Consider the following 1,153,433-nt stretch of genomic DNA (forward strand, 5'->3'; position numbering starts at 1 on the left):
CATACAATCATTCATACATACAATCACTCATCTTTACAACACTATCATATGCACTCATACACCTATACAGACACTCACACTCTGCCACTCATCCATGGAGTTACTCACACACCTAGTCAGTCCTGTAAAGAATCAATCACACTTCCATTTTCTTGTCTATACAGTTAAACATAGAGCACCTTACATTTTCAAACATATACTAACACATACTTACTTTCTTATACAATCATTGATACAAGTACACATTGATCTGCACAGAGTCACACACCTCCCAGCCAGCCACACACACACTCAGTCTCCTATACAAATACTTGGACAATCAATCAATAACCCATATAGTTAATCATATAGCTACTGATCAACACATGCAGCAGTTTACAGAACAACAGACATAATGATGCACAAATTAAGACAGTTTAGTCACTAACCCATGCACTCAGTGAGACACATTTAATCACTCACTCATACATTCAGTCATGCACCTACTAAATCCTTCGTCCAGACACTTATACATCTACTCATTCTTCAATATGTAAAACATATTTAAACTTTACAGAAACACACAGTCACTGGATGATGTCATCAGTGATCTCATCAGTGATGTCATTTGAGATGTCATCAGTGATGTCACTGACCATGTCATGAATGATGTAATATGTGACATGATCAGCAGTGGATTGCGGGTGCGCGATATATAGTTAGTGCAACTAACTATATATGGAATTTCAATGGTTTTGTGTGAGTAAAATAAGGTTTTTTAAATGCTAATTCCTAACTATATATGGTGTATAACCTATGGTTTTTTCAGTGAATTTTCAAGGTTTTGTAAATGCTAATTCCTAACTATATATGGTCTATAACCTATGGTTTTTTCAGTGAATTTCAATGGTTTTTTAATAGCAAATATCATAAGCTGTCGAATGTCAAGTACGTGGTAAGTAAAAACATTTTCGTGTTTATGCACACTGATCTGCTTTGAATGCTGCCCCCCACCCCTCATTTCTATTAGGAGTACTCTCTCTTTGCAGATAGTGAAGGGTAGTTAACGCAGCCCTTTGCCCCCTTTGTAATCCGTCGTGCCTGCTTCTCTCTCCATTTGATTGATTGTTCTCTTTGGTTCATTCTCTTTTTACAAACAAGCACAGAGTCGCAATACTCTGTTTAGTCTTTGCAGATAGCGAAAAATCGTGTAAAAAAACAAAAGGAATCGAGCAAAATCAGTAGGCCACTAATGGGATCTCTTTTTGACCTCGCTAAAATAGAAACATTAGGAACAACCTGTTGAAAATAGCAATGCGTATGTACATAAGCGGCGTTCATTTGTGTTCACAGTACCCCTTGTTGATTGTTTCAATCGAGCATTGAATTGTTCGAAGTTAATTCTCTTAAGGATCTTCTCTACCTGCAAACGAGGAAGAATAGGAATATTCTCTCTCCCTTTGCAGATAGTGAAGGGTAGGTAATGCAAGCCTTTAACACGTCGTACCTATTTCATTCCTCATTGATTGATTGATTGTCCGAACATTGACTGTTTGGGAATTAGTTCTTTTTGGAGGTATTCCCTGTTTGCAAATAAACGTAGGAAAATCTTTGCAAGTAGTGAAAGGGTACGTAATGCGGACCTTTCTCCCCCGTTGTAATCTGTCATGCCTATCTACTCCCCACTGATTGATGCACCTTTTTCACCCGGACCATTTACAAGAGATACGTCATCTGGCCCGACCAGAGAGCACCCCTAGTGAAAAGGACATATGCAATAATAACGAAGTGATCACTGTATCCTGTTAACAGAAACTTTACCATGAAACAACCTGGAAAGAAAAAAATAGGAAAACAAAAATCAGTAGGCCACTGATGAACATGAACTTTTATTAAACAACGAACAAAGAAACGATAACATAACGTAATGATAAAACCTATTAATGTCCTAGAAACAAGAAAACGTTAAAATATGCCAGTGGTGAGAGACCAGAAAAACAGTAAGAGAAACCAAATCACCCCTCGCTGTCCCACCGCCTGCCACGCCAAAAAAATCGATAGACTAGGGAAAATGCAAGTCAGTAGAACATCCGCCCCCACTCTGGAAACTTCCAAGGTGGGGCAGGGTTCCGGCTACGCCCAGCCGGGAGCAGCCCATATAAGGCAGGTCCTGCTGCCACGCCTCGGCCAGGAGATCCTAACGTAGGGTGTAGCCGGAGGAGAGGCCGAGGCCAGCGGGACCCGGCCAGGGGATTGCCTTTACAACGCTGAACAGTTGCAGGGGGGGGGGAATGTCTCCTCGACCCTCCCCTCTCTCTCCCAGTCCGGCCGCGGTGGCCCTTGAGAGTTGCAGGTAGTCCCGCCACATGCTCTTCCGGTCCGGCCACCAACGGTCGGGGGGCCGAGGCCGACGGGATCCGGCTGCAGCCGATAAACCAAGAAACCCGTTCATGGGGCCAGAGCCAGGGGCGTCCGGCCGACATCCACCGGAAGCCCGGCCCGAAGACGGACGGGACACTTCTTTCTTTTATAATGGCTGCGACAACACTGGGGGGGGATGTCTTGCACATGCCTCCGACCCCCCCCCCCCCTCGTCCTCATCGCCTGGTCCGGCCATAACAAATCTCAAGCGAGATGCCGTGGGGTGCACTGGGAGGGAGAGACGGTGCGAACAGGCCTCTCCCGCCTCCCCAGGTGGAGGCTTCCCAGCTGCACCCTCAGCGCTCCAGGCGCCCGGAAAAGGGTTCTTCCACTGTGGCCATGCTGCAACGTCTCGCCCGGCAGGGTGGAGCCCGTCCGCTCATGTGACCCCGCGATCGCCGGTAGCTGCCGAACTCTCAAAATGGCGGTCGACCTGGCAAGAGCGGGCCCAGCATAAAGAAATGGCCCGGTCACTGGTTGACTCCACCACCGTAGTCCTCCACGACCTTGAAGATTCTAGAGGAGCCGCGGGAGTCTCCGACCCCCGATGGGGAATGACTGCCATGATCGCCCGTGGAGTGACGAAACTGTATCCGCGGGACGTCGGCGCTCCCATGCTGGCGCCAGCCTCACTTTGAATTACTAGAATCCTGCAGACCTCACTTCCGGTGAAAGCACAGTGTGACCCGGTAGGAAAAATTATTGCACCCCCTCCCCTTTTTGACTGATAGTTCAAACCACCGATCCTTTCCTTTGCCCTTTTAACGGAACTTTGGACTGCCTCCCCCTCTTTTACATTTTCTAGAGAAAACAAAACATTAACCACTACATTAGCATAGCAGTTGACACCAGAACTGTTTTCAAATTGAAAACCAACAACATCTTCAACAGAATCCTTTTTGTTTCTGCTGTGACCCTGCTACAGCACAGGCATTGTCCCCAGCAGTAATTCTGCAATGCCGGTAAGAATAGCTGTGGTGCCTACTGGACTCACTCACCCCCGCGGTGCCCCACGCCGTTTTTTGCTGGGCGGCAACTTACTAGACATCACTTTCGTGCCATCTAGATTTCAGCGCGTTCTGCTGCCTTGGAACTATTCGCACAACAGACCGCTACTGACAAGAATATTTCATTATTGGTGCTGTCAATTTCAATAAATCTATTGGATAATTCAAAAGAAATTGCCACGGTCTCTTCGTTGTTTAAATGTTTTTACTGTTTTTGTTTTCTTGTATATATTTATATGTTATTAAAGTTTTATATTCCTACTACTTTGTTGGAGTGCTATATATTTTTAATGTGACACATAATTGTAAAAACTTTGATGTACAAAGAGTCATTCCTGGAATCTTCCGCTTCAGGCTCGGTCCCCTCCCCAATCACAATACAGGATGGTTTTCAGATAGTGTAGTAGGAACACGTGTGGTGTGACGGATCTCATCGGGTGTGGGCCTTGATCTACTATAACTCCTTTGAAGAGGGGTGATTCTTTACAGCTGGGGCCATAAACTACATCTGCAGGGCTAGCTGATAGCCTGGACAATCGGACACAGAGAAAGAGGAGTGTCAGAGGGTGCGGTAGTGAATAGGGCGAAAGGGAGGTGTCGGGCGGGCACAGAGTGTGATTCTCAGGGAAGAGCAGCGCAGATGGGGGGAGGTTTATTGCCCATGCATAAGACAGAGAGCGGTGGTGACCAGTGCCTAGGGAAGATGCTTGCGTGGGTGAGGAGCCATGCTACGAATCGACAGCGTGCAGAGAGTGGGTCTGGTCAAGACATCTAAAATGGCTGCCGTGCACGACAAAAGTGTGGCATTTCAAAAAAGGCAAGATGGCGCAGACAATGTTTTTCAACACTTCCTCATTTCCTTCGAATCGAACGTTAACAGACGTTGGGGCATATTACCAAAGTTAAGCGATATTTATCGCTAACGATGCTTACCAACCAATTTTTTACCACTAAGCATCGTCAGAAATTATCGAAGATAAACCTTGCTATTATCAAGGTTTATCGCAAATGCGATAATAAACGGCCGCAATGCATGAATATCGCTAAAAACTCAGCGATATTCATGCATTACCGAGCTAATGCTCTTAGCCATGTTATCCACCTCCCATTGGATAACATGGCTAAGAACTGCTCAGGGCAGGTGTTACTTTTTGGAGATATTCGCGCTTAGCGCGAATATCTCCAAAAGTTGGTAATAGGAGATAGATATCTTGCATGTTGTAATGCAAGTTATTGTGGTATATGGAACTCATACCATAATCTCTCAGGAAAGCAGAAACTGATCCTTTTGGGACCGCCTAAAAAGGCCTAGGGGGTGAGGAGTACTCTACTTTGCCCCCTTTTCACGTTCCGAACTATTTTATTTTACTCTCTTCTGTAATTACACAAAATAGCAGCGATAAGATGCATCGGAGACACACAGTGAGAGAAAGGAGGCCGGAGATGAAGAAGAGATGTCAAATACACATTGGAGATAATATAGTGGCAGAAGGGAAGTAAATATGAGTAAACTTACCATGTAACATAAAAATGTTGCACTCTATACTATAAGTCTCATTTTATACTACAATCACTTCGCTACAACCTCATAAATTAAAAATAAAAATGAATAATGTCTCAAACAATTTTTGATTTCTAAATATAAATTTATTCTTCAGAATTTTCTAAATTTGAAAGAACTAGTAACATGTCCTCATCAGCAATGTCCTCATTAAAAGTCTCCAATGATGATTCTTGTAACTCTATGGTCTCCAAACACTCGATAAATTCGCCATCAAGAGATTGATCAAAAAAATCATTCAAGTCATCTCCTCCTTGTGACAATATTTCATTATTGGTGCTGTCAATTTCAATCAATGTAGTGGAATCATTCAAGTCATCTCCTCGTGACAATATTTCATTATTGGTGCTCTCAATTTCAATCAATGTAGTGGAATCATTCAAGTCATCTCCTCCTTGTGACAATATTTCATTATTGGTGCTGTCCATTTCAATCAATCTAATGGAATCATACAAGTCATCTCCTCCTTGTGACAATATTTCATTATTGGTGCTCTCAATTTCAATCAATGTAGTGGAATCATTCAAGTCATCTCCTTGTGACAATATTTCATTCTTGGTGCTGTCCATTTCAATCAATCTAATGGAATCATACAAGTCATGTCCTCCTTGTGACAATATTTCATTATTGGTGCTCTCAATTTCAATCAATGTAGTGGACAATTCAAAAGAAATTGCCACGGTCTCTTCATTGTGAGCCATTTTATTTTGAAATTGCTTGCTGTAAATTGCAGAAAAAAATAATCACTTTCATTTATCGTTTTTAGTAATACATAATATAAAACTAACTTTATCAAGTATTTAGTATAACAGAAGGACTGCAAATAAATAACAGAAAACATTTTTCAAAGTATCTTCAAGTGTACAACATAGTTCCCCTTACAAATTAACAACTCACCTTTTTAAAAGTAGCAGAAGTGTTAGTACTGTGTAAATCAAACACCAGAAATTCACCACCAAAAATTCCTCACAAATGTACCTCAGACAGTAGTATCACAAAATGGCTGTGGTTTCCTCTCATTTGACATATATACATAACCAATTAACTTTCATCACACACAAATACAAAACCAAAGTAACATTTTAATTGGTTCTAAATTTCAACACTTTCAAATGTGTTTTCCCCATGCAATTTTCCATAGGACATTTACATACGTCTACAGCCTGAATGGCTGAACGGAATTACACCAAACTTGACAAAATGGTACATCAAACCTAAGAGGTCAGGAAGGATCTACTATGCCCCCTTATGGTCATTTCCCCCTTCGCTTTGGCCTCCTCTTGTCTCTCAATCCTACCGAGAGACAAGATGGCGGCCGCTACGGACTGTTTGGAATGTTGACAGACGCCGGAGAACCAATCAGCTTCGCAAAGCTCCGTAACGCGAAAAGTACGCGAAGCGGAGCGCTGTTACAGATATATATCTTTTTTTGAACGTTAATTTCTCAAAATCCACTGGAGCACATATATTGAGACCTAGCAAAGGCACATCGGGCTACCAGTCCCTAATATTTTGCCAAGTTTCGTGCAAATCCATTCAGCCGTTCGATTATTATTATTTTTATTTTTTTTGCCCCGCGGAGCCCTTTTAAAACCTCCACATCAAACGTAGGGGGTCAGCGAGGATCTACTATTCCCCCTTATGGTCATTTGCCCCTTCGCTTTGGCCTCCTCTTGTCTCTCGATCCTACCGAGAGACAAGATGGCGGCCGCTACGGACTGTTTGGAATGTTGACAGACGCCGGAGAACCAATCAGCTTCGCTTCACAAAGCTCCGTTGCGCGAAAAGTACGCGTCCTGGAGCGCTGCCCGGTCCGCTGTTACAGATATATATCTTTTTTTAAACGTTAATTTCTCAAAATCCACTGTAGCACATATATTGAGACCTACAAAAGGCACATCGGGCTACCAGTCCCTACAATTTTGCCAAGTTTCGTGCAAATCCATTCACCCGTTCGGGCTAAAAGTGAGGCCAACCGCCCTATGGAAAACTCAATGTTAAAAACACGTTTTGGGACCCCCCTTTTTTCTCAGCCCCCCCTTGACGAACCCCCCCCAAATTTTCAAGGGCTGCTCAGAAACAAAATGTTCCATTTTCCTGAAAGTTTCAGCCAATTCCGTCCACAAACGCCAAAGTTATTAGACATAGAATTTTCAAAAATCCCATAGAGAAAAAACTCCTAACTATATATACCTACTGGCGACCGCCAGTAGGTAATATATATATATATATATATATATATATATATATATATATATATATATATATATATATATATATATATATATATATATATATATATATATATATATTCACTGAATGTCATCAGTGATGTCATCAGTGATGTCATTTGAGATGTCATCAGTGATGTCATCAGTGATGTCACTGACCATGTCATGAATGATGTAATATGTGACATGATCAGCAGTGGATTGCGGGTGCGCGATATATAGTTAGTGCAACTAACTATATATGGAATTTCAATGGTTTTGTGTGAGTAAAAATAGGTTTTTTAAATGCTAATTCCTAACTATATATGGTCTATAACCTATGTTTTTTTCAGTGAATTTTCAAGGTTTTGTAAATGCTAATTCCTAACTATATATGGTCTATAACCTATGGTTTTTTCAGTGAATTTCAATGGTTTTTTAATAGCAAATATCATAAGCTGTCGAATGTCAAGTACGTGGTAAGTAAAAACATTTTCGTGTTTATGCACACTGATCTGCTTTGAATGCTGCCCCCCCCCCTCATTTCTATTAGGAGTACTCTCTCTTTGCAGATAGTGAAGGGTAGTTAACGCAGGCCTTTGCCCCCGTTGTAATCCGTCGTGCCTGCTTCTCTCTCCATTTGATTGATTGTTATCCAAGCATTTACTGTTTTAGAATTGGTTCTCTTTGGTTCATTCTCTATTTACAAACAAGCACAGAGTCGCAATACTCTGTTTAGTCTTTGCAGATAGTGAAAAATCGTGTAAAAAAACAAAAGGAATCGAGAAAAATCAGTAGGCCACTAATGGGATCTCTTTTTGACCTCGCTAAAATAGAAACATTAGGAACAACCCCTCATGAGAAATACGAAACTAGTGAGATGAACTGAGCTCCACACCATGATGGCTGCAAGACAGCTCGGCTCCGCCACCCACCCCGCTCAAAATAATGATAAACTCTATGCAAATATTACAAATATATACAACACACCAGCAAACTAACAGGGTAAAACATTTTATTAAATAACTATTTACATAACTATTTTATACTTTTTGTTGCCCGATCCGGCTAGCTCAATCGATCGAGCATGAAACTCATGCACTCTGATAGTTCAAAGTTTTGAGGAGTGCTTGTTAGACTGTCTGAAGCTTATTTGCACCTGCTACAGCTTCACTATTCTCAATGTAAGTGGGGGCTGTTTGAGGACGTGACTGCATTTGAAAACAATGTGATGCGGTGCCTCCCTGAACCGCTTGACGGAGGCCCCCGAGGGACGGTGTGATGGCGTGGACTCGGGGGGGGGCGCTTGGCTCCGGCCCCCTCCCCAAGTCGTGTTGCCCTGGTGTGGCCTGAGATCGCCCCCGACATAGGTGGCCGGCTCCCGGGGTCAAGCGGAACTTTTTGCCTTTTGGTGACTCTTCCATTCTTGACCTTGTCCCACAATCCGTTTGACCTAAAGACACGCTGTAGTGGGGCGCCCCTTTACCGTTTCAGTTGCCATTCCGCCCGCTTTTGGTACACTGCGCCAAAATCCGCCATTCAGCTGAGTTGCGCCCACTCTTGCGGTGCAGCGATAGGCGGCTGCCACAGGACTCTCAAAATGGCGGCAGGCTCTTTCCTTTTTGGGCCTGGTCCACTGAAATGGCCCTGGGACACCTTGGAACTCGGACGCTTGTCTGCTAGGTCTTGGACCCCATTCTCGAAAGCGTCCCCTCAGCCTTGAAGATTCTACAAAAGTCTTGGGGGCCCCCGACTTCCGCAGGCTTCTGGTGGGGAGCGGCTGCCATGATTGCTCGTGGAATGGCCACGTTGGAGCTACGAGATGGTGGTGCTCTCATGCTGACGCCAGCTTCAGTCTGAAACATCCAGAAACACTGTAGACTACCAATTCGATCAGTTCCGGTAGCGCCCCAACGTGACACGGTAGAGAAGAACTTGCCCTCCCCTCTTTGACTGATGGTTCTTGTTGCCTTTCCCTTCTGTTGTCATTTAACAGAACTATTTAGCCTGCTGAAAGGGGTTGTGTTCCGACCGCTTGTTGGTGGAGACATTTTGACTATATTCTGGACCTGCGTTGTCGCGTAATGCGTCATATGACGCGCCGCGTTAGCGCATCCGGAAGTGCTCCGGTGCGCGAAGCGCAGCTTCCCGGAAGCGATCCGGGGCGCGGCGCGCAGCGGGTAACGTAAGCATAACAGGTCATGTCACTTGTTAATAAAACTTTTCATTGGTTCATTTTAGTTTTCTTATTCTAATGATGAAAGGCTTGGTCATATAAGCTAAAAATTACACTTTTTATTACTTTCGAACATTATTTTTTCTTAAACATATATGTTATAATGTTCCAGGCTAATGTACTTTCCCGGAAAATTTACAACTGTCCTGCAAGTAAAATATATTCCTTTTTCGAGAAAAAGGGCGTTTCTTCGTCCCATGACGGAGCCGTTGAGCAAAAGAGGCTCGGCCTGCTGTCTTAGTCGCCGATACGCCTGAATATCAGATTCTTATCGATCACTTTATGTTGCAGGAGTAGAAAACACAACAGCCCTTGACCATTTATCTTTACTGCGTTCCTGCGTATTATACCTTTTACCCTTCATGTAATTGGATTGCTTTATTTCACTTGCCTTTTACTGATTCGAAAACAGTGACTATTATTAAAAACTTTACCAATGTAAATACTACTACCATGTTTTCTTTTAAAAACCTTTATTGTGAAAATGTCAGTATACAAATACGGGCCTATAACCGCGTGGGCCGGCCACGGAGCAAACTGTAATCGTATATGATGAGGAGACATTTACACTGTAGAGGAACGTAACGGGCGGGCCATTAGGTTGCAAGAACTAAGGTGTCTAACAGTTGCAGAATCGGTGGACGTACATTTTATAATTAAAATACGACAGGGCCAGTTACAATACAATTATCTAGATATGCATTTGCGGGCAAGTACCATGGGTGACGTTAATTCGAACTTTCAATAGTACAGTAATCAATAACACATCAGAACTTAATATCAATAGGGATGTCGAAATATTCAATCAATTCTCGTCCCGCCCGCCATGTGCTTCAAAACTGCATACGTATCTCGTGATATCAAGGTTGTGCAACCAGTACACAACAAGGAGTTACGAGTCCCATTTATTCCGGCGCCATTTTGGGCGAGGACGGGCAGGTCCAGGATATAGTCAAAATGTCTCCACCAACCATCGACTATGATGATGTTCATATGCTGTATTTATTAGAGTAACACTCATCTGTCCACATGAAATTAATTTGCCACAATCTAAACATGTCATTTTAATCTTTCCAAAGTTCTTCTGAATATTTGGGACCGTTTCCCTTGCCTCTGATGCTGTCAGTGCCACTTCTTTGGTGAATGTACTGGCAGGTCGGGGGTTGTCCTCCAAATCTCTCTTTTGTGCAGCACTATAATTAATCGGTGCCACCTCTCCATATGACGATGCATGGTATAATTACCATAACTATATTTTTTTTCGGTTCCTCTGGAGAGTACATCGTGGCAGATGAGGCAGGTAACGTACCGGGCATTTACCTTTTTTGCATGTAGAGGAAAGGGAAAAAAATTCAAGCGTCCGAGTTCTAAGGTGTCCCAGGGCCATTTTAGTGGACCAGGCCCAAATCCAAAGAACAGGCCGCCATTTTGAGAGTCCTGTTGCAGCCGCCTGTCGCTGTAGCAGCAAGAGCGGGCGAAACTCAGCTAGACGGCGCTCCACTGCAGATGAAGTGCCTCAACCTGGAGAGGCGGGAGAGGCTCGTTTGCGCCGCCTCCCCCCCCCCCTTCGGGCACCCCACGCCATCTTTCGGCGCAGCATTGTAGGATGGCCACACCAGTGCGGCAACTTGCTAGACACCACCTCGGTGCCATCCGGATCTCGGCGCCCCACTGCAGATGAAGTGCCTCCACATGGAGAAGCGGGAGAGGCTCGTTTGCGCCGCCTCCCCCCCCCCCTTCGGGCACCCCACGCCGACTTTCGGCGCAGCATTGTAGGATGGCCACACCAGTGCGGCAACTTGCTGGACACCACCTCGGTGCCAACCGAATCTCAGCGCCTTGTGGTGTCTTCCATTCCGAAAATATTGTTGGCAGCATTTTGAAAGGAAAGATAAACAGCCGTTTGTGGCCCTCACTACACCGTTCTCCTAGTGAGTCTCACATTGTTACATTTAGGAAGAATGTTGAAGAGTAGTATGTTGAAAATCTGAAGCCATTGTTCTACAAACTCTCAACCAGCCTTGGATGGAAAAATCCTGAAGAATGTACAAACTGAAAACCAGATTTTGTCTGTATAGCATCAGCAGCAACGCTTGAGTCAGCTTTGTGTGAAGCCGCCATTTTGATTCAATCAATAGCGTCCCCCTGCACACATTCAGGGACCTGGTCGTGTCTTCAGGTCAAACGGATTGTGGGACAAGATGCACAAAGAAAAAGGAAAAAAGTTCCGCCGGACCCCGGGAGGCGGCCGCCTATGTCATGGGCGATCTTAGGCCACACCAGGGCAATAGTGAAGCTGCAGCAGGTGCAAATAAGCTTCAGACAGTGTTACAAGCGCTGCTCAGAACTCTCAACTATGACACCACCTCGGTGCCATCCGGATCTTGGCGCCTTGTGCTGGTTCCGGCCTATTCACACATCGGTCCGCTACTGACACCACCTCACAGGCCAACGGGGCACCCCACGCCGACTTTCGGCGCAGCATTGTAGGATGGCCACACCAGTGCGGCAACTTGCCGGACACCACCTCGGTGTCATCCAGATCTCGGCGCGTTGTGCTGCCTTCGGCCTATTCGCCGCAAGTGCGCACGCAACTCAGCTGCATAGCGAGTGAAACCCCAAGGGGCGCCCCACTGCAGCCGAGGAACCTCCATCTTGGGGGCGACGCACAGCATCACATTGCTTTCCAATGCAGTCAGATCCTCAAACAGCCCCCACTGACTGACGCGAACTCACAGGCCAACGGGGCGCCCCACGCCGACTTTCGGCGCAGCATTGTAGGATGGCCACACCAGTGCGGCAACTTGCTGGACACCACCTCGGTGCCATCCGGATCTTGGCGCGTTGTGCTGCCTTCGGCCTATTCGCACATCGGTCCGCTACTGACGCCGCCTCACGTGCCAACGGATTTTCTACGCTTTTTATAGCCCTATGCCGCATAACAGGTCATGTGACTTGTTTATAAAACTTTTCATTGGTTCATTTTACTTTTGGTTTCCTAATGATGGAAGGCTTGATCATATGACCTAAAAATAACACTTTTCATTGGATTAAAAATTTTTTTTTTCCCAAACGATGAAAGCCCCACCTTGTTTCTGGATGTTTCAGACTGAAGCTGACGTCAGCATGAAAGCACCACCATCTCGTGGCTCCGTCGTGGTCATTCCGCGAGCAATCATGGCAGCCGCTCCCCACCGGAAGCCTGCAGGAGTCAGGAGCCCCCAAGACTTTTGTAGAATCTTCAAGGCTGAGGGGACGCTTTCGAGAATGGGGTCCAAGACCGGTAAAGGGGCGCCCCACTACAGCAGACGAGCCTCCACCTGAGGAGGCCCGTTCACGCCACCTCACCCCCCCCTCCCCCCCCCCGGGGCGCCCCACGCCGTTATTCGGAGCAGCATTGTAGGATACCAAAACCAGTGCGGCAACTTACTGGACATCACCTGGGTGCCATCCACATCTCAGCGCGTTCTGCTGCCTTGGGACTATTCGCACAACAGACCGCTACTGACGAGGCCTCCCCCCGCACCCCCCGGGACGCCCCACGCCGTTTTTCGGAGCTGCATTGTAGGATACCAAAAACCAGTGCGGCACCCAGATAACATCACCTGGGTGCCGTCCAGAATTCAGCACGTTGTGCTGCCTTGGAACTATTCGCACAAAACACAGCTACTGACCATTGTTGCTTCTTTTTTCAAAAATGTTTTTAAATGTATTTACTGTTTATGTTGCGTTGTATATATTTATAAGTTATTAAAGTTTTATAATCCTACTACTTTGTTGGAGTGCTATATATTTTTAATGTGACACATAATTGTAAAAACTTTGATGTACAAAGAGGCATCCCTGGAATCTTCCGCTTCAGGCTCGGTCCCCTCCCCAATCACGATACAGGATGGTTTTCAGATAGTAGGAACGAGTGTGGTGTGACGGATCTCATCGGGTGGGGGCTTTGATCTACTGTAACTCCTTTGAAGAGGGGTGATTCTTTACAGCTGGGGCCATAAACTACATCTGCAGGGCTAGGTGATAGCCTGGGACCGGCCTGGACAATCGGACACAGAGGAAGAGGAGTGTCAGAGGGTGCGGTAGTGAATAGGGCGAAAGGGAGGTGTCGGGCGGGCACAGGGTGTGATTCTCAAGGAAGAGCAGCGCAGATGGGGGGAGATTTATTGCCCATGCATAAGACAGAGAGCGGGGGTGACCAGTGCCTGGGGGAGATGCTTGCGAGGGTGGGGAGCCATGCTAAGGATCGACAGCGTGCAGAGAGTGGGTCTGGTCAAGGCATCTTAAATGGCTGCCGTGCACGACAAAAGTGTGTCATTTGAAAAAAGGCAAGATGGCGAAGACAATGTTTATCAACACTTCCTGATTTCCTTCGAATCGAACGTTAACAGACGTTATCTCTCCCACACTACCGGTCCCCCTGGGCTTAAACGCCGAGATGGTAGGGACTGCATCCCGTGGAGATAGGCCGAGACGTCACTCAGCAGAAAAAAAAAAAAAAAGTCTATAAACATACAATAAGTTAAAAGTCAATCATTCTTGTCTCCTTGTAGTACGCTCCCCAGTCCGCTTTCCGTTACGCGTACCGGGCGCACCCCACGAAAAAAAACGATTATTTTTATTTTTTTTTGCCCCGCGGGGCCCTTTTAAAGCCTCCACATCAAACCTAGGGGGTCAGGGAGGATCTACTATGCCCCCTTATGGTCATTTGCCCCTTCGCTTTGGCCTCCTCTTGTCTCTCGATCCTACCGAGAGACAAGATGGCGGCCGCTACGGACTGTTTGGAATGTTTACAAACACCGGAGAGCCAATCAGCTTCGCTTCGCAAAGCTCCGTAACGCGAAAAGCACGCGAACCGGGGCGCTGCCCGGAGCGCTGTTACAGATATATATCTTTTTTTGAACGTTAATTTCTCAAAATCCACTGGAGCACATATATTGAGACCTAGCAAAGGCACATCGGGCTACCAGTCCCTACAATTTTGCCAAGTTTCGTGCAAATCCATTCAGCCATTCGGGCTAAAAGTGAGGCCAACCGCCCTATGGAAATTAACATGGGAAAAACGCGTTACGGGACCGTCTTTTTTCTCGGCCCCCCCTTGACGAACCCCCCCCAAATTTTCAGTGGCTGCTCAGAAACAAAATGTTCCATTTTCCTGAAAATTTCAGCCAATTCCGTCCACAAACGCCAAAGTTATTAGAAATAGAATTTTCAGAAATCCCATAGAGAAAAAATCCTAACTATATATACCTACTGCCGACCGCCAGTAGGTAATATATATATATATATTCACTGAAAAAACCATAGGTTATAGACCATATATAGTTAGGAATTAGCATTTAAAAAACCTTACTTTACTCACACAAAACCATTGAAATTCCATATATAGTTAGTTGCACTAACTATATATTGCGCACCCGCAATCCACTGCTGATGATGTCACATATTACATCATTCATGACATGGTCAGTGACATCACTGATGACATCACTGATGACATCTCAAATGACATCACTGATGACATCTCACTTGACATCAATGATCACATCACTGATGATATCATTCATGTGACAATACAATGCATCTCCTCACATTTTAATATAACCTCTGTTTCACCCAGTGTTAAAAACAGAGTATAATTTTTGAAACCATTGACACACCAATACTAGTTACTACATACGTACTCACTGATTCCTACGTCTACACACACATTCACTCATTCACCCATACAATCATTCATACATACAATCACTCATGTTTACAACACAATCATATGCACTCATACACCTATACAGACACTCACACTCTGCCACTCATCCATGGAGTTACTCACACACCTAGTCAGTCCTGTAAAGAATCAATCACACTTCCATTTTCTACTCTATACAGTTAAACATAGAGCACCTTACGTTTTCAACCATATACTAACACATACTTACTCTCTTATACAATCATTGATACAAGTACACATTGATCTGTACAGAGTCACACACCTCCCATCCAGCCACACACACACTCAGTCTCCCATGCAAATACTTGGGCAATCAATCAATAACCCATATAGTTACTCATATAGCTACTGATCAACACATGCAGCAGTTTACAGAACAACAGACATAATGATGCACAAATTAAGACAGTTTAGTCACTAACCCATGCACTCAGTGAGACACATTTAATCACTCACTCATACATTCAGTCATGCACCTACTAAATCCTTCGTCCAGACACTTATACATCCACTCATTCTTCAATATGTAAGACATATTTTAACTTTACAGAAACATAGTCACTGGATGTTGTCATCAGTGATGTCATCAGTGATGTCATTTGAGATGTCATCAGTGATGTCATCAGTGATGTCACTGACCATGTCATGAATGATGTAATATGTGACATCATCAGCAGTGGATTGCGGGTGCGCAATATATAGTTAGTGCAACTAACTATATATGGAATTTCAATGGTTTTGTGTGAGTAAAATAAGGTTTTTTAAATGCTAATTCCTAACTATATATGGTCTATAACCTATGGTTTTTTCAGTGAATTTTCAAGGTTTTGTAAATGCTAATTCCTAACTATATATGGTCTATAACCTATGGTTTTTTCAGTGAATTTCAATGGTTTTTTAATAGCAAATATCATAAGCTGTCGAATGTCAAGTACGTGGTAAGAATTTTTTTTTTCGTGTTTATGCACACTGATCTGCTTTGATTGCTGCCCCCCACCCCTCATTTCTATTAGGAGTACTCTCTCTTTGCAGATAGTGAAGGGTAGTTAACGCAGCCCTTTCCCCCTTTGTAATCCGTCGTGCCTGCTTCTCTCTCCATTTGATTGATTGTTCTCTTTGGTTCATTCTCTATTTACAAACAAGCACAGAGTCGCAATACTCTGTTTAGTCTTTGCAGATAGCGAAAAATCGTGTAAAAAAACAAAAGGAATCGAGCAAAATCAGTAGGCCACTAATGGGATCTCTTTTGACCTCGCTAAAATAGAAACATTAGGAACAACCTGTTGAAAATAGCAATGCGTATGTATATAAGCGGCGTTCATTTGTGTTCACAGTACCCCTTGTTGATTGTTTCAATCGAGCATTGAATTGTTCGAAGTTAATTCTCTTAACGATCTTCTCTACCTGCAAACGAGGAAGAATAGGAATATTCTATCTCCCTTTGCAGATAGTGAAGGGTAGGTAACGCAAGCCTTTAACACGTCGTACCTATTTCATTCCTCATTGATTGATTGATTGTCCGAACATTGACTGTTTGGGAATTAGTTCTTTTTGGAGGTATTCCCTGTTTGCAAATAAACGTAGGAAAATCTTTGCAAGTAGTGAAAGGGTACGTAATGCGGACCGTTCTCCCCCGTTGTAATCTGTCATGCCTATCTACTCCCCACTGATTGATGCACCTTTTTCACCCGGACCATTTACTAGAGATACGTCATCTGGCCCGACCAGAGAGCACCCCTAGTGAAAAGGACATATGCAATAATAACGAAGTGATCACTGTATCCTGTTAACAGAAACTTTACCATGAAACAACCTGGAAAGAAAAAAATAGGAAAACGAAAATCAGTAGGCCACTGATGAACATGAACTTTTATTAAACAACGAACAAAGAAACGATAACATAACGTAATGATAAAACCTATTAATGTCCTAGAAACAAGAAAACGTTAAAATATGCCAGTGGTGAGAGACCAGAAAAACAGTAAGAGAAACCAAATCACCCCTCGCTGTCCCACCGCCTGCCACGCCAAAAAAATCGATAGACTAGGGAAAATGCAAGTCAATAGAACATCCACCCCCACTCTGGAAACTTCCAAGGTGGGGCAGGGTTCCGGCTACGCCCAGCCGGGAGCAGCCCATATAAGGCAGGTCCTGCTGCCACGCCTCGGCCAGGAGATCCTAACGTAGGGTGTAGCCGGAGGAGAGGCCGAGACCAGCGGGACCCGGCCAGGGGATTGCCTTTACAACGCTGAACAGTTGCAGGGGGGGGGAATGTCTCCTCGACCCTCCCCTCTCTCTCCCAGTCCGGCCGCGGTGGCCCTTGAGAGTTGCAGGTAGTCCCGCCACATGCTCTTCCGGTCCGACCACCAACGGTCGGGGGGCCGAGGCCGACGGGATCCGGCTGCAGCCGATAAACCAAGAAACCCGTTCATGGGGCCAGAGCCAGGGGCGTCCGGCCGACATCCACCGGAAGCCCGGCCCGAAGACGGACGGGACACTTCTTTCTTTTATAATGGCTGCGACAACACTGGAGGGGGATGTCTTGCACATGCCTCCGACCCCCCCCTCGTCCTCATCGCCTGGTCCGGCCATAACAAATCTCAAGCGAGACGCCGTGGGGTGCACTGGGAGGGAGAGACGGTGCGAACAGGCCTCTCCCGCCTCCCCAGGTGGAGGCTTCCCAGCTGCACCCTCAGCGCTCCAGGCGGTGGCATCCTAACAACTACAGTGCTGCACAGTTTCGGAACGACCTAGATAACGGTTCTTCCACTGTGGCCATGCTGCAACGTCTCGCCCGGCAGGGTGGAGCCCGTCCGCTCATGTGACCCCGCGATCGCCGGTAGCTGCCGAACTCTCAAAATGGCGGTCGACCTGGCAAGAGCGGGCCCAACATAAAGAAATGGCCCGGTCACTGGTTGACTCCACCACCGTAGTCCTCCACGACCTTGAAGATTCTAGAGGAGCCGCGGGAGTCTCCGACCCCCGATGGGGAATGACTGCCATGATCGCCCGTGGAGTGACGAAACTGTATCCGCGGGACGTCGGCGCTCCCATGCTGGCGCCAGCCTCACTTTGAATTACTACAATCCTGCAGACCTTACTTCCGGTGAAAGCACAGTGTGACCCGGTAGGAAAAATTATTGCACCCCCTCCCCTTTTTGACTGATAGTTCAAACCACCGATCCTTTCCTTTGCCCTTTTAACGGAACTTTGGACTGCCTCCCCCTCTTTTACATTTTCTAGAGAAAACAAAACATTAACCACTACATTAGCATAGCAGTTGACACCAGAACTGTTTTCAAATTGAAAACCAACAACATCTTCAACAGAATCCTTTTTGTTTCTGCTGTGACCCTGCTACAGCACAGGCATTGTCCCCAGCAGTAATTCTGCAATGCCGGTAAGAATAGCTGTGGTGCCTACTGGACTCACTCACCCCCGCGGCGCCCCACGCCGTTTTTTGCTGGGCGGCAACTTACTAGACATCACTTTCGTGCCATCTAGATTTCAGCGCGTTCTGCTGCCTTGGAACTATTCGCACAACAGACCGCTACTGACAAGAATATTTCATTATTGGTGCTGTCAATTTCAATAAATCTATTGGATAATTAAAAAGAAATTGCCACGGTCTCTTCGTTGTTTAAATGTTTTTACTGTTTTTGTTTTGTTGTATATATTTATATGTTATTAAAGTTTTATATTCCTACTACTTTGTTGGAGTGCTATATATTTTTAATGTGACACATAATTGTAAAAACTTTGATGTACAAAGAGTCATTCCTGGAATCTTCCGCTTCAGGCTCGGTCCCCTCCCCAATCACAATACAGGATGGTTTTCAGATAGTAGGAACGCGTGTGCTGTGACGGATCACATCGGGTGTGGGCCTTGATCTACTATAACTCCTTTGAAGAGGGGTGATTCTTTACAGCTGGGGCCATAAACTACATCTGCAGGGCTAGCTGATAGCCTAGGACCGGCCTGGACATTCGGACACAGAGGAAGAGGAGTGTCAGAGGGTGCGGTAGTGAATAGGGCGAAAGGGAGGTGTCGGGCGGGCACAGAGTGTGATTCTCAGGGAAGAGCAGCGCAGATGGGGGAAGGTTTATTGCCCATGCATAAGACAGAGAGCGGTGGTGACCAGTGCCTGGGGGAGATGCTTACGAGGGTGAGGAGCCATGCTACGAATCGACAGCGTGCAGAGAGTGGGTCTGGTCAAGACATCTAAAATGGCTGCCGTGCACGACAAAAGTGTGGCATTTCAAAAAAGGCAAGATGGCGCAGACAATGTTTTTCAACACTTCCTCATTTCCTTCGAATCGAACGTTAACAGACGTTGGGGCATATTACCAAAGTTAAGCGATATTTATCGCTAACGATGCTTACCAACCAATTTTTTACCACTAAGCATCGTCAGAAATTATCGAAGATAAACCTTACTATTATCAAGGTTTATCGCAAATGCGATAATAAACGGCCGCAATGCATGAATATCGCTAAAAAGTCAGCGATATTCATGCATTACCGAGCTAATACTCTTAGCCATGTTATCCACCTCCCATTGGATAACATGGCTAAGAACTGCTCAGGGCAGGTGTTACTTTTTGGAGATATTCGCGCTTAGCGCGAATATCTCCAAAAGTTGGTAATAGGAGATAGATATCTTGCATGTTGTAATGCAAGTTATTGTGGTATATGGAACTCATACCATAATCTCTCAGGAAAGCAGAAACTGATCCTTTTGGGACCGCCTAAAAAGGCCTAGGGGGTGAGGAGTACTCTACTTTGCCCCCTTTTCACGTTCCGAACTATTTTATTTTACTCTCTTCTGTAATTACACAAAATACCAGCGATAAGATGCATCGGAGACACACAGTGAGAGAAAGGAGGCCGGAGATGAAGAAGACATGTCAAATACACATTGGAGATAATATAGTGGCAGAAGGGAAGTAAATATGAGTAAACTTACCATGTAACATAAAAATGTTGCACTCTATACTATAAGTCTCATTTTATACTACAATCACTTCGCTACAACCTCATAAATTAAAAATAAAAATAAATAATGTCTCAAACAATTTTTGATTTCTAAATATAAATTTATTCTTCAGAATTTTCTAAATTTGAAACAACTAGTAACATGTCCTCATCAGTAATTTCCTCTTCAATCATCTCATCTGGAATCTCCTCATTAAAAGTCTGCAATGATGATTCTTGTAACTCTATGGTCTCCAAACACTCGATAAATTCGCCATCAAGAGATTGATCAAAAAAATCATTCAAGTCATCTCCTCCTTCTGACAATATTTCATTATTGGTGCTGTCCATTTCAATCAATGTAGTGGAATCATTCAAGTCATCTCCTCGTGACAATATTTCATTATTGGTGCTCTCAATTTCAATCAATGTAGTGGAATCATTCAAGTCATCTCCTCCTTGTGACAATATTTCATTATTGGTGCTGTCCATTTCAATCAATCTAATGGAATCATACAAGCCATCTCCTCCTTGTGACAATATTTCATTATTGGTGCTCTCAATTTCAATCAATGTAGTGGAATCATTCAAGTCATCTCCTTGTGACAATATTTCATTCTTGGTGCTGTCCATTTCAATCAATCTAATGGAATCATACAAGTCATGTCCTCCTTGTGACAATATTTCATTATTGGTGCTCTCAATTTCAATCAATGTAGTGGACAATTCAAAAGAAATTGCCACGGTCTCTTCATTGTGAGCCATTTTATTTTGAAATTGCTTGCTGTAAATTGCAGAAAAAAATAATCACTTTCATTTATCGTTTTTAGTAATACATAATATAAAACTAACTTCATCAAGTATTTAGTATAACAGAAGGACTGCAAATAAATAACAGAAAACATTTTTCAAATTATCTTCAAGTGTACAACATAGTTCCCCTTACAAATTAACAACTCACCTTTTTAAAAGTAGCAGAAGTGTTAGTACTGTGTAAATCAAACACCAGAAATTCACCACCAAAAATTCCTCACAAATGTACCTCAGACAGTAGTATCACAAAATGGCTGTGGTTTCCTCTCATTTGACATATATACATAACCAATTAACTTTCATCACACACAAATACAAAACCAAAGTAACATTTTAATTGGTTCTAAATTTCAACACTTTCAAATGTGTTTTCCCCATGCAATTTTCCATAGGACATTTACATACGTCTACAGCCTGAATGGCTGAACGGAATTACACCAAACTTGGCAAAATGGTACATCAAACCTAAGAGGTCAGGAATGATCTACTATGCCCCCTTATGGTCATTTCCCCCTTCGCTTTGGCCTCCTCTTGTCTCTCAATCCTACCGAGGGACAAGATGGCGGCCGCTACGGACTGTTTGGAATGTTGACAGACGCCGGAGAACCAATCAGCTTCGCAAAGCTCCGTAACGCGAAAAGTACGCGAAGCGGAGCGCTGTTACAGATATATATCTTTTTTTCAACGTTAATTTCTCAAAATCCACTGGAGCACATATATTGAGACCTAGCAAAGGCACATCGGGCTACCAGTCCCTAATATTTTGCCAAGTTTCGTGCAAATCCATTCAGCCGTTCGATTATTATTATTTTGTTTTTTTTTTGCCCCGCGGGGCCCTTTTAAAACCTCCGCATCAAACCTAGGGGGTCAGCGAGGATCTACTATGCCCCCTTATAGTTATTTCCCCCTTTGTTTTGACCTCCTCTTGTCTCTCGATCCTACCGAGAGACAAGATGGCGGCCGCTACGGACTGTTTGGAATGTTGACAGACGCCGGAGAACCAATCAGCTTCGCTTCACAAAGCTCCGTTGCGCGAAAAGTCCGCGAACCAGAGCGCTAACCGGTCCGCTGTTACAGATATATATCTTTTTTTAAACGTTAATTTCTCAAAATCCACTGGAGCACATATATTGAGACCTACAAAAGGCACATCGGGCTACCAGTCCCTACAATTTTGCCAAGTTTCGTGCAAATCCATTCAGCCGTTCGGGCTAAAAGTGAGGCCAACCGCCCTATGGAAAACTCAATGTTAAAAACACGTTTTGGGACCCCCCTTTTTTCTCGGCCCCCACTGGACGAACCCCCCCCAAATTTTCAAGGGCTGCTCAGAAACAAAATGTGCCATTTTCCTGAAAATTTCAGCCGATTCCGTCCACAAACGCCAAAGTTATTAGACATAGAATTTTCAAAAAACCCATAGAGAAAAAATCCTAACTATATATACCTACTGGCGACCGCCAGTAGGTAATATATATATATATATGTATATATATATATATATATATATATCGATACCTTCACTCCTCTCTGCAGTGCCCAGCCGGAACACCACCAAAGGATGAACAACAGACTCCAAATATCGTGGATAATGCACGTCTTTTATTTTTCAAATGGTCAGACGCGTTTCGAATACCTCTGTATTCTTTTTCAATGGTTTTGTATGAGTAAAATGTCCAGCTAACTATAACTGGTGTGAAACCTATGTTTTTTTCAGTGAATATATATATATATATATATATATATATATATATATTACCTACTGGCGGTCGCCAGTAGGTATATATAGTTAGGATTTTTTCTCTATGGGATTTTTGAAAATTCTATGTCTAATAACTTTGCCGTTTGTGGACGGAATTGGCTGAAATTTTCAGGAAAATTGCACATTTTGTTTCTGAGCAGCCTTTGAAAATTTGGGGGGGGTTCGTCAAGGGGGGGCCGAGAAAAAAGGGGGGTCCCAAAACGCGTTTTTCCCATGTTAATTTCCATAGGGCGGTTGGCCTCACTTTTAGCCCGAACGGCTGAATGGATTTGCACGAAACTTGGCAAAATTGTAGGGACTGGTAGCCCGATGTGCCTTTTGTAGGTCTCAATATATGTGCTCCAGTGGATTTTGAGAAATTAACGTTTTAAAAAAGATATATATCTGTAAGCGCGGACCGGGCAGCGGCCTAGGACGCGTACTTTTCGCGCAACGGAGCTTTGTGAAGCGAAGCTGATTGGTTCTCCGGCGTCTGTCAACATTCCAAACAGTCCGTAGTGGCCGCAAACAGTCCGTAGTGGCCGCCATCTTGTCTCTCGGTAGGATCGAGAGACAAGAGGAGGCCAAAGTGAAGGGGCAAATGACCATAAGGGGGAATAGTAGATCCTCGCTGACCCCCTAGGTTTGATGTGGAGGTTTTAAAAGGGCCCCGCGGGGCAAAAAAAAATAATTATAATAATAATCTTACGGCTGAATGGATTTGCACGAAACTTGGCAAAATTGTAGGGACTGGTAGCCCGATGTGCCTTTGCTAGGTCTCAATATATGTGCTTCAGTGGATTTTGAGAAATTAACGTTCAAAAAAAGATATATATCTGTAACAGCGCACCGCTTCGCGTACTTTTCGCGTTACGGAGCTTTGCGAAGCGAAGCTGATTGGCTCTCCGGTGTCTGTAAACATTCCAAACAGTCCGTAGCGGCCGCCATCTTGTCTCTCGGTAGGATCGAGAGACAAGAGGAGGCCAAAGCGAAGGGGCAAATGACCATAAGGGGGCATAGTAGATCCTCGCTGATCCCCTAGGTTTGATGTGGAGGTTTTAAAAGGGCCCCGCGGGGCAAAAAAAATAAATAATAATAATAATCGAACGGCTGAATGGATTTGCACGAAACTTGGTAAAATATTAGGGACTGGTAGCCCGATGTGCCTTTGCTAGGTCTCAATATATGTGCTTCAGTGCATTTTGAGAAATTAACGTTCAAAAACAAGATATATATCTGTAACAGCGCTCCGCTTCGCGGAGATAAAATTATATCTGTATTACCTAGCTGTTGCTAACACCAGTTAGCGACGGCTAGTAGGAGATAGCGACCATCTTGGGCCCCACTTTGCATGTGAGTGATATTTATCACTAATGACATGCAAAGTGGGCATGCCAAGATGTTAGCGACTGGAAACAGTCGCTAACATCGCTATCTCCTATTATCAACTTTTGGAAATATTCGAGATAAGCGCGAATATCTCCAAAAAGTAACAGCTGCCCTGAGCAGTTCTTAGCCATGTTATCCTATGGGAGGTGGATAACATGGCTAAGAGGATTAGCTCGGTAATGCATGAATATCGCTGAGTTTTCAGCGATATTAATGCATTGCGGTCGGTTTTTATCGTATTTGCGATAAACTTTGATAATAGCAAGGTTTATCTGCGATAATTTCTGACGGTAAAAAAATCTTTGCAATGCATCGTTAGGGATAAATATCGCTTAACTTTGGTAATATGCCCCAACGTCTGTTAACGTTCGATTCGAAGGAAATCAGGAAGTGTTGAAAAACATTGTCTGCGCCATCTTGTCTTTTTTCAAATGCCACACTTTTGTCGTGCACGGCAGCCATTTTAGATGCCTTGACCAGACCCACTCTGTGCACGCTGTCGATCCTTAGCATGGCTCCCCACCCTCGCAAGCATCTCCCCCAGGCAGTGGTCACCCCCGCTCTCTGTCTTATGCATGGGTAATAAACCTCCCCCCATCTGCGCTGCTCTTTCCTGAGAATCACACCCTGTGCCCGCCCGACACCTCCCTTTCGCCCTATTCACTACTGCACCCTCTGACACTCCTTTTCCTCTGTGTCCGATTGTCCAGGCTGGTCCTAGGGTATCAGCTAGCCCTGCAGATGTAGTTTATGGCCACAGCTGTAAAGATTCACCCCTCTTCAAAGGAGTTATAGTAGATCAAGGCCCACACTCGATGAGATCCGTCACAGCAGAAGCGTTGCTATTATCTGAAAACCATCCTGTATTGTAATTGGGGAGGGGACCGAGCGTGAAGCGGAAGATTCCAGGGATGACTCTTTGTACATCAAAGTTTTTACAATTATGTGTCACATTAAAAATATATAGCACTCCGACAAAGTAGTAAGATTATAAAACTTTAATAATTTATAAATATATACAAGAAAACAAAAATAGTAATAACATATAAACATTTTTAGGGAAAAACAACGAAGTAGCGGTCGGCTGTGCGAATAGTCCCAACGCAGCACAACGTCCAGATTTCCGGCGTGGGGCGGGTCATCAGTAGCAAACTGTTGTGCGAATAGTTCCAAGGCAGCAGAACGCGCTGAAATCTAGATGACACGAAAGTGATGTCTAGTAAGTTGCCACCCAGCAAATAACGGCGTGGGGCGTCGCGGGGGGTGGGTCTTCAGTAGCAAACTGTTGTGCGAATAGTTCCAAGGCAGCAGAACGATGGCACCAAGGTGATGTCCAGTAAGTTGCCGCACTGGTTTTGGTATCCTACAATGCTGCTCCGAATAACGGCGTGGGGCGCCCCGGGGGAGGCGGCGTGAACGGGCCTCTCCAGGTGGAGTGTCATCTGTTGTAGTGGGGCGCCCCTTTACCGTTTCAGTTGCCATTCCGTCCGTTTTTGGTCCACTGTGTCAAAAGCCGCAATTCAGCTGAGTTGCGCCCACTCTTGCGGTGCAGCGATAGGCGGCTGTCACAGGACTCTCAAAATGGCGGCAGGCTCTTTCCTTTTTGGGCCTGGTCCACTGAAATGGCCCTGGGACACCTTGGAAATCGGACGCTTGTCTGCTAGGTCTTGGACCCCATTCTCGAAAGCGTCCCCTCCGCCTTGAGAATTCATCAAAAGTTTTGGGGGCCCCGACTCCTGCAGGCTTCTGGTGGGGAGCGGCTGCCATGATTGCTCGCGGAATGACTACGACGGAGCTACGAGATGGTGGTGCTCTCATGCTGACGCCAGCTTCAGTCTGAAACATCCAGAAACAAGGTGGGGCTTTCATCGTTTGGAAAAAAAAAAAGTTTTCATCCAATGAAAAGTGTTGTTTTTAGGTCATATGATCAAGCCTTCCATCATTAGGAAACCAAAAGTAAAATGAACCAATGAAAAGTTTTATAAACAAGTCACATGACCTGTTATGCGGCATAGGGTATAAAATGCGGAGAAAATACGTTGGCACGTGAGGCGGCGTCAGTAGCGGACCGATGTGCGAATAGGCCGAAGGCAACACAGCGCGCCAAGATCCGGATGGCACCGAGGTGGTGTCCAGCAAGTTGCAGCACTGGTGTGGCCATCCTACAATGTTGAAAGTCGGCGTGGGGCGCCCCGTTGGCCTGTGAGTTTGCGTCAGTAGCGGACCGATGTGCGAATAGGCCGAAGGCAGCACAACGCGCCAAGATCCGGATGGCACCGAGGTGGTGTCTAGTAAGTTGCCGCACTGGTGTGGCCATCCTACAATGCTGAAAGTCGGCGTGGGGCGCCCTGTTGGCCTGTGAGATGGTGTCAGTAGCGGACTGATGTGCGAATGGGGCCAAAGGCAGCGCAACAATATTTTCTGACTGACACCACAAGGCGCTGAGATGCCAAGATCCGGATGGCACCGAGGTGATGTCTAAGTTGCGGACTGATGTGCGAATGGGGCCAAAGGTAGCGTAACAATATTTTCTGTATGGAAGATACCACTAGGCGTTGAGATGCCAAGATTCGGATGGCACCGAGGTGATGTCTAGCAAGTTGCTGCACTGGTGTGGTCATCCTACAATGCTGAAACTCGGCGTGGGTCGCCCCATTAGCCTGTGAGATGGCGTCAGTAGCGGACCGATGTGCGAATAGGCCGAAGGCAGCACAACGCGCCAAGATCCGGATGTCACAGTGGTGGTTTCATAGTTGAGAGGCACTTCATCTGCAGTGGGGCGCCGAGATCCGGATGGCACCGAGGTGATGTCTAGCAAGTTGCTGTACTGGTGTGGTCATCCTACAATGCTGAAAGTCGGCGTGGGGCACCCCATTAGCCTGTGAGATGGCGTCAGTAGCGGACTGATGTGCGAATGGGGCCAAAGGCAGCACAACGCGCCAAGATCCGGATGGCACCGAGGTGGTGTCCAGCAACTTGCCGCACTGGTGTGGCCATCCTACAATGCTGCGCCGAAAGTCGGCGTGGGGCGCCCCGTTGGCCTGTGAGTTCGCGTCAGTCAGTGGGGGCTGTTTGAGGATCTGACTGCATTGGAAAGCAATGTGATGCTGTGCGTCGCCCCCAAGATGGAGGTTCCTCGGCTGCAGTGGGGCGCCCCTTGGTGTTTCACTCGCTATGCAGCTGAGTTGCGTGCGCACTTGTGGCGAATAGGCCGAAGGCAGCACAACGCGCCGAGATCTGGATGGCACCGAGGTGGTGTCCAGCAATTTGCCGCACTGGTGTGGCCATCCTACAATGCTGCGCCGAAAGTCGGCGTGGGGTGCCCCGTTGGCCTGTGAGGTGGCGTCAGTAGCGGACCGATGTGTGAATAGGCCGGAACCAGCACAAGGCGCCAAGATCCGGATGGCACCGAGGTGGTGTCATAGTTGAGAGTTCTGAGCAGCGCTTGTAACACTGTCTGAAGCTTATTTGCACCTGCTGCAGCTTCACTATTGCCCTGGTGTGGCCTAAGATCGCCCATGACATAGGCGGCCACCTCCCGGGGTCCGGCGGAACTTTTTTCCTTTTCCTTTGTGCATCTTGTCCCACAATCCGTTTGACCTGAAGACACGACCAGGTCCCTGAATGTGTGCAGGGGGACGCTATTGATTGAATCAAAATGGCGGCTTCACACAAAGCTGACTCAAGCGTTGCTGCTGATGCTATACAGAGAAAAACTGGTTTTCAGTTTGTACATTCTTCAGGATTTTTCCATCCAAGGCTGGTTGAGAGTTTGTATAACAATGGCTTCAGATTTTCAACATACTACTCTTCAACATTCTTCCTAAATGTAACAATGTGAGACTCACTAGGAGAACGGTGTAGTGAGGGCCACAAACGGCTGTTTGTCTTTCCTTTCAAAATGCTGCCAACAATATTTTCGGAATGGAAGACAACACAAGGCGCTGAGATTCGGTTGGCACCGAGGTGGTGTCCAGCAAGTTGCCGCACTGGTGTGGCCATCCTACAATGCTGCGCCGAAAGTCGGCGTGGGGTGCCCGAAGGGGGGGGGGGAGGCGGCACAAACGAGCCTCTCCCGCTTCTCCATGTGGAGGCAGTTCATCTGCAGTGGGGCGCCGAGATCCGGATGGCACCGAGGTGGTGTCTAGCAAGTTGCCGCACTGGTGTGGCCATCCTACAATGCTGCGCCGAAAGACGGCGTGGGGTGCCCGAAGGAAGTGTCCTTATCCAGGGCATTATCGCTGTATCATGTCCTCCACTAAAATGGCCCTGGGACACATTAGAACTCGGACGCTCGATTTTTTTTTCCTTTCCTGTACATGCAAAAAAAGGTAAATGCCCGGTACGTTACACGCTTCATCTGCCACGATGAACTCTCCAGAGGAACCGAAAAAAAATATAGTTGTGGTAACTATACCATGCATCGTCATATGGAGAGGTGGCACCAATTAATTATAGTGCTGCATAAAAGAGAGATTTGGAGGAGAACCCCTGACCTGCTAGTACATTCATCAAAGAAGTGGCACTGAGAGCTTCAGAGGCAAGGGAAACGGTCCCAAATTTTTAGAAGAACTTTGGAAAGATTAAAATGACATGTTTAGATTGTGGCAAATTAATTTCATGTGGACAGATGAGTGTTACTCTAATAAATACAGCATATGAACATCATCATAGTCGATGGTTGGTAGAGACATTTTGACTATATCCTGGACCTGCCCGTCCTCGCCCAAAATGGTGCCGGAATAAATGGGACTCGTAACTCCTTGTTGTGTACTGGTTGCAGAACCTTGAAATCACGAGATACGTATGCAGTTTTGAAGCACATGGCGGGCGGGGACGAGAATTGATTGAATATTTCGACATCCCTATTGATATTAAGTTCTGATGTGTTATTGATTACTGTACTGTTGAAAGTTCGAATTAACGTCACCCATGGTACTTGCCCGCAAATGTATATCTAGATAATTTTATTGTAACTGGCCCTGTCGTATTTTAATTATAAAATGTACGTCCACCGATTCCGTAACTGTTAGACACCTTAGTTCTTGCAACCTAATGGCCCGCCCGTTACGTTCCTCTACAGTGTAAATGTCTACTCATCACATACGATTACAGTTTGCTCCGTGGCCGGCCCACGTGGTTATAGGCTCGTATTTGTATAATGAAATTTTCACAATAAAGGTTTTTAAAAGAAAACATGGTAGTAGTATATACATTGGTAAAGTTTGTAATAATAGTAACTGTTTTAGAATCATTAAAAGGCAAGTGAAATAAAGCAGACCAATTACATGAAGGGTAAAAGGTATAATACGAAGGAACGCAGTAAAGATAAATGGTCAAGGGCTGTTGTGTTTTCTATTCCTGCAACATAAAGTGATCGATAAGAATCTCATATTCAGGCGTATCGGCGACTAAGACAGCAGGTCGACCCTCTTTTGCTCAACGGCTCCATCATGGGACGAAGAAACGCTCTTTTTCTCGAAAAAAGAATATATTTTACTTGCAGGACAGTTGTAAAATTTCCGGGAAAGTACATTAGTCTGGAACATTATAACATATATTTAAGAAAAAATAATGTTCGGAAGTAATGAAAAGCGTAATTTTTAGGTCATATGACCAAGCCTTTCATCATTACAATAAGAAAAGTAAAATGAACCAATGAAAAGTTTTATTAACAAGTCACATGACTTGTTATGCTTACGTTACGCGCTGCGCGCCCCGGATGACTTCCGGATGCGCTAACGCGGCGCGTCATATGACGCATTACGCGACAACGCAGGTCCAGAATATAGTCAAAATGTCTCCACCAACCAGCGGTCGGAACACAACCCCTTTCAGCAGGCTAAATAGTTCTGTTAAATGACAACAGAAGGGACAGGCAACAAGAACCATCAGTCAAAGAGGGGAGGGCTAGTTCTTCTCTACCGGGTTACATTGGGGCGCTACCGGAACTGATCGAATTGGTAGTCTACAGTGTTTCTGGATGTTTCAGACTGAAGCTGGGGTTAGCATGAGAGCAGCATCATTTCGTAGCTCCGTCGTGGCCATTCCGCAACCAATCATGGCAGCCGCTCTTTATCGTTATTTTGGGCGGGGTGGGTGGCGGAGCCGAGCTGTTTTGCAGCCATCATTGTGTGGAGTTCAGTTCATCTCACTAGTTTTGTATTTGTCATGAGGGGTTGTTCCTAATGTTTCTATTTTAGCGAGGTCAAAAAGAGATCCCATTAGTGGCCTACTGATTTTGCTCGATTCCTTTTCTTTTTTTTACACGATTTTTCGTTATCTGCAAAGACTAAACAGAGTATTGCGACTCTGTGTTTGTTTGTAAATAGAGAATGAACCAAAGAGAACTAATTCTAAAACAGTAAATACTTGGATAACAATCAATCAAATGGAGAGAGAAGCAGGCACGACGGATTACAACGGGGGCAAAGGCCTGCGTTAACTACCTTTCACTATCTGCAAAGAGAGAGTACTCCTAATAGAAATGAGGGGGGGGGGCACCATTCAAAGCAGATCAGTGTGCATAAACACGAAAATGTTTTCACTTACCACGTACTTGACATTCGACAGCTTATGATATTTGCTATTAAAAAACCATTGAAATTCACTGAAAAAACCATAGGTTATAGACCATATATAGTTAGGAATTAGCATTTACAAAACCTTGAAAATTCACTGAAAAAACCATAGGTTATAGACCATATATAGTTAGGAATTAGCATTTAAAAAACCTTATTTTACTCACACAAAACCATTGAAATTCCATATATAGTTAGTTGCACTAACTATATATTGCGCACCCGCAATCCACTGCTGATCATGTCACATATTACATCATTCATGACATGGTCAGTGACATCACTGATGACATCACTGATGACATCTCAAATGACATCACTGATGACATCACTGATGACATCTCATTTGACATCAATGACCACATCACTGATGATATTATTCATGTGACAATACAATGCATCTCTTCACATTTTAATATAACCTCTGTTTCACCCAGTGTTAAAAACAGAGTATAATTTTTGAAACCATTGACACACCAATACTAGTTACTACATACGTACTCACTGATTCCTACGTCTACACACACATTCACTCATTCACCCATACAATCATTCATACATACAATCACTCATGTTTACAACACAATCATATGCACTCATACACCTATACAGACACTCACACTCTGCCACTCATCCATGGAGTTACTCACACACCTAGTCAGTCCTGTAAAGAATCAATCACACTTCCATTTTCTACTCTATACAGTTAAACATAGAGCACCTTACGTTTTCAACCATATACTAACACATACTTACTCTCTTATACAATCATTGATACAAGTACACATTGATCTGTACAGAGTCACACACCTCCCATCCAGCCACACACACACTCAGTCTCCCATGCAAATACTTGGGCAATCAATCAATAACCCATATAGTTACTCATATAGCTACTGATCAACACATGCAGCAGTTTACAGAACAACAGACATAATGATGCACAAATTAAGACAGTTTAGTCACTAACCCATGCACTCAGTGAGACACATTTAATCACTCACTCATACATTCAGTCATGCACCTACTAAATCCTTCGTCCAGACACTTATACATCCACTCATTCTTCAATATGTAAGACATATTTTAACTTTACAGAAACATAGTCACTGGATGTTGTCATCAGTGATGTCATCAGTGATGTCATTTGAGATGTCATCAGTGATGTCATCAGTGATGTCACTGACCATGTCATGAATGATGTAATATGTGACATGATCAGCAGTGGATTGCGGGTGCGCACTATATAGTTAGTGCAACTAACTATATATGGAATTTCAATGGTTTTGTGTGAGTAAAATAAGGTTTTTTAAATGCTAATTCCTAACTATATATGGTCTATAACCTATGGTTTTTTCAGTGAATATATATATATATATATATATATATATTTTCTTTTTTTTTTTTTTTTTAAACAAAAGGAGCAGCACATCCAGGATATTTTCAAAGCTACTTTATTAGAGCTTCACCCCACCAACGCGTTTCAGCCTCAGCAGGCTTTGCTCACGGTCACGTGAGCAAAGCCTGTTGAGGCTGAAACGCGTAGTTGAAATTCCCCCGTTATAGTTAGTTTAGCTAACTATAAATTGCGCGCCCGCAATGCACTGCTGATGACATCACATATTACATCACTCATGACATTGCCAGTGACATCACTCATATTCTTAACGTAAAATAACAAGTAAATTAAAAAAATATTTTTTTATTATTATTATTTTTTTCAATATATTAAAATTAAATTCTATTTAATTCCTTTTTCATTTTTTTGGGGGATAATTGTACCGTACGCATGTGGTGATCGCACCATACTTTGTACAGCAAATCGTACTCTGTGCGTATCTGCGCATACGTTACGAATACGCTTTGATGTTACACATCACATCAAAGCACCCCGTAAGCGAAAGTCGTGAAAGTTTTTAATTGTTTAAAAACATATATTTAAGTATTTAGTGTACATACTAAGAGAAGCCATTATCTGGGATAATTAATGAAAATAGTTTGTTTAACTTTAAATAAGCGTATATTACTTTTAAAAGCAATTACGCAAATCGCGGCAGGACGTCATACGTACTCGCATCGTAGGAGCACCGTAAGCACACTAAGTAAACATACGCAAAGCCATGTGACTTTCAAAGAACAGATGTAATTGGTTCATAATACTTCCTATTGTAACTGTTGAAAGACCCCACCCATTTTAATCATTCTTCTTTGACTTTCATTGAAGAAACACCTTTTTCTAAAGGAGCTGTGTTTTCATTGTTTTATCATGGCTGCCCAGCAAGAAAACACTTCACAGCGCTCTTCTGAGGAAGAATTTGTGGCAGAAAATCCACCCACAAAAAGAAAAGAGGCAGTGATATGGATTTTTTTTTCATTTCCAGCAGGTGAAAAAACGGTAAATGCTGCAAAAGTAACCTGCAAAATCTGCTCTGTTGTACTATCAAGAGGGAATCCAAACAAACATTATTCCTTCGGGACTGCAAGCATGGTGAGGCATATCAAGAAACAGCACCCTGTAAATTATGCCAATGCTGCTTGCACAAGAGTCAGGGAGGACCTTCCACCAGCACAACCAAATACTTCAACAGGATCTGCAAGTCCACATCCAGACCTCCGTCTAGATTTTGCCGATTTAATAATTCAATCTAAATTTTGTAAACAACTATTATGCTACGGTGAACAGTCAATTGATTTATTTGCAGCAGGAAACAGCAGCACCAGTGCTCTCTGCGATATTATTTTTTTTATTTGTTCCTGTTAATAGCTTTTTTGTTTGCTGTTCCTTTTTTTCCTAACAAAATTAAAACTGTTCAAAAAACACAAAAAAACTACAAAACAACAAGTAATTTTCAGGACTACCTACTCTGGTAAAAAAAAGAGTTAAACTTATATGCTAGTGTGTGAAATTTTAGATGTATGTATGTGTAGTGCATAATTGATGTACAACATGAATGAAAGAAAGAAAGACCAGAAAACATGGATGATATTTGTCAACCAAATCAAACATTTCAAAAGAACAATAACAAAATATTTTGGCAAAATAGCAAATAGACAACTATTCCACGGGATATATTGACCGATCTCATGTGGTCTACTACATTATGAGTATTGCTTGATTTGCAGACCGTCGACTTGGAAAGTTCTTATGTAACTCACTAAACAAACTACTAAAAAGGTTCGCCTAGGCCTGGCAGGCAGCAGTCCGCAGCACGCGAAGTGACAGACAAAGTCGATCGTGATTGCAGATCAGTGAATACTCAAACTATCAATCCACCACCACTATTTCTTCTTATCGCCATGTGTACAAAGGAAGGACTGGACTTGAGTCTGTAGGGGCTGATTTAGAAGCCCCTTGCGGCTCTTTTGCTACATTGTTGCGTGGCTTTTGTGACGCAGCGGTAGAACAAAAGAGGTGCCATGGTGCGGCGTATATTAACAACGGAACGAATATGGGAGATGCATCACGTTGTAAAGCCCTGCGTCATCAGGGGGCGTTCCGGCGCAAGGGAGGGGTTCCTGCGCAGGAACGCATCCTAAAAGTGGCTGAGGGAAATATACAAGATGTCAATCAGTCACTTTTAGGACAATGATGCGTGACTCAAACCCTGCGCCTGCTTGAAGCAGACGTACGGCTTGATGCAGCATTGGGGAGATAGGGCACCCCAGAGCATTGCTGGAGCTGCGCCATCGTTGTCATGCAACTCCAGCAATGCGCCATCTTTACGGCACAGATGCGTAAGGCTTCTGTGACGTTTTGGGGCGATGGTGCGCCACATTGTAAATACGGCGCACCAGGGGTGGTGGTGGCATGACGCACAATTACTGGCGCATCCCTGCTACTTTGCATTGATACTCCGGTAATTGAAAATCTGACCCTTAGTGTCTAGCATTACGCAGTTCTTTACACTACACTCATACATAATTTATCAGGCCAAATAAATGAACACAAAATAGAAAACAAATAAGCATAGTAGCAAGGCTACTGAGAAGGAGAGCAGTGCACCTGAAATGCACAGAAGATTTTGAAATATAATTTACCTACAATGTAATCGGCAGCATTATTGCTCTTGGTAAAACACAAAAAATTGCAATATAATAACACACAGAGCGGGAGAAAGCAGAGTAGTGATGAAATAGCTAGAAATAGCTACTACTACTCACCAAGCCTGGCAATGGAGGCTGGATGCCACTGTCGCTGAATATCGGCGGCTGCTGGCCCTGGAGGAGGAGGACACGCAGTCTACTACTACATCTACTGCGACAGCTGCATCCTCCTCTGGGCCCATACGGGCTGCCAGCCAGCGCAGTGCTCCAGCGGTACGGAGCCGGGCTACCAAAGCCAACCGCCGAACAGCAAAGACATCAGCTGCCCCCCACAGGAGTTGCAAGGCACGCCAGCGCCGCTTATCCCTCAGAGTGTCCTACCTGGAGCAGGAGGTCTTAACCTATAAGAACTTGGTGGAGGGCCTCCGCTTCGACCATGCCACCCTCCGCAAGGAGTATGATGCCCTGGCCGCTACAGTGAACAGCATCCTGCCGTAGTGTCCCTTGCCCCTTTTTTAGAGACTTTTGGGGGGGGGGATTTGGGAGTTGGGTTCTTTTTGGGACTTTTGAAAGACAATCGTTGGGGTTAGGGAGGGTCTTGAGGGAGATTATTTTGTTAGGGCTATACAAATATACTTTTTGAAACTTTATCTGAGCATACCTGTTTTTTACTGCTTTTGAGTCTGGTGGGTGGTGGTTTAACAGTAAGTTTGTTTTCCTGAAACTTAAGTCTGTGTCATTTTCATCCTTTAAGTGTAAATGGCTAAATGTTTTCAACACTAAGTGCCTCTCACAGAGTAAGTGATCCCCCCTTTCGAACCATGGATTTTCTTCAAATCACTTGCAACAAAAATTAAACATTCCCACGAGTGCTCTAAAACCCCAGAACTCAGTTGCAAAAATCAAAAACACCCCGAAACACATGCAATCCTGCTGCTAGGGCTAAGTTACAAAAAGTGCCAAAACCTTTTTCCTCATGGATGTTGTTTAAACCAGTTTTATCCGGTATTAGACCTTCCCAGCAATGGCCCCAGAGCCGTCAACCCAGGCGAAAACAAGTAGAAGACCCCCAAACAGCCAAAAAGCAAAAGTACAAAAATGTGGACTTAGTCACTTTTCTGAAAATTTGCAAAATCACTCAGCGTGCGCTCTGCAGCTAGGCCCTAACTCCCCTCTGCCTCCATGGATTTCCTTCAAACCTCGTGCTATCTAAACTATCCATACCCAGTAGTGCTCCCAGACCCCGAAACCCACCCACAAACACCAGGAAGCCCCCCAAACAGGCCCCCAAAAACGCTACATTGAGCGAAAAGTCAGAAAATGCAAAACCTTTTTCCTCAGGGATGTTGTTTAAACCAGTTTTATCCGGTATTAGACCTTCCCAGCAATGGCCCCAGAGCCGTCAACCCAGGCGAAAACAAATAGAAGACCCCCAAACAGCCAAAAAGCAAAAGTACAGGTGATTAAAGTTTTAATTATATTAACTTGTGCAAAACAAAGAAAGACAGAAACACAGGAATAAAAGTGAATAAGTACGAAAAAGAACATTTCTGAATTCATTGGCTCATTTTCAGGGCTCGGTGTCAGGGAAGAAGAGTTCGTCCTCATACTCTGCGAATTCAGGCAGGAGTAGGTCAGTGTCACCTAACACAGAAGAAATTCCCTCATCTAAGTTGCTGTCCTCCTCGTCTTCTTCCGTCATGCGATCTGGTACTTTGAAATCTGGTGGTATAAGGTGCTCATTCATCTTGATCATTGTCAATATCTCCACATTTTTGGGCGAGAGGCGGGTCCGTTTGCAGGTTACAATGCCACCAGCAGCACTGAAAACACGTTCAGAAGACACACTTGCGAGTGGGCAAGACAAGTAATGTATAGCCAGGCGGGTGATCTCTGGCCACAATTCTTTTTTCCCATGCCAATACGCCAATGGGTCAGCATTAACATAGACCTCTGTTGAGTCATTCAGATAGTCCTGCACCATCGACTCAAAGTTCTCCACGGTTCCTCCACTATGCTGAATTTTTGCTCGGACCTTTTCAGAACCATAACCAATCTCAGCTAGCCAATCCTCTTCATCACCCGATATTTCTGTTGTTTCTGGTGCAGATGATGCGGTTGCCGGTGTCTTTAACGGCTGAGAGGTCACTTCTGCCACAGCCACAGGTGCAGAAGTGGAGTCTTTTGACTGGGGATGGGCTGCTGATGCTGATGTACTGCCTTTTCCTTCAATTTGCTTCCGTTCTCTTTCAAACCTGATGGCTGACCAGGCTAGCCAACGTTTGTACTTTGTAACATCTTCATCACTAAAAGGAAATAATGCAGAGCCTGCCAGCGCCTTTTTGTAGCGTGGATGCAGAATAGTAGCACATATGTAATGCTGTTCTGAGTGGATCTTTTGAAGACGCTTATCGCCAAGTAGGCGCTCTAATAATTTCTCCGCCAAAACACAAGCTTCTTGCTTTTCATCATCTTTTTGAAACTTTGAAGACACCGCCTTCAGTTTGTGCTCCAGCATGCGCAACAATGGGATAGCTTTTCCCAAATTACAGTCCTCCCTGCTGACTGCACGCGTGAAGACCTCAAAAGGACGAAGCATGTCTGTCAGGCTTTTAACTAGCTCCCATTGCGCCGCATTTAACCTCAGGTCCTCCTTCACAGCTGTACCCATTGTTAAGAAATACTGATCGAGTACCGTAAACTGCTCATACAGACGCTCAAGCATGTAGAAGGTTGAGTTCCAACGTGTTGGCACCTCCTGGATGAGTGCTTTCACTGGCATTCGACGTTCATGTAGCAGGCGCCTCAGATGCTACCGGGCCTTAAAAGAATGGCTGAAATGGTTGCACATTTTTTGGCAGGTGACCACTAACTGGCATGCTGGACTGTCTTTATCCAAGAATTTTTTAACAACCAGGTTTATACAGTGCGCCAAACACAGCACTCTGAAATAGTCACCCAGTTCCATGGCCTTAACTACATTGGCGTCATTATCCGTGGAAACATAACCAATGCCGCGTTTTTTTGGAGACAGCCAGTGAAAGACCTTTGTGTTGAACTCATTCAAAATGTTTTGTGCTGTATGACGTTTCTCCAAGCCAAACATGGCTAGTGTTGCATGTTTCCGAGCAGCTTTAAAAACTTGGTCCAGGTCAGCACCTGCGTTTAGCTTTGCTTTAACCCCTGAAAAAGAGACCCAGTGTGCAGTGATGCACATGTAATCAGTGCCTGCGCCACTGGTCCACATGTCTGTTGTCAGATGTATAGTGTGAACAGCACTCTTCTGCAAAGCTGGCCCAATCACCTCCAGCACATCTTCATGTAGTGCTGGAACCGCAACTCGGGCAAAATAGTACCAGCTAGGAACCTTCCATTTAGGGCAGAGCGCTGCCACTAATTTGAGAAAACCAACCCCTTCTACAAAAGAAAAAGGGAGAAGATCCAGCGCTAGCATTTTAGCCAGCTTAGTGTTATAGAGACGCACCATTGGGTGGTTGCGGTCATATGGCGCGTCTGAAAAAAACATTGTTTTAATGTTGCCCTGGACCATTTTACGGGATGATGATGATGACTTCTTCGACCCAGTTACGCTCGCTGATGAACTTTTTCGCATTGGTGTCTCACTCTGTCCCACACTCTTAGTGTGGCTCCCTGGGGTACTGGGTGTAAGTGAAGTGTGTGACACTTCTTCCTCCTCGTCATCATCAGATGGAACATCAACGTTTTCTCGACTTGCAATTTGGGCTTCCTTGATCTCCTTTAGGTGCGCCAACCATTGGACAGTGTGCTGTCTGTCAAGATGACCTCTCTGGCCTACAGTCCCACAGTTGCTACCAAGCTTACCACGACTAACTGCAAGCTTACAAATGCTACAAATGGCTATGTTTTCCCTTTTTGGGGAAACACTAAAGAAGTCCCAAACTGCGGACTTGAAATGTCTGTGGGGGCCGGAGGAGGCGATACTGGTGGTGGTCGTGCTGCTAATGCCAGATGAAGTGGAGGATGTGTATTGCTGAACTTTACTACGTTGTGCACTTTCACCACCACTAATTGAGGTCGAGGTGGATGGAGGTCCCTTCTGGCGAGTAAGAAATATGGAAGCGGTAGGTTGTGGTGTACTAGTTAACATCAATGATTCTGGTGTTCCCATTGCCTCCTCGTCGACTTCATCATCACGCTCAGCAGCTTGTCAGGCTAGGGTCAAAATGTCTGTTTGCTGCATGCCCGCTGGGGCTTCAGTGACGTTAGTGATGATGACTGCGTCGTCATCGTGAGAGTCTTCAGCAGCAGGAGTATACGCCACTTCTTGTTCAGAGTCATCACACTCCATAACTATGAGAGTTTCGACGACCTTCCTTTTACGATTAGCTACCTTTGTCAGATCATGGTGTGCCTCCTCAACCTCACTCTCAGACGGCAGTGGTGCTGGTTCCCAAGTAATATCCATATCATCAGAAGGAGGTGGACTTGAAGAAGATGTAGACACCAACACCCTTGATCTTTTCTTTGCTCTGGATGTGGACGACAATGAATGATCATCAGGAGGAGTGGCTTCCTCGAATGATACCTCGGCTTGATTGTCGATTTCCAGATGTGCCTCTACTTCTGGAGGAACAACTATTGTGGCCACTTGTTGGGCCCCTCCATGCACCTCTCTTGCTCCTCTCCTTGCGCCGCCTCTCCTTCCACATGTACTTGGGCTTGTACTTGCACATGTGATTGTTGTTGCGGCTGTGGTTGTTCAACACTCGTCAGATGAGTTACAATAACCTGTGTTGATTGAGGGACATTGTTGCTACTTTCTTGCGATGAGCCAACATCACTGGTCGATGGTGATTGAACAACTATACTGGCTGCCTCTGCAGCACTCAAGGGCTTGGACCTAAGTTGGCGTGGTGGTGGTGGCACTGAGCCCAATGGAGCGGAGGTGCTGCTCCCAGCTTGGTCCCCATCAGACCCCGCTGCTGCAGGTGTACTTTTTTTTATCCCAAACATGTGGCGTTCGTCATCACACCAGTCTTCTTGGTAAGTGGCGCCACTTGCTTCTTCTGCTCCTTACTGGCAACTTTCTTGCTAGAGGAGCTACGGGCAACTTTTTTTGGGGCCATCTTCTTCAGATGTCACTCTGAAAAGCTGGCCGCAGTTGCACAAGTTGCAGAGTTGTCTGTGGCCACACGTGACGTTGTGCTGCACACACTGCAGCAGTACTTCTTCCTGGCACTGGTGGTTCTCTTGTGCACTTACAAGCAATGGAAGACAGAGGAACATCAGTTATACACCCCAAAAAGTCGAAAAAACACACAAAAATCAGCACAATCCCAGCCCATCCATGGCCTCAATGGTCTTTAAATTCAAGAAGACACCCCACAGAAAGACTAGGCCCATTCACCACTCACTACCCCTGGGCAAAAGGCCCCACCAGCAGCCCCAAAACAATGACAAAAAACACAAAATTCCGCACAATCCCAGCCCATCCATGGCCTCAATGATGTTTAAATTCAAGAAGACACCCCACAGAAAGACTAGGCCCATGCACCACTCACTACCCCTGGGCAAAAGGCCCCACCAGCAGTCCCAAAAAAACAACAAAAAACACAAAATTCAGCACAATCCCAGCCCATCCATGGCCTCAATGATGTTTAAATTCAAGAAGACACCCCACAGAAAGACTAGGCCCATGCACCACTCACTAACCCTGAGCAAAAGGCCCCACCAGCAGCCCCAAAAAAACGACAAAAACCACAAAATTCAGCACATTCCCAAGCCCATCCATGGCCTCAATGGTGTTTAAATTCAAGAAGATACCCCACAGAAAGACTAGGCCCATGCACCACTCACTACCCCTGGGCATAATGGATGAAAGCTAGGCAAAATGGGTGCAGGCCTCAGACACTGCCTCTCTTCAAAATGGCCCCTTGAACCCCAAGCACATGTTGCCTGTATCAGCCCTCAAGATGGCCACCAACACCACCCACATGGCCAGTCCACATCAACAGTACACCCCAAAAAAAAACGAAAAACACACAAAAATCACCACAATCCAATGCCATCCAGGATGTTTACATTAAAGAGAGTCAGACCCCAGAGGCAGACTCAGTCCATGCACCACTACCCCTGGGCAAAAGGCCCCATCAGCAGCCCCCAAAAAATCGACAAAATCCACAAAATTCAGCACAATCCCAGCCCATCCATGGCCTCAATGATGTTTAAATTCAAGAAGACACCCCACAGAAAGACTAGGCCCATGCACCACTCACTACCCCTGGGCAAAAGGCCCCACCAGCAGCCCCAAGAAAACGACAAAAACTACAAAATTCAGCACAATCCCAGCTCATCCATGGCCTCAACGGTGTTTAAATTCAAGAAGCCACCCCACAGAAAGACTAGGACCATGCACCACTCACTACCCCTGGGCATAATGGATGAAAGCTAGGCAAAATGGGTGCAGGCCTCAGACACTGCCTCTCTTCAAAATGGCCCATTGAACCCCAAGCACATGTTGCCTGTACCAGCACTCAAGATGGCCACCACCCACATGGCCAGTCCACATCAACAGTACACCCCAAAAAAAAAACGAAAAACACACAAAAATCACCACAATCCAATGCCATCCAGGATGTTTACATTAAAGAGAGTGAGACCCCACAGGCAGACTCAGTCCATGCACTACTACCCCTGGGCAAAAGGCCCCACCAGCAGCCCCCAAAAAATCGACAAAACCACAAAATTCAGCACAATCCCAGCCTATCCATGGCCTCAAAGATGTTTAAATTCAAGAAGACACCCCACAGAAAGACTAGGCCCATGCACCACTCACTACCCCTGGGCAAAAGGCCCCACCAGCAGCCCCAAAAAAACGACAAAAAGCACAAAATTCAGCACAATCCCAGCCCATCCATGGCCTCAATGATGTTTAAATTCAAGAAGACACCCCACAGAAAGGCTAGGCCCATGCACCACTCACTAACCCTAGGCAAAAGGCCCTACCAGCAGCCCAAAAAAACCGACAAAAAACACAAAATTCAGCACAATCCCAGCCCATCCATGGCCTCAATGAAGTTTAAATTCAAGAAGACACCCCACAGAAAGACTAGGCCCATGCACCACTCAAAGGCCCCACCAGCAGCCCCCAAAAAATGACAAAAAACACAAAATTAAGCACAATCCCAGCCCATCCATGGCCTCAATGATGTTTAAATTCAAGAAGACACCCCACAGAAAGACTAGGCCCATGCACCACTCACTACCCCTGGGCAAAAGGCCCCACCAGCAGCCCCAAAAAAATGACAAAAACTACAAAATTCAGCACAATTCCAGCCCATCCATGGCCTCAATGGTGTTTAAATTCAAGAAGACACCCCACAGAAAGACTAGGCCCATGCACCACTCACTACCCCTGGGCAAAAGGCCCCACCAGCAGCCCCAAAAAAACGACAAAAACTACAAAATTCAGCACAATTCCAGCCCATCCATGGCCTCAATGGTGATTAAATTCAAGAAGACACCCCACAGAAAGACTAGGCCCATGCACCACTCACTACCCCTGGGCATAATGGATGAAAGCTAGGCAAAATGGGTGAGGGCCTCAGACACTGCCTCTCTTCAAAATGGCCCCTTGAACCCCAAGCACATGTTGCCTGTACCAGCACTCAAGATGGCCACCACCACCACCCACATGGCCAGTCCACATCAACAGTACACCCCAAAAAACAACAAAAAACACACAAAAATCACCACAATCCAATGCCATCCAGGATGTTTACATTAAAGAGAGTGAGACCCCACAGGCAGACTCAGTCCATGCACCAGTACCCCTGGGCAAAAGGCCCCACCAGCAGCCCCAAGAAAACGACAAAAACTACAAAATTCAGCACAATCCCAGCCCATCCATGGCCTCAATGATGTTTAAATTCAATAAGACACCCCACAGAAAGACTAGGCCCATGCACCACTCACTACCCCTGGGCAAAAGGCCCCACCAGCAGCCCCAAAAAAATGACAAAAACTACAAAATTCAGCACAATTCCAGCCCATCCATGGCCTCAATGGTGTTTAAATTCAAGAAGACACCCCACAGAAAGACTAGGCCCATGCACCACTCACTACCCCTGGGCAAAAGGCCCCACCAGCAGCCCCAAAAAAATGACAAAAACTACAAAATTCAGCACAATTCCAGCCCATCCATGGCCTCAATGGTGATTAAATTCAAGAAGACACCCCACAGAAAGACTAGGCCCATGCACCACTCACTACCCCTGGGCATAATGGATGAAAGCTAGGCAAAATGGGTGAGGGCCTCAGACACTGCCTCTCTTCAAAATGGCCCCTTGAACCCCAAGCACATGTTGCCTGTACCAGCACTCAAGATGGCCACCACCACCACCCACATGGCCAGTCCACATCAACAGTACACCTCAAAAAACAACAAAAAACACACAAAAATCACCACAATCCAATGCCATCCAGGATGTTTACATTAAAGAGAGTGAGACCCCACAGGCAGACTCAGTCCATGCACCAGTACCCCTGGGCAAAAGGCCCTACCAGCAGCCCAAAAAAACCGACAAAAAACACAAAATTCAGCACAATCCCAGCCCATCCATGGCCTCAATGAAGTTTAAATTCAAGAAGACACCCCACAGAAAGACTAGGCCCATGCACCACTCAAAGGCCCCACCAGCAGCCCCCAAAAAATGACAAAAAACACAAAATTAAGCACAATCCCAGCCCATCCATGGCCTCAATGATGTTTAAATTCAAGAAGACACCCCACAGAAAGACTAGGCCCATGCACCACTCACTACCCCTGGGCAAAAGGCCCCACCAGCAGCCCCAAAAAAATGACAAAAACTACAAAATTCAGCACAATTCCAGCCCATCCATGGCCTCAATGGTGTTTAAATTCAAGAAGACACCCCACAGAAAGACTAGGCCCATGCACCACTCACTACCCCTGGGCAAAAGGCCCCACCAGCAGCCCCAAAAAAACGACAAAAAGCACAAAATTCAGCACAATCCCAGCCCATCCATGGCCTCAATGATGTTTAAATTCAAGAAGACACCCCACAGAAAGGCTAGGCCCATGCACCACTCACTAACCCTAGGCAAAAGGCCCTACCAGCAGCCCAAAAAAAACGACAAAAAACACAAAATTCAGCACAATCCCAGCCCATCCATGGCCTCAATGAAGTTTAAATTCAAGAAGACACCCCACAGAAAGACTAGGCCCATGCACCACTCAAAGGCCCCACCAGCAGCCCCCAAAAAATGACAAAAAACACAAAATTAAGCACAATCCCAGCCCATCCATGGCCTCAATGATGTTTAAATTCAAGAAGACACCCCACAGAAAGACTAGGCCCATGCACCACTCACTACCCCTGGGCAAAAGGCCCCACCAGCAGCCCCAAAAAAATGACAAAAACTACAAAATTCAGCACAATTCCAGCCCATCCATGGCCTCAATGGTGTTTAAATTCAAGAAGACACCCCACAGAAAGACTAGGCCCATGCACCACTCACTACCCCTGGGCAAAAGGCCCCACCAGCAGCCCCAAAAAAACGACAAAAACTACAAAATTCAGCACAATTCCAGCCCATCCATGGCCTCAATGGTGATTAAATTCAAGAAGACACCCCACAGAAAGACTAGGCCCATGCACCACTCACTACCCCTGGGCATAATGGATGAAAGCTAGGCAAAATGGGTGAGGGCCTCAGACACTGCCTCTCTTCAAAATGGCCCCTTGAACCCCAAGCACATGTTGCCTGTACCAGCACTCAAGATGGCCACCACCACCACCCACATGGCCAGTCCACATCAACAGTACACCCCAAAAAACAACAAAAAACACACAAAAATCACCACAATCCAATGCCATCCAGGATGTTTACATTAAAGAGAGTGAGACCCCACAGGCAGACTCAGTCCATGCACCAGTACCCCTGGGCAAAAGGCCCCACCAGCAGCCCCAAGAAAACGACAAAAACTACAAAATTCAGCACAATCCCAGCCCATCCATGGCCTCAATGATGTTTAAATTCAATAAGACACCCCACAGAAAGACTAGGCCCATGCACCACTCACTACCCCTGGGCAAAAGGCCCCACCAGCAGCCCCAAAAAAATGACAAAAACTACAAAATTCAGCACAATTCCAGCCCATCCATGGCCTCAATGGTGTTTAAATTCAAGAAGACACCCCACAGAAAGACTAGGCCCATGCACCACTCACTACCCCTGGGCAAAAGGCCCCACCAGCAGCCCCCAAAAAACGACAAAAACTACAAAATTCAGCACAATTCCAGCCCATCCATGGCCTCAATGGTGATTAAATTCAAGAAGACACCCCACAGAAAGACTAGGCCCATGCACCACTCACTACCCCTGGGCAAAAGGCCCCACCAGCAGCCCCAAAAAAACGACAAAAAGCACAAAATTCAGCACAATCCCAGCCCATCCATGGCCTCAATGATGTTTAAATTCAAGAAGACACCCCACAGAAAGGCTAGGCCCATGCACCACTCACTAACCCTGGGCAAAAGGCCCCACCAGCAGCCCAAAAAAACCGACAAAAAACACAAAATTCAGCACAATCCCAGCCCATCCATGGCCTCAATGATGTTTAAATTCAAGAAGACACCCCACAGAAAGACTAGGCCCATGCACCACTCACTACCCCTGGGCAAAAGGCCCCACCAGCAGCCCCAAAAAAATGACAAAAAACACAAAATTAAGCACAATCCCAGCCCATCCATGGCCTCAATGATGTTTAAATTCAAGAAGACACCCCACAGAAAGACTAGGCCCATGCACCACTCACTACCCCTGGGCAAAAGGCCCCACCAGCAGCCCCAAAAAAATGACAACAACTACAAAATTCAGCACAATTCCAGCCCATCCATGGCCTCAATGGTGTTTAAATTCAAGAAGACACCCCACAGAAAGACTAGGCCCATGCACCACTCACTACCCCTGGGCAAAAGGCCCCACCAGCAGCCCCAAAAAAACGACAAAAACTACAAAATTCAGCACAATTCCAGCCCATCCATGGCCTCAATGGTGATTAAATTCAAGAAGACACCCCACAGAAAGACTAGGCCCATGCACCACTCACTACCCCTGGGCATAATGGATGAAAGCTAGGCAAAATGGGTGAGGGCCTCAGACACTGCCTCTCTTCAAAATGGCCCCTTGAACCCCAAGCACATGTTGCCTGTACCAGCACTCAAGATGGCCACCACCACCACCCACATGGCCAGTCCACATCAACAGTACACCCCAAAAAACAACAAAAAACACACAAAAGTCACCACAATCCAATGCCATCCAGGATGTTTACATTAAAGAGAGTGAGACCCCACAGGCAGACTCAGTCCATGCACCACTACCCCTGGGCAAAAGGCCCCACCAGCAGCCCCAAATAAAATCGACAAAAACCACAAAATTCAGCACAATCCCAGCCCATCCATGGCCTCAATGATGTTTAAATTCAAGAAGACACCCCACAGAAAGACTAGGCCCATGCACCACTCACTACCCCTGGACAAAAGGCCCCACCAGCAGCCCCAAAAAAACGACAAAAAACACAAAATTCAGCACAATCCCAGCCCAACCATGGCCTCAATGGTGTTTAAATTCAAGAAGACACCCCACAGAAAGACTAGGCCCATGCACCACTCACTACCCCTGGGCATAATGGATGAAAGCTAGGCAAAATAGGTGCAGACACTCTTGTGAATGTAGAAGAGTCAGGTTGAGGTTGTGGCAGTTGAAGATTTAATGAAAGATACAAACAAAGGACCTCATCCTTCAGAGTCCAGCTGGCAAATGGTTAGTAACCAAGATACAGCATTCTGAGTAACACCATTCCATGCTGGAATACTGGGTAAGAGGCAAACATGGAAGATAGCTGCAGTGGGGGATACCACACACTGCCTCTCTTCAAAATGGCCCCTTGCACCCCAAGCACATATTGCCTGTACCAGCACTCAAGATGGCCACCACCACCACCCACATGGCCAGTCCAAATCAACAGTACACCCCAAAAAAAACGAAAAACACAAAAATCACCACAATCCAATACCATCCAGGATGTTTACATTAAAAAGACCCCACAGGCAGACTCAGTCCATGCACCACTCACTACCCCTGGGCAAAAGGCCCCAACAGCAGCCCCCAAAAAATCGACAAAAAACACAAAATTAAGCACAATCCCAGCCCATCCATGGCCTCAATGATGTTTAAATTCAACAAAACAGTTGTATCATGCACCCATAACCAACCCTGGTCCTACTGGATACTGTGGCTACTCACAATATATTTTATTTAATGTTCTGAAAAAGTTCCAAAATTGTAGTTGCAGCAACTGTAATGCCCCAAACAAACTTACTTGTGAAAGTTGATTTCTAATCCAAAAGTGATCCAAAGAAAGTCAAAAAGGCCTCAAATCCAAATATCCAGCAGCACCCACAAAAAGTAGTCCTTCCAGGTCAAGGTCCAAATGAAAGTGACCAGCACATGAAGAAAGCACTGGGAGGAGCCTGCTAGACAGGAACAGGAAGTTGGAGACTGTGGGGCACTTCCTTCCTCCCCCCCCCCCAAAAATGGACTACTTGCAAAAAAAAAGTGCAGGCAAATGTCAACCTGAGGAGTGATTCTGATAAAAATCATCATTTTCTGAAGGTTTATGCTGTTTGCTGGTGGATTTCTTGTGCAGAATTGCAAAATCTCTATTTCGCGAGTGCAAGATTGTTCCTGCCCGCCACACCTACGTGTTCGCAATTGTGAACTCTCGCGATGCGTGCTGTGCAAGGTGGCAAGCCGCGATTACGTATTCGCGGGCGCCAAACTCCCACGGGATCCCGCAGCAAGATCCAAAATGGCGCAGCACTCGCAAAATATCGAGAAAAACAACTCGGCAAACGCTGAATGACGGAAAGTGAACGCCGTGCGTCACGCCGCGTGCCGCAATATTGTATCACCAAGCAAAAAAATCCGCTGCGTGCGGATTTGCGGATTTTTGGCAAATTCGCGAGAGTTCGCGGATTGCGAATTTGCCGAAAATCCGCAAAATCCACGAGCAGAACGGATTTTACGCCCATACTTACTCGGAACACAGAAAAGAAAGACCGAGAAAACACCCGGAAGGCCAAAATCCATGTCAAGCACAGCACATAACAGGGCATCTAACCTGGGAACCAGAAGAGCACAGACACCCAGAAAGGAATCCGGTCACCAAATAACTCCACCGCTACTCAAAGGTTCACAATCAACATCCACAGACGAAATAAAGCTGAGTGGCGCCAAGAGAAAGAGCCTGAGACCAAAGAACACAGGCCCCCATAGCATAAATTCAGAGAGAGGATACCCCAACAATGATCCACCATACTGGGAGAGCAAGTGAAGTACACAGAGACACGGAACGTCGAGCGCAGGAACTGAGACTGGAACCCAGTCCCCCAGGGCCAAGGACGTTCAATGCAGTTAACTCCTAGAAAAAGTGCGATGCCATGCTACTGCAAACGTGTTCAGTCAAGCTCACACGACAGTCTTACCCAAAGTACCACACAGTGCAAACCTGACCCGAAGGTATCAGAGCACCTCACACGAGCACCAGGGAGAAACAGCTAATTGCCCAGACTCACAAGACGACGAGCGTCCCTGCCGAGACCTGAACACGGTTCCCCAGCATTGAGTTTGACCGATCCAGCCGTAAGGACAAAAATCACGCCACAATGTACGAAAAAGCTGGAAAGGAAATTGCGATCCAGCGAAGCCACAAGTGGCAGAGACCCCCTACAAGTTAAAAATATAGATTTAGACTCCCATATGAGCCTAGACAAGAGCACAACAACACTCGCCCGTTCCCAGTTAAACCAAGGATGAGACAGACATATTGGCGCTGAACAAAACATGCTAAAACGTTATCTGACTCAAACATTCCAACGACCTGAAAGGACGAAAAACCGAGTGGAGACACCGGGACTCGAACATGCGAGTATGAGGCCCTATAGCAGATGCATTAGTCCACTGAGCCACCAGTGCTGCAGTAGACCAACGAGGCGCGCATGAAGAGTGCTGAAGGCAACGTGCAGCCAAGAGCAACATAGCACCAGTAAACACAGCTGAAACACATCCCAAAAGTCGGATCGAAGAAACAAAGATGAGGCAACCTCCCCTACGCAGTGCAGCCCGTGGGACAGCAGTTGGAAGAGCTACTCGTCAAAAACAAATTCTAACCTTAGGCAGCACCAATTTCATCCAGAGCTCCCTCGATCAAGGCATCATCGCAAATGCAATCCGTATGCAGCGCTTCATTGCACCACGCCGAAGTAGGGAATGCAGCTGTTTAACAACACCACCAGGTGAGTGCCAGCCACCTCGCCACAAACTTAGAGGGTCACGCAAGACAGCCCCATGCCCCAGAGCCCACTAGAACCAGGCAAAGGGGAAGAGAGGAGAGAGGAAGAGAGGGAGGAGAGGAACCTCAGGACACCCACCCCGACACAGGCAAACAAGACACGACCCATGATCTGCGGGAGCCTGCGAAACAAAGGCAGCCACGGGCCAAGTCGGGCCCAGAACACAAATCTATTAGCGCCGAAAGGCGTAAATACACTGCGTTACATAGGAGCGGTTTAAAGTCAACAGAGCCCCGCGCCCTCAACTGCACATATTTACATCAGAGGGGCCGTGGGACCCTTGCGCTGTCAATCACAACAGACAGGGAAAACAGTCAAGCCCGCAGCCTCCCCCACAGAGATGGGCTGCCACAGGATACATCCCAAAAACCCCAGAACAGCCTATAGCAGGGCAACAAGTTACAAGGTTGGGGGGTGCAGGGCAGACCGAATTGTGAGGGCCAGAAGGTGGGGGAACCAGTGAGTGAGCCCGCTAGAGCAGGGCCTCCCCCCAGGGCCCAGGGACCTGCTAGAGCAGGACCTCACCCCACTTACCTGTAATCTGGAGGAAGTGCATTGCAGAACAAAAAGAACAGACTGAAGGGTTGGGCTGGCCCACCTCTTATAGAGGTCTGGGTTTATTGGGTCGACCATATTGGGAAGGGATGGGAGGCATGGGATGCTGACTTGTTTTGCTTTGGAGGGTTCTGGTGTGGAGCTGAAGCTCATTTTTCTAGTCATGTGGCAAGGAAGACTAACGAGGAGGTAATGGACGTGCGACACACTCTACACATGCGTAGCGTCCAATTGGTCTCTGAGTGTTCCAAAGGTTGACCTGGTCTTCTCCTATTCTTGGCGGATCTTTGGCATTTACCAGTTTGTCTCGAATATTTTTGCTTCTCTTAATCTTCCCAATGTTTTTCTGCCCCATCCAAAATATGCCAATATTTCCTAATGATCTTTTGTACAGTGTTTAAAACTGGTGTATATGTTGTAACGCACACTATCCGACCTGGTTTCTCTTTGTTGGTATTTTCCAGTAGTGCCTCACGTTTATTGTTCTGGTACTCTTATTGGCCTTCCCTATCATTTTTTAGGATAGTGTCAGTCCAGAAGCTTCTTCTCAAGATCTTCTGCTTGCTTTGGGAAGGTCTCTGTCTCTGAACAATTTCTGCGCACCCAAAGAAATTGACCAACAGGTAGGTTGTTACGCAGAGCTTTTGGATGATATTTATAAGAGAGTTGGATTTGCTTCTTATGGATACCCCCACTTTCTGCTGATGTTTCACTGTTTTTAAGAAGTTCGTCTAGCTGGGGCCCTGGTATTTAGGACCCCAGCCTAGCTGCTTTCTCTCTAAAATGGATTACATGTATATTAGGTACATCTCAGATTGGATTCTGGAGTGCCCTTATAAGTTTCTTGTATATGGTATACTATGTACCCAGGGCATAGGTATCCCAGAGGCATACAGGGGGCTGTAGCATATATTATGCCACCCCTGGGAAGCCCTCCAAAATGACACCACAGGTCTGCTACTGCAGCCTGGGTAAGGTGGTGTATGCAAACCTTACTGTGATATAGGTTACCTATATCACTAACCATACACACACATGTAAACCTATAAGTCACTCCTATAGCAGGCCTTATCAATACTGAAGGCAGGGTGCTTGTTTTTCATGTGACAGGGTGCCCTGCATGAGCAGAACCTCTCTGCAGTGTTTGGAGTCTATTTTCTGATGCTGTTTGTGGTGGAGCCTGACCATATACTCTTAAGTGCATTATAACCTCGCAGTAAATGCTAACTGTGGGATGGCTGCTCGGAAACATGTTGTGTTTGGTGTCAAACATTTTTGGAATCCTACCCTCACACCAGTAACTGGTGTGGGAGTAGGATGCCACCCTTCTAGAGGGAGAGGCATGACAGCACCGGTATACCAGGTACCAGCCTAAAAGAGCCCTGGCATTACAAAATGGATGCTGTAGCCACAGAAACAAGTCTAGCCTCCTGCTCCTTACCGAAACTCCAGCAGGGGAGGCCTGGACAATAGGTTTCCTGTCACAGTGAGGTGTAACCACCTCCCCAGACAAGCTGATGTGTATTGGGAATGGGTGGGAGCACTCTTAGAGTGCTTTGAAGTCCTGCACTGGGGGCACATGTAGTGTCCCTGTGCATAATCCAGCTCAAACCGGTTCAGGGGCTACCTGCCCCTGTTCTGGCACAAAACTGGTCAAAGGAAATGGGTGTAGCCACCCCTCTTTTCAAACTCTCCAATAGGTGGGTCCCATGAGCAAGTCCAGCCACTAAGCATTCAGCAAGTGGTGAACAACTAATAGAACATTTACAGACCTGGGTGAGCGCGGGATGGGCAAGAAGATGTAACATAATGATTTAAGGGGAGCAAACGGAGTAATCATGTACAGGAAATATAAACCCTACCAAAATAATAATCATATACAGGGATGAATCATACAATACAATGTCTGATACCTTTTGGACGTAAAATAAAGTACAAGAAAGATATATATTGTCCCTCCTATTAAGGTAAGAACTTCTTTATGAGGAATTATTTGCTTTCAATTCGAAAGCGGTCTTGAAAGAGATCCTCCGAATTTCGGGTGGAAGAGAGTTCCAGGTTTTAGGAGCATAGCCAGAGAAAGCTTGGAGGCAAGTTCTTTTTTTGCGGAAGATCTGTGGTGTCAGGAGGAAGGACTTTGCACTCCTTGACGATCTACCTCCTCCAGATAAATCTCGTTTTTGTGTGAGGTAGGGGTGAGTTTTGAAGTGGAGGGCTTTGTGTGAAAGGCAGGCAATCTTCAGATGAATTCTAGCTTTGTATGGTAGCCAATTTAGGGTTTTTAAAACCGTAGAGATGTGTGTATTCCGCTTGGTGCCCGTAGTCAGTCTGGCTTCTGCGTTCAGAGAGGCCTTTAGGGGGGCCAAAGAGTATTTAGGGAGTCCATATAGCATGGCATTGCCTTAGTCAAGTCTCGGTAGGACAAGCGCTTGGACCACTTGCTTCAAATCTGCTTGCGGTAGGAAAGGTTTCAGATTCCTGAGTGTTCTTAGAAGGTAGTTAGTTCCCTTGCACACATTGCTGATGTGAGACTTCATATTCAGATGCTTGTCCAGACTAATTCCGAGGGATTTAGCTGAATCGATGATATGGGGGAGGGCAGTTGAAGGCGGTTAGTTGGTTCATCCATAGGTCGATTTTTGGAGTATATTTCAGAGGAGAAATGAGGAAGAATTCTGTTTTGGAAGGGAATCCTAAACTTACTACTTTTGGTATTCACAGAAGGTATTTAGTAGAAGTAAAGTTAGGATTTTGTCTTAAGTTTAACTTAAAGCAGACTGAAGACAGACTTAAGACAAACTTATGACAGACTTAAGACAAAATCTTAACTTTACTACTGCTAAATGCCTTCGGTGAATACCAAAAGTAGTAAGTTTCGGATTTTGTCTCAGATTAGTTCTGTGAATCGGGCCCCATGATATCAGGGAATATGAACCCTGGGTATACGCTGCTTCTTTGATGGAAGAATAACATTTGCTAATTATTTCCTCGTGCTGCACCTAGATTTACACTGTGCAGAATTTAAGATTTACACACAGTTATTTTACACAGAATAGTGTTGACAATCAGGGTATTTTCCTCGTTTTCCATCTGTGTAGAATTTAATTAGTGATAGTCATCTAGCAACTTCTATAAATGAGCAACCATAAGTTTTACCGTGCTGTGTAAATCTGAGAATGTATGATTAGCTGTTCACACTGGCACGTTTTACAGTAATGTGTCAAAAATCTGTATTCTTTTCCCGGAAGCTCCTGACGTTGTACAGAGGCACCGCGCGCATGAGCACCCAGCAGTGCAGTCTAAGTCGGTCTTTTGTGTGCATGTGCTGTCCCAATAATACTTTACCTAAACACGCTGCCACACACAGGACCACACATGCATGCGCGCCAGCAGTGCAATCCAAGTAGGTCTTTTGTGCGCATGAGCTGTCCCAATAACACTTGACCTAAACTCGGAGCTACAGACGGGACCGTGGCTCCGGCACCAGACGCATTTACCAGGCAACCATGATGCTAGTAACGGATGTCCTTTTAAGACCATATACATTGGTAATTGTACCTCAGGCAGGTGAGGTGGTACTTTTGTACCCTTTTAACAGGACCGACTTGTGACACTGGATCTTGACAATTCCACGTCCAATTACAGTTAATTAGACCATCAATTAGCACTGACAGCATAACGCGAACACTATAAATAGTCTACACTCACTCCCCTCATTCACCAGCAAGGAAGTGAGGAGCATATACTTAGGCGTAGCATTGAAGGACGCACCATGGAACAGTAAGAGTTTGAGAGTGTGTATGAATGAACGTGCATATGTGTTTGTCATTCTTCAGATCTCCACGCCTTTGCAACCTTTGAGCCTAAACGTTCTCATCTGCATGTTTTTGTTCTTTGTCTCCTTATTACACAGTGCTTGACCAAAGGGTCTTCCTCCCTCACCCTCCTATGGGGCAATTTGACCTCATGTTCAAGGTAAGCAATGGGGATAACGGTTTCCTCAAACTAACACGTGCACAGATGGTAGGCACTTTTGTTACACTTTTAGCCACTCACTATATCTGCAGGTCTTTATGGCTGATTTGAAATTTTTACCTTTGTGCTATCTTGTATTGCACATTTGTGTTTTTCAGGCTTGAATACATTAGCCGTATATTAGTGGAGCATGATCTAGATCACCCCACATAGTGGAATCCTCCCATGACAGTCTGGTAAGAGTGGAGCCCGTTTTTCTTACTGTCTAGGTCCTGATGAATGCCATGGAGCCTACTGGGCCAGTGGGCAGAAACATGTCGACCACAGTGGGGGGACAATAGAATCCCCACCACACCGATCATTTATTTTAGGTTTAAAGTATTTTATTAAGTACAGTACAGCAGCGAAGATATTCATGAAAAGGCAATAATGGACAATCAATGACAAAAATAAATCAATGCTTCTTCCAGGGCTCGCCGCTACCTATAGAGGTCAACAGTCCCAGCCTTGTCAGGGCCACCCCGGGTGACCCACCTGTGTATCGCCCTTGGCCATTGGACTGTAAGCTTATAATAACCCCGCTGTACCTCTCTTTCAACTGAACAAACCACCCCAACAACTCCCCCTACCCACCCCTCTCCCTTTCCCACCCCCCTCCCGTCCGGTGCTGTGCCAGGTAAAAGGCGGACTCTCGCATCTCCTATTTGCACGAGCTCCCCTGTCACTGGTAAGGTACATCCCTCTCCATCCTGACCATTCACTGTATCGGTGGTGTGAGTCTCAGTAGCCTCAGGTACCTCGGGCAGGTAAGCTCTTTGAATTTAGCGGCCAGTAGTGTATGGAAGGGTAGCCACAGCTCCTGGAATTGATCTACTTCTCCAGCCAGTGTAAGTGATATCTTTTCCATTCCCAGAACATGCCACAGCCTATGTAGCCAACCCGTAATGGAGGGGATGGTGGGTGTGCGCCAATGTATTAAAATGTTCTGTATCGCTGAGCCCAGCGCAATAGCAATGTGCCTCCCCCTCCGAGATTTCAATGGGTACATTAAGGCATTGGGGAGACCCAGCAGGGTATAGGCCGGGAAGCGGGGCAACTCGATACCAAAGCATGCATCTATCTCATTGATCACCTCTGTCCAGTAATCCTGTAGCAGTGGGCAATCCCATAAAATATGTGTCAGTGTGCCAACATGCCCGCAATTACGCCAACATGCATTGTCTAGGAGGCGGTTCATTTCATGTAGGCGCTCCGGAGTGTGGTACCAATATGTAGAGACCTTGGTGAAGGTTTCGGTGAGTCCTACATGATATGCAGAATGTCGTGCTCTATACGAGATTTGCTCCCATTCCTTGTGGCTAAGCGTTCTCCCCAGTTCTCTGTCCCACCTCTCCCTACCGGGGTTATACAGATGAGAGGGCGGTGGTTGCAGCACTCTATACAGGTCAGATATTAGTTTAGCGTCCGAAGTATGCGTCGCTAGCCAGCGTTCATAAGGCAACAGGTTCCTGTCTGCCGACTCCCGCACCTGTGGCTGCAGGGCCCAGTGTCGAACCTGCCAATACCTCATCCTATCCGCCTCGGTCAGCTTGTAATTCTCTTTGAGATCCTCAAAGGGGAGGATCCCGTCCTCACCATATACATGAAAGAGTGCTCCGCACCCCCCCCCGCCAGTGTGTATAGGCTCCCGGTTCCGTCCCCGGCGTGAAGTCTGGGTTGTCCACAATGGGCGTGAACGGAGAAGGGAATGTGGTGAGGCCAAAGGGTCTGTGGGTGGCGTCCCAAATCCTCAGCGGCACCCTCGTGACAAAGGATGTGTAAAGGTTCGGGGGGCGGTGCGGTCTGCGCAGGAACGGTATTTCCTGCAGGGGCCGGCCGGCCACCGCTTGATCCTGGAAGAGCCAGTGTTTGTCTGACTCCCACCTGCTCCATTCCACCAGGTACCTGAGCTGTGACGCCTGGAAATACTTTTGAAGATCAGGGACCCCCAGTCCACCCGCCTCCGGCGCCAACGTCGTCAATGCCCTTTTCATTCGGGGTTTGCGACCCTGCCAAACAAATCGAGACAAATCAGTCTGCATCTGCCGTATCCAACCCTGAGGGGGCTGTAGCGGAAGCGCACGGAATAAATACAGAATCTGGGGTAAGACTGTCATCTTAATTGCTGCTATCCTACCTAGCCAGGATATCGTTCCCTTGCTCCATCTCCCCAGCTCCTCTTTCACTTTCTTGCTCAGCACCTCATAATTAGCTGCCACCATCGCCTGTAACGTGGGAGCTAATAGGATACCCAGGTATGGCACGTGGTGCCGTGACCATTGAAGCGGGAAACGCCTCTGCAGGTCCTGTCTCGTCGCAGGCGTCAGGGAGACATCCAATGCAGTAGATTTCCCCACATTCATCCGAAACCCAGCTGTGCCCATGAAAGCCTCGAGCTCCTCCATACATGCGGGTAAGGTCCGCCCCGGGTCCTCTAATGTGAAAATTACATCATCCGCATATAGGCTAACCGTGTGAGTGTACCCTCCAATCCGCACCCCAATCGCGCCCGGGTTCTGCCGCACTCTCTGGGCAAAGGGCTCCATGTAGAGAGCAAAAAGGAGAGGGGATAGAGGGCATCCCTGTCTCGTGCCACGTTCAATATTAAAGCGCCTTGAACCACAGCCATTGACACGTACCGTAGCCAATGGGAACTTGTAGCAGTTAAAGACCATGCTCCTAAATATCTCCCCTATACCCATCCGTGCCATCACCCGCTCCAGGTACGGCCAGTGCACCCGATCGAACGCCTTTTCGGCGTCGACCGAAAGTAGCATTCTCTCTCCCGGGATCCGTGAGGCTTTTTCCAGGAAATGCACTAACCTCTTAGTATTATCTACCGTTTGCCTGCCAGGTACAAAGCTGGATTGGTCCGGTTCAATCAGCCCAGGGAGATACTGCGCCAATCTCGCAGCCAGGATCCCCGTATATATCTTGAGATCGACATTTAGTAGGGAGATGGGTCTATATGAGCTACACTGCGTCCTGTCCTTCCCCGGTTTAGGTATAACTGATACAGTCGCCTGCAGGAGATCTGGCGAGATTGCACCGGGGGAAGCAAAGGAATTGAATAGCCTGGTCAGTATGGGCGCTAAGATCGTGCAGAACGTTCTATAGAAAAGGGAGGTGTAGCCGTCCGGGCCCGGGGCCTTCCCGTGTTTCAGCCTGGAAATTGCCGCAACAACTTCCTCAATCCGAATCTCTCGTTCTAGGTAATCATCCTGCGCCGGAGTCAGGGACTGGAGAGCCACCGAGTCCAGGTACTCATCGGGCTCACCCATCATCGAGGCATCTGCCGTGTAAAGCTCAGAATAGAATTGGCGAAAACTCTCGGCTATTTCGTCGTCCTCAGAGACTGACTGTCCCCCTGTACCCGCAATTTCCTTTACTCGACAGCACTGGTGAGCCGCCCTGAGCTTAGCTGCCAGTAATCGGCCACAGCGATGCCCCCCTGTGTAATAAGCATGTTTGAGACGCAGTGCCGCGTACTCAGCCCTGTCTAAATCTAAAGCCGAGAGGAGTTTCCTTGCCGCTTTCAGCTGCTTCCAAATCCTGGGAGCCCCCGTGCGACGATGCACCTGCTCCAGTTCCCTGACCTTCTGCGTGAGCTCCTCCCGCTTAACCTTTCTCTCTTTGTTTTCAGCCGATGAAATTGCTATGAAATTTCCCCTCAAAACCGCCTTGAGTGCTTCCCATTGAGTCGCCAATGTGGTGTCGGGGTTGGAGTTATGCAGCTGAAATTCCTGCACTGATTCCGTTATGCGCTGCACCACAGTCTTTTTGTGAAGGAGAGTGTCCCGAAGTCGCCAGACCCCACGGCGTACCGGGGTCGATGGGAGGAGGAAGGTCCCCGAGACCGGCGCGTGATCTGAAAGAGAGATGACCCCTATCTCGGAAGCAGGGGCCATGTCTCGAACCGGGCCTGAGACCAGCAAATAGTCCAATCGAGCGTACGTCTTGTGTGCGTGTGAGTAATAAGAGTAGTCCCTGTCTAAGGGATGAAACCCCCGCCAGAGGTCATGCAAATCCAAATCAGCTAATTGTGTTCTAACCGCACTCGACAATTCCCCAGTCTGTGGGTAACGCTGCGCTGACCTATCTAGAGAGGAATCGAACACCAAGTTTAAATCCCCTCCCAGTATGATGTGTCTATCTGGTGACGCCGTGACATCCACTAATGCAGAGTTTAGGAACCGGTCCTGGTGCTCGTTTGGGCTGTACACTGACCCTATTGTAAACTGAAGGGGGCCCAATTTAAACCTATAGACTAGCAGTCTCCCTTTCTGCTCCGCAAGTTTGTGTATGACCTCCCCTCTAAAGGATTTAGACACTAGGATAGCCACTCCCGCCGTTTTTGTGGTATTGGAGGAAAAGAACTGTGTGGGGAAGGAGCGGGACCGTAACCTATGGCAGTCCCCGGCCAGCAGGTGCGTTTCTTGAAGCAGACAAATGTCTGCCTGAGAACCCTCCAATAAGGAGAGAATTGCTCTACGTTTCGTGGGATTATTCAATCCTTTTACATTCAGGGTCACTACTTTCATCCCCGCCATACCAAATCAAAGGCACCTCGTCTCCCCAGCCGGCCTGTAACAGAGAGCACCCAACCATTGATCGAATAGGCCTGCGAGCGCCGGCAATGCTGTACGGACTGAACAATAGCACCGGACAGATCTGTCCCCAACTCCCCCCACCCGGCCCACCCAACCCCTGACCCCCAACACCCCAACTCTCCCCTCCCCCCTCCCTTGCCCCAACTCAGACCCCAAACTCCCCCCACCCACCCACCCCTCCCAACCCTCCCTTGACCCTCAGTCCTGATAGTCCCAGTCCAGCCCTTACCGGACAAGTCTGTGGTAAATTACCTTCGTGGGCGACCTGCCACAAGCATCCCTCCTCCGCCCCCACCGATCATTTATTTTAATCACCATATAGATACCAGTTATATTAAAATTGATTTGACATCTATAATGGCTTTTTAAAGTCACTTTTTCTGTAAGTACCTCCACTTATTTTAGAAGTGCATCCCTGTCGTAAGGTGTATGCCCACCCCTTATCAAACCAAGTTTAAAGAGGGGAAAGACTGGTCAATTATGAAGCATGACACCAAGGGCCAGATGTAGGTAGGATTGATTTACCGATTCTTAATTACCAAATTTTACCGATTCGGTAATTAAGAATCGGTAAATCTGAGGGGTGGGTATGTAGGTATTCCAGATGTGCTGGAATACCGATTCGGAGAAAATCGGTATTTACCGATTCGGTAAATACAGACCGGTAATGCCCATTCATTCCTATGGGCTTTGAAGCCCATAGGAATGAATGGGCATTACCGAATCGGTATTTACCGATTCGGTAAATACCGATTTTCATAAGGGTGCAGGGGGTGTCACTTTGACACCCTCTGACCCCCCCAAAAGAGGCTCCGGTGCCATGTGGCAGGCATACATGCCCTAAGGGCAGGTCTGCCTGTCATATGGCAGAGGTGTGCATGCACACATGTGCATGCACACCGGAATCTGTATTTTACCACCAAATTGGATTTGATGGTAAAATACCGATTCGGTAAGGCTTGTGGGACTCAGAAGAGTCTCACCTACATCTCAAATTTACCGAATCGGTTAAAATACAGATTCGGTATTTTACAGAATCGGTAAATTTACCGATCGGTAAATTTACCGATTCTGTAAAATAAGGGCCCTACATACCATTTCTGAAATACCGGTCGGTAACGGACGAAAATACCATCTGGCCCCAAGTGATGTGTGACACCAGCCCTTCACTTTTTGTGAGATCCCTACACTCACAAATTAACACTGTAGCACCTATGTCACCTGACGGGGAGTGGCTTTATTTGTGCTAAACATTATATGTTGGAGGCTGCCTTCTCCTAGTACCCCGTGCTTCTAGTTCCCTTCCCTAGATCTTTCCTGGGGCTTTATTCGTTACACATTGTATTTGCCTTGCCACTGATTGCTTTTGTCCATCTAACTTGTGTTTAAGGAATGATACTTTTGTGAATAAACAAAAGGTGATATAGTGGCAAGTTCCTACATTCTGGTGTATTTAACAATTGTTTTACTATCATTTGACATTCTAGGGACCTTATTGTTAAGCCTTCTACCTTCCATATGTCTCCCATCTCCTACTCATTCTGTCATATCTCCTTCTTCCCAATGCCTATGACATTTAGTCAATAAGAAAGTGGAGGTAGGGCACTACTTAACAGGTAAGTGAGCTCTCTTACAAACTTATTGATTTGGTGAAAATAAATAAAATATAGTGTATTTGTTGTACATTTCTATTATTCTACTAAGATATTTTCAATGTTTGTACCCAAGTGTTTTTTTATTCATAGGTGTTAAGAATGATGCAAAATTGCATTGTTTCTAATAAGAAATCTTTTGGACCCTAATGTGATCACCTGAGCTCTTTATTTTTTAAACGTGGTTTAAGGAACAGAATGTGCAGTACCTCCAATAAAAATGTTCCATCACTTCCAACTTCTTTTGAAAGTCAAACAATGCAATCCAAAAGTTCAGGAAAGTAAATATTTGCACAGGGTGTGATCCACCAGCAAGCGAAATTATTTGGACTGTGATGTGTCCCGGAAGAAGACCAGGATTTCAGTTTTGAGACACCGATGTTGTAGCTGACACTGGAGAAACCAATATCCCACAGAAAAAATGTCTTCAGACTTAATAACTTAATGGAGCGTTACTGCTAAAATTGACCACACAAATGTGTGATTTGGTGGAAATTAGCCCAAATAATAACAACATAAAAGGAAAAAGTTATGGGATCTGGGAGGTAGTTCCTACTGACTCTTTTGTATAAATGATACAATATCGAGAAGGCATTTTTGGTGATTTTTTAAGAATGAATCTAGGAGGTTCACATAGAACAGAAGCTAATCAAAAGCTTTATAGAATATACTAAATTTGGTAAATGTAAAAACAGAAAACAAGGCATTTCCCATCACACTTTCACATGTTGCAAGTCTTTACTGGAGACAATAAAGCTGGCACCTAAAATATTTTTTCAGAAAATACAAGAAATTGCATCTGTTTGTACCCATTTCTTCTAAAGCATTAATGGTAAATGTGAAATGGGTTTTATCAAGAGATTTACCCTCTACCCAAGTTAAGTGTGTTGAGTCGACGGTGAGGATGTATTGAGGAATAAAGGCAGGCTTTTTGAACTATTTTTATTGATTTTAAGATCAATTGTACAAAATACTCATATTTCTTTATGACAACATGTACAGAGAGAGATCATATTTTTACGTGTCAGAGTAGCATATACAGCAAGTACAGTTGTAACAGGAGATATTGCTTCTTTTTCTTATGTGCAACAAGCAAAATATGAAGCACAAGTAACTAGAATGACAGTAACAATTTTTCAATCAAGTGCATTGTGCTCCAAAGAGCAGATGTCAATGGCACAGGCTGAGAAGCTTCCACAGCGCCATTCTCCATGCAGAAAGCATACAAGGCCTCAGCACGCCAGCATCAGGGCAGGCGATGGCCCACTACAGTATAAGAGAGATCGTAGGCTCAGGGCCGTAATAACAATGTGGTGAGAGAAGGACACAAGGAGAAGGCAGATATAGGAAGAGAAAGTGGATGGGGAGACAGTATAGGGTATATGTTTGTGGGTTTTTAGTGAACAATCAACCCCCCCAGTTTCCTCTCCCTCAGGCCTCTTGAAGAGGATCTGCAGGTCTTTTTTGAGGGCCTCCAATTTCAATGCCATGGAAACCTAGTGCAACCTTCGACCTTCCTGCAGAGTGCCACAGATTTGTCCCATAAAGCTCCACCCCTCTCTCCTAAAGAGGTGCCTGAATGATCGAAGCAATCCAACATGGATCTCCAGCATGTAAGGTAATAGAGCCAGGGTCAGTCAGAGGCTCCTAATCTAGCTGTTGTAGGCAATGGTTGGAAGCTTATTAGCAGGTGTTGAAGTTTACCGGATGGTAGTAGTTTCGCAAGAATCCCTTGCACCGTTTGATTCTGTGCAGGACGGTCAAGTTCGACCAAGTTTTGATCGACCAGCCAGCCAGTGTGACAGCCACTGTAACTGAGCACCCAGATACTAATATTCAAAATAGGGGGCTCTCAGTTCCCCTGTATCAACTGGGAGCTGAGGATTCCGAAAGGCAACTCGTCCGAGTCCCTTATTCCAATAAAGAACCCCATCATTCCATGCAGGGTACGAAGCATGTGGCTTTGTATATGGACTGGAAAGTTATGAAAGAATTAAAGGAGTCAAGGAAGCATCACCATCTTAGCAAGAGAGACACACGTCCCTGGACCGCAATTGGCAGTGGACCCCTGAAGGCCATCTGTGGCTGTAGAGAGGCAAACATATTACAAGTTATTAAGTCTCTTGTGTTGCGGTACATTCTGATCCAAAGTATCGCAACATGGATGGCTCCTATCACACCTAGGGGTCCATTAGGATGACGGGCGGACTTTGCCCGCCTGTCATCCTATCGTAAATCGGGAGCGCCCGCCATAAGGGCGGGTGTCCCGGGGGTGCCTTTAGGATGTGCCCGCCACAGTGGCGGGCACATCCTGTATTTTCAGCATTGTGGCGGGCGGTGCTCTCTGCACCGCCCGCCACAATGCTGAAATGCACTTTCACGTTGTCATTTGCAAAGCTGAAGGCCCCCGCTCGGTGCCTGCCGCTTTGCAAATGACAATGAAGGGGGGTACCACAGGTACCAACCATGTGTACCCCCCACCTGTACTTCACTCTGGGGGCCCGTAGGGGGCCCCCAGAGTGAAGACCGCATGCCTTTCCGTGGCAGCAGCGCCGCTGCGGAAAGGCATCTAACAATGCCCATTGTATTATGGCTGTCGGTGTCTAACAGACACCGCCACCATATTAAACATTTTCCATCTCGGCCGCAAGGCAACCAGGGCAGAAAAGTGGCGGGCGGTGTTTTGGTCCACTGCGGTCTCCCCGCCATTGTAATATGGTGGGGGGAATTCAGGCAAAGGATGTCGGGCGGATTTCCCCTGCCAGGCTGGCGGTATCCACCGCCAGCCTGGTGGGAGCAATCCGCCCGACATCCTAATGGACCCCCTAGTGTAGTCCCACCATCAGGCACTGCAGCGGGCGTGCAGGGATTCACAGGGAACAGGCAGGTCTTGGTCCAATTCAATTCCAGGCTGAGGTTATCCTGAACTCCTTGAGTATCAGCTCAATGCTGCCAATCCCTTACCAGATGTACGGTATATAAATGAGGACATCAACTAAGTACTGGAAGACTACAGGCCTCTCATCTCCTAGTATGATACTTCTCTCCTCCCAACCCCGCTGCAGCCATTGGGCCAACAGTTTTACTGCCAAAAAAAAGAGGAGAGGAGGCAGTGGACAACCCTGTAGTGCTCCCTGGTTGATCTCACTGGGGGACAAGAGAAGTTGACCTGCCTTGACCCTGGCAGTGGGGGCTGTATAAAATACGCAGATGAGATAGAGAAATTACACCAGAATCCCAAACCGCAAAATGGCCACAGACAGGTATGCTTATTCCACTGTATCAAATACACATTCAAGGTCTATTACCAATCAAATGGCAAAGGGCCATCAGAATGGGGTCAGCTCCAGTACTCTGTGAAGTCTACATATGTTTCGAGTGTTCAAGAGATTGGGAATAAAGCTATTCTGATCAGTGTGTACATGAAGTGGCATATATTCCAGTAGGTGGCTAGCCATGATTTTACTGAGAATCATATAATTTGTGGCTAACATCGATAGGGGGAAGCATTATGATTTCACATTAAACAGATCTTTGTCAGATTTAGGTAATGAGAATATAAGGGACTTCCAGGTTTTAGGTTTCCCTTATTCTCCTCCTATTAATGTATGGATGGCTAAAAAATGGTCAATATATGCAGTGAAAAAGCTTGTCATTTTTCAGAATAGGGTGTAGAAATTTAAAGTAATACGGATGCCTTTTAGTACATATATAAAATGGGAGGGTAGAACCAGCACAGTCCTGGGCCATATGTTTAATGAGTTGGTGAAATCTAGATTGTGTGACTTCATATTCCCTGAGGCCTGAACAGCAAATTACGTGGACTATAGGATACAGAATAACAAGCTGGTCCCACAAACTGCAAATCATAACAATACAACGAGACACACACCTTCATGTATCTGTAAACAGAACTGCAATTAAATGACAAATGGAAAAGGAAAGAGAAACAACGGGAAAGAATGAGACAAAAGAAGTTAATTATCCTTAAGCCCAACTTGATTCCAAAAGTGGTTTGACAAAAAAATAAAAAAGTTCTCAGAAGATAATTATCCATATTCTTTCTATAAGTCAGTTCAAGTAATGTCCAAAATGCCTCACTATAATCATGTAATTTCGTTAGCACCGTAACATTCCAAGCTATACTAAAATATCAAATTGATAAGAAAAATGGTATTACCACTTAAATCAAAGCCAACACTAGAAAAAAGAAAAGCAAAATGGCATATTTGGATAACACAAGAAACTTCAAGAGAACTACAGAAAAATAACACCAAATGGACATGTAAGTACCCACAACCAAACAAACAAAATGAAGTGCAATAGCAGGAAATAAGTGAATTAACTGTGTTGACCAGTAACCTGTAAAGACCACAATTTTTGCATGTGATCATATTGATTACCATATTAAAAAATTACAAGAAAAATTGAATTGTGCATAATTGTTAATGCTCCCTCTAGTGCGTAAAATAACATAGTACCTTGTTCAGAAAATAAGTTACGAATTGTAATAATAATGGAAGCAGAATTTGCAATATTAGTGCTAGGTATGTCAGGGGGAGTACTTCAGTCATCCATGATAAAATAATAGCAATAACATGAGTAAAAACCAAAACAAACATAAGGGACTGCATCCTAAACCAAAGATATCACAAGTTATACTCAATACAACTGAATTTAATAATTTGCCATGCAAAGTTCAATAGGAAACACCACACTGCTTTATCATGGACTCAAAAACAACAAAATAAAAAGAGATCTCACAAACCCACAAAAGCCATGGCCACACACAAGGCTTAATAAAACAAATCTTATGAACATCAGCTCCAGACTCACATTTGCACGCCAAAACATGCTCCCGCATTTCCACAGCAGTCGTCAAATTTGCGGAATGCCCAACAATACAGACAACAATAAAGTGCTTCTATAAATTCACAGAATTGGTAATTACATATACCCCAAGGACAACCCTAATTAAGCAAATCTTAGCATACAAGTGGTCAATGATGAATCTTCCATAATCAAAACTTGCACTATTCATAAAAAAGCTATAGCCATAATTTAAAAAGAAGAATAATGAAAGACACAACATATTTAACAACTCCTTTTCTTTAGCCTTTTATCTGTCATATATGCATATTTGTTATTTCAATTGTAGTGTTGTACTCTTTTCTTACTTATGCCTTGTTTATGATTTTTGGAAAATAGACCATTGTTGTTATACATATAATACCCAAAGTAATCAATGGTTGAGGTTATATAAATACCAATACAATATGTTAGGGAAAAAAACAATTGGTTAGCAAGCTTAATGGAAACAACTGTTCAATGTAACGTGGCCTACAATTTTTGTGGTATTTGTGAATGAGGCAGATTTATCTGATGTCAAATGTCGATAGGCCTTTTAATGCCTTCCAAATCCTTGCGTTCAGGTCTTCGATTAGGCTGGTGTTGTGGGGATCAATTTGTTGTGGAAGATTGCAGGATGTCAGTGTTTTCCATAATGTAACTTTGCCTCTTGTCAGCTCGCTTTCAGATCTAAAATCCATCAGCTTTTGTCCCCTGTCAATATAATATAAACATTTGGACTTGATGCAAGCAGATCAGTGAGTTAGGTTGTAAACCTGTACATATTTAGCTGGCACCAACATGGTGAACAGAATAGCACCACACAAGGCCAACCACTGGCTCTGCATACATAAAATGGAAATGGTTATGATTAAATGTTTTCATAAATAAAAGTACTCTATTATTTAATTTTTAATTTTTAATTTTTTTTAGTTATATATATATATTTACATATTATTGTTAAAAACTACATGTAACTAAATAGACTTAAATTACTTCTAAATGTATTAAATACACCACTTTTAATACTTGTTGATGCACACTATATTCTATTTAGATTGCTCATTTATTTGTTACATTCAAACGTGAGGAAATACCTCAAATAGAATTTAATATAGTTACATGATGCACTATTTATTTCAACATGTAATTATAAGTGCTGTAGCAAGATTTATTTTCAGTTCTAAATTGATATTACATTTATAACATTAATTTACATTAATAGTAATGTAAACAGTGTTATATTTTTTTAGATATAAAGCTAAAGAAAAAATGCTACAGCACTAATTATATTTTGAAATAAACTGAAGTAAAGCAATATTTGTATTCACCATTTATAATGAATAAAATTGAAGCATTTAAATATTTGAAATTAGTTTTTGTAATACATTAGTACTTATTAAGAGTGAAGCATATATTTGAAAGTAATTTATGTATTTAATTACATTTATATTTACATTAATTTTAAAATATAAAAAGGCTGTAAAAATATTTTTATTGTTAAAGAAAAATATGTATTTTTTGAATATTAAATTGAATGTATCTTACGCAGCTGCTTTTTTTTACCTCACCTGCATGGTGCCTGCATCTACCCGCTAAGGACTCCAGGGTTCACATCGCCTTGCGGCAGGAGCCACCTCCCAGCACGCCAGACACTATCAAAGTGCAAGGAGCTCCAACAGCACAGGAGTCCCACCTGATTTGTTTTAACTCGCCTGCACGGTACCTTAATCCACCCACTAAGGACTCCAGGGTCCACATCCCCTTGCGGCAGGAGCCCCCTCCCAGCATGCCAGTTGCTATAAAAGTGCGACCAAGCTTCCACAGTTTGGTACGTGCATGGGCGTGCCCGAGCCAAGGGCTGGCCCGTCTGCGCCCGTCCGAGACCACAGGAGGCCGGGCCAGGCTACATTATTGACATTTTTTACTTTGAGACTATTTGGACGAACGTAGAAGGTACTGTGCTAAAAACTGACATTTCTACTAGTTTTGGGGTGTGGTAAAATGAGCAAAGGAAAGTTAGTTGCTGGGCAGGGAGTTGGTAGCGCTTGACGTTTTTCTCCTACAGGCAGAATCGGCACTTTGCCATGACATCAAGCTCATTGAGCCTAGACTATCGTTAGAACCTCAGTTCTCTGAAACCCAACTTGCACTCACAGGGTAACTTCTGCAAAACAATTCGGAAGACACATCTCCTCAAATCAACCAGTCCCAACCCATTGAGTTAGATGATCAGTCTCCTATATGTTCTGACCCAGTAAGCAGTTCAAGCAGGATCAATGTAACTAATCGGGGACAGGAGGCTAAATTAAGCCAAGACAATAGTCATGAACTTGCGCCCAAAAAGAGGAAGGCGTGGGGCCCTCAGAAACAAAATGAAAATCCCCTTGGGCCCAAACAAAATGTGTTGATAAAGTTTGTAATCAGGGACCTTTTATAAGCCTTTACCCACAGTAACGGATGGACCATCTTCTTGGTCACCTGAGGAGTGTTTCTGGGAAAGGTTAAAAGAAATTATATCAGTCCTGTTGGATCCGTTGTCCCAAAAATTATCATCCACGGAAACGAGATTGGCGAAGCTGGAGGAGCTCGTTGCAAATATGACTCCAGTCCGCCAGGACTTATGCTCATGTAGTGCTGCAGGAACCCTACCAGACAGGAGGAGGGGGACTGAGGCTGGCCAGCCTGGTAGTAAATCCGCAGGGGGAGAAGCAAATCACTCTGACACTCACAATACCACAGCTATTGATGCTGCTCAATCCGACCAATCGCATCCTGGAGTAAGATCTTCCTCGTCTGATCAGGCAGGACCTTTGTATGATGTAGATGGCCCGAACGCCATGTGCTTGCAGGTAGTAGAACACCCAAATGAGGCCCCCAACACTGCGGAACCTACAACCAGAGCAAATGGGAGGAGACCAATAAGTATCCCGACCCATCGGAGATTGACGCTTGGAGATCCTACCAATCCAAATTGGAATTTACATTTTCTACCAGAAGCAACCCCTTATACGGTTGTGCTAGCAAATGTTCCATCTCTGCCTTCTTTGAACACTGGTCAACCTTAAGAAATAAGTTGTTACATTTTTTGAGCACTTGGACTGGCATTACTAATATGCTTTTCCCAGAGTTCAAAATGGCGTGAAGAATAGGCTGGGTGGGTAAAACAGCTAAGTCACTAGTGGGTGACAGTGTGGTATTAACAATTAGGTCCCCATGCCTGGTTCAGTACATCCTTGATAGGGCTTCCAATGGTATAGCACTAGTGCATGGCATAAATATTCTTTGATTGGGGTACTTTTATCAACCTCCAAGGACCCCAGGGTTTACTTTGCTAGATGAGAGACTCGCTGAATCTAGATACCCCAAGTATGTGGTCCCAATAAGTAATCGTTATGATGTCCTGAATTCATTGGGAGATATAGATTCACTGACATATTTGAGTTCCCCACCTTTAAAACAAAATAATTTCTTCTTAAACCGAGATCAAGGTGATATAGTTTGTAAACCTAAAACTATCTCTGATCAGGTTAATGCAGTCACAGATAACCTATAGCTACCTTTAGGTCACATTGATCAGGGCAAAGAAGCCATGAGGTTTCAGAAGCCGATCCGAAGTGTGCCACCAGACCCCCATGAATATCCAACTCCAGTCCAAATTCCCTCTAAAGACTCCAGCCGTCTACATGGTAATGTAGCAACAACTAGCTCCTCTGGTAGCACTGACCGAGTCATGTGTAACCTTGCATCTTGGAACATATCGGGGCTACGTTCTAAGTTGACCAGCCCAATATGGTGTAACTTTGTATCTAAAAACAACATATTGTGCCTCCAGGAAACATGGGCAAAGGAAATAATACATTTCAATGGATTTAAAACATTTCACACTCCAGCGGTGGAATGGCTAAAAGGAAGGGCAAAGGGTGGGCTCTGGACTACATCTCCGATATGTTGAAAGTAAAGAAGTTGGAGATGTACATGGAGGAAATATTTTACCAATTAATCAAAATGTATGTGGACACTAAGCACTGTATCATACTGGCTAACTTTTACAATAATATCCCGCAGGACAAAATTGAGGTTATAGTAGAAATAAATTGGGTAATGAGTGACTTGAATTGCCTGCACAGCGATAAGTTTAAAGATTTGATGCTCATTTTGGTGGGGATTTTAATTGTGCTTTGTGCCCAAATGACGAGGGTAATCTATGTCTTTTTACAAATGAAGAAGGGCTATGTAACTCTCATTTTAGGCATTCTATATTGGGGGATTTGTACAATGAAATAAATATTTGTTCTGCCTTGGGGTTCGCAAATGAATTATGTGCTGTATCTGTTCCTATGCCCCACACTTTTAATGGTAGAGGCTTTTGTACCACTATAGACTATTTATTTATTTTATTTATTTAATTATTTATTTAATTTGTAGGGTGCAACAGCTACCCAAAAATGGTTTCCCGGTGCCTGGACGAAGCAAGGTACAGAGGAATAATGATGAAGGACGTTACTGGTTAAACAACCAGGTCTTTAAGGATTTGCTGAAACTGGTATAGATGGTTTCTTTGCGGATAGTGACCGGGAGAATGTTCCAGAGCATTGGGCCAAGATAGGAAAAAGACCTGCCACCCATCCTAGCAAGATTGAACCTAGGGACCGTAAATTTTGCGAGAGTGGCAGAGTGAAGATGACATGTAGGGATGTATGGATGAACAAGAGAGTGCAAGTATTGTGGAGCTGAACCCCATTTGATCTTAAACATGTAGCGGAGGGCTTTGAATTTTATGCGGTTTTCCACTCTGAGCTAGTGCAGATCACAGAGATGTCCAGAAATGGGAGTGGAACTAGGGACTCTGCAAAGAAGTCTAGCTGCAGAAGTTTGAACCAGCTGCAGTCTACGGGTCACAGCCTTATTTGCACCCAGAAAAGGACATTCCCGTAGTCCAGCCTTAAGGTGATAAGGGCATGGACCACAGTTTTCTGGGTGGCATTAGGTAGCATCCAGAGGATCTTCCTAAGCCATTTTAAGATGGTGAAGCAAATAGTTGTGACCTTGACCGCATGATGATGCATGGACAGGGAGTCATCGATGTAAACGCCCAGGTTCCGAACATGGCTGGAGGGCCGTGGAGGTGCACCCATCTCAGCGGGCAAATGAAGCGGACCCCAAAGATTTTTCTCCTTACCAAGGATTAGGACCTTAGTTTTATCCCCGTTTAGTTTCATATAGTTCTGGTTAACCCTGGGCGTAGTACTTCGCGTAGTGTTGCCTACTTCACCATTTGCGAAGTAGGCGTAGCAGGCAACACTACGCCCACTCCGTGGGCGTAGCGAAGTTGCCCGACACCCGCCTCCCTCCTGCCCTCCCTAAATACTTAAATAATGTTTTTAACCCCTTCGCTGCTCATGACGAGCTCAGCTCGTCATGCAGTACACTGGTCGTGTGCTTATGACGAGCTGAGCTCGTCATGAACAATGGTAAATCTGGGAATCCAGCACAGGAGGAAAATCTCCTTAGCATTGAAGGTGTTAAAAAGAATAAACACCACTTACCTTGTCGGCTGCGTCTCCGGGGCTCCCTCTGGTAACCGCGCCACCATCTGGGACACTAATGCGCATGCGCGGCCACCCGCGCATGCGCATTTCTCACGAGAAATGCGCGGGCGCCCGCGCATGCGCATTAGTAATCAAGATGGCGGCACGGTTACCAGAGGGAGCCCCAGAGACGCAGTCGACAAGGTAAGTGGTGTTCATTCTTTTTAAAAACATTATTTAAGTATTTAGGGAGGGCGGGAGGGAGGCGGGTAGTATTTAGCGAGGGTTCGGTGCGTAGTGGAGCTACGCGCAGTGCGTAGGTGGACGTAGTTTCTGTCCCACTTCGCGTAGCTTCGCGTAGCCCCACTACGCCTACTACGCCCAGGCTTAGTTCTGGTTCATCCATGCTGCAATACGCCTAGGACCCAGCTGAAGACAGAACGTGGAGCAGGGGTCAGAGTGTGAGAGTGAGAAGATGATCTGAGAATAATCGGCGTAAGTAAAAAGGGTCAAACCGGTCTGTTCTGCAATGTCAGCTAGAGGCCTGACATACAAGTTAAAGAGCATGGGACTCAGTATAGAGCCCTGGGGTACCCCGTAAGGTGAGGGATGGATATCAGAGCTATCGTAGCTGAAAAAACTTGAAACGTGTGGCCGTCCAAAAAAGAGACAATCCAGTCTAAGGCTGAACCACATATGTCAAAGGACCTCAGTGTGTTGACTAATATGGGATGGGATATCGTATCGAATGCCAGGATGAGATCTAACAATATCGAGGTGATGGCGTAACCTCTCTGTGACCCCCAACAAAGTGGTCTCCGTGGAAAACCCGGTTGTGAACCCAGATTGAGAGGGGTGGAGAATTTTGTTAGTCTCAATAAATTGAGAGAGATGGTAGTGAATGTGTCTTCCAAAGATTTTGGAGAAGACTGGCAGAAGGGAAATCGGTTGGTAACTTGCAGGAACAGTAGGGTCAGCGTTGGGTTTCTTTAAAAGCGGTGTCACCATAGCATGTTTCCAATGATCTGGAACTTTGGACTCAAGTAGAGAACATTTTAAAACATTCAGGAAGACATGCATATGGGAAGGAGCAAGTTGCTTGAGAATAGAAATAGGTAATGGGTATTTAGGAGAGCCAGACCTTACTCTGTCTAAAATGATAGCTAAGGAATCTAAGTGGAGAGGGGGCCAGGAGTCTAAAAGGGGGAGAGTAGTGCAGGACTCCGTGACTGGTACTGTGTGAGGTGTGAGAAAAGTCAGACTAAAAGAGGGTAATATGTGGTTAGTGGTAGATGAAAGTGGTTTCAGGGACCTGCTCGGATGAGAGTTGGCTATTTCAAGATATATCTTCTCAATTTTGTGTGTGAAGAAGTGAGAAAGGTCTTCATACTGAATGTTATTTAATGGCGAAGGGTTTTCAGTGGTTTCAGACCCAGCAAGCTTTTTTACTGGACCAAAAAGAGTTTTTGAGCAGTCAGCCGCATCAGTAATGGTCTTGGAAACAAAATTGGCCCTAGCAGTATTGCAAAGGTTATGGTAGATTTTTTTCACCTTTTTATAGGCATCTTTGAGGTCAGGCGCGTAGCATTTCCTCCATTCACGTTCCAATACTTTGCATTCAGATTTTTCAATTTTTAAAATGTCATTGAACCATGGGGCCGGGGGGCGATGGTGTATACGTTTTTTATTGGTCAAGGGGAGACAAGTGACTATAGTATTGGAAAGCCCGGTATGAACATTCTTAGAGAACGTATGTACATGAGAATCAGATGAGGGGAGGTTAGAACATAGTAAGTTGTTAAGAGCGTTAGGGTCCATTTTGTTTCAGTCTCTTTTGGCTGTCGTGAGAGTAGGGAATGAAGACAACGAGGTGGCAGGAGGAGAGACTTTAAACTTTAGTAAAAAATGATCAGACCAGTGGATAGGTGCTGCTGGTGCACAGTGAATGTAAGGAAGGCTGAAAAAAAATGGGGTCAAGAAGATGTCCTGCTTTGTGCGTAGGGCCAGAATTACAGAGATTAATATTCATGGTGGCAAGATCGGAAATAAAATTGGAGCATATGGAATTAGAAGGATTGTCCAAATGTAGATTTAGATCACCAACAGGCACATGCATCAAGCGATTAAAAAAATCACAAAACGTGCGAATCGCAAAAAAAATGCATTTGCGATCACAAATAACAGTGTTCCAATGCATCAACCTTATTTTTGCGAGAATCTGTATTTTTTCGCAAAAATAAGGAATCGCTAAATTATTCTGAGAAAACATTTGCGATTCCTTATTTGCGATTCTCAAATACAGAATCGCAAATAAAGAATCGCAATTGAAATGCATAAAAAATCGCAAAATGTGATTGTCATAGAAATCGCAAAATTGCTATAGCAAATTAATAAGGGACACAACCAGGTGGTAATCATTAACCCTGGGCGGGCGGCTACGTTCCGTGCACGGAGTGTGCGTAGTGCCGGCTTCTACGCATTTTGCGTAGCAGGCGTAGAATCCGGCACTATGCACGCTCCGCAGACGGAGCGTAGCTGGCCGCCACCCGCCTCCCTCCCGCCCTCCCTAAATACTTTAAATTAAAAGCGGAAAAGAATTAAAAGGCACTTACCTTGCCCGCCGCGTCCCCGGGGCTCGCTATCTTCATGGCTTCCGTCTTGTGTATCTAATGCGCATGCGCGAGCGGCCGCGCATGCGCATTTCTCACGAGAAATGCGCATGCGCGGTCGCCCGCGCATGCGCATTAGATACACAAGACGGAAGCCATGAAGATAGCGAGCCCCGGGGACGCGGCGGGCAGCGGCGGGCAGCGGCGGGCAAGGTAAGTGCCTTTTAATTCTGTTCCACTTTTAATTTAAAGTATTTAGGGAGGGCGGGAGGGAGGCCTGCGGTGCGTAGTGGGGCTACGCGGAGTGCGGAGGTGGGCGTAGTTTCTCGCCCACTTCACGTAGCTCCACGAAGCCCCACTACGCCTACTACGCCCAGGGTTAGTAATCATGAGTGAAAATCTGAAACAGCTGAAAATCAACAGAAAATGATTTAAACACACCCACAATGAGCTCCCAGAAGTCAAACTGGCAGGGCTGTACCTGATGGCGAGGAGGATGAGGCTGCAAGCTGCTCGACAGAGAGGGTGGCGAATCAATGAGCGCATCTTCAGAGTCTGCATAACTTTCCTAGGACAGCAGGAGGACGAGATATACGATAAGTATAGGCTGAATGCAGAAATTATACATGATCTCATCAATGAATTGGACCCCATCGCGTAACGACAGACTCATAGGACCAATGCAATCCCAATGCATGTACAGATTTTAAGTTGCTTACATCTACTGGCGTCAGGCAGTTTTCAGGGTGTAATTGCAGTAGCAGGAGGTGTGTCGCGAAGCGCATTGTCAAGAATATTAAAAGTGTCTCTTGATGCCATGATGGTTCGGATACACTCACATATAAGTTTCCCTACCACAGCCCATGACATTGCTAAGACCAAGCAGGAGTTTTACCAAATTGCAGGCTTCCCACAAGTTATGGGTTGTATTGATTGCACCCATGTGGCAATATGTCCCCCTGCAGCACAGGAATATTTGTATAGGAATAGGAAATGTTATCATTCCCTCAATATTCAGGTTGTGTGTAATGCCAAAAACATCATAACAGACATTGTGGCGCAATTTCCCGGCAGTGCACATGATTCATATCTCTTCAGGCAAAGTGGCATTCACACCCGTCTTGCAAGGGGAGAATTTGGAGAGGGACATTTGCTAGGGAAATATGTGCAATACAGCAATACATTCATTGTACAAATGTCAATGTCAAACAACCACTTACAACCTTTGCTCCCTCACATGTAGGTGACAGCGCATACGCCTTGCGGAATTACCCAATGACACCTTACCTCAATCCTACGACTGCCGCCCAAAGGAGATACAATGCAGCACATATCTCAACAAGGAAAGTCATAGAGCGCACATTTGGGATGCTGAAGAGCCGATTTAGACGCCTTCATAAGACCGGTGGAGCAATGAAATACAACCCTGAACAATGCTGCAAGATAGTGGCAGCATGTGCCATGCTGCACAACATTGCGACAAAGGGAGGTTTGGAAATGGAGCAGTCTGACAGTGACTCGGAGGATGGGAACCAGCAAGTGCAACACCACCGTGCCCTACAAGGATCAGGTGCAGCAGAAGGGTGCAGGCACAGATTGGAGATCACACAAAATTACTTCTAAGGTGAGTAATGATGGCACAAACACAGTATATGAAATGAAAAGTAAGCTTTATGTAAACAAATTGTGACCAGGGTGTTGAAGCACACTTTCAAAGTGAGTAGTGGCACAAGAGTCTTGCAAAGAAACATGTAGAGATTAAAAGGAACAATTACTTGAAAGTCAGTAATAAGGTCACATTGTAACAATGGTTACGTCAAGAAACAAAGAACTTTAAGAAGGGGGCCGAAGGAGATTTAAGATTACCGACCCTTAAGTGTCCTATCCCCCAAGCTTCATATACTGGAAAAACAAAATGGACACTACGGGTGTGGCTGGAAGGCAACAAAAATTGGCGTAGGCTGTGTCCTAAGTATGTGTCATCCCAAGTGTCTAAAAAACCCATCGGCCCACCTGGTGGCGGAGCATCATCATCTGGGATTTATTGAGAAAGAAAACTGGTATCTCATCCAAGAGTCCCACTAGTGGTTATCGTAGGACATCCAAGGAAGGATCCGCCAGTGATGTACAACTGCCAAAGAAGAAATGTGGTGGTGCTGAAAAAATAATAATGAATTGCAGTGTTTAAAGAATGAAAAGGTGCAGGCTAAAATTGACTATTATAATGCCAAAGAACAGTTTATTAAGCGGTCAATATAATGCCAAGGTTAAAATAGTGTTAGGACAGTCAAGATAGATGGTGACTATCCACAGATGTTCCAGGAGGTCGACATGTTTCAGCCAATCGGACAGAAAATAGTCCAGTGGCTTTCTTCAGGACCACAAAGATAAAACACTACTGCAAATAAGTGAACAATTATAATCAATAGACACAGAGACCCTACCGTATGACGGTATTCCAAACCTTGTAATGGTGTCTCTGGAGGATAATTTGTATCCTAAAAGGTAAAGTAAATACACATTTATACAATGACACATACATATAATTGACACAGACAAAGAAACCACTGAATGTTGCAGTCACAAACCACATCAGTCAATGATGTTGCCAGTGCATTATATCAGCAAACCTTCATTAATATCCACATGGTATACCAATTGTGAACTCACCCAGACCAATCTTGGGATCGGACCTCACCTCTCCTGGCACTCGCTCAGGCAATGAGGCCCCCTCTGATGATATACAAAAGAAAGAAACATAGCAAGGAAAAATATTATTATCCTGCCATTTTTTCATGTTGTGTGAGCAATCACGAACCTTGGTATTCATTTAAGACCCAAAAGGACAGTCTCAAAAAGACCTATTGATGTTTCAGTGGTATTTAATGTAACCGTCTTGTTAGGTGACTTAATCTGTATTGTTGTGAAATGTTAAGTATCACCTTCTAGCTAGGTTTGCTATCTAACCACTAAACTAGGCATTTTACTTTAAAAAGGTAGCCCAGGAGAGATCGAGTAGCGGCTAGAGAGGCGGATCGGCATACAACGATAAAGTATGCAGAATGTCAGAAGGCAAAAGAATAAATGCTGCCAGATCCAGAAGTCGTTCCTGTGCAGGCTGAGGCAGTTAGAAATACCCCAAATGGTGCTTTTGCTGGTGTGGATGTTGGCGTAACTGTCCGTCGGTAGCTCGGGCTTCGTCCTAAGCCGAGGGGGAGGTACCGACTGAAACAGTGCAGGCAGTATTTATAGTCCTTCCGCTTGGCTTCTAATTGGTATTACCGCTTACAAGAGTGCGGACCAGGAAGGGGACTATACCCATGTTAGCACAGGCTAATGTATGCTTGTGCGCATTGTTTTAACACAATTGCGGACCACAGAGGGGACTGTTTGTCGAGGTAATGGGCAGAGATTGTTAAATTATATCCGATAAAAGCGGAAATAGTTTAGCTACCAATGACCAAACGTGTTGCCGCAAGAGTGCGAGAAATATTGTTATACTCTCGATGACTGTCATTGTTCGCAGCCACGCAAGGTATTTATTAAGCATCCCAATTAAAGAAAGGCTTTCAGTTACCTGCTCAAAATCTATGTATTGTAAACAACGATTTGAGCATCCAGATTAAGGAAAGGCTTTCAGTCACCAGCTCGAAATCATGTAATACGAACAACTATTTCTGAAAACATGTGCATTATCTATAATGTCCCTGTCTACGTGGACACCCACTACAGTGCTTTACCATCTGACGGACCAAAAAGAGGCCCATGCAGTATGTTTCAACCGGAAATGTGAAATACATCCAGTTTGGACAGAAGAGCTGCGCTCCCATTGGTTACCATGGCAAAATGCCGTAGTAAAATCGTTTTGACGTTTTTCTTTTATAGCGTCCTCAAATAACAGTGTTTATGCTGTACAATGGTTAGAGAATAAACAGTGCATGATTAAAAAAAGAGTGTGTTGGCCAAAAAGGTTAGTGAGGGGACGACCCAATCTTTTATCACTGTAGCGAACTATAACGGGGCACGTGTAATTAATTTCAGCATATATAGGGAATCATTCGGTTAAGACAGATATCTTTTATAGCGAAGAGTCAAGGCTGCATAGTAATTAATTGCCAAAGGATCCTGCTCCCCCAAGCCGGTACCATGGTGATTTGAACAAATAACGTTTTTCATAGTCAGGAGGCAGCTATCCCCTGTCCCTCTTTGATATTAGCCCCTCGGATTAGTATATACTATATGTGTATACTGTGGTTGTGTACCCTGCATGTCTGTGAATAAAGACAATCTTTGATAGACATGAAACATGAGGGTCTGTGTCAGATTGTAACCCATGGGATGTCATCATTCAAGCCTTCTGTATCGCTTCTCAGCTTGAAGATCCATTGTTGTTCTCTGATAAACAGGAAACGTACAGGATCACTCACATGATGGGGGATGAATGGTTGCTCTAGAACAACCCATTGCATTTCTTCAGCTTTGTGTTTTTTTGTTAGGCAGTGATTAGTGAGGCGCATTGCTTGTTTATTGCATCTTATTGTGCTTTTATGTTCATTGATGCGAAGCTTAACTTTCTATTGGTGCCAATGTCAATTGTCAATGTTTTTTGAGTTTGTGGGCAGGCTGTGCAAGAGCCACGGGGATAGTGACCCTGGACAGCCGGAAGGCCCCATAATGTGGTATTGTTTCTTGGTTGAAGATTTTTGATCTAGTGTGTATCAGACCATCTCTTAGGCTCTGTCCTCTTTTGAAAGAAAAAAGTGGAAGAGATAGAGATCTTCATGCTTTACTCAAAATACGCCAGTTTTTTCTGACCGATTTCTGTACTAGAGTGGACAATGTACTGAAAGTAGTCACAAAAGTTCATTTATCAAGTGGAGGCTCTTGCACAGCCTGCCCACAAACGCAAAAAACATTGACAATTGACATTGGCACCAATAGACCTTGGGCCCTCAAAAAACATACGAACTGCAACAGTGAGAAAGTGATATATATGGTGACCTGCCCATGTTCCCTCAGATATATAGGGATGACCACCAGGAAAGTTAAAAACTTTTTGGTACACAAGGCCTTTGGCATTTAAAAACGTCTTGGGTAGGGCATGAACAGGATTTATTTACAAGAAGACAGGAAAGTGAATTCGCTGAATTCTATTAATCTGGCCATACAAACCTTCCTGAATCTCATGATTTTATAAATACTCAAAACTGATTGGAGGGTGAAGGCAGCTTTTTATTCTATTGTCTGATTTGATACCACAAACTTGGATTCAGATTTTCTGAACCAAATCCCCTGATTGGCTGACCATACAGCTTGAAAAAATGCTGCAGCTAATGCTTTGAGATATAGAGACACTGTTAGTGCATCCTAAAAAAGTATAATCCACCTAATGGGTAAGGGTGATCTCACCCTGACCATCAAGTCCATGTATCCCAAATGAACTCTCTCCATATTTAGATTATAAAAAATGCTGATTTTGCAGCTGGCTATGTGGAATCCAATGACGAATTTGTGGTTGCCTGCACAGTTCCCCAAGTTCTGCCAATCCTGTTTGAGGACTGCCAACTCAGTTCCAGCTCCAGAGGCATGAGACCAAGGACCAAGAGCAAATGAAAAAGACAGAGCCTGACCTAACACATTGCTCTTGATGCATCCATTTTTGATGCATGAGGGCAAGAAAATAGAGCTAAAGGCAAAATTACTCATTTACATAATTCTATGTGATCTCACAGAATTGTTTAGATCATTTTACTTAATTACAGTACACAGATGTATGAACGTTATACCCACTTCTAGTTATCACACATTGCATTTCATGAATGAGTGATTTACCTGAAGCTGGGTTCACCTCCTATATAATGTCCACAACAGATGAACCATAGAGCTTATGAGGCCATTCGTTGATTACTGTCCCTGCATGCTCTTAACTTTGGTTTTGTGAGAACTTATTTCTCATGATGGGGTGATGCTGCCATTCTACTGGTCCATTATCATTAAAGCCCCAACAGGAGAAACATTACCTAAGATGACATGCCATTGGGGTGATCGTCGTTAGAATCCTGGCAGGACAGTTTCTTAAGTCCATGCTCCATTTTTGTGTCTTCTGATCTCTGGGATGCACGTCAAGAGAAACAACTGAGTCTTTGGTACTTCATTGGGTTAGTTCTGGTTTTTCTTCTTTCTTCTGGTCATTCATTAGTGGCTTTGGAAATCTCAAATAAGATTGTTTTTGATGATTTATGATCAGCAACAAGTACTGGAGATCATTGCGGAGAATTTATACTTGACCTTAATGCAGCTGAAAAGCTGCTAAATCCTTTACTTGACACATAAACTGATTATAAGACATTTCAAGTAATCTAAGAAAAAAAGTGCACCAATTACATGTTAAAGAAAACATGAGAAATAAATATGAGGGAACTTAGGGCCTGATTACTAGTGTGACAGTCTTCTAATTGCCGCACTTGTAGTGGCCCAGAAGTGGAGGGCCACTGTATTATGACTTTCAAAGTCATGCAGGATGTGGATCACCTCCTACACCAGGTAACAGTCATTCAATGGTGGTGGTGCCGCAAAGACCAAATGTGACATGCTGAGCGGAACTGGCACAGTTCTGCAGAGCATATTGCGAGCTCCTCCACCACCAGCGATTTCATGGAAAGTGCTGGCAGTGGAGGAACAAAGGTTTCCCTACGGGGCTCCCATGCTGCCCCCAAAATGGTGATGCATTCGGGGGGCACAACATCTGTCCTATCACCCCCAGTTCCAGCACGGCATGGACATCAACGTCCAAGCCAAGAAGGAACATTTTTGACATTCACATTGTGGTGCCTGTTTTTCTGGCACCACCACGGGAACGGCAGTAGGACCATCTGTCTGCTCAAAATAAACATGTAATCATGCGTTTGGTGCAGCCACACTGGTGGAGAGGTGGTGCAACTATGCCAAAGTATTAATCAAGTCCTGAGTCTCTGCATCGTAAAGCATGTAGCATGCAAGCATCGTAAAGCATGCAGATGATTGTAGACTAGATTAAATCATATTCATTTGTATAACATAGTTTCATATTTTATTAACCATCCTTAGCATATTATTTCAACATGCATTAGAATGATGTACTCACTAGTTATAAAATTACTGATCATCCTCATTGCAATAGTAATGTGCATAAAGAATTAATAAACTCTAAAGGAATCTGGTGAATCGTACATGTGATATTGATAGGTTTCATTCTGACTTCTATCATTTGCTGATCTGAAATTGTGCACCAAATGCGAAAATAAACAATGGTGCTGCATAGTCATATTGAATGTCATAGTCATATTGAATGTAAAAGAAGCAAAACCTTCAGATTATGATCTTCATACATGTACTAATGTAAACCACTTAAAATGATGTTCAGATTTTGAGATTAGAAATAATTTTACCTGTTGGTACTTTGAAAATGCAGTGATATTTCATAGTTACATGGGAGTTTTGTAACACATCTTATCATATATTCAGAGTGCTTAATAGTTGAATACAATGTTAGAATCGTTTTTGCCCTATGAAATGTACATTTCAACTTCTTTATTTTCTGCATATTTTTAAATCAAATTTAACCACGGCCTGCATTTTCCTACTCTGTTTTGTCCTACACTTATGAGAAGGTTTCATAAACTTACAACGTGAATCGAAACTGTGTTTTACTAGAAGAGTTTTCCATTGCTCACTGATTGCAACAAAGGTAATACTTTGCTATGAAAAAGTATCCTCTTGAGCTCACTCATTTGACTGCTGCTAAAGATTCATTGTTTGAAAGTTTACATATACCAGATAATCTGGCTACTTACTTGATCAGCACTACCTCATTCTATAATATCTGACTTCTTTATGCTGCATGGCAATCATTCTATATGAACTGACCAATGGACTGAGTTGTCTGACACGATGAGGTGACCAAAGAGGTATCATAAACAAAAGGAATCCACAAGGTGGAAGGTAGTTGCTACCACAATGGTGGGGAGCAACCTGGGTTGTTAAAATACCCCTCACACACCAACAGGCCCCTTGGTGTCATGCTTCATCATCGGGGTCTTCGCAAACCTCTACGGAATGCGGCGTGCTACGACTTCACGACTACGCAGGAGCACTTTAAGGTGAACTATGTGTTTGGTGTGTGTGGGTAAACAATGTGAGTGGTGAGGTGAAGGTGAAAAAATAAAAAATACCTGGCACGTGAGTACAGAAAAATTTATTAAGTCTCCGGCTGGTATTATTAAAAGAGTGCTGTGATGGTTGTGGTCTACTGATTAGGGTAACCCAACCATGTCAGTGCGTCGACATGTTTCGGAGTTTGAAGAACTCCTTCTTCAGGACGAGGATGTGCACTACTTATCCCCACCTTACTCACATGTGTGTAGATATAAAAGTGTGCTCTACAAAAAATGGATATGGTGAAAATGTACCTATCTATGTTTAAAGTAAGGTCCGTTGCGCCCAATTGGCGATTCAAGACACCTGTAAACAAAAAAGTCAAATAAAAAACAGGAAATTACATGTTTTCTAAACTTTTTGCTGTGTAAATGCACAGGGGGTAACAAGGAACAAAAGTGAAGGTCCAGGAACCCTGAAAAATAAAAAAAGAAAAAGGAAAAAACGAATAACACAAGAACCAGGACACACAATCAGGCATAATATCTGGTGGGACCACTAAGGGTAAAGTTCCTGATACAGATGTATTGCTTACTTATGGAAAGAGGTTTACATGGCCTCATGAGCCACAGCGTGTTGGGGGGTCCGTTCTGCCAGATGAGGCAACCTGTGAGGTATTCAAGGAAATGGATCAACATGATGTAAACCCTCGTTTTTGTTGAAAGTATTACACACCACATCCACACATTCAGACACACTCACGGTTACTCTCAGGGCTTCCTGACTTCCTCCCTCTTCACGCGGCTCCGACGAGTGAATTTTGAGTTAAAGGGAGGGTTATTTATAGTCTAGAAGGATTCAATTGGCCACTAATTAAAGGCGGAACAGGCCCATAAAAGTATAATGCTTGTGGGCTCTTTGTCGCTTCTGCGCGCATCGGGGATGTGTTCCCGTATGACCACGCATGCGCGTTGGAGTAGTGGGGGCCGGCCGCGCATGCGCGGTTTGATGGTAGTGTATCATCGCAATGGGGTAGTGTAGCTCGCCGATGCGCATGCGCAAAGGGAAGATGTGTCTGTCTTAGTGTCCGGAGGATGTTACAGCGATTAATTATGGCGATGGCTACAGGATATAAACGACTGGATGTTGTAATTGGGTGGAAAAGCTAGAATGAGGTCAACAAACTGATCCATTCGCGAGAGATTATTTGAAAAAACTCCTGTCAATGATTGGTGTGGAGGAATCCTTGAGCCAGGTTTCAGTTAGCATTAATAGGTCTGGCTTATGTGTGAGGATGATGAAGCATGACACCAAGGGGCCTGTTGGTGTGTGAGGGGTATTTTAACAACCCAGGTTGCTCCCCACCATTGTGGTAGCAACCACCTTCCACCTTGTGGATTCCTTTTGTTTATGATATTTACTAGGGGAGACAGAATCCACACCTTCCTCTCCCTCTCCCTCTTATGTTAAGGATTGTGACCAAAGAGGTGTCACCCGGAACAACTAGATTATATTATGAATTAGTCTGCTGGATAAAATATTCAGTGGTCTACTCTCGAGACTGCCTTTGGGAACTTTGTGGACCCTACTTGCTCCTGTCTTACATTCTTTCTCAATGGGACACTGCCCATAGGCTGTTGTGGCTCATGTCCTTACTGAACTTACCAAAGCTCCTTGTCACATTATGGGAAGACCGCAACTAATTAGATTATCCTGCACTCTTTAGGTACAAAATGTTTAGTACCAATGTACTTTCCCTTTTGAAGAATGTTGATAAAATCTGACTTTCACTTAACTCTACATTCTGTCTCGTCATGATTTATTTCCTCAAGTTTATTACGTATTCCAATTGATTTATTAAGGATAGGGAGAGATCAGCATAGAGAAAACTCCAAAATCTAGGTTCTAATGGTAATATTTTGCATTGCCTTAACAACATTATTGGTTTGTATGATAATGGTCTGACTAAATTTCTTCAGAAGATTCAGACCAGGAGTGATAATTCTTTATTTACATAGTTTGGTTTTAAGAGTCATATATATACATTTAATTATACATTTTTTAAGTTGGTTGTCCAATCACTGGTCCTCATTGGATAGCCGGATATTAAATCCTTTATGTCCAACGTCTCATTTACAAAAAACAATGTCCATCCAAGGACCAAATGAGTGCCAGAAAGACATAGTGATAAGAAAGCTAAATTGACCAAAAAAGGCCCAGCATGTGCCGGAACAATAATCTGAAAGCGAGTTGAATGGTTTCTGTGCGTTGAAGTTAGGATATAGAGGGGGCCCTACTGGGATCCCTATTAAGATTGTCAATTTGCCCTTTCCTGCTCAAGTCCAAAGCTCTATGTTCATCTGAAGGAGATTAAGTACTGATAGTGTTAGTGTAGCACAAAGATGATTTGAAGCAGTGGAATGAATACCAATAGGGTTGCGCATCACGAATTCTTAAGCTTACATTTCTGTGTTGTAAAATGGCTGTATGATGTTATGCCAAGTGTTTAAAGTCCATGTTTGGGTGATGCGGGTTAAGCAAAGAATCCTGCTTCGTGCCTTGCCTGGAGGGGGAGCAGCCACGCTGCAGAGACTGTGCTCCGCTAGGGACAACAGCTCCCATTTTACCCTGCTGCAAAATGCGCTCATTAGAATTACGCCTACCAGCGGCTGGTATAGCTGTCAACAGTCCTGATTTATGTTTGCCTGGACTGGAAAAAACAGTGCCACAGAGAATGGCTTCTGCTGTGGACTGTAGCTCTCATCTTCCCCTGCGGTACGTCCATGCCCGTCATCATCCTGAGTAGTCTGGGCGGCCCCCTCCTCTATGCGGTGCATCTCTGGGGGAGTTTGAAATCTGGACCAGCCCTGAAGGGAATCGCTCATGCTGGGTAAGGTAAAGGTGAGGAACCAGCAGCCAGGGAGGGAGGGGTAGTCAATAGCCTTGATTCTTTTTTGTTAAGGGCAGCTAATGTTCTGTTTCAAGAGATTGAACTGACACAGCTAAGTCTTTCACTTGAGGAGCGCAAGAGAGTTACAGACTTGTTAGTACCCCTCCCTGAGGTCCGGTCTACATTGGTTGGGAAGCAAGACTCCTGCGTACCCTCTAGTTGCCCCTGAGTACATTTGCATGAAGCTGAGTCCCCTTTACTATCAGATTCAATGATACAGACAGTAGTTAAGAGATAAAGAGGCAGAGGGAAACCAAAGTTAAAGAACTTGAAGGTCACAAGAAGAACCAGAACTATGGAATGGGCAAAGAGCTCAGACCCCACCGTGTCTGATAAAGACTCCTTGATGATGAAAAATTAGGACTTATAAATAAGATTGGAAAACATGGTCTCCTTAATCCTCTCTAAATTACTGCAAAGATTAACAAGAATCATCAATGGTGGGATTATATGGGAAGGGAAGGAGAAATTAATATATCATTATATCCAGAACTAGGGCGAGTCCTGCAAGCACAAGGGAATGTCATAGGGGAAAAATTGCCTCTAAACTACCTAATCTACCAGGCCCGCATCTGGCCCCAGACTCTCCTATCCAAACCTTCCAACGATCCCTGACTCTTGCATGTTTTAATAAAACCAATGCAGGAGATGAAATAACAGAGCCATTAAGACCACGGGACACATGCATCAAAATCAGAAAAAGTGATTCATTATTTGCGAAAAATAAGGAATCGCAAATGAAAAATCGCTAACCGGATTGCATAATGCAATTCGACAAAAAAATTGTGATTCGTGAAAATTTGCTAAAACAAGACTGAGGACACAATTAGGACTCGCTAACCCAGGAAATCGCAATATGCAACTTCGCTAATAGCGATTTTGGTATTAGCGCAATCACTATTAGCGAACTCGCAAAAAGCAGGTCGCACTCGAAGCAGGCTGATGACATCACAACCAGGAAGTCATCCAGGCCATGCTTCATTCGGTGTCCTGAGGAGCTCAGAGGAGGAGGCAGAGTACTGAAGCTGAGCTGAAAAACCTCACACTCGGTATCCAGCTACTATTCCCAGCCCAGGATGAACAAAACTGATGCAGGGAAGAGTGCCACGGCTAGGAAAAGCTGTTTGGCAAATTGTCCCTAAAGGTGCCAGAGGCAATGTGATGATTTGAGGAAAAAGTGGTACGACCTGAGGAAACGTGCCAAGGAACGCAGAGTACTCATGAAGTGAGTCCGGCTTTTTAGACATGTAGTGCTTGAAAGTCCTATGCAGCATGTGTGTCAGGCCTCTTAATTCCCAAATAGTCTCCATGCTGTGTAATAAAGATCCTGGGTGTGCTGTAGAAATGCCGTAGCAACTCTCTCTGTAGCATGTAGTAATCATTTCAGTGAATTTTCATTTCTACATTCTCAGTCCCACCTTGACCCCCTACACTGCCTAAACACCACTGCACTGTCCGAAACCCTGAAACACCATCCCTAGCAAAACCTGTTAAACTCTTTCAACACTGCTGCACTGCTCTAAACCCTGAAACAGCATTCCCAGCAAGACTCTCTTTCACTGTAGTAATCATTTTACTGAATTGCAAGGGATATTGCCATTTGTCTAAGATCACAGTGTGAGTCAGTATTCATTTCAGAAAAATGTGGCAGAATAATTTGCTTAGTTGATGTGTTTAAAAATATGGGAATAAGTGTACTCATGAAATGAATCAGGCTTTAGGACATGTAGTGCTAGAAAGTCCTTTGCAGCATGTGTGTCAGGCCTCTTAATTCCCAAATAGTCTCCATGCTGTGTAATACAGATCCTGGGTGTGCTGTAGAAATGCCATGGCAACTCTCTCTGTAGCATGTAGTAATCATTTCAGTGAATTTTCATTTCTACATTCTCAGTCCCACCTTGACCCCCTACACTGCCTGAACACCACTGCACTGTCCTAAAGCCTGAAACACCATCCCTGGCAAACCTGCTCAACTCTTTAAACACTACTGCACTGCTCTAAACCCTGAAACACCACTATCAGCGAATGCCCCTATAATGTTGAAGCACCACTGCACTGCCCTAAACCCTGAAACAGCAGTGCCTGGATGATCTCCTACACTTCCTGAAAACTGCTGCTGTGCCTTAAAATCTGAAACAACACCCCCTGCTATACCCCCTACACTGGGTGAATACTAGTGTAGTTTTATAAACCCTGAAACAACACTCCCAGCAAGACCCTCTTTCACTGTAGTAATCATTTTACTGAATTGCAAGAGATACTGTCATTTGTCTAAGATCACATTATGAGTCAGTATTCATTTCAGAAAATTGTGGCAGAATAATTTGCTTAGTTGATGTGTTTAAAAATATGGGAATACATGTACTCATGAAGTGAGTCTGGCTTTAGGACATGTAGTGCTTGAAAGTCCTATGCAGCATGTGTGTCAGGCCTCTTAATTCCCAAATAGTCTCCATGCTGTGTAATAAAGATCCTGGGTGTGCTGTAGAAATGCCAAAGCAACTTTCTCAGTAGCATGTAGTAATCATTTCAGTGAATTTTCATTTCTAGATTCTTAGTCCCACCTTGACCCCCTACACTGCCTGAACACCACTGCACTGCCCTGAACCCTGAAACACCACCCCTAGCAAAACCTGCTAAACTCTTTCAACACTACTGCACTGCTCTATCCGCTGAAAGAGCACTACCAGCAAGACTCTCTTTCACTGTAGTAATCATTTTACTGAATTGCAAGGGATACTGTCATTTGTCTAAGATCACAGTGTGAGTCAGTATTCATTTCGGAAAAATGTGGCAGAATAATTTGCTTAGTTGATATGCTTAAAAATATGGGAATACATGTACTCATGAAGTGAGTCAGGCTTTAGGACACGTAGTGCTAGAAAGTCCTATGCAGCATGTGTGTCAGGCTTCTTAATTCCCAAATAGTCTACATTCTGTTTAATAAAGATCATGGGTGTGCTGTATATGTGCCATAGCAACTCTCTCTGTAGCATGTAGTAAACATTTCAGTGAATTTTCATTTCTACATTCTCAGTCCCACCTTGACCCCCTACACTGCCTGAATACCACTGCACTGTCCTAAACCCTGAAACACCACCCCTATCAAAACATGCAAGTCTCTTTCAACACTACTGCACTGCTCTAAAGCCTGAAACAACACTCCCAGCAAGACTATCTTTCATTGTAGTAAGCATTTTACTGAATTGCAAGAGATACTGTCATTTGTCTAAGATCACAGTGTGAGTGAGTATTCATTTCAGAAAAATGTGGCAGAATAATTTGCTTAGTTAATGTGTTTAAAAATATGGGAACACATGTCCTCATGAAGTGAGTCAGGCTTTAGGACATGTAGTGCTTGAAAGTCCTATGCAGCATGTGTGTCAGGCCTCTTAATTCCCAAATAGTCTCCATGCTGTGTAATAAATATCCTGGGTGTGCTGTAGAAATGCCATAGCAACTATCTCTGTAGCATGTAGTAATCATTTCAGTGAATTTTTATTTCTACATTCTCAGTCCCACCTTGACCCCCTACACGGCCTGAACACTACTGCACTGCCCTGAACCCTGAAACACCATCCCTAGCAAAACCTGCTTAACTCTTTCAACACTACTGCACTGCTCAAAACCCTGAAACACCATTCTCAGCGAATGCCCCTATAATGTTGAAACACAACTGCACTGCCCTAAAACCTGAAACAGCACTGCCTGCATGATCTCCTACACTTCCCGAACACTGCAGCTGTGCCTTAAAAACTGAAAGAACACCCACTGCTATACCCCCTACACTGGGTGAATACTAGCGTAGTTTTCTAAACCCTGAAACAGCACTCCCAGCAAGAGCCTCTTTCACTTTAGTAATAAACTTACTGATTTGCAATAGATACTGTCATTTGTCTAAGATCACAGTGTGAGTCAGTATTCATTTCAGAAAATTGTGGCAGAATAATTTGCTTAGTTGAAGTGTTAAAAATATGGGAATACATGTACTCTTGAAGTGAGTCAGGCTTTAGGACTTGTAGTGCTTGACAGTCCTATGCAGCATGTGTGTCAGGCCTCTTAATTCCCAAATAGTATCCATGCTATGTAATAAAGATCCTGGGTGTGCTGTAGAAATGCCATAGCAACTCTCTCTGTAGCATGTAGTAATCATTTCAGTGAATTTTCATTTCTACATTCTCAGTCCCATCTTGACCCCCTACACTGCCTGAATACCGCTGCACTGTCCTAAACCATGAAACACCATCCCTAGCAAAACCTGCTAAACTCTTTCAACACTACTGCACTGCAATAAACCCTGAAACACCATTCTCAGCGAATGCCCCTATAATGTTGAAACACCACTGCACTGCCCTAAACCCTGAAACAGCACTCCCTGCATGATCTCCTACACTTCCCGAACACTGCTGCTGTGCCTTAAACTCTGAAAGAACACCCCCTGCTATACCTCCTGCACTGGGCGAATACTAGTGTAGTTTTATAAACCGTGAAACAGCACTCCCAGCAAGACCCTCTTTCACTGTAGTAATCATTTTACTGAATTGCAAGAGATACTGTCATTTGTCTAAGATCACAGTGTGAGTCAGTATTCATTTCAGAAAATTGTGGCAGAATAATTTGCTTAGTTGATGTGTTTAAAAATATGGGAATACATGTACTCATGAAGTGAGTCCGGCTTTAGGACATGTAGTGCTTGAAATTCCAATGCAGTATGAGTTTCAGGCCTCCTAATTCCTAAATATTCTCCATGCTGTGTAATAAAGATCCTGGGTGTGCTGTAGAAATGGCATAGCAACTCTCTCTGTAGCATGTAGTAATCATTTCAGTGAATTTTCATTTCTACATTCTCAGTCCCACCTTAAACCCCTACACTGCCTGAACACCACTGCACTGAACTAATCCCTGAAACACCATCCCTAGCAAAACCTGCTAAACTCTTTCAACACTACTGCACTGCTCTAAACCCTGAAACAGCACTCCCAGCAAGACTCTCTTTCACTGTAGTAATCATGATACTGAATTGCAAGGGATATTGTCATTTGTCTAAGATCACAGTGTGAGTCAGTATTCATTTCAGAAAAATGTGGCAGAATAATTTGCTTAGTTGATGTGTTTAAAAATATGGGAATAAGTGTACTCATGAAATGAATCAGGCTTTAGGACATGTAGTGCTAGAAAGTCCTTTCCAGCATGTGTGTCAGGCCTCTTAATTCCCAAATAGTCTCCATGCTGTGTAATAAAGATCCTGGTTGTGCTGTAGAAATGCCATATCAACTCTCTCTGTAGCATGTAGTAATTGTTTCACTGAATTTTCATTTCTACATTCTCAGTCCCACCTTGACCCCCTACACTGTCTGAACACCACGGCACTGTCCTAAACCCTGAAACACCATCCCTAGCAAAACTTGCTAAACTCTTACAACACTACTGCACTGCTCAAAACCCTGAAACACCATTGTCAGAGAATGCCCCTATAATGTTGAAACACCACTGCACTGCCCTAAAACCTGAAACAGCACTACCTGCATGATCTACTACACTTCCCGAACACTACCGCAGTGCCTTAAACTCTGAAAGAATACCCCCTGCTATACCCCCTACACTGGGTGAATACTAGTGTAGTTTTCTAAACCCTGAAACAGCACTCCCAGCAAGACTCTCTTTCACTGTAGTAGTAATTTTACTGATTTGCAATAGATACTGTCATTTGTCTAAGATCACAATGTGAGTCAGTATTCATTTCAGAAAATTGTGGCAGAATAATTTGCTTAGTTGTAGTGTTTACAAATATGGGAATACATGTACTCATGAAGTGAGTCAGGCTTTAGGACATGTAGTGCTTGACAGTCCTATGCAGCATGTGTGTAAGGCCTCTTAATTCCCAAATAGTCTCCATGCTGTGTAATAAAGATCCTGGGTGTGCTATAGGAATGCCATAGCAACTCTCTCTGTAGCATGTAGTAATCATTTCAGTGAATTTTTATTTCTACATTCTCAGTCCCACCTTGACTCCCTAAACTGCCTGAACTCTAAACCCTGAAACAGCACTCCCAGCAAGACTCCCTTTCACTGTAGTAATAATTTTAGTGAATTTCAAGGGACACTGTCATTTGTCTAAGATCACAGTATGAGTCAGTATTCATTTCAGAAAAATGTGGCAGAATAATTTGCTTAGTTGATGTGTTTAAAAATATGGGAATACATGTACTCATGAAGTGAGTCAGGCTTTAGGACACATAGTGCTAGAAAGTCCTATGCAGCATGTGTGTCAGGCTTCTTAATTCCCAAATAGTCTTCATTCTGTTTAATTAAGATCCTGGGTGTGCTGTATATATGCCATTGCAACTCTCTCTGTAACATGTAGTAATCATTTCAGTGAATTTTCATTTCTACATTCTCAGTCCCACCTTGTCCCCCTACACTGCCTGAACACCACTGCACTGTCCTAAACCCTGAAACACCACCCCTAGCAAAACCTGCTAAACTCTTTCAACACTACTTTACTATTGTGAGTCAGTATTCATTTCAGAAAATTGTGGCAGAATAATTTGCTTAGTTGAAGTGTTTGCAAATATGGGAATACATGTACTCATGAAGTGAGTCAGGCTTTAGGACATGTAGTGCTTGACAGTCCTATGCAGCATGTGTGTCAGGCCTCTTAATTCCCAAATAGTCTCCATGCTGTGTAATAAAGATCCTGGGTGTGCTGTAGGAATGCCATAGCAACTATCTCTGTAGCATGTAGTAATCATTTCAGTGAATTTTAATTTCTACATTCTCAGTCCCACCTTGACCCCTACACTGAATGAACACCGCTGCTCTGTCCTAAACCCTGAGACACCATCCCTAGCAAAACCTGCTAAACTCTTTCAACACTACTGCACTGCTCTAAACCCTGAAACAGCACTCCCAGCAAGACTCCCTTTCACTGTAGTAATAATTTTAGTGAATTTCAAGGGACACTGTCATTTGTCTATGATCACAGTATGAGTCAGTATTCATTTCAGAAAAATGTGGCAGAATAAATTGCTTAGTTGATGTGTTTACAAATATGGGAATACATGTACTCATGAAGTGAGTCAGGCTTTAGGACATGTAGTGCTTGAAAGTCCTATGCAGCATGTGTGTCAGGCCTCTTAATTCCCAAATAGTCCCCATGCTGTGCTGTAGAAATGCCATAGCAACTCTCTCTGTAGCATGTAGTAATCATTTCAGTGAATTTTCATTTCTACATTCTCAGTCCCACCTTGACCCCCTACACTGCCTGAACATATCTGCACTGTCCTAAACCCTGAAACACCATCCCTAGCAAAACCTGCTAAATTCTTTCAACACTACTGCACTGCTCTAAACCCTGAAACAGCACTCCCAGCAAGACTCTCTTTCACTGTAGTAATCATTTTACTAAATTGCAAGGGAGACTGTCATTTGTCTAAGAACACAGTGTGAGTCAGTATTCATTTCAGAAAAATGTGGCAGAATAATTTGCTTAGTTGATGTGTTTAAAAATATGGGAATACATGTACTCATGAAGAGAGTCAGGCTTTAGGTCCTGTATTGCTAGAAAGTCCTATGCAGCATGTGTGTCAGGCCTCCTAATTCCCAAATGGTCTCCATGCTGTGTAATAACTAAGGGTGGGCGTAAAATCCGTTTCGCGGGAGAATTTGCGGATTTTCCGTAATTTCGCGATCCACGAATCTCGCGGAATCGCGGTAAAATCCGCGAATCAGCGGGGACACATTTTAAGCCAAGCAAGGGTTACAGCAGCAGGTGCAAAAGTTGAACCTAATTTCTAAGTAACCTTTTACAAAAGGGTTACAAAGAAATTAACTTCAACTTGGGCACCTGCTGCTAAGTGCTTCCTGGCGCCTCGTTGCCTACTTGCAACTATTCTCTGACCCTGCTCTGACCCTTGAAGCAGGGTCAGAGAATAGTTACAAGTAGGCAACAAGGAACCTGTCCCAGGAATTAAACCTCATCAGGAAGCACTTATGATGAAGCAAAGCTTCGCATATTTTGCGGCTTGCCGAAATCAAGAACCTCGTTTATGTGTAACAAGGTAACCCGTGTATGTTTTACTAACATTTTTATTTAGTTTGGAGAAAGACCGTGAAGCTTGCACATGTGTTTTACTAAAATAATTACTCGTGTCCCCTAAAATGGCCGCTGCTTGTATTTTAGTTACTGCGCATGCGTCAGCCACACTCACGTGTCCTGACGCGTCTGCAGAAGTGGAGGGAAAGTTATGCGCATGCGTAATTCATAGCTGTGCTTATCATGTGGTACAGCTCGTGCCACTGCTCTTGTGTCCGTCTCAATGTAGCTAACATTTAATTGCATAAGTTTATTTCTTGATGATGAGTTAAAAGTACAAACCCTGTGATGTGTTTTCCTAATGACATTATTATGTATTAATTTGTTTTCGCTTACTTTTCATGTACCGCGGGAAATGGGGGTCTGAGTGAGAGGAGAGCCATATTGGAGGTCCCTTCTGCGCCTGTGCGACATTCGGCAGCACGAGGGACCTTGGCTGATGGAACATAGCCAGCTGGCAGTGATGGGCGAGATGCTCCTGAGAAAGTCACCTCTGCCCTGCGAGAACAGCGAATGTGGCTCCTTATATGATACATTGTAATGTTGCGCTACTGTTAGCTCATGGGAACCCCAAACCCGTTAGGCGGTACCCAAATATGTAAATGAAGGCTTCAAATCGTGTATTGTGATTGGTGTGTTACCCAAACCCTACCTTAGGACCAATTGAAATTGAGGGATTCTGACACTTTGCAACATTGGGGGGTGGTACACTGTCCCCAAACTGTATATCTACCCTGGGTTCACCTAGTGAACCGTCCGACTTGTCTGGTTTAGCTGACCTGTCACTGACCCAACGCACTCAATAGGTGACTGAAGATACAGAGCGCTGCGGAGCACTCTGTCCGAATTTGACCATAGACTGAGGTTCTACTGAACCTTAAAGTGCTGCCAAAGCACTTAGCTGGGAGTTCGCTGACCCAATCGGGGTCTTGATCGATAGCTGCAGAGCGGGTGGAGCGCAGGCGTTGCTTCCGAACTGTGAGTTCCGGTCCTGTCCTGAAGAGGGTCCTGTCCTGAGGGTTTGCTGTCCTGTCCTGAGGGTCCTGTCCTGATTCCTTTTCCGAGGGTATCCTGTCCTGTCCTGGGTGTCCATTCTGCACCTGCTGTCCTTTGAGGGGTATCTTCCTTGAGGGTTTCCTGTCCTTAACTGACCCGTGGCCAGGGTTTGGTTTCCACACCTTTTCTAGGTAAATATTACTCTGAACCTCTTGAAATTCTTGCACCTTCTGAATTTCTAACTTTTGCTTTAATAAAGTTAAACATTGCATATGTTATATTTCCATGCCTTTCCGCAACTATTGAACTATCATTTATAATTTTGCAAAGTTATTCCTATGTCTTCTCATTTGTTAGAAATTATATTTTGCATAGCAGTGTGTCATTTTCTGATATGGTCTAGAACTTCGTTGCCTAGGTTGTTCAAAGGCCCCTTCACCTTAAGTGAAGCGTGTTATTCATTATAAACTCTTCTATAGTCACACACACTTAGTCTATCCCTGTTTAGATAATACTGACTTGCATAGTATCTTTTCTCGTTACATTTATTTTGTACCTTGATGATTACTCTGTCATTATTTCTTTCTGCCTATGTGATTTACGTTATCTTGGTTATTGATTGCCTTATTTTACTGTACCTCATGCAAGAAAATATTGAACTTTAGATAAACATTTTAAAAACTTCCAGTTGTCCGTGGTCATTTAAACAGTATTTGAATGTTATTGGTTGGGTTTGTATTTTGCTGCCTTTCCTTTACAGCTAGCTCCCTGATTCATTGTGGTCATTAGGCACCCGCATCGGTGGATGGTAAGTCGGGTGCACTGAAAATTGGTAGCAGGGAACACACACACACCAACTTGATAGAGCTCGTGAAGTCACCCGATCGATGTATATGGTGATTTGAAAAGTATATGGGCCCTGAAGCCGGAAACGGCGAAAACTATTGGCCGGGTGGCCTCGCGCGCTCTATCAGTTTTCTGGTAGCTAGAGGATGGTTAGGGACTAGTTGAGAGTACGGCAGGGATTAGTTGGACTAGTTAAGTCGGAAGCTGCTATTATATTAATGCTGCTATAAGAGCGGCTGTTCTGAGGGAACTGATCACTCTCTTGTGAATACGCTGCTGAAATTCATGAATTACTGTATTGTTATTATTCTTGTTCTTATATTGTTATATGTACTAATCCATGCAATTGTCAACCGTCTTGTTTCTTGTTGTCCGAACTCCCCGGGGAATTGAAAGGGCAAGTGGTGAATAGAATCCATTGTCCTGAGGTCACAGGTTCGAGGAAAGTTAGGTGCAGGTTAGGATAACCGGGAAGCACTAACTAGGGTCTTCTGAATACATGTGTGAATAAATGACAGTAACGGGGTTCATTGGCAAAATTCCCATAGTGGCGTAACCTAGTAAGGGTCACATCGGAAAAGTAGCAGGTTCCTCGGAGCTAGCGTGAAAGCAGAGGGGTCCGCTGAGAAACCTTAAAACTCGGAATATATCCCGGAAAGAAGTGGATGAGTTTAGGGGAATAACAGGTTCACCGATGCTAGAGTGAAGGGTAGGCGGAAGAGATCTGCCCGCAGCGAGTGAAAAGTAAATGGAAGTAGTTTACTTGCTGTAAAAGAATTCTTTCTCTGTCTAGACACTTGAGCACTGTGGCGAATGTGTATTTGTTGTAAAATAACCAAGCACTGAGCACTTTAAAAGAAAGAAAGTTTCCGTTACCTTGTGAAGGGAGGGAGTCAGTCGCGAAGCACCTCTGACGTCACTCTGTGCCGCGCTGGGATTGGTAGAAGCAGCGGGCGGGTAGCGGAGCTGAAATTGTAAAGGAGGGGTGAGCGCCGGAGCGTGGGAACTGTCTCACGAAGGGGCCGCGCACCCATTGGCGGAGCTTATTTTGTGTCGCGCACCCATTGGTTGCACGAATTTTCTGAAGCGCGTTCTGATTGGAGGTAGTTTGTAAACAAAGTTAGCGCAGAAGTCGTATGTGGCACTCGCGGACTACAGAGACTCGACCTGATCCAAGGCATCTAGGGTTTGAAAGGGATCAGTGGAAGGCTAATAGATACGATATTATGTACGGAACCAAGAGAAAAATGTCCCTTGTAAATAAGGTGAAAAATTATTTTAAAACGGACAAACCGATTAAATCTAGGGAAGGTGTTCTTGTCCCAGCACCCAATACTCCCGCCTCATTCATGATGTTTGACCGAGGGTACAATACCTGTGTGTGGTTGGAGAATTGGGTGAAGTACACAAAAGATGACGGAGTATTGGCTTTTCCGTTAGATGGTACTTTCAATGGTAGGATCTTATTTAATTTAAGAACCCGAATGAATGAACTGCATCCCAGACCGAGACTAACGCAGTATGAGGCATTAGAGGAATGGGAAATTGAGGCTTTTGAAAGAGAAAGACCCCGAATGGACAAGGGTTTGACCAAGTGGTACCCCAGGCAGAAACAGGAATCCAGGGATAAAAGGATGAAACAGTGGAGGCAGAGCATGATTGTTGAGGGTCTGTTTCCCATGATGCCGGCATGTCATAACATTGGAGCGGGGGAGAAAAGTACTGAAAAATGTAAGCATTGGGGGGCCCTGGGGGATTCAGATGATGAATTAATAGATGACATCTGTACCAGAAGTCCGCCACCTTACAATGAGGGAACCCGACCTTCCAGTGTAGGAGATGTTCCCCGACGCCCCTTCCTAAAGGAAGAAGACAGGTCCCTGGGACTGGGAGGGGGTGGTCAAGTATTACCCTATCCTGAGAAACCCGAACTGGCGGAAACAAGGGATATATATCCCAAAGTGCCCGCAAGTCAGGAAGAAAAATATCCATGTACGAAAACCTTTTTTCCCAGACCCTTGTATGAAAGCGAAGAGAAACCATCGAATTCAGGACTGCCTTTTGTTCAACCTCCATATGGGGAAGAGCGCAGGTCCTTTAATACTGGAACTTTATTCCCGAAACCTAATTATGGGGGAGGACCAAGTGAAACGCATCCTACTGCCCCGAGTTTTACTCCTCCATTGACCCCCCAGATATTACATGACACAACTCTAAGAAGGGTACTAGTGGAAAAGGAGCAAGAGGCTCTAGCTAGACAAAGAACAGAAATAATTCAGAAAATTTCTCAGATAAATACCAGTCCTGAGGCATTGACTATTCCAGTAACTATTGGACCGGTGGTCCCGTTATACGGAAATGGTAAGGGAAATCCGATTACTCCAGTTATGACCCCAGTCATGGCAACCCCGAGACAGGAACCGATCATTATAGATGATCAGTCCAGTGAGTGCGAGTCTGAAGTTGCGTTTTTGGAATTGCCAAACAAACAGACTGGAAAGGGAACACAGCAGAGGTATAACCCTTTTAATACAAAAGAAATTAAATTAGAAACAGCAACAGGTACTAGGAATGTCTCTCTGGTAACTCCGGATGAAATTGAGAATTGGAGTCGTGAATTAGAGAAGCAGACTCCGCAAACAAAGCCTTTAGACCTCTACAAGCTGAGGGTTGAAATAGAAGAATTAATGGCAGGAAATGTGGGGTTGGATCGATTGAATACCTACTCTGAGGAAGAATTGTCGTTCATATGTAAAAGCTTTACAAGGAACACCAGAGTGCTCCATGAAAAACTGACCGAAACAGCAGTTAGTATGGGGGTAGATATCTCAAAATCCAAGCCCTTACAGAAACCGTACAGAGCAGACTTCTCAGACAAAGATATAGAACACCTGAATGTGGCAGGGAAGAAGTTGCAGATTAAAGAATTAATGGGGGTACTGCAGAAATGGGGAGATGTGGAAAAATGGAGAAGCAGGTGGGCGAAAAAGAGGGAAGAGGTTCGCTCCCGACAAGTGACTCCCGAGTTTGCTTTAAGAGAGGTAGAAAAACCTGAGCAGTTATGCCCCATGCGCGAAGTTCCAGGGGGAAAATATGTGCATGTCCCCTGGTCTAGGCAGGATATTGTGTCCTTCACGAACGATTTTCCAAAGTTACGAGAGAAACCAGTTGACTGGTACAGGCAGGTGGAGAGGTTCGTGAAGGTACAGAAATGTCTGTGGAAAGACCTGGATGGGTTTTTCGACATTGTGGTTCCAGTAGACTTATGGACCCAGTGTAAAATAAACATAGATTGGCCCAGTGAAGAGTATCCCAGAAACAAGGAAACAGGGGAGCCATCAAAGGAAGTCATGCGAAAATATGAGCAGGTAATTCAGCACTTGAAAGAAAAGGTGCCCGCCAAGGAAACTGATTGGACAAAAATAGATAGAACAACACAGGAAAGGGACGAAACAGTGCACTCCTTCTATGAGAGGTTATTGCAGGTATTTAAAACATACAGTGGTATTGACAACATCGACCTGAAGGATATGACGCACTTTATTTACAGGTTTGTAAATGGTTTAAGACCTGAAATTTGTCAGTGGATAAAAGACAATAAAATCTGTTGGCATACTAAGAAAATGGATGAGGTCCTGCGGTACGCTAAGTACTGCGAGGACGAGATGGCAGAAAAGAAAAAGGCCCTTAAGGAGAAGGTTATGTGGGCTCAGGTGAAGCTCGCAGAACAACAGGAAAAACAATTGAGTAACATGGTTAAAAATGCTGAGAACAAAGGTCCTGGGGGAGGGGGTGGAGGAAAGCCCCGGCCCAAATTTAGCAGGGAAGAGGCTATGAAAAAATGTCCCTGCCATCAGTGCGGCGAAATTGGACACTGGCGAAACGAGTGTCCCCAATTAGTCGATGTTAATGAGAAAACTCCTGATTTAACTCCACAGACGCAGAAAGAAAGACCAAGAAAGACTCAACCCCAGGTAAAAACAGTTCAGGTGCCTCGAGCACCCAAGCAGGTATACAGGGGAAGACAGGCAGAAAACGAAGAGATAGAGGTTTGGGAAAGCGGGGAGAACAGAAATACAGCAACTTCGCAGTATCTGCTGAATGATACCTTCCTTTGTAATGATCAGGACTGACGGGGCCTGAGAGGGGAGGACGAGGAGTGCGTACTTGGCGCTTCCTTGCCGGTAGACCAGTCTGGACCATATATTGAAGGAAAGGTTGACGGAAATGATGTCACCTTCCTGTTGGACACTGGCGCTACCCGTTCTACTGTAAGAACAGTGGACGTTCCAAACCTACCCCTCTCGGGAGAAAATATCCAAGTAGTAGGTGTATCTAATCAATTGATTAGTACTCCTGTTACCGAACCAATGGAGATTTCAATTGGAAATTTTAAACAGATGCATAGATTTGTCGTCTGTGACACCAGTCCAGTAAATTTACTGGGACGTGATTTGCTGTGCAAAATGAACTGTACCATCTTTTGCACACCAAAAGGTGTTGAAATACAGACCCCAGATGAAGACGGCATTTATAAATTATTATTGCTTAGACCTGACTCAGAAATTAAAAGATTGACCCTGCAGGACTTGCCCCAAGAATTACAGGAAGCCGTAAACCCAGAGGTGTGGGATTTCACTGGAAAGGATGTGGGTTTGATGAAAGATGTGGACCCCATACAAATAGCCATCAAGGACAATGCAGTATATCCTAACACTAGGCCCTACCGAATGAATGCTGAAGTGAAAGCAGGTGTCACTCTGGAAATACAAAAACTATTGGAAGGAAACATCATACAGGAAGTGATGAGCAGCCCATGCAACTCACCGATTATGGGCATTAAAAAGCCTAGTGGCAAGTATAGGGTAGTGCAGGACCTGAGAAAGGTTAACAAAATTGTAGTTCCTTGCTGCCCTATTGTCCCGAACCCTGCAGTAATTCTGTACCAAATTCCTTGGGATGCTGAATGGTTCACTGTGATTGATTTGTGTCATGCATTCTTTTCGATACCCCTGCACCCCGACAGCAAATTTCTTTTCTCATTTGCCTTCGAGGGTCACGTGTATTGTTGGAACAGGGTCCCTCAGGGGTATACAGAGAGCCCCTCTATCTTTAATCAGATCTTGAAAAAATGTCTAGAGACTTTGATCTTACCTGGGAACTCTGTGTTAGTCCAGTACATAGACGACCTTCTACTGGCGTCTAAAAGTCATCGGGACTGTGTAGTTGACACCATTGCCCTCCTAAATCACCTGTGTGAGAAAGGGCATAAAGTGGCCCCTGACAAACTACAGTTCTGTGCAAAATCAGTGAAATATCTAGGACACCAGATAGAAAAGGGTGTCAGAAAAGTCACTTCAGAAAGAGTGAGAATAATTCAAAAAAAGCAGTTGCCCCGTACTCAAAAAGATGTCAGAATGTTCCTGGGTGTATTAGGGTACTGCAGGCAGTGGATTCTGGGATTTGCAGCCTTAGCCAGGCCCTTGATAAAAATGACCACGAGAGGAATGCCAGATGTTGTACAGTGGGACGATGAAAGTCTAATGGCTTTCACAAGATTGAAAAACTGTCTGTGTACAGCCCCTGCGTTGGGAATGCCAGATTATTCCAAAGAGTTTGCCCTTTTCTGTGACACTCGCGATAATTGCGCATTGTCTGTCCTGACTCAAGAACATGGCACGAGCAGAAGGCCTGTGGCTTATTTCTCTGCCACACTGGACCCAGTAGCTGCTGGGTTACCAGGCTGTCTAAAAGCAGTAGCTGCTACCTGTGCAAGTTTGGAACAGAGTGAGTCCATTGTCATGGGACATCCTGTGACTGTGTATGTTTCACATGGAGTGGTAATTCTATTGACCAGAACTAAAACACAGTATCTCACCCCTAGTCGGCTGACTAAATACGAGAGGATTCTTGTGGGTGCAGCAAATGTAAGCATTGTTAGGTGCGGTATTCTGAACCCTGCCACCTTACTCCCCGACCCCTTGGAAATGGAAGGTGGGGATGATGATGAACATGATTGTATTGATCTGACAGAGTTCAGTACTAAGCCACGCCCTGACATAAAAGAAGTACCATTGCCTGAGCATGATAAAGAACTATTTGTGGATGGTTCCTGCCTAAGACATGAATTAGGAGGCTTGAGTGCTGCTTATGCAGTAGTGTCTTTCACAAAAATTGAACAAGCAGGTTACCTATATAACATCAAGTCTGCACAAGTAGCCGAATTGATAGCCATGATAATGGCTTGCAAAATTGGGAAGGATTTACGCATAACAGTGTATACTGACAGTCAGTACTGTTATGGCGTTGTGCATGACTTTGGCCAATTATGGCTACAAAGGGAATTCATGACTTCCTCAGGTACTCCCATTCGGAATGCAAAAGTTGTTCATGACCTTTTAGAGGCCATCCAGTTACCCAAAGAACTGGCAGTGGTAAAATGTACTGCTCATCAAAGGAGCATGGACAGAGTATCTCTGGGAAACGATTATGCTGATCGAGTGGCTCAATGGTGTGCCAAAGATCGGTATATTGTAAATCCAAAACGAGGGGGGCCAGGAACCAGCTGCCAGCTTCAGGTGTTTGAGGAAGTGCCTACATGGGATGAGGTGAGAGAGTGGCAGGAGTCGGCTCCTTGGCAAGAAAGAGAGAAATGGAAAGAGGATGGATGTAGACCGAGACGTGTGGATGGTGTCATCATAGGTCCAACTGGTATGCCTGTGTTACCCCGACACTTGCTTGGCACAATGGCAAGATTAATACATGAAGGATCACACATTGGTAGGGATGCCATGATTCTGGTATTTCAACAGACTTGGTACAGCAAGAAGTTCAGGAAGGTAGCAGAGTCCCTCTGCCAGAGGTGCCTGTCATGTCAACAGATGAACCCAGGCAAGAGGACAATGGTTGAACTGAGCAAGATTGGGAGGTCAGGGGGTCCCTTTATAAAAATACAGATTGATTTCATCACCATGCCCCATTGTGAAGGAAAGCGATATGTCCTTGTCATTGTGTGCGTATTTTCGAAATGGGTAGAAGCTTACCCTACTCCCAAAAGTGACGCACTGACAGTAGCGAAGTGTTTACTAAAAGAACTGATACCTAGGTTCGGAATACCATGCATTATTGAATCAGATAAGGGTGGACATTTCCAGAATGACATACTGGCTGAACTCTGTAAGGCCTTTGGAATAAGGCAGAAACTCCATTGTGCATACCACCCAGAGGCTTCTGGAATAGTGGAACAAGTAAATGGAACTATCAAAAACAGACTAGCAAAGCTGACAGATGCTACTGGCATGAACTGGGTGAAGGCCCTGCCCCTGGTCCTGATGGGGCTGAGAAGTGTTCCAGACCGCAAGACAGGCCTAAGTCCCCATGAAATCATTATGGGAAGAGTGATGAGACAAGCATGGGTGCCAGGAAGCAAACTGTTGAGTATTACTGATGATTTGGTGCTTGAATACTGCAGAAGATTGGGTGACCAAGTGCGTTCTATCTCTCGCCAGATTGGAGACGACGGCATCCTCAATCCAACGACTCCTCTCCACAACTTGGTTCCAGGAGACTGGGTCAAAATAAAGAAGCACACTCGATCAAGCTGTCTGGCACCAAGGTGGGGAAAGAAACGCCAAGTAATCCTGGTGACAACCACTGCAGTGAAAGTCGCAGGTGTTCCCCAGTGGATCCACGCCGGACACACCCAGAAGGTATTGCCCGACAAAGGATTTGAAGAACCAGGGCAACCAGCAGAGGACCCTGAAGAAGTCAGACCAGTAGCAACTGACAACGAGCAGCCCAGCACCAGTCAGGTTGCAGGAACAGCAGACGTTGGCCCAGGAGTAGTTGACTGCGAACTGCCAAGAAACCAGCCTGCTGAAGAGGTCCAGGAAACTGAGCCAGGAGTAGCTGAAGACGAGCTGCCAAGCATATGGCCAGAAGAATGGATACCGATGATTGATCTGACCGAAGATCCTATCAGAACAAGAGAACGACTTAGTGAAGGTAGAGAGTGGACTAGTCAGGAAAAGCAAGGCACAGGCGAAGATCCTCAGCCACTTGAGATTCAAATCAAAACTGAGGAAGGAGAAGGTCAGACAGGGACAGAGCACGTGATTGATACAGATCAAGTGAATAAGACTGAACAAATACCCGATACTGAACAAGTGCAGGATACAGAGCAAGTGTTTGATACTCCTCCGCTAACTCCTGATGTGGATAAGGGACAGACTAGACATAGAGTAATAGTTCGAGCAGAAGAAAATCAAGAGATCGAAGTGCTTGAACAGGATCAGATAGGGTTAGAAAAACGGGTTCAGGAAACAGAAACAGAAACAGAAACAGAGACAATTGAAAGCCAAAAACAAAATATTCCTGAACAAGGCCAGATTAGTAACCAGGCAGAAAAATTTGATGCTAGCCCTGGAACTAGTCAGATAAGGGAAGAAGAAGAAGAAAGTGGAGAAGAATTACCACAAGATAAAGAAAACAAGAGAATAAGAAAAGAAAGTGAAGTCAAAGTACCGACTAAGAGACTAAAGAAAAGAAACAACCTTGAGCCTAGGTTCGTAAAAAGACTGAGACTAAGGATAAAGACAGTGGAAGAAAAACGTGCAGAAGCAAGAAGAAGTGCTCGAATAGCAGAGCAAGAAGAAGACTCTTCCAAAAGAAGGAGTGAGCGAATAAAAAGACAAAACAAAAAGTACAAGTCTCCTGAATGGACACTGGTTTTGGAAGAACTTGAAGATCTTGATATAACTGACGTGAGCGACGGAGAACCTGTCCCAGAGTACTCAGCTGAAGAGGAAGACGAGCCACCGTGAATTTGCACAAAGTAAGCTAGTTGTGTAAAAAGTAAAAAAGAGGGGTGAGAACACTCCTACTGAGCTAAAATGTCTGATTCAACAGTGAATGGTAGACCTAGTTGCAGCCGTTTTAAGACGTGTTGCAAGGTGTGTATATGTAGTGTAGTAGTACTGATAGTTATCTGGATAGGATTAACAATTTTCATTCCCTTTGCTGTAAGTAAAGATACTAACATTGTCCCTACTGAAGTTGTAAATACTGACAATGAGGAGCTGACAACACAGAGTGTAGAAAGACATGAGAGAGCATTGAGACAAACTAAACGAGACTTAGAAGCATCAGATGAGAAAGGACTACATTATCATGGAATGAAAAACAGGACACATTTGAATGTTTTCGCAAACTTGTTAATACATTATGTAGAGACTATGGAAATTGAAGATTGCTATGTCTGCATGAAGCTACCTACTTCGGTGGCTGAAGGCGTGACATACCATCATCTGCCATTGACATATGGAATTTCCTGTAGCATTTTAGCTAGTTTATTTTACAAAAGGGGACCGTTACAGTATTATTACTCTAACAATGACGTGATCTTTTCTGAACTTCCTATACGTGGGAACCTGAATCCTGTACATACCAAAACTGACACCATAAGATATATGGGAGACTACTTTCTGACTATAGGGAACATTGACATAGCAGACGCACACAGAGATAACTTGACTTGTTCTTTGCGTGAGCAGGAAAAGATGTTCCTGAACATGGCAGAGAAAAGGAGAATTCAAATTCAGAAGAAGGCTAATGACGAAAGTCAGAAAAAGCCAAAGTGGGCAGAAAACATGGAAGGCACCTCATCTGGTGGAGCGGGTCCTGCTCTGTTGCTGGATTTTGAAAAGAAAGGCAAGCTATGTCTTCACCGCGAGAAGACTAGCTACTATAATAATGTTTTCATTGGTTCCAGTGAATGCGAACATAATTACAAGGTAATTGGAGGTTGGGGTTTCAAAAATGGGTCAGAGCCTGTGTTTCCTGGAATTTATTACATTTGTGGGGACAAGGCTTATTTCAAATTGCCGGATCACTGGTATGGGAGCTGCTACTTTGGCATTGTTTTCCCGAAAATATACCATGTGAATGGAAAAACTGGAAGCAATGAAGATACTAATGGCTTAGTGCGTAGTAAAAGAGAAAGTATAGGTGAAATTATGGGTAGTATTTTCAGTGCACTGATACCTGGAGTGGGAGTGGTTCTGAACACTCACAGAATTTGCAAATTGTCTACTATAGTGGATGTGCTGTCTACTGAAACAGCTCATGGATTTCTGCTGGTCAATACCGAAATGGTTGCGATCAGATCAATGGTTTTACAAAATCGACTTGCTCTTGACACCTTATTAGCGAAAGAGGGCGGAGTCTGCCGGATGTTGAAGGCGCAACATTGTTGCACTTATATTCCGGATAAAAGTGTGCAGATCAAAAGATATGTGAAAAACATTACTAATTTGGCAAAGGAACTCAAACCACTCGAGGTTGATAGTGCCTGGAAGAGACTGGTAGATGGTCTCTCAAATGTAGGTCATTGGCTTGCTAGCATAGGTAAAAGCTTATTATTCAAAATTCTGATGCCAATTGGTATTATAGGTCTTATTATACTTTCCATTTTCTTATGCTGTAAATACCGCAAGCGCACCAAAAAGCACGAGGTTAATGCAAGAGGAGTGAAACGAAGTGTGGATGAGATTGAATTAGAGGAAGTGAATGATCAGATATACAAAAAGGTGAAGACTTCTCACCCTGCTAAAACTGAAAGAGAAAAGCTAGAACGGTTGCTGGAAGAAATAGAACTTTATAAAGTGTGAAAGAAAGTTGGCATCTGGTTCCATTATAATTTGTGATGATAGTAGATATCATCAAAGAGGGGATTGATGAAGCAAAGCTTCGCATATTTTGCGGCTTGCCGAAATCAAGAACCTCGTTTATGTGTAACAAGGTAACCCGTGTATGTTTTACTAACATTTTTATTTAGTTTGGAGAAAGACCGTGAAGCTTGCACATGTGTTTTACTAAAATAATTACTCGTGTCCCCTAAAATGGCCGCTGCTTGTATTTTAGTTACTGCGCATGCGTCAGCCACACTCACGTGTCCTGACGCGTCTGCAGAAGTGGAGGGAAAGTTATGCGCATGCGTAATTCATAGCTGTGCTTATCATGTGGTACAGCTCGTGCCACTGCTCTTGTGTCCGTCTCAATGTAGCTAACATTTAATTGCATAAGTTTATTTCTTGATGATGAGTTAAAAGTACAAACCCTGTGATGTGTTTTCCTAATGACATTATTATGTATTAATTTGTTTTCGCTTACTTTTCATGTACCGCGGGAAATGGGGGTCTGAGTGAGAGGAGAGCCATATTGGAGGTCCCTTCTGCGCCTGTGCGACATTCGGCAGCACGAGGGACCTTGGCTGATGGAACATAGCCAGCTGGCAGTGATGGGCGAGATGCTCCTGAGAAAGTCACCTCTGCCCTGCGAGAACAGCGAATGTGGCTCCTTATATGATACATTGTAATGTTGCGCTACTGTTAGCTCATGGGAACCCCAAACCCGTTAGGCGGTACCCAAATATGTAAATGAAGGCTTCAAATCGTGTATTGTGATTGGTGTGTTACCCAAACCCTACCTTAGGACCAATTGAAATTGAGGGATTCTGACACTTTGCAACATTGGGGGGTGGTACACTGTCCCCAAACTGTATATCTACCCTGGGTTCACCTAGTGAACCGTCCGACTTGTCTGGTTTAGCTGACCTGTCACTGACCCAACGCACTCAATAGGTGACTGAAGATACAGAGCGCTGCGGAGCACTCTGTCCGAATTTGACCATAGACTGAGGTTCTACTGAACCTTAAAGTGCTGCCAAAGCACTTAGCTGGGAGTTCGCTGACCCAATCGGGGTCTTGATCGATAGCTGCAGAGCGGGTGGAGCGCAGGCGTTGCTTCCGAACTGTGAGTTCCGGTCCTGTCCTGAAGAGGGTCCTGTCCTGAGGGTTTGCTGTCCTGTCCTGAGGGTCCTGTCCTGATTCCTTTTCCGAGGGTATCCTGTCCTGTCCTGGGTGTCCATTCTGCACCTGCTGTCCTTTGAGGGGTATCTTCCTTGAGGGTTTCCTGTCCTTAACTGACCCGTGGCCAGGGTTTGGTTTCCACACCTTTTCTAGGTAAATATTACTCTGAACCTCTTGAAATTCTTGCACCTTCTGAATTTCTAACTTTTGCTTTAATAAAGTTAAACATTGCATATGTTATATTTCCATGCCTTTCCGCAACTATTGAACTATCATTTATAATTTTGCAAAGTTATTCCTATGTCTTCTCATTTGTTAGAAATTATATTTTGCATAGCAGTGTGTCATTTTCTGATATGGTCTAGAACTTCGTTGCCTAGGTTGTTCAAAGGCCCCTTCACCTTAAGTGAAGCGTGTTATTCATTATAAACTCTTCTATAGTCACACACACTTAGTCTATCCCTGTTTAGATAATACTGACTTGCATAGTATCTTTTCTCGTTACATTTATTTTGTACCTTGATGATTACTCTGTCATTATTTCTTTCTGCCTATGTGATTTACGTTATCTTGGTTATTGATTGCCTTATTTTACTGTACCTCATGCAAGAAAATATTGAACTTTAGATAAACATTTTAAAAACTTCCAGTTGTCCGTGGTCATTTAAACAGTATTTGAATGTTATTGGTTGGGTTTGTATTTTGCTGCCTTTCCTTTACAGCTAGCTCCCTGATTCATTGTGGTCATTAGGCACCCGCATCGGTGGATGGTAAGTCGGGTGCACTGAAAATTGGTAGCAGGGAACACACACACACCAACTTGATAGAGCTCGTGAAGTCACCCGATCGATGTATATGGTGATTTGAAAAGTATATGGGCCCTGAAGCCGGAAACGGCGAAAACTATTGGCCGGGTGGCCTCGCGCGCTCTATCACTTACAGATATAAAAAAAACAGGAAGAAGGGAGAGGATGGCAAATACACCCATTTTGAGTTGTCAGGAGGGGTTAAACTAAAAGAGACCTTTACAACACAATTTTCATATGCATTTTGCTAAAAATAAAAAGCTGTATGTTCTGTAGGGGCAACTCAGGAATCTGGCCCTTCAGAGATCTGGCCTCTCTTTCTTTCTCTCGTTCTCTCTCTCCCTCTCTTTCTCTCTCTTTCTCTCTATCTATCTCTCTCTTCCTCTCCTTTCTTGCTCTATTTATCTCTTTCTCTCTCTCTTTCAAGTTCTTCCTCTTTCTCTGCTTATCTCTTTCCTTCTCTGTTGTTCTCTCTCTCTTTCTCTCTATCTCCCTCTCTTTCTTTCTCTCTCTCGCATCCTCTCTTTCTCGCTCTCTCTTTCTCTCTCTTTCTTTCTCTCTCACTCTCCCTCTTTCTCTCTCTCTTTCTCTTTCTCGCTCTCATCCTCTCTCTCTCTCCCTCTCTGTGTGTCTTTCTCTCTCTCTTTCCATGACTCTCTCTCTCTTTCTCTCTCTTTTTTACTTCCTTGCTCTTTCTCTGTCTCTTTCTTTCTTTCTCTCTCATTCTCTCTTTCTCTCTCCCTCTTTCCTCTTCTCTCTCCCTCTCTTTCTCTCCCTTTCTCTCTCTTACATCCTCTCTTTCTCGCTCTCTCTTTCTCTCTCTTTCTTTCTCTCTCACTCGCCCTCTTTCTCTCTCTCTTTCTCTTTCTCTCTCTCATCCTCTCTCTCTCTCTCCCTCTCTGTGTGTCTTTCTCTCTTTCTCTCTCTCTTTCCATGTCTCTCTCTCTCTTTCTCTCTCTCTTTCACTTTCTTGCTCTTTCGCTGTCTCTCTCTTTCTTTCTCTCTCTCCCTGTATCTTTCTTTCTTTCTTTCTTTCTTTCTTTCTTTCTTTCTTTCTTTCTTTCTTTCTTTCTTTCTTTCTTTCTTTCTTTCTTTCTTTCTTTCTTTCTTTCTCTCCCCTCTCTCTCTTACTTTCTCTTTCTCTCCCTCTCTTTCCCACTCTCCCTTTCACTTTCACTTTCACTTTCACTTTCTTGCTCTTTCTCTGTCTGTCTCTCTCTTTCTTTCTCTCTCTCTTTTCTTTCTTTTTTTTTCTTTCTTTGTTTCATTCTTTCTTTCTTTCTTTCACTCTCTCTCTCTCCCTCTCTCTCTCTATCTCTCTCTCTTTCTCTTTTTTGAAACATTGCAAAGATCTCATAGATGACAAAGTACAAACAAGCATTTGCAATGCAATAGGTCTCGCATGTTTTGTATTTAAGTGACTTAGCTGTATTGATAATACAAATTACAATGGCTTTTAATTTTTAAATAATTAATACTTAAATAAAAGTGATTTTAATTTATAATGGCAATAGCTGAAACTTTTGTAAATAACTTTTGTGAAGATTATGTTCAATGTATTTTATTGTGACGAAAATCCAAGAACAGAAGTGAAATATTAACATCTTTTTGTGACATTTGTAATAAAGTTTGAAACATTGAGAGAACATATTTGAACCAGTTGTTGTTGAATGGTTGCGCAGATTGATGCTGGGGTGGTGCTGAGTGGTGCTGTGGTGGTGCTGAGTGGTGCTGTGGTGATGCTGAGTGGTGCTGTGGTGGTGCTGAGTGATACTGGGATGGTGCTGAGTGGTGCTGTGGTGGTTTTGAGTGATGCTGTGGTGGTGCTGAGTGATGCTGTGGTGGTGCTGAGCGGTGCTGTGGTGGTGTTGAGTGATGATGTGGTGGTGCTGAGTGATGCTGTGGTGGTGCTGAGTGATGCTGTGGTGGCACTGAGTGGTGCTGTGGTGGTGCTGATTGGCGCTGTGGTGGTGCTGAGTGATGCTGTGGTAGTGCTGTGTGATGCTGTGGTGGTGCTGAGTGGTGCTGTGGTGGTGCTGAGTGATAATGTGGTGGCGCTGAGTGGTGCTGTGGTGGCACTGAGTGGTGCTGTGGTGGTGCTGAGCGGTGCTGTGGTGGTGCTGAGTGATGCTGTGGTGCTGCTGAGTGGTGCTGTTGCAGTGCTGAGTGATGCTGTGGTGGTGCTGAGTGATGCCGTTGTGGTGCTGAGTGATGATGTGGTGGTGCTGAGTGATGCTGTGGTGGTGCTGAGTGGTGCTGTGGTGGTGCTGACTGATGCTGTGGTGGTGCTGAGTGATGCTGTGGTGGTGCTGAGTGGTGCTGTGGTGGTGCTGAGTGTTAATGTGGTGGTGCTGAGTGATAATGTGGTGGAGCTGAGTGATGCTGGGGTAGCGCTGAGTGATGATGTGGTGATGCAGAGGGCAGAAAGGCACAAAAAGCAGTCTAACAAAGGGCAGAAGGGCAGAAAAACAAGGGAAAAACGAGTCTAACAGAGGGCAGAAGGGCACAAAAAACGAGTCTAACGGGGCAGAAAGGCAAAAAACAAGTCTAACAGAGGGCAGAAGGGCACAAAAAATGAGTCTAACAGAGGGCAGAAGGGGTCAAAAACAAGGGAATAACAGAGGGCAGAAGGGCACAAAAATACGAGTCTAACAGAGGACAGAAGGGCAGAAAAACAAGGGAAAAACGAGTCTAACAGAGGGCAGAAGGGCACAAAAAAACAGTCTAACAGAGGACAGAAGGGCAGAAAAACAAGGGAAAAACGAGTCTAACAGAGGGCAGAAGGGCACAAAAAACGAGTCTAACGGGGCAGAAAGGCAAAAAACAAGTCTAACAGAGGGCAGAAGGGCACAAAAATTGAGTCTAACAGAGGGCAGAAGGGGTCAAAAACAAGGGAATAACAGAGGGCAGAAGGGCACAAAAATACGAGTCTAACAGGGGGCAGAATGAATCCCGCCCTGCATGTTTGTCCACTAAGATGCCACCTTTTTATGCAATACCTCTACTCAACTCGAGTACTGTCTACTGTCTAATCAGTAAGTGCTCCCTCGTTGGCTAAATGTATAGGGCAGATTTACAATAACTGGCGCATCCCCAGGGTACAATGTGGGGCACCATGTGGCAAAAACGGCACAGATGCGTCACGCATCTGTGCCGTAAAAGCAGCGCATTGCTGGAGCTGTGTCGCGCTTGCGACGCTGCTCCAGCAATGCTCTTGGGGTGCCCTATCTCCCCAATGCTGCATCAAGCTTTGCGCCTGCTTCAAGCAGGCGAAGGGTTTTGACGCAGCATTGGAATAAAAATGACTGAGTGAAATCTTGTAGATTTCACTCAGCCACTTTTAGGAGGCTGAGTCGGAACGCCACCTGATGGCGCAGGGCTTTACAACGTGACGCATCTCATAGAGAGATGCGTCACGTTGATAATACCCAGCACCATGGCGCATCTTTTGTGCTGCTGCTGCGTCACAAAAGGTCTCGGTAGAGGGTGGCAGTGGTGAACCAGAGGGTGGCAGTGATGAACCAGAGGGTGACAGGGGTGAACCAGAGGGTGGCAGGGGTGAATCAGAGGGTGACAGTGCTGAACCAGAGGGTGGCAGTGCTGAACCAGAGGGTGGCAGGGGTGAACCAGAGGGTGGCAGGGGTGAATCAGAGGGTGACAGTGCTTAACCAGAGGGTGGCAGTGCTGAACCAGAGGGTGGCAGGGGTGAACCAGAGGGTGGCAGTGGGGAACCAGAGGGTGGCATGGGTGAACCAGAGGGTGGCAGTGGTGAACCAGAGAATGGCAGTGGTGAACCAGAGGGTGGCAGTGCTGAAACAGAGGGTGACAGTGGTGAACCAGAGGGTGGCAGTGCTAAACCAGAGGGTGACAGTGGTTAACCAGAGGGTGGCAGAGATTGAACCAGAGGTGCTGTGATGAACCAGAGGGTGGCAGTTGTGAACCAGAGGTTGGCAGTGGTGAACCAGAGGGTGACAGTGCTGAACCAGAGGGTGGCAGTGGTGAACGAGAGGGTGCTGTGATGAACCAGAGGGTGGCTGTGGTGAACCAGAGGATGGCAGGGGTGAAACAGAGGGTGGCAGTGGTGAACCAGAGGGTGGCAGTGCTGAACCAGAGGGTGACAGAGGTTAACCAGAGGGTGGCAGTGGTGAACCAGAGGTGCTGTGATGAACCAGAGGGTGGCAGTCGTGAACCAGAGGGTGGCAGTGGTGAACCAGAGGGTGACAGTGCTGAACCAGAGGGTGGCAGTGGTGAACCAGAGAATGGCAGTGGTCAACCAGAGGGTGGCAGTGCTGAACCAGAGGGTGACAGTGGTGAACCAGAGGGTGGCAGTGCTGAACCAGAGGGTGACAGTGGTTAACCAGAGGGTGGCAGTGGTGAACCAGAGGTGCTGTGATGAACCAGAGGGTGGCAGTCGTGAACCAGAGGGTGGCAGTGGTGAACCAGAGGGTGACAGTGCTGAAGCAGAGGGTGGCAGTGGTGAACCAGAGGGTGCTGTGATTAACCAGAGGGTGGCAGTGGTAAACCAGAGGTGCTGTGATGAACCAGAGGGTGGCAGTGGTGAACCGGAGGGTGACAGAGCTGAACCAGAGGGTGCTGTGATGAACCAGAGGGTGGCAGTGATGAACCAGAGGGTGGCAGGGGTGAACCAGAGGGGGGCAGTGGTGAACCAGAGGGTGGCAGTGCTGAACCTTATGGTGACACTGGTTAACCAGAGGGTGGCAGTGGTGAACCAGATGTGCTGTGATGAACCAGAGGGTGGCAGTGGTGAACCAGAGGGTGGCAAAGGTGAATCAGAGGGTGACAGTGTTGAACCAGAGGGTGGCAGGGTTGAACTAGAGAGTGGCAGTGCTGAACCAGAGGGTGGCAGTGGTGAACCAGAGGGTGGCAGTGGTGAACCAGAGGGTGGCAGGGGTGAACCAGAGGGTGGCAGGGGTGAACTAGAGGGTGGCAGTGGTGAACCAGAGGGTGGCAGTGATGAACCAGAGGGTGGCAGTGGTGAACCAGAGGGTGCTGTGCCCATACACGACTGCATGGGTAACTTCGCCAAGCAAGCGGCCCGCGAACACGCAAAAAACCCGCGAACACGGAAAAAAAAAACCGAATGTCATGAGGCGCCAAAGACTTCGCAGAGGCAGTACGATGCTTGACCCAATCACCCTCCCACCAGTGTCTTCGCCTCAAGGGCAAATCCAGTAGCAGAAGGGAAAAGGGGAAGTGGACAGAGAAGAGACACCTTGAGAACTTCTGGCACCTTCACCGATAGGATATGTCAGTCTTGACCTTTGCGTAGGTTAATGTGGGTGCCTAATACACAGAAGGAGGGGAAAAGAATAAACAACAAACCACCTACCAATATTCTCACTCTATGAAATAATCAAATCTTATCCTACCAGTGGTTCCCAAAGGTATTGCTACTCTTCATGTGGATGTGTAGTAACATTCAGGGAGCTTCAAGCCTGTGAGGTAAAAACTAAAATTACTGTGGGTCCTTGCCAATAGTTTACGAACTACTTAACTAATACTCCCTCGAATTACCTGTAAGCTCTCTGTACTGGCCCCAACTGGGGTTCTGTTAGAGTCTTGATGCTAACATGTGGCTCAAAGGAGTCTCGCTGCTGAGTTGTCTTCTGCGCGCAAAAAGGTACAAAGGAGGCAAAAGGGGGAAGGGAAAAGCAGGGAAAGCGCAAGAAGGGAATAGTCACTCAGTATCTTGTTTGCTGGCAAGGGGGAAAGGAATAACTGCTGGCTTACTGTCAATGGAGTCCGTAGAACTTTCCGCTGAGATATCCTGTCGAACTTCAGCAGAGCGAACTGGCTCCCATGACGACAGCGGATGAAGAGGACCGTAGACTCAGTCACTGCAGCCGACGGAAGATCCTTCCTTCAGGAACTATTAACAACTATCGACAACTAACTTAAATGTGACCTTCAAGGATATTCCACTCTCTCAGTGAGTAGTCACATCGAGCGGACTCATAGAGTTTACTAAACTGACTCAGATAACTCCTGTCGTGAATGTAGACATGGAGCTTTGAACTCTAGCTGCTACCTCAGAAACCCGAACAGTTGAAGTGCGCAGTTTGAAAGCAGCGCGAGGCACATATCAACTAGCCCTCATGTACTAACTTCTAAAGTGCTTCTATGGCCATAGCGGCGGCCATCTTGGGAGGGACAGAACACTCACTATTACTTGAACCTATTTACATAGTACGGAAGGAACCTATTTAGTAATTCACGGGTACCAAACATTAACCCGACAGGGCTTCACTATTGTCCTCGCACACTTCCCAGATTTAGGACCATAGATAGATGCGATTTGCGAAACCCTGACAGTACCCCCTCTCAAAGACCGATTCATCGGTCCAGGTTTGAGAGGATTCCTTGCATGAAATCTCTTAATGAGTCGTGGAGCGTGAATTTGAGATACAGGCTCCCACGACCTTTCCTCAGGACCGTACCCTTCCAATCCACCAGATAAAATAGTCTTCCTCTTTTGATTTTAGAGTCCCGAAACCATGAACCTCGTACTCAGGGTGGCCAGAAATAACTAGGGGTTCTGGTGGTTTACCCAACCTCATGTGTGATTTAATCTTTTTTAATAAAGAGACATGAACAACTGGATGGATCCCTTACTTAGCTGGTAACTTTAATCTCACATTCACTGGACCCAAAACCTGCTCAACTGAATAGGGATCCACAAATCTTGGTTGGAATTTCCTATTCCCTTTTAAATGGAGGTTTTTTGTAGAGAGCCACACCTGATCTCCTACTTGATATTGCAGAGCGGCCTTTCTATGTCTGTCTGCACTCTTCTTGTAAGATTGCTTGGCTTTTATCAAATTTTCCTCTGCAGATCTATGTAATGCAGCCATATCGGTCAACATGGTCTTAACTGCTGGAACTTCTAAATCTTCCTGAGGGCAGAATGGATTGGGATGCCGACCAGAATTCAAATAAAATGGCGAGTAACCCGTAGAAACTTAGCGTTATTACTAGCAAATACTGCCATCCACAATTGATCCGACCACTCACCACCCCGCTCAAGGAGAAACAAACGGAGATACTGTTCTAATTCCTGGTTAATTCTCTCCGTCTGTCCATCCGATTCAGGATGATAGCTGGTAGACAATCTCCTCTCAATCCCCAAACCCTTGAGATAAGCTTGCCAGAAATGGGAAATAAACTGAGGATCTCGATCTGAGACCACTATTTTGGGGACCCCATGAAGTTTTACAATATTCTCGCTAAATGCTTGTGCTAGCTCAGGAGCTGTAGGGGTACCAGACATAGCAATAAAGTGACTCATCTTGGTGAAAGTATCCACAATCACCAAAATAGTATCGAACCCCTTACTAACTGGTAAATCTACAATCAGATCCATGGAGACTGTATGCCACGGATGGGTCGGAGTAGGGAGCGGTTGTAAAAACCCCTGTGGAGCCTGCCGACTAGGTTTACTCCTGGCACACAATTCACAGGACTGTACATATTGTTTGACATGAGAGGACAACCCAGGCCACCAAAAATAGCGCTGAACTAAATCCATGGTCTTAGAAACTCCTTTATGGCCTGCCAAAGGATGATCATGGCAACTTTGCAAGGCTCTTTGTTGAAGTGCGGTTGTAGGAAGATACAAGGCCCCTTTAAAATAGGGTCATTGCTGGTTTAACACTCTCTCCTCACCCGATTGAACCCACTTCTGGATCTCTTCTTTAGATAAACTTCTCAGAACTTCTTCTTGAAATCTGCTCAAGGAAAGAGCACAAATGATCTTAGTTTCAGGAATGATAGGTTGAGACTCAACTGGATGTTCACAATCTTCAGTATTCTAACGGGAAAGTGCATCATCCTTTCCATTTTTTGTTCCAGGGCGAAATGTGAGCACAAAATCAAAATCTGCAAAATACAGGGACCAGCGTAGCTGTCGAGGAGTTAGGGTCTTCGCAGATTTCAAGAATTGTAGATTCTTATGATCCGTAAACACGGTCACAGTGTGCTTAGCCCCCAGCAGATAATGCCTCCAAACCTCAAAGGCGTCCTTTACCGCCAATAATTTTTTTTCTGCAATCGTGTAGTTCAGTTCAGCTGGATTTAATTTTCTGGATCGATACGCCACCGGATGCAGCTGACCAGTTTCCAAATGTCGTTGGGCGAGAACACCTCCGATTGCCTGATCCGACGCATCTGCTTCTACGAAGAAAGGTTCTTCTGGATTGGCATGCAGGAGAATTGGTGCGGACACAAATCTTTCTTTGAGATGAAGAAATGCTTGAGCTGCCTCTCTGGTCCACTCGAACTTTACCCCTTTCTTTAGTAATCGAGTAATAGGGGCGATCAATTGCGAAAAACTCTGAAAGAAGCGCCGATAGAAATTAGCGAATCCCAGAAATCGCTGTATCTCTTTGACATTATTTTGTTCGGGCCAATTTTTCACTGCTTGCACTTTTCCTTGATCCATAGTGATTCCATGTGGAGAAAGGACGAATCCTAGAAACTCCACCGTAGTTGCATGAAAAACACACTTTTCCAATTGTACGTATAAATGATGCGTTCTTAAACGTTCCAACACCATTCTGACATGTTTGGGATGGTCCTGTGTATTCTGAGAATAGATCAAAATATCATCCAAGTAGACAATAGCCACTTTGTCAATCAAGTCACTCAAAATGAAATTAATGAAGTTTTGAAACACAGCAGGTGCGTTACACAACCCAAAGGGCATCACACAGTATTCGAAGAGGCCAAATTTGGTACGAAAGGCGGTCTTCCACTCGTGCCCCTCTTTCATCCGCACCAAATGGTACGCCCCACGTAGATCAAGCTTGGTGAAAATCTGCGCTTCTTTAATTTGATCCAGAAGAACGGAAATTAAAGGCAGGGGGTATCGGTTCTTGATAGTGACTAAGTTCAGAGCACGGTAATCGATACAAGTTCTCAGACTTCCCTCTTGCTTCTTTGGGATGAAAAAGAGCGGCGAGGATACCGGAGATTGCGAAGGTCTAATGAACCCATTGGCCAGATAACGGTCAAGATACTCCTTGAGGTGATTGTTCTCAGCTTCGGTGAGGGCATATATCTGACTGCAAGGAAGTACAGCTCCTGGAACCAGATCAATAGTACAGTCGTAGGAACGATGTGGTGGTAACACCTCTGCTTCCTGTTCACTGAAAACCATCTTCAAATCCTGATATTCAGGGGGAATTTCTCCAGAATCAATTACACAAATTGACTGACCTCCAAAAGATAGTAAAGAAGCGGGAGATGGCTCCACTGAATTTTCTTGGTGTCCATAACAATGTTCCAGACAGAAACTAGACTGCATACTGACGGTTTGGTTCTCCCAGTCAATTGTTGGATTGTGTGTAGCCAGCCAAGGTAGCCCCAGGATCAATTGGAACTGGGGAGCGTCTCTTAAATTGAATTGCAACACTTCTCTATGCCTATCCGCTTGGATCAGCACCAATTTTTTGGTTTGACTGATAATTGGCCCAGACGACAAATTTGTTCCATCTACAGCTCTCACAGGTTCTGGTCTTTCTTTTCTAATGGCTTGAATTCCCATGCTTGGGCATACTTAATGTCACAAAAGTTTCCTGTGGCCCCAGAGTCCAACATAATAGCCACTCCAGAAATCTGCTGTTCACGGAATTTTAATGTCATATGAAGGATTACATGGGGAATACACAACTGTAGAGTATTAAGGATTATATGGGATTCCGGAGTCGTCTTTTTCTCCTGCACCACCAGAGCGACTCCGCCTACTGATGGCTCCCCTCGTTTCCCTTAAAAGGTAATTTTGGGTGCTTTGGGCATTCCTTTACAAAGTGGCCGGAGGTTCCACAGTATAGACACAATTTCTTCAAACGCCTCTGTTCCTTCTCCTCTTTACTCAATGGACCTCGGACTGCTCCAATTTGCATGGGTTCTGTCTCATTACTCCCTTCGGAACCTTTCTCGGTCCGAGCCCGATCAAACCGGGGAAAGTTAACTCTCCAATCTTTCCTCTTCTCTCCCTTTCGCTCAGAGTTGCGGAAATCGAATTCCAACACTAAATCCACCAACACTGACAACTCTGTAGGCCGATTCGGAACTTGTGCCAATGTGTCCTTGATCTCATCTCTTAGGCCTCGATAAAATAAAGCTGCCCGTTTCTCCTCTGGCCAGTTGGTTTCCACTATTAACTTGTTAAATTGCGTCAGGTATGAGATCAAATCTTTAGAGCCCTGCTGCAATTCCAGCAACTCATTATCAGTGGCCTGAGAAATCCTTCTCCTGTCAAAAATTCTGAGGAACTCTGATTTAAATTTAGCGAAATCACAAAGGATTGGGTCATCTTCGCTCACCAAGGGTATCGCCCAATTGGCAGCATCCCCACTGAGATAGGATAAAATAAATGCTACTCTAGATTGAGGATCGGGAAAAAGGGTTGGGCGTCACATAAAGTGTAGAGAACATTGAGTCAAAAAGAGTTGTGCCTTTTGTGTATCCCCAGAAAACCGCTCGGGAGTTGCTGGAGGAATTAAAGGAGAGACTGAGTGGATGACCTGAGCTACTGACTTAGGATCTGAACTTGCGGGACTGGTGTTAGACGTGGAAGGAACCTGAACTGGATTTCCCATAACTAATCCATCCATCTTCTGAGCCAAAACTCTAGTTTCTTGTCGAGAGGCCTCTAGATCCAATTTTAAACTTTTATTTTCCTCCCTTACAGCTCCTATCTCTCTCGATCCCCACTAAAATGTCTCCCAGATCCTTTAGGTTTAAGCCCTCAGGCATACTGCCTCGGCGAAGTGAATACTTGGGCACTTCAATATGTCATGAGGCTCCAATGACTTTGCAGAGGCAGTACGATGCTTGACCCAATCACCCTCCCACCAGTGTCTTCGCCTCAAGGGCAAATCCACTAGCAGAAGGGAAAAGGGGAAGTGGACAGAGAAGAGACACCTTGAGAACTTCTGTCACCTTCACCGATAGGGTAGCTCAGTTATTGACCTTTGTGTCAGTTAATGTGGGTGCCTAATACACAGAAGGAGGGGAAAATAATAAACAACAAACCACCTACCAATATTCTCACTCTATGAAATAATCAAATCTTATCCTACCAGTGGTTCCCAAAGGTATTGCTACTCTTCATGTGGATGTGTAGTAACATTCAGGGAGCTTCAAGCCTGTGAGGTAAAAACTAACATTACTGTGGGTCCTTGCCAATAGTTTACGAACTACTTAACTAATACTCCCTCGAATTACCTGTAAGCTCTCTGTACTGGCCCCAACTGGGGTTCTGTTAGAGTCTTGATGCTAACATGTGGCTCAAAGGAGTCTCGCTGCTGAGTTGTCTTCTGCGCGCAAAAAGGTACAAGGAAGGCAAAAGGGGGAAGGGAAAAGCAGGGAAAGCGCAAGAAGGGAATAGTCACTCAGTATCTTGTTTGCTGGCAAGGGGGAAGGAATAACTGCTGGCTTACTGTTCCTCTCACAACTCTCCGCACGAAGTCAATGGAGTCCGTAGAACTTTCCGCTGAGATATCCTGTTGAACTTCAGCAGAGCGAACTGGCTCCCACGACAACAGCGGATGAAGAGGACCGTAGTCTCAGTCACTGCAGCCGACGGAAGATCCTTCCTTCAGGAACTATTAACAACTATCGACAACTAACTTAAATGTGACCTTCAAGGATATTCCACTCTCTCGGTGAGTAGTCACTTTGAGCGGACTCATAGAGTTTACTAAACTGACTCAGATAACTCCTGTTGTGAATGTAGACACGGAGCTTTGAACTCTAGCTGCTACCTCAGAAACCCGAACAGTTGAAGTGCGCAGTTTGAAAGCAGCGCGAGGCACATATCAACTAGCCCTCACGTACTAACTTCTAAAGTGCTTCTATGGCCACAGCGGTGGCCATCTTGGGAGGGACAGAACACTCACTATTACTTGAACCTATTTACATAGTACGGAAGGAACCTATTTAGTAATACACAGGTACCAAACATTAACCCGACAGGGCTTCACTATTGTCCTCGCACACTTCCCAGATTTAGGAACAAAGATAGATGCGATTTGCGAAACCCTGACACCGAACGCGCAAAAAAACTAACTTTTGCGGATTGCAAATTTGATTTCGCAAATTTCTCCCATACCTAGTAATAACGATCCTGGGTGTGCTGTAGAAATGCCATAGCAACTCCCTCTGTAGCATGTAGTAATCATTTCAGTGAATTTTCATTTCTACATTCTCAGTCCCACCTTGACCCCTACAATGCCTGAACACCACTGTACTGTCCTAAACCCTGAAACACCATCCCTAGCAAAACCTACTAAACTCTTTCAACACTACTGCACTGCTCTAAACCCTGAAACAGCACTCCCAGCAATACTCTCTTTCACTGTAGTAAAATTTTACTGAATTGCAAGGGATACTGTCATTTGTCGAAGATCACAGTGTGAGTCAGTATTAATTTCAGAAAAATGTGACAGAATAATTTGCTTAGTTGATGTGTTTAAAAATATGGGAATACATGTACTCATGAAGTGAGTCAGGCTTTAGAACATGTAGTGCTAGAAAGTCCTATGCAGCATGTGTTTCAGGCCTCTTAATTCGCAAATAGTCTCCATGCTGTAATAAAGATCCTGTGTGTGCTGTAAAAATGCCATAACAACTCTCTCTGGAGCATGTAGTAATCATTTCAGTGAATTTTCATTTCTACATTCCCAGTCCCACCTTGACCCCCTACACTGCCTGAACACCACTGCACTGTCCTAAACCCTGAAACACCATCCCTAGCAAAACATGCTAAAGTCTTTCAACACTACTGCACTGCTGTAAACTCCGAAACACCATTCTCAGTGAATGCCCCTATAATGTTCAAACACCACTGCACTGCCGTAAACCCTGAAACAGCACTCCCTGCATGATCTCCTACACTGCCCGAACACTGCTACTGTGCCTTAAAATTACTTATGGAGTGAAGCAGACTTTAATAACATATAGTGCTTCTAATTGCTATGTAGTATGCTAGTAGTGGTCTATAATTGTAAAAAAAAAAATTAACATGTTTATTTTCTTCACAACAGATTTTAATTATCTACAGAAAGAAAAAACAACATGCCGTCAAAGAGTTTGAAAAGAAAAAGATATAAACAGGCTTACTTTTTCAAGCAAAAACAAGTACAAGATTTGAAAAATCTGAAAAAAAGAGAAAATTGTCCCTAGAAATGCAGAAGAGGTGTTAGCTGAGGAAGTTTTAGGGAGACGTCCTAAGGCTCCAGTGTACACTTGAAATTGTAGTAGTATTTGTAGTGTACGACAGGATTCAATTGATTTTTTCCGCAATTTCTTACCTAAGTATACTAAGAAAAGTGTTGAACAAAAGATTAAGATGCTGCAAGAATTAGACCCCTGCAGAGTGAGAGAAAAAACGGGTTTGCAAGGTCATTCTCTGGCTTGTCTTTCTAAAAGAGTATGTTAGAATGTTTTTCACCATTTTAGGATGTTAGCAGTGCATCATACTGAAGTGAGGAAATTAGTGAAAAGGTTGTATTATGCAAAACGTCCAGCACTTAAGCTAAAACAGTTAAACAGTGCGCTTTTGCATGGATCTGTATTAGATGTATTCAACATTTGTGAAGAAATTGAGGTTAGTTACTTTCGTCCTGAAGAAGACAGTGCAGACACTGATACATTAATAGAAGGAAATGTTGAAGAAAACGTACAGAATTTTAGTACAGAAAATTCTGAGCAAGAAATTACAAGGTTTAAGGTCATTTCAGCAGAAAGGACAAACTTTTCTTGTATTTGTTGTAGACGAATTCATTATGAAAATCAGACCAGGATAGTTGATGTATATTTAAAAAGTGAAAAGGAGAATAATAATGAGTGGAAGGAATTTGCAACTTATTTGTTGGTAGAGAATTGTTTTGATTTGGGTTCTGATCAACGTATTTGTAAATATTGTTATAATAAATTAAATGAAAACAAAATGCCAGCTAGAGCTGTACATAATAATCTTGAGTTGGTAAATATTCCTTCTGAACTGATGGATTTAAATACTTATGAGTCTATTCTTATTCAATGTGTGCATCCATTTTAGGCTATTGTTCGTATGGAGCCTAAGACATGGAAATTGCCTCCTTCAGATTTACAGAGAGGATTAAAGGGAAGAGATGTATATTTGCCTCTAGATTTAAAGACAAATATTGAAACAATTTGTGTAGAAAATGTGGAATCTCTAGTTATTCTAGGTAATGGCGTTCCTACGAAGAGTAAGAAAATATGGCAAGAATTAGTGGATGTTAGGAAAGTGAAAAAGGCAACATTGTATTTGGTAAAAATAATCAATACTGTAAAAATGTATATGTAGGAGAAGAGGAAACAACTATAGAAGAGGACAGTGATTTGTCAACTGGACAAATTGAAAAAGTGGATGTGTCCAAAACTGAAAAAATGTATGAACATTATAGTGTGCATCCACTTCACTCTAAAGAAGTGATGGGGAATACTATTGAGTTATTCCAAATGAAAGAAGCGAAAGGAAGTACCATTAGTGTATGGGACGAAAGCTTGAAAGCTCGTTGTTTCCCTCAGTTATTTCCAACAGGAAAAGGTGGACGATATGATGAATGACCTGTGCAGATTCCTGCATCTGAATCCGGATATCAAGATTATATGCAGAAGATCCAAGGTTTGCCAATGTATTCCATATTTGCTTCATCTTCTGTTTGAGAGTGACTTGTCTGGACTTTCTTATGCAGTGAACCATATACTAAAAAGTGGAGTACACCTGCAAAATGTTTCGGCAAAGGACTTTATGGATAAAGTCCAACAGAAAGATACTGTTTTTGAATCTCAGCGAATTAATCTCATGGCATGTCAGCGTGGTACTAATGAGTATTGGTACTGTTGTCATGGGGAATTGAAATGTATGCTAAGAAACTTAGGAACTCCTACATGGTTCCTTACTCTAAGCTGTGCTGACTATGCTTGGGAAGATTTACTTCAATTTCTTCGAGAGGCAAATGCAAACATAGAAAAAATAGAATACAAGACACCTGGAGAACTGTGCTCTTTGGATCCAGTTAATCTATGCAGGTATTTCAATCATAGATTTGATGATATGATGTCTTTTATCACAAACAAAAAAAATCCTCCTCTTGGAAAGGTTCCGGATTTGTTTTGGAGAACGGAGTATCAAGCAAGAGGTGCTCATCACATACATATGCTTCTATGGATCAAAGATGCCCAAACATTTGGAACAGATTCAGATGAGACAGTGATGAGTTTTATTGAACAATATCTACATGTGCTGTACCAAAAAGTACAGAACAAAACAATTTAAGACATCAAGTCATACGATTTCATACCCATCGTTGTGGAAAATACTGTCGTCGAAAGTACAAATCTAAGTTCTATACAAAATGTCGTTTTGCATTTCCACGTCGAGTAATTTCAAAAGGAAGAGTGAACAATTTTATGTCATCTTTGCAACATACTGTCAGAAGAAAATGACAGAAAAATATTTACAACTTAAGAAGAAATGAAGAGTCAAAATACATAAATGACTATAACCCAGTCATTTTCTCCATGTGGAATGCTAACATGGATATTCAATTTGGTGCAGACAACTCCATTGCTGTGGCTCGATATGTAACGTCTTACATTACTAAATCTGAAAAGACGGAACTAAAGGAAATGTGGGAAGAAATTTCTCATGAAAAGAACCTAAGTAAGAAATTGTACAGCTACAGTTTGAAGATGTTGTCTCATCGAGAAATCGGAGCATATGAATGTTCAGTTCACTTATCATCTGCAAGTCTATACTCCAAATCTAGAACAATCATTTGGGTGACTTTAGGTCTTGCAAGAACACGTAACCGAGTTTTGAAATCTGTACAAGAAATTGAGTATTTAGCAGAAAGAGAACCAGACAGTACAGATATTTTGAAAACAAATATGTTGGATACATACTATCCAAAAAGAAGTAATCATCTTGAGAATGTTTGTCTCTATGAAGTACTGCAAAGCTATACTTTTAAGAGGAATATTACAGAAGATATCAATAAAGGAGTATATGTTGTTATTGGATCTGGAGGATGTTTAGTGAAACAAAGAAAAGGACATTTGATTAATCACCGAAAACTGAGTTGCGAAACTCCTGACAAAAGGGAATTTTACTATTTAGCTCTTTTGCAACTCTTTAAGCCATGGCGTACAGAACTGGAACTACTTGGAGATTTTCACAGTTATGAAGATTCATTCAATGCAACAAAATGCTATAGAATGTCCTGTTTTTACTAATTATCTTATAAATGTTGAACGACGAAATACAGCAAGAAGCTACAATTGCAGCAGAGATTGTTAGAGACAGTTCTCAAGACAGTCAAAGTTCTGCTTCGTGAAGTCAGGATCCACTAGGAGAACCAATTTTCCAAAATGAAGCTGCAACTGTCATGGATGAGGTGGAAACAGCAATGCAACAAGTTCAAGAGGAAGAAATAAACTTAGAAGAATTGGAAAAACAACTAAATGTTGAGCTAAAACAAATATATGCTCAAATGACAGAGCAGATTGAGCATGGTTTATATCATGAGAAAAAAAGTGTGCTCATGTACGTCATTTAAACCTGTCCGACTGTACGTGAGTGGATAAGCAGGAACTGGAAAAAGTTTTCTAATTAAAGGAATTGCAACTTATCTACAGAAAAGAACTGAGTCGTCACTCTCTTGTGTTGTTACTGCTCCAACTGGGTTGGCAGCACATAACATTAAAGGGATTACTTTACATCGTTTATTGATGCTGCCAGTAGAGCATGAAAATAAATTAGAATACCACAAGCTATCTGGAGAAGCTTGTTGTGAAGTTTCTAGAGTCTTGAAAAAATGAAACTTCTCATTATTGGAGAGGTAAGCATGGTATCAAATGTAATGCCTGCCTTTGTGCATTTAAGAATGCAACAAATCCTTAAAACAGAGTATGATGTGTTATTTGGAGGCAAACACGTCATAGTTTTGGGAGATCTACTACAACGAACTCCTGTGAAAGGACAACCAGTATTTAAAACAGTTACACATGAAGACACCAGAAAGTGCCTGGGAAGCATTGGAAATGTCAATATTTGGTCATATTTTGAATATTCAGAACTCATTACAAATATGCGACAGGCAAAGGACGCTGATTATAAACGTATTCTTGAAGATATAAGAATTGGAAAAGTGAGTGAACATGGCAAAGAAGCTTTACAGGCACGATTTCTTACAAATTTGTTTCCAAATTTATGTCCGCCGAAAACAGTTTCCTGTTTGTTTGGCATATGCGGTGACTATTCATATATCTCATGGTTTAAGTGTAGATAGTCCTTTGGTGAATATTGTAAGTACTGTGTTTAAAGAGGGTATGGCATATGTTGCTTTATCTCGAGTCAGAACTTTATCTGGATTATACTTGATTGATTTTGATGAGACAAAGATTAGTGCAGATGTAAATTGTGTAAAAGAGTATAATAGGTTAAGAAGAGAACATGCTCCCAATTTACCTGAATATCCTTTATTTGAAAAGCGTGTGGTAGGTCGAAAAAGAAGATATGAGAAAAAATGTAGCGAGGTTGTAGAGAAAAGAAAAAACTAGATGAACCAGTGATAGTAAGCAAAAAGAAAAAGAATACTATTGAAGAGGTTGTTGGTTTTCAGTTTGAAAACAGTTCTGGTGTCAACTGCTATGCTAATGTAGTGGTTAATGTTGTTTTATTTTCTTGAAACTTTACAACAACAAATTGTTGAAAATCGGGACAAAAGATATTGTTGCTTGTTGAAATCTGTGTTGGAGAAATGTAGTAGTGATAAAACTAAAATCGAAAGTGTTTCTGATATTCGAAATGTTTTAGACATATGTTCTGGTTTAAATCAATTTTCACAGAATATTCAGCAAGATTGTCAGGAATTACTAATGTATATGCTTGTTGTATTGCAAGATGAAGGTATAGATATTGAAAATCTTTTTGGCCTTTGTTATAAATGCAAAAACAACAAGTGATGGACTGAATGTGGATCAATGTCACACACTCCCCCAGTCAAAAGATCTGGGCCCAAATCCATCGTTTTTTTGCACTCCACACCACCCTGGGTTAGACAATGGCGATATGCAAATCAGCTCTGACCCTGTTGCCCCATGGGAACAGTCCAGTCCGAACTACAAAAGCCATGTCCTTCCCAGAACGGAATCAAGCATCCGAGGACCGGACCGGTTTCGAGGTAACACCTCTCTTCAGCCCGGCTAGCTTGACTCCAAGTGGTGTGGAGTGCCTGGGACCCACGTCTGGGCATCCCCAGCGCACTTAGGGCGGCAATTGCAAAAACAACAAGTGATGGACTGAATGTGGATCAATGTCACACACTCCCCCAGTCAAAAGATCTGGGCCCAAATCCATCGTTTTTTTGCACTCCACACCACCCTGGGTTAGACAATGGCGATATGCAAATCAGCTCTGACCCTGTTGCCCCATGGGAACAGTCCAGTCCGAACTACAAAAGCCATGTCCTTCCCTGAACGGAATCAAGCATCCGAGGACCGGACCGGTTTCGAGGTAACACCTCTCTTCAGCCCGGCTAGCTTGACTCCAAGTGGTGTGGAGTGCCTGGGAACCACGTCTGGGCATCCCCAGCGCACTTAGGGCGGCAATTGCAAAAACAACAAGTGATGGACTGAATGTGGATCAATGTCACACACTCCCCCAGTCAAAAGATCTGGGCCCAAATCCATCGTTTTTTTGCACTCCACACCACCCTGGGTTAGACAATGGCGATATGCAAATCAGCTCTGACCCTGTTGCCCCATGGGAACAGTCCAGTACGAACTACAAAAGCCATGTCCTTCCCAGAACGGAATCAAGCATCCGAGGACCGGACCGGTTTCGAGGTAACACCTCTCTTCAGCCCGGCTAGCTTGACTCCAAGTGGTGTGGAGTGCCTGGGACCCACGTCTGGGCATCCCCAGCGCACTTAGGGCGGCAATTGCAAAAACAACAAGTGATGGACTGAATGTGGATCAATGTCACACACTCCCCCAGTCAAAAGATCTGGGCCCAAATCCATCGTTTTTTTGCACTCCACACCACCCTGGGTTAGACAATGGCGATATGCAAATCAGCTCTGACCCTGTTGCCCCATGGGAACAGTCCAGTCCGAACTACAAAAGCCATGTCCTTCCCAGAACGGAATCAAGCATCCGAGGACCGGACCGGTTTCGAGGTAACACCTCTCTTCAGCCCGGCTAGCTTGACTCCAAGTGGTGTGGAGTGCATATAAATGGCAACATGACTGTGACAATTGTTCGCTTTCAAGTAGTACTTAAATAGACACTGAAAGATTTATATATTTGACTTTACCAGACTGCAAATCAGTGTCTTTTAATAATCTAGTTATAGAAGCAAATCAAAACATGGTCTGTACCCAATGTAACTCACAAATGTTATCAACATTATTTATACAATGATATGGACAGTATGTAATTTTAATGCTGCTACGATGCAGACCTGATGGAAGAAAACTGACAACTTTAATAAAACATTTTGTGGCTAATCAACTATCAATATCAGGAAGAACTTTTGTAACTGTAAGAATTATTTTCCATGATGGTCCTTCTACAACATCAGGACATTACACAAGTTATTTAAAATGTACAAAAGGCTGGCCTCATTGTAGTGATACTCAATTTATTTTTAAACAATGTTTGCCTTATGACTTACCAAATACTTACCTAGTGTTTTTACAACCAAAATTTTAGGGAAAATAATTGGCCTGGGAAAATTACTGCTGTTAAGAAAGGGTAGTCCGGTGTTGAAAAGTACTTTGTGAGTGAGGGTAATCAGGTTCAAAAAATTCTTGTAGTTGACGTAGAGGTAGTGTAAGTGTATCAGATAGTGGGTGATGTACCTATCAAAGGATATGGTGATCATCAGTGAGGCAGAGGTGTTTTAGATTTGTTGTAGTTGTTGTAGATGTTAGTGACATTTTTTATTCCCTTGTAGAGGTTTCTTTTAATGGTATACAGCTCCTTGATGAGATAAAGGATGAGTAGAGTGTCATCGGCATACCAGATGATGTTGATATTCTGATAGCCTGCTAGTTGTTTAAGGTTTATGTACATGATGAATAGCATCGGGTGGAGGTATAACCATTGTTAGATGATAGAAAAAATGTGGGTGCTTTTGATAGAGAAGGTTGGGAAACGGACGCTTAAGAGTACTATTAAGCATCTTCCAAACTAAGGATTACACACATACTATTTGTCCATGAAGAATGGTATCTGAAACAAAAAATTACTATTTCGAGTAAATGTTGTTAGCAAATGTTTGTACATAACTTTATTTAGAATGTATAAAAAAGAAGTAATAATGTTTTGTTACATTGTGATTGTTGGAGATGTCCCATATTTACGTAAGAAATTGCTGTTCGAAAAAAACATTTAAGATATGTTTTTTTCTTATTTTTACATTATTAATGAAAATGTTGAATGGGTTTTTTAAAGACAATCTTATTGATTGTCTATTGTTTTGCCCGCTGTTGTACTATGATGAGTACTATTGAACTCACTGTTTTCAGTGAAATTCAAAATAAGATACATAACATATTGTACAAATTATTTTGTATTGTGAAATATATATTATACCTCAATTTTTACTTCTCTTCCACAGATACAATATTTATAAAAATGTATTATTAACTTTTCGTTACTTATAAGGTAAGTACGACAAACAAAAAATACTTTCTCATCACTCTCTTACTTCTCTTTCCCTCGTTCACTTTCTTCATTCTCTCACTTACTCCCCTTCCTTTACTCATCTTACTCCCCTTCCCTCACTCTCCTTATTCCCCTTCATTCACCTATACACTCCTTCTCTCACCATCAGTACGCTTCCCTCACCCTCACTCACTTTCTCCTGCTCCCTCTTTCCCCTCTCTGTCCCTCACTTCCCTTTCCTTTATTCCTCCATCACTACCCTTCTCTTGCTCTATCCCTCACTCTTTTCTCTCTCCCCCTCACTCTCTTTCCTTCACACCATCCCTCACTCACTTTCAGTCACTCCCCTTCTCTAACTCCCTCACTCCCTTTTGCTCACTCCCCTTCCTTTATTCCCTCCCTCACTCCCCTTTCCTCCATCCGTCTCTGAGTCTCTTCCTCTGTCTCAGTCACTATAACTGCCTCACTCCCTCACAGTCCCTCACTCTACCTCTCTTTCTCTCTGTCATTGTCTCCCCCTCTCTCTCCACCATTCTTCCTTTTCTTTCCTCTCTCTTTCCATAAATCCTTCTCTCTCACTCACTACTTTTTCCTCTCTCTTAATATGCTTCTTTTTCCCTCACCCCCCTTCCTTCACTGTCACTGCCCTTCACTCAATCTCACTCCTCTTACCCTACTTCATGTTCTCCACTGTGCATCACCCACGTTCTCTTTCTCCTGCTGCCTTTCCTTCCTTCACTCCCCCTCACTCTCTTTCCATCACTCCATCCGTCAGTCCCCTTCCCTCACTCCCCTTTCCTCATTCCCTTTTGCTAACTCCCATTCCTTTAGTCCCTCACTCCCCTTAACTCCATTTCTCTCTCCCTCTCTGTCTCACTCAGTCTAACCGCCTCACTCCCTCTCAGTCACTTGCTATCCCTCTCTTTCTCTCTCACTGTCTCTCTTTCTCTCTTTCTCACACCCTTCCTCTCTTTCCCTTTCTGTTTCCTTCACTCCTACGTTATCCCTCAGTCCCCTTTCCTCTCTCTTAATTTCCATCCTTTTCTCTCATTCCCCTTCCGTCACCCTCATACCCCTTCTCTCACTGTTACTGCCTTTCATTCACCCTCAGCACTTTTCCCTCACTCCCCTTCCCTCATTCCCCTTCCTTCACTCCTCTTTCCTCACTCCCTTGCTTACTCCCATTCATTCACCCCCTCCCTCTCTTTTTTATCCATGTTTCTCTCCCTGTCTTGCTCTGTCTCACTCACTCTAACTGCCTCACTCCTTCTCAGTTCCTTGGTATCCCTCTCTCTCACTCTCTCTCCCTTACCCTTAATCTCCTTTCCTCTCTCTTTCTATCACTCCTCCTCTCTCCCTCACTCACTTTTCCTCTCTCTTAATTTTCTTCCTTCTCCCTCATTCACCTTCCCTCACCCTCATACCTCTTTCCTAACTGTCACTCCCCTTCCCCCACTACACTTCCCCCTATCTGTATCTCACACTCCTTCCCTTTCCCGCTCCCTTTCCCTCACTCCCCCTTGCTCTCCTTCCCTCACTCCATACCTTACTCCCCTTCCCTCACTCCCCTTCCCTAACTCCCTCCATCCCCTCATTCCCCTTCTGCCTCCTTCACTCCCATTCTCTCACTTTCCCTTATCCCCCTTTTTCTCATCCTCATACCTCTTCCCACACCGTCACTCCACTTCCCTTACCTTCACTCCCTTTAGCCTGCTCTACTTCCCCTTCTCTGTCCCTTACTCCCCCTCCCTGTCTCAATCCCTACCATTAGTCCCCCTCATTCCGTCACTTTTTCACTACCCTTTCCTCACTCACCATACTCCCCTTTCCTCACTCATTCCCTCAGTCCCTTCCTCCCCTTCCCTCAGTCATTTCAGTCATTCATTTATACACTACACATTCATTCAAAAAAAGGGTGACACAGTATATAAGAAATATAGCTCTTCTTGGAGAAGTAAATTTAGTTCTTAGAAGAACAGTTTTTTTTGTTTTAATTTTTTTTTGTTTTTTTTTAACGATTTTATATTTTGGGGGGATTTTCTGTAACAAAAAAGAAAATAGGTAACCAAAAACTGCTCAACAGGAACAGGAACAAAAATAATAAAAGAAAAAAAATTAACGGCGGGAGCATCTGTGTTGCCTCTTCTGTGCCACGATTAAATCAATGCTTTGCTCTCCGTAGCACAATATTTGCAACGTATATGTACGTCTGCAAAATCCGGCCGGATATCTGGAGCAGTTGCAGATGGAGATGCTCCTGAAGAAGAGGTGCTGGGGCAGCAGCTGAAGGATTGTCCCTGAGGTCTTGAGTAGATGCCCGAGCATAGTTGTTGGGATGAAGATTTTTCACATGCCGAATCATAGTTGCAATGCTGAAAGAATACTGTTTGGAGACATCACCTCTTGAAAGGATGGTGCCACAGATTTTGCAAATGACTTATGAAGCATTTACCTTTTTTTGCCCTTCTGGGTAAGTAAAAAACTTCCATATAAAAGACTCTGTGGTTTGGCTGTTCTGGCAAAAACTCCACATCAGAGTCTGAAGAAGATTGCTGTTCTGCCATTTTCCAAGCAAGACGAAAATACTGAAGATGCTTCTCCCATGAAAAAGAAACAGATAGTGAGGGAAGTGGGTGGGGTTTTTGAAGATTTGGAAAAGAATCTACTATAAACCAATCAAAAGTGTTGTTTTCAAGTCATATGACTTTACGTGCACGCAAGGCGCGCGCACGCATGCACGCACGGTGTTCGCACGAGTCGCATATGAATGACTTTTTACCCGATTTTTATAAATGCTTTTAAAGCTAATATACGGTTATAAAAAGTCAAAAAAAATATTTTTACAGTTATGTCACAGAATGTCTTGGGTTATTATGTACATTACATTTACAGAAATTACTTTTTGGGATGAATTTTTTTTCGTACAAAGTGCGCGCATGCGTGCGAACTGAGTGCGTGCGTGCATGCGTGCGAACTACGTGCGCGCATGCGTGCGAACACCGTGCGCGCACCTTAAAAAACACAAAATCAGTGATGTCATTTGAGATGTCATCAGTGATGTCATCAGTGATGTTACTGACCATGTCATGAATGATGTAATATGTGACATCATCAGCAGTGGATTGCGGACGTGCGACTTATAGTGAGTACAACTAACTATAACGGGGGAATTTCAATGGTTTTGTATGAGTAAAATGTCCAGCTAACTATAACTGGTGTGAACCTATGTTTTTTTCAGTGAATATATATATTCATTGAAAAAACCATAGGTTATAGACCATATATAGTTAGGAATTAGCATTTATAAAACCTTGAAAATTCACTGAAAAAACCATAGGTTATAGACCATATATAGTTAGGAATTAGCATTTAAAAAACCTTATTTTACTCACACAAAACCAATGAAATTCCATATATAGTTAGTTGTACTAACTATATATCGCGCACCCGCAATCCACTGCTGATCATGTCACATATTACATCATTCATGACATGGTCAGTGACATCACTGATGACATCACTTATGACATCTCAAATGACATCACTGATGACATCACTGATGACAACATCCAGTGACTGTGTATTTCTGTAAAGTTAAAATATGTCTTACATATTGAAGAATGAGTAGATGTATAAGTGTCTGGACGAAGGATTTAGTAGGTGCATGACTGAATGAATGAGTGAGTGATTAAATGTGTCTCACTGAGTGCATGGGTTAGTGACTAAACTGTCTTAATTTGTGCATCAATAGGTCTGTTGTTCTGTAAACTGCTGCATGTGTTGATCAGTAGCTATATGAGTAAGTATATGGGTTATTGATTGGTTGCTCAGGTATTTGTATGGGAGACTGAGTGTGTTTGTGGGTGGCTGGGAGGTGTATGACTCTGTGCATAGATGTGTGAGCAGTTGATTCACTACATGTATGGGTTCAAAAGTGCACGTGGAAACAGCTGTATGGGCGGTTGACTGTGTGCATGAGTGTATTGGTGAGTGAATGAATATCTCAGTGCTACATGTCAAAGTAAGTACATATGTAAAACACAGTACATGTGAGAGTTGACATATATAAATAACTGTGCATAAGAGCCAGTGAATGTGTGAGTGGCTGTATGGATCATTGTGAACTTGTATCCAGGATTGTATAAGAGAGTAAATATGTGTTAGTATATTTTTGAATAAGTAAGGTGTGTATAACTGTATAGTTGAGAAAATGGAGGTGTGATTGATTGTTTGCATGACTGAGTGTGTGTGTAACTTCATGGATGAGTGACAGTCTGTGAGTCTCTGTTTACACTGAGTGTATCTAAGGTTATATTAGAGTCTGAAGAGGTTCATTGTATTATCACATGAATGATGTCATCAGTGATGTGATCAGTAATGTCAAATGAGATGTCATCAGTGATGTCATCAGTGATGTCATTTGAGATGTCATCAGTGATGTCATCAGTGATGTCATTTGAGATGTCATCAGTGATGTCATCAGTGATGTCACTGACCATGTCATGAATGATGTAATATGTGACATGATCAGCAGTGGATTGCGGGTGCGCGATATATAGTTAGTACAACTAACTATATATTGGTTTTGTGTGAGTAAAATAAGGTTTTTTAAATGCTAATTCCTAACTATATATGGTCTATAACCTATGGTTTTTTCAGTGAATTTTCAAGGTTTTGTAAATGCTAATTCCTAACTATATATGGTCTATAACCTATGGTTTTTTCAATGAATTTCATTGTTTTTTTAAAAGCTAATATCTATAGCTGTAAAATTTATTCTTCTTTAAATCCAAAAATATATTTTATATGTTTATTAATAATTTTTTTTTAATATTTTTTTTGTTTCGCTCCCGGTCCGCGAACCGGGAAGCTTCCCGTTAGCTCAATTTGATTCCGCGATCCGGTCCGCGAACCGGTAAGAAATCAACATAGTGACGGTATCGCGTTGCCGCGTAATGCGTCTTATGACGTACTGCGTTAGCGCACCCGGAAGTGCCCCAGGGCGCGGACCGAGGCGCGAAACGCAACTCCCCGGAAGCGATCCGCGGCGCGAAAGCGCGACGTATCGCGTTGCCGCGAAATGCGTCTTGTGACGTATCGCGTTAGCGCACCCGGAAGTGTCCCGGGGCGCGGACCGAGGCGCGAAGCGGAGCGACCCGGAAGCTAACCGGGGAGCGTTCCGCAGCGCGTAACATGAGCGTGAGAGGTCATGTGACTTGTTAATAAAACTTTTCATTGGTTCATTTCACTTTTAGTTTCATAATTATGGAAGGCTAGGTCAGGTGACCTAAAAATAACACTTTTCATTGGTTGAGAAGTATTGATTTTTCCAAATGATGAAAACCCCTCCTTCTTTCCTCACTCTGACTTTCATCATTGTGAGAGGAAGACCTATTTTGCTTGTTGGAAGACCTATTTTGCTTGTGTGAAAATGGCTTCATTGGTTGCTTCAGCTGGTGGACCCCCACCACCACCTCCACCTCCTCATGGGAAGAGAGGACCACCTCCCCAGGTGATTACCAACACTGAGGAGGAAGATGAAGAAATGGATGAGGAGGGAGAACAACCACAATTCCTGGAAGAGTTGCCCCGGGTTTCAAGAAAGAAAGCCAGTTTCATCTGGCAGTTTTTTTCGATGCCTCGTGGACAAAAAAAAGTCAACGCGAGGTATGTCACCTGCCTCATATGCAAGGAACAATTGTCCAGAGGGACGGACAAAAAATACAGTTATGGTAATCACACCATGCATAGGCACATGACGAGGAAACATCCCCTAAATTACAGCCGGGCGGAATTAAGGGATATGATGGACAATCCTAGACCAACTCCTGTGGCCAGACCAACAACACCGGTTTCTTTAACACCAGAGGAGGCACGGGAAACTGTGCCAAATATCCAACAAAATTTTGGGCATATGATACATTTATGTATGCACTGTCGTGCATTATTAGCTTGTGGCAACATGAGCATCAATGCACTCAACCTTGCATATGAACACCATGATTGCCCTAACCGCCCCCAGTAATTTTTTTTTGCTCCTGTTGAGCCCTTTTCAACGCCTGTTTTTTGTTGTTTCCCCCCCCCAAAAAAAACAAAAAAATATAAAATCGTTCAAAAAATACAAAAAAAACAAAAAATGTTCAAAAAAATAAATAAAATATAAAACAACAAAAATATTTAAAAAAAAGTTCTTTTCAGAACTACCTTCCCTTTCAAAAAAAATTGCTACAATGTTTAGCACTCTGGCAAGCTCTATTTCTTTTGGTTCGCTCCCGGGTTAGCTTCCCGGTACGCGGACCGGGAGCTAACCAAAAAATTATTTTTTTTTTAAAAAAAAGTGTAAGTATAAGGAAAGTAAACAGAGAGTGATGTTAAAAGAAATACAGCTATAGGGAGTAAAGAAGAGATACTGTTTAATAGATCTATTTACCGAAGAAAAGACAGAAGAGGGTATAATTGTGAAAAACAAAATAGATAACGAAGTGAAAGAAAAACAAGCATTGGCATAGCCAATAGGTCTCGCCTTTGGGACCTTCTAAGTATTTAGTTATGCAGCATAATATCCTTGGTGCAGCAACATCAACTGTTGCATGGCTAAACACGTATAAGGTCCCAAAGGTGAGACCTATTGTCTATGCCAATGCTTGTTTCTTAAGTAGTATTGCAATACGTCTGACTCTTCCATGTGAAAAGATCTTATCTTGTGCTCTAAAGATTGCTAAAGTCTCGACAGAGAACAGGCTAGGCTGTAAGTAGGGTAAATTGCGCTTGGTGATCTGTTTGAGGGAGCGTCTGCTTTGCCTGGTGTCTTTGGAGAGCAATTTTGATTGTTATACTGGACAATGTTAGTTTTATTGGTCCAGTAGACAATTAAACTGCTGCATGACCACACTGTGTGATCCTGGGCACACTTTACAAATCCTACCTACCATCCAGCGGCTGAAGTGCAAATTGTAAAACCTGATAGCTGGGCACAATTACAGTGTCATTGCAGGCACACCCTGTGTGATCTTGGACATTTATCACATCTCAAAGTACTTTTAAATGCTTGAGCTTGGGATAAACCCTAGAAAAATACTCTCATGCATTTGACCTACCCAGGTGTTTGCTGCTACGTGCTTGATAAGAAATAATGCAACACACAATTGCAACTTCTGTGCCCCTTCCAAATAAACACTAGAAAACAGAGTTGTAATTAGTCTCTAGAATGAGTAAGATGCCCTCCAGCCTCCACTTGAAAGCAGGGGTGTATAGTTTGAGGGGAGTGAGGGGGGGGGCGAGGGAGGCATGCAATACTTTAACGCAGGTAAAAGTGTCCAAAGTCACACCATCTGCCCACTAAAGAGCGGCTCGCAGTGGCCGGCTGGCCCGGCTGATTAGGGGAGCTGTTGGTGCCGAGCCTGGTGGGGCAGGTCCCAGCTGTGCTCTGCCGGGCTGCAGGCAGCTCAGTTATTAGGCAGCTGGTGGCGTGGGGACCACTGCTATTCCGTCTGTAATGTGCCCGAGCCTCCCGGCAGGCGGGGGGATCACAAGAGCGACCGCTCCCACCCTCGGAGGCTAATTAATTGGCAGAACAAGAGCGCATTAAGGCGGATATAGGAGGGAGCCCTGTGCTGGCACCTTCTGAGTGTATGAGCTAAAGGCAGGTGGTTGTGTGTTTCAAATGCCTCTCAGACTACAAAACGCAGCGAATGCTACGTCCAAATCTGAAATTAGGAGTGCTCGTGTGCACGTGCCTAGGTATGTCTATCTAAGTGTGTGTGCTTCATAGTAATAGTCTATGTGTCACTGCATCTTAGACTGTGTGCCACTTTAAGCATGTAACAGTGTGAGGGTATGCACTACTGCGCTTGTGAGTCACGCTGTTTGCGAGTGGGTTTGTACCTGACAATTACTGACCTTGCAGTTGTGTGTGACTCACTCTGTGTCTGTGCCACTTTATGCGTGTGCATTTAACCTTGAGTGCCTGTGTATGTGGAGCGTGATGTACTGCGTGTGTGTGCGCGTATGTGTACAGCGAGTTACTGTATGTGGCCTACTGTGAGTGTGCGTGTGTGAGCCACTGTGTTTGTGTGCGTGTCCCACGCTGTGCTGTGTATCTATCTATGTTTGTTAGTGTGTGTGTGCTGCTGTGTAGGTACCACTGTATGTGTAAGCGGGTGCTGGAGTGTATAGACAAACACACGTGAATCCTCAGTTTGTATGCAATGTACGTCACACGTAATTTACGGTCCTGTTCCGCTTTATTTTATTTTGATTGCAGTATAAAAAATGCTTGTTTATATTAGACTGGGGAATACAAACAGGAATCTAGTCTTCAAAGGGAGAGCTGCATGCCAATGTAGAACAAGCACCGGCCAGCTTATAACCCTACTCTGCGATGTTCTTGACTCCCATGCCATTGTTCACCATTTGAGTGAAGTCATGACCCCGCTTACCGAGCGGGGTAAGAAATGCTGTTCACAAGTGTGGTTGTAGCTCTCTGGGCACTTAAATATGTTGCAGCTGTCACGTTACTTAAAAACATTGTGAGAGCCTAAGTAAAACTAGAGTGAATTATCGCATGGCATTTTATGTACAGCCCTAATGTAAATAACATAGGGGCATATTATCAACATAGGCAATAAAAGTTTTGCAGCTTTTATCGGCAGAAATGTGTCGCTAAAGCTGCTTTTGCGGCAGAAAACTGCCGCTAAAACCACTTTTGCACCAGTTTTCTGCCAATAAAAAGAGCAATAATTTTATTGGCTGTATTCATAATATGCCCCTTAGTGTGCTTCAACTACACAGAGAAAGCATTATGAACAAATAGTGATACAGTGATCAGTCAAAGACACTAAGAGTAATAGAGACGGAGTGAGTGAACAAGAGTGAGGAACTATGAGAAGAGAGGGACTGAGAAAAAGAGTGGAAGGAGTTGAGTAAGTAGGTAATAGAGAAAGGAATGAGGGAAGTAGCAAAGGCAGGAAACTGAGGATTAAAGAAATGAAGCAGTGGAACTAATAGTAGTTCAATGTGATAGAAATGTAACGAAAAGAGTACAAAATATTTACCTTATAATTGTCGTTAAATTACTCACTTTTTGTTTTTATACTTTCAATCTGTGAAAGAGAGAACAAACATTTGAAAAATATTAAAACATGTATTTAAAAATTACAAAAGACAAGGGCAAAGATTGAAGGACAAACAGTTTTTCAACAACTTTGACACTTACAGAAGCTACACAGTCCTAAAGATATACATTTTAAACTAACAGTATCTTGATGCAGATGAAGTGAGGCCTATCTTAAAACATGGTGCATATTTTGCATTGCTGTTGTTTCAGAAAAGTGTCGCAAGACACTAACATTTTAAATAATTGCTTCAGGATGCCAATAAGATGTCTACTATCCAGAGTTTTGTTTCAGGTGAGGCCTACTCAGGGTTGCAGATGAAATTTCGAGTTGTTGAAGAGAATAGAGGACATAATACATGTGAAGGTCTACCAATGAAGTGAGTCATGTCCACTGCAATCTTCAACAAAGTCCAAACCTCCTATGTTTCCCTGGACAGACCTAAACTAGATCTGCACAATGTGATTCGTAATGATAGGAAACACAGGTGATGTAATTAAAAATACATGCAATTTATTTTGCTCATTTCACAATCACATCACTTGTGTTTCCTTTGCTTAGGTATCTCATTGTGCAGATGTAGTCTAGCATATGAAAGACTACGCAGAAGTGCAGCACTGCATGCAACAACTTTGACACTTACAGAAGCCTCACCTTCTCCATGCCTCCTACACAGTTCTACATATACATCATAAATGCAAACAGTACAGAATTAATTATACATGTTAAATGCTTTATTTTTGCTGTTCTCAGAATGTATCAAAATTCACTAAAAACAGTGACTTGAAGGTATTCATCATGTAACAGCGGGGAAAAAAAAACACAAAAAAAATGATTGTGTTTAAAAAACCCATACAACATCAGAAATCAAAATTCAGAACTCCTTAAAGTTAACTTACTTTCCATGACGTCCAAGGATGTCCTATGAACAGCTTACACTCTTTTGTGCTGTTATTACTTTCAGCCCGCCACTTTCTGAAAGAAAATCTCCATCGTTTTTAAAAACACGTTACATGCAATAAATGACTTCTTGCTCTCTACCACAATTTTCCACAAGGCCAAATCTAGTCAGAGCCATTTATAACTCTTGGATTTCTTGTAAGCCAATCCCGTCATTTGTCATTTCCGCAACTTTCAGAATTAAAATGTTGAAGATCATTTTCACAATCCTGGAATAGTAATATCTTCCCCTTCTTGCTCAGTCATGTTCTACTTTTCCTATGACACTGATACAAGCAGACTTACACTACCTCTATGACTACTACAATTATTTAATTCTCTACATCACTTTTAATCACAAAGCAATGTAAAACAGTAGACAGCATTGCAGACTTACATTCCCTCTACTCCATGTTTTGATTGGCTGCTTCAATTAGTTTATAAAAAGAAACAGTTTTTCTGAACTCATTCAAAGTGCACGTATTTCTCCATAATGTCCAGTCCTATGGTTAGAAGTTATGTCTCTGAACTACACTTATCCTCAAGGCCAAATTGTGTAGGAGCCATTAGAACTTCTTGAAATTCCACAGAGCACATCCCGAGATTATTTCCCTAAAATTTTTGTTTTAAAAACACCAGGTAAGAGTTTTTAAGGTCATACGGCAATTTTTTTTTGAAAATTAAAACAGAATCATTGCAGAATGACCAGCCATTTCTAGACTTTAAATAAGCTGTGTAATGTCCTGATGTTATTGAAGGGCCGTCATGATATATAATTGCTGCAGGTACAAAAGTCCTTCCTGATATTGACAACTGCGAAGCTACAAAATTTTTAATTAAAGTTGTCTATTTTGTTCCATCAGGCCTACATCGTTGGAACATTAAAATGACATACTGGCCATATGTTCGTATAAATAATGTGGACATCATTTCAGATTTACATTGGCTACACTCCATGTTGTGATCAGCTGCTTTTACTAGCTTATTAAAGGAGACTGATTTACTGTCTGGCAAAGTTAAATATATAAATCTTTCTGAGTCTACACTAGTAGTACTTGATACCATACAGTTCTCGCAGTCATGCTGCCATTGATAAGAAAGCCCAAACAGCTGATCTACATCTACACCTTCAGCATGTAATACATCAAGCATATACATTAAAAACTCCTGACAATCTTGCTGAATATTTTGAGAGAATTGTGTTTGGCCTGAACATCTGTCTAACAGATTTCGAATTTCAGACACACTTTCTATGTTTCTTCTATCAGTGGTACATTTCTCTAACACAGAATTTAACAAACTGCAAAATCTTTGATCAGAATTGACCACAATCTCTTCTTTTACATTTTTTAGAGAAAACAAAACATTAACCACTACATTAGCATAGCAGTTGACACCAGAACTGTTTTCAAACTGAAAACCAACAACATCTTCAACAGAATCCTTTTTGTTTCTGCTTGTAATTTTAGGTTCATTGACTTTTTGTCTTTTTGCTACAACCTCCCCAGTATTGTTCTCATTTCTTCGTTTCCGGCCTACCACACGTTTCTCAAACAAAGGATACTGAGGCAAATGTGGCGCATACTCTCTTCTTAACCTATTGTATTCCTTAACACAATCTAGATCCGCACAAATGTTTGTGACATCACACTCAATCAAGTACAATCCCGATAAAGTTCTAACTCGTGACAATGCCACATATGCCATACCCTCCTTGAACACAGAACTGCCAATATTCACCAATGCACTGTCTACACTTAAACCTTGCGATTTATGAATTGTCACCGCATATGCCAGGCAAACAGGAAACTGCTTACGGCGAACATATAAGTCTTTTACAAGCAAAAATCTAGCAGAACAACGAGCAATTAGCTGTACTTCCTCAATGCCATCAAATTTAATTTTTAAAAATTCAATTCCATCTCTATTTCTGTATTTCACAAAATCAACAACATTACCCATTGATCCATTTACCAGACCTCTTTCAACATGTAAATTCCTTCTTAAAATTATACGGCAGTTCAAGCACACATTCAGAGTCTTTTCAAAACCTGCAGTTTTAGATATACTCTTCTCTAATGAATCCAATTTTGTTTTCAGATTCTCAGACAAAATAATTGTTGATCCCATATGCTCTACTCTATCAATAGCTTCCAGTTTCACAATCTCTTGCTTTTCTAAATGCAACATTTTGTTGTTAAATTTGGCACATTCTGCAAGAGTTGGCATCAAACATATTCCAGATTTCTTCTCAGTAATTTTCTGAAAAATATTCTCAGGCACAACATCTTGTTCTGGATATAAATTTGACAGTAATCGTGCATGTAAAGCTTCTTTCCCATGCTCGGTCACTTTTCCAATTCTAACATCTTGTAGAATAGTCTTGTAAACTTCATCCTTCGCCTGACGCATATTTTCATGCAGTTCAGCATAATTGAAGTTTAACCATATATTGACGTTGCCAATGCTGCCTAGGCACTTCCTGGTATCTTCATGCGTGAGCATTTTGAACACAGGTTGCCCTTTCACTGGTGTCAGCTGCAGAAGATCTCCGAAAACAATGATGTGTTTGCCACCAAATAACACATCATACTCTGTTTTGAGAACTTCTTGCATCCTCAAATGCACAAAGGCAAGCATGACATTGGAAACCATGCTTACTTCGTCAATGATAAGAAGTTTCATTTTCCTCAAGATTCTTGAAACTTCAAAACAAGCATCTCCAGATAGCTTGTGATATTGTAATTTGTTGTCATGCTCCACTGGCAGCATCAGTAAACGATGTAAAGTAATCCCTTTAATATTATGTGCTGCCAGTCCAGTTGGAGCAGTGACAACACAAGACAGCGATGACTCTGTCCTTTCCTGCAAATAGCATGAAATTGCTTTAATGAGGAAACTTTTTCCAGTTCCCGCTTCTCCACTCACGTACAGTCGGACAGGCTTCAACGACGTACATGAGCACTCTTTCTTATCATGACTTAATCCATGATCAATTTGCATGGTAACTTCGTCATATATTTTCCTCTGCTCAACGTTGAGTTGTCTTTCCAACTCTTCTAAGTTAACCGCATCCTCTTGAGCATGTGCCATGGCTCTTTCCACTTCATTCATAGCAGTGGCAGCTTCATTTTCGATAACAGGTCCTCCTAGTGGATCCTGACTCAATGAAGCAGAACTCTGACTGTCCTGAGAACTGTCTCTGGTAATCTCGGCTGCAATCGTTGCTTCCTGCTCAATTTCCGCATTCAACATTTCTACATATTTGGGAAAAGCAGGACATTCTATGGTCTCCTTGGCGGCATCGAAAGAGTCTTCGTAACAGAGGAAATCTCCAAGCAGTTCCTCTTCTGCACGCCAAGGCTTGAAAAGTTGCAAAAGTGCTAAATAGAAAAACTCCTTTTTTTCAGGAGATTCACCACTCAATTTTCGATGGTTTACCAAGTAGCATTTTCTTTGCTTGACCAGACATCCCTCACTTCCTATTACAGCATACACTCCTTTCTCAGTATCTTCTTTGATGTTCCTCTTGAATATGTAATTTTGCAGAACCTCATACAGACAAACATTCTCGAGGTGACTGCTTCGATTTGGATAATATGTATCCAACATGTTTGTCTTCAAAATGTCGGTACTGTTTGGCTCCTTTTCCGCCAAATACTCAATTTCCCGCACAGGTTTGAGAACTCGATTACGCGTTGCAGCAAGACCAAGACTCGCCCAAACGATACTCCTGGACTTGGCATAGAGACTTGCTGAAGACAACCGGTCAGAACATTCGTACGCTCCGATTTCTCGATGCGACAACATCTTCAGACTGAAACTGTACAACTTCTTGCTGAGGCTGTTTTCATGGGAAATGTCCTCCCACATATCCTTCAATTCTGTCTTCTCTTTTTTGGTGATGTAAGACGTCACATACCGAGCCACAGCCATACAGTTATCAGCCACAAACTGTATATCCATGTTAGCATTCCACATGGACAAAATCACCGGGTTGTAGTCGTTGATGTACTTGGACTCTTGGTTCCTCTTCAAATTGTAAGTGTTTTTAGGTGATTTCTTCATGACATTGTGTCGCAGCGAAGACATCAAACTGTTTACTCTTCCTTTAGAAATCACCGGTCGTGGAAAGCCGAAACGACATTTAGTGTAGAACTTGTCCTTGTTTCGGAATTTACGACGGCAGTACTTTCCACATCGATGGCTTTGGAAACGCAGAACTTTTTCTCTTAGGCTTTTCTTCTCCTTTGCGTTTGGAACAGCACACATAGAATACTGTTGGATGAAACTCATCACTGAGTCTTCTGGATCCGTTCCAAATTTAGGTGCATCCTTGATCCACAGCAACATATGTATATGAGGAGCACCTCTTGCTTGGTACTCCTTTCTCCAGAAGAAATCCAACACCTCTCCAAGAGGTGGATTCTTCTTATTCATGATGAAAGACATCATAGCTTCAAATCTATGATTGAAGTACCTACATACATTGACTGGATCCAAAGAGCACAGTTCTCCAGGTGTCTTGAATTCGATGTTATCTACGTTAGCATTTGCCTCTCGTAGAAATTCAAGTAAGTCTTCCCAGCCATACTCGGCACAGCTCAGAGTGAGGAACCATGTGGGAGTACCTAAGTTCCTCAGCATACATTTTAAATCACCTTGACGACGGTACCAGTACTCATTAGTACCACGCTGACACGCCATGAGATTAATCAGGTGAGAATCCAAAATACTGTCTTGGACATTGACTTTATCCATAAAGTCACTTGCCGAGATGTTTTGCATGTGTATACCACTTTTCAAGATGTGGTTCACTGCATATGACAGTCCAGACAGATCGCTTTCAAACAGGAGATGAAACAAATAAGGAATGCATTGTCGAAACCTAGCATCTCCTGCATACAATCGCAAAGTCCGGTATTCAGAAGCAGGAATTTGATGAGGTCGCTCATCATATCTTCCTCCCTGACCTGTTGGAAAAAGCTGTGGGAAACACCGAGCTTCCAAACTTTCCTCCCAAACACTAATGGGACTCCCTTTGGCTTGTTTCATTTGAAACAACTCAATAGCATTCCCCATGACTTCCTTGGAATGCAAAGGATGAACACTATAATGTTCATATATTTCTTCACTAGTAGAGGGTTCTACTTTCTCAATTTGACCAGCACACAAATCGCTACCCTCTTCCTCACTTACTTCCTCTTCTGCAACATATACATTCTTATAGTATTTATTATTTTTTTTCAAATACAATGTTGCCTTTTTAACTTTCCTAACATCTACTAAATCTTGCCATATTTTCTTATTCTTTGTCGGAACCCCATTAACTAAGATAACCAGAGGTTCCTCTTCCACTTTTTCTACTCCAATTGTGTTAATGTTTTTCTTCAAATCTAGAGGCAAATAAAAAACTCTTCCCTTTAATCCTCTCTGTAAATCTGATGGAGGCAATTTCCCTGTCTTTGGCTCCATTCTTACAATAGCCTGAAAGGGATGGATACTTTGAATCAAAATAGATTCATAAGTATTTAAATCCTTCAATTCAGAAGGAATCTCAACCAATTCCAGATTATTATGAACTGCTCTAGCAGGCATCTGGTTTTGATTTAATTTGCAACAACAATAAGTACACACACGTTGATCCAATCCCAAATCAAAACAATTTTCTACCATCAAGTATGTTGCAAAATCCTTCCATTCACTAATATTTTCCCTTTCACTTTTTGCATATAAATCCACTAACTTAGTCTGATTCTTATAATAAGTGCGTCGACAACACACACAAGTGAAATTAGGCCTCTCACTTGATTTCACCTCAAACGTCGCAATTTCCCTCTGGAAATTATCTGTACTGGAAACCTGTACACTATCTTCCACATGACCCTCTTCTTCTTGCTCAATTTCAACATTCTCCTCTTTACTTCCAAAGTAACAAAACTCAATTTCTTCACATATATTCTTCACATCTATTTCAGAACCATGCAAAAGAGCAGCGCATAATTGTTTAAGCATAATTGCTGGACTCTTAGCATAATACAACATTCTAACTAATTTCCTCACTTTGTTATGATGCACTGCTAGCATCCTGAAATGATGAAAAACACTCTGGCATACTCTCCTGGAAAGACAAGCCAGTGAATGTCCATGCAAACCTGTCACTTCTCTTACTCTGCAAGGATCTAATTCTTGCAACAACATCATTTTCTGCTTCAAACTTTTCTTATTAAATGACCGTACAAAATCACAAAGCAAATTGATGGAATCCTGTCGCACACTGCAAATACTACTACACTTCCAGGTGTACACAGGACCCTTAGCACGTCTTCCTAAAACCTCATTACCTAACACCTCTTCTGCCTCTGTTGTCACAAGTTTTTCTTTTTCAACTGGACAACCATCTTTCACTTCATAAGCACGACCACTGGTGTCAACTGCATGCACCAAATCATTATCCTGGAAATAACTCTCCTCATTAAAAAATGCCTCACAGCTTGAACTATGCATCCATTCTCCAGAAAAAACTTCACAAAAATTACTACGATTAACTATTCTCTTCCATCTACTATTTCTTTTGAAATCATAAATTGCCTTGTTTAGCTTCCTAATTCTATTGATTATCAAAATAAATAACTTACGTTTAATTTCAAATGCCTGATCAATAACTTTCTCAACTTTTTTTTTTCTCTTATAAAAAAACAGTTTCTGTTGACCTTTCTTAATATTTTTTAACAAATTGCCAATTATCCTGTTGCGGAACATTCGTTTACGAATCTCCCTAAACTGTTGTTTCCTTCTACTATCATGCACAGAGTTATCTCTTGCTCTAGCACTAACATTTTTGATTGGCCTTTCCTTTCCATTTGAATTCCTTCTCGTTTTATGGACTGAAACATTTTCTGTATTAATATTTTTTTTACTACACATATTTCTTATAAATAGTTTTGTGCTCTTACCCGGTGCTTTCTTCGTGACTTGACAAATCTTTTTGTTAGAGGACTGCTGCGTTTTTTTTTCACCTGCTGTCTTTGACGTTTTGCAGCCTTTCTCTGTCTTTCTATTGTAGGCATGGTGAAATCTTGAAATGATCTGCAGTTGAATCTGTGGAAAAATATAATAAATAATGTTATTAACCATTATTACCAAACAGTAAATCAGTAACAGTGATAAAAAACTTAACACACTACTTGACATTTTAATTAGAAGATTTTTTAGTCGTTGGCAAATTTACAATACAGAAATACCAGAAAAGAAATGACATTTATATTTATGTTACCTATGCTATTTTATATGTGAATCTGATCTAATTTTATGAGCATATTTTAATATTTTATTGAAGACACTACACATAACCTGCTTTTGAAGGTGTCTTTATTTTTAAATTAAACGGTTTACCTTTTTACTTTTTATTAATTATAAATTTTAAAAATAAATGTTTATATTTCCAAAGGCTCAAGCAGGTCAGCTTCCCATCCTATATCATATAATTCGGACAAATCTGCATCCTCATCACGCTCTTCTTCATCCTCAGGATTTAAATCATCCAAGGGATCAACATCCACTGATGTTTCAATTACAAGTTCAATGATGAGGTCAAAATCAACTGATTGCAGATTGTCGCTCATGTTGAGGTTGTCTTTATCTTTAAAGAAAGATAACAACAATGAGATGTTGCAGAGTAAGAGACAAATCTCACAGATTATAATAGTAAAATTGTTTAACAAGAGTAACATTTTGCAGCTATTATTTAGCCATGTCCAGCGATGCTGAGCAGGTGAAGCCTATGTCTAATCTTTCACTGAATAGGACTCATCTCTTCTTAACCTTGGATAAGCCTCACCGACTCTGTGTCCCCTGCACATACTTAAATGTAAAGGGGCAGATTTATGTTAAATGGCACATCCCCAGGCATGCACCAGTTAACGTGCACCACTGCTCTGCCACCCATGGTGTGCCACATTTACAATCAGATAGGAGAAACCTGCGTCAAAACCCTGCGCCTGCTTGAAGCAGGCATAGGTCTTGACGCAACATTGTGGAGATGGTGCACCCCTGAGCCTTGCTGGAGTTGCATCGCACTTGCGATACAACTCCAGCAATGCGCCACCTTAACGGCACAGATGCGTCAAGCATCTGTGCCGTTTTTGCCCCATGATGTGCCGCATTGTAAATGCAGCACACCATGGGTGGCGGAACAGCGGCGCAAGATGACTGGCACATCCCTGGTGATGCGCCAGTCATCATAAATCTATCCCTAAGCTTCTTATCTTGTTAGAGATGAACTGCCATATGTATCATCAAAATATTTTGCATTTCCTAAATAGCGCTTTTTAAGGAATAAATAGCGATTCTTTACCATTCCTAATTTGCGATGAGCAAATTGCTAATTGCAAGTTACCCATTCATTTCCATGGGCTAGGAGGCTCATAGGAATGAAGGTTTAATTTGCGATTAGCAATTTGCTCATCACAAATTAGGAATTTTTCCAAGGGTGCAGGGGTGTCTCAAGAACACCCTGCTGCACCCCTGAAAAAGAAATTTGGGGGCATATGGCACACATACATGCCCTAAGGGCATGTGTTGGCGTCATATGGGACCTTTTGTTTTTTTAAAAAAAAGCTTTTTGAAAAGAATTCACAAATTACCACCAATTTACCACAATAGTTTCCAAATCCTTAATGTCATTTTTTACATATTTTTTGTTTGATACATTGCATTTAAGTAGTCACAAAATTTGCAAATCCTTCAGTGCAATTGCAAAATAAGGAATAGCAAATTTTGCTACTCCTTATTTTGCATCAAACTTGTTTGATACATACCATTTGTCTAATTAACATTCGCAAAGGCCAAAATTCGTAGAATTTTGATCTTTATGAATGCTAATTAGCTTGATACATATGGCCCCAAGTGAGGCCTGTCTTACGACATGGTGCATCTTTTGCATCACTGCTGCATCGGTTTCATGTGGTACGTTTTTTTTACACCATGACATATCTGCCTAAATGCATCAATTTGTAATGTTGTCGCCTCATAGCAAATCTTTTGCACCGCCGCTGCATCATAAAAGTGACGCACAGTGGCACAAAAGAGGCATACACCTATCATAAATCTGTCCCTAGCATTTTAAATGATTAATTCAGGATAACAATAAGATGTGGCCTATCCAGAGGTTTGTTTAAAGTGAGGCCTACTCAGGATTGCAGATTAAAGTTACGCTTGATGAAGAATACAGAGGAGATAATACATGTAAAGCTCTACCAATGAAGTAAGTGATTTCTACTTCATTGCGCCAGTCATCATAAATGTATCCATAAGCTTCTTATCTTGTTAGACATCATCCGCCATATGTATCATATAACTATTTTGCATTTCCAAAAAAGCAAATTTTAAGGAATAAATAGCGATTCTTTACCATTCCAAATTTGCGATGAGAAAATTGCTAATTGCAAATTACCCATTCATTTCCATGGGCTAGGAGGCTCATATAAATGAAGGTGCAATTTGCGATTAACAATTTGCTCATCACAAATTAGGAATTTTTTCCAAAGGTGCAGGGGTGTCTCAAGAACACCCTGCTGCACCCCTGAAAAAGAAATTTGGGGGCATATGGCGCACATAAATTTTAACAACATTCCTTTACCTCAAAAACGATTTTCAAATCATAATTTCAAAACACTACACATGGGAAAATTACTTAAAATGTCCTTAAGACACATAAAAGTGTTTTTTGATTGCCTTTCCTGCATGGTTGGGTCACTTTTAACATGGCTATGTAACACAAACATTCAAAATCTAAATTTTCCATGCACATGTGGGAGCATATTTACAAGCAATTTGCGCCACAGAGAAAGGTCTTACACTAAAATGAGAAAAATAACATCAGGGACAGTCAATTGCCTTATAAAGAAGCATACACCATTATGTCCTTGTCATGAATTTAAAAACAATTCCTTTTCCCCAAAAAAGATTTTCAAATCATAATTTCAAAACACTGCACATGGGAAAATGACTTAAAATGTCATTAAGACACATGAAAGCGTTTTTTGATTGCCTTTGCAGCATGTTTGTATCACTTTTAACATGGCTATGTAACACAAACATTTAAAACCTAAATTTCCCATGCACAGGTCGGACCATATTTACAAGCAACTTGCGCCACAGAGAAAGGTCTTACATTAAAATGGGAAAAATAACATCAGGGACAGTCAATTGCCGTATAAAGAAGCATACACCATTATGTCCTTGTCATAAATTTAAATCAATTCCTTTTCCCCAAAAGCGATTTTCAAATCATAATTTCAAAACACTGCACATGGCAAAATTACTTAAAATGTCCTTAAGACACATAAAAGCATTTTTTCATTGCCTTTCCTGCATGTTTGTATCACTTTTAACATGGCTATGTAACACAAACATTCAAAATCAAAATTTTCCATGCACATGTGGGAGCATATTTACAAGCAATTTGCGCCACATAATTCATAATTTTCTCCTTAAAGCACACTATTCTCTATCTAAATTAAAGAAATATTTTCTCACCTTAGCAAATACTTTGAGTTTGAAAACAGTCTCAGAAACACACCAATTTGTCTTCAGCAGAGCAAAAGGTATGCACTCCAGAGTCTGCAGCTATCAAAAGCACAGAAATGCTGTAATTCTTCACACATATTTCTCATGTCACCCAATCAAAACTCTTCCCTCACTTTTTTTCAAATGAAAACCCTTCCCCCCTCTGCCCTTTCTGCCTATTTTGCATAGCAACCACCTCTTGGAAGACCTCTGGTGTTTGCAAGTTCACACAACAATGTTGCAATTGAACTCTGAACTCTCAGTGCACCTGCATATCCAGTGCATTCTTTCATTTAATGATTTTTTATTGACCACTCAAAATACATCTTTCAAAGAACACATCTGTGCACCCTAACTTTCTGTTTTCAGCAATCAAAATCCACCAATCACTGTTACTGCTTCATGAACACAGAAACTCCACAGTTTTTTTTTCATTTTACACTCTCATTTTTTCAACTGCCATTTCATTGCCACACTTCATCTGACTGCAGGAGAACCTTCTCTCACCATGTTTTCTGTCTGGATTGTTGGACATAGTTATATTCACTGGGCTCAAAGGTACCTTGAAAACAGGAATTTACCTAACCTCAATTTACAAGATGTGGAAATTAAGTGGTTTGGCCACAGAGGATTAAAATGTCACCAATTGATACCATTGGTGAAAACCTTTATGCATTTGCCAAAACCTGACCTGTTAATTGTGCACTGTGGAGGTAATGACTTGGGCACTTTGACTGGTGTAGGTCTAGAAATGCTTTTAAAGGACACCTTTGAGCAATTAATGGCACTTTTTCCTCAGACTGCCTTGGTATATTCAAATATATGCCAAAGACAGAAATGGAGGTGGTCAAACCAATTTTGTCCACAAATTGAGAAGTCGAGGAAGCATGTAAACAAATCTGTTTCAGCTTACATGAGAGACCATGGAATGGGCTCCCTGTACAACAATAACTTGCGTTACTACATGCAAGATATCTACAGAGGAGATGGAGTTCACTTCTCAGATGAGGGCAACAGAATTTTCACTCTGAATTTAAAAATGTGCATTGGTACCTACTTATAAGTACCTAAATGTACCATAAACCCAAAAGCTCTTCTCAGAGCTACCCTACATCTGATCACTCACAATTATTATTTAACTCTAACATTTTTCACTAATTTTCAACAAAGTACGCTCCCGGGGGCGCTACCCGGTACGCGAACCGGGAGCTAACCTCGCGAAATTTTTTTTAGAAATGTTTTTTTTTCGCACATACAAGCCTCCTCAGCCACCCTCAGAAAACCTAGGGGGTCAAGATAACTCTACCGTGCCCCCTTCTACCTATTCTGAACATTATTTGCCCTCCATCTTGTATCTTAATTCGACCGAAACACAAAATGGTGGACTCCCGGAACGCTTAAGGTCCGCGAACCGAGGCGCTCAACGGTTCGCGTATCGGGTCGCTCCCTGGGAAGCGCACCATCAAAAAAGGTGGGAAAGTAGTTCACAGAAAAGCCACTGGAGACAATTTCACCAAATATAGATTAGCTCATACTACATACCAATCCCTACCATTTTCACAAATTTGATTGGAATTCCATTTAGCCATTTAGCCTGTAGACCTCTCTAAATACCCTGAGGTAAATTACTTCACAAAACACATCTGAAGTGTTGGAATTGACAACCAATGAAAATGTTACTTTCATTTTCTACTTTTTTTACCTGACATTTGATTGGTTATGTACCTGAATATATATAAAGGAAGAGAGAGAAACACAGCCATTTTGACTACTACTTCCTGAACTACATTGCAAGATCATTTTCACTCACAACTTAAACTTGTTTTTAGAAGGTGAGATATTATTTTATAAATTTGAAAACATTTTCAGATAGTTATATACTATCCCTCTGTAAGAGTTAGACATTGAGAAAGGCTTCTTTATTATAATTATGGATTGATTTAGGTTTCTGTGGTATAATTATGAATTTACTTAGGCTTCTTCACAGGCACTTTTTAATAGTACTACTTCACGCCTGAAACCATACAGTGCCCATAGATTACTTCTCTGTTATAAACTCACAAGTACCTGTCTGAACTTAAACCCAACAGTGCCCTATCTCTACTGATATATTTATTTTTTATGCAAATTACAGCAAGAAAATGGAAGGTGAGCAGAATGTTTCCTTTGAAATTGTTCTGGAGAACAACACAGAAAAAGATATTGAGGACAATGATGACTCAGATTTCATGGATGAATCACGGGACCATGAATTAGTTCAATGTGTAGAATCTGTGGATCATTTACTTCATTATGATGACGGTCAAATGTGGGAACTTATGTTCACTCAACAAGAGGACATATCGGACAGTCAAATGCTAGACGTTCTATTAAATTTTGAAAAACAATCCGAAAAATAAAATTGTATGTAATATTAAAAAATTGTTTGAGTCTTTAATCATTTTTATATGTAATTAATAAACTAGTTAAATGGTAGAAATGTTATTACATTTTCAACCACAATCACAATAATAAATAATTGCTTAAAAAACTTAAAAAAATAAAAAATAATCAACAAAACCAACAATCAATTAACATACTGCATTTGAAAAGTCTCTAATTCATTTTTCATTGCAGTAAGCTGCCCAGAACGCTTTTTTTTTTGTTGCCCCGCGGGGCCCTTTTAAAGCCTCCACATTAAACCTAGGGGGTCAGGGAGGATCTACTATGCCCCCTTATGGTTATTTCCCCCTTTGTTTTGGCCTCCTCTTGTCTCTCAATCCTACCGAGAGACAAGATGGCGGCCGCTCCGGACTGTTTAGAATGTTGACAGACACCGGAGAGCCGATCAGCTTCGCTACGCGAAGTTCTGGTACGCGCCCCGGTCCGCGAACCGGGGAGCTGCCCGGTCCGCTGTTACAGATATATATCTTTTTTTAAACGGTAATTTCTCAAAATCCACTGGAGCACATATATTGAGACCTACAAAAGGCACATCGGGCTACCAGTCCCTACAATTTTGCCAAGTTTCGTGCAAATCCATTCAGCCGTTCGGGCTAAAAGTGAGGCCAACCGCCCTATGGAAAACTCAATGTTAAAAACACGTTTTGGGACCCCCCTTTTTTCTCGGCCCCCCCTGGACGAACCCCCCCCAAATTTTCAGGGGCTACTCAGAAACAAAATGTTCCATTTTCCAGAAAATTTCATCCAATTCCGTCCACAAACGCCAAAGTTATTAGACATAGAATTTTCAAAAATCCCATAGGGAAAAAATCCTAACTATATATACCTACTGGCGACCGCCAGTAGGTAATATAAGAGTAGTAGCGATGGGGGCCTGCTTCTCTCCCAGTTATGTCTGTTTACATATGGGATACTGGGAGGAGTAGGTCCTGTCGGCTAACTTCGGGGACACAATGGCCACCAAAGTTGTTCCATGGTTAAGGTACATAGATGACCTTTTCGTGATCTGGGATGGTTCCACACAAGAAGCAGAGGAGTTCATCAATAGTCTCAATGACAATTGCATGAATCTTGAATTCACCAGTCAGATCAGTGACACTTCAATCTGCTTCCTAGATGTGGAAATCTTTGTGAGTGGAGGCAAACTAGAAACCAGGCTATTTAGAAAAGCAACAGCAGGTAATAGCATCCTCAACTCAGGTAGCCATCACCCTGCCCACCTAATCAGGGGCATACCCTATTGCAAAATGCTCCGCATTAGACGTATTCGTAGTACTGATGCAGGGTGTTTAGCGGCGCAGTTAGAATGTGCTGTGAGATTCAGCCAGAGATGTTACAGTAAGGCTGTGATAGAGAGGGCCATGAATCGTGCAAATGCACAAGCAAGAACCTCACTATTATCAATTACATCTTGCGATCTCACAGAATCCATGGGAACCACATTAAGTGAAATGCAGTCAACCAACCGCGAAGAGGAAAATACAACTCGTTTGATTATCACTTACAATAACCAACACCGTACTATCAGGAACATTCTCAAGCGCAACTGGGCACTCATTACGAGTGACCCAGTATTAGGCAATCAGGTTAAGGGGGCTCCCATGATTGCCTATAAGCGAGCAAGAACACTTGGTAATTGCCTGGTATCTAGTAGTCCAGAAACACGTGTAGAGACTCCATGGTTAAACAAGAGTAAGGGGTTTCTGCACTGTTCAACCTGCAAGGCGTACAAGAATGGGGTCAGCAGGAAAGATTATGCTACGCCTTTCAATAAGATTCCGACTACCATCAGGTATAAGCTGACCTGCCGCACCGAGTACGCAGTGTATGTGCTGGAGTGTCCCTGTGGCCTCCGCAATGTTGGTAGCACGAGGCCACAGGTTTACAAACGTATACTCCAGCACCTAAGAGCCATCACCAACGGGGACACTGCGTACCCGGTAGCTAGGCACTTCGGCTTCGTACACAACAAAAAGGCCTCTGAAATGCGCTATATTGTAATAGACACTGTTCCTCCTCAGAGAAGGGGTGGTGACCGTGATCTATTACTGCGCAGATTAGAAACACGTCATATTATCCTGCTCGACACAAAGAGTCCTAACGGATTAAATGCGGGAGAAGATTGCCACACTTATCTTTGAATAACCTAACAAAATATTGCGGTACAATCCTGAATGAACATAGCTAGCTGCCTCATCCAAATATCACATTTTAAATTTACACTGATTTTCATGTTTTCACAGGGTTGCACGTAACAGCTCATGATCCAAATGTCAGTCAACCATTAGTCACCTATAGGTTAAGTGGGCATATAAGCACATTTCACTCAGGGATTTATCCCAATGACATATGGTTACTCCATGCGAGAAGAAAGTTAAAAGATGGGGAGCCTTATATGAATTACATCGAAAGGTTAATAGAATTTCTATGGCTGTATATTCCATGATCTTAAAATACAATCATTTTTATATCTATATGTACATAGGTATACATTATTTTATATATTTATATATTTATACATACAATGCCTGGGACGTATATGACATATAGGAAATTCTTCCCCGATGCACTTTAGTTTTTTACACTGCGTACTGTTGCATAAAGTTTTTAAATTTGACTTGTTGCTGCTAGTGATGTAAATTGATGAAGTCTAAATAAGTATGTATATATTAGTATTTGTTTATCTATTCAATTCTAAACTCAGTGCACAAATAAGATCTGAACAAATATTGTATTATATCTAAATATTTTCAATTGTTTAACCGAATTGCTACAATTATGCCCACGTGTGACAAAACTATGATTATACATTTATGTAGTTACTCTTCGTGACAGTATCTTCTATATCTATGCATCTGGTAACTGGCCATTGGCTCTGAGCCTTTGAAATTGAGCATGCCCGCCTTGTATCGTTGTCATGTGATCAAGGTGCTGTTTGCACCAAACGCGTCATGGCGGTATGGTGATGAGTAATTAAAAATTACTACTCACAATATTGGGTTTGCCTCGTCTGTTTTGCTGCTGCATGCTGCTGCTGGACGTCTCTATGCCGAATATATATATATATATATATATTCACTGAAAAACCCATAGGTTATAGACCATATATAGTTAGGAATTAGCATTTACAAAACCTTGAAAATTCACTGAAAAAACCATAGGTTATACACCATATATAGTTAGGAATTAGCATTTAAAAAACCTTATTTTACTCACACAAAACCATTGAAATTCCATATATAGTTAGTTGCACTAACTATATATCGCGCACCCGCAATCCACTGCTGATCATGTCACATATTACATCATTCATGACATGGTCAGTGACATCACTGATGACATCACTGATGACATCTCAAATGACATCACTGATGAGATCACTGATGACATCTCATTTGACATCAATGATCACATCACTGATGATATCATTCATGTGACAATACAATGCATCTCCTCACGTTTTAATATAACCTCTGTTTCACCCAGTGTTAAATACAGAGTATAATTTTTGAAACCATTGACACACCAATACTAGTTACTACATACGTACTCACTGATTCCTACGTCTACACACACATTCACTCATTCACCCATACAATCATTCATACATACAATCACTCATCTTTACAACACTATCATATGCACTCATACACCTATACAGACACTTACACTCTGCCACTCATCCATGGAGTTACTCACACACCTAGTCAGTCCTGTAAAGAATCAATCACACTTCCATTTTCTTGTCTATACAGTTAAACATAGAGCACCTTACATTTTCAAACATATACTAACACATACTTACTTTCTTATACAATCATTGATACAAGTACACATTGATCTGCACAGAGTCACACACCTCCCAGCCAGCCACACACACACTCAGTCTCCTATACAAATACTTGGACAATCAATCAATAACCCATATAGTTAATCATATAGCTACTGATCAACACATGCAGCAGTTTACAGAACAACAGACATAATGATGCACAAATTAAGACAGTTTAGTCACTAACCCATGCACTCAGTGAGACACATTTAATCACTCACTCATACATTCAGTCATGCACCTACTAAATCCTTCGTCCAGACACTTATACATCTACTCATTCTTCAATATGTAAAACATATTTAAACTTTACAGAAACACACAGTCACTGGATGATGTCATCAGTGATCTCATCAGTGATGTCATTTGAGATGTCATCAGTGATGTCATCAGTGATGTCACTGACCATGTCATGAATGATGTAATATGTGACATGATCAGCAGTGGATTGCGGGTGCGCGATATATAGTTAGTGCAACTAACTATATATGGAATTTCAATGGTTTTGTGTGAGTAAAATAAGGTTTTTTAAATGCTAATTCCTAACTATATATGGTGTATAACCTATGGTTTTTTCAGTGAATTTTCAAGGTTTTGTAAATGCTAATTCCTAACTATATATGGTCTATAACCTATGGTTTTTTCAGTGAATTTCAATGGTTATTTAATAGCAAATATCATAAGCTGTCGAATGTCAAGTACGTGGTAAGTAAAAACATTTTCGTGTTTATGCACACTGATCTGCTTTGAATGCTGCCCCCCACCCCTCATTTCTATTAGGAGTACTCTCTCTTTGCAGATAGTGAAGGGTAGTTAACGCAGCCCTTTGCCCCCTTTGTAATCCGTCGTGCCTGCTTCTCTCTCCATTTGATTGATTGTTCTCTTTGGTTCATTCTCTATTTACAAACAAGCACAGAGTCGCAATACTCTGTTTAGTCTTTGCAGATAGCGAAAAATCGTGTAAAAAAACAAAAGGAATCGAGCAAAATCAGTAGGCCACTAATGGGATCTCTTTTTGACCTCGCTAAAATAGAAACATTAGGAACAACCTGTTGAAAATAGCAATGCGTATGTATATAAGCGGCGTTCATTTGTGTTCACAGTACCCCTTGTTGATTGTTTCAATCGAGCATTGAATTGTTCCAAGTTAATTCTCTTAAGGATCTTCTCTACCTGCAAACGAGGAAGAATAGGAATATTCTCTCTCCCTTTGCAGATAGTGAAGGGTAGGTAACGCAAGCCTTTAACACGTCGTACCTATTTCATTCCTCATTGATTGATTGATTGTCCGAACATTGACTGTTTGGGAATTAGTTCTTTTTGGAGGTATTCCCTGTTTGCAAATAAACGTAGGAAAATCTTTGCAAGTAGTGAAAGGGTACGTAATGCGGACCTTTCTCCCCCGTTGTAATCTGTCATGCCTATCTACTCCCCACTGATTGATGCACCTTTTTCACCCGGACCATTTACTAGAGATACGTCATCTGGCCCGACCAGAGAGCACCCCTAGTGAAAAGGACATATGCAATAATAACGAAGTGATCACTGTATCCTGTTAACAGAAACTTTACCATGAAACAACCTGGAAAGAAAAAAATAGGAAAACGAAAATCAGTAGGCCACTGATGAACATGAACTTTTATTAAACAACGAACAAAGAAACGATAACATAACGTAATGATAAAACCTATTAATGTCCTAGAAACAAGAAAACGTTAAAATATGCCAGTGGTGAGAGACCAGAAAAACAGTAAGAGAAACCAAATCACCCCTCGCTGTCCCACCGCCTGCCACGCCGAAAAAATCGATAGACTAGGGAAAATGCAAGTCAGTAGAACATCCACCCCCACTCTGGAAACTTCCAAGGTGGGGCAGGGTTCCGGCTACGCCCAGCCGGGAGCAGCCCATATAAGGCAGGTCCTGCTGCCACGCCTCGGCCAGGAGATCCTAACGTAGGGTGTAGCCGGAGGAGAGGCCGAGGCCAGCGGGACCCGGCCAGGGGATTGCCTTTTCAACGCTGAACAGTTGCAGGGGGGGAATGTCTCCTCAACCCTCCCCTCTCTCTCCCAGTCCGGCCGCGGTGGCCCCTGAGAGTTGCAGGTAGTCCCGCCACATGCTCTTCCGGTCCGACCACCAACGGTCGGGGGGCCGAGGCCGACGGGATCCGGCTGCAGCCGATAAACCAAGAAACCCGTTCATGGGGCCAGAGCCAGGGGCGTCCGGCCGACATCCACCGGAAGCCCGGCCCGAAGACGGACGGGACACTTCTTTCTTTTATAATGGCTGCGACAACACTGGGGGGGATGTCTTGCACATGCCTCCGACCCCCCCCCCCTCGTCCTCATCGCCTGCTCCGGCCATAACAAATCTCAAGCGAGACGCCGTGGGGTGCACTGGGAGGGAGAGACGGTGCGAACAGGCCTCTCCCGCCTCCCCAGGTGGAGGCTTCCCAGCTGCACCCTCAGCGCTCCAGGCGCCCGGAAAAGGGTTCTTCCACTGTGGCCATGCTGCAACGTCTCGCCCGGCAGGGTGGAGCCCGTCCGCTCATGTGACCCCGCGATCGCCGGTAGCTGCCGAACTCTCAAAATGGCGGTCGACCTGGCAAGAGCGGGCCCAGCATAAAGAAATGGCCCGGTCACTGGTTGACTCCACCACCGTAGTCCTCCACGACCTTGAAGATTCTAGAGGAGCCGCGGGAGTCTCCGACCCCCGATGGGGAATGACTGCCATGATCGCCCGTGGAGTGACGAAACTGTATCCGCGGGACGTCGGCGCTCCCATGCTGGCGCCAGCCTCACTTTGAATTACTAGAATCCTGCAGACCTCACTTCCGGTGAAAGCACAGTGTGACCCGGTAGGAAAAATTATTGCACCCCCTCCCCTTTTTGACTGATAGTTCAAACCACCGATCCTTTCCTTTGCCCTTTTAACGGAACTTTGGACTGCCTCCCCCTCTTTTACATTTTCTAGAGAAAACAAAACATTAACCACTACATTAGCATAGCAGTTGACACCAGAACTGTTTTCAAATTGAAAACCAACAACATCTTCAACAGAATCCTTTTTGTTTCTGCTGTGACCCTGCTACAGCACAGGCATTGTCCCCAGCAGTAATTCTGCAATGCCGGTAAGAATAGCTGTGGTGCCTACTGGACTCACTCACCCCCGCGGCGCCCCACGCCGTTTTTTGCTGGGCGGCAACTTACTAGACATCACTTTCGTGCCATCTAGATTTCAGCGCGTTCTGCTGCCTTGGAACTATTCGCACAACAGACCGCTACTGACAAGAATATTTCATTATTGGTGCTGTCAATTTCAATAAATCTATTGGATAATTCAAAAGAAATTGCCACGGTCTCTTCGTTGTTTAAATGTTTTTACTGTTTTTGTTTTCTTGTATATATTTATATGTTATTAAAGTTTTATATTCCTACTACTTTGTTGGATTGCTATATATTTTTAATGTGACACATAATTGTAAAAACTTTGATGTACAAAGAGTCATTCCTGGAATCTTCCGCTTCAGGCTCGGTCCCCTCCCCAATCACAATACAGGTTGGTTTTCAGATAGTGTAGTAGGAACACGTGTGGTGTGACGGATCTCATCGGGTGTGGGCCTTGATCTACTATAACTCCTTTGAAGAGGGGTGATTCTTTACAGCTGGGGCCATAAACTACATCTGCAGGGCTAGCTGATAGCCTGGACAATCGGACACAGAGAAAGAGGAGTGTCAGAGGGTGCGGTAGTGAATAGGGCGAAAGGGAGGTGTCGGGCGGGCACAGAGTGTGATTCTCAGGGAAGAGCAGCGCAGATGGGGGGAGGTTTATTGCCCATGCATAAGACATAGAGCGGTGGTGACCAGTGCCTAGGGAAGATGCTTGCGTGGGTGAGGAGCCATGCTACGAATCGACAGCGTGCAGAGAGTGGGTCTGGTCAAGACATCTAAAATGGCTGCCGTGCACGACAAAAGTGTGGCATTTCAAAAAAGGCAAGATGGCGCAGACAATGTTTTTCAACACTTCCTCATTTCCTTCGAATCGAACGTTAACAGACGTTGGGGCATATTACCAAAGTTAAGCGATATTTATCGCTAACGATGCTTACCAACCAATTTTTTACCACTAAGCATCGTCAGAAATTATCGAAGATAAACCTTGCTATTATCAAGGTTTATCGCAAATGCGATAATAAACGGCCGCAATGCATGAATATCGCTAAAAACTCAGCGATATTCATGCATTACCGAGCTAATGCTCTTAGCCATGTTATCCACCTCCCATTGGATAACATGGCTAAGAACTGCTCAGGGCAGGTGTTACTTTTTGGAGATATTCGCGCTTAGCGCGAATATCTCCAAAAGTTGGTAATAGGAGATAGATATCTTGCATGTTGTAATGCAAGTTATTGTGGTATATGGAACTCATACCATAATCTCTCAGGAAAGCAGAAACTGAACCTTTTGGGACCGCCTAAAAAGGCCTAGGGGGTGAGGAGTACTCTACTTTGCCCCCTTTTCACGTTCCGAACTATTTTATTTTACTCCCTTCTGTAATTACACAAAATAGCAGCGATAAGATGCATCGGAGACACACAGTGAGAGAAAGGAGGCCGGAGATGAAGAAGAGATGTCAAATACACATTGGAGATAATATAGTGGCGGAAGGGAAGTAAATATGAGTAAACTTACCATGTAACATAAAAATGTTGCACTCTATACTATAAGTCTCATTTTATACTACAATCACTTCGCTACAACCTCATAAATTAAAAATAAAAATGAATAATGTCTCAAACAATTTTTGATTTCTAAATATAAATTTATTCTTCAGAATTTTCTAAATTTGAAAGAACTAGTAACATGTCCTCATCAGCAATGTCCTCATTAAAAGTCTCCAATGATGATTCTTGTAACTCTATGGTCTCCAAACACTCGATAAATTCGCCATCAAGAGATTGATCAAAAAAATCATTCAAGTCATCTCCTCCTTGTGACAATATTTCATTATTGGTGCTGTCAATTTCAATCAATGTAGTGGAATCATTCAAGTCATCTCCTCGTGACAATATTTCATTATTGGTGCTCTCAATTTCAATCAATGTAGTGGAATCATTCAAGTCATCTCCTCCTTGTGACAATATTTCATTATTGGTGCTGTCCATTTCAATCAATCTAATGGAATCATACAAGTCATCTCCTCCTTGTGACAATATTTCATTATTGGTGCTCTCAATTTCAATCAATGTAGTGGAATCATTCAAGTCATCTCCTTGTGACAATATTTCATTCTTGGTGCTGTCCATTTCAATCAATCTAATGGAATCATACAAGTCATGTCCTCCTTGTGACAATATTTCATTATTGGTGCTCTCAATTTCAATCAATGTAGTGGACAATTCAAAAGAAATTGCCACGGTCTCTTCATTGTGAGCCATTTTATTTTGAAATTGCTTGCTGTAAATTGCAGAAAAAAATAATCACTTTCATTTATCGTTTTTAGTAATACATAATATAAAACTAACTTTATCAAGTATTTAGTATAACAGAAGGACTGCAAATAAATAACAGAAAACATTTTTCAAATTATCTTCAAGTGTACAACATAGTTCCCCTTACAAATTAACAACTCACCTTTTTAAAAGTAGCAGAAGTGTTAGTACTGTGTAAATCAAACACCAGAAATTCACCACCAAAAATTCCTCACAAATGTACCTCAGACAGTAGTATCACAAAATGGCTGTGGTTTCCTCTCATTTGACATATATACATAACCAATTAACTTTCATCACACACAAATACAAAACCAAAGTAACATTTTAATTGGTTCTAAATTTCAACACTTTCAAATGTGTTTTCCCCATGCAATTTTCCATAGGACATTTACATACGTCTACAGCCTGAATGGCTGAACGGAATTACACCAAACTTGGCAAAATGGTACATCAAACCTAAGAGGTCAGGAAGGATCTACTATGCCCCCTTATGGTCATTTCCCCCTTCGCTTTGGCCTCCTCTTGTCTCTCAATCCTACCGAGAGACAAGATGGCGGCCGCTACGGACTGTTTGGAATGTTGACAGACGCCGGAGAACCAATCAGCTTCGCAAAGCTCCGTAACGCGAAAAGTACGCGAAGCGGAGCGCTGTTACAGATATATATCTTTTTTTTAACGTTAATTTCTCAAAATCCACTGGAGCACATATATTGAGACCTAGCAAAGGCACATCGGGCTACCAGTCCCTAATATTTTGCCAAGTTTCGTGCAAATCCATTCAGCCGTTCGATTATTATTATTTTGTTTTTTTTTTGCCCCGCGGGGCCCTTTTAAAACCTCCACATCAAACGTAGGGGGTCAGCGAGGATCTACTATTCCCCCTTATGGTCATTTGCCCCTTCGCTTTGGCCTCCTCTTGTCTCTCGATCCTACTGAGAGACAAGATGGCGGCCGCTACGGACTGTTTGGAATGTTGACAGACGCCGGAGAACCAATCAGCTTCGCTTCACAAAGCTCCGTTGCGCGAAAAGTACGCGTCCTGGAGCGCTGCCCGGTCCGCTGTTACAGATATATATCTTTTTTTAAACGTTAATTTCTCCAAATCCACTGTAGCACATATATTGAGACCTACAAAAGGCACATCGGGCTACCAGTCCCTACAATTTTGCCAAGTTTCGTGCAAATCCATTCAGCCGTTCGGGCTAAAAGTGAGGCCAACCGCCCTATGGAAAACTCAATGTTAAAAACACGTTTTGAGACCCCCCTTTTTTCTCAGCCCCCCCTTGACGAACCCCCCCCAAATTTTCAAGGGCTGCTCAGAAACAAAATGTGCCATTTTCCTGAAAATTTCAGCCAATTCCGTCCACAAACGCCAAAGTTATTAGACATAGAATTTTCAAAAAACCCATAGAGAAAAAATCCTAACTATATATACCTACTGGCGACCGCCAGTAGGTAATATGTATATATATATATATATATATATATATATATATATATATATATATATATATTTACTGAAAAAACCATAGGTTTCAGGAGTTATATAGTTAGGAATTAGTTTTTAAAAAACCTTTAAAATTCACTCAAAAAACTATAAGTTTTAGTGGTGTTATAGTTAGCTGGACATTTTACTCATACAAAACCAATGAAATTGCTCCTATATAGTTAGTTGTACTAACTATATTTCGCGCACCCGCAATCCACTGCTGATGATGTCACATATTAGATCATTCATGACATGGTCAGTGACATCACTGATGACATCTCAAATGACATCACTGATTATTTTGAGTAATTTAGGTTCCAAAAAATGTATATATCTATAGCAGCGCCCCGGTACGCTTACCGGGGAGCGTTCCGGGCACGCCACGCGACTTGCGCACGGCAAGCTGATTGGTTCTCGGGTGTCTGTAAACATTCGAAACAGTCCGCAGCGGCCGCCATCTTGTGTCTTGGTAGGATCGAGACACAAGAGGTGGCAAAAAACAAAGGGGGAAATGACCAAAAGGGGGCAGGGTAGACCCCTCCTGACCCCCTAGGTTTGATGTGGGGGCCATAAAAGGGTCCCGCGGGTCAAAAAAAAAAATTTGATTTTCGCGGGGGGGTGGGGGGGCATGGGGGTTACGTGCACCGGGGAGCGGACCGGGGAGCGGGCCGGGGAACGTACTACGGGGAAAACAGAGTGAAACAGGAAAATAATAATTCAAAGTTGATTAGAGGTAGGGTAGCTCTGCATAGAGTTGTTGTGTTATTTGGGTGTTTTAAGTGCCAACATGTAGGTACCAATGTTGAGTCTTAAATTTAATGTACACCGTTTCCTCTGTAGATATCTTGCATATTGTTACAGAAGTTATTGTGCTATATGGTATCCATATCATAGTCTGTCAGGAAAGCAGAAAGAACATGGAGGCAGGAGATGAAAAAGAGATGTCAAATACACATTGGAGATAATATAGTGGGAGAAAGGAAGTATCTATGAGCAAAATTACTATGTAACACAAAAAAGTTGCACAGTATACTATAAGTCTGACATTACATTATAATAAATTTGGTACTAGTTTAAGAATTACATATAAAAAAGAATAATGTCTCAAACTATTTTTGTATTATTAAATATACATTTATTTTTGAGATTCATTTTCCAAATTAAATATAACGTCTAACATTTGACTGTCCGAAATGTATTCATTTTGAAGGAGGAAATCCACAGATTCTACACATTGTAGAAGTTCATGGTCTCCTGATTCGTCCATGAATTCAATGTCATTTGGTTCAATGTTTTCTTCATTGTTCTTTGCAAGGACAATTTCAAATGAAACTTTTTGTTCTCCTTCCATTATGGCTGAAATTTGCATATAAAAAAATATATATCAGTAGAGATAGGGCTCTGTTTGGTTTAGGTTTAGATAGGTGGTCGTTAACAGTGAATTTACCTTTGGGCAGTGTATGGTATCAGAATGGAAGTAGAAATATAAAAAAGTGTATGTGATGAAACCTAAGTAAATTCATAATTATACAAGACAAGCCTAAATCCATTCATAACTATAACAGAGAAGTCTATCTAAATCTATAACTATTACAGAGGGATAGTATATAACTATCAGAAAAAGTTTTTCATATTAACTTAAAGTGCACAATATACTACAGATTTTAAAATAACAACTTACATTTAAAAAGAAGTTGAAGTTATTAGTGAAAATCCTGTTGAAATGTACACCAGGAAGTAGTAGTAAAAATTGCTGTTTCCCTCTCTTTCTTTATATATATTCATGTACATAACCAATCAAATGTCAGGTAAAAAAAGTAGAAAATGAAAGTAACATTTTAATTGGTTGTCAATTCTAACACTTCAGATGTGTTTTTGTGAAGTAATTTACCTCAGGGTATTTAGGGAGGTCTACAGGCTAAATGGCTCAATGGAATTCCATCGAATTTGGGAAAATGGTAGGGATTGGTATGTAGTATGAGCTATTCTATATTTGATGAAAGTGTCTCCAGTGGTTTTTATGTACATTAACTTTTATCATTTTTTGGAGCGCTTACCGGGGTGTGCCCCGGTACGCGTACCGGCAGCGCTACGGGAGTCCTCCATTTTGTGTTTTGGTAGATTTGAGACAGAAAATGGCAGAAAAACAACGTTGGGAATAGGTATAAGGGGGCATGGTAGGCACTCCCTGACCCCCTAGGTTTTCAAAGGGGGGCTTAGGAGGCCCATATAGGCCCAAAAAAATTTTTTTTAATTTTCGCCTGGGGAGCGCCCGGTACGCGCACCAGGAAGTGTACCGGGGAGCGTACTTTGGTGAAAAATAGTGAAAAAAGTTAGAAAAAGATAATCATTTGGAGTGATCAGAGGTAGGGTAGCTCTGAAAAGAGCGTTTGGGTTCTGTGGCAGATTTAGGTACCTACAAGTAGGTACCAATGCACAGTCTTAAATTCAGGAGGAATATTCTATTCCCCTCATCTGAGAAGTGCACACCATCTTATCTGTAAATATCTTGCCGGTTGTAACGCAAGTTGTTGTATATTGAACCCATTCCATAGTCTCTCATGTAAGCAGAAACAGATTTATTCACATGTTTCCGTGCTTTCTCAAATTGTGGACAAAATTGGTTGGACCACTTCCATTTCTGTCTTTGGCATATATTGGAATATACCAAGGCAGTTTGAGGAAAAAGTGCCATCAATTGTTCAAAGGTGTCCTTTAAAAGCATTTCCAGACCTACCCCAGTCAAAGTGCCCAAGTAATTTCCTCCACAGTGCACAATTAAGAGGTCAGGGTGTGGCAAATGCAAAAAGGTTTTCACCAATGGATTCAATTGGTGAGATCTTAATCCTCTCTGGCCAATCCATTTGATGTTCACATTTGATATATCAAGGTTGTGAAAATTTCTGGTAGCTGCATACCTTTCAGCCTCGTGGATATAGCTATGTACAATAATCCAGACAGAATACATGGTGAGAGGAGATTCTGGTGCGGTCAGATGAATTGTGGGAAAGAAATGGCAGTTGGAACAATAGGAGTTTGCAAAAAAAAATGTAGACTTTCAGTGCTCTTGAATCACAAGGAATGATTGGTAGATTGAGATAGTTGAAAACTGAAAGTTAGGGTGCATGGTTGTGTTCTGTGTAAGAAGTAATTTGAATGGTTAACAAAAAGTCATTTAAAGAAACCTTGAAACAGATAAGCTGGTGTATTCGCAGGTCAAACATCCTTGCTAAGGTGATTTGCAACATTGTAGAATAAACATTTCAACCTGAGAGGTTAGTGAGGAGGGAGTTGCTATGGTAACAGGTAGAAAGGGCTGAGGGGGGGAAGGGTGTTGGTTTGAAAATACAGAGGAAAGAGTTTTGATTGGTTACCATGAGCAATATGTGTTTAGAATTAGAGGTTTTCTGTGCCACAAATGGTTGCAGTGCCTGGAGAACATACCTTTTGCTCTGCTAAAGAAATATTGGTGTGTGTATCTGACACTGTTCTGAATCTCCTAAAGTATTTGTAAAGGTGAGTTATGATTCATTTAATATACATAAAGACTTTTATACTCTATGGAGAAGATTTGGAAGCAAATTGTGGTTTTTTAATGTTGCTTTGTGTCATGCTTTTTGATAATGCTTGGTAAAAAGTTTTTACTGCATAGAGGAATTGTATTTTGTAAAATTGTGAAGTTTTAGTAGTGACATGGAATGCTTGTACATAGGACATGTGCTGTGTTTTTTAAATGTGATGTCAAAAACGATTTTGGGAAAAATGAATGGCTTACATTTTTTAAAAGGAATAAAGAATGTGTGCATGTTTAAAGAAATACATTTTACTCTTTACAATGATGTTACCTGTGTTAACTCAGTGTAGGAAGCATATTGAGTTTGTTTGCATAGAGAAATTGTATTTTGTAAAATAGTGATGTTTCAATAATGACATGTAATGCTTTTACATTTTTTATTATAATGTGGCGCAGAGGTTTAAAAAGTGACGCATCTACCTACATGCGTAATTTTTTAAATATGGCGCAAAAAGATACATGTTTTATGACTCCGATGCATCACAAAAAATGACGCATTAGCAGTGGAAAACTGACAGGTGTCAATTTGACTCTTTACAATGATGTTACCTGTGTTAACTCAGTGTAGGAAGCATATTGAGTTTGTTTGCATAGAGGAATTGTATTTTGTAAAATTGTGAAGCTCCATGTGAAAGCGTTTGCCTCAATCTTATCCCTGATGTGAGGCAGGTGCAAGATTTTGATGTAACAGTGTCCTAAAAGTGACGCAGTGAAATCTCATAGATTTTACTGCGTCATTATTACGAGGCTTTTTGCGGAGAAATGACCCCTCTGTGTACATTACATTTGACAGAGGTATAATGTGGTGTAGAGGTTTAAAAAATGACGCATCTAACTACATGCGTCATTTTTTAAATATGGGGCAACAAGGCACATGTTTTATGCTGCCAATGCGTCACAAAAAGTGACGCATCAGTAGCGCAAAACTGACGCATGGCTTTATAAATGAATTGTATTTTGTAAAATAGTGAGGTTTCAGTAATGACATGGAATGCTTGTACATAGGAACTGTGCTGTGTTTACTAAATGTGATGTCAAAAACGATTTTGGGGAAAATGAATGGCTTTTACATTTTTGAGTATAATGTGGCGCAGAGGTTTAAAAAGTGACGCATCTACCTACATGCGACACTTTTTCAATATGGCGCAAAAAGGTACATGTTTTTTGCAGCCGATGCATCACAAAAAATGACGCATCAGCAGTGGAAAACTGACACAGGGGCCTCATAAATGAGGTTCTTTTTTTTTCCACACTACTCCAGTTTAGTCCTCTCCACTGCACTCTTCGACACAAGCCTAACCTTTTGTGCTCCCCTGGACAGTCTTCATCTCATCTGCACTCGTGCTTAGGTGTCAGAATCCTATCACATGGGCAAAGCTCCATGTGAAAGCGTTTGCCTCAGTCTTATCCCTGCTGTGAGGCATATGCTTGTACATAGGATCTGTGCTGTGTTTCCTAAATGTGATGTCAAAAACAATTTTGGGGAAAATGAATGGCTTTTACATTTTTGAGTATAATGTGGCGCAGAGGTTTAAAAAGTGACGCATCTACCTACATGCGTCACTTTTTAAATATGGTGCAAAAAGGTACATGTTTGGGCTTTCCTGGGGAGCGTAGGTGGTGAGGCTTGTATCTAAGAGTGAAGTGGACTAGGCTTCATGAAGCCTATCCCCGTCTGCATTCTTAGACACAGGTGTCAATTTGACTCTTTACAATGATCGATTTAAAGACTGCCTTTGACCTTGTCCCCAGGGACTTGTTATGGAAGGTTCTGGCCAACATGGGGCTGCCACAGTATCTATTATCCTTATTAGTTAGGCTCCATCAGGACAGCTTTGCCCAAATCAGGTGGGGTTCCGGAGGGGAGAAAACGGACTGTATTCCGGTCGAGAGAGGGGTCCGCCAGGGATGTGTTCTGGCTCCAACCCTTTTCTCCCTGTACATCAATGGGGTTGTTGAGTACTTACTTAAATTTCCATCTGACGAACCATCCCTGGCTGGGGTACGCATACCGACCCTCCTCTTCGCGGACGACACGCTCCTAATTTCCAAAACCCCAATGGGACTACAGAAACTCCTGGATAATTTCCAATCATTTTGTACTGATCGGGGCCCGGTAATAAACACCAATAAAACAAAATACCTCGTCCTTAATCCCCCTAAACAGCAAGTGCGTCCCCCTATTTTAAACACCGAGCCCCTGGAAAGGGTAAAAGTATTTGATTACTTAGGGATACGCCTCTCAGACAAAATGGACTGGACCCCCCATCTAGACAAGATGCTGTTGAACCATAAAAGGATCACAGGTGCCCTATTGAGGGAGCAACGTTCCAGTTCGTTCAAACCAATAGGAACAGTCCTCGAGATCTATGCTGCAAAAGGTGTCAGCTCTGCCCTTTATGGAGCTGAACTTTGGGGCTCTGCATCTACCAAAGCTCTACAAAAATCCGAGAACAATTTCTGTAGACAAATAATGTCCCTCCCTCAAAGTACCCCACTTTTACCCTTATTTATGGACTTTGGCTGTACTCAGATCGGCGAAATCGCGAAATTTCGTCCTCTCTTACTATGGGCCCGTATTTGGCGGGTAGAGGAACTTAGTGGCTACGCCAGAGGTCTGGAAGAAATAATGGCATCACCAGATTGGGCCAGAATCAAATGGCTAAAAGACATGAAAACCTTACTGTCGAACCTGGGTCTATTTGATTCTTGGTCAAACAGAACTTCACCTCCAAAACAAATACTCAAAAAGCTTTATCGGGATTGGATTTGCTCCCAAAGACATTCTAGCACATCCATTGGCAGGCTTACAGAGGATTTCTTGATGTTCAAAGACTGTCCCAGGCGAGAACCCTACCTAGACATAATCGGGAAACCATTTGCCCGGTCTTTGTATTTTAGATTTAGAACGGGTACTTTGCCACTGAATACTTTTACTAAAACATGGAAATCCCGTACAGGCAAAACTGACTTGTGTCCATCATGTTCTGCCCACCCAGAGACATTAGCCCATTTCCTATTTGTCTGTAAGGAATATGCTAACCCAAGAAGGGTGTGGCTGAAGAATTTATGCCGCCAGTTGGGAACCAGGAGCCATGATGTGGCAATAAGGATACTTGTTTCGGACAGTTATGTACCCTATGTTTGTGCCCTGGCTAAATTTTTATTCTGGGCTTGGGCTATTCGAGCCAGGAAGCTTAAATATTCTGTTTAATCCCTTTTTTAAAGAATATTCATTCTAGTGATGTTTTACCTTTTGCTATTAACTGGATATGTGTTACCAATTTTATTAACTTGCTTTTATGATAACGAAATTTTATCGAAATAAAGCTTTTTGACTTTGACTTTGACTTTACAATGATGTTACCTGTGTTAACTCAGTGTAGGAAGCATATTGAGTTTGTTCGCATAGAGGAATTGTATTTTGTAAAATTGTGAAGCTCCATGTGAAAGCGTTTGCCTCAGTCTTATCCCTGCTGTGAGGCAGGTGCAAGATTTTGATGTAACAGTGTCCTAAAAGTGACACAGTGAAATCTCATAGATTTTACTGCGTCATTATTACGAGGCTTTTTGCGGAGAAATGACCCCTCTGTGTACATTACATTTGACAGAGGTATAATGTGGTGTAGAGGTTTAGAAAATGACGCATCTAACTACATGCGTCATTTTTTAAATATAGTGCAACAAGGCACATGTTTTATGCTGCCAATGAGTCACAAAAAGTGACGCATCAGTAGCGCAAAACTGACGCATGGCTTTATAAATGAATTGTATTTTGTAAAATAGTGAGGTTTCAGTAATGACATGGAATGCTTGTACATAGGAACTGTGCTGTGTTTACTAAATGTGATGTCAAAAACTATTTTGGGGAAAATGAATGGCTTTTACATTTTTTAGTATAATGTGGCGCAGAGGTTTAAAAAGTGACGCATCTACCTACATGCGTCACTTTTTAAATATGGCGCAAAAAGGTACATGTTTAATGCCGCTGATGCGTCACAAAAAGTGACGCATCAGCACTGTAAAACTGACGCAGGGCCTCATAAATGAGGTTCTTTTTTTTTGCACAATACTCCAGTTTAGTCCTCTCCACTGCACTCTTGGACACAAGCCTCACCTTTTGTGCTCCCCTGGACAGTCTTCATCTCATCTGCACTCGTGCTTAGGTGTCAGAATCCTATCACATGGGCAAAGCTCCATGTGAAAGCGTTTGCCTCAGTCTTATCCCTGCTGTGAGGCAGATGCTTGTACATAGGATCTGTGCTGTGTTTCCTAAATGTGATTTCAAAAACGATTTTGGGGAAAATGAATGGCTTTTACATTTTTGAGTATAGTTTGGCGCAGAGGTTTAAAAAGTGACGCATCTACCTACATGCGTCACTTTTTAAATATGGCGCAAAAAGGTACATGTTTGGGCTTTCCTGGGGAGCGTAGTTGGTGAGGCTTGTATCCAAGAGTGCAGTGGACTAGGCTTCATGAAGCCTATCCCCGTCTGCATTCTTAGACACAGGTGTCAATTTGACTCTTTACAATGATGTCACCTGTGTTAACTCAGCGTAGGAAGCATATTGAGTTTGTTTGCATAGAGGAATTGTATTTTGTAAAATTTTGAAGCTCCATGTGAAAGTGTTTGCCTCAGTCTTTTCCCTGTTGTGAGGCAGGTGCAAGATTTTGACATAATAGAGTCCTAAAAGTGATGCAGTGCAATCTCATAGTTTTCACTGTGCCATTATTACGAGACTTTTTGTGGAGAAATGACCCCTCTCTTTACATTACACTTGACAGAGGTATAATGTGGTGCAAAAGGTTTAAAAAATGACGCATCTACCTACATGCGTCATCTTTTAAATATGGTGCAACAAGGCACATGTTTTATGACGCCAATGCGTCACAAAAAGTGACCCATCAGTAGCGCAAAACTGACGCATGGCTTTATAAATGAGGATCAATTATGTCATCTGTGTTACCTGAGATTAGGAAGTAGATTGTGCAGATGAGGTGAGGCATGTCCAGAGGGACAGAGGAGGTGAGGTTTATGATCAAGACTGTAGTGGGAGAGAGGCCTTTCCCGGGAAGCATAGGTGGTGAAGCCTGTGTATAAGAGTGCCGTGGACTTAGACACAGGTCTCATCATCTTTGTACCTGTGGACAGAGCTGTCTTCCATTATACTCTTCAATACAGGCCTCACCTTTTGTGCACCCCTGGAGAATCCTCACTTGATCAGTAACCCTAAATAGATTGTTTGCTTTTTGTCATTGCTTTGTTGTTTGGTAATAGTGATCTATAATGTGCTATTTTTTTCTTTAACACAGATTGAAATCAAGATTTGAAGAGTAAGCAAACATGCCCACAATGGAAAGGAACAGAAAAGAACGTAACCGCCAAAAATCAAAAACAGCAATGGAATTACAGCACTCTTACACAACAAATACTTCAAAAAACAGGAACCAAGCTCCTGGTAAGACAACTAAGTCTTTTATACGGAACATATGTACTTTAAAAAAAATTATGGACAGCATGTAGAAAAAGAGAATGAGAGAGTACATTTGAAAAGGAAGGAGAGAACCTCAAAGAATCCTACAACTGGAGCAGGAGAGAATAATATGTATAGAAATAGAAGGCAGAATCAGTTTAGAGACATTCGTAAACGAATGTTTCGCAATAGGGTGGTTTTAAATTTGTTAAAAAACATTAGGAAAGGTAAACAGAGAGCTGCTTTTTATAAGAAAAAGAAAAGTGTAGAGAAGATTGTTGATCAGGCTTTTGAAGTTAAGCAAAAATTATTTATTTTAGTAATCAATAGAAGTAGGACACTTAACAAGACAATTGATGTTTTCAAATCAAACAGTAGATGGAAAAGAGTAATTAATCGGACTAATTTTTGTAAAGTTTTTTCGGGAGAATGGATGCACAGTTCAAGTTGTGAGCCATTTTTTAATGAGGAGAGTTACTTCCAGGATAATGATTTAGTGCATGCAGTTGACACCAGTGGTCGAGCGTATGAAGTGAAAGACGGTTGTCCGATTGAAAAAGAGAAACTTGTGCCTAGAGAACTAGAAGAGGTGTTAACTGATGAAGTTTTAGGGAGACGTACTAAGGGTCCAGTGTACACTTGGAAGTGTAGTAGTATTTGTAGTGTGTGACAGGAATCAATTGATTTGTTTTGTAATTTCTTAGTACATATAGTAAGAAAAGTCTAAAGCAGAAAGTGAAGTTGTTGCAAGACTTAGATCCTTGCAGAGTGAGAGAAAACACAGGTTTGCAAGGCCATTCACTGGCTTGGCTTTCTAGAAAAGTCTGTCAGAGTGTTTTTCATCATTTTAGGATGTTAGCAGTGCATCATACCAAAATGAGGAAATTAGTGAGAAGGTTGTATTATGCAAAAAGTCCAGCACTTAAGCTTAAACAATTAAACAGTGCTCTTTTGCATGGAACTGAATTAGATGTGAAGAAGATTTGTGAAGAAATTGAGATCTGTATTTTGGTGAAAAAGAGGACAGTGTAGAAATTGAGACAGGAATTCAAGGTAATGTGGAAGACAATGTACAGATTTCAAATACAGAAAAGTTTGAGCAGGAAATTACCAGGTTTAAGGTGAAATCAAGTGAAAGGCCGAATTTTACTTGTGTGTGTTGTCGACAAAGTCATTATAAGCATCAAACTAGATTAGTTGATTTATATGTAAAAAGTGAAAAGATGAATAATTATGAGTGGAAAGATTTTGCAACTTATTTGTGGGTGGAGAATTGTTTTGATTTGAGTTCTGATCAGCGTATTTGTAAATATTGTTATGATAAATTAAATCAAAACAGAATGCCTGCTAGAGCTGTTCATAATAATCTGGAGTTGGTAGACATTCCCCGTGAATTGATGGATGTAAATACATATGAGTCTATTTTGATTCAATGTGTCCATCCTTTTCAGGCAATTGTTTGCATGGAGCCTAAGATAGGGAAATTGCCTCCTACAGATTTGCAGAGAGGATTAAAGGGAAGAGTTGTTTATTTGCCCCTAGATTTAAAAAAAATATTGATACAATTGGTATAGAAAAAGTAGAAGAGGAACCTTTAGTTATTCTAGTTAATGGGGTTCCGACAAAGAGTAAACAAATCTGGCAAGATTTAGTGGATGTTAGGAAAGTCAAAAAGGCAACGTTGTATTTAGTCAAAAACAATGAGTATTACAAAGATGTATGTTTTGCAGCAGAGGAAACAGCTGCAGATGAAGACAGTGATTGTTCAGGCGGCCAAATTGAAAAATTTGATTTGTCTAGAAGTGAAGAAATATATGAACATTATACTGTTCATCCTTTGCATTCCAAAGAAGTAATGGGGAATGCAATTGAATTGTTTCAAATGAAAGCAGCAAAAGGAAGTCCCATTTGTGTATGGGAACAAAGTTTGTAAGCTCGTTGTTTTCCACAGCTATTTCCAACAGGTCGAGGTGGACAATATGACGATCGACCACTTCAAATTCCTGCATCTGAATATCGAACTGTAAGATTATATGCTGAAGAGCCAAGGTTTTGTCAATGAATTCCCTATTTGTTTCATCTACTGTATGAAAGTGACTTGTCTGGGCTTTCTTATGCAGTAAATCATATACTGAAAAGTGGAGCACATCTGCAAAATGTTTCGGCGAGGGACTTTATGGAGAAAGTGAATCTGCAAGATAATATTTTAGAATCTCATCTAATCAATCTCATGGCATGTCAGCGTGGTACAAATGAGTATTGGTACTGTCGCCATGGGGAATTGAAATGTATGCTAAGAAACTTAGGAACTCCTACATGGTTCCTCACTCTTAGCTGTGCCGAGTATGCATGGGAGGACTTACTTCAATTTCTACGAGAGGCAAATGCAAATATTCAAAATATAGAATTCAAAACACCTGGAGAACTGTGTTCTTTGGATCCAGTGAATGTATGCAGATATTTCAATCATAGATTTAAAGCTATGATGTATTTTATTACCAACAAAAAAATCCTCCCCTTGGAGAGGTTTTGGATTTCTTTTGGAGAAAGGAGTATCAAGCGAGAGGTGCTCCTCACATACATATGTTGTTATGGATTAAAGATGCACCCAAATTTGGAACAGATTCGGATGAGACAGTGATGTGCTTCATTGAAGAGTATTCAACATGTGCTGTTCCGAAAACTACAGAAGAAAACAGTTTAAGGCAACAAGTTTTACGGTTTCAATCCCATCGTTGTGGAAAGTATTGTCGTCGAAAATTCAGAAACAAGGGCAAGTTCTACATAAAATGTCGTTTCGGCTTTACACAACCAGTGATTTCTAAAGGAAGAGTAAATAATTTGATGTCTTCTCTGCGACATACTGTGACGAGGAAATCACCAAAATATACATACAATTTAAAAAGAAACGAAGAGTCCAAGTACATCAACGACTACAACCCAGTGATTTTGTCCATGTGGAATGCTAACATGGATATTCAATTCGTTGCTGACAACTCTATTGCTGTGGCTCGATATGTGACGTCTTACATCACAAAAAAAGAAAAGACAGAACTGAAGGAAATGTGGGAGGACATTTCACATGAAAAGAGCCTAAGCAAGAAATTATACAATTACAGTCTGAAGATGTTGTCGCATCGAGAAATTGGAGCGTATGAATGTTCTGATCGATTGTCGTCAGCAAGTCTCTATGCCAAATCTAGAACCATCATTTGGGTGAGTCTAGGTCTTGCTGCAACACGAAATCAAGTTTTGAAATCGGTACAAGAGATAGAGTATTTGGCGGAGAAAGAACCAGAAAGCACAGATATTTTGGAGACAAACATGTTGGATACATACTATCCAAACAGAAGTCCTCACCTTGAGAACGCTTGTCTCTATGAAGTTCTGCAAAGATATATTTATAAGAGGAACATCAGTACCTATAATGGAATATATGGAGTCATTGGATGTGAAGGATGTCTAGTGAAACAGAAAAAAAGGTAATTTGATTAATCATCGAAAATTGAGTTGTGAAAATCCAGATAAAAGAGAATTTTATTATTTGGCTCTTTTGCAACTCTTTAAACCATGGCGAGAAGAAGAGGAACTACTTGGAGATTTTCTCTGTTATGAAGACTCTTTTAATGCTACGAAGGATACCATAGAATGTCCTGTTTTTCTAAATTATCTGCAAATGTTGAACGAAGAAATAGAGCAAGAAGCCACAATTGCTGCAGAGATTGCGAGAGACAGTTCTCAAGGCAGTCAGAGTTCTGCTTCATTGAGTCAGGATCCACTAGGAGGACCAATTATCCAAAATGAAGCTGCCACTGCCATGGATGAGGTGGAAAGAGCTATGGAGCAAGCTCAAGAGGATGTAATTAATTTAGAAGATTTGGTGAAACAATTAAACCTTGAGCAGAAACTGATATATGACGAAGTCACAGAACAGGTTGAACATGGATTGAGTCATGAGAAGAAAGAGTGCTCATGTACATCATTTAAATCTGTCCGACTGTACGTGAGTGGAGAAGCGGGAACTGGAAAAAGTTTTCTGATTAAAGCAATTGCATCTTATCTGCAGAAAAGGACTGAATCACCGCTGTCTTGTGGTGTTACCGCTCCAACTGGGCTGGCAGCACATAATATTAAAGGGATTACTTTACATCGTTTACTGATGCTGCCAGTGGAGCATGATAACAAATTGCAATATCACAAGCTATCTGGAGATGCGTGTTCCGAAGTTTCGAGAGTCCTGAAGAAAATGAAACTTCTTATCATTGATGAAGTAAAGGAAGCATGGTGTCAAATATAATGCTTGCTTTTGCGCATTTGAGAATGCAAGAAATTCTTAGAACAGACTATGATGTTTTATTTGGAGGAAAACATATTTTTTTGGAGATCTTCTGCAGTTGACTCCAGTGAAAGGACAACCTGTGTTCAAAATGCTCATGCATGAAGATACCAGGAAGTGCCTAGGAAGCATTGGAAACGTTAATATATGGTTAAACTTCAAATATGCAGAACTGCTTCAAAATATGCGGCAGGCAAAGGATGAAGATTATAAAAATATTTTACAAGATGTAAGAGTAGGAAAAATAAGTCAGCAAGGGAAAGAAGCTTTACATGGACGGTTAATTTAAAATTTGTACCCAAATGAAAACATTCTTCCAGAGAATATTTTTAAGAAAATTAACGAGAGGAAATCTGCCATATGTTTGATGCCAACTCTGAAAGAATGTTCCATGTTCAACAACAAAATGTTAAATTTAGAAAATGAAGAGATAGTGAAACTGAAAGCTACAGGTAAGATAGAGCATATGGGAGCAACAATTATTTTGTCTGAAAATTTGAAATCAAAATTGGATTCATTAGAGAAAAGTATATCTAAAACTGCTGGTTTTGAAAAGACTCTGAATGTGTGTTTGAATTGTCGTGTCATTTTGAGAAGGAATTTAAATGTTGAAAGAGGTCTGGTAAATGGAGCAATGGGTCATGTTGTTGGTTTTGTGAATTACAAAAATAGACATGGAATTGAAATTTTAAAAATTAAATTTGATGGCATTGATGAAATAGAACAAATTTGTCGTTGTTCAGCTAGATTTTTGCTCGTGAAAGACTTATATGTTCGCCGAAAACAGTTTCCTATTTGTTTGGCATATGCAGTGACAATTCATGAATCTCAAGGTTTAAGTGTAGATAGTGCTTTGGTGAACATTGGAAGTTCTGTGTTTAAAGAGGGTATTGCATATGTGGCATTATCAGGAGTCATAACTTTATCAGGATTGTACTTGATTGAGTGTGATGAAACAAAGATTTGTGCTGATCTAGATTGTGTTAAAGAATACAATAGGTTAAGAAGAGAGTATGCTCCACATTTGCCTCAATATCCTCTGATTGAAAAACGTGTGGTAGGCCGAAAAAGAAGAAATGAGAGTAATTGCAGTGAGGTAGTAGCAAAAAGACAAAAAGTAGATGAAACTGTAATTGTAAGCAGAAGGAAAAGGGATTCTGTTGAGGATGTTGTTGGATTTCAGTTTGAAAACAGTTCTGGTGTCAACTGCAATGCAAATGTAGTAGTTAATGTTGTTTTTTTTCTTCAAAATTTACAAAAACAGATTGTCGAAAATCAGGAACAAACATTGTGCTGTTTATAGAATTCTGTGTTAGAGAAATGTAGTAGTGATAGAGGAAAAATAGAAAGTGTTTCAGAAATTAGGAATCTTGTAGACATATGTTCAGGTCAAAAATAATTTTCACAGATAATTCAGCAGGATTGTCAGGAATTTTTAATGTATATGTTTGATGTATTGCAAGATGAAGGAGTAGATATAAAAAATCTTTTTAACCTTTCTTATCAATGGCAACATGACTGTGATAACTGTGCTTCATCAAGTACTACTAGAATAGACTCTGAAAGATTTATATATTTGACTTTACCAGACTGCAAATCAATGCCTTTTAATAATCTAGTTAAAGCAGCTGATCACACTATGGTGTGTACCCAATGTAAGTCTACAATGCTGTCCACATTATTTCTACAAAGTTATGGTCACTATGTCATTTTATCGTTCCAACGATGTAGACCTGATGGAACTAAATTGACAACTTCTATTAAAAATGTTGTGGCTTCTCAGTTATCGATATCAGGAAGAACCTTTGCAACTGTAGCTATTATTTTTCATGATGGTCCTTCTACAACATCAGGGCATTACACATGCTATTTAAAAACTTCTAAAGGTTGGACTCAATGTAACGACACTCATTTGACTTTCAAACAACGTTTGCCTTTTGGCTTTATAAATTCATACCTAGTGTTTTTACAGCCAACATTAAGGCAAAAGTAATTGGCCAATGAAGATGGGAGCAGTTAATAAAGGTTATTTTGCTGTTTAAAAATATATTCTGAGTAAAAGTGATCCAGGCAATATAAAAAATTGACTTGTCATATAGGTACTGTAAGTGGATCTCATAGTAATTGATGTTAGTATTATACAAAATGATGAACATGAGTGAGTCAGAGATGGTTTTACAAATACTTAAATATTGTGAAAATGTTGTAGAGCCTTTCTTTCACAATGTCGGGAAAAAGGTAATTTCAGAGTGCCTTAGAATTAATTTGTACATATACATCTGACACTATTTGGCCAAATGGAAAGGTGCAGGAATGAGTAAAGAGTCATGACTGAAAAAAAGGAGTATATGAAAATATTGAAAATATTTCAGATGTTCTTGGAGCTTTTCTTATAGAAAGTCGATGAAATGGATTTTTAAGTGAACAGCAAAGTACTTTTCCAACGAGAAAAGGACCACCATGATACAGTATTTGGCCTCAAGGAAAAGTAAGTCAATCTAACTTTAGCGTACATTTGTCATTTGTCAGTATTTAAGTTTTTTTTAAAACACAATCTTTTAGATTGTGTTTTTTTTCCCGCTGTCATATGATGAGTAATTTGAACTCACTGTTTTAAGTGAAATTCAATATATTCTGAGAACAGCAAAAATAAACTATGTAACATGTTGTACAAGTTATTTTATACTTTGGATTGTGTAAATTAAATTGTATTCCCATTCTCTGATACTTACTTTCCTTTTTCCATCCTCTTTCAGCTCTTTTTACTCACTTATAATGTCTTTCTCTCACTCTCTGTAACCCCCGTTCCCTTACTCCACTTCTTTGACAACCCCTCATTCTCATTTCAACTGTGTGTATCCCGTCTCTCCCTTGCATAACTTTTTAGCTTTCAGTCTCTCTGCTTTACTTTACTTTTCCATATTTTCCTCCTTTGCTCTTTTAGTAATTCCTGTTTACTCACTCAGCAGTATTATTGCACTCTATCACTATAAATCACCCACTCTCCCTAGCTTACCTTTGTTTGCTCCTTACTTTTGACCTCTTCTCCCTATTTTTCGTTCACTACTTCTATGTCCTCAGTGCCTCACTCTACTTGTGTTATTTTCACTTGTGTTTATCTACCTTCTATCACTTCTTTTACAACAACTTCACTGCTCCTCTCTCATCGTTCTTCATCCCATTTCTTTTACTCTGGTTCCATTACTATCCCTCATTTCCTGTCTTTCAATGTCGTTCTCTTTACTTTCATCACCAAATTATTTTCTCTCAGTACCACTGTTTTAGTCGTCTTCTCCTCTCTTTCCTTCTTTTTGCTCACTTACTCATTTCCTTTTCTCACTCATTGTACTCCACCTCACTCAGTTTTTCTCTTAGTGTGTCTACCTTATAACTTCCTCAGTCCATTTCCCTCAATCATTGTATATTATCCTGTCTCCCTTCATCCTGTCACTCTATGACTGTTCTTCACTTACTCTCAGTTATCTTCTATTCCTCATTCTTCTAAATGCATCCTTAATTGGACTGTTTTCTGTCTCAGTCATTATCTTTTTACTTACTTCTGTTTCCTGATTTAGTTTTGCTAACTCACATTGTTTTTGTATCTTTCTTACCTTCAGTTCATTTATCTGTTCTTCTCCCTCTTTATGCCTTACTCTCTGTAATTTACTCTTCTTCTATTTCTTTTTCTCTCTTTTTGTCCTTCTATCTTAGTTTATTTCCCTTTCTGTGTTCTTCACTCTAACTTTATTTCTAAATAGAGCGTTATGATTTTTAACCTCTTCATTTGTATCTTTTAATTGAAAATACATATTTTACTAATTATAACTTATTTTTTCTTCTCTTTTCCACAGATACAAAGTGTAGTTAAAACATTAATTAAAGTTATATTTATTATATGATAAGTATGATTAAAAAAATGTAGTTTGTCATCACCCTTTGCTTTAAGCTCACTAACATTTTCTCAATCTACAACACTCCTGTGTCTTTACTCTGCTTCCCTCACTTATTCTTATTCTACATGTTTACTCCCCTCTTCCGATTTCCCATCTCATATTCAACTTCTTTCAATCTCTTTTCTTTACTTCACTTACCCTCTGTTCCCTTCCTTTGCTTCTTCATTCATTCTCTTTTTCTTAATTATTTACCTTACTCCTACACATACACCTCATCTCCCTTCCAACACATACACACACCTGTAAAATACACCCCACACACACCACACACACACCTCATACACATAAAAAATCCTCCCACACACACTCCTCAAACACACACACATTCCATACACACACATACATCGCACACATATACACCCCACACCCATACACTCCTCACACATATTTCACACACCCTCACCCTCACCTCCACCCACACCGAAACATCCCACACAGCCACACCCACAGACACACCTTACACACCCACACCGTGACCTACACCCACTGACTCCCTATAAGTCACACACAATGCATTACTTATCTTTCTTTGCTGTTTTACTCAAGCCCATTCAGGTACTGTTTCCTTTACTCTCTTTGTCCTCTCTCTTTGTCACTCCCCATGTGTTATTCTAATTCAATTTTTCTCCCTTTTTCACCCCTCTTTACTTATACTACCTGGTCTTTTCTCACTTTCCCTCATCGTTCTTCATTTATCGTGGTTCAGCCACTACCCTTCATTCTCCATTTTTTACTGTCCTTTCTTTATCTTTTAACAGACAATCACAGTCTCACACTATCTCTACTTTAGTGTTCTTCATCTCTCTTCTTTTCTTTCGCTCCTTTAGTCATTTTACTTTTCTCACTTTCATCCAATTACACCTTCTCTATTTTTTACTATGTAATAAACAATCCCTCTGTGGTCATCTTGTAGCTCTTTTTCTCTTAACATAACTCTGTTTGTGTCCTTCCCTCATGCTAACTGCTTCATTATTTTTTTTTCTTTTTTGGGGGGGGCGGGGCGCGCCCCGGTACGCGTACCCTAAGGACAAAAATTTGACAGAGATCCTTTAAAAATATAGGTTTAATTTTATAAATGTGAGGTAGTTCTGAAAAGAACTTTTTTTAATTCTTTTTGTTGTTTTATATTTTTTTATTGTTTTTCTGAACTTTTTTTTTTGTATTTTTGAACAATTTTATATTTTTTTGTGTTTTTTAAGGGAACAAACAAAAAACAGGGAAGTGGAAATGGCTAAACAGGAGCAAAAAAAAGAAAAGAATTAGTGCTTCCTTTTCTTGTTGCATTGGTGGTTGTCCACAGCATTATTTATTAAGGTGACACTAAGTTCACCATAACATAACGTTTTGCCACAGAAAATGCAAACATTTTTATGGTGCCAAATTTTTACTGTATATTTGGCACCATTCGGCGTGCTTCAGGACCAGAAAGTGAGTCTTCAGTGGAGGAGGTGCTGGCCACAGGGGGTGGGTTGTTCTGAAGTTCCTGTACTTCAGCGTGGGCTAAGTTATTGGGATGAAACCTCTCCATGTGGCGCATCATGGTAAAATTACCAAATGAATGTTTCTTTAGGGGATTGCCCCTGGAGAGGACTGAGCCACAAATTAGACAGGTGACTTTGGGGGCGTTCACCTTTTTTTTGTCTTCAGAAATTGAAAAGAATTGCCAAATAAAATGCACTTTAATGTGCCTTTGCCTTGGTTCTTCATGCAGGAAGCGCCTTGATTGTTCCTCATCCTCCTCTTCTTCCTCCTCTTCTTCTTCTCCTCCAAGGAACTGTGGTGGTGGACCTCCTTTTCTTGGTGGTGGTGGTGGGGGTGCACCAGCTGCAGCTACAAGTGATGCCATTGCAGTGATCAGAAATAGCTCTTGCTCTCTCAATGAAGAAAGTTAGAATGAGTAAAAAAGGAGGGGGCTTTCATCATTTGGAGAAATAAAATGATGAGAACCAATGAAAGTGTTATTTTCAGGTCACATGACCTGACATATGACCCGATGCGCCTACGTAACGCGCTCCGGCGCGCTTACGCTATGCGCACCACGCCGCGCCGCGGAGCGCTTCCGGGTACCCTGCGTCATAAGACACATCGCGCGGCTACGCGATACGTCACGCTTGCGTGACGCGTCACGTGGTTTTTTCGATCGCGGCAATAGCGCTAACGCTATGTGCACCGGGCCGTGCCGCGGAGCGCTTCCGGGTGCGTTTACGCAGAGCGTCATAAGACACATCTCGCGGCAACGCGATACGTCGCGCTTACGCGACACGCCATAAGACGCATCACGTGGCTACGCGATACGACACGCTTACGCGACGCGTCACATTGTGTGTTTTCGATCGCGGCAATAGCGCCAACGGGACGTTCTCCGGTAAGCGCCCCAGGGTGCGCCGCAATATTGCGCTTACCTGTGCGTTCACCGGAACGCGCCCCGGGAGCGCCCCAGGTTAAAAATAAAAAATACAAAAATTGACATAATTATACAATATAAAATTTGCTTTAAAATTTATTATTTTTTATAACTATAAAGATTTGCTATTAAAAAACCATTGAAATTCACTGAAAAAACCATAGGTTTCACACCAGTTATAGTTAGGAATTAGCATTAAAAAAAACGATAAAATTCATTTAAAAAACCATAGGTTTCACATCAGTTATAGTTAGCTGGAAGTTTTACTCGCATAAAACCAATGAAATTCCCACGTTATAGTTAGTTGGACTCACTATAACTTGCGCGTGCAATGCACTGCTGATGACGTCACATATTACATCACTCATGACATGGTCAGTGACATCACTCATGACATCACTGATGACACCATCCAGTGAACAAGTTTTCATCAATTAACTATTTTCTAAAAAACTAATTACTATATACACAGTGCATTAAATTTATTTACATTACATTCAGTTCAAAGGTTATTACAGCTTAAATGCTCCGAATGTATGTGCAAAGTGTGCCAATATGTAAAGATGACTAGTCTATTTCTAATTGCCATTATCTAGTTTTATAGGGTATGATCCTTTGTGCAACTTTCCTGCTTAAATGCAGTCGCATATGTGCAAAATAGCTATCTGAAAACACTATACCAGGTTCCCATATGAAGATGTGCCAAAAATATTCAATTATTTCATGTTTAACCCTTTAACAACTGATCCCAGTTGTTAAAACCCAGGTCACTTCAACTCCTGTATCAAAATAACTTTTTTTTATATATAGATATGGTGCTCATAATAGTGAATACTACACAACTGTTTTAAAAAAAATATATGTATATATAAATATACAGTGAGGCTATTTGCGGATAAATTTACTTATTTTCTTTTTTGTTTCTTGTCCAAATATACAGTGTATCACAGTTACTTTCATAAGCTGTCAATAAAACACAAAACCAAACGGATTTCACTATTCAACCCACAAAGTATATATCCATATAATTAGATTGAATTTAACACAGATTATTTCCATCATTGTTATCCAGAACAAATTCTGCAATCCTGCAGAATTCTCCATTATATTGGCAAGGAAGACCCTTGAAGAATTAATTTCTTTCTTCTTTCTATTTCATCTATGTTTGGGATCTTCTTATCAATATGCTACAGAGAGGGTAGGCAAATTAAAGAGGAGTAGTGAATTTTAAGGCTTTAAATGATAAAGATACAGAAGACAACATGCCACTATTCAACTGCTCAATCTATAAAAATGTATGTAAATCCTCTGTGTTGTTGAGGCCATGAGGGACCTTACTGTTGAGATTTAAGATGTATTTAGTCTCTAATTGTCTCAACAGTGTTTCCCAGTCTCCTCCCTTCCTGGGTATCGGGACATGGTCAATCACCTAGTATTCTAAACAGTTAATGTCTTTATTGTGCATGGCCTTGAAATGCCTAGCTACCGGGTAGGCCGGATCACAATTAATGATTGCCCTTATGTGTTGCAGGATTCTCACGTGAACTTGTTTGATGGTACTGCCCACGTATCTGAGCCCACAAGTGCACGTGAGGACGTACACCGCATAATCTGTACAGCAATCAAAATTTCCTTTGATCACTTGTTCCTGTTCCCTGAATGGAGTGTTATATTTCAAATTTGCAGGCCCGGCAGGTTGCACATTTAAAAAATCCTTGTTTGGCCGGTAACCATGTTTTTACTGAGGTTCCTTCTATCATAGATTTTGATAGATAGGATTCCATTGTTTTACATCTCCGAAATGTCACTGTTGGTTTCTCAGGTAATCTATATTTCAAGACATTATCAGTTAGTACTATGGGCCAGTTTTTTGTTAAGATAGCCTTAATCTTCCGCTCTTGCATACTGTATGTCGTCACCAGCCTAGGGGTTTCTTTATCACTGTCCTCCTCTATTGTATTCACTTGATTCATAGGAAGTAAGGACTCTCTAGATCTTTCATTCGCTTTCTGAACTGCTTTGCTTAGTACGTTGTCAGTGTAACCTCTTCTCCTGAAGCGATCTATGGTTTCATTTTTACTTTTCTCATATTCTTCCTGTGTACTACAGATACGTTTCAATCGCAGCAATTCCCCAAAGGTAATGCTGGCGATCAGATGCTTCGGATGGGAACTGGTAGCATGTAATAATGCATTTCCTGCAGTCAGCTTCCTAAATGCACTAGTGACCAGTTTCCCATCTGCAGTCTGTATTCGTACATCCAGGAAGTCCACCGCAGTGGAACTGCTATTGGATGTAAAATGCAGGTTACATTCATTAATATTGATTTGATCAATGAACTCTTGAACACTGATGTTGTCACCTTTCCAAATCATAAAAACGTCGCCAATAAAACGTAACCAAACAATAACCTTATGATCAAAAATTTCTCAGTACTTGCCCATGAGGACTTGCTTCTCCCAGAGCCCCACGTGCAAGCACGCATAGCTCGGGGAAAAGCAAGCCCCCATTGCCACACCTTGCCTTTGTCTGTACATATCTTTGCCATAAGAGAAAAAAATTATTTTCAAGACACCATGCAGTGAATGATAATAACATTCTGTTGTGCATTGCATAATCTGCAGATCTAGTATTTAGAAAATAAGCTACCCCCTGAAGGCCACAGTCATGCTGAATACTGGTATATAATGACTCAATGTCCAGAGTCACTAACGTAAAGTCATTACACCAGGTAAAGTCATTAATATGTTTAAGTAAGTCCCCAGTGTCTTTTATATAGGATGGCATGGCTCTTACCAGATCTTGAAGATAGAAGTCGAGGTATTGGCCCACCCGTTCTGTCATGCTGTTAATAGCCGATATAATCGGACGTCCAGGAATTGGTGATTTCCCCTTATGAATCTTAGGTAACAAGTATAAAAAGGGTATCTCCGGGTTTGCATTATGCATGAACTTGTATTCCTCTGAGGTAATCAATCCTTCATTTTTCAATCTAAGGAGTTCTTTCTTAAGATTATCCCTAGATTTGCTGTATGCCTTCATGGTTGTCTTTTCATAACACTCTGTGTTTGAGAGCTGTCGCATTGCTTCCTTTTCATAGTCTGCTTTGGGCCATAGGACAATGTTCCCGCCCTTATCTGATTTTGTTACAATCACCCCTGGATTTTTTCTGATCTTGTCCATAAGTTGGTTGAATTCCCTTTGTTTCTGGTCCATTTGTCGCTTTTTAAAGTTTACTTGAATGTTAAGTTTTTTAATATCCTCAATCACACGCTCACGTAATACATCAATTGGATCTTTTTGCATTAGCGGAACGAAGGTAGATTTCGGTTTAAATGGACTCTCGCCCGCACCTTTTTGGAGTAGTTCCAGCTCTTTTAGTTTTGTCTGTTTGGAGGTTTGTGACGTATTGGGCTCTTCATTACTCAGCTCATGCATGGCCCATAGAGCAGATATTTCAGCAACAGTCGGTGTTGAGCCTGCTTCATTAGTTTCTTTGTTTCTTTTATCCTCCCACGCATTTTTGAGCGCGAAGAATTTTTTCAATTTTAGTTTTCTAATGTAGCAGAATAGATCCACACGTGTTGTAGCATAATTGAAGTTAGTATTGGGGCAGTAATTAAGACCTAATGCTAGCAGGTGTTCTTCTGCTTTGGTGAGTGTTAAGGTCGTGAAATTGATAATAGTTTTTTCTTCCGTCATTATTTCTTGCGCCAATAATTTTGCTTCCTTTTTGGCTTCCCGCTTGCGTTTCCTGCGCCTTGTTCGCCTGATGGTATTACGCTTTTTTCGGCCTGATTTTTCTTGGTCCGAGGCCTTAGCGTTTTCATCCGTTCCTCCACAAACAAATCAATCTCCTCCTCTAGGCTTGGAAACTCTTATATTCATTGCACTGGTGTTGCTATCCTCATTTATGCTGGAACCACTTGTCAGAGAATCTGTATCTGTTCCATCAGTTGTTTCATTTACAGGACCAGCCCGTAACACATTAGGTTTTGAATTTTCACTTTTCTGTTTGCGTAAACTGTCAAACTTTTTAGCGAATGTATAAATATGTCCCAAGCGGTAGTCCTCCAAATCACGAGCGAATTTTTGCACTTTTCTTGTTTGAATATTTTCTTCGTGTTTCTTGAGGCGTTCTTTAATCTCTTTCTTTTTTGTTGCAATCCAGTCCTGCTTTTCGGACTTGCTGAGTTCGTCTTCTATTGCCTCAATCTCTTGCACCAATTCTAGGCGGTCTATTTCTGCATACTTAACAAGCATTTTAACTAGATTCATGGAGGCGTCCAGATTGCTTTCGCCCCACTCACGTAAAAGAGCCGGATTAGGCTTCTCGAAACTTGGGGCCAATAGTATTCGCAGTTCTCGCGGTACTCCGCCCGCCTCTACATACTTGCTCAGTGATTTGTGCTCCCACCACTTGGTGGTTTCAGATTTCATTTTATTTTCCAGGTTTCTCAACAACAGATTCAAATTTTTATTGACATCCTCACTGGTTGTGATCACATTAACATTCACTGTATTTTGCTTGGCTATGTTGCTATATAATGCATCTGCATTTGCCTCACGGTTTCGTACCGCGTCCGTTAGCATTGTTGCCATTTTAGCTGAGAAACAGTCTTTAACTTACTTTCTGCACCGTAGTGCTTTCTCTGAGGAGAAACTAACCGTGTCTGCGAGCTGTGATTCGCCCTGTCCCGTGAAATTGCCTATTTTCACTCACCGAGTCCGAGAAAACAGTTATACGCGAGTCCTCCGACTCCAGCGTCGGCGTCTTCGTTATCGGTGTTCGTGTTATCTAATGGCTCACGGGAGGTATAACCAGCCTAAATTCCTTCCCAGAAAATCCAACAACAAACACCGGTTTCAAAGGCGGTCACCAACTTTCAGGGCGGGGTCCAAGAAACGGAAGAAATCGAACTTCCGTGATTGCTATTACTCTCCTCCTGCTTCTCCACGCTGCTTGCATGGCACGCAGAACACAAGGATCACCACACAGCTCGTCCAGTACAAAAGGTTCAGTTTATTATCCCCTTGTTTCTCACTGGCCTGACGCGTTTCGGGTATGGACTACCCTTGTTCACATAACGGATCAGTGGTACCAGAGACCTTTTATCAAGCACACCACGTGATTCATAGAAAGTGAAGACATACTCATAAGACACAGGATGAGTGGCTTTTACATTACTGGTAAGGGACATTTAAAACATTTTAACACATGTTATAGTTAGCTGGACATTTCACTCAGACAAAACCATTGAAATGTGTGAAACATATGGTTTATTCAGTGAATTTCTAAGGTTTTTTAAATGCTAATTCCTAACTATAACTAAGTGTTGGCTGAAAATCCGTTCCCTTCACAGAATTTGCAAATTTTTGTCAATTTCAAGGTCCGCGAAACGCGCAAATTTGTCAAAGAATTCACAATTCGTGAGTTGCCGGATTTCCTTTTCTTGGTCGCGCTTCAAAAATACAATCTTGCGCATGCGGCATTGACTTAAAGTGATTCTGAGTACGCCGAGTTGTTTTCCTCCCGGTTTGCATGCGCTGCACCATTTTTGATCTTGCTGCGTGATCGCACAAGACTTTTCGACCGCGACTACGTCATGGCGTGATCGCACAAGACTTTTCGACCGCGAGTACGTCATAGCGTCCTGCCATCTTGTATTGGGAGACTTTCAGAACACGAATACATCATAAGGGCCCGCAATCGCGCAACTGTGATTCCTTTTACTGTATGCAATGATATAATAAATATTTACACCATTGGGAACAAAATTGGTGCCATAATTAAAATACAAAAATTATGGCAACAGGTAGTGGAGTTGAAAAACGACCTAACAAAAACTCACGTGATTAACACGCTGAGTCATCAACGTGATGGCGTGCGCGTTGAAGGGAATTCAGTGGCTGTTGAAGCCACAAAGGGGGCTGTTCACACAGCTTCCATAGTTGTGCACACTCGTCCAACAACGAGAATAGACGGTTAGAATATGGTGGCTGTAATTGCTTTACTTAAAAACAGCACCGCAGTGCCCAAGAAACTTCCACTCAAATACTCCTACAAGTTACATGCAAACAACATTCCATATGCTCAGATTCTTGGAGTGGGAGATAGAGTGTTTTCAAATATGGATCGTAGGCAGGAATTAATCATTTAAAGCACACAAGGGCTTGGGCTCCGCGCATTCAGGAGTAATAGCTACTATTTCTTAATTGCAACAGTGCTATTGGTGGCCTGGGATCAGAAGTCAGACTATTGGCTTTGTCTTGAGCTGCAACATCTGCAAACGAATGCCAGGCTACACAATTACAACACCCGCGCAGGTCCCCTTGCTAGACAGCATCAGACTGTCCACTTGATCGTGTCGTGTAAAGGACCACTGCGGCCCCTCAAATTTTGAGGTGGCTTAAAAATATATCTTAGTGGCGGTGGGTCCTTGCTCAAGTTTCCTATAAGTATGACCTCAATGCTTGGCTGACGCTCAAAACTGTTATAAAAAGATTTGCGAGTCCACAACAGGAGTTACGCAATAAACGATACACCCTGACTGTGGCCGCACACTTGGCTCTCGAGCCTACTAAGAGGCCATGGAAGGGATGGACGTAGTATTGCAGTACTCCTCCCCAACGCCATCCTGAGGGAATTAATGTAGAGGAGAGGAAGGACTGGGGCATAGAGCAATCCTTAACAGCTAGGGTATTAGGCTGGGCATTAGTGGGGTCAAACACTTATATGGATTCAGGGGGCAATACACACTCAGCCAAGAAGCTCTCTAGGAGGTGTCACCCCATTTACAAATGTGGGAACCTGATCATACATGTGAAGGCACAGTGGCGGATGAACACCATTCTGTATCTATGATCGTTTGGCTGTTTTACAGGCACTAAAGGAAACAAAGAAACAAACAAAGATTCTGTCAAAGTGAAACAGGCCGCCACTGGGAAGTTGAGGTAATCACGGCAAGTCCTGTCTGAATCCAAAAGTCGTGGATCTGGACAGAGAGAGAAAAAGATCGCGGACACAAAGGAATTTGGGCCCTCATACAGAAATACATGTGCCAGTCCTTAATGTGAAAGGAACAAGAACTGTACTTTTGCCGCATCCTGCCGTGATAAAAGCACCAGATTAATTTCAAATGAAAGAATTAACCAAAACCTATGTTGCCAATACTGAGCAGTAGGCTTCATGAATTCCACAATAGTAGACATCCCTCTCACTACTATTCAAGAAATTCAAACTGAAAGGCTCATCAGGTTCGAGAAATCAAATCCATGGAGTGGGGGACTATGCAACAATGCAATGGAACCAGTTCTCCTTGAACCAACCTTTCAAATTCAAAATAAAAGTCAAGACAATACTCAAGTTGCAATTTGGCCAAAAATAAATGTGTACACCAACGTTTTTCAACAAAAGCATCAATTAATAAAAGCTTCAAAGTTTTTTCAACAAAAACATCAAATAATAACTTCAACATCTGAACGTTTTTTCAGCAAAGACATCAACTATTAACTTCAACATTTCAATGTTTTTCAACAAAAACAGCAGAAATAACTTTAACTAAATACGATGCAATTTCAACAATTGATCTTACAGCTACTGGCTATTTCATTAACTGTGATACGTTTTCCAGGGCTCCACGTGAACAGGAAGCGACAGCCAGCCCAAAAACAAACATGCAAGTAAAAACATTTGAACATTTTTCCTTTCCAAAAGATACAGACCTGGCTTCCCCATAAGTAGAACTATGGGGTATTGCTGGGTTTATCTTTTTCTGTTCTGGCTTTGCTTAGAGCTAGCTTTTAGTATGACTCTTAGTGGACACTTTCTACAACACAGTATAAACATAAAACTGAAGCCACGTCCATTTTCAATTCAAATGCAAAAGAGACTTATAAATGTATTCGACCTGAACAAACCTTTATATTCTAAATGATGTACTTAATCATCCAGTTTTTAATTCTGATTAATGTATTTTGAACTTTATTCATATTTCAACACTTTATACCTGTTACCTTCATTAAGGTTATCAAATCCTACAGAATTAAAATGCATCTAGAAAGGTGGTTGTTTAACCGCATCGCCGCTAGCGGTATTCCCGCTGTGCGCGGCGTTTTAAAAAAAGCTGCTTTACATGACGAGCTCAACTCGTGTGCGTGTACGAGCGTCGCAACTCATGACGAGATGAGCTCGTCATGAGCGGGGATTGGGTTAAATACCAGTAGGAACGTTGCCAAACACCACCAAACACCATCGCACGGGGTGGGATAGTTGACATACATCAGCAGGGGCAACATTAGATGTGATTTACAACACAACAGGACAGACCCAGTTAGGAAAGTATGGGTGGTTTGGCCTTTTTGACACAAATTCCTGTCACAAAAATGATTCTTGAACATCACCAAGGGACTCAGTATACATAGGCCAGCACTACGTTATGTACAGATAACATCCAGAGGTAGTGAAATCCTACAGTGTAGTAAAGCTGTGCCTTTTTTTAAAAAAGCGCCAACACTGACAGATGTGAAACGAAAGTTTCCTTTGTAAAATTCAATGTTTACAGCAATCTGAAAACCATGCTTGTGCTGCACTTTCATTTTTCATTTTACATCAGCGAAATGTTTGTTTTCTTTTCTGCAAAATAGCACTCTTAAATACAGACTGCCCCTTTTTCCTTTTTGATAAATGTTGTCTTTCACATACAAGCAGTGTGATACACCTTGGGAATACCTCGAACAGGAACTATGCCTCTCATGGTTTTAAATATTTAACAGAACTGTCTGAAAAGACTGCCACGTACCTGTTCTCTGATGCTTGTTTCTTGCAATGAAGAATGCGTGGCCATCATCTGTCTGACACTTTCAAAGGAAAGCGCCAGTGTTATAGTTAGCTGGACATTTCACTCATACAAGCCATTGAAATTCCCCTGTTATAGTTAGTTTAGCTAACTATAACTTGCGCGCCCGCAATGCACTGCTGATTTGAAGAAACACCGTTTTCTAAAGGAGCTGTATTTTCATTGTTATATAATGGCTGCCCAGCAAGAAAACACTTCACAGCGCTCTTCTGAGGAAGAATTTGTGGCAGAAAATCCACCCACAAAAAGAAAAGAGGCAGTGCTAAGGATTTTTTTCATTTCCAGCAGGTGAAAAAAAGGTAAATGCTGCAAAAGTAACCTGCAAAATCTGCTCTGTTGTACTATCAAGAGGGAATCCGAACAAACATTATTCCTTCGGGACTGCAAGCATGGTGAGGCATATCAAGAAACAGCACCCTGTAAATTATGCCCATGCTGCTTGCACAAGAGTCAGGAAGGAGATTCCACCAGCACAACCAAGTACTTCAACAGGATCTGCAAGTTCACATCCAGACATCCGTCTAGATTTCGCCGATTTAATAATTCAATCTAAATTTTGTAAACAACTATTATGCTACTGCGAACAGTCAATTGATTTAATTTGCAGGAGAAAACAGCAGCACCAGTGCTCTCTGCATTATTATTATTTTTTTTGTTCCTGTTAATAGCTTTTTTGTTTGCTGTTCCTTTTTTTCCTAACAAAAGAAAAACTGTTCAAAAAACACAAAAAAACTACAAAACAACAAGTAATTTTCAGAACTACCTACTCTGGTAAAAAAAAGAGTTAAACGTATATGCTAGTGTGTGAAAGTTTAGATGTATGTATGTGTAGTGCATAATTGACTGAAAGAATACATTAGTAGTGTATGATGAATGTGAAAGTGCAAAACTATGAGGAAGTACTACAGCTTTAATCTATAGGGTGTTTACTTATAGTATACTGTAGTACATCTTAAGCACTTGAATGTAACAATTGTGCATAAATATGTTACAAGTCAATGCTTCCCTTTGCACTGCTAGAGAAACTGCCTGGGTGAATTTGTAAGTGTTTGTTAGGGGCAGAATTACAACCCCTTGTGCCTCTTTTACACCGCTGTTGCATCACTTTTCTGATATAGCGGTGGTGCAAAAGATGCCCCATGGTGTGTGGTATTTAGAATGTGACATATCTGGGAGGCGTGTCACATTCTAAATCCCTGTACCAGAAGGAGACATTCCTACATGGGTGGATGTGGGGTGGTCAGGCGCAGGAACACCTCCTAAAAGTTGCAGAGTGAAATCTACAAGATTTCACTTTGTCACTTTTGGCCTCATGCTGTGTCAAAACCCTGCACTAGCTTGAAGCAGATGTAAGGATTGACACAGCATTCTGAGCATAGGGCCCCCAGAGCATTGCTGGAGATGCGTTGCACTTGCAACATAACTCAAACAATGCACCACCTTTATAACACAGATACATCACACATCTGTGCCGTTTTTGTCCCTTGGTGCACCGCATTGTAAATATGGCGCATCCATCGTGGTGGTGTCACGGTGCACAATAACTGGCATATTCCTAGGGATTTGCCAGTTATTGTATATGTGCCCATTAGTGTTTTAATGTAGTGAATGAATTACTGCATACCAAAGAATGAGTCACTACAAAACTAAAGCAGCAGTGACAGAGCGTTTGGTGGAAGTTTAAAGATACAGACTGGGCACGTGAAAGTTTAAAAGCCAAGTTTACAGGTACATAGAAAAGGGCATTTATTATTTATTAATCTTCCCAACACCCCAAGCGCCAGCACACCTTTCCGAGGATAGGTTTACGATATACAAATGCTAGCATTTTTTAAATTAAGAAGCATAATAATAACAAATATTAATACTTTTTTTTCTTCTAATGATAATGATATTTTTTTAATGTCTTCTATTTAGATGTTTTTGAATCATCAAAATGCAAAGAACACAGTTTACCAAGTAACACTTTTTAAACTCTCCTTTGTATGTAGATAATAATACCTTATACGTGTTACGATCGAAATCGAAACCTTTACAGCTTCACAGTCTGTAACTTTTCCGAACACGCGCAGAGTTGTAATGTGTTTGTTTTGTTAGGTGGAGCTAAAAGCTCTTGGCATGTATGGTTTCTATTTTTAGAGCAGTGTAGCAATTGATTACTCTTGAATGAACGTCTTCTGTTGAAGTACCCACCAAAGGACCTACATGGAATGGCCTAGGTATAACATGTTGCCTGAGCTTTTGTTGGATATATTTCAAGACCAGACATAGCCATAGCACTGAGATGCACTCTCGATGCACTCTCTTAATCTAATCAGGGGCAAGAAGATGTAAACTTATGAGCCTTGTGTCATATAAGTAACAGTGATCAACAATTGTATTGATTTGGAAGAGGTCGGCTTGACAAAGGCTAAGGCTTAGAAGGTTTGTTGCTTACAAGTTAAGAGGTTGTAGCCAGTTTCACCTGATGTGTGTCAGCTTGCGAGCTTTGCACCCTTTTCATTTCTCAACAATACATTAAAGCCCTTCCATGAGTAGAAGAAAATTAGCATTGCAGTTAAATATTGGAACCAGTTTCACCAATAAATTGCAAATTGTAGTAGCCCCTGCTAAGTTGTGTAAATAAACATGTTTCCAGCTTTACTTTATGTTTTATGCCTTTACAGACTCGGTGTTCATGTCAGTCCTGAGAGCCAAGTTTAAAAAAAAAAAAGTTAGGGATTAGTTCTGTATTTTGAACAGATGCTAGCAGAGTAGAGCAACCGTGTATTATGGTAGATATGTATACACAATTAGAAAACGGTCTTGGGACCCATTAATGATCCTAAACAATGATGCAATATCCTAGACGGTGCCTCCGGATCGGCTACACATGAGAACGTGAGTTCTTCAGAAGTAGGGATGCAGGTTTTTGGGAGCCAGAAATGGATAAGGACATCCAGTCAGGTGAGTTTCCTATAGAAGGAGACTATTGGGTGAGTGGCATCTGGAAGCTTTTATCACTAATCCCCTCTTCATCTTGGGCCAGATGTAGGTAATTCGTATTTACCGATTCATAAATACCGAATTTTACCGATTCGGTATTTATGAATCGGTAAATATGAAGGTGGGAGATGTACGTATTTTAAAAAATAGAAATACCGAATCGTTAATATTCGGTATTTACCGATTCGCTAAATACCAAATTGGTATTTCCGATTTAATCCTATGGGCTGTGAAGCCCATAGGAATCAATGGGAAATACCGATTCGGTAATTACCGAATCGGTATACACCGATTCCTGCCAGGGTGCAGGGGGTGTCACTTTGACACCCTCTAGCACCCCAAATACAGGCATGTGTGCCATGTGGCACACAGACATGCCCTAAGGGCATGTCTGTCCTTCACATGGCATATGTGTGCATGCACACATGTGCAAGCACACCTGATTCGGTATTTTACCACCCAATTGGATTGGGTGGTAAAATACCGAATCTGAAAGGCCTTTGGGACTCAGAAGAGTCCCACCTACATCTGGAAGTTACCGAATCGGTAAAAATACCGATTCGGTATTTTACCGATTCGGTAAATTTACTGAATCGGTAAATTTACAGAATCGGTAAAATTGGACCCTACATACCAATTCCTAAATACAGGTTGGTAACGGCCGAAATCGGCCGTTACCAACCGGTATTTGGGCTCCTACATCTGGCCCCTTGTCTTTCAGACCACTGATATTTCAGGATGAGAACCTTAACAAATGTTCTTCCAGTGGTCATTTAGTTAGCGACCAACACATACCAGCCGTATGAGCCTAAAAAGACTTTTGGGTGAAGGAGTACCTCCCAAACCCAAGAAGATCAATGAAGATGTGGAGGAGGTGGATTAGATCATCCAAAATGCTTACTGCAGTACCACCTCGTGTACTGTATCTGTCAAGTGAGGCCTCATTGCCAATGTGGCAGCTTAATTATACAAGGTCGCATAATCTATCCTGATGGTGCATTTGCAGGCAGATTCTCAACAGAGTTCAGACCTCTACTCCTCGAGACATTAAGTATCACTCGAGAGTCAGAATATCAAGTATCTGCTCATCTCATGTAGGTGGGATGCAATTGGGGTGCTCTTCTTGTGAATACTTATAGCAGAGTTACTTGAGTCCATTCTCTATGTTAGTGTCCTCTATGCTCTGGGATTCATGGCAAGAGAAACAACTGAGTCTCTGGAACTTCCTTGACGTGTGCCTGGTTGCCCTTATTTCTTCTGTTCCTTCCAAAGTGGCCCTAGAAGTCTCCCCTGAAGGCTGGATAGCCAGTGTTGACAGGCCTTGGAAGCAGGGCTCATGCTCTACACAGAGCAGGCTTTTCCTCTGGGTGGGACTCTGCAGCAGCAACACTGACTTTCGCAGAGGTAGACAATTGATCACCACGCACTTCGCTGGAATAATCCACTGCAATTTGCCCCCCCGCCTCAGTCTCACAGTGATCACCACACGCTTCGCTCCCAGGAGAGCACTTTAATCATGAATGTCCAGGAAAGCAGGCAGCCTGGCCAACACAATCAGGGCAGATACAAGGTGGCAGTCTATTCTGCATCCCAGTAATCAGTCAGTAGCAAACCAGCACAGCAAGCAAGTCAGTCCAATGGCGTAACATCCTGGCAGCATAACAGTTCCTTCTGGCACTGTGCAGCCTGCAAGAGCCAGCAGCATATGGTTAAAATTCCACGCATTGTCTAAACACATCGGTAAGAGACCTTGTACTTATACTTAAAATGTCTTGATATGGAGGTGACTTCAAAATCACTTTAAAAGTGTACAACACCTCCATTCAACCCAGCTCTGCCTCCAGACACACATTCCGGCGTAAACAAACCCCTTATGTGAGGTTAGGACACAGCCTATAGAGGGGGAGGGAGATACACTTACATTTTTATAGGCTCCTTTCTACCTCACAAAAGAGGCTCATTTCCCCCCTACTGTATGTGGCAATTCCAAGGAGAGTCCTTGACGGAGGCCCTTGCTTCATTAAGTAAGGATTCACAAAATTACCATATTTCCTGTAATACGCAGGCACGTGCAGTTATTCTCTATGTTTGGAGCCTTATTACTGTATATAAATAATAGGAGGGCAGGGGCGCTACACCCTGTGTGTCTGGTGGAATTTCATGATTTCTGCATTTCTGGTCTTCATGATGTCATTTAGTGGTCCATGTACCTATGGTTTTCATAGTGATTCATGTGCTTGGTTGGTGTTCTTGCACTCATGTGACAATTAATGTTTTCCTCAGTTCATAACCTGTTGCATTACATGCCCAGATGGTAGCATATATATCATTTTGATTCTTGCTTTATCAGTATAAGTGCTGCTCCAGGATTCAAATAGGATGCACAGTCTTTAGGATTTATGTCAGTTTGGTCTTTGTTTTATGTACAATATAGGATTTTATTTTATTTATTCCTTTGCGGGGTCGCTTTTCTGATGTACTTATTGTGTTACTGATGTTCTTGTTGCACAAATTCTTAACACATTGCCTCCTGGGGTAAGTCTAAGGATGGGCGCAAAATCCGTTCCGCTCGCGGATTTTGCGAATTTTCGGTAAATTCGCGATCCGCGAGCTCCCGCGAATTTACCGCAAATCCACAAATCCGCGAGCGGCGGATTCCGGGGGCAAAAGTTGAAGCCTGGCTGGCCTGTTGTAACTATTTTACGATGGCGTCGGCAAGCTGCCAGCGCCATCCTAAAATAGTTACTAAGTTAGCTTCAACAGGAAGCTCTAATAGATAAAATAAAGCAGGTGCTCAATTTTATCTATTACAGCTTCCTGTTGAAGCTAATTTAGTAACTATTTTAGGATGGCGCTGGCAGCTTGCCGGCGCCATCGTAAAATATTTACAACAGGCCAGGCTGGTGTGCTTTTTTACTTTCCCAAATCTACTGTCGAAAATCAGCTGTGATGCTAGATAGAGGCCTTTGCATCCTTGACTTTCACGAGCACACTCCCTTTGCTGTTCCTGTGACCAGGAGGGTCTGTCTCTTCATCTACTGCTCTGATCGGTCTCAGAGCTTTTACACACACAAGAGGCATGTGCACTTGCATGGAAGCCCTGCCCACACACTCGCGGTGTGCACAGTCCTCCAGCCATTAACCCACAATGATGGACAGCTCACCCAAAGAACCCCTGCGCCCATCGGGGAATTTGCATAGTAACAAACACATGGTCGCTGGAACTAGTTGAAACTCAAATTCAGTGACTCATTCATCAGCCCAAAAACAATCGTGAGCGTTGTCAAGGCTGGGCAGGTGTGCCTTCATCCCAAATCTACCGTCGAAAATCAGCTGTGATGCTGGATAGACGCCTATGCATCCTTGACTTTCACGAGCTCTATCCCCGTGCTGTTCCTGTGACCAGGAACTTCTGTCTCTTCATCTGCTGCTCTGATCGGTCCCAGACCTTTTACACACACAAGAGGCATGTGCACTCGCATGGAAGCCCCGCCCCAAATCCGCGGATCTGCAAATCCGCAAAATTCGCGTATTTTGCGGATCCACGATCCGCAAATCCGCGGATCGTGGATCCGCAAAATCCGCCCATGCTTAGGTAAGTCTGCCTGCTTATGCCAAGCTATCAAGGGGGTGAGCAGGGCTCATCTTGGAAGTGTTACTCCCTTGCCCTTAATGGAGTGGTGGGTTTACCTTTCTTAGGTGGGCACTCTAGGCAACCAGAAACTCAATTTCTAACATTGGAGATCAGCAGTGAGGATAGGCCTTGTGTTGGGGTGATACAACAGTGACTCATTGTTGCACAAAAAACTGCAATAAAACCATTAGTGTTTCGTTTTTCTCCTGATTCTCTCATTGGTCATTTTTTATTGTTACTTCTGCTTTACTGAGTGGGAGGGTTTCAAATGGGCACTCCCAGAGGGCAGTGACCCTGAAGATTCTGAGGAGGAGGGAGAGAATGACTGGACAAGGACGCCAGTATACAGGGAGAAACCATAGATTTGGACTCCCTTGCTGATTCCAGTGCCAGGAGCAGTATCACCTCCTCTTCCCTGTCCCCTGAGGAGCTCAGAGATAGATGGGAGTAGAAGGACCTGTGGTTGCAGTTAACACAGCTGGCTGCGGAGGAGAGAAATGCTGAGGTTGAGGGAGTCTTCATTCAGGAGAGGATGGCAGAGCCTGAAAGAGCCTTTACCAGGGAAAAAGTCACTCTGGCATAGTTTGAGAGTTGTAGATTTACCAGTGCTGCAGTTGGAGTCCATTGCTGGCAGCAATTGTTTCTCTAATGTTAGAAAAAACACATATATGGCTACAGACTTAGTGCTTAGTTTGAAGGAGGGGCCTGACATACTTCAGTAATTTCAGGAGTATGAGAAAGCTCTAGCATTGCTCAGGATCCCAGAGGAAGATTAGGGAACTGTTACAGAGAACTATATTCCTGAGGATGAGAGGGAGGCCCTACTGGCCTGGAAGGGAATGACAGGCAGTGGTACACCCCCATGAAAGAAACACTGATAAGGAGGTATGGCTTCACACCTGAAGAGCATACGTTGTGGTTCAAAGACAGTAGGCAACTGGCTCACCAGTCTTGGGGGGAGTATGTGTTGGAGTTGCTGCAACGCACTAGAGGGATGGGTGAAGGGTAGTACACCAAACAATTTTGAAGGGCTGTTCAATCCTGCTCTGTCAGATGGGCAGGGGTCATGAGGCCAGTACCAGGCAGACTCTCACGCAGCACATGAATAATGTGTTCTCCTTGAGGGGAGGAGTACTATTGAGAAACTCCTTGCATGCCAGGTACAGGCTCAGACTAAGGGTACAGACCCTGGTTTGGGGGACCAGAGGCAGGGTAGAGCCCTCAAATTAGTGGGAGGCAAAGTAGAGCAAATATGTAATGCACCTGTAGCTACCAATCCCACTGTGAAATATTCCAGAGATTGGAAACCCTTTGATGGCCTGGGGCCTGGCTCTGGCCAACAATAGCTAAGGAATCCCCTTGGGTTAGCTTAGCATGTCTGGGGAGCATAGACAAAGGGCTCCAACTGGGTTCACAGTGGTGTAGAACTGGAATGTGCCCATGCAGTTGAGGACCAGGGTCAATGATCTATCACCCCCTAGAAGGGAATACCATCAACATATTTATTAGTTTACCCTGGCTTTAGGTTGGAAGGTGGTTGTGTTGGTCCTGGCCCTTTTTTCATGGCTATCCCCAACATTTTGCTTTTCTTAACCTGTTTTTTCTGACCCATTTGTGTTTGCTTTAGGACTATAGGCACTTTAGCATTGCTAATCAGTGCTAAAGTGCACGTGCTCTCTCCTTTAAAGGTGGTACACCTGTTTGGCTTAAAAATGTAGCTGTTTGTCCCTTGTACAGTGGTATTCCATATACCCAGGGCCTATATATTAAATGCTACAAGTGGGTCTTCTGTGTTGCTTATGCCACCCACTGAAGTAACCTGTCTAGCCTAAGCTTGCACAGGTTACTGCTATATTGACTTGGCATTTAGAGTTTCTTATCAACTCTGAAACTCCCCTTATATTACATCAAGGTCACCCCTATTTCAGACCCTAGGTAACCTTATTTGCAGGGTGCTCTGTAGATTAAAGGTAGGACATTTGCCTTTATTGTTTTTCATGTCCTTTTAGTGACAAACAGCCTATTTAGTTTCTCATGGTGTGAATCATATTCCTCTCAGAGGCTGACATTGGGAATTCCTTTGAAAGCACTTCAGTCGTATTTCCTGATCTGAAAGGAGTAGCACTGCATTGTTTGGTATGTTTGGAATAGTGCTGATTAACCCTGCCTATTGATATAGGTGGATTTGTCATTAATATTGTAGAAATGCCTCTTTTGGAAAATGGGCATTTCTCTGTGCTTAACTCTATGTGCTTTGCAGCCTGACTCCAATTCACATCTTGGGTAGAGTGACAGCTACACTTTGTGCATACTTTCCTGACATACATCACACAGGGAGGGTTGGTGTGTAACAGGGCAATAGCTGCACCGCCACCAAGGATTTGGCAGTCTATCAGTCCACCCCGAAGGTCACATTCAGTATCTTTGACATTGCGGCGGATACTGCTGTAGGCAGCACCCACCGTAATGCCAAAGAGGCATGTTGTGCATTTCCATGCACAACGTGGAAGGCACGGTGTGGTGCCTGCCACCATGTGCATGGAAATGGAGAGGGGGTACCATGGGTACCACCCAAGTGCACACCCCACCCCCGGGGGAGTGTAATCGAGCGTCAAAGTCAGTCTCTGTCTGCATTTCTGCAGTGGAGAATCCGCCGCAAAAAGACAGGTGGAGAGGCCCATGACAATCACTACGGCGGTTCCTGCCCGGCACTGCCGAAAATGATTGTCCGCTTTAGGGTCAGCAAGGCGGGTGGAAATGGACAGCCTTGTGGAACCGTGGCGGTCGGTCTTTTCGCCCGCCGTGGAACTAAGGTGATTCCCAATGCCATCCTAATATGGCAGTGGGTAAATCACCTTTTGATGGTGGGCAAATCGCCATGGCCGGCAGTGGTGGCGAGCTGCTCGCCACCATAATAAACCCCTTAGTCTGCAAGGAGCACTGCCATTGCCTTGAACATGTTAAAGTATTTCTATACCTATGGTATACGTCAGTTGGATAATGCCACTATTATAGTCCATCTATCTAATAATTAATACATGAGGCATAGACAATATATGTTGCGGTTCTCTTAGGTTCATAAAAGACCTCTGGGTAATGTTGTAGGCTTGTTTCTGTATGGTCATTTAAGGAATTTTGAGGAAACTACTGTTTTCTTATTCATCATATTTGCATACCAAAGAAGATTCCTTTAGTAAACTTCAAGTCTGTAGCGCTTTTAGATTTGTAAGAGTACTAAATTGATAAAGGTATCTGCACATTTGGCAATGCTTTTGTGTACATTCAGTCAGTAGCAATGTGATAGCAAATATGCAAAGAGAAAATGTCCTATTGCCTCTTTACAATATGAGGTGTGGTGCCCCTTCATACAGCAAAACGTTCATTAATCATGCCCTTGACAGGCATGGATTTACACCTGTTATTGGGATGGGGAACCTCTTTGCAATTATTGGTGAAATTATTGGTGAAGACCAATAGGCTTTCAAATAGTAGGTGTGTTGAATTGGTTTTGCTGGCGACCAACTCAGAAATATCCACATATCAGCCCATTTAGGTTAATGTATACACACAAACATTCTACCACACTGGTAACATTATTAGGTTAGCCGACTCCATTCAGAAAGGCATAAACCCAAAATCATTTATTTTATTTGTTAGGGATTGTATTTGCCTTGTTTAGCACAGATAGAGCCGCTCCCAGTCAGGTGACCTAGGTGCTACAGTGTTTATTTGTGAGTGCAGGCATCTCACGAAAAGTGAAAGACTGGTCTCACACACCAACTGATGTCATGCCTCATCATTGACCAGTCCTCACCCTCTAAAAACTTGATTTGATAGAGGGCAGGCCTACACCTGACTACAGGGATGCAGTTCTAAACTAAGTGGGGCCCTTACAGAAACAAGTCAGTTTAAAAGGCCATTAAAGATGTCACATCAATTTTAATATAACTGGCATCAATATGGTGATTAAAGTAAGTGTTTGGTGGGTTGGGGATTCTATTGTGGTGAATGTGGTTGCCATGTTTTTATTCCCACTGGCCCAGAAGGGTCCATCGCATTCATCAGGACCTAGACAGTTAGAAAAACGGGCTCCACTCTTACCGGACTGTGGTGAGAGGATTCCACTTGGTGGGGTGATCTAGATCACGCTCCACTAATATACAGCTAATGTATTCATGTCTGAAAGAAAAAACAAAACAAAAAACACAAATGTGCAATACAAGATAGCACATAGGTCAAAATGTCAAATCAGCCACAAACACGTTCAGAAATAGTACGTGGCTAAAAGTGCCACAAATGTGTCAATCATCTGTGCACTTGTTGGTTTGTGGAAACTGTTATCCACATTGCTTACCCTGAACATGAGATCAAATTGCCCCATAGGAGGGTGAAGAGGAAGACCCCTTTGGTCAAGTGCTGTGTAATAAGGAGAAAAAGGAGAAAAACATGCAGATGAGAATCTTTAGGCTCAAAGGTAACTGAAGCGTGGAAATTTGAAGAACGACAAACACATATGCGCGTTCATTCATACACACTCTCAAACTCTTACTGTTCTGTGGTGCGTCCTCCATTGCTATGCCTAAGTGTATTCTGCCTAAGTGTTTTCTCCTCACCTCCTCGCTGGTAAACGAGGGGAGCGAGCGTAGGCTATTTATTGTGTTCACGTTATGCTGTCAATGCTAATTGATGGTTTAATTAACTGTAATTGGACGTGGATTCGGCAAGATCCGGTGTCACAAGCCGGTGCTATTAAAAAGGTACAAAAGTACCGCCTGACCTTCCTGAGGTACAATTACCAATGCATATGACCTTAAAAGGACATCTGTTTTCCGCATTCGTGGTTGCCTGGTAAATGTGTCCGGTGCTGGAGCTGCAGGCTTGGTCCCGTCTGTAGTTCTGTGTTTAGGTGAAGTGTTATGGGGCCAGCGCATGCGCACAAAAGACCTTCTTTGAGTGCACTGTTGGGCACGCATGCGGGCGTTGTCCCGTTTGTGGCTCAGTGTTTAGGCAAAGTAGTATTGGGACAGCGCATGAGCACAAAAGACCTACTTGGATTGTATTGCTGGGCGTGCATGCGCGTTTTACCTCTGTACAACATCTAGAGCTTCCGGGAAAAGAAAACAGATTTTTGGCGCATTACTGTAGAACACGCCCATGTAAACAGCTAATCATACATTCTCAGATTTACACTGCACGGAAAAACTCATGGTTGCTCCTTTATAGAAGTTGTTAGATGACTATCGCTAATTACATACAACACAGATGGAAACAAGGAAAATACCCTGATTGCCAGCACTATTCTGTGTAAAATAACTGCGTAAATCTTAAATCCTGCACAGTGTAAATCTAGGTGCAGCACGGGGAAATACTCAGTAAATGTTATTCTTCCACCAAAGAAGCAGCGCATACCCAGGGTTGATATACCCTGATATCATAGCAACATCTTCCAGAAAATTGGGTTCAAGATGACAAGCCTATATGTATAGGTGAGGTGTAAGAGTAGAACATAAAGTTGAACATCTAGCATTAGTGTAATGACAAACAGGTGTTTTGCTCTTCTCATAATGGAGAAGATGTTGGTGTTCTTGTGAGTCACGGGCTGTTTATGCAAGTTGTAACCAAGGGATTTCATCATTGAGTCCCTTCTCCCACATCCAGAGACGGTATACCCACCTCTGCTGTCTGATATGAAGAGGTCTGGTCAGGTTCACCTTGTGTTTCTTCATAATTTCCAACACTACCCACTTAAGGTCACTATCTTTGTGATTATGATCCAAGAAGTGCCTGGTTAGTTTGGTGTTTTTTCCTTTACACTGTATGGTGCTACGGTGTTCGTTAATGTAGACTTTAATCTTCCTGGTGGTCTTGTCGACATACATAAGGCCATAGGGACATGTGAGTAGGTATACTACATTTTCAGTATTGTAGTTGGTGAAGTTGATTAGTTTCCAGGGGTTGGTGGTCCCGATGTCTACTTCCTTTGTGGTCACAGTAAATGCCCGGTTACTTACCGGTAATCTTCTTTACTCCGAGTATAGTCTTCCTTACCACATGACTAACAAAGTGAGCTTCATCTCCACAACAGAACCCTCCAAAGCAAAACAAGTCAGCCTCCCATGCCTCCCATCCCTTCCCAATATGGCCGACCCTTTACACCCAGACCTCTATAATAGGAGGGCCGGCCCAACCGTTCAGCCTGAAATACCAAGCAGAAAAACATGAAGCCGATAGCCAGACAGGGAGGGAGGGATGGGAACTCATGTGGTGAGGAAGACTATACTCAGAGTAAAGAAGATTACCGATAAGTAACCAGGGCATTACCTTCTCATTAGTCTTCCTCGCCACATGACTAACAAAGTGAGCATATACCAAGCCAAACAGATTCATGGAAACTCACAAGAAACCAACGGACCAGAATGGGAACCCCACAGAAAAGGGCAAACCTAACAGGCCAGATGAGTGGAAGAACCACCCAAGAGAGACAACCACGAGCAGGATGACCCAGCCTGGGACAGAAAGACACCGGAAGGTTCAAAGAACACGGACCCCAAGCCACGAAGTGCAGCCATAAAATGTACCCCAACCAAAGATTGAAGGAGGACAGAGAAGGCATGGCACCGGACCGCACGGAGTCAAAAGCAACTGCAAAACAGGCCCCTGAACAGAAAGCAACAAGCCGGTCCAAACACACCAAGACCGCCCAATGGACAGCCCAAGCGAGAGGGGAGCAAAAACCCAAACAGTTCTAGACACTGGGGCAACCTAGGAACAGAAGAACAGAGTCAAAATACCCCCGAATCAAGGACCGGAGAGGAGAAGAAAATAAAATCCACCAGGCCCGGAGGCAATCAAAGGCAGACAGACCCGCAGAAACCGCAAGCATGGACGGAGGTACAGGATCCTACCCGAACCAAAAAAAAATGTAGGCCACCCATACCCCACCAGCAAGTAGAGGCAGGCGGGACATGGACCACAGCCGCCCCAAGGATCCCCAAAAGGGGAGCGCGACAGCAACGATAGAGCCTTGGCAGGTGCAAGGCAAAACAGACCCCGGGAGCCGCAGGAAACCATAACAAAGCAACCCAACCATCAAGGACACCGAAGAGGACCAGGACCAAGGCCAATCCCAAAAAAGGAAGGCGGACACCCACCATGGGAACACATGCACAAGAAAGCATAATGAACACGGAAAGAAAGGGAACGCAGAATGAACGAGTGAGACAGCCCAGATCAGGGGACAAGCAAACCATCCTAGCAATTTCTCACACACAACAAACAAGCCGCTGAGGCGAGCACCCTGGGGGCCAAATACCGAACCAGCACCCAGGACCGACCCAGCCGAATAACGGAGATCAGACTGGAACTGGAGGGAACACAGAGGCAAGGCCACAGGGAGCAGCCCACCAAAAGGCGAGAAAAAGAGATGAGCCAGGCCGAAAGAGCCCGAGAAATGGCAACACCCCTACGGGTTAAACCCGAGCCGGGAGGACACAGTACCCCAAAAACAGGGACAAAGAAGAAGAGGATCCAATAAGCACAGGGAGTGCCGGGCCCTGACCATGGAAGAGAGGCAGCCAGGCGAGCCCCACCAACAGGACAAATATCCCAGCCAGGCCAACAAGCCCAGGCGCAAAGCCGCGAGCCCGGAAAGGAAGGCAGAAAAAAGCCAGCACCGGGGACAGAACCCAGAAGATAGTGACAGAGGCAAGCCCGCAAACCCCCCAGAGAACGAGGCATTGCACAAACCGCCCAGGAGAGCAACAAGGTGCCCCCGCAGGACAGTGGCAAAAACAAGCCAAGAAACGGACAACAGAAGGCAGACGAGAAATCTGCCAAAAGGCGTACCAATCTACCCAGTATAAAAAACGGCAGCAGAGACTGGGAACCCACGCAAGCCCCACAGGCTGAAAAGGCCACCAACACCCAGGAAGGGGAGACCAGAACACAAAAACCACTAGTCATACTGGCAGACAGGGCAGGAAGGGAGCCAGCGGGGCAAGAGAAGGGACACCAACGGGAACAGGCGAAGTCGGGAAAATCCACAGAGCACTGAGACCAACCAGATGTGGGGGGCCCCAATGGACAGACCGGGCAGGCACAAGAAGCCCAAAACCCACCCTATGGAAGGAACATAGCAAGGCAGACAACCCAGACATGAACAGCCAGGGGGCCACACAAAACCAAATGAAGAGGGGCAGCCACCCAAGGGAGGAGATCAACCACAGCACGATGGACCGGACCCAAGCAGCCAGGATTGCAAGAAACCAGTGCCAAGGAGCGCACAGGAGCCACAAATGGGCAAACAATGCAAAAAGAACAAATGATGGAGAGAAAGCAGAACAATGTCACACATTCAACCCAGTACAGAGACCCCGACCTAAATCCATTGAATACTTTTGCACACCATGACTTCCCATTTTGGACCCAGCAATAAATCACCAGGAAATACCTGTCATAACCTGTGCTCGGAAGCGTAGGAATACAACATTGTCAACTATTGGCAATCTGGTACCAGTAGAGACCTCAGAATGAGGCCGTAGAAGGGAACACGCACCACTTGCACCAGCAGAGAACAGTGCAACACGACGCAGCGGAGGGAGCAAGGGACGCCCGCCGAACCATGCAGCAGGAGGTGGAGGAAACACCACCGCCGTGGCCCATGGCAAGAAAAGCCAGACGTCAGGAACAGGAGCAGAAGCCAAATCCCACCCGGAGACTACAGAAGCAGCCTGAGAAGGAAGAACAGGAGTCAACAGAGGACCGCCCACAGATATGCAGGCGCTCACAGCCCCCGGAATCCCACACCAACCAGGACCTACCATGACAGACCCGTACCCAAAACCCTGAAGAGAAGCCTGGAAAGGGGAAACACACATCCCTCCGGGCCAAAGGCCCAAGAAAGCATGAACAACCAGCACCTACATTGCGCAACAAGAGGCACTGAGTACCACCCCTCGGAACACAGAAAAGAAAGACCGAGAAAACACCCGGAAGGCCAAAATCCATGTCAAGCACAGCACATAACAGTGCATCTAACCTGGGAACCAGAAGAGCACAGACACCCAGAAAGGAATCAGGTCAGCGAATAACTCCACCGCTACTCAAAGGCGCACACTCAACATCCACAGACAAAATAAAGCTGAGTGGTGCCAAGAGAAAGAGCCTGAGACCAAAGAACACAGGCCCCCATAGCATAAATTCAGAGAGAGGATACCCCAACAATGATCCACCATACTAGGAGAGCAAGTGAAATGCACAGAGACACGGAACGTCGAGCGCAGGAACTGAGACTGGAACCCAGTCCCCCAGGGCCAAGGGCGTTCAATGCAGTTAACTCATAGAAAAAGTGTGATGCCATGCTACTGCAAACGTGTTCAGTCAAGCACACACAACAGTCTTACCCAAAGTACCACACAGTGCAAACCTGACCCGAAGGTATCAGAGCACCTCACACGAGCACCAGGGAGAACCAGCAAATTGCCCAGAATCACAAGACGACGAGCGTCCCTGCCGAGACCTGAACACGGTTCCCCAGCATTGAGTTTGACCGCTCCAGCCGTAAGGACATAAAATCCCGCCACAATGTACGAAAAAGCTGGAAAGGACATTGCGATTCAGCGAAGCCACAAGTGGCAGAGACCCCCTACAAGTTAAAAATATAGATTTAGACTCCCATACGAGCCTAGACAAGAGCCCAACAACACTCGCCCGTTCCCAGTTAAACCAAGGATGAGACAGACATATTGGCACTGAATAAAACATGCTAAAACGTTATCCGACTCAAACATTCCAACGACCTGAAAGGACGAAAAACTGAGTGGAGACACCGCGACTCGAACATGCGAGTATGAGTCCCTATAGCAGATGCATTAGTCCACTGAGCCACCAGCACTGCAGTAGACCAATGAGGCGCGCATGAAGAGTGCTGAAGGCAACGTGCAGCCAGGAGCAACATAGCACCAGTAAACACAGCTGAAACACAACCCAAAAGTCGGATCAAAGAAACGAAGATGAGGCAACTTCCCCTACGCAGTGCAGCCCGTGGGACAGCAGTTGGAAGCGCTACTCGTCAAAACAAATTCTAACCTTAGGCAGCACCGATTTCATCCAGCGCTCCCTCGATCAAGGCATCATTGCACATGCAATCCGTATGCAGCGCTTCATTGCACCACGCCGAAGTAGGGAATGCAGCTGTTTAACAACACCGCCAGGTGAGTGCCAGCAACCTCGCCACAAACTTAGAGGGTCACGCAAGACAACCCCATGCCCCAGAGCCCACTAGAGCCGGGCAGAACACCACCAGACATGGGGGAGGAGAGGAACCTCAGGACACCCACCCCGACACAGGCAAAAAAGACACGACCCATGAGCTGCGGGAGCCTGCAAAACAAAGGCAGCCGCGGGCCAATTCGGGCCCAGAACACAAATCTATTAGCGCCGAAAGGCGTAAATACACTGCGTTACATAAGAGCGGCTTAAAGTCAACAGAGCCCCGTGCCCTCAACTGCACATATTTACATCAGAGGGGCCGTGGGACCCTTGCGCTGTCAATCACAACAGACAGGGAAAACAGTCAAGCCCGCAGCCTCCCCCACAGAGATGGGCTGCCACAGGATACATCCCAAAAACCCCAGAACAGGCTATAGGAGGGTAACAAGTTACAAGGTTGGAGGGTGCAGGGCAGACCGAATTGTGAGGGCCAGAAGGTGGGGAAACCAGTGAGTGAGCCCGCTAGAGCAGGGCCTCCCCCCAGGGCCCAGGGACCTGCTAGAGCAGGACCTCACCCCACTTACCTGTAATCTGGAGGAACTGCATTGCAGAACAAAAAGAACAGACTGAAGGGTTGGGCCGGCCCGCCTCTTATAGAGGTCTGGGTGTATTGGGTCGACCATATTGGGAAGGGATGGGAGGCATGGGAGGCTGACTTGTTTTGCTTTGGAGGGTTCTGGTGTGGAGCTGAAGCTCACTTTGTTAGTCATGTGGCAAGGAAGACTAATGAGGAGGTAATGGACGTGTGACACACCCTACACATGCGTTGCATCCCATTGGTCTCTGAGTGTTCCAAAGGTTGACCTGGTCTTCTCTTATTCTTGGCGTATCTTTGGCATTTACCAGTTTGTCTCGAATATTTTTGCTTCTCTTAATCTTCCCAATGTTTTTTCTGCCCCATCCAAAATATGCCAATATTTCCTAATGATCTTTTGTACAGTGTTTAAAACTGGTGTATATGTTGTAACGCACACTATCCGACCTGGTTTCTCTTTGTTGGTATTTTCCAGTAGTGCCTCACGTTTATTGTTCTGGTACTCTTATGGGCCTTCCCTATCATTTTTTTAGGATAGTGTCAGTCCAGAAGCTTCTTCTCAAGAGCTTCGGGAAGGTCTCTGTCTCTGAACAATTTCTGCGCACTCAAAGAAATTGACCAACAGGTAGGTTGTTATGCATGGCTTTTGGATGATATCTGTAAGAGAGTTGGATTTGCTTCTTATGGTTACCCCCACTTTTTGCTGATGTTACACTGTTTTTCGAAGTTCGTCTGGCTGGGGCCCTGGTATTTAGGACCTCAGCCTAGCTGCTTTCTCTCTAAAATGGATTACATGTATATTAGGTACATCTCAGATTAGATTCTGGAGTGCCCTTATAAGTTCCTAGTATATGGTATACTATATACCCAGGGCATAGGTATCCCAGAGGCAGAAAGGGGGCTGAAGCATGTATTATGCCACCCCTGGGAAGCCCTCCAAAATGACACCACAGTTCTGCTACTGCAGCCTGGGTAAGGTGGTGTATGCACCCCTTACTGTGATATAGGTTACCTATATCACTACCCATACAAACACATATAAACCTATAAGTCACTCCTATGGCAGGCCTTATCAATACTGAAGGCAAGGTGCTTGTTTTTCATGTGACAGAGTGCCCTGCATGAGCAGAACTTCTCTGCAGTGTTCGGAGTCTATTTTCTGATGCTGTTTGTGGTGGAGCCTGACCATATATTCTTAAGTGCATTATAACCTCGCAGTAAATGCTGACTGTGGGATGGCTGCACGGAAACATGTTGTGTTTGGTGTCAAACAATTTGGAATCCTACTCTCACACCAGTAACTGGTGTGGGAGTAGGATACCACCCTTCTAGAGGGAGAGGCATGACAGCACCGGTATACCAGGTACCAGCCTAAAAGAGCCCTGGCATTACAAAATGGATGCTGTAGCCACAGAAACAAGTCTAGCCTCCTGCTCTGACCGAAACTCCAGCAGGGGAGGCCTGGACAATAGGTTTCCTGTCACAGTGAGGTGTAACCACCTCCCCAGACAAGCTGATGTGTATTGGGAAAGGGTTGGAGCACTCTTAGAGTGCTTTGAAGTCCTGCACTGGGGGCACATGTAGTGTCCCTGTGCATAGTCCAGCTCAAACCGGTTCAGGGGCTACCAGCCCCTGTTCTGGCACAAAACTGGACAAAGGAAATGGGTGTAGCCACCCCTCTTTTCAAACTCTCCAATAGGTGGGTCCCATGAGCAAGTCCAGCCACTAAGCATTCAATCAAGTGGTGAACAACTAATAGAACATTTACAGACCTGGGTTAGCGCGGTATGGGCAAGAAGATGTAACATAATGATTTAAGGGGAGCAAACAGAGTAATCATGTACAGGAAATATAAACCCTACCAAAATAATAATCATATACAGGGATGAATCATACAATACAATGTCTGATACCTTTTGGACGTAAAATAAAGTACAAGAAAGATATATATATAGTCCCTCCTATTAAGGTAAAAACTTCTTTATGAGGAATTTTTTGCTTTCAATTTGAAAGCGGCCTTGAAAGAGATCCTCCGAATTTCGGGTGGAAGAGAGTTCCAGATTTTAGGAGCAGATCCAGAGAAAGCTTGGAGGCAAGTTCTTTTTTTGTGGAAGATCTGTGGTGTCAGGAGGAAGGACTTGGCACTCCTTGACGATCTACCTCCTCCAGATAGATCTAGTTTTTGTGCGAGGTAGGAGTGAGTTTTGAAGTGGAGGGCTTTGTGTGAAAGGCAGGAAATCTTCAGATGAATTCTAGCTTTGTAGGGTAGCCAATTTAGGGTTTTTAAAAGCGGAGAGATGTGTGTATTCCGCTTGGTGCCTGTGGTCAGTCTGGCTGCTGCGTTCAGAGAGGCCTGTAGGGGGGCCAAAGAGTATTTAGGGAGTCCATATAGCATGGCACTGCCTTAGTCAAGTTTCGGTAAGACAAGCGCTTGGACCACTTGCTTCAAAACTGCTTGCGGTAGGAAAGGTTTCAGATTCCTGAGTATTCTTAGAAGGTGGTTAGTTCCCTTGCACACATTGCTGATGTGAGACTTCATATTCAGATGCTTGTCCAGACTAATTCCTAGGGATTTAGCTGAATCGATGATATGGGGGGGCAGTTGAAGGCTGTTAGTTGGTTCATCCATAGGTCGATTTTTGGAGTATATTTCAGAGGAGACATGAGGAAGATTTCTGTTTTGGAAGGGAATCCTAAACTTACTACTTTTGGAATTCACAGAAGGTATTTAGTAGTAGTAAAGTTAGGATCTTGTCTTAAGTTTGACTTAAAGCAGACTTAAGACAGACTTAAGACAAACTTAAGACAGACTTAAGACAGACTTAAGACAAAATCTTAACTTTACTACTGCTAAATGCCTTCTATGAATACCAAAAGTAGTAAGTTTAGGATTTTGTCTCAGATTAGTTCTGTGAATCGGGCCCCATGATATCAGGGAATATGAACCCTGGGTATACGCTGCTTCTTTGATGGAAGAATAACATTTGCTAAGTATTTCCTCGTGCTGCACCTAGATTTACACTGTGCAGAATTTAAGATTTACACACAGTTATTTTACACAGAATAGTGTTGACAATCAGGGTATTTTCCTCGTTTTCCATCTGTGTAGAATTTAATTAGTGATAGTCATCTAGCAACTTCTATAAATGAGCAACCATAAGTGTTACTGTGCTGTGTAAATCTGAGAATGTATGATTAGCTGTTCACACTGGCACGTTTTACAGTAATGTGTCAAAAATCTGTATTCTTTTCCCGGAAGCTGCTGACGTTGTACAGAGGCACCACGCTCATGAGCACCCAGTAGTGCAGTCTAAGTCGGTCTTTTGTGTGCATGTGCTGTCCCAATAATACTTTACCTAAACACGGTGCCACACACAGGACCACACATGCATGCACGCCAGCAGTGCAATCCAAGTAGATCTTTTGTGCGCATGAGCTGTCCCAATAACACTTCACCTAAACATGGAGCTACAGACGGGACCGTGGCTCCGGCACCAGACGCATTAACCAGGCATAAACCAAAAACAAGAGATATAGTGCCTACGCCTAATAGTTTAACATTATAACTGTGTATAGGCGCAGTGCAGAGTGGATATGGATAACATTTATCCAGCTTTCTTCAGGACCGTGATCTTTCTTGCAACTGCAGAAAATTTTTGTGATCAAATGAATATGAAGCAAGACGGTATCAGATCAAGATATTCCTACCAGGAACCTGGGTCCCCAATGTAGACTGGTGGAAAATTGAGTTACTCGTCCTTTCCCAGCATTATGTGGGAAGTCGCCTCACCTCACCCGGCACCCGCTCGGGAAAAAATGAGGCCCCGCTCTGTCCGTCGGTACCTCTTGCCGGCTTCCACTCCCACTCGGTCCTGAAGAAAGTTGGATACGTTTTATCCATATAGCCGAAACATGTAGACCACTCTGCACTGCGCCTATACATAGTTATACTGTTAAACTATTAGGCGTAATTTTAATCTTGACACTAGACGAGTGCCCAATAAAAATATTTTCTGTTCTGGTAGTCATTTTTATCATTATCTTTATCACTCACTTTTTCACACAGCACTGCACTCCATCAGTAACTATTTTGAAATATACTGTGGCTAGAAATCTATCGCGGAAATCCATCTCTGCACCATCACTTGATGGGTTGGGCAAGTTTTGGATTTACTATACGTATCCCACGTGATGATATTCCGCCACAATGGTGGTCTGATGTGAGTTTTTCAGCCACAGTTAATTTCTTTGTGTTTTATGATCCTCTATAGTTCTTAGGTGCTGTACTACACACACTCTCTGAGACCCTATATCTCTTGTTTTTGGTTTATGTTACATACTGGGTTATGAGATTATAGGGGCATTAAACTAACCCATATAGACCCCCCTATCTTTCCTTTTTTCTAGCATTTACCAGGCAACCATGATGCTAGTAACCGATGTCCTTTTAAGACCATATACATTGGTAATTGTACCTCAGGCAGGTGAGGTGGTACTTTTGTACCCTTTTAACAGGACCGACTTTTGACACTGGATCTTGAGAATTCCACGTCCAATTACAGTTAATTAGACCATCAATTAGCACTGACAGCATAACGCGAACACTATAAATAGTCTACACTCGCTCCCCTCATTCACCAGCAATGAAGTGAGGAGCATACACTTAGGCGTAGCAGTGAAGGACGCACCATGGAACAGTAAGAGTTTGAGATTGTGTATGAATGAACGTGCATATGTGTTTGTCATTCTTCAGATCTCCACGCCTTTGCAACCTTTGAGCCTAAAGGTTCTCATCTGCATGTTTTTGTTCTTTGTCTCCTTATTACCCAGCGCCTGACCAAAGGGTCTTCCTCCCTCACCCTCCTATGGGGCAATTTGACCTCATGTTCAAGGTAAGCAATGGGGATAACGGTTTCCTCAAACTAACACGTGCACAGATGATAGGCACTTTTGTTACACTTTTAGCCACTCACTATATCTGAAGGTCTTTATGGCTGATTTGAAATGTTTACCTTTGTGCTATCTTGTATTGCACATTTGTGTTTTTCAGGCTTGAATACAATAGCCGTATATTAGTGGAGCATGATCTAGATCACCCAACAAAGTGGAATCCTCCCATGACAGTCTGGTAAGAGTGGAGCCCGTTTTTCTGACTGTCTAGGTCCTGATGAATGCCATGGAGCCTACTGGGTCAGTGGGCAGAAACATGTCGACCACAGTGGGGGGACAATAGAATCCCCACCACACCGATCACTTATTTTAATCACCATCTAGATACCAGTTATATTAAAATTGATTTGACATCTATAATGGCTTTTTAAAGTCACTTTTTCTGTAAGTACCTCCACTTATTTTAGAAGTGCATACCTGTCGTAAGGTGTATGCCCACCCTCTATCAAACCAATTTTTAAGAGGGCAAAGACTGGTCAATGATGAAGCATGACACCAGGTGGTGTGTGAGACCAGCCCTTCACTTTTTGTGAGATGCCTTCAATCACAAATTAACACTGTAGCACCTATGTCATCTGACGGGGAGTGGCTTTATTTGTGCTAAACATTATATGTTGGAGGCTGCCTTCTCCTAGTACCCCGTGCTTCTAGTTCCCTTCCCTAGATCTTTCCTGGGGCTTTATTCGTTACACATTGTAGTTGCCTTGCCACTGATTGTTTTTGTCCATCTAACTTGTGTTTAAGGAATGATACTTTTGTGAATGAACCAAAGGTGATATAGTGGCACGTTCCTACATTCTGGTGTATTTAACAATTGTTTTACTATCATTTGACATTCTAGGGACCTTATTGTTAAGCCTTCTACCTTCCATATGTCTCCCATCTCCCACTCATTCTGTTATATCTCCTCCTTCCCAATGCCTATTACATTTAGTCAATAAGGAAGTGAGGTAGGGCACTACTTAACAGGTAAGTGAGCTCTCTTACAAGCTTATTGATTTGGTGAAAATAAATAAAATATAGTGTATTTGTTGTACATTTCTATTATTCTACTAAGATATTTTCAATGTTTGTACCCAAGTGTTTTTTTATTCAGAGGTGTTAAGAATGATGCAAAATTGCATTGTTTCTAATAAGAAATCTTTGGGACCCTAATGTGATCACCTGAGCTCTTTATATTTTAAACGTGGTTTAAGGAACAGAATGTGCAATACCTCCAATAAAAATGTTCCATCACTTCCAACTTCTTTTGAAAGTCAAACAATGCAATCCAAAAGTTCAGGAAAGTAAATATTTGCACAGGGTGTGATCCACCAGCAAGCAAAATTATTTGGACTGGGATGTGTCCCGGAAGAAGACCAGGATTTCAGTTTTGAGACACCGATGTTGTAGCTGACACTGGAGAAAACAATGTCCCACAGAAAAAATGTCTTCAGACTTAATAACTTAATGGACCATTACTGCTTAAATTGACCACACAAATGTGTGATTTGGTGGAAATTAGCCCAAATAATAACAACATAAAAGGAAAAAAACAGGTATGGGATCTGGGAGGTAGTTCCTACTGACTCTTTCGTATAAATGATACAATATTGAGAAGGCATTTTTGGTGATTTTTTAAGAATGACTCTAGGAGGTTCACATAGAACAGAAGCTAATTAATCAAAAGCTATATAGAATATACTAAATCTGGTAAATGTAAGAACAGAAAACAAGGAATTTCCCATCACACTTTCACATGTTGCAAGTCTTTACTGGAGACAATAAAGCTGCCACCTAAAAGTATTTTTTCAGAAAATACAAGAAATTGCATCTGTTTCTACCCATTTCTTCTAAAGCATTAATGGTAAATGTGAAATGGGTTTTATCAAGAGATTTACCCTCCACCCAAGTTAAGTGTGTTGAGTCGACGGTGAGGATGTATTGAGGAATAAAGGCAGGCTTTTTGAACTATTTTTATTGATTTTAAGATCAATTGTACAAAATGCTCATATTTATTTATGACAACATGTACAGAGGAAGATCATATTTTTACAATGTGTCAGAGTAGCATATACAGCAAGTACAGTTGTAACAGGAGATATTGCTTCTTTTTCTTGTGTGCAACAAGCAACATATGAAGCACAAGTAACTAGAAGGACAGTAACAATTTTTCAATCAAGTGCATTGTGCTCCAAAGAGCAGATGTCAATGGCACAGGCTGAGAAGCTTCCACAGCGCCATTCTCCATGCAGAAAGCATACAAGGCCTCAGCGCGCTCCACATGATGGGCATTTGGACTCACTCCTGTGTATCTTCAGTATTCACACTGGTGTAAGGTACGATCTGTTTAAAATGCTGTGTTAAATGCATTGGACTTTTGAGTTGGGGGAAAGTCTGCGTGGATATATGAGCACCTCTTCCACTCTTTCAGTGTGAGTTCTCGGCCAATATTTAATTCCCAGTGCAGCTTAGTGAAATGTTTCAATGCCTGTAGTGCAGAAGCTATCAGATGTGTAAACACATAATATGATGTCTACCACCACCCATCACGTGGAGTGCATGTAATAGTTGATAAGTGTTCGGCTCCATGTCCGTGCTAAACCAAAGTTGCTGTAGTTTGCCCATCAGAATTTGGTGTGCTAGGAAATGACCAACAGGCAAGCCATGATGTTTTAGGAGTTGTTCAAATGGCATGATGGCACCATCCCAAAATTGGGCACCCAGAGTGTCCATGTTCTTACTCTCCTATAGCTCCACCTCTCTCTCCCGAAGAGGTGCATGAATGATCGAAGTGATCCAACATGGATCTCCAGCATGTAAGGTAATAGAGCCAGGGTCAGTCAGAGGCTCCTAATCTAGCTGTTGTAGGCAATGGTTGGAAGCTTATTAGCAGGTGTTGAAGTTTACCGGATGGTAGTAGTTTCGCAAGAATCCCTTGCACAGTTTGATTCTGTGCAGGACGGTCAAGTTCGCCCAAGTTTTGACCGACCAGCCAGCCAGTGTGACTGCCACTGTAACTGAGCACCCAGATACTAATATTCAAAATAGGGGGCTCTCAGTTCCCCTGTTTCAACTGGGAGCTGAGGATTCTGAAAGGCATCTCGTCTGAGTTCCTTATTCCAATAAAGAACCCCATCATTCCATGCAGGATACGGAGCATGTGGCTTTGTATATGGACTGGAAAGTTATGAAAGAATTAAAGGAGTTGAGGAAGCATCACCATCTTAGAAAGAGAGACACACGTCCCTGGACCGCAATTGGCAGTGGACCCTGAAGGCCATTTGTGGCTGTAGAGAGGCAAACATATTACAAGTTATTAAGTCTCTTGTGTTGCGGTACATTCTGATCCAAAGTATCGCAACATGGATGGCTCCTATCATACCTAGGAGTCCATTAGGATGACGGGCGGACTTTGCCCGCCGGTCATCCTATCGTAAATCGGGACCACCCACCATAAGGGCGGGGGTCCCGGGGGTGCCATTAGGATGTGCCCGCCACAGTGGCGGGCACATCCTGTATTTTCAGCACTGTGGTGGGCGGTGCTCTCTGCACCACCCGCCACAATGCTGAAAATGCACTTTCACATTGTCATTTGCAAAGCGGCAGGCACCACGCGGTGCCTGCCACTTTGCAAATGACAATGAAGGGGGGTACCACAGGTACCACCCATGTGCACCCCCCACCTGTACTTCACTCTGGAGGCCCGCAGGGGGCCCCCAGAGTGAAGACCGCATGCCTTTCCGTGGCGGCAGCACCACCGCAGAAAGGCATCTAACAATGCCCATTGTAATATGGCTGACGGTGTCTAATAGACACCGCCACCATATTAAACATTTTCCGCCCCGGCCGCAAGGCGTCCGGGGCGGAAAAGTGGCGGGCGGTGTTTTGGTCCACTGCGGTCCCCCCCGCCATTGTAATATGGTGGGGGGAATTCAGGGAAGGATGTCGGGCGGATTGCCCCCGCAAGGCTGGCGGTAGTCACTGCCAGCCTGGCGGGGGCAATCCGCCCAACATCCTAATAGACCCCCTAGTGTAGTCCCACCATTAGGCACTGCAGCGGGCGTGCTGGGCTTCACAGGGAACAGGCAGGTCTTGGCCCAATTCAATTCCAGGCTGAGGTTATCCTGAACTCCTTGAGTATCAGCTCAATGCTGCCAATCCCTTACCAGATGTCCGGTACATAAATGAGGACATCAACTACTTAATGGAAGACTACAGGCCTCTCATCTCCTAGTATGATACTTCTCTCCTCCCAACCTCGCTGCAGCCATTGGGCCAACAGTTTTACTGCCAAAAAAAGAGGAGAGGAGGCAGTGGACAACCCTGTAGTGCTCCCCGGTTGATCTCACCGGGGGACAAGATAAGTTGACCTGCCTTGACCCTGGCAGTGGGGGCTGTATAAAATACGCAGATGAGATAGAGAAATTACACCAGAAGCCCAAACCGCAAAATGGCCACAGACAGTTATGCTTATTCCACTGTATCAAATGCATATTCAAGGTCCACTACCAATCAAATGGCAAAGGCCCATCGGAATGGGGTCAGCTCCAGTACTCTGTGAAGTCTACGTATGTTTTGAGTGTTCAAGAGATTGTGAATAAAGCCATTCTGATCAGTGCGTACATGAAGTGGCATATATTCCAGTAGGTGGCTAGCCATGATTTTACTGAGAATCATATAATTTGTGGCTAACATCGATAGGGGGAAGCATTATGATTTCACCTTAAACAGATCTTTGTCAGATTTAGGTAATGAGATTATAAGGGACTTCCAGGTTTTAGGTTTCCCTTATTCTCCTCCTATTAATGTATGGATGGCTGAAAAATGGTCAATATATGCAGTGAAAAAGCTTGTCATTTTTCAGAATAGGGTGTAGAAATGTAAAATAATATGGATGCCTTTTAGTACATATATAAAATGGGAGGGTAGAACCAGCACAGTCCTGGGCCATATGTTTAATGAGTTGGTGAAATCTAGATTGTGTGACTTCATATTCCCTGAGGCCTGAACAACAAATTACTTGGACTATAGGATACAGAATAACAAGCTGGTCCCACAAACTGCAAATCATAACAACACAAGGAGACACACACCTTCATGTATCTGTAAACAGAACTGCAATTAAATGACAAATGGAAAAGGAAACAGAAACAAAGGGAAAGAATGAGACAAAAGAAGTTAATTATCCATAAGCCCAACTTGATTCCAAAAGTGGTTTGACAAAAAAAAAAAAAGTTTTCAGAAGATAATTATCCATATTCTTTCTATAAGTCAGTTCAAGTAATGTCCAAAATACCTCACTATAATCATGTAATTCCGTTAGCACCGTAACATTCCAAGCTATATGTCACCTTAAGGGTGTACAAGAAGAACTGAGCCCAAACTGAAGTGAAGTTCTATAGTGTTTATTACTGAACCAAAGTCTGTGAAATAATACAAGGCTCAATTCAAATCCGTAGCTTGTAGGGCTGTCTTCAAAAAGGGCGGAACGCCTCCCGAAGAGTAGCGCCGTCGTCTTCTTCCTTCTCACGCTCACAAACCCCAAAACAAAGGAAAACAGGCGGCTGTTAGTTCACAGCTTAAACGATATAAACACCGTCAGGGAGGGGAGTGAGGGCAACACGCGTGAGGACAGAACAGAATACCGAAACCTGGGGAGCTGACCAAAAAAGGGTGAACGTGAAGTGCTCAAGAGTCCCTGTGCCCCGTCCGACCTCCCTCCTCCCGCTGCTGCCCCTTCGCTGCTCTCTTAAAAGGAAAAAGGGTACGCAAACGCTCACGTACCTGGTGTAGCCACGCGTCTTCCTGCGCATGGCTGGGCGGTGCATGGGAACGGTGGCCTCCTGGCTTCTCCGGCGTCCTGGCGTCGTCTTCGTCCCCTTGGTCAGGAAGCCGATTGTTGGTGTCTGCGTCGTCGTCCTCCTTCGGCTCTCCGCTGCCTCGACTTGCTTCCGCCGTCCGGGTCTCTCGGTGGTTGATTTCTCTACGGGGCTTCGGTACCAAAGAGCTCCGCACCATCCACACCTCGGCGTCTTCCGGCTCTTCCTTTTCTCGTCCCGTTCCGCGCTCTGATTGGTTCGACGGTGTCCACGTCATAGGAGGGAAGTCCTCCTCACAGGAATCCCAGTCGTTCTTAAAGGTCCCGTACCCTTCCTGCAAGCGAGACGTAGAGTCCGTTACGGGGCAGGATTGGACCCCGTGACACTATACTAAAATATCAAATTGATAAGAACAATGGTATTACCACTTAAATCAAAGCCAACACTAGAAAAAAGAAAAGAAAAATTGCATATTTGGATAACACAAGAAACTTCAAGAGAACTACATAAAAATAACACCAAATGGACATGTAAGTACCCAAAACCAAACAAACAAAATGAAGTGCAATAGCAGGAAATAAGTGAATTAACCAGTAACCTGTAAAGACCACAATTTTTGCATGTGATCATATTGATTACCATATTAAAAAATAACAAGAAAAATTGAATTGTGCATAATTGTTAATGCTCCCTCTAGTGCGTAAAATAACATAGTACCTTGTTCAGAAAAAAAGTTACGAATTGTAATAATAGTGGAAGCAGAATTTGCAATATTAGTGCTCGGTATGTCAGGGGAGTACTTCAGTCATCCATGCTAAAATAATAGCAATAACAAGAGTAAAAACCAAAACAAACATAAGGAACTGCATCCTAAACCAAAGATATCACAAGTTATACTAAATACAACTGAATTTAATGATTTGCCATGCAAAGTTCAATAGGAAACACCACACTGCTTTATCATGGACTCAAAAACAACAAAATAAAAAGAGATCTCACAAACCCACAAAAGCCATGGCCACGCACAAGGCTTAATAAAACAAATCTTAAGAACATTAGCTCCAGACTCACATTTGCACGCCAAAACATGCCCCCGCATTTCCACAGCAGTCGTCAAATTTGCGGAATGCCCAACAATACAGACAACAATAAAGTGCTTCTATAAATTCACAGAATTGGTAATTACATATACCCCAAGGACAACCCTAATTAAGCAAATCTTAGGTCAATGATGAATCTTCCATAATCAAAATTTGCACTATTCATAAAGAAGCGATAGCCATAATTTAAAAAGAAGAATAATGAAAGACACAACATATTTACCAACTCCTTTTCTTTAGCCTTTTATCTGTCATATATGCATATTTGTTATTTCAATTGTAGTGTTGTACTCTTTTCTTACTTATGCCTTGTTTATGATTTTTGGAAAATAGACCATTGTTTTTTATACATATAATCCCCAAAGTAATCAATGGTTGAGGTTATATAAATACCAATACAATATGTTAGGGAAAAAAACAAATGGTTAGCAAGCTTAATGGAAACAACTGTTCAATGTAACGTGGCCTACAATTTTTGTGGTATTTGTGAATGAGGCAGATTTATCTGATGTAAAATGTCGATAGGCCATTTAATGCCTTCCAAATCCTTGCGTTCAGGTCTTCGATTAGGCTGGTGTTGTGGGGATCAATTTGTTGTGGAAGATTTCAGGATGTCAGTGTTTTCCATAATGTATCTTTGCCTCTTGTTAGCCCGCTTTCAGATCTAAAATCCATCAGCTTTTGTCCCCTGTCAATATAATATAAAAATTTGGACTTGATGCAAGCAGATCAGTGAGTTAGGTTGTAAACCTGTACATATTTAGCTGGTACTAACATGGTGAACAGAATAGCACCACACAAGGCCAACCGCTGGCTCTGCATACATAAAATGGAAATGGTTATGATTAAATGTTTTCATAAATAAAAGTACTGTATTATTTAGTTATTTATTTTTTAATTTTTTATTTATATATATTTTTACATATTATTGTTAAAAATACATGTAACTAAATAGACTTAAATTAGTTCTAAATGTATTAAATACACCACTTTTAATACTTGTTGATGCACACTATATTCTATTTAGATTGCTCATTTATTTTTTACATTCAAACATGAGGAAATACCTCAAATAGAATTTAATATAGTTACATGATGCACTATTTATTTCAACATGTAATTATTAGTGCTGTAGCAACATTTATTTTCAGTTCTAAATTGATATTACATTTATAACATTAATTTACATTAATAGTAATGTAAACAGTTTTATATTTTTTTAGATATAAAGCTAAAGAAAAAATGCTACAGCACTAATTATATTTTGAAATAAACTGAAGTAAAGCAATATTTGTATTCACCATTTATAATTAATAAAATTGAAGCATTTAAATATTTGAAATTAGTTTTTGTAATACATTAGTACTTATTAAGAGTGAAGCATATATTTGAAAGTAGTTCATGTATTTAATTACATTTATATTTACATTAATTTTAAAATATAAAAAGGCTGTTAAAATATTTTTATTGTTAAAGAAAAATATGAACTTTTTGAATATTAAATTGAATGTATCTTACCCAGCTGCTTTGTTTTACCTCACCTGCATGGTACCTGCATCCACCCGCTAAGGACTCCAGGGTTCACATCGCCTTGCGGCCGGACCCACCTCCCAGCACGCCAGACACTATAAAAGTGCAAGGAACTCCAACAGCACGGGAGCCCCACCTGATTTGTTTTAACTCGCCTGCACGGTACCTTAATCCACCCACTAAGGACTCCAGGGTCCACATCCCCTTGCAGCAGGAGCCCCCTCCCAGCATGCCAGTTGCTATAAGAGTGCGACCAAGCTTCCACAGTTTGGTACGTGCGTGGGCATGCCCGAGCCAAGGGCTGGCCCGTCTGCGCCCGTCCAAGACCAGAGGAGGCCGGGCCAGGCTACATTATTGACATTTTTTACTTTGAGACTATTTGGACGAACGTAGAAGGTACTGTGCTAAAAATTGACATTTCTACTAGTTTTGGGGTGTGGTAAAATAAGCAAAGGAAAGTTAGTTACTGGGCAGGGAGTTGGGGGCGCTTGACGTTTTTCTCCTACAGGCAGAATCGGCACTTAGCCATGACATCAAGCTCATTGAGCCTAGACTATCGTTAGAACCTCAGTTCTCCGAAACCCAACTTGCACTCACAGGGTCACTTCTGCAAAACAATTCGGAAGACACATCTCCTCAAATCAACCAGCCCCAACCCATTGAGTTAGATGATCAGTCTCCTATATGTTCTGACCCAGTAAGCAGTTCAAGCAGGCTCAATGTAACTAATAGGGGACAGGAGGCTAAATTAAGCCAAGACAATAGTCATGAACTTGCGCCCAAAAAGAGGAAGGTGTGGGGCCCCCTGAAACAAAATGAAAATCCCCCTGGGCCCAAACAAAATTTGTTGATAAAGTTAGTAATCAGGGACCTTTTATAAGCCTTTACCCACAGTAACGGATGGACCATCTTCTTGGTCACCTGAGGAGTGTTTCTGGGAAAGGTTAGAAGAAATTATATCAGTCCTGTTGGATCCGTTGTCCCAAAAATTATCATCCATGGAAACGAGATTGGCGAAGCTGGAGGAGCTCGTTGCAAATATGACTCCAGTCCGCCAGGACTTATGCTCATGTAGTGCTGCAGGAACCCTACCAGACAGGAGGAGGGGGACTGAGCCTGGCCAGCCTGGTAGTAATTCCGCAGGGGGAGAAGCAAATCACTCTGACACTCACAATACCACAGCTATTGATGCTGCTCAATCCGACCAATCGCATCCTGGAGTAAGATCTTCCTCCTCTGATCAGGCAGGACCTATGTATGATGTAGATGGCCCGAACGCCATGTGCTCGCAGGTAGTAGAATACCCAAATGAGGCCCCCAACACTGCGGGACCTACTACCCGAGCAAATGGGAGGAGACGAATAAGTATCCCGACCCATCGGAGATTGACGCTTGGAGATCCTACCAATCCAAATTCGAATTTACATTTTCTACCAGAAGCAACCCCTTATACGGTTGTGCTAGCAAATGTTCCATCTCTGCCTTCTTTGAACACTGGTCAACCTTAAGGAATACGTTCTTACATTTTTTGAGCACTTGGACTGGCATTACTAATATGCTTTTCCCAGAGTTCAAAATGGCGTGAAGAATAGGCTGGGTGGGTAAAACAGCTAAGTCACTAGTGGGTGACAGTGTGGTATAACAATTAGGTCCCCATGCCTGGTTCAGTCCATCCTTGATAGGGCTTCCAATGGTTTAGCACTAGTGCATGGCATAAATATTCTTTCATTGGGGTACATTTATCAACCTCCAAGGACCCCAGGGTTTACTTTGCTAGATGAGAGACTCGCTGAATCTAGATACCCCAAGTATGTGGTCCCAATAAGTAATCGTTATGATGTCCTGAATTAATTGGGAGATATAGATTTACTGACATATTTGAGTTCCCCACCTTTAAAACAAAATAATTTCTTCTTAAACCGAGATGAAGGTGATATAGTTTGTAAACCTAAAACTATCTCTGATCAGGTTAATGCAGTCACAGATAACCTATAGCTACCATTCGGTCACATTGATCAGGGCAAAGAAGCCATGAGGTTGGAGAAGCCGATCCGAAGTGTGCCACCAGACCCCCATGAATATGCAACTCCAGTCCAAATTCCCTCTAAAGACTCCAGCCGTCTAAATGGTAATGTAGCAACAACTAGCTCCTCTGGTAGCACTGACCGAGTCATGTGTAACCTTGCATCTTGGAACATATCTGGACTACGTTCTAAGTTGACCAGCCCAATATGGTGTAACTTTGTATCTAAACACAACATATTGTGCCTCCAGGAAACATGGGCAAAGGAAATAATACATTTCAATGGATTTAAAACATTTCACACTCCAGCGGTGGAATGGCTAAAAGGAAAGGCAAAGGGTGGGCTCTGGACTACATCTCCGATATGTTAAAAGTAAAGAAGTTGGAGATGTATATGGAGGAAATATTTTACCAATTAATCAAAATATATGTGGACACTAAGCACTGTATCATACTGGCTAACTTTTACAATAATATCCTGCAGGACAAAATTGAGTTTATAGTAAAAAAAACTGGGTAATGACTTGAATTGCCTGCACAGCGATAAGTTTAAAGATTTGATGCTCATTTTGGTGGGGATTTTAATTGTGCTTTGTGCCTAAATGACGAGGGTAATCTATGTCTTTTTACAAATGAAGAAGGGCTATGTAACTCTCATTTTAGGCATTCTATATTGGGGGATTTGTAAAATGAAATAAATATTTGTTCTGACTTGGGGTTCGCAAATGAATTATGTGCTGTATCTGTTCCTATGCCCCACACTTTTAATGGTAGAGGCTTTTGTACCACTATAGACTATTTATATATTTCATTATTTATTTAAATTGTAGGGTGCAACAGCTACTCAAAAAGGGTTTCCCGGTGCCTGGACAAAGCAAGGTACAGAGGAATAATGATGAAGGACGTTACTGGTTAAACAACCAGGTCTTTAAGGATTTGCTGAAACTGGTATAGATGGTTTCTTTGCGGATAGTGACCGGGAGAGTGTTCCAGAGCATTGGGCCAAGATAGGAAAAAGACCTGCCACCCATCCTAGCAAGATTGAACCTAGGGACTGTAAATTTTGCGAGAGTGGCAGAGTGAAGATGACAAGTAGGGATGTATGGATGAACAAGAGAGTGCAAGTATTGTGGAGCTGAACCCCATTTGATCTTAAACATGTAGCGGAGGGCTTTCAATTTAATGCGGTTTTCCACTCTGAGCTAGTGCAGATCACGGAGATGTCCAGAAATGGGAGTGGAACTAGGGTCTCTGCAAAGAAGTCTAGCTGCAGAGTTTTGAACCAGCTGCAGTCTATGGGTCACAGCCTTATTTGCACCCAGAAAAAGGACATTCCCGTAGTCCAGCCGTAAGGTGATAAGGGCATGGACCACAGTTTTCTGGGTGGCATTAGGTAGCATCCAGAGGATCTTCCTAAGCCACTTTAAGATGGTGAAGCAAATAGTTGTTACCCTGACCGCATGATGATGCATGGACAGGGAGTCATCGATGTAAACGCCCAGGTTCCGGACATGGCTGGAGGGCCGTGGAAGTGCACCCATCTCAGCGGTCCAATGAAGCGGACCCCAAAGATTTTTCTCCTTACCAAGGATTAGGACCTTGGTTTTATCCCCGTTTAGTTTCAGATAGTTCTGGTTAACCCTGGGCGTAGTACTTTGATACGTCTACGGAGTGGGCGTAGTGTTGACTACTTTGCCATTTGCGAAGTAGGCATAGCAGTCAACACTACGCCCACTTCGTGGGCGTAGCATAGTTGCCCTCCACCCGCCTCCCTCCCGCCCTCCCTAAATACTTAAATAATGTTTTTAAAAAGAATAAACACCACTTACCTTGTCGGCAGCGTCTCAGGGGCTCCCTCTGGTAACCGCGCCGGGTAGTATTTAGCGAGGGCGGGAGGGAGGCGGGTGGCGCGTAGTGGAGCTACGCGAAGTGCGTAGGTGGACGTAGTTTCTGTCCCACTTCACGTAGCTTCGCGTATCCCCACTACGCCTACTACGCCCAGGCTTAGTTCTGGTTTATCCATGCTGCAATACGCCTAGGACCCAGCTGAAGACAGAATGTGGAGTAGGGGTCATAGTGTGAGAGTGAGAAGATGATCTGAGAATAATCGGCGTAAGTAAAAAGGGTAATACCGGTCCGTTCTGCAATGTCAGCTAGAGGCCTGACATACAAGTTAAAGAGCATGGGACTCAGTATAGAGCCCTGGGGTACCCCGTAAGGTGAGGGATGGATATCAGAGCTATCCGTAGCTGAAAAAACCTGAAATGTGCGGCCGTCCAAAAAAGAGACAATCCAGTCTAAGGCTGAACCACATATGTCAAAGGACCTCAGTGTGTTGACTAATATGGGATGGGATATCATATCGAATGCCACGATGAGATCTAACAATATCGAGGTGATGGCGTAACCTCTCTGTGACCCCCAACAAAGTGGTCTCCGTGGAAAACCCGGTTGTGATCCCAGATTGAGAGGGATGGAGAATTTTGTTAGTCTCAAAAAATTGAGAGAGATGGTAGTAATTGTGTCTTCCAAAGATTTTGGAGAAGACTGGCAGAAGGGAAATCGGTTGGTAACTTGCAGGAACAGTAGGGTCAGCATTGGGTTTCTTTAAAAGCGGAGTCACCATAGCATGTTTCCAATGATCTGGAACTTTGGACTCAAGTAGAGAACAGTTTAAAACATTCAGGATGACATGCATATGGGAAGGAGCAAGTTGCTTGAGAATAGAAATAGGTAATGGGTCTTTAGGAGAGCCAGACCTTACTCTGTCTAAAATTATAGCTAAGGAATCTAGGTGGAGAGGGGGCCAGGAGTCTAAAAGGGGGAGAGTAGTGCAGGACTCCGTGACTGGTACTGTGTGAGGTGTGATAAAAGTCAGACTAAAAGAGGGTAGTATGTGGTTAGTGGTAGATGAAAGTGGTTTCAGGGACCTGCTCGGATGAGAGTTGGCTATTTCAAGATATATCTTTCCAATTTTGTGTGTGAAGAAGTGAGCAAGATCTTCACACTGAATGTTATTTAATGGCGAAGGGTTTCCAGTGGTTTCAGACCCAGCAAGCTTTTTTACTAGACCAAAAAAAGTTTTTGAGCAGTCAGCCGCATCAGTAATGGTCTTGGAAACAAAATTGGCCCTAGCAGTATTGCAAAGGTTATGGTAGATTTTTTTCGCCTTTTTATAGGCATCTTTGAGGTCAGGCGCGAAGCATTTCCTCCATTCACGTTCCAATACTTTGCATTCAGATTTTTCAATTTTTAAAATGTAATTGAACCATGGGGCCGGGGGGCGATGGTGTATACGTTTTTTATTTGTCAAGGGGAGACAAGTGACTATAGTATTGGAAAGCCAGGTATGAACATTCTTAGAGAACGTATCTACATGAGAATCAGATGAGGGGATGTTAGAACATAGTTAGTTGTTAAGAGCGTTAGGGTCCATTTTGTTCCAGTCTCTTTTGGCAGTCGTGAGAGTAGGGAATGAATACAACGAGGTGGCAGGAGGAGAGACTTTAAACTTTAGTAAAAAATTATCAGACCAGTGAATAGGTGCTGCTGGTGCGCAGTAAATGTAGGGAAGGCTGGAAAACATGGGGTCAATAAGATGTCCTGCTTTGTGCGTAGGGCCGGAATTACAGAGATTAATATTGATGGTGGCAAGATCGGAAATAAAATTGGAGCATATGGAATTAGAAGGATTGTCCAAATGTAGATTTATATCACCAACAGGCACATGCATCAAGCGATTAAAAAATCACAAAACGTGCGAATCGCAAAAAAAATGCATTTGCGATCACAAATAACAGTGTTCCAATGCATCAACCTTATTTTTGCGAGAATCTGTATTTTTTCGCAAAAATAAGGAATCGCAAAATTATTCTGAGAAAACATTTGCGATTCCTTATTTGCAATTCTCAAATACAGAATCGCAAATAAAGAATCGCAATTGAAATGCATAAAAAATCACAAAATGCGATTTTCATAGAAATTGCAAAATTGCTATAGCAAATTAAGAAGGGACACAACCAGGTGGTAATCATGAGTGAAAATCTGGAACAGCTGAAAATCAATAGAAAATTATTTAAACACACCCACAATGAGCTCCCAGAAGTCAAACTGGCAGGGCTGTACCTGATGGTGAGGAGGATGAGGCTGCAAGCTGCTTGACAGAGAGGGAGGCGAATCAATAAACGCATCTTCAGAGTCCGCATAACTTTCCTAGGACAGCAGGAGGACGAGATATACGATAAGTATAGGCTGAATGCAGAAATTATACATGGTCTCATCAATGAATTGGACCCCATCCTGCAACGACAGACTCATAGGACCAATGCAATCCCAACGCATGTACAGATTTTATGTTGCCTACATCTACTGGCGTCAGGCAGGTTTCAGGGTGTAATTGCAGTAGCAGGAGGTGTGTCACAAAGCGCATTGTCAAGAATATTAAAAGTGTCCCTTGATGCCATGATGGTTCGGATACACTCATATATAAGTTTCCCTACCACAGCCCATGACATTGCTAAGACCAAGCAGGAGTTTTACCAAATTGCAGGCTTCCCACAAGTTCTGGGTTGTATTGATTGCACCCATTTGGCAATATGTCCCCCTGCAGCACAGGAATATTTGCATGGGAATAGGAAATGTTATCATTCACTCAATATGCAGGTTGTGTGTAATGCCAAAAACATCATAACAGACATTGTGGCGCAATTTCCCGGCAGTGCACATGATTCATATCTCTTCAGGCAAAGTGGCATTCACACCCGTCTTGCAAGAGGAGAATTTGGAGAGGGACATTTGCTAGGGAAATATGTGCAATACAGTAATACATTCATTGTACAAATGTCAATGTCAAACAACCACTTACAACCTTTGCTCCCTCACATGTAGGTGACAGCGCATACGCCTTGCGGAATTACCCGATGACACCTTACCTCAATCCTACGACTGCCGCCCAAAGGAGATACAATGCAGCACATATCTCAACAAGGAAAGTCATAGAGCACACATTTGGGCTGCTGAAGAGCCAATTTAGACGCCTTCATAAGACCTGTGGAGCAATGAAATACAACCCTGAACAATGCTGCAAGATAGTGGCAGCATGTGCCATGCTGCACAACATTGCAAAAAAGGGAGGTATGGAAATGGAGCAGTCTGACAGTGACTCGGAGGATGGGAACCAGCAAGTGCAACACCACCGTGCCCTACAAGGATTGGGTGTAGCAGAAGGGTGCAGGCGCAGATTGGAGATCACACAAAATTACTTCTAAGGTGAGTAATGATGGCACAAACACAGTATATGAAATGAAAAGTAAGCTTTATGTAAACAAATTGTGACCAGGGTGTTGAAGTACACTTTCAAAGTGAGTAGTGGCACAAGAGTCTTGCAAAGAAACATGAAAAGATTAAAAGAAACAATTACTTGAAAGTCAGTAATAAGGTCACATTGTAACAATGGTTACGTCAATAAACAAAGAACTTTAAGAAGGGGGCCCAAGGGGATTTAAGATTACAGACCCTTAAGTGTCCTATCCCCGAGCTTCATATACTGGAAAAACAAAATGGACACTACGGGTCAAACAGTGTGTGGCTGGAAGGCAACAAAAATTGGCGTAGGCTGTGTCCTAAGTACGTGTCATCCCAAGTGTCTAAAAAACCCTTCAGCCCACCCGGTGGCGGAGCATTATCATCTGGTGATTTTCTGAGAAAGAAAACTGGTATCTCATCCAAGAGTCCCACTAGTTGTTATCGTAGGACATCCAAGGAAGGATCCGCCAGTGATGTACCACTGCCAAAGAAGAAATGTGGTGGTGCTGAAAAAATAATAATGAGATTTAACCCATGTACGTATCGAATGTTGAGAGCCGCGAGCAGGGACCGAACTGCCCCCTTCACCCTTAAACCTTCTGCTAACTTACAGAAGAATGTTGTCCTGCGAGTATTGAAACTCTTGTCTTTGGATATTTGGAAATATGAAAACAACTGCATTATACGCTGCACTTGTGGAGTAGTGTGGCTCACTGGTTAGAGGCAGCAGGCCTGAGAGCAGAAGTCAGCCCGGACCAGGGTTCAATTCCCGATGCGGCAGGGTCGTGGACCTTGGTCAGCGGACTCGATAATTCTCGCTTCGGTGCTTACTCTAATCAGGGGTTCCACTCGGCAACTCTGGGCATTAGCTTGCCTAATCTCCACAACGGCCCCACCAATTCCGGGGATGCCTGGCTCCACCTTGGGGACTCCCAGCAAGGGACCATCCCACAGGGAAAGCCAGGACGGGTTCCCCAGAGTTATACAGCGCCTGGACGCCCCGTTGCTGGGGCAGCTGTGCGCTTTACAAGTATACTACATTTACATTCACATTTACTTGCATAAATAGCCTAGAAGAAATGTGGTGGTGCTGAAAAAATAATAATGAGATTTAACCCATGTACGTATCGAATGCTGAGAGCCGCGAGCAGGGACCGAACTGCCCCCTTCACCCTTAAACCTTCTGCTAACTTACAGAAGAATGTTGTCCTGCGAGTATTGAAACTCTTGTCTTTGGATATTTCAAAATATGAAAACAACTGCATTATACGCTGCACTTGTATAAATAGCCTTGAGAAAGCCCCGGCGCAACTCGCCAATAGGGGGCGAAACAAGTGTCGGCTGTCCATGTTTCACAACAAAATAATAAAGATGTCACACTGCAATTTAAAGTAGTCCTGTCCTCTATATGGAAATTTGAAAGAACGGATATTTTTTCCAAAAAAGTACACTTTTGACCTTTCAAGGAGCACACACTCCCCTTTTCTCAAACTCGCTTTCTCTTATGAAGCTCAAGAGGTCCAGAGCTTCGAGTGTGTTTCCATCCACTTATAAAACCAGCTTACTAAGCGTTGTTTAGCCTTGGAATCCTTGGACCTTTCTTGCTTTGTCAGTAACCCTATGGGTCAAACAGTGTGTGAGGTCCGATCCCAAGATTGGTCTGGGGGAGTTCACAATTGGTATATCATGTGGATATTAATGAAGGTTTGCTGATATAATGCACTGGCAGCAGCATTGACTGATGTGGTTTGTGATTGCAACATTCAGTGGTTTCTTTGTCTGTGTCAATTATATGTATGTGTCATTGTATATATGTGTATTTACTTTACCTTTTAGGATACGAATTATCCTCCAGAGACACCATTTCAAGGTTTGGAATACCGTCATATGGTAGGGTCTCTGTGTCTATTGATTATAATTGTTCACTTATTTGCAGTAGTGTTTTATCTTTGTGGTCCTGAAGAAAGCCACTGGACTATTTTCCGTCCGATTGGCTGAAACATGTCGACCTCCTGGAACATCTGTGGATAGTCACCATCTATCTTGACTGTCCTAATACTATTTTAACCTTGACATTATAATGACCGCTTACTAAACTGTTCTTTGGCATTATAATAGTCAATTTTAGCCTGCACCTTTTAATTTTTTCTACACTGCAATTCATTATTATTTTTTCAGCACCACCACATTTTTTCTTTGGCAGTGGTACATCACTGGCGGATCCTTTCTTGGATGTCCTACGATAACAACTAGTGAGACTCTTGGATGAGATACCAGTTTTCTTTCTCAAAAAATCCCAGATGATGATGTTCCGCCACCGGGTGGGCTGATGGTTTTTTAAGACACTTGGAATGACACATACTTAGGACACAGCCTACGCCAATTTTGGTTACCTTCCAGCCACACACTGTTTGACCCGTAGTGTCCATTTTGTTTTTCCATAATGGTTACGTCACCATCTCAGGAAAACATTGTACATGGGAGCCTAGCGCTTCCTCCCACAAACACCGCGACGCCTGTCAGTGGCAGCATCTTCTTGCCTTACGTTGGGAGTGGAGGGGGTGCCGCTGCGTGTATTGCGTACACTGCAGTGGCAACTGGCATTGTTGTACTGCCCATGCTTGAGGCACACTCACTACTATCTTCCTTTGCAGACATGTTGCCTCCACTAGTGGATGCATTCATCATCTCAACCGCATTTGTTACTTGGTCTAGTGCTTTGGCAACATCTCAGCTCCAATGACACATTTGGGTCTGCATGGTCACAGACCTACCTGCCAGCAGTGCTGTTGCAGTGGCCAGCCTATTGTTTGACTTTACTTGCAGTTTGAGCTGCTGCATGAGTTGCCGATGCTGTCTATTGTGCGATGCATGCCCCTCCTGCATGACCTTTGTCAGTTCCTGCACACTACTGGACGCACTGCTATGTTGTCTGCCATCTTTGCAATTTCCTCCTTGACTAATCGAGTGTTCTTGCTCTGCAGGCGATGTGTATGAAGCATCTGTCCCTCCAGGCCACCCCAGACCTGATTTGTCTGCTCCACCTGCTGTGGTCTGCGTGCTCTGCGTCTTCTCCGTTGCACTCTGCGATTGCCTCTACGGATCTGTGTTGGTGTAGTTGTGGCGCTAGTACTTTGCCTTCACTCGGTTTTCTACTCTTTCTATCTTTCACCTTTCTGCACCTTTCTGCATCTCTGCTTTTTGTGCCTTATTTCTGCCCATTTTCCCTTTCTCTCCCTCTGCTCCTTCACTCGTTTTCTCTCGTTTTTCTACCCTTTCTATCTTTCACCTTTCTGCACCTCTGCTCTTTTGTGCCTTATTTCTGCCCATTTTCCCTTTCTCTCCCTCTGCTCCTTCACTCGTTTTTCTACCCTTTCTATCTTTTACCTTTCTGCTCTTTTCTGCATCTCTGCTCTTTTGTGCCTTATTTCTGCTAATTTTCCCTTTTTCTTTATCCCTTCTTTCCTCCTTTTACCTTTCCCCGCCGCTGCTGCCCCCGCGCCCCCTCCCTCCCCTAGCGCGACCGGCCCAATCCAGCTCCCCTCCCCGCTCCCGCCTCCCAGCTGTCCAGCCCTCCCCGACCCCTACTTAATGGCGGCCACTGGTGCACCGAAGGCGCGTCAAAGGCAAGCACGTCTGCGCCCGTCTGCGACCCGTCCGCGACCAGCACCAGGAATCCTGGACCTCCGCCCGCCAAAGCTACGACCCAGCAGCACTCCACGCACTCAACCCAGGCTGCAACAACAACTGCAAGCTAGCATCACCAGCCGACACCCATGGACCCTTCAGCTGTCACCGCTGCCGGCACTCCTGCAGCACCGCCAAGAACACTGATCCAGCACAACCCGCCCACAAGAACACAACCAAACCGAAGACCCTGCAATGCATCCTCCTCAAAGTCCGATTCCTCCACAAACACACCACAGAAATCTGGGACCTACTTGACAGCACCACCCCGGACGTAGCATTCTTCACCGAAACCTGGATCAACGCCACCTCGGGACCGGACATCGCCATCGCCATCCCCCAAGGATACAAGATCTCCAGGAAGGACCGCCCCACCAACCCAGGAGGAGGAATCACCATCGTCCACAAATCCAGCCTCCGCCTGAGCACACTCCCTGACGAGTCCACAGAACTGATGGAACACCTTCACTTTAAGATACTGGCCAGCCCCACCGCAGCCCTCTGAGGAACCCTCATCTACCGACCCCCTGGACCCCGCGGACCCTTTGCCAACTCCATCATGGACATTATCTCCCCGCAGGCCATCGCATCCACCAACTACACCCTGCTGGGAGACCTCAACTTCCACCTCGACAATCAACTGGACCCCAACACCACATGCCTCCTGGACAACCTCCACAACATTGGACTCCGCCAGATCGTGACCGAGCCCACGCACTCAGCAGGACACACCCTCGACCCCCTCTTCACTACAACAAACTCCATCACCTTCAGCCACACCACCAGACTCCCATGGACTGACCATCGTTGCGTCCACTTCACCTTCAGAACACCCACCATCCACAGACACCAGCACCTGCTTCCACAAAGAAACTGGACCAAAATCACCGACGACCAGCTCACCTTCTCACTCAACAACTCCACCCCAACCATCGCGGAAAACGACGACCCCAACACCACAGCCCGAACCCTGCATAGATGGATCTCAGACAGCACCAACACCATAGCCCCTTCAAGAAAAACAACAATATCCGTGCCAAGAAAGCCAGATGGTTTACCATCAAACTTCGAGAATCCAGACGCACATGCCGCCGCCTCGAAAAGGACTGGAGAAACACCAAATCCACAGAAGCCCACAACAACTTCAGAGCCGCCACCAACGCCCACCATCAACTCATCAGAGAAACGAGGAAAAAAGCGATTGAAGACAGAATCTCCACCCACGCACACAACAGCAAGGAACTCTTCAGCATCATCAAGGAGTTCGCTCAACCCACCAGCGAGTCTACCGACATCCCTCCCTCACAAGACCTCTGCGACAAACTCAGCACCTTTTTCCACCACAAAATCAAGAGCATCTATGACAACTTCGACGGAGACAACCAACACACTGAACCCTCACCAACCACCCCGGACACCCAGAAACCAGCGATTGATGACTGGACAGCCCTCACCACCGAAGACACACTGAAGACAATGAAGTCAATCCACTCAGGGGCCCTCACGGTCCCCTGTCCCACCACATCTTCAACAGAGCCGCCGACACCATCGCACCCATGCTCCTCCACACCATCAACCGCTCCCTGGCGACTGCCTCGTTTCCCGACGACTGGAAACATGCCGAGGTGAACCCCCTCCTAAAGAAACCCTCAGCGGACCCCACAAACCTCAAAAACTACAGACCCATCTCCCTGCTCCCGTTCCCAGCGAAAGTCAACGAGAAAGCCATCAACAGCCAACTCGCCACATTCATTGAAGAACACAACATCCTCGACTCCTCCCAATCCGGCTTCAGAAAAAAACCACAGTACGGAAACCGCCCTCCTCGCCGCAATAGACGACATCCGCACCCTACTGGACAAAGGAGAAACAGTAGCCCTCATCCTCCTCGACCTATCAGCGGCTTTCGACACAGTCTCCCACCGCACCCTAATACGCAGACTCTATGACGCAGGAATCCATGACAAGGCCCTCGACTGGATCTGCTCCTTCCTCTCCAGCAGGATGCAGCGGGTCAGACTCCCCCTTTCCTCTCGGACCCCACACCTACCACCTGCGGAGTCCCCCAGGGCTCCTCCCTCAGCCCGACGCTCTTCAACGTCTACATGGCTCTACTTGCCCCCATCGTCAGAACCTACGGACTCAACATCGTGTCATACGCAGACGACACCCAGCTCATCCTCTCCCTATCCAAAGAGCCCAACACCGCCAGACGCAACTTTCGAGAAGGCATGGAAGCCGTCGCTAAATGGATGAAAAACAGCTGCCTACAACTAAACACCAACAAAACAGAAGTACTCATCATGGGCCCAAACCCCGACGCCTGGAGCGACACCTGGTGGCCCACCGCCCTCGGAAACCCGCCAACCCCCACAGACCACGCACGCAAACTGGGAATCATCCTGGACTCCGAGCTCAAAATGGACCGCCAGATCAACTCTGTCTCATCTTCCTGCTTCCACAACCTCCGCCTCCTTCGTAAGACCTTCAAATGGATCCCCCTCGAACACCGAAAGACAGTCACTCACGCCCTGGTCACCAGCAGACTCGACTACGGCAACGCACTCTACGCCGGAATAAACAAAAACCTCATCCGTAACAGAACATCCAGAACGACGCCGCAAGACTGGTCCTCAACCTGCCAAAACACTGCCACATCTCCCAGCACCTGCTCACACTCCACTGGCTCCCCGTCGAGGCGAGAATCACCTTGAAGATGCTCACCCACGCACACAAGGCCCTCCACGGCACCGGACCAGCATACCTGAACAGCCGACTCAAATTCCACGCACCCCAAAGGACCCTATGATCAGCCCAGCTCTCCTACGCCGTGGTCCCCCGCACCAGAAAGACCAGATCGGGAGGCCGCTCCTTCTCCTTCCTCGCTGCCAAAGCATGGAACGCCCTTCCGCTCCACCTCAGACAGACAACATCGTTCCCCATCTTCGCAAGAAACCTCAAAACCTGGCTCTTCGACAGACCCCTCTCTTGATGAAATGGAACCTGCAACCCCCACCCCTAGCGCCTTGAGACCCTTACGGGTGAGTAGTCGCGCTTTAACAAACCCCTGATTGATTGATTGCCGAAGGCTGACCTCAGGTGCTGCATTGGCCTCATCATCTGACGCCTTGGGAACCAGTGTTGGGACAGGTGACCTACGGGAATGTGGTACACGTGACTGTGTAGTTGGCAGAGCTGGTGTGTCCTCATGTTCTGACGCGCTGCTGTGCTGCATTTCCAGGACCTCACTATCCCCGGCCTCACCATGTTCTGCATCTGTGAGTCTAAACAGTGCAAAACAACATTAATGTATGATTGTGAGGTCATGTCACAGTTGACAAATATTACATTTTCATTTCATTTGAACATCTGCTACACTATTTGTAATCGTTTTTTACATATGTGTGTGTTTGTCATTGTAACTGCTTGCCCTGCCTACCTCTCCCATGATGCACTTCCCTTAGTAATGAAATTGTAGTAAATACTTTACAGTGTGCATTTACGCTGTGCTGAGCTCACGTTCTGACTTAAGTAATTGGGACAATGGCAACATGCATTCCTCTTACCTTCAGATGTGTGTGCAGCTCCTGAGGTGTCCAGCTGCGTCACACCAACAGCAGCTTCAGGCTGGATGGTTGACTCCACCAAGTCCTCCATGGGAGTGTTTCCAGTGTCTATTGGTGTACCCCCTCCTGTTTTATTTGCCTCATTCAACCGGTCTGCAATGCGTACCTTGGCCCGACTGCGCAGATCATACCATCTCTTTTTTAGTTCTTCATTGGTGCGGTGTGTCACCCCAATTGCATTGACTCTGTTCTGGATCCGGATCCATATCTTCCTTTTCTCCTGCTCTGGTACCTTCAGAAACGCTTTTCCAAACAGCTTATCGTGGCTGTGCACTACTCCCTCAATCAGTGTTTCAATTTCTTTTTCTGAAAATTTCACTTTTCTTTTCCTGCCACTTTGACTGTCCTCTGCTGTTTGTGCAGGTTCCATTTTGTTATTGTTTGCAGGTGTTCTCAATCTCTCTTTCCAACTCCTCTTCTGCTCCCAGAGCCAGCTCCCTCCTCTCCCTGAGCCTCAGCACTGAAAATGAGGCTTGAAGTGCAGACTTCCTGCATCTGATGTCATCAACAAGCATCAATGTGCGACTCCGGAAATTGCAAAATCACAAAAAAATGCGAAATTCGCAAAAAAATGAAATTTCTATATTTTCTGCAATTTTTACCGATTCCTTATTTATTCGCAGAATTCATGATGCATCGCGTTTTGCCATTCCTTATTTGTGATTCCTTAAAAATCGCAAGTAAGGAATCACAAACTCATATCTTGATGCATGTGCCTGCAAGTAGTGAGTTCTTAGAACTCATGAGTAAAGGGGATAGAAGACCCGGTAGAGATGTAGCCCAAGAAGTGGGAGGGCCCAGCAGGCAGAAAACTTAAAGACCTGAAAAGGTGAAATTGGGGCTAAGAGTGATTTTAAACAAGGCGGTTTCACAGTTAGGGATGTCCACTGGATTAAGTTTACATTGAAGGTGTTTCTTGTAGATAATGGCTATTCCCCCGCCTGTTATTGTGACTCTGTCCATTCTAACAATGGCATAGCTTGATGGCAGACCTATTGCAACATCGGGGCCTGAGCTCTCATTAAGCCAAGTCTCTATTAGGAAAAAGGGATCCGTGAGGAAAAAGGCATCGGGTATATATACTACTATATACTACTTTCAAATAATCAGGCTTCTAGAATACACTTGTTTTCTGTAGGCGATAATTCATTTAGTGACCACTACCCACTTTGTCTTTCTGTTTGCATGCAAGCCTACGCCACTTTAAAAATTTGAACTACACCAAGTACCTAGAAATCGTTATTTTGTGAGGCAGGCGAGAAAGGAGTACAAGTGTGCGCTTAGGGAAAGAACACTTGCCCTGAGAAGTCAAGCCTGGATATCTCTGTGGGAAGCTGCCCTTAGGAAAGACAGCCGAGCCTTTTGGAAAGCAGTAAAAGCCCCATTTCTGAGTACTAAGGGCTGCCCAAAAATAGAAATGCTATGCCTGAATACCAATGGATCGAGCACTTCTCCAGGGTATGTAACAGTGGGGTAATTTTTGATACGCAGTTAAGTAATATACATGGAGAAGATACATCAGACTCCTTGGTTCTTTGCTCCAATCCCCAGTTTACCATGGAGGAAGTGACCCAATGACTTTCTGCAAATTTTAGGGGTAAGGGACCTGGGCCTGACAGGTCCCTTTACACTTATTTAAGTCAAATATGGATTTGTGGGCGCCAATTATTACCCAGGTGATAACTGATAGCTGTAGTGCCCCATTGTTGGGAAAATTTCACTGCAGCATTTTATTCTGTGATGCACAGCAAGCTCTGGGAGATCCACGAGTCTATGGGGCTGGAAGAGAATATTATTTGTTTTCTTAAGCGCCTTTACAGTAATGCCAAGGCACGAGTACGATTTGGTCTGTCTGGTGAATGCTCAGTTCCTTTCTCAATAAGGAGGGGCAATAGGCAAGGAAGTGTCTTAGCCCCCTTCCTTTTTAATCTTTGTATTAATGGTCTGGGTGAGGCGAGGCTCAAAAATAATCAAGATTTTCCTCAAGTAGCCAGTCATCCAATGCCTGCCCTCCTCTGCACTGATGACGCTGTTTTGATGTCACACACGCAAATAGGTTTGCAGAGGGTTCTAGATAGCTTTACTAATTTCATGGGCAATCTTGACCTTAGAGTGAACACCTCAAAGACTTATATAATGTGGTGAGGCTGGGGCAGCCAGAGATGTAGGGATATGTTTGTGGAAGGTCCGAAGATAGGGTGCACAAAGAGTTTTTGATATCTTGGAATACTTTGTAATGAAAATGATACATGGACCTAATCATTAGGGTTTTTACGGACAACGACTGTCCTTGCTAACTTTTCCAAAAGATTGGGTAGGAGACTGCCAGTGGAGCTCATCCAAATTTATAATTCATAATGTATCTCCACCGCCGTGTATGGGGCAAGGATTTGGGGCTTTGCTGACATAAATCCGATACAAACAGTGGAATATACCTTTTTTAAATTTTCATTGAGTGTTCCGAAGAGTATATCCTCATTTGTTTCCCACGCAGAGTTGGGCCTGCCTCACATTGCTGATCTTATTAAAATAGAGCCAATTCTGCTGTGGCATAGAATCTGGACAAATGCAGATACTTAGTTAAATAGGGATATCCTAATGGACACTTTGAAACTGGAAAGGGCTTTAATTATCCCAGGAGATAGATATATCAGGGACTTTATGCGTGACCTAGGTCACATAGAGTATTTTACTAAACCGACCACTATCCAGATGATTTCGAGAAAGGACCTAAAATAGGCGGACCTTCTGTTGCAGGAAACATCGAGAATGCCAATGGAGATCATTAAGCCCACTCTCCAGCAAAACAAGCAGATTTTAACTACTTTTAGCATTTAACCCTACCCAATTTTTGTATTGGGGGGTTATGGTAGGTTTTTATTGACCAGATTTAGGATGGGGATTTACCACAGACTTGTTAGCTTCCCGGCATGAATGACTGGGCTCAAGAATTACAACTGTGTCCCCGTGATAATCTTGCTGAACAATCCACAATGCATGTTAATTTATTTTGTAAATTTTATATAGAATTAAGTAAAGTATAGATTATACCAATCTTAAAATCAATGGGGACCAGACATTGTCGCCTGACGTTCATTATACTACAACTCTTGGAAAACGAACATCAAGCGTGGAGTATAGCAATGTTTCTAAAGAAAGTATGTAGTATGTAGTCTAAGGACTGGGATTTAAGCACTGAAGTCCCAAAAGCAGCATTTGACCATTTTTCATTGTTTTTAAATATTTTTGTGAATTTCATTGTTTTATTCTGTGTGTATGGAATTGCAATTTTTATGAACTTTTATGATTGGTTTTAATAGCAAAATCGAATAAAGATATTTTGATTTGATTTGAATGTATATATCATTAACTATTTAGGATTGCTCTTCTAAATTAAGATTGTTTACCTTAGGTTTCCATTTACGTCCCTGCTTTAGTTTTTTTTTTTTTTTTTCTTTAGAGAGAACATGGTGGCAGGAGACTGTAAAACATACAATTATACATAAAAAAACACCAAAGATGTCAGTAAAAGGAACATAAAGGAAAGGAAAGGTTATACAATACAATAAAGTAATTTTTAGTTAGAAAACCAATTCGCAGAAGGTGCCCAATTTTTAGAGGCAAGCAAACGCCTTCTCCTCCCTCTCAGCGACTGGACCGACGTCTCCAGTTTATGCCATGCAAGCATCCTTGCTTTCCAATGAGAGAAAATGGGGGGGCTCAGCGCTCAACCATTGTGATGTGATACACAGTCTGATCATGGCCATTGCAATAAACAAAAAAGCTTGAGTGTGTCTCGTTCTTTCAGAGGGCGTTGAATGTTCATACCCAGTTAATATTAGCTCCGCTGAGATCTTAACAGGAATTTGAACTAACTGATTAATAAAAACTTCAATTTCATTTACAAAGAGACGTAAATCAGGACATGCATAGAACATATGGATAGAATCAGCAGAGGACAATTTACATCAAGCACAGGAGGATCCTTTAGCACCTCTGACAACTCCCCAACTGGCTAGTTTGGCAGGGGTATGGTAAAGATTAAACATTGACATATAGCTTTGAGTACTAAGCGTGCCAGAAACCAAAACAGACCTGGCTAATTCTAACGGAAATTTTAGATCTACAAATGGGACCCCGAATTTAACAGCTCCCTTATTATTCTGAACATCTAGATCATCAGGGAGTCACTGGTACAGAGCACCTAACCTAGACTTTCTTCGTATTAATTGAACAATGGTAATCTTATCGATCATATTAGGATTTCTAGGAAGATTCTTATCAAGGAAGCTTCTAAGATGTAAATATTTAAAAAAATATTTAGATTGTAAATGAAACTTCTCCGTCAAATAGGAAAATAAAGCCATCTGGCCCAACTGAGCCAGATCCCCAATTTCCTTCAAGCCAGCACCATTTTATGATCACACCCTCTTGAAATATTGGGGGTAATAATCTTGGAGCATTAAATGGAGTATAATAATTAAGGTTTGAAATAAGAAAGTGGCAACAAATTCTTTGCCAGACCGAAAATAGGGTCCAACAAACCTTAAATTTCGTTTTTTTGTAATAGCTTGGTTCAAGGACCAGAGTTAGAACTCGTTTGGCAGCATCGCCAAGCGATATTGCATAAATAGATGGAGACATATGAACAGGAGTGTCAACTGAATGACCCAGCAAGGGAACGCCAAAATGTTGTATCAGAGCGGCCCAGTAATAAAATAACAGATTCGGAACTGTCCAGCCGCCATGCTCACGTGGTAGACAAGTCCACTTTGCCGCCCTTCTTGGTCTGCGATAACCCCATAAGAATCGTAGGCATATCCTTTCTGCTCTTGTTAATGTTGCCTTAGGAATTAAGAGTGGGATAGATCTAAAAAGATATAGAAATTTCGGGAGGACGAGTATTTTTAAGATGTTACAACGTCCAAAAAGCGAAAGATGTAGATGATCCAATCTCTCTAACTTAATGTGAAGTGAATCAATTATAGGAGAATAGTTCAGATCAGGGATCTGATCTACATCGGCTAAAACTTGCACACCTAAGTATGTAGCCTCTGGAACTACAGGAGCCTGTGACAAGGGCATAGCTATAGATTTAACAATTTGGGTCTTTGCGACGTTTGACTTATAGCCAGATATAGGGGCTCATTAGGATGGCGGACGGACTTGCGTCCGTCCGCCACCCTAGAGGAGGAGGGACCGTCCGCAGGGGCCGCGGTGGTCCCTCCTGGCGGTCACATCCTCTATCTTTAACATTGCGGCGGGTGCAGCTTCAAGCTGCACCCGCCGCAATGTTAAAAATGCATGCACTGCATTTGCGTGCACACAGCGGCAGGCACTGCGCGGTGCCTGCTGCTTTATTCACGCAGATGCAGGGGGGTACCATAGGTACCCCCAATGTGCACCCCCCAACCCCCCTACACCCAGGGGGCCCGCAACGGCCCCCGAAGTGAAGGTCCGTATGCTTTTCCACGGCGGAAAAGCCGCCATGGAAAAGCATACATTTTACGCCATCCTAATATGGCTGGCGGTGTCTGATAGACACCGCCAGTCATGTTACAGCTTTTTCGCCGCGGTTGTAAGCCAACCGTGGCGGAAAAGCGGCGGACAGAAACCAGGACCCACCAGCCATCCTAATGTGGCGGTGGGTCTTTGGTGAGTCCGCAGAGGATTTTCCGCATCCTCCGGGCCGGCGGTGGCTTCCGCCGGCCCGGAGGATGCGGAAAATCCTCCATCATAATGAGCCCCATAGTGCCAAATCGCCCCGCAAGAATCTCTAATGCACTGATCGACGAACCAACTTTATCAGTTAATACAACAATGTCGTCAGCATATGCCAATGGCTTGTACTCAACTCCCTGGACCCTAACAGGAGAGATGCCCTGGGACCTTTCGATCATACTAAGGAAGGGATCAATTAACAAGGCAAAAAGGAGGGGAGAGTAGGGACAACCTTGTCTAGTCCCCCTGCTGATAGCGAAGTACTCTGACGCCCTCCCTGAAATACGGATTGCAGCAGATGGAGCCAAATACAGGGCGTGAAGGGCCTGAATAAAGTTAACAGAGAATCCCCTCCAGCGTAAGACGGCCCACAGGTATCCCAAGGAGACCCTGTCGAACGCCTTCTCGGCGTCCAACAGGATCACCCCAAGAGGAGAGCCCGTGGCCTTAGCCCAATCAAGCAGCGCAATGACACGCCGAATATGATCAGTTGTGTCCTTACCGGGAATAAACCTGTATTGACGGGGCGAGACAAAAGGGACAATAATTTGATGAAGGGTTCAACTCATCATTGCCTTTTTTCTTAAAAAGGACGATTATCGCCTGTCGCCAAGAGTCAGGCACGACCCCGGCTTGCGCAGACCTAAAAGCATCTAACATTTCCTGCTTAAGTACTGATGAAAAAGTTTTATAGAACTCTAGATGAATAAGATCAGGACCGGCTGCTTTGCCGTTGGAAAGGGATTTTATAGCAATTTTAACTTCCTCCCAGCTAATAGGTGCATACAAGACTTCATTTTGCTCTGCGGTGAACCTCAGAGTGTATAAAGGGTAAAAAAATTGATCCATGCTATCTTGTTGTTGCAGGGTGATAGTAGGATCTTCTGTATATAAGCTAGAATTGAAATTCACAAAAACATTCAAGACACCGCTAGGAGTTTCCTGAACGGTACCAAACTGATCGATAACTCGAACAATCCGATTAGCCATGGCCCTTTGTTGTAATCTCTTTGCCAGGACCTTGCCTGAGTTTTCCCCAAACTATATTAAGGTTCGAAATTGGATATATTTAACTGCAAGATCTTTATAAAGGGGTTCTAACAGATTAGACTTTGATATTGCAAACAATTTCTGGCTGCTGACCACATCTTGACCCAGCCGGATATTAGAGCTTAAATCAAGTTCTGCTTGTCGGAGTGTTTCTAATCTATGTTTAATTTCCTGCTGCGCTTGTTTCCAGCGGTAAGAAGCCAATCTTTTAGTTTCTCCATGCAAAGCAGCTTTAAATGTGTCCCAGACAACACAGGTAGAAGCAGTGCCCCTATTAAAATAAAAAAATTCTACAATCCAAGCAGTCATCTGTTCCTAATATTGCTAATCTAAGAGCAATTTCATTTCGAAGGTCCATGATCTGATCTGTTTGATAGGGCGATCCCATGGGAGGTTAATAGTTATGGGATTGTGATCAGATATGGTCCTGGGAGTGATTTCAATCTTAGCAGATCCCACAGGTTGATCGGACATAAAAACATAATCAAGCCGCACCATTTTATTATGCGGAATGGAATAGAATGTATGGCCGTCCTTATTTTGATGATGATAATGCCACACATCAATCAGGCCATGTTCCACAAGGAGGGTCTGACGGGCCTTAAAAACTTGGGGCTTCCGATCTACATAGCTATGATACAGTGATATATTGATTTGGCTGGAGATATTGATATTGAAATCGCCACAAAATAACATTCGGTGGGGCCACCCTGCCAATTCCACTTTTAAATTCCTGAAGATTTAGGGGTCATCCAGGTTAGGAGCGTAAATCGAACATATAGACTGAAGACGGTTATTTACCACCAATTCAAGAACAACCCATCTGCCACAATTGTCTTCTTTCACTCTTTTAACCAGCCCAACCCCTATTTTTAGCAGGATAGCAACACCCCTAATTGTAGATGTTTGGCGAGTACAGAGGCGACTAAATCATACCCAGGAGATCTTAAATGTCCTCCACTACTCCAAGGAATATGGGTCTCCTGCAGACAGATTAAGTCTATCTGCATAATTTGGATCATTTTGTGGAAGATCCTGCGTTTTTTAGGGTCGTTCAGCCCACATATATTCCAAGTCGCACAGCTGAGCCTATCCCCCCCATTAGAAATTATCAAAAACCAACAGCCTAAAAAACTCACTTTACTAGTAGAGCAAAAATGTAATTCTCCAAGAATAAATTTGCACGTTATTTTAATTAGGTCCGTATAGAGCAAGCTTTCAGAGCATGAGCACATTCCTACGAAAGCAAACAGTCTCCTGACCACCACACACCACCAAAACACCACCCCCACACCCCACCCCAAAGCACACACCCCCACCCACCTCTCCCCCACTCCCATCACCCTCCATGTGGAGCAGCAGGACCATGGTCCTTATGATGGTTAAGTTGGTGAGCACCCACACTCCGATGTGTCCGCGGTCCCCCCTGTATGAACATTACAGATGACCCTGCCTTCCAAAAAATAAAAATACTGAAAAGAAAAAATATGGAACAATCAGGTCATCTTAAGTCTCTGCGAATTTCAAAAAGTGTTCCTATCCCAGTTGAATAAGATGCATAAGGCCTTTTAAACTAGATTGTGTCCAAGAACTCCTTTGCGGATATCTCAGAAAGAAAGTACTTTGTTTTCCCTTGAAGAGAACTTTTAGCTTTGCTGGGAAGAGCAGAAATGCCTGGGCTCCCTTAGCCTGAAATGAGGATATCAGCTGACGGAGATTCCATCGACGATCCACTGTTACTGAGCAAAAGTCGGGCCGTACAAAAAATTGACAGTTCTTGGCCATACGCTTCTTATTTGGTCTGGCTAAATCGAATATTTTTTCCTGAACAAGAAAGTTGTTAAAACAAACTAAGATGGTGCGAGGATAGGCATTGTTACTACTAGATGAGGACTGCTTTTTGTGGAATGGAAACCTATGTGCTCGTTGTATTTCTAAGTTCCAGTCCCATTGGGTGACTTCTGGGAAGGCCTCAGTAAAAGCTCCACCATGAACTGCCTAACATCCTCACCTTCTATATTTTCATCAATACCTAAGATTCGCAAATTATTTCTTCTTGCTCGGTTCTCTAAATCAGAGAGTTTCCACAGAATATCCTTGCGCTGTTCTTTAATCTCCATAACAAGTTCCTTCTGGGCTACTGCGGCATCCTCTAAAGCTGAGATCCGCTTCTCCGCTTTGCCAACCCTTGCTGAGGTGTCCGTGCATGTTTTGATGACTCGGCGAAGAGAATTTTGCAATTTGCGACAGGCACCTTGTGTACGCATATTCTCCTGCCTTGTTGCCTCCCTATGGATGATGATAGTTTGATAGATTGTTGAGAGGGACACCTCTTCAAAAGCTTCTGTTGCAGGACCTTGAGAGTTGCCAGCTGTAGAGCCATATTGATTGCAAAATCTTCTGGTGAGGTGTTATACGAACTTGTATCAGTTACCAATGCCAGTGCTTTAGCACCAGAAGCTTTACTAACTGTACCAGTGGGGTCAACTGCGTTCAGAGCCCTTGAATCCTCGCTAAGGCGCCAATCACCAGATTCACTATCAAAATCCGAACATTGGGGCTCAGCATCCTCGTCCTCCTCCGATAGAGAATGGTCTGAGACAGAATAGAATTTATCAGTGGTCTCACTGATCTCCGATCCCCTTGTATCTAAGGAACGCTCAGCCAAAAGATCATTAGAGTAGGGGGTCATTGAATTGACACTCGGCTCCAGAGCAGCAATGAATTGATTACCGGCCTCTCCTACATTTCCCAGAACACATTGGGGGAGGGAGTTTAAAGAACTGGCAGGAGCTTAACTTAACATCTGCTCTGATAAACACTCCAAGTGATTAGTAGAGTCAGAGAACACAGTGTTTTGTAATAGAGCATCAGCTATAGGTTATAACACTGCATGAACAGTTTCAGCGCCCATCTGTAGAGCAGCATCAATAACAGTCACATCTAGATCAGAAGCTGTAGCTGCTTGTTGCCGTTGGGCCGTTTGCACCAACTCTGGGGGCACAATAACCAACGCAGGAGCCCCCTCCTTACCGCCAGAATCTTTGCTCACCTTTAATCCTTTTAAAGCAGACTGCAACTTCACAGTGCCTTCTGGGCCGCTTTGCGAAGTTGCTACTTTCTCCTTTGATCCCAATCGATCAAAGAGCTCCAGCAGCGTTTGCTCTTTCTTTGACGCTGAGCCAGTAGATGGAGGAGAAGATTTCGCGGCAGCCGGCGAAAGTCCTTTCTCGCTTGCCCCCGCAGAGGCGGAAGCCTTGGATTCGGATTCTGTGTTGATTCAGGCAGAGCCGCGGGTCTTCAGAGCTGCGGTGGCCACCTTTGTTAGAAGCTTCGGAGGCATGTTGTGCAATGAGGACGAGGAGTCGCAGCTCGAGGAGCAGCTACTCCCGTGAATCTGCGGATCTAGCCGGGACGCCAAGCCAGGTGCGCGCGGACAGGAGTAAAGAGCTGCCCGCCAAATCCAGAATAGTTTAACAGCAAGTCCCGATCTCAAGGAGTCCAGTCGAGAGGTGAGCGCCATAAGGAGGGGGATCTATATTGAGAATATTTTAACGGCAAAGGTATTCTGTAGAAATCGCTGGGACAGGAGTGCTAAAAGTTAGCCAGGAGGGTAGCCACGGACCAGAGGAGCTGAACACCAGCTTACTCAGCCGTGGTCACGGCCGCCATCTTGCCCATTATCGCTTTAGTTTTTTATTTCTATTGAAAGGTTTTGCAGTAGAAGGAGGTGCCCATGTGTAGCGCTAGATTTATTACTGTCCTTCTCCTTAGTAGTATTTTACACTCATAAGTTAGAATGTTCTCCCTTTTCAGGGGTGGAGATGTGTAAGTTTACAACTTTGAGTAACTTTACACTTGGATTTTTTTAGTAGTCAAATTTTGTAAAGTTGCTCAAAAGTGTATGAATGTGTATAGTTGCATGTGTAAATTACTCACAAGTGTAACTTACCTTTGTGAAGTGCCCCAATTGTGTTTTATCTTGCCTTGATAGTTTTGCATCCTTGCCAGAATCAATTGGACCCACTGCCAGAATGGTAGTTGTTATAGCTTTTTCACCAGTTTTTGAGTTTTTCATTTTGTTAGGGAGGGGAGATATTGAGGGATTGCAGCCACCACCTACAATCTGCAATAAATATCTCTTTGATCTTTGAAGATTGAGTCAGTTCTTGTTTATCGTGCAGTTGTTCAAAGTTTTTCAGAAGTTGGTTGAAGTTGTTCTCTAGATCATCTCCCGTATCTCTTCTCATGTAGCCACGCACCTGGTGGTGCTTTGCTTATAATATAAGGAGATTGGAAGATTGTTTGAGTGTTGTTGAATTAATTGTGTGAGACTCATTATTCAGATGGTTTTGTGTTGGAGTTAATTGGAATTAGTAAAGAAGAGCGATTATCATTTCAGCTTTGGATCATGATTTAGCCCTTAAAGTTCTAAAATTGAAACTTTTTTTTAAGTATATAGAAAAACATTTTCCTTGCCATCTTGGACTAGTGCATCTTCCAATGTTGTACCGACTCTCTTTCAAGACTTGGTTTAAAGTATCACTCTCTGTTATGGGTTTCAGTATAATGGAACCAGGATTACTTTTTTCAGGATCTGTGTCCTTCACACAAGTGCCTTGAGGGGGACCTTCTGTCTTGTTGCTGTTGAGGCTTTTGTATGGTTCAGTGCTTTTGGAGTGAAATTATTCATCAACACATTGATGATCATGCTAAATGGACTCTGCAGGGGTACTTTTGTCCGCTGAGTGTTTAGTGCCCCTAGTTAAGGAGTATGGTCTAATAGAATTGTGCCCTCTGTAGGGAGCTACTGATTCTCCGCTGAGACTATGAAGTTGTTTGTTTGTGTTGTCTTTGCTGGAGAGGTAGGTGCTAATTTATAAGTTAACTGATTTGCTGGTGGCTTGGTTGATGTTAGAGTTCTTATTCATTTTTTCTACCATTAAGAGCATAATAATTGGAATGTTTTTAAGCTTAGTAAATATTAGTAAACATAGGCATAGTGCAGTGACCATTTTAGCCTCTTCTTATGTATGGAATATACATGTGTACAATTTCTGTAGTTCTACAATTAAGGCTGCCAATGAGGTTTTCTCTTTTAGTGCAGTGCTTGTTTATTTTTCTAAAATAAAGGTTTGTATAGAAAGTACACATATCATCACATGTAATGCTGAAGAGAGCTCATACCAATTTTCGGATTCATTTTAAACATTGTCAACTTCTACAATAATATTGTTTTCTTATAATAGTTGTATAAAATCAAGAATATTAGATTCTGGAATGTCCTCATCTGTTGTCCGATATGCATTAGGGTAAAAAAGGAATGCCAGGTCGAAGCTAAAACATTTTATCCAAGTCACCTGAACATACTAATTCATTACGACTCAGATGTGGAGAAGCGTGGCTCAGTGGTTAGAGGTGGCAGACCCGGAAGCTGAGATCGACCGTGGACCAGGGTTCGATTCCCCGCCTCGGCGGGTCTCAGGCTAAAAAAAAATAAAAAAAACATAACAAAAATTCCACATACTCGACAATTCTCGCTCTGGTGCCTACTCAACTCACGGGGTCACACTCTGCGACTCTGGGCAATAGCTTGCTTAATCTCCACTACGGCCCCTCGCGGCGGGATGCCTGGCTTTCACCTTGTGGACATCCTGCCGGGGTTTCTCACAGGGGAATACCAGGACGGGTTCCCTAAGCAAGCGCCAGGACGCTTAGGGGCAGCTGTGCGCTTTACAAGTCCAGCACATTTACATGTAGTGGAGATAAAAATCTAGGATGCCTTGAGCCTTGTAGCTCAAATTAGGATGGCAGGATCACATAACCCTTCATTGCTCTTTAGAAGGTTGGCTATGTCGACACTTTGACTCTTTTTGTGATCGAGTACATGGAGCATTGGCATCGTACAATCTATGTAAGCAGAGCAAGTTAAATAAGGTATGAGCAAGGATTTTTTAGACGTCTCACTCGTGAATGTGCTCGTTGTTTTAGTCGTATTTCCCTGCCTGCTCACTCTTTAATGCCTTGTCTTTTGAGCATTTATAGACTGTACCCCCATAAGCATTAGGCGCACGAGAAAAATGCATACTCTGCTATTCCTCCTGTTGGCAATTTTGAAGATAGCTACATTGTATGTGGTAGCTCTTTATGGCAAGCAATTTTAAATGTATTTGAGGCAGTCCACTTTGATTATGAAAAATACACTGGTGCAGTTTGTAGTAAGCAGTCAACTAATGATATATCTTTTTTGTGTTAGCATGGCTGGTGATTCATTCCCAGCTGCTTGGGTCAGTAAATACTCAAGTCTGCTCCTGGTCTCCTCGTGTTGCTAGTTCATGTTTTTGTTGATTCACAAGGTCATATGCTCTTGCGGAGACTTGTAACAACTGGCATCTAACTAAAGCCTTAATTGAAAATCAATGGTGTGATTGGAGTGCCAATTGCAAATACCTGCAGCTCTGCTCCAACCATCATGCCAGAAGCTGATCTGCACTGCCTTCTTGATGCTGCTGTGCATTGTCACAATATAACACTACACAGTACAACCCAGGTCCTCGCTTCACACTGTGAGGTGGGGCATACGCATCTTGTGGGCCCCACTCAGGGTAGGAGCCCACTGGATCTCTTAGCATCAGCAAGTTATGTATCCTTGGTCAACAGACATGCTGGAAGCCGTAGCTAGCCATGGTAAGCACAGTCGCCTCAGGGGCATGCATCTAAGTTGCTCAGCTGCTCAACAAGTTCTTGGAAGCTGAACAACACTTTGGTCACTCGGCCACTTTGCAATAGATTAAGCCAACTATGTATATCGCAGAAGGTCCCACTGCTTTCACCACACCATACCTCTTAGCCTGACCATTGGGAATCATGATGCAGAAAATAAATTATATTGTTCACGAATAATCTGAGGCTACGTATTGCTCACTTGTTTTATAATCAGGGCTTCAAAGAGAATTTATCTGCCAAAGAAACTTCTTCCTAACTTCTACATGGATTTTTATAAGTGTTCGTAATTCTCGATTTAGCTAGTTACTTCATACATTATACATTATTTCTGTTGGTTTTTGATGCTTTCTATCATGGATTTTCCACTCACTCTTTCTTCTTTTAGTTGCATGTTGCAGAAACTTTTTGCTGGTTCAGCTGCTCCTCTCAGAATAAGACAGTATCAGATGCTGCTGGATGAATGACTCTATCTCCCTTTCTGGATAACACTGTGGGAAAATGGCAAGGTAGAATGGGCAAGGAATCCTCAGATACAGAGCTCTCGCTCCTTGACAAACATTAAAAGAGCCTGCGCAAGGCCTGGCTAAAGTTTAGTTTCTTTCCAATTGCCACATGATTGTTCCCCACATTGTCTCAAGCAGCTAACCTGAATTCCACAGTGGCATGCTGGTGTTGTGACTCCCAGCATGGTGACATTTTACAGGTAATATAATTCTGTCCCTCTCTACTGTCATTTTGCCAATGGTCCTAGGTACAATTAATGCTTACAATGGCCTCAATCTGTGACCCTACCTGTCACTGATCTTTCTTCACAACAGGTGGAAAGTAGCAGATCTTGACAATTACAGGCATAATTGAATAGATACAACACTTGTAGTAGCTATAAAGGCTATCATTCGCCACTGGAAGCAGGCAATTCTCCCTTCTCATATAGACTGAGCACAAAACATGGAGAGTGCTTTCTCCCATGAACAGTTTGTCTACCGCCTTTTGGATCAAACTCACTTTGTTGACAGAATTATATCTCAAAGTTGTCCGCTCCCTCTTAATCTCCCTGATACGTTAACCACTAGGCAATTTCTTCTCTATACTTTTCTCTGTTTCCTGTTCTCTTCTTTTCATCTTCTCCTATCCTTTTTTTCCATGTGTCTATCTTCATTTACCACATGCAGGCTTAGCTTCATTTGGATATATGATTTGATTTATATTAATTGTATGTCTTTTTAACACTGTGGACTCCCTTTACGGAGGTTATACTGTATGTCTTTTTAACACTGTGGACTCCCTTTATGGAGGTTATACTGTAATCCATTATAGATTAGTCTGTTATTTCTCTTTTTTTTTTGTTATCCGCTGCACTGGTTTCTAACGCATTCTTGTGATGGTGATTGTTAGGACTATACATTTAGTATGATAATTAAAAAAAAACAATAAAGCAATGTTATGTAAAAAGTAATTTTTTTTCAGAAAGTTTCATTGAGAGATGACAGTAATCCTGTAGTCTGCAGACAACACTCACTGACTTTTTTCAAGATTCAGAAGGGGACCCTTCCCCTTTACCACCTCAACATGATAGTCCGTTACTTTCAGAAAATATTGATACATCATAGTCAGAATAGATTTTTCGTTGGCATATCCATAATATACCCTGTCTAAATAGCAATTTGGAAACAATTTCTCAACCCATTTAGCAATTCAGAAAACCTTTTCTAAGTTTCTAAATGTGTCAGTACATTTGAAAGAGGGGTTTAGCATTCGCAAACCTGCTTATTTAAGGAATAAGAGGGTTCAAAAATGTTAAAAACTTTTTTGTACACAAGGCCTTTGGCATTTAAAAACATCTTGGGTAGGACATGAACAGGATTTATTTACAAGAAGACAGGAAAGTGAATTCGCTGAATTCTATTAATCTGGCCATACAAACCTCCCTGAATCTCATGATTTTATAAATACTCAAAACTGATTGGAGGGTGGAGGCAGCTTTTTATTCCATTGTCTGATTTGATACCACAAACTTGGATTCAGATTTTCTGAACCAAATCCCCTGATTGGCTGACCATACAGCTTGAACAAATGCTGCAGCTAACGCTTTGAGATATAGAGACACTGTTAGTGCATCCTAAAAAAGTAAAATCCACCTAATGGGTAAGGGTGATCTCACCCTGACCATCAAGTCCATGCATCCCAAATGAACTCCCTCCATATTTAGATTATAAAAAAAATGCTGATTTTGCAGCTAGCTATGTGGAAGCCAAAGACGAATTTGTGGTTGCCTGCACATTTCCCCAAGTTCTGCCGATCCTGTTTGAGGACTGCCAACTCAGTTCCAGCTTCAGTGGCATGAGACCAAGGACCAAGAGCAAATGAAAAAGACAGAGCCTGACCTAACACATTGCTCTTGATGCAACCATGCTTCCATTTTTGATGTATGAGGGCAAGAAAATAGAGCTAAATGCAAAATTATTCATTTACATAATTCAATGTGATCTCACAGAATTGTTTAGATCATTTTACATAATTACAGTACACAGATGTATGAAAGTTATACCCACCTCTAGTTATCACACATTGCATTTCATGAATGAGTGATTTGCCTGAAGTTGGGTTCACCTCCTATATAATGTCCACAACAGATGAACCATAGAGCTTATGAGGCCATTCGTTGATTACTGTCCCTGCATGCTCTTAACTTTGGTTTTGTGAGAACTTATTTCTCATGATGGGGTGATGCTGCCATTCTACTGGTCCATTATCATTAAAGCCCCGACAAGAGAAACATTACCTAAGATGACATGCAATTGGGGTGATCGTCGTTAGAACCGTGTTAGGACAGTTTCTTAAGTCCATGCTCCATTTTAGTGTCCTCTGATCTCTGGGATGCACGACAAGAGAAACAACTGAGTCTTTAGTACTTCTTTGGGTTGGTTCTGGTTTTTCTTCTTTCTTCTCGTCATTCATTAGTGGCTTTGGAAGTCTCAAATAAGGTTGTTTTTGATGATTTATGATCAGCAACAAGTACTGGAGATCATTGCGGAGAATTTATACTTGACCTTAATGCAGCCGAAAAGCTGCTAAATCTTTTACTTGACACATAAACTGATTATAAGACATTTCAAGTAATCTAAGAAAAAAAGTACACCAATTACATGTTAAAGAAAACATGAGAAATAAATATGAGGTAACTTAGGGCCTGATTACTAGTGTGTCGGTCTTCTAATTGCTGCACTTGTAGTGGCGCAGAAGTGGAGGGCCACTGTATTATGACTTTCAAAGTCATGCAGGATGTGGATCACCTCCTACACCAGGTAACCGTCATTCAATGGTGGTGGTGCCGCAAAGACCAAATGTGACATGCTGAGCGGAACTGGCACAGTTCTGCAGAGCATATTGCGAGCTCCTCCACCACCAGCGATTTCATGGCAGGTTCCCTGCCATGAAAGTGCTGGCAGTGGAGGAACAAAGGTGTCCCTACGGGGCTCCCATGCTGCACCCAAAATGGTGATGCATTCGGGGGGCACAACATCTGTCCTATCACCCCCAGTTCCAGCACGGCATGGACATCAACGTCCATGCCAAGAAGGAACATTTTTGACGTTCACATTGTGGTGCCTGTTTTTCTGGCACCACCACGGGAACGGCAGTAGGACCATCTGTCTGCTCAAAATAAACATGTAATCATGCGTTTGGTGCAGCCCCACTGGTGGAGAGCTGGTGCAACTATGCCAAAGTATTAATCAAGTCCTGAGTCTCTGCATCGTAAAGCATGCAGCATGCAAGCATCGTAAAGCATGCAGATGATTGTAGACTAGATTAAATCATATTCATTTGAATGATATAGGTTCATATTTTATTAAACAGCCTTAGCATATTATTTCAACATGCATTAGAATGATGTACTCACTAGTTATAAAATTACTGATCATCCTCATTGGAATAGTAATGTGCATAAAGAATTAATGAAATCTAAAGGAATCTGGTGAATCGTACATGTGATATTGAAAGGTTTCATTCTGACTTCTATCATTTGCTTATCTGAAATTGTGCACCAAATGCGAAAATAAACAATGGTGCTGCATAGTCATATTGAATGTCATAGTCATATTGAATGTAAAAGAAGCAAAACCTTCAGATTATGATCTTCATACATGTACTAATGTAAACCACTTAAAATGATGTTCAAATTTTGAGATTAGAAATAATTTTACATGTTGGTACTTTGAAAACGTAGTAATATTTCATAGTTACATGGGAGTTTTGTAACACATCTTATCATATATTCCGAGTGCTTAATAGGTGAATACAATGTTAGAATCTTTTTTGCCCTATGAAATGTATATATCAACTTTTTTATTTTCTGCATATTTTTAAATCAAATTTAACCACGGCCTGCATTTTCCTACTCTGTTTTGTCCTACACTTATGAGAAGGTTTCATAAACTTACAACGTGAATCGAAACTGTGTTTTACTAGAAGAGTTTTCCATTGCTCACAAGGCCTGATTGCAACAAAGTTAATACTTTGCTATGAAAAAGTATCCTCTTGAGCTCACTCGTTTGACTGCTGCTAAAGATTCATTGTTTGAAAGGCTACTTACTTGATCAGCACTACCTCATTCTATAATATCTGACTTCTTTATGCTGCATGGCAATCATTCTATATGAACTGACCAATGGACTGAGTTGTCTGACACGATGAGGTGACCAAAGAGGTGTCACCCGGAACAACTAGATTATATTATGAATTAGTCTGCTGGATAAAATATTCAGTGGTTTACTCTCGAGACTGCCTTTGGGAACTTTTGTGGACCCTACTTGCTCCTGTCTTACATTCTTTCTCAATGGGACACTGCCCATAGGCTGTTGTGGCTCATGTCCTTACTGAACTTACCAAAGCTCCTTGTCACATTATGGGAAGACCCAAACTAATTAGATAATATTTAGATACAAATTGCTTAGTAACAATGTACTTTCCCTTTTGAATAATGTTGATAAAATCTGACTTTCACTTAACTATGCATTCCCTCTCGTCATGATTTTATTCCTCAAGTTTATTACGTATTCCAATTGATGTATTAAGGACAGGGAGAGATCAGCATAGAGAAAACTCCAAACACTAGGGGGTCCATTAGGATGCCCGCCACCCTAACGGAGTAGTGGACCACCCGTTAACAGTGCGGGGGTCCCGAAATGGCATTAGGATGCGCCCGCCATACAGGCGGGCGCATCCTGTATATTTACCATTGTGGCAGGCGGAGCAGGAATCTCCGCCCGCCGCAATGGTAAAAGTGCATGTTGTGCTTTTCAAAGTGCAACATGACAGGCACCGCGCGGTGCCTGTCATGTTGCACTTTGAAATGCGAGGGGGTACCACAGGTACCCCCCATGTGCACCCCCCAAGCCACGGACTCCCAGGGGGCCCGCAAGTGCCCCCTGCAGGGAGCCTCCGCATGCCTTTCCGTGGCGGCATTGCCGCCACGGAAATGCATTGTGCACAGCCCATAGTAATACGGCGGGCGGTGTCTAAAAGACACCCCCACCATGTTACTGGTTTTCCGCCCCAGCCGCAAGGCGACCGGGGCGGAAAACAGGCGGGCGGTGTTTCCCACCGCCGCGGTCCCTCCCGCCATCCAAATCGGGCTGATGATGTCGGGCGGATTTCCTCCGCCAGGCTGGCGGTAGCCACCGCCAGCCTGGCGGAGTAAATCTGCCCGACATCATAATGGACCCCTAGGTTCTAATGGTAATATTTTGCATTGCCTTAACAACATTATTGGTTTGTATGATTCTGGTCTGACTAAATTTCTTCAGAAGATTCAGACCAGAAGTGATAATTCTTTATTTATATAGTTTTAGAGTCATATATATACATTTAATTATACGTTTTTTTAGTTGGTTGTCCAATCACTGGTCCTCATTGGATAGCCGGATATTAAATCCTTTATGTCCAACGTCTTATTTACAAAAAACAATGTCCATCCAAGGACCAAATGAGTGCCAGAAAGACATAGTGATAAGAAAGCTAAATTGATCAAAAAGGGCCCAGTATGTGCTGGAACAATAATCTGAAAGCGAGTTGAATGGTTTCTGTGCGTTGAAGTTAGGATATAGAGGGGGCCCTACTGAGATCCTTATTAAGATTCTCAATTTGCCCTTTCCTGCTCAAGTCCAAAGCTCTATGTTCATCTGAAGGAGATTAAGTACTGATAGTGTTAGTGTAGCACAAAGATGATTTGAAGCAGTGGAATGAATACCAATAGGGTTGCGCATCATGAATGCTTAAGCTTAGATTTCTGTGTTGTGAAATGACTGTATGATGTTATGCAAAGTGTTTAAACTCCATGTTTGGGTGATGCGGGTTAAGCAAAGAATCCTGCTTCGTGCCTTGCCTAGAGGGGGAGCAGCCACGCTGCAGAGACTGTGCTCCGCTGGGGACAACAGCTCCCATTTTACCCTGCTGCAAAATGCGCTCATTAGAATTACGCCTACCAGCGGCTGGTATAGCTGTCAACAGTCCTGATTTATGTTTTGCCTGGACTGGAAGAAGCAGTGCCACAGAGAATGGCTTCTGCTGTGGACTGCAGCTCTCATCTTCCCCTGCGGTACGTCCATGCCCGTCATCATTGTGGAGTAGTGTGGCTCACTGGTTAGAGGCGGCAGGTCTGAGAGCAGAAGTCAGCCCGGGACCAGGGTTCAATTCCCGACGTGGCAGGGTAGTGGACCGTGGTCAGCGGACTTGATAATTCTCGCTTCAGTGCTTACTCTAATCAGGGGTTCCACTCGGCAACTCTGGGCATTAGCTTGCCTAATCTCCACAACGGCCCCACCAATTCCGGGGATGCCTGGCTCCACCTTGGGGACTCCCAGCAGGGACCATCCCACAGGGAAAGCCAGGACGGGTTCCCCAGAGTTATACAGCTCCGGGACGCCCCGTTGCTGGGGCAGCTGTGCGCTTTACAAGTATACTACATTTACATTTACATCATCCTGAGTAGTCTGGGCTGCCCCCTCCTCTATGCGGTGCATCTCTGGGGGAGTTTGAAATCTGGACCAGCCCTTAAGGGAATCGCTCATGCTGGGTAAGGTAAAGGTGAGAAACAAGCAGCCAGGGAGGGTGGGGTAGTCAATAGCCTTTATTCTTTTTTGTCAAGGGCAGCTAATGTTCTGTTTCAAGAGATTGAACTGACACAGCTAAGTCTTCCACTTGAGGAGAGCAAGAGAGTTACAGACTTGTTAGTACCCCTCCCTGAGGTTCGGTCTACATTGGTTGGGAAGCAAGACTCCTGCGTACCCTCTAGTTGCCCCTGAGTACATTTGCATGAAGCTGAGTCCCCTTTACTATCAGATTCAATGATACAGACAATAGTTAAGAGAAAAAGAGGCAGAGGGAAACCAAAGTTAAAGAACTTGAAGGTCACAAGAAGAACCAGAACTATGGAAGGGGCAAAGAGCTCAGAGCCCACCGTGTCTGGTAAAGACTCCTTGATGATGAAAAATGAGGACTTATAAGTAAGATTAGAAAACATGGTCTCCTTAATCCTCTCAAAATTACTGCAAAGATTAACAAGAATCATCAATGGTGGGATTATATGGGAAGGGAAGGAGAAATTAATATATCATTATATCCAGAACTAGGGCAAGTCCTGCAAGCACAAGGGAATGTCATAGGGGAGAGATTGCTTCTAAACTACCTAATCTACCAGGCCCGCATCTGGCCCCAGACTCTCCTATCCAAACCTTCCAACCATCCCTGACTCTTGCATGTTTTAATAAAACCAATGCAGGAGATGAAATAACAGAGCCATTAAGACCACGGGACACATGCATCAAAATCAGAAAAAGTGATTCATTATTTACGAAAAATAAGGAATCGCAAATGAAAAATCGCTAACCGGATTGCATAAAGCAATTCGACAAAAAAATTGTGATTCGTGAAAATTTGCTAAAACAAGACTGAGGACACAATTAGGACTCTCTAACCCAGGAAATCGCAATATGCAACTTCGCTAATAGCGATTTTGGTATTAGCGCAATCACTATTAGCGAACTCACAAAAAGCAGGTCGCACTCGAAGCAGGCTGATGACATCACAATCAGAAATTCATCCAGGCCATGCTTCAATCCGTGCTCTGAGGAGCTCAGAGGAGGAGGGAGAGTACTGAAGCTGAGCTGAAAAACCTCACACTCGATATCCAGCTACTGTTCCCAGGCCCAGGATGAACAAAACTGATGCAGGGAAGAGTGCCACGGCTAGGAAAAGGAAACTGAAGTTCTCTGATAAACTGTTTGGCAAATTGTCCCTAAAGGTGCCAGAGGCCATGTGATGATTTGAAGAAAAGGTGGTCCGACCTGAGGAAACGTGCCAAGGAACGCAGAATATTCATGAAGTGAGTCAGGCTTTTTGGACATGTAGTGCTTGAAAGTCCTATGCAGCATGTGTGTCAGGCCTCTTAATTCCCAAATAGTCTCCATGCTGTGTAATAAAGATCTTGGGTGTGCTGTAGAAATGCTGTAGCAACTCTCTCTGTAGCATGTAGTAAACATTTCAGTGAATTTTCATTTCTACATTCTCAGTCCCACCTTGACCCCCTACACAGCCTGAATACTACTGCACTGCCCTGAACCCTAAAACACCATCCCTAGCAAAACCTGCTAAACTCTTTCAACACTACTGCACTGCTCAAAACCCTGAAACACCATTCTCAGCGAATGCCCCTATAATGTTGAAACACCACTGCACTGCCCTAAAACCTGAAACAGCACTGCCTGCATAATCTCCTACACTTCCCGAACACTGCAGCTGTGCCTTAAAAACTGAAAGAACACCCCCTGCTATACCCCCTACACTGGGTGAATACTAGGGTAGTTTTCTAAACCCTGAAACAGCACTCCCAGCAAGAGCCTCTTTCACTTTAGTAATAAACTTCCTGATTTGCAATAGATACTGTCATTTGTCTAAGATCACAGTGTGAGTCAGTATTCAATTCAGAACATTGTGGCAGAATAATTTGCTTAGTTGAAGTGTTTAAATATATGGGAATACATGTACTCATGAAGTGAGTCAGGCTTAAGGACATGTAGTGCTTGACAGTCCTATGCAGCATGTGTGTCAGGCCTCTTAATTCCCAAATAGTCTCCATGCTGTGTAATAAAGATCCTGGGTGTGCTGTAGAAATGCCATAGCAACTCTCTCTGTAGCATGTAGTAATCATTTCAGTGAATTTTCATTTCTACATTCTCAGTCCCACCTTGACCCCCTACACTGAATGAACACCACTGCTCTGTCCTATACCCTGAGACGCCATCCCTAGCAAAACCTTCTAAACTCTTTCAACACTACTGCACTGCTCTAAACCCTGAAAATGCACTCCCAGCAAGACTCTCTTTCACTGTAGTAATCATTCTACTGAATTGCAAGGAATACTATCATTTGTCTGAGATCACAGTGGCAGTCAGTATTCATTTCAGACAAATGTGGCAGAATAATTTGCTTAGTTGATGTGTTTAAAAATATGGGAATATATGTACTCATGAAGTGAGTCAGTCTTTAGGACATTTAGTGCTGAAAAGTCCTATGCAGCATGTGTGTCAGGCCTCTTAATTCCCAAATAGTCTCCATGCTATGTAATACATATCTTGGGTGTGCTGTGAAAATGCCATGGCAACTTTCTCTGTAGCATGTAGTAAACATTTCAGTGAAATTTCATTTCTTCATTCTCAGTCCCACCTTGACCCCCTACACTGCCTTAACACCACTGTACTGTCCTAAACCATGAAACACCATCCCTAGCAAAACCTGCTAAACTCTTTCAACACTACTGCACTGCTCTAAACACTGAAACAGCACTCCCAGCAAGACTCTTTTTCACTGTAGTAATCATTTTACTGAATTGCAAGGGATAATGACATGCGTCTAAGATCACAGTGTGAGTCACTATTCATTTCAGAAAAATGAGGCAGAATAATTTGCTTAGTTGATGTGTTTAAAAATATGGGATAGATGTCCTCATGATGTGAGTCAGGCTTTAGGACATGTAGTGCTTGAAAGTCCTATGCAGCTTGTGTGTCAGGCCTCTTAATTCCCAAATAGTCTCCATGCTGTGTAATAAAGATCCTGGTTGTGCTGTAGAATTGCCATAACAACTCTCTCTGTAGCAAGTAGTAATCATTTCAGTGAATTTTCATTTCTACATTTTCAGTCCCACCTTGACTCCCTACACTGCCTGAACACCACTCCACTGTCCTAAAGCATGAAACACCATCCCTTGCAAAACCTGCTAAACTCTTTCAACACTACTGCACTGCAATAAACCCTGAAACACCATTCTCAGCGAATGCCCCTATGATGTTGAAACACCACTACACTGCCCTAAACCCTGAAACAGCACTCCCTGCATGATCTCCCACACTTCCCGAACACTGCTGCTGTGCCTTAAACTCTGAAAGAACACCCCCTGCTATACACCCTGCACTGGGCGAATACTAGTGTAGTTTTATAAACCCTGAAACAGCACTCCAAGCAAGACCCTCTTTCACTTTAGTAATAATCTTACTGATTTGCAGTAGATAGTGTCATTTGTCTAAGATCACAGTTTGAGTCAGTATTCATTTCAGAAAATTGTGGCAGAATAATTTGCTTAGTTGATGTGTTTAAAAATATGGGAATACATGTACTCATGAAGTGAGTCCGGCTTTAGGACATGTAGTGCTTGAAATTCCTATGCAGTATGTGTTTCAGGACTCCTAATTCCTAAATATTCTCCATGCTGTGTAATAAAGATCCTGGGGGTGCTGTAAAAATGCCATAGCAACTCTCTCTGTAGCATGTAGTAATCGTTTCAGTGAATTTTCATTTCTACATTCTCAGTCCTACCTTAAACCCCTACACTGCCTGAACACCACTGCACTGTACTAATCCCTGAAACACCATCCTTAGCAAAACCTGCTAAACTCTTTCAACACTACTGCACTGCTCTAAACCCTGAAACAGCACTCCCAGCAAGACTCTCTTTCACTGTAGTAATCATTTCACTGAATTGCAAGGGATATTGTCATTTGTCTAAGATAACAGTGTGAGTCAGTATTCATTTCAGAAAAATGTGGCAGAATAATTTGCTAAGTTGATGTGTTTAAAAATATGGGAATACATGTACTCATGAAGTGAGTCCGGCTTTAGGACACGTAGTGGTTGAAATTCCTATGCAGCATGTGTGTCAGGCCTCTTAATTCCCAAATAGTCTCCATGCTGTGTAATAAAGATCCTGGGTGTGCTGTAAAAATGCCATAGCAACTCTCTCTGTAGCATGTAGTAATCGTTTGAGTGAATTTTCATTTCTACATTCTCAGTCCCACCTTGACCCCCTACACTGCCTGAACACCACTGCACTGTCCTAAACCCTGAAACACCATCCCAAGCAAAACTTGCTAAACTCTTAAAACACTACTGCACTGCTCTAAACCCTGAAACAGCACTCCCAGCAAGACTCTCTTTCACTGTAGTAATAATTTTACTGACTTGCAAGGGATACTGTAATTTGTCTAAGATCACAGTGTGAGTCAGTATTCATTTCAGAAAAATGTGGCAGAATAATTTGCTTAGTTGATGTGTTTAAAAATATGGGAATACATGTACTCATGAAGCGAGTCAGGCTTTAGGACATGCAGTGCTAGAATGTCCTATGCAGCATGTGTGTCAGGCCTCTTAATTCCCAAATAGTCTCCATGCTGTGTAATAAATATCCTGGGTGTCCTGTAGAAATGCCATAGCATCTATCTCTGTAGCATGTAGTATTCATTTCAGTGAATTTTCATTTCTACATCCTCAGTCCCACCTTGACCCCCTACACTGCCTGAACATCACTGCACTGTCCTAAACCCTGAAACACCATCCATAGCAAACCTTGCTAAACTCTTACAACACTACTGCACTGCTCTAAACCCTGAAACAGCACTCCCAGCAAGACTCTCTTTCACCATAGTAATAATTTTACTGAATTGCAAGGGATACTGTAATTTGTCTAAGATCACAGTGTGAGTCAGTATTCATTTTAAAAAAATGTGGCAGAATAATTTGCTTAGTTGATGTGTTTAAAAATATGGGAATACATGTTCTCATGAAGTGAGTCAGGCTTTAGGACATGTAGTGCTAGAAAGTCCTATGCAGCATGTGTGTCAGGCCTCTTAATTCCCAAATAGTCTCCATGCTGTGTAATTGTTATCCTCCAATTCCTCTGGATCAACGTGATGTACAAGAAAGGCCACCTCCTGATCTATCCAAACCTTGAATGCTATAATAGCCAAAGGTTAAGGAAGGATCAGACTAGGGCAATAAAGCCCGCGGGGAAGGAGATCTGAAACGACAAAGAAAAGAACGATGAGTAGTCCCTTCTCCTCCTTACTACTAGCACTACACAACGTGAAATACCCCAGCTTTCTAGCCCCCTTTCTAATGTCTATCTGAAAATGAAAAGAAAGGTTTGGTAGTTGTGGAAGATAATTCTCTTTACCCACGTCCAGGACTGGGACGACTGTGAATCACGCTATTCCCACCTGTAACACACAAGCACAACAACAACCTTACACCCAATCCTAACAGAGGGCTAGAGGAATGCAGATGAATAGGATAGGCCGTGTACGTACCCCCCTTTTGTTAAAGTCTTAACTTCGAAAGAGACATCAAGGAGGAATAGCGTAGTCAGAGGTAAAACTGGAAAAAAACAAAATAATCCTGAGCGGGTTACTTCACCCGGTAAATGTTATAAGCTGGCACAGTACCTCTTTGTAAACGGAGAACAGCATAAGCGAAGGACTCCCTGGTATCCACAAATCAGCAGGTGAACGGTTAAAGCAGAGCCCACCTATCGGATACACAAGCCTGGGCAGCAAGGCGCTGATATCCCTTGTAAAGCATTCGAATACCAAGCCTGGTATATAGGAGTGTTGTGTAGCGATATAGTCCTCCGCACGAGCCTAGGTTCAGGCTCACCAACGGAGGGCAACAGTTGCAATGTGAAAATCAAGCAGCAAGACAAGAAAACACTGTTTCATCATCCCCCGCATGAGCCAAGGATAGCTCGTCCAATGGGGGGCAACGACGGGTCAGAATACTGGTAGCGCTTTAAGACGTAATCGTCCTCCGCATGAGTCAACCCGACTCTCCAACGGAGGGCAATGCAGGGCAAGGTAAACGATAGTGTATAAAAACGTAATTGTCCTCCGCATGAGTCAACCCGACTCGCCAATGGAGGGCACGACAAGAGGCTTGACGGCAAACGTGCCAATCACCAAAAGCGCAAGGTAACAGCAAAGTAAACACGGTTTACCAACAGAGAACAGCATCCGCTCTTCTCGTCCAAGCGTCAGTGGTTCGAAGAATATCCGACACCAGGAACAGGAAGTGAGTTCCCTATGTAACCTTCCTTTGCTACCGCAAAGGACTCTGGGAGATGTAGTTTCATGGGGGGGAACAGGCCACTTCCATATGTTCGCTGCAGCGGCGCTCTACTGGAACATAACAGTAATAAATATCCTGGGTGTGCTTTAGAAATGCCATAGCAACTAACTCTGTAGCATGTAGTAATCATTTAAGTGAATTTTCATTTCTACATTCTCAGTCCCACGTTGACCCCCTACAATGCCTGAAACACCATCCCTAGCAAAACCTGCTAAACTCTTTCAACACTACTGCACTGCTCTAAACCCTGAAACACCATTCTCAGCGAATGCCCCTATAATGGTGAAACACCACTGCACTGCCCTAATCCCTGAAACAGCACTCCCTGCATGATCTCCTACACTTCCCAAACACTGCTGCTTTGCCTTAAACTCTGAAAGAACACCCCCTGCTATACCTCCTACACTTGGCGAATACTAGTGTAGTTTTCTAAACCCTGAAACAGCACTCCCAGCAAGGCCCTCTTTCACTGTAGTAATCATTTTACTGAATTGCAAGATATACTTTCATTTGTCTAAGATCACAGTTTGAGTCAGTATTCATTTCAGAAAATTGTGGCAGAATAATTTGCTTAGTTGATGTGTTTAAAAATATGGGAATACATGTACTCATGAAGTGAGTCTGGGTTTAGGCCATGTAGTGGTTGAAATTCCTATGCAGCATGTGTGTCAGGCCTCTTAATTCCCAAATAGTCTCCATGCTGTGTAATAAAGATCCTGGGTGTGCTGTAGAAATGCCATAGCAACTCTCTCTTTAGCACGTAGTAATCATTTCAGTGAATTTTCATTTCTACATTCGCAGTCCCACCTTGACACCCTACACTGCCTGAACACCACTGCACTGTCCTAAACCCTGAAACACCATACCTAGCAAAACTTGCTAAACTCTTACAACACTACTGCACTGCTCTAAACCCTGAAACCGCACTCCCAGCAAGACTCTCTTTCACTGTAGTAATAATTTTACTGAATTGCAAGGGATACTGTCATTTGTCTAAGATCACAGTGTGAGTCAGTATTTATTTCAGAAAAATGTGGCAGAATAATTTGCTTAGTTGATGTGTTTAAAAATATGGGAATACATGTACTCATGAAGTGAGTCAGGCTTTAGCACATGTAGTGCTTGAAAGTCTTATGCAGCATGTGTGACAGGCCTCTTAATTCTCAAATAGTCTCAATTCTGTGTAATAAAGATCCTGGGTGTGCTGTAGAAATGCCATAGCAACACTCTCTGTAGCTTGTAGTAATCATTTCAGTGAATTTTCATTTCTACATTCTCAGTCCCACCTTGACCCCCTACACTGCCTGAGCACCACTTGCACTGCCCTAAACCCTGAAACACCATCCATAGCAAAACCTGCTAAACTCTTTCAACACTACTGCACTGCTCAAAACCCTGAAAAACCATTGTCAGCGAATGCCCCTATAATGTTGAAACACCACTGCACTGCCCTGCAACCTGAAACAGCACTGCCTGCATGATCTCCTACACTTCCCGAACAGTGCAGCTGTGCCTTAAACTCTGAAAGAACATCCCCTGCTATACCCCCTACACTGGGTGAATACTAGTGTAGTTTTCTAAACCCTGAAACAGCACTCCCAGCAAGAGCCTCTTTTACTTTAGTAATAATCTTACTGATTTGCAATAGATACTGTCTTTTGTCTAAGATCACAGTGTGAGTCAGTATTCATTTCAGAAAATTGTCGCAGAATAATTTGCTTAGTTGAAGTGTTTAAAAATATGGGACTACATGTACTCATGAAGTGAGTCCGGCTTTAGGACATGTAGTGCTTGACAGTCCTATGCAGAATGTGTGTCAGGCCTCCTAATTCCCAAATAGTCTCCATGCTGTGTAATGAAGATCCTGGGTGTGCTGTAGAAATGCCATATCAACTCTCTCTGTAGCATGTAGTAATCGTTTCAGTGAATTTTCATTTCTACATTCGCAGTCCCACCTTGACACCATACACTGAATGAACACCACTGCTCTGTCCTAAACCCTGAGACACCATCCCTAGCAAAACCTGCTAAACTCTTTCAACACTACTGCACTGCTCTAAACCTGAAACAGCACTCTCAGAAAGACTCTCTTTCACTGTAGTAATAATTTTACCGAATTGCAAGGGGTACTGTCATTTGTCTAAGATCACAGTGAGAGTCAGTATTCGTTTCAGAAAAAGGTGGCAGAATAATTTGCTTACTTGATGTGTTTAAAAATATGGGAATACATGTACTCATGAAGGGAGTCAGGCTTTAGGACAAGTAGTGCTAGAAAGTCCTATGCAGCATGTGTGTCAGGCCTCTTAAATCCCAAATAGTCTACATTCTGTTTAATTAAGATCCTGCGTGTGCTGTATATATGCCATAGCAACTCTCTCTGTAACATGTATTATTCATTTCAGTGAATTTTCATTTCTACATTCTCAGTCCCACCTTGTCCCCCTACACTGCATGAACACCACTGCACTGTCCTAAACCCTGAAACACCACCCCTAGCAAAACCTGCTAAACTCTTTCAACACTACTTTATTGCTCTAAACCCTGAACCAGCACTCCCAGCAAGACTCTCTTTCACTGTAGTAAGCATTTTACTGAATTGCAAGGGATACTGTCATTTGTCTAAGATCACAGTGTGAGTCAGTATTCATTTCAGAAAAATGTGGCAGAATAATTTGCTTAGTTGATGTGTTTAAAAGTATTGGAATAAATGTCCTCATGAAGTGAGTCAGGCTTTAGGACATATAGTCATTGAAAGTCCGATGCAGCATGTGTGTCAGTCCTTTTAATTCTCAAATAGTCTCAATGCTGTGTAATAAAGATTCTGGGTGTGCTGTAAAAATGCCATAGCAACTCTCTCTGTAGCATGTAGTAATCATTTAAGTGCATTTTCATTTCTACATTCTCAGTCCCACCTTCACCCCCTAAACTGCCTGAACACCACTGCACTGCCCTAAACCCTGAAACACCATCCCTAGCAATACCTGCTAAACTCTTTCAACACTACTGCACTGCTCAAAACCCTGAAACACCATTGTCAGCGAATGGCCCTATAATGTTGAAACACCACTGCATTGCCCTAAAACCTGAAACAGCACTGCCTGCATGATCTCCTACATTTCCCGAACACTGCAGCAGTGCCTTAAACTCTGAAATAACACCCCCTGCTATACCCCCTACACTGGGTGAATACTAGTGTAGTTTTCTAAACCCTGAAACAGCACTCCCAGCAAGAGCCTCTTTCCCTTTAGTAATAATCTTACTGATTTGCAATAGATACTGTCATTTGTCTAAGATCACAATGTGAGTCAGTATTCATTTCAGAAAATTGTGGCAGAATAATTTGCTTAGTTGACGTGTTTAAAATAGGGGGATACATATACTCATGAAGTGAGTCAGACTTTAGGACATGTAGTGCTTGACAGTCCTATGCAGCATGTGTGTCAGGCCTCTTAATTCCCAAATAGTCTCAATGCTGTGTAATAAAGATCCTGGGTGTGCTGTAGGAATGCCATAGCAACTCTCTCTGTAGCATGTAGTAATCATTTCAGTGAATTTTCATTTCTACATTCTCAGTCCCACCTTGACCCCCTACACTGAATGAACACCACTGCTCTGTCCTAAACCCTGAAACACCATCCCTAGCAAAACCTGCTAAACTCTTTCAACACTACTGCACTGCTCTAAACCCTGAAACAGCACTCCCAGCAAGACTCTCTTTCACTGTAGTAATCATTTTACTGAATTGCAAGGGGTAATGTCATTTGTCTAAGATCACAGTGGGAGTCAGTATTCATTTCAGAAAAATATGGCAGAATAATTTGCTTAGTTGATGTGTTTAAAAATATGGGAATACATGTACTCATGAAGTGAGTCAGGCTTTAGGACATGTAGTGCTAGAAAGTCCTATGCAGCATGTGTGTCAGGCCTCTTAATTCCCAAATAGTCTCCATGCTCTGTAATAAAGATCTTGGGTGTGCTGTAGAAATGGCATAGCAACTCTCTCTGTAGCATGTAGTAATCATTTCAGTGAATTTTCATTTCTACATTCTCAGTCCAACCTTGACCCCCTACACGGCCTGAACACCACAGCACTGCCCTGAACCCTTAAACACCATCCCTAGCAAAACCTGCTAAACTCTTTCAACACTACTGCACTGCTCTAAACCCTGAAACAGCACTCCCAGCAAGACTCTCTTTCACTGTAGTAATAATTTTAGTGAATTTCAAGGGATACTGTCATTTGTCTAAGATCACAGTATGAGTCAGTATTCATTTCAGAAAAATGTGGCAGAATAATTTGCTTAGTTGATGTGTTTAAAAATATGGGAATACATGTACTCATGAAGTGAGTCAGGCTTTAGGACACATAGTGCTAGAAAGTCCTATGCAGCATGTGTGTCAGGCTTCTTAATTCCCAAATAGTCTACATTCTGTTTAATTAAGATCCTAGGTGTGCTGTAGAAATGCCATAGCAACTCTCTCTGTAGCATGTAGTAATCATTTCAGTGAATTTTCATTTCTACATTATCAGTCCCACTTTGTCCCCCTACACTGCCTGAACACCACTGCACTGTCCTAAACCCTGAAACACCACCCCTAGCAAAACCTGCTAAACTCTTTCAACACTACTGTACTGCTCTAAACCCTGAAACAGCACTCCCAGCAAGACTCACTTTCACTGCAGTAAGCATTTTACTGAATTGCAAGGGATACTGTCATTTGTCTAAGATCACAGTGAGTGTCAGTATTCATTTCAGAAAAATGTGGCAAAATAATTTGCTTAGTTGATGTGTTTAAAAATATGAGAATACATGTCCTCATGAAGTGAGTCAGGCTTTAGGACATATAGTCATTGAAAGTCCTATGCAGCATGTGTGTCAGGCCTCTTAATTCTCAAATAGTCTCAATGCTGTGTAATAAAGATCCTGGGTGTGCTGTAGAAATGCCATAGCAACTCTCTCTGTAGCATGTAGTAATCATTTCAGTGAATTTTCATTTCTACACTCTCAGTCCCACCTTGACCCCCTACACTGCTTGAACACCACTGCACTGCCCTAAACCCTGAAACACCATCCCTAGCAAAACCTGCTAAACTCTTTCAACACTACTGCACTGCTCAACACCCTGAAACACCATTGTCAGCGAATGCCCCTACAATGTTGAAACACCACTGCACTGCCCTAAAACCTGAAACAACACTGCCTGCATGATCTCCTACACTTTCCGAACACTGCAGCAGTGCCTTAAACTCTGAAAGAACACCCCCTGCTATACCCCCTACACTGGGTGAATACTAGTGTAGTTTTCTAAACCCTGAAACAGCACTCCCAGCAAGAGCCTCTTTCCCTTTAGTAATAATCTTACTGATTTGCAATAGATACTGTCATTTGTCTAAGACCACAATGTGAGTCAGTATTCATTTCAGAAAATTGTGGCAGAATAATTTGCTTAGTTGAAGTGTTTACAAATATGGGAATACATGTACTCATGAAGTGAGTCAGGCTTTAGGACATGTAGTGCTTGACAGTCCTATGCAGCATGTGTGTCAGGCCTCTTAATTCCCAAATAGTCTCCATGCTGTGTAATAAAGATCCTGGGTGTGCGGAAGAAATGCCATAGCAACTCTCTCTGTAGCATGTAGTAATCATTTCGGTGAATTTTAATTTCTACATTCTCAGTCCCACCTTGACCCCCTACACTGAATGAACACCACTGCTCTGTCCTAAACCCTGAGACACCATCCCTAGCAAAACCTGCTAAACTCTTTCAACACTACTGCACTGCTCTAAACCCTGAAACAGCACTCCCAGTAAGACTCCCTTACACTGTAGTAATACTTTTAGTGAATTTCAAGGGATACTTTCATTTGTCTAAGATCACAGTATGAGTCAGTATTCATTTCAGAAAAATGTGGCAGAATAATTTGCTTAGTTGATGTGTTTAAAAATATGGGAATACATGTACTCATGAAGTGAGTCAGGCTTTAGGACACATAGTGCTAGAAAGTCCTATGCAGCATGTGTGTCAGGCTTCTTAATTCCCAAATAGTCTACATTCTGTTTAATTAACATCCTGGGTGTGCTGTATATATGCCATAGCAACTCTCTCTGTAACATGTAGTAATCATTTCAGTGAATTTGTATTTCTACATTCTCAGTCCCACCTTGTCCCCCTACACTGCCTGAACACCACTACACTGTCCTAAACCCTGAAACACTACCCCTAGCAAAACCTGCTAAACTCTTTCAACGCTACTTTACTGCTCTAAACCCTGAAACAGCACTCCAAGCAAGACTCTCTTTCACTGTAGTAAGCATTTTACTGAATTGCAAGGGATACTGTCATTTGTCTAAGATCACAGTGTGAGTCATTATTCATTTCAGAAAAATGTGGCAGAATAATTTGCTTAGTTGATGTGTTTAAAAATATGGGAATAAATGTCCTCATGAAGTGAGTCAGGCTTTAGGACATATAGTCATTGAAAGTCCGATGCAGCATGTGTGTCAGTCCTTTTAATTCTCAAATAGTCTCAATGCTGTGTAATAAAGATCCTGGGTGTGCTGTAGAAATGCCATAGCAACTCTCTCTGTAGCATGTAGTAATCATTTCAGTGAATTTTCATTTCTACATTCTCAGTCCACCTTGACCCCCTAAACTGCCTGAACACCATTGCACTGCCCTAAACCCTGAAACACCATCCCTGGCAAAACCTGCTAAACTCTTTCAACACTATTGCACTGCTTAAAACCCTGAAACACCATTGTCAGCGAATGGCCCTATAATGTTGAAACACCAAGGCACTGCCCTAAAACCTGAAACAGCACTGCCTGCATGATCTCCTACACTTCCCGAACACTGCAGCAGTGCCTTAAACTCTGAAAGAACACCCCCTGCTATACCCCCTACACTGTGTGAATACTAGTGTAGTTTTCTAAACCCTGAAACAGCACTCCCAGCAAGAGCCACTTTCCCTTTAGTAGTAATCTTACTGATTTGCAATAGATACTGTCATTTGTCTAAGATCACAATGTGAGTCAGTATTCATTTCAGAACATTGTGGCAGAATAATTTTCCAAGTTGAAGTGTTTAAAATATGGGAATTCATGTACTTATGAAGTGAGTCAGGCTTTAGGACATGTAGTGCTTTACAGTCCTATGCAGCATGTGTGTCAGGCCTCTTAATTCCCAAATAGTCTCCATGCTCTGTAATAAAGATCTTGGGTGTGCTGTAGAAATGCCATAGCAACTCTCTCTGTAGCATGTAGTAATCATTTCAGTTAATTTTCATTTATACATTCTCAGTCCCACCTTGACCCCCTACACTGCCTGAACACCACTGCACTGTCCTAAACCATGAAACACCATCCCTAGCAAAACCTGCTAAACTCTTTCAACACTACTGCACTGCTCTAAACCCAGAAACAGCACTCCCAGCAAGACTCTTTTTCACTGTAGTAATCATTTTACTGAATTGCAAGGGATAATGTCATTTGTCTAAGATCACTCTGGGAGTCAGTATTCATTTCAGAAAAATGTGGCAGAATAATTTGCTTAGTTGATGTGTTTAAAAATATGGGAGTACATGTACTCATGAAGTGAGTCAGGCTTTAGGACATGTAGTGCTAGAAAGTCCTATGCAGCATGTGTGTCAGGCCTCTTAATTCCCAAATAGTCTCCATGATGTGTAATAAAGATCCTGGGTGTGCTGTAGAATTGCCACAACAACTCTCTCTGTAGCAAGTAGTAATCATTTCAGTGAATTTTCATTACTACATTCTCAGTCCCACCTTGACCCCCTAAACTGCCTGAACACCACTGCACTGTCCTAAAGCCTGAAACACCATCCCTCGCAAAACCTGCTAAACTCCTTCAACACTACTGCACTGCTCTAAACCCTGAAACACCATTCTCAGTGAATGCCCCAATAATGTTGAAACACCACTGCACTGCCCTAAACCCTGAAACAGCACTCCCTGCATGATCTCCTACACTTCCCGAACACTACTGCTGTGCCTTATACTCTGAAAGAACACCCCCTGCTACACCCCCTACACTGGGCGAATACTAGTGTAGTTTTCTAAACCCTGAAACAGCACTCCCAGCAAGAACCTCTTTCACTGTAGTAATCATTTTACTGAATTGCAAGAGATATTGTCATTTGTCTAAGATCACAGTGTGAGTCAGTATTCATTTCAGAAAATTGTGGCAGAATAATTTGCTTAGTTGATGTGTTTAAAAATATGGGAATACATGTACTCATGAAGTAAGTCCGGCTTTAGGACATGTAGTGCTTGACATTCCTATGCAGTATGTGTTTCAGGCCTCCTAATTCCCAAATATTCTCCATGCTGTGTAATAAAGATCCTGGGTGTGCTGTAGAAATGGCATAGCAACTCTCTCTGTAGAATGTAGTAATCATGTCAGTGAATTTTCATTTCTACATTCTCAGTCCCACCTTGACCCCCTACACTGCCTGAACACCACTGCTCTGTCCTAAACCCTGAAACACCATCCCAAGCAAAACCTGTTAAACTTTTTCAACACTACTGCACAGCTCTAAACCCTGAAACAACACTCCCAGCAAGACTCTCTTTCACTGTAGTAATCATTTTACTGAATTGCAAGGGATACTGTCATTTGTCTAAGATCACAGTGGGAGTCAGTATTCATTTCAGAAAAATGTGGCAGAATAATTTGCTTAGTTGATGTGTTTAAAAATATGGGAATACATGTACTCATGAAGTGAGTAGGGCTTTAGGACATGTAGTGCTAGAAATTCCTATGCAGCACGTGTGTTAGCCCTCTTAATTCCCAAATAGTCTCCATGCTGTGTAATAAAGATCTAGGGTGTGCTGTAGAAATGGCATAGCAACTCTCTTTGTAGCATGTAGTAATCATTTCAGTGAATTTTCATTTCTACATTCTCAGTCCCACCTTGACCCCCTAAGCTGCCTGAACACCACTGCACTGTCCTAAAGCCTGAAACACCATCCCTAGCAAAACCTGCTAAACTCTTTCAACACTACTGCACTGCTCTAAACCCTGAAACAGCACTCCCAGCAAGACTCCCTTTCACTGTAGTAATAATGTTAGTGAATTTCAAGGGATACTGTCATTTGTCTAAGATCACAGTATGAGTCAGTATTCATTTCAGAAAAATGTGGCAGAATAATTTGCTTAGTTGATGTGTTTAAAAATATGGGAATACATGTACTCATGAAGTGAGTCAGGCTTTAGGACAAGTAGTGCTATAAAGTCCTATGCAGCATGTGTGTCAGGCTTCTTAATTCCCAAATAGTCTACATTCTGTTTAATTAAGATCCTGGGTGTGCTGTATATATGCCATAGCAACTCTCTCTGTAACATGTAGTAATCATTTCAGTGAATTTTCATTTCAACATTATCAGTCCCACCTTGTCCCCCTACACTGCCTGAACACCACTGCACTGTCCTAAACCCTGAAACACCACCCCTAGCAAAACCAGCTAAACTCTTTCAACACTACTTTACTGCGCTAAACCCTGAAACAGCACTCCCAGCAAGACTCTCTTTCACTGCAGTAAGCATTTTACTGAATTGCAAGGGATACTGTCATTTTTCTAAGATCACAGTGAGAGTCAGTATTCATTTCAGAAAAATGTGGCAGAATAATTTGCTTAGTTGATGTGTTTAAAAATATGGAAATACATGTCCTCATGAAGTGAGTCAGGCTTTAGGACATGTAGTCCTTGAAAGTCCTATGCAGCATATGTGTCAGGCCTCTTAATTCTCAAATAGTCTCAATGCTGTGTAATAAAGATCCTGGGTGTGCTGTAGAAATGCCATAGCAACTCTCTCTGAAGCATGTAGTAATCATTTCAGGGAATTTTCATTTCTACATTCTCAGTCCCACCTTGACCCCCTAAACTGCCTTAACACCACTGCACTGCCCTAAACCCTGAAACACCATCCCTAGAAAAACCTGCTAAACTCTTACAACACTACTGCACTGCTCAAAACCCTGAAACACCATTGTCAGCGAATGCTCCTATAATGTTGAAACACCACTGCACTGCCCTAAAACCTGAAACAGCACTGCCTGCATGATCTCCTATACTTCCCGTACACTGCAGCTGTGCCTTAAACTCTGAAAGAACACCCCCTGCTATACCCCCTACACTGGGTGAATACTAGTGTAGTTTTCTAAACCCTGAAAAAGCACTCCCAGCAAGAGCCTCTTTTACTTTAGTAATAATCTTACTGATTTGCAATAGATACTGTCTTTTGTCTAAGATCACAGTGTGAGTCAGTATTCATTTCAGAAAATTGTGGCAGAATAATTTGCTTAGTTGAAGTGTTTAAAAATATGGGACTACATGTACTCATGAAGTGAGTCCGGCTTTAGGACATGTAGTGCTTGACAGTCCTATGCAGAATGTGTGTCAGGCCTCCTAATTCCCAAATAGTCTCCATGCTGTGTAATGAAGATCCTGGGTGTGCTGTAGAAATGCCATATCAACTCTCTCTGTAGCATGTAGTAATCGTTTCAGTGAATTTTCATTTCTACATTCGCAGTCCCACATTGACACCATACACTGAATGAACACCACTGCTCTGTCCTAAACCCTGAGACACAATCCCTAGCAAAACCTGCTAAACTCTTTCAACACTACTGCACTGCTCTAAACCTGAAACAGCACTCTCAGAAAGACTCTCTTTCACTGTAGTAATAATTTTACCGAATTGCAAGGGGTACTGTCATTTGTCTAAGATCACAGTGAGAGTCAGTATTCATTTCAGAAAAATGGGGCAGAATAATTTGCTTAGTTGATGTGTTTAAAAATATGGGAATACATGTACTCATGAAGTGAGTAGGGCTTTAGGACATGTAGTGCTAGAAAGTCCTATGCAGCATGTGTGTCAGGCCTCTTAATTCCCAAATAGTCTCCATGCTGTGTAATAAATATCTTGGGTGTGATGTAGAAATGCAATAGCAACTCTCTCTGTAGCATGTAGTAATCATTTCGGTGAATTTTCATTTCTACATTCTCAGTCCCACCTTGACCCCCTACACTGCATGAACACCACTGCACTGTCCTAAACCATGAAACACCATCCCTAGCAAAACCTGCTAAACTCTTTCAACACTACTGCACTGCTCTAAACCCTGAAACAGCACTCCCAGCAAGACTCTTTTTCACTGTAGTAATCATTTTACTGACTTACAAGGGATAATGTAATTTGTCTAAGATCACAGTGTGAGTCAGTATTCATTTCAGAAAAATGTGGCAGAATAATTTGCTTAGTTGATATGATTAAAAATATGGGAATAAATGTACTCATGAAGTGAGTCAGGCTTTAGGACACGTAGTGCTAGAAAGTCCTATGCAGCATGTGTGTCAGGCTTCTTAATTCCCAAATAGTCTATATTCTGTTTAATTAAGATCCTGGGTGTGCTGTATATATGGCATAGCAACTCTCTCTGTAGCATGTAGTAATCATTTCAGTGAATTTTCATTTCTACATTCTCAGTCCCACCCTGTCCCCCTACACTGCCTGAACACTACTGTACTGCTCTAAACCCTGAAACAGCACTCCCAGCAAGACTCTTTTTCACTGTAGTAAGCATTTTTTTCTGAATTGCAAGGGATACTGTCATTTGTTTAAGATCACAGTGTGAGTCAGTATTCATTTCAGAAAAATGTGGCAGAATAATTTGCTTAGTTGATATGTTTAAAAATATGGGAATACATGTCCACATGAAGTGAGTCAGGCTTTAGGACATGTAGTCCTTGAAAGTCCTATGCAGCATGTGTGTCAGGCCTCTTAATTCTCAAATGCTGTATAATAAAGATCCTGGGTGTGCTGTAGAAATGCCATAGCAACTCTCTCTGTAGCATGTAGTAATCATTTCAGTGAATTTTCATTTCTACATTCTCAGTCCCACCTTGACCCCTAAACTGCCTGAACACCACTGCACTGCCCTAAACCCCGAAACACCATCCCTAGCAAAACCTGCTAAAATCTTACAACACTACTGCACTGCTCAAAACCCTGAAACACCATTGTCAGCGAATGCTCCTATAATGTTGAAACACCACTGCACTGCCCTAAAACCTGAAACAGCACTGCCTGCATGATCTCCTACACTTCCCGAACACTGCAGCTGTGCCTTAAACTCTGAAAGAACACCCCCTGCTATACCCCCTACACTGGGTGAATACTAGTGTAGTTTTCTAAACCCTGAAAAAGCACTCCCAGCAAGAGCCTCTTTTACTTTAGTAATAATCTTACTGATTTGCAATAGATACTGTCTTTTGTCTAAGATCACAGTGTGAGTCAGTATTCATTTCAGAAAATTGTGGCAGAATAATTTGCTTAGTTGAAGTGTTTAACCACTTGGCTGCTAATGACAAGGGTAACTCGTCATGGAGTTTCCATTGATTTCAATGGAAATTCAATGGAAGATTATCATGGACCATAGCATCCAAGTGGTTAAAAATATGGGACTACATGTACTCATGAAGTGAGTCCGGCTTTAGGACATGTAGTGCTTGACAGTCCTATGCAGAATGTGTGTCAGGCCTCCTAATTCCCAAATAGTCTCCATGCTGTGTAATGAAGATCCTGGGTGTGCTGTAGAAATGCCATATCAACTCTCTCTGTAGCATGTAGTAATCGTTTCAGTGAATTTTCATTTCTACATTCGCAGTCCCACCTTGACACCATACACTGAATAAACACCACTGCTCTGTCCTAAACCCTGAGACACCATCCCTAGCAAAACCTGCTAAACTCTTTCAACACTACTGCACTGCTCTAAACCTGAAACAGCACTCTCAGAAAGACTCTCTTTCACTGTAGTAATAATTTTACCGAATTGCAAGGGGTACTGTCATTTGTCTAAGATCACAGTGAGAGTCAGTATTCATTTCAGAAAAATGGGGCAGAATAATTTGCTTAGTTGATGTGTTTAAAAATATGGGAATACATGTACTCATGAAGTGAGTAGGGCTTTAGGACATGTAGTGCTAGAAAGTCCTATGCAGCATGTGTGTCAGGCCTCTTAATTCCCAAATAGTCTCCATGGTGTGTAATAAATATCTTGGGTGTGATGTAGAAATGCAATAGCAACTCTCTCTGTAGCATGTAGTAATCATTTCAGTGAATTTTCATTTCTACATTCTCAGTCCCACCTTGACCCCCTACACTGCATGAACACCACTGCACTGTCCTAAACCATGAAACACCATCCCTAGCAAAACCTGCTAAACTCTTTCAACACTACTGCACTGCTCTAAACCCTGAAACAGCACTCCCAGCAAGACTCTTTTTCACTGTAGTAATCATTTTACTGAATTACAAGGGATAATGTCATTTGTCTAAGATCACAGTGTGAGTCAGTATTCATTTCAGAAAAATGTGGCAGAATAATTTGCTTAGTTGATATGATTAAAAATATGGGAATAAATGTACTCATGAAGTGAGTCAGGCTTTAGGACACGTAGTGCTAGAAAGTCCTATGCAGCATGTGTGTCAGGCTTCTTAATTCCCAAATAGTCTACATTCTGTTTAATTAAGATCCTGGGTGTGCTGTATATATGGCATAGCAACTCTCTCTGTAGCATGTAGTAATCATTTCAGTGAATTTTCATTTCTACATTCTCAGTCCCACCCTGTCCCCCTACACTGCCTGAACACTACTGTACTGCTCTAAAACCTGAAACAGCACTCCCAGCAAGACTCTTTTTCACTGTAGTAAGCATTTTTTTCTGAATTGCAAGGGATACTATCATTTGTTTAAGATCACAGTGTGAGTCAGTATTCATTTCAGAAAAATGTGGCAGAATAATTTGCTTAGTTGATATGTTTAAAAATATGGGAATACATGTCCTCATGAAGTGAGTCAGGCTTTAGGACATGTAGTCCTTGAAAGTCCTATGCAGCATGTGTGTCAGGCCTCTTAATTCTCAAATAGTCTCAATGCTGTATAATAAAGATCCTGGGTGTGCTGTAGAAATGCCATAGCAACTCTCTCTGTAGCATGTAGTAATCATTTCAGTGAATTTTCATTTCTACATTCTCAGTCCCACCTTGACCCCTAAACTGCCTGAACACCACTGCACTGCCCTAAACCCCGAAACACCATCCCTAGCAAAACCTGCTAAAATCTTACAACACTACTGCACTGCTCAAAACCCTGAAACACCATTGTCAGCGAATGCTCCTATAATGTTGAAACACCACTGCACTGCCCTAAAACCTGAAACAGCACTGCCTGCATGATCTCCTACACTTCCCGAACACTGCAGCTGTGCCTTAAACTCTGAAAGAACACCCCCTGCTATACCCCCTACACTGGGTGAATACTAGTGTAGTTTTCTAAACCCTGAAAAAGCACTCCCAGCAAGGCCCTCTTTTACTTTAGTAATAATCTTACTGATTTGCAATAGATACTGTCTTTTGTCTAAGATCACAGTGTGAGTCAGTATTCATTTCAGAAAATTGTGGCAGAATAATTTGCTTAGTTGAAGTGTTTAAAAGTATGGGACTACATGTACTCATGAAGTGAGTCCGGCTTTAGGACATGTAGTGCTTGACAGTCCTATGCAGAATGTGTGTCAGGCCTCCTAATTCCCAAATAGTCTCCATGCTGTGTAATGAAGATCCTGGGTGTGCTGTAGAAATGCCATATCAACTCTCTCTGTAGCATGTAGTAATCGTTTCAGTGAATTTTCATTTCTACATTCGCAGTCCCACCTTGACACCATACACTGAATGAACACCACTGCTCTGTCCTAAACCCTGAGACACCATCCCTAGCAAAACCTGCTAAACTCTTTCAACACTACTGCACTGCTCTAAACCTGAAACAGCACTCTCAGAAAGACTCTCTTTCACTGTAGTAATAATTTTACCGAATTGCAAGGGGTACTGTCATTTGTCTAAGATCACAGTGAGAGTCAGTATTCATTTCAGAAAAATGGGGCAGAATAATTTGCTTAGTTGATGTGTTTAAAAATATGGGAATACATGTTCTCATGAAGTGAGTAGGGCTTTAGGACATGTAGTGCTAGAAAGTCCTATGCAGCATGTGTGTCAGGCCTCTTAATTCCCAAATAGTCTCCATGCTGTGTAATAAATATCTTGGGTGTGATGTAGAAATGCAATAGCAACTCTCTCTGTAGCATGTAGTAATCATTTCAGTGAATTTTCATTTCTACATTTCCAGTCCCACCTTGACCCCCTACACTGCCTGAACACCACTGCACTGTTCTAAACCATGAAACACCATCCCTAGCAAAACCTGCTAAACTCTTTCAACACTACTGCACTGCTCTAAACCCTGAAACAGCACTCCCAGCAAGACTCTTTTTCACTGTAGTAATCATTTTACTGAATTACAAGGGATAATGTCATTTGTCTAAAATCACAGTGTGAGTCAGTATTCATTTCAGAAAAATGTGGCAGAATAATTTGCTTAGTTGATATGATAAAAAATATGGGAATAAATGTACTCACGAAGTGAGTCAGGCTTTAGGACACGTAGTGCTAGAAAGTCCTATGCAGCATGTGTGTCAGGCTTCTTAATTCCCAAATAGTCTACATTCTGTTTAATTAAGATCCTGGGTGTGCTGTATATATGGCATAGCAACTCTCTCTGTAGCATGTAGTAATCATTTCAGTGAATTTTCATTTCTACATTCTCAGTCCCACCTTGTCCCCCTACACTGCCTGAACACTACTGTACTGCTCTAAACCCTGAAACAGCACTCCCAGCAAGACTCTTTTTCACTGTAGTAAGCATTTTTTTCTGAATTGCAAGGGATACTGTCATTTGTTTAAGATCACAGTGTGAGTCAGTATTCATTTCAGAAAAATGTGGCAGAATAATTTGCTTAGTTGATATGTTTAAAAATATGGGAATACATGTCCGCATGAAGTGAGTCAGGCTTTAGGACATGTAGTCCTTGAAAGTCCTATGCAGCATGTGTGTCAGGCCTCTTAATTCTCAAATAGTCTCAATGCTGTATAATAAAGATCCTGGGTGTGCTGTAGAAATGCCATAGCAACTCTCTCTGTAGCATGTAGTAATCATGTCAGTGAATTTTCATTTCTACATTCTCAGTCCCACCTTGACCCCTAAACTGCCTGAACACCACTGCACTGCCCTAAACCCCGAAACAACATCCCTAGCAAAACCTGCTAAACTCTTTCAACCCTACTGCACTGCTCTAAACCCTGAAACACCATTCTCAGTGAATGCCCCTATAATGTTGAAACACCACTGCACTGCCCTAAACCCTGAAACAGCACTCCCTGCATGATCTCCTACACTTCCTGAACACTGCTGCTGTGCCTTATACTCTGAAAGAACACCCCCTGCTATACCCCCTACACTGGGCGAATACTAGTGTAGTTTTCTAAACCCTGAAACACCACTCCTGGAAAGGGGCGACCGCTCGGTCCCCCCGAACGTATGGATGGGGGCCCGAACCTACCGGGAAGCCATTTTGGGCGGGGTGGGCGTGGCCCGGCTGGTATGCCCAAAGCGGCGTAGCCGGAGCGCGCCTTCCCCCGCCCGAGAGGGGTTGTCCTAGACACCTCAAAGGCAGACCACGCCCAGTAGGCGTATCAGGGACGGGTACACGCCCTCCCGCAGAAGGATAAAGGAGCGGGAACCCAGAAGATCGTCCTCTTGTTCCTCGGATCGGAAGGCTGCACCCACTCGTTGCTCGTGAGCCCTCGACGGAACAAGCAGCAATTTTGAACGTGGTAATCCTGTTTTTCTCTTTCAGTTCAACACGGTTTTTCAGGACCTCGTGGATCGACCAAAGGCGGAGGACTCGTAACCATGCCTAGCAAACAAGCAGGAAAGGGTTCCGAGATGGAGAAGATGTTGCGCCTATTGTCGAACCGGATGGCTTGTATGGACCGAAAGCTCGGTCAAGTCCAATCGCTCGGTAGAGGTTTGGCGGAGGTAAAGAAACAATTGGCGACAATGAACGACCTAGGTCAGCCGAAAAAGGTAATAGGCCCGGCCTTGCCGGGAGTGGTTCCCGGGTTAAGAGGGAAGCGGATCAAAGAAAGGGCAGTCTCGGGGGGGTCCCGGCACCAGAGGTGCCACCCATCGTCCCCCTAGTACCGGCTGGTGTCCCGGTTCAGGAACCAGTTTTAGGCCAGTCTATCCCAGTGGTGATCACCTCGACCGAGGATGATGAAATGCCCCCAGAGTTGGCCGCACAGTTGACCGCATGGCTTAAGACAAAGGTGGGGGGCACAGCGACACCGGGAGATCCGGACGAAGAGGCCAGAGTGTTAATGAAGCAGTTGCGGCAATCGAGAGATGTCGCGAAGGCGAGTGTTCCTCTTGTTCCCCCACAGGTGGCGCCAGGAGTACCAGCAGCTGGTCAGGAGAAGGCGGCGGCAACAATAGCCGATCCGGGTAAGATCGCATTGCCAATGGTGGGGGAGGGCTCGATACCCTCAAGGCGGGAAAAGGTTGCACAGCACGTTCCCTTGGCCACAAAAGAGTTAATATGGGGAGACAAGTATGTCAACATGTTTTCATTGTTAACGGACCATCGTGAGATGGAGTATGCTAAAACGCAGAAGGATTTGTGGCACCCTAGTGTATGGCGCGCCAAGATGGCCGAGTTCAGGGTGGAAGAGACAGTGACGAATTGGGTTAAGGCCTTCTCTATATTTACCGCAGTTATGGGGGAACGTAAACATTATGGATTTTTATTCAATGTATGAGGGGGAAGAATGGAAAGGCTATGACATGAAGTTCCGAAAAGCAAAGGAATATGATGCTTCGCTGTCTTGGGATTGTTTGGACTCGGTGTCATGGCACAAGCAACTCCTGCCAGGGGCGACAGGTACGTCCTCGCCTGGCGGGAGCGGGTCCGGAGTTGTCCACCAAAAGCCCGGGGTGCCCTTTCGAGCAGGCACAGGTGGGGGCTATCAGCCTAGAGTTGGCGGGAAGGGCGGACAAGGAGGGGTCTGTTGGGGCTTCAATCGAGGCAATTGTAACAGACCGCAGGGGACATGCAAGTTTAAGCATGTGTGTGCCGGCTGTGGGAATTCCTCACACCCGGAAAGTACATGTAGATCAAAGAATGGCAGGATGGGTGGAAAAGGAGGACCTAAGCAGGAGTGAGGTGGACCTTTGTAACCGATTGCCTACACCCGTTGATCTAATGGTTATGATTCCGTGGTTAAACAAATACCCTGATCATGTGTCCGCTGGGGTGTTGAGGAAGGGATTCTTACATGGCTTCCACATCCCGGTGGGGGAAGTTCGGGGGAATTCCTTTTGTAAAAACCAGTTATCGGTACGGCACAACCCGGGCGTGGCAGAAAAGAAAATAGCAAAAGAAGTCAGTTTCGGCCGAGTGGCTGGCCCCTTTTCATGCCCGCCGGTGGCCGATTTCATATGTTCCCCGTTAGGGGTTGTCCCGAAGAAAGACCCGGGGGAGTTTAGACTCATACATAACCTTTCTGCTCCCAGGGGTTACTCGGTAAATGACGCCATAGACCCAGAATTTTGTTCGGTACGATATGCATCGTTCGACGATGCCGTGGCCATATTGAACCACCTAGGCCGCGGGGCGCTGATGGCGAAATGTGATATCGAATCAGCATTCCGGTTGCTTCCGGTGCACCCGCAGGATCAGCGCCTGCTAGGTTTTGCATTTCAGGGAAAGTATTACATGGATAAATGCATGCCCATGGGTTGTTCCATTTCATGTGCATATTTTGAGATGTTTAGCTGTTTTTTGGAATGGGCATTTACAGAGGCCACAGGGCATAGACATGTTATGCATTATCTGGATGATTTTCTGTTTTTGGGGGCAGCCGGTGATATGAAATGCGCACAGGCGCTGTATGATTTCTGCATCCTCATGAATGAATTCGGTGTCCCTTTGGTACCAGGTAAGACGGTCGGACCATCTACTTCACTGGAGTTTCTGGGTATTGAGCTCGATTCTGTGGAGGGGTGTTTCCGACTACCAGTAGACAAAGTGATCAAGTTCCGGGCTTCCTTGATGCAATGCCTGAGTGGGGAGAAAGTGACCCTGCACCAGTTACAACGAACAGTGGGTCAGCTTAATTTTGCCTTGAGGGTGATTCCTATGGCCCGCCCGTTTTCGCGCTCTATCGCGCAGGCTATGGGTGGTCTCAAAGAGGCTCACCACCGTACGAGACTGTCTGGAGAGGTTCGCCAGGATATGCGTATTTGGTTGGCATTTCTGGCGGACTTCAACGGGCGAGTCGTCTGGAACTCCCCGCCAGAGTCTTCGGAGGAATTAGGTCTATGGACCGACTCGGCGGGGAGCGTGGGTTTCGGCGCCATCTTAGGTGATCGATGGTCGGCACAAATATGGCCAACATGGTGGCACTCCGACGGCCTCACAGGTAACATTGGATTTCTGGAGTTATTCCCCATCTGGGTTGCTCTGATGACATGGGCTGATGACTTCAGGGGACGCTCAGTGGTGTTTTGGTCCGACAATATGACTGTCGTAGATTGCATAAATCAACAGGCAGCACGCTGCAAAATGATTTTGAGATTGTTGAAAGAGATTGTGCTGCTGTGCATGAGATTGAATGTACTGTTCAGGGCAAAACATGTGCCAGGTGTACTGAATCATGCGGCTGATGCACTCTCTCGTTCACGTATGCAGGCATTCAGGGGTTACCTGCCCACAGCATACTTAGAGGCAGCACCATTCCCAGAAGCAATGTGGCTAATCGGTGCCTCGGATTACAAGACCTCGTGGCAGCGAGTTTAGCCCCCAGGACAAGGAAAGCATACGAAGGAGCGTTTCGTTCTTATTGCACATATTTGGGTCCTGTGGGGAGTCTGCATTGGGGGCAGGAGGAATCCTTCCTGGGGTACCTGGTTGCACTACACAGGGAGGGCCGATCAGTGGCAACGGCCGGTAGGCATAGGGCGGCCATTTCATTCATGGCCCAGGTACACGGCATAAAAGACCCTACGGGTTCCTTTTTGGTGAAGAAAGCCCTTCGCGGCTGGCAGCGCCTTGAGGGTTGCAAGAGAGATACGAGGCACCCGATTGGCTTAGACAGACTGTCTCTGCTTTTAGCAAAGCTGGACGAGACGTGTTCCTCCCATTACGAAGCAGTTCTGTTCCGGGCAGCGTTCACACTGGCATTTCATGGGGCCATGAGGGTGAGCGAACTTGTCGCGAGGAACGAGAGAGATATGGAGGGAGGTTTGTGCAGGGATCACATCCAGATAAGGGGTGATTTGATGGTAATCATGATAGCCAGGTCCAAGACCGACCAGGGGGCTATGGGAGATAGTGTGGTCATACAGCGCAAGCGAGGGTCCCCCGTCTGCCCGTTGAAGTGTGTGGAAGACTATTTGGCGCTGAGAGCGGCCGCCTGGGGGTGGAGCTTGCTCCGACACAAGGATGGCACCCCACTGACGAGATTTCAGTTTCAGAGGGTGCTGGCACTGGCAATCTCTGACGCGGGCATGGACCCGTGCGATTTTGGGACCCACTCCTTTCGCATAGGGGCTGCTACTGAGGCTACAGCCAGGGGTCAGAGTGCTGAGGAAGTGAAACAATTGGGCCGTTGGTCCTCGAATTGCTTTAAGAGGTATGTGCGATTGCACATGTTGTAAGTGATCAATTGACATGCACTCACGTTTTCTGTCTTTTGTTTACTTTGCAGTTTCGCGGGCCTGCCATGCGGGGCGGAATTGGAGGTCGACCCTACATCAGGAGACCAGCGGTCAGAGATCACCGACTGGGGAGAGGATGGTATGGGTCGTGGGCCACTCATACGTGAGGCGCGCCGGTGACGTATTCAAGGAAGGTGACGCGATTCACGCACCTGGGGAATACGGGTTCAGAGTGGCTTTCCATGGGAAAGGTGGGCTCGTTTTTGACCAATTTGAGTCATATTTCGAGGGACTTTTAGGGCGGCATAGGTCACCGCCATCTATAGTCATAGTACACCTGGGTGGCAACAATTTGGTGACACTGGGTAGACGAGTGTTACTTGAGCGAATCCTGTCGGCTGTTAGCTGGTTGGCTAAAAGAGTCCCGGGGTGCACGATTGCCTGGTCCCACATGATTCCTAGAAGGAGGTGGCAGGGGGGCCTTTCGGTGTCAGCTCTGAACCATTCAGTTAAACGGGTCAATAATAAGATTAATAGACTGTTCCGTTCTGCACAGTTGCATGTCATTCCTCATGGGTGTATCCGGGGTGACCATATGTATCTGTATGATGGGGTTCACCTGTCCAGGGAGGGGAATTATTTACTCATAGGAGACTTTGTTGCATGGCTAAGAGGTTTGAGGAAGCATGACCTATAGGAGGAGTTGGGGGGGACCGGATCGTCGGTCAACTATCCGGTCTTGGCGGTAAGGTCATGATCGGTGAGCAGGAATTTAAAGGTCCCTAGAGTGGGGCGCCACCCACAATGGATGGGAGCGCCCGGGGGAAGACGGCCATTGGCCCCTTCCACGGGGAGGCGGCACCCACTAAGGATGGGGCGCCTAGGGGGAGATGGCCATGGGCCCCTCCCAGGGGGGGAGGCGGTTAAATGCCCCTCCTGACTAATTTCCCGGGGGCCGGATATCCGCGACGGCGGATAAAGAGTATGGGGTGGGGGGGAGAGTCCACGCTGTCCTTCCTACAGAGACCTCATACGGGAACTCGGACGACCCTTAAGATGGCGTCGAGTAGAAATTCCTATGCAGTATGTGTTTCAGGCCTCCTAATTCCCGAATATTCTCCATGCTGTGTAATAAAGATCCTGGGTGTGCTGTAGAAATGAATGGCATAGAAACTCTCTCTGTAGCATGTAGTAATCATTTCAAGTGAATTTTCATTTCTACATTCTTAGTCCCACCTTGACCCCCTACACTGCCTAAACACTACTGCACTGCTCTAAACCCTGAAACACCATTGTCAGCGAATGCCCCTATAATGTTGAAACACCACTGCACTGCCCTAAAACCTGAAACAGCATTGCCTGCATGATCTCCTACACTTCCCGAACACTGCTGCTGTGCCTTATACTCTGAAAGAACACCCCCTGCTATACCCCCTACACTGGGCGAATACTAGTGTAGTTTTCTAAACCCTGAAACAGCACTCCCAGCAAGACCCTCTTTCACTGTAGTAATCATTTTACTGAATTTCAAGAGATACTGTCATTTGTCTAAGATCACAGTGTGAGTGAGTATTCATTTCAGAAAATTGTCTCAGAATAATTTGCTTAGTTGATGTGTTTAAAAATATGGGAATACATGTCCTCATGAAGTGAGTCAGGCTTTAGGACATGTAGTGCTTGAAAGTCCTATGCAGCCTGTGTGTCAGGCCTCTTAATTCCCAAATAGTCTCCATGCTGTATAATAAAGATCCTGGGTGTGCTGTAGAAATGCCATAGCAACTCTCTCTGTAGCATGTAGTAATCATTTCAGTGAATTTTCTTTTCTACATTCTCAGCCCCTTTTTGACCCCCTACACTGCCTGAACACCACTGCACTGTCCTAAACCCTGAAACACCATCCCTAGCAAAACCTGCTAAACTCTTTCAACACTACTGCACTGCTCTAAACCGTGAAACAGCACTCCAAGCAAGACTCTCTTTCACTGTAGTAATCATTTTACTGAATTGTAAGGGATACTGTCATTTGTCTGAGATCAATGTGTGAGTCAGTATTCATTTCAGAAAAATGTGGCAGAATAATTTGCTTAGTTGATGTGTTTAAAAATATGGGAATACATGTCCTCATGAAGTGAGTCAGGTTTTAGGACATGTAGTCATTGAAAGTCCTATGCAGCATGTGTATCGGGCCTCTTAATTCCCAAATAGTCTCCATGCTGTGTAATAAAGATCCTGGGTGTGCTTTAGAAATGCCATAGCAACTCTCTCTGTAGCATGTAGTAATCATTTCAGTGAATTATCATTTCTACATTCTCAGTCCCACCTTGACCCACTACACTGCCTGAACATCACTGCACTACCCTAAACCCTGACACACCATCCCCAGCAAAAGCTGCTAACTCTTTCAACACTACTGCACTGCTCTAAACCCTGAAGCACCATTCTCACCGAATTCCCCTATAATGTTGAAACACCACTGCACTGCCCTGCAACCTGAAACAGCACTGCCTGCATGATCTCCTACACTTCCCGAACACTGCTGCTGTGCCTTAAACTCTGAAAGAACACCCCCTGCTATACCCCCTACACTGGGTGAATACTAATGTATTTTTCTAAACCCTGAAACAGCACTCCCAGCAAGACCATCTTTCACTTTAGTAATCATTTTAATGATTTGCAAGAGATACTGTCATTTGTCTAAGATCACAGTTTGAGTCAGTATTCATTTCAGAAAATTGAGGCAGAATAATTTGCTTAGTTGATGTATTTAAAAATATGGGAATACATGTACTCATGAAGTGAGTCAGGCTTTAGGACATGTAGTGCTTGAAAGTCCTATGCAGCATGTGTGTCAGGCCTCTTAACTCCCAAATAGTCTCCATGCTGTGCTGTAGAAATGCCATAGCAACTCTCTCTGTAGCATGTAGTAATCATTTCAGTGAATTTTCATTTCTACATTCTCAGTCCCACCTTGACCCCCTACACTGCCTGAACATATCTGCACTGTCCTAAACCCTGAAACACCATCCCTAGCAAAACCTGCTAAACTCTTTCAACACTACTGCACTGCTCTAAACCCTGAAACAGCACTCCCAGCAAGACTCTCTTTCACCGTAGTAATCATTTTACTTAATTGCAAGGGATACTGTCATTTGTCGAAGATCACAGTGTGAGTCAGTATTCATTTCAGAAAAATGTGGCAGAATAATTTGCTTAGTTGATGTGTTAAAAATATGGGAATACATGTCCTCATGAAGTGAGTCAGGCTTTAGGACATGTAGTGCTTGAAAGTCCTATGCATCATGTCTATCTGGCCTCTTAATTCCCAAATAGTCTCCATGCTGTAATAAAGATCCTGTGTGTGCTGTAAAAATGCCATAACAACTCTCTCTGGAGCATGTAGTAATAATTTCAGTGAATTTTCATTTCTACATTCTCAGTCCCACCTTTGACCCACTATACTGCCTGAACACCACTTCAGTGTCCTAAACCCTGAAACACCATCTTTAGCAAAACCTGCTAACTCTTTCAACACTACTGCACTGCTCTAAACCCTGAAACACCATTCTCAGTGAATGCCCCTATAATGTTGAAACACCACTGCACTGCCGTAAACCCTGAAACAGCACTCCCTGCATGATCTCCTACACTTCCCGAACACTGCTACTGTGCCTTAAAATTACTTATGGAGTAAACCAGACTTTAATAACATATAGTGCTTCTAATTGCTATGTAGTATGCTAGTAGTGGTCTATGATTGTAAAAAAAAAAATTAACATGTTTATTTTCTTCACAACAGATTTTAATTATCTACAGAAAGAAAAAACAACATGCCGTCAAAGAGTTTGAAAAGAAAAAGATATAAACAGGCTTACTTTTCCAAGAAAAAACAAGTACAAGATTTGAAAAACATGAAAAAAAAGAGAAAATTGTCCCTAGAAATGCAGAAGAGGTGTTAGCTGAGGAAGTTCTAGGGAGACGTCCTAAGGCTCCAGTGTACACTTGGAATTGTAGTAGTATTTGTAGTGTACGACAGGATTCAGTTGATTTTTTCCGCAATTTCTTACGTAAGTATACTAAGAAAAGTGTTAAACAAAAGATTAAGATGCTGCAAGAATTAGACCCCTGCAGAGTGAGAGAAAAAACGGGTTTGCAAGGTCATTCTCTGGCTTGTCTTTCTAAAAGAGTATGTCAGAATGTTTTTCACCATTTTAGGATGTTCGCAGTGCATCATACTGAAGTGAGGAAATTAGTGAAAAGGTTATATTATGTAAAACGTCCAGCACTTAAGCTAAAACAGTTAAACAGTGCGCTTTTGCATGGATCTGTATTAGATGTAATCAACATTTGTGAAGAAATTGAGGTTAGTTACTTTCGTCCTAAAGAAGACAGCGCAGAAACTGATACATTAATAGAAGGAAATGTTGAAGAAAATGTACAGAATTTTAGTACAGAAAATTTTGAGCAAGAAATTACAAGGTTTAAGGTCATTTCAGCAGAAAGGACAAACTTTTCTTGTATTTGTTGTAGACGAATTCATTATGAAAATCAGACCAGGATAGTTGATGTATATTTAAAAAGTGAAAAGGAGAATAATAATGAGTGGAAGGAATTTGCAACTTATTTGTTGGTAGAGAATTGTTTTGATTTGGGTTCTGATCAACGTATTTGTAAATATTGTTATAATAAATTAAATGAAAACAAAATGCCAGCTAGAGCTGTACATAATAATCTTGAGTTGGTAAATATTCCTTCTGAACTGATGGTTTTAAATACTTATGAGTCTATTCTTATTCAATGTGTGCATCCATTTCAGGCTATTGTTCGTATGGAGCCTAAGACAGGGAAATTGCCTCCTTCAGAATTACAGAGAGGATTAAAGGGAAGAGATGTATATTTGCCTCTAGATTTAAAGACAAATATTGAAACAATTGGTGTAGAAAATGTGGAATCTCTAGTTATTCTAGTTAATGGCGTTCCTACGAAGAGTAAGAAAATATGGCAAGAATTAGTGGATGTTAGGAAAGTGAAAAAGGCAACGTTGTATTTGGTAAAAATAATCAATACTATAAAAATGTATATGTAGGAGAAGAGGAAACAACTATAGAAGAGCACAGTGATTTGTCAACTGGACAAATTGAAAAAGTGGATGTGTCCAGAACTGAAAAAAATTATGAACATTATAGTGTGCATCCACTTCACTCTAAAGAAGTGATGGGGAATACTATTGAGTTATTCCAAATGAAAGAAGCGAAAGGAAGTACCATTAGTGTATGGGACGAAAGCTTGAAAGCTCGTTGTTTCCCTCAGTTATTTCCAACAGGAAAAGGTGGACGATATGATGAACGACCTGTGCAGATTCCTGCATCTGAATCCGGACATCAAGATTATATGCAGAAGATCCAAGGTTTCGCCAATGTATTCCATATTTGTTTCATCTTCTGTTTGAGAGTCACTTGTCTGGACTTTCTTATGCAGTGAACCATATACTAAAAAGTGGAGTACATCTGCAAAATGTTTCGGCAAAGGAATTTATGGATAAAGTCCAACAGAAAGATACTGTTTTGGAATCTCAGCTAATTAATCTCATGGCATGTCAGAGTGGTACTAATGAGTATTGGTACTGTTGTCATGGGGAATTGAAATGTATGCGAAGAAACTTAGGAACTCCTACATGGTTCCTTGCTCTAAGCTGTGCTGACTATGCTTGGGAAGATTTACTTCAATTTCTTCGAGAGGCAAATGCAAACATAGAAAAAATAGAGTACAAGACACCTAGAGAACTGTGCTCTTTGGATCCAGTTAATGTATGCAGGTATTTCAATCATAGATTTGAAGATATGATGTCTTTTATCAAAAACAAAAAAAATCCTCCTCTTGGAGAGGTTCCGGATTTCTTTTGGAGAATGGAGTATCAAGCAAGAGGTGCTCATCACATACATATGCTGCTATGGATCAAAGATGCCCAAACATTTGGAACAGATTCAGATGAGACAGTGAGGAGTTCTATTGAACAATATCTACATGTGCTGTACCAAAAAGTACAGAACAAAACAATTTAAGACATCAAGTCATACGATTTCATACCCATCGTTGTGGAAAATACTGTCGTCGAAAGTACAAATCTAAGGATAAGTTCTATACAAAATGTCGTTTTGCATTTCCGCGTCGAGTAATTTCAAAAGGAAGAGTGAACAATTTTATGTCATCTTTGCAACATACTGTCAGAAGAAAATCACAGAAAAATACCTACAACTTAAGAAGAAATGAAGAGTCAAAATACATAAATGACTATAACCCAGTCATTTTCTCCACGTGGAATGCTAACATGGATATTCAATATGGTGCAGACAACTCCATTGCTGTGGCTCGATATGTAACGTCTTACATTACTAAATCTGAAAAGACGGAACTAAATGAAATGTGGGAAGAAATTTCTCATGAAAAGAACCTAAGTAAGAAATCGTACAGCTACAGTTTGAAGATGTTGTCTCATCGAGAAATCGGAGCATATGAATGTTCAGATCACTTATCATCTGCAAGTCTACACTCCAAATCTAGAACAATCATTTGGGTGACTTTAGGTCTTGCAAGAACACGTAACCGAGTTTTGAAATCTGTACAAAAAATTGAGTATTTAGCAGAAAGAGAACCAGACAGTACAGATATTTTGAAGACAAATATGTTGGATACATACTATCCAAATAGAAGTAATCATCTTGAGAATGTTTGTCTCTATGAAGTACTGCAAAGCTATACTTTTAAGAGGAATATTACAGAAGATATCAATAAAGGAGTATATGCTGTGATTGGATCTGGAGGATGTTTAGTGAAACAAAGAAAAGGACATTTGATTAATCACCGAAAACTGAGTTGCGAAACTCCTGACAAAAGGGAATTTTACTATTCAGCTCTTTTGCAACTCTGTAAGCCATGGCATACAGAACTGGAACTACTTGGAGATTTTCACAGTTATGAAGATTCATTCAATCCAACAAAATGCTATAGAATGTCCTGTTTTTACTAATTATCTTATAAATGTTGAACGACAAAATACAGCAAGAAGCTACAATTGCAGCAGAGATTGTTAGAGACAGTTCTCAAGACAGTCAAAGTTCTGCTTCGTTGAGTCAGGATCCACTAGGAGAACCAATTTTCCAAAATGAAGCAGCAACTGTCATGGATACGGTGGAAACAGCAATGCAACAAGCTCAAGAGGAAGAAATAAACTTAGAAGAATTGGAAAAACAACTAAATGTTGAGCAAAAACAAATATATGATCAAATGACAGAGCAGATTGAGCATGGTTTATATCATGAGAAAAAAGTGTACTCATGTACGTCATTTAAACCTGTCCGACTGTACGTGAGTGGAGAAGCAGGAACCGGAAAAAGTTTTCTAATTAAAGGAATTGCAACTTATCTACAGAAAAGAACTGAGTCGTCACTCTCTTGTGTTGTTACTGCTCCAACTGGGTTGGCAGCACATAACATTAAAGGGATTACTTTACATCGTTTATTGATGCTGCCAGTAGAGCATGAAAATAAATTAGAATACCACAAGCTATCTGGAGAAGCTTGTTGTGAAGTTTCTAGAGTCTTGAAAAAATGAAACTTCTCATTATTGGAGAGGTAAGCATGGTATCAAATGTAATGCTTGCCTTTGTGCATTTAAGAAGGCAACAAATCCTTAAAACAGAGTATGATGTGTTATTTGGAGGCAAACACGTCATAGATTTTGGAGATCTAATACAACGAACTCCTGTGAAAGGACAACCAGTATTTAAAACAGTTACACATGAAGACACCAGAAAGTGCCTGGGAAGCATTGGAAATGTTAATATTTGGTCATATTTTGTATTTTCAGAAATCATTACAAATATGCTTGGCTACTAGAATAGTGGTAATTTATACTGGGTTAACGGCGCCACAGGGAGATGTGCACTTTTCTTGTATACAAGTAATTGGATGCTGATTTTTTCTCACGGTGCTACAAGGAGAAGAGAACCACTTTCCCTCTTCTAGTTAGGCGATGCCACAAGATGCTTGGTACTCCTTAGCACACGTTTGGTATTCTACGTAATTGATAAATACAAGTGTTTCCACAATACAGTTCATTCACCAACAAAATAAATTTCCTAATCCTTTTGTTCAGGGTTTGTCGTTGTTTATTGAAGGAGACGTCACAGCCAACACGTGTTTCGTCGTATTGGGGAATGTAACCCCCGACTTTTTCAAGGCTATTCTCCAATGCTGTTGTTCATTGTTAGTTGAGGTGATACTTCCAACCCTCAAAGGGGTTCTGGTGTGGATATCGTGGGTATTATTCAAGCTTCGTTGATGTGATGACCAATCTAATGGTTCACTCTCTGTAAGCTTCTCGTTGTTTTCTTCACGGGAATATATTCGTCCCTTCTGCTTCATGTAAGATGCAGTGCCTGGGAAGCATTGGAAATGTTAATATTTGGTCATATTTAGTATTTTCAGAACTCATTACAAATATGCGACAGACAAAGGACGCTGATTATAAATGTATTCTTGAAGATATAAGAATTGGAAAAGTGAGTGAACATGGCAAAGAAGCTTTACAGGCACGATTTTTTACAAATTTGTTTCCAAATTTATGTCCGCCGAAAACAGTTTCCTGTTTGTTTGGCATATGCGGTGACTATTCATAAATCTCAAGGTTTAAGTGTAGATAGTCCTTTGGTGAATATTGTAAGTACTGTGTTTAAAGAGGGTATGGCATATGTTGCTTTATCTCGAGTCAGAACTTTATCTGGATTATACTTGATTGATTTTGATGAGACAAAGATTAGTGCAGATGTACATTGTGTAAAAGAGTATAATAGGTTAAGAAGAGAACATGCTCCCAATTTACCTCAATATCCTTTATTTGAAAAGCGTGTGTTAGGTCGAAAAAGAAGATATGAGAAAAATTGTAGCGAGGTTGTAGAGAAAAGAAAAAAACTAGATGAACCAGTGATAGTAAGCAAAAAGAAAAAGAATACTATTGAAGAGGTTGTCGGTTTTCAGTTTGAAAACAGTTCTGGTGTCAACTGCTATGCTAATGTAGTGGTTAATGTTGTTTTATTTTCTTGAAACTTTACAACAACAAATTGTTGAAAATCGGGACAAAAGATTTTGTTGTTTGTTGAAATCTGTGTTGGAGAAATTTAGTAGTGATAAAACTAAAATCGAAAGTGTTTCTGATATTCGAAATGTTTTAGACATATGTTCTGGTTTAAATCAATTTTCACAGAATATTCAGCAAGATTGTCAGGAATTTCTAATGTATATGCTTGTTGTATTGCAAGATGAAGGTATGGATATTGAAAATCGTTTTGGCCTTTGTTATAAATGGCAACATGACTGTGACAATTGTTCGCTTTCAAGTAGTACTTAAATAGACACTGAAAGATTTATATATTTGATTTTACCAGACTGCAAATCAGTGTCTTTTAATAATCTAGTTAGAGAAGCAAATCAAAACATGGTCTGTACCCAATGTAACTCACAAATGTTATCAACATTATTTATACAAAGATATGGGCAGTATGTAATTTTAATGCTGCAACAATGCAGACCTGATGGAAGAAAACTGACAACTTTAATAAAACATTTTGTGGCTAATCAACTATCAATATCAGGAAGAACTTTTGTAACTGTAAGAATTATTTTCCATGATGGTCCTTCTACAACATCAGGACATTACACAGCTTATTTAAAATGTACAAAAGGCTGGCCTCATTGTAATGATACTCAATTTATTTTTAAACAACGTTTGCCTCATGACTTACCAAATTCTTACCTAGTGTTTTTACAACCAAAATTTTAGGGAAAATAATTGCCTGGGAAAATTACTGCTGTTAAGAAAGGGTAGTCCGGTGTTGAAAAGTACTTTGTGAATGAGGGTGATCAGGTTCAAAAAATTCTTGTAGTTGACGTAGAGGTAGTGTAAGTGTATCAGATAGTGGGTGATGTAGCTATCAAAGGAGATGGTGATCATCAGTGAGGCAGAGGTGTTTTAGATTTGCTGTAGTTGTTGTAGATATTAGTGACATTTTTTATTCCCTTGTAGAGGTTTCTTTTAAAGGTATACAGCTCCTTGATGAGATAAAGGATGAGTAGACTGTCATCGGCATACCAGATGATGTTGAGATTCTGATAGCATGCTAGTTGTTTAAGGTTTATGTACATGATAAATAGCATCGGGTGGAGGTATAACCATTGTTAGATGATACAAAAGATGTGGGTGCTTATGATTGAGAAGGTTGGGAAACGGATGCTTAAGAGTACTATTAAGTATCTTCCAAACTAAGGTTTACACACATACTATTTGGCCATGAGGAATGGTATCTGAAACAAAAAATTACTATTTCGAGTAAATGTTGTTAGCAAATGTTTGTACATAACTTTATTTAGAGTGTATAAAAAAGAAGTAATAATGTTTTGTTACATTGTGATTGTTGGAGATGTCCCATGTTTACGTAAGAAATTGCTGTTCAAAAAAACATTTAAGATATGTTTTTTTCTAATTTTTACATTAATAATGAAAATGTTGAATGGGTTTTTTAAAGACAATCTTATTGATTGTCTATTTTTTTGCCCACTGTTCTACTATTATGAGTACTATTGAACTCACTGTTTTCAGTGAAATTCAAAATAAGATACATAACATATTGTACAAATTATTTTGTATTGTGAAATATATATTATAACTCAATTTTTACTTCTCTTCCACAGATACTATATTTATAAAAAATGTATTATTAACTTTTCATTACTTATAAGGTAAGTACAACAAACAAAAAATACTTTCTCATCACTCTCTTACTTCTCTTTCCCTTGTTCACTTTCTTCACTCTCTCATCTTACTCCCCTTCCCTCACTCTCCTTATTCCCCTTCATTCACCTTTACACTCCTTTTCTCACCATCAGTACGCTTCCCTCACCCTCACTCACCTTCTCCTGCTCCCTCTTTCCCCTCTCTGTCCCTCACTTCCCTTTCCTTTCTTCCTCCATCACTACCCTTCTCTTGCTCTATCCCTCACTCTTTTCTCTCTCCCCCTCACTCTCTTTCCTTCACACCATCCCTCACTCACTTTCAGTCACTCCCCTTCTCTCACTCCCTCTCTCCCTTTTGCTCACTCCCCTTCCTTTATTCCCTCCCTCACTCCCCTTTCCTCCATCCGTCTCTGAGTCTCTTCCTCTGTCTCAGTCACTATAACTGCCTCACTCCCTCACAGTCCCTCACTCTACGTCTCTTTCTCTCTCTCACTGTCTCCCTCTCTCTCCACCATTCTTCCTTCTCTTTCCTCTCTCTTTCCATAAATCCTTCTCTCTCACTCACTACTTTTTCCTCTCTCTTAATATGCTTCTTTTTCCCGCACTCCCCTTCCTTCACTGTCACTGCCCTTCACTCAATCTCACTCCTCTTACCCTACTTCATGTTCTCCTCTGTGCATCACTCCCATTTTCTTTCTCCTGCTGCCTTTCCTTCCTTCACTACCCCTCACTCTCTTTCCCTCACTCCCTCACTCCATCGTCAGTCCCCTTCCCTCACTCCCCTTTCCTCATTCCCTTTTGCTAATTCCCATTCCTTTAGCCCCTCACTCCCCTTAACTCCACTCACCCTCAGTACTTTTCCCTTACTCCCCTTCCCTCATTCCCCTTCCTTCACTCCTCTTTCCTCACTCCCTCGCTTACTACCCTTCGTTCACACCCTCCCTCTCTTTTTTTATCCATGTTTCTCTCCCTGTCTTCCTCTGTCTCACTCACTCTAACTGCCTCACTCCTTCTCAGTTCCTTGGTCTCCCTCTCTCTCCCTCTCTCCCTCTCTCTCCCTTACCCTTAACCTCATTTCCTCTATCTTTCTATAACTCCTCCTCTCTCCCTCACTCACTTTCCCTCTCTCTTAATTGTCTTTCTTCCCCCTCATTCACTTTCCCTCACCCTCATACCCCTTTCCTAACTGTCACTGCCCTTCACTCACTGTCACTCCCCTTCCCCCACTCTACTTCCTCCTATCTGTATCTCACTCTCCCTCTCTTTCTCTCTCTCACTGACTCCCTCTCTCTCCACCACTCTTCCTTTTCTTTCGTATCTCTTTCCACAAATCCTTCTCTCTCACTCACTACTTTTTCCTCTCTCTTAATATGCTTCTTTTTCCCTCACTCCCCTCCTTCACTGTCACTGCCCTTCACTCAATCTCACTCCTCTTACCCTACTTCATGTTCTCCTCTCTGTGCATCACTCCCATTCCCTTTCTCCTGCTGCCATTCCTTCCTTCACTCTCCCTCACTCTCTTTCCCTCACTCCATCCGTCAGTCCCCTTCCCTCACTCCCCGTTCCTCATTCCCTTTTGCTAACTCCCATTCCTTTAGTCCCTCACTCCCCTTCAGTCCATTTCTCTCTCCCTCTCTCCCTCTGTCTCACTCAGTCTAACCGCCTCACTCCCTCTCAGTCACTCGCTCTCCCTCTCTTTCTCTCTCACTCTCTCCCTCTCTCTCACCCTTCCTCTCTTTCCCTTTCTGTTTCCTTCACTCCTACTTTATCCCTCAGTCCCCTTTCCTCTCTCTTAATCGCCATCCTTTTCTCTCATTCCCCTTTCGTCACCCTCATACTCTTTCTCTCACTGTTACTGCCTTTCACTCACCCCCAGCACTTTTCCCTCACTCCCCTTCCCTCATTCCCCTTCCTTCACTCCTCTTTCCTCACTCCCTTGCTTACGCCCCTTCATTCACCCCCTCCCTCTCTTTTTTTTATCCATGTTTCTCTCCCTGTCTTGCTCTGTCTCACTCACTCTAACTGCCTCACTCCTTCTCAGTTCCTTGGTATCCCTCTCTCTCACTCTCTCTCCCTTACCCTTAATCTCCTTTCCTCTCTCTTTCTATCACTCCTCCTCTCTCCCTCACTCACTTTTCCTCTCTCTTAATTTTCTTCCTTCTCCCTCATTCACCTTCCCTCACCCTCATACCTCTTTCCTAACTGTCACTGCCCTTCACTCACTGTCACTCCCCTTCCCCCACTACACTTCCCCCTATCTGTATCCCACACCCCTTCCCTTTCCCGCTCCCTTTCCCTCACTCCCCCTCGCTCTCCTTCCCTCACTCCATTCCTTACTCCTCTTCCCTCACTCCCCTTCCCTAACTCCCTCCATCCCCTCACTCCCCTTCTGTCTCCTTCACTCCCATTCTCTCACTTTCCCTTATCCCCCTTTTCTCATCCTCATACCTCTTCCCACACCGTCACTCCACTTCCCTTACCTTCACTCCCTTTACCCTGCTCTACTTCCCCTTCTCTGTCCCTTACTCCCCCTCCCTGTCTCAATCCCTACCCTTAGTCCCCTTCTTTCCGTCACTCTTTCACTACCCTTTCCTCACTCATTCTCTCAGTCCCTTCCTCCCCTTCACTCAGTCATTATAGTCATTCATTTATACACTACACATTCATTCAAAAAAAGTATGACACAGTATATAAGAAATATAGCTCTTCTTGGAGAAGTAAATTTAGTTCTTAGAAGAACTGTTTTTTTTGTTTTAAATTTTTTTTGTGTTTTTTTGAACAATTTTATATTTTGGGGGGATTTTCTGTAACAAAAAAGAAAATAGGTAACCAAAAACTGCTCAACAGGAACAGGAACAAAAATAATAAAAGAAAAATTAACGGCGGGAGCATCTGTGTTGCCTCTTCTGTGCCACGATTAAATCAATGCTTTGCTCTCCGTAGCACAATAGTTGCAACGTATATGTACCTCTGCAAAATCTGGCTGGATATTTGGAGCAGTTGCAGATGGAGATGCTCCTGAAGAAGAGGTGCTGAGGCAGCAGCTGGACGAGTGTCCCTGAGGTCTTGAGTAGATGCCCGAGCATAGTTGTTGGGATGAAGATTTTTCACATGCCGAATCATAGTTGCAATGCTGAAAGAATACTGTTTGGAGGCATCACCTCTTGAAAGGATGGTGCCACAGATTTTGCAAGTGACTTATGAAGCATTTACCTTTTTTTGCCCTTCTGGGTAAGTAAAAAACTTCCATATAAAAGACTCTGTGGTTTGGCTGTTCAGGCAAAAACTCGACATCAGAGTCTGAAGAAGATTGCTGTTCTGCCATTTTCCAAGCAAGAAGAAAATACTGAAGATGCTTCTCCCAGGAAAAAGAAACAGATAGTGAGGGAAGTGGGTGGGGTTTTTGAAGATTTGGAAAATAATCTACTATAAACCAATCAAAAGTGTTGTTTTCAAGTCATATGACTTTACGTGCACGCAAGTTGTGCGCACGCATGCGTGCACGGTGTTCGCACGAGTCGCATATGAATGACTTTTTACCCGATTTTCATAAATGCTTTTAAAGCTAATATACGGTTATAAAAAGTCAAAAATACAATTTTTACAGTTATGTCACAGAATGTCTTGGGTTATTATGTACATTACATTTACAGAAATTACTTTTTGGGATCAAGTTTTTTTCGTACAACGTGCGCGCATGCGTGCGAACTGCGTGCGTGAGTGCATGCGTGCGAACTACGTGCGCGCATGCGTGCGAACACCGTGCGCGCACCTTAAAAAACACAAACTCAGTGATGTCATTTGAGATGTCATCAGTGATGTCATCAGGGATGTCACTGACCATGTCATGAATGATGTAATATGTGACATCATCAGCAGTGGATTGCGGACGTGCGAGTTATAGTGAGTACAACTAACTATGACGGGGGAATATCAATGGTTTTGTATGAGTAAAATGTCCAGCTAACTATAACTGGTGTGAACCTATGTTTTTTTCAGTGAATATATATATATATAAGAGGAGTAGCGATGGGGGCCTGCTTCTCTCCCAGCTATGCCTGTTTACATATGGGATACTGGGAGGAGCAGGTCCTGTCGGCTAACTTCGGGGACACAATAGCTACCAAAGTTGTTCTATGGTTAAGGTACATAGATGACCTTTTCGTGATCTGGGATGGTTCCACACAAGAAGCCGAGGAGTTCATCAATAGTCTCAATGACAATTGCATGAATCTTGAATTCACCAGTCAGATCAGTGACACTTCAATCTGCTTCCTAGATGTGGAAATCTTTGTGAGTGGAGGCAAACTGGAAACCAGGCTATTTAGAAAAGCAACAGCAGGTAATAGCATCCTCCACTCAGGTAGCCATCACCCTGCCCACCTAATCAGGAGCATACCCTACGGCGAAATGCTCCGCATTAGACGTATTTGTAGTACTGATGCAGGGTGCTTAGCGGCGCAGTTAGAATGTGCTGTGAGATTCAGCCAGAGAGGTTACAGTAAGGCTGTGAAAGAGAGGGCCATGAATCGTGCAAATGCACAAGCAAGAACCTCACTATTAGCAATTACACGATCTCACAGAATCCATGGGAACCACATTAAGTGAAATACAGTCAACCCACCGCGAAGAGGAAAATACAACTTGTTTGATTATCACTTACAATAACCAACACCGTACTATCAGGAACATTATCAAACGCAACTGGGCACTCATTACGAGTGACCCAGTATTAGGCAATCAGATTAAGGGGGCTCCCATGATTGCCTTTAAGCGAGCAAGAACACTTGGTAATTGCCTGGTATCTAGTAGTCCAGAAACGCGTGTAGAGACTCCATGGTTAAACAAGAGTAAGGGGTCTCTGCACTGCTCAACCTGCAAGGCGTGCAAGAATGGGGTCAGTAGGAAAGATTATGCTACGCCTTTCAATAAGATTCCGACTACCATCAGGTATAAGCTGACCTGCCGCACCGAGTACGCGGTGTACGTGCTGGAGTGTCCCTGTGGCCTCCGCTATGTTGGTAGCATTAGGCCACAGGTTTACAAACGTACACTCCAGCACCTAAGAGCCATCACCAACGGAGACACTGTGTACCCAGTAGCTAGGCACTTCGGCCTAGTACACAACAAAAAGGCCTCTGAAATGCGCTATATTGTAATAGACACTGTTCCTCCTCAGAGAAGGGGTGGTGACCGTGATCTATTACTACACAGATTAGAAACACGTCATATTATCCTGCTCGACACAAAGAGTCCTAACAGATTAAACGCTGGAGAAGACTGCCACACTTATCTTTGAATAACCTAACAAAATACTGCGGTACAATCCTAAATGAACATAGCTAGCTGCCTCATCCAAATATCACATTTTAAATTTACACGTATTTTCATATTTTCACTGGGTTGCACGTAACAGCTCATGATCCAAATGTCAGTCAACCATTAGTCAAAAACACAGGAGCTTAGAGGGTAAAGCTAGTCGTAGGTCGCCCTCCATTCATAATACCACATACGAATACAAGACCTAGACCTGTTTAGGCACATAAAAACCTATCCTTCTATTAATGGGTATACCAGTTTTTGCAACAATATTGCAACAAACAACTCCCTTATCTTTAATTAGTTGGGGTAGTTGGTATAGCCCTGGATGGTGCCTTTTTTATCAAACGCCTGTTCCAAAAAAATCAATTCAGATGTGAGACATAAACACTTATACACCTTAGTGTCATCCGTGTAACATAAATGACAAAAAAATGTGAGTGAGAGCGAGAAAACACCTCAAGGGTGCACCACCAACGGGAACCTGGCTGGTACTCACCAGGGTTGCCCTGTTCTCATCACTGGTGTTTTCAAGCTCAGAAAGGAAAAGAGAAAGTGTCCAGAACACAAAAGATTTGTGTCAAAAGAATATGCAGTGAAAAAGGAAGATCAAAAATAGTGATCTACAAATAATCCAACAACGTGTAAAAACACATAACACACAACAACACAAATAAATCACTTTATTCTTTTGCTTGTGTTGGGTGTGGGGATCTAAAAATAGTAAGTGAGGTCACTCCCTATCCAACCACCACTACTATTGTACTTGCCGACATGTTTCATTGCCATACAAACATTTAGGCAATTTCTTCAGGGCGTCATGAATTTTAGTGCCACTGCATACTGACAATTTTAGTCTGCACAACTGAAATGAAATAAAATAGGAACACCGTGTTTAGCAACCTGCGTGTAGGGGTCACGCCACTTTAGCCCAAATCGCATAAACCTTTCTAATATTTACCCTTTCACGGCCATTTTGCTCGTACCGGCCGCTGGATAGCTATCTAATGAGACTGTGATTACAGTGTTCATAGAGGAATTTCCCCGTCGGTTTACTGCGGGAAAACAACAAACATAGATTAAATGTGTTTAAAGGTGAAACCACAAAAAGTTAGTGCTTGCATAGCATTCACTTTTCGTTTGTTTTAGCATTATAACATATCTGCTGCTGCTGCTGCTGCTGGACGTCTCTATGCCGAGAATATATATATATATATGTATATATATATATATATATATATATATATATATATATATATATATGCCACACAGGATTTGAACCAAAGGAAGAATCGGAGGGACACAGCGGGGAGCCAGGTAGGTGGTTTATTTCTCAAACGGATTCGGCATGACGCGTTTCGTCATAAGTGACTTTATCAAATGCCTGCCAACATCACAGCTTCGCGCCAGCTAATACACACCCACTTGTTCTACCATTGGTGGTTGTCCCCGGGGGCAGGATTAGAGTCTCACAAAATGCTGTAGCCGGGTCGGAAGACTACAGATCCCAGCATGCACCTCTCACTGTATGCTGGATGAGGTACTCCTCTCGTGTCACAGTGTCCATCTTTGGGATCCAGGGAAAAATCAGGAACGTGGTGCTGTGTTCTGGCCAGCTGCGTTGCAGAGTCAAAATCACCCGCTGGGTCCCCAAGACGCCTCAACCGCAAAGTGTCCACATGTGGGCAGGTCTGAAACCTCAGGAACAGTGGCCCTTGGTTCCTCCGTGAAAGTTCACAGACTGCAGCTGCAGCGGCACTGTTCAAATGCGGGTGCGGTGGGTTAGAGTGCTCCAGTTCCTTGGAAAAAGTTTCTGCCACAAGGTGCCCTTGTTAACTCTTTCCACTTCGTGAGGCGGGTCCCTCCAGCGCGTCTCGGGCTGGCGCGCAAAATATGCCACACAGGATTCGAACCAAAGGAAGAAACGGAGGGACACAGCGGGGAGCCAGGTAGGTGGTTTATTTCTCAAACGGCTTCGGCATGACGCGTTTCGTCATAAGTGACTTTATCAAATGCCTGCCAACATCACAGCTTCGCGCCAGTACACAGCTAATACACACCCACTTGTTCTACGATTGGTGGTTGTCCCTGCGGGCAGGATTAGAGTCTCACAAAATGCTGTAGCCGCGTCGGCAGACTACAGATCCCAGCATGCACCTCTCACTGTATGCTGGATGAGGTACTCCTCTCGTGTCACAGTGTCCATCTTTAGGATCCAGGAAAAAATCAGGAACGTGGTGCTGTGTTCTGGCCAGCTGCGTTGCAGAGTCAAAATCACCCGCTGGGTCCCCAAGACGCCTCAACCGCAAAGTGTCCACATGTGGGCAGGTCTGAAACCTCAGGAACAGTGGCCCTTGGTTCCTCCGTGAAAGTTCACAGACTGCAGCTGCAGTGGCACTGTTCAAACGCGGGTGCGGTGGGTTAGAGTGCTCCAGTACCCTGGAAAAAGTTTCTGCCACAAGGTGCCCTTGTTAACTCTTTCCACTTTGTGAGGCGGGTCCCTCCAGCGCGTCTCGGGCTGGTGCGCAAAATATGCCACACAGGATTCAAACCAAAGGAAGAATCGGAGGGACACAGCGGGGAGCCAGGTAGGTGGTTTATTTCTCAAACGGCTTCGGCATGACGCGTTTCGTCATAAGTGACTTTATCAAATGACTGCCAACATCACAGCTTCGTGCCAGTACATAGCTAAGACACACCCACTTGTTCTACCGTTGGTGGTTGTCCCTGGGGGCAGGATTAGAGTCTCACAAAATGCTGTAGCCGCGTCGGCAGACTACAGATCCCAGCATGCACCTCTCACTGTATGCTGGATGAGGTACTCCTCTCGTGTCACAGTGTCCATCTTTGGGATCCAGGGAAAAATCAGGAACGTGGTGCTGTGTTCTGGCCAGCTGCGTTGCAGAGTCAAAATCACCCGCTGGGTCCCCAAGACGCCTCAACCGCAAAGTGTCCACATGTGGGCAGGTCTGAAACCTCAGGAACAGTGGCCCTTGGTTCCTCCGGGAAAGTTCACAGACTGCAGCTGCAGCGGCACTGTTCAAATGCGGGTGCGGTGGGTTAGAGTGCTCCAGTACCCTGGAAAAAGTTTCTGCCACAAGGTGCCCTTGTTAACTCTTTCCACTTCGTGAGGCGGGTCCCTCCAGCGCGTCTCGGGCTGGCGCGCAAAATATGCCACACAGGATTCGAACCAAAGGAAGAATCGGAGGGACACAGCGAGGAGCCAGGTAGGTGGTTTATTTCTCAAACGGCTTCGGCATGACGCGTTTCGTCATAAGTGACTTTATCAAATGCCTGCCAACATCACAGCTTCTCGCCAGTACACAGCTAATACACACCCACTTGTTCTACCATTGGTGGTTGTCCCTGGGGGCAGGATTAGAGTCTCACAAAATGCTGTAGCCGCGTCGTCAGACTACAGATCCCAGCATGCACCTCTCACTGTATGCTGGATGAGGTACTCCTCTCGTGTCACAGTGTCCATCTTTGGGATCCAGGGAAAAATCAGGAACGTGGTGCTGTGTTCTGGCCAGCTGCGTTGCAGAGTCAAAATCACCCGCTGGGTCCCCAAGACGCCTCAACCACAAAGTGTCCACATGTGGGCAGGTCTGAAACCTCAGGAACAGTGGCCCTTGGTTCCTCCGTGAAAGTTCACAGACTGCAGCTGCAGCGGCACTGTTCAAATGCGGGTGCGGTGGGTTAGAGTGCTCCAGTACCCTGGAAAAAGTTTCTGCCACAAGGTGCCCTTGTTAACTCTTTCCACTTCGTGAGGCGGGTCCCTCCAGCGCGTCTCGGGCTGGCGCGCAAAATATGCCACACAGGATTCGAACCAAAGGAAGAATCGGAGGGACACAGCGGGGAGCCAGGTAGGTGGTTTATTTCTCAAACGGCTTCGGCATGACGCGTTTCGTCATAAGTGACTTTATCAAATGCCTGCCAACATCACAGCTTGGCACCAGTACACAGCTAATACACACCCACTTGTTCTACCATTGGTGGTTGTCCCTGGGGGCAGGATTAGAGTCTCACAAAATGCTGTAGCCGCGTCGGCAGACTACAGATCCCAGCATGCACCTCTCACTGTATGCTGGATGAGGTACTCCTCTCGTGTCACAGTGTCCATCTTTGGGATCCAGGGAAAAATCAGGAATGTGGTGCTGTGTTCTGGCCAGCTGCGTTGCAGAGTCAAAATCACCCGCTGGGTCCCCAAGACGCCTCAACCGCAAAGTGTCCACATGTGGGCATGTCTGAAACCTCAGGAACAGTGGCCCTTGGTTCCTCCGTGAAAGTTCACAGACTGCAGCTGCAGCGGCATTGTTCAAATGCGGGTGCGGTGGGTTAGAGTGCTCCAGTACCCTGGAAAAAGTTTCTGCCACAAGGTGCCCTTGTTAACTCTTTCCACTTCGTGAGGCGGGTCCCTCCAGCGCGTCTCGGGCTGGCGCGCAAAATATGCCACACAGGATTCGAACCAAAGGAAGAATCGGAGGGACACAGCGGGGAGCCAGGTAGGTGGTTTATTTCTCAAACGGCTTCGGCATGACGCGTTTCGTCATAAGTGACTTTATCAAATGCCTGCCAACATCACAGCTTCGCGCCAGTACACAGCTAATACACACCCACTTGTTCTACCATTGGTGGTTGTCCCTGGGGGCAGGATTAGAGTCTCACAAAATGCTGTAGCCGCGTCGGCAGACTACAGATCCCCGCATGCACCTCTCACTGTATGCTGGATGAGGTACTCCTCTCGTGTCACAGTGTCCATCTTTGGGATCCAGGGAAAAATCAGGAACGTGGTGCTGTGTTCTGGCCAGCTGCGTTGCAGAGTCAAAATCACCCGCTGGGTCCCCAAGACACCTCAACCGCAAAGTGTCCACATGTGGGCAGGTCTGAAACCTCAGGAACAGTGGCCCTTGGTTCCTCCGTGAAAGTTCACAGACTGCAGCTGCAGCGGCACTGTTCAAATGCGGGTGCGGTGGGTTAGAGTGCTCCAGTACCCTGGAAAAAGTTTCTGCCACAAGGTGCCCTTGTTAACTCTTTCCACTTCGTGAGGCGGGTCCCTCCAGCGCGTCTCGGGCTGGCGCGCAAAATATGCCACACAGGATTCGAACCAAAGGAAGAATCGGAGGGACACAGCGGGGAGCCAGGTAGGTGGTTTATTTCTCAAACGGCTTCGGCATGACGCGTTTCGTCATAAGTGACTTTATCAAATGCCTGCCAACATCACAGCTTCGCGCCAGTACACAGCTAATACACACCCACTTGTTCTACCATTGGTGGTTGTCCCTGGGGGCAGGATTAGAGTCTCACAAAATGCTGTAGCCGCGTCGGCAGACTACAGATCCCAGCATGCACCTCTCACTGTATGCTGGATGAGGTACTCCTCTCGTGTCACAGTGTCCATCTTTGGGATCCAGGGAAAAATCAGGAACGTGGTGCTGTGTTCTGGCCAGCTGCGTTGCAGAGTCAAAATCACCCGCTGGGCCCCCAAGACGCCTCAACCTCAAAGTGTCCACATGTGGGCAGGTCTGAAACCTCAGGAACAGTGGCCCTTGGTTCCTCCGTGAAAGTTCACAGACTGCAGCTGCAGCGGCACTGTTCAAGTGCGGGTGCGGTGGGTTAGAGTGCTCCAGTACCCTGGAAAAAGTTTCTGCCACAAGGTGCCCTTGTTAACTCCTTCCACTTCGTGAGGCGGGTCCCTCCAGCGCGTCTCGGGCTGGCGCGCAAAATATGCCACACAGGATTCGAACCAAAGGAAGAATCGGAGGGACACAGCGGGGAGCCAGGTAGGTGGTTTATTTCTCAAACGGCTTCGGCATGACGCGTTTCGTCATAAGTGACTTTATCAAATGCCTGCCAACATCACAGCTTCGCGCCAGTACACAGCTAATACACACCCACTTGTTCTACCATTGGTGGTTGTCCCTGGGGGCAGGATTAGAGTCTCACAAAATGCTGTAGCCGGTTTCAGGAGTTATATAGTTAGGAATTCGTTTTTAAAAAACCTTTGAAATTCACTCAAAAAACTATAAGTTTTAGTGGTGTTATAGTTAGCTGGACATTTTACTCATACAAAACCAATGAAATTGCTCCTATATAGTTAGTTGTACTAACTATATTTCGCGCACCCACAATCCACTGCTGATGATGTCACATATTAGATCATTCATGACATGGTCAGTGACATCACTGATGACATCTCAAATGACATCACTGATGACATCACTGATGACATCACTGATGACATCATCCAGTGAATGTGGTTTGCTTCGTTATTTAAATATGTATTATATATATAGCAATTTACATTGAAGAATGAGTGGATATATATAAATAAATATTTGGATGGAGGATTTAGTAGCAGTGTAATTGACTGTTTACTTGACCAATTTATAATGTCTCACTAAATATAGTGGATAGTGACTAAACTGTGTGAATATCTGTATCACTTTGTCAGTTGTTGTGTAAACTGATTCTACAGTTGGTTACTAGCTATGTGAAAGTCTATATTAGTTATTGATTAGTTAACTGAGTATTTGTATGGAGTGTGAAAGTGTGTGTGGTTCGGTGGGGGGTGTGTGACTGTCCAAAGATGTGTGAATAGTTGATTCAGTAGATATATGAAGTTAAAACTACATGTTCTAACAGTTTGGGTGAGGGAATCTCTTTATGGGTGTGGTGATGAGCAAATATATTTCTCAAAGGTACAGGTCCAACAAACTAGAAAAATAAAAGGCAGTGTATCTGTCAGTTGTTGTATATAAATAAGTATACATAAGACACAATGATTGTGTGAGTGACTGTATGGATAACTGTATACTTGTAATAATGATTTTATAATTCACTAAGTTTGACTTACTATCTAAATGAATAGAAGAAGTGGTGTTTGTATAAGTGTTTTGCTAAGTAAATATGTAAGTATGATCCATTGTTTGCATAAGTGAGTAGGATGACTTCATATGTGAATAGGATGCCTGCTGTTGTTTAATGTCGATATAGATGTATAATTATTTTTGATAGTGTTCTATTGTTCATTGACAGCATGTATGAGTGAATCCATAGGTAAGTGATTAGATGTGTGTATACATCTATGAATCACTGAGTGGATTTTTAGATACTTGTATTCCTGTGACAATGGATTTAAATATGATACTCTGTATTTTACAAACAGTGATGAAAAATTGTAATAGTGTATGAAAAGGTGTATGTGATTGTCACGTGGATGATGTCATCAGTGATGTCATCAGTGATGTCATTTGAGATGTCATCAGTGATGTCACTGACCATGTCATGAATGATCTAATATGTGACATCATCAGCAGTGGATTGCGGGTGCGCGAAATATAGTTAGTACAACTAACTGTATAGGAGCAATTTCATTGGTTTTGAATGAGTAAAATGTCCAGCTAACTATAACACCACTAAAACTTATAGTTTTTTGAGTGAATTTCAAAGGTTTTTTAAAAACGAATTCCTAACTATATAACTCCTGAAACCTATGGTTTTTTCAGTGAATTTTAAAGGTTTTTTTTAAATGCTAATTCCTAACTATATAAGGCCTGAAACCTATGTTTTTTTCAGTGAATTTCAAAGGTTTTAAATGCTGATTCCTAACTATATAAGGCCTGAAACCTATGGTTTTTTCAGTGAATTTCAAAGGTTTTTTAAATGCTAATTCATAACTATATAAGGCCTGAAACCTATGGTTTTTTCAGTGAATTTCAAAGGTTTTTTAAATGCTAATTCCTAACTATATAAGGCCTGAAACTTATGGTTTTTTCAGTGTTTTAAAAAAAAAAATGATTGGTTAACTGGCTTATTAAGTGTATCTTAGTGAATACATATATTAGCGAGTAATGTTTAAATATTTAAATATATGCATGAGTGATGTAATATGTGACGTCATCAGCAGTGCATTGCAGACGTGGAAGTTATAGTGAGTCCAACTAACTGTAACGTGGGAATTTCAATGGTTTTATGCGAGTAAAATTTCCAGCTAACTATAACTGGGGTGAAACTTATGGTTTTTTCAGTGAATTTCAAAGGTTTTTTAAATGCTAATCCCTAACTATAACTGGTGTGTAACCTATGTTTTTTTCAGTGAATATATATATATATATATATATATATAAAATTTCTATGGCAAAATGAAACCCCTCATTTTGTTCCTTTTCAAATTAAATGTATTAAGTGTTACCACTTTATTCCAATCAAGATGACTTCAGGTTTGCCATACTTTTGTCATAAGTAAGACTGTTAGCGTTCTAGTTGTTCTTTCGAACACTCAGGGACATTCTGTCATAGGGCTATAGTTGGGCTACATCTGGCTGATATTTGGGCTACATTTGGGCTCTTTTGTCTCTGGTGGCTATCTTGGAAGACTGCATATCAGAATTTTTTTAATGAAATATTAGAGGATTTGAGAAGTCACTCAAAATGTGCCCTAATTTTTCTTTCTTCAGCACTAATCATAATTTCTATGGCAAAATGAACCCCCTCATTTTGTTCCTTTGCAAATTAAATGTTTTAAGTGTTAACACTTTATTCCAATCAAGATGACTTCAGGTGTGCCATACTTTTGTCATAAGTAAGACTGTTAGCGCTCTAGTTTTTCTTTAGAACACTCTGGGACATTCTGTCATTGGGCTATAGTTGGGCTACATCTGGCTGATATTTGGGCTACATTTGTTTTTTTTGTCTCTGGTGGCCATCTTTGGGCTACAGTGGGCTACATTGTGCTACATTGGGCTACATTGGGCTACATTTGGGCTCTAACATATATATAGCCCAATGTAGCCCAATATATATTTTTTCAAAGTTAATTTTCGTAAAAACCACTGGAGCACATATCTTGAGACATAGCAAAGGCACATCGGGCTACCAGTCCCTACAATTTTGCCAAGTTTGGTGGAAAACCCTTCAGCCGTTCGGGCTAAAAGTGAGTCCAACCGCCCTATGGAAATTAACATGGGGAAAACACGTTTTGGGACCCCCTTTTATCTCAGCCCCCGCTTGACGAATCCGCCCCAAACTTTCCGGGAAGGAGCGGAGCGCCGCGAGGCAAAGTTAAGGAAAATTTCAGGAAGATTCCACAACCGGCGCCATAGTTATTCCCAATAGAATGTTGCGATTTCCCTATGGAAAACAATCCTAACTATATATACCTACTGGCTATCGCCAGTAGGTAATATATATATTTATATATATATATATATATATATATATATATATATATATATATATATATATATATATATATATATAAATATATATATATATATATATATATATATATATATATATATATTACCTACTGGCGGTCACCAGTAGGTAGTTATAGTTAGGATTGATTTCCATAGGGAAATCGCAACATTCTATTGGGAATAACTTTGGAGCCGGTTGAGGAATCTGCCTGAATTTTTCAGCAACTTTGCCTCGTGGCGCTCCGCTCCTTCGCTGAAAAATTGGGGGGGATTCGTCAAGCGGGGGCCAAGATAAAAGGGGGGTCCCAAACATGTTTTCCCCATGTTAATTTCCATAGGGCGGGCGGTCGCACTTTTAGCTCGAACGGCTGAATGGATTTTCACCAAACTTGGCAAAATTGTAGGGACTGGTAGCCCGATGTGCCTTTGCTATGTCTCAAGATATGTGCTGCAGAGGATTTTGAGTAATTTAGGTTAAAAAAAATGTATATATCTATTGCAGCGCCCCGGTACGCTTACCGGGGAGCGTTCCGGGCGCGCCACGCGACTTGCGCACGGCAAGCTGATTGGTTCTCGGGTGTCTGTAAACATTCGAAACAGTCCGCAGCGGCTGCCATCTTGTGTCTCGGTAGGATCGAGACACAAGAGGTGGCAAAAACAAAGAGGGAAATGACCAAAAGGGGGCAGGGTAGACCCCTCCTGCCCCTAGGTTTGATGTGGGGGCCATAAAAGGGTCCCGCAGGGCGAAAAAAAACAAATTTATTTTTTTCGATGTTCGCGGTGGGGGGGGGGCGCCCGGTAAGCGGACCGGGGAGCGTACTACGGGGAAAACAGAGTGAAACAGGAAAATAATAATTCAAAGTGATTAGAGGTAGGGTAGCTCTGCATAGAGTTGTTGTGTTATTTGTGTGTTTTAAGTACCAACATGTAGGTACCAATGTTGAGTCTTAAATTTAATGTACACCATTTCCTCTGTAGATATCTTGCATGTTGTTACAGAAGTTATTGTGCTATATGGAATCCAAATCATAGTCTGTCAGGAAAGCAGGAAGAACATGGAGGCAGGAGATGAAAAAGAGATGTCAAATACACATTGGAGATAATATAGTGGGAGAAAGGAAATATCTATGAGCAAAATTACTATGTAACACAAAAAAGTTGCACAGTATACTATAAGTCTGACTTTACATTATAATCAATTTGGTACTAGTTTAAGAATTACATATAAGAATGAATAATGTCTCTAACAATTTTTGTATTATTAAATATACATTTATTTTTGAGATTCATTTTCCAAATTAAATATAACGTCTAACATTTAACTGTCCGAAATGTCCTCATTTTGAAGGAGGAAATCCACAGATTCTACACATTGTAGAAGTTCATGGTCTTGTGATTCGTCCATGAATTCAATGTCATTTGGTTCAATGTTTTCTTCATTGTTCTTTGCAAGGACAATTTCAAATGAAACTTTTTGTTCTCCTTCCATTATGGCTGAATTTTGCATATAAAAAAATATATATTAGTAGAGATAGGGCACTGTTGGGTTTAAGTTTAGATAGGTAGTTTTAAACAGTGAATTTATCTTTGAGCAGTGTATGGTATCAGACTGGAAGTAGAAATATAAAAAAGTGTATGTGATGAAACCTAAGTAAATTCATAATTATACAAGACAAGCCTAAATCCATTCATAACTATAACAGAGAAGTCTATCTAAATCTATAAATATTACAGAGGGATAGTATATAACTCTCAGAAAAAGTTTTTCATATTAACTTAAAGTGCACAATATACTTCAGTAAAAATAACAACTTACCTTTAAAAAGAAGTATTAGTGAAAATCCAGTGGAAATGTACACCAGGAAGTAGTAGTAAAAATGGCTATGTTTCCCTCTCTTTCTTTTTATATATTCATGTACATAACCAATCAAATGTCAGGTAAAAAAAGTAGAAAATGAAAGTAACATTTTAATTGGTTGTCAATTCTAACACTTCAGATGTGTTTTTGTGAAGTAATTTACCTCAGGGTATTTAGAGAGGTCTACAGGCTAAATGGCTGAATGGAATTCCATCGAATTTGGGAAAATGGTAGGGATTGGTATGTAGTATGAGCTATTCTATATTTGGTGAAAGTGTCTCCAGTGGTTTTTATGTACATTAACTTTTATCATTTTTTGGAGCGCTTACCGGGGCGTGCCCCGGTACGCGTACCGGCAGCGCTACGGGAGTCCTCCATTTTGTGTTTTGGTAGATTTGAGACAGAAAATGGCGTACAAACAACGTTAGGAATAGGTATAAGGGGGCATGGTAGGCACTCCCTGACCCCCTAGGTTTTCTGAGGGGGGCTTAGGAGGCCCATATAGGCCAAAACTATTTTTTTTTTTTAATTTTCGCGTGGAGAGCGCCCGGTACGCGCACCGGGAAGTGTACCGGGGAGCGTACTTTGCTGAAAAATAGTGAAAAAAGTTAGAAAAAGATAATCATTTGGAGTGATCAGAGGTAGGGTAGCTCTGAAAAGAGCTTTTGGGTTCTGTGGCAGATTTAGGTACCTACAAGTAGGTACCAATGCACAGTCTTAAATTCAGGAGGAATATTCTATTCCCTTCATCTGAGAAGTGCACACCATCTTCTCTGTAAAAATCTTGCATGTCGTTAAGCAAGTTGTTGTTGTATATTGAACCCATTCCATAGTCTCGCATGTAAGCAGAAACAGATTTATTCACATGATCCGTGCTTTCTCAAATTGTGGACAAAATTGGTTGGACCACTTCCATTTCAGTCTTTGGCATATATTGGAATATACCAAGGCAGTTTGAGGAAAAAGTGACATCAATTGTTCAAAGGTGTCCTTTAAAAGCATTTCCAGACCTACCCCAGTCAAAGTGCCCACATCATTTCCTCCACAGTGCACAATTAAGAGGTCAGGGTGTGGCAAATGCAAAAAGGTTTTCACCAATGGATTCAATTGGTGACATCTTAATCCTCTCTTGCCAATCCATTTGATGTTCACATTTGATAAATCAAGGTTGTGAAAATTTCTGGTAGCTGCATACCTTTGAGCCCAGTGGATATAGCTATGTCTAATAATCCAGACAGAATACATGGTGAGAGGAGATTCTGGTGCTGTCAGATGAAGTGTGGGAAAGAAATGGCAGTTGGAACAATAGGAGTTTGCAAAAAAAATGTAGACTTTCAGTGCTCTGGTAGATTGAGATAGTTGAAAACTGAAAGTTAGGGTGCATGGTTGTGTTCTGTGTAAGAAGTTATTTGAATGGTTAAAAAAAGTCATTTAAAGAAACCTTGCACCAGAAAGCTGGAGTATTCGCAGGTCAAACATCCTTGCTAAGGTGATTTGCAACATTGTAGAATAAACTTTTCAACCTGAGAGGTTAGTGAGGAGGGAGTTGCTATGGTAACAGGTAGAAAGGGCTGAGGGGGGAAGGGTGTTGGTTTGAAAATACAGAGGGAAGAGTTTTGATTGGTTACCATGAGCAATATGTGTTTAGAATTAGAGGTTTTCTGTGCCACTAATGGTTGCAGTGCCTGGAGAACATACCTTTTGCTCTGCTAAAGAAATATTGGTGTGTGTATCTGACACTGTTCTGAATCTCCTAAAGTATTTGTTAAGGTGAGTTATGATTCATTGAATATACATAGAGACTTTTATACTCTATGGAGAAGATTTGGAAGCAAATTGTGGTTTTTTAATGTTGCTTTGTGTCATGCTTTTTGATAATGCTTGGTAAAAAGTTTTTACTGCATAGAGGAATTGTATTTTGTAAAATTGTGAAGTTTTAGTAGTGACATGGAATGCTTGTACATAGGACCTGTGCTGTTTTTTTTAAATGTGATGTCAAAAACGATTTTGGGAAAAATGAATGGCTTTTACATTTTTTTAAAGGAATAAAGAATGTGTGCATGTTTAAAGAAATACATTTGACTCTTTACAATGATGTTACCTGTGTTAACTCAGTGTAGGAAGCATATTGAGTTTGTTTGCATAGAGGAATTGTATTTTGTAAAATAGTGAGGTTTCAATAATGACATGGAATGCTTGTACATAGGAAATGTGCTGTGTTTCCTAAATGTGATGTCAAAAACGATTTTGGGGAAAATTAATGGCTTTTACATTTTTTAGTATAATGTGGCGCAGAGGTTTAACGCATTAGCAGTGGAAAACTGACACAGGGGTCTCATAAATGAGGTTCTTTTTTTTTTTGCACACTACTCCAGTTTTGTCGTCTCCACTGCACTCTTCGACACAAGCCTCACCTTTTGTGCTCCCCTTGGACAGTCTTCATCTCATCTGCACTCGTGCTTAGGTGTCAGAATCCTATCACATGGGCAAAGCTCCATGTGAAAGCGTTTGCCTCAGTCTTATCCCTGCTGTGAGGCAGATGCTTGTACATAGGATCTGTGCTGTGTTTCCTAAATGTGATGTCAAAAACGATTTTGGGGAAAATGAATGGCTTTTACATTTTTGAGTATAATGTGGCGCAGAGGTTTAAAAAGTGCTGCATCTACCTACATGCGTCACTTTTTAAATAAGGTGCAAAAAGGTACATGTTTGGGCTTTCCTGGGCAGCGTAGGTGGTGAGGCTGGTATCTAAGAGTGCAGTGGACTAGGCTTCATGAAGCCTATCCCCGTCTGCATTCTTAGACACAGGTGTCAATTTGACTCTTTACAACGATGTTACCTGTGTTAACTCAGTGTAAAAAAAAAATAAAAAAAAAACGATGGATTTGGGCCCAGATCTTTTGACTGGGGGAGTGTGTGACATTGATCCACATTCAGTCCATCACTTGTTGTTTTTTGCAATTGCCGCCCTAAGTGCGCTGGGGATGCCCAGACGTGGGTCCCAGGCACTCCACACCACTTGGAGTCAAGCTAGCCGGGCTGAAGAGAGGTGTTACCTCGAAACCGGTCCGGTCCTCGGATGCTTGATTCCGGTCTGGGAAAGATATGGCTGTTGTAGTTCGGACTGGACTGTTCCCATGGGGCAACAGGGTCAGAGCTGATTTGCATAAAGCCATTATCTGACCCAGGGTGGTGTGGAGTGCAAAAAAACGATGGATTTGGGCCCAGATCTTTTGACTGGGGGAGTGTGTGACATTGATCCACATTCAGTCCATCACTTGTTGTTTTTTGCAATTGCCGCCCTAAGTGCGCTGGGGATGCCCAGACGTGGGTCCCAGGCACTCCACACCACTTGGAGTCAAGCTAGCCGGGCTGAAGAGAGGTGTTACCTCGAAACCGGTCCGGTCCTCGGATGCTTGATTCCGGTCTGGGAAAGATATGGCTGTTGTAGTTCGGACTGGACTGTTCCCATGGGGCAACAGGGTCAGAGCTGATTTGCATAAAGCCATTATCTGACCCAGGGTGGTGTGGAGTGCAAAAAAACGATGGATTTGGGCCCAGATCTTTTGACTGGGGGAGTGTGTGACATTGATCCACATTCAGTCCATCACTTGTTGTTTTTTGCAATTGCCGCCCTAAGTGCGCTGGGGATGCCCAGACGTGGGTCCCAGGCACTCCACACCACTTGGAGTCAAGCTAGCCGGGCTGAAGAGAGGTGTTACCTCGAATCCGGTCCGGTCCTCGGATGCTTGATTCCGGTCTGGGAAAGATATGGCTGTTGTAGTTCGGACTGGACTGTTCCCATGGGGCAACAGGGTCAGAGCTGATTTGCATAAAGCCATTATCTGACCCAGGGTGGTGTGGAGTGCAAAAAAACGATGGATTTGGGCCCAGATCTTTTGACTGGGGGAGTGTGTGACATTGATCCACATTCAGTCCATCACTTGTTGTTTTTTGCAATTGCCGCCCTAAGTGCGCTGGGGATGCCCAGACGTGGGTCCCAGGCACTCCACACCACTTGGAGTCAAGCTAGCCGGGCTGAAGAGAGGTGTTACCTCGAAACCGGTCCGGTCCTCGGATGCTTGATTCCGGTCTGGGAAAGATATGGCTGTTGTAGTTCGGACTGGACTGTTCCCATGGGGCAACAGGGTCAGAGCTGATTTGCATAAAGCCATTATCTGACCCAGGGTGGTGTGGAGTGCAAAAAAACGATGGATTTGGGCCCAGATCTTTTGACTGGGGGAGTGTGTGACATTGATCCACATTCAGTCCATCACTTGTTGTTTTTTGCAATTGCCGCCCTAAGTGCGCTGGGGATGCCCAGACGTGGGTCCCAGGCACTCCACACCACTTGGAGTCAAGCTAGCCGGGCTGAAGAGAGGTGTGACCTCGAAACCGGTCCGGTCCTCGGATGCTTGATTCCGGTCTGGGAAAGATATGGCTGTTGTAGTTCGGACTGGACTGTTCCCATGGGGCAACAGGGTCAGAGCTGATTTGCATAAAGCCATTATCTGACCCAGGGTGGTGTGGAGTGCAAAAAAACGATGGATTTGGGCCCAGATCTTTTGACTGGGGGAGTGTGTGACATTGATCCACATTCAGTCCATCACTTGTTGTTTTTTGCAATTGCCGCCCTAAGTGCGCTGGGGATGCCCAGACGTGGGTCCCAGGCACTCCACACCACTTGGAGTCAAGCTAGCCGGGCTGAAGAGAGGTGTTACCTCGAATCCGGTCCGGTCCTCGGATGCTTGATTCCGGTCTGGGAAAGATATGGCTGTTGTAGTTCGGACTGGACTGTTCCCATGGGGCAACAGGGTCAGAGCTGATTTGCATAAAGCCATTATCTGACCCAGGGTGGTGTGGAGTGCAAAAAAACGATGGATTTGGGCCCAGATCTTTTGACTGGGGGAGTGTGTGACATTGATCCACATTCAGGCCATCACTTGTTGTTTTTTGCAACTCAGTGTAGGAAGCATATTGAGTTTGTTCGCATAGAGGAATTGTATTTTGTAAAATTGTGAAGCTCCATGTGAAAGCGTTTGCCTCAGTCTTATCCCTGCTGTGGGGCAGGTGCAAGATTTTGATGTAACAGTGTCCTAAAAGTGACGCAGTGAAATCTCATAGATTTTACTGCGTCATTATTACGAGGCTTTTTGCGGAGAAATGACCCCTCTGTGTACATTACATTTGACAGAGGTATAATGTGGTGTAGAGATTTCAAAAAAGACGCATCTAACTACATACATCATTTTTTGAATATGGTGCAACAAGGCACATGTTTTATGCTGCCAATGCGTCACAAAAAGTGACGCATCAGTAGCGCAAAACTGACGCATGGCTTTATAAATGAATTGTATTTTGTAAAATAGTGAGGTTTCAGTAATGACATGGAATGCTTGTACATAGGAACTGTGCTGTGTTTACTAAATGTGATGTCAAAAACAATTTTGGGGAAAATGAATGGCTTTTACATTTTTGAGTATAATGTGGCGCAGAGATTTAAAAAGTGACGCATCTACCTACATGCGTCACTTTTTAAATATGGCGCAAAAAGGTACATGTTTTATGCCGCTGATGCGTCCCAAAAAGTGACGCATCAGCACTGTAAAACTGATGCAGGGCCTCATAAATGAGGTTCTTTTTTTTTTGCACAATACTCCAGTTTAGTCCTCTCCACTGCACTCTTGGACACAAGCCTCAGCTTTTGTGCTCCCCTGGACAGTCTTCATCTCATCTGCACTCCTGCTTAGGTGTCAGAATCCTATCACATGGGGAAACCTCCATGGGAAAGCGTTTGCCTCAGTCTTATCCCTGCTGTGAGGCAGATGCTTGCAGATAGGATCTGTGCTGTGTTTCCTAAATGTGATGTCAAAAACGATTGTGGGGAAAATGAATGGCTTTTACATTTTTGAGTATAGTGTGGCGCAGAGGTTTAAAAAGTGACGCATCTACCTACATGCGTCATCTTTTAAATATGGTGCAACAAGGCACATGTTTTATGACGCCAATGCGTCACAAAAAGTGACGCATCAGTAGCGCAAAACTGACGCATGGCTTTATAAATGAGGATCAATTATGTCATCTGTGTTACCTGAGATTAGGAAGTAGATTGTGCAGATGAGGTGAGACATGTCCAGAGGGACAGAGGAGGTGAGGTTTATGATCAAGACTGTAGTGGGAGAGAGGCCTTTCCCGGGAAGCATAGGTGGTGAAGCCTGTGTATAAGAGTGCCGTGAACTTAGACACAGGTCTCATCTTCTTTGTACCTGTGGACAGAGCTGTCTTCCACTATACTCTTCAATACAGGCCTCACCTTTTGTGCACCCCTGTAGAATCCTCACCTGATCTGTAACTCTAAATAGATCGTTTGATTTTTGTCATTGCTTTGTTGTTTGGTAATAGTGATCTATAATGTGCTATTTTTTTCTTTAACACAGATTGAAATCAAGATTTGAAGAGTAAGCAAACATGCCCACAAGGGAAAGGAAAATAAAAGAATGTAACCGCCAAAAATCTAAAACAGCAATGGAATTACATCACTCTTCCACAACAAATACTTCAAAAAACAGGAACCAAGCTCCTGGTAAGACAACTAAGTCTTTTATACGGAACATATGTACTTTAAAAAAAAATGATGGACAGCATGTAGAAAAAGAGAATGAGAGAGTACATTTGAAAAGGAAGGAGAGAACCTCAAAGAATCCTACAACTGGAGCAGGAGAGAATAATATGTATAGGAATAGAAGGCAGAATCAGTTTAGAGACATTCGTAAACGAATGTTTCGCAATAGGGTGGTTTTAAATTTGTTAAAAAACATTAGGAAAGGTAAACGGAGAGCTGCTTTTTATAAGAAAAAGAAAAGTGTAGAGAAGATTGTTGATCAGGCTTTTAAAGTTAAGAAAAAATTATTTATTTTAGTAATCAATAGAATTAGGACACTTAACAAGACAATTGATGTTTTCAAATCAAAAAGTAGATGGAAAAGAGTAATTAATCTGACTAATTTTTGTAAAGTTTTTTCGGGAGAATGGATGCACAGTTCAAGTTGTGAGCCATTTTTTAATGAGGAGAGTTACTTCCAGGATAATGATTTAGTGCATGCAGTTGACACCAGTGGTCGAGCGTATGAAGTGAAAGACGGTTGTCCGATTGAAAAAGAGAAACTTGTGCCTAGAGAACTAGAAGAGGTGTTAACTGATGAAGTTTTAGGGAGACGTACTAAGGGTCCAGTGTACACTTGGAAGTGTAGTTGTATTTGTAGTGTGCGACAGGAATCAATTGATTTGTTTTGTACTTTCTTACGTACATATAGTAAGAAAAGTCTAAAGCAGAAAGTGAAGTTGTTACAAGACTTAGATCCTTGCAGAGTGAGAGAAAACACAGGTTTGCAAGGCCATTCACTGGCTTGTCTTTCTAGAAAAGTCTGTCAGAGTGTTTTTCATCATTTTAGGATGTTAGCAGTGCATCATACCAAAATGAGGACATTAGTGAGAAGGTTGTATTATGCAAAAAGTCCAGCACTTAAGCTTAAACAATTAAACAGTGCTCTTTTGCATGGAACTGAATTAGATGTGAAGAAGATTTGTGAAGAAATTGAGATTTGTTATTTTGGTGAAAAAGAGGACAGTGTAGAAATTGAGACAGGAATTCAAGGTAATGTGGAAGACAATGTACAGATTTCAAATACAGAAACGTTTGAGCAGGAAATTACCAGGTTTAAGATGAAATCAAGTGAAAGGCCGAATTTTACTTGTGTGTGTTGTCGACGAAGTCATTATAAGCATCAAACTAGATTAGTTGATATATATGTAAAAAGTGAAAAGATGAATAATTATGAGTGGAAAGATTATGCAACTTATTTGTGGGTGGAGAATTGTTTTGATTTGAGTTCTGATCAGCGTATTTGTAAATATTGTTATGATAAATTAAATCAAAACAGAATGCCTGCTAGAGCTGTTCATGATAATCTGGAGTTGGTAGACATTCCCCGTGAATTGATGGATTTAAATACATATGAGTCTATTTTGATTCAATGTGTCCATCCTTTTCAGGCAATTGTTTGCATGGAGCCTAAGATAGGGACATTGCCTCCTACAGATTTGCAGAGAGGATTAAAGGGAAGAGTTGTTTATTTGCCCCTAGATTTAAAAAAAATATATTGATACAATTGGTATAGAAAAAGTGGAAGAGGAACCTTTAGTTATTCTAGTTAATGGGGTTCCGACAAAGAGTAAAAAAATCTGGCAAGATTTAGTGGATGTTAGGAAAGTCAAAAAGGCAAGGTTGTATTTAGTCAAAAACCATGAGTATTACAAAGATGTATGTGTTGCAGCAGAGGAAACAGCTGCAGATAAAGACAGTGATTGTTCAGGCGGCCAAATTGAAAAAGTTGATGTGTCAAAAAGTGAAGAAATATATGAACATTATACTGTTCATCCTTTGCATTCCAAAGAAGTAATGGGGAATGCAATTGAATTGTTTCAAATGAAAGCAGCAAAAGGAAGTCCCATTAGTGTATGGGAACAAAGTTTGGAAGCTCGTTGTTTTCCACAGCTATTTCCAACAGGTCGAGGTGGACGATATGACGATCGACCACTTCAAATTCCTGCATCTGAATATCGAACTGTAAGATTATATGCTGAAGATTCAAAGTTTCGTCAATGCATTCCCTATTTGTTTCATCTACTGTATGAAAGTGACTTGTCTGGGCTTTCTTATGCAGTAAACCATATACTGAAAAGTGGAGCACATCTGCAAAATGTTTCGGTGAGGGACTTTATGGAGAAAGTGAATCTGCAAGATAATATTTTAGAATCTCATCTAATCAATCTCATGGCATGTCAGCGTGGAACAAACGAGTATTGGTACCGTCTCCATGGGGAATTGAAATGTATGCTAAGAAACTTAGGAACTCCTACATGGTTCCTCACTCTTAGCTGTGCCGAGTATGCATGGGAGGACTTACTTCAATTTCTACGAGAGGCAAATGCAAATATACAAAATATAGAATTCAAAACACCTGGAGAACTGTGTTCTTTGGATCCAGTGAATGTATGCAGATATTTCAATCATAGATTTGAAGCTATGATGTCTTTTATTACCAAAAAAAAAATCATCCCCTTGGAGAGGTTTTGGATTTCTTTTGGAGAAAGGAGTATCAAGCGAGAGGTGCTCCTCACATACATATGTTGTTATGGATTAAAGATGCACCCAACTTTGGAACAGATTCGGATGAGACAGTGATGAGCTTCATTGAAGAGTATTCAACATGTGCTGTTCCGAAAACTACCGAAGAAAACAGTTTAAGGCAACAAGTTTTACGCTTTCAATCCCATCGTTGTGGAAAGTACTGTCGTCGAAAATTCAGAAACAAGGGCAAGTTCTACACAAAATGTCTTTTCGGCTTTCCACGACCAGTGATTTCTAAAGGAAGAGTAAATAATTTGATGTCTTCTCTGCGACATACTGTGATGAGGAAATCACCAAAAAATACATACAATTTAAAAAGAAACGAAGAGTCCAAGTACATCAACGACTACAACCCAGTGATTTTGTCCATGTGGAATGCTAACATGGATATTCAATTTGTTGCTGACAACTCTATTGCTGTGGCTCGATATGTGACGTCTTACATCACAAAAAAAGAAAATACAGCACTGAAGGAAATGTGGGAGGACATTTCACATGAAAAGAGCCTAAGCAAGAAATTATACAGTTACAGTCTGAAGATGTTGTCGCATCGAGAAATTGGAGCGTATGAATGTTCTGATCGATTGTCGTCAGCAAGTCTCTATGCCAAATCTAGAACCATCATTTGGGTGAATCTAGGTCTTGCTGCAACACGAAATCGAGTTTTGAAATCTGTATTTGGCAGAGAAAGAACCAGAAAGCACAGATATTTTGAAGACAAACATGCTGGATACATACTATCCAAACAGAAGTCCTCACCTTGAGAACGCTTGTCTATATGAAGTTCTGCAAAGATATATTTATAAGAGGAACATCAGAGAAGATATCAATAATGGAATATATGGAGTCATTAGATGTGAAGGATGTCTAGTGAAACAGAAAAAAGGTAATTTGATTAATCATCGAAAATTGAGTTGTGAAAATCCAGATAAAAGAGAATTGTATTAATTGGCTCTTTTGCAACTCTTTAAACCATGGCGAGAAGAAGAGGAACTACTTGGAGATTTTCTCTGTTATGAAGACTCTTTTAATGCTACGAAGGATACCATAGAATGTCCTGTTTTTCCAAATTATCTGCAAATGTTGAACGAAGAAATAGAGCAAGAAGCCACAATTGCTGCAGAGATTGCGAGAGACAGTTCTCAAGGCAGTCAGAGTTCTGCTTCATTGAGTCAGGATCCACTAGGAGGACCAATTATCTAAAATGAAGCTGCCACTGCCATGGATGAGGTGGAAAGAGCTATGGAGCAAGCTCAAGAGGATGTAATTAATTCAGAAGATTTGGTGAAAGAATTAAACCTTGAGCAGAAACTGATATATGACGAAGTCACAGAACAGGTTGAGCATGGATTGGGTCATGAGAAGAAAGACTGCTCATGTACATCATTTAAGCCTGTCCGACTGTACGTGAGTGGAGAAGCGGGAACTGGGAAAAGTTTTCTGATTAAAGCAATTGCATCTTATCTGCAGAAAAGGACTGAATCACCGCTGTCTTGTGTTGTTACCGCTCCAACTGGGCTGGCAGCACATAATATTAAAGGGATTACTTTACATCGTTTACTGATGCTGCCAGTGGAGCATGATAACAAATTGCAATATCACAAGCTATCTGGAGATGCGTGTTCCGAAGTTTCGAGAGTCCTGAAGAAAATGAAACTTCTTATCATTGATGAAGTAACCATGGTGTCAAATATAATGCTTGCTTTTGTGCATTTGAGAATGCAAGAAATTCTTAGAACAGACTATGATATTTTATTTGGAGGAAAACATATTATTGTTTTTGGAGATCTTCTGCAGTTGACTCCAGTGAAAGGACAACCTGTGTTCAAAATGATCATGCATGAAGATACCAGGAAGTGCCTAGGAAGCATTGGAAACGTTAATATATGGTTAAACTTCAAATATGCAGAACTGCTTCAAAATATGCGGCAGGCAAAGGATGAAGATTATAAAAATATTTTACAAGACGTAAGAGTAGGAAAAATAAGTCAGCAAGGGAAAGAAGCTTTACATGGACGGTTAATTTCAAATTTGTACCCAAATGAAAACATTCTTCCAGAGAATATTTTTAAGAAAATTAATGAGAGGAAATCTGCCATATGTTTGATGCCAACTCTGAAAGAATGTTCCATGTTCAACAACAAAATGTTAAATTTAGAAAATGAAGAGATAGTGAAACTGGAAGCTACAGATAAAATAGAGCATATGGGAGCAACAATTGTTTTGTCTGAAAATTTGAAATCAAAATTGGATTCATTAGAGAAGAGTATATCTAAAACTGCTGGTTTTGAAAAGACTCTGAATGTGTGTTTGAATTGTCGTGTCATTTTGAGAAGGAATTTAAATGTTGAAAGAGGTCTGGTAAATGGAGCAATGGGTCATGTTGTTGGTTTTGTGAATTACAAAAATAGAGATGGAATTGAAATTTTAAAAATTAAATTTGATGGCATTGATGAAATAGAACAAATTTGTCGTTGTTCAGCTAGATTTTTGCTTGTGAAAGACTTATATGTTCGCCGAAAACAGTTTCCTATTTGTTTGGCATATGCAGTGACAATTCATAAATCTCAAGGTTTAAGTGTAGATAGTGCTTTGGTGAACATTGGAAGTTCTGTGTTTAAAGAGGGTATGGCATATGTGGCATTATCACGAGTCAGAACTTTATCAGGATTGTACTTGATTGAGTGTGATGAAACAAAGGTTTGTGCTGATCTAGATTGTGTTAAAGAATACAATAGGTTAAGAAGAGAGTATGCTCCACATTTGCCTCAATATCCTCTGATTGAAAAACGTGTGGTAGGCCGAAAAAGAAGAAATGAGAGTAATTGCAGTGAGGTAGTAGCAAAAAGACAAAAAGTAGATGAAACTGTAATTGTAAGCAGAAGGAAAAAGGATTCTGTTGAGGATGTTGTTGGATTTCAGTTTGACAACAGTTCTGGTGTCAACTGCTATGCTAATGTAGTAGTTAATGTTGGTTTTTTTCTTCAAAATGTACAAAAACAGATTGTCGAAAATCAGGAACAAACATTGTGCTGTTTATTGAATTCTGTGTTAGAGAAATGTAGTAGTGATAGAGGAAAAATAGAAATTGTTTCAGAAATTATGAATCTTGTAGACATATGTTCAGGTCAAAATCAATTTTCACCGATAATTCAGCAGGATTGTCAGGATTTTTTTATGTATATGTTTGATGTATTGGAAGATGAAGGAGTAGATATAAAAAATCTTTTTAACCTTTCTTATCAATGGCAATATGACTGTGATAACTGTGCTTCATCACGTACTACTAGAATAGACTCTGAAAGATTTATATATTTGACTTTACCAGACTGCAAATCAGTGCCTTTTAATAATCTAGTTAAAGCAGCTGATCACAATATGGTGTGTACCCAATGTAAGTCTACAATGCTGTCCACATTATTTCTACAAAGTTATGGTCACTATGTCATTTTAATGTTCCAACGATGTAGACCTGATGGAACTAAATTGACAACTTCTATTAAAAATGTTGTGGCTTCTCAGTTATCGATATCAGGAAGAACCTTTGCAACTGTAGCTATTATTTTTCATGATGGTCCTTCTACAACATCAGGGCATTACACATGCTATTTAAAAACTTTTAAAGGTTGGACCCAATGTAACGACACTCATTTGACTTTCAAACAACGTTTGGAAAGGGGCGACCATTCGGTCCCCCCGAACGTATGGTGGAGTACCACGATCCCCCCGGGAAGCCATCTTGGGCGGGAGGCGAGTCTCGGCTGGTATGCCCGAAGCGGCGTAGCCGGGGCGCGCCTTTTTCCGCCCTGGAGTGGGTTGTCCTAAACACTGACGCACTCGGCCACGCCCTCGGTGGCGGGCGGGGGTGGGTTGACGCCCGCCCCGAAGACGGATAAAAGAAGCAACAAGCCAAGAAAACATCCTCTCGTTCCTGTGCTCTGAAGCTGCACCTCCCCACTGCACGTGAGCTCAAGACGGAACGAAGAGCCAATTTTGAGCGTTGTAATCTTTCTTTTTGTCTTACAGATATCCGTCTGGGAATGCCTAAGAAAGTCGGACAGCGGGTCAGTACCGATCAGATGCTCCGCATGCTCATGAAGGAGGTAGCCGATTTGAAGAAGCAGATGGCGGCTACGAACGGGGAGGGAGGACCGAAACGGCCTTTGCCGAGAGTAGTTCCCGGTGGGAGAGGCAAGAGGTCCAGAAAGGGGACGCTTGGGGGTGAAACTCCGGTCCCTGATACCCCACTTGAGGAGCCAACCCCGGTGCCGAAGGGGGGGAATCCGATCCCCGTGGTGGTCACCCCCGTGACCAGGGAGGATATGCCTCCCGAGTTAGCGGCACAATTGGCAGCGTGGTTGGGAAAAGAAGACGAGGGCACCACGGCTGACGACGCCCGGGCAGTAATGAGACAACTGCGGGAATCTAGGGAGGCTGGGAAGACACCAGCTTCTGTTACCCCGCCAGTTACGGCGGCGGAAAATGCAACGGGCCCAGTTTCTGCGGCAAATGCAGCTTCTGGTTCAGGTAAGCGGCCATTGCCGATCGCGGGGGAAGGGTCTGTACCTTCACGAAGGGAGAAGGTGGCTCAGCATGTTCCACTGGAAATTAAGGAAAAGATTTGGGCGAATAAGTATGTTAATATTTTTTCTTTGCTTACCGACCATTACGAGATGGAGCATGTTAAGAGCCAAAAGGAGCTCATGCATCCGAGTGTTTGGCGCGCAAAAATGGCCGCCTTTAAGGTTGACGAAAACATTGGTACTTGGGGCAGAGCGTGGGGCATTTTTACCTCCATCATGGGAGAGCGCAGGCCCGAGTTGCTGACCGAGTTGCCTATTTATCAATCGCGTATCATGGAGTACTCCGTAGCGTATGGGGGCAATCAGTGGTTCTGCTATGACAATATTTTTAGAAAAGCTAAGGAACATGACCCAGTTTTGACTTGGGATTGTTACGACTCCGTGTCATGGCAAAAAATGGAGAGTACTGGAATGTTAAAAGTACCATTGTCAGGGAGTAGCGGGGGTGAATCTTCCCGCCAATACTCTGGGACACCCTTTCGGACGGGTGCAGGTAGCGAGTACCACTCGAAGACGAGTGGCAACGCAGGTAAAAGGGGAATCTGTTGGAATTTTAACAGAGGTAAATGTACGAGGCCCCAGGGGTCGTGCAAGTTCAGACATGAATGTGGGGGGTGTGGGCAGCCATCCCATCCTGAGTCCATGTGCAGAGCCAAAACGGGTGATAACAGTGGTAAGGGAAGCGCCAAACAGGTCTGAAATAGTCCGAGGGGCGACTTTACCTACTCCGATTGATACCATAGCAATGATTCCTTGGCTCAGTGAATACCCGGATCATGCTTCCGCTGGGGTGTTGCGGAACGGGTTTTCATATGGTTTCCGCATCCCAGTGGGGGATTTTCAGGGTGTAGCTAAATGTACGAATCAATTATCGGTCCTACAGCATTCGGCTGTGGTACAGGCAAAGATTGGGAAGGAGGTGACTCGAGGTCGTGTCGCCGGTCCATTTGACTTGCCACCGGTTGATAATTTTGTTTGTTCCCCTCTAGGGGTGGTCCCCAAGAAGGACCCGGGTGAGTTTCGGCTGATACATAACTTGTCAGCCCCACGTGGTCTTTCCGTGAATGATGCGATAGACCCGGAAGTATGTTCGGTGCGGTACGCATCTTTCGATGAGGCCGTCGCCATGTTGCATCGCCTGGGGCCGGGGCGCTGATGGCAAAATCAGATATCGAGTCAGCGTTCCGGTTGCTCCCGGTACACCCAGACGATCAGCGTCTCCTTGGTTTTAGGTTTCAGGGTCGCTATTACATGGACAGATGCATGCCAATGGGATGTTCTATATCTTGTGCCTATTTTGAAATGTTCAGTTGTTTTTTGCAATGGGTCTTCACAAAAAAGACGGGTTTTCAACATGTTATGCATTATCTCGATGATTTTTTGTTCTTGGGGGCAACCGGGGATCCAGAATGTGGACAGGCTTTAAATGAATTTTGTGTCTTGATGAACCAATTTGGTGTGCCATTGGCGCCAGGTAAAACCGTGGGTCCCTCGACTTCCCTCGAGTTTCTGGGGATCGAGCTCGACTCGGTAGAGGGTTGTTTTCGACTACCAAGAGATAAGGTTTTGAAATTCAGGGCATCCCTTGAAACATGTATCAGTGAGACTAAAGTAAAACTGCATCAATTACAACAAGTGGTGGGCCAGTTGAATTTTGCCCTGAGAGTAATGCCGATGGCCCGCCCCTTTTCCCGCTCGATTGCACAAGCCATGGTCGGCCTGAAGGAGGGCCATCACCGCACGAGGCTCTCGGCAGAGGTTCGCCAGGACATGCGCATTTGGTTGGCATTTCTGGCGGATTTCAATGGTCGAATTGTCTGGATAAAACCGGCGGTGTCCTCTGAGGAGCTGGGGCTGTGGACAGATTCGGCGGGGAGTATAGGTTTTGGCGCCATATTCGGCACACAATGGTCGGCTCAAAAATGGCCGTCATGGTGGCATGAGTGCGGATTGACGAGGAACATTGCTTTTCTCGAACTTTTCCCTATTTTGGTGGCCCTGAAAACTTGGCCTGAGGGGTTCCGGGATCAGTCTGTGGTGTTTTGGTCTGACAACATGACCGTGGTAGAGTGTATCAATAGTCAGGCAGCACGTTGCAAATGGATGCTGAGACTGCTTAAAGAAATTGTGTTATTGTGCATGCAGTTGAATGTGCTCTTTAGGGCAAGACATGTCCCGGGGGTATTGAACCAAGCGGCTGATGCGCTTTCTCGTTTCCGTATGCAGGCCTTCTGGGGTTTTCTGCCCGCAGCGGACCCGGTGGCAGCACCCTTTCCCGAAGCTCTCTGGTCTCTCGGTGCCCCGAACTACAAAACCTCGTGGGAGAGAGTTTAGCGCCCAGGACAAGGAAGGCATACGAAGGGGCGTTCCGTTCCTATTGGTCCTTTTTGGGTTCTGCTAGGGGGGAGCTTTGGGGCCAGGAGGAGCTTGTCGTTAAATTTTTGCTGTCTTTACATCAGGCAGGCAAATCAGTAGCTACGGCCCAGAGGCATCGGGCCGCCATTTCCTTTATGGCAAGGGCTCATGGGATCCAGGACCCGACAGCGTCTTTCGTAGTCCAGAAAGCGCTACGGGGGTGGCAACGCCTGGAGGGTCGCAAAGCAGATGAGAGGCGCCCGATAGGTCTGGATAGGTTGGCCCTGTTATTTTCCGTACTCCCGGCAACGTGTTCATCACAGTATGAGACAGTGTTATTCCGAGCCGCTTTTGCGCTAGCATTCCATGGGGCTATGCGGGTAAGCGAACTAGTGGCGAGGAACAAGCAGGATACGATGGGGGGATTGTGCCAAGAGCACGTTCAGGTCAAGGGGGAGACAATGACTGTCTCGTTTGTCAGGTCCAAAACCGATCAGGGTGCGTTTGGGGACTGCATAATCATACAGAGGATTCCCGGGTCCCCCATGTGCCCTGTGGTTTGCGTAGAGGAATATTTAGCGCAGAGAGTGGCATCATGGGGGGGGACCTTTTTGAGACACGCTGACACCACCCCACTGACAAGGTTTCAGTTCCAGCGGGTGCTTGCGATGTCGATTTCGGCCGCGGGCTTGAACCCCGGCGAGTTTGGGACCCATTCTTTTCGGATAGGGGCTGCTACAGAGGCTACAGCCAGGGGTCTGAGTGTAGAAGTAAAACGTGTAGGGCGTTGGTCTTCGAACTGTTATAAAAGGTATGTGCGGTTGCACATGTTATGAAGCTGTAATGATGTACTCACGCTTCTTGTTTTGTTTGGTTTTCAGTTGCGCAAGCCTACGAGGCGGGGCGGACTGTGCAGTCGACCCGACACATGGGGACCAGCGGTCAGACATCACCGGCTGGGAAAAAGGAGGTGTGGGTCGTGGGCCACTCATACGTGAGGCGTGCCGCGGACGTATTCAAAGCAGGTGACATGATTCACGTGGCTGGGGAATACGGGTACAGTGTGTCCTTCTACGGAAAGGGCGGGCTCTGTATTGACCAGTTTCAATCCTTTTTCGAGGATTTGTTAGGGCGGACAAGGTCACCGCCGTCTATAATCATAGTTCATCTTGGGGGCAACGATTTGGTGGCCACTGGTAGACGACTTCTTCTTGAGGCAATGCTTTCCACAGTAAGTTGGTTGGCAAGGAGAGTTCCAGGGTGCACAATTGCATGGTCCCACATGATCCCACGAAAAGTGTGGCGGGGGGCTATTTCTGTTTCTGCTCTGAATCATTCAGTAAGGAAAATAAATAACAAAGTGAGTAGATTGCTTCGTTCAAGTACTCTGCATTCTGTCTCACATGGTTGTATCAGAGGGGACAGTATGTATTTGGGGGACGGTGTTCATTTGTCCCGGGTGGGGAATGAGTTACTCATAGGGGACCTCATAGCTTGGTTAAAAAGTTTATAACATGACCTTTAGGCAGGAGTTGTTGTGGGGGGTCCGGATAGCCGGTCAACTATCCGGCCTGTGGCGGTAAGGTCATGATCGGTGAGCAGTAATTGGAAGATCCCTATGGGGGGGCGTCACCCATTACGGATGGGAGCGCTCGGGGGAGGTGGCCATTGGCCCCTCAACGGGGAGGCGGTCCCGTCTAAGGATAGGCCGCCGGAAGGAAAGGAAAGGTGGTCAAGGCCCCTTCCTGGATAGGAGGGGCTACGGGCCCTCCTGGGGAATTTCCCGGGGCCAGGACATCTGCGACGGCAGATGGGTAAGTTGTGTGGGGTTCGGGAGGGGGTTTACGCTACCTCTTAGACACCTCACACGAGTCCTCGGACGACCGTTAAATGGCGTCGAGTTCATTGGGGCCCCCGTCAAGTCCAAGGGAAATTGGTAGATGCACTTGAGGTACGCCTCTGTGCGGTTGGTCCTCTCACAAGTGAGGGTTGTATTTCTGGTTTAGGGATCTGACACCGGTTACGACCTTGCCGTTGGCCCTTAACGTTAGGATGTACAATTTCAAGTCAAATGTTTTGTAGGATGTTGGATCGGCTAGGAGAATCTTTGTATTAGAGATCTGTTAAGGTTAGCCAAACATCGTAATGTGGAAATGAAATTGTACATAATATGAAACTGTTATTTTAATGTTTTTGATTTTGTTTCATATTTTAATAAATACGGCCGGGAGGGTCACTCCCTCCCGCCTTCCAAAAGTTCAGAACCGTTTCGGTTTCCCATCCTTGGGGATTGTGTCGAGAGGGGGTGGCGGGTATCTCAGCCATATGGAAAGGGGCGACCATTCGGTCCCCCCGAACGTATGGTGGAGTACCACGATCCCCCCGGGAAGCCATCTTGGGCGGGAGGCGAGTCTCGGCTGGTATGCCCGAAGCGGCGTAGCCGGGGCGCGCCTTTTTCCGCCCTGGAGTGGGTTGTCCTAGACACTGACGCACTCGGCCACGCCCTCGGTGGCGGGCGGGGGTGGGTTGACGCCCGCCCCGAAGACGGATAAAAGAAGCAACAAGCCAAGAAAACATCCTCTCGTTCCTGTGCTCTGAAGCTGCACCTCCCCACTGCACGTGAGCTCAAGACGGAACGAAGAGCCAATTTTGACCCACCCACCAGCCCCTGAGGACAGCTAGTTGTTTTGAAATAAAGTTTTGATGTGGTAACTCTATTTTCTTACAGGTTGTGACGATTGTCGTGATAATTTTTTGAGTATGCAATAAAGATGGTCACTTTCAGTATGTTGTGCAAATAAAGGATTTTGCAGTGGTGTTGATCAGTAATCATGCCTTTAATAGGCTATAATTGTTTCGTGATTTAGTAATTTAGGTAGATTTGTCGTATTTATTGTCGGGCGGTAAGGTCATGATCGGTGAGCAGTAATTGGAAGATCCCTATGGGGGGGCGTCACCCATTACGGATGGGAGCGCTCGGGGGAGGTTGCCATTGGCCCCTCAACGGGGAGGCGGTCCCGTCTAAGGATAGGCCGCCGGAAGGAAAGGAAAGGTGGTCAAGGCCCCTTCCTGGATAGGAGGGGCTACGGGCCCTCCTGGGGAATTTCCCGGGGCCAGGACATCTGCGACGGCAGATGGGTAAGTTGTGTGGGGTTCGGGAGGGGGTTTACGCTACCTCTTAGACACCTCACACGAGTCCTCGGACGACCGTTAAATGGCGTCGAGTTCATTGGGGCCCCCGTCAAGTCCAAGGGAAATTGGTAGATGCACTTGAGGTATGCCTCTGTGCGGTTGGTCCTCTCACAAGTGAGGGTTGTATTTCTGGTTTAGGGATCTGACACCGGTTACGACCTTGCCGTTGGCCCTTAACGTTAGGATGTACAATTTCAAGTCAAATGTTTTGTAGGATGTTGGATCGGCTAGGAGAATCTTTGTATTAGAGATCTGTTAAGGTTAGCCAAACATCGTAATGTGGAAATGAAATTGTACATAATATGAAACTGTTATTTTAATGTTTTTGATTTTGTTTCATATTTTAATAAATACGTCCGGGAGGGTCACTCCCTCCCGCCTTCCAAAAGTTCAGAACCGTTTCGGTTTCCCATCCTTGGGGATTGTGTCGAGAGGGGGTGGCGGGTATCTCAGCCATATGCCTTTTGGCTTTATAAATTCATACCTAGTGTTTTTACAGCCAAAATTTAGGTAAAAGTAATTGGCTAATGAAGACGGGAGCAGTTAATAAAGGTTATTTTGCTGTTTAAATATATTCTAAAAGTGATCCAGGCAATATAAAAATGTGACTTGTCATATAGGTACTTTAAGTGGATCTCATAGTAATTGATGTTAGTATTATACAAAATGATAAACATGAGTGAGTCAGAGATGGTTTTTACAAATACTTAAATATTGTGAAAATGTTGTAGAGCCTTTCTTTCACAATGTCGGGAAAAAGGTCATTTCAGAGTGCCTTAGAATTAATTTGTACATATACTCATACATCTGACACTATTTGGCCAAATGGAAAGGTGCAGGAATGAGTAAAGAGTCATGACTGAAAAAAAGGAGTATATGAAAATATTGAAAATATTTCAGATGTTCTTGGAGCTTTTCTTACAGAAAGTCAATGAAATGGATTTTTAAGTGAACAGCAAAGTACTTTCCAACGAGAAAAGGACCACCATGATACAGTATTTGGCCTCAAGGAAAAGTAAGTCAATCTAACTTTAGCGTACATTTGTCATTTGTCAGTATTTATGTTTTTTTTAAAAACACAATCTTTTAGATTGTGGGTTTTTTTCCCGCTGTCATATGATGAGTAATTTGAACTCACTGTTTTAAGTGAAATTCAATATATTCTGAGAACAGCAAAAATAAACTATGTAACATGTTGTACAAGTTATTTTATACTTTGGATTGTGTACATTAAATTGTATTCCCATTCTCTGACACTTACTTTCCTTTTTCCATCCTCTTTCAGCTCTTTTTACTCACTTATAATGTCTTTCTCTCACTCTCTGTAACCCCCGTTCCCTTACTCCACTTCTTTGACAACCCCTCATTCTCATTTCAACTGTGTGTATCCCGTCTCTCCCTTGCATAACTTTTAACTTTCAGTCTCTCTGCTTTACTTCTCTTTTCCGTATTTTCCTCCTTTGCTCTTTTAGTAATTCCTGTTTACTCACTCAGCAGTATTATTGCACTCTATCACTATAAATCACCCACTCTCCCTAGCTTATCTTTGTTTGCTCCTTACTTTTGACCTCTTCTCCCTATTTTTCGTTCACTACTTCTATGTCCTCAGTGCCTCACTCTACTTGTGTTATTTTCACTTGTGTTTATCTACCTTCTATCACTTCTTTTACAACAACTTCACTGCTCCTCTCTCATCGTTCTTCATCCCATTTCTTTTACTCTGGATCCATTACTATCCCTCATTTCCTTTCTTTCAATGTCCTTCTCTTTACTTTCATCACCAAATTATTTTCTCTCAGTACCACTGTTTTAGTCGTCTTCTCCTCTCTTTCCTTCTTTTTGCTCACTGACTCATTTCCTTTTCTCACTCATTGTACTCCACCTCACTCAGTTTTTCTCTTAGTGTGTCTACCTTATAACTTCCTCAGTCCATTTCCCTCAATCATTGTATATTATCCTGTCTCCCTTCATCCTTTCACTCTATGACTGTTCTTCACTTACTCTCAGTTATCTTCTATTCCTCTTTCTTCTAAATGCATCCTTAATTAGACTGTTTTCTGTCTCAGTCATTATCTTTTTACTTACTTCTGTTTCCTGATTTAGTTTTGCTAACTCACATTGTTTTAGTATCTTTCTTACCTTCAGTTCATTTCTTTGTTCTTCTCTCTCTTTTTGTCAGTGAATCTATATGCCTTACTCTCTGTAATTTACTCTTCTTCTATTTCTTTTTCTCTCTTTTTGTCCTTCTATCTTAGTTTATTTCCCTTTCTTTGTTCTTCACTCTAACTTTATTTCTAAATAGAGCGTTATGATTTTTAACCTCTTCATTTGTATCTTTTAATTTAAAACACATATTTTACTAATTATAACTTATTTTTTCTTCTCTTTTCCACAGATACAAAGTGTAGTTAAAAAAATTAATTAAAGTTATATTTATTATATGGTAAGTATGACTAAAAAAATGTAGTTTGTCATCACCCTTTGCTTTAAGCTCACTAACATTTTCTCAATCTACCACACTCCTGTGTCTTTACTCTGCTTCCCTCACTTATTCTTATTCTACATGTTTACTCCCCTTTTCCGATTTCCCATCTCATATTCAACTTCTTTCAATCCCTTTTCTTTACTTCACTTACCCTCTGTTCCCTTCCTTTGCTTCTTCATTCATTCTCTTTTTCTCAATTATTTACCTTACTCCTACACATACACCTCATCCCCCTTCCAACACATACACACACCTGTAACATACACCCCACACACACCACACACATACCTCATACACATAAAAAATCCTCCCACACACACTCCTCAAACACACACACACATTCCATACACACACATATATTGCACACATATACACCCCACACCCATGCACTCCTCACACATATTTCACACACCCTCACCTCCACCCACAACGAAACACCCCACACAGCCACACCCACAGACACACCTTACACACCCACACCGTGACCTACACCCACTGACTCCCTATAAGTCACACATACTGCATTACTTATCTTTCTTTGCTGTTTTACTCAAGCCCATTCAGGTACTGTTTCCTTTACTCTCTTTGTCCTCTCTCTTTGTCACTCCCCATGTGTTATTCTAATTCAATTTTTCTCCCTTTTTTACCCCTCTTTACTTATACTACCTGGTCTTTTCTCACTTTCCCTCATCGTTCTTCATTAATCGTGGTTCAGCCACTACCCGTCATTCTCCATTTTTTACTGTCCTTTCTTTTTCTTTTAACAGACAATCACAGTCTCACACTATCTCTACTTTAGTGTTCTTCATCTCTCTTCTTTTCTTTCGCTCCTTTAGTCATTTTACTTTTCTCACTTTCATCCAATTACACCTTCTCTATTTTTTACTATGTATATAATATAGGTTTATTTTTATAAATGTGAGGTAGTTCTGAAAATAACTTTTTTTTAATTCTTTTTGTTGTTTTATATTTTTTTTATTGTTTTTCTGAACTTTTATTTTTTATTTTTGAACAATTTTTTTTTTTGTGTGTTTTTTTAAGGGAACAAACAAAAAACAGGGAAGTGGAAATGGCTCAACAGGAGCAAAAAAAAAGAAAAGAATTAGTGCTTCCTTTTCTTGTTGCATTGGTGGTTGTCCACAGCATTATTTATTAAGGTGACACTAAGTTCACCATAACATAAGGTTTTGCCACAGAAAATGCAAACAATTTTTATGGTGCCAAATTTTTGCTGTATATTTGGCACCATTCGGCGTGCTTCAGGACCAGAAAGTGAGTCTTCAGTAGAGAAGGTGCTGGCCACAGGGGGTGGGTTGTTCTGAAGTTCCTGTACTTCAGCGTGGGCTAAGTTATTGGGATGAAACCTCTCCATGTGGCGCATCATGGTAAAATTACCAAATGAATATTTCTTTAGGGGATTGCCCCACAAATTAGACAGGTTCACCTTTTTTTTGTCTTCAGGAATTGAAAATAATTGCCAAATAAAATGCACTTTAATGTGCCTTTGCCTTGGTTCTTCATGCAGGAAGCGCCTTGATTGTTCCTCATCCTCCTCTTCTTCCTCCTCTTCTTCTTCTCCTCCAAGGAACTGTGGTGGTGGACCTTCTTTTCTTGGTGGTGGTGGTGGTGGTGGGGGTGCACCAGCTGCAGCTACAAGTGATGCCATTGCAGTGATCAGAAATAGCTCTTGCTCTCTCAATGAAGAAAGTTAGAATGAGTAAAAAAGGAGGGGGCTTTTATCATTTGGAGAAAAAAACTGATGAGAACCAATGAAAAGTGTTATTTTCAGGTCACATGACCTGACACATGACCCGATGAGCTTACGTAACGCGCTCCGGCGCGCTTAGGCTATGCGCACCAGGCCGCGCCGCGGAGCGCTTCCGGGTGTGTTTACGCAGCGCATCATAAGACACATCGCGCGGCTACGCGATACGTCACGCTTGCACGACGCGTCACGTGGTTTTTTCGATCGCGGCAATAGCGCTAACGCTATGCGCACCGGGCCGCGCCGCGGAGCGCTTCCGGGTGCGTTTACGCAGCGCGTCATAAGACACATCGCGCTGCAACGCGATATGTCGCGCTTACACGACACACCATAAGACGCATCACGTGGCTACGCAATACGTCACGCTTACGCGGCGCGTCACGATGTGTTTTTTCGATCGCGGCAATAGCGCTAACGGGACGCTCTCCGGTAAGCGCCCCAGGGCGTGCCGCAATATTGCGCTTACCTGTGCGTTCACCGGAACGCGCCCCGGGAGCGCCCCGGGTTAAAAATAAAAAAAATATATGAATTGACATAATTATACAAAATAAAATTCGCTTTAAAATATATTATTTTTTATAACTATAAAGATTTGCTATTAAAAAACCATTGAAATTCACTGAAAAAACCATAGGTTTCACACCAGTTATAGTTAGGAATTAGCATTAAAAAAAACCGATTAAACTCATTTAAAAAACCATAGGTTTCACATCAGTTATAGTTAGCTGGAAGTTTTACTCGCATAAAACCAATGAAATTCCCACGTTATAGTTAGTTGGACTCACTATAACTTGCGCGTGCAATGCACTGCTGATGACGTCACATATTACATCACTCATGACATGGTCAGTGACATCACTCATTAACAGCGTTATGTCATGCTGTTAATAGGCGATATAATCGGACGTCCAGGAATTGGTGATTTCCCCTTATGAATCTTAGGTAACAAGTATAAAAAGGGTATCTCCGAGTTTGCATTATGCATGAACTTGTATTCCTCTGAGGTAATCAATCCTTCATTTTTCCATCTAAGGAGTTCTTTCTTAAGATTATCCCTAGATTTGCTGTATGCCTTCATGATTGTCTTTTCATAACACTCTGTGTTCGAGAGCTGTCTCATTGCTTCCTTTTCATAGTCTGCTATGGGCCATAGGACAATGTTCCCGCCCGTATCTGATTTTTTTTCAATCATCCCTGGATTTTTTCTGATCTTGTCCATAAGTTGGTTGAAGTCCCTTTGTTTCTGGTCCATTTGTCGCTTTTTAAAGTTTACTTGAATGTTAAGTTTTTTAATATCCTCAATCACACGCTCATGAAATACATCAATTTCATCTTTTTGCATTAGCGGAACGAAGGTAGATTTCAGTTTAAATGGACTCTAGCCCGCACCTTTTTGGAGTAGGTCCAGCTCTTTTAGTTTTGTCTGTGTGGAGGTTTGTGACGTATTGGTCTCTTCATTACTCAGCTCATGCATGGCCCATAGAGCAGGTATTTCCGCAACAGTCAGTGTTGAGCCTGCTTCATTAGTTTCTTTGTTTCTTCTATCCTCCCACGCATTTGTGAGCGCGAAGAATTTTTTCAATTTTAGTTTTATAATGTAGCAGAATAGATCCACACGTGTTGTAGCGTAATTGAAGTTAGCATTGGGGCAGTAATTAAGACCTAATGCTAGCAGCTGTTCCTCTGCTTTGGTAAGTGTTAAGGTCGTGAAATTGATGATAGTTTTTTCTTCCGTCATTATTTCTTGCGCCAATAATTTTGCTTCCTTGTTGGCTTCCCGCTTGCGTTTCCTGCGCCTTGTTCGCCTGATGGTATTACGTTTTTTTCGGCCTGATTTTTCTTGGTCCGAGGCCTTAGCGTTTTCATCCGTTCCTCCACTAATAAATCAATCTCCTCCACTAGGCTTGCAACTCTTATATTCATTGCACTGGTGTTGCTATCCTCATTTATGCTGGAACCACTTGTCAGAGAATCTGTATTTGTTCCATCAGTTGTTTCATTTACAGGACCAGCCCGTAACACATTAGGTTTTGAAGTTTCACTGTTCTGTTTGCGTAAACTGTCAAACTTTTTATCGAATGTATAAATATGTCCCAAGCGGTAGTCCTCCAAATCACGAGCGAATTTTTGCACTTTTCTTGTTTGAATCTTTTCTTTGTGTTTCTTGAGGCGTTCTTTAATCTCTTTCTTTTTTGTTGCAATCCAGTCCTGCTTTTCGGACTTGCTGAGTTTGTCTTCTATTGCCTCAATCTCTTGCACCAATTCTAGGTGGTCTATTTCTGCATACTTAACAAGCATTTTAACTGGATTCATGGAGGCATCCAGATTGCTTTCGCCCCACTCACATAAAAGAGCCGGATTAAGCTTCTCGAAACTTGGGGCCAATAGTATTCGCAGTTCTCGCGGTACTCTGCCCGCCTCTACATACTTGCTCAGTGATTTGTGCTCCCACCACTTTGTGGTTTCAGATTTCATTTTATTTTCCAGGTTTCTCAACAACAGATTCAAATCTTTATTGACATCCTCACTGGTTGTGATCACATTAACATTCACTGTATTTTGCTTGGCTATGTTGTTATATAATGCATCTGCATTTGCCTCACGGTCTCGTACCGCGTCCGTTAGCATTGTTGCCATTTTAGCTGAGAAACAGTCTTTAACTTACTTTCTGCACTGTAGTGCTTTCTCTGAGGAGAAACTAACCGTGTCTGCGAGCTGTGATTCGCCCTGTCCCGTGAAATTGCGTATTTTCACTCAACGAGTCCGAGAAAACAGTTATACGTGAGTCCTCCGACTCCAGCGTCGGCGTCTTCGTTATCGGTGTTCGTGTTATCTAATGGCTCACGGGAGGTATAACCAGCCTTAATTCCTTCCCAGAAAATCCAACAACAAACACCGGTTTCAAAGGCGGTCACCAACTTTCAGGGCGGGGTCCAGGAAACGGAAGAAATCCAACTTCTGTGATTGCTATTACTCTCCTCCTGCTTCTCCACGCTGCTTGCACGGCACGCAGAACACAAGGACCACCACACAGCTCGTCCAGTACAAAAGGTTCAGTTTATTATCCCCTTGTTTCTCACTGGCCTGACGCATTACGGGTATGGACTACCTTGTTCACATAACGGATCAGTGGTACCAGAGACCTTTTATCAAGCACACCACGTGATTCATAGAAAGTGAAGACATACTTATAAAACACAGGATGAGTGGCTTTTACATTACTGGTAAGGCACATTTAAAACATTTTAACCCTCTAAGTTTATCTTTATAGTATTATCAATTTATAGCAGCATAAATGCGTTAATGGTAAACATAGACTGAATTTGTGCAAATTTACAAGAATAAGTTAACATGGCATATGACAATGTAAAACAAGTTTTTATCAAATAACTATTTTCTAAAAAACTAATTACTATATACACAGTGCATTAAATGTATTTACATTACATTCAGTTCAAAGGTTATTACAGCTTAAATGCTCCGAATGTATGTGCAAAGTGTGCCAATCTGTAAACATGACTACTCTATTTCTAATTGCCATTATCTAGTTTTATAGGGTATGATCCTTTGTGCAACTTTTTATACTACCTACTGGCTTCACACATGTTATAGTTAGCTGGACATTTCACTCAGACAAAACCATTGAAATGTGTGAAACATATGGTTTATTCAGTGAATTTCTAAGGTTTTTTAAATGCTAATTCCTAACTATAACTAAGTGTGGGCTGAAAATCCGTTCCCTTCACAGAATTTGCAAATTTTTGTCAATTTCAAGGTCCGCGAAATGCGCAAATTTGTCAAAGAATTCGCAATTCGTGAGTTGCCGGATTTTTTTTTCTTGGTCGCGTTTCAACAATCTTGCGCGTGACTTATCATTGACTTACCGTGATTCTGAGTTCGCCGAGTTGTTTTCCTCCATGTTTGCGTGCGCTGCACCATTTTTGATCTTGCTGCGTGATCGCACAAGACTTTTCGACCGCGACTACATCATGGCGTGATCGCACAAGACTTTTCGACCGCGAGTACGTCATAGCGTCCCGCCATCTTGCATTGGGAGACTTTCAGAACACGAATACGTCATAAGGGCCCGCAATCGCGCAACGGTGATTCCTTTTACTGTATGCAATGATATAATAAATATTTACACCATTGGGAACAAAATGGGTGGCATAATTTAAATACAAAAATTATGGGAACAGTTAGTGGAGTTCAAAAATGACCTACCAAAAACTCACGTGATTAACACGCTGAGTCATCAACGCGATGGTGTGCACGTTGAAAGGAATTCAGTGGCTGTTGAAGCCACAAAGGGGGCTGTTCACACAGCTTCCATAGTTGCGCACACTCGTCCAACAACGAGAATAGACGGTTAGAATATGGTGGCTGTAATTGCTTCACGCAAAAACAGCACAGCAGTGCCTAAGAAATTTCCACTCAAATACTCCTACAAGTTACATGCAAACAACATTCCATATGCTCAGATTTTTTGAGTGGGAGATAGAGTGTTTTCAAATATGGATCGTAGGCAGGAATTAATCATTTAAAGCACACAAGGGCTTGGGCTCCGCGCATTCAGGAGTAATAGCTACTATTTCTTCATTGCAACAGTGCTATTGGTGGCCTGGGATCAGAAGTCAGACTATTGGCTTTGTCTTGAACTGCAACATCTGCAAACGAATGCCAGGCTACACAATCACAACACCCGCGCAGGTCCCATTGCTAGACAGCATCAGACTGTCCACTTGATCTTGTCGTGTAAAGGACCACTGCGGCCCCTCAAATTTTGAGGTGGCTTACAAATATATATTAGTGACAGTGGGTCCTTGCTCAAGGTTCCTATAAGTATGGCCTCAATGCTTGGCTGACGCTCAAAACTGTTATAAAAAGATTTGCAAGTCCACAACAGGAGTTACGCAATCAACGTTACACCCTGACTGTGGCCGCACACTTGGCTCTCGAGCCTACAAGAGGCCATGGAAGGGATGGACGTAGTATTGCGGTACTCCTCTCCAACGCCATCCTGAGGGAATTAATGTAGAGGAGAGGAAGGACTGGGGCATAGAGCAATCCTTAACAGCTAGGGTATTAGGCTGGGCATTAGTGGGGTCAAACATTTATATGGATTCAGGGGGCAATACACACTCAGCCAAGATGCTCTCTAGGAGGTGTCACCCCATTTACAAATATGGGAACCTGATCATACATGTGAAGGCAGAGTGGCGGATGAACACCATTCTGTATCTATGATCGTTTGGCTGTTTTACAGGAACTAAAGGAAACAAAGAAACAAACAAAGATTCTGTCAAAGTGAAACAGGCCGCCACTGGGAAGTTGAGGTGATCACGGCAAGTCCTGTCTGAATCCAAAAGTCGTGGATCTGGACAGAGAGAGAATAAGATCGCGGACACAAAGGAATTTGGGCCCTCATACAGAAATACATGTGCCAGTCCTTAATGTTAAAAGAACAAGAACTGTACTTTTGCCGCATCCTGCCGTGATAAAAGCACCTGATTAATTTCAAATGAAAGAATCAACCAAAACCTATGTTGCCAATACTGAGCAGTAGGCTTCATGAATTCCACAATAGTAGAGATCCCTCTCACTACTATTCAAGAAATTCAAACTGAAAGGCTCATCAGGTTTGAGAAATCAAATCCATGGAGTGGGGGACTATGCAACAATGCAATGGAACCAGTTCTCCTTGAACCAACCTTTCAAATTCAAAATAAAAGTCAAGACAACACTCAAGTTGCAATTTGGCCAAAAATAAATGTGTACACTAATGTTTTTCAACAAAAGCATCAAATAATAAAAGCTTCAACGTTTTTCAACAAAAACATCAAATAATACCTTCAACATCTGAACGTTTTTTCAGCAAATTAACTTCAACATTTCAATGTTTTTCAACAAAAACAGCAGAAATAACTTTAACTAAATACGATGCAATTTCAACAATCAATCTTACAGCTACTGGCTATTTCATTAACTGTGATACGTTTTCCAGGGCACCACGTGAACAGGAAGCGACAGCCAGCCCAAAAACAAACATGCAAGTACAAACATTTGAACATTTTTCCTTTCCAAAAGATACAGACCTGGCTTCACCATAAGTAGAACTATGGGGTATTTCTGGGTTAATCTTTTTCTGTTCTGGCTTTGCTTAGAGCTAGCTTTTAGTATGACTCTTAGTGGACACTTTCTACAACACAGGATCAACATAAAACTGAAGCCACGTCCATTTTCAATTCAAATGCAAAAGAGACTTATAAATGTATTCGACCTGAACAAACCTTTATATTCTAAATGATGTACTTAATCATCCAGTTTTTAATTCTGATTAATGTATTTTGAACTTTATTCATATTTCAACACTTTATACCTGTTACCTTCATTAAGGTTATCAAGTCCTACAGAATTAAAATGCATCTAGAAATGTGTTTGTTTAACCGCATCGCCGCTAGCGGTTTTCCCGGTGTGCGCGGCGTTTTAAAAAAAGCTGCTTTACATGACGAGCTCAACTCGTCGTGCGTGTACGAGCGTCGCAACTCATGACGAGCTGAGCTCGTCATGAGCGGGGATTGGGTTAAATACCAGTAGGAACGTTGCCAAACACCACCAAACACCATCGCACGGGGGTGGGATAGTTGACATGCATCAGCAGGGGCAACATTAGATGTGATTTACAACACAACAGGACAGACCCAGTTAGGAAAGTATGGGTGGTTTGGCCTTTTTGACACAAATTCCTGTCACAAAAATGATTCTTGAACATCACCAAGGGACTGAGTATACATAGGCCAGCACTACGTTATGTACAGATAACATCCAGAGGTAGTGAAATCCTACAGTGTAGTGAAGCTGTGCCTTTTTTAAAAAAAGCGCCAACACTGACAGAGGTGAAACGAAAGTTTCCTTTGTAAAATTCAATGTTTACAGCAATCTGAAAACCATGCTTGTGCTGCACTTTTATTTTTCATTTTACATCAGCGAAATTTTTGTTTTCTTTTCTGCAAAATAGCACTCTTAAATACAGACTGCCCCTTTTTCCTTTTTGATAAATTTTGTCTTTCACATACAAGCAGTGTGATACACCTTGGGAATACCTCGAACAGGAACTATGCCTCTCATGGATTCAAATATTTAACAGAACAGTCTGAAAAGACTGCCACGTACCTGTTCTCTGATGCATGTTTCTTGCAATGAAGAATGCGTGGCCATCATCTGTCTGACACTTTCAAAGGAAAGCGCCAGTGTTATAGTTAGCTGGACATTTCACTCATACAAACCATTGAAATTCCCCCGTTATAGTTAGTTTAGCTAACTATAACTTGCGCGCCCGCAATGCACTGCTGATTTGAAGAAACACCTTTTTCTAAAGAAGCTGTGTTTTCATTGTTTTATCATGGCTGCCCAGCAAGAAAACACTTCACAGCGCTCTTCTGAGGAAGAATTTGTGGCAGAAAATCCACCCACAAAAAGAAAAGAGGCAGTGATATGGATTTTTTTCATTTCCAGCAGGTGAAAAAAAGGTAAATGCTGCAAAAGTAACCTGCAAAATCTGCTCTGTTGTACTATCAAGAGGGAATCCGAACAAACATTATTCCTTCGGGACTGCAAGCATGGTGAGGCATATCAATAAACATCACCCTGTAAATTATGCCCATGCTGCTTGCACAAGAGTCAGGGAGGACATTCCACCAGCACAACCAAGTACTTCAACAGGATCTGCAAGTTCACATCCAGACATCCGTCTAGATTTCGCCGATTTAATAATTCAATCTAAATTTTGTAAACAACTATTATGCTACGGCGAACAGTCAATTGATTTAATTTGCAGGAGAAAACAGCAGCACCAGTGCTCTCTGCATTAATATTATTTTTTTTGTTCCTGTTAATAGCTTTTTTGTTTGCTGTTCCTTTTTTTCCTAACAAAAGAAAAACTGTTAAAAAAACACAAAAAAACTACAAAACAACAAGTAATTTTCAGAACTACCTACTCTGGTAAAAAAGAGTTAAACTTATATGCTAGTGTGTGAAAGTTTAGATGTATGTATGTGTAGTGCATAATTGACTGAAAGAATACATTACTAGTGTATGATGAATGTGAAAGTGCAGAACTATAAGGAAGTGCTACAGCTTTAATCTATAGGGTGTTTACTTATAGTATACTGTAGTACATCTTAAGCACTTGAATGTAACAAATGTGTATAAATATGTTACAAGTCAATGCTTCCCTTTGCACTGCTAGTGAAACTGCCTGGGTGAATTTGTAAGTGTTTGTTATGGGCAGAATTACAACCCCTTGTGCCTCTTTTACACCGCTGTTGCATCACTTTTCTGATACAGCGGTGTTGCAAAAGATGCCCCATGGTGTGTGGTATTTAGAATGTGACGTATCTGGGAGGTGCGTCACATTCTAAATCCCTGTACCAGAAGGAGACATTCCTACATGGGTGGATGTGGGGTGTTCAGGCACAGGAACACATCCTAAAAGTTGCAGAGTGAAATCTACAAGATTTCACTTAGTCACTTTTGGCCTTATGCTGTGTCAAAACCCTGCACTAGCTTGAAGCAGATGTAAGTATTAACACAGCATTATGAGCATAGGGCCCCCAGAGCATTGCTGGAGATGCGTTGCACTTGCAACATAACTCAAACAATGCACCACCTTTATAACACAGATACATCACACATCTGTGCCGTTTGTGTCCCTTGGTGCACCGCATTGTAAATATGGCGCATCCATCGTTGTGGTGTCACGGTGCACAATAACTGGCATATTCCTAGGGATATGCCAGTTATTGTATATGTGCCCATTAGTGTTTTAATGTAGTGAATGAATTACTACATACCAATGAATGAGTCACTACAAAACTAAAGCAGCAGTGACAGAGTGTTTGGTGGAAGTGTAAAGATACAGACTGAGCACGTGAAAGTTTAAAAGCCAAGTTTACAGGTGCAAAGAAAAGGGCATTTATTATTTATTAATCTTCCCAACGCCCCAAGCGCCAGCACACCATTCTGAGGATAGGTTTACGATATACAAATGCTAGCATTTTTTAAATTAAGAAGCATAATAATAACAAATATTACTACTTTTTATTCTTCTAATGATAATGATATTTTTTTAATGTCTTCTATTTAGATGTTTTTGAATCATCAAAATGCAAAGAACACAGTTTACCAAGTAACACTTTTTAAACTCTCCTTTGTATGTAGATAATAATACCTTATATGTGTTACGATCGAAATCAAAACCTTTACAGCTTCACAGTCTGTAACTTTTCCGAACACGCGCAGAGTTGTAATGTGTTTGTTTTGTTAGGTAAAGCTAAAAGCTCTTGGCATGTATGGTTTCTTTTTTTTAGAGCAGTGTAGCAATTGATTACTCTTGAATGAACGTCTTCTGTTGAAGTACCCACTAAAGGACCTACATGGAATGGCCTAGGTATAACATGTTGCCTGAGCTTTTGTTGGATATATTTCAAGACCAGACATAGCCATAGCACTGAGATGCACTCTCTTAATCTAATCAGGGGCAAGAAGATGTAAACTTATGAGCCTTGTGTCATATAAGTAACAGTGATCAACAATTGTATTGATTTGGAAGAGGTCGGCTTGACAACGGCTAAGGCTTAGAAGGTTTGTTGCTTACAAGTTAAGAGGTTGTAGCCAGTTTCACCTGATGTGTGTCAGCTTGCGAGCTTTGCACCCTTTTCATTTCTCAACAATACATTAAAGCCCTTCCATGAGTAGAAGAAAATTAGCATTGCAGTTAAATATTGGAACCAGTTTCACCAATAAATTGCAAATAGTAGTAGCCCCTGCTAAGTTGTGTAAATAGACATGTTTCCAGGTTTACTTTATGTTTTAGGCCTTTACAGACTCGGTGTTAATGTCAGTCCTGAGAGCCAAGTTTTAAAAAAAATATTTAGGGATTAGTTCTGTATTTTGAACAGATGCTAGCAGAGTAGAGCAACCGTGTATTATGGTAGATATGTATACACAATCAGAAAACGGTGATGGGACCCGTTTATGATCCTAAACAATGATGCAATATCCTAGACGGTGCCTCCGGATCGGCTACACATGGGAACGTGAGTTCTTCAGAAGTAGGGATGCAGGTTTTTGGGAGCCAGGAATGGATAAGGACATCCAGTCAGGTGAGTTTCCTATAGAAGGAGACTATTGGGTGAGTGGCATCTGGAAGCTTTTATCACTAATCCCCTCTTCATCTTGGGCCAGAAGTAGGTAATTCGTATTTACCGATTCATAAATACCGAATTTTACCGATTCGGTATTTATGAATCGGTAAATATGAAGGTGGGAGATGTAGGTATTTTAAAAAAAAGAAATACCGAATCGTTAACATTCGGTATTTACCGATTCGGTAAATACCGAATTGGTATTTCCTATTGATTCCTATGGGCTGTGAAGCCCATAGGAATCAATGGGAAATACCGATTCGGTAATTACCGAATCGGTAAACATTGATTCCTGCCAGGGTGCAGGGTATGTCACTTTGACACCCTCTAGCACCCCAAATACAGGCATGTGTGCCATGTGGCACACAAACATGCCCTAAGGGCATGTCTGTCCTTCACATGGCATAGGTGTGCATAGGTGTGCATGCACACATGTGCAAGCACACCTGATTCCGTATTTTACCACCCAATTGGATTGGGTGGTAAAATACCGAATCTGAAAGGCCTTTGGGACTCAGAAGAGTCCCATCTACATCTGGAAGTTACTGAATCGGTAAAAATACCGATTCGGTAAATTTACCGAATCGGTAAATTTACCGAATCGGTAAATTGGCCCCTACATACCAATTCCTAAATACAGGTTGGTAATGGCCGGAATCGGCCGTTAACAACCGGTATTTGGGCTCCTACATCTGGCCCTTTGTCTTTCAGACCACTGATATTTCAGGATGAGAACCTTAACAAATGTTGTTCCAGTGGTCATTTAGTTAGCGACCAACACATACCAGCTGTATGAACCTAAAAAGACTTTTGGGTGAAGGAGTACCTCCCAAACCCAAGAAGATCAATGAAGATGTGGAGGAGGTGGAGTAGATCATCCAAAATTCTTACTGCAGTACCATCTCGTGTACTGTATCTGTCAAATGAGGCCTCATTGCCAATGTGGCAGCTTAATTATACAAGGTCGCATAATCTATCCTGATTGTGCATTTGCAGGCAGATTCTCAACAGAGTTCAGACCTCTACTCCTCGAGACATTAAGTATCACTCGAGAGTCAGAATATCAAGTATCTGCTCATCTCATGTAGGTGGGATGCAATAGGGGTGCTCTTCTTGTGAATACTTATAGCAGAGTTACTTGAGTCCATTCTCTATGTTAGTGTCCTCTATGCTCTGGGATTCATGGCAAGAGAAACAACTGAGTCTCTGGAACTTCCTTGACTTGTGCCTGGTCGCCCTTATTTCTTCTGTTCCTTCCAAAGTGGCCTCAGAAGTCTCCCCTGAAGGCTGGATAGCCAGTGTTGACAGGCCTTGGAAGCAGGGCCCATGCTCTACACAGAGAAGGCTTTTCCTCTGGGTGGGACTCTGCAGCAGCAACACTGACTTTCGCAGAGGTAGACAATTGATCACCACGCACTTCGCTGGAATAATCCACTGCAATTTGCCCCCCCACCTCAGTCTCACAGTGATCACCACACGCTTCGCTCCCAGGAGAGCACTTGAAACATAAATGTCCAGGAAAGCAGGCAGCCTGGCCAACACAATCAGGGCAGATACAAGGTGGCAGTCTATTCTGCATCCCAGTAATCAGTCAGTAGCAAACCAGCACAGCAAGCAAGTCAGTCCAATGGCAGAACATCCTGGCAGCATAACAGTTCCTTCTGGCACTGTGCAGCCTGCAAGAGCCAGCAGCATATGGTTAAAATTCCACGCATTGTCTAAACACATCGGTCAGAGATCTTGTACTTATACTTAAAATGTCTTGATATGGAGGTGACTTCAAAATAACTTTAAAAGTGTACAACACCTCCATTCAACCCAGCTCTGCCTCCAGACACACATTCCGGCGTAAACAAACCCCTTCTGTGAGGTTAGGACACAGCCTATAGAGGGGGAGGGAGATACACTTCCATTTTTATAGGCTCCTTTCTACCTCACAAAAGAGGCTCATTTCCCCCCTACTGTATGTGGCTTCATTGAGTAAGGATTCACAAAATTACCATATTTCCTTTAATACGCAGGCACGTGCAGTTATTCTCTATGTTTGGAGCCTTATTACTGTATATAAATAATAGGAGGGCAGGGGCGCTACACCCTGTGTGTCTGGTGGAATTTCATGATTTCTGCATTTCTGGTCTTCATGATGTCATTTAGTGGTCCATGTACGTATGGTTTTCATAGTGATGCATGTGCTTGGTTGGTGTTCTTGCGCTCATATGACAATTAATGTTTTCCTCAGTTCATAACCTGTTGCATTACATGCCCAGATAGTAGCATGTATATCATTTTGATTCTTGCTTTATCAGTGTAACAAGTGCTGCTCCAGGATTCAAATAGGATGCACAGTCTTTAGGATTTATGTCAGTTTGGTCTGTGTTTTATGTACAATATAGGATTTTATTTTATTTATTCCTTTGTGGGGTCACTTTTCTGAAGTACTTATTGTGTTACTGATGTTCTTGTTGCACAAATTCTTAACACATTGCCTCCTAGGGTAAGTCTGCCTGCTTATGCCAAGCTATCAAGGGGGGGAGCAGGGCTCATCTTGGAAGTGTTACTCCCTTGCCCTTAATGGAGTGGTGGGTTTACCTGTCTTAGGTGGGTACTCTAGGCAACCAGAAACTCAATTTCTAACATTGGAGATCAGCAGTGAGGATAGGACTTGTGTTGGGGTGATACAACAGTGACTCATTGTTGCACAAAAAACTGCAATAAGACCATTACGTGTTTTTTTTTCTCCTGATTCCCTCATTGGTAATTTTTTATTGTTACTTCTGCTTTACTGAGCTGGAGGGTTTCAAATGGGCACTCCCAGAGGGCAGTGACCCTGAAGATTCTGAGGAGGAGGGAGAGAATGACTGGACAAGGACGCCAGTATACAGGGAGAAACCATAGATTTGGACTCCCCTGCTGATTCCAGTGCCAGGAGCAGTATCACCTCCTCTTCCATGTCCCCTGAGGAGCTCAGAGATAGATGGGAGTAGATGGACCTGTGGTTGCAGTTAACACAGCTGGCTGCGGAGGAGAGACATGCTGAGGTTGAGGGAGTCTTCATTCAGGAGAGGATGGCAGAGCCTGAAAGAGCCTTTACCAGGGAAAAAGTCACTCTGGCATAGTTTGAGAGTTGTAGATTTACCAGTGCTGCAGTTGGAGTCCATTGCTGGCAGCAATTGTTTCTCTAATGTTAGAAAAAACACATATATGGCTACAGACTTAGTGCTTAGTTTGAAGGAGGGGCCTGACATACTTCAGTAATTTCAGGAGTATGAGAAAGCTCTAGCATTGCTCAGGATCCCAGAGGAAGATTAGGGAACTGTTACAGAGAACTATATTCCTGAGGATGAGAGGGAGCCCCTACTGGCCCTGGAAGGGAATGACAGGCAGTGGTACACCCCCATGAAAGAAACACTGATAAGGAGGTATGGCTTCACACCTGAAGAGCATACGTTGTGGTTCAAAGACAGTAGGCAACTGGCTCACCAGTCTTGGGGGGAGTATGTGGAGGAGTTGCTGCAATGCACTAGAGGGATGGGTAAAGGGTAGCACACCAAACAATTTTGAAGGGCTGTTCAATCCTGCTCTGTCAGATGGGCAGGGCTCATGAGGCTAGTACCAGGCAGACTCTCACGCAGCACATGAATAATGTGTTCCCCTTGAGGGGAGGAGTACTATTGAGAAACTCCTTGCATGCCAGGTACAGGCTCAGACTAAGGGTACAGACCCTGGGTTGGGGGAAACCGTTGCAGGGTAGCACCCCTGAACGGATGGGAGAATTGTGCAGCACTGACTGTTATGGATTCTGGGAGTTTCACTACTAAGAAGAAGGTACAGAGCCCCAGAAGGATGGGTAGGGGAGGAAGAACTCTCCCCAAACCCCTGTCCAACCTAAGGGTGCAGACCCTGGTTTGGGGGACCAGTGGCAGGGTAGAGCCCTCAAATTAGTGGGAGGCAAAGTAGAGCAAATATGTAATGCACCTGTAGCTACCAATCCCACTGTGAAAAATTCCAGAGATTGGAAACCCTTGGATGGCCTGGGGCCTGGCTCTGGCCAACAATAGCTAAGGAATCCCCTTGGGTTAGTTTAGCATGTCTGGGGAGCATAGACAAAGGGCTCCAACTGGGTTCACAGTGGTGTAGAACTGGAATGTGCCCATGCAGTTGAGGACCAGGGTCAATGATCTATCACCCCCTAGCAGGGAATCCCATCAACATATTTATTAGTTTACCCTGGCTTTAGGTTGGAAGGGGGTTGTGTTGGTCCTGGCCCTTTTTTCAGGGCTATCCCCAACATTTTGCTTTTCTTAACCTGTTTTTTCTGACCCATTTGTGTTTGCTTTAGGACTATAGGCACTTTAGCATTGCTAATCAGTGCTAAAGTGCACGTGCTCTCTCCTTTAAAGGTGGTACACCTGTTTGGCTTAAAAATGTAGCTGTTTGTCCATTGTACAGTGATATTCCATATACCCAGGGCCTATATATTAAATGCTACAAGTGGGTCTTCTGTGTTGCTTATGCCACCCACTGAAGTAACCTGCCTAACCTGTCTCAGGCCTGCCACTGCCGGACAAGCTTGCACAGGTTACTGCTATATTGACTTGGCATTTAGAGTTTCTTATCAAGTCTGAAACTCCCCTTTTATTACATCAAGGTCACCCCTATTTCAGACCCTAGGTAACCTTATTTGCAGGGTGCTCTGTAGATTAAAGGTAGGACATTTGCCTTTATTGTTTTTCATGTCCTTTTAGTGACAAACAGCCTATTTGGTTTCTCATGGTGTGAATCATATTCCTCTCAGAGGCTGACATTGGGAATTCCTTTGAAGGCACTTCAGTCGTATTTCCTGATCTGAAAGGAGTAGCACTGCATTGTTTGGTATGTTTGGAATAGTGCCGATTAACCCTGCTTATTGGTATAGGTAGATTTGTCATTAATATTGTAGAAATGCCACTTTTGGAAAATGGGCATTTCTCTGTGCTTAACTCTATGTGCTTTGCCAATTCACATCTTGGATAGAGTGACAGCTACACTTTGTGCATACTTTCCTGACATACATCACACAGGGAGGGTTGGTGTGTAACAGGGCAATAGCTGCACCGCCACCAAGGATTTGGCAGTCTATCAGTCCACCCTGAAGGTCACATTCAGCATTTTTGACATTGCGGCGGATACTGCTGTAGGCAGCACCCACCATAATGCCAAAGAGGCATGTTGTGCATTTCCATGCTCAACGTGGAAAGCACGTTGTGGTGCCTGCCACCATGTGCATGGAAATGGAGAGGGGGTACCATGGGTACCACCCAAGTGCACATCCCACCCCCGGGGGAGTGTAATCGGGCCTCAAAGTCAGTCTCTGTATGCATTTCTGCAGTGGAGAATCTTCCGCAAAAAGACAGGTGGAGAGGCCCATGACAATCACTACGGCGGTTCACCTTTTGATGGTGGGCAAATCGCCATGGCAGGCAGTGGTGGCGAGCTGCTCGCCACCATAATAATCCCCTTAGTCTGCAAGGAGCTCTGCCATTGCCTTGCACATCTTAAAGTATTACTATACCTATGGTATACGTCATTTGGATAATGCCACTATTATAGTCCATCTATCTAATAATTAATGCATGAGGGATAGACAATATATGTTGCGGTACTCTTAGGTTCATAAAAGACCTCTGTGTAATGTTGTAGGCTTGTTTCTGTATGGTCATTTAAAGAATTTTGAGGAAACAACTGTTTTTTTATTCATCATATTTGCATACCAAAGAAGATTCCTATAGTAAACTTCAAGTCTGTAGCGCTTTTAGATTTGTAAGAGTACTAAATTGATAAAGGTATCTGCACATTTGGCAATGCTTTTGTGTACATTCAGTCAGTAGCAATGTGATAACAAATATGCAAAGAGAAAATGTCTGAGTTCGCCGAGTTGTTTTCCTCCATGTTTGCGTGCGCTGCACCATTTTTGATCTTGCTGCGTGATCGCACAAGACTTTTCGACCGCGACTACATCATGGCGTAATCGCACAAGACTTTTCGACCGCTAGTACGTCATAGCGTCCCGCCATCTTGCATTGGGAGACTTTCAGAACACGAATACGTCATAAGGGCCCGCAATCGCGCAACTGTGATTCCTTTTACTGTATGCAATGATATAATAAATATTTACACCATTGGGAACAAAATGGGTGGCATAATTTAAATGCAAAAATTATGGCAACAGGTAGTGGAGTTCAAAAATTACCTACCAAAAACTCACGTGATTAACACGCTGAGTCATCAACGCGATGGCGTGCACGTTGAAAGGAATTCAGTGGCTGTTGAAGCCACAAAGGGGGCTGTTCACACAGCTTCCATAGTTGCGCACACTCGTCCAACAACGAGAATAGACGGTTAGAATATGGTGGCTGTAATTGCTTCACGCAAAAACAGCACAGCAGTGCCTAAGAAATTTCCACTCAAATACTCCTACAAGTTACATGCAAACAACATTCCATATGCTCAGATTTTTGGAGTGGGAGATAGAGTGTTTTCAAATATGGATCGTAGGCAGGAATTAATCATTTAAAGCACACAAGGGCTTGGGCTCCGCGCATTCAGGAGTAATAGCTACTATTTCTTCATTGCAACAGTGCTATTGGTGGCCTGGGATCAGAAGTCAGACTATTGGCTTTGTCTTGAACTGCAACATCTGCAAACGAATGCCAGGCTACACAATCACAACACCCGCGCAGGTCCCATTGCTAGACAGCATCAGACTGTCCACTTGATCTTGTCGTGTAAAGGACCACTGCGGCCCCTCAAATTTTGAGGTGGCTTAAAAATATATATTAGTGGCAGTGGGTCCTTGCTCAAGGTTCCTATAAGTATGGCCTCAATGCTTGGCTGACGCTCAAAACTGTTATAAAAAGATTTGCAAGTCCACAACAGGAGTTACGCAATCAACGTTACACCCTGACTGTGGCCGCACACTTGGCTCTCGAGCCTACTAAGAGGCCATGGAAGGGATGGACGTAGTATTGCGGTACTCCTCTCCAACGCCATCCTGAGGGAATTAATGTAGAGTAGAGGAAGGACTGGGGCATAGAGCAATCCTTAACAGCTAGGGTATTAGGCTGGGCATTAGTGGGGTCAAACACTTATATGGATTCAGGGGGCAATACACACTCAGCCAAGATGCTCTCTAGGAGGTGTCACCCCATTTACAAATATGGGAACCTGATCATACATGTGAAGGCAGAGTGGCGGATGAACACCATTCTGTATCTATGATCGTTTGGCTGTTTTACAGGAACTAAAGGAAACAAAGAAACAAACAAAGATTCTGTCAAAGTGAAACAGGCCGCCACTGGGAAGTTGAGGTGATCACGGCAAGTCCTGTCTGAATCCAAAAGTCGTGGATCTGGACAGAGAGAGAAAAATATCGCGGACACAAAGGAATTTGGGCCCTCATACAGAAATACATGTGCCAGTCCTTAATGTTAAAAGAACAAGAACTGTACTTTTGCCGCATCCTGCCGTGATAAAAGCACCTGATTAATTTCAAATGAAAGAATCAACCAAAACCTATGTTGCCAATACTGAGCAGTAGGCTTCATGAATTCCACAATAGTAGAGATCCCTCTCACTACTATTCAAGAAATTCAAACTGAAGGGCTCATCAGGTTTGAGAAATCAAATCCATGGAGTGGGGGACTATGCAACAATGCAATGGAACCAGTTCTCCTTGAACCAACCTTTCAAATTCAAAATAAAAGTCAAGACAACACTCAAGTTGCAATTTGGCCAAAAATAAATGTGTACACCAATGTTTTTCAACAAAAGCATCAATTAATAAATGCTTCAGTTTTTCAACAAAAGCATCAAATAATAAAAGCTTCAACGTTTTTCAACAAAAACATCAAATAATACCTTCAACATCTGAACGTTTTTTCAGCAAAGACATCAACTATTAACTTCAACATTTCACTGTTTTTCAACAAAAACAGCAGAAATAACTTTAACTAAATACGATGCAATTTCAACAATCGATCTTACAGCTACTGGCTATTTCATTAACTGTGATACGTTTTCCAGGGCACCACGTGAACAGGAAGCGACAGCCAGCCCAAAAACAAACATGCAAGTACAAACATTTGAACATTTTTCCTTTCCAAAAGATACAGACCTGGCTTCACCATAAGTAGAACTATGGGGTATTTCTGGGTTCATCTTTTTCTGTTCTGGCTTTGCTTAGAGCTAGCTTTTAGTATGACTCTTAGTGGACACTTTCTACAACACAGGATCAACATAAAACTGAAGCCACGTCCATTTTCAATTCAAATGCAAAAGAGACTTATAAATGTATTCGACCTGAACAAACCTTTATATTCTAAATGATGTACTTAATCATCCAGTTTTTAATTCTGATTAATGTATTTTGAACTTTATTCATATTTCAACACTTTATACCTGTTACCTTCATTAAGGTTATCAAGTCCTACAGAATTAAAATGCATCTAGAAATGTGTTTGTTTAACCGCATCGCCGCTAGCGGTTTTCCCGCTGTGCGCGGCGTTTTTAAAAAAGCTGCTTTACATGACGAGCTCAACTCGTCGTGCGTGTACGAGCGTCGCAACTCATGACGAGCTGAGCTCGTCATGAGCGGGGATTGGGTTAAATACCAGTAGGAACGTTGCCAAACACCACCAAACACCATCGCACAGGGGTGGGATAGTTGACATACATCAGCAGGGGCAACATTAGATGTGATTTACAACACAACAGGACAGACCCAGTTAGGAAAGTATGGGTGGTTTGGCCTTTTTGACACAAATTCCTGTCACAAAAATGATTCTTGAACATCACCAAGGGACTCAGTATACATAGGCCAGCACTACGTTATGTACAGATAACATGCAGAGGTAGTGAAATCCTACAGTGTAGTGAAGCTGTGCCTTTTTAAAAAAAAGCGCCAACAGTGACAGAGGTGAAACGAAAGTTTCCTTTGTAAAATTCAATGTTTACAGCAATCTGAAAACCATGCTTGTGCTGCACTTTTATTTTTCATTTTACATCAGCGAAATTTTTGTTTTCTTTTCTGCAAAATAGCACTCTTAAATACAGACTGCCCCTTTTTCCTGTTTGATAAATTTTGTCTTTCACATACAAGCAGTGTGATACACCTTGGGAATACCTCGAACAGGAACTATGCCTCTCATGGATTCAAATATTTAACAGAACAGTCTGAAAAGACTGCCACGTACCTGTTCTCTGATGCTTGTTTCTTGCAATGAAGAATGCGTGGGCATCATCTGTCTGACACTTTCAAAGGAAAGCGCCAGTGTTATAGTTAGCTGGACATTTCACTCATACAAACCATTGAAATTCCCCCGTTATAGTTAGTTTAGCTAACTATAACTTGCGCGCCCGCAATGCACTGCTGATTTGAAGAAACACCTTTTTCTAAAGAAGCTGTGTTTTCATTGTTTTATCATGGCTGCCCAGCAAGAAAACACTTCACAGCGCTCTTCTGAGGAAGAATTTGTGGCAGAAAATCCACCCACAAAAAGAAAAGAGGCAGTGATATGGATTTTTTTCATTTCCAGCAGGTGAAAAAAAGGTAAATGCTGCAAAAGTAACCTGCAAAATCTGCTCTGTTGTACTATCAAGAGGGAATCCGAACAAACATTATTCCTTCGGGACTGCAAGCATGGTGAGGCAAATCAATAAACATCACCCTGTAAATTATGCCCATGCTGCCTGCACAAGAGTCAGGGAGGACATTCCACCAGCACAACCAAGTACTTCAACAGGATCTGCAAGTTCACATCCAGACATCCGTCTAGATTTCGCCGATTTAATAATTCAATCTAAATTTTGTAAACAACTATTATGCTACGGCGAACAGTCAATTGATTTAATTTGCAGGAGAAAACAGCAGCACCAGTGCTCTCTGCATTAATATTATTTTTTTTGTTCCTGTTAATAGCTTTTTTGTTTGCTGTTCCTTTTTTTCCTAACAAAAGAAAAACTGTTCAAAAAACACAAAAAAACTACAAAACAACAAGTAATTTTCAGAACTACCTACTCTGGTAAAAAAGAGTTAAACTTATATGCTAGTGTGTGAAAGTTTAGATGTATGTATGTGTAGTGCATAATTGACTGAAAGAATACATTACTAGTGTATGATGAATGTGAAAGTGCAGAACTATAAGGAAGTGCTACAGCTTTAATCTATAGGGTGTTTACTTATAGTATACTGTAGTACATCTTAAGCACTTGAATGTAACAAATGTGTATAAATATGTTACAAGTCAATGCTTCCCTTTGCACTGCTAGTGAAACTGCCTGGGTGAATTTGGAAGTGTTTGTTAGGGGCAGAATTACAACCCCTTGTGCCTCTTTTACACCGCTGTTGCATCACTTTTCTGATACAGCGGTGTTGCAAAAGATGCCCCATGGTGTGTGGTATTTAGAATGTGACGTATCTGGGAGGTGCGTCACATTCTAAATCCCTGTACCAGAAGGAGACATTCCTACATGGGTGGATGTGGGGTGTTCAGGCACAGGAACACATCCTAAAAGTTGCAGAGTGAAATCTACAAGATTTCACTTTGTCACTTTTGGCCTTATGCTGTGTCAAAACCCTGCACTAGCTTGAAGCAGATGTAAGGATTAACACAGCATTATGAGCATAGGGCCCCCAGAGCATTGCTGGAGATGCGTTGCACTTGCAACATAACTCAAACAATGCACCACCTTTATAACACAGATACATCACAAATCTGTGCCGTTTTTGTCCCTTGGTGCACCGCATTGTAAATATGGCGCATCCATCGTGGTGGTGTCACGGTGCACAATAACTGGCATATTCCTAGGGATATGCCAGTTATTGTATATGTGCCCATTAGTGTTTTAATGTAGTGAATGAATTACTACATACCAATGAATGAGTCACTACAAAACTAAAGCAGCAGTGACAGAGTGTTTGGTGGAAGTGTAAAGATACAGACTGGGCAAGTGAAAGTTTAAAAGCCAAGTTTACAGGTGCAAAGAAAAGGGCATTTATTATTTATTAATCTTCCCAACGCCCCAAGCGCCAGCACACCATTCTGAGGATAGGTTTACGATATACAAATGCTAGCATTTTTTAAATTAAGAAGCATAATAATAACAAATATTAATACTTTTTATTCTTCTAATGATAATGATATTTTTTTAATGTCTTCTATTTAGATGTTTTTGAATCATCAAAATGCAAAGAACACAGTTTACCAAGTAACACTTTTTAAACTCTCCTTTGTATGTAGATAATAATACCTTATATGTGTTACGATCGAAATCAAAACCTTTACAGCTTCACAGTCTGTAACTTTTCCGAACACGCGCAGAGTTGTAATGTGTTTGTTTTGTTAGGTAAAGCTAAAAGCTCTTGGCATGTATGGTTTCTTTTTTTTAGAGCAGTGTAGCAATTGATTACTCTTGAATGAACGTCTTCTGTTGAAGTACCCACTAAAGGACCTACATGGAATGGCCTAGGTATATCATGTTGCCTGAGCTTTTGTTGGATATATTTCAAGACCAGACATAGCCATAGCACTGAGATGCACTCTCTTAATCTAATCAGGGGCAAGAAGATGTAAACTTATGAGCCTTGTGTCATATAAGTAACAGTGATCAACAATTGTATTGATTTGGAAGAGGTCGGCTTGACAACGGCTAAGGCTTAGAAGGTTTGTTGCTTACAAGTTAAGAGGTTGTAGCCAGTTTCACCTGATGTGTGTCATCTTGCGAGCTTTGCACCCTTTTCATTTCTCAACAATACATTAAAGCCCTTCCATGAGTAGAAGAAAATTAGCATTGCAGTTAAATATTGGAACCAGTTTCACCAATAAATTGCAAATAGTAGTAGCCCCTGCTAAGTTGTGTAAATAGACATGTTTCCAGCTTTACTTTATGTTTTAGGCCTTTACAGACTCGGTGTTCATGTCAGTCCTGAGAGCCAAGTTTAACAAAAAATAATTAGGGATTAGTTCTGTATTTTGAACAGATGCTAGCAGAGTAGAGCAACCGTGTATTATGGTAGATATGTATACACAATCAGAAAACGGTGATGGGACCCGTTTATGATCCTAAACAATGATGCAATATCCTAGACGGTGCCTCCGGATCGGCTACACATGAGAACGTGAGTTCTTCAGGAGTAGGGATGCAGGTTTTTGGGAGCCAGGAATGGATAAGGACATCCAGTCAGGTGAGTTTCCTATAGAAGGAGACTATTGGGTGAGTGGCATCTGGAAGGTTTTATCACTAATCCCCTCTTCATCTTGGGCCAGAAGTAGGTAATTCGTATTTACCGATTCATAAATACCGAATTTTACCGATTCGCTATTTATGAATCGGTAAATATGAAGGTGGGAGATGTAGGTATTTTAAAAAATAGAAATACCGAATCGTTAATATTCGGTATTTACCGATTCGGTAAATACCGAATTGGTATTTCCTATTGATTCCTATGGGCTGTGAAGCCCATAGGAATCAATGGGAAATACGGTAAACATTGATTCCTGCCAGGGTGCAGGGTATGTCACTTTGACACCCTCTAGCACCCCAAATACAGGCATGTGTGCCATGTGGCACACAAACATGCCCTAAGGGCATGTCTGTCCTTCACATGGCATAGGTGTGCATAGGTGTGCATGCACACATGTGCAAGCACACCTGATTCCGTATTTTACCACCCAATTGGATTGGGTGGTAAAATACCGAATCTGAAAGGCCTTTGGGACTCAGAAGAGTCCCATCTACATCTGGAAGTTACTGAATCGGTAAAAATACCGATTCGGTATTTTACCGATTCGGTAAATTTACCGAATCGGTAAATTGGCCCCTACATACCAATTCCTAAATACAGGTTGGTAACGGCCGGAATCGGCCGTTAACAACCGGTATTTGGGCTCCTACATCTGGCCCCTTGTCTTTCAGACCACTGATATTTCAGGATGAGAACCTTAACAAATGTTGTTCCAGTGGTCATTTAGTTAGCGACCAACACATACCAGCCGTATGAGTCTAAAAAGACTTTTGGGTGAAGGAGTACCTCCCAAACCCAAGAAGATCAATGAAGATGTGGAGGAGGTGGAGTAGATCATCCAAAATTCTTACTGCAGTACCATCTCGTGTACTGTATCTGTCAAATGAGGCCTCATTGCCAATGTGGCAGCTTAATTATACAAGGTCGCATAATCTATCCTGATGGTGCATTTGCAGGCAGATTCTCAACAGAGTTCAGACCTCTACTCCTCGAGACATTAAGTATCACTCGAGAGTCAGAATATCAAGTATCTGCTCATCTCATGTAGGTGGGATGCAATAGGGGTGCTCTTCTTGTGAATACTTATAGCAGAGTTACTTGAGTCCATTCTCTATGTTAGTGTCCTCTATGCTCTGGGATTCATGGCAAGAGAAACAACTGAGTCTCTGGAACTTCCTTGACTTGTGCTTGGTCGCCCTTATTTCTTCTGTTCCTTCCAAAGTGGCCTCAGAAGTCTCCCCTGAAGGCTTTATAGCCAGTGTTGACAGGCCTTGGAAGCAGGGCCCATGCTCTACACAGAGCAGGCTTTTCCTCTGGGTGGGACTCTGCAGCAGCAACACTGACTTTCGCAGAGGTAGACAATTGATCACCACGCACTTCGCTGGAATAATCCACTGCAATTTGCCCCCCCACCTCAGTCTCACAGTGATCACCACACGCTTCGCTCCCAGGAGAGCACTTGAAACATAAATGTCCAGGAAAGCAGGCAGCCTGGCCAACACAATCAGGGCAGATACAAGGTGGCAGTCTATTCTGCATCCCAGTAATCAGTCAGTAGCAAACCAGCACAGCAAGCAAGTCAGTCCAATGGCAGAACATCCTGGCAGCATAACAGTTCCTTCTGGCGCGGTGCAGTCTGCAAGAGCCAGCAGCATATGGTTAAAATTCCACGCAGTGTCTAAACACATCGGTCAGAGATCTTGTACTTATACTTAAAATGTCATGATATGGAGGTGACTTCAAAATAACTTTAAAAGTGTACAACACCTCCATTCAACCCAGCTCTGCCTCCAGACACACATTCCGGCGTAAACAAACCCCTTATGTGAGGTTAGGACACAGCCTATAGAGGGGGAGGGAGATACACTTACATTTTTATAGGCTCCTTTCTACCTCACAAAAGAGGCTCATTTCCCCCCTACTGTATGTGGCTTCATTGAGTAAGGATTCACAAAATTACCATATTTCCTTTAATACGCAGGCACGTGCAGTTATTCTCTATGTTTGGAGCCTTATTACTGTATATAAATAATAGGAGGGCAGGGGCGCTACACCCTGTGTGTCTGGTGGAATTTCATGATTTCTGCATTTCTGGTCTTCATGATGTCATTTAGTGGTCCATGTACTTATGGTTTTCATAGTGATGCATGTGCTTGGTTGGTGTTCTTGCGCTCATATGACAATTAATGTTTTCCTCAGTTCATAACCTGTTGCATTACATGCCCAGATGGTAGCATGTATATCATTTTGATTCTTGCTTTATCAGTGTAACAAGTGCTGCTCCAGGATTCAAATAGGATGCACAGTCTTTAGGATTTATGTCAGTTTGGTCTGTGTTTTATGTACAATATAGGATTTTATTTTATTTATTCCTTTGCGGGGTCACTTTTCTGATGTACTTATTGTGTTACTGATGTTCTTGTTGCACAAATTCTTAACACATTGCCTCCTGGGGTAAGTCTGCCTGATTATGCCAAGCTATCAAGGGGGGGAGCAGGGCTCATCTTGGAAGTGTTACTCCCTTGCCCTTAATGGAGTGGTGGGTTTACCTGTCTTAGGTGGGTACTCTAGGCAACCAGAAACTCAATTTCTAACATTGGAGATCAGCAGTGAGGATAGGACTTGTGTTGGGGTGATACAACAGTGACTCATTGTTGCACAAAAAACTACAATAAGACCATTACGTGTTTTTTTTTCTCCTGATTCTCTCATTGGTAATTTTTTATTGTTACTTCTGCTTTACTGAGCTGGAGGGTTTCAAATGGGCACTCCCAGAGGGCAGTGACCCTGAAGATTCTGAGGAGGAGGGAGAGAATGACTGGACAAGGACGCCAGTATACAGGGAGAAACCATAGATTTGGACTCCCTTGCTGATTCCAGTGCCAGGAGCAGTATCACCTCCTCTTCCATGTCCCCTGAGGAGCTCAGAGATAGATGGGAGTAGATGGACCTGTGGTTGCAGTTAACACAGCTGGCTGCGGAGGAGAGACATGCTGAGGTTGAGGGAGTCTTCATTCAGGAGAGGATGGCAGAGCCTGAAAGAGCCTTTACCAGGGAAAAAGTCACTCTGGCATAGTTTGAGAGTTGTAGATTTACCAGTGCTGCAGTTGGAGTCCATTGCTGGCAGCAATTGTTTCTCTAATGTTAGAAAAAACACATATATGGCTACAGACTTAGTGCTTAGTTTGAAGGAGGGGCCTGACATACTTCAGTAATTTCAGGAGTATGAGAAAGCTCTAGCATTGCTCAGGATCCCAGAGGAAGATTATGGAACTGTTACAGAGAACTATATTCCTGAGGATGAGAGGGAGGCCCTACTGGCCCTGGAAGGGAATGACAGGCAGTGGTACACCCCCATGAAAGAAACACTGATAAGGAGGTATGGCTTCACACCTGAAGAGCATAAGTTGTGGTTCAAAGACAGTAGGCAACTGGCTCACCAGTCTTGGGGGGAGTATGTGGAGGAGTTGCTGCAATGCACTAGAGGGATGGGTAAAGGGTAGCACACCAAACAATTTTGAAGGGCTGTTCAATCCTGCTCTGTCAGATGGGCAGGGCTCATGAGGCCAGTACCAGGCAGACTCTCACGCAGCACATGAATAATGTGTTCCCCTTGAGGGGAGGAGTACTATTGAGAAACTCCTTGCATGCCAGGTACAGGCTCAGACTAAGGGTACAGACCCCGGGTTGGGGGAAACCGTTGCAGGGTAGCACCCCTGAACGGATGGGAGAATTGTGCAGCACTGACTGTTATGGATTCTGGGAGTTTCACTACTAAGAAGGAGGTACAGAGCCCCAGAAGGATGGGTAGGGGAGGAAGAACTCTCCCCAAACCCCTGTCCAACCTAAGGGTGCAGACCCTGGTTTGGGGGACCAGTGGCAGGGTAGAGCCCTCAAATTAGTGGGAGGCAAAGTAGAGCAAATATGTAATGCACCTGTAGCTACCAATCCCACTGTGAAAAATTCCAGAGATTGGAAACCCTTGGATGGCCTGGGGCCTGGCTCTGGCCAACAATAGCTAAGGAATCCCCTTGGGTTAGTTTAGCATGTCTGGGGAGCATAGACAAAGGGCTCCAACTGGGTTCACAGTGGTGTAGAACTGGAATGTGCCCATGCAGTTGAGGACCAGGGTCAATGATCTATCACCCCCTAGCAGGGAATCCCATCAACATATTTATTAGTTTACCCTGGCTTTAGGTTGGAAGGGGGTTGTGTTGGTCCTGGCCCTTTTTTCAGGGCTATCCCCAACATTTTGCTTTTCTTAACCTGTTTTTTCTGACCCATTTGTGTTTGCTTTAGGACTATAGGCACTTTAGCATTGCTAATAAGTGCTAAAGTGCACCTGCTCTCTCCTTTAATGTGGTACACCTGTTTGGCTTAAAAATGTAGCTGTTTGTCCCTTGTACAGTGGTATTCCATATACCCAGGGCCTATATATTAAATGCTACAAGTGGGTCTTCTGTGTTGCTTATGCCACCCACTGAAGTAACCTGACTAACCTGTCTCATGCCCGCCACTGCCGGACAAGCTTGCACAGGTTACTGCTATATTGACTTGGCATTTAGAGTTTCTTATCAAGTCTGAAACTCCCCTTTTATTACATCAAGGTCACCCCTATTTCAGACCCTAGGTAACCTTATTTGCAGGGTGCTCTGTAGATTAAAGGTAGGACATTTGCCTTTATTGTTTTTCATGTCCTTTTAGTGACAAACAGCCTATTTGGTTTCTCATGGTGTGAATCATATTCCTCTCAGAGGCTGGCATTGGGAATTCCTTTGAAGGCACTTCAGTCGTATTTCCTGATCTGAAAGGAGTAGCACTGCATTGTTTGGTATGTTTGGAATAGTGCCGATTAACCCTGCTTATTGATATAGGTAGATTTGTCATTAATATTGTAGAAATGCCACTTTTGGAAAATGGGCATTTCTCTGTGCTTAACTCTATGTGCTTTGCCAATTCACATCTTGGGTAGAGTGACAGCTACACTTTGTGCATACTTTCCTGACATACATCACACAGGGAGGGTTGGTGTGTAACAGGGCAATAGCTGCACCGCCACCAAGGATTTGGCAGTCTATCAGTCCACCCTGAAGGTCACATTCAGCATTTTTGACATTGCGGCGGATACTGCTGTAGGCAGCACCCACCATAATGCCAAAGAGGCATGTTGTGCATTTCCATGCACAACGTGGAAAGCACGGTGTGGTGCCTGCCACCATGTGCATGGAAATGGAGAGGGGGTACCATGGGTAACACCCAAGTGCACATCCCACCCCCGGGGGAGTGTAATCGGGCCTCAAAGTCAGTCTCTGTATGCATTTCTGCAGTGGAGAATCTTCCGCAAAAAGACAGGTGGAGAGGCCCATGACAATCACTACGGCGGTTCACCTTTTGATGGTGGGCAAATCGCCATGGCAGGCAGTGGTGGCGAGCTGCTCGCCACCATAATAATCCCCTTAGTCTGCAAGGAACACTGCCATTGCCTTGCACATCTTAAAGTATTACTATACCTATGGTATACGTCAGTTGGATAATGCCACTATTATAGTCCATCTATCTAATAATTAATACATGAGGGATAGACAATATATAATGCGGTTCTCTTAGGTTCATAAAAGACCTCTGGGTAATGTTGTAGGCTTGTTTCTGTATGGTCATTTAAAGAATTTTGAGGAAACAACTGTTTTTTTATTCATCATATTTGCATACCAAAGAAGATTCCTATAGTAAACTTCAAGTCTGTAGCGCTTTTAGATTTGTAAGAGTACTAAATTGATAAAGGTATCTGCACATTTGGCAATGCTTTTGTGTACATTCAGTCAGTAGCAATGTGATAACAAATATGCAAAGAGAAAATGTCCTATTGCCTCTTTACAATATGAGATGTGGTGCCCCTTCATACAGCAAAACGTTCATTAATCATGCCCTTGACTGGCGTGAATTTACACCTGTTTTTGGGATGGGGAACCTCTTTGCAATTATTGGTGAAATTATTGGTGAAGACCAATAGGCTTTCAAATAGTAGGTGTGTTGAATTGGTTTTGCTGGCGACCAACTCAGAAATATCCACATATCAGCCCATTTAGGTTAATGTATACACACAAACATTCTACCACACTGGTAACTTTATTAGGTTAGCCGACTCCATTCAGAAAGGCATAAACCCAAAATCGTTTATTTTATTTGTTAGGGATTGTATTTGCCTTGTTTAGCACAGAGAGAGCCGCTCCCAGTCAGGTGACCTAGGTGCTACAGTGTTTATTTGTGAGTGCAGGCATCTCACAAAAAGTGAAAGACTGGTCTCACACACCACCTGATGTCATGCCTCATCATTGACCAGTCCTCACCCTCTAAAAACTTGATTTGATAGAGGGCAGGCTTACACCTGACTACAGGGATGCACTTCTAAACTAAGTGGGGCCCTTACAGAAACAAGTGAGTTTAAAAGGCCATTATAGATGTCACATCAATTTTAATATAACTGGCATCAATATGGTGATTAAAGTAAGTGTTTGGTGTGTTGGGGATTCTATTGTGGTGAATGTGGTTGCCATGTTTTTCTTCCCACTGGCCCAGAAGGGTCCATCGCATTCATCAGGACCTAGACAGTTAGAAAAACGGGCTCCACTCTTACCGGACTGTGGTGAGAGGATTCCACTTGGTGGGGTGTTCTAGATCACGCTCCACTAATATACAGCTAATGTATTCATGTCTGAAAGAAAAAACAAAACAAAAAACACAAATGTGCAATACAAGATAGCACAAAGGTCAAAATGTCAAATCAGCCACAAACACGTTCAGAAATAGTAAGTGGCTAAAAGTGCCACAAATTTGTCAATCATCTGTGCACTTGTTGGTTTGTGGAAACTGTTATCCACATTGCTTACCCTGAACATGAGATCAAATTGCCCCATAGGAGGGTGAGGGAGGAAGACCCCTTTGGTCAAGTGCTGTGTAATAAGGAGAAAAAGGAGAAAAACATGCAGATGAGAATCTTTAGGCTCAAAGGTAACTGAAGCGTGGAAATTTGAAGAACGACAAACACATATGCGCGTTCATTCATACACACTCTCAAACTCTTACTGTTCTGTGGTGCGTCCTCCATTGCTATGCCTAAGTGTATTCTCCTATTTATTGTGTTCACGTTATGCTGTCAATGCTAATTGATGGTCTAATTAACTGTAATTGGACGTGGATTCGGCAAGATCCGGTGTCACAAGCCGGTGCTATTAAAAAGGTACAAAAGTACCGCCTGACCTTCCTGAGGTACAATTACCAATGCATATGACCTTAAAAGGACATCTGTTTTCCGCATCCGTGGTTGCCTGGTAAATGTGTCCGGTGCTGGTGCTGCAGGCTTGGTCCCGTCTGTAGTTCTGTATTTAGGTGAAGTGTTATGGGGCCAGCGCATGCGCACAAAAGACCTTCTTGGAGTGCACTGCTGGGCGCGCATGCGGGCGTGGTCCCGTGTGTGGCTCAGTGTTTAGGTAAATTAGTATTGGGACAGCGCATGAGCACAAAAGACCTACTTGGATTGTATTGCTGAGCGTGCATGCGCGCTGTACCTCTGTACAACATCTAGAGCTTCCGGGAAAAAAAAACAGATTTTTGGCACATTACTGTAAAACACGCCCATGTAAACAGGTAATCATACATTCTCAGATTTACACAGCACGGAAAAACTCATGGTTGCTCCTTTATAGAAGTTGTTAGATGACTATCGCTAATTACATACTACACAGATGGAAACAAGGAAAATACCCTGATTGCCTTCACTATTCTGTGTAAAATAACTGCGTAAATCTTAAATCCTGCACAGTGTAAATCTAGGTGCAGCACGCGGAAATACTCAGTAAATGTTATTCTTCCACCAAAGAAGCAGCGCATACCCAGGGTTGATATACCCCGATATCATAGCGACATCTTCCAGAAAGTTGGGTTCAAGATGACAAGCCTATATGTATAGGTGAGGTGTAAGAGTAGAACATAAAGTTGAACATGTAGCATTAGTGTAATGACAAACAGGTGTTTTGCTCTTCTCATAATGGAGAAGACGTTGGTGTTCTTGTGAGTCACGGGCTGTTTATGCAAGTTGTAACCAAGGGATTTCATCATTGAGTCCCTTCTGCCACATCCAGAGACGGTATACCCACCTCTGCTGTCTGATATGAAGAGGTCTGGTCAGGTTCACCTTGTGTTTCTTCATAATTTCCAACACTACCCACTTAATGTCACTATCTTTGTGATTATGATCCAAGAAGTGCCTGGTTAGTTTGGTGTTTTTTTCTTTACACTGTATGGTGCTACGGTGTTTGTTAATGCAGACTTTAATCTTCCTGGTGGTCTTGTCGACATACATAAGGCCATAGGGACATGTGAGTAGGTATACTACATTTTCAGTATTGTAGTTGGTGAAGTTGATTAGTTTCCAGGGGTTGGTGGTCCCGATGTCTACTTCCTTTGTGGTCACAGTAAATGCCCGGTTACTTACTGGTAATCTTCTTTACTTCGAGTATAGTCTTCCTTACCACATGACTAACAAAGTGAGCTTCATCTCCACACCAGAACCCTTTAAAGCAAAACAAGTCAGCCTCCCATGCCTCCCATCCCTTCCCAATATGGCCGACCCTTTACACCCAGACCTCTATAATAGGAGGGCCGGCCCAACCCTTCAGCCTGAAATACCAAGCAGAAAAACATGAGGCCGATAGCCAGACAGGGAGGGAGGGATGGGAACTCATGTGGTGAGGAAGACTATACTCAGAGTAAAGAAGATTACCGATAAGTAACCAGGGCATTACCTTCTCGTTAGTTTTCCTCGCCACATGACTAACAAAGTGAGCATATACCAAGCCAAACAGCTTCATGGAAACTCACAAGAAACCAACGGACCAGAATGGGAACCCCACGGAAAAGGGCAAACCCAACAGTCCAGACGAGTGGAAGAACCACCCAAGAGAGACAACCACGAGGAGGATGAACCAGCCCGGGACAGAAAGACACCGGAAGGTTCAAAGAACACGGACCCCGAGCCACGAAGTGTCGCCATAAAATGTGCCCCAACCAAAGATTGAAGGAGGACAGAGAAGGCATGGCACCAGACCGCACGGAGTCAAAAGCAACCGCAAAACAGGCCCCTGAACAGAAAGCAGCAAGCCGGTCCAAACACACCAAGACCACCCAATGGACAGCCCAAGAGAGAGGGGAGCAAAAACCCAAACAGTTCTAGACACTGGGGCAACCTAGGAACAGAAGAACATAGTCAAAGTACCCCCGAATCAAGGACCGGAGAGGAGAAGAAAATGAAATCCACCAGGCCCTGAGGCAATCAAAGGCAGACAGACCCGCAGAAACCGCAAGCATGGATGGAGGTACAAGATCCTACCCGAACAAAAAAAAACTTAAGGCCACCCATACCCCACCAGCAAGTAGAGGCAGGCGGGACATGGACCACAGCTGCCCCAAGGATCTCCCAAAGGGGAGCGCGGCAGTAACGATAGAGCCCTGGCAGGTGCAAGGCAAAACAGACCCCGGGAGCCGCAGGAAACCATAACAAAGCAACCCAACCATCAAGGACACCGAAGAGGACCAGGACCAAGGCCAAGCCCAAAAAAAGAAGGCGGACACCCACCATGGTACCACATGCACAAGAAAGCATAATGAACCCGGAAAGAAAGGGAACGCAAAATGAACGAGTGAGACAGCCCAGATCAGGGGACAAGCAAACCGTCCTAGCAATGTCACACACGCAACAAACAAGCCGCCGAGGCGAGCACCCAGGGGGCCAAATACCGAACCAGCACCCAGGACCGACCCAGCTGAATAACGGAGATCAGACTGGAACTGGAGGGAACACAGAGGCAAGGCCACAGGGAGCAGCCCACAAAAGGCGAGAAAAAGAGATGAGCCAGGCCAAAAGAGCCCGAGAAATGGCAACACCCCTATGGGTTAAACCCGAGCCGGGAGGACACAGTACCCCAAAAACAGGGACAAAGAAGAAGAGGATCCAATAAGCACAGGGAGTGCCGGGCCCTGACCATGGAAGAGAGGCAGCCAGGCGAGCCTCACCAACAGGACAAATATCCCAGCCAGGCCAACAAGCCCAGGCGCAAAGCCGCGAGCCCGGAAAGGAAGGCAGAAAAAAGCCAGCACCGGGGACAGAAACCAGAAGATAGTGACCGAGGCAAGCCCGCAAACCCCCCAGAGAACGAGGCATTGCACAAACCGCCCAGGAGAGCAACAAGGTGCCCCCGCAGGACAGTGGCAAAAACAAGCCAAGAAATGGACAACAGAAGGCAGACGAAAAATCTGCCAAAAGGCGTACAATCTACCCAGTATAAAAAATGGCAGCAGAGACTGGGAACCCACGCAAGCCCCACAGGCTGAAAAGGCCACCAACACCCAGGAAGGGGAGACCAGAACACAAAAACCACTAGTCATACTGGCAGACAGGGCAGGAAGGGGGCCAGAGGGGCAAGAGAAGGGACACCAACGGGAACAGGCGAAGTCGGGAAAAGCCACAGAGCACCAGGACCAACCAGATGTGGGGGGCCCAATGGACAGACCGGGCAGGCACAAGAAGCCCAAAACCCACCCTACGGAAGGAACATAGCAAGGCAGACAACCCAGACATGAACAGCCGGGGGGCCACACAAAACCAGACGAAGAGGGACAGCCACCCAAGGGAGGAGATCAACCACAGCACGATGGACCGGACCTACTCAGCCAGGATTGCAAGAAACCAGTGCCAAGGAGCGCACAGGAGCCACGAATGGGCAAACAATGCAAAAAGAACAAATGATGGAGAGAAAGCAGAACAATGTCACACATTCAACCCAGTACAGAGACCCCGGCCTAAATCCTTTGAATACTTTTGCACACCATGCCTTCCCATTTTGGACCCAGCAATAAATCACCAGGAAATACCTGTCATAACCTGTGCTCGGAAGCGTGGGAATACAACATTGTCAACTATTTGCAATCTGGTACCAGTAGAGACCTCAGAATGAGGCCGTAGAAGGGAACAAGGGACACCCGCCGAGCCATGCAGCAGAAGGTGGAGGAAACACCACCGCCGTGGCCCATGGCAAGAAAAGCCAGACGCCAGGAACAAGAGCAGAAGCCAAATCCCACCCGGAGACTACAGAAGCAGCCTGAGAAGGAAGAACAGGAGTCAGCAGAGGACCGCCCACAGATATGCAGGCGCTCACAGCCCCCGGAATCCCACACCAACCAGGACCTACCATGAAAGACCCGTACCCAAAACCCGGAAGAGAAGCCTGGGAAGGGGAAACACACATCCCTCCGGGCCAAAGGCCCAAGAAAGCATGAACAACCAGCACCTACATGGCAGAACAAGAGGCACTGAGTACCACCCCTCGGAACACAGAAAAGAAAGACCGAGAAAACACCCGGAAGGCCAAAATCCATGTCAAGCACAGCACATAACAGGGCATCTAACATGGGAACCAGAAGAGCACAGACACCCAGAAAGGATTCCGGTCACCGAATAACTCCACCGCTACTCAAAGGCTCACAATCAACATCCACAGACGAAATAAAGCTGAGTGGTGCCAAGAGAAAGATCCTGAGACCAAAGAACACAGGCCCCCATAGCATAAATTCAGAGAGAGGATACCCCAACAATGATCCACCATACTAGGAGAGCAAGTGAAATGCACAGAGACACGGAACGTCGAGAGCAGGAACTGAGACTGGAACCCAGTCCCCCAGGGCCAAGGACGTTCAATGCAGTTAACTCCTAGAAAAAGTGCGATGCCATGCTACTGCAAACGTGTTCAGTCTAGCACACATGACAGTCTTACCCAAAGTACCACACAGTGCAAACCTGACCCGAAGGTATCAGAGCACCTCACACGAGCACCAGGGAGAAACAGCAAATTGCCCAGAATCACAAGACGACGAGCGTCCCTGCCGAGACCTGAACACGGTTCCCCAGCATTGAGTTTGACCGCTCCAGCCGTAAAGACAAAAATCCCACCACAATATATATACGAAAAAGCTGGAAAGGAAATTGCGATCCAGCGAAGCCACAAGTGGCAGAGACCCCCTACAAGTTAAAAATATAGATTTAGACTCCCATACGAGCCTAGACAAGAGCACAACAACACTCGCCCGTTCCCAGTTAAACCAAGGATGAGACAGACATATTGGTGCTGAATAAAACATGCTAAAACGTTATCCGACTCAAACATTCCAACGACCTGAATGGACGAAAAACTGAGTGGAGACACCAGGACTCAAACATGCGAGTATGAGGCCCTATAGCAGATGCATTAGTCCACTGAGCCACCAGCGCTGCAGTAGACCAATGAGGCCCGCATGAAGAGTGCTGAAGGCAACGTGCAGCCAGGAGCAACATAGCACCAGTAAACACAGCTGAAACACAACCCAAAAGTCGGATCGAAGAAACGAAGACGAGGCAACTTCCCCTACGCAGTGCAGCCTGTGGGACAGCAGTTGGAAGCGCTACTCGTCAAAAACAAATTCTAACCTTAGGCAGCACCAATTTCATCCAACGCTCCCTCGATCAAGGCATCATCACACATACAATCCGTATGCAGCGCTTCATTGCACCACGCCGAAATAGGGAATGCAGCTGTTTAACAACACCGCCAGGTGAGTGCCAGCAACCTCGCCACAAACTTAGAGGGTCACGCAAGACAACCCCATGCCCCAGAGCCCACTAGAGCCGGGCAGATTACCACCAGACATGGGGGAGGAGAGGAACCTCAGGACACCCACCCTGACACAGGCAAAAAAGACACGACCCATGAGCTGCGGGAGCCTGCGAAACAAAGGCAGCCGCGGGCCAAGTCGGGCCCAGAACACAAATCTATTAGCGCCGAAAGGCGTAAATACACTGCGTTACATAAGAGCGGCTTAAAGTCAACAGAGCCCCGTGCCCTCAACTGCACATATTTACATCAGAGGGGCCGTGGGACCCTTGCGCTGTCAATCACAACAGACAGGGAAAACAGTCAAGCCTGCAGCCTCCCCCACAGAGATGGGCTGCCACAGGATACATCCCAAAAACCCCAGAACAGACTATAGCAGGGCAACAAGTTACAAGGTTGGAGGGTGCAGGGCAGACCGAATTGTGAGGGCCAGAAGGTGGGGAACCAGTGAGTGAGCCCGCTAGAGCAGGACCTCCCCCCAGGTCCCAGGGACCTGCTAGAGCAGGACCTCACCCCACTTACCTGTAATCTGGAGGAAGTGCATTGCAGAACAAAAAGAACAGACTAAAGGGTTGGGCTGGCCCGCCTCTTATAGAGGTCTGGGTGTATTGGGTCGACCATATTGGGAAGGGATGGGAGGCATGGGAGGCTGACTTGTTTTGCTTTGGAGGGTTCTGGTGTGGAGCTGAAGCTCACTTTGTTAGTCATGTGGCAAGGAAGACTAACGAGGAGGTAATGGACGTGTGACACACCCTACACATACGTAGCGTCCCATTGGTCTCTGAGTGTTCCAAAGGTTGACCTGGTCTTCTCTTATTCTTGGCGGATCTTTGGCATTTACCAGTTTGTCTCGAATATTTTTGCTTCTCTTAATCTTCCCAATGTATTTTATGCCCCATCCAAAATATGCCAATATTTCCTAATGATCTTTTGTACAGTGTTTAAAACTGGTGTATATGTTGTAACGCACACTATCCAACCTGGTTTCTCTTTGTTGGTATTTTCCAGTAGTGCCTCACGTTTATTGTTCAGGTACTCTTATTGGCCTTCCCTATCACTTTTTTAGGATAGTGTCAGTCCAGAAGCTTCTTCTCAAGATCTTCCGCTTGCTTCGGGAAGGTCTCTGTCTCTGAACAATTTCTGCGCACCCAAAGAAATTGACCAACAGGTAGGTTGTTATGCATGGCTTTTGGATGATATCTGTAAGAGAGTTGGATTTGCTTCTTATGGTTACCCCCACTTTTTGCTGATGTTTCACTGTTTTTCGAAGTTCGTCTGGCTGGGGCCCTGGTATTTAGGACCCCTGCCTAGCTGCTTTCTCTCTAAAATTGAATACATGTATATTAGGTACATCTCAGATTAGATTCTGGAGTGCCCTTATAAGTTCCTAGTATATGGTATACTATATACCCAGGGCATAGGTATCCCAGAGGCATAAAGGGCGCTGAAGCATGTATTATGCCACCCCTGGGAAGCCCTGCAAAATGACACCACAGTTCTGCTACTGCAGCCTGGGTAAGGTGGTGTATGCACCCCTTACTGTGATATAGGTTACCTATATCACTACCCATACACACACATATAAAACTATAAGTCACTCCTATGGCAGGCCTTATCAATACTGAAGGCAGGGTGCTTGTTTTTCATGTGACAGAGGGCCCTGCATGAGCAGAACTTCTCTGCAGTGTTCGGAGTCTATTTTCTGATGCTGTTTGTGGTGGAGCCTGACCATATACTCTTAAGTGCATTATAACCTCGCAGTAAATGCTAACTGTGGGATGGCTGCACAGAAACATGTTGTGTTTGGTGTCAAACATTTTTGGAATCCTACTCTCACACCAGTAACTGGTGTGGGAGTAGGATCCCACCCTTCTAGAGGGAGAGGCATGACAGCACCGGTATACCAGGTACCAGTCTAAAAGAGCCCTGGCATTACAAAATGGATGCTGTAGCCACAGAAACAAGTCTAGCCTCCTGCTCCTGACCGAAACTCCAGCAGGGGAGGCCTGGACAATAGGTTTCCTGTCACAGTGAGGTGTAACCACCTCCCCAGACAAGCTGATGTGTATTGGGAAAGGGTGGGAGCACTCTTGGAGTGCTTTGAAGTCCTGCACTGGGGGCACATGTAGTGTCCCTGTGCATAGTCCAGCTCAAACCGGTTCAGAGGCTACCAGCCCCTGTTCTGGCACAAAACTGAACAAAGGAAATGGGTGTAGCCACCCCTCTTTTCAAACTCTCCAATTGGTGGGTCCCATGAGCAAGTCCAGCCACTAAGCATTCAATCAAGTGGTGAACAACTAATAGAACATTTACAGACCTGGGTGAGCGCGGTATGGGCAAGAAGATGTAACATAATGATTTAAGGGGAGCAAACAGAGTAATCATGTATAGGAAATATAAACCCTACCAAAATAATAATCATATACAGGGATGAATCATACAATACAATGTCTGATACCTTTTGGACGTAAAATAAAGTACAAGAAAGATATATATTTTGTCCCTCCTATTAAGGTAAGAACTTATTTATGAGGAATGTTTTGCTTTCAATTTGAAAGCGGCCTTGAAAGAGATCCTCCGAATTCGGGTGGAAGAGAGTTCCAGATTTTAGGAGCAGATCCAGAGAAAGCTTGGAGGCAAGTTCTTTTTTTGCGGAAGATCTGTGGTGTCAGGAGGAAGGACTTGGCACTCCTTGACGATCTACCTCCTCCAGATAGATCTAGTTTTTGTGCAAGGTAGGAGTGAGTTTTGAAGTGGAGGGCTTTGTGTGAAAGGCAGGCGATCTTCAGATGAATTCTAGCTTTGTAGGGTAGCCAATTTAGGGTTTTTAAAAGCGGAGAGATGTGTGTATTCCGCTTGGTGCCCGTGGTCAGTCTGGCTGCTGCGTTCAGAGAGGCCTTTAGGGGGGCCAAAGAGTATTTAGGGAGTCCATATAGCATGGCACTGCCTTAGTCAAGTCTCGGTAGGACAAGCGCTTGGACCACTTGCTTCAAATCTGCTTGCGGTAGGAAAGGTTTCAGATTCCTGAGTGTTCTTAGAAGGTGGTTAGTTCCCTTGCACACATTGCTGATGTGAGACTTCATATTCAGATGCTTGTCCAGACTAATTCCTAGGGATTTAGCTGAATCGATGATATGGGGGGGCAGTTGAAGGCGGTTAGTTGGTTCATCCATAGGTCGATTTTTGGAGTATATTTCAGAGGAGAAATGAGGAAGAATTCTGTTTTGGAAGGGAATCCTAAACGTACTACTTTTGGTATTCACAGAAGGTATTTAGTAGTAGTAAAGTTAGGATTTTGTCTTAAGTTTGACTTAAAGCAGACTTAAGACAGACTTAAGACAAACTTATGACAGACTTAAGACAGACTTAAGACAAAATCTTAACTTTACTACTGCTAAATGCCTTCTGTGAATACCAAAAGTAGTAAGTTTAGGATTTTGTCTCAGATTAGTTCTGTGAATCGGGCCCCATGATATCAGGGAATATGAACCCTGGGTATACGCTGCTTCTTTGATGGAAGAATAACATTTGCTAAGTATTTCCTCGTGCTGCACCTAGATTTACACTTTGCAGAATTTAAGATTTACACACAGTTATTTTACACAGAATAGTGTTGACAATCAGGGTATTTTCCTCGTTTTCCATCTGTGTAGAATTTAATTAGTGATAGTCATCTAGCAACTTCTATAAATGAGCAACCATAAGTTTTACCGTGCTGTGTAAATCTGAGAATGTATGATTAGCTGTTCACACTGGCACGTTTTACAGTAATGTGTCAAAAATCTGTATTCTTTTCCCGGAAGCTCCTGACGTTGTACAGAGGCACCACGTGCATGAGCACCCAGCAGTGCATTCGAAGTAGGTCTTTTGTGCGCATGAGCTGTCCCAATAACACTTCACCTAAACACGGAGCTACAGACGGGACCGTGGCTCCGGCACCAGACGCATATACCAGGCATAAACCAAAAACAAGAGATATAGGGCCTACGCCTAATAGTTTAACAGTATGACTGTGTATAGGTGCAGTGCAGAGTGGATATGGATAAAACTTATCCAGCTTTCTTCAGGACCGTGATCTTTATAGCAACTGCAGAACATTTTTGTGATCAAATGAATATGAAGCAAGACGGTATCAGATCAAGATATTCCTACCAGGAACTTGGGTCCCCAATGTAGACTGGTGGAAAATTTAGTTACTCGTCCTTTCGCAGCACCCGCTCGGGAAAAAATGAGGCCCGCTCTGTCCGTCGGTACCTCTTGCCGGCTTCCACTCCCACTCGGTCCTGAAGAAAGCTGGATAAGTTTTATCCATATAGCCGAAACATGTCGACCACTCTGCACTGCGCCTATACATAGTTATACTGTTAAACTATTAGGCGTAATTTTAATCTTGACACTAGAAGAGTGCCCAATAAACATATTTTCTGTTCTGGTAGTCATTTTTATCATTATCTTTATCACTCACTTTTTCACACAGCACTGCACTCCATCAGTACCTATTTTGAAATATACTGTGGCTAGAAATCTATCGCGGTAATCCATCTCTGCACCATCACTTGATGGGTGGGCAAGTTTTGGATTTACTATACGTATCCCACGTGATGATATTCCGCCACAATGGTGGTCTGATGTGAGTTTTTCAGCCACAGTTAATTTCTTTGTGTTTCATGATCCTCTATAGTTCTTAGGTGCGGTACTACACACACTCTCTGAGACCCTATATCTCTTGTTTTTGGTTTATGTTACGTACTGGGTTATGAGATTATAGGGTCATTAAACTAACCCATATAGACCCCCCTATCTTTCCTTTTTTCTAGCAGGCAACCATGATGCTAGTAACGGATGTCCTTTTAAGACCATATACATTGGTAATTGTACCTCAGGCAGGTGAGGTGGTACTTTTGTACCCTTTTAACAGGACCGACATTTGACACTGGATCTTGACAATTCCACGTCCAATTACAGTTAATTAGACCATCAATTAGCACTGACAGCATAACGCGAACACTATAAATAGTCTACACTCGCTCCCCTCATTCACCAGCAAGGAAGTGAGGAGCATACACTTAGGCGTAGCAGTGAAGGATGCACCATGGAACAGTAAGAGTTTGAGAGTGTGTATGAATGAACGTGCATATGTGTTTGTCATTCTTCAGATCCCCACGCCTTTGCAACCTTTGAGCCTAAAGGTTCTCATCTGCATGTTTTTGTTCTTTGTCTCCTTATTACACAGCGCTTGACCAAAGGGTCTTCCTCCCTCACCCTCCTATGGGGCAATTTGACCTCATGTTCAAGGTAAGCAATGGGGATAACGGTTTCCTTAAACTAACACGTGCGCAGATGGTAGGCACTTTTGTTACACTTTTAGCCACTCACTATATCTGAAGGTCTTTATGGCTGATTTGAAATGTTTACCTTTGTGCTATCTTGTATTGCACATTTGTGTTTTTCAGGCTTGAATACATTAGCCGTATATTAGTGGAGCATGATCTAGATCACCAAACATAGTGGAATCCTCCCATGACAGTCTGGTAAGAGTGGAGCCCATTTTTCTGACTGTCTAGGTCCTGATGAATGCCATGGAGCCTACTGGGCCAGTGGGCAGAAACATGTCGACCACAGTGGGGGGACAATAGAATCCCCACCACACCGATCACTTTTTTTTATCGCCATCTAGATACCAGTTATATTAAAATTAATTTGACATCTTGTAGGGGCTAGTGGTGGACAGAGAATGAGACCAGAGTACTGTTTAGACACAAAAAGGGTTTGTTTATTGTTATTGGTTCGTAAGTGGGGCTTTGACCACACAGTCCTTCCTGAAACAAGGGGGGGTTGTTGCTGGTTGCTGGGTATGTCAGGGTTGGTCCGTCTTCCCGGTTCGTGTGGCCTCAGGGGGAAAGAAAAAGAAACGGGTTTCACTGATCTGTTCTCAGTTTTAGACTGTAGTGCTACCGTCACCGTTTACCAAAAGGAGGGGGGGTGAGTGCAAGGGACACCACAGGGCCTCCCGCCTCCCCAAACCTGCTACCTCCCGCCTCCCCAAACACCCCACCAGAATGCCCCTTTTAGCAACACTTGCCTTGGGCTGTGGCCCGACTCCCGGACCACAGCAGCTGGACCCGTGGCGTCTTCTCCCCTCAGCCCACCGGGTATGGTAGCAGTTTCGGGAACGTTGCTCAGCAGCACGCGCTGGGTCCGCTCTGCCTTTCGGGTCTCCTCCGCCACCGCTCTCTCGCTCTCCTCTCTTCTACTCTCCGCCTCCGCTCTCTCGCTCTCCGCTCTTCCTCTCTCCTCCGCCTCCGCTCTCTCGCTCTCCGCTCTTCCTCTCTCCTCCGCCTCCGCTCTCTCGCTCTCCGCTCTTCCTCTCTCCTCCGCCTCCGAGTGCTCCGCTGCCTCCTCTCCGACCTCGCACACCGTCCGTTCTAGTCCTCTCCTTCTTATCCTTCCGGGTTCCGGCGGCTGACCGGGCTCCTCCTCCTTCCGCAGTGCAACAACTAGACCGCGGCCGTTGACTTCCTGGTTCTGTGTTTTCGGCAATCAGGAAGTGGTGTTTTCCTCGTCTGAGTCCGTCTCTGTGTGCTCCGACCGCTCCTCATCCCCACACATCTATAATGGCTTTTTAAAGTCACTTTTTCTGTAAGTACCTCCACTTATTTTAGAAGTGCATACCTGTCGTAAGGTGTATGCCCACCCTCTATCAAACCAAGTTTTAAGAGGGCAAAGACTGGTCAAAGATGAAGCATGACACCAGGTGGTGTGTGAGACCAACCCTTCACTTTTTGTGAGATGCCTACACTCACAAATAACACTGTAGCACCTATGTCATCTGACGGGGAGTGGCTTTATTTGTGCTAAACATTATATGTTGGAGGCTGCCTTCTCCTAGTACCCCGTGCTTCTAGTTCCCTTCCCTAGATCTTTCCTGGGGCTTTATTCGTTACACATTGTATTTGCCTTGCCACTGATTGTTTTTGTCCATCTAACTTGTGTTTAAGGAATGATACTTTTGTGAATGAACCAAAGGTGATATAGTGGCACGTTCCTACATTCTGGTATATTTAACAATTGTTTTACTATCATTTGACATTCTAGGGACCTTATTGTTAAGCCTTCTACCTTCCATATGTCTCCCATCTCCCACTCATTCTGTCATATCTCCTTCTTCCCAATGCCTATTACATTTAGTCAATAAGGAAGTGGAGGTAGGGCACTACTTAACAGGTAAGTGAGCTCTCTTACAAGCTTATTGATTTGGTGAAAATAAATAAAATATAGTGTATTTGTTGTACATTTCTATTATTCTACTAAGATATTTTCAATGTTTGTACCCAAGTGTTTTTTTATTCATAGGTGTTAAGAATGATGCAAAATTGCATTGTTTCTAATAAGAAATCTTTGGGACCCTAATGTGATCACCTGAGCTCTTTATATTTTAAACTTGGTTTAAGGAACAGAATGTGCAATACCTCCAATAAAAATGTTCCATTACTTCCAACTTCTTTTGAAAGTCAAACAATGCAATCCAAAAGTTCAGGAAAGTAAATATTTGCACAGGGTGTGATCCACCAGCAAGCGAAATTATTTGGACTGGGATGTTTCCCGGAAGAAGACCAGGATTTAAGTTTTGAGACACCGATGTTGTAGCTGACACTGGAGAAAACAATGTCCCACAGAAAAAATGTCTTCAGACTTAATAACTTAATGGACCATTACTGCTAAAATTGACCACACAAATGTGTGATTTGGTGGAAATTAGCCCAAATAATAACAACATAAAAGGAAAAAAACAGGTATGGGATCTGGGAGGTAGTTCCTACTGACTCTTTCGTATAAATGATACAATATTGAGAAGGCATTTTTGGTGATTTTTTTAAGAATGACTCTAGGAGGTTCACATAGAACAGAAGCTAATTAATCAAAAGCTATATAGAATATACTAAATCTGGTAAATGTAAGAACAGAAAACAAGGCATTTCCCATCAAACTTTCACATGTTGCAAGTCTTTACTGGAGACAATAGAGCTGCCACCTAAAATATTTTTTCAGAAAATACAAGAAATTGCATCTGTTTCTACCCATTTCTTCTAAAGCATTAATGGTAAATGTGAAATGGGTTTTATCAAGAGATTTACCCTCCACCCAAGTTAAGTGTGTTGAGTTGACGGTGAGGATGTATTGAGGAATAAAGGCAGGCTTTTTGAACTATTTTTATTGATTTTAAGATCAATTGTACAAAATGCTCATATTTCTTTATGACAACATGTACAGAGAAATATCATATTTTTACAAAGTGTCAGAGTAGCATATACAGCAAGTACAGTTGTAACAGGAGATATTGCTTCTTTTTCTTATGTGCAACAAGCAACATATGAAGCACAAGTAACTAGAAGGACAGTAACAATTTTTCAATCAAGTGCATTGTGCTCCAAAGAGCAGATGTCAATGGCACAGGCTGAGAAGCTTCCACAGCGCCATTCTCCATGCAGAAAGCATACAAGGCCTCAGCGCGCCAGCATCAGGGCAGGCGATGGCCCACTACAGTATAAGAGAGATCGTAGGCTCAGGGCCGTAATAACAATGTGGGGAGAGAAGGACACAAGGAGAAGGCAGATATAGGAAGAGAAAGTGGATGGGGAGACAGTATAGGGTATATGTGTGGGTTTATAGTGAACAATCAACCCCCCCAGTTTCCTCTCCCTCAGGCCTCTTGAAGAGGAGCTGCAGGTCTTTTTTGAGGGCCTCCAATTTCAATGCAATGGAAACCCAGTGCAACCTTCGACCTTCCTGCAGAGTGCCACAGATTTGTCCCTGCTCAACTTCAATATTACCGAATATCAATATGGCATGCCTTGCAGGCAAGTAGCATTCCAATTCATGGCTGTAGTTCTCCTGGTTATAATCAGGGCTAAGTCAATAAAATGATTAGTGGCACCTCCCTTCTTTCTCCTACCATACAACCCCAAAATGCCTGCCTCTATAACGTGTAGCCCCCCTTCCTGTGACTGCCAGCAACTACCTCCTACAGTAACTGCACCTCTGAGCAGTTTCAAGACATATGCGCTATATAAGCTGCACCCGCACCACATGATGGGCATTTGGACTCACTCCTGTGTATCTTCAGTATTCACGCTGGTGTAAGGTACGATCTGTTTAAAATGCTGTGTTAAATGCATTGGAATTTTGAGTTGGGGGAAAGTCGGCGTGGATATATGAGCACCTCTTCCACTCTTTCAGTGTGAGTTCTCGGCCAATATTTCATTCCCAGTGCAGCTTAGTGAAATGTTTCAATGCCTGTAGTGCAGAAGCTTTCAGATGTGTAAACACATAATATGATGTCTACCACCACCCATCACGTGGAGTGCATGTAATAGTTGATAAGTGTTCGGCTCCATGCCGTGCCAGACTAAAGTTGCTGTAGTTTGCCCATCAGAATTCGGTGTGCTAGGAAATGACCAACAGGCAAGCCATGATGTTTTAAGAGTTGTTCAAATGGCATGATGGCACCATCCCGAAATTGGGCACCCAGAGTGTCCATGTTCTTACTCTCCTATAGCTCCACCCCTCTCTCCCATAGAGGTGCATGAATGATCGAAGCAATCCAACATGGATCTCCAGCATGTAAGGTAATAGAGTCAGGGTCAGTCAGAGGCTCCTAATCTAGCTGTTGTAGGCAATGGTTGGAAGCTTATTAGCAGGTGTTGAAGTTTACCGGATGGTAGTAGTTTCGCAAGAATCCCTTGCACAGTTTGATTCTGTGCAGGACGGTCAAGTTCGACCAAGTTTTGACCGACCAGCCAGCCAGTGTGACAGCCACTGTAACTGAGCACCCAGATACTAATATTCAAAATAGGGGGCTCTCAGTTCCCCTGTATCAATTGGGAGCTGAGGATTCCGAAAGGCAACTCGTCTGAGTTCCTTATTCCAATAAAGAACCCCATCATTCCATGCAGGATACGGAGCATGTGGCTTTGTATATGGACTGGAAAGTTATGAAAGAATTAAAGGAGTCGAGGAAGCATCACCATCTTAGCAAGAGAGACACACGTCCCTGGACCGCAATTGGCAGTGGACCCCTGAAGGCCATCTGTAGCTGTAGTGAGGCAAACATATTACAAGTTATTAAGTCTCTTGTGTTGCAGTACATTCTGATCGAAAAGAATCGCAACATGGATGGCTCCTATCACACCTAGGGGTCCATTAGGATGGCGGGCGGACTTTGCCCGCCGGTCATCCTATCGTAAATCGGGACCACCCGCCATAAGGGCGGGGGTCCCGGGGGTGCCATTAGGATGTGCCCGCCACAGTGGCGGGCACATCCTGTATTTTCAGCATTGTGGCGGGCGGTGCTCTCTGCACCGCCCGCCACAATGCTGAAAATGCACTTTCACATTGTCATTTGCAAAGCGGCAGGCACCGCGTGGTGCCTGCCGCTTTGCAAATGACAATGAAGGGGGTACCACAGGTACCACCCATGTGCACCCCCCACCTGTACTTCACTCTGGGGGCCCGTAGGGGGCCGCCAGAGTGAAGACCGCATGCCTTTGCCGCGGAAAGGCATCTAACAATGCCCATTGTATTATGGCTGGCGGTGTCTAATAAACACCTCCACCATATTAAACATTTGCCGCCCCGGCCGCAAGGCGACCGGGGCGGAAAAGTGGCGGGCGGTGTTTTGGTCCACTGCGGTCCCCCCCGCCATTGTAATATGGTGGGGGGAATTCAGGGAAGGATGTCGGGCGGATTGCCCCTGCTAGGCTGGCGGTAGCCACCGCCGGCCTGGCGGGGGCAATCCGCCCGACATCCTAATGGACCCCCTAGTGTAGTCCCACCATTATGCACTGCAGCGGGCGTGCAGGGCTTCACAGGGAACCGGCAGGTCTTGGCCCAATTCAATTCCAGGCTGAGGATATCCTGAACTCCTTGAGTATCAGCTCAATGCTGCCAATCCCTTACAAGATGTCCGGTATATAAATTAAATGAGGACATCAACTACGTACTGGAAGACTACAGACCTCTCATCTCCTAGTATGATACTTCTCTCCTCCCAACTCGCTACAGCCATTGGGCCAACAGTTTTACTGCCAAAAAAAAGAGGAGAGGAGGCAGTGGACAACCCTGTAGTCCTCCCCGGTTGATCTCACTGGGGGACAAGATAAGTTGACCCTGGCAGTGGGGGCTGTATAAAATACGCCGATGAGATAGAGAAATTACACCAGAAGCCCAAACCGCAAAATGGCCACAGACAGTTATGCTTATTCCACTGTATCAAATGCATATTCAAGGTCCACTACCAATCAAATGGCAAAGGGCCATCGGAATGGGGTCAGCTCCAGTACTCTGTGAAGTCTACGTATGTTTCGAGTGTTCAAGAGATTGTGAATAAAGCCATTCTGATCAGTGTGTACATGAAGTGGCATATATTCCAGTAGGTGGCTAGCCATGATTTTACTGAGAATCATATAATTTGTGGCAAACATCGATAGGGGGAAGCATTATGATTTCACCTTAAACAGATCTTTGTCAGATTTAGGTAATGAGATTATAAGGGACTTCCAGGTTTGAGGTTTTCCTTATTCTCCTCCTATTAATGTATGGATGGCTAAAAAATGGTCAATATATGCAGTGAAAAAGCTTGTCATTTTTCAGAATAGGGTGTAGAAATGTAAAATAATATGGATGCCTTTTACTACATATATAAAATGGGAGGGTAGAACCAGCACAGTCCTGGGCCATATGTTTAATGAGTTGGTGAAATCTAGATTGTGTGACTTCATATTCCCTGAGGCCTGAACAACAAATTACTTTGACTATAGGATACAGAATAACAAGCTGGTCCCACAAACTGCAAATCATAACAACACAAGGAGACACACACCTTCATGTATCTGTAAACAGAACTGCAATTAAATGACAAATGGAAAAGGAAACAGAAACAAAGGGAAAGAATGAGACAAAAGAAGTTAATTATCCTTAAACCCAACTTGATTCCAAAAGTGGTTTGACAAAAAAATTAAAAAGTTCTCAGAAGATAATTATCCATATTCTTTCTATAAGTCAGTTCAAGTAATGTCCAAAATGCCTCACTATAATCATGTAATTCCGTTAGCACCGTAACATTCCAAGCTATACTAAAATATCAAATTGATAAGAACAATGGTATTACCACTTAACCACTTGGATGCTAAGGGGTGTGCTAGTAGGTCCATGTAGTTTCCATTGAAATCAATGGAAACTCCATGACGAGCTGAGCTCGTCATGAGCGTCGAAGGGGTTAAATCAAAGCCAATACTAGAAAAAAGAAAAGCAAAATGGCATATTTGGATAACACAAGAAACTTCAAGAGAACTACAGGAAAATATATAATAAGTGAATTAACTGTGTTGACCAGTAACCTGTAAAGACCACAATTTTTGCATGTGATCATATTGATTACCATATTAAAAATTAACAAGAAAAATTGAATTGTGCATAATTGTTAATGCTCCCTCTAGTGCGTAAAATAACATAGTACCTTGTTCAGAAAAAAAGTTACGAATTGTAATAATAGTGGAAGCAGAATTTGCAATATTATTGCTAGGTATGTCAGGGTGAGTACTTCAGTCATCCATGCTAAAATAATAGCAATAACATGAGTAAAAACCAAAACAAACATAAGGAACTGCATCCTAAACCTAAGATATCACAAGTTATACTCAATACAACTGAATTTAATGATTTGCCATGCAAAGTTCAATAGGAAACACCACACTGCTTTATCATGGACTCAAAAACAACAAAATAAAAAGAGATCTCACAAACCCACAAAAGCCATGGCCACGCACAAGGCTTAATAAAACAAATCTTAAGAACATTAGCTCCAGACTCACATTTGCACGCCAAAACATGCCCCCGCATTTCCACAGCAGTCGTCAAATTTGCGGAATGCCCAACAATACAGACAACAATAAAGTGCTTCTATAAATTCACAGAATTGGTAATTACATATACCCCAAGGACAACCCTAATTAAGCAAATCTTAGGTCAATGATGAATCTTCCATAATCAAAATTTGCACTATTCATAATGAAGCTATAGCCATAATTTAAAAAGAAGAATAATGAAAGACACAACATATTTAACAACTCATTTTCTTTAGATTTTTATCTATCATATATGCATATTTGTTATTTCAATTGTAGTGTTGTACTCTTTTCTTACTTATGCCTTGTTTTGATTTTTGGAAAATAGACCATTGTTGTTATACATATAATCCCCAAAGTAATCAATGGTGAGGTTATATAAATACCAATACAATATGTTAGGGAAAAAAACAATTGGTTAGCAAGCTTAATGGAAACAACTGTTCAATGTAACATGGCCTACAATTTTTGTGGTATTTGTGAATGAGGCAGTTTTATCTGATGTCAAATGTCGATAGGCCATTTAATGCCTTCCAAATCCTTGCGTTCAGGTCTTTGATTAGGCTGGTGTTGTGGAGATCAATTTGTTGTGGAAGATTTCAGGATGTCAGTGTTTTCCATAACGTATATTTGCCTCTTATTAGCTCGCTTTCAGATCTAAAATACATCAGCTTTTGTCCCCTGTCAATATAATATAAAAATTTGGACTTGATGCAAGCAGATCAGTGAGTTAGGTTGTAAACCTGTACATATTTAGCTGGCACTAACATGGTGAACAGAATAGCACCACACAAGGCCAACCACTGGCTCTGCATACATAAAATGGAAATGGTTATGATTAAATGTTTTCATAAATAAAAGTACTGTATTATTTAGTTATTTTTTTATTTTTTTTATTTATATATATTTTTACATATTATTGTTAAAAATACATGTAACTAAATAGACTTAAATTACTTCTAAATGTATTAAATACACCACTTTTAATACTTGTTGATGCACACTATATTCTATTTAGATTGCTCATTTATTTTTTACATTCAAACATGAGGAAATACCTCAAATAGAATTTAATATAGTTACATGATGCACTATGTATTTCAACATGTAATTATTAGTGCTGTAGCAAGATTTATTTTCAGTTCTAAATTGATATTACATTTATAACATTAATTTACATTAATAGTAATGTAAACAGTTTTATATATTTTTAGATATAAAGCTAAAGAAAAAATGCTACAGCACTAATTATATTTTGAAATAAACTGAAGTAAAGCAATATTTGTATTCACCATTTATAATTAATAAAATTGAAGCATTTAAATATTTGAAATTAGTTTTTGTAATACATTAGTACTTATTAAGAGTGAAGCATATATTTGAAAGTAATTTATGTATTTAATTACATTTATATTTACATTAATTTTAAAATATAAAAAGGCTGGTAAAATATTTTTATTGTTAAAGAAAAATATGTACTTTTTGAATATAAAATTGAATGTATCTTACCCAGCTGCTCTGTTTTACCTCACCTGCATGGTACCTGCATCCACTCGCTAAGGACTCCAGGGTTCACATCGCCTTGTGGCAGGACCCACCTCCCAGCACGCCAGACACTATCAAAGTGCAAGGAGCTCCAACAGCACAGGAGCCCCACCTGATTTGTTTTAACTCGCCTGCAGGGTACCTTAATCCACCCACTAAGGACTCCAGGGTCCACATCCCCTTGCAGCAGGAGCCCCCGCCCAGCATGCCAGTTGCTATAAGAGTGCGACCAAGCTTCCACAGTTTGGTACGTGCGTGGGCATGCCCGAGCCTAGGGCTGGCCCGTGTGCGCCCGTCCAAGACCAGAGGAGGCCGGGCCAGGCTACATTATTGACATTTTTTACTTTGAGACTATTTGGACGAACGTAGAAGGTACTGTGCTAAAAACTGACATTTCTACTAGTTTTAGGGTGTGGTAAAATGAGCAAAGGAAAGTTAGTTACTGGGCAGGGAGTTGGGGGCGCTTGACGTTTTTCTCCTACAGGCAGAATCAGCACTTAGCCATTACATCAAGCTCATTGAGCCTAGACTATCGTTAGAACCTCAGTTCTCCGAAACCCAACTTGCACTCACAGGGTCACTTCTGCAAAACAATTCGGAAGACACATCTCCTCAAATCAACCAGCCCCAACCCATTGAGTTAGATGATCAGTCTCCTATATGTTCTGACCCAGTAAGCAGTTCAAGCAGGCTCAATGTAACTAATAGGGGACAGGAGGCTAAATTAAGCCAAGATAATAGTCATGAACTTGCGCCTAAAAAGAGGAAGGAGTGGGGCCCCCAGAAACAAAATGAAAATCCCCCTGGGCCCAAACAAAATTTTTTGATAAAGTTTGTAATCAGGGACCTTTTATAATCCTTTACCCACAGTAACGGATGGACCATCTTCTTGGTCACCTGAGGAGTGTTTCTGGGAAAGGTTAGAAGAAATTATATCAGTCCTGTTGGATACGTTGTCCCAAAAATTATCATCCATGGAAACGAGATTGGCGAAGCTGGAGGAGCTCGTTGCAAATATGACTCCAGTCCGCCAGGGCTTATGCTCATGTAGTTCTGCAGGAACCCTACCAGACAGGAGGAGGGGGACTGAGGCTGGCCAGCCTGGTAGTAATTCCGCAGGGGGAGAAGCAAATCACTCTGACACTCACAATACCACAGCTATTGATGCTGCTCAATCTGACCAATCGCATCCTGGAGTAAGATCTTCCTCGTCTGATCAGGCAGGACCTATGTATGATGTAGATGGCCCGAACGCCATGTGCTTGCATTTAGTAGAATACCCAAATGAGGCCCCCAACACTGCGGGACCTACTACCCGAGCAAATGGGAGGAGACCAATAAGTATCCCGACCCATCGGAGATTGACGCTTGGAGATCCTACCAATCCAAATTCGAATTTACATTTTCTACCAGAAGCAACCCCTTATACGGTCGTGCTAGCAAATATTCCATCTCTACCTTCTTTGAACACTGGTCAACCTTAAGGAATAAGTTCTTACATTTTTGAGCACTTGGACTGGCATTACTAATATGCTTTTCCCAGAGTTCAAAATGGCGTGAAGAATAGGCTGGGTGGGTAAAACAGCTAAGTCACTAGTGGGTGACAGTGTGGTATTAACAATTAGGTCCCCATGCCTGGTTCAGTCCATCCTTGATAGGGCTTCCAATGGTATAGCACTAGTGCATGGCATAAATATTCTTTCATTGGGGTACTTTTATCAACCTCCAAGGACCCCAGGGTTTACTTTGCTAGATGAGAGACTCGCTGAATCTAGATACCCCAAGTATGTGGTCCCAATAAGTAATCGTTATGATGTCCTGAATTCATTGGGAGATATAGATTTACTGACATATTTGAGTTCCCCACCTTTAAAACAAAACAATTTCTTCTTAAACCGAGATCAAGGTGATATAGTTTGTAAACCTAAAACTATCTCTGATCAGGTTAATGCAGTCACAGATAACATATAGCTACCTTTCAGTCACATTGATCAGGGCAAAGAAGCCATGAGGTTGGAGAAGCTGATCCGAAGTGTGCCACCAGACCCCCATGAATGTGCAACTCCAGTCCAAATTCCCTCTAAAGACTCCAGCCGTCTAAATGGTAATGTAGCAACAACTAGCTCCTCTGGAAGCACTGACCAAGTCATGTGTAACCTTGCATCTTGGAACATATCTGGACTACGTTTTAAGTTGACCAGCCCAATATGGTGTAACTTTGTATCTAAACACAACATATTGTGCCTCCAGGAAACATGGGCAAAGGAAATAATACATTTCAATGGATTTAAAACATTTCACACTCCAGCGGTGGAATGGCTAAAAGGAAGGGCAAAGGGTGGGCTCTGGACTACATCTCCGATATGTTGAAAGTAAAGAAGTTGGAGATGTACATGGAGGAAATATTTTACCAGTTAATCAAAATGTATGTGGACACTAAGCACTGTATCATACTGGCTAACTTTTACAATAATATCCCGCAGGACAAAATTGAGGTTATAGTAAAAAAAATTGGGTAATGACTTGAATTGCCTGCACAGCGATAAGTTTAAAGATTTGATGCTCATTTTGGTGGGGATTTTAATTGTGCTTTGTGCCCAAATGACGAGGGTAATCTATGTCTTGAAGAAGGGCTATGTAACTCTCATTTTAGGCATTCTATATTAGGGGATTTGTAAAATGAAATAAATATTTGTTCTGACTTGGGGTTCGCAAATGAATTATGTGCTGTATCTGTTCCTATGCCCCACACTTTTAATGGTAGAGGCGTTGTACCACTATAGACTATTTATTTATTTTATTTATTTAATTATTTATTTAATTTGTAGGGTGCAACAGCTACCCAAAAAGCGTTTCCCGGTGCCTGGACGAAGCAAGGTACAGAGGAATAATGATGAAGGACGTTACTGGTTAAACAACCAGGTCTTTAAGGATTTGCTGAAACTGGTATAGATGGTTTCTTTGCGGATAGTGACCGGGAGAGTGTTCCAGAGCATTGGGCCAAGATAGGAAAAAGACCTGCCACCCATCCTAGCAAGATTGAACCTAGGGACCGTACATTTTGAGAGAGTGGCAGAGTGAAGATGACATGTAGGGATGTATGGATGAACAAGAGAGTGCAAGTATTGTGGAGCTGAACCCCATTTGATCTTAAACATGTAGCGGAGGGCTTTGAATTTAATGCGGTTTTCCACTCTGAGCTAGAGCAGATCACGGAGATGTGCAGAAATGGGAGTGGAACTAGGGACTCTGCAAATAAGTCTAGCTGCAGAGTTTTGAACCAGCTGCAGTCTACGGGTCACAGCCTTATCTGCACCCAGAAAAAGGACATTCCCGTAGTCCAGCCGTAAGGTGATAAGGGCATGGATCACAGTTTTCTGGGTGGCATTAGGTAGCATCCAGAGGATCTTCCTAAGCCACTTTAAGATGGTGAAGCAAATAGTTGTGACCTTGACCGCATGATGATGCATGGACAGGGAGTCATCGATGTAAACGCCCAGGTTCCGGACATGGCTGGAGGGCCGTGGAAGTGTACCCATCTCAGCGGGCCAATGAAGCGGACCCCCAAGATTTTTCTCCTTACCAAGGATTAGGACCTTGGTTTTATCCCCGTTTAGTTTCAGATAGTTCTGGTTAACCCTGGGCGTAGTACTTCGATACGTCCACGGAGTGGGGGTAGTGTTGCCTACTTCGCCATTTGCGTAGTAGGCATAGCAGGCAACACTACGCCCACTTCGTGGGCGTAGCGTAGTTGCCCTCCACCCGCCTCCCTCCCGCCCTCCCTAAATACTTAAATAATGTTTTTAAAAAGAATAAACACCACTTACCTTGTCGGCAGCGTCTCCGGGGCTCCCTCTGGTAACCGCCCCGCCATCTCGGACACTAATGCGCATGCGCAGCCGTCCAAGCATGCGCATTAGTATCCAAGATGGCGGCGCGGTTACCAGAGGGAGCCCCGGAGATGCAGCCGACAAGGTAAGTGGTGTTTATTCTTTTTAAAAACATTATTTAAGTATTTAGGTAGGGCGGGAGGGAGGCGGGTAGTATTTAGCGAGGGCGGGAGGGAGGCGGGTGGCGCGTAGTGGAGCTACGCGAAGTGCGTAGGTGGACGTAGTTTCTGTCCCACTTCGCATAGCTTTGCGTATCCCCTCTACGCCTACTACGCCCAGGCTTAGTTCTGGTTCATCCATGCTGCAATACGCCTAGGACCCAGCTGAAGACAGAATGTGGAGTAGGGGTCAGAGTGTGAGAGTGAGAAGATGATCTGAGAATAATCGGCATAAGTAAAAAGGGTAATACCGGTCCGTTCTGCAATGTCAGCTAGAGGCCTGACATACAAGTTAAAGAGCATGGGACTCAGTATAGAGCCCTGGGGTACCCCGTAAGGTGAGGGATGGATATCAGAGCTATCCGTAGCTGAAAAAACCTGAAATGTGCAGCCGTCCAAAAAAGAGACAATCCAGTCTAAGGCTGAACCACATATGTCAAAGGACATCAGTGTGTTGACTAATATGGGATGGGATATCATATCGAATGCCACGATGAGATCTAACAATATCGAGGTGATGGCGTAACCTCTCTGTGACCCCCAACAAAGTGGTCTCCGTGGAAAACCCGGTTGTGATCCCAGATCGAGAGGGATCGAGAATTTTGTTAGTCTCAAAAAATTGAGAGAGATGGTAGTGAATGTGTCTTCCAAAGATTTTGGAGAAGTCTGGCAGAAGGGAAATCGGTTGGTAATTTGCAGGAACAGTAGGGTCAGCGTTGGGTTTCTCTAAAAGCGGAGTCACCATAGCATGTTTCCAATGATCTGGAACTTTGGACTCAAGTAGAGAACAGTTTAAAACATTCAGGATGACATGCATATGGGAAGGAGCAAGTTGCTTGAGAATAGAAATAGGTAATGGGTCTTTAGGAGAGCCAGACCTTACTCTGTCTAAAATTATAGCTAAGGAATCTAGGTGGAGAGGGGGCCAGGAGTCTAAAAGGGGGAGAGTAGTGCAGGACTCCGTGACTGGTACTGTGTGAGGTGTGATAAAAGTCAGACTAAAAGAGGGTAGTATGTGGTTAGTGGTAGATGAAAGTGGTTTCAGGGACCTGCTCGGATGAGAGTTGGCTATTTCAAGATATATCTTCTCAATTTTGTGTGTGAAGAAGTGAGCAAGATCTTCACACTGAATGTTATTTAATGGCGAAGGGTTTCCAGTGGTTTCAGACCCAGCAAGCTTTTTTACTAGACCAAAAAGAGTTTTTGAGCAGTCAGCCGCATCAGTAATGGTCTTGGAAACAAAATTGGCCCTAGCAGTATTGCAAAGGTTATGGTAGATTTTTTTCTCCTTTTTATAGGCATCTTTGAGGTCAGGCGCGAAGCATTTCCTCCATTCACGTTCCAATACTTTGCATTCAGATTTTTCAATTTTTAAAATGTCATTGAACCATAGGGCCGGGGGGCGATGGTGTATACGTTTTTATTGGTCAAGGGGAGACAAGTGACTATAGTATTGGAAAGCCAGGTATGAACATTCTTAGAGAACGTATCTACATGAGAATCAGATGAGGGGAGGTTAGAACATAGTAAGTTGTTAAGAGCGTTAGGGTCCATTTTGTTCCAGTCTCTTTTGGCAGTCGTGAGAGTAGGGAATGAAGACAACGAGGTGGCAGGAGGAGAGACTTTAAACTTTAGTAAAAAATGATCAGACCAGTGAATAGGTGCTGCTGGTGCGCAGTGAATGTAGGGAAGGCTGGAAAAAATGGGGTCAAGAAGATGTCCTGCTTTGTGCGTAGGGCCAGAATTACAGAGATTAATATTCATTGTGGCAAGATCGGAAATAAAATTGGAGCATTTGGAATTAGAAGGATTGTCCAAATGTAGATTTATATCACCAACTAGCACATGCATCAAGCGATTAAAAAATCACAAAACGTGCGAATCGCAAAAAAAAATGCATTTGCGATCACAAATAACAGTGTTCCAATGCATCAACTTTTTTTTTTCGAGAATCTGTATTTTTTCGCAAAAATAAGGAATCGCAAAATTATTCTGAGAAAACATTTGCGAATCCTTATTTGCAATTCTCAAATACAGAATCGCAAATAAAGAATCGCAATTGAAATGCATAAAAAATCACAAAATGCGATTTTCATAGAAATTGCAAAATTGCTATAGCAAATTAAGAAGGCACACAACGAGGTGGTAATCATGAGTGAAAATCTGAAACAGCTGAAAATCAACAGAAAATGATTTAAACACACCCACAATGAGCTCCCAGAAGTCAAACTGGCAGGGCTGTACCTGATGGTGAGGAGGATGAGGCTGCAAGCTGGTTGACAGAGAGGGAGGCGAATCAATGAGCGCATCTTCAGAGTCCGCATAACTTTCCTAGGACAGCAGGAGGACGAGATATACGATAAGTATAGGCTGAATGCAGAAATTATACATGATCTCATCAATGAATTGGACCCCATCCTGCAACGACAGACTCATAGGACCAATGCAATCCCAACGCATGTACAGATTTTATGTTGCCTACATCTACTGGCGTCAGGCAGTTTTCAGGGTGTGATTGCAGTAGCAGGAGGTGTGTCGCAAAGCGCATTGTCAAGAATATTAAAAGTGTCCCTTGATGCCATGATGGTTCGGATACACTCATATATAAGTTTCCCTACCACAGCCCATGACATTGCTAAGACCAAGCAGGAGTTTTACCAAATTGCAGGCTTCCCACAAGTTCTTGGTTGTATTGATTGCACCCATGTGGCAATATGACCCCCTACAGCACAGGAATATTTGTATGGGAATAGGAAATGTTATCATTCACTCAATATTCAGGTTGTGTGTAATGCCAAAAACATCATAACAGACATTGTGGCGCAATTTCCCGGCAGTGCACATGATTCATATCTCTTCAGGGAAAGTGGCATTCACACCCGTCTTGCAAGGGGAGAATTTGGAGAGGGACATTTGCTAGGGAAATATGTGCAATACAGTAATACATTCATTGTACAAATGTCAATGTCAAACAACCACTTACAACCTTTGCTCCCTCACATGTAGGTGACAGCGCATACGCCTTGCGGAATTACCCGATGACACCTTACCTCAATCCTACGACTGCCGCCCAAAGGAGATACAATGCAGCACATATCTCAACAAGGAAAGTCATAGAGCGTACATTTGGGCTGCTGAAAAGCCGATTTAGACGCCTTTATAAGACCGGTGGAGCAATGAAATACAACCCTGAACAATGCTGCAAGATTGTGGCAGCATGTGCCATGCTGCACAACATTGCAAAAAAGGGAGGTTTGGAAATTGAGCAGTCTGACAGTGATTAGGAGGATGGGAACCAGCAAGTGCAACACCACCGTGCCCTACAAGGATTGGGCGTAGCAGAAGGGTGCAGGCGCAGATTGGAGACCACACAAAATTACTTCTAAGGTGAGTTATGATGGCACAAACACAGTATATGAAATGAAAAGTAAGCTTTATGTAAACAAATTGTGACCAGGGTGTTGAAGTACACTTTCAAAGTGAGTAGTGGCACAAGAGTCTTGCAAAGAAACATGTAGAGATTAAAAGGAACAAATACTTGAAAGTCAGTAATAAGGTCACATTGTAACAATGGTTACGTCAATAAACAAAGAACTTTAAGAAGGGGGCCCAAGGGGATTTAAGATTACAGACCCTTAAGTGTCCTATCCCCCAAGCTTCAAATACTGGAAAAACAAAATGGACACTACGGGTCAAACAGTGTGTGGCTGGAAGACAACAAAAATTGGCGTAGGCTGTGTCCTAAGTACGTGTCATCCCAAGTGCCTAAAAAACCCATCAGCCCACCCGGTGGCGGAGCATCATCATCTGGGATTTTCTGAGAAAGAAAACTGGTATCTCATCCAAGAGTCCCACTAGTTGTTATCGTAGGACATCCAAGGAAGGATCCGCCAGTGATGTACCACTGCCAAAGAAGAAATGTGGTGGTGCTGAAAAAATAATAATGAGATTTAACCCATGTACGTATCGAAAGCTGAGAGCCGCGAGCAGGGACCGAACTGCCCCCTTCACCCTTAAACCTTCTGCTAACTTACAGAAGAATGTTGTCCTGCGAGTATTGAAACTCTTGTCTTTGGATATTTCAAAATATGAAAACAACTGCATTATACGCTGCACTTGTATAAATAGCCTTGAGAAAGCCCCGGCACAACTCGCCAATAGGGGGCGAAACATGTGTCGGCTGTCCATGTTTCACAACAAAATAATAAAGATGTCACACTGCAATTTAAAGTAGCCCTGGCCTCTATATGGAAATTTGAAAGAATGGATATTTATCCAAAAAAGTACACTTTTGACCTTTCAAGGAGCACACACTCCCCTTTTCTCAAACTCGCTTTCTCTTATGAAGCTCAAGAGGTCCAGAGCTTCGAGTGTGTTTCCATCCACTTATAAAACCAGCTTACTAAGCGTTGTTTAGCCTTGGAATCCTTGGACCTTTCCTGCTTTGTCAGTAACACTACGGGTCAAACAGTGTGTGAGGTCCGATCCCAAGATTGGTCTGGGGGAGTTCACAATTGGTATACCATGTGGATATTAATGAAGGTTGGCTGATATAATGCACTGGCAACAGCATTGACTGATGTGGTTTGTGACTGCAACATTCAGTGGTTTCTTTGTCTGTGTCAATTATATGTATGTGTCATTGTATATATGTGTATTTACTTTACCTTTTAGGATACGAATTATCCTCCAGAGACACCATTTTAAGGTTTGGAATACCGTCATACGGTAGGGTCTCTGTGTCTATTGATTATAATTGTTCACTTATTTGCAGTAGTGTTTTATCTTTGTGGTCCTGAAGAAAGCCACTGGACTATTTTCCGTCCGATTGGCTGAAACATGTCGACCTCCTGGAACATCTGTGGATAGTCACCATCTATCTTGGCTGTCCTAACACTATTTTAACCTTGACATTATAATGACCGCTTAATAAACTGTTCTTTGGCATTATAATAGTCAATTTTAGCCTGCACCTTTTCATTTTTTCTACACTGCAATTCATTATTATTTTTTCAGCACCACCACATTTCTTCTTTGGCAGTGGTACATCACTGGCGGATCCTTCCTTGGATGTCCTACGATAACAACTAGTGAGACTCTTGGATGAGATACCAGTTTTATTTCTCCAAAAATCCCAGATGATGATGCTCCGCCACCAGGTGGGCTGATGGTTTTTTAAGACACTTGGAATAACACATACTTAGGACACAGCCTACGCCAATTTTTGTTACCTTCCAGCCACACACTGTTTGACCCGTAGTGTCCATTTTGTTTTTCCACAATGGTTACGTCACCATCTCAGGAAAACATTGTACATGGGAGCCTAGCGCTTCCTCCCACGAACACCGCGACGCCTGTCAGTGGCAGCATCTTCTTGCCTTACGTTGGGAGTGGAGGGGGTGCCGCTGCGTGTATTGCGTACACTGCACTGGCAACTGGCATTGTTGTACTGCCCATGCTTGAGGCACACTCACTACTATCTTCCTGTGCAGACATGTTGCCTCCACTAGTGGATGCATTCATCATCTCAACCGCATTTGTTACTTGGTCTAGTGCTTTGGCAACATCTCCGCTCCAATGACACATTTGGGTCTGCATGGTCACAGACATACCTGCCAGCAGTGCTGTTGCAGTGGCCAGCCTATTGTTTGACTTTACTTGCAGTTTGAGCTGCTGCATGAGTTGCCGATGCTGTCTATTGTGCGATGCATGTCCCTCCTGCATGACCTTTGTCAGTTCCTGCACACTACTGGACAGCACTGCTATGTTGTCTGCCATCTTTGCAATTTCCTCCTTGACTAATCGAGTGTTCTTGCTCTGCAGGCGATGTGTATGAAGCATCTGTCCCTCCAGGCCACCCCAGACCTGATATGTCTGCTCCACCTGCTGTGGTCTGCGTGCTCTGCGTCTTCTCCGTTGCACTCTGCGATTGAATCTACGGATCTGTGTTGGTGTAGTTGTGGCGCTAGTACTTTGCCTTCACTCGGTTTTCTACTCTTTCTATCTTTCACCTTTCTGCACCTTTCTGCATCTCTGCTCTTTTGTGCCTTATTTCTGCCCATTTTCCCTTTCTCTCCCTCTGCTCCTTCACTCGTTTTCTCTCGTTGTTCTACCCTTTCTATCTTTCACCTTTCTGCACCTCTGCTCTTTTGTGCCTTATTTCTGCCCATTTTCCCTTTCTCTCCCTCTGCTCCTTCACTCGTTTTTCTACCCTTTCTATCTTTCACCTTTCTGCTCTTTTCTGCATCTCTACTCTTTTGTGCCTTATTTCTGCTTATTTTCCCTTTTTCTTTATCCCTTCTTTCCTCCTTTTACCTTTCCCCGCCGCTGCTGCCCCTCGGCCCCTCCCTCCCCCAGCGCGACCGGCCCAATCCATCTCCCCTCCCTGCTCCTGCCTCCCAGCTGTCCAGCCCTCCCCGACCCCTACTTAATGGCGGCCACTGGTGCACCGAAGGCGCGTCAAAGGCAAGCACGTCTGCGCCCGTCTGCGACCCGTCCACGACCAGCACCAGGAACCCTGGACCTCCGCCCCGCCAACGCTACGACCCAGCAGCACTCCACCCACTCAACCGAGGCTGCAACAACAACTGCAAGCTAGCATCACCAGCCGACACCCATGTACCCTTCAGCTGTCACCACTGCCGGCACTTTTGCAGCACCGCCAAGAACACTGATCCAGCAAAACCCGCCCACAAGAACACAACCAAACCGAAGACCCTGCAATGCATCCTCCTCAACGTCCGATCCCTCAACAAACACGCCACAGAAATCTGGGACCTACTTGACAGCACCACCCCGGACGTAGCATTATTCACCGAAACCTGGACCAATGCCTCCTCGGGACAGGACATCGCCATCGCCATCCCCCAAGGATACAAGATCTCCAGGAAGGACCGCCCCACCCACCCAGGAGGAGGAATCGCCATCGTCCACAAATCCAGCCTCCGCCTGAGCACACTCCCTGACGAGTCCACAGAACTGATGGAACACCTTCACTTCAAGATACTGGCCAGCCCCACCGCAGCCCTCCGAGGAACCCTCATCTACCGACCCCCTGGACCCCGCAGACCCTTCGCCAACTCCATCATGGACATTATCTCCCCGCAGGCCATCGCATCCACCAACTACACCCTGCTGGGAGACCTCAACTTTCACCTCGACAATCAACTGGACCCCAACACCACATGCCTCCTGGACAACCTCCACAACTATGGACTCCGCCAGATAGTGACCGAGCCCACGCACTCAGCAGGACACACCCTCGACCCCCTCTTCACTACAACAAACTCCATCACCTTCATCCACACCACCGAACTCCCATGGACCGACCATCGTTGCGTCCACTTCACCTTCAGAACACCCACCATCCACAGACACCAGCACCTGCTTCCACAAAGAAACTCGGCCAAAATCACCGATGACCAGCTCACCTCCTCACTCAACAACTCCACCCCAACCATCGCGGAAAACGACGACCACAACACCGCAGCCCGAACCCTGCATAGATGGATCTCAGACAGCACCAACACTATAGCCCCCCTCAAGAAAAACAACAATATCCGTGCCAAGAAAGCCAGATGGTTTACCACCAAACTTCGAGAATCCAGGCGCACATGCCGCCGCCTCGAAAAGGCCTGGAGAAACACCAAATCCACAGAAGCCCACAACAACTTCAGAGCCGCCACCAACGCTCACCATCAACTCATCAGAGAAACGAGGAAAAAAGCGATTGAAGACAGAATCTCCACCCACGCACACAACAGCAAGGAACTCTTCAGCATCATCAAGGAGTTCGCCCAACCCACCAGCGAGTCTACCAACATCCCTCCCTCACAAGACCTCTGCGACAAACTCAGCACCTTTTTCCACCACAAAATCAAGAGCATCTACGACAACTTCGACGAAGACAACCAACACACTGAACCCTCACCAACCACCCCCGACACCCAGAAACCAGCGATTGATGACTGGACAGCCCTCACCACCGAAGACACACTGAAGACAATGAAGTCAATCCACTCAGGGGCCCTCACGGACCCCTACCCGAGCCGCCGACACCAACGCACACATGCTCCTCCACACCATCAACCGCTCCCTGGCGACTGCCTCGTTCCCCGACGACTGGAAACATGCCGAGGTGAACCCCCTCCTAAAGAAACCCTCAGCGGACCCCACCGACCTCAAAAACTACAGACCCATCTCCCTGCTCCGGTTCCCAGTGAAAGTCAACGAGAAAGCCATCAACAGCCAACTCGCCACATTCATTGAAGAACACAACATCCTCGACTCCTCCCAATCCGGCTTCAGAAAAAACCACAGTACGGAAACCGCCCTCCTCGCCGCAACAGACGACATCCGCACCCTACTGGACAAAGGAGAAACAGTAGCCCTCATCATCCTCGACCTATCAGCGGCGTTTGACACAGTCTCCCACCGCACCCTAATTCGCAGACTCTATGACGCAGGAATCCATGACAAGGCACTCAACTGGATCTGCTCCTTCCTCTCCAGCAGGATGCAGCGGATCAGACTCCCCCCTTTCCTCTCGGACCCCACACCTACCACCTGCGGAGTCCCCCAGGGCTCCTCCCTCAGCCCGACGCTCTTCAACGTCTACATGGCTCCACTTGCCCCCATCGTCAGATCCTACGGACTCAACATCGTGTCATATGCAGACGACACTCAGCTCATCCTCTCACCTATCCAACGAGCCCAACACCGCCAGACGCAACTTTCGAGAAGGCATGGAAGCCGTCGCCAAATGGATGAAAAACAGCTGCCTACTACTAAACACCAACAAAACAGAAGTACTCATCATGGGCCCAAACCCCGATGCCTGGAGCAACACCTGGTGGCCCACCGCCCTCGGAAACCCGCCTACCCCCACAGACCACGCACGCAACCTGGGAATCATCCTGGACTCCGAGCTCAAACTCTGTCTCATCTTCCTGCTTCCATACCCTCCGCCTCCTTCGTAAGACCTTCAAATGGATCCCGCTCGAACACCGAAAGACAGTCACTCACGCCCTGATCACCAGCAGACTCGACTACGGCAACGCACTCTACACCGGAATGAACAAAAACCTCATCCGCAAGCTACAGAACATCCAGAACGCCGCCGCAAGACTGGTCCTCAACCTGCCAAAACACTGCCACATCTCCCAGCACCTGCGCACACTCCACTGGCTCCCCGTCGAGGCGAGAATCACCTTTAAGATGCTCACCCACGCACACAAGGCCCTCCAAGGCACCGGACCAGCATACCTGAACAGCCGACTCAAATTCCACGCACCCCAAAGGACCCTACGATCAGACCAGCTCTCCTACGCCGTGGTCCCCCGCACCAGAAAGACTAGATCGGGAGGCCGCTCCGTCTCCTTCCTCGCTGCCAAAGCATGGAACGCCCTTCCGCTCCACCTCAGACAGACAACATCGTTCCCCATCTTCGCAAGAAACCTCAAAACCTGGCTCTTCGACAGACCCCCTCCTTGATGGAATGGAACCTGCAACCCCCACCCCTAGCGCCTTGAGACCCTTACGGGTGAGTAGTCGCGCTTTAACAAACCCCTGATTGATTGATTGCCGAAGGCTGACCTCAGGTGCTGCATGGGCCTCATCATCTGACGCCTTGGGAACCAGTGTTGGGACAGGTGACCTACGGGAATGTGGTACACGTGACTGTGTAGTTGGCAGAGCTGGTGTGTCCTCATGTTCTGACGAGCTGCTGTGCTGCATTTCCAGGACCTCACTATCCCCGGCCTCACCATGTTCTGCATCTGTGAGGCTAAACAGTGCAAAACAGCATTAATGTATGTTTGTGAGGTCATGTCACAGTTGACAAATATTACATTTTCATTTCATTTGAACATCTGCTACACTATTTGTAATCGTTTTTTACATATGTATGTGTTTGTCATTGTAACTGCTTGCCCTGCCTACATCTCCCATGATGCACTTCCCTTAGTAATGAAATTGTAGTAAATACTTTACAGTGTGCATTTACGCTGTGCTGAGCTCACGTTCTGACTTAAGTAATTGGAACAATGGCAACATGCATTCCTCTTACCTTCAGATGTGTGTGCAGCTCCTGAGGTGTCCAGCTGCGTCACACCAACAGCAGCTTCAGGCTGGATTGTTGACTCCACCAAGTCCTCCATGGGAGTGTTTCCAGTGTCTATTGGTGTACCCCCTCCTGTTTTATTTGCATCATTCGGTCTGCAATGCGCACCTTGGCCCGACTGCGCAGATCATACCATCTCTTTTTTAGTTCTTCATTGGTGCGGTGTGTCACCCCAATTGCATTGACTCTGTTCTAGATCCGGATCCATATCTTCCTTTTCTCCTGCTCTGGTACCTTCAGAAATGCTTTTCCAAACAGCTTATCGTGGCTGTGCACTACTCCCTCAATCAGTGTTTCAATTTCTTTTTCTGAAAATTTCACTTTTCTTTTCCTGCCATTTTGACTGTCCTCTGCTGTTTGTACAGGTTCCATTTTTTATTGTTTGCAGGTATTCTCAATCTCTCTTTCCAACTCCTCTTCTGCTCCCAGAGCCAGCTCCCTCCTCTCCCTGAGCCTCAGCACTGAAAATGAGGCTTGAAGTGCAGACTTCCTGCATCTGATGTCATCAACATGCATCAATGTGCGACTCCGGAAATTGCAAAATCACAAAAAAATGCGAAATTCGCAAAAACAAGAAATCGCTATATTTTCTGAAATTTTTACCGATTCCTTATTTATTCGCAGATTTCATGATGCATCGCGTTTTGCCATTCCTTATTTGTGATTCCTTAAAAATCGCAAGTAAGGAATCACAAACTCATATCTTTTTTTTTTTCAAAAACCTTTATTCGAGCAAGCAAAGGAAAATACAAGAATGGGCCTACAACCTCACGGGCTGGCCGCTAATAGTAAGGCACAATGAAAGAAGCAGAAAGTCATTCCCGTGGTCAGGCGAAAATCAGTTACCAAACATTACTCCAAACATAGTACAGAGCATATTAAGTTTCTAACAAACTCATATCTTGATGCATGTGCCTGCAAGTAGTGAGTTCTTAGAACTCATGAGTAAAGGGGATAGAAGACCCGGTAGAGATGGAGCCCAAGAAGTGGGAGGGCCCAACAGGCAGTAAACCTAAAGACCTGAAAAGGTGAAATTGGGGCTAAGAGTGATTTTAAACAAGGCGGCTTCACAGTTAGGGATGTCCACTGGATTAAGTTTACATTGAAGGTGTTTCTTGTAGATAATGGCTATTCCCCCGCCTGTTCTTGTGACTCTGTCCATTCTAACAATATCATAGCTTGATGGCAGAGCTATTGCAACATCGGGGCCCGAGCTCTCATTAAGCCAAGTCTCTGTGAGGAGAAAGGGATCCGTGAGGAAAAAGGCATCGGGTATATATACTACTATATACTACTTTCAAATAATCAGGCTTCTAGAATACACTTGTTTTCTGTAGGCGATAATTCATTTAGTGACCACTACCCACTTTGTCTTTCTGTTTCGTTGTCAATAAGTAAATCTGTTAGTAACGTTGCAGATGACCAGGCGCTATCAAATAAAGCAATGGTACTTTGGGGTGGTCAATGGTGGATCCTTCAGTGATTACTAAACAAGTGGTAGACAAATGTAAATTAGCCTTTCAAATCTGCTTGAATTAGATAGTATTTTAGCATCTTTTAACTCAATATGAATTGCTATAAGTCAAAAAGCAATGTAAAGGTAAATCCCGGGGTGGTTTGATCAAAAATGCATGCAAGCCTACGCCACTTTAAAAATTTGAACTACACAAAGTACCTAGAAATCTTTCTTCTGTGAGGCAGGCGAGAAAGGAGTACAAGTGTGCGCTTAGGGAAAGAACACTTGCCCTGAGAAATCAAGCCTGGAAATCTCTGCGTGAAGCTGCCCTTAGGAAAGACAGCCGAGCCTTTTGGAAAGCAGTAAAAGCCCCATTTCTGAGTACTAAGGGCTGCCCAAAAATAGAAATGCTATGCCTGAATACCAATGGATCGAGCACTTCTCCAGGGTATGTAACAGTGAGGTCATTTTTGATACGCAGTTAAGTAATATACATGGAGAAGATACATCAGACCCCTTGGTTCTTTGTTCCAATCCCCAGTTTACCGTGGAGGAAGTGACCCAATGACTTTCTGCAAATTTAAGGGGTAAGGGACCTGGGCCTGACAGGTCCCTTTACACTTATTTAAGTCAAATATTGATTTGTGGGAGCCAATTATTACCCAGGTGATAACTGATAGCTGTAGTGCCCCATTGTTGGCAAAATTTCACTGCAGCATTTGATTCTGTGATGCACAGCAAGCTCTGGGAGATCCTCGAGTCTATGGGGCTGGAAGAGAATATTATTTGTTTTCTTAAGCGCCTTTACCGTAATGCCAAGGCACGAGTACGATTTGGTCTGTCTGGTGAATGCTCAGTTCCTTTCTCAATAAGGAGGGGCAATAGGCAAGGAAGTGTCTTAGCCCCCTTCCTTTTTAATCTTTGTATTAATGGTCTGGGTGAGGCGAGGCTCAAAAATAATCAAGATTTTCCTCAAGTAGCCAGTCATCCAATGCCTGCCCTCCTCTGCACTTATGCCGCTGTTTTGATGTCACACACGCAAATAGGTTTGCAGAGGGTTCTAGATAGCTTTACTAATTTCCTGGGCAATCTTGACCTTAGAGTGAACACCTTGAAGACTTATATAATGTGGTGAGGCTGGGGCAGCCAGAGATGTAGGGATATGTTTGTGGAAGGTCCGAAGATAGGGTACACAAAGAGTTTTTGATATTTTGGAATACTTTGTAATGAAAATGATTCATGGACCCAATCATTAGGTGGAGAAGTGTGGCTCAGGGGTTAGAGGCGGCAGACTCGGAAGCTGAGATCGGTCCTGGACCAGGGTTCAATTCCCCGCCTCGGCGGGTCTTGGGCTCAAAAATTCCACGGACTTGATAATTCTCGTTCCGGTCCCTACTCGACTCACGGGTTCACACCCTGCGACTCTGGGCAATAGCTTGCTTAATCTCCACTACGGCCCCTCGCGGCGGGATGCCTGGCTTTCACCTTGTGAATACCCTCTTGGGGTTATCTCACAGGGGAATACCAGGACGGGTTGCCAAGGCAAGCGCCTTGATGCCTTCGGGTGATACGTGCGCTATATAAATCGCAATACATTTACATTTACATCATTAGGGTTTTTACGGACAATGACTGTCCTTGCTAACTTTTCCAAAAGATTGGGTAGGAGACTGCCAGTGGAGCTCATCCAAATTTATAATTCAAAATGTATCTCCACCGCCGTGTATTGGGCAAGGATTTGGGGCTTTGCTGACATAAATCCGATACAAATAGTGGAATATACCTTTTTAAAATTTTCATTGAGTGTTCCGAAGAGTATATCCTCATTTGTTTACCACGCAGAGTTGGGCCTGCCTCACATTGCTGATCTTATTAAAATAGAGCCAATTCTGCTGTGGCACCGAATCTGGACAAATGCAGAGACTTAGTTAAATAGGGATATCCTAATGGACACTTTGAAACTGGAAAGGGCTTTAATTATCCCAGGAGATAGATATATCAGGGACTTTATGCGTGACCTAGGTCACATAGAGTATTTTACTAACCCGACCACTATCCAGATGATTTCGAGAAAGGACCTAAAATAGGCGGACCTTCTGTTGCAGGAGACATCGAGAATGTCAATGGAGATCATTAAGCCCACTCTCCAGCAAAACCAGCAGATTTTAACTACTTCTAGCATTCAACCCTACCCAACTTTTGTATTGGGGGGTTATGGTAGGTTTTTATTGACCAGATTTAGGATGGGGATTTACCACAGACTTGTTAGCTTCCCAGGCATGAATGACTGGGCCCAAGAATTACAACTGTGTCCCTGTGATAATCTTGCTGAACAATCCACAATGCATGTTGTTTTATTTTGTACATTTTATATAGAATTAAGTAAAGTATAGATTATACCAATCTTAAAATCAATGGGGACCAGACATTGTCGCCTGACGTTAATTATACTACAACTCTTGGAAAACGAACATCAAGCATGGAGTATAGCAATGTTTTTAAAGAAAGTATGTAGTATGTAGTCTAAGGACTGTGATTTAAGCACTGAAGTCCCAAAAGCTGCATTTGACCATTTTTCATTGTTTTTAAATATTTTTATGAACTTTTATGATTGGTTTTAATAGCAAAACCGAATAAAGATATTTTGATTTGATTTGAATGTATATATCATTAACTATTTAGGATTGCTCTTCTTTTTTTTTTAAGTTTGAAGTTTATTGAAGTATAAAGAAGCAAAGACAGAAAATGAAAAAACAATCATATGTTACGTGAAACAAGAAAACTCTCTTACAAATGGCAGAACTGATGAATATAACTATACATAAAAAGAGGATAAGTAACAATGCTCCTAAACATAAGGAAATGAAGGAAACAAGCTGAGTAATAAAAAAAAAAACGTATAAGTGATATGAAATAAATAGTTAAAATATTTAAACACATTGAAAGTAAGTAAGAAAAAAATGCATTTACGGTGGTTTTTGAACTTCAACATTGCGTACGGAAGAAATGGGAGGGAGGTTGGTGATTCTGGATAAATATTCAGTAAGGGGGATCCATAAGAGATCACGCTTAATTGCTAAAGAAATAGGGGAAACAAAGTTAGTGTCTAAACGATGGTTAAAACAAACTGCTTTCCACCATGCGTTAAAGGAAACATCGTTAGCCTGTTTCCAATGTGACGTAATATGGTGTAATGCAATGGCAATGAAAAGATCAAGTAATTTATGTTTCTGTGGTGAATCAATGAAAACAGGGGAAAGTGAACCTAGGAAAACATGGACAATGGAGAAGGAAAAATTAAAGTTAAAAATCTTTTGAAGTTGGGACCAAACCAAATGCCAGAAATGCAAAATGGGAGGACATTCGAATAGCATATGTTTCAGATCAGCCAAAGGGCATGGACAGGACCAACAAGTGGAGGGGGTGTCTGAGGAGAAAGATGACAGAAGGAATGGAGTAAATAGAGTGCGGTTGTAAACAAAAAATAAGGTTTGGGTAGTGTTAGCAGCTCTGGATGTACTGTGAAGTTTAGACCAAAGCTTATCCCACAACCTGAAGGGCCATGTTTGAGACAAGTCTTTTTCCCAAGCCAACTCAACCCTAGATTTAGTGCGATCTGTAGAAGATTGCATGGATTTATAGAGAAAGGAAGCAGAGAGTGAATGGTCGAGGGCATTAGAAACCGAGAGATGAGTGACCGGGATAGGGTTGGTGGTAGGAAGTGAAGAAAGGTATTGAGTAAGGGAGGGAATTAGTGATAAATATTGTTTACGGGAAGATGAAGGTAACGAAAATTGAGTTTGGAGATGGTGGAAAGGGAGAGGTTGAGTATCAGAAAGAAGTTGAGAGACCCATTTTAATCCAAGAGAATGCCAGGATTTCCCGTAAACTGAGCGATTACGGATTTTAAGATGCTTATTATGCCAAATAGGTTGAGTGTGAGTAGAAGAGGTAGAGGGATAAGAAGATAATAAATAAGGTTGAAGAAGAGCTCGGGAGTGAGAGATAATGGGGGAACGGAGAGAAGTAACATTAGAGGAGAAGGAAAGAACCTCACTAAATTCATAAGGGGAAAGGAAAGAGGATTCTAATGTTAACCATAAAGGAGGATAAGAAGGAAGATCTGAAGAGAGCCAACGTAGTGCTTGTTTTAAGGAAAAAGCGTTATGATAAAGTTTGAAATTAGGAAATTTAACGCCACCAAGGGATTTATCTTTTTTCAAAGCAGAGAGGGCTATTCGAGACTTCTTTCCCTTCCATAGAAATTTTAGCAGAATAGAATCTATCGATTTGAAGTAGAAATCCGGGATACGAATGGGAATCATTGAAATGGAGTAAAGGACTAGAGGAGCTAGCATCATTTTTATGGAGTCCAGGCGACCCCACCAAGAAAGAAAAAGAGGGTTACATCTATTGATAGATACATTAAGCTTATTGGTAAGGGCTTCAAAATTAAACTTAAGGGTGTCAGAGAGGCGAGGAGCGAACCACACACCTAGATATTTAATCTTAGAGGGTTGCCAAGAGAAGCCAGAGGCATCAAAGAGATGTTTGTGACAGAGAGGATTTAAAGGCAGAATTTCGCACTTGTCCGTGTTGAGACGATAGCCAGAGACAGTAGAGAAGGAGGAAACTTGGTTAAGAAAGGAAGGTAAGGTAGTGTGAGGATTTGAACAATAGAATAAAATGTCATCAGCATACACCGACAATTTGACTTGTTGGTGAGAACCAAAGTGAAAACCCGAAATGTTTTCATCCAGTCTAATCTTAGTTAAAAAGGGTTCTAAAGCTATAATAAACAAAAGGGGAGATAGAGGGCATCCCTGGCGGACACCTCTTTTAAGGGGAAAATAAGCGGAAGTTACACCATTAGTAAAGATTGAAGCATGGGGGCTAGAATAAAGTAAAGAAATGAGGGAAATGAATTTAGATGAAAAACCGAACCAACGAAGAGCTTGAAACATAAAGTCCCATCCTATTCTGTCAAAAGCCTTCTCGGCGTCGAGGGAGATGGCAGCTAGAGGGGTAGAGAGGGAGGGGGCTTTGCTCAAGATGTTAAATAAAACACGTGAATTGTCAGATGATAAACGACCTTTTACAAAACCGGATTGCTCCGGGCCTATGAGTTCTGGTAATAGAGGGTCTAATCTAAGAGCTAAAATTTTGGCGAAAATTTTATAATCTGTATTTACCAGGGAGATGGGGCGATAATTTTTACACAAAGTATGGTCTTTGTCTGGTTTGGGGATTAAACAAATTTAGGCTTCTTGGAAAGTTCCCTGAGAGGAACCAGAATTCACAAAGGATTGAAATAACAAGAGTAGTTTAGGTAGGAGAAGGGAGGAAAAATGATTGTAGAACTCGATGGTGAAGCCATCAGGTCCAGGTGCTTTTCCACGACGAAGGATTGAGACAGCATGAGAGATTTCAGAGAGAGAGACATCTAAATCTAATGAAGTAAAGTCAACATGAGAGGATTGAGGGGAGGGGATATCTTGAAAATAGGCCAAAAGATCAGTAGGATCAGGGCTAGATTCAGGAGTATATAAAGTTTGGTAAAAGGAAACAAATTGAGATAAAATGTCCTTGTCTTTAAACAGAGAAATACCAGCCGGACCTTGCAGAGAGTCAATTTTGGTTCTTTCCTTTCGTATCTTGAGATAATTGGCTAAAAGTTTACCCATTTGGTTTTGACCACCATAATAGCGAGAGTTACATTTCAGGAGAGAGTTTGAGGCTGCATTGGTGGTAAATTTATTAAAAGCAAATTTGGCAGTAATAAGTTCGCGAAGAGAAGATTCAGAATTAGAATGATAATAGACATATTCCAATTTCTTAATTTTATCCAAAAGTTGAGTTGACTTGGAAATAGACTGTTTTTTCTTTTGAGAAACGAAATTAATGATAAAACCCCTGGCAGCCGCATTAAAGGAATCCCACACCATGACAAAGGGAGAGTCAGGAAGGTGATTAAGTGTAAGCAATTCAGTGGTAAAGGCTGTAAATTGAGTGCAGAAAGTGGGGTCGAGGAGTAGAGAGTTGTTAAATCGCCAACGTCCTGAGTGAGGAGAAAGGGGATAAGGTCAATATATACAAAGACGGGAGCATGGTCTGAAATGAAAATGGAACCTATGTCTGAGTGAGTGGCAAGCTGTGCCAGGGGTTTACTGAGGAATAGGTAATCAATACGGGATTGGGAATGATGGGTGGGGGAATAGAATGTATACTCTCGAAGATCAGGATTACACAATCTCCAAATGTCAACTAAAGCATTATTTGGAATAGATGTAGTAAATTGAGAATGCATCTTAGAGGGAACAAACTTAACTCTGGAATTCCTATCTATAAAGGGGTCTAGGACTTGATTGCAATCACCACCGAAAAGAACATATTGTTCATTGAGAGTAACCAATTTTTCAGAAATAGAAGGCCAAAACAATTTATCAACACCTGTGGGAGCATAAACGTTGAAAATAACTATAGGAATCTTATCAATAAGAAGGTTAACAAGAACCCAACGGCCATTAACATCGCATTCTTGAGATACAACTGAAACTGTTAACTTTTTATGACATAAAATAACGGTACAATTTTTCTTACCCAGAGCTGGAGAATGAAAAACATGGCCCACCCAGCACCGTTTGAGTTTTAGAGCCTCCTGTTCCGAAAGGTGGGATTCCTGGAGGAGGGCAACATCAGCTTTGAGCCTAGTCAAATGTGTTAGAATTCTTTGACGTTTAATGGGGTTATTTAACCCCTTAACATTCCAAGTAACTACACGGAATATAAGTCAGCAATAAAATGATATGAAAGAAAGAATGGAGCAAAAAGTGAATGGAGAAGTAAGAATAGTAATAATAAGAAATATAAAATAGAGTTGGTAAGAAAAAAGAGCATGAGAAAATACTGAGAGCGTAAGAAGAGAAAAGGATAGGAGAGAGTGAAGAAAGAAAAAAGTAAAGGAGAACAGTAGAAAAAAGCGAAAAAAGTGAGAAGATAGTAGAGACATACCAATAAAGAGAAAACAAAAAAGATAGCGGGGTGACGACGCCAGAAGAGGATGACATCGACAACGGAAACTCACGCCACCGAACATCTGGGGAGCCAGCAGAGGACCAAATTGAAGGGAAGCAGGAATACACCGGGATGAGGAAATATGGGAAGAGGAACTGCGGGAAGAGAGAAACATGAAAGACATGTTAAAGGGACAAATGAAACAACAAAATATATATATAAAATATATAAACTGCAAATTACTAGACCAAGGTCAAACAAGGCAAGAGATACACATCAGGATGTAAGTTACAAAAACAAGATACAAGATACGGTAGGGTAACAGAAAGGGACATCAAAGTAGTTTAGCGTGGTACAACATGGTTAATCAAACAACTCTTGCAGTGTCCATGCTGGAGGCTTCATGACGGTGTAGAAACTCTTGAAGGACTAGTGGGTCTTCGAAAGTGGTAGTCTTGTCCTGATAGGTCACCTTGAAGATATATGGGTGAAGTAATCCAAATCTGGCACCAAGAGCTCGTAGTCGTGGTCTCAAATCAAGGAACTGTCTCCGACGGTCTGCTGTCACTTTAGCTACATCCTGAGAAAGATACAATCGATGACCCTCCCATACAATTTGTTTTTTAGCTTTTGCTGCTGAAAGTACTTGAAGTAGGTCAGTATATCGTAGGAAGAGCATGATGACGCCGCGAGGTTTGGCGGAAACTTTAGGGCCCAGTCTATGTGCTCGTTGAATGTTAAAAGACGATGAAGGAGGAAGGTCCAAAATTTTTGGTAGAAAGGTTTGGAAAAAAGCAGTTGGATTAGATCCTTCCAAAAGTTCAGGAAGTCCGTAAAGGCGTAGGTTATTTCTACGATTTCAATTTTCCAACTCCTCAGTCTGTCGTCTTAGAAGAGAGACATCTTTCTCCAACATGGAAATCTTAGCACAAGATGTGTGAAGAGACTCCGTAGATTGTTCCACTAGAAGCACCCGTGATTCAAGAGTAGACCACTTGTCGTGAAGAAATTGCAAAGTTTTAGTAGTTTCGGCCATGAAGGGTTTGAGCGCACGAAGCTCCTCAAGGATAAGATCCGTAGCTGTTGAGTGCGACGAGGAACCCGGTGAGGGAGGGTTGTTTTTCAGCCGCTTCGTCGAACCAGGTTGTACAAGCTTACTTAAGGGAGTAGTTTTAGGAATAGCACCAGGGGTGACATCCGACTTGAGAGAAACAGGGTTATCCATGATCTGCGTCGTGGAATCAGAATCTGAGGAATGACGTTGTTTGGCCTTGGAAGCAGTAAGCTTAAGGGTACGTAGTTTCCCCATAGAAAAACAAGGGAGAAAGAAAAAATAGCAGTTGCACCACAGATTCCAGGAGAGTTGCTGTATAAAGAATTAGCAAGGGCGACACCCTGGGAGCGAAGACTTCAGAGAGCGTACATTAAAATGCGCCCATCAATACAGCGATAAAGACAAGTTATGTAGAAAGGTAAATGAACCACACACTGCACTGCCGCTGAATAAACCTTCAAAGAATATGTACTGCGCCAATAATATGTCACCGCATGGCACTGAACATTCAATTAAATCACATGGGCAAAGACAGCAATTGAGCGATTGCGTAGGTCAAATATAAAGGCAATAGGACCCATGAGCAAATGGTCGTGAATGAAATTACTTCAGAGGGCCTGCGCAAGAAGAAGCTCAGTGGGAGACCTGCAAGTCTCTTGGTCATGAAAAACTGCAGTGAAGAAAAGCGCCCTTCAGAATGATGCAGCGTGAAGCGCTGGGGCTGCGTGAAGGAAAATGGTGCGTGCAGTGCAGAAAAAACAAAAACACAAAAATAAATGGCTGCAGCAACTAGAAAGGTAATATGCAAGTGTGCATATCACTGAGGCAAAGTTGAGGTGAGAAACTCCTGCATATTGAAAAATGAGGCAGAGAGGCGGCGGTTGCCGTGTGAGGAGATATCGCGGCAGAATTTGAGAAAATGGCGGCGCCGAAATAGCGAGCCGCGTCAGCCACGAAAGAAATGCATGTCGCTGGAGTTGAGGAAAGCGGCTGATGTCTGTCTGCTCACCTCACATTCCGACAGCATAAAATTCGGCTGGATTCAGCAAAAGTCCGGTATTTGCGAAGATATGCGCCGGCTCCGGTGTTCGAGCAGCGGAGCTCCGGAATCAAGCCGCCATCTTGTGCGGCGCTCAAGCCACGCCCCAGGATTGCTCTTCTAAATTAAGATTGTTTACCTTAGGTTTCCATTTACGTCCCTGCTTTAGTTTTTTTTTTTTCTTTAGAGAGAACATGATGGCAGGAGACTGTAAAACATACAATTATACATAAAAAAACACCAAAGATGTCATTAAAAGGAACATAAAGGAAAGGAAAGGTATTACAATACAATAAAGTAATTTTTAGTTAGAAATCCAATTCGCAAAAGGGGCCCAATTTTTAGAGGCAAGCAAACGCCTTCTCCTCCCTCTCAGCGACTGGACTGATGTCTCCAGTGTATGCCATGCAAGCATCCTTGCTTTCCAATGAGAGAAAATGGGGGGCTCAGCGCTCAACCATCGTGATGTGATACACAGTCTGATCATGGCCGTTGCAATAAACAAAAAAGCTTGAGTGTGTCTCGTTCTTTCAGAGGGCGTTGAATGTTCATACCCAGTTAATATTAGCTCCGCTGAGATCTTAACAGGAATTTGAACTAACTGATGGTTTTCCACGGCGGAAAAGCCGCCGCGGAAAAGCATACATTTTACGCCATCCTAATATGGCTGGCGGTGTCTGATAGCCACCGCCAGCCATGTTACAGCTTTTCCGCCGCGGTTGTAAGCCAACCGCGGCGGAAAACCGGCGGACGGAAACCAGGACCCAACAGCCATCCCACCCACCAACTGATTAATAAAAACTTCAATTTCATTTACAAAGAGACGTAAATCAGGACATGCATAGAACATATGGATAGAATCAGCAGAGGACAATTTACATCTAGCACAGGAGGATCCTTTAGCACCTCTGACAACTCCCCAACTGGCTAGTTTGGCAGGGGTATGGTAAAGATTAAACATTGACATATAGCTTTGAGTACTAAGCGTGCCAGAAACCAAAACAGACCTGGCTAATTCTAACGGAAATTTTAGATCTACAAATGGGACCCCGAATTTAACAGCCCACTTATTATTCTGAACATCTAGATCATCAGGAAGTTGAGATAGGAGACACTGGTACAGAGCACCTAACCTAGACTTTCTTCGTATTAATTCGAAAATGGTAATCTTATCAAACATATTAGGATTTCTAGGAAGATTCTTATGAAGGAAGCTTCTAAACTGTAAATATTTAATAATTAGATTGTAAATGAAACTTCTCCGTCAAATAGGAAAATAAAGCCATCTGGCCTAACTGAGCCAGATCCCCAATTTACTTCAAGCCAGCAGAGCTCCATTTTATGATCACCCCCTCTTGAAATATTGGGGGTAATAATCCTGGAGCATTAAATGGAGTATAATAATTAAGCTTTGAAATAAGAAAGTGGCAACAAATTCTTTGCCAGACCAAAAATAGGGTCCAACAAACCTTAAATTTCGTTTTTTTGTAATAGCTTGGTTCGAGGACTGGAGTTAGAACTCCTTTGGCAGCATCGCCAAGCGATATAGCATAAATAGATGGAGACATATGAACAGGAGTGTCAACTGAATGACCCAGCAAGGGAACGCCAACATGTTGTATCAGAGCGGGCCAGTAATAAAATAACAGATTCGGAACTGCCCAGCCGCCACGCTCAGGTGGTAGACAAATGCACTTTGCCGCCCTTCTTGGTCTGCGATAACCCCATAAGAATCGTAGGCATATCGTTTCTCCTCTTGTTAATGTTGCCTTAGGAATTAAGAGTGGGATAGATCTAAAAAGATATAGAAATTTCGGGAGGACGAGTATTTTTAAGATGTTACAACGTCCAAAAAGCTAAAGATGTAGATGATACAATCTCTCTAACTTAATGCGAAGTCAATCAATTATAGGAGAATAGTTCAGATCAGGGATCTGATCTATATCGGCTGAAATTTGCACACCTAAGTATGTAGCCTCTGGAACTACAGGAGCCTGTGACAAGGGCATAGCTATAGATTGAACAATTTGGGTCTTTGCGACGTTTAACTTATAGCCAGATATAGGGGCTCATTAGGATGGCGGACGGACTTGCGTCCGTCCGCCACCCTAGAGGAGGAGGGACCGTCCGCAGGGGCCGAGGTGGTCCCTCCAGTGCAATTATGATGTGACCGCCACCCTGGCGGTCACATCCTCTATCTTTAACATTGCGGCGGGTGCAGCTTCAAGCTGCACCCGCCGCAATGTTAAAAATGCATGCACTGCATTTGCATGCACACAGCGGCAGGCACCGCGCGGTGCCTGCTGCTTTGTTCACGCAGATGCAGGGGGTACCATAGGTACCCCCCATGTGCACCCCCCAACCCCTCTTCACCCAGGGGCCCCTGAATTGAAGGTCCGTATGCTTTTCCACGTCGGAAAAGCCGCTGGGAAAAGCATACATTTTACGCCATCCTAATATGGCTGGCGGTGTCTGATAGACACCGCCAGCCATGTTACAGCTTTTCCGCCGCGGTTGTAAGCCAACCGCGGCGGAAAATCGGCGGACGGAAACCAGGACCCACCAGCGATCCTAATGTGGCGGTTGGTCTTTGGTGAGTCCGCAGAGGATTTTCCGCATCCTCCGGGCCGGCGGTGGCTACCGCCGGCCCGGAGGATGCGGAAAATCCTCCATCATAATGAGCCCCATAGTGCCAAATCGCCCCGCAAGAATCTCTAATGCACTGATCGACGAACCAACATTATCAGTTAATACAACAATGTGGTCAGCATACGCCAATGCCTTGTACTCAACTCCCTGGACCCTAACAGGAGAGATGCCCTGGGACCTTTCGATCATACTAAGGAAGGGATCAATTAACAAGGTAAAAAGGAGGGGAGAGTAGGGACAACCTTGTCTAGTCCCCCTGCTGATAGCGAAGTACTCTGACTCCCTCCCTGAAATACGGATTGCAGCAGATGGAGCCAAATACAGGGCTTGAAGGGCCTGAATAAAGTTAACAGGGAATCCCCTCCAGCGTAAGACGGCCCACAGGTATCCCCAGGAGACCCTGTCGAACGCCTTCTCGGCGTCCAACAGGATCATCCCAAGAGGAGAGCCCATGGCCTTAGCCAAATCAAGCAGCGCAATGACACGCCGAATATGATCAGTTGTGTCCCTACCGGGAATAAACCTGTATTGACGGGGCGAGAAAAAAGGGACAATAATTTGATGAAGGGTTCAACTCATCATTGCCTTTTTTCTTAAAAAGGACGATTATCGCCCGTCGCCAAGAGTCAGGAACGACCCCGGCTTGCGCAGACCTAAAAGCATCTAACATTTCCTGCTTGAATACTGATGAAAAAGTTTTATAGAACTCTAGATGAATAAGATCAGGACCGGCTGCTTTGCCGTTGGAAAGGGATTGTATAGCAATTTTACCTTCCTCCCAGCTAATAGGTGCATACAAGACTTAATTTTGCTCTGCTGTGACCCTCAGAGTGTCTAAAGGGTAAAAAAATGTGATCCATGCTATCTTGTTGTTGCAGGTTGATAGTAGGATCTCCTGTATATAAGCTAGAATAGAAATTCACAAAAACATTCAAGACACCGCTAGGAGTTTCCTGAACGGTACCAAACTGATCGATAACTCGAACAATCCGATTGGCCATGGCCCTTTGTTGTAATCTCTTTGCCAGGACCTTGCCTGAGTTTTCCCCAAACTCATACATTAAGGTTAGAAATTGGATATATTTAACTGCAAGATCTTTATACAGGGGTTCTAACAGATTAGACTTTGCTATTGCAACCAATTTCTGGCTGCTGACCACATCTTGACCCAGCCGGATATTAGAGCTTAAATCAAGTTCTGCTTGTCGGAGTGTTTCTAATCTATGTTTAATTTCCTACTGCGCTTGTTTCCAGCGGTAAGAAGCCAATCTTTTAGTTTCTCCATGCAAAGCAGCTTTAAATGTGTCCCAGACAACATAGGTATAAGCAGTGCCCCTATTAAAATTCAAAAATTCTACAATCCAAGCAGTCATCTGTTCCTGATATTGCTCATCTAAGAGAAATTTCATTTCGAAGGTCCATGATCTGTTCTGTTTGATAGGGCGATCCCATGGGAGGTTATTAGTTAGGGGATTGTGATCAGATATGGTCCTGGGAGTGATTTCAATCTTAGCAGATCCCACAGGTTGATCGGACATAAAAACATAATCAAGCCGCACCATTTTATTATGCGGAATGGAATAGAATGTATGGCCGTCCTTATTTTGATGATGATAATGCCACACATCAATCAGGCCATGTTCCACAAGAAGGGTCTGAAGGGCCTTAAAAACTTGGGGCTTCCGATCTACATAGCTATGATACAGTGATATATTGATTTGGCTGGAGATATTGATATTGAAATCTCCACAAAACAACATTCGGTGGGGCCACCCTGCCAATTCCACTTTTAAATTCCTGAAGATTTGGGGGTCATCCAGGTTAGGAGCGTATATCGAACATATAGACTGAAGACGGTTATTTACCACCAATTCAAGAACAACCCATCTGCCACAATTGTCTTCTTTCACTCTTTTAACCAGCCCAACCCCTATTTTTAGCAGTATAGCAACACCCCTAATTGTTGATGTTTGGCGAGTACAGGTGACTAATTCATACCCAGGAGATCTTAAATGTCCTCCACTACTCCAAGGAATATGGGTCTCCTGCAGACAGATTAAGCCTATCTGCATAATTTGGAGCATTTTGTGGAAGATCCTGCGTTTTTTAGGGTCGTTCAGCCCACAGATATTCCAAGTCGCACAGCTGAGCCTATCCCCCCCATTAGAAATTATCAAAAACCAACAGCCTAGAAAACTCACTTTACTAGTAGAGCAAAAATGTAATTCTCCAAGCATACATTTGCACGATATTTCAATTAGGTCCGTATAGAGCAAGCTTTCAGAGCATGAGCACATTCCTACGAAAACAAACAGTCTCCTGACCACCACCCACCACCAAAACACCACACCCCACCCCAAAGCACCCCCCCACCCACCTCTCCCCCACTCCCCTCACCCCCCATGTGGAGCAGCAGGAACATGGTCCTTATGATGGTTAAGTTGGTGAGCACCCACACTCTGATGTGTCCGCGGTCCCTCCTGTATGAACATTACAGATGACCCTGCCATCTAAAAAATAAAAATACTGAAAAGAAAAAATATGGAACAATCAGGTCATCTTAAGTCTCTGCGAATTTCAAAAAGTGTTCCTATCCCAGTTGAATAAGATGCATAAGGCCTTTTAAACTAGATTGTGTCCAAGAACTCCTTTGCGGATATCTCAGAAAGAGAGTACTTTGTTTGGCCCTTGAAGAGAACTTTTAGCTTTGCTGGGAAGAGCAGAAATGCCTGGGCTCCCTTAGCCTGAAATGAGGATATCAGCTGACGGAGATGCCACTGACGATCCATTGTTTCTGAGCAAAAGTCGGGCCAGACAAAAAATTGACAGTTCTTGGCCATACGCTTCTTCTTTGTTCTGGCTAAATCAAATATTTTTTCCCGAGCAAGAAAGTTGTTAAAACAAACTAAGATGGCGCGAGGATAGGCATTGTTACTACTAGATGAGGACTGCTTTTTGTGGAATGGAAACCTATGTGCTCGTTGTATTTCTAAGTTCCAGTCCCATTGGGTGACTTCTGGGAAGGCCTCAGTAAAAGCTCCACCATGAACTGCCTAACATTCTATATTTTCATCAATACCTAAGATTCGCAAGTTATTTCTTCTTGCTCGGTTCTCTAAATCAGAGAGTTTCCACAGAATATCCTTGCGCTGTTCTTTAATCTCCATAACAAGTTCCTTCTGGGCTACTGCGGCATCCTCTAAAGCCGAGATCCGCTTCTCCGCTTCGCCAACCTTTGCTAAGGTGTCCGTGCATGTTTTGATGACTCGGCGAAGAGAATTTTGCAATTTGCGACAGGCACCTTGTGTACGCATATTCTCCTGCCTTGTTGCCTCCCTATGCATGATGATAGTTTGATAGATTGTTGAGAGGGACACCTCTTCAAAAGCTTCTGTTGCAGGACCTTGAGAGTTGCCAGCTGTAGAGCCATTATTGATTGCAAAATCTTCTGATGAGATGTTATACGAACTTGTATCAGTTACCAATGCCAGTGCTTTAGCACCAGAAGCTTTACGAACTGTACCAGTGGGGTCAACTGCGTTCAGAGCCCTTGAAGCCTCCCTAAGGCGCCAATCACCAGACTCACTATCATAATCTGACCATTGGGGCTCAGCATCCTCGTCCTCCTCCGTTAGTGAATGGTCTGAGACAGAATAGAATTTATCAGTGGTCTCACTGATCTCCGATCCCCTTGTATCTAAGGAACGCTCAGCCAAAAGATCATTAGAGTAGGGGGTCATTGAATTGACACTCGGCTCCAGAGCAGAAATGAATTGATTACCGGGCTCTCCTACATTTCCCAGAATGCATTGGGGAGGGAGTTTAAAGAACTGGCAGGAGCTAAACTTAACATCTGCTCTGATAAACCCTCCAAGTGATTAGTAGAGTCAGAGAACACAGTGTTTTGTAATAGAGCATCAGCTATAGGTTATAACACTGCATGAACAGTTTCAGCGCCCATCTGTAGAGCAGCATCAATAACAGTCACATCTAGATCAGAAGCTGTAGCTGCTTGTTGCCGTTGGGGCGTTTGCACCAACTCTGGGGGCACAATAACCAACGCAGGAGCCCCCTCCTTACCGCCAGAATCTTTGCTCACCTTCAATCCTTTTAAAGCAGCCTGCAACTTCACAGTGCCTTCCGGGCCGCTTTGCGAAGTTGCTACTTTCTCCTTTGATCCCAGTCGATCAAAGAGCTCCGGCAGCGTTTGTTCTTTCTTTGATGCTGGGCCAGTAGATGGAGGAGAAGATTTTGCGGCAGCCACCGAAAGTCCTTTCTCGCTTGCCCCCGCAGAGGCGGAATCCTTGGATTCGGCTTCTGTGTTGATTGGGGCAGAGCCGCGGGTCTTCAGAGCTGCGGTGGCCGCCTTTGTTAGAAGCTTCGGAGGCATGTTGTGCAATGAGGACGAGGAGTCGTAGCTCGAGGAGCAGCTACTCCCGTGAATCTGCTGATCTAGCCGGGACGCCAAGCCAGGTGCGCGCGGACAGGAGTAAAGAGCTGCCCGCCAAATCCAGAATAGTTTAACAGCAAGTCCCGATCTCAAGGAGTCCAGTCGAGAGGTGAGCGCCATAAGGAGGGGGATCTATATTGAGAATCTTTTAACGGCAAAGGTATTCTGTAGAAATCGCTGGGACAGGAGTGCTAAAAGTTATCCAGGAGGGTAGCCACGGACCAGAGGAGCTGAACACCAGCTTACTCGGACGTGGTCACGGCCGCCATCTTGCCCATTATCGCTTTAGTTTTTTTTTTTCTATTGAAAGGTTTTGCAGTAGAACGAGGTGCCCATGTGTAGCGCTAGACTTATTACTGTCCTTCTTCTTAGTAGTATTTTACACTCATAAGTTAGGATGTTCTCCCATTTTCAGGGGTGGAGATGTGTAAGTTTACAACTTTGAGTAACTTTTACACTTGGATTTTTTTAGTAGTCAAAAGTTGTAAAGTTACTCAAAAGTGTATAGTTGCATGTGTAAATTACTCACAAGTGTAACTTACCTTTGTGAAGTGCCCCAATTGTGTTTTATCTTGCCTTGATAGTTTTGCAGCCTTGCCAGAATCAATTGGACCCACTGCCAGAATGGTAGTTGTTATAGCTTTTTCACCAGTTTTTGAGTTTTTCATTTTGTTAGGGAGGGGCGATATTGAGGGATTGCAGCCACCACCTACAATCTGCTATAAATATCTCTTTGACCTTTGAAGATTGAGTCAGTTCTTGTTTATTGTGCTGTTGTTCAAAGTTTTTCAGAAGTTGGTTGAAGTTGTTCTCTAGATCATCTCCCGTATCTCTTCTCATGTAGCCACGCACCTGGTGGTGCTTTGCTTATAATATAAGGAGATTGGAAGATTGTTTGAGTGTTGTTGAATTAATTGTGTGAGACTCATTATTCAGATGGTTTTGTGTTGGAGTTAATTGGAATTAGTAAAGAAGAGCGATTATCATTTCAGCTTTGGATCATGATTTAGCCCTTAAGTATATAGAAAAACATTTTCCTTGCCATCTTGGACTAGTGCATCTTCCAATGTTGTACCGACTCTCTTTCAAGACTTGGTTTAAAGTATCACTCTCTGTTATGGGTTTCAGTATAATGGAACCAGGATTACTTTTTTCAGGATCTGTGTCCTTCACACAAGTGCCTTGAGGGGGACCTTCTGTCTTGTTGCTGTTGAGGCTTTTGTATGGTTCAGTGCTTTTGGAGTGAAATTATTCATCAACACATTGATGATCATGCTAAATGGACTCTGCAGGGGTACTTTTGCCCGCTGAGTGTTTAGTGCCCCTTAAGGAGTATGGTCTAATAGGATTGTGCCCTCTGTAGGGAGCTACTGATTCTCCGCTGAGACTATGAAGTTGTGTGTTTGTGTTGTCTTTGCTGGAGAGGTAGATGCTAATTTAGAAAGTTAACTGATTTGCTGGTGGCTTGGTTGATTATAGAGTTCTTATTAATTTTTTCTACCATTAAGAGCATAATAATTGGAATGTTTTTAAGCTTAGTAAATATTAGTAAACATAGGCATAGTGCAGTGACCATTTTAGCCTCTTCTTATGTATGGAATATACATATGTACAATTTCTGTAGTTCTACAATTAAGGCTGCCAATGAGGTTTTCTCTTTTAGTGCAGTGCTTTTTATTTTTCTAAAATAAAGGTTTGTATAGAAAGTACACATATCATCACATGTAATGCTGCAGAGAGCTCATACCAATTTTCGGATTCATTTTAAACATTGTCAACTTCTACAATAATATTGTTTCCTTATAATAGTTGTATAAAATCAAGAATATTAGATTCTGGAATGCCCTCATCTGTTGTCCGATATGCATTAGGGTAAAAAAGGAATGCCAGGTCGAAGCTAAAACATTTTATCCAAGTCCCCTGAACATACTAATTCATTACGATTCAGATGTAGTGGAGATAAAAATCTAGGATGCCTTGAGCCTTGTAGCTCAAATTAAGATGGCAGAATCACATAACCCTTCATTGCTCTTTAGAAGGTTGGATATGTCGACACTTTGACTCTTTTTGTGATCAAGTACATGAAGCATTGGCATCGTACAATCTATGTAAGCAGAGCAAGTTAAATAAGGTATGAGCAAGTGTTTTTTAGACGTCTCACTCGTGACTGTGCTTGTTGATTTAGTCGTATTTCCCTGCCTGCTCACTCTTTAATGCCTTGTCTTTTGAGCATTTATAGACTGTACCCCCATAAGCATTAGGCGCACGAGAAAAATGCATACTCTGCTATTCCTCCTGTTGGTAATATTGAAGATAGCTACATTGTATGTGGTAGCTCTTTATGGCAAGCAATTTTAAATGTATTTGAGGCAGTCCACTTTGATTATGAATAATATACTGGTGCAGTTTGTCGTAAGCAGTCAACTAATGATATATCTTTTTTGTGTTTGCATGGCTGGTGATTCATTCTTAGCTGCTTGGGTCAGTAAATACTCAAGTCTTCTCCTGGTCTCCTCGTGTTGCTAGTTCATGTTTTTGTTGATTCACAAGGTCATATGCTCTTGCAGAGACTTGTAACAACTGGCATCTAACTAAAGCCTTAATTGAAAATCAATGGTGTGATTGGAGCGCCAATTGCAAATGCCTGAAGCTCTGCTCCAACCATCATGCCAGAAGCTGATCTGCACTGCCTTCTTGATGCTGCTGTGCATTGTCACAATATAACACTACACAGTACAACCCAGGTCCTCGCTTCACACTGTGAGGTGGGGCATACTCATCTTGTGGGCCCCAGTCAGGGTAGGAGCCCACTGGATCTCTCAGCATCAGCAAGTTATGTATCCTTGGTCAACAGACATGCTGGAAGCCGTAGCTAGCCATTGTAAGAAAAGTCGCCTCAGGGGCATGCATCTAAGTTGCTCAGCTGCTCAACAAGTTCTTGGAAGCTGAACAACACTTTGGTCACTCAGCCACTTTGCAATAGATCAGAAAATTGTGGCAGAATAATTTGCTTAGCTGATGTGTTAAAAAATATGGGAATACATGTACTCATGAAGTGAATCCGCCTTTAGGACATGTAGTGGTTGAAATTCCTATGCAGCATGTGTGTCAAGCCTCCTAATTCCCAAATAGTCTCCATGCTGTGTAATAAAGATCCTGGGTGTGCTGTAGAAATGCCATAGCAACTTTCTCTGTAGCATGTAGTAATCATTTCAGTGAATTTTCATTTCTACATTCTCAGTCCCACCTTGACCCCCTACACTGCCTGAACACCACTGCACTGTCCTAAACCCTGAAACACCATCCCTAGCAAAACTTGCTAAACTCTTACAACACTACTGCCCTGCTCTAAACCCTGAAACAACACTCCCAGCAAGATTCTCTTTCATTGTAGTAATAATTTTACTGAATTGCAAGGGATACTGTCATTTCTCTAAGATCACAGTGTGAGTCGGTATTCATTTCAGAAAAATGTGGCAGAGTAATTTGCTTAGTTGATATGTTTAAAAATATGGGAATACATGTACTCATGAAGTGAGTCAGGCTTTAGGACATGTAGTGCTAGAAAGTCCTATGTAGCATGTGTGTCAGGCCTCTTAATTCCCTAATAGTCTCCATGCTGTGTAATAAATATCCTGGGTGTGATGTAGAAATGCCATAGCAACTATCTCTGAAGCATGTAGTAATCATTTCAGTGAATTTTCATTTCTATATTCTCAGTCCCACCTTGACACCCTACACTGCCTGAACACCACTGCACTGCCCTGAACCCTGAAACACCATCCCTAGCAAAACCTGCTAAACTCTTTCAACACTACTGCACTGCACTAACCCCTGAAACAGCACTCCCAGCAAGACTCTCTTTCACTGTAGTAATAATTTTACTGAATTGCAAGGGATACTGTCATTTGTCTAAGATCACTGTGTGAGTCAGTATTCATTTCAGAAAAATGTGGCAGAATAATGTGCTTAGTTGATGTTTTTAAAAATATGGGAATACATGTACTCATGAAGTGAGTCAGGCTTTAGGACATGTAGTGCTAGAAAGTCCTATGCAGCATGTGTGTCAGGCCTCTTAATTCCCAAACAGTCCCCATGCTGTGTAATAAAGATCCTGGGTGTGCTGTAGAAATACCATAGCAACTCTCTATGTAGCATGTAGTAATCATTTCAGTGAATTTTCATTTCTACATTCTAAGTCCCACCTTAACCCCCTACACTGCCTGAACACCACTGCACTGTCCTAAACCCTGAAACACCATCCCTAGCAAAACCTGCTAAACTCTTGCAACAGTACTGCACTGCTCTAAACCCTGAAACACCATTCTCAGCGAATGCCCCTATAATGTTGAAACACGACTGCACTGCCCTAATCCCTGAAACAGCATTCCCTGCATGATCTCCTACACTTCCCGAACACTGCTGCTGTAACCTAAACTCTGAAAGAACACCCCCTGCTATACCTCCTACACTGGGAGAATACTAGTGTAGTTTTCTAAACCCTGAAACAGTACTCCCAGCAAGGCCCTCTTTCACTGTAGTAATCATTTTACTGAATTGCAAGAGATACTGTCATTTGTCTATGATCACAGTGTGAGTCAGTATTTATTTCAGAAAATTATGGCAGAATAATTTGCTTAGTTGATGTGTTTAAAAATATGGGAATACATGTACTCATGAAGTGAATCCGCCTTTAGGACATGTAGTGGTTTAAATTCCTATGCAGCATGTGTGTCAGGCCTCCTAATTCCCAAATAGTCTCCATGCTGTGTAATAAAGATCCTGGGTGTGCTGTAGAAATGCCATAGCAACTCTCTCTGTAGCATGTAGTAATCATTTCAGTGAATTTTCATTTCTACATTCTCAGTCCCACCTTGACCCCCTACACTGCCTGAAAACCACTGCCCTGTCCTAAACCCTGAAATACCATCCCTAGCAAAACCTGCTAAACTCTTTCAACACTACTGCACTGCTCTAAACCCTGAAACAGCACTCCCAGCAAGACTCTCTTTCACTGTAGTAATCATTTTACTGAATTGCAAGAGATACTGTCATTTGTCTACAATCACAGTGTGAGTCAGTATTCATTTCAGAAAATTGTGGCAGAATAATTTGCTTAGTGTATGTGTTTAAAAATATGGGAATACATGTACTCATGAAGTGAGTCAGGTTTTAGGACATGTAGTGCTAGAAAGTCCTATGCAGCATGTGTGTCTGGCCTCTTAATTCCCAAATAGTCTCCATGCTGTGTAACAAAGATCCTGGGTGTGCTGTAGAAATGCCATAGCAACTAAATCTGTAGCATGTAGTAATAATTTCAGTGAATTTTCATTTCTACATTCTCAGTCCCACCTTGACCCCCTACACTGCCTGAACACCACTGCACTGCCCTGAACCCTGAAACACCATCCCTAGCAAAACCCGCTAAACTCTTTCAACACTACTGCACTGCTCTAACCCCTGAAACAGCACTCCCAGCAAGAGTCTCTTTCACTGTAGTAATCATTTTACTGAATTGCAAGGGATACTGTCGTTTGTCTAAGATCACTGTGTGAGTCAGTATTCATTTCAGAAAAATGTGGCAGAATAATGTGCTTAGTTAATGTGTTTAAAAATATGGGAATACATGTACTCATGAAGTGAGTCAGGCATTAGGACATGCAGTGCTAGAAAGTCCTATGCAGCATGTGTGTCAGGCCTCTTAATTGCCAAATAGTCCCCATGCTGTGTGATAAAGATCCTGGGTGTGCTGTAGAAATACCATAGCAACTCTCTCTGTAGCATGTAGTAATCATTTCAGTGAATTTTCATTCCTACATTCTCAGTCCCACCTTGACCCCCTACACTGCCTGAACACCACTGCACTGTCCGAAACCCTGAAACACCATCCCTAGCAAAACATGCTAAACTCTTTCAACACTACTGCACTGCTCTAAACCCTGAAACAGCACTCCCAGCAAGACCCTCTTTCACTGTAGTAATCATTTTACTGAATTGCAAGAGATACTGTCATTTGTCTAAGATCACAGTGTGAGTCAGTATTCATTTCAGAAAATTGTGGCAGAATATTTTGCTTAGTTGATGTGTTTAAAAATATGGGAATACATGTACTCATGAAGTGAGTCAGGCTTTAGGACATGTAGTGCTAGAAAGTCCAATGCAGCATGTGTGTCAGACCTCTTAATTCCCTAATAGTCTCCATGCTGTGTAATAAATATCCTGGGTGTGCTGTAGAAATTGTATTGTATTGTATTGTTATTTATATAGCGCGGTTGCTGCCCAATGGGCGTCCAAGCGCTGAAGCATGAAGACAGAACTGGGAGTAACGGAGAGATTAGGATTCAGTGGACCTAGCAAACAGGTAGGTTTTCAATTGTTTGCGGAAGGAAAGTAGGTTTGAATTAGTCCGGAGTTGTAGGGGGAGTGAGTTCCACATCCTCGAGGCGTTTAAGGAGAACATCCTTCCTCCGGTCCTGGCTCTCCTTACTCTGGGTACCACGGCCAGGAAGGCCTCCGTAGACCGGAGGTTTCTCTTAGGATGGTATTGAGTAACTAGCTTGTCAATGATAGCTGGACCTGACTTCCAGAAAGCCCGGTGGGCAATGCATAATGCCTTGAATGCCACTCTCTGTCTCACTGGAAGCCAGTGTAGGCTGTTCAATGCGGGTTTGGCAGACTGCATCCGTGGAATCTGTAGCAGGGTGCGTTCTGCACAGTTTTGCACCACTTGTAGCTTTCGCAGGGTCATCTCGGGGGCTCCAACATACAGAGCGTTGTTCGAGTCCAGCCGGGACTGAATCAGGCCCTGTACTGCCACTTGTTTGGCTTCCATCGGAAGGAGGGGAAGGACTTTCCTTAGTGTTCTAAGTAGGCCAACACAAGTGGCGGATAGTTTGGTGGCCTGAGTGGAAAAGGAGAGATTTTTGTCAAGCCATACTCCTAGGCTTTTTACGCTTTCCTTGGGGGTGGGAGGGGTGCCCCGGCACGGAGGCCATAGGGAGGTGAATGACACTGGTGATACTGGGCCTAGGAGCATAAGCTCGGTTTTATCTCCATTAAGTTTTAAGGAGGAGCATGTCATCCACTTCTTGATATCCTCTAGGCACTTCATCAGACTTTCTGAAGTATGTCTGGTACACTCTTGAGCCAATAAAACCACTAGCTGGGTATCGTCAGCATATGATACAATTTTTATACCATAAGGTTCGACGATCCCAGTCAGCGGTTTCATATATACATTGAACAGCGCAGGTCTCAATGAGGAGCCCTGCGGTACCCCGCAGTTCAGGGGTTTTCTGGCTGATATTGTGTCCCCGTCAAAGATCTGGAAAGATCTGTTGTTCAGGAATGAATCAAGCCACCTTAGAGCATCGCCTGTGACACCGATGTTGCATAGACGGTTCAGCAAGGTGGCATAGCTGACCGTGTCGAAGGCCGCACTTAGATCAAGGAGGATCACTGCCACTGATCCTCCCTGATCTAGTATCTTTCGTGACTCTTCGGTGACCGCAAGCAGGGCAGTTTCAGTGTCGTGTTTGGGCCTGAATCCTGTCTGGGTTGGGTCGAGGAGCGAGTTGCTTTCCAGAAATTGTACTAGCTAGGTATTTTTGTACTTCTCCAGCACCTTACTTACCCAGGGAAGTAGTGAGGTTGGGCGGTAACTGGAGTGATCTTCTGGGTTGAGAGTGGGTTTTTTCAACAATGTCCGTACCATAGCTCTCTTCCAAATGCCATAGCAACTATCTCTGCAGCATGTAGTAATCATTTCAGTGAAGTTTCATTTCTATATTCTCAGTCCCACCTTGACACCCTACACTGCCTGAACACCACTGCACTGCCCTGAACCCTGAAACACCATCCCTAGCAAAACCTGCTAAACTCTTTCAACACTACTGCACTGCACTAACCCCTGAAACAGCACTCCCAGCCAGACTCTCTTTCACTGTAGTAATAATTTTACTGAATTGCAAGGGATACTGTCATTTGTCTAAGATCACTGTGTGAGTCAGTATTCATTTCAGAAAAATGTGGCAGAATAATGTGCTTAGTTGATGTGTTTAAAAATATGGGAATACATGTACTCATGAAGTGAGTCAGGCTTTAGGACATGTAGTGCTAGAAAGTCCTATGCATCATGTGTGTCAGGCCTCTTAATTCCCAAATAGTCTCCATGCTGTGTAATAAAGATCCTGGGTGTGCTGTAGAAATACCATAGCAACTCTCTATGTAGCATGTAGTAATCATTTCAGTGAATTTTCATTTCTACATTCTCAGTCCCACCTTGACCCCCTACACGGCCTGAACACCACTGCACTGCCCTGAACCCTGAAACACCAACCTTAGCAAAACCTGCGAAACTCTTTCAACACTACTGCACTGCTCAAAACCCTGAAACACCGTTATCAGCGAATGCCCCTATAATGTTGAAACACCACTGCAATGCCCTAAAACCTGAAACAGCACTGCCTGCATGATATCCTACACTTCCCGAACACTGCAGCTGTGCCTTAAACTCTGAAAGAACACCCCCTGCTATACCCCCTACACTGGGTGAATACTAGTGTAGTTTTCTAAACCCTGAAACAGCACTCCCAGCAAGAGCCTCTTTCACGTTAGTAATAATCTTACTGATTTGCAATAGATACTGTCATTTGTGTAAGATAACAGTGTGAGTCAGTATTTATTTCAGAAAATTGTGGCAGAATAATTTGCTTAGTTGAAGTGTTTAAAAATATGGGAATATACGTACTCATGAAGTGAGTCAGGCTTTAGGACATGTAGTGCTTGACAGTCCTATGCAGCATGTGTATCAGGCCTCTTAATTCACAAATAGTCTCCATGCTGTGTAATAAAGATCCTGGGTGTGCTGTAGAAATGCCATAGCAACTCTCTCTGTAGCATGTAGTAATTATTTCAGTGAATTTTCATTTCTACATTCTCAGTCCCACCTTGACCCCCTAAACTGCCTGAACACCACTGCACTGTCCTAAACCCTGAAACACCATCCCTAGCAAAACCTGCTAAACTCTTTCAACACTACTGCACTGCTCTAAACCCTGAAACAGCACTCCCAGCAAGACTCTCTTTCACTGTAGTAATCATTTTACTAAATTGCAAGGGATACTGTCATTTGTCTAAGATCACAGTGGGAGTCAGTATTCATTTCAGAAAAATGTGCCAGAATAATTTGCTTAGTTGATGTGTTTAAAAATATGGGAATACATGTACTCATGAAGTGAGTCAGGCTTTAGGACATATAGTGCTAGAAAGTCCTATGCAGCATGTGTGTCAGGCCTCTTAATTCCCAAATAGTCTCCATGCTGTGTAATAAAGATCCTGGGTGTGCTGTAGAAATGCCATAGCAACTCTCTCTGTAGCATGTAGTAATCATTTCAGTGAATTTTTATTTCTACATTCTCAGTCCCACCTTGACCCCCTAAACTGCCTGAACACCACTGCACTGTCCTAAACCCTGAAACACCATCCCTAGCAAAACCTGCTAAACTCTTTCAACACTACTGCACTGCTCTAAACCCTGAAACAGCACTTCCAGCAAGACTCTCTTTCACTGTAGTAATAATTTTACTGAATTGCAAGGGATACTGTCATTTGTCTAAGATCACTGTGTGAGTCAGTATTCATTTCAGAAAATTGTGGCAGAATAATTTGCTTACTTTATGTGTTTAAAAATATGGGAATACATGTACTCATGAAGTGAGTCAGGCTTTAGGACATGTAGTGCTAGAAAGTCCTATGCAGCATGTGTGTCAGGCCTCTTAATTCCCAAATAGTCTCCATGCTGTGTAATAAATATCCTAGGTGTGCTGTAGAAATGCCATAGCAACTAACTCTGTAGCATGTAGTAATCATTTCAGTGAATTTTCATTTCTACATTCTCAGTCCAGAAAATTGTGGCAGAATAATTTGCTTAGTTTGTGTGTTCAAAAATATGGGAATACATGTACTCATGAAGTGAGTCAGGCTTTAGGACATGTAGTGCTAGAAAGTCCTATGCAGCATGTGTGTCAGGCCTTTTTAAATTCCCAAATAGTCTCCATGCTGTGTAATAAATATCCTGGGTGTGCTGTAGAAATGCCATAGCAACTAACTCTGTAGCATGCAGTAATCATTTCAGTGAATTTTCATTTCTACATTCCCAGTCCCACCTTGACCACCTACAATGCCTGAACACCACTGCACTGTCCTAAACCCTGAAACACCATCCCTAGCAATACATTCTAAAGTCTTTCAACACTACTGCACTGCTGTAAACCCCGAAACACCATTTACAGTGAATGCCCCTATAATGTTCAAACACCACTGCACTGCCGTAAACCCTGAAGCAGCACTCCCTGCATGATCTCCTACACTGCTACTGTGCCTTAAAATTACTTATGGAGTGAACCAGACTTTACAACATATAGTGCTTCTAATTGCTATGTAGTATGCTAGTAGTGGTCTATAATTGTAAAAAAAAAATTAACATGTTTTTTTTATTCACAACAGATTTTAATTATCTACAGAAAGAAAAAACAACATGCCTTCAAAGAGTGTGAAAAGAAAAAGATATAAACAGGCTTACTTTCCCAAGAAAAAACAAGTACAAGATTTGAAAAATCTGAAAAAAAAGAGAAAATTGTCCCTAGAAATGCAGAAGAGGTGTTAGCTGATGAAGTTTTAGGGAGACGTCCTAATGCTCCAGTGTACACTTGGAATTGTAGTAGTATTTGTAGTGTACGACAGGATTCAATTGATTTTTTCTGCAATTTCTTACGTAAGTATACTAAGAAAGGTGTGAAATAAAAGACTTAGATGATGCAAGAATTAGACCCTTGCAGAGTGAGAGAAAAAACAGGTTTGCAAGGTCATTCTCTGGCTTGTCTTTCTAAAAGAGTATGTCAGAGTGTTTTTCACCATTTTAGGATGTTAGCAGTGCATCATAATGAAGTGAGGAAATTAGTGAGAAGGTTGTATTATGCAAAACGTCCAGCACTTAAGCTAAAACAGTTAAACAGTGTGCTTTTGCATGGATCTGTATTAGATGTAATCAACATTTGTGAAGAAATTGAGGTTAGTAACTTTCGTCCTGAATAAGACAGTGCAGAAACTGATACATTGATAGAAGGAAATGTTGAAGAGAATGTACAGAATTTTAGTACAGAAAATTTTGAGCAAGAAATTACAAGGTTTAAGGTCATTTCAGCAGAAAGGACAAACTTTTCTTGTATTTGTTGTAGACAAATTTATTATAAAAATCAGACCAGGATAGTTGATGTATATTTAAAAAGTGAAAAGGAGAATAATAATGAGTAGAAGAACATATTTGTTGGTAGAGGATTGTTTTGATTAGGGTTCTGATCAACGTATTTGTAAATATTGTTATAATAAATTAAATGAAAACAACATGCCAGCTAGAGCTGTACATAATAATCTTGAGATGGTAAATATTCCTTCTGAACTGATGGATTTAAATACTTATGAGTCTATTCTTATTCAATGTGTGCATCCATTTCAGGCTATTGTTCGTATGGAGCCTAAGACAGGGAATTTGCCTCCTTCAGATTTACTGAGAGGATTAAAGGGAAGAGATGTATATTTGCCTCTAGATTTAAAGACAAATATTGAAACAATTGGTGTAGAAAATGTGGAATATCTAGTTATTCTAGTTAATGGCGTTCCTACGAAGAGTAAGAAAATATGGCAAGAATTAGTGGATGTTAGGAAAGTGAAAAAGGCAACGTTGTATTTGGTAAAAATAATCAATACTATTAAAATTTATATGTAGGAGAAGAGGAAACAACTATAGAAAAGGACAGTGATTTGTCAACTGGACAAATTGAAAAAGTTGATGTGTCCAGAACTGAAAACCTTTATGAACATTATAGTGTGCATCCACTTCACCCTAAAGAAGTGATGGGGAATACTATTGAGTTATTCCAAATGAAAGAAGCGAAAGGAAGTACCATTAGTGTATGGGAAGAAAGCTTGAAAGCTCGTTGTTTCCCTCAGTTATTGCCAACAGGAAAAGGTGGACGATATGATGAACGACCTGTGCAGATTCCTGCATCTGAATCCGGACATCAAGATTATATGCAGAAGATCCAAGGTTTCGCCAATGTATTCCATATTTGTTTCATCTTCTGTTTGAGAGTGACTTGTCTGGACTTTCTTATGCAGTGAACCATATACTAAAAAGTGGAGTACATCTGCAAAATGTTTCGGCAAAGGACTTTATGGATAAAGTCCAACAGAAAGATACTGTTTTGGAATCTCAGCTAATTAACCTCATGGCATGTCAGTGTGGTACTAATGAGTATTGGTACTGTTGTCATGGGGAATTGAAATGTATGCTAAGAAACTTAGGAACTCCTACATTGTTCCTTACTCTAAGCTGTGCTGAGTATGCTTGGGAAGATTTACTTAAATTTCTTCGAGAGGCAAATGCAAACATAGACAAAATAGAATACAAGACACCTGGAGAACTGTGCGCTTTGGATCAAGTTAATGTATGCAGGTATTTCAATCATAGATTTGAAGCTATGATGTCTTTTATCACAAACAAAAAATATCCTCCTCTTGGAGAGGTTCTGGATTTGTTTTGGAGAAATGAGTATCAAGCAAGAGGTGCTCATCACATACATATGCTGCTATAGATCAAAGATGCTCAAACATTTGGAACAGATTCAGATGAGCCAGTGAGGAGTTTTTTTTAACAATATCTACATGTGCTGTACCAAAAAGTACAGAACAAAATAATTTAAGACATCAAGTCATATGATTTCATAACCCATCGTTGTGGAATATACTGTTGTCGAAAGTACAAAACTAAGGAGAGTTCTATACAAAATGTCGTTTTGCATTTCCACGTCCAGTAATTTCAATAGGAAGAGTGAACAATTTTATGTCATCTTTGCGACATACTGTCAGAAGAAAATCACCGAAAAATACCTACAACTTAAGAAGAAATGAAGAGTCAAAATACATAAATGACTATAACCCAGTCATTTTCTCCATGTGTAATGCTAACATGGATATTCAATATGGTGCAGACAACTCCATTGCTGTGGCTCGATATGTAACGTCTTACATTACTAAATCTGAAAAGACGGAACTAAAGGAAATGTGGGAAGAAATTTCTCATGAAAAGAACCTAAGTAAGAAATTGTACAGCTACAGTTTGAAGATGTTGTCTCATCGAGAAATCGGAGCATATGAATGTTCAGATCACTTATCATCTGCAAGTCTATACTCCAAATCTAGAACAATAATTTGGGTGACTTTAGGTCTTGCAAGAACACGTAACCGAGTTTTGAAATCTGTACAAGAAATTGAGTATTTAGCAGAAAGAGAACCAGACAGTACAGATATTTTGAAGACAAATATGTTGGATACATACTATCCAAATATAAGTAATCATCTTGAGAATGTTTGTCTCTATGAAGTACTCCAAAGCTATACTTTTAAGAGGAATATTACAGAAGATATCAATAAATTAGTATATGCTGTGATTGGATCTGAAGGGTGTTTAGTGAAACAAAGAAAAGGACATTTGATTAATCACCGAAAACTGAGTTGCGAAACTCCTGACAAAAGGGAATTTTACAATTTAGCTCTTTTGCAACTCTTTAAGCCATGTCGTACAGAACTGGAACTACTTGGAGATTTTCACAGTTATGAAGATTGATTCAATGCAACAAAAAATACTATAGAATGTCCTGTTTTTACTAATTATCTTATAAATGTTGAACGACGAATACAGCAAAAAGCTACAATTGCAGCAGAGATTGCTAGACACAGTTCTCAAGACAGTCAAAGTTCTGCTTCGTTGAGTCAGGATCCACTAGGAGAACCAATTTTCCAAAATGAAGCAGCAACTGCCATGGATGAGGTGGAAACAGCAATGCAACAAGCTCAAGAGGAAGAAATAAACTTAGAAGAATTGGAAAAACAATTACATGTTGAGCAAAATCAAATATATTATCAAATGACAGAGCAGATTGAGCATGGTTTATATCATGAGAAAAAAGAGTGCTCATGTACGTCATTTAAACCTGTCCGACTGTACGTGATTGGAGAAGCAGGAACTGCAAAAAGTTTTCTAATTAAAGGAATTGCAACTTATCTACAGAAAAGAACTGAGTCGTCACTCTCTTGTGTTGTTCCTGCTCCAACTGGGTTGGCAGAACATAACATTAAAGGGATTACTTTACATCGTTTATTGATGCTGCCAGTAGAGCATGAAAATAAATTAGAATACCACAAGCTATATGGAGAAGCTTGTTGTGAAGTTTCTAGAGTCTTGAAAAAAATGAAACTTCCCATTATTGGAGAGGTAAGCATGGTATCAAATTTAATGCTTGCCTTTGTGCATTTAAGAATGCAACAAATCCTTAAAACAGAGTATGATGTGTTATTTGGAGGCAAACACGTCATAGTTTTTGGAGATCTACTACAACGAACTCCTGTGAAAGGACAACCAGTATTTAAAACAGTTACACATGAAGACACCAGAAAGTGCCTGGGAAGCATTGGAAATGTTAATATTTGGTCATATTTTGAATATTCAGAACTCATTACAAATATGCGACAGTCAAAGGACGCTGATTATAAACGTATTCTTGAAGATATAAGAATTGGAAAAGTGAGTGAACATGGCAAAGAAGCTTTACAGGCACGATTTCTTACAAATTTGTTTCCAAATTTATGTCCGCTGAAAACAGTTTCCTGTTTGTTTTGTATATGCGGTGACTATTCATAAATCTCAAGGTTTAAGTGTAGATAGTGCTTTGGTGAATATTGTAAGTACTGTGTTTAAAGAGGGTATGGCATATGTTGCTTTATCTCGAGTCAGTACTTTATCTGGATTATACTTGATTGATTTTGATGAGACAAAGATTAGTGCAGATGTAAATTGTGTAAAAGAGTATAATAGGTTAAGAAGAGAACATGCTCCCAATTTACCTCAATATCGTTTATTTGAAAAGCGTGTGGTAGGTCGATAAAGAAGATATGAGAAGAATTGTAGCGAGGTTGTAGAGAAAAGAAAAAAACTAGATGAACCAGTGATAGTAAGCAAAAAGAAAAAGGATACTATTGAAGAAGTTGTTGGTTTTCAGTTTGAAAACAGTTCTGGTGTCAACTGCTATGCTAATGTAGTGGTTAATGTTGTTTTTTTTTCTTGAAACTTTACAACAACAAATTGTTGAAAATCGGGACAAAAGATTTTGTTGTTTGTTGAAATCTGTGCTGGAGAAATGTAGTAGTGATAAAACTAAAATCGAAAGTGTGTCTGATATTCGAAATGTTTTAGACATATGTTCTGGTTTAAATCAATTTTCACAGAATATTCAGCAAGATTGTCAGGAATTTCTAATGTATATGCTTGTTGTATTGCAAGATGAAGGTATAGATAGATATTGAAAATCTTTTTGGCCTTTTTGGCCTTTGTTATAAATGGCAACATGACTGTGACAATTGTTCATTTTCAAGTAGTACTTAAATAGACACTGGAAGATTTATATATTTGACTTTACCAGACTGCAAATCAGTGTCTTTTAATAATCTAGTTAGAGAAGTAAATCAAAACATGGCCTGTACCCAATGTAACTCACAAATGTTATCAACATTATTTATACAAAGATATGGACAGTGTGTAATTTTAATGCTGCAACGATGCAGACCTGATGGAAGAAAACTGACAACTTTAATAAAACATTTTGTGGCTACTCAACTATCAATATCAGGAAGAACTTTTGTAACTGTAAGAATTATTTTCCATGATGGTCCTTCTACAACATCAGGACATTACACAGCTTATTTAAATTGTACAAAAGGCTGGACTCATTGTAATGATACCCAATTTATTTTTAAACAACGTTTGCCTTATGACTTACCAAATTCTTACCTAGTGTTTTTACAACCAACATTTTAGGGAAAATAATTGGCCTGGGAAAATTACTGCTGTTAAGAAAGGGTAGTCTGGTGTTGAAAAGTACTTTGTGAGTGAGGGTGATCAGGTTCAAAAAATTATTGTAGTTGACGTAGAGGTAGTGTAAGTGTATCAGATAGTGGGTGATGTAGCTATCACAGGAGATGGTGATCATCAGTAAGGCCGAGGTGTTTTAGATTTGTTATAGTTGTTGTAGATGTTAGTGACATTTTTTATTCCCTTGTAGAGGTTTCTTTTAATGGTATACAGCTCCTTGATGAGATAAAGGATGAATAGAGTGTCATCGGTATACCAGATGATGTTGAGATTCTGATAGCATGCTAGTTGTTTAAGGTTTATGTACATGATAAATAGCATCGGGTGGAAGTATAACCATTGTTAGATGGTACAAAAGGTGTGGGTGCTTTTGATTGAGAAGGTTGGGAAACGGACGCTTAAGAGTACTACTAAGTATCTTCCAAACTAAGGATTACACACATACTATTTGGCCATGAGGAATGGTATCTGAAACTAAAAATTACTATTTTGAGTAAATGTTGTTAGCATATGTTTGTACATAACTTTATTTAGAGTGTATAGAGTGTATAAAAAAGAAGTAATAATGTTTTGTTGATTGTTGGAGATGTCCCATATTTACGTAAGAAATTGCTGTTTGAAAAAAACATTTAAGATATGTTTTTTCTAATTTTTACATTATTAATGAAAATGTTGAATGGTTTTATTAAAGACAATCTTATTGATTGTCTATTTTTTTGCCCGCTGTTGTACTATGATGAGTACTATTGAACTCACTGTTTCAGTGAAATTCAATATATTCTGAGAACAGCAAAATAAGATACATAACATATTGTACAAACTATTTTGTATTGTGAAATATATATTATAACTCAATTTTTACTTCTCTTCCACAGATACTATATTTATAAAAAATGTATTATTAACTTTTCATTACTTATAAGGTAAGTACGACAAACAAAAAATACTTCCTCATTACTCCCTTACTTCTCTTTCCCTCGTTCACTTTCTTCACTCTCTCCCTTACTCCCCTTCCTTTACTCATCTTACTCCCCTTCCCTCACTCTCCTTATTCCCCTTCATTCGCCTTTACACTCCTTCTCTCACCATCAGTACGCTTCCCTCACCCTCACTCACCTTCTCCTGCTCCCTCTTTCCCCTCTCTGTCCCTCACTTCCCTTTCCTTTCTTCCTCCATCACTACCCTTCTCTTGCTCTAACACTCACTCTTTTCTCTCTCCCCCTCACTCTCTTTCCTTCACACCATCCCTCACTCACTTTCAGTCACTCCCCTTCTATCACTCCCTCTCTCCCTTTTGCTCACTCCCCTTCCTTTATTCCCTGCCTCACTCCCCTTTCCTGTATCCGTCTCTGAGTCTCTTCCTCTGTCTCAGTCATTATAACTGCCTCACTCCCTCACAGTCCCTCACTCTCCCTGGCCAGCCGGGGATCCCATTTCTAACACCCTCATACCCCTTTCCTAACTGTCACTGCCCTTCACTCACTCCCCTTCCCCCACTCCACTTCCTCCTATCTGTATCTCACTCTCCCTCTCTTTCTCTCTCTCACTGTCTCCCTCTCTCTCCAACATTCTTCCTTTTCTTTCCTCTCTCTTTCCATAAATCCTTCTCCCTCACTCACTACTTTTTCCTCTCTCTTAATATGCTTCTTTTTCCCTCACTCCCCTTCCTTCACTGTCACTGCCCTTCACTCAATCTCACTCCTCTTACCCTACTTCATGTTCTCCTCTGTCATCACTCCCATTCTCTTTTTCCTGCTGCCTTTCCTTCCTTCACTCCCCCTCAATCTCTTTCCCTCACTCCATCCGTCAGTCCCCTTCCCTCACTCCCCTTTCCTCATTCCCTTTTGCTAACTCCCATTCCTTTAGTCCCTCACTCCCCTTCACTCCATTTCTCTCTCCCTCTCTCCCTCTGTCTCACTCAGTCTAACCGCCTCACTCCCTCTCAGTCACTCGCTCTCCCTCTCTTTCTCTCTCACTCTCTCCCTCTCTCTCTCTCTCTCACCCTTCCTCTCTTTCCCTTTCTGTTTCCTTCACTCCTACTTTATCCCTCAGTCCCCTTTCCTCTCTCTTAATCTCCTTCCTTTTCTTCCATTCCCCTTTCGTCACCCTCATACCCCTTCTCTCACTGTTACTGCCTTTCACTCACCCGCAGTACTTTTCCCTCACTCCCCTTCCCTCATTCCCCTTCCTTCACTCCACTTTCCTCACTCCACTTTCCTCACTCCCTCGCTTACTCCCCTTCGTTCACTCCCTCCCTCTCTTTTTTTTCATCCATGTTTCTCTCCCTGTCTTCCTCTGTCTCACTCACTCTAACTGCCTCACTCCTTCTCAGTTCCTTGGTCTCCCTCTTGCTCCTCTCTCCCTCTCTCTCCCTTACCCTTAATCTCATTTCCTCTCTCTTTCTATCACTCCTCCTCTCTCCCTCACTCACTTTCCCTCTCTCTTAATTTTCTTTCTTCTCCCTCATTCACCTTCCCTGTTGGACTTGGCCCTTATGGCAGGTTCACCCCTAAACTTTTTGCATTTAATGGTGACCTGGTGATGGTGATTTTTGGGTTCTGTGCACTTTCACTGTGTCCCAGTGGAAAGTGCGTGCACACTTTGAGTGCTTGTGGTGAGATAGGCCTGCCCTCCCGTAGGAATGCATGGGGAATGGATGTGTCCCTGGTAGTTCCTGATGCGTGGGGTGTACAGGCTCGAGTCTGGTATGTGTGGACTCGTGTGATTGAATGCTGCGAAATGGTGTATGCGGCATGTATGTGTCTAGTGTGGAAGTGCCCCTTCTAGACATGGCTGTGTGTGTGCAGTGAGGGTGCTGGCGTGTGATTGGCTGGAGCTGGCTGGGATGCCAGGCTCCATGAGTCATGATGGGTCTGCCCAGTGGTGAGTGTGGCGATTAGCATGCTGATGGCTGGGGAGGTGTGTACCTGTGTCCTGAATGAGGCTGGGTTTTCCCCAGACAATGCTGGCTCCGCCCCCTGTGGTGCGACTGATGACCCAAGTCCTGCCAGTGAATGAAAAGGGTGAGTGAGCACATCATGAGTGCTCACCAACCAGCTGCGACAGGTTTCTCCCCTCACCCTGTGCCAGAACAAAGGATTTACTATTATAAAAATGGGGCTGTGTCCCCACAGAGGTTGTTCTGTTCCAGGATCCTGTCTGAGGGGGCTGTTGCTGTGCTGGGCGCCAGGAGGACCGCCACTTGGACTGTCTCCCTGTCTGGAGACCCAGTGAGCTGGCTCTGGACCCAGCCTTGCCCCCCCCCTGCCTGCCTAGAAGGACTTTTGCTGGGCTTGTTGGCCCCTAGCGCCTGGGAGCGCTTTATTTGGGCCTCTAGCGCTTGAGAGCGTGTTATTTTCGTCATAGCGCCTGGGAGCGCCTTGGTTGCAGGAGACCGGTACCCACCCGGCGATTACCCCATGTTTGACGATTTTATAGCCCTGGCAGGTGCCCACCCCGCCAGGGACCTGGTGCCGTTGGTTTGGCCCCATATCAAGTGCCCACCTCGCTTTTTGATTTAATGGCCGAGGGAGCCCACCCCTCGACAATCACCTCCGCAGCACAGGGGCATTGAAATCGTTGCCGGGCCGCTGCCTAGTGCGACCCGGAAGTGCCGCCTCCACGTCCCCCAGGGCCGCGCTACTACTGGCTGCCCTCAGCAGCGCAACCCGGAAGTTCCCGCGGCTCACCTGGTTGTAGGCAGGGCCTCGGTACAGGAAGAGAGCGGCGCCGGCCTTCACGGGGCTCCCGTGATTGAGGGAGAGCCCCGGAGTGCTGCCAGGAGGCGGAAGAAGAGCCGAGCAGAGGAGAGCCGCCCCAGGAGAAGCGAGAGCCGCCGCAGGACTGGGTGAGTGACGGCATGCAGTGTTGGTTCCAGAGAAGGGGGAGGCGTCTGGGCACATTGCCGGTGCCCGCCCCCCCCCCCCCCCAGGGCTCTCTCCCCGAAGTGAGGGCAATTGTTGGTGGAGCCCTGAGAGGGCTCCGGGGGTCATTGTCATTTTGAGTCCCCAGGAGGGGGACTCCGCCGATTGCCCCGCATCTTGTGCAAGGGCCCTGAGGCCCCACCGACCAGCCCGCATTACCTTGGTTGTTTAGAGCCCCAGAGAGGCTCTAGGTGCCCAAATTTTGCTTCGAGTCCCCAGGAGGGGGACTCCAACGGCGGCAATTATTGATTTAGAGCCCGGAGGGGCTTTGGGGGCAGTTCAAGTTGCACTGCAAAGCCCTCGAGAGGCTCACATCCCCCACTGTTGTTTCCAGAGCCCAGAGAGGCTCAGAGGGGGCAGTCATTTGTTTAGAGCCCTGAGAGGCTCAGGGGGCACAGTTGTATTTAAGAGACCAGAGAGGTTCTTGAGGGCCACATTAATTTCTTAGAGCCCACGAGGGGCTCAGGCGCATTATTGTTGGTTGAGCCAGAGAAGCTCAGGAGACAGTCAGTTGGGCCGAGCCTGCGAGGCTCCAGCATTGGCCCAAGCCTTGTCTCACACAGCTGCCCAGCACTTTGTGGGCAGCTGCCATGTTTAGGCCCCTGACACTGGGACACAGGGCGTCCTAGCCCTAGAGAGGCCAGTTGGCCAAGGGACTGCCACAGGTTGTGGCTAATGTGATTTTTGCGCGATTGCTTGTGCTTGCACCTCTGAATGTTTTTAGGCATCACGTGTTCTCTTGTGCTGCACCTCTGAATGTGTTTTTATGCGTCATGTGCCTTGTTCTTACACCTCTGAATGTATTGTTGATGCATCATGTGTTTTCCATCCTTACACCGCTGAATGTATGTTATGCATCATGTGTTATGTGCTTACACCCCTACAGGTATTGTAATACTTAGGTGGTTGTTTTTCTCCTAGTGCAGGTGGTGCTAGTGAGGTCCTGGTTACCAGTAGTTACTGGTTGTGTACTTTATGTTCTAATTTGTGCTACAGTGATTTATATTCCATGTTCTGAGTGCTAATTCTACCTAGTGCTAAGTTCTAAAAGTGCTGATTCCTGACAGTGGTCCAGGTGGCCCTGTCTTGTACATATCCCCTGTAAATTCTGCCCGTGCCTGTTGGCACATTTTAAAGTGTGTGTTTTTATCTAATGTGTTTTGGTGTAATACAAAGGCTATTTTTATATAACCTTGTGTGGAGTTTCCTTTGTGGTGGACCCTGGGAGTTGTTGCTGGGGTGCGTGCGCAAATACTTAACTCACATCGCCTCCAAGTTTAGCCTTGCTGCTCGCGCCACGTTACCTAGAGGGTGAGCAGGGGTTATCTTGGCGTGTAACTCCCTTGACCTGACTTAGGAGTGGTGGTCTCTGACTGACTTTGGCGCAAGCCCTGGCCAGCCGGGGATCCCATTTCTAACACCCTCATACCCCTTTCCTAACTGTCACTGCCCTTCACTCACTGTCACTCCCCTTCCCCCACTCAACTTCCTCCTATCTGTATCTCACTCTCCCTCTCTTTCTCTCTCTCACTGTCTCCCTCTCTCTCCACCACTCTTCCTTTTCTTTCCTCTCTCTTTCCACAAATCCTTCTCTCTCAGTCACTACTTTTTCCTCTCTCTTAATATGCTTCTTTTTCCCTCACTCCCCTTCCTTCACTGTCACTGCCCTTCACTCAATCTCACTCCTCTTACCCTACTTCATGTTCTCCTCTCTTTGCATCACTCCCATTCCCTTTCTCCTGCTGCCATTCCTTCCTTCACTCTCCCTCACTCTCTTTCCCTCACTCCATCCGTCAGTCCCCTTCCCTCACTCCCCTTTCCTCATTCCCTTTTGCTAACTCCCATTCCTTTAGTCCATCACTCCCCTTCACTCCTTTTCTCTCTCCCTCTCTCCCTCTGTCTCACTCAGTCTAACCACCTCACTCCCTCTCAGTCACTCGCTCTCCCTCTCTTTCAATCTCACTCTCTCCCTCTCTCTCTCTCTCTCTCTTTTTAACCCTCCTCTCTTTCCCTTTCTGTTTCCTTCACTCCTACTTTATCCCTCAGTCCCCTTTCCTCTCTCTTAATCTCCATCCTTTTCTCTCATTCCCCTTTTGTCACCCTCATACCCCTTCTCTCACTGTTACTGCCTTTCACTCACCCTCAGCACTTTTCCCTCACTCCCCTTCCCTCATTCCCCTTCCTTCACTCCTCTTTCCTCACTCCCTTGCTTACTCCCCTTCATTCAGTCCCTCCCTCTCTTTTTGTTCATCCATGTTTCTCTCCCTGTCTTGCTCTGTCTCACTCACTCTAACTGCCTCACTCCTTCTCAGTTCCTTGGTATCCCTCTCTCTCACTCTCTCCCTCTCTCTCCCTTACCCTTAATCTCCTTTCCTCTCTCTTTCTATCACTCCTCCTCGCTCCCTCACTCACTTTTCCTCTCTCTTAATTTTATTCCTTCTCCCTCATTCACCTTCCCTCACCCTCATACCTCTTTCCTAACTGTCACTGCCCTTCACTCACTGTCACTCCCCTTCCCCCACTACACTTCCTCCTATCTGTATCTCACACCCCTTCCCTTTCCCACTCCCTTTCCCTCACTCCCCCTCGCTCTCCTTACCTCACTCCATTCCTTACTCCCCTTCCCTCACTCCCCTTCCCTAACTCCCTCCATCCCCTCACTCCCCTTCTGTCTCCTCCACTCCCATTCTCTCACTTTCCCTTATCCCCCTTTTCTCATCCTCATACCTCTTCCCACACCGTCACTCCACTTTCCTTACCTTCACTCCCTTTACCCTGCTCTACTTCCCCCTCTCTGTCCCTTACTCCCCCTCCCTGTCTCCATCCCTACCCTTAGTCCCCTTCTTTCCGTCACTCTTTCACTACCCTTTCCTCACTCACCATACTCCCCTTTCCTCACTCATTCCCTCAGTCCCTCCCCTTCACCTAGTCATTTCAGTCATTCATTTATACACTACACATTCATTCAAAAAAAGTATGACACAGTATAAGAAATATAGCTCTTCTTGGAGAAGTAAAGTTAGTTCTTAGAAGAACTGGTTTTTTTTGTTTTACATTTTTTGTGTTTTTTGAACGATTTTATATTTTTGGGGGATTTTCTGTAACAAAAAAGAAAATAGGAAACCAAAAACTGCTCAACAGGAACAGGAACAACAATAATAAAAGAAACGTTGGGAGCATCTGTGTTGCCTCTTCTGTGCCACGATTAAATCAATGCTTTGCTCTCCGTAGCACAATAGTTGCAACGTATATGTACGTCTGCAAAATCCGGCCGGATATCTGGAGCTGTTGCAGATGGAGATGCTCCTGAAGAAGAGGTGCTGGGGACAGCAGCTGGAGGATTGTCCCTGAGGTCTTGAGTAGATGCCCGAGCATAGTTGTTGGGATCAAGATTTTTCACATGCCGAATCATAGTTGCAATGCTGAAAGAATACTGTTTGGAGGCATCACCTCTTGAAAGGATGGTGCCAAAGATTTTGCAAGTGACTTTGGAAGCATTTACCTTTTTTTGCCCTTGTGGGTAAGTAAAAAACTTCCATATAAAAGACTCTGTGGTTTGGCTGGTCAGGCAAAATCTCCTCATCAGAGTCTGAAGAAGATTGCTGTTCTGCCATTTTCCTAGCAAGAAGAAAATACTGAAGATGCTTCTCCCAGGAAAAAGAAACAGATAGTGAGGGAAGTGGGTGGGGTTTTTGAAGATTTGGAAAAGAATCTACTATAAACCAATCAAAAGTGTTGCTTTAAAGTCATATGACTTTACGTGCACGCAAGGTGCGCGCACGCATGCGCGCACGGTGTCCACACGAGTCGCATATGAATGACTTTTTACCCGATTTTCATAAATGCTATAGTGAGTACAACCAACTATAACGGGGGAATTTCAATGGTTTTGTATGAGTAAAATATCCAGCTAACTATAACTGGTGTGAAACCTATGCTTTTTTCAGTGAATATATATATATATATATTACCTACTGGCTTCACACATGTTATAGTTAGCTGGACATTTCACTCATACAAAACCATTGAAATTCCCCCGTTATATAACTCGCGCAGCCGCAATCCACTGCTAATGACGTCACATATTACATCACTCATGACATGGTCAGTGACATCACGGTGTCCGCACGAGTCGCATATGAATGACTTTTTACCCGATTTTCATAAATGCTATAGTGAGTTCAACTAACTATAACGGGGGAATTTCAATGGTTTTGTATGAGTAAAATATCCAGCTAACTATAACTGGTGTGAAACCTATGTTTTTTCCAATGAATATATATATATATATATATATATATCAAGCCACTTGCAGAACCAATTTTAGAGAGAGCCTAGCGGAGACAAAATCGTTTGCAGCAGTTTTATTCAAAAGTGACAGCGTGACAACACCGGAGATTGGGCAGGCAAAAGCATCCAAGATTGAAAGCCAGACGCGTTTCAGGTCATAAGTCCTTTCCTCAGTGGCTTATCTGGAAGGCAGTGGGAAAACGATTGAGAGCACTTCCTGTTCTTAAATCTTTCAATCTTGGATGCTTTTGCCTGCCCAATCTCCGGTGTTGTCACGCTGTCACTTTTGAATAAAACTGCTGCAAACGATTTTGTCTCCGCTAGGCTCTCTCTAAAATTAATTCTGCAAGTGGCTTGATATATATATATATATATATATATATATATATAAAATATATATTACCTACTGGCTTCACACATGTTATAGTTAGCTGGACATTTCACTCATACAAACCCATTGAAATTCCCCCGTTATATAACTCGCGCAGCCGCAATCCACTGCTAATGACGTCACATATTACATCACTCATGACATGGTCAGTGACATCACTCATGACATCACTGATGACGTCTCAATTAACATCACTGACATCACTTTCAGAACACGAATACGTCATACGGGCCCGCAATTGCGCAACTACGATTCATTTTACTGTATGCAACGATATAATAAATATTTACACCATTGGGAACAAAATGGGTGGCATAATTTAAATACAAAAATTATGGGAACAGGTAGTGGAGTTGAAAAATGACCTACCAAAAACTCACGTGATTAACACGCTGAGTCATCAACGCGATGGCATGCACGTTGAAGGGAATTCAGTGGCTGTTGAAGCCACAAAGGGGGCTGTTCACACAGCTTCCATACTTGCGCACACTCGTCCATCAACGAGAATAGAGGGTTAGAATATGGTGGCTGCAATTGCTTCACGCAAATACAGCACCGCAGTGCCTAAGAAATTGCCACTCAAATACTCCTACAAGTTAGATGCAAACAACATTCCATATGCTCAGATTCCTGGAGTGAGAGATATAGTATTTCCAAATATGGATAGTAGGCAGGAATTAATCATTTAGAGCGTGTGCGGCATTGACTAACCGTGATTCTGATGTCGCCGAGTTGTTTTCCTCCCGGTTTGCTTGCGCTGCACCATTTTTGATCTTGCTGCGTGATCGCACAAGACTATTCGACTGCGAGTACGTCATGGCGTGATCGCACAAGACTTTTCGACCGCGAGAACGTCATAGCGCCCCGCCATATTGTATTGGGATACTTTCAGAACACGAATACTTCATAAGGGCCCGCAATCAAGCAGGTGTGATTCCGTTTACTGTATGCAATGATATAATAAATATTTACACCATTGGGAACAAAATGGGTGGCATAATTAAAATACAAAAATTATGGGAACAGGTAGTGGAGTTGAAAAACGACCTACCAAAAACTCATGTGATTAACACGCTGAGTCATCAACGTGATGGCGTGCACGTTGAAGGGAATTCAGTGGCTGTTGAAGCCACAAAGGGGGCTGTTCACACAGCTTCCATAGTTGTGCACACTCGTCCAACAACAAGAATAGACGGTTAGAATATGGTGGCTGTAATTGCTTCACGCAAAAACAGCACCGCAGTGCCCAAGAAACTTCCACTCAAATACTCCTACAAGTTACATGCAAACAACATTCCATATGCTCAGATTCTTGAAGTGGGAGATAGAGTGTTTTCAAATATTGATCGTGGACAGGAATTAATCATTTAAAGCACACAAGGGCTTGGGCTCCGCGCATTCAGGGGTAATAGCTACTATTTCTTCATTGCAACAGTGCTATTGGTGGCCTGGGATCAGAAGTCAGACTATTGGCTTTGTCTTGAACTGCAACATCTGCAAACGAATGCCAGGCTACACAATCACAACACCCACGCAGGTCCCATTGCTAGACAGCATCAGACTGTCCACTTGATCGTGTCGTGCAAAGGACCACTGGGGCCCCTCAAATTTTTAGGTGGCTTAAAAATATATCTTAGTGGCAGTGGGTCCTTGCTCAAGTTTCCTATAAGTATGGCCCCAATGCTTGGCTGACGCTCAAAACTGTTATAAAAAGATTTGCGAGTCCACAACAGGAGTTACGCAATCAATGTTACACCCTGACTGTGGCCCCACACTTGGCTCTCGAGCCTACTAAGAGGCCATGGAAGGGATGGACATAGTATTACGGTACTCCTCTCTAACGCCATCCTGAGGGAATTAAGGTAGAGAAGAGGAAGGTCTGGGGCATAGAGCAATCCTTAACAGCTAGGGTATTAGGCTGGGCATTAGTGGGGTCAAACACTTATATGGATTCAGGGGGCAATACACACTCAGCCAAGAAGCTCTCTAGGAGGTGTCACCCCATTTACAAATGTAGGAACCTGATCATACATGTGAAGGCACAGTGGCGGATGAACACCATTCTGTATCTATGATCATTTGGCTGTTTTACAGGAACTAAAGGAAACAAAGAAACAAACAAAGATTCTGTCAAAGTGAAACAGGCCGCCACTGGGAAGTTGAGGTAATCACGGCAAGTCCTGTGTGAATCTAAAAGTCGTGGATCTGGACAGAGAGAGAAAAAGATCGCGGACACAAAGGAATTTGGGCCCTCATACAGAAATACATGTGCCAGTCCTTAATGTGAAAGGAACAAGAACTGTACTTTTGCCGCATCATGCCGTGATAAAAGCACCAGATTAATTTCAAATGAAAGAATCAACCAAAACCTATGTTGCCAATACTGAGCAGTAGGCTTCATGAATTCCACAATAGTAGACATCCCTCTCACTACTATTCAAGAAATTCAAACTGAAAGGCTCATCAGGTTTGAGAAATCAAATCCATGGAGTGGGGGACTATGCAACAATGCAATGGAACCAGTTCTCCTTGAACCAACCTTTCAAATTCAAAATAAAAGTCAAGACAACGCTCAAGTTGCAATTTGGCCAAAAATAAATGTGTACACCAACGTTTTTCAACAAAAGCATGAATTAATAAAAGCTTCAAAGTTTTTTCAACAAAAACATCAAATAAAAAATGTTTCAACGTTTTTCAACAACAGCATCAAATAATAAATGCTTCAGTTTTTCAACAAAAGCATCAAGTAATAAAAGCTTCAAAGTTTTTCAACAAAAACATCAAATAATAACTTCAACATCTGAACGTTTTTTCAGCAAAGACATCAACTATTAACTTCAACATTTCAATGTTTTTCAACAAAAACAGCAGAAATAACTTTAACTAAATGCGATGCAATTTCAACAATTGATCTTACAGCTACTGGCTATTTCATTAACTGTGATACGTTTTCCAGGGCTCCTCGTGAACAGGAAGCGACAGCCATCCCAAAAACAAACATGCAAGTACAAACATTTGAAAATTTTTCCTTTCCAAAAGATACAGACCTGGCTTCACCATAAGTAGAACTATGGGGTATTCTGGGTTCATCTTTTTCTGTTCTGGCTTTGCTTAGAGCTAGCTTTTAGTATGACTCTTAGTGGACACTTTCTACAACACAGGATCAACATAAAACTGAAGCCACGTCCATTTTCAATTCAAATGCAAAAGAGACTTATAAATGTATTCGACCTGAACACACCTTTATATTCTAAAGGATGTACTTAATCATCCAGTTTTTAATTCTGATTAATGTATTTTGAACTTTCATTCATTTTCATTTATCTTTATCATTCATTCAGTGATGTCATTACCTTCAATAAATTTTTCAGAAAAATGGGTGTATAATATGCTATCTGTTTTAGGAATAATTGCTACATTTTCAGATCATGAAATGTTAGAGATTTATTCATATTTCAACACTTTATACCTGTTACCTTCATTAAGGTTATCAACTCCTACAGAATTAAAATGCATCTAGAAATGTGGTTGTTTAACCCCATCGCCGCTAGCGGTTTTCCCGCTGTGCGCGGCGTTTTAAAAAAAGCTGCTTTACATGACGAGCTCAACTCGTCATGCGCATACGAGCGTCGCAACTCATCATGAGCTGAGCTCTTCATGAGCGGGGAAGGGGTTAAACACCAGTAGGAACGTTGCGAAACACCACCAAACACCATCGCACTGGGTGGGATAGTTGACATACATCAGCAGGGGCAATATTAGATGCGATTTACAACACAACAGGACACACCCAGATAGGAAAGTATGGGTGGTTTGGCCTTTTTGACACAAATACCTGCCACAAAAATGATTCTTGAACGTCACCAAGGGACTCAGTATACATAGGCCAGCACTACGTTATGTACAGATAACATCCAGAGGTAGTGAAATCCTACAGTGTAGTGAAGCAGTGCCTTTTTTTAAAAAAAGCCCCAACACTGACAGTAGTGAAACAAAAGTTTCCTTTGTCAAATACAATGTTTACGGCAATCTGAAAACCATGCTTGTGCTGCACATTTATTTTTCATTTTACATCAGCGAAATTTTTGTTTTCTTTTCCGCAAAATAGCACTCTTAAATACAGACTGCCCCTTTTTCCTTTTTGATAAATTTTGTCTTTCACATACAAGCAGTGTGATACACATTGGGAATACCTCGAACAGGAACTATGCCTCTCATGGTTTCAAATATTTAACAGAACAGTCTATAAAGACTGCCACGTACCTGTTCTCTGATGCTTGTTTCTTGCAATGAAGAATGGGTGGCCATCATCTGTCTGACACTTTCAAAGGAAAGCGCCAGTGTTATAGTTAGCTGGACATTTCACTCATAGAAACCATTGTAATTCCCCCGTTATAGTTAGTTTACCTAACTATAACTTGCGCGCCCGCAATGCACTGCTGATGACATCACATATTACACCACTCATGACATGGCCAGTGACATCACTCATGACATCACCGATGGCATCTTAAATGACATAACTGATGACATCACAGATGACATCATCTAGTGAATGTGTGTCTTTCTGAAAAATAAACATTTTTTTATACGTATATCTAAAGGTCCATGGAAGAATAAATGGGTAAATAACTGTCTAAATGGATGTTTTATTTTTCTAAAATTGATTGTATAACTGATTTATTAAGTATATCTTAGTGAATACATGTATTAACGAGTACTGTTTAAATATTTAAATATCTGTATCAGTGTCTCCCTTTGTGTATAAGTGGCTGCAAGGGTTGGTGAGTAGCTACATAAGTGTGTATATGGGTTATTAGTTTGTTTTTTGAGTATCAGTATGAGTGTCTGTATGGTTCGGTAGTGGATATTACTTAGCGCATAGATGCATGAATGAGTGACTCACTGTTTGTATGTGTTTTGAAGACAGCATGTGTGCAAGACTACATGGGTGGATAAGTGTATGTATGGGTGTGTTAGTGAGTGAATTACTGTCTCAATAATATCTTTATCAGTAACTACATATGTTTTAACCTAGTATATGTGGGTATTGATGTATATAAGTGAGTATATGTGAGAGTGAGAGTTTAAAAGAGTTCCTCTATAAATAAGTATGTGTTCTATAAGTTATTGCTTATGAGAGTAACTATGTGTACGTTTCTGTAGAAGTTAGTGTAGTGGTGTGTGTGTATAGCTGTATATGCAAGTAAATGGATGTTTGATTTATTTGCATGTGAGTATGTGTGTGAGTAACTCTATGGAAGAGTATTGTGTGTAACAGAATCTATAGGTGTATGAGTACATATGATGAGTGAGTACATGCATGAGTGACTATATAGAACTGTTGGTGAATGAGTGGATGTATATGTAGATATTGGAATTACTGAATAGGTTGTTGTAACTGGTATTGGTATAACCATTTTTTGGAAAATGTTAGTTTCTATTTTTGAATGTGTGTATCAAAGGTACTATTAGGGTGGGAGGAGGTCTGCCACTCTTTCACAAGGATGATGTCATCAGTAATGTCATTTGAGATGTCATCAGTGATGTCATGAGTGATGTCACTGGCCATGCCATGAGTGATGTAATATGTGACGTCATCAGCAGTGCATTGCGGGCGCGCTAGTTATAGTTAGCTAAACTAACTATAACGGGGGAATTTCAATGGTTTTGTATGAATGAAATGTCCAGGTAAGTATAACATGTGTGAAACCTATGGTTTTTTCAGTGAATGTGCAAGGTTTTTTAAATGCTAATTCCTAACTATAATGTGCGTAAAACCTATGTTTTTTTCAGTGAATTTCAAAGGTTTTGTAAATGATAATTTTTAAATGGATTATTTTTTTGTATTTCTTTCTTTTTATACTAATTTCCTACATTTTTTTAATAAATATTTGTATTTATTTTATTTTTTAAGTTATATTTCATATTCTTAACGTAAAATATTAACAAAAGTAAATTGAACAATATTTTTATTATTATTCTTTTTTTTTTCAATATATTAAAATTAAATTCTATTTAATTCCTTTTTCATATTTTTTGGGGGGATAATTGTACCGTACGCATGTGGTGATCGCACCATACTTTGTACAGCAAATCGTACTCTGTGCGTACCTGCGCATACGTTACGAATACGCTTTGACGTTACACATCACATCAAAGCACCCCATAAGCGAAAGTCGTGAAAGTTTTTAATTGTTTAAAAACATATATTTAAATATTTAGTGTACATACTAAGAGAAGCCATTATCTGGGATAATTAATGAAAATAGTTTGTTTAACTTCAAATAAGCGTATATTACTTTTAAAAGAAATTACGCGAATCGCGGCGGGACGTGAAATGTACTCGCATCGTAAGAGCACCGTAAGCACACTAAGTAAACATACGCAAAGCCATGTGACTTTCAAAGAACAGATGTAATTGGTTCATAATACTTCCTATTGTAACTGTTGAAAGACCCCACCCATTTTAATCATTCTTCTTTGACTTTCATTGAAGAAACACCTTTTTCTAAAGGAGCTGTGTTTTCATTGTTTTATCATGGCTGCCCAGCAAGAAAACACTTCACAGCGCTCTTCTGAGGAAGAATTTGTGGCAGAAAATCCACCCACAAAAAGAAAAGAGGGAGTGATATGGATTTTTTTTTCATTTCCAGCAGGTGAAAAAAAGGTAAATGCTGCAAAAGTAACCTGCAAAATCTGCTCTGTTGTACTATCAAGAGGGAATCCAAACAAACATTATTCCTTCGGGACTGCAAGCATGGTGAGGCATATCAAGAAACAGCACCCTGTAAATTATGCCCATGCTGCTTGCACAAGAGTCAGGGAGGACCTTCCACCAGCACAACCAAATACTTCAACAGGATCTGCAAGTCCACATTTAGACATCCGTCTAGATTTTGCCGATTTAATAATTCAATCTAAATTTTGTAAACAACTATTATGCTACAGCGAACAGTCAATTGATTTAATTTGCAGCAGGAAACAGCAGCACCAGTGCTCTCTGCGTTATTATTTTTTTTTATTTGTTCCTGTTAATAGCTTTTTTGTTTGCTGTTCCTTTTTTTCCTAACAAAATTAAAACTGTTCAAAAAGCACAAAAAAACTACAAAACAGCAAGTAATTTTCAGAACTACCTACTCTGGTAAAAAAAAAGTTAAACTTATATGCTAGTGTGTGAAATTTTAGATGTATGTATGTGTAGTGCATAATCGACTGAAAGAATACATTACTAGTGTATGATGAATATGAAAGTGCAGAACTATAAGGAAGTGCTACAGCTTTAATCTATAGGGTGTTTACTTATAGTATACTGTAGTACATCTTTAGCACTTGAATGTAACAAATGTGCATAAATATGTTACAAGTCAATGCTTCCCTTTGCACTGCTAGTGAAACTGCCTGGGTGAATTTGTAAGTGTTTGTTAGGGGCAGAATTACAACCCCTTGTGCCTCTTTTACACCGCCGTTGCATCACTTTTCTGATACAGTGGTGGTGCAAAAGATGCCCCATGGTGTGTGGCATTTAGAATGTGACGTTTCTGGGAGGTGCGTCACATTCTAAATCCCTGTCCCAGAAGGAGACATTCCTACATGGGTGGATGTGGGGTGTTCAGGCGCAGGAACACCTCCTAAAAGTGGCTGAGTGAAATCTACAAGATTTCACTTTGTCACTTTTGGCCTCATGCTGTGTCAAAACCCTGCACTAGCTGGAAGCAGATGTAAGGATTGACACCATTCTGAGCATAGGGCCCCCAGAGCATTTCTGGAGATGCGTTGCACTTGCAACATAACTCAAACAATGCACCACCTTTATAACACAGATACATCACACATCTGTGCCGTTTTTGTCCCTTGGTGCACCGCATTGTAAATATGGCGCATCCATCGTGGTGGTGTCACAGTGCACAATAACTGGCATATTCCTGGGGATATGCCAGTTATTGTATATGTGCCCATTAGTGTTTTAATGTAGTGAATGAATTACTACATACCGATGAATGAGTCACTACAAAACTAAAGCAGCAGTGACAGAGTGTTTGGTGGAAGTGTAAAGATACAGACTGAGCACGTGAAAGTTTAAAAGCCAAGTTTACAGGTGCATAGAAAAGGGCATTTATTATTTATTAATCTTCCCATCGCCCAAAGCGCCAGCACACCTTTCCGAGGATAGGTTTACGATATACAAATGCTAGCATTTTTTAAATTAAGAAGCATAATAATAACAAATATTAATACTTTTTTTTTCTTTTAATGATAATGATATTTTTTTAATGTCTTCTATTTAGATGTTTTTGAATCATCAAAATGCAAAGAACACAGTTCACCAAGTAACACTTTTTAAACTCTCCTTTGTATGTAGATAATAATACCTTATATGTGTTACGATCGAAATCGAAACCTTTACAGCTTCACAGTCTGTAACTTTTCCAAACACGCGCAGAGTTGTAATGTGTTTGTTTTGTTAGGTAAGGCTAAAAGCTCTTGGCATGTATGATTTCTTTTTTAGAGCAGTGTAGCAATTGATTACACCTGAATGAACGTCTTCTGTTGAAGTACCCACTAAAGGACCTACATGGAATGGCCTAGGTATAACATATTGCCTGAGCTTTTGTTGGATATATTTCAAGACCAGACATAGCCATAGCACTGAGATGCACTCTCTTAATCTAATCAGGGGCAAGAAGATGTAAACTTATGAGCCTTGTGTCATATAAGTAACAGGGTTCAACAAATGTATTGATTTGGAAGAGGTCGGCTTGACAACGGCTAAGGCTTAGAAGGTTTGTTGCTTACAAGTTAAGAGGTTGTAGCCAGTTTCACCTGATGTGTGTCAGCTTGCGAGCTTTGCACCCTTTTGTTATTTCTCAACAATACATTAAAGCCCTTCCATGAGTAGATGAAAATTAGCATTGCAGTTAAATATTGGAACCAGTTTCACCAATAAATTGCAAATAGTAATAGCCCCTGCTAAGTTGTGTAAATAGACATGTTTCCAGCTTTACTTTATGTTTTAGGCCTTTACAGGCTCGGTGTTCATGTCAGTCCTGAGAGCCAAGTTTGAAAAAAAAATTAGGGATTAGTTCTGTATCTTGAACAGATGCTAGCAGAGTAGAGCAACCGTGTATTATGGTGGATATGTATACACAATTAGAAAACGGTGATGGGACCCGTTAATGATCTTAAACAATGATTCAATATCCTAGACGGTGCCTCCGGATCGGCTACACATGAGAACGTGAGTTCTTCAGAAGTAGGGAAGCAGGTTTTTGGTCGGTTACCGACCGGTATTTGGGCTCCTACATCTGGCCCCTTGTCTTTGAGACCACTTATATTTCAGGATGAGAACCTTAACAAATGTCATTTAGTTAGCGACCAACACATACCAGCCGTATGAGCCTAAAAAGACTTTTGGGTGAAGGAGTACCTCCCAAACCCAAGAAGATCAATGAAGATGTGGAGGAGGTGGAGTAGATTATCCAAAATGCTTACTGCACTACCACCTCGTGTACTGTATCTGTCAAGTGAGGCCTCATTGCCAATGTGGCAGCTTAATTATACAAGGTCGCATAATCTATCCTGATGGTACATTTGCAGGCAGATTCTCAACAGAGTTCAGACCTCTACTCCTCGAGACATTAAGTATCACTCGAGAGTCAGAATATCAAGTATCTGCTCATCTCATGTAGGTGGGATGCAATTGGGGTGCTCTTCATGTGAATACTTATAGCAGAGTTACTTGAGTAAACGCCTTGCCGGAATCTGCTGCGGGACGCTCTGGGACTCTGCTGCTCTGTCCGCATTGCTTCTTTGTGGACTCGGACCCGCCGTAGCGCCTTGCCTGAAAGTTTGCTGCCTGGATTGCCTGCACAGGCGAGGGGAGAAAGTCATCAGCCTCAGGTGTGTGCGCTGCAGGGACTCGCTTGTCCAGGAGTCCCTGCGTGACCCGAGTCAGCTGGTCTGCGCACCCTGAGAGCCCCGCCCCCAGGCTGGTAACCGGGATAAGTGCCTTCCCTCCGTGGCACTTGTGGGAAACGCCTTGCCGGAATCTGCTGTGGAACGCTCTGGGACTCTGCTGCTCTGTCCGCATTGCTTCTTTGTGGACTCGGACCCGCCGTAGCGCCTTGCCTGAAAGTTTGCTGCCTGGATTGCCTGCACAGGCGAGGGGAGAAAGTCATCAGCCTCAGGTGTGTGCGCTGCAGGGACTCGCTTGTCCAGGAGTCCCTGCGTGACCCGAGTCAGCTGGTCTGCGCACCCTGAGAGCCCCGCCCCCAGGCTGGTAACCGGGATAAGTGCCTTCCCACCGTGGCACTTGTGGGAAACGCCTTGCCGGAATCTGCTGCAGGACGCTCTGGGACTCTGCTGCTCTGTCCGCATTGCTTCTTTGTGGACTCGGACCCGCCGTAGCGCCTTGCCTGAAAGTTTGCTGCCTGGATTGCCTGCACAGGCGAGGGGAGAAAGTCATCAGCCTCAGGTGTGTGCGCTGCAGGGACTCGCTTGTCCAGGAGTCCCTGCGTGACCCGAGTCAGCTGGTCTGCGCACCCTGAGAGCCCCGCCCCCAGGCTGGTAACCGGGATAAGTGCCTTCCCTCCGTGGCACTTGTGGGAAACGCCTTGCCGGAATCTGCTGCGGGACGCTCTGGGACTCTGCTGCTCTGTCCGCATTGCTTCTTTGTGGACTCGGACCCGCCGTAGCGCCTTGCCTGAAAGTTTGCTGCCTGGATTGCCTGCACAGGCGAGGGGAGAAAGTCATCAGCCTCAGGTGTGTGCGCTGCAGGGACTCGCTTGTCCAGGAGTCCCTGCGTGACCCGAGTCAGCTGGTCTGCGCACCCTGAGAGCCCCGCCCCCAGGTAGTCACATATTCTACATAACTGACCTAACGTACCGCTGCGCGGGACGCGAGCGGGACGCCGGGCTAAGCCCGGGCAAAGGGCGGGCCGTCTACGGCCGTCATCGGCAGGAAGAGGCAGGGGCTGGGCCCGACCCCCTGTCCCTTCAGAGACGTTCCTACAAGTAAGATTCTGTTGTCGTCCCTGTGTCGTTTGTTAACTGCATTATATACAGACAATGTCCAAAAAGAAACCTGCTGCTCTGTCCGCAAACACCATGGATAACTATGTTGTGCAAACAGTAAAGAAAATAAATGAACAAAGGAGGGAATCACTTGGGCTAAGCCAGTCACCAGATCTGCGCAGGTTAAGCCCTACTTTACCTCTGTCGACTGACGATAGCCCTTTCGTGTTGGTGGAAACCAGGGTCTCAACAAATGTATCACCTATTGTTGGATCTGGTAGCCAGCCATTGAGCACGTCACCATCCCCTGTTATTCAGGATGCAGACTTTGACAATGTTATAGATTCAGACCCAGAAATAGTAATCGGTCCTGTGGAGGACGATTTACCACCGATTGAGCACACACCCCGGCCTGTGCGCACCTGTGTGAAGAATCAGCGGAAACAGGGCGGTTCAAGGCCAAGAGCGAAAAGGAAAAGAACATTATCCCCAGGCTCCTCGAGAGCTCCCCAAAAGGCTGTAGGGGAAGGGACTTTAAGAAACAGAGGGGATGACGAAATGTTTAGTAAACTGCTTGAGGTTTTAGAGGGTAAACTTAATGAAATTGTAAAACCTCTGATCTCTAAAATTGATAAATTGCAGGTTGAAGTAAAAAGACTTGGAGGTGTGCAAACCAAGTTGACGGAGGAAATAGGCTGTCTTAATATCTTATTAACAACAAGAAATACTACCGAAGGGGTTAACCAAGTTGGAGAAGGGACATCTGGTGTGCTGACTAATCAAGTCCATATGCCGGCCCCAAAAGGTAATCAACACGTAACAACAGCAGAAGGGCGCCCGTTGATAGTACATTTACCACAAGCACAAGTTCACGGTATAGACCCACTGCAGTTTTTTGAGGAAGCCTCACCTGTTGTGCTGGTGTTAGCTAATGTTCCCCTTTTGGACGCCGGCACTACCGAGTCATCTAGCTCTCTGACTAGTAAGGCCCTCCACTGGCTCTCAGGTAATATGAGGTTAGCACCTGGAGGGATACAGCAATTGGCACACGATATTAAAGCAGTTAAACGCGTTCCCTGGATTGGGAATCGCCCCAAAAGATTTAAAGGGGATTGTGTGGCGGTGACCTTTGCACACCCTGGAGTACTCCCAAATGTCCTAATGCATATTCTTCCGCCTCAGCGTAGAAGTGGTACGGTGGTTCCCCTAACATTAAAATTCTTTTATGGGGAACAGCAAAATGTAACCCTACCAAAAACGCCAGCATTAGGATGGGACAACAACTTGAATATGCATAACCATTGGGCTTCTCCCCTAGTACCAAGCCTGCTATTACAAAACAGGTTTGATGCCCTGTCTGGTCTTAATAACTGCGATTGACAAGAGGTCAGACACGAGATTGCCGAAGCATCTGCAGGAGTAGACCTACATCAGTTCCCAAATACTATAGGTAGTATACTGCTTAAGTCTGTGGGTACACCTTGCAATATCTTAGAGGGGGCATCAACATCTTGCCATATTGCTAGTTGGAACATAGCAGGACTAGCTTCTAAATTTGAAGTATTAGGGTGGCTAGAATTGATCAGAACATTTGATATTTTATGTCTGCAAGAGACCTGGTGTCTAAACTTCAAGGGCCTTGATGGTTTTGTAGCATACGAGCTACCAGCAGTGGCAACTACTTCAGGGAGGGCCAAAGGTGGTTTGCTAATTCTGATTTCTGTGAAAATGCGAATTAGGGTGAAGGAGCATATAACCGTGGGCAATAATTCCCAACTGCTGTGGTTAGCTGATGAGGCAGACAAAAACATTCTATTGATTAATATGTATAATAATGTTTTTGATGCTAGCAGACACATGGTTATTTTAGAATTAGACATCGCAATCAAACAATTGATGAAAGCTTCTAATACAGTTTTTGAGTTCATATATGTTGGAGATTTTAATATTTCTGTTTGCCCTCTCTCTAACCAAAGGTTGTGTGGCACTTTGAACCGTGTTGGAGAGTCAGCTACACATTTCCCACACAATACATATGGAGAAACTTTGAATTCCTTCCTACTCGCCTATGATATGGAGGTTCTAGAGATTGAGCAGGATGGGAAGTGTGATAGCTTGCCAACTTTTGTGGGGAGGGGGGCGAACACTGTAATTGACTTTATTTGTATGTCTTCCGAACTAGCTCATTTTAGTTCTGATGTCAAGGTTGTAGACTATATGGTTAGTGATCATAACTGTCTTGTTATTGAAACTAGGTTTTGGAAAGTTTGTATTATTCCAGATAGTAGCCCTATCACAAACATTGATGTACATAGGCCGAACGGATTTAGAATAAGGTGGGCTGGGGATAAAGCTGAAGTAACTTCTAATTGCATTATCTCATGCTGCTCAAATGACATTACATCAATCATTGATGAGAAGTCAAACTTGGAGGCCTGTATTATTCACTTTACTAAAATCAATGTTTTTATTAGTGGTAAGTTTACTAGGGCTGCTGGAAATATTAACAATAAAGCCAGGGGATGGTTCAATAATGCATGTACTGTGGCCCTGAAGACCTTAAAAAAGGCATTATCCACCAAACCTAGAGACAAAACGGTTGTAGCTAAGCTCAGATCTGACTATAATTTAGCTCTTAAGCAAAGGGAAGCTGAACTACGAGAGGAAGCTTGGGAGAGATTCGATCTAGCGGCTGTTTCGAAAAATTGTACTCTTTTTTGGACAGTTGCAAACAGCCCTTTTTTAAAAGATGATAAATTCCCTGTGTTAACCTCAAACGTAGGTAAGGAGTCAGGGTACAGCACTTCTCCGGCATTTTTAATTCCAATATGGTAATGTTGACGACAAGTTGCTCCTGGCCAGTACTTAGCCTAGATATCACCTTACAGGAGGTTCTAAGTAGTATCAGGGCTAGTAAGGGCGGAAAGGCCCAGGGACCCGATGGTGTTCCAGTTGATGTATATAAATCCGCACCTGAGACTTGGGGGCCAGTACTAGTCAAAGTTTTTAATGCTGCTGTTCGCTATATTATCCCGTGTACCTGGTCTGAATCAATAATAGTCCCCATTCACAAGAAAGGGGACCGAGGAAATGTTAAAAACTACCGGCCAATTTCATTGCTGGATTCGTCCGTCAAGATTATGAGCCGTGTACTCCTCGTCCGATTAGAAGAATGGGCAGAGTCCAATCAGATAATGACAGACTGCCAATATGGGTTCAGGAAAGGAAGAGGTTGCATTGAACAATGTTTAAACCTTGAACTCCTGATAGGGAAATATACCCGAGCAAAAAATGGTTCACTCTACCTCTGTTTCGCTGATCTGAGCAGCGCTTTTGACTTGGTTGATCATGCCATACTATGGACTACCTTGCTAGAAATGGGAGCACCTAGGGAAATTATCTATTTTCTGGCCCGTTTGTACGAGAGGCTTAGCTCGAGTGTTCGGTACGGGCTCTCGGGCGAATGTACAGACAAATTTAGGGTCAGGAGAGGTATCAGACAAGGGTGTGTTTTGGCACCCCTGCTTTTCACTCTGTTTATTAACGAAGTAGACTCGATCCTTAAGAAAGCACCAGCGGACGCCCCTAGAGTAAACACAAGTACCATCCCCGTGTTACTCTATGCGGACGACGCTGTGTTGCTTTCTAGGACTCCTCGGGGTCTACAGCTTTTGATGGACAACTTTGTGGCCTTTATTGAAAGAAGAAAGTTGGTCATTAACAAGAGCAAGACATATGTGATGGAGTGTGGAGCTAGAAATGTCAAAACTAAAAAACCCTATAGGTTTCTTATTGATGGTCAGGTGGTGCAGTGTGTGGAAAATTTCTGCTACCTGGGGGTTACCTTCTCTAAAAATGGTCGCTGGGATGTCGAGCATAAGGTGGTGCGCGACAAAATGATTAGGAGCGCCAATGGAATATTTGCTTTTGCAAGCAAATTAGGTAGTAGAAGGCCCAAAGAAATGCTTAAGATCTTTGAAGCTAGGTGTCTTTCGGCTGCTCTCTACGGAGCAGGGATATGGGGGGTATCCAGGGTAGAACCTTTACAGGTAGAAGAGAATAAATTTCTGAAAACATTATTGTGTCTCCCGACATCCACTGCGAATAATTTGGTCCATAAAGAACTAGGACTAAATCATCTAAATGACCTATTACTGTTGAGACCTCTGACACTTTGGCGTTCGGTCTGGATGAAAGACGAAACCTCATTTAATAGGGTTATCATTGAGGATTGTTTACGTCTAGACTATTTTCTCAAAATCCCATGGATTAAATACACAATTGAATCCTTCTCTAATGTGTTTGGGTTAAACGTTACATTAGATCATTGCTCTGCTTCGGATCTTTCTAAAGACAGTCTGAAATCAATCTTCTTAAATCACTGTGCTGAAAGACGAGCCACGGATGATCTCAAACTTTCCACCTGTATACGTTACAACCAATTGAACGAATTTGTGGGCCTACACCCTTACCTCTTCCAGGTAACTAAAGGGCAACATCGGTTTGTTCTTACCAGGATGAGGATGGGTACGGTCCACCTATTGGTTGCATTCCCTGAGATTAAGATGCGCCCTACAGGTCCATGTCGGTGCGATAACATTTCAGAACAAAGCACAGAGCACTTTCTACTTATATGTAACCTGTATAGTGAATATCGTAAATTCTTTTTAAAACCTTTATTTATTAAATTTGGAGCAAGAACTACCTCTTAATTTGCATCACCCTGACATCTGTTTTTATACGGCTAGTTATTTACTCAAGGCAATTAGTTCTAGGAAAAGCATGAATTTTTAAATAATTTTTAAAATAATTTATCCACTGGAAACTTTTTAAAGTGCGTTAGTTGATTTGTTATATGTATCATACTGTATTTTTTGCGGATTGCGATTGTAAAGTGTATTTTCTTTTAGCATGTATTATATGTATGTACTTTTATGGGCATGATTTACATGTCTCCGAATAAAGTTTTGACTTGAGTTCATTCTTTATGTTAGTGTCCTCTATGCTCTGGGATTCATGGCAAGAGAAACAACTGAGTCTCTGGAACTTCCTTGACTTGTGCCTGGTCGCCCTTATTTCTTCTGTTCCTTCCAAAGTGGCCTCAGAAGTCTCCCATGAAGGCTGGATAGCCAGTGTTGACAGGCCTTGGAAGCAGGGCCCATGCTCTACACAGAGCAGGCTTTTCCTCTGGGTGGGACTCTGCAGCAGCAACACTGCCTTTCGCAGAGGTAGACAATTGATCACCACGTACTTCGCTGGAATAATCCACTGCAATTTGCCCCCCCGCCTCAGTCTCACAGTGATCACCACACGCTTAGCTCCCAGGAGAGCACTTGAATCATAAATGTTCAGGAAAGCGGGCAGCCTGGCCAATACAATCAGGGCGATACAAGGTGGCAGTCTATTCTGCATCCCAGTAATCAGTCAGTAGCAAACCAGCACAGCAAGCAAGTCAGTCCAATGGCGGAACATCCTGGCAGCATAACAGTTCCTTCTGGCACTGTGCAGCCTGCAAGAGCCAGCGGCATATGGTTAAAATTCCACGCAGTGTCTAAACACATTGGTCAGAGACCTTGTACTTATACTTAAAATGTCTTTGATATGGAGGTGACTTCAAAATACCTTTAAAAGTGTACAACCCCTCCATTCAACCCAGCTCTGCCTCCAGACACACATTCCGGCGTAAACAAACCCCTTATGTGAGGTTAGGACACAGCCTATAGAGGGGGAGGGAGGTACACTTACATTTTTATAGGCTCCTTTCTACCTCACAAAAGAGGCTCATTTCCCCCCTACTGTATGTGGCAATTCCAAGGAGAGTCCTTGACGGAGGCCCTTGCTTCATTGAGTAAGGATTCACAAAATTACCATATTTCCTGTAATACGCAGGCACGTGCAGTTATTCTGTATGTTTGGAGCCTTATTACTGTATATAAATAATAGGAGGGCAGGGGCGCTACACCCCGTGTGTCTGGTGGATTTTCATGATTTCTGCATTTCTGGTCTTCATGATGTCATTTAATGGTCCATGTACCTATGGTTTTCATAGTGATTCATGTGCTTGGTTGGTGTTCTTGCACTCATGTGACAATTAATGTTTTCCTCAGTTCATAACCTGTTGCATTACATGCCCAGATGGTAGCATGTATATCATTTTGATTCTTGCTTTATCAGTATAACAAGTGCTGCTCCAGGATTCAAATAGGATGCACAGTCTTTAGGATTTATGTCAGTTTGGTCTATGTTTTATGTACAATATAGGATTTTATTTTATTTATTCCTTTGCGGGGTTGCTTTTCTGATGTACTTATTGTGTTACTGATGTTCTTGTTGCACAAATGCTTAACACATTGCCTCCTGGGGTAAGTCTGCCTGCTTATGCCAAGCTATCAAGCGGGTAAGCAGGGCTCATCTTGGAAGTGTTACTCCCTTGCCCTTAATGGAGTTGTGGGTTTACCTGTTTTAGGTGGGTACTCTAGGCAACCAGAAACTCAATTTCTAACATTGGAGATCAGCAGTGAGGATAGGACTTGTGTTGGGGTGATACAACAGTGACTCATTGTTGCACAAAAAACTGCAATAAGACCATTACGTGTATTTTTTTCTCCTGATTCTCTCATTGGTAATTTTTTATTGTTACTTCTGCTTTACTGAGCTGGAGGGTTTCAAATGGGCACTCCCAGAGGGCAGTGACCCTGAAGATTCTGAGGAGGAGGGAGAGAATGACTGGACAAGGACGCCAGTATACAGGGAGAACCCATAGATTTGGACTCCCTTGCTGATTCCAGTGCCAGGAGCAGTATCAACTCCTCTTCCCTGTCCCCTGAGGAGCTTAGAGATAGATGGGAGTAGATGGACCTGTGGTTGCAGTTAACACAGCTGGCTGTGGAGGAGAGAAATGATGAGGTTGAGGGAGTCTTCATTCAGGAGAGGATGGCAGAGCCTGAAAGAGCCTTTGCCAGGGAAAAAGTCACTCTGGCATAGTTTGAGAGTTGTAGATTTACCAGTGCTGCAGTTGGAGTCCATTGCTGGCAGCAATTGATGCTCTAATGTTAGAAAAAACACATATATGGCTACAGACTTAGTGCTTAGTTTGAAGGAGGGTCCTGACATACTTCAGTAATTTCAGGAGTATGAGAAAGCTCTAGCATTGCTCAGGATCCCAGAGGAAGATAGAGAACTGTTACAGAGAGCTATATTCCTGAGGATGAGAGGGAGGCCCTACTGGCCCTGGAAGGGAATGACAGGCAGTGGTACACTCCCATGAAAGAAACACTGATAAGGAGGTATGGCTTCACACCTGAAGAGCATACGTTGTGGTTCAAAGACAGTAGGCAACTGGCTCACCAGTCTTGGGGGGAGTATGTGGAGGAGTTGCTGCAATGCAATAGAGGGATGGGTGAAGGGTAGCACACCAAACAATTTTGAAGGGCTGTTCAATCCTGCTCTGTCAGATGGGCAGGGGTCATGAGGCCAGTACCAGGCAGACTCTCACGCAGCACATGAATAATGTGTTCCCCTTGAGGGGAGCAGTACTATTGAGAAACTCCTTGCATGCCAGGTACAGGCTCAGACTAAGGGTACAGACCCTGGGTTGGGGGAAACAGTTGCAGGGTAGCACCCCTGAACGGATGGGAGAATTGTGCAGGACTGACTGTTATGGATTCTGGGAGTTTCACTACTATGAAGAAGGTACAGAGCCCCAGAAGGATGGGTAGGGGAGGAAGAACTCTCCCCAAACCCCTGTCCAGCCTAAGGGTGCAGACCCTGGTTTGGGAGACCAGTGGCAGGGTAGAGCCCTCAAACTGGTGGGAGGCAAAGTAGAGCAAATATGTAATGCACCTGTAGCTACCATTCCCACTGTGAAATATTCCAGAGATTGGAAACCCTTGGATGGTCTGGGGCCTGGCTCTGGCCAACAATAGCTAAGGAATCCCCTTGGGTTAGCTTAGCATATTTGGGGAGCATAGACAAAGGGCTCCAACTGGGTTCAAAGTGGTGTAGAACTGGAACGTGCCCATGCAGTTGAGGACCAGGGTCAATGATCTATCGCCCCCTAGCAGGGAATTCCATCAAAATATTTATTAGTTTACCCTGGCTTTAGGTTGGAAGGGGGTTGTGTTGGTCCTGGCCCTTTTTTCAGGGCTATCCCCAACATTTTTCTTTTCTTAACCTGTTTTTTCTGACCCATTTGTGTTTGCTTTAGGACTATAGGCACTTTACCATTGCTAATCAGTGCTAAAGTGCACGTGCTCTCTCCTTTAAAGGTGGTACACCTGTTTGGCTTAAAAAATTTAGCTGTTTGTCCATTGTACAGTGATATTCCATATACCCTGGGCCTATCTATTAAATGCTACAAGTCGGCCTTCTGTGTTGCTTATGCCACCCACTGAAGTAACCTGTCTAACCTGTCTCAGGCCTGCCACTGCCGGACAAGCTTGCACAGGTTACTGCTATATTGACTTAGCATTCATAGTTTCTTATCAAGTCTGAAACTCCCCTTTTATTACATCAAGGTCACCCCTATTTCAGACCCTAGGTAACCTTATTGGCAGGGTGCTCTGTAGATTGAAGGTAGGACATTTGCCTTTATTGTTTTTCATGTCCTTTTAGTGACAAACAGCCTATTTGGGTTCTCATGGTGTGAATCATATTCCTCTCAGAGGCTGACATTGGGAATTCCTTTGAAGGCACTTCAGTCGTATTTCCTGATTTGAAAGGAGTAGCACTGCATTGTTTGGTATGTTGGGAATAGTGCCGATTAACCCTGCTTATTGGTATAGGTGGATTTGTCATTAATATTGTAGAAATGCCACTTTTGCAAAATGCGCATTTCTCTGTGCTTAACTCTATGTGCTTTGCAGCCTGATTCCAATTCACATCTTGGGTAGAGTGACAGCTACACTTTGTGCATACTTTCCTGACATACATCACACAGGGAGGGTTTGTGTGTAACAGGGCAATAGCTGCACCGCCACCAAGGATTTGGCAGTCTATCAGTCCACCCTAAAGGTCACATTCAGTATCTTTGACATTGCGCCGGTTACTGCTGTAGGCAGCACCCACCGTAATGCCAAAGAGACATGTTGTGCATTTCCATGCACAACGTGGAAGGCACGGTGTGGTGCCTGCCACCATGTGCATGGAAATGGAGAGGGGGTACCATGGGTACCACCCAAGTGCACACCCCACCCCAGGGGGAGTGTAATGGGGCCTCAAAGTCAGTCTCTGTCTGCATTTCTGCAGCGGAGAATCTGCCGCAAAAAGACAGGTGGAGAGGCCCATGACAATCACTACGGCGGTCGGTCTTTTCTCCCGCCGTGGAACTAAGGGTATTCCCAACGCCATCCTAATATGGCAGTGGGTAAATCACCTTTTGATGGTGGGCAAATCGCCATGGCCGGCAGTGGTGGCGAGCTGCTCGCCACCATAATAAGCCCCTTAGTCTGCAAGGAGCACTGCCATTGCCTTGCACATCTTAAAGTATTACTATACCTATGGTATACGTCAGTTGGATAATGCCATTATTATAGTCCATCTATCTAATAAACAATACATGATGGATAGACAATATATGTTGCGGTTCTCTTAGGTTCATAAAAGACCTCTGGGTAATGTTGTAGGCTTGTTTCTGTATGGTCATTTAAAGAATTTTGAGGAAACTACTGTTTTTTTATTCATCATATTTGCATACCAAAGAAGATTCCTTTAGTAAACTTCAAGTCTGTAGCGCTTTTAGATTTGTAAGAGTACTAAGTTGATAAAGGTATCTGCACATTTGGCAATGCTTTTGTGTACATTCAGTCAGTAGCAATGTGATAGCAAATATGCAAAGAGAAAATGTCCTATTGCCCCTTTACAATATGAGGTGTGGTGCCCCTTCATACAGCAAAACGTTCATTAATCATGCCCTTGACTGGCGTGAATTTACACCTGTTTTTTGGATGGGGAACCTCTTTGCAATTATTGGTGAAATTATTGGTGAAGACCAATAGAATTTCAAATAGTAGGTGTGTTGAATTGGTTTTGCTGGCAACCAACTCAGAAATATCCACTAGCCCATTTAGGTTAATGTATACACACAAACATTCTACCACACTGGTAACATTATTAGGTTAGCCGACTCCATTCAGAAAGGTATAAACCCAAAATTGTTTATTTTATTTGTTAGAGATTGTACTTGCCTTGTTTAGCACAGATAGAGCCGCTCCCAGTCAGGTGACCTAGGTGCTACAGTGTTTATTTGTGAGTGCAGCCATCTCACAAAAAGTGAAAGACTGGTCCCACATACCACCTGATGTCATGCCTCATCATTGACCAGTCCTCACCCTCTAAAAACTTGATTTGATAGAGGGTAGGCCTACACCTGACTACAGGGATGCACTTCTAAACTAAGTGGGGGCCGTTACAGAAACAAGTGAGTTTAAAAGGTCATTATAGATGTCACATCAATTTTAATATAACTGGCATCAATATGGTGATTAAAGTAAGTGTTTGGTGTGTTGGGGATTCTATTGTGGTGAATGTGGTCGCCATGTTTTTCTTCCCACTGGCCCAGAAGGGTCCATCGCATTCATCAGGACCTAGACAGTTAGAAAAAGGGCTCCACTCTTACCGGACTGTGGTGAGAGGATTCCACTTGGTGGGGTGATCTAGATCACGCTCCACTAATATACATCTAATGTATTCATGACTGAAAGAAAAAACAAAACAAAAAACACAAATGTGCAATACAAGATAGCACAAAGGTCAAAATGTCAGATCAGCCACAAACACGTTCAGAAATAGTAAGTGGCTAAAAGTGCCACAAATGTGTCAATCATCTGTGCACTTGTTGGTTTGCGGAAACTGTTATCCACATTGCTTACCCTGAACATGAGATCAAATTGCCCCATAGGAGGGTGAGGGAGGAAGACCCCTTTGGTCAAGTGCTGTGTAATAAGGAGAAAAAGGAGAAAAACATTCAGATGAGAATTTTTAGGCTGAAAGGTTGCTGAAGCATGGAAATTTGAAGAACGACAAACACATATGCGCGTTCATTCATACACACTCTCAAACTCTTACTGTTCTGTGGTGCGTCCACCATCAAGGAAGAAGACCAGGACCAAGGCCAAGCCCAAAAAAGGAAGGCGGACACCCATCAGGGGACTACATGCACAAGAAAGCATAATGAACCCGGAAAGAAGGGGAACGCAGAATGAACGAGTGAGATAGCCCAGATCAGGGGACAAGCAAACCGTCCCAGCAATGTACCACACACAACAAACAAGCCGCCGAGGCGAGCACCCTGGGGGCCAAATACCGAACCAGCACCCAGGACCGACCCAGCCGAATAACGGAGATCAGACTGGAACTGGAGGGAACACAGAGGCAAGGCCACAGGGAGCAGCCCACCAAAAGGCGAGAAAAAGAGATGAGCCAGGCCGAAAGAGCCCGAGAAATGGCAACACCCCTACGGGTCAAACTCGAGCCGGGAGGACCCAGTACCCCAAAAACAGGCACAAAGAAGAAGAGGATCCCATCCGCACAGGGAGTGCCGGGCCCTGACCACGGAAGAGAGGCAGCCAGGCGAGCCCCACCAACAGGACAAATATCCCAGCCAGGCCAACAAGCCCAGGCGCAAAGCCGCGAGCCCGGAAAGGAAGGCAGAAAAAAGCAAGCAACGGGGACAGAAACCAGGAGATAGTGACCGAGGTAGGCCCGCAAACCCCCCAGAGAACGAGGCATTGCACAAACCGCCCAGGAGAGCAACAAGGTGCCCCCGCAGGACAGTGGCAAAAACAAGCCAAGAAACGGAAAACAGAAGGCAGACGAGAAATCTGCCAAAAGGCGAACTAATCTACCCAGTATAAAAAACTGCAACAGAGACTGGGAACCCACGCAAGCCACACAGGCTGAAAAGGTCACCAACACCCAGGAAGGGGAGACCAGAACACAAAAACCACTAGTCGTACTGGCAGACAGGGCAGGAAGGGAGCCAGCGGGGCAAGAGAAGGGACACCCACGGGAACAGGCGAAGTCGGGAACACCCACAGAGCACCGAGACCAGCCAGATTGGGGGGGGCCCAATGGACAGACCGGGCAGGCACAAGAAGCCCAAAACCCACCCTATGGAAGGAACATAGCAAGGCAGACAACCCAGACATGAACAGCCGGGGGGCCACACAAAACCAGACGAAGAGGGACAGCCACCCAAGGGAGGAGATCAACCACAGCACGATGGACCGGACCCAATCAGCCAGGATTGCAAGAAACCAGTGCCAAGGAGCGCACAGGAGCCACGAATGGGCAAACAATGCAAAAAGAACAAATGATGGAGAGAAAGCAGAACAATGTCACGCATTCAACCCAGTACAGAGACCCCGGCCTAAATCCATTGAATACTTTTGCACACCATGCCTTCCCATTTTGGACCCAGCAATAAATCACCAGGAAATACCTGTCATAACCTGTGCTCGGAAGCGTGCAGGGAATACAACATTGTCAACTATTGGCAATCTGGTACCAGCAGAGACCTCAGAATGAGGCCGTAGAAGGGAACACGCACCACTTGCACCAGCAGAGAACAGTGACAACACGACGCAGCAGAGGGAGCAAGGGACGCCCGCTGAACCATGCAGCAGGAGGTGGAGGAAACACCACCGCCATGGCCCATGACAAGAAAAGCCAGATGCCAGGAACAGGAGCAGAAGCCAAATCCCACCCAGGGACTACAGGAGTAGCCTTAGAAGGAAGAACAGGAGTCAACAGAGGACCGCCCACAGATATGCAGGTGCTCACAGCCCCCAGAATCCCACACCAACCAGGACCTACCATGACAGACCCCGTACCCAAAACCCAGAAGAGAAGCCTGGGAAGGGGAAACACACATCCCTCCGGACCAAAGGCCCAAGAAAGCATGAACAACCAGCACCTACATGGCACAACAAGAGGCACTGAGTACCACCCCTCGGAACACAGAAAAGAAAGACCGAGAAAACACCCGGAAGGCCAAAATCCATGTCAAGCACAGCACATAACAGGGCATCTAACCTGGGAACCAGAAGAGCACAGAAACCCAGAAAGGAATCCGGTCACTGAATAACTCCACCGCAACTCAAAGGCTCACAATCAACATCCACAGACGAAATAAAGCTGAGTGGCACCAATAGAAAGAGCCTGAGACCAAAGAACACAGGCCCCCATAGCATAAATTCAGAGAGAGGATACCCTAACAATGATCCACCATACTGGGAGAGCAAGTGAAGTGCACAGAGACACGGAACGTCGAGCGCAGGAACTGAGACTGGTACCCAGTCCCCCAGGGCCAAGGACGTTCAATGCAGTTAACTCCTAGAAAAAGTGCGATGCCATGCTACTGCAAACGTGTTCAGTCAAGCACACATGACAGTCTTACCCAAAGTACCACACAGTGCAAACCTGACCCGAATGTATCAGAGCACCTCACACGACCACCAGGGAGAAACAGCAAATTGCCCAGAATCACAAGACAACAAGCGTCCCTGCCGAGACCTGAACACGGTTCCCCAGCATTGAGTTTAACCGATCCAGCCGTAAGGACAAAAATCACGCCACAATGTACGAAAAAGCTGGAAAGGAAATTGCGATCCAGCGAAGCCACAAGTGGCAGAGACCCCCTACAAGTTAAAAATATAGATTTAGACTCCCATATGAGCCTAGACAAGAGCACAACAACACTCGCCCATTCCCAGTTAAACCAAGGATGACACAGACATATTGGCACTGAACAAAACATGCTAAAACGTTATCCGACTCAAACATTCCAACGACCTGAAAGGATGAAAAACTGAGTGGAGACACCAGGACTCGAACATGCGAGTATGAGGCCCTATAGCAGATGCATTAGTCCACTGAGCCACCAGTGCTGCAGTAGACCAATGAGGCGCGCATGAAGAGTGCTGAAGGCAACGTGCAGCCAAGAGCAACATAGCACCAGTAAACACAGCTGAAACACATCCCAAAAGTCGGATCGAAGAAACGAAGACGAGGCAACTTCCCCTACGCAGTGCAGCCCGTGGGACAGCAGTTGGAAGCGCTACTCGTCAAAAACAAATTCTAACCTTAGGCAGCACCAATTTCATCCAGCGCTCCCTCGATCAAGGCATCGTCGCAAATGCAATCCGTATGCAGCGCTTCATTGCACCACGCCAAAGTAGGGAATGCAGCTGTTTAACAACACCGCCAGGTGAGTGCCAGCAACCTCGCCACAAACTTAGAGGGTCACGCAAGACAACCCCATGCCCCAGAGCCCACTAGAGCCAGGCAGAACGCCACCATACATGGGGGAGGAGAGGAACCTCAGGACACCCACCCCGACACAGGCAAACAAGACACGACCCATGAGCTGCGGGAGCCTGCGAAACAAAGGCAGCCGCGGGCCAAGTCGGGCCCAGAACACAAATCTATTAGCGCCGAAAGGCGTAAATACACTGCGTTACATAGGAGCGTTTAAAGTCAACAGAGCCCCGCGCCCTCAACTGCACATATTTACATCAGAGGGGCCATGGGACCCTTGCGCTGTCAATCACAACAGACAGGGAAAACAGTCAAGCCCGCAGCCTCCCCCACAGAGATGGGCTGCCACAGGATACATCCCAAAAACCCCAGAACAGCCTATAGCAGGGCAACAAGTTACAAGGTTGGGGGGTGCAGGGCAGACCGAATTGTGAGGGCCAGAAGATGGGGGAACTAGTGAGTGAGCCCGCTAGAGCAGGGCCTCCCCCCAGGGCCCAGGGACCTGCTAGAGGTGGACCTCACCCCACTTACCTGTAAATTGGAGGAAGTGCATTGCAGAACAAAAAGAACAGACTGAAGGGTTGGGCCGGCCCGCCTCTTATAGAGGTCTGGGTGTATTGGGTCGACCATATTGGGAAGGGATGGGAGGCATGGGAGGCTGACTTGTTTTGCTTTGGAGGGTTCTGGTGTGGAGCTGAAGCTCACTTTGTTAGTCATGTGGCAAGGAAGACTAATGAGGAGGTAATGGACGTGCAACACACTCTACACATGCGTAGCGTCCAATTGGTCTCTGAGTGTTCCAAAGGTTGACCTGGTCTTCTCTTATTCTTGGCGGATCTTTGGCATTTACCAGTTTGTCTCGAATAGTTTTGCTTCTCTTAATCTTCCCAATGTTTTTCTGCCCCATCCAAAATATGCCAATATTTCCTAATGATCTTTTGTGCAGTGTTTAAAACTGGTGTATATGTTGTAACGCACACTATCCGACCTGGTTTCTCTTTGTTGGTATTTTCCAGTAGTGCCTCACGTTTATTGTTCTGGTACTCTTATTGGCCTTCCCTATCATTTTTTTAGGATAGTGTCAGTCCAGAAGATTCTTCTCAAGATCTTCTGCTTGCTTCGGGAAGGTCTCTGTCTCTGAACAATTTCTTCGCACCCAAAGAAATTGACCAACAGGTAGGTTGTTACGCAGAGCTTTTTGATGATATTTGTAAGAGAGTTGGATTTGCTTCATATGGATACCCCCAGTTTCTGCTGATGTTTCACTGTTTTTCGAAGTTCGTCTAGCTGGGGCCCTGGTATTTAGGACTCCAGCCTAGCTGCTTTATATTAGGTACATCTCAGATTGGATTCTGGAGTGCCCTTATAAGTTTCTAGTATATGGTATACTATGTACCCAGGGCATAGGTATCCCAAAGGCATACAGGGGGCTGAAGCATGTATTATGCCACCCCTGGGAAGCCCTCCAAAATGACACCACAGGTCTGCTACTGCAGCCTGGGTAAGGTGGTGTATGCACCCCTTACTGTGATATAGGTTACCTATATCACTACCCATACACACACATATAAACCTATAAGTCACTACTATGGCAGGCCTTATCAATACTGAAGGCAGGGTGCTTGTTTTTCATGTGACAGGGTGCCCTGCATGAGCAGAACCTCTCTGCAGTGTTTGGAGTCTATTTTCTGATGCTGTTTGTGGTGGAGCCTGACCATATACTCTTAAGTGCATTATAACCTCGCAGTAAATGCTAACTGTGGGATGGCTGTCCGGAAACATGTTGTGTTTGGTGTCAAACATTTTGGAATCCTACCCTCACACCAGTAACTGGTGTGGGAGTAGGATCCCACCCTTCTAGAGAGAGAGGCATGACAGCACCGGTATACCAGGTACCAGCCTAAAAGAGCCCTGGCATTACAAAATGGATGCTGTAGCCACAGAAACAAGTCTAGCCTCCTGCTCCTGACCGAAACTCCAGCAGGGGAGGCCTGGACAATAGGTTTCCTGTCACAGTGAGGTGTAACCACCTCCCCAGACAAGCTGATGTGTATTGGGAATGGGTGGGAGCACTCATAGAGTGCTTTGAAGTCCTGCACTGGGGGCACATGTAGTGTCCCTGTGCATAGTCCAGCTCAAACCGGTTCAGGGGCTACCTGCCCCTGTTCTGGCACAGAACTGGACAAAGGAAATGGGTGTAGCCACCCCTCTTTTCAAACTCTCCAATAGGTGGGTCCCATGAGCAAGTCCAGCCACTAAGCATTCAATCAAGTGGTGAACAACTAATAGAACATTTACAGACCTGGGTGAGCGCGGGATGGGCAAATAAAATGTAACATAATGATTTAAGGGGAGCAAACAGAGTAATCATGTACAGGAAATATAAACCCTACCAAAATAATAATCATATACAGGGATGAATCATACAATACATTGTCTGATACCTTTTGGACGTAAAATAAAGTACAAGAAAGATATATATATTGTCCCTCCTATTAAGGTATGAACTTCTTTATGAGGAATTTTTTGCTTTCAATTTGAAAGTGGCCTTGATAGAGATCCTCCGAATTTTGGGTGGAAGAGAGTTCTAGATTTTAGGAGCAGATCCAGAGAAAGCTTGGAGGCAAGTTCTTTTTTTGCGGAAGATCTGTGGTGTCAGGAGGAAGGACTTGGCACTCCTTGACGATCTACCTTCTCCAGATAGATCTAGTTTTGTGCGAGGTAGGGGTGAGTTTTGAAGTGGAGGGCTTTGTGTGAAAGGCAGGCAATCTTCAGATGAATTCTAGCTTTGTAGTGTAGCCAATTTAGGGTTTTTAAAACCGGAGTGATGTGTGTATTCCACTTGGTGCCCGTGGTCAGTCTAGCTGCTGTGTTCAGAGAGGCCTTTAGGGGGGGCCAAAGAGTATTTAGGGAGTCCATATATATATAACACTGTCTTAGTAAAGTCTCGGTAGGACAAGCGCTTGGACCACTTGCTTCAAATCTGCTTGCGGTAGGAAAGGTTTCAGATTCCTGAGTGTTCTTAGAAGGTGGTTAGTTCCCTTGCACACATTGCTGATGTGAGACTTCATATTCAGATGCTTGTCCAGACTAATTCCTAGGGATTTAGCTGAATCGATGATATGGGGGGGCAGTTGAAGGCGGTTAGTTGGTTCATCCATAGGTCGATTTTTGGAGTATATTTCAGAGGAGAAATGAGGAAGAATTCTGTTTTGGAAGGGAATCCTAAACGTACTACTTTTGGTATTCACAGAAGGTATTTAGTAGTAGTAAAGTTAGGATTTTGTCTTAAGTTTGACTTAAAGCAGACTTAAGACAGACTTAAGACAAACTTATGACAGACTTAAGACAGACTTAAGACAAAATCTTAACTTTACTACTGCTAAATGCCTTCTGTGAATACCAAAAGTAGTAAGTTTAGGATTTTGTCTCAGATTAGTTCTGTGAATCGGGCCCCATGATATCAGGGAATATGAACCCTGGGTATACGCTGCTTATTTGATGGAAGAATAACATTCCACGTGCTGCACCTAGATTTACACTGTGCAGAATTTAAGATTTATACACAGTTATTTTACACAGAATAGTGTTGACAATCAGGGTATTTTCCTCGTTTTCCATCTGTGTAGAATTTAATTAGTGATAGTCATCTAGCAACTTCTATAAATGAGCAACCATGAGTTTTACCATGCTGTGTAAATCTGAGAATGTATGATTAGCTGTTCACACTGGCACATTTTACAGTAATGTGTCAAAAATCTGTATTCTTTTCCCGGAAGCTCCTGACGTTGTACAGAGGCACCACGCGCATGAGCACCCAGCAGTGCAGTCTAAGTCGGTCTTTTGTGTGCATGTGCTGTCCCAATAATACTTTACCTAAACACGGTGCCACACAGAGGACCACACATGCATGCGCGCCGGCAGTGCAATTCAAGTAGGTCTTTTGTGTGCATGAGCTGTCCCAATAACACTTCACCTAAACACGGAGCTACAGACGGGACCGTGGCTCCGGCACCGGACGCATTTACCAGGCAACCATGATGCTAGTAACGGATGTCCTTTTAAGACCATATACATTGGTAATTGTACCTCAGGCAGGTGAGGTGGTACTTTTGTACCCTTTTAACAGGACCGACTTGTGACACTGGATCTTGACAATTCCACGTCCTATTACAGTTATTTAGACCATCAATTAGCACTGACAGCATAACGCGAACACTATAAATAGTCTACACTCGCTCCCCTCATTTACCAGCAAGGAAGTGAGGAGCATACACTTAGGCGTAGCAGTGAAGGGCGCACCATGGAACAGTAAGAGTTTGAGAGTGTGTATGAATGAACGTGCATATGTGTTTGTCATTCCTCAGATCTCCACGCCTTTGCAACCTTTGAGCTTAAAGGTTCTCATCTGCATGTTTTTGTTCTTTGTCTCCTTATTACACAGCGCTTGACCAAAGGGTCTTCCTCCCTCACCCTCCTATGGGGCAATTTGACCTCATGTTCAAGGTAAGCAATGAGGATAACGGTTTCCTCAAACTAACACATGCACAGATGGTAGGCACTTTTGTTACACTTTTAGCCACTCACTATAATTGAAGGTCTTTATGGCTGATTTGAAATTTTTACCTTTGTGCTATCTTGTATTGCACATTTGTGTTTTTCAGGCTTGAATACATTAGCCGTATATTAGTGGAGCATGATCTAGATCACCCCACATAGTGGAATCCTCCCATGGCAGTCTGGTAAGAGTGGAGCCCGTTTTTCTGACTGTCTAGGTCCTGATGAATGCCAAGGAGCCTACTGGGCCAGTGGGCAGAAACATGTCGACCACAGTGGGGGGACAATAGAATCCCCACCACACCGATCACTTATTTTAATCACCATATAGATACCAGTTATATTAAAATTGATTTGACATCTATAATGGCTTTTTAAAGTCACTTTTTCTGTAAGTACCTCCACTTATTTTAGAAGTGCATCCCTGTCGTAAGGTGTATGCCCACCCTCTATCAAACCAAGTTTTAAGAGGGCAAATACTGGTCAATGATGAAGCATGACACCAGGTGGTGTGTGAGACCAGCCCTTCACTTTTTGTGAGATGCCTACACTCACAAATTAACACTGTAGCACCTATGTCACCTGACGGGGAGTGGCTTTATTTGTGTTAAACATTGTATGTTGGAGGCTGCCTTCTCCTAGTACCCCGTGCTTCTAGTTCCCTTCCCTAGATCTTTCCTGGGGCTTTATTCATTACACATTGTATTTGCCTTGCCACTGATTGTTTTTGTCCATCTAACTTGTGTTTAAGGAATGATACTTTTGTGAATGAACCAAAGGTGATATAGTGGCAAGTTCCTACATTCTGGTGTATTTAACAATTGTTTTACTATCATTTGACATTCTAGGGACCTTATTGTTAAGCCTTCTACCTTCCATATGTCTCCCATCTCCCACTAATTCTGTCATATCTCCTTCTTCCCAATGCCTATTACATTTAGTCAATAAGGAAGTGGAGGTAGAGCACTACTTAACAGGTAAGTGAGCTCTCTTGCAAGCTTATTGATTTGGTGAAAATAAATAAAATATAGTGTATTTGTTGTACATTTCTATTATTCTACTAAGATATTTTCAATATTTGTACCCAAGTGTTTTTTTATTCATAGGTGTTAAGAATGATGCAAAATTGCATTGTTTCTAATAAGAAATCTTTGGGACCCTAATGTGATCACCTGAGCTCTTTATCTTTTAAACGAGGTTTAAGGAACAGAATGTGCAATACCTCCAATAAAAATGTTCCATCACTTCCAACTTCTTTTGAAAGTCAAACAATGCAATACAAAAGTTCAGGAAAGTAAATATTTGCACAGGGTGTGATCCACCAGCAAGCAAAATTATTTGGACCGGGATGTTTCCCGGAAGAAGACCAGGATTTCAGTTTTGAGACACAGATGTTGTAGCTGCCACTGGAGAAAACAATGTCCCACAGAAAAAATGTCTTCAGACTTAATAACTTAATGGACCGTTACTGCTAACATTGACCACATAAATGTGTGATTTGGTGGAAATTAGCCCAAATAATAACAACATAAAAGGAAAAAAACAGTTATGGGATCTGGGAGGTAGTTCCTACTGACTATTTCGTATAAATGATACAATATCGAGAAGGCATTTTTGGTGATTTTTTAAGAATGACTCTAGGAGTTTCACATAGAACAGAAGCTAATCAAAAGCTTTATAGAATATACTAAATCTGGTAAATGTAAGAACAGAAAACAAGGCATTTCCCATCACACTATCACATGTTGCAAGTCTTTTCTGGAGACAATAAAGCTGCCACCTAAATATTTTTTCAGAAAATACAAGAAATTGCATCTGTTTGTACCCATTTCTTCTAAAGCATTAATGGTAAATGTGAAATGGGTTTTATCAAGAGATTTACCCTCTACCCAAGTTAAGTGTGTTGAGTCGACGGTGAGGATGTATTGAGGAATAAAGGCAGGCTTTTTGAACTATTTTTATTGATTTTAAGATCAATTGTACAAAATGCTCATAGTTCTTTATGACAACATGTACAGAGAGAGATCATATTTTTACAATGTGTCAGAGTAGCATATACAGCAAGTACAGTTTTAACAGGAGATATTGCTTCTTTTTCTTATGTGCAACAAGCAACATATGAAGCACAAGTAACTAGAAGCACAGTAACAATTTTTCAATCAAGTGCATTGTGCTCCAAAGAGCAGATGTCAATGGCACAGGCTGAGAAGCTTCCACAGTGCCATTCTCCATGCAGAAAGCATACAAGGCCTCAGCGCGCCAGCATCAGGGCAGGCGATGGCCCACTACATTATAAGAGAGATCGTAGCCTCAGGGCCGTAATAACAATGTGGGGAGAGAAGGACACAAGGAGAAGGCAGATATAGGAAGAGAAAGTAGATGGGGAGACAGTATAGGGCATATGTGTGGGTTTATAGTGAACAATCAACCCCCCCCCCCAGTTTCCTCTCCCTCAGGCCTCTTGAAAAGGAGCTGCAGGTCTTTTTTGAGGGCTTCCAATTTCAATGCCATGGAAACCCAGTGCAACCTTCGACCTTCCTGCAGAGTGCCACAGATTTGTCCCTGCTCAACTTCAATATTACCGAATATCAATATGGCATGCCTTGCAGGAAAGTAGCCTTCCAATTCATGGCTATAGTTCTCCTGGTTCTAATCAGGGCTAAGTCAATAAAATGATTAGTGGCACCTCCCTTCTTTCTCCTACCATACAACCCCAAAATGACTGCCTCTATAATGTGTAGCCCCCCTTCCTGTGACTGCCAGCAACTACCCCCTAGAGTAACTGCACCTCTGAGCAGTTTCAAGACATATGCGCTATATAAGCTGCACCCGCACCACATGATGGGCATTTGGACTCACTCCTGTGTATCTTCAGTATTCACGCTGGTGTAAGGTACGATCTGTTTAATATGCTGTGTTAAATGCATTGGAATTTTGAGTTGGGGGAAGTCTGCGTGGATATATGGGCACCTCTTCCACTCTTTCAGTGTGAGTTATCGGCCGATATTTCATTCCCAGTGCAGCTTAGTAAAATGTTTCAATGCCTGTAGTGCAGAAGCTATCAGATGTGTAAAACACATAATAAGATGTCTACCACCACCTATCACGTGGAGTGCATGTAATAGTTGATAAGTGTTCGGCTCCATGTCCGTGCTAAACCAAAGTTGCTGTAGTTTGCCCATCAGAATTCGGTGTGCTAGGAAATGACCAACAGGCAAGCCATGATGTTCTAAGAGTTGTTCAAAGGGCATGATGGCACCATCCCGAAATTGGGCACCCAGAGTGTCCATGTTATTACTCTCCTATAGCTCCACCCCTCTCTCCCAAAGAGGTGCCTGAATCATTGAAGCAATCCAACATGGATCTCCAGCATGTAAGGTAATAGAGCCAGGGTCAGTCAGAGGCTCCTAATCTAGCTGTTGTAGGCAATGGTTGGAAGCTTATTAGCAGGTGCTGAAGTTTACCGGATGGTAGTAGTTTCGCAAGAATCCTTTGCACAGTTTGATTCTGTGCAGGACGGTCAAGTTCAACCAAGTTTTGACCGACCAGCCAGCCAATGTGACAGCCACTGTAACTGAGCACCCAGATACTAATATTAAAAATAGGGGGCTCTCAGTTCCCCTGTATCAACTGGGAGCTGAGGATTCCGAAAGGCAACTCATCTGAGTCCCTTATTCCAATAAAGAACCCCATCATTCCATGCAGGGTACGGAGCATGTGGCTTTGTATATGGACTGGAAAGTTATGAAAGAATTAAAGGAGTCGAGGAAGCATCACCATCTTAGCAAGAGAGACACACGTCCCTGTACCGCAATTGGCAGTGGACCCCTGAAGGCCATCTGTGGCTGTAGAGAGGCAAACATATTACAAGGTATTAAGTCTCTTGTGTTGCGGTACATTCTGATCCAAAGTATCGCACCATGGATGGCTCCTATCACACCTAGGGGTCCATTAGGATGATGGGCGGACTTTGCCAGCCGGTCATCCTATCGTAAATCGGGACCGCCCGACATAAGGGCGGGGGTCCCGGGGGTGCCATTAGGATGTGCCCGCCACAGTGGTGGGCACATCCTGTATTTTCAGCATTGTGGCGGGCGGTGCTCTCTGCACCGCCCGCCACAATGCAGAAAATACACTTTCACATTGTCATTTGCAAAGCGGCAGGCACCGCGCGGTGCCTTCCACTTTGCAAATGACAATGAAGGGGGTACCATTTGGGGTATTTCTAACCGCCTCAGCCTGCACAGGAACGTCTTCTGGATCTGGCAGCATTTATTCTTTTGCCTTCTGACATTCTTCATACTTTATCTTTGTATGCCGATCTGCCTCTCTAGGCGCTACTCGATCTCTCCTGGGCTACCTTTTTAAAGTAAAATGCCTAGTTTAGCGGTTAGATAGCAAACCAAGCTAGAAGGTGATACTTAACATTTCACAAAAATACAGATTAAGTCACCTAACAAGACGGTTACATTAAATACCACTGAAACATCAATAGGTCTTTTTGAGACTGTCCTTCAAGGTCTTAAATGAATACCAAGGTTCATGGCTGCTCACACAACATGAAAAAACGGCAGGATATTAATATTTTTCCTTGCTATGTTTCTTTCTTTTGTATATCATGAGAGCGGGGCCTCATTGCCTGAGCGAGTGCCAGGAGAGGTGAGGTCCGATCCCAAGATTGGTCTGGGGGAGTTCACAATTGGTATACCATGTGGATATTAATGAAGGTTTGCTGATATAATGCACTGGCAACAGCATTGACTGATGTGGTTTGTGATTGCAACATTCAGTGGTTTCTTTGTCTGTGTCAATTATATGTTTGTGTCATTGTATATATATGTATTTACTTTACCGTTTAGGATACGAATTATCCTCCAGAGACACCATTTCAAGGTTTGGAATACCGTCATACGGTAGGGTCTCTGTGTCTATTGATTATAATTTTTCACTTATTTGCAGTAGTGTTTTATCTTTGTGGTCCTGAAGAAACCCACTGGACTATTTTCCGTCCGATTGGCTGAAACATGTCGACCTCCTGGAACATCTGTGGATAGTCACCATCTATCTTGACTGTCCTAACACTATTTTAACCTTGACATTATAATGACCGCTTAATAAAATGTTCTTTGGCATTATGATAGTCAATTTTAGCCTGCACCTTTTCATTTTTTCTACACTGCAATTCATTATTATTTTTTCAGCAACACCACATTTCTTCTTTGGCAGTGGTACATCACTGGCGGATCCTTCCTTGGATGTCCTACGATAACAACTAGTGGGACTCTTGGATGAGATACCAGTTTCTTTCTCAAAAAATCCCAGATGATGATGCTCCACCACCGGGTGGGCTGATGGTTTTTTAAGACACTTGGGATGACACATACTTAGGACACAGCCTACGCCAATTTTTGTTACCTTCCAGCCACACACTGTTTGACCCGTAGTGTCCATTTTGTTTTTCCACAATGGTTACATCACCATCTCAGGAAAACATTGTACATGGGAGCCTAGCACTTCCTCCCACGAACACCGTGATGCCTGACAGCGGCATTATCTTGTTGCCTTACGTTGGGAGTGGAGGCGGTGCCGCTGCGTGTATTGCGTACACTGCAGTGGCAACTGGCATTGTTGTACTGCCCATGCTTGAGGCACACTCACTACTATCTTCCTGTGCAGACATGTTGCCTCCACTAGTGGATGCATTCATCATCTCAACCGCATTTGTTACTTAGTCTAGTGCTTTGACAACATCTCCGCTCCAATGACACATTTGGGTCTGCATGGTCACAGACCTAAGTGCCAGCATTGCTGTTGCAGTGGCCAGCCAATTGTTTGACTTCACTTGCAGTTTGAGCTGCTGCATGAGTTGCCGATGCTGTCTATTGTGCGATGCATGCCCCTCCTGCATGATCTTTGTCAGTTCCAGCACACTACTGGACAGTACTGCTATGTTGTCTGCCATCTTTGCAATTTCCTCCTTGACTAATCGAGTGTTCTTGCTCTGCAGGCAATGTGTATGAAGCATATGTCCCTCCTGGCCACCCCAGACCTGATTTGTCTGCTCCACATGCTATGGTCTGCGTGCTCTGCGTCTTCTCCGTTGCACTCTGCGATTGCCTCTGCGGATCTGTGTTGGTGTAGTTGTGGCGCTAGTACTTTGCCGAAGGCTGACCTCAGGTGCTGCATTGGCCTTATCATCTGACGTCTTGGGAACCAATGTTGGGACAGGTGACCTACGGGAATGTGGTACACGTGACTGTGTAGTTGGCAGAGCTGGTGTATCCTCATGTTCTGACGCGCTGCTGTGCTGCATTTCCAGGACCTCACTATCCCCGGCCTCACCACGTTATGCATCTGTGAGGCTAAACAGTGCAAAACAGCATTAATGTATGATTGTGAGGTCATGTCACAGTTGACAAATATTACATTTTCATTTCATTTGAACATCTGCTACACTATTTGTAATCGTTTTTTACATATGTGTGTGTTTGTCATTGTAACTGCTTGCCCTGCCTACATCTCCCATGATGCACTTCCCTTAGTAATGAAATTGTAGTAAATACTTTACAGTGTGCACTTACGCTGTGCTGATCTCACGTTCTGACTTAAGTAATTGGGACAATGGCAACATGCATTCCTCTTACCTTCAGATGTGTTTGCAGCTCCTGAGGTATCCAGCTGCGTCACACCAACAGCAGCTTCAGGCTGGATTGTTGACTCCACCAAGTCCTCCATGGGAGTGTTTCCAGTGTCATTGGTGTACCCCCTCCTGTTTTATGTGCCTCCTTCAACCGGTCTGCAATGCGCACCTTGGCCCGACTGCGCAGATCATACCATCTCTTTTTTAGTTCTTCATTGGTGCGGTGTGTCACCCCAATTGCATTGACTCTGTTCTTGATCCGGATCCATATCTTCCTTTTTTCCTGCTCTGGTACCTTCAGAAAAGCTTTTCCAAACAGCTTATCATGGCTGTGCACTACTCCCTCAATCAGTGTTTCAATTTCTTTTCCTGAAAATTTCACTTTTCTTTTCCTGCCACTTTGACTGTCCCCTGCTGTTTGTGCAGGTTCCATTTTTCGTTGTTTGCAGGTGTTCTCAATCTCTCTTTCCAACTCCTCTTCTGCTCCCAGAGCCAGCTCCCTCCTCTCCCTGAGCCTCAGCACTGAAAATGAGGCTTGGAGTGCAGACGTCCTGCTTCTGATGTCATCAACATGCATCAATGTGCGACTCTGGAAATTGCAAAATCACAAAAAAATGCGAAATTCGCAAAAACAAGAAATTGCTATATTTTCTGCAATTTTTACCGATTCCTTATTTATTCGCAGAATTCATGATGCATCGCGTTTTGCCATTCCTTATTTGCGAATCCTTAAAAATTGCAAATAAGGAATCTCAAACTCATATCTTGATGCATGTGCCTGCAAGTAGTGAGTTCTTAGAACTCATGAGTAAAGGGGATAGAAGACCCGGTAGAGATGTAGCCCAAGAAGTGGGAGGGTCCAGCAGGCAGTAAACCAAAAGACCTGAAAAGGTGAAATTGGGGCTAAGAGTGATTTTAAACAAGGCGGCTTCACAGTTAGGGATGTCCACTGGATTAAGTTTACATTGAAGGTGTTTCTTGTAGATAATGGCTATTCCCCCGCCTGTTCTTGTGACTCTGTCCATTCTAACAATGGCATAGCTTGATGGCAGAGCTATTGCAACATCGGGGCCCGAGCTCTCATTAAGCCAAGTCTCTGTGAGGAAAAAGGGATCTATGAGGAAAAAGGCATCGGGTATATATACTACTATATACTACTTTCAAATAATCAGGCTTCTAGAATACACTTGTTTTCTGTTGGTGACAATTCATTTAGTGACCACTAACCACTTTGTCTTTCTGTTTCATTGTCAATAAGCAAATCTGTTAGTAACGATGCAGATGACCAGGCGCTATCAAATAAAGCAATGGTACTTTGGGGTGGTCAATGGTGGATCCTTCAGTGATTACTAAACAAGTGGTAGACAAATGTAAATCAGCCTTTGAAATCTGCTTGAATTAGATAGTATTTTAGCATCTTTTAACTCAATATGAATTGCTATAAGTCAAAAAGCAATGTAAAGGTAAATCCCGGGGTGGTTTGATCAAAAATGCATGCAAGTCTACGCCACTTTAAAAATTTGAACTACACAAAGTACCTAGAAATCTTTCTTCTGTGAGGCAGGCGAGAAGGGAGTAAAAGTGTGCGCTTAGGGAAAGAACCATTGCCCTGAGAAATCAAGCCTGGAAATCTCTGCGTGAAGCTGCCCTTAGGAAAGACAGCCGAGCCCTTTGGAAAGCAGTAAAAGCCCCATTTCTGAGTACTAAGGGCTGCCCAAAAATAGAAATGCTATGCCTGAAGACCAATGGATCGAGCACTTCTCCAGGGTATGTAACAGTGAGGTAATTTTTGATACGCAGTTAAGTAATATACATGGAGTAGATACATCAGACCCCTTGTTTCTTTGTTCCAATCCCCAGTTTACCGTGGAGGAAGTGACCCAATGACTTTCTGCAAAATTTAGGGGTAAGGCACCTGGGCCTGACAGGTCCCTTTACACTTATTTAAGTCAAATATGGATTTGTGGGAACCAATTATTACCCAGGTGATAACTGATAGCTGTAGTGCTCCATTGTTGTCCTATTACTTACCAGAATCTTCATTACTCCTGGTCCCGTTGACCTCGTCCCATTTCTGAAATTATGGAGATAACCATCTCCCTGACAGAAAAAAGAAAAGGAGCATGCTGGGATACCTTACCTGCTCCCTCCCACTGGGAGTACATAAGCAGTACCAGCCCAGCATGCAGCCTGAAAATACCAAGCCAACAACAGGAAGGCCGGCCGCAAGGGAGGGAGGGAGGGAACTAAAGAATGGGACGAGGTCAACGGGACCAGGAGTAATGAAGATTACCGGTAAGTAATAGGACATTACCCCCAGGTCCCTCCTGACCTCGTCCCATTCCTGACATTATGGAGAATACCAAAGCAGAGAACCCGGCCTTCCGGAACCCCACCAACAACAAGGGCACCAGACCCAAAAAACAGCACCTCACAGGCCCGAACCAAGACCCCAAAGGCCAGAAAGGGACCAACAACAAGGCCCACAGCCCAACCCCAAGAAACCCACCGGAGAACAGGCAGGACAGTCAGCCAGGAGGCAGACAACACCGCGCTACCTGGACCCAGAGGGAGAGGCAAAAAGGAACCCCCAACCAGGAAGGGACACAGGAAAGGCACAACAGCCAACCACAGCCAGACCTCCCAGAGAAAGGAGAACCAGAGGAAGGAAGCCCAGAGCCCACAAAAGGGACCCAGCGCCACAGCCAACCGAAGGGAGCGGACCCAGAAAGGACCGAAGACCTACCCAGGACCACGACAAAGCCCAAGAGAAGGAGCAGCCAGGAAAGGAACCCAGCAGGGACCAAAAAACAAGGACCCGAAGCAAAGAAGGGCCCCACAGCACAAAGCCCAACAGAAGCAAGCCAAGAGGCTCACCCGGCACCCAAACGCAAAGCGAACAGGACGCCAAAACAGGGACCGGAAAGGCAAAACCAACAAAGGTAGAGCCACGGCCTCCCGAGCACACGGGAAAAAACTCCGGCACCGAAAGCAAAGGACAGGAGCCCAAAAAAGCCCAAGGAGCACCACTCAACAAGTGAGCGGGAAGGGACTCCCCAGAACCAACGAGAGAGCAAAGGGCACAGGCCGAAAACAGCCGGCACAGGGGCACAGGGCCAACGCCAGGCCCCCCAAAGCCCCAAAACGGAAGCAAAGCCAACCGCAACCCAAGGTAGAGCGAGAGAGGCGGGAAGCAAAAACCCAGCCACACACCAGGGGAGGCAGACACCCAAACCCCACAAGGAGCGAAAAGGCACCGCCAACAGGACAGGGCACAAGAGGGGAAACAGGGCAGCAGGCAAGAAGAAACCCGAGCCAACACCACCAAAAAGGCCAAGACCCACCAGCACAGAGGAAGGGCACAACAAACCCAACCCCCCCCCCCCGGAAACCAGGGGGAGACACTACCAGAAGGCCGACACCCCGAGCACGGGGCAAGCAAAAGCACCTGAAAGGAGCAAAAAGCACCCAAAAGCGAAAAAGGCAGGCAGGCAGGGCCGGCACCCAGACAGGCACACACCCCGCACAAACCAACAGAAGGGCAGGAACCAAGGGGCGAAAGGAAAGCACAGAGAGGCCACACACCCGGGGAGACCGACACCCAAAACCCACCAGCAAGGAAAGGGCACAGCACAGCCAGGAACGGCAGACAGGGAGCGGCCCAGGGCCAGGCCCACGAAGAACAAGCGTCCACCGAAGGCAGAGCCAAAGACCCAGCGACAAGGCGCCCCCAGGACAGAGAAAGGGCCCAACAGCCCCCCCACAACAAGGAAACAAGGGGAGGACACAGGAAACCCGCCGAAAGCCAGAAGGCCCGAGCAGGGCCCAAGCAAAGCACCCATAGAGGAAGCAAGAGGCGACCAGCAGCGGAAACCTCAGAAAACCCATAGGCACGAACCCGGACTGAACCCACAGGAACGCCAGGAACCGAAGGACAGAAGGCCGCAAAAAGCGAGCCACAGACCAGCAGGAAGACACCCCACCAGGGACGGTCAGGCAGCAGGAGGACCAGAAGCCACAGCCACAGGGCAACACAGCCGCAGAGCACAGCACAAGCGGCAAACGACCCAATCCAAGCGGCAAGCACCAGAAGGAGAGGCCGGACGGAAACAGAAAAGAAAGCCAGCAAGAACCCCGGAACAGAAAGCACAGGGATCCGCAGCAGCCGGAGAACGAAAGAAAAGGAGCCCGGCAAGGCCCAACCGAGACCCCCAAACAGGACACAGGCCAGGGAACAGGAAGAAAAAGCCCAAACCAAGGCTCAAGGGCAAGCCAACCAAAGAGGCATGCCCAAGGCACACAGGGGAGAACAGAAGCGACCCCAGAACACAAAAAGGAAACACAGGGAACCAGGGGGCAGGCAGGAAGCGAGAGGGAACGCACACCCCTCCAAGGGCACAGGCGTACCCACCAGGGGCGCAACAAGGGCAGAGCAGGGGGGCACGAGCAACAGGGGACCCCCGCAGCAAAAAAGACGGGCAGGAGAACACCCGAGAGAGCCAAAAGGAGGAGGCCAACCCCCACGAAGCAGGAGGATCCCACCACAGGAGAAATACCCCAGAATTGAGGAGGCACGGGGAAGGCAAACCAAGGCAGCAACAGAAGAGCCAAGGCAGCACAGGAGGCCAAGCAACATGCGGATTTCACGAGCGGAGAAAACAGTGCAGGAAAACAGCACACACCCCACACAACCGCCAGGGAGACGCCCAGAGGACTACACCCACCAGCAACCGTCACGGACGGCAGCAGGCAAAGACGGAAACATGTCCAGCAAGGCCAACCCGGCCACACATATCCCAACCGCCATACAGCGCACAAGGACAGTGAACAGGAAAGAAACAGGGATCACCGATACACGGCACTTACCATGGAGGCAGGAAGAGGGCCACAGCAGCACCCCACCCCCACCCCCAACAGACTGTCCAGGTGCCCACCAGAACACCATCGCCGGGCAGAGAAGTCCGCCCGCCAAGACCACAGTAAGATCCACACCGGCCACAGGCAGGGAGCCAAGGACCCGGCCCAGGAGGAACCTGCAAAGGAAAGACAGCAGGAAAGGCGGACATCAAAGAAAGAAACAGGGACCGCTATGCGGTACTCAGCAGGAGGGCAGGAGGAGCGCCCCAACAGCTCATCGCCCCCCAAGAAACCTGCCCAGGCGCCCACCAGGACATCAGCGCCGGGCAGAGAAGGCCACACCACACGCACAGCTGCAGAAGAAATCCATGGAAACAGCATTGGGAGGGCGCAGGCCAGACCAACAGGAGGTGCCCCAGCAAGGGAAAGCGGCACCCCGGCCAGGAAAAGGCACCGTCACACACCCGGGTCCACAGCCCAAAGAAGCATGACCAGTCCGGTGCATGAGGACACAAACAAGAACGTGAAGGCACAGGGAAAAAGAAGGACAAGCCCCGAACCACAGGAAGGAGAGCGTCATATCCGAGAAACGAACACTGACCCCCAGCTGCCACGAAGACAGCAAACGCCATAAAGCATATTTAAACACTGATCCAGGACATAGCACTCCAGTAGCAGAAGCAGGCAAGGCCAGCCCAGGAAATCAAATGGGTATGCACGAGCAAGGAAGATGCCAGCCCCAAGCCGAGCCCATGGACCCACTGCAACCAGACGTAAAGTTACGCCTCATTCGTCCTGCAGCATGTCTCAGAGCACAACCAATCACCCAGAGAGATCACGCTATATGCCCAGATACATAGTATGTGGAGTCACTGAGACTCGAACCCGGATCCCCAGCACACAAGTCAGCAGCCTCGTCAGGGAGCCAAATGAAAACAGCTAAAGAATCTATAAAACACCGCAAAGTTAGGGACTCACCCACATCGGGGGCCGCAGCACCAGGAAACGAGGCCCCCACACACCGCCGGCCCCAGGATCCAACCAGCCTCAAGCCAGCAAGCCACAGGAGCAGCGCGTCTCCCACCCGGCCAAGCTCGGGGAGACGCGCCCAGGCGACCCGGAAGAACAGCGGGAAGATGTCGCACCAGCCGCAAAGGGCCGGCAATCCTGAAAGCAGCCAGGAAGAAGCCCCGCGACCCAGCAAGCCAGGCAGGCCGGGAGGCAGACCACCAGGAAGCAGCACCCCTGCCCGTGAAGCCAGGCAGCCGGGCAGGGGAAGCAGAGAAGGACCAGCACGCCACCCCAGCCCAGCAGGAGCGGGCGCCGTCTGGTAGAAGAATCCAGGTAAGGAAATTACATCACAGCATACACGAACATCCATTCTATCGGAGACAGAAAAAAGAACAGGCTGCATGCTGGGCTGGTACTGCTTATGTACTCCCAGTGGGAGGGAGCAGGTAAGGTATCCCAGCATGCTCCTTTTCTTTTTTCTGTCAGGGAGATGGTTATCTCCATAATTTCAGGAATGGGACGAGGTCAGGAGGGACCTGGGGGTAATGGCAAAATCTCACTGCAGCATTATATTCTGTGATGCACAGCAAGCTCTGGGAGATCCTCGAGTCTATGGGGCTGGAAGAGAATATTATTTGTTTTCTTAAGCGCCTTTACTGTAATGCCAAGGCACGAGTACGATTTGTTCTGTCAGGTGATTGCTCAGTTCCTTTCCCAATAAGGAGGGGCAATAGGCAAGGAAGTGTCTTAGCCCCCTTCCTTTTTAATCTTTGTATTAATGGTCTGGGTGAGGCGAGGCTCAAAAATAATCAGGATTTTCCTCAAGTAGCCAGTCATCCAATGCCTGCCCTCCTCTGCACTGATGACGCTGTTTTGATGTCACACACGCAAATAGGTTTGCAGAGGGTTCTAGATAGCTTTACTAATTTCATGGGCAATCTTGAACTTAGTGTGAACACCTCGAAGACTTATACAATGTGGTGAGGCTGGGGCAGCCAGAGATGTAGGGATATGTTTGTGGAAGGTCCGAAGATAGGGTACACAAAGAGTATTTGATATCTTGTAATACTTTGTAATCAAAATGATCCATGGACCCATTCATTAGGGTTTTTACGGACATCTACTGTCCTTGCTAACTTTTCCAAAAGATTGGGTAGGAGACTGCCAGTGGAGCTCATTCAAATTTATAATTCAAAATGTATCTCCACCGCCGTGTATGGGGCAAGGATTTGGGGCTTTGCTGACATAAATCCAATACAAACGGTGGAATATACCTTTTTTAAATTTTCATTGATTGTTCCGAAGAGTATATCCTCATTTGTTTACCACGCAGAGTTGAGCCTGCCTCACATTGCTGATCTTATTAAAATAGAGCCAATTCTGCTGTGGCATAGAATCTGGACAAATGCAGAGACTTTGTTAAATAGGGATATCCTAATGGACACTTTGAAACTGGAAAGGGCTTTAATTATCCCAGGAGATAGATATATCAGGGACTTTATGCGTGACCTAGGTCACATAGAGTATTTTACTAACCCGACCACTATCCAGATGATTTCGAGAAAGGACCTAAAATAGGCATGCCTTCTGTTGCAGGAGACCTCGAGAATGTCAATGGAGATCATTAAGCCCACTCTCCAGCAAAACCAGCAGATTTTAACTACTTTTAGCATTCAACCCTACCCAACTTTTGTATTGGGGGGTTATGGTAGATTTTTATTGACCAGATTTAGGATGGGGATTTTCCACAGACTTGTTAGCTTCCCAGGCATGAATGACTGGGCCCAAGAATTACAACTGTGTCCCTGTGATAATCTTGCTGAACAATCCACAATGCATTTTGTTTTATTTTGTAAATTGTATATAGAATTAAGGAAAGTATAGATTATACCAATCTTAAAATCTATGGGGACCAGACATTGTCGCCTGACGTTCATTATACTACAACTCTTGGAAAACGAACATCAAGCGTGGAGTATAGCAATGTTTTTAAAGAAAGTATGTAGTATGTAGTCTAAGGACTGTGATTTAAGCACTGAAGTCCCAAAAGCAGCATTTGACCATTTTACATTGTTTTAAAATATTTTTGTGAATGTCATTGTTTTATTCTCTGTGTATGGAATTGCACTTTTTATAAACTTTTATGATTGGTTTTAATAGCAAAATCGAATAAAGATATTTTGATTTGATTTGAATGTATATATCATTAACTATTTAGGATTGCTCTTCTAAATTAAGATTGTTTACCTTAGGTTTCCATTTACGTCCCTGCTTTAGTTTTTTTCTTTATTTTTTTTTTCTTTAGAGAGAACATGATGGCAGGAGACTGTAAAACATACAAATATACATAAAAAAAACACCAAAGATGTCATTAAAAGGAACATAAAGGAAAGGAAAGGTTATACAATACAATAAAGTAATTTTTAGTTAATAAACCAATTCGCAAAAGGTGCCCAATTTTTTGAGGCAAGCAAACGCCTTCTCCTCCCTCTCAGCGACTGGACCGACGTCTCCAGTTTATGCCATGCAAGCATCCTTGCTTTCCAATGAGAGAAAATGGAGGGCTCAGCGCTCAACCATTGTGATGTGATACACAGTCTGATCATGGCCGTTGCAATAAACAAAAAAGCTTGAGTGTGTCTCGTTCTTTCAGAGGGCGTTGAATGTTCATACCCAGTTATTATTAGCTCCGCTGAGATCCTAACAGGAATTTGAACTAACTGGTTAATAAAAACTTCAATTTAATTTACAAAGAGACGTAAATCAGGACATGCATAGAACATATGGATAGAATCAGCAGAGGACAATTTACATCTAGCACAGGAGGATCCTTTAGCACCTCTGACAACTCCCCAACTGGCTAGTTTGGCAGGGGTATGGTAAAGATTAAACATTGACATATAGCTTTGAGTACTAAGCGTGCCAGAAACCAAAACAGACCTGGCTAATTCTAACGGAAATTTTAGATCTACAAATGGGACCCCGAATTTAACAGCCCACTTATTATTCTGAACATCTAGATCATCAGGGAGTTGAGATAGGAGACACTGGTACAGAGCACCTAACCTAGACTTTCTTCGTATTAATTTGACAATGGTAATCTTATCGAACATATTAGGATTTCTAGGAAGATTCTTATCAAGGAAGCTTCTAAGCTGTAAATATTTAAAAAAATAATTAGATTGTAAATTAAACTTCTCCGTCAAATAGCAAAATAAAGCCATCTGGCCTAACTGAGCCAGATCCCCAATTTCCTTCAAGCCAGCAGAGCTCCATTTTATGATCACACCCTCTTGAAATATTGGGGGTAATAATCTTGGAGCATTAAATGGAGTATAATAATTAAGCTTTGAAATAAGAAAGTGGCAACAAATTCTTTGCCAGACCGAAAATAGGGTCCAACAAACCTTAAATTTCGTTTTTTTGTAATAGCTTGGTTCGAGCACCGAAGTTAGAACTCCTTTGGCAGCATCTCCAAGCGATATTGCATAAATATATGGAGACATATGAACAGGAGTGTCAACTGAATGACCCAGCAAGGGAACGCCAAAATGTTGTATCAGAGCGGCCCAGTAATGAAATAACAGATTCGGAACTGTCCAGCCGCCACGCTCACGTGGTAGACAAGTCCACTTTGCCGCCCTTCTTGGTCTGCGATAACCCCATAAGAATCGTAGGCATATCCTTTCTGCTCTTGTTAATGTTGCCTTAGGAATTAAGAGTGGGATAGATCTAAAAAGATATAGAAATTTCGGGAGGACGAGTATTTTTAAGATGTTACAACGTCCAAAAAGCGAAAGATGTAGATGATCCAATCTCTCTAACTTAATGTGAAGTGAATCAATTATAGGAGAATAGTTCAGATCAGGGATCTGATCTACATCGGCTGAAATTTGCACACCTAAGTATGTAGCCTCTGGAACTACAGGAGCCTGTGACAAGGGCATAGCTATAGATTTAACAATTTGTGTCTTTGCGACGTTTACCTTATAGCCAGATATAGGGGCTCATTAGGATGGCGGACGGACTTGCGTCCGTCCGCCACCCTAGAGGAGGAGGGACCATCCGCAGGGGCCACGGTGGTCCCTCCAGTGCAATTAGGATGTGACCGCCACCCTGGCGGTCACATCCTCTATCTTTAACATTGCGGCGGGTGCAGCTTCAAGCTGCACCCAACGCAATGTTAAAAATGCATGCACTGCTTTTCCGTGCACACAGCGGCAGGCACCGTGCGGTGCCTGCTGCTTTGTTCACGCAGATGCAGGGGGGTACCATAGGTACCCCCCATGTGCACCCCCCAACCCCCCTTCACCCAGGGGGCCTGCAACGGGCCCCAGAAGTGATGGTCCGTATGCTTTTCCACAGCGGAAAAGCCGCCACGGAAAAGCATACATTTTACGCCATCCTAATATGGCTGGCGGTGTCTGATAGACACCGCCAGCCATGTTACAGCTTTTCCGCCGCGGTTGTAAGCCAACCGCGGCGGAAAAGCGGCGGACGGAAACAAGGACCCACCACCCATCCTAATGTGGCGGTGGGTCTTTGGTGAGTCCGCAGAGGATTTTCCGCATCCTCCGGGCCGGCGGTGGCTTCCGCCGGCCAGGAGGATGCGGAAAATCCTCCATCATAATGAGCGCCATAGTGCCAAATCGCCCCGCAAGAATCTCTAATGCACTGATCGACGAACCAACATTATCAGTTAATACAACAATGTCGTCAGCATATGCCAATGTCTTGTACTGAACTCCCTGGACCCTAACAGGAGAGATGCCCTGGGACCTTTCGATCATACTAAGGAAGGGATCAATTAACAAGGCAAAAAGGAGGGGAGAGTAGGGACAACCTTGTCTAGTCCCCGTGCTGATAGCGAAGTACTCTGACTCCCTCCCTGAAATACGGATTGCAGCCGATGGAGCCAAATACAGGGCTTGAAGGGCCTGAATAAAGTTAACAGAGAATCCCCTCCAGCGTAAGACGGCCCACAGGTATCCCCAGGAGACCCTGTCGAACGCCTTCTCGGCGTCCAACAGGATCACCCCAAGAGGAGAGCCCGTGGCCCTAGCCCAATCAAGCAGCGCAATGACACGCCAAATATAATCAGTTGTGTCCCTACCGGGAATAAACCTGTATTGACGGGGCGAGACAAAAGGGACAATAATCTGATTGGGGGTTCAACTCATCATTGCCTTTTTTCTTAAAAAGGACGATTATCGCCCGTCGCCAAGAGTCAGGAACGACCCCGGCTTGCGCAGACCTAAAAGCATCTAACATTTCCCGCTTAAGTACTGATGAAAAAGTTTTATAGAACTCTAGATGAATAAGATCAGGACCGGCTGCTTTGCCGTTGGAAAGGGATTTTATAGCAATTTTAACTTCCTCCCAGCTAATAGGTGCATACAAGACTTCATTTTGCTCTGCTGTGACCCTCCGAGTGTCTAATGGGTAAAAAAATGGATCCATGCTATCTTGTTGTTGCAGGGTGATAGTAGGATCTTCTGTATATAAGCTAGAATAGAAATTCACAAAAACATTCAAGACACCGCTAGGAGTTTCCTGAACGGTTCCAAACTGATCGATAACTCGAACAATTCGATTGGCCATGGCCCTCTGTTGTAATCTCTTTGCCAGGACCTTGCCTGAGTTTTCCCCAAACTCATACATTAAGGTTCGAAATTGGATATATTTAACTGCAAGATCTTTATACAGGGGTTCTAACAGATTAGACTTTGCTATTGCAACCAATTTCTGGCTGCTGACCACATCTTGACCCAGCCGGCTATTAGAGCTTAAATCGAGTTCTGCTTGTCGGAGTGTTTCTAATCTATGTTTAATTTCCTGCTGCGCTTTTTTCCAGCGGTAAGAAGCCAATCTTTTAGTTTCTCCATGCAAAGCAGCTTTAAATGTGTCCCAGACAACACAGGTAGAAGCAGTGCCCCTATTAAAATAAAAAAATTCTACAATCCAAGCAGTCATCTGTTCCTGATATTGCTCATCTAAGAGCAATTTCATTTCGAAGGTCCATGATCTGATCTGTTTGATAGGGCGATCCCTTGGGAGGTTAATAGTTATGGGATTGTGATCAGATATGGTCCTGGGAGTGATATCAATCTTAGCAGATCCCACAGGTTGATCGGACATAAAAACATAATAAAGCCGCACCATTTTATTATGCGGAATGGAATAGAATGTATGGCCGTCCTTATTTTGATGATGATAATGCCACACATCAATCAGGCCATGTTCCACAAGGAGGGTCTGAAGGGCCTTAAAAACTTGGGGCTTCCGATCTACATAATAATAAAACATTTATAAACATAGCTATGATACAGTGATATATTGATTTGGCTGGAGATATTGATATTGAAATCGCCACAAAACAACATTCGGTGGGGCCACCCTGCCAATTCCACTTTTAAATTCCTGAAGATTTGGGGGTCATCCAGGTTAGGAGCGTAAATCGAACATATAGACTGAAGACGGTTATTTACCACCAATTCAAGAACAACCCATCTGCCACAATTGTCTTCTTTCACTCTTTTAACCAGCCCAACCCCTATTTTTAGCAGGATAGCAACACCCCTAATTGTAGAAGTTTGCCGAGTAAAGGCGACTTAATCATACCCAGGAGATCTTAAATGTCCTCCACTACTCCAAGGAATATGGGTCTCCTGCAGACAGATTAAGTCTATCTGCATAATTTGGAGCATTTTGTGGAAGATCCTGCATTTTGTAGGGTCGTTCAGCCCACATATATTCCAAGTCGCACAGCTGAGCCTATCCCCCCCATTAGAAATTATCAAAAACCAACAGCCTAGAAAACTCACTTTACTAGTAGAGCAAAAATGTAATTCTCCAAGCATAAATTTGCACGATATTTCAATTAGGTCCGTATAGAGCAAGCTTTCAGAGCATGAGCACAATCCTACGAAAACAAACAGTCTCCTGACCACCAACCACCACCAAAACACCACCCCCACACCCCACCCCAAAGCACCCCCCCCACCCACCTCTCCCCCACTCCCCTCACCCCCCATGTGGAGCAGCAGGACCATGGTCCTTAGGATGGTTAAGTTGGTGAGCACCCACACTCCGATGTGTCCGCGGTCCCCCCTGTATAAACATTACAGATGACCCTGCCATCCAAAAAATAAAAATACTGAAAAGAAAAAATATGGAACAATCAGGTCATCTTAAGTCTCTGCGAATTTCAAAAAGTGTTCCTATCCCAGTTGAAAAAGATGCATAAGGCCTTTTAAACTAGATTGTGTCCAAGAACTCCTTTGCGGATATCTCAGAAAGAAAGTACTTTGTTTGGCCCTTGAAGAGAACTTTTAGCTTTGCTGGGAAGAGCAGAATTGCCTGGGCTCCCTTAGCCTGAAATGAGGATATCCGCTGATGGAGATGCCATCGACGATCCACTGTTTCTGAGCAAAAGTCGGGCCGGACAAAAAATTGACAGTTCTTGGCCATACGCTTCTTATTTGGTCTGGCTATATCGAATATTTTTTCCCGAGCAAGAAAGTTGTTAAAACAAACTAAGATGGTGCGAGGATAGGCATTGTTACTACTAGATGAGGACTGCTTTTTGTGGAATGGAAACCTATGTGCTCGTTGTATTTCTAAGTTCCAGTCCCATTGGGTGACTTCTGGGAAGGCCTCAGTAAAAGCTCCACAATTAACTGCCTAACATCCTCGCCTTCTATATTTTCATCAATACCTAAGATTCGCAAGTTATTTCTTCTTGCTCGGTTCTCTAAATCAGATAGTTTCCACAGAATATGCTTGCGCTGTTCCTTAATCTCCATAACAAGTTCCTTCTGTGCTACTGCGGCATCCTCTAAAGCCGAGATCCGCTTCTCCGCTTCGCCAACCCTTGCTGAGGTGTCCGTGCATGTTTTGATGACTCGGCGAAGAGAATTATCAATTTGCGACAGGCACCTTGTGTACGCATATTCTCCTGCCTTGTTGCCTCCCTATGCATGAGGATAGTTTGATAGATTGTTGAGAGGGACACCTCTTCAAAAGCTTCTGTGGCAGGACCTTGAGAGTTGCCAGCTGTAGAGCCATAATTGATTGCAAAATCTTCTGGTGAGGTGTTATACGAACTTGTATCAGTTACCAATGCCAGTGCTTTAGCACCAGAAATTTTACGAACTGTACCAGTGGGGTCAACTGCGTTCAGAGCCCTTGAAGCCTCGCTAAGGTGCCAATCACCAGATTCACTATCAAAATCCGACCATTGGGGCTCAGCATCCTCGTCCTCCTCCGATAGAGAATGGTCTGAGACAGAATAGAATTTATCAGTGGTCTCACTGATCTCCTATTCCCTTGTATCTAAGGAACGCTCAGCCAAAAGATCATTAGAGTAGGGGGTCATTGAATTGACACTCGGCTCCAGAGCAGAAATTAATTGATTACCGGCCTCTCCTACATTTCCCAGAACGCATTGGGGGAGGGAGTTTAAAGAACTGGCAGGAGCTAAACTTAACATCTGCTCTGATAAACCCTCCAAGTGATTGGTAGAGTCAGAGAACACAGTGTTTTGTAATAGAGCATCAGCTATAGGTTATAACACTGCATGAACAGTTTCAGCGCCCATCTGTAGAGCAGCATCAATAACAGTCACATCTAGATCAGAAGCTGTAGCTGCTTGTTGCCGTTGGGCCGTTTGCACCAACTCTGGGGGCACAATAACCAACGCAGGAGCCCCCTCCTTACCGCCAGAATCTTTGCTCACATTTAATCCTTTTAAAGCAGCCTGCACCTTCACAGTGCCTTCCGGGCCGCTTTGCGAAGTTGCTACTTTCTCCTTTGATCCCAGTCGATCAAAGAGCTCCGGCAGCGTTTGTTCTTTCTTTGACGCTGGGTCAGTAGATGGAGGAGAAGATTTCGCGGCAGCCGCCGAAAGTCCTTTCTCGCTTGCCCCTACAGAGGCGGAAGCCTTGGATTCGGCTTCTGTGTTGATTCAGGCAGAGCCGCGGGTCTTCAGGGCTGCGGTGGCCGCCTTTGTTAGAAGCTTCGGAGGCATGTTGTGCAATGAGGACGAGGAGTCGTAGCTCGAGGAGCAGCTACTCCCGTGAATCTGCTGATCTAGCCGGGACGCCAAGCCAGGTGCGCGCGGACAGGAGTAAAGAGCTGCCCGCCAAATCCAGAATAGTTTAACAGCAAGTCCCGATCTCAAGGAGTCCAGTCGAGAGGTGAGCGCCATAAGGAGGAGGATCTATATTGTGAATATTTTAACGGCAAAGGTATTCTGTATAAATCGCTGGGACAGGAGTGCTAAAAGTTAGCCAGGAGGGTAGCCACGGACCAGAGGACCTGAACACCAGCTTACTCGGCCGTGGTCACGGCCGCTATCTTGCCCATTATCGCTTTATTTTATTTTTTTCTATTGAAAGGTTTTGCAGTAGAAGGAGGTGCCCATGTGTAGCGCTAGACTTATTACTGTCCTTCTTCTTAGTAGTATTTTACACTCATAAGTTAGAATGTTCTCCCTTTTCAGGGGTGGAGATGTGTAAGTTTACAACTTTGAGTAACTTTACACCTACTCAAAAGTGTAAGAATGTGTATAGTTGCATGTGTAAATTACTCACAAGTGTAACTTACCTTTGTGAAGTGCCCCAATTGTGTTTTATCTTGCCTTGATAGTTTTGCAGCCTTGCCAGAATCAATTGGACCCACTGCCAGAATGGTAGTTGTTATAGCTTTTTCACCAGTTTTTGAGTTTTTCATTTTGTTAGGGAGGGGCGATATTGAGGGATTGCAGCCACCACCTACAATCTGCTATAAATATCTCTTTGACCTTTGAAGATTGAGTCAGTTCTTGTTTATTGTGCAGTTGTTCAAAGTTTTTCAGAAGTTGGTTGAAGTTGTTCTCTAGATCATCTCCCTTATCTCTTCTCATGTAGCCACGAACCTGGTGGGGCTTTGCTTATAATATGAGGAGATTGGAAGATTGTTTGAGTGTTGTTGAATTAATTGTGTGAGACTCATTATTTATTTATTTATTTATTTTTGGCATTTATTAAGCGCGAACAACTGCCCGCAGGCATCTCGGCGCTGTACTGTGTTACCCTCCTATTTGATCTATACAGGTTTTCAGAGGTTGAATAGCCAGGTTTTTACTTTCTTCCTGAAGGACAGTAGATTTGGGCTTGATCTTATTGTCTGTGGAAGCGTGTTCCACAATCTTGGGGCGGCAGCTAGGAAACGTCTGTCTCCCCAATTGACCAATCTAGTCCGTGGCACTACCAGGTCATTATGTCCTGCAGAACGTAGCATTCGATTAGGGATGTACGGGACAAGGTGGTCGCACAGGAATTGAGGGGCTTGATGGTGAAGTGCCTTATAGACGATACATAACGTCTTAAATTTAATTCGGTTCCTAACAGGTAACCAGTGGAGACTTCTCAAGGATTCGGATATAGGTTTGAATTTGGGAATATTGAGGAGAAGTCTGGCTGCTGCATTTTGGATTGTTTGTAATTTCTTAATTGTCTTAACTTGGGCATTTGCAAACAAGCCATTGCAGTAGTCCAGTGCTGATAGGACCATTGCGCTGACCAATGTCTTTCCCACATTAGTGGGGAGGAAAGGCATAATCTTCTTTACCAATCGTAGTTTATAGAAGGCATTAGAGGCAGTTTGATTGGCATGGGCCATGACATTTAGGTTATCATCGAAGATGACACCCTAGTTTCTCACCTTCATGACCGGTTCAGGTACAGCTCCGAAGGATGATGGCCACCAAGTAGGGGACCAACTGGGACTGAGGTGGCCAAAGGTGACCACCTCAGTTTTGTCGGAATTTAATTTCAAGCAGTTTGCTGCCATCCATTTTCCGATGGCCAGCATACCTGTCTTGAAATTTTCCGCTACAGTTTCCCCATCATTCCTGACGGCCAATATCAGCTGAGTATCATCCGCATATGAGGTAAGGTTCATCCCGTGTGCTTTGATGGTGTTAGCAAGGTCCGACACATAGATATTAAATAGTGTCGGACTAAGGGATGAACCTTGAGGTACCCCACATGGTAATGATAGTTCAGCAGATTCGTATTGGCCCAGTATGACTGCCTGGGATCTCTCTGCCAGAAATGATGCTATTAGATCTTTTGCTTGGCCTTGTACGCCCATCATTTCGACACGGTTGACTAAGATCTTATGGTCAACCGTGTCGAAGGCAGCTGAGAGATCTAAGAGCACGAGTAGTGCAGTTCCGCCCTGGTCTCTGATTAATCGGATGTCATCAGCTGCCTTAATGAGGGCTGTTTCCGTCCCATGAAACTTGCGGAAGCCGAACTGAGTTTCATCGAGCAGATGGTGTTGCTCGATGAATCCCGCAAGTTGAATGTTCATGGCCTTTTCAATTACTTTAGCAATAAAAGGTAGATTCGCTATAGGCCTATAATTTTTAATTTCTGCTTTATCCAGGCCTGCTTTCTTCAAAAGTGGCTTAAGTAGCGTTTTTTTCAGTTGGTTGGGAAAGATTCCTGTGCAAAACATAAGATTGATCATTTGAGTAATAGCAGGGATTACAACGTCTATTAGTGACCGAAGGGTGTTTAGGGGGCATGGATCCAGAGCTGATCCGGATTTAATTGTTTTCACAATGTCCAGGACATTGTCATTTGTTACCTCTGCAAAGCAGGTGAAGGTATTACTTGAAGAGGGGATATTTGTTTTCATAATCCCTTGATCTTCGCCTTGGTTAAATGCTGAAAATATATCATTTACTTTGGCGAAGAAAAATGCTGCTAATGAGTTGCAAAACTCTTGTGAGCAAGGAGGATTGAGATCTGGGGCACATCCCGTGAGATGTTTAGTTATTTCGAAAAGCTTTTTATTCGAGTTTTTTGCATTTTCGATTTGCTCTGTATAGAACTTCTTTTTAGTCTCTATAATTCGATGTTTGTATTGAGTTAAGATTTCCTTGTACATTATCTTATCCTCAATATCATATTTCTTCCTCCAGATTCTTTCTTTATTTCTGCATTGTTGTTTCAGTTTTCTAAGCTCTTCAGTATACCAAGGAGCTGAGGGGGAACTTCTGTTTCTGGACATTCTTTTTTCAGGTACCAGTTCGTCTGCCGCCTGGCCTACCCATGTGTGATATTGTTCTATAACAGTAACTGGGTCAGTTGCCCATTTGGGGGTAGAGTTTAGTAGCGCCTCCTTGAAGCAGGGAATGCTGATATCTTTCCAGACCTTGAACCTTTGTCGTAAAGGAGGTATAAAGGTGGTTGTGGCTTTGTTAATTTGAATGGTTGCCAAAACCAGATGATGATCTGACCAGGCCATGGGTAAAACCTCAGTTATTAATATATTGTCCAGGTTGGTGAAGATACCATCTAAGGTATGGCCTGAATTATGGGTGGGTCCTTTCACCAGCTGAGATAAACCGAAGATCTCCATTTCAGATTGCAAGGATATAGTATCCTTGTCTTCGCCACATTCCAAATGAAAATTGAAATCACCTAGGAGGGTTATCGAGTTATCAATGCCTGAGGTTTCTAAGATGGTGAGTATTTCTGTCAGGAAATCTGCCCGGGTTTCTGGGTTTATTCAGATGGTTTTGTGTTGGAGTTAATTGGAATTAGTAAAGAAGAGCGATTATCATTTCAGCTTTGGATCATGATTTAGCCCTTAAAGTTCTAAAATTGGAACTTTTTTTAAGTATATAGAAAAACATTTTCCTTGCCATCTTGGACTAGTGCATCTTCCAATGTTGTACCGACTCTCTTTCAAGACTTGGTTTAAAGTATCACTCTCTGTTATGGGTTTCAGTGTAAGGGAACCAGGATTACTTTTTTCAGGATCAGTGTCCTTGACACATGTGCCTTGAGGGGGACCTTCTGTCTTGTGGCTGTTGAGGCTCTTGTATGGTTCAGTGCCTTTGGAGTGAAATTATTCATCAGCACATTAATGATCATGCTAAATGGACTCTGCAGGGGTACTTTTGTCCGCTGAGTGTTTAGTGCCCCTAGTTAAGGAGTATGGTCTAATAGGATTGTGCCCTCTGTAGGGAGCTACTGATTCTCCGCTGAGACTATGAAGTTGTTTGTTTGTGTTGTCTTTGCTGGAGAGGTAGATGCTAATTTATAAGTTAACTGGTTTACTGGTGGCTTGGTTGATGTTAGAGTTCTTATTATTTTTTTCTACCATTAAGAGCATAATCTTTGGAATGTTTTTAAGCTAAGTAAATATTATTAAACATAGGCATAGTGCAGTGACCATTTTAGCCTCTTCTTATGTATGGAATATACATGTGTACAATTTCTGTAGTTCTACAATTAAGGCTGCCAATGAGTTTTTCTCTTTTAGTGCAGTGCTTGTTTATTTTTCTAAAATAAAGGTTTGTATAGAAAGTACACATATCATCACATGCAATGCTGCAGAGAGCTCATACCAATTTTTGGATTCATTTTAGACATTGTCAACTTCTACAATAATATTGTTTTCTTATAATAGTTGTATGAAATCAAGAATATTAGATTCTGGAATGTCCTCATCTGTTGTCCGATATGCATTAGGGTAAAAAAGGAATGCCAGGTCGAAGCTAAAACATTTTATCCAAGTCCCCTGAACATACTAATTCATTACGATTCAGATGTAGTGGAGATAAAAATCTAGGATGCCTTGAGCCTTGTAGCTCAAATTAGGATGGCAGGATCACATAACCCTTCATTGCTCTTTAGAAGGTTCACATAACCCTTCATTGCTCTTTAGAAGGTTGGATAAATCGACACTTTGACTCTTTTTGTGATCGAGTACATGGAGCATTGGCATCGTACAATCTATGTAAGCAGAGCAAGTTAAATAAGGTATGAGCAAGGAATTTTTAGACGTCTCACTCGTGAATGTGCTTGTTGTTTTAGTCGTATTTCCCCGCCTGCTCACTCTTTAATGCCTTGTCTTTTGAGCATTTATAGACTGTACCCCCATAAGCATTAGGCGCACGAGAAAAATGCATACTCTGCTATTTCTCCTGTTGGCAATTTTGAAGATATCTACATTGTATGTGGTAGCACTTTATGGCAAGCAATTTTAAATGTATTTGAGGCAGTCCACTTTGATTATGAATAATATACTAGTGCAGTTTGCAGTAAGCAGTCAACTAATGATATATCTTTTTTGTGTTAGCATGGCTGGTGATTCATTCCCAGCTGCTTGGGTCAGTAAATACTCAAGTCTGCTCCTGGTCTCCTCGTGTTGCTAGTTCATTTTTTTGTTGATTCACAAGGTCATATGCTCTTGCAGAGACTTGTAACAATTGGCATCTAACTAAAGCCTTACTTGAAAATCAATGGTGTGATTGGAGCGCCAATTGCAAATACCTGCAGCTCTGCTCCAACCATCATGCCAGAAGCTGATCTGCACTGCCTTCTTGATGCTTCTGTGCATTGTCACAATATAACACTACACAGTACAACCCAGGTCCTCGCTTCGCACTGTGAGGTGGGGCATACTCATCTTGTGGGCCCCACTCAGGGTAGGAACCCACTGGATCTCTTAGCATCAGCAAGTTATGTATCCTTGCTCAACAAACATGCTGGTAGCCGTAGCTAGCCATTGTAAGCAAAGTCGCCTCAGGGGCATGCATCTAAGTTGCTCAGCTTCTCAACAAGTTCTTGGAAGCTGAACAACACTTTGGTCACTCAGCCACTTTGCAATAGATCAGAAAATAGTGGCAGAATAATTTGCTTAGTTGATGTGTTTAAAAATATGGGAATACATGTACTCATGAAGTGAATCCGCCTTTAGGACATGTAGTGGTTGAAATTCCTATGCAGCATGTGTGTCAAGCCTCCTAATTCCCAAATAGTCTCCATGCTGTGTAATAAAGATCCTGGGTGTGCTGTAGAAATGCCATAGCAACTTTCTCTGTAGCATGTAGTAATCATTTCAGTGAATTTTCATTTCTACATTCTCAGTCCCACCTTGACCCCCTACACTGCCTGAACACCTCTGCACTGTCCTAAACCCTGAAACACCATCCCTAGCAAAACTTGCTAAACTCTTACAACACTACTGCCCTGCTCTAAACCCTGAAACAGCACTCCCAGCAAGATTCTCTTTCGCTGTAGTAATAATTTTACTGAATTGCAAGGGATACTGTCATTTCTCTAAGATCACAGTGTGAGTCGGTATTCATTTCAGAAAAATGTGGCAGAGTAATTTGCTTAGTTGATGTGTTTAAAAATATGGGAATACATGTACTCATGAAGTGAGTCTGGCTTTAGGACACGTAGTGCTAGAACGTCCTATGCAGCATGTGTGTCACGCCTCCTAATTCCCAAATAGTCTCCATGCTGTGTAATAAAGATCCTGGGTGTGCTGTAGAAATGCCATAGCAACTTTCTCTGTAGCATGTAGTAATCATTTCAGTGAATTTTCATTTCTACATTCTCAGTCCCACCTTGACCCCCTACACTGCCTGAACACCTCTGCACTGTCCTAAACCCTGAAACACCATCCCTAGCAAAACTTGCTAAACTCTTACAACACTACTGCCCTGCTCTAAACCCTGAAACAGCACTCCCAGCAAGATTCTCTTTTGCTGTAGTAATAATTTTACTGAATTGCAAGGGATACTGTCATTTCTCTAAGATCACAGTGTGAGTCGGTATTCATTTCAGAAAAATGTGGCAGAGTAATTTGCTTAGTTGATGTGTTTAAAAATATGGGAATACATGTACTCATGAAGTGAGTCAGGCTTTAGGACATGTAGTGCTAGAAAGTCCTATGCAGCATGTGTGTCAGGCCTCTTAATTCCCAAATAGTCTCCATGCTGTGTAATAAATATCCTGGGTGTGCTTTAGAAATGCCATAGCAACTATCTCTGTAGCATGTAGTAATCATTTCAGTGAATTTTCATTTCTATATTCTCAGTCCCACCTTGAGACCCTACACTGCCTGAACATCACTGCACTGCCCTGAACCCTGAAACACCATCCCTAGCAAAACCTGCTAAACTCTTTCAACACTACTGCACTGCACTAACCCCTGAAACAGCACTCCCAGCAAGACTCTCTTTCACTGTAGTAATAATTTTACTGAATTGCAAGGGATACTGTCATTTGTCTAAGATCACTGTGTGAGTCAGTATTCATTTCAGAAAAATGTGGCAGAATAATGTGTTTAGTTGATGTGTTTAAAAATATGGGAATACATGTACTCATGAAGTGAGTCAGGCTTTAGGACATGTAGTGCTAGAAAGTCCTATGCAGCATGTGTGTCAGGCCTCTTAATTCCCAAATAGTCTCCATGCTGTGTAATAAAGATCCTGGGTGTGCTGTAGAAATACCATAGCAACTCTCTATGTAGCATGTAGTAATCATTTCAGTGAATCTTCATTTCTACATTCTCAGTCCCACCTTAACCCCCTACACTGCCTGAACACCACTGCACTGTCCTAAACCCTGAAACACCATCCCTAGCAAAACCTGCTAAACTCTTGCAACAGTACTGCACTGCTCTAAACCTTGAAACACCATTCTCAGCGAATGCCCCTATAATGTTGAAACACCACTGCACTGCCCTAATCCCTGAAACAGCACTCCCTGCATGATCTCCTACACTTCCCGAACACTGCTGCTGTGCCTTAAACTCTGAAAGAACCCCCCCTGCTATACCTCCTACACTGGGCGAATACTAGTGTCGTTTTCTAAACCCTGAAACAGCACTCCCAGCAAGGCCCTCTTTCACTGTAGTAATCATTTTACTGAATTGCAAGAGATACTGTCATTTGTCTAAGATCACAGTGTGAGTCAGTATTTATTTCAGAAAATTATGGCAGAATAATTTGCTTAGTTGATGTGTTTAAAAATATGGGAATACATGTACTCATGAAGTGAATCCGCCTTTAGGACATGTAGTGGTTGAAATTCCTATGCAGCATGTGTGTCAGGCCTCCTAATTCCCGAATAGTCTCCATGCTGTGTAATAAAGATCCTGGGTGTGCTGTAGAAATGCCATATCAACTCTCTCTGTAGCATGTAGTTATCATTTCAGTGAATTTTCATTTCTACATTCTCAGTCCCACCTTGACCCCCTACACTGCCTGAACACCACTGCACTGTCCTAAACCCTGATACACCATCCCTAGCAAAACTTGCTAAACTCTTACAACAGTACTGCACTGCTCTAAACACTGAAACAGCACTCCCAGCAAGACCCTCTTTCACTGTAGTAATCATTTTACTGAATTGGAAGAGATACTGTCATTTTTCTAAGATCACAGTGTGAGTCAGTATTCATTTCAGAAAATTGTGGCAGAATAATTTGCTTAGTTTATGTGTTTAAAAATATGGGAATACATGTACTCATGAAGTGAGTCAGGCTTTAGGACATGTAGTGCTAGAAAGTCCTATGCAGCATGTGTGTCAGGCCTCTTAATTCCCAAATAGTCTCCATGCTGTGTAATAAATATCCTGGGTGTGCTGTAGAAATGCCATATCAACTAACTCTGTAGCATGTAGTAATCATTTCAGTGAATTTTCATTTCTACATTCTCAGTCCCACCTTGACCCCCTACACGGCCTGAACACCACTGCACTGCATTGAACCCTGAAACGCCATCCCTAGCAAAACCTGCTAAACTCTTTCAACACTACTGCACTGCTCTAACCCCTGAAACAGCACTTCCAGCAAGAGTCTCTTTCACTGTAGTAATCATTTTACTGAATTGCAAGGGATACTTTCATTTGTCTAAGATCACTGTGTGAGTCAGTATTCATTTAAGAAAAATGAGGCAGAATAATGTGCTTAGTTGATGTGTTTAAAAATATGGGAATACATGTACTCATGAAGTGAGTCAGGCATTAGGACATGCAGTGCTAGAAAGTCCTATGCAGCATGTGTGTCAGGCCTCTTAATTCCCAAATAGTCCCCATGCTGTGTAATAAAGATCCTGGGTGTGCTGTAGAAATACCATAGCAACTCTCTCTGTAGCATGTAGTAATCATTTCAGTGAATTTTAATTTCTACATTCTCAGTCCCACCTTGACCCCCTACACTGCCCGAACACCACTGCACTGTCCTAAACCCTGAAACACCATCCCTAGCAAAACCTGCTAAACTCTTGCAACAGTACTGCACTGCTCTAAACCTTGAAACACCATTCTCAGCGAATGCCCCTATAATGTTGAAACACCACTGCACTGCCCTAATCCCTGAAACAGCACTCCCTGCATGATCTCCTACACTTCCCGAACACTGCTGCTGTGCCTTAAATTCTGAAAGAACCCCCCCTGCTATACCTCCTACACTGGGCGAATACTAGTGTCGTTTTCTAAACCCTGAAACAGCACTCCCAGCAAGGCCCTCTTTCACTGTAGTAATCATTTTACTGAATTGCAAGAGATACTGTCATTTGTCTAAGATCACAGTGTGAGTCAGTATTTATTTCAGAAAATTATGGCAGAATAATTTGCTTAGTTGATGTGTTTAAAAATATGGGAATACATGTACTCATGAAGTGAATCCGCCTTTAGGACATGTAGTGGTTGAAATTCCTATGCAGCATGTGTGTCAGGCCTCCTAATTCCCGAATAGTCTCCATGCTGTGTAATAAAGATCCTGGGTGTGCTGTAGAAATGCCATATCAACTCTCTCTGTAGCATGTAGTTATCATTTCAGTGAATTTTCATTTCTACATTCTCAGTCCCACCTTGACCCCCTACACTGCCTGAACACCACTGCACTGTCCTAAACCCTGATACACCATCCCTAGCAAAACTTGCTAAACTCTTACAACAGTACTGCACTGCTCTAAACACTGAAACAGCACTCCCAGCAAGACCCTCTTTCACTGTAGTAATCATTTTACTGAATTGGAAGAGATACTGTCATTTTTCTAAGATCACAGTGTGAGTCAGTATTCATTTCAGAAAATTGTGGCAGAATAATTTGCTTAGTTTATGTGTTTAAAAATATGGGAATACATGTACTCATGAAGTGAGTCAGGCTTTAGGACATGTAGTGCTAGAAAGTCCTATGCAGCATGTGTGTCAGGCCTCTTAATTCCCAAATAGTCTCCATGCTGTGTAATAAATATCCTGGGTGTGCTGTAGAAATGCCATATCAACTAACTCTGTAGCATGTAGTAATCATTTCAGTGAATTTTCATTTCTACATTCTCAGTCCCACCTTGACCCCCTACACGGCCTGAACACCACTGCACTGCATTGAACCCTGAAACGCCATCCCTAGCAAAACCTGCTAAACTCTTTCAACACTACTGCACTGCTCTAACCCCTGAAACAGCACTTCCAGCAAGAGTCTCTTTCACTGTAGTAATCATTTTACTGAATTGCAAGGGATACTTTCATTTGTCTAAGATCACTGTGTGAGTCAGTATTCATTTAAGAAAAATGAGGCAGAATAATGTGCTTAGTTGATGTGTTTAAAAATATGGGAATACATGTACTCATGAAGTGAGTCAGGCATTAGGACATGCAGTGCTAGAAAGTCCTATGCAGCATGTGTGTCAGGCCTCTTAATTCCCAAATAGTCCCCATGCTGTGTAATAAAGATCCTGGGTGTGCTGTAGAAATACCATAGCAACTCTCTCTGTAGCATGTAGTAATCATTTCAGTGAATTTTAATTTCTACATTCTCAGTCCCACCTTGACCCCCTACACTGCCTGAACACCACTGCACTGTCCTAAACCCTGAAACACCATCCCTAGCAAAACCTGCTAAACTCTTTCAACACTACTGCACTGCTCTAAACCCTGACACAGCACTCCCAGCAAGACCCTCTTTCACTGTAGTAATCATTTTACTGAATTGCAAGAGATACTGTCTTGTGTCTAAGATCACAGTGTGAGTCAGTATTCATTTCAGAAAATTGTGGCAGCATAATTTGCTTAGTTTATGTGTTTAAAAATATGGGAATACATGTACTCATGAAGTGAGTCCGGCTTTAGGACATGTAGTGCTAGAAAGTCCTATACAGCATGTGTGTCAGGCCTTTTAAATTCCCAAATAGTCTCCATGCTGTGTAATAAATATCCTGGGTGTGCTGTAGAAATGCCATAGCAACTAACTCTGTAGCATGTAGTAATCATTTCAGTGAATTTTCATTTCTACATTCCCAGTCCCACCTTGACCCCCTACACTGCCTGAACACCACTGCACTGTCCTAAACCCTGAAACACCATCCCTAGCAATACATTCTAAAGTCTTTCAACACTGCTGCACTGCTGTAAACCCCGAAACACCATTACAGTGAATGCCCCTATAATGTTCAAACACCACTGCACTGCCGTAAACCCTTAAACAGCACTCCCTGCATGATCTCCTTCACTGCCCGAACACTGCTACTGTGCCTTTAAATTACTTATGGAGTGAACCAGACTTTACAACATATAGTGCTTCTAATTGCTATGTAGTATGCTAGCAGTGGTCTATAATTGTAAAAAAAAAAAAATTAACATGTTTTTTTTCTTCACAACAGATTTTAATTATCTACAGAAAGAAAATACAACATGCCTTCGAAGAGTGTGAAAAGAAAAAGATATAAACAGGCTTACTTTTCCCAGAAAAAACAAGTACAAGATTTGAAAAATCTGAAAAAAAAGACAAAATTGTCCCTAGAAATGCAGAAGAGGTGTTAGCTGATGAAGTTTTAGGGAGACGTCCTAAGGCTCCAGTGTACACTTGGAATTGTAGTAGTATTTGTAGTGTAGGACAGGATTCAATTGATTTTTTCTGCAATTTCTTACGTAAGTATACTAAGAAAAGTGTTAAATAAAAGATTTAGATGATGCAAGAATTAGACCCTTGCAGAGGGAGAGAAAAAACGGGTTTGCAAGGTCATTCTCTGGCTTGTCTTTCTAAAAGAGTTTGTCAGAGTGTTTTTCACCATTTTAGGATGTTAGCAGTGCATCATACTGAAGTGAGGAAATTAGTGAGAAGGTTGTATTATGCAAAACGTCCCGCACTTAAGCTAAAACAGTTAAACAGTGCGCTTTTGCATGGATCTGTATTAGATGTAATCAACATTTGTGAAGAAATTGAGGTTAGTTACTTTCGTCCTGAATAAGACAGTGCAGAAACTGATACATTGATAGAAGGAAATGTTGAAGAAAATGTACAGAATTTTAGTACAGAAAATTTTGAGCAAGAAATTACAAGGTTTAAGGTCATTTCAGCAGAAAGGACAAACTTTTCTTGTATTTGTTGTAGACAAATTTATTATAAAAATCAGACCAGGATAGTTGATGTATATTTAAAAAGTGAAAAGGAGAATAATAATGAGTAGAAGCAATTTGCAACTTATTTGTTGGTAGAGAATTGTTTTGATTAGGGTTCTGATCAACGTATTTGTAAATATTGTTATAATAAATTAAATGAAGACAACATGCCAGCTAGATCTGTACATAATAATCTTGAGTTGGTAAATATTCCTTCTGAACTGATGGATTTAAATACTTATGAGTCTATTCTTATTCAATGTGTGCATCCATTTCAGGCTATTGTTCGTATGGAGCCTAAGAAAGGGAAATTGCCTCCTTCACATTTACAGAGAGGATTAAAGGGAAGAGATGTATATTCGCCTCTAGATTTAAAGACAAATATTGAAACAATTGGTGTAGAAAATGTGGAATATCTAGTTATTCTAGTTAATGGCGTTCCTACGAAGAGTAAGAAAATATGGCAAGAATTAGTGGATGTTAGGAAAGTGAAAAAGGCAATGTTGTATTTGGTAAAAATAATCAATTCTATAAAAATGTATATGTAGGAGAAGAGGAAACAACTATAGAGGAGGACAGTGATTTGTCAACTGGACAAATTGAAAAGGTGGATGTGTCCAGAACTGAAAAAATTTATGAACATTATGGTGTGCATCCACTTCACTCTAAAGAAGTGATGGGGAATACTATTGAGTTATTCCAAATGAAAGAAGCGAAAGGAAGTACCATTAGTGTATGGGAAGAAAGCTTGAAAACTCGCTGTTTCCCTCAGTTATTTCCAACAGGAAAAGGTGGACGATATGATGAACAACCTGTGCAGATTCCTGCATCTGAATCCGGACAACAAGATTATATGCAGAAGATCCAAGGTTTTGCCAATGTATTCCATATTTGTTTCATCTTCTATTTGAGAGTGACTTGTCTGGACTTTCTTATGCAGTGAACCTTATACTAAAAAGTGGAGTACATCTGCAAAATGTTTCGGCAAAGGACTTTACGGATAAAGTCTAACAGAAAGATACTGTTTTGGAATCTCAGCTAATTAATCTCATGGCATGTCAGCGTGGTACTAAAGAGTAGTGGTACTGTTGTCATGGGGAATTGAAATGTATGCTAAGAAACTTAGGAACTCCTACATTGTTCCTTACTCTAAGCTGGGCTGAGTATGCTTGGGAAGATTTACTTCAATTTCTTCGAGAGGCAAATGCAAACATAGAAAAAATAGAATACAAGACAACTGGAGAACTGTGCTCTTTGGATCCAGTTAATGAATGCAGGTATTTCAATCATAGATTTGAAGCTATGACGTCTTTTATCACAAACAAAAAAAATCCTCCTCTTGGAGATGTTCTGGATTTGTTTTGGAGAAATGAGTATCAAGCAAGAGGTGCTCATCACATACATATGCTGCTATCTATCAAAGATGCCCAAACATTTGGAACAGATTCAGATGAGCCAGTGAGGAGTTTTATTGAACAATATCTACATGTGCTGTACCAAAAAGTACAGAACAAAACAATTTAAGACATCAAGTCATATGATTTCATAACCCATCGTTGTGGAAAATACTGTCGTCGGAAGTACAAAACTAAGGATAAGTTCTATACAAAATGTCATTTTGCATTTCCACATCCAGTAATTTAAAAAGGAAGAGTGAACAATTTTATGTCATCTTTGCGACATACTGTCAGAAGAAAATCACCAAAAAATACCTACAACTTAAGAAGAAATGAAGAGTCAAAATACATAAATGACTATAACCCAGTCATTTTCTCCATGTGGAATGCTGACATGGATATTCAATATGGTGCAGACAACTCCATTGCTGTGGCTCGATATGTAACGTCTTACATTACTAAATCTGAAAAGACGGAACTAAAGGAAATGTGGAAAGAAATTTCTCATGAAAAGAACCTAAGTAAGAAATTGTACAGCTACAGTTTGAAGATGTTGTCTCATCGAGAAATCGGAGCATATGAATGTTCGAGTCACTTATCATCTGCAAGTCTATACTCCAAATCTAGAACAATCATTTGGGTGACTTTAGGTCTTGCAAGAACACGTAATCAAGTTTTGAAATCTGTACAAGAAATTGAGTATTTAGCAGAAAGAGAACCAGACAGTACAGATATTTTGAAGACAAATATGTTGGATACATACTATCCAAATAGAAGTAATCATCTTGAGAATGTTTGTCTCTATGAAGTACTACAAAGCTATACTTTTAAGAGGACTTTTAAGAGGAATATTACAGAAGATATCAATAAATTAGTATATGCTGTGATTGGATCTGAAGGATGTTTAGTGAAACAAAGAAAAGGACATTTGATTAATCACCGAAAACTGAGTTGCGAAACTCCTGACAAAAGGGAATTTTACAATTTAGCTCTTTTGCAACTCTTTAAGCCATGTCGTACAGAACTGGAACTACTTGGAGATTTTCACAGTTATGAAGATTGATTCAATGCAACAAAAAATACTATAGAATGTCCTGTTTTTACTAATTATCTTATAAATGTTGAACGACGAATACAGCAAAAAGCTACAATTGCAGCAGAGATTGCTAGAGACAGTACTCAAGACAGTCAAAGTTCTGCTTCGTTGAGTCAGTATCCACTAGGAGAACCAATTTTCCAAAATGAAGCAGCAACTGCCATGGATGAGGTGGAAACAGCAATGCAACAAGCTCAAGAGGAAGAAATAAACTTAGAAGAATTGGAAAAACAACTAAATGTTGAGCAAAATCAAATATATGATCAAATGACAGAGGAGATTGAGCATGGTTTATATCATGAGAAAAAAGAGTGCTCATGTACGTCATTTAAACCTGTCCGACTGTACGTGAGTGGAGAAGCAGGAACTGGAAAAAGTTTTCTAATTAAAGGAATTGCAACTTATCTACAGAAAAGAACTGAGTCGGCACTCTCTTGTGTTGTTCCTGCTCCAACTGGGTTGGCAGAACATAACATTAAAGGGATTACTTTACATCGTTTATTGATGCTGCCAGTAGAGCATGCAAATAAATTAGAATACCACAAGCTATCTGGAGAAGCTTGTTGTGAAGTTTCTAGAGTCTTGAAAAAAATGAAACTTCTCATTATTGGAGAGGTAAGCATGGTATCAAATTTAATGCTTGCCTTTGTGCATTTAAGAATGCAACAAATCCTTAAAACAGAGTATGATGTGTTATTTGGAGGCAAACACGTCATAGTTTTTGGAGATCTACTACAACGAACTCCTGTGAAAGGACAACCAGTATTTAAAACAGTTACACATGAAGACACCAGAAAGTGCCTGGGAAGCATTGGAAATGTTAATATTTGGTCATATTTTGAATATTCAGAACTCATTACAAATATGCGACAGGCAAAGGACGCTGATTATAAACGTATTCTTGAAGATATAAGAATTGGAAAAGTGAGTGAACATGGCAAAGAAGCTTTACAGGTACGATTTCTTACAAATTTGTTTCCAAATTTATGTCCGCCGAAAACAGTTTCCTGTTTGTTTGGCATATGCGGTGACTATTCATAAATCTCAAGGTTTAGGTGTAGATAGTGCTTTGGTGAATATTGGAAGTACTGTGTTTAAAGAGGGTATGGCATATGTTGCTTTATCTCGAGTCAGAACTTTATCTGGATTATACTTGATTGATTTTGATGAGACAAAGATTAGTGCAGATGTAAATTGTGTAAAAGAGTATAATAGGTTAAGAATAGAACATGCTCCCAATTTACCTCAATATCCTTTATTTGAAAAGCGTGTGGTAGGTCGAAAAATAAGATATGAGAAGAATTGCAGCGAGAGAAAAGAAAAAAACTAGATGAACCAGTAATAGTAAGCAAAAAGAAAAAAGAAAAAAAGGATACTATTGAAGAGGTTGATGGTTTTCTGTTTGAAAACAGCTCTGGTGTCAACTGCTATGCTAATTTAGTGGTTAATGTTTTTTTTTTCCTTGAAACTTTACAACAACAAATTGTTGAAAATCGGGACAAAAGATTTTGTTGTTTGTTGAAATCTGTGTTGGAGAAATGTAGTAGTGATAAAACTAAAATCGAAAGTGTTTCTGATATTCGAAATGTTTTAGACATATGTTCTGGTTTAAATCAATTTTCACAGAATATTCAGCAAGATTGTCAGGAATTTCTAATGTATATGCTTGTTGTATTGCAAGATGAAGGTATAGATATTGAAAATCTTTTTGGCCTTTGTTATAAATGGCAACATGACTGTGACAATTGTTCGTTTTTAAGTAGTACTTAAATAGACACTGGAAGATTTATATATTTGACTTTACCAGACTGCAAATCAGTGTCTTTTAATAATCTAGTTAGAGAAGCAAATCAAAACATGGTCTGTACCCAATGTAACTCACAAATGTTATCAACATTATTTATACAAAGATATGGACAGTGTGTAATTTTAATGCTGCAACGATGCAGACCTGATGGAAGAAAACTGACAACTTTAATAAAACATTTTGTGGCTACTCAACTATCAATATCAGGAAGAACTTTTTTAACTGTAAGAATTATTTTCCATGATGGTCCTTCTACAACATCAGGACATTACACAGCTTATTGAAAATGTACAAAAGGCTGGACTCATTGTAATGATACTCAATTTATTTTTAAACAACGTTTGCCTTATGACATACCAAATTCTTACCTAGTGTTTTTACAACCAACATTTTAGGGAAAATAATTGGCCTGGGAAAATTACTGCTGTTAAGAAAGGGTAGTCGGTGTTGAAAAGTACTTTGTGAGTGAGGGTGATCAGGTTCAAAAAATTATTGTAGTTGACGTAGAGGTAGTGTGAGTGTATCAGATAGTGTGTGATGTAGCTATCACAGGAGATGGTGATCATCAGTGAGGCAGAGGTGTTTTAGATTTGTTGTAGTTGTTGTGGAGGTTAGTGACATTTTTTATTCTCTTGTAGAGGTTTCTTTTAATGGTATACAGCTCCTTGATGAGATAATGGATGAGTAGAGTGTCATCGGCATACCAGATGATGTTGAGATTCTGATAGCATGCTAGTTGTTTAAGGTTTATGTACATGATAAATAGCAAGTAGCCAAGCTACAGAAAAGACTCCAGCGCATCCAGAACGCCTCCGCCCGACTCATCCTGGATGTCCCCCGACGCAGCCACATCTCCAGCCACCTGAGGAACCTGCACTGGCTCCCCGTCGACAAGAGGATCACGTTCCGGCTCCTCACCCACGCACACAAGTCTCTCCACGACCTGGGCCCCAAGTACCTCAACGACCAACAGACCTTCTACACGCCCACCCGCCAGCTACGGTCCACCAGCCTCGCCCTCACAGCCGTACCACGCATCCGAAGAGCCACCGCCGGAGGAAGATCCTTCTCTTACCTGGCTGCCAAGACTTGGAACTCCCTCCCCATCCACCTTCGGCTGACCCAGGACCATCTCGCCTTCAGGAAACAACTCAAGACCTGGCTGTTCGAGCAGTAGCATATCCCTCCCCCCAAGCGCCTTGAGACCCTCCCGGGTGAGTAGTGCGCTATACAAATGGCCTGATTGATTGATTGATTGTTAGATGGTACAAAAGGTGTGGGTGCTTTTGATTGAGAAGGTTGGGAAACGTACGCTTAAGAGTACTATTAAGTATCTTCCAAACTAAGGATTACACACATACTATTTGGCCATGAGGAATGGTATCTGAAACAAAAATTTACTATTTGGAGTTAATGTTGTTAGCATATGTTTGTACTTAACTTTATTTAGAGTGTATAAAAAAGAAGTAATAATGTTTTGTTACATTGTGATTGTTAGAGATGTCCCATATTTACGTAAGAAATTGCTGTTTGAAAAAAACATTTAAGAAGAAGAGGTGCTGGGGACAGCAGCTGGAGGATTGTTCCTGAGATCTTGAGTAGATGCCCGAGCATAGTTGTACATAATTTTTACATTATTAATGAAAATGTTGAAAGGGTTTATTAAAAACAATCTTATTTATTGTCTATTTTTTTGCCCGCTGTTGTACTATGATGAGTACTATTGAACTCACTGTTTCAGTGAAATTCAATATATTCTGAGAACAGCAAAATAAGATACATAACATATTGTACAAATTATTTTGTATTGTGAAATATATATTATAACTCAATGTTTACTTCTCTTCCACAGATACTATATTTATAAAAAATGTATTATTAACTTTTCATTACTTATAAGGTAAGTACGACAAACAAAAAATATTTTCTCATTACTCTCTTACTTCTCTTTCCCTCGTTCACTTTCTTCACTCTCTCCCTTACTCCCCTTCCTTTACTCATCTTACTCCCCTTCCCTCACTCTCCTTATTCCCCTTCATTCACCTTTACACTCCTTCTCTCACCATCAGTAAGCTTCCCTCACCCTCACTCACCTTCTCCTGCTCCCTCTTTCCCCTCTCTGTCCCTCACTTCCCTTTCCTTTCTTCCTCCACCACTACCCTTCTCTTGCTCTATCCCTCACTCTTTTCTCTCTCCCCTCACTCTCTTTCCTTCACACCATCCCTCACTCACTTTCAGTCACTCTTCTTCTCTCACTCCCTCACTCCCTTTTGCTCACTCCCCTTCCTTTATTCCCTCCCTCACTCCCCTTTCCTCTATCCGTCTCTGAGTCTCTTCCTCTGTCTCAGTCATTATAACTGCCTCACTCCCTCACAGTCCCTCACTCTTCATCTCTTTCTCTCTCTCACTGTCTCCCTCTCTCTCCACCGTTCTTCCTTTTCTTTCCTCTCTCTTTCCATAAATCCTTCTCTCTCACTCACTACTTTTTCCTCTCTCTTAATATGCTTCTTTTTCCCTCACTCCTCTTCCTTCACTGTCACTGCCCTTCACTCAATCTCACTCCTCTTACCCTACTTCATGTTCTCCTCTGTGCATTACTCCCATTCTCTTTCTCCTGCAGCCTTTCCTTCCTTCACTCCCCCTCACTCTCTTTCCCTCACTCAATCCGTCAGTCCCCTTCCCTCACTCCCCTTTCCTCATTCACTTTTGCTAACTCCCATTACTTTAGTCCCTCACTCCCCTTCACTCCATTTCTCTCTCCCTCTGTCTCACTCAGTCTAACCGCCTCACTCCCTCTCAGTCACTCGCTCTCCCTCTCTTTCTCTCTCACTCTCTCCCTCCCTCTCTCTCTCTCTCACCCTTCCTCTCTTTCCCTTTCCGTTTCCTTCACTCCTACTTTATCCCTCAGTCCCCTTTCCTCTCTCTTAATCTCCTTCCTTTTCTCTCATTCCCCTTTCGTCACCCTCATACCCCTTCTCTCACTGTTACTGCCTTTCACTCACCCGCAGTACTTTTCCCTCACTCCCCTTCCCTCATTCCCCTTCCTTCACTCCTCTTTCCTCACTCCCTCGCTTACTCCCCTTCGTTCACTCCCTCCCTCTCTTTTTTTCATCCATGTTTCTCTCCCTGTCTTCCTCTGTCTCACTCACTCTAACTGCCTCACTCCTTCTCAGTTCCTTGGTATCCCTCTCTCTCCCTCTCTCCCTCTCTCTCCCTTACCCTTAATCTCCTTTCCTCTCTCTTTCTATCACTCCTCCTCGCTCCCTCACTCACTTTTCCTCTCTCTTAATTTTCTTCCTTCTCCCTCATTCACCTTCCCTCACCCTCATACCTCTTTTCTAACTGTCACTGCCCTTCACTCACTGTCACTCCCCTTCCCCCACTACACTTCCTCCTATCTGTATCTCACACCCCTTCCCTTTCCCGCTCCCTTTCCCTCACTCCCCCTCGCTCTCCTTCCCTCACTCCATTCCTTACTCCCCTTCCCTCACTCCCCTTTCCTAACTCCCTCCATCCCCTCACTCCCTTCTGTCTCCTTCACTCCCATTCTCTCCCTTACCCTGCTCTACTTCCCCCTCTCAGTCCCTTACTCCCCCTCCCTGTCTCCATCCCTACCCTTAGTCCCCTTCTTTCCGTCACTCTTTCACTACCCTTTCCTCACTCACCATACTCCCCTTTCCTCACTCATTCCCTCAGTCCCTCCCCTTCCCCTAGTCATTTCAGTCATTCATTTATACACTACACATTCATTCAAAAAAAGTATGACACAGTATATAAGAAATATAGCTCTTCTTGGAGAAGTAAAGTTAGTTCTTAGAAGAACTGTTTTTTTTTGTTTTACATTTTTTGTTTTTTTGTGAACGATTTTATATTTTGGGGGGATTTTCTGTAACAAAAAAGAAAATAGGTAACCAAAAACTGCTCAACAGGAACAGGAACAAAAATAATAAAAGAAACGGCGGGAGCATCTGTGTTGCCTCTTCTGTGCCACGATTAAATCAATGCTTTGCTCTCCGTAGCACAATAGTTGCAACGTATATGTACGTCTGCAAAATCCTGCCGGATATCTGGAGCTGTTGCAGATGGAGATGCTCCTGAAATGAGGTGCTGGGGACAGCAGCTGGAGGATTGTCCCTGAGGTCTTGAGTAGATGCCCGAGCATAGTTGTTGGGATGAAGATTTTTCACATGCCGAATCATAGTTGCAATGCTGAAAGAATACTGTTTGGAGGCATCACCTCTTGAAAGGATGGTGCCACAGATTTTGCGAGTGACTTTGGAAGCATTTACCTTTTTTTGCCCTTGTGGGTAAGTAAAAAACTTCCATATAAAAGACTCTGTGGTTTGGCTGTTCAGGCAAAATCTCCACATCAGAGTCTGAAGAAGATTGCTGTTCTGCCATTTTCCAAGCAAGAAGAAAATACTGAAGATGCTTCTCCCAGGAAAAAGAAACAGATAGTGAGGGAAGTGGGTGGGGTTTTTGAAGATTTGGAAAAGAATCTACTATAAACCAATCAAAAGTGTTGCTTTCAAGTCATATGACTTTACGTGCACGCAAGGTGCGCGCACGCATGCGCGCACGGTGTCCGCACGAGTCGCATATGAATGACTTTTTACCCGATTTTCATAAATGCTTATAGTGAGTACAACTAACTATAACGGGGGAATTTCAATGGTTTTGTATGAGTAAAATGTCCAGCTAACTATAACTGGTGTGAAACCTATGTTTTTTTCAGTGAATATATATATATATATATATATATATATATATATATATATATATATATATATATATATATATATATATATATATATATATATATATATACATATATATATTACCTACTGGCGGTCGCCAGTAGGTATATATAGTTAGGATTTTTTCTCTATGGGATTTTTGAAAATTCTATGTCTAATAACTTTGCGGTTTGTGGACGGAATTGGCTGAAATTTTCAGGAAAATGGCACATTTTGTTTCTGAGCAGCCTTTGAAAATTTGGGGGGGGTTCGTCAAGGGGGGGCCGAGAAAAAAGGGGGGTCCCAAAACGCGTTTTTCCCATGTTAATTTCCATAGGGCGGTTGGCCTCACTTTTAGCCCGAACGGCTGAATGGATTTGCACGAAACTTGGCAAAATTGTAGGGACTGGTAGCCCGATGTGCCTTTTGTAGGTCTCAATATATGTGCTCCAGTGGATTTTGAGAAATTAACGTTTAAAAAAAGATATATATCTGTAACAGCGGACCGGGCAGCGGCCCAGGACGCGTACTTTTCGCGCAACGGAGCTTTGTGAAGCGAAGCTGATTGGTTCTCCGGCGTCGGTCAACATTCCAAACAGTCCGTAGCGGCCGCCATCTTGTCTCTCGGTAGGATCGAGAGACAAGAGGAGGCGAAAGCGAAGGGGCAAATGACCATAAGGGGGAATAGTAGATCCTCGCTGACCCCCTAGGTTTGATGTGGAGGTTTTAAAAGGGCCCCGCGGGGCAAAAAAAAAAATAATAATAATAATCGAACGGCTGAATGGATTTGCACGAAACTTGGCAAAATTGTAGGGACTGGTAGCCCGATGTGCCTTTGCTAGGTCTCAATATATGTGCTCCAGTGGATTTTGAGAAATTAACGTTCAAAAAAAGATATATATCTGTAACAGCGCTCCGCTTCGCGTACTTTTCGCGTTACGGAGGTTTGCGAAGCTGATTGGTTTTTCGGCGTCTGTAAACATTCCAAACAGTCCGTAGCGGCCGCCATCTTGTCTCTCGGTAGGATCGAGAGACAAGAGGAGGCCAAAGCGAAGGGGCAAATGACCATAAGGGGGCATAGTAGATCGTCCCTGACCCCCTAGGTTTGATGTGGAGGCTTTGAAAGGTTCTCGCAGGGCAAAAAAATATATACCGTTTTTTTAGTTTTTTTGCATGGAGTGCGCTCGGTTCGCGAACCGGGAAGCGTTCTGGGGAGCGTACTTTCTTGAAAATTAGTGAAAAAAGTTAGAGTACAATAATAATTGTGAGTGATCAGATGTAGGGTAGCTCTGAGAAGAGCTTTTGGGTTTATGGTACATTTAGGTACTTATAAGTAGGTACCAATGCACATTCTTAAATTCAGAGTGAAAACTCTGTTGCCCTCATCTGAGAAGTGAACTCCATCTCCTCTGTAGATATCTTGCATGTAGTAACGCAAGTTATTGTTGTACAGGGAGCCCATTCCATGGTCTCTCATGTAAGCTGAAACAGATTTGTTTACATGCTTCCTCGATTTCTCAATTTGTGGACAAAATTGGTTCGACCACCTCCATTTCTGTCTTTGGCATATATTTGAATATACCAAGGCAGTCTGAGGAAAAAGTGCCATCAATTGCTCAAAGGTGTCCTTTAAAAGCATTTCCAGACCTACCCCAGTCAAAGTGCCCAAATCATTACCTCCACAGTGCACAATTAACAGGTCAGGTTTTGGCAAATGCATAAAGGTTTTCACCAATGGTATCAATTGGTGACATTTTAATCCTCTGTGGCCAAACCACTTAATTTCCACATCTTGTAAATTGAGGTTAGGTAAATTCCTGTTTTCAGCGTACCTTTGAGCCCAATAGATGTAGCTATGTCCAACAATCCAGACAGAAAACATGGCGAGAGAAGGTTCTCCTGCAGTCAGATGAAGTGTGGCAATGAAATGGCAGTTGAAAAAATGAGAGTGTAAAATGAAAAAAACTGAGGAGTTTCTGTGTTAATGAAGCAGTAAGAGTGATTGGTGGATTTTGATTGCTGAAAACAGAAAGTTAGTGTGCATGGATGAGTTCGTTGAAAGATGTATTTTGAGTGGCGAAGAAAAAATCATTAAATGAAAGAATGCTCTGGATATGCAGGTGCACTGAGAGTTCAGAGTTCAATTGCAACATTGTTGTGTGAGAGGTCTTGCAAGAGGTGGTTGCTATGCAGAAAAAGCAGAGAGGGGGCAGAGGGGGGAAGGGTTTTGCTTTGAAAAAAAGTGAGGGAAGAGTTTTGATTGGGTGACATGAGAGATCTGTGTGAGGAATTACAGCATTTCTGTGCTTTTGATAGCTGCAGACTCTGGAGTGCATACCTTTTGCTCTGCTGAAGACAAATTGGTGTGTTTCTGAGACTGTTTTGAAACTCAAAGTATTTGCTAAGGTGAGAAAAAATTTCTTTAATTTAGATAGAAAATAGTGTGCTTTAAGGAGAAAATTATGAAGAAAGTTGTGTTTTTCAAATGTTGCTTTGTCTCAAGTGTTTCACAAATAGATTTTGTTTCTTTGAGAAATTGTAATTGGAGAAAATGTGAAGTATTAGTACTGACAGGGCTTTTATGTGCATAGGAGTTGTGGAGTGTGTTCAAATTATGACTTGTAAATCGTTTTTGAGAAAAAGCAATGGTTTTAATATTGATGAGAAGGACATAATGGTGTCTGCTTCTTTATAAGGTAATTGAGAGTCTCTGATGTTATTTTTCCCATTTCAATGTAAGAAGTTTGTCTGTGGAGCAAATTGCTTGTAAATATGCTCCCACCTGTGCATGGCAAATTTAGATTTTGAAAGTTTCCGTTACATAGGCATGTTAAAGGTGACTGAAATATGCTGCAAAGGCAATCAAAAAATGCTTTTATGTGTCTTAAGGACATTTTAAGTCATTTCCCCATGTGCAGTGTTTTCAAATTATAAGTTGAAAATCGTTTTTGAGGTAAAGGAATGTTTTCAAAATTTATGTGCGCCATATGACCCCAAATTTCTTTTTCAGGGGTGCAGCAGGGTGTTCTTGAGACACCCGTGCACCGTCGGAAAAATTCGTAATTTGCGATGAGGTAATTGCTAATCGCAAATTGCACCTTCATTCCTATGGGCCTCCTGCTGCATGGAAATGAATGGGTAATCTTGCTGAAATGCAAAGTCGAATCTGTATTTAAAAGGGTCTGCACCTCTGTACGGGTGTTCGCTATGTGAAGCACGAAAGTTTCACGGGTCGAACTCAAGGCCACCTCTCTCTGAGACAAAAGAGCTCTTATTCTTGCCATGCCGTTGAAATGTGCTCCCAAGGTTGGTATTTGTGGCCAGATTGAAAACTCCCTATGTTCATGTGTGGGAGGAAATAGAACATTTCTGCAGCAAATAACCCGTTCATTTACTGTTACGATAAAATGAATACTTTTAATTAACCCAGAACAATCTTCATTATTGAGCATCAAATAACTACCATTTTCCAAGAACTTGAACGTGGGGATGATAGCAGGAACTGGTGTGCCTTGCAACACGCAAGCCATATTTGGTCGGTGTTTGTTGCATGAACCGTGTAACTGTATGTGCCTACACATTAGTGAATGATCTGGCGTCTCAGTGCATTCCTCTCCATTCAGATAAAGTTCTTGATCATCTTTGAAAATCTGTATGTGTATGGAAGCGACCAGACCTCATGAAGAAAACCACTACCTAAAGGTTAATAACGACCTATTGGTATATATTTCATACAATTTGAAAACTTATATAAAGCAAAAGGCAGCGTTATTAAACCGTGGATAAGGCACGTTGCCAAAGCAGTCAACCTTTTGGATTTATACTGGAAATGTTAAAGGAAGAATTACGGAGTAGGGCCTGTAAATCTTTAATGGACAACGAGTAAAATTACTCCAACCATCATATTCCTCTAACTCCGGGATAGTAGGGGTGTTTAATTTTTTAGAAGTAGCCAATCCAAAGCATTTGGTCTGGGAAATTGTTTCATTCACAAACAACATATGATTTGGGATGAGACATGCACGGTGGAAAGCCTCAGTGCCTTGTACCTGCCAGGTTCGTGAACCCCAAACTGATGTAGATCCTGGATATTTTTACTCTGTGTTACGTTAGCATGGGCTCATTACTGGTTTAAACGCCATTTTTCCTTTTTTGTAACTTCTGCACACGATACTTAGTTGTTGCTTTAGCTTTCAGCCTACCTGCGTCAAGATCTATGCCTGCTTCAAGCAGGCGCAGGGTTTTGATGTAGCTTTGTCCTATCTGATTGTAAATGCGGCACACCGTGGGTGGCAGAGCAGCGGTGCACGTTAACTGGTGCATCCCTGGGGATGTGCTAGTTAATATAAATCTGCCCCTTTACATTTAATTATGTGCAGGGGACACAGAGTAGGTGAGGTTTATCCAAGGTTAAGAAGAGATGAGTCCTGTTCAGTGAAAAATTGGAGATAGGCTTCAGTATATTTTATACTTAAGTAGTGTGTTAAGTTTTTGATGACTGTTATTAATTTACTGTTGGGTAATAGTGGTTAATAACATTTTTTATTATATTTTACCACAGATTCAACTGCAGATTATTTCAAGATTTTAGGATGCCTAGCAACGAAAGAGTAAGAAAGGCTGGAAAACGTCAAAGACAGCAGGAGCATGGAATATTGCAGCAGTCCTCTAACAAAAAGATTTGTCAAGTCACCAAGAAAGCACCGGGTAAGAGTCGAAAAACAGTCATAAGAAATATGTGTAGTAAAAAAAATATTACTACAGAAAATGTTTCACTCCAGAAAAGGAGAATGAATTCAAATGGTAAGGAAAGGCCAATGAGAAATGTTACTGCTAGAGTAAGAGATAACTCTATGCATGAAAGTAGAAGGAAACAACAGTTTAGGGATATTCGTAAACGAATGTTCCGCAACAGGATAATTGGGAATTTGTTAAAAAATATTAAGAAAGGTCAGCAGAAAGTGGTTTTTTATAAGAGAAAAAAAATAGTTGAGAAAGTTATTGATCAGGCATTTGAAATTAAACGTAAGTTATTTATTTTGACAATCAATAGAATTAGGAAGCTAAACAAGGTAATTTATGATTTCAAAAGAAATAGTAGATGGAAGAGAATAGTTAATCGTAGTAATTTTTGTGAAGTTTTTTCTGGAGAATGGATTTATAGTTCAAGCTCTGAGGCATTTTTTAATGAGGAGAGTTATTTCCAGGATAATGATTTGGTGCATGCAGTTGACACCAGTGGTCGAGCTTATGAAGTGAAAGATGGTTGTCCAGTTGAAAAAGAAAAACTTGTGAGAACAGAGATAGAAGAGGTGTTAGGTAATGAGGTTTTAGGGAGACGTCCTAAGGGTCCTGTGTACACCTGGAAGTGTAGTAGTATTTGCAGTGTACGACAGGATTCCATCAATTTGCTTTGTGATTTTATACGGTCATTTAGTAAGAAAAGTTTGAAGCAGAAAATGAAGTTGTTGCAAGAATTAGATCCTTGCAGAGTCAGAGAAGTGATAGGTTTGCATGGTCATTCACTGGCTTGTCTTTCCAGGAGAGTATGCCAGAGTGTTTTTCATCATTTCAGGATGCTAGCAGTGCATCATAATAAAGTGAGGAAATTAGTTAGAATGTTGTATTATGCTAAGAGTCCAGCAATTAAGCTTAAACAATTATGCGCTGCTCTTTTGCATGGTTCTGAAATAGATGTGAAGAATATATGTGAAGAAATTGAGTTTTGTTACTTTGGAAGTAAAGAGGAGAATGTTGAAATTGACCAAGAAGAAGAGAGTAATGTGGAAGATAGTGTACAGGTTTCCAGTACAGATAATTTCCAGAGGGAAATTGCGACGTTTGAGGTGAAATCAAGTGAGAGGCCAAATTTCACTTGTGTGTGTTGTCGACGCACTTATTATAAGAATCAGACTAAGTTAGTGGATTTATATGGAAAAAGTGAAAGGGAAAATAATAGTGAATGGAAGGATTTTACAACATACTTGATGGTAGAAAATTGTTTTGATTTGGGATTGGATCAACGTGTGTGTACTTATTGTTGTAACAAATTAAATCAAAACCAGATGCCTGCTAGAGCAGTTCATAATAATCTGGAATTGGTTGAAATTCCTTCTGAATTGAAGGATTTAAATACTTATGAATCTATTTTGATTCAAAGTATCCATCCCTTTCAGGCTATTGTAAGAATGGAGCCAAAGACAGGGAAATTGCCTCCATCAGATTTACAGAGAGGATTAAAGGGAAGAGTTGTTTATTTGCCTCTAGATTTGAAGAAAAACATTAACACAATTGGAGTAGAAAAAGTGGAAGAGGAACCTCTGGTTATCTTAGTTAATGGGGTTCCGACAAAGAATAAGAAAATATGGCAAGATTTAGTAGATGTTAGGAAAGTCAAAAGGGCAACATTGTATTTGAAAAAATATAATAAATACTATAAAAATGTATATGTTGCAGAAGAGGAAGTAAGTGAGGAAGAGGATAGCGATTTGTGTGCTGGTCAAATTGAGAAAGTAGAACCCTCTACTAGTGAAGAAATATATGAACATTATAGTGTTCATCCTTTGCATTCCAAGGAAGTCATGGGGAATGCTATTGAGTTGTTTCAAATGAAACAAGCGAAAGGGAGTCCCATTAGTGTTTGGGAGGAAAGTTTGGAAGCTCGGTGTTTCCCACAGCTTTTTCCAACAGGTCAGGGAGGAAGATATGATGAGCGACCTCATCAAATTCCTGCTTCTGAATACCGGACTTTGCGATTGTATGCAGGAGATCCTAGGTTTCAACAATGCATTCCTTATTTGTTTCATCTCCTGTTTGAAAGCGATCTGTCTGGACTGTCATATGCAGTGAACCACATCTTGAAAAGTGGTATACACATGCAAAACATCTCGGCAAGTGACTTTATGGATAAAGTCAATGTCCAAGACAGTATTTTGGATTCTCACCTGATTAATCTCATGGCGTGTCAGCGTGGTACTAATGAGTACTGGTACCGTCGTCATGGTGATTTAAAATGTATGCTGAGGAACTTAGGAACTCCCACATGGTTCCTCACTTTGAGCTGTGCTGAGTATGGCTGGGAAGACTTACTTGAATTTCTACGAGAGGCAAATGCTAACGTAGAAAACATCGAATTCAAGACACCCGGAGAACTGTGCTCTTTGGATCCAGTCAATGTATGTAGGTACTTCAATCATAGATTTGAAGGTATGATGTCTTTCATCATGAATAAGAAGAATCCACCTCTTGGAGAGGTGTTGGATTTCTTCTGGAGGAAGGAGTACCAAGCAAGAGGTGCTCCTCATATACATATGTTGCTGTGGATCAAGGATGCACCTAAATTTGGAACGGATGCAGACGACTCAGTGATGAGTTTCATAGAACAGTATTCTACGTGTGCTGTTCCAAATGCAAAGGAGAAAAAAAGCCTAAGAGAAAAAGTTCTACGTTTCCAAAGCCATCGATGTGGAAAGTACTGTCGTCGTAAATTCCGGAACAAAGACAAGTTCTACACCAAATGTCGTTTCGGCTTTCCACGATCGGTGATTTCTAAAGGAAGAGTGAACAGTTTGATGTCTTCGCTGCAACATAATGTGATGAAGAAATCACCTAAAAACACATACAATTTGAAGAGGAACGAAGAGTCTAAGTACATCAACGACTACAACCCGGTGATTTTGTCCATGTGGAATGCTAACATGGATATACAGTTTGTGGCTGATAACTGTATGGCTGTGGCTAGGTATGTGACATCTTACATCACCAAAAAAGAGAAGACAGAATTGAAGGATATGTGGGAGGACATTTCCCATGAAAAGAGCCTCAGCAAGAAGTTGTACAGTTTCAGTCTGAAGATGTTGTCGCATCGAGAAATCGGAGCTTACGAATGTTCTGACCGGTTGTCTTCAGCAAGTCTCTATGCCAAGTCCAGGAGTATCGTTTGGGCGAGTGTTGGTCTTGCTGCAACGCGTAATCGAGTTCTGAAACCTGTGCGGGAAATTGAGTATTTGGCGGAAAAGGAGCCAAACAGTACCGACATTTTGAAGAGCAACATGTTGGATACATATTATCCAAATCGAAGCAGTCACCTCGAGAATGTTTGTCTGTATGAGGTTCTGCAAAATTACATATTCAAGAGGAACATCAAAGAAGATACTGAGAAAGGAGTGTATGCTGTAATAGGAAGTGAGGGATGTCTGGTCAAGCAAAGAAAATGCCACTTGATAAACCATCGAAAATTGAGTGGCGAATCTCCTGAAAAAAAGGAGTTTTTCTATTTAGCACTTTTGCAACTTTTTAAGCCTTGGCGTGCAGAAGAGGAACTGCTTGGAGATTTCCTCTGTTACGAAGACTCTTTCAATGCTGCCAAGGAGACCATAGAATGTCCTGCTTTTCCCAAATATGTAGAAATGTTGAATGTGGAAATTGAGCAGGAAGCAACGATTGCAGCCGAGATTGCCAGAGACAGTTCTCAGGACAGTCAGAGTTCTGCTTCATTGAGTCAGGATCCACTAGGAGGACCTCTTATCGAAAATGAAGCTGCCACTGCTATGAATGAAGTGGAAAGAGCCATGGCACATGCTCAGGAGGATGCGGTTAACTTAGAAGAGTTGGAAAGACAACTCAACGTTGAGCAGAGGAAAATATATGACGAACTTACCATGCAAATTGATCATGGATTAAGTCATGACAAGAAAGAGTGCTCATGTACGTCGTTGAAGCCTGTCCGACTGTACGTGAGTGGAGAAGCGGGAACTGGAAAAAGTTTCCTTATTAAAGCAATTTCATGTTATTTGCAGGAAAGGACAGAGTCATCGCTGTCTTGTGTTGTCACCGCTCCAACTGGACTGGCAGCACATAACATTAAAGGGATTACTTTACATCGTTTACTGATGCTGCCAGTGGAGCATGACAACAAATTAGAATATCACAAGCTATCTGGAGATGCTTGTTTTGAAGTTTCAAGAGTCTTGAGGAAAATGAAACTTCTTATCATTGACGAAGTAAGCATGGTTTCCAATGTCATGCTTGCCTTTGTGCATTTGAGAATGCAAGAAGTTCTCAAAACAGAGTATGATGTGTTATTTGGTGGCAAACACATCATTGTTTTTGGAGATCTTCTGCAGCTGACACCAGTGAAAGGGCAACCTGTGTTCAAAATGCTCACGCATGAAGATACCAGGAAGTGCTTAGGGAGTATTGGCAACGTCAATATATGGTTAAACTTCAATTATGCTGAACTGCATGAAAATATGCGTCAGGCAAAGGATGAAGTTTACAAGACTATTCTACAAGATGTTAGAATTGGAAAAGTGACCGAGCATGGGAAAGAAGCTTTACATGCACGATTACTGACAAATTTATATCCAGACGAAGATGTTGTGCCTGAGAATATTTTTCAGAAAGTTACTGAGAAAAAATCTGGAATATGTTTGATGCCAACTCTTGCAGAATGTGCCAAATTCAACAACAAAATGTTGCATTTAGAAAAGCAAGAGATTGTGAAATTGGAAGCTATTGACAGAGTAGAGCATATGGGATCAACAATTATTTTGTCTGAGAATCTGAAAACAAAATTGGATTCATTAGAGAAGAGTATATCTAAAACTGCGGGTTTTGAAAAGACTCTGAATGTGTGCTTGAACTGCCGTATAATTTTAAGAAGGAATTTACATGTTGAAAGAGGTCTGGTAAATGGATCAATGGGTAATGTTGTTGATTTTGTGAAATACAGAAATAGAGATGGAATTGAATTTTTAAAAATTAAATTTGATGGCATTGAGGAAGTACAGCTAATTGCTCGTTGTTCTGCTAGATTTTTGCTTGTAAAAGACTTATATGTTCGTCGTAAGCAGTTTCCTGTTTGCTTGGCATATGCGGTGACAATCCATAAATCGCAAGGTTTAAGTGTAGACTGTGCATTGGTGAATATTGGCAGTTCTGTGTTCAAGGAGGGTATGGCATATGTGGCATTGTCACGAGTTAGGACTTTATCGGGATTGTACTTGATTGAGTGTGATGTCACAAACATTTGTGCGGATCTAGATTGTGTTAAGGAATACAATAGGTTGAGAAGAGAGTATGCGCCACATTTGCCTCAGTATCCTTTGTTTGAGAAACGTGTGGTAGGCCGGAAACGAAGAAATGTGACCAATACTGGGGAGGTTGTAGCAAAAAGACGAAAAGTTGATGAACCTGAAATTATAAGCAGAAACAAAAAGGATTCTGTTGAAGATGTTGTTGGTTTTCAATTTGAAAACAGTTCTGGTGTCAACTGCTATGCTAATGTAGTGGTTAATGTTGTCTTTTCTCTAGAAACTTTAAAAGAACAGATTGTGGTCAATTCGGATCAAAGATTTTGCAGTTTGTTAAATTCTGTGTTAGAGAAATGTAGCACTGATAGAACAAACATAGAAAGTGTGTCTGAAATTCGAAATCTGTTAGACAGATGTTCAGGCCAAACACAATTCTCTCAAAATAGTCAGCAAGATTGTCAGGAGTTTTTAATGTATATGCTTGATGTATTGCATGATGAAGGTGTAGATGTAGATCACCTGTTTGGGCTTTCTTATCAATGGCAGCATGACTGCGAGAACTGTAGGGTATCAGCTACTACTAGTGTAGACTCAGAAAGATTTATATATTTAACTTTGCCAGACAGTAAATCAGTCTCTTTTAATAAGCTAGTAAAAGCAGCTGATCACAACATGGAGTGTAGCCAATGTAAATCTGAAATGATGTCCACATTATTTATACGAACATATGGCCAGTATGTCATTTTAATGTTCCAACGATGTAGGCCTGATGGAACAAAATTGACAACTTTAATTAAAAAGTTTGTGGCTTCACAGTTGTCAATATCAGGAAGGACTTTTGTAACTGTAGCAATTATATATCATGATGGTCCTTCAATAACATCAGGACATTATACAGCTTATTTAAAGTGTAGAAATGGCTGGTCATTCTGCAATGATTCTGTTTTAATTTTCAAAAAAAAATTGCCATATGACCTTAAAAACTCTTACCTGGTGTTTTTAAAACCAAAATTTTAGGGAAAGAATCTCGGGATGTGCTCTGAGGAATTTCAAGAAGTTCTCATGGCTCCTACACTATTTGGCCTTGACGATAAGTGTAGTACAGAGACATAACTTTTTACCATAACACTGGACGTTATTGAGAAATACGTGCACTTTGAATGAGTTCAGAAAAACTATTTCTTTTTATAAGCTAATTGAAGCAGCGAATCAAAACATGGAGTAGAGGGAATGTAAGTCTGCAATGCTGTCTACTGTTTTACATTGCTTTGTGATTAAAAGTGATGTAGAGAATTAAATAATTGTACTAGTCATAAAGGTAGTGTAAGTCTGCTTCATAGTAAGCAGTATCAGTGTGATAGGAAATGTAGAACATGATTGAGCAAGAAGGGGAAGATATTACTAGTCCAGGATTGTGTAAATGATCTTCAACATTTTAATTCTGAAAGTTGCGGAAATGCGAAAAGACGGGATTGGCTTACAAGAAATCCAAGAGTTATACATGGCTCTGACACGATTTGGCCTTGTGGAATCGTGTGGTAGAGAGCGAGAAGTCATTTATTGTATGTAACATGTTTTTGAAAACGATGGAGGTTTTCTTTCAGAAAGTGGCGGGTTGAAAGTAATAACAGCACAACAGAGTGTAAGCTGTTCATAGGACATCCTTGGCCGTCATGGAAAGTAAGTTAACTTTAAGGAGTTCTGAATTCTGATTTGTAATGTATGGGTTTTTTAAACACAATCATTTTGATTGTGTTTTTTTTTCCCCGCTGTTATATGATGAATACCTTCAAGTCACTGTTTTAGTGAAATTTGATACATTCTGAGAACAGCAAAAATAAACCATTTAACATGTATAATTAATTCTGTTCTGTTTGCATTTATGATGTACATGTAGAACTGTGTAGGAGGCATGGAGAAGGTGAGGCTTCTGTCAGTGTCAAAGTTGTTGCATACAGTGCTCATATTCTACGTAGTCTTTTATATTTCATTACTTTCACTGTTTCTGACAGATCTAAAAAATTTTTTTTTAAAAGAACAGTAAGTATAAGGGAAGGAAACAGACAGTTATGTTAAAAGAAACACAGCTATAGGGAATAAACTAGGGATACTGTTACCCGCAATCCTCTGCTGATGATGTCACTGAGCATGTCATGAATGATGTAATATGTGACATCATCAGCAGTGGATTACGGGTAATAGTATCTCTAGTTTACTCCCCTATAGCTGTCTTTCTTTTAACATAACTGTCTGTTTCCTTCCCTTATACTTACTGTTCTTTTTAAAAAAAAAAATTTTTTGGTTCGCTTCCGGTTCGCGTACCGGGGAGCGAACTGGGAAGCGAACTAAGAGAAATAGAGGTTGGCACAGTTGCAAATATTGTACCAATTTTTTAATAACGGGGAGGTAGTTCTGAAAAGAACTTTTTTTTAAATTGTTTTTGTTGTTTTATATTTTTTTTATTATTTTTCTGAAAATTTTTTTACTTTTTTTGAATTTTTCTGAACAGTTTTATATTTTTTTGTTTTTTTTTCGGAGGGGGCAACGAAAACGATTCATTGTAAAGGGCTCAACAGGAGCAAGAAAACAAAAAAAAAGAATTTATTGTTTGGGGAGTTTCGGACAAACATGAGCATGATTGTCAATAGCTCTGTTGATCAGAGTGATGCTACTTTCTCCGTAGCAAATGAATCCACTGCAATGTACGCAGACTTGTTTTACTTCACGAAATCTCGTTTGTATATTTGGCACCATCTCCCTGCCCTCTGGTCCCGTTACTTCCGGTACAACAGATCTTCTGGCCATAATAGGGAGATTATCTAGGTCGTCCTGCTCCTCTTCTTCCTCTTCTTGCTGAATTATAACTTTAGCAGGTGGTCCACTCTTCCTTGGATGTGGTGGAGGTGGTGGGGAAGCACCAGCTGAAGCTAGTAAAGAAGCCATTGCTCACTGGTAACAAAGGGTCTTTCTCTCACAATGATGAAAGTCAGAGTGAGGAAAGAAGGAGGGATTTTCACCATTTGGGAAAAAAAATAGTTCTCAACCAATGAAAAGTGTTCATTTTAGATCATATGACCTAGTCTTACATCATTAGGAAACCGAAAGTGAAATGAACCAATGAAAAGTGTTATTACCAAGTCACATGACCTGCTGTGTTTACGTTACGCGCTTTGCAGGGCCTCCCGGTTCACTTCCAGAAACCTGTGCTTTGCGACTCGGTAAGCGTACGAGTTCGCTAACGTAGCACGTCATATGACGTATCACGCGACAACGCGAAACGTCATGCGGACGGGAGGCGTCACGATGTTGTTTTCTAACGCGGCAGTTGCGGTAAAGAAACGTTTACCGGCTCGCGGTCTATTTCGCGGCATCAAGGTCAGCTAACGGGAAGCTTCCTGATTCGCGAAGCGGGAACGAAGAAAAAAAAATATTTAAAAAAAAAATTATTCATAAACATATAAAATATATTTTTGGATTTAAAGAAGAATACATTTTACAGCTACAGATATTAGCTGTTAAAAAACCAATGAAATTCACTGAAAAAACCATAGGTTATAGACCATATATAGTTAGGAATTAGCATTTACAAAACCTTGAAAATTCACTGAAAAAACCATAGGTTATAGACCATATATAGTTAGGAACTAGCATTTAAAAAACCTTATTTTACTCACACAAAACCATTGAAATTCCATATATAGTTAGTTGCACTAACTATATATCGCGCACCCGCAATCCACTGCTGATCATGTCACATATTACATCATTCATGACATGGTCAGTGACATCACTGATGACATCACTGATGACATCTCATTTGACATCAATGACCACATCACTGATGATATCATTCATGTGACAATACAATGCATCTCCTCACGTTTTAATATAACCTCTGTTTCACCCAGTGTTAAATACAGAGTATAATTTTTGAAACCATTGACACACCAATACTAGTTACTACATACGTACTCACTGATTCCTACGTCTACACACACATTCACTCATTCACCCATACAATCATTCATACATACAATCACTCATCTTTACAACACTATCATATGCACTCATACACCTATACAGACACTTACACTCTGCCACTCATCCATGGAGTTACTCACACACCTAGTCAGTCCTGTAAAGAATCAATCACACTTCCATTTTCTTGTCTATACAGTTAAACATAGAGCACCTTACATTTTCAAACATATACTAACACATACTTACTTTCTTATACAATCATTGATACAAGTACATATTGATCTGCACAGAGTCACACACCTCCCAGCCAGCCACACACACACTCAGTCTCCTATACAAATACTTGGACAATCAATCAATAACCCATATAGCTAATCATATAGCTACTGATCAACACATGCAGCAGTTTACAGAACAACAGACATAATGATGCACAAATTAAGACAGTTTAGTCACTAACCCATGCACTCAGTGAGACACATTTAATCACTCACTCATACATTCAGTCATGCACCTACTAAATCCTTCGTCCAGACACTTATACATCTACTCATTCTTCAATATGTAAAACATATTTAAACTTTACAGAAACACACAGTCACTGGATGACGTCATCAGTGATCTCATCAGTGATGTCATTTGAGATGTCATCAGTGATGTCATCAGTGATGTCACTGACCATGTCATGAATGATGTAATATGTGACATGATCAGCAGTGGATTGCGGGTGCGCGATATATAGTTAGTGCAACTAACTATATATGGAATTTCAATGGTTTTGTGTGAGTAAAACAAGGTTTTTTAAATGCTAGTTCCTAACTATATATGGTCTATAACCTATGGTTTTTTCAGTGAATATATATATATATATATATATATATATATATATATATATATATATATATATATATATATATATAAATATATATTACCTACCGCTTCACACATGTTATAGTTAGCTGGACATTTCAGTCATACAAAACCATTGAAATTCCCCCGTTATATAACCCGCGCAGCCGCAATCCACTGCTAATGATGTCACATATTACATCACTCATGACATGGTCAGTGACATCACTCATGACATCACTGATGACGTCTCAATTAACATCACTGATGACATCATCCAGTGAATGTGTGTCTTTCTGAAAAATACATATTTTTTATATATGAATATCTAAAGCTCGATGGAATAATAAATGGGTAAATAAGTGTCTGAATGGATGTTTTTTTGTAAAATTGATTGTATAACTGACTTATGAAGAGTATCTGTTTAAATATTTAAATATCTGTAACAGTGTCTCACTTTGTGTATAAGTTGCTGCATGGGTTGGTGAGTAGCTACATGAGTGTGTATATTGGTTATTAGTTGTTTTTTGAGTATGAGTATGAGTGTCTGTATGGTTCGGTGGGGATATAATTTAGCACATAGATGCATGAAAGAGTGACTCACTGTTTGTATGTGTTTTGAAGACAGCATGTCTGCAGGACTGTATGGGTGGATGAATGTGTGTATGGGTTTATTAGTGAGTGAATGACTGTCTCAATAGTGTCTTTATGAGTAAGTACATATGTTTTAAACTAGTACATGTGAGTATTGATCTATATAAGTGAGTATTTATGAGAGTGACAGATTGGACGAGTTCCTGTATAAATAAGTATGTATTTCTATAAGTGATTGCTTCATAGAGTAAATATGTGTACGTTGCTGTAGAAGTAAGTGTAGTGGTGTGTGTATAGCTGTATATGCAAGTAAATGGATGTTTGATACTTTATTTGTATGTGTGAGTAACTCTATGTATGAGTGTAGGTGTGTAACAGGATCTATAGGTGTATGCGTACATATGATGAGTGAGTACATGTATGAGTGACTATATAGAACTGTTGGTGAATGAGTGGCTATGTATGTAGATTTTGGAATTACTGTATAGGTTGTTCTTACTGGTATTGGTATCGCCATTGTTTTAAACATTTTAGTTTCTATTTTCCAATGTGTGTATCAAAGGTAATATTGGAGTGAGAGGAGGTCTGCCACTCTTTCACAAGGATGATGTCATGAGTGATGTCATGAGTGATGTCATTTGAGAAGTTTTCAATGATGTCATGAGTGATGTCACTGACCATGTCATGAGTGATGTAATATGTGACATCATCAGCAGTGCATTGCGGGGGCGCAAGTTATAGTTAGCTGAACCAACTATAATGGGGGAATTTCAATGGTTTTGTGTAAGTGAAATGTCCAGCTAACTATAACATGTGTGAAACATATGGTTTATTCAGTGAATTTCTAAGGTTTTTTAAATGCTAATTCCTAACTATAACTAAGTGTGGGCTGAAAATCAGTTCCCTTTACAGAATTTGCAAATTTTTGTCAATTTCAAGGTCCGCGAATCGGGCAAATTTGTCAAAGAATTTGCAATTCGTGAGTTGCCGGATTTTTTTTTCTTGGACGCGCTTCAAAAATACAATCTTGCGCGTGCGGCGTTGACTTACCGTGATTCTGAGTTCGGCGAGTTGTTATACTCCCGGTTTGCGTGCGCTGCACCATTTTTGTTCTTGCTGCGTGATCGCACAAGACTATTCGACTGCGAGTACGTCATGGCATGATCGCACAAGACTTTTCGACCGCGAGAACGTCATAGCGCCCCGCCATATTGCATTGGGATACTTTCAGAACACGAATACTTCATAAGGGCCCGCAATCAAGCAGGTGTGATTCCTTTTACCGTATGCAATGATATAATAAATATTTACACCATTGGGAACAAAATGGGTGGCATAATTAAAATACAAAAATTATGGGAACATGTAGTGGAGTTGAAAAATGACCTACCAAAAACTCACGTGATTAACACGCTGAGTCATCAACGTTATGGCGTGCACGTTGAAGGGAATTCAGTGGCTGTTGAAGCCACAAAGGGGGCTGTTCACACAGCTTCCATAGTTGTGCACACTCGTCCAACAACAAGAATAGACGGTTAGAATATGGTGGCTGTAATTGCTTCACGCAAAAACAGCACCGCAGTGCCCAAGAAACTTCCACTCAAATACTCCTACAAGTTACATGCAAACAACATTCCATATGCTCAGATTCTTGAAGTGGGAGATAGAGTGTTTTCAAATATTGATCGTAGGCAGGAATTAATCATTTAAAGCACACAAGGGCTTGGGCTCCGCGCATTCAGGGGTAATAGCTACTATTTCTTCATTGCAACAGTGCTATTGGTGGCCTGGGATCAGAAGTCAGACTATTGGCTTTGTCTTGAACTGCAACATCTGCAAACGAATGCCAGGCTACACAGTCACAACACCCGCGCAGGTCCCATTGCTAGACAGCATCAGACTGTCCACTTGATCGTGTCATGTAAAGGACCACTGCGGCCCCTCAAATTTTGAGGTGGCTTAAAAATATATCTTAGTGGCAGTGGGTCCTTGCTCAAGTTTCCTATAAGTATGGCCTCAATGCTTGGCTGACGCTCAAAACTGTTATAAAAAGATTTGCGAGTCCACAACAGGAGTTACGCAATCAATGTTACACCCTGACTGTGGCCCCACACTTGGCTCTCGAGCCTACTAAGAAGCCATGGAAGGGATGGACATAGTATTGCGGTACTCCTCTCCAACACCACCCTGAGGCAATTAAGGTAGAGGAGAGGAAGGTCTGAGGCATAGAGCAATCCTTAACCCCTTCGATGCTTGTGACGGAACCATTCCATCATCAGTCACGGCTGAGCTGTGCTGATGACGGAATGGTTCCGTCACGACCGCACCCTGTTCTGGAATGTCCAGCACAGGGGCGGAATCGGCGCCACACGGAAGCGGTTAACAGCTAGGGTATTAGGCTGGGCATTAGTGGGGTCAAACACTTATATGGATTCAGGGGACAATACACACTCAGCCAAGAAGCTCTCTAGGAGGTGTCACCCCATTTACAAATGTAGGAACCTGATCATATATGTGAAGGCACAGTGGCGGATGAACACCAGTCTGTATCTATGATCGTTTGGCTGTTTTACAGAAACTAAAGGAAACAAAGAAACAAACAAAGATTCTGTCAAAGTGAAACAGGCCGCCACTGGGAAGTTGAGGTAATCACGGCAAGTCCTGTCTGAATCCAAAAGTCGTGGATCTGGACAGAGAGAGAAAAAGATCGCGGACACAAAGGAATTTGGGCCCTCATACAGAAATACATGTGCCAGTCCTTAATGTGAAAGGAACACGAACTGTACTTTTGCCGCATCCTGCCGTGATAAAAGCACCAGATTAATTTCAAATGAAGGAATCAACCAAAACCTATGTTGCCAATACTGAGCAGTAGGCTTCATGAATTCCACAATAGTAGACATCCCTCTCACTACTATTCAAGAAATTCAAACTGAAAGGCTCATCAGGTTTGAGAAATCAAATCCATGGAGTGGGGGACTATGCAACAATGCAATGGAACCAGTTCTCCTTGAACCAACCTTTCAAATTCAAAATAAAAGTCAAGACAACACTCCAGTTGCAATTTGCCCAAAAATAAATGTGTACACCAACGTTTCTCAACAAAAGCATCAATTAATAAAAGCTTCAAAGTTCTTTCAACAAAAACATCAAATAAAAAATGTTTCAACGTTTTTCAACAACAGCATCAAATAATAAATGCTTCAGTTTTTCAACAAAAGCATCAAATAATAAAAGCTTCAACGTTTTTCAACAAAAACATCAAATAATAACTTCAACATCTGAACGTTTTTTCAGCAAAGACATCAACTATTAACTACAACATTTCAATGTTTTTCAACAAAAACAGCAGAAGTAACTTTAACTAAATATGATGCAATTTCAACAATTGATCTTACAGCTACTGGCTATTTCATTAACTGTGATACGTTTTCCAGGGCTCCTCGTGAACAGGAAGCGACAGCCATCCCAAAAACAAGCATGCAAGTACAAACATTTGAACATTTTTCCTTTCCAAAAGATACAGACCTGGCTTCACCATAAGTAGAACTATGGGGTATTCTGGGTTCATCTTTTTCTGTTCTGGCTTTGCTTAGAGCTAGCTTTTAGCATGACTCTTAGTGGACACTTTCTACAACACAGGATCAACATAAAACGGAAGCCACGTCCATTTTCAATTCAAATGCAAAAGAGACTTAAAAATGTATTCGACCTGAACAAACCTTTATATTCTAAATGATGTACTTAATCATCCAGTTTTTAATTCTGATTAATGTATTTAGAACTTTCATTCATTTTTATTTATCTTTATCATTCATGCAGTGATGTCATTACCTTCAATAAATTTTTCTGAAAATTGGGTGTATAATATGCTATCTGTTTTAGGAATAATTGCTACATTTTCAGATCATGAAATGTTAGAGATTTATTCATATTTCAACACTTTATACCTGTTACCTTCATTAAGGTTATCAACTCCTACAGAATTAAAATGCATCTAGAAATGTGGTTGTTTAACCGCATCGCCGCTAGCGGTTTTCCCGCTGTGCGCGGTGTTTTTAAAAAAGCTGCTTTACATGACGAGCTCAACTCGTCATGTGCGTACGAGCGTCGCAACTCATGACGAGCTGAGCTCGTCATGAGCGGGGAAGGGGTTAAACACCAGTAGGAACGTTGCGAAACACCACCAAACACCATCGCACTGGGTGGGATAGTAGACATACATCAGCAGGGGCAATATTAGATGCGATTTACAACACAACAGGACAGACCCAGTTAGGAAAGTATGGGTGGTTTGGCCTTTTTGACACAAATACCTGCCACAAAAATGATTCTTGAACGTCACCAAGGGACTCAGTATACATAGGCCAGCACTACGTTATGTACAGATAACATCCAGAGGTAGTGAAATCCTACAGTGTAGTGAAGCTGTGCCTTTTTAAAAAAAAGCCCCAACACTGACAGTAGTGAAACAAAAGTTTCCTTTGTAAAATTCAATGTTTACGGCAATCTGAAAATGCTTGTGCTGCACTTTTATTTTTCATTTTACATCAGCGATTTTTTTTTTCTTTTCCGCAAAATAGCACTCTTAAATACAGACTGCCCCTTTTTCCTTTTTGATAAATTTTGTCTTTCACATACAAGTAGTGTGATACACCTCGAACAGGAACTATGCCTCTCATGGTTTCAAATATTTAACAGAACAGTCTGAAAAGACTGCCACGTACCTGTTCTCTGATGCTTGTTTCTTGCAATGAAGAATGCATGGCCATCATCTGTCTGACACTTTCAAAGGAAAGCGCCAGTGTTATAGTTAGCTGGACATTTCACTCATACAAACCATTGAAATTCCCCCGTTATAGTTAGTTTAGCTAACTATAACTTGCGCTCCCGCAATGCACTGCTGATGACATCACATATTACATCACTCATGACATGGCCAGTGACATCACTCATGACATCACCGATGGCATCTTAAATGACATAACTGATGACATCACTGATGACATCATCTAGTGAATGTGTGTCTTTCTGAAAAATAAATATTTTTTTATACGTATAGCTAAAGGTCCATGGAAGAATAAATGGGTAAATAACTGTCTAAATGGATGTTTCATTTTTCTAAAATTGATTGTATAACTGATTTATTAAGTATATCTTAGTGAATACATGTATTAACGAGTACTGTTTAAATATTTAAATATCTGTATCAGTGTCTCCCTTTGTGTATAAGTGGCTGCAAGGGTTGGTGAGTAGCTACATAAGTGTGTATATGGGTTATTAGTTTGTTTTTTGAGTATCAGTATGAGTGTCTGTATGGTACGGTGGGGGATATTACTTAGCGCACAGATGCATGAATGAGTGACTCACTGTTTGTATGTGTTTTGAAGACAGCATGTGTGCAGGACTACATGGGTGGATAAGTGTGTGTATGGGTGTGTTAGTGAGTGAATGACGGTCTCAATAATATCTTTATGAGTAACTACATATGTTTTAACCCAGTATATGTGAGTATTGATGTATATAAGGGAGTATATGTGAGAGTGAGAGTTTAAAAGAGTTCCTCTATAAATAAGTATGTGTTCTATAAGTTATTGCTTATGAGAGTAAGTATGTGTACGTTTCTGTAGAAGTTAGTGTAGTGGTGTGTGTGTATAGCAGTATATGCAAGTAAATGGATGTTTGATAGTTTATTTGCATGTGTGAGTATGTGTGTGAGTAACTCTATGGATGAGTATTGTGTGTAACAGAATCTATAGGTGTATGAGTACATATGATGAGTGAGTACATGTATGAGTGACTATATAGAACTGTTGGTGAATGAGTGGATGTATATGTAGATATTGGAATTACTGAATAGGTTGTTGTAATTGGTATTGGTATATCCATTTTTTGGAAAATGTTAGTTTCTATTTTTCAATGTGTGTATCAAAGGTACTATTAGGGTGGGAGGAGGTCTGCCACTCTTTCACAAGGATGATGTCATCAGTAATGTCATTTGAGATGTCATCAGTGATGTCATGAGTGATGTCACTGGCCATGTCATGAGTGATGTAATATGTGACGTGCAATGCGGGCGCGCGAGTTATAGTTAGCTAAACTAACTATAACGGGGGAATTTCAATGGTTTTGTATGAATGAAATGTCTAGCTAACTATAACATGTGTGAAACCTATGGTTTTTTCAGTGAATGTGCAAGGTTTTTTAAATGCTAATTCCTAACTTTAACGTGGGTAAAACCTATGGTTTTTTCAGTGAATTTCAAAGGTTTTGTAAATGATAATTTTCAAATGGATTAATTTTTGTATTTCTTTCTTTTTATACTAATTCCCTACATTTTTTTAATAAATATTTGTATTTATTTTATTTTTTAAGTTATATTTCATATTCTTAACGTGAAATAACAAGTAAATTAAAAAATATTTTTTTATTATTATTATTTTTTTCAATACATTAAAATTAAATTCTATTTAATTCCTTTTTCATATTTTTTTGGGGATAATTGTACCGTACGCATGTGGTGATCGCACCATACTTTGTACAGCAAATCGTACTCTGTGCGTATCTGCGCATACGTTACGAATACGCTTTGACGTTACACATCGCATCAAAGCACCCCGTAAGCGAAAGTTGTGAAAGTTTTTAATTGTTTAAAAACATATATTTAAGTATTTAGTGTACATACTAAGAGAAGCCATTATCTGGGATAATTAATGAAAATAGTTTGTTTAACTTTAAATAAGCGTATATTAATTTTAAAAGCAATTACGCAAATCGCGGCGGGACGTCATACGTACTCGCATCGTAAGAGCACCGTAAGCACACTAAGTAAACATACGCAAAGCCATGTGACTTTCAAAGAACAGATGTAATTGGTTCATAATACTTCCTATTGTAACTGTTGAAAGACCCCACCCATTTTAATCATTCTTCTTTGAATTTCATTGAAGAAACACCTTTTGCTAAAGGAGCTGTGTTTTCATTGTTTTATCATGGCTGCCCAGCAAGAAAACACTTCACAGCGCTCTTCTGAGGAAGAATTTGTGGCAGAAAATCCACCCACAAAAAGAAAAGAGGCAGTGATATGGATTTTTTTTTCATTTCCAGCAGGTGAAAAAAAGGTAAATGCTGCAAAAGTAACCTGCAAAATCTGCTCTATTGTACTATCAAGAGGGAATCCAAACAAACATTATTCCTTCGGGACTGCAAGCATGGTGAGGCATATCAAGAAACAGCACCCTGTAAATTATGCCCATGCTGCTTGCACAAGAGTCAGGGAGGACCTTCCACCAGCACAACCAAATACTTCAACAGGATCTGCAAGTCCACATCCAGACATCCGTCTAAATTTTGCCGATTTAATAATTCAATCTAAATTTTGTAAACAACTATTATGCTACGGCGAACAGTCAATTGATTTAATTTGCAGCAGGAAACAGCAGCACCAGTGCTCTCTGAGTTATTATTTGTTTTATTTGTTCCTGTTAATAGCTTTTTTGTTTACTGTTACTTTTTTTCCTAACAAAATTAAAACTGTTCAAAAAACAGAAAAAAACTACAAAACAACAAGTAATTTTCAGAACTACCTACTCTGGTAAAAAAAAGAGTTAAACTTATATGCTAGTGTGTGAAATTTTAGATGTATGTATGTGTAGTGCATAATTGACTGAAAGAATACATTACTAGTGTATGATGAATGTGAAAGTGCAGAACTATAAGGAAGTGCTACAGCTTTAATCTATAGGGTGTTTACTTATAGTATACTCTAGTACATCTTTAGCACTTGAATGTAACAAATGTGCATAAATATGTTACAAGTCAATTCTTCCCTTTGCACTGCTAGTGAAACTGCCTGGGTGAATTTGTAAGTGTTTGTTAGGGGCAGAATTACAACCCCTTGTGCCTCTTTTACACTGCCGTTGCATCACTTTTCTGATACAGCGGTGGTGCAAAACATGCCCCATGGTGTGTGGTATTTAGAATGTGACGTATCTGGGAGGTGCGTCACATTCTAAATCCCTGTACCAGAAGGAGACATTCCTACATGGGTGGATGTGGGGTGTTCAGGCGCAGGAACACCTCCTAAAAGTGGCTGAGTGAGATTTCACTTTGTCACTTTTGGCCTCATGCTGTGTCAAAACCCTGCACTAGCTTGAAGCAGATGTAAGGATTGACACCATTCTGAGCATAGGGCCCCCAGAGCATTGCTGGAGATGCGTTGCACTTGCAACATAACTCAAACAATGCACCCCTTTATAACACAGATACATCACACATCTGTGCCGTTTTTGTCCCTTGGTGCACCGCATTGTAAATATGGCGCATCCATCGTGGTGGTGTCACAGTGCACAATAACTGGCATATTCCTGGGGATATGCCAGTTATTGCATATGTGCCCATTAGTGTTTTAATGTAGTGAATGAATTACTACATACCGATGAATGAGTCACTACAAAACTAAAGCAGCAGTGACAGAGTGTTTGGTGGAAGTGTAAAGATACAGACTGGGCACGTGAAAGTTTAAAAGCCAAGTTTACAGGTGCATAGAAAAGGGCATTTATTATTTATTAATCTTCCCAACGCCCCAAGCGCCAGCACACCTTTCCGAGGATAGGTTTACGATATACAAATGCTAGCATTTTTTAAATTAAGAAGCATAATAATAACAAATATTAATACTTTTTTTTCTTTTAATGATAATGATATTTTTTTAATGTCTTCTATTTAGATGTTTTTGAATCATCAAAATGCAAAGAACACAGTTTACCAAGTAACACTTTTTAAACTCTCCTTTGTATGTAGATAATAATACCTTATACGTGTTACGATCGAAATCGAAACCTTTACAGCTTCACAGTCTGTAACTTTTCCGAACACGTGCAGAGTTGTAATGTGTTTGTTTTGTTAGGTAAGGCTAAAAGCTCTTGGCATGTATGATTTCTTTTTTTAGAGCAGTGTAGCAATTGATTACTCTTGAATGAACGTCTTCTGTTGTACCCACTAAAGGACCTACATGGAATGGCCTAGGTATAACATGTTGCCTGAGCATTTTTTGGATATATTTCAAGACCAGACATAGCCATAGCACTGAGATGCACTCTCTTAATCTAATCAGAGGCAAGAAGATGTAAACTTATGAGCCTTGTGTCATATAAGTAACAGTGATCAACAATTGTATTGATTTGGAAGAGGTCGGCTTGACAACGGCTAAGGCTTAGAAGGTTTGTTGCTTACAAGTTAAGAGGTTGTAGCCAGTTTCACCTGATGTGTGTCAGCTTGCGAGCTTTGCACCCTTTTCATTTCTCAACAATACATTAAAGCCCTTCAATGAGTAGATGAAAATTAGAATTGCAGTTAAATATTGGAACCAGTTTCACCAATAAATTGCAAATAGTAGTAGCCCCTGCTAAGTTGTGTAAATAGACATGTTTCCAGCTTTACTTTATGTTTTATGCCTTTACAGACTCGGTGTTCATGTCAGTCCTGAGAGCCAAGTAAAAAAAAAAAAATTAGGGATTAGTTCTGTATTTTGAACAGATGCTAGCAGAGTAGAGCAACCGTGTATTATGGTAGATATGTATACACAATTAGAAAACGGTGATGGGACCCGTTAATGATCCTAAACAATGATTCAATATCCTAGACGGTGCCTCCGGATCGGCTACACATGAGAACGTGAGTTCTTCAAAAGTAGGGAAGCAGGTTTTTGGGAGCCAGGAATGGATAAGGACATCCAGTCAGGTGAGTTTCCTATAGAAGGAGACTATTGGGTGAGTGGCATCTGGAAGCTTTTATCACTAATCCCCTCTTCACCTTGGGCCAGATGTAGGTAATTCGTATTTACCGATTCATAAATACCGAATTTTACCGATTCGGTATTTATGAATCGGTAAATATGAAGGTGGGAGATGTAGGTATTTTAAAAAATAGAAATACCGAATCGTTAATATTCGCTATTTACCGATTCAGTAAATACCGAATCGGTATTTCCTATTGATTCCTATGGGCTGTGAAGCCCATAGGAATCAATGGGAAATACCGATTCGGTAATTACCGAATCGGTAAATACCGATTCCTGCCAGGGTGCAGGGGGTGTCACTTTGACACCCTCTAGCACCCCAAATACAGGCATGTGTGCCATGTGGCACACAGACATGCCCTAAGGGCATGTCTTTCTGTCACATGGCATAGGTGTGCATGCACGCATGTGCAAGCACACCTGGATTCGGTATTTTACCACCCAATTGGATTGGGTGGTAAAATACCGAATCTGAAAAGCCTTTGGGACTCAGAAGAGTCCCACCTACATCTGGAAGTTACCGAATCGGTAAAAATACTGATTCGGTATTTTACCGATTCGGTAAATTTACCAAATCGGTAAAATTACCGAATCGGTAAAATTGGCCCCTACATGCCAATTCCTAAATACCGGTCGGTAACGGCCGAAATCGGCCGTTACCGACCGGTATTTGGGCTCCTACATCTGGCCCCTTGTCTTTGAGGCCACTGATATTTCAGGATGAGAACCTTAACAAATGTTGTTCAAGTGGTCATTTAGTTAGCGACCAACACATACCAGCCGTATGAGCCTAAAAAGACTTTTGGGTGAAGGAGTACCTCCCAAACCCAAGAAGATCCATGAAGATGTGGAGGAGGTGGAGTAGATCATCCAAAATGCTTACTGCACTACCACCTCGTGTACTGTATCTGTCAAGTGAGGCCTCATTGCCAATGTGGCAGCTTAATTATACAAGGTCGCATAATCTATCATGATGGTGCATTTGCAGGCAGATTCTCAACAGAGTTCAGACCTCTACTCCTCAAGACATTAAGTATCACTCGAGAGTCAGAATATCAAGTATCTGCTCATCTCATGTAGGTGGGATGCAATTGGGGTGCTCTTCATGTGAATACTTATAGCAGAGTTACTTGAGTCCATTCTCTATGTTAGTGTCCTATATGCTCTGGGATTCATGGCAAGAGAAACAACTGAGTCTCTGGAACTTCCTTGACTTGTGCCTGGTCGCCCTTATTTCTTCTGTTCCTCCAAAGTGGCCTCAGAAGTCTCCCATGAAGGCTGGATAGCCAGTGTTGACAGGCCTTGGAAGCAGGGCCCATGCTCTACACAGAGCAGGCTTTTCCTCTGGGTGGGACTCTGCAGCAGCAACACTGCCTTTCGCAGAGGTAGACAATTGATCACCACGCACTTCGCTGGAATAATCCACTGCAATTTGCCCCCCCGCCTCAGTCTCACAGTGATCACCACACGCTTAGCTCCCAGGAGAGCACTTGAATCCTAAATGTTCAGGAAAGCAGGCAGCCTGGCCAACACAATCAGGGCAGATACAAGGTGGCAGTCTATTCTGCATCCCAGTAATCAGTCAGTAGCAAACCAGCACAGCAAGCAAGTCAGTTCAATGGTGGAAAATCCTGGCAGCATAACAGTTCCTTCTGGCACTGTGCAGCCTGCAAGAGCCAGCAGCATTTGGTTAAAATTACACGCAGTGTCTAAACACATTGGTCAGAGACCTTGTACTTATACTTAAAATGTCTTTGATATGGAGGTGACTTCAAAATAACTTGAAAAGTGTACAACACCTCCATTCAACCCAGCTCGGCCTCCAGACACACATTCCGGCGTAAACAAACCCCTTATGTGAGGTTAGGACACAGCCTATAGAGGGGGAGGGAGATACACTTACATTTTTATAGGCCCCTTTCTAGCTCACAAAAATGGCTAATTTCCCCCATACTGTATGTGGCAATTCCAAGGAGAGTCCTTGACGGAGGCCTTTGCTTCATTGAGTAAGGATTCACAAAATTACCATATTTCCTGTAATACGCAGGCATGTGCAGTTATTCTCTATGTTTGGAGCCTTATTACTGTATATAAATAATAGGAGGGCAGGGGCGCTACACCCTGTGTGTCTGGTGGAATTTCATGATTTCTGCATTTCTGGTCTTCATGATGTCATTTAGTGGTCCATGTACCTATGGTTTTCATAGTGATTCATGTGCTTGGTTGGTGTTCTTGCACTCATGTGACAATTAATGTTTTCCTCAGTTCATAACCTGTTGCATTACATGCCCAGATGGTAGCATGTATATCATTTTGATTCTTGCTTTATCAGTATAACAAGTGCTGCTCCAGGATTCAAATAGGATGCACAGTCTTTAGGATTTATGTCAGTTTGGTCTATGTTTTATGTACAATATAGGATTTGATTGTATTTATTCCTTTGCGGGATCGCTTTTCTGATGTACTTATTGTGTTACTGATGTTCTTGTTGCACAAATTCTTAACACATTGCCTACTGGGGTAAGTCTGCCTGCTTATGCCAAGCTATCAAGGGGGTGAGCAGGGCTCATCTTGGAAGTGTTACTCCCTTGCCCTTAATGGAGTGGTGGGTTTACCTGTCTTAGGTGGGTACTCTAGGCAACCAGCAACTCAATTTCTAACATTGGAGATCAGCAGTGAGGATAGGACTTGTGTTGGGGTGACTCATTGTTGCACAAAAAACTGCAATAAGACCATTACTTGTTTTGTTTTTCTCCTGATTCTCTCATTGGTCATTTTTTATTGTTACTTCTGCTTTACTGAGTTGGAGGGTTTCAAATGGGCACTCCCAGAGGGCAGAGACCCTGAAGATTCTGAGGAGGAGGGAGAGAATGACTGGACAAGGATGCCAGTATACAGGGAGAACCCATAGATTTGGACTCCCTTGCTGATTCCAGTGCCAGGAGCAGTATCACCTCCTCTTCCCTGTCCCCTGAGGAGCTCAGAGATAGATGGGAGTAGATGGACCTGTGGTTGTAGTTAACACAGCTGGCTGCGGAGGAGAGAAATGATGAGGTTGAGGGAGTCTTCATTCAGGAGAGGATGGCAGAGCCTGAAAGAGCCTTTGACAGGGAAAAAGTCACTCTGGCATAGTTTGAGAGTTGTAGATTTACCAGTGCTGCAGTTGGAGTCCATTGCTGGCAGCAATTGTTGCTCTAATGTTAGAAAAAACACATATATGGCTACAGACTTAGTGCTTAGTTTGAAGGAGGGGCCTGACATACTTCAGTAATTTCAGGAGTATGAGAAAGCTCTAGCATTGCTCAGGATCCCAGAGGAAGATTAGGGAACTGTTACAGAGAACCATATTCCTGAGGATGAGAGGGAGGCCCTACTGGCCCTGGAAGGGAATGACAGGCAATGGTCCCATGAAAGAAACACTGATAAGGAGGTATGGCTTCACACCTGAAGAGCATATGTTGTGGTTCAAAGACAGTAGGCAACTGGCTCACCAGTCTTGGGGGGGAGTATGTGGAGGAGGTGCTGCAATGTACTAGAGGGATGGGTGAAGGGTAGCACACCAAACAATTTTGAAGGGCTGTTCAATCCTGCTCTGTCAGATGGGCAGGGGTCATGAGGCCAGTACCAGGCAGACTCTCACGCAGCACATGAATAATGTGTTCCCCTTGAGGGGAGGAGTACTATTGAGAAACTCCATGCATGCCAGGTACAGGCTCAGACTAAGGGTACAGACCCTGGGTTGGGGGAAACAGTTGCAGGGTAGCACCCCTGAACGGATGGGAGAATGGTGCAGGACTGACTGTTATCGATTCTGGGAGTTTCACTACTAAGAAGAAGGTACAGAGCCCCAGAAGGATGGGTAGGGGAGGAAGAACTCTCCCCAACCCCCTGTCCAGCCTAAGGGTGCAGACCCTGGTTTGGGAGACCAGTGGCAGGGTAGAGCCCTCAAACTGGAGGGAGGCGAAGTAGAGCAAATATGTAATGCACCTGTAGCTACCATTCCCACTGTGAAATATTCCAGAGATTGGAAACCCTTGGATGGCCTGGGGCCTGGCTCTGGCCAACAATAGCTAAGGAATACCCTTGGGTTAGCTTAGCATATTTGGGGAGCATAGACAAAGGGCTCCAACTGGGTTCACAGTGGTGTAGAACTGGAAAGTGCCCATGCAGTTGAGGACCAGGGTCAATGATCTATCGCCCCCTAGCAGGGAATTCCATCAAAGTATTTATTAGTTTACCCTGGCTTTAGGTTGGAAGGGGGTTGTGTTGGTCCTGGCCCTTTTTTCAGGGCTATCCCCAACATTTTGCTTTTCTTAACCTGTTTTTTCTGACCCATATGTGTTTGCTTTAGGACTATAGGCACTTTACCATTGCTAATCAGTGCTAAAGTGCACGTGCTCTCTCCTTTAAAGGTGGTACACCTGTTTGGCTTAAAAAATTTAGCTGTTTGTCCCTTGTACAGTGGTATCCCATATACCCAGGGCCTATATATTAAATGCTACAAGTGGGCCTTCTGTGTGGCTTATACCACAAACTGAAGTAACCCTTCTAACCTGTCTCAGGCCTGCCACTGCCGGACAAGCTTGCACAGGTTACTGCTATATTGACTTAGCATTTAGAGTTTCTTATCAAGTCTGAAACTCCCCTTATATTACATCAAGGTCACCCCTATTTAAGACCCTAGGTAACCTTATTGGCAGGGTGCTCTGTAGATTGAAGGTAGGACATTTGCCTTTATTGTTTTTCATGTCCTTTTAGTGACAAACAGCCTATTTGGTTTCTCATGGTGTGAATCATATTCCTCTCAGAGGCTGATATTGGGAATTCCTTTGAAGGCACTTCAGTCGTATTTCCTGATCTGAAAGGAGTAGCACTGCATTATTTGGTATGTTTGGAATAGTGCCGATTAACCCTGCTTATTGGTATAGGTGGATTTGTCATTAATATTGTAGAAATGCCACTTTTGCAAAATGGGCATTTCTCTGTGCTTAACTCTATGTGCTTTGCAGCCTGACTCCAATTCACATCTTGGGTAGAGTGACAGCTACACTTTGTGCATACTTTCCTGAAATACATCACACAGGGAGGGTTGGTGTGTAACAGGGCAATAGCTGCACCACCACCAAGGATTTGGCAGTCTATCAGTCCACCCTAAAGGTCACATTCAGCATCTTTGACATTGCGGCGGATACTGCTGTAGGCAGCACCCACCGTAATGCCAAAGAGGCATGTTGTGCATTTCCATGCACAACATGGAAGGCACGGTGTGGTGCCTACCACCATGTGCATGGAAATGGAGAGTGGGTACCATGGGTACCACCCAAGTGCACACCCCACCCCCGGGGGAGTGTAATGGGGCCTCAAAGTCAGTCTCTGTCTGCATTTCTACAGCGGAGAATCTGCAGCAAAAAGACAGGTGGAGAGGCCCATGACAATCACTACGGCAGTTCCTGCCCGGCACTGCCGCAATGATTGTCCGCTTTAGGGTCAACAAGGCGGGTGGAAATGGACAACCTTGTGGAACCGTGGCGGTCGGTCTTTTAGCCCGCCGTGGAACTAAGGTGATTCCCAACACCATCCTAATATGGCAGTGGGTACATCACCTTTTGATGGTGGGCAAATCGCCACTATAATAAGCCCCTTAGTCTGCAAGGAGCACTGCCATTGCCTTGCACATCTTAAAGTATTACTATACCTATGGTATACGTCAGTTGGATAATGCCATTATTATAGTCCATCTATCTAATAAACAATACATGAGGGATAGACAATATATGTTGCGGTTCTCTTAGGTTCATAAAAGACCTCTGGGTAATGTTGTAGGCTTGTTTCTGTATGGTCATTTAAAGAATTTTGAGGAAACTACTGTTTTTTATTCATCATATTTGCATACCAAAGAAGATTCCTTTAGTAAACTTCAAGTCTGTAGCGCTTTTAGATTTGTAAGAGTACTAAGTTGATAAAGGTATCTGCACATTTGGCAATGCTTTTGTGTACATTCAGTCAGTAGCAATTTGATAGCAAATATGCAAAGAGAAAATGTCCTATTGCCCCTTTACAATATGAGGTGTGGTGGCCCTTCATAAAGCAAAACGTTCATTAATCATGCCCTTGACTGGCGTGAATTTACACCTGTTTTTTGTATGGGGAACCTCTTTGCAATTATTGGTGAAATTATTGGTGAAGACCAATAGACTTTCAAATAGTAGGTGTGTTGAATTGGTTTTGCTGGCGACCAACTCAGAAATATCCACATATCAGCCCATTTAGGTTAATGTATACACACAAACATTCTACCACACTGGTAACATTATTACGTTAGCCGACTCCATTCAGAAAGGTATACACCCAAAATTGTTTATTTTATTTGTTAGGGATTGTATTTGCCTTGTTTAGCACAGATAGAGCTGCTCCCAGTCAGGTGACCTAGGTGCTACAGTGTTTATTTGTGAGTGCAGCCATCTCACAAAAAGTGAAAGACTGGTCTCACATACCACCTGATGTCATGCCTCATCATTGACCAGTCCTCACCCTCTAAAAACTTGATTTGATAGAGGGCAGGCCTACACCTGACTACAGGGATACACTTCTAAACTAAGTGGGGGCCGTTACAGAAACAAGTGAGTTTAAAAGGCCATTATAGATGTCACGTCAATTTTAATATAACTGGCATCAATATGGTGATTAAAGTAAGTGTTTGGTGTGTTGGGGATTCTATTGTGGTGAATGTGGTTGCCATGTTTTTCTTCCCACTGGCCCAGAAGGGTCTACGCATTCATCAGGACCTAGACAGTTAGAAAAAGGGCTCCACTCTTACCAGACTGTGGTGAGAGGATTCCACTTGGTGGGGTGATCTAGATCACGCTCCACTAATATACAGCTAATGTATTCATGTCTGAAAGAAAAAAACAAAACAAAAAACACAAATGTGCAATACAAGATAGCACAAAGGTCAAAATGTCATATCAGCCACAAACACGTTCAGAAATAGTATGTGGCTCAAAGTGCCACAAATGTGTCAATCATCTGTGCACTTGTTAGTTTGTGGAAACTGTTATCCACATTGCTTACCCTGAACATGAGATCAAATTGCCCCATAGGAGGGTGAGGGAGGAAGACCCCTTTGGTCAAGTGCTGTGTAATAAGGGGAAAAAAAAAAAAAAAGAGAAAAACATGCAGATGAGAATCTTTAGGCTCAAAGGTTGCTGAAGCATGGAAATTTGAAGAACGACAAACAAATATGCGCGTTCATTCATACACACTCTCAAACTCTTACTGTTCTGTGGTGCGTCCACCATCAAGGACACCGAAGAGGACCAGGACCAAGGCCAAGCCCAAAAAAGGAAGGCGGACACCCATCAGGGGACTACATGCACAAGAAAGCATAATGAACCCGGAAAGAAGGGGAACGCAGAATGAACGAGTGAGACAGCCCAGATCAGGGGACAAGCAAACCGTCCCAGCAATGTACCACACGCAACAAACAAGCTGCCGAGGCGAGCACCCTGGGGGCCAAATACCGAACCAGCACCCAGGACCGACCCAGCCGAATAACGGAGATCAGACTGGAACTGGAGGGAACACAGAGGCAAGGCCACAGGGAGCAGCCCACCAAAAGGCGAGAAAAAGAGAAGAGCCAGGCCGAAAGAGCCCGAGAAATGGCAACACCCCTACGGATCAAACTCGAGCCAGGAGGACCCAGTACCCCAAAAACAGGGACAAAGAAGAAGAGGATCCAATCCGCACAGGGAGTGCCGTGCCCTGACCATGGAAGAGAGGCAGCCAGGCGAGCCCCACCAACAGGACAAATATCCCAGCCAGGCCAACAAGCCCAGGCGCAAAGCCGCGAGCCCGGAAAGGAAGGCAGAAAAAAGCCAGCACCGCGGACAGAAACCAGAAGATAGTGACCGAGGCAAGCCCGCAAACCCCCCAGAGAACGAGGCATTGCACAAACCGCCCATTGCACAAACCGCCCAGGAGAGCAACAAGGTGCCCCCGTAGGACAGTGGCAAAAACAAGCCAAGAAATGGACAACAGAAGGCAGACGAGAAATCTGCTAAAAGGCGTACTAATCTACCCAGTATAAAAAACTGCAGCAGAGACTGGGACCCCACGCAAGCCCCAAGGGCTGAAAAGGCCACCAACACCCAGGAAGGGGAGACCAGAACACAAAAACCTCTAGTCGTACTGGCAGACAGGGCAGGAAGGGAGCCAGCGGGGCAAGAGAAGGGACACCCACGGGAACAGGCGAAGTCGGGAACACCCACAGAGCACCGAGCCTAGCCAGATTGGCGGGGGGGGCCCAATGGACAGACCGGGCAGGTACAAGAAGCCCAAAACCCACCCTATTGAAGGAACAGAGCAAGGCAGACAACCCACACATGAACAGCCGGGGGGCCACACAAAACCAGATGAAGAGGGACAGCCACCCAAGGGAGGAGATCAACCACAGCACGATGGACCGGACCCAATCAGCCAGGATTGCAAGAAACCAGCGCCAAGGAGCGCACAGGAGCCACGAATGGGCAAACAATGCAATAAAAAGGTATGATGGAGAGAAAGCAGAACAATGTCACGCATTCAACCCAGTACAGAGACCTCGGCCTAAATCCATTGAATACTTTTGCACACCATGCCTTCCCATTTTGGACCCAGCAATAAATCACCAAGAAATACCTGTCATAACCTGTGCTCGGAAGCGTGCATGGAATACAACATTGTCAACTATTGGCAATCTGGTACCAGCAGAGACCTCAGAATGAACACGCACCACTTGCACCAGCAGAGAACAGTGACAACATGATGCAGCGGAGGGAGCAAGGGACGCCCGCTGAACCATGCAGCAGGAGGTGGAGGAAACACCACCGCCGTGGCCCATGACAAGAAAAGCCAGACACCAGGAACAGGAGCAGAAGCCAAATCCCACCCGGAGACTACAGAAGCAGCCTTAGAAGGAAGAACAGGAGTCAACAGAGGACCGCCCACAGATGTGCAGGCGCTCACAGCCCCCAGATTCCCACACCAACCTGGACCTACCATGACAGACCCCGTACCCAAAACCCATTAGAGAAATCTGGGAAGGGGAAACACACATCCCTCCGGACCAAAGGCCCAAGAAAGCATGAACAACCAGCACCTACATGGCACAACAAGAGGCACTGAGTACCACCCCTCGGAACTAAGCATGGGCGGATTTTGCGAATCTGGCGTACGCGAACTTGCATATTTACGGATTCGCAATCCGCAAAATCCGCGAACTCTCGCGAATTTGCTGATTTTTGTGTTTGTTTGTGTTCGCAAGTGTTTCTGCCAGTTCGCGAGGTTTGTGTACCAGTTCGCAATTGCGAACTTACTTGTCGACTTGCAACGGCCGCGACTATGTTGTTTCTACGTCTGGTTCATCATCACAGGTTCACAGCACCCTCTGTTTCACCACTGCCACCCTCTGGTACACCCATGCCACCCTCTGGTACATCCTCACTGCCATCCTCTGGTTGGTTTATCACTGTAGATTATGGGGGTGAAAAAAAGCAAGCACACCTGCCCTGTTTCAACTGCCATGAATTAATTTGGGGTTGATTAATGTGTCACTGATTTTTAAACTTCCAGTCTGGCTGGCACCTGCTTCCTTCCTTATCTGTAATTTGCTTTCTTTTGCAGTGCAATTTTTGTTCACAGGACCTTTATGGCCTACCTGTAGCTATTCTATGAGCCTGCTGTGAGGGTCAGAGCAGGGTCATAGAATAGTTGCAAATAGGCAACTGAACTCTGGAGGGGCCCCTCAGGAAGCACTAAAGTGAATGGTTACTAATGTTAAGATTGAACTTTTGCACCTGCTGAGTGCTTTCAGTTTTGCAAAAATCGTTTTTCTGCAATTTCGGGCGATTTGCGGGGCGCGTATCCGTGCGAGATCGATTTCGGAAGTCGCGAATTCGTGCAAATACACGATTTGTTTTTTTGCGGCGTGTTTGTTCGCGTGATTTTTTGCGTGTTCGCAAGCCGCTTGTAGCGCAACGTTTGCGAAGTTACCCTAGCGGTCGTACATGGGCGCGGCCATCTTGTTTGCGTGACGTAATTACGTTTCCGGGCGCTATGTGTAATCTCGCAAAGTGTGCGGCTCGCTAGTACAATTTCGCGTGTGATCGCGAGGAAAATCTCGCGCGAACTTACCCACGCGGTCGTGAACGGGCGCGGCCATCTTGTTTCTCATTCATTGCTATGGTTCTGGGCATCCTCTCTGTATCCTCTCTGAATCTCTGCCATCCTTTGCTTGTTTGAAGTTTTTTTTTTAATCTATTTTACTTATTATCTATCCCTCTATTTTTCTAGCTCTATATTTTTGTGTTTTCTGCTACTTTTTGTTAACTTGAAACTACTTTTTTAAACGCTTTTCTTTTCTTCTTCCCTGTTCTATTTCTTCTTTATTATTTTGCTTCCTTTCTGCCCAGACCATGGCAAAGGGAGCCGGGAAGAAGTCCGTGAAGGGGAAGGGTCCCGCAACCCGTGCCCGGCTCCCGTGCGAGCGTTTGAGGGGGGAGACAGTTATAGCTCGGGAGAAACAAGTCTTTCACATCCAGCTCCGCCTCCCCAAGACCATCATGGGAGGCGGCAAGATCGCTACCGGCTACGGGAGCGCCGGAAGCGGTGGGAGAAGGTGTGCACCTAAAACCAGGCCACCCACCGCTGGACGGATCTCATGGACCGGGAACGCGACTTGCTGGACGTCCTCGGCGTAGAGATCCCCAGGCTTGGTGAGTAGTAGTAGCTATTTCTAGCTATTTAATCACTACTCTGTTTTCTCCCGCTCTGTGTATTATATTGCAAATTTTTGTTTTTTACCAAGAGCAATAATGCTGCCGATTACATTGTAGGTAAATTATATTTCAAAATCTTCTGTGCATTTCAGGTGCACTGCTCTCCTTCTCAGTAGCCTTGCTACTATGCTTATTTGTTTTCTATTTTGTGTTCATTTAATTGGCCTGAGAAATTATGTATGAGTGTAGTGTAAAGAACTGCGTAATGCTAGACACTAAGGGTCAGATTTTCAATTACCGGCGTATCCCTGCAAAGTAGCAGGGATGCGCCAGTAATTGTGCGCCATGCCACCACCACCCATGGTGCGCCGTATTTACAATGTGGCGCACCATGGGCCCAAAACGTCACAGAAGCCTTACGCATCTGTGCCGTAAAGATGGCGCATTGCTGGAGTTGCGTAACAACGATGGCGCAGCTCCAGCAATGCTCTGGGGTGCCCTATCTCCCCAATGCTGCATCAAGCCGTACGTCTGCTTCAAGCAGGCGCAGGGTTTGAGTCAAGCATCATTGTCCTAAAAGTGACTGATTGACATCTTGTATATTTCCCTCAGCCACTTTTAGGATGCGTTCCTGTGCAGGAACGCCCTCCCTTGCGCCGGAACGCCACCTGATGGCGCAGGGCTTTACAACGTGATGCATCTCCCATATTCGTTACGTTGTTAATATACGCCGCACCATGGCGCCTCTTTTGTTCTGCCGCTGCGTCACAAAAGTCACGCAACAATGGAGCAAAAGAGCAGCAAGGGGCTTCTAAATCAGCCCCTACAGACTCAAGTCCAGTCCTTCCTTTGTACACATGGCGATAAGAAGAAATAGTGGTGGTGGATTGATAGTTTGAGTATTCACTGATCTGCAATCACGATGGACTTTGTCTGTCACTTCGCGTGCTGCGGACTGCTGCCTGCCAGGCCTAGGCGAACCTTTTTAGTAGTTTGTTTAGTGAGTTACATAAGAACTTTCCAAGTCGACGGTCCGCAAATCAAGCAATACTAATAACGTAGTAGACCACATGAGATCGGTCAATATATCCTGTGGAATAGTTGTCAATTTGCTATTTTGCCAAAATATTTTGTTATTGTTCTTTTGAAGTGTTTGATTTGGTTGACAAATATCATCCATGTTTTCTGGTCTTTCTTTCTTTCATGTTGTACATCAGCTCCCCCCAGGGGCAAGAGGCCATTGGAGGAGGCTGCTGCTGCTGCTGTAGAAGGCCAGGATCGGCCTGGCGAGGGCAGTGGCCCCAGTAAGTTTTCATTTCAATATAGAGTACCTATTTTTTCCCAGCGTTCCTCATTCGATTTTTTATAAATCGTCTTTGATCTTCTTCTAGACTGTATCTAAATTCTTATCCTGCCTCGACTATGACTCCCTGTGGTATTACTAGATTATTCGCATTAGTCTGTCTGTGTAGCTAACTAAGATTGCACATTTGGCAATTCCATTGGACTCCCATTCTAGTCAACAATAGCTCTATGCACTGAGCCTTCCCTGGGAAAAGGACATTTTTTACTTTAGATTAGACAGTCACAAATTATTACATTGTTTTCTGTTTTTTTTTTCACATTTCTTTATTCCTAGACCAAATATTATATAGTAGTGAGTGGTGTATTCTAACATTCTTAAATGTACTTTGTAGGTGGAACATCTGGTGGCGGGGCCAGCGCGGAGGTGGTGGTGGTGGATGAGGACTCGGAGGACATTTCTGGGGAGAAGGCGGTGCAAGTGCCGGACGACACCAATGTGCTGCCTGTGAGGGTTCACACGGTGGTGGCGGGCAGAGGTAAGCTATATATTCCTTACTTACTGAGATTGAAGACTGCAGAGTGTGCTTTTTGCACGGGTGTATCAACCAGGTAGTAGCCTCCTCTAAATGTACTTCGACTTAGCTGTGAAGTTTTGGGCGAGAAGAATCCCAATCAGATCTGAGATGAACTTGATGGATGGGATGAACGAAAAGCAGTATTTTATGTGCATATGTCTGTGGTTACTGCTTTTGACACAGAGATTCTTTTGTTAGTGTGCACATAAAAAAACGAAAAGCGAAAGAAGGGTGTAAGTAAGTGTGGAAGGACGAGAAATTTAATGATGACTGGCAAAGAAGAATGATATGTGTTTGCTTGGTCCCCAAGGTGGCTGAGAAAAATATGGTATGATGCATGGCTGGGTGAATGATGAAGCAAGAATGGGTGGAAGGAGAACAGCCTTGGTGGGTGAAACAGAAACTGTATGTGTGCATATACTTTGAATGGATGGATGCCTGGATCATGGTACTATCTGACTCTTAGATAGCATATGTGTATCTAGAGAGAGTAGACGGTCACTGGATGAACTAAGTCAGGGGTCTCAAAACCGGTCCTGGAGTGCCGGATACATGCCAGATTTTTTAAATAACTAGAACTACATGTATCTCAATGGGGATATCCAAAAAATCTGGCATGGATCGGGCCCTCCAGGACCGGTTTGGAGACCCCTGATCTAAGTGTTACTTTGAAGAGCATGTAACACCGCACCCGCACGTCCGTTCCAGTGTAGGAAAGGCAAGGAAAAGAAGTTGTAATTTTGTCCAAATACTACCATGAATAGTAGCAGTAGTTTGTATGTAACTGCAAGCACAGCATATATCTGGTTATTACGGTGGACCCTCCCTACCTCTCTTAATAATTTTAGTTTAGTAGTAGTACGTCATTCATGTGTGGGTGTATCACTGTTCACTCAAAAAAGCAAAGCACCTAAAGTCATCCCATATGTAATCAAATACATCCCATGTGAAGTGATAGATAATCAGATTATTTACTTTCTTCTTTTTCCTTCTCTAGTACTCATTTGCACTGTAGGGTGAAAGTTAAATTAATTAAGCAGTAGCCCTTTTAACAGAGTATTCTCAGTGCCACCTGTAATGGAAAAATATGAGCTTCACCACCTGCATGTACTGTACCGGTACAGTAACGCAAGTCTGTCTCACTCATCATGGTGTGCGTCTGTTTTTCTCGGGTGCAAGTTCACTGTGCTGGCATTATGCCGGCTTGCAGAAGATAACGTACCAATTTTCATAAACAAGAGAGAAGAAGAAGAATAAGACTGGTGTACTACTGTCATAGTCGACTGTAATGGAAGTCCATAGTGCTCGTAGAATTTGTTCCTTAAACTCACACTAATGTTAGAGCAAGCCAAGGATGAAGAAGTGGGAGGTTAGATAGATACTGGCCTCAATAGTTATGTACTGTGCTTTCAAGTTGCTAGTTGTACTGTGACACAACTTTCTCCTCAATCATTTTGTGTTAATCTTAAGAGCATTGGTTACAGACTATGTCTTTCTTTCTTTATATAGTTGCTCCTTCCAAATCCCAAAAACCATCAAGGAAGGAGCAGGCTCCAATGGCCCGGCAACGGAGGCTGGATGCCACTGTCGCTGAATATTGGCGGCTGCTGGCCCTGGAGGAGGAGGACACGCAGTCTACTACTACTTCTACTGCGACAGCTGCATCCTCCTCTGGGCCCATACGGGCTGCCAGCCAGCGCAGTGCTCCAGCGGTACGGAGCCGGGCTACCAAAGCCAACCGCCACCGCCGAACAGCAAAGACATCAGCTGCCCCCCACAGGAGTTGCAAGGCACGCCAGCATCGCTTATCCCTCAGAGTGTCCTACCTGGAGCAGGAGGTCTTAACCTATAAGAACTTGGTGGAGGGCCTCTGCTTCGACCATGCCACCCTCCGCAAGGAGTATGATGCCCTGGCCGCTACAGTGAACAGCATCCTGCCGTAGTGTCCCTTGCCCCTTTTTTAGAGACTTTTGGGGGGTGGGATTTGGGAGTTGGGTTCTTTTTGGGACTTTTGAAAGACAATCGTTGTGGTTAGGGAGGGTCTTTAGGGAGATTATTTTGTTAGGGCTATACAAATATACTTTTTGAAACTTTATCTGAGCATACCTGTTTTTTACTGCTTTTGAGTCTGGTGGGTGGTGGTTTAACAGTAAGTTTGTTTTCCTGAAACTTAAGTCTGTGTCATTTTATTCCTTTAAGTGTAAATGGCTAAATGTTTTCAACACTAAGTGCCTCTCACAGAGTAAGTGATCCCCCCTTTCGAACCATGGATTACACATACCCACGAGTGCTCTAAAACCCCAGAACTCAGTTGCAAAAATCAAGAACACCCCGAAACACATGCAATCCTGCTGCTAGGGCTAACCCTAACGAACCCTAAGTTACAAAAAGTGCCAAAACCTTTTTCCTCATGGATGTTGTTTAAACCAATTTTACCGGTATTAGACCTTCCCAGCAATGGCCCCAGAGCCGTCAACCCAGGCGAAAACATGTAGAAGACCCCCAAACAGCCAAAAAGCAAAAGTACAAAAATGTGGACTTAGTCACTTTTCTGAAAATTTGCAAAATCACTCAGCGCGCGCTCTGCAGCTAGGCCCTAACTCCCCTCTGCCTCCATGGATTTCCTTCAAACCTCTTGCTATCTAAACTATCCATACCCAGTAGTGCTCCCAGACCCCGAAACCCACCCACAAACACCAGGAAGCCCCCCAAACAGGCCCCCCAAAAACGCTACATTGAGCGAAAAGTCAGAAAATGCAAAACCTTTTTCCTCATGGATGTTGTTTAAACCAGTTTTATCCGGTATTAGACCTTCCCAGCAATGGCCCCAGAGCCGTCAACCCAGGCGAAAACAAGTAGAAGACCCCCAAACAGCCAAAAAGCAAAAGTACAAAAATGTGGACTTAGTCACTTTTCTGAAAATTTGCAAAATCACTCAGCGTGTGCTCTGCAGATAGGCCCTAACTCCCCTCTGCCTCCATGGATTTCCTTCAAACCTCTTGCTATCTAAACGATCCATACCCAGTAGTGCTCCCAGACCCCGAAACCCAGCCACAAACACCAGGAATCCCCCCAAACAGGCCCCCGAAAACACTACATTGAGCGAAAAGTCAGAAAATGCAAAACCTTTTTCCTCATGGATGTTGTTTAAACCAGTTTTATCCGGTATTAGACCTTCCCAGCAATGGCCCCAGAGCCGTCAACCCAGGCGAAAACAAGTAGAAGACCCCCAAACAGCCAAAAAGCAAAAGTACAAAAATGTGGACTTAGTCACTTTTCTGAAAATTTGCAAAATCACTCAGCGTGTGCTCTGCAGATAGGCCCTAACTCCCCTCTGCCTCCATGGATTTCCTTCAAACCTCTTGCTATCTAAACGATCCATACCCAGTAGTGCTCCCAGACCCCGAAACCCAGCCACAAACACCAGGAATCCCCCCAAACAGGCCCCCGAAAACACTACATTGAGCGAAAAGTCAGAAAATGCAAAACCTTTTTCCTCATGGATGTTGTTTAAACCAGTTTTATCCGGTATTAGACCTTCCCAGCAATGGCCCCAGAGCCGTTAACCCAGGGTAAAACAAATAGAAGACCCCCAAACAGCCAAAAAGCAAAAGTACAGGTGATTAAAGTTTTAATTATATTAACTTGTGCAAAACAAAGAAAGACAGAAACACAGGAATAAAAGTGAATAAGTACGAAAAAGTAAATTTCTGAATTCATTGGCTCATTTTCAGGGCTCGGTGTCAGGGAAGAATAGTTCGTCCTCATGATCTGCGAATTTAGGCAGGAGTAGGTCAGTGTCACCTAACACAGAAGAAATTCCCTCATCTAAGTTGCTGTCCTCCTCGTCTTCTTCCGTCGTGCGATCTGGTACTTTGAAATCTGGTGGTATAAGGTGCTCATTCATCTTGATCATTGTCAATATCTCCACATTTTTGGGCGAGAGGCGGGTCCGTTTGCAAGTTACAATGCCACCAGCAGCACTGAAAACACGTTCAGAAGACACGCTTGCGAGTGGGCAAGACAAGTAATGTATAGCCAGGCGGGTGATCTCTGGCCACAATTCTTTTTTCCCATGCCAATACGCCAATGGGTCAGCATTAACATAGACCTCTGTTGAGTCATTCAGATAGTCCTGCACCATCGACTCAAAGTTCTCCACGGTTCCTCCACTTTGCTGAATTTTTGCTCGGACCTTTTCAGAACCATAACCAATCTCAGCTAGCCAATCCTCTTCATCATCCGATATTTCTGTTGTGTCTGGTGCAGATGATGCGGTTGCCGGTGTCTTTAACGGCTGAGAGGTCACTTCTGCCACAGCCACAGGTGCAGAAGTGGAGTCTTTTGACTGGGGATGGGCTGCTGATGCTGATGTACTGCCTTTTCCTTCAATTTGCTTCCGTTCTCTTTCAAACCTGATGGCTGACCAGGCTAGCCAACGTTTGTACTTTGTAACATTTTCATCACTAAAAGGAAATAATGCAGAGCCTGCCAGCGCCTTTTTGTAGCGTGGATGCAGAATAGTAGCACATATGTAATGCTGTTCTGAGTGGATCTTTTGAAGACGTTCATCGCCAACTAGGCGCTCTAATAATTTCTCCGCCAAAACAAAAGCTTCTTGCTTTTCATCATCTTTTTGAAACTTTGAAGACACCGCCTTCAGTTTGTGCTCTAGCATGCGCAACAATGGGATAGCTTTTCCCAAATTACAGTCCTCCCTGCTGACTGCACGCGTGAAGACCTCAAAAGGACGAAGCACGTCTGTCAGGCTTTTAACTAGCTCCCATTGCGCCGCATTTAACCTCAGGTCCTCCTTCACAGCTGTACCCATTGTTAAGAAATACTGATCGAGTACCGTAAACTGCTCATACAGAGGCTCAAGCATGTAGAAGGTTGAGTTCCAACGTGTTGACACCTCCTGGATGAGTGCTTTCACTGGCATTCGACGTTCATGTAGCAGGCGCCTCAGATGCTTCCGGGCCTTAAAAGAATGGCTGAAATGGTTGCACATTTTTCGGCAGGTGACCACTAACTGGCATGCTGGACTGTCTTTATTCAAGAATTTTTTAACAACCAGGTTTATACAGTGCGCCAAACACGGCACTCTGAAACAGTTCCATGGCCTTAACTACATTGGCGCCATTATCCGTGGAAACATAACCAATGCCGCGTTTTTTTGGAGACAGCCAGTGAAAGACCTTTGTGTTGAACTCATTCAAAATGTTTTGTGCTGTATGACGTTTCTCCAAGCTAAACATGGCTAGTGTTGCATGTTTCCGAGCAGCTTTAAAAACTTGGTCCAGGTCAGCACCTGCGTTTAGCTTTGCTTTAACCCCTGAAAAAGAGACCCAGTGTGCAGTGATGCACATGTAATCAGTGCCTGCGCCACTGGTCCACATGTCTGTTGTCAGATGCATAGTGTGAACAGCACTCTTCTGCAAAGCTGCCCCAATCACCTCCAGCACATCTTCATGTAGTGCTGGAACCGCAACTCGGGCAAAATAGTACCGGCTAGGAACCTTCCATTTAGGGCAGAGCGCTGCCACTAATTCGAGAAAACCAACCCCTTCTACAAAAGGAAAAGGGAGAAGATCCAGCGCTAGCATTTTAGCCAGCTTAGTGTTATACAGACCCACCATTGGGTGGTTGCGGTCATATGGCGCGTCTGAAAAAAACATTGTTTTAATGTTGCCCTGGACCATTTTACGGGATGATGATGATGACTTCTTCGACCCAGTTACGCTCGCTGATGAACTTTTTCGCATTGGTGTCTCACTCTATCCCACACTCTTAGTGTGGCTCCCAGGGGTACTGGGTGTAAGTGAAGTTTGTGACACTTCTTCCTTCTCGTCATCATCAGATGGAACATCAACGTTTTCTCGACTTGCAATTTGTGCGCCAACCATTGGACAGTGTGCTGTCTGTCAAGATGACCTCTCTGGCCTCCAGTCCCATAGTTGCTACCAAGCTTACCACGACTAACTGCAAGCTTACAAATGCTACAAATGGCTATGTTTTCCCTTTTTGGGGAAACACTAAAGAAGTCCCAAACTGCGGACTTGAAATGTCTGTGGCGGCCGGAGGAGGCGATACTGGTGGTGGTCGTGCTGCTAATGCCAGATGAAGTGGAGGATGTGTATTGCTGAACTTTACTACGTTGTGCACTTTCACCACCACTAATTGAGGTAGAGGTGGATGGAGGTCCCTTCTGGCGAGTAAGAAATATGGAAGCGGTAGGTTGTGGTGTACTAGTTAACATCAATGATTCTGGTGTTCCCATTGCCTCCTCGTCGACTTCATCATCACGCTCAGCAGCTTGTCAGGCTAGGGTCAAAATGTCTATTTGCTGCATGCCCGCTGGGGCTTCAGTGACGTTAGTGATGATGACTGCGTCATGGTCGTGAGAGTCTTCAGCAGCAGGAGTATACGCCACTTCTTGTTGAGCGTCATCACACTGCATAACTATGAGAGTTTCGACGACCTTCCTTTTACGCTTAGCTACCTTTGTCAGATCATGGTGTGCCTCCTCAACCTCACTCTTAGACGGCAGTGGTGCTGGTTCCCAAGTAAGATCCATATCATCAGAAGGAGGTGGGCTTGAAGAAGATGTAGACACCAACACCCTTGATCTTTTCCTTGCTCTGGATGTGGAAGACAATGAATGATCATCAGGAGGAGTGGCTTCCTCGAATGATACCTCAGCTTGATTGTCGATTTCCAGATGTGCCCCTACTTCTGGAGGAACAACTATTGTGGCCACTTGTTGTGCCCCTCCATGCACCTCTGCTTGCTCCTCTCCTTGCGCCGCCTCTCCTTCCACATGTACTTGGGCTTGTACTTGCACATGTGATTGTTGTTGCGGCTGTGGTTGTTCAACACTAGTCAGATGAGTTACAACAACCTGTGTTGATTGAGGGACATTGCTGCTACTTTCTTGCGATGAGCCAACGTCACTGGTCGATGGTGATTGAACAACTATACTGGCTGCCTCTGCAGCACTCAAGGGCTTGGACCTAAGTTGGCGTGGTGGTGGTGGCACCGAGCCCAATGGAGCGGAGGTGCTGCTCCCAGCTTGGTCCCCAGCAGACCCCGCTGCTGCTGCAGGCGTACTTTTTTGATGCCAAAAAATGTGGCGCTCGTCATCACACCAGTCTTCTTGGTAAGTGGCGCCACTTGCTTCTTCTGCTCCTTACTGGCAACTTTCTTGCTAGAGGAGCTACGGGCAACTTTTTTTGGGGCCATCTTCTTCAGATGTCACTCTGAACAGCAGGCCGCAGTTGCACAAGTTGCCGAGTTGTCTGTGGCCACACGTGACGTTGTGCTGCACACACCGCAGCAGGACTTCTTCCTGGCACAGGTGGTTCTCTTGTGCACCTACAAGCAATGGAAGACAGAGGAACATCAGTTATACACCCCAAAAAGTCGAAAAAACACACAAATCCCAGCCCATCCATGGCCTCAATGGTGTTTAAATTCAAGAAGACACCCCACTGAAAGACTAGGCCCATGCACCACTCACTACCCCTGGGCATAAAGGCCCCACCAGCAGCTCCAAAAAAATGACAAAAAACACAAAATTCAGCACAATCCCAGCCCATCCATGGCCTCAATGATGTTTAAATTCAAGAAGACACCCCACAGAAAGACTAGGCCCATGCACCACTCACTACCCCTGGGCAAAAGGCCCCACCAGCAGCCCAAAAGAAACGACAAAAAACACAAAATTCAGCACAATTCCAGCCCATCCATGGCCTCAATGATGTTTAAATTCAAGAAGACACCCCACAGAAAGACCATGCCCATGCACCACTCACTACCCTTGGGCAAAAGACCCCACCAGCAGCCCCAAAAAAACGATAAAAAACACAAAATTCAGCACAATCCCAGCCCATCCATGGCCTCAATGATGTTTAAATTCAAGAAGACACCCCACAGAAAGACTAGGCCCATGCACCACTCACTACCCGTGGGCAAAAGGCCCCACCAGCAGCCCTAAAAAAACGACAAAAAACACAAAATTCAGCACAATCCCAGCCCATCCATGGCCTCAATGATGTTTAAATTCAAGAAGACACCCCTCAGAAAGACTAGGCCCATGCACCACTCACTACCCCTGGGCAAAAGGCCCCACCAGCAGCCCCAAAAAAATGACAAAAACTACAAAATTCAGCACAATCCCAAGCCCATCCATGGCCTCAATGGTGTTTAAATTCAAGAAGACACCCCACAGAAAGACTAGGCCCATGCACCACTCACTACCCCTGGGCATAATGGATGAAAGCTAGGCAAAATGGGTGCAGGCCTCAGACACTGCCTCTCTTCAAAATGGCCCCTTGAACCCCAAGCACATGTTGCCTGTACCAGCACTCAAGATGGCCACCACCCACATGGCCAGACCACATCAACAGTACACCCCAAAAAAAAAAACGAAAAACACACAAAAATCACCACAATCCAATGCCATCCAGGATGTTTACATTAAAGAGAGTGAGACCCCACAGGCAGACTCAGTCCATGCACCACTACCCCTGGGCAAAAGGCCCCACCAGCAGCCCCCAAAAAATCGACAAAAACCACAAAATTCAGCACAATCCCAGCCCATCCATGGCCTCAATGATGTTTAAATTCAAGAAGACACCCCACAGAAAGACTAGGCCCATGCACCACTCACTACCCCTGAGCAAAAGGCCCCACCAGCAGCCCAAAAAAAACGACAAAAAACACAAAATTCAGCACAATCCCAGCCCATCCATGGCCTCAATGATGTTTAAATTCAAGAAGACACCCCACAGAAAGACTAGGTCCATGCACCACTCACTACCCCTGGGCAAAAGGCCCCACCAGCAGCCCCAAAAAAACGACAAAAACTACAAAATTCAGCACAATCCCAGCCCATCCATGGCCTCAATGGTGTTTAAATTCAAGAAGACACCCCACAGAAAGACTAGGCCCATGCACCACTCACTACCCCTGGGCATAATGGATGAAAGCTAGGCAAAATGGGTGCAGGCCTCAGACACTGCCTCTCTTCAAAATGGCCCCTTGAACCCCAAGCACATGTTGCCTGTACCAGCACTCAAGATGGCCACCACCACCACCCACATGGCCAGTCCACATCAACAGTACACCACCAAAAAAAACGAAAAACACACAAAAATCACCACAATCCAATGCCATCCAGGATGTTTACATTAAAGAGAGTGAGACCCCACAGGCAGACTCAGTCCATGCACCACTACCCCTGGGCAAAAGGCCCCACCAGCAGCCCCCAAAAAAATCGACAAAAAACACAAAATTCAGCACAATCCCAGCCCATCCATGGCCTCAATGATGTTTAAATTCAAGAAGACACACCACAGAAAGACTAGGCCCAAGCACCACTCACTACCCCTGGCAAAAGGCCCCACCAGCAGCCCAAAAAAACCGACAAAAAACACAAAATTCAGCACAATCCCAGCCCAACCATGGCCTCAATGGTGTTTAAATTCAAGAAGACACCCCACAGAAAGACTAGGCCCATGCACCACTCACTACCCCTGGGCATAATGGATGAAAACTAGGCAAAATAAGTGCAGGCCTCAGACACTCTTGTGAATGAAGAAGAGTCAGGTTGCGGTTGTGGCAGTTGAAGCTTTAATGTAAGATACAAACAAAGGACCTCATCCTTCAGAGTCCAGCTGGCAAATGGTTAGTAACCAAGATACAGCATTCTGAGTAACACCATTCCATGCTGGATTACTGAGTAAGAGGCAAACATGGAAGATAGCTTCAGTGGGGGATACCACAGCACCTCCCTCCTATTAACAAGGCTACCATGACATATAAAACATAGAATAGGCAAAGTAGAAATAAAAGGGAAAAGGGTATAAGGGAGAGACAAGCCTCTCAATTTAGGAAGTAACAAAACCTTCCAAGCGTGAAGAGCTAAGTTTCTTCCTCGTGGACTTCCTCACAACACCACTAGAGGAGGGTAATGAAGAAGAAGGATTTGTTTCTTGGATGGAACTATCAGAGCGACAGACAACAACTCTGCCGAGATTCCAAACCTTATGGTCTTGAGTTCTGATGGCATTACCCAAAACATTTATAACCTTTATGGGTTTACTAAATTTTGAGACCCCAAATTTCCTTTCAGGTAGTTTGATCCTTACTACATCCCCCACACACACAACAGTTTTCTTTACTGCTTTCCTTTCATCATACTGACACTTTCTTCTGAACCATCTTGTCCAACTCCGTCTCTTTCCAAGAGATAGAGTCAGGTGTGTCATGGCAAGAGTCACCAGTTTGACCAAGTTTACCTAAAACCCAAGAAGGTTTGAGAGAGGTACAGGCAGATCTACCTTTGAATAGGATGAACGGGGTTACACCAGTGGAAGAGTGAGCAGTGAATCTGTATTCGCAGACCTTCTTTTCTAAGGCCTCTTCCCAACAATTTTTAGAAACAAGAGCTAACTGCATCGCTTCCTTAAGGACTTTAATGAATCTTTCAACAACACCGTTGGTTTCTAGATGATAAACTGCAGCACGCTTGTGCGCAATGCTCCTCTCACTCAAGAATTTTTCTACAAGAGTAGAGGTGAACTGTACCCCATTGTCAGTGAGAACTGAGCTTGGTAGACCTTCTTGAGCAAACAAGCCATCTAGAAACGAGATGACTGAGTTAGAATCCACACGAGAAACTATTTTTATGAAGGGCCACCGAGGAAACATGTCTACACACACAAGAACATACTTATCCTGGCTATTCACTTTGACAGGACCTAGAATGTCTAAGGAGATATCGACCCACGGACCCTCAGATTGCTTCCTGATAGTCATGGATTGTGTTCTGCATTTCAAAATCTTATCACTAGAAGAACACTGTACACAATCACGAACTGATTTTTCAATGTCTGTGTCCATGGCCGGCCACCAATATGTGTCTCTAACCCTTGTCTTGGTCTTGGCTATGCCCATGTGACTAGAGTGAGCAGACTCAATTATCTTAGGTCTAAGTTTCACCGGGGGTACAAGTCTACTCCCTCTAACTAACAAACCATTTAGCATAGAGAGTTGGTCCTTTACACCCCAGAACCCTTTAATTTCTTCACTACAGTCTTTCTTCTGGCACCAACCATCACGCAGAAACCCGACAACAAGTTGAAGAATAGGATCCGATAGCATCTCAGACGTCCACTCACCCTCCGTGATTACACCTTGAGTGACAACACATACCTTAAGATTGTCAAAAGCATCTTCATTACTATCAGAGGCGTTAACCAGGTGATAAGTTGTATCCTCCCCAGTAAGTCTCGATAAGCAGTCAGCAAGTATATTATTGGCACCAGGCAAGTAAGTGACAACAAATTCAAAATATTGCAGGGCTACTACCCATTTCCTTCTTCTGTGAGAAATGCAATCCAGCCCCTTTTTCCCAAAGACCTCTTTAAGGGGCTTATGATCAGAAATTACAGAGAAGTGTTTACCCCAAACAAACTTCTTAAGTTTATGAACAGCCCAATACACAGCTAAAGCTTCTTTTTCAATGACCGAGTAAATGCACTTGGCCCCTCTTAAAGGCCTCGAAATGAAAAGAATGGTGTTATCAGCTTTTTCACCTTTCTGCAGAAGAACCGCACCTATTCCTTTGCAACTCGCATCGGTCATGATGAAGGAATCTTTAGAGGGTTCAAAACTAGCCAAATCTTGAGCATGATTGAGACAGCTTTTGATGTGATCATATTCAGACGAACAATCTTTGTCCCGGAGAAATTCCTGGCCTTTCTTCAACAAGTTTCTCATTCTCTCCGTTTTTTGTGCAAACCCAGGAACAAACTTGTTGTAAAATTCAGACATGCCTAGGAATTTTACTAATTCATCTTTGCAGCTGGGGTACTTCAGATCGGAAATAGCTTCTACTAATGAGGGTTTGGGTTTGATGCCTGAACCAGAAACTAAGTGCCCTAAATATTCAATGGTTTCTACACCGAGCTTGCACTTGTCAAGCCTAAGAGTGAGACCGACGATTTCCAGTTTCTCCAAGACTTTAGACACTCTCACATCATGTTCATCACGATCTATACCATGTACCAAAATATCATCTTGATAGACTTTAATGCCTTCAATGTCATTTAGAATACCCTCCATCACCCTTTGAAACACAGAGGCAGCTGATATTAAGCCTAAGGGCATCCTAAGGAATTTAAAGGTGCCAAAGGGAGTGATAAATGTGGTAAACTCCTGACAAGAAGGGTGTAACTTAATCTGGTGGTAAGCGGAGGAAAGATCTAAGGTGGAGAAGAAGGTGGCTCCACCCAAGGAAGACATCATTTCTGTTATGTTGGGTAGAGGGTAGTGGTCAACTATGATAGCTTTGTTCAACTCTCTCATATCAATGCACAATCTTGCCTCGCCATTGGCCTTCTGAGCCATAACAACTGGCGAAACCCATTCAGTACCCTCTACTTCCTCAATCATACCATTGTTTATTATTTTGTCTAATTCAGCTTTCATTTTGTCACGCACCAAGAGCGGAAAATTTCTGACCTTTGCCACAACGGGGACAGCGTCTTTTTTTAACTTAATAAGGTGGAGATATTTCTTCAGGCACCCTAGTTCTTTACTGAAGACACCAGGAAATTTTTGGGCCCAGTGACTGTTGTCAGAAACCACCTCCACCTTGGGAGAAATATCTCTTAGACACACAGAAGGGCTTTGATTGGGGTCAAGATAGACTCCAAGATCTTTTTGATGAGCCCAACTAATGAGAGAATTGCCCTTCAGGGAAATGTACATTTTCCCTGCAGTAATTCTCCCCTTAAAATCAATGGTCCCCATGAAGTATCCCAAGAGATTTATGATTTGGCCTTCATATCCTTTAGGAATAATGTCAGGCTTAAGTAGCCTCACCTTCCCAAGTAAATATTTCTCATAGAATAGTTTCGGTATCAAGGTGATCCTTGCTCCGGAGTCAAACAACATTTCTACTGGACACTCATCAATTAATACTCTTTCCATGGGACCATCCATATCTACTACGTTGATTTGAGAGACAACATACTCATCTTTAGTTTGATCAAAGATATCAATTTCTCTTACTTTCTTTTGTCCCTTCCCCGACCTACAACACTTCGATGAATGGCCTTTCTTCTTACACAACGAGCATATCATTTTTAACCCTGGACAATCTTTTGCATTGGCTAGATGGCCCATGTTGCCACAACGATAACATTTTACATTAGATAATTTTGAACTTGAACTACCGTTATTGTCCGTTGAGTTTCCTGCTTCGTGGGAAGATGACTTTTGAGAGCTAGAACTTGGGGAAGTCTTTATTTCTTTGACCTCAGTAGAACCTTTCTTTTCCTCTGAAGTGTTTTTCCGAATCTCTTCAGAGCAGGTATTGGAATGTTCATGTAATTTAAGTGACACGATCACCTCTTGAAGAGTGGGATTGTCCTTTTGCCAGAAACTGTCTTTAGCTTTTTCAAGAGAAGAACCAAGAATTAGTTGGTCTCTGAGGCGTTCATCTAAAGTTCCAGCAAAAGAGCAGGTAGAAGCAAGTTTGCGAAGGGCAGTGACATATTGCTCAACTGTTTCATCATGCCTCTGCATTCTTTTCCCAAAGTGAAAGCGTTCTAACACCATGCTCAATTTAGGAAGATAATGTAGATCCATCTTCTTTATGCACACTTCATATTCATTAAGAGAATTGGCATCAGACAAGTCTGGTAAATTTTCAAAAACGTCTTGCCCCTCTGAGCCTAAACAGTGCATAAAAAGGGAAGACTTCCTCTCAGCACTGAGTGAGGTACCACACACCCTCGCATAATGCACGAACACCTTTTTCCACTTGAGCCAAGGAATGGGGGGATCACCCGGCTCTGAGAGGAAGAAAGGAGGAGCAGTGACATTTTGCATGTTGGCAAGAAAGCAGGTAAGTTAATAAGGTAATGAAGCTTCTTATGCGTATTTAAAGAACAAAGTAAAAGAAAGCCTTATTCATGTAACACACCAATTTTCCCTTTAGTTTAACACGTTATGAAAAAACAAATAGGTACACTGTAAACATGAGTAATATTACTTCGCTGAGTAGAGAAGTGTTTATGAATAATACCCGGCTTACGCTGTGTCAACACATAGGAACAGGGTATATGAAGCTATTGCTGAAAGGAAGTATCATCGGCTTGTGCTGTGCCGATCAGCGAGATGAGTTGAGGTAGACGCTCTAGAAAAGCTGTGCCGACCAGCGAGTAGATTGTCAGTCGGCTCAAGGAAAAGGAAGATCACTTGCCTGGCAGAAGCAGCAGCAGGAGAATGCAAAGCGAGTGTTCTGCGCTGTTCACGGCTTGCTGCGACGCGGCGTTAATAATAAAGTTCTTCAGCCTTCTTTTTTTTTTTTAAACATGGCTGACCGTGCGATGACGTCAGTGCGTGACGCGGGATGCGTGTTGCACAGAAGGGACGTCACACTCCTTCCGTGATGAATGGCCGGTTCCGTGTCAAGACAGCAGGAATGTGGTGACGGAGGAGGACAGCGGGTGAGTCACGTTGCTAGGAGCACTTTGAAAGTCAACAGAGCGCGCTGGCAGTAGCGTTAGAAGATGACGTTTTTTTTTTAAAAGGGAATTAAACTCATCCACAATTGCAATTGAAAGTCCACGTTACCTTCGGTTTTTGGGAGGCTGTGAGTGATGAATTAGTTGTCACAAGTCCTCTGACAGGGTAAAAGTAGGAAACTAAACTGTCGAAGTAGCTCCAAGACCCCGAGGGAAGAAGGTAGTGAATTTTAAAGTACTCACAATTTTCGTTTTTCCGCCGAGTAATTAAATAAAGTAGTCACTACCTGCAGTGGTGAGTTGTGGATGGTAGAAGTTGTCAGGGGACTCCACGATGATAAAATTGTAAAAAAAATCGTAGAAGTAGTTGTAAAGATGAGTTGAGTTGAGGTCCTTAGGTGTGGGATAAGTCCAATCGTCGCCAAAATGTAGTATCCTCTTGTGAATGAAGAAGAGTCAGGTTGAGGTTGTGGCAGTTGAAGCTTTAATGTAAGATTCAAACACAGGACCTCATCCTTCAGAGTCCAGCTGGCAAATGGTTAGTAACCAATATACAGCATTCTGAGTAACACCATTCCATGCTGGAATACTGAGTAAGAGGCAAACATGGAATAAGCTGCAGTGGGGGATACCACACACTGCCTCTCTTCAAAATGGCCCCTTGCACCCCAAGCACATGTTGCCTGTACCAGCACTCAAGATGGCCACCACCACCACCCACATGGCCAGTCCAAATCAACGGTACACCCCAAAAAAAATCCAAAAAAAAAATCACCACAATCCAATGCCATCCAGGATGTTTACATTAAAAAGACCCCACATGCAGACTCAGTCCATGCACCACTCACTACCCCTGGGCAAAAGGCCCCAACAGCATCCCCAAAAAATCGACAAAAAACACAAAATTAAGCACAATCCCAGCCCATCCATGGCCTCAATGATGTTTAAATTCAACAAAACAGTTGTATCATGCACCCATAACCAACCCTGGTCCTACAGGATACTGTGGCTACCCACAATATATTTTATTTAATGTTCTGAAAAAGTTGCAAAATTGTAGTTGCAGCAATTGTAATGCCCCAAACAAACTTACTCGTGAAAGTTGATTTCTAATCCAAAAGTGATCCAAAGAAAGTCAAAAAGTCCTCAAATCCAAATATCCAGCAAAACCCACAAAAAGTAATCCTTCCAGGTCAAGGTCCAAATGAAAGTGACCAGCACATGAAGAAAGCACTGGGAGGAGCCTGCTGGACAGGAACAGGAAGTTGGAGACTGTGGGGCACTTCCTCCCCCCCCCCCAAAAAAATGGACTCCTTGCAAAAAAAAGTGCAGGCAAATGTCAACCTGAGGAGTGATTCTGATCAAAATCATCATTTTCTGAAGGTTTATGCTGTTTGCTGGTGGATTTCTTGTGCAGAATTGCAAAATCTCTATTTCGCGAGTGCGAGATTGTTCCTGCCCGCCGCACCTACGTGTTCGCAATTGCGAACTCTCGCGATACGTGCTGTGCAAGGTGGCAAGCCGCGATTACGTATTTGCGGGCGCCAAACTCCCGCGGGATCCCGCAGCAAGATCCAAAATGGCGCAGCACTCGCAAAATATCGAGAAAAACAAGTCGGCAAACGCTGAATGACGGAAAGTGAACGCCGTGCGTCACGCCGCGCGCCGCAATATTGTATCACCAAGCAAAAAAATCCGCTGCGTGCAGATTTTTGGCAAATTCGCGAGAGTTTGCGGATTGCGAATTTGCCGAAAATCCGCAAAATCCGCGAGCGGAACGGATTTTACGCCCATACTTACTCGGAACACAGAAAAGAAAGACCGAGAAAACACCCGGAAGGCCAAAATCCATGTCAAGCACAGCACATAACAGGGCATCTAACCTGGGAACCAGAAGAGCACAGACACCCAGAAAGGAATCCGGTCACCGAATAACTCCACCGCTACTCAAAGGTTCACAATCAACATCCACAGACGGAATAAAGCTGAGTGACGCTAAGAGAAAGAGCCTGAGACCAAAGAATACAGGCCCCCATAGCATAAATTCAGAGAGAGGGTACCCCAACACTGATCCAAAATACTGGGAGAGCAAGTGAAGTGCACAGAGACACGGAACGTCGAGCGCAGGAACTGAGACTGGAACCCAGTCCCCCAGGGCCAAGGACGTTCAATGCAGTTAACTCCTAGAAAAAGTGCGATGCCATGCTACTGCAAACGTGTTCAGTCAAGCACACACGACAGTCTTACCCAAAGTACCACACAGTGCAAACCTGACTCGAAGGTATCAGAGCACCTCACAAGAGCACCAGGGAGAAACAGCAAATTGCCCAGAATCACAAGACGACGAGTGTCCCTGCCGAGACCTGAACACGGTTCCCCAGCATTGAGTTTGACCGATCCAGCCGTAAGGACAAAAATCACGCCACAATGTACGAAAAAGCTGGAAAGGAAATTGCGATCCAGTGAAGCCACAAGTGGCAGAGACCCCCTACAAGTTAAAAATATAGATTTAGACTCCCATATGAGCCTAGACAAGAGCACAACAACACTCGCCCGTTCCCAGTTAAACCAAGGATGAGACAGACATATTGGCGCTGAACAAAACATGCTAAAACGTTATCTGACTCAAACATTCCAACGACCTGAAAGGACGAAAAACTGAGTGGAGACACCGGGACTCGAACATGCGAGTATGAGGCCCTATAGCAGATGCATTAGTCCACTGAGCCACCAGTGCTGCAGTATACCAACGAGGCGCGCATGAAGAGTGCTGAAGGCAACGTGCAGCCAAGAGCAACATAGCACCAGTAAACACAGCTGAAACACATCCCAAAAGTCGGATCGAAGAAACGAAGACGAGGCTACTTCCCCTACGCAGTGCAGCCCGTGGGACAGCAGTTGGAAGCGCTACTCATCAAAAACAAATGCTAACCTTATGCAGCACCAATTTCATCCAGCGCTCCCTCGATCAAGGCATCGTCGCAAATGCAATCCGTATGCAGCGCTTCATTGCACCACGCCGAAGTAGGGAATGCAGCTGTTTAACAACACCGCCAGGTGAGTGCCAGCAACCTCACCACAAACTTAGAGGGTCACGCAAGACAACCCCATGCCCCAGAGCCCACTAGAGCCGGGCAGAATGCCACCAGACATGGGGGAGGAGAGGAACCTCAGGACACCCACCACGACACAGGCAAATAAGACACGACCCACGATCTGCGGGAGCCTGCGAAACAAAGGCAGCCGCGGGCCAAGTCGGGCCCAGAACACAAATCTATTAGCGCCGAAAGGCGTAAATACACTGCGTTACATAGGAGCGGCTTAAAGTCAAATAGCCCCGCGCCCTCAACTGCACATATTTACATCAGAGGGGCCGTGGGACCCTTGCGCTGTCAATCACAACAGACAGGGAAAACAGTCAAGCCCACAGCCTCCCCCACAGAGATGGGCTGCCACAGGATACATCCCAAAAAACCCAGAACAGCCTATAGCAGGGCAACAAGTTACAACGTTGGGGGGTGCAGGGCAGACCGAATTGTGAGGGCCAGAAGGTGGGGGAACCAGTGAGGGAGCCCGCTAGAGCAGGGCCTCCCCCCAGGGCCCAGCCAGGGACCTGCTAGAGCAGGACCTCACACCACTTACCTGTAATCTGGAGGAAGTGCATTGCAGTACAAAAAGAACAGACTGAAGGGTTGGGCCGGCCCACCTCTTATAGGGTGTATTGGGTCGACCATATTGGGAAGGGATGGGAGGCATGGGATGCTGACTTGTTTTGCTTTGGAGGGTTCTGGTGTGGAGCTGAAGCTCACTTTGTTAGTCATGTGGCAAGGAAGACTAACGAGGAGGTAATGGACGTGCGACACACTCTACACATGCGTAGCGTCCAATTGGTCTCTGAGTGTTCCAAAGGTTGACCTGGTCTTCTCTTATTCTTGGCGGATCTTTGGCATTTACCAGTTTGTCTCGAACATTTTTGCTTCTCTTAATCTTCCCAATGTTTTTCTGCCCCATCCAAAATATGCCAATATTTCCTAATGATCTTTTGTACAGTGTTTAAAACTGGTGTATATGTTGTAACGCACACTATCCGACCTGGTTTCTCTTATTTGGTATTTTCCAGTAGTGCCTCACGTTTATTGTTCTGGTACTCTTATTGGCCTTCCCTATCATTTTTTTAGGATAGTGTCAGTCCAGAAGCTTCTTCTCAAGATCTTCTGCTTGCTTCGGGAAGGTCTCTGTCTCTGAACAATTTCTGCGCACCTAAAGAAATTGACCAACAGGTAGGTTGTTACGCATAGCTTTTGGATGATATTTGTAAGAGAGTTGGATTTGCTTCTTATGGATACCCCAACTTTCTGCTGATGTTTCACTGTTTTTCGAAGTTCGTCTAGCTGGGGCCCTGGTATTTAGGACTCCAGCCTAGCTGCTTTCTCTCTAAAATGGATTACATGTATATTAGGTACATCTCAGATTGGATTCTGGAGTGCCCTTATAAGTTTCTAGTATATGGTATACTATGTACCCAGGGCATAGGTATCCCAGAGGCATACAGGGGGCTGAAGCATGTATTATTCCACCCCTGGAAAGCCCTCCAAAATGACACCACAGGTCTGCTACTGCAGCCTGGGTAAGGTGGTGTATGCACCCCTTACTGTGATATAGGTTACCTATATCACTACCCATACACACACATATAAACCTATATGTCACTCCTATGGCAGGCCTTATCAATACTAAAGGCAGGCTGCTTGTTTTTCATGTGACAGGGTGCCCTGCATGAGCAGAACCTCTCTGCAGTGTTTGGAGTCTATTTTCTGATGCTGTTTGTGGTAGAGCCTGACCATATACTCTTAAGTGCATTATAACCCCGCAGTAAATGCTAACTGTGGGATGGCTGCTCGGAAACATGTTGTGTTTGGCGTCAAACATTTTTGGAATCCTAACCTCACACCAGTAACTGGTGTGGGAGTAGGATCCCACCCTTCTAGAGGGAGAGGCATGACAGCACCGGTATACCAGGTACCAGCCTAAAAGAGCCCTGGCATTACAAAATGGATGCTGTAGCCACAGAAACAAGTCTAGCCTCCTGCTCCTGACCGAAACTCCAGCAGGGGAAGCCTGGACAATAGGTTTCCTGTCACAGTGAGGTGTAACCACCTCCCCAGACAAGCTTATGTGTATTGGGAATGGGTGGGAGCACTCTTAGAGTGCTTTGAAGTCCTGCACTGGGGGCACATGTAGTGTCCCTGTGCATAGTCGAGCTCAAACCGGTTCAGGGCTACCTGCCCCTGTTCTGGCACAAAACTGGTCAAAGGAAATGGGTGTAGCCACCCCTCTTTTCAAACTCTCCAATAGGTGGGTCCCACGAGCAAGTCCAGCCACTAAGCATTCAATCAAGTGGTGAACAACTAATAGAACATTTACAGACCTGGGTGAGCGCGGGATGGGCAAGAAGATGTAACTTAATGATTTAAGGGGAGCAAACAGAGTAATCATGTACAGGAAATATAAACCCTACCAAAATAATAATCATATACAGGGATGAATCATACAATACAATGTCTGATACCTTTTGGACGTAAAATAAAGTACAAGAAAGATATATAATGTCCCTCCTATTAAGGTAAGAACTTCTTTATGAGGAATTTTTTGCTTTCAATTCGAAAGCGGCCTTGAAAGAGATTTTCCGAATTTCGGGTGGAAGAGAGTTCCAGATTTTAGGAGCATATCCAGAGAAAGCTTGGAGGCAAGTTCTTTTTTTGCGGAAGATCTGTGGTGTCAGGAGGAAGGACTTTGCACTCCTTGACGATCTACCTCCTCCAGATAGATCTAGTTTTTGTGTGAGGTAGGGGTGAGTTTTGAAGTGGAGGGCTTTGTGTGAAAGGCAGGCAATCTTCAGATGAATTCTAGCTTTGTATGGTAGCCAATTTAGGGTTTTTAAAACCAGAGAGATGTGTGTATTCCGCTTGGTGCCCGTAGTCAGTCTGGCTGCTGCGTTCAGAGAGGCCTTTAGGGGGGCCAAAGAGTATTTAGGGAGTCCATATAGCATGGCACTGCCTTAGTCAAGTCTCGGTAGGACAAGCGCTTGGACCACTTGCTTCAAATCTGCTTGCGGTAGGAAAGGTTTCAGATTCCTGAGTGTTCTTAGAAGGTAGTTAGTTCCCTTGCACACATTGCTGATGTGAGACTTCATATTCAGATGCTTGTCCAGACTAATTCCTAGGGATTTAGCTGAATTGATGATATGGGGGGGCAGTTGAAGGCGGTTAATTGGTTCATCCATAGGTCGATTTTTGGAGTATATTTCAGAGGAGAAATGAGGAAGAATTCTGTTTTGGAAGGGAATCCTAAACTTACTACTTTTGGTATTCACAGAAAGTATTTAGTAGTAGTAAAGTTAGGATTTTGTCTTAAGTTTAACTTAAAGCAGACTTAAGACAGACTTAAGACAAACTTATGACAGACTTAAGACAAAATCTTAACTTTACTACTGCTAAATGCCTTCTGTGAATTCCAAAAGTAGTAAGTTTCGGATTTTGTCTCAGATTAGTTCTGTGAATCGGGCCCCATGATATCAGGGAATATGAACCCTGGGTATACGCTGCTTCTTTGATGGAAGAATAACATTTGCTAAGTATTTCCTCGTGCTGCACCTAGATTTACACTTTGCAGAATTTAAGATTTACACACAGTTATTTTACACAGAATAGTGTTGACAATCAGGGTATTTTCCTCGTTTTCCATCTGTGTAGAATTTAATTAGTGATAGTCATCTAGCAACTTCTATAAATGAGCAACCATAAGTTTTACCGTGCTGTGTAAATCTGAGAATGTATGATTAGCTGTTCACACTGGCACGTTTTACAGTAATGTGTCAAAAATCTGTATTCTTTTCCCGGAAGCTCCTGACGTTGTACAGAGGCACCACGCGCATGAGCACCCAGCAGTGCAGTCTAAGTCGGTCTTTTGTGTGCATGTGCTGTCCCAATAATACTTTACCTAAACACGGTGGCACACACAGGACCACACATGCATGCGCGCCAGCAGTGCAATCAAAGTAGGTCTTTTGTGCGCATGAGCTGTCCCAATAACACTTCACCTAAACACGGAGCTACAGACGTGACCGTGCCTCCGGCACCGGACGCATTTACCAGTCAACCATTATGCTAGTAACGGATGTCCTTTTAAAACCATATACATTGGTAATTGTACCTCCGGCAGGTGAGGTGGTACTTTTGTACCCTTTTAACAGGACCGACTTGGGACACTGCATCTTGACAATTCCACGTCCAATTACAGTTAATTAGACCATCAATTAGCACTGACAGCATAATGCGAACACTATAAATAGTCTACACTCACTCCCCTCATTCAACCAGCAAGGAAGTGAGGAGCATACACTTAGGCGTAGCAGTGAAGGACGCACCATGGAACAGTAAGAGTTTGAGAGTGTGTATGAATGAACGTGCATATGTGTTTGTCATTCTTCAGATCTCCACGCCTTTGCAACCTTTGAGCCTAAAGGTTCTCATCTGCATGTTTTTGTTCTTTGTCTCCTTATTACACAGCGCTTGACCAAAGGGTCTTCCTCCCTCACCCTCCTATGGGGCAATTTGACCTCATGTTCAAGGTAAGCAATGGGGATAACGGTTTCCTCAAACTAACACGTGCACAGATGGTAGGCACTTTTGTTACACTTTTAGCCACTCACTATATCTGAAGGTCTTTATGGCTGATTTGAAATTTTTACCTTTGTGCTATCTTGTATTGCACATTTGTGTTTTTCAGGCTTGAATACATTAGCCATATATTAGTGGAGCATGATCTAGATCACCCCACATAGTGGATTCCTCCCATGACAGTCTGGTAAGAGTGGAGCCCGTTTTTCTTACTGTCTAGGTCCTGATGAATGCCATGGAGCCTACTGGGCCAGTGGGCAGAAACATGTCGACCACAGTGGGGGGACAATAGAATCCCCACCACACTGATCGTTTATTTTAATCACCATATAGATACCAGTTATATTAAAATTGATTTGACATCTATAATGGCTTTTTAAAGTCACTTTTTCTGTAAGTACCTCCACTTATTTTACAAGTGCATCCCTGTCGTAAGGTGTATGCCCACCCTCTATCAAACCAAGTTTTAAGAGGGGAAAGACTGGTCAATTATGAAGCATGACACCAAGGGCCTGATGTAGGTAGGATTGATTTACCGATTCTTAATTACCGAATTTTACCGATTCGGTAATTAAGAATCGGTAAATCTGAGGGGTGGGTATGTAGGTATTCCAGATGTGCTGGAATACCGATTCGGAGAAAATCGGTATTTACCGATTCGGTAAATACCGACCGGTAATGCCCATTCATTCCTATGGGCTTTGAAGCCCATAGGAATGAATGGGCATTACCGAATCGGTATTTACCGATTCGGTAAATACCGATTTTCACAAGGGTGCACGGGGTGTCACTTTGACACCCTCTGGCCCCCCAAAAGAGGCTTGGGTGCCATGTGGCAGGCATACATGCCCTAAGGGCAGGTCTGCTTGTCATATGGCAGAGGTGTGCATGCACACATGTGCATGCACACCGGAATCAGTATTTTACCATCAAATTGGATTTGATGGTAAAATACCGATTCGGTAAGGCTTGTGGGACTCAGAAGAGTCCCACCTACATCTCAAATTTACTGAATCGGTAAAAATACAGATTCGGTATTCTACAGAATCGGTAAATTTACCGATCGGTAAATTTACCGATTGTGTAAAATAAGGGCCCTACATACCATTTCTGAAATACTGGTCGGTAACGGCCGAAAATACCAATTTTCGGCCGTTACCGACCGACCTACATCTTGCCCCAAGTGATGTGTGACACCAGCCCTTCACTTTTTGTGAGATCCCTACACTCACAAATTAACACTGTAGCACCTATGTCACCTGACGGGGAGTGGCTTTATTTGTGCTAAACATTATATGTTGGAGGATGCCTTCTCCTAGTACCCCGTGCTTCTAGTTCCCTTCCCTAGATCTTTCCTGGGGCTTTATTCGTTACACATTGTATTTGCCTTGCCACTGATTGTTTTTGTCCATCTAACTTGTGTTTAAGGAATGATACTTTTGTGAATGAACCAAAGGTGATATAGTGGCAAGTTCCTACATTCTGGTGTATTTAACAATTGTTTTACTATCATTTGACATTCTAGGGACCTTATTGTTAAGCCTTCTACCTTCCATATGTCTCCCATCTCCCACTCATTCTGTCATATCTCCTTCTTCCCAATGCCTATTACATTTAGTCAATAAGAAAGTGGAGGTAGGGCACTACTTAACAGGTAAGTGAGCTCTCTTACAAGCTTATTGATTTGGTGAAAATAAATAAAATATAGTGTATTTGTTGTACATTTCTATTATTCTACTAAGATATTTTCAATGTTTGTACCCAAGTGTTTTTTTATTCATAGGTGTTAAGAATGATGCAAAATTGCATTGTTTCTAATAAGAAATCTTTTGGACCCTAATGTGATCACCTGAGCTCTTTATTTTTTAAACGTGGTTTAAGGAACAGAATGTGCAATACCTCCAATAAAAATGTTCCATCACTTCCAACTTCTTGTGAAAGTCAAACAATGCAATCCAAAAGTTCAGGAAAGTAAATATTTGCACAGGGTGTGATCCACCAGCAAGCAAAATTATTTGGACTGTGATGTGTCCCGGAAGAAGACCAGGATTTCAGTTTTGAGACACCGATGTTGTAGCTGACACTGGAGAAAACAATGTCCCACAGAAAAAATGTCTTCAGACTTAATAACTTAATGGAGCGTTACTGCTAAAATTGACCACACAAATGTGTGATTTGGTGGAAATTAGCCCAAATAATAACAACATAAAAGGAAAAAAACAGTTATGGGATCTGGGAGGTAGTTCCTACTGACTCTTTTGTATAAATGATACAATATCGAGAAGGCATTTTTGGTGATTTTTTAAGAATGACTCTAGGAGGTTCACATAGAACAGAAGCTAATCAAAAGCTTTATAGAATATACTAAATTTGGTAAATGTAAGAACAGAAAACAAGGCATTTCCCATCACACTTCCACATGTTGCAAGTCTTTACTGGAGACAATAAAGCTGGCACCGAAAATATTTTTTCAGAAAATACAAGAAATTGCATCTGTTTGTACCCATTTCTTCTAAAGCATTAATGGTAAATGTGAAATGGGTTTTATCAAGAGATTTACCCTCTACCCAAGTTAAGTGTGTTGAGTCGACGGTGAGGATGTATTGAGGAATAAAGGCAGGCTTTTTGAACTATTTTTATTGATTTTAAGATCAATTGTACAAAATGCTCATATTTCTTTATGACAACATGTACAGAGAGAGATCATATTTTTACAATGTGTCAGAGTAGCATATACAGCAAGTACAGTTGTAACAGGAGATATTGCTTCTTTTTCTTATGTGCAACAAGAAACATATGAAGCACAAGTAACTAGAAGGACAGTAACAATTTTTCAATCACGTGCATTGTGCTCCAAAGAGCAGATGTCAATGGCACAGGCTGAGAAGCTTCCACAGCGCCATTCTCCATGCAGAAAGCATACAAGGCCTCAGCACGCCAGCATCAGGGCAGGCAATGGCCCACTACAGTATAAGAGAGATCGTAGGCTTAGGGCCGTAATAACAATCTGGGGAGAGAAGGACACAAGGAGAAGGCAGATATAGGAAGAGAAAGTGGATGGGGAGACAGTATAGGGTATATGTGTGGGTTTTTAGTGAACAATCAACCCCCCCCCCCCCAGTTTCCTCTTCTTCAGGCCTCTTGAAGAGGATCTGCAGGTCTTTTTTGAGGGCCTCCAATTTCAATGCCATGGAAACCCAGTGCAACCTTCGACCTTCCTGCAGAGTGCCACAGATTTGTCCCATATAGCTCCACCCCTCTCTCCCAAAGAGGTGCCTGAATGATCGAAGCAATCCAACATGGATCTCCAGCATGTAAGGTAATATAGCCAGGGTCAGTCAGAGGCTCCTAAACTAGCTGTTGTAGGCAATGGTTGGAAGCTTATTAGCAGGTGTTGAAGTTTACCGGATGGTAGTAGTTTCGCAAGAATCCCTTGCACAGTTTGATTCTGTGCAGGACGGTCAAGTTCGACCAAGTTTTGATCGACCAGCCAGCCAGTGTGACAGCCACTGTAACTGAGCACCCAGATACTAATATTCAAAATAGGGGGAACTCAGTTCCCCTGTATCAACTGGGAGCTGAGGATTCCGAAAGGCAACTCGTCTGAGTCCCTTATTCCAATAAGGAACCCCATCATTCCATGCAGGGTACGGAGCATGTGGCTTTGTATATGGACTGGAAAGTTATGAAAGAATTAAAGGAGTCAAGGAAGCATCACCATCTTAGCAAGAGAGACACACGTCCCTGGACCGCAATTGGCAGTGGACCCCTGAAGGCCATCTGTGGCTGTAGAGAGGCAAACATATTACAAGTTATTAAGTCTCTTGTGTTGCGGTACATTCTGATCCAAAGTATCGCAACATGGATGGCTCCTATCACACCTAGGGGTCTATTAGGATGACGGGCGGACTTTGCCCGCCGGTCATCCTATCGTTAATCGAGACCGCCCGCCATAATGGCGGGGGTCCCGGGGGTGCCTTTAGGATGTGCCCGCCACAGTGGCGGGCACATCCTGTATTTTCAGCATTGTGGCGGGCGGTGCTCTCTGCACCGCCCGCCACAATGCTGAAAATGCACTTTCACATTGTCATTTGCAAAGCGGCAGGCACCGCGCGGTGCCTGCCGCTTTGCAAATGACAATGAAGGGGGGTACCACAGGTACCACCCATGTACACACCTCACCTGTACTTCACTCTGGGGGCCCGTAGGGGGCCCCCAGAGTGAAGACCGCATGCCTTTCCGTGGCGGCAGCGCCGCCGCGGAAAGGCATTTAACAATGCCCATTGTATTATGGCTGGCGGTGTCTAATAGACACCGCCACCATATTAAACATTTTCCGCCCCGGCCGCAAGGCGACCGGGGCGGAAAGTGGCGGGCGGTGTTTTGGTCCACTGCGGTCTCCCCACCATTGTAATATGGTGGGGGGAATTCAGGCAAAGGATGTCGGGCGGATTGCCCCTGCCAGGCTGGCGGTAGCCACCGCCAGCCTGGCGGGGGCAATCCGCCCGACATCCTAATGGACCCCCTAGTGTAGTCCCACCATTAGGCACTGCAGCGGGCAGGCAGGGATTCACAGGGAACAGGCAGGTCTTGGCCCAATTCAATTCCAGGCTGAGGTTATCCTGAACTCCTTGAGTATCAGCTCAATGCTGCCAATCCCTTACCAGATGTCCGGTATATAAATGAGGACATCAACTACGTACTGGAAGACTACAGGCCTCTCATCTCCTTGTGGAGAAGTGTGGCTCAGGGGTTAGAGGCAGCAGACCCGGAAGCTGAGATCGGTCCTGGACCAGGGTTCAATTCCCCGCTTCGGCGGGTCTTGGGCTAAAAATTCCACGGACTCGATAATTCTCGCCCCGGTGCCTCCTCGACTCACGGGTTCACACTCTGCGACTCTGGGCAATAGCTTGCTTAATCTCCACAACGGCCCCTCGCGGCGGGATGCCTGACTTTCACCTTGTGGATACCCTGCTATCTCACAGGGGAATATCAGGACGGGTTCCCTAAGCAAGCGCCGGGACACCCACTGCGGGTAGCTGTGCGCTATATAAGCTCAATTACATACATTACATGATACTTCTCTCCTCCCAACCCCACCGCAGTCATTGGGCCAACAGATTTACTGACAAAAAAAAGAGGAGAGGAGGCAGTGGACAACCCTGTAGTGCTCCCTGGTTGATCTCACTGGCGGACAAGAGAAGTTGACCTGCCTTGACCCTGGCAGTGGGGGCTGTATAAAATACGCAGATGAGATAGAGAAATTACACCAGAAGCCCAAACCGCAAAATGGCCACAGACAGGTATGCTTATTCCACTGTATCAAATGCACATTCAAGGTCCATTACCAATCAAATGGCAAAGGGCCATCGGAATGGGGTCAGCTCCAATACTCTCTGAAGTGTTCAAGAGATTGGGAATAAAGCTATTCTGATCAGTGTGTACATGAAGTGGCATATATTCCAGTAGGTGGCTAGCCATGATTTTACTGAGAATTATATAATTTGTGGCTAACATCGATAGGGGGAAGCATTATGATTTCACCTTAAACAGATCTTTGTCAGATTTAGGTAATGAGAATATAAGGGACTCCCAGGTTTTAGGTTTCCCTTATTCTCCTCTTATTAATGTATGGATGGCTAAAAAATGGTCAATATATGCAGTGAAAAAGCTTGTCATTTTTCAGAATAGGGTGTAGAAATTTAAAATAATACGGATGCCTTTTAGTACATATATAAAATGGCAGGGTAGAACCAGCACAGTCCTGGGCCATATGTTTAATGAGTTGGTGAAATCTAGATTGTGTGACTTCATATTCCCTGAGGCCTGAACAACAAATTACTTGGACTATAGGATACAGAATAACAAGCTGGTCCCACAAACTGCAAATCATAACAATACAACGAGACACACACCTTCATGTATCTGTAAACAGAACTGCAATTAAATGACAAATGGAAAAGGAAAGAGAAACAAAGGGAAAGAATGAGACAAAAGAAGTTAATTATCCTTAAGCCCAACTTCATTCCAAAAGTGGTTTGACAAAAAAATAAAAAAGTTCTCAGAAGATAATTATCCATATTCTTTCTATAAGTCAGTTCAAGTAATGTCCAAACTGCCTCACTATAATCATGTAATTTCGTTAGCACTGTAACATTCCAAGCTATACTAAAATATCAAATTGATAAGAAAAATGGTATTACCACTTAAATCCAAGCCAACACTAGAAAAAAGAAAAGCAAAATGGCATATTTGGATAACACAAGAAACTTCAAGAGAACTACAGAAAAATAACACCAAATGGACATGTAAGTACCCACAACCAAACAAACAAAATGAAGTGCAATAGCAGGAAAGAAGTGAATTAACTGTGTTGACCAGTAACCTGTAAATACCACAATTTTTGCATGTGATCATATTGATTACCATATTAAAAAATTACATGAAAAATTGAATTGTGCATAATTGTTAATGCTCCCTCTAGTGCGTAAAATAACATAGTACCTTGTTCAGAAAATAAGAAACGAATTGTAATAATAATGGAAGCAGAATTTGCAATATTAGTGCTAGGTATGTCAGGGGGAGTACTTCAGTCATCCATGCTAAAATAATAGCAATAACATGAGTAAAAACCAAAACAAACATAAGGAACTGCATCCTAAACCAAAGATATCACAAGTTATACTCAATACAACTGAATTTAATAATTTGCCATGCAGAGTTCAATAGGAAACACCACACTGCTTTATCATGGACTCAAAAACAACAAAATAAAAAGAGATCTCACAAACCCACAAAAGCCATGGCCACGCACAAGGCTTAATAAAACAAATCTTATGAACATCAGCTCCAGACTCACATTTGCACGCCAAAACATGCCCCCGCATTTCCACAGGAGTCGTCAAATTTGCGGAATGCCCAACAATATAGACAACAATAAAGTGCTTCTCTAAATTCACAGAATTGGTAATTACATATACCCCAAGGACAACCCTAATTAAGCAAATCTTAGCATACAAGTGGTCAATGATGAATCTTCCATAATCAAAATTTGCACTATTCATAAAGAAGCTATAGCCATAATTTAAAAAGAAGAATAATGAAAGACACAACATATTTAACAACTCCTTTTCTTTAGCCTTTTATCTGTCATATATGCATATTTGTTATTTCAATTGTAGTGTTGTGCTCTTTTCTTACTTATGCCTTGTTTATGATTTTTGGAAAATAGACCATTGTTGTTATACATATAATCCCCAAAGTAATCAATGGTTGAGGTTATATAAATACCAATACAATATGTTAGGGAAAAAAACCAATTGGTTAGCAAGCTTAATGGAAACAACTGTTCAATGTAACGTGGCCTACAATTTTTGTGGTATTTGTGAATGAGGCAGATTTATCTGATGTCAAATGTCGATAGGCCATTTAATGCCTTCCAAATCCTTGCGTTCCGGTCTTCGATTAGGCTGGTGTTGTGGGGATCAATTTGTTGTGGAAGATTGCTGGATGTCAATGTTTTCCATAATGTATCGTTGCCTCTTGTTAGCTCGCTTTCAGATCTAAAATCCATCAGCTTTTGTCCCCTGTCAATATAATATAAACATTTGGACTTGATGCAAGCAGATCAGTGAGTTAGGTTGTAAACCTGTACATATTTAGCTGGCACCAACATGGTGAACAGAATAGCACTACACAAGGCCAACCACTGGCTCTGCATACATAAAATGGAAATGGTTATGATTAAATGTTTTCATAAATAAAAGTACTCTATTATTTAGTTTTTTTTTAGTTTTTTTATTTATATATATATTTACATATTATTGTTAAAAATACATGTAACTAAATAGACTTAAATTACTTCTAAATGCATTAAATACACCACTTTTAATACTTGTTGATGCACACTATATTCTATTTAGATTGCTCATTTATTTGTTACATTCAAACATGAGGAAATACCTCAAATAGAATTTAATATAGTTACATGATGCACTATTTATTTCAACATGTAATTATTAGTGCTGTAGCAAGATTTATTTTCAGTTCTAAATTGATATTACATTTATAACATTAATTTACATTAATAGTAATGTAAACAGTGTTATATTTTTTTAGATATAAAGCTAAATAAAAAATGCTACAGCACTAATTATATTTTGAAATAAACTGAAGTAAAGCAATATTTGTATTCACCATTTATAATGAATAAAATTGAAGCATTTAAATATTTGAAATTAGTTTTTGTAATACATTAGTACTTATTAAGAATGAAGCATATATTTGAAAGTAATGTATGTATTTAATTACATTTATATTTACATTAATTTTAAAATATAAAAAGGCTGTTAAAATATTTTTATTGTTAAAGAAAAATATGTACTTTTTGAATATTAAATTGAATGTATCTTACCCAGCTGCTTTGTTTTACCTCACCTGCATGGTACCTGCATCCACCCGCTAAGGACTCCAGGGTTCACATCGCCTTGCGGCAGGACCCACCTCCCAGCACGCCAGACACTATCAAAGTGCATGGAGGTCCAACAGCACAGGCGCCCCACCTGATTTGTTTTAACTCGCCTGCACGGTACCTTAATCCACCCACTAAGGACTCCAGGGTCACATCCCCTTGCGGCAGGAGCCCCCTCCCAGCATGCCAGTTGCTATAAAAGTGCGACCAAGCTTCCACAGTTTGGTACGTGCATGGGTGTGCCCGAGCCAAGGGCTGGCCCGTCTGCGCCCGTTCGAGACCACAGGAGGCTGGGCCAGGCTACATTATTGACATTTTGTACTTTGAGACTATTTGGACGAACGTAGAAGGTACTGTGCTAAAAACTGACATTTCTACTAGTTTTGGGGTGTGGTAAAATGAGCAAAGGAAAGTTAGTTACTGGGCAGGGAGTTGGTAGAGCTTGACGTTTTTCTCCTACAGGCAGAATCGGCACTTAGCCATGACATCAAGCTCATTGAGCCTAGACTATCGTTAGAACCTCAGTTCTCCGAAACCCAACTTGCACTCACAGGGTCACTTCTGCAAAACAATTCAGAAGACACATCTCCTCAAATCAACCAGTCCCAACCCATTGAGTTAGATGATCAGTCTCCTATATGTTAGGACCCAGTAAGCAGTTCAAGCAGGCTCAATGTAACTAATAGGGGACAGGAGGCTAAATTAAGCAAAGACAATAGTCATGAACTTGCGCCAAAAAAGAGGAAGGCGTGGGGCCCTCAGAAACAAAATGGAAATCCCCTTGGGCCCAAACTAAATTTGTTGATAAAGTTTGTAATCAGGGACCTTTTGTAAGCCTTTACCCACAGTAACGGATGGACCATCTTCTTGGTCACCTGAGGAGTGTTTCTGGGAAAGGTTAGAAGAAATTATATCAGTCCTGTTGGATCCGTTGTCCCAAAAATTATCATCCACGGAAACGAGATTGGCGAAGCTGGAGGAGCTCGTTGCAAATATGACTCCAGTCCGCCAGGACTTATGCTCATGCAGTGCTGCAGGAACCCTACCAGACAGGAGGAGGGGGACTGAGGCTGGCCAGCCTGGTAGTAATTCCGCAGGGGGAGAAGCAAATCACTCTGACACTCACAATACCACAGCTATTGATGCTGCTCAATCCGACCATTCGCATCCTGGAGTAAGATCTTCCTCGTCTGATCAAGCAGGACCTTTGTATGATGTAGATGGCCCGAACGCCATGTGCTCGCAGGTAGTAGAACACCCAAATGAGGCCCCCAACACTGCGGGACCTACTACCCGAGCAAATGAGAGGAGACCAATAAGTATCCCGACCCATCGGAGATTGACGCTTGGAGATCCTACCAATCCAAATTGGAATTTACATTTTCTACCAGAAGCAACCCCTTATACGGTTGTGCTAGCAAATGTTCCATCTCTGCTTTCTTTGAACACTGGTCAACCTTAAGAAATAAGTTGTTACATTTTTTGAGCACTTGGACTGGCATTACTAATATGCTTTTCCCAGAGTTCAAAATGGCGTGAAGAATAGGCTGGATGGGTAAAACAGCTAAGTCACTAGTGGGTGACAGTGTGGTATTAACAATTAGGTCCCCATGCCTGGTTCAGTACATCCTTGATAGGGCTTCCAATGGTATAGCACTAGTGCATGGCATAAATATTCTTTCATTGGGGTACTTTTATCAACCTCCAAGGACCCCAGGGTTTACTTTGCTAGATGAGAGACTCGCTGAATCTAGATACCCCAAGTATGTGGTCCCAATAAGTAATCGTTATGATGTCCTGAATTCGTTGGGAGATATAGATTTACTGACATATTTGAGTTCCCCACCTTTAAAACAAAATAATTTCTTCTTAAACCGAGATCAAGGTGATATAGTTTGTAAACCTAAAACTATCTCTGATCAGGTTAATGCAGTCACAGATAACCTATAGCTACCTTTAGGTCACATTGATCAGGGTAAAGAAGCCATGAGGTTTCAGAAGCCGATCCAAAGTGTGCCACCAGACCCCCATGAATATCCAACTCCAGTCCAAATTCCCTCTAAAGACTCCAGCCGTCTACATGGCAATGTAGCAACAACTAGCTCCTCTGGTAGCACTGACCGAGTCATGTGTAACCTTGCATCTTGGAACATATCGGGACTACGTTCTAAGTTGACCAGCCCAATATGGTGTAACTTTGTATCTAAACACAACATATTGTGCCTCCAGGAAACATGGGCAAAGGAAATAATACATTTCAATGGATTTAAAACATTTCACACTCCAGCGGTGGAATGGCTAAAAGGAAGGGCAAAGGGTGGGCTCTGGACTACATCTCCGATATGTTGAAAGTAAAGAAGTTGGAGATGTACATGGAGGAAATATTTTACCAATTAATCAAAATGTATGTGGACACTAAGCACTGTATCATACTGGCTAACTTTTACAATAATATCCCGCAGGACAAAATTGAGGTTATAGTAGAAATAAATTGGGTAATGACTTGAATTGCCTGCACAGCGATAAGTTTAAAGATTTGATGCTCATTTTGGTGGGGATTTTAATTGTGCTTTGTGCCCAAATGACGAGGGTAATCTATGTCTTTTTACAAATGAAGAAGGGCTATGTAACTCTCATTTTAGGCATTCTATATTGGGGGCTTTGTACAATGAAATAAATATTTGTTCTGCCTTGGGGTTCGCAAATGAATTATGTGCTGTATCTGTTCCTATGCCCCACACTTTTAATGGTAGAGGCTTTTGTACCACTATAGACTATTTATTTATTTTATTTATTTAATTATTTATTTAATTTGTAGGGTGCAACAGCTACCCAAAAAGGGTTTCCCGGTGCCTGGACGAAGCAAGGTACAGAGGAATAATGATGAAGGACGTTACTGGTTAAACAACCAGGTCTTTAAGGATTTGCTGAAACTGGTATAGATGGTTTCTTTGCGGATAGTGACCGGAAGAATGTTCCAGAGCATTGGGCCAAGATAGGAAAAAGACCTGCCACCCATCCTAGCAAGATTGAACCTAGGGACCGTAAATTTTGCGAGAGTGGCAGAGTGAAGATGACATGTAGGGATGTATGGATGAACAAGAGAGTGCAAGTATTGTGGAGCTGAACCCCATTTGATCTTAAACATGTAGCGGAGGGCTTTGAATTTTATGCGGTTTTCCACTGTGAGCTAGTGCAGATCAAAGAGATGTCCAGAAATGGGAGTGGAACTAGGGACTCTGCAAAGAAGTCTAGCTGCAGAGTTTTGAACCAGCTGCAGTCTACGGGTCACAGCCTTATTTGCACCCAGAAAAAGGACATTCCCGTAGTCCAGCCGTAAGGTGATAAGGGCATGGACCACAGTTTTCTGGGTGGCATTAGGTAGCATCCAGAGGATCTTCCTAAGCCATTTTAAGATGGTGAAGCAAATATTTGTGACCTTGACCGCATGATGATGCATGGACAGGGAGTCATCGATGTAAACGCCCAGGTTCCGGACATGGCTGGAGGGCCGTGGAGGTGCACCCATCTCAGCGGGCCAATGAAGCGGACCCCAAAGATTTTTCTCCTTACCAAGGATTAGGACCTTAGTTTTATCCCCGTTTAGTTTCAGATTGTTCTGGTTAACCCTGGGCGTAGTACTTCGCTACGCCCACGGAGTGGGCGTAGTGTTGCCTACTTCACCATTTGCGAAGTAGGCGTAGCAGGCAACACTACGCCCACTCTGTGGGCGTAGCGAAGTTGCCCGCCACCCGCCTCCCTCCTGCCCTCCCTAAATACTTAAATAATGTTTTTAACCCCTTCGCTGCTCATGACGAGCTCAGCTCGTCATGCAGTACACTGGTCGTGTGCTTATGACGAGCTGAGCTCGTCATGAACAATGGTAAATCTGGGCTTCCAGCACAGGAGGAAAATCTCCATAGCATTGAAGGTGCTAAAAAGAATAAACACCACTTACCTTGTCGGCTGCGTCTCCGGGGCTCCCTCTGGTAACCGCGCCGCCATCTCGAACACTAATGCGCATGCGCGGCCACCCGCGCATGCGCATTTCTCACGAGAAATGCGCATGCGCGGGCGGCCGCGCATGCGCATTAGTATCCAAGATGGCGGCACGGTTACCAGAGGGAGCCCCGGAGACGCATTCGACAAGGTAAGTGGTGTTTATTCTTTTTAAAACCATTATTTAAGTATTTAGGGAGGGCGGGAGGGAGGCGGGTAGTATTTAGCGAGGGCGGGAGGGAGGCAGGTGGTGCGTAGTGGAGCTACGCGCAGTGCGTAGGTGGACGTAGTTTCTGTCCCACTTCGCGTAGCTTCGCGTAGCCCCACTACGCCTACTACGCCCAGGCTTAGTTCTGGTTCATCCATGCTGCAATACGCCTAGGACCCAGCTGAAGACAGAATGTGGAGCAGGGGTCAGCGTGTGAGAGTGAGAAGATGATCTGAGAATAATCAGCGTAAGTAAAAAGGGTCAAACACGTCCGTTCTGCAATGTCAGCTAGAGGCCTGACATATAAGTTAAAGAGCATGGGACTCAGTATAGAGCCCTGGGGTACCCCGTAAGGTGAGGGATGGATATCAGAGCTATTCGTAGCTGAAAAAACCTGAAATGTGCGGCCGTCCAAAAAAGAGACAATCCTGTCTAAGGCTGAACCACATATGTCAAAGGACCTCAGTGTGTTGACTAATATGGGATGGGATATCGTATCGAATGCCACGATGAGATCTAACAATATCGAGGTGATGGCGTAACCTCTCTGACTGTGACCCCCAACAAAGTGGTCTCCGTGGAAAACCCGGTTGTGAACCCAGATTGAGAGGGGTGGAGAATTTTGTTAGTCTCAATAAATTGAGAGAGATGGTAGTGAATGTGTCTTCCAAAGATTTTGGAGAAGACTGGCAGAAGGGAAATCGGTTGGTAACTTGCAGGAACAGTAGGGTCAGCGTTGGATTTCTTTAAAAGCGGTGTCACCATAGCATGTTTCCAATGATCTGGAACTTTGGACTCAAGTAGAGAACAGTTTAAAACATTCAGGATGACATGCATATGGGAAAGAGCAAGTTGCTTGAGAATAGAAATAGGTAATGGGTATTTAGGAGAGAAAGACCTTACTCTGTCTAAAATGATAGCTAAGGAATCTAAGTGGAGAGGGGGCCAGGAGTCTAAAAGGGGGAGAGTAGTGCAGGACTCCGTGACTGGTACTGTGTGAGGTGTGAGAAAAGTCAGACTAAAAGAGGGTAGTATGTGGTTAGTGGTAGATGAAAGTGGTTTCAGGGACCTGCTTGGTTGAGAGTTGGCTATTTCAAGATATATCTTCTCAATTTTGTGTGTGAAGAAGTGAGCAAGATCTTCATACTGAATGTTATTTAATGGCGAAGGGTTTTCAGTGGTTTCAGACCCAGCAAGCTTTTTTACTGGACCAAAAAGAGTTTTTGAGCAGTCAGCCGCATCAGTAATGGTCTTGGAAGCAAAATTGGCCCTAGCAGTATTGCAAAGTTTATGGTAGATTTTTTTCGCCTTTTTATAGGCATCTTTGAGGTCAGGCGCGTAGCATTTCCTCCATTCACGTTCCAATACTTTGCATTCAGATTTTTCAATTTTTAAAATGTCATTGAACCATGGGGCCGGGGGCGATGGTGTATACGTTTTTTATTGGTCAAGGGCAGACAAGTGACTATAGTATTGGAAAGCCAGGTATGAACATTCTTAGAGAATGTATCTCCATGAGAATCAGATGATGGGAGGTTAGAACATAGTAAGTTGTTAAGAGCGTTAGGGTCCATTTTGTTCCAGTCTCTTTTGGCAGTCGTGAGAGTAGGGAATGAAGACAACGAGGTGGCAGGAGGAGAGACTTTAAACTTTAGTAAAAAATGATCAGACCAGTGAATAGGTGCTGCTGGTGCGCAGTGAAGGTAGGGAAGGCTGAAAAAAATGGGGTCAAGAAGATGTCCTGCTTTGTGCGTAGGGCCAGAATTACAGAGATTAATATTCATAATGGCAAGATCGGAAATAAAATTGGAGCATATGGAATTAGAAGGATTGTCCAAATGTAGATCACCAACAGGCACATGCATCAAGCGATTAAAAAAATCACAAAACGTGCGAATCGCAAAAAAAATGCATTTGCGATCACAAATAACAGTGTTCCAATGCATCAACCTTATTTTTGCGAGAATCTGTATTTTTTCGCAAAAATAAGGAATCGCTAAATTATTCTGACAAAACATTTGCGATTCCTTATTTGCGATTCTCAAATACAGAATCGCAAATAAAGAATCGCAATTGAAATGCATAAAAAATCGCAAAATGTGATTTTCATAGAAATCGAAAAATTGCTATAGCAAATTAAGAAGGGACACAACCAGGTGGTAATCATGAGTGAAAATCTGAAACAGCTGAAAATCAACAGAAAATGATTTAAATACACCCACAATAAGCTCCCAGAAGTCAAACTGGCAGGGTTGTACCTGATGGCAAAGAGGATGAGGCTGCAAGCTGCTCGACAGAGAGGGTGGCGAATCAATGAGCGCATCTTCAGAGTCCGCATAACTTTCCTAGGACAGCAGGAGGACTAGATATACGATAAGTATAGGCTGAATGCAGAAATTATACATGATCTCATCAATGAATTGGACCCCATCGCGTAACGACAGACTCATAGGACCAATGCAATCCCAACGCATGTACAGATTTTATGTTGCTTACATCTACTGGCGTCAGGCAGTTTTCAGGGTGTAATTGCAGTAGCAGGAGGTGTGTCGCGAAGCGCATTGTCAAGAATATTAAAAGTGTCTCTTGATGCCATGATGGTTCGGATACACTCACATATAAGTTTCCCTACCACAGCCCATGACATTGCTAAGACCAAGCAGGAGTTTTACCAAATTGCAGGCTTCCCACAAGTTCTGGGTTGTATTGATTGCACCCATGTGTCAATATGTCCCCCTGCAGCACAGGAATATTTGTATAGGAATAGGAAATGTTATCATTCCCTCAATATTCAGGTTGTGTGTAATGCCAAAAAACATCATAACAGACATTGTGGCGCAATTTCCCGGCAGTGCACATGATTCATATCTCTTCAGGCAAAGTGGAATTCACACCCGTCTTGAAAAGGGAAGAATTTGGAGAGGGACATTTGCTAGGGAAATATGTGCAATACAGTAATACATTCATTGTACAAATGTCAATGTCAAACAACCACTTACAACCTTTGCTCCCTCACATGTAGGTGACAGCGCATACGCCTTGCGGATTTACCCAATGACACCTTACCTCAATCCTACGACTGCCGCCCAAAGGAGATACAATGCAGCACATATCTCAACAAGGAAAGTCATAGAGCGCACATTTGGGATGCTGAAGAGCCAATTTAGACGCCTTCATAAGACCGGTGGAGCAATGAAATACAACCCTGAACAATGCTGCAAGATAGTGGCAGCATGTGCCATGCTGCACAACATTGCGACAAAGGGAGGTTTGGAAATGGAGCAGTCTGACTGTGACTCGGAGGATGGGAACCAGCAAGTGCAACACCACCGTGCCCTACAAGGATCAGGTGCAGCAGAAGGGTGCAGGCACAGATTGGAGATCACACAAAATTACTTCTAAGGTGAGTAATGATGGCACAAACACAGTATATGAAATGAAAAGTAAGCTTTATGTATACAAATTGTGACCAGGGTGTTGAAGCACACTTTCAAAGTGAGTAGTGGCACAAGAGTCTTGCAAAGAAACATGTAGAGATTAAAAGGAACAATTACTTGAAAGTCACTAATAAGGTCACATTGTAAAAATGGTTAGGTCAAGAAACAAAAAACTTTAGAAGGGGCCCAAGGAGATTTAAGATTACCGACCCTTAAGTGTCCTATCCCCCAAGCTTCATATACTGGAAAAACAAAATGGACACTACGGGTCAAACAGTGTGTGGCTGGAAGGCAACAAAAATTGGCGTAGGCTGTGTCCTAAGTATGTGTCATCCCAAGTGTCTAAAAAACCCATCGGCCCACCCGGTGGCGGAGCATCATCATCTGGGATTTTTTGAGAAAGAAAACTGGTATCTCATCCAAGAGTCCCACTAGTTGTTATCGTAGGACATCCAAGGAAGGATCCGCCAGTGATGTACCACTGCCAAAGAAGAAATGTGGTGGTGCTGAAAAAATAATAATGAATTGCAGTGTAGAAAGAATGAAAAGGTGCAGGCTAAAATTGACTATTATAATGCCAAAGAACAGTTTATTAAGCGGTCAATATAATGCCACGGTTAAAATAGTGTTAGGACAGTCAAGATAGATGGTGACTATCCACAGATGTTCCAGGAGGTCGACATGTTTCAGCCAATCGGACGGAAAATAGTCCAGTGGCTTTCTTCAGGACCACAAAGATAAAACACTACTGCAAATAAGTGAACAATTATAATCAATAGACACAGAGACCCTAACGTATGACGGTATTCCAAACCTTGAAATGGTGTCTCTGGAGGATAATTCGTATCCTAAAAGGTAAAGTAAATACACATATATACAATGACCCATACATATAATTGACACAGACAAAGAAACCACTGAATGTTGCAGTCACAAACCACATCAGTCAATGCTGTTGCCAGTGCATTATATCAGCAAACCTTCATTAATATCCACATGGTATACCAATTGTGAACTCACCCAGACCACTCTTGGGATCGGACCTCACCTCTCCTGGCACTCGCTCAGGCAATGAGGCGCACTCTGATGATATACAAAAGAAAGAAACATAGCAAGGAAAAATATTATTATCTGCCGTTTTTTCATGTTGTGTGAGCAATCTTGAACCTTGGTATTCATTTAAGACCCAAAAGGACAGTCTCAAAAAGACCTATTGATGTTTCAGTGGTATTTAATGTAACCGTCTTGTTAGGTGACTTAATCTGTATTGTTGTGAAATGTTAAGTATCACCTTCTAGCTAGGTTTGCTATCTAACCACTAAACTACGCATTTTACTTTAAAAAGGTAGCCCAGGAGAGATCGAGTAGCGGCTAGAGAGGCGGATTGGCATACAAAGATAAAGTATGCAGAATGTCAGAAGGCAAAAGAATAAATGCTTCCAGATCCAGAAGACGTTCCTGTGCAGGCTGAGGCAATTAGAAATACCCCAAATGGTGCTTTTGCTGGTGTGGATGTTGCCGTACCTGTCCGTCGGTAGCTCGGGCTTCGTCCTAAGCCGAGGGGGAGGTACCGACTAAAACAGTGCAGGCAGTATTTATAGTCCTTCCGCTTGGCTTCTAATTGGTATTACCGCTTACAAGAGTGCAGACCAGGAAGGGGACTATACCCATGTTAGCACAGGCTAATGTATGCTTGTGCGCATTGTTTTAACACAATTGCGGACCACAGAGGGGACTGTTTGTCGAGGTAATGGGCAGAGAGTGTTAAATTATATCCGATAAAAGCGGAAATAGTTTAGCTACCAATGACCGAACGTGTTGCCGCAAGAGTGCGAGAAATATTGTTATACTCTCGATGACTGTCATTGTTCGCAGCCACGCAAGGTATTTATTAAGCATCCCGATTAAAGAAAGGCTTTCAGTTACCTGCTCAAAATCTATGTATTGTAAACAACGATTTGAGCATCCAGATTAAGGAAAGGCTTTCAGTCACCAGCTCAAAATCATTAATACGAACAACTATTTCTGAAAACATGTGCATTATCTATAATGTCCCTGTCTACGTGGACACCCACTACAGGGCTTTACCATCTGACGGACCAAAAAGAGGCCCATGCCGTATGTATCAACCGGAAATGTGAAATACATCCGGTTTGGACAGAAGAGCTGCGCTCCCATTGGTTACCATGGCAAAATGCCGTAGTAAAATCGTTTTGACATTTTTCTTTTATAGCGTCCTCAAATAACAGTGTTTATGCTGTACAATGGTTAGAGAATAAACAGTGCATGATTAAATAGAATGTTGGCCAAAAAGGTTAGTGAGGGGACGACCCAATCTTTTATCACTGTAGCGAACTATAACGGGGCCCGTGTAATTAATTTCAGCATATATAGGGAATCATTCGGTTAAGACAGATATCTTTTATAGCGAAGAGTCAAGGCTGCATAGTAATTAATTGCCAAAGGATCCTGCTCCCCCAAGCCGGTACCATGGTGATTTGAACAAATAACGTTTTTCATAGTCAGGAGGCAGCTATCCCCTGTCCCTCTTTGATATTAGCCCCTCGGATTAGTATATACTATATGTGTATACTGTTGTTGTGTACCCTGCATGTCTGTGAATAAAGACAATCTTTGATAGACATGAAACATGAGGGTCTGTATCAGATTGTAACCCATGGGATGTCATCATTCAAGCCTTCTGTATCATTTCTCAGCTTGAAGATCCATTGTTGTTCTCTGATAAACAGGAAAAGTGCTGGATCACTGACATGATGGGGGATGAATGGTTGCTCTAGAACAACCCATTGCATTTCTTCAGCTTTGTGTTTTTTTGTCAGGCAGTGATTAGTGAGGCGCATTGCTTGTTTATTGCATCTTATTGTGCTTTTATGATCATTGATGCGAAGCTTAACTTTCTATTGGTGCCAATGTCAATTGTCAATGTTTTTTGAGTTTGTGGGCAGGCTGTGCAAGAGCCACAGGGATAGTGACCCTGGACAGCCGGAAGGCCCCATAATGTGGTATTGTTTCTTGGTTGAAGATTTTTGGTCTAGTGTGTATCAGACCATCTCTTAGGCCGTGTCCTCTTTTGAAAGAAAAAAGTGGAAGAGATAGAGATCTTCATGCTGTACTCAAAATACGCCAGTTTTTTCTGACCGATTTCTGTACTAGAGTGGACAATGTACTGAAATTAGTCACAAAAGTTCATTTATCAAGAGGAGGCTCTTGCACAGCCTGCCCACAAATGCAAAAAACATTGACAATTGACATTGGCACCAATAGACCTTGGGCCCTCAAAAAACATACGAACTGCAACAGTGAGAAAGTGATATATATGGTGACCTCAGATATATAGGGATGACCACCAGGAAAGTTAAAAACTTTTTGGTACACAAGGCCTTTGGCATTTAAAAACATCTTGGGTAGGGCATGAACAGGATTTATTTACAAGAAGACAGGAAAGTGAATTCGCTGAATTCTATTAATCTGGCCATACAAACCTCCCTGAATCTCATGATTTTATAAATACTCAAAACTGATTGGAGGGTGAAGGCAGCTTTTTATTCTATTGTCTGATTTGATACCACAAACTTGGATTCAGATTTTCTGAACCAAATCCCCTGATTGGCTGAACATACAGCTTGAAAAAATGCTGCAGCTAACGCATTGAGATATAGAGGCACTGTTAGTGCATCCTAAAAAAGTAAAATCCACCTAATGGGTAAGGGTGATCTCACCCATATTTAGATTATAAAAAATTCTGATTTTGCAGCTGGCTATGTGGAAGCCAATGACGAATTTGTGGTTGCCTGCACAATTCCCCAAGTTCTGCCAATCCTGTTTGAGGACTGCCAACTCAGTTCCAGCTCCAGAAGCATGAGACCAAGGACCAAGAGCAAATGAAAAAGACGGAGCCTGACCTAACACATTGCTCTTGATGCATCCATTTTTGATGCATGAGGGCAAGAAAATGGAGCTAAAGGCAAAATTACTCATTTACATAATTCTATGTGATCTCACAGAATTGTTTAGATCATTTTACCTAATTACAGTACACAGATGTATGAACGTTATACCCACTTCTAGTTATCACACATTGCATTTAATGAATGAGTGATTTACCTGAAGTTGGGTTCACCTCCTATATAATGTCCACAACAGGTGAACCATAGAGCTTATGAGGCCATTCGTTGATTACTGTCCCTGCATGCTCTTAACTTTGGTTTTGTGAGAACTTATTTCTCATGATGGGGTGATGCTGCCATTCTACTGGTCCATTATCATTAAAGCCCCAACAAGAGAAACATTACCTAAGATGACATGCAATTGGGGTGATCGTCGTTTGAATCCTGACAGGACAGTTTCTTAAGTCCATGCTCCATTTTAGTGTCCTCTGATCTCTGGGATGCACGTCAAGAGAAACAACTGAGTCTTTGGTACTTCTTTGGGTTAGTTCTGGTTTTTCTTCTTTCTTCTGGTCATTCATTAGTGGCTTTGGAAATCTGAAATAAGATTGTTTTTGATGATTTATGATCAGCAACAAGTACTGGAGATCATTGCGGAGAATTTATACTTGACCTTAATGCAGCTGAAAAGCTGCTAAATCCTTTACTTGACATGTAAACTGATTATAAGACATTTCAAGTAATCTATGAAAAAAAGTGCACCAATTACATGTTAAAGAAAACATGAGAAATAAATATGAGGGAACTTAGGGCCTGATTACTAGTGTGACAGTCTTCTAATTGCCGCACTTGTAGTGGCCCAGAAGTGGAGGGCCACTGTATTATGACTTTCAAAGTCATGCAGGATGTGGATCGCCTCCTACACCAGGTAACCGTCATTCAATGGTGGTGGTGCCGCAAAGACCAAATGTGACATGCTGAGCGGAACTGGCACAGTTCTGCAGAGCATATTGCGAGCTCCTCCACCACCAGCGATTTCATGGCAGGTTCCCTGCCATGAAAGTGCTGGCAGTGGAGGAACAAAGGTGTCCCTACGGGGCTCCCATGCTGCCCCCAAAATGGTGATGCATTCGGGGGGCACAACATCTGTCCTATCACCCCCAGTTCCAGCACGGCATGGACATCAACGTCCATGCCAAGAAGGAACATTTTTGATGTTCACATTGTGGTGCCTGTTTTCTGGCACCACCACGGGAACGGCAGTAGGACCATCTGTCTGCTCAAAATAAACATGTAATCATGCGTTTGGTGCAGCCACACTGGTGGAGAGCTGGTGCAACTATACCAAAGTATTAATCAAGTCCTGAGTCTCTGCATCATAAAGCATGCAGCATGCAAGCATCGTAAAGCATGCAGATGATTGTAGACTAGATTAAATCATATTAATTCGAATAATATAGGTTCATATTTTATTAACCAGCCTTAGCATATTATTTCAACATGCATTAGAATGATATACTCACTAGTTATAAAATTACTGATCATCCTCATTGGAATAGTAATGTGCATAAAGAATTAATGAACTCTAAAGGAATCTGGTGAATCGTACATGTGATATTGATAGGTTTCATTCTGACTTCTATCATTTGCTGATCTGAAATTGGGCACCAAATGCGAAAATAAACAATGGTGCTGCATAGTCATATTGAATGTCATAGTCATATTGAATGTAAAAGAAGCAAAACCTTCTGATTATGATCTTCATACATGTACTAATGTAAACCACTTAAAATGATGTTCAAATTTTGAGATTAGAAATAATTTTGCCTGTTGGTACTTTGAAAACGCAGTAATATTTCATAGTTACATGGGAGTTTTGTAACACATCTTATCATATATTCAGAGTGCTTAATAGTTGAATACAATGTTAGAATCTTTTTTGCCCTATTAAATGTATATTTCAACTTCTTTATTTTCTGCATATTTTTAAATCAAATTTAACCACGGCCTGCATTTTCCTACTCTGTTTTGTCCTACACTTTTGAGAAGGTTTCATGAACTTACAACGTGAATCGAAACTGTGTTTTACTAGAAGAGTTTTCCATTGCTCACTGATTGCAACAAAGGTAATACTTTGCTATGAAAAAGTATCCTCTTGAGCTCACTCATTTGACTGCTGCTAAAGATTCATTGTTTGAAAGTTTACATATACCAGATAATCTGGCTACTTACTTGATCAGCACTACCTCATTCTATAATATCTGACTTCTTTATGCTGCATGGCAATCATTCTATATGAACTGACCAATGGACTGAGTTGTCTGACACGATGAGGTGACCAAAGAGGTGTCACCCGGAACAACTAGATTATATTATGAATTAGTCTGCTGGTTAAAATATTCAGTGGTTTACTCTCGAGACTGCCTTTGTAAACTTTGTGGACCCTACTTGCTCCTGTCTTACATTCTTTCTCAATGGGACACTGCCCATAGGCTGTTGTGGCTCATGTCCTTACTGAACTTACGAAAGCTCCTTGTCACATTATGGGAAGACCGCAACTAATCAGATTATCCTGCACTCTTTAGGTACAAAATGTTTAGTACCAATGTACTTTCCCTTTTGAAGAATGTTGATAAAATCTGACTTTCACTTAACTATACATTCTGTCTCGTCATGATTTATTTCCTCAAGTTTATTACGTATTCCAATTGATTTATTAAGGACAGGGAGGGATCAGCATAGAGAAAACTCCAAACACTAAGTTCTAATGGTAATATTTTGCATTGCCTTAACAACATTATTGGTTTGTATGATTCTGGTCTGACTAAATTTCTTCAGAAGATTCAGACCAGGAGTGATAATTCTTTATTTATATAGTTTGGTTTTAAGAGTCATATATATACATTTAATTATAAGTTTTTTAAGTTGGTTGTCCAATCACTGGTCCTCATTGGATAGCCGGATATTAAATCCTTTATGTCCAACGTCTCAGTTACAAAAAACAATGTCCATCCAAGGACCAAATGAGTGCCAGAAAGACATAGTAATAAGAAAGCTAAATTGATCAAAAAGGGCCCAGTATGTGCCGGAAAAATAATCTGAAAGCGAGTTGAATGGTTTCTGTGCATTGAAGTTAGGATATAGAGGGGGCCCTACTGAGATCCCTATTAAGAATCTCAATTTGCCCTTTCCTGCTCAAGCCCAAAGCTCTATGTTCATCTGAAGGAGATTAAGTACTGATAGTGTTAGTGTAGCACAAAGATGATTTGAAGCAGTGGAATGAATACCAATAGGGTTGCGCATCACGAATACTTAAGTTTAGATTTCTGTGTTGTGAAATGGCTGTATGATGTTATGCGAAGTGTTTAAAGTCCATGTTTGGGTGATGCGGGTTAAGCAAAGAATCCTGCTTCGTGCCTTGCCTGGAGGGGGAGCAGCCACGCTGCAGAGACTGTGCTCCGCTAGGGACAACAGCTCCCATTTTACCCTGCTGCAAAATGCGCTCATTAGAATTACGCCTACCAGCGGCTGGTATAGCTGTCAACAGTCCTGATTTATGTTTTGCCTGGACTGGAAGAAGCAGTGCCACAGACTATGGCTTCTGCTGTGGACTGCAGCTCTCATCTTCCCCTGCGGTACGTCCATGCCCGTCATCATCCTGAGTAGTCTGGGTGGCCCCCTCCTCTATGCGGTGCATCTCTGGGGGAGTTTGTAATCTGGACCAGCCCTGTAGGGAATCGCTCATGCTGGGTAAGGTAAAGGTGAGGAACCAGCAGCCAGGGAGGGAGGGGTAGTCAATAGCCTTGATTCTTTTTTGTTAAGGGCAGCTAATGTTCTGTTTCAAAAGATTGAACTGGCACAGCTCAGTCTTTCACTTGAGGAGCGCAAGAGAGTTACGGACTTGTTAGTACCCCTCCCTGAGGTCCGGCCTACATTGGTTGGGAAGCAAGACTCCTGCGTACCCTCTAGTTGCCCCTGAGTACATTTGCATGAAGCTGAGTCCCCTTTACTATCAGATTCAATGATACAGTCAGTAGTTAAGAGAAAAAGAGGCAGAGGGAAACCAAAGTTAAAGAACTTGAAGGTCACAAGAAGAACCAGAACTATGGAAGGGGCAAAGAGCTCAGAGCCCACCATGTCTGATAAAGACTCCTTGATGATGAACAATGAGGACTTATAAGTAAGATTAGAAAACATGGTCTCCTTAATCCTCTCAAAATTACTGTAAAGATTAACAAGAATCATCAATGGTGGGATTATATGGGAAGGGAAGGAGAAATTAATATATCATTATATCCAGAACTAGGGCGAGTCCTGCAAGCACAAGGTGATGTCATAGGGGAGAAATTGCCTCTAAACTACCTAATCTACCAGGCCCGCATCTGGCCCCAGACTCTCCTATCCAAACCTTCCAACCCTCCCTGACTCTTGCATGTTTTAATAAAACCAATGCAGGAGATGAAATAACAGAGCCATTAAGATCATGGGACACAGGCATCAGAAAAAGTGATTCATTATTTGTGAAAAATAAGGAATCGCAAATGAAAACTCGCTAACTGGATTGCATAAAGCAATTCGACAAAAAAATTGTGATTCATGAAAATTTGCTAAAACAAGACTGAGGACACAATTACGACTCGCTAACCCAGAAAATCGCAATATGCAACTTCGCTAATAGCGATTTTGGTATTAGCGCAATCACTATTAGCGAACTCGCAAAAAGCAGGGCGCACTCGAAGCAGTCTGATGACATCACAACCAGAAAGTCATCCAGGCCATGCTTCATTCCGTGCCCTGAGGAGCTCAGAGAAGGAGACAGAGTACTGAAGCTGAGCTGAAAAACCTCACACTCGGTATCCAGCTACTGTTCCCAGGCCCAGGATGAACAAAACTGATGCAGGGAAGAGTGCCACGGCTAGGAAGAGGAAACAGAAGTTCTCTGATAAACTGTTTGGCAAATTGTCCCTAAAGGTGCCAGAGGCCATGTGATGATTTGAAGAAAAGGTGGTACGACCGGAGGAAACATGCCAAGGAACGCATAGTACTCATGAAGTGAGTCAGGCTTTTTGGACATGTAGTGCTTGAAAGTCCTAAGCAGCATGTGTGTCAGGCCTCTTAATTCCCAAATAGTCTCCATGCTGTGTAATAAAGATCCTGGGTTTGCTGTAGAAATGCCATAACAACTCTCTCTGTAGCAAGTAGTAATCATTTCATTGAATTTTCATTTCTACATTCTCAGTCCCATCTTGACCCCATACACTGCCTGAACACCACTGCATTGTCCTAAAGCCTGAAACACCATCCCTAGCAAAACCTGTTAAACGCTTCAACACTACTGCACTGCTCTAAACCCTGAAACACCATTCTCAGCGAATGCCCCTATAATGTTGAAACACCACTTTACTGCCCTAATCCCTGAAACATCACTCCCTACACTTCCCTAACACTGCTGCTGTGCCTTAAACTCTGAAAGAACACCCCCTGCTATACCTCCTACACTGGGCGAATGGTAGTGTAGTTTTCTAAACCCTGAAACAGCACTCCCAGCTAGTCTCTCTTTCACTGTAGTTATAATTGTACTGAATTGCAAGGGATACTGTCATTTGTCTAAGATCACAGTGTGAGTCAGTATTCATTTCAGAAAATTGTGGCAGAATAATTTGCTTAGTTGATGTGTTTAAAAATATGGGAATACATGTACTCATGAAGTGAGTCAGGCTTTAGGACATGTAGTGCTTGAAAGTCCTATGCAGCATGTGTGTCAGGCCTCTTAATTCCCAAATAGTCTCCATGCTGTGTAATAAAGATCCTGGGTGTGCTGTAGAAATACCATAGCAAATCTCTCTGAAGCATGTAGTAATCAATTCAGTGAATTTTCATTTCTATATTCTCAGTCCCACCTTTACCCTACATTGCATTAACACCACTGCTCTGTCCTAAACCCTGGAACACCATCCCTAGCAAAACCTGCTAAACTCTTTCAACACTACTGCACTGCTCTAAACCCTGAAACAGCACTCCCAGCAAGACTCTCTTTCATTGTAGTAATCATTTTACTGAATCGCAAGGGATACTGTCATTTGTCTAAGATCACAGTGTGAGTCAGTATTCATTTCAGAAAAATGTGGCAGAATAATTTGCTTAGTTGATGTGTTTAACAATATTGGAATATATGTACTCATGAAGTGAGTCAGGCTTTAGGACATGTAGTGCTAGAAAGTCCCATGCAGCATGTGTGTCAGGCCTCTTAATTCCCAAATAGTCTCCATGCTGTGTATTATAGATCCTGGGTGTGCTGTAGAAATGCCATAGCAACTCTCTCTGTAGCATATAGTAATCATTTCAGTGAATTTTCATTTCTATATTCTCAGTCCCACCTTGACCCCCTACATTGCATGAACACCACTGTTCTGTCCTAAACCCTGGAACACCATCCCTAGCAAAACCTGCTAAAGTCTTTCAACACTAATGCACTGCTCTAAACCCTGAAACAGCACTCCCAGCAAGACCCTCTTTCACTGTAGTAATCATTTTACTGATTTGCAATAGATACTGTCATTTGCCTAAGATCACAGTGTGAGTCAGTATTCTTTTCAGAAAAATGTGGCAGAATAATTTGCTTAGTTGATGTGTTTAAAAATATGGGAATATATGTACTTATGAAGTGAGTCAGGCTTTAGGACATGTAGTGCTAGAAAGTCCCATGCATCATGTGTGTCAGGCCTCTTAATTCCCAAATAGTCTCCATGATGTGTATTATAGATCCTGGGTGTGCTGTAGAAATGCCATAGCAACTCTCTCTGTAGCATGTAGTAATCATTTCGGTGAAGTTTCATTTCTACATTCTCAGTCCCACCTTGACCCCCAACGCTGCCTGAACACCACTGCACTGTCCTAAACCCTAAAACACCATCCCTAGCAAAACCTGCTAAACTCTTTCAACACTACTGCACTTCTCTAAACCCTGAAATACCATTCTCAGCAAATGCCCCTATAATGTTGAAACACCACTGCACTGCCCTAAAACCTGAAACAGCACTGCCTGCATGATCTCCTACACTACCCGAACACTGCTGCTGTGCCTTAAACTCTGAAATAACACCCCCTGCTATTCCCCCTACACTGGGTGAATACTAGTGTTGTTTTCTAAACCCTAAAACAGTACTCCCAGCAAGACCCTCTTTCACTTTAGTAATAATCTTACTGATTTGCAATAGATACTGTCATTTGTCTTAGATCACAGTGTGAGTCAGTATTCATTTCAGAAAAATGTGGCAGAATAATGTGCTTAGTTGATGTGTTTAAAAATATGGGAATACATGTACTCATGAAGTGAGTCAGGCTTTAGGACATGTAGTGCTTGAAAGTCCTATGCAGCATGTGTGTCACGCCTCTTAATTACCAAATAGTCTCCATGCTGTGTAATAAAGATCCTGGGTGTGCTGTAGAAATGCCATAACAACTCTCTCTGTAGCAAGTAGTAATCATTTCATTGAATTTTCATTTCTACATTCTCAATCCCACCTTGACCCTCTACACTGCCTGAACACCACTGCATTGTCCTGAAGCCTGAAACACAATCCCTAGCAAAACCTGCTAAACGCTTTCAACACTACTGCACTGCTCTAAACCCTGAAACACCATTCTCAGCGAATGCCCCTATAATGTTGAAACACCACTTTACTGCCCTAATCCCTGAAACATCACTCCCTACACTTCCCTAACACTGCTGCTGTGCCTTAAACTCTGAAAGAACACCCCCTGCTATACCTCCTACACTGGGTGAATACTAGTGTAGTTTTCTAAACCCTGAAACAGCACTCCCAGCAAGGCCCTCTTTCACTGTAGTAATCATTTTACTGAATTGCAAGAGATACTGTCATGTGTCTAAGATCACAGTGTGAGTCAGTATTCATTTCAGAGAATTGTGGCAGAATAATTTGCTTAGTTGATGTGTTTAAAAATATGGGAATACATGTACTCATGAAGTGAGTCCAGCTTTAGGACTTGTAGTGGTTGAAAATCCAATGCAGCATGTGTGTCAGGCCTCTTAATTCCCAAATAGTCTCCATGCTGTGTAATACAGATCCTGGGTGTGCTGTAGAAATGCCATAGCAACTCTCTCTGTAGCATGTAGTAATAATTTCAGTGAATTTTAATTTCTACATTCTCTGTTCCACCTTGACCCCCTACAATGCCTGAACACCACTGCACTGTCCTAAACCCTGAAACACCATCCCTAGCAAAAGCTGCTAAACTCTTACAACACTACTGCACTGCTCTAATCCGTGAAACAGCACTCCAGCAAGTCTCTCTTTCACTGTAGTAATAATTGTACTGAATTGCAAGGGATACTGTCATTTGTCTAAGATCACAGTGTGAGTCAGTATTCATTTCAGAAAATTGTGGCAGAATAATTTGCTTAGTTGATGTGTTTAAAAATATGGGAATACATGTACTCATGAAGTGAGTCAGGCTTTAGGACATGTAGTGCTTGAAAGTCCTATGCAGCATGTGTGTCAGGTCTCTTAATTCCCAAATAGTCTCCATGCTGTGTAATAAAGATCCTGGGTGTGCTGTAGAAATGCATAGCAACTCTCTCTGTAGCATGTAGTAATCATTTCAGTGAGTTTTCATTTCTATATTCTCAGTCCCACCTTGACCCCCTACATTGCATGAACACTACTGCTCTGTCCTAAACCCTGGAACACCATCCCTAGACAAACCTGCTAAACTCTTTCAACACTACTGCACTGCTCTAAACCCTGAAACAGCACTCCCAGCAAGACTCTCTTTCATTGTAGTAATCATTTTACTGAATTGCAAGGGATACTGTCATTTGTCTAAGATCACAGTGTGAGTCAGTATTCATTTCACAAAAATGTGGCAGAATAATTTGCTTAGTTGATGTGTTTAAAAATATGGGAATATATGTACTCATGAAGTGAGTCAGGCTTTAGGACATGTAGTGCTAGAAAGTCCGATGCAGCATGCGTGTCAGGCCTCTTAATTCCCAAATAGTCTCCATGCTGTGTATTATAGATCCTGGGTGTGCTGTAGAAATGCCATAGCAACTCTCTCTGTAGCATATAGTAAACATTTCAGTGAATTTTCATTTCTATATTCTCATTCCCACCTTGACCCCCTACATTGCATGTACACCACTGCTCTGTCCTAAACCCTGGAACACCATCCCTAGCAAGACCTGCTAAACTCTTTCAACACTAATGCACTGCTCTAAACCCTGAAACAGCACTCCGAGCAAGACCCTCTTTCACTTTAGTAATAATCTTACTGATTTGCAATAGATACTGTCATTTGTCTAAGATCACAGTGTGAGTCAGTATTCATTTCAGAAAAGTGTGGCAGAATAATGTGCTTAGTTGATGTGTTTAAGAATATGGGAATACATGTACTCATGAAGTGAGTCAGGCTTTAGGACATGTAGTGCTTGAAAGTCCTATGCAGCATGTGTGTCAGGCCTCTTAATTCCCAAATATTCTCCATGCTGTGTAATAAAGATTCTAGGTGTGCTGTAGAAATACCATAGCAACTCTCTCTGTAGCATGTAGTAATCATTTCAGTGAATTTTAATTTCTATATTCTCAGTCCCACCTTGACCCCCTACATTGCTTGAACACTACTGCTCTGTCCTAAACCCTGGAACACAATCCCTAGCACAACCTGCTAAACTCTTTCAACACTACTGCACTGCTCTAAACCCTGAAACAGCACTCCCAGCAAGTCTCTCTTTCACTGTAGTAATCATTTTACTGAATTGCAAGGGATACTGTCATTTGTCTAAGATCACAGTGTGAGTCGCTATTCATTTCAGAAAGAAGTGGCAGAATAATTTGCTTAGTTGATGTGTTTAAAAATATGGGAATAGATGTCCTCAAGAAGTGAGTCAGGCTTTAGGACATGTAGTGTTTGAAAGTCCTATGCAGCATGTGTGTCAGGCCTCTTTATTCCCAAATAGTCTCCATGCTGTGTAAGACAGATCCTGGGTGTGCTGTAGAAATGCCATAGCAACTGTCTCTGTAGCATGTAGTAATCATTTCAGTGAATTTTCATTTCTACATTCTCTGTCCCACCTTGACCCCCTACAATGCCTGAACACCACTGCACTGTCCTAAATCCTGAAACACCATCCCTAGCAAAACCTGCTAAACTCTTACAACACTACAGCACTGCTCTAAACCGTGAAACAGCACTCCCAGCAAGTCTCTCTTTCACTGTAGTAATAATTGTACTGAATTGCAAGGCATACTGTCATTTGTCTAAGATCACAGTGTGAGTCAGTATTCATTTCAGAAAATTGTGGCAGAATAATTTGCTTAGTTGATGTGTTTAAAAATATGGGAATACATGTACTCATGAAGTGAGTCTGGCTTTAGGACACGTAGTGCTAGAACGTCCTATGCAGCATGTGTGTCAGGCCTCTTAATTCCCAAATAGTCTCCATGCTGTGTAACAAAGATCCTGGGTGTGCTGTACAAATGCCATAACAACTCTCTCTGTAGCAAGTAGTAATCATTTCATTGAATTTTCATTCCTACATTCTCAGTCCCACCTTGACCCCCTACACTGCCTGAACACCACTGCATTGTCCTAAAGCCTGAAACACCATCCCTAGCAAAACCTGCTAAACGCTTTCAACACTACTGCACTGCTCTAAATCCTGAAACACCATTCTGAGCGAATGCCCCTATAATGTTGAAACACCACTTCACTGCCCTAATCCCTGAAACAGCACTCCCTGCATGATCTCCTACACTTCCCGAACACTGCTGCTGTGCCTTAAACTCTGAAAGAACACCCCCTGCTATACCTCCTACACTGGGCGAATACTAGTGTAGTTTTCTAAACCCTGAAACAGCACTCCCAGCAAGGCCCTCTTTCACTGTAGTAATCATTTTACTGAATTGCAAGAGATACTGTCATGTGTCTAAGATCACAGTGTGAGTCAGTATTCATTTCAGAAAATTGTAGCAGAATAATTTGCTTAATTGATGTGTTTAAAAATATGGGAATACATGTACTCATGAAGTGAGTCCGGCTTTAGGACATGTAGTGGTTGAAATTCCAATGCAGCATGTGTGTCAGGCCTCTTAATTCCCAAATAGTCTCCATGCTGTGTAATACAGATCCTGGGTGTGCTGTAGAAATGTCATAGCAACTCTCTCTGTAGCATGTAGTAATCATTTCAGTGAATTTTAATTTCTATCTTCTCTGTCCCACCTTGACCCCCTACAATGCCTGAACACCACTGCACTGTCCTAAACCCTGAAACACCATCCCTAGCAAAACCTGCTAAACTCTTACAACACTACTGCACTGCTCTAAACCCTGACACAGCACTCCCAGCAAGTCTCTGTTTCACTGTAGTAATAATTGTACTGAATTGCAAGGGATACTGTCATTTGTCTAAGATCACAGTGTGAGTCAGTATTCATTTCAGAAAAATGTGGCAGAATAATTTGCTTAGTTGATGTGTTTAAAAATATGGGAATATATGTACTCATGAAGTGAGTCAGGCTTTAGGACATGTAGTGCTTGAAAGTCCTATGCAGCATGTGTGTCAGGCCTCTTAATTCCCAAATAGTCTCCATGCTGTTTAATAAAGATCCTGGGTGTGCTGTAGAAATACCATAGCAACTCTCTTTGTAGCATGTAGTAATCATTTCAGTGAATTTTAATTTCTATCTTCTCAGTCCCACCTTGACCCCCTACATTGCAATTACACCACTGCTCTGTCCTAAACCCTGGAACACTATCCCTAGCAAAACCTGCTAAACTCTTTCAACACTACTGCACTGCTCTAAACCCTGAAACAGCACTCCCAGTAAGACTCTCTTTCACTGTAGTAATCATTTTACTGAATTGCAAGGGATACTGTCATTTGTCTAAGATCACAGTGTGAGTCAGTATTCATTTCAGAAAAATGTGGCAGAATAATTTGCTTAGTTGATGTGTTTAAAAATATGGGAATATATGTACTAATGAAGTGAGTCAGGCTTTAGGACATGTAGTGCTATAAAGTCCCATGCAGCATGTGTGTCAGGCCTCTTAATTCCCAAATAGTCTCCATGCTGTGTAATAAAGATCCTGGGTGTGCTGTAGAAATACCATAGCAACTCTCTCTGTAGCATGTAGTAATCATTTCAGTGAATTTTCATTTCTATATTCTCAGTCCCACCTTGACCCCCTACATTGCATTAACACCACTGCTCTGTCCTAAACCCTGGAACACCATCCCTAGCAAAACCTGCTAAACTCTTTCAACACTACTACACTGCTCTAAACCCTGAAACAGCACTCCCAGTAAGACTCTCTTTCACTGTAGTAATCATTTTACTGAATTGCAAGGGATACTGTCATTTGTCTAAGATCACAGTGTGAGTCAGTATTCATTTCAGAAAAATGTGGCAGAATAATTTGCTTAGTTGATGTGTTTAAAAATATGGAATACAGGTACTCATGAAGTGAGTCAGGCTTTAGGACATGTAGTGTTTGAAAGTCCTATGCAGCATGTGTGTCAGGCCTCTTCATTCCCAAATAGTCTCCATGCTGTGTAATAAAGATCCTGGGTGTGCTGTAGAAATGCCATAGCAACTATCTCTGTAGCATGTAGTAATCATTTCAGTTAATTTTCATTTCTACATTCTCAGTCCTACACTGCCTGAACACCACTGCACTGCCCTGAACCCTGAAACACCATCTCTAGCAAAACCTGCTAAACTCTTTCAACACTACTGCACTGCTCTAACCCCTGAAACAGCACTCCCAGCAAGACTCTCTTTCACTGTAGTAATCATTTTACTGAATTGCAAGTGATACTGTCATTTGTCTAAGATCAAAGTGTGAGTCAGTTGTCATTTCAGAAAAATGTGGCAGAATAATTGGCTTAGTTGATGTGTTTAAAAATATGGGAATACATGTCCTCATGAAGTGAGTCAGGCTTTAGGACATATAGTCCTTGAAAGTCCTATGCAGCATGTGTGTCAGGCCTCTTAATGCTCAAATAGTCTCAATGCTGTGTAATTAAGATCCTGGGTGTGCTGTAGAAATGCCATAGCAACTCTCTCTGTAGCATGTAGTAATTAATTCAGTGAATTTTTGTTTCTACATTCTCAGTCCCACCTTGTCCCCCTACACTACCTGAACACCACTGCACTGTCATAAACCCTGAAATACCACCCCTAGCAAAACCTGCTAAACTCTTTCAACACAACTGTACTGCTCTAAACCCTGAAACAGCACTCCCAGCAAGACTCTCCTTCACTGTGGTAAGCATTTTACTGAATTGCAAGGGATACTGTCATTTGTCTAAGATCACAGTATGAGTCAGTATTCATTTCAGGAAAATGTGGCAGAATAATTAGCTTAGTTGATGTGTTTAAAAATATGGGAATACATGTCCTCATGAAGTGAGTCAGGCTTTAGGACATGTAGTCCTTGAAAGTCCTATGCAGCATGTGTGTCAGGCCTCTTAATTCTCAAATAGTCTCAATGCTGTGTAATAAAGATCGTGGGTGTGCTGTAGAAATGCCATAGCAACTCTCTCTGTAGCATGTAGTAATCATTTCAGTGAATTTTCATTTCTACATTCTCAGTCCCACCTTGACCCCCTACACTGCCTGAACACCACTGTACTGCCCTAAACCCTGAAACACCATCCCTAGCAAAACCTGCTAAACTCTTTCAAAACTACTGCACTGCTCAAAACCCTGAAACACCATTCTCAGCAAATGCCCCTATAATGTTGAAACACCACTGCACTGCCCTAAAACCTGAAACAACACTGCCTGCATGATCTCCTACATTTCCCGAACACTGCAGCTGTGCCTTAAACTCTGAAAGAACACCCCCTGCTATACCCCCGACACTGGGTGAATACTAGTGTCGTTTTCTAAACCCCGAAACAGCACTCCCAGCAAGAGCCTCTTTCACTTTAGTAATAATCTTACTGATTTGCAATAGATACTGTCATTTGTCTAAGATCACAGTGTGAGTCAGTATTCATTTCAGAAAATTGTGGCAGAATAATTTGCTTAGTTGATGTGTTTAAAAATATGGAATACAGGTACTCATGAAGTGAGTCAGGCTTTAGGACTTGTAGTGCTAAAAAGTCCTATGCAGCTTGTGTGTCAGGTCTCTTAATTCTCAAATAATCTCCATGCTGTGTAATAAAGATCCTGGGTGTGCTGTAGAAATGCCATAGCATCTATCTCTGTAGCATGTAGTAATCACTTCAGTGAATTTTAATTTCTACATTCTCAGTCCCACCTTGACCCCCTATACTGCCTGAACACCTCTGCACTGCCCTGAAACACCATCCCTAGCAAAACCTGCTAAACTCTTTCAACACTACTGAACTGTTCTAACCCCTGAAACAGCACTCCCAGCAAGACTCTCTTTCACTGTAGTAAGCATTTTACTAAATTGCAAGGGATACTGTCATTTTTCTAAGATCACAGTGTGAGTCAGTATTCATTTCTGAAAATTGTGGAAGAATAATTTGCTTAGTTGATGTGTTTAAAAATAAGGGAATACATGTCCTCATGAAGTGAGTCAGGCTTGAGGACATGTAGTCCTTGAAAGTCCTATGCAGCATGTGTGTCAGGCCTCTTAATTCTCAAATAGTCTCAATGCTGTGTAATAAAGATCCTGGGTGTGCTGTAGAAATGCCATAGTAACTCTCTCTGTAGCATGTAGTAATCATTTCAGTGAATTTTCATTTCTACATTCTCAGTCTCACCTTGACCCCTACACTGCCTGAACACCACTGCACTGCCCTAAACCCTGAAACACCATCCCTAGCAAAACCTGCTAAACGCTTTCAACACTACTGCACTGCTCTAAACCCTGAAACACCATTCTCAGCGAATGCCCCTATAATGTTGAAACACCACTGCACTGACCTAATCCCTGAATCAGCACTCCCTGCATGATCTCCTACACTTCCCGAACACTGCTGCTGTTCCTTAAACTCTGAAAAAACACCCCCTGCTATTCCTCCTACACTGGGCGAATACTTGTGTAGTTTTCTAAACCCTGAAACAGCACTCCCAGCAAGACCCTCTTTCACCGTAGTAATCATTTTACTGAATTGCAAGAGATACTGTCATTTGTCTAAGATCACAGTGTGAGTCAGTATTCATTTCAGAAAATTGTGGCAGAATAATTTGCTTAGTTGATGTGTTTAAAAATATGGGAATACATGTACTCATGAAGTGAGTCTGGCTTTAGGACACGTAGTGCTAGAACGTCCTATGCAGCATGTGTGTCAGGCTTCTTAATTCCCAAATAGTCTACATCCTGTTTAATTAAGATCCTGGGTGTGCTGTATATATGCCATAGCAACTCTCTCTGTAGCATGTAGTAATCATTTCAGTGAATTTTCATTTCTACATTCTCAGTCCCACCTTGTCCCCCTACACTACCTGAACAACACTGCACTGTCCTAATCCCTGAAACACCACCCCTAGCAAAACCCTTCTAAACTCTTTCAACACTACAGTACTGCTCAAAACCCTGAAACACCATTCTCAGCAAATGCCCCTATAATGTTGAAACACCACTGCACTGCCCTAAAACCTGAAACAACACTGCCTGCATGATCTCCTACATTTCCCGAACACTGCAGCTGTGCCTTAAACTCTGAAAGAACACCCCCTGCTATACCCCCGACACTGGGTGAATACTAGTGTCGTTTTCTAAACCCCGAAACAGCACTCCCAGCAAGAGCCTCTTTCACTTTAGTAATAATCTTACTGATTTGCAATAGATACTGTCATTTGTCTAAGATCACAGTGTGAGTCAGTATTCATTTCAGAAAATTGTGGCAGAATAATTTGCTTAGTTGATGTGTTTAAAAATATGGAATACAGGTACTCATGAAGTGAGTCAGGCTTTAGGACTTGTAGTGCTAAAAAGTCCTATGCAGCTTGTGTGTCAGGCCTCTTAATTCTCAAATAGTCTCAATGCTGTGTAATAAAGATCGTGGGTGTGCTGTAGAAATGCCATAGTAACTCTCTCTGTAGCATGTAGTAATCATTTCAGTGAATTTTCATTTCTACATTCTCAGTCCCACCTTGACCCCCTACACTGCCTGAACACCACTGTACTGCCCTAAACCCTGAAACACCATCCCTAGCAAAACCTGCTAAACTCTTTCAACACTACTGCACTGCTCAAAACCCTGAAACACCATTCTCAGCAAATGCCCCTCTAATGTTGAAACACCACTGCACTGCCCTAAAACCTGAAACAGCACTGCCTGCATGATCTCCTACATTTCCCGAACACTGCAGCTGTGCCTTAAACTCTGAAAGAACACCCCCTGCTATACCCCCTACACTGGGTGAATACTAGTGTCGTTTTCTAAACCCCGAAACAGCACTCCCAGCAAGAGCCTCTTTCACTTTAGTAATAATCTTACTGATTTGCAATAGATACTGTCATTTGTCTAAGATCACAGTGTGAGTCAGTATTCATTTCAGAAAATTGTGGCAGAATAATTTGCTTAGTTGATGTGTTTAAAAATATGGAATACAGGTACTCATGAAGTGAGTCATGCTTTAGGACATGTAGTGCTTGACAGTCCTATGCAGCATGTGTGTCAGGCCTCTTAATTCCCACATAATCTCCATGCTGTGTAATAAAGATCCTGGGTGTGCTGTAGAAATGCCATAGCATCTATCTCTGTAGCATGTAGTAATCACTTCAGTGAATTTTCATTTCTACATTCTCAGTCCCACCTTGACCCCCTACACTGCCTGAACACCTCTGCACTGCCCTGAAACACCATCCCTAGCAAAACCTGCTAAACTCTTTCAACACTACTGAACTGTTCTAACCCCTGAAACAGCACTCCCAGCAACACTCTCTTTAACTGTAGTAAGCATTTTACTGAATTGCAAGGGATACTGTCATTTTTCTAAGATCACAGTGTGAGTCAGTATTCATTTCTGAAAATTGTGGAAGAATAATTTGCTTAGTTGATGTGTTTAAAAATATGGGAATACATGTCCTCATGAAGTGAGTCTGGCTTGAGGACATGTAGTCCTTGAAAGTCCTATGCAGCATGTGTGTCAGGCCTCTTAATTCTCAAATAGTCTCCATGCTGTGTAATAAAGATCCTGGGTGTGCTGCAGAAATGCCATAGCAACTCTCTCTGTAGCAAGTAGTAATAATTTCAGTGAATTTTCATTTCTACATTCTCAGTCTCACCTTGACCCCTACACTGCCTGAACACCACTGCACTGCCCTAAACCCTGAAACACCATCCCTAACAAAACCTGCTAAACGCTTTCAACACTACTGCACTGCTCTAAACCCTGAAACACCATTCTCAGCGAATGCCCCTATAATGTTGAAACACCACTGCACTGACCTAATCCCTGAAACAGCACTCCCTGCATGATCTCCTACACTTCCCGAACACTGCTGCTGTTCCTTAAACTCTGAAAAAACACCCCCTGCTATACCTCCTACACTGGGCGAATACTTGTGTAGTTTTCTAAACCCTGAAACAGCACTCCCAGCAAGACCCTCTTTCACCGTAGTAATCATTTTACTGAATTGCAAGAGATACTGTCATTTGTCTAAGATCACAGTGTGAGTCAGTATTCATTTCAGAAAATTGTGGCAGAATAATTTGCTTAGTTGATGTGTTTAAAAATATGGGAATACATGTACTCATGAAGTGAGTCTGGCTTTAGGACACGTAGTGCTAGAACGTCCTATGCAGCATGTGTGTCAGGATTCTTAATTCCCAAATAGTCTACATCCTATTTAATTAAGATCCTGGGTGTGCTGTATATATGCCATAGCAACTCTCTCTGTAGCATGTAGTAATCATTTCAGTGAATTTTCATTTCTACATTCTCAGTCCCACCTTGTCCCCCTACACTGAATGAACACCACTGCACTGTCCTAATCCCTGAAACACCACCCCTAGCAAAACCCTTCTAAACTCTTTCAACACTACAGTACTGCTCTAAACCCTGAAACAGCACTCCCAGCAAGACTCTCCTTCACCGTGGTAAGCATTTTACTGAATTGCAAGGGATACTGTCATTTGTCTAAGATCACAGTGTGAGTCAGTATTCATTTCATAAAAATGTGGCAGAATAATTTGCTTAGTTGATGTGTTTAAAAATATGGGAATACATGTCCTCATGAAGTGAGTCAGGCTTTAGGACATGTAGTCCTTGAAAGTCCTATGCAGCATGTGTGTCAGGCCTCTTAATTCTCAAATAGTCTCAATGCTGTGAAATAAAGATCGTGGGTGTGCTGTAGAAATGCCATAGCAACTCTCTCTGTAGCATGTAGTAATCATTTCAGTGAATTTTCATTTCTACATTCTCAGTCCCACCTTGACCCCCTACACTGCCTGAACACCACTGCACTGCCCTAAACCCTGAAACACCATCCCTAGCAAAACCTGCTAAACTCTTTCAACACTACTGCACTGCTCAAAACCCTGAAACACCATTCTCAGCGAATTCCCCTATAATGTTGAAACACCACTGCACTGAACTGAAACCTGAAACAGCACTGCCTGCATGATCTCCTACACTTCCCGAACACTGCAGCTGTGCCTTAAACTCTGAAAGAACACCCCCTGCTATACCCCCTACACTGGGTGAATACTAGTGTAGTTTTCTAAACCCTGAAACAGCACTCCCAGCAAGAGCCTCTTTCACTTTAGTAATAATCTTAGTGATTTGCAATAGATACTGTCATTTGTCCAAGATCACAGTGTGAGTCAGTATTCATTTCAGGAAATTGTGGCAGAATAATTTGCTCAGTTGAAGTGTTTAAAAATATGGGAATACAGGTACTCATGAAGTGAGTCAGGCTTTAGGACATGTAGTGCTTGACAGTCCTATGCAGCTTGTGTGTCACGCCTCTTAATTCCCAAATAGTCTCAATGCTGTGTAATAAAGATCCTGGGTGTGCTGTAGAAATGCCATAGCAACTCTCTCTGTAGCATGCAGTAAATATTTCAGTGAATTTTCATTTCTACATTCTCAGTCCCACCTTGACCCCCTACACTGAATGAACACCACTGCTCTGTCCTAAACCCTGAGACACCATCCCTAGCAAAACCTGCTTAACTCTTTCAACACTACTGCACTGCTCTAAACCCTGAAACAGCACTCCCAGCAAGACTCTCTTTCACTGTTGTAATCATTTTACTGAATTGCAAGGGATACTGACATTTGTCTAAGATCACAGTGGGAGTCAGTATTCATTTCAGAAAAATGTGGCAGAATAATTTGCTTAGTTGATGTGTTTAAAAATATGGGATTACATGTACTCATGAAGTGAGTCAGGCTTTAGGACATGTAGTGCTAAAAAGTCCTATGCAGCATGTGTGTCAGGCCCCTTAATTCCCAAATAGTCTCCATGCTGTGTAATAAAGATCTTGGGTGTGCTGTAGAAATTCCATAGCAACTCTCTCTGTAGCATGTAGTAATCATTTCAGTGAATTTTCATTTCTACATTCTCAGTCTCACCTTGACCCCCTACACTGCCTGAACACCACTGCACTGCCATGAAACACCATCCCTAGCAAAACCTGCTAAACTCTTTCAACACTACTGCACTGCTCTAACCCCTGAAACAGCACTCCTAGCAAGACTCTCTTTCACTGTAGTAAGCATTTTACTGAATTGCAAGGGATACTGTCATTTGTCTAAGATCACAGTGTGAGTCTAAGTGAGTGATGTAATGTTTATTGATTGATTATTTAAAATCTTTACCAAAAAGAGAATGCACAATATAGCATTTCAATTATAGTAATACAATAAAATTATAGTAATACAGTAAAAGGGTGATGACTTTACAATTTAAGTTATAATTTAGTAATTTAAAAAAAAATTGAAACACAAACAGTATAATAGTTAATATTTTTAAAAATCCAGTTTTTTCCATGCACTTGTTAAGAATTTTGAGAGAGCAGAATTATTATGTATATCTTCCAGGCAAAGACACTGGATTAGCGCTTGTCTACATGTCCTTATTGATCTTAATTGAAGTGCCTTTTTAAAAGTGTTATTCTTTCATTTTTTAGTTCTGGGCAAAGCTGAGTCAGTATTCATTTCAGAAAATTGTGGCAGAATCATTTGCTTAGTTGATGTGTTTAAAAATATGAGAATACATGTCCTCGTGAAGTGAGTCAGGCTTGATGACATGTAGTCCTTGAAAGTCCTATGCAGCATGTGTGTCAGGCCTCTTAATTCTCAAATAGTCTCAATGCTGTGTAATAAAGATCCTGGGTGTGCTGTAGAAATGCCATAGCAACTCTCTCTGTAGCATGTAGTAATCATTTCAGTGAATTTTCATTTTTACATTCTCAGTCCCACCTCCCCCCCCTACACTGAATGAACACAACTGCTCTGTCCTAAACCCTGAGACACCATCCCTAGAAAAACCTGCTAAACTCTTTCAACACTACTGCACTGCTCTAAATCCTGAAACAGCAGTCCCATCAAGACTCTCTTTCACTGTAGTAATAATTTTTTCTGAATTGCAAGGGATACTGTCATTTGTCTAAGATCACAGTGGGAGTCAGTATTCATTTCAGAAAAATGTGGCAGAATAATTTGCTTAGTTGATGTGTTTAAAAATATGGGATTACATGTACTCATGAAGTGAATCAGGTTTTAGGACATGTAGTGTTTGAAAGTTCTATGCAGCATGTGTGTCAGGCCTCTTAATTCCCAAATAGTCTTCATGCTGTGTAATAAAGATCCTAGGTGTGCTGTAGAATTGCAATAACAACTCTTTCTGTAGCAAGTAGTAATCATTTCAGTGAATTTTCATTTCTACATTCTCAGTCCCACCTTGACACCCCTAAACAGCCTGAACACCACTGCACTGCCCTAAACCCTGAAACACCATCCCTAGCAAAACCTGCTAAACTCTTTCAACACTACTGCACTGCTCTAAACCCTGAAATACCATTCTCAGCAAATGCCCCTATAATGTTGAAACACCACTGCACTGCCCTAAAACCTGAAACAGCACTGCCTGCATGATCTCCTACACTACCCGAACACTGCTGCTGTTCCTTAAATTCTGAAATAACACCCCCTGCTATACCCCCTACACTGGGTGAATACTAGTGTAGTTCTCTAAACCCTAAAATAGCACTCCCAGCAAGACACTCTTTCACTTTAGTAATAATCTTACTGATTTGCAATAGATACTGTCATTCGTCTAAGATCACAGTGTGAGTCAGTATTCATTTCAGAAAAATGTGGCAGAATAATGTGCTTAGTTGATGTGTTTAAAAATATGGGAATACATGTACTCATGAAGTGAGTCAGGCTTTAGGACAAGTAGTGCTTGAAAGTCCTATGCAGCATGTGTGTCAGGCCTCTTAATTCCCAAATAGTCTCCATGCTGTGTAATAAAGATCCTAGGTGTGCTGTAGAAATACCATAGCAACTCTCTATGTAGCATGTAGTAATCATTTTAGTGAATTTTCATTTCTGTATTCTCAGTCCCACCTTCACCCCCTACATTGTATTAACACCACTGCTCTGTCCTAAACCCTGGAACACCATCCCTAGCAAAACCTGCTAAACTCTTTCAACACTACTGCACTGCTCTAATCCCTGAAACAGCACTCCCAGTAAGACTCTCTTTCACTGTAGTAATCATTTTACTGAATTGCAAGGGATACTGTCATTTGTCTAAGATCACAGTGTGAGTCAGTATTCATTTCAGAAAAATGTGGCGAAATAATTTGCTTAGTTGATGTGTTTAAAAATATGGGAATATATGTACTCATGAAGTGAGTCAGGCTTTAGGACATGTAGTGCTAGAAAGTCCCATGCAGAATGTGTGTCAGGCCTCTTAATTCCCAAATAGTCTCCATGATGTGTATTATAGATCCTGGGTGTGCTGTAGAAATGCCATAGCAACTCTCTCTGTAGCATGTAGTAATCATTTCAGTGATTTTTCATTGCTACATTCTCTGTCCCACCTTGACCCCCTACACTGCCTGAACACCACTGCACTGTCCTAAACCCTGAAACGCCATCCCTAGCAAAACCTGCTAAACTCTTTCAACACGACTGCACTGCTCTAAACCTTGAAATACCATTCTCAGCAAATGCCCCTATAATGTTTAAATACCACTGCACTGCCCTGAAACCTGAAACAGCACTGCCTGCATGATCTCCTACACTACCCGAACACTGTTGCTGTGCCTTAAACTCGGAAATAACACCCCCTGCTATACCCCCTACACTGGGTGAATACTAGTGTAGTTTTCTAAACCCTAAAACAGCACTCCCAGCAAGACCCTCTTTCACTTTAGTAATAATCTTACTGATTTGCAATAGATACTGTCATTTGTCTAAGATCACAGTGTGAGTCAGTATTCATTTCAGAAAAATGTGGCAGAATAATGTGCTTAGTTGATGTGTTTAAAAATATGGAAATACATGTACTCATGAAGTGAGTCAGGCTTTAGGACATGTAGTGCTTGAAAGTCCTATGCAGCATGTGTATCAGGCCTCTTAATTCCCAAATAGTCTCCATGCTGTGTAATAAAGATCCTAGGTGTGCTGTAGAAATACCATAGCAACTCTCTCTGTAGCATGTAGTAATCATTTCAGTGAATTATCATTTCTATATTCTCAGTCCGACCTTGACCCCCTACATTGCATTAACACCACTGCTCTGTCCTAAACCCTGGAACACCATCCCTAGCAAAACCTGCTAAACTCTTTCAACACTACTGCACTGCTCTAAACCCTGAAACAGCACTCCCAGCAAGACTCTCTTTCACTGTAGTAATCATTTTACTGAATTGCAAGGGATACTGTCATTTGTCTAAGATCACAGTGTGAGTCGCTATTCATTTCAGAAAAAAGTGGCAGAATAATTTGCTTAGTTGATGTGTTTAAAAATATGGGAATAGATGTCCTCATGAAGTGAGTCAGGCTTTAGGACATGTAGTGTTTGAAAGTCCTATGCAGCATGTGTGTCAGGCCTCTTAATTCCCAAATAGTCTCCATGCTGTGTAATAAAGATCCTGGGTGTGCTGTAGAAATGCCATAGCAACTATCTCTGTAGCATGTAGTAATCATTTCAGTTAATTTTCATTTCTACATTCTCAGTCCTACACTGCCTGAACACCACTGCACTGCCCTGAACCCTGAAACACCATCACTAGCAAAACCTGCTAAACTCTTTCAACACTACTGCACTGCTCTAACCCCTGAAACAGCACTCCCAGAAAGACTCACTTTCACTGTAGTAATCATTTTACTGAATTGCAAGTGATACTGTCATTTGTCTAAGATCAAAGTGTGAGTCAGTTGTCATTTCAGAAAAATGTGGCAGAATAATTTGCTTAGTTGATGTGTTTAAAAATATGGGAATACATGTCCTCATGAAGTGAGTCAGGCTTTAGGACATATAGTCCTTGAAAGTCCTATGCAGCATGTGTGTCAGGCCTCTTAATGCTCAAATAATCTCAATGCTGTGTAATAAAGATCCTGGGTGTGCTGTAGAAATGCCATAGCAACTCTCTCTGTAGCATGTAGTAATCATTTCAGTGAATTTTCATTTCTACATTCTCAGTCTCACCTTGACCCCCTACACTGCCTGAAAACCACTGCACTGCCCTAAATCCTGAAACACCATCCCTAGCAAAACCTGCTAAACACTTTCAACACTACTGCCCTGCTTTAAACCCTGAAACACCATTCACAGCGAATGCCCCTATAATGTTGAAACACCACTGCACTGCCCTAATCCCTGAAACAGCACTCCCAGCAAGACCCTCTTTCACTGTAGTAATCATTTTACTGAATTGCAAGAGATACTGTCATTTGTCTAAGATCACAGTGTGAGTCAGTATTCATTTCAGAAAATTGTGGCAGAATAATTTGCTTAGTTGATGTGTTTAAAAATATGAGAATGGAAAGGGGCGACCACTCGGTCCCCCCGAACGTATGGTTGGGTACCCCGATCCCCCCGGGAAACCGTTTTGGGCGGGAGGCGTGGCTTGGCTGGTATGCCCGTAGTGGCGTAGCCGGGGCGCGCCTTTTCCCGCCCAAGAGGGGTTGTCCTAGACACCTACACCGTTCGAACCGCCCCCGTAGGCGTTTGGGGGAAGGCCCACGCCCTCCCAAAGAAGGATAAAAGGAGCATCATGCCAAGGAAGCATCCTCTTGTTCCTGTACTTGGAAGCTGCACTTCCCTCGTTGCTCGTGAGCCCGAGACGGAACAAGGAGCCAATTTTGAGAACTTGTAATTTTTGTGTTTCTCTTTCAGTGAGTCGAAGCTTTGGATCCAGGACCTCGATTCGGATATCCGCGATACGATGCCTGGCAAAAAGGTCGGAAAGAAGGTTGGGACTGAACAACTGCTTCGCATGCTGGTGAAAGATATGGCGGACATGAAGAAGCAGATGGCGGCAATGAATGGCACGGGCGGACCGAAGAAAATCATCGGACCAGCATTGCCGGGAATAGTCCCTGCCGGGAGAGGTAAAAGGGTCAGGAATGGGGCGGCAGGAGGGGAGGCCCCGGTTCCCGAGTCACCTCCGGCGAGCCCGGTCGGTCCGGTGGGGGTCCCAGTTCCGATCCCGAACGCGGGACAGCCGATCCCTGTGGTAGTTACGCCCGTGAGCGAGGGGGATATGCCTCCCGAACTGGCCGCTCAGTTGGCAGCATGGTTAGGCAAGAGCAACGAGAGTGCTCTAGCATCAGGAGACACGGCGGCAGAGGCCATGTTGATAATGAAGCAGTTGCGGCAATCGAGAGATGCTGCGAAGGCACCTTGTCCTCTTGTTTCCCCACAGGTCCCCTCGGATAAACCGGCACCGGGCGTTGGAACAACAGCTGCAACAGATACAGCTCCTGGTTCTGGTAAGAAGCCGTTGCCAATAGCGGGGGAGGGATCGTTACCCTCGAGGAGGGAAAAAGTGGTTCAGCATATCCCGATGGATGTGAAAGAAAGGATTTGGGCCGATAAATATGTGAACATGTTTTCGCTGTTGACCGATCACTATGAGATAGAGCACGTTAAAAATCAGAAGGAGTTGTTGCATCTGAGTGTATGGCGTGCAAAAATGGCGGGTTTCAGGGTGGAGGAAACAATCGCTAATTGGGCCAGGGCGTTCGGAATGTTCACAGCAATCATGGGGGAACGTAGGCCTGAAGTATTGTCAGAATTGGCCTGTTACCAAACACGTATTATGGAATTTTTTGAATCATATGAAGGTAATCAATGGATGGGGTATGATAACAAATTTCGTAAGGCCAAGGAGCACGACTCATCCCTGACGTGGGATTGTTTCAACTCCATTTCCTGGCAGAAGCAGGTTATGCCAAACACGGCGAGGTCGTCTTCTTTTGGCGGGAATGGCGCAGAGCCTTCCCGCCATTACTTGGCGGCACCCTTTCGGGCAGGCGCCAACGGGGATCAGCACAACAAGAATAATGGGAACTCTGGTAAAAAAGGGGTGTGTTGGAGCTTTAACAGAGGCAAGTGCACTAGGCCACAAGGGACATGCAAGTTCAGGCATGAGTGTGCAGGGTGTGGGCAGTCCTCACACCCCGAGAGTTAATGCAGAGCAAAGAATGGTGAGACAGGAGGTAGAGGGGGGCCAAACAGGTCTAGCATCGCCCGAGGGGCACCGTTACCTACCCTGGTTGACATCATGGCATTGATCCCTTGGCTGAACCGATACCCAGACCATGTCTCCGCTGGGGTGTTGCGAGACGGTTTCTCATATGGTTTCCGCATCCCGGCGGGGTGTTTACGGGGGGAAACACAATGTAAAAATCAACTATCTGTTCAACGTAATACGACGGTGGTGCAAGCAAAGATTGCAAAAGAGGTGACCCGAGGTCGGGTTGCGGGACCGTATGTGCACCCGCCTGTTGTTAATTTTGTTTGTTCACCGTTGGGAGTAGTCCCCAAGAAGGACCCAGGTGAGTTTCGGTTAATCCATAATGTGTCCGCTCCTAGGGGTCTTTCGGTGAACGATGCGATTGACCCGGGACTTTGTTCGGTGCGGTACGCATCCTTTGATGAGGCCGTCGCCATGTTAAATCGCCTAGGGCCCGGAGCGCTGATGGCTAAATCAGATATTGAGTCAGCGTTCCGGTTGCTTCCGGTACACCCACAGGATCAGCATCTCTTAGGTTTTGTGTTCCAAGGAAGCTATTACATGGATAAATGTATGCCGATGGGTTGCTCCATCTCTTGTGCATATTTTGAGAAGTTTAGTACTTTTTTGCAATGGGTGTTCACTAGAGCCACGGGCCTCACGCAGGTAATGCACTACCTTGATGATTTTCTGTTTCTGGGGGCAGCCGGGGGCACGGAATGTGAACAGGCTTTGATGGAATTCTGTAATCTCATGAAAAGTTTTGGTGTGCCATTGGCACCAGGCAAGACAGTGGGGCCATCTACGTCTCTCGAGTTTCTTGGAATCGAGCTCGATTCAGTAGAGGGGTGCTTCCGTCTGCCCACGGAGAAGGTAATGAAGTTTGAGGCCTCACTGGAAGTATGCATTGGCGAGAGAAAAGTAACTCTCCATCAGCTGCAACAAGCAGTGGGCCAGCTTAACTTTGCCCTCAGAGTGATACCGATGGCCCGCCCCTTTTCCCGCTCTATCGCACAAGCCATGGTGGGCCTCAAGGAAGGACACCACCGCACAAGACTGTCAGCCGAGGTTCGCCAGGACATGCGCATATGGTTGGCATTTCTGGTGGATTTCAACGGTCGTGTCGTGTGGAACAAACCATCAGTTTCCTCCGAGGAGCTGGGGTTGTGGACTGACTCGGCAGGAAGTGTGGGTTTTGGCGCCATCTTTGGTGAGAGATGGTCGGCACGAACATGGCCGGCGTGGTGGCACGATAGTGGGCTCACAGGTAACATCGGGTTCCTTGAGCTGTTCCCCATTCTGGTGGCCTTGAAAACATGGCCAGAAGGGTTTCGTGACCGTGCTGTGGTGTTCTGGTCTGATAATATGACTGTTGTTGAATGTATCAATAATCAGGCAGCACGCTGCAAATGGATTTTGAGATTGCTGAAAGAAATTGTCCTGCTATGTATGAGGCTAAACGTCCACTTTAGGGCAAGACACGTGCCGGGGGTACTGAACCAGGCAGCTGATGCACTCTCTCGTTCCCATATGCAGGCCTTCAGGGGTTTTCTGCCCTCAGCGGACTTGGTGGCGGCACCATTTCCCGAAGCTCTCTGGTCTCTCGGTGCCCCGGATTACAAAACCTCGTGGGAGAGAGTCTAGCACCCAGGACAAGGAAGGCATATGAAGGAGCGTTCCGTGCCTATTGATCATTTTTAGGTTCAGCGGGGGGGGAGCATTGGGGACAGGAGGAGTATGTTCTACAGTTTCTGGTAGCACTACATCAGGCAGGCCGATCACTGGCAACAGCTAATAGGCACAGGGCCGCCATTGCCTTCATGGCGCAGGCGCATGGCATCCAGGACCCCACATCGTCCTTTCTCGTAAAAAGGGCACTGCGTGGGTGGCAACGCCTTGAGGGCCGTAGAGTGGATGAAAGGCACCCGATAGATCTGGCAAGCTTGTCCCTGTTAATGTCCGTACTCCCTGCGACTTGTTCATCTCAATCAGAGACGGTGCTGTTCCGGGACGCTTTTGCATTAGCATTCCATGGGGCTATGCGGGTGAGCGAGCTGGTAGCAAGGAATAAGTGGGATACGGGGGGAGGCCTGTGTCGAGATCACATTCAGATCAAGGGTGACACAATGTTAGTCACAATAGCCAGTTCCAAAACCGATCAGGCAGCCATCGGGGACAGTGTGGTAGTCCAGCGTATTCCGGAGTCTCCCATGTGCCCGGTAAAATGCGTGGAGGAGTATTTAGCGCAGAGGGCGGCATCATGGGGGGGGAGTTTGTTGAGACACACCGACGCCACCCCACTGACGAGGTTTCAGTTTCAGCGGGTGTTAACAATGGCAATCGCGGCAGCGGGCTTGGACCCGAGCGATTTTGGGACCCATTCCTTCCGGATAGGGGCTGCTACAGAGGCTACAGCCAGGGGTCTGAGTGTTGAAAAAGTGAAACAATTGGGGCGTTGGTCCTCGAATTGCTATAAAAGGTATGTGAGGATGCACATGTTGTGAAGCCTTTGTCATGCACTCACGCTTCTTGTTTTCTGTTTGATTTTCAGTTGCGCGAGCAGGCTTTGCGGGGCGGACTGTGCAGTTGACCCGACACCTGGGGACCAGCGGTCAAAGATCACCGGCTGAGGAAAGAGTGGTGTGGGTCGTGGGCCACTCATACGTGAGGCGCGCCGCGGATGTATTCAAAGCAGGTGACATGATTCACGTTGCGGGGGAATACGGGTACAGGGTGACCTTCCACGGAAGGGGCGGGCTCTGTATTGACCAGTTTCAAGGTTTTATGGAGGGTCTGTTAGGGCGGACAAGGTCACCACCATCTGTAATCATAGTACATCTTGGGGGCAATGATTTGGTGACCATTGGTCGACGAGTACTTCTTGAGTTAATCTTGGCCTCGGTAAGCTGGTTGGCAAGAAGGGTTCCGGGGTGCACGATCGCATGGTCACACATGATTCCGCGGAAGGTGTGGCGGGGGGCCCTCTCTGTGTCAGCTTTGAATCACTCGGTAAAGAAGGTTAATAGCAAATTAGGTAGATTGTTTCGCACAGGAAAATTGCATTGTGTACCCCATGGATGTATACGGGGGGACCATATGTATCTGGAAGATGGGGTCCATTTGTCCCGGGAGGGAAATGTCTTACTCATAGGGGACTTCATAGCTTGGTTAAAAAGTTTGTGTAGCCATGACCTATAGTAGGAGTTTTTTGGGGGGTCCGGATAGCCGGTAAACTATCCGGCCTGTGGCGGTAAGGTCATGAACGGTGAGCAGTAATTGGAAGATCCCTAGAGGTGGGGCGCCACCCATTATGGATGGGAGCGCCCGGGGGGAGGCGGCCATTGGCCCCTCACACGGGGAGGCGGTACCCTCTAAGGATGGGGACGCCGAAATGGAAGGCGTTCATCGGCCCCTCCCTGGGGAGGAGGGGCTACGGCCCCCTCCTGGGAATTTCCCGGGGCCAGGACATCCGCGACGGCGGAGGTGGTAAGCAGTGTGGGGTGGGAGGGGGGTCTACGCTACCTTCTAGACACCTCACACGAGTCCTCGGACGACCACCAAGATGGCGTCGAGTAAATATGGGGCCCCCGTTAAGACAAAGGAAATTGGAAGTTGGCACAGAGGTACAGTCATCTGTGCGCCCGCCCCTCACAAGTGAGGGGGGGAGTTATGGTATTAGGGATCTGACACCGGTTACGACCTTGCCGTTGGCCCGTAATGTTAGGATGTACAATTTGAATTTTGAGAAATGCATCGTAATGTGTAAATGAAATTGTACATGATATGAAACTGTTAATTTAATGTTTTAATTTTGTTTCATATTTTAATAAATACGGCCGGTGAGGGTAACTCCCTCACCGCCTTCCAAAAGCTCAAGAACCATTTCCGTCTTCCCATTCTTGGGGATTGTGTTGGGAGGGGGTGACGGGTATCCCGGCCATATGGAAAGGGGCGACCACTCGGTCCCCCCCGAACGTATGGTTGGGTACCCCGATCCCCCCGGGAAACCGTTTTGGGCGGGAGGCGTGGCTTGGCTGGTATGCCCGTAGTGGCGTAGCTGGGGCGCGCCTTTTCCCGCCCAAGAGGGGTTGTCCTAGACACCTACACCGTTCGAACCGCCCCCGTAGGCGTTTGGGGGAAGGCCCACGCCCTCCCAAAGAAGGATAAAAGGAGCATCATGCCAAGGAAGCATCCTCTTGTTCCTGTACTTGGAAGCTGCACTTCCTCGTTGCTCGTGAGCCCGAGACGGAACAAGGAGCCAATTTTGACCCACCCACCAGCCCCTGATGGCAGCGATTTGTATTGCAATAAAGTTAATTAACGAGGATATTATCTCTTCTCAGGTTTTTTCGAATAAGTTGGGATGGTCGTGATGTGACAATAAAATGGTTGCTCTTTCTAGGCGAAGTATCGCAGCTAAGTGTAAGAGCTGTTATGGCATAGTTGGAAGTTTTTATGTTTTAAAAATGCCCAGTATAACTGTTATTCGCTTTAGTTTAAAAAATGTCGTATTTATTTTCTGGTCGGGCGGTAAGGTCATGATCGGTGAGCGGTAATTGGAAGATCCCTAGAGGTGGGGCGCCACCCATTATGGATGGGAGCGCCCGGGGGGAGGCGGCCATTGGCCCCTCACACAGGGAGGCGGTACCCTCTAAGGATGGGGATGCCGAAAGGGAAGGCGGTCATCGGCCCCTCCCTGGGGAGGAGGGGCTACGGCCCCCTCCTGGGAATTTCCCGGGGCCAGGACATCCGCGACGGCGGAGGTGGTAAGCAGTGTGGGGTGGGAGGGGGGTCTACGCTACATTCTAGACACCTCACACGAGTCCTCGGACGACCACCAAGATGGCGTCGAGTAAATATGGGGCCCCCGTTAAGACAAGGGAAATTGGAAGTTGGCACAGAGGTACAGTCCTCTGTGCGCCCGCCCCTCACAAGTGAGGGGGGGAGTTATGGTATTAGGGATCTGACACCGGTTACGACCTTGCCGTTGGCCCGTAATGTTAGGATGTACAATTTGAATTTTGAGAAATGCATCGTAATGTGTAAATGAAATTGTACATGATATGAAACTGTTAATTTAATGTTTTAATTTTGTTTCATATTTTAATAAATACGGCCGGTGAGGGTAACTCCCTCACCGCCTTCCAAAAGCTCAAGAACCGTTTCAGTCTTCCCATTCTTGGGGATTGTGTTGGGAGGGGGTGACGGGTATCCCGGCCATATACATGTACTCATGAAGTGAGTCAGGCTTTAGGACACGTAGTGCTAGAAAGTCCTATGCAGCATGTGTGTCAGGCTTCTTAATTCCCAAATAGTCTACATTCTGTTTAATTAAGATCCTGGGTGTGCTGTATATATGCCATAGCAACTCTCTCTGTAGCATGTAGTAATCATTTCAGTGAATTTTCATTTCTACATTCTCAGTCCCACCTTGTCCCCCTACACTACCTGAACACCACTGCACTGTCATAAACCCTGAAATACCACCCCTAGCAAAACCTGCTAAACTCTTTCAACACAACTGTACTGCTCTAAACCCTGAAACAGCACTCCCAGCAAGACTCTCCTTCACTGTGGTAAGCATTTTACTGAATTGCAAGGGATACTGTCATTTGTCTAAGATCACAGTGTGAGTCAGTATTCATTTCAGCAAAATGTGGCAGAATAATTTGCTTAGTTGATGTGTTTAAAAATATGGGAATACATGTCCTCATGAAGTGAGTCAGGCTTTAGGACATGTAGTCCTTGAAAGTCCTATGCAGCATGTGTGTCAGGCCTCTTAATTCTCAAATAGTCTCAATGCTGTGTAATAAAGATCGTGGGTGTGCTGTAGAAATGCCATAGCAACTCTCTCTGTAGCATGTAGTAATCATTTCAGTGAATTTTCATTTCTACATTCTCAGTCCCACCTTGACCCCCTACACTGCCTGAACACCACTGCATTGCCGTAAACCCTGAAACACCATCCCTAGCAAAACCTGCTAAACTCTTTCAACACTACTGCACTGCTCAAAACCCTGAAACACCATTCTCAGCGAATGCCCCTATAATGTTGAAACACCACTGCACTGCCCTAAAACCTGAAACAGCACTGCCTGCATGATCTCCTACATTTCCCGAACACTGCAGCTGTGCCTTAAACTCTGAAAGAACACCCCCTGCTATACCCCCGACACTGGGTGAATACTAGTGTTGTTTTCTAAACCCCGAAACAGCACTCCCAGCAAGAGCCTCTTTCACTTTAGTAATAATCTTACTGATTTGCAATAGATACTGTCATTTGTCTAAGATCACAGTGTGAGTCAGTATTCATTTCAGAAAATTGTGGCAGAATAATTTGCTTAGTTGAAGTGTTTAAAAATATGGAATACAGGTACTCATGAAGTGAGTCAGGCTTTAGGACATGTAGTGCTAAAAAGTCCTATGCAGCTTGTGTGTCAGGCCTCCTAATTCCCAAATAATCTCCATGCTGTGTAATAAAGATCCTGGGTGTGCTGTAGAAATGCCATAGCATCTATCTCTGTAGCATGTAGTAATCACTTCAGTGAATTTTCATTTCTACATTCTCAGTCCCACCGACCCCCTACACTGCCTGAACACCTCTGCGCTGCCCTGAAACACCATCCCTAGCAAAACCTGCTAAACTCTTTCAACACTACTGAACTGTTCTAACCCCTGAAACAGCACTCCCAGCAAGACTCTCTTTCACTGTAGTAAGCATTTTACTGAATTGCAAGGGATACTGTCATTTTTCTAAGATCACAGTGTGAGTCAGTATTCATTTCTGAAAATTGCGGCAGAATAATTTGCTTAGTTGATGTGTTTAAAAATATGGGAATACATGTCCTCATGAAGTGAGTCAGGCTTGAGGACATGTAGTCCTTGAAAGTCCTATGCAACATGTGGGTCAGGCCTCTTAATTCTCAAATAGTCTCAATGCTGTGTAATAAAGATCCTGGGTGTGCTGCAGAAATGCCATAGTAACTCTCTCTGTAGCATGTAGTAATCATTTCAGTGAATTTTCATTTCTACATTCTCAGTCTCACCTTGACCCCTACACTGCCTGAACACCACTGCACTGCCCTAAACCCTGAAACAACATCCCTAGCAACACCTGCTAAACGGTTTCAACACTACTGCACTGCTCTAAACCCTGAAACACCATTCTCAGCGAATGCCCCTATAATGTTGAAACACGACTGCACTGCCCTAATCCCTGAAACAGCACTCCCTGCATGATCTCCTACACTTCCCGAACACTGCTGCTGTTCCTTAAACTCTGAAAAAACACCCCCTGCTATACCTCCTACACTGGGCGAATACATGTGTAGTTTTATAAACCCTGAAACAGCACTCCCAGCAAGACACTCTTTCACTTTAGTAATAATCTTACTGATTTGCAATAGATACTGTCATTTGTCTAAGATCACAGTGTGAGTCAGTATTCATTTCAAAAAATTGTGGCAGAATAATTTGCTTAGTTGAAGTGTTAGAAAATATGGGAATACATGTACTCATGAAGTGAGTCAGGCTTTAGGACATGTAGTGCTTGACAGTCCTATGCAGCATGTGTGTCAGGCCTCTTAATTCCCAAATAGTCTCCATGCTGTGTAATAAAGATCCTGGGTGTGCTGTAGAAATGCCATAGCAACTCTCTCTGTAGCATGTAGTAATAATTTCAGTGAATTTTCATTTCTACATTCTCAGTCTCACCTTGACCCCTACACTGCCTGAACACCACTGCACTGCCCTAAACCCTGAAACACCATCCCTAGCAAAACCTGCTAAACACTTTCAACACTACTGCACTGCTCTAAACCCTGAAACACCATTCTCAGCGAATGCCCCTATAATGTTGAAACACCACTGCACTGCCCTAATCCCTGAAACAGCACTCTCTGCATGATCTCCTACACTTCCCGAACACTGCTGCTGTTCCTTAAACTCTGAAAAAACACCCCCTGCTATATCTTCTACACTGGGCGAATACTTGTGTAGTTTTCTAAACCCTGAAACAGCACTCCCAGCAAGACCCTCTTTCACCGTAGTAATCATTTTACTGAATTGCAAGAGATACTGTCATTTGTCTAAGATCACAGTGTGAGTCAGTATTCATTTCAGAAAATTGTGGCAGAATAATTTGCTTAGTTGATGTGTTTAAAAATATGGGAATACATGTACTCATGAAGTGAGTCTGGCTTTAGGACACGTAGTGCTAGAACGTCCTATGCAGCATGTGTGTCAGGCTTCTTAATTCCCAAATAGTCTACATCCTGTTTAATTAAGATCCTGGGTGTGCTGTATATATGCCATAGCAACTTTCTCTGTAGCATGTAGTAATCATTTCAGTGAATTTTCATTTCTACATTATCAGTCCCACCTTGTCCCCCTACACTACCTGAACAACACTGCACTGTCCTAATCCCTGAAACACCACCCCTAGCAAAACCCTTCTAAACTCTTTCAACACTCTAGTACTGCTCTAAACCCTGAACCAGCACTCCCAGCAAGACTCTCCTTCACCGTGGTAAGCATTTTACTGAATTGCAAGGGATACTGTCATTTGTCTAAGATCACCGTGTGAGTCAGTATTCATTTCAGCAAAATGTGGCAGAATAATTTGCTTAGTTGATGTGTTTAAAAATATGGGAATACATGTCCTCATGAAGTGAGTCAGGCTTTAGGACATGTAGTCCTTGAAAGTCCTATGCAGCATGTGTGTCAGGCCTCTTAATTCTCAAATAGTCTCAATGCTGTGTAATAAAGATCGTGGGTGTGCTGTAGAAATGCCATAGCAACTCTCTCTGTAGCGCTGTAGTAATCATTTCAGTGAATTTTCATTTCTACATTCTCAGTCCCACCTTGACCCACTACACTGCCTGAACACCACTGCAGTACCCTAAATCCTGAAACACCATCCCCAGCAAAACCTGCTAACTCTTTCAACACTACTGCACTGCTCTAAACCATGAAACACCATTCTCAGCGAATGCCACTATAATGTTGAAAGAGCACTGCACTGCCCTTAACCCTGAAACAGCACTGCCTGCATAATCTCCTACACTTCCTGAACACTGCTGCTGCGCCTTAAACTCTGAAAGAACACCCCCTGCTATACCCCATACACTGGGTGAATACTAGTGTAGTTTTCTAAACCCTGAAACAGCACTCCCAGCAAGACCCTCTTTCACTTTAGTAATCATTTTAATGATTTGCAAGAGATACTGTGATTTGTCCAAGATCACAGTGTAAGTCAGTATTCATTCCAGAAAATTGTGGCAGAATAATTTGCTTAGTTGATGTGTTTAACAATATGTGAATACATGTACTCATGAAGTGAGTCAGGCTTTAGGATATGTAGTGCTAGAAAGTCCTATGCAGCATGTGTGTCAGTCCTCTTAATTCCCAAATAGTCTCCATGCCGTGTAATAAAGCTCCTGGGTATGCTGTAGAAATGCCATAGCAACTCTCTCTGTAGCATGTAGTAATCAATTCAGTGAATTTTCATTTCATACATTCTCAGTCCCTTTTTGACCCCCTACAATGCCTGAACACCACTGCACTGTCCTAAACCCTGAAACACCATCCCTAGCAAAACCTGCTAAACTCTTTCAACACTACTGCACTGCTCTAAACCCTGAAACAGCACTCCCAGCAAGACTCTCTTTCACTGTAGTAATCATTTTACTGAATTGTAAGGGATACTGTCATTTGTCTGAGATCACAGTGTGAGTCAGTATTCATTTCAGAAAAATGTGGCAGAATAATTTGCTTAGTTGATGTGTTTAAAAATATGGGAATACATGTCCTCATGGAGTGAGTAAGGCTTTAGGACATGTAGTGCTTGAAAGTCCTATGCAGCATGTGTATCAGGCCTCTTAAATCCCAAATAGTCTCCATGCTGTGTAATAAAGATCCTGGGTGTGCTGTAGAAATGCCATAGCAACTCTCTCTGTAACATTTGGTAATCATTTCAGTGATTTTTCATTTCTACATTCTCAGTCCCACCTTGACCCCCTACAATGCCTGACACCGCTGAACTGTCCTAAACCCTGAAACACCATTCCTAGCAAAACCTGCTAAACTCTTTCAACACTACTGCACTGCTCTAAACCCTGAAACAGCGCTCCCAGCAAGACTCTCTTTCACTGTAGTAAAATTTTACTGAATTGCAAGGGATACTGTCATTTGTCGAAGATCACAGTGTGAGTCAGTATTCATTTCAGAAAAATGTGGCAGAATAATTTGCTTAGTTGATATGTTTAAAAATATGGGAATACATGTACTCATGAAGTGAGTTAGTCTTTAGGACATGTAGTGCTTGAAAGTCCTATGCAGCATGTGTATCAGGCCTCTTAATTCCTAAATAGTCTCCATGCTGTGTAATAAAGATCCTGGGTGTGCTGTAGAAAATGCCATAGCAACTATCTCTGTAGCATGTAGTAATCATTTCATTAAATTTTCATTTCTACATTCTCAGTCCCACCTTGACCCACTACACTGCCTGAACAACACTGCACTGTCCTAAACCCTGAAACACCATCTTTAGCAAAACCTGCTAACTCTTTCAACCCTACTGCACTACTCTAAACCCTGAAACAGCACTCCCAGCAAGACTCTCTTTCAGTGTAGTAAAATGTTACTGAATTGCAAGGGATACTGTCATTTGTCGAAGATCACAGTGTGAGTCAGTATTCATTTCAGAAAAATGTGGCAGAATAATTTGCTTAGTTGATGTGTTTAAAAATATGGGAATACATGTACTCATGAAGTGAGTCAGGCTTTAGAACATGTAGTGCTAGAAAGTCCTTTGCAGCATGTGTTTCAGGCCTCTTAATTCCCAAATAGTCTCCATCCTGTAATAAAGATCCTGTGTGTGCTGTAAAAATGCCATAACAACTCTCTCTGGAGCATGTAGTAATCATTTCAGTGAATTTTCATTTCTACATTGCCAGTCCCACCTTGACCCCCTACACTGCCTGAACACCACTGCACTGTCCTAAAGCCTGAAACACCATCCCTAGCAAATCATGATAAAGTCTTTCAACACTACTGCTGTAAAGCCCGAAACACCATTCTCAGTGAATGACCCTATAATGTTCAAACACCACTGCACTGCCGTAAACCCTGAAACAGCACTCCCTGCATGATCTCCTACACTGCCTGAACACTGCTACTGTGCCTTAAAATTACTTATGGTGTGAACCAGACTTTACAACATATAGTGCTTCTAATTGCTATGTAGTATGCTAGTAGTGGTCTATAATGGTAAAAAAAAATTGTAACATGTTTTTTTTCTTCACAACAGATTTTAATTATCTACAGAAAGAAAAAACAACATGCCTTCAAAGAGTGTGAAAAGAAAAAGGTATAAACAGGCTTACTTTTCCAAGAAAAAACAAGTACAAGATTTGAAAAATCTGAAAAAAATGAGAAAATTGTCCCTAGAAATGCAGTAGAGGTGTTAGCTGATGAAGTTTTAGGGAGACGTCCTAAGGCTCCAGTGTACACTTGGAATTGTAGTAGTATTTGTAGTGTACGACAGGATTCAATCGATTTTTCCGCAATTTCTTACGTAAGTATACTAAGAAAAGTGTTAAACAAAAGATTAAGATGTTGCAAGAATTAGACCGCTGAAGTATGAGAGAAAAAAACGGGTTTGCAAGGTCATTCTCTGGCTTGTCTTCCTAAAAGAGTATGTCAGAGTGTGTTTCACCATTTTAGGATGTTAGCAGTGCATCATACTGAAGTGAGGAAATTAGTGAGAAGGTTGTATTATGCAAAATGTCCATCACTTAAGCTAAAACAGTTAAACAGTGTGCTTTTGCATGGATCTGTAATAGATGTAATCAACATTTGTGAAGAAATTGAGGTTAGTTACTTTCGTCCTGAAAAAGACAGTGCAGAAACTGATACATTAATAGAAGGAAATGTGGAAGAAAATGTGCAGAATTTTAGTACAGAAAATTTTGAGCAAGAAATTACAAGGTTTAAGGTCATTTCAGCAGAAAGGACACACTTTTCTTGTATTTGATGTAGACGAATTCATTATAAAAATCAGACCAGGATAGTTGATGTATATTTAAAAAGTGAAAAGGAGAATAATAATGAGTGGAAGGAATTTGCAACTTATTTGTTGGTAGAGAATTGTTTTGATTTAGGTTCTGATCAACGTATTTGTAAATATTGTTATAATAAATTAAATGAAAATAAAATCCCAGCTAGAGCTGTACATAATATTCTTGAGTTGTTAAATATTCCTTCTGAACTGATGGATTTAAATACTTATGAGTCTATTCTTATTCAATGTGTGCATCCATTTCAGGCTATTGTTCGTATGGTGCCTAAGACAGGGAAATTGCCTCCTTCAGATTTACAGAGAGGATTAAAGGGAAGAGATGTATATTTGCCTCTAGATTTTAAGACAAATATTGAAACAATTGGTGTAGAAAATGTGGAATCTCTAGTTATTCTAGTTAATGGCATTCCTACGAAGAGTAAGAACATATGGCAAGAATTAGTGGATGTTTGGAAAGTGAAAAAGGCAACGTTGTATTTGGTAAAAATAATCAATACTATACAAATGTATATGTAGGAGAAGAGGAAACAACTATAGAAGAGGACAGTGATTTGTCAACTGAACAAATTGAAAAAGTGGATGTGTCCGGAACTGAAGAAATTCATGAACATTATAGTGTGCATCCACTTCACTCTAAAGAAATGATGGGGAATAATATTGAGTTATTCCAAATGAAAGAAGCGAAAGGAAGTACCATTAGTGTATGGGAAGAAAGCTTGAAAGCTCATTGTTTCCCTCACTTATTTCCAACAGGAAAAGGTGGACGATATGATGAACGAGCTGTGCTAATTCCTGCATCTGAATACCGGACATCAAGATTATATGCAGAAGATCCAAGGTTTCGCCAATGTATTCCATATTTGTTTCATCTTCTGTTTGAGAGTGACTTGTCTGGACTTTCTTATGCAGTGAACCATATACTAAAAAGTGGAGTACATCTGCAAAATGTTTCGGCAAAGGACTTTATGGATAAAGTCCAACAGAAAGATACTGTTTTGGAATCTCAGCTAATTAATCTCATGGCATGTCAGCGTGGTACTAATGAGTATTGGTACTATTGTCATGGGGAATTGAAATGTATGCTAAGAAACTTAGGAACTCCTACATGGTTCCTTACTCTAAGCTGTGCTGAGTATGCTTGGGAAGATTTACTTCAATTTCTTCGAAAGGCAAATGCAAACATAGAAAATATAGAATACAAGACACCTGGAGAACTGTGCTCTTTGGATCCAGTTAATGTATGCAGGTATTTCAATCATAGATTTGAAGCTATGATGTCTTTTATCACAAACAAAAAAAAAATCCTCCTCTTGGAGAGGTTCTGGATTTCTTTTGGAGAAAGGAGTATCAAGCAAGAGGTGCTCATCACATACATATGCTGCTATGGATCAAAGATGCCCAAAAATTTGGAACAGATTCAGATGAGGCAGTGAGGAGTTTTATTGAACAATATCTACATGTGCTGTACCAAAAAGTGCAGAACAAAACAATTTAAGACATCAAGTCATACAATTTCATACCCATCGTTGTGGAAAATACTGTCATCGAAAGTACAAATCTAAGGATAAGTTCTATACAAAATGTCGGTTTGCATTTCCACGTCCAGTAATTTCAAAAGGAAGAGTGATCAATTTTATGTCATCTTTGCGACATACTGTCAGAAGAAAATCACCGAAAAATACCTACAACTTAAGAAGAAATGAAGAGTCAAAATACATGAATGACTATAACCCAGTCATTTTCTCCATGTGGAATGCTAACATGGATATTCAATATGGTGCTGGACAACTCCATTGCTGTGGCTCGATATGTAACGTCTTACATGACTTAATCTGAAAAGACGGAACTAAAGGAAATGTGGGAAGAAATTTCTCATGAAAAGAACCTAAGTAAGAAATTGTACAGCTACAGTTCGAAGATGTTGTCTCATCGAGAAATCGGAGCATATGAATGTTCAGATCACTTATCATATGCAAGTCTATACTCCAAATCTAGAACAATCATTTGGGTGAGTTTAGGTTTTGCAAGAACACGTAACCGAGTTTTGAAATCTGTACAAGAAATTGAGTATTTAGCAGAAAGAGAACCAGACAGTACAGATATTTTGAAGACAAATATGTTGGATACATACTATCCAAATAGAAGTACTGCAAAGCTATACTTTTAGAGGAATATTACAGAAGATATCAATAAAGGAGTATATGCTGTGATTGGATCTGAAGGATGTTTAGTGAAACAAAGAAAAGGACATTTGATTAATCATTGAAAACTCTTTAAGCCATGGCGTACAGAACTGGAACTACTTGGAGATTTTCACAGTTATGAAGATTCATTCAATGCAACAAAAAATACTATAGAATGTCCTGTTTTTACTAATTATCTGAACATGTTGAACGATGAAATACAGCAAGAAGCCACAATTGCAACAGAGATTGCTAGGGACAGTTCTCAAGACATTCACAGTTCTGCTTCGTTGAGTCAGGATCCACTAGGAGAACCAATTTTCCAAAATGAAGCAGCAACTGCCATGGATGAGGTGGAAACAGCAATGCAACAAGCTCAAGAGGAAGAAATAAACTTAGAAGAATTGGAAAAACAACTAAATGTTGAGCAAAAACAAATATATGATCAAATGACAGAGCAGATTGAGCATGGTTTATATCATGAGAAAAAAGAGTCCTCATGTACGTCATTTAAACATGTCCGACTGTACGTGAGTGGAGAAGCAGGAACTGGAAAACGTTTTCTAATTAAAGGAATTGCAACTTATCTACAGAAAAGAACTGAGTCGTCACTCTCGTGTGTTGTTACTGCTCCAACCGGGTTGGCAGCACATAACATTAAAGGGATTACTTTACATTGTTTATTGATGCTGCCAGTAGAGCATGAAAATAAATTAGAATACCACAAGCTATCTGGAGAAGCTTGTTGTGAAGTTTCTAGAGTCTTGAAAAAATTGAAACTTCTCATTATTGGAGAGGTAAGTATGGTATCAAATTTAATGCTTGCCTTTGTGCATTTAAGAATGCAACAAATCCTTAAAACAGAGTATGATGTGTTATTTGGAGGCAAACATGTCATAGTTTTTGGAGATCTACTACAACAAACTCCTGTGAAAGGACAACCAGTATTTAAAACAGTTACACATGAAGACACCAGAAAGTGCCTTGGAAGCGTTGGAAATGTTAATATTTGGTCATATTTTGAATATTCAGAACTCATTACAATTATGCGACAGGCAAAGGACGCTGATTATAAACGTATTCTTGAAGATATAAGAATTGGAAAAGTGAGTGAACATGGCAAAGAAGCTTTACAGGCACGATTTCTTACAAATTTGTTTCCAAATTTATGTCCGCCGAAAACAGTTTCCTGTTTGTGTGGCATATGCGGTGACTATTCATAAATCTGAAGGTTTAATTGTAGATAATGCGTTGGTGAATATTGGAAGTACTGTGTTTGAAGAGGGTTTGGCATATGTTGCTTTATCTCGAGTCAGAACTTTATCTGGATTATACTTGATTGATTTTGATGAGACAAAGATTAGTGCAGATGTAAATTGTGTAAAAGAGTATAATAGGTAAAGAAGAGAACATGCTCCCAATTTACCTCAATATCCTTTATTTGAAAAGCGTGTGGTAGGTTGAAAAAGAAGATATGAGAAAAATTGTAGCGAGGTTGTAGAGAAAAGAAAAAAACTAGATGAACCAGTGATAGTAAGCAAAAAGAAAAAGGATACTATTGAAGAGGTTGTTGGTTTTCAGTTTGAAAACAGTTCTGGTGTCAACTGCTATGCTAATGTAGTGGTTAATGTTGTTTTTTTTCTTGAAACTTTACAACAACAAATTGTTGAAAATCGGGACAAAAAGATTTTGTTGTTTGTTGAAATCTGTGTTGGAGAAATTAAGTAGTGATAAAACTAAAATAGAAAGTGTTTCTGATATTCGAAATGTTTTCGACATATGTTCTGGTTTAAATCAATTTTCACAGAATATTCAGCAAGATTGTCAGGAATTTCTAATGTATATGCTTGTTGTATTGCAAGATGAACTTCTAGATATTGAAAATCTTTTTGGCCTTTGTTATAAATGGCAACATGACTGTGACAATTGTTCGTTTTCAAGTAGTACTGAAATAGACACTAAAAGATTTATATATTTGACTTTACCAGACTGCAAATCAGTGTCTTTTAATAATCTAGTTAGAGAAGCAAATCAAAACATGGTCTGTACCCAATGTAACTCACAAATGTTATCAGCATTATTTATACAAAGATATGGAGAGTATGTAATTTTAATGCTGAAACGATGCAGACCTGATGGAAGAAAACTTTAATAAAACATGTTGTGGCTTCTCAACTATCAATATCAGGAAGAACTTTTGTAACTGTAAGAACTATTTTCCATGATGGTCCTTCTACAACATCAGGACATTACACAGCTTATTTAAAATGTACAAATGGCTGGACTCATTGTAATGATACTCAATTTATTTTTAAACAACGTTTGCCTTATGACTTACCAAATTCTTACCTAGTGTTTTTACAACCAAAATTTTAGGGAAAATAATTGGCCTGGGAAAATTACTGCTGTTAAGAAAGGGTTGTCCGGTGTCGAAAAGTACTTTGTGAGTGAGGGTGATCAGGTTAAAAAAATTCTTGTAGTTGACGTAGAGGTAGTTTAGGTGTATCAGATAGTGGGTGATGTAGCTATCACAGGAGTCAGTGAGGCAGAGGTGTTTTAGATTTGTTGTAGTTGTTGTAGGTGTTAGTGAAATTTTTTATTCCCTTGAAGAGGTTTCGTTTAATGGTATACAGCTGATGTTGAGATTCTGAGAGCATGCTAGTTGTTTAAGGTTTATGTACATGATAAATAGCATCGGGTGGAGGTATAACCATTGTTAGATGGTACAAAAGATGTGGGTGCTTTTGATTGAGAATGTTGGGAAACGGACACTTAAGAGTACTATTAAGTATCTTCCAAACTAAGGATTACACACATACTATTTGGCCATGAGGAATGGTATCTGAAACAAAAAATGACTATTTCGAGTAAATGTTGTTAGCATATGTTTGTACATAACTTTATTTAGAGTGTATAAAAAAGAAGTAATAATGTTTTGTTACATTGTGATTGTTGGAGATGTCCCATAGTTACGTAAGAAATTGCTGTTCGAAAAAAACATTTAAGTTATGTTTTTTTCTAATTTTTACATTATTAATGAAAATGTTGAATGGTTTTTTTAAAGACAATCTTATTGATTGTCTATTTTTTTGCCCGCTGTTGTACTATGATGAGTACTATTGAACTCACTGTTTTCAGTGAAATTCAATATATTCTGAGAACAGCAAAATAAGATACATAACATATTGTACAAATTATTTTGTATTGTGAAATATATATTATAACTCAATTTTTACTTCTCTTCCACAGATACTATATTTATAAAAAATGTATTATTAACTTTTCATTACTTATAAGGTAAGTACGACAAACAAAAAATACTTTCTCATCACTCTCTTACTTCTCTTTCCCTCATTCACTTTCTTCACTCTCTCCCTTACTCCCCTTCCTTCACTCATCTTAATCCCCTTCCCTCACTCGCCTTATTCCCCTTCATTCACCTTTACACTCCTTCTCTCACCATCAGTACGCTTTCCTCACCCTCACTCACCTTCTCCTGCTCCCTCTTTCCCCTCTCTGTCCCTCACTTCCCTTTCCTTTCCTCTTCCATCACTACCCTTCTCTTGCTCTATCCCTCACTCTTTTCTCTCTCTCTCTCCCTCACTTCACACTCTTTCCTTTACACCATCCCTCACTCACTTTCAGTCACTCCCCTTCTCTCACTCCCTCACTCCCTTTTGCTCACTCCCCTTCCTTTATTCCCTCCATCACTCCCCTTTCTCTATCCGTCTCTGAGTCTCTTCCTCTGTCTCAGTCACTATAACTGCCTCACTCCCTCACAGTCCCAAACTCTCCCTCTCTTTCTCTCTCTCACTGCCTCCCTCTCTCTCCACCACTCTTCCTTTTCTTTCCTCTCTCTTTCCATAAATCCTTCTCTCTCACTCACTACTTTTTCCTCTCTCTTAATATGCTTCTTTTTCCCTCACTCCCCTTCCTTCACTGTCACTGCCCTTCACTCAATCTCACTCCTCTTACCCTACTTCATGTTCTCCTCTGTGTATCACTCCCATTCCCTTTCTCCTGCTGCCTTTCCTTCCTTCACTCCCCCTCACTCTCTTTCCCTCACTCCATCCATCATTCCCCTTCCCTCACTGCCCTTTCCTCAATCCCTTTTTCTAACTCCCATTCCTTTAGTCCCTCACTCCCCTTCAATCCATTTCTCTCTCCCTCACTCCCTCTGTCTCACTCAGTCAAACCGCCTCTCTCACTTTCAGTCACTCGCTCTCCCTCTCTTTCTCTCTCACTCTCTCCCTCTCTCTCTCTCTCTCTCTCTCACATTTCCTTTCTTTCCCTTTCGGTTTCCTTCACTCCTACTTTATCCCTCAGCCCCCTTTCCTCTCTCTTAATCTCCATCCTTTTCTCTCATTCCCCTTTCATCACCCTCATACCCCTTCTCTCACTGCAACTGCCTTTCACTCACCCTCAGCACTTTTCCCTCACTCCCCTTCCCTCATCCCCCTTCCTTCACTCCTCTTTCCTCACTCGCTTGCTTACTCCCCTTCATTCACTCCCTCCCTCTCATTTTCACCCATGTTTCTCTCCCTGTCTTCCTCTGTCATACTCACTCTAATTGCCTCACTCCTTCTCAATTCCTTGGTATCCCTCTCTCTCACTCTCTCCCTCTCTCCCTCTCTCTCCCTTACCCTTAATCTCCTTTCCTCTCTCTTTCTATCACTCCTCCTCTCTCCCTCACTCATTTTTCCTCTCTCTTAATGTTCTTCCTTCTCCCTCATTCACCTTCCCTCACCCTCATACCTCTTTCCTAACTGTCACTAACCTTCACTCACTGTCACTCCCCTTCCCCCACTACACTTCCTCCTATTTGTATCTCACACCCCTTCCCTTTCCCACTCCCTGTCCCTCACTCCCCCTCGCTCTCCTTCACTCACTCCATTCCTTACTCCCCTTCCCTCACTCCCCTTCCCTAACTCCCTCCATCCCCTCACTCCCCTTCTGTCTCCTTCACTCCCATTCTCTCACTTTCCCTTATCCCCCTTCTCATCCTCATACCTCTTCCCTCACCATCACTCCACTTCCCTTACCTTCACTCCCCTTACCCTGCTCTACTTCCCCCTCGCTGTCCCTTACTCCCCCTCCCTGTCTCCATCCCTCACTCTACTTTCCTTACTGCCATTCCCTTACTCTTTCACTCTCCTTATCTCACTCCCCTACCCTTAGTCCCCTTCTTTCCATCACATATAGCTCTTCTTGGAGAAGCAAAGTTAGAAGAATAATTTTTTTTTGCTTTACATTTTTTTGGTGTATTTTTTTAACGATTTTATATTTTTGGGGATTTTCTGTAAAAAAAAGAAAATAGGTAACCAAAAACTGCTCAACAGGAACCGGAACAAAAATAATAAAAGAAAAAAAATTAACGGCGGGAGCATCTGTGTTGCCTCTTCTGTGCCCCGATTAAATCAATTCTTTGCTCTCCGTAGCACAATAGTTGCAACGTATATGTACGTCTGCAAAATCTGGCCGGATATCTGGAGCAGTTGCAGATGGAGATGCTCCTTAAGAAGAGTTGCTGGGGACAGCAGCTGGAGGATTGTCCCTGAGGTCTTGAGTAGATGCCCGAGCATAGTTGTTGGGATGAAGATTTTTCACATGCCGAATCATAGTTGCAATGCTGAAAGAATACTGTTTGGAGGCATCACCTCTTGAAAGGATGGTGCCACAGATGTTGCAAGTGACCTTGGAAGCATTTACCTTTTTTTGCCCTTCTGGGTAAGTAAAAAACTTCCATATAAAAGACTCTGTGGTTTTCTTCTGTTTTGGCTGTTCAGGCAAAAACTCCACATCAGGGTCTGAAGAAGATTGCTGTTCTGCCATTTTCCAAGCAAGAAGAAAATACTGAAGATGCTTCTCCCAGGAAAAAGAAACAGATAGTGAGGGAAGTGGGTGGGGTTTTTGAAGATTTGGAAAATAATCTACTATAAACCAATCAAAAGTGATGTTTTCAAGTCATATGACTTTACGTGCATGCAAGGTGCGCGCACGCATGCGACACCGTGTTCGCACGAGTCGCATATGAATGACTTTTTACCCGATTTTCATAAATGCTTTTAAAGCTAATATACGGTTATAAAAAGTCAAAAATAATATTTTTAGTTATGTCACAGAATATCCTGGGTTATTATGTACATTACATTTACAGAAATTACTTTTTGGAATGAATTTTTTTTCGCGTGGTGCGTACACCGTGCGCGCATGCGTGCAAACTAAGTGCGCGCATGCGTGCGAACACCGTGCACGCCCCTTAAAAAACACAAAATCAGTGATGTCATTTGAGATGTCATCAGTGATGTCATCAGTGATGCCACTGACCATGTCATGAATGATTTAATATGTGACATCATCAGCAGTAGATTGCGGGCGTGCGAGTTATAGTGAGTACAACTAACTATAACAGGGGAATTGTACTGGCTTTGTATGAGTAAAATGTCCAGCTAACTATAACTGGTGTGAAACCTATGTTTTTTTCAGTGAATATATATTTATTACCTACTGGCGGTCGCCAGTAGGTAGTTATAGTTAGGATTGTTTTCCATAGGAAATCCGCAACATTCTATTGGGAATAACTTTGGCTCCGGTGGACGAATCTTCGCACATTTCTCAAAGAAGATTGCCCGCTCCTCTCTGCTCCTTCCCTGAAAGGTTGGGGGGGGGATTCGTCAAGAGGGGGCCGAGATAAAAGGGGGGTCCCAAAACGTGTTTTCCCCATGTTAATTTCCATAGGGCGGTTGGACTCACTTTTAGCCCGAACAGCTGAATGGATTTCCACCAAACTTGGCAAAATTGTAGGGACTGGTAGCCCGATGTGCCTTTGCTATGTCTCAAGATGTGCGCTCCAGTGGATTTTGAGTAATTTAGGTTCAAAAAATATATATATCTATAAGCGCACCCCGGTACGCGCACCGGGGAGCGTACCAGCGCGCTACGCGAGTACGTGAACGGAAAGCTGATTGGGTCTCGGGTGTCTTGTCAACATTCCAAACAGTCCGGAGCAGCTGCCATCTTGTGTCTCGGTAGGATCGAGACAGAAGAGGTGGCAAAAACAAAGGGGGAAATAACTAAAAGGGTGTAGGGTAGACCCCCCTGACACCCTAGGTTTGATGTGGGGGCCATAAAAGGGCTCCGCGGGACAAAACATTTTAAAATATTTTTTCGATTTTCGCGGGGGGAGCGCCCAGTACACGCACCGGGGAGCATACCGGGGAGCGTACCACGGGGGAAACCAAGTGAAACAGTAAAATAATAATTGAAAGTGCTTAGAGGTAGGGTATCTCTGCATAGAGTTGTTGTGTTGTGTGGGTGATATAAGTACCAGCATGTAGGTACCAATGTAGAGTCTTAAATTCAATGTAGACTGTCTCCTCTGTAGATAATTTGCATGTTGTTACAGAAGTTATTGTGGTATATGGAATCTATACTATAGTCTGTCAGGAAAGCAGAAACAACATGGAGGCAGGAGATGAAAAAGATATGTCAAATACACATTGGAGATAAGAAAGTGGGAGAAAGGAAGTAACTATGAGCAAAATTACTATGTAACACAAAAAAGTTGCACAGTATACTATAAGTCTCACTTTATATTATAATCATTTTGGTACTACTTGATGAATTAAATATAAAAATTAATAATGTCTCGAACAATTTTTGATTATTAAATATACATTTATTTTTCAGATTCTTTTTCAAAATGTAATAAAACTTCTAACAATATATTGTCTGGAATGTCCTCATTTTCATTCTGTGATTCTATTGCTTCCACACACTCAAGTAATTCATGGTCCATTGACTCATCCATAAAGTCAAAGTCATCATTCTCAGCAATATTTTCTTCAGGGTTGTTCTCCACAACAATTTCGAAAGAAATATTAATTTTATTCTGTTCTCCTCCCATTTTCTTGCTGTAAATTGCATAAAAAATACATTTATTTTGGTTGTACTTCATGAATTAGATATAAAAATTAATAATGTCTCAAACAATTTTTAATTATTAAATAAAAATGTATTGGTCAGAATTTTCATAGTTCAATAAAACTTCCAGCATTACATCATCTGGAATCTCCTCAAACATGCAAGTTTCTATGTCTTGTAAGCATTCAATAAATTGTTCATCCAAAGACTGATCCATAAAATCTTCATCTAAAAATTCTTCATTTAAAATCTCCTCAGATGTAATGTCGAAGGAAACATTGATATTTTCGTGCTCCCCTTCCATTTTTTTGCTGTAAATTCCATAAAAAATAAGTATATCAGTAGAGATAGGGCACTGTTGGGTTTAAGTTCAGACAGGTAGTTTTGATTTTTTAACAGTGAAGTTATCTTTGGGCAGTGTATGGTATCAGGCTGGAAGTAGAAATATAAAAAAGTGTATGTGATAAAGCCTAAGCATAATTATTCAAGAGAAGCCTAACTCAATCCATAACTATAACAGATAAGCCTATCTCAATCTATAACTATTACAGAGGGATAGTATATAACTATCAGAAAATGTTTTCCTAAATTAACTTAAAGTGCACAACATACTTCACTTTCCAAAATAACAAACTTACCTTTGTGAAAGCAGTTGAAGTTCTCAGAGAAAATCCTTTTCAAATGTACTTCAGGAAGTACTAGTCAAAATGGCTGTGTTTCCCTCTCTTTTTTTATATATATTCATGTACATAACCAATCAAATGTCAGGAAATATTAGTAGAAAATGAAAGTAACATTTTAATTGGTTGTAAATTCTAACACTTCAGATGTGTTTTTGTCATGTAATTTACCTCAGGATATTTAGACAGGGCTACAGGCGAAATGGCTCAATGGAATTCCACCAAATGTGGGAAAATGGTAGGGACTAGAATGTAGTATTGCCTATTCTATATTTGGTGAACTTCTCTACAGAGGTTTTTATGTAAATTAACTTTAAAAAAATGTTGGGAGCGCTTACCGGTGAGCGCCCCGGTACGCGTACCGGTAAGCGCAATGGGATTCCTCCATTTTGTGTTTCGGAAGAATTGAGACACAAGATGGAGGACAAACAAGGTTGGGAATGGGTAAAAGGGGGCACGGTAGACACCCCCTGACCCCCTAGGTTTTCTGAGGGGAGTTTAGGAGGTACATATATGCCCAAAAAAAAAAGTTTTAATTTTTCGCGGGGTGAGCACCCGGTACGCACACCGGGGAGCGTACCGGAGAGCGTACTTTGGTGAAAACTAGTGAAAAAAGTTAGAAAAAGATAATCATTTGGAGTGATCAGAGGTAGGGTAGCCCTGAAAAGAGCTTTTGGGTTGTGTGTCTGATTTAGGTACCTACAAGTAGGTACCAATGCACAGTCTTAAATTCAGGAGGAATATTCTTTTCCCCTCATCTGAGAAGTGCACACCATCTCCTCTGTAGATATCTTGCATGTTGTAACGCAAGTTATTGTTGTATATGGAACCCATTCCAAAGTCTCTCATGTAAGCAGAAACAGATTTATTCACATGTTTCCGTGCTTTCTCAAATTGTGGACAAAATTGGTTGGACCACTTCCATTTCTGTCTTTGGCATGTATTGGAATATACCAAGGCAGTTTGTGGAAAAAGTGTTATCAATTGCCCAAAGGTGTCCTTTAAAACCATTTCCAGACCTACCCCAGTCAAAGTGCCTAGATCATTTCCACCACAGTGCAAAATTATACGGTCAGGGTGTGGCAGATGGTGAAAGGTTTTCACCAATGGTATCAATTGATGACATCTCAATCCTCTTTGGCCAATCCATTTGATGTGCACATTTGGTAAATCAAGGTTGTGAAAATTTCTGAGAGCTGCATACCTTTGAGCCCAGTGGATATAGCTATGTCCAACAATCCAGACATAATACATGGTAAGAGGAGGTTCTGGTGCAGTCAGATGAAGTGTAGGAATAAAATGGCAGTTGGAATAGTAGGAGTTTGCAAAAAAAAATGTGGAGTTTCAGTGCTCTTGAATCATAAGCAATGATTGGTGGATTCAGAAAGTTGAAAACTGAAAGTTAGGGTGCATGGTTCTGTTCTGTGAAAGAAGTAATTTGAATGGTTAAGAAAAAGTCATTTAATGAAACATTGCACCTCATAAGCTGGTGTATTGAGATGTCAAACATCCTTGCTGAGTTCATTTGCAACATTGTAGAATAAACTTTTAACCCTTAGAGCTCAGTGAGGAGGGAGGTGCTATGGTAACAGGTAGAAAGGGCTGAGGGGGGGGGGGTGTTGGTTTGAAAATAGAGAGGGAAGAGTTTTAATTGGTTAACAAAAAGGGATATGTGTGTAGAATTAGAGGTTTTCTGTGCCATTAATGGTTGCAGTGCCTGGAGAACATACCTTTTGCTCAGCCAAAGAAATATTGGTGTGTGTATCTGACACTGTTCTCAATCTCCCAAAGCATTTGTAAAGGTGAGTTATGATTCATTCGATATAGATAGAGAGTTCAGATTAAGAAGCACATTGGTTTTCTTTGCTGGTGGTTTGTTTGATGCTTTTTGAAAATGCATGGTTTCAATTTTTGCAAGATAGAGGATTTGTATTTTGTAAAATAGTGAGGTTTCAGTAGTGCAGTTGAATGGTTGTACATAGGACCTGCGCTCTGTATCTGAAATGTTATTTAAAAAACAATTTTAGGGCAAATCAATGGGTTTGAGTAGCCAAATTAAATGCTTGTACATAGGACTTGTGCTCTGTTCCTAAAATGTTAATTAAAAAACGATTTTAGGGTAAATCAATGGGTTCAGTAGTGAAAATGAATGCTTGTACATAGGACCTGTGCTCTGTTCCTAAAATGTTAATTAAAAAACGATTTTAGGGCAAATCAATGGGTTTCAGTAGTGAAAATGAATGTTTGTACGTAGGACCTGTGCTCTGTTCCTAAAATGTTAATTGAAAAACTATTTTAGTGCAAATCAATGGGTTTCAGTAGTGAAAATGAATGCTTGTAAATAGGATCTGTGCTCTGTTCCTAAAATATTAATTAAAAAACGATTTTAGGGCAAATCAATTGGTTTCAGTAGTGAAAATGAATGCTTGTACATAGGACCTGTGTTCTGTTCCCAAAATGTTAATTGAAAAACAATTTTAGTGCAAATCAATGTGTTTCAGTAGTGAAAATGAATGCTTATACATAGGACCTATGCTCTGTTCCTGAAATGTTAATTGAAAAACGATTTTAGTGCAAATCAATGGGTTTCAGTAGTGAAAAAGAATGCTTGCACATAGGACCTGTGCTCTGTTCCTAAAATGTTAATTAAAAAATGATTTTAGGACAAATCAATGGGTTTCAGTGGTGAAATTGAATGCTTGTACATAGGACCTACGCTCTGTTTCTAAAATGTTATTGAAAAAACGATTTTGGGGCAAATGAATGGCTTTTACATTTTTAAGAAGGAATAAATAGTGTGTGCATGATTACATAAAAGTATTTGAATCTTTTACAAACATGTCACATGTGTTACCTCAGATTAGGAAGCAGACTGAGTTTCTTTGCTGTTGGTTTGTGTCATTTTTTTGGGTAATAATTGGTAGGAATGTTTGCAAGAGAGAGGAAATGTATTTTGTAAAATAGTGAGTGTTCAGTACTGAAATGCAATGCTTGTACATAGGATCTGCACTCTGTTTGTAAAATGTTATTCAAAAATCGATTTTCGGGCAAATCAATGGCTTTAACATTTTTGAGAAGGAATACATAGTGTGTGCATGATTACATAAAAAAATGTGAACCTTACACAATCATGTCACCTGTGTTACCTCAGATTAGGAAGCAAACTGAGGGCCTTATTTATGAAAACAGCGATTCGTCACTTTTCACTGCGTACTCCTTGCGACACGAATGATGCGTTATATTTAATGTATGGCGCATCATGTCGCAAGGACTTACAGATAAGTCAGTATTTCTGACGTATCTGTAAGCGCAAAAGTGACGCATTGCTGGAGTGTGTCACAAAAGTGACGCTACTCCAGCAATGCATCCTTTCACATGGGGAACGCCCCATGTGAAATGGCTTGCGTCAGTCTTACGCCTGCTGTGAGGCAGGCGCAAGATTTTGACGTTACAGCGTCCTAAAAGTGACGCAGTGAAATCTCATTGATTTCACTGCGTCACTATTACGAGGCTTTTTGTGGGGGAACGCTCCCTCTACATACATTATACCTGACACAGGTATAATGTGACGCAGGGGTTTAAAAAGTGACGCATCTCCCTAGATGCGTCACTTTTTAAATATGGCTCAACAAGGCACATGTTTTATGCCGCCGATGCGTCATAAAAAGTGACGCATCAGCAGCGCAAAACTGACGCAGGGTGTCATAAATGAGGTCCTGAGCTTCTTTGCTGTTGCTTTGTGTCACGCTTTTTGATAATGCTTGGTATCTACATTTGCAAGATAGAGGAGTTTTATTTTGTGAAATACTGAGGTTTCAGTAGTGAAGTTGAATGGTTGTACATAGGACCTGTGCTCTGTATCTAAAATGTTATTGAAATAACGATTTTGGGGCCAAACAATGGGTTTCAATAGTGAAATTGAATGCTTGTACATAGGGTCTGTGCTCTGTTTCTAAAATGCTATTTAAAAAACGATTTTAGGGCAAAACAATGGGTTTCAGTAGTGAAATTGAATGCTTGTACATAGGACCTGTGCTCTGTTTCTAAAATATTATTGAAAAAACAATTTTCAGGTAAATCAATGGGTTTCAGTATTGAAATTGAATGCATGTACATAGGACCTGCACTCTGTTTCTAAAATGTTATTCAAAAAACAATTTTGGGGCAAAGCAATTGGTTTTAGATTTTTGAGAAGGAATAAAAAGTGTGTGTATGATTACATCAAAATATTTGAACCTTTCACAATCATGTCACCTGTGTTACCTCAGATTAGGAAGCAGACTGTTTTTTTTTTGCTGTTGGTTTGTTTCATTTTTTGGGTAAGGCTTGGTAGGAATGTTTGCAAGAGATAGGAAATGTATTTTGAAAAATAGTGACTTTTCAGTACTGAAATGGAATGCTTGTACATAGGACCTGCACTCTGTTTCTTAAATGTTATTCAAAAATCGATTTTCGGGCAAATCAATGGCTTTTACATTTTTGAGAAGGAATAAATAGTGTGTGCATGATTACATAAAAAAATGTGAACCTTTCACAATCATGTCACCTGTGTTACCTCAGATTAGGAAGCAAACTGAGGGCCTTATTTATGAAAACAGCGATGCGTCACTTTTCACTGTGTACTCCTTGCGACACGAATGATGCGTTATATTTAATGTATGGCGCATCATGTCGCAAGGACTTACAGATAAGTCAGTATTTCTGACGTATCTGTAAGCGCAAAAGTGACGCATTGCTGGAGTGTGTCACAAAAGTGACGCTACTCCAGCAATGCATCCTTTCACATGGGGAACGCCCCATGTGAAAGGGCTTGCGTCAGTCTTACGCCTGCTGTGAGGCAGGCGCAAGATTTTGACGTTACAGCGTCCTAAAAGTGACGCAGTGAAATCTCATTGATTTCACTGCGTCACTATTACGAGGTTTTTTGTGGGGTAACGCTCCCTCTGCATACATTATACCTGATGCAGGTATAATGTGACGCAGGGGTTTAAAAAGTGACGCATCTCCCTAGATGCGTCACTTTTTAAATATGGCTCAACAAGGCACATGTTTTATGCCGCCAATGCGTCATAAAAAGTGACGCATCAGCAGCGCAAAACTGACGCAGGGTGTCATAAATGAGGTCCTGAGCTTCTTTGCTGTTGCTTTGTGTCACGCTTTTTGATAATGCTTGGTATCTACATTTGCAAGATAGAGGAGTTTTATTTTGTGAAATACTGAGGTTTCAGTAGTGAAGTTGAATGGTTGTACATAGGACCTGTGCTCTGTATCTAAAATGTTATTGAAATAACGATTTTGGGGCCAAACAATAGGTTTCAATAGTGAAATTGAATGCTTGTACATAGGGTCTGTGCTCTGTTTCTAAAATGCTATTTAAAAAACGATTTTAGGGCAAAACAATGGGTTTCAGTAGTGAAATTGAATGCTTGTACATAGGACCTGTGCTCTGTTTCTAAAATATTATTGAAAAAACAATTTTCAGGTAAATCAATGGGTTTCAGTATTGAAATTGAATGCATGTACATAGGACCTGCACTCTGTTTCTAAAATGTTATTCAAAAAACAATTTTGGGGCAAAGCAATTGGTTTTAGATTTTTGAGAAGGAATAAAAAGTGTGTGTATGATTACATAAAAATATTTGAACCTTTGACAATCATGTCACCTGTGTTACCTCAGATTAGGAAGCAGACTGTTTTTTTTGCTGTTGGTTTGTTTCATTTTTTGGGTAAGGCTTGGTAGGAATGTTTGCAAGAGATAGGAAATGTATTTTGAAAAATAGTGACTTTTCAGTACTGAAATGGAATGCTTGTACATAGGACCTGCACTCTGTTTCTAAAATGTTATTGAAAAATCAATTTTGGGGCAAATCAATGGCTTTTACATTTTTTGAGAAAGAATAAATAGTACGTGCATGATTACATAAAAAAATGTGAACCTTTCACAATCATGTCACCTGTGTTACCTCAGATTAGGAAGCACACTGCGGGCCTTATTTATGAAAAGAGTGATGCGTCACTTTTCACTGCGCACTCCTTGTGACACCAATGATGCGTTATATTTAATGTATGACGCATCATGTTGCAAGGACCTACAGATAAATCAGTATTTCTGATGTATCTGTAAGGGCAAAAGTGACGAATTGCTGGAGTGTGTCACAAAAGTGACGCAACTCCAGCAATGCATCCTTTCACATGAAAGCCCCATGTGAAAGCGTTTGCCTCAGTCTTACGCCTGCTGTGAGGCAGGCACAAGATTTTGACGTAACAGTGTCCTAAAAGTGACGCAGTGAAATCTCATAGATTTCACTGCGTCACTATTACAAGGCTTTTTGCGGGGGAACGCCCCCTCTGTATACATTATACCTGACAGAGGTATAATGTGGCGCAGAGGTTTAAAAAGTGACGCATCTACCTACATGCATCACTTTTTAAATATGGCGCAACAAGGCACATGTTTTATGCCGCCGATGCGTCACAAAAAGTGACACATCAGCAGTGCAAAACTGACGCAGGGCCTCATAAATGAGGCGCATCTTTTTTTGCACACTACTCCAGTTTAGTCCTGTCCACTGCACTCTTGGACACAAGCCTCACCTTTTGTGCTCCCCTGGACAGGCTTCATCTCATCTGCACTCCTGCTTAGGCCTCACAATCTTTTTTTAGCATAACATTTGAAAAACAGAGAAAAGGTCATATGTATAAGCTTTTCATTACACTACTGAAACATCGCTCATTTATAAAATACAATTCCTTTATGCACCAAGGTTTCTTTACCAACTATTATGAAGAATGTATAAGTCTCTACTATATTCTGTTCCTGACTTACTGTATTTTTCCATTAGTCCCCTTCTAACATCCTCTCTGTGACTCATTCCTTTTTACATCCTGATTCTGTGTTATACTCTCTTATACTTTCTCTTTAACTTACTTTCTCTTACACCCTGTCTCTGATTTATTCCCTTTCTCTCATTACTCCTTGTTACATCCTCTCTCTGATTTAGTTCCTTTTACACCCTGTCTCAAACTTAGTCTTTCTGTCTACCTTTTACAGCCTCTCTGTGTTTTAGTCTCTTTTACATCCTGTCTCCTTCTAACACCGTCTCTCTGTCTTACATCCTATTTCACTCTCTCTCTGTCTTACACCCTGTTATATCCTTTTTGTAACTTATTCCCTATGTCCATTTCTTTGACTGACTCCCTCTCCTTATTACATCCTTTTTCTGTCTTATAACATATTATACACTCTTTCTGTCTTACTCTTTCTCTATGTTTTTCTTCCTCTATCTTCCTCTATCTGTTTCTTTGTCTGACTCTCTCTGTCTTTTTGTGTTAGTTCCTCTAAATCTTTTTCTCTGTCTTAATCCTAGTTACATAGTTGTTGTGATATAAACTTAGATATGTTGTAAAGTAGTGTTTATATAGTTTGTTTATTGTCATTGCTTTGTTCTTTGATAATAGTGGTCTAAAATGTGTTATCTTTTTTCTTTATGACAGATTGAAATCAAGATTTGCATAGTAAGGAAATATGCCCTCAAGGCAAAGGAAAAGAAAAGATGTGAAGCGGAAAAAATCAAAAACAGCAACGGAATTAAAGCAGTCCTCTACAACAAATACTTCAAAAGACAGGAAAAAAGCTTCTGGTAAGACAACTAAGTCTTTCTTTCGGAACATATGTAGATAAAAAAAAATGTTGATGAGGATGTCAATAAACAGAAGGAGAGAGGAAATTTGAAGAGGTAGGAGAGGTCCCATAAAAATATTAATACTGCAGGAGCAGAGAATAATATGTATAGGAATAGAAGGCAAAACCAATTTAGGGACATTCGTAAACGAATGTTTTGCAATAGTGTAGTTTTAAATTTGTTAAAAAACATTAAGAAAGGGAAACAGAGAGCTGCTTTTTATAAGAAAAAGAAAAGTGTAGAGAAAAGTGTTGATCAGGCTTTTGAAGTTAAGGACACTTAACAAGACAATTGATGTTTTCAACTCAAAGAATAGATGCAAGAGAGTAATTAATCGGACTAATTTTTGTAAAGTTATTTCTGGAGAATGGATGCATAGTTCAAGTTGTGAGCCATTTTTTAATGAGGAGAGTTACTTTCAGGAGAATGATTTGGTGCATGCAGTTGACACCAGTGGTCGAGCATATGAGGTGAAAGATGGTTGTCCGATTGAAAAAGAGAAACTTGTGTCTAGAGATGCAGAAGAGGTATTAGCTGATGAAGTTTTAGGGAGACGTACTAAGGATCCAGTGTACACTTGGAAGTGTAGTAGTATTTGTAGTGTGCGACAGGAATCAATCGATTTGCTTCGTAATTTCTTACGTACATATAGTAAGAAAAGTCTAAAACAGAAAATGAAAATGTTGCAAGACTTAGGGGCATATTACCAAGCAATAGCGATAATTATCGCTATTGCTTGGTTCGATAGAAAATTATACCGCTAAGCTGCGGCAATTTTTACCGCAGATAAACCTTGGTATTACCAAGGTTTATCGCAAATGCGATAAAAAACGGCCGCAATGCATGAATATCACTGAAAAGTCAGCGATATTCATGCATTACCGAGCTAATGCTCTTAGCCATGTTATCCACCTCCCATTGGATAACATGGCTAAGAACTGCTCAGGGGCAGGTGTTAGCTTTTGGAGATATTCGCGCTTAGCGCGAATATCTCCAAAAGTTGGTAATAGGAGATAGCGATGTTAGCGACTGTTTCCAGTCGCTAACATCTTGGCACGCCCACTTTGCATGTCATTAGTGATAAATATCACTGACATGCAAAGTGGGGCCCAAGATGGTCGCTATCTCCTACTAGCTGTCGCTAACTGGTGTTAGCGACAGCTAGGTAATAGGGAGAAAATTTTATCTCCGCTTTCTTGGCTTTTAAAGCCAAAAAAGCGGAGATAAACCCCCTTGATAATATGCCCCTTAGATCCTTGCAGAGTGAGAGAAACGGCCATTCACTGGCTTGTCTTTCAAGAAAAGTATGTCAGAGTCTTTTTCATCATTTTAGGATGTTAGCAGGGCATCATAACAAAATTAGGAAATTAGTGAGAAGGTTGTATTATGCAAAAAGTCGAGCACTTAAGGTTAAACAGTTAAACAGTGCTCTTTTGCATGGAACTGAATTAGATGTGAAGATGATTTGTGAAGACATTGAGTTTTGTTATTTTGGTGAAAAGAGGACAGTGTAGAAATTGACACAGTAATAGAAGGTAATGTGGAAGACAATGTACAGATTTCAAGTACAGAAAAGTTTGACCAGGAAATTACCAGGTTTAAGGTGAAATCAAGTGAAAGGCCAAATTTTACTTGTGTGTGTTGTCGACGAACTCATTATAAGCATCAAACTAGATTAGTTGATTTATACGTAAAAAGTGAAAAGATAAATAATTATGAGTGGAAGGATTTTGTAACTTATTTGTGGGTGGATTTAAATACATATGAGTCTATTTTGATTCAATGTGTCCATCCTTTTCAGGCAATTGTTCGCATGGAGCCTAAGATAGGGAAATTGCCTCCTTCAGATTTACAGAGAGGATTAAAGGGAAGTGTTGTTTATTTGCCTCTCGATTTCAAGAAAAATATTGATACAATTGGTGTAGAGAAAGTGGAAGAGGAACCTCTGGTTATTCTAGTTAATGGGGTTCCAACAAAGAGTAAAAAAATCTGGCAAGATTTAGTGGATGTTAGGAAAGTCAAAAAGGCAACGTTGTATTTGGTCAAAAACAATGAGTACTACAAGCATGTATGTGTTGGAGCAGAGGAAACAGCTGCAGATGAAGACAGTGATTGTTCAGCTGGCCAAATTGAAAAAGTTGTTGTGTCTAGAAGTGAAGAAATATATGAACATTATACTGTTCATCCTTTGCATTTCAAAGAAGTAATGGGGAATGCAATTGAATTGTTTCAAATGAAAGCAGCAAAAGGAAGTCCCATTAGTGTATAGGAAGAAAGTTTGGAAGCTCGTTCTTTTCCACAGCTATTTCCAACAGGTCGAGGTGGACGATATGACTATCGACCACTTCAAATTCCTGCATCTGAATACCGGACTTTAAGATTATATGCTGAAGATCCAAGGTTTCGTCAATGCATTCCATATTGGTTTCATCTACTGTATGAAAGTGACTTATCTGGGCTTTCTTATGCATATACTGAAAAGTGGAGCACATCTGCAAAATGTTTCAGCGAGGGACTTTATGGAGAAAGTTAATCTGCAAGATAATATTTTGGAATCTCATCGAATCAATCTCATGGTATGTCAGCGTGGTACAAACGAGTATTGGTACCGTCGTCATGGGGAATTGAAATGTATGCTAAGAAACTTAGGAACTCCTACATGGTTCCACACTCTTAGCTGTGCCGAGTATGCATGGGACGACTTACTTCAATTTATACACGAGGCAAATGCAAGTATACAAAATATAGAATTCAAAACACCTGGATAACTGTGTTCTTTGGATCCAGTGAATGTATGCAGATATTTTAATCATAGATTTGAAGCTATGATGTCTTTTATTACCAACAAAAAAAATCCTCCCCTTGGAGAGGTTTTGGATTTCTTTTGGAGAAAGGAGTATCAAGCGAGAGGTGCTCCTCACATACATATGTTTTTGTGGATTAAAGATGCACCCAAATTTGGAACAGATTCGGATGAAACAGTGATGAGTTTCATTGAAGAGTATTCAACATGTGCTGTTCCGAAAACTACAGAGGAAAACAGTTTAAGGCAACAAGTTTTACGCTTTCAATCGCATCGTTGTGGGAAGTATTGTCGTCGAAAATTCAGAAACAAAGACAAGTTCTACACAAAATGTCGTTTCGGCTTTCCATGACCAGTGATTTCTAAAGGAAGAGTCAATAATTTGATGTCTTCTCTATGACATACTGTGACGAGGAAATCACCCAAAAATACATACAATTTAAAAAGAAACGAAAAATCCAAGTACATCAACGACTACAACCCTGTGATTTTGTACATGTGGAATGCTAACATGGATATTCAATTCGTTGCTGACAACTCTATTGCTGTGGCTCGATATGTGACGTCTTATATCACAAAAAAGAAAAGACTGAACTGAAGGAAATGTGGGAGGACATTTCACATGAAAAGAGTCTAAGCAAGAAATTATACAGTTACAGTCTGAAGATGTTGTCGCATCGAGAAATTGGAGCATATGAATGTTCTGATCGATTGTCATCAGCAAGTCTCTATGCCAAATCTAGAACCATCATTTGGGTGAGTCTAGGTCTTGCTGCAACACGAAACCGAGTTTTGAAATCTGTACAAGAAATAGAGTACTTGGCGGAGAAAGAACCAGAAAGTACAGATATTTTGAAGACAAATATGTTGGATACATACTATCCAAATAGAAGTCCTCACCTTGAGAACGCTTGTCTCTATGAAGTTCTTCAAAGCTATATTTATAAGAGAAACATCAGAGAAGATATCAATAATGGAATATATGCTGTCATTGGATGTGAAGGATGTCTAGTGAAACCGAGAAAAGGTCATTTGATTAATCATCGAAAATTGAGTTGTGAAAATCCAGACAAAAGATATTTTACTCTTTGGCTCTTTTGCAACTCTTTAAACCATGGCGCACAGAAGAGGAACTACTTGGAGATTTTCTCTGTTACGAAGATTCTTTTAATGCAACCAAGGATACCATAGAATGTCTTGTTTTTCCAAATTATCTGCAAATGTTGAACGAAGAAATAGAGCAAGAAGCAACAATTGCTGCAGAGATTGCGAGAGACAGTTCTCAAGACAGTCAGAGTTCTACTTCATTGAGTCAGGATCCACTAGGAGGACCAATTATCCAAAATGAAGCTGCCACTGCCATGGATGAGGTGGAAAGAGCTATGGAACAAGCTCAAGATGATGTAGTTAACTTAGAAGATTTGGTGAAACAACTAAACATTGAGCAGAAGCAGATATATGATGAAGTCACAGAACAGATTGAACATGGATTCACTCATGAGAAGAAAGAGTGCTCATGTAGGGAACCATTTCTACATTTTGCTGAAGTGAATAGCTGGGTCGCGCTCACCTGCCTCAAGACTGTGTGGACTGCACGTGGACTGCACGAACTCTCACCACACCTCGCCGCACCCGCTCCGCGGGTGCCGCGTCGCCAGGACACCGTGGAGCCAGGACACCGTGAGGAGGAGCAGTCGGGGAGACTTGGAAATACTTTTGCAATCTCGGCGGAGGGCTGCAGGGCTGCGAGCGTACAGGGACTCCAATTCCCAGGAGTCCCTGTCAGACCATCGACAACTTCTGGTCCGCTCTCCCTGCCGGCCCGCCCCCCGCCCACCGGAGGGCCTCTTTAAACCCCTTGCTCCTTAGCCCTCATTGGGAAACCATTTCTACATTTTGCTGAAGTGAATAGCTGGGTCGCGCTCACCTGCCTCAAGACTGTGTGGACTGCACGTGGACTGCACGAACTCTCACCACACCTCGCCGCACCCGCTCCGCGGGTGCCGCGTCGCCAGGACACCGTGAGGAGGAGCAGTCGGGGAGACTTGGAAATACTTTTGCAATCTCGGCGGAGGGCTGCAGGGCTGCGAGCGTACAGGGACTCCAATTCCCAGGAGTCCCTGTCAGACCGTCGACAACTTCCGGTCCGCTCTCCCTGCCGGCCCGCCCCCCGCCCACCGGAGGGCCTCTTTAAACCCCTTGCTCCTTAGCCCTCATTGGGAAACCATTTCTACATTTTGCTGAAGTGAATAGCTGGGTCGCGCTCACCTGCCTCAAGACTGTGTGGACTGCACGTGGACTGAACGAACTCTCACCAAACCTCGCCGCACCCGCTCCGCGGGTGCCGCATCGCCAGGACACCGTGAGGAGGAGCAGTCAGGGAGACTTGGAAATACTTTTGCAATCTCGGCGGAGGGCTGCAGGGCTGCGAGCGTACAGGGACTCCAATTCCCAGGAGTCCCTGTCAGATCGTCGACAACTTCCGGTCCGCTCTCCCTGCCGGCCCGCACCCCGCCCTCTCCGCCCTCTAACCTTTCTAAAACTGGGGTTATTTCTCCCGCAGCGCGGGACGCAGCACGGGCGAAGACCGGGCTAAGAGCGGGCCGTTTGAGGCCGTTCGAGGACAGAAAGGACTGGACTGGCCCACCCCATTTATATTAGGTACGGACTACACATCCACTCAATAACCTAAAGCAGTATTTTGTATTGTACCCCCCTCCGAGCCCTAACTCTAAACATGAGCCACATGGAGACCCGGAGCAAAGTCAATCAGGCAGCTACTGCTCATACGTCAACTGCCCCAACCCAGGGTACAATTGATAACTATTTCCTGAAAGCAGGCTCCCTTTTAATAGACGATATACACTTACTGGAAAGACGTATCTCCCAGGAGATAGAGTGGGTCAAGCAGTCTTCACTGGGTCCTATAGCTATGGCAAAAACTCCTGAAGTTAGGCGCCTCGAAAACTCACAACATGATGGATCACAGGGTGGGGCGCAGCAATTTGATGGCCTAGACCTTACTGAGGACACACTAGGCGACTTAGATGACCTGAGTCTTCTCCCACTGCCCACAAAACAAACTGCTCAATTGCCTAATGATGTAAATCTGGGGGAGGTTGCTGTCGCATCAAACAGGGAGGAATCGAACGCAGTAAGCATCAACTCAAGTCTGCCAGGGTCACCTAGCACTAATCGAGGAACACGGGAAGGAGCGGTCCAAAAAAGGGTACAGGGGGAAAACTCAAATAGGGGCAAAAAGTCCACAAATCCTAAAAAACAAACAGGGAATACTCCCACTTTACCCACCCCTACCCACAATATTCAGGAGAAAGTTGCACCAGTGTTAGTAATTGACCATTCGCAACAGCTGCAGTCCAATATTCCAACTGATCACATACCACCTACCGTAGATCAAAACCAGGAGTCACCGGAAGATGATATAACTTTAGCAGACATAGGCCGCCTCTTAAAGTCAATTATAGGCCCCGTAGAAGCGCGCCTAATAAAAATGGAGGCAAGAATAATACAAATAGAAAAGACTGCTATGCAGATTATGGACACTTGGAAATCTGGGGCTCTGGGGCTTACTCCATCCATTATTGATACACAACACAACAGCAGGCCGGATACCCATAAATCTGTAACACCTAATGTACCAGTGATCACATCCACAACAGGTGTTAATATCTCAAATACATGCACTAATCAACATCCACCATCCAACCCCAAATCAGTTACAAAACCGACCCCCGGTCTACCCAAACAGTCACAACCAACAAAACAGCAATTAAATGCAGACAAGTCCAAAGTGCTTCTTATCCCACAAACAATGAACTCCCTAACACCTTCCTCAAACACTAATCAGAATAGGGACGACCAGAAAAAGCCAAAGGCACCCAGAACGGTCACCGTTAATTTACCACCCGAGGTTGCCCCATATACTGTCATCTTAGTTGGGGTACCAGAACTAAAAGTAGACTCATACAAAACGGAAGAATCGTTAAAAAATAAGGTCATCAACTGGCTTTCGACGCATAGACCACTCCCTGGAGGAATGACCAGCGATATCCGCATGGTCAGAAGGGTCTCCTGGGTAGGCAAGAGCCCAAAAACAATCAGCGGCGATTGCCTATTGGTGAGTTTTGGTGACCCAGGAACAGCTGCCTTTGTCTGCAATCCATCATTGGAAGATAGAGGCAGCAACATCCAGCCTGTTCCCCTATCGTTCTTTTATCCATCCAATGAACACACGATGAAGCCTCCTAGTAGAGGACACCAGCAGAACTTTAGGGGAAACTGGCAGGGCAACAACGAAAGGAGGAGGACACCCTTCATCCAATCACAGATACCCCCATTCCGCCCAAACACTTACAGTGACTCCTATGGATGGGAAACTGTCCCGAGAAGAAGGACGGGAGGGGGTGGATTTGTACGAGTAGACCCATGGCCCCAAAGAGCCTATCAGCCACCACCCCTACCGCTGTACAATCCCTATGATTGTCTCGAACTGGTGGATTGACAGCTGGCCTCCACACCCCGAAAGCACGTAAAAGGAAATAATTTTCAGATCTGCTCCCCCCCAGTCTGGACCCAGGAGACGGGTACTTCTAGGGCCATTGAACCACGTGACGTCCCATATAAATCGGATACCACCAGAGATGCCCTGTCGGTAGATGAGGGGGGAAATAATTAGACCTCACTCCCCAGATAATACAATCCCTATACCAAAGGAATCTGATACCCAAAAATCCCCAAAAATTTTAAATATCCTCTCGTGGAATGTCGCAGGCATGACAAATAAAATAGACTCAGATGCATGGGCGGACTTAACACAATCAAACAGTGTCTGTCTTTTTCAAGAGACCTGGTCAAGGGAGGAGTCCCACTATCGGGGCTTCCATATATTCTCAATCCCTGCGGTATGGGGTGGGAAAGGCAGACCGTCTGGGGGCTTGGAAACTTGAGTGGCCTCAGACATAGGATGCCGAGCATCAAGATATCCAGTCGACTCTGCAGATATATTGGCTGTCATCCTTGAATGGCCAGGCAAATTGAAGCTGTAGGTCATTAATATCTATTCAAGGCCAGTCAAAAATGGGTCCACCTCTAAAACTATAGAGCTCCTTTCCTGTGTTTTGGAAACTATCCCCGAGAACTTGTCTTATCTAATAGGGGGTGACTTCAATTCTCATTTTGAGCCCTTACCTGGTCTACTCGATGGACCCTCCCTTGAGGAGGATTCGAGTTGGCAGGTCCCTCGGACGGAAGCGCCTCCCCCCAGAGCATGGACAACTCTGGCTGTACAGATCAACACCTTCAATCTCACTCATGGGTTGAGAGCTTGCAATGGTCGTACTCGGTCCGACATCCCCTCACAATGCACTTTTAATAGGCAAGGGAGGGAATCTAGAACTGACTACTTCCTTGTACAATTAAAGACATGGAAAAGGGTGGTCGATTTTAAAATATCGCCAAGACAGGATAGTGACCATAACACCCTGGAGCTAGAATATATGATCCCTTGCGAGAAAGTGATTGGCGAGGAGAAACAGACAGGAGGACTCCTTTTAGAGAACAGCAGGAGGCGGATAAAATGGGATACCCTTGCCTCCAGTGAAGAAAGGCTTACCTCTCTTTACGCGGGGATTACGCCCATTCTCGAGGATGCTTTTAAACTAGGGGGTCTACCGTCCACGACGGAAAGAAATGAGGTTTTAGTTCAAATCCATACCCATCTGACCCAGAAGCTTGAACTAGTTTTTTCAACTAAGGCACGTCCAAAAATACAAGGGCAGTCTAACAACTCCTGGTATAATCGTTCATGCCGTCTGGCAAAACAAGACCTTATTATGACCATAAAAGAGGGAGGCAGTATATTGGAGATCCGATCCAAAAAGCGTGCCTATAAGGCACTCATGAACAACGCAAGACTGGAGAGAATCTGGCTGAGGCCCTAGCTAGCAGGGATTCTCGTAGATTCTGGAGAATCATTAACCATGGCTGCCCAGATCTCCCATCGGCAAGTGAACCAAACATTGCAGCCAATGTTTGGCAAGATCACTACCAGGGGCTATACGCCCCTGAGGCAGAGGAGTCACAACCATCTGAACTCAGTGGGGTATATTACCAACAACTAGCGATAATTTTTGTCTCTAACTTGTTTAGAGACAAAAATTATCGCCGCACATCGGCGATTTTTATCGCAGATAAACCTTGCTATTAGCAAGGTTTATCGCAAATGCGATAAAAAACGGCCGCAATGCATGAATATCGCTGAAAAGTCAGCGATATTCATGCATTATCGAGCAAATGCTCTTAGCCATGTTATCCACCTCACATTGGATAACATGGTGAAGAACTGCTCAGGGCAGGTGTTAGCTTTTGGAGATATTCGCGCTTAGCCCGAATATCTCCAAAAGTTGGTAATAGGAGATAGCGATGTTAGCGACTGCTTCCAGTCGCTAACATCTTGGCACGCCCACTTTGCATGTCATTAGTGATAAATATCACTGACATGCAAAGCGGGGCCCAAGATGGTCGCTATCTCCTATTAGCTGTCACTAACTGGTGTTAGCGACAGCTTGGTAATAGGGAGATAATTTTATCTCCGCTTTCTTGGCTTTTAAAGCCATAAAAGCGGAGATAAACCCCTTGATAATATACCCCAGTATTTCCAACACGCATAAATCACTCCCCTTCACCTTGAAAGATGTCGAGGTGGCCATATCGGCCCTGTCATCTGGAAAAGCCCCGGGATTAGATGGGATCCCTGGCGATCTCTTTAGGCAGGAACCTGTGATCTGGGCTCCGTATCTAATGGTATTATTTAATGCAGTCCTAGAGGGAATGAGGATACCGGATACTTGGCTGGGAGCAGAGGTGGTACCGATATATAAAAAGGGCTCGCCTCTGCTCCCCGCCAACTACCGTCCGATCAGTCTCATTGATGTCAGTCAAAAACTGTTCGGTAGGCTGATACTGGATAGACTCCAATGTTGGATGGAAGAGACTGAGATCTTGAGTCCTCTTCAAGCAGGTTTTAGGAAGGGTGTCTCTACAGTGGACCAAATACTGAGATTAAATATTTTATTTTGGAAAACTGCATATGTAGAAGGGGGGTCACTCTATGCAGTTTTTGTGGATCTCCGTGCCGCCTTCGACCTGGTCCCTCGGGCCAGGTTGTGGGCGGTATTGGAGGACATGGGTGTCCCCGGAGACATCCTACAGATTCTCGTTAGGCTCCACACTAACAATTACGCCCGGGTAAGGTATGGAAAGGGTGGTAGGCTTACAGATAGGTTCCCTGTCCAACGTGGGGTTAGGCAGGGGTGTGTGTTGGCCCCGACCCTGTTTTGTCTGTTTACAAATGGGGTGATAGAACACCTCTGTAAAATTTCCAACATCGACGCCCCATCATTGAACAGCAGCAGGGTGCCCGCAATTATGTTTGCGGACGACACCCTGCTGCTGTCCAAAACACCAATGGGGCTGCAAAGGATCCTGGATGGATTCCTGGACTTTTGTAACAAAAGGGGCCTAGAAATAAATCCAACAAAAACAAAATTCATGATCCTGAGCCGCAAACACAAAAATTGTCCAAATCCTCGTTTAGGGCCTACACCTCTGGAGAGAGTTAACGTGATTGAGTATCTGGGCATAACACTTAATCACAACCTAACCTGGCTGCCGCACAAAACAAAAGCAATCACCAAACTAATCCAGAGGGCGGGTGCAATCACTAGAATCGCTAAGAAATCCCCCTTTCGCCCATTGGCACCTGCAATACAAATTTACAAGGCCCAAGCACGGGGTGGTATCATTTACGGGGCTGAACTATGGGGCCACACACCACTCCACTCCATTCAAGTCGCCGAGAACAATTTTATTAGGCACCTGACGGCTCTCCCTTTAAGCACTCCACTACTTCCGCTGAGAATGGACTTGGCACTGTGCCCAATTAGCGAAGAAGTGAGCCTCAAACCACTGACCTATTGGAGGCGCCTCTGGAGTAGTCAAGATTTGAGTCACTATAGAAGCGAATTGCAAGAGCTTCTTAGAATGATATCCATATCTAAAATTCAATGGCTCAAGTATATAAGAGATATGGGTATAACCCTTGGAGTCCCAGAGTTATGGAACGATCCCCAAGCAACATCGTTAAGGCTTTCTAGGAAAGCACTTTCCAAACTTTTCTATGGCTTCATGCTCCAGAGATCTATTACCTCAATTCAGGAGGGCTCTTTAACTGACATATTCATTAAAATAAAAGACATTTACAGTTTTGAATATGTCCTTGATGCAATGTCTCCTGTATATGTGAGGAAAATTTATTTACAATGGAGATATGGCTCTCTTCCCTTGAGGTCGCTCACTAAAAATTGGGACGATAAACAGGCCACACCCAACTGCCCCGCGTGTAACCATAAATTAGAAAACGACGTTCATGTGGTTTTATTTTGTAAAGCCTACCGCAACATTAGGAGCTTTTGGCTCATGCCATATTTAAGGAACTTGGGCTTACGAACTTATGCCCCAGCCTATAGAGTCCTTAAAACTGATCTTACATCTCCCACAGTATTTGTAATGGCGAAGTTTTTGACAGCTATGTGGAGAGTACGCGCAAGAATTATAAGTGATTCCACTGTGCCTGGACTAATTTCTCCCTAATTTACTTCCAAGAACCTAACTGTAATAACTGGAAACGATTGTATTTAAAGATGCATTTCTTTTTAAAAAAAGCTATGAATCATGTCATGGATTTTTTAACTGATTAATCCCTTTTCTACAGTTTTAAATATTGTATTGTTGTTTGTTTGTACATCTTTTATGATCACATAGATCGAAATAAAGATTGTTGATATGATACATCATTTAAGCCTGTCCGACTGTACGTGAGTGGAGAAGCGGGAACTGGAAAAAGTTTTCTGATTAAAGCAATTGCATGTTATCTGCAGAAAAGGACTGAATCACCGCTGTCTTGTGTTGTTACCGCTCCAACTGGGCTGGCAGCACATAATATTAAAGGGATTACTTTGCATCGTTTACTGATGCTGCCAGTGAAGCATGATAACAAATTGCAATATCACAAGCTATCTGGAGAAGCTTGTTGTGAAGTTTCAAGAGTTCTAAAGAAAATGAAACTTCTTATCATCGATGAGGTAAGCATGGTAACAAATGTAATGCTTGCTTTTGTGCATTTAAGAATGCAACAAATTCTTAAAACAGAGTATGATGTGTTATTTGGTGGCAAACACATCATTGTTTTTGGAGATCTACTGCAGTGAAAGGACAACCAGTGTTTAAAATGCTTACGCATGAAGATACCAGGAAGTGCTTAGGAAGCATTGGAAATGTTGGCGCGTAGCGTAAGCGCGTCGGTACGTTGCGCGATCGTATGCGCTCGTGTGCTTCCGGGAGCGCTTACGCGGTGCGTGATATGACGCATCACGCGGCTACGCGATACGTCACGATGTTGTTTTCGTTCGCGGCAATAGCGCTAACGGGACGCTCACCGGTACGCGCCCCGGGGCGCGCCGCATCACTGCGCTTACCGGTGAGCGCATCGGTACGCGACCCGGGAGCGATCCGGGCAAACAAAAAAACAACTATCACATAATTATACAATATAAAATTCGTTATAAAAAATATTACTTTTCATACCTATAGAGATTTGCTATTAAAAAACCATTGAAATTCACTGAAAAAACCATAGGTTTTACACAAGTTATAGTTAGGAATTAGCATTTAAAAAACCTATTAAATTCACTGAATAAACCATAGGTTTCACACCAGTTATAGTTAGCTGGAAGTTTTACTTGCATAAAACCATTGAAATTCCCACGTTATAGTTAGTTGGACTCACTATAACTTGCGCGTGCAATGCACTGCTGATGACGTCACATAATACATCACTCATGACATGGTCAGTGACATCACTATAACTGGTGTAAAACCTATGGTTTTTTCAGTGAATATATATATATGTATATTACCTACTGGCGGTCGCCAGTAGGTATATATAGTTAGGATTTTTTCTCTATGGGATTTTTGAAAATTCTATGTCTAATAACTTTGGCGTTTGTGGACGGAATTGGCTGAAATTTTCAGGAAAATGGAACATTTTGTTTCTGAGCAGCCCCTGAAAATTTGGGGGGGTTTCGTCAAGGGGGGGCCGAGAAAAAAGGGGGGTCCCAAAACGTGTTTTTAACATTGAGTTTTCCATAGGGCGGTTGGCCTCACTTTTAGCCCGAACGGCTGAATGGATTTGCACGAAACTTGGCAAAATTGTAGGGACTGGTAGCCCGATGTGCCTTTGCTAGGTCTCAATATATGTGCTCCAGTGGATTTTGAGAAATTAACGTTCAAAAAAAGATATATATCTGTAACAGCGGACCAGGCAGCGCTCCAGTTCGCGTACTTTTCGCGTTACGGAGCTTTGTGAAGCGAAGCTGATTGGTTCTCCGGCGTCTGTAAACATTCCAAACAGTCCGTAGCGGCCGCCATCTTGTCTCTCGGTAGGATCGAGAGACAAGAGGAGGCCAAAGCGAAGGGGCAAATGACCATAAGGGGGCATAGTAGATCCTCCCTGACCCCCTAGGTTTGATGTGGAGGTTTTAAAACGGCCCCGCGGGGCAAAAAAAAAAAGAAAAATAATAATTGAACGGCTGAATGGATTTGCACGAAACTTGGCAAAATTGTAGGTACTGGTAGCCCGATGTGCCTTTGCTATGTCTCAATATATGTGCTCCAGTGGATTTTGAGAAATTAACGTTCAAAAAAAGATATATATCTGTGACAGCGGACCGGGCAGCGCTCCGCTTCGCGTAACGGAGCTTTGTGAAGCGAAGCTGATTGGTTCTCCGGCGTCTGTAAACATTCCAAACAGTCCGTAGCGGCCGCCATCTTGTCTCTCGGTAGGATCGAGAGACAAGAGGAGGCCAAAGCGAAGGGGCAAATGACCATAAGGGGGCATAGTAGATCCTCCCGGACCCCCTAGGTTTGATGTACCATTTTGCCAAGTTTGGTGTAATTCCGTTCAGCCATTCAGGCTGTAGACGTATCTAAATGTCCTATGGAAAATTGCATGGGGAAAACACATTTGAAAGTGTTGAAATTTAGAACCAATTAAAATGTTACTTTGGTTTTGTATTTGTGTGTGATGAAAGTTAATTGGTTATGTATATATCTAAAATGAGAGGAAACCACAGCCATTTTGTGATACTACTGTCTGAGGTACATTTGTGAGGAATTTTTGGTGCTCAATTTCTGGTGTTTGATTTACACAGTACTAACGCTTCTCCTACTTTCAAAAAGGTGAGTTGTTAATTTGTAAGGGGAACTATGTTGTACACTTTAAGATAATTTGAAAAATGTTTTCTGTTATTTATTTACAGTCCTTCTGTTATACTAAATACTTGATAAAGTTAGTTTTATATTATGTATTACTAAAAACGATAAATGAAAGTGATTATTTTTTTCTGCAATTTACAGCAAGAAATTTCAAAATAAAATGGATCACAATGAAGAGACCGTGGCAATTTCTTTTGAATTATCCACTACATTTATTGAAATTGACAGCACCAATAATGAAATATTCTCACAAGGAGGAGATGACTTGAATGATTTTTTTGATCAATCTCTTGACGGCGAATTTATCGAATGTTTGGAGACTATAGAGTTACAAGAATCATCATTGCAGACTTTTCAGGAGGAGATTCCTGATGAGATGATTGAAGAGGAAATTCCTGATGAGGACATGTTACTAGTTCTTTCAAATTATGAAAATTCAGAAAAATAAATTTATATTTAGAAATCAAAAAATTTTTGAGACATTATTCATTTTTATTTTTAATTTATGCGGTTGTAGCGAAGTGATTGTAGTATAAAATGAGACTTATAGTATAGAGTGCAACATTTTTATGTTACATAGTAAGTTTACTCATATTTACTTCCCTTCTCCCACTATATTATCTCCAATGTGTATTTGACATCTCTTCTTCATCTCCGGCCTCGACCGGTAGTGTGGGAGAGATAACGGGGCATATTATCAAGGGGGTTTATCTCCGCTTTTTTGGCTTTAAAAGCCAAGAAAGCGGAGATAAAATTATCTCCGTATTACCTAGCTGTCGCTAACACCAGTTAGCGACCGCTATTAGGAGATAGCGACCATCTTGGGCCCCACTTTGCATGTCAGTGATATTTATCACTAATGACATGCAAAGTGGGCATGCCAAGATGTTAGCGACTGGAAACAGTCGCTAACACCGCTATCTCCTATTACCAACTTTTGGAGATATTCGCGCTAAGCGTGAATATCTCCAAAAAGTAACACCTGCCCTGAGCACTTCTTAGCCATGTTATCCAATGGGAGGTGGATAACATGGCTAAGAGCATTAGCTCGGTAATGCATGAATATCGCTGACTTTTCAGCGATATTCATGCATTGCGGCCGTTTTTTATCGCATTTGCGATAAACCTTGATAATAGCAAGGTTTATCTGCGATAATTTCTGACGATGCTTAGCGGTAAAAAAATCGTTGCTAAGCATCGTTAGCGATAAATATCGCTTAACTTTGGTAATATGCCCCAACGTCTGTTAACGTTCGATTCGAAGGAAATCAGGAAGTGTTGAAAAACATTGTCTGCGCCATCTTGCCTTTTTTCAAATGCCACACTTTTGTCGTGCACAGCAGCCATTTTAGATGCCTTGACCAGACCCACTCTCTGCACGCTGTCGATCCGTAGCATGGCTCCCCACCCTCGCAAGCATCTCCCCCAGGCACTGGTCACCCCCGCTCTCTGTCTTATGCATGGGCAATAAACCTCCCCCCATCTGCGCTGCTCTTCCCTGAGAATCACACTCTGTGCCCGCCCGACACCTCCCTTTCGCCCTATTCACTACCGCACCCTCTGACACTCCTCTTCCTCTGTGTCCGATTGTCCAGGCCGGTCCCAGGCTATCAGCTAGCCCTGCAGATGTAGTTTATGGCCCCAGCTGTAAAGAACCACCCCTCTTCAAAGGAGTTATAGTAGATCAAGGCCCACACCCGATGAGATCCGTCACACCACACGCGTTTCTACTATCTGAATACCATCCTGTATTGTGATTGGGGAGGGGACCGAGCCTGAAGCGGAAGATTCCAGGGATGACTCTTTGTACATCAAAGTTTTTACAATTATGTGTCACATTAAAAATATATAGCACTCCAACAAAGTAGTAGGAATATAAAACTTTAATAACTTATAAATATATACAACAAAACCAAAACAGTAAAAACATTTAAACATTTTTAGGGAAAAAGAAGGAACAATGGTCAGTAGCGGTCGGTTGTGCGAATAGTCCCAAGGCAGCACAACGTCCAGATTTCTGGACGGCACCCAGGTGATGTTGCCTGGGTGCCGCACTGATTTGGGTATCCGGCGTGGGGCGTCCCGGGGGGTGGGTCGTCAGTAGCGGTCTGTTGTGCGAATAGTTCCAAGGCAGCAGAACGCGCTGAAATGTGGATGGCACCAAGGTGATGTCCAGTAAGTTGCCGCCCTCCGAATAACGGCGTGGGGCGCCCCGGGGGGGGGGGGAGGCAGTCCAAAGTTCCGTTAAAAGGGCAAAGGAAAGGATCGGTGGTTTGAACCATCAGTCAAAAAGGGGAGGGGGTGCAACAATTTTTCCTACCGGGTCACACTGTGCTTTCACCGGAACTGATCCGAACTGTGGTCTGCAGGATTCTAGTCATTCAAACTGAGGCTGGCGCCAGCATGGGAGCGCCGACGTCCCGCGGCTACAGTTTCGTCACTCCACGGGCGATCATGGCAGTCATTCCCCATCGGGGGTGTCTGCGGGGGTCGGGGACTCCCGCCGCTCCTCTAGAATCTTCAAGGTCGTGGAGGACTACGGTGGTGGAGTCAACCAGTGACCGGGCCATTTCTTTATGCTGGGCCCGCTCTTGCCAGGTCGACCGCCATTTTGAGAGTTCGGTAGCTACCGGCGATCGCGGGGTCAAATGAGCGGACGGGCTCCACCCTGCCGGGCGAGACGTTGCAGCATGGCCACAGTGGAAGAACCCTTTTCCGGGCGCCTGGAGCGCTGACGGTGCAGCTGGGAAGCCTCCACCTGGGGAGGCGGGAGAGGCCTGTTCGCACCGTCTCTCCCTCCCAGTGCACCCCACGGCGTCTCGCTTGACATTTGTTATGGCCGGACCAGGCGATGAGGACGAGGGGGGGGGGTCGGAGGCATGTGCAAGACATCCCCCCCCAGTGTTGTCGCAGCCATTATAAAAGAAAGAAGAAATGTCCCGTCCGTCTTTGGGCCGGACCTCCAGTGGATGGCGGCCGGACGCCCTTTGAATCTGGCCCCATGAACGGGTTCCTTGGCTCATCCGGTGGGGCAGGCCTTGGCGTGTGGTGCCTCTCCTGGGCCTTTCGTGCAGTGGCCTCTCCACTCCCAGGCCCTCCATGGATGCTGGCCCAGACTGGGAGAGAGAGGGTCTAACCTGCAATTCTCCAGGGTTACCGCCACCGCGGCCGGATCCCGTCTGCCTCGGCCTCTGGTTGATGGTGGCCGGACTGGGAGAGGGGAGGGTCGAGGACACAGACATTCCCCCCCTTGCAACTCTCCAGGGTTGTCGTAGCAATCCCCCTGGCCGGGTCCCATTGGCCTCGGCCTTTCCTCCGGCTACACCCTACGTGATGATCTTCTGCCGACGGTTGGCAGCAGGACCCGCCTTATATGTGTTGCTTCCGGCTGGGCGTAGCCGCAAACCTGTTGCACTTTGGAAGTTTCCAGAATGGGGCGGATGTCTGCTGACTTGTATCTTTCCCAGTTTGCCGTTATTTGGGCATGGCAGGCGATGGGACAGACACGTTTTGGGGCAGTGAGGGGCGATGAAGCCTCGTTGCCTTGTGGCCGTTGCAATGTCACACTTGGTTTCTCTTACTGTTTTCAGGTTTCTTATTACGGGCTTACTTCTAACGTTTCTTGTTTCTAGGACAATAATAGGTTTTATCATTACGTATTGTTATTGTTACTTTGTTTGTTATTTAATAAAAAGTTCATCAGTGGCCTACTGATTTTCGTTTTCCTATTCCTTTCTTTCCAGGTTGTTTCATGCTAAAGTTTCTGTTAACAGGATACAGTGATCACTTCGTTATTATTGCATATGTCCTTTTCACTAGGGGTGCTCTCTGGTCGGGCCAGATGACCTATCTCTATTAAATGGTCCGGGTGAAACAGGTGCATCAATCAGTGGGGAGTAGATAGGCATGACAGATTACAACGGGGGACAAAGGTCCGCATTACCTACCCTTTCACTACTTGCAAAGATTTTCCTACGTTTATTTGCAAACAGGGAATACCTCCAAAAAGAACCAATTCCCAAACAGTCAATGTTCGGGCAAACAATCAATCAATGAGGAACGAAATAGGCACGATGTGTTAAAGGTTTGCGTTACCTACCCTTCACTATCTGCAAAGGGAGAGAGAATATTCCTATTCTTCCCCGTTTGCAGGCAGAGAAGATCCTTAAGAGAACCAACTTCGAACAATTCAATGCTCGATTCAATCAATCAATCAATGGGGAGAAAAATAGGTATGACGGATTACAATGGGGACAAAAGTCTGCATTTACCTATCCTTCACTATCTGCAAAGACTAAACAGAGTATGGCGATTCTGTGCTTGTTTGCAAATGCTTGGATAACAATCAATCAAATGGAGAGAGAAGCAGGCACGATGGATTACAACGGGGGCAAAGGCCTGCGTTAACTACCCTTCACTATCTGGAAAGAGAGAGTACTCCTAATAGAAATGATGGGGGGGGCAGCATTGAAAGCAGATCAGTGTGGATAAACACGAAAATGTTTTTTCTTACCACGTACTTGACAATCGACAGCTTATGATATTTGCTATTAAAAAACCATTGAAATTCACTGAAAAAACCATAGGTTATAGACCATATATAGTTAGGAATTAGCATTTACAAAACCTTGACTCACTCATACAGTCAGTCATGCACCTACTAAATCCTTCATCCAGACTCTTATACATCCACTCATTCTTCAATATGTAAGACATATTTTAACTTTACAGAAACATACAGTCACTGGATGTTGTCATCAGTGATGTCATTTGAGATGTCATCAGTGATGTCATCAGTGATGTCACTGACCATGTCATGAATGATGTAATATGTGACATCATCAGCAGTGGATTGCGGGTGAGCGATATATAGTTAGTGCAACTAACTATATATGGAATTTCAATGGTTTTGTGTGAGTAAAATAAGGTTTTTTAAATGCTAATTCCTAACTATATATGGTCTATAACCTATGGTTTTTTCAGTGAATATATATATATATATATTCACTGAAAAAACCATAGGTTATAGACCATATATAGTTAGGAATTAGCATTTAAAAAACCTTATTTTACTCACACAAAACCATTGAAATTCCATATATAGTTAGTTGCACTAACTATATATCGCGCACCTGCAATCCACTGCTGATGATGTCACATATTACATCATTCATGACATGGTCAGTGACATCACTGATGACATCACTGATGACATCTCAAATGACATCACTGATGACATCACTGATGACATCTCATTTGACATCAATGACCACATCACTGATGATATCATTCATGTGACAATACAATGCATCTCCTCACATTTTAATATAACCTCTGTTTCACCCAGTGTTAAATACAGAATATAATTTTTGAAACCATTGACACACCAATACTAGTTACTACATACGCACTCACTGATTCCTACGTCTACACACACCTTCACTCATTCACCCATACTATCATTCATACATACAATCACTCATCTTTACAACACTATCATATGCACTCATACACCTATACAGACACTCACAGTCTGCCACTCATCCATGGAGTTACTCACACACCTAGTCAGTCCTGTAAAGAATCAATGACACTTCCATTTTCTTGTCTATACAGTTAAACATAGAGCACCTTACATTTTCAAACATATACTAACACATACTTACCTTGTTATACAATCATTGATACAAGTACACATTGATCTGCACAGAGTCACACACCTCCCAGCCAGCCACACACACACTCAGTCTCCCATACAAATACTTGGACAATCAATCAGTAACCCATATAGTTAATCATATAGCTACTGATCAAAACATGCAGCAGTTTACAGAACAACAGACATAATGATGCACAAATTAAGACACTTTAGTCACTAACCCATGCACTCAGTGAGACACATTTAATCACTCACTCATGCATTCAGTCATGCACCTACTAAATCCTTTGTCCAGACACTTATACTTCCACTCATTCTTCAATATGTAAGACACATTTTAACTTTACAGAAACATACAGTCACTGGATGTTGTCATCAGTGATGTCATCAGTGATGTCATTTGAGATGTCATCAGTGATGTCATCAGTGATGTCACTGACCATGTCATGAATGATGTAATATGTGACATCATCAGCAGTGGATTGCAGGTGCGCGATATATAGTTAGTGCAACTAACTATATATGGAATTTCAATGGTTTTGTGTGAGTAAAATAAGGTTTTTTAAATGCTAATTCCTAACTATATATGGTCTATAACCTATGGTTTTTTCAGTGAATTTTCAAGGTTTTGTAAATGCTAATTCCTAACTATATATGGTCTATAACCTATGGTTTTTTCAGTGAATTTCAATGGTTTTTTAATAGCAAATATCATAAGCTGTCGAATGTCAAGTACGTGGTAAGTGAAAACATTTTCGTGTTTATGCACACTGATCTGCTTTGAATGGTGCCCCCCCCCCCTCATTTCTATTAGGAGTACTCTCTCTTTGCAGATAGTGAAAGGTAGTTAACGCAGGTCTTTGCCCCCATTGTAATCCGTCGTGCCTGCTTCTCTCTCCATTTGATTCATTGTTATCCAAGTATTTACTGTTTTAGAATTAGTTCTCTTTGGTTCATTCTCTATTTACAAACAAACACAGAGTCGCAATACTCTGTTTAGTCTTTGCAGATAACGAAAAATCGTGTAAAAAAAAAGAAAAGGAATCGAGCAAAATCAGTAGGCCACTAATGGGATCTCTTTTTGACCTCGCTAAAATAGAAACATTAGGAACAACCCCTCATGACAAATACAAAACTAGTGAGATGAACTGAACTCCACACAATGATGGCTGCAAAACAGCTCGGCTCCGCCACCCACCCCGCCCAAAATAACGATAAAGAACGGCTGCCATGATTGGTTGCGGAATGACCACGACGGAGCTACGAAATGGTGCTGCTCTCATGCTAACCCCAGCTTCAGTCTGAAACATCCAGAAACACTGTAGACTACCAATTCGATCAGTTCCGGTAGCGCCCCAATGTAACCCGGTAGAGAAGAACTAGCCCTCCCCTCTTTGACTGATGGTTCTTGTTGCCTGTCCCTTCTGTTGTCATTTAACAGAACTATTTAGCCTGCTGAAAGGGGTTGTGTTCCGACCGCTGGTTGGTGGAGACATTTTGACTATATTCTGTACCTGCGTTGTCGCGTAATGCGTCATATGACGCGCCGCGTTAGCGCATCCGGAAGTCATCCGGGGCGCGCAGCGCGTAACGTAAGCATAACAAGTCATGTGACTTGTTAATAAAACTTTTCATTGGTTCATTTTACTTTTCTTATTGTAATGATGAAAGGCTTGGTCATATGACCTAAAAATTACGCTTTTCATTACTTCCGAACATTATTTTTTCTTAAATATATGTTATAATGTTCCAGGCTAATGTACTTTCCCGGAAATTTTACAACTGTCCTGCAAGTAAAATATATTCTTTTTTCGAGAAAAAGAGCGTTTCTTCGTCCCATGACGGAGCCGTTGAGCAAAAGAGGGTCGACCTGCTGTCTTAGTCGCCGATACGCCTGAATATGAGATTCTTATCGATCACTTTATGTTGCAGGAATAGAAAACACAACAGCCCTTGACCATTTATCTTTACTGCGTTCCTTCGTATTATACCTTTTACCCTTCATGTAATTGGTCTGCTTTATTTCACTTGCCTTTTAATGATTCTAAAACAGTGACTATTATTAAAAACTTTACCAATGTATATACTACTACCATGTTTTCTTTTAAAAACCTTTATTGTGAAAATTTCATTATACAAATACGAGCCTATAACCACGTGGGCCGGCCACGGAGCAAACTGTAATCGTATATGATGAATAGACATTTACACTGTAGAGGAACGTAACGGGCGGGCCATTACGTTGCAAGAACTAAGGTGTCTAACAGTTACGGAATCGGTGGACGTACATTTTATAATTAAAATACGACAGGGCCAGTTACAATAAAATTATCTAGATATACATTTGCGGGCAAGTACCATGGGTGACGTTAATTCGAACTTTCAACAGTACAGTAATCAATAACACATCAGAACTTAATATCAATAGGGATGTCGAAATATTCAATCAATTCTCGTCCCCGCCCGCCATTTGCTTCAAAACTGCATACGTATCTCGTGATTTCAAGGTTCTGCAACCAGTACACAACAAGGAGTTACGAGTCCCATTTATTCTGGCGCCATTTTGGGCGAGGACGGGCAGGTCCAGGATATAGTCAAAATGTCTCTACCAACCATCGACTATGATGATGTTCATATGCTGTATTTATTAGAGTAACACTCATCTGTCCACATGAAATTAATTTGCCACAATCTAAACATGTCATTTTAATCTTTCCAAAGTTCTTCTAAATATTTGGGACCGTTTCCCTTGCCTCTGAAGCTCTCAGTGCCACTTCTTTGATGAATGTACTAGCAGGTCAGGGGTTCTCCTCCAAATCTCTCTTTTATGCAGCACTATAATTAATTGGTGCCACCTCTCCATATGACGATGCATGGTATAGTTACCACAACTATATTTTTTTTCGGTTCCTCTGGAGAGTTCATCGTGGCAGATGAAGCGTGTAACGTACCGGGCATTTACCTTTTTTTGCATGTACAGGAAAGGAAAAAAAAATCGAGCGTCCGAGTTCTAAGGTGTCCCAGGGCCATTTTAGTGGACCAGGCCCAAATCCAAAGAACAGGCCGCCATTTTGAGAGTCCTGTTGCAGCCGCCTGTCGCTGTAGCATCAAGAGCAGCCGAAACTCAGCTGAATGGCAACTGAAACGGTAAAGGGGCGCCCCACTACAGCAGACGAGCCAGGCCCAAATCCAAAGAACAGCTATCTCACAGGCTAATGGGGCGACCCACGCCGAGTTTCAGCATTGTAGGATGACCACACAAGTACAGCAACTTGCTAGACATCACCTCGGTGCCATCCGGATCTCGGCGCCCCACTGCAGATGAAGTGCCTCTCAACTATGAAACCACCACGGTGAAATCCGGATCTTGGCGCGTTGTGCTGCCTTCGGCCTATTCGCACATCGGTCCGCTACTGACGCCATCTCACAGGCTAATGGGGCGACCCACGCCGAGTTTCAGCATTGTAGGATGACCACACAAGTACAGCAACTTGCTAGACATCACCTCGGTGCCATCCGGATCTCGGCGCCCCACTGCAGATGAAGTGCCTCTCAACTATGAAACCACCACGGTGACATCCGGATCTTGGCGCGTTGTGCTGCCTTCGGCCTATTCGCACATCGGTCCGCTACTGACGCCATCTCACAGGCTAATGGGGCGACCTACGCCGAGTTTCAGCATTGTAGGATGACCACACAAGTACAGCAACTTGCTAGACATCACCTCGGTGCCATCCGGATCTCGGCGCCCCACTGCAGATGAAGTGCCTCTCAACTATGAAACCACCACGGTGACATCCGGATCTTGGCGCGTTGTGCTGCCTTCGGCCTATTCGCACATCGGTCCGCTACTGACGCCATCTCACAGGCTAATGGGGCGACCCACGCCGAGTTTCAGCATTGTAGGATGACCACACCAGTACAGCAACTTGCTAGACATCACCTCGGTGCCATCCGGATCTCGGCGCCCCACTGCAGATGAAGTGCCTCTCAACTATGAAACCACCACGGTGACATCCGGATCTTGGCGCGTTGTGCTGCCTTCGGCCTATTCGCACATCGGTCCGCTACTGACGCCATCTCACAGGCTAATGGGGTGACCCACGCCGAGTTTCAGCATTGTAGGATGACCACACCAACTTGCTAGACATCACCTCAGTGCCATCCGAATCTTGGCATCTCAACGCCTAGTGGTATCTTCCATACAAAAAATATTGTTACGCTGCCTTTGGCCCCATTCGCACATCAGTCCGCAACTTAGACATCACCTCGGTGCCATCCGGATCTTGGCATCTCAGCGCCTTGTGGTGTCAGTCAGAAAATATTGTTGTGCTGCCTTCGGCCTATTCGCACATCGGTCCGCTACTGACGCCATCTCACAGGCCAACGGGGCGCCCCACGCCGACTTTCAGCATTGTAGGATGGCCACACCAGTGCGGCAACTTGCTACACACCACCTCGGTGCCATCCGGATCTTGGCATCTCAGCGCCTTGTGGTCTCTTCTACACCGGAAATATAGTAGAAAATATTGTTGCGCTGCCTTTGGCCCCATTCACACATCAGTCCGCTACTGACACCATCTCACAGGCCAACGGGGCGCCCCACGCCGACTTTCAACATTGTAGGATGGCCACAGAAGTGCGACAACTTACTAGACACCACCTCGGTGCCATCCGGATCTTGGCGCGTTGTGAAGCTGCAGCAGCTGCAAATAAGCTTCAGACAGTGTTACAACCGCTGCTCAGAACTCTCAACTATGACACCACCTCGATGCCATCCGGATCTTGGCGCGTTGTGTTGCCTTCGGCCTATTCGCACATCGGTCCGCTACTGACGCCGCCTCACGTGCCAACGTATTTTCTCCGCATTTTATACCCTATGCCGCATAACAGGTCATGTGACTTGTTTATAAAACTTTTCATTGGTTCATTTTACTTTTGGTTTCCTAATGATGGAAGGCTTGATCATATGACCTAAAAACAACACTTTTCATTGGATGAAAACTTTTTTTTTCCCCCAAACGATGAAAGCCCCACCTTGTTTCTGGATGTTTCAGACTGAAGCTGGCGTCACCATGAGAGCACCACCATCTCGTAGCTCCGTCGTGGTCATTCCGCGAGCAATCATGGCAGCCGCTCCCCACCAGAAGCCTGCAGGAGTCGGGGCCCCCAAAACTTTTGATAAATCCTCAAGGCGGAGGGGACGCTTTCGAGAATGGGGTCCTAGACCTAGCAGACAAGCGTCCGATTTCCAAGGTGTCCCAGGGCCATTTCAGTGGACCAGGCCCAAAAAGGAAAGAGCCTGCCGCCATTTTGAGAGTCCTGTGACAGCCGCCTATCGCTGCACCGCAAGAGTGGGCGCAACTCAGCTGAATGGCGGATTTTGACACAGTGGACCAAAAGCGGACGCAATGGCAACTGAAACGGTAAAGGGGCGCCCCACTACAACAGACGAGACTCCACCTGGAGAGGCCCGTTCACGCCGCCTCCCCCGGGGCGCTCCACGCCGTTATTCGGAGCAGCATTGTAGGATACCAAAACCAGTGCGGCAACTTACTGGACATCACCTTGGTGCCATCGTTCTGCTGCCTTGGAACTATTCGCACAACAGTTTGCTACTGATGACCCACCCCCCGCGACGCCCCACGCCGTTATTTGCTGGGTGGCAACTTACTAGACATCACTTTTGTGTCATCTAGATTTCGGCGCGTTCTGCTGCCTTGGAACTATTCGCACAACAGTTTGCTACTGATCACCCACCCCCCGCGACGCCCCACGCCGGAAATCTGGACGTTGTGCTGCGTTGGGACTATTCGCACAGCCGACCGCTACTTCGTTGTTTTTCTCTAAAAATGTTTATATGTTATTACTATTTTTGTTTTCTTGTATATATTTATAAATTATTAAAGTTTTATAATCTTACTACTTTGTCGGAGTGCTATATATTTTTAATGTGACACATAATTGTAAAAACTTTGATGTACAAAGAGTCATCCCTGGAATCTTCCGCTTCACGCTCGGTCCCCTCCCCAATCACAATACAGGATGGTTTTCAGATAATAGCAACGCTTCTGCTGTGACGGATCTCATCGAGTGTGGGCCTTGATCTACTATAACTCCTTTGAAGACGGGTGATTCTTTACAGCTGTGGCCATAAACTACATCTGCAGGGCTAGCTGATAGCCTAGGACCGGCCTGGACAATCGGACACAGAGGAAAAGGAGTGTCAGAGGGTGCGGTAGTGAATAGGGCGAAAGGGAGGTGTCGGGCGGGCACAGGGTGTGATTCTCAGGGAAGAACAGCGCAGATGGGGGGAGGTTTATTACCCATGCATAAAACAGAGAGCGGGGGTGACCACTGCCTGGGGGAGATGCTTGCGAGGGTGGGGAGCCATGCTAAGGATCGACAGCGTGCACAGAGTGGATCTGGTCAAGGCATCTAAAATGGCTGCCGTGCACGACAAAAGTGTGGCATTTGAAAAAAGACAAGATGGCGCACACAATGTTTTTCAACAATTCCTGATTTCCTTCGAATCGAACGTTAACAGACGTTGGGGCATATTACCAAAGTTAAGCGATATTTATCCCTAACGATGCATTGCAAAGATTTTTTTACCGTCAGAAATTATCGCAGATAAACCTTGCTATTATCAAGGTTTATCGCAAATACGATAAAAAACGAGCGCAATGCATTAATATCGCTGAAAACTCCGCGATATTCATGCATTACCGAGCTAATGCTCTTAGCCATGTTATCCACCTCCCATTGGATAACATGGCTAAGAACTGCTCAGGGCAGCTGTTACTTTTTGGAGATATTCGCGCTTATCTCGAATATTTCCAAAAGTTGATAATAGGAGATAGCGATGTTAGCGACTGTTTCCAGTCGCTAACATCTTGGCATGCCCACTTTGCATGTCATTAGTGATAAATATCACTCACATGCAAAGTGGGGCCCAAGATGGTCGCTATCTCCTACTAGCCGTCGCTAGCTGGTGTTAGCAACAGCTACGTAATACAGATATAATTTTATCTCCGCGAAGCGGAGCGCTGTTACAGATATATATCTTGTTTTTGAACGTTAATTTCTCAAAATGCACTGAAGCACATATATTGAGACCTAGCAAAGGCACATCGGGCTACCAGTCCCTAATATTTTACCAAGTTTCGTGCAAATCCATTCAGCCGTTCGATTATTATTATTATTTATTTTTTTTGCCCCGCGGGGCCCTTTTAAAACCTCCACATCAAACCTAGGGGATCAGCGAGGATCTACTATGCCCCCTTATGGTCATTTGCCCCTTCGCTTTGGCCTCCTCTTGTCTCTCGATCCTACCGAGAGACAAGATGGCGGCCGCTACGGACTGTTTGGAATGTTTACAGACACCGGAGAGCCAATCAGCTTCGCTTCGCAAAGCTCCGTAACGCGAAAAGTACGCGAAGCGGTCCGCTGTTACAGATATATATCTTTTTTTGAACGTTAATTTCTCAAAATCCACTGAAGCACATATATTGAGACCTAGCAAAGGCACATCGGGCTACCAGTCCCTACAATTTTGCCAAGTTTCGTGCAAATCCATTCAGCCGTAAGATTATTATTATAATTTTTTTTTTTTGCCCCGCGGGGCCCTTTTAAAACCTCCACATCAAACCTAGGGGGTCAGCGAGGATCTACTATTCCCCCTTATGGTCATTTGCCCCTTCGCTTTGGCCTCCTCTTGTCTCTCGATCCTACCGAGAGACAAGATGGCGGCCGCTACGGACTTTTTGGAATGTTGACAGACGCCAGAGAACCAATCAGCTTCGCTTCACAAAGCTCCGTTGCGCGAAAAGTCCGCGAACCAGTGCGCTAACTGGTCCGCTGTTACAGATATATATCTTTTTTTAAACGTTAATTTCTCAAAATCCACTGGAGCACATATATTGAGACCTACAAAAGGCACATCGGGCTACCAGTCCCTACAATTTTGCCAAGTTTCGTGCAAATCCATTCAGCCGTTCGGGCTAAAAGTGAGGCCAACCGCCCTATGGAAAACTCAATGTTAAAAACACGTTTTGGGACCCCCCTTTTTTCTCGGCCCCCACTGGACGAACCCCCCCCAAATTTTCAAGGGCTGCTCAGAAACAAAATGTGCCATTTTCCTGAAAATTTCAGCCAATTCCGTCCACAAACGCCAAAGTTATTAGACATAGAATTTTCAAAAAACCCATAGAGAAAAAATCCTAACTATATATACCTACTGGCGACCGCCAGTAGGTAATACATATATATATGTATATATATATATATATATTCACTGAAAAAACCATAGGTTATAGACCATATATAGTTAGGAATTAGCATTTAAAAAACCTTATTTTACTCACACAAAACCATTGAAATTCCATATATAGTTAGTTGCACTAACTATATATCGCGCACCCGCAATCCACTGCTGATGATGTCACATATTACATCATTCATGACATGGTCATTGACATCACTGATGACAACATCCAGTGACTATGTTTCTGTAAAGTTAAAATATGTCTTACATATTGAAGAATGAGTGGATGTATAAGTGTCTGGACGAAGGATTTAGTAGGTGCATGACTGAATGTATGAGTGAGTGATTAAATGTGTCTCACTGAGTGCATGGGTTAGTGACTAAACTGTCTTAATTTGTGCATCATTATGTCTGTTGTTCTGTAAACTGCTGCATGTGTTGATCAGTAGCTATATGAGTAACTATATGGGTTATTGATTGATTGCCCAAGTATTTGCATGGGAGACTGAGTGTGTGTGTGGCTGGATGGGAGGTGTGTGACTCTGTACAGATCAATGTGTACTTGTATCAATGATTGTATAAGAGAGTAAGTATGTGTTAGTATATGGTTGAAAACGTAAGGTGCTCTATGTTTAACTGTATAGAGTAGAAAATGGAAGTGTGATTGATTCTTTACAGGACTGACTAGGTGTGTGAGTAACTCCATGGATGAGTGGCAGAGTGTGAGTGTCTGTATAGGTGTATGAGTGCATATGATTGTGTTGTAAACATGAGTGATTGTATGTATGAATGATTGTATGGGTGAATGAGTGAATGTCTGTGTAGACGTAGGAATCAGTGAGTACGTATGTAGTAACTAGTATTGGTGTGTCAATGGTTTCAAAAATTATACTCTGTTTTTAACACTGGGTGAAACAGAGGTTATATTAAAATGTGAGGAGATGCATTGTATTGTCACATGAATGATATCATCAGTGATGTGGTCATTGATGTCAAATGAGATGTCATCAGTGATGTCATTTGAGATGTCATCAGTGATGTCATCAGTGATGTCACTGACCATGTCATGAATGATGTAATATGTGACATCATCAGCAGTGGATTGCGGGTGCGCAATATATAGTTAGTGCAACTAACTATATATGCAATTTCAATGGTTTTGTGTGAGTAAAATAAGGTTTTTTAAATGCTAATTCCTAACTATATATGGTCTATAACCTATGGTTTTTTCAGTGAATTTCAATGGTTTTTTAATAGCAAATATCATAAGCTGTCGAATGTCAAGTACGTGGTAAGAATTTTTTTTTTCGTGTTTATGCACACTGATCTGCTTTGATTGCTGCCCCCCACCCCTCATTTCTATTAGGAGTACTCTCTCTTTGCAGATAGTGAAGGGTAGTTAACGCAGCCCTTTCCCCCTTTGTAATCCGTCGTGCCTGCTTCTCTCTCCATTTGATTGATTGTTCTCTTTGGTTCATTCTCTATTTACAAACAAGCACAGAGTCGCAATACTCTGTTTAGTCTTTGCAGATAGCGAAAAATCGTGTAAAAAAACAAAAGGAATCGAGCAAAATCAGTAGGCCACTAATGGGATCTCTTTTGACCTCGCTAAAATAGAAACATTAGGAACAACCTGTTGAAAATAGCAATGCGTATGTATATAAGCGGCGTTCATTTGTGTTCACAGTACCCCTTGTTGATTGTTTCAATCGAGCATTGAATTGTTCGAAGTTAATTCTCTTAACGATCTTCTCTACCTGCAAACGAGGAAGAATAGGAATATTCTATCTCCCTTTGCAGATAGTGAAGGGTAGGTAACGCAAGCCTTTAACACGTCGTACCTATTTCATTCCTCATTGATTGATTGATTGTCCGAACATTGACTGTTTGGGAATTAGTTCTTTTTGGAGGTATTCCCTGTTTGCAAATAAACGTAGGAAAATCTTTGCAAGTAGTGAAAGGGTACGTAATGCGGACCGTTCTCCCCCGTTGTAATCTGTCATGCCTATCTACTCCCCACTGATTGATGCACCTTTTTCACCCGGACCATTTACTAGAGATACGTCATCTGGCCCGACCAGAGAGCACCCCTAGTGAAAAGGACATATGCAATAATAACGAAGTGATCACTGTATCCTGTTAACAGAAACTTTACCATGAAACAACCTGGAAAGAAAAAAATAGGAAAACGAAAATCAGTAGGCCACTGATGAACATGAACTTTTATTAAACAACGAACAAAGAAACGATAACATAACGTAATGATAAAACCTATTAATGTCCTAGAAACAAGAAAACGTTAAAATATGCCAGTGGTGAGAGACCAGAAAAACAGTAAGAGAAACCAAATCACCCCTCGCTGTCCCACCGCCTGCCACGCCAAAAAAATCGATAGACTAGGGAAAATGCAAGTCAGTAGAACATCCACCCCCACTCTGGAAACTTCCAAGGTGGGGCAGGGTTCCGGCTACGCCCAGCCGGGAGCAGCCCATATAAGGCAGGTCCTGCTGCCACGCCTCGGCCAGGAGATCCTAACGTAGGGTGTAGCCGGAGGAGAGGCCGAGACCAGCGGGACCCGGCCAGGGGATTGCCTTTACAACGCTGAACAGTTGCAGGGGGGGGGAATGTCTCCTCGACCCTCCCCTCTCTCTCCCAGTCCGGCCGCGGTGGCCCTTGAGAGTTGCAGGTAGTCCCGCCACATGCTCTTCCGGTCCGACCACCAACGGTCGGGGGGCCGAGGCCGACGGGATCCGGCTGCAGCCGATAAACCAAGAAACCCGTTCATGGGGCCAGAGCCAGGGGCGTCCGGCCGACATCCACCGGAAGCCCGGCCCGAAGACGGATGGGACACTTCTTTCTTTTATAATGGCTGCGACAACACTGGAGGGGGATGTCTTGCACATGCCTCCGACCCCCCCCTCGTCCTCATCGCCTGGTCCGGCCATAACAAATCTCAAGCGAGACGCCGTGGGGTGCACTGGGAGGGAGAGACGGTGCGAACAGGCCTCTCCCGCCTCCCCAGGTGGAGGCTTCCCAGCTGCACCCTCAGCGCTCCAGGCGGTGGCATCCTAACAACTACAGTGCTGCACAGTTTCGGAACGACCTAGATAACGGTTCTTCCACTGTGGCCATGCTGCAACGTCTCGCCCGGCAGGGTGGAGCCCGTCCGCTCATGTGACCCCGCGATCGCCGGTAGCTGCCGAACTCTCAAAATGGCTGTCGACCTGGCAAGAGCGGGCCCAACATAAAGAAATGGCCCGGTCACTGGTTGACTCCACCACCGTAGTCCTCCACGACCTTGAAGATTCTAGAGGAGCCGCGGGAGTCTCCGACCCCCGATGGGGAATGACTGCCATGATCGCCCGTGGAGTGACGAAACTGTATCCGCGGGACGTCGGCGCTCCCATGCTGGCGCCAGCCTCACTTTGAATTACTACAATCCTGCAGACCTCACTTCCGGTGAAAGCACAGTGTGACCCGGTAGGAAAAATTATTGCACCCCCTCCCCTTTTTGACTGATAGTTCAAACCACCGATCCTTTCCTTTGCCCTTTTAACGGAACTTTGGACTGCCTCCCCCTCTTTTACATTTTCTAGAGAAAACAAAACATTAACCACTACATTAGCATAGCAGTTGACACCAGAACTGTTTTCAAATTGAAACCAACAACATCTTCAACAGAATCCTTTTTGTTTCTGCTGTGACCCTGCTACAGCACAGGCATTGTCCCCAGCAGTAATTCTGCAATGCCGGTAAGAATAGCTGTGGTGCCTACTGGACTCACTCACCCCCGCGGCTCCCCACGCCGTTTTTTGCTGGGCGGCAACTTACTAGACATCACTTTCGTGCCATCTAGATTTCAGCGCGTTCTGCTGCCTTGGAACTATTCGCACAACAGACCGCTACTGACAAGAATATTTCATTATTGGTGCTGTCAATTTCAATAAATCTATTGGATAATTAAAAAGAAATTGCCACGGTCTCTTCGTTGTTTAAATGTTTTTACTGTTTTTGTTTTGTTGTATATATTTATATGTTATTAAAGTTTTATATTCCTACTACTTTGTTGGAGTGCTATATATTTTTAATGTGACACATAATTGTAAAAACTTTGATGTACAAAGAGTCATTCCTGGAATCTTCCGCTTCAGGCTCGGTCCCCTCCCCAATCACAATACAGGATGGTTTTCAGATAGTAGGAACGCGTGTGCTGTGACGGATCACATCGGGTGTGGGCCTTGATCTACTATAACTCCTTTGAAGAGGGGTGATTCTTTACAGCTGGGGCCATAAACTACATCTGCAGGGCTAGCTGATAGCCTAGGACCGGCCTGGACATTCGGACACAGAGGAAGAGGAGTGTCAGAGGGTGCGGTAGTGAATAGGGCGAAAGGGAGGTGTCGGGCGGGCACAGAGTGTGATTCTCAGGGAAGAGCAGCGCAGATGGGGGAAGGTTTATTGCCCATGCATAAGACAGAGAGCGGTGGTGACCAGTGCCTGGGGGAGATGCTTACGAGGGTGAGGAGCCATGCTACGAATCGACAGCGTGCAGAGAGTGGGTCTGGTCAAGACATCTAAAATGGCTGCCGTGCACGACAAAAGTGTGGCATTTCAAAAAAGGCAAGATGGCGCAGACAATGTTTTTCAACACTTCCTCATTTCCTTCGAATCGAACGTTAACAGACGTTGGGGCATATTACCAAAGTTAAGCGATATTTATCGCTAACGATGCTTACCAACCAATTTTTTACCACTAAGCATCGTCAGAAATTATCGAAGATAAACCTTACTATTATCAAGGTTTATCGCAAATGCGATAATAAACGGCCGCAATGCATGAATATCGCTAAAAACTCAGCGATATTCATGCATTACCGAGCTAATACTCTTAGCCATGTTATCCACCTCCCATTGGATAACATGGCTAAGAACTGCTCAGGGCAGGTGTTACTTTTTGGAGATATTCGCGCTTAGCGCGAATATCTCCAAAAGTTGGTAATAGGAGATAGATATCTTGCATGTTGTAATGCAAGTTATTGTGGTATATGGAACTCATACCATAATCTCTCAGGAAAGCAGAAACTGATCCTTTTGGGACCGCCTAAAAAGGCCTAGGGGGTGAGGAGTACTCTACTTTGCCCCCTTTTCACGTTCCGAACTATTTTATTTTACTCTCTTCTGTAATTACACAAAATAGCAGCGATAAGATGCATCGGAGACACACAGTGAGAGAAAGGAGGCCGGAGATGAAGAAGAGATGTCAAATACACATTGGAGATAATATAGTGGCAGAAGGGAAGTAAATATGAGTAAACTTACCATGTAACATAAAAATGTTGCACTCTATACTATAAGTCTCATTTTATACTACAATCACTTCGCTACAACCTCATAAATTAAAAATAAAAACAAATAATGTCTCAAACAATTTTTGATTTCTAAATATAAATTTATTCTTCAGAATTTTCTAAATTTGAAACAACTAGTAACATGTCCTCATCAGTAATTTCCTCTTCAATCATCTCATCTGGAATCTCCTCATTAAAAGTCTGCAATGATGATTCTTGTAACTCTATGGTCTCCAAACACTCGATAAATTCGCCATCAAGAGATTGATCAAAAAAATCATTCAAGTCATCTCCTCCTTCTGACAATATTTCATTATTGGTGCTGTCCATTTCAATCAATGTAGTGGAATCATTCAAGTCATCTCCTCGTGACAATATTTCATTATTGGTGCTCTCAATTTCAATCAATGTAGTGGAATCATTCAAGTCATCTCCTCCTTGTGACAATATTTCATTATTGGTGCTGTCCATTTCAATCAATCTAATGGAATCATACAAGCCATCTCCTCCTTGTGACAATATTTCATTATTGGTGCTCTCAATTTCAATCAATGTAGTGGAATCATTCAAGTCATCTCCTTGTGACAATATTTCATTCTTGGTGCTGTCCATTTCAATCAATCTAATGGAATCATACAAGTCATGTCCTCCTTGTGACAATATTTCATTATTGGTGCTCTCAATTTCAATCAATGTAGTGGACAATTCAAAAGAAATTGCCACGGTCTCTTCATTGTGAGCCATTTTATTTTGAAATTGCTTGCTGTAAATTGCAGAAAAAAATAATCACTTTCATTTATCGTTTTTAGTAATACATAATATAAAACTAACTTCATCAAGTATTTAGTATAACAGAAGGACTGCAAATAAATAACAGAAAACATTTTTCAAATTATCTTCAAGTGTACAACATAGTTCCCCTTACAAATTAACAACTCACCTTTTTAAAAGTAGCAGAAGTGTTAGTACTGTGTAAATCAAACACCAGAAATTCACCACCAAAAATTCCTCACAAATGTACCTCAGACAGTAGTATCACAAAATGGCTGTGGTTTCCTCTCATTTGACATATATACATAACCAATTAACTTTCATCACACACAAATACAAAACCAAAGTAACATTTTAATTGGTTCTAAATTTCAACACTTTCAAATGTGTTTTCCCCATGCAATTTTCCATAGGACATTTACATACGTCTACAGCCTGAATGGCTGAACGGAATTACACCAAACTTGGCAAAATGGTACATCAAACCTAAGAGGTCAGGAAGGATCTACTATGCCCCCTTATGGTCATTTCCCCATTCGCTTTGGCCTCCTCTTGTCTCTCAATCCTACCGAGGGACAAGATGGCGGCCGCTACGGACTGTTTGGAATGTTGACAGACGCAGGAGAACCAATCAGCTTCGCAAAGCTCCGTAACGCGAAAAGTACGCGAAGCGGAGCGCTGTTACAGATATATATCTTTTTTTCAACGTTAATTTCTCAAAATCCACTGGAGCACATATATTGAGACCTAGCAAAGGCACATCGGGCTACCAGTCCCTAATATTTTGCCAAGTTTCGTGCAAATCCATTCAGCCGTTCGATTATTATTATTTTGTTTTTTTTTTGCCCCGCGGGGCCCTTTTAAAACCTCCACATCAAACCTAGGGGGTCAGCGAGGACCTACTATGCCCCCTTATAGTTATTTCCCCCTTTGTTTTGACCTCCTCTTGTCTCTCGATCCTACCGAGAGACAAGATGGCGGCCGCTACGGACTGTTTGGAATGTTGACAGACGCCGGAGAACCAATCAGCTTCGCTTCACAAAGCTCCGTTGCGCGAAAAGTCCGCGAACCAGAGCGCTAACCGGTCCGCTGTTACAGATATATATCTTTTTTTAAACGTTAATTTCTCAAAATCCACTGGAGCACATATATTGAGACCTACAAAAGGCACATCGGGCTACCAGTCCCTACAATTTTGCCAAGTTTCGTGCAAATCCATTCAGCCGTTCGGGCTAAAAGTGAGGCCAACCGCCCTATGGAAAACTCAATGTTAAAAACACGTTTTGGGACCCCCCTTTTTTCTCGGCCCCCACTGGATTTGAGATGTCATCAGTGATGTCATCAGTGATGTCATTTGAGATGTCATCAGTGATGTCATCAGTGATGTCACTGACCATGTCATGAATGATGTAATATGTGACATGATCAGCAGTGGATTGCGGGTGCGCGATATATAGTTAGTACAACTATATATGGAATTTCAATGGTTTTGTGTGAGTAAAATAAGGTTTTGTAAATGCTAATTCCTAACTATATATGGTCTATAACCTATGGTTTTTTCAGTGAATTTCATTGGTTTTTTAAAAGCTAATATCTATAGCTGTAAAATGTATTCTTCTTTAAATCCAAAAATATATTTTTTATGTTTATTAATAATTTTTTTTAAATCTTTTTTTTGCTTCGCTCCCGGTCCGCGAACCGGAAAGCTTTCCGTTAGCTCAAATTGATGCCGCGACCCGGTCCGCGAACCGGTAAGAAATCAACATAGTGACGGTATTGCGTTGCCGCGTAATGCGTCTTATGACGTACTGCGTTAGCGCACCCGGAAGTGCCCCGGGGCGCGGACCGAGGCGCGAAACGCAGCTCCCCGGAAGCGATCCGCGGCGCGTCGCGAAAGCGCGACGTATCGCGTTGCCGCGTAATGCGTCTTGTGACGTAACGCGTTGGCGCACCCGGAAGTGCCCCGGGGCGCGGACCGAGGCGGAAGCGCAGCGACCCGGAAGCTAACCGGGGCGCGTTCCGCAGCGCGTAACATGAGCGTGAGAGGTCATGTGACTTGTTAATAAAACTTTTCATTGGTTCATTTCACTTTTGGTTTCATAATGATGTAAGGCTAGGTCAGGTGACCTAAAAATAACACTTTTCATTGGTTGAGAAGTATTGTTTTTCCCAAATGATGAAAACCCCTCCTTCTTTCCTCACTCTGACTTTCATCATTGTGAGAGGAAGACCTTTATTACTATATCAGAAATGGCTTCAGTAGTTGCTTCAGCTGGTGCACCCCCACCACCACCTCCACCTCCTCATGGGAAGAGAGGACCACCTCCCCAGGTCTTGACCAACACAGAGGAGGAAGAGGAAGAAATGGAGGAAGAGGAGGGAGAAGAACCACAGTTCTTAGAAGAGGTGCCCCGGGTTTCCCATAAGAAAGCCAGTTTCATCTGGCAGTTTTATTCAATCCCTCCTGGCCAAAAAAAAGTGAATGCGAGGTATGTCACCTGCCTCATCTGCAAAGAAAAATTATCCAGAGGGACGGATAAGAAATATAGTTATGGGAACCATACTATGCATAGGCACATGACCAGGAAGCATCCACTCAATTACAGCCGGGCGGAAATACGGGATTTGCAGGAAAATCCAACATCAACTCCTGTGGCCAGATCAAGAATATCAATTTCATTGACACCAGCAGAGGCACGGGAAACTGTGCCAAACATACAAGAAAATGTTGGCCACATGAAACACACTTGTATGCACTGTGGTGCGTTGATAGCATGTGGCAATATGAGTATAAATGCACTCAACCTGGCGTATGAACACCATGATTGCCCTAACCGCCCCCAGTAATTTTTTTTTTGCTCCTGTTGAGCCCTTTTCAACGCCTGTTTTTTGTTGTTTCCCCCCCCCCAAAAAAAACCAAAAAAAATATAAAATCGTTCAAAAAATACAAAAAAAACAAAAAAAATTAAAAAAATAAAAAAAAATAAAAAACAACAAAAATATTTAAAAAAAAGTTATTTTCAGAACTACCTTCCCTTTCAAAAAAAATTGCTAGAATGTTTAGCACTCTGGCAAGCTCTATTTCTTTTGGTTCGCTTCCTGGTTAGCTTCCCGGTACGCGGACCGGGAGCTAACCAAAAAAAAAAAAAAAAAAAAAGAGTAAGTATAAGGAAAGTAAACAGAGAGTGATGTTAAAAGAAAGACAGCTATAGGGAGTAAAGAAGAGATACTGTTTAATAGATCTATTTACCGAAGAAAAGACGGAAGAGGGTATAATTGTGAAAAACAAAATAGATAACGAAGTGAAAGAAAAAAAAAGAGAGTATAACATTAACAAAGAAGAGTTTCTTAGAGAATGTGAGTGAATGTTCAAAATAAGATTAAAACATGAGGAATAACAGAGAGAAAAAATAGAAAACAGAAAACAAAAAATAACAGAAAAAGATTAATTGAAACAGCAAAGAAATGTAAGTAACATAGAGCCATATCATCAACATAGGCAATAAAAGTTTTGCAGCTTTTATTGGCAGAAATGTGTCGCTAAAGCTGCTTTTGCGGCAGAAAACTGCTGCTAAAACCACTTTTGCACCAGTTTTCTGCCAATAAAAAGAGCAATCATTTTATTGGCTGTGTTCATAATATGCCCCTTAGTGTGCTTCAACTACACAGAGAAAGCATTATGAACAAATAGTGATACAGTGATCAGTCAAAGACACTAAGAGTAATAGAGACGGAGTGAGTGAACAAGAGTGAGGAACTATGAGAAGAGAGGGACTGAGAAAAAGAGTGGAAGGAGTTGAGTAAGTAGGTAATAGAGAAAGGAATGAGGGAAGTAGCAAAGGCAGGAAACTGAGGGTTAAAGAAATGAAGCAGTGGAACTAATAGAAGTTAAATGTGATAGAAATGTAACGAAAAGAGTACAAAACATTTACCTTATAATTGTCGTTAAATTACTCACTTTTTGTTTTTATACTTTCAATCTGTGAAAGAGAGAACAAACATTTGAAAAATATTAAAACATGTATTTAAAAATTACAAAAGACAAGGGAAAAGATTGAAGGACAAACAGTTTTTCAACAACTTTGACACTTACAGAAGCTTCTGCTTCTCCAGGCCCCCTACACAGTCCTAAAGATATACATTTTAAACTAACAGTATCTTGATGCAGATGAAGTGAGGCCTATCTTAAAACATGGTGCATCTTTTACATTGCTGTTGTCTCAGAAAAGTGTCGCAAGACACTAACATTTTATATGATTGCTTCAGGATGCCAATAAGATGTGTCCTATCCAGAGGTGTGTTTGAGGTGAGGCCTACTCAGGGTTGCAGATGAAATTTCGAGTTGTTGAAGAGAATAGAGGACATAATACATGTGAAGGTCTACCAATGAAGTGAGTCATGTCCACTGCACTCTTGAACAAAGTCCAAACCTCCTATGTTTCCCTGGACAGACCTAAACTTGATCTGCACAATGTGATTCGTAATGATAGGAAACACAGGTGATGTAAATGAAATACGTGCAATTTATTTTGCTCATTTCACAATCACATCACTTGTGTTTCCTTTGCTTAGGTATCTCATTGTGCAGATGTAGTCCAGCATATGAAAGAATACGCAGAAGTGCAGCACTGCATGCAACAACTTTGACACTTACAGAAGCCTCACCTTCTCCATGCCTCCTACAAAGTTCTACATATACATCATAAATGCAAACAGTACAGAATTAATTATACATGCTAAATGGTTTATTTTTGCTGTTCTCAGAATGTATCAAAATTCACTAAAAACAGTGACTTGAAGGTATTCATCATATAACAGCGGGGAAAAAAAAACACAATCAAAATGATTGTGTTTAAAAAACCCATACAACATAACAAATCAGAATTCAGAACTCCTTAAAGTTAACTTACTTTCCATGACGTCAAAGGATGTCCTATGAACAGCTTACACTCTGTTGTGCTGTTATTACTTTCAGCCCGCCACTTTCTGAAAGAAAATCTCCATCGTTTTTAAAAACATGTTACATGCAATAAATGACTTCTTGCTCTCTACCACAAGTTTCCACAAGGCCAAATCTTGTCAGAGCCATTTATAACTCTTGGATTTCTTGTAAGCCAATCCCGTCATTTGGCATTTCTGCAACTTTCAGAATTAAAATGTTGAAGATCATTTTCACAATCCTGGAATAGTAATATCTTCCCCTTCTTGCTCAGTCATGTTCTACATTTCCTATGACACTGATACTGCTTACTATGAAGCAGACTTACACTACCTCTATGACTACTACAATTATTTAATTCTCTACATCACTTTCAATCACAAAGCAATGTAAAACAGTAGACAGCATTGCAGACTTACATTCCCTCTACTCTATGTTTTGATTGGCTGCTTCAATTAGCTTATAAAAAGAAATAGTTTTTCTGAACTCATTCAAAGTGCACCTATTTCTCCATGACGTCCAGTCTTATGGTTAGAAGTTATGTCTCTGAACTACACTTATCCTCAAGGCCAAATTGTGTAGGAGCCATTAGAACTTCTTGAAATTCCACAGAGCACATCCCGAGATTATTTCCCTAAAATTTTGGTTTTAAAAACACCAGGTAAGAGTTTTTAAGGTCATACGGCAATTTTTTTTTTTTAAATTAATACAGAATCATTGCAGAATGACCAGCCATTTCTAGACTTTAAATAAGCTGTGTAATGTCCTGATGTTATTGAAGGGCCGCCATGATATATAATTGCTGCAGTTACAAAAGTCCTTCCTGATATTGACAACTGCGAAGCTACAAAATTTTTAATTAAAGTTGTCAATTTTGTTCCATCAGGCCTACATCGTTGGAACATTAAAATGACATTGTGGAGTGTGGGGGTGTGCGGGCCGGAATAACAGGCGTGGAGGCCGGATGTATTGTGCTATGGTTAGCACGAGTTTTATTATATATAACAAAGTCAAGCTCTTGGGCACGGTGTTTAGGCACAGTCCTTGTGGGTCGGGATGGTTCCTAGTGAGGAGGGTCCGCAGGTGAGAACACAGGCAGGATGTCCACTGCAGGGCTGGTGTGCTTCTTCCGGGTTGCGGGCCTTGGGGCGTCCCTCGGAGATAATGGAAAGAGACACAGGGCAGTTAGTTCCAATAGACACGGAACTCGGTCGACTGACACCGGCACCGGGAGTGTGAGGGCGGAAATAGATCGTGAGGGAGGGCGGTAGGGTAGGGGAAGAAGGGAAAGATAAGACAGGATGTAGGGACAGGGTGAAAAAGGGGGGTGTGGGGTGGACGATAATGTACAGTGGAGGGTGTTTATAATATACAGTGGTGTGTGCGTGACTTCTGTGCATGCGGTAAAGATTTACACTAATTACACTATCTACACGGGGAGGGGGAAACACGGAGAATGGTAACAGTTTACTCACGTGCCCCGCCGTAACTCTCATCCGAGTTACGGCCGCTTTCCAGCCACCTCCTGAGGATGCCACCAGTCCTCGCACCAAACGTCTTCCTCTTCCTCCTTCGCTCGCCTCGTCATCTCTCCTACAGACTCCGCTGTCGGTCCTCCGCGTCTCGCCAACTCCTGCCACGAGTCCACCGCTGGGAACCCTGTCTCCTCGGCGTCGCTGGCTTTTCTATCATCTGACCGGGTTCCTGGAAAACAGCTTCCGGGGTCAGGCGGGGTCACTTCCGGTCCGTCGGTAGCCGGCGCACTTCCGGGGTCAATCCAGGTCGCTTCCGGTCCGCTGTGTTCCGGTGATGCTGTCGGCGCCTGCAGGGAGACAGAGAGAGGTGTAGCCGGTTTTGGCTGTGGGTTAGTGATGCCGCCCGTATGGGCGTTCCTACAGTAGCGCTGAGCCCGGGAGGGAAGGGGCGTCCCTTTACAGACATACTGGCCATATGTTCGTATAAATAATGTGGACATCATTTCAGATTTACATTGGCTACACTCCATGTTGTGATCAGCTGCTTTTACTAGCTTATTAAAGGAGACTGATTTACTGTCTGGCAAAGTTAAATATATAAATCTTTCTGAGTCTACACTAGTAGTACTTGATACCATACAGTTCTCGCAGTCATGCTGCCATTGATAAGAAAGCCCAAACAGCTGATCTACATCTACACCTTCATCATGCAATACATCAAGCATATACATTAAAAACTCCTGACAATCTTGCTGAATATTTTGAGAGAATTGTGTTTGGCCTGAACATCTGTCTAACAGATTTCGAATTTCAGACACACTTTCTATGTTTGTTCTATCAGTGCTACATTTCTCTAACACAGAATTTAACAAACTGCAAAATCTTTGATCAGAATTGACCACAATCTCTTCTTTTACATTTTCTAGAGAAAACAAAACATTAAACACTACATTAGCATAGCAGTTGACACCAGAACTGTTTTCAAATTGAAAACCAACAACATCTTCAACAGAATCCTTTTTGTTTCTGCTTGTAATTTTAGGTTCATCGACTTTTCGTCTTTTTGCTACAACCTCCCCAGTATTGGTCACATTTCTTCCTTTCCGGCCTACCACACGTTTCTCAAACAAAGGATGCTGAGGCAAATGTGGCGCATACTCTCTTCTTAACCTATTGTATTCCTTAACACAATCTAGATCCGCACAAATGTTTGTGACATCACACTCAATCAAGTACAATACCGATAAAGTTCTAACTCGTGACAATGCCACATATGCCATACCCTCCTTGAACACAGAACTGCCAATATTCACCAATGCACAGTCTACACTTAAACCTTGCGATTTATGGATTGTCACCGCATATGCCAAGCAAACAGGAAACTGCTTACGGCGAACATATAAGTCTTTTACAAGCAAAAATCTAGCAGAGCAACGACCAATTAGCTGTACTTCCTCAATGCCATCAAATTTAATTTTTAAAAATTCAATTCCATCTCTATTTCTGTATTTTACAAAATCAACAACATTACCCATTGATCCATTTACCAGACCTCTTTCAACATGTAAATTCCTTCTTAAAATTATACGGCAGTTCAAGCACACATTCAGAGTCTTTTCAAAACCTGCAGTTTTAGATATACTCTTCTCTAATGAATCCAATTTTGTTTTCAGATTCTCAGACAAAATAATTGTTGATCCCATATGCTCTACTCTGTCAATAGCTTCCAGTTTCACAATCTCTTGCTTTTCTAAATGCAACATTTTGTTGTTGAATTTGGCACATTCTGCAAGAGTTGGCATCAAACATATTCCAGATTTCTTATCAGTAATTTTCTGAAAAATATTCTCAGGCACAACATCTTGTTCTCGATATAAATGTGACATTAATCGTGCATGTAAAGCTTCTTTCCCATGCTCGGTCACTTTTCCAATTCTAACATCTTGTAGAATAGTCTTGTAAACTTCATCCTTCGCCTGACGCATATTTTCATGCAGTTCAGCATAATTGAAGTTTAACCATATATTGACGTTGCCAATGCTGCCTAGGCACTTCCTGGTATCTTCATGCGTGAGCATTTTGAACACAGGTTGCCCTTTCACTGGTGTCAGCTGCAAAAGATCTCCGAAAACAATGATGTGTTTGCCACCAAATAACACATCATACTCTGTTTTGAGAACTTCTTGCATTCTCAAATGCACAAAGGCAAGCATGACATTGGAAACCATGCTTACTTCGTCAATGATAAGAAGTTTCATTTTCCTCAAGATTCTTGAAACTTCAAAACAAGCATCTCCAGATAGCTTGTGATATTGTAATTTGTTGTCATGCTCCACTGGCAGCATCAGTAAACGATGTAAAGTAATCCCTTTAATGTTATGTGCTGCCAGTCCAGTTGGAGCGGTGACAACACAAGACAGCGATGACTCTGTCCTTTCCTGCAAATAGCATGAAAATGCTTTAATGAGGAAACTTTTTCCAGTTCCCGCTTCTCCACTCACGTACAGTCGGACAGGCTTCAACGACGTACATGAGCACTCTTTCTTGTCATGACTTAATCCATGATCAATTTGCATGGTAACTTCGTCATATATTTTCCTCTGCTCAACGTTGAGTTGTCTTTCCAACTCTTCTAAGTTAACCGCATCCTCCTGAGCATGTGCCATGGCTCTTTCCACTTCATTCATAGCAGTGGCAGCTTTATTTTCGATAACAGGTCCTCCTAGTGGATCCTGACTCAATGAAGCAGAACTCTGACTGTCCTGAGAACTGTCTCTGGCAATCTCGGCTGCAATCGTTGCTTCCTGCTCAATTTCCGCATTCAACATTTCTACATATTTGGGAAAAGCAGGACATTCTATGGTCTCCTTGGCAGCATTGAAAGAGTCTTCGTAACAGAGGAAATCTCCAAGCAGTTCCTCTTCTGCACGCCAAGGCTTGAAAAGTTGCAAAAGTGCTAAATAGAAAAACTCCTTTTTTTCAGGAGATTCGCCACTCAATTTTCGATGGTTTACCAAGTGGCATTTTCTTTGCTTGACCAGACATCCCTCACTTCCTATTACAGCATACACTCCTTTCTCAGTATCTTCTTTGATGTTCCTCTTGAATATGTAATTTTGAAGAACCTCATACAGACAAACATTGTCGAGGTGACTGCTTCTATTTGGATAATATGTATCCAACATGTTGGTCTTCAAAATGTCGGTACTGTTTGGCTCCTTTTCCGCCAAATACTCAATTTCCCGCACAGGTTTCAGAACTCGATTACGCGTTGCAGCAAGACCAAGACTCGCCCAAACGATACTCCTGGACTTGGCATAGAGACTTGCTGAAGACAACTGGTCAGAGCATTCATAAGCTCCAATTTCTCGATGCGACAACATCTTCAGACTGAAACAGTACAACTTCTTGCTGAGGCTCTTTTCATGGGAAATGTCCTCCCACATATCCTTCAATTCTGTCTTCTCTTTTTTGGTGATGTAACATGTCAAATACCGAGCCACAGCCATACAGTTATCAGCCACAAACTGTATATCCATGTTAGCATTCCACATGGACAAAATCACCGGGTTGTAGTCGTTGATGTACTTGGACTCTTCGTTCCTCTTCAAATTGTATGTGTTTTTAGGTGATTTCTTCATCACATTATGTCGCAGCGAAGACATCAAACTGTTTACTCTTCCTTTAGAAATCACCGGTCGTGGAAAGCCGAAACGACATTTGGTGTAGAACTTGTCCTTGTTTCGGAATTTACGACGGCAGTACTTTCCACATCGATGGCTTTGGAAACGCAGAACTTTTTCTCTTAGGCTTTTCTTCTCCTTTGCGTTTGGAACAGCACACGTAGAATACTGTTGGATGAAACTCATCACTGAGTCTTCTGGATCCGTTCCAAATTTAGGTGCATCCTTGATCCACAGCAACATATGTATATGAGGAGCACCTCTTGCTTGGTACTCCTTTCTCCAGAAGAAATCCAACACCTCTCCAAGAGGTGGATTCTTCTTATTCATGATGAAAGACATCATAGCTTCAAATCTATGATTGAAGTACCTACATACATTGACTGGATCCAAAGAGCACAGTTCTCCGGGTGTCTTGAATTCGATGTTATCTACATTAGCAATTGCCTCTCGTAGAAATTCAAGTAAGTCTTCCCAGCCATACTCGGCACAGCTCAGAGTGAGGAACCATGTGGGAGTACCTAAGTTCCTCAGCATACATTTTAAATCACCATGACGACGGTACCAGTACTCATTAGTACCACGCTGACACGCCATGAGATTAATCAGGTGAGAATCCAAAATACTGTCTTGGACATTGACTTTATCCATAAAGTCACTTGCCGAGATGTTTTGCATGTGTATACCACTTTTCAAGATGTGGTTCACTGCATATGACAGTCCAGACAGATCGCTTTCAAACAGGAGATGAAACAAATAAGGAATGCATTGTCGAAACCTAGCATCTCCTGCATACAATCGCAAAGTCCGGTATTCAGAAGCAGGAATTTGATGAGGTCGCTCATCATATCTTCCTCCCTGACCTGTTGGAAAAAGCTGTGGGAAACACCGAGCTTCCAAACTTTCCTCCCAAATACTAATGGGACTCCCTTTGGCTTGTTTCATTTGAAACAACTCAATAGCATTCCCCATGACTTCCTTGGAATGCAAAGGATGAACACTATAATGTTCATATATTTCTTCACTAGTAGAGGGTTCTACTTTCTCAATTTGACCAGCACACAAATCGCTATCCTCTTCCTCACTTACTTCCTCTTCTGCAACATATACATTCTTATAGTATTTATTATTTTTTTTCAAATACAATGTTGCCTTTTTAACTTTCCTAACATCTACTAAATCTTGCCATATTTTCTTATTCTTTGTCGGAACCCCATTAACTAAGATAACCAGAGGTTCCTCTTCCACTTTTTCTACTCCAATTGTGTTAATGTTTTTCTTCAAATCTAGAGGCAAATAAACAACTCTTCCCTTTAATCCTCTCTGTAAATCTGATGGAGGCAATTTCCCTGTCTTTGGCTCCATTCTTACAATAGCCTGAAAGGGATGGATACTTTGAATCAAAATAGATTCATAAGTATTTAAATCCTTCAATTCAGAAGGAATCTCAACCAATTCCAGATTATTATGAACTGCTCTAGCAGGCATCTGGTTTTGATTTAATTTGCAACAACAATAAGTACACACACGTTGATCCAATCCCAAATCAAAACAATTTTCTACCATCAAGTATGTTGCGAAATCCTTCCATTCACTATTATTTTCCCTTACACTTTTTGCATATAAATCCACTAACTTAGTCTGATTCTTATAATAAGTGCGTCGACAACACACACAAGTGAAATTTGGCCTCTCACTTGATTTCACCTCAAACGTCGCAATTTCCCTCTGGATATTATCTGTACTGGAAACCTGTACACTATCTTCCACATTACTCTCTTCTTCTTGGTCAATTTCAACATTCTCCTCTTTACTTCCAAAGTAACAAAACTCAATTTCTTCACATATATTCTTCACATCTATTTCAGAACCATGCAAAAGAGCAGCGCATAATTGTTTAAGCATAATTGCTGGACTCTTAGCATAATACAACATTCTAACTAATTTCCTCACTTTATTATGATGCACTGCTAGCATCCTGAAATGATGAAAAACACTCTGGCATACTCTCCTGGAAAGACAAGCCAGTGAATGACCATGCAAACCTGTCACTTCTCTCACTCTGCAAGGATCTAATTCTTGCAACAACCTTATTTTCTGCTTCAAACTTTTCTTATTAAATGACCGTACAAAATCACAAAGCAAATTGATGGAATCCTGTCGCACACTACAAATACTACTACACTTCCAGGTGTACACAGGACCCTTAGCACGTCTTCCTAAAACCTCATTACCTAACACCTCTTCTGCCTCTGTTGTCACAAGTTTTTCTTTTTCAACTGGACAACCATCTTTCACTTCATAAGCACGACCACTGGTGTCAACTGCATGCACCAAATCATTATCCTGGAAATAACTCTCCTCATTAAAAAATGCCTCACAGCTTGAACTATGCATCCATTCTCCAGAAAAAACTTCCCAAAAATTACTACGATTAACTATTCTCTTCCATCTACTATTTCTTTTGAAATCATAAATTGCCTTGTTTAGCTTCCTAATTCTATTGATTATCAAAATAAATAACTTACGTTTAATTTCAAATGCCTGATCAATAACTTTCTCAACTTTTTTTTTTTCTCTTATAAAAAACCACTTTATGTTGACCTTTCTTAATATTTTTTAACAAATTGGCAATTATCCTGTTGCGGAACATTCGTTTACGAATGTCCCTAAACTGTTGTTTCCTTCTACTATCATGCACAGAGTTATCTCTTGCTCTAGCAGTAACATTTTTGATTGGCCTTTCCTTTCCATTTGAATTGCTTCTCTTTTTATGGACTGAAACATTTTCTGTAGTAATATTTTTTTTACTACACATATTTCTTATGAATGTTTTTGTACTCTTACCCGGTGCTTTCTTCGTGACTTGACAAATCTTTTTGTTAGAGGACTGCTGCTTCTTTTGATTCACCTGCTGTCTTTGACGTTTTGCAGCCTTTCTCTCTCTTTCTTTCGTTGGCATGGTGAAATGTTGAAATGATCGGCAGTTGAATCTGTGGTAAAATATATTAAAAAATGTTATTAACCACTATTACCAAACAGTAAATCAATAACAGTGATCAAAAACTTAACACACTACTTGACATTTTAAATAGAAGATTTTTTAGTCCTTGGCAAATTTACAATACAGAAATAGCAGAAAAGAAATGGAATTTATATTCATGTTACCTGTGCTATTTTATATGTGAATCTGATCTAATTTTATGAGCATATTTTAATATTTTATTGAAGACACTACACATAACCTGTTTTTGAAGGTGTCTTTATTTTTAAATTAAACGGTTTACACTTTTACTTTTTATTTATTATAAATTTTAAAAATAAATGTTTATAGTTCCATAGGCTCAAGCAGGTCATTTTCCCACCCTATGTCATATAATTCGGACAAATCTGCATCCTCATCACGCTCTTCTTCATCCTCAGGATTTAAATCATCCAAGGGATCAACATCCACTGATGTTTCAATTACAAGTTCAATGATGAGGTCAAAATCAACTGATTGCAGATTGTCGCTCATGTTGATGTTGTCTTTATCTTTAAAGAAAGATAACAACAATGAGATGTTGCAGAGTAAGAGACAAATCTCAGAGATTATAATAGTAAAATTGTTTAACAAGAGTAACATTTTGCAGCTATTATTTAGCCATGTCCAGCGATGCTGAGCAGGTGAAGCCTATGTCTAATTTTTCCGTGAACAGGACTCATCTCTTCTTAACCTTGGATAAGCCTCACCAACTCTGTGTCCCCTGCACATACTTAAATGTAAAGGGGCAGATTTATGTTAAATGGCACATCCCCAGGCATGCACCAGTTAACGTGCACCGCTGCTCTGCCACCCATGGTGTGCCGTATTTACAATCAGATAGGAGAAAGCTGCGTCAAAACCCTGCGCCTGCTTTAAGCAGGCATAGGTCTTGACGCAACATTGTGGAGATGGGGCACCCCTGAGCCTTGCTTGAGCTGCATCGCACTTGCGATACAACTCCAGCAATGCGCCACCTTTACAACACAGATACGTCACGCATCTGTGCCATTTTTGCCCCATGCTGCCCCGCATTGTAAATGCAGCACACCATGGGTGGCGGAACAGCGGCGCAGGATGACTGGCACATCCCTGGTGATGCGCCAGTCATCATAAATCTATCCCTAAGCTTCTTATCTTGTTACAGATGAACCGCCATATGTACCATCAAACTATTTTGCATTTCCTAAATAGCAAATTTTAAGGAATAAATAGCAATTCTTTACCATTCCTAATTTGCAATGAGCAAATTGCTAATTGCAAATTACCCATTCATTTCCATGGGCTAGGAGGCTCATAGGAATGAAGGTGCAATTTGCGATTAGCAATTAGCTTATCGCAAATTAGGAATTTTTCCAAAGGTGCAGGGGTGTCTCAAGAACACCCTGCTGCACCCCTGAAAAAGAAATTTGGGGGCATATGGCGCACATACATGCCCTAAGGGCATGTATTGGTGTCATATGGCACCTTTTGTTTTTTTTAAAAAAATGCTTTTTGAAAAGAATTCGCAAATTACCACCAACTAGAAGTTGGTGGTAGTTTCCAAATCCTTAATGTCATTTTTTACATATTTTTAGTTTGATACATTGCATTTAAGAAATCGCAAAATTTGCAAATCCTTCAGTGCAATTGCAAAATAAGGAATAGCAAATTTTGCTATTCCTTATTTTGCATCAAACTTGTTTGATACATACCATTTGTCTAATTAGCATTCGCAAAGGCCGAAATTCGCAGAATTTTGATCTTTGCGAATGGTAATTAGCTTGATACATATGACCCCAAGTGAGGCCTGTCTTGCAACATGGTGCATCTTTTGCATCACTGCTGCATCGGTTTCATGTGGCACGTTTTTTTTACACCATGACACATCTGCCTAAATGCATCAATTTGTAATTTTCTCGCCTCATAGCAAATCTTTTGCACCGCCACTGCATCATAAAAGTGACGCACAGTGGCGCAAAAGAGACATACACCTATCATAAATCTGTCTCTACCATTTTAAATGATTAATCCAGGATGACGATAAGGTGTGGCCTATCCAGAGGTTTGTTTATGGTGAGGCCTACTCAGGATTGCAGATTAAAGTTACGCTTGATAAAGAATACAGAGGAGATAATACATGTAAAGGCCTACCAATGAAGTAAGTAATGTCCACTTTATTGCGCCAGTCATCATAAATGTATCCCTAAGCTTCTTATCTTGTTACAGATGAACCGCCATATGTACCATCAAACTATTTTGCATTTCCTAAATAGCGAATATTAAGGAATAAATAGCAATTCTTTACCATTCCTAATTTGCAATGAGCAAATTGCTAATTGCAAATTACCCATTCATTTCCATGGGCTAGGAGGCTCATAGGAATGAAGGTGCAATTTGCGATTAGCAATTAGCTCATCACAAATTAGGAATTTTTCCAAGGGTGCAGGGGTGTCTCAAGAACACCCTGCTGCACCCCTGAAAAAGAAATTTGGGGGCATATGGCACACATACATGCCCTAAGGGCATGTATTGGCGTCATATGGCACCTTTTGTTTTTTGGAAAAAAAGCTTTTTGAAAAGAATTCACAAATTACCACCAACTAGAAGTTGGTGGTAGTTTCCAAATCCTTAATGTCATTTTTTACATATTTTTTGTTTGATACATTGCATTTAAGTAATCGCAAAATTTGCAAATCCTTCAGTGCAATCGCAAAATAAGGAATAGCAAATTTTGCTATTCCTTATTTTGCATCAAACTTGTTTGATACATACCATTTGTCTAATTAGCATTCGCAAAGGCCGAAATTCGCAGAATTTTGATCTTTGCGAATGCTAATTAGCTTGATACATATGGCCCCAAGTGAGGCCTGTCTTGCAACATGGTGCATCTTTTGCATCACTGCTGCATCGGTTTCATGTGGTACGTTTTTTTTACACCATGACATATCTGCCTAAATGCATCAATTTGTAATTTTGTCGCCTCATAGCAAATCTTTTGCACCGCCGCTGCATCATAAAAGTGACGCACAGTGGCGCAAAAGAGGCATACACCTATCATAAATCTGTCCCTAGCATTTTAAATGATTAATTCATGATGACGATAAGGTGTGGCCTATCCAGAGGTTTGTTTAAGGTGAGGCCTACTCAGGATTGCAGATTAAAGTTACGCTTGATGAAGAATACAGAGGAGATAATACATGTAAAGGCCTACCAATGAAGTAAGTAATGTGCACTTTATTTCGCCAGTCATCATAAATGTATCCCTAAGCTTCTTATCTTGTTACAGATGAACCACCATATGTACCATCAAACTATTTTGCATTTCCTAAATAGCGAATTTTAAGGAATAAATAGCAATTCTTTACCATTCCTAATTTGCAATGAGCAAATTGCTAATTGCAAATTACCCATTCATTTCCATGGGCTAGGAGGCTCATAGGAATGAAGGTGCAATTTGCGATTAGCAATTAGCTCATCGCAAATTAGGAATTTTTTCAAGGGTGCAGGGGTATCTCAAGAACACCCTGCTGCACCCCTGAAAAAGAAATTTGGGGGCATATGGCGCACATACATGCCCTAAGGACATGTATTGGCGTCATATGGCACCGTTTGTTTTTTGGAAAAAAATGCTTTTTGAAAAGAATTCGCAAATTACCACAAACTAGAAGTTGGTGGTAGTTTCCAAATCCTTAATGTCATTTTTTACATATTTTTTGTTTGATACATTGCATTTAAGGAATCGCAAAATTTGCAAATCCTTCAGTGCAATCGCAAAATAAGGAATAGCAAATTTTGAATTAAGGACATTTTAAGTCATTTCCACATGTGCAGTGTTTTCAAATTATGATTTGAAAATCGTTTTTGGGGAAAAGGAATGGTTTGCAAATTTATGACAAGGACATAATGGTGTATGCTTCTCTATAAGGCATTTCACTGTCTCTGATGTCATTTTTCCCATATTACATTATAAGACCTTTCCCCATGGAGCACATTCCTTGTAAATATGCTCCCACCTGTGCATGGTGAATTTAGATTTTGACTGTTTGAGTCACATAGCCATGTTAAAAGTGACCCAAAAAAATTGCAAACGCTTTAAAAAAACACATTCATGTGTCTTAAGGACATTTTAAGTCATTTCCCCGTGGACAGTGTTTTGTAAGTGGCGCAAAAGAGGCATACACCTATCATAAATCTGTCCCTAGCATTTTAAATGATTAATTCATGATGACGATAAGGTGTGGCCTATCCAGAGGTTTGTTTAAGGTGAGGCCTACTCAGGATTGCAGATTAAAGTTACGCTTGATGAAGAATACAGAGGAGATAATACATGTAAAGGCCTACCAATGAAGTAAGTAATGTGCACTTTATTTCGCCAGTCATCATAAATGTATCCCTAAGCTTCTTATCTTGTTACAGATGAACCACCATATGTACCATCAAACTATTTTGCATTTCCTAAATAGCGAATTTTAAGGAATAAATAGCAATTCTTTACCATTCCTAATTTGCAATGAGCAAATTGCTAATTGCAAATTACCCATTCATTTCCATGGGCTAGGAGGCTCATAGGAATGAAGGTGCAATTTGCGATTAGCAATTAGCTCATCGCAAATTAGGAATTTTTTCAAGGGTGCAGGGGTATCTCAAGAACACCCTGCTGCACCCCTGAAAAAGACATTTGGGGGCATATGGCGCACATACATGCCCTAAGGACATGTATTGGCGTCATATGGCACCTTTTGTTTTTTGGAAAAAAATGCTTTTTGAAAAGAATTCGCAAATTACCACAAACTAGAAGTTGGTGGTAGTTTCCAAATCCTTAATGTCATTTTTTACATATTTTTTGTTTGATACATTGCATTTAAGGAATCGCAAAATTTGCAAATCCTTCAGTGCAATCGCAAAATAAGGAATAGCAAATTTTGAATTAAGGACATTTTAAGTCATTTCCACATGTGCAGTGTTTTCAAATTATGATTTGAAAATCGTTTTTGGGGAAAAGGAATGGTTTGCAAATTTATGACAAGGACATAATGGTGTATGCTTCTCTATAAGGCATTTCACTGTCTCTGATGTCATTTTTCCCATATTACATTATAAGACCTTTCCCCATGGAGCACATTCCTTGTAAATATGCTCCCACCTGTGCATGGTGAATTTAGATTTTGACTGTTTGAGTCACATAGCCATGTGAAAAGTGACCCAAAAAAATTGCAAACGCTTTAAAAAAACACATTCATGTGTCTTAAGGACATTTTAAGTCATTTCCCCGTGGACAGTGTTTTGTAAGTGGCGCAAAAGAGGCATACACCTATCATAAATCTGTCCCTAGCATTTTAAATGATTAATTCATGATGACGATAAGGTGTGGCCTATCCAGAGGTTTGTTTAAGGTGAGGCCTACTCAGGATTGCAGATTAAAGTTACGCTTGATGAAGAATACAGAGGAGATAATACATGTAAAGGCCTACCAATGAAGTAAGTAATGTGCACTTTATTTCGCCAGTCATCATAAATGTATCCCTAAGCTTCTTATCTTGTTACAGATGAACCACCATATGTACCATCAAACTATTTTGCATTTCCTAAATAGCGAATTTTAAGGAATAAATAGCAATTCTTTACCATTCCTAATTTGCAATGAGCAAATTGCTAATTGCAAATTACCCATTCATTTCCATGGGCTAGGAGGCTCATAGGAATGAAGGTGCAATTTGCGATTAGCAATTAGCTCATCGCAAATTAGGAATTTTTTCAAGGGTGCAGGGGTATCTCAAGAACACCCTGCTGCACCCCTGAAAAAGAAATTTGGGGGCATATGGCGCACATACATGCCCTAAGGACATGTATTGGCGTCATATGGCACCTTTTGTTTTTTGGAAAAAATGCTTTTTGAAAAGAATTCGCAAATTACCACAAACTAGAAGTTGGTGGTAGTTTCCAAATCCTTAATGTCATTTTTTACATATTTTTTGTTTGATACATTGCATTTAAGGAATCGCAAAATTTGCAAATCCTTCAGTGCAATCGCAAAATAAGGAATAGCAAATTTTGAATTAAGGACATTTTAAGTCATTTCCACATGTGCAGGCTTTTCAAATTATGATTTGAAAATCGTTTTTGGGGAAAAGGAATGGTTTGCAAATTTATGACAAGGACATAATGGTGTATGCTTCTCTATAAGGCATTTCACTGTCTCTGATGTAAACACTGCACATGAGGAAATGACTTAAAATGTCCTTAAGACACATGAAAGTGTTTTTTGATTGCCTTTCCAGCATGGTTGGGTCACTTTTAACATGGCTATGTAACACAAACATTCAAAATCTAAATTTGCCATGCACAGGTGGGAGCATATTTACAAGCAATTTGCGCCACAGAGAAAGGTCTTACATTAAAATGGGAAAAATAACATCAGAGACAGTCAATTGCCTTATAAAGAAGCATACACCATTATGTCCTTGTCATAAATTTAAAAACAATTCCTTTTCCCCAAAAACGATTTTCAAATCATAATTTCAAAACACTGCACATGGGAAAATTACTTAAAATGTCCTTAAGACACATAAAAGCGTTTTTTGATTGCCTTTGCAGCATGTTTGTATCACTTTTAACATGGCTATGTAACACAAACATTCAAAATCTAAATTTGCCATGCACAGGTGGGAGCATATTTACAAGCAATTTGCGCCACCTAATTCATAATTTTCTCCTTAAAGCACACTATTCTCTATCTAAATTAAAGAAATATTTTCTCACCTTAGCAAATACTTTGAGTTTGAAAACAGTCTCAGAAACACATCAATTTGTTTTCAGCAGAGCAAAAGGTATGCACTCCAGAGTCTGCAGCTATCAAAAGCACAGAAATGCTGTAATTCTTCACACATATCTCTCATGTCACCCAATCAAAACTCTTCCCTCACTTTTTTTCAAATGAAAACCCTTCCCCCCTCTGCCATTTCATGCCTTTTCTGCATGGCAACCACCTCTTGGAAGACCTCTGGTGTTTGCAAGTTCACACAACAATGTTGCAATTGAACTCTGAACTCTCAGTGCACCTGCGTATCCACTGCAATCTTTCATTTAATGATTTTTTATTGACCATTCAAAATACATCTTTCAAAGAACTCATCCATGCACCCTAACTTTCTGTTTTCAGCAATCAAAATCCACCAATCACTGTTACTGCTTCATTAACACAGAAACTCCACAGTTTTTTTCATTTTAAACTCTCATTTTTTCAACTGCCATTTCATTGCCACACTTCATCTGACTGCAGGAGAACCTTCTCTCACCATGTTTTCTGTCTGGATTGTTGGACATAGTTATATCCACTGGGCTCACAGGTATGCTGAGAACAGAAAATTACCTAACCTCAATTTACAAGATGTGGAAATTAAGTGGTTTGGCCACAGAGGATTAAAATGTCACCAATTGATACCATTGGTGAAAACCTTTATGCATTTGCCCAAACCTGACCTGTTAATTGTGCACTGTGGAGGTAATGATTTGGGCACTTTGACTGGGGTAGGTCTGGAAATGCTTTTAAAGGACACCTTTGAGCAATTGATGGCACTTTTTCCTCAGACTGCCTTGGTATATTCAAATATATGCCAAAGACAGAAATGGAGGTGGTCAAACCAATTTTGTCCACAAATTGAGAAGTCGAGGAAGCATGTAAACAAATCTGTTTCAGCTTACATGAGAGACCATGGAATGGGCTCCATGTACAACAATAACTTGCGTTACTACATGCAAGATATCTACAGAGGAGATGGAGTTCACTTCTCAGATGAGGGCAACAGAATTTTCACTCTGAATTTAAGACTGTGCATTGGTACCTACTTATAAGTACCCAAATGTACCATAAACCCAAAAGCTCTTCTCAGAGCTACCCTACATCTGATCACTCACAATTATTATTTTACTCTAACTTTTTTCACTAATTTTCAACAAAGTACGCTCCCCGGGGCGCTACCCGGTACGCGAACCGGGAGCTAACCTCGCGAAATTTTTAAAAAAAATGTTTTTTTTCGTACATATAAGCCTCCTCAGCCACCCTCACAAAACCTAGGGGGTCAAGATAAGTCTACCGTGCCCCCTTCTACCCATTCTGAACATTATTTGCCCTCCATTTTGTATCTTAATTCGACCGAAACACAAAATGGTGGACTCCCGTAACGCTTAAGGTACGCGAACCGGGGCGCTCAACAGTTCGCGTACCGGGTCGCTCCCTGGGAAGCGCACCATCAAAAAAGGTGGGAAAGTAGTTTACAGAAAAGCCACTGGAGACAATTTCACCAAATATAGATTAGCTCATACTACATACCAATCCCTACCATTTTCACAAATTTGATTGGAATTCCATTTAGCCATTTAGCCTGTAGACTTCTCTAAATACCCTGAGGTAAATTACTTCTCAAAACACATCTGAAGTGTTGGAATTGACAACCAATTAAAATGTTACTTTCATTTTCTACTTTTTTTACCTGACATTTGATTGGTTATGTACCTGAATATATATAAAAGAAGAGAATGAAACACAGCCATTTTGACTACTACTTCCTGGTGTACATTTCAATTGGATTTTCACTAATCACTTCAACTTCTTTCTAAAGGTAAGTTGTTATTTTAAAAACTGAACTATATTGTGCACTATCAGTTAATATGGTAAACTTTTTCTGATAGTTATATACTATCCCTCTGTAATAGTTATAGATTTAGATAGACTTCTCTGTTATAGTTATGGATGGAGTTAGGCTTCTCTTTTATAATTATGAATTTACTTACGTTAAATCACATACACTTTTTTATATTCCTACTTCCACTCTGATACTATACACTGCCCAAAGATAAATTCACTGATAAAAAATGCCTATCTAAAATTAATCCCAACAGTGCCCTATCTCTACTAATATATATTTTTTTTATCCAAATTTCAGGCAACATGGAAGGCGAACAGAAAGTTTCATTTCAAATTGTCCTGCAAGAGAGCAGCCAAGAATTAATTGATCCAAATTATATAGAATTTATGGATGAAACTTGGGACCAAGAACTACTGCAATGTGTGCAAGCAGTGGATGACCTCCTTCAAAATGAGGACATTTTACACCCTCATAGATTACAAGCTATGTTCAATGAAAATGATGACATTTCAGACAGTGAAATGTTAGAAATGTTATTAAATTTTGAAACACAATCACAATAATAAATAATTCCTTAAAAAATAAAAAAATTAAAAAATAATCAACAAAACCAACAATCAATTAACATACAGTATTTGAAAAGTCTATCATTCATTTTTCATTGCAGTACGCTGCCCAGAACGCTTCCCGGTTCGCGGACCGGGCGCTACCCACGCAAAAAAACAAAAAAAAAATGTGGTTTTTTTTGCCCCGCGGGGCCCTTTTAAAACCTCCACATTAAACCTAGGGGGTCAGGGAGGATCTAGTATGCCCCCTTATGGTTATTTCCCCCTTTGTTTTGGCCTCCTCTTGTCTCTCAATCCTACCGAGAGACAAGATGGCGGCCACTCCGGACTGTTTAGAATGTTGACAGACACCGGAGAACCAATCAGCTTCGCTACGTGAAGTTCCGGTACGCGTAAGGTCCGCGAACCGGGGCGCTGCCCGGTCCGCTGTTACAGATATATATCTTTTTTTAAACGTTAATTTCTCAAAATCCACTGGAGCACATATATTGAGACCTACAAAAGGCACATCGGGCTACCAGTCCCTACAATTTTGCCAAGTTTCGTGCAAATCCATTCAGCCGTTCGGGCTAAAATTGAGGCCAACCGCCCTATGGAAAACTCAATGTTAAAAACACGTTTTGGGACCCCCCTTTTTTCTCGACCCCCCCTGGACGAACCCCCCCCAAATTACCAGGGGCTGCTCAGAAACAAAATGTTCCATTTTCCAGAAAATGTCAGCCAATTCCGTCCACAAACGCCAAAGTTATTAGACATAGAATTTTCAAAAATCCCATAGAGAAAAAATCCTAACTATATATACCTACTGGCGACCGCCAGTAGGTAATATATATATTTATATATATATATATATATATATATTACCTACTGGCTTCACACGTGTTATAGTTACTGAACATTTCCCTCATACAAAACCATTGAAATTCCCCCGTTATAAAACTCGTGCACCCGCAATACACTGCTAATGACGTCACATATTACATCACTCATGACATCACTGATGACGTCTCAACTAAAATCACTGATGACATCATCCAGTAAATGTGTGTCTTTCTGAAAAATAAATATTTTTTATATATGAATATCTAAAGCTCAATGGAATAATAAATGGGTAAATAAGTGTCTGAATGGATGATTTGTTTTGTAAATTTGATTGTATAACTGACTTATTAAGAGTATCTTAGTGAATACATGTATTAGTGAGTAATGTTTAAATATTTAAATATCTGTAACAGTGTCTCACTTTGTGTATAAGAGGCTGCATGGGTTGGTGAGTAGCTACATGAGTGTGTATATTGGTTATTAGTTGTTTTTGGAGTATGAGTATGAGTGTCTGTATGTGTTTTGAATACAGCATGTCTGCAGGACTGTATGGGCGGATTAATGTGTGTATGGGTGTGTTAGTGAGTGAATGACTGTCTCAATAGTGTCTTTATGAGTAAGTACATATGTTTTAAACTAGTACATGTGAGTATTGATCTATATAAGTGAGTATATATGAGAGTGACAGATTGGATGAGTTCCTGTATAAATAAGTATGTGTTTCTATAAGTGATTGCTTCATAGAGTAAATATGTGTAAGTTGCTGTAGAAGTAAGTGTAGTGGTGTGTGTATAGCTGTATGTGCAAGTAAATGGATGTTTGATACTTTATTTGTATGTGTGAGTAACTCTATGTATGAGTGTAGGTGTGTAACAGGATCTATAGGTGTATGTGTATATATGATGAGTGAGTACATGTATGAGTGACTATATAGAACTGTTGGTAAATGAGTGGATGTGGATGTAGATTTTGGAATTACTGTATAGGTTGTTCTAACTGGTATTGGTATCTCCATTGTTTTAAACATTTTAGTTTCTATTTTCCAATGTTTGTATCAAAGGTAATATTAGGGTGAGAGGAGGTCTGCCACTCTTTCACAAGGATGATGCCATCAGTGATGTCATCAGTGATGTCATTTGAGAAGTTGTCAATGATGTCATGATTGATGTCACTGACCATGTCATGAGTGATGTAATATGTGACATCATCAGCAGTGCATTGTGGGCGCGCAAGTTATAGTTAGCTGAACTAACTATAACGGGGAAATTTCAATGGTTTTGCATGAGTAAAATGTCCAGCTAACTATAACATGTGTGAAACATATGGTTTATTCAGTAAATTTCTAAGGTTTTTTAAACGCTAATTCCTAACTATAACTAAGTGTGGGCTGAAAATCCGTTCCCTTCACAAAATTTGCAAATGTTTGTCAATTTCAAGGTCCGCGAATCGCGCGAATTTGTCAAAGAATTCGCAATTGGTGAGTTGTCAGATTTTTTTTTTCTTGGCCGCGCTTCAAAAATACAATCTTGCGCGTGCGGCGTTGACTTACCATGATTCTGAGTTCGCCGAGTGGTTTTCCTCCCGGTTTGCGTGCGCAGCACCATTTTTGATCTTGCTGCGTGATCGCACAAGACTTTTCGACCGCGACTACGTCATGGCGTGATCGCACAAGACTTTTCGACCGCGAGTACGTCATAGCGTTCCGCCATCTTGCATTGGGAGACTTTCAGAACACGAATACGTCATAAGGGCCCGCAATCGTGCAACTGTGATTCCTTTTACTGTATGCAATGATATAATAAATATTTACACCATTGGGAACAAAATGGGTGGCATAATTCAAATACAAAAATTATGGGAACAGGTAGTGGAGTTGAAAAACGACCTACCAAAAACTTGCGTGATTAACACGCTGAGTCATCAACGTGATGGCGTGCACATTGAAGGGAATTCAGTGGCTGTTGAAGCCACAAAGGGGGCTGTTCACACAGCTTCCATAGTTGCGCACACTCGTCCAACAACGAGAATAGACGGTTAGAATATGGTGGCTGTAATTGCTTCACGCAAAAACAGCACAGCAGTGCCTAAGAAACTTCCACTCAAATACTCCTACAAGTTACATGCGAACAACATTCCATATGCTCAGATTCTTGGAGTGGGAGATAGAGTGTTTTCAAATATGGATCGTAGGCAGTAATTAATCATTTAAAGCACACAAGGGCTCGGGCTCCGCGCATTCAGGGGTAATAGCTACTATTTCTTCATTGCAACAGTGCTATTGGTGGCCTGGGATCAGAAGTCAGACTATTGGATTTGTCTTGAACTACAACATCTGCAAACGAATGCCAGGCTACACAATCACAACACCCGCGCAGGTCCCATTGCTAGACAGCATCAGACTGTCCACTTGATCGTGTTGTGTAAAGTACCACTGCGGCCCCTCAAATTTTGAGGTGGCATAAAAATATATCTTAGTGGCAGTGGGTCCTTGCTCAAGTTTCCTATAAGTATGACCTCAAAGCTTGGCTGACGCTCAAAACTGTTATAAAAAGTTTTTCGAGTCCACAACAGGAGTTACGCAATCAACGTTACACCCTGACTGTGGCCCCACACTTGGCTCTTGAGTCTACTAAGAGGTCATGGAAGGGATGGACGTAGTATTGCAGTACTCCTCTCCAAGGCCATCCTGAGGGAATTAAGGTAGAGGAGAGTAAGGACTGGGGCATAGAGCAATCCTTAACAGCTAGGGTATTTGGCTGGGCATTAGTGGGGTCAAACACTTATATGGATTCAGGGGGCAATACACACTCAGCCAAGAAGCTCTCTAGGAGGTGTCACCCCATTTACAAATGTGGGAACCTGATCATACATGTGAAGGCACAGTGGCGGATGAACACCATTCTGTATCTATGATCGTTTGGCTGTTTTACAGGAACTAAAGGAAACAAAGAAACAAACAAGTTGAGGTAATCACGGCAAGTCCTGTCTGAATCCAAAAGTCGTGGATCTGGGCAGAGAGAGAAAAAGATCGCGGACATAAAAGAATTTGGGCCCTCATACAGAAATACATGTGCAAAGTCCTTAATGTGAAAGGAACAAGAACTGTACTTTTGCCGCATCCTGCCGTGATAAAATCACCACACTAGTTTCAAATGAAAGAATCAACCAAAACCTATGTTGCCAATACTGAGCAGTAGGCTTCATGAATTCCACAATAATAGACATCCCTCTCACTACTATTCAAGAAATTCAAACTGAAAGGCTCATCAGGTTTGAGAAATCAAATCCATGGAGTGGGGGACTATGCAACAATGCAATGGAACCAGTTCTCCTTGAACCAACCTTTCAAATTCAAAATAAAAGTCAAGACAACACTCAAGTTGCAATTTGGCCAAAATTAAATGTGTACACCAACGTTTTTCAACAAAAGCATCAATTAATAAAAGCTTCAACGTTTTTTCAACAAAAACATCGAATAAAAAATGTTTTAACGTTTTTCAACAACAGCATCAAATAATAAATGCTTCAGTTTTTCAACAAGAGCATCAAATAATAAAAGCTTCAAAGTTTTTCAACAAAAACATCAAATAATAACTTCAACATCTGAAAGTTTTTTCAGCAAAGACATCAACTATTAACTTCAACATTTCAATGTTTTTCAACAAAAAGAGCAGAAATAACTTTAACTAAATACGATGCAATTTCAACAATTGATCTTAAAGCTACTGGCTATTTCATTAACTGTGATACGTTTTACAGGGCTCCACGTGAACAGGAAGCGACAGCCAGCCCAAAAACAAACATGCAAGTACAAACATTTGAACATTTTTCCTTTCCAAAAGATACAGACCTGGCTTCACCATAAGTAGAACTATGGGGTATTTCTGGGTTCATCTTTTTCTGTTCTGGCTTTGCTTGGAGCTAGCTTTTAGTATGAATCTTAGTGGACACTTTCTACAACACAGGATCAACATAAAACTGAAGCCACGTCCATTTTCAATTCAAATGCAAAATAGACTTATAAATGTATTCGACCTGAACAAACCTTTATATTCTAAATGATGTACTTAATCATCCAGTTTTTAATTCTGATTAATGTATTTTGAACTTTCATTCATTTTCATTTATCTTTATCATTCATTCAGTGATATCATTACCTTCAGTAAATTTTTCTGAAAATTGGGTGTATAATTTGCTGTCTGTTTTAGGAATAATTGCTACATTTTCAGATCATGAAACGTTAGAGATTTATTCATATTTCAACACTTTATACCTGTTACCTTCATTAAGGTTATCAACTCCTATAGAATTAAAATGCATCTAGAAATGTGGTTGTTTAACCTCATCGCTGCTAGCGGTTTTCCCGCTGTGCGCGGCGTTTTTAAAAAAGCCGCGTTACATGACGAGCTCAGCTCGTCATGCGCGTACGAGCGTCGCAACTCATGACGAGCTGAGCTCGTCATGAGCGGGGAAGGGGTTAAACACCAGTAGGAACATTGCCAAACACCACCAAACACCATCGCACGGGGGTGGGATAGTTGACATACATCAGCAGGGGCAACATTAGATGCGATTTACAACACAACAGGACAGACCCAGTTAGGAAAGTATGGGTGGTTTGGCCTTTTTGACACAAATACCTGTCACAAAAATTCTTCTTGAACGTCACCAAGGGACTCAGTATACATAGGCCAGCACCACGTTATGTGCAGATAACATCCAGAGGTAGTGTAATCCTACAGTGTAGTGAAGCTGTGCCTTTTTAAAAAATTCAATGTTTACGGCAATTTGAAAAACAAGCTTGTGCTGCACTTATATTTTTCATTTTACATCAGCAAAATGTTTGTTTTCTTTTCCCCAAAATAGCACTCTTAAATACAGACTGACCCTTTTTCCTTTTTGATAAATTTTGTCTTTCACATACAAGCAGTGTGACACACCTTGGGACTACCTTGAACAGGAACTATGCCTCTCATGGATTCAAATATTTAAAAGAACAGCCTGAAAAGACTGCCACGTACCTGTTCTCTGATGCCTGTTTCTTGCAATGAAGAATGCATGGCCATCATCTGTCTGACACTTTCAAAGGAAAGCGTCAGTGTTATAGTTAGCTGGACATTTCACTCATACAAACCATTGAAATTTCCCCGTTATAGTTAGTTTAGCTAACTATAACTTGCGCGCCCGCACTGCTAATGACATCACATATTACATCACTCATGACATGGCCAGTGACATCACTCATGACATCACCGATGGCATCTCAAATGACATAACTGATGACATCACTGATGACCTCATCTAGTGAATGTGTGTCTTTATGAAAAATAAATATTTTTTTATACGTATATCTAAAGGTCCATGGAAGAATAAATGGGTAAATAACTGTCTAAATGGATGTTTTATTTTTCTAAAATTGATTGTATAACTGATTTATTAAGTATATCTTAGTGAATACATGTATTAACGAATAATGTTTAAATATTTAAATATCTGTATCAGTGTCTCCCTTTGTGTATAAGTGGCTGCAAGGGTTGGTGAGTAGCTACATACGTTATTAGTTTGTTTTTTGAGTATCAGTATGAGTGTCTGTATGGTTTGGTGGGGGATATTACTTAGCGCATAGATGCATGAATGAGTGACTCACTGTTTGTATGTGTTTTGAAGACAGCATGTGTGCAGGACTACATGGGTGGATAAGTGTGTGTATGGGTGTGTTAGTGAGTGAATGACTGTCTCAATAGTATCTTTATGAGTAACTACATATGTTTTAACCTAGTATATGTGAGTATTGATGTATATAAGTGAGTATATGTGAGAGTGAGAGTTTAAAAGAGTTGCTCTATAAATAAGTATGTGTTCTATAAGTTATTGCTTATGAGAGTAAGTATGTGTACGTTTCTGTAGAAGTTAATGTAGTGGTGTGTGTGTATAGCTGTATATGCAAGTAAATGGATGTTTGATAGTTTATTTGCATTTGTGAGTATGTGTGTGAGTAACTCTATGGATGAGTATTGTGTGTAACAGGATCTATAGGTGTATGAGTACATATGATGAGTGAGTACATGTATGAGTGACTATATAGAACTGTTGGTGAATGAGTGGATGTATATGTAGATGTTGGAATTACTGAATAGGTTGTTGTAACTGGTATTGGTATATCCATTTTTTGGAAAATGTTAGTTTCTATTTTTGAATGTGTGTATCAAAGGTACTATTAGGGTGAGAGGAGGTCTGCCACTCTTTCACAAGGATGATGTCATCAGTAATGTCATTTGAGATGTCATCAGTGATGTCATGAGTGATGTCACTGGCCATGTCATGAGTGATGTAATTAGTGACGTCATCAGCAGTGCATTGCGGGCGCGCGAGTTATAGTTAGCTAAACTAACTATAATGGGGGAATTTCAATGGTTTTGTATGAATGAAATGTCCAGCTAACTATAACATGTGTGAAACCTATGGTTTTTTCAGTGAATTTGCAAGGTTTTTTAAATGCTAATTCCTAACTATAATGTGGGTAAAACCTATGGTTTTTTCCAGTGAATTTCAAAGGTTTTGTAAATGATAATTTTTAAATGGATACATTTTTGTATTTCTTTCTTTTTATACTAATTTCCTACATTTTTCTTATAAATATTTGTATTTATTTTATTTTTTAAGTTATATTTCATATTCTTAATGCAAAATAATAACAAAAGTAAATTGAGTTTTTTAATTATTATTATTTTTTACAATATATTAAAATTAAATTCTATTTAATACCTTTTTCATAGTTTTTTTGGGGATAATTGTACCGTTCGCATGTGGTGATCGCACCATACTTTGTATAGCAAATCGTACTCTGTGCGTACCTGCGCATACGTTACGAATACGCTTTGACGTTGCACATCGCATCAATGCACCCCGTACACAAAAGTCGCGAAAGTTTTTAATTGTTTAAAAACATATATTTAAGTATTTAGTGTACATACTAAGAGAAGCCATTATCTGTGATAATTATGAAAATAGTTTGTTTAACTTTAAATAAGCGTATATTACTTTTAAAAGCAATTACGCAAATCGAGGCGGGACGTCATACGTACTCGCATCGTAAGAGCACCGTAAGCACACTGAGTAAGCATACGCAAAGCCATGTGACTTTCAAAGAACCAATGTAATTGGTTCATAATACTTCCTATTGTAACTGTTGAAAGACCCCACCCATTTTAATCATTCTTCTTTGACTTTTATTGAAGAAACACCTTTTTCTAAAGGATCTGTGTTTTCATTGTTTTATCATGGCTGCCCAGCAAGAAAACACTTCACAGCGCTCTTCTGAGGAAGAATTTGTGGCAGAAAATCCACCCACAAAAAGAAAAGAGGATGTGATATGGATTTTTTTTTCATTTCCAGCAGGTGAAAAAAAGGTAAATGCTGCAAAAGTAACCTGCAAAATCTGTTCTGTTGTACTATCAAGAGGGAATACAAACAAACATTATTTCTTCGGGACTGCAAGCATGGTGAGGCATATCAAGAAACAGCACCCTGTAAATTATGCCCATGCTGCTTGCACAAGAGTCAGGGAGGACATTCCACCAGCACAACCAAGTACTTCAACAGGATCTGCAAGTCCACATCCAGACATCCGTCTAGATTTTGCTGATTTAATAATTCAATCTAAATTTTGTAAACAACTATTATGCTACGGCGAACAGTCAATTGATTTAATTTGCAGGAGAAAACAGCAGCACCAGTGCTCTCTGCGTTATTATTTTTTTTATTTGTTCCTGTTAATAGCTTTTTTGTTTGCTGTTCCTTTTTTTCCTAACAAAATAAAAACTGTTCAAAAAACACACAAAAAACAACAAAACAACAAGTAATTTTCAGAACTACCTACTCTGGTAAAAAAAGAGTTAAACCTATATGCTAGTGTGTGAAAGTTTAGATGTATGTATGTGTAGTGCATAATTGACTGAAAGAATACATTACTAGTGTATGATGAATGTGAAAGTGCAGAACTATAAGGAAGTGCTACAGCTTTAATCTATAGGGTGTTTACTTATAGTATACTGTAGTACATCTTAAGCACTTGAATGTAACAAATGTGCATAAATATGTTACAAGTCAATGCTTCCCTTTGCACTGCTAGTGAAACTGCCTGGGTGAATTTGTAAGTGTTTGTTAGGGGCAGAATTACAACCCCTTGTGCCTCTTTTACACCGCCGTTGCATCACTTTTCTGATAGAGCAGTGGTGCGAAAGATGCCCCATGGTGTGTGATATTTAGAATGTGACGTATCTGGGAGGTGCGTCACATTCTAAATCCCTGTACCAGAAGGAGATATTCCTACATGGGTGGATGTGGGGTGTTCAGGTGCAGGAACACCTCCTAAAAGATTTCACTTTGTCACTTTTGGCATCATGCTGTGTCAAAACCCTGCACTAGCTTGAAGCAGATGTAAGGATTGACACAGCATTCTGAGCATAGGGCACCCAGAGCATTGCTGGAGATGGGTTGCACTTGCAACATAACTCAAACAATGCACCACCTTTATAACACAGATACATCACACATCTGCACCGCATTATAAATATGGCACATCCATTGTGGTGGTGTCACAGTGCACAATAACTGGCATATTCCTGGGGATATGCCAGTTATTGTATATGTGCCCATTAGTGGTTTTTTTTAAAAATGTTTTTATTGATTTTAACATATTTAATCCCCCCCCCCCGGACAGGTATACATTCTGTACATTAACATCATGAATTTGACGTTGTGTTTGTCATATTTCAGTATACATTATGGAGAATTTACAAAATATATTCCAAGCATCACGAAAAACCATTTAAAGCAATAACTTAAATACATTACAACATTGATAATAATAAATCAGTTTTGTAGATCTCGCCAGTGTGTAAGAGGAGTCCAGATTTCCATGCCCCTTTCGCGTCGCCGTCTACCTTTCCGCTTATATATAGCTATCTCGATATTATGCACAGCTAAAAGCCTGGCTAGCCACTGTTGAAAAGTGGGCGGTAGCGGGTCTAGCCAAGCCGAGGCTAGACATAGCCTCCAAACAGCCATAGCAACAAATATAAACTTGTGACCGCTCTCAAGATTATCTGAATATTCCACCCCTAGTACCATTACCTCTGGTGACAAGGCGACCTTTCTATGAAGAACCAAAGTTAAGAACCGCTCTATATTTTGTGTCAAAGGTATTAACACCGGGCAAGAGGCAAAGATATGGATGCAGTCTGCTTTAGATAGGTTGCATCTCGGGCAGCAGGTCCCCTTACCGGTTCCCCATTTTGCGATCTTATCGGGTGTATAGTAAAGAAAAAAACAGGTTTTGTAAAATTGTGCCTGGAGTTTGGTAGAAATAAGGATGGTTTGAGCTAGCTGATAAGAATATAAGAATCCTTCTTTAGAGATCTTGAGTTTACTTTGCCATCTAGTTGAAGTTTTATCTAGATCGTCAGGTAACCTATCCAGCAATGACACATAAACTCCACCGATTGTATGTTTCTTAGAATGTATAATTGTCTCTACTACAGTAGATTCTTCCCCAAGTGTCCTTTGCTCCAGATTTGTGAATTAAGAAGTCCCTAATTTGGAGATATTTAAAAAAATCCCGCCAGTCTAAACCAAATTCTCCCTTTAGAGCATCAAAAGATGTAATCCCCTGGTTAGTATAAAAATCCCCTAATTGTGTTATTCCCAAATTATACCATTTATTAACGCAGTTATCTTTAAAGATTGGTGGTGGAAGAATTGGGTTATTTAGTACCGGAGTGTAATATGAGAATCGTCCTGTTCCTAATACTTTTTTTACAGCCTTCCAAACCTTTAAAACAACTATAAAGAGTCTTGAATTTGACCTTTTTGTGGTATCTGTCGTGTATGTGTCTCCAAAAAAAGCCATAACAGGAATTCCCCACCAATAGCTGAAAGATTAAAGCGGTATGTACCTCTGTTTTGTTCCCCTCTTGCAATAATTCCTTACTGTAGATTAATACACATGACCTGTAATATCTCTTTAAGTTGGGAAGTGCCAACCCACCTCTTTCCTTAGGAAGGGTAAGATATCTACATGCCCGTTGGGGGTGAGCGTATGACCATATAAATCCAGAAAAAGTACATTCCATTACTGTAAACCACTGACTAGAAAACTCTAGACAAAGTGCTCTGAATAAATATAATATTTTGGGAAAGTACACCATTTTAATTGCATTTGCTCTTCCAAAAATGGACAGGTGGAGGTTGTCTAACCGTCGTAGATCCTTTTGTATCGTATTCAGCATTGGCTTAAGATTTATGTCCACAACTTCCTCTAATTTTGAAGAAATTGTGACACCCAGGTATGTTGCTCCCTTCACCACCCTAGGATCATCCATTACAATTTTTTGATTTAGGACAATTTGTGTCTTTTCCTGATTTAACGCGTATCCAGAAACCAGCCCAAATTTCCTGGCCTCGGCCTCAATGATCAGCATTGCTACTGTCGGATCTGCGGTAACTATAGCAATATCATCAGCATATGCTAATGTTTTTGTCGGGTACCCCTGTGATATAATGGGGGTTATATGATTGTTTTTCTCCAAATAGCGAATAAAGGAATCTATATACATTGCAAAGAGCAATGGCGAGCAAGGGCACCCCTGGCGAGTTCCCCTGGAGACGGCAATTTCCTTAGTTAGGCTTCCATTGACAGATACAACAGCCCTAGGATTATTATACATCTTTTGTATCGCCTGAATACATTTCGTTTGAAATCCCATCATTGCCATTGCTTTCCAAAGAAACTGCCAGGAGACCCTATCAAAGGCCTTCTCTGCACCCAAAAGGATCAGGGCCATAGGGTCTCCTGTAGTTTCTGTTCCGTCAAAAAGTGTAATAACCCTCTGGATATGATTTATCGTTGACCTTCCAGGAACAAAACCATGCTGACTGTTGACTATCACTTTGTGTATCATAGGTGCAATTCGGTTTGCCAAGATTTTGGAGTATATTTTAGAATCCGCATTTATAAGGGTTATAGGGTGATATGATCCTAAATGTTCTGGGGGTTTCCCCTTTTTAGCAAAAATCACAATTTTGGCCCTAGACCAGGAACTGGGAGGTTCCCCCCCCGGAAAAAATATGAATAATCAAATCCCTAAATATGTGTTTAATTTCGTCTATAAATGTGCCATAAAACTCTGAAGGTATGCTATCCAGACCTGTTGCCTTTCCTTTAGGGAGGCTCTTGACTGCGGTCAATACCTCTTCCATGTTCGGAGTTTCCTCTAGAGCCAGCTGCGTATTTACCTCAAGCTTTACGACTTCACAATTCTCTAAGTACCTTTCTATTGCTATGACGTCTTCCTTGCCGTTATCCGTGTATAATTCATTATAAAACTTCCAAAATGCTTGCTTAATCAACTCTGGGTCTCTTAACTGGCCGTCCACTGGGTCAATAATCTCCCTTATTAGATTAGCAGTGACCTGTTGTCGCAATCGCACCGCCAATTGATGCCCCACTTGCTCATTGAATTCATATATTAATTCTTTTCGTGCCGTGACTTTCAGAATTGCCTTATTTGAAAACATATTAGTGATTGCTGCCTTGGCAACCGCTAATTGGGCTAAGGTGTTAGAGATGTCCCCAGTTGTATCTCTATTGCTAGTAACACTAATGAGTCCTACTTCTGCTGAAATAAGCTCCTCCTGCAACCTCTGCAGCTCCTCTTTCTCTCGCCTGTTTGCTCTGAGGGAATATGACATAGTCTCACCCCGGACCCCTGCTTTCAACGTGTCCCAAACAACCTCTAATGATGGGAACTTGGGTATCCAGTCTTTCATGTGGATACAATACTGAAGGTCGTTCAGTAATGCTTTTTCAAATGACCACAGGCTAGGCTCTGATTTAACTAGTCTAATAGTCAGTGTACATAAAAGGGGGTTGTGGTCCGATAGTACCCGAGGCAATTTAACAGTTTGGGAATTCCTGACTAGTGAATTTGAAAGTAAAATATAGTCAATTCTGGCATGCGTGCGGTGTGGATTGGAATAAAAGGTATAGCCAAGGTCATCGGTGTTGGGGTTTGAAGTCTGCCAGCTATCCACAAGTCCATGTATAAGACACAGATCTTTAAGAGAGAGCGGAATACTTTGGGTTTACGTCCTTTATAGACCCAGTCATCGTTTAAGGACCAGTTGACCGGGAGGTTTATATTGAAGTCCCCACAGACCAACTCCGGAAGAGGCCAGTGTGATAGTTCGTTAGAGACCTCATCGAAAACCCCGGGGTCATCTGTATTGATCCCATAAATAGCACACATTTTCATTTTTTGCCCTGTTTGATAACTGCATTCGGTGATAGCCCAACGGCCAAACTTATCAGTTTTAGATTTGTTAAACACCAATCCACTCCCTTTAGCCAGAATAGCAACCCCTCGAATTTTAACACCTTGTGAGGTAGCACACACCAATTTATATCCTAGTGTATTTAACAGCTGGCTCTGGGACCCTTCAATATGAGTTTCCTGCATACATATAACATTGGCTCCCCAGTTTTGTATGCCAATTGCAACCATTTGTCTTTTTTTGAGATCGTTCAGTCCGCAAATATTCAGAGATAGTATTTTTATCCCAGCCATACTGCTAATAAAAGAGTACCATGTTTTTTATCCCAGACAGTCTGGTTTCCTGTGATCTCTTTAAGTATTTCCATATTTCTTTTTGATATAAATGTACTCCCCTGTATGTCCAACCTGTCCGGCCTTCCCCCCTCCCCTCCCCCCCCACCATCTTTGAAGGTTACCTGGGCCTATCTGGGCCAGGGGTGCGACATCCGCGCAAACGGGCTCTGCGACCTAGGCTAGTTTATTAGTATAAGTAGTATGCTTATCTTTTGTAGTTGACCATAAGCCTACATTTCATAATAATTATCAAACTTAATTTTCCTATACCAATCTGCCATTCTGCTAAAAGTCCACGCTTCCCCAATATATACCTTCTACCTGATACAAATTGTAATAGTTAATTCATCTTATATATTCCTTTTACTACAAGTCTTTAAGTCTGATTTAGATTATTTCCCTGGATTTCGAGAAGCTGTCTCTGAGATTTCTCGAAGATAGTCTTCCGCCTGTATTTCGCTGTTAAAGCTTCTTGTTGCACCTTTAAATATAATTTTCAGGCGTGCCGGATTTTGCAAGAATACTTTTGCTCCAGCTTTTTCAAAGGGTCCAAATAGCTGATGCATTTTCCATCTTCGCTCCACAGTGGCGTGAGCGAAGTCCTGTCTGACAAACAAATTTGAACCCCTTATCCTCTCTTTGGGTGGTAGGTCTTGCAAGGTCGTAGATTTTTTCCCAAAGGAGAAAATTCCCAAAGCAGACCAGCATTGCCCTGGGATATTGATTTTGCTTTTTAATGTTTTTTGATAACATTAGGGGGAAGCGATGGGCTCGTTGGACTTCCCTTTCCATATCCCAGGCTTCCAATTCCGGAAATGATGTTTTGAGTATGTTAACCATTGCCTCTCTAGCATCGCTTCCCTCAAAATTCTCCGGAATCCCAAGAAACCTTAAATTGTTCCTTCTGGATCTGTTTTTATGATCTTCCACTTTGGCCGTAAGATCTCTTATTATTCCGTCTTGTTCTGTTTCCTTTTTTTGAGCGTCGCGACATCGGTTTCAAGATTCTCAGTACGAGTTTCCACCATGGCCATTCTTGCAGAAATCTCGGAGCAGATACTGCCCACTTTCTTCACAGCGCCTTGTAATTTTTCAATGGCCATGCGGTTCTTTTGGCTGTCTTTTTTCACATCCTCATGGAAGTTTTTTATTGAGCTAAGCACCTGGCTCAGCGTGGGCTCCGTTGTTTTTAGGTGTCTATCTTTGTTTTCTTGAAAGTTCAGAGTTTGACATGGTGTTTCTCCTGATGATTCAATCCTTGGGCTTCTTCTGGGGGGATTAGGTCTACTTTTGACATAGTCCATATTATTTCCAGGGTCTGTGGTTTCCTCATTCAATAAGTTTCGTTCTCTTTTGTGTTTTGACCTTTTTTTCCCCCCTGCTCCTTTTTTTCTTGATGGTGATTTTGCTAGATAATCTTGAGTCATTGGAGCCAGAGATCTCCAAAGATACGGCGCCCCTTCGAGTGCTAGGACTTGATTCTCTTGAATTGCTCATTTGACTTGACTCACTAGAGATAGACATCCCTGTTTCGTATACCTCAGATTCGGAATCTTCATCCGAGAGAGAGTGATTGACTGGGTGTGATTCTTTCCCCACTGAAAGATCTTGCGAATTAGGAGAATTGGAAAAAGGGATCAGGTCCTTAGTTTCCTGGTTCACTTTTTTTTTGGATTAAATTGTTCCATTTGTTCTCTCTGATTTGGTGTTACTGCATCTATTTCTATAGAAGCCCTTGTCTCTTGCTGGGACTCCTTTGAGTCAGCATTCCAAGTTCCTTCGCCAGTACCTATAGTTCCACTTTCCTCCAAGTTAGTTGGAGGCATAAGTTGAGTATCCTTACAGCTTATATTCCACCCCTCAGAGTTCTTGTTCTGCATTTGGATCTGTATATTTTCCCCATTATTTGGTGCGTCGCTCTGGCAATCCTTATGCAGAGGGCTGAATATATTAGAGATTCATGGTTGGGATGACTCAATTATGCCGGTATTTTTTGCAATTACCTTTAAGTTTTTAATAGTCTGTAATCTCTGCGCTTTTTTAACTATTAGTTCCAGTTTGCCCATTAGTGTTTTAATGTAGTGAATGAATTACTTCATACCGATGAATGAGTCACTACAAAACTAAAGCAGCAGTGACAGAGTGTTTGGTGGAAGTGTAAAGATACAGACTGGTCACGTGAAAGTTTAAAAGCCAAGTTTACAGGTGCATAGAAAAGGGCATTTATTATTTATTAATTTTCCCAACGCCCCAAGCGCCAGCACACCTTTTTCGAGGATAGTTTTACGATATACAAATGCTAGCATTTTTTCAATTAAGAAGCATAATAATAACAAATATTAATACTTTTTTTTCTTCTAATGATAATATTTTTTTAATGTCTTCTATTTAGATGTTTTTGAATCATCAAAATGCAAAGAACACAGTTTACCAAGTAACACTTTTTAAACTCTCCTTTATATGTAGATAATAATACCTTATGCGTGTTCCGATCGAAATCGAAACCTTTACAGCTTCACAGTCTGTAACTTTTCCGAACACGCCCAGAAGAAAAACAATTAAAACGTGAGCACGTGTAAACTGGAAAACGTGACATCTAAATAGGCGGAGCCACAGCTTCCTTACGTAGACTACTAAACAACCAAAAACTATATAAACCACACTTACTGTGCAATTAGTTTCGTTTTCGCAAGTTATTTCTGAGTCGCCAATCTATTTTGCAGGATCCGTTTTCTAGCATCGGATTCTCTTTTTGCGTCAACAAACATATTCCGGAGTTGTAAGTTGTGTCAATATGGCATAGGCATAGTACTTAGTCATAATTTGTGGCTATTTATCAATATGTAAACATTTATATCTATAAAAAATGTTATTGCATGTTTTTCCGCTTTTTCTCTGTAACGTCAGCAGCTTGTTTTCAGAAACAGATAGATTATAACAAACATTGCTCCTTTTCTGGCTCCTCTCACCTTATATATAGTGACTTTTTATATTATAATATTGACACTGTACTTCGCTTGAGAGGTGTTAGTGACCCGTCAACGTAAACCCTAAACATTTACTATCAACGTCACCATCTTCCACTTGTTTATGTGTTTGCCCCTAGAGATCACATACTGTTAATATGTGTATTACAACATTAACAGTCTTGGTGATCTTAGTGGAGTTCACGATCCGTCGTCACAAAGAGTAACGATAAGTAAGCAACGTTACCGACTTGCGTTTTTCAATCTATTTTCCCCTTGTGATCATGTGCTGTGAGAATATATACATATTATTATTCTCACCGTCATGATCTCAGAGGAGTTTATGACCCGTCACCACGAAGATCAAACTTTTTCACCTCCCGCAGAAAAGAAGTTCAGTAAAGAATTACCGCTCAAAAGTATTTCATTATGAATGTTCTGTTAAATACATGACTTCATTTTCCTTTTCTTTTTACTGTAACAATGGTATCAATCGTAATGGTATAATAGATTGTCCTATTGCTACAGAAGAGAATTGGGAGATAGTTCAGCGCCATCTATAATATAACTTTCAAATATTAAAAAGTACTTGATCAGTTATTTTACGAAACAGTAGAACACAAAAAGTATAGCTATCATGCATACTTTGTTACTTTAAATATTTAATAAACCCTATATTTCTGAAGGGTATTTTCTAATTTCTATTCTTATTTGCGGTTCCTATTCACCTTCTCCCTAAAGAATATATAGGACCTCTACTTTATTTATAAGAGTACCATCCTATATATTTTTTAGTGTGTATGTGATTTATTAGCGGAACCGTCTGCAACCTCTAAGCACTACGACAGCACGTTCTTGAATTACAAATTTGAAAAATATTAATGCATGCATTTCTATGTAATATGAAATAATTGTATTTAACTGTTTTTACTTGTTCTCTTGATCTGAGATAATGTAGTGCAGGAGTGTTTGTTGTAGTACTTCTATTCTACTTTATCTAAAAGTAACTGATGCCCTCTTACATCCTCAAGAATGTGGGCAAAACACTTTTACAAACTGTAGCACAAAAAAGATGTATATAGCCACGCTTAACAGATATTTTATGAAATTTCATTTTTATTGTCACCCCTTTTACATATACAGCAACAGTTTCTGAAGAAAGTTTATTTGTATTTGCTTAATAAAAACTGTTTCAAACCTAGACTGAATTTTTTGCTGCGCAACCACACCTCCCCCTCGGGAAAGTAAACACCACATTATAAGTAAATAGTACTCCTAAGAAGTATGCCACCTACAAACTGTCATTTTTCCACCATAATTTAAACACCACATGACAATTAGATAAATGGCCCTTGAAACATATAAAAAAATAGTTTCCCTCATAATCCCTCTCCACCACTTTATGGGCACTGTACATAGTTAATAGTGTTCCTAACCTGCCCTCTACTACTTTCTTTCCCCATACTCCTTTGAAAAATGTATCACAATGTCACTGACAACAGTGTACCGTTCCCACCCAATAAGGAGCAAACTTGTGCTCGGAACACTTTAGCCATGTTGTTCCACAGACGAGCAAGGAATGACTGCCAAACCTTCTACTTTTAATACTTCACAGCCAATGAACATTAAGCTTTGTAAAGTCCCGCTTGGAGCTCGTTACCCTAATACTCCCCGAACAGGAAGGAATCCCTAACAAAACCTTTCCACTGACTTCTTGTACGACTAACGGTTCTTATGAAAACAAATATAAATCTCCAGCACAGTAACTATTTCAATTAGCAACACATTGTGGTGAACTTCTAACCTCTGTGCTCACACAAGTGTTCCATGAACTATTACTACGGCTGTACAAAAACCGTTATATTTACTCTGGATCAGGAAAGCAAAGTCAAGTCAAGTTTAACTTTATTCGGTTATCAGATAAGAACAACCATAAAAGTACATAAAATTCATCATAACACAGATATTCATACATGGATCATAACAAAAACTTAAAATAACCCATCATAATTAATTCATTAAATAATTGTCTTCCGAAATCTAAAAACAGATTTAAAAAATGCAGATAAGTGTGCAATAGTTAAAATGTTATCCCATTTTTACAATTGTAAAAATGCTGGGCAACACTGGGTACATTCCATGATTTTCAACAGGGGCACAATCAATTTTTTCCTTGGGATAGTATAAAATCTACAGAAAAAAAAGGATTTGTATGTCTGACTGCTCTGAAGAATCGACAAATATTGTTTTATCCTTCTTAAACTTTCTAGGGCCATATGTCATACTAAAGGTCTTGGTGCAGTTCATCTTTAAATCTAAATTTGTCATAAAAGCTGTAAAAGAATTGACCACCATTTGCATGGCCAACGGTGTCCTGGCCATTAAAACTGCGTCGTCAGTATATAGGAGCGCAGGGACAGACCTTCTCCCAACAAGAGGCATGTCCCTGCATTCCTCCAACAAAGATTTTTAAACACCGTTAATGTAGATTGTAAACAGAATTGGGGCAGGGACGCAGCCTTGCCGCACTCCTCTTGATATCGACAATCGATCAGTACATTCTCCGCTCGTTCCGTGCCTGACCCGCGCTGTAGCCCCCACGTAAAGCTCTCTGAGGAAGTTAATTATGCCTACCTCAACTCCTAGGTTCCGAAGCACCAGCCATAGCTTAGAATGGGTGACACAGTCAACAGCTGACGTTAAGTCAACTAATTTTAAAAACACTCGACCACCCTTTACTTTAGCATACTTTTCTAATAAAAGATGCAGATTAAGACATTGGTCAATGGTACCTAACCCCTTCCTAAAACCATATTGAAGGTTGCTTATTAAGGACCATTCATCAGCCCATAATTGCAGTCTATTTAAAATTACCCTGCCCAAGATTTTAATGGTAGAGTCCAAAAGTGAAATGGGACGATAACAGTGGCAGCTCGATCCATCGCCCTTTTTAAAAATAGGGACTATTATTGACTCGCACCACGAGTGTAATAGCCCATAGGAACAGGATGCATTGAAAAGTTGCGTAAGCAACGGGCCCCAAAGATCCATGTTGCTTTTATAAAAGTGAACTGCAACGCCATCGGGGCCTGGTGCTTTACCTCCATCACTATCTCTTATACTCAGGATTACTTCACTTAGTGCAATTCCTAGTTCTAGCTAAACCCTACTCTGTGCCAACTCAGGCCTCTCGGTGTCATCACTAAGGGTGTGATCATCGGTAGATTTAACACTTTAAAGTTCTTCGTAGTGTTTGACCCACTCCGCTTCAGAGATGGCTATTTCGAGCCCAGCCTTAGTTTTGTCTTCAAAGAGGGGAGCATTTACCACTTTCCAAAAAGCAGCCGAATCTTTATTCTGCGATGATTTACAGAGCGCATCCCATGCTTCCTTTTTTATAATATCTTTCCTTATTTTGAGATTTTTCTTGGACTCCTTTCTTAGCTTTTTTACATGATCCGTATCACAGATCGGAGCATTCAAAGCACGCTTCAGCTTAGAGCAAGTCTTAGTACAGACTGTATCAAACCAGCTCAATTGCTTAGCCTTGGAATTTTTTGTCGCTACCCACAGGGCACTTTTGATATTTTCAGTTATAATTTTAAAATTGGACACGATAACCGAATCATCTGCATTGTCCTCAAGACTTGCTAAGATATTAAAATGACATTCTTTAATCAACTTATTCAAAAGGTCTTCAGTTACTATTTCATCCCATTTAAGGGTATATCCGTTCTGCCGATTGAGAACTATGTCCCGAACTTCCTTATTCAAGGCACTTTTTTTAGGGGGGTCTTTACCTTATTGGGCAATCTCCAGGATTAGGGGGAAATGGTCGCTCAAGGGATTTCCAAGAGTTTTAAGTTCTAGCACCTCCCCACCATATCGCGTTGACATTAATACAAACTCTATGGTGGAATTTGCATCTCTGCTGTTAACCGCCAGGCAGAACGGGACCTCGCTCTTACCAATTTTATTTGCGATGTCCAATTCGCAGGAAAAAATAATCTCGTTTAAATGATTCCCGCAGGCAGAGTGTTCAAAATGGCTTAGGCTAATCGCCTTATCTAGCATTAAACCACAAGTGCCCTTTTCTCCATATTTACATAGGTGGCAATTAAAGTCCCCTCCCCAAATTACACAAACATATTTTACCCTCCCTTCCATCTGACTTCTAATATCTTTACCCAGACTTAAGAACGTTTGTTCAAGGGCAGCCACCAACACATTATTTTAAAAATTTACAATAACCAAATGTAAATCTTTTTCGACCACAATCCTAATTATATGGTAGTATTGGTTGTTAACAACCATCTCGATCTTACAACACCTTAACAAGTTAGACACATAGGTACACTGTCCTCCTTTTGCCCTACCGTAAAGAGAGGGAGTTGCCGGTGAGTGAAAGGTCTTAAAAGCGCATATATGCTGGGCTTCTGTCACCCAAGTCTCTTGTAGACTTACAATATTGTAGTCTTTAATCGCATTCAACCATATGGGATTCGGTTTGAGGCCCGCAACATTCCAAAACATAATTAACCAAAATCTCTCTGTAAATATTGCTTCCTCCGTAACAGTGGGGTCAGGAGTACCTAGGTTATCTGCTGTCAAGATACTCAAGTTGTTATGATTGTAAACCGTAATTCCATGACAGACTTTATTGGAGACCTCTATTTCTGTTCCAAAATCTTCCCCATTATTACTAACTCTGTTGGCTGCCTTAACTTGGTTTACACTATCATTACCCATTGGAGAATCTAAAATCATGCCCAATGTGCTACAACCCAGTCAATCAACTCCCTCCAGTCCATGTAGTGTCTCGAATCTATTGAATAGGGGAAGGCAGAACTCTGGCCTATATACCATGTTTGGTTGTCTATGTGGCATATCTATACTATTTCGGGAAAAGAGCGGGGTACCAAATGTTGAGCGTGGATAGAAATAGCTCAAATCAAAGGTTTGGATCCCACCCTCCCCACTATATGCTTTCCCCTCGCATATAAACCTTACCACCCTGGGATCCCTGAAATTCACAATTACACAGTCCCCCTCCTGATCCTTGTGTCTGCGTCCCAACCAGCTCACCCTTCTTACATGCAAAATTACTACTTTTATATAGCCCGGAAGCTATTTAAAAAAAAAAATTATATCCTCATTTGCCTTGCCCACCTCTTAAATAGCCTCTAACTGCCATGCGCGTCTTAAATCAAAGTGCGTAGTTGTGACTGCACCAGAGAACGCGATTAATGAGAATGAGAATCGGCAGAAGATGACCCGAAGAGGTACAGGGAATGACTCCATACTTGGTATTAAAACCTGTGGTACCAGCCATGAAACCGAGAGGGGGGGCCTGGTTCTTGGAGTATTATGGCATAATCATTGGACCGGGGGGAACATTTAAAAAAAAAAAAAACTCCGTCTATTGTCTCCACTGAACAAAAAAATCCCAAAAAGCCACATTACGTGAGCTGCACAATCTCAGCATGTCTGTCTTAGATGTTTCATACAGAGATGAGTTTGCGTGTGTTGATGCCGTATTTTCTATCCAAACCTTACATATCTCTCTTCTTGCGAGTAATACTGCATAGAACAAAAATGTCCTTGCATGACCCTTTATACTGTTGTCCCATCCAAATATAATATGAGATAGTGTAATGGACACCGAGGTGTTAAGAAAGGAGTCCAGAGTCTCTTTCACTTCATTCCAGAACTGTGTTAAGCTGGAACAATCTTTGAACATATGAATGTCCGAAGCCGCAATATAGTTGCATTTATTGCATTTCTTTCCTGGAATGAATTTAGACAGTTTTAGGGAGGAGAAATAGGCTCGATGTATCGTAAAAAGGTGGTTACGCCTTAGCCATGCAGGTTTAACACTTTTATATAACAGGATGCAGGATTTCTGCCATATGCCAATACTTTGGGCCCCAAGCTCTAATCCCCATAGTTGTTCCGGGTGGATGAATTCTCCGTCTATCTCTTCTAGCAGATTCCAGTACCACTGCGAAACTTCTTTACCCCCTCCTGGTCGTTCTACCAAGCTTTGTTCTATGGTACTGCTCTTCCCAAGTGTTACCCCTGACCTAGCCAGTGCTTTCACCCAACTATCTAGTTGTATAAACGTGAACCTCGACAACTCTGGGCCCAGTTGTTCCCGTAACCCCTCCCATGACCTCGGAGCTTCGCCTACAAGTAAATCACCCCAGGTTGATATTCCTCCATCTCTCACTGGAATTGCCAGCCTATCTTTGAGACAGAACGGTAACCCGGGAGATTCCCAGATAGGTGCATAGTTTTAGAAATACGGCAAACCTAGTTTTTTTCTTATTTGTGATGAGAGAATCGCCTGGAACATAATAGTTTTTAGCTTCACTTTTTTGAAGTATTTCTGATCCCCAAATTTAAACATGAAACCGTTGGTTGGTATCGCAGCACAAGACAACATGGCTTTAAACATTATGCCAATAGATGTGTTATATGGAGCTTTTAATACCATTCTGGAGTGGGACAGCTGAAAGACCCAGGCATAATACTGCAAGTCAGGCAAGGACAGTCCCCCCTTTTCCCTCCTCCTCCTCAGTTTTTTCCATGCTACTCTCGCCGATTTATGGTTCCATATGAAGGAATTTAACTCTCTCTGGGATTTCTCCAAGATTTTATTGTCGAATGCGAGGGGGATGGTATTAAAAATGAAAGTAAATTTAGGGAGAATAGACATCTTTATCAGACTTATTCTACCGAGGATAGTCAATGGAAGATTAGACCAAGCTTTTAACAGTTTCCTACTCTCATTGAACACTCTCTCTAAGTTGACTTGGGCAATTTTACCGACATCTTGTACAACTCGAATACCCAGATATCGCATTGAGTTGGTCACATTCAGCTGTAAATTGGGGATGTTCCATGCCATGATGTCGGTTTTACTTGCGTTTATCTCATACCCCGAGATGCGGCCAAACTCTTCGGCTCTCTTAATAACCTCTGGAAATGAGGTCTCCGGATCAGAGGTAAAAATTAAAACATCGTCTGCATAAAGAGCTACCTGCCTTTCCCACTCCCCAAATCTGAATGATGGAATAAGTACATCTCCCCTTAAGACTTCTGCAAATGGTTCAATGTACAGATTGAAGAGGAGAGGGGAGAGCGGGCAGCCCTGTCTTGTGCCTCTCGAAATTTTAAATGGGTCAGACAATGTACCATTAATTAAAAGCCGTGCAGATGGTGCATTCTACATTAGTGCTACAGTGCGACAAAACTTCTCGCCGAAGTTAAACTTCTTCAAGACAGCACCGAGATAGGGCCAATTGACCCTATCAAAAGCTTTAGTCGCATCTAAGGTGAGTGTTGCCAACGGAAGGGAAAAGGAAGAGGCGATATCAATTGCCCCCACAAGATCATACGTTAGATCGGATAGCTGGCGACCTTTGATAAATCCCTTCTGGTCCTGGTGTATGATTTCCCCCGCTACTGAACACAAACTAGCTGACATGATGGAAGCAAAGATCTTGTAATCGCTGTTCAGTAAGGATATCGGGCGGTATGAGCCACATAAAGTTGGGTCTTTACCTGGTTTGGGGATCAATACAATAGTGGCCTCACCCCAAGATCTAGGGGGGTCATGTCTCTCCCTCAAGATTTCATTGAAGAGGGCCGTTAAAATAGGGACATTTACGTCTATCAGGCCCGATATAGTTCGCCAGGAAGCCTGTCAGGACCTGCGGCCTTACCATGTTTTAGTGATCTAATAACTTTCCTCACTTCCGTCTCGGAAATTTCCATTTCAATCCCTTTGCGCTGTAAAGTTGAGAGGGTCGGTAAAGTTATTTGATTTAACCAAACATCCCTTGTGTGCTGTTCATCTGGGATATCATCCCTGTATATTTCCTCAAAGAATTCCCTAAAGGCAGTACTTATCTCTTGGTTAGATATCCTAGCGGCACCCTCGCCCTCAACATTGATTTCTCTAATATAGTTTCTGGCTTGATCGGCCTTGACCTTCCAAGCCAAAATCTTACCCGCTGCTTCTCCAAATTCGAAAAGAGATTTTACTAGCCTCCCACCTCTTCGTTACTCTCTCTTGTAATATGTTATCTAATTGGTTTTTCAGGTCAGACCTATTTTTTTGATCTTAAGGTGAACCAATTGAGGCTCCGAGCCTCTGCTCAATCTTTCCTAGTTCTTGTTCGAGGTTTTTAATCTTAAATCTATATATTTTATGCTGGTGGGACGATCTATTTGTTATACATCCCCTCAAGAATGCTTTTAGACCCTCCTAAACCGTTTCGAGGGAAGCTGAGCTCAAATATATGTCCAAGAACATACTTGTTTCACTCAACAAGTATGTCACTTCCTCTTGATCTAACAAGATAGTGCGGTCAAATGACCAGGAAGGGTGTTTAATTTGAACTGGAAGGGTCCGATAGATGATAGGGAATATAATTGATACTAGTTACAGAGTTTTGGAGGGAATAACTAAATAGCGCACAATCAATCCTTGAGGTATGTTTGTATTTTAAGTTTCTATAAGATATCTCTTGTTTATTGCCCACTTTTTCGCTCCATAAATCAGCCAGGCCTATTTGTTCCATTATCCCTTTAAGGGACTGTCTAGATTTAGAAGGAGCATAACCTCTTTGTCCACTGTGATGGGTGGATTTATCTAGTTTTGGATTTAAAACAACATTAAAGTCCCCTGTCCATATTATTGGGTCCAAAGAGGTCATTAAATGGTTCCTTATTGTTTCTAAAAAGGACGGGTCGTCTATATTAGGACCATGATATCCTACTAGATTACACACCCAACCATTGATAGACATATTCACCAAGAGCCATCTACCGCTTTGGTCTTCGTTGTAATGAAGAATCTGAACCTTTGCAGGTTTTTTGCAAATTAAGAGAATTCCTCTTATATTTGAGTTATGATCAGTACTGATAAATTTATCTATCCATCTCTGCTTTTTTAGTATCATGTTGGCCTCACTTTTTGAAAGATGTGATTCTTGGATCACTATTATCTGTGCTGGAGAGTCTCGTAAATATTGTAAAATACGTTCTCCTCTACCTCGCACGCGCAGACCATTGACATTCCAAGATAGGAACTGAACAGAGGTCATCTTCCAACCTCCATCCCTATTCACACTTCCCTGCCACTCATGATTATATTATTATCCCAAAAATGGCAGTGCCATTCTATTTGGAATAAAAACATATCTTGGAAGGACTGACTCCTGAGGATTTTTTTGAATTTTAATACTTCCCCCTCCCCCACCCTTAGATAACCCTCCCATACTTGCTCCGACCAGATGTAAGGCCGGATTTGTGTCTTACAACGCCTTCTCCACCCACACCGCAAAGTGCCCCCCCTGCCTCAACTGAAAAAAAACTTAGACATATGCAAAGACACATTTGCAAATTTTTCTCCCCTGTTTTATTTTTTTTACACTTATAGGATCTTACTACTTTTTTTCCCCCTTTTATATATGTATTTTTTTTCCTTTTTTTAAAATCTGATGGATTCTTGTGTATATTCTTATACATTTTTTTCATATATTTCCTTCTTATCATTAAACTAGCTCGGAATCTATTTCTAACTTAACATACTTAGCATACTAGAAACTAACTACAGATTCCTGTACCAGGCGTTAAGTATGAGACATTGAGTAGAGTGTTCAGGAAGATATGATGTTCCTAAATTCTGTTCTCAATATGTATCAGTTGGAAAGGGTGAGCGGTATGGTATAAGAACAAGAGCTTGATAGTTCTAATCAGTTAGAGTTTGCCCTGGGAATGATTACAGATGGATTCCAATAGTTCATCAGCCTCAAAGGGTGATCTGACGTTGTGCATTTTATTAATATACATGATCCGTAAAAATGCCGGGAACCTCATCTGAACTGTTGCACCAGCAGCTCTAAACTTGCCCATCCTCTGACCCAGTTCCCACTGCCTATCCAGCGTGGATTTAGATAGATCAGAGCGTATTTCAAACGGAAAATCAGGACCTTTTACAGATTTTAGTTTGAGCGAAGATTAAGGATTTTTTCTTTCAGAGAATACGTCAGGAAGTTAATCAAAATTTTCCTAGGTTTGGTTCTACTGGGATTTAGCCGGAAGGGATCACGATGGATTCTCTGTATATCCTTATCGAGCTCCTCTACTGACTCTTCAAAGTTTAGGGATTCCTTCAGTAATTTAATTATATAGGTCTTAAGGTCTCCACCTTCCTTTCCCTCAGGTATCTTCAGGAGACGCAGGTTGTTTCGTCGTGAATAATTCTCTAAGGATTCCACTCTTTCTTTCATATCATCCCCTTCTCTGCATAAAGTTTGAATTTTTGACTCTGCTGCCTCCAGATTTGCTTTCATCACCCCAACAGAACACTCCAATACTTCTGTTCTTTCTCCCAGCCCATCCACCTTCCTCTCTAATGCCTCACAGGACGTGCGGATATCATTCTGATTTGCCTTAGAGATCAGGAAGTCATTGCGAATCTCTTCTCTCATCGAAGCTATCGAAGCTGCCAAGGCTTCCAATGCACTCCCAGTGTGGGTGAGCCTTCTGCTTTTATCTCCTTCGCCTTCGTCAACCTCCACTAAATTTTCTATGTTTCCTCGGAGTATCGCAACCTGCGCACCTCCTTTATTTTCTAGTGTATTTATTGATACGCTCGATAGTGGAAGAGACGAGAGAGGTGGAAACTCCGCCATGTCTGTGATTGAGGCGGGAATTTTAAGGTCGCAGTTACTGTTGTAATTATCCAAGTTTATTTCTGTGGGCGAGGGAAGAGATGGTGAACTTATATTATCACCTCTGTCTGAATTATTAGCCGGTATCAGATCCAATACCTGGGGCAGAGCTTTGAAATATGAACGCAGGGAGGGGGTGATTTTACCAGAACTGCTGTTGAAAGGGGGGCCGCCTTTGCTGTTTTTGTTTTACTTGTTTTCCCCTTGGTAATATATTTATGATTGAGCCTCTCTTTTACTAAATCTAAGTAAGTGGAAGTGGAGGGTTCTATTATCGCCACTTTTCCTAAAGAAGGGGATTCTGGAAGTTGTAGTTTTTTCTTACTTGACCTCTGTTTCTTTCCCTCCTGCTCATTCAAACTCTTAGTGCTCTTAACATTCGTTTTTCAAAAGGGGGTATTTTTAACTTTATCTTTATCTTTGGGTTTGAATAGCTCAGATATCTTTAATAGTTCCGACACCTCCTTGCTCTCAGTACCACCTGCAGCCTCCTCTAGTTGTTCACAAATAATGACGGCGGCATCGCAAACCCCTCCAATCTTACTCCCCTGTTCACTCTCCTGTTCAACCCCGATTTGCCCTTTGCCCTGCTCTTGCTCTCTATCGTTAACTCCGGCCTCAGCTCCAGAGTCACGAGCCCCTTCCAGGGGAATCCCGGCTGCAACAGTATCTGTCCCACTTCCCCAGTAGTGCCCAGCCTACCTCTTAGCTGCCCCCGCGCCGAACGACCTCGGCGGAGCTCCACGGCTGCTCGCTGCCACGGGCTCCGAGGAGTGGGTGGGCTGCCGGGGGGGGATTGAAGGGTGTCGCGATGGCACATCCACAAGAGCCGCCCACAAACCGACAAAAGCACCGAAGATTCAAAACTGCAGGCGAATGGAGATGCGAGCAGGCTCCGCTTCGAACGCCCAGGGGATGCAGTGCCGGTTATACAGAAAATTCAGGGCTCCGCTCCACTCCCGAAATCATTACTCCATTAGAGGCAGCAACAGCAACTCTGCGGTGATTAGGATCCGGCGTCTGACGCGCGCGCCGCACTAGCCTGCGGCCGCCATGTTCTCCCCCGGAAGCTATTTATTGCTTTTAAGCCAAAAGATGACTTTTTTTTCAGTTCCCTGTAGGTTTCTAATTTATCCTGTTGGATCTCTGGCACCCCTGTCAATACCACGGTGTATGGGGCAGAGTCTGGGGGTAAATCAATACATGGGTGCCTCTTTTTTCCACACTCTGGGCCTGAATCCTTTTTCCCTTTATTGGTTACATCTCTAACTAGTTTTGGGGTGGCCTGCTCCTTACTGGCCATCCTTTCAGATGGTTCTGCTCCCTCCCCACTAGATTGTTTTGTCTTTTTTAACCTTAGTAATACCCCCATTGTCAATGTTTTTAATTGCCCTTTCAAGCTTGATTGTTTTTTATGTGGGGTGCCGTTTAGAGTCCGGTTAAGTTCAGGGGCTATTCTATCTTGTATTATGCAATCAGAATCCACTATGGTGCCCAATACTTTCCCGAAAGTGTTTAAGTTGGCCGTAACAGTTCTTTTTGTTTCCCCACATTTTCGTTAATTAATTTTATTCTTTCAAATAGGGGTAACATCAGTGACTTCATTAGATGTTCAATGTGTCCCATAAGGCCATCAGGAATTAGAGTCATCAGTGGGGAGCATTGTGGGTGCTCAAATATTCGTTTACCTTGATCTTTGTTAGGGGGTACATTATGAGCTGACATTTGAGTGGTCTTACCCATATTCCCCCCTAAATTAATAGTCTTGGTGGTTTTAAAAACTTTGGGGCATCTACCCTTTTGTGCACCTTCCCCACGCTTTCTTTTCCCAGATTTCTTGAGTACATCAATATCTATATCTTTGTCTTTTTTGGATCTTTGATCAAACAAGGTACTAAGTGTTGTATGAGTATTAATCCCCCCCTGCTTGTTTCCTAGAATTGATATATTATCCCTAGTAGAATTTGCTGAGGACCCATCAGAACCAGTTAACTCTATGCTGGCATCCGACCAATCATAATTAGGTTGATACACTGATGGCTGCTCAGGTGTTATGGCTTCTCTAATCGTGCCTAGTGAAGATCTTTTAGAAACAATTGGCTCTAATGACAATTTTTTTTCCTTTAATGCTATTTCGCGTTCTAGGACAACTGCAGCTCTTGTAATAAACTGGTCCAAGGTTCCAGTGACTGTCCCTCCAATGCTACCTGTCACAACTTTCCTCCCCTTTCCTCCGTTTAGCACCATTATAGTTCACCACAGGAGTTAAAAGAGAATAACAGTAGCAAAACAATAATACAGTGTTACAACCGGACCAAATACGTGCAATATATGAGTGCTAGGATAGAGAGTTAATCGCACATGCATATATGCAGAGGGGGAACAATGTAATAACTTTCAGGGTCACTTAGCTAGGGCTGAGTCCAAGTCCACGAAGATGACATTTTGGGGAGGTGGCCCAGCCCGGCCTCGTCTGGCCCCGGATGGCCACAGATGGCCCGCCCTTTGCCCGGGCTTAGCCCGACACGGGAGCTGATCGATGTTTAAAGCACCTCCGGGTGCGGAAATGACAGTGGCAGCTTCCGCCACAAAGGAGCCTGTGGGATGTAGTCCTCATCACATCGGCCGCAAGGATAGCGAGCTGCAGAGGCGGGAGGAAAAGCAGGATGACCAGCGCCAAAGTCAGGGAGCCAGTGGTGGCCAAAGCTAAGTTTTTAAATGGCCCCAAAGTATGCCGCAAGCACCCGCTCCACCGGGGCTGATCAATGTTTAAAGCGCCTCTGGGCGCGGAAATGACGGTGGTGGCTCCCACCGCAAAGGAGCCTGGGGGATGTAGTCCTCCTCACAGCGGCCGCAAGGATAGCGAGCTGCGGTGGCGGGAGGAAAAGCAGGACGACCAGCGCCAAAGTCAGGGAGCCAGTGGTGGCCAAAGGTAAGTTATTAAATGCCCCCAAAGTATGCCGCAAGCATATGGAGTCATATCACTGTAAACAATTTCTGACTCAATAGTTCCTCGAATTTAACACCACAGGAGCGTCAACGCGTTTCGGGGTGCTAACGAATTTTGCACCACCTTCATCAGGACCTTTAACGATAATTGTCTCTTTATGCCTAATAGCACAGAGTCATGTGTGCCTTACAAGAGAACACAGTGGACAAATCTCTGCGTAATATCCACTCCGAAGTCCATAAAGTGGGGATAGTGTTATGTGATTCTGTTTAAATATGTGCTTACAGCAACCTCAGCACTCGTGGCAGTTGGAGTACGTGCTAAACAACATCAGGACTTATTCTTAAGTTATTAAGATACATAGGACTCTTCACGTATCACTTCATTTGAAACAACGTCAATAAGTTGTCTGTATATACGATTAAAAGATTTGTAGCTCATTAAGATGCACTTGGCTCATCTTAAAAGACCTCTGTTTTCCAATTATAAAAGGTCTCAATGGTTCCCGTCCCGGAAATCCTCTGGGTGGAGTGAATACTTGTGGTAATAGACGTTTGACGCCGTTCTGCTGTTAATAATTTCAAAGCAAAGTCAAACAAAACACGGTACCACATTTACAACCCTCTTGCGCCACCTGCGCGTCCATGGCCCCCCCTAAAAAATTAAAAGTGTGTGCACCTCAAACCCAGGAACAACCACCCCCGGAGATTGATTGGCTGTTGTCTACTTACGTCTATGTTCTTCATGCTATTTTTGATTGGCTTTCTTTTTTTTTCTATGTGACGTTACGATACAGTCACCATGTATGTACTCTGTTTTGTGACGCATTTGCCTACCACACGCTGCCCTAGTCATTGGCGGTAACCGTCTCCTCCCACGGTCCCCAACGTTATATTTGAGTATTTAATCTCTGCACTTGACCGTGGTCCTCCAAAAGTACATGGCCCAGATTTCCATTGTAGTGATTTCTTAGTTCCAGGTTTAGTTGTCAGATCGGCACACACACTCCCTCATGGCTGGTATACACCGACACCACAGCCATCCAATACATATGTCACTACACACATGACCCTATCTACAAAAAAGACAATGCGTACAATGCCCCCACAGTCCCGCCGACTCCTCGTGACCGCCATGTTCGAATAGAGCATGCACAAATGAAATGAAATACATTAGGGGTACACGGACTGATGGTGGCCGTGGTGGGGCGTATTGTGCATATGTGCAACATTAATACACATGCGCTGAGTGAAAGTGGGAAAAAAGCTTGATGGGGTCCACTCCTGTATAGAACACCGGCATTGCTTTTACAAATGGGGAGATGCTAAGTTGCATGTGGATATGCAATGTTGTTTGGATTTTGAAAGTGAGAACAGATTTCACTGTTGTGTCTTTCAAAGTTCAAACTAAGTTTGCTATGGGAGGGCGGGAGCCGCAAGACTTCCGTATTTTCATAGCAAACAGCAGTATCCCGGGGTAGGCACCCCAGGACACTGCAGGAACCGGCTCTGGGCATGGCGGTCTCCAGGGCTCTCGAGGGCACATATGTGAGTATGTGTGTGAGTAACTCTATGGATGAGTGTCGGTGTTTAACAGGATCTATAGGTGTATGAGTACATATGATGAGTGAGTACATGTATGAGTGACTATATAGAACTGTTGGTGAATGAGTGGACGTGTATGTAGAGGTTGGAATTACTGAATAGGGTGTTGTAAATGATATCGGTGTCTGTTTTTTTGTAAATTTTAATTTCTATTTTTGAATGTGTGTATCAAAGGTTATATTAGGTGAGAGGAGTTCTGCCACTTTTTCAAAAGAATGATATCATCAGTGATGTCATCAGTGATGTCATTTGAGATGTCATCAGTGATGTCATGAGTGATGTCACTGACCATGTCATGAGTGAGGTAATATGTGACGTCATCAGCAGTGCATTGCAGGCGCACAAGTTATAGTTAGCTGAACTAACTATAACAAGGGAATTTTCACCGTTTTGTATGGGTGAAATGTCCAGCTAACTATAACATGTGTGAAACCTATGTTGTTTTCAGTGAATTTCTAAGGTTTTTTAAATGCTAATTACTAACTATAACGTGTGTGAAACCTATGGTTTTTTCAGTGAATATATATATATATAAACATATTTTATATATATATATATATATTCACTGAAAAAACCATGGGTTATAGACCATATATAGTTAGGAATTAGCATTTACAAAACGTTATTTTACTCACACAAAACCATTGAAATTCCATATATAGTTAGTTGCACTAACTATATATCGCGCACCCGCAATCCACTGTTGATGATGTCACATATTACATCATTCATGACATGGTCAGTGACATCACTGATGACATCACTGATGACATCTCAAATGACATCACTGATGACATCACTGATTACATCTCAAATGACATCACTGATAACATCTCAAATGACATCACTGATGACATCTTAAATGACATCACTGATGACATCACTGATGACATCATCCAGTGACTGTGTGTTTCTGTAAAGTTTAAATATGTTTTACATATTGAAGAATGAGTAGATGTAGAAGTGTCTGGATGAAGGATTTAGTAGGTGTGTGACTGACTGTATGAGTGAGTGATTAAATGTGTCTCACTGAGTGCATGGGTTAGTGACTAAACTGTCTTAATTTGTGCATCATTATGTCTGTTGTTCTGTAAACTGCTGCATGTGTTGATCAGTAGCTATATGAGTAACTATATGGGTTATTGATTGATTGTCCAAGTATTTGTATGGGAGACTGAGTGTGTGTGTGGCTCGCTGGGAGATGTGTGACTCAGTGCAGATCAATGTATTCTTGTATCAATGATTGTATAAGAGAGTAAGAATGTGTTAGTATATGTTTGAAAATGTAAGGTACTCTATGTTTAACTGTATAGATTAGAAAATGGAAGTGTGATTGATTCTTTACAGGACTGACTAGGTGTGTGAGTAACTCCATGGATGAGTGGCAGAGTGTGAGTGTCTGTATAGGTGTATGAGGGCATATGATAGTGTTGTAAAGATGAGTGATGGTATGTATGAATGATTGTATGGGTGAATGAGTGAATGTGTGTGTAGACGTAGGAATCAGTGAGTGCGTATGTAGTAGCTAGTATTGGTGTGTCAATGGTTTAAAAAAGTATATTCTGTATTTAACACTGGGTGTAACAGAGGTTATATTAAAGTGTGAGGAGATGCATTGTATTGTCACATGAATGATATCATCAGTGATGTGACCATTGATGTCAAATGAGATGTCATCAGTGATGTCATCAGTGATGTCATTTGAGATGTCATCAGGGATGTTATCAGTGATGTCATTTGAGATGTCATCAGTGATGTCATCAGTGATGTCACTGACCATGTCATGAATGATGTAATATGTGACATCATCAGCAGTGGATTGCGGGTGCGCCATATATAGTTAGTGTAACTAACTATATATGGAATTTCAATGGTTTTGTGTGAGTAAAATAAGGTTTTGTAAATGCTAATTCCTAACTATATATGGTCTATAACCCATGGTTTTTTCAGTGAATTTTCAAGGTTTTGTAAATGCTAATTCCTAACTATATATGGTCTATAACCTATGGTTTTTTCAGTGAATTTCAATGGTTTTTTATTAGCAAATATCAAAAGCTTTAAAATGTCAAGTACGTGGTAGGTAAAAACATTTTTGTGTTTATGCACGCTGATGTGCTTTGAACGCTGCCCCCCCCTCTTTTCTTTTAGGAGTATTCTCTCTTTGCATATAGTGAAGGGTAGGTAACGCAGGCCTTTGCCCCCGTTGTAATCCGTCGTGCCTGCTTCCCTCTCCATTTGATTGATTGTTATCCAAGCATTTACTGTTTTGGAATTGCTTCTCTTTGGTTCATTCTCTATTTACAAACAAGCACAGAGTCGCAATACTCTGTTTAGTCTTTGTAGATAGTGAAAAATCGTTAGAAATAACAAAAGGAATCAAGCAAAATCAATAGGCCACTAATGGGATCTCTTTTTGACCTCGCTAAAATAGAAACATTAGGAACAACCCCTCATGAGAAATATGAAACTAGTGAGAGGAACCGAGCTCGACGCCATGATGGCTGCAAGACAGCTCGGCTCCGCCGCCCACCCCGCCGAAATTAACGACAAACCCTACGCAAATATTATAAATATATACAACACACCAGCAAAGTAACAGGGTAAAACGTTTTATTAAATAACTATTTACATAGCAGCCTGCTGCAACATCGATCCAAATACATGCCGCCGTTCCCGGGATTTCTCCCCGACTACTCTGCGGCCTACGAGATGGAGAGGCCGGGGCGTTGACTAGGCGGGGCCTCCGGCCGCAACCACATCGCCAATGATCGCTGCTGACGGAGGGGAGCCTTGCCGGTGAGACCACTGTTCTGAAGAACCGCTGCCTGCGGTGCCTCCCTGAGCCGCTTGACGGAGGCCCCCGAGGAGCGGTGTGGTGGCGCGGACTCGGAGGGGGCGCTTGGCTCCTGCCTCCTCCCCAAGTCTTGTTGCCCTGGTGTGGCCTGAGATCGCCCCCGACATAGGCGGCCGGCTCCCGGGGTCCGGCGGAACTTTTTGCCTTTTGGTGACTCTTCCATTCTGGACCTTGTCCCACAATCCGTTTGACCTGAAGACACGTTCTGCGGTGCCCTGGTCCGACCATCACATATACCTGCGCCAGGAGACGGCGTGGGGTGCACTGGAAGGGAGAGGCGGCGCGAACGAGCCTCCCCCACCTCCCCAGGTGGAGGTTTCTTAGCTGCACCCCAGCGCTTCACTCGGCCACCTGAATTGCGCCCGCTCTTGCGGCACAGTGCGTCGCTCGGCCACCTGAGTTTCGCCTGCTCTTGCTATTACAGCGTCTCACCCGACATCCGGCTGAATTGCACCCACTCTTGTGGTACAGCGACAGGCGGCTGCCACGGAGCTCACGAAATGGCGGTTGGCTCCACAGACTTGGGCCTGGCCTGCAAGGATGGCTCTGGGCAACCCTGGAACTCGGACGCTTGACTGCTAGGGCATGGGCCCCATTCCCAAAAGCGTCCCCTCAGCCTTGAAGATTCTACAAGAGTCACCGGGGCCCCCGACTCCCGCAGACTTCCGGTGGGGAGCGACTGCCATGATTGCTCGCGGAATGGCCACGACGTAGCCACGGGGTGCTCTCATGCTGACGCCAGCTTCAGTCTGAAACATCCAGAAACACTGTAGACTACCAATTCGATCCGTTCCGGTGGAGCCCCAACGTGACCCGGTAGAGAAGAACTTGCCCTCCCCTCTTTGACTGATGGTTCTTGTTGCCTGTCCCTTCTGTTGTCATTTAACGGAACTTTTTGGACTGCTGAAAGGGGTTCTGTTCCGTCCGCTGGTTGGTGGAGACATTTTGACTATATTCTGGACCTGCCCGGCCTCGCCCAAAATGGCGTCGGTATAAATGAGACTCGCAACTCCTTGATGTGTACTGGTTGCTCAGCCTTGATATCACGAGATATGTATGCAGTTTTGGAGCACATGGCGGGCGGGGACGGGTACTGATTGAACATTTGCACATCCCTATTGATATTAAGTTCTGATGTATTATTCATTACTGTACTATTGAAAGTTCGAATTAACGTTACTCATGGTACTTGCCCGCAAATGTATATCTAGATAATTTCATTGTAACTGGTCCTGTCGTACTTTCATTATAAAATTAACGTCCACCGATTCCGCAACTGTTAGACACCTTAATTCCTGCAACCTAATGACCCGCCTGTTACGTTTTTCTACAGTGTAAAGGTCCCCTCATCATATACGATTCCAGTTTGCTCCGTGGCCGGCCCACGTGGTTGTAGGCCCATATTTGTATACTGACATTTTTGCAAAAAAAAAAGTTTTCGAAGGAAGTATGGAATCAGCGTCATAACAATCGTCTAGGTTGGTAGGATTTTAGAATAATGGCTGTTATTCCCAAACAATAGAAGACAGATAATGCAGACCCTTTGCCTGAATTTTGGATTGATTGAAATTTGTATCCGTCACACATGCCCTTTTTCCAGAATTGTTAGAAAATGGTCGACCGTAGCTTAAGGTATCTGCCGAATGTAAGGTGTGGTATTTTCTCCCATAAAATAAGACTAATTGAGAAACAAATACATGAAGAGGGAACTCGAATTTAGAGACAAACAAAATGAAACATTTTTTGGCATCATAAGAAGGGGAGGATATGTTACACAGAAAAATATTGCGAAAGGGATAGCCAAGATCTGTTGTATCACACATTCCTGCAGCTAGTCTGATACATGGTAAGTAGAAGCTTTTTCGTGTTTGCGCGCGCTGAAATCCTCTGAATGCTGTTCCCCCCCCTTTCTTTTCTCCTCTGTAGGTTACATCGGAATTCCGACTGAAGAATGGAGTGGACATGGACCGCACCGTGCTCCATGTAGGGAAAGACATAGACAAGCGCTGTGAGATATTGCATGGAGTGCAGACCATCACTGTGAACGTGAAAAATTGTATGGTGTGACTGAGCATACATGCCCTGATTGTATGGTATGAATGTGTATGTATTCCATATGCCCGGCCGATAAACGTTCTGTTTGCGCAACTGCCGCGTTAGAAAACAACATCGTGACGCATCGCGTAACCGCGACATATCGCGTTGTCGTGTAATGCGTCATATGACGAGCCGCGTTAGCGCACCCGGAAGTGCTCCGATGCGCGAGGCCCAAACGCAGCTTCCCGGAAGCGATCCGGGGCGCGGCGCGGAACGCGTAACGTAAGCATAACAGGTCATGTGATTGTTAATAAAACTTTTCATTGGTTCATTTCACTTTTGGGTTCCTAATGATGTAAGGCTAGGTCATGTGACCTAAAAATAACACTTTTCATTGGTTTAGAACTATTTTTTGTCCCAAATGATGAAAACCCCTCCTTGTTTCCTCACTCTGACTTTCATCATTGTGAGAGGAAGACCTTTTTTCATCACTTATCAATGGCAAGTGTTGTAGCTTCAGCTGGTGCATCCCCACCACCACCACCACCACCTCCTAGGAAGAGAATACCACCTCCTCAAGTGGTAGTTGAGCAAGAGGTGCCCCCCCCACCTTCTTGTTGCCTGATTCGGCCATCTCAATCGATCGAGCTTGAGACTCTGTTGTGATCTGAAGAACCGCTGCCTGCGGTGCCTCCCAGAACCGCTTGACGGAGGCCCCCGAGGGGCGGTGTGGTGGCGCGGACTGGGAGGGGGCGCTTGGCTCCTGCCCCCTCCCCAAGTCTCGCTCGGCCAGCTGAGTTGCGCCCACTCTTGCGGCCTACGACATGGAGAGGCCGGGGCGTTGACTAGGCGGGGCCTCCGGCCGCAACCACAGCGCCAACGATCGCTGCTGACGGAGGGGAGCCTTGCCGGTGAGAGCCACTGATCTGAAGTACCGCTGCCTGCGGTGCCTCCCAGAACCGCTTGACGGAGGCCCCCGAGGGGCGGTGTGGTGGCGCGGACTGGGAGGGGGCGCTTGGCTCCTGCCCCCTCCCCAAGTCTCGCTCGGCCACCTGAGTTCCGCCCGCTCTTGCGGCACAGTGCCTCACTCGGCTGGTTGAGTTTTGCCTACTCTTGGGGCTACAGCGTCTCACCCGCCATCCAGCTGAGTTGCGCCCACTCTTGCGGCCTACGACATGGAGAGGCCGGGGCGTTGACTAGGTGGGGCCTTCGGCCGCAACCACAGCGCCAACGATCGCTGCTGACGGAGGGGAGCCTTGCCGGTGAGAGCCACTGATCTGAAGAACCGCTGCCTGCGGTGCCTCCCTGAACCGCTTGACGGAGGCCCCCGAGGGGCGGTGTGGTGGCGCGGACTGGGAGGGGGCGCTTGGCTCCTGCCCCCTCCCCAAGTCTCGCTCGGCCAGCTGAGTCCCGCCCGCTCTTGCGGCACAGTGCCTCACTCGGCCGGTTAAGTTTCGCCTACTCTTGCGGCTACAGCGTCTCACCCGCCATCCAGCTGAGTTGCGCACACTCTTGCGGCCTACGACATGGAGAGGCCGGGGCGTTGACTAGGCGGGGCCTCCGGCCGCAACCACAGCACCAACGATCGCTGCTGACTGAGGGGAGCCTTGCCGGTGAGAGCCACTGATCTGAAGAACCGCTGCCTGCGGTGCCTCCCTGAACCGCTTGACGGAGGCCCCCGAGGGGCGGTGTGGTGGCGCGGACTGGGAGGGAGCGCTTGGCTCCTGCCCCCTCCCCAAGTCTTGTTGCCCTGGTGTGGCCTGAGATCGCCCCCGACATAGGCAGCCGGCTCCCGGGGTCCGGCGGAACTTTTTGCCTTTTGGTGACTCTTCATTCTGGACCTTGTCCCACAATCCATTTGACCTGAAGACACGTCTTGCGGTGCCCTCGCAATGCGGCCTGGTCCCTGAATGTGTGCAGGGGGACGGTATTGATTCGATCAAGATGGCGGATTCACACAAAGCTGACTCAAGTGTTGCTGCTGATGCTATGCAGACAAAAACTGGTTTTCAGTTTGTACATTCTTCAGGATTTTTCCATCCAAGGCTGGTTGAGAGTTTGTAGAACGATGGCTTCAGATTTTCAACATACTACTCTTCAACATTCTTCATAAATGTAACAATGTGAGACTCACTAGGAGAACGGCCGTTTATCTTTCCTTTCAAAATGCTGCCAACAATATTTTCTGAATGGAAGACACCATCTTGTAGCATAAAGGGCTGCGTCAAGGGTGGTATTGCCCAGAATGTCTTGTTTTCTAGTGCTCGTAATGACGAAGCCAGAACTGCCGAAAGGGATTCTGCTCCTGCCGCTACTTATTGGAGACATTGAACTATACTCTGGACCTGCCTGGCCTCAACCAAAATGGCGCCAGTATGGGAGTGACTTGCAACTCCTTATGACGTTCTAGTTACTTAGCCTTGACGTTATGGGGGATGTATGCGGTCTTTGTGCACATGGCGGGCGGGGAAGCGTACTGACTAGGAATACGGACAACCCTATTGATGTCGATTTTTCATTATTTATTATTGTATTAATAAAGCTTCTAAATAATGTTACCCATGATACTCGCCCATGGTGTGCGTATGGACGATTTTATTGTAACTGATCCTGTTATACTTTCAATTATAAAATCAACCTTCACTGATCCTGCAACCGTTTGTCACGTTTAGTTTTTTCAATTAAATGGCTCGCTTGTTACATACTCCTATACCCCTGGCTTTTGAAAGACACCATCTTGTAGAATAAAGGGCTGCATCAAGGGTGGTATTGCCCAGAATGTCTTGTTTTCTAGTGCTCGTAATGACGAAGCCAGAACTGCCGAAAGGGATTCTGGTCCTGCTGCTACTTATTGGAGACATTGAACTATACTCTGGACCTGCCTGGCCTCGACCAAAATGGCGCCAGTATGGGAGCAAATTGCAACTCCTTATGACGTTCTAGTTACTTAGCCTTGACGTTATGGGGGATGTATGCGGTCTTTGTGCACATGGCGGGCGGGGAAGGGTACTGACTGGGAATACGGACAACCCTATTGATGTCGATTTTTCATTATTGATTATTGTATTAATAAAGCTTCGAAGTAATGTTACCCATGATACTCGCCCATGGTGTGCGTATGGACGATTTTATTGTAACTGATCCTGTTATACTTTCAATTAAAAAATCAACCTTCACTGATTCTGCAACCGTTTGTCACGTTTAGTTTTTTCAATTAAATGGCTCGCTTGTTACATACTCCTATACCCCTGGCTTTTGAAAACACCATCTTGTAGAATAAAGGGCTGCGTCAAGGGTGGTATTGCCCAGAATGTCTTGTTTTCTAGTGCTCGAAATGACGAAGCCAGAACTGCCGAAAGGGATTCTGCTCCTGCCGCTACTTATTGGAGACATTGAACTATACTCTGGACCTGCCTGGCCTCGACCAAAATGGCGCCAGTATGGGAGCGACTTGCAACTCCTTATGACGTTCTAGTTACTTAGCCTTGACGTTATGGGGGATGTATGCGGTCTTTGTGCACATGGCGGGCGGGGAAGGGTACTGACTAGGAATACGGACAACCCTATACCCTTTCCTACGCGCGGTCTGTACTACCGCCCTCGGGCGATCTATGTAATGAACAGACTACCATTGCCGAAACACAAGGGAATGCATCTCAGAGAGATAAGTCAAGTATGTGGTAGATAAAAACATTTTCGTGTTTATGCACGCTGATGTGCTTTGAACGCTGCCCCCCCCTCATCATTTAGATTACCACCGCCCATTGCACAAAAGCGTACCGGGCGCTCCCCACGCAAAAAAAACCGTTTTTTTTTGCCCCGTGGGGCCTTTTAAAGCCTCCACATCAAACCTAGGGGGTCAGGGAGGATCTACTATGCCCCCTTATGGTCATTTCCCCCTTTGTTTTGGCCTCCTCTTGTCTCTCGATCCTACCGAGAGACAAGATGGCGGCCGCTCCGGACTGTTTAGAATGTTGACAGACACCGGAGAGCCAATCAGCTTCCCTTCGCGAAGTTCCGTTACGCGTCAAGTACGCGAACCGGAGCGCTACCCGGAGCGCTGTTACAGATATATATATTTTTTGGAACGTTAATTTATCAACATCCACTGGAGCACATATATTGAGACCTAGCAAAGGCACATCGGGCTACCAGTCCCTACAATTTTTCCAAGTTTAGTGCAAATCCATTCAGCCGTTCGAGCTAAAAGTGAGGCCAACCGCCCTATGGAAATTAACATGGGAAAAACGCGTTTTGGGACCCCCCTTTTTTCTCGGCCCCCCCTTGACGAAACCCCCCCAAACTTTCAGGGGCTGCTCAGAAACAAAATGTTCCATTGTCCTGAAAATTTCAGCCCATTCCGTCCACAAACGTCAAAGTTATTAGACATAGAATTTTCAAAAATCCCATAGAGAAAAAATCCTAACTATATATACCTACTGGCGACTAAGCATGGGCGGATTTTGCGGATCCACGATTCGCGGATTTAGCGGATCCACGGATCGTGGATCCGCAAAATCCGCCTATTTAGCGGATTCAGCGGATTTGCGGATTGGGGGCGGGGCTCCCTCGAGTGTGTGGGCGGGGCCAAACGGACGGGGCTTCCACGCGAGCGCACATGCCTCTTGTGTGTCCGGGGATATTTGGGAAGAAGGCACATCTGCCCAGCCTCCCAACGCTCACGATTTTTTTTGGGCTGGTGAATGAGTCACTACATTTGCGCTTCAACTAGTTCCAGCGACCAAGTGTGTGTTACTATGCAATCGCGCCGAAGTGCGCAGGGGTCCCTTTAGTGAAATGTCCATCATAGTGGGTAAATGGCGGGAAGACGGTGCACACCTCGAGTGTGTGGGCGGGGCCAAACGGACGGGGCGTCCATGCGAGCATGCCTCTTGTGTGTATAAAAGGGCAGAGACCGATCAGCAGATTAGTTTTTGGGCTGATCAATGAGTCACTGAATTAAAGCTTCAACTAGGGCACATGCTTTATTGATATCTGCAAGTGTTTCCTGTTGAGGTTTATTTTTTTGTGCCAGGACCGTCGTGCCCGAATGAACCCTGCCCTTCATATTTACTCAAGAAGACACCACCGGTGAAATAATTTACGATGGCGCCGGCAAGCTGCCAGCGCCATCCTGCAATAGTTACTTAATTAGCTTCAACAGGAAGCTCTAACTGTTAAAATAAAGCAGGCGCTCGAGCCCCTGCTGTATCTTATCTATTAGAGCTTCCTGTCGAAGCTAATTAAGTAACCATTTGAGGATGGCGCTGGCAGCTTGCCGGCGCCATCGTAAATTATGCAGGCTTGAACTTTTGACCGCAAAATCCGCTCCGATCGCGGATTGCGGATTCTCGGCAAATCCGCGAGAGTTCGCGGATCGCGGATTTACCGAAAATCCGCAAAATCCGCGATCGGAGCGGATTTTGCGCTCATGCTTACTGGCGACCGCCAGTAGGTAATGCCAGAAATTCAGCATCGATTGATTGCAAACGTGTAATGCAAGTAATGAACTCTTAGGGGTTAAAAAAGTAAGGCAGATTCATTTTGGCTCCTCCTAACCCTTTGGTGAAATTGTATAAGTACCCTCTTTGATTTTCGCAACGTTATCATGTGACCAAGCCTCGTGTCAGAGGCGAAACGCGTCATGCGGACTTGCTGGGTTTTATTTAAAAAGAAAACACTAATTGCACTAAGAACATTTGGGTCTGTTCTGTTCGCTTTCTCCTTGTGAGCTGTCTGGAGGGAAAACGGACACGGATGAGACGGCGGTCTCATCAGGCGGAGTTCAAGAAATATATATATATATATATATATATATATATATATATATATATATATATATATATATATATATTCATTGAAAAAACCATAGGTTTTATATCAGTTATAGTTAGCTGGACAATTTACTCTTACAAAACCATTGAAATTCCCACGTTATTTGTACTCACTATAACTGGCGCGCCTGCAAAGCACGGTCACATATTACATCACTCATGACATAGTCAGTGACATCACTCATGACATCACTCATGACATCTCAAATGACATCACTGATGACATCACCTCACAAATGTTATTAAAAAAAGTGTTTTTTGCCCATTGGTGTTCTTTAGGGACCCCCTGAGAAGCTCTAGGGGGTCAGGGAGTGTCTACCTTGCCCCCTTTCCAAGATCTCCACTATACTTTTTCACACTCTTGTAAATCGAGGTGCGCGACCAGGTGCACGCACCTCGCAACTTTTTAGAAAAAAAAATGTTTTTTTGGCCCTGAGAAAACCTAGGGGGTCAGGGAGTGTCTACCTTGCCTCCTTCTCACATTTTGAAACTTTTATGTAAATCAAGTTAAATGCCATTTTGAGACAGGGTGTGCGATCGGGTGTGCGCATCATGCAACTTTTTAGAAAAAAAATAAAGGTTTTTTTGGGCCTTGGGGGTCCTTAATGAACCCCCTGAGAATATCTAGGGGGTCAGGGAGTGTCTACCAAGCCTCCTTCTCACGTTGTGAAACTTTTATGTAAATCGAGTTAAACGTCATTTTGAGACGGGTGCGCGATCGGGTGCGCGCAACCCGTAACTTTTTTGAAAAAAAATAACGTTTTTTTTGGTCTTGGGGGTCCTTAATGGACCCCCTGAGAAAACCTAGGGGGTCAGGGAGTGTCTACCTTGCATCCTTCTCACGTTTTGAAACTTTCATGTGCGCGCACGTAAAATCATGTGACACAAAAAAAACACTTTTCATTGGTTCGTAGTAGTTTCAGTTCTAGAATCTTCAGGAACCCCACCCATTTCCCTCACTATCTGTTTCAGTCTTGTGGAAGAAGGACCCTCTCCAGCTTCACTGACAAGAACTTGAAATGGCTGCCAGACAACATTCATCTTCATCAGAATCTGATGACCAACATCGTGTTCCTCATCAGCGAGTCAAAGAATCCTTCATTTGGCAATTTTTTCGGTATCCAGAGGACCAAAAAAAGATGAATGCGCCGAAGGTCACATGCAACCTTTGTGACAGAGTTCTTTCAAGGGGAAACCCTTCCAAAAAATATTCCTTTTCCATCCATACAATGATTAGGCATGTGTGGCAAGTTCATCCTCCACAGTTTGCCAAGGCATCCACCAGAGACATGGCCACACAACTGCCACCAGCTGTGGCCAGCACTTCTTCGCCAACACCTCCATCTCCCTCAACTGCCGAACTGGACCTGAGGCCATATTTAATGAAGGTGTACATGAGGTGCAACAAGTGCTTCGAAATTCTCGTGTACTCAGAACAGAGCCTTGTGGTTGTTGAAAAGCGCATCATGGAGCATGTATGCATGAAAAAGGCGTTAATTTTTTTTAATTTCAGTTTTTTGTTGTTCCTGTTGAACACTTTTTAAGTTCAGGATTTCAGTTTGCGTTTCAAAAAAACCCAAAAAAATATAAAACTTTGAAAAAAAAAATACAAAATAACAAAACAAAAAAGAAGTTCTTTTCAGAACTAACCCATTTTTCAAAAGGAGCTCTATTACTTACGCACTGTGTCATCTTTCTTTTGAATGAATGTGTAGTGTATAAATGACTAACTGAAATGAATGACAAAAATGGAGTAAGGGACTGAGCAAATGAGTGAGGTAAAGGAAGTATAGTGAGTGAAGAAAGTGAAGTAAAAGAGTGACTGAAACAAGGGGGCAGATGTACGTTACATTGTGCATCTCTGCAAATCAGCAGGGATGCGCCAAGTAACCTGCGACAAGCAAAACCACCCGTGCGCCACCACTGATGTGCCACATTTACAATGTGGCGCACCATGGGGCAATAACGGCACAGATGCGTGATGCATCTGTGCCGTAAAGGTGTCGCATTGCTAGAGTTGCGTCGCATGCGTGATGCAGCTCCAGCAATGCTCCTGGGGGGCCCATTCAACTAATGCTGCGTCAAGCCTTACGCCTGCTTCAAGCAGGCGCAGGGTTTTGACATAGAATTGGCCTAAAAGTGACTGAGTGAAATCTTGTAGATTTCACTCAGTCACTTTTAGCAGGCGTTCCTGCGCAGGAACTCCCCCCCCCAGCACCGGAACGCCTCCTTAAGGCGCAGGGCTTTACAACGTGATGCATCTCCCAGATGCGTCACGTTGTAAATAGCCCGCAGCATGGCGCATCTTTAGCACCGCCGCTGCGTCACTAAAGAGACACAACGGCAGCGCAAAAGAGGCGTAAGGGGCTTGTAAATCTGCCCCAAGGTGTCTAAAGGTAGGGTAGTGAATTAAGAGCAGTATGGAAAAGAAACTAAAAGAGGAGGAGTGACAGAAGGGGAGTGAGGATGGACATATGGAAGGAGAGTAAGGGACAAAGAGAAATACATAGAGTAGGGTAAGGGGAGTGAAGGTAAAAGAAATAGAAAGATGGTGAGGGAAGGGGATTTGAGGATGATAAAAGCGAGGTAAGTGCAAGTGAGAAGTGGGAAATAAGTGATTAAAAAATATGAGGTGAAAGAGTAAATGAAAAGGAAGCAGAAAGGAATGACAAAAAGAAATTAGGGAGCAAGATTGACAGATGAAGTGAGGAAAAGAAAATGAGGGGTACTGATGAAATTGGAGAAGAAGAAAAGGAATGGGAGTGGTGCACAGAAAAGAGAACATGAAGTGGGAGAAGAGGAGTGAGATTGAGTAAAGGGCAGTGATAGTGAGGGAAGGGTTATAAGAGTGACGGCAAAGGAGAAATGAAAAAAAGCAAGATAAACGTAGTGATAGTAGAAGATAGGAAAGACAAGTAAAGGACAGAGAGAGAAAAGGGTAGTTAGACAAGGTGAGTGAGGCTGAAAAAAAAGTAATAATAATGACGGAAAGACTGTAAAGAAGAAAGAAGGAAAATAATGGGAATAAGTAAAGAAAACTAAAGGAAAGTAAAAAGAGTCAAGGAAGGCGAATAAGAGATAGACTTAACAATGACCGAAAGAGAAGTAAGAGAGTGATTAAAAAGTATTTTTGTTTGTCATACTTACCTTACAAATAGTAACAAAGTAATAGTACATTTCTTTTAAAAATATACTATCTGTGGAAGAAAAGAAAAAATAGAGTTATAATATACATTTCATAAAACAAAAGAAAGTAGGAGTGCAGGAAACAGAAAGTGAAAGAAAGGAAGAGAAAGGGAGAGAGAGAGAGGGGCAGAATGTGTAGTGTATAAATCAATGACTAAGATGACTAGGTGAAGGAGAGGAAGGGACTTAGGGAATGACTGTGGAAAGGAAAGTATGGTGAGGGAGGAAAGGAGAGTGTGATGAGTAATGGAAGGTGAGAGAAACAGTGGCTAAAAGAAAGGGACTAAGGGTAGAGGAGTGAGTTAAGGAGAGTGAAAAAATAAGGGAAGGGCACTAAGAGAAATAGAGTGAGGAAGGGTGAGTGAGAGAAGGTAAATGGGGCAGAGACAGGGAAGGAGTGTAAGGGACGGACAAAGGGAAATAGAGTAGGCTAAGGGGACTGAAGTATGGATTGAAGTATGGTGAATGAGGATAAGTGAAGGAAGCGGAGTAAGGGAACAGGGGTGAGGCAGGATAAGAGAAGGGCATTGAGGTTGAGGAAACAGGGGTGATAGAGGGTGGATAAAGGCGAGTGAGCATGAGACAAGGGGAGTGAGAAAGTGAAGAGACAGAGGAAGTGAAGGAAACAGTGACAGAAGGGAACTCAGGGAAGGAGCAAAGAAAGGTAAACAACGAAATGTGGATGAGTTAAAGAGAGTGAGCGTCAGATAAGGGGACTGACAGGTGAGGGGATGAAGGGAGTGAGGGTAAGAGAGAGGGAGTGAGGGAAGGATAGGCAGAAACAGAAATAAAAAAACTAATGAAAAAGTATTTTTTATTAGTCGTACTTACCTTATAAATGTAATATCTGTGGAAGAGAATAAACAAATCAGTTATAATAAATATTTCTGAATACAAAATACAAAATTACTTGTACAATATGTTATATGGTTTATTTTTGCTGTTCTCAAAATATATTGATTTTCACTATAAACAGTGAGTTCAATAGTACTCATCATATAACAGAGGGCAAAAAAAACCACAATCAAAATGATTGTCTTTAAAAAACCCAGACAACATTTGATTGCATAATGTAAATATTTGCAAAAAACATTTCTTAAATGTTTTTCTCTAAATCGCAATTTCTTGTGTAAGGATGCAACATCTTCAACAATCATAAAGTAATAAAATAATATCACTTATTTTTAAATACCTCTCAATACCTCTCAATAAACCTCCGTACAAGCATGTTCTAAAATGTTCTAACAACATTTATCTGAAGTAGTCATTTTGTTCTGAGATACTATTCCTCATGGCCAAATAGTATGAGTAAAGTCCTTATTTTGCAAATTGCTTAATTGTACTCTTAACCATTCTTTTCCCAACCTTTAGAATAAAAAGTTCCAACGTGTTCTGTACTATAAAACATTACTTAAACCTGTACCTGATACTATCACTATGCCAAATACAAGTTTCATTTTTAAATTTGATCACCCTCACTCAACAGATACTTCTGAACAATAGAGTATCTTTTCTTACCAGCAGTAAACTTCCTACGCCAAGTAATTTTACTGAAATTTGGGTTACAAAAACACCAGATAAGAATTTGGTAAGTCAAAAGGCAAACATTTTTTAAAAGTCAATTGACTATCATTGCAGTGAGTCCAGCCTGTTTGAGATTTCAAATAAGCTGTGTAATGTCCTGATGTTGTTGCAGGACCATCATGGAAGATAATTGCTACAGTTACAAAAGTTCTTCCTGAAATTGATAGCTGAGAAGCCACAACATTTTTTATTTAAGTTGTCAATTTTGTTCCATCAGGTCTGTATCGTTGGAACATTAAAATTACATACTGTCCATATCTTCGGATAAATAATGTTGATAACATTTCTGAGTTACATTGAGAACAGACCATGTTTCTCTAACTAGATTATTGAAAGACACTGCTTTACAGTCTGGTAATGTTAAATATTTAAATCTTTCAGTGTGTATGTCAGTAAAACTTGAAAATGAACAATTGTCGCAGTTATGTTGCAGTTATGTTGCCATTTATAAGAAATGCCAAAAAGACTATCAATATCTACACCTTCATCTTGTAAAACTGTAAGCATATACATAATAAATTCCTGACAATCTTGCTGAATATTTTGAGAAAATTGATTTAGTCCAGCACATATGTCTAAAACATTTCGAAGTTCAGAAACATTTGCTATTTGACTATTATCACTGCTACACAGAATTTAATGAACATCAACTTGTTTGTTTACGATTTTCAACAATCTGTTGCTGTAAACTTTTAAGAAAAAAAACAACATTAACAACTACATTTGCATAGCAGTTGACACCAGAACTGTTTTCAAATTTAAATCCAACAATCTCTTCAGCAGTAACTTTTTTCTTTTTGCTACCAATCACAGGTTCATCTATTTTTTTTCATTTCTCTACTACTTCAGTAAATTTTTCCTCATATCTCCTCTTTCGACCTACCACACACCTTTCAATTAAAGGATATTGAGGTAAACTTAGAGCATATTCTCTTCTTAACCTGTTATACTCCTTCACACAATTTAGATCTGCACTAATCTTTGTCTCATCAAAATCAATCAGATACAATCCAGATAAAGTTCTAACTCGAGATAAAGCAACATAGGCCATACCCTCTTTGAACACAGTGCTTCCAATATTTATCAAAGCACTATCTACACTTAAACTATGAGATTTATAAATAGTCACCGCATATGCCAAACAAATAGGAAACAGTTTTCGTCGGACATATAAATCTTTCATAAGCAAAAATCGATTTGAACAACGACTGACTTGTTGTACCTCGTCAATTCCATCAAATTTGATTTTTAAAAATCCAATCTCTTCTCTATTTGGGTAATTCACAAAACCAACAACATTACCCATTGCTCCATTCACCAAACCTCTTTCCACATATAAATTTCTTCGTAAAATAATCCGACAATTTAAACATGCATACATATTCTTTTCTAAACCAGCAGTTTTAGATATTGATTTCTCTAAAGAATTCAATTTTAACTTCAACCTTTCTGACAAAATAATAGTACTTCCTTCATGCTCTATTCTATCTTTAGCTTCCAGTTTCTTAATTTCTTGATTTTCTAACTTCAACATTTTTTCATTGAACATTCTTGTAGAGTTGGCTTCAAGCATATAACTGACTTATCTTCTGCCTCTTTACTATATATTTTCTGTGCCACATTATTTTCATTTAGAAACAAATTGGAAAGTAATCGTGTTTGTAAATTTTCTTTGGCATGTTCACTTAGTTTTCGATTCTTATATCTTGAAGAATATTTCCATATTTCACAGGAGTTCGGTTTAGTAGATCTCCAAAAACTATGGCGTGTTTGCCTCCAAATAACGCATCATACTCTGCTTTAAGAATCTGTTGCATTCTTTAAATGCACAAAGGCAAGCATTAAATTTGATACCATGCTTACCTCATCAATAATGAGAAGTTTCATTTTTTTAAGGACTCTAGAAACTTCACAACAAGCTTCTCTAGATAGCTTGTGGTATTGTAATTTATTTTCATGTTCAACTGGCAGCATCAATAAACGATGTAAAGTAATCCCTTTAATGTTGTGTGCTGCCAACCCAGTTGGAGCAGTAACAACACAAGAGAGGGATGACTCAGTTCTTTGCTGTAGATATGTGGCAATTCCTTTAATTAGAAAACGTTTACTAGTTCCAGCTTCTCCACTCACATATAGTCGGACAGGTTGAAATTACATGCATGAGCATTCTTTTTTCTCATGACGAAAACCATGCTCAATCTGCTCTGTCACTTCATCATATATTTGTTTTTGCTCAAGATTAAGTTGTTTTTCCAATTCTTCTAAGTTTATTACATCCTCTTGAACTTGTTCCATTGCTCTTTCCACCACATCCATGGCAGTGGCTGCTTCATTTTGGATAATTGGTTGTCCTAGTGGATCTTGACTCAACGAGGCAGAACTTTGACTATCTTGAGAACTGTCTCTAGCAATCTCCGCTGCTATTGTTGCTTCTTGCTCTATTTTGTCATTCAACATTTGCAGATAATTACTAAAAACAGGACATTCTATACAATTTTTAGATGCGTTGAATGAATCCTCATAACTGTCAAAGTCACCAAGTAGTTCTTCTTCTTTAGGCCATGGTTTAAAGAGTTGCAAAAGAGCTAAATAGTAAAATTCTCTTTTGTCAGGAGTTTCGCCACTCAGTTTTTGGTGATTAATCAAATATCCTTTTCTTTGTTTCACCAGACATCCTTCACATCCAATCACAGCATATACACCTTTATCGGTATCCTCTGTAATATTCCCTTTAAACGTGTAGTTTTGTAGTATTTCATACAGACAAATGTTTTCAAGCAGATTACTTCTATTTGGATAGTATGTATCCAATATGTTTGTCTTCAGAATGTCTGTAAAGTTTGGTTCTTTCTCTGCTAAATATTCAATTTCTTGAACAGGTTTCAAAACTCGGTTTCGTGTTCTTGCAAGACCTAAACTCACCCAAATGATTGTTCGTGATTTTGCATAAAGACTTGCTGATGATAATCTATCACAACATTCATATGCTCCAATTTCTCGATGAGATAACATCTTCAAACTGTAGGTATACAATTTCTTACTTAGGCTCTTTTCATGAGAAATGTCTTCCCACATATCCTTTAGTTCCGTCTTTTCAGATTTGGTGATGTAAGACGTTACATATCGAGCCACAGCAATAGAGTTGTCTGAAACATATTGAATATCCATGTTAGCATTCCACATGGACAAAATGACTGGGTTATAGTCATTTATGTATTTGGACTCTTCATTTCTTCTTAAATTGTACGTATTTTTTGGTGATATTCTTGTGACCGTATGTCGCAAAGATGACATAAAATTGTTCACTCTTCCTTTTGAAATTACTGGTCGTGGAAATCCAAAACGACATTTGGTATAGAATTAATCCTTTGATTTGATTTTTTGTCGACAATATTTGCCACAAGGATGGCTTTGAAATCGTAACACTTTCCCTCCTAAGTCCTTATCAGTTGTACTTTTGGGTATATTACATGTTGCATATTCTTCAATGAAAGACAGTACAGTGTCATCTGAGTCTTTTCCAAATTTGGGAGCATCTTTGATCCATAATAGCATATGAATATGAGGAGCACCTCTCGCTTGATACTCTTTTCTCCAAAAGAAATCCAGAACTTCGCCAAGAGGAGTTTTATTTTTTGTTTGTAATAAAAGACATCATAGCTTCAAATCTATGATTAAAATACCTGCATACATTAACTGGATCCAAAGAGCACAGTTCTCCAGGTGTCTTGTACTCTATATTTTCTATGTTTGCATTTGCCTCTCGAAGAAATTCAAGTAAATCTTCCCAAGCATACTCAGCACAGCTTAGAGTTAGAGACCATGTAGGTGCTCCTAAGTTCTTAGCATACATTTCAAATCCCCATGACGATGGTACCAATACTCATTAGTACCACGCTGACATGCCATTAGATTAATTAGGTGAGAATCCAAAACAGTGTCTTTCTGTTGGACTTTATCCATAAACTCCCTTGCTGAAACATTTTGCAGATGTACTCCACTTTTTAGTATATGGTTTACTGCATAAGAAAGTCCAGATAAGTCACTCTCAAACAGAAGATGAAACAAATATGGAATACATTGACGAAATCTCAGATCTTCTGCATATAATCTTGTTGTCCGGTATTCAGATGCAGGAATCTGCATAGGTCGGTCATCATATCGTGCACCTTGACCTGTTGGAAATAACTGAGGAAAACAACAAGCTTCCAAGCTTTCTTCCCATACACTAATGGGACTTCCTTTTACTTTTTTCATCTGAAATAATTCAATAGCATTCCCCATTGCTTCTTTGGAATGCAGTGGATGAACACTGTAATGTTCATACATTTCTTCACTTCTGGAAACATCTACTTTTTCAATTTGTCCAGCAGACAAATCATTATCCTCTTCTTCATTTATTTCCTCTTCTCCTACGTATACATTTTTATAGTATTTATTGTTTTCGTCCAAATACAACGTTGCCTTTTTGACTTTTCTAACATCCACTAAATCTTGCCAGATTTTCTTACTCTTTGTAGGCACACCATTAACTACATTTTCAACACTAATTGTCTCAATGTTTTTCTTTAAATCAAGAGGCAAATATACAACTCTTCCCTTTAATCCTCTTTGTAAATCTGAAGGATTTAATTTCCCTGTCTTAGGCTCCATACGAACAATAGCCTGAAATGGATGCACACATTGAATCAGAATAGTCTCGTAGGTATTTAAATCCTTCAGTTCAGATGGAATATTCACCAACTCAAGATTATTATGTACAGCTCTAGCAGGCATTCTATTATCACTTAATTTATTATAACAATATTTACAAATACGTTGATCAGAACCCAAATCAAAACAATTTTCTACCAACAAATAAGTTGCAAAATCTTTCCACTCACTATTATTTTCCTCTTCACTTTTTAAATATAAATCAACTAACCTGGTTTGATTTTTGTAATGAGTTCGTCGACAACACACACAAGGAAAATGTGGTTTTTCACCTGCAATGACCTTAAACTTTGTTATTTCCTGTTCAAAAATTTCAGTATTAAAATTCCAGACATTTTCTATCACATTTCCATCTATTACTGTATCAGTTTCTGCACTGTCATCTTCTGGACCAAAGTAACTAACCTCAATTTCTTCACAGATCTTCTTAACATCTAATTCAGATCCATGCAAAAGAGCACTATTTAACTGTTTGAGTTTAAGTGCTGGACTTTTTGCATAATACAACTTTCTCACTAATTTCCTCACTTCGGTATGATGCACTGCTAACATCCTGAAATGGTGAAAAACACTCTGGCATATTTTTTTGGAAAGACAAGCCAGAGAATGCCCTTGCAGACCTGTTTTTTCTCTCACTCTGCAACGGTCTAATTCTTGCAACATTATAATCGTTTTTTTTAGACTTTCCTTAGCATACTTACGTAAGAAATTGCGAAAGAAATCAATTGAATCCTGTCGTTCACTGCAAATACTACTACAATTCCAAGTGTGCACAGGAGCCTTAGGACGTCTCCCAAAAACTTCATCAGCTATCACATCTTCTGCATTTCTAGGCACAATTTTTTCATTTTCAATAGGACAACCGTCCTTCACCTCATATGCTCGACCAATGGTGTCAACTGCATGCAACAAATCATTACTTTGAAAGTAACTCTCTTCATTGAAAAATGGCTCACAGCTTGAACTATGCATCCATTTTCCGAAAAAAACTTTACAAAAATTACTTCTATTTAATTGTCTTTTCCATTTACTATTAGCTTTTAAAACTTTGATTGCCTTATTCAATGTATGTATTCTATTAATTACTAAAACAAAGAACTTTTTTTTTGTCTCAAACCCGCGTTCAACAATATTCTCAATATACTTTTTTTTCTTATAAAAAGCTAAATTTCCTTTTAGAAATGTTTACATTTTTTAATAAATTCGAAACTACTCTATTATAAAACATACGCTTCCTGATTTCCACAAACTGATTAGTACGTCTATTGATTTGTTCACCGCAGAGTTGGGAAACATTTTTCTTTTTTCTCTGATTTCTCCTTGTAGATACTGCCAAGTGTTTTTCCTTTCCCACATTATCCAATTTTTTTTTCCTTTGACATAATTTCTTTATAAAATCCTTGATTGTCTTACCAGGAGCAGTCTTCTTTTTGTCCGTCCTTTGTTGATTACGTAATTCTTCTAATTGTTTCTCTTGGAATAATATGTCTGTTTTTGTTTTTTTCTTTTTTCATTTTTGTTCGGCATGTTGATTTTTCTTTCTGTTCAAAAATATAATCTGTTGTGAATAATGAAAAAAAATATTATAGACCTCTACTAACATATAACATAGAAATTATAACCACTAAATAATGTAAACACTGGTTCACTTTATAAGTACATTTAAGGCATAACAACAGTCTCTGAACAGAGTAGGAAATCATGTAGTGAGTGCTGTTTCTGACTGTATGGCAGTTCATTGGTGTGTCAACATTATAGACATATTTGCTGAGAATAATATTTCAGGGTTAAGAACAGTACAGTGGTTTTCAGGCGGTGTAGGAGCTCATAGTGGAATTAATGTTTTTGACCCTAATCTCTAGCACACTTCATCAAAACATTTATTCTCATTTTGAATAAACACATGAACGATCAATACTACAAGAAGACTGACTCAAAAAATGTTTTATTATAAATTATAAATGTATTCGTCAAATATTTCATATTCCAATTAAACTTCCAACATGACTTCATCCGGTATTTCATTTTCATCATAAACAAAATTTTCATTTTCCAATTCAAAATCTTCTACCACTTCAACAAAATCACTGTCCAAACTCTCATCAAAAAAATCTTCATTTCCAGTATCATTTTCCTCTGGAAAAAGTCCATCTTTCACTTCCTGTAATAAATCACTTGAGATGTCAAAATTCAAAGCAACGTTTTCTTGATGCTCTTCCATTGTACCAATAATATTATGTTGCTGGTCCTTCCAAAAAAATATAAATACTTAATTATATCTTTTTCACAAATAGATAATTAAAAACTACCTTTACCAATTTTTCAAGTACATACTTTACCATACTTTTAAACACATTAACTACACAAATTAATCTGCCACCTTCCTCTTTTTTGAAAACAGACTCACACTGTGATCCTAGACACATAACACTATCCCTTGCAATTTATTTAAATAATTACTGCAGTCAAAGGGGGTCCTACTGTGAGTTTTGTTTAAGGGTTTTCTGGACTGTAGAACTGTTGAAAGACTTTATAATTTATTTCTAGGGATGGATTTTCTGAGTTTAGCACAATAAACTGGTGTTTAAACTGTGTACAGACTGAAGGTGGAACTCACAGTGTACAAATGAAAATTCACTAAAAAGATTACTACTTGCCACGGAGACAGTTGCTTTTGCCTTTCAACAACACACTCAGCATCTAAATTGCACAGCATGTACAGAATGTCATGCTTAGCATGAGCAACCATATCATAATAGACCTCTGCAAATGCATATAAAAGGGTGCAGAGAGATGGTACAGGCACAGATATAGAGAGATGGTGCCGATGAAAAATGAAATAACGCAGGCAAACAGTAAACTGTTACAGTCATAGAATAGATGGTGCACTGCTGCAAGTAAAAGAACAGATGGAGCAGCTACAAAAAAAGAAGGTGCAGAGACACAGTGAGATTGTAGGAGCAGAGAGACACATAGTGCAGGCAGAGACAGACATGGTAGATTGTATGTAACATGCTGGTCATGTGTCTAAGATCACACTATGAGTCAAATTTGATTTTAAATTAATCTGGGTGAATAATTTGCTTAGTTGATGTGTTTAAAAATCATGTTTGGAAGACAATTAGGCTTCAGGATATGTACTGTTAGAGAATCTTAGGCAGCATGTCTGTTGGGCCTCTTAGTTGCCAAAAAGGCTCTATATTGTGCAATAAAGATCCAGGGTGTGCTGTTGAAATGAAAAAGGAATGTTATTTCTTGCTTACATGTATATGGTCTGTTTTTTGCCAGTAGAGACGGTGAGATGGTATGAAAACAGACACAGATGGTGCAAGCAGACTCAGACATTGTAGACACAGATGATAAAATGGTACAATAGAGAAAAGATGCTAGAAACAGACACTGAAATGTTACATCCAGGGGCTACATTAAGCACACAGAGGCGCAGATAGGGAAGACAGAGAGAAAACAGTACAACCAGAGAGGGCGAAACTACAGACAGAGAGGGAAAATATTTATCATGGTAGGACTGCATAAAACACACCAACAGCCATATCATAATAGGCTTCTGCAAATACACAAGAACGGGTGCAGACAGATGGTACAGCCAGAGAGATAATGCAGATTTAGCAAGAAATAATGCACGCAGATACTAAACTGTTACAGGCAGAGGATAGATGAAGCAGGACTACAAAGAATAGAACACATGGAGCAGTCCCATAAAAAGATGGTGCCGAGAGACAGTAAAATAGTATGACAGCATACATAAATAGTGCAAGCAGATACAGACATGGCACAAATAAAAGATAAAATGGTACAACACAGAACAAGTGGTGGAAACATTGAGAGAATTTCTTTCTTATTAGTCTAAACTGCACACAAATAGATCCCCTTTACAAATTAGCAACTCACCTTTATAAATGGTTTTGAAGGTTCAAAACACTCTCAATTACACTCCAGATTCTTGGATTTGAGCAGCAAACACTAAAAAAATAAATAAAAAAAACACTAATTTTATTACCATGTTACACACATCTTTAGTACACAGCATAGAGCCTTTTTGGCAAGTAAGAGGCCTAACAGACATGCTGCCTAAGATTCTCGAGCAATACATATCCTAAAGCCTAACTGACTTCAAGAAATGATTTTTTAACACATCAAGTAAGCAAATTATTCACCCAGATTCATTTAATTATTATTTATTCTTCTAATTTACATAATTCTTTGAAAAATTTTGTGAAAATAACAAAGGAATTCGGACCCGTTTCAGGCTATCAGATAAATCAAGACAAAACTGAGATAATGACTTGGAATTTAAATACGGAAAGAGTAATCACTAAATCAGAAATGAGGTATCTGGGGGTCAGGATATCTCAAAATATTGGAGATTTAGCCAAAGTACATTTTTTAAAGATTAAGAAAGAAGTCGTGGCCATCCTAAAAGGATGGATGGATCTTCCTTTGTCACTATATGGTCGGACTAATCTTGTTAAGATGGTGATTGTGCCAAAAGTTACGTTCCTGTTTGAGTCTATTCCCCTCGGATTTAGAAAAGAATGGTTGGCTAAACTACAGAGTAAAATAGCGTTATTCATTTGGGCATCAAAAGGATCACGATTATCGTGGAAAAAGTTAAGGAGGAGAATTAATAAACGAGGTCTGGTGGCTCCAGATTTGCAAATCTATGCATGGGCTTTTTGTTTAAAGAATTGTAGGATGCTTTTGGGTACCCTAATGAAGTCAATGACTGGTGAAATATTTGGTGTGATGCTGAGAAGCTGCGGATATAATGATTTTGGTTTTCTATATAAGTTTGCAGATCCTACATTTTTTAAAAAGGTGAGACTTAAGGTTCTACGGGATTTGGCGGAAGTATGGTATAAGATAAGAAGACTATTGAAATTGGCTTATTTTAGTTATATGGCCCCAATATGGGACTCTCCTGGATCTCCAATTTGGACAGAAGATGTTTTGGCTTTTCAGTTAAAAAAAGAGGACGCTTTGCAAAAATGGAAAGACTTATTCCAGGAGGGTAAATTAGTGCCTTGGGGCCTTTGTCAACAATTGTGGGGTCAGGTTTTCTCGAGATATAAGTACTTGCAAATTTAGAGTTGGGCAAACGATCCAGAACATATAATTGGGAGTCAAAATGATTTTGAGTTGAAGCTGGGGATAGGGACATTCAAAAAGGAAGTCGCCACATGGTACTGGATGATACTGGAAATGGAAGATGGACCATTTTTGTTGCCGGAGGTCCTGTGGAAGGAGTGCTTGCCGAAGATCGCGACAGAGAACCAATGGCAAGTAACAATGTCTATGCTCTACAGTATTGTGAAACCTGCAAATTTAAGGCGAAATCTTTTGTTTACTATTCATATGGCATATTTGTCCCCTCGGAGATTATCTAAATTCAAAACTGGTGGAGTTGTGGGTTGTCCGAAATGCAAGACCCCAAATGTGGATGATCTTCACATGTTCGTCTTTTGTCCAAACATAAGGCAATTCTGGCTGGATGTAAGTAACTGCCTATCTCAAGCTTTGAATCTGCGAATGGAGGTAAGCCCCAAATTAATAATAACGGGGAGATTGGACCTTGAAAGTATATGCATTAATGATAATGTAAAACTTACCTTTTATGCCATTTTATTAGCTCGCAGAGAGACATGTAAATTATGGGTCTCACCACTTATTCCTAATGTAATGGACTGGATATTAGCTATGAGGTACACGGCTAAGCTTGACACTTCAGATCACACCAAGAGAAAGCACAGATTCTGGGTACCCTTTCTTTCATGTTTTGGTTAAATATTATTTGATTTGATATGATTTTCGATGATTAAGCCCCCGCCTATCTTGCTGGTTTTCAATATGGGATTTCAGGTCGGTAAATAGAGTGTGAGGTGGACACAACTGGTGAGTTAACCGATTGATTGGATGACTCAAAATAGGTGGAGTTTATGCCTCGCTACTACTAACCAGCTTATGAGATAAAAAGCCCAGTGGCGAGCCAAGTTAGAAAAAATGGGTGACGAGACGGCGAATGAGGAAAAAAAAAAAATTAAGAGGCCTAACAGACATGCTGCCTAAGATTCTCAAGCAGTACATATCCTAAAGCCTAACTGACTTCAAGAAAGGATTTTTTTTAACACATCAAGTAAGCAAATTATTCACCCAGATTCATTTAAAATCAAGCTTGACTCATAGTGTGATCTTAGACACATGACCAGGATGTTACATGCAATCTGTATGATATGTACAGCTAGAGAATCTTAGGCAGCATGTCAAAACAGGCCACCTATATATAAGCAAGACATAACATTCATTTCTCATTACATGTAACATGCTGGTCACACTGATGGGTGAATCAAGCTTGACTCACAGTGTGATCTTAGGCACATGACCAGGATGTTACATGTAATCTGCCATGTCTTTAAAAAACATGTACTTACATATGTTTAAAGACATCAACTAAGCATATTATTCACCCAGATCCATTTAAAATCAAGCTTGACTCACAGTGTGATCTTAGGCATATGACCAGGATGTTACATATAATCTACCATGTCTGTCTCTACAAGCAGTATGTGTGTCTCTACTCATATTATTTCACTGTCTCTACTGGCAAAAAACAGGCCACCTATATATAAGCAAGACATAACATTCCTTTCTCATTACATGTAACATCCTGGCCATGTGCCTAAGATCACACTGTGAGTCAAGCTTGATTTACACACCAGTGTGATCTTAGGCACATAACCAGGATGTTACATGTAATCTACCATATCTTTAAAAAACATGTACTTTCATATTTTTAAACACATCAACTAAGCATATTATTCACCCAGATCAATTTAAAATCAAGCTTGACTCGCAGTGTGATCTTAGGCACATGACCAGGATGTTACATATAATCTACCATGTCTGTCTCTACAAGCAGTATGTGTGTCTCTGCTCATATTATTTCACTGTCTCTACTGGCCAAAAACAGCCCACCTATATATAAGCATATATATATTCCAGACTTTTTACCAGAAAACATTTTACATAGTAAATCGTTTTTGACACAAAGCACAGCCCATTTCATTGGCCACTACAAAGCAAAGCTGAAACCTAACTCATTTCCAAAATACATTTCCAATATGCACCATACAATTTTTAACCGCATGCGCGCTAGCGGGTTTTCCCGCTGCGCGCTGCATTTTTAAAAAACCTGCGTTACGTGACAAAGCCAGCTCGTCATGCGCGTAGCTTCGGTAATGCCCATGACGAGCTGGCTTTGTCATGCGCGTCGAAGGGGTTAAACAGCATTACAAAACAACATGACACACAATGCAAAAACAAAAAAGCACAATATGCTTCTTAATCTTCCCCATACTGCATACAGCAGTGTATCTTCATTAAATCAATCATATTTCAGATAACACACAGGCACAGAGTAAGATGAGACACAGGCACAGAATACCCTTTAAACTAAAAGAGGCAAACTGTTAGAAGGCACATATGACATTATTGAAAATTATAAAAATATAATTTCTTTTTTCAAACAGACACTCAGTGTAATCCTTTTCCAAAATTTAAAAACCAGACTTTTTACCAGAAAACATTTTCCATAGTAAATCGTTTTTGACACAAAGCACAGCTCATTTAAATGATCACTACCAAAACAAAGCAAAAACCTAACTCATTTTCAAAATACATTTCCAATATGCACCATTCTAGTTTTTAAACAGCATTACAAAAAAATTACACAAAACACAAGAATAAAGAAGCACAATATGCTTCTTAATCTTCCCCATAGTGCATACAACAGTCTATCTTTATTAAAATAATCATTTCTCACCTTTAAAAATGTTTTGGAAGATGTAGAACAGTGTCAGTCACACTCAACAGATTTTCTTAAGCAGAATCTCTGAATAATGCTTCTTTCACTGGAGCCTCAGAATAATGGCACAGATTCTTTCAAATTTCAGACCCATATTCTTGTACATAACCAATCAAAATTCTTCCCACACAAATTCAAAACCAAACTGCACATTTTAATTGGTTGTACATTCGAACACTTTGAAACTCACATAATATTCACCCATCCCCCCAGTGCTCATTGACCCTGTTACCATGGTAACTCCCTCCTAACCCAGCAGACAGTTGAGAAGTTCATCATACTATGTTGCAAAACAATCCAGCAAGGGTGTTTGACCTCTCAATGTACTAGCTAATCATGTGCAATGTTTCTTGAAATTACTTTTTCTCAACCATTGAAATGACTTCTTTGAAAAAAAAGCATGCATCCTAATTTTCAGTGCTGAATTTTAAGAAAGCACCAATCATTTCTTGTTTTTCAAGTGCACTGAATCTCAACCACTTTTTTTCATAACTCCTACTTTCAAACTGCCATTTAATTTCCACAACTCATCTGAATACAAGCACATCTACCTTCAAGATGCCAAAAGTCTGGTTTGTGGGTCATAGCTTTGTCCACTGGAGTGAAAATTTTGCAAGTAACAGAGGTATTTACAACCTTGATTTACCAAATGTGGACATTGTATGGATTGGACAGAGAGGATTGAGAAGTCACCAATTGATACCATTGGTAAAATCCTTTATGCATCTTCCACACCCTGACCTTATAATTGTGCACTGTGGTGGCAATGACCTGGGCACTTTGACTGGAGTAGGTCTGGAAATGCTTCTTTGGGCAATTGATGTCACTTTTTCCAAAAACTGCCTTGGTATATTCTAATATATGCCAAAGGCAAAAATGTAACTGGTCCAACCACTTTTGTCCACAGATTGAGAAAGCAAGGAAACATGTGAATAAATCTGTTTCTGCTTTCCCCAGAGACTATGGCAGGGGTTCTATATACCACAACAACTTGCGTTACAACATACAAGGCATCTATAGGAGAGATAGTGTACATTTCACCGATGAGGGGAATAGAGTCTTCTTCTGTAACATAAGACTCTGCATCTGTACTTACTTGTAGGTACAAAAACCACCCAATTTACACAACAGCTCTTTTTAGAGCCAACAAACATCTTTTTTGTCGCCGTGCGCGCACCGTGCGCTCACCTCACAACTTTTTTGCGAGGAGAAAACAAAAAAATGTTTATTTTTGGCCTTGGGGGTCCTTAATGGACCCCCTGAGAAAATCTAGGGGGTCAGGGAGTCTCCACCCTGCCCCCTTTCCACGATCTCCACTATGGTTTTTCACTGTCTTGTAAATAGTGGTGCGCAATCGGGTGCGCGTACCCCTCAACTTTTTTAGAAAATAAAAAATATATATTTTTAGCTTTGGCGGTCCTTAATGGACCCCCTGAGAAAACCTAGGGGGTCAGGGAGTCTCCACCCTGCCCCCTTTCCACGATCTCCGCTATAGTTTTTCACAGTCTTGTAAATAGTGGTGCGCGATCGGGTGTGCGCACCCTGCAACTTTTTTAGAAAATAAAAAATGTTTCTTTTTAGCTTTGGGGGTCCTTAATGAACCCCCTGAGAAAATCTAGGGTGTCAGGGAGTCTCCACCCCGCCCCCTTTCCACGATCTCTGCTATAGTTTCTCAAAGTCTTGTAAATAGTGGTGCGCGATCGGGTGCGCGCACCTCACAACTTTTTTAGAAAATAAAAAATGTTCTTGTTAGCTTTGGAGGTCCTTAATGGACCCCCTGAGAAAACCTAGGCGGTCAGGGAGTCTCCACCCTGCCCTCTTTCCACGATCTCCGCTATAGTTTTTCACAGTCTTGTAAATAGTGGTGCGCGATAGGGTGCGCGCACCTCGCAATTTTGTAAAAAATTAAAAATAAATGTTTTGGCCTTGGGGGTCTTTAATGAACCCTCTGAGAAAACATAGAGGGTCAGGGAGTCTCTACCTTGTCCCCTTTCCATGTTCTGCCCCTTTGTTCTCTACAATATGTTGATTCGCACTGACAAAATGGCGGTCAACACTTCCTGATTTCCTCCGAATCGAATGTTGACAGACGTCAAACAGCAAATCAGAATTCCGCTCGCGCACCCGTGCGCGCTTATAGATATATAATTGATTTCAACAGTAATTTTCTCAGCAACTACTGGAGATATTTACACCAAGCGTGATCTGCGAGCCGGACTCTACCTTTTTGCCAAATTTCTTATAATTCCATTCAGCCGTTCGGGCTGTAGCCGTGTCTAATCGTCCTATGGAAAATAACATGGGGAAAACACGTTTTGGGACCCTCCTTTTATCTAAGCCCCCACTTGACGAATTCCCCTCAAACTTTCAGGGAAGGAGCGGAGCGGATCGGAGCGGAGCGGAGCGGAGCGGAGCGGATCGGAGCGGAGCGGGCCATCTTCTTTGAGAAATTCGCAAAGATTCGTCCAACGGCGCCAAAGTTATTCCCAATAGAATGTTGCGGATTTCCTATGGAAACTAGGTCACAACTATAACATGTGGCAAACTGGGAGTTGAAGTCCTGGATTTACCCACAAACTTTAACAGGTGCGCGGCATTGACTGTGGGGGAGGGGCAGACCTACGCCAGTTATCTAAAGGTAGCAGGAGCTCACGAAGATCACAAGACTTGCATCAGGTGTTGGGCACTGAAGAAGGCAGTCCTTGCCAAAATGCATCTGCCGCCACCGAAGCTGCTGTCTGAATAATAAAGTCTGCCTTACCTGTTCCCCTCTGGGTCCTGCTTCGTTCTTGTTGGGAGGAAGTTTACCGATATATATATATATATGTATATATATTACCTACTGGCGGTCGCCAGTAGGTATATATAGTTAGGATTTTTTCCCTATGGGATTTTTGAAAATTCTATGTCTAATAACTTTGGCGTTTGTGGACGGAATTGGCTGAAATTTTCAGGAAAATGGAACATTTTGTTTCTGAACAGCTACTGGAAATTTGGGGGGTGTTTGTCAAGGGGGGGCCGAGAAAAAAGGGGGTCCCAAAACGCGTTTTTCCCATGTTAATTTCCATAGGGCGGTTGGCCTCACTTTTAGGACGAACGGCAGAATGGATTTGCACGAAACTTGGCAAAATTGTAGGGACTGTTAGCCCGATGTGCCTTTGCTAGGTCTCAATATATGTGCTCCAGTGGATTTTGAGAAATTAACGTTCAAAAAAAGATATATATATCTGTAAGCGCGCTCCGGGCAGCGCTCCGGTTCGCGTACTTGACGCGTAACGGAACTTCGCGTAGCGAAGCTGATTGGCTCTCCGGTGTCTGTCAACATTCTAAACAGTCCGGAGCGGCCGCCATCTTGTCTCTCGGTAGGATCGAGAGACAAGAGGAGGCCAAAACAAAGGAGGAAATGACCATAAGGGGGCATAGTAGATCCTCCCTGACCCCCTAGGTTTGATGTGGAGGCTTTAAAAGGGCCCCGCAGGGCAAAAAAAAAAAAATTTTTTTGTTTTTTTGCGTGGGGAGCGCCCGGTCCGCGAACCGGGAAGCGTTCTGGGGAGCGTACTAAAAGGGAAAAAGAATGATAGACTTTTCTAATATTGTATGTTAATTGATTGTTTGTTTTGTTGATTATTTTTTAATTTCTTTATTTTTTAAGCAATTATTTATTATTGTGATTGTGTTTCAAAATTTAATAAAATGTCTAACATTTCACTGTCTGAAATGTCGTTATTTTCATTGAACATAGCTTGTAATGTTTGAGTGTGTAAAATGTCCTCATTTTTAAGGAGGACATCTACTGATTGCACACATTGCAGTAGTTCTTGGTCCCAAGTTTCATCCATAAATTCTATATAATTTGGATCAATTATTTCTTGGTTGCTCTCTTGCAGGACAATTTGAAATGAAACTTTCTGTTCGCCTTCCATTTTGCCTGAAATTTGGGAAAAAAAAATATATTAGTACAGATAGGGCACTGTTGGGATTAATTTTAGATAGGCAGTTTTTATCAGTGAATTTATCTTTGGGCAGTGTATAGTATCAGAGTGGAAGTAGGAATATAAAAAAGTGTATGTGATTTAACGTAAATAAATTCATAATTATACAAGAGAAACCTAACTCCATCCATAACTATAACAGAGAAGTCTATCTAAATCTATAACTACTACAGAGGGATAGTATATAACTATCAGAAAAAGTTTACCATATTAACTTATAGTGCACAATATACTTCAGTTTTTAAAATAACAACTTACCTTTACAAAGAAGTTGAAGTGATTAGTGAAAATCCTATTGAAATGTACACCAGGAAGTAGTAGTCAAAATGGCTGTGTTTCCTTCTCTTCCTTTATATATATTCAGGTATATAACCAATCAAATGTCAGGTAAAAAAAGTAGAAAATGAAAGTAACATTTTCATTGGTTGTCAATTCCAACACTTCAGATGTGTTTTGTGAAGTAATTTACCTCACGGTATTTAGAGAGGTCTACAGGCTAAATGGCTAAATGGAATTTCAATCAAATTTGTGAAAATGGTAGGGATTGGTATGTAGTATGAGCTAATCTATATTTGGTGAAAGTGTCTCCAGTCGTTTTTCTGTAAATTACTTTCCCACCTTTTTTGATGGAGCGCTTCCCGGGGAGCGCCCCGGTACGCGAACCTGAAGCGTTACGGGAGTCCACCATTGTGTTTCGGTCGAATTAAGATACAAGATGGAGGGCAAATAATGTTCAGAATGGGTAGAAGGGGGTACGGTAGACGTATCTTGACCCCCTAGGTTTTCTGAGGGTGGCTGAGGAGGCCCATATGTGCGGGAAAAAAACTTTTTTTTAAAAAAAATTCACGCGGTTAGCTTCCGGTTCGCGTACCGGGGAGCGTACTTTGTTGAAAATTTGTGAAAAAAGTTAGAGTAAAAAAATAATTGTGAGTGATCAGATGTAGGGTAGCTCTGAGAAGAGCTTTTGGGTTGATGGTACATTTAGGTACTTATAAGTATGTACCAATGCACAGTTTTAAATTCAAAATGAAAATTCTGTTGCCCTCATCTGAGAAGTGAACTCCATCTCCTCTGTAGATATCTTGCATGTAGTAACGCAAGTTATTGTTGTACATGGAGCCCATTCCATGGTCTCTCATGTAAGCTGAAACAGATTTGTTTACATGCTTCCTCGACTTCTCAATTTGTGGACAAAATTGGTTCGACCACCTCCATTTCTGTCTTTGGCATATATTTGAATATACCAAGGCAGTTTGAGGAAAAAGTGCCATCAATTGCTCAAAGGTGTCCTTTAAAAGCATTTCCAGACCTACCCCAGTCAAAGTGCCCAAATCATTACCTCCACAGTGCACAATTAACAGGTCAGGTTTTGGCAAATGCATAAAGGTTTTCACCAATGGTATCAATTGGTGACATTTTAATCCTCTGTGGCCAAGCCACTTAATTTCCACATCTTGTAAATTGAGGTTAGGTAAATTTCTGTTATCAGCATACCTCTGAGCCCAGTAGATGTAACTATGTCCAACAATCCAGACAGAAAACATGGTGAGAGAAGGTTCTGCTGCAGTCAGATGAAGTGTGGCAATGAAATGGCAGTTGAAAAAATAAGAGTTTAAAATGAAAAAAACTGTGGAGTTTCTGTGTTAATGAAGCAGTAACAGTGATTGGTGGATTTTGATTGCTGAAAACAGAAAGTCTGGGTGCATGGATGAGTTCTTTGAAAGATGTATTTTGAATGGTCAAGAAAAAATCATTAAATGAAAGATTGCATTGGATATGCAGGTGCACTGAGAGTTCAGAGTTCAATTGAAACATTGTTGTGTGAACTTGCAAACACCAGAGGTCTTCCAGGAGGTGGTTGCTATGCAAAAAAGGCAGAGAGGGCAGAGGGGGGAAGGGTTTTGATTTGAAAAAAGTGAGGGAAGAGTTTTGATTGGGTGACATGAGAGATATGTGTGATGAATTACAGCATTTCTGTGCTTTCTATAGCTGCAGCCTCTGGAGTGCATACCCTTTGTTCTGCTGAAGACAAATTGGTGTATTTCTGAGACTGTTTTGAAACTCATAAAGTATTTGCTAAGGTGAGAAAAGATTTATTTAATTTAGATAGAGAATAGTGTGCTTTAAGGAGAAAATTTGGAAGAAAGTTGTGTTTTTAAAATGTTGCTTTGTCTCAAGTGTTTTACAAATAGATTTTGTTTCTTTGAGAAATTGTAATTGGAGAAAATGTGAAGTATTAGTACTGACAGGGTGTTTTTGTGCATAGGAGCTGTGCAGTGTTTTCAAATTATGACTTGAAAATCGTTTTTGAGGAAAAGGAATGCTTTTAAAATGTATGACAAGGAAATAATGGTGTCTGCTTCTTTATAAGGCATTTGAGTGTCTCTGATGTTATTTTTCCCATTTTAATTTAAGACCTTTCCCCGTGGTGCAAATTCCTTGTAAATATGCTCCCACCTGTGCTTGGCAAATTTAGATTTTGATTCTTTGAGTTACATAGCCATGTTAAAAGTGACCCAAAAATGCTGCAAAGGCAATCAGAAAATGCTTTCATGTGTCTTAAGGACATTTTAAGTCATTTCCCCATGTGCAGTGTTTTCAAATTATGACTTGAAAATCGTTTTTGAGGAAAAGGAATGCTTTTAAAATTTATGACAAGGACATAATGGTGTCTGCTTCTTTATAAGGCATTTGAGTGTCTCTGATGTTATTTTTCCTATTTTAATTTAAGACCTTTCCCCGTGGGGCAAGTTCCTTGTAAATATGCTCGCACCTGTGCTTGGCAAATTTAGATTTTGATTCTTTGAGTTACATAGCCATGTTAAAAGTGACCCAAAAATGCTGCAAAGGCAATCAAAAAACGCTTTCATGTGTCTTAAGGACATTTTAAGTCATTTCCCCATGTGCAGTGTTTTCAAATTATGACTTGAAAATCGTTTTTGAGGAAAAGGAATGCTTTTAAAATTTATGACAAGGAAATAATGGTGTCTGCTTCTTTATAAGGCATTTGAGTGTCTCTGATGTTATTTTTCCCATTTTAATTTAAGACCTTTCCCCGTGGTGCAAATTCCTTGTAAATATGCTCCCACCTGTGCTTGGCAAATTTAGATTTTAATTCTTTGAGTTACATAGCCATGTTAAAAGTGACCCAAAAATGCTGCAAAGGCAATCAAAAAACGCTTTCATGTGTCTTAAGGACATTTTAAGTCATTTCCCCATGTGTGTCTGCTTCTTTATAAGGCATTTGAGTGTCTCTGATGTTATTTTTCCCATTTTAATTTAAGACCTTTCCCCGTGGTGCAAATTCCTTGTAAATATGCTCCCACCTGTGCTTGGCAAATTTAGATTTTGATTCTTTGAGATACATAGCCATGTGAAAAGTGACCCAAAAATGCTGCAAAGGCTTTAAAAAAACACTTTCATCACCTGTGTTTCCTAAGTTTATGAATGACATTGTGCAGATGAAGTTTAGGTCTGTCCACGGATACAAAAGATGTCTGGCCTTTGTTCAAGAGTGAAGTGGACATGACTTACTTCATTGGTAGGCCTTTACATGTATTATCTCCTCTGTATTCTTCAACAAGCGTAAATTTGATCTGCAACCCTGAGTAGGACACCGAGTGAATGCTCTGACCGGCAGGATTAACGCAGTGAGCAACACGAGGCCCGTGAAGAATACCAGCCTGTGTGCAGTGGTAAAACAGCACAGGTACGCCGGGCTTCGGTTGGGAAATAATTTATAGTAATTAAATAAGCAATATATCCTGACAAGTGTTGCCCACCATGTTTTACAGGAGTGTTAACCCCCGTGCGAGTACGGAGGACATCTCCTACACCTTCGGAATTTCCAAAAAACACCTCCACGTGATAAACAGCAATAGAGGTAGGAAACCTCAGCTTTTCTGTCTGTATAACAGACTGTCTTAAGAGTGGCTATGATCAGATATAGTAAACACCCCTCATTTCATACAATAGGTCTACAGTCACAGAAACAGGACCCTGGAAGCTATTAGCTCCGTTACACATATTGGACCCGCGGGACCGCGTAGCCCATAGATCAAGGTAATAGAGGCTATGACATCAGTCTTTTATAAGGGGAACAATAAGGTTTTAGATATAGTTACTAAATGTTCTTCTTTCACATTTTTTCTACTCAGATTACCCCCAATGAAAGAGCCCTGATGAGAATCTGTCACTCACCTTCAGATTCGAAACGCGTCGGCACTTAAAGACAAATTATAAATTTAATGTTGACTGCATTATCAATTGTTTTTTGAATTAATTTTCCCTTGCAATGAATGGGTTGCTTTCTTTTGTTTCTATTTTTGGTAATCAAAAGTGAGAAATATTTCATAAAGGCAACGAAATATTTCACAACGAGTAAATATTTGTGAACACATAGCTTTTTGTAAAAGAAGATTGTCGAATATTTGTATATATGTTTGTTGTTTAAATGTTGTAAATATGTATAATTATGGTTCAGAAGTATCTTTCCCTTCCATGAAAACTTAAATTTGATAAAAAATCGCAACAGGTTTAAATAAAATACCTGCACAAACTGAAGAGTTTCTTTGTTTGTGCTTTGTTGATTGAATTTCTCGTAATAATCATCATCGTGGGGGTTAGCAAACTCCTTTATGTCCACATTTAATCGGTCCAGCTTCCCCTACATCCCAGGACCATACTCCTTTTCTCTACAAATTCATGTGTCTTAAGGACATTTTAAGTCATTTCCCCATGTGCAGTGTTTTCAAATTATGACTTGAAAATCGTTTTTGAGGAAAAGGAATGCTTTTAAAATTTATGACAAGGACATAATGGTGTCTGCTTCTTTATAAGGCATTTGAGTGTCTCTGATGTTATTTTTCCTATTTTAATTTAAGACCTTTCCCCGTGGGGCAAGTTCCTTGTAAATATGCTCGCACCTGTGCTTGGCAAATTTAGATTTTGATTCTTTGAGTTACATAGCCATGTTAAAAGTGACCCAAAAATGCTGCAAAGGCAATCAAAAAACGCTTTCATGTGTCTTAAGGACATTTTAAGTCATTTCCCCATGTGCAGTGTTTTCAAATTATGACTTGAAAATCGTTTTTGAGGAAAAGGAATGCTTTTAAAATTTATGACAAGGAAATAATGGTGTCTGCTTCTTTATAAGGCATTTGAGTGTCTCTGATGTTATTTTTCCCATTTTAATTTAAGACCTTTCCCCGTGGTGCAAATTCCTTGTAAATATGCTCCCACCTGTGCTTGGCAAATTTAGATTTTAATTCTTTGAGTTACATAGCCATGTTAAAAGTGACCCAAAAATGCTGCAAAGGCAATCAAAAAACGCTTTCATGTGTCTTAAGGACATTTTAAGTCATTTCCCCATGTGTGTCTGCTTCTTTATAAGGCATTTGAGTGTCTCTGATGTTATTTTTCCCATTTTAATTTAAGACCTTTCCCCGTGGTGCAAATTCCTTGTAAATATGCTCCCACCTGTGCTTGGCAAATTTAGATTTTGATTCTTTGAGATACATAGCCATGTGAAAAGTGACCCAAAAATGCTGCAAAGGCTTTAAAAAAACACTTTCATCACCTGTGTTTCCTAAGTTTATGAATGACATTGTGCAGATGAAGTTTAGGTCTGTCCACGGATACAAAAGATGTCTGGCCTTTGTTCAAGAGTGAAGTGGACATGACTTACTTCATTGGTAGGCCTTTACATGTATTATCTCCTCTGTATTCTTCAACAAGCGTAAATTTGATCTGCAACCCTGAGTAGGCCTCACCTTAAACAAACCTCTGGATAGGCCACACCTTATCGTCATCCTGAATGAATCATTTAAAATGCTAGGGACAGATTTATGATAGGTGTATGCCTCTTTTGCGCCACTGTGCGTCACTTTTGTGACGCAGTGGCGGTGCAAAAGATTTGCTATGTGGCGACAAAATTACAAATTGATGCATCTAGGCAGATGTGTCTTGCTGTAAAAAACCCGTGCCACATGAAACCGATGCAGCAGTGATGCAAAAGATGCACCATGTTGCAAGAGAGGCCTCACTTCATCTCCAACAAGATAAGAAGCTGAGTCTTCTGTAAATGTGAAAATTGTTGTATACACTGCTCAACTTCTGTGTACTCTTTGATATGCTAGACTCCATCTGCACTATGAGGTACCTAAGCAAAGGAAACACAGGTGATGTAATTGTAAAATGAGGAAAAGAAACTCCACATTTTTCAATTACATCACCTGTGTTTCTTAAGTTTACGAATGACATTGTGCAGATGAAGTTTAGGTCTGTCCACGGACACAAAAGAGGTCTGGCCTTTGTTCAAGAGTGAAGTGGACATGACTTACTTCATTGGTAGGCCTTTACATGTATTATCTCCTCTGTATTCTTCAACAAGCGTAAATTTGATCTGCAACCCTGAGTAGGCCTCACCTTAAACAAACCTCTGGATAGGCGACACCTTATCGTCATCCTGAATTAATCATTTAAAATGCTAGGGACAGATTTATGATAGGTGTATGCCTCTTTTGCGCCACTGTGCGTCACTTTTGTGACGCAGTGGCGGTGCAAAAGATTTGCTATGTGGCGACAAAATTACAAATTGATGCATCTAGGCAGATGTGTCATGCTGTAAAAAACCCGTGCCACATGAAACCGATGCAGCAGTGATGCAAAAGATGCACCATGTTGCAAGACAGGCCTCACTTCATCTCCAACAAGATAAGAAGCTGAGTCTTCTGTAAATGTGAAAATTGTTGTATACACTGCTCAACTTCTGTGTACTCTTTGATATGCTAGACTCCATCTGTTCAAGAGTTACAGACCAATCCACAGAAGCCCACAACAACTTCAGAGCCGCCACCAACGCCCATCATCAACTCATCAGAGAAACGAGGAAGAAAGCGATTGAAGACAGAATCTCCACCCACGCACACAACAGCAAGGAACTTTTCAGCATCATCAAGGAGTTCGCCCAACCCACCAGCGAGTCTACCGACATCCCTCCCTCACAAGACCTCTGCGACAAACTCAGCATATTTTTCCACCACAAAATCAAGGGCATCTACGACAACTTCGACGAAGACAACCAACACACTGAACCCTCACCAACCACCCCCGACACCCGGAAACCAGCGATTGATGACTGGACAGCCCTCACCACCGAAGACACACTGAAGACAATGAAGTCAATCCACTCAGGGGCCCCCACGGACCCCTGCCCCCACCACATCTTCAACAGAGCCGCCAACACCATCGCACCCATGCTCCGCCAAACCATCAACCGCTCCCTGGCGACCGCCTCATTCCCCGACGACTGGAAACACGCCGAGGTCAACCACCTCCTAAAGAAACCCTCAGTGGACCCCACCGACCTCAAAAACTACAGACCCATCTCCCTGCTCCCGTTCCCAGCGAAAGTCATCGAGAAAGCCATCAACAGCCAACTCGCCACATTCATTGAAGAACACAACATCCTCGACTCCTCCCAATCCGGCTTCAGAAAAAACCACAGTACGGAAACCGCCCTCCTCGCCTCAACAGACGACATCCGCACCTTACTGGACAAAGGAGAAACAGTAGCCCTCATCCTCCTCGACCTATCAGCGGCGTTCGACACAGTCTCCCACCGCACCCTAATACGCAGACTCTACGATGCAGGAATCCAGGACAAGGCCCTCGACTGGATCTGCTCCTTCCTCTCCAGCAGGACGCAGCGGGTCAGACTCCCCCCTTTCCTCTCGGACCCCACACCTATCACCTGCGGAGTCCCCCAGGGCTCCTCCCTCAGCCCGACGCTCTTCAACGTCTACATGGCTCCACTTCCCCCCATCGTCAGAACCTACGGACTCAACATCGTGTCATATGCAGACGACACCCAGCTCATCCTCTCCCTATCCAACGACCCCAACACCGCCAGACGCAACTTTCGAGAAGGCATGGAAGCCGTCGCCAAATGGATGAAAAACAGCTGCCTACAACTAAACACCAACAAAACAGAAGTACTCATCATGGGCCCAAACCCCGACGCCTGGAGTGACACCTGGTGGCCCACCGCCCTCGGAAACCCGCCAACCCCCACAGACCACGCACGCAACCTGGGAATCATCCTGGACTCCGAGCTCAAAATGGACCGCCAGATCAACTCTGTCTCATCTTCCTGCTTCCACACCCTCCGCCTCCTTCGTAAGACCTTCAAATGGATCCCCCTCGAACACCGAAAGACAGTCACTCACGCCCTGGTCACCAGCAGACTCGACTACGGCAACGCACTCTACGCCGGAATAAACAAAAACCTCACCCGCAAGCTACAGAACATCCAGAACGCCGCCGCAAGACTGGTCCTCAACCTGCCAAAACACTGCCACATCTCCCAGCACCTGCGCACACTCCACTGGCTCCCCGTCGAGGCGAGAATCACCTTTAAGATGCTCACCCACGCACACAAGGCCCTCCACGGCACCGGACCAGCATACCTGAACAGCCGACTCAAATTCCACGCACCCCAAAGGACCCTACGATCAGCCCAGCTTTCCTACGCTGTGGTCCCCTGCACCAGAAAGACCAGATCGGGAGGCCGCTCCTTCTCCTTCCTCGCGGCCAAAGCATGGAACGCCCTTCCGCTCCACCTCAGACAGACAACATCGCTCTCCATCTTCGCAAGAAACCTCAAAACCTGGCTCTTCGACAGACCCCCTCCTTGATGGAATGGAACCTGCACCCCCCCCCACCCCTAGCGCCTTGAGACCCTTACGGGTGAGTAGTCGCGCTTTAACAAACTCCTGATTGATTGATTGGTTTTGATTTGAAAAAAGTGAGGGAAGAGTTTTGATTGGGTGACATGAGAGATATGTGTGATGAATTACAGCATTTCTGTGCTTTCTATAGCTGCAGCCTCTGGAGTGCATACCCTTTGTTCTGCTGAAGACAAATTGGTGTATTTCTGAGACTGTTTTGAAACTCATAAAGTATTTGCTAAGGTGAGAAAAGATTTATTTAATTTAGATAGAGAATAGTGTGCTTTAAGGAGAAAATTATGAAGAAAGTTGTGTTTTTAAAATGTTGCTTTGTCTCAAGTGTTTTACAAATAGATTTTGTTTCTTTGAGAAATTGTAATTGGAGAAAATGTGAAGTATTAGTACTGACAGGGTGTTTTTGTGCATAGGAGCTGTGCAGTGTTTTCAAATTATGACTTGATATTCGTTTTTGAGGAAAAGGAATGCTTTTAAAATGTATGACAAGGAAATAATGGTGTCTGCTTCTTTATAAGGCATTTGAGTGTCTCTGATGTTATTTTTCCCATTTTAATTTAAGACCTTTCTCCGTGGGGCAAGTTCCTTGTAAATATGCTCCCACCTGTGCTTGGCAAATTGAGATTTTGATTCTTTGAGTTACATAGCCATGTTAAAAGTGACCCAAAAATGCTGCAAAGGCAATCAAAAAACGCTTTCATGTGTCTTAAGGACATTTTAAGTCATTTCCCCATGTGCAGTGTTTTCAAATTATGACTTGAAAATCGTTTTTGAGGAAAAGGAATGCTTTTAAAATTTATGACAAGGAAATAATGGTGTCTGCTTCTTTATAAGGCATTTGAGTGTCTCTGATGTTATTTTTCCCATTTTAATTTAAGACCTTTCCCCGTGGTGCAAATTCCTTGTAAATATGCTCCCACCTGTGCTTGGCAAATTTAGATTTTGATTCTTTGAGTTACATAGCCATGTTAAAAGTGACCCAAAAATGCTGCAAAGGCAATCAGAAAATGCTTTCATGTGTCTTAAGGACATTTTAAGTCATTTCCCCATGTGCAGTGTTTTCAAAATATGACTTGAAAATCGTTTTTGAGGAAAACAAATGCTTTTAAAATTTATGACAAGGACATAATGGTGTCTGCTTCTTTATAAGGCATTTGAGTGTCTCTGATGTTATTTTTCCTATTTTAATTTAAGACCTTTCTCCGTGGGGCAAGTTCCTTGTAAATATGCTCGCACCTGTGCTTGGCAAATTTAGATTTTGATTCTTTGAGTTACATAGCCATGTTAAAAGTGACCCAAAAATGCTGCAAAGGCAATCAAAAAACGCTTTCATGTGTCTTAAGGACATTTTAAGTCATTTCCCCATGTGCAGTGTTTTCAAATTATGACTTGAAAATCGTTTTTGAGGAAAAGGAATGCTTTTAAAATTTATGACAAGGAAATAATGGTGTCTGCTTCTTTATAAGGCATTTGAGTGTCTCTGATGTTATTTTTCCCATTTTAATTTAAGACCTTTCTCCGTGGGGCAAGTTCCTTGTAAATATGCTCCCACCTGTGCTTGGCAAATTGAGATTTTGATTCTTTGAGTTACATAGCCATGTTAAAAGTGACCCAAAAATGCTGCAAAGGCAATCAAAAAACGCTTTCATGTGTCTTAAGGACATTTTAAGTCATTTCCCCATGTGCAGTGTTTTCAAATTATGACTTGAAAATCGTTTTTGAGGAAAAGGAATGCTTTTAAAATTTATGACAAGGAAATAATGGTGTCTGCTTCTTTATAAGGCATTTGAGTGTCTCTGATGTTATTTTTCCCATTTTAATTTAAGACCTTTCCCCGTGGTGCAAATTCCTTGTAAATATGCTCCCACCTGTGCTTGGCAAATTTAGATTTTGATTCTTTGAGTTACATAGCCATGTTAAAAGTGACCCAAAAATGCTGCAAAGGCAATCAGAAAATGCTTTCATGTGTCTTAAGGACATTTTAAGTCATTTCCCCATGTGCAGTGTTTTCAAAATATGACTTGAAAATCGTTTTTGAGGAAAACGAATGCTTTTAAAATTTATGACAAGGACATAATGGTGTCTGCTTCTTTATAAGGCATTTGAGTGTCTCTGATGTTATTTTTCCTATTTTAATTTAAGACCTTTCTCCGTGGGGCAAGTTCCTTGTAAATATGCTCGCACCTGTGCTTGGTAAATTTAGATTTTGATTCTTTGAGTTACATAGCCATGTTAAAAGTGACCCAAAAATGCTGCAAAGGCAATCAAAAAACGCTTTCATGTGTCTTAAGGACATTTTAAGTCATTTCCCCATGTGCAGTGTTTTCAAATTATGACTTGAAAATCGTTTTTGAGGAAAAGGAATGCTTTTAAAATTTATGACAAGGAAATAATGGTGTCTGCTTCTTTATAAGGCATTTGAGTGTCTCTGATGTTATTTTTCCCATTTTAATTTAAGACCTTTCCCCGTGGTGCAAATTCCTTGTAAATATGCTCCCACCTGTGCTTGGCAAATTTAGATTTTGATTCTTTGAGTTACATAGCCATGTTAAAAGTGACCCAAAAATGCTGCAAAGGCAATCAAAAAACGCTTTCATGTGTCTTAAGGACATTTTAAGTCATTTCCCCATGTGTGTCTGCTTCTTTATAAGGCATTTGAGTGTCTCTGATGTTATTTTTCCCATTTTAATTTAAGACCTTTCCCCGTGGTGCAAATTCCTTGTAAATATGCTCCCACCTGTGCTTGGCAAATTTAGATTTTGATTCTTTGAGTTACATAGCCATGTTAAAAGTGACCCAAAAATGCTGCAAAGGCTTTAAAAAAACACTTTCATCACCTGTGTTTCCTAAGTTTATGAATGACATTGTGCAGATGAAGTTTAGGTCTGTCCACGGACACAAAAGAGGTCTGGCCTTTGTTCAAGAGTGAAGTGGACATGACTTACTTCATTGGTAGGCCTTTACATGTATTATCTCCTCTGTATTCTTCAACAAGCGTAAATTTGATCTGCAACCCTGAGTAGGCCTCACCTTAAACAAACCTCTGGATAGGCCACACCTTATCGTCATCCTGAATTAATCATTTAAAATGCTAGGGACAGATTTATGATAGGTGTATGCCTCTTTTGCGCCACTGTGCGTCACTTTTGTGACGCAGTGGCGGTGCAAAAGATTTGCTATGTGGCGACAAAATTACAAATTGATGCATCTAGGCAGATGTGTCTTGCTGTAAAAAACCCGTGCCACATGAAACCGATGCAGCAGTGATGCAAAAGATGCACCATGTTGCAAGAGAGGCCTCACTTCATCTCCAACAAGATAAGAAGCTGAGTCTTCTGTAAATGTGAAAATTGTTGTATACACTGCTCAACTTCTGTGTACTCTTTGATATGCTAGACTCCATCTGCACTATGAGGTACCTAAGCAAAGGAAACACAGGTGATGTAATTGTAAAATGAGGAAAAGAAACTCCACATTTTTCAATTACATCACCTGTGTTTCTTAAGTTTACGAATGACATTGTGCAGATGAAGTTTAGGTCTGTCCACGGACACAAAAGAGGTCTGGCCTTTGTTCAAGAGTGAAGTGGACATGACTTACTTCATTGGTAGGCCTTTACATGTATTATCTCCTCTGTATTCTTCAACAAGCGTAAATTTGATCTGCAACCCTGAGTAGGCCTCACCTTAAACAAACCTCTGGATAGGCCACACCTTATCGTCATCCTGAATTAATCATTTAAAATGCTAGGGACAGATTTATGATAGGTGTATGCCTCTTTTGCGCCACTGTGCATCACTTTTGTGACGCAGTGGCGGTGCAAAAGATTTGCTATGTGGCGACAAAATTACAAATTGATGCATCTAGGCAGATGTGTCATGCTGTAAAAAACCCGTGCCACATGAAACCGATGCAGGAGTGATGCAAAAGATGCACCATGTTGCAAGACAGGCCTCACTTCATCTCCAACAAGATAAGAAGCTGAGTCTTCTGTAAATGTGAAAATTGTTGTATACACTGCTCAACTTCTGTGTACTCTTTGATATGCTAGACTCCATCTGCACTATGAGGTACCTAAGCAAAGGAAACACAGGTGATGTAATTGTAAAATGAGGAAAAGAAACTCCACATTTTTCAATTACATCACCTGTGTTTCTTAAGTTTATGAATGACATTGTGCAGATGAAGTTTAGCTCTGTCCACGGACACAAAAGAGGTCTGGCCTTTGTTCAAGAGTGAAGTGGATATGACTCACTTCATTGGTAGGCCTTCACATGTATTATCTCCTTTGTATTCTTCAACAAGCGTAAATTTGATCTGCAACCCTGAGTAGGCCTCACCTTAAACAAACCTCTGGAGAGGCCACACCTTATCGTCATTCTGAATCAATCATTTAACATGTTAGGGACAGATTTATGATAGCCGTGTGCCTCTTTTGCGCCGCTGTGCGTCACTTTTGTGACGCAGCGGCGGTGCAAAAGATTTGCTATGTGGCGACATATTTAAAAATTGATGCATCTAGGCAGATGTGTCATGCTGTAAAGTCCTGTGCCACATGAAACCTGTGTCAGTTTTCATATAGGTGTTTTGTTGCAAGGTATGCATTAATTTGCAAGAAAGCCCTGTAAAACTTACACAGTGAAATTTAGAAGATTTCACTGAGTCAGCTTTATAGCATTGCTGAATCAAATCCTTACGCCTGTTTGAAACAGGCATAAGGAGTGATGCACCATGCAATGTGAGGCTTGCTCCTGTGCATTGCAGTAGACATGTTGCGCTTACGACGTGATTCCTGCAATGTGCTGCTTTTGCGGCACAGATGCGAGACGCATCTGTGCTGTTTTCACTCAATGGTGCTCCACATTGTAAATGCGGCACACCATGGGTGGCAGAGCAGCGGTGCACATTAACTGGTGCATCCCTGGGGATGCGCCAGTTAACATAAATCTGCCCCTTTACATTTAAGTATGAGCAGGGGACACAGAGTTGGTGAGGCTTATCCAAGGTTAAGAAGAGATGAGTCCTGTTCACTGAAAACTTGGACATAGGCCTAAATAATAGCTGCAAAATGTTACTCTTGTTAAACAATTTTACTATTATAATCTCTGAGATTTGTCTCTTACTCTGCAACATCTCATTGTTGTTCTCTTTCTTTAAAGATAACAACAACATCAACCATGAGTGACAATCAGCAATCAGTTGATTATGACATTATCATTGAACTTGTAATTGAAACGTCAGTGGAAGTAGATCCCTTGGATGATTTAAATTCTGAGGATGATGAAGAACATGACGAGGATGCCGATTTGTCAGAATTGTATGACATAGGGTGGGAAGCTGACGTGCTTGAGCCTATGGAACTATAAACATTTATTTTTAAAATTTATAATAAATGAAAAGTAAAAATGTAAACCGTTTGATTTAAAATTAAAGACACCTTCAAAAACAGGTTATGTCTAGTGTCTTCAATAAAATATTAAAATATGCTCATAAAATTAGATCAGATTCACATATAAAACAGCACAGGTAAAATGAAGAAGAATTCTATTTCTTTTCTGCTATTTGTGTATTATAAATTTGCCAAAGCACTAAAAAATGTTCTATGTAAACATGTCAAGTAGTGTGTTAAGTTTTTGATGACTGTTATTGATTTACTGTTTGGTAACAGTGGTTAATAACATTTTTTATTATATTTTACCACAGATTCAGCTGCAGATCATTTCAAGATTTGAGCATGCCAACCAAAGAAAGACTTAGAAAGGCTGCAAAACGTCAAAGACAGCAGGTCCATGAAATAATGTAGCAGTCCTCTACCAAAAAAACTTGTCAAGTCACCAAGAAAGCACCGGGTAAGACCACGAAAACATTCATAAGAAATATTTGTAGTAAAAAAAGTATTACTACAGAAAATGTTTCAGTCCAGAAAAAGAGAAGCAATTTAAACGGAAAGGAAAGGCCAATGAAAAATGTTACTGCTAGAGCAAGAGATAACTCTGTGCATGATAGTAGAAGGAAACAACAGTTTAGGGACATTCGTAAACGAATGTTCCGCAACAGGATAATTGGCAATTTGTTAAAAAATATTAAGAAAGGTCAACAGAAAGTGGTTTTTTATAAGAGAAAAAAAAAAGTTGAGAAAGTTATTGATCAGCCATTTGAAATTAAACGTAAGTTATTTATTTTGATAATCAATAGAATTAGGAAGCTAAACAAGGCAATTTATGATTTCAAAAGAAATAGTAGATGGAAGAGAATAGTTAATCGTAGTAATTTTTGTGAAGTTTTTTCCGGAGAATGGATGCATAGTTCAAGTTGTGAGGCATTTTTTAATGAGGAGAGTTATTTCCAGGATAATGATTTGGTGCATGCAGTTGACACCAGTGGTTGAGCTTATGAAGTGAAAGATGGTTGTCCAGTTGAAAAAGAAAAACTTGTGACAACAGAGACAGAAGAGGTGTTAGGTAATGAGGTTTTAGGAAGACGTCCTAAGGGTCCTGTGTACACCTGGAAGTGTAGTAGTATTTGCAGTGTGCGACAGGATTCCATCAATTTGCTTTGTTATTTTGTACGGACATTTAATAAGAAAAGTTTGAAGCAGAAAATGAAGTTGTTGCAAGAATTAGATCCTTGCAGAGTGAGAGAAGTGACAGGTTTGCATGGTCATTCACTGGCTTGTCTTTCCAGGAGAGTATGCCAGAGTGTTTTTCATCATTTCAGGATGCTAGCAGTGCATCATAATAAAGTGAGGAAATTAGTTAGAATGTTGTATTATGCTAAGAGTCCAGCAATTATGCTTAAACAATTATGTGCTGCTCTTTTGCATGGTTCTGAAATAGATGTGAAGAATATTTGTGAAGAAATTGAGTTTTGTTACTTTGGAAGTAAAGAGGAGAATGTTGAAATTGACCAAGAAGAAGAGGGTAATGTGGAAGATAGTGTACAGGTTTCCAGTACAGATAATTTTCAGAGGGAAATTGCGACGTTTCAGGTGAAATCAAGTGAGAGGCCTAATTTCACTTGTGTGTGTTGTCGACGCACTTATTATAAGAATCAGACTAAGTTAGTGGATTTATATGCAAAAAGTGAAAGGGAAAATAATAGTGAATGGAAGGATTTCACAACATACTTGATGGTAGAAAATTGTTTTGATTTGGGATCGGATCAACGTGTGTGTACTTATTGTTGTAACAAATTAAATCAAAACCAGATGCCTGCTAGAGCAGTTCATAATAATCTGGAATTGGTTGAGATTCCTTCTGAATTGAAGGATTTAAATACTTATGAATCTATTTTGATTCAAAGTATCCATCCCTTTCAGGCTATTGTAAGAATGGAGCCAAAGACAGGGAAATTGCCTCCATCAGATTTACAGAGAGGATTAAAGGGAAGAGTTGTTTATTGGCCTCTAGATTTGAAGAAAAACATTAACACAATTGGAGTAGAAAAAGTGGAAGAGGAACCTCTGGTTATCTTAGTTAATGGGGTACCGACAAAGAATAAGAAAATATGGCAAGATTTAGTGGATGTTAGGAAAGTCAAAAAGGCAACATTGTATTTGAAAAAAAATAATAAGTACTATAAGAATGTATATGTTGCAGAAGAGGAAGTAAGTGAGGAAGAGGATAGCGATTTGTGTGCTGGTCAAATTGAGAAAGTAGAACCCTCTACTAGTGAAGAAATATATGAACATTATAATGTTCATCCTTTGCATTCCAAGTTGCTTCAAATGAAACAAGCCAAAGGGAGTCCCATTAGTGTTTGGGAGGAAAGTTTGGAAGCTCGGTGTTTCCCACAGCTTTTTCCAACAGGTCAGGGAGGAAGATATGATGAGCGACCTCATCAAATTCCTGCTTCTGAATACCGGACTTTGCGATTGTATGCAGGAGATGCTAGGTTTCGACAATGTATTCCCTATTTGTTTCATCTCCTGTTTGAAAGCGATCTGTCTGGACTGTCATATGCAGTGAACCACATCTTGAAAAGTGGTATACACATGCAAAACATCTCGGCAAGTGACTTTATGGATAAAGTCAATGTCCAAGACAGAATTTTGGATTGTCACCTGATTAATCTCATGGCGTGTCAGCGTGGTACTAATGAGTACTGGTACCGTCGTCATGGTGATTTAAAATGTATGCTGAGGGACTTAGGAACTCCCTCATGGTTCCTCACTCTGAGCTGTGCCGAGTATGGCTGGGAAGACTTACTTGAATTTCTACGAGAGGCAAATGGAAACATTGAAAACATCGAATTCAAGACACCCGGAGAACTGTGCTCTTTGGATCCAGTCAATGTATGCAGGTACTTCAATCATAGATTTGAAGCTATGATGTCTTTCATCATGAATAAGAAGAATCCACCTCTTGGAGAGGTGTTGGATTTCTTCTGTAGAAAGGAGTACCAAGCAAGAGGTGCTCCTCATATACATATGCTGCTGTGGATCAGGGATGCACCTACATTTGGAACAGATCCAGAAGACTCAGTGATGAGTTTCATACAACAGTATTCTACGTGTGCTGTTCCAAACGCAAAGGAGAAGAAAAGCCTAAGAGAAAAAGTTCTACGTTTCCAAAGCCATCGTTGTGGAAAGTACTGTTGTCGTAAATTCCGAAACAAGGACAAGTTCTACACCAAATGTCGTTTCGGCTTTCCACGACCGGTGATTTCTAAAGGAAGAATAAACAGTTTGATGTCTTCGCTGCGACATAATGTGATGAAGAAATCACCGAAAAACACATACAATTTGAAAAGGAACGAAGAGTCCAAGTACATCAACGACTACAACCCAGTGATTTTGTCCATGTGGAATGCTAACATGAATATACAGTTTGTGGCTGATAACTGTATGGCTGTGGCTCGGTATGTGACATCTTACATCACCAAAAAAGAAAAGACAGAATTGAAGGATATGTGGGAGGACATTTCCCATGAAAAGAGCCTCAGTAAGAAGTTGTACAGTTTCAGTCTGAAGATGTTGTCGCATCGAGAAATCGGAGCTTACGAATGTTCTGACCGGTTGTCTTCAGCAAGTCTCTATGCCAAATCTAGGAGTATCGTTTGGGCGAGTCTTGGTCTTGCTGCAACGCGTAATCGAGTTCTGAAACCTGTGCGGGAAATTGAGTATTTGGCGGAAAAGGAGCCAAACAGTACCGACATTTTGAAGACCAACATGTTGGATACATATTATCCAAATCGAAGCAGTCACCTCGAGAATGTTTGTCTGTATGAGGTTCTACAAAATTACATATTCAAGAGGAACATCAAAAAAGATACTGAGAAAGGAGTGTATGCTGTAATTGGAAGTGAGGGATGTCTGGTCAAGCAAAGAAAATGCCACTTGGTAAACCATCGAAAATTGAGTGGCGAATCTCCTGAAAAAAAGGAGTTTTTCTATTTAGCACTTTTGCAACTTTTCAAGCCTTGGCGTGCAGAAGAGGAACTGCTTGGAGATTTCCTCTGTTACGAAGACTCTTTCACTGCCACCAAGGAGACCATAGAATGTCCTGCTTTTCCCAAATATGTAGAAATGTTGAATGCGGAAATCGAGCAGGAAGCAACGATTGCAGCCGAGATTGCCAGAGACAGTTCTCAGGACAGTCAGAGTTCTGTTTCATTGAGTCAGGATCCACTAGGAGGACCTGTTATCGAAAATGAAGCTGCCACTGCCATGAATGAAGTGGAAAGAGCCATGGCATATGCTCAGGAGGATGCGGTTAACTTAGAAGACTTGGAAAGACAACTCAACGTTGAGCAGAGGAAAATATATGACGAAGTTACCAAGCAAATAGATCATGGATTAAGTCATGAGAAGAAAGAGTGCTCATGTACGTCGTGGAAGTCTGTCCGACTGTACGTGAGTGGAGAAGCGGGAACTGGAAAAAGTTTTCTGATTAAAGCAATTGCATCTTATCTGCAGAAAAGGACTGAATCACTGCTGTCTTGTGTTGTTACCGCTCCAACTGGGCTGGCAGCACATAACATTAAAGGGATTACTTTACATTGTTTACTGATGCTGCCAGTGGAGCATGACAACAAATTACAATATCACAAGCTATCTGGAGATGCTTGTTGTGAAGTTTCAAGAGTCTTGAGGAAAATGAAACTTCTTATCATTGACGAAGTAAGCATGGTTTCAAATGTCATGCTTGCCTTTGTGCATTTGAGAATGCAAGAAGTTCTCAAAACAGAGTATCATGTGTTATTTGGTGGCAAACACATCATTGTTTTCGGAGATCTTCTGCAGCTGACACCAGTGAAAGGACAACCTGTGTTCAAAATGCTCACGCATGAAGATACCAGGAAGTGCCTAGGGAGCATTGGCAACGTCAATATATGGTTAAACTTCAATTATGCTGAACTGCATGAAAATATGCGTCAGGCGAAGGATGAAGTTTACAAGAATATTCTACAAGATGTTAGAATTGGAAAAGTGACCGAGCATCGGAAAGAAGCTTTACATGCACGATTACTGTCAAATTTATATCCAGAACAAGATGTTGTGCCTGAGAATATTTTTCAGAAAATTACTGAGAAGAAATCTGGAATATGTTTGATGCCAACTCTTGCAGAATGTGCCATCTTCAACAACAAAATGTTGCATTTAGAAAACCAAGAGATTGTGAAACTGGAAGCTATTGACAGAGTAGAGCATATGGGATCAACAATTATTTTGTCTGAGAATTTGAAAACAAAATTGGATTCATTAGAGAAGACTATATCTAAAACTGCAGGTTTTGAAAAGACTCTGAATGTGTGCTTAAACTGCTGTATAATTTTAAGAAGGAATTTACATGTTGAAAGAGGTCTGGTAAATGGATCAATGGGTAATGTTGTTGATTTTGTGAAATACAGAAATAGAGATGGAATTGAATTTTTTAAAATTAAATTTTATGGCATTGAGGAAGTACAGCTAATTGGTCGTTGTTCTGCTAGATTTTTGCTTGTAAAAGACTTATATGTTCGCCGTAAGCAGTTTCCTGTTTGCTTGGCATATGCGGTGACAATCCATAAATCGCAAGGTTTAAGTGTAGACAGTGCATTGGTGAATATTGGCAGTTCTGTGTTCAAGGAAGGTATGGAATATGTGGCATTGTCACGAGTTAGAACTTTATCGGGATTGTACTTGATTGAGTGTGATGTCACAAACATTTGTGCGGATCTAGATTGTGTTAAGGAATACAATAGGTTAAGAAGAGAGTATGCGCCACATTTGCCTCAATATCCTTTGTTTGAGAAACGTGTGGTAGGCCGGAAATGAAGAAATGTGACCAATACTAGGGAGGTTGTAGCAAAAAGACGAAAAGTCGATGAACCTGAAATTATAAGCAGAAACAAAAAGGATTCTGTTGAAGATGTTGTTGGTTTTCAATTTGAAAACAGTTCTGGTGTCAACTGCTATGCTAATGTAGTGGTTAATGTTTTGTTTTCTCTAGAAAATGTAAAAGAAGAGATTGTGGTCAATTCTGATAAAAGATTTTGCAGTTTATTAAATTCTGTGTTAGAGAAATGTAGCACTGATAGAACAAAAATAGAAAGTGTGTCTGAAATTCGAAATCTGTTAGACAGATGTTCAGGTCAAACACAATTCTCTCAAAATATTCAGCAAGATTGTCAGGAGTTTTTAATGTATATGCTTGATGTATTGCATGCTGAAGGTGTAGATGTAGATCACCTGTTTGGGCTCTCTTATCAATGGCAGCATGACTGCAAGAACTGTAGGGTATCAAGTACTAGTAGTGTAGACTCAGAAAGATTTATATATTTAACTTTGCCAGACAGTAAATCAGTCTCCTTTAATAAGCTAGTAAAAGCAGCTGATCACAACATGGAATGTAGCCAATGTAAATCTGAAATGATGTCAACATTATTTATACGAACATATGGCCAGTATGTCATTTTAATGTTCCAACGATGTAGGCCTGATGGAACAAAATTGACAACTTTAATTAATAATGTTGTGGCTTCACAGTTGTCAATATCAGGAAGGACTTTTGTAACTGCAGCAATTATATATCATGACGGTCCTTCAATAACATCAGGACATTACACAGCTTATTTAAAGTCTAGAAATGGCTGGTCATTCTGCAACGATTCTGTTTTAATTTTCAAAAAAAAATTGCCGTATGACCTTAAAAATTCTTACCTGGTGTTTTTAAAACCAAAATTTTAGGGAAAGAATCTCGGGATGTGCTCTGAGGAATTTCAAGAGGTTCCAATGGCTCCTACACGATTTGGCCTTGAGGATAAGTGTAGTACAGAGACATAACTTCTTACCATAACACTTGACGTCATGGAAAAATAACTGCACTTTGAATGAGTTCAGAAAAACTGTTTCTTTTTATAAGCTAATTCAAGCAGCCAATCAAAACATGGAGTAGAGGGAATGTAAGTCTGCAATGCTGTCTACTGTTTTATATTGCTTTGTCATTAAAAGTGATGTAGAGAATTAAATAAGTGTAGTAGTCATAGAGGTAGTGTAAGTCTGCTTCATAGTAAGCAGTATCAGTGTCATAGGAAATGTAGAACATGAGTGAGCAAGAAGGGTAAGATATTACTAGTCCAGGATTGTGAAAATGATCTTCAACATTTTAATTCTGAAAGTTGCGGAAATACAAAATGACGGGATTTGCTTACAAGAATTCCAAGAGTTATAAATGGCTCTTACATGATTTGGCCTTGTGGAAACGTGTGGTAGAGAGCGAGAAGTCATTTATTGTATGTAACATATTTTTCAAAACGATGGAGGTTTTCTTTCAGAAAGTGGCCGGCTGAAAGTAATAACAGCACAACAGAGTGTAAGCTGTTCATAGGACATCCTTCGACGTCATGGAAAGTAAGTTAATTTTAAGGAGTTCTGAATTCTGATTTGTTATGTTGTATGGGTTTTTTAAACACAATCATTTTGATTGTGGTTTTTTTTCCCCGCTGTTATATGATGAATACCTTCAAGTCACTGTTTTTAGTGAAATTTGATACATTCTGAGAACAGCAAAAATAAACCATTTAACATGTATAATTAATTCTGTACTGTTTGTATTTATGATGTACATTTAGAACTGTGTAGGAGGCATGGAGAAGGCGAGGCTTCTGTAAGTGTCAAAGTTGTTGCATACAGTGCTCACATTCTACATAGTCTTTCATATGATAGACTACATTTCCACAATGAGATACCTAAGCAAAGGAAACACAGATGATATGATTGTGGAATGAGCAAAACAAATTGCACGTTTTCCTATTATATTACCTGTGTTTCCTAATATTACACATCACATTGTGTAGATGAGGTTTAGGCCTGTTCCAGGAGACAGAGGAGGTCTGACATTTGTTAAAGAGTGCAGTGGGCATGACTCACTTCGTTGGTAGGCCTGCACATGTATTATCTCCTCTGTATTCTTCAACAAACCTAAATTTCATCTGCAACCCTGAGTAGGACTTACCTGAAACAAATCTGTGGATAGGTTACACCTTATCGGCATTTTGAAACAATCATTTAAAATGTTAGGGTCAGATTTATGATGGCCGTGCGCCTCTTTTGCGCCGCTGTGGGTCACTTTTGTGTAAAAGATGCACCATGTTGCAAGATAGGTTTCAGTTCATCTCCAGCAAGATACCATCAGTTTAAAATGTATATAATTAGCACTGTGTAGGGGGCATGCAGAAGCTGAAGCTTTTGTAAGTGTCAAAGTTGTTGCATGCAGTGCTGCACTTCTGGGTACTGTTTCATATGCTGGACTACATCTGCACAATGAGATACCTAAGCAAAGGAAACACAAGTGATGTGATTGTGAAATGAGCAAAAGAAATTGCACGTTTTTCAATTACATCACCTGTGTTTCCTAAGTTTACGAATGACATTGTGCAGATGAAGTTTAGGTCTGTCCACGGACACAGAAGAGGTCTGGCCTTTGTTCAAGAGTGAAGTGGACATGACTTACTTCATTGGTAGGCTTTCACATGTATTATTTCCTTTGTATTCTTCAACAAGCGTAAATTTGATCTGCAACCCTGAGTAGGCCTCACCTTAAACAAACCTCTGGAGAGGCCACACCTTATCGTCATCCTGAATTAATCATTTAAAATGTTAGGGACAGATTTATGATAGGTGTATGCCTCTTTTGCGCCACTGTGCGTCACTTTTGTGACGCATTGGCAGTGGAAAAGATTTGCTATGAGGCGACAAAATTACAAATTGATGCATCTAGGCAGATGTGTCATGCTGTAAAAAACCTGTGCCACATGAAACCGATGCAGCAGTGATGCAAAAGATGCACCATGTTGCAAGACAGGCCTCACTTCATCTCCAACAAGATAAGAAGCTGAGTCTTCTGTAAATGTCAAAATTGTTGTATACACTGCTCAACTTCTGTGTACTCTTTGATATGCTAGACTCCATCTGCACTATGAGATACCTAAGCAAAGGCAACACAGGTGATGTAATTGTGAAATGAGGAAAAGAAACTCCACATTTTTCAATTACATCACCTGTGTTTCCTAAGTTTACGAATGACATTGTGCAGATGAACTTTAGGTCTGTCCACGGACACAGAAGAGGTCTGGCCTTTGTTCAAGAGTGAAGTGGACATGACTTACTTCATTGGTAGACCTTCACATGTATTATGTCCTCTGTTCTCTTCAACAACTCGAAATTTCATTTGGAACCCTGAGTAGGCCTCACCTCAAACAAACCTCTGGATAGGACACATCTTATTGGCATCCTGAAACAATCATTTAAAATGTTAGTGTCTTGCGACACTTTTGTGAAACAACAGCAGTGCAAAAGATGCACCATGTTTTAAGATAGGCCTCACTTCATCTGCATCAAGATACTGTTAGTTTAAAATGTATATCTTTAGGACTGGGTAGGGGGCCTGGAGAAGCAGAAGCTTCTGTAAGTGTCAAAGTTGTTGAAAAACTGTTTGTCCTTCAATCTTTTCCCTTGTCTTTTCTAATTTTTAAATACATGTTTTAATATTTTTCAAACGTTTGTTCTCTCTTTCACAGATTGAAAGTATAGAAATAAAAAGTGAGTAAGTTAACAACAATTATAAGGTAAATGTTTTGTACTCTTTTCGTTACATTTCTATCACATTCACCTACTATTAGTTCCACAGCTTCATTTCTTTAACCCTCAGTTTCCTGCCTTTGCTACTTCCTCATTCCTTTCTCTATTACCTACTTACTCTACTCCTTCCACTCCTTTTCTCAGTCCCTCTCTTCTCATAGTTCCTCACTCTTGTTCACTCACTCCGTCTCTATTACTCTTAGTGTCTTTGACTGATCACTCTTTCACTACTTGTTCATTATGCTTTCTCTGTGTAGTTGAAGCACACTAAGGGGCATATTATGAACACAGCCAATAAAATTATTGCTGTTTTTATTGGCAGAAAACTGCTGCTAAAGTGGTTTTAGCGGCAGTTTTCTGCCGCAAAAGCGGCTTTAGCGACACATTTCTGCCGATAAAAGCTGCAAAACTTTTATTGCCTATGTTGATGATATGGCCCTATGTTATTTACATTTCTTTGCTGTTTCAATTAATCTTTTTCTGTTACTTCTTCTTTTCTGTTTTCTGTTTTTTCTCTCTGTTATTCCACATGTTTTAATCTTATTTTGAACATTCACTCACATTCTCCAAGAAAATCTTCTTTGTTATTCTTCTACTCTCCTTTTTTAGGTCTCGTGACCTTTCAATGCGCATGCGCATTGAGAGAAGGGAGACTATAGGGCTTTAAACAAAGTTTAACTAACTGTGGCGATTTGGTGCTGTGCCCGTGGCTTTTAGGTCAATGCGCAAGCGCATTGACCTAAAATGCACGTGCACATCACCAAATCGCCGTCTGTTCCCTCAGCCGCACTCCTCCCACACCTTTGAAGTGAAGCTTAGCTTCACTTCAAAGGCCACGGCTGCTTCACACCCTCATGCCGCTCTTGCCGCTCCGCCCCCTCCCCTGCCCGCCGTGTGCATTTCTCCTCCCCACAGCAATGCCCTCCGTCTTTCTCCTAGCCTCTGTGTGATCTTGGGCGCATCACTCGAGCAACGATAATGGATGCAAGAAGTTCAGCTTGTTATAGCTATTTTGCCTAATTTATGAGGTATGGTGTTTGACAAGTTTTAAGTTTACTTCTTTTAAGCTGCTCACAAATAAACACGTTTTTCACTGCTGATTTCACACGCAACGCCACTCACACACGGAACTCATCCACGCAACCCCACTCACACACGCAACGACACTCTCACACGCAACACCACTCACACATGCAACGCCACTCACACTTGCAACGCCACTCACACACGCAACGCCACTCACACACGCAACGCCACTCACACACGCAACGCCACTCACACACGCAACGCCACTCACACACACAACGCCACTCACACACGCAACACCACTCACCCACGCAACGCCACTCACCCACGCAACGTCACTCATACACGCAACGCCACTCACACACGCAACTCATCCACGCAACCCCACTCATCTACGCAACGCCACTCATCGACGCAATGCCACTCATCAACGCAACGCCACTCATCGACGCAACGCCACTCACACACGCAATGCCACTCACACACGCAACGCCACTCATACACGCAACGCCACTCACCTACGCAACGCCACTCACCCACGCAACGCCACTCACCCACGCAACGCCACTCACACACGCAACGCCACTCACTCACGCAACGCCACTCACACACGCAACGCCACTCACACACGCAACTCATCCACGCAACCCCACTCATCCACGCAACACCACTCATCGACGCAACGGCACTCATCGATGCAACGGCACTCATCGACGCAACGCCACTCACACACGCAACGCCACTCACACACGCAACGCCACTCACACACGCAGCGCCACTCATACACGCAACGCCACTCACACACGCAACGCCACTCACACATGCAACGCCACTCACACACGCAACTCATCCACGCAACCCCACTCATCCACGCAACACCACTCATCGACGCAACGCCACTCATCGATGCAACGCCACTCATCGACGCAACGCCACTCACACACGCAACGCCACTCACACACGCAACGCCACTCACACACGCAACGCCACTCATACACGCAACGCCACTCACACACGCAACGCCACTCACACACGCAACGCCACTCACACACGCAACGCCACTCACACACGCAACTCATCCACGCAACGCCACTCATCCACACAACGCCACTCATCCACGCAACGCCAATCATCCACGCAACGCCACTCATCCACGTAACGCCACTCATCCACGCAACGCCACTCATCCACGCAACGCCACTCATACACGCAACGCCACTCATCCATTTGCAAAACCAAAAGGTCAAACTCTTCTATTGCGAGACCTATTGCATTTTCAATGCTTGATTCTTTCACTTCCTTATCTATTTTGTTTTTCACAATTATATCCTCTTCCATCTTTTCTTCGGTAAATAAATCTATTAAACAGCATCTCTGGTTTAGTCCCTATAGCTGTCTTTCTTTCAACATTACTCTCTGTTTACTTCCCTTATACTTACTCTTCTGTTTTTTAAAAAAAAAAAATTGGGTTCGCTCCCGGTTCGCGTACCGGCGAGCGAACCGGGAAGCGAACCAAAAGAAATAGAGCTTGCCAGAGTGCTAAACATTCTAGCAATTTTTTTATAAAGGGGAGGTAGTTCTGAAAAGAACTTTTTTTTTTGTGTTTTTGTTGTTTTATATTTTTTTTAATTTTCTGAACATTTTTTGTTTTTTTGTATTTTTTGAACAATTTTATGTTTTTTTTGTTTTTTTTGGAGGGGAAAGAACAAAAAACAGGCATTGGAAAGGGCTCAACAGGAGCAAAAAAAAAATTATTTTTTGGGGCGTTTAGAGCACTTGTGATTTTCAAATGCTCTGTTTACTAAGTTAATGCTCATATTGGCACATGAAAGTAAGGTACCGCAATATATACACACAATCTTCATGTGCACAAAGTTTTCCTGTATGTTTGGCACTGTTTCCCGTGCCTCTGGCCCTGACAGAGATATCTGTGTTGATGTCCTGGCCACAGGAGTTGGTGGGTTGTCCTGTAGGTCACGCATCTCTGCCCGGCTGTAATTTAGAGGATGCCACCTCTGCATGTGACGGTGCATAGTATAGTTGCCGAAACTATACTTTTTATCAGTGCCTCTAGATAAGTCATCTTTGCAAATGAGGCACGTGACATACCGAGCATTAACCTTTTTCTGTCCTTCGGACAAATTTGCGATTTTTCGCCGTAGAGGCGCGTCCCGGTACGCGAACCGGGCAGCTCACCGGGCAGCTCACTGGCAGCGTAGCTGTCAACATTGTAAACAGTCCGGAGCGGCCGCCATCTTGTCTCTCGGTAGGTTCGAGAGACAAGATGTGGTGAAAAACGAAGGGGGAAATGAAGGAAAGGGAGCAAGGTAAACCCCTCCTGACCCCCTAGGATTGATGAGGGGGAAATTAAAGTCCCCCGCGGGGCAAAAAATAAAAAAATAAAAATTGCGATTTTTCGCGGTAGAGGCTCTTCCCGGTACGCGAACTGGGCAGCTAACTAGCAGCGTAACGGGAGTCCGCCATCTTGTGTTTTTGAAGCGTCCGGTTCGCGTACCGGGTAGCGTCCCGGTAAGCGTAACAAGGGAAAAACAGTAAAAAAAAAATTAAGGGAATAGATTTCCAGCAAACTTGGCAAAATTGTAGGGACTGTTTGTTTGATGTGCCTTTGCAAGGCCTCAAGATATGTGCACATGTGGATTTTGTCTAATTAAGGTTAAAAAAAATATATATATCTGTAAGCGTGCTCCGGCGCGCTTACGTTACGGGTTTTGTTTGCGCTGCAGAGCCTATACGTCACGGTTATGTGACGCGTCATGAGGCGTCTCACGTGGCTACGTGATACGTCACGTAATAAAGAATATATTTTACAGCTATAGATATTAGCTTTTAAAAAACCAATGAAATTCACTTAAAAAACCATAGGTTATAGACCATATATAGTTAGGAATTTGCATTTACAAAACCTTGAAAATTCACTGAAAAAACCATAGGTTAGAGACCAAATATAGTTAGCTGGACATTTTATTGACATAAAACCAATGAAATTCCATATATAGTTAGTTGCACTAACTATATATCGCGCACCTGCAATCCACTGCTGATGATGTCACATATTACATCATTCATGACATGGTCAGTGACATCACTGATGACATCACTGATGACATCTCAAATGACATCACTGATGACATCACTGATGACATCTCATTTGACATCAATGACCACATCACTGATGATATCATTCATGTGACAATACAATGCATCTCCTCACATTTTAATATAACCTCTGTTTCACCCAGTGTTAAATACAGAATATAATTTTTGAAACCATTGACACACCAATACTAGTTACTACATACGCACTCACTGATTCCTACGTCTACACACACCTTCACTCATTCACCCATACTATCATTCATACATACAATCACTCATCTTTACAACACTATCATATGCACTCATACACCTATACAGACACTCACAGTCTGCCACTCATCCATGGAGTTACTCACACACCTAGTCAGTCCTGTAAAGAATCAATGACACTTCCATTTTCTTGTCTATACAGTTAAACATAGAGCACCTTACATTTTCAAACATATACTAACACATACTTACCTTGTTATACAATCATTGATACAAGTACACATTGATCTGCACAGAGTCACACACCTCCCAGCCAGCCACACACACACTCAGTCTCCCATACAAATACTTGGACAATCAATCAGTAACCCATATAGTTAATCATATAGCTACTGATCAAAACATGCAGCAGTTTACAGAACAACAGACATAATGATGCACAAATTAAGACACTTTAGTCACTAACCCATGCACTCAGTGAGACACATTTAATCACTCACTCATGCATTCAGTCATGCACCTACTAAATCCTTTGTCCAGACACTTATACTTCCACTCATTCTTCAATATGTAAGACACATTTTAACTTTACAGAAACATACAGTCACTGGATGTTGTCATCAGTGATGTCATCAGTGATGTCATTTGAGATGTCATCAGTGATGTCATCAGTGATGTCACTGACCATGTCATGAATGATGTAATATGTGACATCATCAGCAGTGGATTGCAGGTGCGCGATATATAGTTAGTGCAACTAACTATATATGGAATTTCAATGGTTTTGTGTGAGTAAAATAAGGTTTTTTAAATGCTAATTCCTAACTATATATGGTCTATAACCTATGGTTTTTTCAGTGAATTTTCAAGGTTTTGTAAATGCTAATTCCTAACTATATATGGTCTATAACCTATGGTTTTTTCAGTGAATTTCAATGGTTTTTTAATAGCAAATATCATAAGCTGTCGAATGTCAAGTACGTGGTAAGTGAAAACATTTTCGTGTTTATGCACACTGATCTGCTTTGAATGGTGCCCCCCCCCCTCATTTCTATTAGGAGTACTCTCTCTTTGCAGATAGTGAAAGGTAGTTAACGCAGGTCTTTGCCCCCATTGTAATCCGTCGTGCCTGCTTCTCTCTCCATTTGATTCATTGTTATCCAAGTATTTACTGTTTTAGAATTAGTTCTCTTTGGTTCATTCTCTATTTACAAACAAACACAGAGTCGCAATACTCTGTTTAGTCTTTGCAGATAACGAAAAATCGTGTAAAAAAAAAGAAAAGGAATCGAGCAAAATCAGTAGGCCACTAATGGGATCTCTTTTTGACCTCGCTAAAATAGAAACATTAGGAACAACCCCTCATGACAAATACAAAACTAGTGAGATGAACTGAACTCCACACAATGATGGCTGCAAAACAGCTCGGCTCCGCCACCCACCCCGCCCAAAATAACGATAAAGAACGGCTGCCATGATTGGTTGCGGAATTACCACGACGGAGCTACGAAATGGTGCTGCTCTCATGCTAACCCCAGCTTCAGTCTGAAACATCCAGAAACACTGTAGACTACCAATTCGATCAGTTCCGGTAGCGCCCCAATGTAACCCGGTAGAGAAGAACTAGCCCTCCCCTCTTTGACTGATGGTTCTTGTTGCCTGTCCCTTCTGTTGTCATTTAACAGAACTATTTAGCCTGCTGAAAGGGGCTGTGTTCCGACCGCTGGTTGGTGGAGACATTTTGACTATATTCTGTACCTGCGTTGTCGCGTAATGCGTCATATGACGCGCCGCGTTAGCGCATCCGGAAGTCATCCGGGGCGCGCAGCGCGTAACGTAAGCATAACAAGTCATGTGACTTGTTAATAAAACTTTTCATTGGTTCATTTTACTTTTCTTATTGTAATGATGAAAGGCTTGGTCATATGACCTAAAAATTACGCTTTTCATTACTTCCGAACATTATTTTTTCTTAAATATATGTTATAATGTTCCAGGCTAATGTACTTTCCCGGAAATTTTACAACTGTCCTGCAAGTAAAATATATTCTTTTTTCGAGAAAAAGAGCGTTTCTTCGTCCCATGACGGAGCCGTTGAGCAAAAGAGGGTCGACCTGCTGTCTTAGTCGCCGATACGCCTGAATATGAGATTCTTATCGATCACTTTATGTTGCAGGAATAGAAAACACAACAGCCCTTGACCATTTATCTTTACTGCGTTCCTTCGTATTATACCTTTTACCCTTCATGTAATTGGTCTGCTTTATTTCACTTGCCTTTTAATGATTCTAAAACAGTGACTATTATTAAAAACGTTACCAATGTATATACTACTACCATGTTTTCTTTTAAAAACCTTTATTGTGAAAATTTCATTATACAAATACGAGCCTATAACCACGTGGGCCGGCCACGGAGCAAACTGTAATCGTATATGATAAATAGACATTTACACTGTAGAGGAACGTAACGGGCGGGCCATTAGGTTGCAAGAACTAAGGTGTCTAACAGTTACGGAATCGGTGGACGTACATTTTATAATTAAAATACGACAGGGCCAGTTACAATAAAATTATCTAGATATACATTTGCGGGCAAGTACCATGGGTGACGTTAATTCGAACTTTCAACAGTACAGTAATCAATAACACATCAGAACTTAATATCAATAGGGATGTCGAAATATTCAATCAATTCTCGTCCCCGCCCGCCATGTGCTTCAAAACTGCATACGTATCTCGTGATTTCAAGGTTCTGCAACCAGTACACAACAAGGAGTTACGAGTCCCATTTATTCTGGCGCCATTTTGGGCGAGGACGGGCAGGTCCAGGATATAGTCAAAATGTCTCTACCAACCATCGACTATGATGATGTTCATATGCTGTATTTATTAGAGTAACACTCAGATGTCCACATGAAATAAATTTGCCACAATCTAAACATGTCATTTTAATCTTTCCAAAGTTCTTCTAAATATTTGGGACCGTTTCCCTTGCCTCTGAAGCTCTCAGTGCCACTTCTTTGATGAATGTACTAGCAGGTCAGGGGTTCTCCTCCAAATCTCTCTTTTATGCAGCACTATAATTAATTGGTGCCACCTCTCCATATGACAATGCATGGTATAGTTACCACAACTATATTTTTTTTCGGTTCCTCTAGAGAGTTCATCGTGGCAGATGAAGCGTGTAACGTACCGGGCATTTACCTTTTTTTGCATGTACAGGAAAGGAAAAAAAAATCGAGCGTCCGAGTTCTAAGGTGTCCCAGGGCCATTTTAGTGGACCAGGCCCAAATCCAAAGAACAGGCCGCCATTTTGAGAGTCCTGTTGCAGCCGCCTGTCGCTGTAGCATCAAGAGCAGCCGAAACTCAGCTGAATGGCAACTGAAACGGTAAAGGGGCGCCCCACTACAGCAGACGAGCCAGGCCCAAATCCAAAGAACTGCTATCTCACAGGCTAATGGGGCGACCCACGCCGAGTTTCAGCATTGTAGGATGACCACACAAGTACAGCAACTTGCTAGACATCACCTCGGTGCCATCCGGATCTCGGCGCCCCACTGCAGATGAAGTGCCTCTCAACTATGAAACCACCACGGTGACATCCGGATCTTGGCGCGTTGTGCTGCCTTCGGCCTATTCGCACATCGGTCCGCTACTGACGCCATCTCACAGGCTAATGGGGCGACCCACGCCGAGTTTCAGCATTGTAGGATGACCACACCAGTACAGCAACTTGCTAGACATCACCTCGGTGCCATCCGGATCTCGGCGCCCCACTGCAGATGAAGTGCCTCTCAACTATGAAACCACCACGGTGACATCCGGATCTTGGCGCGTTGTGCTGCCTTCGGCCTATTCGCACATCGGTCCGCTACTGACGCCATCTCACAGGCTAATGGGGCGACCCACGCCGAGTTTCAGCATTGTAGGATGACCACACCAGTACAGCAACTTGCTAGACATCACCTCGGTGCCATCCGGATCTCGGCGCCCCACTGCAGATGAAGTGCCTCTCAACTATGAAACCACCACGGTGACATCCGGATCTTGGCGCGTTGTGCTGCCTTCGGCCTATTCGCACATCGGTCCGCTACTGACGCCATCTCACAGGCTAATGGGGTGACCCACGCCGAGTTTCAGCATTGTAGGATGACCACACCAACTTGCTAGACATCACCTCAGTGCCATCCGAATCTTGGCATCTCAACGCCTAGTGGTATCTTCCATACAAAAAATATTGTTACGCTGCCTTTGGCCCCATTCGCACATCAGTCCGCAACTTAGACATCACCTCGGTGCCATCCGGATCTTGGCATCTCAGCGCCTTGTGGTGTCAGTCAGAAAATATTGTTGTGCTGCCTTCGGCCTATTCGCACATCGGTCCGCTACTGACGCCATCTCACAGGCCAACGGGGCGCCCCACGCCGACTTTCAGCATTGTAGGATGGCCACACCAGTACCACAACTTGCAAGACACCACCTCGGTGCCATCCGGATCTTGGCATCTCAGCGCCTTGTGGTCTCTTCTACACCGGAAATATAGTAGAAAATATTGTTGCGCTGCCTTTGGCCCCATTCACACATCAGTCCGCTACTGACACCATCTCACAGGCCAACGGGGCGCCCCACGCCGACTTTCAACATTGTAGGATGGCCACAGAAGTGCGACAACTTACTAGACACCACCTCGGTGCCATCCGGATCTTGGCGCGTTGTGCTGCCTTCGGCCTATTCGCACATCGGTCCGCTACTGACGCAAACTCACAGGCCAACGGGGCGCCCCACGCCGACTTTCAGCATTGTAGGATGGCCACACCAGTGCGGCAACTTCCTACACACCACCTCGGTGCCATCCGGATCTTGGCGCGTAGTGAAGCTGCAGCAGCTGCAAATAAGCTTCAGACAGTGTTACAACCGCTGCTCAGAACTCTCAACTATGACACCACCTCGATGCCATCCGGATCTTGGCGCGTTGTATTGCCTTCGGCCTATTCGCACATCGGTCCGCTACTGACGCCGCCTCACGTGCCAACGTATTTTCTCCGCATTTTATACCCTATGCCGCATAACAGGTCATGTGACTTGTTTATAAAACTTTTCATTGGTTCATTTTACTTTTGGTTTCCTAATGATGGAAGGCTTGATCATATGACCTAAAAACAACACTTTTCATTGGATGAAAACTTTTTTTTTCCCCCAAACGATGAAAGCCCCACCTTGTTTCTGGATGTTTCAGACTGAAGCTGGCGTCACCATGAGAGCACCACCATCTCGTAGCTCCGTCGTGGTCATTCCGCGAGCAATCATGGCAGCCGCTCCCCACCAGAAGCCTGCAGGAGTCGGGGCCCCCAAAACTTTTGATGAATTCTCAAGGCGGAGGGGACGCTTTCGAGAATGGGGTCCAAGACCTAGCAGACAAGCGTCCGATTTCCAAGGTGTCCCAGGGCCATTTCAGTGGACCAGGCCCAAAAAGGAAACAGCCTGCCGCCATTTTGAGAGTCCTGTGACAGCCGCCTATCGCTGCACCGCAAGAGTGGGCGCAACTCAGCTGAATGGCGGATTTTGACACAGTGGACCAAAAGCGGACGGAATGGCAACTGAAACGGTAAAGGGGCGCCCCACTACAACAGACGAGACTCCACCTGGAGAGGCCCGTTCACGCCGCCTCCCCCGGGGCGCCCCACGCCGTTATTCGGAGCAGCATTGTAGGATACCAAAACCAGTGCGGCAACTTACTGGACATCACCTTGGTGCCATCGTTCTGCTGCCTTGGAACTATTCGCACAACAGTTTGCTACTGATGACCCACCCCCCGCGACGCCCCACGCCGTTATTTGCTGGGTGGCAACTTACTAGACATCACTTTTGTGTCATCTAGATTTCGGCGCGTTCTGCTGCCTTGGAACTATTCGCACAACAGTTTGCTACTGATCACCCACCCCCCGCGACGCCCCACGCCGGAAATCTGGACGTTGTGCTGCGTTGGGACTATTCGCACAGCCGACCGCTACTTCGTTGTTTTTCTCTAAAAATGTTTATATGTTATTACTATTTTTGTTTTCTTGTATATATTTATAAATTATTAAAGTTTTATAATCTTACTACTTTGTCGGAGTGCTATATATTTTTAATGTGACACATAATTGTAAAAACTTTGATGTACAAAGAGTCATCCCTGGAATCTTCCGCTTCACGCTCGGTCCCCTCCCCAATCACAATACAGAATGGTTTTCAGATAATAGCAACGCTTCTGCTGTGACGGATCTCATCGAGTGTGGGCCTTGATCTACTATAACTCCTTTGAAGACGGGTGATTCTTTACAGCTGTGGCCATAAACTACATCTGCAGGGCTAGCTGATAGCCTAGGACCGGCCTGGACAATCGGACACAGAGGAAAAGGAGTGTCAGAGGGTGCGGTAGTGAATAGGGCGAAAGGGAGGTGTCGGGCGGGCACAGGGTGTGATTCTCAGGGAAGAACAGCGCAGATGGGGGGAGGTTTATTACCCATGCATAAAACAGAGAGCGGGGGTGACCACTGCCTGGGGGAGATGCTTGCGAGGGTGGGGAGCCATGCTAAGGATCGACAGCGTTCACAGAGTGGATCTGGTCAAGGCATCTAAAATGGCTGCCGTGCACGACAAAAGTGTGGCATTTGAAAAAAGACAAGATGGCGCACACAATGTTTTTCAACAATTCCTGATTTCCTTCGAATCGAACGTTAACAGACGTTGGGGCATATTACCAAGGTTAAGCGATATTTATCCCTAACGATGCTTAGCAACGATTTTTTTACCGTCAGAAATTATCGCAGATAAACCTTGCTATTATCAAGGTTTATCGCAAATACGATAAAAAACGAGCGCAATGCATTAATGTCGCTGAAAACTCCGCGATATTCATGCATTACCGAGCTAATGCTCTTAGCCATGTTATCCACCTCCCATTGGATAACATGGCTAAGAACTGCTCAGGGCAGCTGTTACTTTTTGGAGATATTCGCGCTTATCTCGAATATTTCCAAAAGTTGATAATAGGAGATAGCGATGTTAGCGACTGTTTCCAGTCGCTAACATCTTGGCATGCCCACTTTGCATGTCATTAGTGATAAATATCACTCACATGCAAAGTGGGACCCAAGATGGTCGCTATCTCCTACTAGCCGTCGCTAACTGGTGTTAGCAACAGCTAGGTAATACACATATAATTTTATCTCCGCGAAGCGGAGCGCTGTTACAGATATATATCTTGTTTTTGAACGTTAATTTCTCAAAATGCACTGAAGCACATATATTGAGACATAGCAAAGGCACATCGGGCTACCAGTCCCTAATATTTTACCAAGTTTCGTGCAAATCCATTCAGCCGTTCGATTATTATTATTATTATTTTTTTTTGCCCCGCGGGGCCCTTTTAAAACCTCCACATCAAACCTAGGGGGTCAGCGAGGATCTACTATGCCCCCTTATGGTCATCAGCCGTTCGATTATTATTATTATTTTTTTTTTTGCCCCGCGGGGCCCTTTTAAAACCTCCACATCAAACCTAGGGGGTCAGCGAGGATCTACTATGCCCCCTTATGGTCATTTGCCCCTTCGCTTTGGCCTCCTCTTGTCTCTCGATCCTACCGAGAGACAAGATGGCGGCCGCTACGTACTGTTTGGAATGTTTACAGACACCGGAGAGCCAATCAGCTTCGCTTCGCAAAGCTCCGTAACGCGAAAAGTACGCGAAGCGGTGCGCTGTTACAGATATATATCTTTTTTTGAACGTTAATTTCTCAAAATCCACTGAAGCACATATATTGAGACCTAGCAAAGGCACATCGGGCTACCAGTCCCTACAATTTTGCCAAGTTTCGTGCAAATCCATTCAGCCGTTCGATTATTATTATTATTATTTTTTTTTGCCCCGCGGGGCCCTTTTAAAACCTCCACATCAAACCTAGGGGGTCAGCGAGGATCTACTATGCCCCCTTATAGTTATTTCCCCCTTTGTTTTGACCTCCTCTTGTCTCTCGATCCTACCGAGAGACAAGATGGCGGCCGCTACGGACTGTTTGGAATGTTGACAGACGCCGGAGAACCAATCAGCTTCGCTTCACAAAGCTCCGTTGCGCGAAAAGTCCGCGAACCAGAGCGCTAACCGGTCCGCTGTTACAGATATATATCTTTTTTTAAACGTTAATTTCTCAAAATCCACTGGAGCACATATATTGAGACCTACAAAAGGCACATCGGGCTACCAGTCCCTACAATTTTGCCAAGTTTCGTGCAAATCCATTCAGCCGTTCGGGCTAAAAGTGAGGCCAACCGCCCTATGGAAAACTCAATGTTAAAAACACGTTTTGGGACCCCCCTTTTTTCTCGGCCCCCACTGGACGAACCCCCCCCAAATTTTCAAGGGCTGCTCAGAAACAAAATGTGCCATTTTCCTGAAAATTTCAGCCGATTCCGTCCACAAACGCCAAAGTTATTAGACATAGAATTTTCAAAAAACCCATAGAGAAAAAATCCTAACTATATATACCTACTGGCGACCGCCAGTAGGTAATATATATATATATATATATATATATATATATATATATATATATATATATATATATATATATATATATGTACATATTGGACAATAACATCTCCTATATGCCCAATACTACTCTGCAGTGATGTCCCGTTTTTTCAAAAAGACAAACATATCAAGCACCCTTTACCTCAACCACTCCTCTTTTATGTGTAATTCTACACATCCTTCATAATACCGAACCGCAGCAACCATACTCACTTATTTCTTAAATGCATAACATGTCAGTTATTACTTAATAGTCAGTCTGGATCTAAGTTATCTCGAATCTCTCCACAAGGTTTTACATACCTTAACATTGTTCTATTCTATTCCTTTTCCCTTTTCCCTTTCACGGCATTTCAAATAGGTATGCACTTGTGAGAGATTTAGATAATTTTCATCTCCCTTTGTCCAGTAAATAGCCATACATTACAGGAAGTTGCTTGTGTTAGATCCTGCCAGCGTCTCTCCCACACTGCCACATTTGACAAGTTTATCACACTAGCTCTGGGACCACGTGGCACACTTCGCCTGACATTTACTTTTACCACAAATCACCTAAGTACATTGATTACTATGGCTCCTACGTCTGCGGACACAGCATTGCAACCACTTATTATATTGTGTCATTGGCTTTTGACCAAATTTAGCTAATCGACATGAAAAGGCTGAAATGAAGCATCATTGTGACCACGCATGGTTATTTATAAAATAATCACTACATTTGTGATTACTTGGCGCATTGTGGCAAGCATGGTTCCTGACAATACAACTATCATGCATGCTAGTACCTGTCACCATGCATGATGTTTTTAGTTCACCTACAGTTCGGCTTACTACAGCGTATTGAGGATGCCCCAGTGATCACAGAATTTACCACCAAACATCCAAGTAAGGATATTCAGTGTTTTATATATGTGTGTCTTTGAAGTTGATGCTTTTGTTTTGTTTTACAGATACTTACCTTGATGGGTCCGTAAATACAAAGTACCCACTATGCTCAAAGCACACTTTAGTATGTGTGATAATACCTGCACATTTGTGGTTACACCACCTATCTAGCCACTTCAAACTGGTCCTGATTAAAGCCTCACGAACCTCACAGAAGTCTGAAACTAATTGACCTAAAATTCTAGGGATATTAAAGTACAATATTTACCTTCACTATATCCCGCCTGTGCTTTTAACCATGTCCTAAGACCCTGCTATTACACTTTTTTACAAGGGCATTTCTCAGAGACATTTTTTTAATTTTGTCACATCACATAGAGCCCTCACCTCACATCACAATACCTGCTCTGCTGTAATCAGGTTTTGTAGCACAGCTGGTCTGCATTCAGCAGCCCAGCTGGGACCCCGATGATAAACCATGCCACCAACTAGATTGGTGGGTGAGAGTCTTTTTAAACATCCATTGGATGTCTGTGCTCCTGTACAAATGAATGTGTCTCCTGAAGTGCCCACATTTCTTTGTGGGCTTGTCCACGTTGTTTACTGCTAATTAACTAGGGGAAGAGGACATAGCTCTATTTATTTATTTCTTCACTCTCTAGCTGTTGATTAATTATAGGTGAAGATCAATAAACATTCAAACGCATGGGTATCGAACAGGTTTTGATGGTGATACAACTCAGAAAGGCCCACAAATCAGCCCATGTCAGCATATTTATTCACACAGACATTCTACCATACTGGCAATATTATTAAGGTAGCAGACTCCATTTAGACAGGCACAAACCCAACATTATTTATGTTATTAGTTAGGGATGGACTTTGCCCTATCAATGATTGTTTCTGTGCACCTAACTTGTGTTTGGGGCGAGATTCTTTTGAGAATGAAACAATGAATATATAGTAGTATGTACTGCATGCTGGTGTATTTAGAAATTGTTTTACTGTCATTTAAAATTCTGGCTTTATTCTATTGTTAAGCATACTACCCTCCATACGTCTCCCTTCTCCCTATCATTCGATCATATCTCCTTCTCCGCTATAAGTATTACATTTCGTCAATAATGAAGCCTCCAAGTGAAGGTAGGGAACTACTTAACAAGTAAATGAGCTCTCTTGCAAGCTTATTGATTTGGTGAAAATAAACCATATATAATGTATTTGGTGTCTAGTTCTATAAGTCTCCTCAGATATTTTCAACTACCTAGGTTTTTTTTTATTCATGTCGGTTAAGAATGATACAATTCGGTAAGACAGGTTGCATTGTTTCCTATAAGCAGTCTTTAACCTCCCTTAGGGGAAGATCACCTGAGCTATTCAGTGGGTTAAAGAACATAATGCGCTACACCTCCCAAAAAATGTTCTACCATTTCCAAGTTCTTTTGAAAGACAAACAATGCAAACCAAAAGCTCGGGAAAGTAAATATTTGTGCAGGGTGTGATGCACCAGCAAGGCAAATTATTTGGACTGGAATGTTTCCTGGAGGAGGACCAGGATTTCAGTATTGAGATGCGGATGTTGTAGCTGACAATGGAGAAAACAATGTTGCTCGGAAAAGTCTTCAATCTTGATAACTTCATATATTTTTATTACTGCTAAAACACCCACATAAATGTCTGATTTGGTGGAAATTAGTACAAGTATTAACAACAAAAAAAGGGAAAAAAACAGTTTTGGGAACTGGGGGAGCAATTCCTTCAGAATCTTTGGTATAAATGATAGAACATAGAGAAAGTTTAATACATATACAATGCATTTTTGGCAATTTTTAGGAACTAGCCTGCCTTTACAAATATTGGAGACAATAGTAGGTAGCAAATCCTGTATTTTAGATTGTCTCTGGAGGTTCACATAGAAGGGAAGCTGATTAAAAGTCGTATCAGAAATAAAAAATCTCAGCTAAAAGCTAAAATAGAAAACGAGGCATTTCCTGTCAAACTTTCACATTTTGCATCTTTTTACTGGAGACGATAAAGCTGCCACTTACCATATTTCTTAAAGAGGAAAGACAAGAAACTGCACCTGTTTATACCCATTTCTTCTAAAGCAATAATAGAAAATGTGAAAGGGGCATTATCAAATGATTTACCCTATAACCAAGTTGAGTATGTCAAGTCGAGGGTGAGGATGTGTAGAGGAATAAAGGCATGTTTAGAATTTCCTTTTTTAAAAACAATTTTATTGATTTTAAGATCGAACTGTACAAAATATTCGTATTTTGTATGACAATGTCTACAGACATCAAGGACAGTTGTGATAGGAGATATTGGTTCCTTTTCTTATGTGCAACAAGCAACATATGCAACAAAAGTAACTAGCAGGACACTAATAGTTTTTTAATCAATAGCTATGAGCCCAAAGAGCAGATGTCCATGGCACATGCTGGGGAGCATCCACAGTGCCACTCTACTTGCAGACAGCATACAAGGGCATATGGCTCCAGCATCAAGGCAGTCAGGGGTATGCTACATTGAAAGAGAGATCACAGACTCAGGTCCGAAATAACAATGGGAGGGAGGAGAAGTACAGGAGGAGAAGGGGGCGAGAGGAAGAGAAAGTGGAAAAAGGGGGAATGTTTGGGGATGTGTTGGTTCATAGTGAGCAATTAAACTACCCATCGGTCTCCTCTCCCTCAGGCCGCTTGGAGAGAACAAGCAAGTCTTGTGTGAGGGCATCCCATTCCAATGCCATGGAAACCCTGTGCAACCCTCTGACCTCCTCCTTGGAGAAGTGCCACTCTTTTGACCCTGCTCCATTTCAACATTGCCCTACATCAATAGTAGCCTTCCAGTTCATGGCTATAGTTCTCTTGGTTATAGTCAGGGCTAAGTCAATAAACTGTTCAGTGGCACATCTATAATGTGTAGGTCCCCCTTTCTTGTGACTGCCAGAGAGGAGTTCTCAACAGTCCCCACAGTAACTGCACCTCCAGGCAGTTCCAAAACACATGTGCTATATACGCTGCATCTACGCCACATCTAGGGCATGTGCACTCACTCCCTTGTATCTTCTGTATTCATGCTTGCATTTTTTTTTTACATTCTTAATGTAGTTTTTTTACTTTGTTATAATCATCTACTAGATAAGTCAAAAGCATTTTAACATTCACCTGGAGTTTTATACATAGCATGAATAGGTTATTTGGTTTAATAAACAATGGTTTAATCCCCCCTGCACAAAATTTACTGTATTGTCTTTTTCTTATGTACTTTTCTGACCATATGGCCGAAATAATGTTTTTTTACTTGATAATGTACGATCTGTATAAAATGCTGTGTTGAATGCATTCGAATTTTGAGTTGTGGGAAAGTCTGAGTGGATATATGAGCACCCCTTCTACTCTTTCTGTGTGAGTTGCCAGACAATATTTAGTTCCCAGTGCTGCCTAGTGAAATGCGGCAATAACTGGGGGGCAGAGGCCATCACATGTGGGAAACACATAAAAAGATGTCTACCACCACCCATTACGTGGAGTGCATCTAATAGTGGATAAGTGTTTGGATCCATGTCCTTGATTTACCGAAGACACTGTAGTTTGTAGTTTGGCCTTCAGCATTCAGTGTGCTAGGAAATGACCCAGGGGGAGCACTTGATCTTTGCAGAGTTGTTCAAATGGCATGAGGGCACCATCCTGAAACAGGGCTCTCAGAGTGTCCACGCCCTCCTCCCTCAGCGCTCTATCCCACCCTCACAAAACATTCCTCGAATGGTCAAAGGAATCCAACACGGACCTCAAGAATGTAAGGCAATATGGCCCGGTCAGTCAGAGGCTCTTAATGTAACGGTTGTAGGCAGTGGTCAGAAGCTTACTGTCATGTGGTGGAGTTTACCAGATGGTAATAGTATCGCATGAATCCCTTGTGCAGCTTGATTCTGTGCAGGAGGGCCAAGTTCCACAAGGATTTGACCGTTCAGCCTGTGTGAGGGCCACTGTAACTGAGCTGCCAGATAGTAATGTTCAAAGTCAGGGGCTCTCGGATCCCACTTATCAACGGGGGGGGCGAGGCTTCCATAAGGCAACTCATCTGCACCCCTTAGTCGAATTAAAGGACCCCGCATGTCGTGCAGGGTATGGAACGTGGAGCGTGGTATATGGGCTGGAAGGTTATGAAAGGAGTTGAGGAAGCTTCAACATCTTAGCAAGAGAGATACGTCCCTGTGCCATAAGTGGCAGTGTGCCCTTGAAGGCCATTTGTGGCAGCCGAGAGGTACACCCTACTTACAGTACCATCTTTTAAGTCCCTCATGTTGTGTTATATTCTGATCTGGAGATATCAGAAAATCGACAGCTCCCATTGCACCTGGTGTGGTCCCAACATGAGGCACTGCAGGCTGCATCCTGGCCTCACAGGGAGCAGGCATGTCTTTGCCCAATCCACTCCCAGTCATAGGCTCTCCTGAACTCCTCCAATTTCAGCTCTATGCTATCAATTCCTTGCCGGATGTTCCCGTATGTAAATGAGGACATCATCCATGTACAGGAAAACTGCATGCCGCTTATCTCCTAGTATGATACCTCACTCCCCCCCACCTCACTGCAGCCACTTGGACAATGGTTCTACTGCCAACAAAAAGAGGAGGGGTGACAGCGGACCACCTTGGTGTGTTCCCAGCTGATCTCAATATCATCCATGTCTAACATGGATAGGGGAGTAACAATATGATTTTACCTCAAGCAGATCTTTCTCAGGTTTCAGCAATGAGATTATAAGGATTTTACAGGTTTTTAGTTTCCCTTAATCTCTGCCTATTAATGTATGGATGACTAAAAAATGTGCATGCACACCTATGCCATGTGACAGACAGACATGCCCTTAGGGCATGTCTGTGTGCCACAAGGCACACATGCCTGTATTTGGGGTGCTAGAGGGTGTCAAAGTGACACCCCCTGCACCCTTGCTGGAATCAGTATTTACCAAATCGGTAAATACTGATTCGGTAATGCCCATTGATTCCTATGGGCTTCATAGGCCCATAGGAATCAATGGGTATTACCGAATCGGTATTTACCCATTCGGTAAATACAGATTTTTACAGATTCGGTAATTCAATTACCGATTTTACCTACATCTCTGTCCTTCTATTTTACCGATTCATAAATACAGAATCGGTAAAATTCGGTATTTATGAGTCGGTAAAATAGAATTACCTACATCTGGCCCCTAGTCACCTACATGACTACGTTCAATCAGCTAGTGGCCGAAACAGCGTGGCCAGAAGAAAAACAGATGGCTTTGTACTATCAGGGCCTCTCGGAGGATCTCAAAGATGTAATAGCCCAGATCGATCCCCAACCAACTACCTGTGTAGATCTGATTAATCTCACATTGCGCCTAGATCATAGGTATTGGAGAGAGAGGTGGTGATCGCAGAAGACATGACCGAACTTCTGGTGGAATGGGACAGGTATCCCAATCCGTCACTAGACCCAGTGACAGCACCCCAGAGCTCATAGACGTAGGAGCTATCCGATACCTGTTGTCCAGGGCAGAACGGGAAAGCCGCCCTACTCAGGGGCTCTGTATGTATTGTGGGAATAAGGGACATTATGTCAAGGAATGTCCCCACAAACCCAAAAAGCCCAGGCCGTTTTACTCCGGCAAGAAGGTGGCCCTTACCACGGTAGAAACAGTGAAGACAGTAGACACTGACTCATCCAGAAAAGAGCCAGAGGTGAAGGAATGGAGACTCACCACTTTGGCCTCTGCTGTAGATAAGACACCAGTCACTCACCTAGCCTTATCCACCTTGTTGCACGCTAAAGACCGATGTCATACCGTGTGGAGCATGATCGATTCAGGGGCTACCGGGAATTTTGTAGACGAGGGACTGGTGCGCCGATTGGGTTTGGGCCGAGTTCACAATACAAAGCCGGAGCCTGTGTTGGCCGTAGATGGCACTCCCATAAAATCCGGTCCCATAACCGAACATACCAAAGAAGTGGTGTTGGTTCTAGAGAACAATATGGTCAAACACGTTGAGAGCATAATTCTGAACATTATTGAAGCACCCCAGTATGAAATCATCATAGGCATACCGTGGCTGGAGCAACACAATCCATCCATTGATTGGCGAGCGAAAACAGTGAGTTTCAAGTCAGAGGCATGTTTAACCAACTGCATGAACTCATCTACCACTCACACATTGGCTCTGGCACAGATCATGCAGCTAGCCATGGCAGTAGAAATAGATACCATATTGCCAGCGGCTTACGAGAGGTATAGAGAGGTGTTTAGCGAAGTCAAGGCAGAAGTACTCCCTCCCCATCAGGAGTACGACTGTCGGATAGACCTAGTTGAGGGGGCCATCGTTCCATCTTGCAGGGTGTACGCCTTGTCAGAACCGGAGACCAAACACCTGCAAGAATACCTGGCTCATTTCAGCGATATAGGGTTCATCAGACCATCTAGGTCTCCAGCAGCATCTCCTCTGTTTTTCACGTCGAAAGCCAATGGTGAGCTGCGCACGTGCATTGACTACCGCCAGTTGAACAAACAAACTGTTTGGAACCGGTATCCCCTTCCTCTCATCCCGGTATTATTGGATCAGGTGAGGGAGGCAGTGATCTATACACGGTTGGATCTCCGAGGCGCCTATCACCTGGTCCGGATCCGCAAGGGGGATGAGTGGAAGACAGCTTTTAAGACCCGATACGGACTTTTCGAGTACCTGGTAATGCCGTTCGGGTTGTGTAACGCCCCGGCGGCATTCCAGTACTTCCTCAGCGACGTACTGAAAGAATACATCGATCAGTTCGTAATAGTGTACATTGATGACATTCTGGTGTACTCAGTTTCCCGGGCACAACAAGTCAGTCATGTCATCCTGATACTGAAGAAACTGTTGGAGAACGGTCTCTACTGCAAACTCAGCAAATGTGAGTTCAGTGTGGAGACGGTTGAGTTCCTCGGAGTCATCCTGACGCCAAAGGGTTTCCGAATGGCGGAACGAAAGATAGAAGCAGTACTAGCATGGTCGTACCTACCAGTGTGAAAGAGGTACAGTGTTTCCTTGGTTTCGCTAAATATTACCGGCGGTTCATCTCTCAGTTCTCTCTGTTGGCCTCCCCAATAACGAAATTGCTGAGGAAGGGGGTTCTCTTCAGATGGACTTCCGAAGCCATGGGAGCTTTCGAACATTTGAAGATAGTGTTCGTTATTGCTCCCATCCTAAAGCACCCACAGTTGGATCTGCCGTTTGTAGTGGAGGCGGATGCCTCTGATGCAGCAGTGGGGGCGGTGTTATCCCAAAGAGATAACGAAACAGGACAACTACACCTGGTTGCCTTCCTGTCCAAAAAACTCAACACTGCTGAGGTAAATTACACGATCTCCGAAAAAGAATTGCTAGCCATAAAAAGAGTGTTCCAAGCATGGAGACACTACCTCTGGGGAACACAACACCCAATAACAGTGTACTCCGATCACCGGAACCTACAATTCATGAAGACTGCACGTCATCTCTCCCACCGACCAATGCGGTGGATGTTGTTCTTTGCGGAGTACAACTTTATCGTTACTTTCCGCCCAGGTTCGGACAACAGGAAAGCGGATTCTCTTTCTAGACAAGAGGGGGGAATCGGCATCGCCACAAGAGGTACCACTAGCTATCATCGCTCCAGAAAAGGTGGTGTGCTCGGTGACGGCGGATCAGTTTATCGAACTAGTCCAGAGTGATCGGATCCCGGCAAACTGGCAGGTATGGGCTGGCCAAAGCGGACTTCGAACATTAAAGCACGGTATACCATTGCATGGTGGCAAACTGTTTCTACCCACACACGCATTGCGCATGAAGGCGTTCAACTGGTGCCACAATGATGTATTGGCCGGGCATCCAGGAAAAAAAAAACCATACACCTGGTAAAGCGTCATTTTTGTCGGGAAAACATGATCACAGACGTGGAAGGTTGGATCAAACAATGTGATACTTGCGCTAGGGCAAAAGGGGACCACAACCTGAGTCGAGGGAAACTCATGCCATTACCTACCCCATCGTGTCCTTGGCATACCTTCAGCCTAGACTTTATAGTTGTCCTACCAACGGATCAAGGATACAACGCAATCATGGTAGTGGTTGACAGCTTAAAAAAGATGGGACATTTCATCCCCTGTAAAAACCTGCCAACGGCTAGTCAAACAGCTCAATTGTTATTGACCAATATCGTGCGGATCCACGGTATACCCCGCGTGATCATTTCGGACAGAGGACCACAATTTGTAGCATGATTCTGGCACATGTGGTGTAAGGCCCTTCGGGTGGAAGATGCTCTTTCCACCAGCTTCCACCCACAGACAGATGGACAAACAGAGAGACTCAATCAAACACTCAAGCAGTATCTGAGGTGCTTTTCGGAGGAAGCCAGTCATTCCTGGGTCTCTTTACTATGGCTTGCGGAACTCTCTTACAACAATGCCTGGCATAGTTCGATAGGGGAGACCCCATTCAAAGCCAACACTGGTTTTCATGCTAACACTCTGCCATTAACCGTACCCGGAGAAGTCCAGAACCATCCTACGGTGGCCTCTCATGTGAAAGCTCTGTTGTCCATGCACTGGCGAATCCAGAAGGCCCAGGTTCGTGCCAAGACTTCGCACAAAAGGTGAGCCGACACGCACCGACAGGAGGATCCTCAATATAAGGTGGGCGATAAGGTTTGGCTGTCAACAAAGAACATCCGATTCCGTTATCGCAGCATCTTTCATCCCCGATTTATCGGTCCGTACTCCATTCTCCGGCGAATCAACCCTGTGGCGTTCAAGCTAAAGCTACCGGCTTCCATGAGGATTCACCCTGTGTTCCACTGCAGTTTGCTAAAACCAGCTGGTCTTGCACGGCGTAAGGCGACGCCGCCTGTCCTACAGGATGGTCAAACTGAATACGAGGTGCGTCGTATCGTGGATGGTAGGTTCCGGCAAGGGACGTTATGGTTTCTTGTCTCATGGAAGGGGTATGGGTCGGAGGAAGATACCTGGGAACCGAGTGCGGAGGTGCACGCCCCACGTATGGTCCGACTTTTCTATGCCCGTAACCCGCATAAGCCAGGAGCTAGGAGGCACCGGGAAGGGGGGCGTACTGTCAGGATCTGACGGGTGTGCCTGCCTGACAAGGAAGAACTATGTCTCCCAGAATGCCTAGGGCAGTGGGCCGGACCACGGAAAGCATAAAGAACCATGGGAATCAGCAACCGGTGCACGTGATTCGTCATTCCGGGAGGCAGTTGTTGCAGCTGCCCTGTCCCCGTGGATTCTCTTGCGGAGTTTTGCGGAGTTCCTGTACCTTTGTTTCCCTCGTTGCTTGCTCCGTGGTTGTGGAGCAAGGAGTTGTCAAGTGGTTCGGCTGAGCCGCTGTTTCTTCTTCGGCAGGTACCGTCTGGACTGCCATCTTCTGTTGTGGTGAGTGTATTCGCGAGAGACGCAGGATTGCCCTCTCCGCGTTTTCATCTAGTTACTTGCACTTTGGTTTCCGTGGGTTGCGTGAGAGACGCAGGATTGCCCCCTCTGCGCTCCCACATTGATACTCCGATATTCTTTGACAGTTACCGGCTGGTTATGTCATCCTGGTTTTGTGTGAGGCGCGTGAGACGCAGGATTGCCCCCTCCGCGTCCTCACAGTGAAGCCTTTATTTGTTATCAGGAGTACCGGCTGGTGCTGCCACCCTTGTTTGTTGGGTGAGGCACGAGAGATGCAGGATTGCACCCTCCGCGTCCTCGAAACATAGACGCCCATTTGTGTGACACTCGGCTGAGTGTGTGCTCCTTGCACTAGGGCTTCTTCTTATTCTAGAGTCAAGAGACGCAGGATTGCCCCCTCTTGGAACTGTTATGACATCTTGCGTTTTTTGATTCATTCTTTGATCACCACGTTGGTGATTTCCCCAGAGGGGAAGAGTTTTGTTTCGGTTATTCAGAACTAAGGAAATCAGTAGTTCCCGTTCTCTTCGTGGTCTTCGACCCGAATTGCTCCTAGTCTAGTGAAGGAACCAGAGATGGGAAGGGGTCACCTCCTGAAAGCTATCAGGTACGGTTCTGATAATATTCACCGTATTGGAAGTCTGAGTAGGAAAGGGAGTATTCTAATACGTGTCTTTCTCTTGTTACAGGACCTGAATTCCAGTGGTTTTCAACCCCTACTTTTTCCCTCGCCTGACTGCCTTAGCGCTCTGTTTGAGTATGGTACACCAGAGTGCAGGGACGTTTGGAGGTGGACCCCTTTAGAGCATCAATCCGTTCCCGAGGAGCTGCAACCGTGACAGTTCGGGCTATACTGTTCCTATGAGGCACAGGGTCAAGACTGATTTGCATATGTCTGGATTCAAACTGGAATGGCATGGTGAGCAAAAAAATGATGGATTTAGGCCCAGATCTCTGTACTGGGGTGAATGTATGACATTGTTCTGCATTCTGCCCATCAACTCTTGTTTTTGCATTTGTCACTCCGATGGGGACGGGTATGCCCAGACGTGGGTCAGGTGCTCTCCAAGCCACTGAAATCAAGCTATCCTGGCTGAAGAGCGGTGAAACTCTGAAATGAGTCCTAGGATGCTTGTTTCCAGTCCAGGGAGGACCTGGCTTATCAGTTCGGGCTATACTGTTCCCATGAGGCCCAGGGTTAAGACTGATTTGCATATGTCTGGATTCAAACTGGAATGGCATGGTGAGCAAAAAAATGATGGATTGAGGCCCAGATCTCTGTACTGGGGTGAATCTATGACATTGTTCTGCATTCTTTCAATCAGCTGTTGTTTTTGCATTTGTCCCACAACCAGCCCTAGGATGCGTGTTTCCAGTCCAAGGAGGGCCTGCCTTGGCAGTTCTGGCTAGACTGTTCCCATGAGGCACAGGGTCAAGAATGATTTGTATGTGGCTTGCTTCAAACTGGAATGGCAAGCAAAAAAATGCTGGATTTAGACCCAGATCTCTGTACTGGTCTGAATGTATGACATTGTCACCCCGAGTAGGATGGGTATGCCCACACGTGGGTGGCGTGCTCTCTATGCCACTGGAATCAAGCTATCCTGGCTGAAGAGAGGTGAATCCCTGAAACTAGTCCTAGGATGCTTGTTTCCAGTCCAGGGAGGACATGGTTTGGCAGATCAGGCTGGACTGTTCGCATGAGGCATAGGGTCAAGACTGATTTGCATATGACTGGGTTCAAAGTGGAATGGCATGGTGAGCAAAAAATATATGGATTTAGCCCCAGATCTCTGTACTGGGGTGAATGTATGACATTGTCACCCCGAGTAGGATGGGTATGCCCACACGTGGGTGGCGTGCTCTCTATGCCACTGGAATCAAGCTATCCTGGCTGAAGAGAGGTGAATCCCTGAAACTAGTCCTAGGATGCTTGTTTCCAGTCCAGGGAGGACATGGTTTGGCAGATCAGGCTGGACTGTTCGCATGAGGCATAGGGTCAAGACTGATTTGCATATGACTGGGTTCAAAGTGGAATGGCATGGTGAGCAAAAAATATATGGATTTAGCCCCAGATCTCTGTACTGGGGTGAATATATGACATTGTTCTGCATTCTGTCCATCAACTGTTGATTTTGCATTTGTCACCCTGAGTGGGACGGGTATGCCCACACATGGGTTGCGTGCTCTCCATGCCACTGGATTCAAGCTGTCCTGGTTGAAGAGAGGCGAATCCCTGAAACCAGTCCTAGGATGCTCATTTCCAGTCCAGGGAGGACCTGGCTTGGCAGTTCGGGCTGGACTGTTCCTATGAGGCACAGGGTCAAGACTAATTTGCATATGGCTGGGTTCAAACTGGAACGGCGAGCAAAAAAATTATGGATTTAAAACCAGATATCCGTACTAAACTTAATGTATGACATAGTTCTGCATTCTTTCCATCAACTGTTGTTTTTGCACTTGTCACACCGAGTAGGACGGCTATGCCCAGACATGTCTCCAGTGCTCACCATGCCACTGAAATAAAGATATCCTGGCTGAAGAGGGGTGAAACCCCGAAACCGGTCCTAGGATGCTTGTTTCCAGTCCAGGGAGGACCTAGCTTGGTAGTTTGGCCTGGACTGTTTCCATGAGGCACAGTGTCAAGAATGATTTGCATATAGCTGGATTCTAACTGAAATGGCATGGTGAGCCAAAAAATAATGGATTTAGGCCCAGCTCTCTGTAAAGGGGTGAATGTATGAAATGTTTCGGCTTTCTGTCCATCAACTGTTGTTTTCGCATTTTTCACCCCTAGTGGGAAGGGAATGTCAAGACGTGGGTCCTGTGCTCTCCTTGCCACTGGAATCCAGCTGTACTGGCTGAAGAGATGTGAAACCCCAAAACCGGGTCTAGAATGCTTGTTTCTAGTCCAGGGAGGACCTGGCTTTGAAGCTCAGGCTAGACTGTTCCCATGAGGCACCGGGTCAAGACTGATTTGCACATGGATGGGTGCAAACTGGAATGGATTGGTGAACAAAAACATTATGGATTTAGGCCCAGATCTCTGTACTGGAATGAATGTATGACATTGTTCTGCATTCTGTCGATCAAATGTTGTTTTTGCATTTGTCACCCCGAGTGTGACGGGTATGCCCAGACATGGGTCCCATGCTCTTCATGCCACTCAAATCAACCTATCCTGGCTGAAGAGGGGTAAAACCCCACAACCAGTCCTAGGATGCGTGTTTCCAGTCCAGGGAGGGCCTGCCTTGGCAGTTCGGGCTGGACTGTTCCCATGAGGCACAGGGTCAAGAATGATTTGCATGTGGCTTGGTTCAAACTGGAATGGCAAGCAAAAAAATTATGGATTGAGACCCAGATCTCTGTAATGGGCTGAATGTATGACATTGTTCTGCATTCTGTCCTTCAAATGTTGTTTTTTTACTTGTAACCCCGAGTATGACGGGTATGCCCAGACGTGGGTCCCGTGCTCTCCATGCCACTGGTATCAATCTATCCTGGCTGAAGAGGGGTGAAACCTCGGAACTGGTCCTAGAATTCTTGTTTTCAGTACAGGGAGGGCCTGGCTTGGCAGTTCGGGCTGGACTGTTCCCATGAGTCACAGTGCCAAGACTGATTTGAATATGGCTGGGTTCAAACTGGAAAATTATGGTGAGCAAAACAGTGATGGATTTAAGCCCAGATCTCTGTACTTGGCTGAATGTATGACATTGTTCTGCATTTCGTCCATCAACTGTTGTTTTTGCATTTGTCACCCCGAGTAGGATGGGTATGCCACTGGAATTAAGCTATCCTGGCTGAAGAGAGGTGAATCCCTGAAACCAGTCCTAGGATGCTTCTTTCCTGTCGAAGGAGGACGTGGCTTGGCAGTTCGGGCTGGACTGTTCCCATGAGGCGCAGGGTCGAGACTGATTTGCATATGGCTGGGTATAAACTGGAATGGCATGGTGAGCAAAGAAATTATGGATTTAGGCCTAGATCTCTGTACTTGGGTTTATGTATGACATTGTTATGCATTATGCTGAGGTGCTCCATTTTTCTCTCACTTTAGGGGCTCATTTTACTTTAGGTGGATCTCTGGTGTACCGACCACCTGGCCACGCAGGAAAATTTCTAGAGTCACTAGAGGACATGATAGTCCCACGCGCCCTGAAATACCCCACATATCTCCTTCTGGGGGACTTTAATATCCATGTGGACCTGCCTGATCTATCCGACACAGTTCGGCTAAACGATGCGCTTGCGATGGCTCAACTGAAACAGTGGATCAAGGCTCCCACCCACTCAGGGGGCCATTCCCTTGACTTAGTATGCACCAACTTTAACATAAATATGTCTGAACCTGAGAAATTAAACTGGTCTGATCACATGCTAATAAGATTCTCCTGGCCCCTGTCCCGCCCTGCTGAGACCAACCACTCTGTGGCTCATACACAGAAAATTAATTTAGCTCTGCTCTGTGATCATCTCGATACCTCTCGCCCCTCACTGCCTTCAGAAGTTGAACCAGCAGTGAGCTTATTCAATTCATGGATTGAAGAAGGTGTTGCTCTTTCAACCAAATCAGGTCGCGTCTGTAGAGTTCGCTCCTCCCCTTCTAAACCCTGGTTCTCCAACATCCTCCGTGATCTTAAATCAGGCTGCAAAAAACTCGAAAGACTTTGGAGACAAGCATACCTCCCCGAGGCCAAGAAAGAACTTAGAACAGCTCAAAAGAAATATTATGCTGCAATTAAAGCGGCAAAAAGCTCATACTATGAAGGGCGCATTTCCAAGGCCAATAACAACAGCGCAGAAATCTTTGCTGTTGTCAAAAGTTTTGTTTCCCCTTGCGCCGCTCACCCTCTTCTAGCCTCATCGGCAAAATGGTGTGAAGAACTCTCTGTGTTTTTTGTGGAAAAAATTGACAAAATCCAAGATGATCTGCTTACTGTATGTAACAATTTTCCAGCCTCCATGACTACTCCTGCTCCCACTATGCCCACTTCTACGGACCAGTTTGCCCTCTTCACTCCAGTGAATACAACTGAGGTCGTGAAAATTCTGGCTACCTTAAAATCAGGTTCCCCTGTGGACCCCTGCCCAGCCAGAGTCCTTGCAGGCCTGGCTAATACAGTCGGCCAAGAGGTGACGCATATTGTGAACCTCTCTTTTTCCAGCGCCACAGTCCCAGCTTGCTGGAAACAGGCAAAACTGCTACCACTCCTTAAGAAAAATGGCCTAGATCCAAAAACTCCCGCTAACTTCCGGCCCATTTCTTTACTGCCAGGTCTAACAAAGATATGCGAAAAAGCTGCATTTTCACAGCTGGACCGATTCGTAGAAAACTCTCAAGCTCTCCACCCTGCGCAATCAGGCTTTAGAGCTGCTTTCAGCACAGAGACGGCCCTAGTTGAGGTCTCTGAGGCTATTCGTGAGTGCTTAGACGGAGGTGGCAGAGCGGCGCTGATTTTATTGGACCTCTCTGCCGCCTTTGATACGGTCCCTCACTCCCTCCTACTTACCAGACTAGCAGATATAGGCATAACTGGCCCTGCCCTCGATGGCTAAGATCTTTCTTAGATGACAGGTCCCAGCAAGTGTGGATGCCACCTTTCTCTTCCTCTCCCAAAAAACTCTCAACTGGCGTACCTCAGGGCTCCACCTTAAGCCCCCTGCTTTTTAATGTCTATATGACCCCCCTTATCTATCTTGCGGAACAGCTAGGGGCCAAAATTATGGCCTACGCCGATGATACCCAGCTCTTGTTTACATGGCCTAAAAACAACCTGGACACAACGAGAGTCCAATTCTGCTTATCATCGGTCTTCCGCTGGCTGGCCTTGGCTCAACTTAAGTGTAATGAGAGCAAATCTGAGATTCTGCTGTACGGCTCCTTCCCAGATAATTTCTATGATTCTCTCTGGCCCACCGATTTTCCCAGCCCCAAATCCACAGGTGGACCTGCAAAAAACCTAGGAATCTGGTTTAGCAATAATCTCAGATTTGAAGATCACCTGAAAAAACTCACCGGAATCTGCTTCTCCACTCTCAAAACTCTACGCAGATTCCTTCCTCTGCTTCCGCGATCAGCTAAGGAGACGGTCATTCGCGCTCTGATATTATCCAGATTGGATTACGCGAATGCTCTCTACTGCGGACTCCCAGCCTATCTGATCCACCGCCTCCAAGTAATCCAAAATACTGCGGTTCGGCTGCTGTTTAACATCCCCAGAAGATCTAGCGTCCGCCAACCACTCCGAGACCTTCACTGGCTTCCAGTGGCTCAAAGGATCTTATTCAAGATCCTTGTGTTAGCATACCGAGCACTCCACCTAACAGGCCCAACCTATTTGAGAAAAAGATTCTCTCTTTATGCCCCCAACCGCCCTCTCAGATCAAGCAATCTTCATCAAATGACTGTACCAAAGTTCAAATATAGCAGGCTTGGTGGACAATCCATTTCTGTCAGAGCAGCGAGAGCTTGGAATACCCTGCCTCTGCAACTGAGAACAGCCCCTACCATCATGGCTTTCAGGAAAGGCCTAAAAACCTACCTCTTCAACACCAATGCCTAATAGCTGTCCCTCTTTTGCATTTACTGTGATCTGTCCCCTTCTTTTCTCTTCGCGCCAGGATACTATACTATTTAGTAGCAGAGCGCGTTATAAAAGCCTCTATAATAATAATAATTATGTCCATCAACTGTTTTTTTGCATTTGTCACCCTGAGAAGTCGGTTTTGTCCAGACTTGTGTCCCATGCTCTCCTTGCCACTGGAATCAAGCTATCCTGGCTGAAGAGGGATGAAACCCAGAAACTGGTCCGAGGATGCTTGTTTCCAGTCCAATGAGACCTGGCTTGGCAGTTCGGGCTGGACTGTTCCCATGAGGCAGAGGGTTAAGACTGATTTGTATATGGCTGAGTTCAAACTGGAATGTCATGGTGAGCATAAAAATGATGGATTTAGGCCCAGATCTCTGTACTGGGGTGAATGTATGACATTGTTCTGCATTCTGTCCATCAACTGTTCTTTTTGCATTTGTCACCCGAGTGGGGCGGGTATGTCCAGGCGTGGGTTCCATGCTCTCCATGCCACTGGAAATAAGCTATCCTGGCTGAAGAGGGGTAAAACCTCCAATCCTTTCCTAGGATGCTTGTTTCCAGTCCAGGGAGCACCTGGCTTGGCAGTTCCGGCAGAACTCTTACCATGAGGCACAAGGACAAGACTGATTTTCATATGGCTGGTTCAAACTGGAATGGCATGATGAGCAAAAACATTGTGGATTTAGGCCCAGATCTTTGTACTAGGATGAATGTATGACATTGTCTGCATTCTTTCCATCAACTGTTGTTTTTGCATTTGTCCCCCTGGGTGGGACGAGTATGTCCAGACTTGGGTAACGTGCTCTCCATGCCACTGGAATAAATCTATCTTGGCAACAGAGGGGTGAAATCCCCAAAACAGTCCTAGGATGCTTTTTTCCAATCCAGGGAGGATGTGGCTTGGCAGTTTGGGCTGGACTGTTCCCATGAGGCACAGGGTCAAGACTGATTTGCATATGGCTGGGTTCAAACTGAAATGGCATGGTGAGCTAAAAAATGATGGATTTATGCCCAGATATCTGTACTGGGGTGCTGGGGTGAATGTATGACATTGTACTGCATTCTGTCCATCAACTGTTGTTTTTGCATTTGTCACCCCGAGTGGGACAGGTCTGTCCAGACGTGGGTAACATGCTCTCAATGCCACTGGAATCAATCTATGTTGGCTGAAGAGGGTTGAAATACTGACACTGGTTCCTAGGATGCTTGTTTCCTGTCCAGGGAGGACATGCCTTGGCAGTTCGGGCTGGACTATTCCCATGAGGGGCAGGGTCAAGACTGATTTGCATATGGCTGGGTACAAACTGGACAGGCATGGTGAGCAAAGAAACGAAGGATATAGGGCCACATCTCTGTACTTGGGTTTATGTATGACATTGTTATGCATTCTGTCCTTCAACTTTTGTTTTTGCATCTGTCACCCTGAGTTAGACGGGTATGCCCAGAATTGTGTCCTGTGCTCTCCTTTCCACTGGAATCAAGCTATCCTGGCTGAGGTGGGGTAAAACCCCGAAAACCGGTCCTACGATGCTTGTTTCCAGTCCAATAAGACCTGGCTTGGCAGTTCGGGCTGGACTGTTCCCATGAGGCACAGGGTCAAGACTGATTTGCATATGGCTGGGTTCAAACTGGAATGTCATGGTGAGCAAATAAATTATGGATTTAGGACCAGATCTCTGTACTGGGGTGAACGTATGACATTGTTCTGCATTCTGTCCATCAACTGTTATTTTTGCATTTGTCACCCTGGGTGGGACGGGTATGTTCAGACGTGGGCAACGTGCTCTCCATGCCACTGGAATCAATCTATCTTGGCTACAGAGGGGTGAAATTCCAAAACCGGTCCTAGGATGCTTGTTTCTAATCCAGAGAGTACGTGGCTTGGCAGCTTGGGCTCGACTATTCTGATGAGGCTCAGGGTCAAGACTGATTTGCATATGGTTGGGTTCAAACTGGAATGCCATGGTGAGCAAAAAAAATGATGGATTTAGACCCAGATCTCCTTACTGGGGTGAATGTATGACATTGTTCTGCATTCTGTCCATAAACTGTTGTTGTGGGTTCCATGCTCTCCAAGCCTATGGAATCAAGCTATACTGGCTTAAGAGGGGTGAACCCCAAAAACAGCCCTAGGATGCTTGTTTCCAGTCAAGGAAGGACCTGGCTTGGCTGTTCGGGCTGGACTGTTCCCATGAGGCACAGGGTCAAGACTGATTTGCATATGGCTGGGTTCAAACTGGAATGGCTTGGTGAGCAAAAAAATTATGGATTTAGGCCCAGATCTCTGTACTGGGGTGAACGTATGACATTGTTCTGCACTCTGTCCATCAACTGTTATTTTTGCATTTGTCACCCTGGGTGGGACGGGTATGTTCAGACGTGGGCAACGTGCTCTCCATGCCACTGGAATCAATCTATCTTGGCTACAGAGGGGTGAAATTCCAAAACCGGTCCTAGGATGCTTGTTTCTAATCCAGAGAGTACGTGGCTTGGCAGCTTGGGCTAGACTATTCTGATGAGGCTCAGGGTCAAGACTGATTTGCATATGGTTGGGTTCAAACTGGAATGCCATGGTGAGCAAAAAAAATGATGGATTTAGGCCCAGATCTCCTTACTGGGGTGAATGTATGACATTGTTCTGCATTCTGTCCATAAACTGTTGTTCTGGGTTCCATGCTCTCCAAGCCTATGGAATCAAGCTATACTGGCTTAAGAGGGGTGAACCCCAAAAACAGCCCTAGGATGCTTGTTTCCAGTCAAGGAAGGACCTGGCTTGGCTGTTCGGGCTGGACTGTTCCCATGAGGCACAGGGTCAAGACTGATTTGCATATGGCTGGGTTCAAACTGGAATGGCTTGGTGAGCAAAAAAAAATTGGATTTAGGCCGAGATCTCTGTACTGGGGTTTATGTATGACATTGTTATAGATTCTGTCCATCAACTGTTGTTTTTACATCTGTCACCCTGAGTTGGACGGGTATGCCCAGACTTGTGTCCCGTGCTCTCCTTGCCACTAGAATCAAGATATCCTGGCTGAAGAGGGGTGAAACCCTGAAACCGGCCCTATGATGCTTGTTTCCAGTCCAATGAGACCTGGCTTGGCAGTTCGGCTGGACTGTTCCCATGAGGCACAGGATCAAGACTATTTGCATATGTCTGGGCTCAAACTGGAATGTCATGGTGAGCAAAAAAATAATGGATTTAGGCCCAGATCTCTGTTCTTGGGTGAATGTATGACATTGTTCTGTATTCTGTCCATAAACTGTTAGTTTTGCATTGGTACCCCAGAGTGGGACAGGTATGTCCAAACTTGTGTCCTGTGCTCTCCATAAATCTATCTTGGCTACAGAGGGGTGAAATCCCAAAACCGGTCCTAGGATGCTTGCTTCCAATCCAGGGAGGACGTGGCTTGGCATTTTGAGCTGGACTGTTCCGATGAGGCACAGGGTCAAGACTGATTTGCATATGGTTGAGTTCAAACTGAAATGCCATGGTGAGCAAAAAAATGATGGATTTATGCCTAGATCCCTTTACTGGGATGAATGTATGACATTGTTTTGCATTCTGTCCATCAACTGTTGTTTTTGGATTTGGCACCCCGAGTGGGACTGGTATGCCCAGACGTGGGGTCCCGTGCTCTCCATGCCACTGGAATAAAAGCTAGCATGGCTGAAAAGGGTAAAACCCCGAAATCGGTCCTAGGATGCCTGTTTCCAGTCCAGTGAGTTGTGGCTTGGCAGTTTGGGCTGGACTGTTCCCATGAGGCACAGGATCAAAAATGATTTGCATATGGCTGGGTTCAAACTGAAATGGCATGATGAGCTAAAAAATGATGGATTTAGGCCCAGATATCTGTACTAGGGTGAATGTATGACATTGTTCTGCATTCTGTCCATCAACTGTTGTTTTTGCATTTGTCACCCGGAGTGGGACAGGTCTGTTCAGACGTGGGTAACATGCTCTCCATGCTACTGGAATCAATCTATGTTGGCTGAAGCAGGTTGTAATCCTGAAACCGATTCCTAGGACGCTTATTATCTGTCCAGGGAGGACGTGACTTTGAAGTTTGGGCTGGACTGTTCCCATGAGGCGCAGGGTCATGACTGATTTGCATATGGCTGGGTACAAACTGGAATGGCATGGTGAGCAAAAAAATGATGGATTTAGGCCCAGATCTCTGTACTGGGGTGAATGTATGACATTGTTCTGCATTCTGTCCATCAACTGTTGTTTTTGCATTTGTCACCCTGAGAAGTCGGTTTTGCCCAGACTTGTGTCCCATGCTCTCCTTGCCACTGGAATTAAGCTATCCTGGCTGAAGAGGGGTGAAACCCAGAAACTGGTCCTATGATGCTTGTTTCCAGTCCAATGAGACCTGGCTTGGCAGTTCAGACTGGACTGTTTCCATGAGGCAGAGGGGTTAAGACTGATTTGTATATGGCTGAGTTCAAACTGGAATGTCATGGTGAGCAAAGAAATTATGGATTTAGGCCCAGATCTCTGTACTGGGGTGAATGTATGACATTGTTCTGCATTCTGTCCATAATCTGTTGTTTTTGCATTTGTCACCCCGAGCGGTACAGGTATGTCCAAACTAGGGTCCCGTGCTCTCTATGCCTATGGAATCAAGCTATCCTGGCTGAAGAGGGGTGAACCCTGAAACCGGTCCTAGGACGCTTGTTTCCAGTCAAGGGAGGACCTGGCTTGGCAGTTTGGGCTGGACTGTTCCCATGAGGCACAGGAACAATACTGATTTACCTATGGTTGGGTTCAAACTAGAATGGAATGGTGAGCAAAGAAATGATGGATTTAGGCCAAGATCTCTGTACTGGGGTGAATGTATGACATTGTTCTGCATTCTGTCCATCAACTGTTGTTTTTGCATCTGTCATCCTGAGTTGGACGGGTATGCCCAGACTTGTGTCCCGTGCTTTCCTTGCCACTGGAATCAAGCTATCCTGGCTGAGTAGGGGTGAAACCCCGAAACCGGTCCTTGGATGCTTGTTTCCAGTCCAATAAGACCTGGCTTGGCAGTTCGGGCTGGACTGTTCCCATGAGGCACAGGGTCAAGACTGATTTGCATATGGCTGAGTTCAAAGTGGAATGTCATGGTGAGCAAATAAATTATGGATTTAGGCCCAGATCTCTGTACTGGAGTGAACCTATGACATTGTTCTGCATTCTGTCCATCAACTGTTATTTTTGCACTTGTCACCCTGGGCGGGACGGGTATGTTCAGACGTGGGCAACGTGCTCTCCATGCCACTGGAATCAATCTATCTTGGCTACAGAAGGGTGAAATCCCAAAACCGGTCCAAGGATGCTTGTTTCTAATCCAGGGAGGACGTGGCTTGGCAGCTTGGGCTGGACTATTCTGATGAGGCTCAGGGTCAAGACTGATTTGCATGTGGTTGGGTTCAAACTGGAATGCCATGGTGCACATAAAAATGATGGATTTAGGCCCAGATCTCTGTACTGGGGTGAATATATGACATTGTTCTGCATTCTGTCCATCAACTGTTCTTTTTGCATTTGTCTCCTGAGTGGGGCGGGTTTGTCCAGGCGTGGGTTCCATGCTCTCCAAGCCTACGGAATCAAGCTATACTGGCTTAAGAGGGGTGAACCCCAAAACCAGTCCTAGGATGCTTGTTTCCAGTCAAGGGAGGACCTGGCTTGGCTGTTCGGGCTGGACTGTTCCCACGAGGCACAGGGTCAAGACTGATTTGCATATGTCTGGGTTCAAACTGGAATGGCATGGTGAGTAAAACATTTTGGATTTAGGCCCAGATCTCTGTACTGGGGTTTATGTATGACATTGTTATACATTCTGTCCATCAACTGCTGTTTTTACATCTGTCACCCTGAGTTGGACGGGTATGCCCAGACTTGTGTCCCGTGCTCTCCTTGCCATTAGAATCAAGCTATCCAGGCTGAAGAGGGGTGAAACCCTGAAACCGGCCCTATGATGCTTGTTTCCAGTCCAATGAGACCTGGCTTGACAGTTCGGCTGGACTGTTCCCATGAGGCACAGGATCAAGACTATTTGCATATGTCTGGGTTCAAACTGGAATGTCATGGTGAGCAAAAAAATAATGGAGCTAGGCCCAGATCTCTGTACTTGGGTGAATGTATGACATTGTTCTGTATTCTGTCCATAAACTGTTAGTTTTTCATTGGTCCCCCAGAGTGGGACAGGTATGTCCAAACTTGTGTCCTGTGCTCTCCATGCCTTTGGAATCAAGCTATACTGGCTGAAGAGGGGTGAACCCCAAAACCAGTCCTAGGGTGCTTGTTTCCAGTCAAGGGAGGACCTGGCTTGGCTGTTCGGGCTGGACTGTTCCCTTGAGGCACATTGGCAAGACTGATTTGCATATGGATGGGTTCAAACTGGAATGGCATGGTGAGCAAAAAAAGGATGGATTGAGGCCTGGATCGCTGTACTGGGGTGAATGTATGACATTGTTCTGCATTCTGTCGATCAACTGTTGTTTTTGCAGATGTCACCCCATGTGGGACGGGTATGCCCAGACTTGGGTCCCGTGCTCTCCATACCACTGGAATCAAGCTAACCTGGCCGAAGAGGGGTGAAACCCCGAAACCAGTCCGAGGATGCTTGTTTCCATTTCAGGTAGTACTCGGTTTGGCAGTTCAAGCTGGACTGTTCCCGATGATTCACTGGGTCAAGACTGATTTGCATATGGCTGGGTTAAAACTGGAATGGCATGGTGAGCAAAAAATGAAATGATTTATTTAGGCCCAGTTCTCTGTACTGGGGTGAATGTATGACATTCTTCTGCATTCTGTCCATCAACTGTTGTTTTTGCGTTTGTCACCCAGAGTGGGACGGGTATGCCCAGATGTCGGTCCTTTGCTTTTCATGCCACTCGAATCAAGCTATCCTGGATAAAGATGGGTAAAACCTTGAACCCGGTCCTAGGATGCTTGTTTCCATTTCAGAGAGGACCTGGCTTGGCAGTTCAGGGTGGACTGTTGCAATCAGGCACATGGTCAAGACTGATTTGCACATGGCTGCGTTCAAACTGGAATGGCATGGTGATCAAAACATTTATAGATTTCAGCCTGGATCTTTGTACTGGAGGTAATGTATGACATTGTTCTTCATTCTGTCCATCAAATGTTGCTTTTGCATTTGTCACCCCGAGTGGGACGGGTATGCCCAGACATTGATCCCGTGCTCTCCATGCCACTGGAATCAAGATATCCTGGCTGAAGAGGGGTGAAACCCTGAAACCAGTCCTAGGATGCTTGTTTCCAGTCCAGAGCGGACCTGGCCTGGCATATCCGGCTGGACTGTTCCAATGAGGCACAGGGTGAAGACTGATTTGCATATGGCTGGGTTCAAACTGAAATGGAATGGTGATCAAAAAATGGATGGATTTATGCACTAATCTCTGTACTGGGGTGAATGTATGACATTGTTCTGCATTTTGTCCATCAACTGTTGGTTTTGCATTTGTCAACCCGAGTTGGACGGGTATGCCCAGACGTGGGTCCTGTGCTCTCCATGCCACTGGAATCAAGGTATCCTGGCTAAAGAGGACTGAAACCCCAAAACCAGTCCTAAGATGCTTGTTTCCTGTCAAGGGAGGACCTGGCTTGGCAGTTTAGGCTGCACTTTTCCAATGAGCTACAGGGTCAAGACTGATTTGCATATGGCTGGGTTCAAACTGGAATGGCATGGTGAGCAAATACGATGATGGATTTAGGCCCAGATCTCTGTACTGGGATGAATGCATGACATTGTTCTGCATTCTGTCCATTAACTGTGGTTTTTGTATTTGTCACCTCGAGTGAGATGGGTATGCCCAGATGTGGGTCCTGTGCTCTCCATTCCACTGGAATCAAGCCATCCTGGCTAAAGAGAGGTGAAACCCTGAAACCGGTCATAGGATGCTTCTTTCCAGTCCAGGGAAGACCTAGCTTGCCAATTCGGGCTGGACTGTTCCCATGAGGCACAGGGTCAAGACTGACTTGCATATGGCTGGGTTCAAACTGGAATGGCATGGTGAGCAACAAAATGATGGTTTTATGTCCAGATCTCTGTACTGGGGTGAATGTATGACATTGTTCTGCATTCTGTCCAGCAACTGTTGTTTTTGCATTTGTCACCCCGAGTGGGACGGTTCTGCCCAGACGTTGGTCCTGTGCTCTCCATGCCACTAGAATCAAGCTTTCCTGGCTGAAGAGGGGTAAAACCCCGAAATCAGTCCTAGGATGCTTCTTTCCAGTTCAGGGAGGACCTAGCTTGGCAGTTTGAACTGGACTGTTACCATGAGGCACAGGGACAACACTGATTTGCATATGGCTGGGTTCAAACTGAAATGGCATGGTGAGCAAAGAAATGATGGATTTAGGCCCATATCTCTGTACTGGGGTAAATGACATTTTTCTGCATCCTGTCCATCAACTGTTGTTTTTGCATTTGTCTCCACGAGTGGGCCGGTATGTCCAGAAGTGCGTCCCATGCTCTCCATGACACTGGACTCAAGCTAACCTGCCTGAAGAGGGGTAAAACCCCAAAACCAGTACTAGGATGCTTGATTCCAGTCAAGGGAGGACCTGATAGGCAGTACGGGCTGGACTGTACCCTTGAGGCAAGGGGTCAAGACTGATTTGAATATGGCTGGTTCAAACTGGAATGGCATGGTGAGCAAAAATAAAAATATTGATGGATTTGGGCCCAGAAATCTGCACTAGGGTGAATGTATGATATTGTTGTGCATTCTGTCCATCAACTGTTTTTTTTGCATCTTTTGTTTTGCAGAGGGTGCTGTGTGCTGCAGCACCCACTGCAACACACAAAATGGACAAGAATCATATGCATGCGCTACTTGGCAGACACCATGTTGTACCTGTCACATGGTGCAGGGATGAATTGGGGGGTACCGTATGCACCCCCCAACACCCAAATTCAAGGCCCAGGAGAAGGGGGGCCCTCTTTAGGCCCCCAAAGTCCCTTTCTGCCATTCTCTTCATGGCTGGTTAACAACCATGAAAAAGGTACTGGAAAGGGACATTGTAATCCCTGAACCTATAACATGTTAGAGACTACAAGCCCCTCCACCTCACCGGAGTGCTCAAAGAGCCCATAGGATGCGTGGCTCTTATACTTTCCATTGTAAAATGGTGGTCGGTAAATATGTCTGTGATGTAGGTGGGGGTCTATCCGCTGTCATAATTGGCTCCATAGTGCCTTGTTCTACGAAAATATCATGAATTGTAATAGTGGTAGCAGGATTTGCAATCTTGGTGCTAGGTACATCAAGGGGAGTACTTTAGTCATCCAAGCTAAAATAGTAGGGATGACACGAGCAAGAACATGAACAAACATAAGGGATTCCTGCATCTTAAAGCAAATAATTCACAATGTATCCACACTGCAACTAAATGTAATAATTTGCCATGCAAAGTTCAATAGGAAACAACACACTGCTTAATCATGGACTCAAGCAACAAAAAAATTAAAACAGCTCTCACAAACCCCCAAAAAATAATGGCCACACACAGGCTTAATAAAACAAATCTTATAAACATCAGCTCCATACTCATATATGCCTGTTGTAAAAGTGCCCCCACATCTCCACATCAGTCATCAAAGTTGTGATATTCGGAAAAAAACAAATAACATTATATTTCTCCTATAAGTCCACTTAATTCATAATTACATATACCCTTAGGACAGCCGTAACTAGTTATGTAAATGTTAGTATACAAGTGGTGCATGACGAATCTTCAATATCGAAATTTGCACTATTCATAAAGCATGCAGCCAAAAAACTGTTGTTCACAAGGTACTCATTTAAACCAACAACTTCAGTATTTTGCAATAATTTATTTACATGTACGATTTAAGCGAAACAAGTCAATGATAGAGTCTGCCAGTATTACAATTAATACCATTAAGCAATGTTAGTTATTCGATTATAGAGAACATATATGACTCAAGAGAATACAGCACCACAAGAACAGATTTTAAACTAAAACCACTTCCTGTTTCTAGGGGAGTAACTTATCCTCTTATGACTCTGTTTCTGATCTTTTATTTTCATGAGGGAATGTTTTTTTCCCCTTATCTTTCTTTTACTTGCAACTAGAGTACTGGGGTCTTTTTTAAGGTCTTTTCTTGTCTTCCTCCTTTCCACCCTGCCTTCCTTCCTTGTTCAGTCTGGGATGCATGATGTCACAGAATGTGGGGTGACTCATGTGAATCACTTGATTCCTGGCTGAGCTGAAGTAAGCAGCTCCTGGTGGGGCATTCTTACCAACTTAAATCTTGGCCTACCTACTACCCTGACCTATCTACTTACCATCTCTGTAACTATATCTTGAATAAAGATACTTCCTGGAAACTCTACCCGGACTCCTGTGAGGTATTTACTTTTAACATTTTGGCGACAATCTGGTCTTTCATGCATTGATTCAAATTATTAAGAGACGCGTTGGTATTGAAGAAATATTTCTGGAAAGTAAGCAAACTGAATTAATTGAATGTATTAACATATTGTACAAAATTAAATAGCGGTATATGCGGAATTTAGATCCAGCAATTATAGGAAATCGTCCTGATAGAAAATATTTAGGATTTGCGGGAGAACAACAAATTAGAGGAAGACTTTATATCATGTACGGAGAAAAAAGAAAGATGTAGTTTTTCGAAAAAATAAAGACTTATTTAAAAAAAAGACAAAGTCTTAAAACTAGAGAAGGGATTATTATTCCACCACCAAATACATTGCATCATACATGATGCTAGAAAATGGCTATCACATATGTGTGTGGTTAGAAAACTGGATAGAATACACTAAGGAAGACGGTATTTTGGCATTTACAGAACATGGTACCTTCAATGGTAGAATTTTGTACAACTTAAGAAACTGTATAATTAAGTAAGATTCCAGACCAAGATTAACGCAATATGAAACTCTAGAAGAGTGGGAGACAGAGACGTTTGAGCGAGACAGGTCACGAGCTGACAGAAATTGTAATAAGATTTATCCCAAAGTCCCAAAAGAGACCAGAGATAAACAAATGAAAAAGTGGAGACAGTCTATGCTAGTGGAAGGATTATGGGCTAGATGTAGGTAATTCTATTTTACCACTTCTAAAATACCGAATTTTACCGATTCGGTATTTAAGAAGTGGTAAAATAGAAGGGGGCACATGTAGGTATTTCAGAATCGGTAAATACAGAATCGGTATCCCCCATTGATTCCTATGGGCCTTGAAGCCCATAGGAATCAATGGTGAATACCGAATCGGTATTTACCGATTCGGTAATTACTGATTCCTGCAAGGGTGCAGGGGGTGTCACTTTGACACCCTCTAGCACCCCAAATACAGGCATGTGTGCCATGTGGCACACAGACATGCCCTAAGGGCATGTCTGTCTGTCACATGGCATAGGTGTGCCTGCACAGATGTGCATGCACACCTGGATTCGGTATTTTACCACCCAATTGGATTGGGTGGTAAAATACCGAATCTGAAAGGCCTGCAGCACTCAAAGATGTGCTACCTACATGTGCTTTAACAGAATCGGTATTTTTACCGAGTCTGTATTTACCGATTCGGTAATTTTACAGAATCTGTAAATACAGATTCGGTAAAATACCGATTTTGTAAAGCATGCTCCTACATTAGAAAACCCTAATACCGGTCGGAAACGGCCGAAATCGGCCATTTCCGACCGGTATTAGGGCTCCTACATCGGGCCCTATATCCTGTTTTTACCACAAGAGAACCATCAGGAAACAAAGGTACAGGGAAAAATGTAATGACTAGTGGTGATTCGGATGATGATTTCTGAGATGACTTGTTAAGGAAAAATCTGCCACCTTACCAAGAAGAAACTCAGAGGGTTACTCCTAGTGCTTTGTTTCTACACCCACCGTTTCGCAGGTTATACATGAAACCTCATTAGAAAAGGTACTTCAAGAGAGAGAAAAAGAGGCTTTAAAAAAACAGCGTTGTGAATTAATTCCGAAAATTTCCCAGTTAAATACAAGTCCTGAAGCTCTGACAATACATATAACTATAGGTCCTGTAGTTACCTTTATATGGAGATAAGCAAGTTAATCCTAAAACTCCAGTTCTGACTGCACCAATAGTTCAGCCAAGAAAAGAAACTCTAATAGTTGATGATAAATCAAGTGAATATGAGTTGGTAATTTCCCTAATGGATTTTCCTATATGAGAACCAGTAAATAATTCGATAAGGAAAGTTACACCCCCATGTTCAAAAGAGGTACAGATTGAAACATCCTCAGGAACGAGGCATGCAACTGTAGTAAGTCCAGAAGAATTAGACAGATGAACTCGGAATATAGAAAAGCCTAAATCACAGTTAAAGATATTGGACATATTCAAATTAAGGGTGGAATTAGAGAGAAATGGTAGCAGGAAATGTGGGATTGGATAGACTGTACACATTTGATGAAGATGAATTATTGTTTATATGCAGAAGTATTACTCTTTAGTATTCTCTGGCAAAATGTATAGCCGCTGTATTTTAACTTCCGAGTCACCTTGTGGTCACACGGTGACTCAGACATTAAAATACTGCTATACATTTCGCCAGAAAATACTAAAGGTGAATCTATCATTTTTTCTTAAGAAGCTTATCTATAAAATCTTAAAAATATTGAATAACAGTTTATTCGACATGGAAGGAATTACTACCATGACGTATATGAAATTTAATCAGCCCTGAAGAAGTCCGGTAACGGACGAAACGTGTTGGCTGTCTGCTTTTTAACAAAGAGAATTGAATAAAGAATTGAATTGAATTGAGGAAGCCTCCAATTACTGTTTCTTGGGAAAACTGACAATACTGAAATTATGTATAGGGATAGAAGGCGCAGTTTACGCAAATATTCGACAGTATAAAATGAGTCTCAAGATAAAAGAAGGAGTTGTACAAGAAATAGGGCGTTTGGTTGAACAAGGTATTCGGAAAGAAATAATGAGCAATCCATGTAATTCACCTATAATTGGCATAGAGAAACCAAACGGAAAGTATAGGGTGGTCAAAGACCTCCATAAATTTAATAAAATTGTTGTTCTATGTGGCCCAGTAGTACCAAATCCAGCTGTAATTCTGTGGGGAGCAGGATGGTTCACTGTAATTGATTTATGACATGCTTCTTTTCCATCCCGCTGCATCCAGATAACAAATTTTCATTTTTGTTCTAATTTGACAACCATGTTTATGTTTGGAGTCGTGTCCCTCAGGGGTACCTGAAAAGTACATCCATCTTTAGTCAGATTTTGAAAAAGTGCCTTGAATCACTGGTACTGCCCAGAAAATCTGTCCTGGTGGAGTATATCGATGACCTTTTGTTGGCATTGAGAACAAGAAATGACTGTGTGATCAATTCCATTGCATTGCTGAACCATTTAGCAAAAGGTGGCCCTAAAGTATCTCCAGAGAAATTGCAATACTGTACCACCTCAGTAAAGTATCTGGGACACGATAGAGAAAGAGGGGTCAGGAGAGTGACATCTAAAAGAATCAAAATAATTCAAGATATTAAATTACCCCAAACTCAGAAAGAAATCAGAATGTTTCTCGGAGTTGTAGGTTACTGCAGGCAGTGGATTGTGGGATTTGCAGTGCTTGCAAAACCACTGATCCAAATGACAAAGAAACGAGCAAAAGATCTAGTCAAGTGGGATGATGAAAGCATGACTGCCTTTTTAAAATTGCGTAACAGTCTATGTGAAGCTCCAGCATTAGGGATTTCTGACTATTCAAAGGAGTTTGCACTGTTTTGTGACACAAGAGACAATTGTGCACTTTCAGTACTAACCCAGACCCATGGGTTAATGCGACGACCTGTGGCATATTTTTCTGCAACATTGGACCCAGTGGCATCAGCATTGCCAGGTTGGCTGAAAGCAGTAGCTGCAACATGCGTGAGTCTTGAGCAAAGTGAATCCATTGTCATGGGACATCCTGTAACAGTGTATATTCCACATTCAGTCTTGATTCGGTTAACCCGAACACGTACTCAGCACTTAACACCTAGTCGGATGACTTAGTATGAAAGAATTATCCTTGGCTCAGAGAATATGACAATAGTAAGATGCACTATTCTAAATCCAGCAAAATTATTGCCCAATTCTCACTTTGAGGAAGTCAGAGAGGAAGTCGAACATGACTGTATCGACTTAACTGAATTCAGTACTAAACCTTGTGCATACATACAGGAAGAACCTTTGAAAGACCCAGACCATGAGTTATTTGTAGATGGCTTGTGTATGCGCCATGAGGAAGGAGGACTAAGCGCTGCTTTTGCTGTATGCACTCTATCAAATATAGTTGAAGCATCCTATTTACCAGGAGTCAAGTCTGAACAAGTAGCCGATTTGATTGCTTTAATAAAAGCATGCAAAATTGGGAAAAATTGGAGAGTAACCATTTACACTGATAGCCGGTATGGTTACGGGGTTGTGCATGACTTTGGCAAGCTCTGGATGCAAAGGGAGTTTAAGACTTTTTCAGGAACTCCTATCAACAATGGACAATATGTAAAGGAAATACTTGAAGCAATTAAATTGCCGCTCACCAATCTGGAACTGACAGAGTGACAGCTGGTAATCATTATGCTGACCAAGTGGCTCAACATTGTGCCAAATATAAAATGGCAATAAACAAGAAAATTGAAGCATGTGGAAACAGAGCCTACTTATACTATTTTGTGGTGTGAATACATGGGAGGAAGTGAGAGATGTACAAGGTGAGGCACAGCATAAAGAAAAGGAAGACTGGCAGAAAATAGGGTGTTAACTAAGACATGAAGATAGCATAATAGTCTACCTACATGGGAGACCAGTGTTACCTGACTGTATGCTTGCACCAATGGCCAGAATGTACTATGAGGACATACACATAGGGAAAGATGCAATGGTGAGATTGTTTAGGAGGGACTGGTTCAATGCAAAGTTCAGGAACATAGCAGTGAGTCTTTGCCAGAGATGCCTAATATGTCAGCGCTTAAACCCTTGAGAGGAAACTGTAGTATGCCCTGGGAAAATTGGGTCAGCAGAAGCCCTTTTATTAGACTACAAATTGATTTAATTCAGTTACCTGCTTGTCGAGGATTAAAATATGTCTTGGTTATTGTCTGCCTGTTTTCTAAATGGGTGGAAGCATACCCTACTCACAGGAACGATAGCATTACAGTAGCCAAACTTTACTTGAGGGAACTCATCCCAAGGTTTGGTTTTCCAGAAACGATTGAAACAGACTGAGGAAGGCACTATAATAATGAAATAATCAGTCTAATTTGTGAAGCTTTCAAAATTGAGCAATAACTGCACTGTGCATATTGCCCAGAGGCTTCTGGAGTGGTAGAACAATTGAATGGCACGATTAAAGCAAGGTTGGGAAAGATGTGTGAATCTACCCAATTTTAATGGCCTAATGCTTTTCCTCTTATTTTTGATGGGACTCAGAAGCAATCCAGACAAGAAAACAGGCTTGAGTACCTATGAGATACTCATGGGAAGGGCAATGAGGCAAGCATGTGTGCCAGGACATCAGCTGTTAACTATATCTGATGATTTAGTGTTGGAGTACTGCAACGAGTTGGCTGACCAAGTGCGGTCTATCTCTCGCAAGGTTGGGGAAGATGCAGAAGCCAGACATTCAACTCAAGCACATGATTTGAGCCCAGGAGATTGGGTAAATAAATCACACTCGGGAGTCTCGCCTAGCACCAAGGTGGGGAAAACCAGAACAAGTGATATTGGTCACCGCCACAGCTGTAAAGTGCAAGGGAATCCCCAACTGGATCCACACCAGCCACACAAAACTGATACCCGAACCTGACGAAGTTGAGTCTGAAGGTTGTGCAGCTGAAGGGTCTCAAGAAGTTGATCCTGACGTAGTTGACGAAGAACAACCACGCACCAGTCAGGACGAATGGATCCCAGTGGTTGACATACCTGAAATCAGAGTGAGAACAAGAAGGCAAACATAGTTAGATAGTCAGACTGATAGTGAGGACGAGATAGACATAGAAGAACGTTTTCAGATTACAGAAACCCAAGCCAGTGGTAAGCATGGGGAGGACCAGATAAGGAAAGAGCAATATACTCAGACCGACAACACACCTACTAGAACTTCATTGTCTGAGGAGGGAAAGATAGGTATGAGTCAAAACGCACAGGCGGAAGACAATCAAGAATCTGCAAGCCCTGTGCAGGACCAGACAGGATTAGTCAAAAGGATTTAGGACGAAGAGAAAACTCCAGGCCCAACAAAGACATATCCTGAATCAGGTCAGATTAGGATAGAAGGATCAATACAGGCAGAAGGGTCAACTGTATTAAGCCCTGGGGTAGATGAGTTAGAGAAGAAACCTGAAGTTGGCGAAAATCAAGTTGTGCCACAACTTAAAGAAAATAAAAGAGCACTTGAAGAATCAGAAAGCACAGTGCCAGCCAAAAGACTCAGAAAAGGTGATAAATGGCCTGGTTTTGTTAAAAGACTGAAATATCGCCTAGTAACGATGGATGAAGAACATGAACAGGTGAACGAAGTAACTAGTCAAACTGAACCATACACAAGCAATCAAAGAAGAAGTCCATGCCTGAAAAGGCTGAACAATAAATTCAAAGACCCTGAATGGACATATGTCATTATTGAAGATTTTCGAGAATCTGGAAATCAGTGATGACAGTGATAAAGAATTGATTGCTGATCAAGATATTGAAGAATTGAGGCCAACTTGAGATACATCAGAGGTGTATTCTGTGTAAAATTCTCAAAGAGGGGTTAAGACTCCTTAGTCAAAAATGGCTGATAGAAGAGTTGCTGGAAACTCAAAAATAAGTTGTATAAAGACATGCTGTAGGATATGCACATGTAGTGTATTCTTAGTACTTATAGTATGGCTAGGACTGACAATAGCAATACCATATTTGATGGCTGTTAAGCAAAATAACACTAGTATACACGGAAAGATAGCGCACCATAAACAAGATAGAATATATTTAGAAGCACCAGATGAGATAGAATTACATCACATTAGAAATAGAAATGAAACTGAAGTGAATGTTTTTGCTAATCCATTAGTACATTATGTAGAGACTATGCAGATTAGTGATTGTTATATCTGTATGAAATTTCCCTCTTCTGTAGCAGAAGGTGTTACTTACCACCATTCACCCCTGACTTATGACATTTACTGTAGCATATTAACTAGTTTGTTTTATAAAACTGGAAGGTTGCAGTACTATTATTCTAACATAGATGTTATTTTTCCTGAGATTCCTATACATAGGAAAATGAATCCTGTCTTTAGTGCTAAAGATGCCCAATTCTTTGGTGAATTTTTTCTAACAATGAAAGAAATAGATATAGCTAATGCACCCAGAGAAAATCTAACATGTAGTTTACAAACAGAAGAAAAGATATTTTTGAACTTAGTAGAGAGAAGGAGACAGGATTTCCATAGAAAAGTCGCTGAAATGAAACCTCAGATACCCAAATGGGCTGAAAGGGAGGAATTTGTGGCAAAAGGGAAAACTCATGCTGCTATGGCTTTGGACATCGAAAAGATGAGGAAAATTTGCCTTCATAGAAAGAAAACTGAGTATAACAACGTATTTATCGGTTCCAGTGAATGTGAACATAATTTCCTCATAATTGTGGGATGGGGACTAAAGCGGGGAACTGATCCAGTATTTCCTGGAGTCTGTTATATTTGTGGGAACAAATCTTACTTTAAGCTGCCTGATCATTGGTATGCGAGTTTCTATTTCGGAATAGTATTCCCAAAAGTATACCATGTAAAAAGAATCACTGGAAACAATGAACACGAAAATGAACTAACATGATATAAAAGAGCTAGTTTTGCAGAAATTGTAGGTGACATATTTAGTGCATTGATACCTTCAGTGGAAGTAATTATCTACAGAGGTGGATCGCTTATCGACTGACACTGTTGGAGGATTCTTATTGATCAATACCGAATTGGTTACGATCAGATCAATGGTTTTACAAAATCGACCTGCTCTTGACATCTTATTAGCAAAAGAGGGCAGAGTCTGTAGAATGTTGAAAGCACAACATTGTTGTACTTACATACCAGATAAAAGTGTTGAAATTGGAATGTATGTAAGGAACATTACTCATTTAGAAGAAGAACTGAAACCATTGGAAGTTGATTGTGCATGGTAAAGACTTACTGATGGTCTTTCCTCTATTGGTCCTTGGATATCTAATGTAGGTAAAAGTCTTGTAGGTAAATTACTGATACCAATGATGGCTATATTACTGATAATATTAGTGATAATGATTTGGCGCAAATGCTGCAGAAATAGAAAAAGTTACACTATTAATGAGAAAATGAAGAAACGCAAACTTGATGAAATTCAAATGGAAGAGTTAAAGGGAGACATATATAAGAGAATGAAGGTTTATCAGAATAATGGTAAAAAGAAAACTCCCCAAGTAATTGAAGAAATTGAATAGGGAGAGTTTTGAAGTTGGCATCGGGTTCCTTAATTTGTGATGATATAAAATATCATCAAAGAAGGGACTGATGGATCAACATTTCACATATATCGAAATTTGCTTGTATTCAGCCCTCTCTATATAACCTGTAATATATTAACCAACATGTTTTGTTTACTAATTTTTCACTACACAACATTTTTAGTATCTTGGGGAAGCTTGACAATGTGCTTATACTAACAGTAACTCTAATGCATTAAAATGGCCACCGAAAAAGCGGGAATCTCATTGCGCATGCGTCTACCACACTCATGTGGTGTGACATCTTTTCTGCTTGGTGGGAAATCTTTGCTTCTGTGCACTAGTGCCAAAAATGGCTGCTTTAAAACTCACATGCTAATGCTTATGCTGCAGCTTATACTAAGCTTGTTCGTTCTGCTTAGTTATTAACGCAGAAGTTAAAATAAAGTAATGGGTATAGAGCAGAGATAAGTGGTATACAGTGCATTCATTTGTTTTTATATTCTAATATGTTTCTTTTTGACAATGCTACTAGCTCATACTTTGGGCCAGACCACTGACACATCTTCCATCTTGGATGATTCTGCAAAAGCGCACTGTGACTCTGAAATTGCTGAAGCATTGGCATTGAATATCTGCCAACTCCCTTCTTACCCACGATGTTCCTGGGAACCTACTCTAATGAAGTCTAAAGAGGAAGCAAGAAGACTCAAATAAATACAATGTATATGATTTGTATATCTATATTGTTGGGCGGAATAAAGTCATGGGAAAGCAAATTGTGGGTGGGGATTCAATCAATACGATTCAAATTGAAATTACATCATCTTAGTATGGTGTGATGACCTATCCTCGTCTTTCCAACCAATCACTGAAGGGGAACACATAGATTTGCAACATTTAGGGGTGGTACATTGCCCTCGAAACGGTACAACTAAGGTAGGCTTAGATAGAGAATTTGTCCTACTTTTCCGAATAGCTGACCTGTCACTGACCCAACGCACTCAATAGGCGATCGAGAGCAGAGGTGCTGGCGGAGTACTCTGTCAGAAGAATCGATTACCCAATTGGGGTATTAATTGGCTTTCCTAGAGAGAGGGGTGTGACGCTGGCGTTGCACTTAGCTGAGGTCACCTGTCCTGATCTGCACCTGTCTGGTCCCGTGGGCGCCTGATTAGTCTGGAGCCTGGTCCTGGTCCATTTTGCACAGTACATGACCAGGATTGGTCATTACACCATTCTAGGTAAATATAATGTATGTGGTATGTCCATGTTCTATTTCCCTTTCTTACCCTTCCCAGGTAATAATGTCTAAAGGTGCAACTGCGATTTCTTGCAAACTTTATGTCCTGCTCGTTATATTCTTGCTTGTAAAGTTTATGGTCACAAGATTGTGGCCTTTTTCCATTTGACTAAGAAAATATATCATAGTTAAAGGTTTTAAAACTTTCCCCGAGTCTGTGGTTATTATAAGAAATGTAAATATATTTAAAATATTGCCTATTTATTCTAACTCCCTCTGATTCACAGGACTTATAGTAAGGTGACGAGGATTGGTAAGACATGGTTTACAGGTATAAGTCCTAAACAGACCTCTGGGCAAACTGATAGAGTCAATACATCAGTGATTGGTTAGGCAGGACTGCTAGTTCAAAGTGAGAATGTTATATTGGCCCAAAGTGAGTATGGTAAAATTGAGCTAGCTGGTCCCTGCATGCTCTATCAGACCTTCTCTTCAAATACGTCTTACAAAAACTCAGGATTCTTCATTACTACAATTTCACTCAAGAACCCAACCATGATTTACTTTGGCAACCCCAGTCCCACTAGTGACCAGAAGACACTGGTCAGTCTTAACTCAGGTATGCCAGTTTTTCCATTCAAGCTTGGTGAGTCTTCAGTTTTTATTTCCTTAACTTGGCTCCTCATCGCTATTTATTGAACTCCCACTATGTAATTGTATCATGTACTCAAACTGGAAGTCTGCATCACCATATTCTGGCTCTTCAGATATTATTAGAAAAAAAACGTTGTAGCGCCTAAGCAACTTTCAGTGTTTCATGAGCAGCAGCGCGTTATTTGACTTAACACGATACAACTTGCTTAAACATTTGTACTGACATTACCGCAGTTTTCCATCTCTCTAAAGCGAAGTGTTATCTGACTGTGTGCTTAATGAGTATTGCTTATCTTATCTTATGTTGTGTTGGCGCTGTCAGCGTCTGTACTTGGCCATGCACTTTGGAGGAGCCTATTGTGGCATTTGCTACACACCGCTTAAGCAGCATCCCTTCTTGTGCAATTTTGAGGCATGGTCATATTTTGAGACATTTTGGGCCATCGCGCCACGTACAGTTCAACAATGTTTCTTTGTGTTTAACAATTAGCAGCACGTGTACTCTGCACGTCATCCTACCTGTTCGGCAAGCTTTTCGCCGTTCTCGGAATCTTTCATGACGCATTGTCACCCAACCACTCTGCCTGATGTAAGACGCTCTTCTTCCATGACATGCCGTGAGCAACTCTGCACGCCGCCAATTATTTCCTGCCATCTTGTGTTTGACGGCTACATTAATATTTGCTGGATAATGCCTATTCCCACAACGAGAGCCTTGCCAAACACTAATTTTCATTTGGATCTTCAATAAAGTTTTATTCTTTCGTTTTTTGCCAGTTAGTTCTGCATTTGTTTCTGCTGTGCTCGCCTGCCTGCAAGTTCTTGCCCTTGCCACTTATTGTGCTGAACATGCTGAAGGGTTCCATTGTCAGATACTGTGAATCTTCACATCTTTCATGACTTCCCTGGCATAAGTTCATGGTATTTTCACCTTTTGATTCATGTCTTCCTGAGTCCTTGAATACACCAATTGGACCCATATCTTTGTTCAGCAATTACTTATTCTTTGTGTAATGTTATTGCACCTTGTTTGGCAATGACTATATTTTCACACAGCTTCAAGATGATTACGGTGACTACTTCTTTTGTTTTAGTCTATTGTTTTGAGTTACACTCCTGCATCCTAATGACTACGGTGACTAATTTATTTATTTTAATTTGTTTCTTTTATCTTCACTGTGTGCAGTCTACAGTGCGTTACTCTGTGCTTGCAATATATACTTTTACTTGTACTTTTCATGCCATTCAATTTGCGTGCAATTATTTTCATGTTATATTGTCATTTTGCATGAAATGTTATTATTTGTGGGTGCATTAGTTACAATGAGTGGGGCTTCCTCTCTTTTTAGTTACAGGCTTACTTCCTGTTTGTGGTGTTTTTAGTATTCTTTTGTCTTTTAGACTTTTTGCACAAGTTTCATCTATGTGGGGCTTTCACCCTTTTCTTCTACAGGTTTTCTCCTGTTATTTTTACTCGTTGTGTTCTCCATTTCACTTTACGTGGTGTTTGCCTTGACGTCAGTCGTACAAGTTTGGTATGTGTTCTGTCATTTCAAGTTTTTGGCACATGTGCTATTGATTTTGCTGTTCCCTTGTGAAAATGGGGGATGGTGTTCGTGCCTAGTTTTGCTACCTTCTCCTTGATTTTAATAGTTCATTCTTGGTGTTTTGTGCGTTTCTTCTTATTCTGTTTTACTATTGTGTTTGCTTATTTTTTGTGAAAGGTTTTTGCATTATTGCATTTCTGCATTCTACATAATATTAATTATTACGTTTAAATATTGTTTTGATCTAATACTCAGATATTATTTCTTCTTCTTTTCTTTCCTTTTTGTGAAGAGAGAGGATGTGTTGTAAGGTATTTTCTTGTCTTCCTCCTTTCCACCCTGTCTTCCCTCCTTGTTCAGTCTGGGGACATTTAGAATGTTGCATGATGTCACAGAATGTCGGGTGACTCATGTGAATCAGTTGATTCCTGGCTGAGCTGAAGGAAGCAGCTCCTGTTGGGACCTTCTTACCAACTTACATCTTGACCTACCTACTATCCTGACCTATCTACTTACCATCTCTGTAACTACATCTTGAATACAGATACTTCTTGGAAACTCTACCTGGACTCCTGTGACGTATTTACTTTCAACAGGGTCCTGTGCTGTGCTGTTTCCCCCTCATTGAACTCTTACCTCACTCATGCGCTCCCTTGACTCCCTTCCAGGAGTTGTATGCTCCTCTCATGGCACAGGTGATCTTGAGAAGCTTGCTGCTGTACTGTTGACAGCAACAGTCATCCTGCCCCAGAAGGAAACACGAGCAGCAGTCTTCCGATTACTGCAAGCGAGCCAAGACTGCCTCCGCCCACACTCCAGTTGGTCTGCCGAAACCTGATGGATCCTCGCAACCCTCACAATGGCCACACTGCCCTGTCTCTTCCTCACAAGCCTTCAGCACAATCATGGTACTTCATTGCATATCTTTCGTTTGTTTCATTGGCCACCATGTTCATCTTTCATTATTTGTATATGTAGATGTCTGCTTCACATATCAGCTCAAGCCTATGCATGGTAATCCTTACAACTCCAGGATTTGTTTGGCTACTTACCATTAAACTTTTACCATGCATTTGTCTATACCAAATATGCCTTTACAACAGAAATTTAGTTGAAAAGGCATGCGTGGTACAGGCATATGTGTGGTAAACTTTTTTGTTGTAAAGGCAGGCGTGCTAAAGACACATGCATTGAAATGACGGCATTATAACAGCATTCATTGTAAAGGCATGCATTATTTTATGATATAACCATTCCACGGTTCTTTGCACCTGAGTATTGTGGCTTGTGGGAGGTTATGGACTTGGCCAGTGGTTTTATCTTACTGGTCATTCCGGTGTTCTATAATCTCAATTTTGCTTTAGGCATCTAAAATCCAAGTCCTCACTGAGTGCACCTCATGATTGAGCTCAGACAGTTTATTTTTTTAGGATCAGACATTTAGCGATTGCCTTATGTCTCCTTTAATTCTTCCTTTAGACCTTTTTAAACTGTTGAAGGATCATTAGTAGATTCTCTTTTGTAAGTGCCATAGTTTCCTCTGGGTTGGATCTCCTCTTTGCATTTGTGGGTGTACCTAGTGCTGAGGGCAGCAGTGATAACATAACCTTCTTTTCAGGTGGTGAGTGGTTCTATAGTAGGATAGAGGTGTTTTAACTCTCTACTAATTAACTATCTACTTTCAGATCGGCATTCTCAGAAAGTTCAGTTTACAAAATAGACCCAAGTCAACTCTTGTATTTAAGGGGAACCCTTGCTCTAGTACCAGAAGCAGATGTCCTCATCAAAATGTGTATGTTCTGTTCTACAGGGAGCATAAGGCAGGCAAGAAACTATAAATTGAATTCTGAGCAATCACTGTGCCATGCTGTCTATCTTAGTCAGAACATCAGGTACTATTGCCTCCATCTGCCCCCAGGGGAGACAGAAAGCACACCAGTTTCTTGTCAATTTAGGGGTGGGTCTACTCAAAATGAGCATACCGATGCTCCCACGCCCCCAAACAAACAGGACAGACTTTATGACTCCCCGAGGGGGACCGATGGGGATATTACCCATGATCTGCCTCCCATGGGTGTCTGAAAGTCTTCTAGACATCAGGGATGTTTTGTTTATAAAAGAGGAGTCTGGATGCCCACAATGTGCAAGACCATGCACCCACCCAAAAGTAAATGCAAACAGTGTAGCAGGTAGAAAGAACAATAAACACAAGTGATTTTTTATGTATATTTAGGGATGGGGCTGCCCAAAAATGACATGTCAATGTCCCACTCCCCAAAACAAGCTGGACAGTCTTTCTGCCTCCCTGGGGGGCATATGGGGATTATTACCCTGTTCTGCACCCCAGGGGGCAAGAAGCTCACGAAACATAAGGGATTTTTATTTGAATTCTTATTTTTAAAAAAGAGGCATGGGAGATACCCACAGTGGGAAAGACCACACCCCCTAAATCCAAATTCTAAACAGCCTTTCTGCCCCCTGTGGGCAGATGGTTCAACTAGCCTTTGATATACCCCCCCGGGGGGGGCAGAGAGCCCACTAGGTACCAGGGATTATTTTGTTTGAATATGTAGGGGTGAGGGCTGCTGAAAATGGGCATGCCATTGCCCCTACCCACCAAACACAAATGGGACGGTATTGCTGAAAACTGAGTCTTATTTCGCAATGTGCCTAGCTGTGGATTTTTTACACAAGTTCAGCCAGCACCTACGAAAACCTAGAAAATCTATACATTTTTGTAGACTAGATACCCAGGGGAAACTAGGATGGAGTGACCTGTGTGGCTCGGTCTTCTCCAGAGGAATCCACAAACCCTGGGTACTTTTAGAATCCTCAAGATGTTAGATGAAAAGGACACAAATTTGGTGTGGATACCTTATGTGGTCAAAAGGTTACGAGGAACTTAAGCGCCAACTACCCCAAATAGCCCAATAATGGCTTAGCATGTGGGGAGGGAGAGGCCTTGCAGCGAAGGGGTTAACATTAAATCCCGTCCATCAGTCAGTAACTACCAATTACAGGAAGAACACATCATTGGTTACTAGAGAGATTACCTTCAAGATTGTGAAGGCAAGTGAAATTGTTCCATTATGGTATAGCTCAACTAATGATGAGACACTTCCTCTGAAACTGGAACTTTAACCAGCCGATTATGACAAGCATGGTGTCTAAGATAACCCAAAGATACTGCAGAGAAAGAGAGATAAGGAGGGACATCCATCCCCATTTTATATGCACAGAATGAAGTCTATTGTAAGGTCCATAGGATGAATGCATCAATATTTGGAAAGTCCATGCCAGCTTAATTTCACTATTTATTTTGCACATATGTCTTCTATCAAGCTTAATTGAGAGTCATGGCAGTAAAATGGCAGCTAGCCCACTGTTTTGATGCAATATGGTACTGCATCAAGGAAAAGTAATGAAAATAGATATAGACTATAATGTAGATTTTCCTAAGCTTTGATGAACATAAAATCTGGATTTTATCAAAGATAAAGGTTTATATTATTGCAATATTTTTTATTGCCACTATTCACAGCAGCCCTTTAAAGAATTTAGGGGCATATTATCAAGATCGGTGTTAAAAATGGGCTTGATAAAATGCCCTAGAGAATTCCAATAGCAGTCCGTGCTCTGGTGTGAACATGGGCTTCTATTGGCATTCCCCAGGGCATATTATCAAGCCCATTATCGCCGCTTTAGCAGTAGTTTTCTGCCGCTAAAGCGGTGATAATTTTAACGCCGTTCTTCATAATATGCCCCATAGAACCTTAAAATTCTAAAAATCAACAAAAGGCCAGAACCCTCAGTCTTATTTGTTTTTTTAATGAACTGCCAAACACATGAAACTTTTAAAACATTTTTAGAAACAATAAAATCAAAATTCTATCTCCCTTTCTCCAAATTTACAATGATCTCCAGAAGATCCATACTTCTATCATCTTCCCATTGTTGCGCATGAGCTCTAAAATAAAATCAACAATAATCTCGGGGTTGGGTACAGGGAGGGAAAATATTTGCCTCAGTGTCTTTCATAAAGTCCAGTTTTCTGTCCAACAAAGCGGCAGAAAATCTACTTTTTATGGTAACACCGGAGGCTAACAATATTGCAAGTTTAAAGCTTCTCTACTAAACAAGAAACTGCATTCCCCACTGGATTAAAATAAAACCTCCTGAATATTACATCGTTCGACCAGGATGCACACTTGCCCCAGGGACCACTTTATGGTCCCCGGGGCCATAATTAGCCTGATGAGGGGGCCACGCGGCCCCCCTCCCATAATAAATTAAAAAACCGATGGCAGGGCCGAGGGGGATTGGGTCCCCGGGGCAAGAAGTGGTACAGGAGGGGGGTCACGCGGGCCCCCTTCCAAAAAATCCCCAATAAAATAAAAAATAAAAAAGGCCGGCCCCAGGGGATGGGGTCTCCGGGGCCACAGGAGGGGTGCCATGGAGCCCCCTCCATAAAAAATAAATAAATGTGGCCATGCACGGGAGATCGTATCCCTGGGGACAGAATTGGCCACGGGAGAGGGGGCCCACACGGCCCCTTCCCGTTCAGATTTTTGTTTTTTAAACAAAGAGGTCAGGCCCTGGGGGATGGGGTCCCCAGGGCCCAAAAAAGCAAAAAGAAGGGGAGGCCACACAGCTCCCCTGTAAAAACAAAAGAAATAAAAAAAAAGACCATCATCGTGCAGGAGACCCGCCTCCTCCCAGCAACACTCTGCAAAAGCCTTCCAGAGAGGTGTTGAGAGGCCATGCCCCTTTTTATACCTCTCTGCAACGCATCTCTGTGGTGCTTACTGGAGGTAACTGGTGGGCTAGTTGGCCTTAAGGGACCCTCAGGACGCAATGAGAATAAATCCACCAATTTACAACTGACCATGCACTGTCCTTCCAGCACTCTAATCATCCAGTCACTATCCATGTACTCATGCAATGACCCAGGCACTAACTCAATACAGAGGAGGTCATGCTAATTACAGGGGTACCTTCAACGCATAGTGTTATCTGGTGTATGTAGGTGTTTTCACTGTTCTCTAAGTGTCTTAGCACTGGCTCCGGTCCTGGTTAGTGAGAGTCAGTTAACACCAGTACCCATCACTAAAAAGTTGGGCACAGGAGGCCTTTCTGCTCCTCTGTTGGCTCTTTCTGCACATCTCTTGCTTCTTCCTACACTTTTCTTCATCTTTCTGGATTTCTGTTGCCTCTTTCTGCCTTTGTCTTGCTTCATCCTGCGTTTTTTTCCCTCTTTCTTCACATGTCCTAACTTTGTAGGCATACTTTGAAATTAGCATTCAAAAAACCTTTGAAATTCACTTAAAAAACATAGGTTTCAGGCATGTTATAGTTAGAAATTAGCATTTAAAAAAAACATTGAAATTCACTGTAAAAAACATAGGTTTCAGGCATGTTATAGTTAGAAATTAGCATTAAAAAAACCTTAGAAATTCAATGAAAAAAAACATAGTTTGCAGGGGTGTTATAGTTAGTTGGACATTTCACTCGTACAAAACCATAGAAATTCCCCCGATATAGTTAGTTCAGCTAACTATAACTTGCGCCCCGCAATGCACTGCTCATGACATCACTGAATTACATCAGGGAATTTCTAAGGTTTTTTAAATGCTGATTCTCTAACTATAATGTGCATGAAACCTGTTTTTTTTCAGTGAAAATATACACACACACACACACACACATATATATATATTCACTGAAAAAACCATAGGTTATAGACCATATATAGTTAGGAATTAGCATTTACAAAACCTTGAAAATTCACTGAAAAAACCATAGGTTATAGACCATATATAGTTAGGAATTAGCATTTAAAAAACCTTATTTTACTCACACAAAACCATTGAAATTCCATATATAGTTAGTTGCACTAACTATATATCGCGCACCCGCAATCCACTGCTGATCATGTCACATATTACATCATTCATGACATGGTCAGTGACATCACTGATGACATCACTGATGACATCTCAAATGACATCACTGATGAGATCACTGATGACGTCATCCAGTGACTGTGTGTTTCTGTAAAGTTTAAATATGTTTTACATATTGAAGAATGAGTAGATGTATAAGTGTCTGGACGAAGGATTTAGTAGGTGCATGACTGAATGTATGAGTGAGTGATTAAATGTGTCTCACTGAGTGCATGGGTTAGTGACTAAACTGTCTTAATTTGTGCATCATTATGTCTGTTGTTCTGTAAACTGCTGCATGTGTTGATCATTAGCTATACGAGAAGCTATATGTGTTATTAATTGGTTGCCCAAGTATTTCTATGGCAGATTGAGTTTGTGTGGGGGTGGCTGGAAGGTGTGTGACTCTATGCATAGATGTGTGAGCAGTTTATTCACTAGGTGTATGAGTTCAAGAGTGCATGTGGAAACAGCTACATGGGCAGTTGACTGTGTGCATGAGTGTATTGATGAGTGAATGGATATCTCAATGCTACATCTCATAGTAAGTACATATGTAAAACACAGTACATGTGAGAGTTGGCATATATAAATAACTGTGCATGAGAGCCACTGAATGAGTGAGTGGTTGTATCGATCATTGTGAACTTGTATCAGGGATTGTATAAGAGAGTAAATATGTGTTAGTATATGTTTCAATAAGTAAGGTGTGTTTAACTGTATAGTTGAAGAAATGGAGGTGAGATTGTTTCTTTGCATGACTGACTGGGTGTGTGAGTAACTCCATGGATGAGTGGCAGTGTGTGAGTGTCTGTATACACTGAGTGTATCTAAGGTTATATTAGAGTCTGAAGAGGTTTATCGTATTAGCACAAGAATGATGTCAAATGAGATGTCATCAGTGATCTCATCAGTGATGTCATTTGAGATGTCATCAGTGATGTCATCAGTGATGTCACTGACCATGTCATGAATGATGTAATATGTGACATGATCAGCAGTGGATTGCGGGTGCGCGATATATAGTTAGTGCAACTAACTATATATGGAATTTCAATGGTTTTGTGTGAGTAAAATAAGGTTTTTTAAATGCTAATTCCTAACTATATATGGTCTATAACCTATGGTTTTTTCAGTGAATTTTCAAGGTTTTGTAAATGCTAATTCCTAACTATATATGGTCTATAACCTATGGTTTTTTCAGTGAATTTCAATGGTTTTTTAATAGCAAATATCATAAGCTGTCGAATGTCAAGTACGTGGTAAGTGAAAACATTTTCGTGTTTATGCACACTGATCTGCTTTGAATGGTGCCCCCCCCCTCATTTCTATTAGGAGTACTCTCTCTTTGCAGATAGTGAAAGGTAGTTAACGCAGGCCTTTGCCCCCGTTGTAATCCGTCGTGCCTGCTTCTCTCTCCATTTGATTGATTGTTATCCAAGTATTTACTGTTTTAGAATTAGTTCTCTTTGGTTCATTCTCTATTTACAAACAAACACAGAGTCGCAATACTCTGTTTAGTCTTTGCAGATAACGAAAAATCGTGTAAAAAAAAAAGAAAAGGAATCGAGCAAAATCAGTAGGCCACTAATGGGATCTCTTTTTGACCTCGCTAAAATAGAAACATTAGGAACAACCCCTCATGACAAATACAAAACTAGTGAGATGAACTGAACTCCACACAATGATGGCTGCAAAACAGCTCGGCTCCGCCACCCACCCCGCCCAAAATAACGATAAAGAGCGGCTGCCATGATTGGTTGCGGAATGGCCACAACGGAGCTACGAAATGGTGGTGCTCTCATGCTAACCCCAGCTTCAGTCTGAAACATCCAGAAACACTGTAGACTACCAATTCGATCAGTTCCGGTAGCGCCCCAATGTAACCCGGTAGAGAAGAACTAGCCCTCCCCTCTTTGACTGATGGTTCTTGTTGCCTGTCCCTTCTGTTGTCATTTAACAGAACTATTTAGCCTGCTGAAAGGGGTTGTGTTTCGACCGCTGGTTGGTGGAGACATTTTGACTATATTCTGGACCTGCGTTGTCGCGTAATGCGTCATATGACGCGCCGCGTTAGCGCATCCGGAAGTCATCCGGGGCGCGCAGCGCGTAACGTAAGCATAACAAGTCATGTGACTTGTTAATAAAACTTTTCATTGGTTCATTTTACTTTTCTTATTCTAATGATGAAAGCCTTGGTCATATCACCTAAAAATGACGCTTTTAATTACTTCCGAACATTATTTTTTCTTAAATATATGTTATAATGTTCCAGGCTAATGTACTTTCCTGGAAATTTTACAACTGTCCTGCAAGTAAAATATATTCTTTTTTCGAGAAAAAGAGCGTTTCTTCGTCCCATGACGGAGCCGTTGAGCAAAAGAGGGTCGACCTACTGTCTTAGTCGCCGATACGACTGAATATGAGATTCTTATCGATCACTTTATGTTGCAGGAATAGAAAACACAACAGCCCTTGACCATTTATCTTTACTGCGTTCCTTCGTATTATACCTTTTACCCTTCATGTAATTGGTCTGCTTTATTTCACTTGCCTTTTAATGATTCTAAAACAGTGACTATTATTAAAAACTTTACCAATGTATATACTACTACCATGTTTTCTTTTAAAAACCTTTATTGTGAAAATTTCATTATACAAATACGAGCCTATAACCACGTGGGCCTGCCACGGAGCAAACTGTAATCGTATATGATGAATAGACATTTACACTGTAGAGGAACGTAACGGGCGGGCCATTAGGTTGCAAGAACTAAGGTGTCTAACAGTTACGGAATCGGTGGACGTACATTTTATAATTAAAATACGACAGGGCCAGTTACAATAAAATTATCTAGATATACATTTGCGGGCAAGTACCATGGGTGACGTTAATTCGAATTTTCAACAGTACAGTAATCAATAACACATCAGAACTTAATATCAATAGGGATGTCGAAATATTCAATCAATTCTCGTCCCCGCCCGCCATGTGCTTCAAAACTGCATACGTATCTCGTGATTTCAAGGTTCTGCAACCAGTACACAACAAGGAGTTACGAGTCCCATTTATTCCGGCGCCATTTTGGGCGAGGACGGGCAGGTCCAGGATATAGTCAAAATGTCTCTACCAACCATCGACTATGATGATGTTCATAAGCTGTATTTATTAGAGTAACACTCATCTGTCCACATGAAATTAATTTACCACAATCTAAACATGTCATTTTAATCTTTCCAAAGTTCTTCTAAATATTTGGGACCGTTTCCCTTGCCTCTGAAACTCTCAGTGCCACTTCTTTGATGAATGTACTAACAGGTCAGGGGTTCTCCTCCAAATCTCTCTTTTATGCAGCACTATAATTAATTGGTGCCACCTCTCCATATGACGATGCATGGTATAGTTACCACAACTATATTTTTTTTCGGTTCCTCTGGAGAGTTCATCGTGGCAGATGAAGCGTGTAACGTACCGGGCATTTACCTTTTTTTGCATGTACAGGAAAGGAAAAAAAAATCGAGCGTCCGAGTTCTAAGGTGTCCCAGGGCCATTTTAGTGGACCAGGCCCAAATCCAAAGAACAGGCCGCCATTTTGAGAGTCCTCTTGCAGCCGCCTGTCGCTGTAGCATCAAGAGCAGCCGAAACTCAGCTGAATGGCAACTGAAACGGTAAATGGGCGCCCCACTACATTTCAGCATTGTAGGATGACCACACCAGTACAGCAACTTGCTAGACATCACCTCGGTGCTATCCGGATCTCGGCGCCCCACTGCAGATGAAGTGCCTCTCAACTATGAAACCACCACGGTGACATCCGGATCTTGGCGCGTTGTGCTGCCTTCGGCCTATTCGCACATCGGTCCGCTACTGACGCCATCTCACAGGCTAATGGGGTGACCCACGCCGAGTTTCAGCATTGTAGGATGACCACACCAACTTGCTAGACATCACCTCGGTGCCATCCGAATCTTGGCATCTCAACGCCTAGTGGTATCTTCCATACAGAAAATATTGTTACGCTGCCTTTGGCCCCATTCGCACATCAGTCCGCAACTTAGACATCACCTCGGTGCCATCCGGATCTTGGCATCTCAGCGCCTTGTGGTGTCAGTCAGAAAATATTGTTGCGCTGCCTTTGGCCCCATTCGCACATCAGTTCGCTACTGACACCATCTCACAGGCCAATAGGGCGCCCCACGCCGACTTTTACCATTGTACGATGGCCACACCAGTGGCACAACTTGCTAGACATCACCTCGGTGCCATCCGAATCTTGGCATCTCAACGCCTAGTGGTATCTTCCATACAGAAAATCTTGTTACGCTACCTTTGGCCCCATTCGCACATCGGTCCGCAACTTAGACATCACCTCGGTGCCATCCGGATCTTGGCATCTCAGCGCCGTGTGGTGTATTCTCTTCAGAAAATATTGTTGAGCTGCCTTTGGCCCCATTCGCACATCGGTCCGCAACTTAGACATCACCTCGGTGCCATCCGGATCTTGGCATCTCAGCGCCTTGTGGTGTCTTCTACTCCGAAAATATTGTAGAAAATATTGTTGCGCTGCCTTTGGCCCCATTCACACATCAGTCCGCTACTGACACCATCTCACAGGCCAACAGGGCGCCCCACGCCGACTTTTACCATTGTAGGATGGCCACACCAGTGCGGCAACTTGCTAGACACCACCTCGGTGCCATCCGGATCTTGGCATCTCAGCGCCTTGTGGTGTCTTCAAATCAGAAAATATTGTTGCGCTGCCTTTGGCCCCATTCGCACATCGGTCCGCTACTGACGCCATCTCACAGGCCAACGGGGCGCCCCACGCCGACTTTCAGCATTGTAGGATGGCCACACCAGTGCGGCAACTTACTAGACACCACCTCGGTGCCATCCGGATCTTGGCGCGTTGTGCTGCCTTCGGCCTATTCGCACATCGGTCCGCTACTGACGCAAACTCACAGGCCAACGGGGCACCCCACGCCGACTTTCAGCATTGTTGGATGGCCACACCAGTGCGGCAACTTACTAGACACCACCTCGGTGCCATCCGGATCTTGGCGCGTTGTGCTGCCTTCGGCCTATTCGCACATCGGTCCGCTACTGGTGCAAACTCACAGGCCAACGGGGCGCCCCACGCCGACTTTCAGCATTGTAGGATGGCCACACCAGTGCTGCAACTTGCTGGACACCACCTCGGTGCCATCCGGATCTTGGCGCGTTGTGTTGCCTTCGGCCTATTCGCACATCGGTCCGCTACTGACGCCGCCTCACGTGCCAACGTATTTTCTCCGCATTTTACACCCTATGCCGCATAACAGGTCATGTGACTTGTTTATAAAACTTTTCATTGGTTCATTTTACTTTTGGTTTCCTAATGATGGAAGGCTTGATCATGTGACCTAAAAACAACACTTTTCATTGGATGAAAACTTTTTTTTTTTCCCAAACGATGAAAGCCCCACCTTGTTTCTGGATGTTTCAGACTGAAGCTGGCGTCAGCATGAGAGCACCACCATCTCGTAGCTCAGTCGTGGTCATTCCGCGAGCAATCATGGCAGCCGCTCCCCACCAGAAGCCTGCAGAAGTCGGAGCCCCCAAAACTTTTGATGAATTCTCAAGGCGGAGGGGACGCTTTCGAGAATGGGGTCCAAGACCTAGCAGACAAGCGTCCGATTTCCAAGGTGTCCCAGGGCCATTTCAGTGGACCAGGCCCAAAAAGGAAACAGCCTGCCGCCATTTTGAGAGTCCTGTGACAGCCGCCTATCGCTGCACCGCAAGAGTGGGCGCAACTCAGCTGAATTGCGGCTTTTGACACAGTGGACCACAAACGGACGGAATGGCAATTGAAACGGTAAAGGGGCGCCCCACTACAACAGATGACACTCCACCTGGAGAGGCCCGTTCACGCCGCCTCCCCCGGGGCGCCCCACGCTGTTATTCGGAGCAGCATTGTAGGATACCAAAACCAGTGCGGCAACTTACTGGACATCACCTTGGTGCCATCGTTCTGCTGCCTTGGAACTATTCGCGCAACAGTTTGCTACTGATGACCCACCCCCCGCGACGCCCCATGCCGTTATTTGCTGGGTGGCAACTTACTAGACATCACTGTCGTGTCATCTAGATTTCAGCGCGTTCTGCTGCCTTGGAACTATTCGCACAACAGTTTGCTACTGATGACCCACCCCCCGCGACGCCCCACGCCGGAAATCTGGACGTTGTGCTGCGTTGGGACTATTCGCACAGCCGACCGCTACTTCGTTGTTTTTCCCTAAAAATGTTTATATGTTATTACTATTTTTGTTTTCTTGTATATATTTATAAATTATTAAAGTTTTATAATCTTACTACTTTGTCGGAGTGCTATATATTTTTAATGTGACACATAATTGTAAAAACTTTGATGTACAAAGAGTCATCCCTGGAATCTTCCGCTTCAGGCTCGGTCCCCTCCCCAATCACAATACAGGATGGTTTTCAGATAATAGCAACGCTTCTGCTGTGACGGATCTCATCGAGTGTGGGCCTTGATCTACTATAACTCCTTTGAAGAGGGGTGATTCTTTACAGCTGTGGCCATAAACTACATCTGCAGGGCTAGCTGATACCCTAGGACCAGCCTGGACAATCGGACACAGAGGAAAAGGAGTGTCAGAGGGTGCGGTAGTGAATAGGGCGAAAGGGAGGTGTCGGGCGGGCACAGGGTGTGATTCTCAGGGAAGAGCAGCGCAGATGGGAGGAGGTTTATTACCCATGCATAAGACAGAGAGCGGGGGTGACCACTGCTTGCGAGGGTGGGGAGCCATGCTAAGGATCGACAGCGTGCACAGAGTGGGTCTGGTCAAGGCATCTAAAATGGCTGCCGTGCACGACAAAAGTGTGGCATTTGAAAAAAGACAAGATGGCGCAGACAATGTTTTTCAACACTTCCTGATTTCCTTCGAATCGAACGTTAACAGACGTTGGGGCATATTACCAAAGTTACGCGATATTTATCCCTAACGATGCTTAGCAACGATTTTTTTACCGTCAGAAATTATCGCAGATAAACCTTGCTATTATCAAGGTTTATCGGAAATACGATAAAAAACGACCGCAATGCATTAATATCGCTGAAAACTCAGCGATATTCATGCATTACCGAGCTAATGCTCTTAGCCATGTTATCCACCTCCCATTGGATAACATGGCTAAGAACTGCTCAGGGCAGGTGGTAGCTTTTGGAGATATTCGCGCTTATCTCGAATATTTCCAAAAGTTGATAATAGGAGATAGCGATGTTAGCGACTGTTTCCAGTCGCTAACATCTTGGCATGCCCACTTTGCATGTCATTAGTGATAAATATCACTCACATGCAAAGTGGGGCCCAAGATGGTCGCTATCTTCTACTAGCCGTCGCTAACTGGTGTTAGCAACAGCTAGGTAATACACATATAATTTTATCTCCGCGAAGCGGAGCGCTGTTACAGATATATATCTTGTTTCTGAACGTTAATTTCTCAAAATGCACTGAAGCACATATATTGAGACCTAGCAAAGGCACATCGGGCTACCAGTCCCTACAATTTTGCCAAGTTTCGTGCAAATCCATTCAGCTGTTCGATCCTACCGAGAGACAAGATGGCGGCCGCTACGGACTGTTTGGAATGTTTACAGACACCGGAGAGCCAATCAGCTTCGCTTCGCAAAGCTCCGTAACGCGAAAAGTACGCGAAGCGGTGCGCTGTTACAGATATATATCTTTTTTTGAACGTTAATTTCTCAAAATCCACTGGAGCACATATATTGAGATCTAGCAAAGGCACATCGGGCTACCAGTCCCTACAATTTTGCCAAGTTTCGTGCAAATCCATTCAGCTGTTCGATTATTATTATTTTTTTTTTTTTTTGCCCCGCGGGGCCCTTTTAAAACCTCCACATCAAACCTAGGGGGTGAGCGACAATGTACTATGCCCCCTTATGGTCATTTGCCCCTTCGCTTTGGCCTCCTCTTGTCTCTCGATCCTACCGAGAGACAAGATGGCGGCCGCTACGGACTGTTTGGAATGTTGACAGACGCCGGAGAACCAATCAGCTTCGCTTCACAAAGCTCCGTTGCGCGAAAAGTACGCGTAGCGGAGCGCTGCCCAGTCCGCTGTTACAGATATATATCTTTTTTTGAACATTAATTTCTCAAAATCCACTGAAGCACATATATTGAGACCTACAAAAGGCACATCGGGCTACCAGTCCCTACAATTTTGCCAAGTTTCGTGCAAATCCATTCAGCCGTTCGGGCTAAAAGTGAGGCCAACCGCCCTATGGAAATTAACATGGGAAAAACACGTTTTGGGACCCCCCTTTTTTCTCGGCCCCCCCCTTGACGAACCCCCCCAAAATTTTCAGGGGCTGCTCAGAAACAAAATGTGCCATTTTCCTGAAAATTTCAGCCAATTCCGTCCACAAACGCCAAAGTTATTAGACATAGAATTTTCAAAAATCCCATAGGGAAAAAATCCTAACTATATATACCTACTGGCGACCGCCAGTAGGTAATATATATATATACATATATATATATATATATATTTATATGTATATATTACCTACTGGCGGTCGCCAGTAGGTAGTTATAGTTAGGACCTAGCTACCATAGGAAATCCGCAACATTCTATTGGGAATAACTTTGGCTCCGGTGGAGGAATTTGCAAATAATTTTCCAAAATTTTGCCCAGCTCCGCTGCGCTCCTTCCCTCGGGGGGATTCGTGAAGTGGGGGCTGAGAAAAAAGAGGGGTCCCAAAACGTGTTTTCTCCATGTTCATTTCCATAGGACGTTCTGACACGGCTACAGCCCGAACCGCTGAACAGAATTACGCCAAACTTTGCAAAATTGTAGGGACTGGTACGCAGATGTGCCTTTGCTATATTTGGTGAAAATTGCTCCAGTGTTTTTTTTAAATTAACTTAAAAACACATATATATCTATAGCCGCGCTCCGAGCGCTCACCGGTACGTGTACCGGGGAGCGCACCCGGCGCGCCACGGGAGTGCGCGAGAGGAAAACTGATTGGCTGTCGGATGTCTGTCAACATTCTAAACAGTCTGGAGAGTCCACCATCTTGTGTCTCGGTAGAATCGAGACACAAGAGGTGAACCACTGGGAAAAACAGTGTAGTAAATTAGAGTAATAAAATAATTTAGAGTGCTTAGAGGTAGAGTAGCTCTGAAAAGAGCTGTTGTGTTATGTGGGTGTTTTTTGTACCTACAAGTAGGTACCAATGCAGAGTCTCAAATTCAAGAGGAAGACTCTATTCCCCTAATCTGTGAAATGTACACCATCTCTCCTATAGATGCCTTGCATGTTGTAACGCAAGTTGTTGTGGTATATGGAACCCATACCATAGTCTCTGAGGAAAGCAGAAACAGATTTATTCACATGTTTTCTTGCTTTCTCAATCTGTGGACAAAATTGGATGGACCAGTTCCATTTTTGCCTTTTGGCATATATTAGAAAATACCAATGCAGTTTTGGGAAAAAGTGACATCAATTGCCCAAAGATGTCCTTTAACCACTTCCATGCTAATGACAAGGCCAGCTCGTCATGCAGTTTACTGGAGCTGTGCTTATGAAGAGCTGGCCTTGTCATGAACAATGGGATTCCACGATGGTCAGCACCCAGCGGGAAAAGCCTTAGCATTGAAGGTGTTAAAAGCATTTCCAGACCAACCCCAGTCAAAGTGCCCAAGTCATTGCCACCACAGTGCACAATTATGAGGTCAGGGTGTGGTAGATGCATAAAGAATTTTATCAATGGTATCAATTGGTGACTTCTTAATCCTCTCTGCCCAATCCACACAATGTCCACATTTGGTAAATCAAGGTTGTAAATACCTCTGTTACTTGCACATATTTCACTCCAGTAGACAAAGCTATGACCCACAAACCAGACTTTTGGCATCTTGAAGGTAGATGTGCTTCTATTCAGATGAGTTGTGGAAATGAAAAGGCAGTTTGTAAGTAGGAATTATGAAAAAAAGTGGTTGAGACTCAGTGCAGTTGAAAAACAAGAAATGATTGGTGCTTTCTTAAAATTCAGCACTGAAAATTAGGGTGAATGCTTTTTTTGTAAGAAGTCATTTTAATGGTTGAGAAAAGGTCATTTAAAGAAACATTGCACATGATTAGCTAGTACATTGAGAGGTCAAACACCCTTGCTGGATTCTTTTGCAACATTCTATGATAACCCTTTGAACTGTGTGCTCGGTTAGGTGGGAGTTACCATGGTAACAGGCTGAATGAGCACTGGGGGGATGGGTGAATATTATGTGAGTTTCAAAGTGTTGAAATGTACAACCAATTAACATGTGCAGTTTGGTTTTGAATTTGTGTGGGAAGAAATTTGATTGGTTATGTACAAGAATATGGGTCTGAAATGAGAGGGAATCTGTGCCATTATTGAAAGGCTCCAGTGACAGAAGCATTATTCGGAGATTCTGCTTAAGAAAATCTGGTGTGTGTGACTGACACTTTTCTCCATCTTCCAAAGCATTTTTAAAGGTGAGTAATGATTCTTTTAATAAAGACTGCTGAATGTACTATGGGGTAGATTAAGAAGCATATTGTTCTTCTTAATGCTAGTATTGTGTGTCATGTTGTTTTGTAATGCTGTTTAAAAATTGAATGGTGCATATTGGAAATGTATTTTTGAAATGAGTTAGGTTTCTGCTTTGTTTTGTAGTGGTCATTTAAATGGGCTGTGCTTTGTGTAAAAAACGATTTACTATGGAAAATGGTTTCTGGTAAAATGTCTGGCTTTTAAATTTTGGGCATGGTTCACACTGAGTGTCTATTTGAAATAAGGAATTACATTTTCACATTTTTCAATAATGTCACTTGTACCTTCTAACAGTTTGCCTCTCTTAGCTTAAAGGGTACTCTGTGTCTGTGTCTCATGTCACTTTGCACGTGCATAATCTCTCTTTTTCTGTGTGTCATTTCTCTCTTTGTGTGTGTGGCATGACATGTGTCTCATGTGCCTAAGATCACACTGTGAGTCAAGCTTGATTTTAAATGGATCTGGGTGAATAATATGCTTAGTTGATGTCTTTAAAAATATGGAAGTACATGTTTTTATTAAAATCAGTTGGGCTTTAGTATATGTTCTAGTAGGGAATCTTAGGCAGCGTCTGTGTTAGGCCTCTTACTTCAGAAATAGGCTCTAAGCTGTGCAATCAAGATCCAGGGTGTGCCTTTCAAATGAACGAGGAATGTTATGTCTTGCTTATATATATGTGGTCTGTTTTTTGCCAGTAGAGACAGTGAAATAGTATGACCAGAGACACCCATATTGCATGCAGAGACAGACATGGTAGATTACATGTAACATCCTGGTTATGTGCCTAAGATCACACTGTGAGTCAAGCTTGATTTTAAATGGATCTGGTTGAATAATATGCTTAGTTGATGTCTTTAAAAATATGGAAGTACATGTTTTTTTAAAGTCAGTTGGGCTTTAGAATATGTTCTAGTAGAGAATCTTAGGCAGTGTCTGTGTTAGGCCTCTTACTTCAGAAATAGGCTCTAAGCTGTGCAATCAAGATCCAGGGTGTGCCTTTCAAATGAACGAGGAATGTTATGTCTTGCTTATATATATGTGGTCTGTTTTTTGCCAGTAGAGACAGTGAAATAGTATGACCAGAGACACACATATTGCATGCAGAGACAGACATGGTAGATTACATGTAACATCCTGGTTATGTGCCTAAGATCACACTGTGATACAAGATTGATTTTAAATGGATCTGGTTGAATAATATGCTTAGTTGATGTCTTTAAAAATATGGAAGTACATGTTTTTTTAAAGTCAGTTGGGCTTTAGTATATGTTCTAGTAGAGAATCTTAGGCAGTGTCTGTGTTAGGCCTCTTACTTCAGAAATAGGCTCTAAGCTGTGCAATCAAGATCCAGGCTGTGCCTTTGAAATGAACCAGGAATGTTATGTGTTGCTTATATAGATGTGGTCTGTTTTTTGCCAGTAGAGACAGTGAAATAGTATGAGCAGATACACATATATTGCATGCAGAAACAGACATAGTAGATTACATGTAACATCCTGGTCATGTGCCTAAAATCACACTGTGAGTCAAGCTTGATTTTAAATGGATCTGATGAATAATATGCTTAGTTGATGTCTTTAAAAATATGGAAGTACATGTTTTTTTAAAGTCAGTTGGGCTTTAGTATATGTTCTAGTAGGGAACCTAGGCAGCGTCTGTGTTAGGCCTCTTACTTCAGAAATAGGCTCTAAGCTGTGCAATCAAGATCCAGGGTGTGCCTTTGAAATGAGAGAGGAATGTTATGTCTTGCTTATATATATGTGGTCTGTTTTTAGCCAGTAGAGACAGTGAAATAGTATGACCAGAGACACACATATTGCATGCAGAGACAGACATGGTAGATTACATGTAACATCCTGGTTATGTGCCTAAGATCACACTGTGATTCAAGCTTGATTTTAAATGGATCTGGGTGAATAATATGCTTAGTTGATGTCTTTAAAGATATTGAAGTATATGTTTTTTTAATTTCAAATTTGTTTTATTGGGTTTAATGGTAAAAATGACAGGCGAAGGAAGGTAGCAGGTAAGCAGTAGGCATATATAACAAGCGAGACAGACAGGCACGTCTTCTCTAAGAGTCTTCAGGGAAGCAAATAAACCATGCCCACGCAGAAACGCATTGTCACTATTTTGGTGAAAATGCCATGTAAAAACATCAATCAAACAGAACAAGAAGACGAGCCCAACCCCCCACCCTCTTCCCAACAACCCCCCCACCCCCCACCCCGACCAGTATGCCATGTACCTGGAGCTTCTGCCAAAGCACATTCAGAGTGGTATGTTTCAAGGTGTTCAAGTTCGTGGGGGATCTTGTGGCGGACCTGTAAGCCGTAGAATGCGGAGATATTTCGGGCATGTGATTTCATGAAACTCCCTGGACAGGAGGGACAGAAGCGGTTGCCAGGTCTTCTGAAATGAGTCAGCCGTGTGAGTGAGCGTGGCTTGGATACGTTCCATGCCCAACGTGAACCACAGTTTATGCAGCCAGCCAGTGTGGGTGGGTGTGGTGGTGGATCCCCAGAGTGACAGGATGTGTTGTGACGCTGCCTGCATGGCAATGCCCATCTGTTTGCCCCGCGGAGATCTCAAAGGAAACGTAAGTGCGTTGGGCAGCCCTAAGATTGTGTATGCAGGAAAGCGCGGGATTTCAGTATCGAAGGTGGAGTCGATATCATCTAAAACTGCTTTCCAGTACCCTTGCAGAGCGCGGCAGTCCCAAAGGAGGTGTGTCAAAGTGCCCTTTTCACCGCAGCCCCTCCAACATATGTTTTTTTAAAGTCAGTTGGGCTTTAGTATGTGTTCTTGTAGTGAATCTTAGGCAGCGTCTGTGTTAGGCCTATTACTTCAGAAATAGGTTCTAAGCTGTGCAATCAAGATCCAGGGTGTGCCTTTGAAATGAACGAGCAATGTTATGTCTTGCTTATATATATGTTGTCTGTTTTTTGCCAGTAGTGACAGTGAAATAGTATGACCAGTGACACAGATATTGCATGCAGAGTCAGACATGGTAGATTACATGTAACATCCTGGTTATGTGCCTAAGATCACACTGTGAGTCAAGCTTGATTTTAAATGGATCAGGGTGAATATTATGCTTAGTTGATGTCTTTAAAAATATGGAAGTACATGTTTTTTTAAAGTCAGTTGGGCTTTAGTATATGCTCTAGTAGGGAATCTTAGGCAGTGTCTGTGTTAGGCCTCTTACTTTAGAAATAGGCTCTAGGCTGTGCAATCAAGATCCAGGGTGTGCCTTTGAAATGAACAAGGAATGGCATGGGTTGCTTATATATATGTGGTCTGTTTTTTGCCAGAAGAGACAGTGAAATAGTATGACCAGAAACACACATATTGCATGCGGAGACAGACATGGTAGATTACATGTAACATCCTGGTCATGTGCCTAAGGTCACACTGTGAGTTAAGCTTGATTTTAAATGGATCTTGGTCAATAATATGCTTAGTTAATGTCTTTAAAAATATGGAAGTACATGTTTTTTTAAAGTCAGTTGGGCTTTAGTATATGTTCTAGTAGGGAATCTTAGGTAGCGTCTGTGTTAGGCCTCTTACTTCAGAAATAGGCTCTAAGCTGTGCAATTAAGATGCAGGGTGTGCCTTTGAAATGAACGAGGAATGTTATGTGTTGCTTATATATATGTGGTCTGTTTTTTGCCAGTAGAGACAGTGAAATAGTATGATCAGACACACACATATTGCATGCAGAGACAGACATGGTAGATTACATGTAACATCCTGGTCATGTGCCTAAGATCACACTGTGAGTCAAGCTTAATTTTAAATGGATCTTTCAGGATAATGATTTGGTGCATGCAGTTGACACCAGTGGTCGAGCATATGAGGTGAAGGACGGTTGTCCGGTTAAAAAAGAAAAGATTGTGCATAGAAATACAGAAGAGGTGTTAGCTGGTGAAGTTTTAGGGAGATGTGCTAAGGCTCCAGTGTATACTTGGAATTGTAGTAGTATTTGTAGTGTGCGACAGGATTCAATTGATTTGTTTCGCAGTTTCTTACGGACATATACTAAGAAAAGTCTAAAACAAAAAAAAAATGTTTTGCAAGAGTTAGATTCTTGAAGAGTGAGAGAAAAAACAGGTTTGCAAGGGCATTCACAGGCTTGTCTTTCAAGAAAAGTATGTCAGAGTGTTTTTCACCATTTTAGGATGTTAGCAGTGCATCATAATAAAGTGAGGAAATTAGTGAGAAGGTTGTATTATGCAAAAAGTCCAGCACTTAAACTAAAACAGTTAAACAGTGCTCTTTTGCATGGGACTGCATTAGATGTGAAAAACATTTGGAAAGAAATTGAGTTTTGTTACTTTGGTGAAAAAGAGGACAGTGCACAAATTGATACAGTAATACAAGGTAATGTAGAAGAGAATGTAGAGAATTTCAAGTACAGAAAAATTTGAACATGAAATTACAAAGTTCAAGGTGAATTCAAGTGAAAGGCCTAATTTTACTTGTGTATGTTGTCGACGAACTCATTATAAGCATCAGACTAGATTAGTTGATTTATATGTAAAAAGCGAAAAGGTAAATAATAATGAGTGGAAGGATTTTGTAACTTATTTGTTGGTAGAAAATTGTTTTGATTTGGGTTCTGATCAACGTATTTGTAAATATTGTTATAATAAATTAAATGAAAACAGAATGCCTGCTCGAGCTGTTCATAATAATCTGGAGTTGGTAGACATTCCTTCTGAATTGATGGATATAAATACCTATGAGTCTATTCTGATTCAATGTGTGCATCCTTTTCAGGCTATTGTTTGCATGGAGTCTACGACAGGGAAATTGCCTCCTTCAGATTTACGGAGAGGCTTAAAGGGAAGAGTTGTTTATTTGCCTCTAGATTTTAAGAAAAATATTGATTCAATTGGTGTAGAAAAAGTAGAGGAGGAACCTCTGGTTATTCTAGTTAATGGTGTTCCGACAAAGAGTAAGAAAATCTGGCAAGAATTAGTGGATATTAGGAAAGTCAAAAAGGCATTGTTGTATCTGGTAAAAAATAATTAGTACTATAAAAATGTGTATGTGGGAGAAGAGGAAACAACTGTAGAAGAGGACAGTGATTTCTCCGCTGGGCAAATAGAAAAAGTTGATGTCTCTAGAAGTGAAGAAATGTATGAACATTATAGTGTTCATCCATTGCATTCCAAAGAAGTAATGGGGAATGCTATTGACTTGTTTCAAATGAAAGAAGCAAAAGGAAGTCCCAAAAGTGTATGGGAAGAAAGTTTGGAAGCTCGTTGTTTTCCACAGTTATTTCCAACAGGTGAAGGTGGACGATATGACGACTGACCTGTTCATATTCCTGCATCTGAATACCGGACTTCAAGATTATATGCAGAAGATCCAAGGTTTCGTCAATGCATTCCATATTTGTTCCATTTACTGTTTGAGAGTGACTTGTCTGGACTTTCTTATGCAGTGAACCATATACTGAAAAGTGGAGCACATGTACAAAATGTTTCGGCAAAGGACTTTATGGATAAAGTGAAACTGCAAGACAGTGTTTTGGAATCTCAGCTAATTAATCTCATGGCATGTCAGCGTGGTACTAACGAGTATTGGTACCGTCGTCATGGGGAATTGAAATGTATGCTAAGAAACTTAGGCACTCCTACATGGTTCCTCACTCTTAGCTGTGCTGAGTATGCTTGGGAAGACTTACTTGAATTTCTATGAGAGGCAAAGAAAAACATTGAAAATATTGAATACAAGACACCTGGAGAACTGTGCTCTTTGGATCCAGTTAATGTATGCAGGCATTTCAATCATAGGTTTGAAGCTATGATGTCTTCTATTACAAACAAACAAAATCCTCCGCTTGGAGAGGTGTTGGATTTCTTTTGGAGAAAGGAGTATCAAGCAAGAGGTGCTCCTCACACACATATGCTGCTATGGATTAAAGATGCACCAACATTTGGAACAGATTCAGATGAGAAAGTGATGAGTTTCATTGAGCAGTATTCTACATGTGCTGTTCTGAAAAGTACAGAAGAAAACATTTTGAGACATCAAGTTTTATGCTTTCAAACCCATCGTTGTGGAAAATACTGTAGTCGAAAATACAAATCTAAGGACAAGTTCTACACGAAATGTCGTTTTGCATTTCCACATCCAGTAACATCGAAAGAAAGAGTGAACAATTTTATGTCTTCTCTGTGACATACTGTGACAAGAAAATCACCTAAAAATACATACAACCTAAGAAGAAATGAGGAGTCCAAATACATAAATGACTACAACCCAGTCATTTTGTCCATGTGGAATGATAACATGGATATCAATATGTGGCTGACAACTCTTTTCCTGTGGCTCTATATGTGACGTCTTACATCACAAAATCTGAAAAGACGGAACTGAAGGAAATGTGGGAGGAAAATTCACATGAAAAGCAAGAATATATACAGTTACAGTCTGAAGATGTTGTTACATCGAGAAATTGGAGCATATGAATGTTCTGATCGGTTATCATGAGCAAGTCTATATAGCCAAATCTAGAACCATCATTTGGGTGAGTCTAGGTCTTGCTGCAACACGAAACCGAGTTTTGAAATCTGTACAAGAAATAGATTATTTGGCGGAGAAAGAATCAGACAATACAGATATTTTGAAGACAAACATGTTGGATACATACTATCCAAATAGAAGTACTCATCTTGAGAACGTTTGTCTCTATGAACTTCTGCAAACATATACTTTTAAAAGGAACGTCACAGAAGACATCAATAAAGGTGTATATGCTGTAATTGGATGTGAAGGCTGTCTAGTGAAATAAAGAAAAGGCCATTTAATTAATCATCGAAAATCTCCAGACAAAAGGGAATTTTATTACTTAGCTCTTTTGCAACTCTTTAAGCCTTGGCGTTACAGAAGAGTAACTACTTGGAGATTTTCTTACTTATGAAGTTTCGTTCAATGCAACTAAGGATACCATAGAATGTCCTGTTTTTTCAAATTATCTGCAAATGTTGAACGAGAAAATACAGCAAGAAGCTACAAGTGCAGCAGAGATTGCTAGAGACAGTTCTCAAGATAGTCAGAGTTCTGCTTCATTGAGTCAGGCTCCACTAGGAGGACCAATTATACAAAATGAAGCTGCCACTGCCATGGGTGAAGTTGAAAGAGCCATGGAACAAGCTCAGGAGGATGGAGTTAACTTAGAAGATTTGGAAAAAGAACTAAAAGTTGAGCAGAGACAAATATATGACAAAGACACAGAACACTTTGAGCATGGTTTATCTCATAAGAAAAAAGAGTGCTCAAGTACATCATTTATACCTGTCCGACTGTACGTGAGTGGAGAAGCAGGAACTGGAAAAAGTTTCCTGATTAAAGCAATTGCAACATATCTGCAGAAAAGAACGGAGTCATCGCTCTCTTGTGTTGTTACTGCTCCATCTGGGTTGGCAGCACACAACATTAAAGGGATTATTTTACATCGCTTATTGATGCTGCCAGTAGAGCATGATAATAAATTACAATACCACAAGCTATCTGGAGAAGCTTGTTGTGAAGTTTCAAGAGTCCTAAAGAAAATGAAACTTCTTATCATTGATGAAGTAAGCATGGTATCAAATGTAATTCTTGCTTTTGTGCATTTAAGAATGCAAGAAATTCTTAAAACAGACTATGATGTGTTATTTGGAGGCAAACACATCATTGTTTTTGGAGATCTACTGCAACTAACGCCAGTGAAAGGACAGCCAGTGTTTAAAATGCTTACGCATGAAGATACCAGGAAGTGCTTAGGAAGCATTGGAAATGTTAACATATGGTTAAATTTCAAATATGCAGAACTGCTTCAAAATATGCGACAGGCAAAGGATGAAGATTATAAAAATATTCTACAAGATTTAAGAATTGGAAAACTAACTGAGCATGGCAAAGAAGCTTTACATGGACGATTAATTTAAAATTTGTTTCCAAATGAAAATATTCTCCCAGAGAATATTTTTATGAAAATTCCTGAAAACAAATCTGTCATATGCTTGATGCCAACTCTGCAAGAATGTTCAATCTTCAACAACAAAATGTTAAAGTTGGAAAATCAAGAGATTGTGAAACTGGAAGCTATTGATAAAATCGAACATGAAGGAGCAACTATTATTTTGTCAGAAAAGTTGAAATCAAAATTGGATTCTTTAGAGAAGACAATATCTAAAACTGCTGGTTTGGAAAAGACTCTGTATGCATCTTTAAATTGTCGTATAATTTTACGACGTAATTTACATGTGGAAAGAGGTTTAGTAAATGGAGCAATGGGTCATGTTGTTGATTTTGTGAATTACCGAAATAGAGATGGAATTGAATTTATAAAAATTAAATTTGATTGTATTGAAGAAGTACAACAAATCAGTCATTGTTCTGCCCGATTTTTGCTTGTGAAAGATTTATATGTCCGCAGAAAACAGTTTCCTGTTTCTTTGGCATATGCAGTGACTATTCATAAATCTCAAGGTTTAAGTGTAGATAGTGCTTTGGTGAATATTGGAAGTTCTGTGTTCAAGGAGGGTATGGCATATGTTGCTTTATCTCGAGTTAGAACTTTAACTAGATTGAACTTGATTGATTTTGATGAGACAAAGATTAATGCAGATCTAAATTGTGTAAAAGAATATAATAGGTTAAGAAGAGAGTATGCTCCAAATTTACCTCAATATCCTCTATTTGAAAAGCGTGTAGTAGGCCGAAAAAGAAGAAATGAGAAAAATTGTAGTGAAGTTGTAGCAAAAAGAAAAAAAGTAGATGAACCAGTAATTGTAAGCTGAAAGGAAAAGGATTCATTTAAAGATGTTTTTGGATTTCAGTTTGAAAACAGTTCTGGTGTCAACTGCTATGCTAATGTAGTGGTTAATGTTGTTTTTTTTCTCCAAACTGTACAAGAGCAGATTGCTGAAAATCGAGATCAAAGATTTTGTTGTTTGTTGAATTCTGTGTTTGAGAAATGTAGGAGTGATAGAACAAAAATACAAAGTGTTTCTGAAATTCGAAATGTTTTTGACAAATGTTCTGGTCTAAATCAATTTTCACAGAATATTCAGCAAGATTGTCAGGAATTTCTAATGTATATGCTTGTTGTATTGCAAGATGAAGGTGTAGATGTAGAAACTCCTTTTGGTCCCTCTTATAAATGGCAACATGACTGCGACAATTGATCCTTTTCAAGTAGTACTACAATAGACACTGAAAGATTTATATATTTGACTTTACCAGACTGCAAATCAGTGTCTTTTAATAATCTAGTTAGAGAAGCAAATCAAAACATGGTCTGCACTCGATGTAAATCTACAACGCTATCAACATTATTTATACAAAGTTATGGACAGTATGCAATTTTAATGTTCCAACGATGTACACCTGATGGAACTAAATTGACAACTTTAATTAAAAATGTTGTGGCTTCTCAATTGTCAATTTCAGGAAGAACCTTTGCAACTGCAGCAATTATTTACCATGATGGTCCTTCTACAACATCAGGACATTACACAGCTTATTTAAAATGTCAAAAAGGCTGGAGTAACTGTGATGATACTCAATTGACTTTCAAACAATGTTTGCCTTCTGACTTACAAAATTCTTACCTAGTGTTCTTACAACCGAAATTTTAGGGAAGGTAACTGGCCTATGAAGATTGGAGGAGTTAATAAAAATGTGTTTGATGTTCAAAATTACTTTCCGAGTGAGAGTGCTGAAGATAATAAAAAACATGTAGTTGTCATAGAGGTAGTATAAGTGTATCACGTAGTGTGTGATGTGAGTATTGTAGGAAATATTAATGAAAAGTAAGCGAGGAGTTGGAAATAAAACTATTGTTTCATAATGTAAAAGATTTTGGAGCTATTCTTTCAGAAACTCAGGTAAATGGGAGATTAAGAACACTCTTGAGTAATTTCCAAAGAAAAGGACTTTCCATATACTATTTGGCCTCAGGGAAAAGTACGTGGATCAAAATTGACTTAAGATAAGTTTTTTCTAAATTTTACATTATTTATTGATACGTTGTATGGGTTTTTTAAACACAATCATTTTGATTGTGTTTTTTTTTGCCCGCTACCATATGATGAGTAGTATTGAAGTCACTGTTTTAAGTGAAATTCCATATATTCTGAGAACAGCAAAAATAAACCATATAACATGTTGTACAAATTATTTTGTATTTTGTATCATCAAATATATATTATGCTCCCCTTGTCTTATGCTCACTCACCTTTTTCCATTCTTTATCACTCCTCTTAACTCACCCTCACTAGCCTTCTCTCACTCTCCATGACCCCCCTTTCCTTATTCCACTTCCCTCACGTATCCTCATTCTCCATTTCTTCACTGCCCTTTCCCTCTCTCCCATCCACCACTTTCCAGCTCTCAGTCACTCTACTTCACTCCCCCTCCCCTTCTTTTCTTTCTTTGCTTCCTGAATAATTCCCATTGTCTCACTAACCTTACTCCACTTCACTCACTCCTTCTATCACTCCCTCTGTCCTCTCACATCCTCACTCCCCTTACCTCACTCCCTCTCTCTTAGCCTTACTCTCTCAGTCCCCTCACTCTCTCACTCCTCTTCCATGACTGTCACTCCCTATAACTCACCCACACTCCCTCACTTACCTTTCTTTGCTCCCTTACTCAGTTCTTTTCTCTCACTCTTTCCTTCACTACCTCTATGTCCTCACTCCCTCAGTCCCCTTGTCTTATAATCACTCGCCTTTATCCACTCTCTATCACTCGTCTTTCCTCAACCTCACTACCCTTCTTTCAGTCTACATCACCCCCGTTCCCTTACTCCACTTCCCTAAGTTATTTTCATTCCTCATGTTTACTGCCCTTTCCCTAACTCCCCTCCCACACTCAACTTCTCCCTTCTTCACTACCCTTCCCCTCTCTTTCTTTCATTTGCTCCCTCACTCATTCTTCTTCCTTTACTCACCTTACTCAAATTCTCTCACTCCTTAAGTCACTCCCTCTGTCCTCCCACTTCCTCAGTCCCCTTCCCTCAGTCCCTCTCTTTTAGTCTTACTTTCTCCGTCCCTTGAGTCTCTCACTCCTCTTCCATCACGCTTACTCCCTAAAACTCACCCACACTTCCTCACTTACCTTTCTTTGTTCTCTCACTCAGTCCCTTCCTGTCTCTCTTTCTTTCACTACCTCTGTGTCCGCACTCCTTCACTCCCCTTGTCTCATGCTCACTTGCCTTTATCCTCCCTCTATCTTCCCCTTTCCTCAACCTCACTGCTCTTCACTCACCCTCTCTCATCCTTGTACCGTAACTCTGATTCCCTCAGTTATTCTCATTCATCATCCTTAATTCCCCTTCCTCTTTCTCTCCTCAAGCACTCACCTTTTCCTAGTCTCTTTGCTTCACTTCTCTTCTCTTTATTTCCTTCCTTTGCTCCCTCAGCCATTCCCCTTCATTCACTCAACTAACTCCCCTTTACTCACTCTCTTTCTCACTCCCTCTATTCTCTCATATTCTCACTTGTCTTCCCTCACTCCCTCTCTGTTACCCTCATTCCCATTGTCCCCTCACTGTCTTACGACCCTACATTCACCCTCACTCACATTCCATCCCTCAATGTCATGAATCCACCATCACTCACTCCTGCTTCCCTGTCACTCACTCTCCTTTCTTTACTCCCCTTTCTTTCTTTAGTTTTCCTAATGCACATTCCTTTAGTATCTTACTCACTTTCACTTTATTTCTCTCTCCTTCTATTGTTCTCTGTCATTGAATGTATCCATGTCATTATCGTCTTTGTAATTTGCTCTCCCTCTATTTCTTTTTCACTCTCTCTGACCTTCACCATTCCTTTGTTTTTCTTTCTGAGTTCCTCTCCTACTTTATCTCTTACTACTCTTTTATGACTTTTAATCTCCTGCTTTCTCTCTTGTATTGTAAAATATATATTATAAATATTATAACTTACTTTTTTTTCTCTTGCACAGATATTAAATTTACTAAAAATATGTAAATACGTTTACATTACTTATAAGGTTAGTTTGACGTACAAAATTTAGTTTCTCAACATTCTTTTCCTTAACCTCACTACTCTTCTCTCACCCACCCATACCCTCGCTCCCTTACTGCGCTTCCCTCACTTATTCTCAATCCCCATGTTTACTCCCCTTTTCCTCACTCCCCTCCCACACTCACCTTCTTTTAGACCTTTTCCTTAATTTCTCTTCCTTTCTCTTCCTTTCCTTCGCTCCTTCACTCTTTTCCCTTCCCTTACTCTCCTTACTCCACTTCACTAACTCCTTCTCTTACTCTCTTTGTCTTCTTACTTTTACACTCCCCTTCCCTAATTCTCTCTCTGTTAGTATCATTCTCTCCGTCCTCTTAGTCTCTCACTCCTCTTCTGTCACGCTCACTCCCTATAACTCAGACACACTCCCTCATTCACTTTCTTTCAGATCTCCTGTTTTACTTCCCTTCCTCTCTCTTCCCTTCCTTCGCTCCTTCACTGTTTTCCCTTCCCTTACTCTCCTTAATCCACTTCACTAACTCCTTCTCTTACTCCCTCTGTCCTCTTACTTCTACACTCCCCTTCTGTCATTCTCTCTCTGTTAGCCTTATTCTCTATGTCCTCTTAGTCGCTCACTCCTCTTCTGTCACGCTCAATCCCTAAAACTCAGCCACACTCCCACACTCACTTTCTTTCACCTCTCCTATTTCACTTCCCTTCCTGTCTCTTCCCTTCCTTCGCTCCTTCACTCTTTTCCCTTCCCTTACTCTCCTTAATCCACTTCACTAACTCCTTCTCTTACTCCCTCTGTCCTCTTACTTCTACACTCCCCTTCTCTCATTCTCTCTGTTAGCTTTATTCTCTGCGTCCTCTTGGTTTCTCACTCCTCTTCTGTCACGCTCACTCCCTAAAACTTAGACACACTCCCTCACTCACTTTCTTTCAGATCTCCTGTTTTACTTCCCTTCCTCTCTCTTCCCTTCCTTCGCTCCTTCACTCTTTTCCCTTCCCTTAACCTCCTTAATCCACTTCAATAACTCCTTCTCTTGCTCCCTCTGTCCTCTTAATTCTACACTCCCCTTCTCTCATTCTCTCTCTGTTACCCTCATTCTCTGCGTCCTCTTAGTCTCTCACTCCTCTTCTATCACTCTCACTCCCTAAAACTCAGCCACACTCCCACACTCACTTTCGTTCAGCTCTCCTGTTTTACTTCCATTCCTGTCTCTTCCCTTCCTTCACTTCTTCAGTCTTTCATCCTCTGTTACTCTCCTTACTCCACTTCAAAAACTCCTCTCAATCCCTCTGTCCTCTTACTTACTCACTCCCCTTCCGTCACTCTCTCTCTGTTACCCGCATTCTCTCCGTCCTCTTAGACTCTCACTCCTCTTCTGTTACACTCACTCCCTATAACTCAGCCACACTTCCTCACATATCTTTCTTAGCTCCCTCACTCAGTCCTCTTTTCTCACTCTTTCCTTCACTTCCTCTGTCTCCTCACTCCCTCACTCCCCTTGTCTCACGCTCACTTGCCTTTATCCACTCTGTATCATCCCTCTTTCCTCAACCTCACTGCTCTTTACTTACCCTTCCTCACCCCCGTTGCCTTACTCCGCTTTCCTCACTTATCCTCATTCCCCATGTTTACTCCCCTTCCCCTCACTCACCTCCCACACTCACCTTCTTTCAATCCCCCTACTTCACTTCCCTTCCCCTCTCGTCCCTTTCTTAGCTCCCTCACTCATTTTCCTTTCCTCTCTCACTGCACTCCACTTCACTCAGTCCTTTTGAATTTGTTAAGAATACAGCTCTTTTTGGAGAATTGGAGGTAGTTCTAAAAATAGCAGGTTTTTTTCTTCTTTTTTTTTTTTTACTTTTTCCGAAATTTTTTAAATGTTTTTTTTTTTAAAAAAAAACAAGAATAGGGAATGCCAAACTGCTCAACAGGAGCAAATAAAAGGGGAAAATATAGGGCTGGGAGGGCACCGATGGTCTTCTCTTTTGCGTGCAATTAGCTTGATACTCTGTTCTCCATAGCAAACCAGTTGATCACATTGCTTACATTTAATGGTGATGTCAGAAAATACTGGTTGAATGTTCGGTATCATCTCCAATTCCACTGCTCTTCCTCTCCCCGACGATGTTGCTTCTCCGGTGGATGTTGAGGCGCCATCTCTTGGGGGATTACGTGTCAGGTCTCTGACACTCTCCCAGGCATAGTTCTGGGGGTGCCTCCTTTGAACATGTCTGATCATTGTTGAGTTGCCAAAACTATATTTACTTCTAGGGTCACACAGTGAAAGAAGTGTTTGGCAAATCTTACACTCCACCTTAGGAGCATTTACTTTCTTTTTTCCCTGGTGGAATTGTAAAAAATTTCCATATAAAGTGTTCCTTCACCTTTGGCTGAGGAGGGTCCTCCAGGATAAACTCATCAGAGTCTTCAATGCTGCTAGGTGGTCTTGCAGCCATTCTTTCAAAAGTAATAAAGAGAAACCGGGAACAGGTCTTGCTCTCTCCAAAGTGAAAGAGGTAGTGAAGGAAATGGGTGGGGTTTTCATTAGTTGTAAAAAAAAACTGTAAAGAACCAATGAAAAGTGTTATTTTAAGGTCACATGACTTGACGCGCTTATGCTGCACGCACCGGAGCGCTTCCGGGACGCTTACGCGGCACGAACGTAGACGCTTCCGGGGGCACTTACGCGGTGCGCCTAAATGACGTTTTGCTACTTTTGCGGAAATACGTTCAAAGTTAAAATACGGGTATTTAAAATTAAAAATATTACTTTTATAAGTATGCCACTAAATGTCTTGCATTATTTTTTACTTTAAATACAAATAGTTTTTTTTTCCCGCACGCAGGAATAGCGCTCTCGCTGCACTCTTGGGTGAGCTTACCGGTGCGCGGACCCTGAGCGCTCTAAGACAAAATGATAAAAAAAATTAATTTTAGATAAAAAAAATTATAATATTAATTATAAAAAACAGCTGTTAAAAAAAAAAATAATTCACTTTAAAAATCGGAGGTTACAAACTTGATATAGCAAGGAATTAGCTTTTAAAAAACCTTTGCAATTCACTAAAAAAACATAGGTTTCATAACCGTTATAGTTAGGAATTAGCATTTAAAAAAACCTTTGAAATTCACTAGAAAAATATAGGTTTCACAATCGTTATAGTTAGGAATTAGCATTTAAAAAACCTTTGAAATTCACTGAAAAAACCATAGGTTTCACACCAGTTATAGTTAGCTGAAGATTTTACTCATACAAAACCATTGAAATTCCCACGTTATTGTTAGTTGGACTCACTATAACTCGCACGCCCGCAATCCACTGCTGATGATGTCACATATTACATCATTTATGACGTGGTCAGTGACATCACTGATGACATCTCAAATGACATCACTGATGACATCATCCAGTGACTGTGTGTTTCTGTAAAGTTTAAATATGTTTTACATATTCAAGAATGAGTGGGTGTATAAGTGTCTGGATGAAGGATTTAGTTGGTGCGTGACTGACTTTATGAGTGAGTGATTAAATGTGTCTTACTGAATGCATGGCTTAGTGACTAAACTGTCTGAATGTGTGCATAAGTATGTCTGTTGTTGAGTAAGCTGTTGCATGTGTTGATCAATACCTATATGAGTGTCTATATGGGTTATTGATTGGTTGCCCAAGTATTTGTATGTGAGGCTCAGTGTGTGTATGGGTGGTAGGAGGTGTGTGACTCTGTGCATAGATGTGTGAGCAGTTGATTCACTAGGTGTATGGGTTCAAGAGTGCATGAGGAAACCGCCGTATGGGCGGTTGACTGTGTGCATGGCTGTGTTCGTGAGTGAATGGATATCTCAGTGCTACATGTCCAAGAAAGTACATATGTAAAACACAGTGCATGTGAGAGTTCGCATATATAAATGACTATACATGAGACCCAGTGATTGTGTGAGTGGCTGTATGGATCAATGTGTACTTGTATCAGTGATTGTATAAAAGAGTGAGTATGTGTTAGTATATGTTTGTATAATTGAGGTGTTGTCTGTATAACTGTATAGATGAGGAAATGGGAGTGTGATTGATTCTTTGGATGACTGACTAGATGTGTGAGTAACTCCATGGATGAGTGGCAGTGTGTGAGTGTCTGTATAGGTGTATGAGTGCATATGATAGTGTTGTATTGATGTGTGTCTGTATGTATGAGTGATTGTATGGGTGAATGAGTGGATGTGTGTGTAGACCTAGGAATCAGCGAGTGCGTATGTGGTAACTAGTATTGGTGTGTCAATGGTTTCAGGAATGGTAGTTTGTATTGAACACTGGGTGTATCAAAGCTTAGATTAGAGTGTGCGGAGCTGCTTCTTATTATCACATGGATGATGTCATCAGTGATGTCATCAGTGACGTCATTTGAGATGTCATCAGTGATGTCATCAGTGATGTCATTTGAGATGTCATCAGTGATGTCATCAGTGATATCACTGACCATGTCATAAATGATGTAATATGTGACATCATCAGCAGTGGATTGCGGGCGTGCGAGTTATAGTGAGTCCAACTAACTATAACGTGGGAATTTCAATGGTTTTGTATGAGTAAAATGTTCAGCTAACTATAACTGGTGTGAAACCTATGGTTTTTTCAGTGAATTTCAAAGGTTTTTTAAATGCTAATCCCTAACTATAACGATTGTGAAACCTATGTTTTTTTTAGTGAATATATATATATATATATATATATATATCGCACCACTCCTCCCAAAGAAGAAGAAGAGACCACAAACGGGGAATCTTGGAGGCCTTTATTTTCTGGGGTAGAACCATGGCAAATGCATTTCGGCTTCTCTCATAAGCCTTCTTCAGTGCCGGAAGTGTTTACCATATATATATATATATATATATATATATATATATATATATATATATATATATATATATATATTACCTACTGGCGGTCGCCAGTAGGTATATATAGTTAGGATTTTTTCTCTATGGGTTTTTTGAAAATTCTATGTCTAATAACTTTGGCGTTTGTGGACGGAATCGGCTGAAATTTTCAGGAAAATGGCACATTTTGTTTCTGAGCAGCCCTTGAAAATTTGGGGGGGGTTCGTCCAGTGGGGGCCGAGAAAAAAGGGGGGTCCCAAAACGTGTTTTTAACATTGAGTTTTCCATAGGGCGGTTGGCCTCACTTTTAGCCCGAACGGCTGAATGGATTTGCACGAAACTTGGCAAAATTGTAGGGACTGGTAGCCCGATGTGCCTTTTGTAGGTCTCAATATATGTGCTCCAGTGGATTTTGAGAAATTAACGTTTAAAAAAAGATATATATCTGTAACAGCGGACCGGTTAGCGCTCTGGTTCGCGGACTTTTCGCGCAACGGAGCTTTGTGAAGCGAAGCTGATTGGTTCTCCGGCGTCTGTCAACATTCCAAACAGTCCGTAGCGGCCGCCATCTTGTCTCTCGGTAGGATCGAGAGACAAGAGGAGGTCAAAACAAAGGGGGAAATAACTATAAGGGGGCATAGTAGATCCTCGCTGACCCCCTAGGTTTGATGTGGAGGTTTTAAAAGGGCCCCGCGGGGCAAAAAAAAACCAAAATAATAATAATCGAACGGCTGAATGGATTTGCACGAAACTTGGCAAAATATTAGGGACTGGTAGCCCGATGTGCCTTTGCTAGGTCTCAATATATGTGCTCCAGTGGATTTTGAGAAATTAACGTTGAAAAAAAGATATATATCTGTAACAGCGCTCCGCTTCGCGTACTTTTCGCGTTACGGAGCTTTGCGAAGCTGATTGGTTCTCCGGCGTCTGTCAACATTCCAAACAGTCCGTAGCGGCCGCCATCTTGTCTCTCTGTAGGATTGAGAGACAAGAGGAGGCAAAAGCGAAGGGGGAAATGACCATAAGGGGGCATAGTAGATCCTTCCTGACCTGTTAGGTTTGATGTACCATTTTGCCAAGTTTGGTGTAATTCCGTTTAGCCATTCAGGCTGTAGACGTATGTAAATGTCCTATGGAAAATTGCATGGGGAAAACACATTTGAAAGTGTTGAAATTTAGAACCAATTAAAATGTTACTTTGGTTTTGTATTTGTGTGTGATGAAAGTTAATTGGTTATGTATATATGTCAAATGAGAGGAAACCACAGCCATTTTGTGATACTACTGTCTGAGGTACATTTGTGAGGAATTTTTGGTGGTGAATTTCTGGTGTTTGATTTACACAGTACTAACACTTCTGCTACTTTTAAAAAGGTGAGTTGTTAATTTGTAAGGGGAACTATGTTGTACACTTGAAGATAATTTGAAAAATGTTTTCTGTTATTTATTTGCTGTCCTTCTGTTATACTAAATACTTGATGAAGTTAGTTTTATATTATGTATTACTAAAAACGATAAATGAAAGTGATTATTTTTTTCTGCAATTTACAGCAAGCAATTTCAAAATAAAATGGCTCACAATGAAGAGACCGTGGCAATTTCTTTTGAATTGTCCACTACATTGATTGAAATTGAGAGCACCAATAATGAAATATTGTCACAAGGAGGACATGACTTGTATGATTCCATTAGATTGATTGAAATGGACAGCACCAAGAATGAAATATTGTCACAAGGAGATGACTTGAATGATTCCACTACATTGATTGAAATTGAGAGCACCAATAATGAAATATTGTCACAAGGAGGAGATGGCTTGTATGATTCCATTAGATTGATTGAAATGGACAGCACCAATAATGAAATATTGTCACAAGGAGGAGATGACTTGAATGATTCCACTACATTGATTGAAATTGAGAGCACCAATAATGAAATATTGTCACGAGGAGATGACTTGAATGATTCCACTACATTGATTGAAATTGACAGCACCAATAATGAAATATTGTCAGAAGGAGGAGATGACTTGAATGATTTTTTTGATCAATCTCTTGATGGCGAATTTATCGAGTGTTTGGAGACCATAGAGTTACAAGAATCATCATTGCAGACTTTTAATGAGGAGATTCCAGATGAGATGATTGAAGAGGAAATTACTGATGAGGACATGTTACTAGTTGTTTCAAATTTAGAAAATTCTGAAGAATAAATTTATATTTAGAAATCAAAAATTGTTTGAGACATTATTTATTTTTATTTTTAATTTATGAGGTTGTAGCGAAGTGATTGTAGTATAAAATGAGACTTATAGTATAGAGTGCAACATTTTTATGTTACATGGTAAGTTTACTCATATTTACTTCCCTTCTGCCACTATATTATCTCCAATGTGTATTTGACATGTCTTCTTCATCTCCGGCCTCCTTTCTCTCACTGTGTGTCTCCGATGCATCTTATCGCTGGTATTTTGTGTAATTACAGAAGAGAGTAAAATAAAATAGTTCGGAACGTGAAAAGGGGGCAAAGTAGAGTACTCCTCACCCCCTAGGCCTTTTTAGGCGGTCCCAAAAGGATCAGTTTCTGCTTTCCTGAGAGATTATGGTATGAGTTCCATATACCACAATAACTTGCATTACAACATGCAAGATATCTATCTCCTATTACCAACTTTTGGAGATATTCGCGCTAAGCGCGAATATCTCCAAAAAGTAACACCTGCCCTGAGCAGTTCTTAGCCATGTTATCCAATGGGAGGTGGATAACATGGCTAAGAGTATTAGCTCGGTAATGCATGAATATCGCTGAGTTTTTAGCGATATTCATGCATTGCGGCCGTTTATTATCGCATTTGCGATAAACCTTGATAATAGTAAGGTTTATCTTCGATAATTTCTGACGATGCTTAGTGGTAAAAAATTGGTTGGTAAGCATCGTTAGCGATAAATATCGCTTAACTTTGGTAATATGCCCCAACGTCTGTTAACGTTCGATTCGAAGGAAATGAGGAAGTGTTGAAAAACATTGTCTGCGCCATCTTGCCTTTTTTTAAATGCCACACTTTTGTCGTGCACGGCAGCCATTTTAGATGTCTTGACCAGACCCACTCTCTGCACGCTGTCGATTCGTAGCATGGCTCCTCACCCTCGTAAGCATCTCCCCCAGGCACTGGTCACCACCGCTCTCTGTCTTATGCATGGGCAATAAACCTTCCCCCATCTGCGCTGCTCTTCCCTGAGAATCACACTCTGTGCCCGCCCGACACCTCCCTTTCGCCCTATTCACTACCGCACCCTCTGACACTCCTCTTCCTCTGTGTCCGAATGTCCAGGCCGGTCCTAGGCTATCAGCTAGCCCTGCAGATGTAGTTTATGGCCCCAGCTGTAAAGAATCACCCCTCTTCAAAGGAGTTATAGTAGATCAAGGCCCACACCCGATGTGATCCGTCACAGCACACGCGTTCCTACTATCTGAAAACCATCCTGTATTGTGATTGGGGAGAGGACCGAGCCTGAAGCGGAAGATTCCAGGAATGACTCTTTGTACATCAAAGTTTTTACAATTATGTGTCACATTAAAAATATATAGCACTCCAACAAAGTAGTAGGAATATAAAACTTTAATAACATATAAATATATACAACAAAACAAAAACAGTAAAAACATTTAAACAACGAAGAGACCGTGGCAATTTCTTTTTAATTATCCAATAGATTTATTGAAATTGACAGCACCAATAATGAAATATTCTTGTCAGTAGCGGTCTGTTGTGCGAATAGTTCCAAGGCAGCAGAACGCGCTGAAATCTAGATGGCACGAAAGTGATGTCTAGTAAGTTGCCGCCCAGCAAAAAACGGCGTGGGGCGCCGCGGGGGTGAGTGAGTCCAGTAGGCACCACAGCTATTCTTACCGGCATTGCAGAATTACTGCTGGGGACAATGCCTGTGCTGTAGCAGGGTCACAGCAGAAACAAAAAGGATTCTGTTGAAGATGTTGTTGGTTTTCAATTTGAAAACAGTTCTGGTGTCAACTGCTATGCTAATGTAGTGGTTAATGTTTTGTTTTCTCTAGAAAATGTAAAAGAGGGGGAGGCAGTCCAAAGTTCCGTTAAAAGGGCAAAGGAAAGGATCGGTGGTTTGAACTATCAGTCAAAAAGGGGAGGGGGTGCAATAATTTTTCCTACCGGGTCACACTGTGCTTTCACCGGAAGTGAGGTCTGCAGGATTGTAGTAATTCAAAGTGAGGCTGGCGCCAGCATGGGAGCGCCGACGTCCCGCGGATACAGTTTCGTCACTCCACGGGCGATCATGGCAGTCATTCCCCATCGGGGGTCGGAGACTCCCGCGGCTCCTCTAGAATCTTCAAGGTCGTGGAGGACTACGGTGGTGGAGTCAACCAGTGACCGGGCCATTTCTTTATGTTGGGCCCGCTCTTGCCAGGTCGACCGCCATTTTGAGAGTTCGGCAGCTACCGGCGATCGCGGGGTCACATGAGCGGACGGGCTCCACCCTGCCGGGCGAGACGTTGCAGCATGGCCACAGTGGAAGAACCGTTATCTAGGTCGTTCCGAAACTGTGCAGCACTGTAGTTGTTAGGATGCCACCGCCTGGAGCGCTGAGGGTGCAGCTGGGAAGCCTCCACCTGGGGAGGCGGGAGAGGCCTGTTCGCACCGTCTCTCCCTCCCAGTGCACCCCACGGCGTCTCGCTTGAGATTTGTTATGGCCGGACCAGGCGATGAGGACGAGGGGGGGTCGGAGGCATGTGCAAGACATCCCCCTCCAGTGTTGTCGCAGCCATTATAAAAGAAAGAAGTGTCCCGTCCGTCTTCGGGCCGGGCTTCCGGTGGATGTCGGCCGGACGCCCCTGGCTCTGGCCCCATGAACGGGTTTCTTGGTTTATCGGCTGCAGCCGGATCCCGTCGGCCTCGGCCCCCCGACCGTTGGTGGTCGGACCGGAAGAGCATGTGGCGGGACTACCTGCAACTCTCAAGGGCCACCGCGGCCGGACTGGGAGAGAGAGGGGAGGGTCGAGGAGACATTCCCCCCCCCTGCAACTGTTCAGCGTTGTAAAGGCAATCCCCTGGCCGGGTCCCGCTGGTCTCGGCCTCTCCTCCGGCTACACCCTACGTTAGGATCTCCTGGCCGAGGCGTGGCAGCAGAACCTGCCTTATATGGGCTGCTCCCGGCTGGGCGTAGCCGGAACCCTGCCCCACCTTGGAAGTTTCCAGAGTGGGGGTGGATGTTCTACTGACTTGCATTTTCCCTAGTCTATCGATTTTTTTGGCGTGGCAGGCGGTGGGACAGCGAGGGGTGATTTGGTTTCTCTTACTGTTTTTCTGGTCTCTCACCACTGGCATATTTTAACGTTTTCTTGTTTCTAGGACATTAATAGGTTTTATCATTACGTTATGTTATCGTTTCTTTGTTCGTTGTTTAATAAAAGTTCATGTTCATCAGTGGCCTACTGATTTTCGTTTTCCTATTTTTTTCTTTCCAGGTTGTTTCATGGTAAAGTTTCTGTTAACAGGATACAGTGATCACTTCGTTATTATTGCATATGTCCTTTTCACTAGGGGTGCTCTCTGGTCGGGCCAGATGACGTATCTCTAGTAAATGGTCCGGGTGAAAAAGGTGCATCAATCAGTGGGGAGTAGATAGGCATGACAGATTACAACGGGGGAGAACGGTCCGCATTACGTACCCTTTCACTACTTGCAAAGATTTTCCTACGTTTATTTGCAAACAGGGAATACCTCCAAAAAGAACTAATTCCCAAACAGTCAATGTTCGGACAATCAATCAATCAATGAGGAATGAAATAGGTACGACGTGTTAAAGGCTTGCGTTACCTACCCTTCACTATCTGCAAAGGGAGATAGAATATTCCTATTCTTCCTCGTTTGCAGGTAGAGAAGATCGTTAAGAGAATTAACTTCGAACAATTCAATGCTCGATTGAAACAATCAACAAGGGGTACTGTGAACACAAATGAACGCCGCTTATATACATACGCATTGCTATTTTCAACAGGTTGTTCCTAATGTTTCTATTTTAGCGAGGTCAAAAGAGATCCCATTAGTGGCCTACTGATTTTGCTCGATTCCTTTTGTTTTTTTACACGATTTTTCGCTATCTGCAAAGACTAAACAGAGTATTGCGACTCTGTGCTTGTTTGTAAATAGAGAATGAACCAAAGAGAACAATCAATCAAATGGAGAGAGAAGCAGGCACGACGGATTACAAAGGGGGAAAGGGCTGCATTAACTACCCTTCACTATCTGCAAAGAGAGAGTACTCCTAATAGAAATGAGGGGTGGGGGGCAGCAATCAAAGCAGATCAGTGTGCATAAACACGAAAAAAAAAATTCTTACCACGTACTTGACATTCGACAGCTTATGATATTTGCTATTAAAAAACCATTGAAATTCACTGAAAAAACCATAGGTTATAGACCATATATAGTTAGGAATTAGCATTTACAAAAACCTTGAAAATTCACTGAAAAAACCATAGGTTATAGACCATATATAGTTAGGAATTAGCATTTAAAAAACCTTATTTTACTCACACAAAACCATTGAAATTCCATATATAGTTAGTTGCACTAACTATATATTGCGCACCCGCAATCCACTGCTGATGATGTCACATATTACATCATTCATGACATGGTCAGTGACATCACTGATGACATCACTGATGACATCTCAAATGACATCACTGATGACATCACTGATGACATCTCATTTGACATCAATGACCACATCACTGATGATATCATTCATGTGACAATACAATGCATCTCCTCACATTTTAATATAACCTCTGTTTCACCCAGTGTTAAAAACAGAGTATAATTTTTGAAACCATTGACACACCAATACTAGTTACTACATACGTACTCACTGATTCCTACGTCTACACACACATTCACTCATTCACCCATACAATCATTCATACATACAATCACTCATGTTTACAACACAATCATATGCACTCATACACCTATACAGACACTCACACTCTGCCACTCATCCATGGAGTTACTCACACACCTAGTCAGTCCTGTAAAGAATCAATCACACTTCCATTTTCTACTCTATACAGTTAAACATAGAGCACCTTACGTTTTCAACCATATACTAACACATACTTACTCTCTTATACAATCATTGATACAAGTACACATTGATCTGTACAGAGTCACACACCTCCCATCCAGCCACACACACACTCAGTCTCCCATGCAAATACTTGGGCAATCAATCAATAACCCATATAGTTACTCATATAGCTACTGATCAACACATGCAGCAGTTTACAGAACAACAGACATAATGATGCACAAATTAAGACAGTTTAGTCACTAACCCATGCACTCAGTGAGACACATTTAATCACTCACTCATACATTCAGTCATGCACCTACTAAATCCTTCGTCCAGACACTTATACATCCACTCATTCTTCAATATGTAAGACATATTTTAACTTTACAGAAACATAGTCACTGGATGTTGTCATCAGTGATGTCATCAGTGATGTCATTTGAGATGTCATCAGTGATGTCATCAGTGATGTCACTGACCATGTCATGAATGATGTAATATGTGACATCATCAGCAGTGGATTGCGGGTGCGCAATATATAGTTAGTGCAACTAACTATATATGGAATTTCAATGGTTTTGTGTGAGTAAAATAAGGTTTTTTAAATGCTAATTCCTAACTATATATGGTCTATAACCTATGGTTTTTTCAGTGAATTTTCAAGGTTTTGTAAATGCTAATTCCTAACTATATATGGTCTATAACCTATGGTTTTTTCAGTGAATATATATATATATATATATTACCTACTGGCGGTCGCCAGTAGGTATATATAGTTAGGATTTTTTCTCTATGGGTTTTTTGAAAATTCTATGTCTAATAACTTTGGCGTTTGTGGACGGAATTGGCTGACATTTTCAGGAAAATGGCACATTTTGTTTCTGAGCAGCCCTTGAAAATTTGGGGGGGGTTCGTCAAGGGGGGGCCGAGAAAAAAGGGGGGTCCCAAAACGTGTTTTTAACATTGAGTTTTCCATAGGGCGGTTGGCCTCACTTTTAGCCCGAACGGCTGAATGGATTTGCACGAAACTTGGCAAAATTGTAGGGACTGGTAGCCCGATGTGCCTTTTGTAGGTCTCAATATATGTGCTCCAGTGGATTTTGAGAAATTAACGTTTAAAAAAAGATATATATCTGTAACAGCGGATCGGGCAGCGTCCCAGGACGCGTACTTTTCGCGCAACGGAGCTTTGTGAAGCGAAGCTGATTGGTTCTCCGGCGTCTGTCAACATTCCAAAGAGTCCGTAGCGGCCGCCATCTTGTCTCTCGGTAGGATCGAGAGACAAGAGGAGGAAAAAAACAAAGGGGGAAATAACCATAAGGGGGCATAGTAGATCCTCGCTGACCCCCTAGGTTTGATGTGGAGGTTTTAAAAGGGCCCCGCGGGGCAAAAAAAAATAATAATAATAATAATCGAACGGCTGAATGGATTTGCACGAAACTTGGCAAAATATTAGGGACTGGTAGCCCGATGTGCCTTTGCTAGGTCTCAATATATGTGCTCCAGTGGATTTTGAGAAATTAACGTTCAAAAAAAGATATATATCTGTAACAGCGCTCCGCTTCGCGTACTTTTCGCGTTACGGAGCTTTGCGAAGCTGATTGGTTCTCCGGCGTCTGTCAACAATCCAAACAGTCCGTAGCGGCCGCCATCTTGTCTCTCTGTAGGATTGAGAGACAAGAGGAGGCAAAAGCGAAGGGGGAAATGACCATAAGGGGGCATAGTAGATCCTTCCTGACCTGTTAGGTTTGATGTACCATTTTGCCAAGTTTGGTGTAATTCCGTTTAGCCATTCAGGCTGTAGACGTATGTAAATGTCCTATGGAAAATTGCATGGGGAAAACACATTTGAAAGTGTTGAAATTTAGAACCAATTAAAATGTTACTTTGGTTTTGTATTTGTGTGTGATGAAAGTTAATTGGTTATGTATGTATGTCAAATGAGAGGAAACCACAGCCATTTTGTGATACTACTGTGTGAGGTACATTTGTGAGGAATTTTTGGTGGTGAATTTCTGGTGTTTGATTTACACAGTACTAACACTTCTCCTACTTTTAAAAAGGTGAGTTGTTAATTTGTAAGGGGAACTATGTTGTACACTTGAAGATAATTTGAAAAATGTTTTCCGTTATTTATTTGCAGTCCTTCTGTTATACTAAATACTTGATAAAGTTAGTTTTATATTATGTATTACTAAAAACGATAAATGAAAGTGATTATTTTTTTCTGCAATTTACAGCAAGCAATTTCAAAATAAAATGGCTCACAATGAAGAGACCGTGGCAATTTCTTTTGAATTGTCCACTACATTGATTGAAATTGAGAGCACCAATAATGAAATATTGTCACAAGGAGGACATGACTTGTATGATTCCATTAGATTGATTGAAATGGACAGCACCAAGAATGAAATATTGTCACAAGGAGATGACTTGAATGATTCCACTACGTTGGTTGAAATTGAGAGCAGCAATAATGAAATATTGTCACAAGGAGGAGATGACTTGTATGATTCCATTAGATTGATTGAAATGGACAGCACCAATAATGAAATATTGTCACAAGGAGGAGATGACTTGAATGATTCCACTACATTGATTGAAATTGAGAGCACCAATAATGAAATATTGTCACGAGGAGATGACTTGAATGATTCCACTACATTGATTGAAATTGACAGCACCAATAATGAAATATTGTCACAAGGAGGAGATGACTTGAATGATTTTTTTGATCAATCTCTTGATGGCGAATTTATCGAGTGTTTGGAGACCATAGAGTTACAAGAATCATTATTGTAGACTTTTCATGAGGACATTGCTGATGAGGACATGTTACTAGTTCTTTCAAATTTAGAAAATTCTGAAGAATAAATTTATATTTAGAAATCAAAAATTGTTTGAGACATTATTCATTTTTATTTTTAATTTATGAGGTTGTAGCGAAGTGATTGTAGTATAAAATGAGACTTATAGTATAGAGTGCAACATTTTTATGTTACATGGTAAGTTTACTCATATTTACTTCCCTTCTGCCACTATATTATCTCCAATGTGTATTTGACATCTCTTCTTCATCTCCGGCCTCGTTTCTCTCACTGTGTGTCTCCGATGCATCTTATCGCTGCTATTTTGTGTAATTACAGAAGAGAGTAAAATAAAATAGTTCGGAACGTGAAAAGGGGGCAAAGTAGAGTACTCCTCACCCCCTAGGCCTTTTTAGGCGGTCCCAAAAGGATCAGTTTCTGCTTTCCTGAGAGATTATGGTATGAGTTCCATATACCACAATAACTTGCATTACAACATGCAAGATATCTATCTCCTATTACCAACTTTTGGAGATATTCGCGCTAAGCGCGAATATCTCCAAAAAGTAACACCTGCCCTGAGCAGTTCTTAGCCATGTTATCCAATGGGAGGTGGATAACATGGCTAAGACCATTAGCTCGGTAATGTATGAATATCGCTGAGTTTTTAGCGATATTCATGCATTGCGGCCGTTTATTATCGCATTTGCGATAAACCTTGATAATAGCAAGGTTTATCTTCGATAATTTCTGACGATGCTTAGCGGTAAAAAATTCGTTGGTAAGCATCGTTAGCGATAAATATCGCTTAACTTTGGTAATATGCCCCAACGTCTGTTAACGTTCGATTCGAAGGAAATGAGGAAGTGTTGAAAAACATTGTCTGCGCCATCTTGCCTTTTTTGAAATGCCACACTTTTGTCGTGCACGGCAGCCATTTTAGATGTCTTGACCAGACCCACTCTCTGCACGCTGTCGATTCGTAGCATGGCTCCTCACCCTCGCAAGCATCTTCCCCAGGCACTGGTCACCACCGCTCTCTGTCTTATGCATGGGCAATAAACCTCCCCCCATCTGCGCTGCTCTTCCCTGAGAATCACACTCTGTGCCCGCCCGACACCTCCCTTTCGCCCTATTCACTACCGCACCCTCTGACACTCCTCTTCCTCTGTGTCCGATTGTCCAGGCTATCAGCTAGCCCTGCAGATGTAGTTTATGGCCCCAGCTGTAAAGAATCACCCCTCTTCAAAGGAGTTATAGTAGATCAAGGCCCACACCCGATGAGATCCGTCACACCACACGTGTTCCTACTATCTATAAACCATCCTGTATTGTGATTGGGGAGGGGACCGAGCCTGAAGCGGAAGATTCCAGGAATGACTCTTTGTACATCAAAGTTTTTACAATTATGTGTCACATTAAAAATATATAGCACTCCAACAAAGTAGTAGGAATATAAAACTTTAATAACATATAAATATATACAACAAAACAAAAACAGTAAAAACATTTAAACAACGAAGAGACCGTGGCAATTTCTTTTGAATTATCCAATAGATTTATTGAAATTGACAGCACCAATAATGAAATATTCTTGTCAGTAGCGGTCTGTTGTGCGAATAGTTCCAAGGCAGCAGAACGCGCTGAAATCTAGATGGCACGAAAGTGATGTCTAGCAAGTTGCCGCCCAGCAAATAACGGCGTGGGGCGCCGCTGGGGTGAGTGAGTCCAGTAGGCACCACAGCTATTCTTACCGGCATTGCAGAATTACTGCTGGGGACAATGCCTGTGCTGTAGCAGGGTCACAGCAGAAACAAAAAGGATTCTGTTGAAGATGTTGTTGGTTTTCAATTTGAAAACAGTTCTGGTGTCAACTGCTATGCTAATGTAGTGGTTAATGTTTTATTTTCTCTAGAAAATGTAAAAGAGGGGGAGGCAGTCCAAAGTTCCGTTAAAAGGGCAAAGGAAAGGATCGGTGGTTTGAACTATCAGTCAAAAAGGGGAGGGGGTGCAACAATTTTTCCTACCGGGTCACACTGTGCTTTCACCGGAAGTGAGGTGTGCAGGATTCTAGTAATTCAAAGTGAGGCTGGCGCCAGCATGGGAGCGCCGACGTCCCGCGGATACAGTTTCGTCACTCCACGGGCGATCATGGCAGTCATTCCCCATCGGGGGTCGGAGACTCCCGCGGCTCCTCTAGAATCTTCAAGGTCGTGGAGGACTATGGTGGTGGAGTCAACCAGTGACCGGGCCATTTCTTTATGCTGGGCCCGCTCTTGCCAGGTCGACCGCCATTTTGAGAGTTCGGTAGCTACTGGCGATCGCGGGGTCAAATGAGCGGACGGGCTCCACCCTGCCGGGCGAGACGTTGCAGCATGGCCACAGTGGAAGAACCCTTTTCCGGGCGCCTGGAGCGCTGAGGGTGCAGCTGGGAAGCCTCCACCTGGGGAGGCGGGAGAGGCCTGTTCGCACCGTCTCTCCCTCCCAGTGCACCCCACGGCGTCTCGCTTGAGATTTGTTATGGCCGGACCAGGCGATGAGGACGAGGGAGGGGGGGTCGGAGGCATGTGCAAGACATCCCCCCCCCAGTGTTGTCGCAGCCATTATTCATGAAAGAAGAAGTGTCCCGTCCGTCTTCGGGCCGGGCTTCCGGTAGATGTCGGCCGGACGCCCCTGGCTCTGGCCCCATGAACGGGTTTCTTGGTTTATCGGCTGCAGCCGGATCCCGTCGGCCTCGGCCCCCCGACCGTTGGTGGCCGGACCGGAAGAGCATGTGGCGGGACTACCTGCAACTCTCAAGGGCCACCGCGGCCGGACTGGGAGAGAGAGGGGAGGGTCGAGGAGACATCCCCCCCCCTGCAACTGTTCAGCGTTGTAAAGGCAATCCCCTGGCTGGGTCCCGCTGGCCTCGGTCTCTCCTCCGGCTACACCCTATGTTAGGATCTCCTGGCCGAGGCGTGGCAGCAGGACCTGCCTTATATGGGCTGCTCCCGGCTGGGCGTAGCCGGAACCCTGCCCCACCTTGGAAGTTTCCAGAGTGGGGGCGGATGTTCTACTGACTTGTATTTTCCCTAGTCTATCGATTTTTTTGGCGTGGCAGGCGGTGGGACAGCGAGGGGTGATTTGGTTTCTCTTACTGTTTTTCTGGTCTCTCACCACTGGCATATTTTAACGTTTTCTTGTTTCTAGGACATTAATAGGTTTTATCATTACGTTATGTTATCGTTTCTTTGTTCGTTGTTTAATAAAAGTTCATGTTCATCAGTGGCCTACTGATTTTCGTTTTCCTATTCTTTTCTTTCCAGGTTGTTTCATGCTAAAGTTTCTGTTAACAGGATACAGTGATCACTTCGTTATTATTGCATATGTCCTTTTCACTAGGGGTGCTCTCTGGTCGGGCCAGATGACGTATGTCTAGTAAATGGTCCGGGTGAAACAGGTGCATCAATCAGTGGGGAGTAGATAGGCATGACAGATTACAACGGGGGAGAAAGGTCCGCATTACGTACCCTTTCACTACTTGCAAAGATTTTCCTACGTTTATTTGCAAACAGGGAATACCTCCAAAAAGAACTAATTCCCAAACAGTCAATGTTCGGACAATCAATCAATCAATGAGGAATGAAATAGGTACGACGTGTTAAAGGCTTGCGTTACCTACCCTTCACTATCTGCAAAGGGAGAGAGAATATTCCTATTCTTCCTCGTTTGCATGCAGAGAAGATCCTTAAGAGAACCAACTTCGAACAATTCAATGCTCGATTCAAACAATCAACAAGGGGTACTGTGAACACAAATGAACGCCGCTTATGTACATACGCATTGCTATTTTCAACAGGTTGTTCCTAATGTTTCTATTTTAGCGACGTCAAAAAGAGATCCCATTAGTGGCCTACTGATTTTGCTCGATTCCTTTTGTTTTTTTACACGATTTTTCGCTATCTGCAAAGACTAAACAGAGTATTGCGACTCTGTGCTTGTTTGTAAATAGAGAATGAACCAAAGAGAACAATCAATCAAATGGAGAGAGAAGCAGGCACGACGGATTACAAAGGGGGCAAAGGGCTGCGTTAACTACCCTTCACTATCTGCAAAGAGAGAGTACCCCTAATAGAAATGAGGGGTGGGGGGCAGCAATCAAAGCAGATCAGTGTGCATAAACACGAAAATGTTTTTACTTACCACGTATTTGACATTCGACAGCTTATGATATTTGCTATTAAAAAACCATTGAAATTCACTGAAAAAACCATAGGTTATAGACCATATATAGTTAGGAATTAGCATTTACAAAACCTTGAAAATTCACTGAAAAAACCATAGGTTATAGACCATATATAGTTAGGAATTAGCATTTACAAAACCTTGAAAATTCACTGCAAAAACCATAGGTTAGAGACCATATATAGTTAGCTGGACATTTTATTGACATAAAACCAATGAAATTCCATATATAGTTAGTTGCACTAACTATATATCGCGCACCCGCAATCCACTGCTGATGATGTCACATATTACATCATTCATGACATGATCAGTGACATCACTGATGACATCACTGATGACATCTCAAATGACATCACTGATGACATCACTGATGACATCTCATTTGACATCAATGACCACATCACTGATGATATCATTCATGTGACAATACAATGCATCTCCTCACATTTTAATATGACCTCTGTTTCACCCAGTGTTAAAAAGAGTATAATTTTTGAAACCATTGACACACCAATACTAGTTACTACATACGCACTCACTGATTGCTACGTCTACACACACCTTCACTCATTCACCCATACAATCATTCATACATACAATCACTCATCTTTAGAACACTATCATATGCACTCATACACCTATACAGACACTCACAGTCTGCCACTCATCCATGGAGTTACTCACACACCTAGTCAGTCCTGTAAAGAATCAATGAGACTTCCATTTTCTTGTCTATACAGTTAAACATAGAGCACCTTACATTTTCAAACATATACTAACACATACTTACCTTCTTATACAATCATTGATACAAGTACAGATTGATCTGCACAGAGTCACACACCTCCCAGCTAGCCACACACACACTCAGTCTCCCATACAAATACTTGGGCAATCAATCAATAACCCATATAGTTACTCATATAGCTACTGATCAACACATGCAGCAGTTTACAGAACAACAGACATAATGATGCACAAATTAAGACAGTTTAGTCACTAACCCATGCACTCAGTGAGACACATTTAATCACTCACTCATACATTCAGTCATGCACCTACTAAATCCTTTGTCCAGACACTTATACTTCCACTCATTCTTCAATATGTAAGACACATTTTAACTTTACAGAAACATACAGTCACTGGATGTTGTCATCAGTGATGTCATCAGTGATGTCATCAGTGATGTCATTTGAGATGTCATCAGTGATGTCATCAGTGATGTCACTGACCATGTCATGAATGATGTAATATGTGACATCATCAGCAGTGGATTGCGGGTGCGCGATATATAGTTAGTGCAACTAACTATATATGGAATTTCATTGGTTTTATGTCAATAAAATGTCCAGCTAACTATATATGGTCTCTAACCTATGGTTTTTGCAGTGAATTTTCAAGGTTTTGTAAATGCTAATTCCTAACTATATATGGTCTATAACCTATGGTTTTTTCAGTGAATTTTCAAGGTTTTGTAAATGCTAATTCCTAACTATATATGGTCTATAACCTATGGTTTTTTCAGTGAATATATATATATATATATATATGTATTCACTGAAAAAAACATAGGTTTCACACACGCTTTAGTCAGGAATTAGCATTGAAAAAATCTTGAAAATTCACAGAAAAAACCATAGGTTTCACACACATTATAGTTAGGAATTAGCATTTAAAAAACCTTGGAAATTCACTGAAAAAACCATAGGTTTCACACGTTATAGTTAGCTGGACATTTCACTCATACAAAACCATTGAAATTCCCCCGTTATAGTAAGTTCAGCTAACTATAACTCACGCGCACGCAATGTACTGCTGATGACGTTACATATTACATCACTCATGACATGGTCAGTGACATCACTCATGACATCACTAATGACATCATTAAATGCTAATTCCTAACTATAACGTGTGTGAAACCTATGTTTTTTTCAGTGAATTTGCAAGGTTTTTTCAATGCTAATTCCTAACTATAAAATGTGTGAAACCTATGGTTTTTTAAGTAAATTTCAAAGGTTTTGTAAATGATAATTTAAAAATGTATCAATTATCATATTTATTATGTATTTATTTTTCCACAAACTGCCTTTGCATATTGTAATATATGCCAAAGGCAAAAAATGGAACTGGTCCAACCAATATCGTCCACAGATTGAGAAAGCAAGGAAACATGTGAATAAGTCTGTTTCTGCTTTCCTCAGAGACTATGGTATGGGTTCTATATACCACAACAACTTGCGTTACAACTTGCAAGCCATTTAGAGGAGACGGTGTACAGTTCACAGTTGAGGGGAACAGAGTCTTCCTCTTGAACTTTAGACTCTGCATCGGTACTTACATGTACGTACAAAAAACACTCAATGAACACAACGGCTCTTTTTAGAGCCAACCAACATCCAAACACTCAAACTTGTTATTTAACTGTATTTTTTTTTTTTTCCGATGTGCGTTACCTTTGGTGTGCTTCAGGGACCCCTGAGAAGGCCTAGGGGGTCAGGAATTCTCTACCCTTCCCCCTTCTCACATTCTCCACTTTTGTTTTTGACTCACTTCTGCCTCGAGGGTGTATGCAACGTGCGCGCATCTCACAAATTTTAAAAAAATTTTTTTTTTGCCCTTCGGGCTCCTTCTGGGACCCCATGAGAAGGCCTAGAGGGTCAGCCTGCCTCCTTTCCACGTTTTTAAAAGCATTTACATAAATTGGGTAAAACGTCATTCACCCGTGCGTGCACGTAAAGTCATGTGACTTGAAAACAAAGTCTTGCGACTTGAAAACAACACTTTTGATTGGTTTATAGTAGTTTCTTTTCCAAAACTTCAAAACCCCACCAACTTCCCTCACAATCTGTTTCACTTCTTTGAGAGAAGCATCTTCAGGATTTTTCTACAATATTTGAAAATGGAAGAACAACAGCAGCCACAGGAATCTTCATCTGATTCAGATGTGGAGTTTGTTCCTGAGCAGCCACTTCCAAAGAAGACCAAAGAATCATTTATTTGGAAGTTTTTTACCTATCCACAGGGGCAATTGTGATTCACTTGAAAAGACCACCTGGGAACATTTAAATGAGTATGGAGGGTGCCTGATTGAGCTACTCGGCTCTGTTCCAGAGTGTTTGTCCTATGAATAAGAAGCTTTGCCAGCCCCGAAACGCGTCAGGAGATAAGAGAGACACTTCCAGAATATCATTGCCGGTTTTAATAAATGGTTGATTACCACTGCTGCTGTGTTTGTCCTCGCATCAGGGCAAGTGTTTTGTTGGATTTAAATGCGGCTGGCCGGCCGTAGAGGACAAACCACCACCAGACTGTGGCAGGGGCCATTAGGTTTGGGGTTGTTTTGAAACCTTCGAGCGCAGCGGAGATGCTAATTACTGGCTTTTGACACTCGAAGGCCCACTGGGGTTTTTTACTTTTAACTAAAAGACTGGAAGCTTTGCACCGATCCCACTTGGGAAATACTGAATGCTCACGGACTGAAAAGACCACAGGTACCAGCATGCCTGTAATCGCGATTCACTTGAAGAGCCCACCTGGGAACATTTAAATGTGTATGCAGGGTGCCTGATTGAGCTACTCGGCGCTGTTCCAGAGTGTTTGTCCTATGAATAAGGAGCTTTTCCAGCCCCGAAACGCGTCAGGAGATAAGAGAGACACTTCCAGAATGTCATTGCCGGTTTTAATAAATGGTTGGTTACCACTGCTGCTGTGTTTGTCCTCGCATCAGGGCAAGTGTTTTGTTGAATATATATATATATATATATATATATATATAGTTTCAGAGACGTTATAGTAAGGGATTAGCATTTAAAAAACCTTTGAAATTCACTGAAAAAAAAATTAGTTTCATGATTGATATAGTTAGCTGGACATTTAACTCGAACAAAACCATATAAATTCATCCGTTATAGTTATTTGTGCTAACTATAACTTGCATGCCCGCAATGCACTGCTGATGATGTCAAATATTAAAACATTCATGACATGGTCAGTGACTTCACAGATGACATCTGAAATGACATCACTGATGACATCATCCAGTGAATGTGGTTTAGATTGAAATTTAAATATCTGTTATATATATATATATATATATATTCACTGAAAAAACCATAGGTTATAGACCATATATAGTTAGGAATTAGCATTTAAAAAACCTTATTTTACTCACACAAAACCATTGAAATTCCATATATAGTTAGTTGCACTAACTATATATCGCGCACCTGCAATCCACTGCTGATGATGTCACATATTACATCATTCATGACATGGTCAGTGACATCACTGATGACATCACTGATGACATCTCAAATGACATCACTGATGACATCACTGATGACATCTCATTTGACATCAATGACCACATCACTGATGATATCATTCATGTGACAATACAATGCATCTCCTCACATTTTAATATAACCTCTGTTTCACCCAGTGTTAAATACAGAATATAATTTTTGAAACCATTGACACACCAATACTGGTTACTACATACGCACTCACTGATTCCTACGTCTACACACACCTTCACTCATTCACCCATACTATCATTCATACATACAATCACTCATCTTTACAACACTATCATATGCACTCATACACCTATACAGACACTCACAGTCTGCCACTCATCCATGGAGTTACTCACACACCTAGTCAGTCCTGTAAAGAATCAATGACACTTCCATTTTCTTGTCTATACAGTTAAACATAGAGCACCTTACATTTTCAAACATATACTAACACATACTTACCTTGTTATACAATCATTGATACAAGTACACATTGATCTGCACAGAGTCACACACCTCCCAGCCAGCCACACACACACTCAGTCTCCCATACAAATACTTGGACAATCAATCAGTAACCCATATAGTTAATCATATAGCTACTGATCAAAACATGCAGCAGTTTACAGAACAACAGACATAATGATGCACAAATTAAGACACTTTAGTCACTAACCCATGCACTCAGTGAGACACATTTAATCACTCACTCATGCATTCAGTCATGCACCTACTAAATCCTTTGTCCAGACACTTATACTTCCACTCATTCTTCAATATGTAAGACACATTTTAACTTTACAGAAACATACAGTCACTGGATGTTGTCATCAGTGATGTCATCAGTGATGTCATTTGAGATGTCATCAGTGATGTCATCAGTGATGTCACTGACCATGTCATGAATGATGTAATATGTGACATCATCAGCAGTGGATTGCAGGTGCGCGATATATAGTTAGTGCAACTAACTATATATGGAATTTCAATGGTTTTGTGTGAGTAAAATAAGGTTTTTTAAATGCTAATTCCTAACTATATATGGTCTATAACCTATGGTTTTTTCAGTGAATTTTCAAGGTTTTGTAAATGCTAATTCCTAACTATATGTGGTCTATAACCTATGGTTTTTTCAGTGAATTTCAATGGTTTTTTAATAGCAAATATCATAAGCTGTCGAATGTCAAGTACGTGGTAAGTGAAAACATTTTCGTGTTTATGCACACTGATCTGCTTTGAATGGTGCCCCCCCCCCTCATTTCTATTAGGAGTACTCTCTCTTTGCAGATAGTGAAAGGTAGTTAACGCAGGTCTTTGCCCCCATTGTAATCCGTCGTGCCTGCTTCTCTCTCCATTTGATTCATTGTTATCCAAGTATTTACTGTTTTAGAATTAGTTCTCTTTGGTTCATTCTCTATTTACAAACAAACACAGAGTCGCAATACTCTGTTTAGTCTTTGCAGATAACGAAAAATCGTGTAAAAAAAAAGAAAAGGAATCGAGCAAAATCAGTAGGCCACTAATGGGATCTCTTTTTGACCTCGCTAAAATAGAAACATTAGGAACAACCCCTCATGACAAATACAAAACTAGTGAGATGAACTGAACTCCACACAATGATGGCTGCAAAACAGCTCGGCTCCGCCACCCACCCCGCCCAAAATAACGATAAAGAACGGCTGCCATGATTGGTTGCGGAATGACCACGACGGAGCTACGAAATTGTGCTGCTCTCATGCTAACCCCAGCTTCAGTCTGAAACATCCAGAAACACTGTAGACTACCAATTCGATCAGTTCCGGTAGCGCCCCAATGTAACCCGGTAGAGAAGAACTAGCCCTCCCCTCTTTGACTGATGGTTCTTGTTGCCTGTCCCTTCTGTTGTCATTTAACAGAACTATTTAGCCTGCTGAAAGGGGTTGTGTTCCGACCGCTGGTTGGTGGAGACATTTTGACTATATTCTGTACCTGCGTTGTCGCGTAATGCGTCATATGACGCGCCGCGTTAGCGCATCCGGAAGTCATCCGGGGCGCGCAGCGCGTAACGTAAGCATAACAAGTCATGTGACTTGTTAATAAAACTTTTCATTGGTTCATTTTACTTTTCTTATTGTAATGATGAAAGGCTTGGTCATATGACCTAAAAATTACGCTTTTCATTACTTCCGAACATTATTTTTTCTTAAATATATGTTATAATGTTCCAGGCTAATGTACTTTCCCGGAAATTTTACAACTGTCCTGCAAGTAAAATATATTCTTTTTTCGAGAAAAAGAGCGTTTCTTCGTCCCATGACGGAGCCGTTGAACAAAAGAGGGTCGACCTGCTGTCTTAGTCGCCGATACGCCTGAATATGAGATTCTTATCGATCACTTTATGTTGCAGGAATAGAAAACACAACAGCCCTTGACCATTTATCTTTACTGCGTTCCTTCGTATTATACCTTTTACCCTTCATGTAATTGGTCTGCTTTATTTCACTTGCCTTTTAATGATTCTAAAACAGTGACTATTATTAAAAACTTTACCAATGTATATACTACTACCATGTTTTCTTTTAAAAACCTTTATTGTGAAAATTTCATTATACAAATACGAGCCTATAACCACGTGGGCCGGCCACGGAGCAAACTGTAATCGTATATGATGAATAGACATTTACACTGTAGAGGAACGTAACGGGCGGGCCATTAGGTTGCAAGAACTAAGGTGTCTAACAGTTACGGAATCGGTGGACGTACATTTTATAATTAAAATACGACAGGGCCAGTTACAATAAAATTATCTAGATATACATTTGCGGGCAAGTACCATGGGTGACGTTAATTCGAACTTTCAACAGTACAGTAATCAATAACACATCAGAACTTAATATCAATAGGGATGTCGAAATATTCAATCAATTCTCGTCCCCGCCCGCCATGTGCTTCAAAACTGCATACGTATCTCGTGATTTCAAGGTTCTGCAACCAGTACACAACAAGGAGTTACGAGTCCCATTTATTCTGGCGCCATTTTGGGCGAGGACGGGCAGGTCCAGGATATAGTCAAAATGTCTCTACCAACCATCGACTATGATGATGTTCATATGCTGTATTTATTAGAGTAACACTCAGATGTCCACATGAAATAAATTTGCCACAATCTAAACATGTCATTTTAATCTTTCCAAAGTTCTTCTAAATATTTGGGACCGTTTCCCTTGCCTCTGAAGCTCTCAGTGCCACTTCTTTGATGAATGTACTAGCAGGTCAGGGGTTCTCCTCCAAATCTCTCTTTTATGCAGCACTATAATTAATTGGTGCCACCTCTCCATATGACGATGCATGGTATAGTTACCACAACTATATTTTTTTTCGGTTCCTCTAGAGAGTTCATCGTGGCAGATGAAGCGTGTAACGTACCGGGCATTTACCTTTTTTTGCATGTACAGGAAAGGAAAAAAAAATCGAGCGTCCGAGTTCTAAGGTGTCCCAGGGCCATTTTAGTGGACCAGGCCCAAATCCAAAGAACAGGCCGCCATTTTGAGAGTCCTCTTGCAGCCGCCTGTCGCTGTAGCATCAAGAGCAGCCGAAACTCAGCTGAATGGCAACTGAAACGGTAAAGGGGCGCCCCACTACAGCAGACGAGCCAGGCCCAAATCCAAAGAACTGCTATCTCACAGGCTAATGGGGCGACCCACGCCGAGTTTCAGCATTGTAGGATGACCACACAAGTACAGCAACTTGCTAGACATCACCTCGGTGCCATCCGGATCTCGGCGCCCCACTGCAGATGAAGTGCCTCTCAACTATGAAACCACCACGGTGACATCCGGATCTTGGCGCGTTGTGCTGCCTTCGGCCTATTCGCACATCGGTCCGCTACTGACGCCATCTCACAGGCTAATGGGGCGACCCACGCCGAGTTTCAGCATTGTAGGATGACCACGCCAGTACAGCAACTTGCTAGACATCACCTCGGTGCCATCCGGATCTCGGCGCCCCACTGCAGATGAAGTGCCTCTCAACTATGAAACCACCACGGTGACATCCGGATCTTGGCGCGTTGTGCTGCCTTCGGCCTATTCGCACATCGGTCCGCTACTGACGCCATCTCACAGGCTAATGGGGCGACCCACGCCGAGTTTCAGCATTGTAGGATGACCACACCAGTACAGCAACTTGCTAGACATCACCTCGGTGCCATCCGGATCTCGGCGCCCCACTGCAGATGAAGTGCCTCTCAACTATGAAACCACCACGGTGACATCCGGATCTTGGCGCGTTGTGCTGCCTTCGGCCTATTCGCACATCGGTCCGCTACTGACGCCATCTCACAGGCTAATGGGGCGACCCACGCCGAGTTTCAGCATTGTAGGATGACCACACCAGTACAGCAACTTGCTAGACATCACCTCGGTGCCATCCGGATCTCGGCGCCCCACTGCAGATGAAGTGCCTCTCAACTATGAAACCACCACGGTGACATCCGGATCTTGGCGCGTTGTGCTGCCTTCGGCCTATTCGCACATCGGTCCGCTACTGACGCCATCTCACAGGCTAATGGGGTGACCCACGCCGAGTTTCAGCATTGTAGGATGACCACACCAACTTGCTAGACATCACCTCAGTGCCATCCGAATCTTGGCATCTCAACGCCTAGTGGTATCTTCCATACAAAAAATATTGTTACGCTGCCTTTGGCCCCATTCGCACATCAGTCCGCAACTTAGACATCACCTCGGTGCCATCCGGATCTTGGCATCTCAGCGCCTTGTGGTGTCAGTCAGAAAATATTGTTGTGCTGCCTTCGGCCTATTCGCACATCGGTCCGCTACTGACGCCATCTCACAGGCCAACGGGGCGCCCCACGCCGACTTTCAGCATTGTAGGATGGCCACACCAGTGCGGCAACTTGCTACACACCACCTCGGTGCCATCCGGATCTTGGCATCTCAGCGCCTTGTGGTCTCTTCTACACCGGAAATATAGTAGAAAATATTGTTGCGCTGCCTTTGGCCCCATTCACACATCAGTCCGCTACTGACACCATCTCACAGGCCAACGGGGCGCCCCACGCCGACTTTCAACATTGTAGGATGGCCACAGAAGTGCGACAACTTACTAGACACCACCTCGGTGCCATCCGGATCTTGGCGCGTTGTGCTGCCTTCGGCCTATTCGCACATCGGTCCGCTACTGACGCAAACTCACAGGCCAACGGGGCGCCCCACGCCGACTTTCAGCATTGTAGGATGGCCACACCAGTGCGGCAACTTCCTACACACCACCTCGGTGCCATCCGGATCTTGGCGCGTAGTGAAGCTGCAGCAGCTGCAAATAAGCTTCAGACAGTGTTACAACCGCTGCTCAGAACTCTCAACTATGACACCACCTCGATGCCATCCGGATCTTGGCGCGTTGTATTGCCTTCGGCCTATTCGCACATCGGTCCGCTACTGACGCCGCCTCACGTGCCAACGTATTTTCTCCGCATTTTATACCCTATGCCGCATAACAGGTCATGTGACTTGTTTATAAAACTTTTCATTGGTTCATTTTACTTTTGGTTTCCTAATGATGGAAGGCTTGATCATATGACCTAAAAACAACACTTTTCATTGGATGAAAACTTTTTTTTTCCCCCAAACGATGAAAGCCCCACCTTGTTTCTGGATGTTTCAGACTGAAGCTGGCGTCACCATGAGAGCACCACCATCTCGTAGCTCCGTCGTGGTCATTCCGCGAGCAATCATGGCAGCCGCTCCCCACCAGAAGCCTGCAGGAGTCGGGGCCCCCAAAACTTTTGATGAATTCTCAAGGCGGAGGGGACGCTTTCGAGAATGGGGTCCAAGACCTAGCAGACAAGCGTCCGATTTCCAAGGTGTCCCAGGGCCATTTCAGTGGACCAGGCCCAAAAAGGAAACAGCCTGCCGCCATTTTGAGAGTCCTGTGACAGCCGCCTATCGCTGCACCGCAAGAGTGGGCGCAACTCAGCTGAATGGCGGATTTTGACACAGTGGACCAAAAGCGGACGGAATGGCAACTGAAACGGTAAAGGGGCGCCCCACTACAACAGACGAGACTCCACCTGGAGAGGCCCGTTCACGCCGCCTCCCCCGGGGCGCTCCACGCCGTTATTCGGAGCAGCATTGTAGGATACCAAAACCAGTGCGGCAACTTACTGGACATCACCTTGGTGCCATCGTTCTGCTGCCTTGGAACTATTCGCACAACAGTTTGCTACTGATGACCCACCCCCCGCGACGCCCCACGCCGTTATTTGCTGGGTGGCAACTTACTAGACATCACTTTTGTGTCATCTAGATTTCGGCGCGTTCTGCTGCCTTGGAACTATTCGCACAACAGTTTGCTACTGATCACCCACCCCCCGCGACGCCCCACGCCGGAAATCTGGACGTTGTGCTGCGTTGGGACTATTCGCACAGCCGACCGCTACTTCGTTGTTTTTCTCTAAAAATGTTTATATGTTATTACTATTTTTGTTTTCTTGTATATATTTATAAATTATTAAAGTTTTATAATCTTACTACTTTGTCGGAGTGCTATATATTTTTAATGTGACACATAATTGTAAAAACTTTGATGTACAAAGAGTCATCCCTGGAATCTTCCGCTTCACGCTCGGTCCCCTCCCCAATCACAATACAGAATGGTTTTCAGATAATAGCAACGCTTCTGCTGTGACGGATCTCATCGAGTGTGGGCCTTGATCTACTATAACTCCTTTGAAGACGGGTGATTCTTTACAGCTGTGGCCATAAACTACATCTGCAGGGCTAGCTGATAGCCTAGGACCGGCCTGGACAATCGGACACAGAGGAAAAGGAGTGTCAGAGGGTGCGGTAGTGAATAGGGCGAAAGGGAGGTGTCGGGCGGGCACAGGGTGTGATTCTCAGGGAAGAACAGCGCAGATGGGGGGAGGTTTATTACCCATGCATAAAACAGAGAGCGGGGGTGACCACTGCCTGGGGGAGATGCTTGCGAGGGTGGGGAGCCATGCTAAGGATCGACAGCGTTCACAGAGTGGATCTGGTCAAGGCATCTAAAATGGCTGCCGTGCACGACAAAAGTGTGGCATTTGAAAAAAGACAAGATGGCGCACACAATGTTTTTCAACAATTCCTGATTTCCTTCGAATCGAACGTTAACAGACGTTGGGGCATATTACCAAAGTTAAGCGATATTTATCCCTAACGATGCATTGCAAAGATTTTTTTACCGTCAGAAATTATCGCAGATAAACCTTGCTATTATCAAGGTTTATCGCAAATACGATAAAAAACGAGCGCAATGCATTAATGTCGCTGAAAACTCCGCGATATTCATGCATTACCGAGCTAATGCTCTTAGCCATGTTATCCACCTCCCATTGGATAACATGGCTAAGAACTGCTCAGGGCAGCTGTTACTTTTTGGAGATATTCGCGCTTATCTCGAATATTTCCAAAAGTTGATAATAGGAGATAGCGATGTTAGCGACTGTTTCCAGTCGCTAACATCTTGGCATGCCCACTTTGCATGTCATTAGTGATAAATATCACTCACATGCAAAGTGGGACCCAAGATGGTCGCTATCTCCTACTAGCCGTCGCTAACTGGTGTTAGCAACAGCTAGGTAATACAGATATAATTTTATCTCCGCGAAGCGGAGCGCTGTTACAGATATATATCTTGTTTTTGAACGTTAATTTCTCAAAATGCACTGAAGCACATATATTGAGACCTAGCAAAGGCACATCGGGCTACCAGTCCCTAATATTTTACCAAGTTTCGTGCAAATCCATTCAGCCGTTCGATTATTATTATTTTTTTTTTTTTTGCCCCGCGGGGCCCTTTTAAAACCTCCACATCAAACTTAGGGGGTCAGCGAGGATCTACTATGCCCCCTTATGGTCATTTGCCCCTTCGCTTTGGCCTCCTCTTGTCTCTCGATCCTACCGAGAGACAAGATGGCGGCCGCTACGGACTGTTTGGAATGTTTACAGACACCGGAGAACCAATCAGCTTCGCTTCACAAAGCTCCGTTGCGCGAAAAGTACGCGTAGCGGAGCGCTGTTACAGATATATATCTTTTTTTGAACGTTAATTTCTCAAAATCCACTGAAGCACATATATTGAGACCTAGCAAAGGCACATCGGGCTACCAGTCCCTACAATTTTGCCAAGTTTCGTGCAAATCCATTCAGCCGTTCGATTATTATTATTATTTTTTTTTTTTGCCCCGCGGGGCCCTTTTAAAACCTCCACATCAAACCTAGGGGGTCAGCGAGGATCTACTATGCCCCCTTATAGTTATTTCCCCCTTTGTTTTGACCTCCTCTTGTCTCTCGATCCTACCGAGAGACAAGATGGCGGCCGCTACGGACTGTTTGGAATGTTGACAGACGCCGGAGAACCAATCAGCTTCGCTTCACAAAGCTCCGTTGCGCGAAAAGTCCGCGAACCAGAGCGCTAACCGGTCCGCTGTTACAGATATATATCTTTTTTTAAACGTTAATTTCTCAAAATCCACTGGAGCACATATATTGAGACCTACAAAAGGCACATCGGGCTACCAGTCCCTACAATTTTGCCAAGTTTCGTGCAAATCCATTCAGCCGTTCGGGCTAAAAGTGAGGCCAACCGCCCTATGGAAAACTCAATGTTAAAAACACGTTTTGGGACCCCCCTTTTTTCTCGGCCCCCACTGGACGAACCCCCCCCAAATTTTCAAGGGCTGCTCAGAAACAAAATGTGCCATTTTCCTGAAAATTTCAGCCGATTCCGTCCACAAACGCCAAAGTTATTAGACATAGAATTTTCAAAAAACCCATAGAGAAAAAATCCTAACTATATATACCTACTGGCGACCGCCAGTAGGTAATATATATATATATATATATATATATATATATATATATATATATATTACCTACTGGCGGTCGCCAGTAGGTATATATAGTTAGGATTTTTTCTCTATGGGATTTTTGAAAATTCTATGTCTAATAACTTTGGCGTTTGTGGACGGAATTGGCTGAAATTTTCAGGAAAATGGCACATTTTGTTTCTGAGCAGCCCTTGAAAATTTGGGGGGGGGGTTCATCAAGGGGGGGCCGAGAAAAAAGGGGGGTCCCAAAACGTGTTTTTAACATTGAGTTTTCCATAGGGCGGTTGGCCTCACTTTTAGCCCGAACGGCTGAATGGATTTGCACGAAACTTGGCAAAATTGTAGGGACTGGTAGCCCGATGTGCCTTTTGTATGTCTCAATATATGTGCTCTAGTGGATTTTGAGAAATTAACGTTTAAAAAAAGATATATATCTGTAACAGCGGACCGGGCAGCGTCCCAGGACGCGTACTTTTCGCGCAACGGAGCTTTGTGAAGCGAAGCTGATTGGTTCTCCGGCGTCTGTCAACATTCCAAACAGTCCGTAGCGGCCGCCATCTTGTCTCTCGGTAGGATCGAGAGACAAGAGGAGGCCAAAACAAAGGGGGAAATAACCATAAGGGGGCATAGTAGATCCTCGCTGACCCCCTAGGTTTGATGTGGAGGTTTTAAAAGGGCACCGCGGGGCAAAAAAAAATAATAATAATAATAATCGAACGGCTGAATGGATTTGCACGAAACTTGGCAAAATATTAGGGACTGGTAGCCCGATGTGCCTTTGCTAGGTCTCAATATATGTGCTCCAGTGGATTTTGAGAAATTAACGTTCCAAAAAAGATATATATCTGTAACAGCGCTCCGCTTCGCGTACTTTTCGCGTTACGGAGCTTTGCGAAGCTGATTGGTTCTCCGGCGTCTGTCAACATTCCAAACAGTCCGTAGCGGCCGCCATCTTGTCTCTCGGTAGGATTGAGAGACAAGAGGAGGCCAAAGCGAAGGGGGAAATGACCATAAGGGGGCATAGTAGATCCTTCCTGACCTGTTAGGTTTGATGTACCATTTTGCCAAGTTTGGTGTAATTCCGTTTAGACATTCAGGCTGTAGACGTATGTAAATGTCCTATGGAAAATTGCATGGGGAAAACACATTTGAAAGTGTTGAAATTTAGAACCAATTAAAATGTTACTTTGGTTTTGTATTTGTGTGTGATGAAAGTTAATTGGTTATGTATATATCTCAAATGAGAGGAAACCACAGCCATTTTGTGAGACTACTGTCTGAGGTACATTTGTGAGGAATTTTTGGTGGTGAATTTCTGGTGTTTGATTTACACAGTACTAACACTTCTCCTACTTTTAAAAAGGTGAGTTGTTAATTTGTAAGGGGAACTATGTTGTACACTTGAAGATAATTTGAAAAATGTTTTCTGTTATTTATTTGCAGTCCTTCTGTTATACTAAATACTTGATAAAGTTAGTTTTATATTATGTATTACTAAAAACGATAAATGAAAGTGATTATTTTTTTTCTGCAATTTACAGCAAGCAATTTCAAAATAAAATGGCTCACAATGAAGAGACCGTGGCAATTTCTTTTGAATTGTCCACTACATTGATTGAAATTGAGAGCACCAATAATGAAATATTGTCACAAGGAGGAGATGACTTGAATGATTCCACTACATTGATTGAAATTGACAGCACCAATAATGAAATATTGTCACAAGGAGATAACTTGAATGATTCCACTACATTGATTGAAATTGAGAGCACCAATAATGAAATATTGTCACAAGGAGGACATGACTTGTATGATTCCATTAGATTGATTGAAATGGACAGCACCAAGAATGAAATATTGTCACAAGGAGATGACTTGAATGATTCCACTACATTGATTGAAATTGAGAGCACCAATAATGAAATATTGTCACAAGGAGGACATGACTTGTATGATTCCATTAGATTGATTGAAATGGACAGCACCAAGAATGAAATATTGTCACAAGGAGATGACTTGAATGATTCCACTACATTGATTGAAATTGAGAGCACCAATAATGAAATATTGTCACAAGGAGGAGATGACTTGTATGATTCCATTAGATTGATTGAAATGGACAGCACCAATAATGAAATATTGTCACAAGGAGGAGATGACTTGAATGATTCCACTACATTGATTGAAATTGAGAGCACCAATAATGAAATATTGTCACGAGGAGATGACTTGAATGATTCCACTACATTGATTGAAATTGACAGCACCAATAATGAAATATTGTCACAAGGAGGAGATGACTTGAATGATTTTTTTGATCAATCTCTTGATGGCGAATTTATCGAATGTTTGGAGATGATAGAGTTACAAGAATCATCATTGCAGACTTTTCATGAGGACATTGGTGATGAGGGCATGTTACTAGTTCTTTCAAATTTAGAAAATTCTGAAGAATAAATTTATATTTAGAAATCAAAAATTGTTTGAGACATTATTCATTTTTATTTTTAATTTACGAGGTTGTAGCGAAGTGATTGTAGTATAAAATGAGACTTATAGTATAGAGTGCAACATTTTTATGTTACATGGTAAGTTTACTCATATTTACTTCCCTTGTGCCACTATATTATCTCCAATGTGTATTTGACATCTCTTCTTCATCTCCGGCCTCCTTTCTCTCACTGTGTGTCTCCGATGCATCTTATCGCTGCTATTTTGTGTAATTACAGAAGAGAGTAAAATAAAATAGTTCGGAACGTGAAAAGGGGGCAAAGTAGAGTACTCCTCACCCCCTAGGCCTTTTTAGGCGGTCCCAAAAGGATCAGTTTCTGCTTTCCTGAGAGATTATGGTATGAGTTCCATATACCACAAAAACTTGCATTACAACATGCAAGATATCTATCTCCTATTACCAACTTTTGGAGATATTCGCGCTAAGCGCGAATATCTCCAAAAAGTAACACCTGCCCTGAGCAGTTCTTAGCCATGTTATGCAATGGGAGGTGGATAACATGGCTAAGAGTATTAGCTCGGTAATGTATGAATATCGCTGAGTTTTTAGCGATATTCATGCATTGCGGCCGTTTATTATCGCATTTGCGATAAACCTTGATAATAGCAAGGTTTATCTTCGATAATTTCTGACGATGCTTAGCGGTAAAAAATTCGTTGGTAAGCATCGTTAGCGATAAATATCGCTTAACTTTGGTAATATGCCCCAACGTCTGTTAACGTTCGATTCGAAGGAAATGAGGAAGTGTTGAAAAACATTGTCTGCGCCATCTTGCCTTTTTTGAAATGCCACACTTTTGTCGTGCACGGCAGCCATTTTAGATGCCTTGACCAGACCCACTCTCTGCACGATTCGTAGCATGGCTCCTCACCCTCGCAAGCATCTTCCCCAGGCACTGGTCACCCCCGCTCTCTGTCTTATGCATGGGCAATAAACCTCCCCCCATCTGCGCTGCTCTTCCCTGAGAATCACACTCTGTGCCCGCCCGACACCTCCCTTTCGCCCTATTCACTACCGCACCCTCTGACACTCCTCTTCCTCTGTGTCCGATTGTCCAGGCTATCACCTAGCCCTGCAGATGTAGTTTATGGCCCCAGCTGTAAAGAATCACCCTTCTTCAAAGGAGTTATAGTAGATCAAGGCCCACACCCGATGAGATCCGTCACACCACACGTGTTCCTACTATCTGAAAACCATCCTGTATTGTGATTGGGGAGGGGACCGAGCCTGAAGCGGAAGATTCCAGGAATGACTCTTTGTACATCAAAGTTTTTACAATTATGTGTCACATTAAAAATATATAGCACTCCAACAAAGTAGTAGGAATATAAAACTTTAATAACATATAAATATATACAACAAAACAAAAACAGTAAAAACATTTAAACAACGAAGAGACCGTGGCAATTTCTTTTGAATTATCCAATAGATTTATTGAAATTGACAGCACCAATAATGAAATATTCTTGTCAGTAGCGGTTTGTTGTGCGAATAGTTCCAAGGCAGCAGAGCGCGCTGAAATCTAGATGGCACGAAAGTGATGTCTAGTAAGTTGCCGCCCAGCAAATAACGGCGTGGGGCGCCGCGGGGGTGAGTGAGTCCAGTAGGCACCACAGCTATTCTTACCGGCATTGCAGAATTACTGCTGGGGACAATGCCTGTGCTGTAGCAGGGTCACAGCAGAAACAAAAAGGATTCTGTTGAAGATGTTGTTGGTTTTAAATTTGAAAACAGTTCTGGTGTGAACTGCTATGCTAATGTAGTGGTTAATGTTTTGTTTTCTCTAGAAAATGTAAAAAAGGGGGAGGCAGTCCAAAGTTCCGTTAAAAGGGCAAAGGAAAGGATCGGTGGTTTGAACTATCAGTCAAAAAGGGGAGGGGGTGCAACAATTTTTCCTACCGGGTCACACTGTGCTTTCACCGGAACTGAGGTCTGCAGGATTCTAGTAATTCAAAGTGAGGCATGCGCCAGCATGGGAGCGCCGACGTCCCGCGGATACAGTTTCGTCACTCCACGGGCGATCATGGCAGTCATTCCCCATCGGGGGTCGGAGACTCCCGCGGCTCCTCTAGAATCTTCAAGGTCGTGGAGGACTACGGTGGTGGAGTCAACCAGTGACCGGGCCATTTCTTTATGCTGGGCCCGCTCTTGCCAGGTCGACCGCCATTTTGAGAGTTCGGTAGCTACTGGCGATCGCGGGGTCAAATGAGCGGACGGGCTCCACCCTGCCGGGCGAGACGTTGCAGCATGGCCACAGTGGAAGAACCCTTTTCCGGGCGCCTGGAGCGCTGAGGGTGCAGCTGGGAAGCCTCCACCTGGGGAGGCGGGAGAGGCCTGTTCGCACCGTCTCTCCCTCCCAGTGCACCCCACGGCGTCTCGCTTGAGATTTGTTATGGCCGGACCAGGCGATGAGGACGAGGGGGGGGGGGTCGGAGGCATGTGCAAGACATCCCCCCCCAGTGTTGTCGCAGCCATTATTCATGAAAGAAGAAGTGTCCCGTCCGTCTTCGGGCCGGGCTTCCGGTAGATGTCGGCCGGACGCCCCTGGCTCTGGCCCCATGAACGGGTTTCTTGGTTTATCGGCTGCAGCCGGATCCCGTCGGCCTCGGCCCCCCGACCGTTGGTGGCCGGACCGGAAGAGCATGTGGCGGGACTACCTGCAACTCTCAAGGGCCACCGCGGCCGGACTGGGAGAGAGAGGGGAGGGTCGAGGAGACATCCCCCCCCCTGCAACTGTTCAGCGTTGTAAAGGCAATCCCCTGGCTGGGTCCCGCTGGCCTCGGTCTCTCCTCCGGCTACACCCTACGTTAGGATCTCCTGGCCGAGGCGTGGCAGCAGGACCTGCCTTATATGGGCTGCTCCCGGCTGGCCGTAGCCGGAACCCTGCCCCACCTTGGAAGTTTCCAGAGTGGGGGCGGATGTTCTACTGACTTGTATTTTCCCTAGTCTATCGATTTTTTTGGCGTGGCAGGCGGTGGGACAGCGAGGGGTGATTTGGTTTCTCTTACTGTTTTTCTGGTCTCTCACCACTGGCATATTTTAACGTTTTCTTGTTTCTAGGACATTAATAGGTTTTATCATTACGTTATGTTATCGTTTCTTTGTTCGTTGTTTAATAAAAGTTCATGTTCATCAGTGGCCTACTGATTTTCGTTTTCCTATTCTTTTCTTTCCAGGTTGTTTCATGCTAAAGTTTCTGTTAACAGGATACAGTGATCACTTCGTTATTATTGCATATGTCCTTTTCACTAGGGGTGCTCTCTGGTCGGGCCAGATGACGTATCTCTAGTAAATGGTCCGGGTGAAACAGGTGCATCAATCAGTGGGGAGTAGATAGGCATGACAGATTACAACGGGGGAGAAAGGTCCGCATTATGTACCCTTTCACTACTTGCAAAGATTTTCCTACGTTTATTTGCAAACAGGAAATACCTCCAAAAAGAACTAATTCCCAAACAGTCAATGTTCGGACAATCAATCAATCAATGAGGAATGAAATAGGTACGACGTGTTAAAGGCTTGCGTTACCTACCCTTCACTATCTGCAAAGGGAGAGAGAATATTCCTATTCTTTCTCGTTTGCAGGCAGAGAAGATCCTTAAGAGAACCAACTTCGAACAATTCAATGCTCGATTCAAACAATCAACAAGGGGTACTGTGAACACAAATGAACGCCGCTTATGTACATACGCATTGCTATTTTCAACAGGTTGTTCCTAATGTTTCTATTTTAGCGAGGTCAAAAAGAGATCCCATTAGTGGCCTACTGATTTTGCTCGATTCCTTTTGTTTTTTTACACGATTTTTTGCTATCTGCAAAGACTAAACAGAGTATTGCGACTCTGTGCTTGTTTGTAAATAGAGAATGAACCAAAGAGAACAATCAATCAAATGGAGAGAGAAGAAGGCACGACGGATTACAAAGGGGGCAAAGGCCTGCGTTAACTACCCTTCACTATCTGCAAAGAGAGAGTACTCCTAATAGAAATGAGGGGTGGGGGGCAGCATTCAAAGCAGATCAGTGTGCAGAAACACGAAAATGTTTTTACTTACCACGTACTTGACATTCGACAGCTTATGATATTTGCTATTAAAAAACCATTGAAATTCACTGAAAAAACCATAGGTTATAGACCATATATAGTTAGGAATTAGCATTTACAAAACCTTGAAAATTCACTGAAAAAACCATAGGTTATAGACCATATATAGTTAGGAATTAGCATTTACAAAACCTTGAAAATTCACTGCAAAAACCATAGGTTAGAGACCATATATAGTTAGCTGGATATTTTATTGACATAAAACCAATGAAATTCCATATATAGTTAGTTGCACTAACTATATATCGCGCACCCGCAATCCACTGCTGATGATGTCACATATTACATCATTCATGACATGGTCAGTGACATCACTGATGACATCACTGATGACATCTCAAATGACATCACTGATGACATCACTGATGACATCTCATTTGACATCAATGACCACATCACTGATGATATCATTCATGTGACAATACAATGCATCTCCTCACATTTTAATATAACCTCTGTTTCACCCAGTGTTAAATACAGAGTATACTTTTTGAAACCATTGACACACCAATACTAGTTACTACATACGTACTCACTGATTCCTACGTCTACACACACATTCACTCATTCACCCATACAATCATTCATACATACAATCACTCATCTTTACAACACTATCATATGCACTCATACACCTATACAGACACTCACACTCTGCCACTCATCCATGGAGTTACTCACACACCTAGTCAGTCCTGTAAAGAATCAATCACACTTCCATTTTCTTGACTAAACAGTTAAACATAGAGCACCTTACATTTTCAAACATATACTAACACATACTTACTTTCTTATACAATCATTGATACAAGTACACATTGATCTGCACAGAGTCACACACCTCCCAGCCAGCCACACACACACTCAGTCTCCCATACAAATACTTGGACAATCAATCAATAACCCATATAGTTAATCATATAGCTACTGATCAACACATGCAGCAGTTTACAGAACAACAGACATAATGATGCACAAATTAAGACAGTTTAGTCACTAACCCATGCACTCAGTGAGACACATTTAATCACTCACTCATACATTCAGTCATGCACCTACTAAATCCTTCGTCCAGACAGTTATACATCTACTCATTCTTCAATATGTAAAACATATTTTAACTTTACAGAAACACACAGTCACTGGATGATGTCATCAGTGATGTCATTTGAGATGTCATCAGTGATGTCATCAGTGATGTCACTGACCATGTCATGAATGATGTAATATGTGACATCATCAGCAGTGGATTGCGGGTGCGCGATATATAGTTAGTGCAACTAACTATATATGGAATTTCAATGGTTTTGTGTGAGTAAAATAAGGTTTTTTAAATGCTAATTCCTAACGATATATGGTCTATAACCTATGGTTTTTTCAGTGAATTTTCAAGGTTTTGTAAATGCTAATTCCTAACTATATATGGTCTATAACCTATGATTTTTTCAGTGCATTTTCAAGGTTTTGTAAATGCTAATTCCTAACTATATATGGTCTATAACCTATGTTTTTTTCAGTGAATTTCAATGTTTTTTTAATAGCAAATATCATAAGCTGTCGAATGTCAAGTACGTGGTAAGTAAAAACATTTTCGTGTTTATGCACACTGATCTGCTTTGAATGCTGCCCCCCCCCCTCATTTCTATTAGGAGTACTCTCTCTTTGCAGATAGTGAAAGGTAGTTAACGCAGGCCTTTGCCCCCGTTGTAATACGTCGTGCCTGCTTCTCTCTCCATTTGATTGATTGTTATCCAAGCATTTACTTTTTTAGAATTGGTTCTCTTTGGTTCATTCTCTATTTACAAACAAACACAGAGTCGCAATACTCTGTTTAGTCTTTGCAGATAACGAAAAATCGTGTAAAAAAAACAAAAGGAATCAAGCAAAATCAGTAGGCCACTAATGGGATCTCTTTTTGACCTCGCTAAAATAGAAACATTAGGAACAACCCCTCATGACAAATACGAAACTAGTGAGATGAACTGAACTCCACACCATGATGGCTGCAATACAGCTCGGCTCCGCCACCCACCCCGCCCAAAATAACGATAAAGAGCGGCTGCCATGATTGCTCGCGGAATGGCCACGACGGAGCTACGAAATGGTGGTGCTCTCATGCTAACCCCAGCTTCAGTCTGAAACATCCAGAAACACTGTAGACTACCAATTCGATCAGTTCCGGTAGCGCCCCAACGTAACCCGGTAGAGAAGAACTAGCCCTCCCCTCTTTGACTGATGGTTCTTGTTGCCTGTCCCTTCTGTTGTCATTTAACAGAACTATTTAGCCTGCTGAAAGGGGTTGTGGTCCGACCGCTGGTTGGTGGAGACATTTTGACTATATTCTGGACCTGCGTTGTCGCGTAATGCGTCATATGACGCGCCGCGTCAGCGCATCCGGAAGTCATCCGGGGCGCGACGCACAGCGCGTAACGTAAGCATAACAGGTCATGTGACTTGTTAATAAAACTTTTCATTGGTTCATTTTACTTTTCTTATTCTAATGATGAAAGGCTTGGTCATATGACCAAAAAATTACGCTTTTTATTACTTCCGAACATTATTTTTTCTTAAATATATGTTATAATGTTCCAGGCTAATGTACTTTCCCGGAAAATTTACAACTGTCCTGCAAGTAAAATATATTCTTTTTTCGAGAAAAAGGGCGTTTCTTTGTCCCATGACGGAGCCGTTGAGCAAAAGAGGGTCGACCTGCTGTCTTAGTCGCCGATACGCCTGAATATGAGATTCTTATCGATCACTTTATGTTGCAGGAGTAGAAAACACAACAGCCCTTGACCATTTATCTTTACTGCGTTCCTGCGTATTATACCTTTTACCCTTCATGTAATTGGTCTGCTTTATTTCACTTGCCTTTTACTGATTCTAAAACAGTGACTATTATTAAAAACTTTACCAATGTATATACTACTACCATGTTTTCTTTTAAAAACCTTTATTGTGAAAATTTCATTATACAAATACGAGCCTATAACCACATGGGCCGGCCACGGAGCAAACTGTAATCGTATATGATGAGTAGACATTTACACTGTAGAGGAACGTAACGGGCGGGCCATTAGGTTGCAAGAACTAAGGTGTCTAACAGTTGCGGAATCGGTGGACGTAATTTTATAATTAAAATACGACAGGGCCAGTTACAATAAAATTATCTAGATATACATTTGCGGGCAAGTACCATGGGTGACGTTAATTCGAACTTTCAATAGTACAGTAATCAATAACACATCAGAACTTAATATCAATAGAGATGTCGAAATATTCAATCTATTCTCGTCCCCGCCCGCCATGTGCTTCAAAACTGCATACGTATCTCGTGATATCAAGGTTGTGCAACCAGTACACAACAAGGAGTTATGAGTCCCATTTATTCCGGCGCCATTTTGGGCGAGGACGGGCAGGTCCAGGATATAGTCAAAATGTCTCTACCAACCATCGACTATGATGATGTTCATATGCTGTATTTATTAGAGTAACACTCATCTGTCCACATGAAATTAATTTGCCACAATCTAAACATGTCATTTTAATCTTTCCAAAGTTCTTCTAAATATTTGGGACCGTTTCCCTTGCCTCTGATGCTGTCAGTGCCACTTCTTTGATGAATGTACTGGCAGGTCGGGGGTTCTCCTCCAAATCTCTCTTTTATGCAGCACTATAATTAATCGGTGCCACCTCTCCATATGACGATGCATGGTATAGTTACCATAACTATATTTTTTTTCGGTTCCTCTGGAGAGTACATCGTGGCAGATGAAGCGTGTAACGTACCGGGCATTTACCTTTTTTTGCATGTAGAGGAAAGGAAATTTTTTTTCGAGCGTCCGATTTCTAAGGTGTCCCAGGGCCATTTTAGTGGACCAGGCCCAAATCCAAAGAACAGGCCGCCATTTTGAGAGTCCTGTTGCAGCCGCCTGTCGCTGTAGCATCAAGAGCGGCCGAAACTCAGCTAAATGGCAACTGAAACGGTAAAGGGGCGCCCCACTACAGCAGACGAGCCACCACCTAGGAAGGCCCGTTCACGCCGCCTCCCCCCCCCCTTCGGGCACCCCACGCCGTTATTCGGAGCAGTATTGTAGGATGGCCACACCAGTGCGGCAACTTCATAGACATCACCTCGGTGGTAACCGAATCTCAGCGCCTTGTGGTGTCTTCTATTCAGAAAATATTGTTGCGCTGCCTTTGGCCCCATTCGCACATCGGTCCGCTACTGACGCCATCTCACAGGCTAATGGGGCGCCCCACGCCGACTTTCAGCATTGTAGGATGGCCACACCAGTACAGCAACTTGCTAGACACCACCTCGGTGCCATCCGGATCTTGGCATCTCAGCGCCTTGTGGTGTCTTCTATTCAGAAAATATTGTTGCGCTGCCTTTGGCCCCATTTGCACATCGGTCCGCTACTGACGCCATCTCACAGGCCAACTGGGCGCCCCACGCAGACTTTCAACATTGTAGGATGGCCACACCAGTGCGGCAACTTACTAGACACCACCTCGGTGCCATCCGGATCTTGGCGCGTTGTGCTGCCTTCGGCCTATTCGCACATCGGTCCGCTACTGACGCGGACTCACAGGCCAACGGGGCGCCCCACGCCGACTTTCAGCATTGTAGGATGGCCACACCAGTGCTGCAACTTGCTGGACACCACCTCGGTGCCATCCGGATCTTGGCGCGTTGTGTTGCCTTCGCCCTATTCGCACATCGGTCCGCTACTGACGCCGCCTCACGTGCCAACGTATTTTCTCCGCATTTTATCCCCTATGCCGCATAACAGGTCATGTGACTTGTTTATAAAACTTTTCATTGGTTAATTTTACTTTTGGTTTCCTAATGATGGAAGGCTTGATCATATGACCTAAAAATAACACTTTTCATTGGATGAAAACTTTTTTTTTTCCCAAACGATGAAAGCCCCACCTTGTTTCTGGATGTTTCAGACTGAAGCTGGCGTCAGCATGAAAGCACCACCATCTCGTGGCTCCGTCGTGGTCATTCCGCGAGCAATCATGGCAGCCGCTCCCCACCAGAAGCCTGCAGGAGTCGGGGGCCCCCAAAACTTTTGTTGAATCCTCAAGGCGGAGGGGACGCTTTCGAGAATGGGGTCCAAGACCTAGCAGACAAGCGTCCGATTTCCAAGGTGTCCCAGGGCCATTTCAGTGGACCAGGCCCAAAAAGGAAAGAGCCTGCCGCCATTTTGAGAGTCCTGTGACAGCCGCCTATCGCTGCACCGCAAAAGTGGGCGCAACTCAGCTGAATTGCGGCTTTTGACACAGTGGACCAAAAGCGGATGGAATGGCAACTGAAACGGTAAAGGGGCGCCCCACTACAGCAGACGAGACTCCACCTGGAGAGGCCCGTTCACGCCGCCTCCCCCCCCCCCGCGGCGCCCCACGCCGTTATTCGGAGGGCGGCAACTTACTGGACATCACCTTGGTGCCATCGTTCTGCTGCCTTGGAACTATTCGCACAACAGACCGCTACTGATGACCCACCCCCCGCAACGCCCCACGCCGGATACCGAAATCAGTGCGGCACCCAGGCAACATCACCTGGGTGCCGTCCAGAAATCTGGACGTTGTGCTGCGTTGGGACTATTCGCACAACCGACCGCTACTTCCTTCTTTTTCCCTAAAAATGTTTAAATGTTTTTACTGTTTTTGTTTTGTTGTATATATTTATAAGTTATTAAAGTTTTATAATCCTACTACTTTGTTGGAGTGCTATATATTTTTAATGTGACACATAATTGTAAAAACTTTGATGTACAAAGAGTCATCCCTGGAATCTTCCGCTTCAGGCTCGGTCCCCTCCCCAATCACAATACAGGATGGTTTTCAGATAGTAGGAACGCGTGTGCTGTGACGGATCTCATCGAGTGTGGGCCTTGATCTACTATAACTCCTTTGAAGAGGGGTGATTCTTTACAGCTGGGGCCATAAACTACATCTGCAGGGCTAGCTGATAGCCTAGGACCGGCCTGGACAATCGGACACAGAGGAAAGGGAGTGTCAGAGGGTGCGGTAGTGAATAGGGCGAAAGGGAGGTGTTGGGCGGGCACAGGGTGTGATTCTCAGGGAAGAGCAGCGCAGATGGGGGGAGGTTTATTACCCATGCATAAGACAGAGAGCGGGGGTGACCAGTGCCTGGGGGAGATGCTTGCGAGGGTGGGGAGCCATGCTAAGGATCGACAGCGTGCAGAGAGTGGGTCTTGTCAAGGCATCTAAAATGACTGCCGTGCACGACAAAAGTGTGGCATTTGAAAAAAGGCAAGATGGCGCAGACAATGTTTTTCAACACTTCCTGATTTCCTTCGAATCGAATGTTAACAGACGTTGGGGCATATTACCAAAGTTAAGCGATATTTATCCCTAACGATGCTTAGCAACGATTTTTTTACCGCTAAGCATCGTCAGAAATTATCGCAGATAAACCTTGCTATTATCAAGGTTTATTGCAAATGCGATAAAAAAAGACCGCAATGCATTAATATCGCTGAAAAGTCAGTGATATTCATGCATTACCGAGCTAATGCTCTTAGCCATGTTATCCACCTCCCATTGGATAACATGGCTAAGAACTGCTCAGGGCAGGTGTTACTTTTTGGAGATATTCGCGCTTAGCGCGAATATCTCCAAAAGTTGGTAATAGGAGATAGCGATGTTAGCGACTGTTACCAGTCGCTAACATCTTGGCATGCCCACTTTGCATGTCATTAGTGATAAATATCACTGACATGCAAAGTGGAGCCCAAGATGGTCGCTATCTCCTACTAGCGGTCGCTAACTGGTGTTAGCAACAGCTAGGTAATACAGAGATAATTTTATCTCCGCGAAGCGGAGCGCTGTTACAGATATATATCTTTTTTTGAACGTTAATTTCTCAAAATCCACTGAAGCACATATATTGAGACCTAGCAAAGGCACATCGGGCTACCAGTCCCTACAATTTTGCCAAGTTTCGTGCAAATCCATTAAGCCGTTCGATTATTATTATTTTTTATTTTTTGCCCCGCGGGGCCCTTTTAAAACCTCCACATCAAACCCAAGAGGTCAAGGAGGATCTACTATGCCCCCTTATGGTCATTTGCCCCTTCGCTTTGGCCTCCTCTTGTCTCTCGATCCTACCGAGAGACAAGATGGCGGCCGCTATGGACTGTTTGCAATGTTTACAGACGCCGGAGAACCAATCAGCTTCGCAAAGCTCCGTAACGCGAAAAGTACGCGAAGCGGAGCGCTGTTACAGATATATATCTTTTTTTGAACGTTAATTTCTCAAAATCCACTGGAGCACATATATTGAGACCTAGCAAAGGCACATCGGGCTACCAGTCCCTAATATTTTGCCAAGTTTCGTGCAAATCCATTCAGCCGTTCGATTATTATTATTTTTTTTTTTTTTTGCCCCGCGAGGCCCTTTTAAAACCTCCACATCAAACCTAGGGGGTCAGGGAGGATCTACTATGCCCCCTTATGTCTCTCGATCCTACCGAGAGACAAGATGGCAGCCGCTACGGACTGTTTGGAATGTTTACAGACACCGGAGAACCAATCAGCTTCGCTTCACAAAGCTCCGTAACGCGAAAAGTACGCGAACTGGAGCGCTGCCCGGTCCGCTGTTACAGATATATATCTTTTTTTGAACGTTAATTTCTCAAAATCCACTGGAGCACATATATTGAGACCTAGCAAAGGCACATCGGGCTACCAGTCCCTACAATTTTGCCAAGTTTCGTGCAAATCCATTCAGCCGTTCGGGCTAAAAGTGAGGCCAACCGCCCTATGGAAAACTCAATGTTAAAAACACGTTTTGGGACCCCCCTTTTTTCTTGGCCCCCCCTTGACGAACCCCCCCAAAATTTTCAGGGGCTGCTCAGAAACAAAATGTTCCATTTTCCTGAAAAATTCAGCCAAGTCCGTCCACAAACGCCAAAGTTATTAGACATAGAATTTTCAAAAATCCCATAGAGAAAAAATCCTAACTATATATACCTACTGGCGACCGCCAGTAAGTAATATATATATATATAGCCTGCTTAGGGCTCCTGAGGCCAAGATTGCACTTGGCGCCTCGCTTTTGACCGCGCTGGTCGCGCGCTTGTTTGCTCTTCAATTTTAAAATACCTTTGTTTTTTGTGGATTTTGTTTAATAATTTTTTAGCCTGTCTCCCTGTCACTAAATCTTTTTCTGGCCCTTACTTGCACGATAATTCTGGTTAACACCACCGCTGTTGGGCGGATCCGGGATACCGGGAGGGTTTGGACTGAGCGCCATCTTTGTGAGGGGAGGAGTGCGAGCGCCATCTTTGAGCGTCCAGGTCACCTGGGACGCCGAGACGACGCTAATTAGGGCGAGACTGCTGCAAGGTGAGCCTGCTTAGGGCTCCTGAGGCCAAGATTGCACTTGGCGCCTCGCTTTTGACCGCGCTGGTCGCGCGCTTGTTTGCTCTTCAATTTTAAAATACCTTCGTTTTTTGTGGATTTTGTTTAATAATTTTTTAGCCTGTCACTAAATCTTTTTCTGGCCCTTACTTGCACGATAATTCTGGTTAACACCACCGCTGTTGGGCGGATCCGGGATACCGGGAGGGTTTGGACTGAGCGCCATCTTTGTGAGGGGAGGAGTGCGAGCGCCATCTTTGAGCGTCCAGGTCACCTGGGACGCCGAGACGACGCTATTTAAAGCTCACCTGACCAGCGCAGCGGTGACGCGCAGCGGTGCACCCTCCCTGCGCCTGAGTCGTGCCAGAGTCCTGCCCGTCTGCGCTCGTCAGCGTCTCGGAGGCGGGCGAGGCGGGACTCTGGCATCTCGGGTAGGCCTGTAGGATGATTAGGTATAGTGCGGCCGCGTTAAGTGCGCTACGCCCCCCCTAGGAGCGGCTGTGATTGTCTTTTTCCTGGTGGTCGGCACCTGGGCAAAGGGTGCACTGGATGTGCCTGGCGCCCTGTATCTTCTCCACCTCGCATTCTCCCCTCGCCCCCCTTGGAATGTCAGTGTGCCTTGTTAAACACCAGATCCTTGGCGCGTCATTCCTTGGAGATTTGGGACCTCCTCACGCTTTCGAAAATCTCCTGTCTTTTTTTGACAGAGACTTGGCTGGGGGCGGGCTCTGAACCTGATATCGTTAGTGCCCTTCCCCCCAATTTTACCATCTTAAGGAGGGACAGAATGGGAGGTCGAGGAGGAGGGGTGGCCCTAGTTGTAGACAAGTCTCTTGTCTGCACCACCTACCCTGTAGATAACATCACTGGCTGTGAAGCTTTGGGCTTTATTCTCCATCTGTCATCCTCACATACCTGTACAGGGATTTTGATCTATAGACCTCCAGGGCCAATAGGCTCGTTTTTTGAGGATCTACAGGTGGCGTTGTCAGTACCCTGTATGCGCTCGGCTCACTGTGTGTTGCTGGGCGACTTAAATCTGCACATGGATTCGACAACTGACGCTGATGCGTCTAAATTACGGGATATCACCGAGATGTTCGGGCTGGCCTCTTTCATCGATAGTCCAACGCACATGAAAGGGCACACGCTTGATTTAATTTTCTCCACTGTGCCGATTAAGGTGTCCCCCCCTTTGCCGGTTCTATGGTCCGACCACTATTTAATTAACTTTGTGCTGTTAGCTGAGCATCAGACTAGTCAAAGAACTTATAAGGACGGGTCCCGTCAAGCTAGAGCCTTTCATCGGGTGTCAGCTGATATGCTCGCTGACGCACTCCAAGCACATCCTTGTACTATGACTGGGAATCTAGAAGTCGACCTGCCGCTGGTCCAGGACTGGCTTCGAATAAGATTCGAGGAGCTGGCCCCTCGGAAACCGGTCAGGACAACCCCCTTCCAGGACTCTGCTCCCTGGTTCACCGCTACTCTACGGAAAGCGCGCCAGGACTGCATAAGGTCTGAAAGGCTCTGGCGGCGCAGATATGCGCCTGAGGAGAAACTGAAGTACAGGGGCGCGATAAAATCCTATCACAGACAGATTGCCGAAGCTTAAAAGATCTACTTCGAGCATAGAATAGACCAGGCTGATAACACTAGCCGGGAACTATTCCGAATTGTGAAGGAATTCGTGGAGCTGGCGGCGGCTGCTAGGGTACACTCCCATACAGAGGAGTGGATCAGGCAGCTTGCTGATTTCTTTGTGGATAAGATCCGTAGGATTCAGGACTCGTTCGATCGGGTGGGGTCCCTGGGAGTGGCTGCGGCTGTGGAAAGTGATCTGAAGGTCCTTCCACCTGTTGCAGCCGAGTTGGTGCCCACTCTTTCGATGTTTCCTCCGCTCTCCTGCGAGTCCTCTCTGGAGCTGCTTTCCCGGTTGAAATCTGGATCCCCCTTGGATGCGTGTCCGGCTAAATGCCTGAGCGTGGTGGTGCCAGCTATTAACAACTTGCTGAACCCCCTGCTCAACATGTCTCTGAGTTCCGGAGTGGTCCCTAGAGAATGGAAGCATGCTCTTATTCTCCCGCTCATTAAGAAACCTCTGCTTGACCCTCTACAGTGGGCCAACTATAGACCAATCTCCCTCCTCCCTGCTCTGGCGAAGGTAGCAGAGAAACATGTCCAGCATACTCTCACCACCTTTATTGAAAATAACAAACTGCTGCATGACTCCCAGTCTGGTTTCCGTGCCAATTACAGTACGGAGACAGCTCTTGTGGAGGTGACCGACGCCATCAGGGAAACGCTTGACCGCGGGGGAAAGGCTATGTTGGTCTTACTGGACCTGTCGGCGGCTTTCGACACCGTCCCACATGCCGGCCTCCTCCTAAGACTCAGGGAGGTAGGATTACGGGGGACGGTGTTGGACTGGTTTCAATCCTTCTTAGCCGACCGTCGACAGGTGATCTGGGCTCCACCGTTCTCCGCGGAAATGCCTTCGCTAGAGGTGGGGGTGCCTCAAGGATCTATCTTGAGCCCCACCATATTTAACATTTATATGGCCCCTTTGGCGAAGGTCGCGGAGGCTTTTGGAGCCCGGGTCATCTCGTACGCTGATGACACCCAGCTCCTGTTTACTTGCAGGAAGGGAGAGGTTTTTAATGGCGATAGAATCAGAGACTGTCTGAGTGCCGTATTTGCATGGTTTCAGGACCAGAGCCTGAAATGCAACTCGGATAAGTCCGAGGTGCTTTTTTTCGGCTGCGTTGAGGACCCTGACTGGAAATCGTGGTGGCCTTCCTACATGTTCCCTCCTGAGAAACCCGCTGCCCAAGCTAAAAATCTGGGTGTGGTGTTTGACGACAGTCTTTCTTTTCGTCCCCACATCACGGGCTTGGCGGGGAAATGCTTCGGTATCTTGAAGATGGTTAGGAAATTTCTCCCACTGCTTTCGCTTCAATATCGCAAGAATATTGTGCAAGCACTTGTGGGCTCGCGTTTAGACTACGCTAACGCACTGTTTTCAGGTCTGCCAAAATATCTGGTATCCAGACTACAAATAGTCCAGAATTCGGCGGCCAGAGCCATCTTTGGCCTTCCACGGAGAGCTAGCGCCTCTCTATTGCGCGGCAGGCTGCATTGGTTGTCTATCCCTTGCAGAATTAGGTTCAAGGTCCTCACGTTGGCGTTTAAAGCCCTCCACTGTATTGGCCCAGCTTACCTCAGGAAACGGATTGCTTTTTACGTTCCCCGGAGGAGTTTGAGATCTGCTGACCTGGCCAAAGTGGAGGTACCAGTGATCAAACGCGTGCGGATGGGAGGCCGGTCTTTCCAGTTTATGGCGGCCAGCTTGTGGAATGAGCTCCCGTTGTCACTCCGCAAGGCTAACAATCTCCTGGCCTTTAGAAAGGAGCTTAAGACGCTCCTCTTTTCCGCCTAAACCAGTGTGTCTACAGTGTTTTTGCCTCTGGGCTTTTTTGGTTGTGTTCAGGACTTTCTGCCAAAGCGCCGGGACACCCGTACTGGGTAGCCGTGCGCTCAAGAAATGTAGTGTTAACATAACATAACATAACATATATATACCAATTTGTATGGAAGATTGAGTGGATTTATAACTGTCTGAATGGAGGATTTAGTAGCGTCTGTCTGTTTAAGTGAGTAATTAAAAGTGTCTCACTTAATACATGGATAAGTAACTAAACTAAGTGAATGTGTGCATCACTGTCTCTGTTGTTGTATAACATGCTGCATCAGTTGGTCACTAAGTACATGAGTTTGTATATTAGTTATTGATTAGTTGGCTGAGTATTTGTAAGGGAGACTGAGTGTATCTGTGGTTGGGTGGGGGAGTTGTAACTCTATGCATAGATGTGTGGTTGGTTGATTGTCTAGGCATATGGGTTTAGGAGTGTTTATGGAAACAGTTGTTTGGGTGTCTGAGTGTGTTTATTTGTGTGTTGGTAAGTGAATGTATGTGTCAGTGGTACATAAAAATAAAAGGCATTGTATATGAGACTTGGTGAAAATAAATAAGTATAAGTAAGAGTCGGTGAATGTGAGAGTAACTGTATGAATGAGTGTATAATTGTATAGTGCTTTTTTTAACATATTAACTATGAATTTATATGTGTATGTATAAATCAGGAGTTGTGTGTATAACTGTGTAGGTGAGTAAATGTAAGTGTGATTGATTCTTTTCATGAGTGAGTAGCATCACTGCATAACTGACTAGGATGACTGCTGATGATCAGTGACTGCATGTATAAGTGATTCTGTGGGTGAATGGACAGTTGTGTATGTAGACTTAGGAATCATTGAGTGCGTATGTAGTAACAGGTATCTGTGTGTCAATGCTTTCAAATATGGTACTCTGTATTTTACAGTGAGAGATGAAAGAATTTTTATGTTCTAAAGTGATATGTACGTGTCTTTAATGTACATATTAGGGCAAAAGATTATCTAAGGTATACATAATAATAATATATTTCTACTTGTAATAAACTTATATTACTTTTAAATATATTTTTCAGAAGTCGCGTTGGGTGCGCGCTTCGTTAGAGCATGGTGCATGGATTTCATGTGACCTAAAAAAAAAAAAGATTTGATTGGTTCATAACATTTCCCACTGTAACTATTGAAGGACCCCGCCCATTTTAATTATTCTGTTTGGAGCAGTTGATGAGAGACATTTCTTCTCCTTCCAGAGCTGGTTTTGGAATTTATTTGGTGATTTAAAAAAAATTGCATTGGAGAAATGGCATCTGGTTCGGAAGCTCCTCATCATTCTTCAGATGAAAATATCTTGGCGGAAGATCCACCCAAGCAGAGGCCTGAATCAGTGGTATGGAAACTTTTCAACTTTCCTGCCGGAGAAAAAAAAGTCAACGCAAGAAAAGTCACATGCTTGGTGTGTGACAGGGTTATGTCGCAAGGCAGTGACAAGAAATACTCCTGTGGAACAGCGAGTATGTATAAATATCTGAGGCCCATTCACCCGAATAATCTGGCACGAGAAGAAATGAGGCATGCAGAAAAAATCCACCACCAGGCTTTGCTAGCACCTCCGGTGCGTCCACTTCAGCACCACCAGTAGACATTCGCCCAGAATTAGCTTTTCTGCAGCAGCACTGTACTAAGTGCAAAACCTGTTATGGTGAACAGTCAGTGGATGATATTTGTGCAGCTCAATGGAACCACAAAGGCAAATTTCTTTTTATTTTTTTGTTTTTGGAATTATGTTGAATTCCAAAAGGTAACTGTTTAATTAGTTCCTTTTTTTTCAATTTTTAAAAAATACCAAAAAAAGTACAAAATTGTTAAAAAACACCCAAAAAAATAGAAAACAATAAACAAAAGTGATATTTTTTTCAGAACTACCTTATCTGGTTTAAAAAAAGAACTATAATTGCATGGTAATGTCTGAAAGTTTGGTTGAAAGTATGTGTAGAGCATGATTGACTGAAAGAAAACATTAGTACTGTATGGTGAATTCATAGGGGCAGATCTATGAGGAAGTGCTGCAGCATGACACTGCAAGCCCTTTAGCTGCACCACGCTGTGGCACTTCTGAAGCACTGGGATGTGACATATTTGCATGAATATGTTGCAATTCTGTACTCCCTCTGCACTAGCACACAAACTGCAGCCATGCAGTCATGCAGACACTCTTGCACCATGGTGCAAGGATATCTGTGTCGTGGGGAGATTGTGTTTGTGCAGGTAGTGAATACTTCCTGTACAAAAACAATCAATAAAGACATTTTCCTCCTTCAATGTGCACTGTGTGCGCTGTGGAATTCAGCATGCATTGAAAGAGGAAAAAACGAGGAGAAATTAAAACATTTCTCCTTGTTGTGCCTCGCTACACCACCTCTAGGGTGGTGCACCATTCACACGAATCTACTGATTTGCACTTTCTCGTAAGTCTTGAGATGTGTTATTCCATGGGTGTTGTGTGGGAATAGACACAGCAACACCCATGGAATGCCCCTTCAACGCAAAGTGCTGAATTTGAATGGGTCGTATTTTCAAGGATAGGAAAAGCGCCATCACTACGTTACAAAAAGTGACATATTGGTGGCGCAGGGGGAGTGTAAATCTGCCCAATAAAAGCTTAAGCATTGGCAGAGCGATACAATAAGAACATAGTGCTGGATGGCTGATTGACAAACTGCATGAGACTGACAGGAGGTATCCTAGGCTGCATGAGGAATACTTCAGAATTTAGTGGAGTGTACCTATAGTACATATCTGATTAGAAGTTTGTAGGGATTGTGCACAGAAAATTGTACGGGTACCTGTGTTGATGCCTAGGTCATTCTATAAGAACATCACTAGTAACTAGAATTATTATATATTTTTTTTTATCTGTTTTTTATTGTTTTATAAATCCAAACAGGGCCTCATACAGCAGTAAATAATATTACACCACACATCATATCATCAATGGATGTGTCCCCTTAGGCCTACAAGATGAACTTTTTCTCCTTTCAAAATTGATACAATATAAGGTAAATATCGATACTCATTCCACTGTACTTCCAACTATTTCAACAGGGGCACAATATCAACATTGTTTCGTCTACGTTCTAATAATGTGAGTCTATAAATGAACAATAAAGCCACCTAATCAAACTCCCCACACCCTCCCTCTGCCTCCGGTGCACTCAGTCTTCCAGTCTCAGAATCCAATATGCATAGCAAATACTCCATATCTCATTTCAGTGTATCTTGGGGACCATACACACCCTTCACCCTGCATTAACCAGTCTCCCAATCACCCATCATCAGACCAAGCCCTACTCCGGGTTCGAACAAGAGGAACCCAACAGAGTCACATCAGCAGAACTCACCTCCAAGTCAGTCTCAGGCATCTGAAGCACTACCACTAAAGCTTCCCATGCTCTGGCTACCTCCGGCGCCTTCTTAATCTTAGTACGCTTAGCCTGCTGCAATCTAACTGTGCTCTCACTTGTAGCCCATTTAAGTATCTCCGGTTTCCACCTCCCTATCGCAGGCCCCCATCACAACTTCCATTGGGCTGTAATCTCTCTCTTAGAGAGCAGCAATCCTAGGTCCAGAAACTTGCTCAGGATTGTTGTCTTAGGGGTGTGCGGGAACCAATGTAATATACAGGTACTAATGTCTGTGTCTATTCGGTGCTTTGTAATGCAGCATTGCAGTTTGACTACCTCCTCCTAATATGTTCCAAATTGTCCGCAAGTCCACAGCATATGTGGTAATTCTGCCCCCTCTAGCCCGCAAAGACGACATCTGGCAATGGTCATCCAGAAATATTGATTGATTCTGGCTGGGGTTAAATAGGCCCTATGCAATATGAAGAAATGTATTAATTGAAACCTAGCAGTCAGTGAGCTCTTCCAGGCCCTTCGAAACAATTGAGCCCAAGTCTCCTCCGGTATTTCCTTCACGACATCCGCCTCCCATTTTCATCGTAACTCCGTCAATGGGCACAAGCCTTCTGTGCTCAAGTTCCTATAGAGACACGTAATCGTCTTAAATGTCCCCCCAGCCATCACCACATATTGACACGTCACAGAGGTTTGGAGCTCCGAGAGCCCTTCCTTCCAGTGGCGCTGTATGGCCGGGATCAGGGCTGCATGCAGCAAATAATCCCCTTGTGGCAGATCGTACCTCTGCTTCAATGTCTGAAAAGGTAGCAGCACCCCATCGTCATATAAATCCCCCATGACCTGGATTCCCACTGTCTCCCAGTCTGCTAGCGCTGACATGCCCAGCGGAATCTCCGGTGCATATGGGCTATCAACATTGACTTTGCGGCGGCACCGATTCCAACATTGTCGTAATGTCCGCTCCTCAACAGTGAGCGACCCAAGGCGCAAGGGATCTTGTAACATAGTAAATGAGAGGACGTGCCGTAATATCCACCGTCCCTCTTGATCCTCTGAGCCCCGAAATTCTAGAGCCACTGCTTGTGTCATCCACTGTAGCTGAGCCGCCAGGTAATAAAGTTCAAACTCTGGTACTGCCAGCCCCCTGTTCACTCTAGATCTCATCATGGTGGTTAATACCACCCGTTTGCTGCCATTACCCCACAATGAGCCACTAACCATTGACCTGATCTGCCTCAAGATTGCCCCGGGTATCCAAATAGGCAATGTCTGAATGTAATATAATAGGCGGGGGAAAGCCACCATCTTCAGGAGTGCCACCCTGCCGGCTATCGAAAGCGGCAGAGTGCTATAAAATGTCAGGTTCCCTCGTAGGGCCTTTTCCACGATCCCGTCAAGCAACTCAGCAGGGGCATGATAAATCTTGGTCCCAAGATAGGGCAGGCAGGTGAGTTCCCACGGAATGACCTATCCATTGTATGCATGGTTTTGGAAGAGGGACAACAACCGCCTCCCTCATAGAGGCTGGGATCCTCCCAGCTGTTCGGGCTTCGTTATAAATCCTCACCAGTTTTGGAGTCAGGATGTCAATATAAGTTAAGTAAAATTCAGTTGGGAGACCATCGGATCCCGGTGTCTTATTACGCGCCATGTGCTTAATGGCACTCCCTATTTCCCTCAGTGTAATATCTTGCACTAGGAGCTCCGCTTGTTCCTCCTCCAACCGGGGCAACATCAAACCCACAAAAAATGTCCCTAGTGTGTCATCGGGCCCCTTGCATGACTCCTATACAACTCATCATAATATTCAAGAAACAGGTCATTAATCCCTCTTTGGGTATAGACCGGAATGCCCAGCGAAGAGTTCAACGCCAATATAGTCGTGCCCCGGGGTGCCGGGTTAGCCAGCCAAGCCAGCAGCGTACTCGCTTTGTCGCGTGCGCCCGTGCCAGATAGGCTCTATAGTCATAGCAACGCAACCTCTCTATTTGACTCGCCATCTCTTCCCTTGCTCCCAATAATTCATCTTGCCCTTCCGGGCTCTCAGGTCATTCTCTTTCCACACCTTGCAACCGGGTTTCCGCCGCTTCCACCTCCAGTAGCAACGTCTTCCTTACACCCGCCTGTTTGGCAATACACATTCACCTCACCACCACCTTAAAAGCGTGCCACTCTATCGCTACATCAGATGCTGTCCCTTCATTCTCAGCAAAGTATTCCTCAATGCCCGTTTCTGTATCCCCGTGGAAGACAGCTTCCTCCAGCGTCTCCGGTCTCAAGCACCACTTTGGGATTGCAGGCCTCTCCTGAACCCACCTAACCATTAGAAGTAGCGGTTTGTGAGACAATATTGTTCTAGCCAAGTACTCGCTGTTAAGAACCTTTGCATGTATGTCAGGTGTGCACAGTATAGCATCCAAGCGCACATGCAGGTTGTGCAATGCAGAAAAGAAAGAATAGTCACGATCCTCAATATGTTGCACTTGCCAGGTATCTACAAGATCTATCCTGCCAGTCTCTTCTCATCTTAGATATTCAATGGGGGATGCGACCGATCCATAACAACATCGACTATGGAGTTGAAATCCCCACCCATTATCCCAGGGACAGTCATGTAAGGTGCCAACTTCCCAGATAGGTGGGCAAAAAAGACCATCTGGTCAACATTAGGGGTGTACACACTACACAGTGTGACATCTAAGCCACTTAGTCGCCCCCCCACCACTGCAAACCTCCCTTCCATATCCGTAAACTGACAATTCAAGGGCACCCCTGCTTGAAACCATATCAGTGGGCCCCTAGCATACGCTGAGTACGTTGTACCGTAGACCTGCTCCGCCATCTCTGCTGCAACGCACAGCTCTCCACTCTATTTATTTGGGTCTCCTGCAGGAAGGCTATGTGTACCCCCCTCTATACCAGATAGGCATGCACCTTGTGTCGCTTCCACATTGTATGCATCCCTCTCACATTCCACATTAGGCATTTAACATTAGGTGGGGTCCCCATAGCAGGCTTACAATTTTAGGCATCTCTGCTTCTTCACCATGAACACACCGGCTGCCCCTTCCCCAACTAGCCCTCCCCAGAACAGGTCCTAACAAGACAACACCCATCCAAATTGTTCACTAAACTTCATCATCGGTAGCTACCAGGGTTCTGTAACGGCAATAACAGGGGGTGCCCAGAGGCCAGCTGCCGCTGAAACAAAAGTATTCATTCGTCCTGCACTGTACCCCATTCCCCGGAACACCAAAGCTCCTGCTGCAGTAACCTAAATTAGTAGGGCGCTCTCACCCCAAGGTCCCCTCACTACGCCCCCACCCACCCCCCGCCACCATCATCCCATATCTCACACCATCTAAAGAAAGGGGAAAAAAGAAGAAGAAGAAAAGAAAAAAGTGTGGGGGAACCCCCCATAGGGTAATGTCAATACACCAAAGCGCCGCCCAGTTCTGGAGAATGTCTTACTCTGCTATGCATCAACCAACTTGTCTGCAGTTCCTGGCGTGACCTGAGGCAGATCGACGCTCACCGATCCGATTCTTTTGATGCTGTCCCAACCGACCCCTCATCAGAGTCAGTTGTTCCCCTCGAGTCCTGACCTTGCTCCTGAGATATCTCTGTCATTGCCTTGAGTGCCACCATTCTTTCTTGCACAATCTCATCTGAGCTGTCTTTGGTCTCCGGGAATGAAGACACCGTATCTCTGACCACCACGGCCGAGGGGAGCGTGGTATCCCCTTGGCGGCCCCCTGGCCTATTCCCGCCTCTCCTTGACCCGCCTTGTAGGCCTCCAGCCAGTCCCATGCCTCCTGAGGGGGGCTAAAGAAAAAGGTTTTACCGTCCATGGCCACTTCCAAGCGCACCGGAAACATCAGCAAGTATTGCAAGCTTTCTGCTCGGAGTGCCTTCTTAACCTCCAAGAAGGAGGATTGCTGCCACTGCACATCAAAGCTATAGTCAGGGAACAGCATCACACTACTGTGCTCTATTCAAAAGCAGGTCTCTCTCCTTGTAATGTAGCAGGCGTGCCACAACAGGCCTGCGTGGCCTCCCAGTATTCAATGGCTGTGCAGGCACCCTGTGAGCTCTTTCCAAGGTGACAAAAAGGGGATAGTGCCTCCGGTGGTACTTCTGACTTCAGCCAGCCCTCCAGATAGGTCGCCATATCTGTTCCTTCTACTCTTTCCGGCAGCCCAACCACCAGTATATTGTTCCCTCTAATCTATCCTTCGGATTTCTCAGCTCTCTTTTTTAGGATATGCAAGCAGAGGTGCACGTCTACCATCTGTGTCTGGAGCGCCTTGCTTGCTGGTTACATCACACCCAAAGTGACCTCGGTTTGCTTCACTTGGTCCGCGAATTCCGAATGGTCCGCCTGGAGAAGCCCCAGTCCCGCCGGCACCTGTGCCCTGTCCTGCTGTAGGTTATCCCTGGTGTCATTTCAACTTGCTGTTGTGCCATCCCCTCAGGTCGCGACTCCGCCACCTCTATCCTCCGGCTATCCGATGTCTCCTCTTCTTGCTCTGAGGGTGCCCCTCCTTGCTTGCCCCGCGGTTTCACCATTATCATCCATTTTGCTGGTCCGATGAGTATGGCAGCTCACCACCAGACCCCCGGCAGTGCCCAGCTCCTGCCGGTGATAATGCCCTATATTCCACTCTACAAGGCGTCTTTCATCCACCTTCAGTGTCAGCCGGACATCCTGCGGTCTGCCAGGCTCTCACAGCCCTCTCCTGATTTCCCTCTGCCGGCTTTGACTCCATCTGGCTCTGTGCACAGTTAGGCCCCTGGACCCCCGGGCAGGCCCACCTCCATGAGCACCCCTCAGTGCCCAGCATGATAGTGATGGCTGCAACCATCTGCCAAGCTCCTGGTGCAGTATGCTCAACTTATCCGCTACCTTTCCTGGTGACCTATGGTGTTCCAGGGCCCTCAATCTCCACGTTCTGGTCGGAGCCCTCAGTCAGTAACCTCTGCTCCCGTCCTTGCACCGCATTGGAAGTTAGCCCCCATGGCTAAGCAGACGTCAATCCTCCTCAGTCTCTGGTGATAGAGACCGCCCACACCTCTCCACCGCCGGTGGGCAGACCTGGTAGCAGGACCATCCAGCTCGCCTCAGGTCGCAGTGCATTTGTTCCTGCTGTCTCACCACATATTCTCCTCACAACAGCAATAAGTTGAGCAGGTCCTTAAGCCCTAGGCCTTGAACTGGGGTCCTTACGTGATGCGCCGGTGCATGTCCCCGCCTTGTAGACTCCAATGTTGCAGGGGACTTCCCCCCAGCAATCCCAACATAGAACCAGTCACAGCCTCTCGCGGTAGTCAGCTGTCATTCTGCTCCACTCCTCTGAGGCTTGAAAAAGTTGCTGCACGGGGACCACAGTCACTGCGTGCTCAGTTCCACCCAGGCAAGGGAACTCCACTCGGGTAATCCCCCAATGAAGTCCTGTGACGCACTGAGGCCCCCGCGAGAACACTCACCCTAGCGCTGACATCCCCTCGGGAACTCCGCACAGCAGTCAGGAATGGAGAGCGAGGGGAGGCTCTGCTTCTTCCTGCAGCAGCCATCGGTGTCACCACTGCACCGGGCTCAAAGCACTTCAGGGTCCCCAGCACTTAACAAGCGTCAGCGGTCATCATTGCACTCGCTTCACTGCCACACCGAACCTCTGCCTCTTTTGTCACCGCTCCTCTTACTGTGGCAGTACCCGGCACCATTTTACGCACCCAGGGTCCGGCCGCATTTCTTTCTCCAGTTTTGGACAGTGAAGGCACGTCCTCCAGCAAGAGGCACCAGGACCCTCAGAAGCTCGCGCCACGTCACCAGAATCCGTCGTGAGCCAGAACCATGGCCCCCAACCAGGATATATGATGGGGTAGGCGCGGGTCTCTCAGCTCACGCAGCCATCAGCATCGGCCTCGTAGCCACTCCCCCACTAGTAACTAGAAGAATGACAGCGCTGCAAACAGAGTGCTCAGTTAATTTGTAAGTGTTTAGGTATTGTCTCAATGCCTGAGTCATTCTGCATGTTCATAGACAGTGACTGGGTTCCTAGAGTGCTAGTAGTTGACAGCAGGATACGTTTAAAAGCACTTATGTTTCAGCAGAGTGATTAGATAATGACATGCTTCTGTCAGGATGATTGTAGGAGTGGACACAGACTCACAGTGCAATTCCAAACACGCATGACTATTACCTGGACTTTTGCAGGACTGACTCAGTAGTCTGCAAGGTGTTAAGGGACGGCTTGTATTGTGCACATTTGACTGTACCACTGCTTGTCTCAATGCCTGAGTCATTCTGCAAGTACATGGGCAGTGACTGGGTTCCTAGAGTGCTAGTAATTGACAGCAGGATAAGTTTATAAGCACTTCTGTTTCAGCAGAGTAATTAGATAAGGACATGCTTCTGTCAGGATGATTGTAGGAGTGGACACAGACTCACAGTGCAATTCCAAACAAGTATGACTATTACCTGGACTTTTGCAGTGAGGTTCTTTAATTTTGACTCCATTTTACATTCAAACTCCATTTTGTGTTGCCTTTACACAGGCTGTATGATTCACGAAGTGTCTCTGCAACGTGTTGAAAACCCCCTCTGTCCTTGTCTTGAAACCCATCTCAGACACCAGCTGGCCTAACTAATTCTTGTCTGGACCACCTAATCCCTGTATCAACTATCTGTTAGCCTTTAGCATTCTTCTCGTGCTGTATCTTATCTTTTGGCCTTCGCTATTCTCTCCCTGTGTTTTCCTAGTCCACAACCTTTTCCTTTGAAGCACGCAAACATGTTCTGCCATTACTGATTGACCTGTAGGTGGTGTAATTGATTGACTTATGAGTTAGGCAAAAGCACGACTCAAGGGGGATGTTCCGGTTACATGATGCCTTGTTTTGAATGTTTTCCTATTGGCTAATATTTTGCAGATCTTGTATGTCCTTATTAGGTATTTTGCATGCTTGCAAAAGCTAGGACTGCCCCTTACTTTTGTGCTGAGTTTGTAACCCTAAGCATATAAAAGGCCTCTGTGTTCTGTACTCTTTAGACTGCCTCATTCAGTTGCTATGGCTTCTGTGTGACGTAGTTTCACTCATTTGAGTTTAATAAAAATGTTCTCTTTATATTCCAGCTTCTGTGTCAGATTCTTCTTTTGTATTAGTGAGACCCCTGAGAATGAAGACTACAGTTTCTTCAAATGGCGCGGCCAACGTGGGCTTCATCAGAGAAGTGACTTTCTGAAGGAGTGATCTTGTCAGGAGACTGAAATCTACTGAGGAGGACAGGACGGGACTCTACTACTCTGTGCACAAGGATTCTGGAGATTCTTCGTCTTTGCAGCCCTGTATATTTCTGATCTTCCTGATTTTGATCCTCCACATGATGTCACTCCTGACTGAGAACCTTTTTGGCGTGGGTATTCTAAAAGAAAAAAGACCGTTAGGTCATGTATAACTTGGCAGTTAGAATTTGGACAATCTTTTAATTGGTAAAAGTAAGGTAGTTTAGTAACGCTTACTGTAGCTTTGGAATTTTGGAATTTGTGTTGGCCAACTTTGGATTTGTATAGGTTTGTATATGCGAATTGCAATTTGTGTAGGCAGGTAATGAGGAGACTTTTCTCTACTTTGTATAAAATTTGAACAGTGCACGTACGAAGAGTACTTTAAACACTACTTGGGGTATAATATTGTATATTCTGTAATATTTTTGGCATGACTGTTTCAAGCTCACATCAAAGAATGTGTTGCTTTATTTGGAAGGTACCATAGTGTGATGTGAAATTAATTAGCCGGCTCTGCTAGAGGGAATACCTAAATAGGTTTAGGTAAATAAACATATTTCTTCCTTGGTGATTCTGTATCCCCAGGGAATTTAAATATGGACATAATACATACAAGGATCCTTTGTTCTGTGCAATTTTTTTTAATGAAGATATGCAGAGCGATTTTTTGGTGCTCTGCCAGCCAAAGCTAGTGAATGGAGTGTATTTTCACTTCTTGGATATACATCAGTCTGTTGGGCTGTTTTTGCAGTCTTTTGGAACACTATTGAGAAGCGCTTCTTGTAAATATGACTTACAACTAGTATTTACGAATGGTTTGGTTTAAGTAGAGTCTGGGGGCTGTCCTTTGTTTCTGTCCTGAGTATTGCTTTGTGGGTTAAATGTGTGTTTAAATGTCTATGTGGTTTTCCCATTAGTGCAATTTCTGTAAGTGAATAGCGATGGCGCTATTCACGAAATAAATGGCTAAAGCACGCCGTATTGTGTGTCCTGAGTGTTTGACCCCTTTCTGTTTATGTCTGAAATGAGCTCAATGTCTGTTAGTGTTTTTTTTATGTTTTCAGTCTATTAAGCAAAATGTCTAAATGCATAAAAACTAAAATTTAAAATCACATTCACTAGAAATAAAAAAGCCTCAAAATCGAAATGTTGTGTATTTTGTAGAAAAATAAACTTATAGCATTTTTTACTTACATACATTGTGTTAGATATTAACAGGCAAACACTTCAGCTGGAGTAAATTTTTTGCTGAATTCAAATGCATATTATAGAATACGCATTGATGTGTCTTAGTTTGAAAAAGACTGTCACCGTGCTCATGTTTCAACCCTGGGAGACAAGCTAAATAAACAGGAGTATTTACACAGCCAGGACTTTGCCCTCAGTTAAACACGGGTGAATCTTTACATTTCAGAATGTTGTTTTCAAAAGGTTCCAAAACTAAGGTTCATTATTTTGTATTATAGGAAGACATTTCAATTAAGGGTTTTCCTCTCTTTAAGCATTTCTGTAAGTATATTCCTGGTTCTGTTGCTAAATAATAATTAACCTATGTAATGAAGAAACATTTTTTTTTTTTTAAATGAAACAGTAACAGATGCTGAACAAGATAAGGCATGTGCAAGGAAACTAAAAAGTTAACTATGTCCTGAACATTGATTGGCAATCTCAGATAAAGATCAATCAGGGAAATTGGCTTTGCGAGGTCAGTTTCAGGTGAAGAGGTCAGTTTCTTACAGTTCATTTCAGAGTAAACCTAGTTAATGTGCACATGAGCTGGGGAGGCCAGGCCACCTTGTTCGCCAGGCTATCTTTGCAGGCCTGCGTGGAGGAAGGCGCAAATTGGTGACACAGAAGAGGAAAAAAAAATGAAGTCTGACTCGAGGAATTACAGAACCTCAATATGTGGAATTATCAAATATGATTGGGGTTATTACAAATAATTATTAATTATGAAAAATAATTATTAAAAATAAGTGCTACAAAATTTGTTTTTTACTATTCATGAAGCTTAATGCTCATACTGTGACCTCCTAGCATTATAATTTAATTTAAGTTGTTTTGCACTGCATAATGAGGACATTAGCATATGGAATTTCACTTAGCGCAGGTGTGAAAAACTCATTTTTCTCAGGATTTGCATGAGATATGTCTAATGTCCAATCTCTGCAATTTGTAAAGAACATTCTGAGGATGATTAATATGTAACATAATTATAGGATATTTATTTTTAAGTGCCCCAAATATCAAAGTCGAATTTGGGTATTTTTGCCATTTAAAATAGCTTTAAAGTGCCTTAGGCTTCAGTAAATGCATACATTTAGGTATAATACAAATGTACAGGTTGTTCCCATTTGGGGTTGCTTTTAATGGCTCAGTCAGCCAATGTGCCTGGTGCAGAGGTTTGAGTTTAATATCAGGGTTGAAGGTTTTAACTCTAAGCTAGATATACTGAGACGTTCATTCATTTAAGGTTGATGAGCTGAGTACTGTTGCAAAGGGCAGTAACACACATTTGTTCTAAAGCTGGTATGTTATGTTATTATGTTCTGCGAATTATTCACAGTAACTGTTTTAATAATCTAAGTATAGAAATAAATTGTATCCCCTAACAGGAGTAATATATATATCATGTGTTTTTAAATAGGGTTGGTTATTGCAGGTTAGAAAGAGTTGGGAAGGCTTTTTGTCTTTGTCAGCCTTAGAGTAAAGAAGAGGGAGAGGGCTGAGGAGCCCACAAGGCAGGTTTTGACCATAAGGTCAGTAAGGTGGGAGTTAGGAGTAAGTGTAAACAGATGGAGAAATTATTGCTTGGAAAAGCAGGACTCAAAGGTGGTTGGCGCACGGGACACGCAGAGTGTCTGTGAAAGACTTTTTTTTTCGAAAATAAAAATTGAGGTGGTTTAGCATGTTTTCAAAATATGGTTGGTTACAGTTGATATTTTGTGTGTTATGTGCAGTGTCAGCAGTATGTTGAAAACAGATGTGTTTTTTTTATTATCACTTCTTTGAAAAGAAATGTTTGTGCGTTTTTCATATTGTTGCATTTTATCCTTTTATGAATTGTTCCTGCTGGTCCTGTGTGTCAGAGGAGACACAGTAAGTTGTATTTGACAGCCAAATCTCCACTAACTGGTGATCTGCTGTCAAAAGGAGGGTGAGGATTTTAAACACTTGTGATCGTCTATCGCTCCTAGCGTGAACTGAAGCTGATTGCGCTCTGCGTAAATTGATTTGCTAATAATGCACGAAGCGCGTTTATTTTACTTGTAAAATGTAATTTTCTTGTACCTTGATTTTAATTCATTGGAGAAATTTTACATCCACGTTAGTTGTGTTGAACCTTTCCAGTGGCGATTCTTGCCGCCCCTGTCACCCCGGTCCACCGCAAGCGCTAGGCTTGTTTGTTGTGGAGGGTGTAGGCTTACTTCCGGGCTTCTCACATTGCCAGGCAGTGATTGGTTGTAGCGGTGGGAGGCGGTGCTGACTGATAGCGCAGCCCCTACAAAGCCCCAGAGTGTCCAGGCGTCCAGTCTAAAGACACTTGTGATCGCCTATCGCTCCTAGCGTGAACTGAAGCTGATTGCGCTCTGCGTAAATTGATTTGCTAATTTGCACGAAGCGCGTTTATTTTACTTGTAAAAGGTAATTTTCTTGTACCTTGATTTTAATTCATTGGAGAAATTGTACATCCACGTTAGTTGTGTTGAACCTTTCCAGTGGCGATTCTTGCCGCCCCTGTCACCCCGGTCCACCGCAAGCGCTAGGCTTGTTTGTTGTGGAGGGTGCAGGCTTACTTCCGGGCTTCTCACATTGCCAGGCAGTGATTGGTTGTAGCGGTGGGAGGCGGTGCTGACTGATAGAGTGCCCCCTACAAAACATTGAGGATGTCTAACACGCGCAGCGAGAACGCGCAGCACCCGCGCCGAATCCGCGCCGAAGACACGCCAAAGACGAGCCCGTCTGTGCCAGTACGGGACACGGGGCTAGTCATTATACTCCTCTATTCAGGCTCTCTAAGGTAATGTCATCTGACCTATTAAAATCTTTGCGCCCCGTTCAACATGACAATTGCACTTTGCTTGAAATCCCTCATCTGGGCGCTGCTACCTGCCCTTTTTGTACCTATACAATTACATCCTATCAGCCCTACCCCCCTCGTAGAGCTAGACGTAGTAAGCAGGTGAAGCCAGTACACCCTACTCACGAAAACCACTTGTTCTATAGTCTAAATTGTCGATCCCTACCTATGCATAAGGTTGAGATTTTTGACCTGTTAATGGACGACAAACCTAGCGCCTTGTTTCTCACTGAGACTTGGCTACATGAAGGTTCAGGGCCTGATATAGCTATGGCCCTTCCTCCCAACTACGCGATTGCCAGATTGGACAGAACCCTTAAAACCGGAGGTGGAATTGCGATTGTTTACAATAAGCAATTTAACTGCACATTTGATTCAATAGTTATACCTGACAGTGAGGAGGCATCTTTTAAATTATGTCTAAATCCAAATTTCAATCTGTCCGGTATTCTTATGTACCAGCCTCCCGGAAATGGCACCAAATGGGCTACAGAACTAGCAAATCATATTACCCCTTTTATATTAACATCCAAAAACTTCTCTATTATCGGAGATTTGAATCTGCATTTAGAAGATGAATCGAATACAACATGCATGAATTTGCTGGATGATCTTTTAGCCACTAACATTCACCTTATTAACTCAGGGCCCACCCACAGGGCAGGACACCTACTTGACCCGATATTGTCAAACCTTCCCTCACTAAATTGGATAGAAAATATCCATGTATGCTGGTCAGACCATTTTCTAGTTAAAGTCGATCTTACTATACCCACTACCTCAACAGACCAATACAGGTTCTCTGAGGAAAAACTGGAAAGCTCTAGACATCTCCAAGCTTAACGCGAACCTAAATTCACATCCCCCAAATAAAAATCACAATATGGAAAGCATTGCCAAGCCACTCAACTATGGCTCACCAATGCTGCAGATGCCTGTTTAACCCAGACTAAGACCAGGGGGAACCTACATCGTCCCCCGGCTCCCTGGTTTACTGACTCTCTTAAGGAAGGAAAAACTAAATGCAAGGCACTTGAGAGAGAGTGGTGCAGAGATTTCGATCCTGAAAAAAAACAAGGTATCATAAAGCTAGAAATCTCTACCATACTGCTTGTAGAAAAGCTTGCACGACATATGTAGCCACGACCATAATGGAAGCTGCGAATAAATCAAAAACGCTGTTTAATACAGTTAAAGATCTCGCAGGGGCTCAAACTACTGCTCCAACGCGGCCCCTAAATACGAAGCAATGCCAGGATTTAGCTCTATTTTTCTCTGATAAAATTGACAATTAGATTGTCTAGATAGACAAAAACACTGCGGCAAGCGCTCCTAAGGAAGACTGGGAATATACTCCGACCATAAAACAGACCCTTCAAAAATGGCCCCCTATTACAACTGATGCTCTCATCTTAATTATGAAGACGATAAAATCTGGTTCTCCACAGGATCCTATTCCTATCAAGATAATAAAATTACTTGACACACCTGCCCTCAAAATCATTGCGGACACCCTAAATTCATCTTTAGAGCTTTCCACAGTGCCAAAGATATGGAAACATGCTATAGTAACACCTTTGTTGAAAAAACCTACAGTCGATCCTGATAAATTGGCCAATTACAGGCCTATTTCACTCCTTCCTGATTTTTCCAAATGCCTGGAAAGACATGTGCATTCAGCACTGACGCTTTTTTCAGATGAAAATGCTTTACTTCACTCTACCCAGGCAGGTTTCCGAGCAGGTTTCTCTACAGAAACTACCCTTTTGGGTGTTTCTGAAGCCATGAGGAAACTCCTCGATGGTGGTCAAACGGTTGCGCTTATTTTACTTCACCTAAGCGCAGCCTTTGACACCGTATCGCATAAAAGGCTAATCGCTCTACTGGAAAAAAATGGAATTGGCGGAAACGCACTGCAATGGATTAGATAATTCCTGAGTCATCGGACCTTTCAAATATCATCGGCAGCGGCATGTTCGGGAATTTTCAATTCCCCTCATGGAGTACCGCAGGGCTCCATCCTTAGCCCGCTCTTTTTCAGCTTATATCTTAGACCCCTAGCAGATCTAGTGGAAAAAGCGGGTCTAACCTTCATGTCGTATGCCGATGACTCTCAGATTGTGTTCTCACTATCTGAACCCCAAACTTCTTCTCCATCTCTCCTTAAAGCTGGCCTGCTATCCATTTTCAACTGGATGTCAACAAACCAGTTGAAACTACATGGAGATAAGACGGAGATTCTCCTTATGGGCAGGCAACCAGAGCTTTGGAACTCATTACATTGGCCTGCCCAGATGGGAAATCTCCCGACAACAGTGCCACAGGCTAGAAATCTGGGGGTAATCCTGGACAATTTCCTTGTCCATGAAACAGCAAGTCAACAAAGTAGTGAGCATCTGTTTTACCATCTTGAGATGGCTCAAGAAGATCCTGTGGATGCTGCCTAGCCCTATGCAGAAAACGGTGGTCAATGCCTTAATTACATCTCGGCTTGACTACGGGAACATCCTGTATCTAGGTGCAAACAAGGCAGTCACAAAAAGACAGCAGATTGTTCAAAATGCGGCTGCTCGTCTTCTTTGTGGCATACCTAAAAACAGCAGCGTGTCCCCTTACCTGCGTGAACTGCACTGGTTGAGGGTGGAGAATCGCATTAGGTTTAAAGCCCTAACCTACATGTTTAAAATCAAAGCAGGTACCGCTCCTAAATATTTGCAGGCACTAGCTTCCCCCTACATCCCCAATAGGAATTTACGATCAAAAGCAGCTGAAAAATTCTGTGTCCCCAGATTCAAGCTGGCCAGGATGGGAGGCAAATCCTTCGCCTACCTGGGTCCCGTCATTTGGAATACACTCCCAATTCAAATACGCAAAGAGCAAAACCCTCTCAAGTTTCGAAAGGAGATAAAAACCTGGTTGTTTAACCAGTAATCTGATCACTTTTGCTGTCTACATTTTCTACCAGGCTGTGTGTCAGGTGCCGGGAAACCCTTTTTGTGTAGCTGTTGCGCCATATAAGTTGATAAAATAAATAAAATAAATAAATAAATAAACATGACAAATTAAGGAGGCATTAATATTGGGTTTTGGGCTTCAGGTTCACAGTGAATAAAGTACATGACATGGTGTTGTGCGTCACCGCTCATTTATATATGCTATTGTTTTGTCTATGTTTTTTGTGCTTGATATACACCAAGTATATCTGATGGCTTGACATGTGCGTGTTTTTTATTTTTTGCATGTTTTTGTTTTATGTTGCTGCTTTTGATACTATTACAAGCTTACCTGTGTTGTGAAGGGATATACATGACGATGTGTATCCTGTACAACAGTTGGGTAGATTTGCTCTGACACTAAATTTCACAGATAGACAGACAACACTTCATCAGTGTATGTCAAATTTGGCTATAATGGTATTTGAAGAAAAATAAAAAAGAGATATACAGGATCAAAGTGTGTCACCTGCTGTTAGTCATGTTACTGCCCCCTTCCCTTAAGGAACAGGCAGCCCTAGATTTATGTATCCTGATTGGACGTAAGGATAAATTATAGATCTGTGACTCTTGTACATGGTGACCTAATTTCTATATTACATTAGTCAGTTTTGTTCTGCTTCCTAAGTAGCGTATGGCTTTGTACCATAAAGGAAACAAGGTTTCACTTTTTCCCTGAAGAAGGGACTAGCTGAGACTAGCTGAGATTACTGTATATGGTGTAGCGGCCAGTGGTAGAGTTAACATTTGTGAACTTTTTTTGATTTTTGTTCACCCAAGTAATTTCTTGTTCCTCCTATAGATTTTTCTTTTGTTACTTCTCCCCTGACCGATGTCGCATCGTGCCTCGCTATTGGGGATTTTAGCTGTGACCTAGTCCCATTTCTCTTTTCCATATTCCTTTCACTAGTCAGCTTTTATTATTGTTGATGTATTGTTCAGGTTCACACTTCCAGATTGCAGTAATATACTAGGAACCCCCATATTATGCATAATTCCCTTTTGAATGACCAGGCTGGTTTTTAAGAATTTTCTTTAGGCCTACTTCGATGTTTTCCAGTCTGACTGTCAGGGTAGTGATGGACTGGTTAACTGACTCAATACTATAGTAAGACAAGTTTTCCACCTCAATAGGAGATACCTTACACTTATTTTTTGAACATGACAAATTTTCAATGACTATTTTAATTTGGATTTTTACCCTTTTGTTCCTGCTTCTTTAATTTTTGATGGAATTAGATGTGTTCCAAATCATGAAAATACCAGGACTTTCTAGTTCTTGTCTTTTGTTTCCACATTTTGATCATTGGCCTGTGTATTGCATAGTGCACCTGATGCACATTTATTAAGAGGGAGGTATCTACATGTCCCTGATAATCTGTATTATGCAATTTCTCTTTTTAGATATTCTAGATAAGGAATTAGGGAACACCTATATGTAATCATTGAGAGAAAAAATGTGTTTACCCCATTAGACGATGCCACTATGTGTAAGGACATCCATTTAGATAGAATTCTCATGTAGTTATCTTCTCTTAGATGGTAGAGGATATGCTCTCACATGGAAAACCAATTGAAGAGGCTAGAGGCACTGTTTTGCCTACTGCCTTTGTCTTTGTATTGCCTTTGAGAATGACAGAGTGTTTTAGATCAGGATTGTCCCATTGCATATGGCCACTCCTTTGAAGATTGCAGGCCACCTGCTTGCAGTCCCCTTGTTATACAATGAACAGTTTTTGAACTAAATTGAAGGAAACTAACAACTGTGTCACATTTCCTACGTCACTAAACTAAGCACCCAGAAAGTAGCAAGGTTGGATAGTGATCGCCAGCACGCCATCAATGGTATCTTCAAAGTATTGTGTTTGCTTCATCAGAAGGCGTTGAACATCAGAGAAGAAGGAGGATCTGGTTTTGCCACAGACCAGAATTTCAGTGCAAAAGAGCGAAAGAGAAGGATTCCTGTTGTTTTGAGGCTTCAGTTTTTCACTTGTCATGTGCTGGTAACCTCTGACAGTATGCAGTCCCTTGAGCCCCTTGGCCTGAGTTTTGGCCACACAACCCCTTTTCCTTTGCTCCAATGGCAGTGCAGTGCCCTGGAGGATCCAAGATTGGCAAAAGGCATTACATTATGGTGCCCATGAAAGAGCAGCCTGAGCGTTCTCTGACACTGAGTAATGAGTGTTGGAGCCTGAGAATGTAGACCCGGATCTGCATAAGATGATCTGTGCCCTTGATCAATGAAGAGCACACTATCTGTAGTGCCTGCCGCAGAGGAGAGATATTGGTGCACTGCCTTGAGACATTGAGACTTTCGAATGAGCTGTGAGTGTTTGCCAGGAGGGCACTCCAACGGATACTGAGAAACACTATTTTTTATGGGAGGCCTGAATCAAGAGGCCCATGCAATAATGGGAGCAGATTTGATGGACGATAGAAGCCTGCCAGAGTGGCTTTGAACGGACTCTGGGCATAGTTGGTTGCACAAGTGGTTTCCGTGCAATTGCATAAAATGGGTGTTAGGAGACTGATTCTTGTTGTTTTGCTGGCATTGTTTTAAAGTAGTATTCTGTTTAGTAAAAGCAGAATAAAGTCCATTCCCTCTGGAAGAGTATCCCTTTTCACCTGAGAGCATTGATAAGGATCGCCACTGTTTCACCTGAGTATATAATAAGTTTCTGAAATGCATAGAAGCCCTAAAAATGTTACTAGATAATTTTAGGATTTGCTTTTGCTTAGTGTTGTGAAAATGAGAATTTTGTTTGTAATAGTGGTCGTTACTTTTTCCTGTTGTCTATATGTTAATTATGACCCAATGCCCTGTTCTCTTTGTATTCCTGCTCATACCCTTAATGAAATATTTAAGAATGGAGAATGCTCACCTAGCAATGAATTAGGATTTGCCTGTGTAATGGCAAAAGGAGGGTCTGAGGGTCTTTAATTGTGACTCCATTTTACATTCAAACTCCATTTTGTGTTGCCTTTACACAGGCTGCATGATTCACGAAGTGTCTCTGCCCTTTTGGACTGCAACGTGTTGAAAACCCCCTCTGTCCTTGTCTTGAAACCCATCTCAGACACCAGCTGGCCTAACTAATTCTTGTCTGGACCACCTAATCCCTGTATCAACTATCTGTTAGCCTTTAGCATTCTTCTCGTGCTGTATCTTATCGTTTGGCCTTCGCTATTCTCTCCCTGTGTTTTCCTATTCCACAACCTTTTCATTTGAAGCACGCAAACATGTTCTGCCATTAATGATTGACCTGTAGGTGGTGTAATTGATTGACTTATGGGTTGGGCAAAAGCACGACTCAAGGGGGATGTTCTGGTTACATGATGCCTTGTTTTGAATGTTTTCCTATTGGCTAATATTTTGCAGATCTTGTATGTCCATTTTAGGTATTTTGCATGCTTGCAAAAGCTAGGACTGCCCCTTACTTTTGTGCTGAGTTTGTAAACCTAAGCATATAAAAGGCCTCTGTGTTCTGTATTCTTTAGACTGCCTCATTCAGTTGCTAAGGCTTCTGTGTGATGTAGTTTCACTCATCTGAGTTTAATAAAAATGTTCTCTTTATATTCCAGCTTCTGTGTCAGATTCTTCTTTTGTATTAGTGAGACCCCTGAGAATGAAGACTGCATTTTCTTCAGCAGGACGCACTCAGAAGTCTGCAAGGTGTTAAGGGACAGCATACACTGTGCATATTTGACTGTACCGCTGCTTGTCTCAATGCCTTAGTCATTCTGCAACTGCATAGACAGTGACTGGGTTCCTGGAGTGCTAGTAGTTGACAGCAAGATTAGTTTATAAGCACTTATGTTTCAGAAGAGTGATTAGATAAGAACATGCTTCTGTCAGGATCATTGTAGGAGTGGACACAAATTCACTGTGTGATTCCAAACAAGCATGACTAATTCCTGGACTGTTGCAGGACTGACTCAGTAGTCTGCAAGGGGGTAAGGGACCGAAAACACTGTGCACATTTTACTGTACTACTGCTTGTCACAATGCTTGAGTGATTCTGCAACTGCATAGACAGTGACTGGGTACCTACAGTGCTAGTAGTTGACAGTAGGATAAGTTTGTAAGCGCATATATTTCAGCAGGGTTATTAGATAAGGACATGCTTTTGTCAGGATGATTGTAGGAGTGGACACAGACTCACAGTGTGATTCCAGACAAGCATGACTATTATCTGGACTTTTGCAGGACTGACTCAGTAGTCTGCAAGGGGTTAAGGGACTGCATACCTTGTGCACATTTCACTGTAGCACTGCTTGTCTCAATGCCTGAGTCACTCTGAAAGTGCCTAGACAGTGACTAGATTCCTAGAGTGCTAGTAGTTTACAGCACAATAAGTTTATAAGCGCTTATGTTTCAGCAGAGTGATTAGATAAGAACATGCTTCTATCGGGATGATTGTAGGAGTGGACACAAACTCACAGTGTGATTCCAAACAAGCATGAATAATTTCTGGAATTTTGCAGGACTGACTCAGTAGTTAATCTGCAAGGGGTTAAGGGACCGCACACATTGTGCACATTTTACTGTACTACTGCTTGTCTCAATGCTTGAGTGATTCTGCAACTGCATATACAGTGACTGGGTACCAACAGTGCTAGTAGTTGACAGCAGGATAAGTTTTTAAGCGCTTATGTTTCATAAGAGTTATTAGATAAGGACATGATTTTGTTAGGATGATTGTAGGAGTGGACACAGACTCAGTGTGATTCCAGACAAGCATGACTAATTCCTGGACTTTTGCAGGACTGACTCATTAGTCTGTAAGGGATTAAGGGACTGCATACATTGTGCACATTTCACTGTAGCACTGCTTGTCAAAATGCCTGAGTCATTCTGAAAGTGCATAGACAGTGACTTGATTCCTAGAGTGCTTTACAGCACAATAAGTTTATAAGCGCTTGTGTTTCAGCAGAGTGATGAGATAGGAACATGCTTCTGTCTTGATGATTGTAGGAGTGGACATAGACTCACAGTGTGATTCCTGACAAGCATGACTATTTCCTGGACTTTTTCAGGACTGACTCAGTAGTCTGCAAGGGGTTAAGGGACCGCACACATTTCACTGTAACACTGCTTGTATTAATGTCTGAGTCATTCTGCAAGTGCATAGATAGTGACTGTGTTCCTAGAGTGCTAGTAGTTGACAGCACTATGAGTTTATACGCACTTATGTGTCAGCAGAGTGATTAGATAAAAATATGCTTCTGTCGGGATGATTGTAGGAATGGACACAGACTCACAGTATGATTCCAGACAGGCATGACTATTATCTGGACTTTTGCAGGACTGACTCGGTAGTCTGCAAGGGGTTAAGGGACCGCATACATTGTGCACATTTGACTGTACCATTGCTAGTCTCAATGCCTGAATCATTCTGCAAGTGCATAGACAGTGACTGGGTTCCTAGAGTGCTAGTAGTTGACAGCAGGATAAGTTTATAAGCGCTCATGTTTCAGCAGAGTGATTAGATAAGGGCATGTTTCCGTCAGGATGATTGTAGGAGTGGAAACAGACTCACAGTGTGATTCCAGACAAGTATGACTTTTACCTGGGCTTTTGCAGGACTGACTCAGTAGTCTGTAGGGGGTTAAGGACCCGCATACATTGTGTACATTTGAATGTACCACTGAATGTCTTAATGCCTTAGTCATTCTGCAACTGTATAGACAGTGATTGTGTTCCTTGAGTGCTAGTAGTTGACAGCAAGATAAGTTTATAAGTGTGATTCCAGACAAGCATGACTAATTTGTGGACTTTTGCCGGACTTACTCAGTATCTGCAAGGGGTTAAGGAACTGTATACATTGTGCTCATTTCACTGTACCACTGCTTTTCTCAATGCCTGAGTCATTCTGTAAGTGCATAGACAGTGACTCGGTTCCTAGAGTGTTAGTAGTTGACAGCACGATGAGGTTATAAGCGCTTATGTTTCAGCAGAGTGATTAGATAAGAACATGCTTCTTTCAGGATGATTGTAGGAATGGATACAGACTCACAGTGTGACTCCACACAAGCATGACTATGTCCTGGACTTTTGCAGGACTGACTCAGTAGTCTGCAAGGGGTTAAGGGACTGCATATATTGTGCACATTTCACTGTACCACTGTTTTTCTCAAAGCCTGAGTAAATGTAAAAAATGTAAATGTTGTATTTGTAAAGCGCACGGCTGCCCACGCGACGGGGCGTCCCGATGCTGCACTCATACCGCTGTGGTACCCTTCCTGGAATTTCCATGTGAAATGTCCACTCCTGGGCACCCCCAAGGTGAAGCCAGGCATCCAAGCACTGCTGGGGCCATTGTGGAGATTAAGCAAGCTATTGCCCAGAGTCACAGAGTGGGACCCATGATTAGACTAGGCAAAGAGGCAAGAATTATCAGGTTCGGGGAGATTGAGTCCAAGAGCCGCCGAGGCGGGAATTGAACCCTGGTCCCGGGCCAGACCTCTGTATCAGGGTCTGCTGCTCTAACCATTGAGCCACGCTTCTCCACACAGTCATTCTGCAAGTGCATAGACAGTCACTCGGTTCCTACAGTGTTAGTAGTTGACAGCAGGATAAGTTTATAATTGTCATGTTGTCGTGTCGGGTCTAAGCCAGACACGTTAGTGCAAGGGGTTCGCCCTTCTCTGCACGAAGTCCTCAGACCAAATAGGAAGAAATTGGCACAGAAACTGGAAATAGAAAACATAACATTTATTACACCTCATGAGGAGGTGCTACGGTTCAAACAGTACCCTTCGGCATTGCAAGAAGTAGCACCACGAGCTAAGAGAGCATGGTTTATTTATACCCGCACAGGGGCTCAAAAAAAGGCGGTACAAAGCACAAGAGCACATTTTATCTACATATAAGGTGATATCGAGAGGCACAATCGATCAGTGGGAGGAGCTAACAGTCTTAGGGGTTTCACAATCACATTCCAATCTAGAGCTAATCACTACCAGATGTGAACCCTAACGGTCAGTGGCAAAGTGGGGGACGCTAATAATAGCCTGTTGCTGGGCAGATTCAAGCGCCATAGGCAAAAATATAGGACAAAGCACATGGTCGACAAGAGGTAATGTATGGCCGACAAAATCGCTGCCATGAATACAAAATGGAGTCCGCTAAATGTCAAGATAACGGCTACAACTAAGATGTCTTTTGCTAATGCTCAACCTAATCGCTGTTGAATTACAACAGACGACACTTTTAGCATTAGCTAAAGACATACACTCTTTTGGGATAATCTAAACATTCATCCTGTATATCAATACGCATCATATCAGCTATTTCGTTATCTAACATGTGTTGCGCTTTTACATTCACAGTATTCTTCTTGGCGGGTAAGCAAGCAGTTATGCACATAGAACATAGCATTGGGCCACAGTGGATACACATACAATAGGTGAAAACTACTGAAATTGCAATACAGAGAACAGTCAGTAATTTCCAACCCCAAGCAGAAACTAGAGTCCAAAACCAACCCGCAAAATTCCAGGTGCCATTTTTGGTACGAATAACTGCAGCTATTTTATGCAATTTAAGAATTGCGTCATACACTGAAGGCGAATTATCAGGGATAAAAACAAAACAACTACTACCGATAACTTTACATGCACCTCCTCTATCTGCTAACATAACATCTAACACCATCCTATTTTGGAGAGCTACAATCCTAGCAACTTGTAACTCTTCTGTAATATTTCCAAGGTCTATAGCAGTTTCATTAGAGACAGCTTCCACAACTCTAGTCAATCGTCGCACTTTTCTGCTATTTAATGCTGCACCCTCAAAAGGAAACAAGCCCAAATTAAAATCAACATATTGCTGCAGACTAGTGTCTGTTTGATCTACTTCATCAGTTCTTACTGTCCTCTTATAACGATTTATTGAAATATTTCTAAACAGTTTAAAATCTCGGTGGTATGAAGCAGGTGACAGGAGGCAATATAAAAGAAACATAACATATACCTGACCACCCTACTGGTAGTCTATGATATCCATGACTTCCACATACTAGATATGTGTTATGTCAAGCCAAGAATGAGCTATTATTTAATCCATCTATATTTAATACAGTAACACAATCACTAATTCACACTGGAATTCGTCCAGTACTTTGTACACATAAGTCTGCTTTAGTCCTTGTAACAGTAATTACAGACTGGTTGCTTGTGGTAGAGTCTCTTGTGTGGGTAAAAACATATGGCATAGAAGCATTATACGGTCGGTATTCCCCCCATTCCCATATAGTTCCATTTGCTTGAGGATACCCATGTTTGTCTTGATAACACTCTTTATTCAGATGAAAAAGAAGTCCACCTACTGTAGGTTTTCTAGTTGCAAATAAAAGAGTGTACCAGGCTCGACAAGAACCATTATGCGAGAAAGGAAGTGGAATAAAAGGTGTTCCTCCTTTCTTTTGATGCGCTGGAAGCATACCACATACCCAACAATTAGTGGAGTTTGTTGCATTATGGGTGTGATGGAGCATCTGGACAAACATATTATTAAGGTAAGATTCTCGATGCTCTGCTCATGATACGGAAGAGTGAAATGCTGGTGTTCTTCTGGGACTGGAGTAGTAGTCACAAAAAACTCATGAGCAAGAATCATCATTTCAACAGACGAGGTGATTACTGCTATAATTGTCAGAACAGCAAAAACATCTATAACTCCCAAAATCTTTTTCTTATTGTTCATCATAGCAACAAAATCAACTTTCTCTAAAAATAGAACAAAACAACAAAACAAAAATCGTAGGAGCTCTTCTCCCGTGGGTAGACGTTGTTTTCTTCACGGCAGATCAAGACAGGTGTCACTACACTACGCAAGGCTGATCCCCCTCCCTTGTCATATCGGCATTCCGTTTCCACTACCCAGGGCGGTTGCTCAACCTGCCTTTCTCAAAAAAAAACTGTAGGTTCTTTCCTCGGTCTCAAGTTGTATCGCGTTGCTCCAGAAATTGTCTTGTCCGGGAAGAACTCTGCAGTTTCGTCAGGTGATACAGCAGGGCCTTTCTCCGTAGTCAAGATCTCTCAATGATCGGTCAGCACAGCAGGTTCCACCAAGGTCGACAATACCTTCCGACAATGGGTACTATGCACCCAATTCTTCTTGTTGGTGACTCGAACCGCTGTTCTCATGGCAAGGAGCACCAGTTCTGGTCCACGCCATCTTGGTTCCAAGCTACTTGACCTCTCAAACGCTTTGATCATCACAAGATCACCAGGACGGAGTTCATGGCCTTCACCTGTAGATCTGTCAGGAAGTGCTTCTCGAACCTGTTGATGAATAGAAACCAAACTGTTGGTTAACTGTGCCAAATAATCATTCATCAAGACACAAGGTACATCATACACAGAACTCGGTTTTGGAACTCCCCAAATATTCATGGGTCGTCCAAATACCAATTCATATGGAGTGAGAACCATTCTAGAATGTGGTACCTATCTAATGGACAACAATGCCAATGGCAATGCATCTGGCCAAGTCAAGTGTGTAGAAGCTTGAAATTGCTGATTGTGGATAGAACACTGCATGGAACTTATGTTTGATTCCTAATCCCTTCAAGACATATTTGATAACTTGCCCAACAAAATGAGGTCCATTATAATTCCATAGGAGTCTGCAAACACCGAATGTCGGGAAAAATTCCTTCAATAGCACCTTAGCAGTAGTAATAGCAGTATTGTCCTTTGTGGGGTACGCTTCAATCCATTTACTGAAGGCAAAAACACCACTAGAACATACTTTAAGTTATTACAATGCTCAAGTTGGATGTAATCCATTTGCAAGACTTCAAAAGGTGCAGTTGGTGTAGCAAAACCTCCAGATGGAACTTGCAATCCTTTTCCAGGATTATATTGTAAACAAATCAAACAAGACAGTACTACTCTCTTAGTTGTGCTAGCAATTTCTGGATGCTCCCAAACTTGCGTAAGCATTTTCGTTATTGCTGAAGTTCCAACATGTGCTAGCCCATGTGCCATTTGAACCATAGGTTGTACGAAAGCTATCCATCTATCCATCTGCTTATTCCACCAACAACCTTCATCATCTAACACTCCTTCTTCAGACCATTGTTCACGTTCTTTGTCAGAGGCTGTCCTCTGTATCTCTCATACTTCTTGCCTAGCATCATGCCATCTCTCAGCTTGTGACTTCACTACATACATGGGAGTAGTGTTTCTTTGCGTCGCAGTTTCACGTGCCATGTGGTCTGCAAAGGCATTACCTTGTCCAATCTTATCTATCACTTTGTTGTGCGCACTACACTTCACTATGGCTACTTTCTTTGGGCATGTCAATGCAATCAAGAGGTTATGCACTAATTCTCCGTGCATTATTTGCATTCCATGAGATGTAAGAAAGCCTCTTTTCTTCCAGAGTAGGCCAAAATCTTGCGCTACTCCAAAAGCATAGCAGCTATCTGTATAAATGTTCACACGCAAATCAGTATTAAGCTCACAGGCTTATGTCAAAGCTATCAATTCAGCTGCTTGAGCCGATTTCTGTGGTATGCGAGTTTTCTCCACTATTGTTTCAAGCGTGGTGATTGCATACGCGGCTGAAGTCGTACCATCTGGTAATTTCAAACAAGACCGGTCAACCCGCAATTCACCATCAACATCTGGAAGGGGCGTATCTTGCAAATCAATACGACCCTTTGTCTGTTCCTCAGTCAGGAATATACAATCATGCATTTCTTGTGACTGAGGTTGAGTCACCGGATAGCGCAACAAAGTAGCTGGGTTCAAAGTTGCACATCTCTTCAATGTAATGTGAGGAGCTAGCAATGTCAGCTCATATCCTGTCAGACGAGCGCTAGTTAAGTGCTACGTCTTTGTTTGATTTAAAAGGGCATCAACCGCATGGGGTACCAACACTAACAACTTATGTGACAAAACTATTCCCTCACTGTCGTATTGACACAGCTGTTGCCGCAACTGAGCGAAAACACCCAGGTAATGCTCTAGCAACAGGGTCAAGAACTGCTGAAAAATAAGCACAACGACGTTACTGAACTAAAACTGACAATGCACATCCATCTTTCTCATGCACATAAAGTGTCAAAAGCTTTGTGTAATCTGGTGTACCTAACACTGGTGCTGAACAATGGGCTTGTCGTAACCGTTGGAAAGCATTTTCACATTCATCTGTCCAAGGAAGGGGTACGGGGGTATCTTTCGTCAAAAGTGCTAACAAAGGCTTAACAATGTGTGAAAAACCCAAAATCCATTGTCTAAAAAAGGAAGTAAGACCAAGGAATACACGTACTCCTTTCTGTGTAGTAGGTACTGTCGTATCTAAAATTGCTTGTATACGATCTGATGTCAATGCACGTCCCTCCTTAGACAAAAGGTAACCTAAGTAGGTTACCTTTGGTCTACAATATTGCAACTTCTTTCTCGACACTTTGTGATGATGTGAAGCAAGAAAAGAAAGCAAAGATAGAGTAAACTTCTCATACTGTTCTGGTGTGTCGGATGTCAGCAAGATGTCATCGACATATTGTATGAGAGCTTCACCTTCGGGCAATGCAAAAGAATCAAGTTCTCTTTTCAATGCTTGACTGTAAATACTCGGACTCTCAGTATAGCCTTGAGGAACTCTACAAAATCTACACGATCGATTATTCAAAATAAAACCGAACAAATATCGGCTGTCAGGATGAATAGGGATTGACAAGAAAGCATTCTTCAAGTCTATCACAGAAAACGTAGTAGCAGTCGGAGGAACCAGAGTAAGAAGTGTTGTGATGTCAGAAACCACAGGGTACTGCGGTACGACAATCTTGTTGACCTCCCTCAAGTCTATAATGAATCTGTAGACTCAAGTATCAGTATCTCGTTTCAGAATTGGAAGAATCGTGCTGTTGCAAACGTTATATGGAACTTCCTCAACAACCTCAACTCGAATAAGATCTTGTACGATTCGTAACAGGGCTTCTTCACCCTCCTGTGAAATCCTATATTGTGGCAGGCAAGGTAACACAGCTCCCTCCTTGACACTAATCTGTACTGTTGGGATAACCATTTGACCCACATCAGTGTCTGAGGTAGGCCACAAAGTTTTAGGAAGTGAAGCTAGTGCAATATCTTCTTTAACAAGACAAATTCTTTCAGGCTCGGAATGATTATCATTCAAAATGACACGCACTCCTTCAGGGGAACATCGTATTGTGGCTCTGAAATACTTCAACATATCAAGACCCACAATATTATCTGGTGTGTTTGGAGAAAGCAAAAACAGACATGGAGCACTACATTTATCGACATGGAATGCAAGTGGTTGTGACAATGGGCTAAGGGAAGGTGTTCCATCGAAACCTATCGAAGTAATAGTTACGCCAGACAGGGGAGCCCTCGGAACCAATTGTTTAGACAAAGTGCTACGAGTAGCTCCTGTATCAACCAGAAACCGATCAGTAGAATCCAAAACATATGCTGTAACATAGGGACCTGTCTGATCTACTGGAACTTCAACTGATTCCTTACCCCATCCTAGGCAATCCTATGCATGAGCAGAATCGTAAAGATCAGGCTGGACATAATCAGACATTTGATATTGATTTCGTCTATCAAAAGAGTTTTGGCCATTCTGTGTTCGTACATTAGTATCAAATCGAGCTTGATCATTTGTATTCCCCTAGGCCCTGAGAATTCTGAACGTTTTCTCCTTTGTCTCCGTCCTCGTGAATTCTGTTGGGCACGCAACACTAGGCAATCAGCCATCCAATGGCCAAACTGCTTACAATACGCACATTGATTGATAGACAAATTCGTACGAGTATAGGGAATATTGAAAGATCCACGTCCGTCTCTATCGTAACTCTTATCGTAGCCTCTATCATAGCCTCTAGAGGGCGGACCATAGACTTGAGCTAACATGACTTTTGTTTTCAAATCCTTAGATTTCTTGTCTTCGCTACCCTTTGCTTCTAATTCTTGACGCTCACAATATTGAGCCATCGCTAAAACAGATGCTGGAGAAGAGGTAGTCCAAGAACTTTCACTGGCTTTTAAGCGGCTAGCTATCCCTGGTAACAGATTAGTAACATACTTATCAACAAACAGATGTCTGCCTGTATCATCCGTCAAAGACTGACCGCTAAAATCATGAAAAGCTTCCTCAAAGCGTGTAAAGAAATCAGAAACAGATTCGTCTACCTTTTGTTTACACGATGCTAAAACAGTCCAATCTATCTTTTAAGGGGGAATAACTGTTTTAAGCTTAGTTAATATTGCTGCGGGGAGATCTAATATCAACCGATGTGGCTTTTGAGCGGGTTCTCTTTCTAAATCCAATCGTTCTAAAACCTTCCAATCGGCACCAAGAATAACTTGATCATCAATTTTGCGAACAGTCCGCCACATGTCTGGAGGTAAGATTAAGCCGAAAAAAAAATCTATATCACATAGGGTCATAGTACAAGAATTTACAGCGCCTTCAACTTCCTCATAGAAAGCGGCTGGATTTTTACACGGATCGGGTAATGCTGCTTTAAGTGCCATTACATCGGCTCTGTTCCAAGGAGTGTACACCCAATTATAAACAAAATATCCTTTAGCATCACCAGAATTTTTATCATCACTATCACCCGTTCCTTTAGGAGGAACATACAAGGGTGCGGCTTCCCGCATAGGCCTCATTTCGACTGGCATTATCTTATCTGTTCCGAAGATATGGGACTGCGACATCCGGATGGATTAGGCTGCGCGACTGCGTCTGCAAGCTTTTTCTTCTCCTTCTAGTGAACCGCTTCATTTCGTAATTTAACCAACCGTCTAATCGTGTCAGGCACCTGAGAGAAAAGTAAAAGACCATCACGCATGGATTTACAATCAGCTGCAGTATTAATACAAAATATTTTTCCTAGGCCACATATATCCTGTCTAAAATCAGGTTAAGCATAAACACAGACATGCAGCTGCCTCAAATTATTCAACAAACAATACAAATGAGATGAACATAGTTTATTTAATTTTACAAAAAATCACATAAAGAGCACAGTTTGGTATTAAAAAAGGGGAACAATGTAAAAATTACAATTTTGGTCCTAGACACAAAAGTTCTTAAAATATATTTGGTTAAGAGTTAAAAAACAAAAAACAAAAAAAAACATGTGAATGTTTGTTAAAAGAAAAAGAAAACACATCAATATACGTAATCATGAATTTCTGACAAGAAACTTTAAACAATGTTGAATGAATCGGTGACAATCAGTTTCAGGTTTACAATGAGCTGCTACATCATCAGGTTCTAGTATTGGAGCGAATTTTCGAAAAAATTCTACAACTTCTGTAGCAAATGTTCCAGTAAAATCTAGCTGTGCCTTTTCCGACCATCCCCGTTTAGTAACTAAAAGATCGGGAGTAGAGTCAGTACTACGTAATGTTTTACAAGCAGCTTGTCTGACTTGGGATGCACGCTCAGTAGTCAACATGGATCGAGTGTCCCGCGCTTTTTGTTGCTCTGTATCAGAATCCTCGTCGCCTTTGGCCGGAGCGGTTGGAACGGCATACAGAGGTGGAGGTCGATCTAATAACAAAAAATCATCTTGCGGTTTATTAATGACAGGATAGAGAGGCTGTCGAACAGGATATTGGCCAGATACCTACAACCTATGTTCTTTCTCCTCTCTCTCTTTTAACTCTTTCACTTCTTTCTTTCTCAACTCCAGCGCTTTCACATACACATTCTTCCGCTGCTCTTTCTCAATCAACGCTTGCTCACGCTTCTCTTGTTGTCGTACTTCTTACTCCCACGTACGCACGCATTCAAACATATCTCGTCTAGACCTTCGCTCAAACATACATCGTTCCACATACTCAATCTACCGTACATCAAATGGCTCATTCTTTATCAAACGTAACTCAGGATCCTTTTTGGTATATTTGTGCCACAACGTGCTGTACATTATGGCAGAAAGACCGAATTTCACATTCATGTCTCTATTAGGCGTCCCCTCTGGGGGAGCCGGCTGCGATTCCTTGAGGCGTAGATTGGTGCCATTACAAAAGCAACACAACCTTCGAAGTGCGCTAAAAACAGGCATGCCAGAAATAACGCAAAATATGCAGTATTATACACAAAGTCGCATTTAAAGTACCTTTAGTACGTCGCGCCATTCAAATCAAATAGTTGAAGAAAAATCTTCACATTGCCTGCCTATGTGGGTTGACACACATATATATACCAAATTCCAAATACAAATTAGACTAGTCTTTTCCAAATATAAATATGCCACAGTAAGTGTTCCTAAAACTACCTTACCATACAAAGGCATCTAAAACCCGTAGTAGGTGCCGCAAAAACGGCTCTTACCAATCATAGGGTGTCCAGATTCCAACTGCCAAGTTCTAAATTTGACCAAACGGCCACTGCACGGCGGACCAACAGAAGAGATCTGTCGAAGACCGGCGCCGCCTGGATGGTCAGATATGAAAGAAGGGAAGAAACGCCTTGGGTGCCAAAACTCGGTTCTCTTCTGGCAGCGATCGCGTCCTCAGCAAGATTCCAAACCTTCGTCAAGACCAATCCTTCGGGCATCCGAGTCGCCGATGAGCCCCACGTGTCGGGCACCAATTTGTCGTGTCGGGCCTCAGCCAGACCCGTTGGTGCAAGGGGTTCGCACTTCTCTGCATGAAGTCCTCAGACCAAATAGGAAGAAGTTAGCACAGAAACTGGAAATAAAAAACATAACATTTATTACACCTCATGAGATTTTGCTACGGTCCAAACAGTACCCTTCGGCATTGCAAGAAGTAGCACCACGAGCTGAGAAAGCATGGTTTATTTATACCCGCACAGGGGCTAAAAAAAAAGGCGGTACAAAGCACAAGAGCACATTTTATGTACATATAAGGTAATATCGAGAGGCACAATCAATCAGTGGGAGGAGCTAACAGTCTTAGGGGTTTGACAAACACATTCTAATCTAGAGCTAATCACTACCAGATGTGAACCCTAACGGTCAGCGGCAAAGTGGGAGACGCTAATAATAGCCTGTTGCTGGGCAGATTCAAGTGCCAAAGGCAGGAAGATAGGACAACGCACATGGTCGACACGAGGTAACGTGTGGCAGACAAAATGGCTGCCATGTATACAAAATGGAGTCCGCTAAATGTCAAGATAACGGCTAGAACGAAGATGTCTTTTGCTAATGCTCAAACTAATCGCTGTTAAATGACAACAATGTTTCAGCAGTGTGATTAGATAAGGACAGGTTTCCGTCAGGATGATTGTAGGAGTGGACACAGACTCACAGTGTGATTCCAGACAAGCATGACTACTATCTGGACTTTTGCAGGACTGACTCAGTCGTCTGCAAGGGGTTAAGGGACGGCATACATTGGGCACATTTCACTGTACCACTGCTTGTCTCAATGCCTGAGTCATTCTGCAAGTGCATAGACAGTGGCTGGATTCTTAGAGTGCTAGTAGTTTACAGCACGATAAGTTAATAAGCACTTATGTTTCAGCAGAGTGATGAGATAAGAACATGCTTCTGTCTGGATGATTTTAGGAGTGGACACGGACTCACAGTGTGATTCCAGACAAGCATGACTATTACCTTGACTTGTGCAGGACTGACTCAGTAGTCTGCAAGGGGTTAAGGGACTGAATACATTGTGCACATTTGACTGTACCACTGCTTGTCTCAATGCCTGAGTAGTTCTGCAAGTGCATAGATAGTGACTGAGTTCCCAGAGTGCTAGTAGTTGACAGCAGGTTAAGTTTGTAAGCGCTTATGTTTCAGCAGAGTGATTAGATAAGGACATACTTCTGTGTCAGGATGATTGTAGGAGTGGACACAGACTCACAGTGTGATTCCAGACAAGCATGACTATTGCCTGGACTTTTGCAGGACTGACTCAGTAATCTGCAAGGGGTTAAGGGACCGCATATATTGTGCACATTTCACTGTACCACTGCTTGTCTCAATGCCTGAGTCATTCTGCAAGTGCATAGACAGTGGCTGGATTCTTAGAGTGCTAGTAGTTTACAGCACGATAAGTTTATAAGCACTTATGTTTCAGCAGAGTGATGAGATAAGAACATGCTTCTGTCTGGGTGATTTTAGGAGTGGACACAGACTCACAGTTTGATTCCAGACAAGCATGACTATTACCTTGACTTGTGCAGGACTGACTCAGTAGTCTGCAAGGGGTTAAGGGATTGAATACATTGTGCACATTTGACTGTACCACTGCTTGTCTCAATGCCTGAGTAGTTCTGCAAGTGCATAGATAGTGACTGAGTTCCCAGAGTGCTAGTAGTGGACAGCAGGTTAAGTTTGTAAGCGCTTATGTTTCAGCAGAGTGATTAGATAAGAACATACTTCTGTCAGGATGATTGTAGGAGTGGACACAGACTCACAGTGTGATTCCAGACAAGCATGACTATTGCCTGGACTTTTGCAGGACTGACTCAGTAGTCTGCAAGGGGTTAAGGGTCCGCATATATTGTGCACATTTCACTGTACCACTGCTTGTCTCAATGCCTGAGTCATTCTGCAAGTGCATAGACAGTGGCTGAATTCTTAGAGTGCTAGTAGTTTACAGCACGATAAGTTTATAAGCACTTATGTTTCAGAAGAGTGATTAGATAAGGACATACTTCTGTCAGGATGATTGTAGGAGTGGACACAGACTCACAGTGTGATTCCAGACAAGCATGACTATTGCCTGGACTTTTGCAGGACTGACTCATTAGTCTGCAAGGGGTTAAGGGACCGCATATATTGTGCACATTTGACTGTACCACTGCTTGTCTCAATGCCTGAGTCAGTTCCTAGAGTGCTAGTAGTTGACAGCAGGATATGTTTATAAGCACTTATGTTTCAGCACAGTGATTAGATAAGGACATGCTTCTGCCAGGATGATTGTAGGAGTGAACAGAGCTGCTTTATAGCCACAGAACAGGTCTGCAGATCTGCTTTAGAGCCAGAGTACCTGGTCAGCAAAGCTGTTGCAGAGGCGGAAACCTAGGTCAGCAGAGCTGCTGTAGAGCCAGAAAACCACGTCAGCAGAGCTGCTTTAGAGCCCCAGAACCAGGTCAGCAGAGCTGTTGTAGAGCCAGGTAACCAGGTCAGCAGAGCTGCTCTAAATCCTAAGAAACAGGTCAGCAGAGCTGCTCTAGAACCAGAGACCCAGGTCAGCAGAGCTGCTCTAGAGCCGGAGACCCAGGTCGGCAGAGCTGCTTTAGAGCCAGAGAACCGGCTCAGCCGAGCTGCTTTAGGGCCATAGAACCAGGTCAGCAGAGCTCTTTAGAGGGAGAGAACCAGGTCAGCAGAGCTGCTTTAGAGCCAGAGATCCGGGTCAGCCAAGCTGCTGTAGTGCCAGAAAACCAGGCCAGCAGAGCTGCTTTAGGGCCTTAGAACCTGCTCAGCAGAACTGATTTAGAGCCAGAGAACCAGGTCAGCAAAACTGCGCTAGAGGCAGAGAAACAAAGTCAGCAGAGCTGCTTTAGAGGGAGAGAACCAGGTCAGCTGAGCTTCTTTAGAGCCAGAGAACCAGGCCATCAGAGCTGCTTTAGAGCCAGAGAACCAGGTCAGCAGATCTGCTTTAGAGTCAGAGAACCAGGTCAGCAGAGCTGCTCTAGAGCCAGAGAACCAAGTCAGCAGAGCTGCTTCAGAGCCATAGAACCAGGTCAGGATAGCTGCTTTAAAGCCATAGAAACAGGTCAGCAGAGGTGCTCTAGAGCCTAAGAACAAGATCAGCAGAGCTGCTCTAGAGCCAGAGAACTAAGTCAGCAGAGCTGCTGTAGAGCCAGAGACACCGGGTCAGTAGAGCTGCTTTAGAGGGAGAGACCCAGGTTAGCAGAGCTGCTCTAGAGCCAAGAACCATGTCAGCAGAACTGTTTTAGAGCCATAGAACCGGGTCTGCAGAGCTGCTTTAGTGCTGGGGAACCAGGTCAGCAGAGCTGTTGTAGAGCAAGAGAACCAGATCAGCAGAGCTACTCTATTGCCTAAGAACTAGATCAGCAGAGCTGCTCTAGAGTCTGAGAACCAGGTCAGCAGATCTGCTGTAGAGCCAGAGAAACCAGGTCAGCAGAGCTGCTTTAGAGAGAGGGAACCATGTCAGCAGATCTGCGTTAAAGCCAACCAGGTCAGCCTAGCTGCTTTAGAACCAGGTCAGCAGAGCTGCTCTAGCGGACACTGACTGACTGACACTGACTGACTGACACTGACTGATTGAAACTGACTGACACTGATTGACTGACACGGACTGACACTGATTGACTGACACTGACTGACTGACACTGATTGACTGACACTGACTGACACTGACTGATTGACTAACACTGACTGACACTGACTGACTGCCACTGACTAACACTGATTGATTGACACTGACTGACACTGACTGACTGACACTGACTGACTACTCTCTACTACTTTACTACTCATCTCTACTACTCTCTCTCTACTACTCACTCTCTACTACTCTTTACCACTCACTCTCTACTACTCTACTACTATCTACTACCCACTTTCTACTACTCAATCTCTACTTCTCTAATACTCTGTACTACTCACTCTCTTCTACTACTCTCTACTACTATCTCTCTACTACTCACTTACTACCACTCTCTACTATTCACTCTCTACTACTCAATCTCTACTACTCTTTCTCTACTACCCACTCTCTACTACTCATTGCTAATACTCTCTACTACTCACCCTTTACTACTGTCTACTACTCACTCTCTACTACGCTACTACTATCTACTACTCACTTTCTACTACTCTCTCTCTACTTCTCTACTAGTCTCTACTACTCAATCTCTACTACTACTCTACTAGTATATCTCTACTACTTACTCTCTACTACTCTCTACTGTTCACGGTCAACTACTCACTCTCTACTACTCTCTCTCTGCTTCTCTCTCTCTACTACTCACATGCTACTACTATCTACTACTCACTCTCCACTACTCACTCTCTACTACTCGATATCTAATACTCTCTACTACTCACTCTCTACTTCTCAGTCTTTACTACTCACTCTCTACTACTCACTCTCTACCACTTACTCTCTACTACTCTCTCTACTATTCACTCTCTACTATTCTCTACTACTCACTCTATGACTCTACTACTCTCTCGACTACTCACTATCTACTACTCTCTACTACTCACTCTACTACTCTCTATCACTCACTCTCTACTACTCACTCTACTACTCTCTACTACTCACTCTCTACTACTCTCTGGCTCTACTACTCACTGTCTGCTACACACTCGCTACTGCACACTCTCACTACTCATTCTCTATGACTCGCTCTCTACTACTTTCTACTACTCACTCTACTACTCTCTCTCTACTACTCTACTGATCTCTACTACTCTCTCTACTGCTCACTCTCTACTACTCTCTCTACTACTTACTTCCTACCACTCTCTACTACTCACGCTCTACTACACACTCTCTACTACTTGTTTTCTACTACTCGCTCTCTACTACTCTCTACTACTCACTCTCTACTACTCTCTACTACTCACTTCACTACTCACTCTCTACTACTTTCTACTACTCACTCTCTGCTACTCTCATTTTCTACTACTCACTCTCTACTACACACTCTCTAATACCTATTTTCTTCTACTTGCTCTCTACTACTCTCTATTATTCACTCTCTACTACTCTCTACTACTCACTCTCCACTACTCTACTACTCTCTCTCTACTACTCACTGTCTACTACTCTCTGCTACTTACTCTCTACTACTCACTCTCTTCTACTCTCTACTACCAACTCTCTACTACTCTTTCTCTACTACTCGCCTTCTACTACTCACTCTACTACTCACTCTCTACTACTCACTCTCTACTGCTCTCTCTCTACTACTCTCTACTACTCTCTCTACTACTAACTCTCCACTACTCTCTACTACTCTCACTGCTACTCACTTTCTACTACTCACTTTCTACTACTCATTCTCTACTACTCACGCTCTAGTACTCTCTACTACTCACTCTCTGCTACTCACTTTACTACTCTCTACTACTCACTCTCTGCTACTCTCTATACAACTCTCTACTAGTCTCTACTATTCTCTACTACTCACTCTGTACTCTGTACTCTCTATTACTCATTCTCCACTCCCTACATCTCTAGCTCTCTCTATTGCTCTCTCTACCTCTCTCTCCCTCTCTACCTCTACCTCTCTACCTCCACACCTCAACCTCTACACCTCTAGCCTCTCTACCTCTCTCTACATCTCTCTACACGCACACATATGCACATATATATATATATATATATTCACTCAAAAAACTATAAGTTTTAGGGGTGTTATAGTTAGCTGGACATTTCACTCATACAAAACCATTGAAATTGCTCTTATATAGTTAGTTGTACTAACTATATTTCATGCATCCGCAATCCACTGCTGATGATGTCACATATTAGATCATTCATGACATGGTCAGTGACTTCACTGATGACATCTCAAATGACATCACTAATGACATCACTGATGACAACATCCAGTGAATGTGGTTTGCTTCGTTATTTAAATATGCATTATATATATAGCATTGAAGAATGAGTGGATATATATAAATAAATACTTGGATGGAGGATTTAGTAGCAGTGTAATTGACTGTTTACTTGACCAATTTATAATGTCTCACTAAATATAGTGGATAGTGACTAAACTGTGTGAATATCTGTATCACTTTGTCAGTTGTTGTGTAAACTGATTCTACAGTTGGTTACTAGCTATGTGAAAGTCTATATTAGTTATTGATTTGTTAACTGAGTATTTGTATGGGAGTGTGAAAGTATGTGTGGTTCGGTGGGGGGGTGTGACTGTCCAAAGATGTGTGAATAGTTGATTCAGTAGATATATGAAGTTAAAACTACATGTTCTAACAGTTTGGGAGAGTGAATCTCTTTATGGGTGTGGTGATGAGCAAATATATTTCTCAATGGTACATGTCCAACAACCTAGAAAAATAAAAGTCAGTGTATGTGTCAGTTGTTGTATATAAATAAGTATACATAAGACTCAATGATTGTGTGAGTGACTGTATGGATAACTGTATACTTGTAATAATGATTTTATAATTCACTAAGTATGACTTACTATCCAAATGAATAGATGAAGTGGTGTTTGTATAAGTGTTTTGCTAAGTAAATATGTAAGTATGATCCATTGTTTGCATAAGTTAGTAGGATGACTTCATATGTGAATAGGATGTGTGCTGTTGTTTAATGTCGATATGGGTGTATAAGTATTTTTGATAGTGTTCTATTGTTCATTGATAGCCTGTATGAGTGAATCTACAGGTAAGTGATTAGATGTGTGTATACATCTATGAATAACTGAGTGGATTTTTAGATACTTGTATTGCTGTGACAATGGATTCAAATATGATACTCTGTATTTTACAAAGAGTGATGACAAATTTTAATAGTGTATGAAAAGGTGTATGTGATTGTCACGTGGATGATGTCATCAGTGATGTCATCAATTATGTCATTTGAGATGTCATCAGTGATGTCACTGACCATGTCATGAATGATCTAATACGTGACATCATCAGCAGTGGATTGCGGGTGCGCGAAATATAGTTAGTACAACTAACTATATAGGAGCAATTTCAATGGTTTTGTATGAGTGAAATGTCCAGCTAACTATAACACCCCTAAAACTTATAGTTTTTTGAGTGAATTTCAACGGTTTTTTAAAAGCTAATTCCTAACTATATAAGGCCTGAAACCTATGTTTTTTTCAGTGAATTTGCAAGGTTTTTTAAATGCTAATTCCTAACTATATAAGGTCTGAAACCTATGTTTTTTTCAGTGAATTTGCAATGTTTTTTAAATGCTAATTCCTAACTATATAAGGCCTGAAATCTATGTTTTTTCAGTGAATTTGCAAGGTTTTTTAAATGCTAATTCCTAACTATATAAGGCCTGAAACCTATGGTGTTTTCATTGAATTTCAAAGGTTTTTTAAATGACAATTTTTAAATGTATTAATTGTTATTTTTTTTATACTGATTTACTACATTTTTGCAGGCAGGTGTTCAGAGGGCACGCCTCCTTTTTACAACGTTCTGCAGCGCAACCCCTGGCGCGTTTGCAGAGGAGGAACTAATTCTCCTTGCTGGGGGACAACTAGCCCACCAAGAGCCTCCAGTATGAGCCAGGGAGCTGCATTACAGAGAGGTGTAATGAGGCCACACCCTTTTTTACACCTCTCTGCAACGCAGCCCCCGGGCGTGTTTGCAGAGGGGGAACTAATTCCCCTTGCATACTGCGGGTCCCTGGGGGCCAACTAGCCTACCTGAAACCTGCAGTATGCGCCAGGGGGCTGCATTGCAGAGAGGTGTAATGAGGCCACACCCTTTTTTACACCTCTCTGCAGCGCAACCCCTGGCGTGTTTGCAGAATAGGAACTAATTCCCCTTGCATACTGGGGGTCCCTGGGGGCCAAGTAGCCCACCAGGAGCCTCCAGTATGCGTCAAGGGGCTGCGTTGCTTTGCCCCGGGGGTGGCAGTCCCCGGGGCAGTCTGGGGGGGATTGTGGACCCCCACACTTCTTTATCACTATGCCGCCGCGATTTGGTCCCCCCGGGGGGTAATTTTTAAAAAAACAGACCAGTTTTTTTTTTAATGTGGGCCTTTTTTGTCTTTTCTGGGCAGGCCTAGGGGGTCAAGGTGTATCTACCCTGCCCCCTTTTTGTGTTCTTCACGTTTGTTTTTCTGCTTTCTTGTGCCTCGGTCTATCTACACGCACACATATACACATATATATATGCTTATATATGCATTTATATATATGTATGTGTGTATATTACCTACTGGCGGTCGCCAGTAGGTATATATAGTTAGGATTTTTTCTCTATGGGATTTTTGAAAATTCTATGTCTAATAACTTTGGCGTTTGTGGACGGAATTGGCTGACATTTTCAGGAAAATGGCACATTTTGTTTCTGAGCAGCCCTTGAAAATTTGGGGGGGGTTCGTCAAGGGGGGGCCGAGAAAAAAGGGGGGTCCCAAAACGTGTTTTTAACATTGAGTTTTCCATAGGGCGGTTGGCCTCACTTTTAGCCCGAACGGCTGAATGGATTTGCACGAAACTTGGCAAAATTGTAGGGACTGGTAGCCCGATGTGCCTTTTGTAGGTCTCAATATATGTGCTACAGTGGATTTTGAGAAATTAACGTTTAAAAAAAGATATATATCTGTAACAGCGGACCGGGCAGCGCTCCAGGACGCGTACTTTTCGCGCAACGGAGCTTTGTGAAGCGAAGCTGATTGGTTCTCCGGCGTCTGTCAACATTCCAAACAGTCCGTAGCGGCCGCCATCTTGTCTCTCGGTAGGATCGAGAGACAAGAGGAGGGCAAAGCGAAGGGGCAAATGACCATAAGGGGGAATAGTAGATCCTCGCTGACCCCCTAGGTTTGATGTGGAGGTTTTAAAAGGGCCCGCGGGGCAAAAAAAAAAAATAATAATAATAATCGAACGGCTGAATGGATTTGCACGAAACTTGGCAAAATTGTAGGGACTGGTAGCCCGATGTGCCTTTGCTAGGTCTCAATATATGTGCTTCAGTGGATTTTGAGAAATTAACGTTCAAAAAAAGATATATATCTGTAACAGCGCACCGCTTCGCGTACTTTTCGCGTTACGGAGCTTTGCGAAGCGAAGCTGACTGGCTCTCCGGTGTCTGTAAACATTCCAAACAGTCCGTAGCGGCCGCCATCTTGTCTCTCGGTAGGATCGAGAGACAAGAGGAGGCCAAAGCGAAGGGGCAAATGACCATAAGGGGGCATAGTAGATCCTCGCTGACCCCCTAGGTTTGATGTGGAGGTTTTAAAAGGGCCCCACGGGGCAAAAAAATTAAAATAATAATAATAATCGAACGGCTGAATGGATTTGCACGAAACTTGGTAAAATATTAGGGACTGGTAGCCCGATGTGCCTTTGCTAGGTCTCAATATATGTGCTTCAGTGCATTTTGAGAAATTAACGTTCAAAAACAAGATATATATCTGTAACAGCGCTCCGCTTCGCGGAGATAAAATTATATCTGTATTACCTAGCTGTTGCTAACACCAGTTAGCGACGGCTAGTAGGAGATAGCGACCATCTTGGGCCCCACTTTGCATGTGAGTGATATTTATCACTAATGACATGCAAAGTGGGCATGCCAAGATGTTAGCGACTGGAAACAGTCGCTAACATCGCTATCTCCTATTATCAACTTTTGGAAATATTCGAGATAAGCGCGAATATCTCCAAAAAGTAACAGCTGCCCTGAGCAGTTCTTAGCCATGTTATCCAATGGGAGGTGGATAACATGGCTAAGAGCATTAGCTCGGTAATGCATGAATATCGCTGAGTTTTCAGCGATATTAATGCATTGCGGTCGTTTTTTATCGTATTTGCGATAAACCTTGATAATAGCAAGGTTTATCTGCGATAATTTCTGACGGTAAAAAAATCTTTGCAATGCATCGTTAGGGATAAATATCGCTTAACTTTGGTAATATGCCCCAACGTCTGTTAACGTTCGATTTGAAGGAAATCGGGAAGTGTTGAAAAACATTGTCTGCGCCATCTTGTCTTTTTTCAAATGCCACACTTTTGTCGTGCACGGCAGCCATTTTAGATGCCTTGACCAGACCCACTCTGTGCACGCTGTCGATCCTTAGCATGGCTCCCCACCCTCGCAAGCATCTCCCCCAGGCAGTGGTCACCCCCGCTCTCTGTCTTATGCATGGGTAATAAACCTCCCCCTATCTGCGCTGCTCTTCCCTGAGAATCACACCCTGTGCCCGCCCGACACCTCCCTTTCGCCGTATTCACTACCGCACCCTCTGACACTCCTTTTCCTCTGTGTCCGATTGTCCAGGCTGGTCCTACGGTATCAGCTAGCCCTGCAGATGTAGTTTATGGCCACAGCTGTAAAGAATCACCCCTCTTCAAAGGAGTTATAGTAGATCAAGGCCCACACTCGATGAGATCCGTCACAGCAGAAGCGTTGCTATTATCTGAAAACCATCCTGTATTGTGATTGGGGAGGGGACCGAGCGTGAAGCGGAAGATTCCAGGGATGACTCTTTGTACATCAAAGTTTTTACAATTATGTGTCACATTAAAAATATATAGCACTCCGACAAAGTAGTAAGATTATAAAACTTTAATAATTTATAAATATATACAAGAAAATAAAAATAGTAATAACATATAAACATTTTTAGGGAAAAACAACGAAGTAGCGGTCGGCTGTGCGAATAGTCCCAACGCAGCACAACGTCCAGATGTCCGGCGTGGGGCGTCGCGGGGGGTGGGTCATCAGTAGCAAACTGTTGTGCGAATAGTTCCAAGGCAGCAGAACGCGCTGAAATCTAGATGACACGAAAGTGATGTCTAGTAAGTTGCCACCCAGCAAATAACGGCGTGGGGAGTCGCGGGGGGTGGGTCATCAGTAGCAAACTGTTGTGCGAATAGTTCCAAGGCAGCAGAACGATGGCACCAAGGTGATGTCCAGTAAGTTGCCGCACTGGTTTTGGTATCCTACAATGCTGCTCCGAATAACGGCGTGGGGCGCCCCGGGGGAGGCGGCGTGAACGGGCCTCTCCAGGTGGAGTGTCATCTGTTGTAGTGGGGCGCCCCTTTACCGTTTCAGTTGCCATTCCGTCCGTTTTTGGTCCACTGTGTCAAAAGCCGCAATTCAGCTGAGTTGCGCCCACTCTTGCAGTGCAGCGATAGGCGGCTGTCACAGGACTCTCAAAATGGCGGCAGGCTCTTTCCTTTTTGGGCCTGGTCCACTGAAATGGCCCTGGGACACCTTGGAAATCGGACGCTTGTCTGCTAGGTCTTGGACCCCATTCTCGAAAGCGTCCCCTCCGCCTTGAGAATTCATCAAAAGTTTTGGGGGCCCCGACTCCTGCAGGCTTCTGGTGGGGAGCGGCTGCCATGATTGCTCGCGGAATGACCACGACGGAGCTACGAGATGGTGGTGCTCTCATGCTGACGCCAGCTTCAGTCTGAAACATCCAGAAACAAGGTGGGGCTTTCATAGTTTGGGAAAAAAAAAAGTTTTCATCCAATGAAAAGTGTTGTTTTTAGGTCATATGATCAAGCCTTCCATCATTAGGAAACCAAAAGTAAAATGAACCAATGAAAAGTTTTATAAACAAGTCACATGACCTGTTATGCGGCATAGGGTATAAAATGCGGAGAAAATACGTTGGCACGTGAGGCGGCGTCAGTAGCGGACCGATGTGCGAATAGGCCGAAGGCAATACAACGCGCCAAGATCCGGATGGCACCGAGGTGGTGTCATAGTTGAGAGTTCTGAGCAGCGGTTGTAACACTGTCTGAAGCTTATTTGCAGCTGCTGCAGCTTCACTACGCGCCAAGATCCGGATGGCACCGAGGTGGTGTCTAGTAAGGTGCACTGGTGTGGCCATCCTACAATGCTGAAAGTCGGCGTGGGGCGCCCCGTTGGCCTGTGAGATGGTGTCAGTAGCGGACCGATGTGCGAATGGGGCCAAAGGCAGCGCAACAATATTTTCTGATTTGAAGACACCACAAGGCGCTGAGATGCCAAGATCCGGAAGGAACCGAGGTGGTGTCTAGCAAGTTGTGGCACTGGTGTGGCCATCATACAATGGTAAAAGTCGGCGTGGGGCGCCCTGTTGGCCTGTGAGATGGTGTCAGTAGTGGACTGATGTGCGAATGGGCCCAAAGGCAGCGCAACAATATTTTCTACTATATTTTCGGAGTAGAAGACACCACAAGGCGCTGAGATGCCAAGATCCGGATGGCACCGAGGTGATGTCTAAGTTGCGGACCGATGTGCGAATGGGGCCAAAGGCAGCGCAACAATATTTTCTGAAGAGAATACACCACAAGGCGCTGAGATGCCAAGATCCGGATGGCACCGAGGTGATGTCTAAGTTGCGGACCGATGTGCGAATGGGGCCAAAGGCAGCGTAACAATATTTTCTGTATGGAAGATACCACTAGGCGTTGAGATGCCAAGATTCGGATGGCACCGAGGTGATGTCTAGCAAGTTGTGGCACTGGTGTGGCCATCGTACAATGGTAAAAGTCGGCATGGGGCGCCCTGGGCCTGTGAGATGGTGTCAGTAGCGGACGGATGTGCGAATTGGGCCAAAGGCAGCGCAACAGTATTTTCTGACTGACACCACAAGGCGCTGAGATGCCAAGATCCGGATGGCACCGAGGTGATGTCTAAGTTGCGGACTGATGTGCGAATGGGGCCAAAGGCAGCGTAACAATATTTTCTGTATGGAAGATACCACTAGGCGTTGAGATGCAAGATTCGGATGGCACCGAGGTGATGTCTAGCAAGTTGCTGTACTGGTGTGGTCATCCTACAATGCTGAAAGTCGGCGTGGGGCGCCCCATTAGCCTGTGAGATGGCGTCAGTAGCGGACTGATGTGCGAATGGGGCCAAAGGCAGCGCAACAATATTTTCTGAAGAGAAGACACCAAAAGGTGCTGACATTCCAAGATCCGGATGGCACTGAGGTGGTGTCTAGCAAGCTATGCAGTTGAGTTGTGTGCGCACTTGCGGCGAATAGGTCGAATGCAGCATAACAATGTTTTCTGAATAGAAGACACCACAAGGCGTTGAGATTCGGTTACCAACGAGGTGATGTCTAGCAAGTTGCCGCACTGGTGTGGCCATCCTACAATACTGCTCCGAATAACGGCGTGGGGTGCCCGAAGGGGGGGGGGGAGGCGGCGTGAATGGGCCTTCCTAGGTGGAGGCTCGTCTGCTGTAGTGGGGCGCCCCTTTACCGTTTCAGTTGCCGTTCAGTTGAGTTTCGGCTGCTCTTGATGCTACAGCGACAGGCGGCTGCAAGAGGACTCTCAAAATGGCGGCCTGTTCTTTGGATTTGGGCCTGGTCCACTAAAATGGCCCTGGGACACCTTGGAACTCGGACGCTCGATTTTTTTTTCCTTTCCTGTACATGCAAAAAAAGGTAAATGCCCGGTACGTTACACGCTTCATCTGCCACGATGAACTCTCCAGAGGAACCGAAAAAAAATATAGTTGTGGTAACTATACCATGCATCGTCATATGGAGAGGTGGCACCAATTAATTATAGTGCTGCATAAAAGAGAGATTTGGAGGAGAACCCCTGACCTGCTAGTACATTCATCAAAGAAGTGGCACTGAGAGCTTCAGAGGCAAGGGAAACGGTCCCAAATATTTAGAAGAACTTTGGAAAGATTAAAATGACATGTTTAGATTGTGGCAAATTAATTTCATGTGGACAGATGAGTGTTACTCTAATAAATACAGCATATGAACATCATCATAGTCGATGGTTGGTAGAGACATTTTGACTATATCCTGGACCTGCCCGTCCTCGCCCAAAATGGCGCCGGAATAAATGGGACTCGTAACTCCTTGTTGTGTACTGGTTGCAGAACCTTGAAATCACGAGATACGTATGCAGTTTTGAAGCAAATGGCGGGCGGGGACGAGAATTGATTGAATATTTCGACATCCCTATTGATATTAAGTTCTGATGTGTTATTGATTACTGTACTGTTGAAAGTTCGAATTAACGTCACCCATGGTACTTGCCCGCAAATGTATATCTAGATAATTTTATTGTAACTGGCCCTGTCGTATTTTAATTATAAAATGTACGTCCACCGATTCCGTAACTGTTAGACACCTTAGTTCTTGCAACCTAATGGCCCGCCCGTTACGTTCCTCTACAGTGTAAATGTCTATTCATCATATACGATTACAGTTTGCTCCGTGGCAGGCCCACGTGGTTATAGGCTCGTATTTGTATAATGAAATTTTCACAATAAAGGTTTTTAAAAGAAAACATGGTAGTAGTATATACATTGGTAAAGTTTTTAATAATAGTCACTGTTTTAGAATCATTAAAAGGCAAGTGAAATAAAGCAGACCAATTACATGAAGGGTAAAAGGTATAATACGAAGGAACGCAGTAAAGATAAATGGTCAAGGGCTGTTGTGTTTTCTATTCCTGCAACATAAAGTGATCGATAAGAATCTCATATTCAGGCGTATCGGCGACTAAGACAGCAGGTCGACCCTCTTTTGCTCAACGGCTCCGTCATGGGACGAAGAAACGCTCTTTTTCTCGAAAAAAGAATATATTTTACTTGCAGGACAGTTGTAAAATTTCCGGGAAAGTACATTAGCCTGGAACATTATAACATATATTTAAGAAAAAAAAATGTTCGGAAGTAATGAAAAGCGTAATTTTTAGGTCATATGACCAAGCCTTTCATCATTACAATAAGAAAAGTAAAATGAACCAATGAAACGTTTTATTAACAAGTCACATGACTTGTTATGCTTACGTTACGCGCTGCGCGCCCCGGATGACTTCCGGATGCGCTAACGCGGCGCGTCATATGACGCATTACGCGACAACGCAGGTCCAGAATATAGTCAAAATGTCTCCACCAACCAGCGGTCGGAACACAACCCCTTTCAGCAGGCTAAATAGTTCTGTTAAATGACAACAGAAGGGACAGGCAACAAGAACCATCAGTCAAAGAGGGGAGGGCTAGTTCTTCTCTACCGGGTTACATTGGGGCGCTACCGGAACTGATCGAATTGGTAGTCTACAGTGTTTCTGGATGTTTCAGACTGAAGCTGGGGTTAGCATGAGAGCAGCATCATTTCGTAGCTCCGTCGTGGCCATTCCGCAACCAATCATGGCAGCCGCTCTTTATCGTTATTTTGCCCGGGGTGGGTGGCGGAGCCGAGCTGTTTTGCAGCCATCATTGTGTGGAGTTCAGTTCATCTCACTAGTTTTGTATTTGTCATGAGGGGTTGTTCCTAATGTTTCTATTTTAGCGAGGTCAAAAAGAGATCCCATTAGTGGCCTACTGATTTTGCTCGATTCCTTTTCTTTTTTTTTACACGATTTTTCGTTATCTGCAAAGACTAAACAGAGTATTGCGACTCTGTGTTTGTTTGTAAATAGAGAATGAACCAAAGAGAACTAATTCTAAAACAGTAAATACTTGGATAACAATCAATCAAATGGAGAGAGAAGCAGGCACGACGGATTACAACGGGGGCAAAGGCCTGCGTTAACTACCTTTCACTATCTGCAAAGAGAGAGTACTCCTAATAGAAATGAGGGGGGGGGGCACCATTCAAAGCAGATCAGTGTGCATAAACACGAAAATGTTTTCACTTACCACGTACTTGACATTCAACAGCTTATGACATTTGCTATTAAAAAACCATTGAAATTCACTGAAAAAACCATAGGTTATAGACCATATATAGTTAGGAATTAGCATTTACAAAACCTTGAAAATTCACTGAAAAAACCATAGGTTATAGACCATATATAGTTAGGAATTAGCATTTAAAAAACCTTATTTTACTCACACAAAACCATTGAAATTCCATATATAGTTAGTTGCACTAACTATATATCGCGCACCCGCAATCCACTGCTGATCATGTCACATATTACATCATTCATGACATGGTCAGTGACATCACTGATGACATCACTGATGACATCTCAAATGACATCACTGATGACATCACTGATGACATCTCATTTGACATCAATGACCACATCACTGATGATATCATTCATGTGACAATACAATGCATCTCCTCACATTTTAATATAACCTCTGTTTCACCCAGTGTTAAATACAGAGTATAATTTTTGAAACCATTGACACACCAATACTAGTTACTACATACGCACTCACTGATTCCTATGTCTACACACACATTCACTCATTCACCCATACAATCATTCATACATACAATCACTCATCTTTACAACACTATCATATGCACTCATACACCTATACAGACACTCACAGTCTGCCACTCATCCATGGAGTTACTCACACACCTAGTCAGTCCTGTAAAGAATCAATGACACTTCCATTTTCTTGTCTATACAGTTAAAAATTGAGCACCTTACATTTTCAAACATATACTAACACATACTTACCTTCTTATACAATCATTGATACAAGTACACATTGATCTGCACAGAGTCACACACCTCCCAGCCAGCCACACACACACTCAGTCTCCCATACAAATAATTGGACAATCAATCAGTAACCCATATAGTTAATCATATAGCTACTGATCAACACATGCAGCAGTTTACAGAACAACAGACATAATGATGCACAAATTAAGACAGTTTAGTCACTAACCCATGCACTCAGTGAGACACATTTAATCACTCACTCATACATTCAGTCATGCACCTACTAAATCCTTTGTCCAGACACTTATACTTCCACTCATTCTTCAATATGTAAGACACATTTTAACTTTACAGAAACATACAGTCACTGGATGTTGTCATCAGTGATGTCATCAGTGATGTCATCAGTGATGTCATTTGAGATGTCATCAGTGATGTCATCAGTGATGTCACTGACCATGTCATGAATGATGTAATATGCGACATGATCAGCAGTGGATTGCGGGTGCGCGATATATAGTTAGTGCAACTAACTATATATGGAATTTCAATGGTTTTGTGTGAGTAAAATAAGGTTTTTTAAATGCTAATTCCTAACTATATATGGTCTATAACCTATGGTTTTTTCAGTGAATTTTCAAGGTTTTGTAAATGCTAATTCCTAACTATATATGGTCTATAACCTATGGTTTTTTCAGTGAATATATATATACATACATATATGAACATATATATTCTGCATAGCTATATAAATACAAATATAAATGCATGCGTACATATACATATTTGCATACATATGCATGTTATGTACATGAAAGTTTGAAAAACACTATTAAAAGCAAAGCTAAAAAGCCACCTCATTACAAACAGAATGGCTATAACTTAAACGAGGGCGAGATTTATTGCATTTTCAATGCTCGTTTACTTTGGTTCCATCAAGAAGCCATTCAGATGTGTCACACATTTGTCATAAATTCTGAATGTTAGCACTCTAGTTGCTCATTATATCACCGTAGTAAAGCTACAGCTCTTCAGGGAAGTCTACTGCTGGTATTCAAAGTGCATGTTTCAGTCTGCATGTCAGAATTTTTTTAATGAAATAGAAGAGGATTTGAGAAGTCACTCAAAATGTGCCCAAATTTTTCTTTCTGAAGCACTAATCATACTTTCTATGGCAAAATGAACCCCCTCATTTTGTTCCTTTTTAAATTAAATGTTTTCAGACTTACAACTACATTCCAATCAAGATGGCTTCTGGTGTGCCATACTTTTGTCATAAGTAAGACTGTTAGCGCTCTAGTTGTTCTTTAGAACACTCAGGGACATTATGTCTTTGGGATATACTTGCGCTACATCTGGGTGCTATTTGGGCTACATTTGGGCTCTTTTGTCTCTGGTGGCCATCTTGGGAGACTGCATGTCAGAATTTTTTTAAAGAAATAAAAGAGGATTTGAGAAGTCACTCAAAATGTGCCCTCATTTTTCTTTCTGAAGCACTAATCATACTTTATATGGCAAAATGAACCCCCTCATTTTGTTCCTTTTTAAATTAAATCTTTTAAGAGTTACCACTTCATTCCAATCAAGATGGCTTCTGGTGTGCCATACTTTTGTCATAAGTAAGACTGTTAGCGCTCTAGTTGTTCTTTAGAACACTCTGCGACATTCTGTCATTGGGCTATACTTGGGCTACAGCTGGGTGCTATTTGGGCTACATTTGGGCTCTTTTGTCTCTGGTGGCCATCTTGGGAGACTGCATGTCAGAATGTTTTAATGAAATAGAAGAGGATTTGAGAAGTCACTCAAAATGTGCCCTAATTTTTCTTTCTGAAGCACTAATCATACTCTCTATGGCAAAATGAACCCCCTCATTTTGTTCCTTTTTAAATTAAATCTTTTCTGACTTACCACCTCATTCCAATAAAGATGGCTTCTGTTGTGCCATACTTTTGTCATAAGTAAGACTGTTAGCGCTCTAGTTGTTCTTTAGAACACTCTGGGACATTCTGTCATTGGGTTATACTTGGGCTACATCTGGGTGCTATTTGGGCTACATTTGGGCTCTTTTGTCTCTGGTGGCTATCTTGGGAGACTGCATGTCAGAATTTTTTTATGAAATAGAAGAGGATTTGAGAAGTTACTCAAAATGTGCCCTAATTTTTCTTTCTGTTTCTTTCTGAAGCACTAATCATACTTTCTATGGCAAAATGAACCCCCTCATTTTGTTCCTTTTTAAATTAAATGTTTTCAGACTTACCACTTCATTCCAATCAAGATGGCTTCTGGTGTGCCATACTTTTGTCATAAGTAAGACTGTTAGTGCTCTAGTTGTTCTTTAGAACACTCTGGGACATTCAGTCATTGGGCTATACTTGGGCTACATCTGGGAGATATTTGGGCTACATTTGGGCTCTTTTGTCTCTGGTGGCCATCTTGGTAGACTGCATGTCAGAATTTTTTTAATGAAATAGAAGAGGATTTGAGAGTCACTCAAAATGTGCCCTAATTTTTCTTTCTGAGGCACTAATCATACTTTCTATGGCAAAATATACCCCCTCATTTTGTTCCTTTTTAAATGAAATGTTTTAAGAGTTACCACTTTATTCCAATCAAGATGGCTTCAGGTGTGCCATACCTTTGTAATAAGTAGGACTGTTAGCGCTCTAGTTGTTCTTTAGAACACTCTGGGAAGCTGCAGTAGAACACAAAGGAATCAACTGACAGTCTCTGTCCTTGTTGGATGTACATGTTTTACTGAGAATGTCAGACTTCATTCTCACATGACTGAGAAAGATAATGTGAATTTAAAGAATTAAATATGCTTTCAGTTTAGCTTATAGACCCCCTTCCAAACCACTGTGGGAAAAGCATAAGATAATAGTTTTCTTTCAAACATGATTCATGATATCCCAGCAGAAGGCTTTTTCACATGGTAAAATCACCTTAGAACACACCACAATTCCTAAAATGAGTATGGTACCATCAACAAATGATGTATAATGTCACAAAAGTCCTAAAACCTTCTATTAACTGCAATGCTTTTTAATGAGGTGCTATCATGTATATTGGTCCCAAGATGGCTGCCAACACTTCTTGGATGAAGAATTTGAATTTTGAAAATATTATATTTGTTTTGCCTTGGGGGTCCTTGTGGTACCCCCAGGGCAGGCATAGGGGGTCAGGGTGCTTCTACCCTGCCCCCTTTTTGAGTTCTACCCGTTTTTGTTTCTGCTTTCCTGTGCCTCAGTCTACCGAGGCACAAGATGGCTGCCAACACATTCTGGTTTGGAGTGTTGACAGACAGTTGACAGCCAATTAGCATTCAGCTCGTGCTCGGAAAGGTAAGCTTACAGTAAGCTTACACGTAAGCTGCTATAGATATATATATTTTTTCTCTTTTGATTTTCTCAGGCACTACTGGAGGGATTTTCACCAAATATAGAAAAGGCACTTCTGCATACCAGTCCCTACAATTTTGCAAAGTTTGATGTAATTTTGTTCAGCCGTTCGAGCTGTAGCCGTGTCTAATCTTCCTATGGAAATTAACATGGGGAAAACATGTTTTGGGACCCCCCTTTTTTCTCGGCCCCCGCTTGACGAATCCCCCCAAAACTTTCAGGGAAGGAGCAGAACTGAGCTGGCCAATTGCACGCAATTTCCTCAATCGACGCCAAAGTTATTCCCAATAGAATGTTGCGGATTTCCTATGGTAACTAGGTCCTAACTATATATACCTACTGGCGACCGCCAGTAGGTAATATATATATTCACTGAAAAAAACATAGGTTTTAGGGGTGTTATAGTTAGGTGGACATTTCAATCGTACAAAAACATTGAAATTCCTCTGTTATAGTTAGTTGTACTTCTTAACAGATATAGTCAGGAAGAACCAAAGGACAGTGAGAATGAGGGGACCATGACCAACCCAGTGAAAAAACAACAAGACCCTTTCAGGTTCAACACCAGCTACAACAAACAACATGCTGATATATAGAATCATCAACCGTAACTGGCCAATAGTTGTGAATGACCCTTTATTGGTCCTACCCTTCCCCGCACAGCATCACTTACATTCAGCAGAGCACCGTCTATGAAAGACTGTCTAGTCAACACCAACCCCGAGGTTATGGAAAAAACTTCCTGGCTGCATACTAATAGGGGTTTTTACAGATGCAAGACATGCAAATCATGCATTCATGGCATCAATACCAAAGTATACAAGGACGCATTTAGTCATAAAGACCATAAGATTAACAAACTATTGACATGCAAGACTGAATTCGCTGTGTATATTCTCATCTGCCCATGTGGATTAAAGTACGTGGGCAGTACTAAGCTTGCTGTGCACAAGCACATTTTACAACATCTCAGGGCCATAGCTAACCATGATAACACCTACCCGGTAGCTAGGCATTTCAAAGAAAAACATAACAACGATAATTCAGGCTTGAAATACTTTGTTATAGATGCAGTCATTGCCAGAAGGAGGGGTGGGGACAGGGAGTCGAAGGTGCAAAAATTAGAAACTCGTTACATCCTTCAGCTCGACTCCAAAAGTCCAGGAGGCCTCAACATCACTGAGGATTTGCACAAGTGTCTATCCTAACCTCACTACATGACATCAATAGGTGACATCAATACTTACCCTTAGACCACCACATAGGCATGATAACTCATGCTGATGACATGAATCAGGATTGTGCGTAACTTAAGTAAAGCAATTGGAGCCATGCGGATGCATTGCTCTTCACTTCTATATATGGAATATTAAGACTTTCCAGAAATGTTTTTATATAATCTTTCATATTTGTTACACTGTACATATGCATTTTACACTTTGGGGTTACTAGCTATTCTTAGCCTGCATTCAAGCAGGACTTAGTCACAATATCATATAGAAAACGAGGAACTCGTGACCTACTCATGAAATTAAGTTTGTGTATATCTAACGGATGATGGATTAGTCTCAGTTTTTAAAACCGTTTTTTGATCACTTTGCACTTTGTTAGCACCTTTTGCACAGCACATAGACTAGACTGTAGTAGATCCCAGTTGCTTTTTAAAATCCATGCTTCAGCCTACCAGTAATAGTATCAGTTCTTCACAGGTATTAGAGTTTTTTTTTCAGCATTTTCATGATGCAGAAAGTCTAGCTAGGGATTTATCCCATTATCAGCGCAGATATATACTTTCTGATTTTTAGAGATGTCATCGGCATTAATACTAGACACCTGAGTAGAGATAGATAGCACTTAGTGTTACCGTGAAGCTACAGGCACAGGAACATAGACGAATCCGGCCAGAAACGCTACTTGTGAAGCATAGTATTTTTCCTACAATTACGGGGGGAGCAACCCATCTCAGTCATCTTGAACTCCTCGCCTACCATGCAGGGCTTGCAGCCCTAACAAGTTAAATTTACAGCCCTAGAAAGAAGCACTAATATGGCATTGCTCCTCATAAGGCCCTGCGAAAAGGTTAGGGGGAAACTTAGAGGGACAGGCATACAATTAGCATTAGCCACCGTTCAGGGAATATGCTCAATTTGCACTATTGCATTTTTTGCACATAGGATCGTTCAGTTATGTTTAAAATGTGTTTTTATGTTACATGTTTCACAAAAGAAAATCTGCTTTTACGATCAAGTATTTTACAAATATTTCCAAATTATTATATTCAAATATTTATTTATTTGTTTACAACCCTGTATTAGGCTATTACAATGTCAAGGAATACATTTTGGGCTTTTAATAACAGGAAACAGTTTAACAATGCACGGAAGCCAGTAATACAAAAATGAATTTTGTTAAACCACAAGTATTTTGTTTATGTCTATGTGTAATTCTGTCACATGTTGCACTTTTCAAATCCGGCACTGTCACTTTAAAAACTGCAACGTACCAGTAACACATTGTCATGTGAACAAGCCTCTGAGGAGGTGAAACGTTATGGCGGCAGTTTGCAGCAAATAAAATACTCTGGAACAATCTTTGGTCCGTGTCTACGTTGCTGCGGTGGGGACAGGATTGCCTTCGCCGACACTGTGGATCTTTGGATATATATATATATATATATATTCCAGGAATAATCCGGTAAGGCACAGAGATTTCAGTCTGCTGGCAAAAACGGACTTGAACCCAAGATTCAGTGCAGAAGTAATTTATTTAGCAGGTAATGCTCCCAAAGTCATCACGACGCGTTTTGCGCTTCACAGAGCGCTTGATCACATGACACAGGTAATCACCTGACATAGGTTTAAATACAGTCTACCAATTGAGGCCAAACTACAGGTTAAATAGAAATAGAAGAATTTGCTCCCTATGAACTACTCAAATTTTTACTCAAATGCTTTACAAATGCATTCATAAGTTGCAATGTGCTGGAGTACATTTTAGCATTAATACATTAAATGACCAATTGTAGACATATAAAAAACGTACGAGATACATATTTGGTGATAGTAAATTAAAAGTGAGATAAACCAAAGAAAAAATGCTTTTGATTCAAAACAGAAAAAATCAATTAAAATTCATTGTCGGTTTAAAGTGCGGTTTTCTATAGTGTTTGATTTCAGATAAGCATATCAGTGAAATACTTATTTCACAGGAACCCTGCTATTGCGGCAAGTGACGATATGGAGCCCCATATATTCACAGATGCCCGATGTAATGTGCAAAAATACAAGTAGTGGAAAGAGCTATAGAGTGCTAATGCAGAGTGCAAGGATGGACAGATTCTGAGGACCTATTTACCACTGCAGTATACAGTACATAGAAAAAAGATTTCTGTAAAATACATATATATTTATGTCCATATGGAGCCCCATATGTGCATACAATGCCCAATGAAAATATGCAGAATTACAGGTATTAGAGGGTGCTTGTAAAGTGCAAATGCCTACTATTTGGACAGGTTCCACGTGTCTGAGTATCTAATTTCTACTGGCTCCAATGACATTGCACAGTAGGTAGAAACAAGTTTTCTTAGTTGCTGTAAAATACCTAATGTTTGCCTTAGTGCTTGTCGTCTTCACAGAGAAAATATTAACCAAGTATACAGTGTTAGAAAAAATCGTAGCATTATTCACGAAAAGTCAATTGTACAGTATACCAGAGTTGGCCCAGTGATTTTAAAGACATGAAACATTTCATAATTCATACATAAACCTATAAAAACCTTAAAATGATTATTTTTATGGAAGGTAAATGAATATGGGTCATAGTCTAAAATCTTGAAAGTTTGTTAAAATAACAATTCTTCGATCAATATGGTAAAAAAGTGTACAAAAAGACATAAATAATCTAAAATATTCTGTATGTTTGGGGAGGCCCTTAAAGTACTACAGTAGGGTTTACACTAGGAGATACAACTCTAATCTGTGCGTTTTATGTATATCATAGGCAGGTATATAAGTCTTCTGTGATATTCAGACCTGAGGGATGCTTGGTATTAAGCTCAATAATATATTGCGTCTCGAGGCGGCGTAGTTTGTCTTCTCTGTTACCCCCTCTCCTGCTGGCATGTACACAATCAATTACATAATATCTGAGGTCACTGCTTCTGGAGTTATGTTTTGACTTAAAGTGCCTCGCTACAGGATAAGTATTATCCTGATTCCCAATTGCCCTTAGGTGCTGCAGAATTCTTTTGTGTACCGGAAGCTTGGTGCTCCCGACGTACAGCAAATTGCAGGGACATATTAACACGTAGACAGCATATTCTGTCTTACATGTTAATAATTTGGTGATTTTGTGTTCCCTGCTGTCAAAGGGGGAATGGTAGCTCTTTTTGTTGATTGCTTGTTGGCATGCTTTGCAGACTTTACAATTATAGAAGCCTGTGTGTGTTAAGTACCAGGTTGACTCTTCCAGTACCTCAGGGCTGGTTTTGACCAATTCATCCCTCATTGACTGCCCTCTACTGTACGTTATACTGGGCCTCTTAGGGAGATCCCTCCCTATCACTGGGTCACTCAGGACTAATGGCCAATTTTTGTAGATGATCTTAGCTATTTCCTTATGTTGGGCATTGTACTGTACAATGAATCTGAATTCACAATTGATAGTGGTAGTGTCCTCAAGAGTTGTTATTTGGGATGAACCGCCAACCAACAGAGTAGATCTATCTTTCTGATTGGATTTCAAAATTGCTGCATCTATGATTTTATGTGAATACCCTCTAGCTAGAAATCTCATTTTGCTGTCCCTCTGTGCCAAGTCAAGGTCAGTTTGCCTGCTGTGTATCCTTTTAAGGCGTAGCATCTCGCCATAGGGGATACTATTTATGAGGTGCTTAATATGAGAACTTGTAGCATGAAGAGTAGAGTTACCGGCTGTTGTTTTACGGTGTAGTCTGGTCTCTATCTTGCCCTGTTCTATAAACACCTCAGTATCCAGAAAAGTAATGGATGATTTGCTCAATGTGGCTGTGAACTGGAGGTTTAGATTGTTGTTATTAAGGTCAGAGATGAACTTTTCTGCTGATGGCATATCCCCCTTCCAGATCACAAAGAGATCATCAATGAAGCGTAACCAGGTAACTACCTGGGCCTGCATAGTTGTTGAGTGTGAAGCCATGAGGAACCTCTCCTCCCACCAGCCCATGTGAAGACATGCGTAGCTGGGGGAGAAGCTGGCCCCCATGGCCACACCCCGCAATTGCCTGTAAATAAGATTATTAAACATAAAAACGTTGTTGTTCAAACACATTTTGACCATTTCCAACAACATTGTCCTATGTTCAGGCATATTAGGCAGAGATCTCTGTAGATAATGATCCAGAGCATTCAGTCCATCAGTATGTACGATGCTTGTATACAACGAGCAGACGTCCAGAGCAATGAGTATGTAGTTTTCCTGCCATCGAATGTCTTTTATCTTGTTCAAAAAGTCGCTAGTATCGCTGACGTATGATGGGAGTTTTTTAACCTCCCCCTGCAAGAAAAAATCTACATACTGCGACATATGTTCCAGACAGCTATTCCTGGCTGAGATAATGGGACGTCCGGGAGGGTTTACAGGATTTTTGTGCAGCTTGGGCAAAAAGTATATGGTCGGTACTACAGGATGATCGTTTAGTAGGAAATTGTGCTCTTGTTTGGTAATGAGTCCTTTTGACTTCCATTTGGAAAGATTCTTGTGGCAGCTTGAATACATATTCTTGAGTTCTGCACCGGAAAATCTAGTGTAACACATTCTGTCATTTAACTGTAGAAGTGCTTCTTTCATATACATCTCTCTTGGAAGTAGCACAATGTTCCCACCTTTATCTGATGCTCTGATGATTACTTTTCGATTGTTCTGCAATTTAGAGATAAGAGCCCTGTAGTCCGCTATTTCTTTATTGTACTTATGTTTGCCTCTGTGTATTTTGGTATTCAGATTTTTCAATTGGTTGGTAACTTGTTCGTGAAATAAATCTATCGAGTCCTTAAGCATGACAGGAGTATATGTGGATTTTGCTCTAAAATTAGTTAAGGGTTTCTTTATCCGTTGGTCTGCAGTTACATTGGGATTTTCACTGTCAGACAAAAGTGCAGTTTGTTCATTGTCATGGGGTGTATTTGACCCCCACATTTCTGCCAGTTCTCCCATTAGTGCCACTGTCGCTTGGCTGGCGCCGATTTCTTCGTCTCTTGGAAAAGATGTTTGTGCATTTTCAAATTTATTCATTGTAAAATATTTTTTGAGTTTGAGTTTTCTAGTACTTTTATAGACATCCAGTCTCATATTGACATAATTGAAGTCTCTTTTGGGACAATAGGTTAAGCCCAGGCTCAAAGTTTCCTTCTCCTTTTCACTGAGTTCTATGTCAGTAAGGTTGACAATAGTTTTGTCGATTTCCATGGGAACGATTACTTTTTGTTCCACCCTCCTCTCTTTTTGTTTTTCCTGTTTGCGCCTGTGTTTGTTTGCCTTTCTCCGCTCTCGTCGTTTGATGTTTTTTGCGCGGCATAGTACTGTTGTCTTGTCCGAGGTCGCAAGGTTTGTCTTCGGTCCTCGCAAAAAAGGGCCAGCTCTTCATCTAATGTGCTCTTGGGTCCCGCTGCCTTTGCTTGTTCGTCCTTCTCCTGATCACTATCAGGATTGGAGCTCTCCTCAGACATGGATGATCCAGTGGCATTCTTTTCAGTGGTAAGATTCGTTTTTTTTGGTAGTAGTCGCTCCTTGTTTACTTGCTTGTTTATTTTTCCTCAGTGCCTCGTATTTTCTAGAGAAAGTAAATATTTGGCCTGTCTCATAGTCAGTCTTGTCCCTAAAGAATTTGTAGGTTTTACGATTCTTAATGATGTCTTCCTCTTTTTTTAATCTAATGCACATTTCCTTTCTTAATTTGATTGCTTCATCCACAACATTAAGGGCTTCGATTTCTTCATTGATTTTGTTGATTTCCTCCAGTAGTTCGGTTCTGTCCAATTCGGCATGCTTGACTAAAATTACCATATGCCTTTTGGAGTTTTCAAGATTGCAATCAGCCCATTCGCGCACTAGAACAGGGTTTGGTTTATCATATGTGGGCGCTAAAAGACTGCGCAGCCCACGCGGCACTCGATTCACATCTAGGTACATTTTTAACGATCGCGCCTCCCACCATTTACTCTGTTCAGCGCGGCTTTTTTTCTCCAAAAGTTTGAATTTGTCTCTTAAGGAGCTGTTCGGTTCCTTATTTGTCTTTGCTGTAGCACTCTCTTTAGGTGGTTCCGATTGTTTTTCATCGAACATTTTTAAAGCCTCACTTTCTCGTTCTTGAACTGTGTCAGATGACATGGCGGGAAAACACTGACTGTTATGTTGCTTTAATTAGGGCTTTTAGATGTACACACGGCGGGTCTTTCAAAACTTCTTAAGTATCCCGGTTGGTGTATAAGCCTTGCACAACCTCTCACCCCCTGTATATACTGTTTCACAATCCTTAACACGTACCTCAGACGTTCAACAGAACCCTGCTGTTTCCTCCGATACAGCCGCGTCCCGGATCGTCTTCCGGTATTCCGTGTAGGTTCGATTAGTCAGGGGGGTTCCGCAGTCCTTCTCCTTCCGGAGATCCTTAGCGGTTTCCAAAAGAAAACAATCCTCTTGATTACGCTGCGGCCCTTTAGTTGAGAGGGGGTTCGTCAAAAAAGCCGTCAAGAGAAAGAAAACGGCTTTCACATTCCAGGAATAATCCGGTAAGGCACAGAGATTTCAGTCTGCTGGCAAAAACGGACTTGAACCCAAGATTCAGTGCAGAAGTAATTTATTTAGCAGGTAATGCTCCCAAAGTCATCACTACGCGTTTCGCGCTTCACAGAGCGCTTGATCACATGACACAGGTAATCACCTGACATACGTTTAAATACAGTCTACCAATTGAGGCCAAACTACAGGTTAAATAGAAATAGAAGAATTTGCTCCCTATGAACTACTCAAATTTTTACTCAAATGCTTTACAAATGCATTCATAAGTTGCAATGTGCTGGAGTACATTTTAGCATTAATACATTAAATGACCAATTGTAGACATATAAAAAACGTACGAGATACATATTTGGTGATAGTAAATTAAAAGTGAGATAAACCAAAGAAAAAATGCTTTTGATTCAAAACAGAAAAAATCAATTAAAATTCATTGTCGGTTTAAAGTGCGGTTTTCTATAGTGTTCGATTTCAGAACAGGAACCCTGCTATTGCGGCAAGTGACGATATGGAGCCCCATATATTCACAGATGCCCGATGTAATGTGCAAAAATACAAGTAGTGGAAAGAGCTATAGAGTGCTAATGCAGAGTGCAAGGATGGACAGATTCTGAGGACCTATTTACCACTGCAGTATACAGTACATAGAAAAAAGATTTCTGTAAAATACATATTTATTTATGTCCATATGGAGCCCCATATGTGCATACAATGCCCAATGAAAATATGCAGAATTACAGGTATTAGAGGGTGCTTGTAAAGTGCAAATGCCTACTATTTGGACAGGTTCCACCTGTCTGAGTATCTAATTTCTACTGGCTCCAACGACATTGCACAGTAGGTAGAAACAAGTTTTCTTAGTTGCTGTAAAATACCTAATGTTTGCCTAAGTGCTTGTCGTCTTCACAGAGAAAATATTAACCAAGTATACAGTGTTAGAAAAAATCGTAGCATTATTCACGAAAAGTCAATTGTACAATATACCAGAGTTGGCCCAGTGATTTTAAAGACATGAAACATTTCATAATTCATACATAAACCTATAAAAACCTTAAAATGATTATTTTTATGGAAGGTAAATGAATATGGGTCATTAAACCCTTGAAATTCCCACGTTATAGTTAGTTGGACTCATTATAACTTGCGCGTGCAATGCACTGTTGATGACGTCACATATTACATCACTCATGACATGGTCAGTGACATCACTCATGACATCACTGATGACACCATCCAGTGAATGTGTGTCTTTCTGAAAAATAAATATGTTTTAAATATGTATATATATATATAAAGGTCGATGGAAGAATATATGTTTAAATAAGTGTCTAAATGGCTATTAAAAAAAAAGAATGATTGGTTAACTGGCTTATTAAGTGTATCTTAGTGAATACATATATTAGCGAGTAATGTTTAAATATTTAAATATATGTATCAGTGTTTCACTTTGTGTATAAGTGGCTGCATGGGTTGGTGAGTAGTTACATGTGTGTGTATATGGGTTATTATTTTTTTTTAGTAGCAGTATGAGTGTCTGTATGGTTTGGTGGGGGTATTACTTAGCACATAAATGCATCAATGACTGACTCACTGTTTGTATGTGTTTTGAAGACAGCATATGTGCAGGACTGTATAGGTGGATGAGTGTGTATATGTGAGTGAATGCCTGTCTCACTAGTGTCTTTATCAGTAACTACATATGTTTTAATCTAGTATATGTGAGTATTGATATATATAAGTGAGTATATGTGAGAGTGAGAGATTGTAGGAGTTCCTGTTTAAATTAGTATGTGTTTCTATAAGTGATTGTTTAAGAGAGTAAGTATGTGTAAGTTTCCTTATAAGTAAAGTGGTAGTGTGTGTATAGCTGTATATGCAAATAAATGGATGTTCAATAGTTTATTTGCATGTGTGAGTATGTGTGTGAGTAACTTTTGGATGACTGTCGGTGTGTAACAGGATGTATAGGTGTACCACTACATATGATTAGTGGGTATATGTATGAGTGACTATATAGAACTGTTGGTGAATGAGTGGATGTGTATATAGATGGTGGAATTACTGAATTGGTTGTTGTAACTGGTATGGGTATCTCCATTTTTTTGAAAATGTTAGTTTCTATTTTTGAATATGTGTTTCAAGGGTTACATTACAGTGAGTCTGTCACTCTGTCACAAGGATGGTGTCATCAGTGATGTCATGAGTGATGTCACTGACCATGTCATGAGTGATGTAATATGTGACGTCATCAGCAGTGCATTGCACGCGCAAGTTATAGTGAGTCCAACTAACTATAACGTGGGAATTTCAATGGTTTTATGTCAGTAAAATTTCCAGCTAACTATAACTGGTGTCAAACTTATGGTTTTTACAGTAAATTTATTAGGTTTTGTAAATGCTAATTCCGAACTATATATAGGGCTCTCAAACCTATGTTTTTTCAGTGAATTTCAAAGGTTTTTAATAGCAAATTTCTATAGCTATGAAATATAATATTTTTTCTAATGAATCCTATATTCTACATTTATGTAATACTATTTTTTTTATGTATATTGTTTTTTTGTTTTTTTTTGCCCTAGGGCGCTCCCGGTGCGCGTACCGATGCTGTCGGGTCATGTGACCTGAAAATAACACTTTTCATTGGGTCAGAACAGTTTTGGTTTCCAAATGATGAAAGCCCGGTTCATGTGACCTGAAAATAACACTTTTCATTGGTTCAGAACAGTTTTGTTTTCCAAATGATGAAAGCCCCCACCTTTTTTCCTCATTCTCACTTTGTTCTTTGAGTGAGGAAGACCTGTTTCTATTCATTGAGAAATGGCTACAGTAGCAGCAGCAGCAGGAGCATCTGCACCACCACCACCACCACCACAAGGACCACCACAACACCACATTGGTGGTGAAGAAGAAGAAGGAGAGTAGGAGGAGGAGGAGGAGGAGGAGAGGCGCTTCCTGCCTGAACATACTACCCCCTATAAGCCAAAGGAGCACATTGTCTGGGAGTTTTTTAAAATTCCAAAGGACCAAAAGAAAGTTAATGCGCCAAAGGTTACTTGTCTGATCTGTGGCACTGTACTTTCTAGGGGGAACCCTGCCAAAAAATACTCTTTTGGCAACAACACCATGATTCGCCACATGCAACGCCTTCATCCAAACAACTAGGCTGCGGCAGAGGTCAGAGAACTGACCAGAAACCCTTCACCCAGCACCTCCCAAAGTAAACAACCCACTCCATCAAGTCCAGAGACAAGGGAGATGGTCCCAAACATGCAAACCAAGTTTGGAGAATTCAAAATCGTTTGTATATTTTGTGGAAAAACAATTACCTATGGTGAGCAAAGTATTAAACTCATCAACCATGCTGGAGACAACCACAAGTGCCTAAAGAAACCTTAATTTTTTCCTGTTTTTTTTTGCTCCAGTTGAGCTGTTTACAATTCCCTGTTTTTTGTTTGTCCCCATAAAAATTACAAAAAAATATAAAATTGTTCATAAAAGCCCCAAAAATTAAAAAATGTTCAAAAAAATATATATATATAAAACAACAAAAAGAATAAAAAAAACAGTTCTTTTTAGAACTACCTTTAATTTATAAAAAAATGCTACATTTTTTAAAAACTCTGTCATTCTTTTTTCTACAGGGTACGCGTACCGGTACGCTTCCCGGTGCGCGTACCGGGCGCTCCCCCCCGAGAATTGTTTTTAAAAAACGGTAAGCACCGGTAAGCGCTCCCCAAATATTTTGGAAGGTAATTTACATAAAAACCACTGGAGAGACTTTCACCAAATATAGAATAGGCCCTACTACATACCAGTCCCTACCATTTCCCAAATTTGGTGGAATTCCATTGAGCCTTTTGGGCTGTAGCCCTGTCTAAATATCCTGAGGTAAATTACATGACAAAAACACATATAAAGTGTTAGAATTCACAACCAATTAAAATATTACTTTCATTTTCTACTTTTATGTGCTGACATTTGATTGGTTATGTACATGAATATATATGAAAAATGAGAGGGAAACACGGCCATTTTGACTAGAACTACCTGAGGTACATTTATAAAGGATATTCTCATAAAACTTCAACAGCTTTCTGTAAGGTAAGTTGTTAATTTGTAAGAGGAACTATGTTGTGCACTTTAAGTTAATTTGGAAAAATGTTTTCTGATAGTTATTTACTGTCCCTCTGTTATAATTATAGATTGAGATAGGCTTCTCTATTATAGGTATGGATTGAGTTAGGCTTGTCTGGTATAATTATGAATTTACTTAGGCTTCATCACATGCACTTTTTTATATTTCTACTTCCTGACTGATACCATACACTGCCCAAAGATAACTTCACTGTTAAAAACTCAGAAGTACCTGTCTGAACTTAAACTTAACAGTGCCCTAACTCTACTGATATAGTTATTTTTTATGCAATTTACAGCAAGAAAATGGAAGGAAAAGAAGACACAATTAATATTTCATTTGAAATTGTGGTTGAGAACAATCCAGAAGAAGATATTGATGACTTGGAATTTATTGACCAGTCTCTGGATCAAGAATTAATTGACTGTGTTGAAAGCATAGAATCATGGAATCAAAATTATGAGGAAATTCCAGATGATCTAATGTTGGAAATACTATTAAATTTTGAAAAATCAGAACAATAAATTTATATTTAATAATTAAAAATTGTTCGAGAAATTATTCATTTTGATATGTAATTCATGAAATAGTACCAAAATGATTATAATATAAAGTGAACTTTTTTGTGTTACATTGTAATTTTGCTCATAGTTACTTCCTTTCTCCCACTATATTATCTCCAATGTGTATTTGATATCTCTTTTTTTTCTCCTGCCTCCATGTTGTTTCTGCCTTCCTGACAGACTATGCTATAGATTCCATATACCACAATAACTTCTGTAACAACATGCAAATTATCTACAGAGGAAACGGTGTACATTGAATTTAAGACTCTGCATTGGCACCTACATGTTGGTACTTAAATCACCCACACAACACAACAACTCTATTCAGAGCTACCCTACCTCTAAGCACTTTAAATTATTATTTTACTGTTTCACTGGGTTTTCCCCATGGTACGCTCCCCGGTGCGCAGACCGGGCGCTCCCTCCGCGAAAAAAAAAAAAAAATATTGCCCCGCTGGGCCCTTTTATGGCCCCACATCAAACCTAGGGGGTCAGGGGGTCTCCCCTGCCCCCTTTTGGTCATTACCCCCTTTGTTTTTGCCACCTCTTGTGTCTCGATCCTACCGAGACACAAAATGGTGGCCACTCCGGACTGTTTGGAATGTTGACAGACACCCGAGAGCTAATCAGCTTTCCGCTCGCGTACTCGCCCCGGTGCGCGTACCGGGGCGCGCTTATAGATATATATTTTTTTTTAACCTAAATTACTCAAAATCCACTGGAGCACATATCTTGAGACATAGCAAAGGCTCATCGGGCTACCAGTCCCTACAATTTTGCCAAGTTTGGTGGAATTCCATTCAGCCGTTCGGGCTAAAAGTGAGTCCGACCGCCCTATGGAAATTAACATGGGGAAAACACGTTTTGGGACCCCCCTTTTATCTCGACCCCCGCTTGACAAATCCCCCCAAACTTTCAGGGAAGGAGCAGAGCGGAGCGGGCCATCTTCTTCGAGAAATTCGAGAAGATTCGTCCACCGGCGCCAAAGTTATTCCCAATAGAATGTTGCGGATTTCCTATGGAAAACAATCCTAACTATAACTACCTACTGGCGACCGGCAGTAGGTAATATATATATATATATATATATATATATATTACCTACTGGCGGTCGCCAGTAGGTATATATAGTTAGGATTTTTTCTCTATGGGATTTTTGAAAATTCTATGTCTAATAACTTTGGCGTTTTTGGACGGAATTGGCTGAAATTTTCAGGAAAATGGCACATTTTGTTTCTGAGCAGCCCTTGAAAAGTTGGGGGGGGTTCGTCAAGGGGGGGCCGAGAAAAAAGGGGGGTCCCAAAACGTGTTTTTAACATTGAGTTTTCCATAGGGCGGTTGGCCTCACTTTTAGCCCGAACGGCTGAATGGATTTGCACGAAACTTGGCAAAATTGTAGGGACTGGTAGCCCGATGTGCCTTTGCTAGGTATCAATATATGTGCTCCAGTGGATTTTGAGAAATTAACGTTCAAAAAAAGATATATATCTGTAACAGCGGACCGGGCAGCGCTCCGGTTCGCGGACTTTTCGCGGTACGGAGCTTTGTGAAGCGAAGCTGATTGGTTCTCCGGCGTCTGTGAACATTCCAAACAGTCCGTAGCGGCCGCCATCTTGTCTCTCGGTAGGATCGAGAGACAAGAGGAGGCCAAAGTGAAGGGGCAAATGACCATAAGGGGGCATAGTAGATCCTCGCTGACCCCCTAGGTTTGATGTGGAGGTTTTAAAAGGGCCCCGCGGGGCAAAAAAAAGAAATAATAATAATAATAATAATCGAACGGCTGAATGGATTTGCACGAAACTTGGTAAAATATTAGGGACTGGTAGCCCGATGTGCCTTTGCTAGGTCTCAATATATGTGCTCCAGTGGATTTTGAGAAATTAACGTTCAAAAAAAGATATATATCTGTAACAGCGCTCCGCTTCGCGTAACGGAGGTTTGCGAAGCTGATTGGTTCTCTGGCGTCTGTAAACATTGCAAACAGTCCGTAGCGGCCACCATCTTGTCTCTCGGTAGGATCGAGAGACAAGAGGAGGCCAAAGCGAAGGGGCAAATGACCATAAGGGGGCATAGTAGATCCTCCTTGACCTCTTAGGTTTGATGTGGAGGTTTTAAAAGGGCCCCGCGGGGCAAAAAAAAAAATAATAATAATAATCGAACGGCTGAATGGATTTGCACGAAACTTGCAAAATTGTAGGGACTGGTAGCTCGATGTGCCTTTGCTAGGTCTCAATATATGTGCTTCAGTGGATTTTGAGAAATTAACGTTCAAAAACAAGATATATATCTGTAACAGCGCTCCGCTTCGCGGAAAGAAAATTATATCTGTATTACCTAGCTGTTGCTAACACCAGTTAGCGACGGCTAGTAGGAGATAGCGACCATCTTGGGCCCCACTTTGCATGTGAGTGATATTTATCACTAATGACATGCAAAGTGGGCATGCCAAGATGTTAGCGACTGGAAACAGTCGCTAACATCGCTATCTCCTATTATCAACTTTTGGAAATATTCGCGATAAGCGCGAATATCTCCAAAAGCTACCACCTGCCCTGAGCAGTTCTTAGCCATGTTATCCAATGGGAGGTGGATAACATGGCTAAGAGCATTAGCTCGGTAATGCATGAATATCGCTGAGTTTTCAGCGATATTAATGCATTGCGGTCGTTTTTTATCGTATTTGCGATAAACCTTGATAATAGCAAGGTTTATCTGCGATAATTTCTGACGATGCTTAGCGGTAAAAAAATCGTTGCTAAGCATCGTTAGGGATAAATATCGCTTAACTTTGGTAATATGCCCCAACGTCTGTTAACGTTCGATTCGAAGGAAATCAGGAAGTGTTGAAAAACATTGTCTGCGCCATCTTGCCTTTTTTCAAATGCCAGACTCTTGTCGTGCACGGCAGTCATTTTAGATGCCTTGACCAGACCCACTCTGTGCACGCTGTCGATCCTTAGCATGGCTCCCCACCCTCGCAAGCATCTCCCCCAGGCAGTGGTCACCCCCGCTCTCTGTCTTATGCATGGGTAATAAACCACCCCCCATCTGCGCTGCTCTTCCCTGAGAATCACACCCTGTGCCCGCCCGACACCTCCCTTTCGCCCTATTCACTACCGCACCCTCTGACACTCCTTTTCCTCTGTGTCCGATTGTCCAGGCCGGTCCTAGGGTATCAGCTAGCCCTGCAGATGTAGTTTATGGCCCCAGCTGTAAAGAATCACCCCTCTTCAAAGGAGTTATAGTAGATCAAGGCCCACACTCGATGAGATCCGTCACAGCAGACGCGTTCCTATTATCTGAAAACCATCCTGTATTGTGATTGGGGAGGGGACCGAGCCTGAAGCGGAAGATTCCAGGGATGACTCTTTGTACATCAAAGTTTTTACAATTATGTGTCACATTAAAAATATATAGCACTCCAACAAAGTAGTAAGATTATAAAACTTTAATAACTTATAAATATATACAAGAAAACAAAAACAGTAATAACATATAAACATTTTTAGGGAAAAACAACGAAGTAGCGGTCGGCTGTGCGAATAGTCCCAACGCAGCACAACGTCCAGATTTCTGGCGTGGGGCGTCGCGGGGGGGTGGGTCATCAGTAGCAAACTGTTGTGCGAATAGTTCCAAGGCAGCAGAACGATGGCACCAAGGTGATGTCCAGTAAGTTGCCGCACTGGTTTTGGTATTCTACAATGCTGCTCCGAATAACGGCGTGGGGCGCCCCGGGGGAGGCGGCGTGAACGGGCCTCTCCAGGTGGAGTCTCGTCTGTTGTAGTGGGGCGCCCCTTTACCGTTTCAGTTGCCATTCCGTCCGCTTTTGGTCCACTGTGTCAAAAGCCGCAATTCAGCTGAGTTGCGCCCACTCTTGCGGTGCAGCGATAGGCGGCTGTCACAGGACTCTCAAAATGGCGGCAGGCTGTTTCCTTTTTGGGCCTGGTCCACTGAAATGGCCCTGGGACACCTTGGAAATCGGTTGCTTGTCTGCTAGGTCTTGGACCCCATTCTCGAAAGCGTCCCCTCCGCCTTGAGGATTCATCAAAAGTTTTGGGGGCCCCCGACTCCTGTAGGCTTCTGGTGGGGAGCGGCTGCCATGATTGCTCGCGGAATGACCACGACGGAGCTACGAGATGGTGGTGCTCTCATGCTGACGCCAGCTTCAGTCTGAAACATCCAGAAACAAGGTGGGGCTTTCATCGTTTGGGAAAAAAAAAAAGTTTTCATCCAATGAAAAGTGTTGTTTTTAGGTCATATGATCAAGCCTTCCATCATTAGGAAACCAAAAGTAAAATGAACCAATGAAAAGTTTTATAAACAAGTCACATGACCTGTTATGTGGCATAGGGTATAAAATGCGGAGAAAATACGTTGGCACGTGAGGCGGCGTCAGTAGCGGACCGATGTGCGAATAGGCCAAAGGCAACACAACGCGCCAAGATCCGGATGGCACCGAGGTGGTGTCCAGCAAGTTGCAGCACTGGTGTGGCCATCCTACAATGCTGAAAGTTGGCGTGGGGCGCCCCGTTGGCCTGTGAGTTTGCGTCAGTAGCGGACCGATGTGCGAATAGGCCGAAGGCAGCACAACGCGCCAAGATCCGGATGGCACCGAGGTGGTGTCTAGTAAGTTGCCGCACTGGTGTGGCCATCCTACAATATTGAAAGTCGGCGTGGGGCGCCCCGTTGGCCTGTGAGATGGCGTCAGTAGCGGACCGATGTGCGAATGGGGCCAAAGGCAGCGCAACAATATTTTCTGACTAGAAGACACCACAAGGCGCTGAGATGCCAAGATCCGGATGGCACCGAGGTGGTGTCTAGTAAGTTGCCGCACTGGTGTGGCCATCCTACAATGTTGAAAGTCGGCGTGGGGCGCCCCGTTGGCCTGTGAGATGGCGTCAGTAGGGGACCGATGTGCGAATGGGGCCAAAGGCAGCGCAACAATATTTTCTGACTAGAAGACACCACAAGGCGCTGAGATGCCAAGATCCGGATGGCACCGAGGTGATGTATAGCAAGTTGCTGTACTGGTGTGGCCATCCTACAATGGTAAAAGTCGGCGTGGGGCGCCCTGTTGGCCTGTGAGATGGTGTCAGTTGCGGACCGATGTGCGAATGGGGCCAAAGGCAAAAGGCAGCGCAACAATATTTTCTGTATGGAAGATACCACTAGGCGTTGAGATGCCAAGATCCGGATGGCACCGAGGTGATGTCTAGCAAGTTGCTTTACTGGTGTGGTCATCCTACAATGCTGAAACTCGGCGTGGGGCGCCCCATTAGCCTGTGAGATGGCGTCAGTAGCGGACCGATGTGTGAATAGGCCGGAACCAGCACAAGGCGCCAAGATCCGGATGTCACCGTGGTGGTTTCATAGTTGAGAGGCACTTCATCTGCAGTGGGGCGCCGAGATCCGGATGGCACCGAGGTGATGTCTAGCAAGTTGCTGTACTGGTGTGGTCATCCTACAATGCTGAAACTCGGCGTGGGGCGCCCCATTAGCCTGTGAGATGGCGTCAGTAGCGGACCGATGTGTGAATAGGGCAAAGGTAGCGCAAGAATATTTTCTGAAGAGGAGACACCACAAGGCGCTGAGATTCGGTTACCACCGAGGTGATGTCTAGCAAGTTGCCGCACTGGTGTGGCCATCCTACAATACTGCTCCGAATAACGGCGTGGGGTGCCCGAAGGGGGGGGGGGAGGCGGCGTGAACGGGCCTTCCTAGGTGGAGGCTCGTCTGCTGTAGTGGGGCGCCCCTTTACCGTTTCAGTTGCCATTCAGCTGAGTTTCGGCTGCTCTTGATGCTACAGCGACAGGCGGCTGCAACAGGACTCTCAAAATGGCGGCCTGTTCTTTGGATTTGGGCCTGGTCCACTAAAATGGCCCTGGGACACCTTAGAACTCGGACGCTCGATTTTTTTTTCCTTTCCTGTACATGCAAAAAAAGGTAAATGCCCGGTACGTTACACGCTTCATCTGCCACGATGAACTCTCCAGAGGAACCGAAAAAAAATATAGTTATGGTAACTATACCATGCATCGTCATATGGAGAGGTGGCACCAAATAATTATAGTGCTGCATAAAAGAGAGATTTGGAGGAGAACCCCTGACCTGCTAGTACATTCATCAAAGAAGTGGCACTGACAGCATCAGAGGCAAGGGAAACGGTCCCAAATATTTAGAAGAACTTTGGAAAGATTAAAATGACATGTTTAGATTGTGGCAAATTAATTTCATGTGGACAGATGAGTGTTACTCTAATAAATACAGCATATGAACATCATCATAGTCGATGGTTGGTAGAGACATTTTGACTATATCCTGGACCTGCCCGTCCTCGCCCAAAATGGCGCCGGAATAAATGGGACTCGTAACTCCTTGTTGTGTACTGGTTGCAGAACCTTGAAATCACGAGATACGTATGCAGTTTTGAAGCACATGGCAGGCGGGGACGAGAATTGATTGAATATTTCGACATCCCTATTGATATTAAGTTCTGATGTGTTATTGATTACTGTACTATTGAAAGTTCGAATTAACGTCACCCATGGTACTTGCCCGCAAATGTATATCTAGATAATTTTATTGTAACTGGCCCTGTCGTATTTTAATTATAAAATGTACGTCCACCGATTCCGTAACTGTTAGACACCTTAGTTCTTGCAACCTAATGGCCCGCCCGTTACGTTCCTCTACAGTGTAAATGTCTACTCATCATATACGATTACAGTTTGCTCCGTGGCCGGCCCACGTGGTTATAGGCTCGTATTTGTATAATGAAATTTTCACAATAAAGGTTTTTAAAAGAAAACATGGTAGTAGTATATACATTGGTAAAGTTTTTAATAATAGTCACTGTTTTAGAATCATTAAAAGGCAAGTGAAATAAAGCAGACCAATTACATGAAGGGTAAAAGGTATAATTCGAAGGAACGCAGTAAAGATAAATGGTCAAGGGCTGTTGTGTTTTCTACTCCTGCAACATAAAGTGATCGATAAGAATCTCATATTCAGGCGTATCGGCGACTAAGACAGCAGGTCGACCCTCTTTTGCTCAACGGCTCCGTAATGGGACGAAGAAACGCTCTTTTTCTCGAAAAAAGAATATATTTTACTTGCAGGACAGTTGTAAATTTTCCGGGAAAGTACATTAGCCTGGAACATTATAACATATATTTAAGAAAAAATAATGTTCGGAAGTAATAAAAAGCATAATTTTTAGGTCATATGACCAAGCCTTTCATCATTAGAATAAGAAAAGTAAAATGAACCAATGAAAAGTTTTATTAACAAGTCACATGACTTGTTATGCTTACGTTACGCGCTGCGCGCCCCGGATGACTTCCGGATGCGCTAACGCGGCGCGTCATATGACGCATTACGCGACAACGCAGGTCCAGAATATAGTCAACATGTCTCCACCAACCAGCGGTCGGAACACAACCCCTTTCAGCAGGCTAAATAGTTCTGTTAAATGACAACAGAAGGGACAGGCAACAAGAACCATCAGTCAAAGAGGGGAGGGCTAGTTCTTCTCTACCGGGTTACATTGGGGCGCTACCGGAACTGATCGAATTGGTAGTCTACAGTGTTTCTGGGTGTTTCAGACTGAAGGTGGGGTTAGCATGAGAGCAGCACCATTTCGTAGCTCCGTCGTGGCCATTCCGCAACCAATCATGGCAGCCGCTCTTTATCGTTATTTTGGGCGGGGTGGGTGGCGGAGCCGAGCTGTTTTGCAGCCATCATTGTGTGGAGTTCAGTTCATCTCACTAGTTTTGTATTTGTCATGAGGGGTTGTTCCTAATGTTTCTATTTTAGCGAGGTCAAAAAGAGATCCCATTAGTGGCCTACTGATTTTGCTCGATTCCTTTTCTTTTTTTTTTACACGATGTTTCGTTATCTGCAAAGACTAAACAGAGTATTGCGACTCTGTGTTTGTTTGTAAATAGAGAATGAACCAAAGAGAACCAATTCTAAAACAGTAAATACTTGGATAACAATCAATCAAATGGAGAGAGAAGCAGGCACGACGTATTACAACGGGGGCAAAGGCCTGCGTTAACTACCCTTCACTATGTGCAAAGAGAGAGTACTCCTAATAGAAATGAGGGGGGGGCACCATTCAAAGCAGATCAGTGTGCATAAACACGAAAATGTTTTCACTTACCACGTACTTGACATTCGACAGCTTATGATATTTGCTATTAAAAAACCATTGAAATTCACTGAAAAAACCATAGGTTATAGACCATATATAGTTAGGAATTAGCATTTACAAAACCTTGAAAATTCACTGAAAAAACCATAGGTTATAGACCATATATAGTTAGGAATTAGCATTTAAAAAACCTTATTTTACTCACACAAAACCATTGAAATTCCATATATAGTTAGTTGCACTAACTATATATCGCGCACCCGCAATCCACTGCTGATGATGTCACATATTACATCATTCATGACATGGTCAGTGACATCACTGATGACATCACTGATGACATCTCAAATGACATCACTGATGAGATCACTGATGACATCTCATTTGACATCAATGACCACATCACTGATGATATCATTCATGTGACAATACAATGCATCTCCTCACATTTTAATATAACCTCTGTTTCACCCAGTGTTAAATACAGAGTATAATTTTTGAAACCATTGACATACCAATACTAGTTACTACATACGTACTCACTGATTCCTACGTCTACACACACATTCACTCATTCACCCATACAATCATTCATACATACAATCACTCATCTTTACAACACTATCATATGCACTCATACAGCTATACAGACACTCACACTCTGCCACTCATCCATGGAGTTACTCACACACCTAGTCAGTCCTGTAAAGAATCAATCACACTTCCATTTTCTTGTCTATACAGTTAAACATAGAGCACCTTACATTTTCAAACATATACTAACACATACTTACTTTCTTATACAATCATTGATACAAGTACACATTGATCTGCACAGAGTCACACACCTCCCAGCCAGCCACACACACACTCAGTCTCCCATACAAATACTTGGACAATCAATCAATAACCCATATAGTTAATCATATAGCTACTGATCAACACATGCAGCAGTTTACAGAACAACAGACATAATGATGCACAAATTAAGACAGTTTAGTCACTAACCCATGCACTCAGTGAGACACATTTAATCACTCACTCATACATTCAGTCATGCACCTACTAAATCCTTCGTCCAGACACTTATACATCTACTCATTCTTCAATATGTAAAACATATTTAAACTTTACAGAAACACACAGTCACTGGATGATGTCATCAGTGATCTCATCAGTGATGTCATTTGAGATGTCATCAGTGATGTCATCAGTGATGTCACTGACCATGTCATGAATGATGTAATATGTGACATCATCAGCAGTGGATTGCGGGTGCGCGATATATAGTTAGTGCAACTAACTATATATGGAATTTCAATGGTTGTGTGTGAGTAAAATAAGGTTTTTTAAATGCTAATTCCTAACTATATATGGTCTATAACCTATGGTTTTTTCAGTGAATTTTCAAGGTTTTGTAAATGCTAATTCCTAACTATATATGGTCTATAACCTATGGTTTTTTCAGTGAATATATATATATATATATATATATATATATATATATATATATATTACCTACTGGCGGTCGCCAGTAGGTATATATAGTTAGGATTTTTTCTCTATGGGTTTTTTGAAAATTCTATGTCTAATAACTTTGGCGTTTGTGGACGGAATCGGCTGAAATTTTCAGGAAAATGGCACATTTTGTTTCTGAGCAGCCCTTAAAAATTTGGGGGGGGTTCGTCCAGTGGGGGCCGAGAAAAAAGGGGGGTCCCAAAACGTGTTTTTAACATTGAGTTTTCCATAGGGCGGTTGGCCTCACTTTTAGCCCGAACGGCTGAATGGATTTGCACGAAACTTGGCAAAATTGTAGGGACTGGTAGCCCGATGTGCCTTTTGTAGGTCTCAATATATGTGCTCCAGTGGATTTTGAGAAATTAACGTTTAAAAAAAGATATATATCTGTAACAGCGGACCGGTTAGCGCTCTGGTTCGCGGACTTTTCGCGCAACGGAGCTTTGTGAAGCGAAGCTGATTGGTTCTCCGGCGTCTGTCAACATTCCAAACAGTCCGTAGCGGCCGCCATCTTGTCTCTCGGTAGGATCGAGAGACAAGAGGAGGTCAAAACAAAGGGGGAAATAACTATAAGGGGGCATAGTAGATCCTCGCTGACCCCCTAGGTTTGATGTGGAGGTTTTAAAAGGGCCCCGCGGGGCAAAAAAAAAAAATAATAATAATAATCGAACGGCTGAATGGATTTGCACGAAACTTGGCAAAATTGTAGGGACTGGTAGCCCGATGTGCCTTTGCTAGGTCTCAATATATGTGCTTCAGTGGATTTTGAGAAATTAACGTTCAAAAAAAGATATATATCTGTAACAGCGCTCCGCTACGCGTACTTTTCGCGCAACGGAGCTTTGTGAAGCGAAGCTGATTGGTTCTCCGGTGTCTGTAAACATTCCAAACAGTCCGTAGCGGCCGCCATCTTGTCTCTCGGTAGGATCGAGAGACAAGAGGAGGCCAAAGCGAAGGGGCAAATGACCATAAGGGGGCATAGTAGATCCTCGCTGACCCCCTAAGTTTGATGTGGAGGTTTTAAAAGGGCCCCGCGGGGCAAAAAAAAAAAAAATAATAATAATCGAACGGCTGAATGGATTTGCACGAAACTTGGTAAAATATTAGGGACTGGTAGCCCGATGTGCCTTTGCTAGGTCTCAATATATGTGCTTCAGTGCATTTTGAGAAATTAACGTTCAAAAACAAGATATATATCTGTAACAGCGCTCCGCTTCGCGGAGATAAAATTATATCTGTATTACCTAGCTGTTGCTAACACCAGTTAGCGACGGCTAGTAGGAGATAGCGACCATCTTGGGTCCCACTTTGCATGTGAGTGATATTTATCACTAATGACATGCAAAGTGGGCATGCCAAGATGTTAGCGACTGGAAACAGTCGCTAACATCGCTATCTCCTATTATCAACTTTTGGAAATATTCGAGATAAGCGCGAATATCTCCAAAAAGTAACAGCTGCCCTGAGCAGTTCTTAGCCATGTTATCCAATGGGAGGTGGATAACATGGCTAAGAGCATTAGCTCGGTAATGCATGAATATCGCGGAGTTGTCAGCGACATTAATGCATTGCGCTCGTTTTTTATCGTATTTGCGATAAACCTTGATAATAGCAAGGTTTATCTGCGATAATTTCTGACGGTAAAAAAATCTTTGCAATGCATCGTTAGGGATAAATATCGCTTAACTTTGGTAATATGCCCCAACGTCTGTTAACGTTCGATTCGAAGGAAATCAGGAATTGTTGAAAAACATTGTGTGCGCCATCTTGTCTTTTTTCAAATGCCACACTTTTGTCGTGCACGGCAGCCATTTTAGATGCCTTGACCAGATCCACTCTGTGAACGCTGTCGATCCTTAGCATGGCTCCCCACCCTCGCAAGCATCTCCCCCAGGCAGTGGTCACCCCCGCTCTCTGTTTTATGCATGGGTAATAAACCTCCCCCCATCTGCGCTGTTCTTCCCTGAGAATCACACCCTGTGCCCGCCCGACACCTCCCTTTCGCCCTATTCACTACCGCACCCTCTGACACTCCTTTTCCTCTGTGTCCGATTGTCCAGGCCGGTCCTAGGCTATCAGCTAGCCCTGCAGATGTAGTTTATGGCCACAGCTGTAAAGAATCACCCGTCTTCAAAGGAGTTATAGTAGATCAAGGCCCACACTCGATGAGATCCGTCACAGCAGAAGCGTTGCTATTATCTGAAAACCATTCTGTATTGTGATTGGGGAGGGGACCGAGCGTGAAGCGGAAGATTCCAGGGATGACTCTTTGTACATCAAAGTTTTTACAATTATGTGTCACATTAAAAATATATAGCACTCCGACAAAGTAGTAAGATTATAAAACTTTAATAATTTATAAATATATACAAGAAAACAAAAATAGTAATAACATATAAACATTTTTAGAGAAAAACAACGAAGTAGCGGTCGGCTGTGCGAATAGTCCCAACGCAGCACAACGTCCAGATTTCCGGCGTGGGGCGTCGCGGGGGGTGGGTGATCAGTAGCAAACTGTTGTGCGAATAGTTCCAAGGCAGCAGAACGCGCCGAAATCTAGATGACACAAAAGTGATGTCTAGTAAGTTGCCACCCAGCAAATAACGGCGTGGGGCGTCGCGGGGGGTGGGTCATCAGTAGCAAACTGTTGTGCGAATAGTTCCAAGGCAGCAGAACGATGGCACCAAGGTGATGTCCAGTAAGTTGCCGCACTGGTTTTGGTATTCTACAATGCTGCTCCGAATAACGGCGTGGAGCGCCCCGGGGGAGGCGGCGTGAACGGGCCTCTCCAGGTGGAGTCTCGTCTGTTGTAGTGGGGCGCCCCTTTACCGTTTCAGTTGCTATTCCGTCCGCTTTTGGTCCACTGTGTCAAAATCCGCCATTCAGCTGAGTTGCGCCCACTCTTGCGGTGCAGCGATAGGCGGCTGCCACAGGACTCTCAAAATGGCGGCAGGCTCTTTCCTTTTTGGGCCTGGTCCACTGAAATGGCCCTGGGACACCTTGGAAATCGGACGCTTGTCTGCTAGGTCTTGGACCCCATTCTCGAAAGCGTCCCCTCCGCCTTGAGAATTCATCAAAAGTTTTGGGGGCCCCGACTCCTGCAGGCTTCTGGTGGGGAGCGGCTGCCATGATTGCTCGCGGAATGACCACGACGGAGCTACGAGATGGTGGTGCTCTCATGGTGACGCCAGCTTCAGTCTGAAACATCCAGAAACAAGGTGGGGCTTTCATCGTTTGGGGGAAAAAAAAAGTTTTCATCCAATGAAAAGTGTTGTTTTTAGGTCATATGATCAAGCCTTCCATCATTAGGAAACCAAAAGTAAAATGAACCAATGAAAAGTTTTATAAACAAGTCACATGACCTGTTATGCGGCATAGGGTATAAAATGCGGAGAAAATACGTTGGCACGTGAGGCGGCGTCAGTAGCGGACCGATGTGCGAATAGGCCGAAGGCAATACAACGCGCCAAGATCCGGATGGCATCGAGGTGGTGTCATAGTTGAGAGTTCTGAGCAGCGGTTGTAACACTGTCTGAAGCTTATTTGCAGCTGCTGCAGCTTCACTACGCGCCAAGATCCGGATGGCACCGAGGTGGTGTGTAGGAAGTTGCCGCACTGGTGTGGCCATCCTACAATGCTGAAAGTCGGCGTGGGGCGCCCCGTTGGCCTGTGAGTTTGCGTCAGTAGCGGACCGATGTGCGAATAGGCCGAAGGCAGCACAACGCGCCAAGATCCGGATGGCACCGAGGTGGTGTCTAGTAAGTTGTCGCACTTCTGTGGCCATCCTACAATGTTGAAAGTCGGCGTGGGGCGCCCCGTTGGCCTGTGAGATGGTGTCAGTAGCGGACTGATGTGTGAATGGGGCCAAAGGCAGCGCAACAATATTTTCTACTATATTTCCGGTGTAGAAGAGACCACAAGGCGCTGAGATGCCAAGATCCGGATGGCACCGAGGTGGTGTGTAGCAAGTTGCCGCACTGGTGTGGCCATCCTACAATGCTGAAAGTCGGCGTGGGGCGCCCCGTTGGCCTGTGAGATGGCGTCAGTAGCGGACCGATGTGCGAATAGGCCGAAGGCAGCACAACAATATTTTCTGACTGACACCACAAGGCGCTGAGATGCCAAGATCCGGATGGCACCGAGGTGATGTCTAAGTTGCGGACTGATGTGCGAATGGGGCCAAAGGCAGCGTAACAATATTTTTTGTATGGAAGATACCACTAGGCGTTGAGATGCCAAGATTCGGATGGCACTGAGGTGATGTCTAGCAAGTTGGTGTGGTCATCCTACAATGCTGAAACTCGGCGTGGGTCACCCCATTAGCCTGTGAGATGGCGTCAGTAGCGGACCGATGTGCGAATAGGCCGAAGGCAGCACAACGCGCCAAGATCCGGATGTCACCGGGGTGGTTTCATAGTTGAGAGGCACTTCATCTGCAGTGGGGCGCCGAGATCCGGATGGCACCGAGGTGATGTCTAGCAAGTTGCTGTACTGGTGTGGTCATCCTACAATGCTGAAACTCGGCGTGGGTCGCCCCATTAGCCTGTGAGATGGCGTCAGTAGCGGACCGATGTGCGAATAGGCCGAAGGCAGCACAACGCGCCAAGATCCGGATGTCACCGTGGTGGTTTCATAGTTGAGAGGCACTTCATCTGCAGTGGGGCGCCGAGATCCGGATGGCACCGAGGTGATGTCTAGCAAGTTGCTGTACTGGTGTGGTCATCCTACAATGCTGAAACTCGGCGTGGGTCGCCCCATTAGCCTGTGAGATGGCGTCAGTAGCGGACCGATGTGCGAATAGGCCGAAGGCAGCACAACGCGCCAAGATCCGGATGTCACCGTGGTGGTTTCATAGTTGAGAGGCACTTCATCTGCAGTGGGGCGCCGAGATCCGGATGGCACCGAGGTGATGTCTAGCAAGTTGCTGTACTGGTGTGGTCATCCTACAATGCTGAAACTCGGCGTGGGTCGCCCCATTAGTCTGTGAGATGGCGTCAGTAGCGGACCGATGTGCGAATAGGCCGAAGGCAGCACAACGCGCCAAGATCCGGATGTCACCGTGGTGGTTTCATAGTTGAGAGGCACTTCATCTGCAGTGGGGCGCCGAGATCCGGATGGCACCGAGGTGATGTCTAGCAAGTTGCTGTACTTGTGTGGTCATCCTACAATGCTGAAACTCGGCGTGGGTCGCCCCATTAGCCTGTGAGATAGCAGTTCTTTGGATTTGGGCCTGGCTCGTCTGCTGTAGTGGGGCGCCCCTTTACCGTTTCAGTTGCCATTCAGCTGAGTTTCGGCTGCTCTTGATGCTACAGCGACAGGCGGCTGCAACAGGACTCTCAAAATGGCGGCCTGTTCTTTGGATTTGGGCCTGGTCCACTAAAATGGCCCTGGGACACCTTAGAACTCGGACGCTCGATTTTTTTTCCCTTTCCTGTACATGCAAAAAAAGGTAAATGCCCGGTACGTTACACGCTTCATCTGCCACGATGAACTCTCTAGAGGAACCGAAAAAAAATATAGTTGTGGTAACTATACCATGCATCGTCATATGGAGAGGTGGCACCAATTAATTATAGTGCTGCATAAAAGAGAGATTTGGAGGAGAACCCCTGACCTGCTAGTACATTCATCAAAGAAGTGGCACTGAGAGCTTCAGAGGCAAGGGAAACGGTCCCAAATATTTAGAAGAACTTTGGAAAGATTAAAATGACATGTTTAGATTGTGGCAAATTTATTTCATGTGGACATCTGAGTGTTACTCTAATAAATACAGCATATGAACATCATCATAGTCGATGGTTGGTAGAGACATTTTGACTATATCCTGGACCTGCCCGTCCTCGCCCAAAATGGCGCCAGAATAAATGGGACTCGTAACTCCTTGTTGTGTACTGGTTGCAGAACCTTGAAATCACGAGATACGTATGCAGTTTTGAAGCACATGGCGGGCGGGGACGAGAATTGATTGAATATTTCGACATCCCTATTGATATTAAGTTCTGATGTGTTATTGATTACTGTACTGTTGAAAGTTCGAATTAACGTCACCCATGGTACTTGCCCGCAAATGTATATCTAGATAATTTTATTGTAACTGGCCCTGTCGTATTTTAATTATAAAATGTACGTCCACCGATTCCGTAACTGTTAGACACCTTAGTTCTTGCAACCTAATGGCCCGCCCGTTACGTTCCTCTACAGTGTAAATGTCTATTCATCATATCCGATTACAGTTTGCTCCGTGGCCGGCCCACGTGGTTATAGGCTCGTATTTGTATAATGAAATTTTCACAATAAAGGTTTTTAAAAGAAAACATGGTAGTAGTATATACATTGGTAAAGTTTTTAATAATAGTCACTGTTTTAGAATCATTAAAAGGCAAGTGAAATAAAGCAGACCAATTACATGAAGGGTAAAAGGTATAATACGAAGGAACGCAGTAAAGATAAATGGTCAAGGGCTGTTGTGTTTTCTATTCCTGCAACATAAAGTGATCGATAAGAATCTCATATTCAGGCGTATCGGCGACTAAGACAGCAGGTCGACCCTCTTTTGTTCAACGGCTCCGTCATGGGACGAAGAAACGCTCTTTTTCTCGAAAAAAGAATATATTTTACTTGCAGGACAGTTGTAAAATTTCCGGGAAAGTACATTAGCCTGGAACATTATAACATATATTTAAGAAAAAATAATGTTCGGAAGTAATGAAAAGCGTAATTTTTAGGTCATATGACCAAGCCTTTCATCATTACAATAAGAAAAGTAAAATGAACCAATGAAAAGTTTTATTAACAAGTCACATGACTTGTTATGCTTACGTTACGCGCTGCGCGCCCCGGATGACTTCCGGATGCGCTAACGCGGCGCGTCATATGACGCATTACGCGACAACGCAGGTACAGAATATAGTCAAAATGTCTCCACCAACCAGCGGTCGGAACACAACCCCTTTCAGCAGGCTAAATAGTTCTGTTAAATGACAACAGAAGGGACAGGCAACAAGAACCATCAGTCAAAGAGGGGAGGGCTAGTTCTTCTCTACCGGGTTACATTGGGGCGCTACCGGAACTGATCGAATTGGTAGTCTACAGTGTTTCTGGATGTTTCAGACTGAAGCTGGGGTTAGCATGAGAGCAGCACCATTTCGTAGCTCCGTCGTGGTCATTCCGCAACCAATCATGGTAGCCGTTCTTTATCGTTATTTTGGGCGGGGTGGGTGGCGGAGCCGAGCTGTTTTGCAGCCATCATTGTGTGGAGTTCAGTTCATCTCACTAGTTTTGTATTTGTCATGAGGGGTTGTTCCTAATGTTTCTATTTTAGCGAGGTCAAAAAGAGATCCCATTAGTGGCCTACTGATTTTGCTCGATTCCTTTTTTTTTTTTTACACGATTTTTCGTTATCTGCAAAGACTAAACAGAGTATTGCGACTCTGTGTTTGTTTGTAAATAGAGAATGAACCAAAGAGAACTAATTCTAAAACAGTAAATACTTGGATAACAATGAATCAAATGGAGAGAGAAGCAGGCACGACGGATTACAATGGGGGCAAAGACCTGCCTTAACTACCTTTCACTATCTGCAAAGAGAGAGTACTCCTAATAGAAATGAGGGGGGGGGGGCACCATTCAAAGCAGATCAGTGTGCATAAACACGAAAATGTTTTCACTTACCACGTACTTGACATTCGACAGCTTATGATATTTGCTATTAAAAAACCATTGAAATTCACTGAAAAAACCATAGGTTATAGACCATATATAGTTAGGAATTAGCATTTACAAAACCTTGAAAATTCACTGAAAAAACCATAGGTTATAGACCATATATAGTTAGGAATTAGCATTTAAAAAACCTTATTTTACTCACACAAAACCATTGAAATTCCATATATAGTTAGTTGCACTAACTATATATCGCGCACCTGCAATCCACTGCTGATGATGTCACATATTACATCATTCATGACATGGTCAGTGACATCACTGATGACATCACTGATGACATCTCAAATGACATCACTGATGACATCACTGATGACAACATCCAGTGACTGTATGTTTCTGTAAAGTTAAAATGTGTCTTACATATTGAAGAATGAGTGGAAGTATAAGTGTCTGGACAAAGGATTTAGTAGGTGCATGACTGAATGCATGAGTGAGTGATTAAATGTGTCTCACTGAGTGCATGGGTTAGTGACTAAAGTGTCTTAATTTGTGCATCATTATGTCTGTTGTTCTGTAAACTGCTGCATGTTTTGATCAGTAGCTATATGATTAACTATATGGGTTACTGATTGATTGTCCAAGTATTTGTATGGGAGACTGAGTGTGTGTGTGGCTGGCTGGGAGGTGTGTGACTCTGTGCAGATCAATGTGTACTTGTATCAATGATTGTATAACAAGGTAAGTATGTGTTAGTATATGTTTGAAAATGTAAGGTGCTCTATGTTTAACTGTATAGACAAGAAAATGGAAGTGTCATTGATTCTTTACAGGACTGACTAGGTGTGTGAGTAACTCCATGGATGAGTGGCAGACTGTGAGTGTCTGTATAGGTGTATGAGTGCATATGATAGTGTTGTAAAGATGAGTGATTGTATGTATGAATGATAGTATGGGTGAATGAGTGAAGGTGTGTGTAGACGTAGGAATCAGTGAGTGCGTATGTAGTAACTAGTATTGGTGTGTCAATGGTTTCAAAAATTATATTCTGTATTTAACACTGGGTGAAACAGAGGTTATATTAAAATGTGAGGAGATGCATTGTATTGTCACATGAATGATATCATCAGTGATGTGGTCATTGATGTCAAATGAGATGTCATCAGTGATGTCATCAGTGATGTCATTTGAGATGTCATCAGTGATGTCATCAGTGATGTCACTGACCATGTCATGAATGATGTCATATGTGACATCATCAGCAGTGGATTGCAGGTGCGCGATATATAGTTAGTGCAACTAACTATATATGGAATTTCAATGGTTTTGTGTGAGTAAAATAAGGTTTTTTAAATGCTAATTCCTAACTATATATGGTCTATAACCTATGGTTTTTTCAGTGAATTTTCAAGGTTTTGTAAATGCTAATTCCTAACTATATATGGTCTATAACCTATGGTTTTTTCAGTGAATATATATATATATATATATATATATATATATATATATATATATATATATATATATATATATATATATATATATATATATATCAATAAAAAGTCTGCCAAAACAGTGAGGACGCCACACAGCTGGGAGATTGAACGCCTTTAATGAGATGCTGTAGCTCGGCGGGGTGACACACTCGCTTCTATTTCATGCAGGGCTGCATGAAATAGAAGCGAGTGTGTCACCCCGCCGAGCTACAGCATCTCATTAAAGGCGTTAAAACTCCCAGCTGTGTGGCGTCCTCACTGTTTTGGCAGACTTTTGATTGATATATATATATATATATATGTATATATGCATTTATATATGTATGTGTGTATATATATATATATATGTATACATACATACATACATATATAAACATATATATAATCAGCCTATCTTTATAAATACAAAAATAAATGCATGTATACATATACATATATGCAAACATATGCATGTTATGTACATGAAAGTTTGAAAAACTCTAATAAATTTAATAAAAGCAAAGCTAAAAAGCCACCCAATTACAAACAGAATTCCTTTAACTGAGGGTGGGCGCAAAATCCGTTCCGCTCGCAGATTTTGCGGATGTTTGGCAATTTCAAGATCCGTGCGAAATTGACAAAAAATCCGCAAATCCGCTCGCGAGCGGATTTATTTATTTTTTTTTTTTTCAGTAGAGGGTGGCATCTTCGTGGACAAATATGCAGGCAGGACTCATTCTGGCACGATGCTCCTGTCACAAAAATTAAACCTCAACAGGAAGCACTTACAGATATACATAAAGCAGGTGCTCGAGTTGAAGCTCAAATTTAGTCACGCATTATAATCAGCCCAAATAACTAGTCAGCATGGTCGAGACTAGGCAGGTTTGCTTCCTCTCCATATCTACCCCCTACAATTAGATATAATCCTTAATGGAGGTCTTTGCATACACGAGTTTCTCGAACGCAATCCCCGTGTCCTTCCTGTGACCAGGAAGCTGGTTCCTTATCATCTCTGACCCTTTATAAACAAGAGGCATGTGAACTCGCACGGAAGCCCCGCCCGTTTGCCCCCACATACACTAGGGTATGCAACGTCTTTGCGCCCTTTCCTTACAATGATGTACACACAATAATGGACAGCTCACTCGAGGGACCTCTGCGCCTTTCGGCGCGGTGGCAAAATTACAGACACACGTGGTCACTGAAGACAACTCTTCTGGCCCTTTACGCAGCTGTAGTATAGCAAAAGCACTATACATTTACTCAACGAGGTAGCACTTACTGATTAGACAGTAGAAAGTAATCCAGTTGAGTAGAGGTGTGGCATCTTCATGGATAAATACGCAGGCAGGACTCATTCTGGCACGATGCTCCTGTCACATAAATTAAACCTCAACAGGAAGCACTTACAGATATACAGATATACATAAAGCAGGAGCCCGAGTTGAAGCTCAAATTCAGTAACGCATTATAATCAGCCCAAACAACTAGTGAGCATGGTCGAGACTAGGCAGGTATGCTTCCTCCCCATATCTACCGCCTACAATGTAACATTATTGCAAATGGCGAAAAAATCCAGACCGCGGAACCACAAAATTCGGGCATACTTACCTTTAACTTAAACGAGGGCGAGACCTATTGCATTTTCAATGCTTGTTTACTTTGGTTCCATCAAGAAGACTTTCAGATGTGTCACACATTTGCCATAAATTCTGAATGTTAGCACTCTAGATGCTCATTAGATCACTGTAGTAAACCTACTGCTCACCAGGGAAGTCTGCTGCTGGTATTCGAAGTGCATGTTTCAGTCTGCATCTGGTATGTTTGGTTGCATTGCGTTTTAGGAGCCTAGTGTAATTTTCACGATTCCTGTCCTTATATAGGTATAATATATTATATCCTTATATAGGCATAGAAATCATAACCATATTAAGACATAAATCAAGTAGTCCTAATACGGCTTGGCTACTCCCACTAGTTCCGAAAATCTACAACGATTTCTTGGAATAACCCGCCTTCAGCAGTCAGGGACTTCCCCCTGAGTCTCTAATGAAGTTATTATGTCCACTCTTACATCAAACTCGGCACCTTCAAGGTCTAAATATTTCCGCACTTATCCAAACAAACACACAGTGGTTTGGAGCAGTTCGACTATCTACTTGCCCGACGCACCCTGCTGTTGCAAATGATGAAGGAAGCCGACCCTCCGACTGACGCACTGAAAGACGCTGTACTTTCTCCTGCCGAGAAATCCAGCTCCAGTGTTTCCAGGCTACCCTTGCGCGTTGCTGGGATATTGAGTCCTGAGAGAGAGATGCCAGACCTCCTGCATTCTAAAACCAGGGAACGGAGCTGATTAGACCCTAAGAGAATTCTTGGATTAGATTCTTGGCAAACAAATACTAAAACAAAGCTACAACTTACTGACTTCCTCCCTCGTACTAAGCCTAGGTTAGGTACACGGGGGTAGGCGTATTTTAGAAGCACCAGTTGAGCACTTTTAGTCATTATTTTATAACTGTATGTATTTTATGCATTTTAGGTATTTTATGTTTTTGAAACGATATCATGCTTTTGCAATATTATTTTATAATACTCTTCGTACTGTACGCTTTGTACCTTAACGCAAGTATTACAATTGTCGCAGTTCATTTCCTATGCTTGAGAAAGAAGACTGTTCAATAAATATTTTATTCAAAACGCACGTCTCTCTATTTCTATGCACCTCTGGTGAAACGAAGCATGCACGATTGACTGAGTGAAATAACTATCTATTGTTTCCGCGACTCTAAAGATATATTTCTTATTCTTGGGAAACAAAAGTTGTCATGTTTTGAGTGGTTGTCATAAACTAAATCCCTTCTTGTTTATTCGAGAAAGTTTCTAGTGACCTCTGAGCTAGGTGGCACACACACAATTAAGTTTAGTATATACTGTAGAGACGTAGTCGACCTCAGACCTACGTCTAAACTACAGGATACACTATTTCAATGCGCAGAGCCTATTGGGAATATAGGAACTACACTACAGTTTAAATAAAATGGAAGAGGATTTGAGAAGTCAAAATGTGCCCTAATTTTTCTTTCTGCAGCACTAATCATATTTTCTATGGCAAAATGAAGCCCCTCATTTTGTTCCTTCGCTAATTTAATTTTTTTAAGTATTACCACTTTATTCCAATCAAGATGGCTTCAGGTGTGCTATACTTTTGTCATAAATAGGGCTGTTAGCATTCTAGTTGTTCTTTAGAACACTCTAGAAAGCTGCAGTAGAACACAAAGGAATCAACTAACAGTCTCTGCCCTTGTTGGATGAACATGTTTTACTGCGAATGTCAGACTTCATTCTCACATGACTGAGAAAGATAATGTGAATTTACAGAAAATATGATCTCGGTTTAGCTTATGGTTCACCTTCCAAACCTCTGTGGGAAAAGCATGAGAAAATTGTTTTCTCTCAAACATGATTCATGATATCCCAGTAGAAAGCATTTTCACATGGTAAAATCACCTTTGAACACATCACAATTCCTAAAATGAGTAAGATACCATCAACACATGAGCTATATTTTAACTAAAGTCTTAAAACGTTCTATTAACTGCAATGATTTTTAATTAGGTGGTATCATGTATATTGGTCCCAAGATGGCTGCCAACACTTCTTGGATGAAGTGCTGACAGCCAATCAGATCTCACGATGAGATGTGTCTAAAGACTCCGCCTAGAAATATATGTAGTTGTTTCCTTCACTATCACTATCACTATCTAAAAAAGTACTGAACAGATTTACACCATTTAACCAAAAGGCACGAGTTTGAACCAAGGACTACCTCTTTGCCAAACTTGGTGTAATTCCGTTCAGCAGTTCGGGCTGTTGCTGTGATTAAAGGTTCCTATTGAAAATTGCATGGGAAACATGTTTTGGGCCCCCCTTATTTCTCAGCCCCCGCTTGAGGAATCACCACCAGTCTCTCATGATAGGAGTGCACCAGAGCGCCCCACGAGTTTTGAAAATTTCGCGAAGATTCGTCAACCAGCTCCAAAGTTATTGCAAATAGAATGTTGTGGATTTCTGAAGGAAAATAGGTCCTAACTATAACTACCTACTGGCGACCGCCAGTAGGTAATACATATATATATATATATATATATATATATATATATTACCTACTGGCGGTCGCCAGTAGGCATATATAGTTAGGATTTTTTCCCTATGGGATTTTTGAAAAGTCTATGTCTAATAACTTTGGCGTTTGTGGACGGAATTGGCTGAAAGTTTCAGGAAAATGGCACATTTTGTTTCTGAGCAGCCCCTGAAAATTCTGGGGGGGTTCGTCAAGGGGGGCCGAGAAAAAAGGGGGGTCCCAAAACGCGTTTTTAACATGTTAATTTCCATAGGGCGGTTGGCCTCACTTTTAGCCCGAACGGCTGAATGGATTTGCACGAAACTTGGCAAAATTGTAGGGACTGGTAGCCCGATGTGCCTTTTGTAGGTCTCAATATATGTGCTCCAGTGGATTTTGAGAAATTATCGTTTAAAAAAAGATATATATCTGTAACAGCGGACCGGGCAGCGCCCCAGGACGCGTACTTTTCGCGCAACGGAGCTTTGTGAAGCGAAGCTGATTGGTTCTCCGGCGTCTGTCAACATTCCAAACAGTCCGTAGCGGCCGCCATATTGTCTCTCGGTAGGATCGAGAGACAAGAGGAGGCCAAAGCGAAGGGGCAAATGACCATAAGGGGGCATAGTACATTGTCGCTGACCCCCTAGGTTTGATGTGGAGGTTTTAAAAGGGCCCCGCGGGGCAAAAAAAAATAAAAATAATAATAATCGAACAGCTGAATGGATTTGCACGAAACTTGGCAAAATTGTAGGGACTGGTAGCCCGATGTGCCTTTGCTAGATCTCAATATATGTGCTCCAGTGGATTTTGAGAAATTAACGTTCAAAAAAAGATATATATCTGTAACAGCGCACCGCTTCGCGTACTTTTCGCGTTACGGAGCTTTGCGAAGCGAAGCTGATTGGCTCTCCGGTGTCTGTAAACATTCCAAACAGTCCGTAGCGGCCGCCATCTTGTCTCTCGGTAGGATCGAACAGCTGAATGGATTTGCACGAAACTTGGCAAAATTGTAGGGACTGGTAGCCCGATGTGCCTTTGCTAGGTCTCAATATATGTGCTTCAGTGCATTTTGAGAAATTAACATTCAAAAACAAGATATATATCTGTAGCAGCGCTCCGCTTCGCGGAGATAAAATTATATGTGTATTACCTAGCTGTTGCTAACACTAGTTAGCGACGGCTAGTAGAAGATAGCGACCATCTTGGGCCCCACTTTGCATGTGAGTGATATTTATCACTAATGACATGCAAAGTGGGCATGCCAAGATGTTAGCGACTGGAAACAGTCGCTAACATCGCTATCTCCTATTATCAACTTTTGGAAATATTCGAGATAAGCGCGAATATCTCCAAAAGCTACCACGTGCCCTGAGCAGTTCTTAGCCATGTTATCCAATGGGAGGTGGATAACATGGCTAAGAGCATTAGCTCGGTAATGCATGAATATCGCTGAGTTTTCAGCGATATTAATGCATTGCGGTCGTTTTTTATCGTATTTCCGATAAACCTTGATAATAGCAAGGTTTATCTGCGATAATTTCTGACGGTAAAAAAATCGTTGCTAAGCATCGTTAGGGATAAATATCGCTTAACTTTGGTAATATGCCCCAACATCTGTTAACGTTCGATTCGAAGGAAATCAGGAAGTGTTGAAAAACATTGTCTGCGCCATCTTGTCTTTTTTCAAATGCCACACTTTTGTCGTGCACGGCAGTCATTTTAGATGCCTTGACCAGACCCACTCTGTGCACGCTGTCGATCCTTAGCATGGCTCCCCACCCTCGCAAGCATCTCCCCCAGGCAGTGGTCACCCCCGCTCTCTGTCTTATGCATGGGTAATAAACCTCCCCCCATCTGCGCTGCTCTTCCCTGAGAATCACACCCTGTGCCCGCCCGACACCTCCCTTTCGCCCTATTCACTACCGCACCCTCTGACACTCCTTTTCCTCTGTGTCCGATTGTCCAGGCTGGTCCTAGGGTATCAGCTAGCCCTGCAGATGTAGTTTATGGCCACAGCTGTAAAGAATCACCCCTCTTCAAAGGAGTTATAGTAGATCAAGGCCCACACTCGATGAGATCCGTCACAGCAGAAGCGTTGCTATTATCTGAAAAACATCCTGTATTGTGATTGGGGAGGGGACCGAGCCTGAAGCGGAAGATTCCAGGGATGACTCTTTGTACATCAAAGTTTTTACAATTATGTGTCACATTAAAAATATATAGCACTCCGACAAAGTAGTAAGATTATAAAACTTTAATAATTTATAAATATATACAAGAAAACAAAAATAGTAATAACATATAAACATTTTTAGGGAAAAACAATGAAGTAGCGGTCGGCTGTGCGAATAGTCCCAACGCAGCACAACGTCCAGATTTCCGGCGTGGGGCGTCGCGGGGGGTGGGTCATCAGTAGCAAACTGTTGTGCGAATAGTTCCAAGGCAGCAGAACGCGCTGAAATCTAGATGACACGAAAGTGATGTCTAGTAAGTTGCCACCCAGCAAATAACGGCATGGGGCGTCGCGGGGGGTGGGTCATCAGTAGCAAACTGTTGCGCGAATAGTTCCAAGGCAGCAGAACGATGGCACCAAGGTGATGTCCAGTAAGTTGCCGCACTGGTTTTGGTATCCTACAATGCTGCTCCGAATAACGGCGTGGGGCGCCCCGGGGGAGGCGGCGTGAACGGGCTTCTCCAGGTGGAGTGTCATCTGTTGTAGTGGGGCGCCCCTTTACCGTTTCAGTTGCCATTCCGTTCGTTTTTGGTCCACTGTGTCAAAAGCCGCAATTCAGCTGAGTTGCGCCCACTCTTGCGGTGCAGCGATAGGCGGCTGTCACAGGACTCTCAAAATGGCGGCAGGCTGTTTCCTTTTTGGGCCTGGTCCACTGAAATGGCCCTGGGACACCTTGGAAATCGGACGCTTGTCTGCTAGGTCTTGGACCCCATTCTCGAAAGCGTCCCCTCCGCCTTGAGAATTCATCAAAAGTTTTGGGGGCTCCGACTCCTGCAGGCTTCTGGTGGGGAGCGGCTGCCATGATTGCTCGCGGAATGACCACGACTGAGCTACGAGATGGTGGTGCTCTCATGCTGACGCCAGCTTCAGTCTGAAACATCCAGAAACAAGGTGGGGCTTTCATCATTTGGGAAAAAAAAAAGTTTTCATCCAATGAAAAGTGTTGTTTTTAGGTCACATGATCAAGCCTTCCATCATTAGGAAACCAAAAGTAAAATGAACCAATGAAAAGTTTTATAAACAAGTCACATGACCTGTTATGCGGCATAGGGTAGAAAATGCGGAGAAAATACGTTGGCACGTGAGGCGGCGTCAGTAGCGGACCGATGTGCGAATAGGCCGAAGGCAATACAACGCGCCAAGATCCGGATGGCACCGAGGTGGTGTCATAGTTGAGAGTTCTGAGCAGCGGTTGTAACACTGTCTGAAGCTTATTTGCAGCTGCTGCAGCTTCACTACGCGCCAAGATCCGGATGGCACCGAGGTGGTGTCTAGTAAGGTGCACTGGTGTGGCCATCCTACAATGCTGAAAGTCGGCGTGGGGCGCCCCGTTGGCCTGTGAGTTTGCGTCAGTAGCGGACCGATGTGCGAATAGGCCGAAGGCAGCACAACGCGCCAAGATCCGGATGGCACCGAGGTGGTGTCTAGTAAGTTGCCGCACTGGTGTGGCCATCCAACAATGCTGAAAGTCGGCGTGGGGCGCCCCGTTGGCCTGTGAGTTTGCGTCAGTAGCGGACCGATGTGCGAATAGGCCGAAGGCAGCACAACGCGCCAAGATCCGGATGGCACTGAGGTGGTGTCTAGTAAGTTGCCGCACTGGTGTGGCCATCCTACAATGCTGAAAGTCGGCGTGGGGCGCCCCGTTGGCCTGTGAGATGGCGTCAGTAGCGGACCGATGTGTGAATGGGGCCGAAGGCAGCGCAACAATATTTTCGGAATAGAAGACACCACTACGCGCTGAGATGCCTAGATCCGGATGGCACCGAGGTGGTGTCTAGTAAGTTGTCGCACTTCTGTGGCCATCCTACAATGTTGAAAGTCGGCGTGGGGCGCCCCGTTGGCCTGTGAGATGGCGTCAGTAGCGGACCGATGTGCGAATGGGGCCAAAGGCAGCGCAACAATATTTTCTGATTTGAAGACACCACAAGGCGCTGAGATGCCAAGATCCGGATGGCACCGAGGTGGTGTCTAGCAAGTTGTGGCACTGGTGTGGCCATCGTACAATGGTAAAAGTCGGCGTGGGGCGCCCTGTTGGCCTGTGAGATGGTGTCAGTAGCGGACTGATGTGTGAATGGGGCCAAAGGCAGCGCAACAATATTTTCTACAATATTTTCGGAGTAGAAGACACCACAAGGCGCTGAGATGCCAAGATCCGGATGGCACCGAGGTGATGTCTAAGTTGCGGACCGATGTGCGAATGGGGCCAAAGGCAGCGCAACAATATTTTCTGAAGAGAATACACCACAAGGCGCTGAGATGCCAAGATCCGGATGGCACCGAGGTGATGTCTAAGTTGCGGACCGATGTGCGAATGGGGCCAAAGGTAGCGTAACAAGATTTTCTGTATTGGAGTTCTGGACTTTTTTGGTTCTGTCCAGAGGTGTCAGGGATAACACCCGAAGACCCCGGAGTTCTACCTGTCTCGGTGCACAAATAAACAGAAACACGGGCTTCTCGATGGTGGCGTCAAAGACCAAAGGTTTATAACTGCAGGGACACAGAAGTCACAGAAACTACACATGGGCAGTGTCTAGGAGCCTGTTCGATTTGTACAAAGAGGGTTACTCCTTAAATACTAAATATTCTGCTCGGGGCAAATTCTTTACATGTTACCACAATTCTAAACATTCGTGTCTTAAACAATAAATAAATGGCGTTGCACAGGAATCGTCAACAGTATCTGATGTCAAAACATTACGAATGAGGGGTTCTCACTATTTCATCATAATCCCATGTCAATTTCTCATTCAAGACCCGGACCGCCTCATCGTAAATTTCGTTACCTCCCCCTAATAAAGGCCCAGAAGGAAAGGAGCAGAGCCAGGTGCAGAAGATAGAAAGACAGGATAAGAGATGTTTGTGGGTCGTAAATGGGCATGGTTACCAGCTTCGGCCGCCTAATCATGATCAGGCCAACGAACACAAGAACCAGTATAGCAGGACTGGCCTCAGGCTGGGGAGGCAGTTCTTGCCGAGTCATGCTGCCACAGCGTTGCTGGCCTAAGGTGCACGTGTCCCTCGCAAGGTGAATCGCCGGTTAAAGCCTACGTGTCCTTAGATGAAAAGAGGTCATTGCGTGTCCATTGACTATGTGAGGGCAAGGAATACAAAATGGCTTCCGTGTTCTAAAATGGATGCCACGGGTAGATCAGAAATGTGTTCATAACAGGAGTGCTCTTGCTCGTAGCATAGCGAAAACACCAGGATATACTAAATGGATCATTTGCGGTTCACTGATACCAAAATCATGTGTTTACGACAATGATGAAAACACGGGTTAAAATCGTCACGGAACCTCAGTATGGAAGATACCACTAGGCGTTGAGATGCCAAGATTCGGATGGCACCGAGGTGATGTCTAGCAAGTTGTGCCACTGGTGTGGCCATCGTACAATGGTAAAAGTCGGCGTGGGGCGCCCTATTGGCCTGTGAGATGGTGTCAGTAGCGGACTGATGTGCGAATGGGGCCAAAGGCAGCGCAACAATATTTTCTGACTGACACCACAAGGCGCTGAGATGCCAAGATCCGGATGGCACCGAGGTGATGTCTAAGTTGCGGACTGATGTGCGAATGGGGCCAAAGGCAGCGTAACAATATTTTCTGTATGGAAGATACCACTAGGCGTTGAGATGCCAAGATTCGGATGGCACCGAGGTGATGTCTAGCAAGTTGGTGTGGTCATCCTACAATGCTGAAACTCGGCGTGGGTCACCCCATTAGCCTGTGAGATGGCGTCAGTAGCGGACCGATGTGCGAATAGGCCGAAGGCAGCACAACGCGCCAAGATCCGGATGTCACCGTGGTGGTTTCATAGTTGAGAGGCACTTCATCTGCAGTGGGGCGCCGAGATCCGGATGGCACCGAGGTGATGTCTAGCAAGTTGCTGTACTGGTGTGGTCATCCTACAATGCTGAAATGTAGTGGGGCGCCCATTTACCGTTTCAGTTGCCATTCAGCTGAGTTTCGGCTGCTCTTGATGCTACAGCGACAGGCGGCTGCAAGAGGACTCTCAAAATGGCGGCCTGTTCTTTGGATTTGGGCCTGGTCCACTAAAATGGCCCTGGGACACCTTAGAACTCGGACGCTCGATTTTTTTTTCCTTTCCTGTACATGCAAAAAAAGGTAAATGCCCGGTACGTTACACGCTTCATCTGCCACGATGAACTCTCCAGAGGAACCGAAAAAAAATATAGTTGTGGTAACTATACCATGCATCGTCATATGGAGAGGTGGCACCAATTAATTATAGTGCTGCATAAAAGAGAGATTTGGAGGAGAACCCCTGACCTGCTAGTACATTCATCAAAGAAGTGGCACTGAGAGCTTCAGAGGCAAGGGAAACGGTCCCAAATATTTAGAAGAACTTTGGAAAGATTAAAATGACATGTTTAGATTGTGGTAAATTAATTTCATGTGGACAGATGAGTGTTACTCTAATAAATACAGCATATGAACATCATCATAGTCGATGGTTGGTAGAGACATTTTGACTATATCCTGGACCTGCCCGTCCTCGCCCAAAATGGCGCCGGAATAAATGGGACTCGTAACTCCTTGTTGTGTACTGGTTGCAGAACCTTGAAATCACGAGATACGTATGCAGTTTTGAAGCACATGGCGGGCGGGGACGAGAATTGATTGAATATTTCGACATCCCTATTGATATTAAGTTCTGATGTGTTATTGATTACTGTACTGTTGAAAATTCGAATTAACGTCACCCATGGTACTTGCCCGCAAATGTATATCTAGATAATTTTATTGTAACTGGCCCTGTCGTATTTTAATTATAAAATGTACGTCCACCGATTCCGTAACTGTTAGACACCTTAGTTCTTGCAACCTAATGGCCCGCCCGTTACGTTCCTCTACAGTGTAAATGTCTATTCATCATATACGATTACAGTTTGCTCCGTGGCAGGCCCACGTGGTTATAGGCTCGTATTTGTATAATGAAATTTTCACAATAAAGGTTTTTAAAAGAAAACATGGTAGTAGTATATACATTGGTAAAGTTTTTAATAATAGTCACTGTTTTAGAATCATTAAAAGGCAAGTGAAATAAAGCAGACCAATTACATGAAGGGTAAAAGGTATAATACGAAGGAACGCAGTAAAGATAAATGGTCAAGGGCTGTTGTGTTTTCTATTCCTGCAACATAAAGTGATCGATAAGAATCTCATATTCAGGCGTATCGGCGACTAAGACAGCAGGTCGACCCTCTTTTGCTCAACGGCTCCGTCATGGGACGAAGAAACGCTCTTTTTCTCGAAAAAAGAATATATTTTACTTGCAGGACAGTTGTAAAATTTCCGGGAAAGTACATTAGCCTGGAACATTATAACATATATTTAAGAAAAAATAATGTTCGGAAGTAATTAAAGCGTAATTTTTAGGTGATATGACCAAGGCTTTCATCATTAGAATAAGAAAAGTAAAATGAACCAATGAAAAGTTTTATTAACAAGTCACATGACTTGTTATGCTTACGTTACGCGCTGCGCGCCCCGGATGACTTCCGGATGCGCTAACGCGGCGCGTCATATGACGCATTACGCGACAACGCAGGTCCAGAATATAGTCAAAATGTCTCCACCAACCAGCGGTCGAAACACAACCCCTTTCAGCAGGCTAAATAGTTCTGTTAAATGACAACAGAAGGGACAGGCAACAAGAACCATCAGTCAAAGAGGGGAGGGCTAGTTCTTCTCTACCGGGTTACATTGGGGCGCTACCGGAACTGATCGAATTGGTAGTCTACAGTGTTTCTGGATGTTTCAGACTGAAGCTGGGGTTAGCATGAGAGCACCACCATTTCGTAGCTCCGTTGTGGCCATTCCGCAACCAATCAAGGCAGCCGCTCTTTATCGTTATTTTGGGCGGGGTGGGTGGCGGAGCCGAGCTGTTTTGCAGCCATCATTGTGTGGAGTTCAGTTCATCTCACTAGTTTTGTATTTGTCATGAGGGGTTGTTCCTAATGTTTCTATTTTAGCGAGGTCAAAAAGAGATCCCATTAGTGGCCTACTGATTTTACTCGATTCCTTTTTTTTTTTTTTACACGATTTTTCGTTATCTGCAAAGACTAAACAGAGTATTGCGACTCTGTGTATGTTTGTAAATAGAGAATGAACCAAAGAGAACTAATTCTAAAACAGTAAATACTTGGATAACAATCAATCAAATGGAGAGAGAAGCAGGCACGACGGATTACAACGGGGGCAAAGGCCTGCGTTAACTACCTTTCACTATCTGCAAAGAGAGAGTACTCCTAATAGAAATGAGGGGGGGGGCACCATTCAAAGCAGATCAGTGTGCATAAACACGAAAATGTTTTCACTTACCACGTACTTGACATTCGACAGCTTATGATATTTGCTATTAAAAAACCATTGAAATTCACTGAAAAAACCATAGGTTATAGACCATATATAGTTAGGAATTAGCATTTACTAAACCTTGAAAATTCACTGAAAAAACCATAGGTTATAGACCATATATAGTTAGGAATTAGCATTTAAAAAACCTTATTTTACTCACACAAAACCATTGAAATTCCATATATAGTTAGTTGCACTAACTATATATCGCGCACCCGCAATCCACTGCTGATCATGTCACATATTACATCATTCATGACATGGTCAGTGACATCACTGATGACATCACTTATGACATCTCAAATGACATCACTGATGACATCACTGATGACATCTCAAATGACATCACTGATGACATCACTGATGACATCTCATTTGACATTACTGATCACATCACTGATGACATCATTCATGTGATAATACGATGAACCTCTTCAGACTCTAATATAACCTTAGATACACTCAGTGTAAACAGACACTCACAGACTGTCACTCATCCATGGAGTTACTCACACACCTAGTCAGTCATGCAAAGAATCAATCACACCTCCATTTCCTCAACTATACAGTTATACACACCTTACTTATTCAAACATATACTAACACATATTTACTCTATTATACAATCCCTGATACAAGTTCACAGTGATCCATACAGCCACTCACACATTCACTGGCTCTTATGCACAGTTATTTATATATGTCAACTCTCACATGTACTGTGTTTTACATATGTACTTACTTTGACATGCAGCACTGAGATATCCATTCACTCACCAATACACTCATGCACACAGTCAACCGCCCATACAGCTGTTTCCACATGCACTTTTGAACCCATACATCTAGTGAATCAACTGCTCACACATCTATGCACAGAGTCCTACACCTCCCAGCCACCCACACACACACTCAGTCTCCCATACAAATACTTGGGCAACCAATCAATAACCCATATAGTTACTCATATAGCTACTGATCAACACATGCAGCAGTTTACAGAACAACAGACATAATGATGCACAAATTAAGACAGTTTAGTCACTAACCCATGCACTCAGTGAGACACATTTAATCACTCACTCATACAGTCAGGCATGCACCTATTAAATCCTTCATCCAGACACTTATACATCCACTCATTCTTCAATATGTAAGACATATTTTAACTTTACAGAAACATAGTCACTGGATGTTGTCATCAGTGATGTCATCAGTGATGTCATTTGAGATGTCATCAGTGATGTCATCAGTGATGTCACTGACCATGTCATGAATGATGTAATATGTGACATGATCAGCAGTGGATTGCGGGTGCGCGGTATATAGTTAGTGCAACTAACTATATATGGAATTTCAATGGTTTTGTGTGAGTAAAATAAGGTTTTTTAAATGCTAATTCCTAACTATATATGGTCTATAACCTATGGTTTTTTCAGTGAATTTTCAAGGTTTAGTAAATGCTAATTCCTAACTATATATGGTCTATAACCTATGGTTTTTTCAGTGAATATATATATATATATATATATCTCAAGGCTCCAAGGTCGCATCGGTATTCCCGAGGCACTCGCAAGCGGGTGCAGATTTCCGCGCCGATACACGCCGTAAACAATCCAGGCTCCAATCGCTTCCGTTAAGAAAAATGTAACACACACTCCGGGGGTAAGCGAGGACGTCTGGGTAAAATGCTGGTGAACTGCCGATAAATGGCAATATTTATAAACATGCACCGGCAATAGCGGCTCTTACGATTTAAATGAAATGACATCGGAGGTATTGTAAAATATGTACTACTAAACCTCCTTTAAAATGGCCGCTATATTCACATGCGTTCCCGTATGTGTCCGTTGTCAGTTACATTTGGATGACGTATATATTATATATATTATATTACCACAGAGCTCTGATCTAGATGGGAAATCGTGCAGTGCGAAAGAAGAAAAAAGTGGTGTGGATTAAAATAGGATAGAGAAACAATGAAAGAAAACTTTAATCGGCATTGTGCTCTCCCTTATTAAAACCAAGCAAGTGAAGCAGTTTGGAACAAATGACTGCTTCTCAAAAGGCCAACATGTTTCAGCCCAACCGGAATAGTACCAAGGGCTTTCGTCAGGGCCACAGTTCTTAATTACTCGCTACTGTCTTACAAAAGTGCAAAAAAAGGATATTGATGTGTGAATGTATAATAAATGCTCCTCTGTATCAACTCGGCGTGTCGTACATCCATATTGTACAGGGAGTGTGCCTCACCTCTCCTGGAACCTAGCTCAGGACAAGAAGGAGGTCCCGCTCTGTCCGTCGTGACCTCTTTACGCTCATCTGAGCACGATTTCTTATCTAGATCAGAGCTCTGTGGTCGTCACAGTGATTGAGGGTTTGACCCCGACGAGTCTGTGGTCTGGTATGGTCTCATTGATCAAAAGACACACCAGCCAGCTCTGGATGACCAAATGATAACAATTTGATCTACACAATATGTTGATGGAAATCCTTTCTCTCTGGATGGGCCCATTCAAGCAATCACGGTGGATCATAGATCTGTGAGGTTATATTTCCATTTCTATTTTAGGCACTAAGCGAGTTCTAGTGTTCAACACACCTGCTCACTTATACAGGAGCATAGTGAGTGTAGGGATCACCATATAGATTCCTTTTTAGACCCCCGGGTTGTCTTTTGTGTTTAGATAGTATATATTATGCTGTCAGGCGGTCAAGAATGTAAACATTGACGAAGGACTGTGTGTCCGAAACGCGTCTGTTACACTTGTTTGTGGGCTAAAATAAATCCTTGCCGCTTACCCCGGGATTGCGTGTTACGTTTTTCTTAACAGAAGTGATTGGAGCCAGTGACTTTGTTATCTACCAACTCACCTGCACTTGTTCACTCTCCTACATTGGGAGCACAAAGTTGCCTGCCAACCAGCGCATTTTGCAACATATAAGGGCAATAGTTAATTCAGACATGAACTATCCTGTGGCCCGCCACTTCAAGGCGGTTCATGATAAAAAACTGAAAGATCTGAAGTACACTTTGCTATGCTCTGTACCAAACCCCGGGAGAGGTGGGGATCGTGAAAGACTACTTAGACAAAAAGAAGCTTACTTTATCATGTTACTTGATATGAGGTCCCCTAATGGGTTAAATGCTTTTGATGAATTACACCACTTTTTGTAACATGATATCTGAATGAATTGGTTTGATCTAGTGCGTTTTGATCCAGTTTCAATTTTTCTGATTCTTTTCGAAAAGATTACTGACAAATGGGCTTTGCATATTAATGATGAAATTATATGTAGGATTTGATGTTTATATTGAACAAGTCTTGATTCAGGTTCTCTATTTGGGCTTTTGAGCCGTCGATTGTTTTTTAATTAGAATACATTAATCTTTTTAAGTTTTTGTTAATATTACTTTGTTTTGCACTCTAGTTAGCACTTACATTAATCACAACCTAGCACTGTTATAATGAATTGACTGTAGGAAATTTGGGGATATGAAATGTGTAATTTATTGGCAACTCTTTACTTTTCTTTGAAATGCACTTGCATTTGAGCAGTCTTTATATTTTTTAACCTAATAACACTACTGTTATGATGGTGGAGCACTATGCTCTCTTCATTTGTTAAGTTATATTAGGTATGGAGAAATACTATTTGCTTCGACTAAACTGATCATTTGTCAACATTTTGGAACTGTGTTAGACTTATATTTCAAGTTTATGGGTTGCTTAGAGCACTATGCTGTAACTTTTTTCCTCCCCACTGCGGTATTTTACTGCAGTAAAATGTCCATTTTATATATCAGGTCTACATTGTTGTGTACCCTTGCGACCTGATTTTTTAGGCGCATGGGCTTTTATTTTGTACATATTGTTTCCACCTACTCCTATCGCGTCATGTGACCAAGCTCCGTTCGTGGAGCGAAACGAGTCAGGGAGAGCACTTGCTCTGGTAATACTGCAATAAATTTCTGCACTGCTACACTATATGGTGTTTTGGCGTCTCTTACTTGATCCATAAGTGAGAGGAAAGGTGACGAGGAGAAGGAGGTCCGTGCCCGTTTATGACCGCAGCCATCGGCGGTCGGGATTCCTTTGATTTTCATTACTGGGATTTGGTTTGCTTCCGGTTCCACGGACCCGCCCATCTTGTGAGGCACAGCGTTCTCTGCAGCCAGTAACGCTTTCGGCTTTTGCCCCGGCGTTTTACACTTGAACTCGGATGAGTATCTTCGGCTGTGCCCACCGCAATTTTGAAACTACTCAAATCCATCCGCGGTGGTGTCCTGGCCTGGCGAGGTGCTTTGGAATCGTCGAGGTCGGCTGACCTCCGTCCATCTCTGAGGCGGAGTCCGGTAAGGCACCCTGTGCGTATTTTGAGTTCCCACAACAGAATTTCCAAAGCGGGAATAGGGATTTCTCCTATTTTGAACAGTCATTAACTGAGCCTTCTAGCAGGCAGGCGGCATTACTTTTGTTTGCAAAACAAAGCCGAACATTATTTTTTGATAATGATCTCCAGCGACGCGCTCAGGAGTAGGGAATCAGCGGCGGAAGCCCTCTATGAGAACCTACCTGAAAACATCGCTACAACAGCCCAAGAAAGTCGCACTACGCCAAGCAACAGCAACGCGAGGGACTTGTTAAAAACTTTAGAAAAACTACTCCGCAGTGAGCTTTCTAAATGGTGGGAAAAGAAATCCCTAGAAAAATACCTTGATGCAAACCGTGTCCCACGAGGTCTGAGGGTTTTGATTGTTCCTACCTACGAAAATCCTGACCCTAAGATGCTACAGGAATGGGCTGAGAATAATTTACAATCATCTAAAAACATGCTCCATATTCTAATTAAATATGCCCAATCAGATAGGGATGCCTTACTGGTCGAAATTGACCGTGTTAATGGACTTTTGGAAGCAACTGGAGAGACTGATTTGATCAATAAAGGTCGCAAAGACATAGACCAGAGATTGGCAAAACTGGAAAAGACCATTCAGGAACGGAAAATACAGAAGTTTGCGTGTGATAAAAATTATTACGTGACTGGCCGCATTTTCACGTTCGCCAGAAAATACGATTCGTATAAACGAAAGGCAATGTCAACGCAACACAAATCTGGTGCAACATCGGATCAAACAGTGAATAGCAGCTCCGCTCCTTCTAATGTAGACAACTTATCTGTATCATCGTACAGTAGCTCTGAAGGGATTTTAATTTCCACCACAATGGGCTCCACTGACCTCACAAACTTCACACTAGTGGATGAACTAAATTTTGTCAACGAGGACCGGAGGTACTCTCTGCGCTCACGGAACATTCCTCAACCAGCAGGCAAACCAGCAGCTAAAAGCGCCACATCAGAAGGCGCAATTCCAAAGCACGGTGGAGGGAGAGGCAACACACAAAGGAATTGGAACAAATAACCATGACACAGGAAAACACTGTAATTAACTTGATTGACTTGGTACTCTCAAAGGCAGAGGAGCAACTTTTATCTCTGGGCCTTTCCTATTGTCCTCCCAATAACTTTTCATACACTCAGGCACGGATTGATGTCTTTAAATTTATTAGAAAAATTAAACTCATGAAGTATTTTCTAATTCATCCATACAATAAAGATAAGAACATTGATTCTCCTGCCGGAACATCGGAAGAACAGCCATTAAGTGTGAAAAATCTAACAGATCTTCAAACGTTAATCACTTTGGCCTGTGAGGACAGTTCTCAATGTACCCCTACAGTCAGCCAAGTCATTCCTGTGAATCAATCGCCATCCACTCCATTTCGTGGAAAGTCCACTTTCTTACCCCTAATGCCTAAAGACGCCCTGGATGTATTCAGTGATAGAGTGATCACTGAATTGAAAACATTGAACCGAACGATTCTGGGAAAGAAAAAACAAACAGATTTCAATAATCAAAAATACATTGCATTGATCAAGAAAATACAAGGCAACACAAATGTGATAGTAAAGAGTGCGGACAAAGGTGGGAACACTGTACTATGGGCAAAATCCGACTATCTTCAAGAGGCAACATGCCAGCTGGGTGATCCCTCAGGCTACACAAAATCCAGCAAGTTTGCCATGCTGAAAACTTATGATAACACCAGAAAGAATATCAATCACTGTCAAAGACTTGGTCTCCTTACGAAAGAGGAAGCGAAATTTCTGAATGTAACACATCCCATCACCCCTCTTTTCTATCTTTTGCCTAAAATTCACAAATGTATTTTCCCGGTTCCAGGACGCCCTATTATTTCTGTACAAGGGAGTATGAATGAGAACATTTCCAAATATGTTGACTTTTTTCTCCAAACCCACATGGTTTCACTTCCCTCTTACCTTAAAGATACCACTGATTTTTTAGTTAAAATTAGTGAAATTACTTGGTGCACTGATTTCTGTTTTCTGGTCATGGACATAGAATCACTATACACAAGCATAAATCACCTGCAAGGTATAGAAGCGATTAAGTATTTTTTTGATACTAGGGCAGCCACTTTCAGGGAACACAATTTAATGTTGTTGGAAATGATACGTATTTGTTTGTTTAACAACTACTTTCAATTTGACAGGGACATCTTCCACCAAGAATGGGGTGTGGCTATGGGTTCGTGCTTCTCCCCCAGCTATTCATGTTTACATGTTGGCTGGTGGGAGGAGCAAGTCCTGCATAGAACACATAGCAAATGGCTTGAACATCTAGCCCACTATTGGAGGTTTATAGACGACATTTTTATTGTCTGGAAGGGTACGCAAGAACAAGCTGCCCTCTTTGTCAACGATATTAATGTCAACAACAGAAATTTAAAGTTCACTGCTACTATAACATCTACCTGTGCCGAATTTTTGGATGTCCAAGTCTATATAGATCAGGGACAGATTCACACCAAATTATTCAGCAAAAGCACTGCGGGTAATTCCATTCTTCACGCCCGCAGTTCACACCCACCCCACACTATCCAAAGCATTCCGCTGGGCGGATTTATTCGCATCAAAAGAATCTGTAGTGACCCCGAGGTGACCAATCAGTGTCTAGCTGAGTCTATGCAAAGATTCTTGAGACGTGGGTACAAACAAGATGCATTGAACCGTGCCTTTTCTAAAGCCTCAGACCGCCCAAGGGAACAACTATTGACCCCGAGCTCTAGATCTTCCCCAGAACCCACTTTGGGTGGCTCGGTTAGAATCATTACCACCTACTGCTCTCAAGTACAGAAACTAAGGCACATTATCAAAACACAGTGGCCTATTGTACTAACAGATGTCATTTTGAGCCCAATGTTGCCTAAAACACCAGCCATTACATTCAGGAGGGCTCCATCTATGAAGGATGCTCTGGACAAAAGTCAACCAGAACTTTCCATCAAAAATCCCTGGTTAACCAAAACAGGTTTCTTTAGATGTACATCTTGCCGGGCTTGCAATTTTGCTGAAAACAGTACTCACTACAAATCAGCTTTTAGTGAGTTACCCATGCAAATAACTGAGCATCTCACGTGTCGCAGTGACTTTGTTGTCTACCAACTCACCTGCACTTGTTCACTCTCCTATATTGAGAGCACAAAGTTGCCTGCCAACCAGCGCATTTTGCAACATATAAGGGCAATAGTTAATTCAGACTTGAACTATGCTGTGGCCCGCCACTTCAAGGCGGTTCATGATAAAAAACTGAAAGATCTGAAGTACACTTTGCTATGCTCTGTACCAAACCCCGGGAGAGGTGGGGATCGTGAAAGACTACTTAGACAAAAAGAAGCTTACTTTATCATGTTACTTGATACGAGGTCCCCTAATGAGTTAAATGCTTTTGATGAATTACACCACTTTTTGTAACATGATATCTGAATGAATTGGTTTGATCTAGTGCGTTTTGATCCAGTTTAAATTTTTCTGATTCTTTTCGAAAAGATTACTGACAAATGGGCTTTGCATATTAATGATGAAATGATATGTAGGATTTGATGTTTATGTTGAACAAGTCTTGATTCAGGTTCTCTATTTGGGCTTTTGAGCCGTCGATTGTTTTTTAATTAGAATACATTAATCTTTTTAAGTTTTTGTTAATATTACTTTGTTTTGCACTCTAGTTAGCACTTACATTAATCACAACCTAGTACTGTTATAATGAATTGACTGTAGGAAATTCGGGGATATGAAATGTGTAATTTATTGGCAACTATTTACTTTTCTTTGAAATGCACTTGCATTTGAGCAGTCTTTATATATTTTAATCTAATAACACTACTGTTATGATGGTGGAGCACTATGCTCTCTTCATTTGTTAAGTTATATTAGGTATGGGGAAATACTATTTGCTTCGACTAAACTGATCATTTGTCAACATTTTGGAACTGTGTTAGACTTATATTTCAAGTTTATGGGTTGCTTAGAGCACTATGCTGTAACTTTTTTCCTCCCCACTGCGGTATTTTACTCCAGTAAAATGTCCATTTTATATATCAGGTCTACATTGTTGTGTAACCTTGCGACCTGTTTCTTTAGGCGCATGGGCTTTTATTTTGTACATATTGTTTCCACCTACTCCTATCGCGTCATGTGACCAAGCTCCTTTCGTCAGTGTCGAAGGACTTTAGGTCTGAAACGCGTCTGTTTGTCCGTTGCTGATTAAAAGAAACTTGCCACATAACCCCCGGGAGTGCGTTATCGTTTTTTGGATAAAGGAACGAGTGGAGCTGTTATAGAAACGTGTGAGTACCGACGCGCAACGGCACCCGCCCGGGAGTGCCCCGGGAGTCTGGTACACCTAGGAGCCGGAATATATATATATATATATATATATTATTGACAATAGAATTTCTTGCAGGAACGGAATCCTTTTTCAATTATCTAACAAGCACTTGTACTTTCTGTTCACAGTATTTGCTCATATATTCTATGAGCATATCCTCTATTAGAGATAAGGAATAGTAAGAGTGAGGCTCTGCATTTAAGCGGCCTTTGAACAACAGTAGCGTTGCTCCAATTTGTGCATTTGCACAATAGGCTGGAAAGGGCATACATAGCCATCCAGCCATATAGGCAAACATAACTAATGATGGCATTGTCCATGAATATGAGCTGTTTTTGCACAAATTATTGGTTTACAGAATGCAGTATTTGCACATTAGTATATTTTCTGATTGAAATACAATTAAGGATTTACCCTGGTATTTGTCTATGATTTTACATGTGAATGTCACTATTTTAATCTAGTTGTTAGCGGATGTCTTTTAAATTGATTGGTGCCTTTCCTATATTTACATGTTTATGTGCTTCATAATATGCAGTGAACTGTGCATTTTCATATTGTTTATATTTGCATTAGCGTGTAATTACAATCCCATTTATGTTGACATACCACTTTACCAATTTCTAAAATGCGAAAACAGACTACAATGTGATGAATACAGAATGAATATTTAGGTGTTTCTTTCATGTCTATGTATCATGTGGTGTGCAGTCAAAAAAACGTATTTAAAAAACAATGCCATATGCATTCGAAAGTATGTGAGCAAGGACTAGAGCAGTCCGAAACGCTTCATATCTTAGAGGAATTAAAGAAACATCAAGCCTTACCTGAAAGTGGTTTGTGTCTCTCTATTCCCCGTAGGAAGTTGGAGAGTTATTTACTGTGCATATATATATATATATATATATATATATATATATATATATATATATATATATATATATATATATATATTCACTGAAAAAACCATAGGTTATAGACCATATATAGTTAGGAATTAGCATTTAAAAAACCTTATTTTACTCACACAAAACCATTGAAATTCCATATATAGTTAGTTGCACTAACTATATATTGCGCACCCGCAATCCACTGCTGATGATGTCACATATTACATCATTCATGACATGGTCAGTGACATCACTGATGACATCACTGATGACATCTCAAATGACATCACTGATGACATCACTGATGACATCTCATTTGACATCAATGACCACATCACTGATGATATCATTCATGTGACAATACAATGCATCTCCTCACATTTTAATATAACCTCTGTTTCACCCAGTGTTAAAAACAGAGTATAATTTTTGAAACCATTGACACACCAATACTAGTTACTACATACGTACTCACTGATTCATACGTCTACACACACATTCACTCATTCACCCATACAATCAGTCATACATACAATCACTCATGTTTACAACACAATCATATGCACTCATACACCTATACAGACACTCACACTCTGCCACTCATCCATGGAGTTACTCACACACCTAGTCAGTCCTGTAAAGAATCAATCACACTTCCATTTTCTACTCTATACAGTTAAACATAGAGCACCTTACGTTTTCAACCATATACTAACACATACTTACTCTCTTATACAATCATTGATACAAGTACACATTGATCTGTACAGAGTCACACACCTCCCATCCAGCCACACACACACTCAGTCTCCCATGCAAATACTTGGGCAATCAATCAATAACCCATATAGTTACTCATATAGCTACTGATCAACACATGCAGCAGTTTACAGAACAACAGACATAATGATGCACAAATTAAGACAGTTTAGTCACTAACCCATGCACTCAGTGAGACACATTTAATCACTCACTCATACATTCAGTCATGCACCTACTAAATCCTTCGTCCAGACACTTATACATCCACTCATTCTTCAATATGTAAGACATATTTTAACTTTACAGAAACATAGTCACTGGATGTTGTCATCAGTGATGTCATCAGTGATGTCATTTGAGATGTCATCAGTGATGTCATCAGTGATGTCACTGACCATGTCATGAATGATGTAATATGTGACATCATCAGCAGTGGATTGCGGGTGCGCAATATATAGTTAGTGCAACTAACTATATATGGAATTTCAATGGTTTTGTGTGAGTAAAATAAGGTTTTTTAAATGCTAATTCCTAACTATATATGGTCTATAACCTATGGTTTTTTCAGTGAATTTTCAAGGTTTTGTAAATGCTAATTCCTAACTATATATGGTCTATAACCTATGGTTTTTTCAGTGAATTTCAATGGTTTTTTAATAGCAAATATCATAAGCTGTCGAATGTCAAGTACGTGGTAAGAATTTTTTTTTTCGTGTTTATGCACACTGATCTGCTTTGATTGCTGCCCCCCACCCCTCATTTCTATTAGGAGTACTCTCTCTTTGCAGATAGTGAAGGGTAGTTAACGCAGCCCTTTCCCCCTTTGTAATCCGTCGTGCCTGCTTCTCTCTCCATTTGATTGATTGTTCTCTTTGGTTCATTCTCTATTTACAAACAAGCACAGAGTCGCAATACTCTGTTTAGTCTTTGCAGATAGCGAAAAATCGTGTAAAAAAACAAAAGGAATCGAGCAAAATCAGTAGGCCACTAATGGGATCTCTTTTGACCTCGCTAAAATAGAAACATTAGGAACAACCTGTTGAAAATAGCAATGCGTATGTATATAAGCGGCGTTCATTTGTGTTCACAGTACCCCTTGTTGATTGTTTCAATCGAGCATTGAATTGTTCGAAGTTAATTCTCTTAACGATCTTCTCTACCTGCAAACGAGGAAGAATAGGAATATTCTATCTCCCTTTGCAGATAGTGAAGGGTAGGTAACGCAAGCCTTTAACACGTCGTACCTATTTCATTCCTCATTGATTGATTGATTGTCCGAACATTGACTGTTTGGGAATTAGTTCTTTTTGGAGGTATTCCCTGTTTGCAAATAAACGTAGGAAAATCTTTGCAAGTAGTGAAAGGGTACGTAATGCGGACCGTTCTCCCCCGTTGTAATCTGTCATGCCTATCTACTCCCCACTGATTGATGCACCTTTTTCACCCGGACCATTTACTAGAGATACGTCATCTGGCCCGACCAGAGAGCACCCCTAGTGAAAAGGACATATGCAATAATAACGAAGTGATCACTGTATCCTGTTAACAGAAACTTTACCATGAAACAACCTGGAAAGAAAAAAATAGGAAAACGAAAATCAGTAGGCCACTGATGAACATGAACTTTTATTAAACAACGAACAAAGAAACGATAACATAACGTAATGATAAAACCTATTAATGTCCTAGAAACAAGAAAACGTTCAAATATGCCAGTGGTGAGAGACCAGAAAAACAGTAAGAGAAACCAAATCACCCCTCGCTGTCCCACCGCCTGCCACGCCAAAAAAATCGATAGACTAGGGAAAATGCAAGTCAGTAGAACATCCACCCCCACTCTGGAAACTTCCAAGGTGGGGCAGGGTTCCGGCTACGCCCAGCCGGGAGCAGCCCATATAAGGCAGGTCCTGCTGCCACGCCTCGGCCAGGAGATCCTAACGTAGGGTGTAGCCGGAGGAGAGGCCGAGACCAGCGGGACCCGGCCAGGGGATTGCCTTTACAACGCTGAACAGTTGCAGGGGGGGGGAATGTCTCCTCGACCCTCCCCTCTCTCTCCCAGTCCGGCCGCGGTGGCCCTTGAGAGTTGCAGGTAGTCCCGCCACATGCTCTTCCGGTCCGACCACCAACGGTCGGGGGGCCGAGGCCGACGGGATCCGGCTGCAGCCGATAAACCAAGAAACCCGTTCATGGGGCCAGAGCCAGGGGCGTCCGGCCGACATCCACCGGAAGCCCGGCCCGAAGACGGACGGGACACTTCTTTCTTTTATAATGGCTGCGACAACACTGGAGGGGGATGTCTTGCACATGCCTCCGACCCCCCCCTCGTCCTCATCGCCTGGTCCGGCCATAACAAATCTCAAGCGAGACGCCGTGGGGTGCACTGGGAGGGAGAGACGGTGCGAACAGGCCTCTCCCGCCTCCCCAGGTGGAGGCTTCCCAGCTGCACCCTCAGCGCTCCAGGCGGTGGCATCCTAACAACTACAGTGCTGCACAGTTTCGGAACGACCTAGATAACGGTTCTTCCACTGTGGCCATGCTGCAACGTCTCGCCCGGCAGGGTGGAGCCCGTCCGCTCATGTGACCCCGCGATCGCCGGTAGCTGCCGAACTCTCAAAATGGCGGTCGACCTGGCAAGAGCGGGCCCAACATAAAGAAATGGCCCGGTCACTGGTTGACTCCACCACCGTAGTCCTCCACGACCTTGAAGATTCTAGAGGAGCCGCGGGAGTCTCCGACCCCCGATGGGGAATGACTGCCATGATCGCCCGTGGAGTGACGAAACTGTATCCGCGGGACGTCGGCGCTCCCATGCTGGCGCCAGCCTCACTTTGAATTACTACAATCCTGCAGACCTCACTTCCGGTGAAAGCACAGTGTGACCCGGTAGGAAAAATTATTGCACCCCCTCCCCTTTTTGACTGATAGTTCAAACCACCGATCCTTTCCTTTGCCCTTTTAACGGAACTTTGGACTGCCTCCCCCTCTTTTACATTTTCTAGAGAAAACAAAACATTAACCACTACATTAGCATAGCAGTTGACACCAGAACTGTTTTCAAATTGAAAACCAACAACATCTTCAACAGAATCCTTTTTGTTTCTGCTGTGACCCTGCTACAGCACAGGCATTGTCCCCAGCAGTAATTCTGCAATGCCGGTAAGAATAGCTGTGGTGCCTACTGGACTCACTCACCCCCGCGGCGCCCCACGCCGTTTTTTGCTGGGCGGCAACTTACTAGACATCACTTTCGTGCCATCTAGATTTCAGCGCGTTCTGCTGCCTTGGAACTATTCGCACAACAGACCGCTACTGACAAGAATATTTCATTATTGGTGCTGTCAATTTCAATAAATCTATTGGATAATTAAAAAGAAATTGCCACGGTCTCTTCGTTGTTTAAATGTTTTTACTGTTTTTGTTTTGTTGTATATATTTATATGTTATTAAAGTTTTATATTCCTACTACTTTGTTGGAGTGCTATATATTTTTAATGTGACACCTAATTGTAAAAACTTTGATGTACAAAGAGTCATTCCTGGAATCTTCCGCTTCAGGCTCGGTCCCCTCCCCAATCACAATACAGGATGGTTTTCAGATAGTAGGAACGCGTGTGCTGTGACGGATCACATCGGGTGTGGGCCTTGATCTACTATAACTCCTTTGAAGAGGGGTGATTCTTTACAGCTGGGGCCATAAACTACATCTGCAGGGCTAGCTGATAGCCTAGGACCGGCCTGGACATTCGGACACAGAGGAAGAGGAGTGTCAGAGGGTGCGGTAGTGAATAGGGCGAAAGGGAGGTGTCGGGCGGGCACAGAGTGTGATTCTCAGGGAAGAGCAGCGCAGATGGGGGAAGGTTTATTGCCCATGCATAAGACAGAGAGCGGGGGTGACCAGTGCCTGGGGGAGATGCTTACGAGGGTGAGGAGCCATGCTACGAATCGACAGCGTGCAGAGAGTGGGTCTGGTCAAGACATCTAAAATGGCTGCCGTGCACGACAAAAGTGTGGCATTTCAAAAAAGGCAAGATGGCGCAGACAATGTTTTTCAACACTTCCTCATTTCCTTCGAATCGAACGTTAACAGACGTTGGGGCATATTACCAAAGTTAAGCGATGTTTATCGCTAACGATGCTTACCAACCAATTTTTTACCACTAAGCATCGTCAGAAATTATCGAAGATAAACCTTACTATTATCAAGGTTTATCGCAAATGCGATAATAAACGGCCGCAATGCATGAATATCGCTAAAAACTCAGCGATATTCATGCATTACCGAGCTAATACTCTTAGCCATGTTATCCACCTCCCATTGGATAACATGGCTAAGAACTGCTCAGGGCAGGTGTTACTTTTTGGAGATATTCGCGCTTAGCGCGAATATCTCCAAAAGTTGGTAATAGGAGATAGATATCTTGCATGTTGTAATGCAAGTTATTGTGGTATATGGAACTCATACCATAATCTCTCAGGAAAGCAGAAACTGATCCTTTTGGGACCGCCTAAAAAGGCCTAGGGGGTGAGGAGTACTCTACTTTGCCCCCTTTTCACGTTCCGAACTATTTTATTTTACTCTCTTCTGTAATTACACAAAATACCAGCGATAAGATGCATCGGAGACACACACTGAGAGAAAGGAGGCCGGAGATGAAGAAGATTTGTCAAATACACATTGGAGATAATATAGTGGCAGAAGGGAAGTAAATATGAGTAAACTTACCATGTAACATAAAAATGTTGCACTCTATACTATAAGTCTCATTTTATACTACAATCACTTCGCTACAACCTCATAAATTAAAAATAAAAATAAATAATGTCTCAAACAATTTTTGATTTCTAAATATAAATTTATTCTTCAGAATGTTCTAAATTTGAAACAACTAGTAACATGTCCTCATCAGTAATTTCCTCTTCAATCATCTCATCTGGAATCTCCTCATTAAAAGTCTGCAATGATGATTCTTGTAACTCTATGGTCTCCAAACACTCGATAAATTCGCCATCAAGAGATTGATCAAAAAAATCATTCAAGTCATCTCCTCCTTCTGACAATATTTCATTATTGGTGCTGTCCATTTCAATCAATGTAGTGGAATCATTCAAGTCATCTCCTCGTGACAATATTTCATTATTGGTGCTCTCAATTTCAATCAATGTAGTGGAATCATTCAAGTCATCTCCTCCTTGTGACAATATTTCATTATTGGTGCTGTCCATTTCAATCAATCTAATGGAATCATACAAGCCATCTCCTCCTTGTGACAATATTTCATTATTGGTGCTCTCAATTTCAATCAATGTAGTGGAATCATTCAAGTCATCTCCTTGTGACAATATTTCATTCTTGGTGCTGTCCATTTCAATCAATCTAATGGAATCATACAAGTCATGTCCTCCTTGTGACAATATTTCATTATTGGTGCTCTCAATTTCAATCAATGTAGTGGACAATTCAAAAGAAATTGCCACGGTCTCTTCATTGTGAGCCATTTTATTTTGAAATTGCTTGCTGTAAATTGCAGAAAAAAATAATCACTTTCATTTATCGTTTTTAGTAATACATAATATAAAACTAACGTCATCAAGTATTTAGTATAACAGAAGGACTGCAAATAAATAACAGAAAACATTTTTCAAATTATCTTCAAGTGTACAACATACTTCCCCTTACAAATTAACAACTCACCTTTTTAAAAGTAGCAGAAGTGTTAGTACTGTGTAAATCAAACACCAGAAATTCACCACCAAAAATTCCTCACAAATGTACCTCAGACAGTAGTATCACAAAATGGCTGTGGTTTCCTCTCATTTGACATATATACATAACCAATTAACTTTCATCACACACAAATACAAAACCAAAGTAACATTTTAATTGGTTCTAAATTTCAACACTTTCAAATGTGTTTTCCCCATGCAATTTTCCATAGGACATTTACATACGTCTACAGCCTGAATGGCTGAACGGAATTACACCAAACTTGGCAAAATGGTACATCAAACCTAAGAGGTCAGGAAGGATCTACTATGCCCCCTTATGGTCATTTCCCCCTTCGCTTTGGCCTCCTCTTGTCTCTCAATCCTACCGAGGGACAAGATGGCGGCCGCTACGGACTGTTTGGAATGTTGACAGACGCCGGAGAACCAATCAGCTTCGCAAAGCTCCGTAACGCGAAAAGTACGCAAAGCGGAGCGCTGTTACAGATATATATCTTTTTTTCAACGTTAATTTCTCAAAATCCACTGGAGCACATATATTGAGACCTAGCAAAGGCACATCGGGCTACCAGTCCCTAATATTTTGCCAAGTTTCGTGCAAATCCATTCAGCCGTTCGATTATTATTATTTTGTTTTTTTTTTGCCCCGCGGGGCCCTTTTAAAACCTCCACATCAAACCTAGGGTGTCAGCGAGGATCTACTATGCCCCCTTATAGTTATTTCCCCCTTTGTTTTGACCTCCTCTTGTCTCTCGATCCTACCGAGAGACAAGATGGCGGCCGCTACGGACTGTTTGGAATGTTGACAGACGCCGGAGAACCAATCAGCTTCGCTTCACAAAGCTCCGTTGCGCGAAAAGTCCGCGAACCAGAGCGCTAACCGGTCCGCTGTTACAGATATATATCTTTTTTTAAACGTTAATTTCTCAAAATCCACTGGAGCACATATATTGAGACCTACAAAAGGCACATCGGGCTACCAGTCCCTACAATTTTGCCAAGTTTCGTGCAAATCCATTCAGCCGTTCGGGCTAAAAGTGAGGCCAACCGCCCTATGGAAAACTCAATGTTAAAAACACGTTTTGGGACCCCCCTTTTTTCTCGGCCCCCACTGGACGAACCCCCCCCCAAATTTTCAAGGGCTGCTCAGAAACAAAATGTGCCATTTTCCTGAAAATTTCAGCCGATTCCGTCCACAAACGCCAAAGTTATTAGACATAGAATTTTCAAAAAACCCATAGAGAAAAAATCCTAACTATATATACCTACTGGCGACCGCCAGTAGGTAATATATATATATATATATATATATATATATATATATATATATATATATATATATATAGCCTTGATCACATGACAATGTGATCTCGTGGAAACACCATATTTAAAGTGACCGTGTCAAATAACAAACATAACCATGTGGTGCATTTTAGGGATAGACATAAAAGACAGATTTAACCATCCGTGTAGCATATATACAAAATTAATTATACATTGCCAATGTATTGATTGAACTATCAATAAAGCATAAACCTAATGTCTCATAAACATATATTCAAAATTGATACTTCATTTCACTGCATTAATAATACGGTAACAAATTATTCGCATTGTGCAAAATTTTGCCTGGCAAACAGTTCCACTAGATAAAATACTGTGTGAACCATGTTTCAATTCACATTGGTAAACCCAGTGTATATAAAAGTGGCTCGGGCAAAAATATCACCAATGTGCAACATACTGCAATTGTAAACATTGACTCATCAAAACCACTATTCGCTAACATGTTCTGTTTAAAGGATTTCTGTTACATGTTAGTGCAGCCTTCATAAATAACTCCAAGAGACTGTTAATAATTGGGTCTTTTGTTTGGTGAACATCGTAGATGGAGATATTTACACATAATGTGTGCATTTGGTCTAACATCGAACTAATGCCTCCTCCCTGCATGGTATGAATTGCCAAAGTTGGATTATTAAAACGCCAAGTTTCCAAAGTTTAGACATGTAATGTACAGCCAATTGATGGATAAAATGTATCCCAAATTAGTGAACCATCAATTTCTAAGGCATAAGGACAGATAATTGGCTGAATCCAACTTAATGTGTATTCTCAATCTTTATTATTTAAGAAAGGAAGGTAGGGAGGATTCGTGATGTCCACCAATTGTAAAAAAATGCATATTTATATAACATATTTACTTAGTCATAGGCCAATATGAAGTATATCGGGATAAATCCCCTTATTACAAGTCAATCCCTTAGCACATTTGCAACCCCTAAAAAAAAAATGTGTGTGCAAACAAGTGCATAAAGTGCTTAATATGTGCAATAATCATCACTAATTGAATGTGAGATGGTAGTCAAAAGATACTTATGACTACCCGAGTGGACTGAGCCCAGTCACACTTATACTTTCATGCTGACATCCTAATACCAACATCATCAGAGTAATTAACGGTAAAAAAACGAGGAATAAAATACCTATACCTACATATTTGATAAGATTTAAACATCAATTATACAACAAAAGATATGCTCTTAGAGGCCAGGAGTTAAAAGTTAATCAGCCTGGGATAAATAACTTTTCCGCCTACATGTAAAATTGTAACTACCACTTACAACTGCATGAGCCATTTCAAATTTGAGGGTTTAATGCTTCAATATCACATGTATCACAACCATATCGATCACCTGTACCTGGGATACAATCTACTTGCAATAACCCTCTTAGGTTGGATATATATTAAAATAATAAATAATTAACAAATGATTAAAGAAATCACCTAAAAACCACTCATTAAAAAGTACATGTAAATTATCATAAAATACGTCATACTCTTTCCAAATTGATTACAGGCTTAAGCTAGTGTGCAAATCCTCAGTAATATTAAGCCCACCTGGGTGTTTAGAGTCGAGCTGGAGGATATACTTAGTTTCCAATTTACGAAGCTTGGCTTCTCTGTCTCCTCCTCGTCTGCTCGCTACCACTGCATCAATTACAAAAAATGTCAGCCCTTTATTGTTACTTTGATGCACTTTTTGAAGTGGCGGGCCACCGGGTAGGTATTATCCTGATTTGTGATAGCCCTTAGGTGCTGTAGGATACGTTTATGCACCGCCAATTTCGTACTGCCTACATACCTAAGGGAGCATGGGGATTTGAGCACATAGATGGCATATTCAGTCTTGCAAGATAGGATCTTATCTATCTTGTGATCTTTATTGCTGAAGCCATCCTTGTACGTCTTAGTATTGACCCCATGTGTACAGGATTTGCAGATCTTACATTTGAAAAACCCACTATTGGTTTGTAACCACGTGGTTTTTTCAATAATTTCAGGATTTGTATTGACTAAGTGGTCCCTCATAGAAGGTGCTCAGCTGTATGTGATAGTGGCTTTGCGGGGTAAGGTAGAACCAATTATGGGATCACTCAATAGAGTCGACCAATTACGGTTGACAATATGATGTAGCTCTCGTGCTGTCTCTTGAATCCCGTAATTATTCTAAATTGATTCTGTTGTTTTTTGACACTTCCTGGGATAACAGAATTACCATTTGGTACTGAATGGTTGTACTTGACCAATAAATCCTGTCTCTCCTTAAGCTTGGATTTAGTGATAGCCCTATCCACCAATTGCTCTGTGTATCCCCTTTCGAGGAATCTGATCTTACTGTTGGTTTGAGCCACCCTTAGCTCAGTTACACTACTACACACCCTACGAAGTCGCAACATCTCACCATAAGCTATGCTGGCTATCAAATGTGTTGGGTGAGCACTAGCCACATGCAAAATAGTATTGCCCGCAGTTTCTTTCCTGAAGAACCTTGTCTCAATCTTATTGTTTTCTATGTATACTTCTGTATCCAAGAAAGTTACATTGGTCTGGCTCATTGTCACAGTAAAGTTCAGATTTAGCTTATTGAAGTTGATTGCTCTCACAAAATCTTCAGCTTCCTTTTTCCCACCTTTCCGTACCACAAATAAATCGTCTATGAAACGATACCAGGCAATGATGTTAGTGTTGAATACTTCACTATATTCGGACATGAGGACCAGTTCCTCCGAAGCTCCCATGTGCAAACCAGACCCTGCAGAAAATAGTCTATATAGACCGATGTATTTTCCAACAGACCTCCCCAGGCAGAAATAATTGGCCTGACAGGGGGATTGGTCATATCCTTGTGGACTTTGGGGATAAAATAGATAAGGGGGATTACCGGATGATCATTTCTCAAAAATTTGTATTCATCTTCTGATAGCATTTTCTTATTTTTCCATTTGGTCAGTTTTTGATGGTATTCAACTTGCATTGCTTTTACATTTGCCACATTAGTTTGTTCATAGTGATCCCTGTTGTGTAAAAAGCCTCACTTGGGGCATTCTCCTTCGCCCCCCCCCCCTTCTGGGCTCCGTCACTTAGTACATCTGTGCCACCACTTTCCTCTACAGCAGAAGTTGACTGATTTATTGAGTCATTTGTGACACCCAAACATGTCTCCAATTCTGAGGGGGCCAAACTTAACGCATTACTCTGCACTAGCACAATATTCGCCTGATGTGTCTCATTAATATTTGAGTCCATGTGCTTAGCCATATTCATAATTGTACAGTCCACCGCTATTTGTATTTCGCCCTCCTTCAACTTATTTTCCAGTTCTGGAGAAATCTTAGCGGGGGTAGTACCCTTGTTAGGCGCTAGACAATCCTGGGGGTACATTATCTCAGCCCCAGTAACAGCCTTTGTTTCAGTTGGTATGAGCCCTTCAATCATTCACAGACTCGACAGCCCCCTTCACAGCCTCTTCAGTTCCCTTCTCCTTACCAGCTTTGGCAACAAGTTCCGCGATTGACGCTGTCGCTAATCGTGTACGTGCTCCTGCTGGCTGCTGTATCTGTGGCTGCTTCCTCTTGCTACGTTCGTCAGCCTGGGGTGTATGCACCTCTCCAGGCTCAACCAATTCTTCCTCCCTTAGAGCTTTCTGTTTCTTCTTAGCACCGGGGGGTTTACCGGTGGAATTTACTTTGGGGGCCATAGCTTTGTGAGAGGTAAAATCCCTCTCCGATACCTGAGAAAAGCAGCCTCTCACAACCGGCTTCTGGCTTGAATATCTCCCGGCGTCTGTAACTGCTACGGCTTCACTCAGTTGAGAGAACTTACAGCTCTTGCCCTTACTCCGCCTCCCAACTGTATCGAATCGCTTCCACCTCGGCACCACGACGGCGAGGATGTTTGATAGATCCCGCAGAATCTGTCAAGCAGGCGAGCATAGATTGCATCAATTCCACTTGCAGGGCGTCTCTCCTTAAGATCCGTTCAATGGCACCGGCTGTGGGTCCCGGACTGTTTAGCCATCCTCAATATTACCAGTGAACCGACAGGGTTTTGGCAAGTTCCTTAGAATACATCCCGTGGCTCCACCGCCGACAGACCCGCTCAAAAACTCATACGAGCGCCAGCTGACGTGGCGCGCCCCGCACCACGCCCGGTCCTTCAGAGCTCCAGTTTACAGCGTCCTCCCTGCAGCGCTGCTACAGCCACTAGTGAGCAGCCGCCATCTTGCCTGCTTCAGATGGCCAGGAATGGTCGGAGGGTGAAGAAGTTGGCTCTTCCGATTTAGACTCTGAAAGCGATCCAGAATTAGATCAACCAGCAATGGCCTTAAAGGTTTCCGGTGGTACTAATAAGGGCGTGACATCCACTCCTCAATATGAGTCAAGTTGGGATCAGCCCTATGGTAACTCTCTACAGGATAGTTCTGGCCTGGAATCCGCCCAGATGTCACTTTTAGAAAGAATACACCAGGAGATCATAGCGCATAGAGAGGAAACTCGTAAGGACAATCAGAAAGCCCATACCGCTATGAAAAAAATGCAGGGGGTAGTTAGAAAATTATCAAAGGTCTGTGCTACCACTGGTGACAGAGTGGCTAATTTAGAAGACAAGATTGTATCTACAGAAGCGGAGGCGGCAGAAGCAGTTTCTAAAGTTGGCTCATATGGTGCTCAAATGACTGATGTCCATTGGAAGCTCGAGGAAATGGAAAATAGGCTACGCAGGAACAATCTGCGAGTGCTAGGAATTCCTGAGAGTTCGAAAGGGTCTGACATTAGAGCATATATAATCAAGCTATTTACCCAGGCCTTCCCCGAGCTGAATGGATGGAACTGGTCCACTGAGATTCAGAGACTTCACCGTACCCCTTTCAAGGCAAAAAGAAATACTAAGGAGGGGGACTACCCAAGGGCAGTCTTGATATTCAATGGAAATTTTATTTTAGGGCAAGCTATATCAGATCTTGCAAGACCAAATGCGAAAAGAAGTTCTGTAGGGATTTCTTTTTTTATTAGGCCAGATTTCTGCCACAGCACGGTAGAGAGGCAGTGGCGATTGAGAGGAATGATCAAGCCCTGTCAGGATAAGAATTTGCAGGCCTTCCTGCTAAACCCTGCACAGTTAAAGAGTATCAATAATGGAAAGATTTTATTTTGCTCTTCTGAGATTAAGGTGAAATAGTATCTGGACTCACTCTGATCGTCTGATATTGATGCCTAAAATATGTGGCAGGGAATAACTGATTTAAATAGCAGTGCCGCGGGCCCGGGTCATGTGTGATTGCTATTAGATTTGGAATTGCTAAGTTTCTTAAAGATTGAATGTATTTTCGTTTGGGCTCCACAAACACTGTAGATTATTGGAATAGTTCACAAGTGTCCTCACTGCAGTCACTGCGCTCCATCACTTGCACAGACCAGGTCTGTGTGCCTCACGTAAAGGGGAGAGTAGGGGGGGTGGAGGGGTGGGGGGCGGTGGAAGAGGGCAGAAGGGTTGGGGGGTGGGACGAGGGAGGGGTTTGGGGGGTGATTGGGTGGAAAAAGGGGGAAAAAGGGAAGTGGTACAGCCTAGGACAAAGATATGATGTAATGGATAATAACATGATAAAGGATTTGATTGTTGAGATACAAGCACAATTTAATGGCAAACATTAGAATATGTACTATTAATGCTGGAGGCTTGAACGACTGGAGGAAGAGACAGAGGCTGGCATATCTGCTAAGACACGAAAGAATAGATATCGTCTGTATACAGGAGAGCCATCTCCCAGGGGCTAAACGTAGACAACTTTGTCCTAGTGGCTTTGAACTAGCTGTATGCTCTACATAGACGTCCACAATTCGTGGGGTCGCTATTTTAATCCGAGGGTCCTTAGTTAAAGTAAAAAAAGTGAAAGCCGATAATAATGGGAGATGGGCAATCGCCGAATTAGATCTGGGCTTTACGCTATGTGCAACGTATGGCTCAAATCTGGATGAGCCTGAGATATTTGATTTTCTTGAAGCCGAACTAGTGGGGTGGTCTACCCCGCTGATAATTGCAGGAGAACTCAATATCTCGGCAGACTGGGCTGGCTCCACACCATATATGGGCCGTAAGCCCAAGGTTTTCCAATCTATACAATCTCTTTTGGGCTCCCATGGGATGCAGGATGTCTGGGGGACTAAATTCCCTCTGGACTATGGATTTACTTATTTTTCTAACCAAGCGCAAAGATATACAAAGTTAGATTATTTCCTCATCTCTGCGTCTGAATTAACTAAAGTGGATATCATTAAACTCCCCAGAGTGGTCTCAGACCATAATTCTTTAATTTTATCATATAATTTAGGTCATAGGAAAAGGAAAATAAACTCTTGGACCTTTGAGAAGAAGCTACTTAGTGATATCAGATTCACAGATCATTTGAAAAAATGTTTGACACAGTTTTTTGCGGCAAACAAGTACAGCACTTCTAGGAATATGGTCTGGGAAACTTTTAAAGCGGCTCTGAGGGGCGAGACCATAAGTTGTTCGGCCAGGCTGAGAAGGGAAGATAGGGGTAAGGTCGAGGCTTTAATGACAGAATTAGTGAAAGCTGAAGAACAACACGTGAAAGATATAGCCACAGGGGCGAATACCACCGTAAGCCAGGAAACTCTTTTAGTAATTAAAGCCGCACTCCAGAAAGAGGTAGCCATTAAGATCGTAGGTGAATATCAGTCGAATAGGGTAAAAAGCTATGAGACCGGGGAGCAAGCAGGGAGAGTGCTTGCCCTCCAGTTAAGGCAGGAAAAGGCTAGGAACACCATTGTTCGTATTGAAGAGGATGGGGCTGGGTTTACGGAAGTTAAGGATATCCTCAGGTATTTTCTGAATTTTTATCAGCGGCTTTATGAGCATGAAGGACCTAGTAAAAAACCAGGGGAAGTATTCCTAGATTCTGGCCCTCTATTACAGGAATCAACCAAAAAATAACTTGATGAGGATATTACATTAGTAGACGTTGAATCAGCATTGCGGGAATTAGCTTGTGGGAAGGCTTCAGGTCCTGATGGGATTCCCCTCGAAGTATATAAAGCTATCGAAGAAGAAATTGCTCCACTCTTACTAGATCTGTTCAACGGGGTTATGTGCTCAGGTACGATACCCGACTCTTGGAAAGAGACAAATATCATAATCTTTCACAAAAAGGGCAAACCAGCGGAAATGGCAGGATTGTATCACCCCATCACATTTATTAACTCTGACACAAAGCTCTACTCAAAAATCTGGGCAAAGAGGTAGGGCAGGATCATTGGTAGTCTCGTATCCCCGTGGCAGCATGGGTTTGTCCCAGGTCGGGGCACAACTGACCACATATGTAGGGCAATATCATTATTTGACGCCCAGGCTGCCGCGGGTGGGGGGGAGATGGCCATGATCCTGCTCTACGCAGAGAAGGCTTTCGATCGAGTCGATTGGAACTTTCTCTGGAGTGTTTTAGCGGCAAGAGGATTCGGCCCTAATATTATAGGAGCCCTTAAGGCCATGTACGTAGAACCTACAGCTAGGGTGACTGCCATGGGTGATAAATCAGGGGTGATTAACATCAAGAGGGGAACCTGTCAGGGGTGCCCCTGCTCCCCTATCCTCTTTGCCCTATACATTGACCCCCTCATTCAGGGCATCCTTGCCTGCCCCGGAATAAACCCAGTAATTTTTAATGGCTATTCAAATAAAATTTTGGCATATGCCGATGACCTTGCTGTTATAACAACTAACCCACAGCAGTCCGTCCCTATCCTGGGGGAGATGACTAAAGCGTTTGATAGTGAGTCAGGGTACCTATTAAATGAAACAAACACGCAGGTCATATGTTTCAAGAATATTATTAAAACTGACTATAGATTTGTTGATTCTGCCACGTACTAAGGGGTTAAAATCAATGCCACTGTGGAAAAGATTGTCACTGAGAATTATTTGCAGCTTATTAGGAATATTGAAACGGAATTAAAGAGAATAGACGTGCTACATCTTTCACTGGTAGGCAGGGTGAATGCAGTTAAAATGTCTATGTTTCCCAGAGTGCTGTACCTGTTTCGTGCTATTCCTTTAGTAATAGTAGATAAGATTATGAAACATTTGTTTATTAGATTTGTTTGGCAATATGGAAGGGTAAGACGCTCTACAAACATAGGGGTCGATTAGGATGGCGGACGGACCTGTGTCCGTCCGCCACCCCAGAGTAGGAGGGACCGTCCACAGGGGCAGCGGGGGTCCCTCCTGTGCAATTAGGATGTGACCGCCACCCTGGCGGTCACATCCTGTATTTTTGACATTGCGGCGGGTGCTGCTTCAAGCAGCACCCGCCGCAAGGTTAAAAATGAAAGCAGTACATTTGCATGCACAAAGCGGCAGGCACCTCGAGGTGCCTGCCGCTTCGTGCACGCAAATGCAGGGGAGTACCATAGGTACCCCCCATGTGCGCCCCCCCGCCCCCCCTTCACCCCTGGGGGCCCGCAACGGGCCCCCAAACAAAAGTCCGTATGCCTTTTCACGGCGGAAATGCCGCCGTGGAAAGGCATAGAAATGCTGACATCCTAATATGCCTGGCGATGTCTGATAGACACCGCCAGACATGTTAGAGCTTTTCCACCGCGGTCGGAAAGCGTCCGCAGCGGAAAAGCTGCGGACGGTCTTCCTGACCCCCCAGCCATCCTAATCTGGCGGGGGGGTCTGTGAAGGCTCCGCAGCGGTTTTTCCGCATCCTCCGGGCCGGCGGACTCTTCCGCCGGCCCAGAGGATGCGGAAAAACTGCTATCCTAATGAGGGCCTTAATGTCGTTACCTAGAGAATGGGCAGGGATGGCTCTCCCGAACTTAAGACTATATCATTGGGCCTGTCTCTTGGTTCAAATGACCACCCTATTTCAGTCTGAATCTCCAATTGATACGGGACCTTGAAACGTAGATGGGCAGCCGCCCCCCCAGATTTATAGGATGTTATTGGGTGGTAAGGCTGCAGGTTTAATGAAGAGTGAATTAGAACAACGCTTTTTTAAAAAAACGAGGCTGAAGACACTGTATGGGGCATGGCAGGTGTGGAAAGCTATTATGACATTTTTTAATATCCCGAAAGTAAATCCCTATGTACAACTATGTAACTCGTCTCTCTGAGAACCGATAGAAATTTTCAGGTGTGGAAGGGAATGGGGATTAAATCTTTGGGAGATATATTGGAAGGAGGTGAAGTCTTGGGATTTGAGATTCTGCAGGAAAGATATGGTATTCCAGATAGCCACTGACTGTTATATGGCCAAGTTATCCGTACGATCAGGTCAGTTAGGCCCAGAATTTCATCGACAACTGACTTTCCTATGATTGAGATACTTCATAGAGGATGTAGTAAGATCAAGATTATTTATAACTGTATATTGGAGCGAATTCCGGATGATATTGAGAAGGTTGAATCTAATTGGGCTCTAAAATTGGGGGATCCTGATGTGGATGTGGATCTCGCTCTTGCATTGAACAAAAAGATATTCCGGGCATCCAATCTTCGCGCCCAACATGATAAAATCATTTTTAATTTATATCATACACCTGCGAAGCTATATGTCTGGGGTATAAGTGAAAATGACAGCTGCCCCAGATGTCATGAAAGCCATGCTGACATTACACATATGTTCTTTCTTTGTAATCGGCTGGATGCTGTTAAAAATGAGATAATGAAATTTTGGGAGGGGCTGATAGGTCAGTCTATTGATCTATCCCCTACTCTAATGTTGCTTGGCTTAGATTCTAAGTTGGGTCTGGGGGAGGATGAAAGAGCCTTATTGTTTTTATCTGTTGCAGTACTATGAATTTTAATTTCTGCTGCATGGAAGGACGCGGTTGCTCCGTCCTTCCAGATGTGGTTGGCCAGGTTGGTGGGAATCCACAATATGGAATCATGCCTCTATGAATTTAAAGGTAAAAGGAAGCGCGAGAAGGGTCTTCGTCTTTGGGCTCCTGTAACAAACTGGAGAACTGCCAGAGTGTGATGGACTGACAGGCTCACTCTTTTAAACCCCCTAAAGTGTCTTTTTCTCGTAATTTATTTCCTCTTTTTGTCAGGCCAATTGGCAAATTATATGTAAACACATTGATTATTCGGCTTGTGCTGTAATTGTGTATGTAATAATTGATGAATTTTGTCTTGTATGTACCATATTCCCAATAAAAAAATAAATAAAAAAAAGTGATCCCTATTGTTAAGCTGGACATAAGCTTCTTTGTCATACATAGATCTCGTGAGGAGTACGATATTACCTCCTTTGTCACTCCCCCGTACTATGATGTCTTTGTCATCACTTAGTTTTTGTATTAGTGTCTCATATTGTTTTGTTTGTTTATCAAATTTGGATTTTTCTTTACCAACTCGTTTGTGTACATCTTTGATGACTCCAACCTCTTCACACCAAAGAGCCCTCAGTGAAGTCACATTCCGCGCTGCGGCCGCCCTGCCTGGTCTCAGAGGCGGGCCCAGACCATTCCAGTATCCTGGACAAGAGCAAAATCTGCCAAGGCAGTCACCAGCGACATCCGGGCCATCTTGTAGGACGGGGGCCTCTGAATGGCGTCTCTGGGTGACGCAAACAAACATGACTCCAACCTCTTCACACCAAAGAGCAGAGGCCACGCAGGGGAAAAAGGAAGCTTCTTTATTTGGAAAATGGCATAATGCATTTCGGCCCCAGTCGGCCTTCTTCCGATGCCTTCAATGTTAAGGCGGCCCCTGTCACCATATATATATGACACATATTGCAATACGGTCTATAAGTGCCTTTCCATCATTAAAATATATATCCAGGACCCATGATATGTTTGAAAATGTAAATGTATGGTCCGTCCCAAATGCATGTTAGCAACATCTTTGTTATACTGATCATTTGTCAAGTAGAGTGGAAGTGACTACAACTGCTATGAGCCCTTGTCACCCCACCTCTGACAAAAATGTTAGACTGTTTTTGATCCTTCTCACTTGTTGGTCAACTTGCAACTGATCTACACAAAACAGGCAGCTTATCTTTTCCAAGTGTTGATAAAAAATGATCAAAAACTACCTCTACTACCATGAGGCCTCCTCACTCCATCTCTGACCAAGATGCTAGACTGCTTTTGACCCTTCTCACTTGTCAGCCATCTTGCTACTGTTTTGCACCAGTCAGGCAGCTCATCTTTTCTCAGCTGTTGCAAAAGTGAAATAGAACTGACTACAATGACCATGAGTCCTTGCCACTCCAAACAAGTATACACTACTCAGAAAATGTGTAAAGTACAGACAATTTTCTTCACAAATGCACATATCAAATTATTGATGGCCTGAGGTATGGCATAACAGCTAAGTACCCCTAATATATGTCAATCATGAATGACATACAGCTCATTTGAAATACCAGGTGACCCCTTGAATATAGAAACATAACAGGAAGTACAAGGCCACCTAAGCAAAAAAGCTGCTTGTTTCCCAGAATTCTACAAAAAGAAGGCTATGGAATGGTCAAATGTACATGATATAACTACACTTTGTGTCTAGATGAATGTTGGTGATGTCATGTCTTTCCCCAAACCCAAAAGAACAAAAAGCATCACATCTAATGAGTTGATTAAATCTGATGCATAGTTTGAATGGCACCTTATTCCTGGTAACCAAATCCAACTCCATTCAAACTGCTTATTAAAGTAATCACTATCTATTTTTCCTTCTACGTTCAGAAATAGTCTGACATGAACAACGAGGATATACATACCTTAATTCTACCATTAACAATGTTCTTCACGTCTCCACAGGTCAATCCACCACTTCATCTGAGCAGAGGCAGGAAAGCCAACAGAGTCACTCTCCACACCAGGAAGATGAACCCCTCAATGCTCCTGTATTGGTCAATGTCGAGCACTGTTCTGATCCATCTTTTCATCCTGGGTAGACACCAACAGTTGGGTTCATTGTGCCTACAACTTCAACCACAGTGGCAATGATCCAGCTAACTGCAGTCCCCACAACCAGTGCTGCAGTGCACCAAGCACGGTCAATTCCATCCACTGCCTTTAAAGTCCTGGACTCTCAGATGGCCGCCACCACCACCCCAGTCAGTGAGGTGCAAAAACAAAGTGGATGGGTACAGTCTTTGCAAGGATACTGGGCCATGGGGATAGCCATTGTGGGACTGTACATTTGGGCCCCCATAGTGAGCCCAGTGAGGCTAAGAACACCCAGGCTGCCGTCACTCAAGTCATGCAAATGTACCAGGGCTCCCAGAATGTGCTGGACCACGTCATCACAGAAGTGCGGGAAATGAAGAAGCTGCAGAATACCACATACCAGGAAGTTGCTGGTATCCAGATCAAGGTGACCAGAATCTACACTTATGTTTCAGGACTATGTACTGAGATGGCTGGGGGTCTGCACCAAGGTGGCTGGCCTCCACACTGAGGTGGCCTCCCTTGTAGGGCTGAGGTGCGACATAAACACCAATCTCAGTTGGGCTTTTCTACCTTCAGCTTACCCTTTCTGTGGCCCGAGTACATCCAGAGCATCATCATCTGCTCCAGCCACAGGCAGGGAGACCCTGGCAGAGGTGGATTAACCTGCAAGGGCTCCTGACTCAGCAGCTCCTGATCGCACCTCTGTCAGAAAGAGGGGGCCTCCATTTAAGACTTCAGGAGCAAAGTTTGGCAAGAAGACCACCACTACCAGCAAAACCCTTCACACCTAATGTCTTCCTGTGTGTGGTACATATTCACTTTCTTGACTTGTTCATGCCCACTTTTCTCTATTCGATGTAAGGAGTATGTTGGACTTTGTGTCGTGATTTGCTGAAAGTGCCTGCTGAACTACCACTCCCAGAATGCCTGACGAAGAGGAGGAGCTGAAGACATATAATCTCACGTAGCGCAGGCATGCGCTGTACGTGATTCCTCATTCAAATTCTGGTGGTTTTACTGCATACAAGCGGTACGTTCTGTTGTGGTTTACAAGATTACAGGATTTTGACGTTCTCAGGTGAGCCTCAGTCCTGAGTAGAAGAAGTTTCCTGATATTATTCTGGAAGTTCAGCGCTGCCGACCTATTACTCGAAGTCCTTCCCGCTTGCGGCGGCAGCGGGGAAGGATTCTGCACGTTCTCGGCTGAGACGCGATTTCTGAGGGGCAAAGGATTCCAGTGGAAGATTTGGAAGTTTGGCGCTGCCTAACTATTTCCCGAAGTCCTTCCCACTTGCGGCTGCAGCGGGGAAGGAGTTTACGCATTCTCGGCTGAGGCGCGCTACTGCCGGTATTTGTTCCCCACTGGTGGATTGCTTTGTTCTCTTCCTTTCCGCTTGCTGTTGCATCGGGAATAGGTTGCCATTTCCTGGATGTTTTTCATTACTTCTTGGAGTGTGAGACGAAGTCCGGGTAAGCCTCTCTAGAGGTTCTAACAATGTTTTTTCTAAAGATTGGAGTCAGCATTTCTTTTGTACTTTCTTAATTAGCTGGGCTCAGCTAGAAGGATTCTTGAACCTTATTTTTGGTGCAAGACTTTAATAGTGACAGCAACTAAGTACCTTATCATTTCTTTCAACCCCTGTGGGTTTTTCGGTTCACCGGTTACTGGGGAGGGGTTTTCATTTCATTATTTGGGAGACTTGAAAGGGTATGTATGTGGTGTAGTACATGGTCCTTTGTGAATTTTCGAGAGAACTTTTGACGGATTAATAACTTTGGCTTTATGTCTTAGGAAGCTACTGAACAGTGTATTGAGAGGCATCTGTTACACCAATCAGAGAGGAAGGGTTCGCCTCCTGAAAGCTTATATAGGTAGGTGTTCTACTAGCGAGAATTTACTGAGTGTAGTTATCCCTTCCTTTGCAGTCCCTTCCCTTTCCCATCCCTTTCCTTTATGTCCTCACTATACTTTGTTTAATGTATTTCATTTTTTTGCATAGTTTTTATAATTAAACTCACTTCACCAAAGCAATGTCTCCTGTTGTGATTCTCACACATAAGTATTTTATGGTATTATCATGTCTATAGCAATCTCATTAATAGGGACTCATTGACGTATAAATATGTATTGTGTAAAGAATGTTCAAACCTGCACCACAACCATGTCATAAAAACACATATATTCAAATGCCCGGCTTTATACCATCTTTATTCCATTGTACAAATTATACGCTGACAACATGTTACACACATTCCAAACAAGTAATTACTCTGATCTGCAGGGTCATTGAACACATATTCACATGCAGAATTTCAGTACATGACAGGAGGGGATACATCTGTCAAGATCTCATAAAATAGGCAACATATATTGGCTGGATGTCATCAGCTGGAGCCATATTGCCTTCCGGACAAAAGAATATAATCTTAAATTAAACATTCAAACACACATGTCAGTACAACATTTTATGACCACTAGTTCAATTCAATCCAGTGTTGCTCGCATCTTGTGAAATGTCACAAACAAATGTCAGTGTTGTGCTACTAGTAGTTTGGCCTACGATAAGGTGACACAGGAAAATTTACATCCAGTTCTGAGGCAATAAGGAAACAGCCAATGTGAAGGCTGGATAGCAAGATTTGGGTACAACCCAACACATTCTTTGATACCATGATAGTACAAATATTGCATAAGGAAAACGCACCACAAGAATCAAGTATAATAGAAGTCAGGCAACTTCCATCTGTTGCTGTGCAATCTGTATTGGTAGCAGCTTTGTACCCCCAAACTTTGTGACACGAAATCACAGAAACAGTCCATGTCCACTTCCTACAGCTGAGCAGCAACATATACCTGCTGATGTCACAACCCTGAAATGTCTAAATGAAAATGACATGGCAGAGTTACCTAAAACAGACCAACAGAAAGATATTATCTGTGCATATGACATACATTCCATTGACAACTTCTAGAGAACACAGTCCTAAATAACATAAACATCAGTACCAAAACATACACCATTCCCCATATGTCTTCAGATCTGCATAGTTCGAGTTGCTAGGTTAAACATCAGTCTCAGAACATCAATGCAAGATTACCTGGATTGTTCTATCATCTCACCTCACACCCTACTTACACTCTGGAGAAATAGATTTCAATGAAATCTTTACACAAAAATTCTCCTTCATATTCACCTCTATCATCATCTTCATTTGTCATTTTAGGGTCCCCACCCAGTGAGTCTTCATGGCCTGCATCCTCTGCAATGTAAGGGATGTCATATTGCAGTGCAATGTTGCGAAGGGTACAGCAGGCAATGGTGATCTGGCACACCTTCCCGGATAAGTCGAGGAGGAGGGCTCCCCCAGTTTTGTTGAAGGCATCTAAATCTGACTTTTAGAATCCCCAAAGGGCACTCCACTCCCACTGGGTTCTCCTACGTTCCCAATCGTAGCAGACTTCCCCTGGCATTGTAGGATTCCTCACCTGGGCCAATAACCATGGCCATTAGGATACACTGATTCTCCTGGATGGGAGATAGATAGAAGGGCAGCATGTTGTATCACACAATCAAATCATTGTAACTATCCCCCCCCAAAGTATTTCAAATAAATCACACTTATCTAGAAGCCAGGCCCTCCTAGGTAATGGTTGTGACATCAGCTGGGGTATGGTGCTGTTCAGCAGTATGAATTCATCATGTGCAGATTCCAGGCACAAGGCACAGATGTTTAAGATGTACAAATCTGCTAAATATTATTTATAAATCCGCTAAATATACAACTTGCATGTTAATAGAATGGAAGCGCTTCCTGTTCCAGTAGACTTGCTCCCTGTTGTGTAATGGTACTAAGCTAATATTTGTGTCATCAATCGATCCAATTACATGTGTGATATGACCAAATCAATAGAAATCCCACTTCACAGTGGTGAAATCCTCATGTCTGGGGAACTGGATGTAGCTTGCCACGTTTTGCAATAAAGCTGATAGCACATCAGTAAGGACTCTGCTGAACATAGGTTGTGATAGTCCCCCAGAAAGAGCAACAGTGAATTGTAAACAACCTGTGGCCAAAAAATGCAAAACTGCCATGACTTTAACTAATGGTGGAAATGACATAGGATTACTGAGGTTAAGCAGAAGGGCAGACTCCAAGCTTTGAGAGAGATCTAGGATTGTTTGTTAATTCAATCTTAACTTCTGTATGATTGACATTCTTCCATAGTGTGTAGGTCTGGAAATGGGTGGAATGCTTAAGGCTGGCATCTCTTCCTTCTACCAGGGTACCTATGTGAGATGTAGAAAACAATAGTGTATTGGTATCATTGTGCACAGTTAAGTATATGTGACCTGTAAGGCCAAAGTCATGTGTACATTTGTGCATCATGAAGCACTAATCATAAATGCCAAATCTTACTCATCCACCAGTTATCCTCAAGCAGGCACTCATAGGACAGTATAATGAGTGTGCACACCATCAGTGCAAAGTAGAAACATCTGCAGTACAGTGAGGTGTGATCTACATGTGTAATTGGCAAACACAATGTACATATGTGCACAGTAATACCATATACAGATGAAGTAGTGTACTGAACATCACATGGGAATGGAGCATTTCAAAATGTATCTCAGCACTCGTTTGTGGTGGACGGTGAAGAACTTCATCATCTCAAATAAAGGCTGGATGGAACCTTTAAAATGCTGTCAGCAACACTGTGAACGTAACCGCTAGGATGGAGGAAGCCTGGTCTCACTAAAAGGACATATCAATGGTTTTGCCTTCTGGAGATCCCTGAATGCGCATTGTGCGGTTGCCTACACGGCAGTCTCTGCCATATTCACACAATCAAAAGTATCCCATCCGGTTGCATGGTAATAACGGGCACTATTCTCCCAAAAAAGGTGTTTTATTATTTATATTGCATGCTGGACAGCAATACCTCTTGTTAGATAGACCTCATACACTCTAATAGTGTTATTCTTCATCATGGGGTTCACCCTGACTCCTAAAGGTCAGGGTAGGCTCAACGTATTTCATTTTGCACTTAGAAGAATAGGCCCGGGGGTTAAAGATTAAACATCCTCTGGAAACTCCCGGTATCCCTTTAATATTGGTATTTCTGAGGATATAAAAAATAGAAAAAGCATGAGGTCATAATGATTTAATGGTCCTTTGACCCTTGTACAGTTAGTAACATATTTCAGCCTTTGTAGTGGTCCCTAAGGGTTCCTAGGTTTTCTTCAGCGAAAAACAACAGAGAAGTCCCTCCCTGGTTGTAAAAATGGGTGTTGCCAGTGTAGTGCAGATAGCTCCTACTACAGTCCTGTTTCTTGGATATACTTATCCTGTTTCTGGTATGTATAATAAATTTGGGTACAACCTAAAATGAGAGAGAAACAAACTGTGATCTTTGATATATAATTGTGTCCATCTTGCACTGCATACTATTCTTATTTAGAAATGCAATACTGATTGTGCGCTTCCGTGCAATCAAATTATATGCAACGTCGCTTGAGGATTATTGTGAACAAATTGGCAGGCCATGGGCTCCACGCAGATCACTGCTCCTGTACGGTTTCAGTGAAATGCATTTCTACCGTATTGAGATCGCATTCTTAATGTCATGCACCATATTTAAAGTTAAAAATGTACGGGAGGCCCCGTATCACGTTCGCTAAACTTAAGCTTAATTGGTATGATGGGGGGATTAGTTTGCCAGACATAAGGAAGTATTACTGGGTGTCTCAGTTGGCAGCGATCAATCACGGGGTCTATGGGTGACCGGATGATTCTGGATACGCAATGGATAGACGGATGCTCCCAAGGGGGATTACATTAGAGTACTGTATGCGAAGCCACAGAGATTCCCTCTGAGTGACCCCAAGGCACATGCGGTGCATGTGTGGCACGCAGTGACCAGACACCTGCAGTGGGAGCACAAATTGATGCTTGTTATGCCGCTGTGGAATTCTGAGAAGTTAGGCAGCCTCTGGAAAACTAAGGGGTACGATAAATGGGACATCATACGGATTTCTAGGATCAAAGACATCCGGGGAGAGGGCAGGATACATTCATTCATGGAACTGCAAGGCCAATACACATTAGCCGACACCAAACTTTTTGGATACCTATAAATCTGACCGCATTGTCAACCCAGGTGCTGGAGGGCGCATCGCTTCCGGAAGCCTCCCCTATCAAAGACAGGGTGCTTGATCTGCATTTACCAGAAAAAAAACATCTCTCTCATTTATAATATGCTGTTGAACAATATGGAAGACCCGTTACAGGGATTGAGGGGGAAGTGGACTAGCGTACAGCTGGAGTTAGATGATGAGGATTGGCGGGTGGCAGTCTCCTCCCCAAAGGGGGTGACCATTTCGGCCAGGCTGTGGCTAGTACCGCTCAAAATCCTGCACAGAGTCTATTACATGGGTCCGGGTCTGGTTGGCATGGGACGGGGGAGAGTGCCCAGTGCAGGCTGGGTCGTGGGGAAGTTGTGACATTCATGCACATACTTTGGAGCTGTTGACAGATACAACAGTATTGGTCAGACATTCATGAAGAATTACAGTCTGTACTGGGGAAAATCTGAGACCGGAGGCCCACAGATGTTTATTGAATGTTTGGGAACCCACAGATCTCAACGTGTATACTATGCAGTGGCCAATACTTGCTTTTATGATAGCGAAGCAGAACGTTGCACAATTGTTGGGAGCCAGTCAGCCACCCCATGTGGGGAAGTGGAATGAAGACCTAGACTGGTGCATGTTCAGAGAGAAGTCGGTCTTTGTAGCAAGGAGATGCCCCGGGAAATGGAGTAGGATCTGTGGAGCGAGGAACAGGTATAGAGGTGACATCTGTCCCCCACCAAGTAGGCAGGGTGAAATGGAGGCCCCTGAATTCCCCTGATCTGTTGTATGTATCATCGGTTATTTATTTTGCTGACGTGATTTGCCTCTTTATTGGAAGGGCCAGGCTGTATGTAATCATATTTGTGTAAATTGGTCGAACTGTTTAATTAAAAAGAAATATATATATATAAAAAAGAAATATATTCACCATCGACATAATTACTCAAATAAATAAAAACTGAGGTGGACCCATATCATGAATACATGAGGAAAAAATCGTGTCTCAGTGAGCAGTGCTTGGAGTTACAGTCCTGTGTCCCCTCATTCAAGTGATTAACAGAGAAATATGTGTATCTTACCCGATTTGGGAGAATAAACCGTATCTCAAGGAGATGCAGATGGACGGGTGGTCCTGTAGTCACACACTGCCTTGAGACCAAGTGGAAAATGGACAAGACAAGGTAACTAATCTTTTTTCCTTCCATCAGAAAGAGGCAAACAGCCAGCACGTCAAATGAATAAGCTCATCCACACATTCTCCATTCATATGGTACTCAAATCGGCAAGGATACTTGCCCTACTCAATAGCCTGTTCGGTTCTGCATCTCCCGGCTTGTTGAGATACTGGGAGTCTGCAGCATGTGTGTTTTTATGCACCGGGATTCGGCATTGTGTGCATGCCCGGCACCGCACGTCGCCACGCCCGTGTCAATGCTTGTGACGTCAGAGCGTTCAACGGCACAATCTGGCAGAAAGTCCAGGGAATTATTGGAGTTGTGGTTTTGGGAAAGATGAGTCTTTCCTAAAAAATTGAAGGGTGAGTTCTTTAAATCAGCTATGTGGCTTCTATGTGCACTCTGATTAAGATATGGAGGTTTTGAGACAAAGAAATTTTATAAGTATAAATATTTTCTTTCTAAAGGTATTGGTGAAAAATGGCATATGGACAAATCTTCAATCCCCATTTGTCTGGCTTTGGTTGTTGGTGCTTGTCTAAACCTTCAAGAGGCAAAAACCCGTTTGAAGTGTGTTGTTTTATTGTGCATCAACGGTTTCCTGAGTGCTTGCCCAGGGTTTTAAAACTGGCCATTCTATTTTGAGATTTATCTCTACCACACGTAAGGTAAAAGGAAAGCTGAATGTCTCTGATTTGCAGTTCTTTGGTGACTAAATACAGTTGTTGGAGAGGATACAGTTGCTGTTAATAGGGATTCCTAATTAACATATTCATATAGTGTGTCAGTGGTATCATTGGGTGGAGTCAGGCTCATTTACATATTTATCAATTAGCCCCATCAGATTGAATCGTTAAGACCTCATTCGTGTGTCTTAAGGTGATAGACCCATCTCTGCTCTTTCTCAAGTAATCTCTTTGTGAGTCCAGGACGTCCCTGGACTTTCTCAATTATGGTCCACTGGAGATCAGTGTCCGAGTGTTCCATCTCCATATAGTGTGATCTAAGCCTGGTGGCAGTTATACCTCTGCGTATGGTGCTTCTGTGTTCACAGATACGTAGTTTTACCTTTCTTGTGGTTATACCGATATAACGGTTTTGACAAGGACAAGTGATCATGGAAATAATTTTCTCAGCGATGCAGTTAGTGTGGCTGCTTTGTTTCCACATTTGTGGTAGACTTAAATCAATCTGGACAGTGAGTGTGGTAAATTGGCATGCAATACATGAATCACAGGGGTAGTGGCCCTACACCTGGGGTTGTTGCCACAAGGTGAGTTGTCTGCTCTGGGTTGGGTTTCCATCTGTTAGTATGGAGCAAAGAATTCCTCATGCATTTGTCCCATTTGACAGAGAACACTGGTTTTTCAAATTTTTGCTGGTTTGAAGTACGAATGTTTTATTTACTGTTTATGATCTTCTTGATTGAGTTTGAGGACAAATTGAGTGTTGTGATGAATATTAAAATGTTTGTCTCTTTCTTAATAGAGGGTTCCAAAAGAGCAGCGGGGGTGGGGAGGGAGTTCCGTGACCTTATCTGTTCTTGTTCTATTATCCTTCTGGGATAGGCTTTTTCTTCAAGCCTCCTTGCTAGTTTTGCAGCTTCCTCTTTGTAGGGGTTCAAATCTGAACAAGCAGTTTCTTTGATTCCTTAAAAACGGTCCCACCGGGAGGTTTTCTTAAAGTGAGCATGGATGGGCACTATTGAAATTCAACAGACTATTTTTATTTGTGGGTTTTGTGCAGAGGGTGATTTCGAGTCTCTGACCTCTGGCCACCATTTTACATCCAGGAATTAAATCTTGGTATTATGAGAGGAAATGGTCAACTCAAGGAAGGGGTTCAGTTTGTTTATCTGTATTCCAAAGGTCTTTGTGCTCGCTTGTAACCCTGGGCGGTGTTCACTTAGTCGCACTACACTGAGTTCCGCAAAGTGGAAAAAACTCTGCGAGCTATGCAGAATTCGGAGTTGCTTGTTCCTGATGCATTTTTCCTGTTTGGGAATACATATTGTGCGTTTGGAACGCTGTTTGCGTGCTCGGGGCGAAGTATCTTGCGAACTTGCCGATGCGGTTGCCAATGGGCGTGGCCATCTTGTTTTCCACTTGTCCAGCCCATTCGCAATGCCTATTTCCTATACCTGAAGGCGTATTGCATGCTTCCCACCCATTCACAATGCGTATTTCCAGTTCAGGAACTCGTATTGCTTGTTCACGTACTCCGGGGGAAATATCGCACAAACTTGCCCATGCGGTCGCAATAGGCGCGGCCATCTTGTTTTTCACTTTTTTGCTATGGTTCTCGGCCTGCTTTTCTATCCTCCCTCTATGTTTTCGATCCTTTGTTTCTGGAAACTTTTTTGTGATCATTTTTCTTTATTATCTATCTCTCTATTTTCCCAAATCTATATTTTGAGTTTTTTTCTACTTTTTCTGTGATTTTCACTTCTTTTCACTCTTTTTCTATTGCTTGCTTTTTTAATTTATTTTACTTATTTTTTTAATTCCTACCTTTTCTTTTCCGCCCGAGTACCAGAACCATGGCAAAGGCCAAGTGCAAAGCTTGTAGCAGCAGCCAGAGCCGCGACCACCTTCCTTGAGGAAGGCTGTACCCAAATGGGGTGCAGGTACGGGCCTTATTTTGAGAGGTGGAGGTGGCCGCTCTTGTTTTTTTGTGCAGCGCCACCTCCCCTTAACCCTGGCAGCAGGTGGCAGGCCAGGGTCCGGGTACGGGCTCCGGGAGCGTCACCAGCGGTGGGGTACGGTACACCCCTAAACAGCTTACCACCAGTGGTCTGATATCCTGGACCGGGAGCAGGACATGCTGGACCTGCAAGGAGTTGTGGTCTCGGGGTTTGGTGAGTAGCTATTTAATATTACTACTGTGTGTTCTTCTGCTCTGTGTTACATATTGCAAATATAATGTTATTTCCGAATAGCAAGAAGGCTGCTGCTTACATTGAAGGTAAATTATGTTTAAAAATCTTTTGTGATTGTTATGCCGCAGGTGCTCGGAGCTACTAATCTTACTTGTTTGTAACTTTGCGCTCACTTGGGTTGATTATGTAAGAGTTTATTTTAGAGAACTTAAGTTAGGTAATGCTATAGAGACTCTAGTCCTTCCTTTGTCCTCCTGTCACTAAGAAATAGTGGTGGTTTGATAGGTTTAGTTGCTTATTAGTAATAGTTGGTCATTTTTTAACAGTCTGCGGGACGCATCCTCTGTTACGTCACGTGCTGCTGAGTGCTGCTAATCCCAGTCCTCTGTAGAACCTTTTGTAGTTTGTTTAGTAAGTGGTAATAGGCTTAGCAATAGCAGAACATCAGCAGCAGCCAACCAACAATTTGGTGTATGCAAAAATGTATGCATGTGTCCTCCATCTATGCATTTTTAAGGACTAAAATAAATGGAAATGCAGACTTAGTTAACATCTGGAATAGATGGGCTAGGTAAGATGGTACTTAGGCTTAGTTGGTATTCTGAAATCAGAATGGAACACTGGATTAGTGTAAATAAATAATAATTAGACGATCCCCTGTACTAGTAGTCAACCAGATTAGATAGGTCAATTTTATTGATTTTTTTTTACCATAAATGTTTTTTGAGCAATTTTTTTATTTTTTTCTCACCAATCATCAATGTTTGTCCCTTTCTTTCTTATATATTTCATGATCAGCAGCATCCAGGGGCATGAAGACGGGGTCATAAGAGTCGGCGGGAGCAGCCTCAGAAGATGCCGGCCAGGCACGCTCCTCTACCAAGGGCTCTGCTGCTGGCACCAGTATGTCGTCCTGTTGGTAATATTAATAATTAATGAACAACAAAGAACAACAGAGGGTCTACAAAATTCAAAAGGAGTGAACGCCTAAAGAAACCAACAGGGGACTACAACACCATGTCTCGTGTAAGATCTAAATAAGGTCACCCCTACAACTAACCCACATAGTGGTCAGGTAAGGATGCCCATCAGTCACCACACAGAACCGCCCTTCATCATTTGGGTTTCCTTTTAAGACCACCATTAAAGGTGCCACTTGTCAGTCCCAGGGAGGGAATGGATAGTAAGAAAACCCTCACCTGATCAGACAGATCTTCCGTCGTCTTACTTCTCAATTAAGAGGCTGTTAAAGAATATGGAGGGGACTGACGTCGCAGTGCAGAAAAAAGTGTAAAGAATAAGAAAAATGTGACCTAAAATTGGATGAGGGGGTGCTGACAATAATTTTTATTCTGGTGCTACCCACTCTACCAAGGTTAAAAAGCAGTTGATGACAATCACAATGTTCTTGAGTTGTCTAGATGTACTGTGGGGTCAACATGTTTCAGCAATTAACGACACATTATGTCATTGCTTTCATCAGGACCAAAAAATCAATCGAATGATAGCTACTGCAACTGGGTGATAGTGTGACAAAAAATTTGTGCTCAAAATCATAAACTGATACAGAGATCACCTGAATCCACTAGGTGCTTGCATCGTTTTCTCCACCTGTCCAAGTCATCACAAGTGTCTAGAAATGGTGAAAACATGGGGATTAAAATATAGTGCCTGTTGGTAAAGATAGCGTTCACAACCTTACATTGATAAACCAGGTGCAAGTTTAGCAATTCTGGTGATTAGTGTCATCATAAAAATATACTCATAGCATCATGTTATTCTCTGCTGGTATCTCAACAATGGATTGAATTGTCTAAATTGCCAAGGGAGAAAACATCTTACCCAACTTGGAAGATGTATAGACCTCACCCCACCTGGCCACGGCTCAGGAATGGGGGAGCACCGCTCTACAGAAGGAGAAAGTAAAAACAGATCTAGCTGAAATGCCACTCCTTCATAGATTGTTTAAACAGAAATGAATCAGCGTCACTCATTCACAAACAATGCTCAACTGTAACCAAGTAGTCAGAAAAAGACCGGAAAAGCCGTGGTCTAAAGTTAAAAATCTCATGAGTCTTACTGTTAGAAAGTGTACATGAATGTACCAAAGATGGAGATAGCCTCTGACTAGATGTCTAGCGAGTGAATACTATCAAACAATCCTACTATCTCAGCGCACCCTATCTGTCCGTCGGTATTCCGCACAAGAGCGTCCGAGCCGATCGGGGAGGTGCAGAGATCTGCAAAGGCTGCCGTATATGACGCTTTGTGTCATTTGCCAATTGCCGATCACGTGATCATCGTCTTCGTATAACGAGGTATCCGATTGGCTAAACAAACGGCCAATAACAGACCCTCGTAACGTGTTTGTAGGTAGAAGTAAACACTACTCGTGCAAGGAAGCTTTAGGAGGGAGTTTTTTTTTGGGGAAGTTCGATATACAAAACTTTAACAACTCAAGTGAATATAAACAAACAAGCCATAGAGCAAGTGTGTTACCAGTGTTGGTTGGCTAACATCGTCTATGATTTTAATGATATTGACGACGAGGCAGACAGCTGGAAATAAGGTTTTTTAAAAAAACAATTCCTCTATCATTTCACAAGACGTCACTACCAATTGGTATGGAGATCTTAAAATATACACTGAAAAAAATACACATACAAAATGAGGGATAAATGCATGAAACTACGCATCTCTATCATTCATGTTCCTTATGGTAAACATTGGTAAAGCTGAGCCATGTAGACAAATAACTGCATATGGCTAAATATAACTCAACATAACTCAACATAACCCTCACTCAAGGACCATGATGTAATAAAGACTTTTCATGTTACAGAATGGTCCAGGTTATATCATCATTGAGCCCTACATGATTCGTACCTATTTTGAAAACCCACTTCTGTTCTCTAAGTAGGAGATATTTGGATATGTCGAAAACATGTGCAGGGATATGAGGTTGTTCAATTACTGTCCATTGAAAGGATGTAGATGGATGGCGCGCCTCCAAGAAGTGGTTTGTTAGTTTTGTAGCTTGTCTCTTGCACCTAATGGTGCTCTTGTGTTCTGATATCCTGATTTTGACCTTTCGGGTAGTCATCCTTATGTATTTGAGCCCACAGGGACACACAATGAGATAGATTAGGTTGTTGCTATTACAGTTTGTAAACTTGGTCTGAATCCTCGGTTTCGTCGTCCCAATATCTATCTCTGTTGATTTTTTAGTCTGTGGACAGGCCTGGCATGCCCCACAGGGATCATGACCCCTAACTGGGGGAAGGTCCCAGAGGGAACCCAGAGCCCTGGGTTCTACTCGGCGTGGTCTAGTATGGATCAAACGATCTCTAAGATTTGGTCCCCTCTTAAAAGAAAAGAGCGGGGTCTGAATAGTTGCCTGATCAGAGTTCAAGATCGACCAATGTCGTTTCACCACCTTTTGTATTTTATTAGACAGTGTCCCAAACGTTGTAACAAAAGTCAGTCTTTCGAGGGGGGGCTTGGGCGTGGATTGCTCCAACAGAACTGAGCCAAACGATTGTTATTACTGGCCCTCTTAAGTGAACGTTGTACCAATTTGGCTGGATACTTCCGTGCAATCAGTTGTTTTTTGAGGGCCGTAGAGTGGATTTTAAAGGCCCCTGTACTTGAGCAATTCCTCTGGACCCTGAGAAATTGCCCAAAAGGCAGATTTTCCCGTAGGGATTTGGGGTGGTGACTGTCAAAGCACAGAAGAGAGTTTTTTGCTAGAGGTTTCCTATAAAGTTCAGAGTGTAACCCCTCTGGAGTCGAGGTGATCAGTAAGTCCAAAAAAGACAATTTCTCTCTTCCTATTTCAATCGTGAACCGCAAAAAATCATTCCCGCTGTTTAACCACTGTAAAAATTCTTGGCATCTCTCGCTAGTGCCTCGCCACATCACTAGAACGTCATCGATATATCTTCTCCACGTTCTAATACATCCAAGAAAAGGGTTAGTGGTTGCCAAGACATGTTCCTGTTCGAACGAGTGAACATACAAATTTGCCAGACTGGGAGCGTAAACGCTCCCCATGCTGGTCCCTGATACCTGGAGATATATAGTGTCTTCAAATTTCAAGTAATTATAATTCATAGCCAGGGTGGCACAGGCCATTATGAAGTGGACTGGGGTGATACTGTCCAGTATTTGAGATTGTAATAGGAGTTGGATGACTTCTAAGGTCTCGTCCTGCGGTATCGATGTATAAATGGCCTCCACATCAAAGGAAACGAGGAGATCCATGGAGCTATCAAAGTCAATCTCGGGTAGCAGACGTAGTACGTCTGTTGTGTCTTTTAAATAGGTGGGCATCTCCTGCACTAAAGGGCGCAAGAAAAAATCTACAGACGTAGATAACGGTTCAAGGACCGAACCAATGCCCGAAATAATGGGGCGGCCAGGTGGTGGTCTTTGTTCTTCATGCACCTTAGGCAGGGCATAAAAATAAGAGATCAGAGGGTGTGACTTGCATAGAAAACCAGCTTCTTGTGGTGTGATCCACCCTTCGGATAAGGCTTCTTCAGTCATGTTCGCAATTGTCGTTTTGAGTTCCTCAGTTGGATCAGAATCCAAAGGGCAGTAAGACCTCACATCACTCAATTGACGAAGGCATTCTGCTCGGTAGGTACTAGTGTCCAAAAGGACAATAGTCCCACCTTTGTCCGCTGGTTTGATGGTTAGATCTTTGTCAGTGGTCAACATTTTCAGGGCCAATTGTTCATTTTTTGGAAAGTTATGGAACGCATCTTCTTGTTGAGTGAACAGATCCTCGATGCTCTTTTCAACGGCTAGTTCAAAGGCAAGCACTTTAGGGGGCATGGAAAGAGATGGAGGATTGAAGGTTGACTTCCTCTTCAAACCAGTGTTAATTTCCTTAGTCTCTTCCATTTCAGAACCCGATTTCTTAGAAAAGAAAAAGTGTAGCCGGATTTTGCGTAGAAACTTTGCTAGTTCCAGGCGGGTTTCAAAGTGATCATTTTGGTGTGTTGGGACAAAACCTAACCCTCTATTCAATGCTTTTTCTTCGATTTGTGTCAGCACATGTTGGCTCAAATTTATCACGAGCCCGGTTCCAGGTTGGTTGTCGTTTGGTCCTTGTTCTTCAACATCGAGCTCCTGAGACTCCTGCCTCGAGATCGCCCCCTGCCTCCACCTAAAAAAGGCTGCCCCGGAAAGTTGGTCGGATACTGAGGTGGAAAAGGTCCCATATGTGGTTGAAAAGGACCCATTTGTTGTGGTCCCATCTGAGGTGGGAAGGAAGTTCCACCAAACTGCCAAGGATTAGGAGGCCACCATAAAGGTGTTTGGTTATGCTGATTGCCCCTCCAGTTGTTACGAAAATTCTTCCTCCCTCTGCCTCTTGGTTTTGAGCCATGGGATGTAGACCCGGTATCGCTACCTGATGTGTTGTCTTCAGAGCTTGAGGTGCCATAACTAGACCCATTTTTCCGTCCACTAGTGAAGTCAGGTGGAACATATGTCTCAATAGTGTATGAATATACTTTATCAAATTTGAATTTATCCAGATCCTTCCTGAACTTTTCAATTTTAGCCGACAAAGTGAATTCTCTAAACTCTCTGTTATTTTTGTTAGTTTCGTCTTGGTTCTTCTGATAAGCTTTACTAGATAGAGTTGTTCTAATTTGAGATTCTAAAAGTTGTATCTCAACTAGTATAGTGTCTGCAATCCTTTTAGAGGTTTGGATGATAAGTATCAGCCATTCCCTCATGCATCGCCATGCAATGAGTGACCAGCTTTTGATAAACTCTTTGTCCTTTAAAAATAACCTAGGACTATTGGTCACAATAAGTCCCGTAGGTGCACAGGTGTTGCGTAGATACTGCGCCATCACCATTCCATGCAGAGTTGTACGCGTATGTGATTTCTTTAAAGTTAAGATTTTACCCCATTCATCCTCATTACTAGCAACAGCTGTAGGTAATGTTTCCAACAGATCAGGATGACTAGCCAGGACAAGTTGTAAATCCTCCTCATCATTCGATTGATTTTTTGATCCTGATGAAAGCAATGACATAATGTGTCGTTAATTGCTGAAACATGTTGACCCCACAGTACATCTAGACAACTCAAGAACATTGTGATTGTCATCAACTGCTTTTTAACCTTGGTAGAGTGGGTAGCACCAGAATAAAAACTATTGTCAGCACCCCCTCATCCAATTTTAGCTCACATTTTTTTTATTCTTTACACTTTTTTTCGGCACTGCGACATCAGTCCCCTCCATATTCTTTAACAGCCTCTTAATTGAGAAGTAAGACCACGGAAGATCTGTCTGATCAGGTGAGGGTTTTCTTACTATCCATACCCTCCCTGGGACTAACAGGTGGCACCTTTAATGGTGGTCTTAAAAGTAAACCCAAATGATGAAGGGCGGTTCCGTGTGGTGACTGATGGGCATCCTTACCTGACCACTATGTGGGTTAGTTGTAGGGGTGACCTTATTTAGATCTTACACGAGACATGGTGTTGTAGTCCCCTGTTGGTTTCTTTAGGCGTTCACTCCTTTTTAATTTTGTAGACCCTCTGATATTCTTTGTTGTTCAGTATATATATGGGGCATGTCAGAGCCTGGTCTTTAAATCCCCATCTGACCCTAAAAAAGTATTTTTGCTGTCAATATTAATAATTATACTTCCCTAATTTTGACTGCACCTTATTTTTGCCGAACTATTATTTCTGTAACCCAATTCTATTTTTTACCAATTCTTCTTCGATCTAGACTAATTGTTTCTAAATTCGTGTTATCCCTGCCTCTAACTGCCTCTGCTATGACTCACCGTTTTACTACTATTAGTCTGTCTCTATCTAAGATTGCCCAGCTGGCTAAACTTTATTTAAAAGGTATTAAAACTCAGATTCACCAATAGTTGTAGCCACTGAGTCCAGTTCTTTGGGTTGTCCTAGTCTTCTTAATCTTTCTTAAAGCTTTTTGACAATTCCCAAAAACAAAATGCCCAACCAGATATTTTACTATTTTTGATAGGTTAGGACATACTACTACTAGTCTACTCTAATACCCAATTTGTATTATTGATGTATGTTGTATATCTATTTTTAACTTCTTTTTCAATCTTGAATAAATAAAGAATAAAAAGGGGAAGGTGTATATGGCATATATAAATGTGTAATGTTTGTTCTAGTCGTACCGCCCACCAGTGGCGAAGCAGAAGATGCGGCAGCTGCAGGGGGTGAGCCAGCAGCAGTGGCAGGCGGTGGTAAGCTATATTCCTTACTTATTGACATTACACTCGCTACAGGGATGTACACTGCATTGTTGAGAGAAACTAAGTTGTTGTGAACAAATGGTTGAAAAAGACACTCTTTACTTAGCATTAGCAATAGCATTAGCAATAGCATTAGCAATAGCATTAGCAATAGCATTAGCTGCGGGAGTTGAGTAACTAATGGCCTCTTCTATCTGACTTTAAATCAACTGTGAAAGTTGTTAGACCTGGCACCTTGGCGTGAGTCTCCCTTCCACTTTTTGCTGATGTGCCTCAGATGTTTTGCTTGTGTTTGCTGCTCAGGGCACTGCTCCATGGCCAATCCGTGCTGCAGTGCAAGTGCTCCCAATGTAAAGTGTATCCGTAATTGATTACCATGATTGGCTTATTTGGTTTACTGTCAGTCCCCAGTAAAATGCACCAGGAGTGCCAGGGCTTGTAAATACAAATGCTGCTAGTGGGCGTGCAGCGCTGGTTGCGCCACCCACAGAAGCGGCCTCGTAAGATGTGTCTAGGCTCTGCCATTGCAGAACCTATCTGTACAGTCTGGAACTGTCGCGCTGGCTGCCAAGTGCACACACTTGCCAGTCCCTAAACCTTCCCTTACCTTCATATCAGTCACCCCTATGGTAGGCCCACGGGCAGGGTGCATTGTAAGTATAAGGTAGGACAGGCCCTGATGTGTGTGGCATGTCCTAATAGTGAATTACCGCCCTTTTCGTTCTTCACTATTGAAGGGCTACCTGTTCTCATAGGCCAGAATGAGCTGCCGGAATTATTACATGCTATAGTCCCGGCAGGCTCAGGAAACACGGCGGCACGTCAAGTTTAGTATGCCTGAACTCAGAATAATAAAATACTTCCTTCAGTAAGGTTTCTTTTAACATACTGTGTTTGCAAATGCCACTTTTAGAAAGTTAGCAATTACTCGCCTGACTATTTCAGCCCGCCTCTGCCAGGATGTGTATCTGCTGTCTGGGTTTATGTGAGTGACAGGGCTGGGGAATTCCAGTGGACAGTGTGGGCTACCAGGTGGTGAATAGAGTGCTTACACCAGGATGGGTTGGCGGAGTAGCCCTTGACTCTAAATAGGGTTGTGCTCTGCCACCACAATGCTGGATCCACCTCCTGCGGAGGGTCTGATGTCCCTGCCCTGCTCCCTGAAAGAAGACGGCAGCTTCCTGTCAACAGAGTGCTCCAAAACCGGGTTGAACCAGGCTCAGGCCCCCTGGCCTGCAAAGACAAAAGAAACGGTGTATAAAAGTAGGAGCCCTGCTCCTAACAAATCAGATCCTGTTTTGACCACGACGAACCTCTGCCTGACTAGAAGGACCAAGAGAAGCTGAAGGAAGAAAACCTTTCCCTGACCTGAGGGACTGGCCTGCAGTGGTGCCTTGCTGAGAACGGAGAGGAAAAGACCAGAGAGGACTTTGAAGACTTGTGCCTAAAACGATCTCCAAGGACTTGATCTCGAGCTTGCCCCCTGAACTGAACCCCAGGACCAGTGGGTTCAATTCTGCCTGTCCCCGTCTGCTGCTGGGCCCTTAAGTTCTCTTCCCTTGCCGTAGTTGTGACTCGGGTGCCTTTGCCTCTCCTAAGGTCATGACAGCTCAGAACCTGGTCACCCTACCGCAGAGAGCCCCGCTCAAGCTTGAGTCGCTCTCTGCATCAGTGCCAGGCCACCCGCTCTCCTGTCACGTTGCCTGCTACCGAGCGCGCTGTGCGCCTCTCATCTACTTCTGCCGGAATCTGCACGGAGCGCATCTGATAGCCTCTGACGGTCCGTACATCGATTCGAACCTGACTGTCTTGCTTTGCCCTCCTGCATACCAAGGCCGGTGCCGCACCTCAAGAAGGCCTTCCGTACGTTGGTACCGTAGGCCCGGTGCTGCACCTGTGCGTACTAAGAAATAGTACGACCCGCAGGCCTGAAAGGCGCCTCGCCCCGTGAGCTGCTCCAGACCCCGGATCACCTCAACCCTCCACGCCATCCCACTCACCCGCCTCACACCTCAAGGGGGCTTCGAGCCGGATAGATTCTTCAGAGCACCGTCGGCCTCGTTCCGGGTCCGCCCTCACCAGTGGCCGCGCCTGAAACTCCTCGGACACTCAACTCAAGGTATACTTGAACTCGATCCCGAGTTCACATCAGATCCAGGGTCCGTCATTCATCAACGGGTCGCTTCTCCAGCGCGAAGTGCGCATCGACCCTCAGCGTTCCTTGCTGACCAAGAACACTTAAGAACTATTGCCTATTTAAATCTGGTGGCCTCAATCGCTAAACGTTATAAGGTCTGGTGATAATCCTGCATAACTAAGGGGCAGATTTATGTTAACTGGCGCATCCCCAGGGATGCGCCAGTTAATGTGCGCCACAGTGCGCCACAGCTCCGCCACCCATGGTGCGCCGCATTTACAATGCGGGGCACCATGGGGCAAAAACGGCACAGATGCGCGACGCATCTGTGCCGTGAAGGTGGCGCATTGCTGGAGTTGCGTCGCAAGCGTGACGCAGCTCCAGCAAGGCTCGGGTCGCACCATCTTCACAATGCTGAGTCAAGACCTACGCCTGCTTCAAGCAGGCGCAGGGTTTTGACGCAGCATTGGCCTGAAAGTGACTGAATGAAATCTTATAGATTTCACTCAGCCACTTTTAGGAGGCGTTCCTGCGCCGGAACACCCCCCCCTCCCCCCTGCGCAGGAACGCCTCCTTATGGCGCAGGGCTTTACAACGTGACGCATCTCCTAGATGCGTCACGTTGTAAATAGGGCGCATTGTTTGCACAGCCGTTGCGTCAAATAAAGTGACGCAATTGCGGCGCAAAGAGGCGCAAGGGCCTCATAAATCTGCCCCTGAGTATTTTTACATAAAGTCTACGTATTTTTGATACAACCTTATGATTGGTGTCCGCCTGTGGTGGGTCATTGGGTTTACTGTATGTGACCATAAATGCTTAAATAACTATCGCCCTGAGGATTAGCCTTGTCTGCTCACGCTACGCAACCTAGAGGGTGAGCAGGGGTTATTCTTACGGAGTAGTTCCCTTGCCCTGACTAGAGGAGAAGGTCCCTGCTTGTCACAAATGGATACCTGTGCCAACCAAAGACCTCCGATTTTAACAAAAGTTTTATGAATTAGACTAAGGGTCAGATCAGATGACCTTGATGGAGGAGTTTAACGAAAAGGGAAAGAAGGGTGGAAGCCAAGGAGGAAGGATGGGCGAGATTTAATATGTATGACTGGCAGAGAAGGATACACTAGATTCATGCATACGTGGCTTACAGGAATCAGATGTATGGGTGGTTGAAGGATGGGTGGAATGTAGAAGAAAAGATGCCTACCTGGGTGGGTGAAACTGTATGGGTGGATAGCAAGAATCCTCCGTGGTGTTTTATGGGTCAAACTCAGAGCCAAGGCAAGCAAAAAAGGAAGGACACATAGGTCTTGGGTTAAAAAATAAGAATACATGTTTGTTGTTGGTGAAACAAAATAAGGTTTGTTGAGAGATTAAGAACCATGATAGACATGTTTACTTTGAATGGATGGATGCCTGGATGGTATTCATCATCGATAGCTTGGGTGGAGACTGTCACTGGATGAAGATTCTTAGATTGAAGAAAATGTAAAAGAAACCGAGCCGGAGTCGAAAAGCCAAGGAGAATAGAAGTTGTATTTTCAGAATACTCCCTTGACTCACAGTAGTTTGCAAGCACCGCATATATATTGTATGTTGTTATGAAATGCCTCCCTCCGACTCCGAGGCCCACTCGCTACCTATGTTAATTTATTTTCGTGAGTCTGCCTAACGATTATGTTTGTTTTGGGTGCAAGCTGACTGAGCTGGCATGCCGGCTACAACAAGGTAACGTAATTTCACTAAACAAGCGAGAAGAACAAGACTGGTGTACTGTGTACTCAAGTCCATAGTGCTAGTATAATGCCTGAAATTCCCACACAGGTTAGAGGCTGAGGAAGTGGGAGGATAGATACATACCACAAATGTTATGTATCGTGCTTGCTAGTGCTACTGTGCCACAATGTGCAGAACTAATTTGTCTTACTGTTTTGCTAAGAGTATATTCCACCAATAGTTTTTTATTTCTTCTTGATATAGCTACTCCTTCCAAAGGCACATCTAAACCTGACAGGAAGGAGTTGGCAGCCATGGTCTGGTGCCGAAAGCTGGAGGCCATACAAAACGAATACCAGTGGCTGGTGGTTCTGGCGAAGGAGGAGGAAGAGGTGGCAGCAGCTGCAGCCTTCTCCATTGCCTCTGGCCCCAGCCAGGCACAGGCCCCTCCAGAGGTGCGGCACCTTAGTTAGGCAGCAACACACTGCTACATTACATCCAACACTGCGGCTATCCCTGTGGATGCAATTGTAGGGCATTGAAGCACAACATGCTTCTCGGAATTACACTGCCTCGAGGAGCACCTGGAGGAGCAGATAAATATCCTGGTGGACAAGCAACTGATAGCCCGCAGAATCCCGTAAAAATAAAAAAAGACCCTGTTGGATTGCCCTTTTTATATTCCTTTTTTTGGTGGGTGGGAATTGGGCATTGGGGTTTTATTTATTCACCTTACATTAGTTGGACTTTTTCTTGTTGGACATTGGTTGGGGTTAGAGAGAAGGGTGGGTCAGGTGTTGTGGGATTTTTTTACATAGTTTATTTTTGGTAGGGGATTAAATTATATTTACACTTAAACTTTACATCTGATGTTAATGTTTTGTGGCGGGGTTATTGTTTTACATCACACTGTTTCCTTGTTGCTGCAGGGCCACAGCCAGTGTTTGATTTAAACATGCAAACAGATAGATGTGTTACCCCTCTCTGGGTGACTTGTCCTGCTAGTACTGTCAGTCTCTCCTCCTAGTCTACGCATTCTGCAACAGGAAGATTCAAGGGGTATGTGGATTAATTAATGTATATTATTAATGATACCTCTCAAAAACTTCTTCCCTTACCTGTGATTGATGTTTAACTTAAGCACAGCAATGGCTGCATGGCAATGATGGATTGGTTTGCCAAGATGCCATGGTTGTGGTGGTAGTAGTAGACACTGGCAGTAGCATTTGCAAAAAAATAAATGAGCCAGTCAGTCGCCTGAGATATAATCTGGGAGGAGGAGTTGAATGAAGTACAGTACATACACAAGAAGACTTCCAAACAATAATAATAATGCTGATTAGCAATGATAAAAGTAAAATAAAACATAATGGTGATGGGGATAGCCTAGTACGACAAGTTACAAACTGTAATCATTAGTGCTGTATAGGAGGATAATGACTTCAATCAATGCCAGCAATTAATTATGATGGATTAGGTTCCTTTGGAAAAGAAAATGACTTGCAAATATACTGAGCATAGGTGGGCAAGCAGAAGATCATCCTCGCCCTGCCTTGAAATTGAAGTAGTGTTTCTTTCACCACATCCTCCCCAGGGAGCGACTGAACAATTATTGGTGTACATTAAATTTAGTCACACCTCAATATAAATCACACAGCCTGGGGGAAGAGGGTTAGGGTTTGATGAATGGGTGGAAAGGGGGGTTTGGGGAAAGGTGGACAAAGAAAAACACTACGCATGGACAAACAACAAAACACAATCATGGCAGACGACCATCATATCCATAATCCTATTAAGGGAGAAAAAGGAAATTCATGCATGCATGATGAAGATGACTTGATGGTTAATGATGAGTAGTAATTACTAACTAGACAATTAGACAGTACAGAGCAGCAGTATATTATTGATTATCATGCAATGGGCCATTCCTGTCTGCCCTCAGAGAGACCAAATTACATACATTTTTACTTCTGTTGTAGCAGGCTTACTTTTTAAAGCTAGCAATGAAAAAAAAATAGCTGTAGGGATTAATTAGAACCAGAGAGCAAACAACAACAACATGCAGTCGTAATGATTAAAGAGAAAAAATGAATCAAAATATTTAAAAGATGGTGAATAGTGATACTAAAGTGTTATTGTATGTTATCCTGGTCAAAATGGGGAATTGCATCTCGCCATTTCTCTTGGTCCTCCCTTCCATGGATGCTGTGTCCGTCAATCTTGGGTGCCTCTGCCTGCCTGGGGGATGCGGATTGGTAGGTGAGTGTGAGTTATTTTTCTGTTCAGCACAGGGTAAAAGCCATCCTGTAAGTCTAGATGAAAAACAAAATTGTTATTTAAAAATCAAGGAGAAAAAACAAACCCATAAATTACGGAGGAGTGCAAACACTTTCAGAGCGGCATGGCTAAATCATATCTACTCTGTTGTCTGTTTCCAGCATCAACCTTCAACAGCAACAGGACAGAGCAGGCCCATTCCAATCCACCTCTACTTAGCTTAGATTTTGACTGAGCCAGACATAGAACATATGTGAAATATACAGCAACAGAGCATTTTCCAAAGTAAGTACCTAAATCAATGGCATGCACAGCTGTCAGTCATACCACCGCTACTACACTCGTGAATCGACTCCACCACTACACAGACATGTAGGTCTGCTGTGGTTGTTTTTGACTTGCTTACCTTTTATGCAACTCAGGAGGTATTCCGTCTATCATCTCCGATCCTACTGAGTGACTGCGAAGATATTATGTCACTGTGGTCATCATCATGGTGTTGTCCAACTCAGTCGGCAGTGTTTCGAGAGAGTCCAGATTCCATATTAAAAAATGCAATGGATAGGCCTGCAGTGGAAGCACAATGTTGTTATCAAACAACAATAAGGGAAACATTGACTTGAGTCACTTTTTCTGTGTAGATTAAATAATAGTGCACAATGAATTCACTTCCTGCACAACAAACAACAACATCACAAACATCAATCACTCAGAGTCAGTGTCCAATGCATGCCGTCATTACACGTTCCTTGTTCTCATCTCAAGTTATGGGCATTCTCTTTCAGTTTGAAAAGGAGGATAGCTATAGTAGTCATCAGGTTCCACTTCTTTTGGAGGGACTCAACGGGGCAAAATGATTTTGTACTCTCCTCCATCCAATCATTATCTGGCTTCAGGGTAATGGATTCAGGGCGAGTCAGGAGGATGGAGGAGGACTCAGAGGAGTGGACACAAGTTAAATGCACAGAACTGGAACTCCAATATGGCAATACAAAGACTAGTAGATGGTGGTGATGTATTTCTTGTGATTCAAAGTTTCAAAACAGAAAGACAGAGACACACAAATAAAAGTAAAATAAGGAAGAAAGAAAGTAAGAAATTGTCAGGGAAGTATAGCTCGTCCTCAAATTCTTGAGGTTCAACCAGAATAAGGTAATCATCTAAGACACTACTTCTGTCACCTAAGTCACTGTCCTTATCTTCCTGCGTTGATTCACGTATTTTGTAATTTGGTGGTATAGTGCTGATACATTTTGATCATGGTTAACCTCCAAATTTTTGGGCGTGAGATTGGTCATTTACACTGTTACAATGGCCCCAGCAGCACTGAAAACATGCTGAAAAGAGACACCTGAGACAGTGCAAGCCAGGTAGTTTATTGCCAGCCTGCTGAGCACTAGCCATTGGCCCCTTTTCCCATACCAATACCTCAATGGGTTTTGACCAAAGTAGACCTCTGTTGCAACATCCAGATAGGCCTGAACCAGTTGCTCAATGTTCAGAGTTGTTCCACTTTGCTGGGCACTGGACCTAGCAAGCCCTTGCTGTAAATACCAATCCCATGCCAATTTAATTGGGGATGATCCGGTTCTTGCTGTTGTCAATAGTGTTGGTAACAGTTCTGAGCCAAATGCACTGCCTTCAGGCTCTGAAGTTGAACTTGATGCCGGATGCCTTGCTGCAGTCCTTGCTGTGGGTTTGAGAAGCGGGCCTTTAATTCTCAGCCATTCATTTTCCAAGTCACTGGCTGCCTCAGTTATCCATGGTTTGTACTGGGCAACATCCACTTCTGAAAAAGGAATGAATGTCTTACTGTTCAGTGCTGATTCGCAACGTGAATCAGAATTGTGGCACAAATGTAATATTGCACCCTTGTATTTTCAGCTAAGCAATGGGATAAGCTCTTCACCAACTCATATGCTTTATTTTTTCCTCCACACCTGTGTACGTTTCAGTCACCTCCTTCAGCAGTTGCTCTAGCATGTGCAACAAAGGGATAGCTAGGCCCATAGTACAGTCCTCCTTGCTGACTTCACGTGTGAAGAGCTTGAAAGGAAAAAAGCATCTCTGTCAGACATTTCACTAGGCCCCATTAGACTATCAATATAGATATGAGAAAGGCAGCTGGGTTCTAGATGACAGAACTACCTAACTGAGTCACAAACCTATTGACCTATATTGCCTACCTCAAATGATCTACTGCCAGGAGATCATGAAAAAAATACAATACTTGGTGGATGAGAGGCAACATAAAATAACACAATCATATATATAAATCCAAGTTAACAAAAATTCTTCTTGTGTTTATATCTTTTATTTTGATGTGTCTGGAGTATGCACAGAAATAGAAATCAGTCATCGCGTTTCGCCCAGACAACGGGCTTCTTCAGGGCTGTAATAGCATACAATATAAGAATATACATCAGTATATTTTACAGAAAGACTTTGGAGTCTAAAATTGATAAAATGTCTATCGAACTAACGTTCCAGAGGGCAGACCTGAAGAAGACATCTGAGAAGCCACTCAGAACGCAGCCGCCCTTACGGACCTACATGGTGCTATCAAGCAGTTACAACAACAGGTCCAACAGCTCACACACCAACAGAGACAGATGGCAGCACGGCTGGAGGACCAGAAAGGGAGGGCCCGAAGGAACAACCTGCGGGTCGTAGGTGTGCCGGAAAAAAATGGAAGGGGCCAGCATGGAACTATTCCTGGAAGATCTCATTCTCAATCGCCTGCAACCCAAAAGACTGTCAAAATATTTTGTGGTGGAGCGGGTGCACAGGGCACCGATCCCGCCGCCACACCCGGGGGTCCTGCCGCGCACCATCATCGCGCGGATTCTCAACTACAGAGACAGGGATGCAATCCTGCAGGCCACCCGGCAACATGGGGACCTTCGGGTGAAAAATGCCACAATACGCTTTTTTCCAGACTTCACACTCAAGGTCCAGCAGGAACGCCGTTCATTTGACGCTGTCAAGAGAGAACTCCGAGAACGCGGAGTCAAGTACATGATGTTCTTCCCGGCACGGCTCAAGGTCTTGGCGGGAGGGAAATCCTTTTTCTTCACCACCCCGGAGGAGGTGCATGCATGGCTTGAAGAGGGTGGCCATCAGCAGAGGGGCCCGGAGCATGGGGGAAGTTGGAGGAGCGCGGCGCCCCAGACTTTGGCCTCATCTGCGGGGTCAGTGGGGGGTGCACGACACGGACACAACACACTGAAATAGTATCCTGAAATGTAAATGGCCTGCAAAACAAAATCAAATGCACCGTGGTCCTTCAATATCTCCGTAGGCACGACCCTGATGTTGTACTCCTACAGGAGACACATCTGTCAGGGAACCGTTGCAGGGCCCTGAACAGATTTGGTTACACCTTGCGTGCCCACTCAGGCTTTACTACGGGCTCCAGGGGTGTAGGGATCCTTATCAAAAACTCCCTGCCACTGGTCCTGGGGCGATGTTGGTGGGATCCCCTGGGTCGCTATGTGGCATTGTCTGCACAATGGGAGGGCCGTACTCTGAACCTATGTTCCCTTTACATTCCCCCAAAGCTCCACACGACTACCCTCCCAGATATTGGAAAGTTGCTGTTGGAAATGCCGGCGGGGACACTGATCCTGGGAGGGGATATGAACAACTGCCGACCCCACTGGGTAGAAGAGGGGCGAACCACCTCAGGTATTTTGCGCATGCGCTGGGTCTGGTGGACCTCTGGCGGATGCACAACTCACATGCTACACAATACGCACATGTCTCTGCGGCTCATGGCTCGTCTTCCAGAATTGATTACATATTCACAAGGGCAGATTGCGTGAGCCTCTTCAGGAAAGGACATCATAAAGCTAGAGGGATCTCTGACCATTCACCAGTGGGGGTTCAGATGGTGGGTCCCAGGCAAGATTGGAGTGTCCCCCCTCGGCTTGATGCCTATTAAATTAAGGACAGGGAGTTTCAGGAGAGGTTCCGAGAGAGGGTGGATCATTATTTTGAGGACAATGTAGGGTCCGTGAGCTCCCCCGGGGTAGTATGGGAAGCATTCAAAACAGTGGCCACGGATTTTGTACAGGTCGAGGTTGGGAGACGGCGTAAAGAAAAACATACGCAAGTGGAAAAGCTGGCAGTGGAGCTTCACGCTCTGGAGGATGGGACGGGGCTTACTCAGGAGCAGGAGCAGGACAGGCAGTATACAGCACGCCTCCTAAGCAAGGAGTTAAGGGATGTACTGACGGAACAGGCACAAGCACATGCACTTGCCACCCAGCGGCAGGTGTATGACTTGGGAGACAAGGCAAATAGAATGATCGCCTTGCTGGAAAAAAGAGATCGGGAGCGCGATTGGGTACCGGGAATGGAGCGACCAGACGGGTCGGTCAGCACCACTAGTGTGGTGATGGCGGAGGACTTTGCACGCTACTATGAGGAAGTCTACCGATCTCAAACGACTAGAGAGGAGAGGGAGTGTAGTGAATTCCTAGCCCCCTTGCGGCTGCCCATACTGGAGTCTGCGGATAGGGATATTCTGGATGCAGATATCACAGTCAAAGAAGTGGAGGAGGCCATGGGGGACTTACAGACGGGTAAGGCCCCGGGGCCCAACTGATTCCCGGCGTGTGGCAAGTCGCACGGCACCACACATGTACAATATGTTTCACGAGGCGGGAGAGACTGAACAGCTTCCGAGGGACTTACGGCTTGCAACATTCATAGTGATCCATAAGGCCGGGAAGCCGCAAGGCGAATGCAACTCCTACAGACCTATATCCCTCCTCAACTATGAGACGATGGTCCTCGGGAAGATCCAGGCCACACGCCATGGTGCGGTGATACAAACACTGGTCCATCCGGACCAGTCGGGCTTTATGCTCCATAGAAGCACACGACTCAATCTGCGATGCCTGTTGGGGGTCCTGCAAGCAGTCACTAAGCAACAGGAAGTGCCGGCGGCACTGCTATCTCTTAATGCCCGTATGGCTTTCGATAGTATTGAATGGAGTTACCTATATGCAGTTTTGGAGAAGCTAGGATTTGGGGACAACTTCTGTGCCTGGGTGAAGCTCCTCTACACAGAGCCCTTGGGGAGAGTCCGGGTTAATCGGGCTATGTCACGAGAATTCCAACAGGGACGCGGCACGAGACAGGGCTGTCCCCTTTCCCCTACTCCCTTTGCCCTAGCGCTGGAGCCACTGGCGCATTCGGTTTGTACGGACCCTGAGGTGTGGGGCATAGCCCTGGGGGGTGGCTGGGAGGAACGCATATCGTTATATGCCGATGATATTTTACTGTATGCCCAGAGGCCGTCTGAGTCCATACAAAGGCTGATGGTCATACTATGCACGTTTGGGGAATACTCCGGGTATCGCATCAACTGGAGTAAGTCCCTAGGTTATGTCCTGGCGGGGCCCCAGCCTCAAATTGTGGAATAATCTGGCGTACAGAGTGCAGATACTTGGGAATCTGGGTCACACCATCTGACAGCTAATTCCTCCGTCTGAATGTGCAGACACAACTGGAACGCCTTCACAGCAACATGATGCACTGGAGGAGCTTCCCGCTCTCCCTAATGGGCCATGCCATCTTATTCAAGATGATGGCCCTGCCCCGATTGCTCTATGCACTGCAGAGGTCGTTCTTCCCGATCCCGGAGCACGTATTCAAAACAGTAGAGTCAGGGCAACGCTCATTATTGTGGAGTGGAGGGTGCCCGAGAATAGCGCTTAAAAAACTACAATGGGGAATGTACGAGGGAGGGTTGACGGTGCCCGACATTCGTCTCTATTATTGGGCGACACCGCTAGTCAATATAATTGGTTAGGTGTTTGCCCCACAGGAGGAACCCGCGTACCGAGTGTACCGTATGGCACTTGGGGAGGACTCCTACTTGGAGGCCTTATACTCTAAAACCAGACGCAACCAAACCTTGCCGCCCCAGAGAGCGGTGGGGGTAGAGGTGTGGAAAAGGGCAACAAAGTTACTGGGATGGGAGGAGAAACTTACGGACCGTACACCTTTGTGGAAAGGCTGATGCATATTTTGCGGCTTGCCGAAGTCAAGAACCTCGTTTATGTGTAACAAAGTAATAAGTGTAAGTCTTACTAACGTTTATATTTAGTTTAAATAAAGATTAAGACGCTTGCCTATATGTTTTACTAAAATAATTTACTCGAGTCACTTAAAATGGCCGCCGCTTGTATTTTAGTTACTGCGCATGCGTCAGCCACACTCACGTGTCCTGACGCGTCTGCAGAAGTGGAGGGAAATTTATGCGCATGCGTAATTCATAGCTGTGCCCATCATGTGGTACTGCTCGTGCCACTGCTCTTGTGTCTGTATCAATGTAGCTAACATTTAGAATGCATAAGTATATTTCTTGATGATGAGTTAAAAGTACAAACCCTGTGATGTATTTTCATAATGACATTATTATGTATTAATTTGTTTTCGCTTACTTTTCATGTACCGCGGGGAATGGGGGTCTGTCTGTACTGAGAGCCATCTTGGAGGTCCCTTCTGCAGATGCGACTTTTCCGGGGACCTGACAACCTTGGCTGATGGAACTTAGCCAGCTGGCAGTAGTGGGCAAGATGCTCCTGAGAACTGACCTGCAAGCTCGGCTGAACGGAGTCACATGACCCTGCTATGCTACATTGTTAAATTGTCATTGTGTTTCTGCACAGTTTCTCATGAGAACCCCAATCTCTCTAGGCGGTACCCAAGTATGCTAATATAGGCTCACATTAGCGTGTTCTGATTGGTGTGTTACCCAAATCCTACCTTAGGACCAATCGAAATTGAGGGATTCTGACACTTTGCAACATTGGGGGGGTGGTACACTGTCCCCAAACTGTATATCTACCCTGGGTTCACCTAGGGAACCGTCCGACTTGTCTGGTTTAGCTGACCTGTCACTGACCCATCGTACTCAATAGGTGACTGAAGATACAGAGCGCTGCGGAGCACTCTGTCCGAATTTGACCATAGACTAAGGTTCTACTGAACCTTAAAGTGCTGGCGAAGCACTTTGCTGGGAGTTCGCTGACCCAATCGGGGTCTTGATCGATAACTGCAGAGCGGGTGGAGCGCAGGCGTTGCTTCCGAACTGTGGGTTCCGGTCCTGTCCTGAGCGGTCCCGTCCTGAGGGTTTGCTGTCCTATCCTGAGGTCCTGTCCTGATTCCTAATCCGAGGGTATCCTGTCCTATCCGGGGTGTCCATTCTGCACCTGCTGTCCTTTGAGGGGTATCCTTCCTTGAGGGTTTCCTGTCCTTAACTGACCCGTGGCCAGGGTTTGGTTTCCACACCTTTCTAGGTAAATATTGCTCTGAACCTCTTAAATCTTGCACCTTCTGAATTTCTAACTTTTGCTTCAATAAAGTTTACCTTGGCATATGTTATTTTTCCATGTCTTTCCGCAACTATTGAAAGTCATTTGCATTTTTCCATAAGTTTGTTCCTATGTCTTCTCACTTGTTAGAAATTATATTTTGCATTGCAGTTTGTCATTTCCTGATATGGTCTAGAACTTCATTGCCTAGACTGTTTAAAGGCCCCTTTACCTTAAACGAAGCGTGTTACTCTTTATAGGCCCTCCTATAGTTACCCATGCATAAACTGTCCATGCTTAAATATTCCTGAGATTATATAGTATTTTTTCATTTGCATTCCATATTACATTTCATATTACATTTGAATGATTACCTTGACTTTATTTCTTTATAGCTATATAATTTACGTTATCTTGGTAATTGATTGTCTTATTGTAATGTACTTACTGAATGAAGAAAACGAACTTTAGATAAACATTTTAAAACTTCCAGTTGTCCGTGGTCATTTGAACAGTATTTTGAATGTTATTGGTTGGGTTTGTATTTTGCTGCCTTTCCTTTTACAGCTAGCTCCCTGATTCATTGTGGTCATTAAGTACCCGCATCGGTGGATGGTAAGTCGGGTGCACTGAGAAATAATAGTAGGGAACTCACACACAAATTGGTAGAGCTCGTGAAGTCACCTGATCGATGTATATGGTGATTTGAAAGTATATGGGCCCTGAAGCCGGAAACGGCGAAAACTATTGGTCGGGTGGCCTCGCGCGCTCTATCAGTTTTACTGGTAGCAGAGGATGGTTAGGGACTAGTTGAGAGTAAGGCAGGGATTAGTTGGACTAGTTGAGTCGGAAGCTGCTAGTATATTGATGCTGCTAGAAGAGCGGCTGTTCTAAGAGACCTGATCATTCTCTTGTGAATACGCTGTTTTGGAATTCATGAATTGCTGTATTGTTATTATTCTTGTTCTTATATTGTTATATGTATTAATCCATGCATTTGTCAACCGTTTAGTTTATTGTTGTCCGAACTCCCCGGGGAATTGAAAGGGCAAGTGGTGAATAGAATCCATTGTCCTGAGGTCACAGGCTCGAGGAAAGTTAGGTGCAGGTTTAGATAACCGGGAAGCACTAACTAGGGTTTTCTGAATACATGTGTGAATAAATGTCAGTACCGAGGTTCATTGGCAAAATTCCCATAGTGGCGTAACCTAATAAGGGTCACATCGGAAGAGTAGCAGGTTCCTCGGAGCTAGCGTGAAAGCAGAGGGGTCCGCTGGGAAACCTTAAACTCGGAATATATCCCGGAAAGAAGTGGATGAGTTTAGGGGAATAACAGGTTCACCGATGCTAGAGTGAAGGGTAGGCGGAAGAGATCTACCCGCAGCGAGTGAAAAGTAAATGGAAGTAGTTTACTTGCAGTAAAATAATTCTTTCTCTGTCTAGACACTTGAGCACTGTGGCGAATGTGTATTTGTTGTAAAATAACCAAGCACTGAGCACTTTAAAAGAAAGAAAGTTTCCGTTACCTTGTGAAGGGAGGGAAGTCAGTCGCGAAGCGCCTCTGACGTCACTCTGTGCCGCGCTGGGATTGGTAGAAGCAGCGGGCGGGTAGCGGAGCTGAGATTGTAAAGGAGGGGTGAGCGCCAGAGCGTGGGAACTGTCTCACGAAGGGGCCGCGCACCCATTGGCGGAGATTATTCAGAGTCGCGCACCCATTGGTCGCACGGATTTCTGAAGCGCGTTTTTGATTGGAGGTAGTTTGTAAACAAAGTTTAGCGTGGAAGTCGTATGTGGCACTCGCAGACTACAGGAACTCGACCTGATCCAAGGCACCTAGGGTTTGAAAGGGATCAGTGGAAGACTAATAGATACGATATTATGTACGGAATCAAGAGAAAAATGTCCCTTGTAAGTAAGGTGAAAAATTATTTTAAAACGGACAAACCGATTAAATCTAGAGAAGGTGTTCTTGTCCCACCACCCAATACTCCTGCCTCATTCATGATGTTTGACCGAGGGTACAATACCTGTGTGTGGTTGGAGAATTGGGTGAAGTACACAAAAGATTACGGAGTATTGGCATTTCCGTTAGATGGGACTTTCAATGGTAGGATCCTATTTAATTTAAGGACTCGGATGAATGAACTGCATCCCAGACCGAGACTAACGCAGTATGAGGCATTAGAGGAATGGGAGATTGAGGCTTTTGAAAGAGAAAGACCCCGAATGGACAAGGGTTTGACCAAGTGGTACCCCAGGCTGAAACAGGAGTCCAGGGATAAAAGGATGAAACAGTGGAGGCAGAGCATGATTGTTGAGGGTCTGTTTCCCATGATGCCGGCATGTCATAACCCTGAAGCGGGTGAGAAAAGTACCGAAAAGTGTAAGCATTGGGGGGCCCCTGGGGAGTCAGATGATGAATTGATAGATGACATCTGTACCAGAAGTCCGCCACCTTATAACGAGGGAACCCGACCTTCCAGTGTAGGAGATGCTCCCCGACGCCACTTCCTCAAGGAAGAAGACAGATCCCTAGGACTGGGAGGGGGTGGTCAAGTATTGCCCTATTCTGAGAAACCCGAACCGGCGGAAACAAGGGATATATATCCCAAAGTACCCGCTAGCCAGGAAGAAAAATATTCACGTACAAAAGTTTTCTTTCCCAGACCCCTGTATGAAAAAGAAGAGAAACCATCGAATTCAGGACTGCCTTTTGTTCAACCTCCGTATGAGGAAGAACGCAGGTCCTTTAACACTGGAACTTTATTCCCGAAACCAAATTATGGTGGGGGACCAAGTGAAACGCATCCTACTGCCCCGAGTTTTACTCCTCCATTGACCCCACAGATATTACATGATACGACTTTAAGAAGGATACTAGTGGAAAAGGAGCAAGAGGCCTTAGCTAGACAAAGGACGGAAATAATTCAGAAAATCTCCCAGTTAAATACCAGTCCTGAGGCATTGACTATTCCAGTAACTATTGGACCAGTGGTCCCGTTATACGGAAATGGTCAGGGAAATCCGATTACTCCAGTTATGACCCCAGTCATGGCACCCCCGAGACAGGAACCGATAATCATAGATGATCAGTCCAGTGAGTGCGAGTCTGAGGTTGCGTTCTTGGACTTGCCAAACAAACCGACCGGAAAGGGAATGCAGCAGAGGCATAACCCTTTTAATGCGAAAGAAATTAAATTAGAGTCAGCAACAGGCACTAGGAATGTCTCTCTGGTAACTCCGGATGAAATTGAGAGTTGGAGTCGTGAATTAGAGAAACAGACTCCGCAAACGAAACCTTTAGACCTCTACAAGCTGAGGGTAGAAATAGAAGAATTAATGGCAGGAAATGTGGGGTTGGATCGATTGAATACCTATTCTGAAGAAGAATTGTCGTTTATATGTAAAAGCTTTACAAGGAACACCAGAGTGCTCCACGAAAAACTGACCGAAACAGCAGCTAGTATGGGGGTAGATATCTCGAAATCCAAGCCCTTACAGAAACCGTACCGAGCAGACTTCTCAGACAAAGATATAGAGCACCTGAATGTGGCGGGAAAAAAGTTGCAGATTAAAGAATTATTGGGGGTACTGCAGAAATGGGGAGATGTGGAAAGATGGAGAAGCAGGTGGGCGAAAAAGAGGGAAGAGACTCGCTCCCGACAAGTGACTCCTGAATTTGCTTTAAGGGAGGTAGAGAAACCTGAGCAGTTATGCCCCATGCGCGAAGTACCTGGAGGGAAATATGTGCATGTCCCCTGGTCTAGACAGGATATTGTGTCCTTTACGAACGATTTTCCGAAATTACGAGAGAAACCAGTAGACTGGTACAGGCAAGTGGAAAGGTTCGTGAAGGTACAGAAATGTCTGTGGAAAGACCTGGATGGGTTTTTCGACATTGTGGTTCCGGTAGATTTATGGACCCAGTGTAAAATAGCCATAGACTGGCCTACTGAAGAGTACCCAAGAAATAAGGAAACAGGGGAGCCATCAAAGGATGTCATGCGAAAATATGAGCAGGTAATTCAGCATTTGAAAGAAAAGGTGCCCGCAAAAGAAACTGATTGGACAAAAATAGATAGAACAACACAGGAAAGGGACGAGACAGTGCACTCCTTCTATGAGAGGTTATTGCAGGTATTTAAAACATACAGTGGTATTGATAACATCGATTTGAAGGACATGACGCACTTTATTTACAGGTTTGTAAATGGTTTAAGACCTGAAATTTGTCAGTGGGTAAAAGATAACAAAATCTGTTGGCATACAAAGAAAATGGATGAGGTCCTACGGTACGCTAAGTACTGCGAGGACGAGATGGCAGAAAAGAAAAAGGCCCTTAAGGAAAAAGTGATGTGGGCTCAAGTAAAGCTCGCAGAACAACAGGAAAAACAATTGAGTAACATGGTTAAAAATGCTGAGAACAAAAGTCCTGGGGGAGGGGGTGGAGGAAAGCCCCGGCCCAAATTTAGCAGGGAAGAGGCTATGAAGAAATTTCCCTGCCATCAGTGCGGCGAAATTGGACACTGGCGAAACGAGTGTCCCCAATTGACCGATGATAATGCAAAAACACCTGATTTAACTCCACAGACGCAGAAAGAAAGACCAAGAAAGACTCAACCCCAGGTAAAAACAGTTCAGGTGCCTCGAGCACCCAAGCAGGTATACAGGGGAAAACAGGGAGAGGGTGAGGAGATAGAAGTTTGGGAAAGCGGTGAGAACAGAAATACAGCAACTTCGCAGTATCTGCTAAATGATACCTTCCTTTGTAATGATCAGTACTGACGGGGCCTGAGAGGGGAGGACGAGGAGTGCGTACTTGGCGCTTCCTTGCCGGTAGACCAGTCTGGACCATACATTGAAGGAAAGGTTGACGGAAATGATGTCACCTTTCTGTTGGACACTGGTGCTACCCGTTCTACTGTAAGAACAGTGGACGTTCCAAACCTACCCCTCTCGGGAGAAAATATCCAAGTAGTGGGTGTATCTAATCAATTGATTAGTACTCCTGTTACCGAACCAATGGAGATTTCAATTGGAAATTTTAAACAAATGCATAGGTTTGTCGTCTGTGACACCAGTCCAGTGAATCTACTGGGTCGTGATTTGCTGTGCAAAATGAACTGTACCATCTTTTGCACACCAAAAGGTGTTGAAATACAGACCCCGGATGAAGATGGCATTTATAAACTATTGTTACTTAGACCTGACTCAGAAATTAAAAGATTGACCCTGCAGGATTTGCCCCAAGAACTCCAGGAAGCGGTAAAGCCAGAGGTGTGGGATTTCACTGGAAAAGATGTGGGATTAATGAAAGATGTGGACCCCATACAGATAGCCATCAAGGACAATGCAGTATATCCTAACACTAAGCCCTACCGAATGAATGCTGAAGTGAAAGCAGGTGTCACTCTGGAAATACAAAAATTATTAGAAGGAAACATCATACAGGAAGTGATGAGCAGCCCATGCAACTCACCGATTATGTGCATCAAGAAGCCTAGTGGCAAGTATAGGGTAGTGCAAGACCTAAGAAAGGTAAACAAAATTGTAGTTCCTTGCTGCCCTATTGTCCCGAACCCAGCAGTGATATTGTACCAGATTCCTTGGGATGCTGAGTGGTTCACTGTGATTGATTTGTGTCATGCATTCTTTTCGATACCCCTGCACCCCGACAGCAAATTTCTTTTCTCGTTTGCCTTCGAAGGTCACGTGTATTGCTGGAACCGGGTCCCTCAGGGGTATACAGAGAGCCCTTCTATCTTTAATCAAATCTTGAAAAAATGTCTAGAGACTTTGATCTTACCTGGGAACTCTGTCTTAGTGCAGTACATAGACGACCTTCTACTGGCGTCTAAAAGTCATAGGGATTGTGTAGTTGACACCATTGCCCTCCTAAATCATCTGTGTGAGAAAGGGCATAAAGTGGCCCCTGACAAACTACAGTTCTGTGCAAAATCAGTGAAATATCTAGGACACCAGATAGAAAAGGGTGTCAGAAAAGTCACATCAGAAAGAGTGAGAATAATTCAAAAGATGCAGTTGCCCCGTACTCAAAAAGACGTCAGAATGTTCCTGGGTGTACTAGGATACTGCAGGCAGTGGATTCTGGGATTTGCGGTCTTAGCCAGGCCTTTGATAAAAATGACCACGAGAGGAATGCCAGACATTGTAGAATGGGACGATGAAAGCCTAATGGCTTTCACAAGACTGAAAAACTGTCTGTGTACAGCCCCTGCGCTGGGAATGCCAGATTATTCCAAAGAGTTTGCCCTATTCTGTGACACTCGCGATAATTGCGCATTGTCAGTCCTGACTCAAGAACATGGCACGACCAGAAGGCCTGTGGCCTATTTCTCTGCCACCTTGGACCCAGTAGCTGCTGGGTTACCAGGCTGTCTGAAAGCAGTAGCTGCTACCTGTGCAAGTTTGGAACAGAGTGAGTCCATAGTCATGGGACATCCTGTGACTGTGTATGTTTCACATGGAGTGGTAATTCTATTGACCAGAACTAAAACGCAGTATCTCACCCCTAGTCGGCTGACTAAATACGAGAGGATTCTTGTGGGTGCAGCAAATGTAAGCATTGTTAGGTGTGGTATTCTGAACCCTGCCACTTTACTCCCCGACCCCCTGGAAATGGAAGGTGGGGATGATGATGAACATGATTGCATTGATCTGACAGAGTTCAGCACCAAACCACGTCCAGACATAAAAGAAACGCCATTGCCTGAGCATGATAAAGAGCTGTTTGTAGATGGTTCCTGTCTAAGACATGAACTAGGAGGCCTGAGTGCTGCTTATGCAGTAGTCTCTTTAACAAAAATTGAAGAAGCAGGTTACCTATATAACATCAAGTCTGCACAAGTAGCCGAATTGATTGCTATGATAAAAGCTTGCAAAATTGGGAAGAACCTACGCATAACAGTGTATACTGACAGTCAGTACTGTTATGGAGTTGTGCATGACTTTGGCCAATTGTGGCTACAGAGGGAATTCCTGACTTCCTCAGGTACTCCCATTCGGAATGCAAAAGTTGTTCATGACCTTTTAGAGGCCATCCAGTTACCCAAGGAACTGGCAGTGGTAAAATGCGGTGCTCATAAGAAGAGCATGGACAAAGTATCACTGGGAAACGATTATGCTGATCGAGTGGCCCAATGGTGCGCCAGAGATCACTATATCGTTAATCCTAAACGAGGGGGAATCGGAGCCAGCTGCCAACTTCAAGTGTTTGAGGAAGTGCCTACTTGGGATGAAGTGAGAGAGTGGCAGGAGTCGGCTCCTTGGCAAGAAAGAGAGAAATGGAAGGAGGATGGGTGTAGACCGAGACGTGTGGATGGTGTAATTTTGGGCCCAACTGGTATGCCTGTGTTACCCCGACATTTGCTTGGCACAATGGCAAGATTAATACACGAAGGATCACACATTGGTAGGGATGCCATGATTCTGGTATTTCAACAGACTTGGTACAGTAAGAAGTTCAGGAAAGTAGCAGAGTCCCTCTGCCAGAGGTGCCTGTCATGTCAACAGATGAACCCAGGCAAAAGGACAATGGTTGAACTGAGCAAAATTGGGAGATCCGGGGGTCCCTTTGTAAAGATACAGATTGATTTCATCACCATGCCCCGTTGTGAAGGGAAACGATATGTCCTTGTCATTGTTTGCGTATTTTCAAAATGGGTAGAAGCTTACCCTACTCCCCAAAGTGACGCACTGACCGTAGCGAAGTGTTTACTAAAAGAACTGATACCTAGATTCGGGGTGCCATTCATTATTGAATCAGATAAGGGTGGACATTTTCAGAATGAAATACTGGCTGAACTCTGTAAGGCCTTTGGAATAAGGCAGAAACTTCACTGTGCATATCATCCAGAGGCTTCTGGAATAGTGGAACAAGTAAATGGAACTATCAAAAACAGACTAGCAAAGCTGACTGATGCAACTGGCATGACCTGGGTGAAGGCCGTGCCCCTGGTCCTGATGGGACTGAGAAGTGTTCCTGACCGCAAGACAGGCCTAAGTCCCCATGAAATCATTATGGGAAGAGTGATGAGACAAGAATGGGTGCCAGGAAGCAAACTGTTGAGTATTACTGATGATTTGGTGCTTGAATACTGCAGAAGATTGGGTGACCAAGTGCGTTCTATCTCTCGCCAGATTGGAGACGACGGCATCCTCAATCCAACGACTCCTCTCCACAGCTTGGTTCCAGGAGACTGGGTCAAAATAAAGAAGCACACTCGATCAAGCTGTCTGGCACCAAGGTGGGGAAAGAAACGCCAAGTAATCCTGGTAACAACCACTGCAGTGAAGGTCGCAGGTATTCCCCAGTGGATCCACGCTGGCCACACCCAGAAGGTATTACCAGACAAAGAATTTGAAGAAGAAGGGCATCCAGCAGAGGACTCTGCAGGAGCCAGACCAGAAGCAGCTGACAACGAACAGCCCAGCACCAGTCAGGCTGCAGGAACAGCAGACGTTGGCCCAGGAGTAGTTGACTACGAACTGCCAAGAATCCAGCCTGCTGAAGAGGTCCAGGAAGCTGAGCCAGGAGTAGCTGATGACGAGCTGCCAAGCATATGGCCAGAAGAATGGATACCGATGATTGATCTGACCGAAGATCCCATCAGAACAAGAGAGCGACTTTGTGAAGGTAGAGAGTGGACTAGTCAGGAAAAGCAAGGCACAGGCGAAGAACCTCAGCCGCTTGAGATTCACATCAAAACTGAGGAAGGAGAAGGTCAGACAGGGACAGAACAGGTGTTCGATACACCACCGCTAACACCTGATGTGGATAAGGGACAGCTTAGAAATAGAGTGATAGTTCGAGCAGAAGAAAATCAAGAGATCGAAGTGCTTGAACAGGATCAGATAGGGTTAGAAGAACGGGTTCAGGAAACAGAAACAGAAACAGAAACAGAGACAATCGAAAGCCAAAAACAAAATATTCCTGAACAAGGCCAGATTAGTAACCAGGCAGAAGAATTTGATGCTAGCCCTGGAACTAGCCAGATAGGGGAAGAAGAAGAAGAAAGTGAAGCAGAATTGCCACAAGCGAAAGAGACCAAGAGGATAAGAGAAGAAGGTGAAGTTCAAGTACCCACTAAGAGACTAAAGAAAAGAAACAACCTTGAGCCTAGGTTCGTAAAAAGATTAAGGCTAAGGATAAAGACAGTGGAAGAAAAACGTGCAGAAGCAAGGAGAAGTGCACGGATAGCAGAGCAAGAAGAAAACTCTTCCAAAAGAAGGAGTGAACGAATAAAAAGACAAAACAAAAAGTACAAGTCTCCTGAATGGACACTCGTTTTGGAAGAACTTGAAGATCTTGATATAACTGACGTAAGCGACGGAGAGCCCGTCCCTGAGTACTCTGCTGAAGAAGAAGACGAACCACCGTGAATTTGCACAAAGTAAGCTAGCTGTGAAAAGACACAAAGAGGGGTCGAAAAAAACTTCTTCTGAGCCGAAATGTCTGATTCAACTGTGAATGGTAGACCTAGTTGCAGTCGTTGCAAGACGTGCTGCAAGGTGTGTATATGTAGTATAGTAGTACTGATAGTAATTTGGATAGGACTAACAATCTTTATACCCTTCACTGTAAGTAAAGATACTAACATTGTCCCCACTGAAATTGTAAATACTGACAGTGAGGAGTTGACAACACAGAGAGTAGCAAGACATGAGAGAGCACTGAGACAAACAAAACGAGACTTAGAGGCATCAGATGAGGGAGGACTACATTATCATGGAATTAAGAACAGGACACACTTAAATGTTTTTGCAAACTTGTTAATACACTATGTAGAGACTATGGAAATTGAAGATTGCTATGTCTGCATGAAGCTACCTACCTCTGTGGCTGAAGGCGTGACATACCATCACTTGCCATTGACATATGGAATCTCCTGTAGTATTTTAGCTAGTTTATTTTACAAAAGAGGACCGTTACAGTACTATTACTCTAATAATGACGTAATCTTTTGAGGTTCCGTGACGATTTGAACCCGTGTTTTCATCATTGTCGTAAACACATGATTTTGGTATCAGTGAACCGCAAATGATCCATTTAGTATATCCTGGTGTTTTCGCTATGCTACGAGCAAGAGCACTCCTGTTATGAACCCCTTTCTGATCTACCCGTGGCATCCATCTTAGAACACGGAAGCCATTTTGTATTCCTTGCCCTCACATAGTCAATGGACACGCAATGACCTCTTTTCATTTAAGGACACGTAGGCTTTAGCCGGCGATTCACCTTGCGAGGGACACGTGCACCTTAGGCCAGCAACGCTGTGGCAGCATGACTCGGCAAGAGCTGCCTCCCCAGCCTGAGGCCAGCCCTGCTATACTGGTTCTCGTGTCCGTTAGCCTGATCATGATTAGGCGGCCGAAGCTGGTAACCGTGCCCATTTACGACCCACAAACATCTCTTATCCTGTCTTTCTATCTTCTGCACCTGGCTCTGCTCCTTTCCTTCTGGGCCTTTATTAGGGGGAGGTAACGAAATTTACGATGAGGCGGTCCGGGTCTTGAATGAGAAATTGACATGGGATTATGATGGAATAATGGGAACCCCTCATTCGTAATGTTTTGACATCAGATACTGTTGACGATTCCTGTGCAACGCCAAATATTTATTGTTCAGGACACGAATGTTTAGAACTGTGGTAACATATAAAGAATTTGCCCCGAGCAGAATATTTAGTATTTAAGGAGTAACCCTCTTTGTACAAATTGAACAGGCTCCTAGACACTGCCCATGTGTAGTTTCTGTGACTTCTGTGTCCCTGCAGTAATAAACCTTTGGTCTTTGACGCCACCATCGAGAAGCCCGTGTTTCTGTTTGTTTGTGCACCAAGACAGGTAGAACTCCGGGGTCTTCGGGTGTTATCCCTGACACCTCTGGACAGAACCAAAAAGTCCAGAACTCCAATTGGCGCCCAACGTGGGGCGACGTCATTCGGTACCGGTCCAAAAGCCTGAAGAGTTCGAGGAGCTTCGTGTGAAGATTTCAGAGGGAGGCGCCCCACTTCATCGATCCCGGCATATCGCAAAAGTGGCCCGACGTTCTCTTCCACGAGGGTTCCCGTTCAGACGGCTGCAGTGGTCCGTTGCCTTGACCGTCGCCCTGTCTTGGACCCGAGGTGCAGTCCTTAGTATGGCGAGACGTGACGGGTTTCTCCTTGGTGACGTCTTCAGTGCCTCAGTTAAGTATTCAGTGGTTGCTAGTTGGTTATTTTGTAAGGGTTGCTCCTGTTTGGATAATTCTTTCAGTTCTCGGTTTGGTTCAGTTCTGTAAGATTATATAATCATTCGGTTCAGTTCGGGTATCGATACATTTGTCAGTTCTGGTAGGCCTAAGTTCTTGGTTCAAGTGCGCACCTTTTTGTTTGTGTTTTGTCTGTTCTGTGTTCCGGATTATAAAATGGTAAGTCGGAAAAATTGTATGTTGTCTTGTTTTAGTTGCAACAGTGATTCCCAGTTGGAGGACTCATGTTTGGTTCCTCCGATTGGAACTCCCCTTTATGATCTATATTGCAAGTTTGGTGTGGGCCCTATCTCTTATAACGAGGTATGGATCCACTATACAGAGAAGGATGGTGTCCTTAGTTGGCCACTACATGGTAGTTTTGAACCTGAAGTTCTCGATAACCTAGAAAGAAGGTTGTTTAAGAAGAAAGCCCGGCCGCCAATGTTTGATTCTTTCCGTTATTGGCGAAAAGAATCTAAACAGAGAGAAATTAAAAAATTGAAGAAAGAACAGAAAGAGCAAGAGTTGACTTTAGAACAGTCTGCTAAGCAGCTGCAACTCAACGAGTCTGAGAAGGCAATGGAGGTGGCCAATAGAGAACGTAATTTAGCAATAGACAAGTGCTATCCTGCTTTGCCATCGAGTACGGCTAAGATAGTAGAGGACCCTGAAAAGGATCCCCTGTTGTCTTACTTGTTACGATCACCCCCACCGTATGCACAGAGTGCTACGGCTCCACCTATACCGAATGTTCAATTACCGGTTGCTGGACAACCTGGTGTCCCTGTTCCCGCTCCCCTGAATCAAGTTCCGGTACCTCCTGTGGTCAATATTCATGTTCCTTTGACAGCCCCTCTTCCAGGGTTGCCGGCTTCTTTACCTATGCCTGTGTCGCTCACACCTGCTAGTTCACAAGCTATTTTGCCCGCTACTCCTACTGTTCCTGATCTATCTGTTCCAACTGCTACTCTATTTACTGCTTCTGCTAATATTATGACTCCGCTTTCTGTTCGTCGGAGAATCACTGATTCTGTCTCTAATATTCTATCTCCCTTCTATAAAACTCTGATTAAGACTCCTACCTCTGACTCTGTGCAGAGACGTAGTCAGCTTCCCAGTACCGAAGAAAGAGGAATATTAGATTCCACTGCTCTTAGATGGGTTTCGAAAGTTGGAAGATATAATGTACAAGATGTATTAGATACATTTATGCAATGGAATGAACCGACACAACGATATGTGTTCGATGAAATGTGTTTCCTTCTACGTGAGGAATTGGAAGAGGATGACCCTGAATCAAATCTAGGAGAATTAATTAATGTTCAGAAAGAGTTTGCTGCAGGTATGATAGTCGGTCAAAATATAAAAGAAGCGATGGAACTGATTTTAAGTTATAGGAATGACCCATCCCTTCGTTCACCAAGAGAGTTAGAGAAACATAGTACGAAACAAAATCGTCAATACCCAATGAGAGAGGTTCCACCAATTTGGCGTGAAGCTGTGCAAGCTAATGTAAACCTTGGTATTGCAGCCGCTCCGGCCCAATTCCAGAGAGTATGGATACATATTCCATGGAAGCGAGCTGAAGTATTAGCAGTGAAACAGGCCTTGCCAGATCCGCGTAAAAATCCTGCAGGGTACTACAAAGAGTTGGCTCAAACAGTTGACGCTTGTGTATTGAATCTTGCTGACATAGATCTGCTATTTGGTAATGTAGTACCGCAACCAATTTGGGCTAAAATTCGTAAAGAGAATCATCCAGTTGCCCTAGGTGGTGACTGGGCAGCTATAATTGCAGCGGATGGTCAACAAATAGGTGGTTCCAAACCTGAACCCTTAATTGCTAATTTGCCTGGTAGAATAATCGATGTAATGAAAACCTTGATGCCAGCATTGCGCGTTAAATGGGACAAATTGTCCGCGTGCAAACAGAAGAAAGACGAAAGCGTCTCCGACTTTTTCACAAGATTCGAAGAGACTTTCGTGGATCATAGTGGTCAGGATATGAGCACAGAAGGAGGCCAGAGATTATTTGTTGATAAATTTGTGCACAATCTGTTGCCAGAACTTAGTGGTAAATTAAAGAATTCTGAAAGTGCGTGGGCTGTCTCTACGACTGCGCAAATACTTGCGACTGCCCAGTACTATGAAAATAGGGATAAAGAAGAGAAGGAAAAAACAGATAAAAAGACGAAAGATTTAAAAACTAAAGTACTTTTACAGCAAGCTTATCCGCCTCGCACGAATCAGACTAATATACAGCAAGGGTCATATCAAAGAACGGATTATAATTTTCAAAGGCCACAATACCAATGGAATCAATGTGCTTATTGCAAAATGGAAGGTCATTACAAAAATGAGTGTCCAGTTCGGGCACAAAATAATGCTGCGGCAGCTCAGAGAGGTCGTGGTAGTTCTATGCAAAATTCTAGAGGTCGAGGAAGAGGTGTTATGCCTCCGCAGACGAGTGATCGCCCTTCTAATTATTTCGACCAGCGAAATGGACAATCTGCCCAACAGAATAGGTCTCCACAGTATCATGTTGAAGACTATTATGAAGCTAGTGAGGAAGTTCAGCAAAGTGAGTACTAGGACAGCCATGGACAAAGAGAGGGAGTAGTATCAGTTCCAGTAGATCAGAGTGGGCCTTATGTCGCAGTAGCAACATCAGGTATAGTCGAACCGTTTCTGTTGGATACTGGTGCAGCAAAAGGTTCTATCATACATGCGAAACTCCCTGGCGCACCTTTGTCTGGCTTAACAAACGTTTCAGTAGGTTTTTCGGGCGCCCCTGTTCACAATCCGGTTTCTGGTCCTTTGTCTATTTCTGTTGGACCCTGCCACTTGAAAGCACCCCTGATTTTGACGACAGGTTGTAACAAAAATCTGCTTGGTTTAGACTTGTTAAAACGCCTGTACGCGACATTGTACTGTTCTCCAGCAGGAGTACAGCTTACGTTGGGTAAAAGAATAATCTCACCGATGTACTTGTCGATGGATGCGCTCCCGCCAGAGCTGCGTTCACTCCCTGATACTCTTTGGGCGACTGGTCCTAATGATGTAGGTCTCTTGGAAATTCCACCCTATGTAGTAACTTTGAAAGCAAATGTCAAACTTCCACGAATTCCACAATACAGAATCTCTAGTGAAGGTGAGCGTGCGCTCCTACTGATAGTGCAAGATCTGATTGAGAAAGACGTAATAGAAGAAACTAGAGGTAATGTCTGTAATAGTCCTGTACTGCCTATTTTGAAACGAACTGACCCAACAAAACCTCCAGTATATAGGTTTGTAATTGATCTTAGAGAGGTTAATAAAATTGTGATTCCACAGTTTCCTGTGGTTCCAGACATTACTACATTGTTAACGTTGATTCCTGCCACCGCAACATGGTTTTCGGTTGTCGACTTGAAAAATGTCTTTTTCAGCATTCCGATAGCCGAGGAAAGCAGAGATATCTTCGGTTTCTCTCTAGGAGGACGAAGCTTCAGGTTTAAACGCGCTCCACAAGGCTATTGTGAAAGCCCATCCATTTACAGTCAAGCATTAAAAAGCCAGTTAGATTCCTTCGTACTTCCTCCTGGTTCTGCTTTAATACAATATGTTGATGATCTTCTAGTGGCTGCCGATGACAAGGAAACTTGCAAAACAGCTACAATTTCTTTATTGCATCACTTGTCAGATTTGAATCACAAGGTGTCACCTTCAAAAATGCAATACTGCTGCCAAGAAGTGACCTACCTAGGTCATCTCTTGTCAAAAGAGGGAAGGAAGTTGACCCCAGAGAGAATAAAAGCAATTACACAGATGAATGTTCCTAGCATGCAGAGAGAAGTACGTGCCTTTTTAGGTATTACCTCATATTGTAGGCAATGGATCCCAAATTTTTCTCTTTTAGCAAAACCATTGGTAGCCTTGACTGGGAAAGGTGTTCCGAGTCCGGTACCATGGTCTGCTGAATGTCAGCAGAGTTTTTCTGAATTGCGAAATGCACTGTGTTCAGCACCTGTATTGGGTACACCCGACTACAGTAAGCCATTCACGCTCTATGTCCACGAGAGAGAAGGTTGTGCATTGAGTGTTTTGACACAGAAATTTGGTGATAAACAACGCCCTTGTGCGTATTTTTCATCAACGTTAGATCCGGTAGCCAGAGCATTGCCTAGTTGCTTGAGAGTTGCAGCCGCAGCTGCAGCTTCCATTCGACAATCTGCTGGTTTAGTAATGAACAACATGCTAGTGGTTATGGTTCCTCATGCTGTGGATACACTCATGAACCGAACCAAGACGCAGCACCTTACCAGTGCTAGATTATCAGGTTATGAACTGACACTGTTAGCTAGTCATATTCAGATCAAGAGATGCAATGTATTGAATCCAGCAACATTGTTGCCGACTAGCCAAGAGTCGAGTGATTCCGAACCACACGACTGTTGTTTCAAAACTGAGGAAGAAACAAAAGGACGAATTGATTTAAAAGACACTCCGTTATCAGATCCAGATGGCACGTTGTATGTTGATGGGTCTTGCTTCAAATTGGAGAATGGTGACGTGACTGCTGCCTATGCAGTGACGACTTTGAGTACGATTGTGGAGACTGCAAGAGTGAGTCAGAATTCTGCCCAGGCTGCAGAATTGATCGCGCTAACAAGAGCGTGCGTTTTAGCTAAGGGAAAGAGAGTGAATGTGTTCACAGATAGTCAGTACGCGTTCGGCGTGGCCCATAGTTTTGGCCGCTTGTGGAAAGAGAGAGGTTTCATTACGTCCCATGGGACTAAGATTCAACATGGTCAGCTAGTTAATGACTTGTTGGAATCTCTAACCTTGCCGACTGAAGTTGCGATTGTGAAATGCAGTGCTCATAAAGCAATCACGGATGATGTTGGTCGTGGGAATGCTTTTGCTGATGAGACTGCAAAACAGACAGCTAGAAATATGATGAGTAGAATGTATGTTTCAACGTCTGCAAGATGGATTTCTGAGTCTGGAATGTGTGAAGACACAGTGGAAAGCGTGAAAGAAATTCAGAAAGAGGCGACTGAGGAGGAAAAACTTGCATGGAAAGAGAGCACGGGTAAAATGGACTCGAGTGGGTGTTGGATTGACTTGTCGGAACAACAGCGTTGGATGTTGCCTGATGCGTATGTGCTTGCAGTAGTAACGATGGCACATGGAACAGCGCACATCAGTTCAAAAGGGATTTGTAAGATGTTGGCTCCGGTCTGGAAGAATGATGGGATTAGTAAGTGTGCAGAGAGAGTGGTGAGAAATTGTATGGTATGCTTGATGCATAATCCTGGCAAGGGAATCCCCACACCTACAGGTCACTTCGCTCCTCCTTCCTGCCCCTTTGAAGTAATTCAGTTAGACTTCATTCACATGGATCGTTGCAATAATCTGAAATACGTCCTAGTGGTAGTTTGTGCTTTCTCCAGATGGATTGAAGCATACCCACTGAAGGACAATACTGCCTTATCCACTGCCAAAATTCTTCTTAAAGAATACTTCCCCAGATTCGGAATGCCACGGATTGTATGGTCAGATAACGGAAGTGAGTTCGTAGGGAAAGTTATGCAGAGTGTGTGTACCGGCCTAGGGATTAGACAAAAGTTTCATAGTGCGAATCATCCCCAGTCCGCGGGTTTAGTCGAGGGTTACAATGGCACCCTTAAACTGAAACTTGCTAAGATACAAGCGTCCACGGGTTTGTCCTGGCCAGACGCATTGCCTTTGGCTTTGCTATCAACAAGAGCAACTGTACATTCTAGAGTAGGGCTTAGTCCATATGAAATAGTTTTTGGTCGTCCTGCAAATGTTTGGGGGGTACCTAGACCAAAAGAATTCAAGCAACTGGAATACCCAATGTTAATTGATTACCTTTTCGACTTGACTGCTAAATTGAGTCTTATTCACCAACAGGTTTTCGAAGCATTGCCAAAGCCACAGGAGAGTCCAGGCCATCAGCTGAAACCGGGTGACCAGGTGGTCATTAGAAATTTTGCAAGAACGAAAAATCTTCAGCCCAGATTCATTGGCCCTTTTCAAGTCTTACTAGCAACAAGAACTGCTATTCGTGTGGCCGGAAGGAAGAACTGGATCCATACGACACATGTCAAACGTGTGCCTCTGCCACTTCCTTACGACAACTGGGTAAAGAAAGGAATCGGTACCTCTGAAACAGAACAAGTCCCCAGGTTCATACCTTTCAGCGATGCAGAACTGATCACGGATACATCAAACTCTGACTCTCCTCCTGAAACTGCTCTTTTGAACCCTGAACATTTGCCATCTGCAAATGTGAACATTGCAACGTCGGCTGAAAATACATTGTTTCCAGATCAGACAGCTCCTGCAAAACTGAGATACAATCTGCGGCCTCGCAATATGGACAAATAAAGCAGGAAACTGCCTATTTTCACATTTTTGAATTTTTTGTACCTTGCCTCCAGCCAGGAAGTTTGCTATTATTTTGTTGTTTTAAATTTTGCCTTGCCGTCTGGGTAGCCGTAGGGTCGTGGCTGTGTGCCTAGTTGAATCTGCGGGGGTCAGACACAAGGTCGATCTTTCTGTTAGTTCTGGGAACTCCCAGGGCTGATAGAGGCATTTTCATCTACGTACACATCATCAGTGGTCACGAGCGGATTGTAGAAGATGGAGCTTCCTGAGCTGCAAAGAAAGAATGTAATTTATGTTTGCAGAAATAGACTGTACAGAATACTTCACAGCAAATGCTTTCTAATGCAATGTGCAGTTACATTTTTAATTGTTTTGATAACGTTGGTGGGTGGAATCGTCTTTGGTGTACATTTGATTTTTATGCCAGTAACTACAGTACCTCCCCTTGATCCTACTACTTCTACGGTTTCTTCTATGCATTCTTTTCACTCATTTCCTGAACACGAACAAGCTCGACGCTCAGAATTTATTAACAATACATTTGTACAGCTCTTGCATCAACACCAACTGGTAGTTAATACTACAGACTGCTGGGTGTGTGGCTTGATACCTCACACTATGGATAAAGGCATTCCCTATCTAGTCTTGCCTTTTAGCTATAATGGATCATTTCAGGCCTTTCAGACCATTTTTTCATATGCCCTTGAGACCTATCCTCCGAGTCCACCACGGTCCACTAAATACAACTCAGCCAACAAAGCTTTAGTCCAGGGAATTATTGACATGATTAAAGACGTCAATAATACTCCATCTTACCCTAGAGATGAATTACGGGTGTATTTGAGTTGGAACTCTACAGAGTATCGCCTTAGTTTGGGAGAAAGCAAGCGTAAAAGCTCCACTTCAGTTTGGGTCGTACCTCACCGAGGTCAGGTCTGTTTGCAAGGAAATGGGAGAAATCTGAGAGCTCAGCTAGGGAGGAGTGAGTGCGTTGAGACTTACGTATTTCCGTCTAACTCCTCCCCTGCCTTTCTGACTGCTAGGGGTACCTACTTCATCTGTCAGGACAGAGCATATACATGGCTGCCTGCTGACTTTTCAGGTTCATGTTATATTGCTCGATTGTTACCTCCGACATACACTGCTTCTTCAGATTATCACAAAACCAGAGTAGCAAGAGGTGTCTTCAGCAAGGAAGATACCGCTGGTCAAGAAGCTGGAGACTTTTTCAAAGGTTTCCTTCCGTTTTGGGGGCCTATGGCCAATAGTAGAAATCTACGTCAACTAACACGGGTAGTTGAATCTACTATTACAGAAACGGCTGGTGCCCTTAGTAACTTAACAGCTGAGCTTCAGGCGGATCGTCTCATGACGTTGCAGAACCGAATGGTTCTAGACTTAATACTTGCAGATCGAGGTGGGGTATGCAGAATGATCCAATCGAGCTGCTGTGTTTTTATTCCCAATAATGCTCCAACTGTCTATGAAGCGATCTCTAAGCTACACAAGATTTCCGACTCTATACACGTAGACAAGGGAAACTGGTCCTTCATGGAGTGGTTTTGGACTCTGGTGACAGCGTGGGGATGGAAGATTCTGATGGTCATTGGTGTCATCCTAGTATTTCTGTTCTCGTGCTGCCTTATTATCCAATGTGGTCCCGCTCTGTGTAGTCTCTGTGCTGCAACCTGTTTCAGAAAACCACCTGCATTAGGAGAAAAGGTACGAGACAGGATGATGGTGCAACAACATGTCACTGACCTAATGAGCATAGAATTAGACTCTGACTCTGACATAGACTGAGTAATTGCCTATGTAAGGGCAAAAGGAGGGTCTGAGGTTCCGTGACGATTTGAACCCGTGTTTTCATCATTGTCGTAAACACATGATTTTGGTATCAGTGAACCGCAAATGATCCATTTAGTATATCCTGGTGTTTTCGCTATGCTACGAGCAAGAGCACTCCTGTTATGAACCCCTTTCTGATCTACCCGTGGCATCCATCTTAGAACACGGAAGCCATTTTGTATTCCTTGCCCTCACATAGTCAATGGACACGCAATGACCTCTTTTCATTTAAGGACACGTAGGCTTTAGCCGGCGATTCACCTTGCGAGGGACACGTGCACCTTAGGCCAGCAACGCTGTGGCAGCATGACTCGGCAAGAGCTGCCTCCCCAGCCTGAGGCCAGCCCTGCTATACTGGTTCTCGTGTCCGTTAGCCTGATCATGATTAGGCGGCCGAAGCTGGTAACCGTGCCCATTTACGACCCACAAACATCTCTTATCCTGTCTTTCTATCTTCTGCACCTGGCTCTGCTCCTTTCCTTCTGGGCCTTTATTAGGGGGAGGTAACGAAATTTACGATGAGGCGGTCCGGGTCTTGAATGAGAAATTGACATGGGATTATGATGGAATAATGGGAACCCCTCATTCGTAATGTTTTGACATCAGATACTGTTGACGATTCCTGTGCAACGCCAAATATTTATTGTTCAGGACACGAATGTTTAGAACTGTGGTAACATGTAAAGAATTTGCCCCGAGCAGAATATTTAGTATTTAAGGAGTAACCCTCTTTGTACAAATTGAACAGGCTCCTAGACACTGCCCATGTGTAGTTTCTGTGACTTCTGTGTCCCTGCAGTAATAAACCTTTGGTCTTTGACGCCACCATCGAGAAGCCCGTGTTTCTGTTTGTTTGTGCACCAAGACAGGTAGAACTCCGGGGTCTTCGGGTGTTATCCCTGACACCTCTGGACAGAACCAAAAAGTCCAGAACTCCACTTTTCTGAACTTCCTATACGTGGGAACTTGAATCCTGTACATACCAAAAGCGATACCATAAGATATATGGGCGACTACTTCTTGACTATAGGTAACATTGACATAGCTGATGCACACAGAGATAACTTGACTTGTTCTTTGCGTGAACAGGAAAAGATGTTCCTGAACATGGCAGAGAAAAGAAGAATTAAAATACAAAAGAAGGCTAATGACGAAAGTCAGAAAAAGCCAAAATGGGCAGAGAACATGGAAGGCACCTCAAATGGTGGGGCGGGACCTGCTCTGTTGCTGGATTTTGAAAAGAAAGGCAAGCTATGTCTTCACCGCGAGAAGACTAGCTATTATAATAATGTTTTCATTGGTTCCAGTGAATGCGAACATAATTACAAGGTAATTGGAGGTTGGGGTTTCAAAAATGGGTCAGAGCCTGTGTTTCCTGGAATTTATTATATTTGTGGGGACAAGGCTTATTTCAAATTGCCGGATCACTGGTATGGAAGCTGCTATTTTGGCATTGTCTTCCCGAAAATATACCATGTGAATGGAAAAGCTGGAAGCAATGAAGATACTAATGGCTTAGTGCGTAGTAAAAGAGAAAGTATAGGTGAAATTATGGGTAGTATTTTCAGTGCACTGATACCTGGAGTGGGAGTGGTTCTGAACACTCACAGAATTTGCAAATTGTCTACTATAGTGGATGTGCTGTCTACTGAAACAGCTCATGGATTTCTGCTGGTCAATACCGAAATGGTTGCGATCAGATCAATGGTTTTACAGAATCGACTTGCTCTTGACACCTTATTAGCGAAAGAGGGCGGAGTCTGCCGGATGTTGAAGGCGCAACATTGTTGCACTTATATTCCGGATAAAAGTGTACAGATCAAAAGATATGTAAAAAACATTACTAATTTGACAAAGGAACTCAAACCACTTGAGGTTGATAGTGCCTGGAAGAGACTGGTAGATGGTCTCTCAAATGTAGGTCATTGGCTTGCTAGCGTAGGTAAAAGCTTATTGTTCAAGATACTGATGCCAATTGGTATTATAGGTCTTATCATATTTCTCATTTTTATCTGTTGTAAATGCCGCAAGCGCACCAAGAAGCACGAGGTAAATGCAAGAGGGTTGAAACGGAGTGTGGATGAGATTGAATTGGAGGAAGTGAATGATCAGATATACAAACAAGCATTAGAAATGCAATAGGTCTCGCAGCATTAGAGTTAGTGCTTTTAGAATTGTTAATGGGTTTTTTTGTAAATCTTTAGCATGAGGGTGAGGGTGAGTGAGGGTGAGTGAGGGTGAGGGTGGGTGAGGGTGGGTGAGTGTGAGGGTGAGTGGGGGTGAGTGGGGGTGAGTGTGGGTGAGTGTGGGTGAGTGTGGGTGAGTGTGGGTGAGGGTTTGAGGGTGAGGGATTGAGGGTGAGGGGTTGAGGGTGAGGGGTTGAGGGTGAGGGGTTGAGGGTGAGTGAGGGTGAGGGGTTGAGGGTGAGTGAGGGTGAGGGGTTGAGGGTGAATGAGGGTGAGGGAGGGTGAGGGGTTGAGGGGTTGAGGGTGAGTGGGGGTGAGGGGTTGAAGGTGAGTGAGGTTGAAGGTGAGTGAGGGTGAGTGTGGGTGAGTGTGGGTGAGTGTGGGTGAGTGTGGGTGAGTGTGGGTGAGTGTGGGTGAGTGTGGGTGAGGGATTGAGGGTGAGGGGTTGAGGGTGGGTGAGGGGTTGAGGGTGGGTGAGGGGTTGAGGGTGGGTGAGGGTGAGTGAGGGTGACGGGTTGAGGGTGAGGGGTTGAGGGTGAGTGGGGGTGAGTGAGGGTGAGGGGTTGAGGGTGAGTGAGGGTGAGGGGTTGAGGGTGAGTGAGGATGAGGGGTTGAGGGTGGGTGAGGGTGAGGGGTTGAGGGTGGGTGAGGGTGAGGGTGAGTGAAGGTGGGTGAGGGTGAGGGGTTGAGGGTGATTGAGGGTGAGGCGTTGAGGGTGAGTGAGGGTGATTGAGGGTGAGGCGTTGAGGGTGAGTGAGGGTGAGGGGTTGAGGGTGAGTGAAGGTGAGGGTGAGTGAGGGTGAGGGGGTGAGGGGTTGAGGGTGAGTGAGGATGAGGGGTTGAGGGTGGGTGAGGGTGAGGGGTTGAGGGTGGGTGAGGGTGAGGATGAGTGAAGGTGGGTGAGGGTGAGGGGTTGAGGGTGATTGAGGGTGAGGCGTTGAGGGTGAGTGAGGGTGATTGAGGGTGAGGCGTTGAGGGTGAGTGAGGGTGAGGGGTTGAGGGTGAGTGAAGGTGAGGGTGAGGGTGAGTGAGGGTGAGGGGTTGAGGGTGAGTGAGGGTGAGTGAGGGTGAGGGATTGAGGGTGAGTGAGGATGAGTGAGAGTGAGGGTGAGTGAGGGGGTGAGGGGTTGAGGGTGAGTGAGGGTGAGGGGTTGAGGGTGAGTGAGGGTGAGGTATTGAGGGTGAGTGAGGGTGAGGATGAGGGGTTGAGGGTGAGTGAGGGTGAGGGTAGGTGAGGGGTTGAGGGTGAGTGAGGGTGAGTGAGGGGTTGAGGGTGAGTGAGGGGTTGAGGGTGAGTGAGGGTGAGGGTGAGTGTGGGTGAGGGTGAGTGTGGGTGAGGGTGAGTGTGGGTGAGGGTGAGTGAGGGTGAGGGGTTGAGGGTGAGTGAGGGTGAGGGATTGAGGGTGAGGGGTTGAGGGTGGGTGAGGGGTTGAGGGTGAGTGAGGGTGAGGGTGAGTGAGGGTGAGGGGTTGAGGGTGAGGGGGTAGGTATTTTGGGATGCGAGGTGACACCGCCACGAGACCTTGTCATAAATGCATAAAAACATATCCCTATAAAAAGAAAACAAAACACGAGATAAACAACATCCCTTAAGGAAAGTTACGTGCTGTGAGCCGCGGGGAGGGCTGTCGGAAACACCTACGGAACTGACATTTTAGAAACGCGTGGGCTGCAGGAAGGTCCCCCGGCACCTTGCAGAACAGAGCCTGCTTGTGATTGTGAACAGTACATAAAGGAGAGCGCTACCGAGTATCTACAGGCAGCCTCCTGATCGCAATCAAATTCCATCACTGCTAATATTTAGAACCCAAGCCATCATGTATGGTCATAAAGGTTTAGTGTTCCCCGCTGTATTCTGAAAACACTAATTTGAGCAAGGACTAGGGGCTAATCCAGCATGTCTATACCGATGACCTCCAGCCACTTGACTCTTTCAGAGAGCCTATACAGCCCGCTTGACAGTCAACAAGCAGGGTTTCAAAATCTTACGAACAGGCAGAGACTTCCTTATAAGGAAAAATATGATCGCAATTTAAGGAACCGAGTTTCCCTGGTTAGATTCTCAGAGCAGGAAGAGGTTGCAGGCGACAAAACGACTTCTGCAACCGGTTCTGTAAAGGAATGTGACACGCTTTCTCTAAAGGCTTTTTTTCCAAACAGTGGCGACCTTGCGACAAAGCCCTCATTTCACCTTCGGAAAAAAACGTCCACAAAAAATTCCACCGAATGAAAAGCAGCAGCGGGCTTCCCGAACAAGCTGCAGTCCACCCTGGCATTAATGAACTTGCCAGCACACACGGCTTCCCGAGACCCACACATGTTCGACACCAGCTTCGTGGAGCCGCGCCCATGACAACTGGAGACACAGAATGTGTGTGCAAGGGGCTCATGGGGGCAGTCAGCTGGGTGGTAACGTGTTCGAAGCCTCTTATCGCATTGTAAAACCGCAAGTTCACACATCTGGCCCTCAAAGTCAACACAGATGCACGTTTCATGGAGGAAACACAAAAGAGCATGACAGAAGTGCAGACTGCCAGACTTCAGAAGAAGGGAGCAGATTCCAGTGGATTTTACAGAATAAAACCACTACCGCGCGTGGTGCTGACGGCGGAAAGCACGGCATTATCAAAGGGAGCCCCTAACCAAAAAGTATTGTTTCATAAGGACCGCCCAGTTCATACAATTAATTGCTTTATAGTATACAGCGAAATAAGCAAGATGGATTCAAGTTGTGGCTGACAATAGGGGTTTTAAATAAGGATTTCTTGTAACGGAAATTCTCTCTGGTGAACCTAAAGAGTTACAAGAAGACTTCCCAACGGTCATACACAGAATGGCCACAACATGGTCAACGGCAGCATTTTAAATTTAAAACCAATATTCAAAGTCTACATAAATTGACAGTCGAAAACCGAGCAGCTTTGAGTGTTCCACCCACAGCCCAAGCAGGCAATGCCAAACTACGTGCCTGACCGAGGAATTCCACAAATGTACTCGCACAAACACCCATCAATGAATGGAGCAAACAAGGGCATAAAGAAGGGCCATGTAAAAACACAAAAAAAGCAGACGGAAACATGAAAGAAAAGCCTTGAGTTAAGCCCAAAGGATAACAAGGGAGAGAGTGGGGTGACAAGGGAAGAGTGAGGCAGTGATGGAATGGGGTTACAAGTAGAAAGACATTGGCGAGGAGAGGCAGGAGAGAAAGAAAACAAGACGGACGGACGGAAGAGAGGGGAGGGGGGAGGGGGGAAGAGAAATGCGACACGGCGGGAAGGGGCAGGCAGGATGACTCAGGGGAGGGGGCGGAGCGGGGCAGAGCGGCATGTGGGTGTGAACAAGCCGGGCCTTTGAAGTGAAGCTAAGCTTCACTTCAAAGGTGTCGGAGGAATGCGGGCGGCTGTGCACGCGCTTTTAAGCTCAATGCACATGCGCATTGAGCTTAAAAGTCACGGGCACTGCAAGGAATCGCCACGATTCCTTGCAAGTTAGATAAAGTGTGGATGAGCCCCTATAGTCTCGCTTGCTCGATGCGCATGCGCATCGACAGGCGAGACCTAAAAGGTGAAGACTTCTCACCCTACTAGAACTGAGAGAGAAAAGTTAGAACGATTGCTGGAAGAGATAGAGCTATATAAAGTGTGAAAGAAAGTTGGCATCTGGTTCCATTTTTTGTGATGATAGTAAATATCATCAAAGAGGGGATTGATGAAGCAAAGCTTCGCATATTTTGCGGCTTGCCGAAGTCAAGAACCTCGTTTATGTGTAACAAAGTAATAAGTGTAAGTCTTACTAACGTTTATATTTAGTTTAAATAAAGATTAAGACGCTTGCCTATATGTTTTACTAAAATAATTTACTCGAGTCACTTAAAATGGCCGCCGCTTGTATTTTAGTTACTGCGCATGCGTCAGCCACACTCACGTGTCCTGACGCGTCTGCAGAAGTGGAGGGAAATTTATGCGCATGCGTAATTCATAGCTGTGCCCATCATGTGGTACTGCTCGTGCCACTGCTCTTGTGTCTGTATCAATGTAGCTAACATTTAGAATGCATAAGTATATTTCTTGATGATGAGTTAAAAGTACAAACCCTGTGATGTATTTTCATAATGACATTATTATGTATTAATTTGTTTTCGCTTACTTTTCATGTACCGCGGGGAATGGGGGTCTGTCTGTACTGAGAGCCATCTTGGAGGTCCCTTCTGCGCAGATGCGACTTTTCCGGGGACCTGACAACCTTGGCTGATGGAACTTAGCCAGCTGGCAGTAGTGGGCAAGATGCTCCTGAGAACTGACCTGCAAGCTCGGCTGAACGGAGTCACATGACCCTGCTATGCTACATTGTTAAATTGTCATTGTGTTTCTGCACAGTTTCTCATGAGAACCCCAATCTCTCTAGGCGGTACCCAAGTATGCTAATATAGGCTCACATTAGCGTGTTCTGATTGGTGTGTTACCCAAATCCTACCTTAGGACCAATCGAAATTGAGGGATTCTGACACTTTGCAACATTGGGGGGGTGGTACACTGTCCCCAAACTGTATATCTACCCTGGGTTCACCTAGGGAACCGTCCGACTTGTCTGGTTTAGCTGACCTGTCACTGACCCATCGTACTCAATAGGTGACTGAAGATACAGAGCGCTGCGGAGCACTCTGTCCGAATTTGACCATAGACTAAGGTTCTACTGAACCTTAAAGTGCTGGCGAAGCACTTTGCTGGGAGTTCGCTGACCCAATCGGGGTCTTGATTGATAACTGCAGAGCGGGTGGAGCGCAGGCGTTGCTTCCGAACTGTGGGTTCCGGTCCTGTCCTGAGCGGTCCCGTCCTGAGGGTTTGCTGTCCTATCCTGAGGTCCTGTCCTGATTCCTAATCCGAGGGTATCCTGTCCTATCCGGGGTGTCCATTCTGCACCTGCTGTCCTTTTGAGGGGTATCCTTCCTTGAGGGTTTCCTGTCCTTAACTGACCCGTGGCCAGGGTTTGGTTTCCACACCTTTCTAGGTAAATATTGCTCTGAACCTCTTAAATCTTGCACCTTCTGAATTTCTAACTTTTGCTTCAATAAAGTTTACCTTGGCATATGTTATTTTTCCATGTCTTTCCGCAACTATTGAAAGTCATTTGCATTTTTCCATAAGTTTGTTCCTATGTCTTCTCACTTGTTAGAAATTATATTTTGCATTGCAGTTTGTCATTTCCTGATATGGTCTAGAACTTCATTGCCTAGACTGTTTAAAGGCCCCTTTACCTTAAGCGAAGCGTGTTACTCTTTATAGGCCCTCCTATAGTTACCCATGCATAAACTGTCCATGCTTAAATATTCCTGAGATTATATAGTATTTTTTCATTTGCATTCCATATTACATTCCATATTACATTTGAATGATTACCTTGACTTTATTTCTTTATAGCTATATAATTTACGTTATCTTGGTAATTGATTGTCTTATTGTAATGTACTTACTGAATGAAGAAAACGAACTTTAGATAAACATTTTAAAACTTCCAGTTGTCCGTGGTCATTTGAACAGTATTTTGAATGTTATTGGTTGGGTTTGTATTTTGCTGCCTTTCCTTTTACAGCTAGCTCCCTGATTCATTGTGGTCATTAAGTACCCGCATCGGTGGATGGTAAGTCGGGTGCACTGAGAAATAATAGTAGGGAACTCACACACAAATTGGTAGAGCTCGTGAAGTCACCTGATCGATGTATATGGTGATTTGAAAGTATATGGGCCCTGAAGCCGGAAACGGCGAAAACTATTGGTCGGGTGGCCTCGCGCGCTCTATCAAGGCAACTTCCTTCGGGAGGTTGCAAAGCTGCGAGACCTGCGCCAGTGGAGCCTGATACGCATAGACACGCTGGGGGACGTATGGAAGAGGGGAAAACTTGTGGATTTGGCGAGTCTGCAGACAGAGTTCCACATGGGTGATGGAGAATTTCTGCATTACCAACAATTCAAACATGCCATACACGCATATCTGCAGCAGGGGGAACAGCTACCTGTATTTGCCCCACTTGAGGATAGGCTACTGCTTGACCCTATGATTGATAAAGCTATCTCCCTTTCCTATAAAAACTTGTTAATAACCTTCCGGACACACTAGAGAGAAAAATGGGAGTTGGATCTTGGCTTACTGGAAGATGATGACTGGAACGAGGCTTTGCAGTGCCCTGGAGAGGTCGCGATCAGGGCTAGATTCAGACTGGTTCAGCTGCGCATACTCCATAGGTCCTACACCCCAAGGACGGTGCAACATAAGATGGGGTTTGCAGCTTCACACTTCTGCTTAAGGGGCTGCAGGGAGGAGGGCACCTTTTTGCACATCTTATGGGACTGCACCACAATCCGTACGTGCTGGGTTCAACTGCAGGGGATTATGGAAGAAGTAATTGGGGCAGAGGCTCCGCTAGAGGCCAGATGGCATGTTCTGAGGGTGACAGGTGACGTTACCTGGCCCAGTATGGTGGCAAAAAGGAACATAGCTCGACTCTGGAGGAGTGACCTGTCACCAACGGTGGAGGAATGGGAGCGGGACTGGACTGGTGCCAAAGGGCAGAGAAAGTTATTTATAACAGCAGGGGTTGTCCCAAGAAATGGGAGAAGATATTGTTGGCATGGAGACGATACAGGGGGGAATGGTTGAGTACCCCAGATGGTTCACCGCTGGGATGAGTGAGGCCCCTATAGGAATTCATCCTCTGACCGACACGCTCTGCGAGCACTTACTGCACCCTACTCTTTGAGGGACTGCCCGTCGATAGTTGCAAGAGGTGTCATAAATTAGCAGCGATTACGTTAGCATTCGCTGAAGCTACAAGTGTTTTTGTCGTTATATTGACCGCTTTTCGGATGCCATTTTGTATTCCTGGCCTCCATTTTGAGTGTCCACATTGCCTCGTGGTCACCATGCTCTATGTCCTACCTCCTTGCTAGTTGACCGCATGGTCTGCCCAGCAACAAGCTATATTTAGCTTATGGTCAAGCTTCACGCATGCGCAATTAAACCACATCTGTTTCTAATCGATCACTGTTGAAAAATGTTTCCCCAACTGGTCAAATTGTCAAACTCCTCCCACACGCTAGCTGTGTTCCAAAAATGTCCTTATATGTACATGAAATCGTCTTATGTGTGTACCGCCTATTTTTCAAACCCTTGCATGGGTATAAATGCACCATGTGCCTTCTGTTTTGTGTGATACTTCTTGCATTACCGAAGGTTGCTGTTGGAATGTACCACCACCCCATGGGGTCTTAATAAACTTGTCTTTTGTATTCCAGTTTCCGTGCCAACTTCTATTCTAAGGTATCGTGCGTTTTTGCAGTGTATGTAGGTTCAATAAAACTTGATACCACAGAGAGAATGGCCATGAAGCAGGGGGGAGTAGGGGGAGTGAGGACATAGCGTAGAGGGGGGGGATCTGGGCAGGGAGGGTAGGGGAGCTTAAACATAGAACGTTGACTTTCGTGAGGGGTGAGCTATGGAGATTGGCTTCCATGGATCTTGCCAATTCATTTTTACATTTGTATGATTGTATCTGATGTGTATTTTAATGGAGCTGTTCTGTTTCAATAAAAAGATTTTTTTTAAAAAAAGTAAAATCACTGATTTAAGCGTAGATTTACCTGTTCAAAGTGTGTATGTTTTATGGGCCCAGGTGAGTATAGTAAAATTCTGGGCAGGTGAACCCACGCTCTGTCAGTATTTCTTTTGGTAGCAGAGTAGTGGTTAGGGTTTAGTTAAGATAGGTAATTAGTCGTTTATTGTTTTTTTTTAAATTGCATTGATTTTATGTATTAACCAAACCCCGTTTGTATTGTTCAATGTTTGTTTTGGAGTCCCCGGGGGCAGAATGGTGGGTGGTAAATGGAAGCCACTTTGTATTGAGGGCACTTGTCTAAGGAAGTAAGGGCATGGTTAGGTGAAACTGGAAGCACTGATTAGGGATTTTCTATATCAATGTGTGAATAAATGAAAGCAAAAGGGTTCGCTGGTGAAACGTTGGCCTTAAATCACCTAGAAAGGGTAAGCCCGAGGGAGTAACAGGTTCTCTAATGCTTGTATGAAGAGTAGGCGGAAGGGATCTACTCGCAGTGTATGAAGAGTAAGCGGAAGGGATTTACTCGCAGTAAAATAAATTATCTTTCCTATGAATTTAGTCACTTAGGCACAGTGGCAAATGTTTTTACTTTGTTAATTAATAAGTATTGCATATAAAGTGAAAAGAAGTGAGTTCTAGTATTACCTTGCAAAAGAGGGAGTCAGTTGTGGAGCTGCACTGACGTCACTCAGAGTCACGCTGTTATTGGTTAAGACAGCGGGTGTGTAGCTGAGGTCATTGTAAAGGAGGGGTGAGTGCAGGAGCGTGGGAACTTGTCGCACGAGAAAAGTTGCGCAATCATTGGTCAAAAGGTATTGAAATTCAAATCACTGATTGGTTCTCAAAAATAAGAAACAACTGGTATTGGTGAAACATTTAGTAAACAAGTGTAGCTGCATATTAAATTTATTGGTGCAAAGTATATGTGGCATTTAGATGCAACAGCAATAGGAAATAGACCCGATAGGGGGTACTTAGGTTGTGTGCACGAGCAGTACATAAGGGGTAGACCTCATATCATGTACGGAGGAGAGAGAAAAATGTCGCTATTTAAAAAGATTAGGAATTCCTTTAAAAAGCACAAAAAGATTAAAACTAGAGAAGGGATTATTATTTCTCCACCAAATACGCCCGCATCATACATGATGTTATGTTATAAATGATTTGTAGTGCACACAAATACTCAGGAGTGTCCTGGCGCATAAATAGACTGAGGCCAAGAGAGTAAAGATTAATTAGATGGGTTGGTTAAAAAGGAAATCCTGTGTGTGCCGCAGTTTGTCAGGAAGATTGTTTCATAAGTTGGATACTTTTACCGAAAGCGACTAGCCCCCCTCCTAGTGCGACAAAACCGGAGAGTAGTCATCATTCAAAGAGAAGCAGAGCGCCGGGAGCGGCCGGGATTATACAAAGCCACGCGCTTCTTGATAGAAGATGGTCCCAAGTCGTGCAGGGCTCCATGGGCCAGGGTGAAAACCTTAAACTGCACCCTCTGAGCCATGGGAGGCCAATGTAGACCACGCAGGTGTAGCCTCACACTGGATCTCTTAGAGATATTAAGTAAGAGCCTGGCCACGGCATTCTGAATCAATTGTAGTTTATTCATCAAGTATCCAGGGATACCAATGAATAAAGCGTTGGCATAGACGAGCCCGAGCCATGATTCTTAAGGGTGCCAAAACAGACACCCGTAGGTTTTATGATATGCTCTGAGAACCGGAGATCATCTCCGAACCATACCCCTAAGTTCTTTGCTGGGCCACCCTCAGAGCGTGGGCAAGTGAAACCCGGAGGCCACAGGGCTTCTCTGAAGAGCGGAGGCAACTGGCAATACAGCAATATTTCGGATTTCTGTTCGTTGCACTTGAGTTGGGCCCATGCCAGCCATGTGAACATGGCTGAAAGGCACCTCTGTGCAACACCAGTGCCCAGGTGGTAGGAAGGGGTTTTCACACTTGATGTGTGGATTAGAGAACTGGACAAAGTACAGAAAAGATGATGGTGTTTTGGCATTTCCAGAACATAGTACCTTTAATGGTAGAGTTTCGTACAATTTGAGAACACTCATGAATAATTAGATCACAGACCTAGAATAACTCAGTACGAAGCATTAGAGGAATGTGAAACTGAGGCTTTCGAGCGAGATAGATATTGGAGTAAATGTTATCCCAGATTTCAAAAAGACAAGAGATAAACAAATCAATAAATGGAGACAGTCTAAGATGGTACAAAGATTATATCCTGTAAGGACTTTAGAGGAAGCGTCAGGGAAAAAATGCACAGAGAAAAAGAAAAATGTAATGACTTGTGGTGAGTCAGAGATGACTACTTGGATAATTCGTTAATGAAAAGTCCTGCACCTTACCATGAAGAAGCAAATAGAGTTAGCCCTAGTGCCCCTTTCTTAAACCCACCTTTGGTTCCGCAAGTAGTGCCTGAAACCTCGTTAGAAAATGTGTTACAGGAAAGGGAACAAGAAGCCATAAATACACAGAGAAGTGAATTAATTCAGAAAATTTCACAGTTAAATATGAGTCCTGAAGCCTTGACCATTCCGGTAACCATAGGTACCGTTATTCCATTATATGGAGAAAAATAGTCCTTTCCCAAACCTCCTGTTCTGACTACACCTGTAGTGCAACCAAGAAAAGAACCCTTGATAATTGATGATCAAGCAAATGAATGTGACTCAATGATTTCCCTGATGGATTTACCTATAAGGGAACCGGTGGATGATTCCGCCAGGAAAAATTCTCCTGGAACTTCTAGAGAGGAATGGCTGGAAACATCCTCAGATACAAGACGTGCTACTGTAGTAACCCAAGAAGAAATAGAAAGATGGTCCCGGGAAATAGAAAAGCCAAAATCTCAGCCGAAGGTATTGGATATTTTTAAATTAAGAGTTGAATTAGAAGAACTGATAGCTGGAAATGTGGGATTAGACAGGTTAAACACTCTCATTGAGGACAAATTGTTGTTTATATGTCGAAGTATTACTCGCAATACTAAAACATTTCATGAAAAGTTAATGAGTTTGGCTTCTGAAATGGGAATTGATATTGGAAAATCTAAAGTTTTATAGAAACCGTTACCGAGCTGAATTTTCTGACAAAGATTAAGAAAACATGAATGTGTCAGGACGTAAAGTACAGATCTAGTAGTTATTGTCATTGTTACAAAAGTGGGGTGATTTAGGAAAATAGAAAGCTAGATGGGCAAAGAAAAAGGAGGAAGACTGAGTCAAAAATACTGCAAATGAATATTTATTAAAAGAACCAGAAAAAGTGGAAAGATTGTGCCCGGTGAGAGAAGTGCCCGTAGGAGGTTATGTGCATGTCCATGGTCACAACAAGATATTTTGCAATTTACGAACGATTTTCCAAAACTCAGATAGAAACCTGTAGAATGGTACAGGCAGGTTGAAAGATTTGTAAAAGTCTCAAAAGTGCTGCTAAAAGATTTAGAAGGGTTATTTGACATTGTGGTTCCTGTGGATCTATTGACAGAATGTAAGATAACGGTTGATTGGCCTAATGATGAGTACCCTAGAGACCCGAAGACAGGAGCCCCATCAGATGAGGTTATGAAGAAATAAATTCGAGTAATACTGTACTTGAAAGGAAAGGTACCCCCAAAGGAAACTGACTGGACAAGAATAGACAGAACTACCAAAATAAAGATGAATCAGTACATGCATATTATGAAAGCCTTTTACAGGTATTTAAGCAGTACAGTGGTTTAGAAAGCATTGACATGAAAGACATGACCCATTTTATTTATCGATTTGTATCAGGGCTAAAGCCAGAAATTTTGCAGATGATTAAATATCATAAAATCAGTTGGCAGGCCAAGCCGATAGATGAGATACATAAGTATGCAAAATATTGTGGGGATGAAATTGACAATAAACTAAAGAATTTAGAATAAAAGGTAATGTGGGCACAAGTAAAATTAGCAGAGCAACAGGAACTTCAGTTAAATCAATTGAAAAATAATCAGAATGAAGGAGACGGAAAGGGGTAAACCATGAGGTAGAATGAACAGAGAAGAGGCCAAGAAGAAGAAATGTCCTTGTCATGGGTGCGGAAAAATGGGGTATTGGAGAAACTAGTGTAAGGCTGTGTTGAATAACCCTGTATAAAACAATAATTTGAATCCACAGACGCATAATGGGGTGTCAAGGAAGCCACAGCAACAGGTAATACAGAACCAGTTACCACTTGCATCTATGCCAGATTCTGGGATCCAAGCAAATTATAAGGTGGATACCACAAATTGGGAGGGAAGTGGAAGAAGAGACGCAGTGACATCACCATTTCTTTTGAGTGACACATTTTTTTTGGAAGATAATAACTGATGGTGCCTGAGAGGGGAGGACGAGGAGTGCGTACTTGGCGTATCCTTGCAGATAGATCAGTCAGGTCCATACATTGAGGGAAAAGTTGAGGGAAATGATGTTACCTTTTTGTTGGATACGGGCACTACCTGTTCTACTGTGAGAACATCAGACGTTCCAAACCTACCCCTCTCGGGAGAAGCGATCCAAGTAGTGGGCGTTTCTAATAAACAATTTAGTACCCATGTTACAGAACCTATGGAAATCAGAATAGGGATTTTTAAAGAAATGCACACATTTGTGGTGTGGAACTCCAGTCCAGTGAACCTATTAGGTAGGGACTTGCTGTGCAAAATGAATTGCGCAATCTTTTGCACCCCAGGTGGTGTTGAAATTCAAACCCCTGGTGAAGAACGAGTTTATAAATTGATGTTGGCCAAACAAGAAACAGAAATTAAAAAGATGCTAGTGGAAGACCTCCTAAAAGAATTACAACATACGGTGAATCCTGAAGTGTGGGATTTCACTGGGAAAGATTTAGGATTAATGGCAAATGTTGATCCGGTAAAAGTGACAGTGAAAGAAGGGGCAGTTTATCTAAATATTTGACAATACAAAATGAGCCCAGAAATAAAAGCAGGTGTTGCAGCAGAAATAAAGCGTATGGTTGAACAAGGCATTTTACAAGAAATAATGAGCAGTCCATGTAATTCACCGATAATTGGCATAAAGAAACCGAGCGCAAAATATAGGGTCGTACAAGACCTTCACAAAATTAATAAAATTGTCGTCCATGTTGTCCAGTTGTGCCAAATCCTGCAGTGATTTTGTATCAGATACCGATGGGAGCCGGATGGTTCACGGTAATAGATCTGTGTCATGGATTTTTTCTCCATACCATTACATCCAGATAGCAAATATCTTTTCTCGTTCAAATTCGATGAACAATGTCTACGTTTGGAACTGTGTCCCTCAGGGGTACACAGAGTGTCCATCGATTTTCAATCAGATATTGAAAAAATATCTTGAATCTCTGGTCTTGCCCGGACAGTCTGTCATGGTGCAGTATATAGACGACCTGTTGGTGGCGTCTAAGACTCGAAAGGACTGTGTTGTTGATACCATTGGATTGCTGAATCATTTGGCAGAAGGAGGGCATAAAGTGCCACCTGAGAAGTTGCAATTCTGTACTACATCGGTAAAGTATCTGGGGCATTAGATAGAAAAAGGTGTCAAAAGAGTTACCTCTGAAAGAATCAAAATAATCAGAAACATGAACCTACCTCAGACACAGAAAGAAATCAGAATGTTTCTTGGAGTTGTAGGTAACTGCAGGCAGTGGATTGTGGGATTTGCAGTCCTAGCTAAACCTCTGATACTGATGACAACGAAAAGAGCAAAAGACCCAGTAGAGTGGGATGATGAAAGCATGACTGCCTTCTTAAAGCTGCTAGACTGCCTTAACTCATCTCCTGCCTTAGGAATGCCTGATTATTCAAAAGAATTTGCATTATTCTGTGATGCACGCGACAATTGTGCATTGTCTGTTCTGACCCAAAGTCATGGTTTAATGAGACGCCCTGTGGCATATTTTTTATCCACACTAGATCCAGTGGCATCTGCATTGCCAGGATGTCTGAAAGCAGTAGCAGCAACCTGCATGAGTTTTGAGCAAAGTGAATCCATCATTATTGGACACCCTGTGACCGTGTATGTTCCACACTCAGTGGTACTTCTGTTAACTAGAACACATACTCAGTATTTGACTCCTAGTTGGCTGACTAAGTATGAGCGAATTCTTCTAGGTGCAGGGAATGTGCCCATTGCCAGATTCACTGTTTTAAATCCAGCTACACTGTTACCTGAATCACATTTCGCAGATGTGAAAGGGGAAGTCAAGCATGATTTCATCAACCTTCCGGAATACAGTACAAAGCCCCGACCAGACATAAAAGAATAGCCATTGTTGACATTTGAATATGAGCTGTTTGTAGATGGCTCGTGCATGAGACATAAGGAAGGAGGATTAAGTGCTGCTTATGCTGTGTGCACTTTGTGCAGTCCAGTGGAAGCATCCTATTTGCCTGGAGTCAAGTCTGCACAAGTTGCCCAATTAGTTGCATTAACAAGAGCCTGCAAATTTGGAAAAAATTTGAAAGTAACCATATACACTGACAGTCAGTATGTGTGTTTGTGTTTGTATTTATATAGTGCACTTCTACCCTGAGGTCTCGTAGCGCTGTATTCATACCGCTGTGGAACCCTTCCTGGCTTTCCTGTGAGATGTCCACTCCTGGGCACCCCCAAGGTGAAGCCAGGCATCCAAGCGCTGCTGGGGCCGTTGTGGAGATTAAGCAAGCTATTGCCCAGAGTCACAGAGTGGGACCCATGATAAGACTAGGTACCAAGGCGAGAATTATCAGGTCCGGGGAGATTGAGTCCAAGAGCTGCCAAGGCTGGAATTGAACCCTGATCCCGGGCCAGACCTCTGCATCAGGGTCTGCCGCTCTAACCATTGAGTATGGTTACAGGGTTGTGCATGACATGGCCAACTATGGATGGAAAGGGAGTTCCTGACTTCTTCAGGTATTCTTATTAAAAATTGACATTATGTAAAAGACTTACTAGAAGCAATTCAATTGCCAAAAGAAGTGGCTGAGGTCAAGTGTGCTGCTCACCAATCTGGAAATGACAAAGTGACAGCAGGTAACCGATAGCCCAGCAATGTGCCGAACATAAGAAAAATTGAAAACTTTTGCCCAAGCCCGCAAGGGTATATTGGGTTGCTCACCCTATCTCAAAATTCCAAACGTAAGATGGCAATAAATAAGAAAATCGATGCACATGGAAACAGCTGCCAACTTATTTTGCTTGAAAGAGTGAAAACATGGGAAGAAGTGAGAGATTTGCAAAATGAGGCAGAAATGAAGGAAAAGGAAGAGTGAGAGAAAATAGGATGTCAGAGAAGGGCTGAGGATGGTGTTATTGTTTACCTTGATGGAAGACCTGTGTTACCAGATTGTATGCTTGCTTCTATGGCTAGGATGTATCATGGAAGCTCACACATTGGTAGAGACGCGATGATTAGACAGTTCAGACAGAGTTGATTCAATGAGAGATTCAGGAGTGTAGCAGAGAGTCTTTGCCAGAGGTGTATAACAAGTCAAAGAATGAATCCTGGTAAGAAAGCTGTAGTGTTGCCAGGAAATATTGGAAAGGTAGAAGGTCCCTTCATACGACTCCAGATTAATTTCATCCAATTACCCCCTTGCCGAGGACTGAAGTAGGTCCTTGTCATTGTCTGCCTGTTTTCAAAATGGGTGGAAGCCTACCCTACCAGCAGAAATGATAGCATCACTGTAGCTAAGTTACTACTGCGGGAATTTAAACAACGTTTTGGTTTTCCAGTAACAACTGAATCAGACCGAGGGTCTCATTTTAATAATGAAATAATTTGTCTGATCTGTGAAGCATTCCAAATTGAGCGTAAACTGCACTGTGCATACTGCCCAGAGGCTTCTGGAGTGGTAGAACAACTGAATGGCACAATCAAGTCACGATTGGGAAAGATGTATGAATCTACCCGATTGGAGTGGCCTGATGCTTTAGCTCTTGTTCTGATAGGACTCGGAAGCATTCCAGACAGAAACACAGGCTTGAGTCCCCATGAAATACTCATGGGAAGAGCAATGAGGCAGGCATGGGTACCAGGACACAAGCTGATAAATATATCTGATGAATTAGTGCTCGAGTACTGTAAAGAACTGGCTGACCAAGTGCGTTCTATCTCTCACCAGGTTGGGGAAGACGCTTTCGCCAGACAATCAACTCCAGCACATGACCTAGATCCAGGTGACCAGGTAGTGATAAAAGAACATACTCGAGAATCTTGCCTAGCACCAAGGTGGGGAGAGCCACATCAAGTGATATTGGTTACTACCACAGCTGTAAAGTGCAGGGGAATTCCAAACTGGATCCACGCAAGTCACAGCTGAGGGGTCTCAAGAAGTTGATCCCAAAGTAGTTGATGAGGAACAACCGAGCACCAGTCAGGATGAATGCATTCCAGTAGTCGACATACCTGCAGACTTTGTGAGAACCAGAAGTCAAACCTATCTAGATAGACAGAGTGATAGTGAGGATGAGTCAAGGAATAGAAGAATGTACTCAGATTACAGAAATCCGAGTCAAAAGTAATTCTGAGGTGGACCAGATAAGGAAAGATGGGTGTACTCAGACATTTGAAACTCCAGCCAGTACTCCAGAGTCTGAGGAGGGAAAGCTAGGTATTAGGGCAAAAACTCAGGCAGAAGGCAGTCAAGAAATCCAAAGACCTTAGCAGGACCAGATAGGGGTAGAAAAGTGTGGTCAGGAAGGAGAAGGCGAACAAAGTCAAATTCAAGTACAGCAAACTCCTGAACAAGGCCAGATTAGTATACTGGCAGTAGAAACAAAAATAAGACCTGGACCAAGTCAGATAGAGAGGAATTCAGAAGGTGACAGAGAACAAGTAGTGCCACAACTGAACGAAAATAAAAGAGCAGTTGAAGAAAGTCAAAGGACAGTTCCAGCTAAAAGACTCAGAAAGGGAGATAAGTGGCCTGGGTTTGTTAAAAGAATAAAATATTGCCTTAAAAAAATAAATGAAGAAACAGAGCAAGTAAATGAAATTTCAAGCCAAGCTGGACCCTCCACAGAGCAACCCAGAAGGAGGAGTCCACGTTTGAAAAGACTAAATAACAAGTTCAGAGGACCTGAGTGGATGTACATCATACTTGAAGATTTAAAAAAATCTAGAATTGAGTGATGACAACTGATTGTTAATCAGACTGACGAAGAAGTGAGACCAGCTTGACAAAAGAAACACAGATTAAAGTCTGTGGAAAAGTTACAAAGAGGGAATAAAATCTCCTTAGTCAGAAATGGCTGATTATAATGTTAACGGAAGACCGAAAAGAAATTGTTTAAAGACATGTTGTAGAATATGTACATATAGTATAGTAATAGTAGTTATAGTATGGTTTGAATTGACATTAGCTATACCTTTCCTAATGAGCAAAGAAATGAGGAATAACACTAATATACCTAAGCAAGAAGAGTCACCTAAGACAATAGATACACATAAACATGAGAAAGCAGTTAGTCTTAAGCAACTGGGAGTAGATTTAGAAGCACCAGATGAGGGAGACTTATATTATAGAAGAGTTAGAAATAGAACTCATTTAAATGCATTTGCTAATTTGTTTGTACATTATGTAGAATCTATGTAAATCAGTGAGTGCTACGTGTGCATGAAGTTGCCCACATCAGTAGCTGAAGGGGTCACTTACCATCACTTACCACTGACCTATGGTATTTCATATAGTATTTTAGCTAGTCTGCTTTATAGAACTTGAAAATTGCAATATTATTATTCTAATTTTGAAGTAGTCTTTTCTGAAGTTCCTTTACATAGAAACTTATATTGTATTTCTAGTACTAGAGACTCTACACACTTTATGGGAGATTATTTGCTAACAGTAGGATCAATAAATATAGCCAAGGCTCACAAAGAAAATCTAACATGCATATTAAAAGAAAAAGAAAAGATGTTTTTAGATTTAGTCGAGAAAAGGAGACAGGATTTCCATGGAAAAGCTACTGATCATAAATGAAAGATTCCTAAATGGGCTGAAAATAAAGAGGTTACCTCTAATGGCAAGACTCAAGCTGCTATGTTGTTAGATTTCGAAAAGAAAGGGAAACTCTGTCTCCATAGAGAGAAAACAGATTATTATAACAATATATTCATTAGTTCTAGTGAATGTGAACACAATTTCAAAGTTATTGGGGGTTAGGGATTCAAAGCTGGAACTGAACCAGTATTCCCTGGAATGTATTACATTTGAGGGAACAAGGCCTATTTTAATTTGCCTGATCATTGGTACGGGAGTTGTTATTTTGGAATAGTATTCCCAAAAGTGTACCATGGAGAGAAAATCACTGGAAGCAATGAAGACACTAATGGACTAACTGGTAGTAAAAGAGCATAATTTGCTGAAATAGTAGGTGACATATTTAGTGCAACAATACCTTCAGTGGGAGTGGTTCTGAATACTCAAAGAATATGCAGATTGTCAACGGTGGAAGATCGCTTATCGACTGACACTGCTAGTGGATTTTTGATGATCAATACTGAATTGGTTGTGGTAAGATCAATGGTTTTACAAAATCGACTTGCCCGTCACATATTATTGGTCAAAAGAGGGCGGAGTCTGTAGAATGCTCAAGACGCAACATTGTTGCACTTACATTCCAGATGAAAGCGTACAATTTATACTTGTATAGCGCACTACTCACCCGCAAGGGTCTCAAGGCGCTTGTACGAATACCGCTGTGGAACCCATGCTGGCTTTCCCTGTGAGGTGTCCACTCCTGGGCACCCCGAAGGTGGAGGCCTGGCATCCTTAGCGATGTGGGGCCGTTGTGGAGATTAAGCAAGCTATTGCCCAGAGTTGCAGAGTGGGACTCTATGATTGGAATAGGCACTGAGGCGAGAATGATCAGGTCTGTGGAATTTTGAGCCCAAGACCCGCCGAGGCGGGGAATTGAGCCCTGGTCCCGGGCTAGACCTCTACATCAGGGTCTGCCGCTCTAACCATTGAGCCACACTTCTCCACAAAGCGTAGAATTTAAAGGGTACACGAGAAATATTACCAATTTGAGAGAAGAATTGAAACCACTGGAGGTTGACAGTGCATGGAAGAGACTAATTAGTGGTCTCTCCTCAATAGGTAGTTGGTTCAGTAACGTAGGAAAGAGCTTTGTAGGTAAAATACTGATGCCAATGGTGGGAGTAGCACTACTGATTTTTGAGTTAATCCTACGTTGCTAATGTCACAAACATAAAAAGACATATAAGGTAAATCAGAGAGGAAAGAAAATAAACTTCAGTGAAATTGTGCTTGAAGAATGAAATGGGGATTTGTACAAGAAAATGAAAAACTTCCTCATGAATAATGGGGAAAAGCCTAAAAGAGTGTTTGAAGAAATAGAAATGAGTAAATGTTGAAGAGTTGGCATCTGTTTCTGTAATTTGTGATGATATAAAATATCATCAAAGAGTGGATTGATGGAGCAAGGTTTCACACGTAAAGCACCTTGCTTGGACTCAACTCGCTCTAATAATACGTAATGTACTAATAAACATGTTTTGTCTTATTAACAATGCAAAACACGACATTTCTAGTAAGCTGGGGAAGCTGGCATATGTGCTTTTACTAACCGTAACTCAAAAGCATTAAAATGGCCGCCGCAATGCAGGAACTTTTCTGCGCATGCGTCTGTCACACTCACGTGATATGACGTATTCTCTCTGCTTGGTGGGAAATTCTTGCTTCTGCGCACTAGAACTCAGATGGCTACTCTGTGTGTTAACGTGCTAACGCTTGCACTATTGCTTTTACTAAGTTGTTCGTTCTGCATTATCTCTAATGCTTCGGTTAAAATAAAATACTGGGAATAGAGTAGAGATAAGTGGTAGACAGTGCATTCATTTGTTTCTTTTTCTAAAACTATTTCTCTTCTACTTTGCTTGTATCGTACTTTTGGGCCTGTGCAGAGAAGCTCAAATTCCTGAAGCACTGACATTGAAACCCGGCCAACTCCTGTCTTCCTAGAAGATGTTCTTGGGAACCTTACCTATTGACCCTTGGAGAGGAAGCTGAACCGAATTGTTATATTACATTGTAGTTCTTATTGATGCATTCACTGCCGGGTGGAATAAAAGTGCATGAGAAAATAAAATATTGGGCGGGAACATAAATCTGAATATTGAAGAGCTTGACCTCATAACTGGTATGGTGTGATGACCTCTCCTCGTCTTTTGACCAATCAAATTGAGGGAATTCAAATATTTGCAACATTGAGGGGTGGTACACTGCCCTGGAAAATGATATATCTAAGGAAGGCTTAGCTAGTTAGATTGTCCGACTTGTCTGAGTAGCTTGCCTGTCACTGACTCAACGCACTCAATAGGCGATCGAGAGCAGAGGTGCTGTCGTAGCACTCTGTCAGAAGTTTCGATAACCCAATCAGGGTTCTGGGAAGGAGTTCGATAGCTGTGGGTGCCGGCCCTGACCTGGGGTGGTCCTGTCCTTATCCAATTCCCTCCGTACTTATCCTGATTCTGGTCTGCACCTGTTCTTTCCTGTAGGCTCCTGCACTATCGTTGGTCCTGTCCTTTATCCAAGCCCGTGGCCAGGGTTGCTCTTCAAACCATTCTAGGTAAATATGAGTTTGTATGGGTATGTCATTGTGCAGTTTCCCTCTTCTTAACCTTCCTATATTTCAATGCTCAAAGAACATTTCATCACACTTTCACAACATCTTGCTTTGATTTTATTCTTTTTAATTGATCAAGCTCTGATTAATGTAGTATGGACTTTGACAGTTAAAGAAAATATTTAGCTAAAGCGTTTTAATCTTTCCTGAGTCTGTGGTTATTTTATGAGTGCAAATGTTTATTTACTACCTATTTTCTTGTTAACTGCCTTGATCCCTTAGGACTCTTGATACTGGTGACAAGGATTTGTAAGTCAAGGTATAGGTCCTAAAAGGTTAAAAGTAAAATCACTGATTTAAGCGTAGGTCTACCTGTTCAAAGTGTGGATGTTTTATGGGCCAGGTGAGTATGGTAAAATTCTGGGCAGGTGAACCCACGCTCTATCACTACCTACTGAGGTGGTGGTTGAGCTGGATGTAGGTCCCTGCCGGGCCTTTGTAAATCTAAATATGGAAGCTGGAGGTCGTGTTGGTGTTACCTGTGTTGGTGGTATCCATGCCACATCCTTCACATCAATTTGGTATGGGGTAATAATAATGTCCATCTCCATCTCCAATGGTGCGGGAGTGATCTTCATGATGACTGGCTCATCATCATCCTCCACTTCTACATCTTCCTCCATAACTCTAAGGCTTTCTTGAACCTTCCTTTGCCTTGTTGCATGGCGTGTCTCACTCTAAGGCTGAGCTGGTGGGTTCTAAGTGGTATCTAGATCATCAGAAGGGGCGCTTGAAGACGAAGTTTATGTACTAACCCTCATTTTCCTTGCTAGGGATCCGAAAGACAATGGATCTTCAGAAAGTGTGACTTGCTCTTTTTTTGTCTTCAGGAAGCTCGATTTCCTGAACTGCCCCTACTTCGGGAGGAACAAATACTATTGGGGGCCGTTGTTGCAGCTGTTGTTGTGGCTGTTGTTCCAGCTGCTGTTGCTTACTTATCTGCCGAGTTTTCACCTGCGTTAATTGGCTACTACCTTGGGATAATGACATTTCAACATCACTGCTCGTTGGCTTTTACACAAGCAGACTGGCTACCTCTGCGACACTCATGGGCTTGGGCCTAATTTGGTGGGGTGGGCCCACTGATGCAGAGGTGCTGCTCCCAGCTTGGTCTCTGACCCCACTGATGCAGGCATAATTTGTTTTCCCCAAAAACATATTGGGCGGCATACCAGTCTTGGTAAGGGGCAGTGCAACATCCTTCTTCTGTTCCTTCTTCTCACTGGCAACTTTCTTGGTACTGGAGGACCTATTACCTTTATTTTGGACCATCTTTTTCCAATGTCAGTAGGACGCAGGTGCACAAGTTGCAGAGATGTCTGTGGTCACACGTCACATGACATTGTGCGCAGCAGGACTCCTGTCTGGCAGTACAATGTGTGATGATGATGACAACTCGTTCTCAGTCTTTTTGTGCACCTAAATGCAAAGAAGCTAAAATAACATCATTGACATGTTGCATTTGTTGTTGTGATTCAATTACTACTAGTACAAACAAACAAATATAATATATACCCTAGTGTTTGGTGGTCACACTTAATAGTGGTATGTGATTAGATTTTATTAACTCAGTTTAAGTTATATAAAAAACAGTGTAGCCATTTGTGATACTTTGACAACAAGGGCTTTCATGGTATACTGTATACACTCAGGAAGGCAAGGAAAGAAGAATAACAAAAACAAAAATACAATTGTAATGGAAGTGGCACTTGCTTGGCATTAATTTGCGCATCACATCATTCAGGGAGCTGCTTCAGGCAAAGAGGATGGAAGCAGTAAGCCAAGAGTAAGAAAGGAAAGACATGCAGGCCTACATGTCAAAAGTAGCACACTACTAAACTACCACCACAAAATGGCCACCAGCCATATGGTCACTCACAGTCACATCAAGCAGAAGGCCTGGAAAACAATGAACTCAAGTAGGCCTATATGGCAAGAAAAAGGAGGCATGCTAAACAACACAGCTTTAATGTAAACATGCTTAAATGAAATCCACAGGGCTCAAAAAGGTTGGAAAGTTATGCCATAACCACACCACATACACACACATCCAACAAAGGCATGTATTTAACACACACCAAAAAAGTGCCCCCCCCAAAAAAATACATTTTGCAGTTCAATCCAATGCCATCTGTGCCCTAAATGATGTTTAAATTCAACAGCCACCACAGAGACAATTGTTTCATGTACCCATGAGTAGCTCCGGGCCTACTGGATGAAAGGCCTACTGGTAGACTAGGCCACAAGCTTGTAGGTCTATCGCAAAAGCACACTGGCTGGCTCCACAAAATGGCCACCAGCCACATGGCCAGGCCACCCACAACAACAAGAAAGGGAAGACAGACAATGCAGGCCTATGGCAAAAGCACATTGCCTGGTTTCAAAATGGCCACCAGCCACATGGCCAGGCCCACAACAACAAGAAGCATAGGCCAAAAGGAACAAAGAAAACACATGCAGGCCTGTAAGGCAAAAGCAGCACACTTCTAAACTACCACCATAAAATGGTCACCAGCCACATGGTCACTCACAGTCACAATAAGCAAGAGGACTGGAAAACAATGAAGTGAAACAGGCCTATAAAAGCCAAGCAAAAGAGGCATGCTAAACAACACAGCTTTAATGCAATAAAATGCAAAAATGAAAATCCACAGGGGTTAACAAGGTATGCAAGTTACACAACAACCACACCACACACACACACACCAAAGGCATTTATTTAAATCACACCAAAAAGTAAAAATACCTCAAAAATACACATTTTGCAATTCAATTCAAAGCAAGCCATTCCCTAAATGATGTTTAAAATAAACACACACCACAGAAACAGTTCTTTCATGCACGTATGTCTAGCTCTAGGCCTGCTGGCTACCAACAATAAATGTTTTAAAAAATGATGAAAATTACAAAGAATGTAGTTGCAGCAACTGCAATGCCCCAATCAAACATAAAATATCAACTTACCTCGAATCTAAAAGTCCTCAAATCCAATGATATATGATGCAGCAGACACAAAGAGTGATCCTTCTAGCTCCAAATCAAAATGAAAAGTGAAAAGGACATGAACAAAGTCCTGGGAGGAGCCTGCTGGACAGGAACAGGAAGTTGGAGACTCTGGGGCACTTCCTTCCTCTCCAAAAAAAAAAGAAAAAAATAGATAAAGGACTCCTTGCACGAAAAAGTACAGCCAAATGTAAAACTGAGGAGTTAGTTTCATCAAAATCATCATGTTCAAGAGGATTTTAAGCTGTTCGAGAGATATTCTTCTCCAGATTGCAAATCATGCGTGTCTGGCATCGCAAATTTCACCAAACTTCCGCCGGATTTCCGATAGAAGGTCCGAATAACGTGTTCACTATCGCACACTCTTGCAGGATTGCGCGGCTGGCTACCAAAATCTTGTGGCGCACGCAAAAAGGCATTTTGAAAGCGCAAACAAGGGAAAAACTCAGCTACACCGTAGATCCCGGAGTTTTCGGTAACTCCACATTCTACGCGGAACACGGAGTTGTCATAAATCAGCAAACTCCGCGAGCAAAGCGGATTTTACCACCCAGGGTTACTCGCTTGATCTCCATGCCATATAATCAGGATGTCTTCGCAATAACTTAGCTGGCATTTAACCTTCTGAGAGTATGGAATATTATTACAAATAAGTTGATTCTCCAGATGGCTCATATCTGAGTTAATTTGGAATCCCAGTTAACAGCAACTGTATCCTCTCTAACAACTGTATTTAGTCACCCTTGAACTGCAAATCAGGGGCGTTCAGCCTTCCTTTTACCTACTTGTGGTAGAGATAAATCCCAGAATAGAATGGCCAGTTTTTCACTGTTTTAAAACCTTGGGCAAGCACTCAGGTGAGACAGACATATATAGTGGTATACCGTTTATGCACAATAATCCAATAGACTTCAAGCTGGTTTATGTGTCTTGAAGTTGTTTCAAACACACCTTAAACAAGCACCAACAACCAAAGACAGCCAAATGGGAATTCAAATTTTGTCCACATGCCGTTTTTCACCAGTACCTTAACAGGGAAAATATTTATACTCAAAAAACTTCTCTATTATAATTTATTACAATAACAATTCCTTTGTCTAAAAAACCTCCATATCTTAATCAGAGTGTGCAAAGAAGCCAAATAGCTAATTTAAAGGAATCTCACTTCAATTTTTGGGTGAGACTCGTCTTTCCCAAAACCACAACTCCCATGACTCCTTGGGCTTTCCACCAGAGTGTGCCATTGGATGCTCTGACTTCACAAGTAGCGACAGGGGCTTGGCGACGTACGGTGGCCTGGTGTGCATGCAATGCCAGATCCTGGTGCATAAAAACACACATAACACAGTCTCCCGGTATCTCGATAAGCCAGGAGATGCGGAACCGAACAGGTTATTGAGGGGGGCAGGGATCCTTGAAGATGTGAGTACCGTATGAATGGAGAATGCTTGGATGAGCTTACTCCTTTGGAGCGATGGCTGTGTGCCTCTTAAAGATGGAAGGTAGAAATATTGGTTACCTTTTCGTGCTTATTTTACACTTGGTCACACACTAGTGTGTGACTACAGGACTACCCCTCTATCTGTATCTTCTTGAGATACGATTTTTCCTTCCAAGTTGGATAAGATACATTTGTTTCTCTGGCTATTGCTTTGATAAGGGGATACAACTCTGTAACTCAGAGCACTACTCACTGAGACCCGTTTTTATCCTAACGTATTCATGATATGGGTCCACCTGAGTTTTTAATTATGTTGATGATGAATGAATTTTTAACTATGAATATGGTGCATGACATTAAAAATGTGATCTCAATTGATCAGCTTGTGATTCAATACCTAGATACGGTGGAAGTGCATTTCCCAGAAACCATACAGGAGCAGTGATCTGTGGGAGGGCCATAGCCTGCCAATTTGGTCACAATAACCCTGATGTCATCTTGCATGTAATTTGGTTGCTCGGAAGCTCACAGACAATCAGTAATGCTTTTCTAAATAAGAAGCATGCGTAGTGTAAGATGGACACAATTATCTATCACAAACCACTGTTTTTTTATCTCTCTTTTTAGGTTGGACACAAATGTGTTAAAACTACCGGACCCATGATAAGTATATCCAAGAACCGGGACTGTAGTACCAGCTATCTGCACTATACTATCAAAACACATTTTCACTACCAGGGAGGGACTTCTCTCTTGTTTTCCCCTGGAGAATGCCTAGGACCCCTCAGGGCCCACCACAAAGGCTGAAACATGTTGGCAACTGTACAAGGGTCATAGGACCATTACTTATTTATGACCCCAAATTTTTTCTATTTTTAATATCCAGTAACAAAAGGGATACTGAGAACCTCCAGAGGATGTTTAATCTGTAACCCCCTGGCCTGTTCTTCTAAGTGCTCCCTGAAATACGGTTGAGCCCACCCTGACTTTTAGGAGTCATGGTGAACCTGATGATGAAGCATGGCACTACTAGAGTGCGTGAGAGTTATCTAACAAAAAGTTATTGCTTCCCAGCATGCAATTAAAACAAGACAACACTTTTATTGAGAGAATAGTGCTTGTCATTACAGTGCAACCAGGTGGTATACTTTTGAGTGTGTGAATCTATAGTCGGGAGGACATATCTCTCCATTTTTCTTCCAGTACGGTGGAAGACCCTCTCTACCCTTCAGTCTTTGAGCCATAAGTTTTGAGTCTCTGCCATTGGCTGCCATTGGGGAATGTAATTGCTGCAAGGCAATGGCATATACACCGCAATACGAAAAAACAATCACATGCCTACTGTCAGTACTGCCATTAATACCTACTCTCCATCAGCTGGTATGTACTACCTCTGGGAGCAACCATGCCATTCCATGCAGGTGGAAGGGCCCCTGATTTCACACCATAAGAGATGTAGAGACACTACTTGGAGAGGTCCTGTATGGCCAGCTCTCTGGCACACCAGAGGAGGAGATAAATTCTACATGATATCTGTAGGATACTGAAATCTCAACTTTAGCATGTCCATGGTTTAGTGTTCCCATGAGTCCCAGAGTGAAACCACGGACACATTTGTTAGGATGTGTTCCTACTACTTTTGTAAGAGATCTGAGAGATGATGGTGCTCTGTACACAAGCAGCAAAATTATTTTTAATGTTCTTATGTTCGCACTATATCCTATTCTGGTGCCATGCACATTCAGCTTTGTGCATAATATAATTTGCACTATTATAAATTTCACATAGAGATCGTTTGATCTTAAAAGAAATGATACTGAAGCTATGCATTACAGGTGTATATATCATGCCAAGTAAAGCGGTGGCTCATTGCAGTTTTGTGTATGGTCCTTCAGATATCCCAGCACATATCAGTCCACACAAAAGCCTTGACTGGATAGATGCAACGTTACTAACCCATTCAGAGAACAACACAACTTTCATGTCCTGTATTGAATGGTTATTACATATGCACTAACCCATGAGCAAAAATATCAGAATGGTCTATAATGAAGCACTGTATTACCTATATAAAGGGAGTCCATGTTGTCAACAAGACACATAATTAAACAAATCTAATCATATATCCAAATGAAGCTAAGTCTGCATGTGGTAAATGAAGAGACACACAGAAAAAGGAAAGGAAAGGAGACGAGAGGATGAAAGAAAAAGAACCAGAAAAAGAGAAAACAAAAAAGAAAACAAAAAATACCAAGAGGGGAGATTAATAGGGAGTGGACAACTTTGATATCAACGGAGACATAAACCTTTCAACAAAGTGGGTTTGGTCCAAAAGACGGAAGACAACCAGTTCATTGGAGGAAGCCATCGCCATGTTTTGCATTTAGTCTGTAGGTGAAGGGGGATTTGCCGGCATCCAGTGATGCAGGATAGTAATTGTAGCTACTACATGTCCTGTATCTTATTCAATTCTTGATGTAATTGTCAAGATCTGCAACTTTCAATGTGTCATAAAAAAGACCAGTGTGAGGGAGGGTCAAAAAATGAGGCCATTGCAACCATTCACTGTACCTCTAACCACTACCAAAATGCCTCTAGAAAGGGGCAGGAATATATCAAATATAAAATATCACCATGCTGGTGATCACAACACCAGCATTCCACTGTGGAATCCAGGGTTGCTGGTTGAGCCAATGTAGGGACTAATTCCAATCATGTGGCAATTTGAAGAAACTAATATTTAACCTGGCCTTGCGGAGGTCCTTGTTATCTTTGTCCAGCAGCTCAAGCCACTCTGAGGACTCCTTGCCCAGTCATCCCTGCCATTTTTCCCGCAGTTAATTCCAGAGAGGGAGAGAATGTAGTTCATTCAGCAGCATCTGTGACAGTCTTATTCTGAGAGTAGCAGCTGAACCAGCAAAAATATTCTGCAACAATGAAACTAAAGGAAGAAATAATGAGTGGAAATTCCATGATAGAGATCATCATAAATCAATAGAAAGAATGTATAATATAAAGTTACTTGCTACATTGATAATTACAAATGCTAATATAAATCAATGTTGAAGTAAGGAAGAAGTTACTTTGGCAGGTAGATTCTCTTTGAAGCACAGATGATGAAACAAGTGAGCACTACATAGCCTCAGATTATCATTAAATAATATAATTTATTTTTTACATCATACTGCCCAATGGTCAGGCTAAGAGGTATGGTGTGGTGAAAGCAGAGGGGGCTTTTGAGATGTACATAGGCTGCTTAATCTATTGCAGAGTGGCTGAGTGACCAAACGGCTGTTCATCAGCCAAGAACTTCTTCAGCAGCTGAGCAACATGGATGCATGCCCCCGAGGCCACCATGATTGTTGTGGCTAACTAAGGCTTCATAACGCCATAACAGTGGGGTGACGTCTCACCCCAACCAATCGCACTGCTTAGTTGTGCCTACATAGGTGACATCTTCATAAACATACTTCTTTTTATATTCTTTTCTTTGTTCCAACTTTATACTTGTTCATTTCTGTTATTTTTTCTCTAAACATTACTAAAATTCGACACGAGGAGTGAAAATGCTTTTTCCCAGGTTTCAAATGTTCCCACTGTGTCCATCCGGACCTCCTTGAAAGAACACGAATGAGGCATACTTCATTCAGGGCAGTGTTTTATTCACTAAAAATACCAATGCATTTCGTGCTTAAAAGCACTTCTTCAGGGGTCACTACAATCAATAGAGAACAATTATCAGCCAATGACTATCACAACATGCATGTTATTGCTTTACACTTAACCAATTCGATACATTCTTTATACATTTCTATTTCAAAAACATAAAAAACCCTTCCTCTTCCAAACTAGCAATATTATGTCCCCTTGCGCTTAAACGTGTCAGTATCAAAAACCTTCATGCCCTCCTGCTTCTATTACTCTCTACCTTCAAGCTGATGCAGATCACACCTGTCTCTATTTCCTAACAGCCTCAATATGGTCTATCGAGTTTAACAGCTCCCCTCATGGCCTCAGTTAACAATCCCATTTTAAAACTGACATCAAGCGTTGTATAACTTCCCCTTCAATCTTTTATAATCCTCCCACTTTTTTTCATAAACATGCTCTACAGCCCACCATCAAGCCATACGTGCGCTTTTCCCAACTTCTTCCCCGTACATTTTAATCGATAATACTACTGATTCACTTCCCTTGACCATGCCACTATCAACAGAATATTCACGTTTCTGCCCTGAGCCGTTAAAACTTCCCATCCTCTCATTCTAACATATGCCACTGAAGTACTTGGATGTGCTCTTTCTTATGGAATAAATCTTCAACTTAAAAAAAAAAAAAAAACTTCCCATCCTCTAAGCGACTGCACACCCAACGTATCTGCGCCCCACCCTCTCACTCATTTTTAAACCTTCCTTCTCCCCGCCCAAATTGGCACTCTAATTACGTGTACTCTGCGCCTAATGCTGTTGCAAGGAAGAAACTACGTTCCCCATAAGGCAATTCGTGTCTGCCTGACAACCCCCCCCGTGTGAATCTAATTATTTAAAGCCACTATTGCATCGTAAGCACCATACTGTTCATGAATGTTCTAAGGCTTCAGGCATGTGTATGGACCATGGCACTTGTGCCCTCACTTTCACTTGTGTCCCAGGGATACATCACTTGCTGATGCTAAGCGATCCAGCGCGCTCCTGCAAAGACTGGATGAGATGAGTATGCCCCAACTCACAGCGGTAAGCGAGAACCAGGGTTGTACGGTTCAGTGTTGTGACAATGTACTGCAGAAGCGAGAAGGATGTGCTGGTTAGGCTTGTGACATGATGGGTTGAGCAGAGCTGCCGAGGCCTTATCTCCTTAATGGTTAATTAACCAGGTATTTCAATTGGTGTTCTAATCATACCATTGATTTTTAAATGAGACTTTAGTTAGAGGCCAGTTGCTACACATACCCACTGGAGGAAGAGCATATGCCCTCGTGAATCAATGAAAATGTGAGCTAGAAACACAAGCAGACCAGGAGAAAATGTTGGGTATTTACGTTCCCAAGCAGTTGGGAATGAATCACCAGCATTGCTAATCCACAAATAATGTATATAATTAGTTGACTGCCTACCACAACCTGCACCAGCATATTATTCATGACCAAAATGGATCTCCTCAAATGCATCTGAAATTGCTTGCAATAAAGGGCCACCATAAACAGTATAGACATCTTCAAAATGGCCTATATGAGGAAAATCAGGATATACTTTTTTTCTCATGTGCCTAAAGCTTATGGGGGCATAGTCCATATATAATAAAAATACAAGGCAAAAAGAGTGAGCAGGGGGATGTACAAACTAAAACAAAAAGCAAAGTCACATGAGTAAGACATCTTTAAAAAATCCTTTCTCACACCTTATTTAACTTACACAAATTATGTAGATTGTACAATGCCATTGCCCTATATACTATATCACAAAAAGAACCCAAGTGTTGTCATAGTCAACCTTCTAAAGAACAATGAAAGGTTATGTGATGCCGCCAACCTAATTTGAGCTACTAGATTTTATTACCTCTGAATCATAAGGAATGAGTACGTTCAGGGGACCCGGAAATTCTTTTTTTTCCTTCAACCTGCCAATCTGCCAATCCCTGTTGACCCAGGTGCATATCAGACAACAGATGATGACATTCTAGACTCTAGTATTCTTAATTTTCAAGAACCATTAGAAGAAACAAACAATATTATTATAGAAGTTGACAAAGTTTAAAATAAATCAGCAAACTGGTATGAGCTCCCTGCTGCATTAAATGTGATGATATATGTACTTGCGATACAAACCTTTATTTTGGAAAAGTAACTAATACTGCACTAAAAGTGGAAAACTTCATTGGCGGCCATAAATGGAAAACTACAGAAACTGTATACATGTATATTAAATACACAAGCAGATGCTAAAATGGTCACTGCATAATGTTGTTGCTGTAATACTTTATTCGATAAAAATTTATCATAAAAGTAGATACATTTCCACTCATAAGACAAAAGATAAAATTCATATATCCAGATTACAACCAGTAAATATGATAAAAAGACTTATATACCATAAAAAGAAAAAAACCAAAAAGGCCTATGATGCTGCGGCAATGTAATCTAGTACATACAATCTTATTAAACTACAATTGTCTGGCTCCTTTTATTCTTTATCATCTTTGTACGTATCTGCCAGGCCTTTCCCAGGTACTTTGCAACCCCACATACAATAGTCAGAGATGTTGTATCTGTTGTGAGGATGCGTAGGGCCATCCTATGTTGTCTGACTCCCAGCTCTTTACATACTGGTTTTAACTATCTTCTTCTGACCCCCCTATAAGCTTTACAGGCAAACAAAAAGTGCGGTAAAGATTCTCTAGGGCGTGAACAACCTGGACAGGTAGCTTGATGGGACGAAGATTTTTTTCCAACTCTCAGTAAATTCATTTAGTGGGAGTGTCCCATACCTCAACTTTAAAAAGAGCTATCTGTCTCTTGGGATTTGAATAAAATCTAAAAAAGGTTCAAGCTTTCTCACAGGTTTATGCTCTAGAAATTGGTCAGTTAGAATCCCCCACTTGGAACCTTGTAATTCCTCAGCCTGTACTCACTCCCAATAGATTTTCTTAACAATTTGTTTTGGTGGGGGGAACTGGGATATCTACAATTCGCTAATCCCCAGGTTTATGACCAACTGTCTCAATTTGTTCAGCTACACGATCTTCTTTGAGCTGTTCAAATTGATAAGTTCATCAAACACTGCTGCATAGTTTGCCAATTCGGGTGTCCTTCTCAGGCGCACCCAAAATAATAATGGACAAAGGCGAACTATGTCTTTGATTGAACGTTTACCCATGTCGTGCAAAAGAAGCTTTAAGGGGGTCGAAAGTGGTAGGGAAACTAAATCTCTCAAAAATGTATTCTCAGCTCTGGCCAACTCCGTTGTATTCTCAAACCTCCACAATTCTAAGCCATAAACTGCAACGGCTAGTGCCTTCCCTTCATATACAACTAGGGCCGGGGCTATTGGTGTACTAATAGAGGCCCACTGGTCTCCTAAAATTACTCCCGACACTCTTTTGTGGTTAAGCAGCATTTTGGCCACATGGGAGTCCCATTTCATTCTGTTATTAACCCTGACTCCCAAGTAGTCAAATGCCTCCACCACCACTAACGGAGACCCATTAAGAGTAATATTAATCCTCCTTGGTTTTTTTTACATTGTCAATACCATTAGTTTTGTTTTTGATGGTTAGGCCCCGTTCTTCACAGAACAGGCTAAACCTGTCTTGTAGTTTCTGGAGGCCCGAGGCGTTTTGGACATCAGGAGGGTATCATCTGCGAAGAGGAGGGTAGGTGTTTTCTCGCCCGCCAGGGATGGGACATCGGCTGGGTCCTCTCTCAAATGGTCTACCACCCAATTTGCAAAGAGAGAGAACAGAGTCGGGCCATCACACATCCCTGGCGGACCCCCCTATTCACAGGTATCCTCCCTGTCAGTTGTCCCTGACTTCCCCATCTGATTCTGGCATAATTACCCTCATGAAGTCTCTTCGTAAGCTCTAGGAGATATTGTGGAAAGCCCATATCCTGTAGTACCTGGCAAAGCTTGTCGCGGGGTACAAGGTCGAAGGCGGTTTTCAAATCTATAAATGCCAGATATAGACTACCTTTCGCGATGGACACATATTTCCAGTATACCGCAAAGAATCTGAAAACCAGGTCCATCATGCCCACCCTCTGGCTGAATCCCACCTGGAGGTGCGTCTAGATATTCCCTTCCTCTATCCAGGACCCTATTCTATAGATAATGACCCTGCTCGCTACCTTCTGGGCCACGTTGATTAAACTAATCGGCCTGTAGTTGGCAGGGTCCTCTCTAGCGCCTGCATAATGCCAATGTTTACTAATATTTACTAACCTTGAAAACAATCCAATTATTCCTCTATTATTGGTAGAAACATTTAGTAAGAACTATAACATCGCTAGCAAAGATAACAAAAAAGATTGTTGTCTCAGAGGAGATTCTGAAGCTCCCTACACAGGGCACAATCCTATAGGACCTCACTCTTCAACAAGGGGCACTAAACACTCAGACGACAAAAGTGCTTCTGCAGTGTCCATCTAGAATGATCATTAATGTCATGTTGAATAATTTTACTACTTAGGCACTGAACCGTACAAAGGCATCAACCACCACAAGCAAGATACAGGGTCCTCCACAGGGCCCATGTGTTAAGGACATTAATCCTGGGTAAAATAATCTGGGTTCCCTAGCACTCAAAACCATAACAGAGAGAGATACTTGTGAAGTGAGTCTCGAAAGAGAGACCCTCAAGGGAGACAGTACAACATTAGAAGAAGCAGTATTCCAAGGTAACAAGGATAATGTTTTCCCATACATTTAAAACAAAGCATCAGAAAAGATATAAACCCAACAAACAGTAAAGCAGAGTTTCAAAGGGAGAACTTTAAGGGCTACAACATAATCCAAAGCTGAAATGATGTTCCCCATTCTTTACTAATTCCAATTAACTACAACACAGAACCATCTGAACTGTCAGCCACACACAATTAAGTCAACAACACTCAAAGAAGCCTTCAATTTCCTCACATTACAAACAACACATTCTTACACTTTTGAGTAGATATACAACTTTGGGCTACTAACAAAATCCGAGTGTGAAGTTGCTCAAAGTTGTTTACTTACACACATCCACCCCTAAAAGGGGGAAGATCCTAAATTATGAGTGTAAACAACTACTAAGAAAAAGGACAGTAATAATTTCTAGCACTACACATTGGAACCTCCATCTTCACCAAAACCCTCCAATAAAACAAAATCAAGGCAGGTACATCAATGTAAAACCAAGGTAAACAATCTTAGTTTAAAAGAACAATTTGAAACAGTTAACAATATGTATACATACAATTTAATGTTTAAATACATACAGATTTTTAATTAATGATGAAAATATTTTAACAGCCTTTTTAAAATTAAAATGAATGAAATACATGTAAATAAATATTTAAATGACTTTTAAATATTATATGCTTCTCTTTTAATAATTATCAATGTTTGATAACAATGCTTCAATTGAATTATTATAAATGGAGAATAAAAACATTGTTTTATGGCAGTTTATTTAAAAATGTAATTATTAGTCCTGTTGTCGTAAATTGGCAGCGATTGGGTTAGCATTCGCTGAAGCTACGATAGTTTTTGTCCTTATATTGACCATGTTTCGGAGGCCATTTTTTATTCCCGGCCTCCATTTTGAATGTCCACGTTGCCTTGTGGGCAACATGCCCTTTGTCCTACCTCTTAGTTAGTTGACCGCATGGTCTGCCCAGCAACAGGCTGTCTTTAACTCATGGTCAAGCTTCGCGCATGCGCAATAAAACCACATCTGTTTCTAATCAATCACTGTTGAAGAATGTTCCCCCAACTGACCAAAATGATGGCTGTGTTCCAAAAATGATACAAAAGGGGATGTCCTTATATGTGCGTGAAATCGTCTTATGTGTGTACCGCCTATTTTTCAAACCCTTGTATGGGTATAAAAGCACCATGTGCCTTCTGTTCGGGGTGATACTTCTTGCATTACCGAAGGGTGCTGTTGGAATGTACCACCACTCCATGGGGTCTTAATAAACTTCTCTTTTGTATTCCAGTTTCCGTGCCAACTTCTGTTCTAAGGTATCGTGAGTTTTTGCAGTGTATGTAGGCTCGTTAAAACTCAACACGACAAATTGGTGCACGAATAGGGATTCATCGGCGACTCGAATGCCCGAAGGATTGGTCGATACAAAGGATTGAAAACTCGCTTTGGAAGTGATCACTGCTGAAGTAAGACCCGAGTCTCCGCATCTACGACGTTTTTCCTTTCCTTCCGATCTGACCTTCTAGGTGGCGCCGGTCCTCGACTGAGATCTTGATCGTTGGGTTGCCGTGAAGTGATCGTTTGGTCGATTTGGGAACTTGGCAGTTGGAATATGGACGGTTGGAATTATTGGTAAGCTTTGGATTAGTAAGGTAGTCTACTGACACTTACTGTGGCTTTTTGGATTTGTATGAGTTAGCTAACATTTGGATTATATGTGGAGTGCACCTCACATAGACAGGTAATGTGGAGATATTTCTCTGATTTCATTTTTGTTTGAACGGCACATCGTATGTGAAATACTTTGAGTGCTGTTTTATGTGTAACATTGCATATTTTGCGATATTTTTGACATGCCTGTTTTTAGCACGCTTCGAAGGATGTGTTGCTTTGGTACTGGTACCAGTTCATGATTAAATGAATCACAGCCGGCTCCCCCAGAGGGAACACCTAACAGGGAGATGTACATAAAATTTGGCCTTCCCCCTATCATGTATAGTACATTGTGTAATAAGTACACGAAGGCCGATTCTGAGTAGCGTTGTCCAATGCATGGGTCATTTGATTTACGAAAGTTTCAGTATGTGGAGCAGTGTTTGTTTCAGTGCAGGTCTAGACAGGATATGTTTGATTGTGTGCATATGTGGGAGAAAGCGGTGCATGAGCGGATGAAGCGTGAACAGGCCTTGGCTGACAAAGAGCAATGGAAGGCTGCCCATGCCAAAGTTTTACAGCTACAGGATAAGGAAATGCAGGAGCAAAAAGAGAGGGAGATAAGGCAGCGTAATTTGCAGATTAATGGTCAGTTTCTTATTCGACGTCCTCTCTATCCCGTCCTTAATAATATACCTCACGATTTTTCATTATTAGATCCCTCTCCACCACTGTATACAATACCTTCGGCTCCGGATGCAGACGATGACTCTTCTGATGAGCGGGACGAAGGACGGGGCACTCGTTCTATGCTTACTTTTGCGAGCTGATGCTCGTATAATTAGTGTTAACACTGCTTCTGCTTTTGATGTTATAGCTAGCATGAAGGGGTGGTCAGAAAAGGAGCAGTTATATTTCTTGGAGGCTTTGGCGAAAGAAATTATTGATCGATTTAGGAAATATTCAGTTGAGTTAGAACCTAAGGATGTAGGGGTTGATTACCAGAATTTGCGTAATGCTCCTTTTGTTCTCACAGACGCAGATGAATTTCTCCGGCGTCTGATTACATTTTCAGATTCCGCAACACGACTGTGTGAGGAGAAAAAGGCAGCGAGTTTGACTGTGCCTGGGTTGCCGCTTATGGAAAAGGAAGCCGCTATCTTTGGATCAGATAAGGGTCACGTAATTCATGCAAAACCCATGCGGGAAGCCGCACCTTTTTATGTCCCTCCTAAAGGTCAAGGTACAGATAATAATAAATTGTCTGTAGACGCAAAGGGTTATTTCATTTATAATTGGGTTTATACCCCTCGGAACAGAGCAGATGTAATGGCCCTTAAGAATGCCTTGCCTGATCCAAGTAAAAATTCAGCGGCTTTCTATGAGGAAGTAGAGGGGGCTCTTAGTTCTTGTGTTATGACGTTAACTGATATCGATCTTTTTTTTGGATTGATATTGCCTCCTGATATGTGGAAGGCGATCCGCAAAACTAATGATCAACCAAATTTGGGGGCAGAGTGGAGAGATTTAGAACAAGCAGACAGAGATAGGGAGCCCGCACGTAAACCGTGTCAATTAATTTTCGACCTCCGTGTAGCTATTTTGAATACGTTGAAGTTGCTCATCCCACCTAAAAAGATTGATTGGACTATGTTGGCATCTTGTAAACAAAAACCAGATGAGTCAGCAAAAACCAGATGACCCAGTGTCAGATTTCTTTACGCGCTTCGAGGAAGCATTCCATGATTTCAATGGGCAATCATTGACGGATGATACCGGTAGACATCTGTTTGTCGACAAGTATGTAGCAAACCTCTTACCAGAGATTGATAAACGATTAAAAGCTAGTGAAAGGGGGGGCGTGGCTAGCAGCCGACGATGGCGGCAGCCTAGAAGGAGAGCTCCGTGATTGAAGCGGCTCCCAGTCAAATCCGTACATTTATCCGCTGACAAAAAATCCCAGGCGGGAAGGCAGCGGAGCCCAGGACCAGGCGGCGACAGATCGGAGTAACGGGACCTCAGTCCGAGGTCGCAAAGACCAGTTATTGACAGCGCTCCGAGCGGGCCTGTACGCGACATTCAGACCGGGGGACACAGTGTGCGGCGTACTGGCAGGAAGTGGCCCGTGTCGGGCAGCGATCTACCGGAAATACCCGGTCACTGGGAGAGACGGGGGCGACGGAGACCGAGACTTCCGGCCTCCATCACCGGACTTCGGGGGGGCCGATCTGCCTGACGGGGGACCCGTCGGAGGTGAGGGGGACTCGAACCCGGGCGCCCGGCGAGGACGGAATCCGGCGCCCAGGGTGACGGCGTGGAGTCCTGGGACCGCCATCTTGAGCAGCGGTGGCCAGAGCGCAGAGACAGGCGGCGAAGGAACCACGCGGCCTAATTGACTGCACTCCCCCCCCGCCGACCGGGGAGCCTGAAAGGCGACACGGACCCGGAGGCACCCCCGCCCGGACTGGGCCCAGAGACCAGCTGAGCATCCACGCAGGGATATCGTCCTAACTGCGGTAAGACCTGTCTGGCCACATCTCGGGCCCCCCATCGCCATCAGGGGACCCAAGCACATAGCTCCGGCAGCCACAAGTCAGGGGCGGTACACGCGGTGCCAGAGGGGGACAGAGGACTTCCCTCAGGGTGGCACTAATCGGTTGCTCGCCCCACGAAATAGTCCGTGACTCGACCGGCAGCTTCCGGCCACCGACCAACTGAGACCAGTACTTATCTGCAAGCATTATTGGCCGCAGGAACCAGTACACCTCGCAGGGGCCAGGCTTGCCCCCTGACCACAACGTGGGCCCAGGGGCGACCCCCGGTAGCCGTCTGAAGGAAATAGCTCGGCCCAGGCGACACCAAGATGGCCGGCAAGGGGCCTAAAAGCGGGGCGGCACAATCGCGATTGGACCGATTTGCATATGACAAGCCCGGCTCTCCCTCTCCCTCGCAGGAAGCCAGACCACAATCGAGCAAGACAGCCGAAGTGACCGGTGGCAAGAAAGCGACCATTGATGACGTCATGCGGGCCCTCACGCAAGTACAAGCCACGGTGGGGTCGATCTCAGCCGAGATCACACTTATAAGGGCGGACTTTCATAAAATGACAGAAAAGGTGAACAATATGGAGGTCGTGACCAAATCCTTGGTTGAAGACGTCTCTGAACTCCAGATCAGCATGGAACGCATCTCAAAGGAGAATAAAGAACTGCGCGACAACCTCGATGACCAGGAAGGGCGCTCGAGGCGGAACAACATCCGTATCATTGGTGTGCCGGAGTCGGAAGGCACGAGGGCGATGGACCTATATGTGGAGAGCTTAATCAAAGACACCCTAAAGCCCAAAGGACTCTCCGCCTTCTTCACAGTGGAAAGGGCGCACCGGGTGCCGGGGGGACGCCACAAGACAGGAGCTAACCCCAGACCGATCATAGCGAGGCTCTTCAATTTTAGGGATCGAGACGCCATCCTACAAGCGGCAAGGAACTCGCCCCCCATCAAGATCCAGAACGCGATGCTGGCATTCTTTCCTGACTACACGGCCGAGGTGGCACGGAGGAGACGAACTTTTTTTGAGGTCAAAAAGGAACTCAGAGCCAGAGAAATCCCATACTCAATGCTCTTCCCGGCAAAGCTTCGGGTCGTAGCTGACAACAAAACTTGGTTTTTTGACTCCCCGGAGATGGCGCAGGATTGGCTGGAGGGATGGAGGACGGCGGGTCTCCCTCGTCGCTCCAATAGACAGAACAAACACCGTACAGCTGGCTCCCGACAGGGCTCACAAACCAACGATGAAGTTGCAGAGCTACATTCCCCTTTATCCGACCGTCAAGAGGACAGTGCAGACGGGGAGCAATAAGTCACTGCTACAGTCTGGCTGAACTGAACGAGATAATAGCAGACAACGCCGCCTTGGACACTGGGCGGAAGGGCCTCCGCAGCTGAAGAGGGGGCCGCTGACCACGGAGAAACCTTCACCCCAGCGAGCAAGTACTATGTTATGGGTTGGGTTCAGGCACTCTGCTGAGTTGGGGGGGCGGGCAGTTTTGAGTCCGTTGAGCAGGGGGGCAGGGAGGGGGGGAGTTGGGGGTAGGATGGGGTTTTGGTTTTTAGTTTCTACACAGGGGCAGGGAAGCTACGATGGGACACATAAACTTAGAATGGTGATGTCACAATGCAACACACAGGGTCGCTACCCAGACCTCCTGGTCATCCACGAGCGCAATTTCACAGTCCACACACCCAGACAGAATGGGGGAGGACACTAATGTAGGGCAGACGTCCCCTCTACGCCTCATGTCCTGGAATGTAAGGGGCCTAGGTGACAAAATTAAACGAGGGCTGGTCCTGCAAAGCATAAAGAGGCAGAACCCCACCCTGGTCCTGCTACAAGAAACACACCTCACCGGTACAGCTACGAAGGCCCTAGACAGGAAAGGGTACAGTATGGTGGTTCACTCAGGATTTACGAAGGGGTCCCGGGGCACCGGGATATTAATTCACCGCTCGTCCAGGTTCATAACCCAATCAATTGCAGTAGACACACAGGGGCGCTTTGCAGCGATACATGGCCAGTGGGAGGGGAAGCCGCTCAATGTGGTCTCAGTGTACATCCCGCCAGCACTACACACCATAGCTTTCCCGGAACTGGGAAAATTCTTGTTAGACCTTCCAGAAGGGGATCTAGTCGTGGGTGGTGATTTTAATGCAGTGGCACAAGACTCCCTAGATCGCCACCCAATGCGCACACGAACACCGGGGCCCTCCAAGTTGCATGCCTTCCTGGAAGCGCAGGGCTTAGTGGATGTGTGGAGGCGGCTACACCCAGATGTCCGGCAATACACATACCACTCGGCAGTACACGATAGTCTATCGCGGATAGACTATTTCCTGACGTTGAGTGGGGGTCTCCTCACTTTGACTGATTCCCAAATTGGACCAAGAGGGGTCTCCGATCACTCCCCGCTTACACTGACTCTGTCCAGTCCGGGACGGACCCGCAGACGAGTTTTCCCTATTTACCCGGGCTACCTCAGGGAGCCGGGCGTAGCCACAGCCTTGAAGAAAAGTACACATTCCTACCTTGCAGAGAACGTGGGTTCGGTGGACTCGCCTACAACACTGTGGGAGGCCTACAAGACAGTTCTCCGTGGGCAGGCGATTTCGGTGATCGCACAGCACAAACACACACAGCGTCGGGAGCTGACAGTTCTTGAGGAACAACTTGATAAGGCAACACAAGAACACGAAGGGAACCCGACTGAAGACTCCCAGCATGCGCTCCGACTGGCACAGCAGCGTCACGCCGACTTTCTGCGCCGCAGAGTGCGGGACAATATGTCCGCAACGGCGAGCAGGGTGTACGACCTAGGCGATAAGGCAGGGAAGCTCCTGGCATGGTTGGAGAGGGCGCGGGGAGGCCAGAGGGCTATTTTGCAACTGAAGGACCCTAAGGGTGAGATACAGACCAGTCCGGCACACATAGTGGAACTCCTGGCAGACCATTTCCACTCCGTATACTCCCCTGAATATGAGGTCACACGGGAAATGGCAGAAGGATCCCTTGTAGGAGTGCCGACCCGCTCTCTCTCCCCAGACCAACGGGACGAGCTCGACTCCGTTCTGACGGTGGAAGAAATACAGATAGCCATAGCAGCACTACACCCTGGGAAAGCGCTGGGCCCCAATGGTGTACCAATAGAATGGTACAAACTCATGTCCGAGACATTGTCCGCGCCATTGCTCGATATGTTTCAAGAGTGTCGGGAACAGGGGCGACTGCCTCCTGATCAGCGCACGGCCACAATCGTCGCGATACCTAAGCCCGGCAAACCCCCTGAGGAGTGCGGATCTTACCGTCCGATTTCCCTCCTTAACGCTGAGAGTAAAATTTTGGCAAAACTGTTGGCCACCAGGCTACTGCCCCATCTGGCGCACCTCATACACCCGGACCAATCGGGCTTTATGCCACACCGGAGTACGGCGCTGAACTTGCGACGGCTACACGGGGTATTGGCCCGAGCCCCGCAGTTGGAGGACCCGGCAGCGGTATTGTCACTTGATGCCAAAATGGCATTTGATATGGTGGAGTGGCGCTATCTCTTTGCGGTCCTGGAGCACTTCGGTATTGGCCCAACGTTCATATCGTGGGTCAGACTACTGTACACCGAGCCCGTGGCTAGAGTAACCGCAAACGGACACATATCAAGGGAGTTTCCGTTGGCACGGGGCACGAGACAGGGATGCCCACTCTCGCCACTACTGTTCGCCTTAGTGCTCGAACCCCTGGCCACGATTATCAGAACCACCCAGCTGCTGAAAGGTATACAATGGGGTGGTGGATGGGAAGATAGGGTATCCCTTTATGCCGACGACATGCTCGTCTACCTAATGGACCTCTCGAACAGTGTCCCGGTCTTACTGGCACTATGTGAAAGCCACGGTACGGCTTCGGGCTATAAACTCAATTGGTCCAAGTCCGTTATCTATATGGTAAAGGGCGACCTTCCAGCCTTGCCTGAGGATTGCCAATTACTCGTAGAACGCGTTGCCTTTAAATACTTAGGGACATGGATCACGAGCGATCACTCGACCTTCCTTGACCTGAATCTTAGGCCCCAGCTGGACAAATTGAAGAATGACGTGCGCCTTTGGAAAAATCTCCCCTTAACACTGCTAGGTAGGGCGGCGCTCTTTAAGATGTTGGCGCTCCCTCGCTTCCTTTATGTTCTGGAGAGCGCGCCGGCGATGGTCCCCGTCTCATTCTTCCGCCACGTATCGGCGCAATTGTCCAGCCTTCTGTGGGGAGACAAACCGGCCCGGGTTGCACAGTTGAAACTATCTAGAGACTGGTATAGTGGGGGAATAGCCCTCCCCAACCTTGAACTATACTACTGGGCCGCTCACCTTAAGGTGATTAACCAGTGGATCCACGCAGCACAGGACGACCCGGCATACAGGGCGGATAGACACCAACTGGGCACGTCCACCCTGCTAGCCCCACTCTATAACAAAGGGATGGTGAGAAAGTTGGAGGGGCCTACCAAACACACTGTAGCCATATGGCACAAAGCTCAGCGACGGTTGGCGTGGGAGGGTGTGATCACCGGACTCACGCCTTTATGGGACACCAAGGCCCTTGGTAACCTGCGCAGTTCCAAAGGGTTCGACCAATGGGATAACATTGGGATCTCCACGGTGGGCGACCTGTGGTCCAGTGGGGGCGTGCTCTCCTTTGCTACCTTGAGGGAGCGTTACAGCCTTGAGGAGACCGAAATATATAGATACATACAAATCAGACACGCACTCCTGTCGGTGTTGGAAACTGGCGTGACGCTTCCGGAGTCGGCTCCGTTAGAGGACCGATTGCTTACGGACTACATGGAGTCCGGTGCGACCTCCCTCACTTACCGCAAACTCATGAATAATCTGCCAGATCCCCTGGGGAAGCTAAAGGAGCACTGGGAGGACGAGTTGGGGGACCTGGATGTAGCAGAATGGAACGCAGCCCTGGCATCGCCCAGGGAGGCAGGTATTTCCACTCGATTCAGGCTGGTCCAATTCAAAGTACTACATAGGGTCTACTACACCCGCACGACACTGTATAAAATACATAGAGCAGAACACCCACACTGCCTGAGGAATTGCGGGGAGGAGGGTACACTGTACCACACTATATGGACATGTCCACATATACAGGACTACTGGAGGCGTGTCACACGCACGATCGGTCAGACCCTCCAGAACCCGTTCGCACCTGACCCTAGGGTTTGTCTCCTGAATGTGTGGGGCCCAACAGACTTATCACTACATGCGAAAAGATGGGTGGTCATTGGTGTAATGCTGGCAAAACGAGATATCGCGAAAAACTGGGGGGCACATGAGACACCGACACTGGCGCAATGGTGCAGAAATATGGATGTGCTCATGGTGACTGAGCGGGCAGTATATCAACAGAGACACAACCCTCGAAAATGGAATGGGATTTGGACACCCTGGAACAGCTATAGAGGAGACATTTGTGAGCCTCTGCCTGAAGAGGAGGGTGGGGACAGCTCGGGGGATGACGAAGATCTGGAGTAATAGGAGGGGGGGAGGAGTAGAATACGGAGGCTGTGCATGTCACGAGGCCCTAGGAACCTACATATAGGTGAAAATGCTGAAATGTGTATCTGATTCAAAGACTGCTAGTTGCATCTGGCCACATCTATGTTGGTATAAACTCATGGTATGGATCGTAGCTTTCAACCCTTAAACGTAGCAAGTTGTAGTTGGGGGGGTAAAATATAAAAGTTGCTCTACTGATTATAGGCAGCTGAATGTTGACGCTGCACTGAAGGCCGATTGTTCGTTACTGTGTACCATGTGATAGCAATAACAAAATAAAATTAAAAAAAAAAAAAAAAAAAAAAAAGCTAGTGAAAGTTTGTGGACCACTTAAACTCCTGCTTCTCTTTTAACAATGGCTCAATATTATGAGAGGCAGGAATTGGAGGCAAAAGAAAGTGATGAGAAAAAGATGAAAGATTTGAAGACGAAAGTGGTGTTGTCTCAGGTTTATGCCCCACCAACTAGAGGAAATGACAGGGGTAGACGTGGGTTTTATGGCCCACCTCATTCCCGTTCTGGTCTCTCTGTGGATCAGTGTGCGTATTGTAAGCAGTTTGGGCATTGGCGTTTGGATTGTCCGGTACTGCGTGCTCAGCAAAATCAGCGTGGCCGAGGCCAAAATAGATCTGGAAATGGATACTCAGGCCCTAGAGGGGGGGCAAATGATCGCGCCAGTTTTGAATCCAGTGGGCGAAGACAAGACGGGTATAATACCTTCGATAGATGAAATCAATATCAAATAGCAGAGAGCGGGTTTCCTGAATTTCAAGATGCTACTTATGCATAGGATTGCCTAGGATGGGGTATGGAATCGGTTGAAATCCCAGTAGATCAGAGGGGTCTATATATTTCAGCGCATGTTTTCGGTTCTACTGATCAGTTTCTGGTCGATACAGGGGCTACTCGTAGCGCCTTGTCCAAACAATTGGTCCAAGGGCTGCCCTGTCTGGCCCAACGATTACATTGATAAGGTTCGATGGAAAACCTTCCCTTAGACAACAAAAATTATAGGAGGACCCCTATTAGAAAGGTACAGGGACCAGGGGAATGAAATATAAAAATGAAGTAAAGTCCCTAGCGGTGTTGACCCAAGTTGGGTTAAAGAATGACAAAGAGAATAGCTTCCACTGCGCAGTGACACTGTAAAACTATCAAGTATTAGACCACATAAAGAAAAAACATTACTATGTATAATAAATCTTACTGTGCTATAACAAAAGAAGGGGGCTCCTCACAAAACTGCTCAAAAGACATATTGAATGAAAAAATCACATATTTTTATTACATATAATTATATTTAAAATACTTTGTATTTCACAGTTTCACAAATAAACAGAATTCAATCAAGGTCAGTGTGCAGTATACAGAATAATAGATCCACAAATTACATCAAATTAAAAAATGTTTTACATCAAACTGATAAATAAACATACAATATTAAAAACACATAAGAACTTTAATTAAAAAAGGTCGACGCGGCGTTTCGGTTTAAAAAACCTTCTTCAGGACAGTGTTCTACAAAAAAACACAAAATTATTAAAAAACATAACAATATTCACACAATTTATCTTTGAGACTGACTATAAATTTGTTTGAGGAGTTTTGTTCGTAAGGGAATCTATTACCGCATTGTCGAGATTATCACAACAATGGGTGCAGCATCACATCTTGCACTTTTGTTCAGTGGTCCCTATCTAATAAACTATAACAATAAACATTTATGTCTAAATATAATTTGCTGTTGGTAGTTGTACACATTGGCACATGGAAACTATAACATCCTTGGAATTCCTATTTAGGAAAAACAGACATCGTACCAGAGTTGGATGCATGCTAGTACAGAGCATTATTCATCCCAATACCGATGTATGAGAATAAACTCTGCTCTAAATAGGTAAATTATTTATCAAATTCGTATACCTATTAGTAACATGGAGTGGCGTCCCTCTAGTTCAATGCTCAAAAAGACAGTGATTAACCACTTACAAATATGAACTGATACCAATGTCCTATGTGCCTAATTTAATAGTGGCAATTTAATAAAGTATCTAGTTTGAGAAAATACGAATACGCCATACTTCAATATTTGTGTGCCAATCCCTGAGGAGAAGGACAATGGTAGTCTATAAGAAACTCTCACCTTAACGTGTTAATAACGTTTGAAACTCGGTTGATAATTTCTGAGCTTGATTTCTGAGACGGTGTCCTAGTATGGGTCCACACTGGAAGTGTTCGATGGCCGGATTAATATGGTCAGAGCTAGAAGAGTTTTAGCCGTATCTGTGGAATCACAAGAAACGTGCGGGAGGGGTGATTTATTAAAATTGTCCCCCAAATATAGTTTAATAGATACTTGCTTGGAGTACATTTAGATATATATATCCCTGATAGCCAGACTTAAGGGGTCCCTGCTGTGTAAGAGTTGCCACCGTTTATAACTTGGCGTTCATATTGGGTAGTCTAGAAGATAAATGTAGAAAAGGGCTTAATGCCATTCTTTGTTAATGAATCTAAATTTATAGGGTAATTATGAGTCCTCTGTTACTCACCTATGTATTAGACTTTTTTGACCCTGCTGCCTCTGCTTGCGGTATAGGCCTCAACGGCTATCTGTTTGTCAATTTCAGAATAGCGTCGCAATACGAAGGGAGTTCTGTGGGAATATTACGAATTAGATTCTTGTATGTATACATAAATCGATTAAAACATGCATCTGTGTATTCATAATTAATTCATTCATTTTCTTTAAGATCTTCACTTATTTGCTCAATAAGCATCCCAACAAGCATGATTTCGCTGACCTGCGTGCCGCTGCAATACTACTCAATTCATTGCGTTTCAGACAAAACATTGCACTTGTTGTCTTTGTTATTCATTAATCAAAGAGAACGGATTATGTTTCCGGAAATGAGAGGCCGTTGTGGTATTATCAAAATAGACCTCGTTAGCCGAGATGGTCTAGTAAATGAAGCGCTAAGTTTTAACATGAGGGAAACAAACACATTGTCTACACTCGCTATGTTAGAATTGCCTCTGGTTGTTGAATCCTGATCCGACATATACAATTCCTGTACTTTAACTTATTGATTCCCAAGCGCGCTCAGGAAATGACCTACTACGTCGGCTTGTGCTTACCGGGATTAAATTAATCGGCCTCCCTGCTCCTCCTGACACAGCTACGGGATTCTTCTGTTTACAATTGGAAACAGACGAAGGGACTCGGGGAGGGTTTTAAATACAAGGGACTCACGCATTGGTAACTGTCATGAGTGACGTGATTGGATATTACACTGTCACAGCCTCTTCCATTTCATATTGATAAGTTTGCTTCCCCTTGCCCATTTTTGCTGTCCAAGAATACACCGGATAACATTTTGGGCCTTGATATGCTAAAACATTTTAGAGCAACAATACACTGCTCCCCCGAAGGGGTGCACGTTATTTTGAATGATAATTGTCCTGAAGTTGAAAGATCGTGTCTTCTCAAGGAAGATGCTGTGCTAGATTCCCTCCCGAGTGTTTTGTGGGGCACTTCAGATACTGATGTAGGGCACATTATTATCCCTCCCATTCATATTAGTGTCAAGGAGGGTGCTTTGCTGCCTCTGGTGCCACAATATAAGTTTTCTCGAGAAGGAGAAGAAGCATTGATACATATTATCAGGGATTTGATTGAAGTTGGTGTTGTGGAAGAAGTTCCCTATAATGTTTGCAATAGTCCTATTCTTCATATTTTGAAGAAAGATACTGATACTAGGATTTATCGTTTCATTATTGATTTGAGGAAGGTGAATAAAATTGGTAGTGCCCCAATATCCTGTGGTTTCTGATATCACTACTTTGCTTACTTTGGTCCCTCCTACGGCTACTACGTTCTCTGTTATTGACTTGAAGAACGCTTTCTTTTTGATCCCTATTCATCCTGATAGCCGATATCTCTTCGGCTTCACTTTGAATAATCGATCGTACAGATATTGTAGACCGAAGGTGACCTACTTAGGTCATCTTCTATCTAAGGAGGGGCGTGCACTAACACCAGACCGTCTCCAACTAATTTTAGATACACCAGTGCCTTCTACTCAGAAAGATGTTCGTGCTTTCATTGGTTTGACTTCATTTTGTAGACAATGGATATTAGGATTTTCACATATTGTAAAACCTTTGTTAGCACTGTTGTCAAAGGACACTCCGATTCCCCTTTCATGGACAGATGAATGTCAGAATGCTTTCCATCAGTTAAGACAAGCTCTTTGTTCTGCACCAGTGTTAGGCACACCAGATTATATGAAGATTTTTACACTCTATGTACACAAGAAAGATGGGTGCGCATTGTCAGTTTTAGTGCAGACACACGGAGATAAACAGCGTCCCTGTGCGTACTTTTCAGCAGTACTTGATCCTGTAGCACAAGGGTTGCCTGGGTGTTTTCGATCAGTTGCAGCAACAGCTGTGTCTATACAGCAAAGTGAAGGAATAGTTTTGTCACACACACAAATTGTTGGTGCTAGTACCCCATGCGGTAGATGCTTTGTTGAATCAAATGAAAACACAGCATTTAACTAGCGCCCTTTTGACAGGATACAAGTTAACGTTGTTGGCGCCTCATATTACTCTGAAAAGGTGCGCAACTTTGAATCCAGTTGCGTTGTTGCCATATCCTGCATCTGAGTCTCAATCGGAAGAATCACATGATTGTGTTTTCCTTACTGAGGAACAAACAAAGGGTCACATTGACTTGCAAGATACGCCCCTTCCCGATGTTGAGGGAGAAATGTGGGTTGATGGATCATGTTTAAAGCTGCCAGATGGTACGACTTCCGCAGCTTATGCGATCACGACACTTGAGACGGTGGTAGAAACAGCTCGCATACCACAAAGGTCAGCTCAGGCAGCAGAACTGATAGCACTGACAAGAGCATGTGAGCTTGGAGCCGGACTATGTGTGAATATCTACACCGATAGTTGCTATGCCTTTGGAGTAGTGCATGATTTTGGCCTACTCTGGAATAAGCGAGGATTCTTGACATCGCATGGAATACAAATTATGCATGGAGAATTGGTGCATAATCTTTTAAATGTATTGATGTGTCTGAAAAAGATAGCGATAGTAAAATGCAGCGCACATAAAAAGGTGACAGATAAAATAAGACAAGGAAATGCTTTTGCAGACCAAAAAGCTTGCGAGATTGCGATGTTGAAAAATGTTGCCCCCATGTATGTGGTGAAATCGCAGGCTGAGCGATGGCATGATGTTAGAGAAGAAATACTAGACATTCAGCAATCTGCATCTGAAGCAGAACTCGAACAATGGTCTACAGAGGGAGTATTGGATGATGAGGGCTGTTGGCTTAGTAAAAACATGGAGAGATGGAAATTGCCTGCGGCCTATCTGCAACCAATGGTTCAAATGACACATGGACTGGCACATGTTGGAGCTCTTGCAATTACAAAATTGCTTACCAGCGTTTGGGAGCATCCTGAGATTGCCAGTACGGCTAAGAGAGTAGTACAGACCTGCTTCATATGCTTACAGCATAATCCTGCAAAGGGACACCCACTCCTACAGGAGGGTTTGCTCCACCGACTGCACCATTTGAAGTACTACAGATGGATTATATCCAACTTGAGCGCTGTAATAGCCTAAAGTATGTCCTAGTGGTGGTATGTGCTTTCAGTAAGTGGATAGAAGTCTACCCTACGAAGGACAATACAGAGTTCACGACAGCTAAGGTGTTATTGATGGAGTACTTACCTAGATATGGTGTATGCAAATTTTTGTGGAGCGACAATGGGCCTCATTTTGTAGGGAAAATTGTGGAATATGTCCTAAAAGGATTAGGAATAAAACAAAAATTCCATGCTGCGTTTCATCCGCAGTCAGCAGGTTTGGTAGAGGGATATAATGCCACTTTGAAACTAAAACTAGCAAAGATTGTGGCCACCACGTCCTTTAAATGGCCGGACGTTCTGCCTCTGGCATTGTTATCTATAAGATCAGTGCCACATTCACGATCTGGTCTTACACCCTATGAGGTGGTATTTGGAAGGCCTATGAATGGTTGGGGTGTTCCTAAGCCACGCCCAATACATGATTTACCTTGCATATTGATGAATGACTATCTGGCACGATTAACAAATGACTTGCTTTCTATTCATCAACAGGTTCGAGAAGCTCTTCCAGACAGATCCACGGGTGAGGCTCACGATCTCCAACCTGGGGACCATGTGATGGTCCGATCCTTCGAGAGGTTTAGCAGTCTAGAGCCGAGGTGGCGTGGACCGGAGCAGGTACTTCTAGCTACGAGAACAGCAGTACGAGTGGCGAATCGGAAAAGGTGGGTTCACTTTACCCACTGCCGCCGTGTTTCTCCTGACTTGGTGAAACCTGCTGTGTGCTGCGCGGAAAAGAGTCCAGCCATCACGCCCAACAAATATGAGGAAGTCTTCCTGGACCACACTGTTTCTGGAACATCGAGATACCATCTACGACCAAGGAAAACATCTGCTGTGAACGAGACTGGTTGAGCTACCGCCCGGGATTAGTGAAACGGAATACCGAAATGGCAAGCGGGGGGATCAGCCCTGCTCAGTATACCGACACCCGTCTTGACCTTCGGAGAAGAAACCAAAGGCTGCCCCATTAGGGCTCAGCGCTCATTTCATTTTTAGTTTTTGTAAGGAAGATTTCACGCTTCTATCGGAAGAATGATGAAAAACAAGAGAATTATTTGCAATATAGGTTTTGCTGTTGCTATGGTGGTTATAGCGACAACAGCTTGGGTTGCAGAAAGAATGGCCCCAGCACGAAAATATTTGTCTGCCACCTCTCCTGTTCCATTTGAGCATTTCCATTTCACTTTGCAATACCATGAGCAAAAGCATAGACAGACTTACTTGAATAACACTTTCATCCAGCTGCTGCACCACACTCACAACACTACGAATCTTACAAACTGTTGGGTGTGCGGAATGTTACCAGGTCATCAAAAGAAAGGAGGAACTCCTCTTATTCCTCTTCCTTTTTCTTACAATGGTTCTTGTTATGCTTGGAATGCGCTTTTGTTCACTTTAAGATGGCCATCAAAAGGTGGACTTCTTTTTCGTCTTAACCCCTTCGACGCTAATGACAAAGCCAGCTCGTCATGGGCGTTACCTGCGCTACGGGGATGATGAGCTGGCTTTGTCATAAACAGCGCAATTTTAAAAAATCAGCGCACAGCGGGAAAACGCGGTAGCGCAGTAGCGCGGTAGCGGTTAATCAAGTTTGCCATCAGGATGAAGATGGTTACCCACAAGCAGAAGGGACTAAGTTGGAGTGAGAAGAATATCGACCGGACAATGTATCCTCACCACACAATTTCACTAATACAAGAATAACAAACATGTCTGATTTATTTGTAATATCTGTTATTAAAGGAAAAGCAGATCTATGTATTAAAAATAAAGGAACCATTCCAGTTGGGGAAAGTGAATGCACCACAATATTAGCATTTGATGGACAAAGTGATGTTGCAATTGTAACTTTTCGTAATACATTTTTCATATGTGGGAACAAGGGTTATCATCGACTTCCAATAGGATGGTCAGGAGTATGTGATGTATAATTTATATTGCCCCCTGTGTTCATAGCACCAGAAATGTACCATAAAAATGTTGTGTTATATCATGACTT

This window comes from Lissotriton helveticus, chromosome 7, assembly GCF_964261635.1.
Source record: "Lissotriton helveticus chromosome 7, aLisHel1.1, whole genome shotgun sequence".
Classification (NCBI taxonomy): Eukaryota; Metazoa; Chordata; class Amphibia; order Caudata; family Salamandridae; genus Lissotriton; species Lissotriton helveticus.